We start from the raw sequence: 1,153,433 nt of genomic DNA on the forward strand, positions 1-1,153,433 counted from the left end.
GGCAACAGAGCAGGACTGTACCTCAAAAACAAAAACAAAAACCTCTTCTCATTGTCATCCTCACGTGTTCTTTTTGCCCCATATAAAATAATCAAAAGCAGGATAGCTCTCAGCAGACTAATTTCCATGTAATGATATGTACATCTCAACAATGCATGCATTCTTTGATTATAAAAGAATAAGCATTATTGATTCTGGAATTGATTGATAAAAGGAAGGGTAGGTCTTCAAACCAACAAATTGGCCAATGGATAAAAGTGCAAACTGCCAAGCGGAGAAAGGTGGGCACCAGCCATATTTTCTTTTGAATCTTTACTTTGATTTATGGAATGAGGGTGTTCTTTCCCTTAAAGAGATGTGCAGCTCCGTAGAGCAGATAGGAAAGATATTTTCCATGTGTAGGCAGGTTCCTTTCCTACAGAACTTGTGTAGGCAGGTTCCTTTCCTACAGAATCCCATGTGGACCCACTCTTACCTAAGGCCAGTCCTGGGCATAGGGCAGGAGCTAAAGCCAGGAAGCTGGTGTCTTGCCTTTGCCAGACCAGGTGGCCTGTGAGAGGTTCCATTCGATTCTGTTCAGTTCTTCATGGCAACAACTCCTTATCATGTTACTTATGCTGAGCCTTGGGGATCCAAAAATAAATTAGATGTGGCTCCTGTTCTCAAGGGCAGTGTCTTAGTCTGTTTGGGTTGCTGTAACAGAATACCATAAATTGAGTGGCTTATTAACAGCAGAAATGTACTATTCACACACACACTCTGGTGGCTGAAAGTGCAAGATCAAGGCGCTGGTGGATGTGGTGTCTGGTGAGGGCCGACTTTCTCTTTCATAGATGGCACCTTCTCACTGTGTCCTCGAATGGCGAAGGGGCACAGGAGCTCCCTGGAGCCTCTTTTATAAGGGCATTAATCCCATTCATGAGGTGTCCACACTCATGACCTAAACACCTCTCAAAGACCCCACCTCCTAATACTATCACATGGATGATTAGGTTTCAACACATGAGTTTCGGTGGGGGACCACATACATTCAGACCATAGCAGGCAGTACAAAGGAGGAGGAGATTAGAAGATGAGGTCATGATACAAAGGATGAATAATGCTATAATAGACTATGACCCTGGACAAGTGGCTTAACTTCTCTGCGCCTCAGTATCCTCATCTGTGAACTGAGGATAAGGTAGTACCTCCTCCACAGGGTTGTTTTAAGGGTCAAATGAGATTAAACACGTGCCCAACACGACCATTGCTCAGTACATGATTTTGCTGTATAAACTGTACTGATGATGGCAAGACCCTGGTGATGATGATGATGATGATGAGGGCACCCTAGATGTGTTGGAACTATCAAGAAGGGGCACTCAACACAGCCCGGGAATTCAGGGGTGCCTTCTTGGAGGAGGTCATGCCCAAGCTGAGTCTTAGAGGATAAACAGTTTGAGAGAGGATATGGTAAAAAAAAAAAGAAAAAGAAAAAGAAAAACGAGAATGTGTTGCAGACCAGGCACAGTCCAAGAACGTCCCAGAGCCTTGAGACAGCGTAGCCCTCCAGGAGCCGGGCTGTGGGGCACGGAGTGGTGGGGCACTGGAGGGGGGCCTTGTCTACCAGATTGATGAGCTGCAATCTCGTCCTGTGACAGGGAATCACTGAAGGGATTTTGTTAAATGCCTTTGAAGTAAAATCATCAGGACGCGGTGTTTGATTGGTTACGGTTGAAGGAAAGAGGAGCCAGTGACACTGGAAACAAGAAGAAATTGGGTATGGCAGAAGAGGGCCACTCATTCTGTTTTGACCTGGCTGACTTGGAGATCTTGGCCTCTCCAAGATCTTGGATTCGACTTGGCCTGTGGAGCTGTCTTAAGCGAATGTCTGGCAAGCAGTTGGCACACCCAGCTGAGGCTCGGGAAGGGTGTGTGAGTGATGCCAGGACTGTGAGAGAGGAATGCCAGGCACAGCGAGGAGGGGTCATCTCAGAGCAGCAGCACCCAGGGGGCAAGCAGAGGGAAAGGGGAGGACAAGGAGGACAAGGACCAGAAGGAGCCTGGTATTTGTTTGTTTGTGTGCTGCCATAACAAAGTATCACAGACCGGGGGCTTCAACAACAGACATTTTCTCTCACAGTTCTGGAGGCTGGGAGTCCAAGATCAAAGGGTGGGCAGGGCTGGTTCCTCCCGAAGCCTCTCTGTTGGCTCACAGATGGCCACCTTCCTGCTGTGTCCTCACACACTCACTCGGGATGTGCTTCGGGGAATGGTGCTTGTAGGGAGGGAGGCTCTGGTAATATTCTCTTTCTTGATTCGGGTCTGGTGTCCCAGGTGTGCCTACTTTGTGACAATTCATCAAGGTGTACTCAGGGTTGGTAGTTTTTCTGTATATATATTACACTTCTCTCTCTGTCTCTCTCTCTCTCCCTATATATATATATGTATATATATATATTTTGAGACAGAGTCTCACTCTGTCACTCAGGCTGGAATGCAGTGGTGCAATCTAGGCACACTGAAACCTCCACCTCCCGGGTTCAAGTGATTCTCATGCCTCAGCCTCCTGAGTAGCTGGGATTACAGGCACGCGCCAGCACACCCAGCTAATTTTTGTATTTTTAGTAGAGATGGGGTTTCGCCATGTTGGCCAGGATGGTCTCAATCTCCTGTGTGTTGTCTATGTCCAAATTTCCTCTTCTTATGAGGACACCAATTCTACTGGATTAGGGGCCACTCTGATAGCCTCACCCTAACTTAATCACCTCTGTAAGGAGCCTATCTCCAAATACAGTCACATTCTGAGACGCTAGAGGTTAGGACTTCAACAGTGAATTTTGGGGGGACATAATTCAGCCTATAACAGGCCTGCTGGACTTGGCATTGGGAAGTCATTGATGGGCTCGATACAAACAAGGGGAGAGAAGAGGAAAGGAGCCGGCTGCAGGCCTGGAGGGAGTGAAAGGAGCCGGCTGCAGGCCTGGAGGGAGTGAAAGGAGCCAGCTGCAGGCCTGGAGGGAGTGGGGGGGACATGGGGCAGCCCAGGAGCTGACCGTGGGCAGGAGCTGGATGGAGAAGGAGTCTCCAGGCTCAGGAGGGACTTGAGCAGGGCACAGGCTGAGGGAAGCGTGGAATGAGGGAGGGAAGGGATGAAAGGTAGGGTCACAGAGCCACTGGCCGAGCATGCGTGTCCACCTGGGGTCCAGGTTGGCCCACATCAAGCACACTGAGTTAAATCTCCAGGAGAGCATGGAGCCTGCCCAGAGACTGTGTCAAACCCTGATGCATCCTGACTGTCACTCCCTCAGGAATAGTGACCAAGGGAAGAACTGTTCACCCTGGAACACCAGAGCTTGTGTCACTGTGGCTTCATGGAACAGAAATGTCAAATCTGTGGATTCAGCTGATAATTCTCTCGTTAGCCACAAGATATTTTCTAAATTAAAAAAACAATTTTTTGCACTTACGTGAGGTTCCTAGAGTAGTGAATTTCACAGAGACAAACGGGGGTTGCCAGGGGACGGGGAGAGGAGGAGTGAGAAGTGAGTGTTTAATGGGACAGAATTTCAGTTTGGGACGATGGAAAGGACCTGGAGATGGATAGTGGCGACGGCTGCACAGCAGTGTGAAGGCACTTAACACTGTTGAAATGCACACTGAAAAATGGTTAAGATGGTACACGGTGGGAGGCCAAGGTGGGTGGATTGCTTGAGCCCAGGAGTTCAAGCCAGCCTGGGCAACATGCTGAAACCCCGTATCTACTAAAAACACAAAACATTTTTGGGCATGGTGGCGTGCACCTGTAGTCCCAGCTACTCAGGAAACGGAGGTGGAAGGATTGCTTGAGCTGAGATAGTGCCACTGCACTTCAGCTGGGCCAACAGAGGAAGACTTTCTCAAAAAAATAAAAATAAATATAGTTAAGATGGTACATTTTCCGCTGTATTTTACCACAATTTAAATAAATAAATTGTTAGGCCAGGTGTGGTGGCTCATGCCTGTAATCCCAGCACTCTGGGAGGCCGAGGTGGGTGGATCACTTGAGGTCAGGAGTTCAAGACCAGCCTGGCCAACACAGTGAAACCCCGTCTCTACTAAAAATACAAAAAGTTAGCTGGATGTGGTGATGCACACCTATAATCCCAGCTACTCGGAGGCTGAGGCAGGAGAATTGCTTGAACCCGGGAGGTGGAGGTTGCAGAGAGCTGAGATCACACCACTGCACTCCAGCCTGGGTGACAGAGCGAGACTCTGTCTCAAATAAATAAATAATGGGTAAATAAATTGTTTTAAAGAAAGATTTCTATGGAGTTAGTTTTCCCCCTTGACATGCATTTTTTGAATATTTGAGACAAAATATCCCTAATGGTCTTGATCAGCAAAGCTGTTTTTTAAAAAGTGTCAGAAGAGTTGCTCGGAACAGTCCATGAAGTACAAATAACTTGACCTTTCCAACGGGCGAAAAGAGAGTTAGGAAGTTGGTACTCAGTGAGGCGATCTTGTCAACAAACAGTTCGACTGAACTGACATTGACTGGGCACCCACTGTGCGCCAGGCGTGGTAGGGAGGGAGATTTGTCTGTCTGATGACTTGGTTGTTTCTCGTGCTCTGCTTTTTGATGATCGGCATCTTGCTTTCGAGGTGGATAGCCGAGTGTCGAGCAGTGCTGTGATGTGGGGTGCTCCCTGCTCTCCCATTTCTATGGCCTGGTCTTTTCCCAGAAGCAGCTGGGATGCTCCATCTTGCCCTCCCTTCGGTCCCTTTGTGTCTTGGGTGTCCTTCCAAAGTGGGGAGGCAGATCCGAGTCCTTCCCATGTCCTCACCTCAGAGGCCCAAGTGCCTTCCAAGTGTGAAGACTTAAAAAAAAAAACAAACCTACCATGGAGGGTGGTGGGGGAGGATTGGAATTCCAGAAAATTCTGAATGAAAACAGCAGTTGCAAAACGGAATGGCTTTGCAAACTGCAGCCGATTATTCAGTGACTGTCTTGGGCTTTGGCCGGACCACTCGAAAATCTGCCGCTGAAGGATCCAGGGAGAGTGGCAGAAAGCACAGGGAAGCTGGAACCGAGGGGCTGGACCCAGCTCTCCAGGAGGCCCCAGCTCCCAGCCCACCAGCTCCCAGCCTCAGGCCCTGTTTGGCTGTGACTGAGGAAGCTCAAGCCCCAAAGCCAGCATAAAGCAAGCGTTGGGGCAGCTCCGGTTTCAGCCGGACTTGCCTGTGTGTAATCCTGGGGCTGGGTAATCTGATGCCCCAAACTCAGAGCCGGTTCTGGCTCTTGGCTCCGGTGGCCTGGGGAGCTGAGGCTACTTTTCAGGGACACCAGAAATGTCTGTATTCTTTCTCAGATGGGTCGGCAGACTGTTCTGGGTGCCAGGTCTTTGATGAAATGGATTTGGATACAAATCAAATATTTAAATTGGTGTTTTCCCTCTTTGGAAGGACCATTCCAGCTGGACCTGTGGACTTGTTTTTACATAAGATTTGGACTCCTTTAAATGTGCATTTTTTTTTCCATCTTGAATACGCCTGGGGCAGACAGTGGCTGTATTTGGAAGCCCCGAGGCTGCTGGTCTGGCTGAGACAGGGAGCAGGCACCTCAGCTAACCCTCTTGGCCGAAAGTGCACTTGTTAGAAAACCAATTCATGTGCCTGCTGGCTCCCCATGGTTATATATTATTTAATCACGCAGGTCTTGGGTTTATGCCAAGCAGCAACTTGCTGTCTGCCATCTTTCAGGGAAGAATAAGCAAGGCAAATTCATTCAGTTCTGTCTCTTTTTCAGCTTCCTGGGCTAAATGAAGGCAAGAAAGTGTTTATGAACATCCCAAAGTGCTGTGAAATATCCATCTTGGTGAAAATAGACACCCTGCTTCCTTTTGAAAAATAGCATTTTGTGAAAGGAATTTTTACCCATACATTTAGCTCAGATATTTCTAGATATTTCAAAGGGCCTCTCTTCTTCCCTTTACTTTAGACAGAGAGAGAGAGACTAAAGATATGTGAAATTCCTTTAGCCACAAGCTTGTTTGGGACCTGGCCTGGGGCACGAGTCTTCATCCTGGCTGGTGACGGCTGACACCAGGGCATACAGTGGCAGTTATCAGAGAATTTCCAGGGAGGTGCAAAAACTCGGTACCTTTACTCCTACAGAGCCCACAAAGCCCTGTGCACAAAGCCCCCCTGCATCTTGGAAGGAGCAGGTGGGACATTTTGTTTTGGGGATGGGGTCCGGGACGAGCTGTGAGCTCCTCTCTGTCCCGCCATCCAGGTGGTCTTGGAAGGAGCAGGTGGGACATTTTCTTCTGGGGATGGGGTCCAGGACGAGCTGTGAGCTCCTCTCTGTCCCGCCATCCAGGTGGTTCCACTGTTGCCCTGCTGAGAGCTGGAGGCCCCATTCCCCCTCCGAGCCCAGCCTGCCAGCCCCTTCACACGCCTTTAATCTGGCGCCTTCCTCCTAGCACGCACCTTTCTTTTTCTAAAAATAAAAATAAAAGTTTTATTTTATTTCAATAGTTTTTTGGGGAACCAGTGGTTTTCAGTTACATGGATAAGTTCTTTAGTGGTGATTTCTGAGATTTTGGTGAACCCATCACCCAAGCAGTGTGCACTGAACACAATATGTGGTCTTTTATTCCTCATCCCCCTCCCACCCTTCCTCCCTGGACTCCCCCTGGAGTCCATTACATCATTCTTAGGCCTTTTCGTCCACATGATTTAGTTCCCACTTGTAAGTGAGAACATATGATATTTGGCTTTCCATTCCTGAGTTAGTTCACTTAGAATAATAACCTCCGGTTCCATCCAAGTTGCTGCAAAGGCCATTATTTCATTTAGTTTTACATTTGAGTAGTATTCCACGTTGTAAATATACCACATTTTCTTTATTCATTCATTGGCTGATGGGCATTTAGGTTGGTTCTGTGTTTTTGCAGTTGTGAATTGTGCTGCTATAAACATGTGTGTGCAAGTGTCTTTTTTGTATAATGACTTCTTTTCCTTTGGGTAGACACCCAGGAATGGGATTGCTGGATTGAATGGTAGTTCTACTTTTACTTCTTTAAGGACTCTCCACACTGTTTTCCACAGTGGTTGTACTAGTTTACAGTTTCACCAGCAGCGTAAAAGTGTTCCCTTTTCACCACATCCATGCCAACATCTATTGTTTTTGAATTTTTTAATTATGGCCATTCTTGCAGAGTAAGGTGGTATCTCATTGTGGTTTTAATTTGCATTTCCCTGATAATTAGTGATGTTGAGCATTTTTTCTTTTTTCTTTTATTTATTTATTTATTTATTTTTTGAGACGGAGTCTCGCTCTGTCGCCCAGGCTAGAGTGCAGTGGCAAGATCTCGGCTCGCTGCAAGCTCCGCCTCCTGGGTTCACGCCATTCTCCTGCCTCAGCCTCCCGAGTAGCTGGGACTACAGGCGCCCGCCAATGTTGAGCATTTTTTCATATGTTCGTTGGCTATTTGTATATCTTCTTTTGAGAATTGTCTCTTCACGTCCTTTGCCCACTTTTTGATGGGATTATTTGTTTTTCTTTTGCTGATTTGTTTGAGTTCCTTGTAGATTCTGGATATTTATCCTTTGACAGATACATCATTTGAGAATATTTTCTCCCCACTCTGTGTGGGTTGTCTGTTTACTGTGCTGATTACTTCTTTTGCTGTGCAGAAGCCTTTTAGTTTAATTAGGTCCCATTTATTTATTTTTGTTTTTGTTGCATTTGTTTTTGGGTTTTTAGTCATGAATTCTTTTCTTAATCCAATGTCTAGAAGAGCCTTTCCAATATGATCTTCTAGAATTTTTATGTCTTCAGGTCTTAGATTTAAGTGTTTGATCCATCTTGAGTTGATTTTTGTATAAGGTGAGAGATGAGGATCCTGTTTCATTCTTCTACATGTGGCTTGCCAGTTTTCTCAGCACCATTTATTGAATAGAGTATCCTTTCTCCACTTTATGTTTTTGTATGCTTTGTCAAAGATCAGTTGACTGTAAGTATTTGGCTTTATTTCTGTGTTCTCTATTCTGTTTCATTGGTTTATCTGCCTATTTTTATTCCAGTACCATGCTGTTTTGGTGATTATAGTCTTGTAGTATAATTTGAAGTCAGCTAATGTGATCCCTCTGGCTTTCTTCCTTTTGCTTGGTGTTGCTTTGGCTATGTGTACTTTTTTTGGTTCCATATGAATTGTGGGATTGTTTTTTCTAGTTCTGTGAAGAATGATGATAGTATTTTGATGGGAATTGCATTGAATCTATAATTGCTTTGGGCAGTATGGTCATCTTCACAATATTGATTCTACCCATCCATGAGCATGGGATGTGTTTCCATTTGATTGTGTCATCTATGATTTCTTTCAGTAGTGCCTTGTAGTTTTCCTAGTAGAGATCTTTCACCTCCTTGGTTAAGTATTTTCCTAAGTATTTTATTATTATTATTTTAATTTTTTGCAGCTGTTGTAAAAGGGATTGAGTTCTTGATTGAGTCTCAGCTTGGTCATTGTTGGTGTATAGCAGAGCTACTGATTTGTGTACATGAATTTTGTATCGTGAAACTTTACTGAATTCATTTATCAGATCTAGGAGTTTTTTGGAAGAGTCTTTAGGGTGTTCTAGGTATACGATCATATCATCAGGAAGCAGTGACAGTTTGACTTCCTCTTTTCCAAGTTGGATGCCCTTTATTTATTTCTCTTGTCTGATTGCCCTGGGTAGGACTTCCAGTACTATGTTGAGTAGAAGTGGTGAAAGTGGGCATTTTTGTCTTGTTCCAACTCTCAGGGAGAATCAAGCACACACCTTTCTCCTTCCCTCTTTCCACCCTTTGTGCAGTCTGGCGGGAGTCGTGTTTTCCTACAGCGACTCTTTCTGTGTCATTTATTGCCAGGAATACATATTCCCAGAATCCCCTTTATTTACTCTGTCATTTGAGTGTCACCTGCATGGTGTCCAGGCTAGAGACCAGCCTCTTCTATGTCCGCAGTTTAAAGTTTCTGTCTTGGCACAGCCAAGCACACATCAGATGCTGGGTCAGACTCCTCAGAGCAATATCCAGGAGTCAGGGGACACAAGCGCTTCTATGCCTGTTGTTCCAGTGAGGAAGCCTTGACTTAAAACTATGGTTGTGGGAATTGAAAACTAACGAGAAGCTCAATGCACAGACTTGCTAAAAAGAGAGAGCACTGGTGTCCCTACCTCATGGGGTCCTTGGGAGAACTAAATAAGGAAACTCACACAGTTGCTTAGCGCTCCCTGGCACACGGTAAACTGTTGATACTTTAATCTCCTTGAACTGCAGGCATCCCTCAGAATTCAGTCCTTGGAGATCATATGTGGATCTACACAGTGTACAGAAGAAAAGTGCAAGAAGACTGCACAGCATCTAAAAGCTAAGCTTCTCCAGCTTGGGTGAATTCTGGGATCAGCAGATTCTCCCTTTAGGATCTGGGGGCTGCCACCCAGAATCTAGAATCAGGGCTGACAGTCACTGCTCGACCTCTCTCTCTCTCTCTCTCTCTCTCTCTCTGTCTCTCTCTCTCTCTCTCTCACACACACACACACACACACACATATGGGGAGGCCCAGGGGGCTACAGTGTCCAGAGTCAGCCCCTCCTGGAAATCCACAGCCCACCAGGTCTGTGTCAAGGCTTTGAAATCACATCCGAGTGTTTTGATTGAGAGCAAGTATGCTGCATGGAAAATGATTTCTTTGTAATCATTCAGTAGAAAAACGAAACTGTCTCCTAAATAAAATGTCAAACATCCTAAAGTGCCTGGGAGCGTAGTAGTGACATCAGCTTCAGAGTTTATTATTTCATCAATGGAGCCAGACTTGGTGCAAAAAGGCAAGGACACTTTATCAGAAAAGGAATTTTTTGGGGAAAAAAAATAAAACCTTTTGTTTTATGAGACCAGCATTACTCTTATAGCAAAGCAGCTGAGGACACTACAAGAAAAGAAAATTAAAGGCCAATATCCCTAATGAACATAGATGTAAAGGTCCTCAACAAAATACTAGCAAGCTACTCTTACACCAAAGTCCTACAGACTGCTGCTCATGCTGCCACCATGTCTTTAGTGATCCTTGAGAAGTTCCAGCACATTTTGTGAGTATTCAGTGGGTGACAGAAAATAGCCTTTGCCATCACTGCCATTAAGGGTGTGGGTTGAAGATATGCTCATGTGGTGTTGAGGAAAGCATATATTGACCTCACCAAAAGGTCAGGAAAACTCACTGAGGATGTGGTGGAGCATATCATCACCATTATGCAGAATCCATGCCAGTACAAGATCCCAGACTGGTTCTTGAACAGACAGGAGGATGTCGACGATGGAAAATATAGCCAGGTCCTGACCAATGGTCTGGAGAAACTGAACAAGATTTGGGTCAATAAAGGACCGCACCAATTCTGGGACTTTTGTGTCCAAGGTCAGCACACCAAGACCACCGGCCACCAGGGCCATACCATCGGTATGTCCAAGAAGAAATACGTCTGTAGGCCTTGTCTGTTAATTAATAGTTTGTATACCTAAAAAAATACTAGCAACTAGAATTCAACAGCACAGTAAAAGAACCATTCACCATGATCAAGTGGGATTTATCCTTGGAATGCAAGGATGGCTCAACATATGCAAATCAATCAATGTGATATACCACATTAACAGAATGAGGGACAAAAACCATATGATCATCTCAATATATGCAGAAAAGCACCTGACAAAATTCAATGTCCTTTGATCATAAAAACTCTTAACAAATTAGGTATAAAAGGAATCCACCTCAGCAAAATGAAGACCATATATGATAAGGCCAAAGTCAACATCATATTCAATGGGGAAAAGTTGAAAGCTTTTCCTTTAAGATCAGGAACAAGACGGGCATGCTCATTTTCACTACTTCTATTCAACATGGTACTGGAAGTCCTTGTCAAAGCAGTTAGGCAAGAAAAAGAAATAAAGGGCATCCACATTGGAAAGGAAGACGTTAAGTTGTCTCTGTAGATGACATGATATTATAACCCTTTGGGCAGTTAACACTCCCACTTCACCCTTGCAAGTAGCTGGGACTACTGGAGCACAGCACCATACCTGGCTCTATTCTTTTTTTTTTTTTTTTTTTTTTTTTTTTTGAGATGGAATCTTGCTCTGTCACCAAGGCTGGAGTGCAGTGGCGCAATCTCAGCTCACTGCAACATCTGCCTCCCAGGTTCACGTGATTCTCCTGCCTCAGCCTCCTGAGTAGCTGGGATTACCGGTGCCTGCCATGACACCCAGCTAATTTTTGTAATTTTAGTAGAGATGGGGTTTCACCATGTTGACCAGGCTGGTCTTGAACTCCTGACCTCAAGTGATCCACCCCCTTGCCCTCCGAAAATGCTGGGATTACAGGCATGAGCCACCACGCCTGGCCTCGTCTACTTTCTGTATCTATGAATTTGCTCATTCTATAAGTGAAATCATACAATACTGTTCCTTTTGTGACTGGCTTACCTCACTTAGCATATGTCTTTGGTTCATCTGTGTTGCAGCATGTCAGAATTGTAACCACCCAAGGGGTTCACCTTGCCTGCTGCCTAGACAGAGCCGATTTATCAAGACAGGGGAATTACAATAGAGAAAGAGTAATTCACACAGAGCCGGCTGTGCAGGAGACCAGAGTTTTATTATTACTCAAATCAGTCCTCCCAAAAAATTCAGGGATCAGAGTTTTTAAGAATAATTTGGTAGGTAGGGGGCCAGTGAATCGGGAGTGCTGATTGGCTGGCTCAGGGATGAAATCATAGGGAGTCGAAGCTGTTTTCTTCTGCTGGGTCAGTTCCTGGATGGGGGCCACAGAACTGGCTGGCAGGTCCAGGTAGGGCCGTCTGGATGTTAGAAATGCAAAAACCTGAAAAGACACCTCAAAAGGCCGATCTTAGGTTCACAGTAGTGATGTTACCTTCAAGAGTAATTGGGGAAGTTGTAAATCTTATGTCCTCTGGCATAATGGCTGGTAATATTTAGAATTCTAGCCCCTCTCATCTTACCTTGGTGGCTGGTGGCCTTTCATTTGTTTACAAGAACAGTTTAGCCTTTTGGGAAAGGCTATTATATAAACGATACACTAAATTTCTTCCCAAAGCTAGTTTGGCCTACACCCAGGAAGGAAGAAGAACAGTTTAGAGGTTAGAAACAAGATGGGGTCAGTTAGATCTGGTATCTTTCACTGTCATAATTTTCTCCATTATGATTTTTGCAAAGGCAGTTTCAGGATTTTCTTCCTTTTTAAATAAATACATGTATTCCAGCCTGGGCAACATAGTGAGACCCTGTCACTACAAAAATAACTATAAACATTAGCTGGGCATGGTGGTGCGTGCCTGTAGTCCCAGCTTCTCAGAAAGCTGGGGCGGGATTGTTTGAGGCCAGGAGTTTGAAGTTACAGTAAGCTATGGTCACACCTCTGCACTCCAGCCTTGAGCTTGATCTCAGGAGGCTGAGGCTCCAGTGAGCTGTGATTGTGCCACTGCACTCCAGCCTGAGAAACAGAGTGAGATCCTATCTCAAAAAAAAAAAAAAAAAAAAGAAAAGAAAAAACTCCAACTATGGAATCAAACTTAATTAGTAATTTTGGTTTGACTGCTTACTTAGCCATGCGGCCTTGGGAAGACTACTTAGTTTCTCTAAACTTATTTGTAAAATGTGAGTGTCAGGGAGGAAATAGAATTTGTCCTTAACTCTCATAAGTTCATAGTTAGGACAGACCCCTGTGGAAGAAAACCAGATTAACAAGAGAAAGATAAGCCAATTGATGAACACCCACAGTGCACACCGTGTGGAGAAATCTCAGTGAGAGGTCACTTGGAGCAGGGACTTAGAACTCTGGCTTATCTAGCATCTTCAACAAAGAACAATACAGTTTGGAGAAGCAGCAAGACAAAGCAGAACTGTGGGTCTCTGTGGGCAGCAACTCGAGGGAAGGCAAGCCATGGCCGATGCAGGTTCGTCAGCAAAGCTTGTTGTCTGTGGTTCCTTCTCCAGGCTGCTGGGGGCCCACAGCTGTCTTCGGTGGCAAAATTTGTTCTCCCTGGCAGAGCCAGGGACAGGACAGGATACCTTTTCTCTTTGTCAATCTATGTCCTGCCTTTTGGCAGACAGAGGGCGGGCATGGAGCTCTCCTGCATCAGCTTCTTATCCTCAGCGCAATCTACAATCCTTTGCGTTCTGGACCGGCATGTTCTGTTCTCCTGTGTGAGCAAAACCTGCCTTGAGGGGCTATAGGGGGCATGAACTGACGGAGGGTAGATCAGACGCTCAGCCTGCCTGAACACACAGGAAGTGCTCAGAAATGTCAGCTATTATTATGAAGTCAAATATACCAGCTGTACTTTTATTCTGATAACTTTAAAATGAAATAGGGGCAAAGTTTCCCAGTTGAGAAAAAGTGACACATTTTAGAAGTTCAGAAGGCATTATATGCCTACGACTTTCCCTCGGGAACAAAGAGATGGAGGCCTGTTAGAGACCTAAAAGAAACATGACAAATTCTGGCTGCTTATAGATCCAAGAGACTGCCCCCTATTCTCACGCCTCCCAATCTTCCCTGGGTGCAGCGTGGCCTGAGAGCCAAGAGGCACTAAGATGCAGTGTGCCAGATGTGAGCACCTCCTAAATGAAAGAAAGGCCTCCAACTTACCTCACCTGTTGAGAAAGACAAAATCTGTAAGAATATACTTTTTTTTTTTTTTTTTGAGATGGAGTCTTGCTCTGTCGACAGGCTGGAGTGCAGTGGTGCGATCTTGGCTCACTACAACCTCTGACTCCCTGGTTCAAGCGATTCTCTTGCCTCAGCCTCCCGAGTAGCTGGGATTACAGGTGCGCACCAACACGCCCAGCTAATTTTTGTATTTTTTAGTAGAGACGGGGTTTCACCATGTTGGTCAGGATGGTCTCCATCTCCTGACCTCGTGATCCGCCTGCCTCGGTCTTCCAAAGTGCTGGGATTACAGGCGTGAGCCACCGCGCTTGGCCGAATATACATTTTTTTTCTGTGTGTATTTTCTCCTCAGACAGAGCTCACAGATGCTAATCGAGGCATGGCCTGTGTTTCCAGTCCCTGAACCATCTGACACTCCCACATTTCTCGCGGAGCTTTCCCTGCCAGTGGTGCTCAGGTGACTGCAGTGGGCTCCTGCAGCTCGTTCCCGCCCAGCTTGCCCCTGATGTCTCTCCTCCAACCCCCTCCCATGGATATTAAAAGAGAAAGAAAAAAGCTCTACCCCAAGTCCAGCCACCTTTCCATGACTCTCCCTGTCCTAAAACAAGGAAAGCCGCCATAGACACAATGTGAGCTGCTAATCCATCACTGCACGTGGAGTTTTATCCGAGAAAACTGTTGCTTCTGTAAAGTCAAGCATTCTGCTAAGAAAAGTTTCCATTCACCACTACAGGAAAATGGTGCTTGTGAAGCTCCAGCCAGTGTGCTGTTGAGCAATGTCTTTCTAAACAGCTACACTGGGGCCCAGGCATGGGAGAAAGGTCAGGGAGGGGGAGCTCCAAGACCAGGAAGTTCCCGGGTGGCTCTCCTCCCCGGGGAAAGGGTCCCAGCTGACTCAAGGCTCCGTCTCTTTCCATGTGTTCATGCACCTCCTTGGGGATAACCGTCTAGCACATCAGCTTGAGCCAAGAACTGATGAGGTCAAGGTAGGGATGGCAGTCCCCTTAAAAGTCTTCTCCTCAAAGGGAGGAGCAGGTTCATCCCATCCTCCTGTCCTCACAGCCCCCACAGGAACTGGATGGAGTGTAGGCCAAGTGCTCAGTGCACGTTACAATGGACCCAAGTAATTCATGAAGGAGCCTCGTGGTGAAAATGCCACCTGGGTTTAGGGGCAACATGCCATTGGGGCCAACACCAATGTTGGCCACAGGAAAACGAGACCATTATTTCTCTAATTATAAGAGATGAAAAGCACCCTCTTTGGCCTCAGTCATTTCCTCGGAATTGGGTGGATCTCACTGGCTGCCAACTAACTAATTTAATTTGACCTCTTCGCTAAAGCGAATATTGAATAACTTTCACCCAGAGGAGAAACTATTTTCCGTAACCTGTATTCTGAGGAATATGCTTGCATGGACACTCTACTCCCCATGATCCAGCAGGTTACACTGAGAATTCAGCACAATCTTAGCTCCTTAAAAGGAGGGCTTCTGGTGTAGTTTTGTGCTGTGTTACTGTTCCCTTGCTCCAAACCGAAGAGAACTGCCTGGGTAACTTGTAGAGTATTTTTCTCCACAGAAACCTCTTGACACTTGTTCCTTGAAGATTTACAAGTTTTTCTTCCTATCTATATCATTTCCTCAACTCAGTCTTTTAAAACCCCGCTTTAATATCAGTCTTTTCTGTCTTTTGTTTTTGTTTTTGTCTGTTTTTTAAGACGGAGTCTTGCTCTTTCGCCCAGGCTGGAGTGCAGTGGCATGATCTCGGCTCACTGCAAGCTCTGCCTCCCAGGTTCATGCCATTCTCCTGCCTCAGCCTCCCAAGTAGCTGGGACTACAGGCGACCACCACCACGCCTGACTAATTTTTTGTATTTTCAGTAGAGACGGCATTTCACCGTGTTAGCCAGGATGGTCTCGATCTCCTGACCTCGTGATCCGCCCACCTCGGCCTCCCAAAGTGCTGGGATTACAGGCGTGAGCCACTGCGCCTGGCCAGTCTTTTCTTTAAAATGGAAGATAGTCTAACATGGTATTAACTGGCAGGTATAGATAGTTTGAAAACATGAGTCAATATGGGATGACTAAAGAGAATTAACAGCAATTTATCTTATTTCCAACTTCAACTGACACCTCCTAAGTTCCTTGTTATATCACTTCCTCTCTGTTGGTGTGCATTCTTACAGATTATAAGAGTAACACACTGTAACAACACCGCCTTCCTGGCTTCCTGCTGGGCTGGTTCCATCAGGTTGAGGGAGGAAGAACCCAGCAGCTGGAAGCTTTCTCAGTCCTTTGTGACAGGACTCCTCAGGATGGTGATATATTGTCAAGGTCCAAGCGGTCCTGGATGCATGAGTCACTGAGCTAGAAACTTCAGGAGAGTCAGCGGCTGGAGACACTGACCTGCCCTCAAGACTTAGAGCCAAGGAGGAGCCTGAAGATAGGGTGGAGAAGCTCCAAGACAAAACGAGCAGGCTGTGTCCTCAGTGTGCAGAGTGCTCCAGAGAAGAGAAAGGCAACTTCTGCTGGGGAATCATGCAGGAGGTGACAACCCCCTGGGGAAGTGATGGGCTGGGGTTGGAGGTGAGGAAGACATAGATATGGGAATGCCAAGTTGAGAATCGGAAAATACAAGAGCAGTTTGCTTGGAGTGGAGAGTGTAGGTCAGAACATAACCTGACAACAATGTATGAGAAACACCTGGCTGACCTCAGTATCCGTGAGCACACCCAGCACCCAGACCTTAGTGTCTAGTGCCATTTTCCAAAAGAAATGGAACCAAGATTCCTGAGAGAAATGGTTGATTCTAGGACTGAGGCAGGAAATGTGAGGTGAGCCTGGAGCATCTTATGGTGCCAGGAAGTAAGGAAGTGCTCAGCATAACAGTAAACACACACACACCCCATTGATGGGTTTATGTTGAAGGAGCACAGGAGCCAACTGAAAGAGCTCCCAATGGCCACAGCTGGAACAGTTTGAGCTACAAAATAAAGAAAGCAGTATTAGAATTGGATTATCACAAAGTAGAAAGATCCTTGAGTCCATACTGATAGAAATAAATGATTGAATACATTAATGAGTGGGGGAAAAGAGAGCTCCGCTGCAGAATTTGAAATACCTTATGTATCTCTTCCACCCTAAAGGAGGGGAGCAGAACTCTGCACTCCTTAAGGATGGGCCGCACATAGTGACTTCCTTCCAAAGAGGACAGAATGGAAAGGGGACCAGAGGAGAGTAATTTCACAGTGGAGATGCCTGACAACCACCACCTCGGCCAGCTGATCAAGGTCAACAGCAACAGCCCTAAATCACGTTGAGACTATTTGCTCTTGAAATAAGGTGATGGCAATGGCCTTTTACCTCTGTGGGCTTCCTCCCCAAAACCCAAAGCTCCAATCTAATCTCAAGAAAAAACATCAGACAAATTGCAACAAAGAGGCATTCCACAGTTCCCCTGAGTAGCACCCTGAAGAACTGTAAAGACCACCCAAAACCAGGAGAGCCTGAGACACTCACAGCCAGGAGGACTCAATGGAATGTGGGGTCCTGGAGGGAGCTGGAACAGGAAAAGGACTCAGGGGGAAACTAAGGGTGTCTGAATATAGTCTGGATCCTGGATAATAATAACGTATCAATATTGGTTCATTAACTGTAACAAATGTATCATACCAATGAAAGATGTTAATATTAGGAGAAATTGTGTGTGTGTGTGTGTGTGTGTGTGTGTGTTGGGGGAAGTACATAGGAACTCTCTGTACTGCTTTTTTCCCATAAATCTAAAACTGTTTTTTAAAAAAGTCTTTTTTTTGGGGGGGGGATAGGGTCTTGCTCTGTCACCCAGGCTGAAGTGCAGTGGTGTGATCTCAACTCACTGCAGCCGCTATCTCCCAGGCTCAGGTCATCCTCCCACCTCAGCCTCCTGAGTAGCTGGGACTATAGGCATGCACCACCATGTCCAGCTAATTTGTGTATTTTTTGTAGAAATAGGGTCTTGCCATGTTGGCCAGGCTGATCTTGAACTCCTGAGCTCAAGCAATCCACCTGCCTCAGCCTCCCAAAGTGCTAGGATTATAGGGGTGAGACACCATACCTGGCCTCTAAAAAAGTCTTAATGAAGAAAGTGGGGTGGGGGGGAACCTCTTGGCAGTAAGGATGGGTGTGGCTAAGTGGTTAGTGGAGAGGGGAGGTGGTAGATGCTCCTGGATGGATATCACTGTTCCCTCTGAATGTGACTGCCAGAGATGGGGGCTTAGCTCAGCTTGCCATAACCAAATACTGTAGACTGCATGCCTTAAACAACAGAAGCCGATTTCTCACAGTTCTGGAGGCTGGGAAGTCCCTGGAGCTGGGTGCCAGCATGACTGGGGTCCTGGTGAGGGCTCCCTTCCTGACTTCTCCATGGCTATGTCCTTGCTGTAGCCTCACATGACCAAGAGAGCTGTGGTCTCATCTCCTTCCTGTGAGGACACTAATCCCACTGTGGGGGCTCCACCCTGACGACCTTATCTAAGCCCAGCCACCTCCCAAAGGCCTGCCTGCTAAGACCATCACACTGGGGTTAGGGCCTCAGCATTATGATTTTCAGGGGACAGAAACATTCAGTCCATAACAGATGGGCAAAGAGAGCATCTCGTCCCAGAGAAGATATCCACTTGGCAGGTAATGTGATGCTCAACAAGTCATATACAGAGTAGCTTTGCTAAAAATAGATACAAAATTTTGTGGTCAACATTACTGAAGGAGGTTGCCCCAGCTAGAGCAGGGGGATGGCCAATGGCTGGGGTTGGGGGCATAAAGGAGACATGGGAGGGGAGTCCTGGGGATTGATCCTAGGTTTTTGGAAGCTCACCACGAGTGCCCTCCACATCCTGCTCCACCACAGCCCTCTTCAACCAGTCTAGGCATTCCTCCCCACAGACTGGCCCACAACTCCTTCCCAGCAGAGGCTGGGCGCCAGAACAGGCTGCTGCAGAGCCCAGCCCTGTGCCCCACCTCACTGTCCTTGGGGCCAGCCCCTGGCTGCCTGCCTTTTTCAGAGAGAGACCAGCCTTAGCTTCGGTGCAAAAGGCGGTTCATGCTGCAGCCTTGTGTTCTGAGCACTACCTGCCTTCTTTCTGTTTTGCTTGTTGCTATGCTCCCAGTTGCTTCTCATCCTCAGGAAATCCAGGACTAACTCCATCTACTGAAGACATCCACCCACCCTCATTCCCTTCCACCCCCTGTAGACTTCCTCCAGGCTCAGTGCACAGGGTTGGAATAACCACTGTGATTTTGCATTGATTTTGACCCATTTTCATCAGTGTTCCTGTGCATGGCCATTTATTTATTTGAATATTGTAATAAATCCACAGGAATCATCCATTCTGCAAGGAAGTTTGAGTCAGGACAGCAATTTACATATACCTATATGGGCCTCCCTCCTCCTATCACCTTTTCTCTTTCCTAAAGTTGTGTTTACCTTTTGAAACAATTATACATTCAGAGGAAGTGGCGGATATCATACGGAAAGGTCCTGTGTAACATTTTATACCTCCAGTAGTAACATCTCATATAACTGTAGCACATTGTCAAAACTAGGAAACTGACACTGGTACAATCCACAGACCTGATTCACATTTCCTTAGTTGTAGTGTGTGTGTCAGAGGCGGCGGTGGAGTGTGTTCTATGCAGTTTTATTTCATGTGTAGGTCCATGTACTGACAACCACAGTCAAGATATACAAGAGTTCCATCACCATGATGATCCTTTTTATTGCCCTGTTACAGCCACACTGACCCCTCCCCACCCCCAACATCCCTAATCTCAGGCAACCACTAATCTGGTCTCCATTTCTACAATTTTTTCATTTCAAGGATGTTATATAAATGGAATCATACAATAGTAACTTTTTGGTCTGGGTTTTTTTTCACTCCATATAATTCCCTTGAGATCCTTCCAAGTTATTGGGTGTGTTAATAACTTGCTCCTTTTTATTGTTAAGCAGTATTTCATGGATCACAATTTGCTTAACCATTCACGCACTGAAGGACATTTGTTTTTTTCCTAGGTCTTGCTCATTACACATAAAGCTGCTATGAACATTTGAGTATGGGTTTTTGTGTGAACATAAGTTCATTTCCCAGGATAAATGCCCAAGAGTGAAATTACTGGATCATATGGTAATTTCATGTTTTCTTTTATAAGTAAACTGGGAGGTATTTTTCTGAATGGCTGTGAAATTATACATTACTGCCAGTAATATACGGGAGATAAAGTTTTTCAGCATAGTTGTCAGAATTTGATGTTATCACTATCTTTTACCATTCTAATAGGAGTTAGTGATATCATGATTTTAATTTGCCTTTGTAACCATTCTAATAGGAGTTAGTGATATCATGATTTTAAGTTGCCTTTTTCCTAATGGTTAATGATGTTAGAACATCTTTTCACTCATTTATTTGCAGTTTAAGTGGACTCTTTGGTAAAATGTCTGTTGATGTCTTTCCTTCATTTTCCATTTGGTTTGTTTGTTTTCTTATTGCTGAGTTTTGAAAGTACTTTACATTCTGGACACAAATCCTATATCATTGATCTATTGGTATATCCTTCATGTCAATACCACACTGTCTTGATTACTGTTGCTTTAGAATAACTCCTTAAAAATCTAGTAATATTAGTCGTCTAACTTGGTTCTTCTTTTGTGAAGTTGTTTGGCTACTCTAGGTCCTTTGAAGTTCTACAAACATTTTAGAATCAGTTTGTCATTTTACACACACACACACACACACATAGGCTGCTGGGATTTTGATTGTGATTGTATTAAATCTATATTGAATCTATATTTTGGGAATATGACATGACATCTTCACAATATTGAGTCTTCTGACCCATGAACAAGGTATATCATCTATTTAGGTCTCTTTATCATATCAGTATTTTGTAGTTTTCAGTGTACAGTATTTTTCTCATTTTTTTGGTCAGACTTATCCCAGGTATTTATGCTATTGCAAAGGTAGTATTGTTTATGTGATTGCAAATGTTGATTTTTTGTTTCAATTATCAATTTTTCATTGCTACCATATACAACTGATTTTTGTACACTACTCTGTATCCTGCAACCTTGACAAACTCACTTATTTGTTCTAGTAGCTCATTTGTAGAGTCCGCTGAATTTTGCATAAATAATCATGTCATCTGTGAATACATTTTTCTTTCTTTCTTTCCAACCTGGATGTCCATTATTTCTGTTTGTTCTCTGATTGCACAGTCTAAAGCCTTCAGTACAATGTTGAACAGAGGCGGTAAAAGCAGGCATCCCTGATTTGTTCCTGACGTTGGGAAGGTGGGGAATATTGTCTTTCACAATTAAGTGTGATGTTAGCTGTAGGGTTTTTGTAGATGCCCTTGATCAGATTGAAGAAGTGTTGTTTATTCCTAACCTTCTTGATTATCAGTAATGAATGCTGGATTTTGTCAAATGCCTTTCTGTATTGATTGATTATATGATTATTCTTTTTTAGCTTGTTTATACAATGAATTATATTGATTGATTTTTCAAATGTTAAGTCAACCCTACACTCCTTGGATATTCCCTCTTGATCATGTTTTATTACCTGTTTCTTATCTTGTAGGACTCAATTTGATAAACTGGCTTAGAATTTTACCCTATGTTCATGAGAAATGTTGATCTGTAGTTTTCTTTCCTGGTAGCATGTTTGTTTGGCCAGGGTCCTAGGATAATTTTGGCACTAGGATAATTCTGGCCTCAGATAATGAGGTGGAAAATATTTCTTCCTCTCTCTCTCCTTCTCTCCCTTTCTTTGAGTCAGGGCCTTGATTTGTCAGCCAGGCTGGAGTGCAGTGGTGTGATCATTGCTCACCGCAGCCTTCAATTCCTAGGCTCAAGCAATCATCCTGCCTCAGCCTCTCAAGTAGCTAGGACTACAGGCATGTGCTACCATGCCTGGCTAATTTTTTTTTTTTTTTTTTTGGAATCTCGCTATGTTGTCCAGTCTGTCCTTGAACTCCTGGCTTCAAGTGATCCTCCCACCTCAACTTCCCAACATGCTGGGAATACAGGTGCGAGCCACCACGCCTAGCCCTAGATTTTCGTTACATGTTTTTAAACTGTAATTTCAACTTCTTTAACAGATATAGGGCTATTCAGATCATCTACTTCTTCTTGGGTGAGCTTTGGTAATTTGTGCCTTTCAAAGGATTTGTCAATTTCATCTATGTTGAATTTATTGCTATAAAGGTGTTCCTAATATTTCCTTACTATCCTTTTCTATCTGTAGGCTCTTCAGTGATGCCACCTCTCTCATTCCTAGTATTGGTAACTTGTGTCTTGTTTCTTTTTTCCCTGATATATGTACCTGGCTGGAGATTTCTCAATTTAAAAAAATTTCCCCCCCAAACTCCCCAAATTTTGATTCATTCATTTTTCTCTATTTTAAAAATTTCATTAAGTCCCACTTTGACCTTTATTATTCCTTTTCTTCTGCTTACTTTGAGTTTTTCTCTTTTCTAGTTTCTGCTATTGATTTCTAATTTAATTCCGTTGTGGCCAGACAACATACTTTATGTGACAAATGTTTTGAATTTGAGACTTTTTAAATGGTCTATAATGTAGTCCATCTCTATAAATGTTCCATGTGTACTTGCGAAAAACTCTTAACCCACTTTACTTTTACATATATTATAAATCCCGTACTATGATTTTTGTTTGAACAGCTAAAAATTTTTCTCAAGTTATTTCTCAAGAAACAAAATTGAGTTGTTTCTCCATTTTCTCAAGAAAAATTTTCTGCTATTGTAAGATGCAATGTCCTGTAAATGTCAATCGGGTCAAGTTGATTGATAAAATTGCTGAAGTCTACTTTATTATTCTTATTGATTTTCTGCCTACTTGTTCTGTCAATTATTGAGGGTGGGGTATTAACGTCTGATAATAGTGGGTTGATCTATGTCTCCTTGAAGTTCTAGTTGTTCTTGCTTTATGTGTTTTGAAGCTTTGTTATGAGGTGTGTGTTGTCAGTATGAAATAACTTTCTTTAATCCTGGGTGATACGGTTTGGGTCTGTGTCCCTGCCCAAATCTCATGTCAAATTGTAATCCCCAGTGTTGGAGTTGGGGCCTGGTGGGAGGTGATTGGCTCATGGGGGTGGATTCCCCCATTTAGTGCTCTTCTAGTGATAGAATTCTCACAAGATCTGGTTGTTTAAAAGTGTGTGGTACCTCCCACACCCCTCCCTCCTGCTCTGGCCATGCTTCTCTTTCACCTTCCGCCATGATTGAGTTTTCCTGAGGCCTCCCCAGAAGCCAGGCAGATGCCCACTGTGCTTCCTGCACAGCCTGCAGAAACGTGAGCCAATTAGGCCAGGTGTGGTGGCCCATGCCTGTAATCCCAGCACTTTGGGAGGCTGAGGTGGAGAGATCACGAGGTCAGGAGTTCGAGACCAGCCTGGCCAATAAGGTGAAACCCTGTTTCTACTAAAAAAAGAAAAACAAACAAAAACAAAAAAACGAAACAAAAAAAAACTAGCCAGGCATGGTGGCGCATGCCTGTAATCCCAGCTACTCAAGAGGCTGAGGCAGGAGAATCATTTGAACCCAGGAGGTGGAGGTTGCAGTGAGCCGAGATTGCGCCACTGCAGTCCATCCTGGGCAACAGAGGGAGGCTCTGTCTCAAAAAAAAAAAAAAAAAAAAGAAGAAGAAGAAATGTGAGCCAATTAAACCTCTTTTCTTTATAAGCTACCCAGTCTCAGATATTTCTTTATGGCAGTGCGAGAATTGACTAATATGCTGGGAATTACTTTTTGCTCTATTTTGATTAATATAGCCACTTCAATTTTCATGTAACTAGTGTTAGCATATCTTTTTTCCATCCTTTAAGTATTTGTATCTTTCTATTTAAAGTACATTTCTTGTAGGCAGAATATAATTAGGTCATGTTTTTTTCAATCCAGTCTGAAAATCTATGCCTTTTAATTGGTGGTGTTCACACTATTCACATTTAATGTGATTATTGATATGCTTAGGTTGAGTCTCTCATCTTGCTACTTGTCTTCGATTCATCCTAACTGTTCTTTATTCCCTTTTACCTCTTTTTCTGTCTTCTTTTTGATGAATCAAGTTTTTAAAATAATTCCATTTTATCTTTTGATAGTTTAATAGGTATGATTTTTTGGTATGTCATTTTAGCAGCTGCTTTAGGGTTTACAGCACATATCTGTAACTTATCACACTCTATCTTCAAATGGTAGCACGTCACCTTGTGTATGAGAACTTTACAATAGCATGATTCTCCTCTCCTAATCTTCAAGCTATTGTGGTCATCCATTTTACTCTTACATATATTATAAATCCTACACTATGACTTTTATTTAAATAACTGTCTTTTAAAGAGGTTTAAATAATAAATGCTACATTTACCCATGTTGTTACTATTTCCAGTGCTTATTTCCTTCAGAAGGCAGGCATTTTCCTTCTGCCCAAAGGACATCCTTTAACTTTTCTTGCAGTGCAGACCTGTGGGTGACAGTCTTTCAGCTTTTGCAAATTTGAAAAGATCTTAATTTCTTCATATCCATTATTCTATTTTCAGTGGCGTCTAGTCTGCTGTTAAACCAACCAGTGGAATTTGCAATTTCAATTATATTTTTCATTCCTAGATTTGTTTGGCACTTTTTACAATCTGCTTCGTTGTTCTTATACTCATGCCATTTAACCCTCCTTATTTCTGTAAGCATAAAGCATACTTTATGGATGTGCTTGCTAACTTTAACATCTTAAGTCTTTCTGAGACTTAACGGCCTGCTTCTGCCCCTTGTTTCTGCTGGTTCTTGTCTATTTTACACTTGTGATTTTTTTCTATGAACTTACATTCCTTGAAACTCTCCGAGTTCCTCCAAAGACAATCTGTTTTGCTTCTGCCAGTTACCTGTAAGGCAGTAAAATCCTGTTATCACTTGAAATTTCCCTCTTGAGATTTTTTAAGACTATCCAGGTGGTGCAAACAAGCCACCCTAAAAACTGCTGTTATATATAAATCCTGTGGTTATATATAGGCTCTCAAGTAAGATGTTTTCCCCCAGGACAGAAATCTTCCTTGCTGTTCACAGGGGTTGGGGGGATGGGTGAAGCAGATGGATTTATTCCTAGTTTACCCCTACATTGCATCTATCCTTTTGGAGTCTCACTTTATGAGGTCTCCTGTTAGTTTTCCTCCCTTGGGCAGGCCCTGAGCTTTGTGTGCTGTTCTGCAGCCCCTTCCCACCCCAGGCTATGAGAAGAAAACTTCAATTTGGCATTTGGCAGATGCACTAAGGCGGAAAAGTGGCGTCAGTACTCCACTTACTTCTTTGGGTTTCTGCTTCCATTTACAAAAAAAAAAATTTTTTTTTCCCTTTAAGAACTCTTATTTTGCAGCTCTTGTTTTTTACATTAAAAAAATGGTTCTTCAGACAAAAAACCAAACACCGCATGTTTTCACTCATAGGTGGGAATTGAACAATGAGAACACATGGACACAGGAAGGGGAACATCACACACCGGGGCCTGTTGTGGGGTGGGGGGAGGGGGGAGGGAGAGCATTAGGAGATATACCTAATGTTAAATGATGAGTTAATGGATGCAGCACACCAACATGGCACATGTATACATATGTAACTAACCTGCACGTTGTGCACATGTACCCTAAAACTTAAAGTATAATAAAAAAAAAATGGTTCTTCATATGTATTCTAAAGTTTTAGTTGTTTTCAACTGGTCCTTATCAGCCTTACTGCTGGAAATAAAATTCTTTCAACCTGTTCTGTAACGATTTACAGTATCCATTGATCCCTCTCTGATCCAGAGGCATTAGCGTGAGAACACACTTAGGAACTAGGCTGGCCTGAGATCAAGTCTCAGGTCCACTGCCACTATAACTTCGGTAGTGTATTTACACACTGTGCCTCAGTTTCCTCAAAGGGTTGGTGTGAGATTCTAACATGGTAATATATAAACAGCACTTACAACAGGGACTGGCCCTGGTAAGGATGAGATTTCTTTTTATTATCTGAAAAAGTTGTAATGAACAAAATATATCTCAACCAATGGAGTGAGATGGGGACCAATATCCCCGGTCCCTGGACATCCTGGCCCAGTGTACCACATAGTAACCCACAACCCTGTGCTTATGTTGACAGAGAGAAATCAACTATGAGCTATTCACTGGACAGCAGGCCTTGCTGCCATCACAGATGGGTCTCAGGTGCAGGGCAGGATGCCAGCAAATGCTGATCTGAGAAATGTCACCATCACACAAGCCTGAGTGGACACACAGACCTTTTACCATTAAGAAATCTGAAAGCAAGCGTAAATGTAAGTAAACACGATTTTTAATTTTTATTTTTTATGGTGGACAGTGATCATTTGCCCCAACAGCCATCTGAAGCCAATAGTCCTGATTATTAAAAATCACAAAGTTATATAAATGTTCTCCTCCTTTTCGAAAACCATGTTCATTTTTTTCCCAAGAAACAGGGCTGTCTGCAAAGCCTTGAACGGACAGTGTAACCCATGGAGCTAACTTCGGTTCATCAAAGTAGTGACTGAAAAAAAGGTAGTTGTTAAACAGAGTTTTAAAAGAGAGTTAGGAATGTCTGCATTTTAAAAAATTTATTCAGGATAAGTAGTATTTCTGATATTCTAATAAAGCTTAGATCTTAGCTTTAATTTTTGAAAATCAAGAGGTGTGTGATAAGTTCCTGATGTCACACTGTGAACTCCATAAGGATTAACTAATATACAACACATGAAACAAACCTCAGCTGTTCCCACCCTCATTCTGGGAGGTCTTTAAGACAAAAAGAACCCAAAACAAAAAACCCCACAGGCGTTTAAGGATCCTTTCCCTCCTATTAAGAGTACTGTTCTCAGAGTCTCAGTTAACTGAAACGTTGCAGGATAATTCACCAGATTTTTCATATCCAGCCTTCCTATCGAAGAAAGTCAAAGTACTAAACCAATAAATGTGAAAAAGGATGTTGGGCTTAAAAAGGAAAACCTTCAAGACTTAAATCTGACATTTCAAAAGGGAAGACTGAGAAGATATGCTTACTAAATAGGATTATACTCAATGTACGGTCTTTGCAATAGGCGATTTGAGTTCCTTTCAATGTACATTTTATTTATATACCACCTCCCAAAATGAAAAAATCTATACTATTCGACATACTGTTCTATAGAGCACTGATGAGCGATATAAAAGGTAAAGAGTTCTCACCAGAGATGTTCCAATAGGAGACAGATCTTCTCTGGAAGTATGAAGCCAGTGATTGTACACAAATAAGCTTTTGCCACCACTGTGCTTGGCTCAGGACAGCAATAGGTTGATATGAAATTATTAGGCTCATTATTTCTGTCACCAAAAAAATAAAAGAGAGAGAGATAACACATGTATATCCATCACATGATCACTTCCAAAGTATTAAACTCCTATTAAAAACAAGCAGCAGGCCAGAGCCCTGGAAGACACAGGGAGTTCAGATACCCACAGGTCGACATTACTGAAGACGGCGCCGAGCCAGTCGAAGAGCTCCAGAGCCCGGCAGGACACCTCTGGCGTTCCCTCCAGCTCGCTGCTCTGCAGCACTGGGCACTGGAGATCTCTCAACGTGCTCAGTGCTACTTTTGGCTGATGCTCCTGAATTTGGTACTTGGAAAAATATGACATCATTGTCGATTCTTCTGAACCTTAAAAACACACCACACAAGGCCATTTGAATCCATCTGACCATCGTAAGCAAGTTTAGTGAATACCTGAACCCACCCATTCCCATCTGAGCGGTAAGATTGAGTAAGATGGAAGCTGTGCAGAGCTGCATTCAAATTAAAATCATTTAAAGCTGCTTTCAGCTCCTTTTGCTCAAGTTCTGTAAACGTTCATCGTTTTTCACACTTTTCCTGGAAAAGCACAACAGTTTCTGATCAGACCCAAACTAGTTTCACTGTTTGTGCTAATAAAAAAATTTCAACTTCACACTTAAAACCAAAAGCATTCCTGATGTATGAATAATATTAGTGAACTCCAGAGAGAAGGAGCTTATCTGCACAACCTCTATTAAAGAAAAAGAAGAGAAACTGAATGGTGATTGAACCTCATCCCAGCTTGACTTTGAAAACCCAATAAAATCCAGCGTATCTTTTCAGGGATGTTTGTGTAGCCAACGGCCTTGGAAGACAGAGATAGTACTCCCTCCACGGCAAAGGGCAGGCTTGCTTACTGTCCAGTATAATAGAAATAATGTCACCCTCCCTCTCTCCGGGCAGATATCAGCAGGCTTACTGTCCCTTACAAAGGACTGGAGTTCTTAAACTCCAGGTTCCTCTCCTGTAATGCAACCTACTGCATGTGCCAGCATCGCTTGGTGTCACTCTGGAAATGGGACTTGGTGAACTGGTGCAAATGGTGATATTCGGTGTGATGGTTAATTTTAGGTGTCAACCTGACTGGATGAAGGGTCATCTAGATGGCTGGTAAAGCATTATTTCTAGGTGTGTCTGTGAGGGTGTTTCTGGAGGAGACTGGCAGGTGAGTGGGTAAACTGAGTGGGAAGATCTGCCCTCACTGTGGGTGGCACCATCTACCCGGCTAGGGCCCCAGGTAGAACAAAACGTCAGAGGAACAGTGAATTCGCTGTCCCTTGGAGCTGGGACTCCCTTCTTCCCCTGCCCTTGGACAGCAGAACTCCAGGTTCTCTAGCCTTTGGACTCTGGGGCTTGCACCAGCAGATCCACAGGTTGTCAGGCTTTGGCCTTGGACTGAGAATTATACCATCTTCTTTCCTGATTCTCAGGCCTTCATATTTGGACTGAGCCAGGCTACCAGCATCCCTGGGTCTCCCACTTGCAGACAGCCTGTCGTGGGACTCCTCAGCCTCCATAACTGCATGATCAATTTCCCTAATAAATCTCCTCTCATCCATCCATCCATCCATCCATCCATCCTATTGGTCCTTTCTCTCTGGAGAACCCTGACTAATACATTTTGGCTACTACCATTCCTCTGAGGAATTAAGTCCTGTGTCTCTGACCCAGGGCTTATGTGTCTTCTGCCAGCATCCCTGAGACTGTAGCAGGCTACCTAGTTAGCCTGCAAGTATGAGGAAATCTCAGAACTTTCACAGTCCTGACAAATCCTTAAAATAGTTAGGAGCTTTAGGAATAGGGAGCTATCCAGAATCCAACGTCTGGATGATCTGCATAGAAGACTTCACGCAACTGAAACTTCAATAAGCCTTTCTGCCCTCTTTTCTATCTACCATATATGGAAGGAGAGGCACCGAAGGCCAGACCTAGGACTCATGGGAGCAACTTGGAGCACCCAGTGACGAGACACTTCCCATGAGGAGCAGACAGATGGGGCTATTTCTAAAACAGACCACCATGCTTCCTATCCTCCAAAAGAGAGTACTACACCATAATTCCTGATGACTTGATCCATTATTATCTGGGTCAAAGATACACTTCTAAAAGGAGCAACATACATGGCCGTTTTAGGCAGATTACGCTGTGTGGTGAATAGCAAACTTTGAACTAAATTTAGTGTCCTAATCAATTAAAAGTTAGAATAAATTCATCTGACATTTAATGGTAGGCCTGAGTCAGTACCCTGTGATAATAAATAAGCAGATTGTGTATATAATTGGTGCTACTTAAAAATATTATAGTCAAGGCTGTTCAAGGTAAGCTGGAGAGAGGAAAGGGGAGAAATAGATAAAATTTAGCTGCTCTGAAGCCACTCTCAAGATCTCTGGATCTACATATAACCCAAAGAGACGCAGGCAGAAAGGCCTGCGTGCCTACATGATCCTGAACTATGGTTTTCAGAGATGTCAGAAGGGCTAGTTTCCTTAATAATATTTTTATATATACGTATAGAATATTCCTTGACTAAAGAGTGAATCACCATTCAATCCTCCATTACTCCTCTTTAATTAACAATTACTTTCAAAATCACTGTATCATTACATAATTTATTCCTCATACCTGTTTTATGCCAAGCCAAAAGAAAATCAAATTTCAATGGCTTCTTTTCTTTGAAAGACCAAGATATTCTTTCATACTTCTTAGAATCCAAGTTTAAGGATAATTCCATCAAATCAATGGAAACAACTTTAAAAATGAAAAAAAGAACATATATTTCATTCATATACGTACAGCTTCTACCATGGAAAAAGTGTTACATTTTTAAAAACTAGAATTTTGGGAAATTTTATGGATAGTAAAATTATTTTATTCTTCTTCCACTCCCTTTGGTTTGCCAAATAAATAAGATCCCTTTGGTGGGCACTTCTAACCTTGAGAGCTAATAAAAACAGACATTTTCAATTTATATGTTTCCTAGGTCAAAGACCAAGGGCAGAGGACCTTGAGAGGTCAGGTTTAATCTACTTATGGATGTGGCGGCCTTAGCTATTGATGTTCGAGCCAGACGCTGTCAGCAAAACATCTCTTCACTCATGGGTGAATTTCTACTAGTAATCATAAAGACTTGGGGAAACCAAAGGAAATTCTTTATTAAGAATAAGTTGTAGACTCCTATCTTGGGTTCAGTACTTGGAATTTTTTTTTTTTTTTTTTTTTTTTTTGAGATGGACTCTCACTCTGTCGCCAGGCTGAAGTGCAGTGGTGCGATCTTGGCTCACTGCAAACTCCCCCTCCCGGGTTCAAGCAATTCTCCTGCCTCAGCCTCCTGAGTAGCTGGGACTACAGGCATGCGCCACCACGCCCAGCTAATTTTTGCATTTTTAGCAGAGATGGGGTTTCGCCATGTTGGTCACAATGGTCTCAATCTCTTGACCTCATGATCCGCCCGCCTTGGCCTGCCAAGGTTTAACCCGAAACATATATATTTAATTGACCAGTCCAAGTCTACAATCTTTATTAAATGCATCTACAGCTGAAAAGAAATGAACTTAAAAGCATCATCCTATCCTCTGTGAAGCTCGAGTCAGAAGTTTGACAGATTTTTTTTAAAAGGCCACATTTTTTTGAACAAAGAGATTAGAGGCAATTCAAACATTTAAATTTAAATTGCCACAAGAAGATTAGAAACAGATGGAACACACATGATACTTACTAAATTTCATAATTTTTCTGCCAGAAAACTGAGATGGATGACCCTGAAGTCCAGTTTCTTCATAAGTGTCTTTATCCAGTGACAAAATTAATTTCCCTATAAATCAAATAATAACTCCCATAAGATACCAAAACTAGAACTTACGTTGTCTGACTAAAAGAAAGCAAGGCAAATTGAGCAGTTAGATATCAATGTAACAAACTGCATACAAGGATCTTATTTATATCACAAGAATATTATTTATGTGTATACATGTCTTGTAACAGATATTATTTATACATTATACATCCAAGGATATTATTTATAATAGTGAAATTTAAAATAATCTGAATTTCTACTAAAGATGAAATAAATAAGTCATGGTATACTCATTCTTTTGAATATCTTCTTTTTTTTTTTCAGACAATCTCATTCTGTCTCCCAGGCTGGAGCGCAGTGGCGCAATCTTGGCTCACTGCAACCTCCGCCTCCCAGGTTCAAAGCGATTCTCCTGCCTCAGCCTCCCAAGGAGCTGGGACTACAGGCATGAGCCACCACGCCGGCTAATTTTTGTATTTTTAGTAGAGGCAGGGTTTCACCATGTTGGCCAGGCTGGTCTCGAACTCCTGACCTCAGGTGATACACCTGCTTTGGCCTCCCAAAGTGCAGGGATTACAGGCGTGAGCCACCGTGCCCAGCTGACTTTTTTTTTTTTTTTTTTACAGTATGCATTTTTTTTTAACAATTAAAGAAAGATGAAAAAATAAAGTGTTACCATTTGGTAGCAGGGCAACAGTATTATCTTCATCAATATGTGTATTGTATGTTAGTGCATAGCAAGAACCTGGAAGAGAAAGTACAGAGGAAAAATTTAAAACAAGAAATTACACCTGCAAGATGTTAGTGGATTATTTTTACAAGATAACCAGTCTTCCGGGTCATTAAAGGTCAGTTTCTACCCCTGCTCCAGCTCACTCAATAAACCAAACATCTGCTAAGGGTAAGCTGCAGCATGCAGAAGACCAAGCATGCAGAAGACCAAGCATGCAGAAGACCAAGCATGCAGAAGACCAAGCATGCAGAAGACAAAGCTTGCAGAAGACCAAGCATGCAGAAGACCAAGCATGCAGAAGACCAAGCATGCAGAAGAACAAGCATGCAGAAGACCAAGCATGCAGAAGACCAAGCATGCAGAAGACCAAGCTTGCAGAAGACCAAGCTCCAGCTAGTTCACTCCCTGACCAACAGCCTATTTGTGCAAGTTTACTATCATCAAGCAAAAAACTGACTCAGAACGGAACGTGACCTTTGGGGATGCGCGGAGAGGGGTCCAAAGTAGAATTCTAGATAAACATACACCTCTCAGAGACAGAGTTCCAGGTTAAGATTCAAAAGCTACCCAACCTCTCCAAGCCTCAGTTTCCTCACTGTTAAATGAGGATCATAGGCTTGCTTCATAAAGTTGTTGCAAGGGTTAAATTTGGTAAGACATTTAACAGTGCCTGCTACAGCCATTGTCCACGTAATTCACAGAGTGGTGTCAGGCCTTGAAATAGATGAAAGGAATAACGGTGATGAGACCAGACAAGATGCCCAGCTCATAAGTCGCCCCAGCAGTGTCAGAATGAGAGGAGCTACTGGTAACTAGAGTTCTTCATATCTTCACTGGAGAGGACACACATGGGGGCTACCACAAGATAAGCATGTGGCCACTGTACAGGTGAGTTATGTAGTGTGGGTGGAATCCCTAAAGGCCCTCTGAAATAGTTTCAAACAAATGGCTCCCAGGAATCAACTGAAACAAACCAGTCCAACCCAGCAGATATGGGTGGAAATGGGGTGAGTAGAGGAGGGGTTATGGCTACAAAATCTAAGCAGAAGACACTGGACCCCAACAAGCACTTTGCTCTGTGAACAGTAGCTGTGGCTGTATCGGGAGACCAACCCTCTGAGACAGCTGCTGTGGGACTGCTGACAGCATAGTGTCTTTGCAGCCACATCTTCAACAGCAGTGCATCTGAACACAGACTGCAAGTCTCTCCTCTCCATTAATCCTCATTTTAAGGGGACGGATACTGTCATGTTACAACATCCCCATCCAACACTTGTGGCCAATTGCAATCAGAAACCACCACCTAAAGAGGGTACAAGAAAGAACAGGATGAGAATGCGGGGGAGAACGCGTGTGCACCTGACCACACAGACTATACCACAGGCCCTGTTTGAAACAAAACAACAGCCCTAGCATCGTGATGTGGTCTCCCTACCCTTCCTCATCCAGCCTTGTTCACAGCCATTTCAGGTTTTTCTTACCTTTCTTTATAAAGGTACTGATGAATTCAGGTGTAATTAATTCATGAAGAGGTAAATTCTTCACAAAGTAATAGGGTCCAGTGTTCATGACCAGGTTTTTCAGTTCTTCCGATAGTATCCCACATTCAGGAATGAGAAATGAAACCTATTGGAATGTGTAATACAAACAAGGTCTTACTTCCATGAAGATGAACACCCAGGTTTTTAGGAATGAAACAAAATCATGAAAGTTGTTATTTCTCCACGAGTTTCACTGGAACATAAAAACACGGGCAACAAAACTCTTATGTTAACTTACCTATCTCAGGCAAAGAGAAATCTGACTACTTAAGTTTTTCATTTCTGCATTCAAACGTACAGTACAGGAAGGGGATTGAACAGAATACTTTTAATGGAAAACTCGTGCTTGCATTTAATCTTTTGCAAATTAGCAATGCTGTATATTTTATGTCCTGTTCCTTTCACTATTTTATTTTCAAGGAAATATAGTATAATTGAATATCCCTTGATTTGTTTACCCTGGTGTTATCCTGGAATGAAACAAACTATCTGTCGGGGCATAAGGAATTAATTTATGGACATCCAATTACTAAGAATCTATGTGCAAGCAATGGTGCTCCTGTATGTTTTCATTTTCGAGACAGAAAAATGCAACAGGCGAGTTAAAGTATACATCCCTGACTGCTGTGATGAGCTTGACATCCAAAATAGGTGTTAAAAACAGGGCAGGCTTCAAATGTTGCCACATTGTAAAAGTCATCACTGTCCCAAGGCTCAAACACCAGCCTGTTCTGACTGATCAGGTCACCACTTAACATCTCTGAAACACTGCTCAGTCAAACCTGAGTTATTAAGCTGATCCATTTAAAGTGTAAAATGTTTAATCCCCCATGATAAGGTTAGTTTCTTGAAGTCTCTCAGATATCAAATTAGTTCCAACAACCAATTTAGAAAATCAGTCGCTTCGGCCGGGCGCGGTGGCTCACGCCTGTAATCCCAGCACTTTGGGAGGCCGAGACGGGCGGATCACGAGGTCAGGAGATCGAGACCATCCTGGCTAACACGGTGAAACCTCGTCTCTACTAAAAATACAAAAATTAGCCGGGCGTGGTGGCGCGCGCCTGTAGACCCAGCTACACGGGAGGCTGAGGCAGGAGAATGGCGTGAACCCGGGAGGCGGAGCCTGCAGTGAGCCGAGATCGCGCCACTGCACTCCAGCCTGGGCGACAGAGCGAAACTCCGTCTAAAAAAAAAAAAAAAAAAAAAAGGAAAATCAGTCGCTTCCTGGGCCGAGCCTAGGCAGGATGCTCTGGTGAGATCCACAGGTACGCAGGTGGGAGAGGGATTCAAGCTGGGGAGGAGGCAGTGGTGGGGAGGAGGCGCGAGACCCGCCCTGATTTGGGGAAAAAGCGAGGTGCACGTGGCTGCCCCACAGCCTAACTCCCTGGTCCCGGCCCTGAACCTCGAATCCCTCCCTGGACTCACTCCCAGTTCGGCGGGTTGACACGAGTGAGCAGCCAGAACGCCCCTGACAACAGCTCCCTCCAGACTGGGTACCGCCCCCACGCCCGGCGCATCCTGGGAGTTGTAGTCCTGTAGCCCTGCAAGCCACTGGCTTAGAGCAGTTAAGAGACTACAACTCCCAGCAAGCCGGGCGAGGGCCCCGCCCCTCCGCGTACCGCCGGCGGCCCCGCCCCGCGAAGCCTAGCACTCTCCCCAAACCTCTCTCGCACGCGGGGACTGAGCACGGCCCGAAAAGCCGAGGACAGCCGGACTCACCCTGTAGTTATAGTAGTGCGTCTGCACAAGATGCCGGTGGCGCGACTTGTGGTTGCCGAAGTTGGATTTCTCGCAAACCAGTAAGTGCCGCGGCGCCTCCCGAAGCCGGCGCAGCGTGGCCATGCTCTCCTGGGTTCCTGGTCCTCCCGGCCTCCGCTGGCGGGGCACGCCCCGCCCCTTCCTCCCGCCCCGCCCCTTCCCTCCGGCCGCATACCCGCTGCTGTGCGCCCCTGGCGGCGGTGGAGTGGGGATGGCGGCGCTGGATTTCTGAGCAGTTCTTAGACTTCTTAGGAGCCCACGCAGCCGCTCTTTGGTGGATGTCTGAAGCTGTAAATTCACTGTCCCAGTGGCTGGGAACCTGGCTCTTGCCTTTTCAACGCCACTTTTCCTCCGTCCCCGCCATCCCTTGGAATTGCCCTAAACCCTCTCTGTGGGCCCCGCCTCGGAGCGCCCCTTGGACCCCAGCCTGGCGCCGGCGCATACCTCGGTCAGGCCCCTCAGAGGGACCGCTTCCTGCCACCGTTATAAAAGGAAAACATCGCATGGAAAGGCCCAGTTCCTTTAGTATATGGTCAAGAAATGTAGCCGCACAGTTAAGTAACCCCCTAAGCTGCTTTGGGGGCCACACCCAGCTGCTTTCTGACTTCTCACACTGTTTGGTTCACAGGACTCTGTTACCCATTGGGGACCTCTTGGCCATTATTAACACAGGCCAACAGGACTAAAAGTTTGTATCAGTCCTTCCCAAAACATTAGGGAAGGTTGTGCGGGAAGGTAAAGCACAATTTTTGCCTTACAATAGGACTCCTTTGAAACTACTATTGAGTTCCCTTTTAAATAGCCCTTCAGAACCGCTTTTAATAATGTGTTGTTTCTGGGGGTTAATAGTGATAATTCTCCTAAGTCATTTTTCCATTTCGTTTTTCTGTCACGGGCTTGGAGCGGTTAAGAGACTGCGGCTCCCAGCATGCGGTACGTTACTGATCAGGGCAAAATCAAGTATGTTACTACATGCTTCTCAAACTAGAGAGGCACAGCCCCAATTCTGCACTGGCAGGATACAAAACAGCAGAATATTGGTGATACATCTTCCTGGAACATCAGTTTTTCTATGAGATGTGGAAGAAATGGAATTAAGTAGTTTACAAGGTAAATAATTAAGAATTTAAAACTAAGCCAGTCACAGTGGGTCATGCCTGTAATCCCAGCACTTTGGGAGGCTGAGGTGGGAGGATCACTTGAGCTTAGGAGTTCAAGACCAGCCTGGGCAATATAGTGAGACCCCATCTCCAAAAATAAAAATAAAACTAAGACAAGGCTGGAAAGTCATCTGCCATTATAAACATCAGTAATCTGGCCGAGCACAGTGGCTCACGCCTGTAGTCCCAGCACTTTGGGAGGCTGAGGTGGGAGGATCACTTGAACTCAGAAGTTCACGACCACCCTGGACAATATAGTAAGACCCCATCTCAAAAAAAAAAATTAAAACTAAGACAAGGCCGGAAAGTCATCTGCCACTAAAAACATCGGTAATCTGGCTGAGTGCTGTGGCTCACGCCTGTAGTCCCAGCAATTTGGGAGGCCGAGGCGAGCAGATCGCCTGAGGTCAGGAGTTCAAGACCACCCTGGCCAACATGGTGAAACGCTTTCTACTAAAAATACAAAAATTAACAGGGTGTGGTGGCGCATGCCTGTAATCCCAGCTACTCAAGAGGCTGAGGCAGAAGAATCACTCGAACCTGGGAGGCAGAGGTTGCAGTGAGTCAAGATCTCGCCACTGCACTTCTAGGCTGGGCGACAGAGTGAGACTCTGTCTCAAAAAAAAAAAAAAAGTCAAAATGTAATCTATGACTGAAATGTCACATTTTCTTTCCAAGGAAAAACCTAATGAGAACCTGTTTCCCATTATTTTAAACAGCAGAATTATAAGGCGTGGCAAGTTAATTAAAAAAAACCCTACTAATTTCCTAGATCACAATATGGCAGCTAGATGTTTTATAAATAACAGCTACTAATAACATGTTAAGATGTAAAAGGCTTAAAGCATTGCTTCTTGGTCACCTCATATTTAATGTAATTGTCACCAGACAGTTGCTTTGTGTGTGGTAGCAGTGGCCCAAGACTGAAACATCACGGATGTACCTCTCCTTTGTCGACATTCCAAAACTCCACAAAGTGACTGGTGTGATCCTGATGGTCTACCAATTGTATTTGGAAGCACCGTGAAGCTTTTCCAGCAAACCATTTAGTTTAAAATGTTGCATATTTTGAAGATGCAAAATAAATTCTATCTATGTAAATATCAGCTGAAAAATGTATTGAGAGATATAAACTGCCCTCTTCTCAAGAGAGACCCCACAGAGTCTTGCAGCTTTAAGTCCTCCTCTCTGGCTGCTGATAACCCCTAGATGTGGCGCCTCTTCCCTGAGCGGAGTATCCAGATGACTCTAGTACAAGGACTCACCCCTGACTTCTTCCCTTCTCACCCGCCATGCAATCCCACAGTAAGTCTTGTGGCCCTGCCTGCAGCACGCATCCTGATTGCAGCCTCTTCTTGCTCTCTGCGTTTCTACAGCCAGTTTCAGCCACCTTCGTCACTTACTGGCCTGCTGCCCAAGACTGCCTCCAAACCTTCTCCTTGCTGCCTCTCTTGCCCTCCCACAGTCCATTCTCCACTCAGCATCCAGAGTGATCTCTTAAAAACATGAAAAACATAATATACCCCCACAGCCCCATTTAGACCCTACCACTGGCTTCTCACTGTGATGGAATAAAAGCTTACACATTGGCCTGAGCCTGCCTCTTCAGCCTCATCTCCTTCCCTTGCTTATTCACACTCTGTCTGTCAGATTTTCTGGTCTCTAGAGCTGAAAGCAGTCTTAACTGACAAACAGATATTAGATCATAGAATCTAGAGCACAGGGTATGGAAGGAAAAGTGCAAGATGGAAAAGCCAGAAATGGTTAAAAAAAAAAAAAAGCACATGAAACAAAACATATCTATATGTATACCCAAAATAGTAACATAATTTTGAAAAATCTGAGCTAATAGACTTGCAAAGAAATAGAAATATCTTTGATCATATTCTGAAAACAAAAAAATATAGACTTAGTAAATATAAAAGGACAAAAATTTTACACATCCCATTTCCGGGCCATAATGCAATAAAGTTAGAAAGAACAGAAACAGAATTGGCCGGGTGCTGTGGCTCATGCCTGTAATCCCAGCACTTTGGGAAGCCAAAGCGGGTGGATCACGAGGTCAAGAGATCGAGACCATCCTGGCCAACATGGTGAAACCCTGTCTCTACTAAAAATACAAAAACTAGCTGGGTGTGGTGGCATGCGCCTGTAGTCCCAGCTACTTGGGAGGCTGAGGCAGGAGAATCACTTGAACCCGGGAGGTGGAGGTTACAGTGAGCCAAGATCTTGCCACTGCACTCCAGCCTGGCAACAGAGTGAGACTCTGTCTCAAAAAAACAAACAAAAACAACAACAAAAAAAAAAAACAGAGAAAGAAACAATTTAAAGATGCTCAACTCTTTGACAATGTTAAAATATTCTTTTAAATAAATTAATGCCTGGGTCAGGGTGCAAATCCAAAACACAATGACAGTGTCCATAAACTTCTGTGCTTGTAAATGTATCATAACCATATACAGGCCGTATTGGTGAAAGGAGACAGCTGTCTGACTCAGAAACACAGGGAGTGATCAGGTTATGTTCATTAGGATCCTAGCACTGCCCTGGAGTTGTTTAACATCATCTCTTTACAGTTAGGAGCAGACTGCAGGGAAATGTATCTATTGCAGACAACTGTGCTAAATCAGAGGCCGCCCTCCTGCTGAACCTGAACTTGACCTCACAGTTCCTGTCAGCACAGGGTTCTAGGCAGCTGCTACAAATCAACTGGTGTTGGCTTACAGATTGAAACTGCCCTCAGACAGCAGAGTGGAAACTGGCACCAATGGCTGCAATGGAGAAAATTAATGGCCTGTGGGCCACACACGGTGGCTCATGCCTGTAGTCCCAGCACTTTGGGAGGCCAAAGCGGGTGGATCACTTGAGGTCAGGAGTTCGAGACCAGTCTGGCCAACATGGTGAAACTCTGTCTCTACGAAAAATACAAAAGTTAACCGGGTGTGGTGGCGCATGCCTGTAATCCCAGCTACTCAGGAGGCTGAGGCAGGAGAATTGCTTGAACCCGGGAGGCGGCAGTTGCACTGAGCCGAGATGGTGCCACTGCATTCCAGCCTGGGCAACAGAGTGAGGCTCCATCTCAAAAATAATAATAAAATAATAATAATAATAATAATGGCCCCTGCTATGGTCTGAATGTTTGTGTTCCCCCAAAGCTCATGTATTGAAATGCAATCACCAATGTGATGGTATGAGGAGGTAGGGCATTTGGGAGGTTAGAAATGGGATTCATGCACTTATAAAGGAAGCCTCAGAGAGCTGCCTTTCCCCTCCTTCTATATGAGGACAGAGGGAGAAGATGCCATCTAATGAACAAGAAAGCGGCCCCTCCCCAGACACTGAATCTGCCAGTGCCTTGATCTTGGACTTCCCAGCCTCCACAACTGTGAGAAAGAAAAGTCTGTTGTTTATAAGTTACCCATTTTATGATGTTCCCTTATAGCAGCACAAATGGACTAAGACAGCCCCCAAGAAGAATGTATGACCCACCTAAGAACTAGACAGTGTCATTTTCTCCTGGGCTGCTCTCTCCGTGACTGGAGTGGAGATCAGTGAAGGACACAAACATTAACCATGGCAGCTCCATAGGCCATATCGCTGTACGGAGGTGCACAAATGAAGTCATGCCTTAAAAGCAGAACATGGCCAGGCATGGTGGCTCATGCCTGTAATCCTAACACTTTGGGAGGCTGAGGTGGGAGGATTGCTTGAGCCCAGGAGTTGGAGACCAGCCTGGGCAACATGGTGAGACCTTGTCTCTATAAAAATAAAAATAAATTAGCTGGGCCTGATGGCGCATGCCTGTAGTCCCAGCTACTCAGGAGGCTGAGGTGGCAGGATCACTTGAGTCTGGAACTTTGAAGCTGCAGTGAGCTATGATCACGCCGTTGTACCCCAGCCCAGGTGGCAGAACAAGACCCTGTCTCAAAAAAAAGCAGAACACAAAACAGTCTGTGGTCTGATTAAAGCTTTGTCACACATGCTCATAAAGAAATTTGGAAGAGAATTTGGAAATGGCTGAAATTTTTTCATAAAGATCATTCTTTTAATTTGTTTAAATTTAAAAACATAACATTGGTATATGAATTGGTACATGAAAATGAATTGGTACACGAAAAACTCAAATCTTAGCTATACAGAAACTTTCAATATCTAGAATGAGGCATTTCCCAAAGGCCTGTGTAACTTGGATTTTACTACATTTTGAAAACTGTTAAGGGCTAATGTAGTTGATGAAAGAATATTAATACACATTCACAGAGAAAGGACAATTGCTATAATATACACAATTATTAACATATAGTATTTTACATATATAATACCTATAATGAATCAGGCACTGCTATAAGCATTTTATATTCATTATCTCACATGAATCCTTTGTGAGGTAGATTTCAGTATCTTCAATTTAGAGTATTGTTGGTTCGTAAACAATACATAGAATTGAATAAAACACAGAAGGCTCTTAAAAACAGTGTTGACTGAAAAATGCATTTTGCAAGTGTAACGGATACATTTATAGAAAAGTTTAAAAACTTACAAAGTTAAACTGTATTGTTTAGACATATGTACATATATAGTAAAACTGTAATGATAGTCAAAGGAATTTTTTTTTTTTGAGGTAGTGTCTCACTCTGTCACCCAGGCTGGAGTGCAGTGGTGCAGTCTCAGCTCACTGCAGCCTCCACCTTCTGCGCTCAAGCGATCCTCCACCTCAGCGTCTCCACCCCTAGTAGCTGGGACTACAGTTGTGGGCCACCAACCTGGCCAGGAATAATTTTTAAACTTTAGATGAATGGTTCTCCTAGATGGGGAGGCAAAGGGTTATATTTGGGAGAGGCCATGCAGAAGGCTTCGTGGGTGGTGGTGAAATTGTATTTATTAGGCAGATGATAGGTGCAGAGTATTTATTTTATTTTTCTTTATATCATATATGTATACATATACAATTTTGTGTATATAAAATAGTTCATAATTTAAAAAATTTTTTGAACAGCTGTCTTGAGATATAGTTAACAGACCTTACATTTTGCTTATTTAGACTGTACAATTCAGTGGTTTTTAATATATTCACGGATATGTGCAGCCAACACCACAGTCAGTTTTATAACTTTTTTTTTTTTGAGACAGAGTATCATTCTGTCACCCAGGCTAGAGTGCAGTCTTGGCTCACTGCAGCCTTGAACTCCTGGGCTCAAGCAATCCTGCCTCAGCCTCCTGAGTAGCTGGGACTACAGGTACGCCCCACTCTGCCCAGCTAATTTTTTTTTTTTTTTTTTTTTTTTGTAGAGATGGGGTTTCGCCATGTTGCTCACGCTGGTCTCGAGCTCCTGAGCTCAAGGGACCACCCGCCTCGGCCCCGTGAAGTGCTGGGATTACAGGCGTGAGCCACAACGCGTAAACCCCGTATCCTTTAGCTGTCACCCTCCTATCCCTTCCTCCAGCCCTAAGCAACCACTAATATACTTTCTGTAAATTTGTCTTTTCTGGACATTTCATATAAAAGGAATCATATACTATGTGGACTTTTGTGACTGCCTTCTTTCACATAGCAAAATATCTTCAAGGTTCATTCAAGTTGCAGCATTGTGTCAGTACTTTATTCCTTTTATTACCATCATAATTGTTTTAAAAAATTTTTTATCTTGAATACTGGTGCTTGAGGAAAATAGTTTAATTAGAAGGAATTTTTTTTTTCGAGATGGCATCTTACTCTGTCACCCAGGCTGGAGTGCAATGGTATGGTCTCAGCTCACTGCAACCTCTGCCTCCCGGGTTCAAGCGATTCTCCCACCTCAGCCTCCTGAGTAGCTGAGACTGCAGGTGCATGCCACCACACCCGGCTGATTTTTGTGTTTTTAATAAAGACGGGGTTTCACTGTGTTGGCCAGGCTGGTCTCAAACTCTTGACCTCATGATCTGCCCGTCTCGGCCTCCCAAAGTGCTGGGATTATAGGCGTGAGCCAGAAGGAAATGAGAAAGAAAAGTTTTTTTGGAGATCCTAAAGGACTTTCAATTACTTCTAACATCTCTAGAGGTGGATGACGCTGGTTTTTGTTCCAGAATGTGACCTTGTTTTTTTGTTTTTTTTGTTTTTTTTTTGAGACAGAGTCTGACTCTGTTGGCCAGGCTGGAGTGCAGTGGCGCGATCTCAGCAACTTTTTTCAAAACTGGGAGTGCTATGCCATGGAGTGGATTTTTGGTTCCCAGTGAATGAGACAGGGAGTGGAAGAAGAGTTATTCTACTGAGGGAAGGGAACACACATATTGAAAAGAGACACAGCAGGAGGAAGGAGGAAGGGAGGGGAGCTGCTTGGAGCAGAATAAGCAGAGCTGTGGGCAAGGAAAGGCCGGTACTGGCCAGTGCAGGCACTGAGCGGAAGGATGAAAGGGATGTGGGAAGAACATCACGCCATAAATCCCCAAATTCCAGCACCTGGAGACGTGGGCCCCAGGAGCCTGGATATCCCCTCACAGGCGGGAGCTGGGGCTGGCGGGGCTCAGGCTCAAGCAGGGAGTCTGGACACGGGGGGCATGGATGTGCACACGGAAGGCCACAGCACTAGGTGCGGAACTTTAGGGAGAACCAGAGATACAGGGTCGCCCCGTCCCTGCCTTCCGGGGACCTTCCATCTCATAGGTGCATTTGTTATCTCTTTTCCATCTCTCCACAGTTCCTAGTTCCTGGAAGGGTATTCTGCATAGAATGCGAACACTGCAATTATTGACTAATAAGTGAAGAAATGAAGCATTTTACATTCAGAGTTTTGTTTTGTTTTGTTTTGTTTTTACCAAAAAGTGCAGTTTTTGAATGGATCTAGAGTTTCTGTTTTTCAAGATGAAAAAGCTCTGGAGATTGGTTGTACAACTATGTGAACACCCTTGACACTGATGAACTGTACACTTAAAAATAGTTAAGATGGAGGCCGGGTCTGGTGGCTCACACCTGTAATCCCAGCACTTTGCAAGGCTGAAGGGTGGATTGCTAGAGCTCAGGAGTTCAAGACCAGCCTGAGCAACATGGCAAAAACCCGTCTCTACAAAAAATACAAAAATTAGCCGGGCATGGGTTGCACGCACCTGTGATCCCAGCTACTTGGGAGGCTGAGGTAGGAGGATCACTGGAGCCTGGGAAGTCAAGGCTCCAGCGATCCTCACACCTCAGCCTCCCAAGTGAGGGAAGTCAAGTGAGTCGTGATTGTGCCTCTGCACTCCAGCCTAGGTGACAGGGAGACCCTGTCTCAAAAAAAAAATTGTTAAGATGGTAAATTTTATGTGTAGTTTACCACAATTAAAAATAAAAAAACAATGTTCTATCTCACATATAAAACTCTGCATCTTTGTCTTTTTAAAAGGTAACAATACAGACAAAATAGGAAACGAAAATCTAATTTTCCAGTATTAATGTTCACACTGAAGTCAATGGGAGGTATTCTATTTTTGGGTTTTTTTCCTCCCTAGAAAGTAAGTACATACTTAGTAACTTTAGATGTTTGAAAAACGGGAGGGGTTGAGAAAAAGAAATACATAATAAGTGACGCACACTGTAAAATTTTCTTGCATTTGATTAACACATACATAGACTTTTGGATCTGAGTTTTTTTCAGGGACACATTTGTTTACAATTAAAATGTGGATTTTATCTCTTTTATTCATCTTGAATTCAGTCATGTTCCTGAGCAGTCATCAAAGCATTCTTACATCCAGCCTGGGCTTCTCTCCCTGAAAATGTTGTTTATTGGAAAAGAAAAAGGAAGTTGCCTTGAGTCAGCTAACCTTGGCCATTGCACTGCTTTCACTAGAGCTGTTTTTATTTAATGTGTCTATAAAGCTTTGCTCCGTTCGTAATATTTTAGCCTCTGTCTCCCTGAATTCATCAAACCAGTCCCATTTTAATCCCAGTTACAAGTAGAGGGGCACCCTCTCAGTCTAATACCTGGTGTGGATGACAAGTCTTGGGAACTTGCTGGAATTGTTGGGAGATATGTCACTGTTTAGTAATGTACATGCTTGTGAATATTAGGTGCAGTGAGAATTCAGGTTCAATTCATCATGTTCTTTGTCCCAGTTGTGTCCTGCAATTAGTGTTTCTTTTTTTTTTGAGACAAGGTCTCACTCTGTCGCCCAGGCTGGAGTGCAGTGGCACGATCACAGCTCACTGCAACCTTAACTCCCAGGCTCAGGTGATTCTCTCACCTCAGCCTCTCAAGTACATGGGACTACAAGCACACACCACTATACCCAGCTAATTTTTGTATTTTTTGTAGAGATGAGGTTTCACCATGTTGCCCAGGCTGGTCTTGAACTCCTGGGCTCAAGCAGTCCACCCACTTCAGCCTCCCAGAGTGCCGGGATTACAGGTGTGAGTCACTGCACTGGGCCACAATTAGTATTTGTGATGTTAGAAACTAAAAGTGCTGGTAAGCCTTGGAAAGAAAAATCCTGTGGTCTCTGAGAGCTTCAAATTTAATCTTGGCCTCATTACCTAATCACATCAGAAGAAGAGAATCTGTGAAAAATGGAAGTGATCAAAGGACGATGGGTTCCCAGGAGAAGGGAATCTCATGGCTTCCAATCTATTCACAGCTTTGACCTGCAGACTTTAGATATGGGAGGAATAGACTAAAAACAAACTTTGTCATTGTTGTTATTGCCTTGGAGACGGGGTCTCACTCTATCACTCAGGCTGGGGTGCAGTCTCAGTTCACTGCAACCTCTGCTCCCCAGGTTCAAGTGATCCTTCAACATCAGCCTCCTGAGTAGCTGGGACTACAGGTGTGTGCCACCACACCTGGCTAATTTTTGTACTTTTTGTAGAGACTGGGTCTCGCTATGTTTCCCAGGCTGGTCTTGAACTCCTGGACTCAAGTGATCATCCACCTTGGCCTCCCAAAGTGCTGGGATTACAGGCATGAGCCACTGCATCTGGAAAAGCAAATTTCTTATTTTGCAATTTGGCCTTGGGGCCTGAGTGGCCAAGCTATGATTGTCTGTTTCCTCTTTGGAGTGGGGAAATGTGTGAGCTGAAGCACCAGTCACATACACACATGTCTATATGCATTTCTGTACAACCCAAGAGATCCAACTTTAGTAAGAGGGAAAGGAAATCAGAACATAGAGGGGGCCTGCTGTTTACCAGTAACTTGTAATCAACATGTCATTGAGTCCCATCTGCAATGGGTGTGTGTATGAGTTAGCTATTGCTACATAACAAACCATCCCAGAACTTAATTAGCTCATAATTGAGCTGGTTAGCAATTTAGGCTGGGCTCAGCTGGGCCATTCTTCTGGTCTCAACTCAGCTCTATGTGTGTGGTGTGTGTATGTGTGTATGTTTAGCTCTGCTTCTGGGGGTGAGCTGGCTGTCAACTGGGGTACCTTGGTTCTCCTGCTTATGGTATCTCTTCCTCCAGCAGGCTAACATGGGCTTGTTTTCATGGAGATGGCGGGGTTCTGAAAGAAAAAACAGAAGCATTCAAGATCTTTGAGCCTAACCCTGAAACTGGCACACTGTCATACTCTCTGCATTCTGTTGGCCAGAGTAAATAAGGCAACCCAGATACAAGACTGGGGGAAACAAATTCTGTCTGTTTATGGGAGCAGCTATAAAATCTCATTGCAAAGGGCATAGATAGGGAAGTATGAAGAATTGCTATTATTTTTTCAATCAGTATCATTATGCCTTTTCTTGCAGGTGAGATTTACCTAATAGTTCCAGATCAAATTCAAAACCTTGAAGTTACTAAGTGACTAGACTGTGACTCAGTAGTATCAACTATACTTGACTCCAAAGCCCAGACACCTGTATAGACCATAGTACTCATGCATCTCCCCTAGGCCTTCAAGATTCTGGAGAGTGACACTTCCGTAAATGCCCATCTAGGGCTCTTCACTTATACCCATTGGGTATAATTCCCTCCAGAGAAAGCTGAACTGTCTTGGAAGAACTTAAAATAACTTAGGGAAACAGCTGAGGGCTGAGTTTAGGAATCAAGGCTCCAGCAATATATTTTTTATTTCTAATTATAGGGGAAATTTGAAAACATATATAATGCACTCCATATGTTTGCAAATTCTTTTCATCCATTTTTGGTATTTGTAGGCTATTTATGATTTTCAAAGCAAGCTAAATCAAACTGTGCCTGAAACAACCTCTTACTCTGAAAAGCAAGCAACATAAAGATAGATCTGCTGAGAAGACATTTCCACCTGCTGCAGTTTAGCCAAACAGCTGACTGTGTATTGAAGCAGTCCTTTGATTTTAACAGGGCAAAGCTGTATCCAAGACCCCAAACTGAGGAACTGCCATGGGGCACACATGAAAATCACACACAGCTAATGTATCTCTCACCCTGAACCAGTGATCCATATCCATGGCTGCACATTAAAATCACCTGGGGAGCTTTTAAAATTCCCAAAACCCAAACTACAACAGACCTGTTAAATTGGATTCCCTGGAGTGGGACCCAGGCAGCAGTGTTGTTTAAAGCTCTCCATGTGATTATATTGTGTGGTCAAGGCTGCAAACCCACTGCTTTAAACCAGTATCTTTTGATGACCTAGTTGCAAATAATTTCTCAAATAAATGTAAAATGTTTGCTGCTGAATTGTAGGCTTTCCGTCTTATTTGTGGTACCTACTTACTATCTTTGCACAAACCGATCTCTACTGCTTGTTTTATTCCTGGATCAACCCCATTCCATGGGTTTTGAGGGCATTTTATGTGCAGGACAGTGTGCTAGGTGCCATGGCCTTGGTGAGCATCATTGTTGGGGGAGGACTTTGCTGGGGAAAAAAAAAATGTATTATAAAAACTCAAAACCATGCCATTTAGCGAACTGAGGCAAAAATGCAAATATCTGGGTGGTCGCCTGAGAGAACATGAATAGATATCTTGGAATTTTAAAATCCATGTGATGACACCATAAGTGAATGTATTCCACTTTTTAAAAAATGCTGCTGTTATTCTCAGATACTGAGTTAGGATTTTTGTGTCAGCATGACGCTGCCTGGCCTCATCACTTGGGTTTGGAAGTGCTCTCTTCAATTTTTTAAAAGAGTTTGAAGAAGATCGGTGTTCTCCATTAAAGGTTTGGTAGAATTCACCAGTGAAGCCAACGGGTTCAGGGCTGTTTGTTTTTGGTCAGGAGGTTTTTGATTACCGATTCAGTCCCCTTAATGATGGATCTATTCAGATTTTGTATTTCTTTGCAATTCAGTATTTTGTGTCTCTAGGAATTTGCCCATTTTATCTAGGTTGTCCAGTTTGTTGGCATATAGTTGTTGACAGTGCACCCTTATAATCCTTTTTATTTCTCTAGAATTGATAGTCATGTCCCCACTTTAATTTTGATTTTAGTAACTTGTTTCTTCTGTCCTTTTTTCTTAGTCAAACTAAAGGTTTGTCAATTTTGTTAATCTTCTTGAAGAACTGACTCTTGGGTTTGTTGATTTTCTTGTGTTTTTCTATTCTCCATTATTTATCTCTGCTCTAATCTTTACTATTTCCTCCTTCTAACTTTGGATGTAGTTCTTTTTCTCATTTCTTAAGTTGTAAAGTTTGGTTGTTGATTTGAAATCTTTCTTCCTTTTTAATGTAATACAGCTATAAATTTCCCGCTTAGGATTGCTTTCAAAGTGTCTCATAAGTTTTAGTATGCTGTCTTCATTTTCACTGGTCTCTAGTACTTTCTAATTTCCCTTGATTTCTTCTTTGACCTGTGGTTGTTTATGAATGTATTGCTTAATTTTTTTAGTTTTCCTTCTATTATTGATTTCTAACTTCATCCTGTTGTGGTCAGGGAATATACTATGTATGACATCTATTATTTTTTTCCCCAACACAGGGTCTCACTCTGTCACCCAGGCTGGAGTGCAGTGGCCCAACCTTGGCTCAACACAACCTCCACCTCCTGGGTTCAAGCAATTCTTCTTCTTGCCTCAGCCTCCCAAGTAGCTGGAATTATGGGTGGCCATCACCATGCCCAGCTAATTTTAGTAGAGACAGAGTTTCACCATGTTGGCCAGGCTGGTCTCGAACTCCTGACCTCAGGTGATCCACCTGCCTTGGCCTCCCAAAGTGCTGGGATTACAGGCATGAGCCACCACGCCCAGCCTCAGTTTTCATTTATAGTTTTGCCCCTAGTCTTTGGAGTAGATTCCTCCCTTCCATGAGCCAGAGAACTCACTAAGTCCATTGCACTATGAACTCACAGAGAATTCACTGCGCATATTCCACAGTGAACTCACAAAGAACTCACTGTGTCCATTGCACTGTAAACTCACAGAGAACTCACTATGTCCATTGCACTTTGAACTTGCAGAGAACTCACTATGTACATTGCACTGTGAACTCATGGAGAACTCACTATGCCCACTGCAGTATCTAAATGTAAAGGTTGCAGCTATGGGTCAAAAAACCAGCTCCTAGAATCTTTAATTTTTTGAAGGATTTTTCATGTCTCTATCTCCTTCAGTTCTGCTCTAACCTTAGTTATTTCTTGTCTTCTGCTAGCTTTTGAATTTGTTTGCTGTTACTTCTCTAGTTCTTTTAATTGTGATGTTAGGGTGTCGATTTTAGATCTTTCCTGCTTTCTCTTGTGGGCATTTAGTGCTATAAATTACTCTCTACACACTGCTTTAAATGTGTCCCAGAGATTCTGGTACATTGTGTCTTTGTTCTCATTGGTTTCCAAAAACATTTATTTCTGCCTTCATTTCGTTATTTACCCAGTAGTCATTCAGGAGCAGGTTGTTCAATTTCCATGTAGTTGTGCGGTTTTTAGTGAGTTTCTTAATTCTGATTTCTAATTTGGTTGTACTGTGGTCTGCGAGACAGTTTGTTGTGATGTCTGCTCTTTTACGTTTGCTGAGGAGTGCTTTACTTCCAATTAAGTGGTCAATTTTAGAATAAGTGCGATATGGTGCTGAGAAGAATGTATATTCTGTTGATTTGGGGTGGAGAGTTCTGTAGATGTCTGTTAGGTCCGCTTGGTCCAGAGCTGAGTTCAAGTCCTGGATATCCTTGTTAATTTTCTGTCTCACTGATCTGTCTAATATTGACAGTGGGGTATCAAAGTCTCCCAATATTATTCTGTGGGAGTCTAAGTCTCTTTGTAGGTCTCTAAGTACTTGCTTTATGAATCTGAGTGCTCCTGTATGGGGTGCATATATATTTAGGATAGTTAGCTCTTCTTGTTGCATTGATCCCTTTACCATTATGTAATGCCCTTCTTTTTCTCTTTTGGTCTTTGTTGGTTTAAAGTCTGTTTTATCAGAGACTAGGATTGCAACCCCTGCTTTTTTTTTTTTTTTTTTTTCCATTTGCTTTGTAGATCTTCCTCCATCCCTTTATTTTGACCCTATGTGTGTTTTTTCACGTGAAGTGGGTCTCCTGAATACAGCACACTGATGCAGTCTGTGTCTTTTAATTGGGGCATTTAGACCAATTACATTTAAGGTTAAGATTGTTATGTGTGAATTTGATCCTGTCATTATGATGTTAGCTGGTTATTTTGCCCATTAGTTGATGCAGTTTCTTCATAATGTTGATGGTCTTTAAAATTCGGCATGTTTTTGCAGTGACTGGTACCAGTTGTTCATTTCCATGTTTAGTGCTTCCTTCAGGAGCTCTTGTAAGGCAGGCCTAATGGTGACAAAATCTCTCAGCATTTGCTTATCTGTAAAGGATTTTATTTCTCCTTCACTTATGAAGCTTAGTTTGGCTGGATATGAAATTCTAGGTTGAAAATTCTTTTCTTTAAGAATGTTGAGTATTGGCTCTCACTCTCTTCTGGCTTGTAGGGTTTCTGTAGAGAGATCTGCTGTTAGTCTGATGGGCTTCCCTTTGTGAGTAACCCGACCTTTCTCCCTGGCTGCCCTTAACATTTTTTCCTTCATTTCAACTTTGTTGAATCTGATGATTATGTGTCTTGGGGTTGCTCTTCTCGAGGAGTATCTTTATGGTGTTCTCTGTATTTCCTGAATTTGAATATTGGCCTGCCTTGCTAGGTTGGGTAAGTTCTCCTGGATAATATCCTGAAGAGTGTTTTCCAACTTGGTCCATTCTCCCCATCACTTTCAGGTACACCAATCAAATGTAGATTTGGTCTTTTCACCTAGTCCCATATTTCTTGGAGGCTTTGTTCATTTCTTCTCACTCTGTTTTTCTCTGATCTTGTCTTCTTGCTTTATTTCATTAAGTCAATCTTCAGTCACTGATATCCTTTCTTCCACATGATTGATTTGGCTATTGAAGCTTTTGTATGCTTCACGAAATTCTCGTGTTGTGTTTTTCAGCTCCATCAGGTCATTTATAGTCTTCTCTACACTGCTTATTCTAGTTAGCAATTCATCTAACCTTTTTTCAAGGTTCTTAGCTTCCTTGTGGTGGGTTAGAATATGCCCCTTTAGCTCAGAGGAGTCTGTTATTACCGACCTTCTGTAGCCTACTTCTGTCAATTCTTCCACCTCATTCTCCCTCCAGTTTTGTTCCCTTGCTGCCGAGGAGTTGTGATCCTTTGGAGGAGGAGAGGCATTCTGCTTTTTGGAATTTTCAGCCTTTCTGCGCTGGTTTCTCCCCATGTTTGTGGTTTTATCTACTTTTGGTCTTTGATTTGGTGACCTACAGATGGGGTTTTGGTGTGGATGTCTTTTTTGTTGATGTTGATGCTATTCCTTTCGTTTGTTAGTTTTTCTTCTAACAGTCAGACCTCTCAGCTGCAGGTCTGTTGGAGTTTGCTCCACTCCAGACCCTGTTTTCCTGGGTATCACCAGTGGAGGCTGCAGAACAACAAAGTTTGCTGCCTGATCCTTCATCTGGAAGCTTCATCCGAGAGGGGCACCCACCAGTTGCCAGCCAGAGCTCTCCTGTATGAGGTGTCCGTTGGCCCCTATTGGGAGGTGTCTCCCAGTCAGGCTACACGAGGGTCAGTGACCCACTTGAGGAGGCAGTCTGTCCATTATCAGAGCTCGAATGCTGTGCTGGGAGAACCACTTCTCTCTCCAGAGCTGTCAGCCAGGGACGTTTAAGTCCCTGAAGCTGTGCCCACAGCTGCCCCTTCCCCTAGGTGCTCTGTCCCAGGGAGATGGGGGCTTTATCTGTAAGTCCCTGACTGTGGCTGCTGCCTTCTGTTCAGAGATGCCCTGCCCAGAGATGTGGAATCTAGAGAGGCCGTTGGCCTTGCTGAGCACAGTGGGCTCTGCCTGGTTTGAATTTCTCAGAAGCTTTGTTTACACTGTGAGCAAAAAACCGTCTACAAGCCTCAGCAATGGTGGATGCCCCTCCCCGCTCCAAGCTCCAACATCCCAGGTTGATCTCAGATTGCTGCACTAGCAGCGAGAATTTCAAGCCAATTGATCGTAGCTTGTTGGGCTCCGTGGGCGTGGGACACACCAAGCCAGGCACCAGAGGGAATCTCCTGGTCTGCCGGTTGCAAAGACCATGGGAAAAGCACAGTATCTGGGCAGTAGTGTACTGTTCCTCCCAGTACATTCTCTCACGGCTTCCCTTGGTTAGGAAAGGGAAATCCCCCAACTCCTTGCGCTTCCTGGGTGAGGTGACACCTCGCCCTGCTTTGGCTCACCCTCCACGGGCTGCACCCACTGTCCAACCAGTCCCATTGAGATGAACCAGGTACCTCAGGTGGAAATGCAGAAAACACCCATCTTCTTTGTTGATCTTGCTGGAAGCTGCAGGCTGGAGCTGTTCCTATTCAGATATCTTGCCAGGAATCCCCATCAGTCTCCTTTAATTTAGCTATTCTGGAGGATGTGTGGTGATATCTCATTGATTTTCATTTGCATTTACATGATTATTGAGGAAATTGAACACATTTGGAGATGATTTTTAATAAATTATCTATTCAGCCTTCTACTCATTTTTCTATTATTTGTCTTTTTCTTATTGTTTATAGGAGTTCTCTACACATTCTGGTTGTGATTCCTTTGTCTGTTACCTGTATGTATATATTTTCTCCCACTCTAAAACTTGCCTCTTCACTTTCTTAATGGTCTTTTGATAAATAAAAATTATTAATTTGAATGCGGTCTAATTTATCAATCTCTTTCTTTATAGCTATTGGTTTTTGTTATCTGTTTAAAAAATATTTCCCTACTCAAAGTTATAAAAATAATTTATTTTATTTTTTAATATTTATGTTTAAAGCCACATTCCTTCTGAAATTGATTTTTGTGGGTGGTTTAGGATGTGTTTCAAGATTTTCTTTTTACACATGGCTATCTAATTGATCTGTCAGCATTAATTTCTTAAATATATTTTTAATTTTTTTGTATTTTTTGTAGAGATGGGGTCTTGCTGTGTTGCCCAGACTGGTCTCAAACTCCTGAGCTCAAGTGATCCACCCACCGTGGCCTCCCAAAGTGCTGAGATTAAAGGTATGAGCCACCGTGTCTAGCTACTTGTATTTTTGTACCCATTAGTCAACCTCTCTTCACCCTCCCTCCTTCTCACTACCCTTCCTGGCCTCGTAACTACTGGATAGAGTATATCTTCATGAGATCCACTTTCTTCAGTTTCACGTGACTGAGAACATGCAGTATTTGATTTTCTGTTTCTGAGTTATTTCACTTGGGATAACAGCCTCCAGCTCCATCCACATTACATTACTGCAAATGACAAGATTTCATTTCTTTCTATGGCTGTATAATATTCTGGTGTGTGTGTGTGTGTGTGTGTGTGTGTATCACGTTTTTTTTCTTCATTCATCTGTTGATGGGCACAATCTCGGCTCACTGCAACCTCTACCTCCCGGGTTTAAGCAATTCTCCTGCCTCACCCTCCTGATTAGCTAGGACTACAGGCGTGTGCCACCATGCCCAGATATTTTCTGTATTTTTGGTAGAGACAGCATTTTGCCATGTTGGCCAGGCTGGTCTCAAACTCCTGGCCTCAAGTGATCTGCTCGTCTCAGCCTCCCAAAGTGCCGGGATTACAGATGTGAGCCACTGCACCTGGCCAAATTTTGGCGATCATGAAGAGTACTGCACTAGACGTGGAGTGCAGAATCTCTTCCATATATTGATTTCCTTTCTTTTAGGTAGATACTACATACGTTTTAATCCCTGTCTTAACTTACGTAAGGCTATATTAACTATTTTAACTGTGGATCTGTGGGATCCCATTTTGTTATTTTTATTTTTTATTTATTTATTTATTTTTTTGAGAGGGAGTCTCCGTCTATTGCCCTGGCTGGAGTGCAGTGGTGCGATCTCGGCTTGCTGCAACCTCTGTCTCTTGGGTTCAAGCCATTCTCCTGCCTCAACCTCCCAAGTAGCTGGGATTATAGTTCAGGCAGCCACCATGACGCCTGGCTATTTTTTGTATTTTTAGTAGAGAAGGGGTTTCGTCATGTTGGCCAGACTGGTCCTGAACTCCTGACCTCAGGTGATCTGCCTGCCTCGGCCTCCCAAAGTGTTAGGATTACAAGTGCGAGCTACCGTGCGCAGCCGCTGGGATCCCATTTTAATCAAGCCAATTTGTAAGTGCCAAAAATTTGACTTTTTAAATTTATTATTCATTGTGTTAGCACATCTGTTCCTAATATCAGATATTTTAGGGCAATGGCTACTATGACTATGGGATAGTTAGGCAAGAGTATAAAGTGTGCCACACCTATATTTCCTCTATTTTATATTTGCTTTCCTAAGATTATCGGGAGTACAGTGTTTAAACTTAGTGGCATCTCAAAGTATAATTTGAGCTTCTGCATTGATTAAGTCTACGAATTGGAAATTTTTGGATTTCCAATTGGGTTAAATTGTGGACCTTTGTATATGTAAATACATATAAATTTTAAAATTTAAAAATATTATAGACACGTTATTTATTTAGCTCTTATTTTTTTCCCCCATATCTGGGTTGCTTTTTCCTCCTTGGGCTTCAAAGACTCCCACTCCACCTCCCACAGATTGAGGTTTGCAGTTAAAGAGTAATCGCAGTCTCTCCCGCGATTTAGATCCAAGAGCACATTTAGAAGCCCCTGTCTAACCATGTGTAACAATGCACTTAGACCCCTTGCCTGAAGTATCAGTCCTTTTTCATTGTCTATCTGGGCAAAATCGTTTATTTATCTATTTATTTACTTATTTATTTTTAAAATGGGGTCTGGCTCTTGTTGCCCAGGCTGGAGTGCAGTGGTGCCATCTCAGCTCACTGCAACCTCCACCTCTCAGGCTCAAGCCATCCTCCCCTGTCAGTCTTCCAAGTAGCTGGGACTACAGGCACATGCCATTACACCCTGCTGACTTTTGTACCAATTTTTGTATTTTGGGTAGAGACAGGGTTTCGCCATGTTGCCCAGGCTGGTCTCTAACTCCTGCGCTCCAGCGATCAGCCGGCCTTGGCCTCCCAAAGTGCTGGGATTACAGAGCCACCACGTGCAGCATGGCAAAATCGTTCAGAATGCCTTATATCTCTAGGTGGGAAAGAAAAAATTTTCTGTCTCCTGTGTCCAGCCCTTTTTACCTTTCAGTGTTTACTGGATAAACTCTGGTGGTTCCGAGTGGAGTGGCCCTGCCTGTAGGCAGTGGTCTTCTTTTCCAGAGTGTCCCAAGCAACCTTGCCAGGGTGGGGTCAGCATCTAGCCGGGCTACTGTGGCCTTGCCCCAATTTTCTAGGCTACAGGCCCTTGTTGAGTTCACAGGCAGCAGTGCTCAATAAAGTCTGGGCACACTGCTGGATGCTCTGCACTCCTAAATCAACTGCATGACCCGCTCTGGGGTTTTAAAAGGGGCCAGAAGGAAATGCTGCTTGCTCTTTTTCCTTAGACGTCATACCATGGGTCTCCAACGATGGGATCTCATATCACAGTCACGGATGAATATAGACAGCAACAACATGAGACTAGGTCCAGAACAGCACCTTGGTGGGGGCCGTGGCCCAAGGTGGATGCCACACACTAACTCCGTGTGGGGCTGGAAGCATGTGAACAGCTCCAAAACACATCCTCCCTCCACTGAACATGGTGGCCTGAAATGTCCAGAGCAAGGCGTGTCAGGCACGTGCTTGCAGGGTGCATGTGAAAGCATCAAGTTCACAGACTGCCAATGAGGGCCACACACCCCAGCCCTGATAGCTCCCTCTGCGCCCAGAGCCATGCTGGGGTGCAGCGTGTGGACTCCATGCCCTGATTTACTTTCGGTGTGGTTGGGTGGGTGACAAACGGGATTGTTTCAATCCTTTAGCCACTTTCCCTTGATTTCTCACAAGCCCCAAATATGGGTGGTGCCGATCCAGAGACACCTCCAGCCTTCTCAGACTTGGGGCTGGGCTGTCCCATGCTGGCTCTGATTGGCAGCATAGGCCATTTACCGGCCAAAGGCCCCTTTGAAGGAAACAGTACAGTGAGCGCCCTCGGCCTGCTACACACAGAGGCTCTGGAGGAGAGAGGGAGGAAGTCCTTAAGCCAGGGTCTTTGCTCCCAGGTTCTGGGGTTCCTGATCTGCCAGAAGGAGAAAAGGCAGAGGTGGGTATGGGGCTGAGGCAAAGCTTCACAGGGAGGTGCAATAAACATGCTCCCCTTGGGCAGAGCCCCACAAAGGTCAAACAAGGGAGGGACAAAAAAACTGTATATATTTACCTTTGAACAGTTTTCTTCCTCCCTGCTCCTCTGGTCACCTCCAACTTTCTTGCTAGATCAATTCCTGGTTTCTGGGATATAATTTGCGCAGAACCCAGGTGCTAGGAAAATTTTTTTAAAAAGAAAATTATAGCATCCAGAAAGGTTAAATGGATGATAGAATAGAGATAGGCAGAGGCTAGGTGTGTTGGCTCGTACCTGCAATCCCAGCACTCTGGGAGGCCGAGGTGGGAGGATTGCTTGAGCTCAGGAGTTTGAGACCAGCCTGGGCAACACAGCAAGACCCCTGTCTCTACAAAAATAAAAAGATTAGCCATGTGGGTGGTGCATGCCTGTAGTCCCAGCTACTCAGGAGGCTGAGGTGGGAGGATCACTTGAGCCCAGGAGTTCGAGGATACAGTGAGCCATGATTGTGCCACTGCACTCCAGCCTGAGTGATAGAGTGAGACCCTGTCTCTATAAAGAGAGAGAGAGAGAGAGAGTGAGAGAGAAGCAGAGAATGGAGAATGAAGGAGAGAGAGGAGAGAGAGGGGTCTTGCGGGCTGGGTCTTAGACAGTTGAGGGTGTCAGAGGCAGGGTCTTCAGGAGGCTGAAAGGTGGTGGTAAGGGAGTGTGGGGGGCGGGGGAGATCAAGAGACATAATTTTTAATAGATGTTTTGCTGTGTCTTAAGAACAAATGTTTCTTCTTAGCATTACCTCAAAGGACTACATAAAGGTTTGGACTGCTTTCAGTCTTACTTTATGTCAGGCTAGTATTTTTTGGAAGGTGACACTAGGCAAGGATGGGCCATATTGGGGTTCCATGTTTATATGGGTAACATTGCACTAAGACTTGTGTTTTCATAAACAACAGTCAGTGAGGATTTTGCTGCCACCCAATTTTTATAGAAGAGCAGAAGCACTCCTGCCTTCATGTTGTGGAAGATAGAGAAGGTGGGTGTGGGATCTAAGGACAGCAATCCTGACTTCACCTTCTTCCCCAAGGGCGGGGTCAGAAGCCCAGATCTTCCTGTTCTGATCTCAGTCTTGGAGGTAAATCAGGTACCTCGGGCTTTTCTTCTGAAGAAACATCCACACAATGCCAAACAAACTGGGGGACATCGAGCGATTTGGCCTACAAGAGTTGCAGAATAACCGAAGAGGGGGTTGGCTCTCGGTCTCTGCTTTATTCCACGGCTTTGTTTCCACTCACTTGTAACTGAGGATTGGCGGTTTCAGACCCCGCACAAAAGTCTTTGTGAGTTTTCTCAGCCGCAGACACTTGGGCCTCTTTGTTTTGGATGGCAATGTCACACCGAATGCAAATTCGAGGAGGTTCTTTGCTGAATGCAGGACAGGAGGCCTGTGCAGGAGACAATGGGAGTGAAGAGGGAAACCTGCCGGCGTACAGACAGTTAAGGCAGCCAGGAAGCCGCGCGCTCCGTGGAAAACCTCTGTTGAAAGCCCCTTCAGTAGTTTAAAGTCTAAAGAGTAGCTGCTGCTACTTTTGATTTCTTCCTTAAAGAGGATCAATTAGAGCCCTCCGATCGCGTCCCCAAAGGTCCTGGTCTGTGCCTGCTGAGTCAGGAGAGGCCGACAGCGCTCCCTCCTGCGACCGAGGCACTTCTCCTTAATTGGTTTGAAAAATTGCAGCTGGATCCCGACAGCCGCTGCTCCCGGGGTGGGTGCGGAGGGAGGGAGCGAGGAGGGAGGGGGACAGCTTAGCCTCCCGCCTCCCAGAGCCTCTCCTGAGGCTCCCACCCAGCGCCTTTCTTTCCTTCCTCCCTTCGTTTATTTCTGGGACCCCTCCCCACAAACTTTCTTTAAAGCCTGGTCACGTGAGGTCTCCTCTGAGGTTTTGCTCTCTGCGGGTCTGGACGGAGTTTCTGGAGGCAGCACTTCCCGAGTCGCTAGAGAGTCACTTTCCTGGTCTCTGCCCCGCCGGAGCAGGTGACTCTGCTGTTTCTGCCTTTGTTAGCCCATGTCTTGTTTTCTCTCCAGCATTCATTCTGTGCCCTGGTGTCCCGGAGCGCTGAGCCTGCCCTGGTGACTCCATAGGCTTCCTGGGGAAGGCAGAGCCACTGCCATGTGTCCATGGGTCCCCGGGAGAGGCAGTGGACAGCAACTCCTGGCTTCTGGCCTGGAGAAGAAGGAGCTGCGTTTGGCTTAGCCTGGGTTTCCTCCTCTATAAATGAAGGGGGCTGTATTAAATTAATCTGTTCTCAGATCCCCTTTTCTTTTTATATATTTATTTTTATTTTGTTTTGTTTTGTTTTGTTTTGTTTTACTTTCTGAGATGGAGTCTCACTCTGTCACCCAGGCTGGAGTGCAGTGGCGCTATCTCAGCTCACTGCAACCTCCACCTCCTGGGTTCAAGTGATTCTCCTGCCTCAGCCTCCGAGTAGCTGGGATTACAGGCGCCTGCCACCATGCCTGGCTAATTTTTGTATTTGTATTTTTATTTATTTATTTTACTATTATTATTATTTTGAGATGGAGTCTCACTCTGTTGCCCAGGCTGGAGTGCAGTGGCACAATCCTGGCTCACTGCAACCTCTGCCTCCTGGGTTCAAGCGATTCTCTTGCCTCAGCCTCCTGAGTAGCTGGGATTACAGGTGCTTGCCACCACGCCTGCCTAATTTTTTATAATTTTTGATAGAGTCAGTGTTTCCCCATGTTGGCCAGGCTGGTCTTGAACTCCTGACCTCAAGTGATCTGTCCACCTTGGCCTCCCAGAGTGCTGAGATTACAGACGTGAGCCAACGCACCTGGCCTAATTTTTGTATTTTTAGTAGAGACGGAGTTTCCCCATGTTGGCCAGGCTGGTCTTGAACTCCTGACCTCAGGTGATCCACTGACTCGGCCTCCCAAAGTGCTGAGATTACAGGTGTGAGCCACCACATCAGCTCAGATCCCTTTTTCTTTCTGCTGATAAAAATTCTGTTCAAACAAAACTGCCAGGAAACACACCCACAGAGCCCTGGAACTCAGCGCCACTCCTTGGTTCCCAGCTCTGACAGGTCCCCAGCAGCACAAAGCTGCCCAGGGCACAGCTGGAAAGCCAGCCAGGCTGGGTGCTCCCCAAGGCCCTCTCAGCTCTCACCTTCAGGGGTCTTGTGCCATGGAGTTTTCAGGAGGGGCCCTGGAGACAACAGGACCGGTGGCACCGCAGCCTTTCCCTTTCAGGGTGCTTAAGTGCCCCGGGCTGGTGGAGGGCTGGGCACAGGAGAGAGGCAAGTGGCAACAGCGTTTATGCTACGGAGGACTGTAGCCCCACTGTACCCTAAAGCGAGCTGGGGGAAACAGACGGGTGTTCCCAGCCCCATCTCCAACTCCCCTCCCCCATCCCCCAGAGACGGGGTTGAAGAGGAAGGCCAGATGAAGCTTTGGCCATTTTTTTCTCAGTGCAATGGAAAGTTATGGAAAGATTTTACATACAGGGTTCAGCATGATACAACTTACACATTTAAAAGATTTACATGTTTAAAAAAACTAGACTAGGCTGGGTGCAGTGGCTCACGCCTATAATCCCAGCACTTTGGGAGGCCGAGGCAGGCGGATCACTTGGGTTCAGGAGTTCGAGACCAGCCTGCCCAACATGGGGAAACCTCATCTCTACTAATAATACAAAAATTAGCCGGGTGTGGTGCTGCGCGCCTATAGTCCCAGCTAGTCGGGAGGCTGAGACGGGAGAATTGCTTGACCCGGGAGGCAGAGGTTGCAGTGAGCCGAGATCACACCACTGCACTCTAGCCTGGGAGACAGAGTGAGACTCTTTGTCTCAATAAATGAATGAATGAATGAATGAATGAATAGCCTGGGAGACAGAGTGAGACTCTGTCTCAATAAATGAATGAATGAATGAATGAATGAATAAATAAATAAATTTGACTAAAAGGTTGGAGAGTGGGTTGAGAGGATAAGTCTGGAGGCAGGAAAAACTGAGGAATGTATTCACCAATCTTATGAAGAGATGAAGGCGTACCCAAGAGAAGTGAAACCATATGTCCACACAAACACTTGAGCAAGAGTTGCTATAGGTTGAAGGTGTGTGTCTCCCCCAAATTCCTATGTTGAAATCCTCACCCCCAAGGTGATGGTATTTGGAGGCGGGGCCTTCGTGAGGTGACTGGGTCATAAGAATGGAGCCCTCATGAATGGGATTACTGCCATATAAAAGAGGACCCAGAGCATTCATTGGCCCCTTCTGCCATATGAGGACATAGTGAGAAGGTGCCATTATGGGCCAGGAAACAAGTCCTCAGCACACACCAAATCTGCTGGTACCTTTTCTTGAACCTGCAGCCTCCAGAATGGTGAGAAATGAATTTCTGTTGTTTGTGAGCCACCCAGCTGTGGTATTTTCCTATAGCAGCCCAAATGGATTAACACAGGAATGCGCATAGTCACACTACTCATAATCCCCCCGAAGTGGACACAACCCTGATGTCCACGGGCAGACAAAAGCATACTGTTATGTACCCGTGAATGGATAAACAAAAGCACTATATCCATACAAGAGGATATTGTCCGGCCATAAGAAGGAATAAAGTGATGATACTGATGTGTGCTACAACATGGAAACCTTTCAACAAACTTGAAAACATGCTGATTGAAAGAAGCCAGTGACAAAAGACCACATATTGTTGGATTCCATTTACATGAAATGTCCAGAACAGAGACACCTATAGAGACAAAAAGGAGATTTGTGGTTGCCAGGGAGAGGGGAAGGGGAGATGAGGAGTGGCTGCTCATGGATATGGGGCTTCTTTTGGGGTGATGGCATGTTCTGGAATAAGATAGCAGTGATGGTTGCACAACTTTGTGAATACACTAAAAACTACTGAATTGTATGCTTTAAAAGGATGAATATTATGGCAGTGAATTATATCTCAATTTTTTTTAATGTATAAAGAAGACCAAGCATCACAGCTCATCTGTAGTCTGTGCTTTGGGAGGCCAAGGCAGTAGGATTATTTGAGGCCAGGAGTTCAAAAATCAGTCAGACCAACACAGACCCCACCTCTACAACAAATTTAAAAAATAGCTGGGCATGGTGGAGCATGCCTGTAGTCCCAGCTAGTCAGGAGGCCGAAGCGGGAGGACTTCTTGAGCCCAGGAGTGCAAGGCTGCAGTGAGCTATGATCGCACCACTGCACTCCAGCCTGGGCAACACAGCAAGATCCTATCTCTTAAAAAACATAAAAAGTAAAAAGAAGAGAGGGAAAGAGAGAAAAAGATGATGGAAGCCGAGACAAAGATAGTCATGGGGATGGATGAAGCAGGTTCTAGAACTTACCGAAAAAAAAAGGAATAGAGTGTGCCAACAGCTTAGATATAGAGTGTGAGAGAGAAGAGTGGAGGCTGGTTCTCAGGCTCCAGAAGCATAAGCCTGCATGGAGCATAGCGTCACTGAGCAAGACAGGTGTGGAGGATGAGAAGCGGGCCACAGGATGGGAAGGGAATCTGTGTGGAGGCGGTGCCCTAAACATGCTGCCTTGAGGAGGGACCTCTACATGGGGTGGCCGGGCACAGCCAGGTGAGTGGAACGAAGCCACAGTCAGGGGAATCCTCAGGCCGCCCTCCCGTCTGCTCCCCTGAGTGCTGGGCTCTGCAACTCCCTCCATCCCAGCTCGTTTCTTGCCTTCTTTACAGGGATGCTATCTCCTCTAGCAAGCACGCCTTCCCCACCTTCCCCACCCCAGGCTGGGCCCTGGGCTCATCTTTATCTTTGGGATGGCTACGTGGGATTGAAAGGAGTGCCTCCCAGTCTGTGTGCCCTGCTAGGACAGGGATCTATTTGGTTTTTGTTTGTTTGTTTGTTTTCAACTTCATAACCAGACCAAGTTCTGGTACATGGCAGGTATACGAGACATGGTTACTGAACTGGACTAACATTTTATTTAGAGTTGGTCCATTCTCTTAATTACCTATCTGACCCTCATTCTTAGGCTATGATGGCCAAAACCCCATGTGGCATTCCAGGTGTGGACCTGCCACAAGGCAGTTGTGTGCGGGAGAGATCGCAGCGTGGGGTTAACTGGGCTGCTTCCCAGTCTTGGTTCTGCCCTGAGCTCGTTGCTTCTCTTCAGCCGGGTGAACATAAATCTCTCTAGGACTTCGTTATAAAGTAAGGCCTGTGCCCTAGATGTCCCTGGAGACAGCGCCATCTGGTGGAACTTCCTGTAACGATCGAGATGTTCCGTCTGTGCCGTCCAACATGGGAGCCATGCAGGACACATGGTGACTGAGCACTGGGACTGTGTGCCGCGTGACCAAGAGCAGCTCAGCTCTAAAGTCTCCTCCAGCTTTATGATGTCACTTCCTGTATCTTCTCTACACATTCTTTCCTTCAGCCTGTTGTTTGTAAGTTTTTATGTAGGAAAGTAGAAAATTCAGAATATGTTTCATCAGGTTTTTGTTTGGCAAAGTGTCAACATGTTTATAACAGAGTTAAAGATAAAGGAAACCTTTTGGGTTATTTTGGAGAATTGAGGGCAAGACAAAAGGCTCCCTAACTGCAGGGAAAGGGGAGGCAAGTCATGAGCTCTGAGAAGGCCTGGCAGTGTCTGTGAACACATGAGATGTGCCTGTCACCCCAACTCTGCCAAGGCAGCGTGCAAACAGCCCCTGTTGCACCTCCACTTTCTGCCTGGAGGCCCGAGCAACCGAAGGCTGTCACATCAGCCCAGCTACTGGGAAATGCCAATTTGGAAGCCCAGGACTTACCGCCAAACCTACGGGCCAGTCCCCCGTACATGTAAAAGTACACCCACCCCAGCATGGACATGATATTTATAGGAGTGTTTCTCAACTGAGGGCAATTTTGCCCCCTGGGGACATTTGGTTGTCACAAATGAGGGAGGGGGTGCTAGTGGCATCTAGTGGGTGGAGGCCAGGGGTGCTGCTCAACCTCCCACAGCCCACAGGACAGCCCCCACAACGGAATTACCCAGCTGCCCCAAACCTCGGTAGTGCTGAGGTTGTGATACCCTGATTTATGGCAACATTCCCTCTGAAAACACAAAGCTCTATTACTTGGATCCCTGGAGCAGAAGTAACTTTTTAATAAACAAAATGGCTTATTTTCAGACAATTTCATCATCTGGTTCTCTTTATTAACTATGAATAAGGCCAGCAGTTCTTCTTGTTTCCTGTTATTTACATCATATACAATTTATTAATATCTCACTTAGGTAGAGTGCAAATGACATAGCCAATTAAGTGAAAAAAAGAATCATCACAACATTTTAAAAATTATATTGATCAATGGAAACACTCAATCTTATATGAGAGGCATATTTTTCTACTTTGTTCTTGCATAATTTCAACTTTCTTTTCCTACTTTCACAGGAAAAATATATATGCACATATTTGTATTCATTTTAAATGGGCTATACTTTGTAATTACCACTAGGCTGTAAAAATGCTAGTATTTATAAATGCAGTTAGATAATATTTACCAGACAATATCATCAAGTATTTAATATTTAGATTCAAGAGCTTCATACGTATTAATTAACTATGAGCGTCTTGCAAGGTAATATTTTCTAGTTTCATTGAGGGAAACCAAGGCGTAATAAGGGATAAGCGGTTCCCTCAAGGCTGTAAGAAGGAGCAAGTTCCAAATATTCCTATATTTCTATTTCTTGGGTCTGTGTATACAAACTAGCAAATAATTACTTTTTAGTTTTAATAGCTCAACTTTTTATTCACTGTTTTTTAAAACTGAGTTTCATTGAGGTATAATAACATATTAAAATTAAAAGATACAGTTTAATGAGTTATGACTATTGTTTTTAAACTTATTGTTTACAGCAAAATTTGTTAAATGTACAATAAAAATAGATTTCAGAGGCGCAGTTTGACTACACAGTATCTTAGTACATGGCAAAGACCACAGTTGTTCAGTAAGTCAATAAAATCTCAATAATTTTGTCACATTGGGAGAAAGTCCAGTGTGACTGAATAGGAAGAATTTTGAATTGAGAATGTCTGTAGTTTTATTATGAATTAGGAGTTAGGGTATCCTGCTAGGAAGTCACAGTACAACTGACTTTACTTTTGGATCTCGCTGTCTTCATCCGGACGGGGATGGAGACTGAAAGAGGATTAGACTAGAAGATCTCTCGGGTTCCTTGCAGCCCAAATGTGCTGTGGCTTCCAGTCCATGCTTTCAGAACAGTCACCCCGGCCACTCCCTCCTGGAATTCCTCCTCCCCGCCTCCCGTCCCTCCACACCCTCCTGCTTTCTCCTCCTCCTGCTGCTCTTCCTTGACCTCCTTCCCAGCCTCTTCTGAAATGTGGGAATTCCGCAGGCTTTACCCCGGCCCTCTGATCCTGGCACTGCCCACTCTTCATGGCGGTAGCAGCCCCCTGCCTGCTGGTAATGCCCAAGTCTGTGTCTCCGCCCCACCTTCCCCTCCCCCACTCCCGTGGCCCCCGGAAAACATCAGATGGCCTCAGGATATTTGTCCATGGGTGTCCAGAGGCACGTCCAAATCCCCACGCCCAGACAGACTCTTCTCCCTCCCACCCCACATACTGCTTCTCTCCCCGTTTTCCTTGTTTAGGTGAAAAGCACCAGCACTCATTTCAATCTCAGAATCACTCCCGGGGGTGTGTTCTTCCTGCCACACGGAATCTTTATGCTAGACATGAAACAACTAGGCTTAGGGAAGTGGAGGAGCATGTCTAAGCCACACAGCCCGCCAGGGGTGTCTGACTGCAAGGCTAGGGCCCTTGACCACTGCCCTACACCCCAGCATGTGCCCCAGCCGGGGACCCCGGGCGCTGTCCTCAATGCCTCCCCCTCACCACTCACCGCCGCCCCATTGCCAGGACCCGAGACTCACAGGGGTCTCAGGTCAGCTCCCCTGAGGACCTCTATCCCTGGCTCCGTTCACCCACCCTCATCCTCACCTGGATACATCCATCTCCTAACCAGTCTCCCGTCTTCCTCTCTTCAAGCCACACTTTTAAGTTGAGAAAAGGTGCTGTTCCTACAACACAGATCAAGCCACTCCCTTGCTTGAAACACTCCAGTGGCAGTCCACAGCTTCTGGGACAAGAGCCAGCCTGTCACTTGGCAGCAGCCTCTCCATCTTCGTCTCCAGCCTTACAGTCCGATCTCATTATTTCTAGATTCCATACCTGCAAATTCACCTCTTCACTAAAATGTGTTTGTAAACCAAATCAATACTTGTGGCTTCACAGTGATTCACAGACTTGTACAGAGCAGGGAAAAAATCTGAGTAGTCCAAGGCATCTGTTCCCGGCTGAGGTGAAGCAAGGTGACCCCTCTGCTTTCTTGTCCCAGCTCTCACACTAGAAACAAGTGGTCCTTCCTGCTGTCTATCCAGAGCCATGCTTTTGCATTTTTGTACTTTTGTTGGTGATTTTGCTGTTTAAAATGTCCCCAGGCACGGTGCTGAAGTGCTGTCTACTGTCTCTGAGTGCAGGAGGCTGCGATGTGCCTGTGGAGACAATACCTGTGCTGGATGAGGTGCCTTCAGCGTGAGTTGTAGTGCTGTTGGCAGTAAGTTCAGTGATACTGAATCAACAGCCAAATACATCGAGGCCATGGAAGAGGAAATTCACTTCTGCAGGCCCCTCTAGAAAGTGCTTCTATAGTAGGTTGTGAAACTACAGAAAAGAAGGGAAAGCAGCTAAATTTGTGGATTCGTGAGATGATGTCTGATACAGTTTGGATGTTTGTCCCATCCAAGTCTCATGTTGAAATGTGATCCCCAGTGTGGGAGATGGGGCCTGGTGGGCGGTGTTTGGGTTATGGAATCTGGTCCCTCATGAATGGCTTGGAGTCATCCTTGCAGTAATGAATGAGTTCTTGCTCTTCTGAGTTCCCATGAGAACTGATTGTTAAAAAGAGCCTGGCATCTCCTCCTCTCTCTCTTGCTTCCTCTCTCACCATGTGACTCGCCGGCTCCCCTGCGCCTTCTGCCATGAGCGGAAGCAGCCTGAACCCCTTAGCAGAAGCAGATGCTGGCACCATGCTTCCTGTACAGCCTGCAGAACCAAGAGCCAAATAAACGTTTCTTTATAAATTACCCAGCCTAGGTGTTCCTTTACAGCAATGCTTTTTTTTTTTTTTTTTCAAAAAGCGTGGTAGCAACATTGTTGTGAGTCTGAAAGCCAAAGAAGTTTACAGTCAGGAACATGTCAAGCCCTTCTCAGCTAGTGCTGACTGGCTCTCATGTTCCAGAAGGTGATACAATGTGAAAAAGGTTAAACCTGCAGGGCAGGCGAGGCGAGTTTTGCAGATCAGGAGGCTGTGGGAGAATTGTAAAAATACCCGCTGAGTGCTATACAAGAAAAGAGTTATGTGGAAGGGCAGGTTCTCAATGCTGATGAGACCTGCGTGTTCTACTAGGATGTTGATAAACAAACCTCTGTAACACAAATGGTGTTTCAGCTGATGAAAACGTTGTGACCAGACGCTCACAGAACCCAACCCATGCTTTCTCCAGGAGAAATAGCTCAGTATTTGCTAGTTCAGGGTTTGAAGAATGTTCGTAGAACATAACTACCTCGAATCACAAGAATTGGCTGTGCTTCCCACTACCCTTACCCTGGGGGGTCCAGTCCCATTGAACTCTCTGTAGTTGCCTGAAGATGCTTTTCCTGAGGTGCCCTCTCCTCTCCATCTAGTCACCCAGATCCATCCTTTAAGCCTCAGCCCCAGTGATGCCCAGGAAGTCTCTCTGGACCCTCCCCTAGGGCAGCTGAAAATCTTTTCTTCAGTGCCAGGTGACATGCCCTGCACACACCTCTGGCTCAGCGTGCATCGCAGCAGCGGGATCCGTCACACTCTCCTCCACCTCCCCCACCAGCTGCTTCAAGGCAAGGCTCTTTCTCCTTCCTTCCTTCCTTCCCTCCCTCCTTCCCCTCCCCTCCCCTCCTTTCCCTCCCTCCCCTCCCTTCCCCTCCTCCCCTCCCTCCCTCCCCTCCCCTCCCCTCCTTCCTTCCTTCCCTCCCTCCCTCCCCTCCCTTCCCCTCCTCCCCTCCCTCCCTCCCTCCCCTCCCCTCCCCTCTTTCCCTCCCTCCCTCCCCTCCCCTCCCCTCTTTCCCTCCCTCCCTCCCCTCCCCCCCTTCCCTTCCTTCCTTCCTTCCCCCCCCCACATATGTATGTATGTATATTAGTATATGTGTATGCATATAGACATATTTGGGGAGGTGGTGAAAAACAATACTTCAAGATATTTCTTATGTTGCACTTTTATTTCTAAATTAACCTACAGTATCATGCCTATTTAATTGATTTGATGTTGTGTTCTGGAATTTAGCACAGAGCCTGGCCCAAAGAAAGGACAATAAATATTTGCTGATAAAAAGCAAAAAGCTTAACAATTCTATTCATTTTACCTAACTGAAGTTCCTTGTGTCATGAATTTTTAATAAATAGTTTAAAATTAACATGTTAAGAGCATGTTCCCTTAAATATTTTAAGTAATTCCTCTGCCCCCTCTCTTTTTAATTTGAGCTATATCTATAATAAAATTTTGTTGAGCAAAATAAACTCCAGCTTAATCCAAATTGAATAATTAAAAATGTGGAAGAAGTGGTCTGAATTAATGAGTTTTCTCAGTGTAATTCCAGAATATTGAGCCAGAGGAGATCTTAATTTACACGTGTGTTAATTAGGCTCTTCCAGGTTAGCCTAGGAGATAGGAGGGAAAAAACAGAGAGCGCCTCAGCAGGCTGCTGAGGCCTGAAAGGAAGGTTATTCACAGGCAACCTGGGCGTGGTTTCAACAGCAGCTCTGAGATGCAACACCAGCTGCCTCCGCTGAGCTGGCATGTGCTGCTCCAGGAGCTGGGGCTGCTGTCATAGAGCCCTGGCCACCTCAGCCCCTGCTTGGCCATGGTTTGTCCTGACTCGTTACTTCTACCACTGCTTTCTCTGCCTGCCGTCTCCTTCTGTCCAGACTAGCGAGTGCTGATGGTCTCTACAGTTTCAAATTCAAATCCCTCTGCAAAGAAAGCATCCGATTGCTTCAGATAGTCACTCTCCTTCCTGCTGGACTGAGATCTTGCATCAATTTCTCTCCTGAGATAAAGGCCTCCCTCTAAATGAGCTTCCCTTCAGCCCAACATCTTCTCCTTGGGCCCGGACAGTGAGAAGACACAGTCCACTTTCTCAGGAGACCTGCGGGCACGGGATACGCTCAAGTTATACCACTGGGAGCTCCTTTCTGAGTCAACAGAAGCAGAAACTGATGCCTGAGAAGTTAGGAGGTCCTTCCTAGGAGGGTGCCCTTCAAAGTCCCCTGTTATCTAGGTCTCTGAAGCACATCACTGCCCCAGTATTGAGAAGTCTTGTCTCTTTAGCTTGTATTTTTTTTTTTTTTTTTTTATTGATCATTCTTGGGTGTTTCTCGCAGAGGGGGATTTGGCAGGGTCATAGGACAATAGTGGAGGGAAGGTCAGCAGATAAACAAGTGAACAAAGGTCTCTGGTTTTCCTAGGCAGAGGACCCTGCGGCCTTCCGCAGTGTTTGTGTCCCTGGGTACTTGAGATTAGGGAGTGGCGATGACTCTTAACGAGCATGCTGCCTTCAAGCATCTGTTTAACAAAGCACATCTTGCACCGCCCTTAATCCATTTAACCCTGAGTGGACACAGCACATGTTTCAGAGAGCACAGGGTTGGGGATAAGGTCACAGATCAACAGGATCCCAAGGCAGAAGAATTTTTCTTAGTACAGAACAAAATGAAAAGTCTCCCATGTCTACTTCTATCCACACAGACCCGGCAACCATCCGATTTCTCAATTTTTTCCCCACCCTTCCCGCCTTTCTATTCCACAAAACCGCCATTGTCATCATGGCCCATCCCCAATGAGCCGCTGGGCACACCTCCCAGACGGGGTCCTGGCCGGGCAGAGGGGCTCCTCACTTCCCAGTAGGGGCGGCCGGGCAGAGGCGCCCCTCACCTCCCGGACGGGGCGGCTGGCCGGGCGGGGGGCTGATCCCCCCACCTCCCTCCCGGACGGGGCGGCCGGCCGGGCAGGGGGCTGACCCCCCCACCTCCCTCCCGGACGGGGCGGCTGGCCGGGCAGAGGGGCTCCTCACTTCCCAGTAGGGGCGGCCGGGCAGAGGCGCCCCTCACCTCCCGGACGGGGCGGCTGGCCGGGCAGGGGGCTGACCCCCCCTCCCCCCTCCCGGACGGGGCGGCTGGCCGGGCAGAGGGGCTCCTCACTTCCCAGTAGGGGCGGCCGGGCAAAGGCGCCCCTCACCTCCCGGACGGGGCCGCTGGCCGGGCGGGGGGCTGACCGCCCCCCACCTCCCTCCCGGACGGGGTGGCTGCCGGGCGGAGACGCTCCTCACTTCCCAGACGGGGTGGCTGCCGGACGGAGGGGCTCCTCACTTCTCAGACGGGGCGGTTGCCAGGCAGAGGGTTTCCTCACTTCTCAGACGGGGCGGCCGGGCAGAGACGCTCCTCACCTCCCAGACAGGGTTGCGGCCCAGCAGAGGCGCTCCTCACATCCCAGACAGGGAGGCGGGGCAGAGGTGCTCCCCACATCTCAGACGATGGGCGGCCGGGCAGAGACGCTCCTCACTTCCTAGATGGGATGGCGGCTGGGAAGAGGCGCTCCTCACTTCCTAGATGGGATGGCGGCCGGGCAGAGATGCTCCTCACTTCCTAGATGGGATGGCGGCGGGGAAGAGGCGCTCCTCGCTTCCTAGATGGGATGGCGGCCGGGCAGAGACGCTCCTCACCTTCCAGACTGGGCAGCCAGGCAGAGAGGCTCCCCGTATCCCAGACGATGGGGGGCCAGGCAGAGACGCTCCCCACTTCCCAGACGGGGTGGCGGCTGGGCAGAGGCTGCAATCTCGGCACTTTGGGAGGCCAAGGCAGGCGGCTGGGAGGTGGAGGTTGTAGCGAGCCGAGATCACGCCACTGCACTCCAGCCTGGGCACCATTGAGCACCGAGTGAACGAGACTCCGTCCGCAATCCCGGCACCTCGGGAGGCCGAGGCTGGCGGATCACTGGCAGTTAGGAGCTGGAGACCAGCCCGGCCAACACAGCAAAACCCCGTCTCCACCAAAAAAAAACCGAAAACCAGTCAGGCGTGGCGGTGTGCGCAGGCACCCGGCAGGCTGAGGCAGGAGAATCAGGCAGGGAGGCTGCAGCGAGCCGAGATGGCAGCAGCACCGTCCAGCCTTGGCTCGGCATCAGAGGGAGACCGCGGAAGGAGACCGTGGAGGGAGAGAGAGGGAGAGGGAGAGGGAGAGGGAGAGGGAGAGGGAGAGGGAGAGCTTTAGCTTGTATTTTTAAAATGTTTGGGTTAATCCTGCAAAGTCTGGATGAACGGCCACACCTGGTTTATGGGTAGTTTACACATGTTTCTTTTATCAAAATTATTTATGGCTAAAATTTAAGGTTGCCTGATATCACTGGAACACTGAAATGTGGGCCCACAATACAGTATTTATTTTCATTTTTTTTTCATTAATCTAAATAAATGAGTTGTTGCTTTAAAAATAAATATGTAACACTATAAGAGAAACTGGTATGAAGCTTACCGGAAGCCACCATTACTTAAAAGCTATTAGTATTGTTTTGTCTTAGAATTTCAAAGCAAGGTAATATGTAACATGGCATTTACTCAATTAATATTTATTGAGAACCAACTATATTCCAGGCACTGTTTTAAGTGCTGGGAATACAATAGTGACCAAGACAAACATATTCCTGCTTTCATGAAAGTTAAATAGTATGTGTTCAATCAACCTGTTTCCCCATTTTTTAGAACAATGAAGAGCAGGGAAGGGGTGGAATGAGGGTCAAAAGTAAGTCCTAGAGTCCTGCCCCAAAGTTTTCCAATTACAATCTAAAGTAACAACCTTATGCCACCAAATTCGCAATTTGAACATTGAAAACGGCAATTACCTAACTAAGCAAGCTGTGAGTCCCTGCTTTCTGATATTTTGTAATCCTGCTATCATCTGTGAAACATCATAATTATAATAATAAAAATCGGAAACAGAGAAAGGGAGCATTCTGACATCCAATTAAAAATTAACACTAAATAAGTCAAACTCCCCACAGAGTTTTAGATATGAAAATTGAAAATCTGATCTAAAATTTAAATGAGGTGAAAAGGACCAAGAAAAGCCAAGACATTCTTAAGAAGAAAGAACTAAATAAAAGAAATTCACTTACAGATGTAAAGACTTAATATAAAGCTACAAGAATTAAAGGAGTAATGTTGAAACAAGAATAGAAAATAGACCAATAGAAAAGAACAGAGCCTAAAAACAGACCCACACACGTGTGGACACATATCTGTGACAAAGGAAATACTATAGATTAGTGATTAAAAATATATTTAAGAAATTAATCCTGATAGATCAATTAGATAGCCATATGCAAAAAGAAAATCTTAAAACATATCCTAAACTATCCACAAAAATCAATTTCAGAAGGAATGTAGCTTTAAACAGCCTGGGCAACATAGCGAGACCCCATCTCTACAAAAAATATTAAAAAATTAGCTGAGCATGGTGGCGCACGCCTGTAGTCCCAGCTACTTCGGAGGCTGGGTGGGAGGATTGCTTGAGCTCGAGAGGTTGAGGCGAGCTATGATCATGCCAGTGCACCCCAGCCTGGGTAACAGAGTGAGGCCCTATCTCTAACAATAGATAGATAGATAGATAGATAGATAGATAGATAGATACATACATACATACATACATACATACATACATACATACATAAAGAAATTTCTTTTAAAGAAAGAAGGCTGGGCATGGTGGCTCATGCCTGTAATCTCAGCATTTTGGGAGGCCCAAGTGGGAAGATTGCTTGAGCTCAGGAGTTCAAGACCAGCCTGGGCAACATAGGGAGACCTCATCTCTAAAAGAAAAAAAAAAGAAGAAATAAGATTTAGTGTTCCATAAATGAGTTGAGTGACTATAGAAAACAATAATCTATTGTATATTTCAAAACAGCTTCAACTTCGAGAATAATTTGAATGTTTTCAGCATAAAGAAAAGATAAATGTTTAAGGTGAGGATATCCCAATTACCCTGATTTGATTATTATACATTATATGAATGTACCAAAGTATCACATTACCCCCAAAATATGTACACCTACTACGTATCAGTAAAAACCTGACTATATAAAACCTAATTAATAGAAGGATTATCTTTACTGCTTCTCCATTTGACAATCCAATTTTGTCAAAATTTGGGGAAACAGAAAAAAAAAATGGTGCCTGATGGTGGATTACCGCAACTCTAATCTGTGGTTCCATGCATAAAGAGCCCCATATGCGAGACCAAAATTCAGACTTGACCATGTTCTTTGAATAGCTTCTTAAGAAGTTACAGTTAGCTGGGCATGGTGGTGGCCCGTGCCTGTAGTCCCAGCTAATTGAGAGGCTGAGGCAGGGATTCACTTGAACCCAGGAGGTGGAGGTTGCAGTGAGTGGAGATCACTCCACTGCACTCCAGCCTGGGTGACAGAGTGAGACTCGTCTCAAAAAAAAAAAAGTTACACCTAGGTGTGTATTTTGGCACAAAGGAGTGACAAACTTATAGTTAAAAGCTCAATAACTTCAGTGTGGTGTAAATGTGGTTTATAGGCTATGTTTGTGATTGCTAAAAATAATTCTAGTTTACCTCAAAATCCTTCTGTTTCCCAAAATTAAGTGCCTGGCCAGCTGTCATAAATTACATATTCCGTTTGGTTTTTTGTAAAGGTTACATGTTCAAGACTGTGAAAATAAGATGTTCTCTCTAAAGGCTACTATGCCTGGTCTGTAAATGAACCTGTTAAATGCTGTATTTGCTCCACCAGCTTACTATAGAATGTTACTTAATACAATATCATACTTATTACAGTTTTTACTATAGGAGTGTAATACGTAAAATTAATCTCTATTTTAATGGGCCCATGTTTCGTCTTTCACCATCCTTTAAACTGCTGTGAATTTTTTTGTCATGACTTGAAAGCAAGGATAGAGAAACACTTTAGAGATATCTGGGTTTTTTTCCCATTCCAGAACTTGTGAGTAAAATCATATTTGCTTGATATTTATAGTCATGAACTCCTAAGCTGGCAGCTACAACCAAGAACCAAAATATGGTGCATTCTGCTTCTTGTAATTCATCTCTGCTAATAAACTATAAGAAGCAAGGAAAATTAGGGAAAATATTTTATTTGGATGGTTTCTATAAACAAAGGACTATAATTCTTGTACATTATTTTTCATTTTTGCTGTTTCTTTGAGCAGTCTTATGTGCCACACAATGATTTAAGGTATTTGTTTTCTATAAGAATTGTTTTAAAAGTATTCTTGTTACCAGAGTAGTTGTATTATATTTCAAAATGGAAGATGATTTTTAAAAGCCTGAGTACTGATCTAAGATGCAATTGTATGAACTCTACTCTGGAGGGAGGGGAGGGTGTCCGTGGAAATTTTAAGACTTTTATTTTTGTGTGTCATCAAATATAGGTAAAAATAATTGCGCAATTCTGCTGTTTAAACAGGAACTATTGGCCTCCTTGGCCCTAAATGGAGGGGCTGATATTTCAAGTTGATTATTTTATTGTAAAATAATCCAACCTAATTTTTTTTAATTTGGTTGAATGTTTTTCTTGTTAAATGATGTTTAAAAAAATAAAAACTGGAAGTTCCTGGCAAAAAGAAAAGCCCCATATGCAATATTCAGTATTATTAAAATAATCGGCACCACCCAGTCAATGACTGGTATTTTATTATTACAGATTTGGCTGCTGTGTTCTGTTCATTGCCTCCTTCAACAACCTTTCAGCACAGTTTGCCTTCACCTCTAACGGGTCACAATTTACCTTTTCTAGGCTACCCATGGGGACCTCAACAGCTTTGCCATTGCACACTATCTTTGCAGACAAGATCTTAATCACATCCAACTTTCTGCAGTTGCACAGGGTACCTCAGACCCACATCCCAGATGACATTCCTCAGAAGCTCGCAGCTGGAGATGACATCACCTTAGACAACATCACCCTAGCCCAAGACATCGCTATTAGAGATACATCACCTGGACACTAAAGCCTCCAACCCAGTGACACTCTCAAGGTGCTGACAAAATGGACATGGACATTTGTTGCTTTTCTTCTTTTGAATTAGGAACTCTATTGTGTTTCCTGAATTTACTGTCTGCTTGGCCCATGATCCTGGTATGTTCCTTGCTCTCTGCCAAAACATGCACCGTCCCCTCCACACCTAAAGGAAAACCTGGTAGAAGCTACTACTCTCAATGCCATTCTAAAATTGACGAAGAGTATTATTTTCCCCAAGAGGCAGCTGCTGCAGGCCAGTGAATCCTCTGGACCCTGGGGAGAGGGTCATACACTCCCTAGTGACTTCTACTGTATGCTCCAGCTTTCCACCAGGACCTCCTGCCCTGTCCCCAACTGTAACGACCACAACCACCCCATCCCCTTGGTTACACACAAATATCACCAGTCTTTACATGTACTTTACTGACTTCTCAGATAATACCCTCCAACAAGATAACTGCAGGACTTGCCACCATGACCTGAGAAATACACCAAGATATTATTGTCCAATTTTTTTGAGATATATATATATTTCTCATACTTTTAACATACTCTGCAATCCACCAAGATATTGGTAGAGACCCTGGAAATTTCAAATCTATTTCGTCTGCTAATGCCATGTGAATGGGAAACTTAGATACAGGCTGGCCTACAAGGACTCCTTATACTTCAATTTTTGTTCCTCCTTTCAACTCTCATAAAAAATATTTTCTGTACTATTTAGGGCAAATGATGGCCTTCTTTCTAAGTCTCATCCATCATTGCTGCAAAGGTGCCTTAGTTTGATGTTAAAGTGTCACAGGGCCAATGTATTGACCATGTTTCTGGCGTCTATAAAGTCGATGTTTTAATATCTGTCCTACATGCATACACCAAACATTCCTTGATCTGGAAAACCCAACAGTATGCTTTGCTTCAGCCTCAGGCCTCCCTTGTCGCCTCCTCTGTGCCACCCCCCATTCCTCGGGAGTCCTCCTCCTCCCAGGGGCGCACTTTTCAAATACAAACCAACCAATCCAGAGCCCACACCCCAACCACCTCCTTTATTGGTCTCTCACATGCTGGGCCACTATCCACTTTCCCTAATCACCCAAAGTCAGGTACCAGACAATTAGGGACAGCCCCTATACCCCAGAGCCTGCTGAAATTAGCAAACTGGCCAATCCCGAGTCTGTTTACTTTGCCTTCCTGTTTCTTCCCAAGGAAATCACAAAAAAAGGCTCTTGTCCACAGCCCCCCTCTCGCTCTGCCTCCTGCTTCCCTGTGCGGCCCTGTGGTGTGGTGCACACCTTCCTCTTGGGAACTGTGTGAAACTATCTCCTAATCCTCTCCGTTGGCCTTAGTATACCTCAAATTTTTTGTATTGATACACTTTTTTTTGTGGGGTTTTTTTTGTTTGTTTGTTTTTTGTTTGTGAGACGGAGTTTCACTCTTGTCTCCCAGGCTGGAGTGCAGTGGTACGATCTTGGCTCACTGCAACCTCTGCCTCCTGGGTTCACCTGTGATTCTCCTGCCTCGGCCTCCCGAGTAGCTGGGATTACAGGCGCACACCACCACGCCTGGTTAATTTTTGTGTTTTTAGTAGAGATGGGGTTTCACCATGTTGGCCAGGCTGGTCTCGAACTCCTGACCTCAAGTGATCTGCCCGCCTCGGCCTCCCAAAGTGCTGGGATTACAGGCGGGAGCCACCATGCCCGGCTGACACACTGTTTTCTTTTAAACAGCTGGGAAACCTCTTATCCTCATCACCAGTGCCAGGGTCCAGCTTCAGGAGGGCAGGGCTCACCTGCTTTACTTCCAGATCACCATGTGCAGCGTGGAGCTTCCCTCTGACGTGTTTGTTGGATTTGTTTCAAAAAGGCGGCCATGGTTTCTTTTTTTCCTTCCTCGGCCCTGATTAATTTCAACAGAAGAAAATGTATCCCCTCTAGTTTGTGATGGAATCCAAGCTTAATTAGCCATTCATGGTGCTAAACTGTCCTGCACTGGATGACCCAATCGCTTCTGATTTTCCAAGCTTGGCTCTCAGACCATCCTGGTGGAAGAAACACTAGCAGTCTGCCCAATCTGAATGCAAATCCAGAATAATCTTTTCTTTTGTTGTTACACAGTTATGAGTGCAATTTTTAAATGGCTGCTACTCTACAGCCTGCCTGCCTTATGCTTTCTCCTGGGCACGCAGGAAAGTGAGAGCTTCCACTCCAAAGCAGAGATCCTAGTGACACTAAGTCAGGTAATAATCTCTCCAGCTGGACCTCATGCACTCACATGGACAACACACTTCTCTCCTTCAGTGATCATCATCCTTGTACCATGTTGGTGGCATGCTGTAATCGTGACTCAACATCCGGTTGCCAATTGCTATGTAACAAACCACCTCAACATTCAGTGGCTTGAATTGAAAGCAGGGTCTTGAAGAGATATTTGCACATTTCATCCTCCCAGCAGCATTATTCACAACAGCCAATAGGCAGAAGCAACCCAATGTCCAACCATAGATGAGTGGATAACCAAAATGTAGTCCATCCATACAATGAAATATGATTCAGCCTTAACAAGGAAGGAAGTCCCGCCACGTGCTACAACATGGATGGACCTTGAGGACACTATGCTAAGTGAAGTAAGCCAGGCACAAAAGGACAAATACTCTATGATTCCATTTTATAGGGTACCAAAGAGAATCAAACTCACAGAGATAGAAAGTAGACTGGGGTGGCCAGGGACTCGGGGAGAGAGGAAAGGGCAGTTATTGTTTAAAAGGTACAGAGTTTCAGTTTGGGAAGATGAAAATGTTCTGGAAACGGTTAATGGTGATTTTACATTGTTTATGTTACCACGATTTGTAAAAGAGCAGCTGCGCTGAGAATGAGCATGCTTGTCATTGGCAGCTCTCTGAGATTTTCAGTGCCTCTTACTGGCTTGTTAAGAAGACGGCAGATTCCTCTCCCCGTCTGCTTCTTTCATTATAAAATTCCCATTTCCATTTTGCCTCTAGGTAGAAGCTCACGGAACTCAAATGGGAAATGATGATGGCAGGATTTTCCTGCCGAAAAGAGGTGTCTCAAAAGAAAAACATATTGTATTTAACATGGAGAAATGAAATCCTCCAAAGCGAGCTTTATGAACTGAATTACCCAGAACGGACTTACCTCTATTGTCAGTATTTTTCTGCTGCCCCTTTGGGCTTCTGGTGCCTGGATAACTAAAAGAGCAGGACATCGTGCTGCTTAGTGGGCTTTGCAGTGGGAAGCGGGAACGTCTACCTGCATGAGCACGGGGCACTCTGCCCAGAGCTTGGGCACATTCCCCTAGGCACAGGAGTAAGGAAGAAGTCTCCAGTGTAGGTTAGGAAATAGGCCTTCAGCATGAGCTTACCACAGCTTTTTTAAGGAAAAAATTAGTGGCTTAAAATAATATTCCACTTTTTTTTTTTTGAGATGGAGTCTCACTCCGTTTCCCACGCTGCAGTGCAGTGGTGCAATCTCAGCTCACTGCAAGCTCTGCCTCCTGGGTTCACGCCATTCTCCTGCCTCAGCCTCCCGAGTAGCTGGGACTACAGGTGCCCGCCACCACACCCGGCTAATTTTTTGTATTTTTAGTAGAGACGGGGTTTCACCGTGTTAGCCAGGATGATCTCGATCTCCTGACCTCGTGATCCACCCGCCTCGGCCTCCCAAAGTGCTGGGATTACAGATATTCCACTATTTTTTATCATAATTGTGTGGACTGACTGGATTCAGCTGGGTGATTTGCACTCGGAGTCTCTCGCGTGGCTGCCGTCTTCTGAAGGCTGGACGTCCCACATGGCTTCTTTACTAATACATCTGGTGCTTCAGCTGGGACAGCTGGGACAGCTGGCGGCTGCACAGGCATCTCGCTCTTTGCACACAGGCTCCCCATATGCTTAGTTTGAGCTTGGTGATTTTAAAGTAGTTGAACTTAGATGGCAGCTGGCTTCCCTCAGAGTAAATATGCCAAGATACCCAGGTGGAAGCTGTAAGGTTTCTAATGACCTAGTCTGAGATTTCACACCAAGATGGCTTCCGTCATATTCTGTTGGTCAAAAATAAGCCACACGGTGGGGCATGGTAGCACACACCTGTAACGCCAACACTTTGGGAGGCCAAGAAGGGTGGATCGCTTGAGCCCAGGAGTTCGAGACCAGCCCGGGCAACATGGTGAAACCCCGTCTCTACAAAAGAATACAAAAATTAGCTGGGCATGTTGGCACACCTCTGTGGTCTCAGCTACTTGGGAGGCTGCGGTGGGAGAATCTCCTGAGCCCAGGGAAGTTGAGGTTTCAGTAAGCCATGATCATGCCACTGCACTCCAGTCTGGGTGACAGACTGAGACCCTATCTCAAAAAAAATAAAAGCTACAGGTCAACCCAGATTCAAGGGGATAGGATTACACAAAGTCACAGATTCAGGAAGGTATAATTTATTGGGGAACCGTCTTTGGAGACTAGCTACCACAATCTGTCACCATCTTTTAGATAAGACGATCAACATATTTCTGAGTATACTTTAGATTTCCACTATCAGTGCATTTTCTGAAACTTCCCCAGTCTTAGCACTGAAGGTCCTGCACCCCAGGAAATATCTATCAGTCTTTGTCAAACCAGGATGGTTGGTCACCCTACTTTTAGACCTCCTCATTTTCATGAACTCAATATTGCATAAGGTTGATCTTCCAAAAACATGTATCTGCCTTAAAATTGTGATTTCCATCCTGATGAGGTCTCCTCATATTCCTTTGTCTTTCTGGTTTGTATAGGATCCACTTGACTTCAGAGCTGTAGAAATCCAATAATATGGCAGTGATGATGCATTCTTTTATTGGCCCACAGTTATTATTTTAATCCAAGATACAGCTGAACACCATATCTTAGATCTAAACTCTCATACAATAAGCCTTAAAATGTAACTAATATAAATCTGGGAGTTCATATGACCCTGCCTTGGTGGGAGTGACATATTCAAAAAACCAACAATTTGACAAAAAATATAACCTAAAAACAATTCAAGTTGTATTTGGACTGTGAACACCAATACGGTATTAGTGTTAATACATACATGCTTGTTACCTTATTACAATAGCATAAAATATCACAAAGTAGAAAGAGTTCTGGGTAGACAGGAGTCCTGCTGAGTAGCTCTGTGCCCTGGGTGGGGGTTATGAGGAAGGGTTCCCAGGTCTGCTTCCTCCACCCTGAGGTCACCATTAAAGTTGGAAGATGACTTAAAAATCAGACAGCATCAATCCCCTTCAATAGTTTTCTATGGTGTATGTGTTCATTAAATTCTGGGTCATTGAACGGTCATGGATAACCTTAATCTCTCTTAGCCTCAATGTCTACTAACATAGTTCATATTCTGTTAAAGTTATGAGCATTCGTATTCTAAGATTTGTATTGAATATAGATGATAGATTAAAATTTTAGTGACAAATCTTGATGATTCTGTAGGAACTTTTCCATGTGATAAATCTTCTTTTCATGCTATCTTGGCTTCAGCAGAATGGCAACATTACATTTAAAGACAGGCTTTGACACTTTGTGGTGTGTGTGTGTGTGTGTGTGTGTGTGTGTGTGTGTGTGTGTGTTTGGAGGCTCCCTCTCTGTTGCCCAGGCTGGATTGCAGTGACGTGATCATATTCACTGAAACCTCCAATTCCTGGGCTCAAGTGAGCCTCCCACCTCAGCCTTCCAAGTAGCTGGGACTACTGGCGCATGACACCATGCCCACATCATTTTCTTATTTTTTGTAGAAACAGGGTTGGTTGCCCAGGCTGGTCTTGAACTATGTTGCTCAGGCTGCTCTTGAACTACGTTGCCCAGGCTGGTCTTGAACTCAAGTGATCCTACCAAAGAGCTGGGATTACAGGTGTGAGTCAACATGCCCAGCCCTTGTGTTTCCATTAATGCATTCTATGCTGTCCATCACAGATCCCTACTTCACCTCATCACTTTTTGCTTCAGAGCCCCATGTGTACAATGATTCATGGAGGCATATAGCAGCTCACAGGAGGGTAGGTGTAGCCAAGTAGTATGTACCTAAAGTGAGGAGAGCAATTGCATAAAGAAACGTAAATAATGGTTTGAATGGGGCAATGGGAAGGGAAAGAAAGCCAATTGTTCCTCTGAGCTTGTGGGACTTGGAAATAAATGTGGAAGAATTAGCAGGACTTGTTCCAGAGGGCTGCAAGGGAGTCAGTGCACTCAGGGAGAGCCAGAAGATAGAGTAGACTTTTAGGGAGGAAGTTGGGATAAACCTTGGGAACAAAGAGGGCTTTAATTACAGTGTAAGAAAGATTTGGGAGGAGTCACTGCAGAGGAAGATTGGGAAAGGGGATGGCAGTGGAAGGACAAGCAGAATGAGGTAGTAAAGGTCTCATGGGCATGACCGCTGTGAGACAGACCTGGTATTGGTCAGGACCACCTTCACTTCCATCCCTGGTCCCAAGAGCAGCTATGCTACTGGAGTGAGAAGCTGCATCCTCTTCTCCAGAGATAACATAGAGCCCCCTACCACCACCCAAATTGAGAGCTGAGGATGGGCGGATGGGCTCTCCATTGGACTCTGAAGGCACTGCCAAATTAATATCCTATCCTCAGATGACCCAACTACTGGGAGCACAAGCTTCTTCTCTAGGTCAACTAATAGTCATGACATACTGTCCTTGAGTCTTCCCTGCATCCTGCCACCCCCAGGAAACCATGCCATGACAAAAGAGCACAGTACTAGTTGAGGTCATAGATATTAGAATTAGTAGGACCTGACATTTGGCAGTTAAGGAACCCTTAATAGGTAAGTTATTCATTGTTTTAACCCTCAGTTTCCTCATCTGTAACATAATAACAGCTCATTATAACAGTACATAGCCTCCTTGAGTGAGAAACTAAATTGAATTCCTTCTCCTGGTTTGGTTTGGGCAGTGTCATTTTTTTTTTTTTTGGAGACAGAGTCTTGCTTTGTCACCCAGACTGGAGTGCATTGGTGCAATCTTGGCTCACTGCAACCTCCACCTCCCGGGTTCAAACGATTCTCCTGTCTCAGCCTCCCCAGTAGTTGGGATTATAGGCGTGCACCACCATCCCTGGCTAATTTTTGTATTTTTAGTAGAGACGGGGTTTCATCATGTTGGCCAGGTTGGTCTTGAACTCCTGACCTCGTGAGCTGCCTGCCTCGGCCTCTTGAAGTGCTGGGATTACAGGCATAAGCCACCATGCCCGGCCTGGGCAGTGTCATTCTTCTAGAATATGAAGGCATTGGCTTTTCAGCCATAGACATCCAAATCCTGCACTAAGAAGCACTCTGATGTTCGACATTCAAGAAGATGGCAGCGTAGAAGCATCAGGAATCCATTTCCCCATTTGGACAACAATTGCACTGGCAGGATCTCTCAAATGTAACTATTTTGGAACTTTGGTGTCTACTGAAGGCTTGCAACATCCAGGGGAAGACTTGGGTGGTAAATTGTGGTTGATTTTGGCTAATTTTAGCTCTTAGCTCAGTAGCAGCTGTCACCCACCAGCCAGGCAAACAGCTATGCATGTGTGCCTGAGGCAGCTTGCAAAAAGCTTGAAGGAGCCAAGGTGGGTGTAAGGACCCTATCCTCCAAATAATGGGGATCTTTGCTGTGATTGCTAATTGCTGCTTCTGGTTATGGAGGTGTAGACACGGAGGTGAGCAGCATTGCTGCAACCATCATTTGCACTTTTACAATCCTCATCTCTTTGGCTGAAGCAACTTCCAGGGGAATTAAAGGGCCAGCACCTGTTTTTGGAGCCTGCTCTTTTTTTTCTTCTTTATTTTTCCTTTATTACCCTTTTGGAATAAAATATTTAAGAACTAGGACATCAACAACAACAACATATACAGAGGCATTTGGAAAGTCATCACACAAGCCTAGGGAAAGGTGCAGGCTCAAAAAAAGATCTGAGAAGACCTTAAGTTTACAGTTAAGGCTGAACTTTGGCAGACAGACACCCTACCAAGGCAGAGAGTTACAGAGTTACATATTATAAGATTCCAATGTCCAGTTTTCAGCAAAAAAATCACAAAGCATACAAACAGAAAAGTATAACAGATTTTTAAAAATCAATGGAAACCATCTGTGAGAAAGACTAGATGGTAGACTTACTAAACAAAGAGTTTAAAACAATTATCTTAAAGATGCTCAAAGAGCTTGAAGATGTAGACAAAAGTCAAGAAAACGTATGAACAAAATGGAAATATCAATAAAGAGACAGAAAACACAAAAAGGAACTAAAGGAGCTAAAAAGTACAATAACAAATGAAATTTTCACTAGAGGACTCAAAAACAGATTTGAACAGGCAAAAGAAAGAATAAGTGAACATGAAGATAGAACAATTGAATTCTTGACTCTGAGGACTTGAAGGCCAAAAAGATTACAGAAAAGTGACCAGAGCCTTAGGAACCTCTGGCACATCATGAAGTAAACCAACATATACATTGTTGAGGTTCCAGAAGGAGAAGACAAAGAAAAAGGGGCAAAGAGATTATTTGAATAAATAGTGGTTAAAAACTTCCAAAATATGATAAAGACATGAACATAAATATGAACATGAACATAAATTCAAGAAGCTCAATGATCTCAAAAGACCCACACCAAGACACATTATACTCAAACTGTCAAGACAAAGGAAGAATCTTGAAAGCAACAAGAAAGAAATGACTCATCCCATACACCGAATCCCTGGGAAGGTAAGCAGATTTCTCATCAGAAACCTTGGAGAGGCCAGAAGGCAGTGAGTTGATACATTCAGAGTGCTGAGGCAGGAAAAAACAAACAAAACAAAACAAAAGTGTTGACCAAGAATGTTATATCCAGCAAAACTATCCTTTAAAAATGAGGAAGAAATTAAGACATTCCCAGATAAACAAAAGCTGAGGGAGTTTGTTACCACTAGACCTGCTGTCTTAGTCTGTTGTGTGTTGCTATAAAGAATGCCTGTTGCTAGGTAATTTTTTTTAATGAAAAAAGAAGTTTATTTGGCTTAGGATTCTCATGTCTGGAAAAGTTCAAGATTGGGCATCTAACAAAGGCATCAGGCTGCTTCCACTCATGGCAGAAGGTGAAGGGGAGCCGGGAAGTGCAGAGATCACATGGTGAGAGAGGAAGCAAGAGAGGTAGCAGGGAGATACCAGGCTCTTTTTAACAACCAACTCTCATGGGAGCTAATAGACTGAGAACTCACCCTCCCTGTGACTGTGTGGGTATTAATCTATTCATGAAGTGTCTGCCTCCATAACCCAAACACTTCCCATTAGGCCTCACTTCCCAGCACCACCACACCAGGGATTGAATTTCAACAAGAGGTTTGGAGGAGTCAAACATCCAAACTGTAGCACCTGCCTTGCAAGAAGGGAGTTCTTTAGGTTGAAATGAAAGGGCACTAAACAGTAACTCAAAGCTATATGAAAAATAAAGATCTCTGGCAAAAGTAAATATATAAACAATTATAAAATAGTATTATTGCAACTTTGATTTGTTACTTCCACTTTTTATTTTCTACATGATTCAAGAGAGTAATGTATTTAAAAACTTATTAGTTTATATTTCAGGTGACACAATGCACAAAGATGTCATTTTGTGATATCAATAGCTGAAAGGGGGTAGGAGCAGAGCTGCATAGAAGCAGAATATTTGTATGCTCTTGAAGTTAAGCTGGTATAAATTCAAACTACAGTGTATGCCTTTTTTTTGTTTTTTGTTTTGTAGAGATAGCATCTCACTATGTTGCCCAGGCTGTTCTCAAACTCCTGGCCTCAAGTGATTGTCCTGCCTTGGCCTCCCAAAGTGCTACAATTACAGGCAGGTGTAAGCCATCATGTCTGGCCCAGTGTATAACTTCAGGAAGGTAGTTTTAAAGATGAAAAATATTCTAGAGATGGATGGTGGTGACAGTTACATAATAATGCGAATGTACATAATGCCACTGAACTGTACACTGAAAATGGTTATATAATAGTTAATTTTATGTTATGCATATTTACAATCTTGAAAAATAATTTTTAAAAAATTAAAGAAGAGGCAGCTTATGCTGTCTAAGGAGCCCCTTTTTCTACCTGCACTCTCTATGCTTCACTCCTACTCACTTCACTTTTGAGGAGGAGCATGTACACTCATTTTTGAACTTGCTCTCATTAACTGATTCTTCTTTCTAAAGGATAATGCTTTTTCTTTCTCTCACTTTTGGTTATTACTAGTGAAGACCAGTTACTGTCTCTTATATTATGGAGCCATGCAAACTAAAAAACATATTATGATTATGTATAATAGAAAGAAAGGCAAGATATTTTTACTTCCCTTGGTGCTATGTAGTACTTGTTGTTTTGGATATGAAATGGTTAAGCAGTCATCCCCTTGGAAGCTCTGCAGAAAGTGGGGATGGGGGATTTTTTTAGATGATTTTAAACAGGAAATGCCATGATGATCTGTTTCCACCAGAATGGGTTTTTATGTTCAGCTCTTACTCTAAATCAGGAAGTTCTTGTTCCTGCCAGAAAGTGAGACAGATAAACCCTTTCCTCTACTGCAGCCCACTAACAGTTCCACAGAGCACAGGATCCAGAAAATGGAAATGGCTGGGTATAGGGTAAAGTATCTGACCCTACCTCAGGGCCATGAATATGGGGCTGGGGAGCAAGGAGAGAAGACAGGGATAGAGAAGCAGAGGGAGGAACATGGGAGCAGAAGAGGGAGAGATGGAAAGAGAAAGAAAACTGGTGAGGTGGCTTGCACTCGTAGTTCCAGCTACTTGGGAGGCTGAGGCAGGAGGATCACTTGAGCCCCAGAAGTTTGAGGCTGCAGCGAGCTATAATCCTGCCATTGCACTCCAGCCTGGGTGACAGAATGAAATCCTGTCTCTTGCAAAAAAAAAAAGAAAGAAAGAAAGAAAGAAAAGAAATTGGACATTAAAACCAGAATCCCTAGGAAATTATTTCTAGTATTTTTGTATTGTTTCCAAGTTAACTGTACAGACAATTGTAAGTAATAGGTCTGTATGGAGGAATCTCAGCCAGTTTCAAAGACTCTCTTTGTTGCCTTCATGAAGTCCCAAGGTAAGTAACCTATCAAGCATATATACATTCACTGGGTGCCTTCTGCCTATTACAGTAAAAAAAGCTAGAACTCATTCTGCCCCAAAACAGGTAAAGAGGCTCCCAGAATGTATTTTAATTGAACTTAAGATAGTCTGGTTATTCTACAAATTCTGAGAGTAACACCTGTGCTCTTGCTGACTCACCACCAGCAGAAAATGATTAAGATGGCTATTTACAGGGTACACAATGTTTTCTAGCTTAATTAGCCTCTTACCTTCATCCAGGAACTAACGCCAGATGCCTCTGTCCTCATGGCAGTCACCTGGCCATGACCAGAATCCCAGTTTGAGTGTCTCTGCAGGGAGGAAGAAAAGGGGTGGGAAAGGAAGGAAAGACATCACTATTTATCAAATGAATGCCTTGTCCCTGGCACTGTGCTTCCACATATGTTCCTGATTAATTGTCCCAACAACTCTGAGAGGTCGGTGTTAGTATGTTCAGTTTCCAGATGTGGAAACAGAGGCTTAAGGACTTGGAGTAATTTACTCAAGATCCCAGAGTCAGGAGAGAGGGAAGCCAAAATTGCAACTGTCCTGCTCCAGTGTGCATGGTCTTTTCATGGGAGGTTTGTGCAAACAACACCAAATCCTAAGCCTTTACTCTCAGCTTCCAATCATGCAGAGTATTTCCTGACAAATTCCTGGTAACAGCATTATTCTACAGCATGCCCCGGGAGTCTTGGGAGTCATACTTGGTTACGAGAAGTGCAAAACAAAAATAAAACTCTAAGCGCCCCCAACCAACTGAATGGATCCCTCTCTTGGCCAAGAAGGATTCCAAAAAATACCTGAAAAACCACATCAGCCCATGATGGGAAGGAGGAGTCAGACTTACCTCCTTCTACTGTCTTCCCTTTGGAGTTTAGACGTGACTGACCAACATTAACATTGACTCAGAGACCTTAAGACTGAAAAAACAGACTCTTTGTAGCAATAACATACCACATTCCAACCTGACTCTGGTATGGAATCACATGACGGATATCAGGCCCTGAAAGAAATGGCAGTATTTTATCCCAAAATATATTCCCTTGACATATTTTGAAATGACCCTGAAAACCTGTCTCTTGTGGGGGAAATTTGCTTTCTATAGAGAATCTTCTTCCCTTATTAGGCCTTTTCTGGAGAGTCTGACACCTTTTAGGGTCAGACAAGAGACATTCACTGCTTATTCTCTCTGAAACCTGCTATTTGGAGGCTTCATCTACATGACAAGAACCTTGGCTTAAGCTCCAGCTTAACTCTTTCAACCAATTGCCAGTCAGGAAATCTTTGAATCCACCTATGACCTCGAAGACCCTGCTTCGAGAAGTCCTGCCTTTCTGGGTTGACCCAATGTATACCTTACATGTATTCATTTATGTATTTCCCTGGTAACTTCTGTCTCCCTAGAAGGTATAAAACCAAGCTGTAACCCAGCCACCTTGGGCACATGTTCTCAGGACCTCCTGAGGCTGTGTCACTGGCCATGGTCCTTAACCTTGGCAAAATAAACCTCTAAATTAATTGAGATAAGTCTCAAATACGTTCTGGTTTACAGAAGAAAAGTAGAAATGGGAGTAAGAGTAGGCCAAAGAAGAGAAGAATGGACACGGTTTCACCCTGATGAAGTCACTGTGCCTAGTAATATCTCAGACCTGTGATTATTACATTGCCTGGCCAAATAGGACACGTTCCTCAAGATTAGGCTCAAATGCTACCTAATATCTGTCCCACTTCATACTCCCCACCCTGGAATCCTCTTGGCTCAGTTAAAAGTGTTTCACGTTCTTGACTGGTATCTCCAGACTGAATATACCTTCACTCTACCCTCCACCCCTAAACCACTCAGGTCCAGAGATAGTTTCTAAGTGGGAGAAAGGATCCTTAGCTAAGACATCTCTGGTCCCCATGCCAGAATCTACTCAGAGGGTCAGTTTGTGGCTTCCCTTCAGTGGGGCTTGAGAGACAGGGCCAAAGGGACTCACCAACATAACCTTGAAACAGTTAAAAACCACGTGCACCCTGCCAGATAGACCTACTAGAATCTCAGGCCAGTGGTTATTCAAGTTTTTGGTCTTTGGATCTCCTTCCTTCTTTCCTTCCTTCCCTCTTTCTTTTCTTTTCTTTCTTTCTCTCTCTTTCTTTCATCTCTCTTTCTCTTTCTTTTTATTATTAGAGACAGGGTCTTGCTATGTTGCCCAGGCTGAAATGCAGTGGCTATTCAACAAGTGCCATCTTAGCCTCCTGAGCACAAGCAATCCTCCCACCCACTTAGTCTCTTGAGTAGCTGGGACTACAGACACATGCCACCGTGCCTGCCTGGCTTTTTTGCAAATCTTTTTAATGATTGGCTTTTTAAAAAACAGTTGGATCCTCATATCTACTTCTGCATTCAACCAGTTGTGATATGTTTTCTGCTTGAAGGATATGAAGAAAATCCAGCCTCGGATAGATAAATAGTTGGAAAAGGAAAGAGTGTCTTTAATGGCCTTTTCAGAAGACTGTAGACATTCTTCTTTGATATGACACCAAGACTAAACTGGATGTCATTTCTTTAAGGTAGTTGCAATATGGAATCTGAAACCTTATTGTCAAACTGTCCACACTATGTTACATTACAGTCAGTTTATCTTGCACTTTAAGCGGATCTTTTACCTATGCATAGTCTTGTAACATTTTGCATTGATCATTTGGAAAATATGGTTCACTGAAAAATGCAGGTCTTCCAAATGTTGGCAGCTTTTCTTATCCAATAGCAACAATCACATTTGTTTCAATGCTGATCTCATCATAAAAGTCTTTAAATACCAGGTAGCTGTCAAGCTCATGGTACATACAAGTATTTCAAAATTATCATTTTTCCTTCAAAGTTCAGATTTTAACCTTAGCAATGCATTATTTCAGTTGTTTTCACTGCACTTCATTGAAGTCAGAGGTTCACATGGGTTATTTTCAAGAAAATGTCTACCAGATGCCCAAGTCTGAATATTTATAGTTTATCCATTGTTCAAGTAAAAAATAATGTTTCACTATAAAAGCAGCCAGTTCAACTCAAAACTCAATCATCCTAGAGCTTTTCCTCAAAGCAACGTCATACATTGGTAGTAGAAGTGACAAAATACTTCCTATTTTGTCACTGAATGTTGAAAAGACATGTACTCAAGAGTTGAGAGTTAATAAAATTAATTATTTTTATTGGTTTATCTAGGATATTTTTAAGTGATACGGGTAGGGCTTTATCCATCATTGCTTTTGCGGTATCAGTGCAAGTGTCCACAAAGTTAAAAAGGCAAATCATGTCTTAGCATTGTTATGAAAATAGTTTCAACCTCTCAACCCAACCCCCCTTTCCCCAAAGGCTCTAGGAGACCTGGGGGCCCACGAGCCACACCCTGAGGTCTGCTCTCCTAGCCTGCTGTCATTGCTAAAGCCTGCACGGGCTTCGACCTGAAGGGGGAGCTCAAGGCCTTCCCAATCTTCTTCCTTCCCTCTCCTCCCTGCCCACCCTTTCCCTCAACTTTGGGACAAAAGAGACCAGGACGGAAGACACCAAGGGACTCTAGCTTTGGAGTTCAAACTTCCCTCATTCCGGCTGGGCGTGGTGGCCCACGCCTGTAATCCCAGCACTTTAGAAGGCCAAGGCAGGCAGATTACTTGAGGTCAGGAGTTCGAGACCAGCCTGGCCAAGATGGTGAAACCCCCATCTCTACTAAAAATTCAAAAAATTAGCCAGGTATGATGGCGCCTGTAATCCCAGCTACTCGGGAGGCTGAGGCAGGGGAATCGCTTGAACCTGGGAGGCGGAGGTTGTAGTGACCCGAGATCGCACCACAGCACTCTAGCCTGGGCGACAGAGCGAGACTCCATCTAAAAAAAAAAAGAAAAAAAAAAACTTCCCTCATTCCTAGTGAAACGCTCACTTTTTTTTTTCTTAAAGAGACAGGGTCTCTCTCTGTCACCCAGGCGGAGTGCAGTGGTGCAATCATAGCTCACTGCAGCCTCGAACTCCTGGGCTCAAGCAATCCTCCCACCTCAGCCTCCTGAGTAGCTGGGTGCACCACCACATGTCCAGCTAATTCTTATTTTTTGTAGAGATGGGGTCACTTTATGTTGCCCAGGCTGGTCTCGAAATTCCAGACTCAAACAGTCCTCCTGCCTCGGCCTCCCAAAGTGCTGGAATTACAGGCATGAGCCACCACACCCTGCCTCTATTCAGTTATTTATATGGCCCATTCCTCCACATTAGGTTCCAAATACAACAACATCTCCTTCATTCCATTTTCCCGAGACCCAGTGTCTCCTTCTTCGGGTTCCACCTTATGAAGAGTCTACACGGGGCTCTCTGTGACTGGAGAGAGGAGAGGACCTGAGTTCCATGAAACCATGGGAGCCACTGCTTCTTTTTGTCACATGGGGTCATTAATGAAACCAAGCCTTGCACAGTGTGACAGCAGATGTCTGTTCAGAGCTGCTGGCCTTCCCTGAGTGCTGCCTGCTTTCTCAACGGCCTGTCCCAAGCCTGCTTTCTCATGTCCGTGGGAACAGGTGTTCTAAGGTCCGGGGCTTAACATCCACTTCCACACCAGCCATCGTTCTCCAAACCACAGCCACAGGGCCACAGAGAGTTGACCTGGGGGAGCTTCTGCACCCGCCACACAGTGGTTCCCCGCTTCAGCCTGGATTCTCTCTGTCCTCCTTTTCTGCCTCTGAGCCTCCGCCAGCTCCATGTGACTCAGCTTCAGGCATCCCTCGGGGGGAACCCATGGGCACCCAGTGTCCAACCTACCCCCTCCTCAGAGGACTCTTGGCTGTGTCTGCCTCCCCTTGCTATGTTTTGCCTTCTGCCTTCTTTATTCCCCTGTTATTTTTCCTGTTTTAGCCATGCTTGATTCGGTTTTACAGCCCTGTGTCTCCCCACTATTTTTATATATATATAATGCTTGAATGCTTGCTGCTTTGTTTTCCATTTTCTCTTTCTAGTTTAATGTTCTTTATATTCCTTTAAGGTAAAAATGTCTTGCTTCCAACTTGTTTTCCCTGATTTATCATTAACTGCTTTTAATTGAAAAAGTAATAAAAGCACATGACGAAAATGGAAAGAGATGAAAAGCATACACAATGAAAAGCAAGCAAGACCTCTGCTCTCCTAATCTCTGTCTCCAGAGGTGACACTGCTACTGGCTTCTTGTGTTTCCTTTTAGAAGTCCTCTATATGGCCAGGCATGGTGGCTCATGTCTGTAATCCTAGCACTTTGGGAGGCTGAGGCCGGAGGATCCCTTGAGCCCCGGAGTTCAAGACTAGCATGGGCAATATTGAGAGACCCAGTCTGTACAGAAAATTAAAAAATTAACCAGGTGTGGTGGCACACACATGTAGTCTTAGCTACCCGGGAGGCTGAGGTGGGAGGATCCCTTGAGGCCAGAAGTTCAAAGCCACAGTGAGCTATGACGGTGGCACAGCATTCCGGCCCGTGCAACAGAGCAGCGCCCTGTCTCAAAAAAAAAAAAAAAAAAAAGTCCTCTGTGTACATAAGAAGCACACTCCTCCCCTTTTATTGCACTAATAAAAACTTGGTATTCACACAGTTCTGGGCCTCTCTGATTTTTTCTTAACTCTGTATCTTGGGGATTGTTTCATATCCGCCCAAGAACAGCTACTCGACTCCCTTCCCTGAGTTTCCATTAACTGAATTCTTGTCGCAGGAAGAGGACTGTGGTCTGTCAACACACCTGGACATGCCTGCTCTGCGGCCCCATCAGACTTTGTCCCCAGGCCATTGTATGCTCTTCAAGTTCATTGAATCATCCTAAAAATCCTTTCCTACCACCTAACATCATCCACATTTCCTCATCTCCCTTTCCCTAAAAAGAAGGGTATTTAACCATCTGTACCCCATTGCATGGTGGGAGAATCACATGCTAATAAATTTATATGACTCTTCTCCTGTTAATCTGCCTTTTTTTTTTTTTTAAGAGACAGGGGTCTTGCTCTGTTGCCCAGGCTGGAGTAGAGTGGTGTAAGCATAGCTCATTGCAGCCTTGAACTCCTGGGCTCAAGTGATCCTCCCGCCTCAGTCTTTTGAGTAGCTGGGACTATAGGCATGAGACATGACACCTGGCTTTAATCTATCTTTTGTCAGTTGATTTTCAGCCAGCATTCAGAAGGCAAAGGGGAAGTTTTCCTTTGGCCCCTCCAACATGAAATCTGGATGTCCCATAATATATTGAACTTGTCCCCTCTTTAATGAGCATGTACATTGTTTCTGGTCTTTTCCTGTTACTAACAGTGCTTCAGTGAAATACATATGTACACACGAAAGTGTGGGATCAAGTTCTAGAAGCAGAGTTCTTAGGTCAAAACTATTTCTTTTAAAACATTGATAGATATTATTTTATTGCCCTCCAAAGAGTGAGCCTTTTTTTCAAAGATGGTGGGAATATTGATCTCTGTGTGTTGATTGTCTTTTGGATTTGTTTGTTATAATTTTTGCCATGAAAAAATGTTGGATTTTTAAGCAGGTACATTACTGTTTATGCTTTGCAGGTACATTCATGTAGGCCTTTTGGTTTTGTTTCTTGCTTAAGTCAGGTCTTGCCCAGTGAAGGTTTTTTTTAGTTGCCTACACTTTCTTATAGTCCCCTTGAGTTTCGATTTTTGTATTTTTTTTTTTTTGAGACAAAGTCTCACTGTGTCACCCAGGTTGGAATGCAGTGGTACCATCTCCATAGCACTCCCATAGAAAACTCACAAAAATCAGCTCACACGTCTGCCTCTCGGGTTCAAGTTATTCTTATGTCTCAGCCTCCTGAGTAGCTGGGATTACAGGCATGCGCCATCACACCTGGGTAATTTTTGTATTTTTAGTAGACACGGAGTTTCACTGTGTTGCCCAGGCTGGTCTCGAACTCCTGACCTCAGATGATCCACCTGCGTCAGCCTCCCAAAGTGCTAGGATTACAGGCGTGAGCCACCGTGCCCAGCTATATTTTTCAATTTATCTGGAATTTATTTTGAGAATTAGAATTCAGAGAGATTCTGCCCACCCCATAGCCAACTAGTTATACCAGTGGTATTTATTAAATAATTCATATTTTCTCGACCAATTTTGAATGCCACCTTTATCCTATACTGTTCTGTGTTCTTAAATTTAGGGGACAGCCAGTCAGGTGCAGCCTCAAGAGGGGACACAGGAGAGGCTCAGAAACAGTTTATAGTCCTCTCAGGTCCTTCACACAGGAGGCTGGCCATGCAGGTCACTTAATTAATTAAAAAGACAGTTAATTAATTGTATTTTTTGGTGAGGGATTATTTTACTTTTAACTTCTTAGTGTTTAATTTTTAATCCTTCATTTCTTCTATTTTTCTGATTTTAATTTATTTATCAGCTTTAGATTTTTGTCTCTTTTAACCCAAACCTGATTTACTAGAAGTTGTCTATTTTCATGCACAAACTGTCACACCACGTGCAGAGGCCTGCCTGTCAGTCAATAGTTCAGTTTTGGCTGAACTGCCACCTTTGTTTCACAATAGCAAAACGATGATTTCACAATTGTTTGAATATCTTATTGCATTTTGCCCTTATTTTATACAAGATAGTGAACAATTGTAAAATAAAAAAGGTTAATCCTATCTATGTCATAAATAATGAGAGAAATGCAGAAATATTAGTTGCCTCCCAAGCTTTTCACTTACCAGGCTTACGCAGATCAAATGTGTGTTCAATAGCAAACGCTGAAGGTGGCTAGGGGCTATGGGGTTGGGATCTGAATCTAACTACCTGCATGGTGCAAGAACTAAAACCTGAAAAACGAACACAAAACCGATCCATGACCATTGAAATCCCCAGAGACTCTGGCAACAGGAAGTCTTGTACTGTTCTATTCCGCAGCCACCCAGAGCTCACGGGAGTCCCATAGAAAACTCACAAAAATCAGTTCACACACAATGAATTACAAAGCACTGGAAGAAATGAACACCATGAATAAGACGCAAGACCCAGAGATGGAATATTTATGCCATAATTGAGAATGTTATCACCTTTGTAATTCTCTAGCAATGGAGGTCTTTTATATGTGTGCATTGCTCAACTTTTTTATAATTAACTCTGGTACTTTCGTACCACCTCCACAATAGCGGGGTGTTTAATACTGATACTTTGCCATTTTCTTCCTTCTATTCTCCTGGCTTAAAATACTATTATTTTCATTTCTTTATTTCTTCTTCCCCTTCCTTCTTCTTTTTTTTTTTTTTTTTTTTTGAGATAGGGTCTCGCTCTGTTGCCCAGGCTAGTGTGCAGTGGTGCGATAATAGCTCACTGCAGCCTCAAACTCCTAGGCTCAAGTGATCCTACCATTTCAGTCTCCCAAGTAGCTAGGACTACATGTGCACACCAACACCCCAGCTAATTAATATATATTAATTATATATTTATATGTTGATAATATTTATAATACATATTAATTAATATATTTATAACATATATTAACATATATATATATGTTTAGAGACAGGGTTCACTGTGTTGCCCAGGCTGGTCTCGAACTCCTGGCATCAAGTGATCCTCCCACCTCAGCCTCCCAAAGTGCTGAGAGCCACCATGTCTGGCCTTATTTTCATTTCTTAATAATATCATTTCCCCTGAATTTCATGACCTATCTGCATTTTTCTTCCACATCATTGTTTTATTTAATTCACCCTTCCCTTTTAATAAAGGCCTAAGACAAATGTGGCCAAAGGGATGGTATCACCGAGGCAGCATGGCAGGAAGGATTAGAAGCCTCCCTTGCTCAGAGCTGCAGGTGAGCTGCCAGCTGGCTCTTCTACTGAAAACACATAACACATCCTGTTTGAGGACAGTTTTCCACCTCCCCAGGATCCAGGCGACTCTCAGGACATAATTTACTTCTCTGTGCAAGTGGTCCATGCATTTCTGGCTCTGTCAGGTGACTTCTGGAATTAGAACCTCATGGGAGAGGCTGCACACTTTAGAATCTGTGATCTCTGATGAATGCAACCATTGGATTTGGAGCAAATCAAAGCCTGCCGCAAGCCAGGAGGGGAAGGGAAGGAGGAGGTCACACTGGCAAGGGCCCTTGGAAGGACTCATGTGCCGCTGACTATCCTGTGGTCAAGTGGACCGTGGTGGAGGGTGGTGTGGGCATCCATTATCGAACCACTGGGTCTGCTCGTTCACAAAGCAGCTTCCCATGAGTCATTTCCATCTCTGCACCTCCTTCTCAACAGGCACAAGAGGAGTCACCTGTGGACATTTTCCCTCAATACAAAGTCTTCCTGAATAGGATTTTTTTTGAATGGGGCAAACTGGGCAGCAAGCTTTGATTTTTCTTTTTTAGGAAGGCACTGAAACTGGCACAGACGGGACGGCCACTTCATCCACCGACTAAAGCCTTGGTCCTCATGAAGCATTCTGTGCACCGAGACCTGGCTGACCCTGGGCTTTTCGGATGCACTGTAGCCCTCAGGGAGGACCTGGTGCTCTTCTGGGGAGATTGGAGTCCCTGGAAGGCACGTTAGCCAACCGCCCATTTCCAGCCCCACAAGCCTTTCCCGACCCCCATCCTACCTGGCCCCTCCCCCAGGCCTATCCTCCTGGTCTCCTTCCCTTGCTTTGGTTTTTTCACATCAGTTGTCGCCATGGGACGCTACTTACACCCTTGTGTGGTTGTTTATTCTGACACAATCTGAACCCCACTGGAAGAAGCTCCCGATCCCTGGAACCCAGGCTTGTTCACCTATGTCTCCCCAGCACTGAGCTTGGCCTGGAGTGATGTTTGTTCAGTGAGTGAGAGGCACTGCTCCTGGTGTGTGTGGCTTCCTCCCCCAACAGATCACATGTGGGTGCCACCGTGGACCACAGTTGGGGAGCCATCTCCCGGGAGCAGACTCAGCCTTCATCCCTGCCCAGCCTGGTCCCACCCAGCCCCTCTTCAGGCTGCCCCGGTTCCCCAGACCCTGGACAGTCCTGTTCATCTCTCTGCTCACCCCAGCATGTCGGGAACCTGCCCCAGAAAGTGGCATGCGCTGGTCCCAGGAACTGTCTGGGCACACTAGGCCTCTGGGCGAAGGGGTTGACTTGCCAGGCCAGGGGCAGTGGCTCCGGTGGGAGCTGCCTGTCTTGTGGCCTAAAGCCATGCAGTGAGGTTCACGGCTGAGTTCTTCCACATCTGTTGGGTCCCCAGAGCCTCTTAGCACTTCCTGGGAGCCCATTCTCAACTTGTGTTTGGCTTTTGGGAGCCTGTTTCTAACAATACACGCTTGAAAGGGACCCAGGTTTTAGAATGTTCTTTATTCCAAAGTCAAGGTTTTTGGAATTTTATCCCATCTGCTGGCTGAAAAAAAAAGGTGGGAGCAGAAATAAGGGTGACAAATGAATCAGCCTTCCCACCTAGCCCGGAAAAGTTCTATCCCAGCAAGCCCTGAACGGCAAACGAGACGTGATATCTATGTTTGTCTATTTGTCTTTAGTCATCTTTTAAATTTTATTTTATTTTAAAAATAATTAATATGTTTTATTTTTAGAGCAGTTTTAGGTTTACAGAGAAATTGAGTGGAAGGTACAGCTTTCCCATACACCCCTCAGCAACCCAAGCTCACTGTTTGCTCTGTTAACAATGAATATGAATGTAATGTATTTGTTACAGCTGATGAGACATTGATACATTCTTTTGTATCATATATTTTTTAAATTCAATTAACTTTTTGCTTAAAATTTTTTTTTATAGAGACGAGGGTCTCACTATATTGGTCAGATTGGTCTTGAACTCTTGGCCTCAAGGCAATCCTCTCGCCTCAGCCTCCCAAAGTGCTAGGACTACAAGGGCGAACCATTGTGGCTAGCCTTATTATTATTTTTAGTTGAAACACAATTGTACATATTTATGGGGTACAGTGTGGTATTTCAATTCATGTACACAAAGTGTAGTGATCAAATCAGGGGAATTAAGCATGTCCATCACCTAAAACATTCATCGTTTCTTTGTGTTGGGAACATTAAAATGTGCTCTTCTAGCTGGATACGTTATTTTAAACTAAAGTCCATAGTTTACATCAAGGCTTAGTCTCGGTGTTGCACATCCTACGGGTTTTAATAATGTTACGTATCCACCATTACAGTGTCATACAGAATAGTTTCACTGCCCTAAAACCTCTGTGCTCTGCCTACTCATCCCTCTCTACCCTAAACCATGGCAACCACTGCTCTTCCTAACTCCAAGTTTTGCCTTATCCAGAATGTCATAGTTAGAATCATACAGTATATAGCCTTTCCAGGCTTCTTTCACTTAAGTCATATGCACTTCAGTGTTCTCCATGTCTTTTTGTGGCTTGACAGTGTGTTTCTTTTTACTGCTGAATAATATTCCATTGTCTAGATATACTACAGTTTACTTATGCATTCATTACTGAAGGACATCTTCGTTGCTTCCAAGCTTTGGCTTTACATTTATATATTTATTTTTATTTAAAATATTTTAATTTCTAAAAAAGTTTAAATCATATTAAAATTTAAACAATTTCATTCTGTAGTACTTGACAATACATTTCAACAAACTGAAATGCAAAACAAATCAGTAAATCAGTTTTGTTTACTTTCTAAGCTTAATAATGTACAGACTCTTGCTCCTCAAGAAGATGCAAAAATCAGCAACAGTGAAAGTGAAATATTTAAATAGGAATCTGAAACAAAAGGAATTCAATCTGATCAAATCCACAATTAATTGAAGTTTTCACTTTATTCAATTGTGAATAAAATAGCAGCCACTGTTTCATCCAATATGCCAATGATATCAACTTCAGGAGAAATGATCTACGTGTCATGTGCAAAACAAGAACAGTTATCTTCTGCTGAAAGGATGTGAGCTTTCAAATTTGGTTTTCATGTCATGGTTTCCAAATAAATAAACTGCTCCACCAAAAACGACAGTCTAGTTGCTACATATTTACCAGGGTTTCATCATATAGCCATTTATAAGCACAATCTTTGGAACACTATAGTTTCAAAAAGTTTTTTGAAGTCTTGAGGGTACATGTTAGTTATTTTCTCTTCTTCCTTTTTTCCTATTTGCATCAATATATCCATTGCACCAAGTGGAGTCAGTGAACTTAAGTGGTCTATTAGATTGGCACTGCACCTCCCAAAACAGTGCTTTCACATGTGAAAAAATATATTACAGTTAATAGGTGTTAAGTTCTCGGTAAATAAATTTCCATGAGGAGTCATTCGAGTAAGATACAGATTTTGTTGTAATAGCTCCAATAATTCCCTACACTTTGGGTTTTCCAGCCGCCCATTTTGGGTGTATACATCAAATGACGACCAAGCCTCCATGTGCAGAACCTTAATCTCACAAGCTACTTGCCAGATAACACTTCATACATGATACAAGTCTGGATTTCGGGGATCTGCCGTTAGTTTCTGGAATTCTTTTTTACCAATAAACATATTTAGTTCTATTCGTCCAAATTTATATCTAGAAGTACAGGAATACGTCATATGCAGGTTTCCAAAGTGGCCCTTTTTTCACCTCTACTTGAGAACATTCTAGTTACTTTTAAAGGGCTGCCTGCTGTCCAAGGAACTGCTTCTATTCCCAAATTCTGAAAGAGCCCTTGAGAAGCCATAGCGGGTGGTTTTATTACTCCACCACTTCTAGGATCTATTTTAAAGAAGTCACAGTGAATCACTTGTAGTTTTCCATCCAGATTTTTTCCTAAGGACTCCAAATGTGGAATAAAAGTTTTGTCACTTTCAAGGGCAACCACTTTGGCACCAATTTCAAGTAATGCCTGAGTCAGGATTCCAGGACCTGGACTGCACTGCAGCAATAGGTGTGGAGGTCTATTTTGTTTTCTCCATACGATTTGCGCCAGGGTCTCAGCCAATCTCCGATTGGTTACGTAACGCTTAAAGTCTAAGATGGAGTTTAACACCCTCCTTGGTGAGTTCCTGAAATCCGGATCCGGCCACAGCTGCGGAGAGGAGTCAGACAGGCCACGGCGGTTCCTCGCCGGCAAGTGCTTTCGCATCGCCGCTCCAGACCCTAAAATGCAAAAGCGACCAGCGCCCCCCAAGGCGGAGAGCCTCAGCCGAGGAGGAAATCCGGCCACTGGGATCCACATGTCTTTGTCTCTCAGGCCCGCTCCAAGGATTACCGGGGGTTGCTACTGCAGTGAACCCCTAAATTTATTTTTAATTATATCATTGAAACATACATATATGCACTTGGCGGAAAAATTAAAGTGATACAGACAAAAGTATTAATTTCTTTGCTACTACTCCACCTCTTCCAAGTTCACCACATTCCCCATGTGCATCTTTCTAGATCCTTCCTAAGCATTTATAGATATTTATGTACACAGAAAACATTAGTTATCTATTGCTGTGTAACAGATGACCTCAAACTTAGTATGTCGTTAGCAACAGTTAACATTTACAATTGTGCAGCTTTTGAGGGTTAGGGAATTGGGGAATGTTTTATTTGGGTGGTTCTGGCTCAGTTTCTCATGAGGTTGCAGTGAGTATGTCAGCCAGGGCTACAGCCATCAGAGTCTTAAATCCGCTTCCAAGGAGGTTAACTCACATGGCTGGCAAATTGATGCTGGTTGGCTCTGAAGGGCTGCTTGAGTGTTCTCACAACATGGCGGCCAGCTTCCTCAAAGCAAGGGAGAGCTGGGGGAGTGCTCAGTGTCTTTTGTGACTCAGCCTTGGAAGTTGTACATTACCACTTCTGCAGCCTCCTGTTGGTTACATGGGCTATGGGAAGGGTGTGAACACCAGGAGGCAAGGCTTGGCGACTGTTTTATAAAGACTGACTACCATGCAGGGAAACTAATGGATTTTTTTGTAGTTTTGGTGGAAAACTTTACATTTGGGAAAAGGAAAAGTTACAAATCTTAATCGTTTTTAAGCGTTACGATACACACAAAGTAAGCAGTATTAAAACAAATCCCATGCCAGTTTGTAGCAAACAATCTGTGTTGAGGAATTTTAGCCATCATAATAGTGAAAAAAAGATTACGTATATAGTGTGATGATTTCAACTTTGCAAGAACTCATTTGTTAAGGCTTGGATATGAGAAGATTGCAGGAATAAATTAACTTTCACATACTTAAAATCTCCTCACAAGAACACCCTACATTTATCACAGTGCTAAATGTGCTATGGAAAGCACATGCTTATGGAAAACAGGCTCTAAGTTTTATTTTTCCTTTAAAAAGGCAACCTTCTTGCCCACACTCTGATTGATTTTAGGCTTGGGCTCATTCATTTTGACCAGGGTGGTTGGGCTTCTCTCTGTTTACAAACAGGTGTTTGCCTTACAATTCTGTTGTCTATTCACCGTCACACTGTATGAGGTCAAAGTAGAAGTCAGTTTGGAAATGCGACATCAACCATCGTCCGCTGGGGAGCAGAGCAAAGGTAAACATGGTGAAAGGTCCTGCAGCAGCCAGCCAGACACAGTCAGGACTTGCCTGGGATCATAAAGGCCTCCTGCCAGCACGCCGGCCCCTCACCCCACACAGAGCCATGGGCCACTGTTTACTGTCCTGACTTCACAGTGCCATGACTATTGATCATGGGTGAGCGCAAACATAAGAGTACAACAGTGTGATGGTCCGGAAGAAAACTCACATCAAAACACCTGTTGATGTATTCTGACGTCATAGGTTCAAATGTCCCATGATCTTGAGGCTTGGCTCTTCCACGCCGCAGCCCTTCCAAATAGCACACCCAGGGCCCACTGCGTGCTGTCTCTGTTGCAGACCCTGTGTACGTGACTTAATCCCGTTGGAAAGGGGACACTGGAACAGAGAGAAAGCAGAGGAGGGGAGTCTGGGGAAAAAACGGTCTATCGGCATGCATACATATGTAACAAACCTGCACGTTGTGCACATGTACCCTAGAACTTAAAGTATTTAAAAAAAAAAGAATTTAAAAAAATGAGTTATCCATTTGTAAACTGCTGATTTCTTTGGGCATTGTGCCTATAAACTTTGTGTAAAGCATCAGTGATTTCACCATTCTTCCACCCAAACTTCACCATAAGTTTGATGTTTCTTCTTGCTTCAATTTTAGCAGGATTCATGTTTCTCTAATAGGCGGTCTTTTCAAACTGATGTTTTATCCTTCTTAGAGACTCAACCTAGATCCTCTTCAGACATGCTACAACAAGTTAGTACAAGTTTATTTGGTGCAAAAAAAAAATGGAAATCCATGCATAGTTGTTAAATAATATGCATTTTTCATGAACTTTTTGAAAACCCATTGTATACTTAAGCTGTTCCACATGGAAAAGCTTCCATGATCAAACGCGGTAGGGCAGCATCTCAAACATTTTGTTCTAAGGATTTCTTTTCACTCTTCAAAGTTATTAAGGACCCCAAAGACCATCAGTTTATTTGGGTTATATCTACTAATACGTACTCTATTAGAAATTAAAACTCAGATATTGTAAAGATATTAATTTGTTAAAAAACAAGAGTAATAAACATCTACATGTTAACATAAAAAAAAAACTAGTCAATCGGCGCACATCTTACTATGTCCAAAGATTTATATTTTCCACAATACATATATCATCAGCTACACTATATATATATTATATTTATATATATATATTTTTTTGTTTTTTGTTTTTACGAAGTCTTGCTCTGTCACTAGGCTGGAGTGCAGTGGCGTGATCTCAGTTCACTGCAACCTCCACCTCCCGGGTTCAAGCAATTCTCCTGCCTCAGCCTCCCAAGTAGCTGGGACTATAGGCATGCGCCACCACGCCTGGATAATTTTTTGTATTTTCATAGAGACATGGTTTCACCATGTTGGCCAGGCTGGTCTCGATCTCCTGACCTCATGATCCGCCTGCCTCAGCCTCCCAAAGTGCTGGGATTATAGGCGTGAGCCACCGTGCCCGGCCTACACTATGTATTTTATGTATTTATTTGTTTATTGTTTGTCTCCCTTTCCCAGACAATAGAATATGAACTCCCCAAGGGCAAGGATTTGTGTCTGTTTTATTTACTGCTGCGTCCCTAGCACCTGGAGGCATGTCACACAGCCAGCATGCAATAACTGTGAGGTGAGTTAATCAATGGAAGCACCATGCTGACACGTAATCACAGCAAGAAATTACTGTGCACCAGCACATGCTAGGCTTAGCAATTTGCATGAATTTTCCTGTTTCAATGTTCATAATGGAGCAACACTACAATGCAGGCTCTAACATTATTCCATTTTACAGATAAGGAAACTGCAGCTCAGAAAGGCCATATAACTTGCAGAAACAGTGGCATTGAGGTTTAATCCCAGGTGTTCTGTCTCCTAGGTCTTTAGTTCAGACCAAGCCTCCAAAGCCAGACTCTAGGAAACTTACAAAGACCAATTAGACACAGTCCCTCTTCTGCAAGCAGAATATGCTAGTTGGAGATAAAATCTGGAAATAAGTCAGAACCAACCAAGGCAGTAATGATATGAAGTGTGATGGAGGGTGCAGGAGTGAAAATGGGTGGGCACAAAAGATAAACAGCAAGATGTTTACTAACAGTATTATTGCTAGATAGTGAAAGTATAAATGTTTAATGTTTTTATTTCCTACTTTATCTTATGTTTTCTAATTTTTCCATAGTAAACAAGTATTGATTGTTTGTAATAAGTATTGTGATTATTACAAGTATTGTCATAAGGAAAAAATATATTTATCTTCAGAAATTTTCTCTTAAAAATTTAAAAACAGGCTGGGTGCGGTGGTTTACACCTGTAATCCCAGCACTTTGAGAGGCTGAGAGGGGAGGATTGCTGAAAGCCAACAGATCAAAACTAACCTGGTCAACATAGCAAGACACCATCTATACCAAAGGAAAAAGAAATTACCTGGGCATGGTGGTGCATGCCTGTCAGCTACTTGGGAGGCTGAGGTGGAGGAGTGCTTGAGCCCAGGAATTCAAGGCTGCAGTGAGCCATGATTGTACCATTGCACTGCAGCCTGGGTGACAGGAAGACCCTGTCTTGAAAAAAAAAAAAAAAAAAAAAGGTTTAAAAATACATTTTCTGCTGGGTGCGGTGGCTCACACCTGTAATAACAGCACTTTAAGAGGCTGAGGTGGACGGATCGCGAGGTCAGGAGATCGAGACCAGCCTGGCCAACATGGTGAAACTGTCTCTACTAACAATACAAAAATTACCTGGGCGTGGTAGCGGGCGCCTATAACCCCAGCTAACTCGGGAAGCTGAGGCAGGAGAATCGCTTGAACTCGGGAGGCAGAGGTTGCAGTGAACCAAGATCGTGCCATTGCACTCCAGCCTGGGTGACAGGGCGAGACTCTGTCTCAAAAAAAAAAAAAATTTATAATGTAAGTATAAGACAAGCTTCTTTCCTATCGTTCCATTTTCCCTCCCTCAAAGTGAACTCTATTACTAGTTTTTGGATAACCTTTCAATGATAGTCTGTGCATAAAAGTCATATACAATGATATCTATTTAAAAAATTTTTTTAAACCACACTAAATTAAACTTTAACCCAAGGGCTGGCTCCTCAGGAAGAAAATGTATCTTGGGTTACTTTTCAACCACCTCCAGCAAGCAGGGCTGGGACTCCGGTGGGGTGAGCAAGGTACTTGGCTTGGACATCAAATTTAAGGGAGGGCCAGAAAACTCAGCACTCATGATAAACTTTATATATATATGTGTGTGTGTGTGTGTGTATATGTATATGTATATATATGTGTATGTGTATGTGTGTGTATGTATGTGTGTGTGTATGTATATATATATGTGTATGTGTGTGTGTGTATATATATGACAGAGTTTTGCTCTGTCACACAGGCTGGAGTGCAGTGGCACGATCTCAGCTCACTGCAGCCTCTGCCTCCCTGGCTCACACGATTCTCCTGCCTCAGCCTCCCCAGTAGATGGGATTACAGGCATGCACCACCACGCCCAGCTAATTTTTGTGTGTGTGTTTTTAGTAGAGACGGGGGTTTCACCATGTTGGCCAGGCCGGTCTCGAACTCCTGACCTCAAGTGATCTGCCCACCTCGGCCTCCCAAAGTGCTGGGATTACAGGTGTGAGGCACCACACCTGGCTCATTAGCTGTTCTTCCTGATCCTCTCCCTCTTCCCACCCCCAACCTTCTGACTGACCCAGCGTGTGTTTTTCCCCACCATGTGCCCATGTGTTCTCATCACTTAGCTCCCAACTATAAGTGAGAACATGCAGTATTTGGTTTTCTGTTCCTGTTAGTTTACTAAGAATAATGGCCTCCAGCTCCAGCCATGTCCCTGCAAAGGACATAATCTTGTTCCTTTTTGTGGTTGCAGAGTATTCCTTGGTGTATATGTACCACATTTTCTTCATCCAGTCTGTCATTGATGGGCATTTAGGTTGATTCCATGTCTTTGCTATTGTGATTAGTGTTGCAATAAGCATATGTGTGCATGTGTCTTTATAATAGAATGATTTATATTCCTTTGGATATATATCCAGTAATGAGATTGCTGGGTTGAATGGTATTTCTGCTTCTAGGTCTCTGAGGAATCGCCACACTGTCTTCCACAATGGTTAAACTAATTTACACTCCCACCAACAGTGTAAAAGCCTACATTTTTCTCCACAACCTCGTCAGCATCTGTTGTTTTTTGACTTTGTAATAATAGGCATTCTGACTGGTGTGAGATGATATCTCATTGTGGTTCTGATTTGCATTTCTCACATCAAAGTTTTTTTTTTTTTTTTTTTAAGACAGAGTTTCACTCTCGTTGCCCAGGCTGGAGTTCAATGGCACGATCTCGGCTCACTGCAACCTCTGCAGTGTGGTAGAACGCAGATGTGGTAGAAATAGCCACCGCATCGGCCCACATCAAAGTTTTAAACAAAGGTAAGACCAGGTTTTTGTTTGTTTGTTTGTTTTTATAAGCAGATCCAGACTCTATGGAGCCTGAAGCTTTTCTAATTATAGGTGATCAGGGAGGGGCAGGGGATGAAGACTTCTTTTAGAAAAAGTTCATAAAATTTCCAGTAAAAATTAGATGTAAGAAGCATTTATTTAGAATAAGAAAATCACATTTAAAGACTGACATATACCACAAACATCACAAAATGTATGAAACATAATTTTTAAATTAATTGCATGACATGTCTTTATAATACATTTTCCTTTATATTTTTGTAGGAAAATTTTGGAAGACCTTTATGAAGTTTCCTTTGTATGTCAGTTATTAAAAAATGTAGTATAGGGGCCGGACATGGTGGCTCACACTGTAATCCCAGCGCTTTGGGAGGCCGAGGCGGGCAGTGGGCCGATCACATGAGGCCAGAGTTCGAGACCAGCCTAGCCAACATCTCTACTTAAAATAGAAAAAAATTAGTCAGGCCTGGTGGCACACGCCTGTTATCCCAGCTACTCGGGAGGCTGTGGCACAAGAATCATTTGAACCCGGGAAGTGGAGGTTACAGTGAGCTGAGATAGTGCTACTGTGCCCCAGCCTGGGTGACAGAGCAAGACTGTTAAAAAATATATATATTTTTTATATATATTGGCATCAAAGATTTCTCTATCAGAGCTGCACCAGAGGACTGCAGGTGGGTCACACTATGTGTATATATATTTTTTTTCCTATTTTATATATCTATATATATCTCTATATATATCTCTCTATATATCTATATGTATATCCTATACTATATAGGATTATAAATACTATATTATATATAGTACATAGTATATATATTTTATATATAGTCTGTATAATATATAATCCTATACATATAGTATAGGATTATGCCAACAAGCACAGAAATCTGATATATTCCACTTTCCATGATCACCATAAAATAAAATGTGACTCTCTATGTGAGCCTCTCCAGAAAGCATCTTAAGACACAACAGCTGGATCCATCAGAATGTCAGCAAGAGGGAGCGTTGGCAAGAGACCTAATCACAGAAATGACATCCCGTAACTATTCAGTAGGCAGGGGGCTCTAGGCCCCGCCACACCCAGGGGAGTGGGTAATATGGAAGTGAACATCTGGAGGTGGCGTTCTTCTGCGACTGGCTGGCCTTATACCTTCCTGTCATGCTGCTGCTTGGGAGCACAGGGGGCCACAGAAGCCTCTTGGAAGCCATTCTGACACTATTCCAACACCACCAATGCCTCAGCTAGACACACGTGGCTGCAGGTTACCTCTATGTACACCACTAAACTCATCTGCTCCTTATTTGTCCCTAATTCACCTGCCCCCCATCTGGATCCCCAAAACGCACTGGCCACTCCAACAGCCTCTTATACAAGTGGGCTTAACTGAATGCAGTTGAAATACCTTACTTTTGCAAATTCTACAAAAGCATGGCTATGTAAATACATAGAAAAGAGGTCGAAGGGCACTGAAGCTTCAGTAGTTTCACCATAAATTGGCCTCTGAGTGGAAGCCATTATTACTGACTAGGTCAGTCTAGAAAAATGGCAAAAAGTTGGTAAAATTTGTAAATTGCCTCTGACTGGCTAATTTTGATAATGAGATGGGGAGAGAAGCACAGGTACTTTTTTTTTTTTTTTTTTTTTTTTTGGAGTTTGGAGTTTGGAAGAAGTTTATTCCAGTCCTCATGGATGACTTTGAGAGGTTCAAGGCTTCAGTGGAAGAAGTCAATGCAGATAGAAATAGCAGCAAGAGAACTAGAATTCTGAGTACAGCTTGAAGCTATGCTGTGACTGGGTTGTGGCAATTTCATGATAACACTTGAACAAGTGAGGAGTTGCTTTTCTTTCTTTTTTTTTTTTTAATTATACTTTAAGTTCTAGGGTACATGTGCACAACATGCAGGTTTGTTAAATAGGTATATATGGAGAAGCACAAGTAAGGGAAGTGATTAAGGGAAGTGATTTGGAGGAGATTTCTCTAAGGTACTGGCTTTTATATACACGTTGATGGTGGTGATGGTGATGGTGGTCATAATGGTGATACTGTTTTTCTGTGGAGTGCTGATATAGTTTGGCTGTTGTCCCTGCTAAATCTCCTGTTGAATTGTAATCCCTAATGTTGGAGGTGGAGCTTGGTGAGAGGTGATTGGATTATGGGGGTGGATTTCTCATAACTGGTTTAGTGCTCTTCCTTTGGTGCTGTCCTCCCAATAGGGAGTGAATTCTTGCAAGATCTGGGTGTTTAAAAGTGTGTGGCACCTCCCCCCACCCTTGCTCCCTCTCTTGCCATGTGACCTGCTGGTGCCCTTCACCTTCCGCCATGATTGTAGGCTTCCTGAGGCCTCCCCAGAAGCCAAGCAGATGCCAGTGTCATGCTTCCTGTATAGCCTGCAGAACCGTGATCCAGTTCAACCTCTTTTCTTTATAAATTATCCAGTCTCAGATATTTATAGCAATGGAAGAATAGCCTAACACAAGCACTTTGCTCAAACAAAATCCTAGGGAATCTCAATGTGCAAAACAGGTAGAAGTATGACTTCTCAGCTAAATTTGGAGCAGAGGGACTGGAGCTCACATTAGCCCAAGGGATTCCTAGGGGAAGCTCTGCAGAAAACACCATCTTAAGGGGGATAGAGGAGAGGAGGATGGACATATGGTCAGTGTCAGATTATGTTGGGGTGAGGAATTCACACTATACTTGGTAGGTGGATATAGTTGGCATCAAAGATTTCTCTATCAGAGCTGCACCAGAGGACTGCAGGTGGGTCACACTGGGGAGGCAACAGCAATCTGGAAAAGGAAGGAATGGACAAGAAGACATTATAATGAAAGGAAGAATGGGCATAGAAATAAGATCAAGTGGCCAAAGGTGGCTAATGAGAGGACAGAAGTCAAATGCTGTAATGAATCCAAATGCTGTTAGAACAATGTTGAGTGCTACATTGCTTTTTAAAAAATTCTTATTATGTTTTAAATTGTGGCAAAATATACATAACATAACATTTATTCATAATTGCTTTTTAAATTTTGCTGTTTTACAAAATGGAAAGATATTTGCACTAAAGAATTCAAACAGTATAAAAGGATCTGGAATGAAAAGTAAGTTTCCCTCCCACTTCATACACCTTAGCTCCTCAGAGGCACCCCCTGCTAACTGGGTTTATGTATTTTTTTTTTTTTTGAAACAGGGTTCTCAGAAAAAACCCGTCACGCAGGCTGGAGTGCAGTGGTGCGATCATGGCTCACTGCAGCCTCATTCTCCTGGGCTCAGGCAATCCTCTCACCTCAGCCTCCTTAGTAGCTGGAACTATAAGTGTGCATCACCACGCCCAGCTAATTTTTCTATTTTTTTGTAGAGACAGGGTTTCACCATGTTGCCCAGGCTGGTCTCAAACTCCTGGGCTCAAGTGATCCACCCGTCTTGGCCTCCGGAAGTGTTGAGATTACAGGTGTGAGCCTCTGCGCCCAGCTATTTTTTTTTTTCCACATAACTATTCTGTACTTTGTTGGTTTTTTGTTTGTTTCCCTTTGAACAAACCAGCCAGAGTAACTTGCATGTGACTGGAAGGAAGGTAGACAGGGAGAAAATAGCCAGGCTGTAGAGTTAGACCTTGAGCCAAATCCTGGCTTTGTTACCAATTCATTGATAGCCTTGGGCACATTTCTTGAGCTCTTGGAGGCTCAATGTATTCTTTCTTTCAAAATTATTATAATAGTGTCTTCCTGTTAGGACACTCTGTGCTGCGAGCAGCAGTAAACTCAACTCCAGCTGGCTGAAACCTAAGGTTGTATTTTTCATCCCACACAATAGGAGGTCTAGCCACAGTGCATCTTTGCTGTCAATGGGGTTGGGATGGTATCACCACCTAAGGAGGGGTGCTTGGGAACAGGGGTGTAGAACTTTCAGTTGTCACAATTCCAAGGGCTGCTAGCAGCATTCTGAGGGTGGGGATCATGGATGTTGGAGATCTTAGAATGTCTGTAGCAGCCCACCCCATCAAGGAACTGTTCTGCTGAAAATGCCGGCTCATTGAGAAGCATCGATCTAGTCACTCAATCACACGATCACGCCAAGGACCTCCGTTCTTCTCTCTTCCATTTCTCATGCTCATGGCCTCACCTCTGACAGTAGCAGGGTGGCTGCAACCACTCAAGGTGATACAATAATGTCCAGGGAACAAGAGAGGCCATATCTTCTACTTTCTCTTGAGAAAAAAGGAAACCTCCCTCAGGAGCTTCCTCGAAGGCTCCCCCTACCACATCTTACTTGCTCCTTCCTGAACCCGTCCTAGGCCGGGGTGCTGCTCTTAAGTCACACAGACGCTATTCTGGAGCAGGTTGGGGTCAGCTTCCCCTGAGCCAGGGGCTGTGTGTGGGACAGTGGGGATACCCATTAGGGCAGGTCAGCCACGCCGTCTACTCCACCACCTCACTAGGTTCCTATAAGGATTACGGAAGACATGGTCTCTGTCATACAGTGAGAACGCAAAGTTCTTCCCTCAAAGAAAACTGTCACACGCGGTCATTTCCCTAACCTTTTAGTTCTGCCTCACGTAGAAAAAGTGGGCAGGCTCTGTGGACAGGGAAGTTGAGAAGGTGAATGAAGGGCGTTCCTCCCAGAAGCTGAAAGACGCTGGGGACAGGACCTGCTCCGGGTGATGATGTGGAAGTGGGAGGTCGCCATCAGTCCTGGACTCCCAGTGGTTTTTTCTGTTCATCAGTTAGAATCCTGTCACGTGTATCAAGAGCTGACATTTTTACATATTTGTGTTTACCATGATGAGTATTTACAGTCATCCAAAGTTAAATTTTAAAAAACTATGAAATATTAAGTGAAATGACTTAAAAGGGGTGTAAGATCTACCTGAGAATAAAAACTTGACACTAAAACTTGAAGAATTAATAGATAGAAAGTCAACTATATTCTATTGGTCCCTTTAGAATTTAAAGGGTTTTTTATCTTTAATTTTTATTTGGTGGAAATATTCTAAGAATTTTATTACTGAAAACAGCATGTAAAATAAATGATTATACAACTAATGGAATCACATAAATAGAAGCAAAATTGAGTTAAAACTGATTCTTTAGAAGCAAAATCCATTTAGGGTTCTTCTTCTAAAATATGAAGGATGATTCTACAACTTTCCTCAGTAATCTTAACAAATTTTTATTGCTTGTATGTTAAGAATAATTGCAGAATGTAAAGTTTACATAATTGTTACTTTCAGAAACATTTTGGGGTTCATCCTCAGGCCAGTCAGTCCTGACCTACAAGTTACAATGAGACAAGATTATGCAAATCATGTTAAAGTCTTAATCAAGTAAACATAAGTAAAGCACATTGAAATGGAGAAGCCGAAGAGATTAAGAATTTTAAAAACATATAAAAAGCCTTAAATCTTTCCTATTTTCTCCTCATCCCCTTGGCTGTAAGAAGGTGGGATGGCCCCTTTCAGCTGGGTACTTTTTTTTTTTTTTAATCAAAAGCAACATGACCTGTCTCAAGTGGAATTCCAGAGAGGGCTGCAATGGGGCTCAGACAGTGGACTGTGCCAGCGTGCTTCATCTCAAATCCTGGCTCAGCAGTTTGCTACCTGGGTAACAAGAGCTATTCATTTAACCTCTTTCAGCCTCTAAGACCTGTTGTTGGGTATAATCATCATCCTCATCCCATAGGGCTGTATGAGGACGATAAATGATGTAAGCAGTGTTTAGTACACGGTGACCAGTAGGTGTCAGCTGTACTAGATGTCATTCTAGTCCTGGCTCTTCTAGATTGGCTAAATGGCTTCGGTTAAACACATTATTTAAATCTCCCTGGCTTTATATTCTGAGCCCTTAAAGTTCCTCAATTCTATTAGAAGGCACACATATGAGAAAACAAATGATCCAGGCAAGAAGGGTCATGTTTTTTTCAAATTCATTGCAAGTGTATTCCCTTGCCATATTTCAGTTTGTGTTGATAAATGGGGCCTAAGGTGCTATAGAACTTGATCCCTTCAAGTTATAAGGGCATTTTTCTTGAAAGTTTCCACTGCTGCAGTTAAGCCCCTGAAAAATCACTGTGGCTTTAGCTTAAGCAAGCTAATCTCTTTCAAAAGCCAAGGAAGAGTTAGGAAAATTATTTCTAAAATGCTTTTGCTCTTTTAAAATACTTAAAATTTTTAAATATTTAAAAATACTTTGGCATATTATATATGGTGTAGGAGAGGAAAGGCTTTTCCTCTATCCTCTTGGGTTCTATGGCTGGGCCTGAGAATTAAACTCACAAAGGCAGCTAACCAGGAGAAAAGCACACAAATTTTACTTAATACGAATATTTCTATGTGTACACAAAACCCTTCCTATGTAAGAAATAAAAACCCAAAGAAGTGGATAGGTCTGAGAGCTTACACACCCTTTTAACAAAGAATTGTGGAGATGTAATAAAACAAAGGAAAAAGGGGTTTGGGCTGGGATCAGTAAACTGTCAGAAAGTAACTAGGAAATATATGGAGGAAACTAATGAAAGACAAAGGTTAATTTAGTAGGTTTGTTTACACAGATTCATCTCTGCATAGACTTCCCATCTCTAATGATAAGAATATTCTCTTCTTGGTGCAAGGAAGGCATCTTTCTTATAGAATATTTATGTCCTGCTTTTAGGTAGAAAGGGGAAGTCTGAGAGGTCTTCCAGCATCTTCTCAATTGCTTCCAGCTCAAAATAATCAACGTGCCAAAATGGCATATTTTGGGGTCACGTGTTCTGATCCCCTTCAATTCCCTATCTGAAACTTCATAGGAAGCGTCACATATTAAAAGCTGACTTGGTGGATGTGAAGAGAAAAATGGAATCAGTAGCTGAGTGGTAAGAGATTTGCAAAAGGAGAGAAGAAGATGGATTAGAACAAGAATAAACAAACAGAACAACTACAACAACAAAACTAAACATACTTCTCCTTATACCATTAAACCAGTCTCCCTATCCTGGGAATAGGCCAGTCCAATCAAATGGTTGAGACTCATTGATCTGATGGAGTGTTAACTTTGTTTTTAAAGGTACGAATTAAACACCATTTGTCCTATCTGATTCACAAGGAAGCAGAATTTTTCACCAATGATTGTGCAAGCTCCTCCTTGTTGGGCAGTGTATCCAGGGCACAACTATTTTGGAGTACAACAGTGGCTAAACTATTCATTTCTGACTGGAATACTTCCAATGTTTGCATAGTGGTATTGAACTCTGGTTCTATTACCATGGGAATATTTAGGATCACCTTTTCCAAGCCATGAATTCTAAAACTTGGAAATCAGGTCCTCGACATTGAAAAGAACTTGGAGTGAGGATATAGTGGGTATTCTATGACATCTCATCTGGTATGTTTATGTGGCACTACTATATGAATGAAGGAGCCCAAGTTTGTAATTTGGCTAGTATTCAAGGTGGAGTACATGGTGATGGAAGGTCCCAGATATCTGAGTCCAAACTGTCCTGACCTTTTAAGTGAAAACCCTTTACATGCCTTGTTGCCACATAAAATAAAAAGAGAAAAAAAGACCAGTGCTGTTCATGGTCAAAGTCAGAGTGGAACCTGCAATTCTCCAGATCTAATGTGTTTCATGACCCTTGTCATTGGTCATACTGGGATCTGCATACCTCCATGTGCCCCTGGAAGAGCAGAACTGTTTGCCAAATATCTAATACAGGAGGCCTGCAATCTGGGTCTGGAAGCTGTAAGGCCTGGTTTTGTTACTTGGCCAAGTTATTCCAGGTTTTTGGTCTACTCATTCATAATTTTTGGTGTCGAGCATCCGAACCGGGAGCACCTGAACTATCTCGGGCTGTGCAAGTGTGGCCTGGGAAACAGCTGAAACATTTGGTAATTTGGCAAATATTTATGCTTAAAAGGCAGTGCCGGAACCAATTATGACTTCCTTGAGGGGTTTGAGAATGCTACCTATGGAATCCGACTACAGGGTTTGAGTGTAACATTGCCTTGGTATATCTAGGAAGGGTCCAGGACCATTTCTGTTTTCAATGCAAAGGGGAAAATTCCTTTCCAATGACTTCAACTGAATTGTTTGACATTTCCCAGCCCAGACTCCAGACCTGGTGATCAGATGATCCCAGCCCCAGCCTTCAAACCACTGCAAATAGAGAAGAGACAAGCTATCCCTGAGAGAGCCCTGCCCAATCTACAGATTAATAAAGAAAATAAATACTGTTATTATTTTTAAAAACAGCCCTGTTTGGGGTGGCTTGTTATGCAGCAATAGGTAACACGAACAAACGGTAAAGCTTGGAGCCTCTGAATGCCCGGAGTAAATATTTTAGCAGTGGAGGCACATGATGTTTGAAGTAGGACTGAACACACTTGGGCGGGGGGGGGGGGGGGGTAGACTGCACAGTCTAAATTTCAAGAAGTTAGTTTACATGTTAACATCATTTAACTATTAACTTCAGGGCTTTGCATCTCAGAGTAGAGAAGACCTGGGCCCTGTCTCCGGGAGAAAGCTTAGGGGACAGTGAGCTTGGAAAAGCAGTCCATCCCCACCATCCATTGTGCCAGAGTGGAGGAGTGGTGTGGGAGCCAGAGATCACCCATTGTTTCTGCACCTTTCAGGAGGCAAGGGGGAGGACCCGAAGTCCCCATGGGCTGCAAGGTGGGTGCACACCGTTTCTGCTTCTGAAGTCCTTCCTTGGCTTCTGAGAACAACCCTCTTCCATTCCCTCCAACCCTTCTGGCTGTTCATTCTCTATCCCTGTTGCAGGCTCATCCTCCTCCTCCTGACCTGGGAACATCAGGGCTGCTCAAAGCTCAGTCCTGGGCCCTCTTCCCTTCTCAGCTTTAGACCTCCTGTAGTATAATAAAAATAGACATTTGGTCTTTGTCCTTGGTTCCTGAAATAGAAAGGCTAAAACTCTTGGAATTTTCTGATAGAACATTTGTTATTACTTACATTGTTAGTGTTATTTTGTTGTAACATAATTGTTTTTTATAAAGAGTCCCTTTTGATCACACCTGAATTTATGCTAATGAGATGACTGAGAGTGGGCTCTCTAGACAGCCTCAAGATGGGCTGGGTACCAGAAACACCAAGTGATTAGAGGACTGGAACTTTTAACTCCACCCACTGACCTCCAGAAAGGGGCAGGGGCTGCAGACTGAGCAAGGCTGGTGGGGCTTCTGGGTGGGGAGCATGTGGAGACCCTGGAGGCTGGTGCACCCAGAGGGGCCCTGGAAGTCCCATGCCCATCGCACACTCTGTCTTCTATCTCTTCCCTTTGCCAGTTCCTGAGTTTTCTTCTTTATAATAAACTGGTGAACTCAAGCAAAGTGTTTTCCTGAGTTCCGTGAGTCATATGGAAGCTGGGGATGGGTTGTGGGAACACTAATTTGTAGCTGGAGGGGCAGAAATGCAGGCAGCCTGGGCACCCCGTTTGCAAGTGGCTTCTGAAGTGGGGGCCGTCTTGTGGGACTGAGCCTCTAAGCTGTGGAGACAGACACTAGCTCCAGGTAGATAATGTCAGAATTGAATTATTGGACACCCTGTTGGAGAACTGGTGTTAGACACCACTTGGTGTTGGTAAGAACCAGAGAAGCTCAACCTGGTCAAAACAGAATTCATGATCTTGCCCTCCCTCTATTCCTCTTCTGGGGGTCCCTGCCCCAGTGACTGCTACTGTCTACCCAACAGCTCAAGTCCAAATCCTAAGGCACCTCCCTCCCCCTGCCTCCCTGCACCTACCCCCACTTGGGGCCATAAGTGTGCTACATTGATTTTCACTCCTAAATAGCGCTCAGATTTGTCCACCCCACAACCATCATCTCTTAAGTATGATCACCCTTCACCACAACAATGGCAACAGCCTCCTATGGGGCTCACTCACATTGTTTCTGTCCCCAGTAATTTGCTCTTTGTCCTGTATCCAGAATGATCTTTTCAAAATTTAAATCTGGTTAGTCACATTCATGACTCAAAACCTTTTGACGGCCTCTCATTGCTCAAGGTTGAGTGGCTGTCCCCTCCCATCCTCAGCTCCGCCAGTTCCTCTGTGCTCTCTGCCCTCAGGCCACCCTGGCCTTCTTCCAGTCCAGCCCCCTGACACTCCCTCCAACAGAGCCTCTGCGTGGCCCAGCACGTTCTTCCTTGCAGTCCGAGCTGTTCCTTCCACCTCACCTTCCTCACAGGCCTCCTGACCAGGTCAGATACCACCTTCTCAGCATTGGCCACAGGGGCTGAGTTTGTATAGTGTTGGCCCCTCCCACGCACTGAGAGCTCCCCGGGGGTGGGACCTCTAGCATTTCCACCGCACAGAGGAGGGTGGGCCGGGGCTGGGACCAGTGCACCTGCATGACCCTGAGAGTGATGCCTCCTTAAATTCTATGCCCCAGCACCTCCCTCACCTCCTTCTCTGTCCTGGAGTGAGCATGTGCCCCCGTGAGGGTTGTAGCCCAAAGGGTCGCCACCACCTCAAAATCTCTTTGAAGTCTTATTTTATCTTTAAAATAGCTTGTGAATTTTGTATTTAACTCCATAATGTAGCAATGTGTATTTAAATGTAAAAGCAATGTCCTTCCCGAAATCAGAGTTGCTGCAGGAAGACAGGCCGTGTGCGCCTGGGGCCTCTTGGAGATGCCATGCCCAAGTCAAGACACAGTCATGGAATTCCACACTGGGCATAAAATGACCAGCAAGAGTCCAGCAAGGGGACCGGCAGGGCCCCCTTTACAGGACATCACTCCCAGCCCAGGCTTAGTAGTGATGGGGGAAATGTTTCCTCTAAGCTGCCTGGCTTCAAATCCCATGAAAGCCACCCTGTGGGGCCTTGGCGATGAGAAATCTTTCTGCAGTGTTGTGTCCTATATGTAGGCAGGAATGATGTGATTCCTATTTCATGGACAGGACATCCTGTAGGTGCTCAGTCAATCAATGTAAGCTCTTAACACGCTCCTCACCCACCATCTCTTTTGCCTGCCCTCTGCCAACATGGCTAAAACCCTGGCCCCTTTCAGTTCTGCCAAACCATGACATGTTTTAGTTATGAAGCCCCAATTAATTACGTTTCTTAATTAGTGGTTCTGTTTCTAGAATCCCCAACTTTCTATATAAGTAACTGAATACACATCCACATAGGTTTAAATACGGTCCCCAGAGCCCAGCATCAGCATCCCCTTGTTAGAAATACTTCCAGGCCCCAGCCCAAGCCCACTGAGTCACAAACGCTAGGGAGCTGGGAGCAGTGGGGGGCGCCTGTAATCCCAGCTACCTTAGAGGCTGAGGCGGGAGGACTGCTTGAGGCCGGGAATTTGAGACCAACCTGGGCAGCATAGCAAGACCCCTATCTCGAAAAAGTTAGAAAGAAGGAAACTCTGGGAGTGGGGCCCTGTGATGTGACAACGGGCCCCCGAGTGATGTCCGTGCATGCTGAAGTAGAATCACTGACTTAGATGGCCCTCAGGGTGGCCTTAAAACCAAAACAAGAAAAACACCACTTTTAGACGTTCCCCCAATCCCTAGGTACCACGACGCGCTTCCCCACCCCTCCCCGGCCTCAGGTTCGGGCCTTGGCCCCTGGCAAGGCCGGAGCAGCAGGGCGGTGACAGCGCAGTCCGGCGCGGGCCACGCCCCCACTCCCGGTGGGCGGGGAGGGTGCTTGGGGCGCTGGCGTCCGGTTGCGGTGGGAGGTGGTGCGTGCCGCGTGGGCGCCGGCCCCACGGGGCCCCCTCTCCGCCCTCCCTGCGGGATCCCGGGGCGCGGACTCGCGGGCGCGTCGGGCGGGACAGGGGGAGGGGCGGGACGTGCTCCCGGGCCTGGCGCGAATGGCCTCCGGCCGCTCTCGGCTGCGGGCCATGGCCGCTCCCCGGCGCGTCCCCACACGGTCCCCGCCCCAGTCTGGCCGCAGCCCACCCCGCGCCGCCACTGGGCAGATGGGGGCGGCGGCTCCTGCCTCCCGGCTTTCGGAAGAGCAGAGCGGAGCGCGCCTGACCGAGTCAGGCTTCCGAGTGGGATTGGAACCCGGGGCGCCCTGAAGTTTGGGGAAAGCAGGAGCAGAAGGGAAGGGATGCGCTCCCCGCTCTCCGGCGGCGCGGAATGGGCCTCCTTCCAGCCTCTGCGTAGGCAAGATTTCCCCAGTTGCGCGCTGCACCGGGGACTCCCCAGCCCGTGAGGCAGCCAAGAGGAGAGCGCTCAGTGACCCTCTGGGGGCAGAGCCGTCAGGCCAAGTTCATGGGCAGGAAGACTTTGTGCACGTGGGGGTCTCTGAAGGTTGAGCGCGAGCTCTGCACCCCCACTTCGAGGCACTCAAGAAGCGGAACAGACGCGAGCCCCGCCGGGGGTGCGGGTGAGGGCTGCAGGGAGCCCGCGAACGACAGAAAGTCGCCCCCCGCATTCCACCGGAGCACTCGGGAACACGGCTTCCAGGTGTCCCAGCGGCCGCGCCTCCCCGCCCCCGGCCCTCCCCCGTCGCGGGCAGGTTCAACCGGGAGGCGGCGTGGCCCCGGAGCCGGCCCCAGGCCCGCATCCTCCTCCCACTTCGCCCTGGGCAGCCGCAGCTAAAAGCCGGAGGCTCCAAAGTGGAACTACGTTGTCTTGTCGAGCCTGGGGCGACTCGCCTCGGGGAGGGCGAGCCTGAACTGCAGCCCTGCGCTCCTTCCACGGCCCGAGGAGTTAGTTAAGTCTCCAGAGGGGCCCGGTTCGGCCCGAGCAAGTCCAGGGGCGAACGGCGTCATGGAGCCCATAGGGGCGCGGCTAAGTTTGGAGGCGCCGGGACCAGCGCCCTTCCGAGAGGCCCCGCCGGCCGAGGAGCTGCCCGCCCCGGTGGTCCCCTGTGTGCAGGGTGGCGGCGACGGCGGTGGCGCTTCGGAGACCCCGAGTCCTGACGCTCAGCTAGGGGATAGGCCCCTGTCCCCGAAGGAAGAGGCCGCCCCCCAGGAGCAGGAGGAGCTGCTGGAATGCCGCCGCCGCTGCCGCGCGCGCTCCTTTTCCTTGCCCGCCGACCCCATCTTGCAGGCGGCCAAGTTCCTGCAGCAGCAGCAGCAACAGGCGGTGGCACTGGGCGGCGAGGGGGCGGAGGACGCACAGCTCGGCCCGGGCGGCTGCTGCGCCAAGTGCAAGAAGCGGGTGCAGTTCGCGGACACGCTGGGGCTAAGCCTGGCCAGCGTGAAGCACTTCAGCGAGGCGGAGGAGCCGCAGGTGCCGCCCGCCGTGCTCTCGCGCCTCCGAAGCTTCCCTATGCGTGCCGAGGACCTGGAGCAGCTCGGGGGGCTGCTGGCCGCGGCGGCAGTGGCCGCGCCCCTTTCAGCGCCGCCTTCCCGGCTCCGGCCGCTCTTCCAGCTCCCGGGGCCGAGCGCCGCGGCCGAGCGTCTGCAGCGGCAGCGCGTGTGCCTGGAGCGCGTGCAGTGCTCGACGGCCTCGGGCGCTGAGGTGAAGGGCTCCGGCCGGGTGCTCAGCTGCCCTGGGCCCAGGGCCGTGACCGTGCGCTACACCTTTACCGAGTGGCGCTCCTTCCTGGACGTGCCGGCTGAGCTGCAGCCCGAGCCGCTGGAGCCACAGCAGCCAGAGGCACCGTCTGGGGCCTCCGAGCCAGGGTCCGGGGATGCCAAGAAAGAGCCAGGCGCCGAGTGCTTCCACTTCTCGCTGTGCCTGCCCCCGGGCCTGCAGCCTGAGGACGAAGAGGACGCCGACGAGCGCGGCGTCGCGGTCCACTTCGCTGTCTGCTACCGCTGCGCGCAGGGCGAGTACTGGGACAACAACGCGGGCGCCAACTACACGCTGCGCTACGCGCGCCCTGCGGACGCGCTCTGAGCCTGGAGAGTTTCGAAGAGCCGTGGGGCGGGGTTGATTAGCACGTGGAGCTCGGGCTGCCGCCTCAAGGAACTTGCTGGGACGCTTTGCTGAGCGTGGCGAGTCTGGCGTGAGGGGCGCGTGGAGGGAAAGGAGGGAGACTTTGAACCGTCGACTCGCACCCCCGCAGACAAGTGAGCGAGCTTAGAGAGCCCGGGCAATGCTCCGAAAGCCTCTGACCTCAGTCTTCTCGTCCGTTTGACCTTCCTACAAGGCCTCTAGAATTCCCAGCCTGCGTCAGAATAGGAAGAAACTTCCAAGGCCCGGAGCAGCTGCCTCCAAGAAAAAGGCTCCCAACTCCCGGGCATGGTTCTAAGGCCTTGGGATTGGTTTTTAACTCTAAATATCATATTGTAGCCCTTGCAGTTTGCTGGAGACCCCTAGGGAAAGAACAAAGCGTCCTGCCACGGTGCACCAGAGGAAGGTGCCACGGACTGTGGGTGCACGCGTGGGACCTTTACACCCCAACCTATTTCTCAGAGAAAACCCTTCGGGGCTGGGCCAGGCCACCCTTTTCTTTTGACTGAGATGTGGGTAATGTGTGCCCAGACTTGACGTTGTTTATTGTGCGACATTGTGTACAAATGTCCTTTATAAAAGTAAAGGCCACTCGCACCCCCTTTTACGCTGTACTCTGAATTTTGGCTTTCGTGAGTTTGGGGAGGCATTGGCAGTCGGCCGATCTTTGTCAGCTGATGATGTGCGCACTTTAACAATCCTTAAACAACAGCCTACAAATTCCTCCCCTTCGTTCCTTCCTCTCTACTGCGAAAGGGCCCAAACTTCCCATGTGCTTTAAAATGTTCTGTAGAAAGTGTTCCGTCCCCCTCCGAATTAAGACGTTTGGTGAATTGAAATGCCAGTCCTCGGGCAGGCCCTGGCTGTGATCTGCGAGAGCCGGGCACGCACGCCCCGGCGCCCTTTGTGTAGGCAGAGCACACTGTTAGGAGACTTGCCGGGCCATTAGCAGTCAGAGAAGCTGGGCCCTTTTAGTCGCTGGACTGCCAGCGCAGGGGATGGGGGATGGGAAAGTGGCTTTCTGTTCCTCTCAGAGCCACAGTGGGGAGTGGTGACTTGATGGAAGAGGAGGCATGCCCAGCGAGTCAGTGCTGCGCAGACGCAGATGGCCACCTCTGCAGGCCCGTTGGGTGGGGTATGGACGGCCTTGGTCGCTGTGCTGGCTGTGGATGCCAGGATGATGTGGCCCTCTGTGCATGGGTGGGCAGGAGGGCATCCCGAGTAAGGTCTGTCGCCCCTTGACTCTGCCTCAGTGATTTCCCTTTTTTTAAGTCTTCCCATTTTCCAGCACATGGCGAGTACAGTCAGTCGTTTTAGGGATGGTAGTCTCTAAGGAGGGACAGTTTCACTGTTGCTTGATAGAACAGGGCTGGGCATACGTACATTTGGCCCATGGGCCAAATTTGGCACACAGCTTATTCTTGTAGGGCCTGTGACCTAAGAATAGTTTTTACATTTTTATTTTTAATTTAATTTTCTTATTATTATTTTTCGAGACGGAGTTTCACTCTTGTCGCCCAGGCTGGAGTGCAATGTGCGATCTTGGCTCATTGCAACCTCCGCCTCCCAGGTTCAAGCGATTCTCCTGCCTCAGCCTCCAGAGTAGTTGGGAGTACAGGCATCTGCCACCACACCTGGCTAATTTTTGTATTTTTGGTAGAGACAGGGTTTCACCATGTTGGCCAGGCTAGTCTTGAACTCCTGACCTCAGGTGATCCACCCGCCTTGGCCTCCCAAAGTGCTAGGATTATAGGCGTGAGCCACCTCACCTGGCCTTACATTTTTAAATTGTTGAAAAAAATTCAAAAGAAAGTACTATTTGGTGGCACGTGAGAATTATATAAAATATATATTTCAGTGTTCACAAATCAGGTTTTACTGGAACACAGCCGTGCACACTCATTTCTGTCTTCTCTGTGCTGCTTCCATGCTACCGCAGCAGAGTGGAGTAGACACAGCAGAGACCAGATGGCAAAGTGTAAAATATTTACTATCTGGCCCTTTTACAAAAGGCTGGCCAACCCCTGCTCTAGGGAAGTAGTGTTTTTTAAACACAATATGCTGACAATTATAGTTAATAAAGCATTTAGACTTTAGTGAGCTTTTGCCACTTGAAATAAACCCCCTTTGGGTAAAGGTAAAGCTTTATATGACTCTCAGTAATCTTGTTTAGAATAAACACGAAAATGTGAAAAGTGCGGTTATCATTGTGTCAGGCAGGGGAATCTACCTGTTGCCTTCTTTCACCTAAAAAAATAGTAACACATCAGTGCAACTGAAACATAGCACCCGTTTGAATTGGCTTCAAACTACAAAGCTGCCAGATATTTCTCTGTGCTTCAAAATGTGGCATCTTACACAATGGAAGTATTTAGTTTGAACTTTGGGTTGGAGATATCCCTTTGACTATGGCAGTGTTTCCCAAAGTAAACTGATCATAGGAAAAAAATAATTTATTGACAGCAAGCCATCAGGAGTTAACATATTACAATTTAGACTTTTAAAAATGGTCAATGGTCATATCAATGAACTAATGAATACTTAATTCATATATGCTTATAAAAACTTTGACGAAAAATAAATGATAAAATGAAACAATTTTTCTGTTACTAAATATAAAAGCTATGAAGCCTTCTGATGCATCATCAGGTAATCTTGGTCTGATATACCATTTCTTAAAAGTACATTATTGCATAACCATATTTTTCCGATATATTTATAAATACATTAATTTTTAAGATATTGACAGTATACATATGCTATAACATTGTTTGAAAATGCTTGTTTGTGGGGCAATAAAGCAACATTTTGAATTGTTTTGAATTACTTAAAATTAAATGAGGAGCCCAATATAATGATTCAAACAGAGATCTTTGTGTCTAGTATCCTTTAAAATGGTAACCCATTAAATCTGGACTCAAACAAGAGAAATAGATTTTTAGTGGTATGTACAGAAGACTTTCTATTCTGTCATAACACCATTACTGATTTTCAAAACTATATTTTAAAGTTCAAATGATTCATTTTAAAAGAAACTATTTCATAATATAATGAGCATCCAGTATGGCTGCTAGGAAAGGAAACCTAGTTTTGCTCTCCTCCCAGTCTCAGAGACTAGTGCGTCAAATGTTCATAATTTGGTAAAATATTTTAAACAGCCCAGTATTTCACCAATGTGTGTAGCCTTTCCAAAGCATTAGCACTGGCAATCTTTTGAATGTCCATTTTGTTTTATAAAAGTGCCAACTTCTCATTGTAGACTAATAGCAAACATTATGCAGTGAAATGTAAAGGTAATAAAAATAGGTTTTCTTTGTTTTTGAAAAGTTATTTCAAAGGAAAGGGCAATACGACCAGAGTGAGGAAGTATTTAAGAGTGTATTTCCTGAAAGGAAGACACACACACACACACACACACACACCACACACACACCACAAACAAAATCCCTGCAATGCAGTCAGTGCTTTTTTGCAGCAATATTTGCTTCAACTTGAGTAAGTGAAGGTCATTCTCCTTAAAAATGCAATAACTTTAACACGTTACCTAGCACTAGTGATAAAAACTAAGTTCTCAGCTGAGTTAATGACCCTGTCCTCCACCAGAGAGGGAGTCTAGTTTCTTCCTTATTGGCAAGTGTGTCCATGGATCACTGGGTGAGGGAATGTTGGATGAAATGTGTCCCTATCTAGAGCTTCAGAAACATGGGCTGGGAATGTGGCAGTTTGTATGAAACAATATTCTCCCCGGGAAGCTTCCGGTTTATGAAGCAAGGTGGTCAGCCAGTTCCAAGACTTAACTAGGGAGGGTAGGATCCTGCTCCAGGAAGTGTACGGTGGACTCTGGAAACCCACTGAGCTCTGGAGACACTGGAAGTCTCTGTCCAGGGCAGCAAGAGCCACGGCTCAGGCAGCCTTTCAGGAGCAACTGGGAATGGGGGTAGTTGCTGTTATCCACAAACCTCAGCTGTAGGGGCAGGGGATTTTCTCCTCTCAGGTGTGCGGTGGGCTTTCCATTCTGACCGTCCCCTCATGCAGTGTCCTTTCTTCTGCCTTGACCGAGGGGTGAGGGCTTCCCTGGAATGCTGTGGCTCTTGAGCCTGTCCACAAGGAGGCCGCCCACAGCCTTCCTGCTCAGTTCATTTTAGGAGCATTAGTGTCGGATTCTTCATACGTCATTTCACAGGTTTCCATATTTCAGCTTTCTAGCACAACGGTTTCTATTTTAGTAGGCTAAGATCTTTCATTCCCCTACTCAGTTCTGTGTTTCTTTGGAGCACTGTGGCTTGGAGCCTTGTGGGGCAGAGTGATTGGTGCCATGTGTTCTTTATCAGGAGTGTAAGGAACAGCCCTAGAGAGGAAATGTGATTTCTTTTTTTTTATTAATGGCATCATGGAACTGAATCAAACTTGCATTTTTGGTTCACACAATAGGACCCAGGTTTGTAGATTAAAAGAATATGCTGTGACTTGTGGAAACTCAACTGGCAACACGGATTATTTGCAGTCCAGCGTTTGTCCAGCCAGTCCCCAAGATGCCAGGACCCGATGGACTCCTGGAATCAGGGATGTGCTGCCTGAAGTCACTAAGGCAAGGGGCTGGGAACAGCTGACAATCCGGGCTCATTGCAGTGTCCCGGCCTCCCCTCCTACAGAGTGGTCCTGGCTGTCTTGAGTGTAAGTGGGCAGGTGCTTGGAAACCTGGGACACACTGTTTTTTGCTTCCAGACCACAAAATAGACACCTTCCACCTTGTGAACTGTTGTGTTCCTCTTTGGACTCCCTTTAGCTGATCAGGGAGGTGACATCAGAACGCAGCGGTCACTGATCCTTAAATCCTTCAAGGTCTGATTGTCAGAGTGCTAAATACCGTAACTTCAGGCGCATTCAGATTTCAACTCTTTTGAATCTTTTTGGTAGACATTGCATTTGCTTTTTGTGAAGTTTAGTTCTTTGACTTTGGTTAACTGTGAACAGGAAACTTTTGGAAAGAACAGAGGCACATGTCAGCTAAATGAAGATGTTTGAGATGGCAAAGATCAAGGGCTTCCTTTTAAGATTTGCTGGTGAGATTTTCCTACTGAGTTGGTACTAGAGGAATCAAATAGGTGAGATCAATGGAGTAGTAAAAGGCTATTTAAGTAAGTCATGAGTTCAGAGCAAGTTCAACCAGAAACTCCACATTTATACAAACCACGCATATACATATGCAAACTTTTCTGGTAAGGCAAAGCCATTTTCAAGTGACTTATAAGACATTTAAGGAAATTGGGCTGGTATAATTTCTCCGATTGTAGTTACTCCTCCCATTCCCATCGTTGTCACTGGTCAAGTCCTGTTCTTTGAAACTTGTTACCTGAGGTCATTTCCCACAGAGTCGACAGCATACTAACATAGCTGGAAATAGGAAATTCAGTCTGAAAATCTGGATGAATTAGGAGTGGGGCAGACAGATTTCATGAACTAAGCTTGAAACATTTCATCTTTAAGTTGAAAATTTCATGAACACATCCTGCAGATGGTTTTTCTACAAGTAGCTACTCTTGGGTCAGGTTGAGGAAGCGTCCACTCTGGCAGATGAGAATTTTATGTTCCTGGGAAACTAACAGCCCTTAAAGGGATTGCCTTGCTGTGGTCTGAGGATGTGCAGTTTCAGCTCCTCCCTTGACAGCTTTGGGTAAAGAACCCTTGTCATCAGGAGGTTGTTCTGGTGCAGGTGAGGCAGCATCTTTTTAAACCCTTAGTAGGTGAAAGAGCTCACTATTTCCCAGAAACTTTTTCTTCCCATACGTTTTACATTATTTTTAAAAAATGGCCGGGTGTGGTGGCTCACGCCTGTAATCCCAGCACTTTCGGAGGCTGAGGCAGGCGGATCATGAGGTCAGGAGTTCGAGAACAGCTTGGCCAATATGGTGAAACCCTTTCTCTACTAAAAATATGAAAAAAAAAAAATTAGCTAGGCGTGGTGGTGCACACCTGTAGTCCCAGCTACCAGGGAGGCTGAGGCAGAACAATCCCTTGAACCCGGGAAGCAGAGGTTGCAGTGAGCCGAGATCGTGCCACTGCGCTCTGGCCTGGGCGACAGACAGAGACTCCGTCTCAAAAAAAAATTCAGTCAGTTTATGTTCAGAACCACTGTAAGTAGGTTGAGGCATTCTGTTTGTGTTCCTTTCAGTCTGGTGAAGCAGCAGTCGTGTTTATGTGCACAGACTTCAGGCATTTTTTTAAATTGCATTTTTCAGCCAGCAAACCCAGAGCCCCTGTGACGCTCGGATCACCATTAGGTGCAGAACCTAAGATTAGTAAGTTTCTATTTGCTGCATTAGGATTGTAAAAGCATAGATCCAACTGGGTGTGAAGGTCCCCACGATATCTGTGAATATACTTGGGTATTAAATTGCAGACAAGTGTTAACAATGAAACACACAATATGTTCTTTGGAAATAAAATAACTTAGTACACATTTAGAAAGGTCTGTGAGTCCCCCACCCGCAACCCCTCCCAAAAAACCCCACCTGAACTAGATGTTGCTTTTGTAACCAGAATCCTGAGTTATTTTGGATTGTGCTGTTTACCAAAGTAATTAAAGATGAATTTATGTATTGGTGCAATGAGCCCTGGAAGACTGCTTTTTGTTTGTTTTTTTGTTTTTTGTTTTCTGGCAGAGAAAATGATGCCTTTGAGATGTATTGTAAAAATATTAAGTTCTGAGGCCAGGGGCTGTCCCTGCCTGGCATGACCCATCACTATCTAGAGCATGTGACAGTGGAGGGGGATGGAACGCCTGCCTTGGGGCTCCAAGCCCAGGCTGTGGCTTGTCCTCCCTGGCCTCTGCTGACTCTGGCCTGGGCAGAAGTGCCCGGATGGCTGCTTCAAAGTCAAAGGCAGAGTTTTCTGAGCCTTCACTTTAGACTCTGCCATGTCCAGTTGGTTCAGAAAATCTTACAAAATGAGTCTGGTATACCCAGCTATAATTTGCCACTTTACAAAAAAACTTTTTAAAAGGAGTCTGTACTATCTGGTTAGATTTGTTAGATCCAAGGGTTTCTATAACAATTTGGCCCCATTCTCTGTAGGCACACGCATGAGAGGCAACAGTGGATGCCTGTGGTCCATTAACCATTACGTGCTGGCAGAGGTTTGGGACTGTAGGGCAAGGGAGACCCAATTTCATGTGCAATGGCTTCCTTGTGAGTAATAGTCCATCGACCACCATTGTAATATCACTGAAATGTCCAAGTCATTTCTTCAGGGTCTGAAAATGCAATGTAGCCTCGCCAGGTGTGTGTCTGGAGTCCCTCAGCTTTCTAGGGATGCTGCCTGTGCAGGGTCCTGACTTGCCAGTGGGCCTGATGAGGCCCCCAACCCCGACTAGGTTGGTTCTTGGGACTTGGGCCAAAGTGTCTGACTTAACTGAAACCAGATAGGGCTGAGTGCTCCTTTATCAGCTACACAGCAGTGGCAAGAATGAGCCACTATTGTGGATGGTGTATTTTAATGTGATTATGTGGAATTTTAAACAGTTCCTTCTAGTAATGTGAAAGAAAAAAACCTCATTTACCTCTGTTTTAAGATTTGCTTGAGGCCAGGTGCAGTGGCTCATGCCTGTAACCCCAGCACTTTGGGAGGCTGAGGCAGGAGGTTCATTTGAGGCCAGGAGTTCAAGACAAGCCCGGAGAACAAAGCAAGATCTCATCTCTATAAAAAAATTTTAAAAATTAGCCAGGCCTGATGGCACACACCCGTAGTCCAAGCTACTCAGGAGGCTTAGGTAGGAGGATCGCTTGAGCCAAGGACTTTGAGGCTGCAGTGAACTATGATGGCACCACTGGACTCCAGCCTGGATGATAGAGTGAGATCCTATTTCTTAACAAAAACAAAACAACAAATTAGAAGAAACATTTGCTTGAGCAACGTGCCTGGTGGAATATTAGGGATGACTAACAGATTTCTGTGAATGTGGTTTTGGCAGTGTTTATTTACACTGAGAACTACTGCAGTCCAAGCCCAGCCTTCAGATGTCTTCTTGGTTTTTAAACAGGGTAATTCTATCCTTGTGGCTTGAAAATGTCTGTTCAATTCTGAGGATTTTCTTGTACTTTTTGTTGCTGCATGACTGTATGGTGGTGTTTCTGTATGTATTACACCTACAAATTGTGGAACCAAAGCCCTGATTTGAATACAGAATGTAAGCGATGTAGTACTTTAAAAGGGATCGCTGAAGGGGAAGGGGGATGAAGAGGAGTTGGTTAATGGGTACAAATATACAGTTAGATAGAAGGAATATGTTTAATATGTGGTAGTACTGGAGGGAAAGTATAGTTCACAGTAATTTACTGTGTATTTAAAAGTAGCCAGAAGAGAAAATTTGTAATGTTTTCAACACCAAGATAATCGTTCGAGATGATGGATAGCCCAGTTACCCTGATATGATCATCACACATGTACAGGTATCAAAATAGCACATGTAGCCCCAAATATGTACAACTATTATATATCTATTAAAGATTTAAAATAAAAGTGATCACTATGTCTACGAACATTTTTTGGTGCTCACAATCGGGGAGAGGGTGTGATTCTGGCATCTAGTGGTAGAGCCCCTGGGTGCTGCTAAACAGATCCTCATAATAAAGAATTATTTGACCTAAACCTGTTACAGGAAAAACCTTAGACAAACTAAATTTAACAGAGTTTAACCAAGCAAAGAACTATTCATGAGTCAGGCAGCCTGCGAACTAGAATAGATTCAGAGAGGCTTCCGGTGCAACCAAGTGGTAGAAGAAGATTCATGAACAGAAAAAGCCAAGTGACATACAGAAAATGGAAGTGAGGTACAGAAACAACCGGATTGGTTACAGCTTATTGCCTTATTTAAAGCTGATTTCAACAGTTGGCTGCCTGTGATTGGCTGAAACTCAATGATTGGCACAAATGTAGGTTACAGTCTGTTTACATATCCAGTTAGGTTACAGTTCACTATGTACAGAAAAACCTTTAGGCCACACTTAAAATATGTAAGGAGACAGCTTTAGGATATCCTTAACAAACCTCACTGCTGAGGTTAAAAACCCTGAGTATTGGCTGGGCGTGGTGGCTCACACCTATAATCCCAGCACTTTGGAAGGCCGAGAGGCAGGTGGGTCATTTGAAGTCAGGAGTTCGAAGCCAGCCTGGCCAACATGGTGAAACCTCATCTCTACTAAAAATACAAAAATTAGCCAGGCGTGGTGGCTCACCCCTGCCGTCCCAGCTATTCGGGAGGCTGAGGCAGGAGAATCGCTTAAGCCCAGGAGGTGGAGGTTGCAGTGAGCCGAGATCGCACAACTGCACTACAGCCTGGGTGACAGAGTGAGTCTCCATCTCAAAAAAACAAAAAACAAAAAACAAAACAAAACAAACCCCGAGTATTATGCCAAAGTAGATTTCCTGATTTTGACAATGTACTATGATTACGGAAGACATTTTCATTGTGGAAAGCTGCGTGAAGGGGATATGGGATCTCTGTGTGCTATTTCTGCAATTTCTTGTGAGTTTTAAACCATTTCACAATAAGAGTTACAATAATAAAAACTAAACAAAGAAACTGCCACTAGGTGGGTGCAGTAGCTCATGCCTGTAATCTCAGCACTTTGGGAAACTGAGGTGGGAGGATTGCTTGAGGCCAGGAGTTTGAGACCAGCCAGGACAACATAGTGAGACCCTATATCTACAAAAAATTTAAAAATTAGCTGGTTGTAGTGGCGCACACCTGTAGCCCCAGCTACTTGAGAGGCTGAGGTAGGAGGATTGCTTGAGCCTGGGAGGTAGAGGCCACAGTGAGTTATGATCATTTCACTGCACTCCAGTCTGGTGACAGAGCAAGACTGTTTCAAAAAAACAAACACAAAAATCCAACCCTACCACTGAGAAGTGTATAAAGCATTGGTGAAGAAGTACCCTTAGCTATGGGGGAGGTGGCCTGTGTGGGGATGAGACACTGGCTCTAGGACAGCCAGGCCTGCAGTTGCCACCAGCTCACCCCTGGCTAGCCAAGTGCTTTCAGATAAGACCCTTAAAATAGTGTGAGTGAGTTTTCATGCTTGCAAAATAGGGGCGGTAACTCCTGCCTAATATAGATTGTTGTGAGCACTGAGGGAAGTTAGTTGTGAAGTGCCAAGCAAGCCGTTGGTCTCAACATCTTTCTCTTTTCCCTCTGGCCTCTGCCAGTTTGGTTTTTGCTGATTTTATTCTGAGGATAAACACTGTCTGGCTCCAGCTGAATGTAGGAAGCATAACTGAATCTTCCAGTTGGGAGAACAAATGATAGTAGCCCTGAGTGTGCTAACCAGACAAACTGTTTTTGTTACCTGGGCAGAAAGTATCCATTTGCTTCTTGTCCACATGGTGGGACGCTCTTAGTTTGTTTTCTGTTGCTTATAACAGAATACTTGGAACTGGATAATTTATAAAGAAAGGGAATTCATGTCTTATAGTTATGGAGACTGTGGAGTCCAAGGTGAAGGAGCTGCATGCGGTGAGGGCCTTCTTGCTGGTGGAGACTCTCTGCAGAATTCTGAGGTGACGCAGAGCGTCACATGGTGAGGGGGCCGAGCAGGCTTGCTCAGGTTTCTCTCCCTCTTCTTAGAAAGCCAACAGTCTAATATATCTATATGTTTGAGACAGGGTCTTGTTCTGTCACCCAGGCTGGAGTGCAGTGGCACGATCATGGCTCATGGCAGCCACCAGTCTAATATACCTATATGTTTGAGACAGGGTCTTGTTCTGTCACCCAGGCTGGAGTGCAGTGGCACGATTATGGCTCATGGCAGCTAAAGTGATGGGCTAAAGTGATCCTCCAGCCTCCAGCCCCAGCCTCCTAAGTAGCTGGGACTACAGGCATGAGCCACCGCACCTGGATCATTTTTGTTGATTTTTTGTAGAGATGGCATCTCACTATGTTGTCCAGGCTGGTCTCTAATTCCTGAGCTCAAGGAATCCTCCTGCCTCAGCCTTCTAAAGTGCTGGGATTAGAGGCAAGAGCCACTGTACCCGGCCAATAAATTAATATATTAATGGATTAATCTATTCATGATGGCAGAGCCTGCACGACCCAATCACCTCTTAAAGGCCCATTCTCTCAATACTGCCACTTTGGGATTCAGTTTCAACAGGAGCAATGAAGGGAGACAAATATTCAAACCACCGCAGATGTGTATTAAGCATGCACATTGTTACGACATCATACACATGCTGTACATACACTAATATCACTTACATACACTGCGTTTCCTTACAACAGCCTCTTCAGAGATTATCCACCCGATCTAAAGCAGCTACTCTTGAGGGGCCTCCTGTTTGGTGTCTGTTCTTTTTGTTTGGTGTGTGTTTTTATACAAAAAAAATTCTTTTTAGAGATAGGATCTTGCTATGTTGCCCAGCTTGGCCTTGAACTCCTGGGACAGGCAGAGTCCTCCTGCCTTGGCTTCCTGAGTGGCTGGGACTACAGGGGTGCACCACTGCACCCAGCTTGGACCTTAATTTATACGGACAACTCCACGCCTACATCTACAGATAGTCTCTGCGCTTACACATCCTGCTCCGTTCCGAACCCAGCCAGCTCCACACATGTAAGGAAATGGCATTTTCTTCATTCAGATGGACCCTCAGCCTCCCCAAAGTTGGCACTGTGAGTCTCTGGTAGGGCAGGCCCAGCAGGCACGTGGCTCTGCTCTGCTCGGGAGTGATGTAGGGCCAGGCTGCCTTTGGCTGCAGGCTGCCCACAGCAGAGAGCTGCTTCTCATCCTAGGCTTGGCCCAGAGATCCCCGCTTCACATCAATGCCATTCTCATGAGCAAACCCATTTACACATACCCTCGGAGTGGGCCTGTCCCTATGCAAACCTGTTTGGCAGTATCTCCTGAACCAGAACAACCCCATGATCCGAAATTCCACCTAGGTACAGGAGTGTGTACACACGAGCACCAGGAGACACGCACAAGAATATTGACGGTGGCATTATCTGTCATAGTCAAAAGCTGGAAACAATGCATGCTGCAACAGCCCATCTGAGGCAGGGTGGGCAGAACCGGGTGAGGGAGGTACACGTCCACGCGCCTCATCTTACATCACCCGAGGCACACACCCATCAGTACCATGGCGGGCAGAACCCCTGGTGTTCTCACTTGCCAACTGTGTCTCTCCCTTGCTGAGGGGAATGGCTGCTTTCCACTTGGTTAGGTACTCATAGGATGTGATGCCACTTTCCTGGATGACTTTACTCAATCCTAACTCTCAGATGGGGAGTGGGCTGGAGGAACACCTATTCTTCACATCTGGTTGCCGAGAGGACTTTTCCCATATTTGTGGTCTCTTCCCCTCCACCAACACCCCCAGTGCTGCTCACAGTGACCCGCTTGGTGGGTGACAGCCATTGTCCACACTGACTGGTGGCATAAGCGCATCTCTCAGAGGTTCTGAGGGTGGGTGGGTCACGGCTTTCTTGTCTCTCTTCTTGTACCAGTGGGGGCTACAATCTGGGCAGTGCATCTGCTTTGCAGACTCATGTTTCCCTTGGATTTGAAGGGGTTAGTTGAAGGTATATACTTATATAATTTTTTTTTTTTTAAAGACAGGGTCTCACTCTGTTACCCAGGCTGGAGTGCAGAGGCATGATCTCGGCTCACTGCAACCTCCACCTCCTGGGCTCAAGCGATCTTCCTAGCTCAGCCTCCCGAGTAGCTGGGACCACTATAGCACGTGCCACCACACTCGGCTAATTAAAAAAAAAATCTATTTCTCTATCTATCTATCTATCTATCTATCTATCTATCTATATTTTATAGCGATGAGGCCTCACTATATTGCCCAAGCTGATCTTGAATTACTGTGCTCAAGTGATCCTCCTGCCTTGGCCTCCCAAAGTGCTGGGATAGAACCAATTTTGACTCTAATGTTGTTCCTTGTAGCCTATGTCAATTATCAGGATGACATTCTGTCTCTATGATCTTCATATTTTTTATTTCTTTTGTTTTGAGATGGGGTCTTGCTATGTTGCCCAGGCTGGCCTTGAACTCCTGGCCTCGAGCAATCCTCCCACCTTGGCTTCCTGAGTTGCTGGGATTACAGGTGTGAGTCACCGCACCTGGCACATCACTCCTAGTTTACAGCTGAAGAAATTGACTGTCAGAAAGGTTGAGTCATGTGCCAGGAAGTAAGAGCCTGAGCTTGGATTTGAACCCAGGTCAATCTGACCCAGATCCACTGCTCTGAACCATCTACTCATCAAACAAATACACACACAGAGAAGACAGCGTATCTGCACTTGATCCACAGGAAGGACATTTTGCTTGGGTGCCTCCTCTCCTCCTTGGTCTCTCCTCAGGATGCAGCCCTAGACATTTAGACCTGTCAATGTCTGGACCAGAGGCCAGTGTCCCTCTCTTTACCATCTTGGACCTGTCGTGGCTCTTCTGCAGGACTCAGCAGGACGCGGTCCCCTTCTCAGTAGGGAACTTACCTACTAAAAAATGGGAACTTACCTCTTGCAGGCCTCAATATGGCTCCATATTTCAATAAAACCCAGCATGTGCCAAACTGCAAGTTACAGAAACTGATACAAGCCAGCGTCAGCAAGGAGGGGAGTTGGCTCATGGATGCTGGGTTCTTGCCTGGAATCTAAGGGCCATGGGGCCTCTCCAGGGCCTGGAAGCCAGGACGTATGGAGCCCTGGAACCAGCAGGAACGGTCCCTGCCTCATCTCTGCTCTCTGAGGTTGCATACGTCTCTCCTTCCAGAGCGGATTTCTCTTCTCCCCTGTCTACATGATGGATGGAAGATGACTGCTCTGGACCTCCCAGGCCTGTGTCACTTGAGCTCCAGCAAGAATCCCAGACAGAAACAGCAGCTCTCACTCCTAGTTCTAAGAGAAAGTACTTCGCCTACTTGGGGACAGGTGTCATCCCAGTTCCATCAGCTGTGGTTAGAGGTGGGGGTGGGGTCATGATGCAAAATGGTGGTCAAGAACCCCCAACTCCTGTTGTGAGGGATCAAAAGGGGTTCCTGTGAGCTTGGCTGACACCCCCAATGTCTCTACTGCAACCAGGACTCTGCAAAACACAGGCATACAGCGATGAGTGAGGTGTGGGCCTGTGGACGTGTGTTCCTGTTAAGGGGATGTGCTGTTGCCTCTTATTTCAGTGAGGGGCAGTCCCCCTGCCAGTCTTTCAGGATCAAAGTGCTGGTGTTATCTTTGCTTCGCCCCCATCCTTTATTCTGTGTCTCCATTGCTCATCAAGTCCATCATTTGGAAATGCCTTTTGGATTCATTCTTTCTTCTCCATCTGACCCACACAGACACTGCCCCGTCCTCTGCCAGCCCCTAGTCCCCTTACGTCTCCGTGCCTGCCACAGGGCCCTAGCTGGTCTCCCTACCCTCTCAGTGGCCACTCTGTGTATCTCTCCCTAGCTGCTCCACTGCACATCGCTGCCGTACATCGCTGTTCCCTTGCATAGCAGCTCCCTTCCCCACCACATAACCCCCACACCCCTTATCCTAGCATTTATGGCTCAGGTAGAAGTAGTTCCTCCTTCTGAATATTACTCCCTCCCTCTTCCAGCCCTATTTTATCTGTGCCTCTCCCAGGGAATTTACAGAACTCGTACAGCTATTTACATACATGTCTTAAGGACAACGCAAAACGTTCTGTGATTAAGGGATGAATCCATGTTTGGTCCATTTCTTCATCCCCTAAGGTATCTGGCAGTTTCTAGAAGGAATGACAGAGGAGCTAATAGTTATTGCTTACTGTGTATTAAACCTCGTGAAAGAACTTTGTGTTACGCACTGAAAATCCTTATAGCAACCCTGCAAAGTAGGTATTTGATTAACTCATTTTTATGAATGAGGAAACAGAAATTTGGTGAAGCTACTTGCTCAGGATCTCACCACCAGGAAGTGGCAGGGCTGGAAGATGAAGGAATGAATGACTTTCTAGGATGTCCATACCTGGGGGCTGCATATAGTTGACCTGCTCTTATTTTCTCAACAAGAAGCCTCTATGAACCAGGATTCAGGCAACATCACACAGCCAGCTAGTGGCTGGGCTGGGGTTAGAGTCCCTCGTACATGAAGACATTCACCAGCTCAGACTGTCCCATCCAGTGACTAGTTTCTTTTCACCATCCTCAAAACTACCACCACACCATTTTATCTTTCCCTCTCTCTTTTTTTTCACTCTGTCCCCTAGCCTAGAGTGCAGTGGTGCAATCATGGCTCACTTGACCTCCTGGGCTCAAGTGGTCCTCCTGCCTCAGCCTCCCGATTAGTTGGGACTACAGGCAAAACACGAAAACACTACATCCAACTAATGCTTTCTTTTTTTTTTTTTTTTGGAGAGTTATGTTGCCTAGGCTGGTCTTGAACTCCTGGCCTCAAGCAGTCCTCTTGCTTCGTCCTTCCAAAGTGTTGGGATTAAAGGTGTGAGCCATTGCACCTGGCCTGATTTTTTTTTTAAAGACATGTTTTATATTTTCAGTAGTTTGAGCTATTGAGCTACCCTTTCTCTACTTTGGACAAGCTTCTATTTATACAGAACCACAAGGAAGTGTTGGTTATGTTTTAAGTATGTTAATGTATGCTAAACTTGGCAAATTAATAATTTTAAACACATTACATGCTTGAAATATGAATGGAAGAGTGTCTTTGGCAATTCTTGACAAGACTCTTAGCCTCAGCATTGTAGTCCTTGGTCATACATCCTGTATGTGCTGTGCAAATCACACATGTGCATGTAAATGAAATGCTCCTTTAAGACTAGAACCAATTGTATTGTTATTAAACGGTCTCTGTATTCAAGACTGATGAAGTCACATGAATTCACTAGGTAACTGACAGGAAGTTCTAGTGAAATGTTTCAACAATATTTAACTGACACTCCCAAACAAAGGAAATAAAGTACCTCTCTGGCTGATGGAAGAAAAAGGTTTCTATTTAGTACCATTGGACTAAGAAAGCTTATCACTTTATTAGGAAGAGAAAGCGGACCATTTCTAGGCAGGTATTTTCTTGCAGAAGCAGCCTCTCACTGGAAGTCTTGCATCCCTGTGGAGGTACAGCCAGAATGCCTCATGAACAACACGGGCCACGCTGTGGTCAGCACAGGTGTGGTTAGCCTGAGACCGGCTACTCAGGCTCCAAGTGCAGTTCCAGCTCTATTGGTGTCAGTCATTCTTGTCATCTAATTTCAAGACAGCACGACACTGACTTCGCTTTTACTGCTGTGGTGTCAACGATCCCCCAGGTAAAGAATATAGTCCATTGACCTCTGAGAGTTTTCCTTCTGGGTTCTCTTCAGGGTCTTTGAAGTCAAAACTCTGCCCTTGAGCAAAAGCAGCTGCATCCATCCTATTCCCCAAATGGATATCAACACGAGAAGCCATTTTCATCCATGGTTCCCTGTGGCACTAATTAGAGCTGCAGAAAGATTGAAAAGTGAAGATCGTATTGTTCTCAGAGGTGAGCTGAGCCACCGTCCACATAGACTTTAGGTAAACTCTCCAAGAAAGCCTGCTGAATCGTAAGCCATTGCTTTCTCCATCAAGTTCCAGTTTTTCTCTAGATCATTTTGTAACAACTGGCAAACACAGAAGAAGCGGGGAGGCATCTGTCAACTCGGGGTTGCACATGGCACGGCTCCTGTTGGCTGTTCTTCTGTTCGTAATAATGAATATCCACTCGGGTTCTGCCAGCTTCATCTTTGTGATCTCAGCAAATGTGTACATTCCAGAGATCCAGGAAAGATGGCTGCTTCATGGAGCTTCTGAATCACCCTGGGCTACTGACACACAGCCACTGGCACAGGTTCACAGAGCTAACATTTGATCACGTGGGTTCAGACCCTACTTATCAAGGGACTTCTCATCCACGACTGTGGGCAGGTCCTTGGGGACAGGGAAGCTTTCTCCTTCTGCTTTTTGATCCGTTATCTTTTCTTCAGCTTCTGCTGTTATTTATAGGTTCGCTTCAATATCTGAGATATTTTTTTTTTTTTTTTTTTTTTTGAGACAAGAGTCTCACTCTGTCACCCAGGCTGGAGTTCAGTGGCGTGATCCCGGCTCATTGCAACCTCTGCCTCTGGCTTCAAGCAATTCTCTGCCTCAGTCTCCTGAGTAGCTGGGATTACAGGCGCCCACTGCCACGCCTGGCTAATTTTTTTTGTATCTTTAGGAGAGATGGGGTTTCACCATGTTGGCCAGGCTGGTCTTGAACTCCTGACATCGTGGTCCATCCACCTCGGCTTCCCAAAGTGCTGGGATTACAGGTGTGAGCCACCACACCTGGAGGAGATATTCTTTAATCTAGAAAGCAAATACTAGTTTATATGAAGTACTTAGCAAAAAAAAAAAAAAAAGCTAATTTTCTACAAATGTATATTTTCTGTATACTTGTTGATATTTTACTGTGCTTTTATTTTCAGTCTTAGAAACAGGCAGCCAATATATAGAGCAACCTTCCTCAAACTTTTAATGTTAATCTCATGACCAAAGTAGAGAATCTCCCCCCACCAGCCCTCCTCTTCCAATCGAACTTACACACAAAGAGCTTTGCCTAAAGCAGGAAGTTATTTGCTCTACAGAGTTACGGGTAAAATCTTTATAAGGGTCTTTCGAGTTGTTTTATCCCAGTTATTTTTTTTTTTTTAGACAGGGTATCACTCTGTCATCCAGGCTGGAGTGCAGTGGTGCGATCATGGCTCACTGCAACCTCCGCCTTCCAGGCTCAAGTGATCCTCCCACCTCAGGCTCCAGAGTAGCTAGGACAACAGTTGCATGCCACCACACCCAGCTAATTTTTGTATTTTCTGTATAGACAGGGTTTCACTATGTTGCCCAGGCTGGTCTCGAACTCCTGAGCTCAAGTGATCTGCCCACTTCGGCCTCTCAAAGTGCTGAGATTACCAGGTATGAGCCACCACACCCAACTCCAGTGATTTTTAAAAATTATTAAATGGATAAACAATTTCCTGGGAAGAAAAGAGCTACCCTTTCTCTACTTTGAAGAAAAGATAAATTCATCGAGTCTGGGCTTTCTGTTTGAAGTTGAGGTTGTTCGAAGTCAGCAGTGGGGACAAAATTCCAGACAGTGGCTGCTCCTGTCTGGTCTCAGCCAGAGCCCCTTCTTAGTTCCTCAGGCCCTGCTCCTGAGACTCCTCCTAGACTCCCTGCAGCCCTCAGGCCTGGTCTCCTCATCCAATCAATCACCAAGTTCTGCTGACTCGACTTTTTCTTTTCTTTCTGGTTGGCCAGCCCTTCCATCTGTAGGACACGTGATGACTGTTTCGACTGTTTCTCCAGGACTTGTTCTCTAAAGGGAGTGACCAGTATTCTGAAGATATTTGTGGAAATGTCCCCATACAGGAGACCTGCAGTTTTGGCCGTTTGTCTGCCTACTCTTTGGTTTGCTATGTGGCCCTGAGAAAGTAATACATTAATACATTAATACAGAGATGCTCTCTGTATTAGTTTGCTGTTACTTCATAATAATCTACCTCCAAACTCAGTGACTAATGTAACAGTTAATTATTTAGCACATGTCTGAGGGGTGGCTGAATATGACTGACCTAAGCTAGACCAGGCTAGGGGACTCTGTGGACTTTCTCGCGCATCGGCAGGTGGGCTGGGGAGCTCGGGCTGTGCTCAGCTGGGGCAGCTCTGCTCCAGGTTTCCTGTCCTCCTTCAATGGCGGCCCACCCCAGCCAGTTCTCAGGGTGATGCTGACTCTGCTTCTGTTCAGCTGTTGCCTCTTGGTGAAGTCACCATCGCTTGCCTGGAATGCCACACCCAATCCCCCACTCCTCCGAAAAGCTGGTCTCCCTGCATCTCTCCCAGTGTATCCCCTCAAAAGCAGACAATGTGACCTTTTAAAAAATACAAACTTCGGTCGGGGGCGGTGGCTCACGCCTGTAATCCCAGCACTTTGGGAGGCCGAGGCAGGCGGATCATCTGGGGTCAGGAGTTCAAGAGCAGCCTGGCCAACATGGCGAAATCCTGTGTCTACTAAAAAATATAAAACTTAGCTGGGCATGGTGGCGTGCGCCTGTAGTCCCAGCTACTCAGGAGGCTGAGGCAGGAGAATTGCTTGAACCCGGGAGGCAGAGGTTGTAGTGAGCTGAGATTATGCCACTGCACTCCAGCCTGGGCAACAGAGCGAGACTCTGTCTCAAAAAAACAAAACAAAACAAAACAAAAACCTCATCTTGCCTAAAAACTCCCGAGTTGCTCACCATCCTTAGGCTGAGGCTCCAAGGCCGTCCACGATGTGGAAAGAGCCCTCTTCCTTGGCTGCCACCATCCCAGACTCCCTTTAGTTCTTTGCATGGAACTACCCTCTCCCCCAATTAAGGGCTTTGCATGTGCTGTTCCTCCTGCCTAGAGAGCTCCTCTCCCCACCTTCACACAGCCAATCCTCATCATTAATTTGCACGTGTAAATATCCCCTGGGGAGCCCTTCCCTGGCCCGTCCCATCGGCTCTGGCAGCACTCATATTTCCCTCTTTGTAACATTCATAAGACTTGTCATTTTCTTCTCAGATTTCCCTGCTAGACACAGGCTTTATGAAGGTACGTCTGTCTTGTTCACTGGTTGCTCCCTGGCACCTGGCACCTGGCACTAGGTGGCCTTAGTCAATACTGAGTGAATAAATGAATGAGTGAAAGGGGTTTAGGGGAAAGGCCCTGACTCTGTACGTGATCTGCAGATGTTCAGGCTCTTTGTTTTAACACCTGAAGATTTGAGGGTTGGACTAGGTGAGCTCTGATGTTTGTCATCTTTGTAGGCTTCACCCTCTGCCTGTCCCTTTTGCTCCTGGATGATGGTGGGTTGTATGGTGGGGCTTGAGATTAACGGGAGAGGCTGTGGATGAAGGGAGTTAAAGGTCACTGCTACTTAGTTAGCAGCAGGACGGAGTATACCTAAAGCAATCTAGCCAATTCTTTCAGTTCCAAAATCCAGATTCCAACAGCCATCAGAACAACACAGCCCTGTACTTGGCCGTGCAAGATCTCCCAGCTATTATGTCATGACAGCCAGCCCAGCCCAGAGCTGTCTCTGAAAGTCTAGGATATAGCCTTGCTCGGCCAATGAGTTCTGCCTGGGAAGTTAACTAATGATAGTAGTTCTCATTTGCTCAATATTAGTGCTGCAAAGTGATCTCCAGACCCCAGCCCGGATCCTATCTTCAAAGCAGGCACAAGTTCTAGAGAGTTCTGTGAGGCTGGCCATGATGGATGTTGGAGTTGCCCACATTCCCCTCAGTTGGTGCATAGTCAAGGAGGTGGAATACTTCCCTAGAGAAACACCAGGGGTCACCCCCATGGGAATGCCACTTTATTCGAAGCTCTAGCATCAATATTGGGTCATCTCAGTTGGGGAGTACCCAGTGCCAGGCTCTGCCTGCCAGATATACACCTGAAAGGTGGAGGACCAAGGCCTGTTTGTGGCGTTTCCTGCCACAGAATTCGGATTTGTATCTTTCTGCAGATTCCAAAGGCATAGTTAATTTTACAAAATTAAGTCTGCATTAGCAAGGCTTTGGGCATGTTCAAACCCATTCATGCAGTTTAATGAACACAAAAGCAACCTGCTGTTACAGCCTGCAGCCCACGTTAAGTTTGGGTGGACTGCCTCATTGCGTAAAACCTGGGGGAGTGGGAGAAGTCTCCTCTGGAGCTGTTATCTTGCCGGCAATTTGATGCCTTCAGCACGGAGGTTCAAATCTGGACTTCGGTTCCAAGTAGCAGTTGCTTAAATTAAGTATAAATCAGCAGTGCCGTGCGTTAGTAGCGTGGTTGGATGCATTCACTGCTGAGTGACCACGAACTCCACTGCACTGATGCAAGGTGGAAAACCTGAGCCAGAGCCACACACAGGGCTGGGCTGGGCGGCTCTGCCCCGTGACAGTCAGCTGAAGGGAGTGATTATACTTGCCACATCACCTCCGTTCACTGTCCACCGAACAGCTCTCCCCCAATTAGGGCTTTGCATATGCTCTAACACTGCAGCTCCCAGGCAGGAACTGGTTAGAGGGTAAGAGATCTGGGACTTGCTAAGAGCTTCATTATTTTCACAGATGCTCAGGACTTTATCCTGAAATTGGCAGGGGGTGGTGGTTCATGCCTGTAATACCAGCACTTTGGGGGGCCGAGGAGTTCAAGACCAGCCTGGCCAACATAGTGAAACCCCGTCTCTATTAAAAATACAAAAAATTAGCTGGGCGTGGTGGCAGGCCCCTGTAATCCCAGCTACTCGGGAGGCTGAGGCAGGAGAATGGCTTGAACCCAGGAGGTGGAGGTTGCAGTGAGCCAAGATCGCACCGCTGCACTCCAGCCTGGGTGACAGAGCGAGACTCCATCTCAAAAAAAAAGACTTTATCCTGAAATCAAAAGTTGTACTGCCAAATAGAATGGCTACACGTTACATCTATTTGAACGCATCATTGCAGCAAATCTATGCTCTCTAAAAGCGACTGGAAGACATGAGTTCTCATATGAGGGTGAGAAGAACACGGGCTCAGACAGTGCGTACTCACTCCCATGACCGTCGGAGTTAAAATGAGGGGGTGACAGTGCTGCAGCTATTCCAGGACCGGTGCTATTTATAGGAGCCTGTTCCAAACCTTAACCCACAGATACCAAATCCACTGAGCACTGTATGCAAAGGGAAACAAGAAACCGCTCTGCCAGGTCTGGTCCCTCGTAAACTCCCCAGATGACAAGCAAGTTATTTAATATGTTCTTTCTATGTTTGGAATGAATCTGTTTCCAAGAATAAAAGCATACAAACAATATCTTTATTACCTGTAATATACTTAAAGAGCAGGGGTCCCCAGTTGGTTAAACATTGAAAACAGTGGGAGAGCTTCAGAATAGAGAAAAATGACTGTGCCTCACCCCTCACTTACTGAGTCAGAATCTGCAGAGAGGGAAGTGCTGAGAGATGTCTTTTTAAAAAGCTCTCCAACTCTCCAGGTGCTTCTGTCCACCAGCCAGATTTGGGCACCGGTGCTGCCCAGCATGCCCCAGGCTTCAGGGTATGGGAGTCGCCCTGGGCTTGGGTCAGGCTGGGGCTCTCTCATTCACCAGGTGTGGGGAGGGGCTTGAGCCTGCATTTCCAGCAAATTCCCAGGTGGGGCTGAGGTTGCTGATCTGCAGTGCTCCATCTCTGGGTGTGTACCTACACACCCGTCACCTTTGTTGTACTGGGCTCAGGTATAAGTTGCAGGGTGCACCGTGTATCCCCGTAGCCCTGCCCTACTCCATGCTGCCCCCAGTCTCAAGTGGTGCTTGAACTTGCCTTCACCAAGGCAGTTCTCGTCTCAGAGTTGAACCCTCCCTGAGGGCCCCCAACAGCCCTCTCCAGGCCTTGTATCAGTAGGAAATGAAAATGCATTAATTGGGAGGGGTTTATCTGGGGTCAAAGGCTCAGGGAGATCATTCTTTTTATTGCCAAGGACCAAGAAACAAAGTGTAGAAATGCTATACACAATGGTCATGAGCTACAAGGTAGGAATGGGGTGCAGGGGAGACGTGGTAACACACAGCACTATTCTGAACGAACTCCAGCTCTCCATTCTAACACTTGAACCAAGGAAAGACAGCAGTCCTTTTTCACTAAGCCTGCAACAGAATGCAAATGTGACTTGGTTTATCAGCTCCCACAGGACAGGCAGCGCAAAAGGCTATTGTAAGCTGGTTTTGGGAGCCCCCATCTCAAACAGAGAGTGGATGCTGAAGGTGGTCCCTGGCCGCCACTGGTGGCTGGTCCCCGGCTTGCTAGGTCCTGGGCATGTCTCGATTCTCAATGATCAGCTTGTCAGTTGAATACAGTTGGCCAATGTGGACCTGAAGGCAAAGAAAGGACACAGGTCAGGAACCGTGGCCCTCTAGCCCCTGGGAAAGGCCAGAAGGAACATTTCCTAACATTTCTAATACAAACGTCGGCCATCCCAGGGCTGCTCCCTTCCGGCAACTGCACTGCGGGGCAAAGCCGGCCACTAGAGCACCATCCAACCCCCGTTTCCCTCACTGTGAGAAGTTACAGAGATCCACACACCCATTCCTCCCCTCTGAAACAGCACAGGAGGCTGCAGCCTGGGACTCGGGGCTGTGCTGAGCTGGGTGACGCCTGCCTGCTGGTGGCAGAGCTGTCAGATGTGTGCCCAGTACCTCCTCTCCTAAGAGGGCTTCCTTCCCTTAGAACTGATTCTCGCATAGGGAAGGGGTTTTAGAACAGTGCAGAAATGGGCGCCGTCTATGCTGGGGTAGGAAAAGCGCTGCATTCAGGGCAATGCAGACACCTGTCCGTGGCCCATCCCGGGTGGGGTCGAGGGCAGTTGTCTGAGTGCCTGCACCTCCTGCCTTCTATCTTTCCTGCCCCCTTCTTTTTAAAGTGTCCTTTTTATTAAGTGTCTTAATGCCCAATGTTTCCACTGTCCCAGGTGGATGCTGGAGCCATCCTCTGGGGCTAGAGCAGGTCTTTCCTCTGCAACAAAGGGTCTTGCCACAGTTTTTCTGTAAAGCATTTCCTGAGTGATACATTTTTAAGAACAAGTGGAATGGGTGAAGGAAGGGCTGATCATTAGCAACTCTATCTGGATTTCAGACCAGTTGGTCACTATCTATGGGTAATTCGGGGTGAGTAACTGCTGTTTAAGCAAACAGAGCAGCCAGGGGTCAACATCCTCATGGTTTTCCTCCCCGATCTTAGTGCTCTATTTCGAAGTGAAGGCCCCGGACAGAAGGCGATCATGTCATTACTACAGCATGTGTTAAAGAGCAGTGCTCTGTCACCAAGGACCGCCGCGCCGTCCATCTGAGGTGTCCTGTTTTCCATGCCATTTGCTCGGTCTTCAGTCTGCCCTTGCACAGAGGTATCTTGAAGGTCCGTGGCATGGATAATAACTAAGTGTTGCGGTGCAAGAGAAAGCGAAGGAAGAGGCGAGAGCAGCACGTCATCTAAGAAGAACGAGAAGTAGACAGTGGAGATATGGGGGATGGGGGGATCTTGCAGGTATTTTTAAATGCAAGTGAATGTCCTAATTAAAAACCAAAAGAGGTAGGTAGGAGTTATGGGAAGGGGGTGTAGAGAATGAGTGCTCCTAACAAGTCACAGTGATGAGCTTTGCTACTGTGTCTTCAGTCGTCCTTTCCTCTCATTAATATAGAGAAGACTTTGGACGCAAGTGGATGGGGAGGGTCTGGGGTGCTGCGTTTCTCGCAACCTGCAGGTAATGCTGATGCTGCTGGTCCACGGGCCACACTTTAGGTGGCAAGGTCGGAAATCATCTTGAGGGCTGTGAGGAGCCGCACTGGTTTTCTCAGGGGCTACGGTACAGTCACGATGAATGCAGCACAGGGACTTTCTGGCCTTCCCTTCTGGACAACCTGAAATAGCTGCTGGGTGAGCTGAAGCCATCTATACCCTACTACAGAGAAGGGGAGGATTGGCATTGTCCTCCACCCTGAATAGTACATGGTTTTGTTTTCATATATTAACCTCAACAGATAGATGAACCCACTATCAAATGATATTGAGAAAAGAAAGGCTAGAATACCAATGATCCTTAAAAAAAAGGGAACCATTACTTTTTGGATAATTAAAACTAGGCTAATACAAACAGTTTTGTATAACAGCTGGGATGGTTCAGCTACCTGGGAGCTTGTTCTGTATTTAATTGATCTCAGGGGATTCACCAGGAACCTGTCCTAGAAGTGTCCACAATCGGACATTCACGAGTACTTGACAGAGTTTACCGTCATCTTCTCAAGGCTTTAGTAGCAGGCAGGAGTTATGGGACGGCATAAGAAGAAACCTGTTCAAAAATGCAATGGGCTGGCTTGGGAAGCTGTGAGTTCTCTGTCCCCGTGAGGAGCAGAAAGTGAGGATGGAGAAGGAAGGTATATGCTAGACCAGGGCTGAACCAGATGGATTCCTTCCAACTCTCAGCTTCTGTGATTACAGGCACTGTCCACGGCTCCGGGATCCATCTGGGACGCCTCTAATGACAGCCGCGTGGTCTCTGAATGACCCCGTGTTGATCCACATGTTCTGCTTCTGGCACTCTGGAAGGAAAGGTGGCACCCTGGAAAGGCCCTGGGATGGGTGGGGGCAGGAGGAACAGGACAGCTGGGCTGCAGCTTGGGTGGCTCTGCCACTTGCCATGTGAGACTCTTCACTTCCTCTCGTCTCAGTTCCTTGCCTGTGGGATGAGGTCTGGAAACTTCTAGGTGATCTTTATGGTCCTTTGCAGCTCCAGCAGTCTTTGGGCCCTCAACAAAGCTGGCCAGAGTCAAGAGAAAGATGTGTGAGATCCCCAACCAGTACAGCACCTACATGGCATGGGAGTCCCTAGGGCGCTGGTGGGAACCTGGCCAAGGGACAGTCGTGGCAGACAGGGAGGGGAGAAATGTGTTGCAGTAGCAGGAGGGGTGACTGGCTTCCTGCCCCCTCCGGAAGGGAGGGCGCTCTTCTGTCCACCCGTTCGCTGCCTGCAGCCTGGGCGGCACGCTCGCGAAGCCCGTGCTCCTCTTTGCAGCCACCTGGGCCATCTGTGTGGTCTGTGTGTGGTCCCTATGAGGTCATGTGCTCCAGTTCATGTCTGTCTTCCCTTCTCCACCCCCCTGAGAGCCCCTCAAAGGCAGGACTGGTGAACACTGCTTTCTGTGTCCCTGGGCCTCGCACAGTCCTGGTAGACAACACTGCTCAGCAGATCTGTGATGAGCGAGCGAGCGAAGGAATCTGAGCCCAATGCACTGAGAGCAAATGGCTCTGCCGCGAAGACAGACAGGCAGGCAGGGCTCTTTCCTACAAGTGAAAGGCATACACAGAACACAATGCACAGGTGTTTAAAGACCCAGAAAACCTGAAGGAGCCCTGGAGGAGCAGCTCAAGCCCTGAGTCATTCTGCAGACAAGCAGTGAGCACCTCCTGCTCCAGGCACCTTGTGCGGGTGAGACTTTCAGATGTGATCAATGGCTGCAGAAATCTCTGAGTCAGGAAGGGAAAACTGACAAGAACTGAGATAAATGACCTAGCATCTGGAATGTGCTAGCATGAGGAGGGCACGCAGGACTAGAGGGATCTAGAAGATGTGACTCAGCCTAGGGAGTCAGTGAAGACTTCTCAGAGGAGACAGCCTCAAGGGAGGAAGAGCTCAGAGGCCCAGAGGCTGGAGCTGGGGCAGGGTAAGAAGCCCATGACACGATTGGACGTGGAGACTGCCAGAGACAGAAATGGGCTGAGTGTGGATAGAGAAGGGTGAGGGTGAGGATGGGGGTGGAGAAGGCAGAGAAGAGAGAATAAAAGAGAAGTGGGGTAGGGCCAGAACACAGATGCCATGCTCCACTTGGAGGGAATGGAAAGCTGCTAAAATGTTAAAAATGGAGGACCAACCCACCCAGATCTGTGGTTAAAAAGATCACCTTGTCTTCAGGTCAAGGCGAAGAAGAGGTGGAGAGTTGTGGCGAGGGGACCCAGTTAAGGGGCCAGTAAGAGTGCAGGTGAGGATGGGTGCAGTGGCTTACGCCTATAATTCCAGCACTTCGGGAGGTCGAGACGGGTGGATCACGAGGTCACAAGTCTGAGACCAGCCTGACCAACACGGTGAAACCCTGTCTCTACTAAAAATATATAGGCCATGGTGGCACGCGCCAATAATCCCAGCTACTCAGGAGGCTGAGGCAGAAGAATGGTTTGAACCTGGGAGGTGGAGGTTGCTGAGATCACGCCACTGCACTCCAGCCTGGGTGACAGAGCGAGATTCCGTTATCTAAAAGAAAAAGAGTGCAGGTGAGAGGTGATTCCAGCTTGGAAGGAGGAGTGGCAGAAGTTATAGACGGGCAGCCAGAGGAATACGTGGGTGCTGCCCTGAAGGGGGACCCACCCTTGCAAGTTCAAGACTGCTGCAGGTGGATGCTGTAAGAATCACTGCCCTCAGTTTTTGTTGAAGAATGAAGGCCCAGAAAAATCAATCCATATAGACACAAAGACATGAACCCCAGATCTTCTGATCTCTGTCCAGTGCTTTCTCCAAAATGCTGCTCCTCTACCAGGTCCCAACAATTTCTTCCTTTCTTTTCTCTCTCTCTTTTTTTTTTTTTTAGAGACAGGTTCTCACTATGTTGCCCAGGCTGGTCTTGAACTCCTGGGCTTAAGTGATCCTCCTGCCTCAGCCTCCCAAGTAGCTGGGATTACAGGCATGTGCCGCCATGCCTGGCTAATCAATGATTTCTTCATAATGCGAATTACACATCACTATAACTATGAGCCTACGTTATGAAAATTTGAGATAACCACATGAGATAACTGTGGCCTGCCCAGCATCCATCTCTCCATTTTCCTTATGGGGTCAGTGCACATCTAGAAGTTTACACTCTCCAGACTCCTGTGCAGCTAGAGGTGGCCAATGAGGTGTCAGCTGTCATCATGGCTGGAGCATCTAGGACAGTTCTTTGAAGTGGGCTGCCTCAGACTGGGGGCACTCAAGTGCCTGCCCGCCCTCCAGTTTGTCTCCGTTCTGCCTGGAATATGAACTTGATAGCTGGAACACCAGCAGCCATCTAGCACTGTAAGATAAGTTTGATATGGGAGCTACACGCTAAGACTGGGGGGCAGAAAGGTGGAGACTGAGTGCTTGATGACCATGGAGCCACCATGCCAGCTCTGGACGCCTTATTGCCAGCTTTCTTTTATGTGTGAGAAAAATAAACCTCCATCTTTTAAAAGCTCCTGTTACTTGGGTTTCTTGCTACACACAGCTAAACCAATCCTTACTGACTTGAATGCACAATGAGAATTTTAATGTGAGATCATAGGACTAATGAAACGAAGGCCGGTGCAGAGAAGGGGGTGATCTGTGCCCCGTGGCAAGTGGAAAAAATGTCCCTATCACCTGGGGAGGTGCAATTAACAGGTACCTATTGTAGCTGTTTCCAAAGTTTAAAAAAGCTACACAGGAAATTATAAAGATTCTGTTCTTTCTCTCTTTAAATCAGGGGTGTCCAATCTTTTTGCTTCCCTGGGCCACACTAGAAGAAGAATTGTCTTGGGCCACACATAAAATACACTAACACTAACGAAAGCTGATGAGCTAAAAGGAAAAAAAAAAAATCGCAAAAAAAAAAATCTCATGTTTTAAGTTTACGAATTTGTGTTGGGCCACATTCAAAGCCATCCTGGACTGCACGTGGCCCGCAGGCTGTGGGTTGGACAAGCTTGCTCTAAATATTTAGTTGCATTTGGATATGTGGCTATTAATAGTTTGGTATTTTTGTCTAGTCTGTTAAATCACATATAGATTTAAAACGTGGTGTATATATACACAATATTTACATGTGGGATCATAGCATAACTTGCTTTTTAACTTCATATTATGATGCTTATATCATTAACTGTTCTTTTAAGGAATATTTTCAGTAACTGTATAATACTCCATTGTAAAGATATATCACAATCTATTTAATCACTCCCATATGATGAACATTTAGACTGTTTCCACTTAATGCTAGGATTATCATTCTTATATATAACCTTTTATTAAATCTGATTTTTTCCTTATAAAAGGTTTCTAGAAGTAGAATTGTTGGATAAACAGATATGAATATTTTGATGGTTACTGATGGATCTTGCAAAACTACTTTCCAGAAGGTCTGTTTGTCCGGCTGACGCTCCCTCTGGTGGCCCCTTTGAAGGCTTTGGCGGCACACTTATCATGCCGCAGAACAAACACGCTTCTCCCCATGTAGCTCCCTGTGTGAGCTCTGTGTGCTAAAGGCCGTATTCTCTATGCGGCGGCTAGAACAAGAACACGGGATTCTCCTGTTGTGTGGCCCTCTGCTGCGTTCCTTACCAAAGCCCCCATTACAGCAGTTACCATCATGTCTATTTCACAAAGTCCACCAATCTAGAGGATGAAAATTCTAGGGGAGGGGTGCCCTCCCGTAAGGCATGTAGCTGTGAGGTGGGATCAGCCCCATGGAAAAGACCCCACAGGAAACCCACAGAATAAAGAACTGGGGGGCAATCTGAAGAGCCAAGTTTCAGGAAACTTGAAATCAAAACAAACCAAATTTATAGTCTGCTTTGACAGAAGTTTGAATTAAATTTAAAAAAAACCCATTCCAGTATGACAATTTTATGGCCCTTGGGGGGAAAAGAACTAATGACATCAGGTCTTACAATGTGAATGGTATTAAGAGGATACAGAGATGCGTGTCTGTCTGATACATATACTGCATATATTGGGGCCACCCACATGGTCCCTATACTGAAATGGTAAGTGGGCCTGCCTCAGTTCCCCTACATGAGCATCGGTGACTGAGGGGAGGAGGGAGAAGGGATCATGTTACTTGACTTAGGTGCCTTCAAAGCACAGTTTAGGACAGTGCCAGACACATAGGAAGTGCTCAGAAAGTACCTAACAACTAAAAATATCAGTCCCATACTCCATGGTTCTGAGGGTCTGTGCTCACTGACTCTAAAATCCGGAGAGATGAGTGACTACAGAGTGCTCTGATGGTAAGCCACAAGTGGAAATACAGAACTGATGAAGACAAGTGAATAAAAACAGCGGTAGGACCATTTACTGCAAAAAGAATGTTCACTGACCATTAAGTGAAATCAAATGATTTAAATTTGGCCCAGCAGAGGGTTTAAGGCTAGAATCCGGGGGATTCTATATGGGATTTTCAGAGCCATTACAGAAGAAGAAGGGGAAATACTCAGTTCACACAGGGAGGAAATATTAAAAAGTTATCTCAGTGAGGGGTAAGGAGTTGAGGCAGTAAATGTTTGTGTAACAGTTCTCTTGCATTTATTTGGGCTGTAAAATGTGCCAGCACACAACGGGAGGCTAGCCGGGATTGCTGCCGTGGTGCTAATGGCAGAGAACGATGCTCCAAGCTGCAGGTGTGAGGGTCTGGTCAACGGAAGTAAGGTAGTGCAATTAACACCTTCAAGTTACAGTCCCTCCAGAATCCCAAATTGACTTATACAGCCACATCAGACTATTACTGTGCATAAATTGGTCATTAAAGCTGATCACACTTTTATTCTATTAAGTTTAGGGAGTTGGCATTAGAGTCCATTGGAAAAGTACACAGATTACTCAGCTGCCAGTAGCTGGGGATGACTAGATGGCCCAGAAACACTTAAGAGCTCTGAGACTCATTAGACAAATAACCTGCAGGGGAGGAAGGAGCAGGATATCAGAAAATACAATTGGGCACAATGTTTCAGGTCTTCACCGCTTCCTCTTCTGAAGCAATGCACAGCCATCCCCGCAACACATCTCTATCTGATGGGGGTCCCAGAAGCTGGGCGCAGTTGCCAGGGGAGTGGGTGGGGAAGGTGGGGAACGGATGCAGCCCTGGGCTGGAATCCCTACTCCTGCCTCTGCCACTTCCTGCCTATTTCGCAGAGTTGTTATGGGAATCAAACAAAACACTAGATATGAAGAAAATCTACCATTTTCCCCAGTTCCTTCCCAGGGCCCAAACATATGAAATGTCCTAACGCTACTGGGAGGATTAAACAAGCACAGTGCCAGGCACCTGGCAAGAGCCTGCTAAGCGTTACTTACATGCACAGACTTGTGCTAGGCCTGTCTCTGTCAAGATGCGTATCATGGGCGGGGCGCGGTGGCTCACGCCTGTAATCCCAGCACTTTAAGAGCCCGAGGTGGGTGGATCACGAGGTCAAGAGATTGAGACCATCCTGGCAAACATGGTGAAACGCTGTCTCTACTAAAAATACAAAGATTAGCTGGGTGTGATGGTGTGCGCCTGTAATCGCAGCTACTCGGGAGGCTGAGGCAGGAGAATCGCTTGAACCTGGGAGGCAGAGGTTGCAGTGAGCCGAGATCGCACTCCAGCCTGGTGACAGAGCGAGACTCTGTCTCAAAAAAAAAAAAAAATTGTTCTCCTGGGGATTTGGGACTTAGCTTAAAGGGGCTTTTGTAGCCAGAATATTTCTTGGAAGTCTCGTATTGATCTTCATGTAAATGGTGTACTCTGCTCTATAGCATATTTATGCCTATTTTTGTATACAAATGTTTTCCCTGCCAGATGTGGTAGGGAAACCCACCTTGGTACACAACTGTAGTCCCAGCTACTCAGGAATCTAAGGTGGGAAGGTTGCTTGAGCCCAGGAGTTCGAGGCTGTAGTGCTCTACGATCTCGCCTGTGAATAAATACTGCACTCTAGTCTCAGCAACATAGCAAGACCCAGTCTCTTAACAGTTTTTTTTTCCTCCAAGTTGACAAGTAACCCTGACCCTCCAAAACGACGCACTGTTTTTACCCTGTTGCCTTTGAGTACCTTCTGATACACCCAGTTTCAGAAGCATATTTTTAAGACACTGCACTTTCCTAAGATAGCTACACTTTCATGGGGGCTTTGGAAGGCCAAAAAAACCCCTTAAGTCACCAAAACAATATATATATATATATTTTTGTTTTGTTTTGTTTTGTTTTTTTTTTTGAGACAGAGTCTCACTCTGTCATCCAGGCTGCAGTGCTGTGGTGTGCTCTCAGCTCGCTGCAACCTCCACCTCCTCACCTCCTGTGTTCAAGTGATTCTCATGCCTCAGCTTCTCGAGTAGCTGGGACTGCAGGCATGCACCACCACACCTGGCTAATTTTTGTATTTTTAGTACAGATGGGCTTTCACCATGTTGGCCAGGCCGGTCGCAAACTCCTGACTTCAGGTGATCCGCCTGACTCGGCCTCCTAAAGTGCTAGGATTACAGGCATGAGCCACCATGCCTGGCCAATACATTTTTGATAGTAGAATTTCAGCATATGGTCTCAGATGGCACATGCTAAACTGCCTGCTCCTGCTCACCTGCACTGAGGAAGGTAAGCATGACATCTGTGGCCCTCCTCTGGCTTATGACAAGGCTGGACATCCTTTCACGCCGCCTGCAATTCATGCAGCAATTGTCCCTGGTGAGATCCCAGCATGGAGAGGCACTGCCACAGCCTTGCCACTGTCAAGTCACCAGCGATAAAAGCTTATTTGTCAAATAGACCATTTTTATCATGCTTTTTATATTTCCCAATTCAAAAAAAAAGCACACTGAAATAGGGACACATGAATTTATGTCTGTATTTTTTCAGTCTGTTCTGTATAGCAGCAAGAAGTATTGTGAAACCCAAACTTACGAATATCGACCCCATGGTATTCCTCTAAAAATAGCCCTCAGTCCACATAACCTTTTTTCTTTCTAGAATCCAGCAGGCTTGTTTTTCAAAATGTTTACATATAATAGCATAACACTGCTACTTTTAATTCTGCCACCATTTTATGCAACAGAGGAGTGCCTGAAGGGATCATCCGAACTGGAATACTGAAACTTCAATCTCCAATGAAGTGTGGTAGCTGAGAAAGAAGGCCATGTGAAAGAAGCCAGGGGTGCATCTTTTTGCTTCCCCTCTCCCAGTACACACTCCATCTCCATCCTTCCTGTAAGCCTTGAATGTTAGATATGGGATATTCTTAATGTGGAGGGAGGCAGTGGGGAGTCGGCCTCTTATTTCCTCTGTGTTGTTGCTGGCAGAGTGATGAGCAAGTTCATATCCCTGCCCACTATCCCGTGTCACAGTTAATAATTAATATGTTTCGTCTTTGCTTGTTGGGACAAGAGAGAAACAAGGTGCAAGAGCGTGCACTCTTCATCAGCATGCCCACACGTCCAGTCCACATCCACTGTCCCTGGGTGACTATAGATAGAGCGCTTGTTCATTCTCAGGTGTCTGCCTCAATCATGAACACGCAGTTGTCCTCACTCTTATCCACTTTTGTCAGCATGCTGCACCGGCTTGTTGTCTTTCTGAATGTCTCATGTTCACTTAAAAAAGGCTGGGTGTGGTGTCTCACACCTGTGATCCCACCACTTTGGGAGGCTGAGGCGGGCGGATCACTTGTGGCCAGGAGTTCAACACCCGCCTGACCAATGTGACAAGACCCCGTCGCTACTAAAAATACAAAAAAATTTAGCTGGACGTGGTGGCCCATGCCTGTAATCCCAGCTACTGGGAAGCTGAGGCAGGAGAAATGCTTGAACCTGGGAGGCAGAGGTTGCAGTGAGCCGAGATTGCACAATTGCACTATAGCCTGGGTGGCAGAATGAGACTCTGTCTCCATAACAAAAAAAAAAAAAAAAAAAAAAAAAACAACCACAAAAAAGGCCCACCATGTGATGGTCTCTTTCTGTGGCATCTGTGACATTCCGCATCATCATAGGAAAGGGAATGAAACTATTTTATTTTTTGAGAAAGAGTCTCGCTCTGTCATCCAAGCTGGAGTGCATGATCTCGGCTCACTGCAACCTCTGCCTCCTGGGTTCAAGCGATTCTTCTGCCTCAGCCTCCCGAGTAGCTGGGACTACAGGTGCATGCCACCACGTCTGGCTAATTTTTTTGTATTTTTAGTAGAGATGGGGTTTTGCCATATTGGCCAGGCTGGTCATCATCTCCTGACCTCGGGATCCATCCACCTCGGCCTCCCAAAGTGCTAGGATTATAGGCATGAGGCACGGTGCCTGGCCGGGAATGAAATTATTTGAATGGATCTCAAAGAGCCCAAAGTCGTGGGCAGCTAGCAGTGGTTCTCATCTCACAAGCTTTCTGTTCCCTCTGCAGGAATGAGTCCTTTTTGAATGGGCACACATGTTAAGGCAGAGGTTCCTATTGAGGTCTGTGCACGGGAGCCACAGGGTCTGCTTTGTAGTGTGCCCGGAGTTTGTTCCTTCTGGTGGGTTCGTGGTCTCTCTGACTTCAGGAATGAAGCCACAGACCTTTACCGTGAGTGTTACAACTCTTAAAGGTGGTGTGGACCCAAAAAGTGAGCAGCAGCAAGATTTATTGTGGAGAGCGAAGGAACAAAGTCTCCACAGCGTGGAAGGGGACGCCAGTGGGTTGCTGCTGCTGGCTGGGGGTGGCCAGCTTTTATTCCCTTATTTGTCTCTGCCCATGTCCTGCTGATTGGTCCAGTTTACAGAGTGCTGATTGGTCCATTTTACAGGGTGCTGATTGGTCCATTTTACAGGGTGCTGATTGGTCCATTTTGCGAACCTCTAGCTAGCCTCAGAGCGCTGATTGGTGCATTTTTACAGAGCACTGATTGGTGCATTTTACAAACCTCTAGCTAGCTACAGAGTGCCGATTGGTGCGTTTTTACAGAGCACTGATTGGTGCATTTTACAATCCTCTTGTAAGACAGAAAAGTTCTCCAAGTCCCCACTCGACCCAGGAAGTCCAGCTGGCTTCGCCTCTCAGTAGGACCTAGGTGGCCCAGCCCTACCTGTGGAATTTCTCATCAGGGAGGTAGTTGGGGGGTGGGGGCACGCATGTCATTGCTTCCTTGCTTCTGACTAGCGTCCCTGAATGAGAAGCAGTGCTCATCTAAGGGGATTCAGGCTTAGCACTTATTTTTTGAGTATTACCTGGTTTTCCTTCCCTCCACCCCTGCCCTGCAATGGAGTGCATACTTTTCCAAAAAACAAGCAAAAAACCAGAGTATCTATTTTCCTACCAGGTGTACTTTGGGTACATAGGGCCATGGACTACAAAACCAGGGGACAGAAGTATCTTTGCACCCTACAGTGTTCCTATAGGATGCTATCGCCTGCTACACTGCTAGCTGAAGGCAGGGAATATCTTCCTGTCTTCTATATGTACACCTGTACTTTAGAGGAGCTGGGTTTTATGCGTGATTTCTATCTGCTGGTCTAGACCACTGCTCAGGGTGGGGAAGACAGTTATAAAACAGGAGACGGCTACCTCCCCGACCCCTGATGGTCAGTGCAGAGAAGGCCACATGGGAAGAGTGGATACAAACAGTGCCAGCCACTAGCCAGGAGTCCCCTGGAGCTGGCATTGCAGCATTGCACAACAGAGGATCCCCGAGACAAAAGCATCCAAACAGCACACCACGTTACATGTCAGCACTGCCGCAACTGTCACCAGGCCCTTCTGGGAACTGGGCAGAACTCAGGGCCCAAACATCACGTCAGAGGAAAACCTGGCATTTCCCTGGGATGGCGACAACAGAGCCCAGGCAAACTGCCAGAGGTAATGTCCCATCAGAGGTCACACTCCTGCATTTGGGGAGAGACCAAAGCTCAGCTGCATGTCTGTCCCTGAACTCTGCTTCATGCCACCAAAACCACAGCGGCAAGGCCAGAATCCTGGCCCCTCTACAATTAGCTACAAGGTGATGCAAATGCTGAGGCTGATCCTTCCTGGGATGTGTGCTGGGGAATGAGCAAGTTCTTGATGGTGTGTTCACCACCTGCTCTGGGGGATACATATCTTTGACAAACTTTCTGGGGCAATCAGGCTGCCTGTTGTTATTTTACTCCTCCAGGGACACCTTTTTTCAAAGTCGACTTGAACCAGTTCTGGTTTTAATATTTGCTTTAATCAAATATAACTGAGCAGGCAAGCTCAGCAGAAACCTGCGGGAAAAAGGCACATCCCGAGTCTGCTCACCCATCCCCAGAAGACTTGTTTGCAGAGACTTAAAGATGGACGGCCTCCCTGGTTTTGCCTGTCACCTTCATCCGGTGATGACTGCCAGCACCCTGCTTGGTTGGACGGTACAGAGAATAATCACCCACACTAATCTGATTCTAGAAGTTCCTGACTTTGTGGGCTTCCAGATGGCGGGTAGCATTGAGATGTCACCACTCTGAGAGTTTCACAATTTCCAGAGCAACGAACACAGCAGAACCAGAGTCAAGGGTCCTGCACCAGAAATGCAACACTCAGAACTGGAAAGGGCTTCCAGAGTAGGAACCAGAAGTCATACTTGTTTTTTTCTTTAAATTTAGGCTTGTAAAATGTGCTGATTGCTGGCCTCTTTAAATAAGTGGTCCAGGGGAGTCTGATGCTTTTTGGCATCAAATCGTCAGGAATGAACAACATCCCTTGATGAGATGCAATGAGTGCCCCTTCCCCGTTGGGCTCCCTCCTCTCGCCGACCCAGTGCTTTCCAGAAGTTTCTCTTGGACAGTCCCACATCCACCTGTTCCTGGCTGCATGCCATGGCTGGTGGCAGCTGTCCTACCTCTGCGCTCGTGGGCCAACATCTGGCTCATGCAAGAAATGGTGGTGAATACCAACAGAGACAAACGAGGCAGACATCCCCGTCTGCACGGTTTCCCAGTACATGCTCTCCTTCACGCTCAGCATCCCAGGCATCCTTCCACGTTGGCACGCACAGACCCAACTGTCTCCTCCCAATGGCTGCAGTATGTTCCTCTGCTCACCTCCCTCAGGGAGCTGCTACGCGACATCCACGGACTTGTAAACACGTGGCCAGCAACACCCTCTCAATTTCCCAGGGCTTGGGAGCCTTCCAGGAATGATGTCACAGGCTAACGATATTGGGGTCATCGGTATACCAACATACCCAACTACCTGGGCTCCTTTGTCTCCCCCCACCCAGAAGTCAGGCTGAAGGGAGCCCCAAAATGGTGAGAGGGAAAAACATCGCCTTGAGCCACAGGGCCTGACAGGGCCTCAGCTGGGGCAGTGGGCCCGGTGCTCTGAGAATACTTGACCCTCGCTCAGCACACACGTCCTCATCCCAACCCCAGCCTCGGGAAGGCAGCAGCTCTGTTCCCAGAAGCCCTCAGGAAGAGCTGGTCATGGAGAGTGGAGGTGAGAGAGAACAGAGGGTGGGACATGGGCAGTCAGCAGTGGTGGGACAGGGGGCGGTGAGCAGGGAACAAGCAGTGCCCTGGTTAACGTGACTCACCCCCGAAGACACTGCTCCTAAGCTCTTCTGTAGGACCCCCACATCGCAGGATCTAGGAGACATCTGAGTATACGTATAAGCACTTCTGGGGGAAGGGGACCCTTGGCCGGGGTATAGGACAAAACTGACGTTCAGGCAGCATGCCCTGGCCTTGTGGTCAGAAGTTGAACAACTTCCAGCTGTTCCCACGGCCCCTACTTAATAAACTGCCCTCCTCCCTTTTCCCTCTCCTGGGGTGCCCTGGCTCCCATCTGGCCTGGTAGGCCACTGACATGCTGCTCTAGCGCGACCAGATTCCATTCTGAGGGGCCCATGCCGATGGCCCACGGCAGTTCAGTATTTTGAGTGTCACCTGTAGGGCGAGGACCTCGGAGTAAGAGTTTGGGCTGTCCCTGAAAAGGAAGCCATGGTCTGTGGTGACAGGCCACCATCGAGCCACTCACAGTGTAGTTTTTCTCTAGCATTCTGCAGGGGAGATGCACGCACAGCTGCACAGAACAGCTGTGTGCTGCAAGAGGTGAAGATGACGTGGATGGGAGCCTCAGATGACACTGGGGTCTGGGAGGTGGGGAGCTGGGCCTCCTGTTTTCTGGTGCCAGTCCAACTGTGGTGGCTCTTTGGTAGTCCTCTGCTCTCCCAGGGCCGTGGAGAGGGCGGGCACACGCTCTCTCTTAGCAAGCTCACCTCCCAGGTCCCTGGGGCTGTCTTAGGGCCTGGGGAATTGGCTGGTGGCTCCACAGCCCTAGTGTGGTCCCTGAGGCCCAGTTTACTGAACATACCTTCCAGTTAAACACCTAGAGGGAAAAGAACCCACTTGTAGGGCTCCACATACCGGCCCAGAAGCCTTGGCCTCCACACCAGAACATGTCCACTTTTCTCCTGCTGCTGCCCCCGCTGCTCTGTCTCAGGTGAAATTCCCACCTCAGCCTCCCAAAGTGCTGGGATTATAGGTGTGAACCACTGAGTCCAGCCTTACTTCCTAGTTTTTAGAAAATTTAGAGAAAAGGTTTCTTTCCTAGCAGACACAGGGCTGAGTTCTTATGTCCTTTGCTTCTTTGTTCTTTCTCCTCTTTTCCATTTCCGCCTTTTGCCTATGCCTCCGACTGGCCTAAAGTGTGACTTCAGAAATATTCATCCCTCATGGGTGGATCTCCAAGCGACAATCACCTCTATTCAGGGAGATGGGATTCGACTTCAATCACCATGATGGCAAGCAGGTAGCCATTTAACAAAGGATCAACAGTGGGCGGCAGACTTCATCCTGACAGGGGCGGGCCCTCCAACCAGCAAGTGTCCCTGACCCACCTCCCTGCCCGGCTCCCTTGGCCAGCAGGGCTCAGACTGCAGTGGGTGCCGGCTTTACCGGAGGGCTCTCTGCCTCCCCAGAGATTATGAGTTAGCAGATCTGGGATAAGGCCGCAGACCATGCTCTGGAAAACTGCTCCAGGTATTCACAACTGTGCCCTGTCACCATCCAGCACCAGCCACACTGGGTTGTGAGTATACTTTGTGTGGTTTCGGTGTTTGTCTCTGACATGAGACTGTGAGCCCCCTGAAGTTGGGATGAGCCCATTTCATGTCCCCAGCACCTAGCAGTGCAGGGCTTCCCTCGTCTCCTAGTGAAACTATCCCTAAGAGGCTGGGAAGCCAGTCATCTTCATACAAGAACTGTGAGCATCTTCCTGGCCTTGCTGACGTGGCTGCTGCAGCCACGGTAAGGAGAAGGGGCCTGTGCCCCACCTTGCTGCACCTGCATGGCTGCTGAAGTCATCCCTCTAGAGACACATGCTCATCACATCAACCCATGGCCCAGAAACCTCCAGTGGTTTCTAGGATGGCTCACTCCTACGGAATCCTCATTCCCTGGCTGGGTGCCAGGCCCTCCCCCAGCTCTCCTCCCTCTTCCAATCAACTAGTCCTGGCCTATCACATGCTTTGGTTGCCTCGACATGGAACCTTTGGTCTAGGCAGCCGGGATGGAGCCCATGACCCAGGCTGTGAGCAAACACCCCCATTCACCTGTCAGTTCCTCGAGCACAGTGACCCTGGCCTGTTCCCAGTGCCTCGCGTGGTGCCTCAGCCACTCTGCTGGACGAAGGAATGAATTCCAAGAGAAGGAGTCACCTGTGTAAGGTCTCAGGGCAAGCCCTGGCAGAAGAGGAACAAGAATCCCAGAGTGGTCACCACACATGGAGTTGCCACAAGCCTGCAGCTGAGCCTGGCAGAGGGAGGCACCCCTCCCAGGAGCATTCTTCATGCTGTTTAGGGACAAGACGTTCTAATGTACTCATATGAACTAGGAAACTGAGATATCTGAGGGACTCAGCTCTTTTTAGGCAAAGCAAACCTTGAAGGCTTTGATGATAAGCTCAGTGAGAAAAGCTCTGGGTTTGCACTCTGACCTCTGAATCCCACAAACTCAGCCTGCAGTAAGTGGCTTTCCTTTGGACCCATTTCTGATGTGCGTTTTGGTTCAAACAAGGCGGCTGATCCACTTTTCTCAGCATCAAGACAAAGGGACACTGACTCTGGGTCTAACCCTGAGGACACTGCCCATTGGTGGGACAAGACCTTCCTTCTGGGCAGTTTGCGAAGACATCGCCTTTCACCATGCACATGGTTTATTTCTGAATTAGAGTAATACGTTCCTGTCACTTACCTTTGGGACCCTATTATAGAAAGCTGCAGAGTTTACCACAAAGTTAAGCCCTTTAGATATGAAGATTATTTCCTTTACTTTTTGATAGAAGTATCCTAAGCTCTTCTGATGCAGAACAATGACTCTTCCAGAGCTGTGCAAACACAAGGCTTCCTCTCCCTTGGAAGACAGTGATGAAAAACCTTCACATCCTTGGCCCTTTGCTAGTGACCTGGCCAGAGCCAGGCCACCAGCACCAACTGAGTATAATGCTCAGGGGAATGGAAACAAACCCTTCAAGACCCTGGGGAGATCGGCAGTGTAGTTGCTAGAAATGCTCAGGTATTTGAAGAATGCAGACAGCAGGCAGATAACAGCCCAGAGAAATGCATGAAAAAGCAACTGAAGTACAGTGCAAGAATGATTCTGTACAGCAACTACACCCAAGGGAATGAAAACATACGCCTCAGAAACGTGCACAAAGATGGTCACAGCAACACAATTCACAACCGCCAAGAAGTGAAAACAGCCCAAATACATATTAACTGATGAACAAATAAATAAAATGTGGTATGTTCATACAATGGAATATTATTTAGCCTCAAAAAGGAGTGAAGTTCAGATACATGCTACAAGGATGAACCTTGAAAATATTATGCTAAGTGATAGAAGCCAAACACAAAAGGCCACATATTGTATGATTCCATTTATATGAAATATCCAGAACAGGCCAATACATAGAGACAGAGGGCAGGTTAGTGGCTGGGGATGGGTGGGCAAGTGGGAGGGAGTGTGGAGTGAGTGCGAATGAGTACGGGGTTTCTTTCTGGTGTGCTGAAAATGTTTTAAATTTGATTGTAGTGATGCTGGCACAACTCTGAATATACTAAAAGCCAGTGAATAATATACTTTATTTATTTATTTGAGACAGTCTCACTGTCACCCAGGCTGGAGTGCAGTGGCACGATCTTGGCTCACTGCAACCTCCGCCTTCCGGGTTCAAGCAATTCTCCTGTCTCAACATCCCAAGTAGCTGGGTCCACAGGCACCCGCCACCACACCTGGCTAATTTTTGTATTTTTAGTAGAGATGGGATTTCACCATGTTGGCCAGGCTGGTCTCAAACTTCTGACCTTAAGTGATCTGCCCACGTTGGCCTCCCAAAGTGCTGGAATTACAGGCATGTGCCACCGTGCCTGGCCTCTTTTTGTACTTTTTGTTGAGACAGGGTTTCATCATGTTACCCAGGATGGTCTTGAACTCCTGGGCTCAAGTGATCCACCTGCCTCGGCCTCCCAATGCGCTGCGATTACAGGCATAAGCCACCGTGCCCGGCTGAATAATATACCTTAAATGGGTAAATTTTAAGGTATGTGAATCTCAATAAAGATGTTAAAAAATACAGGTTAAAAAGTCACTAAATATTTCGCAATTACAGCCCCAATACTGTCTAGACTTGTGCTACTCCATTGGACATGTGGCTGTTTAGCACTTGAAATATGGCTGGTCCAAACAGAGATGTTCTATAAAGTATAAAATACAGACTGGGTTTCAAAGACTTAGTAAGAAAAAAAGGAAAATATGTTAATTTTTTTGTATTGCTTAAATGACAATCTTTTAAATATACTGGGTTAAAGAAATTGTTATTAGAATTAATTTTGCCTGTTCTTTTTTGCTTTTTAAAATGTGGCAACTAGACAATTACACATATAGCTTGCATTTATAGCTTACGTGATTTTTCTAATAGACAATGTGATCTGTATCATCCTTTTTTCATTTTTATTTATTTTTAGTGGGTTTTTTAAAACCTGTGATAAAAACAACATTGTTACATTACAATTTACCATTTTTAACCCTTGCTTTTAATTTTGAAATAAATATACATTCACAGGAAGTTGCAAAAAATAGTAGAGAGAGGGTCCCTGTACCCTTCACCCTATTTCCTCCAATGGAGACATCCTGCCGAATTATAGGATAGTATGAAACCCAGAAATTGACATTTACACCATCCTTTACAATTTTTTTGGTGGTAGACAAATCAGCACCTGGACGAGGAAGAGTCTGGGCAGGCAATGGGAGAGGGTGTCTTACAGTTGTTGATTTCTCTATAAAGCAAACTTGGTTCTGCTTGGATTAATAAAAATTAAGTGAAAATCCCAATTTAGGTTTCTTACTGTCTGCAGAGAAATATTTTATAGAAGCTGCCATAGTGAAGAGGACTGCAGTGATGACATTTATATCCTGGAAGCAGGGCACCCATCACCGCTCACACACCCTGCTCCCAGCTGTACACAGGGGTGATATGGAGTTGCAAAATAAGAATGCCCTGTGGCCTCGTAGATACAAATTGCGTCCCTAGCTCACCCCTCACTCAGGAGTAAATGGAACTACTGGGCTTCATAGTGGTGGAGTACATCTCTTTGAAGAAAGTCAAAGTGACAAGGCTGCCTGGCTGACAGATGGCAGATAAAAAGGAGCCACCTTTAACTTCTTCCTCTTCAGGGAAGGAAATCATATCTGGAGATTTCAGTGCCCCTTGAGAGGAAGTGACAGTCACAAATACGTGCATTTGGAGAAGATGCTTCCCTCCTCTTTTCCCTCCTCATAACTATTTTGTGAACATGTCTCTTGAACCCTCTTACTGTTCTTTTGGTTTCCTCTTTGTCCACACTTCGATGTTCCCACAGGACTCTGGATATGAACTACTACATGGGGTATGACCAAGCTCATCAATCTTGCTTTTATTTACATTTTTTTGTGTGAGGCCCCATGTCACCTGCATGACTAGGTGATGCCGCCAGCACCTGGAGGGAGCAGATGCTACCAGCAGAGAAGGGCCTGGGGCTTCTCTTGGGCAGCCAGTGCTTGGGCCTATGCCCTTCAAAGGCTTGACTTTGCCTCTCCAGAGCTTCTGATGTGCTCCTTACATATGCGCTTGCTCAAAAAACTGCTCAATCCCCCAAAGGACTTCTCTCCACGTGTGCACTGTCCCTGAGGGCTTAGAGGCTGCGAGCGGCCACAACCCTGCCTGCACCCCAGCTATGCTTCCAGGCCATCAGTGGCCACTGCACTTGATGGTGTGATCTTCGGACTGCGTCTACCTGCTCCCGCACTCAGCTGGGAATATGGGAAATAGTGGCATTGGGCTCGCGGGCTGCCCTGAGACAACCCAGGTTTCTCCAAAGGATTACCCTGTGTGTTAGCTTCCTAATGCTGCAGTCAAAAATTACCCCCAAACAGGTGGCTTTGAACAACACAAGTTTATTCTCTTACAGTTATGGAGGCCAGAAGTCAAAAATCAGTTTCACTGGGTGAAAGTCAAGGTGTTGTCAGGGCTGGCTTCTTCCCGAGGCTCTGGGGAAAATCTGTTTCCTTGTCTTTTCCAGCTTGTATGGCCTCCTGCGTTGCTTAGCCTGGGGTGCCTGCTTCATCCTCGAAGCAGCCGCTCTGATCTCTGCTTCTGCCACTTTCTCTCTCTGTGCAATCAAACCTCCCTCTGCCTTCCTCTTAGAAGAATAGTTGTGATTACAGTAGGGCCAATGTGGATAACCAAGGCTGATCTCCATCTTAAGGTCCTCATTTGATCATACCTGTGAAGTCCCTTTTGCCATCAAATGTAACATTCACAGGTCTCGGGGATTAGGATGTGGACGCCTTTGGGGGCCATTATTCAGCCTACCAGATCTTCCTTTATGGCTTTGTTGAAAACAATTATTTTTAAAAATGTAATGTATCTTACTGTGGAAAATGTGAAAATGTAGGACCTAGGACCATCCTTACTCCACCAGCCACACTGAAGGGAGGGAGAAGCGAGAGCGCAAAGCAGCCCAACAGGCCAAGTCAGAGAGATTCGTGCTGAGGTGAAGCAGGGGTATGGACGGGTGGGAAGGCAGCTGTGCTGCAGAAGTCTTCATTCAAAGTTGGTAAGTACTTGGAATATGCTTTTCTTACAGATTATGTTCTAAATATGGATTAGATTCCCAGCTCTGGCTACAAAAACTAATTAAATCTGAAATCTTTTTCATTAAGAGGTACTAGAGAGAGGAATTCTGGAACTGTGGAGCCCTGAATAGACTATGCTTCCCCTGTTCCCACCCCAGCGCTGGGGGAGACACTGGTGTGAGTGAGGTCTTGGGCCTGGGCGTGGGCTGCAGGGGGAGTTCATGAGAGCTTTCCTCCTGGTGGACCATGCAGGGCCTGGAGGCCAACGCTGGGATTCTGGGATTAGTGGGCCTGGAGGAGACGTGTGAGCCCTGGGAATCTGGCTGTCACTGCCTCCCAAGTGAGCTTTATCTGCCAAGCAGGGGCTAGAGAGCAAGGCTGTTGCTCCCTGTTCGTCAGGCTGGCATTGCACAGGGGACCTGGGAACAGGGAGACTGGCAGCTGCCGCCACTGCTGCCCCACTGGTCCTCCGGAGCAGGGAGCCACTCACGTTTACCACCTGCAGAACTGTAGGCACATGGGGTGCTGTAACAAGCAGACCTGGGCCCCAGTGAGACGACAAAGAAATATTGCCTAAGGGAATCCAGGAGCCAGACAGAAAAACCTGAAACAAATGGCTGCTTCTAAAACTGCTGAGGAGAGGAAGACAACAAGTGGTACACAGCAAGAGCACTCAGAGACTCGGGAAAAACAACTAGTCAGCAATAAACTTCTTTATGAAATTTATGTCTAGGGAAACAGGTCTTGGTGGGAAAAACTGGTATCCTCTTATACATAATAGTAAAAAATATATGCTTCTAATTATAAACATTGGGCTACAGAAGACAGTCATTAAGGGCACAGAAAAGTAGAATGGAATTTCCAAACTGACAAAAGAGAGATAAACAGGGAATGAATAGTCACTTGATAAAAACCATTAAAAATAAGGAAAAGAGAGAACCAACTAAAATACATAATAACATAAGACAGAATAAAATCAACTCCATCAGCCATAATATGAAATGTGAATGGACTAACTGGGAAAGGTAACAAAACAAGATGAAAACCCTTTAAACAAAAGTGGTAAAGGAAGACTGAAAATCAAGGGATGAGTTAAGATATACCGGGTATATATGCGGGGGAAAATTCTAGTTTATATTAATATTTGACAAGGCAGAATTGAGTCTAAAACCTTCAAACTAAATAATGAGCAACATTTACAGACAGGATGCGGCAGTCATAAAGCTGTAAGCACTAAATAAGACTGTAGCGAAGTATATAAAACCTGAATTATTAGAAATAAAAGGAGAAACTGACAAAGGCAAAATGATGGTGGGGAGCTTTGATATTCCTCTTAAAAAGGTAATCACAGAGAATTTGAATAATACAATGGACAAACTAAATACACACACATGTATCTCAGAGAATACATGAAAAAAATTTGTGTCTGGCTGGGTGCAATGGCTCACGCCTGTAATCCCAGCAGTTTGGGAGGTAAAGGCAGGAGGATCACTTGAGGCCAGGAGTTTGAGACCAACTTGGCCAACATAGCAACACCTCATCTCTTAAAAGAGAAAAAAGAAAATTGTGCCTGCAAAAAAGCTCCCTCCAAAGACAACAAAGAAAACATTGTCTGTAAGCCATTCACAAAAATTCATCAAGGACTAGGCCAAAAGAAAGTCTGAAAAGGCTCAAACCAGTAGATATTTTAATCTCTTCTATGGTAATTGGTCTATTCAAGCTTTCTATTCCTCAGGTTAATTTATTTTTTATTAGATTTTCAAATTAGCTGCCACAGAGCTGTCCATAGCTTTTTGCTGTACCGTATCCTCACTGTGCAATCATTAAGAACGACATTATAGAAGAATATTTAAAGACTTGGAAAATATGTTTTGTGAAAAGAAGCAGCAGGATACAACTCACGATTGAGAGGCAATCATTATATGCCTTGGCTTCATTATTTTATCCCTGACTTACGCCTTTATCTTTAAGCAGTCGTGGATCCCCAGTTGACAGATCAAGACATATCAGCAGATCCTAACTTTTAACTTGGTTTAACCCGAAGCAAGTTTTCATGATCGTACCCAATTCCTTGTTGCTTTCAGGACAGGCCCACAGAAAAGAAAAAGGGCATTTTTGCATCTCATCTCTTAACCTCCCTGCCTCTCAGGGATTAAGTTTGAGGATCACTTGCTTAATACATAAGCAATACATATTTAGGAAAGTGACATTTACTGGGCATGTGCTAAGCTTACATGCTTTACTTAGTTTCTCACCGTTTTTACCCTTGTCCTATGCAATACATAATATTCATATTTCCTTAGGAATGAGTATATGGAACCAGAGAAACTGAGTAACCTGTGTACATCTGCACAATTGGTAAATGAATTATGGAGCTGAGATACTCCTTTCTAGGTCTTCTGACTTCAAAATCTAGCACTTAAAAAAAACAAAAACAAAAACAGAAACTACAACACACCTCCTCTGAAAGAATGTCTTCTATTCTTTCTAATTAACATTTTAAACGAAAATCCCATGCTTTCAAAGAGAAGAGTACCCAGCCTGTGCTACAAAAGGCTGAGAGTGAAAGTGGGAGGTTTGATTTCCAAGTTTAATTTGTAGTTCTGCTCCAGGAGCACATCTCAGCTACAGTTGTTTTCAGAAATGTGAGTTCAGGATATTAACGAGTAATGCTGAGCAAAGAAAATCACAAGCCAACCACCTCTTGGATCACATAAGTGGAACTTACCTTTGTGAAGCACCATGGGGAGCCGTAAACCCCTTGCCCAGTTTCTTTTGAGTTTACTCAGATTTAGCCAGAAAAGGAAGCTGGCTGAAGCAAAAGAGAACTAGAACTCCCATCTCCGTTTAACCTATTTGCAACTCTGCCAAGGCTGCAGAGCCAGCAGCAGCTGTGGCCTATCAGTGCTCATGAGAAGTGAGTCTTGCAAGGAAATGACATTTCCTTCCCAGGGTAGGGAAGCACGCACTGCTGAGATTCTACGGGTATGACGGCAGCACCAGCCACTGCAGGACAAAGATGACTAGAGAAGGTTCGCCCGCCTCCCCAAGGAATCAGGACTGGTTACTTTGTCTCTTTTTGTTACTGTTGTTGTGTTGGGCAGGGTGTGTGTGCTGGGCAGCCTGAGGGCCACTTGTCCCCGTGCTGCCATCTCACGGGTGAGGCTATGGGTGGCACTGTTTTACACATCTATATGGTAGCTAGAAACAGAGGGCTCTTTCCTCTCACATAAAAGCAAAATCAAGATGATCGATCGTTTTCTTCTTAGGTTTTCCTAAATTTTATTTTCTAAAAAAGGAGAGAACATTTTTTGTGACTGTAGGCAGCAGATTCCTGACAGCGTCTGCTGTCTGACAGGAGTGCAAAAGACATAGTTATCCTTTAGAATACAGAAGCAAACTTGCACGGGCTTAAATCTAGCACGCCACCACCACCTGTGAGGAAGGCTCCAAAGACACGATCCTGACCCGTCCAGCCTCTGTCAATGATTCCAAACCTTGCGTGTACACTGGCATCCCTTGGAGGGCTTTAGAATATTCTGATGCTCGGGTCACACTTAAGAGATTATTAATTACTTGGTCTGGGGTGTTTTTATACATCAGAATTATAAAAAATTGTGGTAAAGTTCACATAACATAAAATCATTTAAACCACTTCAAAGTGCGTAATTCAGTGGTATTAAGTACCTTCATAACTGTACAATCATCAACACTATTTAGTTCTGGAAATTTTCATCACCCCCAAAAGGAAACCCCATACTCATTAAGCAGCCCCTCCCTGTTTTCTTATTTTCCCAGCCTCTGGCAACCACTAATCTATGTTCTGTTTCTATGGGTTTCCGTAGACATGCAGATGAAATCATATAATATGTGGCTTTTGTGTCAGGCTTCTTTCATTTACCGCAGTGTTTTCAAGGTTCATCCAGGTTGTAAACACGCATGAGTACTTTGTGACTTCTAAGGATGAATAATATTCCATTGCGTGGAAATACCACATATTGTTGACCCTTTCCTCAGCTGAAGGATATTTGGGTTGTTTCCATCTTTTGGCTATTGAAAATAGTGCTGCTGTGAACATACGAATACAAGACTGTGTCTGAACCTGTTTCCATTCTTTTGGAGTGAAATTGCTGGGTCATATGGTAATTCTATGTTTAACTTATTGAGGAAGTGACAAGCTGCTTTCCACACATGTCAGGATTTTACAAGCTTCCCAGGTGAGTGTAATGTCTGGCCAAGGCTAAGAACCTAGTTGGTTAAGATAGAGCTTTCAGTTTTTATGTAAGATAAGCAAGAAAACCAAGATAAAATCAGCAAAATCCAGACAAAAGAACTGACTTCTTCAGCAAATAAATTATAAGGAAAAAGAAGAGCAAGGAAGAAAAAAAGATACAGATGGGGCCTATAGATTTCTTTTAAAGACAGATTACAGACAGATCACCCAGTTTGAAGATTGGTGATATTTGTGAGACATTAAAATTTAAACACTTTGTATTTGATGATATTAAGGAATTAGCATTATTTTGTTAGTTATGATAACGGTATCATAGCTATGTTTTAAAAAGAATCATCTTTTCAGATATGTACCAAAATAGTTTAATATGAAAACGAATACACAGTTTCTCAAAACAATACGGGAGAGCATGGGTAGGCGTAAGGATGAAAAATACCATCTATTGATATTACAGAGTATCTAACTCTTAAAGATGGGTGATGGATACACAGGACTCATTTGACAATTCTACATACTTTTGTATATTTTCACATTTTTCCATAATAACAGGTTAAACAGCAAAAAGTCTTCGTCATTGCAACTAACAAATTGGGGAAAATGTCATCAAATGTCTATTTAAGAGATCTCATCCCTATTCCTTCTCCTTCCTCTCCCTTGGTAACGGCACTCCTAGGGCTGTGGAGGGTGCGGTTCACTCCTGGGACTGTGGAGGGTGCGGATCACTCCCGGGACTGTGGAGGGTGCGGATCGCTCCCGGGGCTGTGGAGGGTGCGGATCGCTCCCGGGGCTGTGGAGGGTGCGGATCGCTCCCGGGGCTGTGGAGGGTGCGGATCGCTCCCGGGACTGTGGAGGGTGCGGTTCACTCCCGGGACTGTGGAGGGTGCGGATCGCTCCCGGGACTGTGGAGGGTGCGGATCGCTCCCGGGGCTGTGGAGGGTGCGGTTCTCTCCCGGGGCTGTGGAGGGTGCGGTTCACTCCCGGGGCTGTGGAGGGTGCGGTTCACTCCCGGGGCTGTGGAGGGTGCGGTTCACTCCCGGGACTGTGGAGGGTGCGGATCGCTCCTGGGGCTGTGGAGGGTGCGGTTCACTCCCGGGACTGTGGAGGGTGCGGATCGCTCCCGGGACTGTGGAGGGTGCGGATCGCTCCCGGGGCTGTGGAGGGTGCGGTTCTCTCCCGGGGCTGTGGAGGGTGCGGTTCACTCCCGGGGCTGTGGAGGGTGCGGTTCACTCCCGGGACTGTGGAGGGTGCGGATCGCTCCTGGGGCTGTGGAGGGTGCGGTTCACTCCCGGGACTGTGGAGGGTGCGGATCGCTCCTGGGGCTGTGGAGGGTGCGGATCGCTCCAGGTGTGATTTTCATGGGAATGGAACTGGCTCCCTAGGTGGTGTTCATTTCCTCTGGATGCCTCAGGCCTGTCTCCTCCAAAGACGAGAACTTTCTTTTAAGTTTTCCTGCTAAATATACTCAAAAAAGCTTTCTAGCTCTAGACTTTCAAACACACACAATACTGATGTGTATGTGTGTGTGTTAAATACACAAAACACAACATTTATCATTTTATTCATTTTAAGTGTACAGCTCTGTGGCATTAAGTACATTCACATTGTTGTACAACCATCAACAGCATCCTTCTCCAGAATCTTTTCATTTTCCTCCACTGAAACCCTGTAGCCATTAAACACTAACTCTCCATTCTCCCTCCCCTCCAGTCCTTGGCAACCGCAATTCTACTTTCCGTCTGTAGGGGGACTCTAGGGACCGCCGTAAGTGGAATCATACAGCATTTGTTTCTTCTATGGCTTATTTCACTTAGGACAATGTCGTCAAGGTTCACCCTTGCTGTGGCGTGTGGCGGAATTTCCTTCCTCTTTAGGGCTGAGTAACATTCCATTGTACGGCTGTACCACATTTTGTTCATCCAGGCGTCTGTTGAGGGACACTGGGTTGCTGTTGTGAATAATACTGCTCTGAACACTGGTGGGCAAGTATCCTTTTGAGTCCCTGCTTTCAGTTCTCTGGGGTATATACTGAGAAATGGAATCACTAGATCATTTGGTCATTCTATTCAATACTTTTAAAACCAAATCAGTATTCTTCTAAATGATAACTTGTCCCCTTTCCTGCTGCCTTTTTGACTGGGGCTGGGTTGAGGGTGGAGAAGCGGGAAGACACGATAATGTAGTACTTAAGAGCCTGGGGTTTGTCCCAAGACAAACCTGGTTTAAACACCTGCTCTGCCAATCACTGGCTCCGAAACCTTGGGTTTCACCTAACCCTGTAGTCTCAGTTTCCTTACCTACAGAATGGGATAATGTCAATTTTACATAAGTTAGATGGTATTTATAATGTCTTACTACAATGCCTGGCACACAGCTTTCAATTAATGGCTTCTAGTAATCGATTACTTCCATTTCAACAATCCCAGGTGTTGTCAAAGAAGGTGGCATTTACAAATGAGTCCCACAGGTCCTAGCCACAGTCTGTGGTAATGACATGCTAAACCGCCCCAAGGAGCAGCGCCTGTAGGAAGACTGGGTAGACTTCCTTCCTTTCCTGTGGCAGAGGGCTCCGCACAGAAGAAACTCTGGTCTCTTCCTGATGTCTCTTAACAGCTTTATGGAGATATAATTCATACACCATCAAATCTATCCAATTAAAGTGTACAATTCAATGGTTTTTAGTATATTCACAGTTGTGCATCCATTACCACAATCAATTTTAGAGCATTTTCATTACCCCCAAGGAAACACTACTCATTAGTCGCCTTTCAAATGTCCCATCCTCTCTAGCCCCTGGCAACCGCTAACCCACTTTCTGTCTCGATGCATTTGCCTATTTTGGCCATTTCACAGAAACGAAATCACACAATGCGTGACTTTTTGTGTCTGGCTTCTTTCCCGTAGCATAATGTTCTCAAGGGCCATCCGTGTTCTAGCATGTATCAGTACTTGGTTCCGTTTTACCACCAATAATATTTTTATTGTATGGCTATACCACATGTTGCTCATCCATTTATTATCTGATGGCCATCTGGGTTGTTTCCACTTTTTGGCTATTGCTAATAAGGTTTCAATAAATATTTGCATATAAGTCTTTGTGTGGACACGTTTTCATTTCTCTTGAGTATACATGTAGGGGTGGGATTGCTGGATCACACTACCTCTTCTTTTTAAGCCCCAACATAGAATGGTTGCTTCTAGGACCTGTCAAGAGATTCTCAGACAAGCAAAAACCAAGCTCCTGGAGTTGGCCCCACTCCTCCACTTAGTGAGAAGCTTACAAAGGTGTTCAGATTTGTACTCTGTAATCTCACTGCATTGATACTGAACATCTTCTTTGAGCTCAGTTCCTCCTCACAGAGGAACTCTAGTGTCCTTTAAATAATGACTCTGCTACCCGGCTAGTGATATGCCTCTATCTGTATTTAAGATCATTTCCCCTGAATGATGGAGATTTTAATATTCTGCATCTAATGTCCTGTGACTCTATCTGAATAATTAAAACCACCCAGTTGATTGTTGCCCTATTCTCAAAGACAGGATTCCTGCTCTTTTGTAGACATCTCCACTCAGGTCACACACTGGAGTAAGAGTTGACAGGCTTTGTCCTTGCAAGCTGCCTGTGGCCCACCACCCAAATTATCCTCATGTGAATGTATTTTTGAGGGAGGATATGGAGCATTCATCCTGCCATTTTTGCAAACCACAATAGCCAAGTCTTCTCACCCCTTTCCACTGTGTTACTCAGAGGCCTGAGGTGGTGCAGAGTTCACTTTGCCTTTGGTCAAAACGTACTGGGGAAGGTGGTGGCTCCACAAGTTGCAAAGAAAAATACAATGGTGCTGTCTTTCAGCAGGTCAAAAAGGATTCTATAAAGACTAATGGTAGACAAGGGGCACTGAGGAGGATTCATGAAAGTAAATTTCATGATGACAAAAGAAGACATTTCTGCCAAGATTTTATATATAGAAGATATTCAAAGGCCAGGTGTGGTAGTGCACACCTGTAATCCCAGCACTTTGGGAGGCCAAGATGGGCAGACTGCTTGAGCCTAGGAGTTTGAGACCAGCCTGGGCAACATGACAAAACCCTGTCTCTACAAACAATACAGAAACTAACTGGGCATGGTGGCACACGCCTGTAGTCCCAACTACTCGGGAGGCTGAGGTGGGAGGATCACCTGAGGCTGGGGAGGTTGAGGCTGCGGAGAGCCGTAATCATGCCAACTGTACTTCAGCCTGGGCCAACAGAGTGAGACCCTGTCTCCAAAAAAAAAAAAAAAAAAAAAAAAAAAAAAATCGATAGTTTTTCTTACTTAAAGAATTTTTATCAGTAGCCAGTAAGAATAATGACTGTTTTTTTTATGAATGATTTCCAGACTAAGTCACAAGAAAACCTTATATACTATGACATCTGTATATTAAGGAATTCTAACATGCTCCCCACTGAAAACACAAGAAAATATCAAGATGCAATAGAAAACAAACCTGGTGGCAGACAATGACTATGGACTTTATGCCTGGGGGTAAAAAGAGAAAAAAATAAAAGTTAAGAGTAACAGTTAACAGAAAGAAAGAGTTCTTTGGGATTTCAAACAGAAGCAAGTGCTAGAGGTGTTTAAGACAGGTTAAAAGCTAGAAATGAGATTAATCCTTTAGACATAGACATTTTGCTCTTCACAATCAGGTTAATACTTTGAAGTCTTAAAGAAAGTCTTTCGAGCAATCAGAGGACTTCAAAGTGATTGTTGCACATAAGCCTAAGAGAATTTGATCTCAAAAGAAGAGTAATATTGATGTTCGTTGAGTACCTACTATGTTCTAGGCACTTATGCTAGGTACTTTGTAGATGTAATTGAATGTCGTCCTTGTTAACACTCTCTGGAAATAGGTTTTGACATCTCTGCGGTAGGGAGAAGAAGACAGGCCTGGAGAGCATAAGTAGCTTGTTCTGAATGACAATAGCTGGTGAGCGGCAGGGCAAAGCAGGCCTGCCAGCCCAGTGCCTCTGATCTTCCCAGGCACCGCTGCATTTCCACCTCGCTAACTGGAGAAATACCAGCAACTCTGGAAACATGGTGAGCATATCATATCCAGAACTCTGACCAACGAAGGCGCAGGCTTCATTCAAAGTTAGGCAACAGAATATTAAGGTTCATTCATGACACAGGTCACACTGTATTTACAAATACAAACTGGAGTAGGACAATGAGGAGTATCAGATAAAAGTTAATGTTTGGCTCGATTTAAAACAGTAGCACTTGACTGGTTTTCGACACTTTTGCTATGATTGTGTTTAATATTAACAAGATATTGTTAAATTAAGTTTGGCCTAAAGCTGCCTCTTTACATATTTTAAAGGTTTCTGTGTATGCAGTGAACTGTAACCTAACTGGATGTGTACACAGACTATAATCTACTCTTGTGCTGATCACTGAGCTTTGGCTATAGGCAGCCAATTGTTCAAACTGTGCTCAAATAAGGCAAACAACTGAACTGTCGCCAATCTGGCTGTTTTAGCACCTCATTTCCATTTTCCGTACATCACTTTCCTTTTTTTGCCTATAATTTTTCTTCCAGGCTGGGGCGTGGTGGGTCATGCCTGTGACCCCAGCACTTTTTTCTTTTTTTTTTTTGAGACAGGGTCTTGCTCTGTTGCCCAGGCTGGGGGGCAGTGGTGTGATCACGGCTCACTGCAGCTTTGGCCTCCCAGGCTGAAGCGATCCTCCCACGTAAGCCTCCCAAGCAGCTGGGACAAGCACACCACCAATTCCCAGGCTGAGGCAGGTGGATCACTCGTGCCCAGGAGTTCGAGACCAGCCTGGAAAACATGGTGAGACCCTGTCCTCCCCAAAATACAAAAATTAGTGGGGCATGGTGCTGTGCCTGTCCCAGCTACTTGGGAGGCTTAGGTGGGAAGATCACTTAAGCCTGGGAGTCCCAGGCTGCAGTGAGCCGTGATCGCACCACTGCCTCCCAGCCTGGGCAACAGAGCGAGACCCTGTCTCAAAAGAAAAAAAAACCTTTCACCACGTGACTGTGCTGGAACCTCTGTGAGCCTATTCTGGTTCACAGGCTGCCTGATTTGCAAAGTGTTATTTGCTCAGTTAAACTTGGTTAAATTTACTTTGTCTAAGGTTTGTCTTTTAACAATACTTAAAAAAAAATAAAGCTTAACTAAAATTTGAAAAGATTGAAAAAATCTGTTTGGAGGAAGGAACATTTAAACCTGTATAATGAGTATTTCCAAAGTACATAAGGCTGTGGCGTTGAAGGACACCAACACAAAGGTTTAGACAAACTATGATGTGCTCTCTGTACTTTACAAGTAGAAAGTACTTAAGTGCATTACAGGTATGCACAGTGTGTGGCTGAGGATCCCGTTTCTGGAACCTGGAGTTGGGCTCGGGAAAGTCAATTTGTGCTTCAACTTGATCTGCACTTGGGAACATGTAAGGCTTATCATTTCCTAGATTCTTAACCATTCAACAAAAGCATGTTAAAAATGTAACATACATGCTGAAAAATGGTTAAGAAGGTAAACTTTATGTTACGTATATTTTGCCACTATGAAAAATAAAAGAGGTAACACGAACTGAAACCAAAACGTAGACTTTCCTTTTTCCTAGACTGTGAGCAGTACTGCCTTCCTTATGCCACTTCCACCTCCTAAATAACCAACCAAATGGATTTAAAAGCCTTCCAACTTGTTGTTCAGGTGTCCAGTTCTACAAGTATTCAAGCATTGTTTCTCTCTGTAGAAATCAGACCAAGAGCCTCTGTGTGTGATCATGACTACCACTACCTTATGGTTATAATTATTCTGGATGTTCAGCTTTTTAATCTAGTTTTCATGTTTGAAAAACTATACTTTCACAAAAGTTGAGCATTTATCACATTTGTGGAAATAAAAAGAAGATGGCACTGTTGAGGGTACTGGCCCTTCATAGGAATAATGCAGATGGGAGAGATGGGGGTGGTATGTCTCAGGGTCCTCATGCTCACATATTTTCTATTAAGAGGATGAGGTCACAACAGTAAAGTACACTGCCTTAGGTCACAGGACTGTAGCCTGATTTATCAATAACTCGCCCTCTGTCCTTGGCAATCACTCGGCTTCTCTGCGCATCAGTTTTCTCTCTGTAAAGTGGAGAGTAGGCTGATTTCTCAGGTCCCTGCTGCAAAAGCCACTCAAGCTTCTATCATTCCACAGAAAGGAAGAGCCTCTTCAATAGCCTGGGCAGGAACTTGTAAATACAGGATTTCTTCTGCCAACGCACATGTCCACCGTAGCGGAACAGTACTGGTGTGGATGAAGGAACCTCATTATATCAAAACGCATACTAACATCAAACATGACAGCTGGAAAAAGTTTAACTGATAATTTAGTAGACCCTTCATTTTACAGAGCAGGAAAGTAAAATCCCAAAAAGCCAAAGAGCATGACCAGCATCTCAACACTCACGGAGGTCAGAGCTGGAAGGGATTCTAGAGCTTTTGAGGGAGGCTTTTCCAAACTTTTACCCCCCCACCAAACTGAACCGTGACCCTCACTACCACTGAGGAATAGGCATGAGGGTATAAAAAAGGTTAAGAGAAAACGTTAAAGTTTCCAATGACTGGGTTTGGAGCTCAGCCTTTTTGTTTCCCAGAAGAAGAAACTGAGATCCAGAGAGGTTAAGACCAGGTCAAACTACAAACCAGAAGCAGAGCTGACCCACAAACGCACCTATTTACCCAGCACAAACCCATGCCATGATCGCTGAGGGTCTGTGACAGGCTGCCCTGTTTCTGTGCATGTGTCGGGGGGGATGCGGGTACAGGTGATAAGGAAACCGGTGTGGCAGATGGTGTTTTCCAATGATTGTATTACAATGAATGGACCCTCCTCTACTGAGTGAAGGGGTTTGTGTTCTCTCTATGTGAACCTGGACAGGTTCTATAACCTTGACAGTGGAGGTGACGCTGTACAACTCCTGAGGCTATGCCGTAGAGAAAATATGGCTTCTGTGTGGCTCTCTCTGCTGGGACTCTTGCCTTTGGAACCCAGCCGCCATGTTGTGAGGAAGCCCAGGTTACAGTGAGGCCATATGTGCTATGTTCTGGCTGACACCCTGGCCAGACTCCTGGCTCACAACTAGCATCAACCTCCAGACAGCTAAGTAAAAGATGATTCCTGCCCCCAGCTTTCCAATCTTCCAGCTGAGGTTCAATCACTGTGGAGCAACACAAGCCCCCCTCGCCATGCCCTGTCTGAATTCTTGACCTATAGAAGTGGGATGTGGCAATAAATGAAGATTGTTCTTTGAAGCCACTAAGTTTTGGGGGATGACTTACTGTGCAGCAATAACTGATATACAAGGTCCTTAAATCACCAGCCATTGCTAGATTTCTTGATTTTCATTTCTACCATTCAACCATTCCCCACCCCCTTCTACTGTTTACAGGTAAAGGCCATGCACCTTTTCATTTTTTCCCCTTAAAACCTGAAACATGATTTTTTCCCTAATGACTTAGCCCTTGCATTAGGAGATGGTGTAAACTGACAACGCTTTGGGACTCACAGCCATGCCCAGATTTGAAGAGCCCAGGATGCTTTCCCTACGCTGCCTCGTAACTTCAGTTTCTGGAATGCCTTTCCCTAAGGAGAGCGCAGCCATCCCCAGCCATGGACCCTTGGCCTGCTGGCCTCATGCAGATGTCTCCCAGGAGGCCGCATCGCGGGCCGGTCCCCTGTGTTTTCAGTTTTCATCAGCACTCCTATATCCTTGCCCTACTCTGACTCCCCACGTGGCTGCATTCCGGATATGCTCTGTCCAGCCTCTCCGGAAGTTGGGATGCCACATGTATTGGTTCAGAGCTGGTGGGAGATCAGTGATGCCACTTCCTGTTCACAATGCCTCAGGGGTGATCCCGATAAGTGACATCTGTTAGCGCTCTAGGGCCTGTGGCCACATTGAGGAGGCCAAGCCTGCACCACAAGCGGATCTTCTGTGTGAGTCAGCACACCACTGTCATTCAGGGTACGGTGGCCAATCTTACACAGGGGATCAAATATGCCTTCTGGCTCCAGTGACTTATGGCAACCTCTGGGGCACAGTTTCGCCACTGGGGATGGTCTTCAGGCCCATAACTGTGTGAGTCTGTGCTTATACATGGGCAAGTTTTACTGGCAATGTGAATAATTCCTATTTCCTTAGCGTAATATATTGGTGACTGTGATACAGACATCGGGAGGTTGACAGACACAATAACAGGACCTATTATAAAGACAAACCGAGTATTGTGTCCTTGGCCTTGAGATGTGGCTGGCATAGGCCTAAGCTCAGAGGGCCTGATAGTGCACAGAACTGGTTAAAAAAAAGCCAGGAGGAAGAAATCGGCTTTGTCATCTCTCTCCATCTTGTTTTCTCTGTCCTGCCAGAATTTTAAGGAGTGCTAAGGGTCTCTTCTGCAAGCCTCAAAAACACAAGGCAATACAGCTCTGATGGAGGCAAATTTTACAGCAGAAGAACCTGAGTGCCAAAGGCTGCGGGAACAAAAAATACCAGAGCAAGAATTAACAGCATGAGAAAGCATGCGGCCAGCAGATGGCGACAGAGGCCTTTGTGAGCCACTGGCTGCCGGGTTCTCAAGTGCTGGAAGGTGGCTCTTCACAGCTATTGTATAAGTGATTTATGTATTTGGATTCTGCTCAATGTTATATATGCATTACTGAATAAAACATTCACAGTATATCTTCCACCAGCAGCTGAGCTCCAATTCTAAGCTTCTGAGGTCTAATTCCCAAGGCTCAAAGAAGCCCCTGACATCAAATTGCTTTCCTCCCTGAATAGCTGCTTCATACTCCAGAAAAAGAAATGCTTAGAGAGGTGAGAGCGATCTGATCTGATGTGACCACATAGTCAGAATGCTCACCAGCTCTGTGAGGAAGAGCAAACGTCTGTCAGGTGGTTTCCTCAAGGCCAACTTGTGCAGGGCTTCCCCAGGCTCCGGCTGCTGTTCCCCGACTTCCTCCTGGCGGCTGTGCCTTGCTCAGCTACCTGCACTGAGATACAGGCAAGTCTTGGGTGAGGGCTAGCCTCAGTTTGGACAAGAAAAAGAAGTGGCTTACGTGTAAGAAATATGTCAGGTGAGGCCGGGTGCGGTGGCTGAAGCCTGTAATTCCAGCACTTTGGGAGGCTGAGGCGGGCAGATCACAAGCTCAGGAGATCGAGACCATCCTGGCTAACATGGTGAATCCCCGTCTCTACTAAAAACACAAAAAATTAGCCGGGCATGGCGGTGGGCGCCCGCAGTCCCAGCTACTTGGGAGGCTGAGGCAGGAGAATGGCGTGAACCTGGGAGGTGAGCCGAGATCACGCCACTGCACTCCAGCCTGGGCGACACAGCGAGACTCCGTCTCAAAAAAAAAAAAAAAAAAAAAAAAAAAAAAAGAAATACGTCAGGTGAATTTTCCAAACCGGGTATTTAATCAGTTAGCTACCCATGGCCCCAGGAGCTGGGAAATCACTTTGTTCCTGCCTGGGAGCAGGAGCTGCATGTGTCTGGGAGCTGCAGTGCGGCGCTCACTCCCGGGCTGCCCGGCCTTCCCTGCAAACCTCCGTAATCCCTTCCCGCAGGTGTTTCTGCGAGGCCACGCTGGGTGACCTCTGAGGTCTCCTTTAGGTCTGTGCTGAGACGCTTTGACGCGACATGGGAAGCAGGCGCAGGCCACAGAGTTTCTAGCAATGAGCCCAAAGTGAGAGTCAGTGTGATGGGGTGGCTCCCGGAGAAGGACACACTCTTCCCTGGGAACATATTTGAGAGGTAAAAGGGCAGGCCCCATCTCCAGGCCTGGCGCTGGAAGAGAATTCCACAGAAAGCAGAGAACAACGGGCACATCCCTGTGGAAAACACCAACCTGGCATTTCACACACACAATCCATGTGTTGGCATTCCGTCTTTAGTCACTGACAGGTCATATGAGTTGGAATCTGAGGCAAGCTTCTCCTGCCCCTTTCTCCCATTTGCTCCCCACACCTGGTTTCTCATTTAGAACAAAGGAGAGAAAGTGCAGTTTCGGTGAGTGGAGGAGCCGGCAGCATCTCCAGGCATTTCCATGTGGGGGGCACGCGCCTGTGTAAGTGCCTTATCGCCCTCACGCTGCAAACAGTGCTGCGAAGTCGGCACCAGTATTGTTCTCATTTTGCAGGAGAGGAAACTGAGGTTCATAAAGATTAATAAAACATGTGCTTAATTTCCCTTGGTGACTCCGGAGTCAACGCTCTTCATCACTATGACGGCGAGGGCGAGGCTGCGGAATTTCTCTGCCACACCTAAGGCCCTCTACCCACCAAGTAATAAAAAAGCTTCATCAGAAGGGAAAGCAATAGGACCCCAGCCTTATGAGGAAAAAACATCACAGCAGAGAAGGCTGCCAGGGAGGAGAAAAGAAAAATCATTTCCTATTTTCGATCCTCATGCCTATTAATATGAAATGGTAGAAAACATCAGAAAGGTCACCAATATGTCTTTAATATACGCCCACTTCACGTGGTCTTATTTACACCCACGGCTTCACCACCAATGCTCTAGTAATATTGACTGCTAGAGGTGGGCTCCTAACTCAAGCCCGCAAACCAGCATATTCAGCCTTTAAATCCCCTCTAGAGTTCCTGCATTCCATTCCATTCCACTCCATTCCCCTTGGCTCTCTCTTCCCTCAGCCGTCAAATGATCTCTTGCTTGGATTAGGTTTCTGCCTGGACACTATGCCTCTACGATCAACTCTGCAATTAATTTTTCTCATGATTGCAATTCCTCTAGCATATATATACATTCAATGAGATCGCTTCATTGCTCCAAATATTCGAATGCCACCTCATGGCACATGGTGCTTCTGGCACTGGATTCAGACCTGCCTGCCTCAGCACGGGCTGTGTCTCATCCACCACACATCACAAGCCTGTGAGTTCAGGGGCAGTTTAGTAGCATGTTTCCCGTATTCAGTCCTAGCAAATGAATTCCTGAGAACTAAATGAATCGTGCAAGGTGCTGAGGGGTCCCTTATTGATGCCCTGTCCCTAAGGAGACTAGACTTGACTCAGAGTAAAGAATGGGCCTGTGCCAGGTCTGTGCTTCCATCTTGCTCGCATGTTATCTTCTGAGGGGGTATTGTTACCTTCATTTTTTTTATTGGTGAAAAAACAGAAATGCCGAGAAGTTAGATAGTATTATACTTTTGTGCAGTCCATAGAGCTGGAAAAGGGAGAGCCAGGATTTATACCCCCAGGCAGGACCTGGAATGCTTGTGAAACGCAGGCCCCACTCAGTGGCCCACTCCACAGCTACCCTCCTTCCTTCTCAACACAGCCCCAATTTCCCCCTGAAGCGGGCCTCTTCCCAGCACAGCCCCCAGGCATCAATCTTGCTTGACGTTAGGCAGTTGTGGTGGGGCCCAGCTACCTGTCCAGTGAACAGCTTAGGAATAATTGCATACCACAACTCTGGCCAAAGTGGCTAGAGGAGGGGGTTCCTGGGCCTTCTGCAAAAGGGTTCTTTCCTCTCAAAAGAAGACAAGACTCAGGGGCTTTTCTATTTTTACTGTTGGACACTGCTAAGCTGGAGCCAGGAGGCCGGTCTGTGGGCAGACACACTGTTACATGAAATAATTCCAATACATTCTCACATCAGGGATTTAGAGGGAAAGTGAGAGACCATCAAAGATGGCCATTTTAGGTCAATTTACAGAAAAGCAGAAGAGCATGTGAGAGCTCAGCACTGAGATGGATGGAATGATTTCCCCATCATCTATCCCCCAGAGGCAGGGGCTTTTCCTAGTTGGCAGTCAAACCCCAGTGGCCTGCTGGAAGCCATTGGTACCAGGCCATTGGTATTACTTGAGTAGAACTGGGATTTATGTTTTCATGATGATCCTAATTGGGTCACAGGTAAGCTTTGCTGTGATGTTTGTGTTTGAGTCCACAAAAAAATTTTACAGTAATTTAAACCTGTATTTATGTTTGATACGAGCTCATTTTGTTACCTTAACAAAACAAGGGTGTGCTGGGATTTTGTTTTCTTTAAGCAGTTTAATGACTCCAGGAAGTAAACGTGTGTAGTTATGGTCTAGCTAAAGTCACTGATGTCATATTTTAACCTGGATTTTGGGTTAAATAATGGATAACGTACCTAATTAGGCTACCAGTAAACAATCACTGCAGGATTTCACCTAAAATGCCAGTGACCAGAAGTAGATGGTGTCCTCTTTCTCTGAAAACTGGGGATCAATGTGAGGTTACAGTTGAAACTATGGGTTATCAATGTCCACAGAATATACTGGCCCTAGGTAAGTAGAAAAAGTCCTTGAATTTGCTTAACCAAACTTTACATATGCTCATGTGACTACCTGTTTTATACATGGATTCCTTTTCATCTTTGAAGGAAGACAGGAAACAGGGATACTAAAATTCACATTCAGAAAATATTTCCATGTAGAGACGTCCATCTCCCCTCGGTTCTCTCCCTACTGCCTAAACATGCTTTGTTAGCAGGCCAAGTCAGACGTGGTCCACGGCAGGGTGAATTAGGCCCTTCTGTCTCATCGCTCCTTCCTTTTTAATATTCCCGAGGAAGTAACAGTATGGTACTTATTAAGCCAAATTTTCCTGGAAGCTCCAGGTCTCATTGATAGCCACGCTGATGAGAGATTACTGTCCGACTTTCCTTTTGTAAATTAGTGGGCAACTGGTTCTCTCCACATGGAGCGGGAAAACAATCTCTGTCTTCTTTCAGTTCCAGAACACACCAAGCTCGTTAGCACTCCCCAGGCCACCTGCCCTCCCCCACTCTCCCTTCACGTCACCTTACTCATCACCAGGTCCCAGATGAAAGAGCTCTTGCTCACAGAAGACATCCGTGACTGGTGTCCCGGCCACCCTCCCAGCCCGCCCTTTTGAACAGCACGTCTTACAGCTGGTTGTGTTTTACTCACCCGCATGCTCGTTTGTTGAACATTGGCTCCCAGACCGTTTGAGGCACTGAGGAGAGGATGACGCAGACTTGGTCCCCACCCTCAGCAGTGGGTACCGAGTCTCCATCATCCACTACCCAGTGCCTCAATATTCACTGAAACGTAAAAGCAGGAAGGAGAAGCAAAGACCTTTATGAGCCTCAAGGCTATGTGACACCCACAGATCAGCAGGGTATGCAGGACTTCCCGTGCTGTGTGGGGAGAGTTAGAATTCTGAATCGTAATCCTGAGCTGGGCTGAGGGGGCAGAGTTAGAACTCTGTATCGTAATCCTGAGCTGGGCTGGGTATACGCCTTGAACAAGTCATGGTGCCTTCTAAATAGTCTCAAGTGCAAAACATGGATGAGAAAATGAGAAAAGTTATAGAAAGTATTTTTTAATGAAAGAATTCATATTAGGTGACAGGTAATGACCTTTACACACACACACCTCTCTCTCTCTCTCTCTCTCTGCTTATAGTGACTGAGAAATCAGCTCTCCCATAACTTTACCAACAATAATTCTTGAAGATGAGAGCCTCTTGTCTGAAATCATTTTCCATTTATAGTTATATGAAAGATATAATGGAATAACTGCTAATTAAATCTATAAATATACATATAAAAATTACCTTGTCATTTGTAGCGCGCTTCCAAGTATAAAATTAAACGTGGTTCTGAATTTTTCCCCTAGAACTCTAAGTTTTCATTTCTTAATCGTCTAGAATAGCTCCTTTAATAAAATTTCATTTTTGACATGATGCTTGCTTGATATTTTAAAACTGTACTTTAAACCTGAAATTTCACATTAATTATTATATTTTTAGGATTGGAAAATGACACCATCTTTCAGATAAATGATTGGATGAGTAATATTTAGCCAATTTCGCTTTCTGTTGCAGGTACAGTTCTGAGTGTTCATTAATATTCAATGAAATTTCCATCAGTATGTATGATATTTTCAGGTTTTCAAAAATAAGTGAAATAGGCACTAATGTGGTGATAACACTAAAATGAGGGCCTGAAAGAAGCCCCGACACGTGGGAAAAGCCTGCTAACAAAGACGCACTGCAACAGAAAGACCTCACAGGAGAGGCCCTTCAACCCAGGATCGGTATTTTATGGCATCAGCTCATTAATTCCTCCAGGTCCCCAGGACACAGATATCAAGGATGGTGTCAGGCTCATTATCTCAGACACTGAAACTGAGGCTAGGGAGATTTTCAGTGGTTAACCAAGGTCAGATAGCATGTCGTAAAGCTGGGATTCAAACCTCTTTACATGTCTGCTTTCAAAGTCGTAGCTCAAACCACTGATCCTTATTGCTTCTCCAGAGAGATATTCTCCAAAATACTCTAGAATTAGGGGAAGCATTAATCTGAAAATCTTGGTATGTCTTCTGGGGGTGGGGGTGGGAAGAGGAACCCTGAAGTCCCTGACTACTGTGGAGATGAGGATATCAGAGGGCTTCTTATAAAGTTCTCATTGGAATAATAAAACTATGAGGTAATAGAAAATCTGGACCAAATTATATATACATTATTTAGATACGTAAACATCAGATACACAATTCCACTTAAAAGCATGCCTGTCCACACATGGACACACATATGCACAACAGGCAGGTGCAAGCCATTCCCAGAACATGTCGTCTTACTAGTTCATCATGGTACTACGTTTGTTACACCTCTGAATGATTTCCTACGAGCAAAACATCCATCACTTTAAAATAATGTTAAGACACTCTAGGATAAATGTAACAAAGGGCAAACGTCAAATGTTAAATCTTTATGCACAGAAGCAGATGAACACAGCAGCATGCCTCTGGCATCCCCAAGTCCTCGCTGACATTCAGACAGCCACCCTTGTTTCAGGCTACAGTAAAGCAGGGTATTAAGAGGCAGTAATGCACCGCAGCCCATCTGTCCCATAAAAGCTCAATACGTAAGCTTTGTAGAAGGCAGGTGATCAGTAACAGTGGTGAACCAGGTGTACATTATTTTAATCAACTACATTCTGGACCTTTATTCTCAAAGTTTCTAATGGCAAACGAATAAACAGAGAAACCAACCATATCTGCCCTCCTTGCAATTTTTTCTTCTTTTGGATTCTGATTTTCCCCTATTGTTGCACCTCCTTTCCTTCTCTGTTTAACCAAGGCTGGGGACCTTAGGCCATCAGACCTGGGTTCAAGTCCCAGCTTGGCCATGTATTAGTTCTGTGACCATGGATACCCTGGTTTCAGGTACTTTCTATGCAAATGGGATATAATAATGACACCTCATAGGGAGGTGAGGTCTGAGGTATGCAAAATCCTGAGCACAGTGCCTAGTACACAGTAGGCCCTCACTAATTGTTAGCTATTAACATAATTATTCTTTCTTTGTGGTCTCTCCTTTGGCCACCTTGAAAAGCATCTGAGATAGCAAATGTGCACATGTTCTGTGAGCAGCAGAGTGTCATGCATTTACTAATTCTCAATCGAGCCTCCAGCTCTCCCCTGCAAGCGTGTAACCGCTGCATGCTCAGGCTCTGACTACTATCTTGAGTTGTAGAACTACAGCTGAACCAATCTCTTGCAGCTTAGAGTCACTAAAATCAGAGTCCTCAATGTGTTTCTAAGGTTGGCTCCTGTTCCTGAGTTTGAGTTTGCTATTTCTGATGACACAGCCTTTATGAGAATGGTATAGCATTCTCTTCCATGTCTTCTTTTCTCCCTTCCTGACTTTTAATCTTCAATTCAAGCCCCTATCAGCTTATTTAATCAGTGTCTACACTAGTACTCTCATGGCATGGCTAGAAGTGACCTTTACTTATTTAACCTCTTACTCCAAATCTTCAGGGGCTCCAAAATGCCTTTTGTTTGTTTTGAATTTTTTTTTTTTTTTTTTGCAACGGAGTCTTGCTCTGTCACTAGGCTGGATTGCAGTGGCACGATCTTGGCTCACTGCAACCTCCGCCTCCTGGGTTCAAGGGATCCTCCTGCCTCAGCCTCCTGAGTAGCTGGGACTACAGATGCGTGCCACCATGCCCAGCTAATTTTTTGTATTTTTAGTAGAGACGGGTTTTCACCATGTTGGCCAGGATGGTCTCTATCTGTTGACCTCGTGATCTGCCTGCCTCAGCCTCCCACAGTGCTGGGATTACAGGCATGAGCCACCGCACCCGGCCTCCAAAATGCCTTTTAAATAATTTCTGAAGTCTCTGCCTGGCCCATCTCCCTTTCACTGGGTTTGCCCCGACTCCTTCACAGTTGTTGCCTCCAGGAAATCCTCTCCCCAGTCACACGTGCCAATTCCACCCACTTCTCGGTCCTTGAGCAAACGGCTCCTCTACCAGAAAATGCTTATCCTGCCCTCGGTGGCATATGCTATCTCCTGTATCAATTCGCCAAGCATTTTATCAGGAGGCAGCATGTTCTAATGGAGAAGGGATGGGCTTTCAAAGCAGAAAGGCTTGTTCTGAAATCCTGGCTCAATTTACTAGCTGCATGACTAGGGGCAGATTATTTATTCTCTGAATGTTTGATTCCTTATCTATAAAGTGGGATAATAAAATCCACCTCACCGGATTACTGTCATAATTAAATTAAAAGTCCATAAATTATCAAATAGAGTCTTTAGGGCACAGAGGGAGGCTTAACAAATAGAAGATAAGTTTTTCCTTGTTCTTTTCTACCAGTATTTTTCCCATTTTGCTTTCTGGGAGAATCCTGTGTGCCCCCATTTTGTCTCCCTGGCTGGATGACAGGCTCCAGGAAAGCAGGATCTTTGTGGGATTCACTGCTGCAATTGCTCACAGCATCTAGCAAGCTCCCAGACATGGGTGATTCACGCATATTTGATGAATGAATAAAAGAATGATACCATATTCTTGTCAATATGTATCACTGGAACCACTAAGTATGGGAACTGGAAAGGACCTTAGAGAAAAATCACTGACCCAACTTCATTCTATAGATGAGGAGCAACATGACGCTGAGAAGCTAAGCAGCTTGCCCATGGTTAGCACGCCAGTGAGAGCGGCAGACTCAGCTCTGTGTTTCTCCTGCCCTGCCAAGCTGCTTCCCTGATCAGCTGCAGGCAAGTATGTGATGCCAAAAGCATTTCCTAGGAAAGCGGCAACTAAGCGACAACTATGTCACTCGGGGAAACACCCACAAACAATGAATGACACACATGTACTACCTCCAGTGCCGGCATGACGTACTAGATTAAATAGGGGGCGAGAGCTGGCTTTTAATAATCTGCCATCCTTCTAATATTTTTTTAAAAACTATACCCCATCGTATCTTCTTTGGTGAAAATGTCCAGTCAGAAGGCATGGCTGGTGGAGGCAAACGGAGAAGTGAGGCAGCCCCAGCTGCGTGTCTGTCTCCGGCCTGGCTGTTCCCCTCTGTTGTACACGCTTCCTCCCTCAGCCCCATTACAAAGGTCTGCTTTACTCAGTGCCTGAGCTGATGCCTAGCTACTCTCATAATCAGCTAAGCTAATGTGCTCATGGAACTGTTTCCAGGGGATGGGACTGCGTGTTTCTGGGGAAAGCCTTCCTCTTGGGCCTCCTCTGTTGTTGGCTGGTAGGAATTCCAGGCTAGGTCACGGGGCAAATGGAAACACGCAGCAGACGGCAACTCTTTACCCACTGCCCTGTGCTGACAAACTTGCTGCCAGATGAGAAAGGCATAAGGGTGGCTTATTTAATGACAGGATTTAGAATTTTATTTATGTGACAACTAGTACTATATCCTTAGTAGCATACTTAAGGCCGCTGGGCTTGCAGGTTCCTTAAATGAAGGCAGTACGTACCTAATTCTGCCTCTGTGTCCCAGGACTGTCACAATACACTAGGCTGTTGGTTTTGTTTCTGTTGAACCATTGGTAATCTTATTATTATTTTTTTTGTGTGAGAGAGGGTCTCGTTCTGTCGTTCAGGCTGGAGTGCAGTCGTGTGATCTCAGCTCTGCCTCGCCTCCTGGGTTCCAGCAATTCTCCTGCCTCAGCCTCCTGAGTAGCTGGGATTACAGGTGTGCACCAACACGCCTGGCTAATTTTTATATTTTAGGAGAGATGGTGTTTTGCCATGGTGGCCAGGTTGCTGTCAAACTCCTGACCTCAAGTGACCCGCCCACCTCAGCCTCCAAAAGTGCTGGGATTACAAGTGTGAACCACCACACCTGGCGCCCTTGCTAATCTTAAACAAAACTAAGACACCAGGTCATAACACAGCAAGTCTCTTGTGCCTGCCCAGCTGGGCAGAGAGAAGCTGGACATCTGGAAACTAACTTGATGAAGTGCTGCTGTTCGGTGTGACCGGGGGCAACTCACAGAACCTTCCAGAGCCTCAGTTTCCTCTTTTGTGAAAGAGGCAATCACCAGTACCTCCTGACGAGTAAAGCCATGTGAAATACACACGGACACTCTTGGAAAACCTGTGGTTTTCAACAGTGATGCTCAACAAAATCACCTCTGTAAGTCTTCAAAAATACATCCTGATGTGTAGTCAGAACTGGCAACCACTGTTGTACGGTGCTCGACACATAAAGTAATCACTGATATATTGAGGGCTGTTCATGAACACTCAAATGAAATGACCATATATGCTGTGAATACAGACAGATACAATGAAAGACTCTAATAATTTTAAAACAGCAAACAGAGAGCCCGTCCCTTAGAAGTTGAACATCCCAGATAAAAATGCTAAATTGCAGCAATAAACCCTGAAACGCCCTAAACAGGGATATATGGAATGCTCTGATTGTAAATTGCTGGCTCTTCCCTACATCTAGTAAAGAAAATTACCTGCTAAATGTTATCATAAAAGCTACGGAAACATTTTTTTACCTAAGTTATAGAGTCAACCAAGAAAAAAACCCTATAAATTAGATATTCTAAATCTTTAAGCCACTAATTTTAATCAATATCAGTCTGGAGGTTTTAAATGACTTTCTCCTGAAACTCCCCACCCCATCAAGTAATTATCAGAAACATTGATTTCATTCCATATATTCAATCTTACAAGTTCATAAAATATTAGCCTATTAAGTTAACATAAAAATGTAATGCAGTAGAATGAAACAGTAGAAGGAACTCCATATAACACCTGCAAACTGTGTCTATAGGAGTCTGATTTTTAATATTTCACTGACCACCCCTATTCCCCCATCTCCAGCTCCCAAGCCCCAGGGTGGGTGAGAAAGGAGGTTGCAAAGGGCATCACGTGCTGGACAGAGAGTGGCATGCAGTATCTACGATCACACAGGACACAGATGGAAACATCAGAAGACAACCCAACACCTCATACAGATTAAAAAGAAAGGCGGATTCGGCCGGGCGCGGTGGCTCAAGCCTGTAATCCCAGGACTTTGGGAGGCCAAGGTGGGCAGATCATGAGGTCAGGAGATCGAGACCATCCTGACGAACACTGTGAAACCCTGTCTGTACTAAAAACACACAAAAGAATTAGCCGGGCGTGGTGTCACGCGCCTGTAGTCCCAGCTACTCGGGAGGCTGAGGCAGGAGAATGGCGTGAACCCGGGAGGCGGAGCTTGCAGTGAGCCGGGATCGCGCCACTGCACTCCAGCCTGGGCGACAGAGCGAGACTCCGTCTCAAAAAATAAATGAATAAATAAAAATAAAAAAGAAAGGCGGATTCACAAAGGTGCAGTAACTTCACCCAAATTACACAGTGTCAGAGGGGGGCATCAGGGTTCAGGTCTCCTCACCCCAGGCCTGGGACTTTTAATAAACAATGCCGTTCTAACAGGATGGTGGATGGGATGCATAGACGGAGCAAGAGTGACACAGAAGCACTGCTTCTTTTCTGTACAGAATTACTGAGTCCCCTACCCTGCCTACTGTGAGACGGATCTTTTATTATTATTATTTTTTTGAGATAGAGTCTTGCTCTGTTGCCCAGGTTGGAGTGCAGTGGTGTGATCTTGGCTCACTGCAAACTCTGTCTCCCGGGTTCAAGCAATTCTACTGCTTCAGCCTCCTGAGTAGCTGGGATTACAGGCATGCGCCACCGCCTGGATAATTTTTGCATTTTTAGTAGAGACGGGGGTTTCACCATGTTGGCCAGGCTGGTCTTGAACTCCTGGCCTCAAGTGATCTGCCTGCCTTGGCCTCCCATTGTGGTGGGATTACAGGTGTGAGCCTCTGAGCCCGGCTGAGATGGATTACTAATAAATACTACTACAGAAACAGGACAGTTTTCAGAGTCCGTCTTTACTAGGCTACTAGGCAATTCCTCAGCCACTGAGATCATATACACAGAAGGAAATTACTGATGCTGGTACTTTCCATCATTTTTCAGTAACTGGGTTTCACTGGCTGTGGGTGTTGGAAAGGCTGGGTAGTCATGCCAACATTTATATATCTTTTAAGGATGATACGTTGCTGAACCAGGATGTCAGGGAACCAGCCTACCAGAAAACCAGGATTCTCACACTGGTCCTGCCATTATTCTGTTGTAAAGTGTTGGGCCTGTTTTTCTTGGCAGCAAAACGTATGGATAGCCTCTCCCAGCTACTTTGAAGGCTCACATGTTAATGTACGGAGGAGCACTTAGGAAAGTTTAAGGCATTAAGCAAAGCAAAGGAAAAAGCAAAGGTCTCTGGTATGTTACACCTCTCGGAATTGTGTATGTTCCAAAGTATTATACATGTTCCCTGTGAAATACACATTAGTTGTCTCCTATGGCTAAGGACAACAGGCAGAGAGAAACATCTTGAGATATGTTTGGAGGCAGGCTGGACAAACCCAATGTTCTCATTTCACACACAGTTCTCCAGAGGAAACACACAGATTTATAATCTGTTATTCAACAGTCATTTTTTCAATAGGATGGTATCATCTGTCTTCTGGAGTGTTTGCCAAAATAGGAGGCAAAGAGCTAGAATGAATAACCCTTATCAAATCCAGGATGATGAAACGAAGTTAGCTCTGAAGAGGAAGACTGTGTTCCAAAGATACAGCCTAAGCTCAACATGCAAGGCAGCCGTTCATGAAGCTGAGGCTCACAGCCCCTTTTTCTGCAGAGTGGCCAAGAGGCGGCTCCTTCCAGCAAGGCACTGTGCTTCAGGTGGAGAGCCCCTGGGTCCTAGGAGAGGTGCTGGGACCACAGGTGCCTGCTAATGGTCCAGGTCTTTGGAGTGGCTGGGGCAGGAACCCATGGTATGTATGTGTGCAAGAGTGTGCCTGTGCATTTGCTATACTGAACTCATCACAGCATTCCAGAACACAGTGGCAGCCAATCCACTGGTAGCAGAAAGAATAAGGTGGGGGCAGAAGCCAGGATAGAGGGGCAAAGAAATAAAAAGCAAAGCAATGGTGCACGTGTGGAATGGCCGGGGCTGCCCGTGCATCTTGAAGGACTTCGAGTCTGGATGGGTGACCTGCGGAGGCTCCTTGCTGAGCTGCCTCATGCTCTAGATGTCATTAGAATAATGCCCTGTCTCAGATTTGTTTTATGCAACCGAATCCAGATCTCCTATAATCTGTTTTGTGCTAAACCCAGAAACAGAAACAGAAACACCCAGCTCTTCTTCAGGGAGGGGTGGTGACGGGGAAAGATGGATAGGAGAGTACGGGTGAGAATCTGTACTGCAAGGCAATCCTGACTTCCCAGGCGCAGCTCTGCAGCTGCTCATGAACCTGCAAAGCTTTCAAATCACAACAGACATGATGGGAATGTCACAAGATCCCCCCTGAAGCTCTCGCTTTAGCCCAATTCCACCTTTTTAAGAGAAAAATAAACACACACCCCTCTGGCCTTTTGAGTTTTTCCTGGTAAGTAAGAATAAAGCAATGCTAAGCCCACTTTCCAGAATTTCCCCCTTCGAGTCAGATAAACAGCACTGAGCTACAAGGTCAGTGAGTTAGTGAACCTAGCAAAAGAAAGAAGAAAGCATTCTTCTGTTCTCTTACAATCATATGAATATTTGCTCCTTTATAAGAGTTACTAAGCGAAAGCACTCAACGCAAAAAAGTATTTTCCCTAGATCATCAGGAATAACCTAGTGTGGCGAAAGTTACCATTTAATGCCTACATTTTATGACACATAATTTCACTTAAAAACAAACATGTAAATAAATAAGGACTTAGGTATCTGTGACGGACTATGATGCAGTACTCTGATAATTGGTAGGTTATTGCCAGGTTCGGATTGTCGTTTATTTGTGAAGTAAGATCCACAGCAATTATTTCTCATACAATTAGATATTCACAACCAGTGAACATTATGAAATGTTCTTTGCATGAGCCCTGCAAACAGGAAGTACCTAAACAGTATCTAAAACTAAAAAAAAAAAAAAGAAGACTGAAATCTTACATTTTCAACAGTATGCCTTAATGACAGAAGGAATCATGTAGGTTACTTTAAAACAGAAACAACAGAGAATTCCCAGAGGTGGCATTTGGGAGTGAGATTTGATTTTCATTTTACCTGGCTTAATAATGAAAACACGAAAGATGGCTCCCAGTTTCTCCGAGATCAACATATTAGTCCATTTAAAGAAATGCCACAAGAGGCTGTTCCTACTTTTCTTTAGAAGACAGATTTCGTTTGTTCTTGCTTAAAATTGAATATATCTCTCAATTTTAACAGTGCCTGAGCCAGAGTAGGGTAACATGAATTGGATTTTCATCAAGCCTGTAGGCGCAGACTGCAGTGAGAATACCCCAGCCGGCCAGCAGCCGCCTCTGCACTGTCGGCAGGCCCTGCTGCCATCCAGGAGGTCTAATGAAAAGAGGATGCAGGACTTGACAGGGGGGCTGGCCCGAAACGCCAAGGCAACAACAACACAAGCCACACACTCTGTTTGCTATGGGGACAGGATCAGAGAGAAGGAAGAAAAGAACAAAAGAAAAAAAGGAAGAAAAATAGCTCCCACCACCCAAATGTATAATGTATATGTCTGTGCGTGTGTGTACATTTATGCATGCATGTGAATGCATGCATGTATGTTCACAGTATGCATGCATATACACTTATGTGTCTTCATATATGTACATATATCTCTATACCGATATAAGAGTAATTAAGCAGTGTTTCAAAGTATTTCAAGAAGCATAAACAAACAGGAACAGAAAAACCTTGGGCAAGTATTCTTGGCAATAAAAATTTACACTGAATGCACTGTCACAAACCACGATTAATGATAACATTCTTTTCCAAAGCCCTTGCCACACACAGAGTGAGATAAATTGGCTATGGCAGGTTTATTTCTCTGGTCTGCAGGTTTATTTCTCTGGTCTCCACGTTTTTTTTTTTTTTTTTTTTAAAGACAGGGTCTTGCTTTGTCACACAGGCTGGAGTGCAGTGGTGCAATAATAGCTTTCTGCAGCCTCAAACTCTTGGGCTTAAGCGATTCTCCCACTTCAGCCTCCCAAGTAGCTGGGACTACAGGCATGCACCACCATGCCCGACTAATGTTTTACTTTTTTGTAGAGGGTCCCACTATGTTGCCCAGGCTGGTCTCAAACTCCTGGCCTCAAGCAATCCTTCCACCTTGGCCTCCCAAAGTGTTGGGATTAGAGGTGTGAGCCACCATGCCTGGTCAAGTCTGCAGGTCTTGAGGTCATGTCTGTCAAGCAGAAATCTAGAGTGGCAGCCATTGCCTTTGCCAGGCTGGAAGAGGGTCAAATCTGGAAGAAACAAAGATTTCCAGGGGCAACATGCCTAGCAGTTTGAGAGGGAGTATTTTAAAGGTTCATAATTGGACTGAAATGTGGGTGAGAAGGCAACCTTGGCCTCCTCATCATGCAGGCAGGTTCTGAAGGTGGACCTCGGCTGGGCCACATGGGGGAGGTGGGATCATGGAAATTCTAATGCCACTGTATGCTAAAGCCATGGATTTCGGGGAAAGGCATGACCAGATCTGTGTCTGGGAGAAAGCTGGGCTGGAGGGGGCCAGACTGACAGCAGCGATCGTACTCTTCCAAAGGAACTGTATACTAGGCAGGTAGGATGGTCCCCATGGGGTCCTGGCAGGGGGGTGGGCCCCAGACACGTATGTGGGTGTCATCCCCACTCAGGAGAAGATGAAGATGAGTAGAGGACAGGGCCAGATTATGCAATGCTGGGACAAAGGGACAAGCCTAGAAGGGGCTATGGAGGGGACTGAGTCATAGTGAGAGGGAAGCCAGGAGAGAGGGGTGTTTCAAAAACCAGTGCAGCAGGATTTTCCAGAGAAACTGGTCAATGCATTATCAGAAGCTGAGAGTGATCATGCAGAAGAAGGGATGGAAAGGACTTATTTTAATTTATTCATTGTATTTACAACAAAGAGGCCACTGGTGACCCTGCTGAGAGTAGCTTTTGAACAAAAGTATTTTTAGTGGTCCTTTACCGCCTACATGGCTACTATCCAAGCCCATCTCAACCTCTCTCCAGAGAAAACCTGTCCTCTAGCCTCCCACTGGGCGAGCACACCTTAGGTCTTGGGTCTTTCAATCTTGACATTCTGTTCAAGACCTTTCCTTACAATTCATACCTATCTTTTACAATCTACCTCGAATCACATTCTGGGAAGTTTTATGGGACTTCCTCAGTTCACAGTTCTTGATACTTCCTTTAACCTCAAAAAGCATATGAACATTGACTTTGGCTTCTATCAAACACAGCTCTGCCCTCTTGACACATGTGCACTGGCTTGGAATCTGCTTTATTTTCTCACATCCTCATCTTCCCTTGTCTATGCCTTTCTCATTTGAAGCCATCACTTTTTCCTGGGATGTTTTTCTTCCATTTTAGTTTTTTGCTTCCTGAAATCCCTTCTCTTTTTAAAACTTCAGCTTACGGCTGATCTTCTCAATGCAGAAGCAGTTCGAGGACCACCCATCCGGAAGTGAGGTCTTACTTCTCTGGATTCCATTAGCTTGGTGACTGCTATTTGTGTAACTCATAACAGTAAATGGCCCTTTTCTTCAGCTGTGTCTATTTGTGTGTGTACCATTCCCTTCTTCCCAGTGGATGCTAAGCTCCTGGAGTAGTAGCAAACTGGTAGAATTTCAGAGTTTGGTAAACCTGGGTTCAACTCCCTTGGATTGGTTACTAGCCTCTCGGACCCTCCACATGCTCAGCTGAGAAGTGGAGAGCAGAAGGCTGATGCATCATGCATCAGGCATGGGTCTCAACCCAAGAGATATGGTTTGGCTGTTTCCCCACCCAAATCTCATCTTGAATTCCCACGTGTGGTGGGAGGGACCTGGTGGGAGGTAATTGAATCATGGGGGCGGGTCTTTTCCGTGCTGTTCTTGTGGTAGTGACTAAGTCTCACAAAATCTGATATTTTTATAATATCAGATTTAAAGGATATTAAAGGACTGAGCACCACCAAGGCTGTTTTTTAAAGGAGTTCCCCTGCACATGCTCTCTTGCCTGCTGCCATGTGAGATGTGCCTTTGTTCCCTCCTTTGCCTTCTGCCATGATTATGAGACCCCCCCCCCAGCAATGTGGAACTGTGAGTGCATTAAACCTCTTTTTCTTAGAAGTTACTCAGTCTTGGGCATGTCTTTATTATGAAAATGAACTAATACACCAGGTAGGGTGGAAAGGCACCTGCTCAGTGCACGGTTCTGCAGGCCTTCACTGACCACGAGATGCTCTCCTTCCCTATGCCTCTAAGTCAACTGGCCATTTATAGACATGGAAAAGCTCCAAATATGTGATGGGGAGCAAACGATTTAGACCAGAAAAATGGCATTCCATTTTCTGTACCCTATGTTAATAATATAGAAAGTCAGTCACAGTCTAACTGCTCTGGACTTCAGCTTTCCTTTTCCCACTAGACAAATTAAGAATATGGTCTTGTTCCAAACTATGGAAAATGCTGAGACCCTACATTGATAATACTACTACATATGTGGAATATCTAAAACTAGAAGAAGAAATTGCTAAGTTACAGAATTATGAAAATATTCCACCTTATATTAATGATATATAAATTTAGATTTTTAAAATTAAATAACAATATTCTGAACTAGTGAATGAAAAACTATGTTAAGAATTAGAACCAGGTTGGAGGTTGTAGATGAAAATTTTATTTACTGTTTGCTCTTTGGCTGGCAGAAAAGATAGGTAAAGAAACAGAAAAATATAAGAAATGCAAAAACCTATTAGCTAAATGATAAATTAGTAGGATCTATCTTTAAAAGTTTTTCTATTGCATTGTCTTCAAATTGTTCTATATAACCTGTTTTCTTGAACATATGACAACCTTAAATAGTTTATTAGATGAGTACAGCCTTACTGGTTAGCATTTGGAATAACTTATGAAATCAAAGCAGTATAGTACAAAATATTAAAATATACCTATTATTTTTTTGTTACTGAAGAGGAGAGTAAGATTTTAACTGCTGAAGAAAGCAGTTGCAAAGGGCTGTATGAAATATGTAAATATCTCAGAGATGTATTTTCATGACAGTATATCTGTATTCACAATAGCATTTAAGAAATAAAAATTAAAACAGCTCCTACCACTACATTTCTCATTGGAGGAGGCTGTTGGAGCCCTGTGCTTTCACAGTATTGACATACTTGCGTTACGCTCATGAACTCCTGATCAGTGTAGTAGGGCTGAGGAGAAGGAAAGACGAAGGGACACATGAACGATCTAGGCCTTTCTTGTTTGCAAGAGCTCTCTCTGCTGAGATAACACTGGGTGCCCATTATCTTCAGCGAGGTTCTCAAGGGGTGATTAGGAAGGGAGGGAAGTCTATCTCTTTAGGAAATCTGTGAGCATCTTCATGAAAAGACACTCTTACCACTTTCTGTTACTCATTCCCAGGATTTACAACAACCCCCAGAAAAAAAGTGTAAAAAGAACTCCTCCCCAACCCAGCCACAACACAAGTCATGTAGCCTAACAGGGTTGCTCAGGAGGGTGAGCATGGCATTTCAGCTTTAACTATGAGAGGACTGAGCACCACCAAGGCTGTCAACCCTGCCTGCACTGCAGAATCACCTGGCTACACTCTTGGCCTCAGGCACTGCTAGTTTCTAAAGCTCGCTAGATGATTTCAATCAGTATGTATCAGAGCAGAATGTTTTAACTTGGTCTTTGTGTCAATTTTACACCCATTTCATTTACCTTATTTTTAAAAATCCCACTAAGTCTCCAGGCAGAGCACACAAGAGGCCTCCTTACTTCATCATTGCTCCTCATATGTCCCTTCAGTGTTTCCCGAAGGATGACACTACTGACCCTCGACAGTGAGCCTGATGTGGCCCTGGGTCAGGGATGTGATGTCTACAGCTCAGAGATGGAGCGACAGAGAGCGAGCGAGAGAGAGAGAGAGAGAGAGAGAAAGAGAAAGACAGGAGGCAGGTGGCAGGGGAGATCTGTTTGCTCACATTTCATGGTAATGGAAAAACTTTTTCCAAAGGGTTATAAGTATCTGTGAAGCCATCTGGTGTTTCCTGCTGTTGCATCCTTTAGATTCTGTATGTTTATATGTCTATGGCACCAAAACATCATGAGCCTAAACAGTAATATTTAAAGGATGTTGTACTTTAATGCAATCATACACAATGCCAATGCTTTATAAACATACTCTTTAAGAACGTCATTAGTATAGAGTATTTGAATAGTTGAATTACATACATATTCTCTCATTAGACGAAAGGGAAACTGATAACAATAAAAGATGGAATCCTTGTATGTTAATTGGCTATCTGGATATGGCCTTTTGTAAAGTGAACATTCAAGTCTTTACCTATTTTTAAAAGTTGGTTTTCAGCCTTAAAAAAATCGATTTGTAGGATTCTTTATATATTGTGGATATAAATTTTTCATATGTTTTCTTCCTTTTCATTCTACTTTTTCATTCTCTCAATAATAGTTACTCTGATACCATAATTTTAATATGGTCCAATGTATTAATTTTTTCCTTTTATGGTTCACTCTTTTGTGTCCTGTTTAAGAAGTCTTTGCCTGCTCCAAGTTTACAAAGGTGTTTTTTGTTTCCTCCAACACTTCATTGTTTCACCATTCCCATTTAAATCTACAATCCATTTCATGTATGGTATGAGGAAGGGGTCAAGACATCTTTCCCTTCAAATAGCAATCCCATTGGCTAAATCCATTTATTGACAAGGCCGTGCCATGCCCACTGCACTGCACGCCACCTTTGACATAATCAGGTGACTGTATAAAAGTGGGTTTCTTTCTGCAGGCTGTTCTGTTTCACCGATCAGTTTGCCTAGCCTCGCACCAACGCCACACTCCCTTCATTACCAGAGCTTTAGAACAGGCTTGGCATCTGGTGGCAGAAGCATTCCAACTTTTTTTTTTTTTTTTTAAGAATTCCTTGGCTGTTCTTGGCCATTTGCATTTTCATGTGAATTTTTGAATGAGCGTCTCAGTTTCTGCAAAAGAAAATTTGCTAGTCCCAGGACTGCATTAATTTTTTTTTTTTTTTTTTGAGATAGAGTCTCACTATCACCCAGGCTAGAGTGGCACGATCTTGGCTCACTGCAACTTCTGCCTCCTGGGTTCAAGCTATTCTCCTGCCTCAGCCTCCCGAGTAGCTGAGGTTACAGGCATGCACCACCATGCCTGGCTAATTTTTGTATTTTTAGTAGAGACTGGGTTTCACCATGTTGGCTAGGCTGGTCTCAAACTCCTGATCTCTGGTGATCCTCGGCCTCCCAAAGTGCCGGGATTACAGCATGAGCCACTGTGCCCAGCCTAGGACTGCATTAAATTTATATATTTGGGGAACATTAACAACTTTATAACATTGAGTATTCTAATCTATAAACATGGAATATGCTGTCATCTATAAATACATGAAAAGGCAATCATCTCGTTAGAGAAATTCAAATTAAAACCACCATATCCACTAGAATTGTTAAAAATAATACAGGAAATACCAAGTATTAGAAAGGATGTAGAAAAGCTAGAATACATGTTGCTGATGGGAATGCATTTTGGCATAACCACTTTGGACAACTGCTTGGTAGTATTTTCTACAGCTGGACACATATGCAAAATCTATGATCTAGCAATTCCATTCCTAGAATGACAGCTCACTAAAGATAAGTATCTGAAAGTTCACATTGGCACTATTCACACTAGCCCAAAACTGGAAACCCCCCAAATGCCCAGCAATAGTAAAAAGAATGAATACATTGTGCTTTATTCAAACCATGAAAAAACATACAGCTCTGAGGATGAACTGTCCACATCTACATGCAGCAATATGGATGAATCTCACAAATAATAATGAGCAAGACTGATCAGATTCCATCTAGATAATATATAAAGACAGCACCACTGTATGAGATTCCTTTTATAGAAGGGAAAAAACAGAAAAACCAACCTATTTCAGAAGTCAGGATAGTGCTGATTGGTGGTGGAGTATAGTGACTGCAAAAAAATTCTAGGTGTTTCTGGAGTGTCAGTAATGTTCCCTTTGTTTATGTGTATTCTGGGTAGATGATATCTTCAGTATATAAAAATCCATATTGGCCGGGTGTGGCGGCTCATACCTGTAATCCCAGCACTTTGGGAGGCCCAGGCAGGCTGATCACTTGAGGTCAGGAGTTTGAGACCAGCCTGGCCAATACGGTGAAACCCAGTCTCTACTAAAAATTTAAAAATTAGCTGGGTGTGGTGGTACACACCTGTGATCCCAGCTACTCAGGAGGCTGAGGCAGGAGAATCGCTTGAACCTGGGAGGCGGAGGTTGCAGTGAGCCGAGATTGTGCCACCACACTCTAGCCTGGGCGACAGAGTGAGACTGTGTCTCAAAAAAAAAAAAAAAAAAAATTTACTAGTGCCAAGAGAAAAAAAAAAGTTATTATGTTCTACAGAAGCTTTCAAAATTGTAAATTAAACATTTTAATGCAGTACTTTTGAATATTATATCTTTCCTCCTATCATGCTGAATTCTTTGTAAGCATACAATTAGAAACATTTTCTTTGTTACTAGTTGAGAAAATGGAGAAATAAAAGTTACACCATATTCCCAGTTTCAATCAGTTTGCCTTAATTTCCCATTCAAATGATCACTTATTGTTCCTACCTGTTATAGCAATTTGTCAATTGCTCTAGCGTGGACACAAGTGTATATCTGTGTTTATTTTTCAAAGAACTGTAATGCAATATCATAAAAAAGGCACAGCAGCTTTAAGTGTTCCTTCAGTTTTTGCAGATTAGTTACACAACTGTCCTTGTTCTAATTTGTTTTTCTCTAGTTTTGTGTCAATGCTAAACTAATCAGTAGATGCAATTACTGAATTCCAGGAGATTCATTTTTAGATATGACATAACCCAATTTCCCAAGAAACTTGTAACAAATGCAAGTTTATTTTTTTTTCCTATTTTTAATTTTTTTTTTTTGAGACAGAATCTCACTCTGTTGCCCAGGCTGGAGTGCAGTGGCGCGATCTCGGCTCACTGCAGCCTCCACCTCCCAGGTTCAAATGATTCTCCTGCCTCAGCCTCCCGAGTAGCTGGGACTAGAGGTGCATACCACCACACCCAGCAGATTTTTGTAATTATACTAGAGACGGGGTTTCACCGTGGTGGCTAGAGTGGTCTCGAATTCCTGACCTCAGGTGATCTACCTGCCTCGGCCTCCCAAAGTGCTGGAATTACAGGCGTGAGCCACCGCGCCCGGCCACAAATGCAAGTTTATATCCTTTTAGTTTCTTTTTTAGAAAATATGGTACTGTGATTGAGCTTCACATATAATTCACTAAAAAATTCTCAAATGAAACTACGAATTATGGAAGAAATTTAGATTATTTAAGCAAACGAGTATACTGAATGGCTAGATGGATAATTTTAGTGTTTTTTTTAAAATTATAAACTTATATAAAACTGTAATTATAACACATATTTCAATAAAAATAAATTCGGACACATGAGAATAGCAAGTGCCGTGAAGAGCTAACCTGAAGAATATGCTGTTCTGTGTTTGTATTTACCTCAGCTTTGGTAATGCATTAAAAACTTAAAATTTTTTAAGAAACACATTACAGTAACTATCACTACAAATAGACTGTGGTAGTTTTGAAAGCCGTTCATAGAAAAACTTTTAAAAACCACATCAAGTATTTAAAGGTTTCATTTAAGAAAGCACAGAAGTTACCTGACATGGCCATATCATGACATAAACAGCGGAGAGCTGAGTGTTTGACAATCATTTTAGAAAGCCCTGTCACGTGATACTCCAGCCCACTGTTTAAGCTGAATAGATCATGCAGTTATTCTTCATTTGTTTTCAAGGTATTCTACTGACTGTTGATTTTGGGGGCAGGGTAGAAAGAGAGCAGACAACATTATTGTATTGAAGCCTTTTCCTACTTGTCCTATTTGTTCTAGGATATCGGTCCAAGAGTAGAAGAGAGAAAAAACCGAGTCATTTTATCCCCAAAATAACCCACGTTGGGATGTATATTATCATCACCACATCAGGTGAGACTTAAGCACAGATGAAACAAATTATTGGTCTGGGTTTCACATGGTTACTTTTGGAGACAGGAGGAAAGTGATAAGTTGCTTAAAATCAAGGAGGAATGAAATATTCTTTTTCAAAAGCTCGCTTGGATGAACTGGGACCATTTGTATGTGAATGAATGAAAGTTGAATTATTCAGAGTGTTTGATTCTTTTCCTTCGATATAAGTTGTTATATTCAAGGGAGAGAAACAAACAACACGTATATACACCTGAAACTTGTCAAAACCAAAAAGCCATTCAAACCAAATCAGTCTTGAACTCCTGAGTTCAAACCATCCTCCTGCCTCAGCCTCCCAAGATGCTGGTTTTATAGGTGAGAGCTGCCGGCCCAGCCCAATGCCTGCTTTGATCACTGGCTTCCAGAAGTTCCTGTTGCCTGAATGATCAGCTGTACTCTCATCACCTGACCCAACCCATCATGAGGCTTGAGGCATTTTGTTCAGTTGGTGTAGATACCTTTTTCCCGTAAGTTCAAATACTTTAATTAAAACAAAAACCTTACATTAGTCTTTTTGTTGTCAGAGTAATATACGCAAGGGATAAAATTTTTAAAAGCACAGAAGGGCATAAAGTTAAAAGCTTAATTTTCCTTCTCTCTTATCCCTCTGGTCACCCTCCCCAAAGATAATCACCATTAATAGTCTTATACCAGAAAATGTCTTGTTCTATGCCTACACAAATACACAGAAACAGACTAATTCCTCCACACTCTTCACTGCCTTCCCTCTTCGCCTATTAATTCCTGTAACACTAATAAGTACACCATAATGTATTTACTTTTCATAAAAGCCTCTATTTTTCAATTCGTTTCATCTTATTTTGCCTTTTTAACAGCAACTCCTTTTATATCCATAATAGCACTTCATGTGGTGCTGGGCACGCAACATAAACGATAAAACCCCTGTCCGATGAATGTTCTTACATTCTGAATCACAAGTAGAATTCACCTTCCTTCTTCTCCTGTCAAGAAGGAGGCATTTCACACACAAACAATGCTGAGCTCGATGTTTCTTAATGGTGTACTCTTCATGGACAGGAAGTCCCTGTTTATTTGGGTTATTAGTAGCTGGGCTCTGATCCAGAGATCCATTTCTAGAGAAATACATTGCATTTTTTTTTAAGCTATGAATGGGGTATACACCTTTTTTTGTTTGCTAATTTGAAATACTCAGCTTCTGATATAACTATGGATAGAAAATAACTATTGCATCTTATACTACCGGGAAAAGACAAAGGAAAAAAAAACTGTTATAAAGCAAGGATGTGTTCAGAGACTAATGGGGCCATGTCAGAGGGACACAGGAACGGGGTTGCAAGGGCTCCCACTGGCGGATGTGGGACAATGTGAACATCAAAAAGAATAAGGATGGTCATGGATTGTAATGTGCTGAATAAGAGAGAATCCATGAATCTATCATGATACTTAAAAAAAAAAAACAAAAAACAGTGGGAGAAGAGAGAGGAAGGAGGAAAGAAGAAGCTCTTCTTTATAAAATAAGGCCAGCTACGTACAAAATCATCTTCTGCAACCACTCATGTAATAAGTAAATCAGGCAAGGGTGATCATCAATGGATGCAAAACGTGGGCAAAACTGCTGCAGAACAGGGTATCAACTAGGTTTCAAATATTACTTGTTAATGACAAGGAGAAAGAGAGATCTCAAGCAAATGCTGAAAGTTGGCATCGCCAATAATGGAACTCACAATACGTGCCTGCAGATGTGACAGAATGGGAAGCACACATCATGCATGCAGTATTCTTGCCAGAAATGTTTAACCTGAACCCAAGCATGACGACAATGAGACACGTCCAGACTGCAGGACACCTGGCTTGGGTTCTCCAAAACCAAAACATCACGAAAGACAAAAACAGGAGAAAGTGGGGGTGTCCAGATTACAGGAGATAAAACAAACATGATAGTCAAGGAGAGCCAATGGACTGACCCTTTACTGATCCTGGATGGGGCAGGGGCAGGGGCAGGGAAGGGCTTGGTGGGGAGTTTGGAGAAATTTGTATTGGATTGTATTTTCCGGCAATGGATAGTATTACTGCATCATTGATAAATGTCTTGGGTGTGACATAGGTACTGTGGTTATGTACGAGAACACGCTTCTTCTTAGGAGACGTATGTTGAAGAATTTAGGGGTGAAGTCTCATTACATGTGCGATTTACTTTCAAATGGCTCAGGCAAGAATATACTGCAAGAGTGACGGTGATAAAGGAGAGGGAGGAGGGCCAGGGCGTGTGTGAATGAGCAAGACCTGGCAAATGTGGCAAACAGTAACAGCTGGTGAACTGGGGAAGGTATATGGGTTTTCATTATATTATTATTTTTATTCTTGAAAATTTGCAATGTAAAAAATTAGGGGGAAAAAAGACAAATGTGCATTTGGCTTGTTCTTTTCTTCATTTTTAACTTTTTTTTTGAGACAAGTTCTCACTATGCTACCCAGGTTAGCCAGAAACTCCTGGGCTCAAGCGACTCTCCTGCCTCAGCCTCTAGAGTAGCGGTGATTACAGGTGTGTGCCACCGTGCCTGGCACTGACTTGCTCTTGCCTGAACACCAAACCTTATCACTTATCTGACAGCAGTCAGATCTGATCATTTTGGAATTCAATGGTGGAGATAAAACTGGCCAGAATAAGAACAAAAGGAAGGAACTGGCACAAACAAAATGCGTGGACAAAAGGCACCTGGGCACACAGGAGTATTTTCAAGCAGGAATCCCTTTTAAGATGAGGAATTACAACGGGACTTTAAATGACGGCCAAGAGTATAGTCAAATAAGTGGAACTGAGCAGATAACTATACAAGGCAAAAATGCAGTGAGCATGGGTTCTAAGGTTACAAATAAATTCAGTGAGTAGGCGAATTTATAAATATGAATAATGAGAATGAGAGTAGACAGTATGTGAAATACACACCTATTTTCATACATATACACCATACACATTTCCCCCTTTATTTAAAACTTCTTTTTCAACTTTGAAAGTGATTCTTGTCTTGGGATACAATTCACAATTTACAATTACACGCTGACTTATTCGCTTGCCTATTTACCGATGATTTTTCTCACTATTTTGTAAGATCCACAGATCACCTTGCATTCTGTGTCTGCTGTGAGCCTTCTATTGGGATTGGAGGGAGGGACCCATGACCAGTGTAGGAGGGAATGCTCCAACGGTAGGATAACTTGAGAAAGCTTTCAGAGAGACAAGCGTTTAAAAAGAAATGGCCAGCAAAGGTGCCGTGGAGGGGTATTACGGACAAGGTACAAACACGGCTATAGCCCAGGGTCACGCAGACAACAACTGGGCAGGCTGACAGAGCTGAAGTGTCAGGGATTTGGTAATGGTTGTGAAAGCAGAATTTTAGGAGAAAAGCCTAGCTTGGCTACAGTGTACAGTGTTGGTTGAAGGCTGAAGAGGTTATGGGATTCCCACCTGGCATCTTTGGATGCCAAAGGGTTTTGGATCTGAGAAAGGGGGCAAGGTAAATGTCAACATCAAATGTTTGTTTGAAAGCAAGCATTTTCATTTTATTTTCCCAGAAAACCTACTGGAATTAGCATACTGACCTATATACGAAAACCAATCATTAGGAAATAGCTAGAAATCAAAGACTTAACTGAAATCCATGGATTAGGTCCATGCCTTAGTGGAATTGTGTGTGTATGTGCACATATATATATATATGCATTTTTCAAGGGGAGTATCCAAAGCTTAGTCAGATTCACAAAGGGCCTGTGACCCAAAATATTCTTGGGTATCAAAAGAGCTTTCTCACTTTATTTCTTTTATTTATTTATTTATTTATTTATTTAATATTTTTGAGACGGAGTCTCGCTCTGTTGCCCAGACTGGAGTGCAGTGGCGCGATCTCGGCTCACTGTAACCTCTGCCTCCCGTGTTCAAGCGATTCTTGTGCCTCAGCCTCGCGACTTTCTTTCTTTTAAATAGGGCTACACGAGTAACAGGGTTTCATCCAGTCTTATACCACAAGAGTAACACAGCAGTAGAATGTTAAAAACAAACACACACCCTTTTCTCCCCAATTGGGGATGTATAAAATCCCTTTATACTGGGTATACATTTTGACCTATCAATTCTACTTCTAATAATCTATCCTAGTGAACAAAGATATAGGATTCACAAAGGTGTTCATCATAGCACCACTTAAAGAAGCAAAAGCTGAAGTGACCTAACGGTCCACCATTAGGGGTTGGCTCAACATATGATGGTTACTGCGTTGAGTGTACCCTATGTGTCCATTTTAAACTGATGATGCAGGCATATTTTTTACTGATGAAAGATGTTAATTTGAAATTAGGAAATAATAAAAGTAAGTTATAAATGATTAGTAGGATTCCATTTAAGGAAAACTATGCATTCATATTTATCTATCTGTGGAATAACATTTTGAAAGGATATACATGAAAATAATATTTCATGATAAAAAGATTATGAATATTCTTTCTACCCTCAAATATTATTACAATAACCACAGATTATCTGTGTAATAAAAAAGCAATACTTCCCTTAAGCCACCCCTCCTAATGCCAACCAAACCCCTAGTCATCCATCTACGTTACATCCCTCTCCAGCTCCTACCCTAACTCTCCTTTCCTGTCAGGCACAACACTAAAACACTGTTTCGGGAGAGTCCTCCATCCCTCCAGCTCCTATGTTTACAACTGTGAATCACTAAAGCCATTCAGCATCTAACATTTGGAAGACCTATTCTGGCCTCCAGTTTATACCTCTTGCCTGAGAAAGACACACCAACATCAAACAAAAATAAATGATTCCTGGTGTGTGTGTTAGGGGAAGTGGTGGGGGGAGAAACAGTGAAGGCTAAAAGAAAGCCAGGAAATATTTTTATAAGCAGAAATAAATCAGGGAGTTTAAATTTTTCCCGTACTCGATATAAGAATCGATAAGCAGTTGTTACCATTTTGCTGGTGCTTGTTAACCAACCGTATAAACATTTTAAGAGTCTAACGTGCTGACAAAGCACCTCTTTCTGTGGCGAAAACCCTCATGAAGCAAAAGTATACAAAATGCAGGGCTTTTACACCACTGTCATTGTAGGTGATGAGATTTCCCCTGTTTTATCAAACATGGCAGATTTATACAGCATCTTTAAATTGTTTTTTATCATGATTTTTAGGTTGAAGGGATACGGGAAGAATTATGAATGGGGGAAAACCTACTCAGAGTTCATCAATTTCTAGGACAGAACACTGTAAATCACCACTCCATTGGAAGAGAGTCCATAAACATAACAGTGACACCCACATGGCAATAGAGGGTCATGGACAGGACTGCAGTCTTTATGTGGAGCTCTGGGTCGTGTCCTTTAGGGAAAGCTCTCCTGGCTACAGAATGCAAAGAGTCAACACCCACAAGCCTCACAGGCTGCATTCAGGAACCCTTCACCATCCCTGAAAGGTGCTCTGGAGACATACTAACCACCTGACGACAGGCCTACCCGGAAACCCTAGGGTGGCAGCTGATCTAAAAGGAGGCAAGTGAGGATTTGCTGCACACCGTGTGTTCCAACATGCTGGGAAAGCACGCTGTAACACGAGCTGCACAGCACGGAAGAGCATCACCTGAGCGGCAACAATTCTCAGAAGGCCCAAAAAAAGGAGCTGAGGAGGGAGGATTTGTCGGTGCATTTCCAAATACTTTCGAGGGAGAGGAAGCTCTGGACTGTCCAGGAACGATGACCACAGTTTCACGAGCACCTCCCTTCCTTTTGCTTTGATGCTAGCGTCACTAAGCTGCCCCGACCCTACCCTGCTTTGAAATGTGAGATGCCCTAAGGAAAGCTCTCCTCCCAGGGACTGAGCATCTCGTGTTCTCACATCCTGGACCTGTGGGGCTGAAAGTTCCTCTCTGCAAAGGGAGGACCACACAAATGACTGCACCTGGTCCAAAGGGCTCCCCAGCATCTCACAGACACTGTTTTGTTTATCACACAGACAGAAACACGCACCAAAAATCATTCTCATGCTCACAAAGTCAAAACCCTGATGTTTGCATTAATTCTAAAGAGACACGTTAAGGCACTTGAGAGACTAAAATTATTCCTTGATGATTTTCAGAAATACTAATTTTATTCCTTCCTTTCTCCCCCAAAATACTAATAAAGCAATATGGCATTATTTCAGTGACCTATAGGGCTAGCAGCCAGTTACATTCTACTCTTTCACATTAGATGATAAAAACAACCTCCCCAAATGATCTGGAGTCAAGCTGAAGAGCAGCTTCTTCACTGCCAATAAATCCATTTTCTAATTATTCAGAAAGACAGGTTTGTCTTTGGCCCTGACTGCATTAAAAATACCGGAAGTATCATTGCTTTAATGTGCATTATAGAAACATGACTCCCCAAGTGAATCTGATCCATTAATAACATCTCTTTAACTGCTAATGACTTCTGCAGACATGTAATAGAATATTTTATGGCTGTTTTCAACCATCTGTCCTTCTTTCTTTCAATATGAATTTGCCAGAGATGTAATGAAATTTCCTGTCCTCTGTGCCATTACATGTTTGTTAATACCAACACACCAATCAGACACATCAACGCTGTTATGCTCACTATACATGGAGCTATGCTCTGAGCACTGCTCAAGGAATGAGAACCTTCTGTCTCCAATATTCTCTTAGGCTACCCTTGAGCTAGCCCAAGTTTCTAACCTCTGTATGAGCACATTCATGTATGTTCTCGAGATTTGTAGGGCTAATGAATCACGAAGTCTGAATCAGTCATACAATAAGAGTTCTAAGAACAAATACCTGCATTAAAGATGCCACACTTTAAAAAGTTAAACATGATGTGTAAAATTACAATCCTTTTCTTTTCTATGAATGATATCCTACATTAACACATTTGAAATTCAACTAAATTATGCTTTTGAACAGTTAATGAGTACCCCAGTGATCAATATTTCATATTTTCAACTTTTTTCATTTACAAATTCTTTGATTGAGTACTATATGCTAATCACCTTTCATAAAACAGTCCATTGCTCTGAGTGTACGGCTCATGTTTAAATATGTATGCAGAAGAGAAATCCATTTGATAAAAAGATATGTCCTGAATTAATGCGGTGGGTTTTAAAATATAGCCGTAACCTGCTTTAAGGCAGGTTAGACATAGAGTTGCTTTCAATAGGAAGCTGTGCTGGAGACAACAGGCAGATTCCTGGCAGTATGGGTTGCTGTGGTATGAAAAGATCTGTGAAGTGACACTGGAAACTATAGACTGGGGGGCTTTGTTTCGAGGCCTGGGGTAAATGCAGGTCCAAGGAGGAAGCTTCCATTTTGTCCTGAGCCCCAGGATTCTGTGAGAACTGCAACCCAGTGTGCAAAGTGCAGAAAGCTGCCTCCTCTTCGCTCTCTCAGTTCTCTTTTGTTGTCAGACCTGATGTTTTCCTTAGTAGATTCTCTGGAAACATTCTCTGTTTTTTTTTAAGTTAGGGCAAAGAAAAAATAAAGAGTCTTTCACAATCAGCTGTTGGTGTTTAGAGCTTACAACGCATTTTGCAGTGAATGCTCTACAGAGTATCAAAAAATTCATTAAAATTTCACCTGCACAGAGAAAACACAACTAATTTTACCCCTACAGGGCATCAGCTGTGTTACTAAGGACAGTGTCACCTTTAAAGTCAATTCCTGTGGTTGAAATGAGGACTATATGCATCTGTCCTGCTTCCGGCTCCAACCAGAAGTGGTAATGAGGAGAGACAGACGGATGCACAATGATAGTCTTCACAAAAGCTCGAGTTTCAAAATGAAAGGGGAGAGTACTCAGCGCGTCGCATCCTGTTTGGTGTCACTAGGACCTTTCTTCTCAGAGGAAGGAGGCTATTTATAAACTTAATGGTTACTTCAAGGAGGGCAGGCAGAAAAATAAATCTTTAGCTTCAGATTTCTTAAATCTTCTCTTGGTCACTGTTTATTTTGTCTAATTTTCTATAACTTTTATTTAGTCTTTACACTTATAATTGGTAACTGGAAGGTCCCCAATACTAAATTAAGGTGTGTATATATAAACATATATTATCCCCCCTCTCTTTTGAACAGATGTTGTCATGCTTAGGACAAGTTTAAATTCTAACAAACGTCGAGAAAGGCTGAGAATATAAAAGATAAGCAAGGCTTAACGTCAAAATTGAAGCTCTCTTTCAGTTTTATACAGCTAATCATTAAAGTTCTGCTCCTCAGCCAATTCAGCTTAGACACATCACACACGTAATTAATGCACAAAATGCTGCCATTCATGTGCAGATGAAGGAAGGATGCGGTCTATTTATTGAGCGCCTAGATTCTCAGTTACAAGAATTCTTTGCAAATATGATTTAAAGTAAGTAGTATTTAAAGAAGCAATGGCATTCCAGACCCCAATGTGGAAATTTCTGGGGATAAACATAAATGTGCAATCTTAAATAATGCCTTGTTTTATGAGTTCTGGGTCTTTCAAAGAGGGGCTCAGAGCCAGTGCATAGACAAGAGCATAAACCCAGATCTCATGGTATGCTTTTAAAACATTATGAAGCAATATTTCAATATCTAATTTCACATTAAAATGGGAAATCTGGAAACACAAGGACTTCATTCCCACCTCCGTTTGGAACAGCTGTCCTTTAAAACGTAGAGGCCTTCTAGTCAGCCACAGCGCCCTCCACTGGCACTTCTACACATGCCAGCCTCATCCTTCACTTTCCTGCTCGACCTGTGGATTCAAGAGGGAATAGGACACAGGTGGAGTTCTAGGCCCTTATCCTTGAACTGGATTGAGGAAGGGATGGGAGAGGAGAATTAAAGAAGAAAATCAGGAAAAACCATTTCCTGAGGTTTCCAGGATAAAGGGCCAGTGGAATACTAAGGAGAGGGGGCCTGTGGTGGTTTTAAAACAGGGTCACACATTTTGTGACACCCCTGCCATTGAGAATCGGGGGTCTATGTTCCCACACTTTGAATCTGAGCCTGTGACTCCTTTGACCAAAAAAATATGGCAGAAATGAAACTACATATTTCCAAGGCTGTTTCACAAAAGGCCACACAGCTCTGCTCTGTCCTCCAGAACACTCTCCTCTGCAGTTCTGCCCACCAAGTAGGAAGTCGCACTGCTCTGAGGCTACCACGATGTGAGGAAGCCCCGGCCACACAGACATTCTGCTCTACAGCTGCTGCTGATCCTGGCCTAGGCACCAGACCTGTCTCCGGGTGATTCCAAACCCCAGCCATTTGAGTACACCCAGTGTTACAGTCTTCCCAGCTATGGCTGATAGCATGTGCACTATCAGCATTCCCGGCCCAGATAATCTGTGAGTTATAACAAAAATGGTGGTTGTATTACGCTATTAATTTTTTTTTTTTTTTGAGACAGAGTCTCGCTCTATTGCCCAGGCTGGAGTGCAGTGGCGTGATCTCAGCTCACTGTAACCTCTGCCTCCCGGGTTCAAACTATACTTCTGCCTCAGCCTCCCAAGTGGCTGGGACTACAAGCATGTGCCACCATGCCTGGCTAATTTTTGTATTTTTAGTAGAGATGGGGTTTCACCATATTAGCCAGGCTGGTCTTGAACTCCTGACCTCATGATCCACCCGCCTCAGCCTCCCAAAGTGCTGGGATTACAGGCATGAGCCACCGTGCCTGGCCTACGCTATTAAATTTTAAGGTGGTAGAAACAGATTGTTGGTATACTAAGGCCTACGGAATACTAAGAAATTATCTGAAATGGCTTCTTTGGTGCTACCAGTGATACTGTCTGTTAGCCTTTGCTGGGTTCTAAGCTTTACCTGAGATAATCAAATTGAGTACTCACCTGTCTGCTGTCCGTTCCTCCCCTCCTCAGGAACCAATGGGAAGGAGGTTTCCTGGGCAGTTTTCATAGACTGCACCCTGATGAGCAGTGTGGTTTAGAAATAAGTCTTGGCTGTTACTGAGGCCTGAAGCACTGAAGGAAGTGTGCTTATGTTATGATCTGACAGAGTTACCTTTGAAAATGAAGTTTCGGTCTTCATCTTGAACACAAGGATAATGACAGCTGATTATCTGTTTCTTTCACAGTGGTTAAAAGTTTTGGTGAATGTGTATCTCAGATTTCTAAAAGTGTGAGTATATAATTTCATCTACAATGGCATGAGGCAGAAGTATAAGTTCTGAAAGCTCCTGTACATTTCCCCAAGCTTCCCATCACATAATTACAAATGAGTAGTGTTGTCCACAGGAAGATACTTGTTTTAATACTCCAAATAACTTATTTCAGTAGCACACATTTTGATTAGGATTGTTGACTGTTTGAAAATATCTCAATAGATCCCCTACTGTGTAAATGTCATACATGTGCACAAAACTTGAGAATGCCAATAGGAAGGGAAAATATGGAAAAGTGCGAATACAGTTGCACCATCGACAGCTGCCAGAGGACTCTCAAGGCCTCCTGTGTCTTCCCCGTGTGTTTAAAAGAACTCTGCTCTTAACAGGTGTGACCACTGCTGAAATCACAGGTGAGCGTAGAAGATTCTCTGCTACTTAATATCTTCTTAAGGCTGTCCTCAAATGCCACAGTCCTCTTACAGACTGAACAAAGAAGTTTTCCTAGTAATGCAGTAACAGTTAGGGATAAGCATGTCCTTGGAGGAGTACTGCACCCAAACATTTTAATCGCTTGGAACTCAGTCATCTGACTGGAAAGCCTACCCAGCTCTCCGGGATGACCCCTTCCTAGGCACTGCCTGCCTCTCTAGGGGGCACCATTCAGTGAGACACAAGCTCTTGGTGTCAACACAATGATCATTCAGGTGACCATTGTTGAATTGACCTCTAGACCCAGTCTCCCACGTTGCCTTGTTAGGACATGCTGTTTCTGTCCTGCCGCTCTGGCTTGAGGAATCTTTCATTTATGTATTTTCTTTAATCCTTTTAGCTACAGCTGTCAAATGTATCCTTACGGCACCAGGTTATTTCCGTGACTAATAAAAAAATCCAACTAGAGTCACAAGATGCTGTGACTTGTTATCTTCTCTGAAGAGTTTGAGGGGCTCGAGGACAAGTTATCACACATAGCAGTGTCTGTTTCATACTCTTACAAACAGGTCAGATGCATTTATACAGGGATGAGAAGTGATTCTCAGGAAATAAAGATTTCTTTCCAAGAACATACTAGGCCTCACGCGCTCCTCAACACTGCCAACTTGGGGGATAATGCATTCTGGGGATGACGTCTTTGTTTAAAACATTTCTGAAAGCCACTGCTCACCCTGGGCTCTCACTATACCCACATATGCCACTATTTTTTTTTTAACTAAGTATTTAATTACTTGTGAGAATGTCTGTCTTCCCCTAAGAGTGTCACCAGCTTAAGAGCAGTGACTAAAATTGTCTTTTCATCTTATATCCCTGGTGTCTAGCAGAACACCTGGCAACATAGTAGGCACTCAATATTTATTGAATCACACATACTTTGTTTTGTATATTGTCTGTGTTGGCAGTTGCATCCTTTGAGGGTAGATTTTTTTGGTAACAGTCAAAAGTCATTCAGAGTCAAGTATGAAGAAAGAGGCCACTATACTACTCAATTTTCTTATGTGTATCATAAACTAAAACTGAAGGCCATTCTGAAAAGGAAGTTTATTGGAATAAACAGACAGACCCTCTAAGGCAAATAATTTGAAAGCTAACACCTGGATGTAGGAATTCTCACATGGTTCTTAAAAAAATTGTTTAGGGATTCATAACTCTTTTTTTTTTTTTTTAATTAAGCTTCTAAAAGTAAACTACTTTCTGCAGTAGTGGGTGGAGCGGGGAATGAAAAATACAGAAATAGGCCAGGTGCAGTGGCTCACACCTGTAATCCCAGCATTTTGGGAGGCCGAGGCAGGTGGATTAGCTGAGGTCAGGAGTTTGAGACCAGCCTGACCAACATGGTGAAACCCTGTCTCTATAAAAACACAAAAATTAGCCGGGCCTGCACCTGTAATCCCAGCTACTCCAGAGGCTGAGGCAGAAGAATCGCTTGAACCCGGGAGGCGGAGGTGGCAGTGAGCTGAGATCACGCCATTGCACTCCAGCCTGGGCGACAGAGTGAGACTCTGTCTCAAAAAAAAAAAAAAAAAAAAAAAAAAAAAGAGTTTCCTCTGATTGTACCTCACTGCTACAAAGCGTTGAAATACAGTGAGTTCCTTTTAAGGAAAGAAGTTTACTGGCAGTTTGAATCCACCGTTTCAAAAGCTGAATAAAGCATATATTTTTACATGCCTTTGTCAGATTAGAAAATGATCTATAGGCCATGCACTTGCTGCTTTTCTTCTCACTGAGAAGTAAATGTAAAATTGCCAAAAACAAACAAACCAAAAAAACAAAAAAAAAAAAAAAAAAAAAAAAGAAAGAAAAGAGGAAACACCCCTCAATAACTCAAAGTCAGGGCTAAGTTTTTATTTTTATTTTTTTCTTATTGTGGTAAAATATATATAACACAAAATTTAGCATGTAAAGCCCTTTTCCAGAAGGACCTATTCATGTATTTTTTAAAAAGTGTTTAATTATTCGTAGCAAAATTTACCATTTAAACTGCAATTATGTGTAATTTCAGTGGCATGAAGTACATTTACATTGTTTTTCTACTATCACCCCCATCCAGCTCCAAAGTTTTTTTATCTTCCAAAACTGAAACACAGTACCCATCAAACACCAACTCTCCATTCTCATCCCTCAGTCTCCCCCAACCCCTCATCACCCAGCCCCTGGCAATCACCATTCTACTTTCTATCTCTATGAATTTGACTTTAGTAGCTCATATAATTGGAATAGCACAGTATTTGTTCTTTTGTGCCTGGCTTATTTCACCTAGCATAATGTCCTCCAGATTCATCCATGTTATAGCATGTATCAGAATTTCCTTCCTTTTTAAGGCTGCATAATATTCTATTGTACGTATAGACCACATTTGTTTACCCATTCATCCATCCATGGACACTTGGGTTACACCTGTTTGCTACTGTGAAAATGCAGCTACCCACATAGGTGTACAGAGACCTAATCAAGACCCTGCTTTCATTTCCTTTGAGTATATAGCCAGAAGTGTAATTGTTGCATCCTATGGTAATGCTGTGTTTCATTTTTGGAGAAACAGCATTACTAAGTTGGGTTTTATAACATTTTGCCCCATCATGCTTACAACACACTTTAGACTATGGCTCTGCTTATCAATAATTTCTTACTGTGCCTAATCATAGGAGATGTAAGTATGGCAGATAGAATCTTACTGTGCCAGTCACTCAGAATAATCAATTTCCTTTACTTCTGGTCACATACCAGTTTCTTAGGCAGAAACAAGGCTAAAGCTAAACACAGAACCACAAATAATGACTCAGCTAAATAAGCAGATTTGTTTATGGGGCTAATCTGACAATGCCAGCATGTCACAGGAGCTGGTTACTAATGAAATCTGAAGGGCTGGTAATCCTAGAGGTCTCTACAGAACCTGTGGATTCTTCCGCAGTTTACACCTCCTGCTGCTCCACAGACAGCAGCCGTTCCCCGGGGCTACCATGTATGGTGGCACAGGTGTACACCGTGGCAGGATTGAACATCTTCCTAAGCGTGTGACTGTTATCTCGTGATTTCCTTACTGTGACAATGTCAATACCGAGCTCAGTTTTCCTGTCAATATTCAGTCTGCATTTTTAGGCTCAGCATCTATGCTAAAGATCTTCCAAACAGCCTGGCTCTACACAGGCCCTAGCATCCTCAAATGTAGATCCTCATTGCCTCCCTAATGTTACCTAACCTTAGGTAGGTTGCAGCTTGGATCTCACCACCATTTAGAACATATTTGAGCCCTAGACTTTGACTCAGTTTCCTGTCTTCCCACTTTTCTCAATCTGTCACCCCTGAGCTTGCTCTTCCTCAACATGATCTCTGGTTCGTTGGTTCCTCCTATTTTCCTGGCCCAGAGTTGCCTCCAGCCTCTCAGCTGCTCTGCCAGCGTGGACCTGGTGACCAATCACTGCAGCGATGCTCTCGTGGATACCCTTGCTTCACCTAACTTCTATTGCTGCATTCTCCTTGCCAATCCTAGCCTGGGGAAGATGGCACCAATCTCTCTCTCCCATGTGCGCCAGAACACTGTAAAACAGGACTGACTGGTCTTGCTAGTGAAGTATGTCACTCACCTTTGTTATCACTGCTGTACAGCTATCCTTGAACCCATTGTTAATGGAGTGCCTCTCACCCTCCCTACATCCACTACATTATTATTGAACCCTTTTCACTTTTCTCAAGCAATACATCTTAATCCTACAATGCAGACTTTATGCACAGAGTTTTGCTTTCTTCATTTAATTTTTTGAAAGGATCACGCCCATTTAAGATGAATTTTCACGCCAAATAAACAAAACCATGAAAGAAATAATTGAAATATTTGATTACACAATTACAAGGTTTTCGTTTGTTTGTTTTTAAAAAAACAAAACCACAAACCTGGTTGAAAGAGGAATGACAAGGTGGGAAAAGAAAATGTGAGCTTCTCCAACTTCTTTGCCTTAGAATTGTCCTGCATAGCTCTCATTTGTCCTCTCCCTCTTTTCTTCCACGATGTATCGAGGACTCACGTAGGAAACCCTACTTTCCCCTCATTGCCCTGGGACCAGGCTCCATGAATGGTTTTCTACCCTGTATTGTGTCGTCAATGATTTCTTTTGCATTGGCTTTTTCCTCCCCGTCAACACACACAATACAATCTTTACATCCTTATAAAAACCACAACCTAAAATCCAAAGAAAACAAAACAAGACCCCACGCGGGCCCATCTGCCCATTCCCTAGATTTTCAAATGGTCCCTGTGTCCTCTCCTCCTCTTCACCACCACACTGCTCCTCTAGGTCTGGTGCCCCTGCCTCCTGACCACGCCCTGGCTCCAGGTCCCCTGTGAGCAGATTCCATTCTTTCCCACGGGCCATGCTCAACTGGCCTCCCTGCCGAGCTCTCTCTAAGAGATGTTGCCAAACATCCCATTTCACAACTCTCTTCTTCCTACTGCTCTTCTCAGCCTCTTCTCTTTCTAGTCACTCCCTCTAGGTAATATAGTCCAGCTTCACCTCTTACCAGATGACTTCCAAACTCAGGCCTCCTGCCCAGATGGCCTCTGAGCTCTAGGTCTGCATTTTCACCTGCCTGCTCAATGTACCTAGAAGACACAATGCTAGCATCTTAGACTCAGTCTGTCTCTAAGAGAACTCTCCTTCCTTCACATGGATCCCCTTTGTTCCTTATTGCTGTTAAGAGCATTCCTGTTGAACCAAGCAAAAAAATACCTCCCCCCCAATCCCCAGACATACTTTGTAATAAGTAAACTTTATAACAAATGAACTTCGCCCATAATGAGGCAGTCCAGACTGGTGACCAGTGCCCTGTCCAGGAATCAGGTGATATCTCCTCCAGGTCCTGTAACTGCAGCTATTTTTTTTCTTTTGTTTTTAACTGAGACAGGTATTAATTAATGTGACATTTCTGAACCCCTATGATGTTATGCAGAAAGAATGAGATTTGAATTAAACCAATGATGTCAATATTTTGAAATAGGTGGAATTGTAAATGTAGTAACTGGTTTTGTAATGACTATTTTTGTGTTGTTTTAGTTACCCTTCAAGGTGTTTGAAGACTTTAAAAGAAACAGCCATATTAGATTAGCAACTGCTTTTTAAATTGGTTATAGAAATATAATTTAGCTTTTAATCAATGCTTAAATGTTTAACAAAAATTCATTTTAAAGTTTCATTTATTAGATGTGTAAAATTAATAAATTGATCATTCAACTGAGAATAAACTTATACATGGTCATAAGCCCTCTAGATATTGAAAACCCATCAATACTTTAGTTGTATATCATACACATCTCTCTCTTCATCCTAAGAGTGGTTTAGAACAATGACTTTAGGAGAGCCCAGGGGCTCAGAACTACGAGCCTGAATATGTGTATTTTAAAAAGGTAACCCTGTTTGAGAACCACTGTTTAGACACATCCTTTAATCAGCCATGAGAGAGGACAGTAATCAGTGTGGCCTGTATAACACCTGAATTACTAGTTAAATCTAATTTTGCTTGACATTCATGGACCTTCTATATTTTTTTAGCTGAAATGCATCAGTTTTGAAGGAGGCCATTGCCTGAGAGTGGAGAATATTTTATGTTATAGAGAATTTTTTATTGTAAAAGATTTAATCTGCATGCATGATTTTTATAATCTAGCATTTGCCACATACAGTTGTAGAGACTATAATGAAAGCATAAATCTTAGATTTTAAGTGAAAGTACCTGGCACATTTATATTATTTCATTACTAAAGCTTTTTCTTCCCTTCACCCCACTTTCCTCTCTCCAGGGTTTAGGCTCCATGTGCTACCAAAACTAACCTACAGCCAACGTGTATTTATTTAGAAAGACATTCAGAGATGAGGCCTCTAGCTGGCTAATCTAGAGCTTATGGGGACATGGTTGGAGGAAGAAAGAGAAAATAAAAGTACTGTGTTCTAATTCCACCTTTCCTATGATGCACAAATGAAAGGTTCCCTGTGCTCTATCCCTGCACAACATCCTTCATCTGCTGTGGGAGAAATCATCTTAAATACTTAAATGTAGAATTCTGCAGCTTTCAGTGGCATGCATTTTTTTTTATCCTTAGTCAGTGAAAACAGGTTATAGCATGTAGCATATAAGCAATGCATTAAATGGTAACTGCTATTATTATTATAGCCATAATCATATACAGTATAGCAAAGGTTTCCTATTCAAAAGGAATGAACTTGCACCAATGCAATAAAGTTGGTAAAAAAATTTCTGGAGAATAAGCTTACTACTGAGTAATTCTGCTATGCCTCTACAATCTCCAATTTTGAATTTCACATCAAACCTCAGTTCTCTCTCTATTCCCACACCCCTCTTCTCCCCCTTTAGACCGACAAAATCAAGTGTATGGCACAGAAGTGGTAATTTCTCATCTTTCGGCTGTGCAATTATGTGACTAGAAATAAACAAAATTGGAGAAAAACAGTCTGACAACTAAATAAGAAGGCAAGCCTGAATCTTATTTAATGCTCCACTTGAGCTGTTAAGAATAGTAAGAACCACTGCAGATCTATTGTATAACATGGAGGCTATTAATAATAATGTATTGCATACTTGAAAACTGCTAAGAAAGTGGACCTCGAATGTTCTCACCATAAACAAATGGTAAGTATGTGAAGTAATGGATGTGGTAACTGGATTAAATCATTTCACAATGTACACATCTAACAAAACATCATGTTGCACACCATAAATACATACAATTTTTACTTGTCCATTTTTTTAAAGAGTAAGAACCAAAAGTCATACTTTTTTTTTCTTGTGTATCAAAGCTTTTATACAAGAAACTAAGTGGTAATCTAGTCCATTTTCTTATCTTCAGACTTGCCTGCATTGAAGACAAATTTTTTTCATACATATTCTTAACGATAATGATCCCGAGATGTCCACTTTGTAGGTATTCAAATAAATAAACCCCAACAATCTAAAGCAGGATATAAATGGCGAGTGGCATGGAGTTTCACAAGAAAGGGGTTCAAAATTATAACTGGATAACCTCTCTTCCTTCTTCAAAAGAGCTGTCCCTTTAAGAGAAAAGAAGTTGAAATTTTCTTTTTCCCCATTAGAAGGCAGTAGGTATTAAACATCCTGGTGTCCAAAAGGGACCTATATTAATAAGCACATAGCCATAAGGATTGATTTTGCTTTGTGGAGATGCCGTTAAAACCACAGGAAAACAAAAAGTCTTGCTTATATTTTAAAAAGGGCAATCTTATTAACATTTTAATAAATTAATTTAAGTCATCTGGTACTTAGAAAATGGATCTTGTTCTTCAAAGAAAATAAATGAACAGGATGTAAGCAGCTCATGAGTTCATGCTTTTGTTTTAAGAACAAGTAGACCCTTTTGCTCATATGCCCTGCACTGTAACATCCACTCATTCACCCAGCAAACTCTTGCTGAGCATCTACTGTGGATCAGGTACTGTTCTAGGTTCTGTGCTAAAAAAGACAGTCCCTGATCTCCAGGCACTCTGAGAGGGTGGTAAATGAGCAGACGGTCCTTGCAGATATCAGCAGAGAAAAGAGGGAGCAGTGGAAGAACATATCCTCATCACACCTCTGATTACACTTGGAAGGGCCCCTTCCCCTGCGCAAGCCCAAGCACAGGGTCAGGGTCGCACGAGGTTGCTACCTCTTGCTTTCTCTGCTTCTAGTCACTTATGCACTGAAGTCCCTTCCTTATGCCCTGCTTGTCATTGACGCACTGAAGTCCCTTCCTCCTTGCCCTTTGTCTTCCCCAGCCCCTGTACTTACTTGCTGCATCACAATACGCTCCTACCTAGCTCCTCGAGGGTCGAGTCGCCCCTTGTTACCATGAATCCCAATACCTGGGTGAAAGTCTGGCACAAAGACAAGGATAAATATGTGTCCAATGAATGAATGGGTGAACGAATGAATGAAGATACTTGTCCTTCATTGACTAAACAATGACCAAGCATCTGCCCTGTGCTCATGCTAAGGAAAGACAGAAAGCTGGCTAAGCCAGTGGAAAGAGCACAGGCAGTTAAGACGGCTGGAAAGGACATCTTCCCAGGAGGACATGGCTTGTCTTCTGCTAGAGCATAAGCTTCTGTAGACATACCAACAAATCTTGGGAAGAAATGGGTTTTGGATTCAAATAGCTCTGAGTTGAGATATAAAGGGAATACAAACACACACCTACTTCATCCGAGATGGGCTGCATCAAGTGCACAGTGTAACACCTGACACCAAGTGGGCATTCAATATGGTAAAATCTAATCTAATATCTAGTCTCTGCCTGAGCAACCCCACAGTCCAGGAGGAGAGACAAGCCCATAAGGAGGCTGAGGAATACTAAGTGGCTTGCTCAGGGTCAGCTGGTTAGTGGCAGAGATCTGAACCCAGGCTTGTCCGGTTTCAACACCTGTGCTCTGAACCACCACACTTAAGTGAGATGTCAGGACAGGAGACAGACTTCAGAGTCATCCTTGCAGGAGACAGGTGTGTCATGGCGGTGGATGTGATCACAGGGAAAGAGAGGGACCAATAATGAAAGCTTGGGCAGTGCCTGAGTTTTAGAGGGACAGAGTGGGAGGGCCAGCAGACGAGACTGGGCCAGGGCCAGCAGAAGGGGAGGCAGGAGTGAGGAGGGCTGGGAGAGCCTCCTGGAGTGGCCAGCCAGAATGGTCAGACGCTTTGGACAGGTCAAACTGGACAAAGGCACGCACATGTTTTTGGCATGCCTGGAACCCTGGGTATCTGTGCAGGAGCTGGTTCAGCGCAGCATGGGGGGTTACTGCTTGGATGCCAGGGGGTTGAGGTGTTAAGGGGAGGCAGTGAAGCTTATGAGTGCAAATGACCCTGCAGATAGAGGAGAAGGGGAAAGAGCTGGGCAGAAGCATGACTTGAAAGCCCGGAAGCCAAAGGCTTCTTTCTGGACTGGGGAGATGCTATGTGGAGAGGAAGAAGGGGAGGTTTAGGAGAGCAGACAGCTGAAGGAGCAGGCTTACTAGCATCACAGAGGAAAACGTGGTAACTCGGAGCAAAGCAGACCAGTCACTTCAGCAAAAGGATGGATGTTTCCTTTGGAAGCAAAATGCAGGGAATTGAGGGTGTTCTGGCCTTGCGTTCTGGTGTGTTGGACTAAGACAAAAATGTCTCCTTATTCCATAAATGATACTAGGACAGGAGAAAGTTATCATTTTGGAGAAGGTTAAACTGAACTCCCATCTCCTTTCTTATACCAAAATAAATTCAAATTACTTCAAAAACTAAACATTTAAAAAATCTACAAAAGCACCAGAAGGAAATGCAAGAGAATTTTTATTGTCTTGGAGTGGGAATTCAGCATGACACAAAATTCAAAGACAATGAAGTGAAATGTAACTACATAAAAATTATAATTGTCTGCCGGGCACAGTGGTTCACACCTGTAATCCCAGCACTTTGGGAGGCTGAGGCAGGTGGATCACTTGAGGTCAGGACTTCGAGACCAGCCTGACTAATACAGTGAAATCACATCTCTACTAAGAATACAAAAATTAGCCAGGCGTGGTGGCGTGCGCCTATAATCCCAGCTACTCGGGAGGCTGAGGCAGGAGAATTGCTTGAACCAGGGAGGCAGAGGTTGTAGTGAGCTGAGATCGTTCCAATGCACTCCAGCCTGGGCGACAGAGTGAGAGTCCATCTTAAAAAAAAAAAAAAATTGTCTATAAAAGAATAGTAAATGGGGCCCCAAAATAAATGACAAACGAGGAACTGTATTTGTAACAAATCTAAGAAACAATAGAATGGTGAATGAATAATATAGAAAAGAAATGCACATGCTAATAGCACAAAATATTCTTAACATGACCCCTAACAGAGGCGATACTACCTTTCATGTTCTGTGTTGATAAAGGTGAAAATATGTGATCTTCTCAGGGCTGAAGAATCAGGGTGAAGACAGGGTGGCTGGGACAGTAAGTCGTTCAGTCCACATTTTAAATGTTCATACCCAGTGACTCAGCCCTCCTACCTCAAGGCCTTGTCCTTCACAAAGACACACATATCAGCTTGTTCACTACAGCACTGCTCATAATGGCAAAAAGCTGAAATCAATGTAAACGTCCATCATTAAGTGGCTAATTAGATAGATTACAGCATGTCCACACTGTGGAGTATTTGACCATTAAAAATAAAAGACAGTTCTCAGCAAACTATCACAATGACAGAAAACCAAACACCGCATGTTCTTACTCACAGGTGGGAACTGAACAATGAGAACACCTGGACACAGGGCAGGGGAACATCACACCCCGGGGCCTGTCGGGGGGTTGGGGGCTGGGGGAGGGATAGCATTAGGAGAAATACCCAATGTAAATGATGAGTTGATGGGTGCAGCAAACCAACACAGCACATGTATACCTATGTATCAAACCTGCACGTTGTGCACATGTACCCTAGAACTTAAAGTACAATAAAAATAAATAAATAAAAATAAAAGACAGGTTTTTATGTTCCAATATGGAATTATGTACAATATATATTGTGTTAGTGGAAAAAAAAAGAAGCTGTAAGGGAGTATTTATGGTATAATCTCATTTGTGTTAAACCAACAAAAAAGGGTACACACTCACACAATCTCTCTAAATGCACGGGAAATTTCTGGAAGGCTACATAAGAATCTTTATGTGGGAAGTGAGATTTTGCAGTCAGAAGAAAGGGAGAGGAGAAAAACTTTCCTGTTGCCTTTGAAGTTTTTTGTCTAAATTTCTAATCTTTAGAATGCATTGGCCACGCATGGTGGCTCACACCTGTAATCCCAACACTTTGGGAGGCTGAGGTGGGAGGACTACTTGAGGCCCAGGAGTTTGAGACCAGCCTGCGAAACATGATGAAACCCCATGTCTACCAAAAACAAACAAATGAACAAAGAAACAAACAAAAATTAGCTGGGAGTGGTGGCATGTGCCTATGGCATGAGGTGCCAGCTACTTAGGAGGCTGAGGTGGGAGGATCGCTTGAGCACCAGAAGTGCCATGAGATCACACCACTGCACTCCAGCCTAGGTGACAGAGCAAGACTCACTCTCAAAAGAAAAAAAAAAGAGAGAGAATGCATTATTTTGATTAAAAAATGGTAAGTAAACACAAATTTCAGAAAGATTAAGTTACCTAAGTTGTAAATCAAGGGAGGATAAAAGAAGGGGATTATTGGTTGTGTTTTTGTTCCTCTTATTTTTAACAAATACTAACAGTGATCATAATAATCATATCAAGTACTGATTAAGAGCTTCGGATCTTAGTCTGAGTGATCTGGGTGTGAAACTTGGCTCCTTTACTTACTAGTGAGTGACAATGGGTAAGTTAACCTCTCTAAACTTGTTTCCTCATCTTATAGTACTATTGGAGGATTAAATGAGACAGTGCATTAAACATTTTGTGTAGAGCTTGGTACACAGTAAGAACTTAATAAACATGACCTACTATTATGATGATATATTTTCTGAGACAGTGTCTTGTCCTGTCACCCAGGCTGGAGTGCAGTGGCGCAATCATGGCTCACTGCAGCCTTGACCTTTGGGGCTCAAGGAATCCTCTCACCTCAGCCTCGCAAGTAGCTGGGACTACATGTGCATGTCACCATGCTAATTTTTATATTTTTTTGTAGAGACAGGGGTTTCACCATGTTGCCCAGGCTGGTCTCAAACTCCTGGGCTCAAGCGATCTGCTTGTCTCAGCCTCCCAAAGTGCTGTGATTACAGCTGTGAGCCACTGCATGTGGCTCCCACGGTGCCTGACCCAACTATCAATATTAATAGGACCCCTTGTCTTGCTGTTTTCCCGTACTGTATTACATACAATTGTTATTAATATTTGCCTCTTGCTAACATCTTGTTTTTAGATTATAAAACACTATTATCGTATCTCAATTTCACAACAGCCCCAGTTTTATTTGTTTTGGAGAAATTAAGTGCTTAGCCTAAGGTTAGTGGTTAGCCTAAGGTTAGTGCTTAGCCTAAGGTTAGTGGTGAGCCTAAGGTTAGTGCTTAGCCTAAGGTTAGTGGTTAGCCTAAGGTTAGTGCTTAGCCTAAGGTTAGTGGTGAGCCTAAGGTTAGTGCTTAGCCTAAGGTTAGTGGTGAGCCTAAGGTTAGTGGTGAGCCTAAGGTTAGTGCTTAGCCTAGGATTTGAAAGCAGATCTGTGACTTCAAGAGTTTACGCTGCTCTAGCACCGCTGTCTGAAGGCCAGTAAGCCACTAGTCCTGGTGCTCTGACATGCATTTCGGGTGACTGAAATTCCAGCCGCAAGGCACCATGAAGCTCTACATTATTCCACATGGTGCCTAAGACAGGAAAATTAAGAGCTACTAATAACTCCATTTTGTCGATGAGCATGACTTTAAGAGCTTTTAAATTTGTCTACGATGCTAGCCATGAGAGTGAGAAGAGTTCAAAAAGCAAAAAAGTAAAACACACAAAGGTGGCTAAATCACCTGTCTAAAAAAATCAGTACATGCTTCACCTAATCTATGAATCGAATCACTGTTCTCCCCAATCCAGGGTTTTCCCTGTAGTACTACTGTGTTCAAGAAATCTTTATATAACAGAGGTTGATCTGACACAAAGAATTGTTTTCCTGGTCTAGAAAAGTAGGCTGATACTGTTGTCTCCATTTAATAGATAGAACAAAAAGAATTTATCTAATTTTCCCAAGTCCTTTAGTGATTTAATGACAGAACCAGATTTGAGTTCAGAGACTCCTGCTTTCTAATTTGCCTCAAACACCGCACAAAGGGATTATTTCCTCCTCACTTTAATTTTTTCCTAGGATTTTCTTGGAATCAGTTCTGAGTTGATTTTGGAATAATAAAGTATTATGCTAAGTACACAGAGTAGATACTACTGGAGTCTCAGTAAATTCCTTAATAGACTCAAAGCATTTGATTTCCTTGAGGCTTTTTTTTTTAATTTAAAAACCAATTTGGCTCAAACTGAGAATGCTCAACATTTTTAAGTAGCAGTGACTTCTAAATGCTCTCCTGATATATAGATAGATGGATGGATGTATTTTAGCACAATGTAACTCTGCTTAGGAAAAAGCCCATTTAGAAAAAAATTCACTTGGTATTCTGTAGTAACACCGTATCTGTTCTAATAGGCTCTGGCATTAAATATTCAATTAAATGATATTTATTTAATTAAAATCATTTCCCCGTAATATACACAGGAGGGACACACACATGCAGGCATGCAGAGCGTGATAACTTGACTATCTCTCATGTGACTGAAAACACTGAATTCCAAAAACCAGTCATGTGCCACAAAATAACAGATCCCATATATGACAGCAGTCCCATGAAATTACAATGGAGCTGAAAAATTCCTATCATCTAGTAACTCTGCCGTTGTTAACACCATTGTGCAATGCATTACTCATGTGTTGTCATAAGGCTGATGTTAAATCTAGTGTCTGCAACTGTGGAATGCTGGGGTCAGAGAAAGCCTGAGAGAATTTCTTAGATAATACAATCTTGGGAATTTTCAGATTTCAGTTTTACAAACTAAAGTTTCTGAACCTGAGCCCGTGGCTTCAGGAACTTCCAGATATGTTATGCAAAACTTTGTCTCTGTGTTTATACATACCTATTTCTGGGGAAAGGGTGAAAAGTTTTTATCAGCTAAAGGCATTGTATTAAAAACTTGCCTCATGTGCCTTAAGAGCATAAGAGCATATACATTATTTGATCTAGTTATTTTAATAAGAATTTTTCCTAAGAGAAAATCACGGATGTACATGAAGATATTTATGGCAACACTGTAATAGAAAAAAAAATTAGGGACCAAGTAAATATTCAACATTTGGGGGAAACAATAAACAAATGATAAGCTATACAATGAAATACTGGAAGCTATTAAAACAACATGAGTCAAGAGAGAATGGGGTCACATGAGAAAAGTTCACGATGCATTTGGTAAAAAGAGGTTACGATCCCCAAAAGACTAGAAACAGAACATAGGTCTCCATTTTTGTCCATGTCAGCGGTCCAGGCAGGGTGGATGATTGTCACAGGCAGCTCAGGGAAGCAATCTGAAGTCCTTTTGATGCCAGACTGACCCCATGTCTCTGAGTGGAAATAAGAGCTACGCGCCATTCTGAGAAGTATATGACTCAAAGATAAGGCCTGAAAATGTGTTGTGAGAGAGTATTTTCACTGTCTTGAGCTAAGGTCATGAGTTTGTGAAACTAGGAATGAGAACTGAGATAGATTAGTGACAAATTTACCTGTCTGTAATTTAGGACTTACTCTCATTAAAACGGGCCCTAGTGTGTTATTAAGAAGACAACTTGGTGATCAGAGAATTAGAAAAATCACCATATTGCAACCACTAATGTAACAACTGATTCAGGCAAGGCACATTAATGGGTCTGAAAACCACTGAGTGAAAGGTTGTTGGGGAACAGATTTATTAATTACAAAGAAAAACAGTATGTTTACAGTGTAAACATCTGGTCAATTCTACTCTAACAAATGATCAAACTCAGCATGAACCAATAATTGTACAATTGACATTATGGGCCTCCTGATGTGGTGCACTGAGAAGAATGCCATATTACTTACGTAGTTTTCCTGCCAAAAGTGCTTATTATGAATGTAACCTTAGAGAAACAATCCGACAGATTAAGACTGGAGAACATTCTGGACTCAATACATCAATGTCATAAAAGTTAAAAAAAATGCAGGAGAGCTAATGCATGCAATGCTTGATGCTTGCATGGATTCTGGATTAAAAAAGTTATAAAAGATATTATAGGACAATGGAGGAAATCTGAAAACGAAGAGTACATCAGAAAAGGCAGTGGGCTTATAATCCACCTTTTCAGCAATATAAAGTTTGTGTTTCCTCTGCTGAGCATCCTGGGGCTGTTCCCCACAGGACTTTGTGAATGACATTTAAAGTGCTGCTACTTCTGACTGAAGATGGCCTGGGGTAGGGTGGTGGAGGGACCCTGTGTGGGTAGAGAACGGCTGGGGGCAAGGCAGGAGGCCAGTACATAATGTCCTCGCCTGGAGAGCAGGAAGAGGACAGCACACACTGCAGGAGCTGTGTTAATACGCTTCCTGAATGTGCTCTGAGGAAGCACCCCTCCCCTTACTCAGTCCCCCCAAAGAGACATGTAGTAAGGCTCTGTCAGGAAAAATTGACTTTTTTTAATTTAACGAAAACTGTTCTGAGGTCCTAATCACTACCATAGCATTGGGACAGTTAGGCCTTTGAGTCCCCCACTGTGCTCATTAGCACAGGACAGAATGCCTGTGAGGGGCACCATCCACAGGGGACTGCACCTCTATGGGGCTGTTGCTGCTGTCCTCTTCCATGATGAGATCTAACTTCTGAATCTGCGCATGGTTAAAAGGCACCAAATCCACAACAGGCTGTGTATTCCGTTGTATCCAAAGCACATTTAGGGCCTGGCGCGGTGGCCCGCGCCTGTAATCCCAGGACTTTGGGAGGCCGAGGCGGGCGGATCACCTGAAGTCAGGAGTTTGAGACCAGCTGGGCCAACATGGCAAAACCCCATCTCTACTAAAAATACAAAAATTAGCCAGGCTTGGTGGTGCATGCCTGTAATCCCAGCTACTCGGGAGGCTGAGGCAGGAGAATGGCTTGAACCCAGGAGGCAGATTGTAGTGAGCCAAGATCACGCCACTGTACTCCAGCCTGGGTGACAGTGTGAGGCTCTGTCTCAAAAACAAAAAACAAAGTGCATTTGGGCCTAAGAGCTTACTCTTGGATTTCAGTTCAGTAGGCAGAGGTAATAGGCACACAGCCCTACAGGACAAGGCCTCAAAATGCAAGATTCCTTAAACAAGAAGAGAGGGCTGACATGACAAACAACAAAAGTAACAACAAGGAAACAACCCTTGGGGTTACAGGGCTTTCTTCTCCTATGAGTGAAGAAATAGAAGTAACTGTAAGCTCTATTTTTAGCACCTCTATGTACTATATGTGATTTAAAAAAAAACCAGAAAACAAAAAAAAAACGCCTTAGCTTTGTTAAGAGCAGTATTTCTGAAGACCATTTCAAATTGTAGCTTGCTAGTCATCCAGTTGAAGAAACATGTAATAGAAGGCAGGGTTCTTTCTGACTCTTCCCAAAGCATCTAATAATCCTCAGATAGAGCAGTGAAGGATGGCCAGAAATTTCATACTCAGCTGAGGGATTCTGTGTGTTGTGTTTCTGTCTTCCTGTTTTGGTCTTTGAAAATGAGGCAGCAGGGAATCTTGGAGAAGTCAGAGGGAGAGTAAAGCAGACTGTCCTAGTTAATCAGAAGTGCTAAAAGGGCAAACTAAAGCTGTTCTCTAATTAACCAACAATCTAAGTTATCAAGAGACCATGTTGATGGCTGAGACAGATGAACAGCCAAAGAAAGCAGGCCAGAGATCCTGACAACCTTCCTAGGCTGAAACTGAGAATCCATCAGTAAAAACCCTTGGAAAGCATGACGCAGCCAGGACTGACAGTGACTTAGAAAGGAGCATACTATGGATATGATTTGGTTAGGAATTAAGAGAAACTCAGAAAAAGGACATATAGTACCTAGGTACTTAAAATTTCCCAAATTTTAATAAAACGGATGATCAAAATTAATGGTTCATGCTTAATTTCAGCTGCTTTAAAAGAAATATATGATTGTTAAAAAGGCACGTTATGTAGGCCAGGTCTGATTTCAAAGGTTTAGATCTTGTATTAGGCAGGGTTCTCCAGAGAAACAGAACCAACAGGGTGTGTGTGGGGGGGTGGGGGGTGGGGGAAGAGAATGAGAAAGAGAGAGACAGAGGACAAACATGGAGACTACCCTCCAAATTAAAGTTTGCCACTAATTAACAGTCAGCTTCATACGCTCCATTTGGGGATTAGAAAAGATACGTTACCTCTTCTTATAAACTGAAAGCTCCTGAAGGTTTGGCCAACTGTAGTTTCCTAATAAATCTTGTTGAAGGATACATATTTGAAGGGTGCTGTCTTTGGGTAAGAGCAGAGGGTGGCACTAGTAAGAACAAATGGCCACAGTCCCTCCCAGCATCCCCTGTGACCCGTGTGAACAGGCATACCCTGGTGTGCGGCTGGTAATGAGCACCAGCTTTACTGTTCCTAAGTCTGTAATTTCTCTTCTCTGGCAAAATGATGAGGTACAACCAGAACTGGGCATACCTTCTGAAATGCTTAGTTCCCTCTTCTTCGAGGTGGGACATAAGACCTACCTCATGGGCTAGTAGGAGGGTTAAATGCAATAGCATTGTTAAGTCCTATAAAAACATCAAGTATTTCATGATTCTTTTTTAAGCTCTCCAGTAGAAGTGAAAGCGTCTTTGGAAAAATACTACCTTTGAAAATTATCCATAAATGGCTAAATCAGAAAATTAGGAAAATATAGAAACACTGTGAATTTTATTTTATTTTATGGGTAGGGTCTCACTCTGTTGTCCAGGCTGGAGTGCAGTGGCACGATCATAGCTCACTGCAGCCTCAAACTCCTGGGCTCAAGTGATCCTCCCACCTCAGCCTCCTGGGTAGCTGGGACTCCAGGTGTGAGCCACTGCACCCAGCTATGGAAACACCATTTCATTACTATAATAGCTTCTGGCTTTACAGAATTCAGGTATTTTGGTAAAACCTACAGTGGTAGACTTTAAACTTTTAAAACTGTTTACGTCATTAGCAAGAAACTGTTACACATAAAGGCTTGATGTACATACATTTATTTAAAAATTATGCATATGTGTTCCTGTACCACTAAATTGTGCTTATTAAAATACACACAATAGACAAATGAAAATTCTAAGTAGAAGTCCTACCTTTCATTCTTGCAGCTCACAGGACGGCCCTGCAAAATCTTGAAGTTTACTCACCTCACCCTAGAGACCTGGAGGGTGCCAGGTAGTTTTAAAGTAAAGCAATGTACATATTGATGTTATTATCATTGGTTGCATTTAATTAACCTTCCCTTGCAGAGGGATGTTAAGGACATTACAAAACCCCACAGTATCAGGCCGGGTATGGTGGCTCACGCCTATAATCTCAGCACTTTGGGAGGCTGAGGCAGGTGATCACTTGAGGTCAGGAGTTTGAGACCAGCCTGGCCAACATGGTGAAACCCCATCTCTACAAAAAAAAAAGAAACAAAAACAAAAAAAACCCCGACAATTAGCTTGCCATGGTGGCATGCGCCTGTAGTCCCAGCTACTCAGGAGGCTGAGGCAGGAGAATCTCTTGAACCTGGGAGGCAGAGGTTGCAGTGAGCTGAGATAGCGCCACTGCACTCCAACCTGGGTGACAAAGTGAGAGACCCTGTCTCATCAAAACAAAACAAAACAAAGAACCCCCACAGTATGAAGCCCTTCTCACAAGGACCTCAGTGTCTGCTTGGGCATCTTCAATGACAGGAAAAGGGTGGGGTCACGGTCTCAGAAATGGCTCCTTCAGGTGCTCAACAGCTATTCACCTGAGGCACATAGCAATTCCCTTTCTAACACAGATTGTAAGCTGCATGAGGGCAGGGGCAGGTACTATATCTGTCTTATCTATCACTGTATCCCCAGAATTAATGAATAAATATTGAATGATTTCTTAGAAAAAAACTTCCTCACACCAACTGAAAGTCTGGCTTTATAACAAAGCAACAGCAAACCCTTATATTGCACTTAGTATGCCCCAAGCATCATCATAAGCTCTTGTCACGTATTAGTTTGTGAATCCTCCTAATGACCCCGTGAGTGAGGTGCTCCCACATTCCCATCTCAGAGCTGAGGAAACTGGGACAGAGAGTGGTAAGAGTCACTCAAGGACGCTGGGGCAACGTGGCTCCGACCCCGCAGCACTGCCTCTGCCCAGGGCAGTGGACTCCCTCTGCCTTTCCAGTCCCCATCATCTGGCGCAGATATCATGTCTAACTCTCCCTCATGTGACTGTCTTGCAGGTACAGGAGTGCAGGTCCTGGAGCCTTCACAACCATTGCTTTTCCAAGCCCAACACCCTACTGCCTCTACCTGCTTTAACAGATGATGGAGACTCATGCCTTCTAATATCCAGGCCTCATCCTCCTTTGGGTTTAAGCTTGTCCCTAAGAGGTCAAGAGTCCAAACATGGACTCAGACGGCCCTGAGTTGAGTTCCAGCTCTGCAAAAGCAGTTTGACTCTGGGCAAGTAACTGCAGCTCACGAAGCTTCCTCACAGTTTCCTCTTCTGAAAAGCAGGTTGGTACAGTGCCTTCCTCCTAAGAGTGCTCACTGTCCGACCATCCAGATGCCTCTCCTCAGAGGAGCTGGGCACAGCACACCACTATCAGGGGAAACATATTTGCATTAATCTAGATGATGATGCCAAACTTTATGGGAATGAATTGTATCAGCTTGGGAAATAGCTTTTTTCTATTTCCATTGGAATGATTTGGTTCTTTAACATAACTGTATATGGTGACAGTGACTCAATTCTTTTGTCTCTTGCTGTACAGCTCCTCCTTTCTCACAGGAAAAAATTCTGATAAAAACAATTTATAATACATCAAAATATTGACAGGAATGTTAAGCTGTAACCTCTGAAGCTATCTGTGGGCATGATTTATTATAGAAGTTCCACTGTGACAACTCGGCAATTAGGAAATATTGATAAATGCAAACACATTATTGATGTCAATTAAAAACGCACAAGATTGATGAGCCTCCCCAAGTGCTTTGACACGAGCAGTTAGAGAGTAATGCTCATCAATACACATCTAACCACTGTAACTGTGCAGAGAAATTAGGCTGCCAGGAAACAAAGGGTGCTTCCACATTCAAGTGAGATTACTGAAACAGATGAGCATCTAGTCAACAGGAATATCTAACAGAACCTCAAACCAAGTCCTTTGGAAAAAACATAGGTGCTTACTGGTGATTCATGATAAGGTAGGCAAGGAAGGTCTTCAAGAGGATTCAAGACTATGACACACTGAGTTGGTTGAAGGGGGGGGCCAAGTGCCTGAGTTGGCTGTGCCTGATTATATAAGTCTAGAGCATATGCCAAGCCAGAACCTCAAGAAAAAGGGTAATATCTTAGAATAGATTTTAATATTTGGCCGGGCACGGTGGCTCATGCCTGTAATCCCAGCGCTTTGGGAGGCCGAGGCCTGTGGATCACGAGGTCAGGAGTTCAAGACCAGCCTGGCCAAGATGGTGAAACCCCGTCTCTACTGAAAATACAAAAAAAATTAGCTGGGCATGGTGGCGGGTGCCTGTAATCCCAGCTACTCCGGAGGCTGAGGCAGAGAACTGCTTGAACCTGGGAGGCAGAGGTTGCAGTGAGCCGAGATCATGCCACTGCACTCCAACTTGGGTGACAGAGTGAGACGCTGCCTCAAAAAAAATAAATAAATAAAATAAAAGAATATATTTTAATATTCACAGGGATCTTCTATTTTGGAGGACCTGAGCAAAGTCCCGAATTTATTTCAAATAGATAACCTAATCAAGGTCACATTTCCTATGTGTAGGCAAGAGGGAGGATTTGAGCCTCAGTTACTGAGAAATGGAGGAACTGGGAAGGTAAATTAGTTTAAGAGAAAGGGAAGGCAGCGCCGGGTGCGGTGGCTCACGCCTGTAATCCAGCACTTTGGGAGGCTGAGGTGGGCGGATCACCTGAGGTCAGGAGTGCAAGACCAGCCTGACCAACATGGTGAAACCCCATCCCTACTAAAATACAAAACAAAAACAAAAACAAAACAAAACAAAAAAACAGCTGGGTGTAGTGGCAGGTGCCTGTAATCTCAGCTACTTAGGAGGCTGAGGCAGGAGAATCGCTTGAACCCAGAAGGCGGAGGTTACAGTGAACCGAGATTGCACCACTGCACTCCAGCCTGGGCAACAAGAGTGAGACTCCGTCTCAAAGAAAAAAAAGAAAAGAGAAAGGGAGGGCAACTAACTGAGTTTTGGACATCACGGCTTTCAAGTACTCATAAAACACCCAAGTGCAAATATCTACTTGTCACAGAGGCCTATATTTTGCATGAAAAAAGAAGACTAAAGATGAAGTTTCAAAGGATAAGCAGCATCAGGTTTGTCAAGAAGAATCAGGCTAACAAAAGTCTGGCTGGCTTAGCACTAAGAAGGTCTGTGTTTTTGATGTTAAAAAAATCAACCTCCACCTACTGTGTGAAAGGACTCTATGAGGTACCACAAAAGGCAAGGCACATTACTCTTGTCCATCTGGAGGTCATTCTCTTCCACTGCAGCTCAGGGAGGGCCACAGGGAGCAGTGAGAGACAGGATTCTTACCCAGAGCTCCAGATGCTCTGAATTAGCCCCTGGCTATCTAAACCTCATTGCCCAGTAATACCCATCTCTTACAAGCACTGTAAAGTCAGCAAAGGGCTAACCTGGTTCTCAATCCACAGAGAATTGAGTTTAGATACAGAGGACTGGCCTAAGGTCCATGTCCATCCCCGCCTCCCTGCTGTCTTAACCTTCCTTAAAGGGTAACTAGGTCAACGTTAGCCTTCTAATCTAGATCTGGTTGTTTCATGTATAAAAGGTATATCTTACACCACTCATACCCACTAGGATGGCTATAATCAAAACGACAGAAAAAAACAAGTGTTTACAAGAATGGGGCAAAATTAGAACCCTTATACCTTGCTGGTGGTAATAATGCACAATGGTTCAGCCACTTTGGAAAAAGACTAGGTAATTCCTCAAAAAGTTCAAACAGAGTCACCATATGACCCAGCCATTCCACTTCTAAGTATATATACAAGAGGAATGAAAACATATGGCCACACAAAAACTGGCATATGAATGTTCATAGCAACATCATTCACAAGAGCAAAAAGTGGGGATGACCCAAATGTTCATCTACAAATGAATGGATAAAATGTAGTATATCCATATAATGGAAGACTATTTGGCATTAAAAAGGAAGGAAGTACTCTCTTATGCTACAACATGGATGAACCTTGCAAACATTACGCTAAGTGAAAGAGGCCAGTCGTGAATATAAATTTCATCCACAGAGATAGAAAGTAGACTGATGATTGGCTAGGGCTAGGGAAGAGTGGGTTGGGGGAAAATGGGGAGTCACAGCTATAGGTATGGGGTTTCTTTCTGCGGTGATGAAAATGTTCTAAAATTGATCATGGTGATGGTTGTGCAACTTTGAATATACTAAAAACCACTGACTTGTATACTTCAAATGGGTGAATTTTGTGGTATGTGAATCACATCTCAATAAAGCTGTTACACATGCTTTTGTGAAATCTACACAATATTGCAGGGAAGAACAGTCACTACCAGACTGAAACTGTCACAGAGATTTCCATCAACAGGCTGAACCTTGAATGGCCCTGAAGTTGAGAAAAATCTCAATTTTTCTCAAATTGCCAGGAATTGCCAGGCAATTGCCTGAAAAAAGTTGGTGTTCTGGTCTGGCCAACCCATCCCAATTTAAGCTGTGCCATCCAGTTCCTTTGGATGCTAGGACATTTGGCCCAGGGTATTAGCATTTGTCACTGGGTCAGCTCCCAACAGCCATTGCCTTGTTTTGCTTCTACAGGTCTCCTTGCTGCCCCCAAGGTGCTATAAGAGAGTTGATACTGAGAACAAGTTGTGCAGCTGAGGGCTGCAACACAGTTTCAAAACAGACTGGTCTAGAGCATATTCATAACAACAATCCTGAAGGGCTGAAAAAATTTTACATATGTCTTTCTTGGTATATAGGTATATTAATCTTTTCTTCCCACAAATTCCCCCTGAAAGGAGAGAAGGTGTATGACTTTCTTAATAACTGTAGATGTACTTGGAATCCTGCTTGGGAAAATGCCTGCTATAAATATATAGGACACTGTGGATATTCTCATTGCCAGGGTTTACATGATAAGCGTGTCTCCAGAAGTGCAGGATGGATCAGCCACAATTTGTATGGGTAGCAAACCCTTAGCTGCACTAGAAAAATGCCTCCCAAAGAATGTTAAATAACATCTCCCTCAGATGAGGACTCCACTCTCGAGGACATGTCTCTGGTATTCTTTTGGCTCTAAGCCCTGTTATTCTACTTGGTTGTTAAGGATATTGTCTTGTGATATCAGCTCGAACCCCAAAGAGCCTCCTCAGGAGCATGCACTCTACTCCACCGGGTGGAAGCACATGAAATTTTCAGTTGCAGTAAAATTTTCATTGTTTAATTTAAAATAAAACTTCTAAACAGAGTCTGAAAGTCGGTAAAAGTGCAACAGAATAAAAATAATCACGAGAGCAAAGATTGAATTTAGAGAGATCCAGAGATCAGGGAAAGTCATCACAAAAACCAAAGACAGCTTGCCCGGAGACTAGCCTTGTGGAGAACATGCACTCTGCAGGGCTCACAGGTGGAGTAGACCAGGACAAGGCCCCTCTCTAGTTCATTGTAAGCCACTGGTTCGCAACTGTGGCTGCACACTGTCATCACTTCGGGATACTGATGCCTGACTCCCACACTCAGAGATTCAAATTCAACTGGTCTGGAGTAGACTGGTCTGTACAAGCACTGTAGGTGGTTCTGACGTACAGTCAGGGCTGATAACCACTGGTATAAGGTAAAAGTCCCGTCTTTGAAGATACCCTCAGAGCCAGAAAGCCTTTTGTTCACCCAGTAATACCGTGTAAAACAGAAAGTTGAATGAAATTCCAAGTGTACTGTAATGTATAAGAACAAAATATTTTAAAATTAAGATTAATTTTTCATTTTTTGTGGGGGAGTGAATCATGGTTGTTTTGAGATTGGTTATGGTTTTTCTTTCCAAATATTACAAGTGCTTAGATAATGGAAAACTCCAGCTGTGAAGGGTTTAAAGTATCTGAGGAGAGTAATTTAGAGTGCAACATGGGTATCTGATATGGAATGTATCAGTCTTCCTTTAGTTTTCTTTTGCCATCAAAAGAAAAATTCCTTTAGTTTTCTTGTCCCCATCAAGGATGGGGACAAGTGATCAGGCAAACCTTGGCACTGCTTGCTAGTCCTGGCAGTGCAAGTGCACGGGCAGGCTCAAATGCTCTTCCCTGTCTAGCCAAGAATTTCAGATCCCTGAGAGTGGCCTGGAAACATACCAATGCATCAAATCATCATCAACTGGCAAGGGGTAAAGGGGTTGACAAGCTCATGCCACAAACTGTCTTACTTTTCTTTGGGTGAATCAGTTCACCGAGCTGGCTAAATCCTCTTTTCAGCCTTCTGCGCTCAGCTCTGGGGCTGCCCTGCTGGGTCACCTGCTTAGCTAATCTGTTTGTTGCTCCAGAGGGAACCATCTGTCTTTCCAAACCTGCTGGCAGTGACCCCCTGCACCTCATTTCTCTCTGTGCGCTCCTGAAGATCCAGGGCACCAAGACGGGGCAGTCAGGAATCACGGGGCTGTGGGTGCCTTCCCCAGAGAGGCACTCTGACTTTCAGCAAGTCACTGGCTCTCAGTTGGAAGGGGTTAGCCAAGGCTACGAAAGTATATCTACCTAAAATTTTAATAAAATTCATTCTATTAAAATGCAATTAAAGGATCCTATTGGGAGGCAGCATGATATGGTGATGGAGACCTCAGCTCAAATCCTGGCATCAACCATTACTGGCTGCGGAGTCTTAAGCTCCTTAACCTCTCTGAGCTCATTTCTTAACTTCTCTGAGCCTCAGTTTCCTCATCTGCAAAATAAGGAGGCCCTGCAGGGTCATCCTCTTTCATGAAATGATCCATGCCTGCGGCACCTGGTATATAAAACATAAATGAAAAGTTAACTGCTTCAGCCTCCATAATCAGTGAATAACCATGACCAAAACTTGTTTTTGCAGGTGCTCAATTAACTGAATTACACTTTGCAATTCTAAATTTTTATAATGAATTTGTGTAAACAAAGTGCCCTGACAAGAACATTACTATATATGATCTTTCTGTATTTTCAGCATGTCTGAATTCACATACATAGAATTCTCCCACAGGTAAAGGTGAGTAAATTGCATTGTGTGAAGGGTTTGTGTGTCTACAATACCTGTATTCCATGGAAGTCCAGAGACAAACTGACAGGCAGAGGGGCCTGGCTCATTGTGCAGTATGTGGTTCCTGGACTTGCCTTTGATGTTCCAACTTCCAGGGGCAGCCTGATTTCCCAATGTCCAACCTCCTTACATACAAACAGGAGGAATATGAACTTTCTATGCCATCCCAAGAGGCTGCAAAAGGATGATGTGGGCACTGGATGGACCATGTGGCCTAACTCAGCAAAGGGCCTTCTGTTCAGATGTTTGGGCAAGAAGTACTTGTTCCAACAGGCCTTTCCAAAGTGGTTTTTGGCCACCCCACCCACCTTATTTCTCCCTAGTTCTCCCAAGAAAAGATGAATAGCCTGCCATAAGTTCGTATGTATGTCAGGGCTGCCAACTGCCTCCAAAGACAGGGCTGTTATAATTAGTTACAGCTCTAATTATTGTTCCAGGATATGGCTAAAATTTTGTTGGCTTAGACTTTTTGCTTTTTTCATAAGGGTATTCCATAAATACAGTGAATGACACAAGCTACTATGAAGGAATTCAAGTTTGTGGAATCTAGTCCTTTATAATTATAGCATATAATTCATTTGGCAGCATTTTCTAACCATTATCAGTGTGTAGGGCACTGTGATAAGTGTGAGACAGAGAGGACAGCCCTAGTCTCCAAGGAGAGAACGACATACAACACTAATAAACCAAAAAGTCACATAAGCAACTCTGAGTACTTGTCCACCTCTACAGGCATGTGTTTGAACATGCACACGTGAAATCTGTCCTTCATCTGTCATCAGAAAACAAATTCCTCAAATACAGACGATTAACTACCCACGCCCCCCGGACTTTGGTAACTTGCTCCAGGGGACATTCCATGATGCTCGGAAATACAGGCTGAGATGGGTATTACAGAAATCCAAGGAAAATTTCACTGAAGCTCTGATTAGGCATATCTTGTTGATCAGGCACCATTCTACGCACATGGGTATGGAGGAAAAGACAACTGTGAAATCAGGCCTTTCTGTCTGTATACAGTAGTCTGCTGCCTGGGACAGCTGCTTGGTAGGCCTCCTAATGGCTCCTGGTCCTGCCTCCCCATCTTCTGAATTTGAGAACACCTTTATTCAAATTAAGGGACTCCCATTTTTTACTTCCAAACACCACCTTGCCCTCCATGAGATTTTTCCTGAAGCCTTTATTTCACTTCCTTGCCTAGCAGTCTGCAATGTGATGGGAACGTTTAAAATATGGAAGATTACATGGACTGCAATTTTCCCTTGGCCCTCCTGATTCTATTCAGGTGGATATTCTTTTATCAGCATGCAATAAATATTTCACACTGAAACTGTCACTTGGAATTTAGTCTTCACAGCTCCACTTAATGCACTGAAAAGCGGCCGGGGAAGTCAGACGTGTATTATAACAAGAACAGCATGCCGAGAGCCTGCAGCTGGGCAGGGCCCCTCGTGTTGCGTCTAAGCGGCTGGAGAGCAGAAGCACATGAAAGAAGAACGGACAGCTGCTCCCTTTCCGCACACTTATGGGGCTGAAACCAAAGTGGGAACGTCTCCATCAGGATTTGTTTTAGCACTTGAGTTTTTAAAAGTAGTAAGGAAAAAGCAGTTTGAAGTATAGATGAGGCTGCAGCTGTCTCTTACTTACTGAACACTTATCATGGGCCCAGCGCTGTGCTGTGTGCCTCACAAACATTGTCAGTCTCCTTCACACCCCTAGGAAGGGCAGACAATTATGCCTATTTTACAGAAGAGAAAGAGTCCCACAGAAAGTCATTTGCCTAAACTCATAAAGCTTGGGAGTGATAGCCAGGACTTGAAACCACTCCTGTTGTACTCCTGGGCCTGTGCCTTCATGCCTTCCCGTGGGGCACCAGGGAAAATAAAAGAGTTCCACAGTCTCCTTTCATCCTGCTGGAACTTACCTCATGGATCACCTTTTCTTTTCAACTGACTCTGGGGGTGGGCTGGGGGACAGGGGAATACTCTAGTTTCCTTGGCTTCTTTTCTGGAAAGGGATATGCCCACTTCCTCAAGTAAAGGAGGAGTTTTAGTCTGAGTGTTTGTTAGTTAAGGATAACAGGACTCACTGGTGTGAAAGAAAAGCAGAATCGAAGGACCCCAAACTCATGATGCCAAAGGGAAAGGGAAGCTTGGGAAGTGAGTCACACAAAAACTGCCTTCCTTCTGCTCCCAAACAGGTAACTGACTTCTCCCTCCCTCTCTTCCCATGTGAAATGCAGACTCACTGAGCGCTAGTCAGAGCCTCACAAGGAAGGAACCACTTGCCTCACTGCTTACCCTCTCTCCTTTTTTTCCCTTTCCTCTCCTGCATGCTCTTTCCCCTTTCAACACTGAAGTTCCCAAAACCCTCTTTCAAAAAAGCACAGATGACAGATCCTCCCGTGACTTGTGTTTCTTTTTCCCGGGTGCATCCTCAACCTTGGCCAAATAAACCTCTATCGATTGAGATCTGCCTCGGTCACTTTTTGCTTTACACTGATCAGCAGCTTTGCTGTTTCCACAGGGTGCTAGTGCACATCATCTCACTTTGTCTATTCGCAAAGATGCTAAGTGGTGCACAGGGTAGGTGAAGACTTCTGGCCAGAAAGCAAGTCAGAGTCTGGACTGGAACCATCCTTCTGAGTTTCAGCGGAACTCCCTACGTTTTCCTACCAAGCCAGCTTGGCCTTATTATATTAGGCATTAATGGAGTGCTTTCTGCATCAACAAGGCACTGGGGATCACAGTGAATAAGAACAACGCTAATCCTCTGGAAGCTCACAGGGTAGGGACAGGATGACTTATTAAAATGCCATTCTAAAACAATGTGATCATGCTATTAAGCAAAGTCACAATAAAGTGTGTTGTTGGTCCAGAGAACAATGAGATTGCAGCAGGAAGAAAGGGGCAGGAAGGTCACTGAAGGCCTTCCCTAGGGGAGGAGGTGAATGCAGACACAAGTGCACTGGGTGTGCTGTGTGCCTCGTGCTGTGCTAGGTCCCAAGGACATGGAAGGCCCAGCCCTCCGGCATCCTGCAATCTGGCTGGAGAGAGACTCATGGTTACAAATCAACTGGAATACTGCAGAGGCTGGCCATAAAATACGACTATCGGGGGACAGGCTGAACACAGTACAGAAATAGACAGGAGCAAGCCATTTTCCGAGTGGTTCCCTGAACTGCCAGGGAGAGAAAAAAGTATGGTCAATGTCTTATAAAAAAAAACAGGCTGAGTTTCAAAAATTATTTCCAGTAGGAAAAATACTTTAATATTACAAAAAACATGAACAGCTATACAGACAGCAGTGAGCTTCAAATAATAGCTGATACTTATTTTTTAAAAAACAAAACACTAAGTTTGGCTCTGCTAAAATAGAACCTGGTTCAAAGCAAGAGGAAAATTTATTTTTGCTATTTTTACCAGCTCCCCCTTCTCCACCTCACTCCTTCTCAGAAGCTCTGATGAGTTCCAGGGAGGGAAACCTCATTCGTAAATGAGATATCTATAACCTATCACCTGTAGGAAAAGGCAGGTTCTCTTTTCCAGGTCACAGTACCCCAGAAATCACCATGATCCATGCAACACTCCTGCCATTGCTGGGTGTCAAAAGCTTTCACAAAGTGCAGCTCCAGGCTTTTCTCAAACAGGCCCCGCTGCTGGAGCCGACCGTGAAGAACCAGCATTACATAACTCAGCATTACATCATCCAGTTACTCCCCCATGTGCAAGAAAACACACTTGCTGGGAGATCTGGGCAGTCAGGCTTTCCCTTTATAGTCAGTTCAGTCAATAGAGAGGGTCAGTGACATAGCTCACCCTTGGTCAAAATCCAGCATTCACCAGGGTGTTTCTGGGACTTGGCAATCATTAGCATTTATTTTCAGAACCAGAAAATGTCAGGCATGAAAGGGACCTTAGAGATACACTGAGCAATCCTCTTTATCCACAGGAGGAAGCTGGCCTATGAGGGTTGGCTGCCAGCCAGTGGGGGGTGGGAGCAGAACCTAGGTCTCCTGGCTCGCTGGGCCAACAATCAGTGAGTATTTATTGGGCCCCCATGGCCTAGCTATCTCTGTGTGTAATTCCGAAATGCACTCACTTATCAGTGGAGTGGAATAGTCTAATGAAAGAAACCCCAAGGATCTCAACAAGGCAGTTAAATTTAGGTTGTAACAATAGAGCCAATTCCTGAAAAAATTCTTGTGCTATAAGGGATCTTGGAAACCAATATGCTCAAATTCTTACTTTCTACAGGTGAGGCCTAGAGGTGAGGACTTCATGGTGATGCTATCACTAACTTGTGACAGACTTTGAAGGGGAATCCTTATGACTTCAGGGTTGGTGCTATTTTTACTCCATTGAAGAGGCGGGAGGAGTGGGGAGAAGAGAAGTGCTTCTTAGACTGGATGAAATGGAAATGTTTGGGGAAAAGAAAGTAAGTAAAATACTGATTTAATTCCACACTAGCATTATTTAATCAAACTAAGGGCATTCTGGTACCACATTTTAGAGAATTCTTAGCGCCTTTTCAGTATTCATAACTGACCAATCCATGTAACTGACCAATCCATGAAATCGCAGCTTCATTACCAGACTAGGGAAGATATACAATTTCTGACAGATAGCTTGGCTCTGGTATTTCAAAAACACATTGAGTACAAAACTAGAATGGTGCTCCTTCGCCTTTAGTAGAAACACTGAGTGATGACATGACTTTAGACAGAGTCAATACCACGACCAAGGATAGACAGCTACTGAGTAAGTGTTATTAGGATTTAAATTTAGGTGTACCTTGCTCAAAACCTCTTCTCTTACTCACCACTCCTATTATATCTCAGGGAGGAAAAAGCCACGCCGTTTTTTAGACTGATAGATGTATAATTAGGAGAGATCTTCCCAACAGCACTGATGAAATGAGCTGTCACATATACACAGGTGAAATCCATCCAGTCCGAAAAGAAAATTCAGCTGCAGCTATCAAGGGCTCAGGAAATGAGTGCACACCCTCATATACACAGCAGGCAAGGGCTCAGAAAATGAGTGCACGCCCTCATATACACAGCAGGCAAGGGGCCATCACCTCCCTGCACCACAGAGGGTGCAACACAGAAATACAAATTAACACAAACAAGGGGGAGCCCCTTGGATTGTCTTTCCTAAAAGATGTGACACTGTTCCTTTGTCATCTTGGGAGAAGGTCTTCTGCATAAGCAGGACTGGAGTCAACTTTGATTACTTGAAAGGACAAGACAAGCAGTGAGGCATCAAAAAGTTTCCACTTAAGGGTACTTCAGTGATAGCTTGTCTGGAAAAGCACAATTGGAGCTGTAGCCTTCAGATCTATGGGGAAATTCTGAGCAAATACTTCTTAAATAAGGTGGTTGAACTTTCACATTTTCGGAGTGTAGTTTTCGTATTTATTTTCTTTTGACGGCAGAGAGAGAGAGAGTTTTCTGATATGTGATAAAGGAGCCTGGCCTCTAGGGATCAAGCTATTCATGAGCCTACAGAGGGTAAGCTGTTACCTTCTAACAAGAGCTCTAAATGAACAATTAGAAAAAGGAAACATGCATCTTGCCACTGTCTTTCATCTTCAATGTCTTGTCTCCTTCTGTCAAGATAAGGCCACCCATAATCTGATCCCTCTTCTGAGAGCTGGCTAACAAGTGAGAGTGCAGGTGGGCCCAACATTCTCCTAATTGTGTGTCCTTGGGAGAATTACCCCAGCATGTCAGGTCAGAATTTCCTCACCTAAAAAAATGAGGATAAGAGTTCCTTTCTCTTAGGAGACACTGAGACAACGTATTCAAAGTGTGGAGTACAGTGTGTGGTGCACAGTGTGTGTGTAAGGAAGCAGCACTGACAAGCACACATCATCACTGCTGCCACCACCATCATAAACTTGACTCTTTACAGATGTGGTAAATTAGGCAAATAGGCAACTTGCCTGAGATCATGAGGTAAAATATCATCTGAGCTGAGAACTTCCGCTTCTTGCCTGTGAGACCAATGTGCTTTCTCTGCCAGAGTTAATAATATCTGCTTCAGCATCAAAACAGTTCTTTAAGGAATTCCACAGTGAATGATATGAGGACTAAATGGGAGAAGGATGGATATCATAATAAAAATTCCCAAATGAAACTCTTGCAAAAGTTTTCTATACACAGCATTACTGCTGCCTTTTATGGGAGCACTCCAGCACATGGAAATACACTAAAGGAAAACTGTTGTATATGAAAGACGCATAGGGACAGGCTTCTTTTAGAAAGGAAATGGAATCTTGTTTTATGCACATCATCCTCGGAGGAATCAAGCAAAACTAACAGGCAATCTCCAACCAAATGAGAGACATTCCTTCCACAGGAACGCCAACTATGGGAATGCTGTTGCCCCAGACTCGAGGATTTACTGGAATTTCTAGAAAAAGCAGGGAGGAAATTAGTTCAAATTCCTATTTGAAGACATCTTTTTATAGCTGCAGAGGAATTATATATTAAATAGACTGAACAAATGAATGTCATACAGGGGCCAAGCTATAAAACTAAACAAACTGTCTCATTGCCTTGCTTTCTTAAACTTCGACAGGGGGCTGGGGAATTTTCCACTCATCTGGAAAAACTTCTTATATCCAAAAGATATAGGGTTCACTTAGGGGGCAGTTCTGGTCATTGTATATAAATTCATGTTGCTTTCCTGAGGATTTTTATTGAAGTCCAAGACAGAGTATTTAAATCTCCTTTGCCTCTGATGGGTTTATTATTACTTTTTATTTTATTACTATTATTTTTGAGATGGAGTCTCACTCTGTCGCCCAGGCTGGAGTGCAGTGACGCGATTTTGGCTCACTGCAACTTCCATCTCCCAGGTTTAAACAATTCTGCTGCCTCAGTCTCCCAAGTAGCTAGGATTACAGGTGCCTGCAACCAAACCTGGCTAATTTTTTTTGTATTTTTAGTAGAGATGGGGTTTCACCATGTTCGCCAGGCTGATCTGGAACTCCTGACCTCAAGTGATCCACCCACCTTGGCCCCCCAAAGTGCTGAGATTACAGGTGTGAATCTATTATTACTTTTTTATTACAATAGCCTATTATTACATTTTTATTGCACCCAGCCTATTATTACTTTTTAAATATGTAGATTGATCCTTTGATTTAATCGTAGTTGATTTATAAAGGTATAGGGGAAAGTGCTGCTGGCGTATGCTTTTAAACTTTATCCCTGTTCTATTAAATGAGCGAACAGATGGGACATTAGAAGTGGGAAGAGTGCTAGGTCCCTGAAGAGTCAAAATGAGAAAGAACTTCTACAAGGCCGGAAGGACCTCATAATTCCATGGTAACTCCCCATTTCATAATTATACGGCATAGAATGGGTGCTCAGTAAATATCTAGGAAAAGAAACCTTGGGCAATGGAATTGTAAACGACACAGTGTGTGTTACTTATCCAGCAGATGATGTGGAACATAGCTGAGAAGCCAACCAGGGAACAGGGAGAAATCAAACCAAGACACTAGTATAAACATTAAGATGGGGCTTGGGAAAAGCATTTAAATCTCTCTTTGCCTATCAGTTATTACATTATTGTTCTTCAACTATTATTTCATTTTCTTTGGAAGAAAACTGTCTGATCAGAGATATATTCTAGTACTGGTAACACATCTTCTACCAGGAAGGAAGAAGGCTAACAGCAGAGGTGCTAACAATATGAATGAAATAATTCAATTTTCTGGGTTTCCTTCTAACAGAAAGGCTAGATGAAGAGAAGTCTTTGGAATCTATAATGATATAAATATATAGCTGGCATATAACTTTGTTCATCTGCAGCCTAAACTCTGTAGTGTTAAGTTCTTGGTGAAAAATGGCCAAGGAAAACCAGGCATAGAGTAATTCAGTCTAACATGTATCAGTAGTTTCTGTAAATAGAGAAGAAGGGGACAGATATTTATGTGAATGTTGAACCATGGGATTTTAGAACTGGCAGCAGCCTTAGAAATTACAGTATAATCCTTTGGTTTTACAGATGAGAAAACAGAGGGCTCGCGGGTGTAAATTCACTAGTTCAAGCTTCAAATGACTTAAGCTTCCTATCCCTAAATACCAGCATCTGAAGAATTTAATTTCATGCTTCCAGTTAAAAAAAAAAACCAATGACTGGCTATAATTCGTTTTGAAAAAGAAGGGACTTATTTTTATTGTGGAAAAAACACAAACCATAAAATGTATCATCTTAACTATTTTTAAGCGTTTAGTGCAGCAGTGTTAAGTATATTCATATTGTTGTGAAACATGACCAGAACTTTTTCATCTTCCCAAATTGAAACTCTGTACCAATTAAACAATTTGCCTTTTTCTCCTCCTCCAGCCCCTGTTATTCATCATTCTACTTTCAATTTCTACAAATTTGACTACTTTAGACACCTCATATAAATGGAATCATACAGTATCTTTTTGTGTATGGCTTATTTCATTTAGTGTTAAGTCCTCAAGGTTCATCCATATTCTAACATGTAGCAGGATTCTGTTCCTTTTTAAGGCTGAATAATATTCTATTGTATGTATATACTATATCCTGTTTATCCATTCATTGTTGATGGACATTTGGATTGATTCTACCTTTTGGCTATTGTGAATAGTATATAATCATTTTCATGTATTTTAAATGTCCCTTAGATAGGGATTGACTTCCCTTTATTCCACTAAAACAAGAGGCATATTAATTTTATAAATTCTCTCAAACTATCAAATATTAATAATACTTAAGGTAAATGCATACAAGTGGAGAGATATGGGGTGCACTATCTGTTTTCCTGCAAAGGACCTCAAACATACCTACTTTTTCTCAGGCTGTTGTAAAAGGATGAGAACTGTGGGTAAGATATCACTTTCATTAAAGTTTTAACCACCATCTAGGGAACTGGAGCGGATATTGCAGTGACTGACAATGAGAGAGGGCCTGGTCATGATTTACTAGCTTCTAATTTCACAACAGCACATTCAAACACTGAACCATATAATAGCAAATAAAAGTAAAAATAAGTATGGTTTCAGAGACTCAACTACCACTACCCCAAACATCAATAAATTCAGCAAATTACTTTGCTTAGCGATCTACAAAAGGAAAAAAAAAGTGTAAGCTAAGAAACACTGAAAATGCTTCATCTCACACTTACATTAACAAAAATGGATGCTACGTGTAATGTTAACCCCTTTCCAATGATCTTTAATGGCTGTACATAGTGTCTGCTCTTAATTTCTTACAACTGCAGATTCTGAACTTGGGTGTAATACATCCACTATTTTGAGTTCCTTAACTAAAAAAGCACAAGCTTAAGAACAGCTGCTGTGGTAGAAAACAGTGACCCCTGAAAAGCTGATGGGAAGATGGGCATGACTCCAAAACCCTACCATTATCTAGAATTAGAACACATCCAGTTTATCTTCTTACTGCACAATTATGTACTATAGTAACAATATATTTTTTCATCCAAATACTTAGATTTTGCTGAATATTCCTGAAATCATGATCTTAATTCATTTGTTCAGGGGAATCTCATTAGAATCCAGAAACCCAGTTCTGGCAACTTCTCTGGTGCTGCATTCCCATTCCTGTTTCCCATTCCCAACACTCTATTTTACTGTTTTCTCTAGACATGAGGCTATGAAGCTAGCTCTATAACAAAGATTACAACTCTATTTCAAAATGCTTAGAAAATATTTTCTCTTTGGTGAACACTAAATCTCTATGAACTACACAGGGAAGGAAGGTGCCTCAGTGATGCTGATGCTGCAGGTCTCTAGAAGATGCTCGAAGAGCAGGTGCTAACAGACAGGAAATAGTGACACAAAACAAGGTACACTAGAGTTGTTTAAAAACCAAAGGGGTGTGGCAAACTGCAGAGCTACAATAAGCCAGGGCAGTTTACTGATAGTTATTCTAACTAACGCCTTGCAAATAGGGTCCAGAGGAGTATCTTTATTTAGAACAGCAAAATGGAGCAAAGTACAAAGACAAAAGCAAAATCTGGCTGCCTTTTTGCTGTTCCTGATGTAAAACACCTACGAAGCCTTGTTAATTGTCTGGGGTAGAAATCCTTTGGTGCTTCTTTGCTGCTCAGACTGTTTGAGAGCTATTTGCCCAAGCCTACAAACCACCCAGGTTTGTCCATTCTTTCTGGCTCCAGCTGGTCTGGACATAAAAGGCCTCTCAAATCTTTCTGATCTCACCTGGGAGGCAGATAGGGAAATTAGATTTAGTGGGGGCTAGCCCAGAACTTGCTTTCTGCAGAGAGGGAGAACCTATAAGAGCTTTCAGGGTCAGCTGGCTTTACAGAATCATCTTATATGGAAATAATGGCACTTTATCAAAAGGTAGAAGAATGTCTCTGCTAATTCTGGGCTATGACATGAGGCATGAAGTGGGAAAGAGATTCGAGACTGACAGACTGGATGGTAATTTTCCAGGGGAGACGTGGTCCAAGAATGTTAAGGAAAGAACAAGTGTATGTCTGGCTTCTACTGAGTGGGCCATAATCATGGAAAATGGGCAAAAGGAGGCTGACTTGCTTATCATGAAAGAAAAACGAGCTGCCACTTCTTGGAATGAGAGTAATCCTTAAGGACTGTGTGAAGGCTAACAAATGCTGATGTATCTAGAATCCCTCAGGGTTGCCAGAATGAAGACTGAAGATCTTGCACATTAAGGACATAAAGGAAGAATGAATGACCTCTGAGCAGAGTTGAAGTGCTCCTTAAATACCATCGGAACAAAATGGGAGGATGACTTAAGACTATCCTTCAGTTTCTACTGACTCAGGAGCCCATGTCCTTGAACTTCTGAGTTTGCTCTAAGGAGCTAGAAGACCTGAGCTCACGCCTGGCCATGTGGCCTTAGACAAGGCTTCCACCTTTCCTGCATCTCGGTTTCTCTACCCAGAAAACCAGGTCATTTTTGTCCAGAGACTTATTTTAAAAAGCAAAACTTACTAGGGTTATGGGACGCGGGGGTGGAGGGGTATCATTAGCACCACAGCTGACTCACGTGACTGAAGAAGCCACCCTCTGAAGAATGAGTGGAAAGCAGGGTGAGCAGGTAAGTGTTGTGGGTGAGATTTCAGTGTGAGCACTGCCTTTATGGCATGCATGTCTGGCAGCTGGAAAAGTGGCTGTGGGCTTCCTCACTGGTGGAACCGTGAAGCTGGGATCCATGTGCACCTGGGTGGGTGGGGCTTGGAGTCCAAATCTTCAAGTGGGAGAGAGACGTGATATGAAGAGTATCACAACTCCATGAGGGTTAATATGTCACGATCCCCATCAGATTTCCATATTCCTTTCATGGTTCATTCCTTCAGGAGGGAGACTGTGGGTGGCCAAAAAGACACCCTGATTTTGGTGGTATAGACCCTGCCACTGAGATGTATGATCTCAGGGAACATACTTCATGCATTTATTTAGTCAGTGAAAACTTACTAAGAGCCAGCTCTATGTGGGATGTTCTAGATCCTGTGGATAATAACAGCAAGCATTTGCATAACATTTCCTATGTGCTAGCATTATCCCGGGGGCTTTGCATATGTTAGTGTACTTGATCCTCACTACAACGCATGAAGTAGGGCTTACTTTCATCTGCAGTTTGCATTAGGCACTGAGAGGTTAAATATCTTGCTCAGAGTGACATAGCTAGTAGGCTGAGTCAGGATGTGAACACAGGCCGGCTGGCCGCAGAGTCCATGCTCTTCGCCACCCAGTGGAGATGATGACAGCGACAGGGGAGATCCCTGTCCTCATGGCCCCTGCCGTCTTGCAGAAGAGGGAGAAAATAGACAAGGCCACAAGTAATGTCATAGTAGGTACTGATAAGTGCTGTCACAAAAACTAAGGCAGGGCAGCGGAGAGAGAGAGAATCTGTTTTAGATAGTGTGGTCCCAGGGGGGCCCCTATGGGAAGGTGAAATCTGAGCACAGGCCTGGGTGGAAGGGGGAGGGAGCTACAGGAACATTTGGAGGGACTCCTCCAGGCAGGTGGTGCACAAGCATTGAGATGGGAGCAAGAAGTTCAAGGAAATAGGGAGTGTGAGGGAGAGGAGTGCAATGGAGGGCCTCTGGGGACCTCACACTGGCTTCAGGTTTTATGTTAGGGTGTCACGAAGCAAGAGCCTTGAAGGGGTTGAACGGGGCAGTGGCCCGATCTTTCTTTTGAAAAAGATCACTGTGGTGGTGGTGTGTGGAGAACAGACCATGTGTGGGGTGGAGTAGGGGCAGGGGCACCCGGAGGACAGGTCAGAAGGCTGCTACAGCAGCCAGTTACAGAGAACAGTGTGCAAGAATACAGACTCTCCACCTTGCCATAGGCTGTTAGTCCAAAGGCAACTTACGCCAGCTTGCAGCCAGATGGCCGGGGGAGCCACTGTGCCTTACGCCCTAACTACTGTAAAGGCTGCATGTGGATTCAGGAAGAGTCTTGACATGAAAGGGAAGTGAGTAGAAACTTCCCAGCTGCTGCTGTCTAACTGGTTCTCTGAAGGGATGAGAATGCTTTCATCCCTGAGGTGGTGACAGCAAGCTGTTCTGCAAGGTCGCCGTGTGTATTCTCCATCGGGAACGTGCAGTGGCCAGGCTGCCCTGGGGAGGGCGCCCTTGCCCTGCACATGCCACTGCTCCAGTGCGTCTGTCCTGGGAGGGGAACTCACTGGGATGTCAGATGAGGGCCAGTTTAGTATTTTTTTTTTTTTGCAAGGGTAGTTTGAGCATTTCAAACCAAGAAGTGACACAGACAATTAGATATAGCGGGAGAAATGATGGCACAGATTATTTACAATCCCCCTTTTCTAGGCAGTTTATACTCTGGATAATTTTACGCTAAAGATAAAACCTGCCTGTTTTGCCAACCTCTACACAGAGTAAGTGCCAAAGAACAAAATCTTTCTGAGTTTATGCAAAGTAAGAACTCAGCTGCTTGTTCTTCTATGCTCCACTGCTAAAGGACCTCATAAAATTCAACTACTGGTGACTGGAAATGCCATTGTTCTAGAGTTTTCAAAATGCTGACTCATATAAATGCCACTCTCAAAGTATACATAAATGTGCAGATCAGTTTCTTTTCTGAGTACCTTACTATCCTCATGGCTTTAGTTAGAGATCATTTCCTAGGCCTGTCTGAGTGTGGCAGTTACTGTATTACTAAATAGCTGTAGAACTCAAGGATGGTTAGGAGAATCCGAAATGCTATTCTAGAAAGAACTGTTACATTATGTAGGCAATATAACAAGACCTTTAATCTTGACATAAACTGCAAATTATAGTTTCAAATATTGCTTCTTTTTTGAATTCTTTTTAGAGTCAAGCATGAAGAAGGGTCAGGGAAAGATTATTATCTAATTTAATGTCAGCCAAGCTGGCATCTCTTGATGCTAAAGAAGCCCTTTCAAAACAGCACAGCATAACTTACAAAAATGGTAAAGAGTTTCCCCCTCCACACTTTATAAGCAAATTTCCTGCAAGTAAAAGGGAAACACGAATGGAAGCAGAAATGGAGTTTATTGCGTGATTGCTGCTAAGTCAAAGAAAAACAGTGAAAAGGGTGTTTTTTAGAGAGCAAGAAAACCCATCAGTGGACGGTGACTTTAACCTCTGACGTTCTAATTACTCTTGCGGATGTTATCAGACCACGCAGGAGATCATGCCGCTGCACATGCTCCACCCACCTCATGAGAATGAGAAAAGGAAGCACAAGTCAAGGTGATCCTTGGCACTTCCACAAAACGAAAACTAACACACCCTCCAGGTTCCTTTATGGGGTCAGCACCCAAGCAGCTGTACTTTACACCATCTGCACCTGCAGATGCACCTCCCATGTGGCAACGTAATTCAGGTTCACCACCCACAATGGTGTCTTCAAGAAAAGGGCCACGTTCTGTTTATCCTGAATTATGATTAAAAATACTAGGAAAGGGAGAATATATTTATACTCTGAAATATATCCAAGTACACATGTGCGATACATCTTACAAAAACTTAGCTTTCAAAAAAATTAATGCAGAAGTTTCTCATACTTAAAAGTATCAGCTTTCCAGAAGGATACACTCCCTGGAAATTCCGGAAAGCTGGTATTTTAAGTTCAACTTGAATCTGAAAATATGAGAGTTCACCTTTACATGTCTGTATTAGTACAAGGAACAGAGTTTCATGATCCTGCTCTGTAAATCACCAACACCAAAAGCACGGCTGTCTAATCAAGGGGAATATGTCGAAGTTTAAAGCTCTTAATGAAAAACAGTACATCATTGAACCATCTTACCTGTCGACGAATTACTCCAAGGTCTCTCTTGGCTTTATTCACTAGGGTTTGAATTTCTACAGGATCCTTTACATTTTTATTTTCTCTGAAGGCATCTCTTATCCTCCTGACAGCATATGTTCTAAATGAATTCAGAGGAAAAAAAAGAAAAGGTGTCAGCGTGTCTGAGGCTATGCTTTCAAATGAATTTTAAAGTTTTTCCTTTAGAATTAACTGTTTAATCTTCCCCTACGGATAATCCACTTTGATCTTTGCTCGTGGCGCAGGCTGATCCACTACCATTCTGGGATGACTAAGCAAACAGATTTAGGAAAATAAATCTACTCAACAAGTCACATACAAATGGCAAACTGCTACTGAAGTGTTCCTTAGATTATTGGTTCTTTAGCCTTATTCACATCTGGCTTCATTCCATTTACATGGATAATTGAACCTTTAGTGTACAGAGACAAATCAAGAACTCAGAGGTTAGCGGCAGTGAACCATGATGGTGCTACTGCACTTCAGCCTGGGCGACAATGCGAGACCCTGTCTTAAAAGAAAGGAAGAAAAAATTCAGAGGTTACATGACGATCGTATTTGCATGTACCCAGATAGTGACCTATGCTTTCCAGTCCTTGTCCCATATTCTGGCTCTCACTTCCCTTTCTGTTGTCCACATTAGGATCCCACCACAGTTGAACCTGTGGAATTAGGCCAACACGCTTTCTTTACCTCCATCTTGAAAGTGCACACGCCTACCACCCACCCCCAACCAGACAGCTCACTTGCAGTACAGGACAGCAGTTCCAGAGCAAGGCTTGCCCATCGGACAGGCTTGGGTTTGTAGCCTTGCTCCAGCTTCTACTGTTTGTGTGAACTTGGGCAAGCTTCTTAACACAAGGCCGTGTCTCCTCATCTGTCAAAAAGGCATAATACTGCTAAAGGCTGCTGGGAGGACTAGGCTTTATAATGTGTGTCTGGAATTTGGCCCAAAGCCTGTTACATAGAAAGACTCAATAAATGAAAGCTATTCTTCTTAACACTTGTTATGCCTTAATGCAATTACTGTTCCCTCTCCTCATGCCATAACCTTGCCTTCATCCTGCATCCTTACAGTCACACCATAGTGTGTGTACAGAAGGTAGAGTGGTGTGGATAATTAGCCACAACAGACAGCTCAGCAGTCCTTAGACACAGCCTCATACTCAGATGGCTATGGCCTATCTCTAGCTCTACCCCAACTACTCCAGATTGAAAGGCATAAGACTAAGGAGAAGCAGACTGAGCCAGGCATGTGAGACACCATTTTCTCTATGTTTTTTTTTTCTTTTTTAGAGATGGGGTGTCCCTCTGTTGCCCAGGCAGTGTCATGATCATAGCTCACTGCAATTGCAAACTCCTGGGCTCAAGTGATCCTCCTGCCTCAGCCTCCAAAGTGGCCAGGATTATAAGCACCCACCACCACGCCTGGCTAATTAAAAAAAATTTTGGGGGATGGGGACTTGCTGCGTTGCCCAGGCTGGTCTTAAACTCCTGGGCTCAAGCTATCCTCCTGCCTTAGCATCTCAAGGAGCTAGGATTACAAGCACACACCACAGTGCCTGGCTCTCTCGTCTTCTTAATGATCACAGACTGCTCTGCTTTTAACTTGGAGCACCGGTTAAAGAATCCATGTGATGCCAGTAGTAATATTTAGCAACAGAAGAATGGAAATACAGGCAAAGAAATGAGAGGAGGGGATATAAATTTCCTTGGGAGCAGCGCGGAGGGGGTGTTGGGAGCTCATATAACTTATTGGGAAACTTTATCTTAAAAAGGACAAATTGTTTCAGATAAAGTTTTTTAAAGTAAAAAGGCATTTTACATTAAAAAATTCAAATGTCAGGTCTATTTGCATTTAAAAGCAAGAGTAAAACTAAATCTTATGATACTAGGAATCATAAAGGAGAAGGGAAGAGTTTAGGAACCGGTACTTAGAATGTAAGACACTGCTGAGACTTTGATCTTAACCCTCTGTGAACCAGCTGGAGTATTTCAGAGGAGCTGCTGAGCGCTCAGTATCAATCCTAAAGGGCTACAGCGATTGGGCATGGAATCCATGTACTAGCAGCTGCTAAATAACTGGGGCTCATTCACTTCTAAAGGGATATGGGAGGATTTTACAAATGGAATACATCAGATACAGACTCTCCTCAGGTGCAGCTGCTAATCTAACAAGATTTTAGATAGCAGCTAGGTAAATTAACAGCAATTTCTGGCACTTTCTTGCATAGCCTAATGGCTATTTATAAAACACAGCATCACTGTTCTTCTTGACAACCACATACTCCTCCAAAGCAGTTTCTTTTTTGGCAATGATGGCAGCAAAGAGGGGACAAAATAATTTAATTCTAATATTTGTTCCACAGGCAAAATTGGTTTATAACATGAATTTACCTCCAGGAATCATCTATTGTTTAAATTTTTCATTTCGTATGCTGCATGGGCTTCTTGGAAAAACAAAATGGGCAACAGTAGCTATTGCTAAACTCATTTTTCTAAAAGCTAGTAACTAGCTTAGAATAGCTAGGAAAAAAGGAGTACTGTTTGGAATGTAAAGACCTAAGGTCTTCCAAAGTTTAAGGAAATGAGAAAATAGCTTAAAACACTCAACAATTTATATCAACTGAGCTCAAGGCCCAGGGTCAGGATATTCTGCTATGTATACTTGTTTGTCTCCCCAGCTCTCCAAAGTCCTTACCTAAAGAAAAGCAGCTCTAGATCTTGGAATTAAATGTGTCTAAAGCAATCAAGAGTCATGATTCAAATTTTCGATGCACTTTCGAGATGAATGCTGTAATGGTTCCCTCCTCTCTTTCCTGCTCTTTCTGCCTCACTTAAAGCACCCAGTGTTATTCTTCGCCCTAAGGGAAAATATTTCACTGGCTCAGAACCACAAAACTACTACTGCATGAAGAGTTTCTTCCTTAGTTGTAAGAATTCTTATTTCGAATGATCACAGCTTTGTGAAAGTCATCAAAAATCTGAGTGAATCTTCAAATTTGGTGGGAGGGGGCTAATCACCAGTTATTTCAATCCTGGCCCTGCCCTGGTTTTTATCATTTGCTTTTTTTTTTTTCTTTTTTCTTTGCTTTTCTTTTTTGCAGATTCTGGCTATCAGCCTCTTGACCATACCACTGAGCAAGAATATTTCAAAGAAAAATTTGCAGAAGTTGCTGTGAAAATGGCAGCTAGGTGCTACACAATGCTGTGCATTAGGATGATCCTAATGAGTCAGACGCTGTCTGAAATACGGCATGAAAAACTAACGCAGAAAGGGCAACACAACCAAATACAAAGCAGCAGCCCCACAGCCACAGAAACAGTGAGGTGATGATGCTCGCACACACACTGCCCTTTCCACTCTCCTGAAGCTTGGCAGTTTCTTGGTGCTTCTTTGCACAGGAGACTCCCATTTGGCTTTCCTTCTCCACCCCAGCCTTTGCTCTTCATTCTGTCATTAGATCTCAAGTGCCCACAGGTTCTTTTTACCATTGCAAGGATTATACTCTTTTCTGAGATTCTTCCACTCAAAACTCCAATTTCCCTGTTGCACAGCAGGCAGTAACGAAAGCTCTTCAGTGCTTGAGGTTCTGCTTTACTCTGTCCCCTCCCAGAAACACCAAATGCAGCCATAATCACAGCCTCTGAGCACTTGGAGGCTCATATCAGCTTTAGCATCCAATGTGTGATGTGGAAACCACCTAATGTAATGCCTTTCATTTCTGTCATCTTCATCAGCATCTCAAGTGCTGGTTTCTCTGTGTACCTATCCTATAAACACATCTGTGCCTTTTCTTGGTCCTCTGTAACCTGAACTCAAGTATCCTAGGAACAATAAAAGCTGAATCCTTTCTACTGGCCTCTGTGGGGCAAACTCATCTACCTCCAATGACTTGGAAGGACACATCCTCCACCTACTTGCCTTAACTGAAATGTGCAAGAGGAAGCTGCTAAATTCTAGCATGTCCCCATATTCCACAGGGCCCAGAGGAGGGTGCTGGTGTATTCCGGGAGCCTGCTGCTGCTTTCAGATCACTGATTCACCCTTATGCATCTTTGAGGTCATGCCATCTGACAATACTGTGTTGCATGCCTCCATGATACTGTTACTTGTTAATTTCTGGAGGTCAAGTCTTCATATTCAAGTCTTAATGTCTAAAGAGCACTCATTGCAATACACAGACCTCCAGTTTTAGGTTTCTTTTTTCAGAGACAGGGTTTCACTGTCACCCAGGCTGAAGTGCAATGGCCCTATTATAGCTCTCTGTAGCCTCAAACTCCTGGGCTCAAACGATCCTTCCGCCTCACCCTCCCAAGTAGCTGGGAATACAGCAGCATGCCACCATGACCTGCTAATTTTCATTTTGTAGAGAGAGGGTGTCACTATGCTGCCCAGGCTGGTCTCAAACTCCTGACTTCCAGTGATCCTCTTGCCTTGGCCTCTCAAAGTGCTGGGATTACAGGTGTGAGCCACTATATCTGGCCTAGCTACTCCTTCCCAAGCTCCTTTGTGGGCTCATCTCATTCTGCTGCCCCTTACATGCTGTATTCTCTAGGGCACATATGTGAACCATTTTTCTTATTCATAAGATCTCTGCCAGTAATTGCATCTGTCAAAGGTTTCACCTGCCATATAGATGCCATTGGCTACCAATATTTCTCTAGTCCAGACCTTCCTTCTGAGGTCCAAATCCATATACCCAATTGCCTTTTGCACTTGTCAACTAAAATATAGACTCTTCCAGTGAATACATTCAAAACCGAAGTGCCTGGCTGGGTGCGGTGGCTCATGCCTGTAATCTCAGCACTCTGGGAGGCCAAGGCGGGCGGATCACGAGGTCAGGAGTTTGAGACCAGCCTGGTCAACATGGTGAAACCCTGTCTCTACTAAAAATACAAAAATTAGCTGGGTGCGGTGGCACATGTCTGTAATCCCAGCTACCTGGGAGGCTGAGACAGGAGAACTGCTTGAACCCGGAGGCGGAAGTTGCAGTGAGCCAAGATCGCGCCACTGCACTCCAGCCTGGGCTACAGGGCAAGACAATGTCTCAAGAACAAACAAACAAACAAACAAAAACCTGAAGTGCTCATGATGACCAATACTTCCTTCCTCAGGTAGGAGAATCTTCATGCAGTCAACTGCCCAAGTCAAATACTTAGAGACTCATCCTAAATTCTTTCCTTTCCCAGAACTCCCTATATGCAACCAATCACAAATCTTCCAATCGTAACTTTCCACATCCCTTCTGAATCACCTCTACTTCTCCAACTCCTCAGCCCCAATCTTGGTTCAGGCTCTTCTCTCTCGAAGTTATTTAACATCCTTGGGGTTATGGTGTGTGTATGTGTGTAGTGTATAATCAAATGGATCACGATGCCTATGGAGAGGAAGCTCAAGGATCATTTGAAGGTCACACGGACTCTGGGTATATAACAGAGTGAAGAAGAGCAGAAAGTTTCTTTCTGATAATGTGAGCTCCTGGTACAATGTAAGCCCCACATAGCAGGAACTTTAATCTTTCTGGCTCACCACTGTATGTGTCTGGTACAGAGAAGATATTCAATACATGTTTAATGAATAAATGAGCTTATCAAAATATCATAGGCAATATCAAAAAGACCTTCAAGAAAAGTACCAATAACCAATAATGAAAACAAAACAATGAAAAAAGGGTTTGCAGCAAAAAGATTCAAACAACTTTTAGAAGGCAATGATTACAAAATTCAAAATTACAATTTATTCAAGAAATACATACTAAATGCCTACTATATAAGCATTATGCCAGGAGCTGGGAATACAGTGGAGAATAACTAGGGTACTGGTCTCAGGTTCGGTGGGTGACAAGATCTGTAGATAAAGAGATGAAATAAGAAACAGAAGCCATTCCAAGTTAACACAAAGGGCCCAAGGGGACTGGTTTGAGGTAATGGAGTGGTCCTTCTCTTGAATGGGGCGGTGTTTTCACATGCCCTTAGGTTTGTCAAATCATTGAACTGTACCCTTAAAATGGATGCACTTGATTGTATGTAAATTATTCCTCAGTAAGATGACTATTAAAGTAAATTAAAAAAAAGTATAGAAGTTATATTACATTTGCCCACTTTTAAGAAAAGCAAAACAAGAAAAAAAAAAAAAGAAAGATTAGAATGCTAGAGAATATGTACATGGCTGACAGAAGCAATAACACTGAATTAAAACAAGACAAACTAGAAATTCAAATCTAAAGCATGGAAAAATTAAATACGTTGGTGAGAAATATGTAAGAAAAAAATTAACCTTCAGAATAGGGCAAAGGTGTATAACCTATGAATAATAAGTGTGAACAAACTGAACTGCATGGGTAATTAAATTTATAATGGAAGGAAATGTCCCAGAAGTGATTATAAAAAATTGAGAAGACTCATCGTTGAAATTTAACAACCAGAGGACAATGCCAAGATATCTACTTATAAAACCCTGGACTCCAAGGTTAAGAGAAAGAATACTTTAAGGACAAAGAAAGAATTTTAAGCAGTTAATATCAAATGGAATACAGATAAGCACATCCTCAGATACCTATTTTCAAATCTTCAAAGAAAAGGGCTGCTTTCCACAGTCATTTGCATTGCTGTTTTGAGGGTACAATAGGATAACAAAAGAATATCATCAATTTCTGATACACATGCCAAGCACAGAGTAGTGTGCTAAGTACTTGATACATATTGATCTCATTTAATCCTCACAAACTACAACTCAGAGAGATTTCAAAAATGTAGGCCAAGATCGCATGTCTCGTAAGTGGCAGAGCTGGGTTCTGAACCCAGTTGACTCTAGAGCCTGTGATTTTCAACCCTAGGCTATTCCTCCTCCACAGGTCGATAAGCCCTATCCAATCTTTGTTAAGTACTTGGTATAAAGCCGAGTGGTTGTCCATTTGAACAGGCATTAAAAAAAATTGTCTCTGGCATCACAAAGCTTAAAAAGGTCATCTAACTTTTCAACTCTGCTTCAAGTGTTCCTATAAATAGTTCAGCGCCAAACATGTCTTAAGAAAAGACAAATGGACGAGAGCATTTCAAGGGAAAGAGCTATTAATAAAAGGACTAAGTGAAATAATTGAGTTTAATTGTTTTAAAAAGGAAGAGGGCAACCAATGGAGGCTCGTGGAGTGGCAGGTGAAATTACCATGAGAAAATCCATTTTGGAGATCAAAGCTTCGGGTTTTTGGGTAGTTGTGAATAAAACCTATTACACACTTCCCTGTTTAAAAATGCCTAATGGTTTTCCATTATCTTGAGATAACGGTCAACTGCATCGGCATGGATGGCCTACAGGACTCTCTGGATTCCTGCTCATCTCTCCCACTCCACCTAGCAGCTTCCAGCAAGGACCACCAACTCCGGCCATCCTGGAAGACTTGCAGTCTCCCTGGTTTTCTCTCCTGGAGGCCTGCTATTTCTCCACACATGGAGCGTCCTTTTCCAGCTGGATTCTTGGCTAACTCCTATTCATCTTTAAAGACCTAAGACAGTTAGAAACAAATATCACAAAATATTAATATCCTTAGAATACAAATAGCACATATAAATTGAGAAGACAATAAGACCACAGTAAATAAATTAGTGGCATAAAACAATAACTCACAAGAGACCACAGAGTGATGAAACAGACAGATATAGATGTGTGAATGTTCAGCCTCAGTCACAATCAAACAAATGAAAATTTAAATGAGGCATCATTTTGTGTCCATCAAATTACCTGCAGTTTTTGAAAAGACAAAGGGACAGGTACACCCTGCTGGTGTGAGCACGGACTGGTACTTCCTGTGAAGAAAACAGTATACTAATGGATGGATACTGATGTTCTTAATATTTTACCCAGTAATCCTACTTTTAGGGATCTATCCTACAGAAATAACCTGAAATATGCAGATATATACAGAATGATGTTCGTTTTAGATTTATAAGCATTAAAAATAGAAACCACCTAAGTTTTCAATAATAGAGAATTGGCTACATAAATTATGAAATTATATAGCTTTAAAAACAGATGTTTCAGCCAGGCACGGTAGCTCCTGCCTATAATCCCAGCACTCTGGGAGGCCGAGGTGGGTGGATCACCTGAGGTCAGGAGTTTGAGACCAGCCTGACCAACATGGTGAAACCCCATCTCTACTAAAAATACAAAATTTAGCCAGGCATGGTGATGCATGCCTGTAATCCCAGCTACTCGGTAGGCTGAGGCAGAAGAACCACTTGAACCTCGGAGGCGAAGGTTGCAATGAGCCGAGATTGCGCCACTGCACTCCAGCCTGGCTAACAAGAGTGAAACTGTCTGAAAAAATAGGCTGGGCGCCATGGCTCAGGCCTATAATCCCAGCACTTTGGGAGGCCGAGGCAGGCGGATCACCTGAGGTCGGGAGTTTGAGACCAGCCTGGCCAACATGGAGAAACCCCGTCTCTACTAAAAATACAAAATTAGCTGGGCGTGGTGGTGGGCGCCTGTAGTCCCAGCTACTTGGGTGGCTGAGGCAGGAGAATGGCGTGAACCTGGGAGGCAGAGTTTGCAGTGAGCCAAGATTGCGCCACTGCGCTCCAGCCTGGGTGACAGAGCAAGACTCCGAATCAAAAAAAAAAAAAAAAAAAAGATGTTTAAAAAAAACTTAAAGTCACAGGTAAAAAAGATGTAAGGTGGAAAATCATTCGCCCTCTCATTCCTGTCCCTTAAACAACCAGTTCTCTCTAGATGCTATCACAGTTGGCAGTTTCTTATACAGCTTTCTGGAGACATTAGGTTCATATTAAAATCTCTACGTGTACATTTTTTTTCCTTCACAAACGGTAGCATTCTAAACATACTGTAGGCTTTTAATTTTTAAATGAAAATCTATCTTAGTGATCATTTGATAATACAAATAAAGGTGATTTAGTTTTAAAAATGGTTATATACTATTGTATAGATGAACTAGAATTCATTTAGGTAGCCGTTTATTAATGGATGTTTAGGTTGTCTCCAATTGTGCTACCACAAACAATGCTGTAATCAGCATTCTTGCTTACAGTAGCATCACGTGCATGTCTATTTGTGGGATGTATTCTCTAAAGTGGAACTGATAGTTCAAAGATAGATAAATATTTTACTGGGCAAAATATTATAAAAATTATACATTATAAGGCTGTTTTCCTCATAGGAAGTACAAGTTTATGTCCCCAACATCTCTGCCAACACAGTGCATCATCAAACTTTTTGATCTTTGCTAATCAGTCTAATAGGTGAAAAACAGTATTTCATCTTAATTGCCTTTTTCTCATCATGTATGATGTCCACCACATTGTCCCAGGTCTATTTGTACTTCTGTTTATATCCTTTGCCTTTTCTTAATCGAGTGGTCTTTTGAATGGATTTGTAAGGAGGTCTTTAAGAAGCTAGCCTTTTGTGCAGAGTTACAATATTCACTCTGGTTTGTTGCCATTTGGCTATGTTTATGGTGCTTTTTATTTTTGTGATGTAGAAATGTTCACTTTTTGTGTGGTCCGGTGTACCAAATTTTATGTTATGGCTTCTGTGTTACACATCATATGTATAAAAGCCTACCCTATTGTGAGATTTAAAAAAATATTCATCCATGTGTTCCTGAGAACATGTTCCTGAGGACATTAAGCCATGTGTTTCATGGCTTAGTTTTTCATGTTTAACTCTGGTCTTTCCGGAGTTTGTTTTGGTGGAAGTTGTTGAATATGAATCTAACTTCACCATCCATTGTTAAGATTTTTCTTTTTTGAGATGGAGTTTTGCTCTTGTTGCCCAGGCTGGAGTGCAATGGCGCAATCTCAGCTCATTGCAACCTCCGCTTCCTGGGTTCAAGCGATTCTCCTGCCTCAGCCTCCCGAGTAGCTGGGATTACAGGCATGTGCCACCATGCCCGGCTAATTTTTAGTAGAGACAGGGTTTTTCCATGTTGGTCAAGCTGGTCTCAAACTCCCGACCTCAGGTGATCCGCCCGCCTCAGCCTCCCAAATTGCTGGAATTAGAGGCGTGAGCCACCGCGCCTGGCCCATTGTTACGTTTTTAAAAGTGAAAGATACAATTTGATATTCGGGATGATCTCAATTATGGAAAATATATGTGTAGGAAAAATTAGAAGGAAATATGACAGCATGTTAACAATAATTACTTTTGGTTATTGAAATTTATGCCTCCTAAATTACTACAATAACAGTTATTTCTTAATGATTTTAAAGTTCCTATTGATATAATAAAAATCAGTAATATACCACAATAAGGAAAAATCAGTAGTAGAGAGGGCTGAAATTGTGTGAGAAGAGAATGGGGAAGGGTATATACAATTAGATCTACGCATATAAGCAGGTGAGATATATGATGAGGAATTAAACCCTGGTGAAAAGAAGAGGGGTTGGATTAAGAAGTATTTAGTTGATAAAGACAACAGGCTCTATGAGTATATTTTTAGACCGTTTATTTTGAGGCAACAATGGGACAAGGTAGACATGTCCAATAGGCTGCCAGAAATAAGGTTGTGGAGCTAAGGTGAGGAGGTTCAGACTGTCGATAAACCTGAAAATAAGGGACAAGGAAGTGTGAGGCAACACCATGGGGTAAGAAGAGCTTGTTCCGATGAAAGCCATAGAATGGGAAGAGCCATTAGCCTTGGAAGGAGCCCTGGAGAAATCATACCAATATTTAAGAGCAGGCAGAGAAGGATCTATGAAAGGAGAGGGAGCAAGAAGGGTCAACGTAGAGGCAGGAAAGCCAGGATAATTCACAGGAGACAAGAAGGCAAATTGTACAGAGAGTAGATAAGATTGTTAGGATGTCAGTGATTTTTGCAAAAAACCCCACCAGCATAGGAACACCAGAAATAGGAATGCTTTTATACTGTTGGTAGGAGTGTAAATTAGTTCAACCATTGTGGAAATTCCCCAAGGAATTTGTGTGATTCCTCAAGGATCTAGAACCAGAAATACCATTTGACCCAGCAATCCCATTACTGGGTATATACCCAAAGGATTATAAATCATTCTACTATAAAGACACATGCACACGTATGTTTACTGCAGCAGTATTTACAATAGCAAAGACTTGGAACCAACCCAAATGCTCATCAGTGATAGGCTGGATAAGAAAATGTGGCACATTTACACCACAGAATACTAAACAGTTATAAAAAAGAATGAGATCATGTCCTTTGCAGGGACATGGATGAAGCTGGAAACCATTATCCTCAGCAAACTAACACAGGAACAGAAAACCAAACACCACATGTTCGCACTCGTAAGTGGGAGCTGAACAATGAGAACACATGGACACAGGGAGGGGAACATCACACACCAGGACCTGTTGCGGGGTGGGGGGCTAGGAGAGGGAGAGCATGAGGACAAATACCTATTGCATGTGAAGCTTAAAACCTAGATGATGGGTTGATAGGTGCAGCAAACCACCATGGCACTTGTATACCCATGTAAGAAACCTGCACATGTATCCCAGAACTTAAAGTAAAACAAAACAAAACGAAAAAACACCAGCATATACCTATTGATCACAATGTAGTAAATATGGCAGAAAAACCCCCTAAATTCATGGAGGTAGTCATAAATAATAATTGGACCTTGGAGGAAATTCATTACACAATAAGAAAGTCTTTCTTTTTTTTTTGAGATAGAGTCTTGCTCTATCGTCCAGGCTGCAGTGCAGTAATGCGGTCTCGGCTCACTGCAACCTTCACCTCCCTGGTTCAAGTGATTCTCATGCCTCAGCCTCTGGAGTAGCTGGGACTACAGGTGCATGCCACCATGTCTGGCTAATTTTTGTATATCTTAGTAGATGCAGGGTTTCACCATGTTGGCCAGGCTGGTATTGAACTCCTGACCTCAGGTAGTCCACCTGCCTTGGTCTCCCAAAGTGCTGGGATTATAGGCTTGAGCCACCATGCCCAGCCAAGAAAGTGTCTTTAAAATAATGAAAAAGATAATGCATAAAATCTTTGGAATATAGTCAAAGCCATATTTAGATGAAACTTAATGGTTTAAATATCTTTGTTAATAATACTAGCAAAGTTTAATAATTAAGAATATTTCCTGGCTGGGCGCAGTGGCTCATGCCTGTAATCCCAGCACTTTGGGAGGCTGAGGTGGGAGGATCATGAGGTCAGGAGATCGAGACCATCCTGGCTAACACGGTGAAACCCCGTCTCTACTAAAAATACAAAAAAAAAATTAGCCGGGCGTGGTGGCGGGCACCTGTAGTCCCAGCTACTCGGGAGGCTGAGGCAGGAGAATGGCGTGAACCCGGGAGACAGAGCTTGCAGCGAGCCAAGATCACGCCACTGCACTCCAGCCTGGGCGACGGAGCGAGGCTCAGTCTCAAAAAAAAAAAAAAAAAAAAAAAGAATATTTCCTAATAGCCCAGAAAAGGAAAATAGTACAGTTCCCATGAGAAAATAGGGAACAAGGTTTTAAAAATATTTGTTAAACAAGTTCAAAGTGAAAAAAGGTCAGTAGACACAGCTAAGACAATTTTGTTTTTTAACGTCGTGGCTCTTGGGTTACACATCAGAAAAAACAATTTTAAGAAAAAAAGTGAAGAGGTTTGGAAGTTTGAGAAGAGCCTCGTTTTGGACAATCACTTTGGAAACAGTGTGGGCAGACTCCAGAACTTGCCAAGCAAATGAAAAAGGCTGTTGAGGTTGGAAATGGCCAATGTGGTGGTACCAATTTGCCAAAGCGGGCGATTGTCTTCCAGCTGTGGTTGATGCCCAGGTGTAGTTATAGAAAAGGCAGACGTCTGATTACATCCACAGGTGCAGTTTTGACAGATGGGTGCAACATAAGGGCAAAGAGGGAGAGAAGAACTCTCTCCAGGGCTCAGTGGGTGGTGCAGAATTTCTTCCTCCACAGTTAGAAAATTCCCAAAGCCCCAGCTCCTGTGACTTAGGCTATCCTCTGACTCAGCCCCCTAAGTAGGACTGAAGTCCTAATGTAAATGTCCAATAAAAACAGTCAGAGAAATTATGGTAAATCAACTGAAAGATATCTGTTGAGATAAATATGAAATTTATGTGCAAAAAAAGTATATTCAAAACAATATGACAGTTTCATATATCTGCAGGTTTTAAGAAAGGTTCTATGGGGTCTGTTGAAAGTAACACTGTCTTAAAAAATCAATAAAATAATGGAAAGAAAGAAACATCACCATTCTATAGCAGATGCTCCTTTCAGTCTCTAGAGGAAAAGTTTAGGAGTATTTCTGCCCAGGCGTCCTTTCTGGTGCTTAATAACATTTAAGATCTTTGACCTATAATTTATCAAAATTAAACCCTATCACTTGGATTTATCCTCATAGCCACTGACATTTTGTTGCAAACAAGATTTTTTAAAACGTAAACCAATTTATCAAAGTAAAGGCCACCTATAAAATGAAACGTGTTTAGCTTGTCTGCAGTTAGGCATGCAGATCAAGCAGCCGCGAGGTCTCTGGCTCCTTTTTTGTTGGGTTTTAGACGTGCCTATTTAGACAGTGCAATTTCCTGAAGGCTGAAGGCTGAGAACTGGTGGCTGTAGCTAAGATCCACAGTTCCCTCTTGACATGCTCCTAAACTCAAAGATGACCACATGCTTCATTTGTGGAGTCCTGCAAACTACTTTTGTCAGGGGAAAAAACGCACTTTCCTCACATCTACATATCCTCTTATGAAACTGGTCATATTTCTTCTAAAAGTATCACTGTGACAGTATAGTCCCCATGTATAAAAGCTCCATGTATATGGCAAAGATTTTCTGGCTTCTTTTTTCCCCCCACCTATCAGAATGAGCTTGATCTCATACCAGAAAAGCCAGCTCAAGCTTCCATCAGGTATTAGGAGTTAAATATTAGACTACAGAACACAGTTTTCTAAATTTTATTTTAAAATTATAGTGTGAACCTGCCAATAATGTAAGACATAGCCTTTAAATTATTTAAAATTTATGGAGAATAACTACCTATGGTAGATCAATTAATTCTAGATTTTCCACTTTATGGGTGAAATAAAGCACAAACGATGAAAATTCCTCTTGGTCATTAGATGTCTTCCTTAAAATTTCCTATGGAAATAGGAAATAGGAGTCAAATAAAATGACTTTCACTTTATCCTTTCCAACAGCTATTAGTCACTGGCAACAACACATGAGCAAGGAAGGAAGGAGAAAAGGGGACACGTATCAGTCATCTACCTTCTTCTGGACACGTCATCAAGGATGATGAACTCAGCACAAAAATGCAGAACAATTCTCCCTCCCCCTTCCTAAAATGTATGAAATGTCAGAATGTTTACTGGGCTATTCAGAAGGAAAAAAAGTCCATATAAACACATTTCAAGGCCAGGTGCGGTGGCTCACGCCTGTAATCCCAGCACTTTGTGAGGCTAAGGTAGATGGATCATTTGAGGTTAGGAGTTCGAGAACAGTCTGGCCAATGTGGTGAAACCGTGTATCTACTAAAAATACAAAAATTAGCTGGGCGTGGTGGCGGGCACCTATAATCCCAGCTACTGCACTCCGGTCTGGGCGACAGAGTGAGACTGTCTCAAAAAAATAAAAAACCAAAAAAAACCCCACAAAAAACCCAAACATTTCAGGTGTACAGTAACCTCAACCATTCATAAGAAAGCTACAAACCAGGTGGTAACTAAAAAAGGCTGCAGGGCCGAATTCAGGGAGGCTATAGAGCATAGTCAAAACCTTGCTGGGCTTCCCGAGTGTCCTGGTTTTAAAAGGACAGCAAGGGAACAAGCTGGGCCTCTGTTCCCTCAATCCCTGAATACTGGATTGAATCCAGGGCAAGAGAGCCCATCAGCTAACTTTACTTCACTTCTTGAAGTTAAAGGGCTCTGAATGCTGTATGTAGATTTTTATGCAGATGAGTCTGTGAATCACCTCCCTGTGTCTACTAAAAAAATCTGGTAACCCTTTCTCCCTTTGGAGAGCTTTAATTTTCCCTGTTGCAGAGAAGTGGCATTTCTAAAGTCTTGTCCAGGCTAAAATTCCATAAATTTGAAAATACACTTAGCCTCTTTTATCTGCTGGGATGCCGTAAACAACATGAGACCCGGAATACAATACCACGCACTGTAACATAACTAGGGATAGTTATTTTGATCGGAGTGCCATATTGTCTTGAAACAAAGTTTGTTTGCTTGGCTATTTATAATACAAATAACTTGTTACAGCATCTTTCTTCCAAGTAGGTCAAAATATTTCCATGCATTACATAATTTATTTCTATAACATCCCTGTGAATCATCCAGTAGGTGTTTGTGTGTTAGGATTTATTTTTACTTTAAAGAACTTGAGGACTTTGAGACTGAATAAAATTGAGCAAACATTTGCATTTACAAATGCTTACTGGTTACCATGCCACTTTTTTCTTTTTAATACTAACTAAACAATATCAGAATGGCACTTGGCATTGATCTGTCAAAACACAAGAAGAACAGACATGGAAGGTCAAGCCAAAAAATGCAGTCTCAAAAAAAACTGTTGAATAATATAAACTGGACTCTTACTGCCACAGGATTGGCAAAAGGAGTCTTCACCTGTGGGATTATCACATCTCTCCCTTCAGGGCACACTGAGGCTGAAGGAACCTGGTCATCCCTATAACTTGCAATCACTCTGCAGAGCTCTGAGGAAAACTGCCTGCTTGACTGGACAGCCCAGCTGTGGAAATTCTCTAGAAATAAAGATGCTACACAAAGGTGGTGCCAATTTCTGGACACTTACAGAGAGCATGCCTGGCTTAGAAGACATGGAAAAGACAGGCAACTGAGGGTCATTACATCAAAGGAGCCAGTATACTTCATAGTAGTGCAAAGAAGTACCAGGAAGAATTTGCTGCACTGGTAATAAACCATTCACATATCTCACTGGAGTCTTTTCCTTTTAAATTTGGTATCTTCTAATTGCTTCAGTCCAGGGTCTCAGCAACTGCTGCTGTTTGGATGTTGTCCTTAAGTATGTAGATACCAGGTTGCAAATGGTGAAATAAGGAGTTTACTCTCCACCACTTGTATTTTAGCACTAAAAACCTCAGGGATCAGAAATCTGCAACATGCTTTCATTTTGAGTTGCATGAAACTTTCATTACTTGCCCTAAATCCAAGGCTGAGTTTTCTATACGCATAAATGCTCAGAGCAAGAAGGTATTTGGCCTCAGTATTGTTTGTAATTCCATGATACAATAAGCCCTGTTCAGAATCAACAAACAGCAGCTTCCCTGTGGGTGTTTAGCATCCATGTGAATGTAGGGTAGACCAACTTAACTGAGTTCCATCTTAACTACCTACTAAAAATTTAAAATTGTGCACCCTGCATTAAAGGCCACAATAGTGTGATACTCTGTATTTATCACAATACTTAAGAGGGCTCTCATCCATGGATTAGCACACAAAGTGAAGCCCCATCCCCAGCATTCAGTATGCAGAGGCTCAACTGGACGACGTCCTCACTGCCTTCTCTCTGAAGACGCCCTGCCTCCCATTTCCTGAGAGAGGGTCTCACCCACATGATCAATGGCAGGCAAAAAAAATGAGTGACTTGGCAAATTTGGGGAGGGCCTTCTGATTGCCTACTTGCGCTTCTGCAAGCCGAAAGCAGGTGACAATCAGATTTGACATGCGAACCAGCATTTCCCAGCATGTGTTATGTGAAAATACTAGTCCTAAGTGAGGAAGAAGAAACACAGCACCTTATTCCCTTTACTCCCAAAACAATCACAAAGAATACTTGAATATTAAAGCAGTGGAGAAGCCCTGGAACGTGAGAAGAAAAGTTAGGGACCTGGATTCATTCGCAGAACCTTACCCACCCCCAGTGACACCCATTATACTGTGGGAAATGCTGATCTGCACAAAACTTCTACCCAGCCAGTGCCTTCAACATTCAGAGGCTGGAGGCTGATTCAAAGTACCTTACTTGAATCTCACATAACCCTCTAGCCACATATCCTAAGAAGTGCCTCAGATCTCAATCTCTCTCTCTCTTTTTAAAGACAGGGTCTCTATGTTGCCCAGGCTGGACTCCAACTCCTGGGTGCAACTGATCCTCCCGCCTCAGCCTCCCCAGTAGCTGACACTACAGGCCCATGCCACCATGCTCAGCCTGCATCTGATAATCTGAGCTGTGTGAGTTCCATTAGTTACAACAGAGATCTGCAATATGTTCACGGTCCCTTCTCCCAAATGGTCCCAGACCATACAGATCCCTGTGCTGGGTCACGGTCATACACAGAACTGGCTTTGAGAAGATACGAACCCAGGCAAGTGAAACTTGGTCTGATCTAAAAATTCTGTCACAATGCAGTTCTACAGCCTGCCCTTTCACCCCCTCCTCCCCAACAACTACAACTAATCATTTCATTTGGTTTAAAACGGGTCACCACAATTGGCTTTAATTTCAAGTCATATTTCTGAAAACAGTCTATACAATGTATTTTCTATCATGATGTAAAACATAAAATAATAAAATAAAAAACTCTCATTCTTGTTTAGGAAGACTAAATTTAGAACTGCTTTACATTTGAAGCATTAGTTTTGGGGAAAATTTCACTATTATTTAAATTATTTATTCTGTTTGTGTTTAGCATCCCTAAGATGTGGACAAAACAAGGAACTTCTGTGAGATGAGCCCCTCGTGTTCTTATCACCCAATGGCAAGTGGCCTTCACGGGGCAGCTCCCTTCACTCCTGCGCTCCTCCACAGAGGCGCCAGGTGCCCTTAGGCTATAAGGATTCAAATCAAAACAGGACAAGCTTTACAAAGCTCCTGGTATTGGGCACATATTACAAATTACTCTATTTTATAACAGGAGTATACACAGTGCTCTGAGAACAGAGAAAGAGGGAGTAACTCAGCCAGGGGCTTTGAGAAGTCTTTCCAGGGAAGGTGATGTCTTTGAAGGATGAATAGAATTTCACCAGAGGGAAAGCCTTTCTGCAACGGCAGGCTAATAATAAATATAGAATTCAAAACCCAAGGTTCTACATGAGTAGGAAAACACAGAAAAGGAAAGATAAAAATATCGAAGAAGGAATACAAAGTTTTGGAAAAAGGAGAGAGGAGCTATAAGAAAAAAAGAAAGGTGACTTTAAAAGGAAGTATGTGGAACTGAACATGGGATGGAATTCTCTGGTAACATTACTAGATTGAGGAAGAAGGAAATTACCAGTAAAGTTGTAGTTTCAGAATTATAGCTAGCAAGCAAAATTCGGTTTCTACCAATGAGAATGCCAAACTCCTGTCCCCCTACTCCCAAACCCCCAGAGCTCAGGTTCACTGCCAGCTGCACTCCAGAGCTTTGTACCTGGCACACTGCTTACCCATTCTACTGCCTTGTACCCGGGGACTCACTGCAGGTCTCTCCTCCCACCAGGTTCCTCATCTCTTTAAGACAGTGCTTGGCCCCTTTCCATCATTACTTCCCCTATAGGACCTGCTATGCTTTGCACATAGTGGTGTTAAAACCACTGTTGAATTGTAATTTTTTTTGAGACGGACTCTCGTTCTGTTGCCCAGGCTGGAGTGCAGTAGCATGATTTTGGCTCATGGCAACCTCCGGCTCCTGGGTTCACGCAATTCTCCTGCCTCAGCCTCCTGAATAGCTGGGATTACAGGCATGAGCCACTGCGCCTGGCACACTGTAATTTTTTATTTAATTAAAACAAACAAACAAACCAAATACAATCACAAAGACCCACAAGCCGATTTCTATTCTAGAAGGAGTAAAAATTCAGTTACATTTAGTCACAAGAATGATATATATCAATAGACTAATACAGTATTCATTTTTTTTAACTTCACAAGAAATTTTGGACAATAGTTTTATGTTTTGGTGACTAATCACATGCTTATCTTTTCTTCATTATTCATTTAATAGCCATTATAGCAAATTGCTAATATTTGGTAGTTCTGGAAATAATTTACATATACCTCCAATTATCAGCATATTACATTCAACATTTGCTGTATCAGGCATAAGGTATTTAAACACATCATTACAATTCTACTCCTGCACAAGATTAAGTATGTGGATGTAAGTTACTTTCAAATTCTTTAAACAGAAAAATAATCTGGTTGTGTTAGTCTTAAGAACATAGCTCAAGGTCTGTTCTTTTACCCCTGTGTTTGAGCTTTACTTGGTTACAAAGTGGTTTCATCAGAAGAAAATGTGTTTACTGACTGCCACTGGAAAAAGTGTGAAAATATAAAATATTCTCACTGGTTTTGAGATTCCTAATACTGTATATATAATATACTGGCCTAGAATAAGAAAGAAATGTTAACATTATGCTTAATGCCACTTTTTTGACACTATCTGAGAGGGAACTCTATGTCAACAAAACTATGACCACTCTACAAGAACAAAGTACAGTCAAATATATCTCTTCCTGAGCGCAGAGGGAAAGCCATTTTCCCGTAGGTGGATATTGAGGTTTTAATAAACAAGTGGAGTGATGTTAATAGACAATGGCTGTAAGCTCAAAATATTACATTATTAAAAATGAGCATTAGGCTGTGTGTGGTGGCTCATGCCTGTAATCCCAGCACCTTGGGAGGCCGAGGCGGGTGGATTACCTGAGATCAGGAGTTTGAGACCAGCCTGGCCAACATGGTGAAACCCCGTCTCTATTAAAAATATAAAAATTAGCCGGGCATGGTGACGGGCGCCTGTAATCCCAGCTACTCGGGAGGCTGAGGCAGGAGAATTGCTTGAACCCAGGAGGCAGAGGTTGTGGTGAGCTGAAACAGCACCACTGCACTCCAGCCTGGGCGACAGAGTGAGACTCCATCTAAAAAAAAAGGAAAAAAAAAAAGTGTTAGATAAAATTTTCTGAAACCAAAGTTTTCATTTTTGGTACATGTTAAGTGGCTCCTAACTCAAACTAACCCTACAGACTTACAGTTTATAAATTATTTGAAGATCTCATCTGAATATTATTTTGTTTAAAAGAGATGGTCTGTTATAATAATCCCTCTAAAAAAATCTCTAAGGGGGCCAAGCGCAGTAGCTCACATCTGTAATCCCAGCATTTTGGGAGGCCAAGGCGGGAGGATTGCTTGAGCCCAGGAGTTCAAGACCAGCCTGAGCAACACAGTGAGACCCTGTCTCTAAAAAAAAAAAAAAAAAATTAAAAATTAGCTGGGTGTGGTGCTGCATGCCTGTAGCCCCAGCTATTTGGGAGCCTGAGGTGGGTGGATCACTTGAGCCCAGGAGGTCGAGGTTGCAGTGGGCTGTGATTATGCCACTGCATTCCAGCCAGAGTGACAGTGAGACCCTGTCTCTTAAAAAGACAATCTCTAAGGAACAGAACAGAAGGGCTTTGAATTGCAGTGGGTTCAAAGTTCTTAGGGGTCTTTGACTCTGTCCGTGGGAAATCCCTCAAGGTAAAGAATTGGCTTTCTACTCAGTCTAGAGCTTGTATGGGAGTGTAACTTCACATCCACTGGTGTTTAAAACAGGGGTCCCCAAACCCTTGTCTGTGGCCTATCAGGAACTGGGCTGCACAGCAGCAGATGAGCGAAGCTTCATCTGTATTTATAGCCACTCCCCATCGCTCACAATACCACCTGAGCTCCACCTCCTGTCAGATCAGTGGTGGCATTAGATTCTCATAGGAGCACAAACCCTATTGTGAACTGCGCATGCGAAGGATCTAGGTTGTGCACTCCCTATGAGAATCTAACGCCTGAAGATCTGTCCCTGTCTCCCATCATCCCCAGAGGGACCCATCTAGTTGCAGGAAAACAAGCTCAGCGCTCCCACTGATTCTATATTATGGTGAGTTTCATAATTATTTCATTATATAGTACAATGTAATAAACAGAAATAAGTACACAATAAATGTAATGTGCTTGAATTATCCTGAAACCATCCCCCACAACCCCAGTCCGTGGAATAATTGTCTTCCATGAAACCAGTCCCTGGTGCCAAAAAGGTTGGGGACCACTGGTTTAAAATGTATGAAAAGTTGGGGTGAACTGAGCACTACTTATGAAGGATTGCCTAAAAGACAAGCCCTGTATCTACTCTTCTAGATATGCTAAGCTGTGTCTGTTGGATGTGCCAAGGACCTGCAATTTTGGTTACCTGCAAAATGCTTTCCTACTGTGGCCTTGTGCTACCAGCCAACGTGACAGGATGCCAGAAGCACAGGCCCTTTGAAACTGTTGTACTTATGCTGAGGATGCTGCCCTTCATTGAAAGAGCATAAGAGAATGTCTTCCGCTTTAGCACCAGAAAGAGTTACAATTCTTCTAAGAAAGTGGCTGCTTCGGTATCACAGACACTCTGACTCACATTACTAATCATGGTCCTCTCCCTGCATAGGCTGCTGGGAAGCTCAGAACCAGACCTGAGGCCGTGCTCCTGGCTGCTTACTGTCCTGCCTTCTAACCACCCTTTTGCTTGGAAACCTCATCCCAGGACTTATTTTGGTTTTCCTATTCTTATTTTCCTGATTTTTCTTACTTAACACACCCACAAACAATTCTGATCTGTGGTTAAAAATATATCGAAATTCAGAATAAAATTAAATGCAACTTGTTTTCAAATAAACTATGGGAGTATAAACTATATACTGAGAGACATGATAGGGTTCTAAAATTTCTTACTGAGAATTTGGAACAACAATGTTAAATGATGGTAAGGTTCACAGGGCAGTCCAAGTAAATTTAATTTAACCATGCTGCAGCAAAATGACAGTGTTAAGAGAAGTCACTCCCAGCGTAATTCTATACTCATGTTAAAAAAGAAATTCTTATTAGAGGATTTGTGTTTAAAGAGACATCATTGATTATCTGAATTTGTATAGGCACTGGATATATTAAGTCAACTAACAAATCATAAGCATTTAAATAGGAGTAAGTCCAGGGGCCTTGTAAATAACCCATAGTTTATTCAGTCAGTTGACTTGTTCTTTTTTCCTTACATAAACAAGTAACAGGGTGATTTAATTCAGTGAGAGTGGTGAAGTGAATACAGATCTGTGAAGAACAATAAAATGTTAATTTTATGATCCTGTTTATTTTGCTGAAGTTTCTACATGATAGGAAACAAATGCAAATTTTGACCCAGGGTCAGTCCTTACTATTTCCAGCAGCAGAAAATGAATCTACTAGGATACCTGAATTTTATAAGCAAATCCAACCTATTTCATATAAACATAATAAGGTCTTGGACACAGTTATTCATAGTCCGAGACTATTAACTGGGCTCTCATTCAGCATTTATGCATTTGAAATCTACCTAGTCAAATTTTCTTGACAAAATGTTAGCCTCTAAAGGAAGAATTCTGCTTCTGATAACCCATTATGCTACTTTTACACGCATGTGTTAAGCAAGCAGCAGAATCAGATTTGGAATTTAGAAAGATATTCTTTCCGGTGGCAATAGGCAGGATGCCTGGCAGAGCAAAGAACAGGAGGTAGATAGACCCGGAGGGGGCTGTACAAAATGCAGACAGAAACTGATGAACCAACAAAAAGCAATCAACTCGTGAGACATAAAGAAGGTCCGGCAAGGGAAATAAGTGAGAGAACCTGCTGGGCATAAGGACCTACTGACTACGGTAAAGTAAGGGGAGAAAGTGAAGTGACTTCCAGCTTGCACAAGGAAATACTGGGATGATGAGAGGCAATGCTGGAGTGTTGAGTTTGCCTGAAGGATTAGGTTGGGGATGGGTTAGGGATGATGTGGAGTTTTAGTTTAGATACGAGGTGTTGGTAGCATAACCAGAAAATGCCCAGGAGGCCCCTGGAAAGGACAAATGGAGGGGAATCACTAGAGCACACAAGGTTGGAGCCATGAGTTGTGGGCATCTAGGGAGGGTGTGGGAAGGTCAAGATGGAGTGCAAGGGGCCTCCAATGTCAAGCGGAGCCAAGAGAGGAGCAGACAAGGAGAAGGTGGTGTCCCGCACGCTAGGGAAGGAAGAAAGAAGCTGGAGACTGGTTAATTGGGCCAAAGATACAATGAAGGAAAGTGACAAGAAGGAAGGTGGCAGGCCAGACTGCAGCAGAGTGAGGAGTGAGGGCAGCTGACAGCCGGGAGAGTGCACAGACCATTCCCACCAGCTGCAGGCTGTCAGGGTATCACTGACTTCCTAATCGGCACAGGCCACATTGGTCTTTTCCCAAGGCTCTTCCAGACCTGCAGAATCTGGGTTTCTGCTCTATGAGGGTCCCTGAGCATAGGCCCTTAAAAACATTCTCACCACCCCCATAGGGAACAGTACCTGGCCATGGCGCAGAACAAGTGCATGAGAGGACAGAGAGAGAAGGGAAGCTGATGCCCCCGGCAGGGATGCTCATGCTGCCTGCCGCAGCCAATCAGGTGGAACCCAGGGCCTGTGGTCTAGGATCTTTCCTTCCATTAAGGTAAACAGGGCAAAATAAGACTCAAAACACCACAGGCTTCGAAGACATCACCTTTCAGTACTCCACCTAGCTCTGCCAAACCTAGCCTCAGCTGTATCCTATTGCTGAAAACTCTCCTTACAGTACATCCAACCTTTCCAGGCCTTCTCTACGTCTGCTTGTTCCCTGACTCACTCTGGTAAAATCTCACCTCCTATCTTTCCTTTCTCTTCATTTTTTCTGCCATCCATTATTACTACTCTGCAGAAGTATTTACATTAACACTACTCCCCCTCCTCTGCTGACACTTTGGAATATGGCATGTACCCAAGTTAATTTATTTTCAATGTATAAAACTGTACCCTTTGTGATAATATTACCTTAGGATACTCAAACACAATACAAAAATATTTACTTAAGAAATCTAAAACAATAGCAGCTGGGAGAAATATCTATTAAAATACCAACTGTGAAATGACAGTTGTTAAGTATCTGTTTTACCCTGTTTTAAAAGAAGAGCACACCAAGGGTTTTGCCAAGCTGGGGAGGAGTGGAGTTCCAAAGACAAGACATCCTGGGCAAAGTACTCAGGGGCTTCCGTCTCCCCGCAGACAGGTCAACTGAGGATTGTAAACCCGCAGCAGTAGTATCCAATGTAGGTCCCAGCTTTGTGAGCATGGCCAGGGAAAGAAAGGACTGCTAAGAAAATGAAAATAATTATTTAGGGAGTAACAACTAAAGAGTCCACATGCTGACCTGTAATTTAAGTCAAGGGGAGGCAAGAACAGAAAAAGCTTCACTGAAACACCAGCAGCGCCTCAATGGCGGGGGCCCACTTGGAGGGACACTGGAACGCGTCAGTCTTATTATCACTTACATAAAGAAGCACATCCAAAAATGCAAAAGGAGGTGGAAGCAGGGAATGTACCTGCCTGAACCAACGTGGAATACGGGGAAAAACGTTGGCTTTGGAGAATCCGGTGTTAAGCTGGCTCCATACCAACTTTGTTATTTTAGGTTACTTCTATTCTATGAACTGCAGCTTTCTTGTTTGCAAAATGGGGGAAATTAAAAGTGCCTGCTTAATAGAGTTTTTATGACAGTTAAATAAGACAATGCAAGGAAGGGCCTAGTATGTGTCCGGCCCATGGGAGATGGTTAATAAAAAAAAAGAGCTGTTATGATTGTATTTGTAAAATGAAGTAAGAATCCTCATTTCATAGTGACTCTATACTAAATAAAACAATGCATATTAAAGTCTATAACATACAGTGCGTGACAGACAGCATGTATTCAATCAATGTTAATTCACTCTGAAGCTACCTTTTCTTCTCAGTCTACCAAATAATAAGGGATTTGTGTAAGTATGGAGGAGAGATCCCTAAGGCAGTAAACAGTCTCGTAGGCAAGTACAGACTTTATTAGCATTACAATGGTTTTCATCAGAATTTGAATGAAACCAATTCTTCCAATGCTTTTGATCCCTGGAATCAGACTGTAACTTGGCCTCAGTATAGAATTTTGTACAGCATAGGCATTTATGAGACCACTGCCTCCAGTGTATTCAGTGATCAAAAGTATTGGAAGTTTCTGCTGTAACATAAATCTTAGTAGAACATAAACTCCATGAAGGCTGAAACTTGATAAGTTCTATTTCGCTGATGAATCTCCAGTGCCTAGAACAGTGCCTGTTACACGGTGGAAGCTCAGTAAACATTTGTTAATTGAATGAATATGGTTCGCAGGCATATGTTATATATCAATATCAAAAAGTTCCTGTCCACAAGGATTAGAGACAGGAAAACAGGCCGTGGAGATAACTGGAAGTAAAATGGTGATACATCGTGCCATTGGCCTGACTCAGAAATATTGGAGATTCTAATAGAGGCCTTCATCTTCTTTAGCAAGGCCCTAAGATCCTCCAACCTAAATAAGAAACTCCCAAACACTCCCGGCCATATTACTACTACCTTAATCTGTAAGTGCTTTACAGATTACAAGGCCTTCACACACACATTGTCTCAGTTATAATTTCCTGGCTTGCTTACACTTTTTTTTTTTTTTTTGAGATAGAGTCTCACTCTGCCACCCAGGCTGGAGTGCAGTGGTGTGATCTCGGCTCACTGCAACCTCTGCCTCTCTGGTTCAAGCGATTCTCCTGCCTCAGCCTCCTGAGTAACTAGGACTACAGGCACGTGCCACCACGCCTGGCTAATTTTTTGTATTTTTAGTAAAGATGGGGTTTCACTATGTTAGCCAGGATGGTCTCGATCTCCTGACCTCGTGATCTGCCCGCCTCGGCCTCCCCAAATGCTGGGATTACAGGCGTGAGCCACTGCGCCCGGCCACTTATACTTTTAAATTAAGAGTTCCTACTCTAGGCAAAGCCAGTGGGAGATTTAAAAATACATGAGGCTGGGCACAGTGGCTCAGGCCTGTAATCCCAGCACTTTGGGGGGCCGAGGCAGGTGAATCTCCTGAGGTCAGGAGTTCGAGACCAGCCTGACCAACATGGTAAAACCCCCAACTCTATTAAAAATACAAAATTGGCCAGGTGTGGTGGCGTGCGCCTGTAATCCCAGATACTCGGGAGGCTGAGGCAGGAGAACCACTTGAACATGGAGGCAGAGGCTGCAATGAGCCAAGATCATTCCATTGCACTCCAGCCTGGGCAACGAGAGCGAAACCCCTTCTCAAAACAACAACAACAGCAACAACATGAATATGACAGGATTTCTGCTCTTTTTTTTTTTTTTTTTTGAGACGGAGTCTCGCTCTGTCGCCCAGGCCGGACTGCGGACTGCAGTGGCGCAATCTCGGCTCACTGCAAGCTCCGCTTCCCAGGTTCACGCCATTCTCCTGCCTCAGCCTCCCCAGTAGCTGGGACTACAGGCGCCCGCCACCGCGCCCGGCTAATTTTTTGTATTTTTAGTAGAGACGGGGTTTCACCTTGTTAGCCAGGATGGTCTCGATCTCCTGACCTCATGATCCACCCGCCTCGGCCTCCCAAAGTGCTGGGATTACAGGCGTGAGCCACCGCGCCCGGCCAGGATTTCTGCTCTTAAAGAGCTGGATATAGCAGGGCTGGGAGAATTCTTCAAGGGCGAATTTGAAGGGCAAATGCTCAGTTCGTGTGTCTGCTCCACCCACACTTGTCCCATTTGTTTTGCCTGTACCCTGTGCTTTCTTTTATTTGCAGTGCCCCGTCACCGAGTCAGACAGTCAGGACTGCAGTGACGCTCATGCCCGGGGCGCACAGCGTGCGGGGTTCTAACCTGCTGGCCATGTAGCTCCCACTCTTGTGCACACGGCAAGGACTCTGCGAACAGGAAATAAATCAACCATATTCTCCTTTCTTAGGTACCAATATTCTGAACACATTTTTCTCCAGGCTGGCAAGTGAAAATATAAAAGAATTGCAAAATGAAAACAGGTTGCGCTGAAAGGCAATAACTCTTTCCTCCATTCTTAAAGAAGAAGAAAAAATGGAGGATACAATAAAAATAAACACTGGAGTCCCTCTTATTCCCTAGGGTTAGAAGAATTCTGGGAAATAATTCCCTGTGATAATAATTACATGCCTGAAGTATATGAAGCGTTTGAGAGACCGTGGGTTAAAGTTAATTACTATGAAAATAATATTACCAGAAGACTATATATGATAATAGAAGCTATGAAACAAGAAGTTATTTTTATATATCAGTTATTTTTAATTAATTAAAACAAAGAGTTATTTTTCCATACTTTATCTTTCAAATTGGTTCTTCTGGCCTTTGAAAATCGTTGGTGAAACAGATGGTGGCATCTTAATAAAACAAAGTATCTACAATCATATGGTGGCAGACATTTCCAATGACATGAACCTTTTTTATTCCTACACCAAATTTTGCCCATAATCTGAGATGTCTCAATATCTGGGGTAACTTTTCCTTACGTTCTTATTTTTTAAAAGGGAAAGGAAATGATTTTGAAGACACCGTATTTCTAACATATCTTGTTTCCTGAATTTAGTCTAAAGATGGTCCCAGACATGCGATGGTTTGACTTAGGATTTCTCGACTTTATGATGGCATGAGAGCAACAGGCATTCTGTACAAACCATACTTCGAGTACCCATACAACCACTGTGTTTCCACTTTCAGTATAGCTTTCAGTAAGTTACATGAAATATTCAATACTTTATTATAAAATAGGATTTGTGTTAGATGATTTTGCCCAACTGTATTCTAAGGGTAGTGTCCTGAGCACATTTAAAATTGGCTAGCTAAGCCATATGTTCTGTAGGTTGGGTGTACTGCATTAAATATATTTTCAACTTATGACAGTTTTATGGGAATGTGACCCTGTCCTAAGTCAAGGAGCATCTGTCCTTCTTAAAAATGCTACTGATATGACATCTCTGTAATACATCCCTTCCCCCATCCCTGCTCGTTCCTTAGGGGATGGACCAGATCTGAAGATCTCAGGGGATGGGGAGCCAAAAGCAGAGGGGTGAGAGTGTTGGAAAGGAGAAGAGAGACTCCTCTCTGGGCTAGTTTGTGAGTTCAGCCAGAACACAGGAAGAAACAGATCCAGACCTGAGTCCCTTACTCTGTGAGGAGAAGCAGTTCTGACCTAGCTTGGGATAGAGGGTTGGGACCTGCTGTCTGCATGGCCACCTAGCATGAGGCACCGAGAGGGCCACAACAACAGTGACGATGTGGGCAGATGGGTCAGTAGTGACAGGCTGCACACATGGACATTCAACTCATGAGGCACAAAGGGCCCATCTGCGCTGACTGTGGGCTGTGGTACAAGACATGTCAGGATGAGTGTGGAGCTTTCATGGCACTGACGGGGGTAGCTGAGTGTAGTTCTGAGAAGCGGATGGCATCTGAGGTGGGGTTGGGCAGGCTGAGGGCTGTTTTCCTGGTTCCTGCTGAGGCTCATCCCCTGCTAATTGTCTTCTCCAAATTATCCTGTTACTGCATGGCTATGCATTAGCTCTTTGTTTGCCTACAACACATATGTGACACTGATCCCAAGGACAAAGGAATCATGCTGACTTTATTTGCAGGAAGACCTTAAAAAAAAAAAAAAAAAAAAAAAAATATATATATATATATATATATATATATATATATATATATATATATATATAAAATAGGTGAATTTCTGGAACAAAAAAGATCAATATAAATTTGGTTTGGGAAAACAGCACCTGATCTTAAAATTCTATGGGAATCTTTCATGTTCTTATGTGATGAGGAAGGAAGGACAAGGAAGTGAGTGACTGGGTCTGAACATGGCCGCCCCGGTAGTTCACCCAAATCCCTTTACTCCTACTTGTTAATAAGCAGCACACACACATGCAGTGTTCACTCAGCCAACGGTTCTTATGCTTTGCAGTGTTCTGTCACTGTGGAAACAGTTAACTCAAACACAGTTCTTACACCCATGGAGGATGGCAGTCTAGTGAAAATGTGGCAAGAGTGATGGGGACATGTTATAGCCAGGACTTTGCATACGGTGTCTGGAAGACAAGAGAGGGGCTGCCATAAACATAACTCATACACACAGACTTGTGCACCCCACAAGCTGTCTGGCATTGATATTGGGCTGACAGTACTGAGCAAAAGCAAATCTAGTCCTTGTCCTTGACTTCCTGGAGCCTGAGGCCAGAGAACCATGATTCAGATCAGAACAAAATAAATGTACAATTACAAGTGGTGCAAGTGTCACTGTGGAAACGTGTATGGGGCTGTGAACTTACAGGACTGCAGAGTGCCTTGCTGGGGTCCAGGCGAGTGAGTGCAGAAGATCTTAAGACAGAGGGACAGCATGAGCACCAGGGAGCAGAGCATTTAAGAAGCTGAGAAAATGCCAGAGTGACAATACCATCCCCAAATGGGAAGGTGACAGGACATAAGGCGAGAAAGGCAGGAAACACAGACCATGGTAAGGATTCTGGACTTTATCCCAAAAACAATAAGAAACAACTATAGTTTTTTCCTTATTCTTCTTCTTTCCTTTAAAAAATTAAAAAAAGGGAGCAGGGTGGTGTTGGGCAGTTTCAGAGTGCTTACCCAGAGTTGACCTATAAGTTGAATTTTGAAGGATGAATAAAAATTTGCTAATAAGGAAGGAAAGTGTGTTCCAAACATAGGAAACAATATGGAATCACATGAAGGTCTACAGCCGTGTGGCACTATTAAGAAAATGCAAGAAGTTGGATTTGCTGACATGAAGAGTAGACAGGAAGCGAGAGGCAAGAACAAGAGTGCCATGTGAAGCTAAGAATGAATTCCATTCCAGAAACCACATGGCGCCACTGGCAAATTTGAAGCAAGGGGGTGGAGTGGCTGGGTGAGACCGTGCAGGTTCTGGAGTCAAAGATTGGGTTCAGTTCTCTGTTCTCCTTACAAGGTCTTTAATTGGAGAAACCACTGAACTTCCTCCTCCTAAGAATTCCCCAACTACCACATTTATCCTAGTGCCCAGCACACAGCTCAGTTAGTTGCTGCTGTACTTGAGAAACCTCACAGTAAGGAGGGCAGGGTGCAGGGGGGACTGAGAGTGGTATACGGACACAGCCACCCAGGTTAGAAGTCAGCATGGGATGGGTGAAGGTAGTGAGGGTGAAGTGGAGGGAGTGGGCCTGGGAGGTGTCCAGACAGAATGCGGGGAAGTTGGGGCGAGGAAGGAGTCTTGGACAAATGCCCAGTTCCAGCTTTGTTGTGGCAGGTCTGGGTGGATGTGGAGCAGTTGCCTATGTACCTTGGAAGGGCCCTCACAGGAGGCAGGTGAGTAGTGTCTGGTACTTGGGAGAGGGGCTGGGGCTGGAAACAGAGACTTGGGAGTAAACACAGAGGTGGCAATTGAAACCACGGAATGTGATAAAATTACAGGGAAAGTGCAAAGAGGGAAATGGGTGAAGGACCACCCACAGAGATCTGAGGTGTCTGGACATACTTTTATACGTCAGAGCCTCAAGTGAAAACAGTCCTTGAGACACAGGAAAGGAGATGTGTCTAATCCGGGTGCTGAGACTGATGGTCACGGTCAGGATTCTGCGGCCCACAGCGGGCAGAGCTTGTGAGCAATGCCCATTCCAGAAGGGTGCCTGATCAGGGTCTGCTCTGGTTTGGTTATACCCCCATTGGGAATTTACCTCAAGTTTCAAGTTTGAGGCAAAAGCATGCTATGCTCACTATGTTAATGTCCCCCCAAGTCCAGAGGCCCCCACAGTGCTGGAAGCTTTTGATTCTTAGTCTGAGGAGGAGAGAAACAGAACACTAGACTACCGGATGCAGTGAGTGCTCAAACAAGATTTGCTGGATGAATAAAAGACAACTGGACTAAGACAGGAGAATCCATGATCCTTTCTGGCTCCAATCTGTCTGCAAGGAATTGCTTTCTCATTTAATTTAGCTTTTTGTTTAGTCAAGCGTAAAGGAGATTTTAGTTAAGAGACACTTTTGCCTATAGAAGTGATATCTGGTTAAAACAATATCACTCTTAGGAATCAGATGTGGAGGAGAGTTAACTGTATAGGGAAAATATCTGAGTGAATATGCAGAAAACATGTATAAAATCCTTAAGTCAGTAATTATGCTACAGAGTAATATTCATAATTACAATGAATTGATCACGTAAGTTAACTTGGAATAAACTAGGCCAAAGGGAGAGGGTGGTAAACCCTTTCAGAACATCACACCAGGAACAAAAGAATAAATACATACAGCTTAATAGATGCATCAGTGATGTCTAATGAGGGCAGCAGCCATCCATTAAATAAAAAAAAATTACTCTGAGAGCAGACATAATCAACTAATTGAGCAATGATGAACATTAATAGTTTACAGTTATAGTTATTTACTATAGTTATAATTAATCGGCAAATTATTAACATTAATATAGAAAATATACATAAAAACTGGATGAAAAAGAGAGAAATAAGCAGATATAGAGGGCTACACATTAAGTTAACACCCAGATCCAGGTACCTGCTTTAAGATCATGCCTGCAATGTCCAGATGCTCTCAGGAAGTGATACTGTACACAAAGGTACTCAAGAAAAATGTCTTCCTCATACCAAGAAGGCAGTGTCCTCTACGTTTGATGCTTCATTTGGAATAACTTTTCTTCTTCCAATGATATTCTCATAACCTTAGTTTGATTTGTTCTCTCTAATCCAACATATTCAACCAAACACTAAGGCCAGCTAATTCTGTTTATCAACATACCTCAAAGCCAGTCCCCTTCTCCCTGTGCTGTCACATTGCTGTAGCCAGGCCTCTGGAAACATCTGAGTAAACTCAACTAGGGCAATGGCCTCCTGACTGGCCTCTATGTCTTCCGCGTCTTTTCTATATGGGGTGAGCTAGCTAAAGGAGAGTCTGCAATCTGCAGAAAACACCTGAATGGCTTTTCAATGCCGAGGACCACGTTCTAGCATCTTATCTTAGCACAGCATACAAAGCTCTCTGTGATTAGTAGTCCCACCTGTCTCCACCCTCATCTCCCACTACATGCCATCAGCAACACAGAGTGCTAGTAGTTCCTTACAGCCAACACCAACTACACTGTTTGTTTCTCATCTGCTCCTGCCTCCCTTCCCCAGCTAGTCCCTACTAGCCCTTCACAGCTCAGGTCAGCCACCACTGCTTTCTTCAGCTCCGATCCCCTTTCGGGTTAGGCTGCTGTCTCTCCTATCTGCTTCCACAATATTCTGTTCCATTTCACTATTGGTATATTGTCACCATGCTGTTGTAGAAATTTCAGGGAATCTATCAGTCTATGCCCCGAACTACAGGTGCCTCTTGGGCAAAGGTTATGTTTTGTTTATCTCTGCATCCTCAGCAAGGAACAATGAGTCTGGCGCAAGGCAGGTACCCAATAAATGTTTGCTGAATGAAACATCAAACAAGCATCATATCAAAGCTACATATTACAGTGACAGAGTTCTTTGGATGACTAATAAATATCTGGTTAAGTATATGGTTCAACAAATTTAACTGAATTGGCAAAGTGACGGTTAGCTATGAGAAATTTCAAAGATTTGGCAGCTGGACTACCAGTGTAAGAGACAACTATGTAGTAATTAATTCATCTGTATCTGCTGAAATACAGAAATGATTTTGGAGTACCTACTAGAATACCAAATATTCTGCTAGAAAGTTCTGCAACTGTAGTAGTCTCAATTTACAGATGACACACAGCGAGTAAATGATTTATACCAAGGTCACAGAATAAAAAAACCAGTTGGCCTAAAATTTGAGTCAAGGTTTCTTAATTTAAAGGCCAGAAATCTTTCTAAATCAAGACTGCCTCACTCATGATACTCATCCATTATACTGAAAATAATATGTAAGTCAAAGTAGTTCAGGAGTCACAATTTTGGGGAAAGATAGGGTGAAAAGAAAATTAGGGGAAATTTCTAGAAGGAAGTCACTGTGATTTTTGCTTTTTTTATCACGAAAGATCATTTCTGCGATCTATTTTTTAACCTCAAAACGTCTGAGTTAAGAGAACTATTAATACAATCAAACAGAATTCCAATGAGAACCTATGAAACCACACAGATGATTAAGATATCACAGTGATACATTATGTCATAACCTTGGCAACTTGCATTCCTATCACAGATCCCGACAACAGCCAGGAGGACCCGCCTTAACTGAGCTGAACTTTGCTAAATCTAGAAACTCTCAGCTTGGTTCATGTAACTTACCTAGTTTTATTACTTCATTTGGTTTCTGAAGGTCAGAACTTTCCTAAATTGGCTAGGTACCAGTTGATTGGGGAAATACTAAGAGAAATGAAATCTATGATCTGATGAGGTGGGATTCAGTGTGAAGAAAGGGGTATACAGGAGAAGTAATATGACATGAAGTACCTTTCATCCTCAGCAAAGTCTGCATATGACTATTGACATGAGTCATTAAGAGGTAATTTTCTATTAGGTTCATTATAGCCATTTCAAACAGAATGTTTTGTAATCACACTTAGCATACAAAAGAGTATTATCCTACTGCAACAAAGAATAATTTAGAGATACTTTAAGAAAATTCTATTTACTTATAATTGTACTTTTTGGCCTAACTTTACTCCTCATTTTCTTATATTCTCTATCTTTATTTTCTCATTGCTTTGACTCCCTCATTATTTTTTAATTATAACAAGTATTTTATTTTATTATATTTTACTATATGTATTTTTGTAAGTTTTAAAAATGCTTTAAAGGCCAAGGCAAAGTATAAATAGAATAAGTGCAATTTAGAAACTCTTGTAAACTACAGTCAATAAATCAGCAATGACACGCAGATCTAATAACTTTTTAACACTTTGCTTTAATATCTAGAGTAAAAAAGAATGTTATTTTTCACCCCAAAACCTTGGCTGCTATATAATTTTCTCAATCTAAATATCTTAAATATTTTCTACTCTAAGTTAACCGTACTATTTTTATTTTTTGAAACCATTATCATTAAACCTGGCAGAACTTAGCAATGTAAGAGAAAAAAATGTTTTTTGGAAACTCCAGCATATTTAACAATAATGAATAATCTTTCAAAAGTCTAAGAAACTGCTTTTAGGCACACATGAATCACCTCTAGTTGCCTGTGGAGCATTGTTGAAGAGGTCAGGTAACAATAGTTCTTTGTAATACAGCGCCACAGGCTCTATATGAAATCCAGTAATATAAATTCAGAACAAACGTAAGAACTGATATGGAAACAACTTAGAAAATTTTACAAAGCAGTCTTTTTCTCTTTTAATTTTCCCTTCCTTTACTATGTTCTTACATATGGTATAATAAAAGAGTGAAAGCAATTTTTACAGACATGTATGATGTGTTCAACATTTCATAGAGAGCAAAACTCTTATTTGGCTGCTTAAAATAGAATACAATGTTATTTAAAAAATATTTCTGTAATACGATATATGACAGCCAAAACATCATTATGCAAGGTGTCTCCTCAGCCCCAGTACATTCTGCAAATCTCCACTGTTCGGGCACTATTTCAATTTGCATGCTTCCTCTGTAAGTTTCTTGAGCCGTCCTTATATGTACATTGCATATGCGCAACCATACTACAATCTTGTGACAGCAGGGCCATCTTGTGTTTGATTCCACCTATTACTAGGTTCTAGTGTGGTAATATATACATACACACACACACACTGTGAGTTTTCAAGAAATATTAGGAAGAAATGGATTTGTTGATTTGTCTCCAGAAGAATATTTGGCATGAAGGCTTTCACTGTAGCTGCCCTGTTTTACAAAGTGAAAGGTGCTTGTTAATACTATTCATATTAGGGTGGTATTTGAATTAGTCTGTTCTCACATTGACTGGCTAATTTATGAAGAAAAGAGGTTTAATTGGCTCACAGTTCTGCAGGCTGTACAGGAATTGTGATGCTGGCATCTGCTCAGCTTTTGGGGAGGCCTCAGGAAGCTTACAATCATGGCAGAAGGTGAAGGGGGAGCAGACACATCACAGGCCAGAGCAGGAGCAAGCAAGCGAGGAAGGAGATGCCACATACTTTAAAACAACCGGATCTCATGAGAACTCACTCATTATTGTGAGGACAGTACCAAGGGGAATGGTGCTAAACTATTCATGAGAAACCTGCCCCCATGATCCAATTACTTCCCACCAGGCCCCACCTCCAACACGGGGGATTGCATTTCAGCATGAGATCTGGGTGGAGACAACATCCAAACTGTATCATTGCATGCTAGCCTTCTTGATCAATCAGTGACACATAGGGTGGAAGAGGCAGTCACTGTTAAAAGATCCGCAACAAGGAAAACATGTGAAAGAAATCCTTTGATGAGTGAGAGGGCTGCCTGGTTCCCACTCCAGGAGCTCATGGTTCTAATTCCTCAGCTTGCCAATAAATCTGGATTGCGACTGGTAATATATTAAAGAGTTCCAATGGCTCAAAAAGAAAACAGATTCCTAAACACGAATCATTATTTGGTTCCTTCATTAAGACAGCAATCACAGATATCAGTGTTTCATTCAGTTGTGTAGTACATAGTAAGCGAGACCTGACGTTGATCAGCACTTAGGTTGATCAGGACTTAGGAATTTTACCACTCATGAAACTAGGGAGCCTGTTTAACCATTTCACCTATAAGGAGGAACTGTGAAAATAAACTTCTCCAGGTTGATGTTTCTACAGATTTTGCAGGCTTATTCACAGGATGCATGGGTGCAGGAATTTTCTTCTGAAAAGAATGGGGTTGTGGAAGCGGCAGCCCACGGGGAGCGAGGCGGCCTTCTAATCCCATTCTGCCCTTGACCAACTGTGAGACCAATCAAGTTGCTTCTCCTCTCTATGCCTCACTCTGCCTTGAAACCTATTTCGTTACTTACTGGGGATTTTACCTAGCATTTAACATCATGACATTTAGCTCAGTCCAACACTTCAGCCACAATTACCCACGTCTGGTTCTGACACACGCCTTGCATTTTACTTTTCACATGCCTTACTGTCTTTGCCTGGAATGCTCTTCCATCGCATGTCCACCTCTGTGGCTGACACAGACTGTTGCCTAATCAATAGTTCTTCCCACCGTTTTCTCTCTGCTGTCTTTTCACTAGAGATGCTAGAATAGCTGTATCCTAATTTTCCAGCCTGTTGTTTACCTAGTGATATAAACGTAATGAAGTTTTGGTCAATGAGCAAAAGCAGAGTCCTCCTGGAAAGCTTTACCCTTTCCTGGCTGTGACTGCCCTTCTTCTTCCTGACTAAATAAGGATGTATTTGGAGCTTCAAAAGCTGTTTGCAACCATCAGGCATAAGCATGAGAGGAACACCGAGACTCACACATACCTTGACATTTTCTAGCTGCTAAATAAGCTCTGGCAGCTACATACCTCTAGACCTTTCCTATGTGAGAAGAATAAGCCCCCAATTAAGCCCTGTGTAAGGGCTTCCTATGACTTCTGGTCAAAAGCATTCCTAATTTTAAGGTGGCACTTAGGAGACCAGCTCCTTTCTATGGCCTTTCCTTTGTACTTCATTGATAAACTTCTTTAGGAGCTTGTAATGTTTTACCCTTAATAGGAGGCTCATTTTGATCTGAAGCTCTTTGCACAATGCTTAGTGTATAACACATTAATAAAAACTCAAATATCTGATGAAGAATTAGGGAGTTCTGACACTACACTTGGTATGCATTTGGGCATCACTTTAGCCTTTTCTCAAGTTTTACAATAACATATTTCTTAAGCTATAAGAGGGATACATTGAATATAATTTTCTCTTGCATTTCAACAATGAATATTTATTATGTTGGTGCAAAAGGAATGCAGTTTTTGCATTGCTGGAATTTGCTGTTTGATACTGGAATAAATTCTTAAATAAATGTGGTTATGTTATACATCATTTTAATGGGCAATTCTCAGTTTTTTTTTTTGCTAATGACTTGCTGTTTATGTTTATTTTACACTATGGAAATAATGTTAGACAAAAAGTAAATTTCAGCAATTTTCTTATTTGAGCTCAAAATTGGTCAAAAAGCTGCAGCGACAACTTGCGACAACTCATTTGGCCTAGGAACTGCTAACAAAGGTACAGTGCTGTGGTGGTTCAAGAAGTTTTGCAAAGGAGACGAGAGCCTTGAAGATGAGGAGCCTAGTCGCCGGCCATTGGAAGTTGTCACCGACCAATTGAGAGCAATCATGGAAACTGATCCTCTTACAATACTCGAGAAGTTGCCAAAGAACTCAATGTTGACCATTCGATGGTCGTTCGATCTGAAGCAAAATGCAAATGTGAAAAACCTCAATAAGTGGGTGCCTCATGCTGAGCAAAAAAAAAAAAAAACCATCGTTTTGAAGTGTTGTCTTCTCTTATTCCATGCAACAATGAACCATTTCTCGATCAGATTGTGATGTGTGATGAAAAGTGGATTTTATGTGACAACTGGTGATGACCAGCTCAGTGGCTGGACCAAGAAGCTCCAAAGCACTTCCCAAAGCCAAACTTGCATCAAAAAAAGGTCATGCTCACTGTTTGGTTGTCTGCTCCACTAGAGCTTCTTGAATCCCGGCAAAACTGTTTCATCTGAGAAGTATGCTCAGCAAATCCATGAGATGCACTGAAAACGGCAATGCCTGCAGCCAGCACTGGTCAACAGAAACGGCCCAACTGTCTCCATAATGACCCTTGACTGCATGTCACAAAACCAACGCTTCACAAGTTGAACGAATTGGCCTCATCCGCCATATTCATCTGACTTCTCGCTAACCAACTTCCACTTCTTGAAGCATCTCGACAACTTTTTGTAGGGAAAACGCTTCCTTGACTAGCAGGATGAAGAAAATGCTTTCCAAGAGTTTGTAGAATCCCGAAGCACGGATTTTTACGCCACAGGAATAAACTTATTTCTTGTTGGCAAAAACATGTTGATTGTAATAGTTCCTATTTTGATTAATAAAGATATATTTGATCCTAGTTATAATAATTTAAAATTCATGGCCCAAAACCGCAATTACTTTTGCACCAACTTGCTACCTAGGTACTATGCTAAGCACTAGGAATAGAGATAAGACAGAATTTCTGGTAACTGTGTATGTGTGATATGTGCCCTAACAAAGGTAAGAACAGGTGCTTCCTCAACATCTGCTTATCTCCCGCTTAACCCAGAAACTGGCTGTCAGGCTTGGCACAAATAAACTCAACTTTCCACCCTCTCATACTCCAACTTGCCCTCTTCTCCTTCATTCCACTCATGTAAAATGAAATACCGTTCATTCTGTCCAAGACCAACCCCACCAGCTGTGCTCTCAGGTACCACTTTTCACCTCTCGTGGGGTCCTGCTCTATCGGTTATCTACTCTCATGTTTTATTAACCAAAATTCCGGTGGGAGGTGGAGGGGGTATCTCTACTCACGGCAGCAATTTACGCACTTCTGATTCATGTCTCAACCCCCACAATCTGGGTTCTGCCATAACCACTTGACTAACAATGCTGCTCTGGTAATGGTACCAGAGGCTCTACATTGCCCTCTTTATGAACTGGATATTGCTTAGACAAGCCACCCTGCTGACCACAGCTACCTTCCCCAAACATATGACTATCTTGACTTCTGCAACACTACTCTTTACTTGATCTCCTCCCATTTCTTCAACCCTACAGTAGTTAGCCAAGGGACCATGGCGGGGGTCTCTGAGACCTTTCAGGGGATCCACCAGGAAAACTATTTTCATAGTTATCAGGAAGACATCTGCATTCTCTCATGAGTATACAGGGGAAATTACTAGACACTAAGTGATATGTGATATAGCAACAAATTGTAGATAGCAACAAATATAAGCACCCAGTTGTCTTCTATTAAGCCAAACATGAAAGAGACTTGCACTAGTGTCAAACTATCAATCTGCTGATTTAGGGGGAGGAAAAATGGTTATTCTTCATAAAAGTGTTATTTAACATAATGGATTTAGTCACTTTAAAATAGGTGTTTTTAAAAGCTTTTTTTTTCTAATATGATAAATGCGTCCCACATAAATGAAAGCTTTTTGGGGTCCTCAGTAATATTTAAGAACGTAAAAGGCCTAAGACCAGTTAAGTTGAAGAACCACATTCTTAAACTTTGTCTTCTTGGCTCTTCTTCAGCCAACTACTTCAATTTTGATGTTCCCTAGAATAGCATCCGTAGCCACGAATTTTCTCACCTTAAACTAGGATTTCTCAATCTTGGCATGACCAAACTTTTGGGCCAGCTAATTCTTTGTTAATGGGGGTTGTCCCCTGTGCATCCCTGGCCTCAGATGCCTAGCACCCCCTTTCCAAGTTGTGGCAACCAAAAACGTCTTCAGATATTGTCAAATAAAATCACCCCAGGATGAGAACTACTAACCTAAATAGTATTCCTAGATAATTCATCTAATATCTAGGTTTTAATTTGACTTATGATGATAATTCCACTTATCAAGTACCTATTCTGCACCAGGGACTATCCTAAGTACTTGATGTGTATTAACTCACCACAGTGGTGCCGACTACAGCCCCCATTAACAAAGAATTAGCTGGCCCAAAAGGTTGGTCATGCCAAGATTGAGAAATCCTAGTTTAAGGTGAGAAAATTAGTGGCTACGGATGCTATTCTAGGGAACATCAGAATTGAAGGAGTTGGCTGAAGAAGAGCCAAGAAGACAAAATTTAAGAATGTGGTTCTTGGCCAGGCGCGGTGGCTCATGCCTGTAATCCCAGCACTTTGGGAGGCCGAGGTGGGCGGATCACCTTAGGTCAGGAGTTCAAGATCAGCCTGGCCAATATGGTGAAACCCCGCCTCTACTAAAAATACAGAAATTAGCCAGGCGTAGTGGCAGGCACCTGTAATCCCAGCTACTCGGGAGGCTGAGGCAGAAGAATTGCTTGAACCTGGGAGGTGGAGGTTGCAGTGAGCCAAGATCGCACCATTGCCCTCCAGCCTGGGCAACAAGGGCAAGATTTCAACTGGAAAAAAAAAAAAAAAAAAAAAAAAAAAAAAAAAAAAAAAGAATGTGGTTCTTAAACTTATTGGTCTCAGGACCCTTTTACACTGTGTGAGATGGATCAATTATGACTCTCATTTTATAAAGAAACTGCAGAACAGAGAGTGATGTGACTTGCGTGGGGTCACACAGAGTTGGTGGTGCTGACTACTGCAGTGCTCATCACTCCTCTGAGCTTCAGAGCCCTGTGATTAACTACCTCTGCTGGGCATCCCAGGGGAAATTTACACCCAAGATACCCTAAATATGAACTAAAAAACCCTCTCTCCACAAGACCAGCTAGTTCTGTATTACCTGAGTCAGTTAATGGTGCAAGTTTAAATTCACCCTCTCTGTGCTTTAGCTTAACCAGAAACCTGGATGCCATTCTAGACTCTGCTTGGATTCTCTTCTTCCTTAGTCCTCAATCCAATCATTCCAGTTCCAACAATTTTCCCTTCTAATGATTTATCAAATACAACATTCTTCTCTATCTTCCACTATTCCTGTCCTTACTAGCGTCCTAATCTCTACTCTGCACTGTTGTAATCAACTCCCATTTGATGTCCTTGGCCCCTCAAAATCATCTTCTACACTGCTGCCAGAGTGATCTATCAGAAAATGCAAATCTGGTCATGTCAGGTTAGTGGCTGCCTGTGAGCTAAGGGTAAAGTCCAGGGTCCTCAGCACGGCCCCCAGGCCCTCAAATCAGTGGCCCTCTCCAACCTCAGTGCCTTCCTGTCACCGCCCCCCCAACCCCATCATACTTACCTCCCTGGCAGTGCTGTGCTGTTTGCCTGCCTGACCACACCAAGCTGCTTCATGCCTTTGATCCAACATCACCCCTTGGGAGGCCTTCTAGATTCCACACCTTGTACATCCTTCTGTCACAGCACTTAACCCAGTCTGTGACAACTATCTCTGTACCTGTGTCCCACATAGGCCTGTAAAGCCATTGATAACAGGTGCCTAGCTTAGTTCAAAAATCTCATCTTTCTCTCTCCAGGGCTTGGTATAGCAGGGGTCCCCAACCCATCAGTACTGGTCCGTGGCCTGTTAGGAACCGGGCCACACAGCAGTTGAGCGGTGGGTGAGTGCGCATTATGGCCTGAGCTCCATCTCCTGTCAGATCAGCGGCGGCATTAGATTCTCATAGGTGCACCTATTGTGAACTGTGCATGTGAGTGATCTAGGTTGCATGCTCCTTATGAGAATCTAATGCCTGATGATCTGAGGTGGAAGAGTTTCATCCCGAAACCATCCCCTCCCTTGACCCGGTCCATGGAAAAACTGTCTTCCATGAAATTGGTTCCTGGTGCCAAGAAGGTTGGGGATAGCTGTGATATAGCACTGGGCAAAGCATGCTTCAGAGATGTTTTGTAGAAGCACTGAGGTAAAAGAATGACACACAGCAATGAGACCTGTTTGGCTGGTGGGAGGGATGGGAGTGGAAGCTGTGGGATGAAGAGAGTTGGGAAAACTTTTGTTCAGAGAAGGTGACAATTGAGCTCAATCTTGAAGGAAGAGGGGGCACTCTAGACAGGAGTGATAAAGGGCCTGCTGGATAGAACAGTACTTGTAAAGGCCTGGAGGCCCAACAGGACGTGGCACATTTAGGAAACTGCAACTGATGATGACAGAGGACAGGATGCACATGTGGGACTTAGGCTGAGACTGGAGGAGCAGACAGGGCTCCTGCTATCAAAACGTGGCCTATATTATAGGTCTTGCAAGAGAGTTCCAAAGTATTTATTTCACTACTCTAATTACTTAAGGCACAATTCGCAGGTCATTAAAAAACGTTTACTAGTCTGCTTTTGATTGCTTATTCAGCACTACCTGTGTTAGTTTTGATAGGTAACTTAAGCTCCCTGTGCCTCAGTTGCCTTACAGGGTAATACAAATAGTACCTACCTCACAAGATTATTGTCAAAACAAATGTGTTAATAGACATGAAGAACATAAGATAGCAGTGGCACACAGAATTGATAGTGGATGTTGTGTTGCTATTGATTTGCCATCAGTGACAAACAGCTGCAGAGATTAGAGAGGAGGGAAGGGACTTTTCCTGAAATTCACAAGACACAGCCTTAATGTAAAAGGACGTATTTTTATAACAAGTAAGTTTATCTAGGGAGGTAATAGCAGGAATGTCGGTTTTTAGGTCTATGATCTCAGGTAACAGTATAAAATGATTATCAGATTCCTTTGGATAATATATTTATATTTGGATAGTAAATTTAGCTTAAAAGTATATGCTTAAGGTATAATTTGATCAATTATTTTCTGAATGCATATGATCTTACAGTTGCCCATACTGAAACCCATTTTCAATTTTCTGCCTTTCAGGTAGAGTCTTGAATGATTTTCCTAAAGTTTGAATGATTTTCCTGTTGAGTTTCGTGAATGATTTTCCTGTTCAGTTGGCAATTACTCATTTGAAAACGCTTGGGCCTCATTTGCTCATAAATCATTTCCAAAGAGAATTTCAGAAATGGAAGGGTCCTTAGAGATTGTCTAGTCCAACAGTCTATTTCATAAACAAGAAAACTGAAATACAGAGATTGAGAGACTTGTCCAAGTTAGTCTTCGAGGGCTCCACCTTGACTTTCTTACATGCTCTCACATAAACCCTCTCCCTGCCACTTTCCTTAGTGTGTGAACTGCCTGCTGATTCCAAGTCCTTGTGTATCCTGAGTAAGCTTTAATGACAAACTATTTTACTCCAGACTATGGTGAAATCAAATGGTTTCTATTTATTTAACTTGCATATTTCATGTGTTTCCTCAACAGACTTGGTTAAGTACTTGGTGCTAGGTGTTTGGTTAATTCTTGCTAAAATTCCACCAGTATGCTTATTATTACACTCTTTATTCTCCAAAGTCAAAGTCATTAAGTAAAATCATTCTCTCCCGTGAAATTTAACCACTTAACTGGGTGGATACAACCTCAGTGGTATGACCCAGATGCTGTTTTCAAATTTGCAGCATGAGTATATTTTCCAGGCGGGTTTCTAAAAATTTGAGAGTCATTGCTTAAGAGGCTTAGCGTTCCTGTCCTCTGACAGAGGTTGTACTGGGCAGACCCATCTCAGGGCCTGCCAGCTCACACACGTGCTGGAGGGGGGCCTACCTAACCAGGTGTGTTCCAAGGGTAGGCTCTGCTCTTATGACATCCAATCCACAGTCTGGCCAGTCACCTAAGTGAGGCTTGAGGTAAAGAGATGAGTTGATCCAACCAGATTCTTTCTCATGGGAATATGGCTCAAACTCAGAGAGAGACAGGTAGTTAGTAAAAACAAAACAAAACAAAAAACAAATCTAAAAAAAAATGCAGAGAGAGAATCCATAAGAAAATGATGGGTCAGAACCAGCAACACTGTGAAAGCAGAGGCTCTGAATTAGAAAAAACATACAAAGAGTAACAATAAAAGACTCATAGGCAAATAGGGGAGTGGGGAGGCGTGAGAAAAAGTGAATGTGTTATATTAAAGATGTGAGTTTAGGCCCTCAATATCCTGCTGTCAAGGTCCAGTAAGCGGGATCTCTGTCTGGTGAGCCAGGAGAAACTGAGGTTTCAGCTCCAAAGCTTGTGAGACCCTTTTTCCTTTTCCGCTACGCATTTCCACCATACCCTAAATAGAATGGATTCTTGCAACCAAAAGAACTCATTACGACACCTAGGAAATTTTAGGGAGGTGCTAGAGTGTGCCTTCAGCTTTGTCGCAGTGTACTACTCACTGGCCACTTCCACTCTCAACTCTTCCAGTGCTCAAGGGAAGTTTTACATATGCAACACACTGGCCTTAACTTCACAAATGACTGATTTCCATCCCTTTTTTCTCTTCTGCAGAAACATAACACTAATCATGCTCCTAGAATAACTACCAAGATAGCCTTTAGGGGGAAAACGTCACAAGACATGAACGTCTCCCCTGGTAGAAAGAAAGGCTCCTCCCCGAGGTCTCAGAGGCCACACCTGTAGGCAGGAGCACGCTTTTCGATGGCGGAGCCCGGTCCTTGCCTCGCAGCCGCCGGCAAACCACGGTGGCTCCCAGTCCCCGGGGATATTCCGCGTCAGCCCGCACCCCCGGTCCCCGGCCCCTGGCCCCCCGCCCCCGGCCCCCGGTGCCCGCTGGGTCACCTGTAATTGTAGGCGCTGAAACGCTTGCTCTCTCTCAGCATCGCCCGGTACAGAGATAACACTTGTGCGCGACTGGAGGCTGCCATTTTGGAAAGAAAAAAAAATAAACGGGTCCTCTTCGCCGAGGTCCCAAGTACGACCCAACCCACGAAACTCCAGCCTGTGCGGAAACCACGAACGAAATAAAATGCTGCGGCTCGGCTTTGCCAGCGGGCCGGGCCTAAGCCTAAGCGGGCAGCCCTGCGGATCGCGGACGGCGCCAGGCGTCCCGCGCCGCTTCGGGGGCGGGCGCAGGCAGGGCTCGGGGCAGCTAAGGGGGCGGTGCTGGGAGGGAGATGCCTCCGCCCCGCCCCGATCCCGCCCCCGCCCGGAGGCTCGGGACCCAGCAGCCGCTCCACGCGGCGGGAGGGCGGGGAAATAAGAGGACTGGCCGCCCGTGCATCCAGCCAAGCTCCTGGCGGACGGATATCGGAGGCCCAGGCATTCGAGGGACGTGCAGTTGCATCACGGAGAGCCTTTGGGAACCGTCTGGGGTCTTGGCGGAGACATTTGTGTTTCGGGGGCAGCGCCCCTTCCTACATCCAGGAGGCCGCGTTGCCCGGGTTACCGAAGGCCGCCGCACCGACGCCCCGCCCCTGACCGCCGATGCCCCTCCCACGCCGGCTGCGGTCGCCCTCGGCGCTGCCTGAGAGAGTTTGCGGGATTTCAAGGGTGACTTGATTTCGCCTGATCCTGGTCGGCAGGGTGGGGTTTCTTGGCATTCCTCAGGCCGGGGGATGCGACGTCTGGGTGTGGAGGTGATGAGCTAGGGGTTCTGTGGCACTCCGGCTCTGCTCAGGGCGACCTGCGTAGGGGCCTCTGGGGCAGGCCCGCTTTCTGTCAAAATGGCAGCGCCCAGCGTGCGCGGGTATCTCTGAAGTTGGGGTTTAAGATTCTTGCCCGTGAGAGCGAACGAGCCTGCCGTACTTCTGATTTTGAAACACCTGGGTCTGGGCTTCCCGGGCGAGCGGTGGGTGAGTGCCGGCCTCATTGCAGCCTGGGGTACGACGTGGGCGGTTGGTGTTGTAGGGGGTTTACATTGGCCGTGGATTTTTTCCTCTTTCCGGATGTGTTTTTGCTTTTGAGTGAAGAGTTCCCGTGGTTTTGTAACCTAATAAATGCATAAAATGCAGCTTGGGTTGTAGACTTTGGAGAATAATTAGAGACCTTTAGGGCTTTAGGCTTTCTCCAAGAAGCGGAGCAAGTTTTCAACCATGGCTTTCTTCAGAAGACTGCAGCTTTTTTGAATCATCTTATTAAAGTGGTGGATAAAGTTGCTTGTTCTGATCTTTGAGCATGGCACTGGACGCAGGAAGCTTCAGCCAGTCCTAGTTACTGTGTTTGCAAAGCACTTTTCTTGTTTTTGGAATCTTGCTTTATGTAATCAACCTTAGGAAGAACCACACCTTTCTGCACTCAAGCACAGCGAGAAGTACGTTATGCGTGAAAACAAAACAACTTTGCATTAAAATCCATCTTTCTCCGAACCACTTGGTCACGGTTGTGTTCTCATCTGCTTTAGTGTATTTGGTTTTGAAACGATATACCTGCTGTATGTCTAAACAACTTTATATTTTCAGGAACTTTTCTGTTTCCTTTTCTTTTTTTTGAGATGGAGTCTCGCTCTGTCGCCCAGGCTGGAGTGCAGTGGCGGGATCTCGGGCTCACTGCAACCTATGCCTCCCAGGTTCAAGCCATTCTCCTGCCTCAGCCTCCTGAGTGGCTGGGATTACAGGCGCGCGCTACCTCGCCCAGCTAATTTTTGTATTTTTAGTAGAGACAGGGTTTCACCATGTTGGTCAGGCTGGTCTCGAACTCCTGACCTCAGGCAATCCGCCCGCCTCGGCCTCCCAAAATGCTGGGATTACAGGTGTGAGTCATCACGCCCAGCCTCTATTTTCAGGAACTTTAAAGGCAGAAAAAACACTTCTCTGACCTTACCATTCTTTAGTGTACTTGCAACCTGGTGTCCTTGCATCCAGATATTCTTACTAATCCTGATGCAATGACATTTTTTAAAAGGCACTGAAGAGAAAATACTTTTATTAAGATATCTTTAAGTCTCCTCCCTGATTTCTTGAAAATCTCATGTCTGTTATTGTTTATTATTATTTTTTAAACAGGATAGCAAAACTTCTATTACTTCCTGGTTGGTCAGGTCATTGAGCAAATCTAGCCTCTGCTTTATTGAAAGGACTTTTTTGAGTTTTCCCTTTGCTATTTCTTAAAGGATCCAAGACCAAGGCAATTGCACATTGTTATAGAGTAAGATTCAGAGCTGATTTCTCTTGATACACTATTGTGTGCCAGTGATATGAAATGATATGCGGCACCTCAAAGCTACAACATTAATGCAAGTTACTGATAGAGAATGCTATCAGAGTGAAAAGGAAAAACTTGAAGATTATTTTGGCTTTTTTAAAAATAGCAAAGATTACATTATTTTATTATATTTTGCTTTTGAGAGTAAAGTTGGAATAATTACTATATACAATTGTTTCTACCTAATTATCAAGGAATTTAATCATTAACGTACATAATTAATGTATCTAAATTACTCAACTTTGTTGTAATCAAATAAAACTTTTCCAAATAAATATGTATAGTTTAAATAGTTTGGGTAGCTTAGTCCTCTGTTAGTACGAGCAATGGTTGCAGTTAGGAAAGTGATAGGCTTCCCAGTTAATTCTGAGCCAAGTCTTCATAAAAATACCTTATTATTTTATTTAAAATGGTTTACCAATGTGTTGGACATCATTGCCTGGAGAGGCTAAAAGAAAATAATCATTCCGTAGCTACATCTCACTTTTGCACATCTTCATTGCGGAGATGACTTAAAAAAAATAACTCGATTTGAGATTGTAAGTAGATTTGGGCCAGAAGCTGAAGAATGGACCTTACACATACGTCCTTTAATAGTCATTCTATTCTGGGTTGAAATTTTTCTTAGAGAGTATCTGTAAAACAGGAGGTACCATTTAGGCATCAAAACGTAAAAATTTCTTTAGTATTCATTTATCAAAAGTTATCGACTACCTGTAGTTCTTTATGGAAGATCATGTGTTACCTTCTATTAAAATTAGGGTTGTTAATGACCACTTAATGCTTTGTGAAGAGAAATTTCTCTAATCATAATAAACAGTGTAACAACAATTTACTGTCCTTAAGCTTAAATATCAAAATGATGTATAAAGTAAAATTTGTATAGTAGTAGTAACTTACGATATTATTTAGAAATTGTTCAGCTGGGCATGGTGGCTCACACCTGTAATCCCAGCACTTTGGGAGGTTGAGGCAGGTGGATTGCTTGAGCCCAGGAGTTTGAGACCAGCCTGGGCAACATGGCAAAACCCCATCTATACAAAAAATACATCATAGCGAAACCTCACCTCTACACAAAAAATACAAAAATTAACTGGGTGTGGTGGCATGTGCCTGTAGTCCCAGCTACTTGGGAGGCTGAGGTGGGAGGATTGCTTGAGCCCTGGAGGTTGAGGCTGCATTGAGCCATGATCACATTACTGCTCTGTAGCCTGGGCAACAGAGTGAGACCCTGTCTACCAAAAAGAAAAAACAACAACAACAACAAAAAGAAATTATTCTATTCTACACCACACATGAATCCAAGTATTATACATTGATCCTTCATTTTAATAGAACACGAAGGGGAAGGGGGAAGACCTTAGATATCAACTCATTCATTTGTACAGATGAACAAACTGAAGACTTTTTCCTCATTCGTTCATTCCTTCAGCATTTATTGAACACTTCCTAAGTACTATAGGTTATGGTTTTTCTTTTCTTTTTTCTTTTTTTTTTTTTTTGAGACAGAGTTTCACTCTTGTTTCTCAGGCTGGAGTGCAATGGTGCAATCTCGTCCGGCTAATTTTTTGTATTTTTAGTAGAGATGGAGTTTCACCATGTTGTCCAGGCTTTTCTTGAACTCCTGACCTCAGGTGATCCAGCTGCCTTGGCCTCCCAAAGTGTGGGGATTACAGGCGTGAGCCACCGCGCCCGGCCCATAAGTACCATATATTATATAAGATGATATAGTCACAGTGATGAGAGCTTCCCCACCCCTAAGAAACTTGTAGGTGACTAGATAAGCGAAACAATAATTTATTTTATAGAGACAGGGTCTCTGTTTACTAAGCTGGAGTGCAGTAGTGCTATCATATCTCGTTGTAACTTCAAACTCCCGTGCTGAAGTGATTTTCCTGCCTCAGCCTCCTGAGTAGCTAGGCCTATAGGCTCATGCCACCATGCCTGGCAGATTTTTAAGTGTTTTTTTTTTTTTTTGTAGAGATGAGATTTCACTATGATGTCCAGGGTGGTCTCAAACTCCTCAGTGCCTCTCCTGTCTTGGCTTCCCAAAGAGCTCAGATTATAGCTGTGAGTCGTGGCACTTGGCCAATAATTTCTTTTTGACAGTTGCTGCGATATGAGTAATATTAGTAAACGCTAAAGGAATAGGGAAGAGGAATATTGAACCAGGAGTTTCACCTATGGGAAGGCTTTCCATCGTAGAAGGTGTTTCCAGAATGAGAAGTAAAAGCCAGATGAGGAATGTGGTTAAAGATTGCAGTGTATATCCAAGCATGGAGGAAGAAGGGTGCTTGATCTATTTAGAGAACTCTTAAGTGTTTTAGAATGGTAGGAGGTGGGAAGGGAGGGACCACTGAAGTGTTTAGCCCTGTACTAGCTTTATTTTAGTGATGTTTTCTCTCTGTCTGGAATAAATCATTTCTTCCCTTATGCATTGGCTGAGTTATATAAGTAGAACTTAACAGCTGAGCTGTTGAAATGGAGATTATTTATTCAGGTACTGATAACCTTTTGTTTCAAATCATGACTTTGAATCCTATATTCCAGAGGCACTGAAATGTTATTTATTTACCTGTGCATTCAAGAGATAGCTGGCAGCCTAGCAATTTAAGTTACTGTTGTTGTGGTAACTTGAGGGCGATATATAAATCAAACACTGATCCTGTTTTCCAGAAGTTTATACTTTAAATGCATTTGTATATGATTAAAATAAGGTATTAGGTTGGTGAAAGTAGCTGCAGTTTTGACCGTTACTTTTAAGGGTGAAAACAGCAATAACTTTTCTACCATCCTGTACAAAGGGCTGCTGAAGCGTTGTGGGGTCTCAGTGCAAGGAGAGGTCACTTCATCCCTGATGCTTGGGCCACACCTCAGACCAACAGCAGTGCTAAGGCCCAGGCTTCAGATAATTTTGTTTAATTTTTTTTTAAAATTCTCTCCATGATTGGGTAGAGCCAGGGCTGAGAAACATTGACCTGAAGGAATTAGGGGGCTTCATGGAGGAGGTAGTGTTTGTGTTGGGCTTGAGAGGATTTAAGTTTCTCCTGGGCCTTGAAAGGAATTGAAGGATTTAAATGTTTGAATGTGGTGGTAAGATGGCTACTGTAGGTGGAAGATGACTCACCCTTTACCTTGAAAGGATGAAGGAGAAACCCTGATTGAGGTCTAAGAAAAAACAATCATGACCTGCGGAAGGCTTTGGCCAGAGCTGTAGAGTGCATGAGGGTGAGAACGGGGAGATCCCGTGAAAAGGTAATACATCGGCTTTCATATGTTTTAGGCATGAGATGAGCTGAATCCTGATATGATTTGAGTTAGTCTTCCCATGACCTGATGGAAGAGCTGTTATCTCCATTTAAGAAAAGTGAAGCTGCCCAGGTGTGGTGGCTCACATCTGTAATCCCAGCACTGTGGGAGGCTGAGGCAGGAGGATCACTTGAGCTTGGGAGTTTGAGGCCAGCCTGGGTAACATAGCGAGACCCCATCTCAATAAAATAGAATAAAAAAAAGAAAAAAAAATGAAGCTGAGAGTTTATTTAGCCAGGGTCACACAGCTGGAAAGTAGCTAGTGTGGACCTTGGCCTGAGATGTGATCTGTCTAGCTATGATACAACACTGCTTCACAGATAAAGTACCAGCTTCAGGAATTGGAAGGTTATTGATTTTTCTTGGATAACATGGGTACATTTCAGTCATATTTGAATTTTAATTTAGTTGGATTCTCACTTATTTGTAAAGCTAACCGGTTTGTATTGGAAATATTATAAATATTCTGGGAATCTCAAATGTTGATTTTATACTAGCTTTTTAGTTATTTAAGATAAATTTACATTTTATTCTATTAACATCTCTTTGAAAAGACGTAGTGCTTTTTTAGGTTGTCTATTTATGTGTGTATGTGAGACATTTCCTCTTGGGGGATTCTCTGAGACTCACATTTCTGTAGAAGCTTTTTTCAGATATACTTATGAAAATCTGTTCTCTGTTTTGAGAAATCTTGAAAGCTATGATATGTTGCAACTAGACACTCTAGCTTCATTGATTGGAGGCTAAGGGTTCCCGTATTTGTGGGCAGTAACAACAAAATTGACAATTTATTTTGTGTAAAGTATTTCAAATGTCAGTTATTTCTAGAGGTTTTTTTTCTTAAAAAAAAAAAACTCATTAATTCTTTTCATTGTAAAGGAAAGAAACCATCTTTTCATGCTACAAACCCCGACCACCATGAGAATTCTTTTACAGTGTGATTTGTTGTAATCTGTTATAGATCACTTTCATTCTTTCTTTCTTGCTGCATATGAGGGACCAGTATTTTAGGAATAATGTTTTCATATTGTCTGGATATTTTAGGATGATTTGTTAATCAAACTAGCTACAGCTTATTGTAATGATAGCTATTATTTATTTAGAGTTTGTTTTCTCTCTTCTAGGAGCTTTGCCATGAAAAGAACAGTCCAGGCCAGGCGTGGTGGCTCACACCTGTAATCCCAGCACTTTGGGAGGCCCAGGCAGGTGAATCACGAGGTCAGGAGATGGAGACCATCCTGGCTAACACAGTGAAAACCCGTCTCTACTAAAAAAATACAAAAAAAATTAGCCGGATGTGGTGGTGGGTGCCTGTAGTCCCAGCTACTCGAGAGGCTGAGGCAGGAGAATGGCATGAAGTTGGGAGGTGGAGCTTGTAGTGAGCTGAGATCGCACCACTGCACTCCAGCTTGGGAGACACAGCGAGACTGTCTCAAAAAAAAAAAAAAAAAAATCGCCACACTGTCTTCCACAATGGTTGAACTAGTTTACACTCCCACCAACAGTGTAAAAGTATTCCTGTTTCTCCACATCCTCTCCAGCACCTTTTGTTTCCTGACTTTTTAATGATCGCCATTCTAACTGGTGTGAGATGGTATCTCATTGTGGTTTTGATTTGCATTTCTCTGATGGCCAGTGATGATGAGCATTTTTTCATGTGTTTTTTGGCTGCATAAATGTCTTCTTTTGAGAAGTGTCTGTTCATATCCTTCGCCCACTTTTTGATGGGGTTGTTTGATTTTTTTCTTGTAAATTTGTTTAAGTTCTTTGTAGATTCTGGATATTAGCCCTTTGTCAGATGGATAGATTGCAAAAATTTTCTCCCATTCTGTAGGTTGCCTGTTCACTCTGATGGTAGTTTCTTTTGCTGTGCAGAAGCTCTTTAGTTTAATTAGATCCCATTTGTCAATTTTGGCTTTTGTTGCCATTGCTTTTGGTGTTTTAGACACGAAGTCCTTGCCCATGCCTATGTCCTGAATGGTATTGCCTAGGTTTTCTTCTAGGGTTTTTATGGTTTTAGGTCTAACATTTAAGTCTTTAATCCATCTCACATTAATTTTTGTATAAGGTGTAAGGAAGGGATCCAGTTTCAGCTTCTACATATGGCTAGCCAGTTTTCCCAGCACCATTTATTAAATAGGGAATCCTTTCCCCATTTCTTATTTTTGTCAGGTTTGTTAAAGATCAGATGGTTGTAGATGTGTGGTATTATTTCTGAGGGCTCTGTTCTGTTCCGTTGATCTATATCTCTGTTTTGGTAACAGTACCATGCTGTTTTGGTTATTGTAGCCTGGTAGTATAGTTTGAAGTCAGGTAGCGTGATGCCTCTAGCTTTGTTCTTTTTGCTTAGGATTGACTTGGCAATGCGGGCTCTTTTTTGGGTCATATGAACTTTAAAGTAGTTTTTTCCAATTCTGTGAAGAAAGTCATTGGTAGCTTGATGGGGATGGCACTGAATCTATAAATTACCTTGGGCAGTATGGCCATTTTCACGATATTGATTCTTCCTATCCATGAGCATGGAATGTTCTTCCATTTGTTTGTGTCCTCTTTTATTTCATTGAGCAGTGGTTTGTAGTTCTCCTTGAAGAGGTCCTTCACATCCCTTGTAGGTTGGATTCCTAGGTATTAGAACTAGAAATACCATTTCACCCGGCAATCTCATTACTGGGTATATACCCAAAGGATTATAAATTATGCTCTGTAAAGACACATGCACACATGTGTTTATTGCAGCACTGTTCACAATAGCAAAGACTTGGAACCAACCCAAATGTCCATCAATGATAGACTGGATTAAGAAAATGTGGCACATATACACCATGGAATACTATGCAGCCATAAAAACGGATGAGTTCATGCCCTTTGTAGGGACATGGATGAAGCTGGAAACCATCATTCTGAGCAAACTATCGCAAGGACAGAAAACCAAACACCGCATGTTCTCACTCATAGGTGGGAATTGAACAACGAGAACACTTGGACACAGGATGGGGAACATCGCACACCGGGGCCTGTGGTGGGGTTGGGGGAGGGGGGAGGGATAGCATTAGGAGATATACCTAATGCCAGCATGGCACATGTGTACATATGTAACAAACCTGCACCTTGTGCACATGTACCCTAGAACTTAAAGTATAATAAAAAAAAAAATGAAAATAACCAAAAAAAAAAAAAGAGAAAAGAAGAGTCCTTTCATTGCTGTTTAGCAGTATCTCATTTTAGTAATTTTTCTAGTGACATATTTGAAGTTCTGATTGACTTCTTCGAATGAGTGTATTAGCCGCCATCTCTTGTTTGTTCAGGTCAGTAGGTTGTTTACAGAAAACATTTAGAATTTGCAGTGTTGAGTCTGTTTACAAAAAACAGCCTACATTTTGCTAATCACTGGAAAAATACTAGGTCAGTGTCTTAAGATGTGCAATACTGAGATCTGTGATGTTAACTGATCTCTCAGAGGATGGGTCGATACATATCGTTGATAGTATACTGTAGACTGTTATTAACAATAGAAGATATACAGAGAATTCATGATTTCTTTGGTATTATAGTGAATTACATGATTTAATATTTTATAACGTTTTAATGTAAACATTTATTTTCTGAGCACAATTGAAGCACTTCAGCCTGGCAAACTTGTAATCTGTATGTGTAATTGTGAGTTTGAGTTAACTAACAATATTTAAGAGTTATAAAAGCCTGGCTTCTGTGAAATGGATTACAGTAATATTGGCAGAGAGTAAAACAGTTAGTTTCAGTTAATGAAGATGAGTTTTTTGGGAGAATTATCTTTTTTTAAATCAATTCCTGGAATTCTGCAGTGCAAAGGGAAAGTAAAATGAAGCAGTCATGAAATAGAAAAAGCTTAGCAGGCAGCATACTTTCTTTCCTGTTTCTTGACGTTCTGAGATAAGCACATTGTTATTTATTTCAAGTCTTGGAGCACTTTGAGACAAGCACATGTGCCTGGGCATTCATAACATTAAGCCCTGTTAGGAATCCCACTTACACCCTTGGCTTCTGCGTACTGTGAGAGCTGGGCTGGATGATAATTACAGTCAGCTTTCATTTGTAGAGCCCAGGTCTTCAAATAATTTCCAAGTAAACTATCCCAGATTAATACGTTTCAGGACATAAGTGTGGTTCGCTAGAGCTGTCAAGCTGTCTGGATGCCCTTCTGTTAACTTTGTAGAAGAGATTCCACGTGTGTCAAGTTACAGTGTTTGCTGAAATTTTTCTGTTGTCTTGAAAGCTATTTGAAAATGAAATGTTCATTATAGTACTGGTGGTCAGGTATGTTCCTTAGATATATATGAATTAATGTCACCACACTATAGACAGTAATTTTTATATCACCTTCTCTCCAAAAACCTGCAGCACTTTTAGGATGAAGTCTAATTCCTTAACACAGCCTATGAGACCCTGACGACTATGGCGCTTACCCACTTCTCCAGTCCCATGTCATACCTTTTTATTTTTCGCTTGCTGCTTTTCATTCTTTAGTACTCACCTCTTTCCCCTCTACCCTGGGGACCTTTGCAAATGCTGATCCAGCTGCCTGGAGTGCCCTTCCTTCCCTTGCTAATTATTCTTCTGATCTCAGTTTAAGAGATGCTTACTCAAAGCTACCTTCTCTAACTTGAGTACATCTTCCTCTGTTAAGCTCCCTTAGTATGGTGAATTGCTCTTCAGCTTAGAGTGACTGCCATTGCAAGTAACTGAAGTCAAATTGTTTTAAACAAACCTAGTGGCTTTATTGTCTCCTGTGTCTTGAGGGTTCAGAAGCCAGATGGGCTTTAGGGTTGATTGGTTTGAGTGATGTTGCCAAAGATTCAATTTTGTGCTTTTCTCTACTTTGTCTTCTCTAACGTAAATTTTATCGTCTGGCCAGAGTCCTCTCTCTCGGTTATGGGAAACCATCAACAGTTTGGGGGCGCTTGTTTCCAAAACCTTAGAGGAGTGAGAGAGCTTCTGGACCAAGAGTGCTCAGCAGTCCTCTCCGTTCATGTCACTGGCCCTCCTTGTGTCATGTCCTCATCCATTTCTGAACCAATAACTGTGACCAGGGAGAAGATAGGATTCTTTTGGTCTTGAACCAGTTGCCTAGCTCCTAGAGATAAAGGGGAATTATTTTTTGTAAAAGGAACAAAGTTCACTAGAGCAATCTTGCCAGAGTTATATTTTTTTATTTGATTAATTTTTTTGTGATATTAGGCTGTGTATAAGAACAGAGACTATGTCTGTTTTTTTTTTTTTTTTTTTTGAGGCGGAGTCTCGCTCTGTCACCCAGGCTGGAGTGCAGTGGCACGATCTTGGCTCACTGCAACCTCCGCCTCCGGGGTTCAAGCGATTCTTCTACCTCAGCCTCCCGAGTAGCTGGGACTACAGTCGCCCGCCACCACGCCCGGCTAATTTTTATATTTTTAGTAGAGATGGGGTTTCACTATATTGGCCAGGCTGGTCTTGAACTCCTGACCTTGTAATGTGCCCACCTCGGCCTCCCAAGTCTGTTTTTGATTACTATTGTTTCTTCAACATTTTACATCTAGCTTTGCATATAGTAAATGATCGATAAATATTAATAGTGTAATGACTCAATCACGTAAGCTCCAAATACAGTAAGGACCCCCTGCCGCCACCACCCTTACCCATGGTTTTGCTTTCTTAGTTACCCAGAGTCAACTATGTTCTGAAAATATGTAATGGAGAATTCCAGAAATAATGCATGTTTTAAATGGGTGTGTTCTGAGTTTTGTGTTGAAACCTGCCCAGGGCATGAATCCTCCCTTTGTCCAGTGTCTCCATGCTGCATACACGCTACCTGCCCATTAGTCACTTCGTTGCCTTCTCAGTTACCACAAGATCACGATTTTCGTTATGGATAGATGACAAGAAGAAACAGGGTGAGTGCAGTGGGATGAGGTACTTTGAGAGAGAGAAGAGACCATATTCTTTCTCTTTTTCATAACTTTTATTACGGTAGGTATATTGTTATAATTGTTCTACTTTTTATTAGTTTTTCTTGTTGAATTAATGATGGGTTTTTCTTTTTTCTTTCCAAAAAATAATAATAACCACTATCTTATGCGGAAATGATATCACGAACAGTTGCATTATCAAATCAAGGAGGAAATGCAATCAGAGAACAGGCAGAAAAACTATGATTATAATGGTTTGTATTTTTCTTGTCTCAGATTCTTTTATTTATTTATTTTTATTGATACATAATAGATGTACATATTTTTGGGGTACATGTGATACTTTAATACATTCATATAATTTATAAAGATCAAATTAGTGTAATTGTGATATCTATCACCTTAAATATTTGTCTTTATGCTAGAAACATTCAAATTGTTTTCTTCTAGCTATTTTGAAATATGCGATAGATTATTATAATCTATAGTCTCCCGGTGATCCATCAGACACTAAGTCTTATCTCTTCTATCAAGCTGTATTTTTACTTGCTAGTCAATGTCTCTGCATCCCTCCTGCCCTGTACCCTTCTTGGCCTCTGGTCACCACCAGTCTATTCTCTCTTTCCATGAGATTCACTTTTTTAGCTCCGACATACGAGTAAGAACATATGGTATTTGTCTTTCTGTGCTTGGCTTATTTCACTTAACATAATGTCCAGTTCCATTCATGTTGCTGCAAATGGCAGAACTTCATTCTTTTCTATAGCTGAATAATGCTCTGTTGTCTTTTTATGCCACATTTTCTTTGTCCTTTCATCCCTTGATGTACACTTAACATTGATTCCATATTTTGGCTTTTGTGAATAGTGCTGCAATAAACATGGGAGTGCTGATTACAATGCACATATCTTTTTGATAATACTGATTTCTTTTCTTTTGGATATATTCCCAGCAGTGGAATTGCTGGACATATGGTAGTTCTATTTTTAGTTTTTTGAGGAACCTCCACACAGTTTTCCATATTGGCTATACTAACTTATATTTCCACCAACAGTTTACAGGGGTTCCCCTTTCTCCACATCTGTGCCGGCATCTTTTATTCCCTTTTTGATAAAAGCCATTTTAACTGGGGTTAGATGACATCTCATTGTGGTTTTGATTTGCATTTCTCTGATGATTAGTGATGTTGAGCATTTTTCATGTATCTACTGGCCATTTGTATGTCTTCATTTCAGAAATGTCTATTGAGATCTTTGGCCCAATTTTTAATCAGATTGTGTTTTTTTTTTATTGAGTTGTTTGTGCTCATTATATATTCTGGTTATTAATCCCTTGCCAGGTGGATGGTTTGCAAATACTTTTTCCTATTCTGTGGGAGATTCTGGGTTGTGTTTTCACTTTGTTGATTGTTTCCTTTGCTTACAGAAGCGTTTTTGCTTGATGTAATCTAATTTTTCTCTTTTTGCTTTGGTGGCCTGTACTTTTGAGGTCTTCACAAAAAATCTTTGCCCAGACCAATATCCTGGGTTGTTTCCCCAATGTATTCTTGTAGTAGTTTCATAGTTTCAGGTCTTAGATTTAAATCTTTAATCTACTTTTATTTGATTTTTGTATATGGTGAGAGATAGGAACTTAGCATCATTTATTGAAGAGTGTTTTTTTTCCCCATTGTATGTTCTCAACACCTTTGTGGAAAATAAATTGACTGTAAATGTATTGATTTATATCTGGTTCTCTATTTTATTATTAGTTATTGTTGTTAAATCTCTTACTCTACCTAATTTATAAATTAAACTTTATCATAGATATTCACGTACAGGAAAAAACATAGTAAACAGTACTTAGGGTTTCGTACGCTCCACAGTTTCAGGCATCAACTGCAGGTCTTGGAACCTCCGTAGACAAAGAGGAGCTACTGTAACTTACCTGTAAAAATTATTGAGTGACTTTGGCAGATAGTATTAGTTGGCTACCCATCAGCCATATCAACCGTACTTCTTCCCGGCCATTAGAACCCTGATTTTGTTTGGGTGGCCATGTGCCTAGTTCCTGGAAATGAATTGTAATGCGGTCTTAGGCTTCATAGTGATTGCATTCCCTCTTTACCAGATACTTGTTTGTCATAGCCAGGCATAGCCACAAGACACAGATCTGGTTAATGAGACAACAGGAAGTTGTCTGGAAGGTTTCTAGGAAAGATTTTGTTTTCTATTAAAAGATAAGTATTTGCACAAGAGGGCTTACTTGTGTCATCTTCTCCCCTGCTTGGAATGCAAGTAATACTAAAGCTTGAAGCTCAGCAGACACACATGAAGGAAAGGCCAAGAGAATATGAGATTCCAGCCTAAACATTGGCTTTTCTGAGCCATGAAATGAACCCTGGAACTGGATGCGTCTAGACTTCGTGTTTTGTTAACAACTAATGTCTTTCTGTTTTCAGCCACGATTATTTAGTCTTTCTGTTTTATGCAGCTCACCATGTCTTTTTTTTTTGAGACAGGGTCTTGCTCTGTCACCCCAGCTGGAGTGCAGTGGCACAGTCATGGCTCACTGCAGCCTCCAACTTCCGGGCTCAAGCAATCCTTCTGCATCAGCCTCCCAAGTAGCTGGGACTACAGGTGCATGCCACCTCACCCAGCTAATTAAAACAAATTTGTTTTTGGTAGAAATGGGGTTTTGCTCTGTTGCCCAGGCTAGTTTTAAACTTCTGGCTTCAAGCAGTCCTCCTGCCTCGGCCTCCCAAAGTGTTGGGATTACAGGTGTGAGCCTGGCCCTACATATTTCAATATAGTGCCAAAAATAAAATAGAACTTCCCCGCTTCAGCCTTGCCAAAAGTCTTTATTTGGAATTTATTATATTTGTCAATTTAAGTTATTTGTTTTTGCTGGTTGCGAATCACTGGGATATTTTCTTTCTTTTTCTTCTTAAACAGATGCATTTGTTACATGTACACAAGGCCAAGCTTTTTTGCACTGAAGGACATTGGTATATGAGGGTCCTTCTCTTGAATAATCAATATTTTCTTATACTCTTCACTCCAGTCATGACTACTCAGCTTAAATGTTACTTCTTCAGGGAATGTTCCCAACCTCAGTTTAAATTACACCCTTCTGATTTTATCATTATTTCTTATGACATCTTGTTCTTTACCTTAACTTTTTATAATTTAAAATTGTACAAAGTAGATCTACATAATAGAAGGTTCCTGGTTTAATGTTGAGTTCTCCCACCAGAATGTGAATTCTGTGAGGGCTGGGACCATGTCTATTTTGTTCATCACTAGAGGCATAGTGCCTACTAAGTGCTCAGTAAATCTTTGTTAAATGAGGAAATGAAGGAATATAAGCCTGAAATTTTTAGATTTCTGCATCTTTCATCCTCCTGCCCTGTCACCACCAAGAATATTAGGTAACATGAAGTGTTCAGCCACAGCACAGATTCTGTTGCATTTGTTTGGATTATATTGCTCCCTACTGGCCAGGATTTAGGTTTAGATTTTAGGCTTTTAGACTTTAATTTTGTTTGCCTCAATAGAAAATATAATGGGAGTAGCATAGTCACTTAGCATAGTATCTGAGTAAACATCCTGTCAGTTCCTTCAGAAGAGTGATACATATTTTGCATACTTTATCTCTTGCGTTACGATATATTCTCCCAGAATTTTATATTATCTTAAGCTTTGCTGGCACTATTTTTATATATTGAAGTTAAGAGCCCCTAGTAGTGAATGTTTTTATTTTCTGCTTTTGGATAGCACTAGAAGCATGGAAATGACTATCATTTTAGCTCTGTTACTAGTCACAATCATTTAAAATTGCATTTGGAAACCCTATTTTCTTTCTGAAAAAGTAGGCTCAATGGGGGAGTTGTAAGAATTATTGACACAAGTTATTGACTTAGAATGGAGGTACTTTAAAATAAATTTTTTAGTTTCAGCATGCTGTAATTCTAGATTGTTGGTATTAGTTTTACCGTGTCTGGGAAGATTTATTGTGCATTTTTGAAATGAGTGTAAATGCTGTATATATGTGATAGTAAGGGAGAAAACTTGACTAAGATTTTGTCGATTTGGTCTCATTTCACAGCTGTATCATAGGTTTTTTCACATCATTTTAGGTAAATTACTTAACATTTAGATAATCACATAATTTATTTCCTACATCAGGACACTTGAGATCAGTGAAAGTGGGTGCTATTAAATAATTATACTGGCATGACAGGCATAAACATGAACTGTCTTGGGGATACTGAGACATATGGTCACTCTATTTGATAACAATAATCTGTGATGACTATGTTAATCTGCATACCCTTGTGAATTGCAGGAACTAAGAATTGGAGGCTCATCAAAGAGCTTTACTTTCCCTTTATTCTTTACGGAATGGCTGCATCCTCAACACCTTCTGCCCAGAGGTGTGATTCTTCAATTGTGTGGATCACTCTGGGTCCCCAAACTGATGTGGTTCCCTGGGCAGTAGGAGACTGGGACTGTGGGTTGTTCTCTGCTTCAGGGATGAATCTCTTTGTGCAGGATTAGCTGGCTGTACTAAGCCGGGCATCCAGGAGGAGGGCATGTTGGGCTGTCCAGACACTCCCAAGGACTTGGCTGACCCCAAAGATTTCTCTCTGCCTGTCTCTTCCCATCTCTATAAATCAGGCAGCACAGGAGGAACAAACACATGTTATTGTTTTACCTTGAAGTGAAATCCACCTATTCCTCCTCAGTGCAGGCTCAGTATCTCCTGAGCCAGCCTCAGTGCATTGTGGTGTAAAGAGAAATAATTTTTTCTCCCTGTGGTGTTTAAGCCTAATTCAAATAGAAGCTGCTCTGTGATTAACTTACCTTTCTGTCATTCATTGATCAAATGGTGACTGAAGAAGAAGCTGAATGAAGGCACAGATAGCGAGTGCAGCGTCATGTCACACAAAGCTTTTGCATTTGTCAGCAGGGGCTGGTTCACAGTTTTGTTTTTTTTTTTTCTTTTCTTTTCCCAGATTAATTGTTACTTGTCACATGTAGATATTTGACTTCTTGAAAGACTTAAACCAAAACATTAAATAAAGTAGCAGCTTAGAATGGCAAAATGGTTGGTTTTTTAAACAAACTAAATTGACCCAAGAGATTTTAGAATGACTATATTTTTCAGTTACATTTTTGAGGAAAAGAAAATGGATATCAATTACAAATGGGTGGTTGCAGATACATTTTTTTAATAGTTCCAATAATACACATTTTTTTTATTTACCAGAAAAGTACAAGTTCAGCTGCAAAGAAAATGCAGTAAAACTTGGTAAAGTTAAGGAATGCCACCTTCTGAATACTCGATACATTTGTTTGTAAAGAGACGATATATCGTATCATCTCTGTAGGGCATAAAGGGTGCTGGCAATTTCAAAACTAAAATCTGTTTCTGTGTTATAGCATATTATCAGCAGTACCAGATTTACAGTGAATACATTTAAGATTTGAAAGATATTTTGGGGACTTTTGGTTCTTTATTAAATCTTTATATATCATGATTGATAATATGCAAGAACATTGGCTTTTTTTCCTTGCTCAGCATTATTCAAAAATGTTTTGCAATAAAATCCTAACACCATGTTGTCCATTTTCACTGCCCCCGACCCCTCATTTTAAGGAATATCACTGTACCCAGTCCATTTTGGGTATCCTGACTTCATAAATGAGGGAAGTGTTAGCAGAGTGGATACTTAGGAGTTTGATGTCTTATATCCTGCTCCGTTTGGACTAGAACCTTAATCTTTTCAATATTTTCTCCTTAAAGTATACTTCATCTGTCATTAATCTAAATTATCATCTCACATAAAGCAGCTGACTGTTGACGTTTTCAGTTATCACAGTGTGATCCTGAAATGGGGAAGGACTGAACAGAGCCCTGAAAGATGAGAGTTCGGCTCTGGCTGTACCCTAGCTTGTGTGATCTGTGAGTAAATGACCTTTTCCTCCTTTACTTTCTTCAGTCTAAAGCAGAACTGAAATAACCTATTCTCTCCTCACCCCTAGGGACATTGCAAAGATTCAGAACATATTCTCATTAGTGCGCTTTGGTTTTCTGCAATAAGGAGGGTGTGTAGACAGAGCTTGGTATTGTTGCCACGAGTGCTGGGGTCTAATAGGAACGCTGGTTTTTGGTTGGTTGTTTTTTTAACTTGCATGGTGTTTTAATAGCAGAAGATTATGGTTTCTTCAAAATATGGTAAAACGAAGGGATTTTTACACAAAGTTTTTTACTAAAAATGACGATGTTAATGGCGTACTTTATTTGAAAGAAGCCTTATTTTTATTAGTAAAATACTTGATGTATGTTTTAATGTGTGTAGATTTAAAATACATTCTTTAACATTATTCTCCATAACTATTCAACCTCACTAGGTTTTCCTGTTTAGTTAGCAATGGTCTTTTCTTTATTAGGCTAAAAAAGAAACCCATCAAACCCTGACATGAGTCACATGATTTCCACATTTGACTCTGAATTAATTGGGTATGAGATGCAGCCTTCCCCCTCTCCACCCCGTGTGATACACTTCAGCTCTTCCCAGCAAGAGAGGTTCTGTTTTCTCTCTCTGAAAGAAATGCAGAGAGAAAGGAAATGCCTAGATGGTTTGGCTTCCACTAAGTAGAGAGGAGGATAGAGTCTTCAGGCATCCTCAGGAGGCCTTGAGTGCACAACAAGACAGGTGGCTTCAGCGCTTGCTTGTGGCCCTACTGTCCATACTGTTCAGAGGTCTTGGTGATGTGTCTTGCAGATGCTTTGTGTAGGTCTTTGAAAGAGAACTTGAACTGAGGATGGTGTGCTGTGATGAACACAGCCAGGGATGTGAGATTAGAAAATCTTGAGGCCGGGCACAGTGGCTGATGCCTGTAACCCCAGCATTTTGGGAGGCCTAGGCGGGCGGATCATGAGGTCAGGAAATCGAGAACACCCTGGCTAACACGGTGAAACCCCGTCTCTACTAAAAATACAAAAAATTAGCCGGGCATGGTGGCATGAGCTTGTAGTCTCAGCTACTCGGGAGGCTGAGGCAGGAGAATCACTTGAACCCGGGAGGCGGAGGTTGCAGTGAGCCGATTGCACCACTGCACTCCAGCCTAGGTGACAGAGCAAGACTCCCTCTCAAAAAAAAAAAAAGAAAAAGAAAAAGAAAAAAAGAAAGCAATCTTGAGTTGAAAATGCAGTGAGAAGATTGAAAGATAACAGAATGACAAGTGTATATAAATGGAGTTGAGTGAGTTGCTGAGTGTATTCGTTTGGCTAGTTTCTCTCTATAAATAAATATAGAAAAAATAAAAAATATAAATGTGTGTGTGTGTGTGTGTATATATATATATTTTATATATATATAAAATAAGGAAGACGAGATCTGTAGTTGGCAACCTGGAGACCCAGGAGAGCACATGGCATAAGTTTCAGTTCAGTACCGAAGACCTGAGAACCAGGAGAGTGGATGGTGTAAGTTCTAGTCCAGGTCCAAGTTCAAAGGCAGGAGAAGGCCAGTGTCCCAGCTTGAAAGACAGGCAAAGAGAGAATTCTTTCTTACTCAGCCATTTTTCTATTCAGGACCTCAGTGAATTGGATGAGGACCACCACATTGGAGAGGGCAATCCGTTATACTTAAGTCTGCTGATTCAAGTGTTAATCTCATCCAGAAACATGCTCATAGACACACCACATAATGTTTAACCAAATATCTGGGCACCCCAAGGCCCAGTCATGTTGACGTAAGACTAACCGTTACACTAGGCAAAGGCATTGAAAACACCTAGTTTCCCCTTAGTCCTGTCTTTTGAAGGCTAGGGGTGTTTTTGGTCCTCTATCTATGAGCTGTCTGTGGAGCAGTGACAGTGCTGTGGCTGCATGGCAGCCAGCTACATTTCCTGGATACTGCTGCTTGAAGTCTATGTGCATTTTTTGCCCTTGGCATAAATAATGATAGCATGCCCTTAAATGGAAACTGTTCAACCTATGATGAAAATATCTTGATTACTCATATGAATAGTGGCATGGAAGAACACAGCTAGTTAAAATTCACAGTAATTCAGAAACTCATTTAAGCCTATTCTCTTCTAAGAAGTAACAAAATTAATTGCTCTTTCTGTACATGCCCACTCAGAAGTTGGTGCTTCAAGAGATGCGAAATGACAGGCAGGTGATTTAGAGGGAGAAGGAGAACTGCCTTGGATAATATATGGACTGTTGTCTAACTTCGCCATTGGAATAGATTTGGGTGTCAGTTAAATGCTTTGCTTGGTGTTTCAAGTTTAATGAGACAGCTGTAGAATAAACTAAAATCATTTTCTAGAACATACTAAGCCTTTCCCATCTGACTACCTTGATACTTCAGTTTCTTTATCTGGAAACTGTCTTTTTGAATGGCTTATCTTTTTAATCTTGATTTAAAGTTTACTTCCTCAGATAGGCCTTCCCCAGCCATTCTTTTTTTTTTTAATCAAAAAATAACGTCTCCTGTCCTATTTTTAGGTTTCTAATGATTCCTACTTGAGTTGTTAGGCCTTCGCAGCCTCAGAAAGTATGTAGGTTTACAGTAAATTATACACTGTGTATAATTCATTTTTCAATATATTGTAGGTATATTTTAAGGTTTAGTTAAGAAGTATGTAGGGGTAGAAGATCTTATGTTTTTAGTGACATTTTATGATTTACTATTGGCATTGTATTTTCCTTCCATTTTTAATTTTTGATTTATATTATTTTAATTGTATTCTGTCAGATTGGCTGGAGCTATCCTGGACTTTAGTTTGAGGGATGACACTTTGGGGAGTAAAGATTGGGTTTACTTTGTACTCGAGTCTTCCACAATTTCCTTTGTAGGGCTAACCGTTGTCAGCAAGTATTTATGCAACTGTTGTCTTATGACTACATAGCATGTATTGGTCATAGAGTCTAAAAGCTTCTTAAACAAAGCATGGGATTTAAGAAAGAAGAATTAGCAGATTAAGCCTTAATAATATATAAATACTTTACAAGTGAAGGTAAGACTTAAAAAGATTTAATAGCATAAACTTTAATAATTCATGTATTAGAGGCATCAGGTTTAAAATAAACTGCTGTTCTTTCACTTATTTTGTCTTATTTCCGTCTTTAAATTAGAAATGAAAAGAACCTGTAGTTGTTTTGTTTTTACTGTGTCAAAAAAATGCTTAAAAGTCATGTTTCATGGTGGATTTTTAAAATTGTGGTAAAATATATATAACATGAAATTTACCATTTTAGCCATTTTTAAGTGTGCAGTTCAGTGGCATTAAGTACATTCACATGCTTGAGGAAAACACCACCATCATCCATTTTTCAGAACTTCATCATCCCACACTGAAACTCTGTACTCCTTAAACAGCAGCTCCCCATTCTCCCACCCCCCCTGCCCCCGGTAACCACTATTCTGTGAATTTGATGATATTTTAAAATTGTTGTCCACAGTGATTGTCCGAACCAATATATAGTAATGATATCTCTCTGTGTGTCTACAGGGATCACCTCCTTTAACGTGACTGTATCCTAACTAAATGCATAATTGCCTTGTATTGGGAAATGGTAGACACTTCTCGAGGACCTGAAACCATTCAATTTAGTCAGTGCTCCTAGCCATCACTAACCTTATGTGTTCACCCGGAGTCAGATCATTTCTCTCATTTAAGAAAACAATAATTCTAGAAAATGACTTTTAAGTGACAGGTGGTAAAATGGACTGTCTTGAGTATGTGCTTGATACTCCAAACTTTACCAGTCTGCACTGAGAAGGCAAAAAGAATCAGTAACTGTTATGTAATATTTTTAATACTTCCTAGCTTGTCAGTATAATGCCATTGTGAATGCTGTGCAACCATGCAAAATAAGTACATTGAAATGTAGGGATTCAGATGGCTTTTTAGTCATTTAATGAGCAATAGGAATTTTTGGAATTTCAAGGAAAGTGTTACCTTGCCAGAGGACTTGCTCTGTATTGCTAGGGAGTCTCACTGCTCAGGAGACTGAGGAACAGAGCAGGGCATGCAGCCTATCATTGCCGTGGCTGCTTAGAAGGAAGCAGCAGCAAGCAGGCATGAGAGGCAGCCTATTTCAGGGGTTGCAAAAGAAACACATGGTCCATGGCGCTTAGGGGAGGGAGCATTCACATCCCAGGCGGACACCAGGGGAAGCGCCTGAGGTTGGTGGTGGTTTCAGTAGGTGCTGAAGGCCACGAGCCATTTTAGCCGGTGCATATGGGGAAGGGAGACAATCATGACATGGGCATTCCTGATAAAGGAGGCCACCGGAGTTGAGGGTTAGTGGTAGGGAAAAAAAGAGCAGCTGTTCGAGTTTTGATCAGCTGGAGTGTGCGATTTAGTCCCTGGAAGAGAAAGGGGCTTGGGCCCGTGTGGAGCACTTTGATAGGCTAAGTGGAACCCTGATTTTGTGAAACTTAATAAACTGGTGCTTTAGAAAGGTGGGTCCAGGAATGGTGCCTAGCGTCAATCAGAGAAGATAAGTTATTTAAAAGGGAAAGTGGTTAAAGGCTGTTTTAATTCTCCAGGAGGAAGATGCTGAGGGTCTCTACATTATGTCCATTGTGATGAGGGTGGAAAGGAGGGCCAAATGGCAGAGATATTGTCCAGACAGAGGCTGGCTGAACAGCAGGGATAAAGGAGAGAGTGGCCATAAAGCCTAGTGGCTTGCAATGCATATAGTATAACATTCAAGGGCCAGGCACGGTGGCTTACACCTGTAATCCCAGCAGTTTGGGAGGCTGAGGCAGGTGGATCATTTGAGGTCAGGAGTTCAAGACCAGACTGGCTGACATGGTGAAACCCTGTCTCGACTAAAAATTCAAAAAAAATGCAGGATATGGTGGCCCACACCTGTAATCCCAGCATTTTGGGAGGCTGAGACAGGCAGATCACCTAAGGTCAGAAGTTTGAGACCAGCCTGACCAATATGAAGAAACCCCATCTCTACTAAAAATACAAAAATTAGCTGGGCATGTTGGCATGCGCCTGTAATCCCAGCTACTCAGGAGGCTGAGATAGGAGAATCACTTGAACCTGGGAGGTGGATGTTGCAGTGAGCTGAGATTGTGCCATTTCACTCCAGCCTGTGCAACAAAAGTGAAACTCCTGTCTCAAAAAAAAAAAAAAAAAAAAACAAATTAGCCAGGCGTCTTGGTGGGCATCTGTAGTCCTGGCTACTCGGGAGGCTGAGGCAGGAGAATTGCTTGAACCCAGGAGGTGGAAGCTGCAGTAAGCTGAGATTGCGCCACTGCACTCCAGCCTGGGCAACAGAGCGAGACTTTGTTTCAAAAAAAAAAAAAAAAAATCAGAAGGCATAAATACATACAGGATGAAAAATCAGCTTCTCTCCTGTCTCTGTCCTTCAGCTCTTACCTGGTCTTAGACATTTTCTTATATATGCATGTATATGCATAAACTACATTTATATCGCATTTCTAAAAGGTGTCAGGTACCATTCACACTATTCTTGTTTTTATCCTTTAACAGTATATCTCACAGATACCCTGTATCAAATGTATCAATACATGTAGAGGTGCCTTATTCTTAATTTACTTAGCCAGTCCCCAATCAATAAAAATTTGTTTCCTGTCTTCAGCTTTTACAAATTGTTTAGTGAATATAATATCCTCATTCAGGCATCATTTTGCACACATACAAACAGGTATATATGTAGGTTTAAATTATTGCTTGCCGAAATAAAGGATATATGCATTTAAAATGTTGATAGATATTGTCAAATTATCTTCTACAAAGGTTTTTACCAGCAATGCCTCTTTCTTAGACCCTTACTGATAGTGTTATCAAACAATTTGATCTTTCCCAAACTGCACATTAAAAATACTATCTAATTGTCATTTCAATTTGCATTTCTCTCATGAATGCTATTGAGCACCTTGTTACAGCTTTCAGAGGCATTTGTAATTCATTTCGGGGGATCGTTCTGTCATTAGCTCATTCTCATTTTGCTATTCAGAGGTTGGACTTATATGGAGTGCTGGTGATGGTTTCTCATAAATCACTATTCTGGAGTTTTGGTGGATATATTAAGGCAACAGTCTTCCTATTTTATTAAAAGTTTATTTGTCTTAAGAGGGAATTTTAACTTTGGTCCAATGTCTGGGGAGCTGATGGTATGCTGTTTCTCTTTCGATCGTAGGACAAGTTAGAGAAATAGATTTCCTATCTTGAATTATGGGGTGTGTGCCTGCAATCCACCACCTGCTCTGGCTGTCGTGCAGTGTTCTTCCATGGCTTCTGGGTTCTGTTTGTTAACATTTTATTTGAGATTTCTGCATATAGATCATAAATAGTGCTTATGTTTTATATGTTATTTATCACTGGAACTACTTTTCAGAGATCACCAGTCGCCTTCTGGTGATTACATTAACACTCCCTCACCTTGTTTACTGTCTTCCATCCCCTTCAACTCATCTGTGGCATTTCACACCCTGACTAGTGTTCTCATTTCACCTTCTTGAAATGTTCTCCCTCCTCTTCTGTGATGTGAAGAGCTGAGCTCTGTGGTCCTTGGTGGGTCTTCCTCCTCTCAGCGCTTCTGTCTTCTCCCCAGAGCCTCCCTCCGTGGCCTTTCGACTCCGGTGATCACTGGCATGGGCCTCTCTCAAGCATTGCTTAACATGTTCATCTGCATGGCCTGCCATCACCTGGAACTCAATGTGTCTGAAACAAACTCAGTCGTCACCCCCACCCCAAGTCAGCTTCTCACTCAACCTCTAACGTTTTGTTAAGGATCCTGGCTCCAGCATGTGTGGAGTGCCTTCCATGTGCCTGGCTCTAAGAAGCCAGGTAGCAAGGAGAAAAAGTGACAGCAAAGGGGGCAGGCAACAAATACAGATTTCAAGAGACTTGAAGCGAGAAAGAAAAGGCCACAGGTTGGAGAGGGAGAGGCTGACAGGAGCCTGATCTGTCTGAGGTGCAGAAGCAGTCAGGGTGAGAAGCATCGGATGCAGTGACGGAAGAGGCCAAAGGGAGCAGTGTCCAGGAGGCGACCGAGGGGAGCAATAAGCTGGAGGAGGAGTCCAGAGGGAGAAGGGGAGGAAGGCAGGATCTAGAGAGACTGATGGGGGAACACCAGCTGCCGGAGGATGAGGCCTGTGCTGAGAAGAGTGGGGTTTGGTTCTTGAGGAGAATAGACATTTTAAGTCCTCTGAACATTTTTCTTAATGTGTATTATACCTTTGTGAGCAAAATGCTGTTCTCAGCTACTTTTGAGAGACTCGTAAAGCGTGTAGGAGGACACGGAGGACCATGGGGGACTCATCTTTGCACATGGTGGGTGCTCGCAGTTATTCCTTGAATGTAAGGCTGCATCAGCAAGTGCATTCTCTCTTCAGGCAAGACTGCTTTTCAAATCTCTCCATTAGCAGTTCCATATCAGCAGCTTTAGGGCAGGTAGAGAAGGCGTTCATATCTCTTGAAATGTCAATCAAACCATTTAGGTCAAGTTTCAGTGTCTGTCTCAGTGATGTTATCTCTGTGGGTAGTAAGGGGCCATGAAGCCCAGCTAGCAGTCACCCTCAGCACTCCTGAGAGGCCTCGCGGCATTCCCTGGAATTCCTCAGTCTTGGGTGCTGCTTCTTTGCACGGGGCTTCTTCTCTCCAGTTGTTTGTCCCAATTGTTAAGAAAGTTCATACCTGTGGAGAATATGGTTCTTCACTTTGCTCTGTCCTTCCCACCCACGGTCTCATACACCTGCCTAGAACACTTCCTCTGTTTGCATCATAACATTTCACATGTGATAGCTGTTCCCTTCTTATGTCTCTTTCTCCAGGATAAAGGTAACCTTTTTCGCTCATCTTCTAAATACTTGATTTCCAGACACTTTAATTCATAGGCTTGCATTTAGTACACTCTAAATTGAACATTGGATTGATTGTTGTCAGTGGGGTCAACACTGACCCCTTGTTCCTAGATAGAATTATAATCTGACTGTCCATGTTTCCTTATAGTATCCTGTGGTGCTTATCATAAGGGCACTAAGTTTTTACTTTTTTTTGGAGACAGAGTCTCACTTTGTCACCCAGGCTGGAGTGCAGGGGTGTGATCTTGGCTCACCTCAGCCTTGACCTTCTGGGCTCAAGTGATCCTCCTGCCTCAGCCTCCCAAGTAGCTGGGACTACAGTTGCATGTCACCATGCCCGGCTAATTTTTGTGTTATTTGTAGAGAGGGGGTTTCTACATGTTGCCCAGACTGTTAACTCCTGGGCTGAAGTGATTTGCCTGCCTCGGTCTCCCAGACTGCTAGGATCATAGGTGTGAGCCACTGTGCCTGACCAATCTGTACTTCTATTCAGAATATAAAGTGTGTTTTACTACCCATGCTCTATCACTCTGTATGTAGAAATAAATTACGTATATGTGTATGAGTGTGTGTGTATTATATACATAATTATATTCAATGCGATTTATAAAATACATGTATGATATGGGTACCAAATACATTAATACCATATAATTATGTATATAGAACATGCATAATGTATACTTTATTATTATGTATGTAACACATATGTTGGCATGTGTGTATGTGTGTGAGAGAGAACAGTTTCTATATGTTAAATAATTTCCATGTTAATTTTGGTGCCACTGCAGAATCTTTCTGAGAGTGAGAAACTCCTCCCGGGGCATGTTCGCCTCTGAACCCGTAGTGCAGAAAGCCTGACCTCATCAGACCTAATACAGGAAGACTCGCTGCACTTGTGGCCCCAGGCCTGGCCGCCTGTGGAGCACAGAGCATGGCCATTGCCCCGTGGCTTGGCTCTGTTGAGGGCTGCCTGTTAGCTCCAGCTTTACTGGTAGCCTGGTTAGCTCTTTAGGTAAAGAGCCAGACAAGTTCAATTTGGTTTTGGTGTTGATTCTTTCCAAAGCAAAGCAAATTTCCCGGGTGTGATATAGTGTTCAGATTTGATTTTGCATGTTGAGCCCGAGGCATTCCTTTGCCTGACTTGGCTTCTCAGCTCTGTTTGTGGGGAACTGGGCTGTAGACATTTGCTGTGGACCTTGTGTCAGAGGTGGCAGTGGTGCTAGTGGGGAAGAGAGAAGAGAAATGGTGGAGTGGTCCGTGTTATCATCCTGTTCTAGTGCTCAGAACTGCTCACGGAGGTGTCCTCAGCCCATCCCACAGCCTGTTCCTTCCCGGCCGCACTGTTTCCTCTTTTTATCCTGATTCTCTTTTTGGCACTGAGAGTGGCCATTTTTCCATTGCCTGTTTCCTCTTGCTCTCCCGTGTCCCTGAAATTAGCCTGCCCCTGGCCTGGTGCGAGCCCAATGAGGGGACATTCGGGCTGCTGTTCCTTCATGCTTTCTCCCACCTCATAGCCCTTCCCCGTCCCACAGAAAGAATCTTAGAGAGTTGGCCTACTTTCTGTCGATGCTGCTCCCTTGGAGGACCTCATAGAATGCCACAAATTCTGTATCAGAAATAGCTCTGTTTATTTGAATGGTTGGATGTCACCCTCTTCCAGAAAAACACTGTTAGTACACACGGGGAATTCCTTAAGATGCGGAGCTCTTCTTCAAATTACTCCAGCCCCATGTGGCTCCAGTTGTTTTTTTCAAGAGATGACTCATCTTTGTGGCCACACTTGGGAAATTTAAAGCTGTTCACTCTACTGAAGACAGAGGCTGGGGATGAGGAAAACAGTCACAGAGGCCTCTGATTATTATTAAGGTAGTGCAGGTATCTGTCATGTTCTCCTGTAATATTTTCTCTTTTCCTCTCCCTTCTGTCATCTTCCTTCCTCCCAGCTGCCTTGTTCCCAGAGCCCTCCTCATATTTATCCAGGGAGTGTCACTGCATCCAACATGTTTGTTCCCATGTTGCTCGTTGGCAACGTCACAGCCAGGACTGGGTGACAAAGATCTCCTCTGGGTCTTGCTTTCCCACTGTGCTGAGTCCAGTGATCATCTTTCATGTTTTGTCCAACCATCTGCCCTGAGATCTTGCTGTCTACTTCTTTTGATGTTTGTAGTCAATAGCTTGAAGTGACTTCTTCTTCTTCTTCTTTTTTAACCTCAGTAAATTATTACAAAGCAAATACCCTGACCATCCTAGTCAAAAAAGAACATTACATAAGCATTGAGCCTCTCCCAAACACCAATCCCTCCTGCTTTCCAAGAGGGAATCACTATCAGAACACTTGGGATCATCACTTCTTTCTGGAGCACCTCGTTTGATACCTCATTGTGAAGTCCAGGTTGTTCTTCTCACTTGTGCACTGTACGAATCACCAAATATACTTTCTAATGCTACTGAGTTTGATGAGAACTGTTCTAGAACACAGCCGTGATCTGTGGTTTTGAATATATGTGGTTGGATTCTCCCATTCATTCAACAAGTATATGTACGTGCTGGGCACTGTTGTAGGTGCTGGCAGTATATGGAGGTGCGGACTGGGGACAAAATCCCTGCTCTCATGCAGCTTCCATTCTTCTCATGGAGCTCAAGAAAATGCTCTTAAAAGACAGAGAATTAGAAAAAATACCTCTCCACTGGCTTTTTAAGACATAGGTGAGAGGAAACAGCTATTGTTCAGTCTTTGCCATCACTTCATTGATTCTGATTTTAAGCAACCCAGTTTTTGAGTCTGGTTTCTCCATCATGAAAATGTTGCAAATTTTAGGGCTGTTGTAAACATATATAGCTGTAGATCAAGTCATTTATTCTAGGTTGAATTTCTAAGATATTCAGCTCTCAACATTAGAATCATTAAGAATATTACTCCTACATTTACTACACTTTCTTCACAATCAGCATGCCCTTAGAGTGGGAGAATTTTGATGATTGATTTTAGCATTGATAACTGAAATATTTTTTAAAATGGAAGAAAATGTTAATAAAATATTTTGATGACACACTTAACATGTAACATGAATCAAATTCCAGATTTAAGCCAAAACTCAAGGGATTACATTTGAGTTTTAATGCTTAGAAGTTTGAGTACTCTATGCTTTCTACCAGTGCTCCAAAGACTGGAAATAATAGAATTGCTTGTTTATTTGCCAAATCAGGCACTGGTTTTGTTACTGGAGGAAGGTGTCCAGGTTCTTGGCGTTTTGAACAAAGAATTAGACAAAACGCACAAACAAAGCAATGAAAGAAAACCACAGATTTTGAAAGTACATGCCACAGAATGGAAAGGGGCATGAGCAAGTGGCTCAAGAGCCCAGTTACAGAATTTTCTGGGGTTTAAATACCCTCTAGAGGGTTCCCACTGGTTACTTGGTGTACACTCTGTGTAAATGAAGTAGTGGTCCACGACCAGTCTGATTGGTTGCGGAAAGGGACTAATGAGAGGCTGAAGTGAAGTTACAAAGTTACACTCCTATGCAAATGAAGACTTGGCCTGTGACCAGTCTGATTGGTTGCAGGAGGGGACTAATCAGAGGCTGAAGTGAAGTTACAAGGTTATACTCCAGTGCAAATGAAGACTTGGCCTGTGACCAGTCTGATTTGTTGCAGGAGGGGACCAATCAGAGATACTTTCAATTTTTCATCTGCCACATGGAGAAGAGCAGGGAGGAGTAGCCTCTGGTTCTTTTGTTACTTGGGCATGGAAAGTTGGGGTTTTCCTTTTGATTTAGTTGTAGGAAGTCAGTGTGAATTGGCCTTAGGTTCCCTGCCTCCAAACCCTATTCTCCTGCCTCAGTTTGAATTCTTGCACCAGAGAAAATCCAAAACAGAAGGAATTCCACTCTTTTGTGTTCATGGTTCTTTTCAAAAGCTAGTTAGAGAGTGTAAAATTTTCAATATTTATATTAAATAATGGTGTTTTAAAGTGTAAAATAGTTTTGGACAGAAATAAGAAATAGCTTGCTGTGTATTACATTTCCTGAAACTACAGGAAAGTTGATTTTTGGTATATTTTGATATCCATACCCTTCAACAAAAGTCTTAAGTCAATGACATTTTACCCCCATTTATCTGTTTTGTACCGACTACTATGGCAAGTGACTGTGTGTGTGAGGGAAACAGTAATGCTTGACAACTCATGCTTCCTGATACAGAGGTTTCTCTAGGTAGGTAGTTCACTTTTTGTACAAAGCTGGCAGGTTCTGTGGACAGAAACCATGGTATCTCACAGACTGCATTTAAGTTACCTCTGAGATTGCAAACTCCATGGCAGAAAAGATCACAGCAATTTGGGTATCTGTTTTAAATTGACAACTTAAAATGCACAATATGTTTATTTCTAAATTTTCAAAGTTAGAAAACAAGACAGCCTATATTAAATAATATAGGAATTTTTAAAGCAGAATGTGCTAAATGTAGAAAGTAGCTCAGTTTTTCTACTTGAAGGACAAAAATTCTAGGTTGACATACTCCTATTTTGATGACCTGTGATTGGTTGATGAGCTCAACCTTAGTTGGTAGTATTTCCCTTTTATCCCCCTGGGGGTGGCTTTAAATAATTCTAGAATGGCAGCACTGTGTTAATCTTTGGTTTGTTTGTTTTGAGACAGGTTCTCACTCTGTCCCCTAAGCTGGAGTGCAGTGGCACAATCATGGGTCACTGTAGCCTCCACCTCCTTCCAGCCTTCCACCTCCCACCTCAGCTTCTCCAGTAACTGGGATCACAGGCACACACCACCATGCCCAGCTACTTTTTAACTTTTTTGTAGAGACAGGGTTTCACTATGTTGCCCTGTCTGGTCTTGAACTCCTAGACTCAAGTGATCCTCCCACCTCAGCCTCCCAGAGTGCTGGGATTACAGGTGTGAGCCACCATGCCTAGCCTGTGCTAATCTTAGAAGGAAAATTTCTTTCCAAATGTCTTCTTGAAGCATATAGTGTATATAAGAATCTACCTGTATTTTTGTCATTTTCATACACTTCAGAAATAGTTGTAGAAACTTTATGGTGCGATGTGCATTTACCATGAAGAACAGGCTTTGTTAGCATTTACCTAATAAGTTCCTAGTCATTTTGATTAATTCAGTCTTGTTGACATGATCTCATATAAGATCTAACCACAAGAAGCTGGTGCTTAACCTCGATCCTCTCATTTATCATTGGGATTTTAGTAGGATGCTGATTTTGAATAAGTTGAACACCTTCTAAACTTTTTTCCAAAATCCAGTGCTGCTAAAAACAGTTCTCTGAAGGTGAGGTCCTGGAGAGTTAGGCGGGAGGTGGGTGAAGAGGCTTTAGAGGCCGATGGTGATCCCAACTTCCTAAACTATCCAATTTGGGGGAAAGAATCTTCTTTGATTTTTACAATTTTTAAGAAAATGAAGTCTGAGATCTTTCTTACAAAAAATAATTATTTAGTCTTTCTGGTACTGATAATTAGTGAGAGATTTATCAATCCTTTTTACCCTTAGAATTAAATATTGAATAGCTGAGTGTGTTGGCATATGCCTATAGTCTCAGCTACTAGAGAGGCTAAGACGGGAGTCCAGGAGTTTGAGGCTAAAGTGAGCTGTGATTGAGCCACTGCAAGCCAGTATGGACAACAGCAAGACCCATCTCTTAAAAAAAAAAAGAAAAAGAATTAAATATTGAATATATTTAATGAAGAATCAGGTTTCTTTATGAGTATTCATTTGTTAATTTTACAAAGATGTGCAAACTGTTGTATATACAAAGTCTAATAAGATATACTATTTTATTACTCCAAAGAGTGCATAGTCTGTAGGGGAGACTAATAAGTCAACAATTACAATAAAAATTGATAATATGGGTGATCATTGTTAGATAGGTAGACAGATACATGCTGTGAGGTCAGAAAGGAGGGTTGGTTACCTAACCCAGACAGATCGAGTCAGAGAAGGTTTTCTCGGAGTGGGGGTTGTCAGAATGAACAGGAGGTAAGCAGGTGAAGGGGCTGGGAGACCTTTCCTTGGCTGAGGGAGCTATGTTTGTATGACACATGTGTCTGTATGGCTGATGTTTCCAGGGAGGTAGTTGATGACAAGACATGAGATTGGTCAGGTATTCAGGAAATAAATTATGAAGGCAAAAGACTTTAGATTTTTCTGAAGAGTTTTAAGCAGAAAAGTGACCTTTAAGACTTCTGTTTTAGATCATTTTGACAGCAGCCTGGAGAGCAGGCCAGAGGCATGTGTGTGAATTGGTGGCAGAGAACTACGTTTGTGTTGTACTTCTGGTAATCTCAGTGAGAGATGATGAAGTCTTGAACTGTCAGCAATAGACAAAATGGAGAGATGGACAAATGCCAGAGTGATATGGGATTTGGAAGTAATCAGGCCTGGCCCCTGACTGGATATGAGGAATTGAAGAGAAGGAAGACTAAAGGATACCTCCCAGTTTTCTGGATTGGGTACTCAGGTGGTGGTTGATACCATTCACCCAGGTAGTAAATGCAGAAGGTGGTATTAGATTTGGTTGTGTTGAGTTTGAGGTACCTGAGGGACACCCAAGTGGAGAAGTCCTGCATAGACAGGTGCACCTGTAGCCTGGAGCTTTTAAGGGAGACTGGTGTTGGAAATACAAATATTTAAGAGACCTTGGTGTATAATTGGCAATTCAAGCCTATTATATTTGTAGGTAGATGAGACCAAAAAAGGATATGTAGTAGAGGGAGGAGAGGGCCAAAGATGGAACTCTGGGGTTATTCAGTGATAGGGATGATGGAAGATCCTTAAAGAAGATGAGTAGGAGCGTTCATGGAGGTGGGAAGGCCAGAAGAGAGGCCACAAAAACTGAGGGAAGGCACAGTTCTGAAGAGGGTGCAACCAATGTGCAACCAATGGCGGCCAATGCCGCACAGAATTCAAGTAAGAAAAGCACTGACAAGTGGCTACTGGATTGAGTAAATAGGAGGGTATTGGTGACACTGTTGGAAATAGCTCCAGTGCAGTGGTAGAGCAGAATCCAGAATTCACTGGGTTGAGAGGTGAGAGGTGAATGGATGAGGAATTGCGAACAAGAAGTGTTTAGTGTTTATGGCTCAGTGCCTTCTTGGGAAAGAAGGATACAAGGCCGTGAAAGAGGGGGTTGTAGCTATGAAGGGAGGTTTGTCAAGAGAGGGGATGCTTTTTGTTTTAGTAGGAGAAATTATGTGCTGAAATGAGTGAGCCATGAGGCTTTGGCCTAGGCAAGAAAGCTTCTGCTTGCATCCACATAGGATGTGAGCAGGAAAGATGGATGCTGATGCAATTAAGGTTGCATGCATGCTAGGAGGGGAGGAGGTGGGGATGGAGGGATTATTACTTGACCATTCTGTATATCTACATTATAAAAGATGGCATTTAAAACCACAACACTGGGCCATGTGATTTTTGTGGTGAAGAGACTAGCTTCACTACAAGAAATTTGGATGATTTATAAATCTCTAAACCCCAATGGGAGAAAAGTTATTATTTAATAATATCATAGATATTCACTTTTATTTAAAGAGTCTTGTTAGAAAACAAATTAGAAACTCCATGTACGATTTTTTTTGTTGTCGTTGTTCATCAATGAGAAGGTTTGTTTAAATTATATCCCTGTCATTGGCATTTTGGAACTTGAGGACAACAGAACTGTTACAACAGGAATTTTAGAGCCAATTTTGACCACAGTGAAGTGGCTGTGAAGGCTGAAGGCCAAGAGCATGATTGATTGGGTGATTAGAATTCTTTTTAAAGCAAATTAGAGGTGGCAGGTCTGCCACAGGTGAGAAGTACTGCAAAGAAATGAATCTCATTATCAGATAAAACTTCTTAGATCATCAAAAAAGAAGTTTAATGTTTAAACTTAAACACACACACACATACACACACAGCACGAATGACCTGCATGTGAATTCCTGTTTGTGATTATTATACAACCTAGCATCTAGCCTGATGTTCTGTATAGTTATAAATAATAAAGAGGTATGTTTTATAGTTAATTCAGGAACAGGTGCCCTATTTGTGAAATACATTTATCAGTTCAGTTTAGCCACTTATTGTATTTGGGGTCTTCTTGATGATTTAATTTGTGACTAGGCATTTGAGTTTCGGATCCTTGGTGTAAAAGGAGGTGGAGGGGAAGGAAGGAAGCCAGGACCAGTGTTTAGAAAGGGAAAAGAGGAGTAGAGGACAAAGAATGGAGAATGATGTGTATGTGGTGGTGTGTAGGGGAAACTCTCTAACTGCGTTTTTCCTCTACTCTTCACACTACAACAATCATCAACACAGAAGAAGGCTTCTGTGGCCAAATGTGTGGGTTTTTTCCCCATACACCAAGTGGCAGGCACCGGTTGGATGTCCTCTAATTCAGTTCTGACACTCTCTACCCAGAGATAGTGTCAGATCCCACAGGTTGAGGGCCCAGTCCCCATGACTGTCCCCCTCGCTCCCTGACAGTCACAAGTCCTGGCCTCTTGAACTTCTGACTGATGACTTCCTCTTTGGGTGTGGTTAATTTTCTGGAGAGGCTCACAGGACTCAGGGGAAAACTTATGATTACTGGTTTTTTATAAAGGATATTGCAAAGGATACAGACGGAGAGACGTGCAGGGCAAGGTATAGGGGAAGGGGTGTGGAGCTTCCATGCCCTCCCTGGGTGTTCCACCCTCCAGGGACCTTCGTGTGTTCAGCTATCAGGAAGCTCCCTGAACCCTTTCCCCTTGGGTTTTTACGGAAGCTTCATGACATCAGCATTCCTTCCCCCAAAGTATAGGGTGGGACTCTCTCATGGAAGGGTCTTAAGACCCACTATCAGAAAGCTGAGGGAACATACAGTCAAAGGAGGGCAGGAGGTCAGAGGCCTGCCCCTGAGGCCTAAAACACCCAACATGGCCTAACACACCCACAATAAGGGCTGTGGGAGTTATGAGCCAGGAACTGTGGGCAAAAACCAATATACCTCTTAACACCACAGATCGGGGGTGTGTCTCAGTCTTGGAGAGTGGCACGAGGCAGCAGTCTGTGGAGAGCTAGGATTTCTCAGGAACTAATACACGCTACACACCAAGCTATGTGCCGTCATATACGTTATATCCTCACAATAACCTAGCAAGGTGAGCAGTGAAATTATTTGAAGTTTCAAAGGAAGAAATGAAAGGAGGTGAAAACATATTTTTAAAAGATCTTTTAAAAGTAAAGAAAAATAGTGATGATGATTTGTGTTAGAGTTAGAAATTATTTCAATTGTAGCTCATGGTGTTATTCTAATTTTTTTTTTGAGTCTTAGGTGTTTGAGTCAAAAGGGCTAAAATTGGCTTTGAAGCTGGTAATCTGATGCTAGCTGAACTCTCCTTTTGTGTGTGCTTGGAAATTTAATAATAAAACGTTTTAAAAAGGATCAAGCAAATAAATAAAATAGTCTTGGTAATGATAAAAATGAGAGAATATTTATGAATAGCAAGGGGACTTTCTTCTCTCTTCTGTCAGATTTATAGGATAACCATAGTCTTTGAAACTATTTTTGAGCCAAAATTATTAACAAGCCATTTTGGAAATAAAGACAGTAGAATCGGTTGTTTTTAATGGGTTGTCTTAGCTTTATATAAGGTGAAGACTCAGTTCAGAAATAGGTGGCTTCTTCATCTTCATCCTGTTGCAGTGGGAGTTTTCTCTAAATGAAGGCGTGTTTATTTATGCTGGAAAGAAGCCCAGGGCTAGAAATGTTTTGTCGCAGAAGGTATATAGCTCCAAGGGGGAGAATCAGAGTCTAGGCAGTGAGCATCTTTTCACGTAAAACACTGTGGCAGGGACCGTGGGGAGCTACAAAGGTGGGAAGGTAAGATAGCAGTGATACCATGGAGGGCTTACTGTGTGCCAGGCGCATGCTAAACACTTCCCGTATGTTTAATCCTCACTGCAACTCTAGGAGGTAGGTACTATTCTTTCTCATTTTTTAATTTTTATTTTTAATTGCGGTGAAATGTACAAACATAAAAATTATCATTTTGGCCTTTTTTTTTTTTTTTTTTTTTTTTTTTTTTGAGACGAAGTCTAGCTCTGTCGCCTGGGCTGGAGTGCAGTGGTGGGATCTCAGCTCACTGCAAGCTCCGCCTCCCGGGTTCACACCATTCTCCTGCCTCAGCCTCCTGAGTAGCTGGGACTGCAGGTGCCCATCACCACGCCCAGCTAATTTTTTGTATTTTTAGTAGAGATGGGGTTTCACTGTGTTAGCCAGGATGGTCTCGATCTCCTGACCTCGTGATCCGCCCGCCTTGGCCTCCCAAAGTGCTGGGATTACAGGCGTGCGCCACTGTGCCTGGCCTATTTTGGCCATTTTTAAGCATACAGTTCGCTAGCATTAAGTACATTTATGGTCTCATGTAACCATCACCACTACCCATCTCTAGAACTTTATCATCTTCCCAGATTGAAACTTCGTACCCAGTAAACACGAACTCCCCATCCCCTCTCCCCCAAGCCTCTGGCAACCACCATTCTACTTTCTGTCTCTGAATTTAACCACTCTAGGAACTTCGTATGAGTGGAATCATACAGTATTTGTCCTTTTCATCTGATTTATTTCAGTGAGCATAACATTTTCATGGTTCATCCATGTCGTATCATGTGCCAGAATTTCCTTCCTTTTTAAGGCCGAGTAGTATTACATTGTCTGGATAGAGCACACTGTGTTTCTCCATTCATTCATCAGAGGACACTTGGGTTGCTTCTACCTTTCGGCTATTATGAATAAGACTGCTGTGATCATGAGTGTACAGATATCTTTTCAAGATCCTGCTTTTAGTTCTTCTGGGTACAGACCCAAACGTGGAATTGCTTGATCATATGATAATTCTATGTTTAATTTTTCAGGAACCTCCATACTGTTTTCCACAGTGGCTGTACCATTTTACATTCCCACCAGCAGAGCACAGGGGTTCCAATTTCTTCACATAGGAGATAGGTAATTATTTGTCCTTCACTGTTACAACAGCGGAGGAAGGGTAGCACAGAGAGGTTAGGTGAGCTCACATAGCTAACATGTGCAGACCTGAATCTGAATTTGACTCCAGAAGCTTACCTCCTGTGACATACAGGTAAGGTGAGGCACAGAGAGTCCAAGGGGCATGACTGAGGGCCCCTGCCTCATAGCATCAGTGATTCAGAGCCTGCCTTCAGAGTTCATGTTATGAAGGATTCGTAGAGTTCGCTCTTTTTAAATAAAAATTCTCTTTAAAAAAACTAATTTTGGCCTGGCGCAGTGGCTCACGCCTGTAATCCCAGCACTTTGGGGGGCCAAGGCGGGTGGATCACTTAAGGTCAGGAGTTCGAAACCAGCCTGGCCAACATGGTGAAACCTCATCTCTACTAAAAATAAGAAAATTAGCCGGCTGTGGTGGTGGGCACTTGTAATCCCAGCTACTCGGGAGGCTGAGGTAGGAGAATTGATTGAACCCAGGAGGCGGAGGTTGCAGTGAGCCAAGATCGTGCCATTGCACTCCAGCCCGGGCAACAAGGGTGAAACTCTGTCTCACAAGCAAAAAAATAAAAAAAAACCCAAAAGAACAGCAACAGCAACAACAACAACAACGAAACTAAGCTTTGCATATTTTATGACTTTTTCCTGCCTTTCCAAATTTATGCTTTCAAATGTTCTTGTTATTTAAAACATCGTCTTTAAAAAGTCTGTAGTATCTTTGATTTCCCTTTTATTTAAGATTTTTGGGTAAAATTTTGCCTTTAAATAATTTAAAGCAAATATGCGTTGGTTCCTGTGGAGTTTTTAAAAACATCTCCACTCTACCCATTCCCATCAGAAGTTTACTTTTAAATAAAACCAAGCAACAGTATCTAAAGCTGGATTTAGGTTAGGGGAAGCCCGGAGGGCATCGATGGTAAACACTGAGGACTTTGAACATTTAGATACAGTGAATGTTGCAGCTTTATCAACAGAGGAGCAACAGCTAAGAAACTTACACATTTCTCTGTATTACTTTTGTGAAGAGGATATGCATTTTCCCTCAGAGTCACAGTGGGGCTGCATGGCCTTGTGAAAATAGTGCTGCCCCTGGATGATGCTGGTCTGCTGGGCCTGTGTGTCACTTCATGTCACTCTCTGTCTCCACTGCTTCTTGTATTGTTGTCAGGGAGATGCCCCTTGAAAATACAGACTTAGTGGCTTCCTGGACCCTGCCTCATCGGGGTTGCATTTTATGGCTGGGAAGCCTGGTTGTACATGGTCCTCAGCCCCACTCCTGGGGTTGGGGGTGGGTGGCTTGTACAGTGCACCATCTTAGCTGGTGGTTTTAGACAAACACTTGCTTTAGACAAATGCTTCTTGTCCCAGCATATCAAGGGCCCATGATCTTGCAAAGAGGAACTCTGATTTGGAAGGTATCTTTAGACTAATCTCTAATTCGGTGGTTCCCAGCTATGGCAGTACACTGCAGTCCACCTGGGGAGCTTAGAAAAACAATGATGCTAGAGTCTCATGTCCAGAGATTCCAGTGTAACACATTTGATGTGGGCCTTGGTCAGTGGGATTTTTAAAAAGCTTCTGAGGTGATTCTAATGTGCCATCAAGATGTGGGACCACTACTGTAATTTCTTTTTAATACCTTGTTCTTTGGGCTTTAAATAAGATTTTTACTGTCAAAAAATACAAAAATACCAGGAGGTGGAGGTTGCAGTGAGCCGAGATCGTGCCACCGCACTGCAGCCTGGGCAACAGAGCAAAACTCCATCTCAAAAAAAAAAAAAAAAAAAAAGATACAAAAATGTCTTGTCTTTTCTTAGGGTGTCCTTATTAGCTGAGATTGCTGAAATTTATTCCTCACATATGAAGGGAATTTCTTCTATTTTGTTAATTTGTGGTGGAAGATCATTTTTATGTCTTTATAGAGTATGTTTTTATATTGAAATGATATAGTGTGGGTTGCTAAAATATAGATCTAGTTTATTCTGCAGAGCCTTGCGTTTTGGAAGATAAAGAGCAACTGTTTGCTTGCCTAGATTTCAGTACAAGCTTTAGCTCACTTTGGGTTTTGATGGCAGTTTCATTTTATAAACTGAAGACTATACTATGTAGACATCTGTGCTGATATTTCTGATAGTTCCTGAAGGTTTCTCATTTAGACTGTCATCTCCTCTGGCGAACATAGTTATAATGCTTCCTACACTCCTGTGTATTTAAACACTTACCCTTATTATTAAATTAGAAAATCTAGGTGTATCTTTGAACCATACAGTCAATCTGAGGGTTTTTTGGTTTCAAGGAATGCTTTGTCTGAGCCCCTTCTGGGCCCCTGGGATTTGTTTAAAATTACAGAGCTGTATCGGTATAATCTTTTCTTCTATAACAGCAATGGCTGTCTTGGACTGTGGCTTTAAGCTTATTCGGTTGAAAGTTCATCAAAGTTTGGAGATGACACTTGGGGTTCAGGGGAAACAAGTATTCTCTTGGCCTTGCTTTTGTTTAAAAGATGAGTTTAGATGTGCCATGTTGGTTTGCTGCACTCATCAACTCGTCATTTACATTGTGTATGTCTCCTAATGCTATCCCTCCCCCAGCCCCCCACCCTCCAAGAAGCCCTGTTGTGTGATGTTCCCCACCCTGTATCCAAGTGATCTCATTGTTCATTTCCCACCTATGAGTGAGAACATGCGGTGTTTGGTTTTCTGTCCTTGTGATAGTTTGCTGAGAATGATGGTTTCCAGCTAAAGGACATGAACTCATCCTTTTTGCTAGTTTTCCAGTTTACAGATTATAGGACTTCTCAGTCTCGATAGTCACATAAGCCAATTTCCATAATAAATTCCTTTATCTATTAAAAAAAGATTAGATATAAAATTTTAAATATTTGCCTTTTTTATTTATATATGAGAGCTCTGTCAGTAGTTGGAGCAGAAAGTTTAGATGTCAAATTTAAAAATGTTTTCATTTTTTGTTTTTTATTTACCTATGATTTTATTTATCTATGAGGACTCTGTGAGTAGTTAGAGAAAGGATGTAGGATCCCTGGTAGATTTCCTGCTGTGTATCTCTTAGAGCCCTCACTGAGGGCAGAAAATGATTGGATTACTCTGGTGGTTGAGGACAAGAACTTCTTACCTGCTCCAAAACCTTTTTTGATATAGGTAGAACAGAGACATATGTGTCTCTGTGTGTACATGTAAGTATATATAACATAAGCATGTCCAAATGTTATGTCTGTTTATAGTCATACACAGCTGCTGATTCAGAGTGACATAGTGGAAATTCTTCCTGACCTTTGACTTGGAAGGGACATCTGATGGTGATCCTTATTTTGTTTTTTTTCAAAGAGAAGCACATTTGGGTTTGATATGGCATTCACATTTAGATAATTTCATGACGGTTGTGGGGACTGGGAATGTAGCTCTCTTCTCACTTTTATGCAGATTTTTCCCCTTAGTTAATTACTGAGGTGACAGGTGTCTGTGTGGAGATGGTGGGTGGGGCAGGGGACACTGTTGGATGAGAGAGACAGATTGCTTAGATAACAGTCATGGGCATCTGGTCATTTCCTTTTTCTTTCTTTCTTTCTTTTTTTTTGAGACAGGGTCTTGCTCTGTTGCCTAGGCTGGAGTGCAGTGATGCCATCATAGCTTAGTGCAGCCTTCATCTCCCAGGCTCAAGCTACCCTTCTGCCTCAGCCTCCCAAGTTGCTGGGACTATAGTCATGTGCTACTTATACCTGGCTAATTTTTTTTATTTAAAAAATTTTTTTTTGTAGAGATGGGGTCTTGCCATGTTGTAAACATGGGGTCTTGCTGTGTTTTGTAGAGATGGGGTCTTGCCATGTTGCCCAGGCTGGTCTCAATCTGCCTGCCTTGGCTTCCCAAAGTGTTGGGATTACAGGCGTGAGTCACCATGCCCAGCCACATCTGGTTATTTCTGAAGTCCTAGAAAATGAAGGCTGTGCTTACTGGGGGTGGGAGGGAGTGTTTGGGGGGCTCTTGGATCAATTGGTATGATTTTTTTCTAGTCTGTAGTCTTTTATTTTTCTTCTCTATAATTATTATTCTCTGGTTGTTGACCTCCAGGGTCTGGTTAGTTACCTATGTCACTAAGAAAAAGGTCAAGGGTTATAGAAATGAGGCACTTACTTTTCTGATGCCTTAACTTAGTTTGCAACATCCTGGGAGTTTGAAATAAGATGGTAGCAAAGTTTGGGCATAGTGGCATGCACCTGTAGTCCCAGCTGCTTGGGAGCCTGAGGCAGGAGGATCCTTTGAGCCTAGGAGTTTGAGGCTGCAGTGAGCTGTGATCGTGCCACTGTACTGTAGCCTGGGTGATAGAATGAGACCCTGTCTCTAAAAGAACAAAGAAGATGGCAGCAAAGTAACGGCAAGTTCTCTTTCAAAGCCTAGCCCACTGTTTTGCAGAAGGTGTTCTGCCAGCCCCATTCTTATCTCCAACCCACCTACCCCATCTCCTGGATCAAAGCCAAAATCATTTCTAAGGGAAGCAATTGTGAAATCATTCCCTTCTATCAAGAGCAGTTTGCATTGTCTCCATGCAGAAAGTGTGCAGTTTAATATATTAGGGTGGGTTGCGGAGTGGCAACTAATATCAAACAATTTTTTTTTAAACTAACATTCTAGTTTTATTGAAAATGAGTCCAGCCTGCTGGGTGACAGAGTAAGATGCTATCTCACACACACATACACACACACACACACACACACACACACACACACACACACACACAAAGAAAATGGGGCTAAATTGGTGGACCCCACACAAGTAAGGGTTATGTCAGATGATTTTGGTGAACCATCCTTCATGTTGGGAATTCACTCAATAAAACAGATTAAGAAGACTTGGTCCCTACCCTCTTAAGAACTTACAAGGAGCTCCTTATGTTGTTGGTCATTTATCTTCTTAGCCATGCACTTTTCCAGTTACCAGTCATGCCCACCTACCCTCTTTGTCACTTACAGACTCCAGGTGACAGTCTTCCCACATATTGGAACACTTCTACTTCAGAACTTTCCTCTAGAGCTCTGCTCCCCTAAGTTTGGTCCTAGGAACAGCAGAATCTCAGGCGCCATCCAAACCTGTGTTGTTGTGTTGTTTAACAAGACCTCTAGGTGACTTCTGTCTGCAAAACATGTTAAGATTCAGATTTTATTTCAGTAGGGCTTGGTGGGGACTGAGATTCTAACAGGCTTCCAGGCAGTGCCCATGTCGGTCTGTGCACCACGTGGTAGATAGCAAGGCTTTGCTGTCCAGAGAGATTACATCTCCCTTGTGTCAGAGAGTCGCAAAGCTGCTTGGGTTATCGGATGACATGGGATGACATAGGCTAATCAAGTACCTCTGGCCTTGGGGAGTTGAAGTTAAAAAAAAATGTGCCTGGTTATTATGTGCTAGCACAGTTCTCAGAGCTTTACTTGCACACTGAATCCTCTCCTCAATCTTAGGAGGTGGACACTATTACTATCTTTTACAGATGGGGAGATGAGGCACAGAGAAGTTAAGTAGCTTGAGCAAAGTCACATGAACTAATGAGTGAAAGAGCAGGGCTGTGAACCAGGCAGTGTGGCTTCGGTACCAAGGTATGAAATTACTGTGCACTTCCTGACTGTGTGGGGGGCTATAACTGTTGGCAGGGAGAGTCGGCTCACGGTGCAGAAATGAGAGTGTTTTGGTTTGGGCAGTGGAGTGGTTCCAGAAGGCACGCTGAGTTCAGGACTGAGATCAGCATAAGGAGGGCTGAGCAACAGAGAGCGGGACTGTGTGGTTCATGTTCGATGGACAGGGTTAGTGGAGGAAGAAGACACACAGGGTGCCAGCTGCTGAGGAACGAGAGTAAATATAGCAAACTTTTATTAAGCATTCATAAGTGTCAGATACTGGGGTTTACATTTGTTGTTTCATTTGACCCTTATAATGATCCTGTGGTGCAGGTACAAATCTTTTAGAGAAGGAAACCGAAGTTCAAGAGAGTAATTCTCCCAAGATCATACAGGGAGAAGAGTAGCTTAACTTGAATTTTAAGTCAGTGCCGTCTGATTTCACAACCTGTATGTGAAGCTTCTTTGCCCTGCTGCTTCCCTGGCAGGGACTCAGTGGGGAAGTGAAGGTATAGAGGAGAGAAAAGAACTTGAGCATTGACACTAGGGTATAAAGAGGTGCCTGGACATAGAGATGAAGGGCAAGAATGCAAGAGCAGCACCTGGGACTGACTGGTTGAAGCTGGACTGGAGATCTCTGAGATTTTCCTGAGTGGGACTGGTGCCTGGACTGGCACAGGGCTGAAGCTGCACGTGGGGCTAAATGGCCCCAAGGTGAAGTCGGTTGCCATCTGCTGGTTGAGGCTTGTTAGGGCTGAGCGCACACCTTTACCTCCTGTGTCTTCATCCTTGTGTCAGCTCGGGAGAGCCGCTCCTGCCCTCCCTCTGAGCCTGCCCTCCCCACGACTCTGTTTCTTAGACAAATGTGTTTGCGGCCACGCTGGCTGCTCCCCAAGCCCCCTGCTTCTCTGAAAGTGAAAAGTTGCTTCTGCTTGCCTTCCTCCATCTTTGTGATTATTGCATTTCTTGCCACAGACATTTCTCATTGCTCCCAATGTGAAAATCTGGGCTTGTGACTTTAACCAAATGATTGTACAGCCCCATGTGACCTCAAATAAATTTTTTAAATGGATAACTAAGCTGACAGTATGTGAAGTGCGCCCGGGGAATTCTCTGCCTCGGGATGCTCGTAATGAGGGGAATTGACTGGGGTTAGCAGATGGACACTGCTCATTTTTTGGCAATCATTGACCAAGTACGCAACACCTCCAGGTGGCTCTCCGTGGACTGCTCTGTGTGGCTCAGCCCATGATGCCTGTGCGTCCGTAGAATGCTAATGGTCCCTCTTCCTCCCTGAGTAACATAGCAGGCTGCATGGTCTGGTGTGGCTCTGTATCCTTGAGATCAAAGCATGCATATCATTTTTAAATAAAAGATTATCTTTTAATTATAGAGGCATCATAGCAGTATTACAAAAAGCTTAGAAATAAAGAAGGGAAAGCACCCACATTTACCACCCTAAAACATGGTAATCAGTTTTTAAACAATTGTTCAGTGGCTTTTCATAGTTGTATCAGTTGTTTTGTATGTGCGTTTCCCCTTATCACTGTATAATCCCCATAGTTACCATTTGAATGGCTGTATCATATTCTGTTGTGATGCCACATCATTAATTATTTAACTCTGTTGTTGACATGTGCGTTACTTCCAACTTTTTACAGTTACTAATAACAGTTAAAGGTATACATTTGTACATGTAGCTATTTTCATATTTTGAATTAGTCTCTTATGATAGAGTCTCAGACATGGCATTACTGGGTCAAAGAGTATGAACATTTTTATGGCTTCTAAAACGTATTGGCAGATTGCTTTCCAGAAGAGTGGAGGCAATTCACAATGCCACCACAAAGGCATTCGTTTCCCAGATGGCCAACTTGGTTAGGGATGCAGCCTCTCACAGTACATGAGAAGCTGTGTTTATGTTTGTGTTTGTGTTTGTGTGTGTAAAAAACTTGTTGGCGCGTTTGTGTATTGATTTAAGCCCAGGGACACCATGCATTGCCTTTGTTAATAGGAATGTACTAGGTGTCTAAGGATAACATAATGGTCATCCATTAGTATTTAAAATAGATGTGTGCTTGATATGGATTAAAGCAAGGGTATAGGTGTTTCCTCTTTCCCTAGAATTCGGACTTTTAAAAAGATTGGCAAAGGTGAGTTGACAAGAGTGTTCAGCCAGTGTGACTAGGTTCTTAGTGGCTCCCTTCTTTTTGGGAATACCTAGTGATTTGGAGGCGAAGGTGGAAGTCAAAGGAGCTTGGTAGGAGCAGTAGTGGGAGGGCACTGGAAGTAGCTGGGCATGCGCTCAGAAGAGTGCCTATTGTGGACTGCACAAAGCACCTCACCTCACCTGGTGAGGACAGTCTTTTGGGTGCTGAATGGAGTGCTTGTGTGGAGAAGGATTTTGAGGTCACACCTAGGCTCAGTGGGAAAGATACTGTGATTAATTAGCAATTTGTTCTAGATCTTTGTCATTGCAGTTTTCTTCAATTTGTTATCCAGTTGGATTATAAACATTACATGCCTTCATGTAGGAACTGTACCTTTTAAAATTACAATTTTCTACCCATTTCCTAAAATGTCTAGCACATTGTATTGTATATGATGTACGTGTATGGTAGTTTTGTGTCTGCTGATTGAATGAATGAGGGAAAATACTACTTTATCCTCATAGTCCCAGGCATTTTATCAAAGCCTTGTGTTGAAGTAGTGGGATCCCACAGTTTGCCTGCCCACATGTGAAACCTCCAGCAGACCTCACAGGGATAAAGGAAAGGAAATTTCAACTGAGAAACTTAGGGAAAGTAATGCCAGCAGAGACCTTTGACTCATTTATATAACCACCCAAAACATTGAATGAGACCTCCTTGTTTTATAGAGGAATCAATTCAGACAAAGAAGAGCAAATAGCTTCCCCACGATCACACAGATGGTGGGTGACTGGGGACCCCAAGTTGGGTCCTGATTCCTGGTCCAGTGTCCTTTCCTCTACACCTTGTTGGGAGAACTTGGCGTACTTGTTTTGCTTGCCCCTCTCCCACTATAGCCCCTACAAGTGTGTATTTGGAGTTTTCTTTGCTGTCTGACCATGCTTGTCCTCCCATGTAACTGGATTAGGAATGAGTTTAGAGATTGTGGCCTTGAGGCAGTAGTCAGATGGGGGTATGAAGATTTATACTGAGTGCCAAGAGACAGTGCCGGATCAAAATTCAATTCTATTCAAACTTACAGCTTTGCCTTATCTCCAGTTTGGAATATAACCTTTTTTTCATTTTAAAGGGAGAACATATAATGGTAGATGTGGTACATGATTTGAGTGTGTATTTGATACAATTGTGATCCTAATAAAACTGCCATTCTGATCCATATGCCTAGGGTAGAGGTTTAAGGTTGTTAAGGGAGCATGAACTTTGAGCTTCTTGATTTATCTTGTGTGACTGAAATCTAAACGTCAGTATTGCATCAACTCCGGGGTTGTTTTTCCTCCTTTCTTTCCAGAACCCCTCACCCCCAATCTGATGAGCACATTTGGTTGTGTAGTTGAGATTCTGAAGCTAAATGCATTAATAGTGAGGGAAGTATTCACAGTGAATGTCGAATGAAATGACTGAGGAGACAAAGCAGGAAAGAGAATTAACAGTCTACTGGTTCTTTTAACAGCCATGTGATGGCTGCCCTGGGAATTGAATGATTTGTAGATGACTGGATCCTGCTCATTCCATGGTGGCTTGAGGCCCCTTGAAATTGATGTGAACCTCGTAAGCTGTCAGCAGTTACAGCTACTGGGTAATCAGGTTTGGAATTTATGAGTATTTACATTTCAGAGGGCCTTTACTATGTTTCTGGAATTTTGGATTAGAAATGCTTGTCCTTGATATAACAGTATTTTATGCACGCTGCTGGAGTGTTTAAGCCCCTTCACATTCCCAGTGTGTCCCAGTATGTAAGCCACTTTCTTTCTGGGAGAGCAAAAAGATGATATACTTAATCCTACTTTTGGATTAGTGGACAGGATGATTTTTCTCTGCTTCTCTACTAAACTAGCTCCATACTGTCTTCTGTACAGTAACAAGTCACATGGTAAAAAGAAGTTAGAAGAGTCTTACTGACCTGCTGTTGATAAATATTTTCCTACAGCATGCTGAGGTGGGCACATTTTGACTTTGCTTGGTTTTGAAAGGATTAACATTTTTTAACTGATAAATACGAATTTGTTCTGAAAAACTAAAAAAAAAATGGAGAAATTGAGAGAAAACTTATCTAAGACCCCTCCAACAGAATGCAAACCACTTAGGACATTTAATTTTTCTTTCATTCTTTTTTAATGCATAATTTTTATGTAGTTGTAATCTGTTTATGAAAATCTGGTATTTTAAAAATTATTACATATGTTTTTCTTTGTTATTATATATTTTTCCTACAGAAGCTTCATTTTCCATTGAGGGGCATTTGTTAAAATCTTTACTTGCTCTTTCCACATGTTGTCCAATGGCTCAGTCCTTTACTTATCAGTGGGGTGTGAGTGGGTAATGGCACTGTCCATCAGTAATTATGACTGATGAGTTGGCTGTCTCTTCACTCAGTGGAGGCCAGGCCTCTTCTTTCATTTGAGAGTCATTGATCTGAATGGCTCATATATTTTTCCAATTATAAATTATCCTCTAGTGGGCTTTTTGTGCATTAGTTCTTTGGGATATTTTTTCAGAGTAGAATTGCTGTCCATAAAAGGGACATTTTCATAAGGTCTATGAGGCATTTTGATATTTTACACACACGCGTGCACACACACATGCACAATTTCCGTCGTATCATATTGTATATACTGTTTTCTGCAAGTTGCCACTAGTAATCTCAAATGTACAAAACTAACCATATACTACACGTAACATTGGGTAGTATTGCTGTTTTAAGTTCGTTAACTTGATAGGCAGAAAATAGCATCAAGTTTTAAATTTCTTGACTTAGTAGTGAGCGTGAGCACTTCAGCACACATTGATTAGCTACTTGATTTCCTGTTTTATGAACTAATTCATCTTGGCCTTGAAGTTGTAGTGGTTAGAAAGGAGTGGCACCTGCCAGCATCTCGGTGGGGCACACGGGGCTAGGACACAAGCTGCCGTGCAGCCTCAGGGGTCAGCCTCAAGGCTCATGACCTGAGTTGGCGGAAAAGCACTTACTTACACTGCCCACATTGCTTTAGGAGGTCAGGATCTCTCAACACTAAAGTAAATGCTTGTTTTTGACCTTACTACTGCTTCAATTTGAATTGGCAACTATTTGCAATTTATATGGGGATTTTTTAAGGACAGTAGGGAAGGTGTGAGATTTTTATGTTTATCAAATAAAATGGGCCACGGATGTGAGAATTTTTTCACTTTTTAAAAATGGCTTGCTACAAAATTCTTCTTCCTCTCTTTTTTTTTGAGAGAATGCCACATGCAAAGGCCTCAAGGCAAAAAAGGGAGTGATGTGTCCCGGGAAGAACAATGAAGCCAGGGTGCCTGGATGTTTACAAGGAAGACCTAGGTGAAGTCACAGAAGCAGGAAGGAGCCCAGTGATGCAGACATTAGTAGGTCGGGGCAAATGCTGTGGCAAATCACCAAAGGGTTTGAGTTGCAGGCATGTGATTCACAGAAGCATCACCCTGGAAAGGCAAGAGAGGAAGCAGCAACTCCCGATGGATGCCTCCTGGGGAAGCCAAGGCAAGAGGTGATGGTACCCTGCATGCTTGTGCTTCCTAAACCATCTCTGGTAAAGGGCCATAAGTTTTTATTTCTAATCTGCTGTACACTGATACTGTTATAGAATATAAGAAACACGGATTACCGGAAGAATGACCATGAGCTTGAATGTGACAGCAATGTCAAATTGCTACAAAAGTTTCTGTGTACTTACTCTCGCCCTGTGTCCTTACCTTATCATGCGCTGGTATCAGGTGGACCCCACTTTGATAGCCTTGGCTGACAATGCAGCTCCAACGTCTAACAATGTGTTGCATATTTTCTGTGGATCAAGCCGTGGTATATGGCTATCAACTGTATTAGTTCATTTGGGCTGCTCTAACAAAATATCATAAACTGGGTGATTTATAAACAATGGAAATTTATTTCTCATAGACCTCAAGGCTGGGGAGTCCAAGATCAAAGGACATATTTGATGTCTGGTAGGGCTTTCTGGTTCATAGATGGCACCATCTCCCTGTATCATTATAGAAGAGGCAAGGGATCTCTCTCAGGCCTTTGTAATAAGGGCACTAATTCTATTCATAAGGGCTTTGCCCCCGTGATCTAACCACCTCCCACTGGCCCCATCTCCAAGTACTATCACCTTGGAGGTTAGAATTTCAATATATGAATTTTGGGGGCCCACAAACATTGAGTTTATAGCAACTATTTATACCAGACAATGTGCTGTGTACAAGATAAACAGTGGGATATGAAATAAAGGTTGTCTCTGCCTTTCAGATTTTATAGTCAGGTTGAATTGAGAGAGAAGTAGATGAATATGAGGCATATATTGCAGATAGACTCTCTAGGACTTAGTAATGGATTGGATGTGGGAGATTCAAGGAGAAGGAGGACTCAAGGTTAAGAGGCAGGGATGGGGTACTCTTTACAGAGGGGAGAGAGACACTTTCTTTAGACTTGGCAGGATTGTGTGAGATTCTTGTTAGTGTTGAACTTTTATCTTTTAGAGACATGATATTCTAATTTCATAAAAGCAAAATGATTAACATCCTGATGCAGATTTGAAATGAATTTCCCTGATGACATGGTGCCTCCAGGAAGAAATCTGGGTGGCTAAGGATAAAGGTGGGGGAGTTTGGAATTTCGTACTGTGCCTATATACCTAGTCAATAAAATGTGTTTTGAAATAGGATCTTATGACAGCCAAAATAATAAAATACCTGTGGATAAATCTGAAATAAGAAATGTGGAAGATATGTATGATGAAAACTTTAAAACACAAAGAGATTTGCTAGAAGAGTTAAATGGAAAAAGGAACAGGTTAGAAAGGAAGACAATATTGAAAGATATCAATTCTTATAAATTAATCCAATAATCAATGAAATCCTAATTCAAAGGGCAACAGAGTTTTGTTGCTCTTGTTGTGCAGAGGAATTTGGTACAGTGTTACAAAATTCATCTGGAAAAATCAAATTGTGAGAATAACTTGGAAAATACTCCAAAAGATAAGTAATGAGGGGCAACTTGACTTACTGGATGTTAGATACATTATGAAGCTATAATAATTTAAACATTAGAACTGAATAATTTAAGATCTTGCTACAGAAAAAGAAAAAGGCACACAGATGAATGGAACAAAATAATTGTTCAAAAATAAACCTGAAATGGACCTGAAATTAGATTATGATAATGATGGTTTTCAAATCACTAGGGAAAGTAGGTTTTCAAATCACTAGGGAAAGTAGATTTTCCAATAATTTTAAATGTTTAAGGAAACAAGAGTAAACAAAATGCAATATCTTTATTTCATTCTTTATACCCAAGAAAATTCCAGATAGATAAAAGATTTAAACATAAAAGCATAAAGTATAATTTCTATAAGAAAACATGAGTAGATTTATTAATAATTTTGGAGTGGTGAAGGCCTTTCTAAGCAAGGCAAAAACCTCAAAGGTCATAAACTAATAATTGTTAGATTTCCTTATATAAAATTTAGGTTTAAGGAAAAAAAAAACCTACAAAGGCAGTCAAAAGATCAGCCACAAACTGGCAATTATTTGTAATACATATGACCAAGAAAGAGTTGCCAGTAACAATCTTAATTAAAAAAAACTCATAGAAATAAGTAATGAAAAAGCTCCATCAGTCTAATACATTTTTTTGTGTGTGTGCGTGTGAATTGGTAGTTTAAGAAAAAAAATACAAATGCTAAAAACAAATGAAAATGTGCAGCTTCACTGATAATTAATGGGAAGGTATGTTAGTGAGACATCATTTTTGACCCGTTTGGCAAACAATCAAACAAAAAGTAATCTAAGCACTCATGAAGGTTTGGGCAAACAGAAACTCCCTACCAAAACGTAAGGTCCATAGGCAGAGGCCCTTTTTAACAAAAAATCTATTTCACTGCTATATCCTGAAAATAGAGAAATGTAAGGGGTCAGTGAACATGTGGTGAGTGAATGAATGCATGAAAATATTGTCCTTGGTAGAGTAAGTTGAGCAATCTCACTTGAGTGGAGTGCAGTTTAGCAATATCAAAATAAAATTCCTGTGCCCCTTTCTCCAGCAATCCCACCATTAAAAAGTTACTCTTCTTCTGTGCTTCCAAAGGTTTGCTAAAATACGTGGGCAAGGATGCTTATTTCAGCACTGGTTGTCACAGCAGAAACCTGGGAACAGTCAGAACACATCAATGAGGCACTGGTTAAATAAATCATGGTGCATCCAGGTGATGATATGGTTTGTAGTTGTTGCGAGTGAAGAGGATTTGTATGTGCTGTCAGAGAGGGAATTCCAGTGCATTTTGTTATTAAGTAAAAAGCAAGATGTAGTACATGACCCTGTTTGTGTTAAGAATCAAAAGGAGTATGTTTTACTGATAGATTAAATAGATGCTGCAGGGGTTCCCTCAACCCCTTCAAAAGGGATCACAGGAAACTTTTAGGAAAGGTCGCAAAAGCCACTGAGTTGGAGATACAGAAGGGGGTCCTATTTCAGTCACGTGTGTGTGTGTGTACATTTGGCATGTTTTATTATTCTCATTATTTTTAACTCAACAGTTATCTGAGTATGATGTTACAGAACTTTTCCCTCTTTTTACTTCTGTGTATTAAAACATGCATACACCTGCACGACCCTAATAAATGTTCCTTAGAAAAAAATTTCCATAAAATGTTCTTTATTTGTTGACTGTGGTATTGGCCTCAGATCAAATTATTTATCCTGTTTTCTTTAGATATATGAAGCCGTCTTAAGATTGAGAGTTTCTCAGTTTTTGACCTGGGTGTCTTATTTAGCTAAGACTAGGACCATGTGCTCTTTTTTTTGGCATGGAGGGTAAGTGAGAACGTAATGGTTTGTACTTGTTGGGAAGAAGCAGCTCATGTTTGGATCTAGCTGTCAAAAATGAGAGATAAAAAGCCACTCACAGATTCCTTTGTTCCACAACTGTAATGTATTTCTGATTCTCATTGATAATAATATATTAATTGTGGCCTCAAGTGAATTTGCCCATTGTAGGTTTGTCTGGGGGAGTGTAAGTTAGTTTAAATAACTTTCCGTGCATCGTAGAATCTTCGGTGTGTTGAAGGGTTTTATGTAATACAAACATTCATCCACAAACCATATTTAGACACATAAAGCTCCTTGATTTCTAATGAACTTTTTACATGTGTAGAATGTCTGAAACTTACAAATAATCTAGGAACAAGCAAATAACTTGGGACCATCTTCTGAAAGTGATTCAGATTATGAATTAAGCTGCAGTCCTTTTGAATGTGTCTTTAACTCAAAAGGGTGGCAGTTTAATTCATAGCATTCATTTATCCTCAGAAATTGAAGTATAAAAATTTTAATAAGAATTTATTTTAGGCTTTGCTTACTATTAATCTATAAGTCTCATAGCTTATGTCTGTGTAGTATTTTTTGTGTTTCAGAAGGCCTTTTTTATACACTTTCACTTAAACTTCATAACAACCTTGAGAAGTAGACTGAATTTTCTTTATTATCTGAGGACTTATTGTTTGATATTTGAGGACAATATTGCCAGCTTAGAGAATACGTTAACAGTGGTCCTGAAGATTAGACTAAGATAGCAGAAAAAAGGAAATATCAAAACTTCAAAGATTTAACTCATCTCTAGCCACTGGGAATGTGCTTATGGAGGAGGGTTTTGAAAAGTAGGGGTTATTCCCAGTGTGTGTTAGAAAGTGCAGGGCTCTCTCTTCTTGCCTTCTGTTCTGGGCTCTTGTTCCCTAAAGAAATGCCTCTCAGATTTTCAAGACCACAGTGCTAAGTATCAATTATAAGGAGTCCAACCGGGACTCAAATAAGAATTTGAGTGCCCAGTATGTGCAAGCACTGTAGCAAGTGCTGGAGGCACAGTGTTGAATAGCAAAGACACAGCCCTTTTTTTTAGGCTTACATCTGGGGCTTCCTGTTGGTGACTTGTGGTGACGGTGGACACGTTCCTGCCCCCAAAGAATCTGGGGGATACTGTCAGGTCAATGGGCAGTCCCAATACCTTGTGTTCAGTGATATAATAGGGGATGTATGAATTGCTGGAGAGCACATAGCTATGGCATCAAATACAAATTTGAGGACTCTGGGGTGGGAGAGGGAGAAGGAGAGGGAGAGAGAGAAAAAGTGTGTGGTGGTACTGCAGAACAACCTAATCAGCAAAGTACAACCAACCAACACCCCCTAACACAGACTTCAGTGTTGTTTACACATATAGTGGTTCATTGAAAGATTAACAGATAATGGCTTATTAAAGGATCATCTGAATTTGTTGTTACAAAATCACCTGCCCCTTTTCATCAGGCTGGGATGTGCTACCACATTCTCTATGCAGATCTCAGGTTGTCTGTCTGCTGAGGGCTGTCCATACTCAGACTACCATCAGCTGGTTCTAGTTTCCCAGTGACTTCTGATTTACTGCTGGCTTTATAGTTTACTCTTAGCTCCTCTGTCGTACTTAATGCATAAAGGCTCATTGACGCAGGGCCGTTCCTTATCATTTTAGCTGATTCCCGGCTGTATTCCCTAATTACATATCACAGCTTTCACAACACAGATCTGCATTTATTGCCATCTAATAGATCTTTTCCTGATTGGTAACTTCATATGGATTTCTCCAGTAGGCAGTTTTTATTAGGGAATTTTTTTAGAACTCTACTGTAAATTGAGTTGAGCTATTTTGGGAAGGAGATTTGCATAAGACTTAACAGGGGAGAAGTGTTTGGAGGGAGGGAACAGCCTAGGTGGAGCCTTAGATGTAAGAAAGCATAAGAAAGTATTGAAAACAGGGAAATGATTTTTATATGTGGTGGAGAAGTGGTCATAGGTGAGCCTAGCTAGAGAGGTAAGTCATTGGTTTAGTGCTTCCTAAACTTTGCTGCACAATGGAGTCACCTGGGAATTTAGAGAAAATTAAATTTAAAATAAAATAAAATAAAATAAAATAAAATAAATAACCTCCCAATCCCTGGCTCCTCCCTACCTTCTGTGCCCCAGACATTGTGACCTAATTGGTATGTAGTGTGCTGGGGCATTGGGAATTAGAAAAGTTTCTCAGATTACAACGTATAGCAACATTTGGGCACCTCTGAGCCAGTTTATTAAGGGTCTTACGAATTATACTAAAGCATTTGGATTTTATTCAGAGAGGGATTTATGGCATCGAGGAACCACTGAAAGTCTTTAACCAGCAGTTCTGTAAATTAGAAAGATCATTCAGATTGCTTTGGTGAAAATGGATCGAGGAGTCTAAGACTGGAGGCAGTGAAACCAGTTGAGGGTCCCTGAAGGTTAAGGTGGGCTGATGGAGGAGGGAGTGGCAGTAGAGTTGGAAAGAGGCAGATGGATACCTGGGATATTGAAGAGGTGGGTTCAGCAGAACCGTTTATGGATGGTGTGGGTGTGATGGATGGGACAGGTGTGTGGGGGTGGAGGAGAGGGATGAGTTGAGCTTAGGTGGGTGGGAGCAGGGAGAAAGGGATGATCCTGGGAGATTGTTTCCTTGTTTCTGCAGGGGTCATTCTACCAGACCTGCTGAACCAAGGTGACCAAGTTACACTAGTTTCTCCTTTCAGGAGGTAGCTGAGAAAATCCGTCAGTTGTTTGCTGAGCACTTACCTTTTAGGATAAACTGCCTATGGTCTGTTTTCTTCCAGGCAGAGGTGATGTCTTGTTCCTCCTCAGTTTGAGTGGGTGTTTTTTTCTCTAATGATTAATCATCTTATAGCTCATTTGCATGAGACATCTGTGACCTTGATTAAGGGGAATTCTCCTCACACTTGTGACCCATGCAGGTCCTCGTCGATATGGGGTTACCACTGGCTCAGTGGCCTCCAGAGAACTTCAGATCTCTTGTGCAAAGAATGAGAGATAGTTGGGGAAATACAGATTTCATTACTCTTTCATGTAATTGAATTGGAAATGTATCTCACTTTTATCTGAAAAGTTTTTGGAGAAATGTGAGGCAAATTTTATGTAGCAATCGATGTTCTTTGAGAAAGAAGTATAACCTCTGTAACAAAAGTTCAGTTGTGTTCTCTCTTTAGGAAAATCCAGTATACAAAAATCTGAATTTACAAAGCACGCACATTCTGGGTAGAGGTAATTAGTGGTTGATGATTTTGGTAATGAATTCTTGGCTTTGTGAAAAGATGTCCTTTGAGAATCTTTTGTAAAGTAAGTTTTCTATGTTCTTTAAGTGACTTGGATTTTAGGAATAAATTTTTGGAATAAGTAACAGCCTATCTGGGTATTATAATGTATATAATCTACTATGTACTGTTATGCGAATCTTGGCCAAGGATTAGGAAGGGTTAAGACCCGTTTGCCCCACATAATGCTAAAATGTCAGAGAAAGGGAGTCTTCTTCCTTTATGTCTACACTGTCTAGCCTTTCCCCATTAACGTGGCTTTGGTATAAAGTTTTCCCATCTCCTTCCTTGCATGCAGCGCCTAAAGAACTCCACAGTGAAATCCAAACCCTGTGTGTGACATTTTGGTCTGTTGACATAAATGTAATTCTAAAGTCATAAACTGTAATGAAATTCACCACAGATTTACCTAGGTAAGCAAGTAAGTTTTGAAGCCAAAAATCACAGGAGTAAATGGGAAATTCATTTGATGGTGAGAAAAAGGAGCAAGGAGAAATGATCAAATCACAACCTAAAAACCAAACAAAATCCATCTACAATCTGAAAAACAGCAAGTTTTTCCCAAAACACCAAAATCTACTCTTGCCAACATATTATTTTGAAAATAATGTTTGTTTTATTTCTAAAGCGTATATTGATTTCTCTTTCTTTCTTTCTTTCTTTTTTCCTTTCTTTCTTTCTTTCTTTTTTTTGGGGAGAAGAAGGAATAGAGGACAGCAGAATACCTAACGCATTTGTGATGCGCTGCTTATAAATGCATGTTCAGAGGCAAATGACCATGATAAACTACCATCTAGGAAACTGCTTTATTTAAATGAAGTCATTTCCCTCCTGCTGCCTTACAGGGCATCAACAAATGAGTTGTGCGTGAGGAAGGGAGAAGCACGTAGTGCTGATGCTCACTGTGTCATCTTGCAGGGGCTTCGTTATGGAGAGGTATGCCGATGCTGATCCAGACAGCCTAACTGGCAGCCTGAACTGACTAATGGAGCCATCTGCATGTTGGCTGACATCTGGTTTTAGAAGTTATTTATAAAGAAAGGATCGTTGTAATCAAAACAGCCAGAGAGGTTTTAAATGTCAAATGTACTGGGAAAGATTCACTTAGGGTGACTGGCACTGTAGGAAGGATTAGCAGTTTCTCTAAATGCTTGTATGTGGGGAGTGCATTTCTCCTGTGTGTAAATAGTACTTTAAGACAGCATGTTATAACAAGGTATTTGAAACAAACATATGTTTTGGAAGTTGTGAACATTGTAAATGTGGAGGACTATAAAACTACCCGAATGACACATTAATAAGCCAAAATATTAATGAGACAACATGTAAAGAGCTTGAATGTCTGTACTCCTGTACAGTAAGGGAAAAGGCTGAGCAAAGTGAAAATCAATGACTCTTCCTAGACCCATGGAAGAACTGAGGTGACAGGGTAAACTGCTGCCCTGAGAAGTGGAGAGAGGATACCTGGAATGACAGGTGACCGGAAGCAGAAGTCCAAGAGCAGAATCCCACCCCAATCCCTATACTAGTGGGAACAGATAAGCTGTAATTGACGAATTGCTGGGGGCCCAGCATGCACTGGCTTTGAGAGTTAAAGACTGTGGGGCCCAGAGCCGCCACACTTTCATGAATTTTACTTCCAGGAGTCTCACCAGTGTCTCACAAAAATCCTACTTGTTTCTGGCAGAGGGAGGGGGAAAGTAACCATTTTGAAATATATCCACAACAGGCTTTTCTCTTTAACAAAAGCCTGCTCTCAAACTATTTACCAAAGCCCAGCAGACTTAGCTTTTATCAGAATCTAACTGACCCAAGGGATGGGAAATGCCCAGCTCTTGCCCCTTCTAGCCTTCCTGTCTCCATTAAGGGGGAAAAGTAAAGCTGAGACCCCCTTGTGAAGGGCACAGCCGGTACAGCCCAGTACCTAATCACACTCACCTCCTGTCACACTCACCTCCTCTCACACTCGCCTCCACATCAGTTAGGCTCTTGCATGGTAACAGGATTACAGTGAAAAGTAATGCAAGGGTTAAAGGAGACCAAACAAGAATACTGCAGGAAATTTTAGCCTCCGGCATCTACAGTTACAGCAAACAGTAAAAACAGCTAACTCCTACCCAGATAAACATAAAACCTCACACCAAAAGCCTGTTTACCTCAGTTCTTTCACATAATAGGTTCTGTCTAGTATTCGACAAAAAATCACAAGGCATGCTAAAAGGCAGAAAGCACAGTCTGAAGAGACAGGGCAGCCCACAGGCCCAGACTCAGGCAGTGGTTTTTGAATTATCAGAGCAGTAATTTAAAGTCACTAATATTAATATGCTAGGGGTGCTAATGGAAAAAGGGGAAGCACACAAGTGCTTCTGCAGCTCAGACTCTGAGTTCTTGGCTTTCCTGTAAACATAAATTAATACCAGGCCAGGCTGCGTGTGGTGGTTCATGCCTGTAATCCCAGCACTTTGGGAGGCCGGGGCAAGAGGATTGTCTGAGCCCAGGAGCTTGAGACCAGCCTGGGCAACATGGCAAAACCCCATCTCTACAAAAATACAAAAATTAGCTGGGCATGGTGATGCGGGCCTGAAGTTGCAGCTACTCGGAGGGCGGAGGCGGGAGAATCTCTTGAGCCCAGGAGGTTGAGGCATCGGTGAGCCATGATTATACCACTGTACTCCAGACTGTGCAATAAAGCAAAGACCCTATCTCAAAAAAAAAAAAGGAAAAATTAATACCAGCCAAACAAATTTTTCTCAGACAAGGTTTAGTAGGCTTGTGGCTTGAGGAGCAGTCACAAGGGAGCAGCATCCAGGAAACGGGTCCCTGTGCTCTTTCTCTGGAGGGCTTCACTCTTGTAATTTTCAGGAAGTTGAGGCGGGGAAAGGAGCAACATATAGGCAGGTAGAGGTGGGGAACTTTTCACACCGGTGCAGTTCATGAGCCACGTGTCTCATTAGCCTGTTAAATCTCCACCTTTGGGTCTGATTTTGAGTATTATAACAAGATAGGTTGGGCGCGGTGGCTCACTCCTGTAATCCCAGCACTTTGGGAGGCCAAGGCGGGAGGATCACGAGGTCAGGAGTTAGAGACCAGCCTGGCCAATATGGTGAAACCCCATCTCTACTAAAAATACAAAAATTAGCCTGGTGTGGTGGCCGGCACCTGTAGTTCCAGCTACTTGGTTGGCTGAGGCAAGAGAATCGCTTGAACCCGGGAGGTGGAGCTTGCAGTGAGCCAAGATTGCACCACTGCACTCCAGCCTGGGCGACAGAGTGAGACTCCGTCTCAAGAAAAAGCAAACAAGCAAAAAAAAACCAAAAAAAAAAAAAAAAAAAACCCTACAAGATAATGAGGAAAATCTTGGTGGAAGGTCAGTGCTGGAGTCCATCTTGTCTTTAGCTGGCTGGATCTGGTCAGGTTTTTATCAGGAGTGCCAGAGTCTCACTATGTTACCAGCTGAGGGTAGTTGTCCAGATTCTTGGCATCTTAAAAGAGTTGGACAAAAAGCACAAACAAAGCAAGGCAGCAAAAGCAGAGATTTATTTTAAACGAAAGTACGCTGCACAGAGTGGGAGTACTAAGCCAAGTGGCTTAGGCTCGGTTACAGAATTTTCTTGGGTTTAAATACTCTCTAGAGCTTTCCCCTTGGCTCACTCTATGCAAATGAAGTAGTGCCCCATGACCAGTCTGATTGGTTGTGGGAGGGGAAGAGTAGGTCCGCAACCAGTCTGATTGGTTGCAGGAGGGGACCAATCAGAGGTACTTTCATTTCCAACAGCCAGTCAGCAACTGCCATGCAGAAAAGGGCGTGGTTGAAAAGGAAGTAGCCCCTGATATCCAGTCAGCCTGCATCGGCCTTAGGTTCCCTGCTTCCCGACCCTATTCTCCTGTCTCAGCTTCAGCAACCTGGGAAGAAGTAACTCAAGGAGATGAATAGTTAGGTTCTTCCTTATGGTTGGGAATTCTGCTTGGTCAGCTATGTTAGGAGGGGTTGTGAGAGTAGATAGCTATCCAGACATGAGCAGGTGGAGAGGCCCCCTGTGCCCTCCCAGGAATGTCAGGTGACCATCAGGTGATAGTCAGGAAGTTGTTATACTGTCTCTCTAAAATAATAACTGGTCACTACCAGTGCCAGGGAAAGGCAGTCTCCCAATAGATAGAGGACACCTGAGCTGTTGAGGAGCAGCTTCCTGATGGGATCTCAGGAGTTGGGCAAGTGGGCTCCAGCATCCACGCTAAGAGGTAAAATGATGGAGTTTAACTGGTATATAGCCTTCCTCTAGGAACACTCGACTGGTAAGGGAAAAATGCCTCAAATGAGCACTTGCACAACGTCAGTAAACACACTATGCATGTGGCCCCTCCCAAGTGCCGGCAGGCCACTGCGTTTGCAGACAGCCCACTCCAAGGAAAAATTAAGGGAGGAGAAATGCCAACTTTGGACCATGCCAATGTATAAAACCCCAAGTCAAGGGTGAGACAGTGCTGATGGATCTCTCGAGTTGCCTACTTGACCCTCTTCCAAGTGTCCTTTACTTCCTTCTGTTCCTGCTCTGAAACTTAATAAACTCTCACTCCTGCTCTAAAAGTTGCCTTGGTCTCTCACTCTGCCTTATGCCCCTTGGTGGAATTCTTTCTTCTGAGGAGGAAAGAATCGAGTTGCTGGAGATCTCTATGGGTTAGTTGCTGGTAACGGGAAGCTTTCTGTTACCTGACTTGGATCAGCTTAAAGGGAGACAAGAAGGTAGGGGTGGGAAATTCCTAAGCAGGAAAGCATTCAAGATGTGGCCAGACTGCTTCTAACAACCTATACTTAGATGTGGGAACAAAGAAATGACTGAAAGTTGGGATTTATAATTAGAAGGGAAGCAGAGTGTAAAAGTTTGGAAGATTTGCACTCTGCCCTCTGCCCATGTGGGAAAGAAACAAAAAGCAAGTGCTTTCCAGAAGATGTTCTTTAGAACACACAATGCTTGGGATAATGCCACTTGATAAATAGATCCCAAGGTCAAGTTGGTGCAGGAAATGCAAATGTCCATCGTGACTCTAAAAAGGAGAAGAGTCCATGGGTTTCCAGAAGGTTTGGGCAACTTTTCACTTGAGCGTCTGGAGAAACTGTGCATACCTTGGGAAACACCTTTGCAGTGTTCCAGTGGCATGGATGCTCCCTGGCTCGTCTAACAGATGGATCTCCCTAACGATCTGCTGCTCTCCAGAGAGATCAACACAAGCTAGAAGCAGCTGGAGGGAGGGGCTGCAGAAGTATTAATGATGGGAGGCCAAAAACAGAGTAAGAGGAGCTGTCCAGTTGACTGAGATTCACCTCTGCTGACTGCCCATTCAGTTGTTCTGTGCTGGGGACCAAACCCTTCAGCTCTCCAAGTGCCAGCTTTCTGCTGTGGCTGAAAAGCACCTGCTTCTTTCTTTCCTCCTTTGCATTCTTTGGACCACTTAAGGTGGTACTGTGACTGGCATGAATTTTAACATCAACATTTATTTTCATAGCTGGAATATTGGTGGGAGAAAGTAGGAATTCTTGATAGGGAGAGAAGTTAGAAAATAATTGATGTATTTTGGTACCTCAAGCCTTGAGAAAATGATGCTTTCTAAGACTTTAGTTTTCAGTGTCAAAGGGAGTTTGTTAGTTCATTTAAGCTGCTGTAATGGCAGCAGCATAACATGAGTGGCTTTTGAACAACAGAAATTTGTTTCTCACAGTTCCAGAGGCTGAGAAGTCCAACACCAAAGCACCAGGAGATTAGGTGTCTGGTGAGGGCTCATTTCTCATAGATGGCACTTTCTACCTGTGCCCTCACGTGGTGGTTGTGGGGGCCAAGGTAACTCCCTGGGTCCTCTGTTATAAGAGCATTAATCTCATTCATGAGGGCTCTGCCATTTAGACCACAGCAGGAAGCTGGCTGAATTTTGCAAGAGAAAGTTACATAAGATTCATCTCTCAACTATATTGGAAATGTCAGGGTTACCAATGAGGGCAGGTCATTTAGAAAGGATCTGACCTTCTCTTAGACATCGAAGCAATAAAAAAAGTTATAGATTTCTCCAATTCCATAAAGGCTTTGTTCTTGGGTCACTTGTACAAAGTGATCATTGCCCCAGTTACTCTCCTGATGTCACTATGTACCTTCCAGGTGTTAATTTCAGTAAGTATTTGACTTGTGTTTTTCATGATGCTTAGACTTCTAAAATCCTATGGGTAAAAAGATCTTTACACATGATGGCAGATGGTGCATTGGGCTTGATGTGTTCTTGCACTGTTTGTAGACGTAGCCTTTAAGGTAGATCTAGAAGGATGGGTGGGGCTTCTGCATGAAGAGGGGAGGAAACAGTGTGAGCAGAGGATGGAGTGTCGCCTGTGGGATGTGTTGGGGGAAACCTGCCTGTGTTTATTTATCTTTCCCTCTTGTCATAATTTGAGTGTGGCCTCTGTGCCTTGTAGGAGACAAGGTTAGGACTGTGCAGGGGTGAAGAGGTAAGAGTGTTCAGACAGGGATATTTGCACTAAGCTTTGTTGTATCTACTTCATCCCCATTCGGTAGGTGTCTTCTATGTTTTAATTCATATCCTAGCGTCATTTTTCATCCATATAGAAATGTACCATATAAAGTGCTTAAAAGATTGTCTCTACAATCAAATCTGGTTAAATGTGGGAACCTCCAGATGCTACCTTTTCCTTCTTCATCCACTAAATCTGCCTTATATATTGATTGCTTTTAGGAAGTCAAGTAGCCGTTTCCCGGAATCTTTAGTAAAGATTAACTAGATACTTGATCACCTGCTTTCATATGGGTGTTATGACACACACAGAGTAGAGCTATTCACAATTTATGGTGTGGTGGGACATAAGTTATGTCTTACATTATTTTCAACCAGCTCTTGGTGCTAAAACCTTTTGTAGATGAGGCTGGTTTGAAGCAAGAATTGAAGGGAAGGTTCATTTATTCACCACATGCTACTGGTACCTGTTATATTTTAGGTATCGCTAGAGAATGAACAATAATGGTGACCAAAAACAAACACGTGTTTACAATGTGATGAGGCAGGCAAGCTTTCATCAAATAGTCACATAAATATAAATTTAACATGGGAAGCAACCTAAATGTCCAATAGGGAAATGATAAAATAAACTGTCATTTTGTTTTGACTTAATATTAGGTAGCCACTGAAATTGTTTCCAAGAATTGTAAAATGATTTTAATAACACTGGATAGTTAAAAAAGTTAGATTATAAAAGTACAGAGTATATCTCTCTTTTATAAAAACAAATTCATGTTTGCCAACGTATAGAAAAGTTGGTTATGAACCACAATGAAGAGTGTTTGTCCCTGGTGATATGATGAGGAAGCACTGAGCATGTTCTCATTGAGTAGTTTTTTTTTAACCAGAATGAAGGCAGATTGTTTCCATTGGCTGAATTTACAATTAAATGCATTGGATGCATTAAGTGAGGGACTGAAGCTTTAGCATGTATTCTTTTTCTTTTTTTGGTTTGTTTCCTTTTGGTTATAATAGGGTGGGAAGTAAGGTGAGGGTCCTGGAGGGCTCATCTTCTTGAGTGGGACCCTTGGTGTTCTGGTGACAGCCGTCACACAGAGGGACAGTGGGGCTTGCAGAGACGTGACCTTTGGGCGCTAATTCCCTTTTATTGCCTGCCTAAGCAGGATTCACTTTCCTCTGTATGGTGTTTATTTTGGTTTTGATTTTGTCTGCTGTTTTGAGACACAAAAACTTGTGTTCAGAGGGAAAGCTTCAGAAATGCTTCCCGTGATTATTAGAGTTTGATAAGTGAGTATTCCTGGACATCTGATTACCCTCTTTGTTATTGATCAATGCGTGGATTCTTCTGATTAGTTTCATCATTTCACAGCGATAGCTCCCATCTTCAGTCCTTACCAAAAACAATTGTTTTATTTGAAAGCTTTCTTTTGGAAGCAACTAATGCATTATTACTTTTATCAATTTAATAACAATTAAATCTGTGTTTTCAGGTTTTAATCATTTTTTTATTAAGCATCCATACATTTTGAGGGGAAAATTAATTATTTTGGAAGTACTCATCATATACTCATAGAAATAGATATTGGATATTATAGGGCATATAATTTATTTTTTAAAAGATGCAAAGATTCTAGATTTTTCTCTGATCTGTAAAATTTTCCCTCTCAAAAAAGTTTTTCTTTGTTTATGCTCCATAATTTATTTATTTTAAAGACCGACTGGGTCATTTAAAGTGAGAGAGCTTTGTTGGACGGAGGATAATAGTGCATAAACCTGTCTTTTATGACACCTTGGACTTAACCTTCTTTGTACAATAGAGACACTGAGGGTTGGCCTTAGGAAGCCTGGGTTGTTTTTGTATTATGACTCGAGAGATGCTGAAAAAACCTCCTACTGCTTTCCTTGTACCTCAGATTATACAATTAGAGACTTAGGCTTTTAAGTCTTGACTTTTGATTATGAGTTTCTGTTAAAATATGACAATTAGGATGTAAAGGAGCTGCCATCCAGAATCTTACCAAGATTTCTACCACCAACTGAGAGGACAGAATAGAATGACCCAGTGGCGGAAGGACTCATTCCTGCTGGGCCTGAGGGAAGAGCTGGAGGGAAGCTGGCTTCCTCAAGGACTTTCCAGAGCTGATCCTGGTTCTGTAGTTGACAGAGCAGGAGTATTACCATCTTGGACAAGCACTGTCATTTTAAAATTCACCTTGATCAGAAACCGCCTAAATCCAAAGGGTATCACCCTAATGGCTAAGGTCAGCATGACCATAAACCACAAATAACATCTTCAACCAGAAACGTTCCAAACTCCTCCCTGACCAGAGACAATTATAGCCCCAAGATAACCTCCCTCCAGCCGGGAAGATGCCAGCCCCCAAGATAACTTCCCCTCCTCCCAGAGACATTCCAACCCTGTCCTAAAACTTCTCCCTCACATGGAAACATGCCAAGCTTGTGATAAAGCCCCCTCACCCTAAAACCAGTATGTACTCTTAGTCTGTAAGAGAAAGCGCTCCTGACTGAAATCAGCCAGAAGCCCCTCTCAGGTTTTATCTAAAGTAAACCGGTCTTTAACTGTCAAGCTGCCATTCGTGTTTCTTTCCTCTTATTTTAACTCTTACAGTAGTGACAAACTCTATTGTGTGGGGCTGTAAAATTATTTAGAAGAGAGAGAATCATGCATATGCATTTCACCTGCTTGAAACTGGTTGGGAATTTACTTCTGGGATTTTTTTGTTTGTTTTGCTGTATCAATTAATTTATAATCTATTTCACCTTTCTCTTTCCTTACTTGCCAATTACTGGTCTTTTTAGGGATTGTGGTATTATTGTGGGAAAGAGACTATTTGCTTTTTTTTTTTTTTTTTTTTTTTAACCAAGACGTTGGTTACAATTCCATCCTACTATTCTGGGAAAATGTGGATCCCCCCACCTTTCAACCATCATCCCTTTATTTTCTCACTTATTGGTCTGCTTCTTGCAAGTTTTTGGAAAATGTCAGTGAAGAAACAGTTGAGCCCTTTTGTGAGGTAAATTTCCATTTACCAATGTATGAACAGTACACATACTCTAAGCATAAATATACAATAAACTGTGTTTGAAAAAACTCAGCTGTTTACTACCACAACTTGATGAAATGAACAATGGACTGAAGCCTTTCCGGGCTTGGCTGGCAGCCCCTGAGTCTCAGTCCCCTTCTAGGAAGAAGTGCCCCAAGGTCACTGTGTACTTCACACTGTGCAGGGAGAGAGAGTCACATGGCTGTCCACCAAGAACAGATCCCATCCCTCCTCTGTCTCATCCCTGCCTCCTGAGAGCATCATGTTGAGAGACATGCCATCCCTGCCGCAGGAAAGAGTTTTTAGCAAGCTCTGGCAAACACATCTGGTTCCTTGTACTTCTATGTACCTCATGGTGGCAGATTTTGAGAAATTTCACCATTTATCAAAAAAGGCTTTCAGTGTTTAAAACCTTCCTTTTTGGTTTTGTTCGGTCTTTTTAGTTAGGAGGGAATGGCTGAACATTGCTTGGCTACTCCACAGATGCACGGCAGAGCAGCTCCTTCTGGATCCCTCACCCCCTTGTAAGCTGGGAGCTCTGGTGGGTGCTTCTCAAATCTACTTTCTTTTCCTGAGTCAAAGGATAGAGGAACTGCTGACATCCTGTGAGCCAGAGCACCTGAAGGAAATCCATTTCCAGCTTGCATAGCATAGGTAAGGAAATTGCCAAAGCAATGCATCACTAATTTTGCTCCCTGGTGCTAAGTGCACCTAGCGGGCATGCTAAGTACTGCCCCCTCCTGCCATCCAGTGGCGGCAGGGACTGGCATGGTTCCCAGTGCTTTGCTGCCTGGGCTGCCTGTCTGTGCAGGGGCTGGTTTCAGCTGTGTGCAGCCTCCAAGCTTCAAGCACAAAGAATCACTTAGTTGCTGAAGAGCAGAAGCCACAAACACTTCTGGTAGTATATCGTAGGGCCCAGTAATCTTCCTACAGCTGAAGCAGCAGGCTCCTAAACAAGTCTCAGGTAGAATTACTTGCATCCATTATCAAGCTAGCCATGAAAAAATGGTGTACTTGTTTATGAACATGCTTCAATTTATCCTTTTTGATGAAAATTTTAAATGATTTTTTTCTATTATTAAGTTTCATAAGGAAGCATGAAAGAGAAATTACCAAATATTTGCAATATATATGATGGATAAATTGATAAGAAAACAACATGGTAGTAGTAAAATGTCAAGGATAGGCTGTTAACAAAAAGTAAGTACCAAAGTTGAATAAAAAAATTTTAAGCATCACTAATATTATAAATAAATATGAAAGCATACATTTTTAAGCATCAGATTGGCAGAGATGGAAAATCTCACAATATACCATGTCAGGAAGGAACTGGGAAAAGTACCTTCTCATATATTGTTAATGGGGGCATTTATAGGGACAATGTTTATGACAATGTTTGGCAATGTGTGATGACAGTTTAGAATATGCACACTCAATTTCTGACGTAAGAATTTCTTCTTAACTCATCCTAAGATAAATGGACAAACCCCAAAGGAGACTGGCCCAATATGGCTGAATGCAGCGTTATTTATTTCCTGTGCTGTCAGTGGAGAGCCTGCTTTGCCTCCTGTTCCCTCTGATGTGCAACTCACTGGATTTAGGGCTTATTCATAGCCCCAGAGCAAGCTCAAGGTACCTGGCTAGTGACTGAAAGGACATTTCTTCTGTTCTGAGTAGAACAGTCACAGATTCTAGTGCAGGGGCCCTGACACTTGGTGAGGAACATCCACTTTGTCTTTCCCTGAAGCAAATCATTAACGTCCAGCACACAGCAGTTGTGTCAGCTCTGCAGACAGAGGCTGGCCCATGTGGCTGCTGTCCCCAGGGCTTGGTGTGCCTGCTCCGAGATCCACCTACAGGTATTTAGCCAGGGCAGGTCTGGTCTCCCGCCCTGACTGGCACCAGCCAGGATTAGAGACTGAGTGGCCTGGGGCTCCCTCCTGTGTCACCTTCGTTAAAGCTTCGAGTTCCAGGAGCAGCAGCCTTCTCCTTCCACCCCCTTCAGGAACACCACTGGAGCCTGGTGGCCATCTGGGTGACCTGATGCCCTCAGAGCAGCAGGGTTTGCTCCGTCATCATGAATGGCATCTCCATGTGCCAGTGTCATCAGATGGTCATCACAGTGGGTTGTGGGGAGCATGAGGTAGTTGTGCTGTGGATTTTTTTTTCTAGAGGCAATATTTGGAATTAGAAACCTATTTACATACACTTAGCATTAATTTACATATAATCCTCAAATAACTTCAAATACTCTTCTATTCAACTAATTAGTGCAGCTAACCAGTGTTGTAGCCCACCTCAGCATTAAGGACATTAAACGTGTGAATCACTGAATAGATTTCTAAAACCATAATCATGGTAATGGTAAATCAGCTTAGGTCGCTCACCAATGGAGCTGGCAATAGCTGCTCCTTAGGCGTGATTCCTTATGCTGGAGTGATAGCTCAATTTACAAATTCCAGGGAAATTGTACCTTCATAACTTTTGGCTGAATCAGCCTTCCCCCTAACAAAAAAGGAAGGAAAAGAAATTAACATTTATTATCTTTCATTTTATAGGCCTGTGCTAATGCTAACAGTTATTATTCTACTTTAATTCTGCTATTCAATACAAAATCTACATTGTTTGTCAAATTGGTTTATGAAGAGTTGAAACATCTAGGAAAGGCTATACTATAGATTTTGGAGATTATGTGAAGCTTGCCTGATATGGTTGGGCTGTGTCCCCACCCAAATCTCATCCCTAATTGTAGCCCATAATCCCCACGTGTCATGGGAGGGACCTGGTGGGAGGTAATTGAATAATGAGGGCAGGTTTTTCCGTGCCGTTCTTGTGATGGTGAATATGTCTCATGAAATCTGATGGTTTTATAAAAGGAAAGTTCCCCTGCACACACTCTCTTGCCTGCCACCATGTAAGATATACCTTTGCTCCTCCTTTGCCTTCTGCCATGATCGTGAGGCCTCCCCAGACATGTGAAACTGTGATGCCATTAAACCTCTTTTTCTTTATAAATTACCCAATCTCGGGTATGTCTTTATTAGCACTGTGAGAACAGACTAATACATTGCCGTTAGGGTTTACAGTGTACCACTGGAGCTGAGTTTATCTTTCCTTCCTTTTCTCCTTGCTTACCCTTTATCCTGGAGTGAGTAGTCTACCACCTGCCTCACTTGAGAATAGATAGTACAGGAAAGGGGACAGCTTAACCCTCTCTGCCACTGACCCTGTGTTGACTTCCACTTGATGGGTTCCACTGGACGTTGATATTGTCCTGCACATTATTGAAATGACATGCTGACTACTGGTGTGTACAGATGACTTTCAATACCCTTTGGGGAAATTTTACCCCTTCATAGGTTTTTTGGAGAGTAGGAAGACCGGTTGTCAAACAGTAAAAGAGTACCTGCAATTCATGTCATTCTTTGCATTCACCTTAAAATACTGATCTTAATAGATTTTTGATAACTAAATGTATACCTTTTGTTTTTGTTGCTTTTAAGTCATTTATTCATTTAGAATCTACATGTTAGCTTTGGTTTATTTTTAAGGAATTAGGAAAATATTTTAATTTTAGCAAGAGAATGCTCAGTCTCCCTCCTTGTTTACCCTTACCCCCAAAGCACTATTGCCCCTGTTGGTTGAGAATGTTGGTCTAGGGAATAATTTTATATTCTTTATAATTTTACGGTTATGCTCTCCCATGAGTTTTAAGCATGAGTGATACAAAGTTAGGGGGTTTTGTTTGTTTTTTTGTTTTTAACACTAAGACCTTGAAATAGGCTCCTCATTAGCAGTGTCATGTCATGAAAGATGAACAGCTTGAGATTCAGAAGACGCAGGTTCTGGCTGAGCTCTGTGCCCCTGAGCTCCCATATGATGGGGGCCAATCTCTGCCTCTGTTTCCTAAGCTGATCCCTCTGGTCCATCATGTCTCCGACATCCACTAAGGCTACATCTTTTCATTGGTGTTACTGTATGGTTTGAAGGAGGACTGATGGCAGCGTATTTATGGTATCTCGGTGACTCCTACCTTAACCCTGTTGACTTTTAAGATTTCAAGGCAAATTGAGTTAGGAATCTCTTCCTAGCAAGAAGGCCTTGTAAGTAAGAGGTCCTTAAAAATAAAAGAAAAAAACCTAACATGTAGACTTTTTCTCTGCAGCCCCATGTCCTGGAACCTTCTGCTTTTAACCTGTTAATAATGGAGTTATTTCGTATTGCAGTTTGCCCAGTTTTGTGCCAAAGAGCTCGTTTTTCATACTCCTTCCCCAGACATGACCTTGTAAATCTTTGCCGGAGGTAAAGGATTAGCGTGGCTGAGCAGTTCGAGGGAGTGAAGTGTCTTATCTCTATAACTTTCCAAAGTGGTCCTCTTCTGTGTGGTGGGTAGGTTCTGTGGTATTAGAGTGCTGTGTTTCAGTGATAGTGTAGCCTGCTCGATCTCTAAAGTCTCTGCTTAGTGTTGTTTCTATATTAAAAAAAAAAAAGAAACTGTGGCTACCAACCAACTTATAAACAAGTTGATTGGAGGCAATCCTTATTTACTGTGAGGTAAGCCATGTAATAAAATATTTTAAAGCTAATGTAGCATATCAATTTATAAAACAAGCCATGTGCTTTATCTTATTCAGTTTCTCCCAATGTCAGAGTGATGGTTCACAATTGTGAATGGTGATTGAGATCTGGAATGAATTCACCAGTATTTTTCAATTGTCTTTTTGTTGCCGTGGCATGGTTGATGTGCTTTCAACCTGTTTTTTTGTTTTGTTTTGTTTTTAATAAAACTTGTGACAACAAATGTATGAGTTTTTAAATTTTTTTTATGTCAACCAATCATCCAAGTCTCTGGGCACCAACTGAGTGTTCTACAATTCAGTTCAGACACTGTCTGGGGTTAGCCCAGACCCCACAGGCTAAAAACTGTCTCAAGATTACCCGCAGTAGAATCTCCAGTTAAATCCCATGTTATCACCTGCAGTTTTGACCAACCAGCTATAAATTGGGGGTCCCCTTGGTCACTTGCTAGAAGGTTTCCCAGAACTCAGGAAAGCATCGTACTTACTATTAACAGTTTATTATAAAGGATACAACCCAGGAGGAGATACACAGGGTGAAGTGCTCTGGGTGTGATGCCTCCATGCTGTCTCCTGGCACACTGCTCTCCCAGCACTTTGATGTGTTCACCAGCCAAGATGTTTTCTCAACTCTGTGGTTCAGGAGTTTTGATCGAGCTTTAATTACATCGACATGATAGATTACATCATTGGCTATTGGTCATTGCCTTAATTAATCTCCAGCTCCTTTCCCCTTTCTGTTCATGAGGCCCTCAGTTCTTGCTGTGATATTTCTGGAGACCCTTGTCCATCCTGAAGCTGTCTCATGGGTCACCAAGAGTGGCCTCATGAGAACAAAATATACTCCTAGCTTCCTAGAAATTCTACGGGATTTAGGAGTTCTCAATCAGGAACAGGGGACAAACATCAAATTTTAGAACACAGGCTGCTCCTATTATCCCTATCAATCAAGATACCACAGAAATTTTAGGAGCCCCTTGATGGGAACCTGGGACAGTCAGCAAATATATATATATAGATATTATTATATCAGAGTGTAGTATAGTGTTGTCTTCTAAGTCTTATCCATCCTCACTTTTTTCTTTTGTGATTTCCCTTTCTTTGAACATCTCTGAGACCTACTTCGCCATGTAGGTGTAGCGTATGCTGCTTCTGTGCTGGTGACATCATTTGGCTCAGTGTTATGTATCCCAAGAGGAAGCTGTGTTTCTTATGCTGGCTCCACGGGTACCCCAGGAACATTGAGGATACTGTGTGGGGTGTTGCCTCCTACATGGTATGATATAGGCTAGGAGAATAACTGTAGCGCATCTTCATGGAGTTTTAACCTCACTCAGCTTTGGAGGAAATTAAAATGAATGCAGGAATATTATGGAGTAGCAAATGATTCACAAACAGGTGGCATCAGTGAAATTTTATGTTCATTAACAGATACCTTTGGATTATGCATGTTTCCCCAGAGATATATTCGTTCACTCTTCTCTAATGGGGTAGTTAAAGTTGAGGAGTCAGAATATGTATGTATTTGAGTATGTAGTTTGTAAATTCTACAGGAGTAAATATTACTGTAGTAGACATTAATTCAATAATTTTTGGCTGGGTGGGGTGGGTCACGCCTGTAATCCTAGCACTTTGGGAGGCCAAGGCAGGACGATTGCTTGAACTCAGGAGTTCTAGTGCAGCCTGGGCAACATGGTAAAACCCCATCTCCAAAAAAATCCCCAAAATTAGCCAGGTGCGGTGGTATGGTCTGTAGTCCGAGCTACTTGCGGGGCTGAAGCCGGAGAATTGTTTGAGCCCAGGAGGTCAAGGGTGCAGTGAGCTGAGATTGCACCTCTGCATTCCAGCCTGGGTGACAGAGTGAAACTCCGTTTAAAAAAAAAAAAAAAAAAAGATTGATGGTCTTATTCTACATATTTTTTTGAGTCTATTTCTATGATATTTTCAGTATTTTACTTAGATGGGCTTTAACAGATTTAATTTTCTCTTTTATTTTGCTTGGCTGTCTTAATCATGGCCTTTTTCATTTTAATGTTACCTCATTCAAAGAGTTTTTGCCTGACTAATGAGTTGTAGTTTTAAAGTGCTATGTGTTTAGATCTTCATAATGAGAGATTAACCGGAGCCGTGGATCACATCTCTGGGAGCATTCACATGTCCCATGTCCAGCCTGCCAAGTTATACCCCTTGGGATTCCCTGGCCACAGGGAGGGATTTGAATCACAGTGTTCTGGTGGCTGGGATTTTCTCCTATCTGATCACATAAGTTAACTTACCTGGTGTCTTGTTCACATTTGTCTCTAGTTCCCCTGGTGCTATTATTGCCAATAGTGCAATAACAAAGGTTTGATATGAAGATGGACATGTGTAAGGGAGAGCTGGGGATTAGCCAGCCCAGTTTCACCTCAGCTGGTATTGTTACTGGGTCAGAGTGGGGTTGAGTCTGAAAGGCAGAGCGAGGTCAACACTGACAGAATGGGACTAAAAACAATGTGTGGGAAATAATTCAGCATTATCAAAGTGAATTTCAGAGAGCATCAGCTGCTGCTTGGGGCCTGGGGTCACACCTCTATAGTCGCTGGTCTTGGAGAGAGGGTTTTACCCCTGAACCTACTGCCCTACTCTGAACCTATTGCCCGACATTGCTGAGATCATTTATGATTTCCAAGAGAACTTGAGTGAGGATATGTGCATGGTTTAGTGAATTGGCTCCCATTTCCTGAGCCCTAATATGCCATGGCACAGCTGCTCTAGTAGTCACGGTAAATATGTTATTTCATTGAGTTTTCACAGAAAGTCAATGAAATAGATATTCCTGATCCCCTTTAGTTTCAGACAGGAAACTAAATCCCTGAGAGGTCACATGATTTGCCCAAGCCTCAGGTTAAATTTGGGAAGTACCAGCGCTGAGATTCAGACCCAGGACTGTGTAACTTTAGAGACATGCTCTCATCTTGCTCCAGTGATAGACACTGAGCACCCAGTGTGCAGCAAGCAGTGGGTTGTATGCTGGAAATATAAAGAAGAATGAAGCCACGCACTTTGCAGGGGCATAGCACATCATCTTCAGCGGAATGCTAAGGAGGTTCCAAAATGACTTAATTGAAAGCACTGCATAAATGCATGACATTAGGCTGGCAATAGTTTCCTGCCAATATATGAAGTGCTAAGAATCAATAGAAAGAAGTATATGGTTATAAAAAAGAAATGAGCAGAGCCATAGAAAGGCTAATGGAAAGCATGGAATGTTAAGAAGCTGGCAGATTTATTTATGTGAGTTTGGAAGATGTTACTCTAGCAGTTTTTGGCTGATTTTGGTGATTGATATTATACCTAAAGTAGCTGAGTTACTCCGATTAACATCACTTGTTTTATTTAAAATCACGCTAACTCAGAGAACCTTACTGTTAATACACCTGAAGGTATACACCTATTTATGTTGGATGTAAGATGTTACAGAGTCAGAGGAAACAAATAAAACAAGGGCAATGTTATGTGGTTTCAACACCAGTCATCTGTATATTGCACATGATATTGTGCCCAGGGGGTTAGTGATGATATGTGCAGGACACATAGGGCAAACGCTTTCATGGGAGGGTCATTAGAATCAAGACAAGGATGAACCGCATTAAAAGGGTAATGGCTCAGTATTAAGGAGTAGAGAAGAGTGGATACTGAACATTGGTTTTTATTGAGCAAAATGAGTTATTCTTAGTTGACCCAGCTCTTAGGTTTATAGACCAAATCAAGAATGTTATACTAATATTGATTTTCTTATATGATCTTTTGAATTTAATCCATAATATTTTGTCTTGGCATTGGTAACCTCTAAAGTGTACCATTCTGCTTTCTGAATCGCCTTGACATTTTTCATCACCAAATACTTTTTTACTGTTTTAATGGAGTTATGGCAGTGAAATTAGAAAACTAAAAGATTTTGGGAACAGTCAATAATTAAGCAATACTGTTTATTTTGGTCTTACTTGAAATAGATGGACAGGGAGGAGAAAGAGACTTGTGTCTCTTATGGCCCTCTAGCTTCATACCTATCCCATTTCATCTGAGTAGCCTTGATGACCATTTTGCAGATAAGGACATCGTGATTTTTTAAGAGGTTGAATGAATTTGCTAGTCAAGATGCAGTCAGAATTTGAGCCCAGGACTGTTTCTTTCAAAACTCCTTTATTTTGCTGGAGTGTGCTGCTTCTTCCAGTTTGAAATGACTGAACTGTAATGACCAGCTAGATTATAAAACATGAAGTGGGAAAGTTGTGGTTATTTTCTGACTTACTTATTTTGAGCAATGCTATCATATTAAGTAGATATTTTAGATAGTATGGACATGTCTGAGGAACCTCCTACCTTGCCGGACACTGAGGATTTATTCACCTTGAGCAGAGGCAGGCAGGTGTCTTTCTGAATTGGTGGTGGCTGAGTATAATTGAGTTTCCTACACTTTAAAAACTGTACTCCGGCCACTGTTTTGATTCTCTTGTTTGACTGGCCTGTTTGTATTTTGGGCAGTCGCTAGCCAGGTGTTAGACCTATAATTTACCATGTAATTCTCTATTGACTTGAGCTCTGCCGTTGTGCACTTTGTACATCATCTACCATCTACTGCATCATCCCTGTTTGCTTCAGGCTCTCCCAGTGTGACTCATCATTAAATATCCAGTTGGAACCTCAACCTCTTCCAGGAATGCCTCCTCTGGCATCCTCTACATGTGCTGTTCTTCCTCCTAAACCTCCAAGGGACTTGATGCCTGTCCTCTTGTTAATCATATGCTCTTTTGGAAATGTATTTATGTTTCCCTATGAATATGGTGGCCCTCTGGCTTCATACATTTAAAATGTTTGTGGTCAGGGATGATGATGATTTAAACAACAGTATTTTGGAAAGTAGGACTTTTTTTAAAAGTCCTCTCGCATTATCACTTAGTGTACAGCAACTATTGTAGTAAAACTACTTGGCAGTGTAGCGGTAAAATAGTTTAATCACAGTGGTACAAAGGGTGCAGGGAGTATGGCACTCGTACATTGTTGATGGGAGTCCTAACTGGCGCACTCCCTCTTAGGAGATCCATTTGGCCCTATCTGTTAAAATGTAAAACGCACAAACCATTTGACTAGCAATTCAGCTTTCAGAAATTTATTCTAAAAATGCTTGCTTCTGTATGAAAAGACATAAGTATTTCCTTTATAGAGTTACTGATTTTAGCAAAATATTGGAAACAAATGTTCATCAGTAAGGAAACAGCTAAGTAAACATGGGCTTTTGTATGATGGAATACTTGGCACCATTGAAAAGAATGAGGTAGATCGCTATGCACTACTGTACTGCTGTGGAAGGTCATGAGTATTAATTCTTACCAGACAAGAAGAGGTGCACAGCAGTTTGCTAATGTTTGTTTGAAAATCAAGTGTGGTGGAAGATGGGCATGTATACTTATACATACAAGATGATGATGTAAATTGTGAAATATGTAATAGTTTTGGGGATTTAGTTTAAAAATTATGATTTTATTCTCCTCTGTAATATTTCCCCATTTGTCTTTAACATAAAATAATTATAAATCACTTAATATCAGGAAAACAATCCAAAAATATTATCTCTCCAGGAATAAAAATATTATTCTGTCAAAATGTGTAGTCTTGGCATATCAGCCATGTTTATCTTGGGGCAGTGTAGAACAACTGCTTCCCAGCTCCATGTGTAGGCAAGCCCTGTTTTGAGAAGCAAAGCTTTCTATCCATAAATTAAGGTTGGGATCTGATATTTTGATGGTTTCTATGATGGTTTGATGGTTTCTTTTAAGTTGATGAAACTGAATTTGGCTTCTAAGGTGTGTCACCATCTCTTGACATTTGACCTGTGAAAGCATTAGTTCCCTGACAGCGTATGACTGTACTCTAGAAAGGTGTTGTCTGAATTTTTACTTCCCAATCAGTATTCTCACTTCAGGATTTTCATTGCTTTAAGTGACTCTTGTATTTACAAAGCCCATATCCGTTTCAATTCTGCTCCCATCTGATTCTTTGTGATCTGTTTAGCAGCCCAGGCCTGAAAGAGGAACAAACAGAGAGGGAAATGAGAATAAGAAATGAATTAAGTGCCAGGGAGGGACCCAGAGTTAACTGTACAGGCGCTTTATATTGATGTTTCTTCTTCAGTATTGAAAGCTTACTATATTGATGGACTCTTTTTCATCTTGGTATCTTGCACTTACATATTGATGTTATTTGTTTTTTTACCAATATTGAAATGTAGAATTGATTAGTTAGACTTATCATTCAGATAGAAACTGTTTCAAGCTCTTTTTTTGGGAACAAATATTCTTAGGTGAATATTAACATGTTATTGAGCAATTAGCAATTAGTTGTAATGTAAATCAGTTTTCTGTAATACTTTATCACTGCTGTTTGGTGAAATCAAGTTTTATTGGATGATTCAGTGTGTAAGAGTGTCATAAATGAGTTTTTCACTATTACTGGAGATTTAAGTTTTTGGAGAAATTGTGTGACCAGTAATCAAAAGGTATAAAACATTTAGCCAATTGGAAAGTGAAAAATTATTAACATTTGATATGTAAACATAGGCCTCATTTTAATTTAGTCATATTGTCAAGTAGCAGGACGATATGTGTAGTAGATAGTGATACCTGTGCTTTTAATTCCGTTCTTTTTGTACGTCTGAGTTGGATATTTTGCTTTGTATAGAGGGGAAGAGAGAGGAATAGATTTTATTGTTAAGCCTGTGCTGAATCTGAGGTGCCTCCCCACTTGCCCACTGTCTTTCTAGTGCAGACTCAGAGGAGCAGTGGACCTGTTTCTTCAGCACAGAGCTCTCTTAAGACTTAATAGGAAAATTTGCAGAGGTATAAATCTAGTGGAACCATTAATTCTCAGCTGGATTTTTTCCTATTGTGTTTTATTTTTATTTTTCAGATACTAAAAGTATCTGACAAATAAACTGAAAGGTAAGATTGGCTTTTGGTAAAAACAGAAAGGAGAAAAAAAAAACCTTAGTTCTAAATATATCACTTCAGGGTTATAAAATAAGACAGCCTTTTTTTCTGGAAGAACAGAGACATGGCAGTCTGATGGATTTTAAAAGTCTCGGTGACTTTATTTTATACCCATATAAACTAGAAGCTATGAGTCTTTTCAAAGTGTTTCTAAAACCAAAGACTTTTCTTTACATATGTGGATCTCATAAACCTATGGTCAGATAACCTATTTTCAAAAGTCCAGATTTTTTAAAATTTATTTTTAATTTTTAATTTTAAAAATTATGGGTACATAGTAGGTGTTTATATTTATGGGGTACATGAGATGTTTTGATACAGGCATGCAATGTGAAATAAGCACAGCATGGAGAATGGGGTATGCATCCCCTCAATCATTTATCCTTGAGTTACAAACAATCCAATTACACCCTTTATTTTAAAATGTACAATTGTTACTGACTATATTCACCCTATTGTGCTATCAAATAGTAGGTCTTATTCATTCTTCCTATTTTTTCAGATTAGTTTTTGAAAGAAAATATATGCGTGTGTTTCCTCATGCACTGCAGATATTTCCCACAATTTCTTTTTCACCCTTGCAAGTTTTTGATGTTTGTAAACATCAGAAGTTTTAAATTTTCATGTGGTCAAATGTATGTATCTTTCATTTGGTTTTGTTTACTTCTTTTAAATTTCTTTTGTAAAACAGTCATTCCTCACACAAAATCAGTTAAAGAATTACCAGTATTTTTTATTTGTTTTTCTTTTTAAACAGGTAACAAAACTCTGTATATTCTATTTTGGCACATGACAGGAAGTAAATATCACTTCTTTTTTTTTTTTACCCAAATAGTTTTTCAACACTATTTTGTATGTAATTTATTCCTTCTACATTGGTTTATGAGATTATATATGTATGTGTGTGTGTATGTGTAAATATATATGTAATATGTATATATATATATATGGAGAGTGAGAAAGAATTAAAATATCAGAGTTTGTTTGCTGTGTCAAGTCTTGTGTTAGTTTTCATTATTGTGGCTCTCATTGTCCTTTTTAAGAAAAATTCCTGGCTCCTGTCAATTGTTTAATCTTTCAAACGAACTTGGGAATCATTTTCACAAGTCGTTCCCCTTATTTTCCTCTTTCTTCTGCAGACCTTTTCACTGTGAATTCCAGGAAAATAATTTGGGTAGAGCGGCATTTTATACTATTCAATCTTCACATAGAAGGAATATCTCCTTTTTAAATTCCAATTTTCTTTTGTGGTTTCTTATAAAGTCTTGTGACTTGTTTCACATAGGCCCCTTTATGTATTTGTTATTGTAAAGGATGTTTTTCATTATTCGCTATTTACTGTTGGTAATTGCTGGGATTTAAGCTGTTGATTTCTCAAAATTGTAAGTTAATTCCCTTCACCAAGCTTTTATTTGTTCTAATAGTTCATGAGTTCATTCACTTGAGCATTCAGGATATACCATTGTGTTGTGGCCAAAAACAGTATGTTGGTTTCTTCCTTCTAGTGGTCACATTCCATTACTGCCTGTCTAATGTTCTTACGTTGGCTAAAATCCTATAAATTTTAGAAATGATTGGCTGTAAAGTGCCTATTTGCTGTTAGGAGTGATTTTGTAACTCATCCAGAGACCACAAATTACTGTGAAGAAAGGCTTCTGGGAAAGCATCAAGTTTAGGTGGTAATGCCATCTTTTCATATTTTTGGTAGAACAATTAGACTTTTAGGGAAAATCTATTAAAATAGTAGATTTGAAAACTTAAAGCAGATTTTAAAATAGATAATTGTATATTTTTGTCCTTTTTCTGTTTCTGGATGGAAACTTGGTTATATTGAGAAAGAGAAACATAGAATGAAAAAATAATGAGTTCACTGATTCAAAAGTAAAACCCAACTTTTATGGATGTTGTTTTAATAGACCTATAGATTATATAGAATAAAATAGTTTGGATTTTTTCCACTAGATTCAGGTAGAGTTATCTTTTTAAAAAATTATTCATGTGAATTTCCTACTAACTAACTTGCTCTCACGATGTGCTGTTTTTCATTTCCTGAATTGTGTATTGTGCTTTTGTTTTTACTAAAGCTGAAAACATCTATCTGTTTGCTCTCTGGGTGTGTTTTCGTCTCCCTTTCTGTACTGTTTCTTGGATGCAGGTGTGTCGTCTTTCTTTTCTCCTCAGCAGTCTTTTGCAAAGCCTTTCAAATGCCCCACAGTCCTGAGCAGAGTTCATATGGAACGTGGCCTTGTCCAGGTTGCCTTGACCGCAGTGACTTTCCTCATGCTCTTTCCTCTGCTCTAAAATGCTCTCCCTTTTCCCCACCCACCCAACCCACCTGCACAGAAGTTTACCTCTTTGATAGAACTCTCTGATTATCTCAGGTATGAGTTCTTGGATTTGCAGGGCACTTCATGGCATTCTCTATGGCATTTAGTAGTCTGTAGCTTTCATTCTGTGTATGTGAGACGTGTTTACAGTTTGGCACAGTTTTCATGGCTATATCACATTCTCCGTGAATCTGCAGTGCTTAGCATCACCCTTGTTTGTTGAACGAGTGAGTGCAGGGCTGCTGTACTTTGGTGCTCAGTGCCTTGGAACATGCAGTTTTCTTGCGATTTTCCTGTACAGTCCCCAGATTTACTAGCCTTCCCTCAATATACTGTTATTTTCAAGAATATATTAACGACTGTCAAGATATGTACAGGTATATGCTTTTTGTTTTTATGGGTGTCATATGTGGCTATTGGTGAAAACGAGTTGAAACTAAAGTTTATATTTTTATATGGCTTTTTCATTTCAAACATTAAAAAACATTAAAAATACACCAAAAGGATCAGAAAAAATGCAAGATGATAAAAATACAACTGTGGCCAAAGCCAGGACTTTGTGTCCAGTGGCATGGCTATACTACTCTGTCAGTATTTTATGTCCTCTAATGAAAAATATTGTACCCTAGTGCCAATGTGTAATGTTTTAGACACTGTCATGTAACTGGGAAAGTGTTATCTCAGTAACAAACAATTTTACCTAGTAAATATTCCTAATTGGCTCAAAGATAACTATATTTAAAATCATGTTTAATAATATCAGTGATAATGTCAAAAATGAAATCAGGGCAAGTTAGCAAATTTTTTGTTTATCGTGCATACCAAAAATTAATTCACAAACCAGGAGACTTCTTTTTTTTTTTTTGAGACGGAGTCTCACCTTGTCAGCCAGGTTGGAGTGCAGTGGTAGAAACACAGCTCACTGCAGCCTTGACCTCCTGGGCTCAAGTGATCCTCTTTCCTCAGCTGGCAGTAGCTGGGACCACAGGTGCATGCTACCTTGCCTGGCTACTTTTTATATATTTATATTTTTTGTAGAGATGGTGTCTCGCTATGTTGCCCAAGCTGGTCTCAAACTCCTGAGCTCAAGCAATCCACCCACCTTGACCTGCCACAGTGGTGGGATTACAGGCATGAGCCATAGCACCTGGCCAAACCAGGAGTCTTCAAACAGATAGTGGTAAGAAGCTTGGCTCACAGCAACTTATAAAGCATAAATGAAGAAGTACATTAATCTCTGTTGCTGTTATTATAATCTTACATTCCTTTCAGGGCAAGCAGAGCTGTAAAAGCTTATTTGCTTGTAGATGGTTGGTTCACTTTTATCATGCTGACAAGGACAGAGAGCTTAAGTTTCGTTTATGGCCAGAGCCAGCATTTTAGAGAAGTCAGGATAGCTGAAGTTTCTCTTATGTGGCTATGGGTGGTTGGCCTAAGGATATGCCCACACTGTGGCCTCCGTTTGATTTTTCTTTAACAATAACGATATTAATAGCAACCAAATACTGACTGAGTTCTTATTAGGTGCCTTTCACATCTACTTATCACAGTGACCCAGAATTGATGTTGAGTCTGCTTTGCTATGCATTTGCTATGCAATGATGAGGCCATACTTTGTGATAAGGTAGCAACTAGTCACCTGTGAGATGTTTTTCCACATGGCTTTGCCTCTGTCCAATACCCCACATGTCCAGGAAGCAGGCTTTGTTACATGACTTGGAGCATCAGCATGTGTTCAGAAGGATGCGTGCGTATACCCTAGAAATAGCTCAAGTTTATTGATTATTTATTAGGTCAAGTAGAAAATTCTAACTAAAGTCTACTCTTGGTGAAAGGTTAATCCTACTGTGTTTTCATTCCTAAGGTCTCAGAATACTTTTGTAAGAATAATCACCTTTTTTCTCTGATCTTCATGTAAATACACGAGCCCGTAAAGTTTGAAGTGATTTTCCTTAAAAATCAATCAGAATTTTCTGGTTTTTTAAAAAATCATTTTTAGCCTACGTTTTCCTAATATTAGGAATGTTAGAGCATCAACAGTGCCATAGGTGATACAGAATAAATGCAAAGATGGAAGTAGGTCTCAGGAAATGGCTATATTAAGGTTTCCGCTTCTTTCAGTAGGAACTCTGGGAGCTCCCTTTTGTTTCCAGTCAAGGCTAAGCCATCTTCTGCCCTTCTGCCTGGGTGCTGCTATGGTTGTAAATGAATTGGCTGTTGCGGGGAGGAGGAACCATCTGCCTGGGGGCTTGACAGGGAATAGAAGACACAAAATGGATGAGGAGGCCGGGCGCGGTGGCTCACGCCTGTAATCCCAGCACTTTGGGAGGCCGAGGCGGGCGGATCACAAGGTCAGAAGTTTGAGACCAGCCTGACCAACATGATGAAACCCCGTCTCTGCTAAAAATACAAAAAAATTAGCCAGGCATGGTGACGTGCGCCTGTAATCCCAGCTACTCAGGAGGCTGAGGCAGGAGAATCGCTTGAACCAGGGAGGCGGAGGTTGCAGTGAGCCGAGATCGTGCTGCTGCATTCCAGCCTGGGCGACAGAGTTTCATATGCACACGTTGTTTCACTTTCATTTGCCTGCTCTGTGGCCATGGGGAGATATATATATATATATATATATATATATATATATATATATATATATATTTTTTTTTTTTTTTTTTTTTTCCCTGTGAGAGCAGTTGTTTTGAGAAAACTGTGAGAAACTTTTCCTGGGAGACAGTGGGTGGGGTTTGACAGCTCCCCCCTCCCTCATCAGTGTCCCAGCTGCTCTTGACCTGCCTACACTGCAAAACATCAACAGGCCCCTAATCGTCTATGTATTTGCGATACTGTTGTATGGTTCTGATTTTCCACTCTTATTTCTGTTTCCCTACTTGGGACTCTTTGTTTTTATTTTTTATCATGACTTTATTTATTTATTATTTTATTTTATCTATTTTTTTTGAGACAGAGTCTCGCTCTGTTGCCCAGGCTGGAGTGCAGTGGCGTGATCTTGGCTCACTACAACCTCCATCTCTCAGGTTCAAGCGATTCTCCTGCCTCAGCCTCCGGAGTAGCTAGGAATAAAGGTTCCCACCATCACACCCGGCTAATTTTTGTATTTTTAGTAGAGATGGGGTTCCACCATATTGGCCAGGCTGGTCTTGAACTCCTGACCTCAGGCGATCCACCCATCTTGGCCTCCCAAAGTGCTAGGATTACAGGTGGGAGCCACTGCATCTGGCTAATTTTTATCATAACTTTATATTCTGCTGCAAGCTGCTTTTAATTATTCAAGTTAAGAGGAAGGTAAAAAAAATAATTTCCAGTTCTTACCTGAGCTGAAAAAAATGAGATAGGTAATATAAGCCAGTTCAAATTACAGTGGAAGTAAGAAAACTCAGTTTCTTTGTAAGGATCTGAGTAGCCCAAGTAGAATCACATGATCATATTGGAAAGCATCTTAAAGATCATAAAGATTATTTGGTCATCTTGTAGAAGAGGGAACTGAGACCTAGAAAGCAAGTTAAAGTTTATAATGCTAGCTATTTATGAGTTCTCCACAACTTGACAGTGTGACTTTCATGCAATCAGCACTTTCAAATATTAAAAGATAGATATCCTCAAACTACCTTTTCTAGGCCTAATTGGGACTTCCATGCATCAGCTGATGAACAAACATTCTAATACTTCATTACAGTCAAGCACAATAATCAACAGTTGCACTTTGCTAAGCAGTGTTTATTTGCACAACTATTTGAAGACTGTGGTGCATTTATTTATATTAGTTTCTAAAAATGAACAGAAATGGTAAAATGTTCTAAGTGCTGATACTAACAGCCAGACAACTGAGACAATGATGGACACAGTTAAGTGACTCATGGTCAACTAGACCAGTTATAGAATATAAGGTGATCTGCCTGTAATCCCAGCACTTTGGGAGGCTGAGGTGGGTGGATCACCTGAGGTCGGGAGTTCGAGACCAGCCTGACCAACATGGAAAAACCCTGTCTCTACTAAAAATACAAAATTAGCCAGGCTTGATGGTGCATGCCTGTAATCCCAGCTATTCGGGAGGCTGAGGCGGGAGAATTGCTTGAACCTGGGAGGCGGAGGTTGCAGTGAGCCGAGATCACGCCATTGCCCTCCAGCCTGGGCAACAAGAGCGAGACTCTGTCTAAGAAAAAAAAAAAAAAGAAAAAGAATATAAGCTGATCTACTCAGTGCACAAAGGGGTGAAAATTAAACATATCCCAAATTCCAAGACTACATTGTCCAAGTGATAGGAGGGAGTGAGAGAGAATTGAGAAAAGATCAGTAAAATATGAAATGAAAATTATTATCAGAATATCCTGGGAACTCAAATACTGGGAAAGAGTTCATGGGTCCATTCGCTAGGTATACAGCTTACTACAGGCCCGTCATCGACAGAAGGCAGCTAGTGCCTTACAAGAAAACAGACAAAACCTCATTAAAATCTACATCACTCATTTCTGCCCTAATCTGTATGAAATGACCATTGATATCTCCTTACAGTTAATAATGGTAGTAATAATTTATTTTACCGATTAGAGATGGTACTACTGCTGACAAAACTGTTGTTTATTACTGTAGACAAAACTGTACATTTCATTTATTTATCTATTTATTTATTTAGAGATGGAATTTCGCTCTCGTTGCCCAGGCTGGAGTGCAGTGGCGCGATCTTGGCTCACTGCAACCTTCACCGCCCTGGTTCCAGTGATTCTCCTGTCTCAGCCTTCCTAGTAGCTGGGATTACAGGTGCACGCCACCACGCCCAGCTAATTTTTGTATTTTTAGTAGAGATAGTGTTTCATCATATTGGTCAGGCTGGTCTGGAACTCCTGACCTCAGGTGATCCACCCGCCTCGGCCTCTGAAAGTGCTGGGATTACAGGCGTGAACCACCGCGCCTGGCCTACATTTCAGTTATTCTTGATGTGTTTTAAAAGTGTGCATTCCATAACAGTTGGATATAAAAATATACATTTTATAACTAGAAATTGTACACATTTTTAGTTCTTTGGAACATGTAAACCCAGTGTTGAACTTCTGTACATTAAGTTTTTATCACCTTTAACAGGAATGTGTCGTGACTGAAAGTGGAGGATGAGCTGGTATGACATGGGTTCTGTCTAGGGATTCTCCTGTGGGAGGGAGAGGACCTTTGTCTTGGTAGCTGTCTACTGTACTAATATTCATGCCTCTCTGCCCAAGTCTGTAGTGTCAGTTTTACCACTTGAGAATTTCAGAAATGAAGTTTACCTCCCCAGTCCCTTTAAAAGATAAAAACAAATTAGCTCAAATTCTAACCACAGCCATAAGTGGTCCTTGTGCATGGCAATGGCTAAGAATGGGCACTGCCTGCTTCTGAGGTGTCCTCTGTCTTTGCTGTGAGCGGCGTGACAGCTGTGCCTTCCGTGCTTCTCTTCGGAGGCTTGTTTCTGGGTATGTGTTCACCGCAATGGATGCTTAGATTTTGGTTCACCGAACGACACAGAAGTCACTGCATTCGATGTGGTGACCTCAGAGCAAGTGGCCTCCAGGTCCAGTTTATCTAAGTCAGAAGCTGTGATTCAGGAAAGCCACTGCAGCTGTTTCCTGTAGAGAGGTTGGCCGAGGCAAGGACCTCATCACCTGTGGGCGTATCTGCTTGCTAATACCATTGCTGCAGAGGAATAGGTTCCTGGAGACGGAGGCACACAGGCCCAGAGAGGAAGTGACAGGGATTTGTAACAGATCACACTGACCTGAAGGAAGGCCCTGACGTAGATATGTCCCCTTTTCACATTCAGAGTCGTTGCTGCTGCTTCTCTTTATGTCTTGGATAATCCACCTTGGCCTCTTGAGTATACTGTACCTCCCTAACCTGCTGGGCTGAAAGGCCAAGTGCAGGCAACTGAGTCTATACTGACCTTGAGTGGTTTAGGGAGGAGGCAGTGTGTTATGGAAGCATCTCCTTGAAGCCTTTGTGTGTATGAAAGGACACATTGCACCAACTGATAAAATCTGCTCCACTAACCAGAGGCAGTGAAGTGAGAGTGAGCTTGCTTGGCTTGGATAACTGACATTTATCCGTCAGCCAAATTCAGTGGAAAAAAGTATGGCAATTGGAGTTAGATCTGGATTTCTGATGCTTGCCAGTCCCGCTTCTTCACTATGTAACCACAGTGCCTCGTTTTCTCTTTCTTTCTTTTCTCTTTTTTTTTTTTTTGAAATAGAGTTTTTCTCTGTTACCCAGACTGGAGTGCAGTGGTGTGGTTTCAAGCTCACTGCAGCCTCCACCTCCTGGGTTCAAACAATTCTCCTGCCTCAACCTCCCGGGTAGCTGGTAATACAGGTGCGTAACACCACACCTGACTAATTTTTTTATATTTTTAGTAGAGATGGGGTTTTACCATGTTGGCCAGGGTGGTCTCGAACTCCTGACCTCAGGTGATCTGCCCACATTGGCCTCCCAAAGTGCTGGGATTACAGGCATGAGCCACCACGCCTGGCCAATGTGTTGCCTTTCTATAATGTAATATTGATCTTTAATTATGATGATGACTAGATGAGACAATGTATGTGAAGTGCCTGGTTGGCGACTAAAGAAATAATAGTATAATAAAAAAAAAACGCCATTATAATTATTTTTATTATGCGTCTGTTCTTCCACCAGATGTTTTGCTGGAGGTGTTAGTAAGAAGGTAATCAGCTTTTAGAGATGTTCCTCTTTGATCTGCTACAGAGGTGAAAAATCTTAAAGGCAAGCTGCTATTTTTGATTTTGAAAAATCTCAGAAAGACCCAGGACTGCAGAGATTGTGAAACTGGTAGTTAAGCAGAATATGTTTGGCAGGAGTGTCACTTCACCCCGAGGTACAGTAAATTAAGAGCAGCATCTTGATTACAGCAAAAGTTCAGTTCTAGGTCTCCTTTACGGGGCACTTTACCCACAGCTTCTCAGGCGCATGTGTAAAACGAAGTCCACGTGCTGTCTGTTCAGAATAGAACGGAGATGAGTGGTAAGAGATTTAGAGAGCAGAGTAATTTCAGGTTAGTGTTTGAATTTGGTGTTTGAGAGTAGCCCACAATTAAATGCTGTAAAGTGGCACAGGAAAGTGGCTTGAACTTTAAGAATGTTCCCTTTCCACCATTCTCCCATTTTATCCTGAGATTTTCCATTTGTATTAATTATCTCCACAGCTCCTGTTGGGTTATACAGTAGAATTTGAATTTCTAATAAATGTCAAAATCAGAAAATAGGCCTATAATCTTTCACAGGCAGTTATGAAGAGAATGGACTTTTTGTTTCTGAAGCATTTTGTCCTATAAAGCACAGACCTTATTTTTCAAATGCCTTGTCACCAGAAACCACGAGCCATTCTCATTAAAAGACTCTGGAGGAGTACTGGGGATGGTGGCAGGGCATGGCGGTGTGGGAGAGCAGGCCTGGAGCAGCAGTGCTCACTGGCCGGGGCGTCCTGTCCACCTCACCCTGACTATCAGGGACGTGCAGTCACCTAGAAGTCTCTTCCCTCGCAGGACCCAACTTTCTCATCCGTAAAGTCAAGATATTAAACCAGCTGATCTTTAATGTTCTTTCCTGAGTTCCATTTCTTTGGGCATATCATATGAAAAACCACTCTGCATATTATAATCAACCATTCTTGAAGAAGACATGAGTACGTTTTTATTCACTGAGGCCCATAGTACTTGGGTGAATAAAATTCATCATCACCTCCAGCGGTGATTTTCTGTGTATTTGGGTGTAATTGCATCATTGGAGTCATTAAAATTATTTTATATGAAGGGCCAGTTTATACAATAAATAAAGTAGAATTGCTGTGGTTTCCTCAGGGACTGAGCCCTATGTGCCTGTTTCACTTTCAGCCCCTGAGCATCCCCTGAGGTATCCATAGAGCCCCATGATTTGAAAATTTGACATTCAGGGTTAGATCCATGCTCCGGAGTGTAGCATTGTATTCTTGATCCAATCCTGTGCCTACTTTTCCCACCAACATTTTATTATGAAAAATTTCGAGCATACAGGAAAAGTTGAAAAAATTTTACAGTTAACCTTCGTATAGCCGCCACCTCGATTCTACGATTTACATATTACTGTACTTGCTTTATATTCACATATTCATCTGTCTATCCCTCTATCCTCCAACAATTCTTTTTTTTTTGATAGGTTTCAAATACGCTTCAGAATTCCTCCTAAATGTAGATAATGATAACTAATTAGCTGGAGTTCAACATTTATTTATAATTCTTTTTTTAGAGTAAAATTTCCATACAGTGAACTTCACGGACCTTAGTTATACCATTCATTAGGTTTTTTTTTTTTTTTTAATTGAGATGGAGCCTCGTTCTGTCACCCAGGCTGGATTGCAGTGTTACAATCTTGGCACACTGAAACCTCCGCCTTCCAGGTTCAAGTGATTCTCCTGCCTCAGCCTCCCGAGTAGCTGGGATTACAGTCACCCACCACCACACCTGGCTAATTTTTGTATTTTTAGTAGAGATGAGGTTTTGCCATGTTGGCCTGGCTGGTCTTGAACTCCTGACCTCAGGTGACCCTCCCACCTTGGCCCCCCGAAGTGTGGGGATTACAGGCGTGAGCCAGTGTGCCTGGCCCATTCATTAAGTTCTGACAAAAGTATGTATCTTTGCAATTTAAACTTTCTGTCAAGATGCTAATCATCCCCTTTACCCCAAAAAGTCCCCTCATGCCCCTTTCTGGTCAGTCTTCATTCACACCATCTAGAAGTCGGTATTGTTCTGATTTTTTTCCAACCAAAAAAGTTGTTTTATCTGTTATTACTTTCCATAAAGAGAGTCATATATATTCTTTGTGTCTGGTTTCCTTCACTTATCAAATGTTTTTGAGACCATTTGAGATTCATCCACGTTGTGTGTATAGTAGTTTGTGTGTGTGCGTGTGTGTGTGTAATCCATTTTATGAATATACCACTGTTTACCCTTCTGTTGATGGATATCTGGACTGCATCCATTTTGGGGCTGCTATGAATAAAGTTGCAGTGAATATACAACTCTTTTTCTTGTGAGTATTTTTTCTTGGTTAAATACCTAGGATTAGAATTGAATCATGCGGTAGGTGTACGTTTAGCTTTGTAAAACATTGCCGGCCATTTTTCTGAAGAGCTTGTACCATTTTACAACGTCACCAACAAATCAGAGTTCTGCGTGTTCCACATCTTCACCGACATTTGGTGTTTTCAGTCTTTTTAAATTTAGTTTTTCTACTGGAACAACAACAAGAACAATAATAATAATGATGGTGATAACTAATAGTGGTATTCCACTGGCTTTTATTTGCATTTCTCTGCTGACTAATGATGTCAACCACTTTTTCATGTGTTTATCAGCTTTTTTGTATCTTCTCTGGTGAAGTGTTTGTTCAAATCTTTTATTGATTTGTTTTTAACTGAGCTGTTTGTCTTTTGATTGTTGAGTTGTAGGAATTCTTCATATATCCAGCTGTCAGTTTGTGTCATATTCTTTGCCGGTCTTTGGCTTCCCTGTTCATTTTCCCAAAGATGTCTTTTGAGAAATGTAAGATTTTAGTTTTCAAAAAAATCCATTCTCTCAATATTTTCTTTCACGATTACTGCTTTCTGTATTCTAAGAAACCTTTGTCCACTCCAAGGTATGAAAGCATTCTCATATATTTTATTGTACAAGCTGCACATTTGGTCACTAGTCTTTACATTTAGGTCTTTGCTGTATCTTGAATGGATGTATGTGTGTGCTGTGAGATAGGAGCTCTGCCTGCTTCTGGCCACTCCTTCAACACAATCTCTGCTGCTGTTACCCTGGCTTACTGGCCATTTCCCAAATGTATATACACTCATGTCTGTGTACTTGTATGTTGTGTTACTTCCTTACTTATTTATTTATTTATTTTATTTATTTTTTTGAGACAGAGTTTCAAGTATATAGTACTAAATAAAACATAAGTAATCTGTGCCACCGTGGTTCTTGTTATGTAGTAAGGATAGACATTAAACAAATAAACACAAATGCTCTTCTATGAATATCTGGTGAAGTTCTTTTTATCCTTTAAAACTTGTCTTTACGGTATTTGGAGACAAATAAATATAATCTACCATTATCAGCAGGCTAAAGAAGAAAAATCATATTATATCAATTGATACAGAAAAAGCACTTGGAAAAATTCAATACTCATACAAATAAAAACTCTCAACAAACTAGGGATAAGAGGCAAACTTTTTCAACTTGATAACATTTATAAAAATCCTAAGTTAACCTCATATTTAATGGTGAAAGACTGAATGCTTTCCCTCTAAGATTGGGAAAACAACAAAGATGTCTGCTTTTACCAGTCTTGACATCATACTAGAAGTTCTAGCCACTGCAATAAGGCAAGGAAAATAAAAGACATTCAGATTAGAAAGGAAGAAAGAAAACTATGTCTATTTGCAAATGATATAATTGTCTACATAGAAAATCCAAAGTAATCTATCAAAAATAAAACATAACACCCTCCTAAAACTAATAAGTGAGTTCTGCAAGGTTTCAGGATATAAGATCAACACATGAAAATCCATGAGATTTCTTTACATTAGCAATGAATATGTGGAAACCAAAATTCCAAACAGAATATCATTTGTAATCACTCTCAAGGAAATGAAATACTTAGGTATAAATTTAACAAAACATATTGGATCTGTATGTTGAAGATTACAAAAACCTGATTTTTGCAAAAGCATCTAAATAAATGGAGAGACACGTTGTGCTCACAGGTTGGAAAACTCAACATACTGAAGATGATAGTTTTCCCTAATTGACTTGTAGGTTTAATTCAATTCATATGAAAATATCAGCAAAGTTTTTTTTTCTTACAAACATCCTCGATGATACAGTTAAAATGATTAAACTTACTAACTTTCAACCCTTGAGTACTTTTTAGAAATGTATATAAATATTTCAGTAATCTTTGTATTTTACACCCTTGCTCTTTTACTAATGTCTTCAATTAGCCTGGTACATTTGATGCAATTAAGGAACCACTATTGTTACATTATTAACGAAATCCACACTTCATTCAGATTTTCTCGTTTTTTACCTAATACCCTTTTTCCATTCCAGGATACTACATTACATTTAGTCAGTAATCTTTTCCGGGCTGTGACTGTTTCTTATACTCTCCTTGTTTCTGGTGACTTTGACAATTTAAAGAAGTACCTGTCAGGTGTTTAGTAGAATGTCTGTCAGTTGGATCTTTCTGATGTTTTTCTCATTTTTAGACTGGAGTTATATGTTTTTTTTTTTTTTGGAAGGATCACAATTGTAAAGGGCCATTATTTTCATCACAGCGTATCATGGGTCCATTACTATCAACAAAACTTATTACTGTAGATGTTGACTTTGATCACCTGGCAGTGTAGTGTTTGTCAGATTTCTCCATTGTACAGTTATTCTTCCCCCACCCCTTTCTTTACTTTCCCCACCTTTTCTTTACTATTCCCTTTGGAATCAGCAAGGTTTGTTCGTTCGTTCTTTCTTTCTTGCCTGGGACTACATGGTGTGCACCACCATGCCTGGCAAATTTTTTTTTTTTTTTTTTTGTAGAGTTGGGGTCTCACTATGTTGCCCAGGCTGATCTCAAACTCCTGGTCTCAAGCATTCCTCCTGCCTCAGCCTCCCAAAGTGCTGGGGTTATAGGCATGAGCTACTGTGCCCAGCCCCAGCAAGATTTTTTTATACACAAGCTGTTTTTCAGTTTTGTTTGGAAAGACATTGTTTCTAGAATAACTAAAATTTTAAAAGAGGTTAGTCAGTAGGATCACTTTAACTGATGTTCCTATCTGCTATAGCGATAGTAACGAAGGCACTGTGGCATTTGCGAAAGGTTAGACACAGAGATCAGTGGAACAGAATAGGGAATCCAGAAGTAGATCCCCATAAATATGCCCAGTTTATTTTCGACAAAAGCCTGAAAGCAATTCAGTGGAGGAAGGCTACCTGCTTCAGGAAATGGTCCTGGAACATTTGGACATCCCTAGGAAAACACTGTACTTTGACCTAAACCTCACACTTTGTGTAAAAATTAGCCCAAAATGAATCATGTATATATATCAATACCATTGATAATTGTGTCAATGTCCTGGTTGTGATATTGTACTTTAGTGTTGCCAGATGTTATCATGGGGAGAAATTGGGTAAAGAGTCCATGGAATTGCTCTGTATTATTTAATTACAACTGCAGGTTAATCTATAGTTATGTTCAAATGAAAAGTTTCATTAAAATAATCCCCTTCAAAGCTAATTCCTCTGGAGAGCTGGGGTTTCTTCTAGCTTGTTGTATATTTGCTCATTTAGTCATTTACATACTCATCATTTAGTAAGTTGTTACTTTCTGCCAAATTCACTGATAGGTTCTGAAAATTCAAAAAGTGAGCACATGTCTAGATATAAATATTTGAGATTCAGAGCCATATGGGTGGTAGGATATTACCTCAGTAAGAATGTATAATTTCAGAGAGCATCAAGGCTATACTTGTTTCTCTGTATTGCATTTATTCCACAGAGCTGTCTCCACCAGCCTGTGAACTGGAGCATAGGGCCATTATTTGTTCATCTTCAGATACCAGCTACCTGCTTTTGTAGCTGATATATATAAGCCATTTTATGCAAATATGTTGAATGATTGATTTAATGCATGAATACTTGCTTTTACTTTTTATGAGAGCAGTGAGCCATATGACCAAACAAAGGGACTGGACAGGGAGATATAAAACTAATTTTTCTTTGTTTATAGATTGCAGGAACATATCTTTTCACAGTTCTATGACAACTGGACCTGAAATTTAGCAAGCCCAGGAAAATCAGTCTCCAAAACACGTATTTGTGATATATTTCTTGTAATAGCTTATGGAAGATTTTCAGCTGTTCTTTGATAGAATATTGACAGAGATTAACTGATCCCCCCCACAACAAACTACATTTCTTATTTTCCTCGATTACAGAAGTTCAGTGCATAAAAGCAGGGTGGGGGAAATCAGATGGATTGCCATAATCTCATAAGCCACTGTTAATTCCTTTATGAGCTCTTCTGGTATTTTTTTATAGCATAAGACACACCTACGTACATACAAAATAAAGATGATATCATGAGATGTGAGTAATTTTTAGCTGTTTTATCTGTATTGTGACCATTGCGCAATGTGAAAATACAATCTCAATTCACACATCACTGCACCATACTTTATTGCAGAAGCCCCTTAGTGTTGGACAGTCAAGTTGTTTCTAATTAGGAATAGTAACTGTTTCTTGTTCTGCCGTATTGTGTTAGGGGCAGTACACTTTTGCTATCTCTATAAAAAGATGCCACCATGTCTACCAGAGTAAACCTCTGGAAATAGAGATTTGAAAACAGCTTATCTCCGCCCTTCATTTATATCAGGCTTGTTCAGCCCGTGGCCTGTAGGCAGCCTGTGGCCCAGGATGGCTTTCAATGTGGCTCAACACAAATTCATAAACTTCCTTAAAACATTGAGGTTTTTTTTTTGTGATTTTTTTTTTTTAATTTTTAGTTCATCTGCTATCATTAGTGTTAGTGTATTTTATGTGTGGCCAAAGACAATTCTTCTGATGTGGCCCAAGGAAGCCAAAAGATTGGACACTCCTGATTTATATGATAGGTGATCGACTGTCATAATATTCTTTGAAGTTCACTTTGATTTCTGGGAGGGAGCCTTAAAAAAAAAAAAGCTTCCCAACCAGAAGATGAGCATTGATTTTTTTCTGAAATCTTAAACTCTAACTTGAAGTACGTCATGCCCACTCTGCTCAGGTGTGTGGCTTGTCACTATGTCAGTGCCTCATGCTGGTGCTTTCTTTGTGTGAAGGGAGATGCAGTGGGTGGGTCAGTAGAGAGCAGTAGGTGAGCAGGAAGGGAGAACGGAAGGCCTGAGGCTTTGTCCTCAGTTACCTCCAGTCAGCACTGCCTCTGCAGAGAAGACCAGCTCTGGGCCTTGGTTTCCTCATCTAGTAAATGCCCTCTGGTTGATCTAACTCATCTCTCAGTTTCCGCTAACTATAAATTTTACATTTCTTTTGAGATGTAAATACTTGCTCGACTAGCCTTGAGAGCTTTCCATCCTTCTGTCCTCCCTTCCTCCTTCCCTTCCTCCCTTCTTCCTGTATTAATTTTTATTTTTATTTTAACTGACACATAATCGTACATATGTACGGGGTACAGTGAGATGCCTTGATACATATACATTGTGTAATGATCAAATCAGGGTATTTAGCATTTCTGTCATCTCACACATTCATTTGTTCTTTGTAGTGAAAACCTTCAAAATCCCTTCTTCTAGATATTTTGAAATTATATCATACAATATTGTTAATGATAATCACCCTTCTGCACAGTAGCACACCAGAACTTATTTTTCCTGTCTGTGGCCCTGTACATGTTAACCAGTCTCTCCCAATCACACTTCCCTTCTACAGCCTATGCTATCCACTATTCTACTCTTTGCTTCTGTGAGATCACCTTCTTTAGCTCCCGCATGAGTGAGATCATGTGATTTTTGTCTTTCTGTGTCTTTCATTTCGTTTAACATAATGTGCTATAGATTCATCCATGTTGCTGTAAATGACAATTTAATTCTTTTTATGGCTGAATAGTATTTCATTGTGTATATATTCCACATTTTCCTTATTCACTTATCTGTTGATAGATACTTGAGTCGATTCCATTTTTTGGCTATTGTGAATAGTGCTGCAATAAACATGGGAGTGCAGATATATCTTTGACATACTGATTTCATTTCTTTTGGGTGCATACTCCATAGTGGGACTGCTGGATCATATAGAAGTCCTATTTTTAGTTTTTTGAGGAAGCTCCTTACTGTTTTCCATAGTGGCTGTATTAATTTGCATTCCCACCAACAGTGTATAAGGATTCCTCTTTCTCTGCATCCTTGCCAGGATTTATTTTTTGTAGCCATTCTAACCGGGGCAAGGTGATGTCTCATTGTGGTTTTGATTTGCATTTCCCTGATGATTTATGATGTTGAACAGTTTTTCATATATCTGTTGGCCATTTGTATGTCTCTTCAGATTTTTTTACCTGTTTTTAAATTGTAATATTTGGTGTTTTTTTTTTTTTTTTTTTTTTGCTATTGAGTTGTTTGAGCTTCTTAGATATTCTGAATATTAACCCCTTGTCAGATGTACAGTTTGCAGACATTTTTTTCTCATGCTGTAGGTATTCCAGAGAGCTGTCCTTTCTCAGGTGTGATAGTGACTGTGGCAGAACCAAAGCCCAAGGCAGAAGGACAAACCAGGCTTTTCATCTCCTGTTTGCTGCTTTTTTTTTTTTTTAAAAGTGATTTCTTGTAACAGTGGTCACAGACATATATTCTGGTCTAAGTGATAAAATCTTTTTTTTTTTCCTCCCAAATCTTACTATGTTAACATCTCCATCTCATCTAGAGATTAGTTTTCTCTCCATGTCATCCTCTGGAGCACAGCCCAGGACTGAGAATTCAAAGCCTCTAAAGATAAAACATGGCCATTTCAATCCTCTTACACTAAAACCAGACACCATATTCTCTAGGTCTTTACCCAATTTCATTGAAACTACTTAGCATTCAGTTCTCATGAGCTTAATTATTTTGCTTCCCAGATAGCTTACAACAGCATGAAAGCCTGAGACTCAGAGGGGATGGAGGAGCTGAGTACTATTATTATAATAACAGTAGAGGATCTGCTGACCAACGGAAATCAAAGGGGCAAAAATGAAAACACTAAAAATCTATGATTGCACAGAATGCAGATTTTCTTAAAGGATTACTATGGTCATTGATAAAAGCTTAGAATATGTTTATATCCTCTGTTTAATAGTACAGTAACATTTCAGTGGATTTCTATGCTAGTGGTTTCCTTTTTTTTTTTTTTTGAGATGGAGTCTCACTCTGTTGCCCAGGCTGGAGTGCAGTGGCACGATCTCTGCTCGCTGCAAGCTCCGCCTCCCAGGTTCATGCCATTCTCCTGCCTCAGCCTCCCGAGTAGCTGGGACTACAGGCGCCCGCCACCACGCCCAGCTAACTTTTTGTATTTTTAGTAGAGATGGGGTTTCACCATGTTAGCCAGGATGGTCTCGATCTCCTGACCTCGTGATCCACCTGCCTCGGCCTCCCAAAGTGCTGGGATTACAGGTGTGAGCCACCGCGCCCGGCCTATGCTAGTGGTTTTCAAGCCGTAGCTGGCATGAGAATCACCCTGAAGGGTTATTAAGGTACAGACTGATGTGCCCTGCCCCAGAGTTCCTATTTTTTGGGTCTAGGGTAGGGCTTGAGAATCTAACATCTTCTCTGGTGATGTCAATGTCACTGGTCTTGGGACTGTATTTTGAGAACTACTGTTGTATTCAAAATTATTTTAAATGTTATTTAAAATAAGTTTAAATTTCCTGGGAAACATAACTTGTGTGTAAAACGTAGTCCTTACTAAGTAATTATTTTTAAAATATTTTAATTTTGTATCCTACTTCCTGTAGCTCCCACCTCCTTTGGTGTGAATTGAGAGTCATGGGATTCTTTGCTTTTAAATAATTCTCTGTGTGATTCTTCCACCATGGGAGTCTGCCCTCGGTTTCCTCAATTTAGAGACTGTAAATATTTGTGATTTTTCCATTTTTGAATTTACTTCTTTCTATTTTCATATTTTTAATTTTATTTTGCTTCCCTTTTACTGTTTGAACCCAAAGGATAATTTTACTTTTTTTAGGTTTTCCTTTTTGTTTTTTTTTTTTTTTTGAGACAGTCTCACTCTGTCACCCAGGCGTGATCTCAACTCACTGCAACCTCTGCCTGCTGGGTTCAAGCAGTTCTCCTGCCTCAGCCTCCTGAGTAGCTAGGACTACAGGTGCGTGCCACCATGCCCGGCTAATTTTTTTGTAATTTTAGTAGAGATGGGGTTTCACCATGCTGGCCAGGCTGGTCTTGAACTCCTGACCTTGTGATCCGTACGCCTCGGCCTCCCAAAGTGCTGGGATTACAGGTGTGAGCCACCATGCCCAGCCTTTTTAGATTTATAATGCTGTTTTCTGAGCAGTGGTCATAATATTCACATACACACACACACACAGACACACATGCACACACACGGTATAACATGCAAAAGGTTAGAAAGTCGAATGGTAAAACATAAATTTCTTTCCCTGCTGTCTCCCAGCCACATCATTCTCTTCCTTGGAGACACCTACTATGATCAATTTCTTGATATACACTCAACCCAATATTATTCACGGATTCTGTACTTGTGAATTTGCCTGCTCTCTAAAATCTGTTTTTAACCTCAAAATAAGCACTTGAGGCGCTTTCATGGGCATTTACAGAGATGTGCACAACAGGGGGAATAAATCTGACTTGCCCGATGCGCATGTTCCCAGCTGAGGTTGAACACGGTGATGTTCTGCCTTGTTCAGCTCTCAAACTGTAAACAAGTGTCCTTTTCATGGTCTATGTAGTGTCACATTTCACGCCTTTCTGTGCTGTTTGTTGGTGATTTTGCTGTTTAAAAATGACGAGACGGCTAGGCGCTGTGGCTTACGCCTATAATTGTAGCACTTTGGGAGGCCGAGGTGGGCGGATCACTTGAGGCCAGGAGTTCGAGACCAGCCTGGCCAACATGGTGAGACCTCATCTCTACTAAGGATGCAAAAAATCAGCTGGGTGTGGTGGTGCACGCCTGTAATCCCAGCTACTCGGGAGACTGAGGCACAAGAATCACTTGAATCTGGGAGGCAGAGGGTTGCAGTGAGCTGAGATGGCACCATTGCACTCCAGCTTGGGTGACAGAGCGAGACTCTGTCAAATGATAGGTAGATAGATGATAGATAGATAGATTAGATAGATTAGACAGATAGACCTGACCAAAGTGCTGTATAGTGTCTCTAAGTGCAAGAAGGCTGTGATGTGCCTTACAGAGAAAACATGTATGTTAAGAGCTTCATTTAGGTATGAGTGATAGTGCTATTGGCTGTGAGTGCAATGTTCATGAGTCAATAATATGTATTAAATATTTTTAAACAGAAACACACATAAGACAATATTATATACTGATTATTTGACAAAAATGTGACCAGAGGCTCGCAGGAAACCAACTGTATATTTCCCCTCGGAGCAGCGCTTCACTGTTTGCTAATTTAGCGGTCATAGCAACTTTATAGACTATACTGCAGATAAGAAGAACGGACGGCATATGTATTATTTCTTATATGCTTTGCAATTTCAACTAAATGATTTTGTGTATTGCTAATCCTTACAACAGACCTACAAAGGTTATAGAGAAGTGGAGGGCTATTTTTTTTTTTTTTTAAACGGGAATTTTAGCAGAGAGCACAGTATGATGGGGCTGTTTGGGGTTAATGGAACTCCGATATGTAGGCCTGAATTCCACTCTTCTAGCAATCTTGCCACTATGTTCAGGATATGACTTACCATGCATAGAACAGCCTACTCTGAATTATAAAATAAAAAGTTGTTTGATGTCCATCTTTTCGAAGGACTTCCTAAATGAACTTCAGTGCTGTGCTTTAGTTTTTCAACTACTTTGTCACTAGATCCATTATGGGGAGAAAATGGAGCTTTGGAAATATCACTGTGAGTTAAATAAATGGTATCTTTTCTTAGCTAAACAGTGATTTGGAAATGTATAACATAAATGTTCATAATGGGTTTACTCCATTTGATTTGGAAAAACATTCCTTTTAAGGATAGACATATTGTCCAAAACATTGTCTGAAGCAACTTGAGGACATACTGTCCCTGACCTCAAGTTGCTTAAGATCTGACAGATGGACTAGCATCCTAACTAGTAAGTTTAGTGAGTGTTTTATGTGCCATGAGTGAAGTGTGTACAGAAGACAATTGGGAAGAGAGAAGAGATGGCTCAGTTCTCCCCGAGGAGAGCATATAGGATAAGTTATGGTTTGCATAGAGGTAAAACATCTCTGGAATTATAGATCATGTCAATGGGAAGATGTGTTTTGACTTAAAAAGAAATTTTATCAAGAACTTACTAGGACTACATCTATTGAAAAATGCAAGGTAGGCTAATATTCATTAGGAGAGGGCAGGCAATGGAAATAGCAGGGGTGGACTGGAACCAGGTAGGAGTCAGGTGAACCTGGTTTGAATCCTGGTGCTGCCACTTAAGTACTTTTGGTCATTTGGCATGATTTTCACAGATTAATGTTTGTCTTTCATAGTGGTGTTATGAGGATTAAAAGAAAAGAGTAATGAAGAAACGGCTTCATAGAGAAGATGATGCTCCTTTACCATTTGTAGGTAGAGAAATATTTCAGGCTGTTAGACTCTACTTACTAATTGTGAGTGTAAAGACTGACAAAACCTTTGTGTAATTGCTGCACTACAGTCAAGAGCCAGGAGTTTATATGCAGTGACTTCATTTAGAGAATCTTATAAATAATCAATTTATTTAGAATATTCAGGAGAACAGGATTTTTAACCTGGAGGCTATTTCTTCTGTAGCACAGTAATGTTTTTAATTGCTTAAAATAGTTTTTAATATGTGGTTTAGAGAGTTGATTTAAAAAAATTTTTAATTTTACTTGCCATAACTATTCTGCTTGCTAAATTGTTTGTGGGGGAAAACTTGATTCTTTTTCATTAGCTGAATATTTTTAGTTTAAAAACTGTTATATATATATGTACATAGTAAGATTATTATAAAATTCTTTTAAATGCTGAATATTATGGATAATTAATTATGCCAACATTCCCCAAATATGGAATATGTAGAGCTATAGTTTAGTTAATACCATTTGTTAAAAACAAAAATAAATGATTTTGTTGAGATGCTTAAAAACATGAAGGATGATTTTGATATTTTTGTGTAAGAGAGAGAGAGAAAGCCAGAGTATGTATTGTGCTTTTTCCATTTATTGAGAGGATTTTTTTCCCTGATATGTTTTGGAAAGCATTGGTACAAATGGATATTGGTAATGTGAACTTAATTTTAACTGAATATATTTTTGAAAGTTAAAAAAGCAAAAGAATGATTGGGAATCACTACAATTCCAAATACGGTGATATCTTTAGACACTTCAGATTAATTTTGCAGTGTCTTTGGTCTGTAGTCATTCTCTTATGTATTCATTTAATTACAGATTTTAACCTTTTGACTTAGGACAGCAAAACGGATTTCTTTTGGAACTAAGTACTATGATTTGTGTCTAAAAAAAAACTTCTAAAAGTTATATTTTTCTATTTGTTTTTGTGTTTGTCACAAGATATGTTTCTCATGGGTATAGAAGTTTCCAGTGTGACAGAACACTTTCAAATCTCTCATTCTTGAATATATGGCATTTATTAGCAAAGAATAGTATTGATAGTCATTTCTCAATCGAATTATAGTGATGAAAAGATACCCTTTTTTTTTTTTTTTTTTTTTTTTTTTGATATGGAGGCTTGCTCTGTCACCCAGGCTGGAGTGCAGTGGTGCAATCTCGGTTCACTGCAACCTCCGCCTCCCGGGTTCAAGCTATTCTCCCGCCTCAGCCTCCCCAGTAGCTGGAATTACAGGTGTGTGCAACTGTGCCTGGCTAATTTTTGTATTTTTAGTACCGGCGGGGTTTCGCCATGTTGGCCAGGCCATTCCCAAACTCCTGACCTCAGGGTGATCCGCCCACCTCGGCCTCCCAAAGTGCTGGCATTACAGGCATGAGGCATTGCTCCCGGCCAAGATATCTCTTCTTAATGGGGAAGATGGCATGGTATATTGAGATAATAATTGTTTTAGAATTGCTTCCCTCACTACTTTTCCCCCCATTAGACTTATTTTTTTAAAAAGACATTGTCTGCACAAAAGGTAGCTATTACAAAAGAAGACTGAAGTGTCAAAGGATTTCTTGGGCTCTCTGATCCATATGCCCTGGCACTGTCTCTCATAAGGCTTGCCCTCTTCATGCAGTTGCCAAGTGCTTGTATAATTGTCTTGACAAATGGCATACTCATTAATATTGTGTTGGGCCTTTGCCAACCTGTGGAAGCCATGTGCCCCGGGCAGTGAAATCCAGTGCCAAACTCTTACTGATGGTTATAAACCATGCCTTAAATACGTTGTTGAGACCAATGATAGATAAGTAAATAGCCATTTGACCTAAAAATACTTACATTTATCCATGGAAGCCAAGAGCATTTGTGAATGGTAAGGGGCTGCTGGGGTTCTGAGCTGTAGACACTCTCATGTGCCGGAGCTGCAGCTTCCTGCCTTGAGGGCTCGTCTTTTGTCACTTACTTGCTCCAGAATCAATCAGAAAAACATACCCTGATGAACCACCACAGAAAAGAGGTTATTCACTTCTTCAAGGCTGTTAAAGTGCCTAGTCTAGAAGCAACGTCATTGTATCAGGGCCTGCAATCAGTTCTAGAAATTAGGTACACCAAATTCTCTAAAAATTAATAATTGAGTCTAAATGGATGAAACTCAGGAAAAGGGTGTGAGATGCTCTCGGTACAACTGTATATTAACATTTTCTCCCAGGCATTTCATGTTACTTCAAATTAACGATTTCAAAATGCACTGTTCATTTGTCCTTGTATTGGTTGAATGGTACTATGCAACTTGTTTTTTCTTGAGCTCACTAGAAACAATTGTAGCAGTGTGGTAAGGGAGCCATTCATTCATTTTTTTCATTCATTCATTCATGGAAGAAGCAGTTTCTTTGGGCACTTACTTCCTGTGCCTGACCATCTTATAGAAACAATCAAATGAATGGCTCCTGCCCTCAAAGTCTTATTTTCTAGTGGGAGAGGTATACATGTCTACAGGTAATTACTGCCTGGGTCATTTGGCATGAAAAATGTATTTCTATTTTAAACATCCAGCTTATTTATATTGATTTCAACAAAGCTAATGGGAGATAGGTTTGCCCGGTGCAGAGTTAGTTCCAGAATTTGTAGACCCAGCATATTCTGTTCTTCTGTGCATCCAAGCTGGCTTCCTGGTGATCTTATTATTTGCGTATTACACAAAGTCCCTGTAAGAATAACCCCCAAGTATTCTCCAAGGTAGATATCTAGATAATGTGTGACCTTGTCCCTGATAATTGATTTCATTTGCCCATGAACTTTAAAAAATTTTATCCTCCCTCTCAGAAAGAAGGTCTGGATAGGATAACCAGGATCAGGAGCTGAGCTTGTACAGTTTAAAATTTATGATGTTATGTTAGTAGAAGGAGAATGTTCTGAATTTAGAAAAATTGATGTCAGTATTCAAGACATTTTTAGTGAAACAGAGAAGATCAGGCTAGAGAATGCTTATATTACCTGAACCAAAGAAGCCACAGAAACTAAGCACAGTTGAAACTTGGCGAGATAGGACAATGGTTTTAAAGTTTAATTTAAAATATAATGAATGTCTATTTAGAATATTTGGAAATATAAATACATAAAATAGAAAATAAGCACCAGGGATAAATTGCTATGAAATCTTTTGGCTAGTTCTTCTCATGGTTTCTAAATATGATATGCATGTGTTTATAGGTAGGTGTATATTTATAGAGTTAAGATCATATCGTACATACAATTTTATATCCTGTTTATCACTTTATGTAGTTGTATCATTCAAACTCGTTGCAACCATTATATTTAATGACTGCATAATATTTTATTGTATGGTCTCCCATAATTTGCTTAATCATTCCCTTGTTGTGGGACATTTATGTGGTGTATAATTTTTTTTCTGTTATAAATAATACTGTAATGAAACTTCTTTGTGTTTAACTTCTGTCTTCATTTACATTATTTCCTTGTGATAGATTCCCAGAAGGGTAATTACCCTGTCAAAGGGTATGAACAGTTTTAAGTCTCTTGATAGTGCTGAATTGCTTTCTAGAAAGGTTGCGCCAATGACACCCTCACGAGTAATGCAGGAAACTGCCTGCTTATAGCCCTTCTCTTTTTGTTCATACTAGTCAGCAGGAGCAAAAGCATTCTCTTGACTTGGCTTTGTATCAGTAGAAGTTAATGGAAGTTGGCCATTTTCCCACCATTGTTTAGTAGAATAAAATGTATAACTGTGTTGACTGAACCAAGCTTCATTTTTTCTTGATAGAAATTGTGTGAGTATTGCATCTGGTGGTTATGGATTGTGCTTGAACACTTTTGTCTAGTGGTGACCATATATGGGTTATGCCTGCTCACCATTGGCTATTTCCCTGAAGCTAATTATGCTTTAGGGAAATGATCAGTCCAGTACAGTTTGTGTACTACTTAATGTTTTCTTTACACAGAAGAATGAGGGAGGTTGAAAGGACTGTTGAAATGATTATAAAACTCATTCATTCTAACAACAAACATTTATTCAGTATTTTACTAGTTGTTGTCATTGTGCCAAAGAATGCTTACAGCATTCTGAATGTGTCCAAAATGAAAAACAAGCAAAATAATCCAAATGTGATCCATGACCATGTAACAGATGCTTCAGATACCTTTCGAAATGTTACTTCTTAGAGCAGTCTTGTAGAGAAGTGGACTTGACCACCATGCCCACTGTTTGGACATTCCAGGCAGCTGTATTCCAATAGTAATGATAGAAATAATAATAATAATGATAATTGCTGCCATTTATTGAGTACCTGTTATATTCCTTCAAGATACTGTGCTGTTTTTTACCTTCATTGTTGTTTAATACTCTTATTACCAATGCAAGGTATATGTTATTTTCACGTTGAGAAATATAGGGAAAGTAAGATTCAGAGAGAGAGCGAGAGTTCTCCTAGTTCATCCTTGTCACAAATCACAGGATTTACTTCTGTCTAAAGGCTGAATAATATTCTATTGTATACATACATCACATTTTCTTTATACACTCATCTGTTGATGGACATTTAGGTGGATCCCATATCTTGGCCATTGTGAATAATGCTGCAGTGAACAAGGGGGTGCAGATGTCTCTTTGACATGCTGATTTCATTTCCTGTGTTATATACACAGAAGTGGGATTGCTGGATCATATGTTAATAGTTCTATTTTTAAATTTTTTTGAACCTCCATACTATTTCCCATAATGGTTATACTCCTCTAAATTCCCACCAACAGTGTACAGTGGTTCCTTTTTCTCCACATCCTCACCAACACTTACCTTTTCTTTTTGGTAATAGCGGTTCTAACAGGTGTAAAGTGTATCTATCTCATTGTGCTTTTGATTTGCATTTCTCTGATGACTAGTGATTTTGAGGATTTTTTTTCACATACCTATTGACCATTTATATGTCTTCTTTTCAGAAATCTTTATTCAGATCCTTTGCCCATTTTTCTTTCTTTCTTTTTTTTTTTTTTTTTGACATGGAGTCTCACTCTGTCGCCCAGGCTGGAGTGCAGTGGCGCGATCTCGGCCCACTGCAAGCTCTGCCTCCTGGGTTCACACCATTCTCCTGCCTCAGCCTCCCAAGTAGCTGGGACTACAGGTGCCCGCCACCATGCTTGGCTAATTTTTTATATTTTTAGTAGAGATGGGGTTTCACCGTGTTAGCCAGGATGGTCTCGTTCTCCTGCCCTCATGCTCCACCCACCTCGGCCTCCCAAAGTGCTGGGATTACAGGCATGAGCCACCTCGCCCAGCCCCTTTGCCCATTTTTAAGTTATTTGCTTTCTTGCTGTTGAGTTGCGTGAGTTCCTTATGTATTTTGGACATTAGCTTTTTCCCAGATACATGGCTTGTAAATACTTTTTCCCATTCTGTGAGTTGTCTCTTCACTCTATTGAGTTTTTAAATAGTTCTTTACTGCCCCTTCCAAAGAGGCAGCCTTCTTTGTTTTGTTTTTGCTGACCAATTTCCTTCCATTCTTTTCTTTTTCTTCCTATTTCTCTTCTTCCCGCGTCTTCCACCCAGCATCACATGTAGTGCTAGATTATGGGCATACGATGATAAATATAAGAGAGAGAGGAGAGAAAGAGTATGTGTATATATATGTGTTTGTGTGTTCTACTCTCAAGAACCACACAGGCTAGTAGGAATACAGACAACAGCAGGTAGTAATAATACGGCATGCTAAACATTGCACATTGAGTGGTATTTGGGTCCAGGAAACAGGCCCGTTTCCTTCTAGATGTCTTTTCCCCTGACTTCTGTGCTGTGGCACCCTTTACGTCCCCTCTGTCTTACTCCTTACATCCCCTTCCCTTAAATATGATAAGTTCCAAGTATTCTTCTATCTTTTGCCCACTTATATCTTGCTCTTAGCCTCCCATGGATTCTTATATACGCTTGTGATATTAACTCTTACGTCTATGCAAATTACCTCCAAGGTCTACATTTCCAGGATTAATGTCTTACCTCATTTCCAAACTATAATATAACTCGAATTGCCTTACAGAAATTGTAATGTGGCTATCTCATTCATACTGAACTTCCATTGTCCAAATCTGTTTCCCTCTACAAAAGATGATCTGAACAAACAACAAAAATCCATTCTGAGTTCTCTGTGTCAGTGAATGACTTTATTAGTTCATCCGTTACCCGATCTCTAGAAATCTCTGGGTCACTTTTAACCCTGAATTCAGCTCATCTTACCCGTTACACACTGGGCAATGAGTTAATTAGCTGATGAACATGATCTAGTATAATCTTTTCATTATGAGATAAGTATTATATTTCTCTGTTTTACAGATGAGAACCTTGAGGCCAGAAGGGTCAAATAACGTTTCTAAGGATGATACATGGCACCTAAGAGATCAACCTAGGATCAAACCAACATTAGTATCTCTGCGAAGTCTGGCCTATTGCCCATTATATTGTATTTTCTCTTCTTATAGTTGGTCTGATTGTTTCTTTTGTACCAGTGCTAACATACTTCACGTCCACATTTGTATTCTTGCTCCTTTTTTGTGACTTTATAATCTACATATATTTGTGACTAGGAAGATTTTATTAATAGTGTAGAAAAATTTTTCAGTAGGTTAAGCTAAAACAGGGCTCAGCAAACTCTATAACAGACCAGAGAGTGAGTATTTAGGCTTTGTGAGCAACACAATCTCTATAGCAGCTATTCAATCTTACCTTGATAGCAAGAAAGCCATGGCAAATGATAAATCAAGAAATGGCTGTTGCTGTGTTCCAACAAACTTTATTTGTAAAAACAGACTATGGGCAAGGCACGATGGCTTAAGCCTGTAATCCCAGCACTTTGGGAGGCTGAGGTGGGCAGCTCACTTGAGGCAGGAGTTTGAGACCAGCCTGGGCAATGTGGCGAAACCTCATCTCTACAAAAAATACAAAAGCTAGCCGGGCATAGTGGCTTGCACCTGTAGTCCTAGCTATCTCTGGGGCAGGGAGCCACTGGAGCCTGAGACAGGAGGATCACTTGAGTCTGGGAGGTTGATGCTCCAGTAAGCCATGATCATCCCACTGCACTCCAGCCTGGGTGACAGAGTAAGACCCTGTCTCAGAAACAAAAAAAAGCCAAAGCCAAAAAAAAAAACCCCAAACAGACTACTGTGGGCAGATTTGGCCCTTGGGTCTGTAAATACTTATTTCATTTTTACTATCTAAGCTAATGTGTTTTATTGGATTTACTTATTCATGCATTTATTTATGTATTTAAAAACACATTGATGTATAATCTCAATTAGATAAAATAGAAGTTAAGGGAGGTCCTTGCAGAGATACCATTTGAACTTAACAATCTTGGACCTTTGATTGAGAAGTATACTTTCTTTTTTTTTTTTTTTTTTTTTTTTTTTTTAGTGAGGCAGAGTCTCACTCTGTCACCCAAGCTGGAGTGCAGTGGTGCAATCCTGGCTTACTGAAGCCTGAACTCCTGGGTTCATGCAGTCCTCCTGCCTTAGCTCCCCAGTAGCTGGGACTGCAGGTGTGTGCCACCATACCCGGCTAATTTATTAAATAAAATTTTTTTTTTTTTTTTTTTTTTGTAGAGATAGGGTCTTGTCATGTTGCCCAGGCTGCTCTCAAACTCCTGGGCCCAAGTGATCCTTTCGCCTTGGCCTTCCAGAGTGTTAGGATCATAGGCGTGAGCCACCACACCCTACTGAGAAATGCACTTGACCCCTGGACAACTGATTACCCTCCCTCAGTCAGTTGAAAATTCCTGTATACCTTTTGACTTCCCCTAACTTAACTATTAATTGTTAACTGGAGGCTTTACTGATAACATAAACAATTGATTAACACATATTTTGTATGTTATAGGCATTATATACTGTATTACAATAAACTAGAGAAAAGAAAATGTTATTAAGAAAATCATGAGGAAAGAAAATGTATTTACTATTTATTAAGTGGAAGTAGATCATCCTAAAGATCTTTATTCTTATCTTCATGTTGAGTAGGCTGAAGAGGAAGAGGAGGGGTTGGTCTTGCCTTCTCAGGGGTGGCAGAGGTAGAAGAGATAGGGGAGGCGGAAGGGGAGGCAGGAAGGGCAGGCACACTCAGTGTAACTGTTACTGAAAAGAATCTGCATGTAAGTGGATCTGCACAGTTCAATCCATGTTGTTTGAGGGTCAGCTATATTTGAATTGCCAAGAATTCTGAACTGTCTCATGGCTAGCTAGGCATATGAATTTATGCTAGTTACGTGATCTTTTTGAGCTTTATATTCTTTGTTGGTAAAGTGGTACGAACAATACTTACATCACAGAACTGTTGAAGGGATGAAATGGAAGAACAATGTATTAATAGAAGTATGAATGTCGTTGGTCTTATCCTCCTGGGTCTCTTATGTATTTCCAGATGATATATTTCTTATAGAGAAATTCGATAGAGGTAGAAGGAAAGGAAGTCACTTCTCAGATAGAAGTGGGAAGGCTCTCCTAGTCATCCATCTCTCTCTGTTAGAGATAGTAACAGAAAGGACAGATACTTTTCTGTGTGGGGTGAATGACAGTGGAGAATGTAAGCAGGGCTGAGCAGATAGATAGAAGGCCTGAAAACCAGGGCAAGAACCTCAAACTTTCATCGGCAAGCTGGGGGTTGCGTGAGGAGAGCAAGGAAGGGACACGAGGCTGGGGCACATCCCTGGGAATGGAACCCAAGTGTGGGTTTGGATGTGTGAAGAGCTGGAAACTGGGAAGGAAAAGCATCGACAGCAGCCCACAAATAACTGGATCAGAAGCACCTTTCCGAGAACAATTCTGAACTTTGTCTAACACATATGCCTTTGGGAGGAAGAAAGCTTTTCTTGTGTTTTGGCAAGGGTGCTGAGCTAGGTAGCTAATAACCTAACAGTTTGATTTTGTGCCAAGATGTGTAAGGCTGCATATGCATGTTTAAAATTCATATCCACTGCAGTGACAAGTCACTGAACACTAGATGGGAAGACATTTCAGTTGAAGCTCAGCCAAAAGCCCTTTTGAAACAACTCTGACAAAATAACGCCATAAGTGAATAAAACCAGAGAGTTCCTGGGTATCTTTGAAAATGTCTCCCATGATGACAGTCTCAGACAAAGGTGCTGTGCACAGCTTCTAAGAAGCAATCACACACAAGCACAGCCATTCAACTTGCAGCTAGATTTCCTCAGTTCCAATTTGGAGTCAGGTGGATTGTGTTGTCCAGGGACAGACTGTGCTTTTGATAGTGACTTGGAACAATATAATTCTTTGCTAATGCAGCTTCATATCATGAAGTTACATATTTTCTTGGTATGATTGCACGGCCCTTGAAGTAAAACAGCCACATAGTTGTATGCTTTAAAATAGCCCGGTAGGGAAGAATTCCACATTTTAGAAGATGGATTTTTATAATTTAAGTTTGTGAATGTAAATTATTTGTGAACAATGGGATGTGACATCTCAAGACTCTCCTTATTGGGATCCCTGAGTGAGTTTAAAACTGGCTTCTGTGGCAGTGGGAAGAAGACACTGTGTGAGTGGTTCACAGCCCTTTGCGGTTGTCTTATTGAACTCTTTCAATACCTTAGAGTTTTGCCAGTTATACTTAGGTCCTTCTCACCTCATCCGTGACTTGAACCGCCTATACTAGATGACAGCTGAGGTGACTTTCAGCTGTAAAGTTTGGCATTTTATTTACTTAAAAATCTAGGTCAGTGCTCTGCCTTCTGGCTGCTCTGTCACTCTTCCCCAACAAGTTTAGTCCTGTTTCTGGTTAATTGTGGGTGTGTAGTAGAAATTTGCCCTTTTGCCAAAGGTGTAATTGAGAGGATGCCACAAAGGTATTAAGTTTAAGTGACATGACCAGATGTGAGAAGATTTGCATTTACAGCTGTCCATTGATATAGTCTATCACTTTGTACAATATTTCCTGAGATTTTCTATTTTATCTTTAAAATATTAAAGTTAACCACAATCTAAAGTGGTGTATTTTGTTTAAAACTTTTTAAAAAAATTAGTAATGTCACTTTGTGATCTAGTGAAGTAATACAGAAGTTATGCTATGTCAAAGATAAAGAGAACTCTGTAGTTATGAGGATGGTCGGCAGAAATGTGAAGGATGGCTCTTAAATCTCTTCTCTTCCACTCTCCTTCGGAAGCCTCTGTCTAATCATTTGCTTCCTTTATTAGTGGGACCCTTAATAGGGTCCAATTAAGTTCTGTATTTTAGGGGATCTCTCTGAAGTTTTTTGGTTCTATAATGTAAAGGTTGTCGTGTTTACAGTTTTTTTCCACATCACGAGTTCAGGACATGATAACATAATAAACGAGGTTTTCTACAAAGCCAAGGATCTGAATGACAAAGGAAGGACAACTAGAGATTAGGGATATAAAAGTGACTTCCAGGAATCTTTTCATTTAGTGTATTAAGTATCACATGTCTGTCAGATTTCTTTAATTGGCTCTTTCAGCTGTGTGGAGGTCGTAGTGGGGGAAACATGCCAGTAGGACAAGAGGGAGCTGGTGGGAGATGCAAAGAACACACTTGCTTTCCACAGAGTGACACCTGACTTGTGCTTTGCCTGTGTGCTCTTTCCAGAACCTGTGAGAAGTTTCTACAATGGTGGGCTCAGCTCTCAGGAGAGGTGCCCATGCATATGTCTACCTGGTGAGTAAGGCCAGTCACATCTCCAGAGGCCATCAGCACCAGGCCTGGGGATCGAGGCCTCCTGCAGCAGAGTGTGCCACCCAAAGAGCTCCAGGCAGTGTGGTGGAGCTGCTGGGCAAATCCTACCCTCAGGACGACCACAGCAACCTCACCCGGAAGGTCCTCACCAGAGTTGGCAGGAACCTGCACAACCAGCAGCATCACCCTCTGTGGCTGATCAAGGAGAGGGTGAAGGAGCACTTCTACAAGCAGTATGTGGGCCGCTTTGGGACCCCGTTGTTCTCGGTCTACGACAACCTTTCTCCAGTGGTCACGACCTGGCAGAACTTTGACAGCCTGCTCATCCCAGCTGATCACCCCAGCAGGAAGAAGGGGGACAACTATTACCTGAATCGGACTCACATGCTGAGAGCGCACACGTCTGCACACCAGTGGGACTTGCTGCACGCGGGACTGGATGCCTTCCTGGTGGTGGGTGATGTCTACAGGCGTGACCAGATCGACTCCCAGCACTACCCTATTTTCCACCAGCTGGAGGCCGTGCGGCTCTTCTCCAAGCATGAGGTGAGTCTTGAGATGTTTCTCATCGCTGAAGGATGTCATAGACATTTTATGTTGAGGTCACTAACATTTAGCTCGATGAGACCAGCATAGTCATCCTTGCTTGCCTTATTTTGCCTTAGTGAATCATCCATACTTAATGACATCTTGTGTATAGGTGTGCCCCAGTACTTTTTGACCGCTTTGTTGTGTTAGTAACTACAGAAATTGGTAAGCCTTAGTTTCCAGTTGTCTGTCCTTATCCTTTCTCTCAATACTGACCCGCCATTCTCTGGGTTACTTCTTATGAATGGAGAATAGTCTGTGGCTCAAATTCACCTTTAATCCAGGATGGCTGAAGGTGCAACATGGAAACCTGTGGTCAGGTCATTCTTAATTCTGTTAGGAGAAGTAAATTATATTTTCTTGCTGTTAGAGAGAAATGAATTTCTTAGGTACCTTAGGGGCCTGATGATTTATTGGCTTGGGCTGTAAACTGTGTCTTGTCCCCAGGCACTTTCCTCACCCTCCCTGGCTTTGCATGTTGCTGTGAGATGTCTTAATTGCTGTGGGATGTCTTAATTGCTGCTATTCTTGAAGCATGTGTTAGGATGATGCATGGAGCCTTTTCCCAACTCCTTGCGTCTGTTAGATGTTATCCTAATATGTTGTGTGCATCTGTTAGATGTTATCCTAATACGTTGTGTGCATCTTTTTTTGTTGTTTTTTTTTTTGCAAATTCTGAAATCCCTAAAAGCTTGATTCCATTTCCTAAAAACTTGCCATACCACTTGTCCCTCACTCATGTTTTAAAAACCATCTCTGTTTTTATATAAGAAACAAATGCGTTAAACTAAGCACAGGGTGTATTTCATTTTACTTCCTTAGCAATGTCCCTTCCAGACATGTTCACTGGAACAGGAGGAATTATTATCGTCACAAAACTCTCTCCTGCCAACGTAAGCTAAATGAGTTATTAATATGAAAACAAATAGTATAGCATCCTTAGGCCAATAGGTAACCATTGTTCTGTTGTATTCTATAAGTCCTATAGCAGGAGATAACTGAACAGGACTGCCCTCCCCTTCTCTCCTTTTTCTTTCTGTTTACCTCTGGATGTGCTGTTCTTTTGCGACTCTGTGATAATACAGTAATAGCTTAGCCTTACACAAAAAGGCCATCCGTGCTGGATCTCGGGGGATCTCAAATGAGCATTCTCACTACTTGGAATAGCTGACTATTTTCCAAGTTAGGAAAAATAATGATTAATAAGGATATAGATTTATTAGGGAACTAATATGAGATGAATAAAGACAGGTCAAAATCTGGGAAATATGACCAAGTGATAGAATGTCATTTAAAATTAATGTACAAGAGGAGCTGTGATGCCAGTAATATGACGTCCAGGTCACAGTAGCAGACAGGTGCTCAGCCCAGCTTACCTCATTAAAGAAATAAGAAAGGACTGTGTGCTCTGATTTGTAAGCCTGCATGCCATGAAAGAGGCAATGAAGGCTGCCAGGCACTTCTAGCATTTTAATGGAGGGAAAATCAAGGCTGCCACAGAAGATGGGAAATAGGAAGTGGATAGGAAATTAGCCTTCACCTTGTTTCATATTTGTTTTGGGTCCAGTCCAATTTGGTAGTTAGTACAAATTACTAATCTAAACTGATGATGCTACTATATATTCTGCGTATAGTTAAAAAATTATGCTCATGTGTATGTATGTATCTAATCTTCTTATATAAGGTGCATCTGTGTTCATTGCTTCGTTTACTCCTCTTAATAAAAACCTCGCAAGGTAGATCATTTTGACTTCAGCCATGAGGAATGAGGTCCCGAAAGGTTTAGTGACTTACCCAAAGTTGCTGAAGCAGTTAGTAACATGCCTAGAACTGGAACTCAGCTCTTCTGAATTCATTGCCTGTTTTTCTGTATTCTGCTTTTTTTCATGACACTCCTTTCTACGTGGGACCTGCTTATGACCCAAAGGGGAGTTTTGGTTCCAAGAATGCTATGGAGAGTGGAGTCAGAAGATTGTGGTGTTTTCTGAATTCCTAACCTCAACTAAAGTGTTGGTACTAACTCTGACCTAATCTTAACTCTAAACAAAATGTTTTTTCGTCTTTCAGTTTATTCCCCTATGAATAGGATTTTTAGAGTTGTAATAATGTTACAGAGACAATTTTAAACATTTTATTATTATCTTTTAAGGTATTTTTGTTGTTTAATCTTTGTAATTATTACTTTCATCACTATAACGTGTATTTCAGCAAGAAGAAAAGTAAATACAGAGGTGCAGGGTAAAAAAACAATGATAAGTATAGAAATGGATGAGTCACAGTAATCTATACACTTAGCTATTAATTGTGGAAAAAAATCTTTTGTATTTTGAAAAATAGTAAAATGAAAACTCTAGTGAACAGTAATAAATTGGGGGGAGTAATCAATAGATATTGAAAGTCTGCTAAGGCTCTTGTCATATTTGGGGATAGGATAAAATTACTGAGTAACTTCAGACTTTGTTGGAAAAAAATTAGATTGCAGTACAATGTATACATTGCAAACAGTTGGAGTAGAAAAGGAGGAATGTAGAGCATGATCTCAATTTAACAGACAGGAAAAAGGAATGAAAAAAATATGGTAAATAGAAACCCCAAATTAAGGATGTAGATATAAGTCCAAATACATCAGTATTCATGAATTTAAATGGGTTAAACTTACTAAAGACACACATTATCAGATTGGATATTTTTCAGTTAGAGAAACCTGAAACAAAACCACACCAAAGGGTGAAAATAAGGGGCAGGAAAAAGAGATATCAAGCAAATAATTATCAAAAGAAAGTTGGTACAGCAATATTAATATTATGTAAAATAGAATTTATGAAAAAAGTGACAAGCAGTAACAAAGAGGGGTAGTTCCTCAATCAGGAAACTTTATGAATTAAGAATTTTTATGTATTCAACATCATAGGCTTAGTACATAAAGCAAAACTGAAGAATTAAAAGTTAAGTTTGACAAATTTATAACCATGTTAGAAGATTTTAAGTGACCTTGGTCAGAAACCAATGGGTTACGAAGTTAAAATGTGTAAAGATACAGACAGTCTGAAAAGGTGGTTGACAAGTTTGATTTATATTTATTTTTAAAATTTGGTAGCCATAAACATATATATACACACATACACAATTATATATGTATATGTGTATAAACACACATGCAGAACCATGCACATACATGGAGTTTTATATGCAAATGTCAGAAGTGTATAGTCATATGGATTTCTAAAAATTACTTATGCATTACTAATTGACAGTCAAAGTCTAAACAAATGTCAAAGAATCAACAACATAAATAGAACTTTGCCTGCCTGACTTCAGTGTAGTTTATGTAGAAAGCAATAAGAAAGTATAATAAAAATGTTCCATATTCTCAGAAATTTAAAAATATACAAGTATAGCTTCATGGGTTAAAGAGAAATATTAGCAATAAATTACAAATTACTTATCACTGACCAGCAATGAAAATACTTTGAACTGCTCAAATGTGGGGAACCATAGTCACTTCATTATGGAGAAACTTGGTATTCCCCACCTAAGCCGTAGGATCACTGTTAACATTAGAAAAACAAAACTGATGATGTTAGCTAAAAGGGTATTTGTCATATCTTTCGCTTTAGATATGTTTATTTTAAAAATTGAAAATGGAAATCATCAAATTAAGTGTTCAATTTATGATGCTAAAAATGACTTTATTACAAAAAAAGTGGAAGGGAGGTGGGTGTATAGTCTTTGAATATCCCCAAATCTTACCAAATTGAGAGAGCAACTAGAATAGCAAAACCAAATACCGCAGACAACATCTACAACACAATTAGGTGACAAGTTCTCCCTAAATCCTCACAAATGCATGGGAAGTCACAATGAACAGCTAGAAGTTCTGCACTGTATCAGAAACAGGTAGTATAGGGACACAGCAGTACTTGAGAGAAAAGGAGAGCTTCCTTAGGGGTCTCTCAGAGAACAAACTTCCACAATCAAATTTACGGGAGAGACTTTGGCTCAAAGTACCAGTATCACTGTTCATCAGTGACTACTGACGTCATCTGTCTAGGAAAACAGTGGATCTCTACCTCACACTAAATCTTCAACATAATGTGGGAAGGTGGATTAGACATTAATATAAAGGGACAACCACAGTTAACGTGTCTCCTGAAGGAAGGATACAATACCAACTATAGAGTCTCCCCCAAAATGTTGGACTTGAGTCTGATTAATTCTCTAGACCCAACTACCATATGTGTAGGACATATTCAGGCTGTGGGAAATTGTGTAGCAGGTCTACTGGAGGTGTGATCTGCAGAATGAAATAAATAGAGGACTCAAGAGTAAGTACTAGGAAATGTTTAACCAATGCTAAGGGTTTAGAAATGTTTATGCCATTGTATTCAAGCACGTTATTAGTGGACTTCTTTTGTTGAACAGTGTGTGTGGATGGGTTCAAGTGTCCTTAAATACTCTTGGTGTGTTGAGTGTGCCCAGTCTATGCAGTAGCAGTAGGCCCATGTATCAGTTTGTGATCCTTGGGAAATCTAAAACTATTCCTTTGCTATGGCTTGAGAAGCGCTGCTCTATGGGATAAAGGACCCAATTTCTTCAAATGATTGCAAGAAAAATAAAAGGGGATGAAAACGATACCCGTAGATTAAAAGAAAGATCTATCAGTCACAATGTGTAGATCCTATTTTTAAAGAAAAAAAAACCATGACATTTGAGACCACTGGAAATTTGAGCACTGACTAACTGAATATTTGAAATTCAGTTCTTTTTTGTTTTTATTTTTTAGATGTGATAAATGGTATTGTATTTTTATGAAGTCATTTTGTTTTAGAGATACATATTGAAATACCTAAGGGCAAAACGATCTGATGTCTGTGATGTTCTTCAAAACAATGTGGGAAGGTGGATTAGGCATTTGGAGATGGATGTAAGAGGATTAATAATTGTTAATTATTGAAACTGGGTGTTGGATGCAGAGAAATCATCATCCTTTCTATTCGTGCATACGTTTGAAAATTTCCAAATAAAAGGCTAAGGGAAAAGACTGAAGGAAAACACTGGGATCCGTCAGTCAGTCAAAAACATTGGCTGAATATGTACTGGGATTCAAGACTGTAAGAAGATATCAGACAGTCATGAGATGGTCCCTGCTTTCATGGGGAAGACAACTATTAATATAAAAAAAGAGTGCAGGATAAATTAAAGATAAAAGCATTCATTACATGTAATAGAAAACTGAAAGCAATTAACTCTAAAATTAATAGCCTTTCCTCCATCAGCCTCAGATGATTTTACACAAGTTTTTACCAAATCATGAATTACTTGTACAATCTGTTTCAGAACATAGAAAAGAGAGTCCTACCAAGCTCATTTTATGAGGTTAGACATGTTAATATCCCAACTAGATAAGAAAGAAAACTTTTGAAGTTTCATCATTATGAACATAGATTATTCCTTTTTAATGAACAGATATAGAATTATTAAATGAAATATTTGAAAATTCAATTCATTGATTTATTGTGTCCTACCACATTATTATTGCATATACATTACATTGTACTGTATTAACTGATATAAGGAGAAAAAGCATGTGATCATCTCAATAGATATAGAAAAATGATTGCATTTAATGTCTCATGACATTAAAAAAGCATTTGATGACATTAATGACTCATGATAAAAACTTTTAGCAAATTAGAAATAGAGGGAAACTTCCTTGACTTTACAAATGAAATCCATGAAGCTCTTACAGCAAACATAATTAATGGTGCATCATTCTAAATATTTCTATCCAAATTAGCCACAATTCAGGATTCCTTCCTATCACTGTTCATCATTATGTGGTAAATTCTAGCTTATGCAGTAAGCCAGAAAGAGAAATAGAAGGCATAAGCATTGGAAAACATAGATAAAACTGCTTTATTTGTAGAGGATTTGATGCTTTACCTAGAAAAAGAATATACAGATCAACTATTAGAACTTACAAGACAATTCAACAAAGTTGTTGGATTCAGGGACAATATAGAAAAATTAATGTTTTTATCCATAAGTAAGAACCAATTACCAAATATAATAACACATTTTATTTGTAGTATCAACTAAAATATTTCAGTACCTAGGTATAAATCTTGCATCAGATATTTGAGATATTTATGGATAAAATTATTAAATATTATTAAAAGACATAGAAGAACATAAGGAGAGATTTACCATATTTGTAGATTCATAGATAGGAAAACAATATCATGAAGATGACAATTCATCCAAAATTAATCTACAAATCCAGCGCAAATCCAACCAAAATTTTCACTGGATATTTTGGAAAAATTGAGGGACTAATCTTAAAATTTATAGAAAGAGCCCCAGGTATTAAGACTTATACTTGTGTAGTTGTAAAGATAGTTTAGTAATGGCACAAGGTTAATTGGGTAGAGAACATTGCAACAGCTCTACTTCATATTTGAGAACTTATGAAATATAAGTGATATTTCATATCACATAAGTGGGAGGTGATGGATTCTACATTAATTGTTCTGAGACAGTTATCTCTATAGGAAAACAGTGGATCTCTACCTCACTCTAAATCCATCAAATGGATGGATTAATAAGTCATTTGTGAAAAAGAAATCTTTAAAACTTTTGGAAGAAAATATAGGAGATTGTCATTTTTACTCTGATAGAATATAATATCATAAACATGAGAATTCTTGAACAAGAAAAATCCATAAGGGAAAAAAGTGCTAAAGTTGGCTACATTGTGTTAAAACATCTGCCTAATAAAAGTCTCCATAATCAAAGTTATGAGACATTTCTACGTGCTGGGTGGAGATATTTGCTGTGTTGTCAGACATATTCCTACTGGATTCTTTTTTTCATCCTGAGACTTTCTTTTACATGATCACTACCAATCTTCTGTCAATCTTTCGACACTGTTCTCCTTTCTGAAAATGCATATAGGTGGTGAGCACACGTGTGTGCTTTTACTATTCTTTAAACATGTCATACTCATATACTTTTATGTGTATGATTTATTGTGTAAGAAGAAGGCACATGACTGGCTGATAAACAAGGACCAGCTTTATCAATAAACAAGAAAATGCAAATTAAAACAACCAAATATGATTCCAAACTCAGCAGATTAGCAAAATTTGATAATCCTCACAATACCAAAGGCCTAGAGGAACTGTCCATCTTATAGCCTTCTATTGGGAGTGTATATAGTTACTGCCACTTTGGAGGGTAATTTGGTAGTTTCCAATGAAAACAAAAATTGTATGCTATGTGATTTGGCATTTTTTTCTTTAAGTGTTAAAAAGTCTCAAAAACCCATCAAGAGGAGCAAGGATAGATAAAATGGGCTCTGTTTTTATATTGAATACTTTATAGCAATTAACATAAACGATCTAGAGGTACTTGTATCAACATGGATGGGTTTTAATGCAATCTTGAGGGAAACAAGTACACCGCGAGTGGTACTAAACTATCATATCTTTTTAAATGGATATTCAGAATGCACCCAATAACAAAAACATGCCCGACAATGTGTGTTCTTATGGACTTGCTTATATTCTTTCTCATCTGTCTTTGTCTATTTCTCTTTTTATGCACACAAACACAATTTTTCTTTAATCCAGCTAGATAAACATAAAAGTAGATGTGAAAAAATATATGGAAATAATAAACACAAAAATCAAGGTCGTGATTATTTATGATGTGGAAGGAGGGTGAATGAGATCAGGCATCATATCATTCTTTGCAAACAATGCAATATTTTATACTTTTTAGGAGCATAGAAGGATTTTGAGACTTACATGTTTGAGAACCACTGTTCTATAGCTTCCAAACGAAATTTTTAGAAAACATTTGAGACATTTAGTTTGCAAAGAATGGTGAATTTCAAGTATTTGGCAGGCCCACCAGAGGAAACTCTTACAAATCCTGTGTCTATTTAATCTGATTAAAAATGTCAGTTGAAACATGCATGTGTGGACCAGTGCTCAGACAAGTTCTGTTTTCCCACTCTCCCTGGTGGCACCTTGTCGTGTTTCACCAGATGCACACTTGTGTGTGGGCCCTGAGGATGGACAGAGGAGTTGCGTGAGAGACAGGCATTCCGCAGGTTGTTCTCCAGTCTTGGCTGCAGACTGTTTGCCTCCTTATTTTGTCTTCATTCCCCTTTGATAACATCCTCTGGGTCTGTTTCTTCCAGGATTTTTCTGTCGTGTACACACATGTGCAGGCAATACTTCCTCCTGAATTTAAGACGATTCATAATGAGCCTTCTTTTCTTCCAGATTCTGTCTCCATTATTATTATTATTATTTAAAATTCTAAATGCCTCTTGTTTTCTTAAATTTTATACAAGAATGTGCATATCTGTTTCTTGTCCTTCTTGCTAGTAGTTCTCAAACTTGAGTGTATTAACCAGTCTTGGTCCATGACCGAGTTTTTGTTGATTTTACAGGAAAATAAAAAATATAAGAGCAATATACCAATTTTTATAAAGGTATATTTATTTATTTTAAAGAGCTCTCCTCTGTTCTAGGATGATTTCCTTGCCACTTTCCTGAGTGTTAAAATGCAATTTCTCTTATGAAGTGATGGTGATAGTATTTTAAGCATATGCCTGTACTTGGCAAAATAAAGCATTGCCTACCTTATCTTAGTCCCTATAATGTTTTGAAATTTTTACCAATCTATGAAATATATAACCTTACACCTTAACAAATGAAGGCATAATTGTGGAGAAGTTATAAATATTACATAATTAATATATAATTTACAAATATTCACACAGAAATAAAGGGAAATCTTTTCGGAAAAGAGGATGAGTGAAGGTGTACAGAGAAGTAAGCTTTTTGTATAATTTTGACCACAACCCATTACTGGAATGGCCCTTCATCAAGAGGTGTGTGTTCAGTTCATATACCACCCACCCCTTTAAACATAATCATGCTCATTCGCCATTTCCTCATGGAGGGATTTTAGGAGCGTAGAAGGATGTTGAGACTTACACGTTTGAGAACCACTGTCCTCAAACCACTGTCCTCAACCACTGTGGGTGAGGGGCTCCTTCCACGGAGGCTGCTCCTGCCCTCACGATTCCTTCCCGCTGGAGTGAGGCGCTTCTTTTTGAACACCCCTTTGGCATCCTTTGTGGTTCATCCTTGTCAGAAAAAACCGCTGTCATTTATCATTAGAAAATCTCACTTTTGCTGCCTTTGATATTCTCTCCCACTTTCCAGATGGTTCACTGGAACCCTCCTGTTCTTGGGCTTCTCTTTCCAAGCTTCCCCGCTGTTACTCTTGTAGTGAGCCCATGGTTGTCTCTTTATTCCTGCTTTCTGCTCTGAATCACTTTTCTGTCTTTCAGTGAGTGACAGGGTTTTATTCTCCACCGTGTGGTTATTGGGTTTCCTTAATAGCCTCATGTGGAGGGGCTTTGTTGAAGGCATTTTTATTCGGCTTTGACAGATTATAGTCCCCATGTTTCCCTAATCTCTTCTTTAAAATATTTTAGGAAGCATTGTCCCTGTCAAAGACACACTTAAATTCAAACAGCTTTTCCTTTTTAAAATTATTTTTCTCTGTTCACATGTTTACGTAGTCCTCTGTCTTGACAGTTAAGTGAGAGGCAACTGGTCATAGTGAGGAGTCCATGGATTTGGGAAATACCCCATTATTGGAGGGCAAAGCATGATTTGGAGGACCGTTTGGAGAGAGACCCCTTTTTCTGTGGCACAGGGCTTTTGCAGATAATTAGTCTTTGGCTACGACAAGATGGAAACTATTAGGCTCTTAGTCTGAGACTCATCACTGCCTTGTAGCAGTTTTGCCCATGACCCTTACTGGGCTTTCAGCAACTCACTGCCTTGAAATGTTAGTTTGTGTGTGCCTGGTGTCTCCAGCTGGTTAGTCAACTCCTTAAGGGTGCCACTCTATCTCTTTTTGTGCCTGATCTTTCTAACCCAGGATTCTGCACAGAACAGCAATGTCTCCCTCTTTCTGGGCTGTCAACTTTCACTGAAAAAAATGACAGCTAGCACTGTTAACTGCATGGCAGCTCACCTATCTGCTTGTCTAGTTGGGTATTCTCAGCTATAAGAGCACATGTGTCTGTTAGGGTCCAATTCTGATATGGAAACCGCACAGTAACTTGATCAAGGAAAGCATAATGTAAAGAATTACAAACTCCAACACAGAACTTGGGTAATCAGGGATTGGCCAGTAAGAGGTAATGAAAGAGTCCAGAAGTATTATCTATAAGGAGGAGCTGCTACCCTTAGGACTAAGACGGGGACCCAGAGAAGAGCCCCTTCCTCCTTCCCGCAGCTGTGGTTCACTGAGTGGCTCAGAAGTGCTAGTAGTGGTGCCATGCTGGTGAAATTGCTTGATATCCACGCTCTGGAATGTACCGAAATCTGCTTTCTTGGGTGTGGGGAAAGTTAATTTGGGAGACTTGTCTTGTGGGAAGCACTATGCTATGAAAATGATCAAATGGGGTACCGAGGAGAGCAGCTGGCCATTGGAGGAGCTGTGTTGCCACCTGCACTGCAGATCTGGGCAAAAGAAGTGCAGGGTGCCCAGTAAGAATACCTTCCTTTGCCATGTCCCTCCAGCGACCTCTACTGACAAAGTTTAGCATTTTGCCAGCTGGCAAAGGAAAATATTTCAAGGACTCAACTCAGTTTTCACAGAGCAGGCAATGAAGGATTGATTGTTTTGTGTAGGTGATAAGTGACAGAGTCAGCTTGCTCCCTTTCCTGAATGTCTAGAAGCCTTTAGGGAGATAGGCTATCATTTATGCAATTACATGAGTTGCTAGGGAAAGTCATATTTATGGAGGCAAAATATTTGTTCTTAATTCAAATTTAATATTTCTGAAAACAATTAGGTAATGGGAAAGCTCTCTAGTTATTCGATCTTAGTAGATGGAATACACAGAGAATAGAGGATGTTCTCAAGGGTAAAAGCTTGTGCTCCTGAACCAATAATAGCATCCAAAGAAAAACAGATTAATATTCTTTACATCTCATTTCTCTAAGATCTCAGGAAAATTATTGCCATTTACATTCTACATTTGTTGTTGAAGGCTAAGAGGGCCTCATTAGGTTTACCAAATCCAAATAATTACAGTTAGAGACGGTGTTTTTTTCTACTAGCTGAAGTGATGTGTGAAAATAGCAAAAATATTTTCACAGAGAAATTATGCTCTTTAACAGTAAACTTCACGCCTTGCTAGGAACTGCATTTCTCTGCCTGGTGTGTATCATCGAATGCTACTTGTAGGGATGGAGTGGTCTAATTTCACATTTCGAGCTTGGTAGGTGCAGGTGGGCTGTAGGTGAAAGGGAGTTTTCTTTACCAGCCAGCCTCAAAAATGGCTAGCAGCCGGTGCCACTCGCATAGTGTTGAATTATATGTCCAGATACCCCAGTCTACTCACAAATGTAAAAGACTACACTCTTGCTATTTGACCAAGAATGCACCCTGTACTGGGTACTTTCATTGTCTTCGCTCCGAGGCTTCGTCCTAAAATCTGCTTTCTGTGTCATCTCCCTGACTCATCCTGGGATAGGTCTCTGCAAAATTGTAAACTTTTGTTAGTTTAAATGAATTTGAAAGGTAAGATAGTTTTCTTAAACTAGATACATCATCTAAATACAATGTTAGTCTTTAGCTGTATATTTTAGTTTTTATAGAAACTTTATATAATCTTATATAAGATCAATAGTAGTTCATTATAGCAATTATTTATTTATTTATTTATTTATTTATTTATTTATTTATTTATTATGAGACAGAGTCTCGCTCTGTCGCCCAGGCTGGAGTGCAGTGGCGCGATCTTGGCTCACTGCAAGCTCCACCTCCTGGGTTCACGCCATTCTCCTGCCTCAGCCTCCTGAGTAGCTGGACCTATAGGTTCCCGCCACCACACCCGGCTAATTTTTTGTATTTTTAGTAGAGACTAAAAATCCTGTTAGCCAGGATGGTCTCAATCTCCTGACCTCGTTATCCGCCCGCCTCGGCCTCCCTAAGTGCTGGGATTACAGGCGTGAGCCACCGCGCCCGGCCTATAGCAATGATTTCTAATTTTCTTTTCTTTTCCTATTTGAGAGTCTGATGAGAAATTTGCATACTCCCCAGAAACACACACACACACACACACACACACACACACACATACACACACACACACAGATGCAGAATTTTTTATATAGTTTAAAGGGTTTTATAGGCTTATTAGTTAAAGGGTTTTATGGGCTACTGGATTAGATTATGAAATTTGAAGTCAGGGTCAAGGAGATAGTTTTTGCTTTTAATAGGTAATTCCCAATCTCAGTCTGTAGTAAATTGGAAAATCTGTTCTGGATTCTTTCAGCAATCCTCTCTCTTTCCACATCTGCCACTTTTCTGTGACACTTCTTTTGGGTCACATTGCCATGCTGGGGTTATGTTTGGTGGTCGATTATGTAAGTAGCAACGGAAGTTAGGGTTAAGTTAGCTATAGGAAGGCAGAGAATGCTGCCTAACTTGGGTATGACCAGATGTCAGTTATTAGAATGATTGGAGATTGAGAACCAAGTCAGGAGTTCAGAGTCAGAGGCAGTGTAGGAACAGGAGGCTGGGTTGGATGTGTTGGGGGAAACCAAGGGAAAAGTGGAAAGTCTCTCTCCGAGGGCTGGGAGCATTCCTAAGTTGTGGTCATTTCTGGACCAGGAAATACAAAGAGCTGGTTTCTGTTTAGAAAGCTGGTGAGGCGGACAGATAGCCAAAGAGCAGACTCTGGGACAGTGGGCAGCATGGGTCCTGCGGGGAGCAGATCTTGCCATCCATCTGGTAAACACTGGCCCTTGGAATCTTGTTATGTGTTGGACTTTAGATAGCGTGTGTGTATTCTTTAAGGTTTATGAGCTATGCTTAAATCAAGCAGAGAAAGATTTACGTTTGACAAATGACAAGGAACGATTTCTCACCATAAAGATTTTGAGTGAGAGAATGAGTTTCAAGGGAACTTGGGTTAACCTTCTCCAGGGTGATGCTTCTTAATATTTTTATGCTGTGGATTTCCAGATAAGGTAAAAGACCCTTCAGTTCAGTTATCCCAACTCTTTCATCTCTTTAATGCAAAAGGAACTCAGTGATAGCAATGAGGTGTCATTTGGGAATTTGGTGGTAGGACTATGTAGAATATGTATCCCTCTCCTTTGGTAATAGTAGTACAAATGATTTTTATTTAAACTTTAGTGTCTCAAATATAATCTTAAAATCTAGTTGTTAGATATTGATTCTATCATGTCAATTTACACACAGTAAAGTCATCCATAATGATGTAGCTAGAGTAACAGTGATTTATTATTAAAAGGCCTAATAGTATGTGAAGTCTACAACCAACTCAGGCTACCACTGAAGATCCACTGATAGTTTACTTCTTGGAATCGTGGAGATTCCACCTTTTGAAGAGTGCTGCAGGGAGTAGAAGCTTCTTTGTTATTGTCTGTTTATATTAGTCAGGGTTCTCCAGAGCAACCGAACCAATAGGATATAGCACAGATATATAATAAAAAGATGGCTCAGGAGGACAAACATTATAGTTTGTCACAATCTGAAGGTTGGAGAAGCAGAAGAGCCAATGGAGTCCAAGTCTGAAGACAGGAGAAGACTGATGTCCCAGTACAGGGACAGTGAAGTAGAGAGAATTCTTTCTTCCTCAGCATTTTATTCTATTCAGGTGCTTGATGGATTGGCTGAGGCCCACCACACTGGGGATGGCCACATGCTTTACTCGCTTTGCCTGTTCAAGTATTAATCTAGTCCAGAAACACCCTCACAGACACATCCAGTAATGATGTTTAATGAAATATCTGGGCACCCTGTGACCCCGTCAAGTTGGCACATAAAATTAACCATCATACCATTCTTGGGGATCTTCATGGTGAAACACTGAGAGTCCTCAGTCAGTTCTAATTTATATGTTCTATCGATGCCACATTTTTATTAATAACTCCTAGTGTACCACTTAGTCAATGACCAATAAATAGCCTCTATTTGTACATAAAAGTATAAGAATAAGGAATTATGCCTTTTTTACCCTTTAGGACTGAATAAAGGACTGGAACTTTTGGCCGCTGGCCTTTGGAGCCCCTCCATGGCCTGGACATTATATCTTGAAAATGTTTGTTTTTATAGCAGTGCTTGTTATTCTCCAGAATAACACCAGCTTTTGAGCTAGCGAAACGAGAGGCAAATCCTGGCTGTGCAACTCAGCCTCTGGTGACCTTAGATAAGTTCTTTAACGTTAACACTCTGAACTTCAGCGTCCATAACTAAAATGAGGACAACTCTTGAGTGGTGGTGAATGAGCCTGCCACGCTCCTGACATTAGGAGGTGTTCAGCTAATGGTCGCTGCCCTGCCCATCCCCTTCTGTGTATCTTACAAATAGTTGTCTCCTCCTTTTGTGTTAAGTGTTGATCCATCTGAGCATTGTCAATGTCAATTATGTATCTTGTGGGTTGTCCTTTTTAGTTCTGATCTACTTTTTTTTTTTTTTAAAGCCTTTGCTGTCTTTTCTGTTCTTTCCCGTGGTTGACTGATTAGTAATGTGTCTTCTGTCACCTTCCTATAGAACAGGTGATGGAATTTAGATGGGGCCTTTGTCCTGTTATATTTTGCCCACTGGCATCATGAATGAGCTGTTTAGCCACCTGGAGAAGAAAATGCAATCTCTTTCTCTCTGTTTGATCTGTCATCATGGCCCAGGAAGAAGATGTTGAGAGATCATAATTTTAAAGTTGACAGCAGAATGGGTGAAGTTTTCTCCTACTTTACATGGTGGTTGTCATGAGAACCAGTTCACACCAGAATGGGGTGTTTTTTGTTGTTGTCATTGTGCTTTTTGCCTTGACACATGGAGATATTTAATTTCCATGTAATTTGTGTGCAGCTTCCTTGCTTTGACGGATTGAAATTTCTGATTCTCTGTAGAGGCCAGAGCTTGGCAGTAATATTAATCTACTTCCTTTTCTCCTAGGAGAGCCCCTGAGAGAAGAAAAGTGCTGGAAAGTATAGTCATTGCGATATGTCAGGATTAATAAAAGCAGGCAAAGCAAATGGCCAGATTTCCAAAATACCCAGCAGCATTTGGCAGTATTTTTGGGGAGGCCGAGTTCAGGCAGCTGCCGATGCCACCCCACTGAGAGCACTGCGGAGGGCAGCCTCGCCTTCTGCCGGCCACATGGCTGTGTGGAATCCCATGGGATGGAATCTGCTGCCCTTAGGATTTCTATTGTCCCTGGCCTCTGGAGAGCACATGTTTTGGTCACTAAGCAAGGAACTGAGTAGCCTCTGTGATGTGTTCAACTTGAGTTTTCTGTCATGGAGGCTTAAGTAGGGGGAGATATGGACAGGCCATGTTGGCCAGCGAGGACTTGTTTGAGTTGGAAAATAAAGGTCTGACATAGGGTTTCCCTGAGAAAGCTCAGACTGAAATAGGAGGAACCTGTCTGTTTGAAGCTTGAGCTTCTAATCTAGTATAGCACCCTGACAGCCAGTATTTTGTTCAGCTGCCTGGCAGAAGTTGTTTCTCAGCCACCAATGTATTTTTGTAGCATCTTTCACCACAGAATACTGACTGTTTCACATCTCTTCCCATTAATCCACTGGCACAAAGTCTCATTGCAAGGAGAGGAAATGAGACAAGCAGCAGGGAGAAAATAAAGTCTGCTTTTTGCAGTATAGGGCTTTAGTGCATTTCTTCCCCTGTGCTCATCTCTGTAACTTGATTAATTGGCATGTGGTGCATTACAGAAAATCCAGGCAATGGCAAAGCTGGTTCAATATCAATTAGTTAAAACAGGGAGGGACTTCCCATAGAGACCTTAGGACAGAGTTGTATTTAACTGGGCCCTTGAAACACAAGTCTTCCCGAATGATGAGCAGTAGAAGATCCTACTTAGGGCCCAGTTGGTTAAAGAAATTGAAAACTGTAGAAATTAGCAGCTGAAATCCACTTGGATGAGTTTGCTATCCCTTTAATATATCTGTCTATTCATCTTACTAAGGCATCCCAATCCTTCCTCCAAAGTGATTTGAATACTTAATATTTGCTGAAATGCTTTAGTTGGATTTGAATAATGTAATTGAATTTGCTTGCTGCATTTGGGGGAGATGAAGGCTTGGGAGTTTCTTTTCTTTTTTTCTTTTCTTTTTTTTTTTTTGAGACGGGGTCTTGCTCTGTCACCAGGCTGGAATGCAGTGGCATGACCTCGGCTCACTGCAACCTCCACCTCCCAGGTTCAAGCGATTCTTCTGCCTCAGCCTCCCAAGGAGCTGGGACTACAGGCATGCACTACCATGCCCAGCTAATTTTTTTTTGTATTTTTAGTAGAGACGGGGTTTCACCATGTTGGCCAGGATGGTCTTGGTCTCTTGACCTCGTGGTCTGTCCGCCTTGGCCTCCTAAAGTGCTGGGATTACAGGTGTGAGCCACCACGCCCAGCTGGGTGTTTCTATGGTAAGAAATGTGAGTGTGCTTATGTTTAGCAGTGATTCTTATTTCTCTGTATGTGAACCAAGGATTAATAAGCAGTAGACCTGCCAAGTATGTGAGGCTGTATTCATCACAGTTACGGCCTGTGTCTGTCACTCTGCAGATGACTGGCTTATCCCTGGGGCTCAGGGGTCGCCTGCTTAGTGACAGGTTTTGGTTGAACCGAGTTGGATATAGATTGCCTTTGTGTTTGGATGCCACACATTCTTGGGAAGCTCGTCCTAAACCAGATTGCTGTAAAATAAGATATTGACTAAGTGTTGTTCCTATATATATAGAGAGAGATGAAGTATAAACTCTGCTCCCCACAGTCAGCATAATGGAAGATACAGTCAAGGCACGGAAGAGGGAGAGCTCTATTCCTGGGGGTAATAATAGAAGGTGTCCCAAAGAATCTCAGACAAAACATTATAGTTGTACAGGCAGAGAAGAAGGGGCACTGTGTTTCAGGTGGTGTGAGTAGCAGATTGAAGGAATGAAGATGTATGAAGGTGACGAGTCCCCGGAATGTGTAGTGTGGAGCGTGGCACATTGGAAAGTGACAGGTGATGGAGTTAGAGAAGGAAGCACGAACTGCTTCATGAAGGGCCTGCTATGTAACTTTTATAATTTGAACTTCAGTTTAAAAAGAATGAGGAGTCTTTACTAAATTTTAAGGGGCCAGAGTGAGGCAATCGTTCAGGTTGGCATTTTAGAAAAATAATTCTGCAATGTGGCCAGTGGAATGGAGCAGGGTCAGGCAAGACTGGTGATGGAAAGAGTTGTTAGGAGATTATTACAATCGTCCGAGAGAACCAGTGCAGGCTAAGCCAAGGAAATGGCAGGGATGATCGATAAGAAAGGATGTAAAAGAGGTGGAATTAATTGGATTTTATCCCTCTACATGGGGAAGTGAGGGAAAGGGAAAAGCAATTAAAACTAACTCCTGGGTTGCTTTTTTGGTGCCATTCACAGAGTTAGGGGTCTCAGGAAGAGAAATGTGTTTTGGGGTAGGGACAGGAGAGAGACTTGAGTCTGAGACATGTTTAGGTTTGGGATTTGCAAGTAGAAATGCCCCCTTGGCAGGTGCATCTGTGTATCTGGGCCTGGCACAGTCGCCTGGGGTGGAGGTGGAGATATGTGATCTATGGGCATATGATGATAGTTGGAGCTATCAGTTTAGCTGCATTCATCTAGGGGAAGGTACGCAGGGTAAAGACTGTAGAGGGCTGAAAACGAGTCCCTTGGCGTACAAATATTTAGTGACAGTGGAAGGAAGGGAAGCGTGAAGAAGACCAAAAAAGAGCTATCAACCTAACTGTATTTGTGAGAGGGGATAGTTGCAGCATGGTCTGGGGCTGGAGGGAGTTTTGTTGGTTTGTTGGACCGTTTGTTTAAAGGAAAGAATGGAATATATTCATAGAGGAGAAAGAGCCTTTGGAGAGATTACTGGTACAAGAGAGATGGCATGATTTCTAAGTGACATCTTTGAGGAGACAGAGTGACGGGATAGGGTATATCCAAGACGCGAGGAGATGGATTAGTAACACCTGCCGCCTGACCAGGGGAAGGCACCCTTTTCCTGTTGTTACAAAGGTAGGAATGAAGGATTGAAGCATGGCTGCAGAAAAGGCACAGATGTTTATGAATGGGAATACAGGGCTTAGACATTAGGGAGCTTCTTCTCTGTTGGCTTCTCTGTTCTCAGTAAAGAAGAGGACAAAGCCAGTTTTTTCCCCAGTTGAAAGTAGCGTGGGAGGGATAGACATTTTAACAAGTGAGATACATGATTAGCATAGTCTCTGAAGTTAATTGGAGAGAACAGCTAATACTTTCTTCTCCAAAATTTGGTTCTTGACTCGGCATGTGCTTATAGAGGCAGTCTACATTGATCAAGTAATTAGGAAGAATAGCGTGAAGCATCTGCTATGTTCAGGACACTGTGATGGGGGTCTCTGCTCCAGAGGTCGTGATGTTATCCTTCTAGAGCTCTTTCCTCATTCTTTCATGTTGGTTACAAATCATGGTTGCTTGTCTTCTCTCACGATAAGAGACTGAAGTGTTGTTCCTGGAGCTGCAATCTGTCTATAGCATGCTGAACTCATTCAGAGGAGTATATTGTCTCTATATTAAATTTTGCAATAAATGTTTAATTTCAGAATAGTTCTAGGTTTACAGAAAAATTGCAAAGAAAGTACAGAAAGTTCCTGTATAATCCATATTCAGTTTATCCTATTATTATCATCTTATATTAGCATGGTACATTTGTCACAATTGGTGAACCAATTTTTTTTTTACATTATTACCTGTATTCATTTTTGTTCTTTTGTTTCTAAACTCTCTTGCTATGACCTTTTCAGTTATCTTTGACAGTGGGAGAAGCACTTATCTACTAATGCTTCAGAAACCTGAGATGAACCAATAATTTGAAGCATCCCCTTTCTTGTGTCTTTGGGATTATCTTATCTTAAACCCTATGTCTTCTTATTTCAAAAATCATACACTTGGCAGGGGGGAAATGGTTGCAGAGAAAAAGTAAATATCAACTGGGATTTTATCAAGTTCATATGACCCTACTGTGAGTTATATGTGTGTTTAATTTAAAAAGTATTATTATTTATTAAATGCAATTTGACACAAATCTTTTTTAAAATGGGGTTCATCGGGGATTAATAATGAAGAATGTTTTTTGGTGACAAGATCGTGTACCATCGCCAGTAATAAAATAGTTCTCTATGTCTTTGCCTCTAGATGGCACTGATTTTATATTTGCCCATGATTTTTAAGCTATTGAGTTTGGAATAAAAAAGCCTGTTCTTTTCTGGCTAACACTGTGTCTGTGCTCATTTGTGCACTCTGTTTTTACTTCACTCTCAGCAAAACACAGAATTAAGACCCTGTTTTAGTTCCTGTAAGAGTCCAGCCATTACAAAATCATTCATGAGTGATCTAGTATTTGCTGATGAATTCATAAGGAAGAGAGCATTTGTATCATGTAACCTATATGGAATCATTCTGAAAAATATTTAATGGATCTGTATTTTCTCCAAGTGCCTTTTTCTGTTGTCGGTGGGCAGTTGTCCTGAGCTATTCCTCCAGGTGGAACTTTGCTCTCTGGTATCTGCTTCTCAAAGCCAGGATATTTCAAAATCCTTTTAAAAAATCCCTTTTGTCATACTTGTCCTACAGAATTATTTAGCAGGTATCTTGTATTCCATGGGCCCCTTTGGGTTTTCAGTTCTCCGTCATATCTGTTTATTGTTGCCCTCCCCTCACATCCACAGATGTCAAAGAATCTCTTTACTTTTTACTCAGAGAGTAAGATTTTTCCTTCCTAATTAAGCTGCTAAACTTTTCTGTCAGATCCTTTCTAATAGAATCATACAGCTAAATGAAACAGTTAAAAAATATCGGCTTGCAGAAATATTTTATGGCTTTGGACATAGCGTCATTCTTGGACAATGCAAAAATGCCTTGTAGTTTGAAAATGTTACATCAGTTGACCACTGTGTTAGGCGAGTACTATTGTTGAGTTCTCCAAGCTGCTACTGTTCCTCCTCCCCTCCCTTGCCATCTTCTCTCTTGTGTCCTGTCTCTCTCTCTCTCCTCTTTATTAAGATGCTGGTTGGCACAGCCTGGACTCTTAGTTATGACCTCCTTTCTTTCATGTACTCAATCTGTCTACTGAAACGATTTTGTTTGGCTGCATTACCTAGCAAGATTTTTCTATTAGCATTCTCTTGGGTCATCTCTTCACTGCTCAAGTCACTTGTACTTGCGTTTGGTATTGTGCAGAGCAAGAATGTCCTGTGGTGTATCCCATCAGACTTTACCTTTTTGGTCTATTACCTCAGGCAAAGATTGACTTATGAAGCTAGAATTAGTGAAATTGGTGATACGGTAGTGGCTAACTGACTTACCACCTGCTTGAAAATTTCAAATGCAGTTGAAGTGACATTATTATATTTGTCTTAATGTTACAATGGAAAAATGCCTGTAGTTTGAAAATGTTACATCTGTTTCTGATTTTCCTCTCTGAAACAAAGCTTTCTGAATTCTGCTCCTACTACAGTTTTTTTGTTTTTGTCGTTGTTGTTGTTATTGTTGTTTTTGTTTGTTTGTTTTTTTCCTGAGAGAGGGTGTCTCTCTGTCACCCAAGCTGGAATGCAGTAGCATGATCTCAGCTCACCGCAACCTCTGCCTCCTGGGTTCAAGCAATCCTCTTGCCTCAGCCCTCCGAGTAGCTAGGATTACAGGCACGCGCCACCACGCCAGGCTAATTTTATATTTTTAGTGGAGATGGGGTTTCACCATGTTGGCCAGGCTGGTCTTGAACTCCTGGCCTCAAGTGATCCACCCATGTCGGCCTCCCAAAGTGCTGGGATTACAGGCATGAGCCACTGCACCCAGCCTCTACTACAGTTTTTTTGTTCCAGTACTTACCTTGCTTGTTTAGGTTATTCAGAAAGTGAGTACTATTGCTTTCTTTCCCTGTGAGGTAAGGCCAGTTTCCAAGCCCATGCTTGGCCCCAGACACCTCAGGCAGGAACAGTAGGTATAATTATTTCATCAGCGTTAGGATTAAGTTAGAAAGCAATGAGTATGTATTCTTTTGCATCGCACATGCTAAAAATATCCTTACTCAGCACCCTTGATGGATCCTGCCTTTTATGAGTCCCCAGGTAACCACAGGGACTGCTCAAGTTCTACTGTTACTTCAAGGATTATTTTGATTGTTTTCTATGACACATCATCTTTCAGAATTTTATAAACCGAACAACAGTATCACAAACCAGTGTCTTTTCTGTGTGAAGGCTTTCTTGTGAACAGCTCCTGGGTTTGAGCAATATTTCTTTCCCTTACAGTGTATATAAGGAACATTTATTTGGTCAGTTCTCAAACATATTATGCCTACATTTCTTCTGCTGTTTTTCTTTGGTTCTCTTCTATTCCCTTAGTTTAAGAGGAAAGGGGCTGAGATAACCAGTGTCAAGCCCGGGTGTCCTAATAGCTGCCCCAGGTATGGCCCCTTTCCCGTACTCCATGTTGCCTTTGGGAGTTCACATGGCCTCTAACCACACAGTGCCTTCTTATGAATAATGTGGAACATGATCATAGCTTACATGTTTTTCAAAGCAGTCCTCCTGGAATAACCCAAGAAACTGTTCACATTGATGCAATTGCACATATGCTAAGTGCATTTTAAAGGCAGACCTGAATTTATCACTTTTTGAGAAATGTATTAGTCCTTGTTCAATAGGAATGATATAACTAGGGTAAACCGTCATTATTTTATTCAGGGTGCCTAAAGCAGTAGAAGTGTGTGGAGCTATTGCAGCTCAGCTCTGTTCATGAGTGTTTTATGTCCAGTTCTAAATCCTATTCATCTGACCCTATTGCCCCTTTTAATACTGAAGCTGAAGAGAGTGATAGTATATATTCCATCACGGAAATAACCACAGAGCCTGGAAGATGGGGTCATGACTTGGAGATTTTGGGTTGAATTCAGGCTCCACCATTTACTATGTCATGGTACATGTTATTGAACCTCACTAAGCCTCAGGGTTCTTAGTTGAGAAATGGGGAAATAATAAGGATTGTGAAGATTAAAGAAAACCATATAGTATGTAAGATAAGCACTCAGCAAGGTAGCAAAGGTACTAAACGGTGTGTAACTATTAACCGTTAGTACTGCAAGTGGCAGTGAAGTGTGTTATAGGATCATGTTATCAGTCACAGGAACTCAGAGTCAGGATAGATAAGTGTTTAGCATTAATTTGTAAGGCAGATTGTATAGATGAAACTGGTGGTCAATAGTTATTTTTTTTTTAATGGCTGGTATAAAAATGACTACTTTGGGAGCCACAGACCAGTCCTCAATATCTCCTTGAAAATCTACTATCATCCAAGCCTCATTTTCACTTTGCCACTTGTAGGATTTTGCAAAGAAGCAAATTCTTCTTCTGTCCGTTTTCTTTTTTCTGTGCCCTTTAAATGTGTGTTTAAAATCTAGACCTTTTGGGAAAATCTTGTTGGCTTTCTAAATTTTAAATTTAATTGGCTTTTGCAATCTACTTTTATTCTTAAATCTGATTAGAAGTAATTCCTTGCTCAGTAATTCCTCAGTAGTTCTGAACTACTTTCTGTGGCTTTTGTAAGCAGTTGTAGTTGGGGTTGAATTTGTATTCTGGGTCATTTGGATTTGCACAAGGACAGTTAGGAAAATGTCAGAGAAATAGAAGCAGTCCTAGTGGAAAATAAATTATACAAACTGTTGGGTGCGATTAATGGAAATTAATTTAATTTCAATACTGTGGTATCTCCCAAACATAAAGGTAAGTGAGAGGCAGATACTTAGAGGTCCCTGGAATCAAGGGTGAGATTGGTCCTGGACTGATGTCTAATTGGCTGAGTGATCTTACCCTCTCTGGGTCTTTACCTTTCTGAGTTTCCTATCCTTATATGGCATTGGTTAATGGACTACAGTCTCTTCCAGCTCCAGTGTTATATTTCCATTAGAAATAATCTCTGCCTTTGATTAGTCTTGTTCTTCTGTGTTGTGTTGTGCACATGGCCTTATGAACTGCTGCTTTTCCTTATTTCAGGGTTTTGAAAACTTTACTGTGTTTTACAGTTATATTTTGGTCATACCCATATAGTGCATGTATGATTAGATCTTAATAATTTTCTAAAAATAGCCTTAAAGTGACTGACCTCTTTTGCTTAGCGCTATTCTAAGCTATAGTACCTGTGAAATCATGGGTTTGATAGGAGAGTTATATATTTTTCTATACACATTGAAAGTATTATGTAGTTATTAAAATGAAGTACTTAGCCCACCTGCTCTCTCAGCTACTCAGGAGGCTTAAGTGGGAGGATTGCTTGAGCCTAGGATGACCAGAATGACCACATTGGACTGAAGCTTAAGCTTTAAGACCAGCTTGAGCAACATAGCAAAACACTTGCTCTAAAATATATATATATACACACACACACACACACACACACACACACACACATGTATATATATGTGTGTATATATACATATATGTATGTGTATATATTATATATGTATATATACATATATGTGTGTATATATTATATGTGTGTGTATATATTATATATATGTATATATACATATATGTGTGTATATATTATATATATGTATATATACATATATGTGTGTGTGTATATATATATACACATAAAATATATTGATTTTAAATATCTGAAAATATTTTTAAAATTTATTAAAATATATGTAAAATAAGTTTTCACAATGGAATGTGTGCTGCATTTTGGGAATTATCAGTGGGTTTTTGATTTATTGCTTCAACCATTCCCTAATATGTCCCTAATATTTTTCATATGTACCTACATGGATATACTAGTATTTCTGATTGATCTATTGAAACTAGCTTGGTCGCAATAAATAATTGAATCCTGTAATGCACAGGTAGACTCTCAGGATTATTATAGGCTAACCATGGAATCCTGGAAAAGATACTCCCACAGATTTGGATTCCATGTGTGTAAAGGAGTGGTGGTTATGGTGTCAGTGGCAGCAGTGGAGGGTCTGGGAGTGACGATGCAGTGGCTCATGTAGAAGATGACAAGTGCTTTGGCCGGGCATGGTGGCTAACGCCTGTAATCCCAGCTCTTTGGGAGGCTGAGGTGGGCGGATCGCGAGGTCAAGAGATCGAGACCATCCTGGCCAACATGGTGAAACCCCGTCTCTACTAAAAATACAAAAAAAATTAGCTGGGCATGGTGGTGCGTGCCTGTAGTCCCAGCTACTTGGGAGGCTGAGGCAGGAGAATCACTTGAACCCGGAGGCGGAGGTTGCAGTGAGCTGAGATCTTGCCATTGCACTCCAGCCTGGTGACAGACCGAGACTCCACCTAAAAAAAAGGCAAGAAGATGACAAGTACTTTTAAAATTATAATACAGTTTACCAGTGTGAGGTATAATTAGTATTATCACGCAAACGTGTTGTTTGGAGAAAGGCACCCTTTTCCTCTTTGACCGTGGGTATTAGAGCTGTCCTCCTTGCGTGAGGATGGAGAACTGCTGAGATGCTCATTGGTCATCTCCTCTGTGATGTTTGTTTAGTATGTGGATGGAAGGGGCAGAGTGAGTGAGACATCTCGAGCATCCTGCTATGCATTTAGACTGAAAATGTGTTGGCTTTGGTTTTTATTGCCAGGAATGGTCATGGCCACATTGGACCGAAGCTTAAGGCTCTGACTTCCTAAATGATCAAGTATTTCTCCTTGGCTTGAGTAGAAATTTGAAAGAAGAGTTTATTTTCCTCTGGTAACTACATAATGACATTACTGTCAAAGAGGGGACTATTTAAGCTTCAGAATGAGGAGGAGCATAAAGCTGAAATAAATGTATGTGTGTATATGTACATACACGCACACAGTCCTGCACCGCAAAACATTTCAGTTTTAGTATATATGCTGCTGAGGTGAGCACGAGCAGAAAACATTTCAGTTAATGGCAGACCTCATATATGACAATGGTCCCACAAGATTATAATGCAGCTGAAAAATTCCTATCACCTAGTGATTTGTGTTACAGTTGCCTACAGTATTCAGTATGGTAACATGCTGTTATAGATTTGTAGACTAGGCACAATAGGCTATACTTCATAGCCTAGGTGTGCATAGTGGGCTATACCATCTAGGTTTGCGTGACTACACTCCATGGTGTTCGCACAATGACAAAATTGCGTAATGAAGCATTTTTCAGAGTGTATCCTCTTCCTTAAGTGACACATGCTTGTGTGTGTACATATATGTACATATAAAAATTACAGTAAAACTATGAAGGTTTTATTACTCAGGTTTTATAATCTAAGTACCTAATTAGAAAATGTCGAACTGGGTGATATCTTATGGAAACTCTGCTGTTTTTCTTGTACCTTCTGTAAGTGACATGGAGTAGGGGCTGTTTGTTTTCTCTTTCAAGTGTCACTTTGAAACATCTGTGTTGTTAGTAAGGGACAGTGTTTTTTTTTAAAAAAAAAGCATTTGGTGTCCTTAAATAACTGCAATATAAAAAGATTTTTTTTCTTGATGCTCGTTAACTTTTGACGTCACACTCATTTTGCCATTCGAAGTGGTACAGAAACCATATTCCATTGTCTAAAAAAGGATGATCTGCGTCTTTTGTAGGAGAGTAGGACTGTCACCTTGTAGGCCTCTCTCTTTTTTTTGCCGTTTCTTAGTTTAGCCAGGCTTATTCTGCAAGGCCCTGCTCTAGTTCTCTTTTCTAGCTGAATGACCGTCAACATTGTGCTGATTGGTTTTGAGACAGAGTCTCGCTCTGTCACCCAGGCTGGAGTGCAATGGTGTGATCTTGGCTCGCTTCAACCTCTGCCTCATAGGTTCAAGCGATTCTCCTGCCTCAGCCTTCTGAGTAGCTGGGATTACAGGCATGCACCACCACACTGGGCTAATTTTTGTATTTTTAGTAGAGACAGAGTCTCACCATGTTGGCCAGGCTGGTCTTGAGCTCCTGACCTCAAGGAATCCACCTGCCTCGGCCTCTGAAAGTGCTGGGACTACAGGTGTGAGCCACTGTGCCTGGCCACTGATTGGTTTTTAATATATAATTGCAAGTAAATACTTCCTTTTATTACCAAACTAGATCAGGTAACAGAATTTTCACTTTTCCTGGACTATAAAAGATATTCTTTGGAACCTGGGGTCTTTCTGGCCCTGATCAGTTATTTATATTTTTGTTTAGTAGGGATGACACTCTCTACCTGGAGCCACATTTTGACCAAGAACACCTCATTTTTCTCTGTACCATTACTAGTGAAATATTCCCCTCCATTTCATCTTATTAGTTCTCCTCTCCTTATTCTCCACTAATTAACGTGTTCTGGGAGTAGTTTCCATCTTTGGAAAAAACAGCTTTATCTTCATTTGTAGGAATATCAAAACACTGTGTGCTTATAATAATTTTGGGGTTGGCCACTGTATTTCTAGCATTAGGAGAGACTGATGTTTGAATCCTTTCCTATTCCTCTTTTTATCCTTGTAGTAACATTTGTTGTTTTCTCTGCAACTTCAAATGTAACCTTGCTTATTGAGGAAATGTATAAAATATCTAAAAGCACTGAGAAGAAAAAAATTATGGGCAATCTGACCACCTAGTGGTGATAAATGTTTTTAATGTTATGGTTTTGTTTTAAATCTTGAATTTTAATGTTAATGTCATAGCCCACTGACATTCTAGTATTCTATTAGGATAACTCTATTTCATATATAACTATTCTTTAAAGAAAATTGTTATTGCTTGCTAATTTAATCTGTTGTATTTACTAAATTCATTGTTCTTAAAGAATAATGTTCATGAAACCTGGAATTCATATAAACTGCTTCCCAAGAGCTCCATGTTGCATGTATATTATGTTTAAAAGGTACTGAGAGATTTTTAAAAATAGATTCTAGTAATTAAAGGCTATTTTTATCTTTCAGTTAATTTCCTCAGGGGAAATAAATTCCAGTGATGCTAAAGTTGCTCAAATATTGTTAGAGTTGTGTTTAATTTCACCGTTATATATTGTCATTGGTCCTCAGCCTTCATCCCTTCAGAGATTTGTTTTTTGCATAATCATTTGTAAAAAATCATTTGGCTACAAGGCTGGAATTTGGGGTTGTCAAGCGGAGTAATAATACTGTTTTGATTAAGAACAAGGTATAAAAGTATGAGGATTTTTCACCCCCTGGGAGATTTATAATTTGATTCTGAAAGCAGTTTATGAAATCAAGTTCCGGAAACTTCCACTTCTTTCACAGACTAGATATGCTGGCTAAAAAAACCCCAACTAGACTCCACATAAAATAATTTTGTTACAATTTTTAGGCTCACCGAAAGTGACAGAACTTCCCAAGGGAGAGGGGAGAAAATGGAAGGAACTGAGCGCCAGGAGCAGTGAGCTGACATGAAGCGTGTGGAGGTGCTACAGCTGCTGTCAGCAGCAGGGCAGCTGAGCGATCAGGCCTCTTGGTAGTAGTGGCAAGATGGGGAAGTCAAACCTGGGCCCCTCACCTTCACCTCTTCAAGAGCGGTAAATTGGTTCCAGGGCTGTTGCTGCCCTGGTTACACACAGTCTTTGAAGGCAAGTGTCCCCTACCTAGGCCCTCACGTTTCCCCCTGATTTGATATCATCCAGCCTAAGATCACCACACACAAACCATCCTGTGTGAAAATCAGCAGAAATCACACCCAGTTGCTTCAGCTATTTGAATTCCTTGGCGCAAAGTATAAAATAACTGTATGAAATCTTTAAAGAAGTAGAAAATACAATCTCAAATACGTATAAGTAATAAAAATGGTTTTTAACAAAAGATCATACATGAGTTATTAATCAATGAGAAGACATGGGGGAAATGTACATGCATATTACTCATGAAGGAAGACAAGCTGAAAAGGCTCCATACTCTATGTTTCCCTCTATATGATATTCTGGAAAACACAAAGCTAGGGAAACAGTGAAAAGAGCAGTGATGATCAGGGGCCAGTGCGGAGACAGTGATGAATTGGCTGAGCGTAGAAGATTTTTAGGGCACTGAAAACACTGTGTGATACTATAATGGTGGATGTATGTTCGACATTTGTTTAAACCCATAGAATGTACAACTCCAAGAGTGAGCCCTAAGGTAAACTAAGGACTTTGGGTGATTATAATGTGTCAGTGTAAGTCCATCTAGTGTAACAAGTGTACCACTCTGGTGGAGGATGCTGATAGTGGAGGAGGCTGTGCATGTGTGGAGGAGGAATTATATGGGATATCTCTGTATCTTCCTCTCAGTTTTGCTGTGAACCTAAAACGATGCTTAAAAAAGTCTTTATTTAAAAAAAGAGACTATGCCGAATTGAGAAAGAACTAAATAGAACATGTAAAATTGAAAAATGTGTTTGCTTGAATTTAAAAACATGTCCTTTTTCTGGACTAGAATTCAATCTAGGATTACATGTTATATTTTTCACGTGTCCATCTCCTTTATTAAATTGGGATAGTTACTCAGTCTTCCTTTGTTTATTATGACTTTGATGTATTTGAAAGGTACTGGCCATATATTGTTACTCAGTCTTTCTTTATCATGACTTTGATATGTTTGAAAGGTACTGGCCATATATTTTGTGTCATGTTTCTCAACTTGACATGATTTTGTATTTTCTCATGGTGAAATTCATATTCTACATTTTTGACAAAAATGCCATGGAGATTTTGTTGTGCCCTTAGTGAGTTCTATCATGAAGAACGTGGTGGTGATATGTTAACTCTGATCACTCGGTAAATGTGGCATCCATTAGGATTCTCCGCCATTATTATTTTCCCCTTTGTAGTTAATAGTGTTTGCAGGAAGATACTTTGAGACTGTGTAAATAGTTCTCATAATATTTTGCCCTATTAACTTTGGATTCCCTTGATAATTTTTGCCAGAAATTATTGTGGTGTTTGTCAAATGGTTATTTTCTTTCTAATTTATTCTAAAGGTATTAATTAGAATTTTACTGTAAGGAAGACCTTTACCTTCTCTCCCATATATTTATTTAATTATTTATATCAGTATGGCTTCATGAATATTTGGTTATTGTATGGGTTATAACCTATTACTAAAATGATTTATTTTATTGCTGAAATTTACCCAGGTTTGGTCTTTGGGAGCCCCTTAAGTAGTTTTCTGTGTCCTCTGACATGTTATCATTTTTTGTCCCCATGAGATATCCCAGATTCATCTTTTACTTTCTCCACCCCAGCCCTGGAATCAGTCATTTCTTTAAGAAACTCTGTTCCTTTTTTATTAAAGAATGGTATTTAGAAGCCTAGACCTGAGTATACTTATTGCCCTAGGGATATCATTACTTGTAGGCCCCCTCTAGTGACAGAGCTAGGAAATACATATACCTACTTCTATTTCCGTATTGATGTATCTGCATATATGTTACAAAATATGAATTCATATGAGTACCTCCAATCTAAGCCAACACCACATGGCTCATTCTAGCCCTCCCCATTGCCTTTGATAGTGACAGTGAGAAACCTGGTTCTTCTTACTCATGACATATTTATTTTCTTGTTCAGTCCTGGAATGAACATAAAGGTAGTTTCATAATTGTTAACACATACCTCTGTGGAAAAAATTTGCTAACTAGTGTACAATATTTGCTATGTTTATTTTGTTTTTCATCTTATTTAGTTAAAATACTGTTTTTGAAAGTTATTTTGGTTAATTCTTTTCTTCTCCACTCTCTTTAAGTGGCTGTCATTTATTTAGAATAAACTTCTGTCCATCATTACTGTTTGTATTCCATTTGTGTTCTTCCCACCTCTGGGTAGATTTTATATTATTTTATTATTATTATTATTATTATTATTATTATTATTATTATTATTATTATCATCATCATCATCATCGAGACGGAGTCTCCTTTTGTTGCCCAGGCTAGAGTACAGTGGCATGATGTAGGCGCACTGCAATTCCTGCCTCCCGGGTTCAAGTGATTCTCTTGTCTCAGCCTCCCAAGTAGCTGGGATCACAGACGTGTGCCACCACGCCTGGCTAATTTTTGTATTTTTTGGTAGAGATGGTGTTTCACCATGTTGGCCAGGCTGGTCTTGAACTCCTGACCTCAAGTGATCCTCCTGCCTTGGCCTCCCAAAGTGCTGGGATTGCAGGTGTCAGGATTTTATTTTTAATGTTTTGCGTAGATAAAGTATTAACGTCCTTCTAAAACTCAGAACTATACAACAAGGTTTACTTAGAGGTCATGACCCCCACTCTGCCATTCATTATACTCTATTCCCATTCAACCATTTTTTCCATCCTGTTTCCACCACCTCTGTGTAGGTGATTTATTTTTGTTATTTCTAGCCTATCCTTCCTTTTTTTCACAAATGAGATGATTCATGTGTATTTTATTATTTCTTACATGAAAGGTAGCAAGTAATATATGCCCTCTTGCACTTTGCCTTTTTTATTTATCAGGATGTCTTGAAAATCATTCCATATCAGTCCAGAGAGATCTTCCTCGTTCTTTATTACACCTGCAAAAGTACTCTATTGTATAGGTAGACCATAGTTTATTTAACATCTTTCCAATGTGAGACTTTTTAAAAAAATATGGTGCAGTTACAAACAATACTACAATGAAAATTTTGTGCATGTGTATTAATGTTGGAAGTATATTTTCAGGGTAAGTAGTTAGAAATGGAAGGACTGGGTCAAGAGATCAACAAATATGTAGTTTTGTTGGGTGTTGTCAAATTCATCTCCAAAAGGGTTCTACCAGTTTCCATTTTCACCAGCAAAGTATGACTGTACTTATTTTCCAAAGCCTCAGCGTATTCAAAAGAATATGTTGTCTGACTTTTAACTTTTTGCCATTGTGATAGAAGTATTATGTCAGTGTTATTTTAATTTGCTTAATTTGCTCTTTAAGTTTGAATTCCTTTTCATGTGTTCAGGGGTCATTTTCATATCTTTTTTTTGATGAATTGTCTGTTCTTTTTCTATGGAGTTTTTGGCCCTTTGTCAACTTTTAAAAGTTTCTTTACGTTAGTGGTATTACCTCTTTGTGGTGTATGTTTCCTGACTTTTGTTCCCCTTCTTTTTTTGTCAGTTTTCAGGTGGAAAGACCTTTATGTGTGTGTGTGTTTGTATGTTGTTAATGGGAATGATTTTTAGTTTTATTGTATTTTAATCAGAGAGTATAGTTTATTATTTCTTCTTTATGGAATATACTTATTTCTTTGTGACTTACTATGTGATCAATTTTTGTTAATATTCTCTGGGCCCTTGAAAATAAAATGTATTTTTCATTATGAAGGGAGTAAGTTTAATATGTGTGTATGTGTGTGTGTGTGTGTAAAATATACGTATACATATTTATGTATACACACATGATTTCATTTCCTAATTATGTTTTTAGGTCTTTTATCTTATTAATTTTGCACATTTGATCTTATACTAAGAATGATGTATTAAAGTTTCCTATTATCATTAATATTAATGTGTTTCTATGTGTGTCTTTTGCGTCCCCTATGGTTCTTTCTACACAGAGGTAATAATTGTCTTATTGATATATAGATATTCATAAGTGTTATACCTTCACTGTGATTTGAAACTTTTAGCATTAATACAAGATCTTCTTTGTCTTGCTCGGTGTTTTTTTGCTTGAATTCTACTTTTTCTGATTTTAAGAATGCTATGCTTGCTTTTTTATTGTATCCATTTGCCTGTTATATTCTGTCCATCCATTTGTTTTTAACATTGTTTTAGGTGTATCTTTTGTATAGTTGAGTCATGCTTTGTGGCCAGATTTATTTTTTTAAGAGGTGAATTAAGCCTGTTCATATTTATTGATATTACTTTCACATTTATTGAGTTATTGATATATTCGATCTGAACTTTATCATAATATATTGTGGTGTTATATATGTCATAACATGTTACATTTTATTTCTCTACAATATATGTTTTATTATGCTTTTGAATTGAAATTTTGGTTGCTCTTTAGAAAGGTTATATTTTTGTTTTAATGGTTGCTTTTATACTTAAAACTTTTAAAGTCCCTTATCCCTCATTTTTAACTTTGTTCTTAGTAAAAGTATTCTTTAACTATTGCCTATGCAATAATCAGTATATTCTACTTTCCTCTTTGCTGCTTTCTTCCATTGTTTAGTTACGTTATTTCTACTTTGTCAGAACATATAACAATTGGATATTAGTCTTTCAATGTAATCCCCAGCTTTTAGTCTGAAATCTGTAATTTTTATGTATTAACATGTTCTCCATTTGTTTTGTGCTGAAATTTTCCTAGTTATTTATTACTTGAACAAGGCTCATGCTTTGGTAAATTCTTCAGAAAGAGCTCATTAATGTGACATTCCTATGCTCTTGTGTGTTTCACGTTTTTTCTGTAGACTTGGTGCTTTAAGGACAGCATTGATGGATATAAACTTCTTGACCCACATTTTTAAAAACTGAGTTGTTTGAAAATGTGGCTTCATTGTTGTCTTGTTTCCGTGTTGTTTTTGAAGAATCTGATGCCACTCTGATTGCTTTACTCCTCTACATTAGTTGATCTTTTTGCCTAGAGGCCTTGACGATTTTCCCCATTATTTATGAAATCTGTTTTATAAGAATATGTCCTATATTTGATTTTTCCAGGTTCTTTTTCACAGGTACCCATTTTATCTGGTATTAGTTCTGCTCCATTGTTTTTTTTTCCCTCTTTAACGGACTCCAATTATATAAATGTAATTCCTTCTTTGCCTGTGTTCCATTTCTACCACTTTCTTTCTGATTCTTCTTTCTTTATTTTACCATCCTCCTTCTGGTTGTTTTTCTCCTTTTCTTCAATGCCCCCTCATTAAATCTTGATTGATTCCATTGTCCCTTGCATGCTTTGGAATTTAGATTTTGTTTCTGAGATGATTTTATTTCTTTTTTTTTTCTGAGTTAAATCAATTCTCTTTTCATTTTTTCTCTATTTTTGTTCTTAATTTTTGAGTTTCTGACTAAAGCAATTTATATCCTTAAATGCTTGATTGAGCATATGTAACTTAGTTTTTAAGTATTAGTTTGTGTTTCTTTTTAGTGCTCCTTAGTTTTGGGGGGTGGGTGGGAGAAAAGTTGGATTTTCATTAGTTGAGCTCTTTTGAATTGACTTTCTGATTTTTGAGTAATAATTTTCTATATTTTTATTGAATTTATTTGTCGTTCCTTTTTGGTTGTGTAAAAGACTTCCTTAGTCTCTGGTGCCCTCTTCTGTTAGTGTAGCAATGCACACTTTAGTGGTTTATTTATTTATTTTTGGTGTGGGTTAGAGAATGGTTTTGTAAATCCTCTAATTTTTTAGCTGTGCTTTATCTTTCACAACCTTGAATTTTCTCATTTGCATCTTTTTTCTCTTCCTACTCAATTGAAAAGGTTGTCTTTCGCTTTGTATTAACTCCTTTTTCTTTTATTGTAACTATGGTTTTGGGATCCTCTCACTTCAAATTGGGCATGCTTTTACACCACTTTTCTGTGGTCCCTGCTCAGGCCTACTAGGACACTTTTTAAAGGCTTTTCACACTTAGTGTAACTTACACTTTCTGGGTTTCTAAGGTCAACCTTAGCACCTCACTCATTCTCCTCTCTTTCTCTTATTTTTTCCAGCTTGCTCTTGCTTACTTCAAAGCCTTATCAGTGGGGTAGGAGTATAACAGTTCTGTCCCTAGGTTTTGACTGGCATTCCTTCCTGCCTGCCTGCCTGCCTGCCAAAGGCATTGTGTTCAATAGTTTTATTTGTTCTTGTTGCTCTAAATTATTTTTAGAGGAAGCATTGACAGCCGTCATTGTCTTTAGTCCTCATAAGAATAATTTGAGGCCTAGGATATTAGAATATTTCTCTGAAAACGGTTTTGTCTCATTTTGCTGGCCAGTTAGAGGAAGTATGTCTGGGATTGCCTTAGATCATCTTCGTAGCCTGAAGCTCTCTCTATTGTTCAGAAAATGTGATACCTGACTGCAAGTCTACACAAGGACTGGTTTACTTTTGTGCTCATCCTCATCAGGGGGATGAGTCTTTTAGGGACTCAAACACCCCAGCTTGGTTCCACAGCAAAGCTTTCCCTTTTGTCTCACTTCCATGGTAAGCTGTTACAACCCATGTTCAGGTTTTCAGTTGATAGGTTAGATAGGCAGATACTCTCAATGCTTCTCTCTGGCTTTGTGCTTACTTTATTTTTTATTTTTATTTTTTAATTTTTTACCCCTGGCTTCATGCTTCCTGTAGAGTTCAGTCACTCCTCTCTATCTCGGTTTTACTTCTTCAATGCTGTTAAGAATTTCTGTATTTTTTTCAGTAGCATTTATCAGGAAGTTTGGTTCTAATTATCAAAACCAACATTACTAGAAATGGCAGCTGACTCATTCTTTTATTAAAACATTTTTTATGTTTGATTATGGGACTTTGGGTGGGAAGAATGATACATTCATTTGCTCAGTTATCCCTTTTGAGCCAATCTTCTACCAAGTAAAGACCTGCTGTGTCACTGACCAGAAAGTTACTTTATTTCAGTGGTAAAGCAGCTTATGACTAATGATAGCTGTGGTTAATAATCATGAAGACAATAATGAGGAAAACTTATTTAGCCATTGGAATGTGCCAGATACTCTGTATTTTTTATATATTATTTTGTTTGTAATAAAATCTACTAATTTACTATTATTATTCCCACTTTATAGATGATTCCCTGAGGCTTAGCTACTGTATCACTTGCCTAAGTTTACACAGATAGTAAGCGGCAGAAACATGTTTGAGGCTCTGCCTTGAGCCTTGGAGATACAGGACTAGCAAATTCCAGCTTGCTTCCTACCTTCATGGACCTTACAGGATTTAATTCCTCGACACTGTGGGATGGTCAGGGATGTAATTTTAGAATATGAAAGCGATTCACTAGTATTTCCACTAGAATTGAGGATAATGTCTCTTGTTGGGAACTGACTATAAGTTCATGCAAATCAAAAACAGATTAGCAAAGATCAGAAGAGTGTCTTAATTCTCTAAAAACCCCCCATACCATGTAGCGTAGTGTTTTCTTCAGAGTTGTACTAAGTGAATGTTAATTTCATTACGTTTATTGACAGGACATAATGAGTCTTATTCCCACATTATAACTTTTTAGAGTCAAAAGATTCTTAGCAGAATTTTAAAGTTATCTGATATAGATGGGCCAGGATATTTTCTTTATTTATACTTTCCTGTTGGTTTACAGTTATTTGCTGGTATAAAGGATGGAGAAAGCCTGCAGCTCTTTGAACAAAGTTCTCGCTCTGCGCATAAACAAGAGACACACACCATGGAGGCCGTGAAGCTTGTAGAGTTTGATCTTAAGCAAACGCTTACCAGGCTCATGGCACATCTTTTTGGAGATGGTAAGTGCTCAAACACAGGTTGACGATCTCTTATCTGAAATACTTGGGACAGAAGTGTTTTGGATTTGGGTTTTTTTTTTTTTTTTCATATTTTGAAATTCTTTTTTTTTTTCCCCGAGACGGAGTCTTGCTCTGTCACCCAGGCTGGAGTATAGTGGTGCGATCTCGGCTCACTGCAACCTCCACCTCCCGGGTTCAAGGAATTCTCCTGCCTCAGCCTCTGAGTAGCTGGGATTATAGGCGCCCATCACCACACTTGGCTAATTTTTATATTTTTAGTAGAGACAGGGTTTTACCATGTTGGCCAAGCTATTCTCAAACCCCTGGCCTCGTGATCCGCCCACCTCGGCCTCCCAAAGTGTTGGGATTACAGGCATGAGCCACCGCGCCAGGCCTGAAATTCTTGCATATACATAATGAGATGTCTTGGGGATGGGAGCCAAGTCTAAACACGAAATTCATTTGTATTTCATATACACTTTACGCACATAGTCTGAAGGTAATTTGATATAATATTTTAAATAATTTCGTGCGTGAAACAAAGTTTTGACTGCGATTTGACTGAAAATCTTAATGAGTTCAGGTACGAAATGTTTCACTTGTGGCTGCAGATTGGCACTCAGAAACTTTTAGCTAGAGAAAGAAAAATGATTATAACGTTTGCTAAGAATGATAATGGATTAGGTCAGTCTCATCAATGGAGTGAAAATATACAGGCTGATTTGGAGTATATTATTATGTTATCATTACATGAGGACGTGATCAGTGGAGCAAGGTTCTTTTTTTTTTTTTTTTTTTTTTTTTGAGACGGAGTCTCGCTCTGTCTCCCAGGCTGGGGTGCAGTGCAGTGGGGTGATCTCAGCTCACTGCAAGCTCTGCCTCCTGGGTTCACGCCATTCTCCTGCCTCAGCCTCCTGAGTAGCTGGGATGACAGGCGCCCACCACCACGCCTGGTTAATTTTTTGTATTTTTAGTAGAGACAGGGTTTCACCGTGTTTGCCAAGATGGTCTCGATCTCCTGACCTTGTGATTCACCCGCCTCGGCCTCCCAAAGTGCTGGGATTACAGGCGTGATCCACGGCGCCCGGCCCAGTGGAGCAAGGTTCTTAACCATGTGAATGAACCAGTGGAAAACTTTACGTATTGCCATACTGATTACCACTATCAACAGGAGTATATTAACAGTATATTATATCAACAGCAAAAACATTAACAGTATATTTCGTGCAGGAGGAACAATAGTGTTGCAATCTAGACCTCACTTAGTCACTTGCCTTTATTTTTCAAAAAATATTTGTTTTCAGTAATGCCACCTTCCCCCTCCAGCTATTTTTAACTTAATTGAGATATATTTTGTTTTTTTAAATCACGATATAAAGAGAAGGTTAGTGGATTTTCCTAATTGTGACTATCTTTAAGAAATACTTACATTTCTTATCTGAGAAGACAGATGACCTACTGTGGTTAGGATTCTCCTTTACTCTCTTATTCTTGTGAGCTTTTGTAAAAGTCAGTGTTGTTGAGGTGTAATTAACATAAAGTAAGCTACACATATCTAAAGTGTACATTTTGATCAGTTGACATACAATGAACTGCACACGAACATACTCGCACAGTCTTACAAGTTTTGACGTCTTGCAAGTTCATGCCATGAAGCTACCAGCAGAATCAATACATGAACATCTTCATTGTCCCCAGGAGTTTCCTCCTGCTCACTGGCAATCCTTCCCTTCTGCCCTTACCACATCTCACCCCGGGCAACATGTGATCTGCTTTCTGGTGCCATTAATCAGTTTGCATTTTTTAGGTTTATATAAATGGAATCTTAGAATATGTGCTCTTTTTTGTCTGGCTTGTTTTACTTAAAATAATTATTTTGAAATTCATCCATATCATAGTGTATATGAGTAGTTGATTCCTTTTGTTAATCAGTATCCCATTCCACGATTTGTTTATCCATACATTCATTGATAGGTATCTGGGTAGTTTCCAGTTTTTTGCTATTATCAGTAAAGCGTCTATGAACATTCATGGATCAGTCTTTCTGGGTCGTACGTTTTCACTCCTCATAAACATAGGTATATGTTTAACTTAAAAAAAAAAACTGCTAAGCTATTATCTGAAGGGTTGCACCATCTCGATTCCCAACAGTAGTCTGAAAATGCCAGTTGCTGTACATCTTCAGCAACACTTGATAGGGTTAGTCATTTTAATTGTAGCCATTCTAACAGGAGTCCAGTGGTATGTCAAATACACATTTGGCATTTATAAAGGACTTCTCCATATAAACAAACAGAAATTGCAACTTAAGAGAAAAATGGGTGAACATGAAGGTGGCAAATTATATATATATATATATATATATAATGACCAATAAATATATGAAAAGATGCTTGTCTTTATTAGTAATCAGGGAAAAACAAAACCACAAAGAGCTTTTTCAAATGGGAAATAATTTTTTAAATCTAACATTTTAAATCGTTGACAAAGGTGTAGAGAAATAGAGTATAGCACAAAGTTCTGGCCTTACGCAGGATTCATGGTCACCGTTCTTCCAGCTGGGACTTCAGTACTCACTGTTCTTGATTCACCTCTATTTTTTCATACTCCAGATTTCCCCTACTTATGCCTGAACTCAAATATGTATTTAAAGAGAATCTTGTTGTAATTTATTAAGCCTCTCCTGCTCTGTTTTAGCAAGGTTTTTTAGAATATCTTGACTGCCATATTGCCAAACGCATAGTTCATGTAATATATAAGAAACCACTAGCTAATCTTCTGTATTTTTAATATAAATACATTTTCAAAAAGTGCACATCAACTTCAGGATAATGTTTTTCTAGGAAGTGGGAAATGGTATTAGGGAGGGGTGGAAACCATGTTTCAAATGGATTTATAATGTTTTTTTTTTTAAACTAAAGTTAAATATGACAAAATGTTATGGTTTGATAAAACTGAATAATGAGTATATGGGTGGTTGCTATTTTCTCTTCCTGTCTCTAGGTTTGATATATTTCATTAAAATGGCGTAATATAATAGTGAAATAGGTTTCAAATAGAAATTGCTGATGTGAAAAACCTATGATAGCCAGCATCTCTTTGCTTTCATGATAAAAGAAAGGAATTGTGATATTTTAAACATTTATATCATCTGTTTAACACAAATGCAGGGAGATGGATTGAGCTGTTCAGGCCATTTTAGAGGCAGGGTGAGGTAGAAGGGATTCTAGTATTTTAAGGAGGTAGCATTGTGTCTTAACAGAAAGATTCAGGCTCATCTGAATTTTTCCATTGCCAAACTATGGAGAGAATTTTTTTTAGCATCCTCCTTATTTATGTCATCCTACATATTTCTATAATCAAATGATTTGCTGTTTGGTGAGGTTTAGAAGCTGGATTTGCACCCTGTTGCAGGCATCACAATATTGAATAAGCTAGCCATACTCCCTGTCTTCAAAGAGCCATGGAGCCTTGGATCTTGAGCTCTCTCCTTGGGAAACATAGGATGTTCTCCGAGCACACAGGCAAGGCGCCTCCTCCTGAGCCCAGCCTGTGCTCCTGGAAGGCTCCTGCTGAGGCACATGCACGCTGACACCTGGTAAGTGGGAATTAGCCTTGGGAAAGGATAAGCAAGGTGGGGGGGCAGAAGAATGGGGTGAAAAATGACAAAGCAGGTGACACAAGTACTTGTGGAGAGCAAGCATGATGCAGCACAGTCCACGGAAAGAAGGAAAGAAGAGGCAAGGGGAAGAAAAATGATTGACAGTAGACTCTTATGACCATGGAGAAACGGTAGTGTAGAATCAGAAAACTTAAAATGAAGCTCCTGTTCATCCCCTTACTCTGAAGTCCTGAACAGGTCACGTAGCATTTCAGGTCTCAGTTTTCTAACTTTTAAAAGTTGTGATGATACTTGCTTCACTCAAGAATAAAACAAGATAACGTGAAAGATGCCTTGTAAGTAAAAAATATCAGATAAATATGTAAATATGAACAAACGGAAGAAGGAAGGAAGGAAAGGAAAGTTAAGACAAGACAATAAAAGCAGGGAGCACATGACGAAAGAGTAATACGATCAAAGAGCAACGGTCATGGCTGATTCGCCTTTATCATGTCTGAGGGAACAAGAAGGAGCTGTGTACCAGACTGTGGCACCGTAGCCTTATTGGTGCTGATGGTGGCTTTCATATCTGCACCAGGAGATATTTTAAAAAGTAAGCCATGTGCTGGCCTCTGTATAGATTATATAAGCTGTCCAAGGTGTTTCAGGATATATATCTCTCTGAAAATATGGTCCTAGACTTTCCTTTGTGTTATTTTTTATATTTGTATTTGCGTAGCTTTCAAATGCAGATGTCAGGTTTCCTTACAAAAAACAATTTATGCAATATATGACTTTTCTGACTGTGATGCCTGTCCTGACATGGTGGGCATGATCCTGGCCAAGAATTAAGAATCTTAAATTTGGGCCAGGCGCGGTGGCTCACACCTGTAATACCAGCACTTGGGGAGGCCGAGTTGGGTAGATCATGAGGTCAGGAGATCAAGACCTCCTGTCTAACATGGTGAAACCCCCATCTCTACTAAAAATACAAAAAAATTAGCTGGGCGTGGTGGCACACGCCTGTAGTCCCGGCTACTCAGGAGGCTGAGGCAGGAGAATCGCTTGAACCTGAGAGGCGGAGGTTGCAGTGAGCCAAGATTGCACCACCGTACTCCAGCCTGGGCAACAGAGCGAGACTGACTCAAAAAAAAAAAGAAACTTAAATTTTAGAATAGCAGTGAACTTGTAGCTTCTTTCATTTCGGCATATGTTGCTTTATTGTTTTAAAAATATTGTCAGCCTAGACTTTTGGTAGTCAGCTTTTATTACAGATCGATGTTGCTATTTTATAAATGTTCAAATTCACTTTTTGTCTGTAAGACTGAGCTGGCAGAATTATGGAATGGAATTAAAGTTTAAAAATCCACCTGCTTGGATAATACATGTTGGTTCACACGCATCAGAATCTATCTGGGAAGAAAGCCTTTTCTTTTTCTTCTTTCCTTTGAGCCATGGTCATTTTTAACCCCATCCACACAGTGGCCAGGCATCCTGAAACTGCTGAAAGGTGCCTCATTCACACACCCTTGCCATGCCCTGGTGTGTTTCTGCCGGTTGTGTTGCCACGAGCTGTTGTTGTAGAGGTGTGTGAGCTTGTCCCCGACCGTGTTTGCCGTGTTTGTGACGTCCGCTGTATTGCCTCTCAGGGGAGATGTGAAGTGAAGTGGGAAGGTGACTGGAACCTGGGCCCATCTGATGAACTAGAAGAGTGAGAGGGTCTGTATCACAGAACACAGACAGTGCTGTGTGCTTCCTTCATGCTCACACTGAATGTTAACAATGCTTTCAGGATTCTCAGCTGTTTCTTCTGAACTCTGAAGAAAAGTGCTTTGTTCGTTTTTGTGTTTTTTTGTTTTTTTTTTTTTTGAGATGGAGTCTCACTCTGTCATCCAAGCTAAAGTGCAGTGGTGTGATCTCAGTTCACTGCAAACTCTGCCTCCTGGGTTCCCGCGATTCTCATGCCTCAGCCTCCCACGTAGCTGGGATTACAGGCGTGCGCCACCACACCTGGCTACTTTTTTGTATTTTGTATTTTTAGTAGAGACGGGGTTTCACCATGTTGTCCACACTGGTCTCGAACTCCTGACCTCAGGTGATTCACCCACTTTGGACACCCAAAGTGCTGGGATTACAGGCGTGAGCCACTGCACCTGGCCGCGTTGTTCTATTTCAGGCATTTCAGAAGCACTAATTAGTTATGGGTTTTGGGTTCTTGCTGTTGGTTGGTTTATTAATTAAGTAATTTTGCTAGCTTCTGAAAAATGTCTTGGTAAACCTATCTAGGTGCCATCAACCTGGATTAAATTTACATTAATAATAGCAATAATAATGGTAATAATGGTGACGATAGAGATAATAGTTAACAGTGTGAAACCCTGTGCTAAGCACGTTGACAAGGAGTTTTTTCTTTTGACGTGCATCTATGATATGGGTGTTACAATCTCTGTTTTTCAGATGTTGTATTGAGAGTAAAAATTAGGTTTATAATTAATTGTTAGTGCTACATTCTTCTTAAATGGAATCACATCAAAAATTTTAAGTGTGTATCACTTTAAAAATTTTTAAACCATCTCTATGATATGGGTGTTACAATCTCCGTTTTTCAGATGCAGGAACCTAGACACAGAGAAAAAGTGCCATGTAAAAATCACAGGGCTGGTAAGTATTTGAGGCAGTTCGAGCCCACAGGCTGACTTCTAAGGCCATACCAGAAGTTAGCTTTTGGATAGGATACAAAGAAATCTTATTAGTAATATTTCAGAGACTGTGAGGCCTATAAAAGCCATGATGTCCCCCTGGCCAAACAACAACAACAACAAAAATCAGGGCCAGGCCCAATGGCTCACGCCTGTAGTCCCAGCTACTTAGGAGGCTGAGGCAGGAGGATTGCTTAAGCCCAGGAGTCCAAGGCTGCAGTGAGATATGATCATGCCCCTGCACTCCAGCCTGGCCAACAGACTGAGATCCTGTCTCTTTAAAACAAAACAAAACAAAACAAAACAAAAAATCGTCTTCTCTCTAGGTGCTGCCTCTGATTCTGCCTCTGATTCTTTCCTTTACCTTCTCTTCCCATTCAGTGCCTCCTGGTAGCTAGCTTGTGGTAAAGCCTCCATTTACTACATCATATCCAATTACATTCTGGGTAGCAAAGACCATTTAAAAACTTAAGGTTCACTCTTTCTATAATTAGTGATGAATGGGAACTGCCTCTACAGGCCTCAGAAATATTGAGCAACTCTTTTTATATTTGTTTTTATGGTCCAGGCTTTTCACCTTTTATTATTATTATTGGATTCCTTTGTTCTTGAAAAGCAAAATTAAAAATTAGAACACACTATTTCCTTGTGGCAGTATGTTATTACAGCTGCTTTAGTTTCAGGTTTTTTTCCTGTCCAAATGTGGTTTATTATTTTCTGCTAACATTTCAATTGTACCAGCATCCTAAGGCTATTATAAGAAAGGTTATCATTTTAGAATTAGAAAGAAATAAAATAACTCTTTAGACTATTTTTATGCTTGTGGATTTTGTTGTCATTTTTAATATTTCTCGAGTGTTTTCTGTATATTTTGTACTGTGCTTAGTAGATCATTTCTTTCAGAGTAACCAAGGTGGGGATTTAGGATTTCTAACTTTTAAATTTCTCTTTCTGTCCTTGAGTTTCCAGCCTTTCTTTGGCACAGTTTCTTTGCTAAACATTGGCATTTCCCTTTCTAAAGGATTGGCCTTGTAGCACAGTTTAGATTAATTAGTGTGAAGGAGAGATGGATTGGGACCCTTGGGGGAGTCATGTCTTGTCTTTGCTTGTTAAAAGACCTGTGGTGGTCATTGAAATGCACCTCCCAGCATGCCCTCCGAGGGTCCAGGCTGATGGGATTGCCGATCGCCTGCAGCTGTCAGCTTCTTGGGGAATTGCCTCAGCTGCAGGGAGCCTCCTTGCCCAAAGACATGCCCTTCCTGGGGCAGCCCACATCCGAAGACTGAATGTGGCAAGAATACAAAGGCCCTCCATGGGCCATTCTGATGGGCTGTCTGCTCCAGACCTCTGGCAAGGTAAAGGCTTCATTGGCCTGACTGTAGTTCGTTGACTTCTCCCTCTGCCCAGTTTGCTGCCACTGTCTTCATCCACACGTGTTGATTCCCTTCAGATAACGTGCTTGCCAGCCCAACCTGCATAGGGACCTATACATGGTCCCATCCAGCAGAAACATTCTAGGGCCCTGTGTTGTGAGTGATGTCCTGGTCAGGAGTGAAATCACTTGATCATGTGTAATAAGGAATCACGTCTTCCATACCTTTTCATATTTTTTTATCCATGAGGCTCTATTAGTATAAATGAAGTGAAAGGGATCAAGAGTAAGAATTAGATTTATAATTAATTGTTAGTGCTACATTCTTCCTAAATGGAATCACATCAAAAATTGTAAGTGTGTATCACTTTATTAATTTTTAAATCAGCTCTTTTGGGCTGGCTGCTGTTGCCTGGCTTGGGGAGTGTTATCCTTCTCAGAGTACTCCTAGACAGCGAAGTAGCCAAGGCAGTTGTTGCATTCAAGCAATTTTGACTTGTCTGTACTCGCCTCGCCGTAGCTTAGATGTAGTCTAGAGCAGGTTGCTCTTTCCGATAAAAACGGGCCAACACCTTCAACCTCTGAGACTTGGGATCATTAACTGTGAAAAGTGAAGTGCCTCGCTTTAAGCCAGTGGAGGGACTCAGTGGAAATAAGACACCACCCTAGGAATCAGGTGGAGAGAGGCCTAAGACACACTTTTCCTTAGATGTCTAGTGAAGTGGGAAAATATATACTAGGGTTGATCTGTTGGGGCTAAGGAATTGGTACAAGGGAACCTCTTTAGAGAAAGGTTGAGATAGCAATAGTTGAGCTGAACTATAATACTTTTAAGGAGCCCAGAAACCTTCCTGATTCTATGGCAGTTGGGCAGAGGATAACAGAGAGGTTCACTAATCTAGGGAAATAATAAATTGAAATTGTTTGGGGTTTTATGTTAATTAAAATAAAATTATTGGATCTTAAGGTACAGAGAAAAAGGCACTGAAAATTTTAGGGCTGCTGTAATGAAAACCATCAGTGTGCCTGGAACTACACCCATTGCAAACTATTTTTACTGGTACTAATAACTCTCAGGTGGTTGGTATACAGGTGACCTAGAAACCATTAAGATTTAGGGAGAGAGGGAAGATTCTCCTTCTACTCTTTAGGTTCATAGAAAGCTCAATTTCCTGATTGATTTCAGCCACTTCTCTTCTGGCCTGTCTTCTAGCTCTACTAAGGAATTGATCATCAGCATAAAGTTAGTTATCAGAACTCTGTTATCAACCACTTTAACTCCTTCACTCCTTTGACTTGCACTGGACACTTGATGAAAACCTAGCCTTGAATATGTGCCCAAATCTCTTTATGCTTCCCCCTCCTGTAGCAGCTCAGATTTGCCACCTTAGCCAGGTCAAGGTTGGTGGCTCTCTTCTTTCTTATTTTGGTCAGCTCACTGTACAAATCCCTTTTTTTCTGTTATTCCACACCATTTTTTCAGTCTCCATTTTTCTATTCTTTGTCAGAGGATAAGCTGTATTTTACTGAGAAAATCTAGGTGACTGGCTGTGGATTTTGTGCTTAGTTGGACTGCTGATTACCAGCCCATCGGTTTCTCTAGAATTTTGTTTCATCAGCTTTAAATATACCCTAAATGATGTCATCTCACAATAAAACAAACAACTACCATTATTTGATGATCCATCTTTCTCTGGAAACTTACTGTCCTTTTCAGCTACAGTTTATGAAATATACCTTCCAATTGCTGCCCGACAGAGGCAGCAGTGGTTAGTTCATTCTAATGGTTTCTGTTGAGGTCACGATTGATTTCCAAATTATAAAATTCAACAGATTGGGGAAAACACTTATTATGCTGAATCTTTCTGCTTACTCTTTTGTTTATTGAATTATAATGGGCTTCCAATAAACTAAAGTGTACAATTTGATAACTTTTGACATAATTATACACACACTAAACCATCACCACAATCAAGATATACTCATCACCCCAAAACGTTTCCTTGTGCTCCTTCACCGTCCCTCTACCACCTCTTCTGCCCACTCTCCCTACCCACCAGGCCTAGGTAACTAGTGATCTGCTTTCTGTTACTATAGGTTGGTTACCATTTTCTAGATTTATGTTCAAGGAAATCCTATTGTATGTATTCTCTGGCTTCTTTCACTCAGCATAATTATTTTGAGATTCATGCATTTTGTAGCGTGTTATCAATACTTCATTCCTTTTTGTTACTAAGTAGGGTATTACATTGTATTGATATTCCACAATATGTGTATTCATCCACCTATTGTTGGCTATTTGGGTTGTTTCCAGGTTTTGGCTATTGCAAATGAAGCTTCTATAAATATTTGTGGACAAGTCTTTATATGGACATCGCTTTTTTTTTTCTTGAGTAAATAGCTACAAATGGAATGGCTGCATGGTAGGTATATGACTGTTTTTTTTTTTTTTTTTTTTTTGAGACAGAGTCTCACTCTGTCACCCAGGCTTGAGTGCAGCATCGCGATCTCGGCTCACTGCAACCTCCGTCTCCTGGGTTCAAGCAATTCTCTGCCTCAGCCCCGCGAGTAGCTGAGATTACAGGCACCCGCCACCATGCCTGGGTAATTTTTTTTTGTATTTTTAGTAGAGACCGGGTTTCACCAACTTGGCCAGGCTGGTCTTGAACTCCTGACCTCATGATGCACCTGCCTTGGCCTCCCAAAATGCTGGGATTACAGGCGTGAGCCACCGCACCCGGCCATGACTAACTTTTAAAGAAACTGTCGAACTGTTCAACTGCTTGTACCATGTTACATTTCCACTAGCAGTGCCTAGGAGTGGAAGTTGCTCCTCATTTTTGCTAGCACTTGTTATAGTCATTGTAATTTTAGCCATTCTGATAGGAGTGTAGTGGTATCTGATTATGATTTTAATTTGTATTTTCTTTTCTTTTCTTTTTTTTTTTTTTTTTTTTTTGAGACAGAGTCTTGCTCTGTCGCCAAGGCTGGAGTGCAGTGGTGTGATCTCAGCTCACTGCAACCTCCACCTCCTGGGTTCAAGCAGTTCTCTCCCACCTCAGCCTCCCAAGTAGCTGGGATTACAGGTGCACGCCACCACGCCTAGGTAATTTTTGTATTTTTAGTAGAGACAGAGTTTCGCTATGTTAGCTAGGCTGGCCTGGAACTCCTGACCTCAGGTGATTCACCCACCTCGGCCTCCCAAAGTGTTGGGATTACAGGCGTGAGCCACCGCTCCCTGCCTAATTTGTGTTTTCTTAGTTGATAATGATGCTGAATATTATGTACTTATTTGCATTCATATAACTATTTGGCAAAGTATTCAAATATTTTGCCCATTTGTTTTCTTTCTTTTTTTTGGTCTTGCTCTTTTGCCCAGGCTGGAGTGAAGTGGCATGATCTCAGCTCACTGCATCCTTGACCTCCCAGGTCAAGCGATGCGCCCACTTCAGCCTCCCAAGTAATGGGGATTACAGGTGCTCATCACAATGCCAGTTAATTTTGTTTATATTTTGTAGAGATGGGGTCTCACTATATTGTCCAGGCTGGTCTTGAACTCCTGGGCTCAAGCAGTCTGCCCACATTGGCCTCCCAAAGTGCTGGGATTACAGGTGTGAGCTATTGCGCCTGGCCCTATTATCTTTTTATTGATTTTTGAAACTGTGAATTTTGGATATGATTCTTTTGTGGGATGTGGGATTTGCAATATTTTCACTCAGTCTTTTCATTAGTGTTGTTCCTCAAAAGGCAGAAGTTCTTTAACTTTGATGAAACCCAGTTAACCAATTTTTTTCTTTTATGGATTATGCTTTTGATATTGTTTCTCGGACATCTTTCCTAACCCAAGGTCACAAAGATTTTTCTACTATGTTTTCTTGTAGAAGTTTTATAGTTTTCAGTTTTATATTTAGATTTGTGATTCCTTTGAAGAATTTTATGGATGATCTGAGGTACGGATTGAAATTTTGTTTTCCATATTGATATCCAGTTGTTCCAGCATCGTTTGTTGAAATGACCTTTCCTTCTGCACTGCAAAGTCTTCGTACCATTGTCTGGAATCAATTAACCATGTATGTCTGGGGCTATTTCTGGACTCTCTATTCTGTTCCATGCATCTGTTATTTGTCTATCTTGACACAATACTTCACTGTCTTTATCACAGTAGCTTTATAATGCCTTAAAATCGGTTAAATTCTTGTAACTTTGTTCTTTTTTCAAAGTTATTTTAATTAGATTGTTTACATTTGATGTTATTATTGATGTTGTTGGATTGAAATGATCATTTTGCTATTTGCTTTCTATGAGTAACATTTTTTTTCTTTGTTCTCTTACTTTGTTTGGATTAATTGTATTTTTTATTATTCCATTTTATTTCCTTTGTCTTATGAGGGGTAACTTTTTGTTTTGTTATTGTAGCAGTTGCTTTAGGATTTACAGTTATCACAGTCTCACTTCACTTTGAGTGCTGTTACCCCACTTCTGTATAGCGTAAGAACAGCAGACTTCCCTGTTTCCCATCTTGGCCTTTGTGCCGTCACATATTTTAATTCTTATGTATACTATCAACTCCTAAATACGTTATGATTGTTTTTGCTTTGAATAGTTGATCAGCTTTTAAAGATATTTAAATAGTAAGAAAAGTCTTTATATCTCCTAGGTCCTTACCATCTTCAGTGCTCTTCATCTGGGTTCCCAACTGATATTTTCCTTCTGCACAGCAGAAGGTCTGCTTCTGCTAGTGATGAATTCTTTTGCATTTGTATGTCCATAAAGCTTTTATTTTGCCTTTATTTTTGAGATATTTTCACTGGGAAAAGAATTCTAGATTAATAGTTTTTTTTACCTCTGTGTATTTATTTTTGAGATAGGGTCTTGCTCTGTCACTTAGGCTGGAGTGCAATGGCGTGATCATGGCCCACTGCAGCCTCCAAGTCCTGGGCTCAAAGGATCCTTTTACTTCAGCCTCCTGAGGAGCTGGGACTACAGGTGTGCACCACCACACCCCGCTAACTTTTAAAATAAAAAAAAAATTGTAGAGAGATGGGGTGTCACCATGTTGCCCAGGCTGGTCTTGAACTCCTGGCCTCAAGTGATTCTCCTTCCTCGGCCTCCCAGACTGCTGGGATTACAGGTATGAGCCACTGTGCCCTGGCCCTTTTAGTTTTTTAGAGGTGATATTCCTAGATCTCTTCTCACTTGCCCTGTTTCCTGTGAGAAATCTGCTCTTAACTTTGCTTTTGTCTTTGTTTTTCTGTACATAATGTGTCTCTTCTCTCTGAGTCGTTTTGCAATGTTTTCTTTGTCACTGGTTTTAAGCAGTTTGATTATGATGTACATAGATACAGTTTTCTTCAGATTTCTTATGTTTGGAATTGGTTGAGCTTCTTGGATTTATATTTTTCGTGAAATCTGGAAAATTGTGGTCAATTATTTCTTCAGATACTTTCTGTTACTCTCCTCCTTTAGGTACTCCACTTGCATGTGTATGTGGCCACTTAAAACTTTTCCACTACTGGTGCTCTGTTCATTTTTCTTTCAGTGATTTTTTTTTCCTTCTATATTGCATTTTGGATAATTTCTATTGCTTTATCTTCAAGTTTACCAATATTTCTTCTACAGTGTCTAATTTTCTGTTAACTCCTTCCTGTGTATTTTTCATCTCATTCATTTGCTTCAGTTTGGATCTTTTTAATATCATCCCTGTTTCTACTTAACGTGTTTAGTCTTTCTTCTAGCTTTTTGAACATAACGAATATATAATACATATTTTAACACATTTTTTCCTACTAATTCTGACATCTGTCATTCCTTGGTGAATTGCTTTTGATTCTTCTGTACTTTGTATTATGTATTTTGTTTCTATTTTGCATGCCTGGTAATTTACTATAGGATATTGCCAAACATTGTTAATTTTACCTTCTGATGCATTGGATATTTTTTACCTTCCTAATATCCGCGAGCTTTATTCTGGGATTACTTAGAAACACTTTGATCCATTTAGGTCTTCTTTTTAAGCCTTACTAGGCAGGACCAGTATAGAGTTTCGTCTGGGGATAGTTTTGCCCACTACCTATGCGAGACCTGTCTTAGCTCTGTAACCGATAACCCGTGAATTATGAGGTTTTCCCCTTGGCTGTTGAGAACTGGCACTATTCCTGGTCCTGTGTGAGCTCCAACTTTATTCCCTCTAATCCTTTTGTGTGGTTTGTTCCCTGACCTCAGGTAGATTTTTCAACACACATGATCAGTGTTCAGTTGAATGCTGAAGGGGTTCTTCTGCAGATCTCCAGAGTTCTTCGCGCAGCTCTCTTCTCTCCTTTACTCTGCCCTGAGAATTCTAGCTATCCTGACTTGTCCAGACTCCCGGCTCTGTCTCCTCAAATCAAGGAGACTTTTGGGCTCTCCCATGTTCTCCTTAGGTCTCACCCCTCTGGGGGGTCTGTGTCCTTGGTCACCTGGTGTCCTCTGTTTTGAGTGGTGTGATTTTATATATTTGTCTTTTTATTATTATTATTATTATTATTAGTTTTTCATATGGAAGGGTAAAACTGGTTTATTATTCCATCCTGTCCAGATGTGGAAGTTTCTCTTTTTCATTTGAATCGTTTGGCTACTCCTTCTGGACCTTCCTTCCTGCAATTTTCTATTACATCTCATTCCCCTCTTCGCCTTCATTATATTCTTACATCTCTCTCATCACTTACTCTCTGTGTCTTTTTTGGTCTTCTTTTCTGATGCAGCTTAATGTTTGTGACAGGAACTCTTTGAAAGGGTGGCTGGTGTTTTCCTTCTCAGAGAAGAATTTGACTGGGAGATGGATACAATCCTAAAGATGCATTTTTAGATCTGTTTTACAAAACCAGAATTTTTATGAATTTTATTTTCTAGAACACATCAGTGAATTGTGCTTTCATGTATCTCTTAAGATATCTAAAACACACTTATTTTAAAGTCTCAGATTGTTTCATAAAAATAATCTCAACTGAGGTAAGTTAATGTTTGATTATTTGTTCTGCTGGCTGTATTACTTAGCATTAGATTTGTCCATATGTTTTAGAATTTTGGGTTGCAGGGTCATATTCAGAGGAAGGTTTTTTTGTTCTTTACCGTTTCTCTGTTTTCTTCGTTCCTGTCCTTCTCCCCCATCCCCCGTCTCTTACTATTCACCCTATAAGTGGATTTGCAGGTGATTCCACCCAATTCTCTAGGCTTGAAATCCAGAGTGAGATTTCCCAGGGATCCATCAGATGTCTAGCACCCATACAATGAGGGGATGGAGCTGATCCTAGGCCTATGGCTTGGATCCCTAATCTTAAAGCTCCTTAGATCTACAGCCCCATGCTGCATTTGGGTGACAGTATTTGACTTCCTTCTGGCACCGTCATGGAGCTTATCCCATCCCAGCCTCTGACTTGAAGCTTTTTGCCTCCCTCCTGCCCCAAGCCCACAGTGTGCCATCCTGCAGGAGGCAGGCTCCTGGTTCTTCTTGGTTGTGGACCCCAAGCCCAGCAGGCTCACTTTATCCTCTCTTCCTGTTTTGCTTCTGGCCTGTGGAGGTTTACATTTTGTATTAGTCCATTTTCACATTGCTGATAAAGACATACCCGAGACTGGAAAGAAAAACAGGTTTAATGGAGTTACAGTTCCACCTGGCTGGGGAGGCCTTACAATCGTGGCAGAAGGCGAAAGACACGTCTCACAAGGCAGCAGGCAAGAAAAGAGAGCTTGTGCAGGGAAACTCCCATTTTTAAAACCATCAACTCTTGTGAGACTTATTCACTGCAACAAGAACAGCATGAGAAAGACCTACCCCCATGATTCAATTACTTCCCACTGTGCCCCTCCCACAACACATGGGAATTCAAGATGAGATTTGGGTGGGGACACAGCCAAACCATATCATTCCATCCCTGGCCCCTCCCAAATCTCATGTCCTCACATTTCAAAACCAATCATGCCTTCTCAACAGTGCCCCAAAGTCTTAACTCATTTCAGTGTTAACTCAAAAGTTCACAGTCTCAAATCTCATCTGAGACAGGGCAAGTCATTTTTGTCTATGACCCTGTAAAATCCAAAGCAAGTTAGTTACTTCCTAGATACAATGGGGGTACTGGCATTGGGTAAATACAGCCTTTCCAAATGGGAGAAATTGGCCAAAACAAAGGAGCTACCAGGCCCCATGCAAGTGTGAAATCCAGTGGGGCAGTAAAATCTTAAAGCTCCAGAATGATCTCCTTCAACGCCATGTCTCACATACAGGTCCTGCTGATGCAAGAGGTATGTTCCCATGGTTTTGGGCAGCTCTGCCCCTGTGGCTTTGCAGGGTACAGCCTCCTTCCAAGCTGCTTCCATAGGCTGGTGTTGAGTGTCTGCGGCTTTTCTAGGTGCCTGGTGCAAGCTGTTGACTTCCTTCTGGCACCGTCATGGAGCTTATCCCATCCCAGACTCTGACTTGAAGCTTTTTGCCTCCCTCCTGCCGCAAGCCCACAGTGTGCCATCCTGCAGGAGGCAGGCTCCTGGTTCTTCTTGGTTGTGGACCCCAGACCCATTCTGGGGTCTGGAGGGGTCTGGAGGACGGCGTCCTTCTCACAGCTCCACTAAGTGGTGCCCCAGCAGGGATTCTGTGTGGGGGCTCCTACCCAAAATTTCCCTTCTGCACTGCCCTAGCAGAGGTTCTCCATGAGAACTCCACCCCTACAGCAAACTTCTGCCTGGGCATCCAGGCATTTCCATGCATCTTGTGAAATCTAGGTGGAGGTTCCCAAACCTCAATTCTTGACTTCTGTGTACTCACAGGCTCCACACCACATGGAAGCTGCTAAGGTTTGAGGCCTGCACCCTCCGAAGCCACAGCCCGAGCTCTACATTGACCCCTTTCAGCCACATAACAACTGGGACACAGGGCACCAAGTCCCTAGGCTGCACACAGCATGGGGACCCTGGGCCTGGCTCATGAAACCACTTTTTCCTTGTAGGCCTCCAGGCCTGTGATGAGAAGGGCTGCCACAAAGACCTCTGACATGTCCCAGAGACATTTTCCCCATTGTCTTGGGGATTAACTTTCACCTTCTTGTTACTTATGCCAATTTCTGCAGCCAGTTTGAATTTCTCCTCAGAAAATGGGATTTTCTTTTCTATCGCATTGTCAGCCTACAGATTTTCCAAACTTTTATGCTCTGCTTTCCTTATAAAGCCAAATGCCTTTAACAGCACCCAAGTCACCTCTTGAATGCTTTGCTGCTTAGATATTTCTTCTGCCAGATACTCTAAATCATGTCTCTCAAGTTCAAAGTTCCACAAATCTCTAAAACAGAGGCAAAATGCTGCCAGTCTCTTTGCTAAAACATAACAAAAGTTACTTTGCTCCATTTCCGAACAAGTTCCTCATCTCCATCTGAGACCATCTCAGCCTGGACTTCATTGTCCATATCACTATCAGCTTTTGGTCAAAGCCATTCAACAAGTCTCTAGGGAATTTCAAACTTTCCCACATTTTTCTGTTTTCTTCTGAGCTCTTCAAACTATTCTAACCTCTTCCTGTTACCCAGTTTCAAAGTCACTTCCACATTTTTGGATGTCTTTTCAGCAGCGCCCCACTCTGCTGGCACCAATTTACTGTATTAGTTTGTTTTCACACTGGTGATAAAAACATACCTGAGACTGGGAGGAAAAATAGGCTTAATGGACTCACAGTTTCATATGGCTGGGGAGGCCTCACAATCATGGCAGAAGGTGAAAGGCCCATCTGACATGGTGGCAGACAAGAGAAGAGAGCTTGTGCAGGGAAACTCCTGTTTTTAAACCCGTCAGATCTCATGAGACTTATTCACTATCACGAGAACAGCATGGGAAAACCTGCCCCCATGATTCAGTTACCTCCCACTGGGCCCCTTCCACAATGCGTGGGAATTCAAGATGAGATTTGGGTGGGGACACAGCCAAACCATATCACCTTTTATCTTTCAACTTAGACTATGCCTGTTTGGTTCTCTCTCTCTCTCTCTCTTTTTTTTTTAAATCATAAATGTCACTGTTGTGTGTTAGGAGAACAAGGACACAGACCGTGCCTTCTTGGTCTCATGAGTGTGCTTTGTGTTGGAAGCTGAGTTAATGTGGTGTTGCACTGTCTGCTCCAGTGGAGGGCAGCATGGGGCTGTGCTGTCCCACACACCTGGTTCTGATCCTGGCATTTACTCTCTACTGTAAACTGAGATTAGATACGTGAGCTGTTGCAGTCACATTTCCCTCATCTGCAAAGTGGGAATGAGAGTAACGATTGTTCAGTGTATATGCCAGCCTCACATCAGCGTAAGCATGAAGTGAGAGCAGGCATGGGACGTGTTTAGCACAGTGCCCAGCATATAGTAAATGAACAGTAAATGTCAGTTACCCAGGAACACAATTTAGACATGCTTATTTTTTCATATTTTATTAAAAAGTGAGATGTTTCAGATTATGAGCTGAATTTCATGACATTCAATGAAAAAAAATACCCACTGAGTGTTAATGAGCTGCTAGGTACTGTGTTAGGCTTTTTACACACTTCCCCATGCTGAATTGTCACAGAAACTCTGTGAGATATTCTTATTTTTGACAAAATTGAAGCAGTGCGAGGTTAAGTAACTGGCCTGAGGTCACTCAGCTGCAAGTGATAAAGCTGGGATTTGCTTCTAGATCTGTGCTGGCTCTTAGATCCAGGCTGTCCCCCACCCGACCAGCTTTGTGGAGGCTGGTGTGTGAGCCTTCTGTTTACAATGCCTCTCTGTGTAGCCTGCAGGGATCTGAAGATAGTTTCCTTCGAGAACAGGTTGACGAGGAGGATCGAGGACCAAAGGGCTGTGCTGTGGCTCTGCCTGAGGCCGGGATGCTATTGGACTGTCCCCTCTGCTGCTTGATAGAGAGCACGGGAGTGATCACTTACCCTGGTGCCTCTGAACCCATACCCAGATTTCAGAATGAGGGGCCCATTAAATTGTGCCATACTCCATTTCTCATTTCATTGTGAGGTAGAGAAACGATCATATCATCTTACGATCCAAGCACTAGTCAAAAGGATCCCTGTGTAGAGGAGTCCCAGGGGAACAGTGTGAAACTGCACTTGCACACATTGGTCTTTCTGCCAAGCAGAAGAATAATAGCTGTGGGACCAGTTATACCATTGCCAATGGTGGAGGAAATCGCCTGCCTTTTATTTTTCCCCTATTGCTTTGTGTTTGTCTTAGCAGGAGTCATTGTGGCTGAAATAGTGTTAATATCTTCTGTATGCTTGGGAGGTCCCACACTGGAGGATTTTATTACCCTCTGTGAGAGGGAAGAGGTGGTATTTACCATTAACTTTGTAGTAGGAATGGTTTTATTCCACTTGGCACTCTGCAGCGCTGGACTCCAGGGTACATGGTTGTGTGGACGCATAGGATATATATGGCGCTCTTAAAGAGTCACAGTGGTGGCATTGCCAGGTTTGTAAGGCCCTAGATAGGGATGAAGTGTAGGTCATGAATGACTTCATGCTGCGTGTGAGGTGGGCTTTGGAAACAGAATCAGTATTTGTATTCCCACATGGATGCTTCAGGCCTTAAAAGTGCCTCCTCTTCCTTATGACTGCCAGCCACATTTACTGAGTCCAGAAGACACTCTTTTCTTCTCTTAGGGGAGAGACGAGATGTAAACAGCAAGGGCAAGGAAGGCAGCCCTGGGAATCGTGTCTGTGGGTACTCAACTGTTGCTTTATCTAAGTGGGAGCTGCGTAAGAGGGTCGAGCTGGTGTTCTTTTATCAGCAAAGCCCTGGATCTTTGTCTGGGACCTACACTCTCATTGTATTCTTCCACCAGTTAGTTCTATGGCCTTGGCGCCTGTGGAAAGTATTGAGCTAATGTTAGTGCAAAATATTATACAACACCTATCGAGGGCGTTTTGGCAATATTTATTAAAATCATAAAAGCATTTACTCTTCAACTCAACAGGGTATTTAGTCACAGCATTGCTTTCAGTAGCACAACACTGAATATTCTCCAAGTGTGTATCAGTAAGACTTCTTATATGAATGTGGGCCACATGCAGGAATCTTTGGTAGGAGTAAGAAAAGGACTGAGGGCGTGCTCTATGCATTCATGTGGAGAGGCCTCCAGACACATCATTCAGTGAAAAAAGCGTGGTGCCGAATAAAGTACACACTATGCTGCTTGTTATATAACAAAGGAAGGAAAATAGAAACAGATATTTGTATTGGCTTAACATCTGGCAGTAAAAAGGAAACCCTGAGAGTTTACCGTAAGGGTCCAGGAGATTGGGGTAAGATGGGAAAGGGAGGTAAGTGAGACTTCTTTGTCATGCCCTATTACATAATGAGATGGATCCTGTTATAGTATTTTGATTTTGAACCTTGTGAACATATTTCCTATTCAAAACAAAACAATTTATAAAAGAATGCTGTTAGAGCACTATTGAAACATCATGAAAAAATGGGCTCTATCAAAAGGTTGCGGGTCTTCAACAGAAGCAGAATAGATGGAATCATCAGATGTCTTTGACAGTGGCGGCTGCACGATTTCCCGTGGTTAGATTGTGGTTATCGAGGATGATCCCAGCTCTTTAAGAATTTGTTTCCAGCCAGAGAGTCCCCTCCTTCCTTTTTCTTTCCACGTTCCTTTCCTTCCTTGGATACTAGCTGTTCAGAAAGTGTGAGTGGCAACCCTGATATTAGACCACTATATTCTACTATTTTTCTGGTGTCAACTGAGGGAAAATCTATTTTGAAAATAATGCCAAACACCAGTGGTTAATGGCATATTTGTTCAGTTAATTTTAAAAAATTATTCATGGAGGGTACCCCTGGTTTGGTGTAGAAAATCACTGGTATATGCTCTAGTTTGGGCCACTGATCTTTCAAAATTTAGATTCTACCATCTGTGGAAGGCAGTTCTGATAGGAAAGTCCCATCTTTAAATACAAACGGTATGGGAAACAGCAGAAGAATCTCTTTAATGAGTCAATAAATCAGGGAAATGGAACGTGATGTTTATTCAGAATGAGATCCTTAACGAAGGTGGGATGGAATGGAATGACGTCTACTTAAATGTTTATAGTATGTCAGACAGAGTGCTCAGGCCCTTCAGGGATTGGTGGGAAGAGACCAAACACACACACACACACACCCGCCCTGCAAGTGTCCCTGGCTGGTCTTGCCAAAGGTGCAGAAGTCGGGAGGCTGGTACACAGAGCAGGCGAGGTACAGTGCTGCCTTCCCCATCCCTGTGGCAGGTAATGTCCTGCTGGAGTTGAGACAGGCTTAGAATTCTTGCTATACCTCTTCCATTTGGGCTCATGTCACTGTCCTGGAGGTATTTCTACTTATTTCTGAAGTCCCACTTGAGTGATTGCTTCTGGACTTTGGGCTCTCCTCATTCTTGAACAAACTCAACATCCTTATTCAGAGGAGAAATTTGAGTCAGTGTCCAGATCTCCAAAGAGGATTGCTGCCTCTTGAGAAAACCTGGGCTCCCACAGGGTCTTTTCTTGAAACCACTGGGTGAGGGCAATCATTATCCACGGTGTAGAGAAGAGGCAGGTGGGGCTCAAAGAGGATAAGTAAGCTTCCCGCGGTTTCACAGGAAAAATGGTAGAAGGCTGAGGCTTGAACCCAGGTGTGGTTTTTTTTCCTAAAGTATACTTTCTTTTATGTGGCTCTAGGCTGAAAATTGAGGTGTATAATTTTTGACAGTTGCTGTAATCTCAGAGTTCTGAAGCCGTTAAAAAAGCTCTGAGCTTCATCTGTGTGGTTTAGGAAATTAAAAGACACAAGGAAATAGGAAAAAAAACCTTGGCATTATTTTCCACTAGATATATAGTTCATATATGCACTTAATTTTCCTCTATAGCCCCAATAAGAAGTTAGTCTTATGCATAATGAATCCATATGATTTGGATATGCTTACTGAAAATTCTCCTCTATTAATATATAACACAAAATACGTAATTTTTAGTAAATATTCTGACTTCTAATACTTGACATGTGAAATAAGTCACACTCAACATAGTTTTGAGCTAGTTATTTGGCATTGTATCTTTTAATACAAGAAGCATGTCAAGATGCTTTTTCAACTAGATATAATAATACCTACAGTAATTTTGAGATCATAGATTGAAAAACAAGAAGAAAGTGTATTTTGGGGGTAATATCAAAGTATTCAAGAAATAATTTCACTACCAATGATTTTTTTAAAAATCTCTGTTAATGTGTCAATGTAACAATTAATTAATTTATTTATTTGAGACTGAACCTTACTCTCTCACCCAGGCTGGAGTGCAGTGGCGCAATCTTGGCTCACCGCAACCTCCACCTCCCAGGTTCAAGCAATTTTCGTGACTCAGCCTCCCAAGTAGCTGGTACTACAGGCATGTGCCATCACACCCGACTAATTTTTGTATTTTTAGTAGAGATGGGGTTTCACCATGTTGGCAAGGCTGGTCTCGAACTCCTGATCTTAACTAATCTGTCCGCCTCAGCCTCCTGAAGTACTGGGATTACAGGCATGAGCCACTGTGTCCAGCCCTCAATGTCACAAATTTAAATTGTTAAAATGTGTAAGAAAATATGGTATATTGGGAAAAAGTTCACATTAATATAATTTACTTTCAAATAATTACTATTTATGTTTGAAGTAGAGACACAGTGTACTCAAAAATAGTGCTTTGCAAATTTTGGCCTTTTTTATTTTTAGTTGACACATCATTGTACACATTTATGGGGTACAGAGTGACATTTTAATACATGTATACAATGTGTGATGATCGAATCAGGGAAATTAGCATATCCATCATGATATTCTCTTCAATAAATGATTCTGGGCAAGTGCTGTCTTTCTCACCGTATACAAACCCAACTCAAAATGGTTTGAAGACTTAAATGTAAGACCCGAAACCATAAAACTACTAGAAGAAAACAGATGAATTACTTCAGGACATTGGTGTAGGCAAAGGTTTTATGGATAAGACTTCAAAAGCACAGATTTTGACTTTTGTCTATTTATGTGAAAGAGGCAAATCTTAAAAACTGAAGAAGTCCTTAAAGTAGCAGAACAAAGGAAATGAATGGTGTATAGATTTGGCATTCTTTGTGGGGTCATGTAGATTTTAAAACGAAACTGAGCAGAGGATCTCAGGGGGTAAAAAGGATTAAAAACTTCCTGGTCTCATTAGACACAACTTTTACCAGTCTGTGTTTTCTGTTTTAGTTACTATGGTAGTATCAATAGATTCTGCTCCATTAAATCGTTCGTGTTTATCATCTTGGTGGATTCTGAAAAACATCGGCTAACGTCCCTGCTTTTCTTGCTTTGCTATCTGTAGTTTTCACTGTGGAGCAGTTACCCACGTTGTTACCAAAAAAGACACCTGCAGGATGATTGAGGAAGAAGAAACTGAGGGCTTGTGGTGGCTGAGATCTTAAACCAAAAAAAGAGCAAGGGTTGATAAAACATATTTTATCTTAAGAATTTGTTCAACATTACAGAAATTTTCAATCCAAAGCTATAATTGTTTTTTCTCATTATAGAAGTGGTAAACCAAAAGCCCTTCAGTGAAGGAAGGTTCCTGGAGAAGGGAGAGCCATCACATCACTTCTCAGTTCTATCCTTGTGTTGTGCTGACGCCATCAGCACCAGCAGCTCTAGTGGGTGTGTGTAAACAGGGACCTGTCTCTGCGGAGACGCGGCTTCCTATGAGACCATATGCAGTAGACATTTAGTTAGGGTTTAATAAACATTGATTATGGAATGACTTTAATCAACACTTGTAATTGTTTTCAGTGCTTATTAATGTCTTGAAATGTCTTCCTCTTGGACTAGGGAGAACCTAAGATATTACAGTTGTGAGAGATGGAGTTGTATAACTGAACTCTTCCATATTTATTTAACCTATCCAAAATGATTTTTTTAACAGAACCTAAGAGCAAACTGAGAAAGTAAACTTGTGTAGCACTTACTTTACCACTGTGTTCCAAGCATTTAGGTAATGTTTAATTACATAAAATTAATTATATTTAATTATATGAAATCATGATGTTAACCCTGAGTCCTGTTCCTGCTTTTGGTAAAATTCAGGCCAAATATCCAAAGCCATGTACACAAAATATATTGTTCCAAACTGTTGTCATAAAATGTTTTCCGCTTACGTGCCAAGAGTTATAAAAAAAGAAAGATAGAAATTATTTTGTCTGTCAGTCCTTCTGCACTCACTTCCATGTCCCAAGACCTCACATATTTCTGTTTGTTAGCAGGATTGTCTCTGGTGCTTTTTACAAAAATATTGATAGGGAATTGTTGGTCCCAAAGATGGGCAGGGATACAGGTGTATAAATCCCTTCTTCTCAGAATACAGTCCCAAATAAGCAGTGGCTCTGCGTGTCTGAGCTTCCACACAGAAAAGTCGACTACTCAGGGGACGTGGGGACAGTTCTCCAACGGCCTGCAACAAGACCAGCTTTTTTTTCCCAGTTAGAAAAAGTGTTGATGCGATCTCGGCAATAAAAAGGAATGAACTATTGATAGGTGCAACAACACAGGTGAATCTTAAAATAACCCTGATGAAAGAAGCAAGAAAAAAAGGAGTACATTCTGTATGTTTTCATTTTTATAAAATTCTAGGAAATGCAAACTCATCTATAGTGGCAGAACAAATCAGTGGTTGCCTACAGATGTGGGGGGTCAGGAGAAGAGTGGGGCAGTGGGCAGGTGGGTAGGATTACAAAGGGGCATGAGAAAGCTGGGAGGTGATGTTTATGTTCATTGTCTTGATTGTGGTGACAGTATCATGGGTGCATATCTGTGTCAACATTTGTCACATTATACACTTTATATCTGTGCACTTTAATGTTTGTCTATTTAACACAGAGAAAATAAGAGGGGGAAATATTGTATTACTGTTGTAAACAGAAATCAGTTGACACTTGTCATAGACAGCAGCTAAGAAGGAAAATAAATGCAATTAAAACAAATCAATTAAAGAAAAATCTGCCTTCTCCTGTGGAATCTGGGCCATAGGAAAGCCTCCCTGTGTTTGATAATTACACTCTTGTCTAATGTTTGACTCTCAAAATATCTTTTTTGATGGGCAGGCAATTATGTTTTAACTGTCAAGAGCTGGGTTTTGGGGCCGAGTGCCGTGGCTCCTGCCTATAATCCCAGCACTTTGGGAGTTTGAGTCAGGAGGATTGCTTGAGGCCAGAAGTTCAACACCAGCCTGGTCAACACAGCGAGACCTCATCTCTAAAGTAAAAAAAGTAGAGAAATTAGCCAGGCATGATGACGCGTGCTTGTAGTCCCAGCTACTCAGAGGCTGAGCCAGGAGGATTGCTTGAGCCCAGGAGTTTGCAGTTACAATGAACTATGATTGGGGAGCCACTGCAGTCCAGCCTGGGTGACAGTGTGAGATCCTATCAAACAACACAAAACAAAAAAACAACAAGAGCAAGAGCAGGGGTTTTGGAGTTGGGCAGACCTGGGTTTGGCACAGTGGCCCAGTCACCTGCTAGCTGTGGGACTTTGGGCAAGACAATTGCCTTTTTTTTTTTTCCCGAATCTATGAAATGGGTTGGTAGAAGCATAGTAAGTCCTCAATAGATAGAAGCCATTTTTGTCATTATTTTTATTTGCTTCACATTTTGATTCCCACAAGATTTAACATGCAGGTAGTTTGGGGTGAGAACATATGGTATTTTAAATTCACAAGAGGGCATGTTCATATTACCATGGAGAATCGAGTCCTTTAGCAAAGTGTTGCCTAAAAAAAGAAGAGGTCGGCACAGGAAGGGAAAGGGACACAGGGACAGGAACACAGGATTTGTCAAAATGCCCACTTTTTTCTGTGTTCTTCTCAGTGGGCATCAAGCTCCTAGGTGACCCTCTGATATGGTTTCTCTGCTTTTAGTGACCTCTGCTCTTTGCAGGCTTTAATTGTTTTGAATTCATTAGTCTTTTCCCTTGTTAAATAGTAAGGCCATTGCTTAAATTACAGCACTTTTTCTCAAAAGTGCTGTATTTATGTTTGCTTATTTAGAAATTCATTCTGGCATTTAGCATGTGCTTTTTAATCATTCATCTGTAGGAAAAATGTTGGACTTTAAAAATGTTTTACTTAAGATTGACTGATAGATTTGGTTTAATCTGACTTTTTATTAGCTTTATAAACTTAAAAATAATATATATATTTATATATACTTATGGAAGTAAAAGTTGATCAGTTTATCTTGAATTGGTCATATTGTTGATATGTAAGTTTGGAGGAAAATATAGTAAAAATATACTCTCTTTAACTCTGAAATAATGTCATTTTCATGTATAGAAACTAACAGAATTACTTGCTTTCCCATGATCTTGGCCTAGTGTTTTCTTCTGCCAGCTGGTGGCAGGGATTTGACAAGTGATTGATTTGGTTGCAGAGGGTCCTGGAATTACGCAAAGTGTTTTTTATATTGGAGAAGACATGCCCAGTTTTTCACAAGTTTTAAGATTTATTGCCTCACCCTAACATGTTGCAAATTAGTTTATTTGCTATTTATTTTACTCAGAATGTAGTAATTGGTGTCATTAGTAGAAGGGAAAATTTGATCACAAGAAAGGGCAGACAGCTATTTAACACTACTTATTTGTTTCTTTGGCAACTTTGCAGAGCTGGAGATAAGATGGGTAGACTGCTACTTCCCTTTTACACATCCTTCCTTTGAGATGGAGATCAACTTTCATGGAGAATGGCTGGAAGTTCTTGGCTGCGGGGTGATGGAACAACAACTGGTCAATTCAGGTAAAAAAGAATCCCACATTTTATTTACACGTGCTCTAAAGGAACCCTCCCTTCTCAGGCAGCCCCGTTGCACACTTGTAGATATTTACATACTTCTATGCGGGCAGCGGCATCACTGGTCTCTCTTCAGATTCCCCTCTAGATTTGTCTTTGATACTAAGCCCTGGAAAAACTTATTTCTCACATCCGTATTTGCAAAGGCTCTTTGTCTTTGGAGATCCACCTTGTCAGCACTTGGCTGCTGGATTTGTACTTTGTGATTTCGTATTTGTTGATACGTTGCTTTGTAATTGCCCCAAAGACATTTGCTGCATGTCACAGGAGTGTAGTTTGTCTTTCAGACTATTTAAGAACAAAGACAATGCATAATCCATTTTTGTTCTTACTGCACTTAGTATAGTGTCCCAAATTCAGCAAGTATTTTATAAATACACTAAAACGCAGTGTAAAAACACTTAGGCCCCTAATGCTTAATCCATCACCTCCCTCTGCATAGGCGGCGCCACCTGACTGAGAGAAAATGGAAACACGAGGTTGCTGATTGAATTCTACGCATATCTATAGGCATTTCAGAAAGATCTGTCTGGCTCTTTTCTGTAAGACCATTGCTTAATAAAAATGATGGCTTCTAAATGTAATTTCAGAGCTGTGAGGTTTCTTTTTAAGTCACTATCTGAATTGAGTAATTTTTAAGTCACTATCTGAATTGAGTAATTTTTAAGTCACTATCTGAATTGGGTATTTTTTTTAAGTCACTATCTGAATTTGATTTTTTAAGTCACTGTCTGAATGTAATACTTTTTTGAAAGTTACTATCTGAATTTAATTAAAAAATTTAATATAATTTAATTAATTAAAAAATATTACAGGCTCGTGCACTTTAGGAGGCCGTCCCAGCACTTTGGGAGGCTGAGGTGGGTGGATCACCTGGGGTCAGAAGTTTGAGACCAGCCTGGCCAACATGGTGAAACCCTGTCTCTACTGAAAATACAAAAATTAGCTGGGTGTGGTGGTGCGCCTATAATCCCAGCTACTCGGGAGGCTGAGGCAGGAGAATCACTTGAACCCAGGAGGCGGAGGTTGCAGTGAGCCGAGATCGCTATACTGCAGCCAGCCTGGGCGAAAGAGCAACACTCAGTCTTAAAAAAAAAAAAAATATATATATATATATATATATATTATATATATATAATATATTATATATTTATATATTATACATTATATATATTATGTATTATATATAATATATAATATATTATAAATATAATATATAAAATATATATTATATATTATATATATTTTTTATATATAATATATATTATATATATTTTTTATATCCCAATCATATATATATATTTTTTTTTTTCAGAGTATAAATCCTCCAAAAAAAAAAGGGAAAGTTGGTTTGGATTGGGCATTTGAGCTCACTACATAAGCAGTGAGCACCAAATTGGATAGGAACTGATGTGGATTGTTCAGGAAACCTTTCCGGCTCTGCTCCCTTAGAAGGACATTTGCTGCTTGGCCTTGGAGGGCAGCTCTGAGTCAGGGTTCACCGCCCAGCCTCCTGTAGCAGAATGAAGAGAGGTCCTTCTTGGTAACTAAGAAATGTGAATAGACCATGGGTAAGGATATGATATCTGGTCATGGGCTTGGAAAATGAGGATGAGCAGAGAGTGACGAGACAGGGTGCATGAAGTGCAGGAGCTTGTGTTACCTCGGCTGGGAGACTGGAGGCCTGGCCTTCCCTTCTTACTTTTAGGTACTCTCCATCTGCAGGGGCCTGGACTCCACAAGCTCCCAGATTCTTCTTCATCCTGCTGAGGAAGCCTCAGGAGAAAGCCCAGCACAGGGCTGGAAGCTTCGTGGGCAGTTTTAAAATAGGTGAAGAGCTGTCCTAGAGGAGAGGGAGCACAGAGGTTGACATCAGGACCTGGGAGGAGAAGTTGTGAGGCCTGGGCTTGGGTGTCTGGAAACCCAGGGTTTCTGTTAATTAACAGCTGTGTCTCTTTAGGCAGGGTTCATCACCCCACGAGCCTTGGCTTTCTCATGCTTAAGATGGGTGCAAGGATACACCCTCAGAGTTCCATTATGGGGATAGATTGAGGGGATTCCTCTCAAGTGCTTAGCAAAGGGTCTGGCACACAGCAAGCATTCAGTAAAAATTAACTGCTGATGTTGTTGTACTTAAAATTTTTCTAATGGCTAGAGCCATGTGTCAACAGAGGGTCCCCTTAGTAGGAAATATTTAAACAGAAGTTGTTCCTGCCTGTGATAGAAACAATTTCTAACCAAGTGTAATTTGTTACCTCTTTGACCTGTAGTCATGTCTGTGTCTGCCATTTTATGCTGAGTGAGTGATTTTACAGGGAAAAAGAAAAGTAAGAGTAATAAACAGGAAGAAAAGGAAAATCAGCCTAACAGTTGTATGTGCATCTCAACAGAAAACATAAAATACTGGGCGTGAATATGAAAGATTTAATCTCTCCTTGAGTAGGAGCTGACTTCAAATACCTCTGTGATGATTTGATAGTTTTGTTTTTTAGAAAAAGACTTCAATGACTACTAGGCTTCCTCCCAGGAGTGCCTGGTGTCAGGGGGCTGAAGCTCAGAAAGCAAATCAGGGATGATCAGCTTACACATCAGTTGTTGCTTGGAATTGCGCTTCCTTGCACGGTTTCCAATATCCTTGATGGGTTTTTATGAGGTTTATTCACACAGTAATTGGCTGAATATTGTTATCTGAAACAGATTTCCAAGTCATTATTGCACGTTAATGAGGCTGCTGTTCTGCAATTAGATCAGCCACGTTAGATATTCTTGAATGGAATGGCAAAGTGAAAAAGACACCTAAGTCGTAAATATGTTTCAGAGATTCGCAGTGATGGTAGGATGTGCTTTGAGTTTTGGGGAAACTGTACACATAAAAATGAATTAATTAATTAATTAATTTTTGAGACAGAGTCTCGCTCTGTTGCCCAGGCTGGAGTGAAGTGGCGTGATCTCAGCCCACTGCAACCTCTGCCCCCGCTGGGTTCAAGCGATTCTTGTGCCTCAGCCTCCTGAGTAGCTGGGATTACATGCACCCTCCACCACACCTGGCTAATTTTTGTATTTTTAGTAGGGATTGGAGTTCACCATGTTGGCCAGGCTGGTCTCGAACTCTTGACCTCAGGTGATCCACCCACCTTGGCCTCCCAAAATTCTAGGATTACAGGCATGAGCCACTGCGCCCAGCCATAATATTTAAATTAAATATTTCACAAGAGAAGGAAACTAAGGAAATGGAAGAAGAGACAATTTTATAGAACGGATTCTGTGTAGACTTTGCTATTTGAATTTGAAGTTATTATGACAAAGTTCTGCTCTGTGTTCTCAAATTCGAAGGTGTTTGGATGTCTGTAGTTAAAATCTGTAAACTGCCTGGCAGTCACTAACCACAGACATTTGTAAGTGCAGCTAAATTTTCTGTTTTTTGAGTTCTTATGGCGTGGAGAAAGACCGAATAGGTATACTTTATCCCACTCGTGCAGTTCCGCTATTCTTTCCATCTCTTCTTCTATATTTGCTCCCCTGCTCTCCCTTCCTTCTTCCTCCCTGCACCCTGCTCTTCCCCTCTCTTTACTTTTCTTCATTCCCTTCTCTTTTAAAAGAGAACTTCCAAGAAACAATATAATTGATGACTCCCCTTTAAGGTTCTTATAGAGAATCAGGTGAGTGCTAAAATAACCAGAAAACAAAGAAACTGATGGAGCAATGATAGTGGCAGACATCAGTTGAGCCCTTCCTGTATGCCAGCATCCCATAAAGCATGCTGTATATGCTTTCTTTCATTTAACCATGATAACAAGGTTCCCAGGTAGATGCTGTTATAACCCGTGTTTTACAGAGCCGGAGAAAGGTAATTCAGATCAAATAGCTAGACAGTGCTAGTGAAACTTGCCAAGTCTTTCTGACAACAGTTAACTAATAAGCTATGCTCCCCAAATAGTAAATTGCATGATTTTGAAGTTGCTAAAAATTCATTTCAAATAAATCATTCTGCCTAACGTAGAATGAAAGAACTGAAACAAAATGAAACAAATACATAGCAAACAAAACTTTATTTGTTCTGTAGTTACCTCTAAGGAAGGGCTATGCCACCATGTGTGTTCTCTCCCTGTGATAGAGTGTATTTAATTAAAGCATGAAATTAGATTGCTAATTTGAAAAGTCAGTGAAGACATTTTATTACACATTTAAGCAACTGTGGCATATATGTGTTTTTATGTGTGGAACACAGCTCTTTTAAATGGCTTGTAGCATTTTACTTTATTTCTTCTTCCTTAAGTCGTAGTGTCTTCACCGTTGATTTCTGGATCCTTAGACTGAGTGATTGTGATGTGAGTGGTGACCGTTTTCAGGCTGACTTGGTTGTTTTTTCCTTAGGGAGGTATTTTGAGGACAGTACTGAGTCACGTCCCCAAATACTACACACTTGCCTCCCACTGGGTTGACTCAGGCTGCTGTGTCTTTTCACATAGTAAATGGAGCACCGCGTCCAAAACCATCACTGGGACAACTATGAGCCGTGATCATGCCAGGAAGGAATTTACCATTCCTTGCCCCTGTGAAGTTTAGAAGATTTTACATGGGCCAAGAGGGAGAAGAAGCTTGATAGTTGAAAATATCTTTTTAAAAGTGAAATTACCTTCCTTACCTTTTTGTCAAAATTTAAAAATCGGCTCTTTGGGGAAAACCTTATAAATAGGTACATGAACAGCTTCCGGTTTTGAAGGATCATTATTGGCTTGCTTATCAAATATTTCTTCAAAGTCCTTCTAAGGCTATAGCGAAGTGAATCAGCATTGCTCCTGCTTTTGAAAATATCACAGCATACAATACACAGACATACAAACAAATGATTACAGTACCATGTGGTAAGTATTCATAACAGGGGTACCGTGGGCACAATGTGTGGGGAAGAGAAGGATTAGAGAAGGTGGTGCCAGGCCTTTCCCTGGTTACAATCAGGATGGAATATTGATGCGATAGATATTTGAAATGTGCATCCCAGAGTTAGTTAGGTTCTTGTTTGCAAGGAGGGATATACTTTCTCTTTGCTTTTCCTATATCAGCATGAATCTATTTCCAGTCTGTCCCTGTCTCTGGTAGTTGATCTCTATAGCCTCTACACATACTTAACATGGTTCACTGTTGTTGATCTCAGTTGGTGAATCTGTAATAGCATGGACCAAGGCTGTACTGGTAATAAACATGCCTTTTATATAATTAGTGTCTTTTGTGTGCAAGGCACTGTGCTGGACAGAGGAAATTAGGAAAATGGATGAAACACACCTTCTCCCTGTGAAAACTTGTAGTTCTGTGTAGTAGGGCAGATAAGATTATATCGTTAGAACATAGTCATGCATATAAATGCATTTTGTGAGAACGAGCTTTGTGAGATGAGAAAAGGGAACTATGTCTGTCAGTTGGATCAGTAGAGACTTCATAAAGGAGATGGTCTTTGAATTGGGCCTTAAGTGGTCATTCTCAGATGTGTGACTAGTAATTACTTGGAGAGGTTATTTAAAATGTCTGTTCATAGAGCATCAGAGTCTGGAGGTCTGGGATGGAGATCAAGATATGCATATTAAACAAATACCCTAGATAATTCTTACGAATGACTCACATTCAGACCATACTTTGAAAACCCTATCTATAGCATAGGTTGAATATTTTTCCCAATTTTTTTGGGATATAATTGAAGTGTAATGAACTGCAGATATTTAAAGTGTCCAGTTTGATCAGTTATTGACATACGTATACACCAGTGAAACCATCACCACAATCAAGATGATAAATGTTTTCATTCCCAACTGTTTCTCATGCCCTTTTTGTAATCTGTTCCTCCACCCATCCCTGTCTTCAGGCAACCACTGATCTACCTGCTGTCATTATAGATTAGTTTGGATTTTCTACTATTTTATATAAATGGAATTGTACAGTGTGTATTCATTATACCTGGCTTCTTTCACTCAGCATATAATGATTTTGAGATTTATCCATGTTGTGTGTACTGTGTATCAATTTATTCCTTTTTATTTGGAGTAGTGTTTTATTGTAAAATTCTTTGTGTGGACATATATTTCCATTCTCTAGAAGCAAAAAGCCTATGAGTGGAGTGTTCTATAAATGTCAGTTACATCAAGGTAATTGAATAGTGTTTAGCTCTTCTTTCTATGTTTACTGATTTTTTGGTCTTAGTACTCTATCAGTTGCTCAGAAAAGAGTAAGATTTTCTACTATGATTATGGACTTGGCTATTTTACCCTTTTATCTGTCAATTTTTCTTTATGTTTTTTTGAAGCCATATTATTAGGTGCATATATTTTCATAGTAGTTATGTTTTCACGAGGAATTGTTCCTTTTATCATTGTGAAATGTCTTTCTTTATCTCTGGTAATTTTCCTTGGACTCTGTTTCATTTATATTACAATATCCATTCCTGTCTTGTCTTCCTTCCTCCCCAGTTACCTTTATATTGTTATAGTTACATATATTACATCTACATACATTGAAAACCTCGTGATTCAATGTTACACTTTTCCTTTAAGGAGTCATATGCATTTTTTAAAAAATTAAGAGGAAAGTAGTTTTCTTTTATATTTACTTAGCTGTTTCCCATTTCTCTTGCTGTTCCTTTATTCCTGAAAATACATGTTTCCTTCTGGTTATTCTTTTTTCCTTCAATAAGAAAAACTTTCCTTAGCATTTTTTATAGACCACGTCAAGTGGTGATAATTTCTTAGCGTTATTTTATGTGAGAATGTTTTTATTTCCCCTTTAGTTTGAAGGATGTTTTTATTGAATATAGAATTCCGGATTGATGGATTTTTATTTTTTTTCTCAGCAACTTAAAGATGTTGATCCATTGTCTTCTGCCTCTATAGTTCTAAAGAGACATCCATAATCTTTTCAGTCATTCTTCACTTGTAAATACTAGTATCTTTCCTTTTTTTTTAAAAAAATTATTAACTATAATTTTTTACTGTGCTGTCTTTAGTTACTTTCAAGGCTTCTACCCACCCCCCGCCCCCCCCCCCATTTTTGTTTTTCAGCCATGTGATTTTGATATGTCTAGGTATGGTTTTCTTTTATCTCACACTTATGATAGATCTTTTGATTTTGTCCCAGGAGACCCTGAGACTCTGCTTACTTTTTTTTTTTTAATCTTTGTCTTTCTGTTTTTCAGATTGGATAATTTCCACAGATCCATCTTCATGTTAATTGATTTTGTTCTCTGTCATCTCCATTCTGCTGCCTTGATCACCAAATATATTTTTATTTCAGTGCTTTTTTTTTGTTTTAAAATTTGCATTTGGTTTTGTTTTATAGTTCCTATTTTTCTTCTGAGAATTCCTGTATTTTCATTTCTATCAAGTTTGTTTTTCTTTACCTCATAGAGCAAAGTGACAGTGGTTGCTTTAAATACATGTTGAATATCCATTATCCAAAATGCTTGGAATGAGAAGTGTTTCAGATTTTTGGATTTTGGAATATTTGCATTATACTTACTGTTTCAGCATCCCTAACTCAAAAATCCCAAATTCAAAATGCTCCAATGTGCATCTCTTAATGGGCATCATGTCCATGCTCAAAAAGTTTCATATTTTGGAGCATTTTGGATTTTGGATTTTTGGATTAGGGATACTGAACCTGCATCTGATAGTTCCAATGTCTGGATCGTCCTGTGATTGACTTTTGTTAAGAATTGGTGATATTTTCCTGGTTGTTTGTAAACAAATTTTGGATTGTATATTGCACTTTCTGAATGGCATCCTGTCATCTGTGGTGACTGTTGCTGTTTTAGTAGGGTGATCAACCTGGTGAGCTCTAGGCTTTGAGTGGGACCTGCTTCCTAGGGGCAGCGATTCAGTTCTCAGTGTAAGTCTTTGTTGTGCTTATTTTTGTCCATCCTGTACTTAAGGGGTTAGTCTGCAACTTGTGTGAGTGGTTCAGATCTCAGTTCAGTTTTCTCAGCCTTTTCTGTGCTGGTTGGAGTCTGTGCTGTGCGTGTGTCACTCCAGTGTCAGGCTGATATCTGTGCAGGTTTCCACATAGAATTCGGGCATCCTTTCCTGGGCTTTCTCTACCCCAAGATCATACCCTCAGACTCCTCAACTCGCAGAATCCCTTTATCTGCAGACACACAGACAGGCTTCTCTTTGAGTTTAGTTGCCTGTGTTGTTTTGCAGCTATGCAACTGGGGCTCACCTTTGGGGCAAAATCATGTGAGAAGAAAACAAAGCAGGAACTTCACCCTGTGTGGGTTGCCTTTCCAAGTGTTGACTCTCCTGTATAATTTTTCTGTTTTTTTACTTTTCAGAGTCCTCTGTTAGTTGTTTAGAGATTTTGGTCGTAATCAGAGAGAGGGATAGACTGGTGGGCTCATGCCCCCATAGTGGACCTGAACTGTAGTTTGGGTTGTGAATGCACTCCAGGTGAAAGGATAATTGCGTGACACACATATGTGGTACTGGAAACGTGGTGGTATTGGCTCCACTTGTCTATTTACTCTGTCAACTTTATTAATCAGAATTAAGCCTGGTACATTTTTGAGGCCAGTTAGTTGAGATTGTCTAAGATCTGTGAAACTCTGGCTCGCTTCCTTCCTCCTGCCCTCCCTTCCTTCTCCGTTCCTTTCTTTCACCTTCTTAACTTTCCTCTCTTCCTTTAAGTCAGTCTTGCCCCTTTTAGTGCCCATTCAGAAAAGCAAACAAATACACGTCAGCCTTATGTGTAGGTTTTGCCTCAAGTTCCTCCTAGTGACATATTTTCAAGCTGCCAGAATGGAGATGTCTGTTCAAATATTTACTTAGCCTTTTTCCCTTTTCAAAACAGCTAAGATGGTGAGACTTTTTTTCTGATATAAAAGCAATCTGTAATCATTGAAAAATTAAGAAAATAAAATATAAAAATGAAAATGAAAGTAATTCCATGATCCTACATAAAATAGATTCTTTATAAAATTTAATTCCTATATAAAACTGTAAATCTTTATGCATATTTATAATTGTCAGATATACCTACATATAGAAGTTATATATATATTTTATAAAAAGTAGAATCATACTTTGAATATTTTTTGTATTAATTTTTTCTGCAAGAAATGTGACACAAGTGTCCTTTGATGTTACCAAATATTTATCTACATCATCATTGTCAGTGGCTGCACAGCCACTGTGGATGGATCTTTCTGGCCACCCCCATGTTGATGGGTTGTTGACAATAACATTTTTATCCATGTGTCCTGTGCACTTGTCTTAATATTTTCCTGGGATAAGTTTATAAAAGTGGAATTACTGGTTTTTTCCTCCCTAGGTTTATGATGCATATTCATAGGCACACTGGAAAAAAAGTACCTGCAGTATTTGAAAGAGTTGATTTTTCCACACCCTTACCAATATTGAACATTATCAATCTCTTTACTCTTTACATTTAACAGGAAAAAAATGTATACTGGTGTTTTGTTGTTATTGTTTTTTAGAAGTGGAGGGGGGGTGTCTCACTGTGTTGCCCAGGCTGGACTTGAGCTCCTGGCCTCGAGTGATCCTCCCACCTCAACCTCCCAAGTAGCTGGGAGTACAGGCATGTGCCACAGTATCCAGTTTATACTGGTGGTGTTTTAATTCCCTTTCTTTTTTTCTGGTCACTAGTGTCACTGAACATGTTCCCAGAAGCTGTTGGCTCAGTCCATTTTCTTTCTTTTTTTTTTTTTCTTTTTTGAGACAGAGTCTCTCTCTGTTGCCCAGGCTGGAGTGCAGTGGCACAATCTTGGCTCCTTGCAACCTGCATCTCCCGGCTTCAGGTGATTCTCCTGCCTCAGCCTTCTGAGTAGCTGGGACTACAGGTGTGCGCCACCACAACCGGCTAATTTTTGTATTTTTAGTAGAGACCGGATTTCACCATTTTGGCCAGGCTGGTCTCGAACTCCTGACCTCAAGTGATCTGCCTGCCTTGGCCTCCCAAAGTGTTGGGATTACAGGCATGAGCCACTGCGCCCAGCCACTCAGTCCATTTTCTAATGAGACTAGAAAGGATGCTAGAATATATTCTGCAAGTTTTTCTTTTTATTCTTTCACTCCAAATGATAACCTTATTCTCATCTTTGTTGAAGTCCTCTGTGTATCCCTCCCTGTCAGTTTCTTCACTCCTTCCCTCTCTCCCTCCCTTCTATAAGCAATCACATTCTGAATTTTGTATTATTACCTTGATTTTCATTAGAGTTTTACTATTTATATTGTAAAACAAGTTGACTTTCATGTGCTTTTATGTTTTAACAAATGAAATCACAGTATAGCTCCTTTCATGACTTTAGGTTTTCATGCATTAGTGTGAAGTTCATCTGTGTTGTCATAAGTAGAGTTTTAGTTCTTTTGTTTTTTGCAGCTTATATTCTACTGGATGAATGTTCCATAGTTCATTCATCCATTCTTTAATGAATATTTGCTTGGTTACGATTTTCTTTTTGCTATTACAAATGCTACTGCTGAACATTCTTGCACCTCTGAATGTATAGGTGTAAGAGTCTCACTGAGCTATGTTTTACCTAGCGGTAGAATTGCTAAAAGTCAGCACTTACGAGCATCTTTGGGTATCATCAAATTGTTTCCCAAAGTGGTTGGCCCAATTTATATTGTCTTGAGCCTTTCTAAAGTTCCCTGGTGTTTTACATCCTCTTTAACACTTGACGTTGTTCAACTTATTTTGGCAGTCTGATACGTTTAAAATAGTATCTCTAGCTGAGCTTGGTGGTGCACCTGTAGTCCTAGCCTAGAGGCTGAAGTGGGAGGATCACTTGAGCCCAGGAGATCAGGGCTGCACTGAGCCATAGAGTAGCCGCCACTCCACTCCAGCCTGGGTGGTAGAGTGAGACCCTCTCTCAAAAATTAAATAAATAAATAATAAATTAAATCAAATGGTATATTGTGGTTTTTATTTGAATTTACCTGGTTATTACTGTTAAGTTTGAACACAATTTTATATATTTATTTAACATTTATTGTTTTTCTTTTGTTCATTTTTGGGTGAGGCTCATTTCTGTCTTCTAAAACTGGCAGGAATTCTACATTTATATCGGTTACTAATCATTTGTCATTTCTATGTATTGCAATTATATTCTTCAGGTTTGTGGCTTTTCTTTTTCTGTTCTTTTTTTAAGTTGCTCTTTCATAAATGGAATGTGTATATATATATATATACACACACACACACATTTCTTTTTTTTGAGTAGCTTTAGGTTTCTTTATATAACATCATTCTCCAAAAAAGTCACTTCACCGGGGATTGTGTGTGGGTGTAAGTTGGCAAGTTTCATGAAGATAACCCTTTTGCTTGTCATGCTTGATTCTGTAGTTTAAGTCTCTCATGTTACTGCCTTATCATTCATATTTTCAGCATTGGGATTCTAAATATTTAATGACTTTCAAGCATTTACCCTCTCTTTCCTAGTGTTCTGTCAGATTTAGTCCCACCCTCGGTGACAGTTTCCCTTGGCTGGGAAGTCGTACTCTAGGATGTGCTTCTTTGACTAGGAAATGTAGCTCAGAGCTTGCCTGGGAGCCCCAGTGATGCCCTTTTCACTGAATTGGATTTATGTCCTCCTATGTTTTTTAGTTTTCCCTAATCCTGCTTCTCATCCACACCAGGCCTCTGGTATTTCCATTACTGTAATAAAAATAAAGGCTTTGGCAACTTCTCTCAAGCTGTGGTATCTGTCTACATTTCTGATGTTTTTGCAACTGTTGTGTTAGGTGTTGTGTACTGTCTGTGGCATGATTTCTAGATATAAGAAACATCTGGAAAGCCGAGATTCTGTCCTGTATGTTCATTTCAATGTCTAAGGTCTTGTATGCTTGCCAGATATATAAAGCACTTTCCATTTAACTTTCCAGTTTCCCCCCATCAATGTGGACTTAATTTTCCATTTTAAACTGTTATCCTTTTTCCTGTTGTCTTCTCCCATTCATGAAACAGTAACGCCAAAAACACAGTCTAACCATTAGCTTTTTACATGTAGAAGCTGTTGGCACAGTTTGTGAGTGAGCAAATAAAAGGTGTGGATGGAAAAGAAATGGAATTTGGCAAAGTTGGTATTGATGCAAGTGGTTCCTTCTTTTATCAGACTGTAGTATTGTTCCAAGTTCTTCACCCCTCCCTGTATCTGTGCACTTGGTTCCCTGACTTTGAAGCACTGTCTGCTATGAGAAGAATATACTTCTCTGCCCTGTTGATTTGGAGCTTGCCCCTGTAACTGCTTTGGCTAAAGGGAAATTAGCAGATGTGACAGGAAAAGAGGCTTGAAATGTACTTGGCAGTTGTTTTTTTGCCCTTTTTAGCTTCTGCCATTATGAGGTGAACATGCCCTGTGTAGCTTGCTGGTTCCAGAACAGTAAGAAGCATGTGGAGTGGACCCGAACCAACCTCAGGGCCTGGAGCCCAGCCAGTCTGGACCAGCTGAGCCCCAGCCCCGCAGACAGGTGGTGGTTGTTGCATGCCACTGAGATTTTGTAGTGATTTGTTGATCAGCTGTAGCTGGCTGATAAAACATACATTGTAGTTGTCATATTCTTTTTCAGCTTACCGAGGGCTCATAGAATGCTTAAGAGTCTCTCTTCCAAAATCATTTCACAGAAAATTCAGCTCATTTATTTCTCTCAAGTATTTCCTCTTCACCTCCCTTTCTAACTTAGCAGGAAGGATATTTGGAAAGAACTTGACTTTTTTACTTCCCTCCCTCTGCAGAGAAGCCACTGAAATAGTTTCTCAGTATTTTAGTGGGCTGTGGTGGTGGTTCTGAAAACCAGACAGGGATTGGTGGTGGGAATGTCCTCTACATGGGAGGTTTTTGAAAAGCCACTGATATATGGAAGATCCTCGTGTGTGTGTGTGTGTGTGTGTGTGTGTGTGTGTATGTGTGCATGCACGCACGTGCATATGTTCGCAATATAATCTTTTTAAAATTTTAGCGCAGGCTGGGTGCAATGGCTCAAGCCTGTAATCCGAGCACTTTGGGAGGCCAATGTGGGCGGATCACAAGGTCAGGAGTTCGCGACCAGCCTGACCAACATGGTGAAGCCCCGTCTCTACTAAAAATACAAAAATTAGCTGGGCATGGTGTCAGGTGCCTGTAATCCCAGCTACTTGGGAGGCTGAGGCAGGAGAATCGCTTGAATCCGGGAGGCAGAGGTTGCAGTGAGCCGAGATTGCGCCATTGCACTCCAGCCTGGGTGACAAGGCGTGACTCTGTCTCAAAAAAAAAAAAAAAAAAAAAAAAAAAGAGAGAGAGAGAGAGAGAGAGGAAAAAATCTTAGTGCCAGGTGTCTGAATTTAATTAGTCTCAGGTCGAAGACTCTGGAATCAGTGGAATGTAAGCTTCATTAGGGCAGGGAATTTTTTTGGTTTTGATCACTATGGTATTCCCAGTTCCTAGAACAATGCCTAGCACATAGAAGACACTCAATATCCATATATAAATTAGATGGATGGCTGTGTGGGTGGGTGGACCCCCCACTCCTCATCCCAATGTTCGTTATTCTTTCTTCAGGCTCATGGAAACAGTAAAATGGGGCGGGGGGGAACTGACCTAATTTTTGAAGCTTGCTCGTGGCTCTTTCTGCCCTCAGCTGCTCAGTACAATTCCCAGTTTCCAAGGATGGGCAGTGGGAAGCACATTGGCCTCAGAGTGAAGACCTGGCTCCAGTCAGGCCTGGCCACCAGCTGGGCTGGAGATCTTGGGCAAGTCCTGTGGGTCTCAGTTTCTTCATCTGTAAGATGAGGGGCCTAAATTATATAATTTTCAGATTTCATTTTAACTCTCAAATCTTCAACAGCCTAGAGTTTCTTAATAAAACCCATAGAGGATTGTGTTTTGTTGTATAGCACCACATAGAAAATTGCCTAGCAGCAGGACTTGGGTGTATATGGTTGGTTAATCAGGGTTTTTCTTCCTCTTAAAGAAATTCTTAGAGACCTTTAAAAAAAAAGAGAGAAAAAGAGGATGCTCATATAATTGGATTTTATTTAAACTATTTATGAAACTCTTGCTTCATGGGATCACTGCAGCTTTGCAGGCAGGTAGTGATGTGCTCTCAGTGGCTCAGTTTTATTTTCTCCCCTGCAAAAAGGCAATTTAGAAGTTTAGGAATTATTTATGGTACTGTGGGGATAAACACAATCTGCTAAGTTATTTTTCTTATATCATTTTTTTTCAAGGTTCATTCCTGTATTTTAGGCTGGAAGCAATGTCTTCATGAAATGGCCATGTTGTTATGTCCGTGAACAAAATGAGGCAATGTCATCACTAGGCAAAATTTATGCCAGGTTTTAAAATTGTGATTCTTAATTGGTATAATTCAAGAATTGGATATTACTGGGTGATTCTCAGAAATAAAGACTTGATAGTCACCTAAGTATGGCAAATGATGGTCTGAAAAAGTTTGAGTTTTCTTTACTGGAGAGTGTCTCCAAGCTCGGAAGAAGTAGCTCTGTTTGAGGGAGGGAGTGTGCCGTATTTTCCAGACTTCTTTGACCAGAGAATCCCTTCATGAAAAGATTTCTTCTATGGATCCTGTCCCAAGAAGGACACATGGGGACATGCCCATCCATTGGCTGCTGGGATTGACAGTAACCTAGGAGGCTGAAGGAAGTGTTTTCTGGGGAAGCAGGGACAAACTACAGTAAGATACTCTTTAAAAATTTTGTGGCCAGGTGCGGTGGCTCACGCCTGTAATCCCAGCACTTGGGGAGGCCGAGGCAGGCAGATCACGAGGTCAGGAGATCAAGACCATCCTGGCTAACATGGTGAAACCCCGTCTCTACTAAAAGAAATACAAAAAAATTAGCCGGGCGTGGGGGCGGGCACCTGTAGTCCCAGCTACTCAGGAGGCTGAGGCAGGAGAATGCCGTGAATCTGGGAGATGGAGCTTGCAGTGAGCTGAGATCGTGCCACTGCACTCCAGCCTGGGCGACAGAGTGAGACTCCATCTTAAAAAAAAAAAAAAAGAAAATTTTTTTTACCTCGAGGCATGCCTTCAATACAAAGGGAAGTAGCTGATACTAACATAAGTAATTCAGAACATCCATTTATCATTTTAGATTATTTGTCTGTGGAGCCCTGGAAACCAAGGGTTTGTGGGCTTCAAAGGCATTAGGAAGAAAAAAAGCTCTCAAAATCCATTATATGTATTTGATACTCCATTTAGTAGAATCAGCCTTCCCTCTTTTCTTCCATCCCTGAAGCAAACTTTTAAGTATCTGTGTGGTAGGAACCATACCCACATCATATGGATGTAGAGAGGTGGTTTCTGCCTTTGGGGGACTTCCAGTCCAGTGGTAGAGGCTGATGGGTAAACTGCTCTGTCCAAGGTGCTATGGTAACAGTTGAAGGAGGAAATAGTTCCCTGAGAGCTTGTGCAAAGCTTCATACTTGGATGTGATGCTTGAGCTGACAGATGAAGTCTGAGTAGTTTAGACGACAGGGGCTGAGGGAAGAGGAGGTTTTTAAAGTACATTTTATTGTGTATATTTAAGGTATACAACATGATGTTATAAGATATATATATATAGTAATATGGTTACTCTAGGGGAATGAATTAACACAGCCATCATCTCACTTAGTCACCCATTTCCCCCGCTGTGTCATGACCAGCTGTTGGCTACTCATCTGCTGGTGCAGAGACACAGGGAGGGAGAGGCGGCACTGTGTGTTTGGGAAGACTGACGCATGGATGTCTGGATTACACCATGAAACATGTTACTTAGGTGGAGGAGGTTGGAACCTAGATAGGGTCAGTTCCGGAAGGGCTACGAATGCAAAATCGAAGACCTTACATCTCATCCTTCTGGTAGTAGTGAGGCATTGAAATATTTAAAGTAGGAAAATAATGTGACCAGATTGATATTTGGGTATCTGGCATTACTGTGGAGTGTGAGTGGAAGAAATGCAAGTTCAAAGACAAGGAGAACAGGCGAATTGTCTAGGCGCTAAATGATGAGGGCAGGAGCTGAAGCAGCAGTAGCAGTGGGCAGAGAGGGGGCCAGATTGTGTGCCTTTTAAGAGTTATCACCAGGCTTTGTGTGCAAGGGGACCACCTTCTTGGCATGAGGAAAAGGTCATGGATTGAAGGAGCAGATTAGTTCTGATTGCAGCTTTCCTAAGCATAATTGACACACAGAACCTTTGAGCAATACTCTGCCACTGATACCCTCCAAAGAATTGTAGGTGAATTCCACAGCATGCTTTTTACCCCCATTCTCTACCTTAAGCTGCCTAAATCATAATCACTAGTATAACCTCTTCCTCATGGTGGAGACATTTTTAAAGAACATTATCCAGGGAAGTGGAAACTGTTAGGTGAAGGCTTTTGTTACCTAAGAAGGCAAAATGTACAAATGCTACTCATCATCCCTACCTTATCCTCAATAAATGTTTATTGTGTTTTTGACCCACATTTGGTTGAAAACAGTCCATGTAGAAGTGAACCTGTGTAGTTTATTGAGGATAAAACAATAAATGTTTACTGAGGATAAGGTAGGGAGGCTGAGTAGCATTTGTAAGAAAGGTAGATGCTTGGCAAGTGAAGATGAACAAGGCACAACTGCCCTTAAGGATTGAATGGTTTGATGAGGGATGCAGTCTCACAAATAGCCCCATAAGCAGATATGGTATCAGGCTTGGAGGCAAGTGGCCTGCAGAATCAGGGAGGTTATCCCAGAAGAATTACCTTGAAGAGTGTTCTTTTACCTTCGTCTTGAAGAATGCATAGGCCTTTGCCAGCACAATAGGAAGGCAGGGCCTTCTAGGCAGATGGGATAGCACATTCAAAGATACAGAGTTTCGAAAGATCCAGAATGTTTATTTGAGGACAAAGAATCGCAGTGTGGTTGGGGTAGCCTAGGGGACAGTGAGAGTGCTGGTGGGAGGTAGATCCAGAGAATCCTGGCATGTGAGGCTTTATACACAAAGCTAAAGGAGTGTGGACTCTGTGCTGTTGTTATTGCAGCCAGTAGAGACGTATTTGGGAAGGGAAGGCGATGAGAAAGTGGAAGAAGGGAGTCCGCCTCTTCATGTATTGTATACAATTATTTTATAGGTCATGCATTTATTTGGGGTGTGAGTGTGCCTGTGAGTGTGTACACTCTCCCTCCCACTGCTTTCATGTCTGTTTTTCTGTATCCTTTAAGTTTTTTAATGCAAATACAAATATGTATTCTTTTTCTTTCTTCTTAAAAACCAAAGCAGCACACATTTTTTCTGTTTTTTTTTTTTCACTTACAGTGTATTTTAGAGATGTTTGCACGTTAGAAAGCATTCCCATTTCTATTCACAGCTGCATGGTATTGCATTGTGTGTATGAACCATAATGTATTTAATCAGTGCTCCCTTGATGGGCATTTTGTGTGTTTCCCTCTTTTGCTATTAAAAACAATGTTTCAGTGAATAACTATGTACATGTGTCACATTTTGCGTGCAAGTACATTTATAGGATTTATTTCTTGAAGTGGAATTGCTAAATCACACAGTATATGCATTTATAATTCTTATAGACATCATGCCTATTAAGTAGACCTGGGGTGAAGCAGTCATATCTGATATGTGGATTGAATGAGGGTAAGCAGTGAGCAAAATGGAGGATGGTGCTAAGTTAGCCTTGGTGACTCATGATGCCATTTCACAAGATGGAGACAGAGAAGCTATGTAGGTTGCACCCAAGCTTTTGAACTCTTAAGTCTGAAGTGTCTATAAGACATCTAGGTAGGAACATCTAGGAGATAGTTGCACGTGAAAGATCGGAGAGCGTAAGAGAGCTCTGTAAGAGATTTTGAATTCATCAGTGAAGTTAAAAGTCACTGGCCGGGTGCCGTGGCTCACGCCTGTAATCCTAGCATTTTGGGAGGCCGAGGCGGGCAGATCACTTGAGGTCAGGAGTTCCAGACCAACCTGGCCAACATGGTGAAACCCCATCTTTACTACAAATGCAAAAATTAGCTGGGTGTGTTGGTGGGCACCTGTAATACCAGCTACTCGGGAGGCTGAGGCAGGAGAATCGCTTGAACCTGGGAGGCAGAGGTTGCAGTGAGCCAAGACTTTGCCACTGCACTCCAGCCTGGCTGACAGAGTGAGTAAGACTCCATCTCAAAAAAAAAAAAAAGAAAAAAAAGAAAAAGAAAACTCATAGACTTAAGATTTTTTATATATGTGTATATATGAAAATTATTATAAAGAAAGAAGAGAAAGGCCAAAAAGTATAAGGTTTCAGAAAAATAAATATTCTCCTGGGTTCCTTTATCTATTAAATTTACTAGAATTCATTGGCATAAGGCAAAAGTTCTCATGTGGTTCAGGTCTTTATTTGACTTATTCATTCATTGTTCATGCATTCATTCATTTCAATATTTGCTGAATACCTGGTAGTACAGATTGCATATCTCTTATGTTAAATGCTTGGGACAAGAAATGTTTTAGGTTTTGGATTTTGTGTGTGTGTGTTTTGGAATATTTGCATTATACTTACTGATTTAGCATTCGTAATCCGAAAACTCGAAATCAGAAATGTTCCAATGAGCATTTCCTTTGAGCATCATGTGGGCCCTCAAAAAGTTTTGGATTTTGGAGCATTTAAGATTTCAGGTTTTTCAGATTTGAGATACTCAAGCTGTACCAATTAATGACGAAAATATGGTCATCCCTTGGTATACATGTGGGATTGATTCCAGGACTCCTGAGTATACCAAAATCTGCACATACTCAAGTCCTGCACTTCCCTGAGGAACCTGTGTGTATGAAAAGTTGGCCCTCTGTATACATGGGTTTTGCATCCTGCAAATACTGTATTTTTGACCCACAGTTGGTTAAAAACAATCCGTGTAGAAGTGAACCTGTGTAGTTCCAATCTTTGTTGTTCAAGGGTCAACTGTATGAGGCTACAGATGGCCCCTGCCCTCCTGCAGCTCACAGTCAGGTGGGAAATATGGTGAGGTAAATGTGTAATGTCAGTGTGTGCTGACACCTGCTGTGAGGAGAGCAGTACATTGCACTGTGGGAAGAGTAGGAGGTGGCATCTAGTGTGACTTGGGGAAGCTTTCAGAAAGGCCTCCTACTCTGAGATGTGAGGAATGAGTAAGGGTTGGTGGTAACAGGGAGTGGGGGAGGGGAAGCGTGATGTGGGCTGCAGGGGCAAACTAGTTTGGTAAGGGGCCAAGTGGTAGGCATTTGGGTTTGGGGCGGCCTTGGTCTCCTGCTCCAGCTCCCCCATGCCGTTGTAGTGTGAAGGTCGCGGTGGCCATCGGTGAAGTGTGGCCGGGTTCCAATAACTCCTTATTTACGGATACAGAAAATTTCCCCTGATTTCCATGCATCATGAATAGTATTCTTCTTTTGATGTTTTTCAACCATTTAAAAAGGTAAAATTCATTCCTAGCTTGTAGGCCTTACAAAAACCAGAGGGTTAGGGATCCAGACTTGGCGTGTGGGAGGTAGTGTGCCGCCTGTTAGTCCAGGCACAAGGGACAGCCTGTTCAAAGGTTGAGGCGGGAGAAGCACACAGGGGCTTCTCTGAGAACCTCTTCTTAGGGGTCTCCTTGCCTCCAGGGTTTCCCTCCTCCAGTCTGCCCTGCTTGGAATCCCTGGATACATGCCTTGGGCTGTCTCTTTCATTATTGCCGTGCCTCTCTGGAAAATCTTCCGTGATTCTCCATGAAGGTATTCAGGGTCCTCCCCTCATCTTCTGCTTTGTTTGCCTCAGCCTCCTTTCATGAAGATTTGGGAAAAATCCTGCTCCACTGACAGGAATCTAGTATTTTAGATACGATTGGAGGTGCTGTAAACACTTCAGGGTTTTCTAGGCCACTGCTCATTCCTATGTATGCACACATAGTTTGCTTTCATTCTGAACTTTTTGTATATTTCCTGGAAAAGTTACTTTGGGATTAATTTACATATAAAAGTCCTATATTTTCATCTTATTTTTATCCTGCCACTTCAGGTATAGGGAAATAAATGAAAAAGTCTTCAAATGTTGACTTCTAAGGCTTTATTACCTCAGACAGCTTCATTAGGTTTGTGGAAATCTAGTGTGCTTTGAAGGAATTAATCTAGCCTTACTTGCAATCTGTATGTGTTTACATAGAATGAACAAACATTGCATTACGTTTCATGAAAATTCAATTATTCTTGTCTCCAGGAAACATGTTCTGCTTAGTATTTAATTCTCAAGTATGTCAAGGTGATGGTTCTTGAACTGTCGTAAGAATTGGGGAGCTGGGGCTCACTGCTCATTTCCATAATCAATGGAGAAATAGCCAGTGGAGACTTTTTAATCACTAAGGTCCTCATGTAACCCATGTCTGAGGTTACAGGGGACATTGGGGACATCAGTCTCAGTGGCATAAGGCTAATATAAAATCCTCTCTAGATTTTTGTTAGAATGAAGAGAAGTAACATTAAGGATGATACTCTACATAATTAATACTTTCTTTTGGAGTTTATTATGCATATGTATGGTTTATTCAGCAGGCATTTTTTGAGATTCTATTGTTAACGAGGTACAGCAAGAGATGGAAAGGTAACAATCAGCTGGTATTAGTGTCTGTTGTGATTGGTTGGACCCTATTTAACTGGCAAGGATCAGTTTAAATGCTTTTATTCTTGAAACATTCCTTGCAAAGTCCGACAACTCATTTCCCACTGTATTGTTACTACAGTGAAGTGATTTTTTGGAAACACCTATCACATATCATCACCATGTCTTTTATAGTTACACGATAGTTAACTAAACTTATCCTTTTCTTCCACAAGAGTCTAACCTCCTTGAAGGTAGGACCATGCTTAATTCCTACTGGTTAGTGGCTGCAGTATTATACTGAAGAAACGGTAAGTCCGGTTTCAGCAGGCCGAGATGTGGAGGAGACGGTTTGGGGTCCAGAGTGGCCTAAGGGAATTATTTGAATCAGGCCAAGAGCATGAGTTTACTTCGAGTCTTTGAGGAGTGAGGTGTAGATGGGTGTAGCACAGTACTAGGAGTTGAGAATGGATCAGAAATGTAGCTTGGGGGCTACACCAGGACGCACAGAGGCCATACTTAAGGGTTTGGAATGGGGCACCATTGAAAGTTTCTAAACAGAAATCACGTGGTGAGGTCCACATGGCCTTTTGGGGCCTTCCTGCCCTGGCCTTTGCCTGCCTCCTCGCTTTCTCTCCCACTCTTGCCCGTGGGTACTCCATGCTCCAAGGAACTGTTGAATGTGCCATGCACACTCTGTTCAGCATTTCCCAAAGGGACCCTGGGCAGTCCTCATGCTCATTTTTCAAACCATGCCATGGTTTGCACTGTTCACTAGCTGTTTGAGGGAAGAGGTCGGGTCTGTTTATTTCTTTGCCACCAGGGCTTCACGCACACCTAACCTTTAGTGGGTACTTAGTAGATATTTATTGAATGTTTGGATGGGTGAATGCATTTTGGCACAAAACCTTCACTTCTGGACTGGAAGATAGATTGGATGGAGCAGAGACGGGAGGCAGTGAGACCAAGTGGAGCATCATACCTGGAAGAGAAACATTGAGCCTGTGAATTACAGCTATAGCAGTAGAAATTCAAGGGGGGAAATAGATTCTGGAGACCTGGGCAAGTAGAACTGACGGGACCCAGAGATCAGCGGATAAAATGGATGCTGTGAAGGGCTAAGGGAAGTGGAAAGGTTGAAGACAGGCACCTGAAGCCCACCTAATCATATCACTAGATGTTTTGCAGGGTGTGCGGTGGGCAAAAGTAGGGGTACGGGATGGGAGTGGAAACCGTTCTGTGTAGGTCCGTTTGAGAATCAGCTTAACTGAGGATTAATTGCCTTGGTTTGGAAAACTCCACTACTGAAGTTTGCACAACATAGTAAATTGTGGAGGACTAAAGCATCCTTCGCTTAACTATTCAATTTATTTACAAATTTAACTGCAACATCGTTCTGTAAAGGATATGAGATAGTGACATCTGTAGATACAGATATATCTGGAGAAAACAAAAACCAAGGGGCAAAAGGTAAAGGGAAAATAAGAATATGAAAATAACAAAGCTAGGGTAAGTTTGCACGAAGAAATATACATTTCTCTCAGTTGCCACAAAAAAGCATAGATTTGGATTTCAGCTGCCTAGTGGTAAAAGGAAGGAGGGAAACATAATTAATTAATACTATCTACAGTGTCTGCAAGATAAAAACGTGCTCATCCTTTTTCAGAGAAAGCACAATATTCTTGACCGAGAAAACTGAGAAAAAATTTCCCCTCATCTATGAGGCGGAATGTGTTCCAAACAGTTGAATTTCAAAATGAGCTTTCTGACATTCCTTAGTCTCTTCTTACTAGTATAATAGGATTTGATTTGCTCTGTTTAACATATGATGAAGTTAATTGTGAAAGATCTCTAGAATCCAAATCTGCAAATTATTTCCAAAACCCTGTTTTTTATCTTTTACACCAGTCGTTCTACTGGTGAGTCAATACTTGCAGCTCCTGTGTGTGTGGCAGGTTGCCAGGTGCCCCAGATGGTACCAAGGTATGTAGGAATTTTTGAAGGAGCTCACAGTGCCAGTGGGTAGTCTAGGCATAAACACATGGAAAGTATGTTAAATGCAGGAGTTGAATAATGAGGAACCGTACGGGAGAGCCCACGAAGCCGTGCCTGATTTACTGCTGTGCACCTGCTTAGACATCAGGTGGGGTCTGTGAATTCAAAAGATGACAAGACCAGTGTGGGCTGGAGGAGCCGAGGGAGGTTTAACAAGGAGGGATGCTTTTACTTTTAATAATAGCATCAATATTATTATTATTATTGTTTAGCTTATACACTAAATTAAAAAATTGATTATTTTGACAAATCTTGAATTTTAGTACAATCTTTAGAAACATCATGTCCCTGGTTTGTTTGTTTTTTTCAAAGCAGTATGCCTAGTACTTTTATCAGTGCCATTTGGGGTTACTAAGTTCTCCCTCCATTTTTTTTTTTTTAGACCCATGGACATGCCTTTCTGCTGTCACTTGTGAATGCTGTCAAATAATCCTTACATCCTAATTTACATTTGCTTATTTCAAACTGTTTGTACTGTTCTGAAAATATCAACACTTGTTTTTTTAAAATTTATTTATTTATTTATTTAGAGATGGAGTCTCACTCTGTCGCCCAGGCTGGAGTGCAGTGGCGTGATCTCGGCTCACTGCAACCTCCACCTCCCAGGTTCAAGCGATTCTCCTGCCTCAGCCTCCCCCCGAGTAGCTGGGATTACAGGTGCATGCTACCATGCCCGGCTAATTTTTTGTATTTTTAGTAGATATGGGGTTTCACCGTGTTAGCCAGGATGGTCTCAATCTCCTGACCTTGTGACCCACCCACCTCAGCCTCTCAAAGTGCTGGGATTGCAGGCGTGAGCCACTGAGCCTGGCCTTGTTTTTTAAGGAATAATCTTTTAACAGTTAACTCTCGGTCCCGATAATCTCCGTATAATCTTTGGATTCTCATTGCTCTGAGGGTAAAGGTCCAAATCTGTAGTGAATGTGTCCTCCAAGGCAATGCCTACTCTGCTTTGCTCTGACCAGCTCTCTGGCCATGCGGACCCGCCTTCACCGTCATTCCAGCTGAGCAAGCCTTTCGGTTCTCCCTTCCTTTGCTGGGACTGCCTGGGCACATCTGATGACCCTGTGACCCACTCCAGTAGCACCTGCATGTCTTGTTCACAGCAGGCATCACCACTGTAGTAAACCAATTGTGATTATGTCTTTATTTAATGTCATTGATTCTAGCTTCCCCTTCCCAAGACTGCAAGTGCCCTGAGGACAAGGACCTTGTTGGTCATAGACTGCTGACCCACCAGCATCTAGCACGATACCTGGCACAGAGCGGGTGGTCACGTGTACTTGTTTTTGATGTCATTGTGAGGAGATTTCCTTTTCCGGTTTTCATTCAAAACCGTCTTGGTTATTGCTTATTTGTTTCTTACCCTGCAGATGGTTACCAAGCAGCTTTTTGATTTTTAAATCTTTGCAGAAGATTCCAAAAAGCCCCTCCAAAGATGACACAAGCCTCTATTTTATTGCCTTTCAAAATATATACACTTTTATTGCCAAGGGAAAATTTTTGAAGCTTGGGTATGTGTTAGTCTCCAGGGAAGCAGCAGGGACGGCCAGATTGTGAGAGTGTTAGTGGAGTAATGTCTGATGTAGTTTACTGAGCAATTTCAAAGCAGAGTAATGGAGGTAATCTCAGAAATTCTAAGCAGCAGCGTTGTAAATGCACAGAGAGAGAGTGTTGCTTTCATTTCATTGACCTGAAATCAGCTTGTTTCCCCCATCCTACTTCTAATTTGTTTTTATTACCTTAATATCCTGTGTCATGGAGGTTCTAAACATCTTTAGAATAAAATTCTTTGGAGATCTATAAACTGCTGCTTTCTAATTTCATTGCTCTTAATTATAGGTCATTGAAAATGCAAAAAACAGAAGTAATGTAGGATAGTAGAAAGAGCTTTATACTCAGCATCGGAGGCCTGGACAATAGTTTTTTAACTAACTGATTACTGTCTGGCTGACTGTTTGCCCTAGAGGAATCCTTTGACATCTCTGAGCCTCAGTTTCTCATCTATAAAAGGAAGCTATTAGAAATGGTATTTAAGATTATTTATTATCTCAGTTTATACTCCCTCCATGCATCAAGCTTCATTTGTTCACTTAACAAACAAGGCTGGGCGCGGTAGCTTATGCCTGTAATCCCAGCACTTTGAGAGGCCAAGTCAAGCAAATTGCTTGAGCCCAGGAGTACAAGACCAGCCAGGGAAACGTGGTGAAACCCTGTCTCTCCAAAATTACAAAAATTAGCCAGGCACATTAGCGTGCATCTGTAGTCCAGCTACTTGGAGGGCTGAGGCAGGAGGATTGCTTGAGCCTGGAGGTCGAGGCTGCAGTGAGCTGTGATTGTGCCACTGCATTCCAGCCTGGGTGACAGAGCAAGACCCTGTCTCAAAAAAAAACAAAAAGCAAAAAATAAACAAATATTTATTGTATGCCTACTATGTGCCAGGTACTCTCCCAGGTGCTTGAGATACAGCAGAGTACAAACAAAGCCGTGTTCTTGTCCTCCTACAGCTTGCATTCACGCAGCATTTGAAGGGCTTACTATTTAGTCCCAATTTATGAAAGGTTCTGTGTGATTAAAGGCTGTGGCTGGAGAATATGTTGAATAAAGAGATGGGCAGGGTTGGCCAGGCACGGTGGCTCACGCCTGTAATCCCAACACTTTGGGAGGCCGAGGCAGGCGGATCACGAGGTCAGGAGTTCGAGGCCAGCCTGGCCAACATGGTGAAACCCCACCTCTACTAAAAGCACAAAAAATTAACCAGGCTTGGTGGTGCGTGCCTGTAAGCTCAGCCTCATGAGGCTGAGGCAGGAGAATTGCTTGAACCTGGGAGGCGGAGGTTGCAGTGAGCCGAGATGGCATTATTGCACTCCAGCCTGGGCAACACAGCGAGACTCCATCTCAAAAAAAAAAAAAAAAAAGAGATGGGCAGGGTCATTAGCAGGCAGGATTGAAAAGATTGGAAAGTGAGGCTCCATCTTACCTTGGCTGGTGAAAATGGCTCCCTCAGGGCATTGCTCATGACCCCCAAACCGTCCACAGAAGGAAAGGATATTCCTGTCCCTAGCCCTGTCCAGCTACCAAAACAACAGCAGGGAAAGGGAGGCCGAGGGTAGCCCACTTACCTCGCCTTGGTAAGGGTCTCCCCTGCTGTTGGATTTAGCTTCCAGTTGTGTCATTTCAAATGCCCGTGATCCTCTACTGTGTGCAAGACAAAAGTACGAATACTTGCTTGTCCAGCCAGGCCCCGAGCCACCCTCCTCCCTTTCCCCTACATATGTCCACGTCAGTGGGCAAGCTGGCAGCCCGGTGTCTCCAGCACATGGGGTGCACCCTGTCTCATCTGCAGGCCATTGTGTGTGTGTTCACAGTTCAGAAGCTGACTCACTATCTCTGCCTGCCAACATCCTCCACCACACCCACCTCCCACCCCTATGGTCAGGGGGCATGGGTATTGAATGGCAGTGCCATCAGAGCTTGCCAGCACCCTGTCACCCAATTCTCGGCCACTGGGATCAGAGATTATTTCTTCCTCCCTGAATCTCTCAGTCCCTGCTGCACCATCCACAGCTGCGGGGGAAGGGCTGGCCGACGTTTTTGATCTTGTTTTCCGTGCCTATCACAATGCCTGTCACATACCAGATCCCCTGAAATTGTTTGTTGAGCAGACTGTTATCATAATCTCCTGTGATATTTACCACATTTTACCTTTTGACATGGTTATTTGAGAATATTTTTAAACTTTCTAGGTCTGAGCTCTTTGATAGCAGGGCCTGTGTTTTATTTATTTTTTAATCTCCTAAAGCACCTGGTTCTTGGACTCCATGAATATTTAATAGCCTGAAATAAACAGAATTTAATTCCTGGATAGTTGAATTTGAGAGGTGGAAATAAACATAGGGTTTTTATTTCTGTTTCTCTCAGGGGAAACTGAGTCAAAGAAAAATAAGTAACTCACAAGCTGATGTGTCAACCAAGGCTATAAATCCAGGGAGAAATTCAGCAATAGAAGAGCATTGTAATATTAGAAAGCTTCCAGATCTCCCCACTCAGGAGTATTTCCTACCTGTAACACACAGATCCGTCGTACAAATTATGCTTTGTTTGCTGAAAAGCCTCCTGAAGCTGAATGGGTTTACTTTGGCATCAGCGGAGGCCATGATTGAGGGCGGAGATGAGACATTGGATCGCTCTTGTGTGGCTTCCGCATGGCCGTCGTGGTTCCTCTGCCCAGCCCTCTCCTGCGAGGGACTCGATCAGCTCCAGGGCGCAGCTTGTGTGTCTGCTCCCATGGCCAAGTCCCCTTGGCTCCCTTCCCCTTGGCTCTGGTTTGGCTTGACTCTGCCTTCTGCTCCTCAGGTCTGTCTAGGTTTAGTCCTGTGTAATCATTTGCAGCAAAGCCTGCCCATGACTGGAAATGCAGTCCTGGCTTGGCAGGAAAGGGGTTTGTGCAAGAGCTGGCTGTACCTGTGTCTGAAACACCTGAGGCCCTTCCAGGGCTAGGGATGCAAGAAGCCTAGGCTGGCAAAGCTGGCCTTCCTGCCAGGGCTGAGGAGCACTGGAGCCCTAGAAGGGGACTGCTGTCCAGCCCCTTGGCCAGCCAGAGCAAGGGCCACTGTAGTCAAACATGAATTCACAAATGGGAAGAGCAGGAGGTGACTCAGATCCACCTCCCCCATAACTGCTAATCATAGTGAATTATTAAGAGCATAAAATCAGGATCTTGTTTCCCACATAGAGATCAGGCCCATCAGCCCTGAGCAGTTATATAATCCACCTCATACACGTGGATAATATTGAGACTGGCACTTCCAAGCAGAAGCCTGCTAAATAAGGACATGTTTGTTGTTTCTTCTACCTCATCAAAATGTCTGTTTCTTATTCCTAAGAATGGCAGGGAGTAAAGGATTATTTATTTCCCTTGATATTTTTCATTTCAAGAATCAACATGGGCAGGTTTACAGTGTTCACAAACATGCTGGTAGCAATTTGATTGCAGGAAGAATGAAATTTTGCCAGGCAAGTGCAGATTTGTCTGTTGTGGTGAGAAGGGCCATCCATGACTGTACAAATGGTGCCATTCTACCCTGAAGATACATTTTAACAAGGATGGTGGTAGTAGTTTTTATTCTTTTGTTCTCTCAGATGCATTCCATTAAAATTAAAGCATGAAATATATTAATTTGATGAAATGGATTTGTTTCCACTTGATGTGTTGCTTTGTGAAACGTTAACATTGTCTCTTAATGTTCAACAGAACTGATGACACTGGTCCATGTGGCCAGCATGGAGGGAAACATGATTCCTCTGAGAGCAGTCTAATAATCCGTGTCTTGGACCTGCATTACTTCTAAGAAAAACAAATTAGTTTAACATATTTCTAGAAATGGAAACTCTTGGATACATCAGAAACAAATTTGAATTTAGGCAATCTAATTAACCTTTAGCTAAAAATGTTGGTATTTTCACAACTCTTTTGGACAGAGTTCGTTGTTAGTGGTTGCTTCAAACTTTTTTTCCAGATCTTTTATCTCTAAAAAGCAATTTATGATTTTTTTTTTGACCCTAGTATACTGGGATGTCTTTTCGATTTGATTTTCTTATATTATTCTGGCTCCACTTTTGTGGGAACTTCTTTCCTTTCCTCTTTTGTGCTGTTGGCTCAGTGACCCAGCCACCTTTGTGGGCGGTGGTGGAATGTGCTCCGGTTGCCTGCTGCCCATGTCGGTGTGCCCAGAGCGGGAGGGACATCATTTTGACCACAGCACTTTGGCCTTAGAATGATGCAGAGACTCCATGTCACTGCCTGTTCCTCTTGCTTTACTCTTTTTAAAAAAAGACTTCTATTCTTTCCATTAAAGTTTACTCCCTTTCTAGCTTAAGGAGTCAAATCATTCTGCAAAGTTTAGTGCCAAGCCCCAGCAGTCTCCTGTATGCCTTTCCCTTTTCCCCACCTCCCTCCACCTTCCTATTTCTTCCTCCTTAGAGGCTGCCAGTTTCAACTGTTTGACATCTGAGTCTTTGGAATCATTCTCTGTATCTCTAAGTAACATGTTCGTATTGCTGCTCCTTGATTTCTTTCCGCTTTAAATATTCTCCTTTGACCATGCAACGTGAAATATGAGGACTTAGCCATGTCTTCCCTACCCTAACACCAAACCAACCAAAAGGCAGCCTTTTCATTCATCTAACTTCTCTGCAGTTAGAGCGTGTTTTGGGATAGATCGGTGCTCTGCATTAGGTTATTTTGACTGATGCTATCCACAGGTAAAATATTTAGTAAACTGTAATTACCTTTTCTCTTTCACATAACTTTTTCTTCAGTCTTTTTTTGTCTGCTTAGTTTTCTGTATGCTTTTCAATAATGCAAACACATACTCTCTGCAAATTGCCTGAACTGACTCTCAATACATTCACATACATCGCTCTTTTTGTTTGATCTTTTGGAGATGTCTGTCCCAGAGCCTCTGACCTGCCCCTGCCTAGGCAGGCTGTTCTTTTATCGTATAGGTATACTGCTTCCTGTGTCTTCCTGTGTATTATGTTTTTCAGGCGTTCAGTTGGAGGGCCAGAAACCACACTAGCTATTTTAAACAGAAAGAGACTTAAAACAGATATTAGGTGCTTTCTAAATTATTGGAAGGGCTGGAGGAGTGGGCTTGAGACTAGGTTTCCAGCAATGCTCCAGAACCACACAGCTGCCCTGGCCTGCCAGGGGTGTTGCTTTATCTGCCACTTTGGGATGGGAGGGAGTCAGGAGGCCGCCTCTGTGACTATTCACTTCAAGAACATTCTGCTGTAGCTGCAGTCCAAGGATCAGAACCTTACATTGCAGCTACTGCCTCTTGATACCCATGAAGCTGGTGACTGACTGCTGGAGTACTTATAGAACAATCCAGTAGCCCTCTACATGCCGACCAGGAGAACGAGCCAAGCTGCAGAATGATGGCCTCCACCTTCACTTCTCAAGTCTTACTTGAGTACATCTAATTGGAGAAACCTAATTTACTCAAGGAACTCAGTTGTCAGGAAGGCCAGGAAATGTGGTGTTTAGCTTTGTGGATTCTGTAGTACAGAAAGGCAGATGGGAGTGGAAATGAATGCTGAGTGCCATTCCACCATACACACCACACCAGGGCTGTGTGTGTGTGTGTGTGTTTGTGTATGTGTGTGTGTTTATGGGCTTGTTTTGATGGACTGCAGACATTTTAAAGTCTTTTTTTTTTTTTGAGTCACGGTATCACTCTGTCATTTAAGTTGGAGTGCAGTGGCATGATCTCAGCTCACTGGAACCTTTGCCTCCCAGGCTCAAGCAGTCCTCCCACCTCAGCCTCCCGAGTAGCTGGTACTACCGGCATGCACCATCACGCCTGGCTAATTTTTTGTATTTTTAATAGAGACAAAGTTTCACTACATTGCCTAGGCTGGTCTTGAACACCGGAGCTCAGGTGATCCACCCACCTTGGCCTCCCAAAGTGCGGAGATTACAGGCATGAGCCACCACGCCTGGCCCAGATATTTTAATTTCTGATCATTTATTTGTAGCCAGTTTTTCTCCCTGGGACTTAACATTTTTTTAATAGCTTATTGAGGAAAACTTTAGGTAATTATTCAAGGATTATTTAGTAAATTTATAGAGTTTTCCAGCCACCATCACAATCAACCCCAAAAAGTTTCCTCATGCCCATGTGCAGCCAGTCCTGACTCTCTGCCAGCCCCAGGCAGCCACCTGTTCTACTTCCTTTTTTTGAGAGGGGGGTCTCACTGCTGTTGCCCAGACAGGAGTGCAGTGGTGCGATCCACTATTCTACTTTCTATAGATTTGTCTTTTCTTGACATTTTTGGTAAATGGAATCATACAATATGTAGTCTTTGGCATGTGGCTTTTTTCACTTAGCACAGTGTTTTGCGGTTCATCCTATTAGCATGTCTCAGTAGTTTGTTCTTTACTATTGTTGAATAGTATTGTACACATTTTATTTATCTATTTACCAGTCAGTGGGCGTTTAGATCCTTTACAGTTTTTGTCTGTAATGAATAAAGATGCTATAAACAGTCACATACAGGTCTTTATGTGGCCATATGATTTCATTTCTTTGGGGTAGGCACCCAGGAGTAGAATTGCTGGGTTGTATGGTAAGCTTATGATTGACTTTTAAAGAAACTGCTGAACTTTTTCTAAAGTGACCGTACATGAGCAATACATGAGGGTTCTAGTTTCTCTACATCTTCACCAACACTTTGTATTATCTGACTTTTTGAAAATAGGCATCCCAGTGAGTTTGTATCTCGTTAGTTTTACTTTACATTTTCCTCTTGAATAATCATGTTAAGCATCTTTTCATATGCTTAGTAGCCATTTGTATATATTTTCTGATTAAATACCTATTCAAATATTGCGCCCATTTTTAATTGGATTATTTGTCTTATTATTCAGTTGTAAGAGTTCTTTATATATTCTAGATATAAGATCTTTATTATATGTATGATTGCTTATATTTTCTTCTAGTCTGTGGCTTGTCTTTTTATTTTCTTAGTGGTATCTTTTGAAATTTTAAATTTTAATGAAATCTAATTCATCCATTTTTTTAATGGATTATGATTTTTGTGTTGTACCTAAGAACTATTTGACTAACCCAAGTCACATAGATTCTCCCATATATTTTCTTCTAGAAGTTTATTATTTTATCTCCTGCATTGTGCTATATTTTCCATTTTGATTTAAATTTTGTGTGTGACATAAGGAAATGTTCTAAATTCATCTTTTTGAATGTGTATATCCATTTGTTTAGAACCATTTGTTGAGAAAATTAGTCCTTCCCCATTGAATTGCCTTGGTATCTTTGTTGAAAATCTGTATATAGAACTGTGCAGTCTTGACTATTGAAGCTTTAGAATCTATTTAAAATTGGTTAGTGTTAAGTTCTCAAACTGTTCTTCTTTCAAAATTCTTTTGGCTATTCTACTGCCTTTGTATTAGAATACCAATTTTGTCAATCTCACAAAAATGTCTGTTGGAATTTTGATAGGAATTTCATCGAATCTTTAGATCATTTAGAGAAAATCGCCATCTCAATAGTATTGAGTTAGGATGGAATTTATATTTATATCAGAGCTTGGCAAACTTTTTTCTGAAAGGGCTAGGTAGTGAAGAATTATTTTTGTAAGCCCTGCAGTCTCTGCCACAGCTATTCAACTCGGCTATTGTGGTGAGAAAGTAGTGTGGACAATGGGCTGTGTTCCAGTAACTATTTACGAAAGCTGGAGGCCGGACCCTGGGCCTCTGACTTGATCATCTTTAATTCCTTTCAGCAGTGTTTTATAGTTTTTAGAGTACAAGTCTTGCACTTCTTTAATGAAATTTATTTCTAAGTATTTTATTCTTCTTAACGATATTGTGAATGGGATTGCTTTTTAAATTTCATTTTCAGATTGTTTATTCCTAGTACATATAAATATGATTGATTTTCATATGACGATCTTGTATCTTGTGGCCTTGCTAAAGTTGTTTATTAGTTCTAGAAGGCTTTCAGGAACCTTTCCTTTGTCCTTGTGCGTTCTGAAACCTCACATTGTGTACCTTGGTGTGGATCTACTTTCATCCATTGCATGGGCTGACTTTCTTGTCATCTGTAAAAAAACTAACAGTAAAATTCCTTTCTTGAGTTTAGGGCATTTGTTTTGTGGCCTCGTCTTTGTAAGGAAGGAGAAAGAGCATTGTTATGTTATTATACCTGTATTGAAACTATCATAGGAAAAATTTTCAACAATAATAGGTGTGTTAAAACTTTAATAATACAAATTATCTGTGGATTTCATTTCTTATGCCTGTGGCATAAATATATCAACAGCATTATGAGCAGATTTGTTTTCTTAAAAAAAAAAAAGTGGGATTAAAGCACATAGCACATGTCATTTTTCTGTTGCCCTGTGCATGAAAATTGCTTGGTGGATTCTGCATAGTGAGTCCCTTAACAGCATGTTTCAACCCTGCATTTCTTTCATTTTCCTTCTGGTTTACATTACTGATTTCCTCTCTCCCCTTCTCCCAGTAATAGCCAGCTGGGAAAGGCCTTGTTAAAGTGAAGGAATGGAAGAGTCTTTAGTAAGGTAATGTAGTCGTGCTAATAACTTCAGGCACAGCAGGTTTCATAAGGGGTTGTTCTAGTGTCGGGATTCATGGCAGGTGCTGTGGAGTAAACCACGATTCAACCTCTGGACTTAAGTATGTACATTTGGTTGCACTTCTCCATCTTATTTTTTTATTAACCAGTTTATTCATTTCTAAGCAGCATTTATTGAACACCTGCTGTGTGCTGTTTCCTAGAAATGCAAAGGAAAGTTAGTCCCTGTTAAGGGGCCAGCATTACATTTTGGATAGACAGAAATAGTTTCTTATGTTGCCACCCAGCTGAGCTTGAGGAACAGGCTGCGACTCGGCAGAGCAGCTGGTTTGATCAGCAGCTGGTTCCACCATATGTGCAGGCTTCACACTCCCACAATGGACAGTCCTGACCTGGACTGGCCCTCAGGCCAGTGTCCTCCAAGTCCATCAGAGCATTCTGGGTGGAGTCATTGGGAATCTTGGGCTGTCTTCTAGCTTATTCCAGGTCTTCCTCACTATTGGGGATATGTTAGGGGAGAAAGAGCTGCTGCCCGAGTCAGGCCTTGCTGAACCTATAAGATTGCTTTGTCACTTTTTCCCTTCTCTGTTTCGAATGCTCTCCTTACCTTTACTCAATTGCCAGGAATGAGAACATTCCTTAGTAGTGTTTAGGTTTTCCTCAACCTATTAGATACCTATTTTCCTCTTTCATTTATAAGCTCGTATAGTACTGGGACCACATACAGTATTTTCCTATAACTGTGAAATCAGCAGCAGACCAGCATTCCGTACATTTTTATAATACATGAAAATTTTTCAAACCACAAACCAGAGAAAAGTATCTCTTACAGGGTTAAAGAAAGAAAGAAAGAAAGAAATTGGCCTCCTTGGAGAGGTCAACAATTTATTAATGAAATCACATCTTAACATGAAAATAACAAAATGAACATCTTTCTACAAAGAGGATGAATTATCTTTTTCAGTGTCCTTGAAGAGAACAACTAGAGGAGTCGTGCGGGCTGCAGCATGGGGGCCTTAGATAAGATATAAGGAAGACCCTCTAGCTGGTGGAGAGTGCGGAAGCTTGAACTGAGTTATGAAGAGTATGTTAGAGTTTTGAAATTTACTGAGTAGATTTTCATTTCTTGGAGGCATTTTAAATACAGTCCTCTTGAAAGGAATAGATATGTGGAACATCCTTGGAAAAGTCCATTTTAATCTCAAGTACTAGTCAAATCTATTTAAAAGCAAAAAGAGGAGAAAAAAATCTGCTTTTAATAGTTAATTTTTGTGTAGTTGTATTAGGATGCAAACTGAACTTGTGCTCTTCATCTTCAGCAACTGTCTGTTAAGCCTACATCATTTGAAAAAGTAAAAACAGAATTCTGAGAGCACGGTTAGCAAGGTGGTTGGTTGGTGATGTGCATACTTTTTATTTGTTTCTTCATTTTATGTTAATACTAGTTTAAAGTTAACTTAGTCCGGGCACTATACTAGTCTTACTTGCGTATTATAATTTACTTGCTATTTTGCTCATTGGCTTCTAACTAAAACTAGACCAGCTCAGCACCTTGCTTCAGACTATATCTCCAATCGATTTTCTGTTCTGACTTTTTAAAGACCCCCTGGTCTTTCCATTTATCTGTTTCATCCCCATTAACACTGATGGACACACCTCTAATTCTCAACCCAGTGTTACCTTCTATAGCCATGTCTCTCTAAGTACTCCTGTGAAAACCAGTCCTATAACCTTTGGTATTTGTCAGAAATTATTTGATAAGCACTAGGAGATATCTTTTTTTCTTTCAATAAATGGAGGCATTAAAAGTCCATTCATTGGAAGTTTTTTTTTTAATGTAAGCATCATTAGCTTTTTTTATTTATTTAATTTGAACTTATATAACATAAAGACCTCTTCATAGCCATACTTTTTTTGAAAAAAAGAATTTTTTTTCAAAAATAGTTTATCAACCTCTGTCTGGATTCTTCCCATGTCTATAATGCTTCCACTGTAGGAGAATCAATTTTATCCTTATTTTTAACATACCTCAATAACTCTGTGGTGTGTGGCCCTTAGCAGGACAGACCTGCCTCTTTTTTCTGATCTTTGCAGACTTCTGAAGCTCATTTCTTACACACAACACCTGTGTAGTTCTTTCTTTTCAACGGCGATGGGTAATGCGTAGCTCTCTGAATGCTCCTTCTCTCTTTGCCTTGGTAACTTTACACATGCCACTCCTGGCTGTAGTGCCTTCCCCATTCCCTTAATTTCTACTCATCCTTGAAGATTTAATTTGCTTCTCATCTGCAAAGTCTTCACAGATCCTGCCTCTGCCCCTCCTTTTCCATTCCTATCCCCAACTCCAGGCCAACATGAAACCTTTATTTGTATTTCTGAAATGCTCTGTGTACCTCTCTCCGGTGCCATTGTCATGCCTGTGTCATTTCTTGGTCTCCTTCCTGTTGCCCCCACTAGATGCTGAGCTCCTTAAAGGCAAGAGCCATGTCTTAGTCAGCTCTATATTCCCAGGCTTAGCTCTGAAAACATAATAAATGTTTAGTGGAAGAAGATAAGGAAATATGTTGTATACCTCATTGGAAGTTTTGTTTGTTTGTTATTCCCTAGGCTTGTTTCAGTTTCACATCAACCCAGAGGATATGAGACTTCATAATGGTCCTGATGGCACCCAGCCATCCACTGAGAGCTCATTCTCAGGCATGCTGGCAAAGTGACTCAGTGATTTTCAAACCTGGGGAGCTGGATAAAAATGCCTGTTTCCTTCCAGAGAGTCGAATGCAAGGCTGTGTGTGGTGCCTGGGATCTGTAGACTGAAGCAGCACCCCTGGTGATTCTGGTGCAGGAAGTTGTTACCCACCTCTGAGAAGCACTGAGTTGGGAATGGAGCCCATTTGGAGTCAGCAGCCCATGCTGGCTCTTCTATGGATTCCTTGAACCCATGAGCACATGGGCACCTCGGCCTTATGCTGCAGTGACTTCTCTCTTTACTAGCACAGCCTGTGCAGGAATGATAAGAGGCACATATTCTTCAGTTCGTGCAACAGATGTCCTCCTGAGACATTGAATACAAATTAAAGTTTTATAGATGGACCATGGGATACCAGCAGTGAATTATTCTGTAAGTTGAATAGTCACTTCCCGATTTATTGGTTGTTGAGCCCTCCATTTTTAAGAATTAGTTTGTTTAAATTAGATTAAATGTTTCTATCTGTGGTTTACATTTTTTGACTGTATGAATTTAATAATTTATTTTTTATTTTTATTTATTTATTTATTGCCACAGGTGGTTACCCATTCTTAACCAATCCTTAAATGGGCATTTTAAGGTTTCAGTAACAACATTTTACTGCAGTTGGAGAATGACTTTCAAAGCTTCAGAAGCCCTAATCTAGGGGCCATTTCATTTCTAAGGAGGTTCATGATCATTGCCCAAGTAATTTCTCATTGTAATATCTAGAGTCCTACAAGCTTATGAGCTAACAACATTTGCCCATGAGGTTTTAGATGCTGAAATAAGATACAATAGGTCTGAAATGTTAATAAAATATTCTTCAGTGATCTCCTTTCTTAGTCAACGTTGCTATATCCTCTTCCTGTGTCAACTCCTCAGAATGTGGGCTTTCCATACTGACAGTACCCCCACCATGCTACATGTTATAGGTGAACAATCTAATTTTTTCCAGTAGCTTCCACTCTCTTCTGTGGATAAATGTTAGTTTGATGATGATAATGATAGTCATAAGTTTTATTATCATCATTACTGTTCTTATTCTTCTTCTCTGGACCTCTGTGTTTCCTATCAGTAAAATAAATGTGGTCAGACCAAAAGATGATTTCTAAGATGACTTATGCCTTACCATTTTATGGTTCTATGATTCTAGATATACATTTTGATGATTATAGATGCTCATTACCTTAAGAAAGTTATCAGAAGGGAATGATGAACTATGTTTCAAAACATTTATTTTCTTAATAACATGGCTAACTTCAGAATGTCATTAAATAGAATATATATTGGTGCAACGTTTATTATTCATTTTCCTGACTGAGAGGCTGAGGCCAGTAGTAAAAACTTATAGCCACCAAATATCAGAGTTGGAAGGGACCTGAGAGAGCATCTTGTCTGTCCCTGCTTTCAGAAAGTGGTGATATTCTCAACCCAAGAGTTATGGTGACATGTTATATACATCAAGATAAACTCTTTTAAGAGCTTCAGTGTCATGGAAACTCTTTGTGTCAGCAACATCAAAGCCCATGATTTTCTAAGTGGCATTTCTCATTCTACGATGCACTGCAAAATAATATTGCCAAACCGTGAAAGATTACACATCTGTAGTACCAGGGTTAGCTCAAGATTTCAGAGCATGCCAATTAGATATTTTTTCCCTTGGCTGGTAAAAGTAAAAAAAAAAAAAAGAAAGAAAAAAAGTTAGCCATATAATGAAAGAAAAGGAGAATTTGTGTGACGGTGATGTTGTATCTTATTACAATAATTGAATTCCCTTTAATATTTTCATCAAGTGCTTCATATTTAGGGAAAGAATTATTTAAGGATAATCCATAATATTATAGAAAGAATACTTATGTTTTAAAATATAATTCGACCAGAAATCTTTGAATCTGTTTCAAAGAGGGCCATTTCATTCATAAAAGGTAATGACACTATTCTAATGCCAGTGTTTGATTGTTCATTTTTTTCCTGTGTCTGCAGAATGGATTACAGATTCCTTGCATAATCAGCAATCCATTTTGTTTTCTAACAATTAGCCGGTTATTCATACTTTCACAAGAATGCGATGCTAGCATGCTGTGGTCTGTTTCTGATCTTACACAGGAAAATGACAGTGAGATAAGAGTAGAAAGATGATTTCATTTGTCTTTACAGGGTAATGTATGGGAGATGTTCCTGGATAGTCATATCCTTTTGGAATGATGAAGTTTAAGGATTTCCGTATCTGGAATTTGTATCCATATAACACAGATGTGTATATGACTTGGCATACCATAACTCCCTTTTCCAGCTGTTATGTGACGGGTAAATTTTGAAAATGTATCTTCCTGCCAATCTCAGTTTACCGGATTCTGGTCATTTCAAGCCTGATGAGATTTGGGTTCTTGAAAAGGGCTCGAGACTGACATGAATCCCTTACACAGATGTCTTCACAGAAACCAGTGTTTAGCCATTGCCACTTCCAGCGACTGTTTCTTGGGACCACTTGGTGGCAGGCCCACAGTCAGCCTCCCAGCTCGCACTTCCTGCTGTTTTCCCTCATGCAGCTATCATCACTCACCACTTGCTTGGTCCACCGAGGTTCCTGTCCTGTGCGTTGCTGCACTGCCTTGACCCCACTCGGTTCTCACTACCTCACAGCAGAACCGGCCTGTCTCCCATTGTGCGGAGCCCCGCCCCACACTTCATATCCCTGCTGTGTGTCCTTCAGCGGGTGACAGTAGCTAATCCCTCCGCTGGATACCTTCTTGATTTTCTCTCTAAACAGCTGCAGAGAGCTGAGAAAACTCCTTCTCCCACTGCAGCATGTCATGATCCAGTACTTAGCTGTTAGTTGCCACCCCAGCAAGTCTCAGACCCTCTGCCAGGCTCTGGAATTTAGTTGTGTAGAATGTTCTGTACACTGCCCTCGGCATCTCTTAAAGGAACTGGGTTTCTGTCAGTCAGGATGACTCGCTTCAAGTGTCAATGGATAATGTCTCATGAAAAAATTAAAGGCGATGGAAAAATATGCGGTCATTGCTTCTAAAAAGATAAGGTTTGGATTTGGAGTAGGAAATATATAAGAATGAACAGAGCTTTTACAACTTTTCTTTTTCCTTTAAGGGAGCTAGATTTCTAATCAGTGTTTTTCAATATAGTTTAATGGCTTACTTTGTGGGTTTAGGATTTTGAGGTTCTGCATCTGAATTCTAGTTTTGTCATTTGTCATTTGTGTGCCCTTACACAAGATACTTACCTCTCTGAGTCTCATTCTTCTCATCTCAAAAATAGGAATAATACTGGTACTGACCTTGAAGAGTTGTAAAAATTAAAAAGTGATGGATGCAGAGCACTTAGAATAGTTTCTGACACAATAAAACTTCAATGAGTAGTAGACTTCATTATTATCTATTTTATTATTAATATTATTGTTCACAACACCATTCCAAAAGGAGTTAATTTTTGATAAAGAAGCAGAATTTCTTTAATACAGTTGGCCCTCCATACCTGCAGGTTCTGCATCCGCAGACTCAACCAAGTGTGGATCAAAAATATTCAGGAAAAAAAATGCAAGTAAAAAACAATACAGTATAGCAACTATTTACATAGCATTTACATGGTATTATGTTTTATAAGTAGACGTAGAGATGATTTAAAGTGTACAAGAGAATGCGCATAGATTATATGCAAATACTATGCCATTTTATATGAGGGACTTGAGCATCTTCAGGTTTTGGTATTTGCAGGGTGTCCTGGAACCAGTCCCCTGCAGATATTGAGGGATGACTATACACTACCCAATTTCAGCTCTACACCAAACTCGTATTTCCAGATGTATACATGTTAAGTATCATCATTACATAATGGAAAAAAGAATAAGAGTAATATTCAGATCATTTTATTTTCTCCTCTGTAATTTTTTATTAGAATAACTAGTAACTATATGTAAGGCTCAAAGTGGATTTGTTCCGTATAGTTTGTGTAGTTCTGTATAGCGCATGGGACTGGGTTTGTTGCTACTAAACTGAAAAACAAAGTTGGAATCTAAGTCCTGTGTTTATTAAAAATTCCAAGAAAAACAAGGCTTTCTTTTTCATCTAACTTTTCTAGAAAATAGACAAATCAATGAGATCCTATAAGTATCATTGTCCTGGAAGAAGGTGAGTGGAAAGTAAAGAGACTCAATTTTTTTATCTTTTTAATATGTGTTCATGATACAAAATTGAGCACTCTGAATTTTCGCAGACCTTTCTCCCTTTGCTGTATTAACCTCAAGTACCTTTGAATAGTCTTGGTACAGGTATATTCTATTTATAACAGCCAGTCTATTATCTGGTTCTCTTCCTCTTCCTGTGTTCCTTTCTTCCTGCTCTTACTGATCAGAAAAGGCTTTCTAAGCTAGAGTGTGAGAGTTACATGTTAACAATAAGTGAACCCCACTGAGGGGTTTCAGCCACTGAGAGACTGACCCAGAAGCAGCAGTAGAGGGCGCTCGGCCCCTCATTTCATAATAGTGGAGCCTGCACCAAACGTCTTTCATTTGAGGAGCTAAAAATGAATTGCACGTATTAATTAAGTCTTGCCGAGGCCTTGTTAGTGATCCGGTGCTAAGCGCCTAAAATAAGTAGATCTTATTTTAATCTTGGGGAAACTGGGTATAAGAGGGAATTTCCTGAGACTCCATAGCAAGAGTCAGAATTTCAGCAAAAACCCAGGAATCCTTCTCTTACCTTTTCTTGCTCTGGCTAATATCCCAACTAGCCCTTCATTTACGAAGAACCAAAGGGAAACTCCAGGACTTTTAATTTCCTCTTGAATAATTCCTTTAATGAAGGACATATGAGATTTTTGCTTGAAGTAAATGTTACCAGCAACACTGTACCACCTATTTTAAAATTAATCCCTTTTGTTAGATAGCTATTCTAGTGGCTCTTTGCTTTTAACCAACAAAGGCCCTTAAGAAAAGGAAAATGAAAAATAAATAGCAGTCCTGGAATCCTATTGCCTAGTGTAGGCAGATCATATTCTGTATGATCTTGTTGGCTCATATTATGTGGTGATTAGAGCTGGGCTTCAATCAGCTGGATGATTCCCCAAGGCAGGGTCTTGTCCCACCAGTGCACATGGTGCGCCCCGTCTGACACCAGGGCGACTTGAGAATTGAGCCCAGGGAAGCTGCAGTGTGGTGCAGCAGATGCGTACTGGTGGTTGCCATGGAGATCGCTAATACTGCTGAAACCCAAAGAAAGGGCATTTGCCACAGCTCAGGAGCCTGCCTGAAAATGAATGAGAAACAAGTGGAATTCAGAATAGTCCCCCAGCTCCTTATCCCACATGGAGTTTTAATTTCCTTTTCTCCTCCTCTTCCTCTTCCTTTTTCAAAGAATAGATTGAAAACAAGGCTGTGTTATAAAGCATGCTCAGCCCCCTCCGACCTCATTGCTGCCTGACATATCCCTGGAATAGATGTATATTAATGACGACGCATGACTAATAGGATTGGGGCTGGGGGCTGGTGTAGTGGTGCTTCTGGAGCCTGTGGGCCGCATGTCACTGGGGTTTAGCAGGCACGCTGGGATTTGTCTGCAGCATATGCGCTGCTGTTAATGATTGAAAAATTACCACAACAATTAGTCATGGATCGCTGAAGGCAGGGCCCCCAAATGTGATGGACAATGTGATTAAATCCATGTATGTGACAATTAACTCTCCTGCAGGTTTATCCACCAAGGAGGGTGCCCTAGGGGTGAGAGCAAAGGGGAATGAGAAGGAGGAAAAATGGGAAAACAAAAAGGAGCAGGAGAGAATAATGCTGCAGAATGGATCAGATACAGCTGGCACTATTGGTTTTAATCTGATCCTGAATTAATCACGGTTTGATTAATCCTGGTTTTATTGCACCTTTCTGTTGCCCATTTATTTATATCTTCCTTAATTTTATAGAAGCATGACTGATTAAATTCTGCCCATTCTGTGTTTTTTAAATTTTAAAATCAGGTCTCTCCATTTAATGTGATGTCCTAGGTGGTCCAAGGTGCAATTATCTCGTAAGAGCTTAGCAGGCACCAGACATAGCATGTCATGAATCCCCTTATGTATCACAGCTGAGTAACCCAGAATAAATATTTGTTTGCTCAATATTCTGCCTAAGTAAAAAGAAGCCTTGTGATGTCAGTCTGCTTGTTTATTTGGGTGGAAGAAATAAGAATACACACCCCCGCAACTTTGTTAAATACAGAGAGCACACATTCAGTATATGTCACACACAAAATTTTGTGCATAAAGAAAAAGTGTGTTAATATTTGGATGAAGTATCTGCAAATATATATTCATGGCCTAAAAGGGTAATGTTTGCAGTCCATAGATATGTTCATACGTGGAATTATTTTTAACCAGTTTGTATTGTTCTTGTTTTGTTCTCGTTTAGATGTTACTTTTGGTGTTATCTATATTTGCATACCAAACACTACATTTAAATAATGCCAAGGAGGTTGTGACACGAATCAGCACAAGCAAAACCTCATGCTTTGTAACTCACGCATGTTGGATACACTGTGTGCATTAAGAATACCCTGCTCCTGGCCAGGCGCGGTGGCTCATGCCTGTAATCCCAGCACTTTGGGAGGCCGAGGTGGGTGGATCACGAGGTCAGGAGATTGAGACCATCCTGGCTAACACAGCGAAACCCCGTCTCTACTAAAAATACAAAAAAATTAGCCGGGAATGGTGGCGTGTGCCTGTAGTCCCCGCTACTTGGGAGGCTGAGGCAGGAGAATGGTGTGAACCCGGGAGATGGAGCTTGCAGTGAGCTGAGATTGTGCCACTGCACTCCAGCCTGGGCGACAGAGCGAGACTCTGTCTCAAAAAACAAAAAAAAAAACAAAAAAAAAAAACAAAAGAATACCCTGCTCCTGATTCAGGAGAGGGCATCTAAAGCTTTAGAAAACATTGAATTATATTTACATACATTGTTTTTCTTCTTACAGCATTCCTGAGGGTTATTCCATTGTTCTTGTTTAGGGTGAATTTGGTAGAAGACTCAGTTTTTTATTTGCAGGCTAAATTGGATTATCTTTGTTACTTGCATTTTTACCTGATCTACCCAGGCATATAAGGATAGATTTGTTTGTGATGTAGGCAGCGGTGTCTTTCAATATAGTAGAAAAAGAAAATAATCAGCATAAGCAAAGATCTCAGTGCACAGGCCACACAGAATGGACGCCGCCCTGCTGGATACCTTTACACCCTTGCATCCCTAGCTGCTGATATCACTGTGTTTTTAGAACACCACTCCAGAAACCCAGTCTATCCATGAATGATTTAGGAACCTCAGGATCCCTCCTGTTACCAAATTTGTGCTCTCCATGTAGCCTCCCAATAACCAGCCCTTCAGTTCTGTGAAGGCAGGAAAACACATCATTCATGAATGTCCTTCATACCCATCAAACTAAAGGACTGCATACTTCTCGAGCCATCATCACATTTCCGTTATCTCCAATGGCACATGCCGCTGTCTACATGTATTAATTTCTGCTGGGGCTTCAGTAACCAGGGCCAGCCAGCACGGTTTGTTCATTTGTTTGTTCATTAATGCATTATTTCATTTATTTATTATTGACATATGTTGGGCAGTGTACCGGGTACTTGAAGTGGAGATGAAGGTGGGACACAGGGAGACTCACAGTCCCAAATTTTATGCTGAAGGTGTGTTGTAGAGATAAGATATACAGTCATGCATCACTTAACAACAGGGATGCATTCTGAGAAACATGTTGTTAGGCAATTTTGTCGTTGTGTGAACATCATAGAGTGTATTTACACAAACCTAGATTGTGTAGCCTACTACACACCTAGGCTGTATGGTATGGTCTGTTGCTCCTAGGCTACAAACATGTACAGCACTTTACTGAATACCGTAGGCAATTGTAATGTGACGGTACATTTTTGTATATCTGAGCATATCTAAACATAGAAAAGGTACAATAAAAATACAGTACTGTTTTTTTTTTTTTTTTTGAGACAGTCTCACTCTGTCGCCCCGGCTGGAGTGCAGTGGCATGATCTCTGTTCACTGCAACCTCTTCCTCCTGGATTAAAGCAGTTCTCTACCTCAGCCTCCTGGGTAGCTGGGATTACAGGCACCCGCCACCACGCCCAGCTAATTTTTGTATTTTTAGTAGAGATGGGATTTCACCATGCTGGCCAGGCTGGTCTTGAACTCCTGACCTCGTGATCCACCCACCTCGGCCTCCCAAAGTACTGGGATTACAGGCATGAGCCACCACGCCGGTGCCCAGCCCAGTACTGTCATCTTACAGGACCACTGTCATATATAAGTAGTCTGCCATTTACCAAAACATTGTTACTTGGTGAACGACAGTGTACAGGAAGAACCATATACAAGGTGGAAATTGACAAGTACCACAAGAGGAAAACTAAATGAAAGGATATGATTGTTTGCAGATAGGAGAAATGACTTCTCCGTGGGTACTGGGGAAGGTTTTGTGGCATCTGACTTAGTCTTTGAAGAGGTTCCCAATTCACTCATAGCCAATGGTTGAAAGACTAGATTTCTTGGACAGTTCTCAAAAAGAGTTGGATATGCAGGCTTGAAGAGAAGTATATTTTAGGCACGTGCAAGAATGTGGGCGTAGTACTACTTTGGACATAACAAAGAAACAACTTGATTTGAATGTATGATGTAGAAAGAGCCTTTTGGAGCCAGATTACGGAGGACCTTAAATGCTCAGCCAAGGAGTTTAGACTTCCTTTTATAGTCAGTGAGTTGAGGGATAATAAAAGAGGACAGATGAGAAGACGTTGCATGAAGCATGTGCGTTTCAGACTAGGACTCTCCCCTGACCACAGTCCTCCAAAAACTTCCCATGCAGCTTCAGGTAGAATCTCGGCTCTAGCTCATGGCCTTCAAGGCTCTGCATCATGGGCACCTGCCTCCTATTTGGACATCATAGACCCCTCTTTACTTCCCTCACTCCTGTAGTCACACTGTTTACTGTTTCCAGCTGAGTCTCTGCTCTTACTGGTCTCTGTAGCTGAAATACTCCTACCCCAGGGCTTTGCATGGATGCCGCCTTCTCATTACTCAGGTGCAGCTCAGAGAGTCCCTCTTCCACTCTTTGCCTGTCTCCCAACCTCCAATTCCCCTCTCTGTGTCCCAGTCTCAAGTGGCTTGCTGTCATGGATGCCGGTCGTTGCTCCCCTGATGTTGTTTTCTCCCATGATTTTGCTCCATTAGCCATTCTGTAACTCAGGGAAGGTGTGCCTATCCGTTGGCCAGGGGCTAACCTGATCATAGTAATTCTCTTATTATCAGTGATTGGTTCATTCATGGCATGTGACCCAGTGAGGGACCAATGAGACATGATGGGGGAAAAGTGTCTTCCCTTCTGAGAAAATGTCACTAAAGAGATGTTGCCTCTTCCTTCCCTCCAAGTTGAAGATCAGGAGGTGAGGTCTGGGTCTGCTGAGTAAGGACAGTTGACACTCAGAAGAAGGCAGCCCCCGGCGAACGGGAGAGAACCAGGATATGGATGGAACATGCCCACACCTAGACTTCTTGTTTTGTGAGATGTTATCTCCTTCTCAAGTCCCTTTGAGTCGTGTTTTCTATTACCTGAGTGGGAAGCATACTAATTGATGTTTTCTTTTATATCACTCTGCTTTATTTTCTTCATGGCATTTGTCAGTTGGTGAATTATCCTGTTTATTTATTCTCATGTTTATTGCCTGTCTTCCTTACTATCAGTGAAGCTTCATTTGGACAGGAACTTACCTGTCTTGTTAACTGAATTCACAACTCCTAGAACTGTGTGAAGAGTATCGGTAGGTGACCAATAAATAGTTATTGGATGAATGAATGAATGAATGAATGGAGTGAGGGAGGGATGAACAAATGAAAGAATGAAGTGAGGGAGGGAGATTAATGTTGCCCTTGTATATTTTATAAAATATCATGGGGAGGGGTTGGAGAGGGCTTATGGAAGGCCGTTGCCATGCCGAGGAGTTCACAGCTAGGTATTGAGAGCCTGCCCCTTGGTTGTTGCAGTGCAGTGGGGAAGGGCCAGACAAAAGGGATGTGACAAACCTAACAGGACTTGGAACTGCGGCCAGAGTGGAAATGGGGAGAGGTGGGCTTAACTCCTGAGGCTGCACCAGGGGGTTATTGGGAGGAATAGGATGTAGGAGGAATAGCAGTTGCAATACTGGAAAACAAGGAAGTGTATTTTGGAAGTGTAGGATATTAAGTGCCAGTTAGGCATCAGTGTGGAGCTCTAGCTGGTAGTTGAGAATGTAGAAATGAAGACAGACTACTTTTATAATCAGAAGAAAATATCCCTCTTTCTTTATAAAGATAATCAGGCCTGGCAATTGGTACTTCTCTTTCCTAGTTATTATGCCTGACTCAAAAGCAGACTCCATGTCCAATTCAATTTATGTGGCCAGAGCCCCTGTTTTATGTGCCTATCATAATAATTTGTGTATAATTCCTTTATTAGAACAAAACCAAAACCAAGTAAAGACCTTGACTGTCCTTGGGTCTAACAGGGCTAAACAGAGCTAGTTCTAAGAATACTTAGATGGTCAGAGATTAGCCAGGAACTAGTTTCTGAGCAGTGTCTCAGCTCACAACAGACCTCCTTCAGGTATTCCCTATCTCATTACCCTAGCTTATTGTCTTCCTGCCGACACTTCCTGCTTTCCTGAAATACCACTTTTATTTGTTTGACCCATGAGAACAGGGTTGATTAATGCCAATTGTGACTATTATAAGGCCTAGTTGACTTGAGTTAGAGAATGCTACAATGTTTTCACTTGTCTTGTCTCACTGCGGCATCTCCAGGACATATAACATAGTGATTAGGAACACTGGCTCTGAAGTCAGACTGCCTGTGTTTGTATCCAGTCTTACTAGCTGGGTGACCTTGGGCAAATTACTTAATGTCTCTGGGCCTCAGTTTACAAATTATTGTAAATTAATTAATTTTGTGTGTGTAATTAACTGATATCTTTTGAGGAGTAAGCAAATAAATCCATATCAAATACTTAGGCAAGGCTGGGTGTGGTGGCTCATGCCTGTAGCCCCAGCAGTTTGGGAGGCCAAGATGGGAGGATGGCTTGAGACCAGGAGGTGAAGACCAGCCTGGGCAAGATAGTGAGACCTCATCTCTACAAAAAATAAAAAAAATGAGCTGGGCGTGGTGGTGTGTACCTGTAGTCCCAGCTACTTGTGAGGCTGAGGTGGGAGGATCACTTGAGCCCAGGAGGTCGAGGCTGCAGTGAGCCATGATTGCACCACTGAACTCCAGCCTGGGTGAAAGAGCGAGACCCTGTCTCAGAAAACAAACAAACAAACAAAAAACAAACCAGTAACAATGACCCGCCCCCACCAACACACATACAATAAAACACTTAGTGCTTGGCACATATTAAACGTGATGTCAGTATTAACCTGGCACACGAAGACACTCAGTCAATATGTGTGGAATCCAACTGAAAGAGCGCAGATTGATGTGGCTGTAACAGGGGCTCCAGATAATTTCATTAGCCTAACCTGTGACCAGTTACTATTTAACCTGGCTGTCTATTGGTAGCTTTTTCCAATTCTAGATAAAATCCTAGTATGGTACAGACAGATAGGTGGTGATCATATATCTTTCACTTGTATGATGCTTTTACAGATTATTTTCTTACTATCTGATCTCATCCTGACAGCTAATCTTGGGAATAGACAGGAATATCATTTCCGTTTTATGAAACAGGAAGCTTAGGCACAGAGAGGTTAAGTGTCCTTAATAACTCATGGCAGAAGCATGAGTAGAGCATGAGCCTCCTGTTTCCCAGACCCTGGCTGGAGCTCCCCATCTGTTCATCCCAGTCTATGCTACCAATGAACATAGAATACATGTCCAGATGCCCAGGCAAGATAAGCGTTCAAACCACCATGATTCTCTCACATCGACTGAGTGCCCCTGTCTTGCAAGTGCGGAACAACCAGCACCACCATTAAAATGGTGGTTCGTCCAGGGTGCTTCCCTGGCTTCCCCCAAATTAGTGCTCTTCGGGCTGTGTATACCTAGTCTGAGCTGCCATGAGTGGCCAGATGGTTGTGGTTTGTTCATTCCCTCTTGGTGGCCACAAAGCAGGGCTTCCCAGGATTGCGTTATTCTCCCTCTGAGCCAAGGAGAGAGTGCTCAGGCCTGCAGGGGAGTGAGACAGAGCCCCAAATACTTGCTGAAAGTGCCAATATTTTTAGAAGCTCCCTATCTTTTCTTGACTATAAAATATACAAATTATAAACACCATCATATATTCACATTTATTTTAGTATGTAAAAGCAATTAGTTTGTTTGTTATGTAGTAAAATTATGGCTTCTGGGAATTCCATCGGGGTGAACCCGTGAATCTGTATCCTGGACATACTTGCAATGCGTATCAGCCTGTAGTCACTTTTGCTTAGGTTAAGGGTCTGGCCATCTGAGCACAGTTGGTTCTCTGTGTACGGTCTTTTCACTTGTCATCCCTTTTTTAGGGAAACCCTCCTTGGGGTTACAACATTTAACATGCTGCCTACAAAATGTGTTGGGTGTGTGCCCTCTTTCTTGTTGGCATTGTTAGATTCTACTCATTGTATTCAAAATGTCATATTCCATTCCAGGAGATACCACAGTGGGAGAGGCAACATGACATAGAGTGCATTTTAGGAGGCTGAAGCAGGAATTGAGTTCTACTTTGCTTTAGTGTTCATGCGTTTGACCAGGGGACAGTCTTTTCTTGAAAACCCAGGACAGCAAAGTCTCCAGATAGTCATCTAGTTTTAACTCCCAGCAGGATAAAAGCATTTCTAATACACAGTTGTTTATCTTTTAAATTTTGTCATCTTTCTGATCCATAACTTCTACTTTTACATTATATATCCACAGAAGTTATAACTTCTTATAACAAATGCTGTTACAGCTCAAATCTCTGCATAATAAAGCAATTGCTAAAGCCCTGTGCAGTGACCCAGTTCAGGCGGTATCGTGTATATAAAATTCCACAGCGATTTAAAAAAATCATTCTGGTTTGAATTATTTTATTAACTCCACATTACAACTTAATTGTATGGTTAGGTAACAACTTTAAAGCAGTTAAGCCAAAACCCACACAGCCACACCTGAATATACCAGTCTCAGGGAGATACCAGCTAGCTATATTGATGCACCCTGTTCTAGCACAACCCTCTGCTCCTCAGGAGAAGGAGAAGGGCAGGACCATTGGAAGAGTTAGGGACCTACGGCCCCCTTCTGTCATGTCTGTGTCTGCACAGATCTTTCCAAAGAGTAGATTATTGGCTTAGTGTTAACCTGGAGGAATATTTCTAGTTGGGGTGATGCAGAGCCCTGTCCTCAGAACTGTCTGGTTCACGATTTTTATCAACGACTTTGATGAAGACATGTTTATCAAACTGGCAGTTGACGCAAGGCTGGGAGGATAGCTAATGTGATTAGTGACTTGATCTTGAGTCAAGAAAATCATGATCGTCTAAACGGATGCGCCAGAAATAACAGGGTGAAAAATAGTAAAGTTAAATATGAAGCCTTCAAATTAGGTTTAAAAAATTAATTGCACAACTCCAGAGTGGAAAGAAGTGGAGGATGTAATTTGTCACAGATTCAATATGAGTTAACTTATAATAAGGCTGTTGAAAAATGCAGGCAATATTATAGAAGTACATATACAGCTCAAAAAAAGTAAGAACATGGCGCAGAACGCATCTGGTTTATTGTATCCGGTGTTTCTTTTCTCTTCCTGACCTGAGATATACTAAAATTCAAAGATTACCTAATGGCATACCTGTTTTAGTAAGTTAAGTGCAAATATTCTAACTGCAAGTTGAGATAGGTTGAGACATGTGACTTTTGGATAAACTCTTTGAGGTAAGAATGACGGTTTCAAGCACATTTTGGGAAATTGTCAAAGATCTGGAGTAAGTCCTGCCCTTTGCTATCTCCTTCTTGCCTCTCTGCCACTCTGTCCCCTTCCCTCAAATAAAAACTTCTGCTACCACTGTCACTTAAAGCAAAGCTACCAAATAGGTGGCTTCTTTTCTGACTGAGTTGCCTGCAATCTTTTATCCTTCCTCCTTCCTCCTAGGTTTAACTGCATGGTGAATTTATAGTGTCATAATGGATGTCTCTTTAAAGCAGGATTCTGCAGGATCTATAGAAGACTAAAAATGAAAACAACATCGAGTGTGTATGAGTGTGTGTATGTGCACACGCATACGTGCATTTGTGCATGTGCTAGTCTGTTGGTCGAAGCCATTTTGCAAAATTAAAAATGAAAGCACTCTTTAAAACAGTCTTTGCAGTTAGCCTGCAGCACAGTGTTCACTGGCAGCAGGAAAAGGCAGTGAGTCCTTTATGCACGTCTTACACCTCCCTTTCAACTCCCTGTCTCTCCCCGCTGGAAAGAGAAATATTCTGGCACAAGCATCTTCTCGTCTCGGTTCAGAACGGGTACCACCTGCCTCCAGAGCCCAGGGGAGCCCTCCGTGTGTTCCTGCCCAGGCACACCACATGGAAATGTGGACACAGTGCCAGGCGGACGTGTTAATAGGCAGGGAAGGGGGAGGGGATGTGTAAAGCACTGCAAAGCTTTTAGCCACAGCCACCTACTTATTAGCTAGTTAAGGCTGCCCATGGTGTTGTGAAGGGAGAGTGAAGACATGGGGCACATTGCAAGCTGTCCATTGGACACAGGGCAAGTTGTAATTACTACCACAGTTTCTTTTCTTTTGTCGTTTTTCTGGATCTGCCTCAGTTCATTGTTCTTAGACTTGGGAAGGGGAGAAGCTGTCTCCAGCCATTTGTTACAAGTAGTCTAGAATCTGTGCCCATTAAGTTGACTCTTTGAAAGAAAACAACAATTTGATGCCATTTTCTATCCCGAGGCCCTTGTCCTTTAGAGTCACAGTCCTATTTATTTATTGCTTGCATTTGGCATGCACAGCTTCAAGAGAATTTCCTTTTAAATTTCTCACTGGTCGTTTGAGCTTATCCAGCCTTTCCCTGGGAATTTGGGGTGTCAGCATGCATTCTGACAGGGATACTTAGGCGGATTGGAATGGCAGGCTGTTAAAAAGACCCCCCTTGCTTCCAGATCCACTCTCGTGGTCTGCTCTGTGATGCTGTATTTTCACACGTGGAGACGCAGCTCTTAGGATGGCTTCTTGCTCCTCCCTAAGTATCTGTGGATATGCTTGAGGACTGTCCTCGTAAGTTCCTTCTCAGCATGAATCGGTTCATCAGAGGCTTTCTTGAAGGAAGGTCGTACCAGAGTGGGGACTGGGTCTCATGAAACGGAGAGGAAAGAAGCCGAGGAAACATGCTTCCTCTTTCTTAGAAACCTCAGGTTTTTATTGGATAAGTAAATGGTAATATCTATCTCATAGGATTGCCAGCTTACATCTTTTTTTTTTTGAATCAGATGGAAAATAAATAAATGCCACATTTCAAAAAGTCTAGGAAGCACAATCCCTCCTCACATTTTTATATTTCTGGTATCAGTATTTGATATCAGTACAATCCATATTATCTTTCAATTATTTTGGCAGAATTATTTTTTTCTAGTGGTAAATTACACAGCATCTTATTATCTCTGATTTGATGCAATATGGTTTAACTGACCAGGACTGTTGCTGGATTAAATGAAGTAAGGTGAGGCATGCGGAACTCTACAAATGCCCACTTAATGTTTTTGAGAGTGGGCCCTTTTTCCTGAGGTTCATTAATGGAGAGCATAAACATGGAGAGAGACTTGGAATCCTGACCTCTTAGTGGATTTCTAGGGATGCTCTTGTCCTTCTTTGCTTCCTCCAGGTATTGAACACTCGAATGCCAGGTGGTGTGCTAGGTACAAGCTTCCTGGAAGTGAAGGACACCCTTATCCCCAGGGAGGTGAGAGTCTAGTGGAGACAGACAGAGCAGCACCCATTTGAAAATCACTGTGATGAGCACTGCAAGGTGCTGGGGAAGCACAGAGAAAAAAACCTCAGCTCAGTTGACGTGGGGCTGGGTAGGAAAAGCTTCAAGGAGGGGGCCACTGGGCTGAGTCCTAAAGGACAATGATGGATTAGCTAGGAAAGTTCAGAGTCAGCACTTTCCAGAAATTACAGTTGGGAAAATCGTGCATGTTCTCATTTGTAAAGAAGCCTGCCTTGGGTGTACCTGTGTTTCCTCCTCATGACCCAGCTCTGGTTTCTGCCACAGCTGCATTGGAAGGAATTGCTGGAGCTCTGACTGACCACTGCTGCCAGGGCCCACAAGGAGCCATACGCACATCTATCCACCTCTGCCTGGGACTTCTCCAGCTCTGTAGGCACTCCTTGGGTCCATGTACAAGAGCATTATGGAATGGCAGCCCTCAAATAAGGAGGGATGGGAGCTGGTGGATAGATACCCCAAACTGCTGGGTTCTCCTTCAAGCTGACAATTTCTAAAAGTATTCAGTGCAGTGGATACTATTGCTCACAGTAGCAATCTCAAAACACACCTTTATCGTAGCTTTTCTCCTTTTATCACTCCCCCTGCTCCTGCACTCTATCTTTATGTGATCAATTCCCAAAAGACCCACCTACAACAAAGTCCTTGTCTTTGGCTCTGCTTTTGGAGCAACCCAAAGTAATTCAGTATTGACTTTTTTTCACAGTACTAACTTAAAGCTTATATTAGGCCAGGCCTGGTGGCTCATGGCTATAATCCCAGGCCAAGGCAGGCGGGTCACCTGAGGTCACGAGGTCAAGATCAGCCTGGCCAACATGACAAAACCCTGTCTTACTAAAAATACAAAAATTAACCAAGCTTGATTGTACATACCTGTAGTCCCAGCTACTCAGGAAGCTGAGGCAAGAGCATTGCCTGAACCCAGGAGGCAGAGGTTGCAGTGAGCCAAAATTGAGTCATTGTACTCCAGCCTGGGTGACAGAGTGAGACTCTGTCTCAAAAAATAAATAAATAAATAAATAATAAAAATGAATAAATAAAGCTTGTGTTAAGGAGACTTAGAATATGGTATAAAACTGGCTCAACAAAGGTAGCCCAAGAGATGGAGATGAAGAAGAGGATGAGCAGGTGAGGGGGGGCATTAAGACAAAGACAACCAGAGCTTGTGGATAGAAGGTATAGCTGTACATGCATTTCTAAGCCTGAAGTGGTTCATGGAGTAATTTGAACGGATTCAGGGCCTGCCACCAACACCAGAATACTCCAGGGGAAAAAGGAGACTTGGAAGTTTGAAATGCCCAGTAAAACTTACAGGCAATAGCTACTGAGGAGGCTGAGGCTAGAGGATTGCTTGAACCCAGGAGTTTGAGGCTGCAGTGAGCTAGAATCATGCCACTGCACTCCACCCTGGGCAACAGAATGAGTGAGACCCTGTCTCTAAAAGTAAACAAAAACAAAAGTGAAAAACGTTCAGGCAAACACATAAATAAGTGATTCCATTATTTCTGGATGGGCCAAGGGGGACATACAGAAGGCAGTGTTCCAAAAGTAATCATAATGGTTGAGTTGAATTCATTATGCTGTGAAGGAATTATCTGGTAATGGTTATGTGGCATTGGTGCATTACCAATCAGAAGTTAGAAGGAAATCATGATCTTCCTCATCATGTATTTGCGTCTAATCAGAATCGTGTGAATATTAGGTTTTAGGTGGCAACACAGTCCATTAGAGCTTGCAGTGATGATGGGAATGTTCCATATCTGTGCTGTCCAGTATGGTAGCCACTAACCACATGTGACTGGTGAACTTGAGTTCCAATTGAGTGTAACTGAGGAACTGCGTTTTAAGATTACTTAGTTTTAATTAGTATAAACTGAAATAGCCACTGACTGCTTTATTGGACAGTGAAGTTTAGAGCATAAGGAAAAGATACAAAATACTGAAGTCTCACGTGTAACCTCTGGGAAACCTGGGGACAGTCAGTGGTCCCAGGGTGAAAAAGAAAAGGATAGTTTGCTTTACTCTGCAAGCCCCAGAAGGTCCTCACATCCCAGGAATCACAGGAGTGGCCTGGAGGGTGTGTCAGAGAGAAACCTCCTAGCTGGATTGAAGGGCACAGTGAGTTTCCAAAGGGACTCTGTTGTTGCTGAGAGAATGGTATCCTTAGTGCGTGCAGCTGAAGGCCAGGCAGACGGGGGCACAGCTGTTCACCTCTCTGAGGGGGCCTGGACTCCTGGGGCTGTGTTTGTGCTAGTTTTCAGGAACCCCTGTGAAAAAGCCAGATTAGACACTGTGGGTGTTCTGGAGACCTGAAGAGGCCCCGGAGGAGCCCTCCCTGGGCACTCAGTTGGTGGAGAGGAGAGAGGCTCTTCCTCCCAAAGAGGGAGAAAGCCCATGGCCTTAGCTATTCTGCTTGAATTAGTTGAACTTATTGGCTACTCCTGTGACCCTGGTACATGCACCATTTTTTTCAGCTTCTACAGAAATTTTGTTTCATGGCCAAGTCAGTGGACTCGGAGCTGCCTCTCCTTTGATGTAGCATTGAGTGTGGTGTCTCACTTTTCTCCTTTGTAAAATGGGCATACTTTGCTCATGAGATTGTTTTAAATAAGACATGAGATAATGAATGCAAATGCAGTTTGTAAATGTTAAGTGTTGTTTTGGAGGCTGACTGTACAAAACTTAATGAGGGCATACCTTGGTCAGCATTTTTTGCCTTCTCTTAGGCTTGCTTGATCCCTTAAATACTCTAATGGGAAATAGGAAACTTCTCACATGATGCAGTTCTTAACGTTGTCTTCATACTGTTAAGATTTAAAGTGGGGGGGACTGGGCTTGAAATCCTTTTTCCTGGGGGGCAGTGACTGTGGGGCTAAGAGTATAGCTCTCAGGCCGGGGGCCGCAGACTTTCTCTGTAAAGAGCCTGATAGTAAATACTTTAGGCTTCGTAGGCTTTATACTGTCTCTGTTGTATCTTTGTCTTTTTTTAGATCTTTTAACAAATGTAAAAAACATTTTTTTGCTCAAGACCATCCAAAACAAGCTACTGGACACATTTGACCTGCAGCTTCGGTTTGTCAACTCCTGCTCTAGAGTGCCCTGTCCTGCAGGGTGGCCATGAGCCGCACATGGCTGTGTACATCCAAATGAATTAGAATTCGGTACCACTGAGATTTCAGTTCCTTGGCTGGCCACATTCCAAGTGCCCACTAGCCACATGTGGCTGGTGCCTACTGAACTGGGCTGCACAGACACAGAACATTTCCCGCACTCAGGAAGTTCCGTCGGGCAGCCCTGCTCCAGAATTAGGTGGAATCCAACTTTGCCACTGCTAACCTTGGGGACTTAGACTAGTTATTCATTATTTCTGAACTTCTTTTCCCTGCAACTATAACGTGGAAATTATAGCATTACCTCTCTCAAGGATATGGCAAGGATTTAATGAATATAAAGTGCTTAGCACAGGGCCATTCACACTCAGTAAATGTTAGCTATTAATAGAGAAACAGATGCATTTCTGTTACTACTCATTTTAGTAAAGCTTAACTTTTTATATATTATATATTTTTATATTTGGAAAAGGGATTATCATCCTCACTACAGGACACCTGGGAAGTCAGAGATGAGGTTTTGGTTTTAGTCTCAGTAGTTGACCAGAGAAAGGGAAGTGTTTCCCTGAGCCCCAAACCCTGTTTCCACGCAGAACAGGTCTGTTCTTGTTATGACTTGTTTTTATTTTAGCCTTCTATTCAGGTGAGTTCTCACTCTGTGGTAATTTCATGAAAAATTTGTGGTAAATCTTTGTTCAGCTTAGTGGTGGGGTTAGAGATAAAAGTTATCTCACAGGGGAGAAGTCTCCACCGTCAGAACTTCTGAGTAAATGATTGCTTTCCCTTTGCTTGTGAGGAGGGATAGCCAGTGCTGTATTGATAAGCTTCTCTTTCAATACTAGTATATTTTGTTGCTGAACAACAGGACTTTTAAAATATATTGTTAATGAGCCAAATGTGATGCCAGGAGGTCAGCATGTTGAGGTGTGGACTTAAGCTTTGCATTGCTTTCCTTCATCCCCCGTGGTCAGCTGTCAGCCACGTTTCCATCATGGGAATGCATGCACAGGCCACAAGGAGTTAATCCTTCTGTCCTTCCAAGCAAAATGATCTACCTCTGTCTTCTGTGAAGAGAGATCATGGTTTTTAAAAGCTAATATGATAATGGCAGTATTATTAGCAATCTCAAATGAATCTTTGATCAGTTGAATTGTTTGATTTACCTACTCATTCATCAGATTTTTTGTGCCGTGAACATCACACAGAATCCTAGAAGGGCACCGTCACTGACAGAAATGAAGCTGGTTGGATATTGGCTGCTCATGTCCAGGGGTATTGATGATTCTTTCAAATAAATCTCAAAGTAAGGTATGCATAAAAAGATAACACTCAGCTGATATAACATTGCTTATACAGAGAAGGTTTTTCATTTGTTTGTCTTTCAGTTTCCACATCCAGGTGTTGTGCTGTTTCCCTGGACCTCCGGGTTCATCACACAGCCTCTGGTGCACCTACCTGGGTGCCAACGTTGTAGGAAGAAGCTGTCTGCACTGACAGGCTTGTGGAGGCGAGCTAAACTCCATAACCCCATGACTGTACATCCTGAAGCAGAGTTAGGGAGAACCAGTCTCCAATGACCACTGACAAAAACAGAATCAAAGTGATAATAGAACCAACCAGCACTACAATTCCTAACATATAGTGTGCACTCAGCAACCATGTGGCAGGTACCAAGGTCAAAAACATACCTCAATGATATGTTTTTATGTTTAATACCTACAACAGCCGTGTGTATTTGGCACTATCGTTGCTATTCCCATGTTACCCATTACAGAGTGGAGGCCTAGAGAAGATAATTTGCCTGAAGTCGCACGTTTCAGTCAGTGGCAGAGCCAGATTCAACCCTAGCTGGTCTGAGGGCAGATTCTGTGGTCTCCCCAACACGCATGGGTTCTCTTTTTGTCTCTGCACTCACTGACATCTGATGTAGGTACGTGGCTTTAATACTCAGGGCCTCCTCTGGAAAATGAATGGTTTGACCAGACTGCTCCAAAGACCTTTGGTCATTGACATACCGTGGTTTTTTTAGATCCTGCAGTCATCAGACCCCTCAGTGGCTTTACTTGCTTACGTCACCTGGTCTCCATGAGGACACATGCTCCATGTGTGTGGCATGTGGAAAGGCTCAGTAAGCATTGATGAGCAGACTGACTTCCATATTATCCTGTGTTGTAGGGGCATGGAAGCTGGACTCTGGGGCTTATTCTGGAGAATATTCTCTCCTTGAAGCAGTGTTCTTTGCTTGAAGATTATTTCTTTTGGATTTTACTCTTCATCAGAAAGTAGATGTTATGATCAGCTGTGTCCTTGGATAAATGTGTTTTCTCCTGTGCCCTGGAGTTCATCTTTTGCTTTCGTGTTAAGCCTAGACCCTTTTTTACCTCTGTCTCTCTGAATCTTCCCTAACTTGATCCCAACTTTCCCCTAACAGTAGTGATTGGAATGCTCAAACTTCAAGGAAAAAAGTACAGACATACATTAGTGATAATGTTCAAAAGGCTATCGTTAGTCAGATTGTAATTCTGTTCCTTGTGGAGAACTTTTTCACTGGTTCTATATATATGAAGTACTCAGGCTTCCACCAGTTCTATCAGAGCTGAAGGATTTAGTAGGGTCAATATCTACTATTGCACTGCCTAAATATTTCTAATCTAATGTACTTATATTTGATTCCATGGACAGAATTATTTGCTCTGTACTAATATTTGGCCATATATGAAGTCATCATTACAATGTGTTCATATTCACCTGTTCATGCTCAAATGAATAATTTTACAGTACAGTGCTGAAGAAAATATTGTAGATTTTTGTTTATTTGCTGTAGATCTCTTTTGTGAAAGAGAATGGGTTTAATGGAGCATAAGAGTTTAGTTGGGACTTGTTGAATTTGAGGTGCCTCTTAGAAATCTCGTGTCTTTGCAGAACTTCAGCCATTATCTTTGGTAAAATCACCCACCTAACTTCTCTTTCAGTCTCTGGCTTTTATTTGGCTTTTAAATACTTCATACTCCGCATATCTAAATCTGAATCCATCATTTCTTCCTGCTTTCCTCAGACACACACATGTACATGCCTGTTTCTTTTTCAGGTGTTCGGATTTCTTTTAATGTTTTCAGTCAATTCATGTAGTAAATATTTATTGTGCTCTTACTGTGTCCCAGGTACATTTCTAGGCACTGGGTCTATAGCAGTGAATAAAACAGGCCAAAATTCTACCTTTCTGGAGCTTACAGTATGGTGGGGGTAGGCAATCCACAAGGAAAATGAGTAAATTATATATCTAGTGTCATCAGGTCATAAATGATAGAGTGAAAATGAATCAGGGAAGGAGAATAGGAAATTCTGAGTGTGGGAGTGGGGGCAGGGGTATTTCAGTTTAAAATAGGACAGTCAGGCTGGGTGCGGTGGCTCACACCTATAATCTGAGCACTTTGGGAGGCTGAGGTGGACGGATCACTTGAGATCAGGAGTTTGAGACTAGCATGGCCAACATAGTGAAACGCCGTCTCTGCTAAAAGTACAAAAAATAGCCAGGCGTGATGGTGCACGCCTGTAGGCCCAGCTACTTGGGAGGCTGAGGAACTGGAATCACTTGAACCTGGGAGGCAGAGGTTGCAGTGAGCTGAGATGGCACCACTGCACTCCAGCCTGGGTGACAGAATGAAACTCCATCTCAAAAAATAAAATAAAATAAGACAATCATCAGATGCCTCACTGGGAAGGTGACATTTGATGTTTCAATGTTATCATGACATTTGAATTTCTCCTTTGATTCTCTTTCATCTCCAGTCAGTTGACAAATTCAGTCAGTTCAACCCTTGTAATATGCTTCCATCTCTTTCCTTCTCTCTACGCACGACGCCATTACTTCAGTTCTGGGCTTTATCACTCTTTCCTGTACAGGCATATTAGTCTTCAGATAGGCCTACCAGTCACTAGTCTCTTTTGAATTTGATTTTTGATTATTAATTGCTGGTTATTATTATAGAAAGTTTTTGCATTTTATGTATAGTGAACTTACGTTGGAATAAATAGGTTATGAAAATTTTATAAAATTGTAATAAATTGCCATAGTTTTCTTTGAAGTTGAAAAGCATATAATGCCATGCACATAATAATATTTTTTATTACGGTATTATTTACGTAAAATAAAAGTCTTTCATTTCATGTGCAATTTGATGAACTTCAGTAAGTATATAGAGTCGCGTAGGCACAATATCAAGATACAGAGAGTTCTCTCACCCTAAAAAGCCTCCTTGTGGCCCTTTCGGTTGACCTTTCTCTTCATCCCCAAACCCAAGCAATCACTGATTTTCTTTTGTCATTATGGTTTGCCTTTTCTAGAATGTCATATATATGGACTTGGATAATACTTAGATGTTTGTGTTTGCTTTCTTTAACTTTACAAAGTATTTCTGAGGTTCATCCATGTTGCATGTATTAATATTTTGTTCTTTGTAATTGCTAAGTAGCATTCTATTGTGTAGATATATCACAGTTTGTTTATCCATTAATCAGCTGATGGACGTTTGGATTGCTTCCAGTTTGGGGCTGTTGTGTATTAATGCTGCTGTGAGCATTCATGGACACATCTTTGTCTGCATAATGTGTTCATTTCTCTTGTTTCAATACTTAGAACTGGGAGTGAAGGGTCATATAGGGCTGTATATTTACTTTTCTAAAATATTGTTAATAGTATTTTTTAAAGCAACTGTACCATTTTGTATTCCCACCAGCCTGCAAGATGGCCCCCAGTGATCGCTGCTTCCTTGGGCTTGTGCCAGTAATACAGTCTCTTCCCATATTTTGTCAGCATGGGTTTGTGTGATCAGTAGAGTATAGCAAAAGAGGTGGTACATCACTTCTGAGCTTAGGTTGTAAAATACACTTTAGCTTTCATCTTGGTTGGTTATTTATGCTCTCTTGAATCATTTGCTTTGTTGGGGAAGCCAGGTGCTGTATTGTGAGCAGCCTTATGCAGAGACCCACATAGTGAGGAACTGAGACCTCTGGCCAACAGCCAGTGAGAAACTGGTACTGCCTACTCACAGCTATGTGAGTGAGCTTGGAAGCAGATATCCAACCAGTTATACCTCCAGATGCCTGCAGCCTCAGGGGACCTCTTAATTGCAACCTCAAGAGAGACCTGGAAAGCTACTCAAGTAAACTGCTCTTGGATTCCTGAGCATCAGAAACTGTGTGAGATAATTAATGTTTGTTGTTTTAAGCTTCAAAGTTTGGGGATAATTTGTTTACACATCAATAGATAAGGAATACAAGGAGAGTTCCATCTTCTCCATACCCTCAGCAACATTTTATATTGTTGGTTCTCTTTAGCGATTCTAGTAGTTATGTGATGGCACTTACTGTGTTTTTGTTTTGCATTTCTCTGTTGACTCATGATGTTGAGCCTATATTCATGTTTTTGATGGCTATTTGTGTATCTTCTCTTGTGAAGGGTTTGTCCAAATCTTTTGCCCATTTAAAAAATTGAGTCATTTTTATGTTTTCATTTTGTGTTTTCTTCCCTGAAAATTTGTTGCCCCCATCTCTATAAGAGATGAGAATCCTTACCAGATGCAGCTACCATAATTGTTGCTGTGCAGAATTAAGTAAGTCTTGCGGTAACTTTCTAGCAGCATTTCGATCATACTTAGCTTTAAGTTCTCCATCCCCTGCATTTTCCTAAAGTGACGTCGAGTTAAGAATCATGCGCCATTGATGGTAATCCTCCAGCCTGCACTCAAAACGTTTTCCGTATCATTAATCACTTCCCTGTCTCTTGCCAGTTACTGAGGGTTCCATAAACACAGTGCTTCCCCATGCTGCAGGAGTCCTTCCCCGAAAGATATGAGCGTTTCTTCTTCTGCATATGCCATAGCACATTCGTCATTTTCTTACATGTTCATATTTTATAGTCATTGCTAATTTTTGTTTCCATTGTAATCTTACCCTCTTTCTCGCTAGTCCCTTTAACACCCACTGCTTCTGTACTCACCAGATATCACAGGCTACTGCCACTCTTGTGACACCTCACATGTAAGTATAAAGCACAATGAATTCCATGAAAATCATATCCAGTCAAATTAGCAGAATTTTCATAACACCTACCTCACGGTGCTATTGTAAAGATTTTTTTTTTTTCCTGGTATGTACATTCTTTTTGAGGTTAGAGATCTCCTTTTACAGGACTTAGTATCTAACAAATTCAGTAACCAAACTTCTTGACCTCCCCAATATTAGATCACTAAATGTGCAAAAGAACTACCGTTATCTAGGTCAATAAAAACTACTCATTTTCTATGAAACGGTATGTGCATAGATTTTAAAGCTGTGAAAATGCAATAAAGAGCACAACACATTTTGGTCACTTAATTAAATGACTTTTAATAAAGTAGTAGTAGTTTAAGTTTCAACTACCAAACAACACTTTGAATGGTGAAAACACAGATAGTATATTGTCATATTTGAACGCTTTTCTTTAAAAACATAATTCTAATTTGTGTATATATTACAAAACAGCCTTACAGAAAGAAGTGAGATCTTTCTACAGCACTTAAGATAACTCAATACAGGACTGATTTATTAAGATAGTGTATATTCGACTTTTCTAGCTCAAGAGATGAGTTAAAGGATAAACTCTGAAAAAGTAAAATGTATTATGTAAACATTGATAAAATATTACTATTTATTGCTGGTTTTATTTAAATGGGCATTTCTTCACAGCTTTATCTTAAGTACAGATTTAAAATTCTACCAGCAATATAATCATGTCAGCAAATATTTATTGAGTATCTGCTATGTATTAAGCATTGTACTAGGTCTGTAAATGCCAATGTTGGCAGTTGGCATATTTTCTATGAACTTTATTTTGTATTCAACAAGTATTTATCGAGCCCCTACCATGTTCTGGGCCTAGTATTGGCAGTGAATATATGAAAATGAGTAAGCTGAGAATCTCATATTCCAGGGAGTCCCAGTTGCAGAGGCTGATGTGGAGATGCACCACTGTGCCCGGCTTTCCCTGCAATCTTTTGTTTATGGAATTTGCAGAGTGGCTAGAGTGTATATAGCCTTACACTCTGCAGACCTTGCTCCTGCCCTGCCACCCACCACTTTAGGGTTTCCAATGTTATAAGCATGCCCTTGCGGGCTGGAGCTGATGTTTGCCTCTGCTTTTCCTGTAATATGGTCTCCATGGCTCACAGAGGCATCTACACATTTTTTTCCTTTGGATTGATTTTTTCTGCTATGGCCCTGTATTCTGTGTACTTATTTAGGAATGAGCCGCTTATTGGCCGGTGCCTGTAATCCCAGCTACTTGGGAGGCTGAGGCAGGAGAATTGCTTGAACCTGGAAGGTGGAGGTTGTAGTGAGCCGAGATCATGCCATTGCACTCCAGCCTGGGTGACAAGAGGGAGACTGTGTCTCAAAAAAAAAAAAAAAAAAAGAAAAAGAAAGAAATGAGCCACATATTGCACTATGTTGCTCTCTCATTACTTAACTGTTGGACAGTTGCTTTTCATTCTCATTTATTCCTCTTTTCTCCACTTAGAATTTAACATTCTAGAAGGTAGGGATCACATGTCTCTTAGTACAGTGCTCAGTGCAGAGCAACACTTAAGAAATACTGCTTTAAATGAAAGAAGGGTCTGACAAAACATTGATAGAACAAATGTCTTTTGATGTGTGGCTAGATGAAGACTGCAGTGTATCGACCTCCAAGAGGAATGGAAAGTCAAAGTCGCAGTCTCTATAGGGGACCTTATGTCTACCCCGGACCACCAAGCTGGGACTGGAGATCTAACTTCTAGCTGTATTGCCAACTAGCTCTGCGACATTGGACAGGTGACTTGATGGCTCTTAGACTGTTTCCTCATTTATAAAATGGGAGCAGTAGTATTAGCTATTCACGGAGTTGTTTTGAGGATTGAAAGACATGATGCACAGAAAGCACCCGGAATGAATGAAGGTCTCTTACATAGTAGGTGCTCACAAACGTTTAACAAATTATTTATGTTTTTCTCATAAAGCACTACAGATGTAATGACAGTTCAATGACTTTATAAAGTACAACATGCTGCACAAATATTTTACTGTCATTTGCTTTTATTTTGTCTCTTGTGTTAATGGCATACCCCTCTATATTATGAAAATACCAGTTTGGTTTAAAGACACAGTGGACAGTGTCATGTGATACAATGACAGTGAGTGCCAGCGCTATTTCAGCAGCAAGAATTATTGGAGTTCCTGTCAGAAGTTCATCTTGGGCCACTATTGGGGCCTTTCAATACTCCTTACGTTGTTTTTCTCTAGCTCTTGTTTTCTGTTTCCTCCTTTTTTTTTTCTTTTTTTTTTTTTGTGGTGTCAAGTAGGCTTTGTGAGGATGGTTTAAAATGTAGGGTATATACTCAGAGTTTAAATAGTCAGTGACTACTTGTTTGAGTCAGGTTTGGTTTTAAAAAGTAAAATTCTATGTTTTAGAACCATAATACCTTCAAAGAAAGCAGCAGCCCTGGTGATCATACCATCCACCCATCCTTTAGTTCACAAAGAAGGCGGAGAACGCTCAGGAGGCCTGCCAAGCTCCTGTAGCCGCAGGACTGGAATCCGGGTCTGTACTGGCTGCGGCTTCACACTGCCTCGCTTCTCAGCGGGCTTTGAAACTCTGCGTGTTTAGGTGTCCTTGATAGGTTCTTATTCTTTTTGTATCTTTCTATTGCTAGTAAGAGCAAATTTTCTGTTTGCACTGTAGAGACTTATTTCCTACATTTTGGGAAGGTGGTCCTCCTGTGGAAGGGCAAACTCCATTATTAGGTTCATGCCCACTAATTCTCTTCTCTCTCTTCCTACTACCCATCCTTTCCACTTGGAGTATTCTCTTCTGTTGTTTCCTTCACATCTCATCCTTCTTTATCATTCCCATGTCTCCCTTGCTGTATTGCCTGCACAAGTTCACATGTTTGAGGAACGAAACTTCAAACATAGTCTGTACCAAGAGGCTTTATTATTTTCTTTTTCCTCTCTCCCCCTTTTCCCCTAGAGCTAGTTCAAGGTGTCCTAATGGTCTAAAATGTCAAAAGAAAACTAGATGAGGAAAAAGCAATCGAAAATAACTCTATTACAAGCTTCCTTATAGTTCAGATTCATCCCTTTCTTTTTGACCCCTTTAAACAAATGAACATGTTGGCCTATTTCAGGGGTAATTGCTCTTCTCTTCAGAATACACCTCCTAAAATGACTGCTGTGTGAGGTTGAACATTGTGGGTGACGAATGTCTGCCAGAGCAGAGAACTTTGTTGTTTTCCCTCCTTCCCTCTCATTGCCTTCATTTTCTTCCCTTTTAGATAATAAAATCCTTTTCCAATTATAGAAACTGTAGAGGTCAAAATGTGACTCAGGTTAAACCCTGTGAAAACTGTAGCCGCCTGAAATTATAATGCACATTTTTGCTTTTGAGCCAAGGTAGTGTGCCAGCTGGAAGATGTAAATTTGTCATCATTTTCTGCCTTTGTTTCATCTTTTCTTTCCTTTTCTACATCGTCGTAATTCTCAAACTTTATTGTTTTTCTCTGTTATTCTCTCCCCTTGGTAAACCCCTGTGCTCCCAGTGGAGCCAGAAGAAATTGTACATGGGGCTTTGATATTTTGCCAACTGTTTTCTATAATTAAAAGTGAATTGGAAATGGGAACACTTCCTCTGTTCCACCGATGCTTCTGGGGTCTAGTCTAATAGAAACATGGAAAGGTGCAAAAAAAGAATCTGGAGCTAGGAAGGGAAAATGGAAGCTTGCAACTCAGGCTAAGGAGTTCCTAATGGAACATCAGCCCTTTAAGCCTTCGGGTTTTCTGTTCTAAATTTGCTCTTTTCTTTGTGTCAGATCATTAGAAAGTTTTATCCAAAATTAAACCAGTAATACTGAGGTGGTAGCTCATAGAGCTTGTGATTGGCTTGATCCATGCTAATTATCTTCTCAGTTGAAGTAATCAAAGGCAGAGACCATAACAGAACAATGTGGACTCTGAGAGACTGGTATTTAAATTCTCATGATTTAAGCAGAAATAGTAAATAGATTACAATTTGTGTATCAGGCCTAATTAGTCCCTAGTGCAGGGCTGATGGACCATGATCCTATAAAATATTCAGTATCACGATGCCCTGCCTGAGCAGCTAACCAGCCCTTCACTGTCTGAATATGGAAGAAAGCTTGTCTTGTTAAAATCATCTCAAATTACTATGACCTGCTTTTCCCCTAGGATCCCTGCACAACTCTCCCTGACTCCCCACCCCCAGCTAATTCTTCTACTTTCTTCCCGATTACTACGGCCATATAAAACAATATATGCCCTTTTCTTCTTATCTTTTTTTTGGTTGGGGGTGGAAGGAGGGTAATACTCCATTGAGTACTCTGCTTTTGAATCCGTTGAATGTCTCTCTAGTTGCTCTGCACAGAGCACATTGCTTAAGTGCGCCATTTGTCACTTCTGTGTTTTTAGTTGATGACTCTAGTGTTGATACTATAGGAATCAGTATAAGATTACTTAAAATGAAGCCTTACAAGGTGTTCAGCATTCAGAATATTTTGTCATCGAGAGGGAGGAGCTTTGGGAAATTAGTGAATTTGCTCTACCTAAAAGCTTGACATCTGTGTAGAGCATACAAGAGATGAGGGTGTGCGTGCATTAACTTGCTACGGGTGCCATAACAAATACTGCAGAGTGGAGTGTTTAAGTGGCAGAAATTTATTTTCTCATAGTTCTGGAGGCTACAAATCTGACATCAAAGTGTTAGTAGGGCTGGTTTCTCCTGAGGCCTCTTTCCTTGGCTTGTAGATGGTTACTTTCTCCCTGTGTCCTCACATGGTCTTTCCCTCTGTGTGTATCTGTGTCCTAATCTCTTCTTCTTGTAAGGACATCCAAGTCAAATTGGATTAGGGCCCATCTTATGACCTCATTTTAACTAATTACCTCTTAATTACCTCTTTAAAGGCTGTATCACGTTCTGAGGTCCTGGGGGTTAGGACTTTCATATATGAAGTTTTTGTTGTTGTTGTTGTTTCTTTCTTTTTATTTAATTTTATTTTTTTAGAGGTAGAGGTCTCACTATATTGCCTAGGCTGGATTCAAACTCCTGACCTCAAGCAGTCCTCCCACCTCAGCCTCCTGAGTAGCTGGGCCTGTGTGCATGCACCTCTGCACCCAGCTGTGAATATATGTTTTGAGGGGGCATGATTCAGCCCCAAATGGGGTGAAGAAGCTCTAATCCTGTTACTGTGAACAGCATTCAATATAAAAGTAAGGCTAACTCCCTTATAGGATGGTACTGAGACTTAAATGAAATCTCGTGTATGATGATTTTGAAAACTCCAAATCCCTACTTATAAGAATGGTAGCATCGTTATCATTATTATATAAAATACAACAATACATATAATGATCATTATAATATAAAAATGATCCTGTTTGAAATGACTGAGTCCACATGAGGAAAGAGTGAGTTTGAATTGATAACTGTTCCCAGAGAAACTAGTCCATGTAGAGAAGGAAACCAAGATGTTAGGAGCAGGCCAGGGGCCAGCATCGTTGCAACTCTGTTGAGTTTGGAGCTGTTCTAAAATAGTGAATCTTTTTGCCAGGCCTGATGAGAATGAAAATCTTAATGTGGGATAAAGGACAAACTGAACAGCACCTACAATGATTGGCTGTCATGGATTAAATGTCAGAAAAATGAGTAAAAGGAACATTGGGTGTTGATTTCATTAATAATAGAAATAAAAATGTTTCAACAAACATCATTTCACACCTTCAGTTAAAAGCCTGTATTAACTGTTATCATGGTAAATAAGATATTTAACATGGAAAATGAATGCCAATGGTATCATTCAAACTTCTTATAGTTCTCTAAATATATGTAAAATATTTTCCTCAATATTGTTCTGACTGAGAGCAATAAATGTGGGTAATTTTATTATTCTTTTATTTTAAATAGAATTTTAGGAAATGTTTATTTTTAAAATGTAATCCTTTCATTTATTCTCCTCTACCCTAAATAAGTAATTCATTAACCTTTCATTGTAATAGGAGCGTGAGCATCTGAAGGCAATTAACTGTTTTACATTATCATTCATTGTGAATAAACAAATAGTTTCACCCTCTTTCCCCAGAGAGCTATAATTTAGGGATTGTGTAGCTAATTATACAACTCTAGAGCCAGTTTTGAGAGGGATAGCTATCTTCTCTGATCACATCTGCTTTCACCTACTGTGCTGGGGGCCCTGGGGAATGGAAGGGACTCTCTAGGGGTGTTTAGGACTTACATATTTGTTGAGTTAGGCGATTTGATGTTACTTGTGGTTTCATTGAATGGAATCTAGGACAGATCTTAAAGGATAAGAAATGATTAAAATTTTTTTTCATCTTTTGGTGTTCTAAATTGGAAACACATCCTCCTCTGATGGTAAAATAGTCAGTTCTGGATTATCTCAAAAGAGAAGATTATTTGAGTGGTAGAGTTTTCAGGCTCCTTATTTTTTCCTTTTATTCGTGTCACTAGGCTTTTGCTTGTTTCGTTTTTAAGAGTTATCGTTCAAGAGCATCAGCGGGGAAAGGAAATGCCAGGGTGAATCAGATCGGCCAAGTTAACCATCTGACTGTCTGATGGAGCTTATTTTACTTATCATAAAACGTAAGTGTTTCTCCTCTAGAGTTTAAGTTGCTTGAGGGAGGAATCTGTTCATCACCGTGTCTCTAACACCAGCGGAGTGACTGCACGCACCAGGTACTCAGTAGATGTTGGCTAAGTTCAATTGTTGAATTAGATTTATGATCCATGTATTTTTTTTTTGTTTTTAGTTTACACAAAAAGTAGAGTTGGCTTTATGTCACCTATGACTAACTCCTCTATACCTCCTCAAAGCAGCTGTCACTTACCACCAGCATTTAGTCACTTTTCAGATTGAATTCCTGTTTCTTTACAGCAGGATAGGAGCATGAAGAGAAGGTTAAGATATCTGAGTTAAGACGAGGGAGCTCCTTAATTGAATTGGGAAAACCTACAACATAAATTAAGCAGGATGCTAGAAATTGAAACAAGGCAGTTGCATTTCCATTGAAGCCAGTAGTGCCTTTTTTTTTCTTGAGATGGAGTCTCACTCTGTCACCCAGGCTGGAGTGCAGTGGTGCCATCTTGGCTCACTGCAACCTCCGCCTCCTGGGTTCAAGCGATTCTCCTGCCTCAGCCTCCTGAGTAGCTGGGATTACAGGCATGCACCACCACGCCCAGCAAATTTTTGTATCTTTAGCAGAGATGGGGTTTCACCATGTTGGCCAGGCTGGTCACGAAGCGGTGCCCTTTTCTTGTTAAAAGAATCTTGGGCGAGGCGTGTATCGATGAAGGCTGCATCTGACCTTTCACTGGCAGTTCACTAACTTGGTTCTGGCCAACGTGTGCCTACCCCAAGGAACCTGGGAGAGTGGACATTTTTTTCTGGATGAAGTCTTTTGGGAGTAGAAAGAAGGGAAGCAAGTCAGATAGTGTGGTGCTTCCCTAGTGGTTTTATTAGGGAGGTCCAGACACATGTTTCCTTCATGAGACGCAGACTGCACTTTAGTTCCCTTCAGTGCAGGACATGAGTGAATTAGGGCAATGCAATGAAAAGGAAAGAATGGTTAGAATAAGGTCAGAAGGTTTGATTTCTGTTTTCAGATTTAGCACTGCTTGGGTCTGTGAGCTTGGAGCAAGTCATTTAATCTCTCTGGGCCCTAACATGCTCATCCATGAGTGAGTTAAATGGATTGACAGCTAATGATTGCTGCTCCTAATTCTATGCATTTAGAAAATTCAAACTTCCCTCAAGTTCCCCGTAGAGTTCTTACCGTTTGCTGTAGTTTGAACTTCAGGATCATTGTCTCCCAATTTGCTTCCTTTGGCTTGGTGATATCATTGCCTGCAGAAATAGAAAACTGGTACAAAGCCATTTATCTAGTTCTGTGTGCCAGAATATCTTTGATGAGATCATAAGTCGTTCTTTTACTTTTTAAAACTAAGTGACTCAAATAGTAGTCACTAACTACTTAAACTTTGGGTACAGCAATGGCCTACATTTCCTGTTTCTTTTGTGTTGGTTTTCAACTGTCCCTGTATGGTTGCTGCCTTTTCAATGCCTTCTTTCTTCTCTCTGCATACATTAATACAAGGGGCATCTGAAATTTCAGCAGAAGCAAATGTCAACTGTACCAAGCTGAGGTAGCAATTCTAGGGGTGGTGTCCTTTCCAAATGTGTTGTTTTATGAAGATATAAGTTTTACATGATTCTTCGTGTCAGCAGTTTTGCCACTTGCCATCGTTTAAGAAGTCTATTGGGTATCTGATCCTGTTCTCTATTATTTCATTGTGCTGCCTCCCTCTCGCCCTCCCTCCCTCTCTCCCTAGAAAACTTTATTTTCTCTAGCTTGGGAAAATGTGTGTGGTACAGTGAGAAATTCTGGTAACTTGGGTACTGCGTTTTCTTCAGCTTCTTGAGAAAAGGCTGCTGTGGAGGCTGGGAAAGTACTCATAGAAATGCAGCTTTTCTCCCAGGCTGCAAAGAGCTGCCCATATGGTTCTGTCGAAGCAGAATGGAGACCAAATAAGACTTGAGGAGGAAGACACCACATTAGTAAGCATCTCTCCTGGATGACTGAAGGGAAATCAAGGCCAGCCACACCAGCGGAGGGTGGGGCAAGGCCAGGCGCCTCAGATGCAGCTTGCAGAGGAGAGGCCTGTGCAGTTACCTTCAGTGTTTTTCATCAGAGCAGGTAAACTGCAGGCCTGTCTGGTACCAGGTGCTGGCTAAGGAACATACCAGGGTACCATGGTTAAGGCACGGACTCTGGAGTTAGACAAACCTAGGTTTAATTGCTAAGGGAGTCAGAGTGCTTTGGTTGTAAGCTGTAGCACCAATTTTTGCTACCTTACATTTTTTTTTTTTAAAGGAGAGGATGTATTAAAATGACACTGGATAATTCACAGAACCGGTAGAAGAGTTGAAAGGATAAAGGATAAGAAGAGGGTAGTTCTGGTATTTAGGACAGCCACTTGAAGGTGGTGCCACTGGAATGACTTGGAACAAAACATTTTCTGTCCTTGTGACATTCCAGTCAAGCTTCAAATCCCCGAGAGAGAGAGAGAGAGAGAGAGAGAGAGAGAGAGAGATGCCAGGTCTGGTCTTGTTCTTGTTTTGGGAGATGGGGCTAGAAGAGGGAATGCAGTGATTAACAAACACAAGATTCATTCACCCAGAGAAAACTGGACTGTGCTTATCAAAAGAAGGGGTTAGAGTTGCTAGACAGACCAAGCCAGCAGATGTAAACATGATATGAATGAACATTGCCACTCGCCATCTAGTATCTAAACCTCAAAGAGTTTAAGTAGTATCGGTATACCTCAGCCTTGTACTAAGGTAAACAAAGGACATAAATCTAATGAAGAAATAACACCTATTTCAGAGATATGCTCACTGTGGGCGTATTGAAAAAGATATTGCCTGTAAAGCTCTTGGCATATGCTTCATGGTAAGTTCTCAACTCTTAGCTGTGTTAATTACATTTTCTTAACAGAGCCATTAACTGATAGGTGACTACACAGCTCAGTTTGCCCAGGACAGTCCCAGTTAGTGCCTTTAACCTTCCTAATTAGCATTGTCTTGGGGTTCTCATTTTTTTATTTTATTTTATTTTTATTTATTTATTTATTTTTGAGATGGATTCTTGCTCTGTTGCCCAGGCTGGAGTGCAGTGGCGTGATCTCAGCTCACTGCAACCTCCACCTCCCGGTCTAGCAATCCTCATGGCTCAGCCTCCTGAGTAGCTGGGACTACAGGCGTGAGCCACCACACCCATCTAATTTTTGTATTTTTAGTAGAGATGGGGTTTTGCCACGTTGGCCAGGCTGATCTTGAACTTCTGACCTCAAGTGGTCCGCCCGCCTCAGCCTCCCAAAGTGCTGGGATTACAGGTGTGAGCCACCACGCCCAGCTGGTTTCTCATTTTTTAAAATAAAGTATCATTACGGGTTGCATTAAAATATGCCAGAATGGGCTTGATAGACCTTTGCTTTGTCCTTTGAGCTTGCCTGCCCCTCCAGTCACATGTGAGATGCGTGTGCAGTGAGCAGAGTTCTCAGTGAAATCTAAATCTGTCCAGCAATGACGTTCTTCTCTTCTCCCAGGCCTTTCACAGTGCAGCTGAGCCAATACCTCCTTGAATGAAGCATGCAGGTGCTCTTGATAAAACAGTGTGCTGACACACCAGTGGCTGGGGCAGTTAACTCCTCCCAGTCCAGCATGGTGTGGGAGTAGTATTTGAGACTGCTACCCCAGCCAGCCTTGTGGTCTCTCAGCCAGCTGTGCCGTGGATCACTCCATAGCTTGCAAAGTGCAGGAGCCACTGGCCTTTAGTCAGATGAAACAGTGAGAATTATAGCAATTTATTCGTTAAAATATGTGTTGGAGAGAGGCTTAGCCATTATGTGTTAGAACCTATAGATGCAGAGAATAGTTTGGCATGCCCTTTCTGCAAGGGTTTGTCACATTTTATAGGGTATACATCTGAAGTTATTCATTTATTTTACTTTTTGGTAATTTTTAAAATTATTTTTCAATAAACCCTTTTGGTCGCAATTACTCTCTCCCCAAAAGCACCTTTTAAGGAAAAATGGATTACTGGATTTGTCAAGAAAGTTGATATTGAACGTGTAACCTGTCAATATTTACCATTCACATAAAAGTCAGAACAGTATCACTGACCAGATTTCTAAAAGAAAGAAATCTATTGAAGAAGGCTTCACAATTTTTAAAATTTTAAACATTTCAAAGATGAGCATGTAAGAAACACAATGCAGCATTTTTGCATATTGTTTTCAAAGAATGACTTTTCATTTAGGTGAGACAAGTAACTCTCAAGATAATTTCATTCTTTCTGGAGTTCAGGTTTTCTCGCACACATGTAAAAATGTAGGTATAGCTTTTAATATCTTGGCTCAGTTAGCAAAAGAGCTTTACAAACAGTTAAGTGATCCTGCCAATTTTATATCACAGCCATCTCATCAGATACTTCAAATAGAAAATCAGTTAATTCGAATTTTTTTTTGTTTTTTTCCATGTGATTCATGGGATAAGAGGAATGCTTTTGGAAGTTCATTTTGTCAAAGGTAACACACCTGATTGTGCGTGTGATTGTAAATCCATTCAAAAAGCTCAATGTTTATGATCAAATTATTTATTTTTGTAGTGATGATATATGAAAACTTTTATGGAGAACAATGTTTTAATAAAAACAACATCCTCACTAAATTAAGAAAAGTGTAGCAGAAATATACCTGGATTGATGGTAAGATACATGTGTATATAATTCATAATTTAAAAATTAATAAAATATATAAAAATATTTTAAGAAAATAGTAAATAAAAGATTTTATTAAAAATGGGAAGATGTAGGTCAAAAGACATGAAGTTGCAGTTATGAAGTACAAGTCTAGAAATTACAGCACAAGGACTGTGGTCAATAATATTATATCATATACTAGAAATTGCTAAGAGTAGATTTTAGGTATTCTTAACACACACACACACACACACACACACACACACAGAGAGAGAGAGAGAGAGAGAGAGAGAGATAACTGTGTGAGATGATGGCTATATTAATTTGCCTGGCTGTAGTAATCACTTCACTATACATTTGTATATTAAAACATCTTATTGCATACCGCAAGTACATATGATTTTAAAAGAAAATAAATTAATTAAAATATTTAAATAAAATATACAAGTATATAATATGAAATGTATTTTGTAAAATCATTGAGTATAGAATGTACATATAATTGATAATTGTATCCAAACGAGTTGTGATATTGTACTCTTAGAATTAGAAGCTGCCATTGTAAAAATGTACAGATATTTATATCTTTACACAGAATGATTGAACTACAGATTTTTTTCAATACTGAAGTTAAATACAAAAACACACCTCACTGTGGGAAGAACACACTTGCTCTCTTTGCCCCCGTCATTGATCAGATTTTAGAAATATGTCAGCCTTTGAAAAACTTCTTTGTATCTCACTGTAACTATGCTACACTGGTAATGAGTGTATGAATCCTTTAAATCTTGTCTGCATTTTTGCCCCAAATCAAGTGGAAATCTTAAAAGTATTCAATTACTGGAGTATCAGGAAATTCAGCATAGGCAGGTTTTAGAGACTTGCCATTATTAAAACCACAGCCTGCCAGCTAGAAGATATTGCCGTATTTCCTCACAAAAGCAGAGTAGGGAGTGACAAATTATAGGATGAGGGCCCAATGGTAGGTACACAAAATTTAATTTCAAAATTGTATAATTTTTCCTTAGAACAACTACGTTATGGAAATAATTTTTTCATGAGACTTCTGTATTTTACTGGATAAATTTTTATTCTATATCACAATGGAATGAAGTTGAAAAGGCTTATAATATTGCATCATCCACATTTGGTCAGATATTCAAAAGAATCATAAAGAGAGACAATTAATATGAGAGCTTGATCTTGCTAAAGTTTTCATTAAAGACCTATACACTGAGTGGAAGCAGAAAGATAGTTCCTTTAAAAATATTGGGAATGAAATATTTATGCTTTCCAGTAAAAAAAAAAAAAAAAAAAAAGAATTGAGAACATTTTCCTTTGGTAGGATTTGCTCTGAGCTTATCACTTACCCTTAGGTGTTTTCAAAAATTAAAATAGTGTGGACTTAACAGAAACATCCATTGAAGACGTCAACAACTTCAAGTCGCACAAAATGCAACATTAAGGAAGAGACAAAAATTACTGACACCAAGCTCGTATCAAACACAAATACTTTTAGAGAAATACCAGGACAGAATTCAAAACATACAGTTACAAAACTGCTCAAGGTATGTAAATGTATGCCAAGACCAATTACTATTTATATTACTTTTAAATGTTTATAATTAACATAAAGAATGTAAAGAATATAAAGTTTTTATATTTTGCCTTAATGTATGTGGACTTTTATTTTTTCTTTTTTGACATAGGGTCTTTCTCTCTGTTACCCCGGCTGGAGGGCAGTGGCACAATCTCGGCTCACTGCAGTCTTTGCCACCTCAGTCTCCCAAGTAGCTGGGACCACAGATGCAAGCCATCACACCTGGCTTGGACGTTTTTTAAAGAAAGATTTTAGTTTTGAAAATAGTTTCTGAATAAGAGTGATTATATAGATCCATGATTATGAGAAAACCAGTTTGTCAGTCAATAAATAGACATTTCAAAATAATATAATTTTAATTATTTGTGGTACCTACTTTCACTCTCAGAAGTGTCTTGGTGTGAATGATAAATTATATGGCTATTTTATTAATAGCTTTTGTGAATCTTTAGGTTTAAAACATGGTAGAATTCAAAACGCTGAGATTAGATGGAAAAGGCTTGGAGGCCCAGCAGCTCAGTCCCTGGGAGCTTCCTTCGCTCTTCCAGATTGATACTTTAGTTCCTGTTGTGCCTTAGTGGTTTTGCTCCACCATGACCCCCTTTCTTAATTGAGTAGCTCCACTCCAACTTGGACAGTTGTCTGTCTGGCAATGGTCCCCTCACTGTGGAGGCAATCACACTTTTAGCCAGAGAATTTTGGATTTAAGAGAAGAAAGAGTACTGTCCACATGGTCCTGAAGCGACATACATCCTCCTCAGCTGACAGGATTAAGAGATTAAAGTAAAGACAGGCATAGGAAATTATAAAAGTATTAATTTGGGGAACTAATAAATGTCCATAAAATCTTCACAATCCACGTTCTTCTGCCATGGCTTCAGCTGATCCCTCCGTTTGGGGTCCCTGACTTCCCGCAACATACTGTCCCTCTTCAATGGCTGAAGCTATAGGATGCGATGCCTGAGAGCATTGAACAATCATGTTTCTCAACTTTGCACTTGAGGAGCAGAGGTAGCCAGTCTGCAAACAGAAAAGGAAGACAGCAGATGCAGAATGAAAACAGTATGTTTGATATCCAGGGTGTGGTTTTTCCTGAGACTCCCCTTCAGTTCCACCAGCTATTATAATATTACAAACATTTTTATAATAAATTAACCTTTTGCTATTGTAAATTTAAGTTTACTTGCTGTTGGCAGCCAGAAGAGTCTTTTCTTTTCCACCTGAGTTTTAAGCAAATTAAGACATTGAAACAGGTGAAGGAAAGAGAATGTCAGCTTTATTTCTCCTCAGCTGATGGAATCACATGGCTTTGCATCTGCATCAAGAGGACCTGCTCTCCCTCCCTCCCCTCCAGCCCAACCTGGAGAATGGTGGGGTCTGCATAACAAGCATAGTCTCTCAGCTGTCCCAGTGGAGAGCAGGGCAAGAAAGCCTATTCCCAACTTCAAGGTCTTTTAGTAGATCAGCTCCGCCTCATCCAGAAATATGGACCAGCAAGTAACTTGCTCCTCCTAGGGAGTACTGAGCTCCTAGCGGGACTCAGTAAAGGGCAGGGTGTGGGGTCAGGAGAGTCACTCTAACGGAAGTTTTTTAGCAGAGAGAAAACAAGGCCAGCAGAATAGAGGAACCCCACTGTGAGTTGAAACTAAAACCTGAACCTTGACTCTCAAGATTTGTGAATGCCCCACTGTTGGTCCAACATTCAAATGGGCAGCTAGAGAGAGTGGGGCTGGGCACAGCCTCTTAACCACCGAATTGTCTTCTGTTTACAATTCTGCAGGCTCCTTCCCCATGTTTTGGTTGGGATCAGTGCAGAAGCTTCCCTGGTTTGTCTCTAGCACCTCCCACCACTGCCTAAGATTCCAGACGGGTATCACTCTGTGGACACCCAGCATATACAAACCTTCATAACATTACACGAAGATGCTTGGAGCCTGGGAAGGATCTGCTTTGAGGGGAAAGAGCAGATTTAGCTAATAGACATGGCAACTGGTGAGAAAGGTCATCTGCTTCAGTGGTTGATCACTGAGGCATTCATGAAAACAGCTAGATGGAGAATCGCTCTGAAAGTTCGTGAACAATAAGATAGCAGGGGAAATCTGACTATAACAGTAAATCTTCAGTGTTGCTCTTGGCAATCCAGAGTTTTTCACAGAGAGAGGCTAAGAGGCTAACCATATATTTAAAGACTGCCCCCTTTCCTGGATACATGTCTACTGTAAATGGCTTTGATTTTTCAACATAGGATGACTTTTTCCAGTTTTGCACATTTGAGTGCATGCACACTGCTGTTTGGAGTTTTAGATCTTTCTAAAATCCGATTCACACAGACACCTAACCTCTTTAACCCCTTTCTGCCACCTACCTTCTCTGTGAATACAGTGCTTGCAGCCTTTCAGAGACAGAGGTTTCAGAATTTGGCAGCAAAAAAAGTGATGGCTTCTAACACATTTACAGTGTGGTTAACAATAGCAGTTGCTGAACTCTGCCATGGCTGACTAGCTTTCCACTGTTAAGTGTGGTCACACTGGTAACATTTACTTAGGAACTGGGCACACGAGTTAAAATGTTACATGCACAACCCATTTGGGGTTTGAGGTATTCTCTTCTACATACGTTTTACTTGTTCATAAAAAGGAAGCTCTTTAAAAAAAAAAAATCTGATGTTTAGCTCCTGTTGATTCGTAATGGCTGAGAAGGAGTTTGAAGCATGTTTCTTTTCATCTCCTTTCAGCTTTTAATTTTTAGTACTTTCACTTATGTCTGTAAAAAGCAGTTAAAAGTGAAAGTCCCCTGACAGGAGTGTGTAATTGGCAGGCTGGGGTGGAAGGCAGGGGCTCATGATGGCTTTAAGAGAACGTGAAGAGGAAGCAGAGCTGTTCATTGTCAATGGTAATAGCTTTTAAGAGAGGCAGAACTTATGATTTGAGCTTAATTTCTAAATGAAGCTCATTTTCCAGTGTCCCAGCCCACCTCTCAGTGGCCTCCCGGCTAGTGGGTCAGACTGCGGACACGCCATGATGGCACACAGAGAGAAGACCGGAGGGAGCAGAGGGACAAGGGAGAAGCAGAGAGCAGGGGAGAAGAACTTAGAGGTGTATAAGAATTTGTTTATAAGTGTGTAGCCTGTTAAAACCTGACGATCCAAATGGGATGGGTGGCCAGAGCTTATGCCCCGAGGTAGGAGAAGGTTTCTTTTGCTTCTCAATTTCAGAATGTCTGGTAAGCAAGTGATTGAGAGTTCTGGGTTTTTATAGGCAAATAGAGAAAGGGAACAAGGCATGAAGTTTTATTAAAGCAAGGTATGCTTCTATGTTTCACAATAAGTTATTAAGTTCCTCTACTTATTTTCTAGCACTGCAATATATATGCATATTCTAATGGGGAGTTATTAACTCTTTGAAGAGATGAAAGGCAAAGATGTGAAATGTCTGGGAAAACAATCAAGTCAGTGATATAAACCATTAAGTGCAGTGTGCACCAAGAGAGGAATTTTCACCAGGAATGTAGGTGATCCCCATGTTGAGACCTAGTATAGTTTTGGATGCCACATCTCCGAGGGGATCATCCCCCACGTGGATTCCTCTCATCAGAATCTTTCTTGTAGTCTTTGTCCTAATTTATTTTTTGTTACCATTGGAATCTATAAGATGAGCAGATAATTCAGCAAGAAACAAGCTCAAGTGAGTGAACACATGACAGCAGGGACTGAACCAGAGGGCAGAATGCAGAGAGGCCAGGAGGGAATCTGTGAATTAGCAGGAGATCTTCTTGGGGAAAGGGGAGCAGAGTGCTGGCAGGTGGGGCGGGGGAGGGGCTGAAGCCCTCCCAGCAGTGGAGGAAAGCATGGGTGTACCCACAGGGAGGGCACAGGCCCAAAGGGTACAGGACAGAAGTGAGACCGAAGTCTGAATTGAAGGCCCTGAAAGGTAAAATTAGGAGATTGCCTCTGGTGGCAACTAAGAGCATGTATGTTCTTGGGCATGGGTTTGAGAGGATTCAGCAAGTGACAGGATGACAGCCAGGCAGCCGTACGCAGGGCGGACTGGAATGGGAAGCTATCCCGCACGGAGAGGTGGACAGAATTTGAATCATAGTACTATCATTGGAAATGAGGGGGCACTGAGAAATGGAGAAGACTTTCGGAGGAAGAAACGACAGTATTTAGTGACAAATATAAAGGAAGGAGTCAGCAAACATTTTCTGTAAAGGACCAAATAGTAAACATTTTGAGTTTTGCGGGCTGGTCTCCAGTTGATTTTTGTCACTATTCGGCTCTGCCATGGTAGTGTGAAAGCAACCAGAGAAATACATCCATGCATGCGTGTGGCTGTGTTTGCCCCAAGGGCCACACCATAGTTTGCCAATCCCTGATAGAAGGGATGAAAAAACATTTTCAACCTTAGAGAATAGACGTAGACATTAGGTAAAAGCTGTTAACCTTGTAGCCAAGATTTCATTTCACCCAATCAGAATTGCTGAGAACACTGTCTTCCTGAGATACTAAACTTCCAGCTTTGCCCAGGTTCTCCTGCCCAGCATTCCTTGGCGTGGAGCTCGAGGGTGACACTGGGTTTGCGTATGCAGATAAGAGAAAGGGAACAAGTTACAAGGTTTGATTAAAGCAGCGGCCCCTCCGTCTGGTGAATGGCTCCTAGTTTACACCACGTAGCTGATGAAAATGTCACAAAGAAATCTCGTGAGCACACTGGGGAAGTGAGTTGTTCCTGGTAGGACACAGTTGGTCCTGGTTTTTACAATTCCAGTGCAGCTCGGCAGACAAGGGGCAGACTCGATGGGCATAGTGCAGGAAAATGGGTTCTTAAGGGTAAGGCGAGAGGTCCCAGCTACTTGTGAGTGGCTTACTTTTCCAAGGAGTCGATAATGATGGAGAAAAGGATGTCCAGAGGGTGGTCCATCTAGCTTGGCGCCAGAGCGGGAGAGCTGTGGAAGCTCAGCAGGAAAGACTGAGCGTGGGGACTGTGGTCTCTGCAGAAAGTGGGTGGTTTCTTTATGGGGATACCTGCTGGAGTGTGCTGGTTTTTAAAAAACAGGTTACTGGGAAGAGCATTATCCACAACACAACATCTATATATACCAACACATAGCATATGCACACTCCTCTACATGTTTATATATACACATCGTTTCTGGTTTATTTTCCTCTTACTCAAAATACATTATGTCGCCCAATTTTGTTTTCTCATTTAATGTGGAGCTCTTTATGGTGGTGTTAACTGTAATTTTAGCTCTACATTTTGTGAGGCCCGCCAGTGTTGGGCTGGGGATTAAGGAGAGTGTCATCTGGATAGATGGCAAGAAGGCAGCACCGCTAGATTTTTATAGGACAACCAAAGGCTGGGGTTTGGAGGGGTTTTTTGTTTGTTTGTTTGGTTGGTTGGTTGGTTTTTGCTCCCTTTTCTATTTAAACAAAGATTTTGCCTCATTTCAAATTTTTTTTTAGTTCAGTGATTCTGTGGATATCTGCAGAGTGAAACGTTACATTATTTTTCCTCAGGGGTGGCAGATGAGTTAGTCGACCCCTTAGGGAAGACTCTGCCTGGGTCGACCCCTTAGGGGAGATGCTGCCTGGTCCCTTCGCCCTCTCCCTGCAGGGTGCCATCCTGGCCTGCCTCCTTCCAGGCAACCCCAACAGAACTGCGGAGCTGAAGCAGCCTCTCCCCTTCAGACCTCAGAGAGCATTTGTCTGACCGTGAGTTCCGCCGCAGCCTGGCCTGTCTTTCGCCCTAGTTAGTCTTTAAGCTCCTGAATGCCCGCCGCACGCCCAGGGCTTTGCACACGGTGGGCACACGGTGCCTTTTGAGCGCGGGAGAGGGTTGTGAGCTGTTTGTGTGCGGAGCCTGTGTCTCACTCATCTTTGCAGCCCCTGGACCTGCTAGAGAGCTAGCACACTCACCAGCGCTGGCCGCGTGAGAAGCGAGTACGTGAGTGCTGACACAGTGATGAGCTTGACCCCATATGTAGTAGAACGGGTTCCCAGCCTTGTGTCTGAGCCCCACCCACCCCCCTCTTGTCCTCTTGTCCTTTTGGGGATTCACTGTCAGAGGAGATGACCTCAGGAAGTTAATGAGCCAATGAGAGATGAGCTGGTATTTATTAATGGCAGGCCGATGCCTAGGAGTGCCTGTCTGTGCTGGGCTTTACCGGTATGCAGAGATGCAGCCCCCCAGTGGGCTTGATGTGAGATCTCCTCCTCTCCCTCCCTCAGCAGGGCTTGCGGGGATCCTGAGGATCAGAGCCTGAGTTGTCTCCCATGCTTGAGCTCAGAGGGGACTGAGCTTCCCTTCTCTCTCAAGACACAGGAGGGAGAAGGAGAGGCCAGATGGCACAAGTGTCCCACACTTTCACCCCAGATTGGTCCAACGTTTAGTCAAACCAGCACATGAATGGTAGAGGGACAGAAGTAAGAACAAGAAAGAATGATAGATGCCAAGATGAAGATTTTGTACATGAGAAGGTATTTAAGGGATCTTGCAATTTTCCTGCAGGAGAAAAAGAGAAAATGAGGAGAAGGAAAGCATTTGTGCTGTAAGAACTAACCTATAAATTATACTTAAATAACTTCCTCAATAAGCATAAATCATGCAGTTACATAAAATCATATTGATTTCATTATGTTCGTATTAATACATTTTAATTTTTAGGTGCACATGCCTGAAGGCACAAGGCTCTTAAACACATAATAATCAAAAAGCTAATTAATCACAAATGGGCAAGTTTCCCAAATAATTCCAGGAATAGGTACAATTAAGAAATAATACCCTGCGCACAAAGTAGAATAAAAACACACAAGCAGACAAGAAACTTCATTACAAGCCATAAAAACCAAAGAGAAAAACAGAAGAGTCTCATTTCCTAAGCCAGGTAATGCCTAAGCCAGGTAATGTATTAGGAGGGCTATTGGAGGAAAAGGGTCATTTCGTAGACCTGTGGCCCTAACCATGCCTTTTCTCTGTTTTCCTCATTAAACTGGTGAATCTTGACTCATGCCTCTGTTATATTAATGATTTCTTCTAGCTTTGAGGGATCTAGAAGTCTCATAAGCACCCCTTTTATTTCTCTGAGTGGCTGCTGAGAACCCTAAATAGAACAGGGACAGGTTCAGGAGTCTGTTAGAGGATACAAGAAACCTCTTTCCATGTGTACACATTCATTAATCAGAACTTTTCACATATAAAGGTTCAACAAGTTTCAGATCCATCTAAATAAACAGTTGAGTCCTCTTTTCTCTTTTGTGAGTATATTCTAGGGACTTCAGCCAAGTGCTTTGCTATAATCAGAATATGCTTTATTTATGGCATTTTTTGGCTTACCCGCCCAGTAAATGCAACCACAAGAGATGATAAGAATGGGATGTTAGTCAGCACTCTTTTAGTTCCAAGAGTCAGAAACCCAACTAAAGCAAAAAAAGGAAATTCAATTGCTCACATAATAGGAGGCCCGGGGGGTGGGCTTGCTTCTGATTCAGCTGAATTCAGGCCACACAGCTAATTAGAGGGAGAGCCAGTTCTGGAATTGACTTCAGGTCCTCCGACTCCCAGGGCAATGCTCTTTCCATTACCTGGTGCTACCTCTATGCTACCTCAATCAATAGCAGCCAAATTAAAAACAAAATGAAACAAGAAGGGCATGTCTTCTCCTTGGGGTCACTAATAATTTATTCTGATTTTACCTCTCAAGACTTGCATTGTTCATGTTCCTGAAGGAAATTAGCAAAGGCTTTTGGGTGTCTTTATGAAGGAGAAATCATTGCTTTCTACCTACTTGTATTCCACTTTGTGTCCTAAGCTAAGGTAGATGGTTTGCCCGTCAATTATTTGTCCATCCATTTAGTCTGAAAACATTACTCAGCATTTCCTAGGTTACAGATGCTGTGCCAGGCACCCGAGATTCAAATGTGATAAAGACATTGATAATTTGGTGACAAAGGACAATTCAAGCAGAAGGCCTAGTAAATGTAAAAACACAAACACTTTCATGCATTCATTCTTTTCAGCAAAAAATATGTATTAAGCACAAAGTAGGTGACAGGAACTGTGTGTGCTAGGTGTCATTAGTAGGCATAAAAAAAGGAGAACATAGGTTGGGGACTGCAAATAGTTCATTATGGCAGAAGCACAGGTCTCACATGGGAGAATATGGGAGTGAGGGAAAAATGTAGACTGATGTCCAGTCATCAGACACACTGGGGACCCTGGATAGGTTTGACGCAAGAAAGTGTCCTTGTCTGATTTTCATCCTAGACACTCCAATTGCAGATGCGTGGGTTGGGTTGGAGAGGGGTGGATGGCAGGCTGGAAAACCTGATGGAGGCTATGGGAATATTTCCTAGGGGAGAGGGTGGACACTATGAGGTGGCGGTGGTTGGGATGGAGAGAAACTAGGTTCACGAAGGAATCCAGAGGTCAAAATCAGCAAGTCCTAGTGACTCATCTCATGTGACAGGTGAGGGAGGGAATGGAGTTCAGATAGTCAGGAACCTTGTGAACAGCGAGGTTATTACCTGAGACTGGAACTCTGGGGAAAGGAGCTGAGCCGTGTTTGTGTTGTATCCACATTAACTTGAGCAGTGCCTGACATGTAGGAGGGACTCAGTCAATGTTTTTGAGTGAATACCTGAATATTACAAAAAGGACCATACCAGAAAGTACTGACAGGGGAAGTTATCCTAATTCAGAAGGCCATGGGAGGCCACCTGAAGAAGTGATATTTAGCCGAAGGTCTAGAATGATTTGGAGGCAATCAGGGAAAATAGAGAAGTTTGCACTCTTTGTGTTCGAGTCTCAAATGCCATCCAGGGCGCCTGTGTCTTTTCGTTCTGGCTGCTGCCTCTACCTTTTTCTACTCCTGGCATTGCCTTGTGGCCTTCTGTTCCTGAGCCTCTTCTGTGTGTGCAGGGAGGCAGCAGGTTGTCCAGGGTGATAAGAATGGTAACGTCATAGTAACTACTGTTTATTAAGCGTTTAGTTTCCTGATCTCATTCAGCAGCCCTCAGTCACAGAAAATGAATGCTGAGTTCTCAGAGTTTATTGCTGTCTAAGTGGGCACGTAGGCCCTAGTCAGGGCCCTGCCAGGTTCCCAGGGTGGGGAAGGCTTTCTGTACCATTACAGATCACAAGAGTTCAAGAAAAAATGACTTTATGAGGTATCTTTAGGTTATCTAAAAAAAAAAAATTTAACAACTATTGATCCAGCCAAATGCACTGTTGTATCTCTTCATTGGGGATTTGTGTTCTCCCATGGTATACAGGAGGTTTGAGGATACTTAAGGAGAGTATACAATGCAGTAAAGTAGGGAAAAAATAGAAAATTAACATAAAAATCTGGACATATATATATATATATATATGATAAAGTGAATCTAGGAATGTGCCAGATGTGTTGTAGTTTAAAGAAATATTGTGTGTATTACAGATTCACAAATATGCAGCCAAACCCTTAAATGAAGCATAAGTAATCTGCCAGCCACCTAGTTAAAGCAAGTTTTGTGAATTATAATGAAATTCTCTCCAAGTACACATTTCTAATGGAAGGAAATTTACTTTAGAGGAACATTAAAAAGACAAAATTCTTGATCGTCTCAGAAATGTGGGTAGCCTTGTCTTGCATAGTCATTCTGTAATAGTAATTGGGACTTGCCTAATTGCATTTATTATTTAGAGAGGCTTGGCTGCATTTAAAAGTCTAAACATTCATGAAAATCTGTTCTAAATGTCTAAAAGTTTTTCAGTATGAATTTAAAGTTGGGACATTCTGGCCTTAGGGAATTCACCCCACAATTGGCTGAACTATTTTTGTTGAAACACAAAGTAATCATGGTTTCAGTTTGTAAATTAGCTATTGCTGTGAGCTGCTGTACCTGGTGAAGAGAATTTTCTCTGAAATTGACAACTCTCTTTCCAAATGTTCCACTACAGTCTTATACTGACATCCCTTGACATCCCTATGGGTACAGTCATGAGATTCAAATTGTACATTCTTAATCTTCCCCCAAAATGACATCTGTGGCTTTTTTTTTTTTTAAGAGATGGAGTCTCACTGTGTTGCCTAGGCTGGAGTGCAGTGGCATGAACATGGCTCAACTGCAGCCTCAACCTCCTGGGCTCAAGTGATCATCTTGTCTCAGCCTCCCAAGAAGCTGGGAGTACAGGTGCATGCCATGCCTGGCTAAATGTTTTTTGTTTTTTGTTTTTTTTTTCAAGAGATGGGGTCTTACTGTTGCCCAGACTGGTCTTGAATTCCTGGTCTCAAGTGGTCCTCCTGGTTCAGCCTCCTGAGTAACTGGGATTACACGGACAAGCCTTCAAGCGAAACTCCATCTGTGGCTTTTAATTAAAGATGGACGTATTGTAATCTATGTGGCCATAGGGAAATAATAGCAAATAGTAAAATTGAAAGAGGTACATCTGACAGTAATAATAAAAACTTTTTTGTAATTCTGGAAATAATGTGACACCGCACTGCTACTCAGAGATAACAAATGAAGCTTAATTGAAGTTCCATGAAACTCTTGCCAATAGGAATTTCTCATGGTGTATGATTACCATGTGGAACGAAAACTCTAGGTCCTAGACTCAGACAATGACTATGATATAGTCATTTCATGGGGATATTGCCATTTTAGAAAAAGTAGTGCTTGAAACCTGATTCAGCGTTTTTTTATTTTTATTTTTATTTTTATTTTTTGAGACAGAGTCTCCCTCTGTCACCCAGGCTGGAGTGCAGTGATGTGATCTCAGCTCACTACAACCTCCATCTCCTGGGTTCAAGCATTTCTTGTGCCTCAGCTTCCCAAGTAGTTGGGATTATAGATGTGCACCAGCACGCCCAACTAATTTTTGTATTTTTAGTAGAGAGGGGGTTTTGCCATGTTGGCCAGGCTGGTCTTGAACTCCTGGCTTCAAGTGATCTGCCTGCCTTGGCCTCCCAAAGTGCTGGGATTATAGGTGTGAGTCACTGTGCCCAGCCCAGCATTTGATTTTGACTGTGTGTTTTAGACATTGATAATTTTATAGGACTTTAATCAGGTTTTATACCTGATACGTCTTAAATTTAATGTATAATTTAGCATATCATTTTAAAACAAAAATAGAAAAATATTTTAAGTGGGTTTACGTTTAGTAATTTATATCATATTAATTACATTTGTTACAGTACTCAACTTCAAGATGCACAGCCCTATGTGTGTAATTTAGTTTGCTGTGTTAGGGTAATTAAGCATGAGCTGCTGCAACAGAAAAAACATCTCAAAACCTCAATCACTTAGCACAACGAGGTTATGTCTTGTTCTTGCAAATGCTCCGAGTCTGCAGTGGTTGACCCCTCCATGTGGTAACTCAGCATAAGCAGCCAGGGCCCTTCCAGACTGTGGCAGTGCCAGCCCAATAGTAGTTCTGGGGTCAGGGAACAGAAGCATGGAATCGTCACACCAGCTCTTGAATGTCTCTGCCCAGAAGGGACACGTTTCACTTTCACACATACTTTATTGGCTAGAATGAGTCACGTAGCCCCATTAGACTATAGAGGGGCCAGAAAGTGTAGCACAAGGAATATTCGTGTAACAGTATGTTCTCTGCCGTGTCATCTTGGAAGTAATTGACAGCAGTAGTAACAGCAACAACAACCAAAAGGGTTTGCAATAGTATAGGTTCTCTCTAATTTGTAAATGGATTTTAATTATACATTTTGTTTGATTAATGTGCATAGTTGACACAGCCACAGAAGCGGAGTGCTGTAACGAAAGCTATAGGGACCTAGGAACCTGGGCACCTTTCTGATTACGGTGCTATTCTGTGTTAGCTAATTTTTCCAATTTGTGTTTGTCACTTAAACTCTTCCACCTATTTTGTACTCATTTGCAAAATAACTAGATCATGCCTAAGATCCCTTATAACTCCAAAGTTTTAAAATTTCTTTATTCAACTCAAGCTCTGACCATAGGTATCATGTTATAAGGAGGCTCTATATTGAAAGAGAACCTATAAAAGAGCTGTGTATCTTTGCAATATAACTTTGCATTTTTTAATTAACCAAGGATATAATATGTTTACTCAGGAACCCCCCCAATTTAAGTTTTCAATTCCAGCTTCAGTGGTGTGCATGCTACTCTGAATCTTGTGAATTCAGTGAAGACGTATCTGTCCACTGCTATGTATAAGCATTTTGCAAGATGCTTGGGGTATAAAAATGAGTAGATCTGGTAGGATGTTGTTCTGGAGAAACTAGTCTTCTAGCCTGAGAGACAAAAGTTTAGATAGATGCATTCATTGTGCCCTGGGAGGTACTGTGGTGGTATGGAATATGAGCATGGAAGGAAGAAGAGTGTCTGCGTTTCGCACAGTTTGGGAGATGGGAAGGGCTGTCTGAGCTGAATTTCAAAGAATGATATGAGTAAGTTTGGAAAAAAGAACAAAGGTGTAAAAAAGCACAGTCTATGAGGAAGAACATCAAGCATTTTATTAGTGCTAGAGCTACGTTGTCCATAGCCACTGGCCACATGTGGCTAGTGAACACTTGAAATATGGCTTGTTCCAACAGATATGTGCTTTAAGTATAAATATACACTGAGGTCAAGGCATGGTGGCTCATTGCCTGTAATTCCAGCACTTTGGGAGGCCGAGGCAGGCAGATCCACTTGAGTTCAGGAGTTTGAAACCAGCCTGGCCAATATGGAGAAGCCCTGTCTCTACTAAAAATACAAAAATTAGCCTTGTGTGGTGGCACACGCTTGTAATCCCAGCTACCGGGAGGCTGAGGCAGGAGAATCGCTTGAACCTGGGAGGTGGAGGTTGCAGGGAGCCAAGATCACACCACTCCACTCCAGCCTGGGAGACAAGAGTGAGACTCAGTCTCAAAAAAAAAAAAAGTATAGACATATATATACACACACATACACACATACTGGGTTTCAAAGACTTAGTTCAAAAAAAGGAATGTAAAATATCTCATAATTTTCCAAATTAAATACATGGTGAAATGAGTATTTTAGATATATAATATTAGGTAAAATGAAATATATTAATAAAATCAACTTTGCCTGTTTCTTTTCACTTTTTAAATGTAGCTAGAACATTTAAAAAATTTCCTATTCAAGTTACACTCTAGCATAGTCCAGCCCAATAGAAATATAATGTAAGTCCCCGCCTTGGCCTGGGCTGTGCTAGAACATAACTCATACAGGAAGATGTGGTAGGAGTTGACGGTTCAGAGAGTGGCAGAAATTAGGGCATGGAAAGTCTTGGGTGCTGTTCTCTAAGCAGATTCAGAATAAGGTGTTTAAACTGGTGAATTTTAAATATGAGAGTCATGAGGTCATGTTTGCATTTTACTTAGCTCTAGGCTGTGTGGGTGATGGTGCACCAGGCTCCACAGCAGAGGCTGGGGTACTGGTTGGAAGGCTGTTGTTGCTGCATCCAGGGAGAAAATATGAGGGGTTGCATAAGGGCAGTGGCTATAACTGTGGTGATCAGGATTTGGAGTTTGGAGCAAGTAGTCAAACGTGACTCTTGGATTCCTGTTTTGGGTGACAGGTGGGCAGTTGTGTCACAAAACTGAGATTTTGAATTTCAGAGAAGTAGACTATGTATTGGGAAGAATAAAGAGAGAGTTCCATTTTGGAAATGTTGATATAACTTGGATGTAGCATATTCAAAAGAAGTTACTGTAGATGAATGAAGTTTTGGAAGGATGTCAGAGCTAGAGAAATATGTCTGGAAGTGATCAGGTGGTGGCTAAAACAGTGAAATTCTATGAGAATATAGAGTGAGAAGTATAGGAAGCAGAAATAGTTGCTGGAAGAACATTGACTTTTAAGAAAGGACCAGAGGAAAATATATGAATATATATGACTGTGAGTGATCACATATATTTAAAAACCCATCATTGATTCCATCAAGGGTCACTAATTTTTATTATAATTAATGTTGAAAGTATAGTGTTTCTATTATTAGTAATGTGAGTGTTGGCATCATGCAAGAAATACATTTTTTTCATAATTACTTCATAATTTTAAATAATTATATAACATTTGTAACTAATAATTCCTAATGAAATTGATTTCTGCTTTTGTTAATATTAGCAGCAAAACTAATTCCTTATGAAATCTAAGAATTTCTGAGGCAAACAGAAGCTTTGTAGTGGTTACAGTAGCAGCACTTGCAATTTTGTTGAATGTTTAGAAGATTTTCAAATTAGTGTGAACTGATGTAATACTTGAGGTTTTAAGGAGCCATTTTGCACAAAATAGGTGATAATTTTGTGGTAAAATTTTACCTCTAAAATATTGATATAATACTTGATATGGTGTATAACATACAGAATTCTAGATAGAATGCAAAATTGTGGTTGGAAAATTTTCCCAAAAGCTCTGAAAGGATGGTGACCAGGCTCTAACCCTGAGTATATGAGCTGTGGTTTGTCTGTGCAAACCCAAAGGAAGGGTGTTGTTTCCCATGTCAGAACAGAAACTTGCTGTAAGATAGATTGGCTTTAGAAGGCAGCTTTGGCATCAGAGGCTAGGGGCTCTTGTCAATGTCAGTGAAAATAATTTAATAGAATGGTGTGATAGAAGCCAGATCACAGCTATATTTAGTTGCATTGAGGAGTAAATGAGAGTTGAGGAAGTGGAAACCATGAATGTAGATTACTCTTTCAAGAAGCTTGTCCAGAAACCAAGAAGTAAAAGTATGCTAGAAGGGGTACCAGTCAAGGGGGGTTTTTTTGTGATAGGAGGGTTTTAAACATGTTGATTGGTTGAAGAAAGAGGTCATGATTTTAGACAGACTGCTGAGTGAGGATTGAGTTAGAACAAAAATAAGGCTATTAATTTCTGTACTCCCAACAAGGCCAACGAAGAAGATGTATCTAATAAAAGAGCAGTTCTGTATTCCAAGTATCCATTTTCTTAAACTACACTCTTAAAGGCAGTATGACTCTGAGTCCAGTCCCCTGTGCGATTAAAATAATAATAATAAAATAAAACAAGTATCTCCTTATGTCATCAAATTTATTTGTCTGGTTGTAGATACCATCATGATGTTGGTTCCATTGTGCCTCACTGGATGGCTTGCGGTGTGATCTTAATAACAAGCTATATTGAGAAAGTGGTTGATGAATCTATTCGTAATATTATTATGTTGCTTTGAATAGCCAAATTAGAAGAGAGAATTCAAGCTCAGAAGTTTTAGCAGTGACCTTTGATGACTTCCTTAAAATTCGACTTTGCTTCATGTCAAATAGACTGGGGTCTCCCTGCTGAACAGTTCTGACCAGTTCCCCACAATGCTGTGCTCTTAGCACTTTTTCAGGGGAGGTGGACAATAGTACCCTCTCTTGGCCTGGAACTAAGGAGGAACCTGCCGCACCCTAGGGTGAGCAAAACCTGAGGATCATAAGTTTAGTTCAAAGATTGAGTTTGAACTGAATTTGGGTTCATGTGGGGTTGATTTTTTTAAATTTAATAATGTTATTATTTCTAGGTTCCTGAGGCCCCCATGTGGGCATTTAAAAAGAGGCTGTAATTACACCTGGTGACGAGATAATCACAACTTCCCACTGGAGTCTCACTCTTGCTGGGAATAGCCACATGTAGTTCAGAGCTGTCCAGTTAGGAAAGTGCTTGTGTCTTGCTTTCTTAGACTTGCATAGTTATTTCTTTATATTTGGCAGTGTGTGAACAAAGTGACCTGTCCTGTTACAGGACATACTCTAAAAATTCTTATTAAGAAAAACTTCAAACATTGCACAAAATATAGAGAATAATATAAGAAATACCCTGTTCACATCACCAGCTTAAGAAAGAAGACATTATAGATACAAATGAAGCCTGTTGTCTACCCTCCTTCCTCTGTCATCAGCGCATGGAAGTCTTGTTTGACTACCTTTTTGCCAATGTTTTTCATTGTCAAACTGACACATTTGCCAATCTGATGAGTGAAAAATGATGAAGCCATATTTTTCAAATTATCCTTGGAGTTCCTGAGAAAAATAACACATGAAGGACACATTCTCAAAGAAATATAGCCCCAAAAGGAAGTAAAATATTGATTAAAAATCATGATAAATTCATTAAAATTGAAAATCAGAGAATATTGACATGTATGTGTGTTAGTGAATCAGAATATTTTTAATGTCCTGTTGGATTTCAATTGGTTGCTGAAATGATGGATTTGGATGCTACCCCCAAAAGAATCAGGGTAGGCTTCTTTTGACAGGTGTTGTTTAACAACAAGAGTGATAGTCTTGTTCCTGCCTCTTTCCTGATAAAATCGCACTACAGATGAGCTCTGGTTCTTAGAAGCTTTTTTGCACACTTGTAGGAGTTCTTAGAAATCCTTCGTTTCCCTTTTAAATTATTTTTTTTATTTATATTTTGTTTCTCTTTTTTAACTTTCAAAGAACACATTTCTGAAAGAATTGAATCCTAGGGCCTTGAAGAAGATCCTGATGATTTCTTTTGAGGTTTTATGTAAGATTTAGGTTTTGGTGCTGCCAGGCAGTGGGAAATTCTGTACTGACATTTGATAACATTCAGTATTCAGAATACCAGTTGGCAGTTGACACTCAAATTGAGAAGCTGTGTTCAATATATGATATTTGTCTTTTTCTACTAAGAAAAAAAAAAAAAAAGATGAGGATAGCCCCTAAAGCTGCTGGACTGTGAATGTATAAAGGGAAAGGCAGGGGCTCTTTATTTCCTGTTGTGTCCCCATACGGGTGCAGTGTTGATGCGTACATAGATAGCACTCACTAAATAGCTGTCAGATGAATGCACACCAGAGTTACCTCTGTTTTCTTCCTGTAATAGAAAGCCACTGCTTGAACAAAGAATTATAAAGCCGGGAAAGCTCTTCTGGCCAAGACCCAAGACTCTAGCTATGCAGGAAACTAACTAAAATTTGGATACAGGCAAGACTGTATATGATTGTCAGTCTTAATTATAGGGACTTGCAGAACTCATGGTGATACGACCTCCCTGGGTAACCTGTTTCAGTGTGTAGGTCCTCAGACATTCAAGGATTTTCTTTTTTCATGTTTTAACCAGTCTTGCTTATTGAACCTTTGCACTGTTGAAGAACATTATCTTCTTTATAACTGTTTATAAGTGGTCGAGTCTCTGCAAAGCTCCTCCTCTAGAGCTTAAGTGAAAAGTATATAATTAGTGAGCAAAATTATTTTTATAGGACAAGGATAAAATGTCATTGACCTTAAGAGTTTGGTCCCATTCAGAGGTTATGTAACTCTTTGGTGACTCCAGATTCCTCTTGTGTACCAGAATGTTAGGGCTGATTAATAGTCAGGATAGTCTAGGCCGCTTCTGTGCTAACAGATAAACCCCTTGAAATTTAAGTGACTTAATTCATTGACACTTTATTTCTCAGTCAGAGAGAGACCAGTGTGGAGTCCACCATGCACAGTCATAAGCTCTGGAGCATATGACCACCAAGGCCCTCACAGCAAGGGAAGGGAGAGCTGCAGGGTCTCCCAAGCCCAGACCTGGAAGGGGCTCACAGTCTGTCTATCTGTCTGCTTAGATGCCACTAGCAAGAGGAAGGTCATGTGGCCCCAGTCTGTCTGCAAGGGGGTTAGGCCATGCAGCTTCCTCTGTGACCAGGGAGAGGAGAATGTGGTTTTCATACAGCATCTTCTCTCATGTAGGTCATTCTTACTGGCCCAGATGTGACTTGACAAAGTTTGTTGATGAAAGGGACAGCCTGCATCATTGTTCCACAGATGAACTATACCAATTTGGTTTGCCCCATTAGCACATTTTGTTATAGAAGTTTCATGTGCTCGGACCAGCGGAAGTATGTTTTTGGCTTTGCCAACCAATATCTTATTTTTATCCATCGCTATTCCAATGTCCTTTTAAGTTCCTCCTCCATCTGTTTTCTTTCTTATATTCCGTAGCCATGGCTAAAAGATGCATTGGATTTGCTTGGGAAGAGTGGCCATTTTCTTGACTAACTGGATGAATTTTCTGGCAAGATTTAACATTGGAAAGAAAGGAATAAAAATAGAGAAATTGGACCTATTTAACCCACATTTATCTCTTTCATTTTTCTTTCTTCATTATTTCTACTTAGTTTAACATGATGTGCTACTCTAATTTGAGCCAGGAATAAAGTATTTACATATTTCAAGTATTTGTTAGCTAGAGGCATAAGGAGACAAGGCCAGATATGGGATCGAACGAAATAGAAAGGAGAAGAGAACTGAGTACAGACATTTGGGATGAAGGGAGGAGAGAAGGAAGGTTGAAGTAAAACATAGTGATAAGCATTGCATTCAATGAGCTGGACTCAGCGGAAGTAAACTTCTAGAATAGTTTTATTTTTTACATCCCACTGCCTTCACAGAGTTCTGCCAGAGTCTTCCTCATTCAGAGTGAAATTTCAAGGGATCTTGTAACTTTCCTCGTCATTTTCATGACCAGTCCAGTCTAATGGCAAAGCTTCCGTCTTCCGTCTAATTTAAAGCTTCTTTCCCTCCTTCAGCTCAGAACACCTGCACGGGCATAGAAGCTTGAGGTATGGTGGTGGTGAGCTGGGAAGGGTCAGGTAGGGAGAAGAGAAGTAGGGCAAGGACAACAGAGGGCTTTTTTGACTGGTAGAGTTGGAATCCACCAGCATGGGTGTGACCAGTATACATATGCTATCTTTTTTTTTTTTTTTTCTCATGGGAGTGCTTTGGTGGATTTCTTGGAGATTCCCCATTAGTGACTTTGGATTGGAAGCCCGGGCATGGGCGATGTCATATCTGGCTGGTGGTTGGGTCCCCGCTCAGGGTCTCTGTATTCAGTGGTATGCCTGTGGGCTCTTTCTGCTGCGGTCGGCTCAGCCGCTGCATCAGACCTTATGCATAGGGCACTTTTCATGGAGGCTCACAGACAGCTGCGGCGTGCTTGGGTGCCAATCTAGGCTACAGCAAACTCACAATTTTTCTACTGTTACCTAGCACACTTTCTGTGTGTGCCTGTGTGTGTGTTTTCTCAGCTGCACTGCTATAGCCTTTTCCATTTTGTCTTTACCCTTTAGGGTTTGTCAGGTATGGATGATGGTTAGTCTCTAGGTCCCTCAAATCCAAGGAGACACATGCAAAGTTCTCCACGTGGCTTCCCAAATCCCCCTACTTCTTTGATGGGAGAGCCACTGTTTCTTTTCCCTAGGAGTGAGGGAAAGGCAATTATCTAATGATAATTCTTCAAAGGGGTCATGTTTCCAAGAACATGATGAATTCTTAGTTTTTACCAATACAGCATAAAGGAGAGTGATGAGAAGACTGGTCTCACTGTTTCACAGTCTGCCCAGCCTCTATTCTTTTTAGCCTTTGGAACCTCTACTGACAATAGATAATGAATGTACCACTTGACATTCTACTCCTATTCACATCTTTAGAGATAGCAGTGTTACCTATGGGAAGGAAATATTAAGGCGAGCAATCCATAAGACACTAAAAGTAGTGAGACCCATAGGAGAGAGGGAACTTGGAAGAGGATGTGTGCTGGGTTTCAAGGATGAAGGGCATATGTGGGAAAGAGGAACTGTGAGGGCACTGAGTGCCTGACTACAGAGTGAGCTGGTCATGTAGAGGCCCTTGGTTTCCTGGGCAGAGGAAGCTACAGGGAATCCTAGAATCCCTAAGCAGAATAAAAGCTACTGTGTGAACATGAGAGGATTTAGAGAAGATGTATTAACGTAGGATATGAGTGATTTGTTCACAGTGAAGATTCATAAGACAAATCCCAAGTTAAAAGCAGAGCATGTTCATTGCTACTTGACGTGTTGGCATCTACACAGAGCTGTCTGATGATAATACTTACAAGTACCTTTGTAATCCTTCCTTTGCACCAGGTCCTCTTCTGAGCCCTTTCCCTGTAATAACTGATTTAGGCCTTACAGTAGCTCTAGGAGGTAAGTACTGCCAATTATTCTTGCTTTACACATGGCGAAGTTGAATCAGAGAGAGATTCAATAACTTGTCCAAGATCACCAGCCAGTAAATGGTGTAGCCAGGATTAGTCTGGCTGCAGGGTCTGTGCTCTTAACTCGTCTACTCTTTCGATAGGTGAATAGTGTGTGATTAAGCTAACTGTATGGCTATGCTTATAGGACAGGAAGAGGCTGCAGCTTAGCTAGAGCCCAGTTTTCCTCTGAGAAGGAAAGCAAACCCTGGTGACTCTACAGTAGCTTTTTGTCACTGGCCTGAGACCACTGTGTTCTACTTTCTACTAAAGAGCTGGCATTGCTTCTTGGGGAAGCTCTGAGCAGGGAATGGCCAATAAATAGGCCTCTGTAGAATGCAAAAGGGTGGTGTTCCTTCTTTCCTCGGGCACTCGCTTTCCTCTGAAATTCCTGGAAAAGAAATGGCTGCCGACGTACAGCCTCTGCTTCCCATCTCTGCCTGGCTTCTGCATTCTTCCCAGCAAGCAGAGCTCCCCCCATAAAAAAACTGTTATTTTCTATGTTGATAGAAAGAAATCCATTTGGTGTATTTTTAATATTATTAGTGACTTATTGTTATGGTTAGATTATTATTCCATCCCTGGCTTTCCTGCTGTGGGAAATCAGTAGCTGGCATTTTGTAGCATTGCCGACTGTTGCATATTTCATAACACAGTGAATGAAGAGTGCCCCTTCAGGACTGTGTTGCGACATGATTCATGCATTTCCAGGTTTTATTGTAAGTAGTTGCACACAGCTGAGAGGCTCAGGCCCTGGAGAATTCCAGCGTGGCATTGACCACATGCCTCTAATCAACCTCTGATTACCGTAGCTTCATAAGGGATGTGCCCTCCAGTAGCAAACACTTTGTTAGAGTTAAGTCTTATAAAGAAAACTGTGTGAGTGTCAATGAGGGGAACAGAAACTAGTAGATTAAGATTTAAAAATAAGGAGGAAAAAGCAGTTCAAAGAGCTTGCCTAGGTTTTAGTTACTTGCCCTTAAGATACTTGGGAATAGATTGGATCAAGATGTTTAACTTTCTCTCAGAAATTTTGTGTATTGATAATTAACTTGGCTTCAGCCAAGGAGTTATAGAGGCCACTGAATTTTGTGTTTGGGCAAATATTAAAAGATGCCTTTTCTGTTGGTGTAGATAGTTGGTAAAATAGATGCTCTAACAGGAAGACTACAAATGTGCAACTCAATAAATTTTACGCTACTGAAGCAAACTGAGGGAGAAAACAGACGTCTTTACAAGGTAACCCTATTGATTTGTTTTCTTTTTGGAAAGGTTGAAGAATATTTCTGCAGCAGTGAAACTACTCAATTAGTATCTATCCAATAAGATTCAATGATAATATTATCCAGTGTTTCCTGTATTGATACGTGAGATTGGTGCTCCAGAGCCACAGCTGAAGCACAAAAGTTAGAAGTTAGAGATGGGAGTTTCTCTCAAATTCCTCTCAGCGCTCAAGTGGAAGGAAAGAGTTGTCTCTCAGTTGCTTTTCCTTTGGGAGTGAGATGCAGTTTGATTTTCTAGTTTGTTTTTAAATGTCATCTTTTAATTATGTTTTGGATAATGATGAAGAGAGATGCAATTTGGTTATGAGAATAAATCTTAAAAGGCTCAATGACTCCTTTATCTACTGCTTAAAACAACTCCCTCTAGTAAAAAGTATTTCATTAATTGTCATTACTTGGGAATTATGGAATTAGAGCAGCTGATCCCTTTTATCATTCATATATTTAAGTGACAGTGGCATTACTTACTCTAAATTAAGTTCCTTTCCTGGTTAAAAAATTATAACAGTGTGACAAGAAATAGAGCACTATTAACTTTTATTTTGGAAAGCAATTTTTCTAGTGGAGATATGAAAGCCACTATTATGCCTGGTTTCTTTTTTCTTTTTTCTTTCTTTCCTTTTTTGTTTTTTGAGATGGAGTTTCGCTCTTGTTGCCCAGTGGAGTGAAATGGCAGGATCTCGGATCACTGCAACCTCCACCTCCTAGGTTCAAGCAATTATCTCACCTCAGTCTCCCGAGTAACTGGGATTACAGGTGCCCACCCCTACACCCAGTTAATTTTTGTGTATTTAGTAGAGACAGGATTTCACCATATTGGCCAGGCTGGTCTCAAACTCCTGACCTCAGATGATCCGCCCGCCTCAGCCTCCCAAAGTGCTGGGATTACAGGTGTGAGCCGCCACGTCTGGCCTATGCCTGGTTTCTTAACAGAAAGAAACAGATAAGTATATGTACCATAATACTTCAAGAATTTCATCAAGGGGTGAAAGTGTTTAAAAGGTTTATCAGTGGGTTTTCGTATTCTCCACACTCAGGAAGGAATCAGACAGTCTTCTTAATGTATACAGTATTATATAGATATACATAAAAGTTATTCAACTGCTATATCCACTGTTTTTTTCTTTCTGTCAACTCTTCGGTTATATTCTCACCAGTCAGCAATGTGCTGGGCCAGTGCTTCTCCCAAGCTGGAACTGACCCTGTAAGTCTATTTTGTGAGTGGAATCACAGCAATAAAGTCTCATGGCATTTGTCAGAGGGACTGCGTTGACCCTGCCGTCCAACGGCATATCTCCTACAGTCATAGTGTCTCCATAATTTTGGCTCAGAGGATTTATTCAATTTCCTTTCCCTTCTGCTCTATTCTTTCCGAAAGACTTATTTTTACTGTAGTGAACTCACTAAACTCTAGTTAGCTTTCTACTTGTGGCCTAGTTTTGATAACTCTTGTTAATAAGGAATTTAATAATACAGTTGAAGTAAATGAAAATATTTCCCAACACTCACAACTCTGTACAATGTTTCAACAGTGTTTCCTCAAACTCCTCTTATGGATATGACTCACATTATAAAAACTGATATATGAAGAATGCACATTAAGTTGAAAGTGATTATTTGAATAATGATCATTTTAATGCACTTAAAATATCACTCAGATTTTTAAAGTCTTGCCTATAAATTTGGGGGAATATATTGTTCCCTGAAGCTCTGTATGCAATTCAATTCAAGCAACTAAAAACAAACCACAACAAACAATCAAACAAAAACAACTTCTATCTGAAAAATGGAAATTGTTCAAGACTGGTAAACTGTTAGGAAATGTATCTTTTGCTGAATGAAAACTGTTTGTTGCAATGATCTGCTTAACAATACTTAATTCTGAGTTCCAGGAACTTAGATTGAAATTTGAGGGAAAAGGATGAAAGACATAATGCTGTACTGGGGGCTAGTCAAAGGGAGATGTAGGAGGTGGTATGTGAGTCCTTGGTAGATCATATGCAAGTCAGTATATTTAGCCTTTAACTATTAATAAATGCTAAGCAAGGCATAACTATTCCCTTTACGTTTTCAAAAGGTTCTGCAATACCCTATCCCAATTTGGTCAATTCATCTTCATTTCACATTTCTATCTTCGTATGTTTGTGTTTACTTTTCCTTCTTGTTGGAAGATCTTTACCTTTTTTAAAATTTGTATTTAAAAAAAAAAGAGATGGAGGTTTCACTCTGTTGCCAAGGTTGGATTTGAACTCCTGGGCTCAAGTAATCCTCCCCCTTTAGCCTCCTGAGTAGCTGGGACTACAGGTACATATATGTCATTGTGCCTAGTTCACCTTGAAAACCCCTACATGTCATTTAAGACCATACTTGACTGACTTTTCCAAAACATCCATGTTCAGGATGTTTAAAGTGACCTCTTCTTCTTCTGTCACCCCATAGAACCTAATTTCTAACACTCATGGCACTGATTTGCATATGTATTTATAGGTCTTTCTCTCTCTGCTTTCAAAGTAAACATCCCTTGAAAGCTTGAACTATGGAGTTACGCATACCTGGGTTCACATCCCAGATCGAGCACTTGCTTGCTGTTGGTTGACTGACTCAGTGGCAGTCCTAGCACCACTTGTCCTTACATACATCCACTCCAGAGTTTGGAAAAGCCAGGCACTTATGCTCTTCACATCCTTTAAATCTAAGGGTGGTCAAGCAAACCAGTTTGGAGCAATGAAATGTAAGACAGTTGGGGACCCTTGGGAAAGCTTGTGTTTCCCTATAAAAGCAACAGGTATGTAAGTCATGCACACTGGAACTGTTCCTGCTTTCCTCCTGACTGATACGTGGTGACTGGAGATCGACCAGCCATTTTGTAGTTATGAAATTACCATAATAATAATGGAAGCTGACCTGCTAAGGATGTTGGAGCAGAAAGATAAAAAGAGCAAGGGTCTTCAGTGGCATCCTCTTGCTCCTGTACCAAATCTGGAAATGCCTATCTTCAGAATCCTTTTTATGGAAATTAAATGTCTCTTATTTAGATCACTTTTAATAGAGTTTTCTATTGCTTGCAGCCAAAATTATTTCTAGATAGCTGTATAATCTAGGACAAATTAAACTCTCTAAACTTTAGTTTTCTTATCTATAAAATGGAGCTAGTGATAGTGACCTAACAGAGTTGATGTGGTAATTAATGAGGTCATATTTTCTGACTCGTGATGAGCAAGTCAATGTTTCTTTCTCCTTCCTTTATATGGTATTGTTTGCCAGAAAGCATCTATCACATTTTTTGTACAAAAACAAGTCACAGTAACTTTTTTTTCTTTTTTGAGACAGAGTCTCACTCTGTCGCCTGGCTGCAGTGCAGTGGCACAATCTCGGCGCACTGCAACCTCCGCCTCCTGGGTTCAATCGATTCTCCTACCTCAGCCTCCCGAGTAGCTGGGGCTACAGGCGCCTGCCACCACACCCAGCTAATTTTTGTATTTTTAGTAGAGACGGGGTTTTACCATGTTGGCCAGGATGGTCTCAATCTCTTGACCTCGTGATCCACCTGCCTCAGCCTCTCAAAGTGCTGGGATTACAGGTGTCAGCCGCTGTGCCCAGCCTAAGTCACAGTAATTATCATTTGAATGAGTAAATGAATATTAGAGTAAAGCAGCTGAACAGACTTTGCAAGATAAGCCACTCTAATGGCTTCTCACAGCCTTTTTAATGGCTGAGTAGACAGTCTTTCTCTGCCTCTTGAATCTGACTTGGCTCTGTTACTTGCTTTGGCCCATCAGGGGAGTAGCAAACATGATGAAAACAGATGCATGAAAGGTGATTGCACCCTGGGGCTTGCTCTCTTGATGCAATTAGAACCCTGCAACCACCACATAAATAAGCCCAAGCTAGCTGGTTGGATGATGTAAGAGAACCAAACTGCCCCAGCCAGCAGGCAGCCAACACCAGACATGTGAGTTCCGGCAGGCCACATATGCATGAGTAAACCCAGCTGAGAGCTGAAGAACTTTCCACCTAAGTCCAAAGGGCCAGCCAACTTTGAGCTAAGTGAATAGTTGTTGTTTTAAACCACTAAGTTTTGGGGTGGTTGGTTTTACAGCAAAAAATAAATGATCTAGAGGAGCTCTGAAGTGAATAAGTAAGCATCGGGGTCTCCAGATGTGTCACCTGGAGAAGGACATCATAGCACTTTTGTAGTGTTACAGCTGGGGTCCAGAACCTGAATCCAATCATGAAGAAATATCAGGTAACCTCACATTGAGGAACATTTCTATAAAACAAGCGGCCAGGATTCTCCAAAATGTCAATGTCTTATAAGATAAAGGAAAGCTAGGGAATGGTCCTAGATTAATAAAGACTAAAGAGACATGATATGTAAGTACAATATGTGATCCTCAACTGGATCCTTAATGGGAGGGAAAAAATGCTACAAGGACATGATTGGCAAAAATGTCAAAATTTGAATATGGATTGCAGATAAGGTGGGGTTATTGCATCCATGTGAAATATCCTGAATTTGATAACTGTACTATGGATATATAAGAGAATATCTTTGTTCTTGGGAAGTATACACAGAAGTATTCAGTGGTAAAGGAGCATGATGTATGTAACCTACTCTCAGATGACTTAAATTATTGTAATATTTAAAAATATATTTATATATTTATATTTATAAATATAAAATATATATAACAATAACAATATCTATATAGCTATATATTTGTATTAATATCAAATATATAACTATATATTTATATATAAATATTTCATATATTGTATAATATAGAACTATATATTGACAAATATATCAATATATAAATGGAGATATATTTATAAATATATCAATAGATATATATTTATACTTATATATCAATGGATATATAGTTACAATCTATGTATAACTATATAATGTATAAATATATAATTAAATATATAATTTATACATAGATTATAAATATTAATAAATGTCAATATAAATACAGGGCTGCTGATCTCCAGCTTTTTGCTCCTGGTCACATGTTAGCTACTGCAGCTCCAGGCATTATATTCTTGAGTGATAGCATCTGATGTGGGAAGAAAGAAGGAAGTAGTTCAGAAGGGCCTTTTTTTCTGAAAAGAAACTCTTGCCTATGAGCATCCTAGCAGATTTTCACGTATATCTTATATTTTATATCACTCACATCTCATTGGCCATGCTCTCCCCTCAGCCAGTCACTGGAAAATGGTGGGGAGTGGGAGTCAAGCCCCTGCAGGGGGTGGTGCATCACTGTCCAAACTGCAGAGAAAGAGGGACCAACACTTTCTACACATTCCATGTAAGGAGGATTCTCACTGCGCAGGACCGTTGGGAATTGCTTCATGCACTGCTCATTAGCACGTGCTTCAGACACTGCAGTTTTCTTTATTAAACTCCAGAGAACCAAAATCTAGGACTCAGGAAGGAAAGGGGATGGTCCAAAGTGAGTTTTTTTGAGATGGTTGTGAAAGTTTTTTGCAGTAAGTTGATTAGAATGCCATCCAGCTCAGACCGTATTAAAGAACACTGCTTGTAAGACCCAGAGACTCTCATCCACAGTCTGCTCTGTACCATGAAAAGCTTTCTTTTAAAAGAGAGGTCTGCCTTTGGATTAGGTGAAGCACTTTTTGACAGAGTGTTTGGGGCCAAGGATATATACAGCTGGAGAAATGTTTCAGGCAGGAGATTGATCTTTGGGCAGAGCTTGGAAAGTCAATCATCCGGTGGCGAGTCTCCGAGGAAGCAGTTCAAGTATCGTGACTGGAAAGCAGGGGATGAAGGACTACATGCATGGTTGGAAGAGAAGAAATCGGAATTTACCTAGCTGTGCTGACCTTTCTAGGCCTGCTTCTGGATGTGCAGTGTCTCAACAGGATACTGCAGTGCTTTTATTCCTGCATGTCCATCATTGTAACTAACAATCAAGGGACGTGGATGCCTTCATTCAATACCACTGCTAACTACTAGACCCATCAGTTCACTCAGTAGGTTTGTGTGTATATTACAGTCAAATCTAGCGTGAAAGTCATTTTGGAACGATAAAACCCAACATTCAGAAGAGAAATCTACTGTTATGTGAGCACCTACCTACACAAACCATTTTACTGGCTTTCGTGGAATAATTATAGTCAACCAGGAAATCAGCAATGACAACATAGAAAGCACACAGATGTCAGTAGCACTTCCTGATGTTTTGAAATACCTTGAACATAGCCGTCCTCAGTTAATGTTTCAGCATGAATCTAGGGGAACATCTACTGGGTGTAAACTTAAAGTCAAAACATAAATTCAAGTCCCAATGTTTATGTGATCTTGCTCGAACACTGTTTATCTTTTCAACATAGATGATACCAGTTTGACATTTCCCATAGGAACATTGTGAGGATAAAACTCAAGATAATATAGGTGAAGTTCTTTGTCATTGGTGAAGTTCTGTAATATATGAATGTTGGCTGGGCGCAGTGGCTCACGCCTGTAATCCCAGCACTTTGGGAGGCCGAGGCGGGTGGATCACAGCGTCAGGCGTTCCAGACCAGCCTGGCCAACATAGTGAAACCCTGTCTCTACCAAAAATACAAAAAATTAGCAGGGTGTGGTGATGGGCACCTGTAATCCCAGCTACTCGGGAGGCTGAGGCAGGAGAATTGCTTCAACCTGGGAGGCAGAGGTTGCAGTGAGCCAAGATTGTGCCATTGCACTCCATCCTGGGCAACAGTGTGAGACTCTGTTTCAAAAGTAGTAGTAGTAATAATAATAATAATAATAAGAAGAAGAAGAAGAAGAAGAAGAAGAATGTTAATTGCTAGGTTGTTTTAGTGTTCCTTGTAGCAGTTGTTTTGGAAACATGCGAGTTCATTAAATTGAAGAATTCCTAGAAGTCAACCCTTTTGACAAGGAAGGAAAAATATACTTACAATAATACAAAACTTTTTTTTTTCAATATGTAGTAGTTCAAGCATTTCACTTGTCTCTTGTAACAAAACAACCTATGAGGAGAAACCTGAGGATGCAGGGGCTGTTTGCATTTCCAGAGCTCAGTCATTGGGGAGGAAAATAAAATAGAAAGACAGAATGTTGAAGCAGAAGTGGTGATAAGATCCTGGGCCTCAGGGGACTTGCGACGCTGTGCCTGCTGGTGCCCTGTATACAGTAGAACTCAGCGAATGGTGACCAAGGTAGGGGTCAATGAATAGAATATTCACTTGTTTCTGTTACTTTGTGTGTTCCAATTCTCTCCTTTCTGAGATATCTTTTCAGAAATGGCACCCCCAATATCACTACTGTTAAATATCACTTTATAATATGATAGATAAAATCTCTCACAGATACAAAATTAAAGAAAGTCATCACTTGTATTGAAAACTTAAAGTATGAAATTCTTCGGAATACTATCCATTTAAATTAAGTAAGTAAACTAAAAAGTGGGAAAATCTTGAAACCTTTCCTACCATACTATTCTGTTGTTTCTTTGCAAATATTTACTGAGCACTTGCTATGTGCCAGTGTTCCAGCCACTCGAGATGGATCAGTGACGAAAACCAGTGAAGATGCTGCCCTCATGCACTGCAGGCTAGCAGGGGAGTCTGAAGGTCAACAATAAGTAAATGAAAAGGCTGTAGCGTATTAGAAGATATTTTCTGAGGAAAAGAGGGCAGAGTTGAGGGGGTTTGGGAGAGTAGGTTGATGGAGAGGTTTACAATTTTCAAGTGGATGGCTGGGAGACCTCACTGAGAAGGGGATGTTGAAACAGGGACCTGAAACAGATGGAAGACCGTTACCCCGGACATGACTGCCCCAAAAGGGGTGTGACATTGAATGTACCTGTATGTCTCAAGGCTTTAAGGGGACCCGGTGGCAAGAGGAGAGAGAGCAGTTGGCAGATACCTTTTGTTACGCTGTGAAATGTTAAGCAAAATTATTCTGCAGTAGTTTGTATTTCCTTAAGGAAGATTTAGAATAGAACCTTAGTTAACTATTTCTAAACTGAGCCAAATCATACACTGTTCAGAGCTGGGAGGGACTTGAGACACCCTATCATTGCTGTTCTTCATTTTATGAGAGAAAAAGCTGAAGTCCATTGAAATGATTGGTGGTATAATGGCTCAATTAGTGTATCTCAGTGTTTTCAGAGACAGATGTGGTGATGAGAAAAAATATATGTATGTTGTTTTCCTTTCAGAAAGTGACGAACACATGAAAACTTTCTTCAAAATTTTAAATATCTACATCCTCTGAGATTTTATTTTTTTGTGATAAAATGTTACATAATATAAAATTAGCCAGTTAAGCCATTTTAAGTGTACAATTCAGTGGCATTAATAACATTTACAGTGTTGTGCAACCATCACCACTATCTATCTCCAAAATATTTTCATCGCTTCCACGAGAAACTCTGTACCCATTAAGCATTAACTCCCCATTCCATGCTCCCTCCAGTGCCTAGTAACCTCTAATCTGCTTACTGTTCAAGATATTTCACGTAAGGGAAAGCTTAGATTTTTTTTTGCCTGGCTTCTTTCACTTAGCCTGTTGTTTTTGAGGTTCATCCATGCTGTAGCATGTATCAGAACTTCATTCCTTTTTAGGGCTGAATAATATTCCATTGTGTGTAAGTAACATATTTTGTTTATCCATTCATCTGTTGACAGACACTTGAGTTGTTTCCACCTTGGGACTATTGTGAATAATGCTGTTATGAACATCGGTGTGCAAGTGTCTGAGCTCCTTTACTCAGTTCTTTTAGAGATACACACACAGAGGCATATATACATATATAGAGACACACATATGTATACACACACATGCACGCACACACACGCACGCATACACACTTGCACGCGCACACACACACACACAGAGACTGAGAGAGAGAATTGCTGGGTGATATGGTCAAATTCGTGTTTAACTTTCTGAGAAACTGCCAAACTGCTTTCCACAGCAGCCGCGCTACTTTACATTCTCAACAGCAATGCACAGGGTTTCAGTTTCTCCACATCCTTCTCAACACTTTTTATGATTATTTTCATTATTATAACCACCCTAGTAGATGTGAAGTGGTATCTCATTGTGGTTTGTATTTATATTTCCCTGATGACTGATAATGTTGAGTATCTTTTCATGAGCTTATTGGCCATTTGTCTATCTCCTAAAATTCTGTCAGTAACATTTTATAGTTTTCAAGGTACAAATATTTTGCCTATTGTTCCATTTATTTCGAAGTACTTTATTTTTGATGCTTTTGTAAATGCAATTGTTTTCTTAATTTCCTTTTCAGATTGTTCATTGTTAGTGTATAGAAATGTAAATATGTGCAACATTTTTATGTGTCGATTTTGTATCATGCAACTTTACTGAATTTGTCTATTAGTTTAGACAGCTTTTTGTGTGTGGATTCTTCAGGGCTTTCTACATATAAAATTATGTCATCTGCAAATAGAGATAATTTTACTTCTTCTTTTTCAGTTGGGATGTCTTTTATTTCTTTTTCTTGCCTAATTTCTCTGGTTACAACTTTTAGTGCTATACTGACTAGTAGCGGTGACTGTGAGCATCTTTGTCTTGTTCCCGATCTAAGTGAAATTTATCTAAGTGGAATGAGTGAAAAGTTTTCAACTTTCACCATTGAGTATGATGTTGGTTGTGGGTTTTTCACACATTGTCTTTATTTTGTTGAGGGCATTCCCTTGTATTCCTGGTTTATTGAATATTTTTATCATGAAAGGGTGTTGGACTTTGTCAGATGCATTCACTGTATCAATTGATATGGTTATGTGGGTTTTATTTCTTTTATCCTATTGTTACAGTATATTACATTGATTGATTTTTATATTTTGAGCCATTCTTGCTTGCACTCCTGGGGTAAATCCATTTGATCATGGTATATGATCCTTTTAATGTGCTACTAAATTTGGTTTGCTGGTAATTTCTTGAGGAGTTTACATCTATGTTCATAAGAGATATTGGTATGTGGCTTTCTTGTAGTGAGCCCCTGTGAAACTATCTTTACTTTAAACCTCTAGTTTTAATTTATCTTTTTTTTTTTTTTTTTTTGAGACGGAGTCTCACTCTGTCGCCCAGGCTGGAGCACAGTGGCGCGATCTTGGCTCACTGCAAGCTCCACCTTCCGGGTTCACACCATTCTCCTGCCTCAGCCTCCCAAGTAGCTGGGACTACAGGCTCCCGCCATGCCTGGCTAATTTTTTGTATTTTTAGTAGAGATGGAGTTTCACTGTCGATCTCCTGACCTCATGATCTGCCCACCTCGGCCTCCCAAAGTGCTGGGAATACAGGCGTGAGCCACCGTGCCTGGCCTAATTTATCTCTTTAATTTTAATTTATCTCTTTGGTTTTAATTCATCTTTCTTCATTCTCATGTTATAAGTTCTGAAAAAATAGGAGTGTCTGCTGGGAATGTCCTTCCTTTTTTATAAGTAAGTCAAAAATAAGCTCTGCCACTTATTAGTATGGTGAAGATAAAAAAGCAGAACCCTATAAGGAGGTCAAGAATGCAGAATATTAATATGTTGATACTCTAATCCCTTTACATTCTCATTCATAGCCACAAGTACAATGAAAATCAAAATAAATATTATATTTCATCTCTGAAAGATTGATGTGTTTGGACCTGACCAATGTAGCCTGGTGTCCATGTAGCCTGGTGTAAATTATGTTCTCAAGTAAGGATTTTACTCTGTCTCCAAAAGGTTAAATAGGTCACTGATTAGAATTATAGATAAAAGAGTACTTGTCTTTCCAGGTTTCTCAGGAGAGAATGAGAAAGATCTTCTCACTGTAGAAGCTTCTTTGAATAGGCACAAGAAGTTACATCTGGCTTCACTTAAACACCACTTGCCTTACAACTTGTTCTAAATCTTCAGAAAGGATTAGTCTGAAAAGCTAATTTTGTTGGAAGTTGAGAGATAATCATGTACATTTCAGACACTGTTTGAAACTTAATTTCCCCCCACAATTACTCACCTTCTAGCGTTGACTGATGAAAGTATAATGGTATAAAGGTACCCTTTTTTTCTGTGGCTCAGGATCATCACACACCCTGAGCTGAAGGCATACAGGCTGCACTTGCCTTGATACAACCCAAGTACACTGCTGCTTGCATATAGACCCCAGTTTCATATTCCACACCTGGCCATTCTCAGCTCTTTCTCCAGTTTTGAAGTGTACTTTTCCTGCATGATGCTGTACAGGACTAAGGACTCTGGGGATAGAGGTTTGAGAAGTATCCCTACCCCTTCCCCAGTGCCTTCCACAGACAGCACAGACATCCTGTGCCTTTGAAGGGATGGCATTGAGCAATAACATTTATTTTTAGTCTTGCCACAGTGCTCTTTGCTCCCTCTCCACCCCAGACCCTACACAGAGCTGCGCTCCTGTTGGAGATGTCCCAGGCCTCCTCTCGAGTTGGAGATGTCCCGGGCCTCCTCTCGAGCTGGAGATGTCCCGGGCCTCCTCTCGAGTTGGAGATGTCCCGGGCCTCCTCTCGAGTTGGAGATGTCCCGGGCCTCCTCTCGAGTTGGAGATGTCCCGGGCTTCCTCTCGAGTTGGAGATGTCCCGGGCTTCCTCTCGAGTTGGAGATGTCCCGGGCTTCCTCTCGAGTTGGAGATGCAGACAAGAGGCCACATGCAGAAGCACTGTGCTTTGGGCTTTCCTTTGCAAATGCTTCCCTCTCTGACGCTGTAGAGGCAGAGCTTGTAGAGCCAGCTGCTGCTTAGAAGGGTCGCCCTGTGGGATTAGAATCTTTCAAGTTCTAAGATAAATTTTGTTACTGTCCTTTCACACTGATAACTTCTCACTGTCCTCTTTTCTATTGCCATTCTCCTCCTCCTCCACTTTCTCCTCTCCTTTTTTTTTAAAGTTTCCCTTCTCTGGATTCTTCTCTTACATCTTTTGCTTCTGTGCATAGGCTCGCCCTCTTAGGAAGATTTTCAACAATTATAAATACAAAAAATGTTCTTGCATGGGATGCTCAATACTGTACAGACTTTCATTAGTCAAAATGCCTAACTGCTTCCAATCCTGCATATTCTGTCTAATTGGGAACATTCCTCCACAGTGAGTTCTGTACTCTGGTGACTCTAGTTTACTGGAACTCACTAGTTTTGGAATGAGGCAAAAAAAAAAAAAAAAAATACTGCCTTAAAACCCTGTCAGACCTGGGTACTTGGCAACAAATTACAGCTGAGGAGTGCCAAAGACCTGAAAATTATACCTACCTTGGTTGACAGTACCTTTAAGTGTCTATGTATTTATGACTCACTTTCTTCCATAAAGAATTTGAAGTGCCTTATTAAAGTACATACCCGAGGATAAAATAAATAGTTGAGATAATCAGGGCAAAGAGGAAATGCGGATAAGAAAATAAAACTGGAGCAAAAGTCACAAAGAGAAATGTACCCTGAACAGTTGTGCAGTTGTAGAGGTGGCCTCCAAGGTTGCCTCTAAGCTCCGATGGGGCCAAAGTAAAAAGTGAATTTTGACCGATTATGTAGCACATGGCATCCTTAAAATTAAAAAAATCCAGTTGTCAAGAAAAGGAAGCCTTTTCTGTTCCCAAGATCCGAAGTCATTTTCTTAAATCTAAGATCAATTTATTTCCTGAAGCCTCCTACAGAAAACTATATGATAGAGTGGTCACGTCCTTCACAGGAGTCGCCAGTATTGTCTTACTGATGGAATAGGCCAATGACACAATGCAGGGGTGCGATTCAGAAGAAATAAATCGAAAGGGAACCAAAACAAAATGTTTTAAAGGTAAAATTTGATGCAACTCAGCAAATGGACACCGTATCCTTTCTTGCAACCCTCCATGAAAATTGATTGTCACAGGCAAACTTTTTATTAGGATGATTATGCGAATGAAAGGTTGTAGGCAGTGGTAGGCAGCTGAAGTCCAGTTGCTCTCTGTTCCCCATGAGGGTCTGGTCCATAAGCTTTGACACACAGGTGGTGGGATTTTATGTGCCCGCGGGAATGACCCCCTCAGTCACCTCAGCACTGGGTCCTCTCAGGTAGAGCCAGTCTCCTCTCTTTAGAAGAGGGTGTCCCTACTGACAGCCACATGGGACTGAGGCCCTGGAGTCACGCATATCCCCAGCACAACCATCAGCCTTCCTTTCCCCCATCAACCTTTCAGTGTGGTCCTGCCAATCATCCACTTAGGCCAGTGAACATTTCTTTTTTTTTTTTGAGACAGGAGTCTCGCTCTGTGGCCCAGACTGGAGTGCAGTGGCACGATCTCGGCTCACTGCAAGCTCTGCCTCCCTGGTTCACGCCATTCTCCTACCTCAGCCTCCCAAGTAGCTGGGACTACAGGTGCCCGCCACCATGCCCACCTAATTTTTTTTGTGTATATATATATATATGTATATATTTTTTTAGTAGAGACGGGGTTTCACCATGTTAGCCAGGATGGTTTCAATCTCCTGACCTCGTGATCTGCCCGCCTTGGCCTCCCAAAGTGCTAGGATTACAGGTGTGAGCTACCGCACTCGGCCAACCATTTCTACATTTCTAATAAACCAGCTCTAGAACATCTGACTTTTAGCAGTGTAGCTTTGCAGTGAGCCTTCTGAGAAAAGCAATTGGAAGTTGTATTTGTGAAGGTAACTGTTTTTATCTTTTCAGTGAATTCTTGGATATTAGCCAATGTGATTAATGACTTTAATTTTAAGACTCATTGATGTTAAGCCATTCTGTATGGCAGTAATGGAATGGCAGGAGCAACTATCTCTTGTGGCCATTTCAAATGCGAAAAACTGAATTCTCATCATCAGCATTACTCCCAGTGTGCAGCTTACCTCGTCACACAGGACAGCCCAGCCTCCCCTCGCCGTGTTCTGCAGATGTGATTTCCAGCTGGCGGTGCTCCCTCTGCTCCGTCTCACCCTGCTCCATTCAGAAGACGTGCCACATCAGTCTGGAAAAGCAAGTCCTCCTTTACTCTGAGACATATTACAGTGGAGCCTAGACTGCCATCATCATGGCAACCATGGGGCTCCCTCTTATGTGAAGTTCGTTCGCCCTTTACCTGAGCCATGTTTTTCACCTGTCCCGCTTGGCAGTGCATGCGTGGGTCCGGCCTCTTCAGGACTGCTGTGCTTGGCAGCTCCCTGGCTCAGCTGGGAGGAAGATAGCAAATGGGAAATTTCTCTGTTTTTCCATAACTTTATGATAATTCGATTTTGGACTCATACCTTTATTTCTTATTGTTTCTGATATTTCTATTTTGACAAACATAATAGAATGTAGATTTACCTTTTAGATGGTATTTATTCCCTTCAATGCTGTTACTTCTGAGCATTTTGTGATCATTTCCATTTCTCATCTGTGAAACTGGTATTCAGTGTCTAGCAAGCAATGAATGAAGCATTTAGTGCTTTTTTTCTTCTTCCGTACGCCTTTAGCCTCCCAACCCTTAATTGTGAACATCGTGTAAACTTTGCTTTTCAGAACACCAGCCCTTTTTTGCTTTTCTCTGAGACATCATTCATTCGCACTGTCGTGTCTTCAGCTTTGTGCTGTGAGAGTGACTCAAAGAATCCACTGTGTGGGAAGCACATGTTCTTCTCATTAGCACAGATATATGTCTAAAACTCGTTTATGGAGTAGTCAATACTGTGTATGACATTGTGTAGGGACTGTTTTCTCAGAACTCTCAGGTTTAGATGGGGAGAGAAACTTGTAAATGTGATAGTTGCTAATAGAAATATGTACAGCGTGTTTGTCACGGGGAAATGAAGGTAAACTTAATGCTTCAGGGTCAGAGGAAGAATCTCACAGTCAGAATACTTCAATGAAGTTTTAGAGGACCATGACAGGTTACTTTAGGAGAGGGGCAAGTGTTAGGAAGATCCGCTATATTATGACAAGGACATATGATGTTTAGAGAACTGTGGATAATCTGAGGTGGTGGGCCCAGCACCAGGTGTGAGGGGCCTTTGGTGCTGTTGTTAGGGGTTATATTTTCTTTCCCAGTCATAATTCTCAGCTTGCAGTCTGCAGATTCCTAGGGGGTCTATGGATCAGCACTTAGAATATGTAAGAGTTTGCTATGGAACGTCTTAACTTTGTGGGTTTAAATATATATGTAAGCTATATTGGCATGTTCTATATCATTTAAATCATTACACCTCAAAGTGTGGTGCTCAGAATGGTGCTGATCCACAAACTATCAGTTTCCAGTTCACAAGGAGATAACCACAGAGGCTGAGAGTAACCGTTGAGAAACTTACAGCAATTTGACTTGGTACTGCCGTGTCATTCAAGTGTAGTATGTTTGAAATGCCAGTTTGTTGAAGTAGTATTACACACAACAGAATTCATACTTTTAAAACATAGCTACATGAGTTTTGAAGGATATATACAGTCATGTAAACACCCCACAATCAAGATAGAGAAAATTTCCATCTCCTGGAAAAGTTCTCTTATGTCCTACCAATCTGTTATCTGTCTCTATAGTTTCGCCTTGTCTAGAATGTCATGAGAATTGAATTCATATTGTAGATAATCTTTAGTGACTAATCTCTTTTTGTTAAACATAATTCTTTTGAGATTCATGTATTTTGTTCTGTATAGGAATAAGTTATTTTTATTACTAGGTCATATTCTGCTATCAGAAAAGGGTCCTGATCCACACCCCAAGAGAGTGTTCTTGGATCTCGTGTGAAAAAGAATTCCGGGCAAGTCCGCAGTGTAAAGTGAAAGCAAGTTTATTAAGAAAGTAAAGAAACAAAAGAATGGCTACTCCATAGACAGAGCAGTGGCATGGGCTGTTCCACTGCATAATACTTAGGGTTATCTCTTGATTATATGCTAAACAAGAGGTGGATTATTCATGAGTTTTCCAGGAAAGGGGCAGGCAATTCCCAGAAGTGAGGGTTCCTCCCCCTTTTAGAGTATATAGGGTAGTTTCCAGACATTACCATGGCATTTGTAAACTGTCATTGTGCTGGTGGGAATGTCTTTTAGCATGCTGATGCATTAAAATTAGCATATAACCAGCAATGAGGAGGACCACAGGCCACTTTTGTCGCCATCTTGGATTTGGTGGGTTTTGGCCTGCTTCTTTACCATATCCTGTTTTCTCAGCAGGGTTTTTGTGACCTGTATCTTGTGATACCACCCCTGCTGACCTCCTATCTCATCCTGTGACTCAGAATGCCTCACCTCCTGGGAATGCAGCCCAGCAGGTCTCATCCTTATTTTACCCAGCTCCTACTCAAGATGGAGTCACTCTGGTTCAGATGCCTTTGACAATTCTACTATATGGATATACCACAATTTCTCCATTCACTGGTTGATGGACATTTTGGGTGTTTTGGGGTTGAGCTATTCTGAATTAAGCTGCATTGGACTTCCAGTGCACATGTTTCCATATCTTAGGTAAATACTTAGGAATGGAATTGCTCTGTCATATGCTAAGTGTCTGTTTAATTCAGGGTTTCTCTGTTTCATGTTTTGGGTTGGATAATTCTTTGTGGTGGGAAACCATTCCGTCCATTATGGGATCTTTAGCAACATCTTTGGCCTCTACCCACTAGATGTCAGGATGCTCCCCACTCCCAGTTTTGATCACCAAAAATGTCTTCAGACCTTACCAAATGTCCCCTGGTGGTTAAGATGGCCCCCAGTTGAGAAATATTGGTTTATTGTAAAAAACTACCAAACTGTTTTTGAAACTACCAAAGTGGTTTTATCATTCCCACCCAATAATTTACGAGTTCTAGTTTCAATGTGTCATATCTTAATTTTTATTCATTTAAATATATTTTCTGATTTCCCTTGTGATGACTTCTTTGGCTCATGTGTTACTTAGAGAAGTATGTTGTTTAATTTCCCAATATTTGGGAGATTTTTCAGATATTTTTCTGTTGATTTCTGATTTATTTGCATTTGGACATAGAACTTTTTTTGTACAATTTCAATCCTTTTAAATATTTGAAATGTATTTTGTGTTCCAGAATATGGTCTGTGGTGGTGGATGACCCATGTACACTTGAAAAAAATGTCAATTATGTTGTTGTTGAGTGGAATGTCATGTGCATAATTTTATATGTGACCAAATTATCAGCCTGTGATGTGCTGGAAATGTTTAAAAAGTTCTTTGCTAATGACCAGTGCCTCTCCATCTGTCTGTAGCTTATAGCCTGTGTTCCCATTTGTCTTGATGATTGCCTTGATGCCAAGTGATAACCGCAGGTGCTGGTGTTTCACTTATAATGAAGCCTTTTCCCTCCTGGACTTTGCACACCTAATCCTGAAGCTCCATGAATGTTCTGGTTCAGCTAGAGCGAATGGGGATTTGTGAAACAATTATAAGGGTTTTCTGTTGTTGGTGGTGGTTTTTTTTTTTTTTTCTCACTCTGTGGACCAAGCTGGAGTGCCATGGCACAATTTCAGCTTACTGCAACCTCCACCTCCCAGGTTCAAGCAGTTTTCTTGCCTCAGCCTCCCGAGTAGCTGGGATTACAGGCACACGCCACCATGCCTGGCTAAATTTTGTACTTTTGGTAGAGACGGGGTTTCACTGTTGGCCAGGCTGGTCTTGAACTCCTGACCTCGTGATCTGCCAGCCTTGTCCTGCCAAAGTGCTGGGATTACAGGCGTGAGCCACCGCTCCTGGCCAAGTTTTTTATGTTTTAGGAAAACATTAAATGCAAGGTAGAAATGAGAACAAAATGTTTCTTGTGGCTCGTTGAGACGAGTCCTGCCTGTATCTCCAGAATCCACTCCTCAGCCTTCCCGTGCTGCATCCCGTCCCATTGCTACTGAAGAAACTCCTTCAGTCTGGAATTTCCTATCACTTTTCTCTACATTTTGAATCTGGATTAGTTATGTTTGTTTGTTTGCTTTTTTTTTTTTTTCTGGGTAACAAATTACACTTAGTGGCCTAACATAGCACGAATTGACTATATCATAATATCCTTGCATGAGGAGCCTGGCTATGGATTGATAGGGTCCCCTGATCAGGATCTTACCAGGTTGAAATCAAGGCAGAGGCAGGGCTGTGTACTCTGAAGCTGGGGTGCTATCATCAGCTCACTCCAGCTATTGGGAGAATTTGTTCCGTCCCACTGTAGAAGTGAAGTTCCCATTTTCTCCCTGGCTGCTGGTGCCTCTCTGAGCTCCTTTAGGACTTCTCAAGGGCCCGAGCCATGTGGCCTCTTCACAGCCAGGAGGTGGATCTCTCTCCAATCGGCCAAGATGGAGTCCTAGATAAAAAGTAAAGCAGTCACAGGCTTAAATTCCCATTGTGTTCCTAGATCCCACCCATACTCAACGGGAGGAGTTTACACAAGGCATGTGCATGCGGGGTGGGAGTCTCCGAGGCCATCTCAGCCTACCACAGGATCCTACTCATCTGTTAGTGTCCAGTTGGAATTATATCCTTTCATGAGCTCATTTCATAAGCTTTCCTGCAGTGTGAACTGCTCCTTTGCCTGCCTTCATTCTGCAGTTTCTATCTTCCCTTTTACACTGCCTCAGTTTGTGAAGTAAACCCTTCTAATTTATGGCACTGACACAATCTGAGCAGGACACTGTACCTTTGGAGTAGGTGGTGCTAGTTATACCCCTCGTCTGGGCCTGCTTGTGTTCTCTGCAATGCTGAAGTGGCTGTTGGTAAGAATAAGCATTATGGTGTTTAATAAAACTGAGGTTCTTAAAGGCATGACGTATGTACTTTCTTCATGTAAGTTCGTTCTAAACATGTTATGGCCACTATGGCATGTTTTGAATGTATCTCATTATCTACTACACTTAAGGACAGAGACCGTCTTTTCTTTCCACTCTGTAACCTATATTCAGTGGGCTAAATGTTTGAATCAGAGCAAGCAAAGACTACAGAAAAATCATAACTCAGTTCAGGAACCAGTGCTTCAGAAAGCCTAGAATGTAATCAGAAATGAAAGACAGTACTCCAGACAGTATGACTTCAGAATCCGTTCATGAGGGCAGTCCGGAATATGGAGATGAGAAAGCGTGGAAGATTGGGCACCCTCATGGATGTCTTTGTAGCGGCTGCCCAGTGCCTTTGCCCGCTGGTAGGCATCTAATTAGTGTCACTGATAACTGTCAGGGAGTGGTATGAACCTATCCAATCTCGATACTTTTTAAAAACAACTATTTTGTTTCCTAATCACAGCTGGTGCTCAAGACCGAATCGGCTGGGCTTTTGGCCTAGGATTAGAAAGGCTAGCCATGATCCTCTACGACATCCCTGATATCCGTCTCTTCTGGTGTGAGGACGAGCGCTTCCTGAAGCAGTTCTGTGTATCCAACATTAATCAGAAGGTGAAGTTTCAGGTAAGATGACTTGCAAGAACTGAATAGATAATAATAAAAATGGCTGTCAAGGATCGACAGGATCATGTACTTGAAAGCCACTGAATTTTATTTTATTTATTTTATTTTATTTTCATTTTACTTTAAGTTCTGGGATACATGTGCAGAACGTGCAGGTTTGTTGCATAGGTATACGTGTGCCATGGTGGTTTGCTGTGCCTATCAACCCGTCATCTAGGTTTTAAGCCCCACATGCATTAGGTATTTGTCCTAATGCTCTGCCTCCCCTTGCCTGCCACCCCGCAACAGGCCCCGGTGTGTGATGTTCCCCTCCCTGTGTCCATGTGTTCTCATTGTTCAACTCCAACTTATGAGTGAGAACATGTGGTGTCTGGTTTTCTGTTTCTCTGTTAGTTTGCTGAGAATGATGGTTTCCAGCTTCATCCATGTTTCTGCAAAGGACGTGAACTCATTCTTTTTTATGGCTGCATGAATTTTAAATAATGTGAATTTGTAAAGAAGTTCTGGCCAGGCATGGTGGCTCATGCCTTTAATCTCAGCACTTTGGGAGGCCAAGACGGGTGGATCACCTGAGGTCAAGAGTTCGAGACCAGCCTAGTCAACATGGTGAAACCCTGTCTCTACTAAAAATACAAAAATTAGCTGGGCATGGTGGCACGCACCTGTAGTCCCAGCTACTTGGGAGACTGAGGCAGGAGAATCACTTGAACCCAGGAGGCAGAGGTTGCAGTCAGCTGAGATCGTGCCATTGCACTCCAGCCTGGGCAAAAATAGCGAAACTCTGTCTCAAAAAAAAAGAAGTTCCTAAATAGAGGTCCATAAACACACAAGGGGTTCATAAACCTTCAGAAATTTTATGCAAGAGAAAAGATATTTGTCAATATTATTAGTCTAAGCAGAGAACCAATTTTGTACTTTTTTTTTTTTTTTTTTTTAGACAGAATCTCACTCTGTCGCCTGGGCTGGAGTGCGCGATCTTGGCTCACTGCAACCTGCGCCTCCTGGGTTCAAGCAATTCTCCTGCCTCAGCCTCCTGAGCAGCTGGGATTACAGGCGCCCACCACTACGCCCAGCTAATTTTGTGTATTTTTAGTAGAGACGGGGTTTCACCATGTTGGCCAGGCTGGTCTCAAACTCCTGACCTTGTGATTCGCCCGCCTTGGCCTCCCGAAGTGCTGGGATTACAGGAGTGAGCCACTGCGCCCAGCCCTCATCTAGTATCTTTTCCAACAATTCTACTCCATTCATTTTTCAGAATGAAGCTGCATATATGTTAGACCATTTGATCCTATGCCATAGAACTCTGATGAAAGGTTTTTTTAATTAACGATTTTCTTTTCCTGTGTGCTTTATTTTTGATAATTTTTATTGTCTTCTCTTTGGGTTGCTCATCTTTTTTTTTTTCCTGTTTTGTCCAAGTAACCATTAAGCCCATCCAGTGAATTAATCATTCCCCAGATAACTGTATTTATCAATTCTAGAATTTGCATTTGCTTCCTTTTTAGAGTTTTCATTTATCTACTGAAATGCTTGATTTTTTCATCCATTTCATCCATTCTTCCTTAAATTCTTTCACATATTCATAATGGTTATTTTATTTTATTTTATTTTATTTTATTTATTTATTTTGAGACGGAGACTTGCTCTGTTCCCCAGGCTGGAGTGCAATGGCATGATCTCAGCTCACTGCAACCTCTGCCTCCTGGATTCAAGCAATTCTCCCACCTCAGCCTCCCGAGTAGCTGGGATTACAGGCATACACTGCCATGCCTGGCTAACTTTTGTATTTTTAGTAGATACAGGGTTTCACCATGTTGGCCAGGCTGGTCTCAAACTCCTGACCTCAGGTGATCTGCCCATCTTGGCCTCCCGAAGTGCTGGGATTACAGGTATGAACCACTGCGCCCGGCCTCATAATGGTTATTTTAAAGTACTTGTCTGTTAATTCCAACCATTTGATTATCTAGTGTTCTTTTGTTGTGGTTGTTTTCCCTTCCTAATCATGGCTTACATATTTCCTGCTGCTTCACTTGTCTTTTTGTTTTTTTTTTAATTGTGTTTGAATGGACAAAGACTGAGGTAGATAAAATTTATCCCCAGAAAGTCTTATGCTTTCTACCTTCTGGCTGCTAAGGTGACTAGGCCAGATCTTTTTGTTCTAATCAGGAGTTGAGTTGAATTTCACATCTGCTTTCCTCTTGATGGTGAGATCTAGCCCTGCAGCAGAGTTTGGGATCTAACCATGTGAGATCACAGGATCTCTTTCTGCTTTCCATCCACTTACCAGCTTCTTCCACCACCAGCGTTTGTAAGCAGAAATATTATGAAGGAGAATTGGCTGGCAGTGAGGGTTAGCTCTGTTTCTCCATTTTCCAATCTGCCATGCCAGCCCATGCTTGGCTGACGCAAGTGTGGCTCATTCTTCTTATTCCAACAAAATGTCTTTGCCAGTAGCAGGCTAGCTCTTCTGCCTACTCACGCCCCAGTGGCGACAGCAGCCATCAGTGTCTGTCTACCCTAGAAGGGCTCATCTCTCTCTGGAGTTATACTTATTTATATTTGTGTACAGACCTTTTCAACTGTATTAGTCCATTTTCATGCTGCTGATAAAGATATACCCCAGACTGGGAAGAAAAAGAGGTTTAATTGGACGTACAGTTCCACATGGCTGGGGAGGCCTCAGAATCATGGCGGTGGGCGAAAGGCACTTCTTACATGGCAGCAGCAAGAGAAAATGATGAAGAAGCAAAATCAGAAACCCCTGATAAACCCATCAGATCTTGTGAGACTTAATCACTATCACGAGAATAGCACAGGAAAGACCGGCCCCTGTGATTCCATTACCTCCACCTGAGTTGCTCCCACAACATGTGGGAATTCTGGGAGATACAATTGAAGTTGAGATTTGGGCGGGGACACAGCCAAACCATATCATCAACTTTAAGGACAGGTATGATTTTTATGAGTGTATTTTGTTATTGTTATAGTGAAGCACACTGATTTTGTGTGTGTGCCCATCTGCATCTTGAACCTTTCTATGTATATATGCATATATTTTTGGTTTTACCTTATGAGGACTTTTAAAAACTTCTACTTGAATAATTATCTGTTTTATTTTAGCATCAATTTCCTTGTAGACTAATTTGAAATAAAGCTGTATCTAATTTACAATAAAACCTGGCTAGGGCTGTAACTTTTTCTCATTCTCTTTTTAATATATTGTCAGTTATTTAATCAGCAAACATTTAAAGAACACCAACATCGTGTAGAATGGTGTGCTCAACACCATGGTGTGACAAATAAAGATGAAAAACACAGTTGCCACCAGAATTAAGTGGCTTAAATTCAATTTTAAGTGTACTTACAACAATCTTTTTTTATGAGACACATAGAAATAGACTCTTGATCTCTTGCACTAAATGTCATTTTTTTTCTCCTTTCTGCCTTCAAATTTGAAAGCCAATATATGCATACCTGCACTAATATATAATTTTTATAGTTGTCTTTGTGTAACAAACTTAAGAACTTCTAACGGGGCAATTAGGATTTGTACATTCATATTTAGTATATGTTCATAAAATACTTTGTGAAGTATAGATTATAGATCATACTATTACCTAAGTATTCACTTATAATTAGTATCTATTCTTGTTAGTTTCCTGTTGCTTAGGTAACCAGTTACCACAAATCTAGTAGCTTAAAACAACATGTATTTATTATTTTACAGTTCTAGAGGTCAGAAAACCAAAATCCACCCAACTGGGCTAAAGTTAAGGTGTCAGCAGGGCTGACTCCTTCTGTAGGCTCTTGGGGGAATCCACCTTCTTGACTTTTCTGGCTTTTTTTTTTTTTTAATTATACTTTAAGTTCTAGGGTACATGTGCACAACGTGCAGGTTTGTTACATATGTATACATGTGCCATGTTGGTTTGCTGCACCCATTAACTCGTCATTTACATTAGGTATTTCTCCTAATGTTATCCCTCCCTCTTCCCCCCACTCCACGACAGACCCTGGTGTGTGATGTTCCCTGCCCTGTGTCCAGGTGTTCTCATGGTTCAGTTCCCACCTATGAGTGAGAACATGCGGTATTTGGTTTTCTGTCCTTGTGAACTGTCACCTTTTCCGGCTTTTAAAGGCCATCCTCAGTCCTTGGATCACAGCCATGCATCATGTTGCCTTTTCTCTCTCCTTCATCTTTTGTCACATTGCCTTCTCTTTGACCTTTGCTTCTTTCTTATAAGGATCCTTATGATTGTATCAAGCCTTGCTGGGTAATTCAGGATAATCTTCCCATCTCAAAATACTTCTCTTAAAGTAATCCTTTAATACTTTAATACAAATTAATTCTCTAATACAAAAGGAAATGTAAATTTCCTGTTGAATATAAGGTAATGTATTTCTAGGTTACAGGGATTAGGACGTAGATATCTTTGGGTAGGGTTGGGGGCATTTTTCAGTCTACCAGAGTCTTCCCTTTGACCCCTAAAGATTCACATCTGTCTTTTGTAAAATACATTCAGCCTATCCCAAGGTCCCACAAACTCTGAACCCATTGCAAAATCAACTCAAAATCCAAAATGTCATCTAAATATCATCAGCCCCTAAGTCCCATTTCATCATTTAATTATCTAAAGCTGGTTTATGTGACACTCTGGGTATGATTCATCCTGGGGCAAAATTCCTCCCCACTTTTGCACCTGAAGCGAGGTACCTACTCCCAAAATACAATGAGTAGGATAGGCATTGGAGAATAGTTGTAGACATTTCCATTCAAAAAGGGAGAAAATGAAAGGAGAAGAAAAAGAATCACTGGTTCCAAGCTATTTCAAAATTCAGCCATTAGGTTTCAAGGCCTGGGGATAATTCTCTGTGGCCCTTGGCTTCACCCATTTGACCTGTATTTCTACCCTCTAAAATATCCTTCTTTTTTAAAGTTCTTTTATTTATTTATGAGGCCAGGTCTTGCTCTTTCATCAGGCTGGAGCCCAGTGGTGCCATCACGGCTCACTGCAACCTCCACCTCCCAGGCTTACATCTCAGCCTCCCGAGTAGCTGGTACTACAAGCACATGGTACCACGCCCAGCCAATTTTTTGTGTTTTTAGTAGAGAAGGTGTCTTGCCATGTTGCCCAGGCTGTTCTTCAACTCCTGGGCTCAAGCAGTCTGCCTGCCTTGGCCTCCCACAGTGTCAGGGTTACAGGCATGATGAGCCACTGTGCCTTACCTCCTTTTTTGTTAAGGGTGGCATGTATATGCAGGTGAGTTGTTTTATTACCCTGGCTTTTGCCTGAAGAATTTGGGGAGTCAAATAGCCTTCTTTCTTTCCTTCTCTTTTTGTTCTTTTGTCCCTCTCAATTCCAGCTGACAGTGTTCCTGATGGTAAATCATTCTCAAAAACCTTGTGGCTCTCCCATTTATATCATAGGGATTCATTCCATTACACAAGAGGCTCCTCTGCAGATCTTTCTTGAATAATTCATTGCTATTTCTGGCTTCTGCTGAGACGCCTGAGGGGATCCTTGACTCATATGCTTAATTTCTTCAAAGAGCCCTCTGTTTGACTAAATACCCTGATCCTTCAAAACTTCTGAGGCATTAACAAAGGGTTGTATAGCTGCACTCATGGCTTTCTCTCCAAAGCACTTTTCTTTCAGCAAAACCCCTAACTTTTTGTCTTTTTCAGTATAGATAGGCTAAGAATTTCCCAAATTATCTAATCTTGCTCCTCTTTGCATAGCAGTTCTCTTAATTTGTCTGTTTTCTCCTGCAAGAATAAAGCAGGCTGCATTTTCACTGTTTGCTTGGAAATTTCCTCAGCTAAATATCCAAGTTCATTGTTTACAAGTTTTGCTTTCCACTTCCAATTCATCTAATTCTGCCGCTATGAATGAACAAGGATCCCCTTTCCTCCACCTTCCACTAACATGTTCCTCATTTCCTTGCGAGCCCTCACCAGCAGGGCTTTTGACATCTGTATTGCTACCACCAGTATGTTTATGAATATTTGGATATTCTCAGACAGTATAGGTTTTCTCTACCATGCTCCTCACTTTTTCCTTGCCTGTCACAGTCTATAACATCCATATTTCTACAAGAGTCTCTTTAAGGCAAAATAGCCATTTAATATCATGGTGCTCCAAGTTATCTACTACCCACTGACCAATTCCAAGGCTAATTCCACATTTTTATGTATTTGTTACAAGCAATACCTCACTTCCAGATACAAAAATACGTATTAGTTTCTTGTTGCTGCTATAATAAATTACCACAAACTTAGAAGCTTAAAACAACATGAGCTTATTATCTTATATTTTTGGAGGACAGAAATCCAGAATCAGCCTGATTGGCCTAAAGTAAAGGTGTCAGCAGGGCTGGTTCCTTCTGGAGGCTCTGGGGGAGAATCTGTTCCCTTGCCTTTGCCCGTCTAGAGACAGTCCTCAGTTCTTAGCTTATGACAGCATCACGTTGCCTTCCCCCAAGCCCTGCCACTTCCCTCTGTAAACACCTCACCCTCTCTCTGAATTTTTGCCTCCCTCTTCGAAGGACTCTTCTGATTACATGGAACCCACCAGGATATTCAGGATAATCACCTCATCTGAACATCCTTCCTTAATTATATCTATAAAGATCTTAATGTAGGATAACGTATTCTCAGGTTCCAGGGAGTAAGAGATGGATATCTGTGGAAGGGGGCTATTATTTAGCCTATCACTTGTGCCATTTTATATCCTATTTCGTCATGACAGATTGCTTGCCTTCAGATATAATAGAGTGGTTTGTCTTTAGGGATAAAAAATAAGGATAGTATTAAAGTGTTAGCCATTTTTAACTATTTATGTAGAGTAGTCATATTTACATATATAAGAGGGGACTGTGTTGACAGAAAACTTGTTTTATTACTACAGTTGACCTGCCTTGAGAAAAATACTTAAAATGATTGTAATTCTCTGCAATCTCAGAGGTGGGGCGAGAAAATGGGGAAAAGGCCTGCTGGCAGCTATGAACTTGTGGATCCCCTGGCCAGGAAACTCTGGAAGCCATTTGGGAATCCTATTGTGCAAGAAGCAGAAATTTCTCTTCCTTGGTCTCCTTTTAGGCCCTCCTAAGTGATGCTCTAGGCTGTGTTGGCTTCTGTGGTGTCTTTCTCTGTGCGGCCTCCACATCCTGTCCTGTACATTTTTCTGTCCAGCTGTGGGGCACTCTCCTGGGTGCTAGCAACAGTCTCTGATTGATGGGACCCTGAGTCCTCACCTGTGTGACTCTTTTCCTGCATACCTTGAAACCCATTGTTTAAATCTAGTCGGTAAGAAACTCAAGTTAAAATGTGATTTTAATTTTTGATTTTCATTTTACATATTTTGAATTAAGTGCTTTGCCTACCACGGCTTTCTTTAACCAACCTGGATCTGTGCTTGAGATAAGTGGGTCAACAATATGGTTGGTCTGTTATGCAAGTGATAACTTGTTCTGTCCACCACTGCAGCTTCCCATGCTGTATTCGTTCTGAGTGTTTGGGTCTTTGTTGCATATACTCCTGCCAACTCCCCTGAAGCAAAATTTGCTGTTTCAGTGCATTGAACTGAATATTCAATAATAAAACTTTAATTTATACTTTGTTTTTTAAACAGTCTAAAATTATGAATTCAATATTTAGTCCTACACAGAGCGATACTTATTGAAAATTACTCAACATTGTACATTTTACTTACAGATTTTATTAGAACTTACTAATTCTGTGTCTATCCATGGTGGCTTACAAGGTCAGCCCTCATTGGATGAAATAATTCAGCAATGTTGGCTGTTATCTTTTTTGCCAGTTGAAGGGTTTTACTGGCTCTCTTCTGAGGCCACAGACTATAATATTTCTAATCCTGAATGGAGTCTCAAATACTTATCACTGCAACAGGAGTAGATGAGGATGGATGGGTAGTGGCTGCAAACCTATGATACTACACTCTATCCAAGATGATAATACTGGTAGTTAGTAGTTAATACTTACTTCAGCCTTACTCTGTGTCAAGCATTATTATAAAGACTTTCCATGTCTTAATTTAATTTTCTCAGTAACCCTCTGAGTTTGGGCGCTGTTATTCTTGCAGTGTTATACGTGAGAAAGTTGTAGCAGAGCCATCATCTCAATAGCATCGTTATATTATGTATGTGGCTCAATCAGGGCTTCCAGAAGCCATTCCCTAAAGTTTAACCTGAGTATAAAACTCATAGGTAGATTATTCAGAGCCGAAGGATTTAAATTTTTTTTTTAACAAATCTAAAAATCAGTATACAGTTTACAGAAAAATACAGCATGAAGTTTAAATGATCTAATTTATGAACTTACTGGTTTGTAGGCTACAAGTATTAATGCTTTCTCAAACTTCAGTGTGCAGGTGAATCCCTGATGGAGCTTGTTAAAATGCAGATTCTAATTCAGTGGGTCTGGGGGGGTGCCTGGGATTCTGCATTTCTAACAGTCTCCCAGGTGAAGCTCATGCTGCTGGTCCACGAGCCACACTTTGAATCAAAGTAATGATGGTTAAAATTATTTAACTTGTCAGGGTCTCAGCTGCATCGTCGTTCAATCAGATGGTAAAAGGAGATGGTCTGACTAGGTGGTGAAACTCACTTCCTTCTCTGTTGCACTCTCATTTTGAGTATAACTATTATAATAAGCAGGTCTGTAATTTGATACCTTTGGCACTCAATCTTGAAACTATTTTCTTTCTTTTTGCCCTAAATTTTTTTTCCATGGATTTCCAACAGTTGTAAAACTATTACACTTGTTTTTTGGATTAACCGCTGAAACTCCTTCCTTCCTTTCTCCCTTGTATTTTTCAAGGTGAGGGAGCTATGTGAATAACTCATTTAGTTTAAATGCACATTTTTAAAAATTATACTTAAGTCAGAGATTTGCTTGTGCATGTTAATTTGTGATGGGAAAGTGTTAGTATTTACTTCAGAAAAAAGGAAGCTAAAGACGAGGAAAGAAGAGAAAGGGCAAAGAATTTGGAAGCATCAGCAGGAGGGACAGTTACTATCAAAGAGTCTTGTATCAATTAGGTCATCTCTGAGGTCAGTCATGCCTAGAGTCCCAGGGAAAACTCTGGGTCAGAGTTCATCCTTGCTATTTCTATGGTAGCAAACATCAGCCATGAGTGCTGCATGATATGAGGCCTGGGAGTTTCTTAAGGCCAGGATTGGCTCTTTCATGCCTTATAGCAATCACAGTTCAATACACTATTCACCTGTACATTAATTTGTTGAGGACCTTATAATACTTGGCATTTGTTGAATGCTGTGTGTAAGCCATTGAGCTAAATGCTTTGCCTATGTTAGAGCTTTTATGCATCACAGTGGATGAGGCGAGTACTATAAATCCATATTATAGATTCTGAAACTGAGGCTTAGCGTCAGCAAGTAGTTCAACCATAACTGTGGTAGTAAGTAACGGAGCCAGGATTTTAACCAAAGCTGACTCCAGAGAGCTCCTAATATTGAACTAGTAAGCTGTTACTGTTGCCTATACCAAGCTGCTGTGCTAGATGCTAGAGTAAGGTGAACTTGGTCCCTGACTTAAAGTTATTTCTAATCTAGAGTATGAGGCAGGTTTGTCAAGAGACACTTATTAAATAATATGTAATATGGTTTGGCTCTGTGTCCCCACCCAAGTCTCATCTTGAATTGTACTCCCATAATTCCCACGTGTTGTGGGAGGGACCAGATGGCAGATAATTTGAATCACGGGGGCGGTTTCCTCCATACTGTTCTCGTGATAGTGAGTAAGTCTCACGACATCTGATGGGCTTATCAGGGGTTTCTGCTTTTACGTCTTCCTCATTTTCTCTTGTCACCACCACATAAGAAGTGCCTTTCACCTCTCGTTATGATTCTGAGGTCTCCCCAGCCACACGGAACTGTAAGTCCAACTACAACTCTTTTTCTTCCCAGTATCAGGTATGTCTTCATCAGCAGCATGAAAACGGACTAATACAGTGTGTAACACTGGTGCAACTATACATAGGTGAATGTCGAATTTCACTGATACTGACCGATGAATGTGGTGGTCAAAATTTTCTTCTTCGTTTCTTTAATTCTTTTTTGCTAGTTAATTCTCTAAGTCCTTCCATGTCTCTCCAGAATTGTATTAGGCCTTGAGCCTCTGATTACTTGCTAATCTCCTTGGCTTGGAATAGCTTCTAGATCTGGTTTTGCTGTCATTATCATAAATGTTGTCTAATAGAGACTTAATGTGGGATTTTGCAGTGTTTCCTCATTCTATTCCCAAATAAATCCAGCTGTGAGAATCGCATCGGCTTCATTGTGTTGCAGTGAAATTCATGGATCTCAAACTTTTTCAGTATTTCCATGTGTATTTTTCTCATTTTACTTCCCCCGAAAGTATATTAAGTATTTTCTTTTGCTGGAGAAGAGATGTTTATCTCAGAAAAAAACTAATAGGAAGGGATACAGGAAGAAATGTGAAAGATGACCAATCATAGAACCTTTTATATGTATTCAGTAAGCATTGTTGACTTAAAAATAAGGAGAGGTGCAGTGACCGAGACTATAGACAAGTTTGTATTGGAATAATTATAGTGCTTATATCTAAAGCATTTATAACAGAGCCTGTCACATTGTAAGCACTTAATCCATGTTAAATGTTATTTACATTTTTACCACCACTACTATTACTCTGTTGTCACCACCACTCCCACAACTTCAGATGGTCACTTATGAAATGGATGATAGCGGGTACTGGAAAAACTATTGCATCCTACAGTCTATCTTCTGCTGACTAATGCTTGAAATCTCCCCTTAGAGCTCGCTTCCTTTAGCTTAATACTTTAATCCTAGTTAAACCTAACATGTTCCTTTTGCATAGAACTGGCTGTGCCTACCTTTCATAGGATAACTGGATGGGATTAGTGGGGAGTGTGTAGCTATGGAACAGTTTTTTCTGTTTGAAATTGAGTATAGAAATCAGGGTCATCGTGGCGCATTCAACGAACTTAACTATATTGGTCAAAAGGAAACATGCGCTGTTCTGAGAGCGGCAGCCACAGTCCTCCTGATTCTCAGTCCCTTGTACCGTCAGTTTCCATCTTCAGCTTGCTTTGCCAACACTGATACTGTATAACTTTAGCCTTATGATGTTAGGACATTTAATTGCCCTGTAGTCTATGGAGTCCTATGGATTGTGGCCCTCTGCTTGTGTTCAAACCTGCTCCATCAGAGGTCTATGGGCTGATTTTTTTGTGAAAAAGGAGATCTTTTGGTATGTTTTACATATTTGGATTATTGTAACTCCATATTTCTTTCTTGTTTATTAAGTTACTAAGAAAGAAAGAAAGAAAGAAAGAGAAAAAATGAACGATCTAGGTCCTCAGCATTTTCTTACAGTTTTCTTGTAGTGTAGATTGGAAGAATGTTAAACATATCCAATATCCTTGTTGCATTTTCTTGGCTGTGAAGCTTAAGGAAATAAATATATAAGAACTTTCTATTTATAGATAGCATATTAAACCTTAAATCTTGCCAACAGTCTATAAAATTTGACAAATTAGGTGTAATATATTTTAGGAATCATCTATCTGACTGAAGAAGTTTTGGCACTCTGTGGAATCAGAGGGATACTTTTATACTGCACAGAATCACCTAAACTGTACATTTAATAGTTGGTGGATTATAGAGTTAAAAAGTTACAGTTGTAGAAAGAGATCATCAGAATAGGGACCAGAAGGAACCGGTTTGAAGGAACTGACGTAGAAAGAAAGGTCGTATCAATTAAGTGTTGATGGACAAGTTAATGTCTTTTTTTTCCTGAGTGTGAATATGGGAAGTAATTGTTACAGGGTGGCAGGAGGGATGACTTTGGCTTCAACCAAGAGAAGACCCAGCTAAGAATGGCTTAAATAACAACAACAGCAGCAAACCCGCAGTGATGCCAGGGCTCTAAAACACTGAACATTTTAATCTCAGATTTGTCCTCTCAAGATTGAAGGATGGTGACGGGACCACAAGCATTACCTCTTACGACAACGTCTAGAGACAGAAAATGGAGCACATTTGCTTCCTTTTCATAAGAGTGAGGGAGAGTTTTTCTGGGAGACCTCAGCAGACTTCCCTCACATCTCATTTTCAAGGTAGTCAGAGTGGTCTGTGAAGTTAGCCTGTTATTTTCTGATATTTGTACTGAGCTCGTGTCAATAAAGCTTATGCTTTTGCATTATTTCACAACGAACAATGCCACATGTGTACAATCATGGCCTATCGAGAAAGATATCTCTTGTTACTGTAGATATTTTTATGAACAGATGGTCACTTATGAAATGGATGATAGGGGGTACTGGAAAAACTGTTGCAGCCTACAATCTATCTTCTGCTGACTAATGCTTGAAATCTCCCCTTAGAGCTCGCCTCCTTTAGTTTAATGCTTTAATCCTAGTTAAACATAACATGTTCCTTTTGCATAGAACTGGCTGTGCCTACCTTTCATAGGATAACTGGATAGGATTGGTGGGAAGTGTGTAGCTATGGAACACTTTTTTCGGTTTGAAATTGAGTATAGAAATCAGGGTCATTATGGTGCATTCAACTGACTTAACTATATTGGTCAAAAGGAAAAGGGCTGAAATACTAACTTTACACAACCTAGGAGTTAGATCTTCAGAGTTACCAAGGAACTCTCAAATGTTGATCAGAACTAATTCAAATGGAAAAGTCAAGGTTCATATTAACGTTCTAGGGACCAAATGAAGTCAAAGTAATTTACTGAGTAAGAATAATTAGTTAAGAAAGGTAAATGTAGTTTTTCTGTGTCGTTAACTTCCCTCATCCTGTACAAAAGAACAAACGCATTTCTTCACTACTTCAATCAGAGGCTCATTCTGCTCCTTTACTCAGAGGGTAAGAGGAGCACATGGGCACACCTGAGATGTGAGGAATTGAGGGCTGCCTGTATTTAGACAGAGAAACAAGTTACTTTGTAGGTAGAGTGTCACATGGCTTTTCAAACTTCATGCGTTTATACTGGCATTTTCTATGTGTAATCTTGCAACCTTGAAGATGAAGAATGTGGTTAAAGGAAGCAGTACTTCATATAGTGGATAGTTTAATTATTCTTTCTATCATTTGGCCAAATAATGAATTACATGTTTTCTTTCAATATTAGAGAAGAATTTATTTTATTTAATTATTTATTTGTTTATTTTTTTGAGACGGAGTCTCTCTCTGTCCCCCAGGCTCGAGTGCAGTGGCATGATCTCGGCTCACTGCAAACTCTGCCTCGCGGGTTCATGCCATTCTCCTGCCTCAGCCTCCTGAGTAGCTGGGACTACAGGCACCCGCCACCACACCCAGCTTATTTTTTTATTTTTTATTTTTTGTATTTTTAGTAGAGATGGGGTTTCACCATGTTAGCCAGGATGGTCTCGATCTCCTGACCTCGTGATCCACCCGCCTTGGCCTCAGAATTTATTTTTTAACGCTCACTGTAAGATTTATTAATTACAAGTTATAATTCACTGTCCTTTATGGTGAATTATAAATGGACGACCCTTGTAAGAGTCCATATGGCAGAGTTTGAACTCTTGGGTAACTGTGATTTGAGAAGCGATTTTGCATCTATTTTGATTTATTTTTAAAATGATGATATGTTCTAAACGTATATTTCTGGATTTAACTTGCTGATAAAAATGTAGAACTGTGTGCCTACCAGCCAGCTATTTACCTCTGTCAAATCCTAGGATTTTACTACAGATTTTTTTAAAGAGTAAAAGTGGTTAGGCGCAGGGGCCTCACTCCTGTAATCCCAGCACTTTGGGAGGCTGAAGCGGGAAGATCGCTTGAGCCCAAGCATTTGAGACCAGCCTGGGCAACATAGAGAGACCCCGTCTTTACAGAGCAAATAAAAATAAATTAGCTGGACATGGTGGTGCACCTGTGGTACCAGCTGCTTGGTTGGCCAGGCAGGAATATTGCTTGAGCCGGGGAGGTCGAGGCTGCAGTGAGCTGTGATCATGCCACTGCATTCCAGCCTGGGCAACAGAGTGAGACCCTATCTCAAAGCAAACAAACAAAAAAACAGTAAAAACATTAGAAATGCAGTTGAAACACCTACGTCTCCCTGATTTCATTCTGCTTCCCAGTCTCCCCAGAGGTCACCACTAGCTACAGTTTGATATTTACCTTTCTCATGTTCTTATCCATTTGTATGTGTCCAAAAAACATTCTGTAGGATTGCTTCAAAATTTATGTTATATGGTAAAAGTCACTAAAATATAGAAATCCAGAGAAGTTTTTTGGAAATTTGTTGAGCAAATTCTAAAATGTATATGGAAATGTAGAGGGCCAAGAATAGCTAAATAACAATGTTGAAGGATTTGCTTAATCTTATGTCATCTTTTTGAAAAGTGATAGTAATTGTGAGAATGTGGAACTGATGCAAGGATCAACACAAAGGCCCATGGAATGCAATGAGGAGCTTGGAAACACACCTGCGCACTATGCTAGATTTATGGCAGCACTAGCACTATGGAACAGAGGCAGGAGGACAAGGCTTCTGTGTAAATGGAGCAGGGATAATTGGGTGTCCACATGGAAAAAAAATGAAACTTGACCCCATATTTATAATTGTTCAAAAATGAATTCCAGGGGGTTTGTAGATCTAAATGTGAAAAGCAATTTATTAGCTTACCGCCTTTGAAAAAGCCATTTTACCATGAGTGATTCTTTCATTCTTTTTGGAGTAAATTGAATTGAGGAGATCGAACTAAATGAACTATGGTGATATAAAATTAAAACGTAATTAAATGTCTGCTCTTCAAAGTTTTGAAATGAGTGTTTACTTAAAGTGCTTCTTGTAAGTTTTTTGTAAAGCATTTTATCAAATTAGGGGTGTTTCCTTCTACTTTGAGTTTGCTTCAAGTTGTTGCTACAAATGAATGCTAAAATTTATTAAATCTGTCTATATATTTCGAGATGATCTTATGATTTCTGGCTTTATTCTGTTAATCTTGTGACATTTAGTGATTGTTTTTTGAATGTTAAACCAATATTTTATTCCTGAAATATATATAATTTGACTGCAAAATATTACCATTTTATATACTTGTAGATTTTGTTTGTTAATATTTCTTTAGGATTTCTGACTTTGTGTTCAGGGGTGAACTAGGCCTTTAATTTCCTGTGTTTGTTACGATCTTCTCAGGTTTTGATGTTAAGATTATGATATCCTCATAAAACTAGTTTAGAAGTATTTCCATTTTCTAGCCTCTGGAATAATATTTTGAAGATTTATGTTATTTCTTTCTTAAGTGTTTGATCCAATTTACTAGTGAAGTCACTTGGGGCTGGAGTTTCTTTTGTGGAAAGTTTTTAAATTACAATTAAATTTTTAAATAGTTATTAGGCTATTCACATTTTCTGTTTTACTTTGTATCAGTTTTGATTAATTGTGGTTTTTTCTAGGGAATTGTCTGTTTTTAAATTTTCATATGTATTGGCACAGCTGGGCGCTGTGGCTCACGCCTGTAATCCCAACACTCTGGGGGACAGAGGCAGGCAGATCACTTGAGGCCAGGAGTTTGAGACCAGCCTGGCCAACATGGTGAAACCCTGTCTCTACTAAAAATACAAAAAAAATAGCTGGGTGCACTGGCTCATGCCTGTAATCCCAGCTACTTGGGAGGCTGAGGCACAAAAGTTGCTTGAACCCAGGTGGTAGAAGTTGCAGTGAGCCGAGATCATGCCACTGCACGCCAGCCTGGGCAACAGAACAAGCCTCCGTCTCAAAAACAAAAACAAACAAACAAAAAAAGTATTGGCATAAAGCTGTTGGTAATATTCTCTTAATATATTGATTTAAAGAAACACTATTTTAAATTAGTCAACAGTTAAGCATAATTATTAATATTTTATCAAATTTTACACACACTGTTTTTTTTGGCATATCAAACCTCTTAGAGTTTGCTTTTCTTCTTAATGAAGTATATTGTTTGAGTATTTGTTTCTGTGAGGGGTTATGAGTGGTACATTCTTTTGGTCTTTGTATGTCTGAGAATGTCTTCATGTTACTCCCATTCTTGAATGGCAGTTTAACAAGGCATAACATTCTGGAAAGGTAGTCATTCTCCCTTAGCTCTTTGAAGATGCTATTTCTGCCTTCTGGAAAAGTCTAATATTAATCAAAGTGTTGTTTCTTTGTAGATAATAATGCCTTTTATTTTGAGTGATGTTTCAGAATTTCTGTTTAAATTTGACATTCCCTAATTTTAATATGATGCATTTTGGTTTGGATTTGTTTTGGTTTATCCTGCTTAGTATTTGGAGGGTATTTTTGTTCCGGGATTCATATCTTTACTCAACTCTAGAAAAGTCTGAGTTATTACTCTCCTTGAATAGTGGCTCTCCTAGATTCTCTCTATTACCTTCTCTAGGTTTCCTGTTGTATATTGGAGCTTCTTAGTTATCAGTTATCTTAACTATTTTTTGGTATTTCTTATTTCTTTGTCTTGTATTGGTGAATTTGTCAGTACTTTCTACCAGTTTAATAATTTCCTCTCTAATTTTTTAACTTAATAATGTTTACTTTTTATTTCTAAAATGAGCTTCTTTTCTTCTCCATTTTCTTGTTTAATTTCTGTCTGATTTTGTTTCCTAATTTCTTGCTTTTAAAAATGGTTGTTACTTTGTTTAGTAATTTGAATATCTTCAGTATACTTGTTTTAAAGCCTTTAGCTATTCTGTATTATTTTTTATCTAAAATGAGTTCATATTCTTGTTGTTGATTTAATTGGTTGTGTTTCTTCATATTATAATTTTTCGATGTTTCAAAGTCTGACTTTGCAAGCTTATTTTGAATACATGCTCATTTCCCCCCATTTTTGATTATCACCACTTGTCCATCTTGTCTACCAACTTTTTACGGCATCCTCTTGTCCCTAGGGTGCCCAGTTAAGAAGTGGTCTTTTAACGGCGTTATAGAGTGCTTGCCTTCTGATTATATTGTCACCAGGTTAGTGGGGGTTTTGGCTCAATACCTGATCAAGAGTATTGAGTATCTCTTCTTTCTGTGGCTTCCTATAAAGCAGTAGGTGATTCAAAGCATGAACTCATAGCAGCATCATGACAGGATGTTGAAATGAGGCCCCAAGGAAATAATCTCCTTAACATTCAGGTTTTCGGATGAGTGTTCATCAGAAAGCAAGTTATATGGCATGTGTCTGTGTTTGTTACATCTGCCTTTTCCCTGCCCTGACATTTATTGGCACAGCCCATTCCCACAGATGTATATTTTATGTAAGTCAGTCAAATGGATATTCTTAAAATGACAACCTTGACTCCACTGTAATTTATACACACACACACACACACACACACACACACACAGTGTTTTTCATTGTGTTAAATCTTTGTAATATAAAATTAACTATTTAACCATTTCTTTTCTTTTCTTTTTTCTTTTTCTTTTTTTTTTTTTTTTAAGATGGAGTTTCGCTCATCGCCCAGGCCGGAGTGCAATGGCGCGATCTAGGCTCAGTGCAACCTCTATCTCCCAGATTGAAGCGATTCTCCTGCCTAAGCCTCCCGAGTAGCTGGGATTACAGGCACCTGCCACCACGCCCAGCTAATTTTTGTTTTTTTGTTTTTCTTTTTTGTTTTTGTGGTTTTAAGGAGCAGAAAGTTTAATAGGCAAGAAGGAAGGGAGAGGAAAGAAGGAAGAAGCTCCCCCGTACAGAGACAGAGGGAGGGGGGCTCCAAAGCCAAAAGAGGAGGTCCCCACCTGCCACGTATACCAGCCAGGTATATATGCAGAGGCTGGAGGAGGCAGTGTTTGATTTGCATAGGGCTCAGAGGATTGGCTTGACTAGGCATGTCATTCACGTAGCCCATGAAAATGCTGGCCCTCCCACCCTAGACTTTCAATATGCAAATGCAGGGCACAATAATGTTATATACACGTGGGAATATGTGGGGGCAGCCACATTGCCAGGAACATGTGGGGAAAGGACAAGAAGGCTGAGGGAATCTCCATGTTTGGGTAGACACAGTTTCTAATGGACGTTATTTGCATATCAAAGGTTACTGGCCTGGCTCTAAGAGCCAGGGCTTTACAAGAAACTTTTCCAGAGATGCTTTAAAAAATGAAAACTTCCCAAGGACCCCTTTTCCTACATCATTCCCCCTGTGGAGATGCCACACTAACTGCTGTTAGGGGGTTTTGGGGGATGACTCCTTCTGGCTACTTCCTGCTGAAAAGGGGTTTCGAATGGGGAACAGTAGCTAGGGCTCCTCCTGGGGTCGATCTAAGGATCCTTGGAAGAATGGCATGTCCATGTGTGTGTGGTTCAGCTTACAGCACCATTTGGAGTTTGATTGCTTCTTGGTGAGAAGAAACAATTTGAGTTATAGTATGGAGTATACAGGGTCCAAATACCAATACAAGATATATAAGCAAGAAAGTGCTTAATAAAGGGGTTAACCAATTCCATAAAGAAGACTGGAATTTATTAAAGAGAGATTGTAGCCCCTCAGGGCTGAGGCCGGCATTTTCCCTGAGCCTGTCAACAATTTTGACTTGATTTTTAAGTACCTGTAGATTTTCTTCTACTTTACTAGAGGTGTTAATCCAAAAGCAGCATGTTTCATTTAAAACTGCATTACTAAACCCAATAAAAAGTCCTAGCAGACTCAGTGATAGTAAAACTTTCATGCTTCCTTTTTGTCAACTATTATCCCTGCTGTAAGGGTAATAATTAAGCAAAATACTACAGCAATGGAAACTCTCTGTCCAATATTTCAGTTAGAAGGTGCTACCCTGTATAACCCTGTTGCAAATAGTAGAGTGAGGACAGCAATTCCCACAAGTGTGGTGTGGGTAGGTAATTTCCATCTAAAATTTTACTTGCTAAGATATAGAATTCTCCTTTGGGGGTCTATGAAGTTCCTTGGTTTTATTTTCCCAAACAAAGAAACCTCCGGGTTATGGGCACCTTACTCACTTTCATTACCCGGCAGAATTTGCAAGATAATTGCCCAGAACTAGCGTATTGATTCACATTTTTATGTTACCCATCCCTTTTTTTTGTTTGTTTCCAAGCTGCGGAAGATCACCACTTGATTCACAGGATCAAGCAGAGTTAGTCTAAAATGTAGGCAAAAAGCTTAAAAACAATGAATGAGACTAGGATTTAATGACAAATGTAAGATAAACTTTGGAGCAAAATCTTTTTCTCCAGTCCTCATTTTTGGTAAAAACTAGTTATGAATAAACTTTAGACTTAAACTTGACCTGATTATTTGCATAAAGTGCAGCAAGAATGGTTATTTTTACATAGACCTTTTGGATTGACTTTGATGAAACTGTTCCACAAGGAATTTCACATAAGACTTCTAAAGCCAAGCCCAGCCATGGGTTTGTGTCCTCTAATACCTGTGTGTTTGGTGAGCCTATCCTCTCGAGGTCCCAAGATAAACTTGGAGCTTCCAGACCTGTTAGAAAGTGTCATTCTTTACTGACCACAGGTTAGGAATCCTGTGCGGGGACTGTGCAGACAAGGCATGAGGCCAGTTCTTCCTAAGGGGCTTTTTTTAATTGGCTTTGCCTGTCACGCTTGATTCCTTAAAGGGAAACACACACTTTCAGTCAAAGCCTTGGTAAAATAACCAGTTTTTCCAGTTGTGTCCTGTTGATGAAGAAAAATGGATTCTTACTGCACTGATGCAAACAACTATATTGCCATAAGTTAAGAGTACTCACAGATAGTTTCCAAATTCTAGAGGAACCAGGCAGAGAAAAATAAACATGCTCCAAATTTTGTTTACAGGAGTATACCTTACTCAATTATTAAAGGCCATAAATAGTTTAAAATAACTTTCCTTGATGCTGAAAATCAAAACAAGGATCAGCAGTATTCCAAGCAAAAGTTAAAAAGGTTACTTTCACTTTCTGAGTGTAGTCCATTTAGTTAACTTTTGTTTTGCTTGAGATTTGTCAACATGTCAGTTTTTTATGAGCTCTGTACTTTCTTTATTTCAATATTACAATCTTTAAAGCTATTAAAAACCTGCATTTGAGAACACCTGTTAAAGTCCTTAATATAGCTTGATGATAAACTGTCTTTTGAGAAGGAACAAAGCAAGACAACAATTGTTTGTGAATGACAAATTTCCAGGACAGTTATAGTTAAAAATATGACTGACAAGTTTATTTATCTTCATGGTTTACAGTAACTTTACCATTAATTATGATTGATAGCATATACTTAGACATTAGCATTTTAGAAATCCCATACAATTTTGGAACATATATTAGTATTATTCACCAAAATATAACTTAAAGAAGATTGGACATCATTTCGGCAATCTCATGTGACTAAACATCTCAAATGATCCTGTTTACCTCTTTTCTGAATGTTTCAGGGGCCTTCTGAACTATCCAAAAAGCCAGGCATCATGAAGGACAATTTCCAGATTGCCGTAAATTATTTTGCCAAAATGATGACTCAAAAGGAAAAAACCTTTCATTAGCCTTTACTGTGACATGAAAATTTTGTGCAAAGCCAAATTTTACCCTTGCATTAGTTTATTAATGTTAACCCCAATTCGTTTACATGAAACCGTGTGGATTATTCCATCTAATCCTAACCAATTTGACCATGAGGTGAAATCTTTACAAACCTTTCATAACCCTTTTACTAAAGGGCAGATTAGTGTCTTAAGAGCTCCTTGCTATGCTTTTATTTTAATGCTTAATTTATGAGAAGACCATCTGGATGCTATGGGAGAAGACAGCGTAGTGCTTGTACCATGCATGTCATTACAAGGCAGCCCAAAGCCAATTGGCTTATTTTGTAATCAGCTCATGCCTGATGGGAGTCTCATCTCTCAGTCGGGAGTGGGGATGTTTCCTTATCTTCCAGGTGGTCAAGAGCATGCTTCTCTGATTTATAACTACTATCAGCCATCCCTTACAGTGTATTTTCTACCTAGTTATTACACACCAAAACTCTCACAATGCGAAGTAATTTCTGATACCCCCAAAACTCAAAACCATCAGATAACACAAGCAAAACAGAACAGAGCCGTTGATTTTGAGAGGGATTTAGCTCCTTTTAATTCCTGGGGTTTCATGAGGAAAACAGAGGATTTTCCCCAAAACAGGGTTTGTGATGCCTCCTCTGTTTTTCCCCAGAAGTCCCATACTACCAGAAGTTATTTTAGGGCCTTTTATGCATGCATTAAGAGTGGTAAGACACAAAATGGAGAAAAATAATTCAGTTAACTGAGAAGAAAAGAGCCTTTTTCCAGAAAAACAAGATTCAAGAAGAGAAAAACATGAAGGACTTTTAAATATACCTATAACTTGAGTATCTACTTTTAGTTAAGCTGGGCACTCTTTAAGAAAATCCTTTTAAATCCCTTGTTACTTGACTTTAGCCACACCAAGCATTTAAGATGTTCCGCTTTTGAACTTTACAAAAAGTCCCCTTACAGGTGAAACCAACAAGCCTTAATTAGGTTATGACTTAACCGTGAGTGTACAAGGTATTTTTAAAGGAGTGATAGGCAGCTTTTGAAACTGTCATTGCAAAACTGTCACTGAGACAGTGAAAGAGATTTGACCCAAACAACTTCATTTTGTTTCCAGCCCCAAAGCTGTCCTTGCCCATGTCTGGGCGTAGGCCGAACCAACTTTGGGAAGAGCTGGGTTTACAGTCTATAGTCTAAAACAGTCTATAGGTTTACAGTCTATACTCTATAGTGGCTACACCATTTAATATTCCCACCAACAGTGCACAAGTGTTCCAGTTTCTCCACATCCTCGCCAACGAGTTATTTTTGTTTATTTTAATAATGGCCATCCTAATGGTGTGAGGTGGTATCTCATTGGGATTTTGATTTGCATTTCTCTAATGACTAGTGATGTTGAGCATCTTTTCATGTAATTGTTGGCCATTTGAATATCATCTTTGGAGAAATGTCCTTTCGAGTACTTTGCGCATTTTTTAATTGAGTTCTTTGTTTTTTGTTATTTTTATATATTTTTAAAAGGAAATCATTTGCAAATGTGGCCATCGTATTGCTGCAAACAAATTGCTGCCAGTACAGATTACATTGTTAAGCATGATGGTTGAAAATATATATCACATTTAGACCATTACTGGCCACAAGGAACTGATATTATTTGATGTGGTTTTTGAGGTTCGTTCTTTGTCTTGCTGTTACTCTTCTAGATACATATCTATTTGTTGAGTATAGCCTGGTGTCATCACCCTAGGTCCTACATGTTAAGATTCCTAAGGTTCAGACAATAGATGGAGGATAAAGAGTTGATTCTAAGAGTCTTTTAAAATTCTGCCCATGTTTATGCATATATACGACATACAGTCAAATCCATCCCCAACATCATCTTTGAGTGTATGATGAGACAGAAGAGATCTGAAATTTAGAGGCCTTGGAATTATTTAGCTAGTCGCTAGCTATTTTCCCCTGGGTCACTCACCTGACTGTTCTGTCACTACATTTTCTCACTGGTAAAATAAGTTCAGATACTCTCAAAGGCCACTCCTTATTCTAGGATGCTATGAAAGTGAGTAGGATTTTCCTATCTCCTCTTCTGTGTACCTCAGATTGCATTGTTACTCCTGACATTCATCTTGACTTAATCTTGCCAGCTTAAAAAAGTTGTTGTGAAAAGAGATGAGTGTTTCTCTGTTGACTTGTGATTATGTGAACAGTGCAGAGTGCAAGCCCTCTCTCTGCTTCTGTCTGGTCTGTCTCTGTCCTTCCCCCTTTCTGTCTGTGTCTCTTGCTGTTTTTCTCTATGTGGCATTTTCTTTCACTCTGTCTCTTGTCACTCTTGTAATATGCGGTTCTGATTCACGTTCAACTGTCAACATAGCAAGGGGGAAATGGTCCCAGGCTGCATAAATCCACAATGGGAGTGATTTCTCTGCTCTTTATTAAGATTTTTGTTGATGTATGTGACATTCAACAGGATTTATCCCAAACACAAGAGCGTTATTAATTATTTATAAAACATTTCTGAGCATCTGCTCTTGTGCCAGGCACCGTGCTTGACCCTGGGGACACAGGAAGTATAGTTTCCTGCCTTCAGATAGCTCCCGCACTAGTGAGGGAGGGGCATTAATATGTATAGGTGCTTGATAAAGGTAGCTAGGCCTGAGGAGTCTGCACTGTGTGGCAGGCAATCAGTCCAGTAATGGGAAGGAGACAGAAGTGTGAGCAAAGTCCTGGAGGCGTGAGACAGCCATAGTCTGTGGTTCAGTGTAGGGTGTTTATAGCAGAGTGTGCTGAGTTAGTGTGGGGAATGTGGGCAGTGGCAAACTTAGCTCGCAAAGCTTAGGCTTTGAATGGTTTCTGTAAGGCAATTAGCAAGACATCCAATTTTGTGATCAGATTTCTATTTTAGACAGATCCCAGTGCGGATAAGATGAGGATAGATTGGGGCCATGAGGCTAGGAGCCCACTCGAGGCCCGGCACAGAAGAAATGATGTGATATCATGTAGGGTAGTAACAGAGAGACTAGAAGGTAGGGTTGGGCTCAGGAAATTTTAGGAGAAAACATTGAAAGATCTTGGATCCTTATGTGAGGCAGAGGCAGAGTGACCCTATGGCTTAACACCTAAATTGGGGTCTGGCTGCCTTTGAGACTTGCAGGGGCACTGTTAATAACTGTGTTGCATGTCTCGGTGCAAACTGGGATTGACCTGGGTAAAGTGGGTGTTTAATCACAGTAGGTAAACATGAGCCAGAAAGAAAATGGTTCCTAGGTTTCTGCCTTGGGAGCTGGGTAGATGAGAAACAGGAGAAAAAACAGGTCTGGAGAAGAAGATGATGAGTTCAATTTTGGCCAGGTGAGTACAGGAGTATAATTTTTTTTTTTTTTTTGAGACAGGTTCTCACTCTGTTGCCCAGGCTGGAGTGCAGTGGCACAGTCATGGCTCTCTGCATCCTTGACCAACTGGGCTCGGTCGATCCTCCCACCTCAGCCTCCTGAGTAGTTGGGACTATAAGCATATGCCCCCATGCCCGGCTAATTTTTGTATAGTTTTTGTGGAGATGGGGTTTCGCCACATTGTCCATGCTGAGCTCAACTGATCCACCCACCTCGGCTTCCCAGAGTGCTGGGATTACAGGCGTGAGCCACCGTATTTGAGCAGGAATATAAAAATGTGAATTTAAACAACTTCATTGTGGTGGTGGTAGTGGTCATTGTCTTTGTTTTGTTTGTTTTAATTGGCATAGTCAAGTCTTCAGCTGAGCAACTGGTCTTAGGTATGGCTGGCCCAAGTGACAACTCAGGCCAAGATAGAAGTGAGAAGTTGGAACAGGGTTGTTTACTGTGGAGGATGAGTCAGAGCTGAGCCCTTTAAGAGAGGATGGTCCAGGGGAGGTGAAGTCAGGGCATATTGTTATGGGGGAGAGGTAGTTGCTGAGCAAGCACTGGCATGGGTTGATGCTTGGGAATGGCTGTCAAGAGGACAGAGTGCAAAGGTCAACAGGTAAGATAAAGGAAAGCTTCCTCCAGAAAAGAGGACTGCATTAACAGGGGTTGGGGAGAGAGGTAGAAGACGGATGTCAGGGTCAGGCATACAGTGTTTCTTCCCTGCCTGCCCAACATGCTGGACTCTTTAAGGATCCTTCAATTCTTGAACCTTGCTTAAGGACAGGTTATGTAAATGCTAGTCATCAGCAAAAGCCAAACTCACATTGTTATTTCTTTTTAATCATAGCTGTATTAAGCTTTTGGAGGTCTGTTCTCCCAAATGTTTCTGTCTGTTAAGCAGAAAATATTTCTTCCTTGACCAAGGACTGAAAAGTGAAAGAAAAAAGATAGAATAAAATGTTCTATCTAGAAAGTGCTATCTAGATTTGAATAGTTGGAACATCTTCCTAAGGTGTTTATTTTGGTGGATATGTGAGGAAATGAGAAGAGACGATGATATTGAAAGTTGACTTGCATTATTTGTTTAAAGTTTTGACAATTTTGAGTATTATGGTGTGCACTTTGCATTCTGGTGCAGTGATAAAAACCACAACATCTTCTCTTTATTTCACTCTTCTGGGCTTAAATTTGCATCTTTAATATTGTATTACCATAATTTTTGCATATTGTAAGGTAATTCAGTTGCCCTCTTCCTGCATGGTTCAGATTTCCAGTTTTGTATGAGTTTCTTATTATTCTCACCCAGTTTCCCAATTAGCACCTTGTTAACTACACACCTGCTGCACAGAAAATTGTATTACGCCATTTAGCCTTTTTAAAGAAAAAAAGAGAGAATGGAAGACACTCTGTTAATAGGTTATTTCAACCTCAAAAAGTGATGCCTCTGGGCACAGAACCACAACATGATTGCTGACGGGGAGAACCTGATTGTTTAATAGATGCTAGAACTGGAACAAGAAAAGCTTTTGGCAGACCTCTGGAAACGGGGGTAATCTGCACTGTCACCACAGCTGTGCACGCATTTCCAGCTTCAAACCACAGAAGCCAAGCCTGATCCGTCAGGTTCTGCACATTTCTTTGTGGAAGAATCACTGAGCCACTTCCATTACTGTGCCACTCTGAAATAATTTCCATTTATCATCTCATCCTGGGATTAGCTTTATTTCCTAGTATAGAAGAAATAAATAGACTTACTGACTGTTTCGTTTTCAAATTTTTCGTGAAGACTTGGTAACTTTTCACTCAAACGGTTATTCATTTATTATACTTACTTCCACATCGTGCATCTATTAAAGGCAAATATGCAGCCGTTAGTATGTAAATGGAACTTGCATGCTGAACAAATGAGGTAGAACCTCAAACGTTATTTATTGACTAATTAGTGTTATTGTAATCAGAGGAGAGCCTATAGAAATGTGTAAAACTATGCACGATGGGCCTACACGAATATAAGCAGATGTCAATTTCATTTTGGTCTAGCTTAATTCATGCGTCTTCTGTGACATACGGGTGTAATACCTTCATTTCAAATTGATTTAGATGCTTACTTAACTATTAAATGATAATAGCTAATTTAGTGGAAAAGATTATTAAATCATATAAAAAAGAAAGCCTCACCAACGCACGTGGAGAATCCTACTTACTGAAGCATGGGAGGTTGAAAAGAAGGCACAACTAGGACCTTCATTAGGATTCTTCAAGTTGGCCTTTCCAGAGATGGCTTTCTGAATCACGAGCCCTCTGCTTCACGCTATCATCTGTCACCTCCTGATCATCCCTTCTGTGTCATCTAGTGGCTCTAGCACCCGGCTGGGGTTCTCCCCACCAGCCTAGAGGCAGTGCAAGTGCCCCAGTAACTCAGTCTTCTGTGAACTAGGAAAAAAGCATTTCCTCCTGACTTCACAGACCTTCACAGCCACACCTGGATCCCTAGCCACCTTTCTTTTATCAGAAATCCCCTCTCATCCCACGATCTTCTACTCTTCTCTCCCTTCCCCCCATTTCCACCAATCCCTCTCTTGGGCTCCCTCTTTACCCCCATCTGTTCCTTGCCAGTCTGCTGTTAGGCAAACCTCTAGCCTCACTTCTTGTGCCATCAAGCCCAGACCAAACCCACAGTCACCTGTGTACACTGTCCTGTCACCTGCAGCCTCAGCTCCCTCATCCTTTAATTTCTGCCAGCCTAGTTAGTCAGGCCCCTATCCTATATCAGCCCCCAAAGTTATCTTTTTCCTGTTTGGACATGTTGTTTTCATGTTGAACATGCCTGTAGTAGGTCATTCTTGCATTGCTATAAAGAAATACCTGAGACTGGGTAATTTTATAAAGAAAAGAGGTTTAATTGGCCCACAGTTCTGCTGGCTATTCAGGAAGCATGGTGCTGGCATCTGCTTGGCTTCTCAGGAGGCCTCAGGAAGCTTACAGCCATGGCGGAAGGTGAAGGGACAGCAGACACGTCCTATAGTGAAGGCAGGAGCAAGTGAGAGAGACAGTTGGGGGTGGGGAGGTGCCACACACTTTTAAATGACCAGATCTCACAAGAATTCACTCACTTTTACAAGACAGCACCAAGCCATGAAGGATCCACCCCCATGATCCAAACACCTCGCACCAGGACCCACCTCCAGCACTGGGGATGCAATTCAGCATGAGATTTGGGCGGGGACAAATATCTAAACTATATCAATGCCTAAAAAACAAATAGTAAGAAAGAGATCGATGACTGCCTCCCATACAAATGTACGATCTCCTCTTGGGAGTTCTAGGTTTGTGCCACAGCTTCCTTGCCCACCTCCCCACCCCAAGCCCGTAACAAGTAGCCTCATTTTATTCCAGGAAAAGAACTTAGACCATCTGACATGAAATCCCCCATCTTTTCTCTTCTCCACTTCTGATTTTTTTCAGGGTGCTTCTATCCATCCTAGATCTACTTAATCAAAATCTTTGGGGATGGAATCCAGAAATCTGCTTTTTTAAAATGCTCCCAGTGATTCTTCTGTGCCTTAAAGTTTGGGCACTTCTGACCAACGCTATAGTAATAACCAATGGACTGGTTCCACTAACTTGGTTCTTCCTATTTCTGGCCATCATCCACATATCATGGTACTGTCTCATGTTAATAGTTTAATGCTGTCTTGTTTCAATAGTTCCTCATTACTTAAGGAATAGATCTTGAGTTCCTTAGCACAATATCGAAAATATTTGTTCACTAAATGTTTCTTCCTATCCAGTCTGCCTCGCCCCCTGCTCCCTTATACCTGCTTTTTGGCAGTCACATAGGACTTCTATTTTCTGAAGTCAGTAGAAATTTATTTGTTGATTCACTGATTCAATAACTCTCTGTTGAGTCTCTGTTGTGATACAGACTCTGTGCTCAGCCATTGAGTTCATGACCAAGACATAGCCCCTTCCCTCACTGAGATTATAGCCATGACTCTGTTCAATTACTGCTCTTAGAAAACACCCTCCTCACTCCATTTCTCTCATTGAAAACAATAGGCAACTTTTATTGAGTGCTTACCATGGGCCAAGAAATGGGCCTAAGCCAGCCAGCCCTCTTTCCCTTGCTCCTTTCTTTTATTGACACACACACACACACGCGTGCGTGCATATAGACACGTGTGTGTATAATTTTATTTAATCCCAGCTGAATGGTGTAGGTATTATTGTTAACCCCATATTATGGTGAAAGCAATGGAAATTTAGAGTCTTAGAGCTAGTGCGGGTGAACTGGATCTGCAAACCTGGTCTTTCTGACTCCTGTGCTCCATTGCTTCTTTAGGCCGCATTCAGACATTCTATCCATCCTTCATCCCCCATTCCCTACACCCCTTTACCTTATTGTTTCCATTGCCCTTTGTTTATTCAACAAACCTCCGACAACGTTTAAGTGCCTTCTTTATGTTGGGCTTAATTAGAACACTTTCCAGGCATGGGAGTTCTCTCTCTGCTTCTGGGCATGGGAGATCCTTAAGTATAGTGGACCACAGTGCATTCCTTGTACATTCAGGGCCCAGCACTGGTATTCTATCACAAGCACAGTGTCTGGGTCCTATCAGTATTCAGTAACATTTAGTGAACAATCTCAGGGAAGTAGAACATTTTCAGTTAAAGTGTATTTTCTATGGTCTGTGACCTAATGTATTTGCTCACCAAAATAATGGTGAAAATTGGAAAAATGTTTAGCCTGCCATACATTAAAGGCTGGCAAACTTTTTCCAAGGAACACTTCAACGGCAGCATTTGTATTTAAGTAGTGAATATGCTAATTGCATGTGCTTCTCAACTACTTCTTTATTAAAATCACTAGGAGAGTCTTTTTGTTTTGTTTTGTTTTGAGACAGAGTCTCACTCTGTCATCCAGGCTGGACTACAGTGGTGCGATCTCGGCTCACTGCAGCTCCCGGGTTCAGCTGATTCTCCTACCTCAGCCTCCCAAGTAGCTGGGACTACAGATGTGTGCCACCACACCCAGCTAATTTTTTGTATTTTTAGTAGAGATGGGGTTTCACCGTGTTAGCCAGGATGGTCTCGATCTCCTGACCTCGTGATCTACCCGCCTCGGCCTCCCAAAGTGCTGGGATTACAGGCGTTAGGAGAGTCTTTTGAGAAAAATAGGTCTACTGTATGGAGCGGTCATATTTATAATAGTAGAAGGTTGAAAACACCCTATGCCTCCCTCAGGAAGAGAGTGGTTAAATGCATTATGCAGAATGTGTAAAAGAAATACTTTGTGGCAATGAAAAAAATACCCTTTACTCAGATTTTGTGTATCTGTGTGTGTACAGTAGATTCTCATTATTTGCAGTAAATATGTTCTATAAACTTGCCCCCAACACTGAATACTGAGCTTTAGTTCCTAGAGGAAATGCAGGATTAGGTTCCTTGGAGCTTCTGATCACCTTTTCATCAAATCATTTAATGAATAACTTTGTTTTATGTGTGTTTCTGTTTAGTGGTACCTTATTTAAATTACAGTTGTTCCTCAGTGTACTCAGAGAATTGGTTCCAAGACCTCTTGCAGATAACGAAACCTGTACATACTCAAGTCCGGTAGTTGGCCCTGTGGAACCTGCATATACAAAATGTCAGCTTCTGTATTCTAGGATCCAGGGAATACTATATATTCCGTTTACGTTTGATTGAAAAAAAAAATCCACATATAAGTGGACCAGTGAAGTTCAAACCCAAGTTGTTCAAGGGTGAGCTGTGTGTTGTTGGTTCATTAACATTGAACTCTTGACCAATCGCACTATAACTCAAACATGAGTATTTTCTCCGTAAGACACATCACAGCCTTCTTGGGCTAAGGACACCAGAGAGTACTTCAGCACTATGCTTGGAAGTCATTTTAAACAGTGAAACCACCACCATAAAGCACAAAATTCCAAACAATGTGGCACTTAATCGAAATAAAACAAGAATGCAGACCATAGACCATCACCTTGTTCAACATCAGCTGGGAACATGTGTGTTCTGTTTCTCAAAATTTTCACTCCTCCATGGAGCATGGCAAATAATGATTTGGAGGTTACAAATAAATGTTCACAAGTAGATGAATTAGTGCACGCAGAATCTGGGCATCATGAGGATCACCTGTGTATCTGTACCTCCCTCTTCCACCCAATATTTGAGAGCAAATGGGAGACACATACCCTCTTCTCCTAAATGCATCATGTGTTTTCTAAGATCAAGAACTTTTTCTTACATAATCACAGTAAAGTTAATATATGTCAGGAAATTTCATGTTGATTCAATATCTAATCCAAAGCCCATATTCAAATTTTGTCAGCTCTCCCCATAGTGTCCTTAATTGCTATTTTCTTCCTGGTCCAGGATTCAATACAATTTTATACATGTATTTTGTTGTCATAGCTCTTTGGTCTCCTTGAATCTGAAATAGTTTCTCAGCCCTTCTTTGTGTTAGTTAATCGTGACATTTTTGAAGATTACAGGTCAACATAGTAGAATGGGCTTTCATCTGAATTGGCAGAACCTTCCTCATGACATAAAATTCTATTTTGTTCTGTTTTATACAATTTTTTGGCTTCATCTTGTGCATTTTCAGTGGAATACCACAGAAGTGCTGTTTTGTCCTTTTCAATGCATTGTGTCAGGAGGGGCATGATGTCAGTTTGCCCCCATATTGGTGGTGAGAGCTCTGACCTTTAGGTTAAGGTGATGCACACCGTGTTTCTCTACCACAAACTTACCCTTTTCCCCTTTACACATTATAATTAAGTTATTTATGGAGTGGTACTTTAAAACGATTGAGTCTCATCACATTCTATTCACTGGTTTTAGCATCCATTAATGTTTTCTGTAAGGTATTTATAATTCTGATGGTTAATACTGATTGTCAACTTCATTGGATTGAAGGATGCAAAGTATGGATCCTGGGTGTGTCTGTGAGGGTGTTGCCAAAGGAGATTAACATTTGAGTCAGTGGGCTAGGAAAGGCAGATCCACCCTTAATCTGGGAAGGCACCAACTAATCAGCTGCCAGCATGGCTATAATATAAAGCAGGCAGAAAAAAATGTAAAAAGGCTAGACTGGCCTAGCCTCCCAGCCTACATCTATCTCCCATGCTGGATGCTTCCTGCTCTCAAACATCAGACTCCAAGTTCTACAGTTTTGGCACTCGTACTGGCTTTCGTGCTCCTCAGCTTGCACATGGCCTATTTTGGGACCTTGTGATCATGTGAGTTAATATTAATAAACTCCCCTTCATTCATATATATATCATATATAGAGTATATATCTATGATATATACTCTATATATGATATATTATATATATAAAGTATATATCATATATTAACATATATATATATCCTATTAGTTCTGTCCCTCTAGAGAACCCTAATACAGTAATTGACATTCTTTTATAAGGAAGAGCTTTTCCTCTCCCAACTTTATGTATTCATTCAGTAATTTGTATTAATATCAAAAGGACTTTTGAAGATAGTAAATACCTAAATAAATAGAATTTTATTCAATGAGTAGCAATTCCTTACTATCATTTTTTTTTAATTTTGAACCTCTTATCTTCCCAGATTTGGCCACTGGGAGCCCTTTCCAGCTGCCTCCTATGTCCTTTTGATGTCTCCATGATTCTTAGACAGTCTCTGTATTTCCTGAGGGTGTTGGAAATGCTCTGTATCTTGATGGGGCTAGGTTCTAAGGGTATACACCTATATAAAAACCCATGGAAATGTGCGTTATGATTTAGACATTTCATGTATATAAATTTTACCAGAAAGAGACTGTAAAAAAACAATGAATCCTAGCCAGGAGGGTACTTTTAAAATAATGGTGTGGGTGAGCAATTCTGAAGTTACCTTCTATTAATTCTAGCTTGAGCAGAAGAGTAAATATATTGAAAATAATGGGAGTCAGATTTCTCACTGCTTGAGAAGGTAATTATAGATATAATTACAGATATGGAAAACAGAGAAGCAATAATAAACCCTGATTATTAGATTAGAATCCAAGGTATTGATATAAACTCATGGTTTTTTACACTGAAAATAGAGAGAGAGTGAGTGTGTGTGTGTGTGTGTCCCTTCCTAGCTCTGCCAGCTTTGAGGGCCTGGACACAATACAACAATAGCACTGAGCTACCCTAGTACTTACATCTTGGTTTCTAAATACCACACTCCATTAAAAGGAAGCAGGGCTCATTATAGAAAAGACTGAACTCGTGGCCAGGGCAGGGAAAATAGAAGATTAGCCTGGAATATCTTGTTGAACTTGATGTACTTTTAAGATTTTTTTAATTTCTCTCTTCACAGTCCTTTCTGGAGGATTTAATTACATTCATTTTCTTCTTTAAACTGCTTACTAAAACTATAGAGAGCAAGACTGTGGAATCTCTGATAAACATAGATCCGGAAAGTGGGATATACCAATATCTAGCAGTAGCTTTGGAGTAAACAATAATTGGATTGCCATTGTATCTTTTATTTATTTATTTATTTATTTATTCATTTTTATTTATTTTTTGAGAGATGGAGTCTCACTCTGTCGCCCAGGCTGGAGTACAGTGGTGCGATCTCAGCACACTGCAAGCTCTGCCTCCCGGGTTCACGCCATTCTCCTGCCTTAGCCTCCCAAGTAGCTGGGACTACAGGCACTTGCCACCATGCCTGGCTAATTTTTTGTATTTTTAGTAGAGAATGGGTTTCACCGTGTTAGCCAGGATAGTCTCAATCTTCTGACCTCGTGATCCGCCCATCTCGGCCTCCTAAAGTGCTGGGATTACAGGTGCCATTGTATCTTTTATTGTGTTCTCTTGCAAATATTAATCTTAATGTTACCTGAAATGTGATAATATTTCCATTTCATTTTGATAAGAATGAATAATGGTTAAGCCCTCTTGTGTCTGCCCCAGTACCTTCTTCAGCACCTGTTTGGTGCTGGTGTCCAAGAGAAGTTCTCAGCCAGGGTCCCCAGCCACTGCTCCCTAACCCACCCATAGCAGCTTAGACTGTGGCCCCTTCTCACTGGGCAGGGAGGGAACTCTGGGCTGCGCTGAGGTTATGCTCAACCAAATTCCTCTTCACAGTACCCAGCTTGTGTCTCGTTCCATGTGTGAATGGCTGTGAAAAAGCCTGGATTCATGGGGTGGGGGCTGGAAGGTGGAATTAGTACCTTTTCAATTTTTTTTAACGTTATTTTCAAATAAAAAGATAATAAGAAAAAAGAAAACAGTGGGCCAGGCACGGTGGCTCACCCCAGTAATCCCAGCACTTTGGGAGGCCGAGTTGGGCAGATCATGAGGTCAGGAGATCGACACCATCCTGGCTAACACAGTGAAACCCCATCTCCACTAAAAATACAAAAAATTAGCCAGGCGTGGTGGTGGGCGCCTATAGTCCCAGCTACTTGGGAGGCTGAGGCGGGAGAATGGTGTGAACCCAGGAGGCAGAGCTTGCAGTGAGCCCAGATCGTGCCACTGCACTCCAGCCTGGAAGACAGAGCGGCACTCCGTCTCAAAAAAAAAAAAAAAAAAAAAAAAACAAAAAAAAAAGAAAACAGTGGCAAGACGTGAGCTCTAGAGCCAGACTGCCTGAATTCACATCCCAACTCTACTGCCTTATGACATTTCTCTGGCCTGTTTTCTCATTTGTAAAATGGGAATAATATTAATGCTTACGTGGAGGATAAGGTTTTGTGGGGATTAGTGAGTTTCAATACACATAAAATTCTTAGCACAGTACATGACATATAGAAAACATTGCCCTAACTATTATAGCTATAAACGTCCATGTTAGTTTATTAAATAAATGCTTTACATGTATTTAAGTGAGTATATTAAGGCTTGTGTATAAACTTCTTCTTGCCCTGCTGGAAGTTGCTATATGTACTTAAAGGTGTAAATAAATGTTTCAGAACACATTTTTCACTGCTGTTACATTTTACCAATGACTTTGCCCATCTTATTATGAAGTTTTTTGTTTTTTTTAGATGGAGTATTGCTCTGTCTCCCAGGCTGGAGTGCAGCGGTGCAATCTCGGCTCACTACAACCTCCGCCTCCTGGGTTCAAGCGATTCTCCTGCCTCAGCCTCCCGAGTAGCAGGGATTACAGGCTGGGATTACAGGCGCCCACCACCACACCCAGCTAATTTTTGTATTTTTAGTAGAGATGGGATTTCACCATGTTGGCCAGGCTGGTCTCGAACTCTTGACCTCAGGTGATCCACCTGCCTCAGCCTCCCAAAGTGCTGGGATTATAGGCGTGAGCCACCATGCCCAGACTATTATGAGGTTTTAATGCCTGTTCTCTGGGTTTAGCAGAAGGAACAAGTTATTTTTCCCCCAAACCAATATCTTTCTTTGTCCATTAGAACATGCTTTATACGGCATGTGGAGGGATGTGTGTGCCTCACAGTCCCTGACCAGCACTTCGTATCTTGTTGAGTTATTAATGATTTCTCTATGGTTATTTCTTTTCTGAAAATAAGTAATCACCATGGCAATGCTGTCACTTACTAATGATGCAAATAAGACTTTACGCATCTCTGCAAATCTACTTAAAAATAAAATAGCTTTAAAAAAATATTGCCCTCACATTTGGATCAGTTACTCATTCTATCCTGTTTTTTGTTTGTTTTTGTTGTTGTTGTTGTTTTCTGCCTTTAGTTTTGTCTGCTTTTGCTTTGTCAGAACATAGGGCCTATAGAAAGAAAGGGTAGGCCGGGCGCAGTGGCTCATGCCTGTAATCCCAACACTTTAGGAGGCCTAGGCAGGCGGATCATGAGGTCAAGAGTTCAAGAGCAGCCTGATCAACGTGGTGAAACTCCATCTCCACTAAAAATACAAAAATTAGCCGGGCGTGGTGGTGCGCACCTGTAATCCCAGCTACTCAGGAGGCTCAAGCAGGAGAATGGCGTGAACCCGAGAGATGGAGGTTACAGTGACCCGAGAGCATGCCACTGCTCTCCAGCCTGGGTGACAGAGGAAGACTCCGTCTCAAAAAAAAAAAAAAAAAGAGAAGGAGGGAGGGAGGAAGGAAGGAAGGAAGGAAAGCAAGAAAGGGTAGAGTTTAAGACGGTTTGATTCTCTAGATTGTGTTACTCTCATTTTTCATTTGAAGAAATGGAGGCGCTCTGAGGCATATTTATTATACTGTAGTCTGGTCAACCAGAAAAACAACCACACAGAAACAAGGTGCCCCTGTCCTAACAGCTGCACCCACCTAAAGCCCAGATACCCACATGGCCAGCAGCAGCAGCCCCCGTGTGTCTCTGCAGCCACATTTGCCTCAGTTTCTCTCTGTAAAGTGGGTATAATGCCTCCCTCGCTCATATCACAAGGGTAACTGAGAACTTGCCTGAGAGATGACTTTGTGTGCAGGGATAGTGCTAGGCAGTGCTAGGAGGATGTGATTGATCGTCATGCTCTGGACGCCGCCATTCCTGAGATGAAAGTTGGGAAACCATTCTCAGGGAAAGGCAGCACCCTTCCCAGTCCAGGCAGCCCTCTTCACGTCCACATTGGATACTGGTTCCTATCCTCTGTTACCATTTGTGGATATAAATATCTATCTGTCAATATGCACAATTAGTGGAAGACATAGGTTGCCAAAAACCACATTTGTTTAGTATGAACGATAAACAGAACCTTTGGGAAAGTTGTCTATTCATTGGTTCTGGAAAGTTTTCCCTCTGTGTGCATGAAATTAAGAATTTGGAATTCACAGCAGCATGACAGAGCTTACAGGAAGCTGACGAGGCCCATGGTTGTTGTTTTGAAGGCTTGCAGCCTTAAAGGTGTGCAAAATTACAGAGGACAAGAAGCCATTTTCACAACTGGATTTGCAGCATCAATTATTCACCATCTGTTTACTGAGAGCCTGGTATGTGCCCAGCACCGGTGATGGCTCCTGCCTTAGCACCGAGTGCAGCTGAGGAGAGAAAAACAACACCCAAGAAACAGTTTCAGAACATTTACTGCTCTCTTGACTAGGAATACAAAAGGAAGTTAAAAACAAAACCCACGCACACACATAGAGAAATGAGGGTCGGCCATCGTGGGCAGGAAGGGGATTTCAGAAAGCCTTTAAATGAGTTATATTTTGCTTTTACATAAAAAAACAAAGTCTGTCATATGTCTAGCCGGCTAGTGCTGCTGCTGAAGAAGCTGAACATCGTCCCAGAGGGCAGCAGAACTCTCCGCATCGCACACAGGCAGTTTCCAGCCAGGTGTGTGCCAGTTGCTGGGTATATGCTTGTTTGCTCTGAGCCCTGGCATCCCCCTCCAGCTGACAGCTGCTTTGTTGAAACTGCTGTTAATGCTGAAGAGGGAGCAAAAAGAAAGAAGGGCATCGTGAGGTGTCCTGCCTCTGCACGTTGGGACATGGAGTGGTTCTTTCTGAGGAGCCAGGCCCTTAATTCCTGATGTGCTTTTCTAAATGGTCACGGTAACATACTTCCGGTTAATTCCTGATGCGCTTTTCTAAATGGTCACGGTAACATACTTCCGGTTAATTCCTGATGCGCTTTTCTAAATGGTCACAGTAACATACTTCCGGTTAATTCCTGATGCACTTTTCTAAATGGTCACAGTAACATACTTACGGTTAATTCCTGATGCGCTTCTATAAATGGTCACAGTAACATACTTCCGGTTAATTCCTGATGTGCTTTTATAAATGGTCACAGTAAGATACTTCCGGTTAATTCCTGATGCGCTTTTCTAAGTGGTCACAGTAACATACTTCCGGTTAATTCCTGATGCGCTTCTATAAATGGTCACAGTAACATACTTCCGGTTAATTCCTGATGCGCTTCTATAAATGGTCACAGTAACATACTTCCGGTTAATTCCTGATGTGCTTTTATAAATGGTCACAGTAAGATACTTCCGGTTAATTCCTGATGCGCTTTTCTAAGTGGTCACAGTAACATACTTCCGGTTAATTCCTGATGCGCTTCTATAAATGGTCACAGTAACATACTTCCGGTTAATTCCTGATGCGCTTCTATAAATGGTCACAGTAACATACTTCCGGTTTAGCAACATAACTGGATGCTAACATAATGACTACAAATAATGACTTACCTATGTTAAGTACTTATGGACCCACGGTGGCTATGCTGAATACTTTGCATGTATTTCCTAGAATCTTTACAATAACACCATAAAGAAAGTACGAAGAGTGTCCCATTTTGCAGATGAGGGAACTGACATTTAGAGAATTTAGACATCTGTCCTACGGTACACAACTATCAGGTGGCCCATACGAAATTGCTTTTTTAGGTATCAAAAGCCAGTCACTTATTAAAAATTTCATGTAGTTCATGCTGACAATTTCTGGCAGAGCCATTGCTACCAGATAACTCTAAGTTTGTGTGTATATACTGATGTAAAACTCTCCATGGCTCCATGGCTGGGCTTTTAGTCAGATTTCACCAAATTAAAAAGATGAACTTCTACAAAGTTAAAAAATTTTTGTTTGCACTTTCAGCAAAATAGCTCTTTATGTTAAACTCTGAGACATGGAATACTGAAGTTTATGATATCATTGTGGTTGCAACAGTGTTCAACTTGCAGGTTCCATGATGGTTGATTTTTGACTGCTTGAGTGTGTTTCCCTGCAGGCCTGCAGGGTGAGCTGTGAAGCTCACATAGAGACATTTGAGTTGTATTAAAATGGGTTAGCCAAGGCCTAATGGGCTGTAAAAAATAATGTGCTGTGGTGGTGTGTCTGATGATTTCCAGCCCTCATTCTTTCATCATTAGACCAGTGACACCCTCTAAACAAACATCTTACCAGTCAATGGATAAGTGGTCCCTGTGTCCAATACATAATTCTCATGCTTAAAATTAAAAAGTTATTGTAAAAACAAAATGGTCACTATGCCTAATATATCACTGTTCTTCCTTAGCAATTAGAACCTCTAAAATGAGTGAAATTAGAATAAAGAAGAACATTTCTATCTTGTTTGCATGAGCAGATAGGTCTTGGACCTCTGGAAGTTCAGCTCAGTCCACCAGTGTTTATTGAGCACCTGCAGCCAGGTGAGAGGCATTCTGCAGAATTTGTGGAAGAATCATACATGCTTAAGTGTTCTCTGCTGTGCCTCAGTCTCCCTATTTATAAAATGAATAAAGACGGCTCTGCTTCCAAGAGATTTCATTTGTATGGCAGCTTAAAATCTTCCAGAGAAACATGGCTGCCATTTACATTACTAATAAATAAAATTGTTCCCTAACAGAAACCAGCTCACTCAACCTGCCTATATTTACAATTAGAGTCGTTTGTTTGTTTAACAGATCCTTAAGCCTTACTTCCAGGTACTGTTCTAAGCATTTTATGTATTTTTTAAAAACCTATTACATAGATATTGTTACTATTCCCATTTTACAGATGAGGAAACTGAGACCTAGAAAGGTTAGATAACAGGCCTAAGGCCACAGGACTCTGAAAGTAAGTGAGGAAGCCAGGTTAAACCCAGGCAGTCTGGTTCATATCGTTCCTGAATGTGATAACCCTGCAGTCTGTTCCATCCCGGGCACAGGCAACTGGCTATTCTCACTGGGGAAGTCTGTTTTGCAAGGGTCCTTCTTTGTGTGCCTGAATGTGATGCATTTTGCACTTACTTCCTGAGAAAACTATTGCTGTTTCTTAAAGGTTCAATGGCTTTTTTATCCAATTTGTGATGGAATTCAAAAACAGAAGGAAGGATTTTTCCAGGAGGTATCTCTGTTTCTGTAATGGAATAGCCATTAGTTCCAGTTTCTCCCCTTAGCTAGCTCCCCCCGACATTCTCTCTCTCTTTCTCTCTCTGACACACACACACACACACACACACACACACACACTCCTTGAGTGTTCGGATGAGGACCCTGCGGGCCCTGAGTTCCTGCCCGACAGCATAAGAAGTTGGCGTAGAGTCAGCCCCTTCCCACTGCCTGTCAGAATTCTACACTCTTCCTTTTAGTTTTAGAAACCCATTCATCAAATGTGTATGATTAAAAACAGCAGAATTGCTAGATTCCCTTAAAGAATTGGGTAATTTTTGCAACATCATCATTTCTCCCCCACCCCAGCACCCCACCATCAGAACAAACAAGCAGACCTTTTAGCTTGACTTTTCAGCACTCAGCCATATTTGCAAGTAATGATTACTCTGGTTAGGAATTTCATATATTTTAAATGTGGTTTCAAAGGTCTTTTTAAAATTAATTCCTCCTCCCAGCCTTCCTCTTTCTTTTTCTCTCCCCTCTTCCCTCTCTCCTTCCCGTGTGTGCCTGTGCATGTGTGTATGTTTATATATTTAAAATGTATTATTTGAAGACAGGCCATGTTAGATTTTGTCAGTGGCACATTTCCTTGATGGCTGTTTTATCAGCATGTTTTTTTTTAACCTTCCATAGATATGCATCTGCCCCCAAATAGCGTTTAATGAAGAGGTCTTCGAAATAAATCTCTGAAAACAAAAGCTACTTTATTCATCATCTGCATGGAGAGCAGCCATGGAAACTCATCTGTGAAATGCATAATTAGAAACCAGAGGCCTATGTTTGTGCATTTGCCAGAGAGTGGGGAGATATCGATGGTGTTAATAAAATCCTGATTTTCAGTTCCTTCTTCTCTGATCAGAATAAGAATTAGATTACACAGAAACTAAATTACAAGAGGCAGCATAGAGAAGAAAAATGCATTATTTTTCTTATTGTAATATCCTTCTTCCCATATTCTTTTTCATATCAAAACATGGTGCTAAAGCTCTTTAAGATTCATATATATAAGCTATATATGAAAAGCAAGCAGAATTATGTGGGGAAAACAAATATTTACTTTTCTGTAGGCTAAAAATCTTCATATTTCTATTTTGCTGGTTTTTATTTTAAAATATTTAATTGACAAAAATTTATATATTCAAGGTATGCAATGTGATGATGCGATGTCTGCATACCTTGTGTAATGATTACTACAATCAAATTAATTAACATATCCATCACCACTCAGTTATCATTTTTTTTGTGTGTGTAAGTGTATGTATAGTAAGGACAACTGACGTCTGCTCTCATCAAATTTCAAGTAAACAATACAATATTATTAACTATAGTAACCATACTGTGTATTAGATGCCCAGAATTTATTAATCTTATAACTAGAAGTATGTGCCCTTTGACCAACACCTCCCCATTCCCCCACCCCCATCCCCTGGCAACCACCTTTCTACTCTTTGCTTCAGTTAGTTCAACTTTTTAAAGATTTCTCATGTAAGTGAGATCATGTACTATTCGTCTTTATATGTCTGGCCTATTTCACTGAGCGTAATGTCTTCCAAGTTCATCTATGTTGTTACAAATGGCAGGATTTCCTTCCTTTTGTGGCTGAATAATAGTCTAATATATATAATATCCCATTATATATAATATTCAAATATAATCCATTATATATGGAATACACACACATATATACTTATATTTACATATAAACACTTATATACACATATATATGTCAATTTCTTTATTCATTTATCAATGATACTTAGGCTGTTTCCACATATTAGCTAGTATAACTAATGCTGCAATGAACATGGGGTACAGATCTCTCTTCTAAATACTGATTTCATTTTCTTTGAATATATGCCTAGAAATGAGATTGCTAGATCATATGGTAGTTCTGTTTTCAATTTATGGATTTATGGAGGAAGCAGCGTACTATTTTCCATAATGATTTTTTTTCAGGTAGTTTATTATTAGTATATAGAAACACAACTGATATTTGTTGATTTTTGTATCCTGCAACTATACTGAATTTGTCTATTAGTTCTAACAGATTTTTGGTGACTCTTTAGAGTTTTCTATATGTGAGCTCATATTATCTTCAAACAGACAATTTATCTTCCTGCCATATTTGGATACCTTTGACTTCTTTTTCCTGCTTAATTGCTCTGGCTAGCACCTCTAGTATTATGTTGAATAGAAGTGGCAAGAGTAGGCATCTGTATCTTTTCCTTAATCTTAGAGGAAAAGCTTTCAGCTTTTCAACTTTGAGTGTGATGTTTACTGTGGGCTTGTCATATATGGTTTTTATTGTGTCTAATTTATTGATTGTATTTATCATGAAAGGGTTGCATGTTGTCAAATCCTTTTTCTACCTCTTTTGAGATGATTGCATGATTTTTATCTGCATTCTGTTAATGTGGTGAATCACATTTATTGATTTGTGTATGTTCAACCATCCTTGTATCCCAGGGAGAAATTCCACTTGATCATGGTGTATGGTCTTTTTAATGTGCAACTGAATTTAATGTACTAGTATTTTGCTGAGGATTTTTGCATCCATGTTCATTAGAAATATTTGTCTGTACTTTTCTTTCTTTCTTTCTTTCTTTTGTAGTACCCTTGCCTAATTTAGGAATGAGATAATGCTTGTCTCATAAAATGAGTTTGGAAGTGCTCCTTCCTCTTTAAATTTTTGGGATAGTTTGAGAAGGGTTGTTGTTAATTCTTCCTTAAATTTTTGGTAGCTATGTTTCTGTTTTAAAGACTGTTGACACTTAGGATTGGCTTTTTGGTGTACTAAAGTCCTTGTAATCCTGATATGCTAAACCACATTACTTAGAAGACTGATTATAATATATTCTCTATAACCTACCAAGGTTGAGGAATGGGATTATCAAAATGTGTGGCTAATGGAAGCTATATGACTTAATAATATGAATAATCTCCCGATAAGTAAGAGAACTAAATGCTTTTATTATAAAAACTGTAGCAGTATTTAGTCAGTACATTAATATCTGGCAACCCTTAAAGATGTACTGTCACTTACTGGGTTGCTCTTTGACCTTTGTCAATTCATTTAACCTTTTTGGGCCTAATTTTCTTCATCTATAAAATGGAAACAAAATCATTTCTCCTTCATAAAGGTGGTATTAAGGAATATGTAAAACAGTAAATGTCAAAATATCCTATACATATGTGAGATTATTTTTTATTATCTTGCTATGTTTGAAGTGTTAGAGTCACCGTTCATAGAATTTCAGATTAATAGAATCATAACAACAGGATTTATTTTAATTGAGATTTTAGGTTAGTGAGGAAAAGGTGGGATCATAAGCTAATAGACATCTATACATGAAATACTGTTTTCAAAAATGTAAGGTTTGCAAATAATTGATTTGGCTTAGAAAATCCACGTTGCTCAACCCATAATTACAAGTTTTCATTCATCTTGCTTTAGAAGCCATCTTTCCACCACAGCATATTTCATGCTGTGTTTCTGGCAAAGTTTTCATGACTCAATTTGGAGACATAGATTTTCTTACTTGAAGATTCACACAGCCCATTAGTATTTTAAAGATTCTGAGAATCTTATGAAAGAAACCTGAAACGAATATTTCCCTAACTTACTTGACATGAAAAATCCTTTTAAAGAGAGCATCTGTTAACATTCTTTGGGTCAAATATCCCATACTACCTTAAGTTCATGAGCTCCGGGGGTGGACTGCCCTTGTTCAGATCTCCATTGTGTGACCTTGGGATCATAACTCTCTAAACCTCAACACTCTCATCTGTAAAAGGGGGACAATGATATTTATCTCATAAGGTTGTTAAATAAGGTAATATATCTTTTAATACGTGTTGTTTAATGGGATAGTGTATGTAAATTATGAAACAACATATTTTAAGATAGGTAAAACCCTGACTGTGGTGGGAATGGGAGGTGGGAGAAGGCTGGAATCACTCATGGGCTAGTGGTCCTTTCTGGCCTTTAACTCCCCAGTGAAGGTGACAGCTAGGCCTCTTCATAATCGAGTTTCCCCTTACTGTAAAACATGGGTCCTTGTTCTACCCCAAGGCAGCCATATTCCCTCCTCTTCTTAGTATCTGAACTTAGGGTCACCTATTCAAATGTGCACATGGGCCAAGCAGGGGATGCAAACATGTTAAGGGGCCCAGGGTGAAGGGCGGGGGAAGTGGTGTGGGCGTGGGCAGCAGGGCATTGCCAGCCTCTTCTCCTCGGGACCACGCTGTGGCCTCCTGGAAGCCCAAGGCCAATCTGCCTTGACTTTTATTTTTTAAAAAGATAAGTTAGAAATCTGGAAGGTGTTAACATTCCTGATTTTTCTGTAGACAAATTGTTCAGATTAAAACACAAAGCAGCACACTGTTTGGCCCATGAGCTGTTGGTTTTGCAGTGTCTGCATATAAAAGCAAAGTCCTAGGGACCTCTGCTAATGGGCTTCTGGTGGCTGCCCTCTCCCTCCCCTGCCAGCTTGCTCACCTTTTCGCTTTTCTTTGACCTCTGCCCTTTTCCCTTGCTAAGAAGAAAGAAAACCCATGTCTTCTGTTCAACCAATGGGTTCCACTGGTTCTGCCTACTGGGCCTCTGTTTCCATCATAGGACTCTTTCTCCAAGTGCTTCCTAACCAGTAATCACCGTTTATTTGATTGTCCACCAGGCTCCAGACTTGCTAGGTTCTTTCGCGTGCAGTTCTTTGTGGGGATCCAACTGCCTCATCTGTGATCCCCGGGCAACCTGGCATTACAGCCTTCAGTTCTGTTTTTCATCCTAAGGCCACGCCTGCCTGTCTTTCTACACCTTTGTCTATATTCACATCATCGCCATAGGCAATCAGCTCTTTGGGGCCATTTTCGAGGAATTAATACTGTATGAGAGGGAGCCATTCCTAATAGTCTTTCTTGACAGTTTTAGGTTAGTCTTTACTATGTTGCTAATTCAGACTTAAAGAGACAACTGGCCCTCCATGTCCCAGCTCCACGGTGATGGGTGTGTTTCTCAGCTTCTCAAGGAACTGCATCTCTGATACCTTTATAATCCCAAGGCCTGTCACACAGCCTGGTCCATAGGGAGGAGGTGGTAAAAAGCCAAGAGCTAGAGCCAGCTCCCCCCGTCCTAGGTCCCCCAACCCCAGTTCGGCTGCTTCCTAACTTAACCCTGGGCAAATTTCTTAGCCTCACTGTGCCTCAGTCTCCTCAGCTGTGATGAGGGGTTGGTGTGAGGATTAACAGAAAGCCCCAAGACAGCACTTGGCAGGTAGCTAGAGCTGCATAAATATTGATCCTTAGTGGTAAAATTAGTATTCATGTGGCAGGATTGCAGTACATGCTTATCAGAGGACAGAGCTCAGAAAACTAGTTTGTCTTTGGCAGTAATCTTCTCTTGAACAATGTAAGAATCATCTTTTATTTTGAAGACAGCAAGAACCCTGCAGCTTCGCTTTGGCAGTACCATGTTTTTCAGAGCCTGCTCGATTTGTACACTGAGTGCGGCTACCTCTGCAGATGTGCTGTAATGCAGCAGGCTCACTGCAGTGATTCCTTAAGTGTTAGACGAAGCACATTGCAACCTGCCATATCTGGGAACACCAGTGGTATCCTGCTAAGAGTCTGGTTGCTGAGATTGGACAGAGATAAGCAGCAAAATGCTTTATGAAAATAAGTGCTGAATATATAACCTTTTGGTAAATCATTTCCAAGTAGATATTTTATTTTTCTCTATTTTATGGATAAGTATGTGTCAACTAGCTGTTTGTGCATAGATACAGAGCACATTAAAAAATTGAATATTCCATACATATAAATGAGCTGCTATATCCTAGTGATTAGAAGCATAAACTTGGATGCCAAGCAGAGAGCGTTTCCATCCGCAGCCCCACCCTGCATAGCTATGAGACTGCACAGTCACTTAACTGCAAGTTACGGTTTCTCCATCTATAAATTGGGAAACCAATATAGTACTTCACTCCTAAGGTGGTTTTTGAAGATTAAATATCAAAATGTATGTAAGGTTCTCAGTTCAGTACCTGACATACTCTAAGTGCTCAGTAATGTTAGATAATGTATTTAAAGTTGGTGGTGCTACTGGACTGGATCTCAGTGCAGGCAAATGTGATAGTGAAGAATGATGCATAGATGACCAGTGGCCTTTTATAGAGCGAGATAAACACATTGCATGAGGCTGGTAGCAGTGTTTCCCCATGCACCGTATGTGTCCAAGTTCTCTGTGGAGCTTTCAGAGGAGACTGATGCCCAGCACTATTCCTGGAGATGTAGATTCACTTGCATAGAGTCTCAGGCACCCAGCCAGCCCGGTTGAGAGCCCTTCAGCTCTGGCACAGTGCTCCACAGTTACTGAGGTCATAGCTACCAGCTGTACCTTGGTGTCGTCTAGCACAGAGGTGTTCGTTGTTTGATGAGGGACAGGCTGGGAATGTGAGCATTCATTCAGATCCATCCCCATCTCTGAGAAAAATATTCCCAGCATAGCATCTGTTGATGTGGATTTGAGTAGGAAATGGGCCTCATGCACTATTCACATTCATCTTTTACCCCTCAATCCCATATGTGCAGTCCTCATCCCAGTAGACTTTATATTAGTCAGTGGAAGTACAGCTTTGTACATTGTACTGAAGCTGGCCAGCACTTTAATTTTTTGAGGGAAGAGATATTTTGCTCCATTTTTGCATTTGGCCTATCATGTCTTATGTTATAAACATTTTTAGGCCTTTCCCTTTCTCTAAATTTCAAACTCCTCTTGAAGAATACCTACATCTTATTTTAAATTTCCTAACAGCTCATTGCTTTGCACATTGTAAGCTTAGAGTGAAATTCCTGGAAAATGAATTAACCATGAGAAATTACTAAGCAGTCATGGAGATGAGCTGTGAAAATGTATTCTGGTGATATGGTGTAAATTATGCATATCAATCACATATAAAAAACACACAGATCAAAGAAAATAAGTATAAGTGCAACATTACACTTTCACAATCAACCCAGACTTCTGTTTATTGGACCTTTGGGGATGGATGAGGGAATCTTTTGGTGTTAATGCCATTGAATCTTAGATAAGAAAACCCTACCATTTCATCTTTTTTGACAAAGTTATAAATTAATTTCCTGGAACTTAGAGAAAAGAATACCATACTTAAATGAAGTTTAGGTGTCTGAAAGTCACACTAAGGCCAAGTAACAGCAGGAACAAGGGAAAACACTAGAACCGAGTGGTCCAAGACAAGGTGGTCAGCTTTCTGTATTTGAGAGTTGATTGAATATGAGAAGAAATCTTACGTCCCCTCCGCAACTTACATCAGCTTCTCTGAGCACAGCTGTGACCACTCTGTTGGATTCTGTGGGGAAGATCACAGAAACACAAGACGTGACTTCTGCTCTCACGAGGTTTGCCTCTGGCCTGAACGCCTCCTCGAGATATGGGCGATCCAGGTGCCTGCTGGCATGTCCACTCGGATGACCTGTTGTGTTTCACATTCGACATAAAACTCATTCATCTATACCATGGCATGTGGAGCTTGAAGGAACCTCAGCTTTATCTCCCAGGGTTTGCTGATGGAAATGCTGACCCATTTCTTCTCGCCCCGAGGATCCTTTCCCTTCCCACTCCTGCCATTATACAATCATCAACTCACATAGCCCCTCACTCTGTGATCCTCCCAACAGATCATGATTGCGCTTTGGATTCCCATAGTACTGTGTTTGTACTTCATTCCTTAAATTAGTGTAACCAATGTTTAAATTAAATATTTAAATTAATTTAACCCATACTTACTTCCCCATCACTTTGTAAATTTCTTGTGGAAAAAGAGTATCTTACTAATCTTGTGTGCCTTTCATGTTTCTTCGCACATAGCTTTCTATACATATTTGTTGAATTAATGAGTCAAGAGAAAAGGAAGACTGTCTAAGATGGGTCGATTGATGCCAAAGTGTTTGCAGACAATACATTTTGTAGATGCTCATATTTTTATATGGCTGCTCTAGCCTTTTAAAATATGCCATATTTGGCTGAGCGCGGTGGCTCACGCCTGTAATCCCAGCACTTTGGGAGGCCAAGGTGGGAAGACTGCTTGAGCTCAGGAGTTTGAGACCAGCCTGGGCAACATGGGAAAACTCCATCTCTACAAAAAAATACAAAAATTAGCCACACATAGTGGTATATGCTTTTAGTCCCAGCTACTTGGGAGGCTGAGGTCAGGGAATCACTTGAGCCCAGGAGGTTGAGGCTACAGTGAGCCGTGATCACGCCACTATACTCCAGCCTGTGTGACAGAGCGAGACCTTGTCTCCAAAAAAAAAAAACAGAAAAGAAAAACAAAACAACAACAACAAAAAACAAACCTGCCATATTTACTTTGACTGGTTCAAATCTTTAAGAGACACAGCCTCTACTATCACTTGTAATATTTTAAATCCCTTGAAAACAGTGGTGTGATCTTACAGTAGAAAATTCACCAACCTGCCAACCCTGAAATAGACTGAGCCTCTACCCCAGACTCTTTCTTTGTTTATTGGATTTATCTAGTGCCTTTGCTTTAGAGCTGAGAGGACATATGCTAGGCACCTGGAGAGATCCCGTATTTCAAAACAACCGATAGCCAGTAAGAATGGGGAAGGCAGCAGACGCCGTCTCTGATGTTGATATACCCTGCTTTGTCTCCCCTCGCTTTCCCTTAGCAAAGAAATGTTTCATATTCGCAGCACAGTCAGTACTCCTTGCCTGCCACGAGGCCCAGAGCGAGAAAAGCCCAGAAAGGAGGACCTAGCAGGTACCCAGGCCTCTTGAAGTCACAGCTGGTGGCATGAGGGACCAACCATCCATCACACTGGGCCACACAGCGCCTGGTCACAACCTGCTTGCAGCCCAGCCTCTTAAGGCGATCGGCGCTTCTTCTCTCTCTGCCTCATCTCACAAATCTTCCCTCTGGCCCTCACCCTCCTCCCATCTCTGCTTTCTGCCTTATCTCCTTGTCACAGTACTAGAAAGGGTGAGCCGACCAAAGCCGTCCTGAGCAATGCCGTGCTTCTGGTTCATTAGCAGCACACAGAACAAGTGAGGAGGGGTGGACAGAACAGACAGGATCCTGCCGACCGTGAGTGAGTAACAGGCGTATCCATGCAAGGTTTTCCAGCTCACGCAAAGCCGTGTCTCTTGGAAGGTTACCCCTATGGCTCCTCCATGAAGGAACTGCACCTCCCGCCCCCACCGGCCTCTGCTGGTGCCTTTCCAAACACAGAGGTGCACGGCCGTACCCAGTAAACAGTTATCTTCACAGTGCAGGGGCAAAGTGATACCTGTAAGAGAAGGTGCAGCAAGAGAACATGTTGCAGAGAAACACCTCCAACTGAAATGATGAGCCAGTGGGTGTCTTTTTATGCCCATCGTCTTCCACCTCCCTCTCCACAAAAATAAATAAATTAAAGAAATTCAGCACCTGTGGACAACTCTGCCAAAAGGAAGTTACCTCCTGTGTGGTTTGTCACATTCAGGTTCTTCACACTTTCCGTGGGAACAAAGGCTGTCTCCATATTACCTGTCAAGTAAGGACAATGGTGAGGCTCCGCAAACCACTTTGAATCCTTGGGTTATTTGGGGAGGAAGTTATTGAAAAAAATAGCCCATAGGAAAATGTTTCATTCGATTTTATTCAGGCTCAGGCGAATTTTTTATGGCATTTCGGGGCAGTGGAGAAGCCATGGGGACAGGAAGATGGTCGGAGAGTCCTGTGCCAGTCAGAATGTAGGGCTGTATTTTCTGGCTCATTGCTATTGTTCAAACACAATTAATGATGGCCCCACAGGGTAGCAGGTGGCTGAACACACAGCAGCTAAATCCCTGGCTAAGGGTCTGTGGAAGGAGTGTTTCCACGTGGCAGGCATGGGGACAGGCACCTCCAGTCCTGTTCCATACTCCTTCACCCTTCCTGACATTGATTCCCAGGTCCCTCACCTAGTTGGGAGTTCTCTTCTGACATCGCTGAGTATTTTTTGGGTGGAAGGGAAAGAAACTTGAGGGCATGTAGGCCTAGGATCTTTTCTTTGCAGGGATGGGGACCCTTCAGTGTAGGGCATAGTACTTGGAGAGTGTTTTCTTGTTGAGTATCACAAGAGGAGAGGGAGCTGGTACCTTTGAAGTTCCCCTCGATGAGCAGAGGATTCGTGCCTGAAGCACCTTTGTCATTCCCTGAGCAACTTATCAACACCCTTGTTCCTTCAGTTCTTTGTTTAAATTTATGTTGTGAATTGGTTTTTCTGTGTTTTCTTTCTGTACTTTATTAGAATCTGGTGCGATAACAGGGATAAAGACCACAGACTTCTTGATAAATTTGTTTCTCCCTTCCTTCTTTGCCGCATCAGTGAGGTCGAGGCAGGAGACAGAAACCATGCCATTTGTTTGGTTTTTAATACAGAGAATTTAAACTAAAGAAATGTTAGCCTTTGAGGGAGGTAATTAAGAAGTCAAGAGGAGAACGTGGAGGTTATCATGGAGGTAGATGGCAGAAAGCAGCTCCCCACCCTGGGGCTGAGGGAACAATCGAAGAGGCTGGAATTAATGAAACTTAAAACCTCAGTGGAGGGTCCTTCAGAGCTAAGGCCCAGACCCCTGAAGAGGAGGACAAGCCAAGCAGGTGTCTCTGAGCTCAGAGGAGGGACCCGTGGGGCTGGGACCCACCTCCAAGGACAGGGGCTGTGCTGGCATCTCTGAGGAGGGGTTCGATGAGGCCGATGCTGTGATGTTGGGAAAACTGTGATGTGAATGAAGCCTCTGCTCCTGGTTGCCAGTGTATAGGAGCCGTGTTGCTGAGCCCCTGACAGGAATAGAAAGCTGGCAGAATGGAGCCAGCCCTTTCTCCTCTGTCCGGCCGGCAGCCTTCCTCCAGGGCCAACTGGAGGATCCTCCTGGGGAGCTGCTGGCCTAGCTGAAGGGCAGTTTGCAGAGTCCAACCCAGTCTCCCACCGTAGAGTGCAGGAAGGGGGTTTGGAGCTGAGAGGGCACAGCTTAATTACTGCTTTATTAGCCCAAGAGCAAAGCCGAAGGTCCTTTCTGTCTTGTAGCTTTGAGCCCTGCACTTTTTCTTCTTGTTTCTTCCTCTCTAGCTCTGAGTTTGACCCTTTAGCTCTTCAGAGAAAAAGTCTAAAAGACCCTCAGCATTTCCAAGTGTCCATTTTATAATCCCTTCATACCTTGTGCCTAGGAGGTCTACCCCTTAATCCTTTGATGTGTACCTAAGGGGAAATGACGCCTCAGCTGAACCGCCAATCATGTGCTCTTTCTGATAGGTTTTCGCTTCTGTCGGCATTCTCTGATGGCCCTTCTCCCCATTTCCTGTGTCCCTGGTACCACAGCCAGATCAAGGCTGGTGAAACCAGAAATCATGAAAGAGAGCCACAGACTTTCTCATTCAAGTCCGCAAATGTTGGTTATTTCCACTGTGCGCCAGGCACTATGGTTAATAGAACGAGGGAGAAAATGTGATCCCTGCCCCTAACACTTGCCACCAAGTGACACAAACAGAAATGTAAACTCTTCCCCAGGTTACAGACTGGGATGGTCATTGCCACAGCTTGAGGAGGTGGGAGAAGCAGATGGATCTGAACTAAATTGTGGTTGGCCATGAATGGAAGAGCAGTAAAATAGTAAACATGTATATGTTTACGATACGCTTACCGACGCTGACACCTTTAATCCCCACTGGCAACACCATGACAGACGACTGGAATCATCCCTCTTTTTGTAGATGGGAGATTGGGCGATTGAGGAAACGCCCAAGGTCACAAAAACTAGCAAGTAGCAGAGCTGAGTTGTAGCGGCTGAGTGACCTCCCCCTTAGACCTCATTTGAAGATGAGATAAAGTAACAGTGCCTGGCAAGAGAAAGGGGGTAGTTAATTATACCTTACCTAGTATGGAGTTTTGTAATTTATAAGGGTTTTAAATATGTTACCCCATTTAATTTTCATAATAATTCAATGAGGTAAGGATATTAGTCTTATTCTGTAGGAGTCTACTGAAGCTAAAATAGGAATAGAGATGGTCCCTAAGAGATAGGAGAGGTGCCGCCACCGTTATACATTCAGCATATTCAGGGAGGCCGTCAGGAAGAGGAGATGCTTTGTTGGTGTGCTGTGATTGATGGCTGAACAGGAGATTTGGGAGTCACACGCACCTCTGCTTTGATCCCAGCTCTCCTCTCGCTCATTAACCGTGCACCCCTGAGTGCAGTTGCTTCTGCACCCCCTTTCCCCGTCCACAAAATCTGGACAACACCATCTGCCTTGCTCCATTGTGAGAATGGGTAAGTGAAAGTTGAAAACCTTTTTGTCATATGTAGGTACCAGCATATGTGATAGTTTTTGGAGAAAGAAGACATCCCTAAATTTGGTTTCCTGACTAGTGCTGTGTATGGAACCATTATTCATTTTGCATAAGGGAAATTAATCATTAAAGGGCTTGGAATTTTAGCTCTTAATTGATGATTTTGCTTGTTCATAGCCTCAGCGACATTGCATAGGATTTATTTGATGGAACACTAAAAAGCTACTTTTCCAGATTCCAAATAGTTAATATTCTTAAACCAGCAAGAAGCCCACGGTCATTTTGAGAAACAGGAATAGTGATTTGGGTGGAGGTGAGATGTGAGATACCCTGCAAGTCGGATGTGAATGCCCCTGCCAGGTTCTCTTCTGGCCTCTAGTAACCAGTGGAATCCAAAATTTGGGTTGCACTTGGTCTTTTCAGTTTACAATGTAGGAAGGACAAACTCACTTATAATCTTTGTTAGGTTTCCCCTGCCTAACTTGGTTAAATCCAGCATGTCTCAGAGGTACTTGACAATGGCCCAGGGTTTTCACAGTCCCCCTCGTGACACCCTGTGGGATAGTTTTGGTCAGGTGACAATGTGTGAGGTGCTGAGCACCCGCTTTTGCAGATGAGGAAACCTGGATGCAGAAAGCTGGCAGTTTGTGCCTGGTCAGGGAGAAGAAGGCCTGGCGCTGGCACTGCTGCCCTGGACGGAAAGCAGCTGCTCCAGAAAGCACTCAGTACCTTCTTCTTCTCCCTACTAAGTTTGGCATTTGACCCAACAGATGGCCAAAAACTTGTAAATATTCACCCATGTTTTGTTATTTGAATGGACTGATCTTACTGAGACTTTTGCTTGCTGGATGGAAGGTGTGGCTGTCTTTGGGAAGGGGAGAGTGACCTGACCCCTTGAGGACTTTGGGCCATGTTTGCCAAGACAGCTGGGTCTGCTTCTGCTCCTGGTGCACAGTGCCACATTTTGCACTTGACACCTCTAAAATTCCCTTTCCCCTCTGGCCTATGAGCTCTTGGGAAGCAGGGAGGAAGTCTGAGTGGCTGAAGCAGCCATTGCAGGCAAGACACAGAGCGGCGCCTGATGTTCTTTTCTCTGGTCTGATGTTTGAGTTCTGCAGGCCACCGCCTGAGCTCAGAGCCGGCCATTTCTCCAGCAGCACTCCAAACTCACAGCACTCTGCTAACCAAGGCATTGCAGGGACCCGCTGTGAACTTTGGCGTAGGCTTTGTTGGACTCATTTGAATTTGGCCCAAAAGAAAATAACATTTCACATTTCTCCCTAACGTGGAGAAATTGAACTCATTGTCTTTTTTGTTGAAGTCTACTCTAATATTAACAGGTGGAATTTTATTTTAAATATAGAAAAGCCAATTTTTAAAAACATACAAATGCATAAACCGTAGCCAATATTTCCTTCCATTACATAATTTCTCTAGCTAATGACTAACATTGATATCCTTTTTCCTTTAATTTTCTTTTTTATCTAGTACTTGATATTTAGAAAATATATGCTCTGTTGAAATTATGCAGCATAATAATACAGTAGCTACCCATGAAGCCGCCACCGGACCTGTGATCAATCTCACCAGTCCCTTGGGTCACCAAGAGTTTTCTTCCCCATCCTGTCTCCCTGCCACCCCTTTCCTTGCCCAGAGCAACTATGATGTTTTCTCTTAAAAATTTAGGTGAAAGATGGGGCAAGGAGGCTCATGCCTGTAATCCTAGCACTTCGGGAGGCCAAGGTGGGAGGATTGCTTGAGGCCAAAAGTTCAAGATGAGGCTAGACAGCATAGTGAGACCCCGTCTCTGCAAAAAAAAAATTAGTCAGGCATGGTGGTACCTGCCTGTAGTTCCCGCTACTCTGGAGGCTGAGGCTGTAGGATCACTTGAGCCCAGCAGGTCAAGGCTGCAGTGAGCTATGAATGTACCACTGCACTCCAGCCCAGGCAACAGAGGGAGACCTTGTCTCCAAAATCAATCAATAAATAAATGAGTAAGTAAGTATGTAAGTAAATAAATAAGTGGTCATGTTTAGCTTTTTTGTCTTCTCTCCATTTCTACCCTGTAATTGAGAGTTGATGTTAGACTATTTTCTGGAAGTATCAATCAATAAATGTTTTCAGAAGTAATCAACTCAGCATAACCACTTTCCCTGGGTATTTCTGTCACCAAAAGGGGTACAAAACAATGCTTCCAACACAGGCATAAGGTGAATGTCTACTGGGGGGCTGGGGTCACTGCAGAGAAAAAACAGAAACAGTGTTAATTCTTTAGCACTATGGAGGTCAGGAAGAAATCGAAAACATGTAGTATCAAAGCATCTGGCCCCAAAGGACCACTAGACCAGGACATGGGGGTAGGGGTAGGGTGAGGAAGAAAGGAGGAAGGTCAGATTCAAGGGGGTCCAGTCTGTAAAAGGCCTTCCTTCTGTGAGATTTGGATGTTTGACATTTGCTCCAATTTTGAACAAGCCACTGGAAATCACGTCTTAAGTTCTTTGGGTTCATTTCAATTTGCTCCTTTTCCTCTGTACACTGGAACAGTCAGAAGGCCAGCTTTGTGTGGATTCAGGCAAATTCAAGTGACTTCGCTAGCTGGGCCTCAGTTTTACCTTGCAGCATATAGAGTCCCTATCAGAATGGGGGCCTTGCAGAGACTGAGATGATGTGAAATTAACAAGAAACTGTGAGCCAGCTCTGAGAGTTCATCCTCTAAGTATATTTGAGGTTAAATTCAAGGTTAGGGGTTCGCAGACCTAGCTTCTCATTATGTGTGTTTTCACCTAGCATCTCCACTCATTTTAAATGAGGCAGATGGAAGGCTTATATCTGTCTCACAGTAAGCATGATTAACTGGGAGAAATTATAACCAAAACCATACGTGAGTTCACTTAAAGTACATGATGGCACAAGACCATGACGATACAGAAAAGAAATGCTATGGAAGATCTACACAGATGGGCAAACCTCCTGCAAATATTTTACGTCTGAGAGGAAAAATAGAGTGTGACGGTAATGCCGCCTCCAGAAAGACTAGTTATTTAACCGAAAAAAATGAACGTAAAAGATTAAGTGTTTGGTAAGTTCTGAAGATGAGATAGAGACAGAATAGAAAAGAGAAGTTCTCTGTATTTCTTCTGTCAATATATTTATTCATTTTTTGTTTTCATGAAAACGTTTGCAAGATTAATTTACCTGCTATACAATTCACCCATTTAAGGTCTGTAATTCAGTGGTGTTTTTTAGTATATTCACAGATATGTGATCTCCACAGTCAATTTTAGAACATTTTCATCACCCCAGAAGATACTGTACTTTTGGCATTTTTATTCTGTATAAAATACCTGGCCAGATGTTCAAAGGCAGTGAAATATTATGAACTCTGGGCTGAGGCCGCCACCTCCTCTGCAAGCCCTTCCTTAACCAGAGGCACATGTGATATTTTATTTAACAAAGATTTCTCAGGCTTGCTTCTTTTTTTTTTTTTGTGAAAAAGCATTAAGTTCAGGCAGGGGCATTGAAACCTTGCTTCAGACCCTAAGTCCCCATGAAGATTTTGGAGCCACATGCAATGCAAATGGGCTCTTACTCCCCTGTCTAACTAAAGTAGCACACTGTAGCTCCATTTTCCAAATACATGATCTGTTTAAGTAAAGCATTCTAGAGCTGTAAGGCAAATATGAAAGGATTCAAAAAGACTTGAAAATCCATTTCTGTCCTCAAGGAATTCACTAGATAGTTGGGGGACCATGATATTGAAACATCAAAAGTTAATTGAATACAAGGTTACCAGAATGATTGTTCCATATGATTTCATTATGGAAATACTTACAGAAATTCTGTCAAAAGTTAGGTACAAATATGGGAAACATTACAATTTAGAGGGATGTTTAGAACTTGATGAGTCTCGTGTGGTTTCTTAATGAAGTAACAGAACAAAAGTTGCCTGAGTAGGAACTGTGCCTAACTCTGGCCAACACAGTATGCTCCTGGTACTCAGTGAAAGTAAGAATAAAAACAAAAATTGGAACAAAGTGAGAAAATCTGTAAATATCAAAGCAGCATGAAATCATAAGTTAAAACAACCTGAATTCATAAAGTACCAAACTCACCAGCCAAATTTGATAAGCAGTTTTTATTACAAAATGAATAGATGGAATTAAAAGTAAGGGCCATCAAACATTTCGATGGAAAACAAAGTAACTGATAGTGCATGCTATTTTTTATAGGTAAAGCTGATTTTTAAGTGAATTTAGATAAGAACACGATCGCATGGGCTATAAACAGACTGGAAGTGCTTATGACTCAAGATAATTAATCTAAAAGCTAAATTAATCATTCGAAAAGGAAATGTCATGGAAGGCACCATAGGGATAAATGTTGGATTTGGTGTTATTTACATAATTGTTAATTAGGCTGAATAGACTACTTCTGGAAACAGTAGTAGAAACTTGGACTAAATGTTTGTGTCCCTCCCAAATTCGTACTTTGAGATCCAACCACTAGGGTATTAGGAAGTGGAGCTTTAGAGGGGTAATTAGTTCATGAGGGTAGATCTCTCAGGAATGGGATTAGTGCCATTAGAGGAAGAGACAGCAGAACTTGCAGCTCTCTCTTTCTCTCCCCCTGCCATGTGAAGATTCAGCAAGAAAGCCGCCATCTCTAAACCAGGAAGAGGGCCTTCAAGCACCCAACCATGCTGGCACCCTGTGGCCTCCAGAACAGTGAGAAGTAAATGTTTGTTGTTCAAGCCACCGAGTCTGTGGTATTTTTGTTACAGCAGCCCAAGCTACATCAGAGCCCTTAGTTTTAAATGGGAGGCCTTGGGGCCGGGCTCGGTGGTTCACGCCTGTAATCCCAGCACTTTGGGAGGCCAAGGCAGGTGGATCACCCAAGGTCGGGAGTTCGAGACCAGCCTGACCAACATGGAGAAACCCTGTCTCTACTAAAAATACAAAAAAATTAGCCAGGCATGGTGGCGGGCGCCTGTAATCCCAGCTACTCAGGAGCCTGAGGCAGGAGAATCACTTGAACTTGGGAGGCAGAGGTTGCGGTGAGCCAAGATCACACCATTGCACTCCAGCCTGGGCAACGAGAGTGAAACTCCATCACAAAAAAAAAAAAAAAAAAAAAAAAAAAGACGAGAGTGGGGAGGCCTCAAAGTACAGGGGTTAACAGCATAGCCTGGCCTTAGTAGACCTGCATTTGACCTTGGCTCTGCCACTTACTGGCTGTTGGACCTTAGACAGCTTAGTTAAGGTCTCTAAGTCTCAGTGTCCTCGTGGACACATGGATTGGTAATGGTGGCTATCTCGTGGAGTTGTGCTGTGTGTTAATGAGATAATACACATGAAGTGGCTGGCACAGTCTCTGGCACACAGCACCCCACAAACGGTGACCATTGGTAATCATATAATCACAATCAAAATCAGGGGACGTGTGCTCTGATCTAGAAAGAGAACAAGTGCCATAAAAGCTGCAAAGTGGTCCTTTAACTAAACGTGGCCATGGTTAGAAGCTGACTCAAAGTCACCTTGACAATGCCATAACTGTGGAGAACTTGTGGAGAAAACAGAGACCCTCTCCTGTTTGACATGCATTCCAAATAATTTCTGAGCTGAGAAAGAAAACCAAAAAACACAGTAACTTAGCCTAAAGGGAAGGAAACCAGAGAATGACTTAATAATGATTGACTAGCCTGGAAAAATTTGCAAGTGGAGAATGATAGTGCTACCCTGTTTCAGTAACATTAAAAAGGAGAAGAGTTTTAAGGTAAGGGGAATATTTTGATGCAGAAAGAAACTTTACTGAAATAAGGGTGCTGCAGTACTGGGTTGAATTAACAACTGACAATGCTTTCTTGAGAATTATTAGCTTTCTTGAGAATGTTTATGAACAGATTCATGGGAGCTGAAGAATTTTTATTCAGTCATGGAACGATAAAAGGAAACCTCCAGCCGGGTGCAGTGGCTCCACCTGTAATCCCAGCACTTTGGGAGGCTGAGGTGGGTGGATCACGAGGACAAGAGATTGAGACCATCCTGGCCAACATGGTAAAACCCCATCTCTACTAAAAATAGAAAAATTAGCTGGGCGTGGTGGTGGCCACCTGCAGTCCCAGCTACTTGGGAGGCTGAGGCAGGAGAATCACTTGGACCCAGGAGGCAGAGGTTGCAGTGAGCCGAGATCATGCCACTGCACTCCAGTCTGGCAATAGAGTGAGACTCCGTCTCAAAAAAAAAAAAAAAAAAAAAAAAAGGGAACCTCCCAGGATTTTAACCTTGGAAGGTGCATGGAGACATTTATATTTCATATACGGGGGCTAGGCCCGGAGCAGGGGCCAGTTAGGATGGGGTAGCATTGTTAAACCAGAATCCCACTTTTTACCCCTCCCCTCCTCAGTCCCTTTTGGCACGCTTATAATTTATAACCGGGTCATGGACAACCGTCAAACTTGTGTATCTGTTGAACTCTCCAAATCAGTGTTTTGTCTAGAACACTATGACGTCTGGGCTTTGTGAATATTATTTCATGTCATCTTCACCACAGTATGCTGTCTCCATTTTATAGATGAAGAAACTGAGGCATATTGGCCTCAGTCATGTGTCAAGCCCACGGCACACCAGTCAGGGCCAAGGCCTGACCGATTTCGGCTGGTAAAGATACAAGGGGCCACTCTGTTTTTTATTGTGTTATTTTTTGACACAGGGTCTCACTCTGTTACCTAGGCTGTAGTGCAGTGGTGCGATCTCAGCTCACTGCAACCTCTGCTTCCTGGGCTCAAATAATCTTCCAACCTCAGCCTCCCAAGAAGCTGGGACTACAGGCATGGACCACCAAGCCCAGCTAATTTTTGTATTTTTTTGTTAAAATGGTTTTCGCCACGTTGGCCAGGCTAGGAGCCTCTGTAGATTTAGACAGCTTGTTACTTACATAAATGCAGAAGGAAGAGTAGCCAAAGTTGCAAGCTCCCACCCATCACAAAAGGAGGGTCCTGAAACAAAGGGCGGGTATGTTAGTTTAGTAGGGCGGTCATAAACAGGTACCACAGCCAGCGTGGCTTCAACAGCAGAAACTTATTGTCTCTCAGTTCTGGAGGCTGGAAGTCTTAAGACCAAGGTGTTGGCAGGGTTGATTCCTTCTGAGGATCTGTTTTGTGCCTCCTTCACCTCCAGTGGTTTGCTGGCACACTTTGGCATTCCTGGGCTTGCAGGAGCGTTATCCCAGCCTCTGGCTTCATCTGCAGGTGGTGTGCTCCCTGTGTGCATGCCTGTGTTCAGACCTCCCCAGTTTGATTAGGATACCAGTCATATTGCATTAGGGTCCACTCCAATGATTTCATTTTAAATGTATTACCTCCGTAAAGATCCTGTCTTTAAGTAAGCTCGTATTCTGAGGTACTGGGGTTTAGGACTCCCACATTATCTTTTTTTGGGAGGGGAACACAAGTCAATCCATAACAGAGCCGGTGATTACAATGCCAGCTGTGACATAGCCCATTGCAGAGAAGCCAGTTAAAGGCTGCAGCTCAGAGGTTTTATATTCTATGGTACCATTCCAAGGAGGGAAGCCAGAGAGCCTCACACCCCTTCAGAACCTGGGAGGTGAGGAGAAACTGCCTCATGACAGCCTCCCAGGGAAGTAGGGAGGTGGATAGGAGATGGCTCCTAGCAGCTCCTTAAAGGCCTGGAACACCAGAGGATCACAAGACTTTATCCTTTCAAGACACAGATGAGCTGCGGTTCAAGTCTTTGCTTGGTGGCTTATGCGGATATGTGCGAGGTTGCCAGGGGGCCCTGACAGAGCCGTTCCTCTGTCATCGCTCGTAGGATGGGGCAGATTCTGAGCCAGGTCTGCCACACTCCCATCTACACTCCTTGAGGCTTGCTGTTTCCCTGGACACCAATTCTTATGTCGACTGGTTGCTGACATTTTGTTGATGTCTTGGAGTCACAGGTCAGTTTCCCCCCCAGAAAGCAAACTCTGAGGCAGAGATGAACATGCCAGAAAGCTCATTAGCAGGTGCTCGCAGGTTCAACACCTGTGGAAAGGCAGGGGTGGCAGCAGGAATGGGCAGGGGAGGAGGTGGGCTGCCGTGCACTCACTACCAGGCCCTCGGCGGACCCCAGGCGTCTCTGAAACCACAGAACTGTGAGCTGCAGGCAGGGGTTTCTCTTCTAGCCCATAAAAGGCAGACTTTTTAAATTTAAATAAACATGCTGCATTGAAAGTAGTTACCACAAGACAAACAATGATTGCCTTTATGTATGATTTTATCATAAAGTATATATTCTTAACAATATCGAGGTATACACAGTATATGTACATACATGTATATATCATGTTAGTAAAGTATGATTTTTTGTATTTTTTAACTCCCTTAAGTCGGTCGTCTCAGCTGTCTGTATTTGAACTGCATGACACACTTTTGAGTCTGGGTCATAGACCAGATCCTTATTCCGGTCATTGAATGACTTTATTGGGTTTGTAAATCCTAAAAGTTCTACATGAAAATCTGTATTTAAGAAGATATATACATTTCTGGAACAAGAATTTGAATCTGTTTTCATATCCTCGGGGAGACCTTTGTCCTCCTCCCTGACAAAGTTAAGAACCATTGTGTGAGGAAACAGAGTCATGTCGTGGCTGCTTTGTAGGCTGCACTTTGCCTGCTCCAAACACACAGCAGTGACAGATCAAAATCTAAAAAGCGAAAATGAAAAAGTCATAATCGTGCCCCCTACTCCCCTAAAAAAGATATATCACTACAGACCAGAGACAAACGCAAAGCAGAGTGTGAAACCAGACACTGTGGGCTGCAGGATCGCTAGCCGGGAGGTGGAAACAGAGGCTTAGCTCTGGTGGCAGTAAGACTAAATGTGCCAGGCCAGAGCATTACTCTGCTTGAAAGCGGGCAGGGTAGTGGTCCTGTCCTCTGATCTAGAAGGGAGGCCCGAATCACTGCCTGCCCTAACCTCTAGCCTATAGAAAGCTTTGATCCTGGGAAGAGCACAGGACAGAGACAAGGCCTCCTTCTCAGGAACTGAGCTAAGCACCCCATGTCATCATCAGCCGTATCACCATTGGGCAAGAACCCAGACCACCAAGTCAACTCCATTCTGTGTGAGGGGTTCGAGCAGAGGAACCATAAAAACCTCTGAGCAGGGAGGGTGATCAGCAAGAGAACATTCACAATTATCTCCCATGCAGGCCAAGCCTGCCCACCCAAATTCCATGCCACGTGAGGAACTCTGACCTTGGGGTGTCAGCCATCCAAATCAGCAATCAGAATGTGAATTCACTGGAGACTAAAGTAAAATAAAAAAGCTATCTTGGAAAAAAAAAATGCCTGATGCCCTCAAAGAGACCATTGGAGAAATAATAACCATTAAACAAAAAAGGAAAATTCTGAATAAGAGGCAAAAACTGGCAGAAATGAAGGGTAAGTAGATAAGGAAAAAAATTAGAATCTCAGAAATGAGTGATAGATTCATTAAAATAAAGAAGGAAAAGCAGATGAGACTACTAGACTCAGTTGACAGGAGAATTAGTAGTTAAGACGCTGTTACTGAAGAATTCACCCAGAATGCAGCACAGACACACACAGAATAAAACCTAAACTAGGTCAGTTAAGAGGAGAGGAAGATAGATTCAGAAGCTCCGCAGTATGGATTATTGCAGTTCCAGGAGAGAATGAAAGGAATGGCAGAGAAGTAGGGCTGGAATTTTTCAGAATTGGAACAAGACGTGAACCCTCTGATTGAGAGCGCTGTCAGAGTACTGAGCAGAATAAATAAAGATAAATGCAGACCCAGCCTCATCAGAGTCAAATTGCAGAGCCTTGGGGATAAAGCTACACCGCTTCCAAACTGCCTGGAAGGAAAGATAGATTACCTGTGAAGAAGTAGCACTGACTGACAGCAGACTCGTCACCATTGCTAATAGGCGGCAGGGAAGTTGTCAGAGTGCTTGGGGAAGACAAACATGAAGCTAGAATTTTGTGTCCTACCAAATTATTAAAGTGTGAGGGGTTTCAGACATGTAAATACCGAGAGAGTTTGCCTCCTGTGGACTTTCACTGCCAAAAAAAACTGTTGAATGATACTTATCTGAGAGAGCAGAAGTGAAAAAGAAGGAAAGGTGTTGGGACTAGGAAAGGCCTAAGATTTTACCTCACTTGCAGGTTAACAAGGTACCGCTGCACTTTCATAGATGCAGGCAGAAAGGCAAGAGACTCCTGCCTCAAAGACCAAGGACTTTGTTACTCAGCACAGAGGTGGCGTGAGTTCTCTTAGCATTGGCTCTTCTAGTCCCCCAGTTCAATAGCGGGGAGGTGGAGCAGCTCTGGATGCTGTACACACACTGGGCTGGAGCACAGCTGAAAACCCTCAAGCTTGGGCACCTTCCAGTATTTCATTTGTCCATTTGCGTGTGTTTGTTTTTAGCCCAGTCTTTTAAAGGGGCTATTAGTAAACCTGCCCAGTCTTTGTCCCTGAGGAAGACATTATGTTTATCATTCTGGTGAGGGAACAAACCAGCTTTCTGCTCCAGAGGGAGAGACTAACCATCTTCCAGTGCTATTTGGTGTACAAGCCACCACAAGTTTTATGAAAACTCCATAGAGCACTGTCCCCCAACAAAGAGGTGGAAAACAAGAAAAAATACGGAATTTAAAAATATTTTTAACTTAAAATTAGCTGTTGAGTTAATTTATTGTTTTACCTGTGATTTTGTTTAGAAGATGAAACTCTAGACAAGAATAACCAGGAAGGAGGGCTGCTAGGGAAAATGAAGCTTCCTGTCTTTTTTAGTAGCTGAATAGAGACACTAAATAACTTTGTGCTTGGAACAATTTATTAAAGAATAATATGTATGTGTGTGTGTGTGTGTGTGTGTGTGTGTGTGTGTGTGTGTGTGTATTTCTTAAAGAAGAGAAATACAATTTACTCCTTACACCAGGGGGAAAATATTAGAATATTTTGAAAATCAAGCAATCCAATAGGCACAGAAAAGGAGAAAATTTATGAAAAGAGGAAGACTGGTTAGCAGAAAACACAAATGAAGATGGTATAAATAAAATATATTGATAATCACAGTGAATATAAATAGATTAAAGTGACCTGTTAAAAATCTGAAGCCATTCAGTCATCATGACCTTGTTCCACCATCTCAAGCAGGAAGGAAGGGTGGAAAAGCTGTCCCCACTGAGGTCTGATGTTTTAGTCTCCACAGAATTGCCACAACATCTCATTGGTGAAACTGAGGTCATGCCCCCTCCTCGCCTGGCCAATGGTGTAAATAACCATGACGCGTTTATACTAGTCTTGATTAACAAGTCATGACTTTCATTCCCTGGGACTGAGGAGGGACCTTTCCCAGAGATCAAGTGGGAGATTTTATTATCTTTTTATTAGAAAGTGATAGATCAAGAAAATCAGCAGATAAAAGAAAGGATATAGAAGATTAGAATAATACAATAAAGAATTGTGACCACACCAGAATGAGAGGTCATATACCTTTCAAACACCCCAAGAACATTGATTATATTGCTACTTTTTACTTGGGCATGTATTTTTTTTTTTTTTTTAGTTTCCAAATATATGAATTTTATGACTTTTAACAAATATCTTTTTATCGTGAACTTCAAATTTAATTGCATTGATGTCGGAAAACGTAGTATTACTCATTCTTGGAACTTTGTTGTAACTTGCTTTTTAACCTCAAATATAAGGATATCGTTTCAAGACCATTGGAAATAGCTGCAGTGTGATAAATGTAAGGGTAAGAAGAGAGTGTTACAGGAGTGTTTACCATCAGTTTGCGCATGTCCAAGTCATATGCCTGGTAGGAAAACTTTAAATTTGGGATCACACATTTTTGCCTATGCCATTTCTATTCATTAGGTTCATAGCTGTTTCTTGTTTACTGCCTTGGTTAGACCTGTGATGAGACAGAGCACTGCTGATGGTGGGTACCTAGTCATCAGTTTAAGTTTTCTGTTTTGAGTGAAATATCCATTTAATCAAAGTTTCCAAGTTCATTCTTACTAAATAGTTCAAAATATTCACCTATGACTTCTAAAGTCTCTACTGTATCTGTAGTTTTTTTTGAGTATTAAATCGTTTATTGATTACACATGATAATGAATGATACACAAACTTCATTTCCATCTATAATTTTATCTGGTTCCAGATTCAATTTAGATATATTGCATAGGATGGGCCAACAATCATTTTTATAACCAATAATTCCATGATTTTGCTTGGGTAATCCCTTTTAATGGTGAACTTCAGATCGCAACAGTAACCATCAGTTCACCTACACCAAGGTTTCTGAAGACAATGGCTTCTCCACCCAAGCAGGTTGTATATAAACTCCAAAAAGAACCTGGCATCACCCTGAAGGAATTCTAACTTCACACTCTTGGGGAAAATTTACCAAGATGGCTTCAGAGCAGACTAACTTTATACAGCACATTAAAAAAAAAAGACATTTATTCAGTATCACAATCAGACTATTACATTTAGCAATCAACAGCATGGGTGCCAAAAAAAAAAATCTGTATTAAAACCCTTTGTTGGAATGCTTTACACTTTCCACAGAACAGAAACTAAAATAACCTGTTGTACAGTTAGTCACAAATACAGTCCTCAGTTTTTTGCCCATACACATGAGTATTTGTCTAAAATATGTCTTCTTTGTAGCAGCTAGGCCCTGCCACCACTGTGCTTGGCTGAGTTCACAAATCCGTTGTAACCTGTAGCTTCCCTGACACTTCTCTGGCTCTCCTCTCCGGCTAAGCTTTGTTTCCTAATTAAAATCTTCTGCCACTGCCTTAGCTACTGCTGCTACTGGAACTGCCCTAGCCACCTTGGTTTCATGGTTTGGCAAAGTATTGGCCTCTACCACCATAGGGACCAGAGCTTCTGCCTCCAAAGTTTCCTCCCTTCATGGGTCCAAAATTTGAAGACTGATTGTTGTAATTGCCAAAATCATTGTAGCTTCCACCACCTCCAAAATAGCTTCCATCATTACCAAATCCATTATAGCCATCCGCCCTGCCACCATATCCACCACCATCATGGCTGCCACCAAAGCCACCATGACCACTGAAGTTTCCTCCATGACCAAAGTTGTCATTCCCACTGAAACCACCTCCACGACCACCACCAAAGTTTCCAGAACCACTTCACCTCTTTGGCTGAAAGAAGCACTCACCATCTCTTGCTTTGACAGGGCTTTCCTAACTTCACAGTTGTGGCCATTCACAGGATGGCATTTCTGAATGACAGTCTTATCCACGGAGTCATGGTCGTCAAAAGTTACAAAGGCAAAGCCCCTTTTCTTGCCACTGCCTCGGTCAGTCATGATTTCAGTCACTTCAGTTTTTCCAAACTGTTCAAAATAATCTCTTCAAAATAATCTCTTAGGTGATGTTCTTCAGTGTCTTTAATGCCACCAACAAATGCCTTTTTCACAGTTAAGTGGGCATCTGGTGTTTGAGAATCTTCTCTTGAGACAGCTCTCTTTGGTTCCACAACTCTTCCATCCACCTTGTGTGGCCTTGCATTCGTGGCTGCTTCCACCTCCTCCGCAGTGGCATAGTGACAAACCCAAAGCCCCTGGAGCAATTGGTGTTTGGGTCTCTCATTACCACACAGTCCAGGAGCATTCCCCATTGCTCAGAATGGCTCCTCAGGCTCTCATTGGTTGTTTCAAAGCTCAACCCTCCAATGAAGAGCTTCCTCAGCTATTCGGGCTCTTTAGGAGACTCTGACTTAGACAGGACGGCAGGGAGAAGAGAGACTTTAATGATGTTTTTTCAGCAGCATCCACGAGCAGAAAGTAGCAAGCTGACGAATCGTATCTGTAGTTTTGATGCCCTTTTCAATTCTTTTTAAAAAAAAAAAAAAAGAATTATAAAGAGGATCAACAAAAGAACACATCAATGCAGTCAGCTCTCTGTATATAGGGGTTTCACATCTGTGGATTCAGCCAATTGTAGTCAAAAATATTTGGGGGAAAAACAATTTAAAAATACAACAATAAAACATAATAAAAATTTTAAAATACAATATAACAGCTACTTACATAACATTTACATTGTATTAGGTATTATGAGTAATCTAGATGTGCATAGGTTATATGCAAATACTACACCATTTTATATAAGGGACCTGAGGATTTTGGTAGCTGTGGGGGCCCTGGAATCAATCCCCCTCAGATACTGAGGGACGACTATATGCAGTTATCTGATAAAACTAGTAAAATAGTCATCCTTCTGTTAAGAAAAGAAATAAGAAAACATGAATAATATTGTACGTAATCGAAGGTCCCTTTGGATTCTAAAATTCCACAATTCTATGGTTGTGGGTTATCAAGTGCCCACCAGGTGGCTTTGCCTGTCCAGCTTCAGCCTCTCTGCCATTCCACGTGGTTGCTAAACCCTAGGACAATCCAGGGATGGAGGCAACGCTCTGTGTCCCACCGACGTGGTATGTCCACTAGCTCACGCAGTTAGAAGAGAAAACACAGCTGAATGCACTGACTGTACTGTAGTCATTGCTCACAGCAGGTGGCTCTGTAATGTGCTCCTCTAGGCTCTAGAATACCTGCAATGTAACAGGGACTGTGCACAGTAAGGAGATTCCAGAGGTGGAGACAGAGATGCACACCCCACCCTCAAAAATGGCAGTCTCTCAGGAAGACAGCCATGAAGTAAGTAAGTACACAAACAGTGAGGATGAAAAGTACTGTGCAAGAGAAGGATAGGGTGCAGTAATGGGATTGATGGAGTCTGTGAGGATACCAAGTGAACAGGGTGGCTGAGGGCCAGAAGTGAGGTAGGGAGGGTGGGAAATTTTATATGGAGAAAGCCACTTAGTGTGTTTAAGAAACCCAGTAGGCTGGGCTGGCCTGAACCTACAGAACGTCGGAAAGAGGTAGAAGCTTTTAGGAATTGGAGGCTTTCTCCTGGGGCAGTGGGGAGCCACAGGATGGTTTTTACCACCACCGCTGGTTAAGCACCTAAAAGAAAGCCCACATCTCAGTAACCATGATCTGTAGTTAGCCTCTTATTTCCCAACAAAATCGTATGTCTCCCATTCAAAAAAACAAAGGCCACTAGTAGATATCCCATGTCCGATACCTACCTATTAGTGGATTAAATGCTTTCTTTTCCGTTAAACCATTAAACTTTTTATATTTTTTAGCTTGAAATAGGCTTGCAATATAATAAGCTGTCTGGGTTTTTCTTTTAAACTGCATGGATTTTAAACTGTATTTACCACAATGTATATTTTAATAATGTCTTGGGGCATGTGTTCTGGCTGCCTGCGTTATTATCATATTGACTGTTGTCCATGAATTGTTGACACGTGTTTCATTGGGACACCTTCTGCCATTTCTCTGTCACCGTGCCTGGCATCAGAACTCAGGAAGTGTGGTACCTCAGCTTGGATTAATTGAAGAGGAGATTCCATGCTAATTCTTGGCAATCTCAGTCTCTTATCTCCCTAAATTTCCATTTTCCATAAGGAACAAAAGGGAAAACAACCTGTGTAACCACCAAACTCCTGTCATCTATTGTTACATTAACTCATGGGTCATTTGTCACAGCAGTGTGACTTCAGGAGAGAAAACAAAACGCTTCTCAGGAACCAATATATTTTGTCAACAGCACCCGGATGCTAACTATCGTGTTTGTATGAAATGTGTGTTCTAAACTGATGCATTTGTTTGACAACTTTATTGATATTTCAAGTTGGATAATCATTTATGTTTGAGCATTTAGTTCTTCAGATACTTTGCCATTTAAAAGCTTTATACTTTCTCTGATCAATGATTCACCAAAGGGTTTGTAGCAATGTCAGGCTTGGCATAAATTAGTTTGTAAATTTGCCCTTCTAAAAGATGTTTGGATTTAGCAGATATTTCCTTAGGATTTCATAGTTATGTAACAAAACTTTTTTTATTGCAGCAGTAACTTACAGACCAAAACATACACACATATATCTATGTATAATTTTGATGTATATATGTGAGAGTTATATGTTTAGTTGTGATATATATATATTTGTGTGTGTGTGTGAAAGCAATAAACAAATACAGTAACTTCTAAACATATCTAATTTTAAATGTCTGTCCTATATAATGGTGAACTACTGAGCTAGTAAGCTGGAAAAAATGGAATAAAGTGGGGGAAATGGCTACATTTATGTTTATCACATCCTTAAAGGCATAATTTGAAAAATAATTCCCCAAGGAACTACTTATCAACCCAATCCTTTATTTTAGTAATTAGAAATACTAACAAATAATGACATTACTAATTGAAATATTAATTTTGATAAGCTCTTATTCCTCTACTAAAATGGCTTTCTGAAAGTATCACAAGAAGTTAATGAATTGCATGTTAATTAAATTTGAACTTTTCTCCTCTAGTATTCAAATGGGAAAAACAGAAATATAATACATTCAAATTTCTTTGTACTAAGTTGAACGTTAATGGCAATATAAATATAATATATGGTAATGTTACACATGAATGTGATAAGAATCTGTAATATTCATAATGGAATTTGCTAATTTTGAATATTGATTTGTCTTTTAAGTTCATTTTGTTCTGCAAATTTAGATGCTGAAATGATGTTTTACTAGCATTTCCTAATTAGTCAAGTGCAACTTTTTATGAAAAATTTAAATATTCTCATTCAACTAACAAGTTCATGTATCTTTTCTCCTCTTGTTTTGTTAGCCTCTTAGCAAATATCCGGCTGTGATCAATGATATTTCATTCTGGTTGCCCTCTGAGAATTACGCAGAAAATGATTTCTATGACTTAGTCCGAACAATTGGAGGAGACCTGGTGGAAAAGGTTGATCTCATAGACAAGTTTGTACATCCAAAGTAAGTGAAAAGCTTTCTGATTTTACCCTTGACTATCTCTGTGTGATAAATGTCATGTGGAAGCATATCATAAAATTTGCTGAAACCCAGGGTATCTGAGACAAAATGTCTTCTGAATTTGTAGTGAATGTATAGCTTATCAGAAAACTCTTTGATATCAGTCGTCTCTGAAAATCTTTCCAAGATGCATTTTCCATCTTTCCTGCCTTAGTAAAGAAAATATATGAAACAGAATCTTTTAAAAGTCCTGCAGCTTTTCAGTATTGTTTTTGGAAGTGACTTCTTACCTTAGCATGTTCCAGGTGCAGAGGAAATGGGCAGAAAGAGCAGTTTGTGGAGTAGAAGCTGTTTTGATAGTCTCTCAGCAAATATTTGTTAAGCACTTACCACACGCCAAGATCTATATTACGTCCTAGGAATTAAATGTGTTCCAAACAGACTTAGCTCTGCCTTCTTGGAACTTATAGTCTTGTGAGAGAGGCAGACGTTAAATACATAATTATGAAAGCATGCTATTATGAGGGAAAAATGCATTGGGTGTCATCAAAAAACTAATTTCATGTGGGGAGTCAGGGCAGGCCACTTTGAGACATGGAAGCTGAGAACAGAAGGATGATGGGCAGTGAAGAAAGAAGAAGGAGCATCGCAGATAGCACATGGGAGTCCTGGGGGGAAAAGGGCACATGAGATGCAGAAGGCAGCCAAGAACACGGCAGCTCAAGGACCAAGGGGGAGGCTGTGTAAAGTGATGATTGTTGGGTAGTGATGTGTTTCCAGGGCCAGGTGGGCCTGGAACCTGCAAGGTCTCAGACTTGGAATTTTACCCTAATTGTAGTGGGAAGCTATAGAAGGATAGGAGCAGAGAGATAAGTGACGTGATTTGATTTGCATTTCTGACTGGTCACCTTTAAATGGTCCCCTTTGGCTCCTAGCTGTTAGAGAAGAAACAGTCACCAAATCCTGTCTAATTCACACCTCCATTTTCCCTTCCCCGCCTGATTGTTCCAGGTGTGTCATATCTAAATTGTCAGGGCTCCTGGCTCCCACGTTATATCCTGTCATTCAGACTCCCACCTGTTTCCTTCTTTGTCTTTTTTTTTTTTTTTTGAGACGGAGTCTCGCTCTGTCGCCCAGGCTGGAGTGCAGTGATGCGATCTCGGCTCACTGCAAGCTCCGCCTCCCAGGTTCACGCCGTTCTCCTGCCTCAGCCTCCTGAGTAGCTGGGACTACAGGCGCCTGCTACGGCCCCCGGCTAATTTTTTTGTATTTTTTAGTAGAGACAGGGTTTCACCGTGGTCTCCATCTCCTGACCTCATGATCCGCCCGCCTGGGCCTCCCAAAGTGCTGTGATTACAGGCGTGAGCCATCGCGCTGGGCTGCCTTCTTTGTCTTTTAAAGCATTCATTCTCTAGATAAAGATGTTCAGTGTTCACTGCCAATTGTTTTGCCTCCCTTTCCCCAATTATCTAAATGACTGAAGTTCATCATCTAGAATTTTGCTCAACAACTTGTGGAAACAATAGTCCCTGAGCTCTCGCATGTTCAAAACTGTTTATCTGTTTATACTTGAATAACAGTTTGGTTGGAAGTAAAATCTTGGCTTGGTCTTTCTTTTTGGGAGGATCTTGTAAGTGCTGCTCGATTGTCCTCTCAAGTTTAATTTCATATAAAGAAATCTGATGCCATACTTGATCTTTTTGCTTTTTGTTTTAAAGGATTCCTTCTTTATCTTTCAAGTTTATTATCTTTATCAGGCTCCACCTCAGTATTGATCTTTTCTCCCTAGTATATATCATTGTGTTTCACAAATTGGATTGGACTCTTATTTATTTTAGGAAAATTTTCTTGAATTATATCTTTAGGGATTTGTTCTGATCCATTGTTCTGTTCTGTTTCATTCTTCAGGGATCCAGTTATGCATAAGTAGGCTCTCCTTTGTCTGACTTCTGTACCTATTATTTTCTCTCTAATGTTTTAAAATTCTCATTTCCGCTTCATTTGGTATGCTCTCCTCATTGTTATCTTCTCTGTCCCTTACTGTGTTTTCTTCTGTCTTTTCTCCCTTGTGTACCTTCCATCTGTAGTTACTTTGCTTTTCTCCCCGTTCTGGGTTCTGCAAGCTCACATTTTAGCTCCCCCTGCTTTCTTGCCATCTCTTCTCTGAGTTATTTCTGCTTTCTGGTCTTCCTTCATAGAGAAATTGCTTCACTACATTTTAAAAATTGATTGTAAAATATTTAGCCAGAAATTTCGTATGCTCCAATGGCAACATTTTTCTGTGACTTTTCTGTTTCTCTGCCATTGTCCTCTTTTTTCCCTCAATTCTTTTTTAATTGATCTGTCAGTGGTGTGCATATGATCGCTTTTTTGCCGCTCATATTTGAATGCATTGGGTTTCCTGGACCAGCTATTTGCACAAGACTAGGGGGAGGTTGAGGGTTGGCATAGCAGGCAGGGGCTGGGATAGACATTCAACCTAGCTTGTTTTCATGCTCTTAAGGCTTTATTTTTCTAGAATGCCAAGAAACCAACTTTCTTTAAACATGACTCATCTCTTCGATTTTCTTGTATAGGTCTTCCTCCCACCCCAAATCTACACTTGTTAGAAACAGAATAATTACCTTTGCTTACTCCATTATCAACACTTGGAGATAGAGACTTTACACTTCAGATTGTAACCCATAGCTCTTAAAAAAAAAAAAAAAAAAAAAAAAACAACGAAACAAACAAACAAAAAAACCATGTTTTTGCTGGAGTTTTCTGAGATGTGCCACTCTGTGTGTTTCTTCTCTTCACTTCCTCTCATTTGGCTTCTACTTGATTTCAGCTGCTGTTGGCAGCCTTTAAATATATTTTGGAGCTTGCAGATGATATCTGTCTCCTAACTTTACAGAAAATAGAATGTATGGGGTAGTCTGGATCCCTGATGCTGTGGAGTGCCAATTCAGCCCTGGACTTTTATGTGAGAAAGAAATTTCCAGGAGTTTCCATGTTGATACTAGAAGTCTAGTTATTTACATTTGAAGAGAAGGAAAAATATTGGAACAAGACTGATTGCTGAGTACTAATTGATATGCCAAAGGCATGTGACTTGTAATTTTTTCCCATTCTTTTTTAGTACAAGTTGAGTATCCCTTATCCAAAAAATGCTTGGGGCCAGAAGTGTTTCAGAGTTTGGATCTTCTCAGATGTTGGAATATTTGCATATATGTAATGAGATATCTTGGGGATGGGACCCAAGTCTAAACACAAAATTTCTTTCATATATACCTTATACGTGTATCCTGAAGGTAATTTTATACAATATTTTTAAAAATTTGTGCATAAAATAAAGTTTATGTATATTGAATAATCAGAAAGCTTCAGATTTTGGAGCAGTTTGGATTTTGGATCTTTAGATTAGAGATGCTCAACCTACAGAAAACTCTGGAATCAGGGATTTGGAATTCATTCTTAATTTTTGAGGTCACAGTCCCTTACTTTCTGATATGGCCGTAGCTTCACCCTTGCCAGCGTCAAAAGTGGGATGAGTAACCCTTTCGCACTGGAGATTTTCAGAACCTACTAGGTTACAGAGAGATGCTAAAAACCTAGGAAGCTGAGAGAAATTTCTGTTGTGCTGGATGTGGGGGGTAGATGTCACTTGAGGAGGGGGTAAACATTGAATCTTTTTGATAATTTGGTAGTGTTCAAGGGGAATGCTGAATGGGCATGCTAACTGGAAAGACTGCAGTGGGAGTAGGGTAGTGTTGGGGTCCTGTGGACCCAGGGACAGATCAGGCAGGCAGACACCCCATTAAAAAAAATCACTGAAAAAAATAAATATTTTTCTAAAAAAAATAGAGTATTAGAAATACTCTTAATGCAGGTATACACACACAACCCCATACTGACCTGCTAAAAGGTGAACTTATTCAGTTCCTTCTGAAGGAGACAGTACTTTTGATTAGAAATTTGAAAACATTCTTCATTGGCACTGATCTTACAATGTCTTGAATACATATTGTACAGATATTTATAGACTATTTTTTTGGAGCTATGCCAAAGGGCATGGCTGCCAAGGGCATGTGTCCCTTATTAAGAAATAAGGGGCTTGGTGATTGGAGTAAGGTTCCTGTGGCAGAGATTGCTAATTATCTCTCAATATCCAATTCCCCCTGCCCCCGTCCTTCTGCCTCATGCCATTGTTGTAATAACAAAAACCTGGTTTTTTAGCTCAGCAATTTTCCACTCAGCTAGAAGTCTATACTTCTAAATTGGCCAATGATTTGTAAGTAGATGTGTTTAGTGGTATTTCCAGAAGTTTCTTTAAAAGTTGAATTGAGGGTATTCTTTTTTCTTCCTGCTACTTCATTGTGACTGTGATGGCTAGTATTCTTGCAGCCATTTTGGGCCATGGTGCGGACTTGGCAATGGAGACTGTATGGAGTGGAGCAACAACATAGAAGAAATAGCCTGGGGCTTGAATCTGTGTCACTTCAGCCCTGGACTTGTAGCTGAGAGAGAAATACCTTGTTTAGGCCACTTATTTTTTAGATCTCATTATTGACAGCCAAAGCAAAACCTAGCTATTACAGTACTGGGAAATATACCTGAGGAAAAGGACACATTATTTAGTAATGATGGCTTACTGTGCAGTGATCCTCAATAAGTATCTAGGGCAAGGGCTGACCAGATTGTGAATATTTTTGACGTTGTGGGTCATAAGATTTCTCTCGTAACTACTCAAGTCTGCAAGTGCAAAAGCAGTCACAGATAAAATATAAACAAAGGAGCCTGGTTGTGTTCCAATGAAGCTTTGACTACAATATCAGACAGTGGAATGTGAATTTGGCCCATGGGCTGTAGGTTGCTAACCCTTGATTTGGGGGAGGGGGATACATGAAGTTTTTTTTGAAGACTCTGACTCCCAAATTCCAAAACCCTCTACTGGGAGATCATCCTTCCTTGAGCACCCTGTGCCCATCCTCCCCATCTCCCCACCAAGTCCCTGACTACTTAGGTGATAGGAAGTGAATGGTCTCCTGACCTTGAACCTTGACCTCAAGATTTATTTTATTCCATAAACATATAAATGAAATATAGCCTGATAGTGCAAAAGAGCGCCGACCCTTTCTTTGCCTAACATCAAAGCATGCTTAAGTGTGAGACGTGATAGGACTGAGTGAAAGACAAAGTCGTTAGACACGTTGCATGTTATTTTCTGAACAAAAACAGATCCCAAGATGTTTCAGGGAGACATAAACTGCCGAAGAAGAGCCTAATTTCATAATATTAGACAAATGGAGAAATTTTTTCTTGATTACAAATAACAGCTTGTGCCCTGAAGGAGGATAGATGTTCAGGTTAGAAGAAAATGGCGTTTTGTTCCAGCCAGTCATTTAGAACCTTCTCCCAGAGGGTCTTTGCCACTTAATCTATGGGCCACTTAACGTGCAGAAGAGTTCTTGTAGTTCTAAACTTAATGTAACAAAAAATAGAATGGTGATTACCTGTAGGGAAGGGGACCAGGTTGCCATGTCCTTTGACATCTTTGGAATATGGTACTATATGATGCATTGACTAAATGGGAGACTTGAGAAGGCAATCATGTATGTCAGTATATGAACTTGATATCCCCTCCATCACATTTGTAATATGAATACATTGATCATCTTCAGTCTCCAAGTTCATGCACCTTAAGGAATTATGGTGTTGTTTTTTGTTTTATTCTGTAACACCAGTTGCTCAGAATATTTCTTAGCAAAATGGGGTATGAGGAAGAGTGAAGAGTATCCCAGGGGAACTTAGCCATTGCCTTTAGCTGCCAACACTTCATTTGGAGATGCCAGCTGATTATTTATGAACTGTGGAGATGGACTGTAAGACAAAGTAGACCTTAATAGGTCAGATTTGGTCTGGCTTTAAGACAGACCTTTTTGAGAGTGGGAATTGGGGAGTAAAATTTTTTTTTTACTACCATCCCTTTCCTTTGATTGCAAGGAGGGGTTTGGTGGTGAAAAATGCCCCAGGTATCTGCAGCAAGGGCAGGTTTGAAAGGGTGGATTCACTGATGCCCCTAACCCGATTCTGCTCATAGACTCACTCCTTGTTCCGGGGACTGCTGGCCTGCCACTTCCTGCTCACAGTCGCAGATGGGGCTTCCTGAGTCTGTGCACTGTCAGTCAGAGCTGAGATGCTAGAGGTGAGCTCCTCCCTCAACCCCAGGTCACTAAAGGGGCCTCTCAGTTCTCTTCATCCCTACTTGAACTTCCTCATGGTTATATTCCCTTTTGTGATCTATCACTTGCCATTTTTTATAATTTGGCTTAAGTGGGTAGACTAGAACACTTGTGACCATGTCTGACAGAATTCTCAAGAGGGTCTTCACCATGAGAGGCACCTTCTCGGTGTGGCTGGCCTGGCTTCCCAGTGTGCATGAGTCATGGACGTTGACCTGGTCAAAGCTCTTCCTCCTGCAGTACTGGAGCAGTGCATTCTCCTTCCTGTCTCCCTCTCTTCATTCTTTTTTCCATATGTTCATTCATTTTCACTTTGTCAAATTACACCCAATAAAAATGCCAATGCATACAAATTTGAAAATAGAAAAGATGAGATTCACCCATCATCTCAACACCCGAACACAACAGCTCTTACACTTTTACATTTTCCCAATCATGACTGTTTTCCATATGTGCGCATCAGACGAGTTTTCGGCCCTTACATAGAGAAGTTGGTATATGCTTTGCATTGTCATCCCTTGGTCTTGGGGAGGGTTTTTTAACCTCTGCACTACTGATATTTTGGGCCTGGTAACTCTTTGTCCTGTGCATTATACGATGTTTAGCAGAATCCCCGGCCTCTACTCACTAGATAGCAGTAACAACCTTCCTACCGTGCACGCGCACAGACACACACATACACGCACACACATGACAACTAAAAATATCTCCAGTGCCCCCTTGGTAGGCAAAATTGCCCCCAGTTTGAGAACCACTGGGATTTTCTTTAATGGAGAATGTCTTATGCTTCTTATAAAAAAAGTTTCATAAAATTGTACTTCATTTTATGTTATGAGCAGTGGGGAGAAGGGATAGAACACATCACAGGAGGAGGTGTTCTAGTGGGGGCTCTTGTCCCAAGGAACAGAGAGACCCACTTGTTCAAATGTAGGACAAGCTGGACAAATTAACCAGGCTTTGGAAAGAGCAGGAACTGAGGCAGTTGAAGGGTCTGAGCTTCACTCTTTCCATGGTGTCACCACTTCCCTATTCCATTTCATTTTCTCACACTTATTCTGTCTCTCCCCACCTTCCCACCATGTCGTTTCTGCTCTTTTTTGTCTTATACAGAGTTCAGAATACCCCACCTGGGCCCCGAGTCCACATGACCTTCACTGTCCAGCAATCAGCACCAACTTCAAGTCCCTTGTGTTATTCTGATGGTCTCAACAAAGGGACCGGATTAGCCCAACTCAACTTTTCCTGCTAGATCAGAGGCAGTTGGTGGATGGGCTCCACTTGAGTCAGATGCTGCCCAGGGTCTAGTTAGCCACGTGGGTCAGGTGGACAGGCCTCCGGCCTTCTCCTATATGTCAGTAGGTTTACTGTTCTTACACATCCTTCTTTATTTTCTCTTTCACCTGAACTACGTAGCTGCTGATTTAGGCACCACCACTTCTAGCCTTCCTTAAACTTCATGCAAAGAGATGTGCCATAAATACATTTGCCAATTGATTCTTGAGTTCTTGTGCTGTGGAAAACATTGGGCTAATTGCTGTGGGGTCATAAGGGTATGGAGGCAAGATTCTGGGGTGTTTGTTTGTTTTTGTGTTTTGAGACAGGGCTTTGTTCTGTTGCCCAGGCTGGAGTGCAACTCCTAGGCTCAAGTGGTCTTCCTACCTTAGTCTCCCAAGTAGCTAGGACTACAGGCATAGGCCACCACACTTGGCTAACTTTTTTTTTTTTTTTAATAGAGATGGAGGTCTTGCTTCGTTGCCCAGGCCGATCTTGAACTCCTGGCCTCAAGGGATCCTCCCTCCTTGGCCTCCTAAAATGTTGGGATTACAGGTGTGAACCACTACACCTGGCCAAGATCCCGGTTTTTATGGAGCTAAATAACATGCGAAAAGTGAAATAGCAATAAAAAATATGATGTAACAAGGCTGGTTAAGCCTAATGAATGGCCTTCCCAGTTTCTTGCATGTAATTAACACTCAGGAAACTTTGATTGACTTGAAATGGAAGGTACCCATCATCCAGGGCTGCAGATTCAGAGGAAAGAGGCCTTCAGTCTGGGAAAGTTTACCAAGGAAACCGAATAGCAAGCTGTGTATGTCTGTCTCCCTTCTAATCCCTTATGAATGGGATGTACACAGTCCCAACTCTAGTTAATGTGTGTGAACTACCTGTCATAGAAACTCAGCTTCCAAAAACTGTTGCCAGGATAGACCCACTCATGGTGGGTACTTTAAGACAAAGGGAATTTATCTCAGGATACACCTGAATCAAAACTGGAAAGCTCTTCAGAACTGAGGGAAGGTCTAAGGGCCAGAGACCCTCAGCCTCTGGGTGCCTCTGGCTCTGTTTCTGTCCTTCCTTCTGCTGGCCAGTCTGTATCCTCTACTTCCCCACCATACACACATTAACATCTCTTCTCTTTCTACATTACCTGCAGTCTTTTCTAGCCAGTCTGCTTCATTATCCAGTGCAAATTCTGGAGGGAAATAGCCTGACTGACTGAGCTAAACACCATCATGCCTTTCAGGCAGATCCCCTTGCATCAGGCTGCCTCCTGGGGTGCTGGGCCACCTGCACATGGACCACCGTTGGGTTAAGAATCCATTGTCAATCTCACTAGGGGCCACTTATAAAACAGCCCAGCCCTACTCGCCAGAGCAGGAAGCCCTCGGCAGAGCAATTTCAACCTGGAGGGCTCATCAGATTTTTTACACCGCCTTCCTCTTTCTCCGACCTGCCACCGGTCAGCTCCATGTGTAGAACTCTGTGTAACTGCAGCTTATTGTTGGCTCATTCTTAGCTTTTATTCTCTATTTGCATTTAAACTTTTCTAGGCTATTCCACATGATGGAAACTCCTTAGAGGCCTGTGGCATAGTAAGTGCTATGGTTTGAATGTTTGTGTTCCTCCAAAATTCATGTCAAACAGGAATCTCTATTGTGTTGGTATTAAGAAACGAGGCCTTTGGGAAATGATTAAGTCATGAGGGCTCTGCCCTCATGAATGGGATTCGTGCCCTTATAGAAGAGGCTTCAGAGAGCTGCCTGCTCCTTCCATCTCTTCCACCTTGGGGAGGACACAGTGTTCGTCCCTTTTGTCCTTTGTCCCTCCGCCATGTGAGGATGAGTAAGAGGAGCCAACTATGAAGTGGAGAGAGACAGCCTTCACCAGACACCAAATCTGCTGGCACCTTGATCTTCGACTTCCCAGCCTCCAGAACCGTGAGAAATGCGTTTCTATTGTGTATTAATTACTCAATCTAAGCTACTTTGTATAGTGGCAGGAACAGATTAAGACAATAGCTCATTTTCGTCTTCCTGCAATGTTTATATCAGTGGAGGGAGACTTACTACATAATGCTTGCTGGATGGTTAACTAGTGCTTCTTCCTTCCTTAGAGGAACTGTTATTCAATGACTGGAAATAGTTTATGAGAAGTAGAGTCCACGTAGTTTAGTGGAAGAGCTCAGAATTTAGAATTGGAAGGCATGGGTGAGTCCTGACTTTCACACCTTAGATGTGTGATGTTGGGACTTTTGGAGCCTTAGTTTCCTCATCTACCACCAGGAGTAATGTCATCCATAAATGGTAGCTAGGAAAACTAGATGACACTATCTATGTGAAATGCTTTGAAAATTTAAGACAGTTTCCAAAAAACGAGTTAGCTATTAGAGTAAAAAGCCAGTGTCATAGTCAATCTAACTTGTACTTTAAAATAAAGAATAACCTCAGTACAACTGGGAGCCTTGGACTTGGCAGCCAAATGCATATAACTGGGAAGTTGGGATAATGAAGGGAAACAGAATGAGACTTTGTATAAAACTGTCATTTGGAAATGATGCATGTTATTCCTGCAATTTAAGGAGGAAATTTTTAATTAAAAAAATACTTGTAGGCCGGGCACGGTGGCTCATGTGTGTAATCCCAGCACTTTTGGAGGCTAGGGCAGGCGGATCACGAGGTCAGGAGTTTGAGACCAGCCTGACCAATGTGGTGAAACCCCGTCTCTACTAAAAATACAAAAATTAGCCAGACGTGGTGGCACGCGCCTGTAATCCCAGCTACTCAGGAGGCTGAGGCAGGAGAATTAATTGAAGCCAGGAGGCGGAGGTCGCAGTGAGCTTAGATCATGCCACTACACTCCAGCCTGGGTGACAGAGCGAGACTGTGTCTCAAAAAAAATAAATAAATAAAATAAAGACTTTGTAAAGTGGCATCGATGCTGGTCAGCAGAGTTATATAGCCAGTCTGGGTGTTCTCTGGGTCCTGTGTTGGGAAAATGCTGTGGACAGTGGCAGATGAGATGACATTTCTGGTTTGCAAATCACATCCTGGTCTTATTCCTCTGGACAGAGCCAAATAAGTGCAGTTATCTGAACTTAAAGATAGCCTAGCGCTGAAAAGCCAATGACAGCTAATCTTGAGAGAGCCATGGGTACAGGGAGCTTGTCAGAAGTTGTGTCTCCTTGAAATTGGCAGCATGCAGTACCAAGGGGATGGCCAGACACTGCCAGGCCTCTTTAAAACTCTCCTGGCTGCTTCCTTTTCTTTTCCATTTTTATTGTAATGCTGGTGATGTGGGTATAAGAACTTTTGTTGTGGTGGTTCAGACAGCCGAAAAAGCAATTCTCACAAACTGTTTTTAGCCTGGATATCTGTTTTCCCCTTCTTCCTTTCTCTTTCCTCCTTCCCCAAGCTTTCTTTTAACAGCTTACGATGGGTGCATCTCATTCCCATCACATAGCAGCCCTGCTTGACACCAGCATTAGATGAATTAAATCACAGTTTGTTCAGTCCCCAAACACCTTGTTCCTCCTTGTTGCCCTGCACATCACCATTTGCCTAAAGATTCTTCGGGATTCCCTTCAGTGCTGTCCTGGCAGGGACCCAGGAGTAGTGTCTCTGCAGAGAGAAGGGCAGAGGCAGAGAGACTGCTTGCTCAACAGCAGCTAGGCAGGGAGAGAAGCCGGGCGCTGAAGGAGCTGTATCTTCAATGTTCTGCTGTTGCAATGCACACCTTCATGAAATCCTTTTTAACTTTCACTTAGCGGTTTTCAGCGAGTCTTTGGCTATTGTCTTCCCTTGGCATCCTGGGCACCTTTTTGTAGTGTGGCGATGGAATGCTCTCTTTCCAAGATGAGGGATGAGAGTAACTCACATCCTTTGATGTTCCCTGCCCCACCCCCTCATGATTAGATTCAAGCAAGTTAAACACACACCAAGAGCAACCTGTGACATGATATAAGTCACAGAATTGCTGGCAGAAATGGGGTAGGGTGGGGCGGCCCCGCCCCCGCCCCCTCATTTTGGGCAGTTATGAGTGACACTCTGAATTGTTCGAGGTTTTTAAACTTGTGCCCTCCGTTCACAAGATCACTTCTTTCTGGCTACCACCCAAATTCGATGTCCAGAGCCAGCATGGGAGTCTGCCCCTCATCCCCGCCTAACTCACTGTCCATCCACCTGTGTCTCCTGAGTTCTTCCCATCCCACACATGGCTCAGCCTTGAATGTACCATAGCTCCCACAGTTAATGATATTGTCTTGAAAACGAAGAGATTTATGAATTTGGATACATCCTGGCCCCTTCAGAGGGACCATTATCTTGACTGTAGATCTTGGAGTTAGGTCTCTAAAGACAGGCCTGTGATTTGTGAGAAAGTCTCAAGGATATGCAGGTAACACCTACTGGAGTCACGCTTCACCAGTTCACATTTCTGAGCAGCACAGACAGGTCTGGCAGTCTTGGGCCTCACGTTGCTGGTCTTCTCCAGAGCAAGAAACAAGCTGGGCTCCAGGATCACACAAGCAGGGCCGCGACTGACACAGGGGTGCAGGCTGAGGCAGCTCCCATGTCTCTTGTGCTAATTCTTTTCTTTAATTTGCTCATAACTGAGGCTTGAGTAGCAGCCAGGAGGGTGAACCAAAGAAGGCAAGGGGCCAGCATAGACAGGGATGAGGTCAGCCCCGGGGGGAGGGACTGATGATGTGCACAGATGTCTGCCAGGGGTCCTAATGGCACCCAAGATCCTGGGTGTCTGTCTTAGGAGGGATGTTTGGTAGAGAGACAAGTGGCCAGTGGACACTGTGGATATGTGTGGTGGGGCAGATGAGTGGTCACAGAGAAATAAGGCTTAGGGGGACAGCGATCCAGTCATTGGCAGAGTGGAGTCCTAGGTAAGGCCCAGTTACAGAGGAATGTGGAGGCCACAGCCTGGGATGCGGGACTCTGCTGTTACAGCAGAATCATCAGCAAGGCTGCCCGCCTGCCCTGATGGTGAGCCGCTGGCCAGGCTCCAGATGGTCTCTCCGGAGAGGTGGGACTGGGCTTGGAATCACAAGGCTGAATCTCAGATGCGCAGGTGGTGGGGATGGTTAAGTTAGAACATCCAGGCATCCAGCAGGTCTTTACAGAGGCTTCAGCTGGTTTTTTGCTTTGTTTCTGTTTTGTTTAATAGTGTACAGCTTCATAGTGATCTACATATTCATGTATGGTTTAGAGCCAGGGAAGGTGTTATCATGATTGGAATTTAATTGGGTGTCTAGTAAGGAAAAAGCAAGGTAGAATGTTCCATGACATTTACAGGAAGAAGATAATGCCTGAAGGAGGCCTGGTACGAATGAGGGAATCCCTGTTTTCTAGTGGGAACTACCTCAAGGAAAAGGCACTCATCAGACACGTAGGAAATGAGTTCTCAGACTCAGACATCCCCAGCCTGCAGGTCCAGATGAGGGTACGTAATAATGTTCATACTCAGATATCCCAAGTGCATCGCCACCTACCTGCTGTCATGGATCCCAGTATCCCGCAGAGCCCCCCAGAAGTATTTCTGTAGGTCCCAGGGGGTGTCCACAGCAAGCTAACTTCCACTGGACATGACAGTGACTCCCATTGGGCCCCCAGGGGACACCACCGTTGAGGCTTTGGGGCCATCATGGTGTCCAGTGGTATTTCAGAGCTGTACGTTTCCCCACTGTCAACTTGTCACCTGGGACTTAAGCAACTCAGCTTTGAGCCCCGCCTTTCTACCAGCCTTGCAAAGCCCCTCTCCCACATCCTCCTTAGGCTTTCCCTCCAGGTAAACCCATGCAAATAAAGGTTTGGATATTTCACCTCAGACCTGGTTAGATCTCAGTTTTGACTAATTTCTTTTCCATGGGAGCACAGTTCAGAGATGAGGACAAAATCAACAAAATTCCAGTTACCTAATAATCTTTTGTGAACATAACTATAGTCATGCATCACTTAACGACGGGGATACATTCTGAGAAATTCGTCATTAGATTTTGTTATGTAAGTATTATGGAGTGTACTTACACAAACCTAGAAGGTGCAGCCTACTGCACACATAGGCTGTATGGGGTACAGTGTAGCCTATTGCTTCTAGGCCACAAACCTGCACAGCATGTTACTGTATTGAATACTGTAGGGAGTTGTAACACAATGTTAAGTACAGTATCTGAACATATCTAAACATACTTCATAAAAGTGGCAGCGTAGTAGGTTTGTTCACACCGCATCACCACAAATGCATGAGTAATGTGTTGCTCTGTGACTTTACACTGATGATAATGTCACTGGGTGATAGGTAGCTTTCAGCTCCACTATAATCTTATGGGACCATCATTGCATATGCAGTCTTTCTTTGACTGAAATGCCGTTGTGCAGTGCATGACTGTATTTTATAAGATGAGCCTAATTTGTGTTATACTTCTCGGGAATGAAGGCATACCCTGCAGTAGGTTTTGGATTCTGTGTTTGACAGATGTGGCTGCTTTTCTTTGCTTTCACTTTCCCCTAAAGGAAATAACAGTAGTAAGATGAAGAAAGAGGAAACTAGTAGTGAAAATTAAGCAGGTGAAATATTTATATAAGGCAGGACAGCTGTGGTCTAGACATTTACACAGAATTTTACTAGAGTAATTGCTTATCTCAGAATTCATTCAATATGCTAATTTCTCGTAGCAGATTGCCTGTCCGGCAATGCACATGGCATACAATTTTTGAAATTCTGCAGTGATGATGGAATAAGCATTTCTAACCCATTTCTCTGTTATAGCAATTGCCACATTGCCTGGTGTTTATACGTCTTTTCATCACTGCACTGAGTTACTATCAATTACTGGGTCTTTAGCTTTCTACTATATTTGGGATATAGAACAGAGTAAGTACTCAATACGTATTTTTGATGAATTAATGATAAAGAGAAAGAAATTCCATCAACAACGTATGTTATATTGTTTTTTCTCCAGAGGTAACTAACCTAACTTGATATATAGGCCACAACTTAACCTCAGTTGGCAGTGTTTTCCAGCTAGGTGACCAGAACTCTTTACTATCCATTATGATGATTTCTTGAAAGGGAGAAACTGACTAGGGTGGAGAATACTCCTTAGAAACAGAAGTTGGGTCCTAAGTAAATTGATGATTTAAAAATTATTTGGTGCAGGCCAAATATTCAGATAGGGAAAAGGAAAAAAGGAAACAAAAAGAGAAGGGATTTTAACGAGGTTGGTCATATCCTATACAAAATACAGTTTTAAACTCTTTAGCTTCCAGGAGCAGAAAACTGTAGGAAGTATGTAAATTATTCACGGTTACCTGGGAAACCCTTTCTGACAGGAACGGGGGAGATCACAGGGTTGGATGGAAATTCAAGCAGTCAAATTGTAATGTGTTTGTGTGTAAGTTTGCTTGTTTGTTTGCCACAGATGAGGAACAGGGAAAATTTCTGAAGGAAGGTAACATGAAAGGAAGAAAAAAGCTTGTCTGTACAGGGAAGGCAGAGAAACTTCAGGTCTCTTGAAGGTGTAATTTCCAAACCACTCTGTCCCTAGACCATCCTATTTGGAGTGACAGCAATAGTGGACCTCTGACCCGGGCTGTCAGAACCCCTTTCTAGAAGCAGCTTCTTCCCGCAAAGGCATGGTCAGTAAGGGAGCCTCCACGTTGGCAGAGTGGGACTCCACGCTTTGGCCCCGTGGACAGATCTGAAGATGGGCACCCAGCAAAGCTGGGCAGGCGAGGCCTCTTCTCTGTAATGTTTGGACAGAAAACCAAAGGGCGCTTGGATTACTCCTCCAGCGGCTGAAGCTGTGAGTACCTAGGAACCATCCCCGGCCACGTTTCCCATCAAGGGGAGAATGTGGTGAACAGAGATGAGAGATGGAGGGAAAGTGCTGGTGTGCCTGAGTCCCTGGTTCCCTGGTGTTCTGGCGCCCAGCCGCATGCTGCCCTTCCCACAGCCTGGTTATCCAGTCCTTCCTCAGATTCCCTAAGCCGGTGGTAACTCTCCTGTTGTTTAAGCTGGTTTGATGTGCACTGCCATCACCTGAGATCAAATGAGTTCTAAAACACATGCAATTGCAGACTTCAGGCACTGGCAGAGGACAAGAAGGAAGAGGTAAGAGGTTGAAGTGATCAGCTTCCCTCTGAGAGAACTCTGGAGCACCACAGGGTTGAGGCTGAGGTGACCATTTCAGTATGAACTGAAAATGGCTTTTTTCCTTATAGCTAGAACGGCTGAAAATCAGCACCATGTCAGGTTGTAACACATCTGTTCCAGGGATCACAGGATGTCCCATAAATGGGTTAAACACTTACCATGGGTGAGGCAGTTTGCCATCTGTGATATTTATGGTCTGAGATATAAAAATAACTTTTAAAAAATGAGTGCTTGTCCTCAAGAAGCTCACAGTCTGATAGGAGGTATCACATAGGTATATGTGATTCATTGTGAAAAAATGTCTTAAATTAGAAACGTGTCACCATGATTTCAAACAGGGGTAGCACCTTACTTTGCCTTATATACTCAAGAAATGTTTGCGGATTGTGGTTCAGCTGAATCTTGAAAAACAAATAGGAATTTGATATGGAAGGGGCCTAGAAATTTCAGGTAGAATGTATATGTCTGTCTTTGTACATGTTGCCCACGTATACAGACAGAAATGTAAGAGTGAAGTAGTGTGAGCAGCATAATAGGGAGGATGGGAGAGTTGGGAAAACGAGGCTGAGGAGATGAGGGGCTAGATCCTAAAGCCTGTATTCCCTTATAAAAATGTGGGCTTTCCTGGTAGAAAATGTGGAGAGTCATTAAATAATCCTACTATGTGCAGTTTTTAAATGATTACCTATCTTAACTTTGTTGGCCAAGGGTAAGGTTGGTGGTTGGAAAACAGGTCAAGGAAAAATTTAATAAATAGTCTGAGTGACAGGAGATGAGAGTCTGGGCTGAGTTAGTGCCGGGGGCCTTGTGGGGAGAAGCTGACAATATAAAAAAAAAGACAGGAGCTCAAATCTATGGGAAACGGGGCCAGTTCAAAGGAGAGATCGTGGGGATGAAGAAACCACATAACTCTCAGAGTCCTGACCTGTGCGGCCAAGAGTTTGGTGGTTGGAATGGAGATGAGGATTAAGTAGGGGCAGCAGTGCTTTGGTGGAGAAGATGATTTAGTGACTTTTGGACTTCCTGAGTTTGAGGCAGGACACAGGGGAATGTTACCCTAAGAGCTCAGCAGAGAGAGGCCAGGATTGGAACGTGTACTACTCTTGACCACTGGAGCTCCAGACATGACCCAAATGCCTGGTGAATGTCTAGAACAGGTGAAGAGCAAGGTGAGGAAAGGACCCGAGGGAACACCAAGGTTTAAAGGATGGTGGAGACAGTGAGTGAGGAACTAAGAAGGGAGACCCAAGAGATGGAAGTCAAAGAGCAGAGGCTGGGAATGAAAGCCATTGGAAGGTACAGTCTCTTGCAGGAGTGAGACTGTAGTGTCATCAGAAAACAAGCGCAGACCACATGGATTTGACAATGAGTAGTCTTCTAGTAGTCAGTTCAATGGTAGAAAAATACTTTGGATGATCATGTTTCTTTAAATATCCCACCCGTTGTGTCTTTACTTGTATTTATTCCACAAATGTTCATAACTAGAGAATACTTGATTTAATGGATTTATGCAAAGGGTTGGTGTCTCATGGAGCAAGCAAAACGTCCTGACTCTGGAAACCAGACCTGCCTCTTCATACTTATGTGTCTGGTAATAGGCATTTGAAATAATACTGCAGGGAAGTTTCACGTTGCTGTCATTTACCCGTTCTGATTTTCCTTCCTCGTATAGCTCACTTGAAGGGTGGGATAAGATGGCTGAAAGCGCTCCTGTCAGCCCTCTCTGAGAAGGGAGAATTACACAGACGTGATGATTGGCTATCAGAGTTCCCCAGCACTGGGGTGGCCCACTTAAGACAAGCCTCATTAAATTCACTTCATCAAGTAAAGCCGGTGTGTCTAACTTAAGAAAGAATGTGGCATGCAAATTAAGACCTGAAAATATGAATGGAGTCTGAGCGATGCTTTGATCAGCATTTCTTAATATGGCACATGGGGGAGAAAACTTCTTAAAGTTGCATTTACTTCCCCTCAGTTTTGTATGGCAGGGGAATCTGTTCACCTGCTACCTAGAATTGCCTCCTCCAAAGGAGAAACCCACTCCTTGGGAAGCAAAGTGCAATACAATACCAAGTATGCACAATTTGAAATTAGACTTGACCTCCACTCACCTCACAAACTAAAAACAGCCTCCCCAAAATAAGAGAAAGAAAGCTGGGAAAGGAAGGTGTGAGGAACATATTGCTGGGAAAACAGATAAGAGTTGATTATATTTAGAATTTTTTTCAACCCAGATTGAATCAATGAATACCTATGCATTGAACATCTTAGTTTTGGGATTCCTACTGCAGGAGAATCTATTTAAATATGAATCCCAAATAAATTTATATCATGTCTGATATAGGAATAAATCTGGCAATATTAAACAGATCAAATTCTCAAGACAACTAGTCTGAATGGAAGCTATTCTTAGCATAGTTTAAGTAAAGGAGATCAATATAGATATTCAAGATTGAAAAATCCTAATAGTTAATAGAAAAACAAAATTCAAGGTCCCTCTAACCTTCAAAGCCGAGCTGTTTCAAGTGCTTCTCAAGAAACAAATGTCTCTTAGAGAATGTAGCCAGGGCCCTCTAAGGCAGGTGTGCTCCTGCATCCTGTCTGTGTGGAGTCCTTCTTCCATGACTGGAATTGTCTGAGATCTTGGATACCACTCTGCCCCACAGGCAGCTTCACTCAGCCAGTGGCTGGACCAAGTGGAGGTCGGAAATTGAACCCTGTACCATGTGACCCGCTTTATGCATTTTACATACTGTAATTATACTGCTTGACTATTTTAAATAATATTTTTACTTAAGTTTCATGCTTCTTGCAATAAAAGGAGAATTTTTTTTCCTTCTCAAGCTATAATGTAAAAATGTCAGGGCAGTTATTATACTCATAGTTGCAAATTTGTTTAATTAAAATTACACTCAACTGTTCTGACACATTTTTAAGCAACTGTGAAAAATAGCTATTATGATCTGTTGGTATGCTTCCTTGAGTGGCTAATAATTTTGTTAGATCATGATTTAGTTCTTTTTCATCGGTAAATATGAAAATTAAAGTTAGATAAAACGAGCCATAATTTCAAACTTTGTATTTGTTTATCAGTTGGGCTTTTGAATTAAGTTTTAAAAATCACTTTTTCACCCTATGCCCCAATAAAAATTCAGAAACTGTATCTGTTAAAATGTCCCGTAGGTGTATTCTGTGGAAAAATAGATCCAAAAAATTCATAGCAGATTATAGGAGGAGAATCTCTTCACAGGCGAGACGTGCTCTACAGGCGTTTCAACTCTGAATCCGAGGTCTCAGATTCAAGGATATGCTACAAATCTATTTTAAGTTGTTCTCCATTCAGTTGCTGACACTCTAGAAGGGCCATTCCAAACTTTTTGTGGTGAGATGGGAAGAGTGTTCTTTTTTCTTTTTTTTTAAATGAGATGAAATTCACATGACATAAAGTTAGCCATTTTGAAGCGGGCAATTCAGTGATACTTAATGTAACGACCACCGCTATCTAGTTACAAAATATTTCCATTACCCAGAGGAAGCCGCATACCCATTTAGCCCACCCACTCTTCCTTCCTTCCCTTCTTCCTTTCCCTTCCTCCTTCCCCCTTCCCCCTTCCCGCTTCTTCCTTCCTTCCTTTCCTCCCTCCCTCCCTCCCTTCTTCCTTCCTTCCTTCCTTCCTCCCCTTTCTTACCATCCTAATGAGTGTGAAGTGGTGTCTCATCGTGGTTTCAATTTGCATTTCCCTGATGACTAAATGATGTTGAACATCTTTTAATGTGCTTTTTGGCCATTTATGTACTGCTTTGGAGAAACATCTGTTTAAGTCCTTTGCCCACTTTTCAATTGAGTTCTCTCTTTTTTGTTCAGCTGTAAGAGTTCTTAATATATTCTCAACACTAGACCCTTATCACTCTAAACTTTTCATTGCCTCCTAACCTCTCGAAAGTGAAGAATTCTTTCCTTCCTTCCATCCTTCCTTCCCTCCCTCATTTTTTCCTTCCTTCCATCTTTTCTTATTTTTTCTTTCCTTTCTTTGCTTCTTACACACTGAGAGTATTGGATTTTTGTTATTAGAAGTAATGGGTTTTTATTTTAGCAAAGAAAGATATAAGGAGTAAAATTTAAATTCCCCATCATCCTACCATCCAGAGAGTTTGTTTTGTTTTAGAGACAAGATCTCACTATGTTGCCCAGGCTGAACTTGAACTCCTGAACTCAAGGGATTCTCCTACCTCAACCTCCTGAGTAACAAGGACTACAGGTACATGCCACCATCCCTGGCTTTTTTTTTTTTTTTTTTTTTTTTTTTTTTTGTGACAGAGTCTCGCTCTGTTGCCCAGGCTGGAGTGCAGTGGTGCGATCTCAGCTCACTGCAACCTCCGCTTCCTGGGTTCAAGTGATTATCGTGCCTCAGCCTCCCAAGTAGCTGGGATTACAAACATGCGCCACCACACCCAGCTAATTTTTGTATTTTTAGTAGAGATGGGGTTTCACCATGTGGGCCAGGCTGGTCTTGAACTCAGGTGATGCACCCACTTCAGCATCCCAAAGTGCTGGGATTACAGGCGTGAGCCACCACGCCCGGCACCTGGCTTACCAGAGATAAGTTTTATATCCTTTTTCTAGTCTTTTTAAAAAATGTATAGGATAAACTTGCATACGTATATACTAAGAAAATTCTGCCATTGTCATATACTATTTTAATATTTTAACCCTTTTTTACATGGCAAAATTATAGCTATTTGCATCTATTTATCAGAGCATTTGTTATGACTGGTGAAACAAAATATTTTCCTATATTTGTTAATCATTTGTATTCCTCTCTTAATTGTTCAAGTCTTTTTTTGCCCACTTTTTCTGTTGGCATTTTACAAACAGTAAAAATCTCTTATCAATGATTAGCTAATTATATACCCAAAATACTAGTCCATTTTATCTCATATTTGTTACAAATTTTTCAAGTTGTTATCTGCCTTTTATTATCCTTCATCATATGTGGGGCATAAATTTATTTTATATTTTTTGTTTTGTCATATCCAACATTTTTTTCATCAATTTTTGTCCATTGCTTTTACATGCAAGAAGTTCTTATCCATCAAAAGATTATATAAATATTTACTTACATTTTCTCTTAAGTTGTTTATTATTAAACATTTTTTTCTAGTTCCATCTGGAATTGTTATTAAGATATTGTGAGATGAGAGAATCAAACTTTTATTTTTCTAAACAGTTAACCAGCTTTCCTGATACAATTTATAGGACAGATAATTTACAATAAGTGAATCTTTTACAAAAGATACAAAACCAATTATTTTGCTCAATTTTTTTATTTTTATTTTTGAGACAGAGTCTCGCTCTGTCACCCAGGCTGGAGGGCAGTGGTATGATCACAGTTCACTGCAGCCTTGACCTTCCGGGCTCAAGCAAGCCTCCTGTGTCAACCTCCTGAATAGCTGGGACCACAGGTGTATACCACCATGCCCAGCTAATTTTTGTTTTTTGGTTTTTTTGTAGAGATGAGGTCTTGCTGTGTTGCCCAGGCTTGAGAGCCCAGGCTGGGCTCGAACTCCTGGGCTCAAGCTATCCTCCCACCTTCACCTCCCAAAGGCATGAGCCACAATGCCAGGCCTTGCTCAATTTTTAAAATAGTACTTTAGGTACCAGCTGTATATGAAGCAATTCATTTGTGGTTTGTTTTGCTTGTGCTCCTATTCTTAGCAAAAGATAGCCTTACTCTCATTTCAGAGCAGAGTAGCCCACGTGGCAATCCCCTAGTCCCTTTTTTGGAGGCCACAGTGTAGCCAGAAGTAACTGGAATGCAAAGCCTCTGTGTGCCCTTCGACCCAGCTAAATCATTCCACGGGCAGATTGATCAATTTCCTGAGCTTTCATCATGATTTCTGGAGTTCAGTTGTCTTGCAGTTGCTATACAATGTAGTTTTTGTCATATTCCCTCTTATTTCTTAATGTGTCCTGGAAGGAATGGAATATGAAGTCTTTGTAGAGTAGTGGCTACAGCACTGGCTTTAGAGGCCGCCCTGAGTGCAAGTCTTGGCTTTGCCACTTGTTGGCCGTGGAACCATTCGAGCAAGTTACTCACCTCTCTAAGCGTCAATTTCTTATCTTTGGGTTTAACAGTGAACCGACCTTAGAAGGTTATTTTGCACTGCCTGGTGCATAACAAGTGTCCAGTAAGTGTTATTGTTGATGGTGCTGGTTACATCCTAATGGTGAGTTTCCTCTGGGAAAAACTAATTGTAATTAAGTACAAGCATTAAATACAAACAAAGAACAGCCAAGTTTCTAATGAGCAAACTTTGTGTTTTATGTTTACTCTAGTTAAGCCCATGCTCAAAATAGGCACCTAGTTGCTGATGATAATTTACTCCAAACAATAAAATTACTTTCTTAAGGTCTAATTGTTTTTGATAGAAAAAAGAGGAAAAAATAATAAAGCAGGTTGAAGATGTCACAAGCTGGGAATAAAAGTTTGGTGGGTTTTTAAGATCTGAAAAAGAAATTTTTTTAACACCTTAAGGAAAAAAGTTGCAATATACTTTTGTTTCTTTTTTTATGCACAGTAAGTGTTATAGGATGCAGGTGACACATGTGCTGGTGGGGAAGTGAGGTAGAGGAAATGAGAAGGACGCCCCATGTAGAAAATGGCAGAATCGGAACACGCACCCAGCCCCTCTGTGTGCAGGGTGGCGTTGGATGAGACGTGCAGCCTGGCCAGGCCTCATGTCGTTGTTTCCCCAGGTTTTGATTTAGGCCCGAAGCCCACCCCATGGAGTCTACATGGCAAAGGGAGCCTGCAGAAGGCATGTGACATTTTGTATTTGCATTTGGAATTCAGTGAGCTGCTGATTTGATGATGGAAGCAAATACCAAGCAGTCACTGTCAGTGTTCATGAAATAAGAGATGTCAGCCATATTTCTAGGATATGACACTTTTGTATTATCTATTGGTATTTCAAAAAAAATGTTATGGTAAAAAAAATTTCCAAAACACATAAGCTACTAGACATCTGTTTTAGAATAGCACCGCTATACTCATTCACAAACAGCAGTTGTGTTTCTTGTGGGAGTGGCGCTTTAAAGAAGTGTAATAGGGTTTTGTTTTTTTTTTAATCAGCATTTCTCTTTGGAGATGTTAATGAGCATCCCCAAATTTAAAGTTCTAAATGAAATTATAACACTGGTTATTGCTAACAAAATGAGCAACTCTTCTAAGGAAGACTAAAAGGAAAAATCGCTGTGAAGTTCCCTCTATGTGATAGCAGGGTTGAGAAAATTTGATTACAGAACCTGAGCTTCTGCAGCGAAGGCCTGACAGTGTACGGTCGCTGTCTGGGGTGTCCACCCAGCTCCCGGTGATTCCCCCTTTGCTAGCAACTGCTTCTCCCTCCCAATCCAGAACTGTGGGCCCTGGCAGCCATTTTGTGCAGTGAGGCATCCTTTTACCCTGCAGTCTCTGCTGATTGGACCCGGACAGATGCTTGACCCACGAAGGAATTTACAATTGGCAATGATAGAGGTAGTCTTTCATTCCACAGTCACTTTCCACATTGTCTGTTTGCCTTGAGCAGCAGCAAGGCAAAGAATGGCAGTCTGCAGAGAGCAGAAGCAAGTTTCCCTTCAGAGGGAGGCAGAGAAGGGAGATGAGAGAGTCCAGAGGACATTGAAGTCCCCATTTCTGTGCCTCGCCTTCGTCTGCTGGCTTCTGAAACAAGTTCCCCACCTGGTCAAGCCACCAGGAGTAGCTTTCCACTACTTGCCCCGAGGAGTTCAGCAGAGGCACCCTGGGAGCACAGAGGTGTCCTGTTTCTGTCCCTTGAGAGCCTCTTCATTAGCCTAAGTGTCCACCTCGATCATTGAGTTACTCTCCCTGAGCCACTACGTTGACAGAAGCAGCTGGTGCGGCAAAGGGACCTCAGGTAGTGAGCACAGCGTGCCCCAGGGCCTCACAGGGAGAAACGCCACTGCAGGCACCAGATGGCAAGAAGTCCATAGAACATTCCGAGAAGAAGCAAAGCTCTTTGTTTTCCATAAACACTCTCAGTTGAAGGGGGCTTTAGGCAAGAGCATAGGAAGAAACCAGGATCCAGAGCCGAATAGATGCATACAGCCCTCCCGGCCTCAGTGGCGTGAGAGGCTCCTGACTTGCAGAGAAGAGAACCCAGAGCTGACAGGGAGCGTTCCAATTGCCAAGTCAGACGAGGCTCTCCAACCATTCCTGGTGAGGAGGCCTTAGATACCAAGAGCTTCATCTTCCACATATCACAACTAGGTAGTTGTATCTGATGGCATCTGGATTAACTGGGTAAAAATAAAAGCAAATCTTTCTTGAGGACAAGGATCACAGGCTCTAGCACCATGCCAAGGCTTTTGCACGCCTGGGCATCACTACGCCTTCACCACACCCATGACCCGTGCAGCGTTCCTGGCTGCCTTTCCTTTATGAGGCCACAGGTAAAGCAGCTCGCCCAGGGAGCCACAGCCTGTAAGTGACAGAGACAGCATCGCCCTCAGCAGTCAAAATCCAGGACCATATTCTTACCAAATTTCTATGTTGCTTCCAGCGTATTGATTTAATCACTTGTGAGCCTCTTCTTTTCATAAAAACCCAACTTGAAGACTTATGTATGAATTTGCTAGGGCTGCATAATAAACACCACAGACTGACTTAAACAGCAGAAATTTATTTCCTTACAGTCCTGGAGGCTGGAAGTCCAAGATCAAGGTGTGGGCAGAGTTAATTTCTCCTGAGGCCTCTCTTGTTGGCTGGTAGATGGTGTCTTCTCCCTGTATCCTCACATGATCCCCGCTCCGTATGTGTCTGTGTCCTCCACTTCTTATCAGGACACAAATCAGATTGGATTAGGCCACCCTAATGACCTCTTATCTCTTTAGATACCCTATCTGTCTCTCAATACAGCCACATTTGAGATACTGGCAGTTAGGACTGCAACATACGAATTTTGGGAGGACACAGTTCAACCCATAACAGATGCCTCCAGGGATTTTTATGGATAGCCATAAATTTCAGTCCATCTGACGTCCAAGGTGGGTGATGAAAGCCAGGAGAGCCCTTTTGGAACAGCGACTTCTGCCTGGGGATGCTGTGCCTTATACTGCAAGATGGTGCTGTCCAGTCACTCTCTGATCCTATATTCTAATACAGTACTTTTAAACAATGATATGCTTGGCTCTGCTAAGTTACAATGAAAAGAGCTACTACAGGTACTGGAGGCTTGCAGAGAGAATATACAAGCTGTTAGGGGAGACTTAAAACCATCCCGGGCCGGGCGCAGTGGCTCACGCCTGTCATCCCAGCACTTTGGGAGGCCGAGGCGGGTGGATCACCTGAGGTCAGGAGTTCCAGACCAATGTGGCCACCTTGGTGAAACCCCATCTCTACTAAAAATACAAAAATTAGCCGGATGTGGTGGCACGTGCCTGTAGTCCCAGCTACTTGGGAAGCTGAGGCAGGAGAATCGCTTGAACCCGGGAGGCAGAGGCTGCAGTGAGCCAAGATCGTGCCACTGCACTCCAGCCTGCCTGACAGAGCGAGACTCTGTCTCAAAAAACAAAAAAGAAAAAACAAAAACCATCCCAGTCTTCTCAGAGCAGGCCTCACTGAAAACTGAGGACTCTCAGGAGAGGCTGCCTTGCTAGCATTCCAGGAAGCCTGTTCCCATCCCCCCGGCTGTGGCTCAACCGCTGTGGGGTCTGGGCACTTGACGGGGCCTCCCTCAGTGGACCCTGCTGCTCCTGACGACTGTCTGTGGCATGTTCAGTTTCCTCGCGCGAGAGAATCTGATTGGTCCATAGAGCCACCACCAGGATAGGGGCCTCCACTGGGCAGAGCTCAGGCCACTCACAGCTGAATGCCTGGCACCCAGCCCTGGTGATGAGGTCCAAGCACAGACTTGTACAGGGGCCTTGGAGGTGGCAGGCACTCTAAAGCTGCTCATAGCAGCACTCATAACTGACTAGCAACTTGTATAGCCTGTCAACTACAAGATGAAGTCTCTGTCTTAAAGATATTTCTCTAAAATGCATGTACGGTGAAATTGATTGATGTAGTAGAAAGAGACCTGTGTTCTGACCCCAGCTTCTCTCTCATCTGGACAAGTTACTTAGCCTCTCTGAGCCACTGATGTAATAACCCTACCTTAAAAGCAGTATTATAAGTCTAAAATGAGTTGAAGTGCTTAAACGTACATCCACATATTTCAAAGCAAGGTACTGGATTTTTCATTTTGACATGTGTTTCTTCAGCCTTTCGGTGGCCAGCATATTCCCAGTGCCAGGGCCCAGTCTCTCTGCCTTTGCATTTCAAGTCCCATCATGGGAGTTACCACTTAACCAGAAGCCATATTGTTCTCAGTGATTATTTGAAATTTGCATATGAAATGTTACCATGTTTACACCCTGTACTTAAAAGAACTCCTAAAGATAGGCACTCATCTGGGAATCATGACAGATATCTTCAGGATACCTTTGGGGATTTTCAAGAATGAGAAGTAGATTTCTCTTGCTTAAGTAGAGGGGTGTGTTTCCATGGGGTCCTTTGCATAAATGCCCTATGGGAAACTCTGGTGCCTGGGAAAGGCCATATTCTGTTGTAAACTGGGGAATCAGACCTACCTTCCTCTCTTCTTCTATCCACATTTGTTCTTTATTTGCAAATGAGTCAGCTAAGAACAGTGCCAAGCGAGGCTCTTGAGTGTAAGCGCTTGAAAAGTGTCCTATTGTACTTACAACACTTCGTTGATGACCAGTGGCTGCTTACCACTGAAGATGGGGTCAGTGCCTCTGTGCTGGGGTCCCTGTTGCTGCCTGTCACATCCTGGGCATTGGCTGGAACCCAGAGGTCTTTGAAGAGTGACCTGCTTTATTCCACTCACTTCAGAGCATTAGTGCCCCAAGTGGGTCCCCTGCTTTTCCTCAGTGGTCTCTTTAGTAAATTCTCAGCTCATCTGGTGGGTTTCGGAAAAACGTTTTTTTAACATCGGGATCCATTTTGCCATATCTGTTCCGTTATTGCACTGAGCTTGTAAAAGTTGTATTCCCAAGATAATGTTTAACTTTTGGGGGAGTGTGTGTGTTTCAAGTCCCTTTTTCCTTTAATCATTTGAGGGAACTTTTGTCAGGTGTGTGTGTGTGTGTGTGTGTGTGTACCTGAGAAAACGCGCACACATGCCTGGATGCACACGTGTACACACGTACTTGCACATGCCATTGAGTGCCCATTCTGTATGAGGTCCCGTATTATGTACTGGTACTGTGGGAGGACCAAGGCTCAGAGCGTCTGACTTACGGGTTTAAGGTCTCACGGCCATTAAGCAGTCATGGCAGGATTAAAGGAGATGCAGCAGATCTGAATTGGCTTCATATCACGGCAAACACGGAAGCTAAATCTGCGAGTTGGCCACTCCCAGCCCGAGCTTCCCCCGAGTTGGAGCACCTAAATGTTACTCCTTCTAGGTCCCTATAACAGACTGGAGGCCTGGTTTGCTCACATAGTTACTGAGGAAGAAAAAGAAACATTTTGTCTGAGGAACGTGAGCTACCTCTAAATTATCAGGCCCAGAGAGGCATGGGATTGAGGCAGCGGCCACATCCCACTGCCCTTTTGAGCTAATTAATCATCTCTCGAAGCCGCCTGCTATGCGGCCTCTAGGCCGACTTGTCACAAGTAGCCACAAATTAACCTAACAATACTGCACACCAGACACCTGACCCATACCACATAGTTCAACTGCATATAGCCAATCACTAATCAATGCTATTTCTGTAAACTAATGAGAATTCCTGACAAACACCTTTCTGACACCCCACTCCTTGTCCCTTTTCTTGGCTTTTAAATCCTGCTTGTAACAAGGGTCAAATGGAATTCATATCCAAGGTTACTTGTGTCTGAGTCTTCTAAGAAGCTCTTATCTTGGCCCTAATCAACTCCCCTCTTATTGATTTTGCCTCAGTTTCTCCCTTTAGGTTGACATGGCTATGCTAATGGCAAAGCTTTCCTGACAAAGCCTCCCAGTGCAGGCTGGAGAGGAGGCCAGCTTGTCATCCTCTGGGGAAGAGGAGTACTGTGAGAATAGCAAACAGTTGTTCTGCAACATTGTCTTTATTTTCAGAACACCCTTCACTTCCCTGGGTGTGTTTCTTGCTCACAGTGGTATGCCATCACAGGGCCACTGAGAGGCAAGGGCACCAACTGATTCAGTTCACCAGGCATTTCTGGTGAACCTGCACTCTGTAAACTGCACTATCCGTTTCACGTGTCCCCAGTTTATTTTATTTTATTTTATTTTATTTTTTTGAGACATAGTCTTACTCTTTCACCGAGGCTGGAGTGCAGTGGCATGATCTTGGCTCACTGCAACCTCCACCCCCTGGGTTCAAGTGATTCTTCTGCCTCAGCCGCCCATGTAGCTGGGATTACAGGTGCCCACCACCACGCCCAGCTAATGTTTGTATTTTTAGTAGAGACAGGGTTTTGCCATGTTGGCCAGGCTGGTCTCAAACCCCTGACCTCAGGGGATCTGCCCACCTCGCCTTCACAAAGTGCTAGGATTACAGGCGTGAGCCATTGTGCCCAGCCTCACATGTCCACAGTTCTAAGGAAAGCACCTAGGCTGCATTCACTGGATGCCAAGGGCAGGTAATGAAACTCAGGATTGATGTCAGCCCTTTGAGCTAATATAGAAGATGTTTGCATACCCCAAATTGTTATTGATAAGTTACCATACATACCAAGAGCAGGATATCAAAGATAACCATGTATCAAAGATCTCATACACCGAGGCCTCTGGGCAAACACCTCTAAGATGCTTCTCAAGGCTACTTCTTTAGAAAAGCTTTCATGATGCCCCTGTTCTCCACGGTCATCATCCTTGGTGGTCACCGTACCTACATGTAGGTCCATCGGAAAGCTGCTGTTTGACACTTACTGACTTTATGTCCCTCTCACTAGACTGTTAACTCCTTGAGGGTAGGAAATCTGTTGATGTTATCCTTGGTACTTACCATAATGCTTGCACAATTAGAATATTCACTGAATGAATAAGATCTCCTTAGCCAAGGACTCACACTAATACTACATAGGTGCATACATACATATATGTATGTGTATATTTGTGTGTGTCTGTATGTGTGTGTGTATGTCTGTATGTGTGTATTATAACACATGCATATGTGTATATGTATCTGCATACACAATACATATTTTAGACGCATGTAGCTTATCATTTTGGGAGGAATAGGTTTATTTCTCTAGGGCACTATAAAGGTAGAGTGATAGACTTAAGCTTGAGCTACATTGATCCAGGACAATCCATGGGAAGTGCTCTTCTGAGCACTGTAAATCCCCAATAGGACTTTTTTGTTAAGTTTCTTGTCTAAGCTTTCTGATTGCTTGGATTAAGGACTAATGATACCTTATGCCAAGGTAAAAATGTTACTAAAAAAAAATTGTAATTTTAAAACCTTTTGGAATGTCTTGAGTTATTCTTTCTCCATCTAAAGCAGTCATTGAGACTTGACATCAGAGCATGCCCTGTCTTCCCTCTTGCATATGGAATCTAACCCAGCATCTCAGGAAGAAGAATGGAAGATGATTTTTTAAATGTCAAAAAAAAAAATTGAACTTCCTCCTGTGCTTTTCACCTCAGCTTCTGCTGCAGACCTTAGATGCCTGCTTTCCAGTATTCGATAAGAGAATGATGTATACAGCTGTAAACAACTTCAAAGAAGGACACACTTGAAATGCCTTGTGTGCTGTAGTTGCTCGTTATTTTGAGTTCAGTCCACTCTTAGGGCAGGCACAGAAAGACAGGACCTGTAAGTAAACTCGCTGGATTCATCAAATCTCCACAGACCATTTGATGTCTTCGAAGAGCCCACTGGATCCTGATACCCCAGTCCCCTGCAGCCTTGAAGCGTGTTCACGCTGGCTGTGGTTGGGTCTGGCCCTGCAATGCAGGACATCTGGACGTGAACACAGCCTCTTCCCAGAGAGATGAGCTTAAAGAGAACGACATTATGGGTTCAGAGCATGAGTTTCAGGAAAAAGCTTGATTAGTAATTTATTTTAAAGAAATATTTACTTACGATTACTTAAAGAAATAAATAGCTTCATTCTAAAAAAATTCCTGTCTCCCTTAGGATCTGTCTTCACACGCACAAATTTTCTTTCAGGAGGAGGGAGCAAATGTACGTGGGTGAGGCAAAGAACTGAAATAATAATCCACCTTTGATCAAAACTCCTTGTTATAGTGTTCCCTGTGAAAACGATTTCTAATCAATGAGCGCTGCCACAGCACACTGAGGAGTAATTACCTTACACGTGCTTCACTCTGAGCTGTGATTAGAAACAAGATGTGGGCTCAGAAGGGCAGACGACGAATATAAGGAGAAAAACCTCAGATAGGAGCCAAAACGTGCAGGCTGTGAGATACTGAATAAGCATGGAGGTCTGCTCCAGGGAGTGATGCCGACATTCGTTCATTCACTCGGTAAACATTTCCTCACTGTGTTGGGCATCAGTGGTGGTATTAGCAGCCACGTTAAGGTAACTTATCACATGCTACCCTTATATACAAAGATAAGGCAACTGGCTGGCTCTCACTGAAGTATGAGGTTGACTTCAGAGGTGCTCTGTACTGGAGGGGGGTTTGGGTTGCTAAGACTACACCTTCTGACCAGACTTCCCAGTGGTTTGGAGCCAATTTCCAAGGGTAAACTGCTTGATCCACAGTCTACCAGCCTGAGCATTCATTGTACCTGGGCTTCATGAGACACTAGGGCCTGGAAAAGGGAAAGAAAGACTTGGAATAATTCTACCTAGAAGAAAAACTCGAGGAGGGGCTAGGGTCAAGTGTGTGGCAGACTTATTGAGAAGGTGAAGGCCATTTGGTCTCTGTAGAGAAGCTAGAAGAGGCTTTTGGCCTGACAGTGCTTGCTGGGGCATTTACTGTACCCACGAGAAAGAGTTTCCAAACTCTGATAAATGTTGGATGCAGATGTAATGAACACTCTTGCCCACTGAGAAACAGACATGCTTGTTGTGATGGCCCTGCGCTTCTGGGGGTGTCTTCATTTGTCATTAAGACAGCAGATACTGCCACAGCACCATCACCACCTAGCCATAGCGCAGCCATCCTTGGCAGTTTCCTTCCCTTCTTGGAGAGGTGCCAGTCATGTTTGTTGTTTCTTTTTTCTTTTGCTTTTTTTTTCTTTTTTTGAGACAGGGTCTCACTCTGTCACCCAGGCTGGGTGCTGCAGTCACAGCTCACTGCAGCTCAAGCTCCCTGGGCTCAAGTCATCCTCCCATGTCAGCCTCCCAAGTAGCTGAGACTACAGGTGCGCACCACCACGCCTGGCTATTTTTTCTTTTGCATTTTGTAGTAATGGAGTTTCACCATGTTGCTCAGACTGGTCTTGAACTGAGCTCAAGCAATCTGCCCACCTTGGCCTCCCAAAGTGCTGGGATTACAAGAGTCAGCCACCGTGCCTGGCCTGTTGTTTCCTTTTAACCCTTGTTTTCAGACAGCTGCAAGAATGCCAGCAGATCTACTCTCATGACCTTAAAAACATACTCAGCATCTTTAGCCCACCTTGGCCACCCAAAGTGCTGGATTACAGGCGTGAGTCACCTCGAAAACATTCTTGTTAGGTGATGTGCCCCAGAGGAAAGCTTGGACATTCTGAAGTTTGACCTACCTGTTCTAAACTATCATTGGCTGCTTACTTATTGTGCCATGTTCCTAAGGCTCAGCCTGCATTCCTACCCCTAGTAGGTAATGATCCAGTTTTTAAAATTCTTACCCTCTCCAAAAGGATTGAGAGAAACTAGAATGAGTGGCAGGCTTATTAGAGCAGTTGTTCTCTGGATACGTTTACAAATGGGAATAGCTGCACACTCAGGATCATTGAAGACTCACCTAAACATAACCTAGAAAAGAGACTGAACAAACTCTCAGAGCCGACTCAGCACTTATGATTCTGAAGAAGTGATATGCAGGCACAGAATAGTACCTTATTAAACATCTTTGTGTGAAAGGCCAGCTAACCAACTTGGATGAGAATATTCTCCCCACCTTCAAGGGTGCTTAAGTTTTTATTGGGTTACTTCTGCAAAGCTTCTACCCATCAGTAAATATTAGCCACCTTGGAAACAGTACACAGAATGACAGTCATTCTCCCTCTGGTGTAAAATTAGGCACTGGACAAGAGTGCATTTACCTGCTTGCAGGCAGAATTAAAACAGCCAGAATGTGCTTTAAGTGTCTAAGGAAAAATTTGGCCAAGGCTCTGGGCCAGTGCGTCTGTTGTTATTTTAGATTTATTCAATTAGAGTCACAAGCAAAGTAAATTGAGCTGTGTGGTTGATTTGAATATTACCTTGGAAGACAGTGTAAAGAGATTAACAAACCCTAAGGGATGAGGGACGAGTGCCAAGCTCCTCCTCTGTCCCCACACACAGTCGGGCCAGGTTTCACAGATTCATTTAGGAATGACGAAAATGCATGCAGAAGAGCAGATGTGCCTTTTGTTCAGGGCCACGTAGCCATTTTCCCGCTTCTCCATCCTCTGAAACTTCCTCTGTGTGCATGAACTGCTGCAAAAATGAAGCTGGTGCATGTGGAGGCTGTCAGATTTAAGAAGGTGGCCTGCCCTGAGAACTGGGGGAGCTTGGGTCCAGTCGAATCCTGCTTTTGTCTTGGCAAATGTATTGTCTGGCACAGCCGGCTGCATTCAGTTGACGTGGTGCTTTGACAGATTGGCATGGGTGAAATATTAAAAGTAATTGCACGGGCCTCATATGTTTTCAGAGGCTATAGGATAAATAAGCCATGCATTTCAACAAAGAACCTTTTCAGTGTTACCATTTTTAGTGCCATGTGGCAATTGGTTGTCTCACACTCCCTTCAAAGAGTGAGGCATTTTTACATGTTTTTTACTTAGTTTAACGGAGGTAGGGACTAGAATGATGCCAGGAAGCCATCCTGTTTTTAGGACTGAAGGGGCATTTTTCTGTGTAAGTCTCGTATGGTTTGGTGGAGTGAGATAAGGATGAGTTTTCTTAGAATAAGAAGCTAGAACTGACATGACAGAGAGGGAGCAGCAGGGAGATAAGAGAGGGAGCAGCAGGGAGATACAGGGTAAAAATGGTGAGATTTGCTTGAGGTCACCGTGTGTCCTTAATTAAGACTTTAATGACATTGTTACTCCCATGGCCTCTCACTGTTTTCCGAGTATATCTAATGCTGCTCTAATATCCAGGCTATAATATTGCAGTGAGAATTAGATTAGAGAAGATTATATGCAGGCTGTAGTGGTTCTGACGAACGAGCTGTGGTGTGACCTTCGACAGGTCACTCAGCTTCTGTGAACCTGCTTCCTACCTGTGCAGTGAGGGCAGTGGGCTCACACAGTCTCATGGTCCACTCCAGCATTGCCGGTCTGTGGTCTATGCGTGATGGCCTTGGATTTCACGGCTCCTCTACTCTTGAAAAGAGGAGGGGTTTTTAAAAGAATGCCTAGTAGGGTGTGGATTATGAATCTGTTCGCTATAACTACAGTTGGACTTTGGTATCCATAGGGGATTGGTTTCAGGACCCCCAGCAGATACCAAAATCCAGGGATGCTCAAGTCCCTGATATAAAATGGCATAGTATTTGCATATAACCTACACATATCCTCCTGTATACTTTAAGTCATCTCGGGATTATTTATAATACCTAATACAATGTAAATTCTATGTAAATAGTTATTATACTGTATTGTTTAGGGAATAATGTCAAGAAAAAGTCTGTACATGTTTAGTATGGACCAAACCATCTTTTTCTTTTTTCAAATATTTTTGATCCACAGTTGGTTGAATCCATGGATATGGAACCCATGGATATGGAGGACCAACTATATTTTGCTTTTCCTAGCTCCTTGTAAAGATTTTCATCAGAGAATATCTAGTAAGGTGAGATGAACCCCCTCCATGTCCCCTTTGCTTATTATCAGCTGTGACAAGCTCCTAGTTGAAGGCATAGGAGCAGGAGAATGAAAACAATGGCCCAAATGTATTTTTGGTTTTGTTTTTTGTTGTGTTCCTCACCAACGGTAAAGGTAGAATTGTCTGCTATTGCTTACTACTCTTTTGTCAGGGAGGGTCTTCACCTTCATCCCATCTCAAGTAGTGAGTCTGATTCTAGGCCTATCTGCCTTTTCCTGCTTCCTTCCACCTTCCCGCCTCTCTTCCTGGGGGAACCAATGTCTTCTTCATCTCTGTTCCCTTAGTGTAGTTTGGCACATACCAGATAATCAGAATATGTTTGTTGACTGCATTGGTCCAAAGATTAGGGCTGAGAAGGTGAGAAGGAAGACATGGAACTAAAACTAGAATTTAACATAATCAGCCATGTCCTCAAAATAAAATGGAAACTAACACGAGCTAGGAAAGGTAGAGCATGTTCACTTTTACCAGCCTGGGCCTGGAAGGCACATTTCCTGCCTAAATATTGATTAGAGTTATCTAAAAAGTTTTGACAACTGATTGATCACTTAGGATTTCTGTATCAAAATGGAAGATAGATGACTTATTCTGTCAAACTCACCCAAATCACTGCCTTCTTCATTCAGAGGTAAGAGAAGCTTGTGTTTTATATGTCAAGCACCACACCTTGAAATCAACAGAGCAAAACAGGTTCAAAATAAAACGTGGTGATGGGGAAAGGACTAACAAAGACAGGTTAAATGCAAACACATGCTTTAACTTGCACAGAATCATCAGTGCATGATACCACATACCCAGTGACCCAAACCGCTTTCTAAATCCTCCTCCTTTTTTCATCTCCTGTAATTAGCACGTAACCCAATGGTTAAGGGTATGGAATCTGGAGCCACATCACCGTGGTTTGAATCACAGCTCGGTATTCACTCACCATTATTTTCATTTCTCTGTCCTTCACTTTCCTGATCTGTAGAATGGAAGTAATAATATTTTCTACTGCATTCAGGTTCTTGTGAGAATTAAATAAATTAATATACATGAAGTGCCAGGCACACTGCCTTCTGGACTCAATGACAGTTAAGTTTCTCACTGTAAATCAATATACTTTTGTTTGGTTTGTGCATAGTCCACAAGACCTAAGATAATTCCGGAGAATTTCCCTTCAGTGAAGTCACCTACTCCAAATGGGAGTACATTCCTCAAGTTAAACACAGTAGCCTCATGTCCTTTAGCAGCCAGCCGGCCTCCTTTGCCCATTTGCCAACATCAGCACCTTTTCAAACTTCAGAAACAGGGCTGGCGTCTTACGTGGAGCCCTCAGTCTCTGCTGTCACTTACTGGCAAGAATACAGGGTCCCCCCAGATCTCCATGTCGTCTGTGACCCCATCAACTCCCCTTGGTCAGCTTGTTTCTCTCCCTACCTGGGATGCTGCATGTCAGGGTTCTCTGCATCCTGAGTGGGACCCAAAGGGGGCCTCCCTCTCCCTGCACTGGGGATCCATTCCCTGTAGGGTGAAGGGAGGAAACCAGGGTGTTTGGACCCAGGGTCTCTAGGTGAGGGTCCTTCCTGGGTTCCTATTTCATGAGCCTCAGAGCTCCTTCACTTCCTTCTGATGCTTTCTTTTTTTCCCCTTTATTCTCTCCTCTTTTCTTTCTCTCTTTCCATCTACCCTTCATAGGATTCAAATCCAAAGGCTAGATTTTTGGGTTACCCAACTCTCTTTATTTGAAGTATGTAATTCAATTCCACTACTATTTTTATAGTAATTTTTAGTTATATAAAAATATTACGTATTAGCACATTTGGTGCCCCTCTCCCCTCACTGGCAAACACCTTTTGTGGGAAGAAGGATTTTGTCTCCATTGTGCATGCTCCATCCCCAGGGCCCAGACAATGCCTGGCACTTAGTAGGCGCTCAGTAAATAGTTGTTGAATGAATGAATACAGTATAAAACAACATTGTCCTGTAATTTATAATGTCTGTGGGTCAATAGTTAAGGTTGGGATTTAGGAGCTCCTCATTATTCTATTTTGACAGACTTACTACAAAATGTCTTTTCAAAGTCACCAAAGCTCACCATGCTGCAATTTGTTAGAGGGTTAATTTTTAAAATTATAATGGTGCTTGGTAAATCTCCTTGAATTAATGAGTCTTGCAGAATTATGGCTGATGTGAAAAGGTATATAGTTAGCATCTGTTTGTTCTGTGCATATATCTCTCTTCCATGCTGTACATATATTTTAAGGAACATTTCTTTGGGTGCTGTGTTTTTTTCTATTTATGTCTTCACCATAAAAATATAAATAGATCATTTATCTCCGGTATCCTTAAAGTAGCTTGCATCACTTCACTCTTTTAAACTTTTACATAACCAAAGTTTCTGTCCCCAGTACACATTGTTTGGAAGATTTGAGTGGTTGGGGGCAACCCTGGAACCCTGAGGCAAGCTTCTGGTGACCCTTGAGGTTTACATGCAGGGCCAGGAGCTGAGGGTGCAGGCTGCTGGGGGCTTCATTCCCAGGAACACCGTGAAGGATACTGTGGTGTTCGCCCTACCTGGCACCAGACCAGATATTATACTTAATGCTTAATATACGATATCTCATTTAAACTGATGGCAACTCAATAAAGTGAATACTGCAGCTATTACCATTTTATAGATGAGAAAACCAAGGCTTAGAGAACTGAGTAACTTGTCCTCAGTCCACACAAGTAGGTAAGTGGCAAAGCTGGGATTGAACCCCCAGTCCATGTGATTCTAGAGCCCGTACTCTTATCCGCTAGGCTGTGTAGGATAGACTGATGGGGACCCACAGGCCAAGTTTGGCAGATGTGGTCTAGGGTTGCTCATGAGTTGAAAGCAGTAATTGTTGGTGAGTGAGGCCTAAAAATATCCTTCTCATTGCCTTTTTGATAAAAAGACCCCAGACTTTTTCTGAGAAGGGGCTTCTTAGATTTCCTACAGGTACTTTGATCATTGGGAAAGGTTCAGGTGACAATCGTATTATAGGGCAAGCAAGGGAAAGGGCCCCACTGCCGGACCCATTTTCTTTCCTGTTAGGAAACCTTTCTAACTAAGGTCAGAGGACCGAGCCTGGGGTTTTAAAAGAATTCACGGAGCAAAAGTGCAGGGGCATTCAGGAGGGGGACATGGAATGTGGCACGGTACCAGCAGTAGGCCGAGAGATGTCACCTGAATCTTCAAGGTCTAATGGTAGTTATCCTGGTACCGATGTCAAAGTGGGCCACATTTCTTTTTTTTTTTTTTTTTTTTGAGACAGAGTCTCAAAAGCACCCAAAGAAATGTTCCTTAAAATATATGTACATCATGGAAGAGAGATATATGCACAGAACAAACAGATGCTAACTATATACCTTTTCACATCAGCCATAATTCTGCAAGGCTCATTAATTCAAGGAGATTTACCAAGCACCATTATAATTTAAAAAATTAACCCTCTAACAAATTGCGGCATGGTGAGCTTTGGTGACTTTGTAAAGACATTTTGTAGTAACTTTGTCTGGAGTGCAGAGGTGCGATCTCAGCTCACTGCAAGCTCCCCCTCCTGGGTTCACGCCATTCTCCTGACTCAGCCTCCCGAGTAGCTGGGACTACAGGCACCCGCCACCACGCCCGGCCAATTTTTGTATTTTTAGTAGATGGGGTTTCACCGTGTTAGCCAGGATGGTCTCGATCTCCTCACCTCATGATCCACCTGCCTCAGCCTCCCAAAGTGCTGGGATTACAGGCATGAGCCACCCTGCCTGGCCAAAGTGGGACACATTTCCAATAAACAATTCCTACTGGAAGAGGCCCCACGTTTCCCTGGAGAGGGAGTGTGCTCCAATGGGAAGGGTTGGACTTTAGGATCAGGCTGACCTGATCCTGAGTTCACTTTCTGATTCTTACTGGTTTTGCGAGCTTCCACCAATTATTCACCCTCTTGTGGTACCTCAGCTACTGTACCAGTAAGATGTAGGGTTAATAGACTTTTGATTAAAGATGGCAGATTGAACATAAGCTTTAACCTCAGTTGCCTCTCAATACAGTAATAGTAAAGGGTTTGGTTTTTTCCCTCTCAGGTATAAAGTAATTAGAGACTAAGTGACGGGGAGAGGAGACATCAGCAACATAATTTTGGAAGCTGAAAAGCAGATGGAGAAGTGGAGCAGTTAGGTTTCAGTAGACCCAAGAAAGCTGAAATCCAAGTTGGCAGGGGAACAATCAAGAAGCAATCCAGCTTGAACTACAAAACCCCCCAAAAGATTCAGGAGTTAGTAGTACAAGCTTCCTCTTGAAGTAGGGCTAACACAGGACTGTCGATTGAAAATGTGTTTGAGGAGCAGAACCCTCGATTTTCTCCTCACTGACGTGTAGCAAAAGGACCACTCTGCCAATCACCAACAGGCCTTCATCTTGGTAGAAGTCTGGAGATTTATTCTCTGGAGATGATAAAAGCAAGGTGTTTCCACCAAAACGAGAAGTAAGCTAAGACAAGATCCACGAAGTAAGAGTTGCAACAAAAAAAGCAAGGCAAGAACCATCCCAAAGCCTCAGCTGCGCGGTCATCATCAGAGGGGGATCTGTTCAGACTGGAGCAGAGCTGAAGGCTTCAGGGACACTTCAAGAGGATTAAGTAATTGCAAACCTAATAACAACCATTGCCTCTTCTATTTATTGAGTGTTCATTGTGTGTCAGACACAGTTCTAAGCATGTGTGTATTAACGATTAAATCCTGATAGTAGCCCTATTAGATGGTAGTCATTATCCTCCTTTTATCAGTGAGGGAATTGAGGCACTCAGTGCTTAATCATTAGTCTAAAATGGCATAGCTGGTTAGTGGCAAAACTGAGATTTGAACCCAGGCTGTCCACACTCATAGCCAGCATACCACGCCTCACCCCCTTGACAACAGGAGAAACCAAGCTGATGACAAGTTAACACAGCTGGGAAAGCTGGGGGAAACAGAACGTTGCACAGAGAAGAAGTCATCTTAGTTTACTGTGGAGCTCAGTAGTGACCTGAACAGGTAACAGTGTGAAAGGGGATCTGACAGGAGTCTCCGCATGCCCACATCAGGAAGATCCGGGAGGGGCACAGGCATGGGCAGGAGATGTGAGGCATGAAGGAGCTAAGTGCTTCTCTTCGGTGATACAGAGGCAATGCCTAAAACAAATAACAAACCAGAAGTAGCAAGAAAAATAGCTTGTTTAAAGCTACAGAGAGACCCACCAAAGGAACCAACTAGAAGAGTTGAAAACAGGTCTCCTGTAGGTCGTCTGGGCAGACTGTGGCAGGATAGGGGATGGGGGCTGCTGTCTTTCAGGAAAAGTCCTGAGAATTATTTGACCCTTCGAATCTGTGCAAGTAGAACTTTGATAAAAATAAAAGCGAAACTTTAGAAGGGAATAAATACCTGGTAGTACTGTCATGAAATAAATCTGTTTTATCTTCCTAGGAACTCGGTAAATGTTAGTTTTTCTCTTTCCTTTTTCTTTCAAAGGACAAGTTCCCATCCCAGGCAGAAATGAAGGCCCAGTGCGGCGCAGCCGCTGATGGCTCACCTCTCTCAGAATGGCCCGACTGCCCTTCAGGCCTTCATTTCTCGCTTGCCAACTTCCAGGGAAGGACAGAAAAGCAGGGGATTCTGTTGACAGAGACCTTTGATGAGCGCTTGTTACCGTCCGTGGCCTTGTGGGGTGCCTGGATTGAGGCCCAGCAAATGGCCAGATGTGGGGCATAGCTAATGTGGGTAGAGCACCTCCCGCGGCTGTGGGAAGGGACAGTGACAGTGTCTGACTGCTCCCGAGGCGCTAGCAAAGGTGCCCTCCTGGCTGCAGGTAATGGGGGAGCTGCCCCAGACAGTCTGTAAGGCAGTGATCGTGTCCAGGATCCTAAGAGTTTCCTTTTAGCCACCTCCAACTAGGGCAAGAGGCCAGTATCTTGAAAGGCAGAGTTTGGGGCTTGTGTGTATGCAGGAGAGAGAGACAAAGTGTGTGTATTTATAAAGCATGCCATACGCCGTTTGTTCAGTGCAATATGCCACTTTATTTTTATCTCTTCTTACGTCAAAGATAGGGAAAGCCTATTAATCAGTAAATCTAATCATAAATATATGCATATATATCTACATTAATATCAAGTGTTTATATATTGATAAATTGATTTAAGAACGCTTTTCATTTCTGGCAGAACCTTAGACATTAATGAACCTGAATTCTCTTACTGAAGTATCCTCTTATTATTTTATAGCAGTTCTTCCTACTACAGGGTAATTATGAACCTGATTTTAACAAAAAAGTACACTGATCTACTGTAATCTGCTCAGTAATACAAGTGAGCTTTTCTATGCAAACCCTATTGCTCCAAAAAGAATTGAAGAAAAAATGTTTTACCAATTCAGACCCACAAGTATTTATTGTGCACCTACTACATGGAAGGCGTTGGACCAGCTGCAGTGGGTATAATGACGAGTAAAGCAGGCTCAGCCCTTAGCTTTTTGCATTTTATTTTGAAAAGGAAAATCCTAAGAACTAAGTGACCACAATACAAGTCTGACGAGACTGGTGTATGAGAGGAACAAGCAGGCCCCTCCTGGGGGATCGGAGGGGAAGACATCTCATTTCAGGGATCAGGAAGAGATAGACATGAGTTGAGGGATTTGCACTATTGGAATTATAAAATAACACATCCCCAACCTTCATTCATTGATTCATTTACCCATTCAACAATTGTGAGTGCCTGTTACCTGTCAGATGCTCCTCTGGACCCTGGGGATGCACCAAAGCAAAGCTCACCTTCATGGAGTGCAGGGAAGAGAATAGTGGAGAAGGGCAGGCTGCATCTTCGTGGAGTGCGGGGAAGAGGATAGTGGAGAAGGGCAGGCTGCCTTTCCCTGCTCTGACTCTACCCTGGTTTCTGTGAACATTCAGAAGTTTCCTACGTAATGCTGGGCAGTCCTTGGCAGTCTTGGAGTTTGGCTGGCATGGGTGCTGTGTGTAAGTATAGTATCAGTGGCACCCTGGGTTCTCTGACAGCATCAGGACATCACTAGTAGAGTCAGCAGTGTTTCTCAGAAGCTTCTGCCCTGACCCTTTGACCATGGAATCCCCAGTCACATTAGGGCCCTACGTCCACAGAGGAGCAGCAGGAGCAGAGACCTTCTGTGGAAACCACGGCTGCCCCATCCCAGCCGGGTCATAGGTCAGTGTGGTCTGCTTTAATGGGACATAACATCCTTTCTGGACCACCCTACTTGCCACATCCATGGGTTTCCTCCTGGCAGACTGTGGGGTCGGATGCCTCTTCTCCAATTATCTCTGTTACAGTATTCACTGATAACCATCTTAGAGGGATTAAATCAGAACTTACAAATGTTTTCCTGCAGTTGATGTTTAAAATATTTATTCCAAAAAAAACAAAGATGTTCTCAGCCTGATACATCCTTTGTGGATAATAGCTTGGACTGCATCAAGTGCCTCTGGGGTTAGGATACTGCCCTTCCCCTTAGGTTTAACTGAATGTTCAACAAGGATGAGTGTAACACCGAAAAGCATTAAGACTCGAAGACCTGCTACTCTTCAAGGGTGGATTCCAGGCCTTGGGAAGACTGTGTTAGGGGTATTTACATACTACCTGTGTATGTCGGGAGCCCCATACACCACTGCACCTGAGACCCCTCGGTGGGAGGTTTCAGTATCTATCCTGTCAGGAAGTGGTTCTCTTTTAATTGCAGTTGACCCTTGAACAAGTTTGAACTTCACCGGCCCACTTATACGTGGATTTTCTTCCGCCTCTGCCACCCCTAAGACAGCAAGACCAACCTCTCCTCTTCCTCCTCCTCCTCCTTCTCAGCCTACTCAATGTGAAGATGACAAGGATGAAGACCTTTATGATAATCCATTTCCACTTAGTTAATAGTAAATGTGTATTTTCTTATTTTCTTAGTAACATTTTCTTTTCTCTAGCTTACTTGATTGTAGCAGTATAGTATATAATACATACGACATACAAAATATGTGTTAACCATTTGTGCTGTTGGCAAAGCTCTTGGTCAAAAGTAGGCTATGAGTAGTTAAGTTTCAGGGGAGTCAAAGGTTACATGTGAATTTTTGACTGGGTGAGGGGTTGGTGGCCCCAACTCCCATCCTGTTCGAGGGTCCACCGTATATGCTTTTCTCTCCTTGAGAAAAAATTTCTAGCCAAATTTTGTCTTCCTTAAACTCTATAGAGCTTGAGCTTCCAGCTTGTGGTCTGAGAAACCTCTCTTTCCTTGGTGTTTGAGCAGTAATCCTTTTTAGCATGATTGATTTTTTTTTCATTCCTTTTTGTGTCCAGGATCCCACCTTTCACTGCACTGAGTAGCTGTACAAGTTTCACTGCCCTAACAAATTACCACAAACATAGTGGCTTAAAACAACACACACTGATCATTTTACAGCTGCAGATCAGATGCCTGAAATCAGTTTCACTGGGCTGAAACGGACTTGTTGGCAGGGCTGGCACCTTCTGGAGGCTCTAGGGGAAAATCCGTGGACTTGCCGTTTCCTGCATCTAGCGGTCCCTGCATCCTTTGGCTTGTGGCCCCTTCCTCACATCTCCTCCTCTGACTCTGGCCCTCCTGCCTCCCTCTTATAAGAATTCCTGTGATTATGTTGTGTCCACCCAGACAATACACATCTCCCCATTTCGTGATTCTTAACTTAGGCATGGTTGCACAGTCCTTTTTGCCATGTAAGGCAATATTTTCTCAGGTTCCAGAGAATTGGAGGTAGGTGTCTTTGGAGGATCATTCTTTTACCTACCACAGGTGCTAATTAAACATTTTTAAAACTCAGCTGGTTGTTTCCTTTCCCCATCTCTGTCTCTGAGTATTTATGGACCAGGTTTTCAAAACACATAACTCACTTCCCTGTTATAAAGTAATAAATGTTAGAAAATTTCTCTCAGTTCTTTAAAACAGTTGGGAAATGATTAAATTGTCTTTGCAGTGATTGTGGCTTATTACTCTGAAAACTGGACTTGAACTCCAGGTATGTTGGGTATCATCCTAGGGAACCACTAACACTCTAGAAAAACCAGTATCGCCATTTTTCTTGGAAACTCTCCTTTCATCTCCAAGTACAATGGAAGACAAGGAAGAGGACGGTCCCTGTGTTGTTGCTGTTGCCATCATCTTTGTTGTTGTGGATTCTTGCCTTCTTTATCCCCAACTCCAGAATTCCTATCTGTGCCAACCTGTCACTGGCTTTGCTGTGGAAGCCTTGACCTCCTCTCACACACATCAGCTGTAGCTGGCTCCAATATGTCATCTGCCACACGTAACCTAGAATTGGAAGGTAACCAAGAACTGGAAGTGTAACCAGGTAACCTAGAATTGGAAGTGTTTGTAGAGGAGAGGAAATAAGCTGAGTGAGTAATGTGCTTGAGCTCCAGGGTCCACTTCACTGTTACTTACCTTGTGATTCTTGCCACCCCCCAGAGCACCAGAGCAGTGACATTAAACAAACTCTTGACTCTCAACCATGTTTCTCCTTAACCTTGTTCTTTGTTTTTTTTTTGGAGACAGAGTCTCGCTCTGTCGCCCAAGCTGGAGTGCTGTGGTACAATCTCAGCTCACTGCAACCTCCGCCTCCCGGGTTCAAGAGGTTCTCCTGCCTCAGCCTCCTGAGTAGCTGGGACTACAGGCGCATACTACCACACCCAGCTAATTTTCGTTTTTAGTAGAGACAGGGTTTCACCATGTTGGCCAGGCTGGTCTTGAACTCCTGACCTCAAGTGATCCACCCTCCTCGGCCTCCCAAAGTGCTGGGATTACGGGTGTGAGCCACTGTGTCCGGCCAACCTTGTTCTTTGACACAGGTGTTTTAAGCATACATGTGGTGTGTCCTAATGAGAATGAAAATTGTGTGGGTGGCTAACCATACCGTATATGTCTTAGTGCTCCAGTGAGTATCACTTGAGTGGCTTTTGATCTGTATTTGACAGATACTTTAATAATGTTATACAGATATTTTACAGATACTAAAATATTTTATATTTTACATATCCTTATGTAATGCATATATGTATATACATTGTGTATATATACATATGTATCACAATATGTGAAAATATATATAAAGGCCTTGTGAATTCTTTTCAACTATTATCTCTTTATCCCCTTTTTGTGGGATGTGTATTTAGAAAAAATAATAATAGAAAGTACCCTTTATTATTGTTCAGCTTCCACCCCCCTCACAGTTCAGAAGACTGATCCTTGTATCTTTCAAGCTGGAAGCCTTTATCTAAACGAGGGCCTGTGAGTTTAAATTTCTCTGGACAAACCCAGATGAAAGATGGCTTGTTGAAATGAAGGCATCTCTTCCACTGTGCTGCACTGATTAGATTGACCAATCAAGCTTAGAATAGGAAATGACATGGAAGATCAGATGCGGGAAATCATTGAAATATTTGCCCTCCTGTTACAGGATCACTGAAGTCCACTTATTATGAGACCCAGAGGTTTCCCCTCTGAAGATGCGGGAAGGCAGTGACTATGAAACTGGTCCTGGAAGTCTGTTGTTCTGGCATCCTCTGCCCTGGCTAAATGAGGTTCTGGCTTCAGAGGGGTCTTGGTTTATAAGTGCTCCAGGGAGATGTATATGCATTTAGCTACACAAAACCTGGGCTGCATTAACGGTTCTTAAAAGCAGAGAATATGAAAGGGAGGACAGAGGCATTTTCAAAAATTGATGTTCAATTTTATAACTCTCAGTTTCCAGTAAAACTTTCCGTTATGGTCAGTAGTTTATAAAGGAGCAGTTCTGAGTCATTGTTAAGAGTGGAGGCTCGCAGGCAGATTGCCTAGATTCAAATTTTGGTTCTACCCCTCACCAGCCATGTTGGTTAGAAGGTTACTCAACTTCAATTTCCTCTTCTGTGACATGGGGAATAGTCATAAAAATGCCTTCCTCATAATTGTTGTGAAGATTAGAAATAAGATAACATATTAAAAGCACTTAGATTGGGAGGCCGAGGTGGGCGGATCACCTGAGGTGGGGAATTCAAGACCAGTCTGATGAACATGGAGGAACCCCTTCTCTACTAAAAGTACAAAGTTTGCTGGGCGTGGTGGTGCATGTCTGTAATCCCAGCTACTCAGGAGGCTGAGGCAGGAGAATTGCTTGAACCCGGAAGGTGGAGTTTGTGGTGAGCCGAGATCGTGCCATTGCTCTCCAGCCTGAGCAACAAGAGTGAAACTCTGTCTCAAAAAAAAAAAAAAAAGAGAACTTAGAACAGTGCCTGGCACAAAATAATTGCTCAATATACATTGGTGGTTGTTACTGTTATTAAGTTATTGTTATTACTTAGCAGAGATTGGAAGCATTAACACATAATCTTTCCAAGACTTTTTATCTCCAGTAACTAAACTCCAAAAACATATGGGTACTTCAAGGGGGTGACCACTGAGCTATTCAAATGTACCCTTCTATTCCCAAGAGTACACCAGTGTGCACTCTAATATACACAAGAATACCCTAACTACATAAACTACATTACATGTCTACTCATACATTGCCTCTTTAAGAAATGTATATGGCACAGCATTTTATTGTCATAGCCATGATGGCATTTATGTTTTATAAACTGGAGGGAAGTTATAAGAATTTTTCATCAAAGAACTAATCTTTTCTAGAATTAGATAGATGGTTAGCAAAATGTATGACTGGATTTCTGTCATAGAAATTTTCAAGGAGATGAATTCTAGGAGAAATTAAGCATCTTCCCCCCACCCCAATAACACAAGTTATTGGATAATTTTAAATTTGTGTCAAATGGCTTAATATCCTTTCCACAGACCCTGAAAATACAAACATTTGATATGTGCTCGTATCCAATTTCAAGTTCTGCTTATATTTTATTTGAATTACTGTCTCCTTAGCTGCCAGGCGCCCCAACACGAATGTTGGCCCCTGCGTTTTACAATTGTTCCTGATAGTGCTTTGTTATGTATTGGGAGACTTTGATGCCCAGTGCCCGCGTTGGACTACAGTTGTTCCTTTACCATTCTTAGCAGTACCTCATATGACTTGCGGTATGGAAGGCTTTTCAAAGTCATATGTGTCCCACTGGGATTAGTGCAACTGCTTAAGCCCTGGCTGTCCCCATCTTTTCTCTGCTTGTTCACATGGTTAATTATGGATTCATCAAATGTTAGAGCTGGGAAAAAGATCTTGGAGATCATCTGGTGCTATTTTCTCATTTTCAGTCCAGAGAAACAACGCTTTTCCAGCCAAGTGTAACCCCAGTCGTTAGTGCAAGGGCTTAGTCTAGACTTTGATTCGTTCTGTAACTACATTAAGGGGGATGAGAAGAGAGCTCACGTTCACTCTGCACAAGGACAAATAAAAAAAGGCCCTGCCATCCCTTGAGGAACTCACAGTACAGCGAAGTGACAGTCCGGTGAGCAGATAATTATCTTTAATTCTTAGCCCATTGCTTGCTCCCCTGTACTGGTATGCCTTTGGTATATACTGTTTCAGCTTCTTATCCATCCACATGGTTGTAAAGTGGGGAGCTTTTGTTTTTGATGCCTGTCTCTCCATGTATCCATTCATTTATTTTTCTATCTATAAGTCATTCATCAAAAACCACTTAGGAATGCCTGAGCTATGCTGCACAACAGAGTCACTTAAATGCTACATACCAGTGGAGAAAAATCATGGTTCTTGCCTTCCAGTAATTTATAGTCTAGTTGAAGGATACAAGCATATAAAGAACAAGGTACAAACATGTGTTAAAGGAACTGTAATATAAACATGACAAGGTACATGGCAGACACAGTTTCATCCTGCCTAAATCCTCCTGAGTTGTTCACAGGTATTTCATGTGTTAGTTATTCGAAGGAACTTTACAATGCACCTCCTTCTTTGGGGCATTTACATTTTAAAGTAGGTTGGGAAACCCGCTTTACTACCTTCCTCTCCCTTCCCTCTTTTACTTTCTTTCTTAAGTTCGAGACTGTGTCCCACCTGTGTTATTGCTTAGAGGAGGTGGGCCTAGCCTTGTGCTCCATGATGGAGTTCAAAGAGAATGCCATCCACCAATCTTGCACTCTCTGGCTCACAATCTGCTTGTCCCCTTCGTTGATTAGTTCTTTCTTTCATTCATACATTTGTTTATTCATATGAATGTCCACTGTTTACTAAGCCAGTAGTCACTGTGGAAAGCAAAGGCAGACGTGGCTGATGTTCTCAAAGAGCAATAGTCTAGACTAGAGGGGAAATTAACTTTCATGGAATAATCACACATGTAGATGTGAGTGACAGCTGAAATAAGCATCTGCAACTTGATGCTTTAAGAGCAGTGAGCAGGCTGGGCGCCATGGCTCACAGGCCCGTAATTCCAATACTTTGGGAGACTGAGATTGGAGGATAACTTGGGCCCAGGAATTTGAGACCAGCCTGGGCAATATAGTGAGACCCCCATCTCTACAAAAAATTAAAAAATTGGCTGGGCATGATTGGTGCATGCCTTTAGTCCCAGCTACTTGGGAGGCTGAGGTGGGGGGATCCCCTGAGCCCAGGAGGTCAAGGACTGCAGTGAGGCATAATCACACCACTGCACTCTGGCCCAGACAATAGAGTGAGACCCTGTCTCAGAAAAAAAAAAAAAAAAAAAGTAACAGTGAGCAGTGGAGTCAAGGTTGAGTGTGAGGCCAGGGAGAGAAGAGCATTATTCAAAGCCAAGGAGCTGCCTAAGCAAAGCTCCCTGGCAGGAAAAGAAATCTATGGATCAGAGCTCTGGAAAGAAGGCCAGTGTGGCTGGAAAAGTGGGGGACATGGTGTTGAGGCTGAAACGGGGCTGAGGCCAGACCACACTGGGCCTCTTTGACCATGTAGGGATCTCTCACTTTACCAAGAGCAATAGAAGCCCCTGGAATGTTTTAAGCAAGGAATGTCACACGATCAGATTTGGTTTTCAAAAACATGACTCTGGCTGCTTTGTGGAGGGGGACTGAAAGGGAAGAGTGTGGCTGCAGAACCAGCGGGAGGCTACAGCACAGCTACACAAGCAACAAGTTGTTCCAACTGAGGTTGTGGCGAGGGGATAGAGATAACTCAGCAGATCCCAAAATAAATAAAACCCAAAATTTCTACAGCTTGCTACTTAGTTGAACACGAGGGAAGAGGGATGATGCTGATTATGGAACCAGATGGATGATGCTGCCATTGTTGTTAAGGACACAACTGGTTGAGATTTAGGTTTGAACACGTTTGCCTTGAGGTTTACTGGAGGCACTGAAGTAAACGTGTTGCACAGATAGTTTGAAACAGTCTGGAGCTTACAGGAAACACAGAGACTGGCATATAAATGTGTGAGTGATCTTCATTGAGAATGTATTTGAAACTGAAGTATGGAGAAGGTGGACTAGGAAGCATGGAGTGAGAAGAGCAAGGGGCTTTGCATGAATCTTATGGAACTAGGGCCCTTGGTGGCCAGATAGAGGAGAGCAAATCTGCCTGGAACGTGGGGGAGCCAGGAGTGAGGAAGAGCCAGGGTGTGTGAGTGCTGGAAGCCAGGGTAGTAGGTTTCAAGATGGCAGGAGTAGCCAACATCACTGAAGAGCCAATGACATGATCAACAAAAAGCCATTGCATTTAGCAATAGGGGTCACTGGTGACTGTGGGGAGAAATGATCACTCAGGGGGCCAGAAGCAAGATTAGATAGAGTGGGTTGAAAATGAAGTGGGAGGAGAAGAAATGGAGACAGTAAGTAGACAACTGAAGAAAAGAAGAGAGACAAGGCCATGCTTGGAAAGGTTGTGTGCAGTAAGAGAAGTTTTGTAAAAGTGTAATAAACTTCAGAGTGTGTAAAAGTCAGGAGAAGGATCCAGTAGAGTAGGAGAGGTAACTATATAAGAGAGAGAGACAGAGGAGAGATGTTACAGTGTTCCTCAGAAGGTAAGACATCATGGGACCCCACACTTGGAAGAGGGTGAGCAGGGTTGACCTTAGACTGGACAAAAGGGTATTTTACATTGAATGAAAAAGAAAAGGAAAAATATTTTCTCTTGTTTTGCTTAGATTTCATCTTGGGCTTATATTTGACATGGAACTAGTCCACTGTAATTTTTATGGACTTTTTACCATGGGTTTTCCACCTAACGTATTTTTAAATTCAGAAAGTTGGGGTATTTTCATTCTTTTTTTCTTTGTCAGCTCTTTTATTACAAACTATTCTATTCATTTGTTATATTTTCCCATCCTTGCAGTGCATTGCAGACAATATTATTATTACAGTTCTACATGCATGTTATTACTTTAGTTTTGCAGGGACTTCCCCATGAATAGCAGAATGTAATTTATGAAATCCAACCATCATTCTCAAGGCACCTCTGTGCTATATGTTAAACTCACTAAAACAGCAATGTGGAAATAGTCACCCACACTGCTGACTTCCAGAGCATCAGTCACGTTGCCGCTTGCATTTGGAAGGAGCCTCCCCTGATCCTTCTCTGGATGAAGCCCTGGAGGGAGGCATTACCTACCCAGGCCACTCCTCTTGCTGGCTTCACCGTTTGAACTAACTCAGGGACGGGTGTCTCTAGATCCATCCAAATGTGTATAAAGAGATGAACTTCTACTTTCAGTTAATTATCAAAACTATAATTATCTTAGAAAGTTATGCAAATTAGTCAAGTGTTAAGCCCTTCATCGAGAAGCTAGCAAAGTAGAATTGGTGTGTGCGGTGGTCAAGAGGGAAGATTCTCAGATCAGATCCCCGGGTTTGAACGCTGGTCCTGCTACTTGCTGGCCGTGTGTGACCATGGCAGGTTACAATTTCTTTGTGCCCCAGTTTACTTCACTATAAAGCAGACATAATACTCCCAAGCTCATATGATCATTGTAAGGATTAAATTAGTTTGCATAAAGCTCTTGGAACAATGCCTGATGCATAGTAAGTACTTAATAAATTCTATGATAGCATCTTGGATGCAGTGATGGTGCTTCGGAAGCCTGTTACCTTCTGCTGCCTCCACGTGTTGCAGTTTCATTTGGGAAACACTTATTGTTTTAGTCACATACAACTCTAAAAGGAGGTGATTCTATGTCCAGTTTTTCACAATGTCTAAAATAATATGGTTCACAGTAATAAGATTTTATAGCAGGTGAATGTTTACATTCTCATTTCCCAGATATATAATAATCAGTAGCCACTCCCTTTGCATTAAAAACAAGCCCCCCTGGCTACTGAATGGCTCTTCAATGTAGGGAGTATCTTAGCCAGCTTGGCACAAATAAAACCTCTTTCCTTTTCAGCTGTTTTAAACATTTAGCAGTCAGATCAGATGATTGAACTTTCAAAAAAATTCTTCCCAATATCTGTTTGGATGGAATCATTTGCCGTAAAGATCTGGCATTATTCAAAGCTGCTCTGTGCTCCCTTAATTGAAAAGCCCTGACATTGACATTGGACAGGGCTTGCCTTTGGGGCCACCAGCAGACAGCTTTCTTCAGTGCCTCGTATTGTTAATGACTCAGAGAATGTGTTTCGATGAGATCAGAAGCAATCCACTAAAGAAAAAGTGGAGAGGACTTGAGAGCTTAAAAGAGCGGAGAGGAGAGATGTGAGAAAACCTAAAAAAAGACAAAAGTTGGTGTGGAAGAAGGGGTGGCGCGGGCTCCATGGCAGATTTGTCATTCGTCCCAGTCCAGCTATTTAGAATCATTTTTCCAGTGGGAAGAGAGATGAAGAGAAATCCTGTCCAAAAGAACAAGGAAGATGTCTTTGAAATGATATGAGGGGAGCCAGAGACAGACATGGAGGTGAGCAGGACCAGGTCTTGCTCCTTAGATCTCCAGGGAAGATGTACTCAGCACTACTGTGCGCACCTGGGCTGCACTGGTGTCTTTACTGCAGGCAGAAAGGATGGATGCACGCTGGCCAGGGCCATGGACTGCAGGTGCTTAAGTGGCCCCACAGTAGATGGCTGTGTTCACAGCTCAGATCTGTGGCCCCCCTGGCCTCCTCAGCCCCTCTGAACAGTATCCCACTGTTAGCAGCTCTGCAGTGAAAGTGCAATCTGAACACAAATTAAGTGGCAGCTTTGGGGTTTTAAAGAAAAAGGAAAACTTTTTCATTTTAGAAACAGAAAGCTTAATGTCTCCTGTGTCAGTTCATTCTATGCTCCCTGAAATGGTTTCATCTCTATGCTAATTTTATGCTGAAAATAGGAACTCCCCTGTGCTGGAGAGGAGAGAAAGGGCTTGGAAGTCAAAGACTATCCAAGTGGCTGAGAATCAAGTGGACCCCCTTGACTCATTTCCACTTAGAAAATGCTTTCAAGGCAGCCAGTGTTACACCGAGGGTCCTGCCAGGGGAGCCGAGGCCTTTGCCTGTCACCCTGGGAGCTGGCTTCCAGGCCTTGGGCATGGATCCCTCGCCCAGAGTCTGCTTGGTCTTGCACCAATGATTTCACAGGTTATATCCAGACCTCATGCTTGATAATAAGGTAGTAAGCTGACTTCCCTTGGTTTCCTCCACTTCTGTTTTAAATGAATAATTAATCCATTAAAAGCATCATCTCAAAAGCACAAAATATCCTATAATCTATGACTATAAGTTCTTAGAATAAGAAGTGGACATTGTGTTATGCTTACTTGTAGACTGGTCTGTCTCTCTTAGTAGGACATGAGATGTTGAGGATGGATCTCATCCTAGTCCTAGTCCTTAAGAGCACCAACATGGACGCTTCCTCAGCGTAGGCATATAACTGTGATCTCTGAAGATTCCTATGGGTCTATCATTCAGTAGCTCAAGGGCAGCTGGACGGAGAAGAGATTAGAAGTCTTGTTCCTGCTTCTTAACTTGTTCACAAAGATACTTCATTTTTATTATTTTGGTCCTGCCAGTTCTCTTCATCTGGTTTCCTGTATCCTTTCATATACAGTGATGCTGAGGCATTTTTTCATTTGTTTGTTTTATTTGTTGTTTTAAAGAGAAAAGGGAGTATACTTGTTGCTTCAGGGCAAAACAAAGACCAGTGGGAAGAAAGTTATCAAAGGTTGATTTCAGCTCCTCACAAAGAGCTTTCTAAGGACAGGCTATTTGTGAAGGGACTAAATGTGTTTAAGTAGAGCTGGGCGGTCACATGAGACCATTGTCCTGAGGAAGCTCACCCAAAAACCCCGATGGCCAGGATGTTGACTGATGGCTCACCCTGGAGAGTTGACATCTGGAGCCTCCGCTGACAAGCAGCATGGTCCGCTGGCAGGTGAATAGGGGCCATGGTTCTGCGGGCTCTCTCCAGGGGTGGCTGAGGCTGGCACTCCACAGTGCTGCTAAGCACATGGGTCACAGCTGCAAGAATGCTGGGGTATGCTGACTAGGCAGGTGTGCGGAGGTCACGATGCAGCTCCATCTTCAAAACAGGAAGCATTTCTCGGAGCTGTAGTCTCACAGACTCTAGAGAGATTTGAGAGGAGACTGTCAGAGAGACACAGAGGCCTGGGTGTGTGTGGATGAGGTGATTTCTAACCGGTTGATAATAAGGTAGTAAGCTTTATGTTTCTATCATATTTATTTCCCCCCTCAGATCAGGTTGTCTGAGCCAGAACCACATATCCCAGAGCAGGCATGTTAGTGATCTGGGATAGAGAGAAGGACGTTCTAAACAATGTCTGGAAACATAAGGGGCTGAGATGCATTTAGCCATTTGAAAAGATAATGGAAATTTCTTTCAACTAATTCCTTTGAGGTTTAACTGTATAGTATTGCCTTTTTCATCCTTTCACAAAACAGACCCTGGAAGGACTCAAATTGGTAAGTGAGAAGCCAGTTACTACCAACTACTGGGCAGCTTCTTGGCAGGAGGTGAGAGCTTTCTGCTTCCTTTTTAGGACAATTCCACCCTTCCTTGAGTGGGAGGAGTTGGTGAGGTGGCTGAATGTCATGAGGGTTTGGAGAGGAGGTGGCTGTAATCGCACAGGCACTGGCATTGAAGAGACCCCGGGAAGGGAAGTACCTCTGGCTCCATGGCAGGATCTGGAGGGAGGAAGGGAAGATTCATAGCATAGCAGGTCTAGCGTACCGCACTTGAAAAGACTATGGTATTTATTGGTTCATTGAACTCAACTAAACCCAAAATACTGGGTACCTCATGTGTGCAGTTCTTAGTGCCAGGAATGATGGGCTGTGTAAGGAAGAATCCAGTAACTCCCTCAACTAACTTAGAATATTTATTTCCTAACTAAAAGAAACATAAGTAAGAGTCAACAATATTGTTTGTTTTGCTTTTTATGTAGTGTCAGGCACAGAAATATGCTCAGTAAACACTTGCTGGTTAATGGCCACTGCAGGTCCCTGAATTTGCGTTGAGTTGAAAGAAATGCCACCAACCTGCCCCTCCACTGCCAGGAGTTCAAGTCAGGAGAGCAGCCAGCCTGACTATAGAAGAACTACACAGTGCCTAAAGTTCCAGGAAACCTTCCAGTTGCAAGGAGAGAGAGCAGTGCTATTTTAATAAATAGTACATGATAGTTTTGCTGTATACCAGGCCTACACAGTGCTAGACACTGGAGGCAAAGACAGACAAACAGACAAAATAATTAAAATGTGGTTAAGATCATATCCAAATGTAAATTAGGTCCACCACTGTGGAAAACAGTGTGGCAGTTCCTCAAAGACCTAAAAACAGAACTAACATTTGACCCAGCAATCCCATTGCTGGATATACACCCAAAGGAATATAAATTGTTCTATTATAAAGACACATGCACATGTGTATTCGTTGCTATTCAAAATAGCAAAGACATGGAATCAACCTAAAGGATCATCAATGGTAGACGAGATAAAGAAAATGTGGTACATATGCACCGTGGAATACTATGCAACCATACAAAAGAATGCGATCATGTCCTTTGCAGAAACATGGACAGAGCTGGAGGACATTATCCTTAGCAAACTAACACAGGAAGAGAAAACCGAATATTGAATGTTCTCACGTACAAGTGGGAGCTAAATGTTGCAAACACATGGACACATACTGGGGCCTATCGGAGGGTGGAGGGTGGGAAGAGGGAGAAGATCAGGAAAAATAACTAATGGGTACTAGGCTTAATACCTGGGTGACAATATAATCTGAATACCAAACCCCCATGACACAAGTTTCCCTATATGACAAACTTGCATATGTACCCCTGAACTTAAAATAAAAATTAAAAAATAAAAATAAAGATTAAATTTGGCTGGGCACAGTGGCTCACGCCTGTAATCCCAGCCCTTTGGGGGGCCAAGGTGGGCAGATCACAAGGTCAGGAGTTCGAGACCAGCCTGGCCAATATGGAGAAACCCCATCGCTACTAAAAATACGAAAATTAGCCTGGTGTGGTGGTGCATGCCTAAAGTCCCAGCTGCTCAGGAGGCTGAGGCAGGAGAATCGCTTGAACCCAGGAGGTGGAGGCTGCAATGAGCCGAGATCACGCCACTGCACTCCAGCCTGGGCAACACAGCAAGACACCGTCTCAAGAAAAAAAAAAAAAGATTATATTCTTTGTTGAATATAACAAAGTGAATATAAACAAAATGAAAATTTGGGGGAAAAGTAAAATATCATTTGGCATTAAAGATAACCCCTTAAGAAAATCACTATCAGTACCAAACATGGAGCCATCCAGCCAAACCCATAGAATTCTAGAACATCAGAGCTGGATAAGCCCTTAGAACAATCTGTCCAAATCTGTTATTTTGCAGAGGGGGAAGTGGAGACCCAGCCATGCAAAGGTATTAGCAACAGTTAGTTTACATTTCTTTCTGGCTGCATTTACAGTGGGTAAATACATCTTAACTTTAGTGGGTTGAAAAAGACAGGTGCTATTTCCTCAAACAATATTTTGGCTGCTGGTGATCGACTCTTAGAGCAAGAGAAACACTTTCTAACATCGATGTGGGATTTTGTGTGTGATGTGTGGGTTTCCTGAGCTGCTGAGCTTTTCCACAATCTCCTGCTCTATTACTTCGTAGCCCACTTTCCTTTAATACCCACCGTCAGAGAGGTTCTCTTTACCATTCCTCTGCTCAGCTCCTTCAGAAGTCTGTGTACACCGACAATAAATGGTAGGTCTGAAAACAGATGAGAGGTTTTTAAATTTGAAAACAGATGAGAGGCTTTCTTCCCTCAAGGGATGATGTGGGGTTTAGTAGCTTCAGCTATGTTGAATTTTACTTATAAATGGTGATGACTTGCTTATAATGTGAGGTTTATTTTCTGTTTTATATGTATCTTATAAGCAGCCACATGAGCAAATATTTAATTTATTGTCACTCTTGTACTGTTGGACAGCAGCAGCTCATGTGAATGATACTATACCAATTCAAGCTCGGGAATGACTATTGGACACCCAGCACACTGTTAGGGTTATCTGCGTGTGTCCATGTGATACTGAAATGGCTGGTCCCCTGGTCAAATAGCCAGAGAAACCAGAGGGAAAGTGAATTCCTGAACTTCATTCAATTAAATGAATTGAGGTTTAGATGTTTTTTACTGTTTAATTCAGGCGAAACATTTGTTATTCTTTATGTAGAAACAGCTGAGGCAAAAATGGATGGCTTAGAAGGAATATCCAAGTTTGAATCCAGGTTTTACCTCTTCATTGCTATGTTACCTTGAGCAAGTTTCTTTTTTGTGTGTTTGGGTTTTTTTTTTTTTTTTTTTTTTTTGAGATGGAGTTTGTCTCTTGTTGCCCAGGCTGGAGTGCAATGACGTGATCTCGACTCACTGCAACCTTCGCCTTCTGTGTTCAAGTGATTTTCCTGCCTCAGCTTCCCGAGGAGCTGAGATTACAGGCACCCACCATCACGCCCTGCTAATTTTTTTTGTATTTTTATAGAGACGGGGTTTCACCATGTTGGCCAGGCTGGTCTCGAACTCCTGACCTCAGGCGATGGACCCGCCTTGGCCTCCCAAAGTGCTGGGATTACAGGCATGAGCCACCACACCCAGCCCACGTTGAGCAAGTTTCTTAACTTCTCTAGGCCTCAAGGGCTTTAACCACTTGTAATGATGATAATAGTGCACAGTGCTTTCAAGGTTATATTTTAATAATCAATATAAGGTACCTAGTGCAGTCCCTGAAAAAACAAACAGATGTTAATTCCCTTTCTCCTAAGAAAGTAGTCCTGGAATGGGAAAATAGGAGCCATTCCTTGACACGGAGCAGACGTGTTATCCTGGCCTCCTATGCCATTGCCTTCTGTGGTCAGTACTTGAACATTGTGCCCTCGGATTCCATCAACAGATCCTGAGAAACAGAGAAAGTTGCTCCCGCAGGTCCCATAGTAAGCTTGTTGAGTGTTGTCCATTCCTATCACTCAGCCCACCTCCCCCCACCCCCCCGCTGCCTATAAAACCTTTTGTGGGAAATGTTTTAAAAATTAAGCACCAAGGGTTAGTGTGCCTCAAGATAAGGGTAAATTTGACCTTAAGGGTTTTGTAAGTGACCATTTTTCCTTCACTGTGGCTGGGGAGAGCCACCGTATACGTCAGCCCCCAGGGCTTGCTGTTGTGTTGCTCTTTTCCCTGATCTCAGTAGTCCTGTACTTGCTAATATTTTCGCTCATCATATTGCAGTGTATTAGGAGAGGGCTCTGATGCTGTTCTGTGGTATTATAGGCCCAAGTCAAGAGCTCCCAAATCCTGCCCTGCTAGTCATTTGGCCTCCTGATGGCAAACAGAGGTCCTGAGATTCGGAGAGTGAAGCGGAGTGGCTGCCGGCACCACCTTCTCACCTGCAAGAGCACCCAGAGCCTTGTCCGGAGTTGGGCTTATTGGAGGAGCTGGTGAAGGAGAAGAGGCTGAGTTGGCTTAAGCACCCCTTCTGCCTGCCTCTAACCCCACACCTTCAGATCCCTTTAGCTGCTTGCACAGCTCATGACCTATGAACGGGGGTGGGGAAGAAGTAGGCAGAATGGAGTCTGACATGAGAAAAGTGTCAATAACATCCCATTTCTTGTGTTGATTCTTGATTTCTGTTCATATTCAAACATTATTTTGTTGTATATTTTCTTTCGTAGGCCTCCTTAAAATTCTCGTAGAATGAGGCAAGATATAAACACTTACATAGAAGTTAACAGCAGTGTGTTAATGATATATGCAGCCAAGCATAGGCGCTTATGCCCAGAGTGCGCAAGTATACAGAGGACATTCAGTGGCCAAAGTTGGCTAGAGTTGCTTTGGTCCTTGATCAAGTCCTGTTTAGATTTCTCCACCCAAATAAGTTACATCAATACTGACTAGATAATACATATTCAACAGGCAGTACACCCCCTGATCATTGTGGATATCACAATTCAGGAAATCATTTACTTACTAAACATTTTTACTTACTAAACATTTACTTACTAAACTTTTGTGTCCCCTACTAAACTTTTAGCTTCTAGAGAGTAGAAACCATGTCCTGTTGTTCTTTATGCTTATAGTACTTGGCCCACAACTGATGCACAATGGATCACGAGGGGTGACTAGATAAATGAGAATTTTTTAATGGCAAGATGATTCAGAGCAAATGAAATGTAGAATATCATAATATTTTATAAGGAATGGCATTTTGGGCAAGTTATTACTTGTACGTACTTTTAGAAACAGTCTCTTCCTCTAACCAAATGCTTCTGAGTAGGATCCTGCTTTAATGGATAGAAAAACATGAGTTCTCATTAGTATGCACAGCACTGAAGCCCAGTTACATTTTTTTTTTAAATAAGCACACTTTTTAAGTGCTGCCATGCAGTGTCATCGCTCCAAAAGCTTATCACATTGTTCATTTTCTTAGCAGGCTCAGTTCTACTGATGGTGTAAAGTTTCAACCGGGGCTCTTCATAATTATTACGAATTCTTAAGACTGAAATCAGGTGGCTTTTTATTTTTAGTGTCCTTATTGTGCTCACTCAAGACTATATATTCAGCAGTGTGCAGTCTATGCCTGACTGTATAAAAGACTGGAATGTTCACACACTATAATGAATAATGAGTGTCAGTGAACTCATTACAGTAAATCCTTAGGTAATTACTTTCTGCCTTAGTTGGGGGACTTATGGTAGCATAAGCTAAAATTATTTCATCTCCAGACAAACCCTGAGGTGGCTGTTGGAGTTAAATATAATTCATTTGCAGCATGTTTATTATAGTTAAATTTAACTAATTTAGGGCCTGTTGCTGGCCAGAAGCTGAGGAGGAGGAAGTTGCAGTGTCCATGAGTACCTCAGAAAAATGAGGCTTCATGGCCGAGCTTTCAGAGCATGACGTAAGAGTTACTCCCACTCTGTCTCTGCTCTTCCTGTCCCCAGAGCTGGATGGGTTTGTTCATGAAAGTGATTGGCTAATGAGCTCTTCAGGCATAGGATTAATGTGGTGTAGCAAGAGGAAGTCTCAGCGTTGAGCTGGGGCTCTGCTCAGTTCTCTCCTCTGTTTCTGCCGGAACTTCCTGGTGTTACAGAAAGAACTATGGTGTTCAAGGTCACTGTTGTATGAATGGATTTATCAGCAGATGGTGAGGCTCCCCCTTCTCGTGCCCCATTTCCACTCAACACTGTCGGGCCAGTCTGGGCGTTATTTCTTCCTAAGCCTTCCAGCCTGGAAGACTTAGCTCTGGAAAAAATAGGAAAGGACTTACTCCAAGAACCAAGCACATGTTTACAGAGGATGGTTTAACCTTTAAAGATGTTGCCACTGAAGAGTTTTTAGATTAGATTTTGCCTCATGAGAGCTCTTCTGAGCTGGATGGCTTGCTCTACCAAAGATGTTACAGGGACACCCGCAGGAGAAATCGCATCAACGCGGGGAGGTGAGGCTTCTGAGCCATCGCTTGTGTCTAAGAACATAAGCCAAAAATCACTGTAGGGGGACTGTTCCCCAGAAGACAGGGACCTTGCCAGGAGAGGAAACACAATTCCGATCATCGTGAGGAACGTGCATTTGCGGAAGACATTGTCCTACTTTTCCACAAAAATACCATGTCTCCATTCTGGAAATATGTGCACTGTGCTAATTGCTCAAGAGAAGGTAGCAGTTGGAAAAAGTCCAGAGAAGGATGAGTAGATGAACACAGGAATCAGTCGGTAGCCGTGGGAACAGCAAAGCCCCTTCAGTGGGAAGGCAAGAGTAAAGAGAAGACAGCACTGAAGTCTGTGGAATCTAAAGCGGCTTTGGTGGGGTTTCCTCACCGACCCAAAGTGCAGAGCTAGCAGGGTAGGCACACCCACCCGTGCCTGTGGTGGCCCGCCCTAAGACTCTATCCAGGACAGCCACCTCAGCCTCACTATCCCCTGGCCACGTCCTGGCCGTTCAGTCCCACCGTGACGCAGCTTACAAGCTGCAGAACCGTCTGCCTCTCAAGCCAGTGTTCCTCCCACTGTACCACAGTTGCTTCCGTTGGGTCCAGACTCTTCTGAAAACTCCCCTTTTCAATTTTACTCAAACAGATTTTGGCCATGGAAATGGTTTGTGACTTTAACGGGCAAGCTGTGATATAAAAAGTAAACCATGGGTTACATAACTTCAGGGGCAGGTTAACTTTTCCAGAATTCTGGTCTCAAAGTAAAGATTTAGATTTAGTTGAGGCTATAAAAATTCAGGAAAAAATAATAAAGCATTTCTACACCTCCCTCCTTCCCCTTGCGAGCCCCCCTTAAAAATAGCATCTGAAGTTTCATTGTAGCTGAGTCACTGCTTGGTGCGATCTAGGGCTAGGCTGCAACTGGACCTGTCAGAATGAGGCCACAGTGATTCATGATGAAGCTAAGTTTGGTTGCCACTGACAACATGTGTTCCTCTCTGTTCTTTCCCTGGAGTTTGGAGACACTGTATTTTGCCTTTGGATTAGAAACGCCTTTGAGTGGTGAGAGTAATGGGATGAGATGGGCCACTGCAATTAAAGAGCCCTCTGGGCCCTCTTTCTGTGACACCCTAGCCATTTGTTAGGGGAAGGTAGGAGTAATTAACATAACCAAAGACCTTTGGGGCTGTGAAGGGAATTTATCTCCTCTGCCTTTGCAGTTTAGCATCAAGTCAGTCTACCAACCAAGAGCCCCCCAACACCTTTTCTGGGCCCCAAACTGTGCTTCCCATTGAGGAAAGGCAAATGATAGAATATGCGGTCCCTACCCTGAAGGAATTTGGGGAAGCACAAACCAATTAGAGAAGCACTGTCTACTTCCCACGTTGATTATAATCATGTATGTGTCAGTTTCCACGTTTGCGCCTGGAGGGCAGAAGCCACAGCTGGTTTTGCTGTGCATGGCACCTGTGTTCCTGGAGCTGAAGTGAATGGGTCCTGCCTCCAGCACCTGCTTCCCCACTTCTGCCATCAGAAAGACTCGTTCGGGAAAACATTCCTTCATTCCCTTCCTAGGGCACCACAGTTAATAAGGCCACAAATTTGGGCCTGTCCATCCTGGTGCAAGTATCTGAGGAAGCAAGAAGAGATCCGGGTTAGCAAGGATACGATTACAATGCTTTTATTTTTTTAATGGGACTTGGGCGGTGAGGAAATTCTATGTTCCCCGTCATTTATGCAGACTCCAGCTAAACGTATGCTAGTTGAACTCATGCCAGCTCTGTGGAAGTGAGGGACAGATACAAGAAACATGGGAACTTTCCAAGAAATGAAGCTTCTTTGCTGCCATGTCGATGATGCTTGTTTCTGAGAAACTCAAATGTATGGAAGTGTAGAGTAGAGCTTCCCAAACAGGGTGCCGTAGTTCACAGATTTGCACACAGGGGTGCCAGCATAATGATCTCTGCAGCTCTTGGCACACCTTGGTATGTCTGGAGTATGAGATGGACTTAACATATGAATATACATATAAATATATATAATGTATCTGTACATCTTAGGGACTAGACAAACAAGGTGTTAAATGTGTTCCTCTCTGGATGGTAGGTTTATGGAATCCTTTAATCATTTTACTTATTTGCTTATTTAAACTTCTGAATCTGTAACAATTTATTGTGTGTGTGGAAGAATTCTTTCAGCCCAACCAAATACTAGCCAAAATATTGAAGTGGAAGGTATCAGTGTTCGGTGATCCAGCCAAAGGTTTATGTATATGTTTTATTCAAACACTGTCTTAGAAACCATTTGCCCTGAGGATGTGTCCTCTATTTTGTCAGTTTAAAAAGGATTCTTTTCAGTTAGTGCATTCTCATTAAAAAAAAAAAAAAAAAAAAAGGAAAGAAAAAGAAACAGTAAAGCAGATGTCACATATCAGAGAAATTGCCACATCTTGATAGATTCACACCATTTATTTTCTTTGCCTGTAAGCCTAATACTGGCAACAGCCCAAACTGCCAACTTTCTTCATTTATTGACATTCTTAAAAAGTTAACTTCCTGTCGAGGATGTTTTTGACAGGGATATTAAGAGAAAGACTTGTTGGTCAGATGTAGGTTCCAGCTGGCCACACTGTAAAGGCCACTGGGAATCGGAACCTTGGCAGATCCATGCAGAGGTAATAGTTTGGAAGTTGGGAATTCTTATTTCCCGGCAACTGTAGACAAGGAGCAATGATTTGCTATTTGTATTTTATATCGTATTACATTTGCAAAATGTTTGTGGTCATTCAAATTTGTTTTTTTTCACAGTACTTCTGTGAATGCCTGATTTCTCTTTGCCTAGGCTCTCAGATTCTTGAGGGGGTGGATGGAGGTGTGATATTTGCCTTCTTCTCACATAGGAATGCCTATAACCTAAATGAGATCAATATCATTTCGTTCTTCTGGGAGCAGTACTATTTTTGCCAGTTACCAACATTATAAAATACTTCCATATTTGGAACTGTGGCATTTTGTACTTGGAGGGATTTTTTAAAGAAATTGCCTGGTCTAGTTCCTTCATTATACAAATGAAACCATTGAGACCGAACAGGCAAAGGGAAGTTCTCAGAGTCACAAGAAGTGGTCAGTGGCCAGGCTGAGGCCAGACTGTAGTTTCCTTTTTACTACTGGTCATACTCTGTGCTTTCTACCAATATTTCCCAATTACTATGGGGAATTAATAAAAAATGTTTTTTAATCTGCATTTTTTGGGGGAAAGATAAAAATACAGAGTTTGTCACAACATAGGTGGTCAATAAATATTTGGTGAAGAAGGTGTTTGATAAAGTTGCATATATTTACCTCTTGAGTCAATAAAAATGCGTTATATTTGCAGATAGACACACACACACACACACACACACACACACACACACACACGGTGCTATGTAGTAGCTGGTAACCACATGTGTGCTGTCAGTCCATACAGGGACTTGATTGTCATGTATCCCAGTCTTTGTGGCTCTGTTCAAAGGAAGAAGCTCTGGGGAGGAGTAACAGAGAATTTTAGGAGACAGAGAAAATAGACTTCTTTTCAATGGAAACTTATCAGAATTGTTGAAGTGAGAAAGCCATACACATCTCTATGTGTATTTTGGTATCAGTGTAGTATTGTCTGCAGTAACTCTTTGTTTAGTCATGAAATATGTTACTTGCCATTCCACATGTACCCAATACAGTGTTAAAAAGAGTCCTGTTCAGCTAGGATAAATCACAGAACAAGTATAGTAAGAACATCACCAAGTAATTATACAGTATGTCTTTGAGATTTGTGTCTCCAAGTTTCTGAATATTTCATTTTGAAAGAGTAACTTAGAAAACGTAAAGAGAAGTTCCACAGAAGTGCCTGGGAGAGCTGATCTTTACCAAATTCAGTAAAAATTTCAGAGGTGAATAAAATAAACCTGGACAATTCATAATAACCTACAGAAGACACATCGTTTTCATTGTTTTCCATTGGCTAACATATCCGGTAGGAAGTTAAATTTCACTGTCTTTTGCATAGCACAGAATTTGTTTTCCTAATCACCTTTCCTACATATTGAACAACGTCTCGGTCATAATCATGGCATATGCTGCATTGAACCCAAGGTGAAAATCATTCTTTTTTTTCTCACCTGAGGGAAATTTCACTTTTTTTACTGAATGAAGGAAGCACTTAAAGTATAAATTAAAATAAAGATAACTACTATTAAATTTGGTTAGGCTCATATAAAAAAAAATAGTAAAATGGCAGTCAAAACAACCTGACTCAAGTTTGTGACAGAAAGGCTTAATTTAGCACAGCCCATTTATGTACGCAAGAAGCTTTTCTTAAGGACACTCAAAGATGTCAGCTCCAGTCCTAAAGGAAACACACTTGAACCGAGCGTGAGATGAATGAAGGGATTCTGCTCTTGTCTTTTATAGATGATTTCATTTATTTGATTCTTCTCTTTCCTCCTACATTCTCAGATTAGGCATGGCCTTCAATTGGATTTTGTATTCGTTAAATACAAACAGTACACATATTAGACTGGATACATATTTGCAAATTTGGATTTATATAATCTATTTTAAAATTATGAGACTAACGATATATTTTATTGCACATGCCTGTGGTGTCCGAGTCTGGGATCTGCTTTAATTCTCAATAACATTCAAATAAAACCATTGCAAAGAGCAGAGCTAGCAATAAGGACATTTACAATGTCACATGAAGGTGGACTGTATGCCACATGCCTTATAATCATATATTCAATGATTGCAAATAGGATTTTTATAGAAAGTGCTCACAGCAGTTAAAAGAATTATATCTGAAGTCATATTTCTGAATGTGAGACTTTCATTTTGTTTAATTATCTATTGAATGCTCCCAAACTTACTAGGACTTAGTGTGTGCTTTTATTCTATGTTAGAGAAAATCTTGGTAGTCAATCTCAAGTGTATGCCCCGTCTTATGACTGCGAGATTCCCTCTCTCATTCTGGTATTGTCCTGTGATATTTGCTGCTTTCTGCAATCAATATAGACAGACTTGAGCCAACTTAAATGTTGTCTCAATATTTACCTAGTACAAAGAAAATTCCATTTGAGAAAACCACAGAGTATAGTCATTCCTGGAACAACCAGGAGATGGTTATTATCATTGGAAACAATTATTTTTAAAAATCAATCTCAATTCAGAGCCATATGTGTATTTAAAGTGCCCACACATCTAAAACTGTTTTCAATTAATTTCATGAAATGTTATTTTTTCATTTAAAACAAACCAAAGATGATTAATTTTTATATAACCAAAGATGATTAACTTTCATATAAATTTGTGAATCATAACAAATTCTTGAGCAAACCATGTGTCTTGCTTTCTTTTTATATTGGCATGGTATAAATACTGAGAATCAAAGCAACCATAATTAAAAAGGCCTGGTCTGAAGAGGAACCGTAAAGTAGGTAAGGTTTGTGTTCTGCTTTCTTCTATCTCCTCCTAGCTCCCATTCAAGTTATTTCTTCCGGCTTTCCTCTCTGGCAAGGTACAAATGCTCCTGCCTCTGCCTCGCCCCTTCACACTGTAATATTGGTTAAAGAACTTGGCAATGAACCAGCGTAATCAAATTCCTCTGGCTAGACTTCTCTGGCAGTAGAGCATTTAAGTGTTCTGCTCCAAATACTTTCCAACAATCAGAACCAAGACACCTGTGTGGGAGCCAGTGCCACAGGTAAGTCCCTGTTAGTGACAGTGGCCTTGCAGTGATGCTTTGGGAAATTATCCTGGCTTCAATGAGTAGGACAGAGAGGAGTGGCTACCCAGCCCATGCAAAGCCAAGCAAGGGGCTGTAGTCAAAGAGTCAAAGGCAAGAGTCATTGTTCTTCCCTGTGAGCTTATATAACAGAGTGTGTGTTCATTTCTCACACATATAGTTTTATCTCGCAGCTACTTGAAGGGTTCACATGTCTGTTTGCTGACTTGATTGTGAAATTCCTGAGGGTAGGAATTATGTCTCATGCCCAGCACCAAGGAGGAGTGCAGTAAATGGGTGAGGAATGAATGAGTGAATGAATCAGTCTGTCAGGCAGTCTGTTAATGCAGATGGCAACAATGAAAGTATGGATTCGAATGGCATCTTTGAAAATTGCAAGAAATGGATGGATGTGGAAAACTGAGAGAGAAAACTAAGAGAAAAGCAAGAGAGATCAAGGCATCAAAGCCTCCGAGGCTTTGAGCTGAGCAAAACGAAGAGCCTGGGAAGCAGTCGTAGAAAGGGGGAACTCAGTGAGAAACCTCATGAGGGAAGCCAACACATAAACAGTTTGTCACAATCTCTTTCTCAAAGAAGCATCCTCTAAAAGGTGCCTGTGTTTCTAGCCTCCCACGTCCCCTCCCCTTACCACACCTCACCCAAGTTCCTGGAGGTCTGATAAGCAGCCAAGACTATTTTGTAGACTTAGCAGATGTCCATGTTTTAAGGGACATTTCCATCAACGCTTGAAGGTTGCCATCCTTTGTAGACTTGGGAGGAAAGGTGGATGGGAGGGAGATAGGAAATCTGAGCTGGTGCCTTGAGGAGACGCTTTGGCCTCCTGGAAGAGGGTACTTGTTGGCTGGGATTAGCCCCTCAGGCCATGGCTTCTTTCAGAGGCACTAAGTTTACATCAGAGAGGACATACTTTTATAGTCTGCATTGTCAGTGCTGCGCCCTCAACCACTGCTGCAGATAGCCTCTTACTTTATAAGTAAATAATCTCTCAGGGAAGAGATTCACCTCATTTCACACATAGCCATCCTTTGTAATACGAGGGCTGCTTGCACTCTTCTTGGCCTCTGGAGCTTCAAACATGTCTCATTCCCACATCCTTCAGAAGGGCCAAAGAGGGACCTACCTGGCTGAGTGGTATGGAAGCTAGGAGGGAAACACCCTGGTACGTGCTCTTTAAAGTCTGTGAGTTACAGAGAGAATATGATAAATAATTCATTTTCTATTTTAAGCCCCTCTTTCTCCAAAGTTTTGGAATGAGCTCTGTAAATTTCCCAAGAACTTCTCTGAAAGTTCTACCAGCTGACCGAATGCGGAAATACCTGCTGTGTGCTTCCTGGAGATTTTCCCCACTGTCTGTTTTATGACCTGGTGAATTAGGCTGCAGTCTTGTCTTGATCCAGAAGTGGTGCCCCTTGGATCAGAAGGAATGTCTGAAACACATTGATTTGTGGCTGGAATAGTAAGCTAAGCTCTAGGAACATCCTGCCAGAGGCTTGTCCTTAGGAAATAGTCTCACAAATTTTTTTGCTGGTGAAGAGATGACATGCTGCAATTGACCTGTTGAAGGCCAGAAAACCGAGGTGACAAAGCAAACCTCTCAGTTTCTAATGCTTCCTTCAGGCTATGCTTTCTAGGGGTGATACCCTCTATATCCTGAGAGACCTTAGCTGCACAAGACATTAAAACTTGGTCCTCAAAATGAGTGATACCAGCCTCTGGAACATAATTGCGACCAAAATGTGTCCTGGGGTCACCAGCCTCCTTCTACCCTTCCCTCTAAAATCCAAATAAAAACATTAAGCCCTACTGCACTGGCCTGCCCTGTTGAGTGCTTTTGCAGATTGCCTGGGGTTATTTATGTCCTCCTGCCTCCTCCAGCTCTAAATTCTGGCTTCAAGACCCTCCTCCATCACCCCTCTGTCAACACTCCCTGGGTTGTTAACATGTCCACAATACTGATCGCCTTACCTCCCTCTTTTCCCAGGGTCTCCTAAACAGTACAATGCCTTTCAAAAGAAATAATGGAGAGGAAACTATTAAAATTGAATTTCCACATTGCAGTTTTGACAGTTTATCAGTGATTCATCACCATAATCTCTTACTCTCCATCCTTGCCCTGTGAATAGATTCATACCTGGAAGCAGCCGTCTCTTTAGAAAAGCTTCTATCCTTTCCTGGTTTTTCCTGAGTGCCTGGTCCTCCCAAAACTCCTATCTTTTTTGTCCTGACTCAGAGGAACCCTCACTTCCCCCACCCCCACCCCCCAACGCACACATTTCCTTCATAACAACACCCTAGAGTGAGATCCTTTTACTTTCCGTTTTACTTCCCGGTTCCTGAGGGCATTACTTTTCATAAGAAAATTCATCAAAGTGTTTTCCTAAAGAGTTGTTCTCCCTCTAAAGTTGAATTTCATCCTCCAACCCAATATGGAAACAGCTATTGCCAGGTATATGTCCACAGCAATCTTTCCTTCTTGCTACATAATCACAGTTATTTTAATGATTATTTGATTTTCTACAGAATGTAGCGTAGCTCTGATGCTGTTAGGGTCTTGATGAAGGCATTAGAAACAATGCTTATGCTCAGAGCACTTGTGTGTGCTTGGACGTTGTGTGAATGTGAGCAAAGTTGTACTTCAGTGAAGGTGCCCAACCAACACTGAGACACATAACCAGGAAAACAAGGCTGCAGCTGATGGTCAGAGTAGCCACGGGTTAGGCATGAGTAGCCATGGGTTACGCATAAGCATCCACACCACCAGCTTGGGCAGCTGTCACCTGCCATTGTTTATCCACAGGGCCAGCTAGAAAAGGATTTCTGGTAGGCATCTCTATCAACAACACAGGTGAACATAGGGAAAACGCTAAATGAGAATTATGATCAACTAGAAATAAAAGGAAAATCAGTCCTCCCTGTATTTCCCATACAGCTGCCCCATCGGTCCTGCCATCAGCACCACATGAGGCGTATATGGAAGATGGTTTATTGTTACCTTTTTATTAGGCTGCTTCTAGAAAATTCAGCAAGTACCCACAGTCCTACCACCTAATCCATAACCCCTGGTCAACATTTTGGTATATTTCCTTCTAATTTTGTTTTCATGCACCTCTTGTTTGTTCTGCAAAAAGTACAGACGTTGTCTTTTTTTTTTTTTTGCTTCTACAAAGTACTGTTACAGTAGCTCCAACAACCAGTGAAAACAAAATTTGTTCTAATAGAAAAATGAGCAGCAGCTCAATAAAAACAGTTCACTAAACAGTTGATCTACACTTACAGCCAGAAAACAAAATGTAAAAGTTTTACCTCACCAGTAATCAAAGAAATGTAATTTAAAATAATGATTCCATTTTTCATCTACAGTTAAAAATATAAAAACAATAATATCTGCTTCCGATGAGGAAGTAGTGACATAATCGCCCTCATAGAAGGCCGTGTTGAGTGTAAATCTCCAAGTTTGTGTTTTGTCAACACGAATCAGCCTGGAAGTGCCCATACCCTTGATCTGGTAATTCTGCTTCTTAACAATCTGTGCTAAGAGATTTATCTGAGAAAGGTTCAAAGATGTCTGCATTCTTCTTTATTAGACTGAAAATTTGGAAGCAACCTGAATGTTACCTATTGAGAAACAAATACATTATAGTTTATTCATCTGGACAAGGAACTATTTTGCAGGTATTTAAAACATCTTAAAGAATAGCTGTGCACCTTTGAAAAAAAAAGTTCACAATATAACAATGGGCTTAAAGGGTAAAGAGAAGAATATGTGACCTAGTTCACATTTTATAAATATTCATGTTATGTCCATGAGGGAGAGCGGGACAGCAGATCCAGTTTTCACAATGGTTATCCATGGCTCACAGGACTACAGGTGATTTTTACTTTCTTTATGCCTTCCCGTAGTTCCCAAATTATTTTCAATGAGTATTTCATTTGTGTACAGGGGGAAAAAGTTACTTAAAAAACGGAAAAAGAAGAAAATCACTCCTTTGCAGCAGCTTATGAAGCATTTTAACAACGAAAGGTGGGGAAATCCCCAAGATAGACAAGCCCTTTCTTCCCCTCTGACTTTGGCTGATCCATCTGCTGACAAACTGCTGACTGTATTCTCAAGAGATCGAAGAAATAAAACAGGCTCTAGCAAGGCCTTTGTTGAAGTCTTCTCAGCTTCCTTAGAGCTGTTGCTTCTCCCCCTCCCTTCCTTCTCTGGATCCCTCCCTCTTTTGGTGCTTTTCCTGAGGCTGGTGGCTACATTTGTTTGGTGCTTGAAGTCATTCTTTCATCAATAATTTGTAAAGTGATTTAGAGCTTTCTAACAGCAACCTACAGTTTGCTCTAATAAACTAACGTGGTAAAGAGTCGGAATTCAGGCTGCTGGGTGACAGACCAGCATGCCATTTTACTCTGCCCTGGTCAGCATGTGGTTTTGGTTCTGCTAAAAGGACACTTCCGACTCTACCTCCATTTGTTTAGCATTTCTACTCTCAGTGAACTTTTAGTAACTGAATGCCCAAAGGAGGAGACTACAAAAAGCAAATTATAGTACATCACCTTGATGGAATATTACCTAGCTGTTAAAAATGACAATAACTAGGTTGCAGCATCAAAAAGTATTACCAAAGAAAAACAGGAAACAAATTAATATCTATATATAGTTACAACAATGTAAAAATATACATTTGTATTGGAAGGAAATAGAGGAAGCAGGGAAAAAGAAAATTTAATGGCAGATGAGAAATTTTTTAAATTCGGCAATAAATATTGAAATTTCATCATATACCAGACACTATGCAAGACCCTTGTATTTTTTTAAGGTAGTTTAATAATAAGTTGTAAAGAAGTATAAAGTAGGGGTGGTGGAATTCATTTGCAAAGATGTTATTATGGGCAGCCTGGCTCTATCCGAAGGGAACACTGAATGTGTCATTCTTTTCCACACTGAATTTATGTAAAACGTCCTGTGCTGGACTCCAGTTGGTCTGTTCAGTCCTTAGTGAGCAGATGGGGCTTTTCCCCCTTGCCTTGCATGTCATTCTTTTATCCATGCACTCAATAGGTACGGAGCCCTGCTGTCAGCCAGGTCCTGTTCAGCTGCAGCTGATACATAGGGACCAGGATGACAAGGCTCTGCCCTCATGGAGCTTCCAGGCATTGCGAAAGACAGACACTAAACTAAATAAGTGAATAAGTTCATCTGCAGTGTGATTTCAAGTAGTGACACCCGCAGTGAAGAAAAGTAAAGGAGTGTGTGGGGCAGAGAGTGAAGTGAAAAGCAGTAACTCATTTTAAGGAGAGTCAGGGAAGACTCCTGAGAAAGCAGGGAAGTAAGGGACCATGGAAAGGCTGGGGACATAGCGGGAACAGCACGTGCAAAGGCACTGAGGCAGAACCGAGTTTGACATGGCTGTGGGAAGAAACGTGTTCAGAGAGGGAAGCAGGGGCTGGGACATGTAGGGCTGTGTGGGCCTCAGCCTGGGGTCTAAGTGAGATGGAGGGTTTTAAGGGGTGGGACAGATTTACTCATTTAGCATGTGATCTGACTTATTGAGAGAATGGACTGTCAGAGAAGAGGGTAGCAGAGGGCTGTTAGAGGCTTTCAGCCGTCTGGGTGGCCTGGACTGGGAGGGCGGGCACAGGAATGGAGAGAGTCAGGGTCACTCTGAAGGCAGAATGCACAGGGCATGCTCTGTAGGGTGTGAGGAAAAGCCAGGAGACAAGGACACATCCTGGGTTTGGGACTAAGTGAGCAGGTGAATAGTGATGTCATTTTCTGGGAGGAAGAAGGAATAGGTTTTATTATTCCTGGGTGAACATTTGCCTAGCTTTGATTCCAGTGTGCTAAGTTAGTCTGGGAGCTGCTCCTCACTCCCAGAATTCCCTGGCTGTCTCTTCAGGGCAGGAAAAGGATTTCTAGGGATACAGGAGAGACCACCAGCCTAGGAGCTGGGAAACGTGAGTCTGGTCCACCTCTGCTACAAAAGAGCAGTGTTTTTTTGTTTTTGTTTTTTTCTTTTTTTTTTTCTTTTACTTTAAGTTCCGGGATTCATGTGCAGAACTGCAAGTTATTTACATAGGTATACATGTGCCATGGTGGTTTGCTGCACCCGTCAACCCGTCATCTAGGTTTTAAGCCCCGGAGGCATTAGATATTTGTCCTAATGCTCTCCCTCCCCTTGCCCTCTACCTCTCGACAGGCCCCGGTATGTGATGTTCCCCTTCCTGTGTCCATGTGTTCTCATTCTTCAATTCCCACTTATGAGTGAGAACATGTGGTATTTGGTTTTCTGTTCTTGTGTTAGTTTGCTGAGAATGATGGTTTCCAGCTTCATCTGTGTTGCTGCAGAAGACATGAACTCATTCTTTTTTATGGCTGCATAGTATTCCATGGTGTATATGTGCCACATTTTCTTTTTCCAGTCTATCACTGATGGGCATTTGGGTTGGTTCCAAGCCTTTGCTCAAAATAGCAGTTTTATAGAGAGATTATAACTTTCCCCCTCAGAACGCGGTTTCTTGTATACCTGCCCGGCTTGCCTTTCAGAGCTTTGTCAACCGCTTAAAGCCTAATTCAGGTGAATAACGGTGTCATCATTGTTACCTGCATTCCTGTGCATGAGCAGTCACAGCCTGGGTCCTCAGAGGACCATCCCCGATGTGCCAGCTGTGTTCATAATAAACCCCACTGACACGTCCCCGGCCCCTCACCTGGTTCTGCCGCACGCCCATCACCTGCCCAGCCCTGCGCACTAGTATGCAAAACTACAGCTGAGAAAGAGTCCCTTCAAGAGTGAGACCAAGGGATGATGTCCTTATGAATCCCTGAGTATCCAGAAAATTAAACTGGCATGTCATTCTCTGAGGATTTCTGCCAACTAAGGTGATTCGCTTGTTTTCATGATCACTGCCCTCCTATGTTAGCAAATGCTGCGCTTTATTTCCAAGAGCTATTTCCATCACCCTTACCCTAGAGTAAGCCAGCTGTATAAACAAAAAGCTGCAACAAGGAGCTAGCTTCACCCTCCAAGCACTGCTTAGTGCTTCCAGTCAGGAAGCTTCTTTCTCTCTCTTAAATACCATCTCAAAAATCCCAGTACCTGTCACCTAAAGGAGACATCTTACACATTGAGTGGAGAGGTGGAATGGATGTTGAAAGGACAATTTAGGGAGCTAATCTCAGCCATCAGATGTTTTTCTTGCTAACAGGAGCCGAATTCTATTATGTTTGTGAAAGGACTCTATTAAGACAGGTTTCTGTCACTCCCAGCACTCTATTTAAGCTTCTGAAGTCATTCAGATTGCCCATTCACCAGCCAGGGAAGAATTTGTGTGCCTTCCCCCTTAGCAATCAAGGAAAAAAGATTAAGTGGAGCCGGAGAGCAATTTTCTTTATAATTTCTCTTCTTGAAGTAAAGAAACTCAGAACCCTTGACCCTAAACACCGTGGAACCCATGGAGGCTCATGATATCAGTGTGTGGGGTTGTCACTTGGAGGCAGGAGGCTCTTCACAGCCAGCCCAAGAAGCAGCAGAGGCAGCCGCAAGCAGAATGGAAGCAAAAGGGGAGGGTTCCTATCATTTGGGGCCAGAACCAATCAATAGTTTCCTCACATCTGCCATTTCAAGGAAGAATTTTTTTCCCTTGTACGTATAGTTGCTTTTTCATAAAGGATTCATTATTTTTGAGCCAGGTACAGGAACTAAGATCCCCCCTTGGTTTCCTCTGGGTCTCTTCACACTAAAGTATTGAAAAGATTTAGGTGGGGAGATCCAATGGCTGGCTTCAGAACTGCCCTGTCCAGTCCTTCCAACCCATCCTAAATCGTGGCCACGGAGGTGAGCAGTTAGGCCTCTTTGCAACACCCTGCAAGTCACTATTGCACCAGGGTGGCTTTAGTCCTGAGGTGACTGGCCCACTGTGTGACTGCAGTGAATGAGGGGTGTCCTCAGGACCTGGCCTACTCTGCTGCACAGTGTAGGCAGAACTTGGATTGGGGAGCAATTTAAGCCAGAGTGACTCTGGGCTGGAGAAGGCATTTTAAATTCTACCTGGAGTAGATAAAGCGTACGAGGTTTTTGCTTTAGGCCTAGGGGGCTGGACGCTGGGGTAAGGGGAACATGCTATACCCTCTCTTGGACCAGCTACCATAGGCCTCACCCAGGACCAGAGCTGAGGCCGCACTCAAGGGCTTCCTAGAAGAGGCCCATATTGGGCCCCTTCCTATTCAAGTCTAGTTGCTTGACAATATTTCCTCCAATTTTAAGGTGAGAAAACTCTCCTTGTATTAGCAAAAATGAAGACTGTAATTTTTAAATGATGTTATTTAGATTGAATAACTTTAGAATACTCTTCCCACAAGACCACTCGGAGGATATTCAGATCACTTCTGCTGCCTCAGGATTCCCACGTGAAGGGTGAAAATGATGCCGGAGCTGAATTTACAGCTCCCAGAAGCACGCCCAAGAAAGACTGGTGGATGATGAGATTTCATCTGTTTCCCCTGCATTTCTTAGCACAGTGCCTGGGCCATAGTGAGTGCTCAATAGATGTCTGCAGAAGTCATGCAGGTTTGATATTGTGGATGATAACAGTCTTTCTTTCTATGAACTTTTTTTAATTATTATTATACTTTAAGTTTTAGGGTACATGTGCACAACATGCAGGTTTGTTACATATGTATACATGTGCCATGTTGGTGTGCTGCACCCATTAACTCGTCATTTAACATTAGGTATATCTCCTAATGCTCTCCCCCCCCGCTGCCCACACCACGCAACAGGCCCCAGTGTGTGATGTTCCCCTTCCTGTGTCCATGTGTTCTCATTGTTCAATTCCCACCTATGAGTGAGAACATGTGGTGTTCGGTTTTTTGTCCTTGCTATAGTTTGCTAAGAATGATGGTTTCCAGCTTCATCCATGTCCCTACAAAGAACATGAACTCGTCCTTTTTTATGGCTGCATAGTATTCCATGGTATATATGTGCCACATTTTCTTAATCCAGTCTTTCATTGTTGGACATTTGGGTTGGTTCCAAGTCTTTGCTATTGTGAATAGTGCCACAATAAACATACATGTGCATGTGTCTTTATAACAGCATGTTTTATAATCCTTTGGGTATATACCCAGTAATGGGATGGCTGGGTCAAATGGTATTTCAGTTCTAGATCCCTGAGGAATTGCCACACTGACTTCCACAATGGTTGAACTAGTTTACAGTCCCACCAATAGTGTGAAAGTGTTCCTATTTCTCCACATCCTCTCCAGCACCTGTTGTTTCCTGACTTTTTAATGATCGCTATTCTAACTGGTGTGAGATGGTATCTCATTGTGGTTTTGATTTGCATTTCTCTGATGGCCAGTGATGATGAGCATTTTTTCATGTGTCTGTTGGCTGCATAGATGTCTTCTTTTGAGAAGTATCTGTTCATATCCTTTGCCCACTTTTTGATGGGGTTGTTTTTTTCTTGTAAATTTGTTTGAGTTCATTGTAGATTCTGGGTATTAGCCCTTTGTCAGATAAGTAGATTGCAAAAATTTTCTCCCATTTTGTAGGTTGCCTGTTCATTCTGATGGTAGTTTCTTTTGCTGTGCAGAAGCTCTTTAGTTTAATTAGATCCCATTTGTCAATTTTGGCTTTTGTTGCCATTGCTTTTGGTGTTTTAGACACGAAGTCCTTGCCCATGCCTATGCCCTGAATGGTATTGCCTAGGTTTTCTTCTAGGGTTTTTATGGTTTTAGGTCTAACATTTAAGTCTTTAATCCATCTCGCATTAATTTTTGTATAAGGTGTAAGAAAGGGATCCAGTTTCAGCTTTCTACATATGGCTAGCCAGTTTTCCCAGCACCATTTATTAAATAGGGAATCCTTTCCCCATTGCTTGTTTTTCTCAGGTTTGTCAAAGATCAGATAGTTGTAGATATGCGGCATTATTTCTGAGGGCTCTGTTCTGCTCCATTGGTCTATATCTCTGTTTTGGTACCAATACCATGCTGTTTTGGTTACTGTAGCCTTGCAGTATAGTTTGAAGTCAGGTAGGGTGATACCTCCAGCTTTGTTCTTTTGGTTTAGGATTGACTTGGCAATGTGGGCTCTTTTTTGGTTCCATATGAACTTTAAAGTAGTTTTTTTCCAATTCTGTGAAGAAAGTCATTGGTAACTTGATGGGTATGGCATTGAATCTGTAAATTACCTTGGGCAGTATGGCCATTTTCATGATATTGATTCTTCCTACCCATGAGTGTGGAATGTTCTTCCATTTGTTTGTATCCTCTTTTATTTCTTTGAGCAGTGGTTTGTAGTTCTCCTTGAAGAGGTCCTTCACGTCCCTTGTAAGTTGGATTCCTAGGTATTTTATTCTCTTTGAAGCAATTGTGAATGGGAGTTCACTCATGATTTGGCTCTCTGTTTGTCTGTTATTGGTGCATAAGAATACTTGTGATTTTTGCACATTGATTTTGTATCCTGAGACTTTGCTGAAGTTGCCTATCAGCTTAAGGAGATTTTGGGCTGAGACGATGGGATTTTCTAGATATACAATCATGTCATCTGCAAACAGGGACAATTTGACTTCCTCTTTTCCTAATTGAATACACTTTATTTCCTTCTCCTGCCTGATTGCCCTGGCCAGAACTTCCAACACTGTGTTGAATAGGAGTGGTGGGAGAGGGCATCCCTGTCTTGTGCCAGTTTTCAAAGGGAATGCTTCCAGTTTTTGCCCATTCAGTATGAAATTGGCTGTGGGTTCGTCATACATAACTCTTATTATCTTGAGATACGTCCCATCAATACCTAATTTATTGAGAGTTTTTAGCATGAAGTGTTGTTGAATTTTGTCAAAGGCCTTTTCTGCATCTATTGAGATAATCGTGTGGTTTTTGTCTTTGGTTCTGTTTATATGCTGGATTACGTTTATCGATTTGCGTATGTTGAAGCAGCCTTGCATCCCAGGGATGAAGCCCACTTGATCATGGTGGATAAGCTTTTTGATGTGCTGCTGGATTTGGTTTGCCAGTATATTATTGAGGATTTTTGCATTGATGTTCATGAGGGATATTGGTCTAAAATTCTCTTTTTTTGTTGTGTCTCTGCCAGGCTTTGGTATCAGGATGATGCTGGCCTCATAAAATGAGTTAGGGAGGATTCCCCCTTTTTCTATTGATTGGAATAGTTTCAACAGGAATGGTACCAGCTCCTCCTTGTATGTCTGGTAGAATTCGGCTGTGAATCCATCTGGTCCTGGACTTTTTTTGGTTGGTAAGCTATTAATTATTGCCTCAATTTCAGAGCCTGTTATTGGTCTATTCAGAGATTCAACTTCTTCCTGGTTTAGTCTTGGGAGGGTGTATGTGTCGAGGAATTTATCCATTGCTTCTAGATTTTCTAGTTTATTTGCATAGAGGTGTTTATAGTATTCTCTGATGGTAGTTTGTATTTCTGTGGGATCAGTGGTGATATCCCCTTTATCATTTTTTATTGTGTCTATTTGATTCTTCTCTCTTTTCTTCTTTATTAGTCTTGCTAGCAGTCTCTCAATTTTGTTGATCTTTTCAAAAAACCAGCTCCTGGGTTCATTGATTTTTTGAAGGGTTTTTTGTGTCTCTATTTCCTTGAGTTCTGCTCTGATCTTAGTTATTTCTTGCCTTCTAGCTTTTGAATGTGTTTGCTCTTGCTTCTCTAGTTCTTTTAATTGTGATGTTAGGGTGTCAATTTTAGATCTTTCCTGCTTTCTCTTGTGGGCATTTAGTGCTATAAATTTCCCTCTACACACTGCTTTGAATGCGTCCCAGAGATTCTGGTATGTTGTGTCTTTGTTCTCGTTGGTTTCAAAGAACATCTTTATTTCTGCCTTCATTTCGTTATGTCCCCAGTAGTCATTCAGGAGCAGGTTGTTCAGTTTCCATGTAGTTGAGCGGTTTTGAGTGAGTTTCTTAATCCTGAGTTCTAGTTTGATTGCACTGTGGTCTGAGAAACAGTTTGTTATAATTTCTGTTCTTTTACATTTGCTGAGGAGTGCTTTACTTCCAAGTATGTGGTCAATTTTGGAATAGGTGTGGTGTGGTGCTGAAAAAAATGTATATTCTGTTGATTTGGGGTGGTGAGTTCTGTAGATGTCTATTAGGTCCGCTTGGTGCAGAGCTGAGTTCAGTTCCTGGATATGCTTGTTAACTTCCTGTCTCGTTGATCTGTCTAATGTTGACCGTGGGGTGTTAAAGTCTCCCATTATTATTGTGTGGGAGTCTAAGTCTCTTTGTAGGTCTCTAAGGACTTGCTTTATGAATCTGGGTGCTCCTGTATTGGGTGCATATATATTTAGGATAGTTAGCTCTTCTTGTTGAATTGATCCCTTTACCATTATGTAATGGCCTTCTTTGTCTCTTTTGATCTTGTTGGTTTAAAGTCTGTTTTATCCAAGACTAGGATTGCAACCTCTGCCTTTTTTTATTTTCCATGTGCTTGGTAGATCTTCCTTCATCCCTTTATTTTGAGCCTATGTGTGTCTCTGCACGTGAGATGGTTTCCTGAATACAGCACACTGATGGGTCTTGACTTTTTATCCAATTTGCCAGTCTGTGTCTTTTAATTGGAGCATTTAGTCCATTTACATTTAAGGTTAATATTGTTATGTGTGAATTTGATCCTGTCATTATGATGTTAGCTGGTTATTGTGCTCGTTAGTTGATGCCGTTTCTTCCTAGCCTCGATGGTCTTTACAATTTGGCATGATTTTGCAGTGGCTAGTACTGGTTGTTCCTTTGCATGTTTAGTGCTTCCTTCAGGAGCTCTTTTAGGGCAGGCCTGGTGGTGACAAAATCTCTCAGCATTTGCTTGTCTGTAAAGGATTTTATTTCTCCTTCACTTATGAAGCTTAGTTTGGCTGGATATGAAATTCTGGGTTGAAAATTCTTTTCTTTAAGAATGTTGAATATTGGCCCCCACTCTCTTCTGGCTTGTAGAGTTTCTGCCGAGAGATCCGCTGTTAGTCTGATGGGCTTCCCTTTGTGGGTAACCCGACCTTTCTCTCTGGCTGCCCTTAACATTTTTTCCTTCATTTCAACTTTGGTGAATCTGACAATTACGTGTCTTGGAGTTGCTCTTCTCGAGGAGTATCTTTGTGACATTCTCTGTATTTCCTGAATTTGAATGTTGGCCTCCCTTGCTAGATTGGAGAAGTTCTCCTGGATAATATCCTGCGGAGTGTTTTCCAACTTGGTTCCATTCTCCCCATCACTTTCAAGTACACCAATCAGACATAGATTTGGTCTTTTCACATAGTCCCATATTTCTTGGAGGCCTTGTTCATTTATTTTTATTCTTTTTTCTCTAAACTTCTCTTCTCGCTTCATTTCGTTCATTTGATCTTCCATCACTGATACCCTTTCTTCCATTTGATCGAATCGGCTACCGAGGCTTGTGCATTCATCACATAGTTCTCGTGCCGTGGTTTTCAGGTCCTTTAAGGACTTCCCTGCATTGGTTATTCCAGTTAGCCATTCATCTAATTTTTTTTCAAGGTTTTTAGCTTATTTGCAATGGGTTCAAACTTCCTCCTTTAGCTCGGAGTAGTTTGATCGTCTGAAGCCTTCTTCTCTCAACTCGTCAAAGTCATTCTCCATTCAGCTTTGTTCCATTGCTGGTGAGGAGCTGCGTTCCTTTGGAGGAGGAGAGGTGCTCTGATTTTTAGAGTTTCCAGTTTTGCTGCTCTGTTTTTTCCCCATCTTTGTGGTTTTATCTACCCTTGGTCTTTGATGATGGTGACGTACAGATGGGGTTTTGGTGTGGATGTCCTTTCTGTTCATTAGTTTTCCTTCTAACAGTCAGGACCCTCAGCTATAGGTCTGTTGGAGTTTGCTGGAGGTCCACTCCAGACCGTGTTTGCCTGGGTATCAGCAGTGGAGGCTGCAGAACAGCGGATACTGGTGAACAGCAAATGTTGCTGCCTGATCGTTCCTCTGGAAGTTTTGTCTCAGAGGAGTACCCGGCCGTGTGAGGTGTCAGTCTGCCCCTACTGGGGGATGCCTCCCAGTTAGGCTACTCAGGGGTCAGGGACCCACTTGAGGAGGCAGTCTGCCTGTTCTCAGATCTCCAGCTGCGTGCTGGGAGAACCACTGCTCTCTTCAAAGCTGTCAGACAGGGACATTTAAGTCTGCAGAGGTTTCTGCTGCCTTTTGTTTGGCTATGCATGCCCCCAGAGGTAGAGTCTACAGAGGCAGGCAGACCTCCTTGAGCTGCAGTGGGCTCCACCCAGTTCGAGCTTCCTGGCCGCTTTGTTTACCTACTCACACCTTGTCAATGGCAGGTGCCCCTCCCCTAGCCTCGCTGCCACCTTGCAGTTTGATCTCAGACTGCTGTGCTAGCAATGAGCGAGGCTCCGTGGGCGTAGGACCCTCCGAGCCAGGCGCGGGATATAATCTCCTGGTGTGCTGTTTGCTAAGACCACTGGAAAAGCACAGTATTAGGGTGGGAGTGACCCGATTTTCCAGGTGCCATCTGTCACCCCTTTCTTTGACTAGGAAAGGGAATTCCCTGACCCCTTGTGCTTCCCGGGTGAGGCGATACCTTCCGCTGCTTCGGCTCATGCTCGGTGCGCTGCACCCACTGTTCTGCACCCACTGTCCGACACTGCCCAGTGAGATGAACCCGGTACCTCAGTTGGAAATGCAGAAATCACCCGTCTTCTGCATCACTCATGCTGGGAGCTGCAGACTGGAGCTGTTCCTATTCGGCCATCTTGGCTCCACCCCCCTTCTATGAATTTCTTAGGCTGTTTAAAATTTATCTCAACCTCAGCTGCCAAAGTAATAACTAGCCCTTTTTGTATCTTTTGGCAAACCATATATTCACTGCTTTGGCCTGGGGTTCCCTTTCCCGTCCATCAAAACATTGGCTAAGTACTCACTCTGCACCACACACTGGGCTGGGCACTGTGAAGTCATGCTCAGAACTGACTTTGATAATAGGATTTTTGAAAACTAGATTGAAGGAAAATAGATAGGCAAAAGCTAATGGGCTTAAAAAATATACTGCTTAATGGTTAAAAATCTTAATCTGTTTATGTTAAACAATGTTAGCAGAGGAATATGAAATTATTTCTATAATGTATAAAAATCGATAATAGATGCTGGTGTGAAAATACATGTAATGACGAATGTATTGAATTTGTAACCTGTGAACATGTGGGATATGATGTGTGTGCGTCACTATTTTTATATCCTTGTATGTTGGTCAAGATATTTAAAAGGTGTCAGAAAGGCCAAATCAGGGGTGCTGTCACCAAGCCCACCAAGTTGCTGCCAACCCTCCCAAGCTTCAGAGGTAATACTCTGGCTCTTTATCCCACCTCCTTTTTTTCTCCCCACCAGAAATGAGGATCCTTATAGATTCAGGTTAGTCAATACCATATTTCCCTTCCCCATCCCGTTGTTTTGTGTTAGACTTTGTATTAGAGAATTTGTATTTCATCTGTTTTGCAAAACAAATATTAACAATAAGTTATTATTGTACTCTTCTGGCATAGTAACATCCTGTTAGTTTACTTTACACATAGCAAATCCAGCCTGACATTCATCTTTAATGATCTCAGGATAAATGGTTTTAAGGTTAAACAGCCACAGAGACAACTGTCACACGTTGTCAGCTGGAACAGATGAAAGAGAAAAATGTGGCATCTGAAAAGCAACTTGCAAAATGATCTAAATATTTTACTTTATTTTCAGAAAACCCTCACCAGATCTGCCCCCTCACCACTAATCCTGGAGCAGCCTGATGACTTATGGGGAATCCATTGCTTAGCTTTGATGTAGGGAGGGAGAGATGAACGACTGCCTCCCAAAGCGTGGCTGCTGAGCAGGATATTAATGGGCAAGGCGGCTAATGCGTTTGCATTGTTCTGCAGAAGTTTTGCACTGCTTTGGGGAATCATTTATCCTTAGCAGTTGCAAGGTGGCCTGTTTTCAAGTAAACCTAGAGTAAAAATCTGGTTATCTATTGCCATGTAACAAACTGCCTCAAAACTTTGTGACATAAAGCACTGATTTTATTGTGCTCACGTGTCCTTGTCTCCATTCTGTGATGCTGGGGCCTTGTCTGGGAAGACTCGAAGACTGGGAGTGACTGCTTGGCTAGGCTGGGATGAGGCATCTTTACTTACACATCTGGCACTGGACGCTGGCTGGCTGCTGGGACTTGCTGGGGTGATGGCTGGAGAACATTTCACCTCTCCAAGCGGCCTGGCCTTCCTTACTGCAGTGTCTTCTGAATTGTTAGCTTCCTTATATGGTAGCAAGTGTGCAAGTCAGCAGGTGGAAGCTCCGCTATCTTTGTCACCTAGCCTCAGAAGTCACATAGCATCATTTCCACCGCCCTCTACTAGCGGGAGCAGTCATAAAAGCCCACCCATTTTCAAGGCAAGAGGTCATAGCCTGCGCCTCTCAAAGGGAGGATTGTCAAAGCCGCACTGGAAGATCATGTAAGTTGGATGATAGCATTGCTGCTGTATTTGAGAGATTGTGCTGTGCTCTATGTAGAGGTTTCTGTAGGAAATAAACAAGTTGAGTTCTCTGGTGAAAACACATCTGAAAACATGTTAATAGGAATATAGCTAATCCTTAGCATTTCTTATAGTAGCTAAGGTCAGTGTATGCTAGGCCTGGTACCTGAGCAGCAGTCTTGATGCTAAGTTAACAACAGGTAGCCAACAGGAGTGTTTTCTAGCTATTTGGAAATTGAAATTCAACCAAAAAAGCTACTGCCACTCTGAATCAGTTACATCATGATACCTTAGATCTAGGCTACCTTTTTTCCTGAATAATAGAAGGTTACATTGATTAGAAATTATGGGGAAAGTAGATTCCTTCATATAAGAATTGGTTAAAGTTTGACTCTGTTCTCTGTTAAAGTAAGCAGCTTTTTAAATAATTGAGTTCTTTGGAGGAGTTTTTATATTTTATATATTTTTTACCTATTTAGCCATGATAAATAGAATCAGATAAGAGACCGAGTGTGAATATTCAGCACGACCTTCAACCAGGTGTATATATTTCTCTCTATGTTCTAAAGGACTCAGCAATGTGTAGTGCCTATGAGTTCTCATTTGAAAAAGGAGGAATCCTATATGGAATGCCATGTAACGGCCAGGTGCAGTGGCTCATACCTATAATCCCAGCCCTTTGGAGGCCTAGGCAGGAGGATTGCTTCAGGCCGGGAGTTTGAGATCAGCCTGGCAACATAGTGAGAACCCCCCACACCTCTACAAAAAAAAAAAAAATTAGCCAAACTTGCTGGCACGCACCTGTAGTCCTGGCCATTGGGGAGGCTAAGGTGTGAGGATCGTTTGAGCCCTGGAAGAGTTCGAGGCCGCAGTGAGCTATGCTCACACTATTGCACTACAGCCTGGGTGATAGAGCAAGACCCCATCTCTAAAAGAAAAAAACAGATATATATAAATGCCATGTAAGCTTTTACACTTGTATTTCTTGTCTCAATTCTGGTTTTTTCTTGAGCAATTTCTTCTTTTCATTCTCATGAAAGTTAAGGTGATGACGCTGTGCTTACCCACAAACTGTGTATCCACGTAGCCTTCACTGCCATTTGTCCTGAGCCTTTTCAAGAAGCATAAATCCCAGAATGATCGAAACATCTCTTAGATCCCAGAGTGACTTAAGATCCATGCTAGGAATTAATCCTGCTTCCTAGGAAGTTACACAACAGCAGCATTTGTGGCAGTGCCACAGCAAGCCAGGGACTGGCCCACGGGCGGTACGCTGTCATTCCCAGTGCTTTCTCTGCCTTCCAGAGAAACAGGAATTTGCCACATGTCTGTGACTCATTTGCTGGAGCTGTTAAGTGGTGATGGTGTTTAAAATCTCAGGGAAGTAAAGCCACCATTTACTGAACACTTCCTGTGTGCCGTGCACTCAGTTGTAACCACATTATTTTACTTGGTCTTGACGAGAAGCCTTTAAAGGCACTTTTATTATCCCAATTTTACAGATGAGGAAATTGAAGTTCTGGGAGGATGAGTAACTTGTAGAAGGTCACACCATATATAAGTAATGGACCCAGCCTCTCCAACTACTCTCAGCTGATTATAGAGATTAAATTAGAAGCAGTTCTTCCTTTCTTGGAAAAGTAAACCTAATGGGGAACTCAGAAGCCATAAAGGAAAAGAGTGATTAATTTAGCCACGTAAACATTTAAGGCTTCTGCTCAACAAACCGCACCAAAAAATTGGATCAGGAATGTATAACAAACTAGTGGGTGGGGAAGGAGACTGCCAGGCTGTGATAAAAGGCCAATTTTTTAAAACATAACAAAAAACTCTTCAACAGTCGGTGAGCACGAGACATACAGACTGCTGTGAACATGGGACAGGATGCTCAGCCTCACTCATGATTAGAGAAATACAAATTATTTGCTGCAAATGACATTTTCAGCTGTAGGTTTGACAAAGATTTTAGAAGTGGATAATGTTCAGTGCTGTCAAGCGTGCAGGACAACAGGTACCCTCCATCTACATTGTCTGTGGACATGCAAATCGGTACAACTCTATATTAAAACTGAAAATACACACTCTTTGACTCAGCATTTATTTATTCCACAAATATTTTAATATAGGTATTCAAAGATACGGGTACTGCAATATTCATTGCAATGCCAGAAACTTCATCAATAGAAGACTGATTAAATAAATTGTAGAATGTTTGTACTAGCAAACACTAGTAGCCATTATTATTTTTTATTTGAATCTTGTTTTATATTTTAGCACTTTATACAGCTTGTCTCATTAAGTATCACCCAGCTAAGATTTTTTTTATAGGGCATGGCACATATATTTTGTTTTGTTTCCTTATATTTTTGCTCTGGATCTCATGTGTAGCCAGTAGAGATATGAAATTAAATATTCCACAATAGGTATGGCCCCTCAAGTAGCCATTATAAAGTATTCTATACACCATTAAGTAAAGAAAACAAAGATGTATTGAAAGAACTAAGGTATAAAATATTCTATAAATTATTCCATTTTTTGTTTGTATGAACATGTAAACCTTTGTGCATAGGAAATATCTATAAAGATAGAAAGGAAATCATTAACAATTATCTACTGAGGACTGGAATTGAGGGTATTATCTACTTTGCAGTTCATATGCATACAATTTAAATTTTTTACTATGAACATACATCATTTTTATAATAAAATGCTCATTTCTAAAAATACAATGTGGAAGACATTCATTTATTAGGGCCCTGTTTGCAAGAAGCAGCATAAGTAAATCATCCCATGTTGACAGATAAAACTTATCCAACCATGGAGAACAGATATCAGTGACTTAATAAGCAGTAAAGATAATAAAAGTTTTAGCAAAACCAGCTAGAACCTCTTGGGAGTGAGTTTCTCTAGCTAGGTGAGTTCTTCAGCCTAGCAGAAATAGGAGAAAATAGTTTTTTTGGAAAGATACTTTCTGAAGTCTTATCCAATTCCATGTATACGTTAATACCTTTTTTTTTTCTATTTACAAAGTGACACATTGATTGTCAAAATTTGGAAAATACCGGTAAGCTCACATGGGCTTTATTTTTAACAGGCTACAAATTTAAATACAGATAACAATTGCAAGATTATGTCTAAGCAAAGAGAGCAAATTGATGGCCGAACTGATGATTGATTAGAATGACTTTTGTCTTTTTAAAATTGAGTTATATAAGAGGTGAAGGAAACAGACCGATGGCTGGAGAATTTGACAACGTATAAGAGAATCTGAGAATTCCTTTGAAAAACGCTCAGATTTCCAGCCAAGATAGAGTCACATCCACCATTGAAGGGAATCTTAAGCCATCATTGCATAAAACTTTGGAGATGAAAGACTTCTAACTCCTTCATTTTACAAAGAAAAAATTGGGCTCTAATTTTTTCATTAATTCAATTTAAAAATAATGAGTATCCAATGCAATACTCTTTCCACTTCCTGACCCTGTCTGATGCAAGAAGAATATTTTTCTAGGACATTCCTCATTATTGACTTGAGAAATAAGTATGGCTTTCAACAAACAAAGGCAAAATCATGAGATATAACTAAAATTGATGATTCACCTTTGAAGTAGTTTCAGGTCATTGTTTTAATACCTTGTTCACACAGAACCTGTTTTGCATTCATTTGCAGACTTCAAATATCTCATTTCAGGGTAAAGTTTAGCTGAGTGGCATTAGAGCCCTGTGAACTCTCCTTGGTTGGGCATGAAGTGAGAGGTCTGAAAAGAATATCAAGCTAAATCCTCAACTTAAAAGCAACACTTGTTTTTTTAATTTAAAAAAAAATCCAATATTATTTCAATTTTCTTCGCAGCAGATTGTGTCATGCTCTTTAGTTAGAACTCAATGTAGAAAATGCAGCATGGGTTGAAGTAGACAGCAGAAGTGAAAGCCAAATAATGATGTCTGATTCTCGCTCGCTGTGATATGGGAGGACAAGGGAAGAAAAGATAAAGCACCACAGCCAGCAGCACTGATTTAGGAAATATCTTACTCACAAGGTTTATTAGACTCTTCTTGCACTGCTATAAAGAAATACCTGAGACTAAATAATTTATAAAGACAGAGGTTTAGTTGGCTGTTAGTTCTGCAGGCTGTACAGGAAGTATCATGCTGGCATATGCTCAGCTTCTAGGGAGGCCTCGGGAAGCTCACAATCATGGTGGAAGGCCGAGGGGCTGCAGGCACGTCACATGGCGAAAGCAGGAGCAAGTGAGAGAGAGTAGGGGGAGGGAGGTGCCACACGCACCAGAATTCATGAGAACTCACTGCGCCATGACGGATCCACCCCTAGGATCCAAACACCTCCCACCAGGCCCCACCTCCAGCATTGGGGATTATAACTCAGCATGAGATTTGGGCAGGGACAAGTATCCAAACCATATCACAAGGAAAGCTTCCGGAGCTGAGGCAACCCTTCTAACATGTGAGGTCTTGCCAAGTTTCACCAGTGGTCCTGGAGGTTAGGTGAGTTATTAGGATCAAGATCTTCAAGCAATGTCCCCCATATAAATGGAATCTGGGCAGTTCTCCAGCAGGCTCACCAGGCCTCATATCACCTCTGCCAGGCTCCTGGACCTGGCCCACAGGGTGTGGGTCCGGCTGATTAGTGTATCAGTCAGGATCGCCCAGGCTTGTGTTGCAGTAACAAATCACCTGAGAATCTCTGTGAACTCACCCAACAGAAGTGTGTTTCTCACTCTGGCCATGTGTGGGTGGGGTGCCCTCTGCATCATTCTCACACACAGAGCTGGTCTGTGGGGGATCTTCTCTCTCGGTTGTTCCTGGGGCTGCTGGGCTGCAGGGAACCAAGCCACACCACCTGCGTGTCCTGCCAACTGCTAAGGGGCGGGCACAGGCAATTCCCCCATGTGCCTGGAAGCAGAGGGAAGGCACTGTGCTGTGCAGGTAACTCAGACTGCTGGGAAGGGCTGTATATCAAAGTAGACTACAGTTCACAGGGTCTTTGGGATCCTGGTAGGGCCTTTTACAAGCCCACCCCATAGCAACAGCCCCCTGTAGAGTGGCATTGAATGTGATAGGGTTACTTCTCCACAGGGAGCCTGCTACCAGGAATCATTCAGACTTCTCAAGCCCTTCTCTTGTTCTCTCTCATTAACTTCTTTAATGGTCTCCTTCCTCATTCCTTCCCCTTTAAGTCTACTTCTGCTAAGGGATGCTTGATTCCTCTTTGCACAGTTCAGCTTTGGTTACATCATTTCCTCACACAGAAATGTTTGGAGGTTTCCCTTTCTCTACAGTTTTGCAACTCAAACTTGTCCATAGACCAGCAGTATCAACATCAGCTGGGGTCTTGCTAAAATGCAGCCTCTCAGGCCCCACCCCAGACCTGCAGAATCAGGGTCTGGATCTTAACAGGATCACAGGAGATTTTTTTTTTTTTTTGAGGTGGCGTCTCACTCTGTCGTCCAGGCTGGAGTGCAGTGGCGCGATCTCGGCTCACTGCAACCTCCGCCTGCTGGGTTCAAGCAATTCTCCTGCCTCAGCCTCCCAAGTAACTGGGACTACAGGCACACACCACCATGCCTGGCTAAGTTTTTGTATTTTTAGTAGAGATGAGGTTTCACCATGCTGGCCAGGCTGGTCGAGATTTCATACATTAAAGTTTGAAAAGCACTTATGCCTAGTACTGGGTCTCAAATTTGGCAGCACAGTTGAATTATCTGGAAGGCTTCAAAAACTGCCAATTCCCAGTTTCCAGGTCTGGACTGGGGCCTTGCACCGAGATCTTTTAAAGCTCTCAGGTGACTATCATGGGTGAGAATTTGAGAACTCTGGAGTTTAGGAACTCAGGGGACACTCCCAACCACCTATAGTGTGGCTCCCAAACCTTCCCTGTGCCATCTTTCACTCTAACTATATCGACTGACCTCCAGTCCCCGAACGCTCTATGCTTTTATATAATGTGTTTTAGACTATTAGCAGAAGTCACCAGGCATTGTACATGCTGCCTTCTCATGACTGGAGAGGGCCTAGGATGACTGCATCTAAATTTTTCATTGAAAATGCCACGGCTACAAGTCACGGAGACATAAATACATGCATTCACTCAATTGTACATTTAGTTTTCCTTATTAGTAAAATGTAAGGCTTGATTCATCCAGATGACAGCTTACTGTGGTACTATGTATCTTTTTTTGTTTTAGTCTTATTGAACGTCAAAAATATGATGGGGAATTGGAAGAATATGCTTGTTTCATTGAGTTAACTTTGGGAGTTATAAACTGAGGAGCTTTTAAAAATATATATATCTCAGTAGCAGTGGCAATTTCTTTTTTTTTTTTGAGATGAAGTCTTGCGCTGTCACCCAGGCTGGAGTGCAATGGCACAGTCTCAGCTCACTGCGACCTCCACCTCCCGGGTTCTCCTGCCTCAGCCTCCCAAGTAGCTGGGAATACAGGTGCGCACCACCATGTCCAGCTGATTTTTGTATTTTTAGTAGAGACGGGGTTTCACCATGTTGGCCAGGCTGGTCTCGAACTCCGGACTTTGTGATGCACCCGCCTCGGCCTCCCAAAGTGCTGGGATTACAGGCGTGGCCACAACTGCTTTTCATTACTCTCACTGCTTCACCTCCACCTGTGATCAGTGACACACGTTTGAGAGACACCTGGCTTTGGAGACAGAAATCAGGATCCTTGACCTCTTTATTACCTTTCCTAATGGAATGAGGTTGCACACGTGGGCCGCGCTCTGCTGCACACCAGCAGTTCAGAGAGTCCTGTCGTTTGGGGGAGCACTCCTCTGTCACTACAGCACCTATTGTTGTAAAACCTTACCCACTATTTTTTCCAAACGACCTCAGATAAATACTTTACTTGATGTTTTTATTCGCGCAAGGTGTTAATTTCTAACAAGACTTTTATGAGCACAGCAAGCAGCAGTTGCTTTTTCATGTGAACATTAAATAAGACTCAAGGTATGAAAAGCCTGCTGCAAAGGGTCCAGAAGGATCTATGGGATTTGGTGGGCTGCAGCAGACAAATGGCCTGCCAGTCTGTGACAAGTGTGCAGTCACCGTGGGCGCCAGCCTTGGGAGGCACAGGATCCGCTAAGTCGTCGGGATTACCGGGCTCTGCCCCTAGCAGCCCCCGGAGAGTTAGGGCCCCGTGTGCACATCTCTGCAAAGGCTGTTGGTCAAACACATGAAAAGCCGGTGTTAGTGGTGTCTGCCTGAGCCACCGTAAATCACCTCTCCCTCTGGGCTGCCACTGCACCTTGTCTGTGCACAGTCTGGAGGCGTGGGGCGTGTGTCATTGGGGGAAGCATGCAGTTCAGGGTCCTGTTATGTCCATATGAATGTGAACGTGAAAGCATTTCCTGGCGCCTCTGTGCTGGGCTATTATTGGGACCAAGGACTCACACACAACAGTGACATCATCCAGGCGCAGAATAGATTGTACTGAAACGTCAGAAGCCAGATACCAGGTTCTCTCTCACAAACAGTTGTTTTAAGTGCCAATATCAAGGCTTGACAGTGTTAGTGCTGGCAGGACTTTTGTTTTTCATTATCCCCATCTTCATCCCTAAACGAACAGTAGCAATGCAGAGAAATAGTCATTAGAATGAACTAAATTAAAATCAGGAAGCAGTTAACTTTATGTCGACTCTAAGATAATGTTAGTAAATAAAAAGGCTAATTGGAATTCTCAGTATTCTAATAAGAACTTTTTATTAGTAGGTTATTTGTGCTTTAATGGGCTGCTCGTGGCATGTGGTTGAGTCGTGATGCTTTTCATTACTCATTTTTATTAACATATACGGTAAATATTAAAATAGATCTCGGCAGCAATAACATAGGTAGAAAATGATGGGTGGCTTGTCAGATACAAAATACAGCAGCATACTTACAGATGTGTTCTCATGATTTTCAAATTTATGTTGGCTATTTTTTAACTTTGTCAAGCCTTTCTCTGACTTCTGCTTTATTGTACTGCTGTTCTTGACATTCCTCCCTTTCCCAACCAGATGGAAACTTTGGTGTAGCTTATAGAAGGTGTCCCAAAAGCTAGGACTTTGACAGCCAATGATATGTATCTTTTTTAAATATTTCATTCAGAGTAAGCAAATGAGCAACAGCAAGGGAAAAACACATTTTAGTATTTTTCTCCCTGTTAGACATTGCTTGGTGCTTTTTAACTAGGATACCAGAAAGCGAAGTATTTCAAAGTGTTCCTTTAGCAAACTATATATGCTCAACCAGATTTCTAGTAGCATTTTTCTTCAGTGTTTAAAAAAGTGAACTTTTAACTTTTACTTTCTATTCTTCTTATCCTTCTGTAAGTGATATGTGTACTTTTGGCCCTGTTTAGAACAGATAAAATATAACTTTAATTTTTCTTGGATAATTAAAATGTTTTTCTAATGGGTTGTAATCCATAATGTTTCTAGAATTTGGTGGAAAGTCAATTCACTAATTTAATGGATTAGTGTAGGTCAGTTCTTACTGTAAACTTTAAAAGGTATAAGAGCTCCAGGCTAGATTGGAACTTGTCCCTAAGTCATAGTTGGGGAGTTTTTGTTTTATTTTGTAAAAACACTCATCTCACGTTTCCTAAAAATGAAATAAGGCAGCAAAATAATACTCATCCAAGGATTCTGGTTACTTGGGTTTTATAGCTAACTAGGATTTTATTTTGGTTTTCCTTTCCCTTTCATGCCCCCAAACATTTAGGACTAAGAGAATGAGGAGGGAGGCCCAGGCTGGAGGGCTCCTGGACAGGGTCTTGGGGGGACTTATCTTTCCTGTACCCCCTGGGATGTCACTGTGTTCACCCTTGGGGACACCAAGAAATTTCATATGAAGGGACTTTGGTGGAACTCCCACAGGCCCTGCTTTGGTTTTGTGGATATCGGCTTTTCAGTGTTACGGGATCCTTCTGCTTCAAAGTAAAACTAGGTCTGAAATTTTCAAGCTCAAAAACTTCCATAGGTAAAACTTTTAATGGAAACAAATTACTTTTTTTAAAATTGAAACATTTGTCAAAAGCAAATATAGCTGCCAAGCCTGTGGATTATACATTTTGGTTCCAAAGAGTGATGAACCTCTGGTAGCCACAGGGATGGGAGATTTTCACACTGTTGTGATTCTGAAGTCACCAACTTAACAACTGGAACCAAGCACAATCCACGCTGTTCAGTGCCTTCTGACTGTCTGCTTACTCTCCGCTGGGTGCTGAAAAGCCCAGCCCACCTGTTGCTTAAGACCCAGTACATTATTTTAGAAAATAAGGTTTGTGGGTCCCTAGTGGTCTCTGTGGGCTAACTAGTGGGTCTGCTGGCAGCTTGGTAATTTTAGAGGAATATGAAATATAAGATCAATTGTGATTTTTGCAGCTATCCCATTGTATTCTTAGTAACACTTTATAGCAGATATACATTTTATCCCACAACTCTGGGTGTGAGAAATGTTGCCACCTTCTATTTGTCTAAATTTGATTTCATCTACTTCACACTACCTCTTCCTCCCTCTACCCACACACAGACCAGATTTGGGGAAGGCCTTGGGAACATTTGGGAAAACGCCCTCTCAACCTACCATCTTGGCCTGAGAGTCTCTTCAAGGCAGACAGCTCCTCTGCTTCCGTGCAAAGGTGGACACAGGGGCTTTTCACTAGGGCCCCAGAAGCTCCAGCTCTTGCTGTTCAGTCCGTCCTGTATCCCAGAGCTCTCCCACAGAGGCCCTGCCACCCTTGGAAAAGGCTGTGCAGGCCTGGGTTCCTGGCTTCTCCTTCTCTTAGGATCCTCCAACCTCTTGCCTTCCCGGCTTGTGCCTCCTAAACTGTCCCGATCTAGCTGTTTCTCCTCCCTCTCTGAGCTCCTTCCTCCCTCTTCCTCCTTCCTCTGCCGCCTCCTCCCTTTAGTGAGCTTTAGAAACATAATGCTGGGTTCTCCTTCCTACAGCAGTGGAGATGGGGTCAGATGCCAACGCTGGTCAGCTTAGTTTTCATGATGATGGTCTTAGTCCATGCTGGCTGCTGTAACAAACCACCATAGACTGGGACAACAGAAACTTATTCCTCACAGTTCTGGAAGCTGGGAAGGCCAAGGTCAAGGCACCAGCAGATTTGGTGTCTGTGAGGGCCCACCTCTTGGCTCATAGATGGTTGTCTTCTTGCTGCATCTTTACATGTCACAGGGGCAAGGGAGCTCTCCAGGGCCCCTTTATAAAGACACCAATCCCTTCATAAGGGCTCTGCCCTCCTGACCTAATCACTTCCCAAAGGCCCCACCTCCTCAGACCATCATCTTGGGGGTTAGGATTTTAACATGAATTTGGAGGGAACATAAACACTCACTTCAGAGTAATGATAAAGTATATTGCCCATATGCTACAAGGACTGTCTTGGTCACTTTTCAGCTGACATTTAAGTAAAAGAGTATAATTCTCTGCAACTATGTTTTGTCTCATTCACGTGTCAATATATACATATGCTAGATTTCCCTTTGCAACAATGGTTGGATCAGTTCAAAGTGGTTCATTGACGTCCAAAAAAAGTGAAAATAATGCGTAAATCCTAGAACTCAAGACATACGCAAGAGGTAATAATTAAGCTTCTACTGTGCCTGTGGATTGTGAATCTACAAGAGTCATGATTTTATAAAAGCAGCCCCAAAAGGAAAATACAAATAGGAAATATAATAAGGAACATCTGAAGATTCGAACTTATTTGCACTGCAGAGGCACTGAACTCTGGCCTTTGGTAGTTGTCTGTTAACGGAATTCTGTTAAATAGTTTCCTCATTTGTAAATGCAGATGATAATAGAACTTGCTTCAGGGTGGTTGTGAGGCATAAATGAGGTAATACATGTGGCATGCTTGTGTACATGTTGATGTGCTGTCTGGGCTGTCATTATTATAGTTCTCAAAATTATTATTATTAATATAAAACACAGCCATCTCTCTAAGCCTATCAGGTTTTTCCAGAATGAATTAAAATAACAGTGCTTTGTTACGGAAATGCTACATTTGGTCATTCAAGATGGAGAAATGGCCAAAATTGTGGCAGTACCATGAATAGTTGTAAAAGTTGGTCCAAGTTACAATCTGACCAAATAAGCCATAAAGTAAATAGAAAATATAGTTTGAATCATGAAATTGCCGTTTTTTAATAGTCCCAGGTAGCGAAATATTAGAAAATCCCCATGTTTCTTCTCGACTTCATGCTCAGAGGAAAAGCAGAGTGAGCTGCTGGCAAAATTCCTCTGCTAAGTGGCAGCGTGGAGGCCATGCGAAATGAGTTGCATGCGCCATGAAGAGCGATTGCGGTGTGCTGAAGCCACAGATCATGGCGCTTCACACAGGTGGGTTGAGAGTCTGAAGAGGCACTCAGTAACTGCCAGTAACTGGTTTCCTGTGCCTGCCTCCTTACCTCGATTCACCCTGAATTTGCTGTGCAGCCAGCCCCCTCGATGGCAGCCTTGACACCTGGCCGCTAAAGAGGGCACAGTGCTTCCGCATTCTCCCCACTGAAACCCAGGGGCCTCGCCTGTGGCTCACTGCCCTTTTGGTCCCATCATATTCCCAACGTTATTTCCTTTTGTTTGCCTATTTGCATAGTCTCTGCTCGAGCCATTTGGAATGTTCCCATTTCTTGAACACCTCCATGCACCCATCCCTCAGCTCGCGCCCCTGTGCCTCCCCATTCTCCACTTTTTGAGCTTATGCCCATCTTTCCTTGCCCATCTCCAGTGCAACCGCACACACAAAGCCACCCCTTCTTTTCCAGTTGCCTGCGCTCGCTGCCTCCTCTGAACCTCAATCTCACTTTGCCATTTTCTCCTCATTGGTGATCATTATCTTAGTCCTCTGTGTCCAGCAGTGACGTATTTGTTTTACTCCATCTGTTAGAGAAGCAGTCCCCAACGTTTTTGGCAGCAGGGACCAGTTTTGTGGAAGACCATTTTTCCATGGATGGGGTGGGTGGGGATGGTTTCAGGATGAAACTGCTCCACCTCAGATCATCAGGCATCAGATTCTCATAAGGAGCACACGAGCTAGATCCCTCGCCTGCGCAGTTGACAATAGGGTTCTCACTCCTATGAGAATCTAATACTGCCGCTGATGTGACAACAGGCAGAACTCAGGTGGTTATGCTCACTCACCCAACCCTCACTTCCTGCCACGCAGCCTGCTTCCTAGCCGGACACAAACGGGTACTGGTCCACAGCCCGGGGGTGGGGGACTCCTGTGTTAGACGACAGCTCTCTGAGGGCAGGGGCTGAGTCTTGATCACCATCATGATTCTCCCACATAGTATGCTCGTGGTCAGTAGTTCTAATCTTAAAGTTGGCCAGTGCTGTCCCCATTACTCTAGGGCCCCTTCCCATTCCATGGCAGCATTGCTGACTTCTTATGGACTGGAGGCTCACAGGGCCTGGCTGGTAGGTGCTACTTACCCTGCCTGGGAGTCCTGACAGTAGCCCAGGGAGGTTCTTTTAAACTCGTGGCTACATCGACTGTTGGGTTTCCTACAAGGAAGACCATATTTAGCTTTTGAAGGAGGCCTTCAGCTGCTACCCCAAGCAAGCCAGCTGCGAATCACTGGCCATGTTTTAACTTTCTGTGTTGTTGCTCCTTGTGTATGGACTGAGAAATGCATTCAGCAACTCCTCCTTCTGTTAATCCTATTGCTACATCTCCAGCCTTGAGATTTGCCAAATATTGCTGAATGAAACACTCAGAACAGCATTCAGACAAGGCTTTGTGAGACTTTGATGTGGTCTGAGAAATTTCGAGCTTTCCATCCGTTGATGGGGCTCCTGTTGTTTCCATGTCACAGTCAGCGGAGCTGTGATAGAGTCTGAGCAGCAGCAGCTCAGCTTTCTCCAGCGCGCCTTGATGAACCAAAATGTTTTGTTTTTGTTTTAGCAGAGGCACGATCAGCACAGAACCTGTAAGCACTTGCTTGCTCTCACTCACTTCTATTCTTCCATATGTGCTTTTCCTGCATTCTTTTATTAGAGACCTGTTGGATATCATCATCTTGTTGCCATATTTGCCGAAAGGAATGAATGTGTCTGTGCAGTTTCCTGTTGATCCCTGTCTGGAGTTAGCAGCATGGACCTACCCCAAGCCGAGCTGGCAATGAGGGTTTCACTCATAAAAACGACTCCTCGTTACCAGTTGAGGACCAACCATTATTCCAATATTACATGGATTTGAAAAACAGATTCAGCACCTGAGAATAAAGTGGTACCAGGGCCTTTCACAAGCCGCTAAGCATCTGAAAACCTTGGTGCTAGTTCAGGCTTCCCCACTTAGGAACACGTGGCCTAAGGGGAGGCGTAGACGGTTGCAACTGGATCAGAGATATTGTAGATAATTCCTTACAGCCCAGGCCCACAGACTTGCTCACAGTCACCCAGAATACTCTGGAGGAAAGCCAAAACTAGAGCTCAAGTCTGTATGGGTCTAGTTTAGGACTCCGGGCAGCATCAGGCTCCCTCTCATTTCACATTTTCCAACACTAGTATCCTTGTGAGTGGAGCATGAATAATACCTTTTCTGCCTCCCCAGGAGGGGAAGGGCAAATCTGAGCACACATGCCAGTCTACTTTGAAAATCCTGAAGCCCTACACTGCCAGTGTGGAGCAGCCACGTCCTTCCGTCCACGTGTCCATCCCCGGCGCACATCTCACAGAGCCCCATCTTGTCCCTGGGTAGCCTCGGGGCCCCAGACAGGATGAATCTCAGGCCCTGCCATCGGGGCCTCACAGTCCAAAACAGAAGGCCGGAGTTGAACAAGCAGCGGGGTGCCGCCGTGGGAGCCCGGGGAAGAAAGGCTTGGCTACTAATTCCTTATGGCTGTGGCAAATATCATGGAATCTTAGGGACTGCCTCACAGGGAAGGTGCCATTGGAATTGAACCTTGGAGAATAAGCAAGAATTCCCCCAGGTGGAACAGGTCAGAGGGGGCTACTGTGGGTAGGATGAAAACATGTGGGCCTCAAAGTCATGGTGTGGTTGTAGAACAGTGAACTGTCTGGGTGGTAGAAGGGCCGGGTAGCAGAGCTTTGTACAACATTGCCCTGGAGGTAATGATCAGTTATTGTAGAAAATAGCCCCTTAATTTTGTGAGAAATTTTCATTCCTTAGATTTGCCCGGGAGATGGGATTTCCTTATGGGTTGAACCTAAATCTTGCATTGGATGGATTTTTCTTTTTTCTTTGTTTTAGCATCATTTCACTCTCTTATCAGGATGTGAGATCCAAGGGGACCTGTCACTGGCCAGCTCACACATTACTCAGGAAGTCCTACATGATCAGTGAGCTCCAGTTTGTCCTGTGGTCCCCTAGGCTGTGGGAGTCCACAGCTATGGCCCCAGGCAGGTGTCCTGAAGGGAATCAGGTGAAAAGGGGGCTCAGTCATGGAAACTACTTCAGTTTCATCCAGCAGAGATCTGTAAGTGGCAACCAAGTGTAAAGCCTCTGGTCAAACCACTCAAAGCAGGCTTCCTGCTGAAGCTGAGCTCATGACAATCCCCCCAAATCCTTCTACACCCCCACACACCCTTCCCTCACTTTATGGTTTTTAGAGACAGGGTTTTGCTCTTTTGCCCAGGCTGGAGTACAGTGGCACTATCATAGCTCACTGTAGCTGTGACCTCCTGGGCTCAAGCCATCCTCCCACCTCAGCCTCCTGAGTAGCTGGGACTACAGGCATACACCACCACACCCAGCTAATTTTTAAATTATTTTTTGTAGAGACGGGACCTCACTATGTTGCCCAGGCTGGTCTTGAAATCCTAGCCTCAAGTGATCATCCTGCCTCAGCTTCCCAAATCAGAGACCCTTTCCCTTCTTAAAGATGAATATATTAATTAACTCTAAAGCCAGGGTTGCTGGCCCTCATCTGTCTTAATGGGACACTTCCTCCCTTGTCGTGAACAACAGTAAACAGGTCTTGAAGAAGCTCCATGTCTGAAACAAGGAGTTCCACGGTCATTTATGGTTGCTTCGCTAATTAGAAGTCTTTTTTAATGAGGAGAAACATTTTCATTTCTCGAAGGGCTTTGTTGCTTTGGGTGGGCCAGAAGGTGTGGTTGGTGGGAGGTGTGGAATGAGACTGAAGGTGGGGTTGAGGCCATAGATGCTGAGACTGGACCTTACCCTCAGGACAGTGGAGGCCTGGCAGGTGGGCCCGAGCAGAGGAGGGCAGTGCCTCTCCTTGGCACCTTTTCCATCCCAGCTGCACCTGCCCTCACAGCTGGTTGAAGGAGGACAGAGAATGTGGTCTCATTAACTCACTTGGTGATGGCTTTGTGGTTCTTACTGCAAACTACAGGTAAATCTGCCAGTTGGAGGAACTCTGATGTACACAGTGAGCTGCTTGAAGAAAATTTTCTTTGCACTCACCTTTGGAAAGTATTCTTTCCTTTAGTGTAAGGTTCCTGGATTTAAAAAAAAAATGGTTTGCACATCTTTAAAGCCTACCTCACTGTTTTAGAAGGAAAGTTTCTTAAGATCGGAAGACAATGACATTGAGACCAAGAAGAAAATTATGGTCCCCTGTTGATGTTCCAAGAGGGTGTGTGTGTGTGTGTGTGTGTGTGTGCGCATGCACGTGCATGTTGGGGGGGGTGGGGTTGTGTGTGTGTGTGTGCGCGCGCGCGTGTGTGTGTGTGAGATTCTGATGTAGTGGAGCTGAAGGAAAGATACTGAGCAGAGGCCCGGGGGCATTCCCAGCCCTATTCTCCACCTTCCACCCTTGTTAGCCAAGTGGGTTTTCAAGCTCTTGGTGAGTGCTCATATTAACCTGCACTTCTTAGCTTGCCCAGGATGAGGGGGATCTCCTGTGAAACTAATCGTTCTCCTGGGCTCTTGAGGCTACTTGTGCTGCCACGCATATCATTTCTATGGGCCATTTTCATTTAAAACCCGTGGTGGCTGCTGGCCAACGCAGACCCTTGTCTCCTGAGATGAGTGGTTGGGCCTGCCCAGCAGCCCTCCCTGCAGCCACCTTCTGATGGTCCTGGAGAGCAAGTAGGAAGGCCTTTGGCTTTCAGAGCCTCTCAGTCTAATGCATTCCCATTTTGCACCACCAGCAACCTCATATGTGATAGAGACAGATGAGCGCCGCTGTACAACGCAGCATGGTCCAAGCCACATCCCTCCCTTGGTCAGGAGATTCACTGTGGGTCACTGACTGTGATGAGACTACTTAGCATCCCAGGAAAGTCAGTCTCATTGCTAAATGGGACCCTTTGTGTAGTAAATGTTGGAGTCAATTAGAAGTTCTACTCAGGCCAAGATAGAGTCACAAGGACTGGATTTACCTTCCCATCTTAAACAACTAAAAACTAGGCAAAATAAGTGCAACAAGGGTTTTCAGACATTGGACATAGAGTAGTCCAGGACGGTGGTCGCTGAGAGGGACAGCGATGGAGGTGAGCCCTGCGGCTTCCCCCGCTCACTTCCCCGGGGGGCTTCCTAGGCCACAGCACGGGGAGGGGACCCCACACAAAGCCCAGGAGTCTCTCAATTCACAAGACAGAGATAGGAATCTGGGACGCGGAAGCATCTGTAATTCTCAAGGCAGAGTGCCAGACAGGCAAGAGCTGCCCAGAGAGAGGGCTCTGGATTTCCGGAGAGGATCCCCTGGTCCTCGGCTGGGCACTGATCGATATATGGGTGAGCATAGGGGCTCACGTGGCAACTGCGGAAAAAACTCCAGAAAGGACAGGCAGAAAAATCTCTGAGCTCATGTGCATCAGGGAATAGTTTGTGCTCCCAGCAGCCGCGGGAGGATGAACTTTGGGTATGATACTCAGAAGGGTATTACTTCAATGGTGGCGAACAAACAGCCCTGGACTGAAAGCTGCTAACAGCTTAAAAAGCAAGTCTACAAGTCTTCTTGGAGAAGTGATTGATTCTAGGACTGGGCCAGGAAATATATAAGCCAATAGTTAATGCAGTAATAATATAATACAAATATCTCATAATGCCAGAAAATAAGAAAGTGCTCCAAAAAGGCCACAATATTGGGGAATGGGGGAATGTCAAAGGGGAACAGGAGCCAACTGAAAGAGTTCCAACAGCCAGACTGGAACACGTAAGAAGCAAAATAAACAATAGAGTGCTGGATTATAACACAAAGTATAAAATAAAAATCCATCCGATTATACCAATATAAATGAATGCGGGATGGATGAATGAATGAATGAATGAATGAATGAAGAGAGAAATCTCCCATGCACAGGAATTCCAAGTAATTCATACTCTTCCCCCAACAAGGTGGAACATAACTCCCCACGCTTTAGTGTGGGCTGTACATAAAGGCTTCCTTCCAGAGAGAACGGGTTGGAAAGGGAGGAAAGAAAGTAACTTCACAGTGGAGGAAGCTGACGACCACTGCTTCCACCACGTGACCAAGGCCAACGTCAAGAGTGAAGCCAGGCTGACAGTATGTCCCCTAGCTCTGGTGTGATGAGAATGGTACTCAACCTCTGCGATCTTCCACAAAAAAGAATCCCATAACCCCGGTCTAATCACAAGGGGAAAAAATAAGACACATGTCAATAGAGGGCCATTATGCAACATTCCTGACCAATGCTCCTCAAAATAGTCAATGCCACCCAAACCAAGGGAAGTCTGAGAAGGTGTCACAGCCAAGAGAGCCTGAGGAGGCATGACAACTAAATGCAGTGTGGGATCCTGGACAGGAAGAGGACAGCAGGGGAAAAGTGAGGGAATCTGAATAAAGCGTGGATGCTGGTGAAAATAATGTAGTGACGTTGGTTCACTCCTTCTGACTAACATACTCGTGTACCAGGCTAATGTGTGATGTTAATATCAGGGGAACCTCAGTGGGGGAAATATGGGGACTCTGCAGTATCTTTCCAATTTTTCTGTAAATCTAAAGCTTCTAAAATAAAAAGTTTATTAAAAAGTAATTATATAAACTTAATTACATAATTAAAACAAAGGCAATAAATATTTTTTAAAGCGTTCACTTTACCAGATTATTTTAAATATTAAAAAAATACCAAGATGAAACAAAATACACAGCACAGCTGAAGTAGCTACCTCCCCCTTATTCTTTACCTCCTTCTCCTTTCCATCCTCACTATGACAGCCCTTCCTAATATCACAAGTGATGTTAGTGGCTCCATAGAGTAACATAATGAATTTAGATTGAAAAACCTGAGTTACTTCATTACAAAAATAAATCAGGCCACTCAGTGCCTTCAGCTTGAGCTATCCCTTGAGATAAGCAGTCAGCCTGTCCAGGACCCTTCTGGTTTCCAGGCCTCCCAGTCTCTTGCGAGTGGCAAGTGTCCATGAGGGAGTGGGTAGGTCTGGGTACCTGGCATGGACCTCCATGGCTTCTGCACCCACCTTTTAGAACCACCGTTTCCCCTACTGTTCACCTGCTGTTCACTTTCCATCTCCTCAGCAACTCGGAAATGTAGACAGTTCCTGTTTCTCATGTGAGACACACAGGGCTAGGAGAAGCGAATTCACTCCCCTACTTACAAAGCTGGAAAGCGGCAGAGCCAAGCTTCCAGCTAAGGCACGTCTGATCATAAAGCCTGCAGCCTTTCTGCTGCAGCACCTGCCTGTCTTCCAGCTCCCTCCCCACCTGTCCCAGTCCTTGCCGTCCTTGCTTTGTAATCCTGAACAGCTTGGCCTAGGGAGCTCCTGCACTCACACTGCCAAATCACTGCTCTGTAGCTGCTGTGGTCACACAGACACAGTCAGGCATGCACAGAGGAACCTGTTACGAATGCTTAGTCCTGGAGCTCACACAGTAGACACACCTAGCTGTATCTAAAATGGAGTGTACAAAAAGCGTACCTGTAGAACTTTCACTGTCACCGTTGTGATCCTTCCATCTGATAAGCTTTCTGGAAGTAAGAGAAAGAGCCATGTTACAATGTACAGTGTGTGCCCTACCTTATCCTGACCTTTGCCTCCAGTGTGCAGTCACAAACCTTTAATGGTCCTGGCAATTTGGCATTATGGTGGAGCTGCTGATTTGTGATTTTGTCTTTAAACTTTTACTCTCTTTAACTTGACCTGGAAATGGATACATTTGACAGGGAAGAAGGCAAGTTATACACAGTGTATGTCAGGTTACACTATGTACCTAGAGGTGGTAGCGTTTTGGTTGTAAAACATCAGTGTCAATGTTGTATCTGGGCAAAGTAATACAGTACCCAGTTCTATTTCAATTTCCAAACCAGGGGAATACAAAGAGCTTATGCAAGTCAATTGTAAAATCACTACTTATTTTGGCAAATGCTTAAAAATGTGTGAATTCTGGATATTATCACAGAAAAATGAAGTTTATTTCTGGCTCATTCTTTTGTAGGACAGACCTGCTCACCTTACAAAAGGAATAGAGGTCTGGAGACGTTGACGCTTAGGAAAATAAATTTAATTAACACCACCTTTATTTTTCACTATAAATGACAACCTCTTACTCTTGTAGCATAGCAAATGCAGGCACCCACAGAAATTCAGGACTCCGGATTGCTTTGCTAATCCTGGTGTGTCCATGGGCAGGTCTTGCATGTGAGTGAGCATTGCTCAAGGTGCAAAGAGCACCGCTAAGCAGCACCGCAGAGCTTTCAAAGGGGCTTTTGCATATTTGCACAGGCCATTGTTGCAGACAGGAGGGTGGCGCTTTGAGCAGGAGCCCCAGGATGATTCGGCCCAGGTGTAACACGGCCCCTCCCCAGCCAAGTGGCAGCCCCAGAGAACAGTGGAAAAGCATATTGCCGTCTTGCTCTACTGTGTTCTCCAAAGACATGAAATTTAGTCCATATGTTTAAATCTCTCTTTGGCTGATTGCCTTGTGCAGTTGATACATATAGTACAACAAAATAAAATTAAAAAATAAATCAGTTTGGAAGCAAACTTGAAGGGGAGAAAATGCTGCAGCCCTGTGCAGAGAGCACATGTGAGCATCTTAAACACGCCATTGTGTGTGTGTGTGAGTGCGCGTGTGTCGAGCTTTGCTTTCAGAGTGCCATTTATAAAATATTTATCATAGTTTCACTGATGAGGTTCAAAAAGAGCCTTTGTTATTGACAAGGAGCCAAAGCACTTTGCTAGTTTAGGAGGCCATCGTTGGGTTGCAAGAGTGAGGACCCAGGCAGAAGGCAATGTTGGGATCCAGGGGACAGTGGGCAGGTCTGGTAATGTCAGGAACAGCACACAGCTGCCTCCAGGTTGAGCCAGTCTTCTAATGGCATCGCCAATGGGAAGGGTCTGGAAGGACAATCCATGGGATTTATTATCCTTTGCTGTCCCCGCATGTATGGCCCTGGGGAGGAGGAGTCAGGCCCTCTAGCACAGAGTCCATGAATGTGGCTCAGTTGGTCTTCTTCTAGCTCTTGCTGCTACTCCTACATTTTCTTCTATAGCCTAAAATCACAGAGAAAACAAACTTATTAAGTCACAAAAAACAGAACCTTTTGAAGATAAGGAGCATCATAAAAACTAAAAAGGTTAGAGCCAACAAAGGAAGACTTTTGTGAGCCCCTACTAGGTTTCCTAATGACCGTGGTTTCTGAGGGAGATGCTGAAGAAATGGGCACTCCTGAAGGAGCTGACCCAAAGCAAGCAGATGAGAGTAATAAAACTTCACATCCGGCCAGGCGCGGTGGCTCATGCCTGTAATCCCAGCACTTTGGGAGGCCGAGGTGGGTGGATAACCTGAGGTCAGGAGTTCGAGACCAGTCTGGCTAACATGGTAAAACCCCATGTCTACTAAAAATACAAAAATTAGCTGGGTATGGTGATGGGCGCCTCTAATCCCAGCTGCTGAGGAGGCTGAGATGGGAGAATCGCTTGAACCCAGGAGGTAGAGGTTGCAGTGAGTGGAGATCGCGCCACTGCACTCCAGCCTGGGCAACAGAGCGAGATTTCATCTCAAAAATAAAAAATAAAAACAATTTGATGTCCAGTGAACATTTTACATGTGCAGGACACTCTTCTGTGTGCCTTAAATATATCAACTTCATTTAACTCGTGCACGCCCATATTACTATCCTCATGTTACATTTGAGGGAACTAGGGTTCAGACTGGTTAAATATCTTGCCCAGGGTCACACAGCTCATAATTTTGAGAGTGAGGATTTGATCCAGGGGGTCTGATGATAGAGCCTACACATTTAAAAACTTTCAACACATGGATTTCACCTGTACCCCTGCCCACACCCTCCCCAGCATGCGTTTTTCAAAGCATACAACTCACTGGCTTTTCGTATAGTCACAGAGTTGTGCGTTCGTCGCCACAGTTGATTTTAAAACGTTTTCATGACCCCGAAAGAAACCCAAGACCCCTCAGCAATCACCGCCCTTTCCCTGCCACTGCCCCCTGTCTCCTTGTTCCTGACACCACAGCCCCAGGAAACCCCTGATCTACTTGCTGTTTCTACAATTTACCTATTCTGGACATTTGTATATAAGGAATCATATAATATGTGGTCTCTTGTGTCTGGCTTCTTTTACTCAGCATAATGATGTCAAGGTTCATTCATATTATAGCATGTATCAATATGGCATTCCTTTTTATTGCAGCATAGTAGTTTATTGTATGAATATGCCATACTTATCCATTCATTATTTGATGGACAGTTGGACTGCTTTCACATTTTGGCTATTTATGATGCTGCTATGAACATTTATATGTGTTTTTCTGTAGATTAACTTTAATTTCTCTTGGGTGTATGCCTAGGAGTGCAGTTGCTGAGTTACACATGATAACTATGTTTAACCATTTAAGGAATTACCAAACTGTTTTCCAAAGTGGCCACACTGTTGTATATTTGTACTAGAGTGTATGAGGGTTCAAATTTCTCCACATCCTCACCAACACTTGTTATTATCTCTTTTTTATTATAGCCATCCTAGTGGCTACAAAGTGTTACCTCATTCTAATTTTGATTTGCATTTTTCCCTGATGGCCAGTAATATTGAGAGTTTTTCATGTGCTTATTTTTCCAGCTATTCTTTTGAAGCTAATTTGGGATGTCATTTCATCTATAAATACTCATATAGTATACCTATAACAGGATAAAGACACTTTTAAAGAACATAACTGCAATATTGCTATCACTACCTTAAAAAAGTCTCTAATTATTACATATAGAGTGCTCAGATTTTCTTGTTTTCCATGTTTGTCTCATACTTAAAAGAAAATTAATTGGTTTAATCTAGATCCAAACAAGGCCCACACTTACATTTGGTTAATATTTATCTTGGGGGTCTTGTTTTTTTTCCAGCTCAGGGGATCCCCCCTACCCATTCCCCTGAGCTTGAAAAACAAAACAAATCCCCAAAATGTTGTTCCTCTGCTCTCATTCCACAACAATCAACACAGAGGACTTCTGTGGCCAGATGTACAGGGATTTCTCCCCGCCAACAAGCAAGCAATCAGTTCTGCAGCAAACACCAGCAGGTGTCCTCCAATTCAGTTCTGACACTGTCTACCTGGAGGGCCCACAGGTTGAGGGCTCCATCTCACCAGACTGCTTCCACTTAAGATGACTTCACAAGCCTCAGCTGGCTGTAATTCAGGGAACCCACAACTCCCTCCTTGGGTTTGATTAATTTCCTAGAGCAGCTTACAGAACTCAGAAACATGTACCAACATCTACTGGCTTATTTTGAAGGATATAACAAAGGATACAGATGAAGAAGTGCAGAGGGCAAAATATGGGGGAGGGGGAATGGAGCTTCCATGCCCTCTCTGGGTACACTACCCTCCAGGAACCTCCACATGCTCAGCTATCTGGAGGCTCTCTATACACCGTTCTCCCAAAGCTTGTGTGGAGACTTCATTGGATAGGCATGTTGAAGCATGGACAACCAGGTAGATATGTGATTGGACAAAAAGGGTGTGATCTAATACTAATAGACTGAGTGGGGAACCCAGCAAGTCCTGTCTCTTCAGATTCTTCTTCGTCTCTCTGTGCAACATTCCTTCCCCCTGGGATGAGGCAGGGCCCCTTCAGAAATGGGGAACTTATAACCTACAGTCAGACAAGGTAGATAAGAGAAATGTGGGGGTAGATTAGAGTCCTGCCTTGGGGAGAAAAAGGAGCAGGGAAAAAGAAGGTAGAAGGTCAGAGAGAGATTCTGTTTTCTAAGGCCTGCATCTGAGACCTAAAGTGCCCCAATGTTGTAACAAAAGACTGTAACAAAGGTCGTGGGAGTTATGAGCCAGGAACCGTGGATAGAAACATAGATATGTATATGTGTGTGTGTGTGTGTGTGTGTGTGTGTGTGTGTGTGTCTATGTATATCTCTCTCACAACCCCCTCTCTAGCCATTCTGTTGTTTTTGAAGAAACTGGGTTGTTGGCCCTGTGCAGTTTCCCATGTTTGGAATTTTGCCAGTTGTATCCCCATGGTGTCATTTAACATGTTCTTCTATCCTCTGTATTGCCTGAAAACTAGTAGCTGAATCTAGAGGCTTGATCAGATTTAAGTTCATTTGGTTTGGGTTTTGGCAAGACTACTTCATGAGTGGTGTATCTACTTACTTCCATATATCTCTCCTTTCATGCTATTGAGATTGATCAATAGATTCAGGTGTTGTTAACTGAATATATTTAATTATAAAATTCCCACATCAGCTTTTTACATAATATATTCCACAGCCATTGATGAGCACTGCCTAAGTCCATTATCCATCAGGGAGCTGGCTTTCCTCATAACTCTAGTAAATGCCTCCTAAGAATGCAACAGTGCTTTTTCTACCATGCCCTAGTTCCCTCATATTGCAAAGGCATGAAAATGAGAAGGTATCAGCTATATATATATATATATATATATATATACAGAGTCTCACTCTGTCGCCCAGGCTGGAGTACAGTGGCGTGATCTCTGCTCACTGCAACCTCCATCTCCCAGGTTCAAGTGATTCTCAAACCTCAGCCTCCTGAGTAATGGGATTACAGGCGTGTGCCACCACGCCTGGCTAATTTTTGTATTTTTGGTAGAGATGAAGTTTCACCATGTTGGCCAGGCTGGTCTGGAACTCCTGACCTCAAGAGATCCACCTGCCTCAGCCTCCCAAAGTGCTGGGATTACAGGTGTGAGCCACCATGCCCGGCCAGTATCAGCTATTAAAGGGCCATTTTATTTTTGTATTAATTATGTAATAATTTACTTAACCCTTCCATGCTAGACTGAAAACTTCCCAAGGGCAGGCACTAGGTCTGTCTTGCTAGTTCTCAGTGCCCACCCACCCCCAACTGGGCCCATGGTGGGATCTTGCTAAGTAGTTGTTGAGTAAATGAATCAGGTACTTGTTACTGTATACCCTTTTTGAAGATTTCCTGTGATACAAGTGTTGGCGGCATTTTTGCTGATAGCTTTTCAACAACTTCCCTATTTTCAGACGATGCCACTGTTCAACAGTAAACCGGGTGAAACAGGCTGTAACTTACATATACACACAAGAGACATTTGAAATATCAAATTTAAGCCTGGCAATTCAGAATGCAAGCTCATTTTTTTTTTAAACCAAAGCCTCTTTTACCTAATTGAGCCAGAAAATATGTGGCCCTTTTCCCTCCCAATTTGCAGCTTCAGTTCTCCTTGACTGAGTAGCTAATGGAAGATGGGGCCTGTTCCTGCTCTGCTTGTGAAATCTGACTCTCAGCCCGAGGCTGTGTGGCTTCATATTTTGGATCTGAAAATAAAATGCTTTTATTTGATCCTGGCGTATTAAATTCAGGTTAGGTGTGTTGCAAAACAGGGAAATGTTATCTAGAATCTTCCTGCTAATACTGAATCTTTGGTTCTTCTGAGCCACTGTGTCTTACCAGTCTTCCTGTGGAAGATGGCGGGAATGTTTCTAATCCCACTTTGAGCCTGAGTGCTTGCACCTTATGCAGAACAAATCACAATTCGTATCATAGTCAGGATCTGAGATTTGTCTCTCACCTCACTCCCTCTCCTACGGATTTAGTTATGCTCATCTGAAGTAAAGGCTGCCTGACTGGGTGCAGTAGCTCATGCCTATAATCCCAGCACTTTGGGAGGCTGAGGCAAGAGGATAGCTTGAGCCCAGGAGTTCAAGACCAGCCCGGGCAACAAGGTGAGATCCCCTCTCTACAGGAAATTTAAAAATTAGCTGGGTCTGGAGGCACACACCTATGGTCCCAGCTACTTGGGAGGCTGAGGTGGGAGGATCTCTTGGGCTGAATGGTCAAGGCTACAGTGAGCTGTGATCACACCACTACACTGCAGCCTGGGTGACAGAGTGAGGCAAGACCCTGTCTCAAAAAAAATTAAAAAAAAAAAAAAAGGAAGAAGAAAGAAAAAGAAAGGAAAGAAAGAGAGAAAGAGATAAAGAAAAGAGAAGAAAAGAAAAAAGAGCTGCCTGCTGTAGCTGAAAGATAGCACTTAGATGCTAATGTGGGATTTTGAAAGCGGGAGACCTTTCTTCAGAAATCTCAGGTAAGGCAGTTGCGAGGGCACAACTCAATGCCCTCGTGAGGCCTCAACTCTCTGGGGCCTCACACAAAGATGAGCTTTATGTGGACTTTACCAGAAGTTCCAGGGATGCGGCCAGCCAGGAGCTGTGGCTGTCACCAGTTTGTCATTGGTGTGACACTAACAGAGAGAAGGTACATCTTACCAAGACAAGGTAGTTCAAGTTCAGGTTCTGTAGCATCATTCAGCTCATCTGAAAGCTTGTAGTTGATTTTATGTATTGCAGCCCATTCAAAAATAATCTTGTAAAGCATAGTGTTTGCTTAAACTTGAGACAGCTTGCAATGTGGCTTCCGTTTAGTGTGACACAAACCTGTTGTGGACTCTCTATTATACCACAGAAATTGTTATAACCACCACGTCTATTGTCTTCCAGAAGGACACTTGAGAGTCACTTGTAAAAGTTGGCCTGTGCTTTCCTATTAAAAACTGCTGTTTAAATGGTAGTTAGTCTCCTGTTTAGTATGCGGTGTAGCTAGATCACCCTGCATTCACAATGCTCTACATAAAAAAAAAAACAACACTGCTGCAATACCAATAGTTAAAAGCAATTCCATTAAATACATTGCGAACTAGTTTTAAATTTTTATCTTGATGTAGGCACTTAAGAAAAAGGAAGGGATAAAAAATAGTTGGAGACATTTATAGTGATTCTGAGGGTAACTTCTGAGTTCTGGGGCTTACAGACTCTTGCCATTGGGTCTTCATCTAAGTAGCGCTACTCAAACGTGTATGAGCCCTAGTTAAAGCATTATGGCTCACAAGAAAATAAAACAAACACATCAGTTTTCCAGATGTTAATTGATCAGTTTTCCAGATGTTAATTGATCAGTTTTCCAGATGTTAATTGGAGATGTTTTGAAAGAGAGAAGCTTCAGAAGGCAGACAAATACTAAAGAGAATGTGTCTTTACAATATTCATTCAGCATTTATTGTGTACCTAGCATGCCCTAGGCTCTAGAGCAGCATTCTCAGACCACTAGTTTTCTAGATTGCCTTTACATTCATAAGTCTCAAGATTATTAAATTTAAATAGCCTCAAGATCCCCTTTACATTCTTAAAAATTATTGAGGACCCCAGAGAGTTTTTGTTTATTTGGGGTTATATCTACTGATATTGATCATATTAAAAATTAAAACTGTATATAAATGTTTAAATGCTTTGCCTGGGCATAGTGGCTCATGCTCTATAGTCCCAGCACTTTGGGAGGTGGAGGCAGAAGGATTGCTTGAGGATAGGAGTTCAAGACCAGCCTGGGTAACATAGCAAGACCCCCATCACTACAAAAAAAAATTTTTTTTAATTAGCTGTGCTAGGTAGCACATGCCTGTAGTCCCAGCCACTTAGGAGGCTGAGGTGAAAAAATTGTTTGAGGCCAGGAGGTCGAGGCTGCAGTGAGCTGTGATCATACCACTATACTCTAGCCTGGGTGACATAGTGAAACCTGTCTCTTTAAAAAGAAATAAAGTTTAAATGTTTTAAGTAAAACATTTTAAAAGATTTTATTATTTAAACATATCAATAATAAAACCATTGCATATTAACCTAATATAATTCTATGAAAAATAACTATAAAAATTTTTGTGAAAAGAATGACATTGATTTATATTTTTGCAAATCTTTTTCGGGTCTGGTCTAAGAAGACAACTAGCTTCTTATACCAGCTTCTGTATTCAGTCTGATGCTCTTAAGTTGTTTTGGTTACCCCAGATATTTTGTTAGAAAAGGGAAAAGTGTGTTAATAGACTTTTGAGAAAATTGTGGCTATTCATTCTTTGACACTCTACCAAAACCGGAAAAGTAGTAGTTTTTTAAAAGTTAGTTGCATTGTGAAATCTGAAATTATATCAATGACTGATATAATTTTTCACTTGTTACATTGAAATCGATTAGTCTATCTTGCAATTTTGAATGGATCATTCACTCTTTCATGATTGTGTGAAATCGTGCATCATTCAATTAGAAATATTGGTTCAGTGAGTTATGTAACTCTTTTAAGCGTCGACACATTTCATTATCTAAGATCAAAAAATCACATTCATTAGTATCATCACCAATCCTATCAGGAATGCCTTAAGTATTGGGAAATATGGAGACACATTTTCCAACGTTGACAATTTTCCAAATTTGCTTGAATTTTATCATTGGCCAAAAACACTGTCAGTTCTTGAAGTGGCAGGCTCATTGCATTTATTATCTCTGCCATCATTGGTCTGTCAGTACTTCTTCCATGTAAAAATAATGTTCCATGAAAAAGAGTTGCTGGTTCAGCTCACAGTTGAATCTCAGATGCACATTTCCTTGAGACAACCTTGTGCTTCAGCGTGTACCACGGGTTCTCTGTGTGTGTTTCCCACTGAGTCACACAGAATATAAAAAAGGCATATCAAGGGTTGAAACTTAATAAAGGTAATAATTTGTAGTGCTTTTTAAGGACGTTTTAAATATTCTCTTTTTTTCCAGCTTTAATGGATGAAACAAATTGTTGTTTTTTTCCTTGTAAGTGTGAGATGGTAAAAAATGCAGTGACTGCCAGTATAAGCTGGTGCCACTACCTTGATCCCAGCTAAGGCACCCACAGTTTTATCTACTGTTGCTTTTGCACCAAAGATGTAAGTGGCAATACAGCGAAAAGGGCAAATAAAGTCTTAATAGTATGAAAATGCTTTGACCTTACAAATCCCTGAAAGGGTTTTGGAGACCCCCACAGGTCTGCAGAACAGTCTTTTAAAACTCCTCACTAGATATACAGTTTGACATAGACAAGACGTTTTTCTTGTAAAGGGGGAAGATAGATAATAAACAAAATACATCAGGGGTGCTGTAACCAAAACAAAGCAGTGCGCTGTGACAGAGGGGTTATCTCAGGTGGGATGGCCCTGAAAGGCTGCGGAGGCAGTGACGTTTAAGATGAAACTTAAGAGCAGGTCGACTGGGATAGCCAGCCCAGGCTTGATGGCAAGAGCTCACAGGGAATGTTCCAGGGGCAGCAGAAGAACCCCTGTGCTGAGCATGGTGAGGAGGGGGAAGCGCAGGGAGAGAAAAGGTCAGTGAGGCTGTCAAGGGCTACACTGATCGGGCCTGAGGAACCAAGGTGAGAGCTGGATTTTATTCTGAGTGCAACGAGGATGTCCTTGGAGGGGTGTGAAGCAAGGTGAAAGGTCATGTCCACCTTGTAGCCTCAGGAAGTCTCCCCTCACCCCACTTCCACCTCCATTCTTCTCTAGGGGGCCACGACTGGGTTTGAAACTCTAAACCCTAGTTATGAAGTTGTAAATATAAGTAAAAAAGAAAATCCCAAAAGATTACATACAGCATGGTATTCATTTTATAAAATAAACAACTTACTAAAACCTCAGAGCTATCTACAAAGGAAGTCAAGGGAGCAATAAACAAGGATTCAGAACAGTGATTCCCTGAGAGAGGGCAGGCAGGAGGATGAGTTGGGGAAGACTCCACAGATGGACAAAAGTCCTCATCCGAGTTCCGGTTCTGGGGGTGAGTGGGGTTTTGTGGGTGTTTGTGATCTTATTAAGTAAGGGTGAGTGAGTGAAGGTGACAGGCCACGAATGGGCCACTCGCGAGTGTGTCGGGAGCCGTGGGTCATGACAGACCCAAGTACGTGCCCCTGGGTTTGATATAAAAAGAGAATAAGGGTAGAAAAGAAACAAAGCTCATATCTATATATTTCATTTATTTACATGCCGTTTGATTTCTAGCTTGTTCAACCCTAGTTATTGCAAATATCAAGTGTAGTATCATGGGTCATGGGAAAAGGCTGCTGGATTCAAAACTCGGCTTTGTGTGCACCCTTGGACACGCTGCAGACCCTTCCAGGCCTCAGTGTCTTCATCTTCTTCATCTATGATGTGGAATAATTGCAGGATCCGCTCATAGGCTTGTTGAGAACATCGAACAGGACAATGCCTGTGAACCGCTGTCACAAGCCTCTCAGTCACGTTTACTGCACAGGTGGAGATTCTCTCTCCTGTATACACTGCCTCTCTCGATCCATTTTTCCTTTCTTTATGTAACTGGGAAAAACCAAGAATGAAGCAGGTTTGTTTTTGTTTTGCGTGTGAGGAAAAGGTTGTTGAATCTGTTCTCAAGAATGTTTGAATTAAATTCTCTTTGCCTGGGGATGGTATTTTTATCTTATATGATTGTTCTTTGAACAAGCAGTAAGAAAACAAAATGAAATTGGGAGGCTCCTTGCTTTCTTCCTGAAAAGAGGCTTCAGGGCTTTGGGCCAAACTGTGCCTTGAAATGAATTTTAGAAGCGGCCACAGCAGGCGGTCTCTGTTGTGAGGGGCCCAGCTAGTAACAGGCACACTCCCCCAAGACAGAGGAAACACCCTGCAGAGCGGTGGCCACGCTGGGCTGTCCACCGCACAGGGGCTGTCAGAGAAAGAGTGGGCTCGGCGGGAAAGGAAGGGCCGCCCCAGTGGGTTACACGGGAGGCCGCTCCAGGCAAGGGTTTTCAATTTCAGTTCCCTTTTCCCCACACTGCATGGTTTCACTTCTCTGATGGGGCTTAGAATCTGCGCCATTAGGCAGCTTCCACAGCTTAGACGCCTTTCCTAAGGAAGGGTTGGCACAGGGCTGTCAGCCATCAGAGACCTGAGAGGGCAACCACCGGTGCCCTCCCTGCTGGATTCAAGAGGAGCTGGGTGATTCTGGGTTCCAGGATGAAGAGGAGCTAGCAGGGACAAGGAGTAAGCAGAATGTTTGCACACAGGAAATGACAGGGGACTCCGTTGCTGGAGCCATCCCTTCCCTTTGTGGTCATCACGAAATATCCATGACCATAGTAGTGCCACTGTGGCCTGAGTCTCAGGATTGCCTGTGCCCATGAGGTGGCCAGAGCCAGCTCTGAGTCCCCAGGGTGGCCCACAGCCAAGGAACAGAGCCCCCAGGACGCAAAAAGAAACCACCACTAGTTGAGAAGGGAGGAGGAGAACTCCTCTCATGACTGTGCCTGGCAGGAGACAGCGCATCCTGCAGCCTGAGCCTGGTGCTCTACGGGGGCCAGCCGAGGCTAAGACTGTCCCTCACGGAAGGATCTTGAGGCTTCTGTGTCCTCCCCGACACTGGCTGCACTCACCTCCCCTCAGCCTCTGTGCATAGCAGCCCACCGTACTTCAGGACCACTCTTTGTAATCAGGGAATTCTTCTTTACATTGAGCCATAATCTGCCCCATAATTTCCACAGATGAATCCTAATTCAGGTCTCCACAGTAACATGAAATACATCTGCCCCTTTTTGGAATATATGTTAGGTCTACTCTGTGTCCTGCACCATGCCAGGCAGCAGACAAGACACAGACATAGACCTTTCCTTCCAGGAGACTAAAACGTAGTGGGGCAGATGCCATTAAACAAATAATCACACAAAATTCTAAAGATGAAATGAAGTTTCTCGCTATTACCGTGTTACCACACGTGGAAAACAGTCAGCTATGTCTTCTGTCTAAGGGAAGGTATTTTGCAATGGCCTGACTTAAAAGCCGTGGGATTTCCATGAAATCTCTGGATGATGCGGAGCAGACACCCCAGTGCTGAGCAGCTTTCTTTAGTTGAAAGAGAGGGTTAGTGATGGCCAAATTCGTAGCCTGTTTTGGGGATGGCGTGATGACTTTGAACATGGGCGCTGGGGTGTATGGAGGAAGGTGAAAGGTGTCCGTGGGGAGAAAATTGGAAAGGAGCTTTGGAGGCAGGTTGGGCAAGGCATTAAGTGCCAGAGTAAGAAGTTGGAACTGCGTTTGATGATCATCAGGTGAGAAGACCTTTGAGCAGGGAGGGAAGTTAGGTCTGAGTTTTGAGGCAGTTATTTTAAAATGGTTCCAAGCATGGCCTCTGCAGCCTGGCTGCCCGGGCTCCAGTCCTGGCCACTGGCAGTGGGAAGAGTTACCTGGCCTCCCTGTGCCTCAGTTTCTACATCTGTAAAACAGAAATAATAGTGGTATGTACTTAAAAGAGCAAATGAGTTGATGCATGTGACATTTTTGGAGCTTTGCCTAGCTGTGGAAAAGTGCTTTAAAAAGGTTAGCTGGGGCCAGGCATGGTGGCTCACACCTGTAATCCCAGCACTTTGAGAGGCCAAAGCTGGTGGATCAGTTGAGCTCAGGAGTTCGAGACCAGCCTGGCCAACATGGCGAAACCCCGTGTCTACTAAAAATACAAAAATTAGCTGGGCGTGGCGCGCACACCTGTAATCCCAGCTACTCGGGAGGCTGAGGCAGGAGAATCGCTTGAACCAGAGAGGCAGAGGTTGCAGTGAGTCGAGATGGGGCCACTGCACTCCAGCCTGGGCAACAGAGCAAGACTCTGCCTCTAAATAAATAAATAAGGGTAAGCTGGTATTATAATCACCACCATTGTCATCATCATTGTTGGAATAGGCATTGGAAGGAGGTGGATGAATTTGGGTCAGTGGGTGTCATTCACAGTAGGGCACAGTAGAGGCCTGACTTTAAAAGACTAGGTATGCTGCCACCTTCCTCAAAACGGCACCTGCACTGTGTTCACTCACATAAGTAGAAACCTGGCTCTTTTTTTCTTTTTAGAATCTTTTTTTTTTTAATCCTCACTTGGGATTAATCACCTCCAGAAGGCCCTCATCAGGGGTTACAATACACGTGTGCATGTTTGAGGCCATGCTGCCCACGCGTAGACTTGGGGAAGGAATTTGCAGCGCCTCACTCCCTCACCAGCAGGCCCAGTGCCAGGGGGCTCCTAGATGATGGCTGGAGCCCGCCAGTATGATGCTAAGAATGAAGACTCTGCTGCAGCATGGGCAAATATTTAGGCAATGATGATAAATGAAATAAAGCCTGAAACCACACATGCATGATGGTCCTCACGATGTAAAAACATGGTTGCACATGAGCCAGGGCCGTAAAGAAACACAGATAAACAGTGGCACTCGTGTTAAGATGGGCAGCGCAGGAGCACATGAATTGTTTTCCTTTAATATTTCTGCAATTGTCTTAACGATATTTTTAAAGTAGAAAAAGTAAAGGAGGGAGCATGTGCCCAGGATCCCTCTATGCCTCGGAGACCACAACTGCAGAGCAGCCATTGTTTTAGCAGAGATGGAGGGCTCCAGAGGGTGGGGCATGTCAGTTCTTAAAGAACTGCTCTTGATCTGCGAACCCCTCTGCCCTCTTTAAGCCCCAGGGGCACCGCCATCTCTAGGAATGGAAATTCCCAGCCAATGGCTCCTGCACCAGAGACAGTGGGCCCTTCCCTTCCTCACAGACAGTGCTTCCTCAGGATCATGGCCCTTCCAGGGTGAGCTTCCCGGGTAACTGGACAGGGGCTGAAAGTAGCATCCTTAGGCTATCCCATTGATGGTCTTGGTTAAAACAAGCACAGTTCAAATACCTTCGTGACCGCTGTCAACTGCAAATGGTATGGCCTTGGGTCAGATACTTGGCCTCATTGAGCTTCACTTCCACCGTCTGTAAAGGAGCAATGCCTCTGCAGTACCTACCTTCCTCACCGGGCTGTTACTGGTAGGAAAAGCGTGACTGCAGTGCATGGCACCCAGGAAGCTGCTCAGTCAACAGTAACGGCGGCTGCTGCTGTAGGGGTGGGCATGGGAGGGGCTGTTCCTCTCATCACTAGTTTTATTCAGTGGTTCAGATGGTTCAAATGCAGCCTCCTCTATGAGGTTGGACCCCGTTCCTCTGCACAGAACTTTCCCTCCTCCCTTGGTCTCCTGGAACACTGCGTTTGTGCCTGTCTCACAGCGCCTGCTACTTTCTCTGAGGCAGTGGTGTCACTTATACTTGTTACACTTTTCAGAGGCAGGGTGCTGACTGGCCAGAACGTAGGAAAGGCCAGGTCAGAGACTTTCTGTTTAAATAAAATGCCACGCTAGCGGGTTTCGGGTAACTGAAGAAAGTGCATTCCGCGGTCTCCATGTGGTCAGGACTTGGCTCTGTGAGTCTGCAGCCTTGTTCAGCCCTCCCTGCAGCTGTTACTGTATCCCTGTCTTCCTACTGAGGCCATGCTTGGGCCATTGTGGCACCTATACATCTTTAATACACGCCCCAATTAATGAGTTAAGTCCAGATAAAGTGGGTCTGAGGAGTTCACAGATTGGAGTGCCACAGGGATCATATTTTCAGGTGCATTTTCTTCCAATGCACTCTGACAGCTCAAAACACTTCCTCGAGCTTCTATACATTCTGCTCGTTGCCATGTGTCCCCAGCACTTGGATATGTAATGCGAGGGATACCAACAGACTGATTTCTAAATGAGCTTCCTGCCTCAAGGCAAAGGTTGAGTTGCCCGTGCAGCTGGGAGGGCCACCAGGTGAATGACGCTGTTAGAGGGGAAGTGTTGGGGTGAAAGGTCCCTGGGAGCTTCGCTTACCACCGTGGGCACTTAATGGATGCTAAATAATTGAAAGAATAAAGTGAGAGATGAGTGGATGCCGCCTTGATGGCCCCTCGATGAACTAACAGGGTCCGAGAACATTTGCAAATTGGTCATTAATGTTTCATCAACAGTGTCTGCCTCCTTTGTTCATCTCAAAGGGTAGCCAGGGTTTCCGATCACAGGGATAGTTTCCTGAGAAACTTAAATGGAGGAATTAGGCCGGGCCTGCAATTCCACCCAATAATTTGGGTTTGTTTCAAAATAGCCTAATAGCTGGGAATGGGCTGGTTTGGCTTGCTAATGTGCTTAGAAGGGTCTTGAGTGCTTTCACTCAGTGACATTTGGAGGGGGATTATGGATTTTGGAGCATTAAAGCTTTATTGTTTTTGTTTTTTGTTTTGCTTTGCCTGTTTTTGGAGTGAGGTTTGCTGACGCTAAAATGACTGTTTATTCATGACAGGGAGGGGGTGAGGAGGTATAGGGAATAATTCTACTCATGGAAAAAGGATGCCTTCTTCAAAATGATTTTTGCTGTTGGCAAAGCTGAGAACACACTCACATGATTCTCTGCCTGCAGTAAGTGACAGGAAAAACACATTGTGCGCCGTGGATAGCTATAACTAGCAGCAAATTGGTTTAAATCATAAAGAAAGGCTCAGTATACACAGCTCCCTCTTCTTCAGGGAAGTCTAGCTGGAGGAAAGAAATGGAGGCTGGGTTTAGAGTACTAGAAGTGGCAAGTCCAGCCTTGAGCCTCCCGCGGTCGGGTTTCTTCAGAAAATAACCAGGTACTCTCCCGATGTGAGCTGTGGATTTGGGTGAAACTTTCCTCTCTCAGCCACTGCGCTGGCCTCCCTCGGCAACCCTACGTTGCAGGGACTGCCTGCCCCGAAACCCTGCCTGAGCTCACCACTGTCCCTTCACTGACTTTTGAAGGTGGTAGACGGGGAGAGATATTCCTTGTCCCCAGCACTGGCTGGTGTGCTCTTGACAGTGGCCTGTTCTGAAGCCTGCTAGGACGCCCGCTACCTGGGAAGCTGGCAGGAGATTCCGATGGCTTTCGGCATCTGCAGTGCTCACTCATACTGCAGATGACTCTTATTTCCGTTTTTCACAACTTAACTGAAAAGGGCACTTAAGCAAAGCAGGCATTTAGTCCCAGGTGGAATCAATCTTCCTGCTGCAGGAAAGAGCCAGGCCCTGGGCAGCTGGTGTTTGGAGTTGGTCTTGAGTGTGTGTTGACTCACCTTCCTCTCGAGGTAAAGGAAATGAATAGCTCGTGCTAATGAATGAGGTGTCCCCAGAGCATCGTCAGTCTCTGGAGGTGTCCAGTTAGGCCCTGTGACTGTCCCAGCCCTCCCACGGGCACAGCAGAGGCGAGGCTCAGAGCCTGCCCCTGGAATGGGGGCGTGGACGTCCCAGAGAGCAGGGGCTGAGGACACTGGAGTGGGGTCACTGGAGGAAATGGGCAAAGGCAGCTGAGTAGACACATACCTTAGAGGCTAGGGAGCTTGTCCAGAAAAAGCAGCCTGCACCTGGCCGTAAGATTTTCCAAAGATGAGGTTTATGCTCATTGTATTTTTCTCTTGGAAAATGTTTAGGGTCTTTTGCAATGCTTTGTCCTCCTCGGTACTCAGAGGACTGCATCTGCCTTTCCCTCTTCTTTCCCCTTCAAGGATGGACGTGTAGGTTACCCACAAGTACCTGTGCCCTCATTTTTTTAGGCACAGGCTTCTTTCTCTGCTTTGTTTTTGTTTTTTGTATGTTTGCTTTCAAGGCACATATTTTCAAGTATAAAATGACTCCTATGCTCCTTCACTTACCCTGAAAACACCTACCTGTTTCCTAAGAGCCACCTTTGAAAACTCTATGGACATTTTGAACCAGATTATTCTTTATCATGGGGGCTGACCTGGGCACTGTAGGCTGTTTACCAGCATCCCTGGCTTCTGCTGACTGGATGCCAGGAGCAGCCCCCTGACCCCAGTTGTGACAACCACAAATATCTTCAGCCGTTGTGCAGTGCCCTCTAGGGAGCAAAATTCCCTTCAGATAAGAACCACTGGTCTACAGGAATCACACCAAGGCAGCCCACCCATTTTAAAGATATGCCAGTCTGTTTGTTTACTGAATGTTTAATAATTGTTCATTTATTCACCTATCTGCTTACCCATTGATCTGTCCATCTGTCCATGTAGCTGAGCTGCCCAATATCCATCCTGGGACAGCAGTGCCTTGGGAGCTAAACATACTCAAACTGTGAGCCTTTCTAGAAAGAGAGAGAGACAGCGAGAGAGCGCAATTGATTGATTGAGGATAGAGGAGATAATTACTGAGCAAGCTGGATAAGATCCAAGGTACTAAATAGTTGGGGGAAGGTACTTGGGAGGAAGAGAGATGCTGCTTTTTTGAGACCAGAGGGAAGGAAGAATGGTAAAGACAGAGGAAAATGTTTTGGTCACAGGGAAGATCACTTACCGAGTCCTAGATCTATTTATGTAGAAAAAGGATTTTCTAGATTACAAAGAGGTTTTTTTTTTTACAACTAGAACTGTTTTTCTTAGATTTATTTTCCAAAGATGTGTCACAAGGCAGTAATTCACCATCATCAGTTAATATGTCCGAGCCCAGGGCCAGTAGAGAGGAATTAAACCTCCTCCTAAGAGGAGCAAAATATTCATCACAAAGGACAGATTTTGCAAGAGTTGGCAATCTTCTAGAGGTCATGAGCAAAGTCTTCACTTACTCTTATTAAATGGTTCTTTTGGTAGTAGTAATCTTACCTCCCCTAACCACTGCAATGATGATTGCCAGTTCTACTGTGTGCTTATGTTTCAAGCACTGTTCTGAGAGCTTTATACGGATTAACTCCGTTAATCCTTTCAGCCCTAGATGGTCTTTTAGAGATGAGGCAACTGGAACACAGCAAGGTTGAGTAACTTGCCCAATGTCACACAGCTACTAAGTGGTAGAGCTGGGACACAGACCCACACTGCTGGCTCTGAAAGCATCAACCCTAATGACTACACGCTCATTTGTCTGGAGAAAACACTGAGACCTGGAGCATGTGTGTACATGCTCACCATACAGCCCGCCCCCGATGATTGTCAGGAGAGTCAGCTGATCTGAGAAAGTGACAAGCATTGGTCATTTCAGAGAAACCGGGAGTTGGGCTTTTTAAAAGAGGCATAAAGAAACTGGGAAAATGAGACTGAGTATATTGGACAGATCCCAGGAACTACCACTCAGAGGAAGACAAGCCCCGCTCCTGTTTTTCCTTCCTTCCTCTTCCTCCTTCTCTTCCATGTGCCTTCTTCTTTCCCTTCTTCCTCCTCTTTGTTTTCAGCTCTCCTCTCTCTCCATATAGCCCTCCAGACTCTCCTCCTCTGTGAGGCTGTCTCCTTGGTCCCCTCAGAGACCGTGGCCCCAGATCCTCAATCCTCTTGCTCCCCAGATTCGTTCCATGTCTCCTGCTTCTGCACTCACGCCCTGGGCTCCTGCCCCTTGGATTAGAAGCCATGGGCGCCATTCTTTGAGCACTTTTCACACACCGGAGTATGGTTTTTAATGAACAGTTTTATTCTGTTGTACCCTTTGATCTCCTGTGTACTCCTCTATGAGTAGCACCATGTCATAGCAGGGCAGAAGCCAGGGCGTATCGTGTACTTGGAGCTCAAAGTCCCTTTGCAGTGAAATTCCACCAAAACCTATGGATCTTTCACTTTGGGACACGCTGTTTGATCTCTGTCTGTCTTCTCCAACATCCTTTCTCATTAAACTGAAGATCAGAAAAAATCAGAAAAATAGGGCCCCTTGGTCCCTCTGAGGTCCTCAACATTTGCTAGATGGCTGGGACCCTTCCCCCTCTCAGTGTCCTGATGTGGTTTATTCTTTCATGTTTCATCTGGGCTGTATGGGCCTGGCTGTATGAGACTCTCACGCAGCCCGAGCTAGGAGAGCCTCCCTGTAGAGCCGCACCTGGCCCCCACACTCTCTGCCTCCCTATCTCCTGTGCTCCTCCTCAGGGTCCTGCTGACCCCGTCACTGAGACAGCTGTCCCCGATGATCCTCATGCAGGGTTTTGTGTTCTTCTTATGTGAGTGTCCTTTCTTGTTGGATTGAAAGTCGCTTAAATAACACAGCAAACATTGCTCAGCACCTGCTATGTACCAGCCACTATGCTAGATGCTGGGGACACAAAAGTGAATGAACAGTCGTTGAAAGTGACAGTGTCAACAAATGGCTCTAGTAGCAGGAAACAGGAGTATCATGATTGAGAGAGGTACGTGTCGGTGATATGGCGGTGCACACTCTAGCCCTCCATGGAGGGCAGTGACCCAGGTGTGTTCAGCCTCCTAGGGAGGCAGTAAGGATTAGACAGGTTAAGGCTTGGGAAAGCCTCACAGTCGGGCCTGGCACGTAGCAAGCATGCAACACCTGTTAGATCTCGTTGTTCTCATCTCTGTAGCTCCTCTCCCTTCTGACCCGTTCCCCCAGCTTTCAATGTCAGACCACACAGATTGTGTTCAGCAAATGAATAAATGACCATGAATGAAATGAATGTTGGGCCCATCAAGAGAGAATTAGAGAACTTGGAAAGAAGAGTGGACATTCTCAATGAGGAGGGAGAAAAACAGCACAGTGCCAAGGGGCGGAGCCCGGGAGCAAGAGCCCTGATCCCCGGACACATCAAGCTTTCCTGCCATGGGTCAGCCGGACTCCAGCCCCAGTCACGAGCTCCTGGACAGCTCCTAGTGAGTCTCCTCTTCGCTTCCCTCTTTCTTTTTTCCACCAGAGATAGGTAGGACCTTTTCATATCCTTCAAAAAAAAAAAAATCAGGCATGATTCAAATCCTGTTCTTCTATTCACTCTGCCTTCACTTCACATCACTTCCACAGTTGCTGAATTCTTCCTTCATGCCACATACTGTGCAAGGCTCTGAAAATGCAACCACCAGGAGACAGTCCTGGCCCCAAGCCCCCGGCTAGGTGGTGCCCAACCCAACCTCACCTTCCACACCACCACCAATGGCCAGACAGGTGAAGTGAGGGGTTGAGCTTGGATTCCCTTTTCCCAGAAAGAGGTTTTGTGTGATTTTAACTTATTTGCAGATAATTAACCTCAGGGTCAAAAAATCCTACCCTTCTGCCTCTGCGGAGATTGAAATTAGATTTTTGAAGAGAAGCAATTGCTGTATAGAATTAAAAACTTCTTGATGAATACTGCCATCATGACATGGGGAGGAAATCACAGTAGCACTTTCTACTGTGTAATTAAAAAACCAAAAAAGCAAAGATGAATGGAATACCCACAAGTGAAAATGGGATTTCGTTTTCAACAGAGGAAATTGGAGTTCTGTCAGTTACACATGGAGTGTGTCCTGAATCATTTCAAATTACAGCAGGAGGTCACGTGGGCCATTTTCTTTAATCTATGCAATACCACGGACCAGGAAAGGGAATTTTTGCTCTAAAAAGATGTGATTTTTTTCCATCCTAACCATTGACTCTCTTTCCAAAATACCAAAAACATTTCATAGCCCCAGGTGGGTTTATATTTTGTTTTTGTTCTCCCTCCTCTCCACTGCCTTGCCCTAATTTTAATCATGCTGACTCTCCAGTCTTTAACTGCCTTTGCTCAAGAACATGTAAGGATTAGTAGCCCAGAGTTGAGTCTTGGCAACACTGTGGAGTCCATGCTGTACCCACCTATCTGGGTTTTCCTCAGTGTCATGAAATCAGATCAGAGATCTCATAGCTGCCACACACTGATAGGTCCCACTGACCATGGAGGACACCGGCTCCTAAGTGAGGGAGAACTGAGTTTTGGTCCCAGCCTAGTTCTTTGCTGTGTAACCCTGTGAAATCACTAGCCTCTCTGGACTTCGTTTTCTTACATGTATGGAGTAGGGATTGGAATAGCCTTGCTATTGCAGTTGTTGTAAGAATTAAATGAATGGATATATGAATGTCTAGTGCATGGTAAGTCCACAAGAAATACCTGCTATTATAATCACCATTGCTGTTGTAAAAAGTAATCAAGGGATCCAAGAGTGCTAAACTGGTGTAATAGCTAAGGGGTTTGGGATTGCCGAAACCTGCTGTGGACAATGCCGTCCCTTCTTGGCAAGTTCCAGTGGTAGATGGAAATAGAGCCCTGTATAATTCTTGTGAGAATTCTAGAAAGCTAGGCTGGAGCAGGACCCCTGTCCTAAAGGCCAAAGAGACCTCTTCCTGCCCCCCGCAGACCAGCACTGGGGGTCTGACCAGAGGAGCACAAGAGCCTGCAATCCTGAATCCCCATTATCCTGAGAAAGAAAGCCACAGCCAGCTCTTGTCCCATAGGAAAGAGCTGGTCTTCTTTAGGACTTCAAGCACATGGGAGAAGGAAGCAGGGCTTGTGCTTTCAGTCTTGTTTCCACTGTGACATAAAGCAAGGAGAGGGTGTCAGGAGGGGCCATGCATCTGTGGGCACCGTTTCAACACATGGCCAGCTTGTGCTCTCTATTTGAGAGCCAGCTGGACCCAGAATCTGACCCATCAGATCAGAATCCCTCTCTGTAGAGAGGGAGCAAGGAGATGATGGTGATGATGACAGGGAACACGTACATAGCACTTAACATAGCCAGATAGTAGTTTAAATGCCTTGTATAAAGTATCTTACTGAATCTTCTTAATAACCCTTTGATATAGGCATTATATTATATTCATCTTATACCTAGGGAAATTGACACAAAATGAGGACAGTTCATTAGAGCCTGGAGAGTTCTTCTGTAAATAAGACGGAAAGATAGATGGTTGTTTGATTTGTAGATAGATAGATACATACATACATACATACATACATGCATACATACAATCTGAATCTATAGTGTAGATAGAAACTGTGTCTGTCACACAGATAGAAACCGTTAGTGTAGTACACTGTATCTAGCTGTAGGTAGTTAATTCTTCTTCTCACAACTGCTGCATCCAGAAAGACCACCCCAATAAACTAAGCAGCTTTCTAGAAGATTCACTCCGCGTTTATTGCCAGATGTGTCACCTGGTCATTTTGTGGATTATATTAAAATGCAAAACAGTATTATTAGTTATTAATTTTAAAACAAAGTCTAGAAACTTTAATTTTCAATTTAGCCAACAAGGGCTTTTTTACTCTACGTACCCCTGGCTACATTTATTATACATTTATTATAGAATTACATCTATGCAATATGTCTATGTATGAATGACTCAGAAAGGTTAAGTAACTTACTCAAGGCCACAGAGCTAATAAGTAGCAGAACTGTAGTTTGATTCCAGATTCTCTGATTCTATCCACTGCTATTTCCACGTCATTTTCCTGTGATCCTTCCTTTGGTGTGTGTAGCTCACCAGGTCACACTAGTGGACTGGACCAAGGAAAATGCTGGACACTTTGGTGACTAAGGGCTTGGAGCTTTGGAGGAAGACAGCTCCAGGCCCACTCCTGACTCCATCCGCTCCATCGCTCCTTGCTGCCTGGGTCCTTGACCTCTCGGGGCCTCCGTTTCTCTCGAGGCTGTTGTGAGGATCAGATGAAAGAAAGATGTGAAGTGTCAGCACATAAGTGGTCACTGTGATTATAATTAATAGTACACCATACAGTCCTGGCTGTTTTCTCCCAAGAATTCTTTATCTTTCGCCTGCTAATAAAACAGTATGAAGTCTGAAAGGCCTTTGTGAAGCTCCGCGTATTTGCTATTAATAACCGTGGTCAATAGCGGTAATGTTCTAACCCTTCAAATTCACTGTTTGGGAGCTGCCTTCATCCCCAGCCTATCGAACACATGCTGTGGGGCTGGACCTGTCTGTGGCACCGTGCTTTGTGACTTGCCAAAACTCATAAGGAAGTTAAGAGTGTCCTGACAGCCACTGATGCTCTTCTTTTAGGAAACTGTTCTCAAGAAGATTAGAGAGCTGGCTTGAACCATTTAGGAAGTGGGAAGGATATTAGATGAGTTATTTGTTGCTGCAGAATGAATTACCCCCCAAAACAGAGGGGCTTGGCAGGTTGATTCTGGCTGTCGATTTCTCACGGGGTTGCAGCCAAGATGTCAGCTGATGCTGCAGGGATCTGAAGGCTCAACTGGGGCTGGAGGACCCCCTTCCAAGCTCAGTCAGTCGGCTGTGCCAGGAAAGGCTCGGTTCCTCCCTGGCTGTAGGTCAGAGACCTCAGCTCCTCACCACCTGGGCTCCTCCACAGGGCAAGCATTGCAGCTGGATTCCCCAGGGAGTGACCCAAGAGCAGGGAGAGGCCACATGTCTTGAGTAGCCTGGCTTTGGAAGTGACACACCATCACTTCTGCCATATTCTCTTGAACACACAGACTGACCCTGGTCCATTGTGGGAGGGGCCACACAAGACAGGAACACCAGGAGGTGGGGATCTCTAGGGGGCATCTCTGGAGATTGCCACCACAGGTGGCACATTCTTGTCTCTGGAGAGCTGAGAGAATTCTCCTCCTCCTCCTCACAACTGTTGCCTCTAAAAAGACCAGCGCAAATAGGGCAAGCAGCCCTTCAGAATAAGGTTATGTCCACATTGATTCTAAGACATGTCACCTGATTATTTTTTGGATTGTATTCAAGTGCAAAAGCTCAACTGATAGTAGTTTAAAAACAAGCTAGAAACTATTTTTCCAGCTTAACCTTAAGGGATTTTTTTTTTTAAAAAATTGCATGTACCCCTTGCTATTTATCCTAGAAATGGCTGCAGAGCTTTAAATATAGACCAGCATGAATTCAACTCTTGCATAAATTTAAACCACATAGGTGCTAGAATACCCCTTTTTTAATCCAGAAGGGAGAGTTATCTAAGAGTGATGGGTAAGTACATGGCAAACCAATTTACTGCCTCAGCTGCTGTAATGTGGAATAACTTGCATCCCATCTCACTCATCTCTCTTCTGTCTCCACCATGCCCATTAGCACGTGAGTTTGCTCCCTTCCTCTCGCCCTCCACACTAAGGCAGATTATTTTGGATGAAAACATTCATTTAAATTTACTCTACTTTCCCTTCACCCTATGAATTAATGTAAGGAAATGAAATCAGACTTCACAGGTACCATACATTAGCAACACAGATGACCCTGCGTGAAGGGAGATCACACAGTTACTTCCATCAGAAGTAAAACTGAGCCTCGAAAACTTCACAGAAATACACTCAGAGCCACTCAAAAGGGATCCTGAAAGGCAATGGGGGAAACAAGAAATAGAATAGGCTTCAGAAATAAGATCCTGGCCGGGCGCAATGGCTCACGCCTATAATCCCAGAGCTTCGGGAGGCCAAGGTGGGTGGATCACGAGGTCAGGAGTTTGAGACCAGCCTGGCCAACATAGTGAAACCCCGTCTCCACTAAAAATACAAAAATTAACTGTACGTGGTGGCATGTGCCTGTAGTCCCAGCTACTCAAGAGGCTAAGGCAGAAGAATTGCTTGAACCCAGGAGGCGGAAGTTGCAGTGAGCCAAGATTGTGCCACTGCAGTCCAGCCTGGGCGACAGAGCAAGACCCTGTCTGAAAAAGAAAGAAGATCCTATGGGAAGGGAAGTGAGCCCCCTCCCTGCTTTCTGGAATAGTGTGAGTGGCAGATGGCATTGGTCAGCTGACCTAGCCTGCATGCATAACTTCCCCATCCCAGCCTAGAGGTGGTCATGTGACCCAGTTTTGGCCAATGAGAATAAGCAGAAATTTCTGGATGAGGTTCCCTGAGGGCTTTTTGTCTGGCATGCCCCTTTGGCCTTTTACCATGTACCCTTCTTCCGTCTATCTGTGCATTGCTGATAGGAGGACTGGAGAGGGAGCAGCCATCTTGCAACCCATGAAGACCGTGGCTTGCTTCCTAAGGATGGTGGGACAGAAAGAAGAGCCCAGATTCCCCATGGCACTATTAGCAGTTGCTTTGTTCTGCATACCTTCAGAATTCGTTGTTATTATTCTTGTTGTTGTTGTTGTTTAGAGACCACATCTTGCTCTGTCACCCACGCTGGAGTGCAGTGGTGCAATCATGGCTCACTGTGATCTTGAATTCTTAGGCTCACGCAATCCTCCCACTTCAGCCTTCTGAGTACTTGGGACTACAGATGCACACCACCACGCCCAGCTAATTTTTTAATTTTTTTGTAGAGACAGGGTCTCACTATGTTGCCCAAGCTGGTCTCAAACTCCAGGCTCAAGCAATCCTCCTGCCTTGGCCTCCCAAAGTGTTGGGATTACAGGCATAAGCACCACACCCAGCTACTTCTAGAATTTTTTAAATGTGTCCTTTTTCTTTTGTTGAATGCAGCTGCCCTCATCAGAAGTGACACAGTATGCCAGAGCTCTGAAGAGATTGAATATGTTGCTGTACTGCAAACAGTCAGAGGAAACAGAACCCTAAAAGATGTATGAATAGAACAGGTTCTTTCAGTGTACATTACTACGATCCAAAGTGAGGTCAATGAGTAAGAGATTCAGAATATGTCCAAAGATGAATGACAGAGAGCATCATCATTTCTTAGAAGTAAAACAGCAAGAACAGAGTTTTTCCTGTTTACTGGGTACAAAGCTATCTACATAATTATAAGGGATGTTTTTATTGCCAGAAACATCTAACTTTTATAAAAGCTTAAAGTAGTTTTTTTAATCATTATTTCTGTAAAATGTTTTTATTAAAGGAAACACCATATGGTAACAGCAAGAAGAGTTGGTTACGAGTCACGAAGCTAGTCAGATTTCTTTCCAACAGTTAAAATAAAAAAACTTAACACAGACCATACATTTAGAAAAAAAAAATGCAGTTTCAAGACTCCTGAAAGCATAAAACTTTAACCAAAGAGTTGCGTGTGTATCGTTGTCGGTTTTTTTCATTTTCTAGAACGTAAGACAAAATCTTGGAACGCTTAGGGGTTATATTCATAATATTTAACAGCCAGCGCAGCCTGGACAATGACTCGTTAGAACAGGCATCAGTCATGCCACATTCTGTCACGAAAAGGATCTCCCTTGTGCTAGTCCTTATCACACCTGCTCTCCTTACCCCCACCATCACTACCCTCTGGCACCTACTAATCTGTTTTCCATCTCTATAATTTTGTCCCTTTAAGAATATTATGTACACGGAGTCACACTGAATGTGACCTTTTGAGATGGGCCTTTTGCACTCAACATAATGCCCTTGGGATTCATCCAAGTTGTTGCATGTATCAAAAAATGAAGAATCCTGGCCAGGTGCAGTGGCTCATGCCTGTAATCCCAGTGCTCTGGGAGGCCAAGGTAGGAGGATTGCTTGAGATCAGGAGTTCAAGACTAGCTTGGGCAACATAGTGAGACCCCCGTCTCTAAAAAAAAAAAAAATTGTAATTAAAAAAAGATCAAGAATCCTAACTTCTAGCATGGCCATTTCCAATTTTGGCAAAGTTGGAACACCTGCCTGTTGTTTGACCAGTTATTCCTGGGAAGCAATAATAAAAAACAAAATAAAGCAGTGGATTGTTTTTTATGTTTAAAATTAATTCAAAATGGCTTAGGAGAAGGAATTTGTGACCTGGGGCCCTCAGGTGCCCAGTGGCCTGTGTGTAGGAGGCAGGACCATCTTCACGGGAAATGTCTACAAGACAGATGTATGTTTCTCAGGCTAGCAGCGATCACTTTGCTTCTTACAGCAAAATTCTGGAGTGTTAGAAAATAATCTTCCTTCTAAACCTTCTTCTGTAGTCCTTGCTTTGAATCCAGGAGGACAGTGGGTGAGGGGTTCCCCTACCCAGAACGGTAGGTCAGGCAGGATGGTGCCTAGTGCCGCCACAAGGTCACACAGCCTTTGTGAGCAAAGGCAGGGGAGTTGACCTGGGTCTACATCCAGACCCTCTTCTTGGAGCCTGTCATGTTCCTGCCACCCCGCTAAACACACTGCTTGCATCATTTGATTTAATCCCATCAGCAACTCTACGAGGTAGATACTATTGCTGACCCAATTATACAGACAAAGCAATTATGGCTTAGAAAAATTAACACATCAAGGTCATACAGCAAAGCCAGGACTTAAACCGAGGTTTAAAGGCCCCCAGAGTCCATGCTTCCGACCACTGCATGGTTTTAGTCCAAAGTGAAGAGCAGGTCAAACCACTACATACAGTGGCATCTGTCTGCTGTGTGCTGGTAGGGAATGTGTCCTGGGGACACTGGAAGTCTAGAGTATCTCCTCCAGGCTTATCATGGGTCCCCTCCTAGAGTGGGTTAGGGCCCTTCAAAGCTTTTTCATCTAAGGCATGATAAAATACACACGAGAAAGTTTCAGCTGTTGCTTAAAAGTAAGGAAACTATTCGAAATAAGTTTTTTGGGAACCTCATTGTAGAGCAGCCTGCCTTGATGGTTTTTTGAAATACATGTGACCTTTGAGGCCATTTTAATTTTTACCAATGAGGTAAGTAAATAGTAGAGATTTCTTAAGCCTGTGGACGCACAACCTGTGCAAAGGTTGTTCCTAATCAAAATGAAGTACCAAGTAAGGGTTTTTTTTTTTTCAAAAAAGCAAAATCCATCAGCTTGGCTTCAGCACTGCGGATATTTACAAACCTCCCTCCCAGGCTTGTCGTGGAGCCACAAAAGCCCCCGTTTCCAGATGCTATGTTTTCCGATTGCTCACCGCTTACCTGCAGGAAGAAAGCGTGCTTCACCTGGGCAAAGAGAAACCCTCCTGGAGACCTGCCTTTTATCCCCAGTAAGCAAGCACACATTATCCAGGACATTGAAGGCAGGGAAACAACTCGTTAGTCTGTAACCTGGGGGGAATAGCCCCACTGCTAGAGACTTCAGCACTCCAGGATCCGTGTTGTACTTCATTCCCAGGCTCCGTCTTTTGTAGACCAGTGCCTTTGAGAAGATTACTGCTGGCACACTCTGCCCTTCATGGCCTGTTCTCCTTACCAGGAGCCTTATTGAGGCAGAATATGCATGACAGCTTACTGGATCTACTAAAGGGAAAATGGACTCACTTCTGACTGCCACACTGTTCAAACAAGTCAGTGCTAACACAGACTGCGGCAGGGTCCCCAAGGGCCTCTCTGGAAATGCCTGCCCTTCCTCCCACACCAACCTCCGCATCCCGAGAGAGTTGGTGCACATCCAGATCTTAAAGCATCCTGAGAGTTGGTGAACTAATTCCTGTTAAAACCAACAGTCACTTTAAGTTTGAGGAAGAAAGGTTTAACCAAGTACTAGTAAGATTCACATTTTTAGCTTTTGTTCTTCCAGCTGACTCTGTATACTGGGCCCACAGTTGTACAGAGAGTTACCCTATGCTGACTGCACGGGAGATGCACAGGGCGTGTGGATGCTATGGGAATGGAGAGCATTGGTCATGCAACAGCTTCGCCTATGATGCCGTGTCTTTCCCTGCCCTTCTATATGTTCTTCATGTATTTCCAGGTCTCCTATTGATTCATCCACACTATGTACAGGATTAGAATGCCCAGCAGCTGGGGGAGCCTTTCCAGGGTATGGTTCAGCGGGTGTTACCAGTGACCCTTGCTCACTCCTGTACCTTTGCTTCCACGGGACCACTCCCATGGGGTCTATAACCCCTGTGGGTATGCACCAGCAGCCAGGCTTGCACAACAGCCTCCTGGCCTGGCTGCGCTGAAGGACTTCTTTTTGTTTTTTCCTGTTGTTTGTTTTTTTCTGATAGAGTCTGGCTCTGTCGCCCAGGCTGGAGTGCAGTGGCACGATCTCGGCTCACTGCAACCTCTGCCTCCTGGGTTCAAGCCATTTTCCTGCCTCAGCCTCCTGAGCAGCTGGGATTACAGGCACATGCCACCACCCCCAGTTAATTTTTGTATTTTTTAGTAGAGACAGGGTTTCGCCATGTTGGCCAGGCTGGTCTCGAACTCCTGACCTCAAGTGATCCGCCCGCCTCAGCCTCCCAAAGTGCTGGGATTACAGGCATGAGCCACCACGCCCAGCTGGGACTTCTCTTTAGTTATCAGGGCCTCTGTGTCAACAGGCTCCTGGGATATTTCCTCAGTCTCTCTCTCTGATGTCTCAGCCAGCTATTCTGCCCAAGACAGAAAGTTTCTCTGTAGATCTGGCCTTGGGAAAGACAGATCAGAGTCTCAATTCTAAGATGAATAGGTACGTTGGCGTCAGCTTTTGCCCCAGGATTGCCTGCTCCTACATTCTTTCCTATTATTTGGTTACCAAGATGCTCACATGCAGCCGGCATCTCATGTCCCACAGATCCCATTTGGGGTGCAGCTTTCACCCTTCCACAACTTTGCTTTTAATCGTCACGCTTAACTCCCATCTCTTACTTTGAAACCTTCTCTCTGCGTTGCTTCTTTTCCCATATTTCTTATCCCTTTCATTCTAAACAGTTTCTACAAAAGAACAAAGTCAGTCTACGGGATGAGAGCGGGGAGAGGGATGACAATTCTGAAGAATTCTAGTAGGTTGTTTTTTATTAGGCACTCAGTATTTTTTTCCCCATTATATGTAGTACCTTCTAAGCCCTGACTTCAATGAGAATTTCACTGGTAGAAAGCTTTTAGAGTTGGAGACTTTTGTTGTTTTTTCTGTACAAAGTTTCCTCTTATTTTTTATCTGGCAGAGTTTTTCATTTTGTTTTCTTGGTTTGGTTGTTTGGTTGCATTTTCCTACCCTCCCACCACCCCGCCACTTCCACTCTTCTGCTTGCCTCTTGCTTTTTGAGTGTCTGAAAAAAAGAAGATACGTTTGAGGGTATTGCAAACAAGGAAAAATCATCAGGTGACATTGTTCTGAACTGGTAAACTTTCTATCCCATAAGAGTTTCTTTAAATAGAAAACAAAGCAAAACGACATAGTATTGAAGGAATTCTTGGATCTAGGAGGAAAGGAGCAAGTATCCACAGCCCTGCCAGGAAATGGGTTCTCAGGAAATGGGCTCCCAGGAAATGGGCTCCCAGTACTCCTGAGAGAATGTGTGTGTTTCCTGAAGGCCAGCAGGGTACCTCCAGGGGTGCGTGTGTTTGTGTGAGGGTGGAGTGGGGTGTATATAAGGCTCACAGGGCAGGGGCAGGATATATGGGCCCCAAAAATCAATGGCATTATCAATTTTGCCTTGTAGGCTATGTCCAGGTATTTGAATTTTGAAAATCCCTCCCGGCTGTCATCTCAAGCTCTCTTGGGAACCTTTAAGGATGCCAATATCTGATTAAATGGCAACTTTAGCTCCCTCTTGAACCTTTCACTTTTCTCATCTCTAAAATTCTATTGATGGGCCAGCCTTAAGTTGGTGACTCACATCCTTCAAATGACCACATTGGAAATGGCAGAGACCTCCTTTCACCCACCCCAGCCCTAACACTGGAATCCACAGCCCACCCTGTTTTGGGGGTGCTGGCCACAAGCTCTGGATGCCAACGGATGAGGCCAGGACCTTACATCACCTTCCTGACAGCAGCTGAAAGGCCACAGTGTTTGTATTGATTTACAGGAGCACTTCCTAGTTTTGTCGTCCCTTTGCAACTGTATAGAACAGCTTGAATATTAGAAGGTGAAAGCCATGCTCTATAATAACCTTATGAAAGTTTCATGCTAGCATTTGATCAGTAGCAAGCCTGGCTTAGAACAAAACCATGTTCCTTCGAATGCTGTTGTTGAAGGCTCACACTGGCACCGAAGCTGTTTTCACGTTAGGGTGGCTTCATAAGGGAGCACATTGTTGGTAGACACCACTGTCTGGAGGAGTTGGGGGAGAAAGAAGATGAATGGAAGCTTGGAAAGCATTGTCATTGAAAACATGCTGAGTTCAAAGTCAGCTGTTTCACTCTCCTTGGAGGAAGTTAAAAACAAAGGTATTCTATCAACAGGCATTTAATAACTGTCTTGTTATATACTCTATTACACAGTAATAGTTTCCACTCATTGAGTGCTAATCACATATGTGTGTGTCACACTCACCGTGCGTTTCTCCTCAACGTCCTTCCTGTCTTACCTCTTATATAGGAGCTCGGCCATTTGGGGCATTAACCCCAGCTTTCTCACCAGGTCTAAGCCAGTCAGTGCACACTACTTCCTGTGAGACAGGATTGGTTTAGGAACAGGGGATAACCCAAATGGGAACAGTGGTTTGTGAGGGGAAGGTGTGCGAGATCTGAGGACCTCTGGGAGTGATGCCTCACTCTGGAGAGAGAAGCCTGGGGAGGGTGAGCAGCTGGGCCTGTTACAGGCCTAGGGACGAAGCTGCCACAAAGAGGACAGCAGAGGTGAACAGGGGTGGAGAGACCAAGCCAGAACCACTGCGGCAGGACAACCCTGTCCTCCTCCTCATGAATCGAATTCAGTCCAACACAGTTCTGCATCCTTTGAAGCTGTTTGGATTGGAAATTCTGTTACCCACGACCAACAGTATGTTCGCATTGGTAACAATCAGTGTTAGTAAATTACCCATTACAGCAGTCCTCTGAGATAAGTACCGTTAAGTCTCCGTTTATAGATGAGGAAGCAGAGGCTTTGTGGGGTTAGTTAACTTTTCCAGATCACAGGACTAAGTAGCAGAGCTGGGTTGCAAACCCAGTTCTGTCTGATTCCCAAGCCTGCCTCTTCTGCCCAGCGGTATCTGTCTGTTCCCACATCCTCAGCAGCTTATCGGGAAGGCGCTCACTTTCTGGGAAGCAGGAGGAAACCCACTCTGGCTCTGCCCTTGAGCCAAAATGGATAAAGGCCAGAACACAGGGCAAGTGTTCAGTGGCTTCTGCAACACACCTCAAAGCTCAGGGCAGTCCCGTGATTGGCGCATAGCCAAGGAAACCTAACAGGAGGCAGCACATTAAATCTTTCAGTCCTTTTTATGGCTAGATATAACACACATGCATAAAAATGCATAAAAAATAAATACATAATATAATGAACAATTATAAAAATAATGCCCGAATCAAGAGCTGTTTGGATTTGGCAATTAAATGTTGGTGGCAAAGGAAATCAAGATGATCATCCTAGTCACGACCTTACCTGTACCTGTAGCATTTGACACTCTTTAGGAAAAGTCATGGTGTTTATACCCTAGTCTGTACCATTCATGCCACAATGAGCATCCACAAATATACCCACAAAATGCTATCCTAGAAAAGAGCCATTAATGAAATAAAACTGACTGAGTTAGGGCGATAGCAGCAATGAAGCTATTATTAGCCCTGTTCTACTTTCTATCTCTCATGATGCCCAATTCTCAGGGAAAATGGCCCCTAAAGTGATTTCTTGGAAATCCAAAGTTAGAGAGTGGTTTCCAAGGCCATTAGGAGGGACATCTGTCATGCCACCCATGGCCTTGTGCCAGCCAGAGCGCACTAACAGTTGAGGTAGGCCATCTTAAATAGACACACTTCATTATGTGTGTCTGTGCTTTAATCATCTTTCCATTTGTCAGGAGATATCCTGCATAGATAAATACCAATTTCTGTTTGTGTATATCTCTTGTAATTGATTCTTTATTAGTTCTTTTCAAAGACAGTGTAATCAGAAGGTCTGTTTGCAGAATGTCCATTTGCTGCAAAGAAGAGAATAAATCAATCGATGAGTCTTTTTTATTTTGAGACAGGGTCTCACTCTGTCACCCAGGCTGGAGTGCCACTGCATGATCTTGAGTCACTGCAGCCTCCGCCACCTGTGCTCAAGCAATCCTCCCACCTCAGCCTTCTAAGGAGCTGGGACTACAAGGCACGCACCACCATGCCTGGCTAATTTATGTATTTTTTGTAGATATGAGGTCTTACTATGTTGCCCAGGCTAGTCTCAAATTCCTGGGCTCAAGTCATCCTCCCACCTCGGCCTCACAAAATGCTGGGATTACAGGTGTGAGCCACTGCACCCCACCAATCAATAGATCTTTACAGCCACCTTTATATCAGGGGGAGCCCTCTGTGACCCTGTGTGGTACAGAGTCGGAGGAGAACCCTGGGGAGACCTCGTCATTGGAAGGAACCCCAAAAGGCTGTGAGGAGGCAACAAGCCTCCAACTGCATGCCTGTAATTATGAGATGGATTAATAAGGATGTTCCTCTCCAATTCATATTTTAGCCCTTCTTTAGAGTCTTCAATTAAAAAGATAAAAAATATCTTCTAGTCCTGATGATTCTTTTCATTATTTTAATTACTAAGGTAATCTATTTGATACCTTACATTCCCAGGCGGCCGGCAGATAATTATCCTTTTACACTGCTGAGACCAACCCAAAGCCAGGCAGGCTTTCCACTAGGAGCAGTCAGAACCTGCCCTCATGAACAAAGACAGTGACACGATGGCCACGTGGTCCTTAGATGGTGCGTGGAAGAGGGGATTTTAAAGAGCGTGTGTCTGTGTGTGTGCACTGTTACTCCATACGGATGGTATCTGCTTTATGTGTTTGACAACGGCAGGTTTTTGTCTGCTTGCCATACATTCATTTGCACTTGGAGTGCAATCCAGACAGCAGCATTCTGTCCCCATTGTCTTTGAGGTCCTGCCACTCAGAGTCCCCGAGCCAAGCAGGGTGACAGGGTGCTCTTCATTTTTTCAAACCAAAGTTCTTTGCAAGCAGCATCTCCTTGGGCCGAGGGCTTCAGTGAATATTGTCCTGGCCTCCAGGTGGCAGCAGGATTTGGCTGGTGAGACTGCGGGCTCTGTCAGGAGAAAGCAGGGTGGAGAATAGGCAGAGGTGGGGGTGGGGGCTGAGCTTCCTTAGGGCAAGAGTCAGGTCTTATTCATCTTTGTCGCCCCAGTCAGTGCATGGAACTGTGCACATCACTAATAGTGATCAGTATCAATATCTGCTAGTATTTATTAAACCCTTGCTGTTTGCCAGGCTCAAAGACAACAGAAGAGAACAAAACTAAGAAGGAGAAAGCTCTGTGCATGTACAGCTGGCAAGTGGGGAAAGGCAGACCATAAAATAAATGGGAAACATATGTAGGACCTTTAGATTATGATGGGAGAGCGTGTGCAGTTTTAAATGGGACAGTCAAGGAAGGCTTTGCAGAGATGGTAACAGATGAGCAAAGACATGCAGGAGTGGGCCAGATGGAGACTGGGAAGAGCATTCTAGACAGAGGGAGCAGCGGTTGCAAAGGGTATGGCGGCATCATGCCCCAAGTTTGAGGAACAGGCAGTGGTACCATGGACACCAGCCAAGAGAGGCCACAGCAGTTAGAGCAGGGTCCATGATGGGCTTCGCAAAGAGATAAGGTCACAAAGATCAGGCGAGAGCCAGATCACATGGGCTTGTAGCCACTGAAAGGATGGCCTCTACTCTGGAGGAAGTGGGAAGACGCTAGAAGATTTTCAGGAGGAGGGATGTGATGTGCCTTGCTTTAGCAGCATTACTTTGGCTGCTATAAGGAGGCAAGGGTGGAAGCAGGGTGCCCAGTTAGACCATTGCAAAAATGTAAACAAGAGATGGTGGTGGTTGGATAGCAGTGATGAGGTGGTGAGAGGTGCTCAGGTGCAGGATATGTTTTGGAGATGGAGCCTGTGGGATTTGCTTCTGGGTTAAATGTAGGGTGTGAAGTAAGTGACACCCTGTCCTGTCTGCCATATGCTGTTGGTCTCACAGGCCAACCCCAGTACGATGTGGGAGGGACTCAGGCCAGGGATGAGTGCCAGATGGCAGGAGTTGTTGGGCACTGTCTTAGAGGCTGGATGCCACAATGGATGGAGGTGAATGGATGCCTGAGAGGCACCCAGCAGCCCCTGCAGTGAGGATCGGAGGGTTCAGTCACTTGTTGAAACTGTGCATGTAATCTTGAGAGCTGGAAGGACAGAGGTGGCAGTCACCTGACAGCCTTCACTTCATTGCTAAATAATCTTTTCCTATTGATTGCTGAAGTATTTTGAGTTGTCAACCCATTTTTTATACACCCAAGATGCTTCTCTTTTTAAAATTATTCAATTCAGAGATCAACTGATCTTAAAAATCTATATCTGAAGCCTCCATTTTCTCTGATTCTAAGCTCATTCCTTTCTGAAATATTGTTTCATCCTGGATCATTTCTTGAGATCAAGAGTTCATCTGAAATAGCTTTAACAAATAATGTTGCTCAAAATCTGCCTCCAAACCCAGTTCAACCCACATCCCAAGAAAACTCCCATTGCTACCCCTTTCTGCTTCCCTCACCCCTCCTACCCACTCTCACCTCTCCCCTCGGCTTCCCATCACTATCCCTGCTGTGGGAGCAGGAATCTGCTTCCTGAGGCTTGGGCCTTCTCCCCTTCACCCTTTCCCACTGGTACCTGGAGCCCCTTTCTTTGTGGTTGGCCAAGGGAGAAAATGACACCTCTCATTTTTTCAAAAGCTAGAAATAAGTGTGTCTCAGGGACTCATCTCGAGTGGAAAAGATGGCATGTTTGGTACAAAGGGCACAGCCAACCTCAATGCAGAAAATGTAAAGAGAAAATAACCTCAAAAGCTTTGGGACTCTCAAGCCTCAAAGCTAATGTGCTTGGCCATTTTTTTCTCCCCAAGAATGGTGAGGGCCAGGCATGAGTCCAGCCAGCCATCATGGCCACGGGCAACAATCAGGGATAAGAGTAAAAACTGATAAAATAAAGAGCTAGCATTGATTATCAGTGTATACCAGACAATTGCTAAGTGTATTACATCCAGTATATTATTTTGTCCTAATGGCATGGCTGGGGCCGAGAGAGGCTGAGTAACTCGTTCAAAGACACACTACTAGTCAGTGACAGAGCCTGGAGCAGTAACCAAAAATGAGTTAGTTCAACTATTGCCAGCCAGTTCTGAATACTTTTCATTCACTCATTCAACCAATACAAATTAAGTGCTGCCTGTGGGCGAATGCTGTGGATGCTTGCTGCTTTGCTTTCTAATTTGTATATGTGAGCCTGCAACTGTAAAAGATTGGGTCTGTTGATGTTTTGAGGGGGACCTATCAGTGGCATCCCTCTTCCTTTGCTGAGTTCAGATGTCATGAAGAGTACAGACAGGAATCAGGCGAAGATCAAATGTTCATTACTGTTATGATGAAACGAGAGGCTATGGCTTGGTTTATAGCCACAGTCAGGCTCCCTAACCTGCCTTCCCAGAAGTCACCTCTACTGCAACTCTGAAGAGATGGCCTTGCAAGCCAGAAGATGAGCTGGTCCAAAAGGGGGCTGAGCCACGGGCCCAGTCCTCTCCTCCCGTCCCCTCATACCAGCCCTCCCCCAGGGAAGGGTCCAGGTCTGGGAGTGGGAGCAGCCTGTGAGAATGCCTCCAAGAACACGCCAAAGGGCTGTGGGGCTCCAGCTGCAGGAGTGAGGCAGGACAACAGAGTGAGGAAGTGGCTGGGGACAGGCAGGCTGGCTAAGCATTTTCAGCAGGGTGTGACATGATCAGATTGATGTTTTTAAAGGATCTCACCAGCTGTGGTGGGGATTGGAAGAAGGCTGCAGTCAGGGTGGGGAGGACCAGAAACAGAGACCCTGCTGGTGGCCTGGATGGAAGGTGCCAGTGGCAGTAGAGGCCAGCCAGGGGCTTCTGTGTCACCTCCTGCTGCCAGCTCCTCCTTGGGACTGGCACTGACCCAGGCGGGGCAGATACAGCTGCTGGTCCTTCAGACCAACCGTGCTGTGCTCAGGCCTCAGACCCTGGCCCGTGCCTTCTGTGCTGAAGGCCCCTGTGAACAGTGTTTGCTCTTCAAGGTTCATTCTCAGCCTGAAAACTTCTTCCTTCTGGCATGTTTACAGTTTATGAAGTAAAAAGTCCATAAAGAGATTTATCCTCCCCATCCCAAAGCTGTAACCTAGGTGCAGTCATTGGCAGGCTACCAGCCCGACTTCCTCCCCTGGGGAAGAAGGCTTGTCACTAGGGAAGGCATGCATGTTGCTAATGAGAGAACATGAAGCAATCCAGGTCCACATCTGTGTGCTGCCTCCACTCACGGCTGCCACGAAGGTGCTCCAGCTGGCCGAGCGGAGTGGCCCTTGGGAGGCTGAGGATATTGGGCCTGCGGGGAGTTACACGCATTCCACCCAGTAAGGAAGTTTGTTCATTTGCCATTCACCAGGTATCTGTGGAGCCCCTCCTGTGGGCCAAACATCATGCCAGGTGCTGGAGATGCATGTGAAAGTGAAGAAAGGCAGAGTCCCTGCCCTCTCCGAGTTAGTGGGTCTGGGACTGGGGGAAAAGACAAGTGTCAGACCATCATGATACGACAGCATGGCAATGCCAGGGGAATACCTAGAAGAGTGGGGCAGGGAAATCTTTTCCAGGGAGGACCTTCCAAGCAGAAACCTGAGGAATGAGCGGGAATTGATGAAATGGAAGGTCGGGGGTGGGGCAGGATATAGAGGAAGGGGAAGAACATGCCCTCGTGGGAGTGATGACTGGGCACCCTTCTCTCCTCGGACGCAGACCCAGCCCTGCACCTGATGCACAAACCGGCCTTCAGTTGCTACTTGTACCCTTGATCAGACAAGATGGCAGTGGGCTGGACAATGGAGATATTTTCAGGAAGCTTGGTTGAGAAGGACAGGCAAGAGATAAACAAGACGACCAGAGAGGAGGCCCAGTCAGGAGTGAGTTCGGCTTGTCTAAGTGCTGGTAGGCGGGAAGAGAAGGGTCCCAGGTGAAAGAGGGGTTGCAGGTGCAGGAGGAAGAAGGGATCAATGGTAGACAAGGCCCCTGAAAAGTCGAAGGCAGTGGAATGCAGCTCGCCATGGTAGGGTTAGACTCAGGAGGGGACAGAAGAGAACGAACAGGATTGGTGTGAATGCAGGAGGCGGGGGAGTTGTGATTTTGGTGGCAGGACTTTGAAAGCGTTTCTTGGTGGCTTCTTATTTCTGCCTGGAAAGAAAGGCTAGAATATTTTAAAACATGACTATTAATAGGCTCTCTTTCAACTTCCCCACTCATCTGTGATCATCTCTCATGGTCAACCCCTTCTTTTAGGATTTCTAAGTCTTTCGTCACCATCATTTTGGATATTGTTTTGCTAGACACCCAATTGACTCAACCTAGAACTTGATGCTTCCATTTTCCCATGCTAAGGTGAACTTCGTAAATATAATAAGTTAGGCGGGTTTTGGGGGGCTGGGCCGGAATCCTAACACCATATACTGTTCAATGTTTTTTCTGAGTTGTACGATGCATTCCAGGCCCAAACTCAGTCTTACAGATGATATTTTGGAACATAACTCTCTGTAAGGACTCTCCCTCGAGTGATTTTAATTGTATTAGGAAATCATATAAGTTGAACCTCCGCAATTTGTCAGTCTTGGAAGGAAAGCCATGAGTAGCCAATGAATGGAGTCAGGCTAAGTCTGGGCTTTCCATCTACTTTTAGTTGATCAGGCAAATGGCATCTTCTGGCCTTGGGTTTAGGTGCTGTTATCCTGGGCACTTGATGGCTGTTGAAATAATACAAATGCATCAATTCTCAGCAAGCAGTAGACACCATTTTCCTGTTGGGCAAAAAGCAAGCTTAAGAAGGAGCCATTGTGTGAACTGCCTTTAACTCTGTCCTCACCCACATTCATTCTAGTGAGGAATCCTTTAAAAGAGTCCTTAAATCTAATTGCAATCATGGATCCTTTCCAAGCTTCTAGAGTAGAATATCTCCTCCCTCTCCATGCCCAACTCCAAAGGAGGCTTTTGGAGTAAATGCTTTTCTGCCCACTAGTGCCAGGGGTGGGCCTAGTGGAAGCCTGTGCTGGCCTGGGCCACCCCCAACCCTGGGCTGTGCACAGGAAGACAGGTCCTCCCCACGCCCTTGTTCTATGGCTCTGATTCCACACAGTGACCCTGGACATGCCAAGCACTGACATTCCTCCTTCATGATAAGCCAATGAGATCACAAAAAAGGACTCTCAGTTTCTTCCATTTAAAAATGATTTTTCCACTTCAGTTTGTGCCTGAGTGCCCTATTAAACATTTCTTTTTAAGGCATAATGACACATTTCTCCCACTTCTCACCTTGTCAGTGCTGGAAGATTAAAAAATCAAAGTCCCCCACCAGCTCTGCCCTGGCCCCTCTTCATGGGGTGTCCTGGGATGCGTCATGTGCCCGGAGGTGGTTTAGTGAGGAGCCAGGCTCACTTCATATCTCTGTTGTGCCGTGCAAAGATCCCAAGAAGGGAAAGTAAGTGATTTATACGAAACACTCAAGCTTCCTCCCTACCCTCCTCTTCCAGGAAGATGTCATAACCAATACATCAGGGTGTCCAGCGCTCTGTTTCTCCCCCGCCCCCATCAGAAATCTGTGCAAAATTAGAGCTAAACCATGGGACATATTTAATTAAAAGACTAATGGCAAATAAGGTTCTGGTGGATGTTGTCTAATTGCGGTCTGTTAGATTTTAATTACTCATGGTAAATTGTGAAAACTAATCCACAATGTGTCTTTGCACACTCCTGTTCTTTTTAATCACAAAGAAAATGTTCTCGGCAGCTGACAGGATGGGCCTCATCATCAGCACAGAGCAACTTGATCTTACACGACAGTGACTCAGCAACTTGCCGAATCCAATTAGCAGCTTTGTAGCTACTTATTCAGAATGGCTATAGCAAAGTCTCGCTTCAAATGCCACAAACAGCCAGGTCTCCCAGCCCCTGATTCACTTGTATGCTAACAGCAAGGATCACTGCCAGAGTGGAACAGAACAGACGGGTTCTGCGATGAGTTAGAAACATGCTTTCCCCTGGATCCCAGATTTTTGTCTGTCCTCACCAGAGATTGACACAGAAGCGCTAGGAAGCTCTTGGAGACTTTTAGAGCTGAGGAGCCAGAGAGAGATCTTAGTGGTCACCTGGTCCTGATGAAGGAGCTGGGGCCCAGGGATGGAAGGCAGTTGCTCAGGATTACACAGATGGGTAAGAAGAAGGCCCACATCATAGGAACCCAAACCTCCTGACACCCCACGCCTTGCCCTCCCCAAGACCCCCCCCAGGTCTCTCTCCCAGGTATGTCTTAGGAAGGGACAGTGTGGTGTCCGGAGAGAACCGTGCTGACTCTGCCCCACCCAGCAGGGTGAACTGGCAAGTCATGACCCTCCCAGCTCTCAGTTTCCTGATTGTTACTGTAAGCGTAATGCTCTGTAAGAGAGTTTGAGAAGTATATGAGATAGTCATATGAAATTGCCCAAAACAAGTAGAAACTCTTGTTTTAGGCACCTAAAATCCCTTCGTTCTTGATTTGAGGGCAATGAGGTGGAGAGAGGGTGAGGGAGGAGAGAGAGAGCAAGAACATGTGTTGTGTGAAAACATTATGAATCAAAGTTACTACTGCAAACTTTGAAGAAAGATGGTGGCCAGAGGGGACTCTACTTTGGACATCAATTTATTTGGTAGATAATAAAGAAAAAGGGTGCCCTCTCGGACATTTTTCTCTAGGACTCAGAATTTATATTTAAACCTCTGTTCCAGCTATAGAGCTCTGCTCCGTGCCTGCCAACAAGATATTAGATCCCTCTGCAGCTTTCTCCTTGGACACTTGCCTGCATTTGTGAGTTGCTGTTTTTGTCATTGGAATAGACCAGTTTCTGTACCTGGAGGCTAAAGTGAATGAGTGTCTTTTAATGAATCGCAGAAATGATCAGCTGTGGCACGGAGCTGTCAGTAACCCAGCCTCTCTTGCCACCTATCACCTCCCCATGTAACATGCATAGACATTTCATGCCTTTGTCCTATCTGTTGAAAAGGGAACAGCACGTCTGTCTTCTCTCTCTGCTCTGTTTTGATTTTTCCTATGACCAGAGGTTGCTGCAGAGAGTGATTTTTAAAAGACAAAACCAAACAGGATCATTCTTCTTCCAAATCAAATATGGTCAACGTAGCCTTTCAGAGAGAGACTCACCGGCCATTAAAACTTCTCATAGTTTTAATGAAAAGTGGCAGTCCAGCACCATGGTGGTGCTGAGAGAGGACCTGCCTACATGTCACATGCAGCTAGAGGGGCTCACAGGCCAGGAATAGTATGAGATTGCCTACATAGTGTCTAACACATGGCACCGAAATTTTAGTTAACATCAGTGCTCTTACTTTTTTCTTTTTAAGTAACACCAGGGACACATAACTTTTTATTAATCTAAATAAATATGTGTGTTGCTCATTAAGCAAATTAACAAAGCTTGTAATACTGATAATTATAGTAACTGCTATCTTTTATTGAGTATTTATTTTGTTCCAGGCACTGTGTTAGGATCTCATACACATATATCTATCTGACTTAAAGGTGATGAAACTGAGGATTAGAAGGATTCAGTAACTTGCCACAGTGGAATCACCTAGTATGCACTGAGAGTGGGTCCGTGTGCCTTCAGAGCCAGCGCTCTCAGCCCTTCTGCTGTTTTGCTTCACAGTGTGTTCCAGGGAGTAGTCGGATCTCTGGGAAGCCTGAGACTGATTGTAACGGCCAGGACAGGAGATCAGCTCTCCTGAGCTATTTACTCCAGCCTAGGGCACTTCTGCGAAAACCATCTGAGAGTATCTCTGGAAGACTGGGGCATCTGAAACCACGGCTTTAAAACAGTCTTGCCAGAGAGTAAACTTAGTTTCCATAGGTTGTGATCTGAACCATCATGTTAATGTTGCTAGCTTCTCACATCCACTTCCTTTATGAGTTCATTTTCCTTTTTCCTGAAATATACCCTTCTTAGGTCTTTCTTCAAAGGTATGTGAGTTGCAGACCTTTTCATTGTGTCTCACTTTGAAAATGTTTTTATTTTGCCAGTGTTCTAAAATAACAGCTTAGCTGGGTATAATTGATGTAGGTTGACAGTTTCTTGGTATTATTCCATTAGCTCCTGAACTCTTTGTAGCTACTGAGAAAGCTATTTCTTTGTTGTTGCTTTGTAAGTCCTATTTTTCTTCTCTAGTTATTTCCAAGGTCATCTCTTCATCTTGGGTGTTCTGCAGTTTCATTACAATGTGACTAATACAGTTTTTTAAAAATTAACCCCATTCAGGACTTATTATGTTTCCTGAGTCTGAAGAGTTCATTAATTCTGGAAACTTCTCAGTCATTGTCTCTTTAGATATTGCCTCTCTTTGTTCTCTCTACATTTTTCTGATACTCATATTCTATCCTATATGTTTCTTAACCTGTTTTATATTTTCCATTTCTGTCCTTCTCTCTACTGTATTCCAAACAGTTCCTTAGAGTTGTCTTCCAATTTACTCATTCTCCATTCAGCTGTGTCTAATCTGTCATTTAACTCTGCGACTCATTTTTAAATTATATTTTTATTTCCATACATTTTTATGTAAGTCTTTTTTTATTATACTTTAAGTTCTGGGGTACATGTGCAGAACATGCAGTTTTCTTACACATGCCATGGTGGTTTGCTGCACCCATCAACCCGTCATCTACATTAGGTATTTCTGCTAATGCTATCCCACCCCTAGCCTCCCACCCCTTGAGAGACCCTGGTATGTGATGTTCCCCTCCCTGGGTCCATGTGTTCTCATTGTTCAACTCCCACTTATGAGTGAGAACATGTGGTGTTTAGTTTTCTGTTCTTGTGTTAGTTTGCTGAGAATGATGGTTTCCAGCTTCATCCATGTCCCTGCCATTCTTTTTTCATTATGCTCTTTCTTGTGGTTCTTTTATGTCTTTAAGCATTTTAAACATTCTTAATTGTTTAAATTCATTTTCAATCATTTAAGTACTTTTTTTATTGTTCTTGTATCTGAAATCCTTGGGACACTGATCCTTCTGTCTTTTATGTTTAGTATATAATGGGTTATTTCTTCATGTGTTCTGTAATTTGGGGCCTTGAGGTTATGTTCATTGGAGCATATCCTGAGACAATCCCCTGTGGCCAGCCTTTTCCTCAGTGCTGTTTCTGCATTTTCTTCTGCCAGGTCTTCAAGGGTTAGCACCTTCCCAAGACCAGTTTTATGGTAATTTCTCAGCTTGAGGGTCTGAGGTACTGTACACTTTGAACTCTAAATCCACATGAGACACAGACCTGGAATTTTAATTTTCAGGGTAGGCTTCTTCTCCGTGTTCTTCAAATCCAGACAGAGGCAAGATTCCTTTTTGCCAGTCTGTGCCAAGGATATGTTTTGTTTTGTTTTGTTTTCCCTAGTCTGCTGTTACATCAAGGGTGGCAACCCTTTAGAATACCCACACCGGGCAGGAATCTCAGTTCCAACTTCTTGGTTCATGTCGGCCAAAGCTTTCATTCTCAGGTGAAGGTTAAAATCTAAGCTCTAGGTTACAATAATGGATACTTTCTCTGCTCCAGGTAGCTACAGCATTGGGCACTTACTGCTGTGGTTTGTGTTATTTACTTTTTGCGTCTGGAGATTTTTTTCCCTTGCTTTCTTATTATCTCCTCAGCTACCTACTTTTTTATAAAGTCACTACTCTTACATATTGTATTAGTTCATTCTCACACTGCTATGAAGAACAACCCGAGACTGGGTAATTTGTGAAGAAAAGAGGTTTAATTGACTCACAGTTCTGCAGGCTGTACAGGAAGCATGGCCGGGAGGCCTCAGAAAACTTACAATCATGGTGAAAGGGGAAGCAGACATGTCTTACCATGGCAGAGCAGGAGAGAGAGAGAGAGCGAGGGGGAAGCACTACACACTTTCAAACAACCAAATCTCATGAGAACTCACTATCACAAGATCAGCAAGGGAGAAATTTTTTCCCATCATCCAATCACTTCCCACCAGATCCCTCCCCCAACACTGGGGCATTACAATTCAACATGAGATTTAAGTGGGGACAAAGAGTCAAAAAAATCATATTAACATTATTCAGCACATCTAGGTACATGTAGCAGTAGAATCTTTAGTTTATCTTATTCTGCATCACTCTAGAACTTTCTAAGTCATACTATCTGATTATAAACTAACTGTCATACATAGGAAAAATTGTGGTAGACAAAGAGGTAGACATACTCTTCGATCACATGTTTCAGCCACCTGTCCAAAACACACACTTTACCCAACCTGTGCTCATTTATTTGCCCAGTAAAAAATTCAGCACGAAGCAATGGGGCCTAAAAATGTTGGGCCACACCAGTAGCTTCTTCAAGGCATGACAGTGTTTCACAATCCCCCCAAGCCCGTAATTGAAGCCTCTTGACATTTTGCCTTTGAAATTAACCCATGGGCAGTCTTATTAAATTCTGCCTAAGCATTCATAATAGACAGACTTCAACTTGAGAAAGTTGATTATGTTTCTCTCCAGTGCCCCAGAAATGTAAGCCTGACATCTTTTTTTTTTTCTTTTGAAGTAAGAAAATACCAAGAAGAGAACACTTCTTTTCACAAAGTTTGGAAATGGACAACTGCAACTCAATACAATTTTGAAAGAGTTTATTGACTCTGACTTTTACTTTATTAGTACTTACTTGTTCCAAGTTGCTGACAATGCTTCAGTCTTATGGCTTCAATTTTTCCTAACTGAGGGAGTAGTTAGGAGCAAATAGCATCATTTCTGTTTTATTGAGACCTGGAGAGTCCCTAGATTTATCCAAGTAGCAAAGATAGCCAGACCTCCAAAAAAAAACTGTGCCCTTGAACCCAACCCAACCCACTTGCCCCAAGCAAAATTACTTTTTCGCAGAAGTATATTTTAAGATTATTCCCTCAAGTTTCATCAAGGGATCAGCCTTATGAAACCTGCTAGTGCTTTGAGGTGGGATATAGCTGAGACGTTGACCGCAAACGTCAGATAATGTTTTCTAGCCAGGATTAAGAGCATAGCTTTGGAGGCAGTTGCATGCCTAAATTGGAATCCCACCTCTGTCACCTAATATTTGGGTGCATCTCTGCAATAGGAGGTGACAGTGTCTGCCTCTCAGGATGGCTGTTCCAATCACAGCCAGTGAGATCATGTGGGTACAAGGGCTCTGGAAGCCGCATAACTTTATAATTGTTCATTGTCTCTATTGTTGCTACGGTTACTATTAATAAAATGTCTTCAATTTTACCAACACTGTGTGATGGCAAGGCCCAGAGCTTTCTTTAGTTTTATGCATATTTGGAATTTAAAAGTTGTTTTCATAGAGAAGTACATGGTTCTAGGATGAGTTTCCATCAGTTTGTTATGTTAGCTCTTCAGGTGAAGAGGTTGTATGGGATAGTCACGTTCCTCCCTAGAAGGTAAAAATGAATCCACAAGACATGTGCCATAACTGTGATACAGCTATGAAACAGTAAGCACAAACATTCCAGCAACTTCTGAATTCAGACAAACACTACACCCTCCATGTGGTCTATGTTGAAGTCCTGTAATGCAGCCAGTTTTTTTTTTTAAAGAATTTTTATAGGCCCAATAATAAGCCACATCAGGAACCATATCTTGTTACTTTATGGTTATGCCTTCTTTTAACATATATGGAATATTAATCAATTAGATTACTTTTTCTCACCAATTTTGGCTCTAAATGTTGCCGGGCCATTTGCAAAAATGAAGTCTCCCTTTTATAGTGATACATTTAAATAGTCATTTATAATTATAAAGTGCCTGAAAAACTTATCCGCTCTCAGTAACACTGTGAAGCAGTTGGAATCCTCACTGTAAAACAGGGCTACCTAGGCTTAGAGCCGTGAAGGGACTCGCACCAACTCACTTCTCTTACAAAGAGGAGCTCTAAGCTGAGAATCCAGTGTCTGACCTCCTCAACCAACCTGTTTTGTGCTTGTCTTGCTGCCTTTACGCTCTGCAGAGCAAGGATTTCTCTCTCTTTGGAAGAATGTGTTCCCCTAAATGAGTTCCCATCATATCTTCAACAAGTTTCACTTGAATTTGTAAATTCTGAGATGAGTTTGGGCAAATCGCTGTCTCTGGAAGCTTCGCTCTCTCCTATTGTTAAAAAATGGAGTCAATTTAAAGTTGCCCCCTGAGCCTTAGGGGTTCTGAGGAGCGGATGGGAAAGGGCTGTGTTGAGTGGGGCAGAAGGCTAGTATGTGGGGTCCTCTTGCCCCTTCAGCTAGAGCAGCTTTGCTTTGAGCTGTGCCACATACAGTGTAATTTAGGGGATACAAATAGGAAGGGCAGAGAGATTGGGGTTCTGTTTCATTAGAAAAAAAAAGATCTAAGCCAGGAGGCCCTGAGATGGTGGTGCTCTAAACTGAGCTTGACGGGACATGCAGAACTGTTTTCTCCATGTTATAGATGAGAAAACCCATATGTAGAGAAGGTAAGCGATCTACCTAGATCCCATAGCTCAGAGGAGGAGAATGGGAATTTAAACTCAGATCACAGGGCCTTGATATGTGCCATCCCCTCTGTCTGGGACTGCCCGCCACCCGCTCTCACTTTCTTTCACTCCATCGGTTCCTACATCGGTCAGGCCTTAGCTTGTTGGTACTTCCACAGGGAACCTTCCTTGACTTTTAATAGCCCTTTTGTGTGGCCTCATGGCACCATGTACCTTCCCTCCATAACTTTTAGCACATTGTAATTTACATTTCTTTGTAATTCTTTAACTAATGCGTGTCTCCTATGCTAGACTGTGGAATCTACAAGTCATGTCTTGTTTGTTTTGTTTTGTTTTATTCCACCATTAGGTCCTCAGTACCCAGCAGAATACATGGCATATGGTGGGTGGTCGGCATTCATTTGCTGAATGAATAAATGAATTGAGTGGATGCATGAATGGGGACAGTGATGTTAAACATCATATGTGCTGCTTCCAGGGTCCCTTTCGACTCTGACCACCAGTGGTCCTGGCGTTTCCTAGCCAGGGCTGTCATGCTGTTTTGCTGCCAAAAACGGGTAGAGGAGTTTGAAGGGCTATCATGGAGGAGAAGGACTGGAGTGAATCCAGGGCGAGTGAGGAGAAACACAGGACACACTCGTCAGCTTAGTATAAGGGGAGCCCACACTGTCAGAGCATGGAATGGGCTGCCCCACAAGGAATCCAACATAAGGCCTGGCAGAAAGAGCTCAAGCATGGACCAGAAGACCCCTCTGGTGCCTTACCTTTGACTCTGTGATTTCATGAACATGTTACTTGTATGATGAATATTTAATCAGGATATCACTGCTATATTCCAGCCTAGAATATTGTAGACGGAGGAGGTGCATCCTACCAGCCAAATCCCTGTTTTGCCCCTCTTCCCTTCAATCTCTCACTGTTTGTCGAGAGATGGTGCAATTAATTAGACCCAGAGTTCCCCTCAAAGGTATTTGCAAAATAACAGTGTCATTGGAAATGTATACAAATTTCTCTTTACCGATGTGTAATTCCTTCATAATTAACGGACACTGAGTCTTAAAGTAATTAACCTATTTCTTCCATTAGTCGCTGAAGAAATAAAAGTTTTACAACATAACACAGTCATAGGTAATTCTACTCATGAATAATGGGGGTTGAGGGTGATGCCGCAGTGAACTCCTTGGATAGGTGGCTCTTAATACCATATGGGTGACATGGTAATCTCATGTCCTCTGCCTATCTTTTCTGACCTCCAACTTGTTTATGGTCTGTGCCATTCATTTAACATCTCAGTAGTTCTCTCTTATTTGCCAGGAATGAGACCTCAAGTGAACAGGAGGCTGGTGTCTGTATGCAGTGAAGCCACTCAGAGCAGGGTCATCCCAGCCTTTCAGAGGAGTCTTTTCAGGACCTGATCCTGGGTCCAGTTTTTCCTGTCGCTTTCTTAATGATGGATTTTTGGCTGTGCCTTCTCAAACAGAAATATAAGGCTCTCTTCTGTGACCCCACCCCTCCCTGCCGCATCCCAGCCCATTTCTGTACTCTACCGTCTGTACACGCAGACCAGCTGCTCTCAGCTATTTGCGATTCCTTGGACTGGTCTGTGCAGGCTCACAATTCTGTCTGTGCTCTCCGCAGAAAGGGCTTTTCCTCTGTACCACTTAACCATGTGCCAAAGTCATGTCCCATCCTTCCATCACCAGTTCATTTGGCGCCAGTCTGTGAAACTGCTCTGATCGCTCCTGGACAGGGTGAACCACTTTGTGGACATACCATGGCCAAAGCCAGCTTCCTACGGTGATTGTACACAGCCTGTCCTCTTTCAGTAGGTCATGCGCCGTCTGAAGAGGTCCCTATTGGGCCATTTGTACCTGGAACATATACTCAGCAAATCTTTTTTGAAATGGAAGGGGAAATAATACAATGAATGCCCCTTGCCACCAGTACCTCTGGTGACGTTTTGCCAGCTGGACTGAGCTCCTTGCTCTCCACCTGTCAAAATCCTACTTGTGCTTTAACATCTAGACCTAATCTCATCTCCTCTGCCAGTCTACTGACTTCCAAGTTGTCTATGGTCCATGCCATTTATTTAACATTTAGTATTAATGGTTTCATCCTGTTGACTGTCTATTCATGTATAAATGTCTTATGGACCCCAAGTGGATTGTAATATAGCCTAATCCTTCTTTCTGTAACTTTGAGATACATCTTCCCCTCACACTACCACTGTGTCATGCACAGAACAGCCACTCCATGAATATGTATGTATTGATCAAGCAGTTCGTATACCTGTTTGTGTCTCCTGCAATGTCCACCTCAGCACAGAACAAATAAATGCTGATCAATTGCTTGAGTTGGAAACGTAGCACTTCACCTGCCACAGATCTTCTGTTCTGTTACCTGACTCATCCACCAAAGTGTCGACACGATTGGGAGGCTGCCTTGTAACAGTACAGAGTTAAAGTTAGCTCTGTTGACTTTGGCTCTGCAGACTAAGCCAGAGAGAAAAATAAAATCTCTTCCAAATTTTCCACACAAACGAAAAGCACAGGGCTTTGGAAATATGTGCAAAATGAGACATTACTTCTTGTTAGAAATGTAAAAGGATGGCTCAGAAGATAATGGAATAGTTGAAAAGAATGTGTTAAATATGGCCAGACCCTGCCATAGCATTAAGAGTGGAGGATCTAAAAAAAAAAAAAAAAAAAAGAGGCATTTGTATACAATGCAAGGTATCTTCATTGCTAAGCTAATGAAATCATGAAGATGCTCCATCCAGGGAGGGCAGAAACCAATCACATGAGACTCATTGCAGCCCCCCTGCTGTGTGCACACCAGTGAGCTGTTGTCTGTTTTGTTTTGTTTTTCAATATAATGTGGGTTCCCAACTTGCATTTCTAGTAATAATCACTGGGCATCATGTGTTCAGGGTTCATCTATGTTGTAGCATGTATCATATCAGTGATCCATCTGTACAGACGAGGAAGTTGAGGCTCAGATAATTTGTCTAAGGTCATTCAGGTCTTTCTGTGTGGGCTGAAGTAGAGGTGGATAACCTTCAGCTGCCTGAATAATAATACCAACTGTTAACTGTTAGCATGAACAACACTTAACACTTTACCTATACATTTTTTTCATTCAATTCCTTCAAAAACTCTTGTTAGTTCATGATCTATATTTTAGAAGGAGAACCTGGACTAGAAATTAAGAACTAGCCCAAGACTCTGTAACTGAGAAGTGGTAAAGCTGGGCGAGTCTGCATCCCAAGTCTCTCCATAAGAGAGTCCATTAGATTTCCCCGGAGCAGTTATTGTCATATACACACGCATGCAAGGACCAAGGAGCTCGGCCACATCCCGCAGGAGGTGCTTGGCAGGAGACACTCACTGGGAAGTACCAGGAGAAGTCACAGGGAGTGATGGGAATAAAAACCTGGGGGTGTTTTGAAACATCCCTGAGGACTTGGCGAGTATTTGATGTTAAAAAGCATTTCTTGCCTGCAAAACACGTGTCTCTAAGGAACTCTTACGTTGCCGACGTGTGCTGGCTAGGAGCTGGGCCCGGCGGGGGAGGCCCTCTCTCTCTCTGCCTCTGGCCCTGCCTCCATCAAGGCCTGGATTGGAGTTGTCTTTCCCAAGGCAGTAACTGTCAGAGGAACCATCTGGACTGGTTTCTTGTGACTGACTCTGAGGAACAGAAATCCCTCTGGGAGGAAATCACAGGCACAGCAGCAGCAGGGAGCGGCAACACTGGTGTTCACTGGCTGGGAGCTGGGGGAGGCACCGCTCAGAATGGCCCCACAGGAGCGTCAGGCCCAGGACAGACCGTTGTGAGAACGAGGAGGAGAACCTCCTCTCCTCCTCTGGGGAGTGCGTGTATGGTATTTGCGAAATAACAAAGGGAATAGATGGAGGGGGCGAAGAAGTGTCCAGAGCATTGTTAACTGATGGAGCCCCATCATCTGCACGATGGCTTTCTCAGTGGGCCCTGCCACGCTGCACTTTGCCCTCATTAGGCCAGCGTGCTTCCCTCCGGCTCCCATCGCTCATATCATGGGCCCATCCTAGCCTTGCCCTTTCTTCCTGTGCAGGCTCTGGGAATGCTGGAGGATTGCTTGAGCCTAGGAGTTTGAGATTGGCCTGGGCAACATAGCGAGACCCTGTCTCTACATGAAATCAAAAAATTAACTAGATGTGGTGGTGCATGCCTGTGGTCCCAGCTTTTCAGGAGGCTGAGGTGGAAGGATTGCTTGAGCCCAGAAGGTCGAGGCTGCAGTGAGCCATCATTGTGCCACTGCCACTGCACTCCAGCCTGGGTGACAGAGCAAGACCATGTCTCAAATAAATAAATAAATAAAAGGATCTCTTCTGTCTTCTGAGGTGACTCCTAGGATTCTAGAGCCAGAAGGAGCCTCAGAGCACATTTATTCCACTCCTGTCACTGGGGGCAAAAATGAGGCCAGTAGAGGTTAAATGACTCGCCCAGATTCACACAGTCATCACAGGAGCTTGGGCTGGCACCCAGGCCTCCTGCCTCCAGGCCTGTGTCCTCTTCTTGCATTAAGCCCAGAGCAGTTCATTAGGAAAACCGTATAGAGTCATGAGACCCTAAGTCTCATGATCAGAATTTCATCTTCTCTTCCCTTTTGGTTTTTTTTTTTTTTTTTTAACATAGAGAAGGTAAAGGGGGAAAATGATTTACTTAGTTTCCAGACCACTTATTTAAATCCTGCCCAATCTGACTTCCACTCCTCACTTCACTGTTGCAGCCAAAGCTAACTAATGCATCCGTGCTCCAGGGGAAGGAATCTCTTCCCATCCTCAGTCCAAAGTCAGAGTCCAAACTCTGAGGAGGGTAAAAGAAACACAGGAAATACAAGTCCCTCACCCCCACAGCCTCATTACACTCTCCAATAAGCCACAGGAGTAAAGGAGGAAGATGGGGCGGATGCGTAGGTATGGAGCGCCTACTCTGGGTGGCTGGCTCTGTATTAACACTCTACACGCCCCCTCATTCAGTCCTCACAAACCCTGGAAAGCAAGTTTTGTTCGCCTCACTCTGCAGATGGAGTTATTGAGGCGAGAAGGGTGATGTAAGCTGCCCAGAGTCGCACAGCTAGCAAAGGGCAGAGCAGGAATTAGAACCAAGTTTCTCTAGCTGCAAAGTCTGGTTCTCCACTCCACCATGCCCATTCACTTCTATATTTTCAGGAGAGGCCATGGAACCTGTCCTCACTTCCTCCTCCTCCTCCTGCCTTACTGTGCCTCTTGCCCGAGTCCAGCCCTACCCACTAAAGCATTGCACGTATTGACCCTCGCAGCCATGCACAGTGCCTCTGACGTGGGCAGCTCCAGACTGAGCTTCTGCATCAGACAAGCAGGAGACAGATGAGGAGTGAGCCGGGGAAACCCAGTGTTTGTTACTCTGAAAATGGAAGCTGCCCCGTGACAGCATCTTCTCTCCCGTTGAGTAATCCCTGCATGAATAGATGGCAGCTGCAGTGACTGCTGGTCATATGTGATCTATTCTGGGAGGTGTTGAGCGCACCATCCAAGAACATGAAGTCGCTGCTCTGTCACAGATGGAGAAGCAGACTATTGTGGATGTTGCAGGAGCTGGGATTTGGCTGGATCCCCTGGAAAGGTTTTATTTTGAGTGCAGAGCCTGTTTGGTTGCCAGGGTAAACCAAGTGGTTGTATGATAGAGGAATTCCAACCCTCGCTAACACTCTGACCCCTTGTGCCAGCTTTCCAATAAGGCTTGAGAGTTCTTTAGAAAATCTCCTTCTTGGCACACTTTGAACTGGAGAGCAGTGACACTCTTGGCAGTGCTTTTGGTACTTGTTAGTTGTATCACTTAAGTTGATCGGGAAAAGAAAATAATCACTGGGGAGGGACCCCTTTTAAACATTTATAGTTTTGAGAATGCTTCACTGATCCAGCCCTGACTATACTCAGCACCTATACATCCTTGTCTTTGGTCTAGGGGCTCTGGTAGGAGGCGGCATTGAAATATGCCATCCCCTCCCTGCTGTTGCATTCTGCCGTCCAGCCCAGCTCTCCCATTGGCCCACACGGGGCTGCCCCTCTGGCCCTGGCTCTCGGCTTCCACACAAGCAGCTACTCTTGTACAGGATGGTAAAGTTAGGTGGCATTCACACTGGAGCAGGGACCAGGATCCAAGTGAAAGTAAGTTTCAGGAAAAGCTTGAGTCATGTTTCCAGTTTCAAGAGCCAGGCTGAATCTCTCAGAAGGGGAGCTGACGGGCGGCAGTGGGAGAGTGGAAGAGGTGGGCCCTGGGCACAGCATGTACTATGGCATCGCTCATCACCTGCCAATGGCAGGGAGCGTGGGCTGTCTTATATTCTGTTTGCCCCTCTCAAGAGGTAAGCTCCTAGCAGGCAGGATAACCTGAAGCCCTCTGGTGGGCCCTGTAGTGCCGCACTGTACTAGACAAACAGCGCGTGTCAGTGTTCTCGGGGAGGTGGGAGAAATTATGCACTGAAGAGCAAATCTCGGGAGAACATGAGGTTCCACGTGGGGTGCGGTGTGGCTGACTTCATCGCCAAGCAAGTACCAGCCCCTCCTGCTGTCATGGGCGTACTAGGGAACAGTCCTTTGCTCAGCCGGCTCCTGGGTTTCTGCAGGACCTCAGCAGGCTGCTAACTCCCGGATGTGAGCTGGTTGAGGGCAGATACTGGGTCCCCTTCATGTGCTTCTCTGTGTCCAACTCAGTGACTGAAACATGCTGTTTGTTGAATAACTAAAGGAATCTATGAATAAACTGGTGACAATGGAAGCCCCAGAGGTTCAAACATTCTAAGATGCCTATACCAAAATCTTTAAAAAAAATCAAACTCTATCCAGTGACCAACTCATTTTAGCCAATACCCCAATGCAATGAAATTGTAGCACCAAAAAAATTTTTTTAGAATCTCTCTTCAAACTCCTTATAATGGGATTTGACCTCTCAGACTTAGTAATGGGCAATCTGGTTTACTTTGCCTATGAGTAGAAGCTGTGAAGTACATAAAAGAGAACTTTTGTTTGCCTCTAAAACTCCAGGTAGTCAGTGCAGCCTGTTCTGTCCTTCGGGGCAGGCTTCTTGTCCTGATGAGTGTGCCTGCGTGAGTTGGGGGAGGACAGTAGCAACCTCGTGGTGCCCACCCCGGCCCCCATGCTCTTACCCTTCCTTTCTTACCCTTGCAGCCATCCCATTTTCCCAGCCAGCTGTCTGGCTTCCCAGACCACCTTTTAATGCCCCTATAAGCAGGAAAGACATTAAATCGTCTGTGCCCCAGGCACAGCCCACCCCACTCACAGTCATTCTTCCTGTCCAGCTGTGCCCTCTGTTGGTGGAAGGGCAGAGCCAGAGAGGAGCATGGGCTCATTCCATCTCATTTTTTAACAGAACAGTTAAAAGAAATTACTCTTCTCCATAACTTGCAAACCTTGTCACTTCTTAGAGGACATTGGGATTAAAGGAAGAGGGTGACAGTTAATAGCTGGGCTCTGAAACCAGATTTCCTAGTTTTTATTATTTTAATTGAGGAAAAATTGACATAACATTAACCATTTTTTAAAGTGTACAATTCAGTGGTATTTAGTATGAGAACAGTGTTGTGCAACCATCACCTCTATCTAGTTGTAAAATATGTCATTACCCCAAAGGAAAACCATATCCCTATGAAGCAGTCTCCCCTATGACCCCTGGTAACCATCAGTCTGCCTTCTATCTCTATAGATTCCCCTTTTCTGGATATCTTCTGTAAATGGAATTGTACAATATGTGTTCTATTGCATCTGGCTTTCTTCACTTCTGTTCTTGAGGTTCATCCACATTCCATCTAGTATCCATCCATGTATCAGTACTTCATTCCTTTTTATGGCTAAATAATATTCCATTGTGTGGATATACCACATTTTGTTAATCCATCCAAAAAAAATTTTTTTTTCAGACTGAGTCTCACTCTATTGCCCAGGCTGGAGTGCAGTGGGGCGATCTCCACTCACTGCAACCTCCACCTCCCAGATTCAAGCCATTCTTGTGCCTCAGCCTCCCAAGTAGCTGGAATTACAGGCGCCCTCCACCACACCTGGCTAATTTTTGTATTTTTAGTAGAGACGGGGTTTCACCATGTTGGCCAGGCTGGTCTCAAACTCCTGACCTCAAGTGATCCACCCGTCTTGGCCTCCCAAAGTGCTGGGATTACAGGCATGAGCCACCGCGCCCGGCCAATCCATCCAGATATTAGTGGACATTTTCATCTTTTGGCAATTGTGAATAATACTGCTATGAACATTCTTGGACAGGTTTTTGTTTCAACACATGCTATCAATTCTCTAGGATATATTCCTAGGAGTAGAATTGCTGGATTATATGGTAATTCTGTGTTTAACTTTTTGAGGAACCACCATACTGTGGTTTGTACTATTTTACATTCCCACCAGATTGCTTAGTTTTGAATCCAGCCCTGCCACTTACTTGTTAGCTGTGTGAGCATAGGTAAGTTACTTATGGTCTTTGTGCCTCAGTTTCCTCATCTGTATAATGGGTCAGTAATGCTGTTTACTCAATGGGGTTATGATACTTAAAAGAGGTGGTGTATGTGAATGCCTCAGAACAGTAACGGGTGTACAAAACTGGTGCATAAATGTTTGCTGCTGCTGCGCTGTTACTGAGAGACAGTGTAGGTCATGGCAGATGGAAGACTGAAAAGGGTTTGGGCTAAAAGAGGCTGCATTGGGTGATATAAAAGAACCAGCAGAACTAGAATCCAGACACTTGGAGTTGGTTGCTGAGGGCATCTTTCACTTGAGGAATCAATTTTCTTATCTGTTCACTGATGAGCTCCAAGAACCTTCAGCTCCATGTGCCTGTGGCTTTCCTCGGGAGACCACTCTTCAAGAATGAGGGACCAGGGTCCTCCACTCCTGACCACTTGCCAGCTCCATTCTTTCAGCTCTCCAACATGAAAAAGGAAGACAGGAGTATGTCCTGTCATCTGAAAGCTACACACAGAAGTTTCTAGAAAATGAAGCCTTCTCTGTCATCATTCATGTTAGGAAAAGGCAAACCTGGTTGACTTTCACTTGATTCTATTGAATTCAACAGAATCACCAAACAAACATTCTGCTAAATAGTATTTCTCTCATATCTATATATTATGAGTATTTATCTCATAATCCATGTATTTATGAATCATTTACACCTAATTCATCAAAATGCTCTGTATAAGTTGTTTGAATCCCAAGAATCCTTATAGAGGCCTTTTTCTGAGCACATAGAAATAGGAAAACAGATTTTTCCCCATCCATCTTCAATTGGCAATAACTTTTAGAGGTGCCATATTACCAGCTCTTCTGCTAGGAGGGACCAGAGTGAAACAGTGAAAAAACACAATGTGATAATAATTGCCACAATGATACTTTCACCTCACACCCAATTAGCACTTTATAATTTGCAGAGTCCTGTCAATTTCTAAACAGGCCCTGATTTCTCCATATCTTCTCCAATACTTGTTATTTTCCTTTTGTTTTTAAAATGAGCATCCTAATGGGCCTGAAGTGGTATCTCATGGTGGTTTTGATTTGCATTTCCCTGATGGCTGAAGTTGAACATTTTTTCATGTGCTTGTTGGCCATTTGTTTATCTTTGCAGAAATGTCTATTCAGATCTTTGGTACATTTGTTTTACTATGTTGTTGGCTATTTTATCGTTGAGTTGTAAGAGTTCTTTGTATATTCTAGATACAAATCCCTTATCAGGTATATGACTTGCAAATATCTTCTCCCATTCTGTGTGTTCCTTTTTGACTTTCTTGATTGTATGCCTTGAATTAAAAAAAATGCCTAATTTTGATGAATTCCAAGTTTATCATTTTTTTTAATTTTTTCACCTGTGCTTTTGGTGTCATCTAAGGAGGTTTTGCCTATGCGGTCATGAATATTTACTCATCTGTTTTCTTCTAAGAGTGATAATAGTTTCAGCTCTTATATTGAGATATATGATATATTTTGAGTTAGTTTGTGTGTGTGTGGTGTGAGGTAGGGATTCAGCTTCATTCTTTTGCATGTGGATATCCAGTTGTCTCAGTATCAATTGTTGAAAAGACATTTCCCCCTTGGATAGTCTTGGTGCTCTTGTCAAAAACCAAATAACTGTAAATGGAGCAATTGTAGTTTGAATGGAATGGGTCAGCACTTGGTGGCAGCAGGGGTCTTGGCTATGTAGTTTCATAAGCTCCCACTCCTGGAGAGCCTCTGTTTTCCTCTCAAAGCCAGGTTTTTCTGTCTCGCTGCGTTTTGGTGCCTGAAAGGCTTGGGTGGGCATGGTACCTGGAGTACTGTTGTTCGGAGCACAAAGTGAGGAGAAAAGACCACTCTACTTTGTGGGAGGTCCTTGGGGCAGTTTGGGCAGCAGTGCCTCCCCCAGGAGTCAGGGTCCCCACCCCAGAGGAATGTCCACAGAGCAGAGCCATTGGCCTGAGCTGGACTGAAAAAGAAAGAGCCAGGTGGGGAGAGGATTTGATTTCTCCCTTGGTCTAAAGCAGGCAGCTGACATTGGGTGAGGGAATGGGGCAGGCCTCCATGTGCTATCGGGAATCCCCAGGAGGTCCCTACAGAAAACTTCCACCCCCAGCCCAGCTTGTTTATCACAGCCCTTCAGTGGTAACTTCCTCCTGTGGCTTGATCCAAACGGGGGCTGCATATGTGGCCAAAATGCACATAACCCTGTGAGGCACAGCATAGCAGCTTATCTTCCCTGAAAGTGGAAGGACAAAAGCAGGACAAAGATGACCAAGCCAGGGTGGGAGAGAGGGGAGGAGACACTGGAAGGGGAGGTGAAGGGGCAGACTAGGGAGGCCAGGACCAAGGCAGACTCTCATGCACCAGGCATATTCTGCCCAGCCAAGGGCTCTGGCATTCAGATGAGGGAGAGGGAGAGGAAAGAGGAGAGAATCCAGTGAGACCAATCCATGAAGTGTCGGGAGGACCCTGGAAGCAAAGGCTCTGGACTCAGGTGGCATCAATGGGACTACCAGTTTCCAGTGAATATGTGGGAGTGGCCTAGGTCCAGCTCAATCAGAAGCCCATTTGTTCAAGGCCCTGGTATTACTGAAGGCCCAGCCCTGTCTCACCTGCCAGAAAGCACGTGGCCTCTCCCTGGCTAGGCTAAGGGCTGGTTGACGGCATCATAAAAGGAATCTGCCTGGGAGCCCTCAATTTGTTTCAGTTTCCTCCCCCAAGGCCAAGAAGGGATTGGGTTGCCTCTGTTGTTGTTGCTGCTGCTGCTGCTGCTGCTGCTGCTGGGGGTTGGAAAAGAGGAATTTGTGTGACCAGATCCCCTTATTGTATAGAAGAAGAGAAATGTGAGCATTCAGAGATGGTGAGATGTCAGACACCCAGCCACACAGCCAGTGAGAGACATGTTGGGGACAGGGCCAGGCCTGCCAGTTCATGGCCCAGGGGTCTTTCTCATGAGATCAACTGACCAGTGTGTCTTAGCACCTGCCATGCAAATAGAAGGCCCTACTGCTGTCATCTCCACGTATTCCAGAATTACTCAGCTGTTCTATGCAAGCCAAGTCAACACCAATGTCATAAAGGAGAGACTAAAGTAATTCTCTACACAGCACATACACGGCATATATGGCCTGTATGCTTCCTGGACAGCCAACAGGGGTGCCGAGGGAGTGAGTCCCTCAGCCTTGCCTGGAGCCTTGCTGATACTTCAGTTTGCCTCACAAACACGGTTACCTTCCATGACATGAAGGAGGCACACGCGGGTTGACCCCTGACCCTGTCTGCTTGTTAGAATCACGTCGGGAACCGGGGACAGGCTTAGAAGCCCAGGTCCCACCTCCCACCTGCTGAATCCAAATCTCCAGAGCGTGGCCTGGGAAATCAAATTTGTCAGCTTCCTTCCCAGGGGACTTTGATACATCCACCCCAGTGGAAACCAGCAGCCTCCTTTAGTCAAGCGAATGTTTCCCTGACTGTCACCTTCTCCCCCTGTATAAGATGCAGATTGTTAGCGGTAAATGGTACCTGGATTCCAACCTCAGTTCTCCACTGCAGTTGGGGAGATCTGGCCAGGGCAAGCCACACTGCTCCTTCAGGCACAGCCTTGTTCATCCCGCACTCACCTGTGTTCTCTTCCTCTCTGTAGGACGCACAAGACCAGCCACTGCTACCGCATCACGTACCGCCACATGGAACGGACTCTGTCCCAGAGAGAGGTCAGGCACATCCACCAGGCCTTGCAGGAGGCTGCAGTCCAGCTGTTGGGTGTGGAGGGCAGGTTCTGATGTCACCACTTCACTCAGGCTGCAGCCCTCTTGGGGCTCCAGGATTTGCTGAAAGAGAAAAAGATATGGTTTGTGAACTGGGGCATCAATCATCTTTTGATAAATGGATCAGTTTTAGGACTTTCAGAAAATAAAAGATCGCTCTTGAAAAGCTGTTGACATAGCATTTGTCTTTTATTTGGGGAAAGGAGGAAGGTCTTTTCCTATTCCTTTTAGAAGTGCTTTGCCCACTGGCATTGGTGCTTAGTATGGTTAATTGGTCCCTGGGTTCCATTAAGCACCAGGCATGATTTCTTGCCTGACAGGCTCTTCCACTCAGGTAATGAGTGAAGCCACACAGAGGGACATCAGAAATTCCAGATACAATACAGGAAGCTTTTTGAATCAGCTTCCATTCCTTCCTCCCTTCTCTTCTTTTTCAGTTTTGCAAAGGGCAGGCTTCAAAGAGGGCACTAATGAAATGCCAGGGCTCTCGTCCAATGTGAAGGGAGGTGCGTCTTTCAGCCAGGGCAGGATATCTATTTGCTTTTCATAAACCCATGGCTTGGAGTCAGGCCTCTGGCCCCAGGACTTGGGCTTAGCTGCCTTCTGCCCCACTGGAGAGGAAGGAAAGGGGCGAGAGCTGCCCCAGAGTCTTGGAGGCACACAGAGGGGCCAGGTCCTCAAACTCCCTTCAAGTTTTCCCAGCAGGCAGCCTCCACTTCCAGAAGGCGACCTTTAGGGAAGAATATGGGGCTTTGATGTTCCCCCCTTTCCATCCCAGGCACTTTGTAGTCTGCCTGCCTCATTCATGACCAGTTTTAATAATCAGCTTCCATCCCTGGCATGATGCTAGAGGCTGATGGAGGGCTGCAAGTGCTGGGATAAATATTTGATGAGGAGTGGCCAGTATCAGCTAGCGGCGTGGGGGTGGGCAGCTGCTTTCCTAAGGGAAGGAACAGCTTTAATGTCATCTTACCATGTGATTAATTAGGACTCTTCCCTTGGATTTTTAAGGGAATTAAGGAAGCCATACCCCAAGTCCCACACCCAATCCTAGAACCAAACCGCTTTCTGGGGTCTTAGGGCCCACGGGTACAATTCCCCAAGTGGATGGATCTGAGTGGGAAGGCACAATGTGATCACTGATTTCCTCTTCAGTAGCATTTGCCAGCAGGCCATTTCTGATTCAGCCTTGGGCTGCACTTCAAGATGTCCCTTTATCCCCCTGACTGGTTAGGCACTTATTAATGTTCTTTAAGAAAGCCAGCAAGGTGTATAAAATGCAAAACCATGATGCTGTCCTGTGGCCCAGAATCTGAGCAATATTTGTCAAATACAGTCACGCGTCACTTAAGGACAGCGAAACATTCTGAGAAATGCATCATAGGGGATTTTGTCATTGTGTAAACACCATGGAGTGTACTCATACAAACCTAAACAGTATAGCATACTACACCCCTAGGCTACACGGCGTAGCCTATTGCTAGAGGCTGCAGGCGAGAGGCTACAGACCTGCACAGCATGTGGTATGGTTTGAATCCGTGTCCCCACCCAAATCTCATGATTAAATGTAAGCCCCAGTGTTGGACGAGGGGCCTAGTGGGAGGTGATTAGATCATGGAGATCAGCTTCTCATGCATGGTTTAGCACCATACGCTCAGTGCTGTTCCATGATAGTGAGTTCTCATGAGATCAGGTTGCTTAAAAATGTATAGTCCCTCCCTCCCCGCCACCCTCTTGGTCCTGCTCCTGCCATGTGAGACGCCTGCCTCCGCTTTGCCTTCCGCCATGAGGAAAGGCTCCCTGAGGCCTCCCCAGAAGCAGAAGCTGCCGTGCTTCCTGTACAGCCTGCGGAACTGTGAGCCAGTTAAACCTCTTTTCTCTATAAATTGCCCAGTCTCATGTATTTCTTTATAGCAATGCAAGAACAGAGTAACACAGCATGTCACTGTGCTGAATACTATAGGCACTTGTAGCAAATGTTATTTGTGTCTCTAAACTGAAAAGTTATAGCAAAAATACTGTATTATCACTGTCCCCTATGCCATCTGTTGTTGACTGAAACATTGTTATGTGACGCTGTATTTGTGCCAAACCCTATATTAAGGTCCTGGGGTAGGGCTGACTTTCCAAAGGGTTCACAGAGGCCTTTCTTGAACATTCCCCTCAACACTCCATGAGGTGTAATTGACTGTTACTTAAATCTTACAAGTGAGGGAACAGAGGACTGAAGAAGTCACAGGAGTTGGCCATGACTTAAGCTATGACTTCTTCAGGCCTCTGTTCCCTTGTCTGTGACTCAAGATACATACACAGGAGGTGGCAGGCCTCACACTCAAGTCCACGGCCTCCACATTAAGAATGTCTGTCTGCAGCCTGGGCAACATAGTGAGACCCTACCTTTACAAAAAATTTTAAAAACCAGCTGGACATGGTGGCATGCCCCTGTAGTCCCAGCTACTTGGGAGGCCAATGTGGGAGGATTGATTGAGCCCAGGAGGCTGCAGTGAGCCATGATCGTGCCACTGCACTCCAGCCTGAGCAACAAAGCAAGACCCTGTCTAAAAAAAAAAAAAAAAAAAAAAAAATGTGTAAACAGTAGTGGGTTGACTGTAAGGTCTGTGCCTCTCTCCTGCTCCCTAGACCTTCGTTCTGTTTCTACGAGGGCTTGTGCAGAACCCCCTCAGGGTCCACTCTGACCGACCAGCACTTGTGCCAAAAGTGAGCCTTCCCTACCACCAAAGAGCCAAGGGGACATCCAGCTCTTGACTTTTTCATGTGACTTCTACAGGAGAATAAATAATGAACGAGGAAAAGAAAGGTAAATTAATCCATTAGATGAAGTCACTTTGCAGTTCAAGAAACACATGATTCCCAAAGGAAGGACAGCCTGGTGACCAATACCAGCACTATGGCTATGACCCTCCAGGAGGCCCAGTTTCCTCCTTTGTCAAATGGGGATGATAATATCGCCCACTGCAGAGGCTGTGGTGAGGGCTGTGTAAGACATCGCATACTGCACTTGCCGCAGAACCCAGCACCTGATAAGCCATCAAGAAGGGTCACTGCTCTGATCATTATTCAGGGAGAAAACAATGGAAGTGTGAACCATCCAAACTGGAACAGATCCCACAGGGCATCCACATGTCCCCCCGGTCTATACCCGAGGACACTGAAGTACAAAGAGACAAGTGACTTACCCAAGGGCACAGTAACAGTGAAGTATTGTAGAGCTGGGCCTCAAACTGGGGTTCCCAGAGCATTTTTCCAAACACCACATTGAAGCAGAGATCCTGAGGTGTCTTTAGGTGGAAGGCCACCACGGGGGTCAGGACAGGTCGGGCCAGGGCTGCAGCACCTCGGGAAATGCTGGAGAGGCCTTCCTAAAGGGCCCTTGGGCTTGACTCTTACAATTCCATGGTCTTTTGGAGAAGTTTCCCTGCAGCCCTGTTGTCTGGTGCTTTGAGACATGTTGATGTGAGAAGACAACCTTACGTAGAGAGTTTCCCTCCTTGTAAGGATGGTCTAGAAGCCCATATCCTGGAGCTGTGGATCAAGGATCCTTCTAGCACATGTGTTACCTGTCCCTATGATAGGCCTCTACAGACGCCAGCAAGACTGGGGCCAGCAGGCATTAGCAATTGGGAATGTCGTGGGAATAAATTATGTGACCATCTGGAGCCTCGGGTGGAGCAGAGGGCCTTGCGGGCTCAACAGCCATTTGTGTCTTTGTCCCCTCCCCAGGTTGCTCTGCTCCTGGCTTTGCCCAGGTCCTGAACAAGTCAGCAAAGCTGAACAGGGTCTTGATGCTCCCAGCGGTGGCTGGTGGTCAGGCAGCCAAGAAATGGGAAAGGAAGCCCCTCAACACTGGAAGTTCAATTTTTTTCCTATCTAGGAAACAACAAGTGAGTGAACTCTGTGTGGTGGCCTCCGAATGCCCCCCCAGCCGGCCCTGCTTACCAGACTCCCCACTAGGCACATGTGTGTCTTTGGTTCTCACGCCAGGAGCTCTCCATGCTACCCACTGGCCATGATGACTTGAGGAGCACTTAGCAGCTCCTGGCCTGGGCTGTCTGCGCTCTTCCAATCTGCAGGAAGGTGGGGCACTGCCATCACTAGTAACAGGGATGTGGGGGGCGGTGGCAGCTGACGTTTGTAGTGTGCAGGTGCAGCACCCCGCAGTCTCAGTCCCATAGAGAGTGGAGCTGCTGTCTTATGTGGGAGAGATAGAGCCATGAGCAGGGCAGACAAGGCCCAGCCCTCGTGGAGTCCACGCTCATGGTCTCATTCCACCGCCTCCAGCAGGCCCCATGCTTCCCATTCTCCAAGTGAAAGGTTAACGTGTTCCAGGAGCCATTGCAAAGTCAAAACTTAAGGCCTCCTCACATCCAAGTCTGTGCTCGTCACCTTGCCCCCGACTCCCCCTGCGCACTTGCCCAGGCACACCTATGGCCGGAGCTAGGAATTCACTCTGGACCAGGGCAAAGGCAGGTGGGCCACCACCATGGTGGTGACATCCACTGCATGGAGCTTCAACTTTCAAGGCAACAGTGGTAGCCACAAACAAACCATGGGACCCTTTCATAAGGTGCTTGGTCATGGAACGTGGGCCCTTGGGATCAGCTATGGGCTCTAGGTCAAAACGGTTAGAAGCCCCACTTTATCCTCAGATGCTCAAAGTTGTCAATAGCTTTACACTTGCAACCGCAGTGGCTTCAGGATGCCAAATCAGATGTCCTGAGGAATAGAGGAAACTCTGAACTGAGCAATCTTAGGATCCTTCAAGGATGATGGTGTCCCCAGGAGGGTGTATCCTAGCGCCCAGGAAGTGGGCCAGCGAGAGGGAGGGAATGTGCTTATTCCTGATCTCAGCAATCACTCCAAAGTATGCTGACTCTGAGTTTTCTAAGTGGCTTCTGTACCCAAAAATGCATCATTGCTTAGAAAGTCAAAAAAGCAAACAAACGAACGAACAAAAAAACACAGCCAGTGCCCTATTCAAAGGCGGGGGCCACAGGTGATGCCAGCAATGTGGATGAGACCATCCTGCCCTGGTTCTTTCTCTAGCCCATTTCCAAGCTCATGGGCTTTGCTCAGGAGGAGAGTGGAGCAGGAACGCTCCTCGGAGCCCTGGACCAAGCCCAAGACCACGCTGGGGGTCTAAACCCAGCTCTGCCATAGATGAGTCATTAACATCCCTGAGCCTGCATTTCCTCAACCCTAAAACGGAGGTTATAATCTCTGGCCCTAGTATGAATGGCTCAGCAAGGAGTAGGGAAATCGTGTGTGTAAAACTTGATGCATCTCATTTTAGGCTCACAAAAACTCCACAAAAGGTAGCCAGCATATGTCTACTTGGGAATTGAGAACATGAGGCCCGAGGACCAGGCCTGAGTCCTCAGTGGGTTTTCAAGATAGAATTTAAGGCCCCTTCTCCATGAGACTAAAGGCCACAGCCTTCCTTCTGTGCCATATGTCTGCCAAGCATGGAAAACAGATGGGAACGCGATGAATACGAGCAGTGCATTGCCCTCCACGGCCTTCCCTCCCCAAGTGAAGTGTGTCTTTGTCTATTCTGGATCTAAGCCTTAGGAAGGACATAGCACGCTCTCACATGCAAAACAACAGAGAGAATGTTGAGTTCAACATGAGAAATCAAGGTGGGCTCTTGGAACTGGTTACACAAGGTTGCATCTGAAAAGGAAATCAGTGTGTTACGCTTTCCAGAGCAACACTTCCCGGCCCGTGGTTCCTGCAGCACCCTCAGCTGTTAGAAGCTCACATGCAGGACACAGGTGCATCCACGGCTGTTTGCAGAGTACAACTTGCCCCTGCTCTCCCTATCAAAAAAGGACGTCACAATGCACACGTATGAGCTTGACATTAGTATAAAGGAAACTTTGACATCTATTTTTAAACAGCTGCTAATGTATCAAGAGTGAATCATTTGATGCCATCTATACTTTATTATTAAGAAATAACTAGGATGCCAAAGCAGTCCTATAGAGAAAGGAAGGCATTTTCAACAAATGGTGGTGGAGCAACGGGTTATTCATATAAGGAAAGAAAGAAAAATCTCGACACCCTACTTCACACAAAATTAATTCGAGTTGGCACACAGACCTAAATACAAAAGCCAAAAACTTACTACCTAATAGCTTAACGAAAAAGACATATGGGACCATCTTTTTGACCTTGGATAGGCAAAGATATTTTAGAAAGGACACAGAAAACATTAGTAAAGAAAAAGATGATACACTGAACTTTTTCAATATTTAAAACTTCTGCTTTTTGAAATATGTTATTGAGAAAATGAACAGGGAAACCACAGATTGGGAAAAAATATTTGTAACACATATATTTGACTTATATCCGGAATATACAAAGAATTCCCACAACTTGATAATAATGTTTTTTAAAACCATTTTGAAAAAATGGGCAGACTTGAAAAAATACTTCACAAAAAGATTATAGATGACCAGTAAGATGAAAAGATACTCAACATTATTTGTGAGCAGGGAAATGCATTTATGAAGTTACAGAAGAGATAAACCTAATCTCCAGTGACAGAAACAGATCAGAGGTCGTCTGGGGCTGGAAAGGGATTTACTGTAAAGGGGAACGAGGGAAATTTTCAGGTGATGGGAAATGTTCTCTATCTTTTTTTTTTTTTTTTTTTTTTTTTTTGGTGAGGCTGCCCAGATTCCCAAATAGCAATTCTCTCTATCTCTCTCTCTCTCTCTCTCTCTCTCTCTCTCTCTCTCTCTCTTTTTTTTTTTTTTTCCTCTAAGAAACAGGGTCTTACTATGTTGCTCAGGCTGGTCTCAAACTCCTGGCTTCCAGCAATTCTCCCTCAGCCTCCCAAAGTGTTAGGATTACAGGCATGAGCTACCACACCTGACCAGAAATGTTCTTGTCTTCATAGGAGCGTGGGTTACACAGATGAATGCATTTGTCCAAACTCATCAAACTCTAGACTTTAAGATCTATGCCTTTCACCATATGCAAATTATACCACAATAGAAGAAGAAAATGACTTGCCACATCTCACAACCAAATGAGCAGCGCAGCTCCTAAGTGGAGATGGCAGCTCAGGGCCGAGGGAGCAAATTTTCCAGAAGAGATGGACAGAGAAGTGGGTCTGAAAGGGCTCTGGGGACAGGGTCAGCCTTGAGTTGACGGAACACCTGGGGCATGGAGCTCTCTCCAGGCGAGTGACAGCTACATGGATGAAGCTGAAGGGTGGAGCTGGAGGTGTCTAGGGTGCAAGCCAGGCCTGCAAAGGTCAAAGGGAGAGAAACAATGAGGCCATGTGGCCCCAACTGTTGGTGGTTTCCTCGGAGCGTCAGAGGCTGCTGACATTGCCCAGCTGGGCAGCATCCTGGGAACAGAGAGGGTGGACTCAACAGCACAGAGAGGCAAGGGAAAGGGTGAGACCCCAGTGCTGAGGGTCGAGCCTCTGGTTTATCCACACTGCTTCTTCCCAAAGTCCCTTGAGCTAGAGCAGCGGGATGGGCATGAGTACTTCCTGAGTCTGTCTCCCACCCAGTGACCACACAGCAAAGCCAGGGCAGCTGCGCATGGCTTCCTGGTAGAAAGCCCCTCTCCCACCCATGGAAGTCAGACTCCATGAGCCTCTCCCCACTGCTCTCAGGCCGCCAGCCCCACCGTCTGCCTTGTTCCACTCAGATGGGGTGAGACCAGCACCCGCCCTTGAACCAGGGCCTGACTCCACCCCACATGCCCCTCATCCCCTGGGTAACACATCTAACCTGCCACCTGGGAGGAACCGGAAGCCCTGCTGAAGGTTAGATGCCTCGGGCATCAGGCATGAACTGTGGCTCTGCCACTGACCAGCTGGGAGAACTTGAGCAGTTCCCAGAGCTCTGTGACTTGGTTTCCCCACTTGGAAAATGAGGGTACTAATCATACTCATGGGATTGTAGTGAGGCTAAAATGAGCTAAGGCATTAAATAAATTATATAAAATAAGCTCCTAGTTTCTAACAGTACAATGTTACAAGTGAATTAGCATTTTTCTTTTTTTTCTTTTTTTTTCTTTTTTATTATGCTTTAAGTTCTAGGGTACATGTGCACAACTTGCAGGTTTGTTACATAGGTATACGTGTGCCGTGTTGGTTTGCTGCACCCATTAACTCGTCATTTACATTAGGTATTTCTCCTAATGCTATCTGTCCCCCAGCCCCCCACCCCACGACAGGCCCCGGTATGTGATATTCCCCACTCTATGTCCAAGTGTTCTTATTGTTCAATTCCCACCTATGAGTGAGAACATGCGGTGTTTGGTTTTCTGTCCTTGCGATAGTTTGCTCAGAATGATGGTTTCCAGCTTCATCCATGTCGCTTCAAAGGACATGAACTCATCCTTTTTTTATGGCTGCATAGTATTCCATAGTGTGTATATGTGCCACATTTTCTTAATCCAGTCTATCACTGATGGACATTTGGGTTGGTTCCAAGTCTTTGCTATTGTGAATAGTGCCACAATAAACATACATGTGCATGTGTCTTTATAGTAGCTTGATTTGTAATCCTTTGGGTATATACCCAGTAATGAGATCACTGGATCAAATGGTATTTCTAGTTCTAGATCCTTGAGGAATTGCCACACTGACTTCCACAATGGTTGAACTAGTTTACAGTCCCACCAACAGTGTAAAAGCATTCCTGTTTCTCCACATCCTCTCCAGCACCTGTTGTTTCCTGACTTTTTAATGATCGCCATTCTAACTGGTGTGAGATGGTATCTCACTGTGGTTTTGATGTGCATTTCTCTGATGGCCAGTGATGATGAGCATTTTTTCATGTGTCTGTTGGCCGCATAGATGTCTTCTTTTGAAAAGTGTCTGTTCATATTCGTTGCCTACTTTTTGATGGGGTTGTTTGATTTTTTCTTGTAAATTTGTTTAAGTTCTTTGTAGATTCTGGATATTAGCCGTTTGTCAGATGGGTAGATTGCAAACATTTTCTCCCATTCTGTAGGTTGCCTGTTCACTCTGATGGTAGTTTCTTTTGCTGTGCAGAAGCTCTTTAGTTTAACTAGATCCCATTTGTCTATTTTGGCTTTTGTTGCCATTGCTTTTGGTGTTTTAGCCATGAAGTCCTTACCCATGCCTATGTCCTGAATGGTAATGCCTAGGTTTTCTTCTAGGGTTTTTATGGTTTTAGGTCTAACATGTAAGTCTTTAATCCATAAGTATCCCGGAATTAGACAGTGGTGATGGTTGCCCAACTCTGTGAATCTACTAAATGCCACTGAATCATACACTTTAGAAAGGGGTGAATATTATGGTAGATGAATTATACGTAATAAAAAGTTATTTTAAAAAGTTAAGCATGTATTTACCATATGACCCAGAAAAATCCCATTTCTAAAGTATTTCCCAAGAGAAATAAAAGCATGGGAGTTGATTGAATTGGGACAAAGGTGGAAGCAGGCGGAAGTGGTGGGCCTCCCCTGAGGCCCTCCTGGCAGCTCGGCCTGTCCTCCACTCTTTGCTAGGGATTTGGCTACGGGTAATTCAGATGGCAGCTCCCAGCCTGGGGCCTTGGAGCAGGTTTGACTATGCACTTGTAATAGGGATGCCGTTTTCTGTTGACTGTTAAACTGGAGCATTCTGCTTGCTTCCTTTCTTCTAGCACTTGAACCTTGCAGCCCTCCACCTCTCCTCTGGGGCAGGAGGGGCCTGACTCCTTGGGAAGGCTTTGTGGTCTAGCTCCTTCTCCCTATTTAAGTTTGGTTCACTGACCAGCGGCCTGAGCATCACTTGGGCGCTTAATAGAAACGCAGAGTCTTTGGCCCCCCCTCCTCCGCCAGACCAGCTGAGTCTGAATCTGCCTTTAACAAGGCCCCAGGCAACCCACGCGCTCAGGGGAGCTGGAGCAGTGTGTTCTTTTCAGAGCATGCAAGTTGAGCTGCTCACCATTAAGGCTTAACCAGTAGACTACACAAGGAATGAGGAAGGAAATTTCACCCTCATATCCTTGAGAGCCCCGGTTATGGGTTGAATTGTGTGTCTCCCAAAAGACAAAGGTTGAAGTCCTGACCCCTAGCACCTCAGAGTGTGACTGTGTTTGGAGGTAGGGTCTTTGCAGATGTCATTAGTGAAGGTGAGGTCATACTGGAGTAGGCTGGGCCCTGATCCAATGTGACTGGTGTCCTCATTAGAAGATGATCACATGAAGACAGAGACACCCGGAGAACGCCATGTGACAGCAGAGGCAGAGATTGGAGTGGAGCATCTATAAGCCCAGGAACGTAAATATTGCCTGCAAACTCCCAGAAGCTGGAAGAAACAAGGAAGGCTCCTGCCCTACAGGTTTCAGAGGGAAACGTGGTCCCGCTGACACCTTGATTTCAGACTTCGGGCCTCCAGAACTGTGAGACCAGACATTGCTATGGTTTTAAGCCACATGGCTCGAGGTGCTTTGTTATGGCAGCTCTAGGAATCTAATACAGTGCCCAAGACAGAGGGACCATGCTGTCCTCCCAGATGACTCCCCCTGTGCCTACCTGTGACAGTGACCATAGCTAGTAAACCAGGGGCTCACAATGTCTTTAGGCTGAAGGGGGCCTTCAAGTTGAGTGTCCCCAGGACATGCTTAGCCTTCATGTGACCCGGATGCCCCCGAGTGTTCTGGCAGCCCTGGAGAGGCACACTGTCGGGCAGCTGAGCCGAGAGCCTGTGAGCTGGCCTATAATCCACGGCTGAGACTCAGAGGGGTGTCCCAGCCTGCCGGCTCCCCATTCAGGCCAAGTCAGCTGAGGAGGGCCTGTCCACGCGCAGAGGGTCCAGACCACATGCTCTGCCAGCCCATGACCTCGGCACTGGAGGGCACAAGAGACAGAAGGGCAGTGACAGCTGGGACGAGAGGAAGAGCGGATCTCAGATGCTCCCAGGCTCTCGGCGCTCGCGGGTAGGAAGGTCTTCTGGATTCCCTAAGAATGTGCTACTCAGTGGGGGGGAGGAGGAGCAAGGAAGTGGCCACCGTTGGCTGCCTGTGCCCAGCAGGTCCACATTCCCTGCTCTGATGAGGTGGCTGCATGTGAGGGGATTTCACGGTGCCCCTTAGCCAGTCACAGGTCATTGGGACCCAGGCAAAGGAAATCCTGAGGGTCCAAGGGAAGCCTGGATAAGAGAAACATCTTCAATGCCTTCCTCTCTCATTTCCCCACCCTGCAAAGCACTGGCATTGGGCAGTGCAAGGGAACTTCCTCCTTCCCTCTCTCCCTTCCTTCCTCTTTTCTTTCCTCTCACTCCTTTCCTCCCCCACTCCCTCCCCTGTGCACCTGTCTCCTGCCCAGCACACCTGGAGAAGGCTGCTCTGGGATTAATTCAGACTTAGATGATGGGAGTGAAGCCGCACCCCCGTCAGAGGGAAGCACTTTGGACCCAGCCACCTGTTTCCCCCGTTTGATGAGGGAAACCATGCCTGGCAAAGCACCGCTCCCCAGCCAGGGCAGCAGGCCAACCTGCTGTCACTGCGCCTTAATCACCCCCACGCCCAGGCGGCACCGTCGGCAGGGCCTTTTAATAGCAATAGCACAGGGACAACCAGCTCACAGAGCTTCTCTGTCCCCTACAGACAGGCACCACAGAACCCTGGGAGACAGAAAGCTAAACAAGCCCAGCCTCCCTGCCTCACGCCTCGGGGCTGACTGGCTCTGACGTGGTTCGGCTGTGCTGTTCCAGCCTGGGACGGAGCACCCCGCTGCTTGGCCTTTTCCGTGCCTGCATCCCCAGCAGGCTCTAACTGGGATTTGCTGGGGACTCACTCCAGGCCAGGAGAGGGCCTGTGAGCTCTGGCAGTTTGTGCCGTGTGTGGGCAACAGATCTGAGAAACGCTGTTTAATAGGGTTGCCTCAAGCACATTTTCAAGATGAACACAGGAAGACTAGCAAAGTGGTGAATAGTTTGGACTTTGGAGTCAGGCGGTTCAAGTTCAAATCCAGTGTCCTTGAGCACCCGCTAAGCTCCCTGAGCCACACCTAAGAGTTAAATGGCACAGTGTGTGCAAAAGCTGCTAAAATCAGGCCGAGAAGTCGACAATGAAGGGAAGACGGAAGGGATTGTGAGGTCTGGGAAGTGTCTGGAAAAACGTCGCATCGCAGAAGGCCTGTGGTGTTAGGATATGCGTTTTGGTTTTTGTCCAGGTTCCTGGCTCCCAGCACCCACATTCCTTGTTAGAATGCTGGGGCGCCTTAGGACTCAGGAAACAGAATCTCTCTCTGACCTTCTGCTGTTTTTCTTTCACTTGCCCACGGCGGGATGCTAATCTGTTTGTGGATCAAAAAACCCTCACTCCACAGAAAGTCCTGCCCCATACCCTAGAGGAAGGAATGCTGCTTAGAGAAGCCAAGAAAAGTCCGAGCAGGCCGGCCTTGCTGGGTTTAAGTCACACGCTTTCTGTCCGGTCACACTTCCGCGTGGTTGTCAAGCATGCCCGTGCATCGGAGCCTCCATAAAAACCCACGAGGACAGGGTCCGGGAGCTTGCGGATACCTGAACCCGTGGAGGCTCCTGGAGGGTGGCACGCCCAGGATGGGCACCGAAGCTCCAGGCACCTTCCCCCATATCTCGTCCTGTGCTTCTCTTTATCTGTACCCTTTGTGACATTCTTTCATATAAACTGGTAAACGTGTTTCCCTGAGTTCTGTGAGTCGCTCCAGCAAATTAATCAAACACAAAGTGGGAGTTGTAGGAACCCCAACTTGAAGCCAATGGGTCAGAAGCTCTGGAGGCCTGGCCCTGCGACTGGTGTCTGAGGGCTGAGGGGTACTCTTGGGACACTTGAGCCCTCCCCCTCTGGCATCTGACGCTATGTATCTCTGGGTAGATATTAAATAGGCCCATTAAACAGTAAATCTCAGGTCTGATGCCCACACAGGGCATGAGCTTCAAGAGTTCACAAACCATTGTCTTTGACTGATGAATGCCTGTTTGTGGGTTCATCAGTCAATTCACGACTTGCAAGACTGCCCTCCAGAGCTGACACTTCACGGAGCTGTTTACTCACTGCTGGGTAACATTCCTTTGAACGTTCTTAGGCTCTTTACAAATGTTAATTTATTTATGTCCATAGCTCATGGTTAGGTAGACGGTAAATGTTCTTTCAGGTGATGAGCGTATTCAGCACCCAGAGAGGTGGAGGGGTGGGTTCAAAATCACACAGAAGCCCACTGGGGCTGACTGTATTTGTCATGAGGACCAGTATGTATCACCAGGAGTTAAAATGTCACTTTGTCACTCTTTCAAGCTAAATGTCAAGAAAGCAATTAGGGATGACCCAAAGGCTTGGAGGCCGGGAACAGCCTAGCCATCCGGGAGGCCGCATGTGGCTCCCTGTGGCTGGTGCAGGCTTTAGGAAGGATGGTGAGAGGTGTGCTGGGAGGGCAGGTGTCACGGCTGCTTCGTGACACCTTACCTTACTTGCTTAGCTTACACCAAGTAAGGTGTGAGGTGACCACACCACGTTAGCAAAGACAAAACAAAGATATCGGGGTTCTGTGATGCCAGCCAGGGAAACAGGTGGTGAATGCTCAGGAGCCCAGCCTGAGGCTGAGAGCCCAGCTGGGGACGCTGTGGGAGACAGCCTGGGGACAGAGAGGTATTGATCCAGAGGACAGACCTCCAGGGATAGAAAGGGCCTGACAATGGCCTGCTGGGACGTGGGTGAGGGAAGAGGTGAGGGGTGAAGGAAAGTGGTCATCTGCAAGCCAGAGGATACAGCAGGAGAAGGGGTCTGGAGAGAGAGACTGGGGTGCGCGCAGGACCTCCCATCTCTGGTCACTGCTGTGTCCTGCAGGCAGCTCAGCTTCTGGCTTCCCTGGGAAAGTGCCCCACAGCCATCTAGAAAAAAACGAATTATCTCCCCTCTTCATCGCTGCCTCCCCTCATAGGTGGGTTAGAATCACAGGACACCACAGCTGGAAGGAAGCTTAGCAACGGTTAAGTCAGCCCCTCTGTGGCAGAGAAGGGGACACCCACGGTCACAAGGTCTGAGCTGTCTGTGGCAGAATCAAGACTCTCAGACCCAGAGTCCCAGGAGACAGCCAAGGACGTGTTCTCAATGCTTTGATGACCTTCTCGTCACCAAGACACTCATGTCTGATTTCTCTCCCCGCGGACCCCATGTTTTAAAAGATTTTCATTCACCAAAACAACTGCATTTATTAAGTAATAATTTATTCATTTTCCCATTTTTAAAATTAATCAAAGATACACATAACTGCCAGCCTGAGAGCCAGAGTCTCTGATCAGCAGGCAATAACCCTTATTACCACCATGGGTTGATTTAATTTCTGCCAAAAGCAAAGACACTTGACATTTTAGACAGCCTGAACAGCTTCATTGTGCGAAAGTGGAGGTTTTCCATTACACTTAGTGAAATATTCAAAATAGCTCCCAGACCCTGGTCAATAATTCATGGCACCCTTGGCCTCCAGGGATCCCTGCTGGGAACCACCGCACCATATCATTTGTGCAGGAGGTAAGATGCAAAGGGAATCTCACTGTCCTAGAGTCTCAGCAGCAAACTGTTAAGGGATTTGTAGCCTGGATCCAGTCAGAAGCCTTGGACAAACCACTCAGTCTTCCCTGAGCCTCAGGTTTCCCATCAGTAAGGTGGGAATAAGATATCAGTCAGGGTTCCTAGTTGCAAACAACAGAAATAAACTCTGCTTATATTAAGGATAAAATAATGTATTAAAAGGATACTGGGAAAAATAGCTTGGCAGTTCCTCCACAAGTTAAACATAGAATCACTATATGACCCAGCAATTCCATTCCTAGGTCTATATCCGACAGAATGGAAAATAGGTCTCCACACAAAAACTAGTACATGAATATTCATAGCAGCTCTATTCACAATCACCAAAAGCTGGACACAACCCACTGTCCATCAACAAATGAATGGGTAAAAAAAATGTAATATATCCATGCAGTGGGATATTGTTTGGCCATAGAAAGGACTGAAGCTCTGACACATGTTACAACATGCATGGGCCTTGAAAACATTCAAGGAAAGAAGTCAGACCACAGAATGTATGGTTCCATTCATATCAAACACCCAGAAAGGGCAAATCCATGGAGATGGAATGCACTCGTGGTTGCACGGGACCGTGTGGGGAAGGGAGGAATGAAAGCGGCTGCTTCCTGGGTACAGGGTTTCCATTTGGGTGATGAAGTTCTAGAACTAGAGAGTGGTGATGGCTGCACAACATTGAGAAAGTATTTGATGTCACTGGATTGTACACATGATGTCTGGCAAGTCGCAGAGCAGCTGGGTGTGTGGGAACCATGCCCGTGACTGGTCCTCAGGGATGCTGCTGCTGCAGCCGCTGAGGGTCCTAGTTGCTGGGTGCTGCACCTGCACTGCTGACCCAGGGTCTCCATGGCCTGCAGCTGTGCTAGCTGCCCGAGAGAGGGCCTTGGGGGCCCCTGAGACTCTGGGCAAATGCCTCTGATTGGCTGCCTCACATCCCAGCTTACACCGTAAGGACGGCTGAGAAAGCAAGTCCCTGGCATTTTTATCTTCTGCTGTGGGAGTCAGTCCCTGCCTCCCACTGAGACACAGGAGGGGGAATTCTCCTAAACACAGGAAGGCGGCAGAGAGGTGCTTCAGGACCACCAGCGTGTGCAGAGTTAACGACTGCTTCAAAGACAGAAGAGAACCTGTCTGAGGCGTGTGGTGCATGGGGGATGTGCAGGAAATGCTAAGACAGGGGCAGATCACAAAGTCTATATTGCTCTCTAAAGGTTCTTCATGGGTGGCAACTTTCCCTCCCCTCTTCAGCCTCCTCTGAACGCCCCCCACCACTGCCACCACACAAAAACTCATTAGTCAGAGACAGTTGCTCTCTCACCTTTCCTATCTAGATGTTTCTAAACTTTGAACAAGATGATAATCGCAGCTGCTCATTTGTCTAGCAGACACTAATCCTTGCCTCTGGGCTCTGTGATGTGCTTTGCAGTTTAGCACAAGGACCTTGCTGCTGTCCACTTAGAAACCCAGTAATGGTGAGATGGTGCTCAGGAGCGGGCTGGAGCTGTGGGGACCTGGTCTGCCCTCTGCGCCAGGTGACAAAGCCCCTGTCTTCTGTTTGGCCACGATCCCCATGGTACCATTCACAGCCCCTCCCAGCTGGGTGTGAGGGTGGGGCGCTTTGGAAGGTCTTGCCTCTAATCTCCTATACAGACAATTCCAGAAGTAAATAGAAGCAAAATAGGATGCGAGTTAGGTTTTGTTTTGTTTTTTTGTTTTTAAGGGGTAAATCTTGATATAATTTTAAAATTTCACAGAAGTTGCAAATGTAGTACAAAGAGCTCCCATATACCGTTCACCCGGATTCAACGATGGTTTAACATTTTATGCCATTTGCTTTTTCACTTCTCTCTTCCTCCTCCTCCCTTTTCTCTCCTTCTCCCTCCCCCCACAGACTCTGCCATTTTACCTCTAAATGCTCCAGTGTGTATTTCCCAAAAACAAATACCATCTTGTACATGATCACAGTGTAATTATCAAAATCCGGAGACTTAACACTGATACAATATTATTACCTTAATCCTCAGCCCATAATCAAAGCTCACCAATTGCCCAATAATGCCCACTATAGCTTTTTGGAGATTTTCAAGATGTCGATTTCTAGTTTAATTTCACTGTGGTCAGAGAACATGCTCCCCAAAATGTCAACCTTTTGAGATTTACTACATCTAATTCTCTGGTTCCTCCCTTGTCTCCCCAGCACTCCAGCTGGCTCCTTCTGGAAGTTTCCCTGGACTCTCTGCCACTCAGGCATAGCTGAGAGGTCAGTTGAAGACCTGGGGGAATTTCTACACAGGTTTTAGGGCTCCCCCCTTGCTCCTTTCTTTTTTTTAAGTCTTTTCATTTTTATTACTCAAAAAGTTTCATTTTTTATTTAGCTTTCTGACCCCGTGCATGTGCCTTCAACACTTTCACAACAATTTTCTGCTCCTCGATAAGGAAAGCGCCCTTGATCCTGTCACAGACACATTTAGCACACATCAAACCACCACAGGCCCTGCGGACATGTTTCCTTGTGTTGGACAATCTCATAAGAACTTTAGGTCTTACAGCAAGAACCCCTCGAAGTCTGCCTGGGCACACGCCACATGCAGATTTTGGTGCTTTCCCAACCTTCTTGGTATAAAGGTAAACAATTCCATTACCAGGGGTTCGGGGGAGCCTAGTTTTGTTAAAGGCTGTATTTCAGGAAAGCCTACGACAGTATGTCAAACGCCGGACCATTCTGAGTGCCTGCAGACAACATCCCTGGAAGTGCTCCCTTCCTCCTTTCCGCCTGGCGTTTCCCCCCTCATTTTCCAGCCATTTAGGAATCGCTTCTCATCCGCTGAGCCCTCAAGGCAGTGAGAGAGGCTGTACTTTCTGTATCAGCCCCAGCTGGAAAGCCAGGCAAACCCTCATCCCTTACAGATGGACACTCTTCCGGTTTCTGCCTGTTCTTAACCACTTTCCAATAGTTCTTTAAGAAACTTTAAATAGTTTCTTAACTATTTGAAGAACTATTTAAAGAAGAACTATTTATTAAATAGTTTATTATCTATTTGAAGAACTATTCAACTGAAGAACTATTTGCCTTCAAATAGTTCTTTAAGAAAACATTTTTTTGTCCAGAGTTTATACATCAACACACACACACACACACACACACACACACACACACGTGCACAGACACATATAATTAGGAATGCATCTTGTTTGTGTCTCATTCCGTAATATGTTACTATCACTCAAAATAGTACAAACTCGACCCTAATATGACAACTTTTAATTTTGGTTGGATTCACCAGATTCAATTGTTTATTTATCTGATTTCATTATATCATGATTTCTCCTTAACATTCATGAAAAGGTCTTTTGGGGACTTAATGTAAGTGACAACAGAATTCAGTGTGATGAAACCAAACATATATGAAATGAACCAGATGCCATATGGTTAAACCTATGAATATGTCAACCAGCAATTCACTGGCGCATAAATGTGCAAATGAGGAAACGTTCAAACACTTCAGCTTGTATTTTACAAAACAGTGTTTAAATATTTGACATAGTTTAGTAATATTTTAGAAAAATGGCCTACCTAGTCTGGATGATGTATGCGTTTGCTGGGGTTACTATAAGGAAGTTACACACACTGGGGGCATAAACAGCAGAAGGTTATTGCCGGGTAGTCATGGAGCCTGTGAGTCCAGGATCAAAGTGTCAGGTTTGGATTCTCCTGCAGCCTCTCTCCTTGGCTTGCAGACTTCCCTCTCTATGTGTCTGTATCCCAATTGCCTCTTTTTTTAACGTTTATTTGAAGTTCATGGGTACAAATGCAGGTTTGTCACATAGGTAAACTTGTATCATGGGGGTTTGTTGTACAGATTATTTCATCACCCAGGTATATTAAGCCTACTTCCCATTCATTATCTTTCCTGATCCTCTCCCTCCTCCCACCCTCCACTCTCTGATAGGCCCCAGTGTGCGTTATTCCCCTCTATGTATCCACGTGTTCTCATCATTTAGCTCCCACTTACAAGTGAGAATATGTGGTATTTGGTTTTCTGTTCCTGTGTTTGTTCGCTTAGGATAACGGCCTCCAGCTCCATCCATGTTCCTGCAAAGGACATGATCTTGTTCTTTTTATGGCTGCATAGTATTCCATGGTGTCTGTGTACCACATTTTCTTTATCCGGTCTACCATTAATGAGCATTTAGGTTGATTCCATGTCTTTGCTATTGTGAATAGTGCTGCAATGAATATACACATGCACACAAATGACTTTAGATTAGGACAGACCCTCATGGCCTCATTTTAACTTAACCACCCCTGTAAAGACTTCAGAAGATCAGGACTTCAACAGTGAATTTGGGGGGACACAACCCAACCCATAACAGATGGACAGTCTCTCCCCCTGCCTGCCTTTGGTATATTAACTCATATTTTACCTAAGAGTAGAGTGGACTCTATCTTAGGAAGGGTGGAAGCTGTGCCCTGGAGAGCCAAACCCTGACCAGAAAACCCATTCAGAGGTGCTGGAGATTCTAGGGGTGCTCCTCACACCCTGTGTCCGGGTGATTCCCTTGCTCCAGGAGGCAGAGGTGCAGGATGAACTCTGGCGTGCTTCCATGCACTGTCTCTTAGGACCGGCTCATTCTTAATCTGACCAGCATCTGCTTTACATTTGTTTTTTCTACTTAAAAATATTAGCAGTCATGGTCAGGTGCAGTGGCTTATGCCTGTAATCCCAGCACTTTGGGAGGCCAAGGTAGGGAGATCACTTGAGGTCAGGTGTTTTGAGACCAGCCTGGCCAACATGGAGAAACCCCATCTCTACTAAAACTACAAAAATTAGCTGGACATGGTGGCAGGTGCCTGCAATCCCAGCTACTCAAGTTGCAGTGAGCCAAGATCATGCCATTGCACTCCAGCCTGGGTGACAGAGGGAGACTCTGTGTCAAAAAAAAAAAAAATTGTAATCATGGACATGGTAACCAATCAAATGCCACAAAAGAACTTATAATGAAAAGACCCCATATTCCATCATTAAAAAATTACATAGTGGGATGTATTTAATGTGGCATACATTTGAATGAACTCTCTTTTTTCCCAGCTTTATGGAAGTGTTACTGACAAAAAATGTTTACATTTATGGCGAACAACATGAAGTTTTGATATATGTATACATTGTGAAATAATTACCACAATCAAGCCAATTAACACATCTACCACCTCACATACCTGTCATGTTTTGTGGAAGGAACATTTAAAATCTACTCTCTTAGCAATTCTTTTTTTTTTTTTTTTTTTTTTGAGATGGAGTCTCGCTCTGTTGCCCGGGCTGGAGTGCAGTAGCGTGATCTCGGCTCACTGCAAGCTCTGCCCCCCAGGTTCACGCCATTCTCCTGCCACAGTCTTCCGAGTAGCTGGGACTACAGGCGCCTACCACCATGTCTGGCTAATTTTTTGTATTTTTAGGAGAGACAGCATTTCACCATATTAGCCAGGATGGTCTCGATCTCCTGACCTCGTGATCCGCCTGCCTCGGCCTCCCAAAGTGCTGGGATTACAGGTGTGAGCCACCGTGCCCGGCCTCTCTTAGCAAGTTTTAAGAACACAATACATTGTTACTAACTATACCCACCATGATGTACGATAGGTCTCTAGAGCTCACTCCTCATGTCTAACTGAAACTTCACACCCTTTGACCAGCATTTCCCCATTCTTCTCACCCCCGGGCACTGGTAACCACTATCCTACTCTCTGCCTCTATAAAGTTCAACTTTTTTACACTCCACCTATAAGTGAGATCATGCAGTATTTGTCTTTCTGAGTCTAGCTTATTTCACTTAGCATAATGTCCTCCAGGTTCATTCATGTTGTTGGAAATGTATTTTTTAAGGCTGAGTAGTATTCTGTTGTGTTAGTGAGGATGTGGAGTATATATATCACATGTGTGCATATACCACATTTTCTTCATTCATCCATCAATGGACACTTAGAGTTTGATGGCATGTCTTGGCTACTCTGTATAATAATGCAACAAATGTGGACGTGCAGATATTTCTTCTAGATACTGATTTCATTCCTTTGGATATATCCCCAGTAGTGGGATTGCTGGATCACGTGGTAGTTCTATTTTTAATTTTTTGAGGAACCTCTAAATTGTTTTCCATAATGGCTGGTCTAACTTACATTCCCACCAACAGTACAAGGGTTCCTCTTTCTCCACATCCTCACCGACACCTGCCTTTGGTCTTTTTGATAAAAGCCTTTCTCAAGGTGTTAGGTGATACCTCATTTTAATTTGTAGTTCCCCGATGATTAGTGATGTTGAGCATTTTTTCATAAACCTGTTGGTCATTTGTATGTTTCATTTGACAAATGTCCATTTAGGTTGTTTGCCCATTTTTGATCAAGTTATTTGCTTTCTTGCTGTTGAGTTGTTTGAGTTTCCTATATATTTTGGACATTAACCCCATATAGGATACATGGTTTACACATATCTTATTCCATTCGGCAGGCTGTCTCTCCACTCTGTTGTTTCCTTTGCTGTGCAGAAGCTTTTTAGTTTGATGCAATCCCACCTGTGTTTGCTTTTGTTGCCTGTGCTTTTGGGATCATGTCTAAAAAATCATCATCAAGGCTAATACCAAAGAGCTTTTTCCCTATGTTTTCTCAAAATGGATTAAAGACTTAAACATAAAACCTGAAATGTAAAGCCACATTCCATCATTTTAATCAGTCCCTGGCAAATACTTACAACTCATTTGCCCTGCTTGTCGCTCTCATGCTTGCCTGGAAAAATCCCTCCCCTGGTGTCTGCATCTCTGCACCCACCCACACGTGTGAACCCAAACAGCCTGGAGACAAAGCCCAACCAGTGCCAATGGGTGTCACTCTGCGTTGCTGACTGGACCTCAGTGGCCCCTAATTATTGCCAGCCAATCCCACTGCAGTTTATTAATCAGCTGGCTCCTCCTTTTCCTGGATACCAGCTCATACTCCTCTGTCCTGGAGCCTCCAATGCTCCTTCCTCCTGCTCTCACTCGAGGGGAGCTGGGTCCCATTCCCAACTTACCTGGGACATGGAAGCTGTCAGAAGAGAGTGCCTTTATGCTCCCGTACCTCACCTCCCGTTTCCTACACAAGTCACTGGGTGTCTACCACAGCTTGTGTCCCCCTTCGTCTATTCCAGGATTTCACTCAGCCCTTATCCATTTTAATAAGTCTGATATGTCCACACTTTGAAACTGCTTGGCCTAAAGAGGGTGAGGCTGTGCTTTGATGCCATGAGAATTTCCTGAGCAGCCTTCTCCCGCCTCCTGTGGGGTCTGCAAGGGAAACCTGAGCAGGAAACCCCAGGCACCAGAGGGACGTTCAGCAGCCACTTTCAGTAAAATGCCATTGCCTAACAGCTTAATTACGAGCTGAAATGAAAAAAACAAATAAACAAATAAAACCCTAACCTCCTTTTCTATGCTTAATTCCATTCCTAGTGACCTTCTTTGATGGAAATAGAGAAATTCTGTTGTTGTATTGAAGAAGTATCAAATTTCCCACATGTGCATTTCAGCTTCTCAGAACTCATGGTTGCCATGGGCTGTGGTGCAAGCTTATCTGCCCCTGGCCCACACAATGTCCAATGTCATGTCATGGGACCCCTGCCACTTTGTGACATAAAATGTAAGAACATTGAATGCTACTGGCTGGGTACGGTGGCTCACGCCTGTAATCCCAGCACTTTGGGAGGCCAAGACGGGCGGATCACAAGGTCAGGAGATAGAGATCATCCTGGCTAACACAATGAAACCCTGTCTCTACTAAAAGTACAAAAAAATTAGCCAGGTGTGGTGGCATGTGCCTGTTGTCCCAGCTACTCGGGAGGCTGAGGCAGGAGAATTGCTTGAACTCAGGAGAGGGACATTGCAGTGAGCCAGCATTGCGCCATTGGACTCCAGCCTGGGCGACAGAGTGAACTCTGTCAAACAAACAAACAAACAAACAGAAAACACGTAATGCTACTTTGAGGCTAATGTAGACAATATGTGTTTCCCTGCCACAAGCCAGCCTACATTTGGCTGTGCCAAGGTAGAGGGCAGGAGCTTGCCTGGAGTAGGCAATACTGTGGGATCCATCAGGAAAGCCACCCCCTGGTCTGCAGAGGACTGTTCTGTGACCGAAGAGCTTACAGGAAAGGTCAATGTCGACTCAAGGTTAACTTAGGTCATTCAGTGTGTTTTGACTGAGAGTTTATCACATATTGGGTGCAGTCCTAGGCAAGTGAAGGTAGTGTCACTGTCAACAAGGATGTCACAGCCCTGCCCTCATGTTGCTTATATGCCAGTGGGAGGGAAACATGAAGACAGATAAGCAGGCAAATAACTATGTGCAATTGTAGTGGGGGCTGTGAAGAAAATGAGCATAGGCCTGAACCAGAGTGGCAGTGGTTGCATTTTAGGGGTATTGGTCAGGAGAGTGTCTCCGGAGGTTGACATTGAAGCTGAGACCCAGTGGATGAGAAGGGGCCACTTGAGTGGAAGACATCATCCTGGCCAAGGGCAGACCCAGAACAAAGACCCGAGATGAGGCAGAGATGGGTGATTATGAAACAGAAGACCCATCAGTGTGGCCCCTGGAGCAGAGGGACCAGGGAGAGGCAATGCAATGAAGCTGGGGAGAAGGGCCTTGCAGCCAGATGAGGAGTCTGGATTTCAATCTCAGAGAAATGGGAAGCCCTTGGAAGGTTTGAGAAAGAGTGAGCCATTGTCTGATTTGTCATCTAAGCAGTTTAGTCTTGCTGCTTTGTGTGAATGGATTCAAGGGGGTAAAAGTGGACATGGGAGACCAGCTGGAGGAGGCTGTAGTCATGGGGGTTGGAGGTCAGGGTGACTGGGACTAGGGAGGGAGAAGAGGACGGAGTTGAGATGGGTTGATTGGATGCAAAGAATAAGGGAGGGGTGGCATCAAGTATGGCAACTGTGTTTTAGGGCCCATGGATCTTGGTGTCTGGCAGAAAAAGCTGGAGGTGCATGAGTTTTAGGGGTGGGAGTGGAGGTGATGTTAAAGAAAAATTACACTAGACAGAGTTTAACAGGCCAGGAAGACTTTATTCCAGACTATCGCAATAGGAAAGGAGACTGAACTCAAGTCCAAATGCAACAGGGGCAGCCATGGATTTATGGCCAGCAGACAGGGTGAGGGGTCACTGGGCAGAAAATTACCAAAAGGAACTTGGTTAGGCATCAAGAGTGGGGAGAGTCTCACCAATCTGGGCTTGGCAGGCTGAGGATGAGGCCTAATCTAGAAGAGAGCTGAGTAGGGCCTGACTCAGGTTTCACCAAGGAGGGGGTGTTAGTTCGTTTTCATGCTGCTGATAAAGACATACCCAAGACTGGGAAGAAAAAGAGGTTTAATTGGACTTACAGTTCCACATGGCCAGGGAGGCCTCAGAATCATGGGAGGAGGCGAAAGGCACTTCTTACATGGCAGCAGCAAGAGAAAATGATGAAGAAGCAAAAGCAGAAACCCATGATAAACCCATCAGATCTTGTGAGACTTATTCACCATCAGGAGAATAGCATGGGAAAGACCAGGCCCCATGATTCAATTACCTCCCCCTGGGACCCTCCCACAACATGTGGGAATTCTGGAAGATACAATTCAAGTTGAGGATTTGGGTGGGGACACAGCTAAACCATATCATTCTACCCCTGGCCTCTCCAAATCTCATGTCCTCACATTTCAAAACCAGTCATGCCTTCCCATCAGTCACCCAAAGTTTTAATTCATTTCAGCATTAACCCAAAAGTCCACAGTCCAAAGTCTCATCTGAGACAAGTCAAGTCTTTTCCACCTATGAGCCTGTAAAATCAAAAGCAAGCTAGTTACTTCCTAGATACAATGTGGGTACAATTAATTGGTAAATACAGCCATTCCAAATGGGAGAAATTGGCCAAAACAAAGTTACACGCCCTATGCAAGTTCAAAATCCAGCAGGACAGTCAAATTTTAAAGCTCCAAAATGATCTCCTTTGACTTCAGGTCTCACATCCAGGTCACTCTGATGCAATAAATGGGTTCCCATGGTATTGGGCAGCTCCGCCCCTGTGGCTTTGCAAGGTATAGCCTCCCTCCTGGCTGCTTTCACAGGCTGGCGTTGAGTGTCTGCAGCTTTTCCAGGCAAATGGTGCAAGCTGTTGGTGGATCTACCATTCTGGGGTCTGGAGGATGGTGTCCCTCTTCTCACAGCTCCACTAGCCATGCCCCAGTAGGGACTCTGTGTGGGGGTTTCAACCCCACATTTCCCTTCTGCACTGCCCTAGCAAAGTTCTCCATGAGGGCCCTGCCCCTGCAGCAAACTTTTGCCTGGGCATCCAGGCGTTTCCATACATCTTCTGAAATCGAGACAGAGGTTCCCAAACCTCAATTCTTGACTTCTGTGCATCCACAGGCTCAACACCACATGGAAGTTGCCAAGGTTTGGGGCTTCCATCCTCTGAAGCCACAAGTTGAGCTCTACGTTGGGCCCTTTAATCCACAGCTGGAGAGGCTGGGACACAGGGCACCAAGTCCCTAGGTTGCACACAGCACAGGGACCCTGGGGCCAGCCCATGAAACCACTTTTTCCTCCTGGGCCTCCAGGCCTGTGATGGGAGAGGCTGTCCTGAAGGTCTCTGACATGCCCTGGAGACATTTTCCCCATGGTCTTGGGGATTAACATTAGGCTTCTTGCTACTTATGCAAATTTCTGCAGCCAGCTTGAATTTCTCCTAAGAAAATGGGTTTTTCTTTTCTATTGCATCATCAGGCTGCAAGTTTTCTGAACTTTTATGCTCTGTTTCCCTTTTAAAACAGAATGCCTTTAACAGCACCCAAGTCACCTTTTGAATGCTTTGCTGCTTAGAAGTTTCTTCTGCCAGATACCCTAAATCATCTCTCTCAAGTTCAAAGTTCCACAAATCTCTAGGGCAGGGGCAAAATGCTGCCAGTCTCTTTGCTAAAAGATAACAAGGGTCACATTTGCTCCAGTTCCCAACAAGTTCCTCATCTCCATCTGAGACCACCTCAGCCTGGACCTTATTGTCCATATCACTATCAGCTTTTTTGCCAAAGCCATTCAACAAGTCTCTAGGAGTTCCAAACTTTCCCACATTTTCCTATCTTCTTCTGAGCCCTCCAAACTGTTCCAACCATTTGCCTATTACTCAGATCCAAAGTCGCTTCCACATTTTAGGATTATCTTTTCAGCAGCACCACACTCTGCTGGTACCAGTTTACTGTATTAGTCCGTTTTCGCACTGATAAAGACGTACCCGAGACTGGGAAGAAAAAGAGGTTTAATTTGACTTACAGTTTTACATGGTTGGAGAGGCCTCAGAATCATGGTGGAAGGCAAAATTTACTCCTTACATGGCAGTGGCAAGAGAAAATGAGGAAGAAGTGAAAGCAGAAACCCCTGATAAACCCATCAGATCTTGTGAGACTTATTCACTATCACGAGAATAGCATGGGAAAGACCGACCCCCATGATTCAGTTACTTCCCCCTGGGTCCCTCCCACAACACATGGGAATTCTGAGAGATACAATTCAAGTTGGGATTTGGGTGGGGACACAGCCAAACCATATCAGAGGGTATCCTTGTAAATGAAAAGGGGAGGACTTAGGCTCTTGTTGGGTGTAATAAGTTTGAGATGTCCAAGAATAGATGTTGAGTACATGCCTCAAAATGTAAATCTGGAGCTCAGGGGACAGTTCTGGGTGGGATATACAAATTTGATCATGACTATAAAGATGGTTTGGGGAAGCTATGACCACCACTGAGCTCTCAGACCTGTGATGTAGAGTCTGACAGGCCAATGCCAGCCAGAGCTTTTAAATCCTGTATGGAATAATTAAGTACATAGCTATGGCTTGAATGTGTTCCCCAAAGTTCATGTGTTGGAAACTTAATCCCCAGTGCAATGATATTGAAAGGTGGGACCTTTAATAGGTGATTAGGTCATGAGGGCTCTGCCTTCGTGGATGGATTAATGCCATTTTCAGGGGGGGTGGGTTAGTTATCTCAAAAATGGGTTCCTGATAAGAGGATAAGTCTGGCTCTTTTCCCTTCTCTCCCTCTCTCTCCCTTTCTCCCACCATGTGATGCCTTCAACCATGGGATGACATAGCAAGAAGGCTCTCCCTAGATGCCAGCACCTTGATATTAGACTTCCCAGCCTGCAGAACTGTGAGAAATAAATTTCTTTTCTTTATAAATTACCCAGTCTCTGGTATTCTGTCATGGCAGCACGAAACAGACTAAGACACATACCGAACAGGTTTTAGTCCCCCACCGCAGAGGAAGCAGGGCCCAGTCATTCTCCTGCCTCAGACTCAGAGTCCTTATCACATGAAGGCAGGTAGAGACTTACTAAGGACTGGCTTCTTATAAAGAAAGAAAATTCTCTTGCCCCTCCTGGGTGTTAACTGAATGAGAATATTTCTATTGTAGTGATGCTTAAATATATGTAATTATATAATTAAGTATAAATGCTGTCTTAATCAGTTCAAGCTACTGAAACTAACCACCATACACCAGGTGGCTGATGAGCAACAGAAATTTATTTCTTACTATTCTAGAGGCTGGAAGTCTGTGATCATCAGGGTGACAGCATGATTGGGCTCTGGTGAGGGCCTGCTTCCAGGTTGCAGCCAGCCAACTTCTCACTATGTCCTCACATGGCCAAGAGAGATTATCTCTCACATGTCTCTTCTTACAGATGCATTGTCTTAGTCCACTTGTGCTGCTACAACAAAATACCTGAGACCAATAATTTAATGGTGCATTTAAAAATAACTAAAAGAGTATAATTGGAATGTTTGTAACATGAAGGATAAATGCTTGAGGGAATGGAGACCCCATTCTTCATGATGTGAATATTATGCATTGCATACCTGTATTAAAACATCTCATGTACCCCAGAAATATATATACTTACTATGTACCCACAAAAATTTAAAGTTTAAAAAATTTTAAAAATAAACGAAATACCCGAGACTGGGTAATTTATAAAGAACAGAAATTAATTTTCCCACAGTTCTGGAGGCTAGGAAGTTCAAGATCAAGTTGCCAGTGGATTCAGTTGTCCAATGACCATCCAGTCACTGCTTCCAAGTTGGTGCCTTATTGCTGTATACTCCAGAGGTGAGGATATTGTGTCCTCACATAGCAGAAGGCTGAAGGGCAAAAGGGATGAACTTCCTCTACCAAGCCTAATGTAAGGGTGCCTAATTCCAAGCAGGAAGAAGGAACCCTCATATCCTAATCACTTCTTAAAGGCCCCACTTCTTAATATTATCACATTGGCAACACCTGAATTTTGGAAGGGACACATTCAAACCATAGCATTCCACCACTCCAACCCTGGCAACCCAAATTCATGTCCTTCTCACATGCAAAATACGTTCATTCCATCCCAATGGCTCCAAATCTCTTAACTCATTTCAGTATCAACTTAAAAGTCTAAAGTCCACAGACTCATCTGAATCTGATATGGGTGAGACTCCAGGCAGGAGTCATTCTAAGACAAATTTCCCTCCCTCCCACCGTGAGCATGTGAAATCGAACAAATTATATGTTTCCAAAATACTTTGGTGGTGCAGGGACAGGACAGACGTTTCCACTCCAAAAGGGAGAAATAGGAAAGAGGAAAAGAATAACAGATCCCAGGTAAGTTCAAAACCTAACAGGGCAAATGACATTAAATCTTAAGGCATTAAATCTTCTTTGACGCTACATTTTGGTATCTGAATTTACTGGGTGGGGGTTTGATCCCCCCACAGCCCTGGGCAGCCGCATCCCCATGGCTTTGCCGGGCTCAGCCCACGCAGCCACTCTCAGGGGTTGGAGTTGGGTGCCTGTGGCTCTCCCCAGCTGGCATTGCTTGCTAGTGTGAGTTCCAGAGTCCAGAGGCTAGAGAACCTGGAGTTCTGATGTCCAAGGGCAGGAGAAGAAGGGCGTCTCAGCTCTGATAAAGAGAGGGAGAGAACTTTGCTGTTCTTCTGCCTTTTTGTTCCATTCAGGCCCTCAGTCGGTTGGCTGGTACCTGCCCACATTGAAGGCAGATTTCCCCACACTTGGTCCATTGACCCACAAGCCGGTCTCCTTGGGAAACACTCTAGTCCGAAGTGAAACCAGCTGGGTGTCCCTTTCCGCAGAAGAGGAATAGCTCAGTGCCTGCTGCAGCATTTGGAGTGAATGATGCTTTATCAGCTTTCTGAGAACTCCTCAATTCAGCCAAGTTGACACCCAAAGTCAACCATCACGATCATTAATCCCATTATGAGGGCCCTTCCATCATGACCTAATCACCTCCCAAAGGCCTCCTAATACCTCCTAATACCATCACCTTGGGGGTTAGGATTTTAACACACAAATTTTGGAGGTACACAGACATTCAGTCCGTTGCAAATGCCTTATGCTTATAGCTATTATAAAATTATCAATCCAAAGTAAATTGAAGGACTACATAACAACAAAGCCATATGCCTTCCTATCTCCAACTGACCCTAGTTTGAGAAACCTTGAACAGAAGAATTCTAGCATCCTTTACAGTTCTTTTTATTTTTAGTTTTTGGAGTTGGAGTCTCACTCTGTCGCCCAGGCTGGAGTGCCGTGGCATGATCTTGGCTCACTGCAACCTCCACCTCCTGGGTTCAAGTGATTCTCCTGCCTCAGCCTCCTGAGTAGCTGGGATTACTGGTGCCCACCACCACACCTGGCTAATTTTTGTGTTTTCAGTAGAGACGGGGTTTCTCCATGTTTACCAGGCTGGTCTCGAACACCTAACCTCAGATGATCCATCCGCCTCAGCCTCCCAAAGTGCTGGGATTACAGGTGTGAGCCACCATGCCTGGCCTCATCCTTTACAGTTCTAACATGCAATGATTTTCTTTTAATTTTAATTGATTAGTTAACGTTTAAGAGACAGGGTCTTGCTATGTTGCCCAGGCTGTAGTTCAGTGGTTATTCAGAGGCACCATCGTCATGCACTACAGCCTGGAAATCCTGGGCTCAAGTGATCCCCCCATCTCAGCCTCCCCCGTAGCTGAGGCTACAGGTTTGGGCCATCATGCCCAGCTAACATGCAATGATTTTCTGAGCCTGCAGTGGTGAGAGAGAAGGACCAGCTTGATGCAGCGAGGATAAGAGGGCTAATTGGACAATAGTTATCTAGAGATGTAAAGTCTGCATGGAAAGCAGCATTTTAAAAAAATAGATAATAAAAACATTTAACTCAGAGAAACTAAAACAAAATGAGGGTAGAAGAAAAAGAGCAATTTTACTGCTTTTGGTGAAAAGAAATCCTTCTTCAAATTTGAAAAGGCTCAACTTTCAATCTTTTCTCACTCACTTGGCCCCATACCTAACAGGCTTAGTTAAAAAGAAATCATAAGAATAGTTAGATTTTTCTAAATAATTATGACATTTGGTTTATATTTTAAGAAGCTCAGGGTGCTATTTATTTTATTAATCATACATCAGAAGGGAATTCATGTTTACAGCTACTCACCTAGCATTACTAGTGTTATTTTGTGCATTCCTTTCTGGCACTTTGTGTGTGTGTGTGTGTGTGTGTGTGTGTGTGTGTGTGTGTGTGTATATATATGTGCAACCTCCGCCTCCTGGGTTCAAGTGATTCTCCTACCTCAGCCTCCCGAGTAGCTGGGATTACAGGCGCCCACCACCAGGCCCAGCTAATTTTTGTATTTTTAATAGAGACAGGGTTTCGCTATGTTGGCCAGGCTGGTCTCAAACTCCTGACCTCAGGTGATCTGCCCACCTCAGCCTCCCAAAGTGCTGGGATTACAGGCGTGAGCCACCATGCCTGGCCTATATCTTTTACTTCCTATAATCATGTATTCTTTTAAAACTTAAGATTGTAAGAAGTGTTGTTCTCTGTTGCCACATAGTGTTAGTTATACTTTTGTTGAGTGTAATACTATATTGCCTGGATATACCACAATTCATATAATCATCTTCCTGTCATTTAACCTGTCTCTGTTTGTCATGAGTATAAAAAATTCTGCAATGAACATCTTCGTGCATACAGCTTTTATTATCTTGTGGATTCATTTGTTTGGGCTAGATTCCCAGGTGGGAATTTCTGAGTTAAAGGGTGCTATTTTATTTCTGAAAAAGTTTCTGATGATCTAAGTAGAGATTTGAGGATAAAGCAGAGAGAAAGGCAGATTTGCAACAGATAGGAGCAAATTTTAAAATCCCGAGGGAGAAGCAGGGCTGTGTCACCCAGGCATAGATGGTCCTCTGAACACAGGGGTGTTTGGTGCTCATCTTTCTAAACCTTTCTTGATGCCCCCAGGCAAAGCTGCTGGGCGCTGAGCAACAAGAGTGATTCAGAAGCACTCTGCTCAGATCCACTGGAGGTAGCAACTCCAGCCTGCGTTCAGACATAGTTACCAAGGAGACCTCTGCATTTCCCCTCTTTTCCAGGTTAACAGTCCTGAATCTGAGCTAGATGGTTGAATAGAATTAGTTAAAAATAGGGAGAAGAAAGAAAATGGCTTTAAAAGACAATTTAACTATTAACCTCAGGAATCAGCACCAAGCGCAACACAGAACATTCTGGTCCATTCCTTTTTCTGTGTGACTTCATGGTTTGATCTTTTTTCTGAGACGAATTTATTTCCATGTTTCTTTAATACAATAGAACTACCAGCGTGTTCCAAATGCATCCAAAAAATAATAATGGTTGTGTCAAATGTCACTGCCACACAAGCCCACCAGGGCCCCTGTGGGAAATGCGCTGAGGCCTAATAGGATGATTATTATGGCCTTGTAGAAAGTAGGAACAAGGTGTCTCAAGCTCACATGCTCCATCCCCGGCATGACACCACCGCTGCCAGACTTATTACTGTGGAAGTTTCAGGACCTGGGAACATGTTGCTCCTAGCTACTCACAGGGTGCTCAGAAGCGTCCATGGCTTTCTTCTCACTGGATTTCTACATTCCTACCGGCTTTTCTTAGCTTTAAAAGCCAGCCACACAGAGGCTGAGAACTGGGTCCTGAGGTGGGTGGGTCGCTGCTGTTGTTTGGGTATGTCCTTGCAAGACCAGAATTCAGGATGTTGCTGCTTTCTACCAAGTGCGTTGTCTGTAGTTTGCAATAACAGCCTTCTTTACAGCTTTGGGCTAACAAGACAGAACAGTAGAATCTACCACTTCATGATGCGCGTAGCCCACAAACTGGGTGTGCAAAAATATATAGCTTTTCACATTTTCTAACTCTGAACTTCTATTCAGTCAGATAAAAAACATAATGATGGTTGTTCCTGGGGGGTTCCCCCCTTCCTTAGCACTGGACTGCAATCATGGGGTTTAACAAGGTACTGTTGGCCACAGGGGCATCCATTTGGTCTTTGACATCAGTACACACAGGATACAGCTGGGATGCCTGGTGACTGTCGCTCCCATATCACACCAGAGGAAAGGAACTCTGTGCATGGGCCTGTAGCCCCATCCGTCTGGACGGTGGCCATTTCCTTCCTGGAGTTGATCAACCTGTCTGAGGGGCAGCCTGGGCTTGGTGGGGGGCGGTGGCAGAAGTGGCAGGAGCATTTCTTTTAAGCCTGCATGCTTCTCTCTTCCTTTAGGTTTTCTCAAGGTGCTCTGTGAATTCCCTTTCCCTAAGTGATTATGGTTTCCTACAAAATAAAGAATCAGTAAGTGAGTTTCTTTGGTTGCAGGCCCTATTTACAGCATTAAGCACATAGCTTCTCTCTCTCTCTCTCTCTCTCTCTCATATTAATATCTTAAAATAGCACTCTGCCAAATTATTATTCTTGCAAATCCTTGTGTTCACTTAAAGAATGTGTACTTCTCATCCAGGTTTCCCATCACCTCTCAATAAGGTTGGACTTCTGTCTCTCCCAAATTAAGCTCTCTCTCTGCCTCTCTTTTTTTGTGATCAAGTCCTGTTTATTTTAGAAGCAGGAACAGTAGAAGTAGGAAGGAGTGTTGAAAACAAGGCACTGGTCCCCTTGACAGGGCCAGATCTGGCACAGGCTCTGTCTGTGTGATCAAGGTGGACTCAGCAGCTTCAATCTGCCTTTCCCTGTGAGGACAGGGTGTGAGGACAATCTGCACGCAGGTGAGTCTTCCATAAGGGTGAGGTTGAGGTAAGTTGGCTCTGGGTATCTTTGGATCAGTTGCAAAAGGCCAGAGGGCCCCCAATACCCTTGGCCAAGAGCATCCCAAGCTGGTTCTGTCTGTGCCCAGGCAAAGCCACATTCTGGAGAGGAAGCCATAGTGCCTGGTGGGCACCAGCAAGGGCTCAGGTGTTCAAGAACAACTTGCAATGAGGCTCCATGGCCAGCAAGCACCTGCTTCCCCAGCCCAGTCATCTCTGCAGAGCCTTCAAAGAGGGAGCATCCCAGGCAGCCCGACTTCACATGCACATGCACGGCAGCACCTGGCTGTGTAGGAGACATGTTCTCCAGCTGCCCTCAGGGTGGAGATGTGAACATGGACACTGGGTAAATATGGGCTTTACAGCAGATGACTGAGACACAGACACAGGAGGAGAGGCAGGCACAGCCACAAGGCAGTGACCTAGCTGGGGAGGGGAGGGCTGTTCCAGATGTGAGCAGGGCTCTGTGGCTAGGGGTGAAGGGTGTCTTTGATGGGGACGGGAGCACAGAGAGGTTTGGGTTGGGGGCCAGGAACAGGCATGACGGGCTGGTCATGCCACCCCCCCTTGAATTATACATGGCCCTTCAAGGAGGTTCCTGACTCTTGGAAAAGGCCACCTGCCACCCATGACTGCAAGTCCCTGTGTAAAGTTTCAAGTCAAATAGAGTAACTTATAAAAATAAAAGCACATCATGACCACATTGAGCTTTTCCTAGGAATGCAAAGACAATCAAAGGATGTTTATAGCAACATTCTTTGAATTACAAAACAAAATCCCAACAGCAAACTGGAAACATCTTAAATGTTCATCTGTAGAGTAATATGTACGTGAAGCATGATATAGTCATATAAGAGGGTAGTATGCAGCAATGAAAATGCATGCACTAGTGTTATATATATTAGCATGCATGAATTTCAAAAATGTGTTGAGTAAGAAAAGTTGCAGAAGAATACGTATATCAAGATTTATTTCTAATAAGTATAAAACATAAAAAACAATATTACATAATACAGTTTAAATATTTGTACTCACTTAAATATCTTGTTGAAATGTGATCTAGTCAGGCTTTGTGTCCTCACACAAATCTCATCTTGAATTTCAATCTCCATAATCCCAATGTGTCAAGGGAGAGACCAGGTGGAGGCAATTGAATCACGGTGACAGTTTCCCCCTTGCTGTTCTCGTGATAGTGAGGGAGTTCTCACAAGATCTGATGGTTTTATAAGGGGTTCTTCCCCCTTTGCTCTGCACTTCTGCTTCCTGCTGCCTTGTGAAGAAGGTGCCCTGCTTCCTCTTTGCCTTCTGCCGTGATTGTAAGTTTCCTGAGGCTTCCCCAGCCATGCTGAACTGTGAGTCAATTAAACCTCTTTCCTTTATAATTTGCCCAGTCTCTGGCAGTTCCTTATAGCAGTATGAAAACAGACTAATACCAAATGTAATCCCCAGTCCTGGAGGTGAGGCCTGCTGGGAGATGTTTGGGTCAGTGGGATGGATCCCTCGTGGCTTGATGCTGTTCTTAGGCTAGCCAGTGAATTCTCATGAGATATGGCTTTTTAAAAGTGTGGCATCTCCCCCACCACTCTTGCTCCCCCTTTGCCTTTTGTGATGATCATAAGCTTCCTGAAGTCTTCCCAGAAACAGATGTTGGCAGTAGGCTTCCTGTATAGCCTGAAGAACCATGAGCCAATTAAGCCTATTTTCTTATAAATTATCCAGTCTCAGGTATTTATTTATAGCAATGCAAGAATGGCTTAATACAGAAAATTGGTACTGAGGAGTGGGGCATTACTATTAAGATACCTGATGATGTGGAAGTAGCTTTGGAACTGGGTAACGTGCAGAGGTTGGAAGAGTTTGGAGGACTCAGAAGAAGACAGGAAGATGAGGGAAATTTGCTGCTTCTTAGAGTCTGGGTAAATGGTTGTGACCAAAATGCTGATAATGATATAGACAGTGAAGTCCAGGCTGCTGAGGTCTGAGATTGAAGTGAGGAACTTATTGGGAACTGGAGCAAAGGTCATGAGTGTTATGCCTTAACAAAGAACTTGGCTGCATTATGTCTATGCCCCAAGGATCTGTGGAAATTTGAACTTAAGAGTGATAATTTTGGGTATGTGGCAGAAATATCTAAGCAGCAAAGCATTCAAGATGTGGCTTGGTTGCTTCTAATGAACTATGCTCAGATGTGGGAGCAAAGAAATGCCCTAAAGTTGGAACTTAGGGAAACAAAGAATAAAAATTTGGAAAATTTGCCACCTGGACATATGGTACAAAAGAAAAGCCTGTTTTCAGGGGAGGAACTCAAGCAGGCTGCGGAGAAACCACTTGCTAGAGACATTTGCATAACTAAAAGGGAGCCAAGTGCTAATATCCAAGACAATAGGAAAAAGGCCTCTAGGGCTTTTCAGAAGTCTCTGAGACAGCTCCTCCCATCACAGGCCCAGAGGCCCAGGAGGACTGAATGGCTTTGTGGGCCAGGTCCAAGGCCCCTCTGCCCTGTGCAGCCTCAGTACACTGCTTCTCACATTCAGGCCACCCCAGCTTCAGCCTCAGCTCAGAGGACCCCAGGTACAGCTTGGGCTGCCACTTTGGAGAATGCAAGCCATAAACCTTGGCAGCTTCCATGGGGTTTTAAGCCTGCAGACACACAGAGTTCAAGAGTGAAGGAGGCTTGGCAGCCTCTGCCTAGATTTCAGAGGATGTATGGGAAAGCCTGAATGCTGAGGCAGAAGCCTGCTGCAGGGGCAGAGCCCTCATGGAGATACTCTACTAGGGCAGTGCAGAGGAGAATTGTGGGATTGGAGCCCCCACACAGAGTCCCCAGTGGGGCACTGCCTAGTGGAGCTGTGAGAAGGAGGGTCACCATCCTTCAGATGCCAGAATGGTAGATCCACCAGCAGCTTGCATCCTGCACATGGAAAAGTGGCAGGCACTCAATAAGCTGTGAGAGCAGCTTCAGGGGCTGAACCCAGCAAAGCCACAGGGTCAAAGCTCCTCAAGGCCTTGGGAGACCACCCAGCATACCACGTGCCCAGAATGTGGGACATGCAGTCAAAAGAGATTATTTTGAAGCTTTAAGACTTAGTGACTGCCCTGGTAGGTCTAAACTTGCATGGGGCCTGTAGCTCCTTTCTTTTGTCTGATTTCTCCCTTTTGGGATGGGAGTATTTACCTAATGTCTGTACCCTCATTGTATCTTGGAAGTAAATAACTCGTTTTGCTTGTATAGGCTCGTAGGTGAAAGGAACTCATTCTAGATGAGACTTTGGACTTGGGACTTTTGAGTTAATGCTGGAATGAGTTAAGATTTTGGGGGACAATTGAGAAGTCCTGATTGTATCTTGCAATGTAAGGACATGGGGAGGGGGCAGAGGCTCAATGATATTGTTTGGATATTTGTCCCCACTGACATCTCTTGTTGAAATGTAATCCCCAGTGCTGGAGGTAGGGCCTGGTGGGAGGTGTTTTGGTCATGGGGATAGATCCCTCATGGTTTGATGCTGTTCTTAGGCTAGCGAGCAAGTTCTCATGAGATCTGGTTGTTTAAAAAGTGTGGCACCTCCCCTGCCACTCTTGCTCCCTCTTTGTCTGCTGCCATGATTGTAAGCTTCCCAAGGCCTCCCCAGAAGCAGATGTTGGCACTGTGCTTCCTGTATAGCCTGCAGGACCATGAGACAATTAACCTGTTTTTCTTATAAATTATCCGGTCTCGGGAATTTCTTTATATCAAAGCAAGAACAACTTAATACACTACATACTACTTAGAGATACAAGCATATGTACTAAAGGTATAAAGAAAAGTATAATGATTATAAACCCTAATTTCGTGGTGGTGTTTATCTGCTTGTGGGGAGGTCAGTGTGCAGCCTGGGACTGGGTACCCTGAGGGCTTCCAACGTACTGATAATGTTTTATTTCTTCCGTTGGATGGTGGATATACAGTAGTTCATTGAATTATTCTATATGCATTGTGTACATTTTAAATATTTCACAATATTTCCAAATAAATATTGAATTAGTTATAAAATGAAAAGCAAAAAGAGGAAGCAATAAAGGGAACTCTGATTTGGATTTATTGTTGATCTCTGAAGATGAATTGTGTAAGAATCTTGGCAGAAAGGAAAATTTTAGAACAGATTCATGGTGCTGAGCATATATACATATACCCTAGACTTTGGGGAAAGAAATTTTAAAAAAGAAAATATATAAGAGTTACACTGACAGAGACTCAAATTTAAATTATAAGTATTCAAGTCCAAGGGATGTAAAATCCAACCAAGTGGCCAACACACAGCCCTTCTCTAATGCCCCTAACAACCCCTGGGGTTTGTGCAGAGCTTAGATTGTAGAGGCCCTCGTCATAAGATGGAAACAGGGCATCACCAAAACGAAGCAAAACAGAGGCAGGAGTGATAGAGCAAGAAGACTAAGCCCAGAATAAGCTGATGCTTGCCAGAATACTGGAGCCTGCAGAACATCCCCACAGAGCAGAAAGCCTCCTTAAAGGCCCTGGCACCTGCCCGAGGTATTGGAAGGTTTGGTGATCTCCAGTAGCTCACAGAGGCTGAAAGTGATCACCTGGCTCCTGGTCGACCCTGGGGAGCTCTTCCAGCAGGAGAGAGCGCAGAGTCTTCAAAAGCCCGTCACCAGCCAGCTGGGCTGAGGGACAGCAGTTCCTGAGTGGCTCTCTGCTTTCAGGAACTCAGATCAGAGGGCAAGGAAGGACCTCACAGGAGGATCACGCTGCTGTCATCCAGATACCAGGGGCCAGGACATAGGCCAGGAAGCTGGTGTCTGGCAAGTGTCATTTTGTTTCAAAAAAGGCAAATAAAAAGAATGTCAAAAATTTGATTTTAATTTTTTTGCAGAAGGCTTCCTCCCTTCCTCCTGTCCTTTCTTGTTTGCTCTTCCTTCTTTCCCTCCTTCCGTCCTGTCATCCTTCCTTTTTCCCCTTCTCCTTCCCTTCCATCAGCGCTTTCTGTGCCCAGAAAATGACAGCAAGCTGCCATGCACCACTGTGCGAGTCCTCTTGCTCCTTGCATTGTCAGTTGCATTTCTGTATCATATATCTGGACTCCCAATTATAGGCCCAGTGCTATTTTTCTTTATTATCTCCAGTGTTTGGCACAGTGCTAGTCATGAAATACACTTTCCGAATATGTTTGTTGAAGGAAGGAGGGAAGGAAGGAAGGAGGGAGGGAGGGAGGGAAAGAAGGAAGGAAGGAAGGAAGGAAGGAAGGAAGGAAGGAAGGAAGGAAAGAAGGAAAGAAGGAGCAACCCTCCTGGGGATAATGCTGCCTGTGCTCCCTGAAGTTCATGAGGCTATGAATAAAGAATGAGGATCCCCTGTTCCCCACCCTCCTAGCCTCGTGGTGGTGGCTGGGTGTGCAGGAATGGAGGCTGTGTCTTTTGCAAAGTGTCCTCCACCCAAGGACATAAACTACATCATAAGTCAAAACCAGTAGGGGGGCCTCCCGAGCCATCGGTGCAGGTAGCTCCATGCAGTGCTCTGTGAATGTGCTTGTGGATGTGTGCAGGTGCATGCGATGGAATCCATTCATGCTATGAAGGGTGGTAATATTTGAAAAGGGGTTAAGGGGAAGGAGAAGGAACACCTGTGGTGTGTGTGTGGTGAGTTCAGTTCAGATGGCTGTGAGTATTTGGTGGGACTGGGGTTACTGGAGGGAGGAGGCAGAGAGAGGGGAAGGAAGGTGCAGTACAGAGGTATAAAGAGGCCAGAGGTGTTCAGAACTGCAGGTGGCTCCTGGGGTGGCAGATAAAATGGGCCTGAAGGGGCAGGTCAGGGCTCTGTTAGGCAGGCCTCCATGACAGGCTCATGAGTGGAAATTTCACCCTGAGAGGAGACCTCAGACAGATTTTAGGCAAGAGCCTGACATCAGACAGACAGAAAGGTGTCATGTGGGGAAAAGTGCAGGGAGGAAATGCTGCTGGCCTGAGGCCACACAGGCAGTGGCTGGAACTCAGGATGTCATGAGACCCAAAGCAAGCCTGGCCTGGTGGGGCTGGGAGGTGGGCGTGGGGCTGAGAGGTGTTGTAGACGGCAGAAAATGCAGGGGTTTGTGCTGAGAGAGGGGGAAGGTACTGAGGTCAATATCTGACATTTTGAGCTCCAGTAGACTGTGAAACATTAAGATAGTGTGATGGACAATTTAACGTGCCATCTTGGCTGGGCCACTGGGTGCCCAGGTATTGGGTCAAACATTATTCTGGGCATGTCTGTGAGGGAAGTTTTGGATGAGGTTAACACTGGAATCAGTGGACCGAAGAAAGCGGAGGGCCCTCCCCAGTGTGTGTGGGCCTGGTCCAATTAACTGAAGACCTGAGTAGAACCAAAAGGCTGAGTGAGAGGGAACTCTTCCTCATGCCTGACCTCTGAGCTGGGACACGGGTCTTCTTCTGTCCCTGGACTGGAGCTACACTAATGGCTCTCCTGGGTCTCCTGCTGGCTGACCACAGATCTGGAACTTCTCAGCCTCCACAGTCATGTGAACCAGTTTCTTGTAATAAAGGTATTTACACACACACACACACACACACACAACATTGGTTCTGTTTCTCTAGAGAACCCTGATGTGTTTGATGTATAGAGATAGAGTCTACAGGAAAATTTGATTTCTGGACTACAGCAGAGAAATCTGGCTCAGAGAGATCAACACTTCAGTGGTACATGAACCAGTGAAAGAGTAATTGTGAGAGAAGCTTAGAGCAGCCCTGGGAAACTCATGTTCAGGGGGTGACAGTCAGGGAAGATGGGCCTGATTTCAAGCTGAGACCTGAAGCAGGAGTAAAAGTTTCCCAGGCCAGGGGCTGTGGTGGGTAAGCTGAGGGATCCGCTGGGCACGGGCACAGCAGGTGCAAAGGCCCCGGGGCCAGGAGGAGCCTGGTGTGCTAGAGGGATTGCAGCAAAAGGGTCTGGCAAGGATGTGGTTGCAGAGGCAGGCAGGGTAGGGCCAGCCATGCAGGGGCTGTCATAGCCCTGGCACTAAAGGCCCCTCTCTACCTGGTAGCAACACTAATGAAGGGAGGCAGTGGTGATGGATGTTGATAGAAGCATATTCTTTCTGGTTTAACATCCCAAAAATGCATTATCCTGGATATGACCTATGTTTTAAATAAATGAACATTATTGTGCTTTCTGGGACGTCCACTGCCCAGGGCAGACCTCTGCCTTGATGGGTCCTCAGGCATTGGGTGTATTACTTATGTCTTTACTTTTCTGTATTCATTCATGATACTTTGACATCTGGGGCCTTGCTGACCCTGGGGGAACTGCCCCTCCCAGGCCTAGCTAATTCCTAGAGATAGCAAACTCCTCTGCGAGTTCACCTTCATATGAAAACCCACCAATCCAGAGCCCACACCCAACCACCTTCCCTATCAGGCTCTCACATGAGGGCGACTATCCATCCACCTGCCTTAGTCACCCCAGGGCCATTCCCAGACATTAGGGATAGTCATCTGCCCCAGAGCCCTGAAATCAGTTAAACTAGATGATCCTAAGCCTGTGTGCTCCACTCACCCACTCCTCCTGTGGAAACGATACAAAGGCTCCAGCCCACAGTTCCTCCCTCTCCCTCTGTTCCTGACTGGCCCAGTGTCTCTTTTGAGGCCCTGTGTGCTGTGCTGGGCCTCCTGTTTCTAGGGATGTATGAGCAGAATAGACTTCTTCCTTCATGACAGTCGTTTTTGTGTCTGTGTACCTTATCATCCTTAATTAAGACAGATCCTGGGGACCCTTAAAACACAGGTAAGCACTTGCTTATTCATTCTTCAGGAGGCTAAGTCTGGATCATCCACCTCTGTCTCTTCTCAAACCCTTTCAGGGTGTAGCATGGGGCTGGGATTGCAATAAGGGCTCAATGAATGTGGCTGGCTGAGCTCTCCTGTGCTGTCCACCAGGCCTCCCCATCAGGTCTGTACCTCCCATCGGGCTGTCTGTCTGTCTGATGTGGGGTGCCAGTGGCACAGACACGCCAGTGTCTTGTGTTTCCCTCAGAGGCAGCCTCAGGGCTCAGCCTGCTAAGGGTGAGGACAAGGATGTGCCAGGTGGTGACGTCTTAGACTTCATCTGAGCCTTCAGTGAGTCATAATCTTTTTGCTGGTGGAGGGTCTTGCTTCACTGTGGATGGCTGCTAACTGATCAGAGTAGTGGTTGCCAAAGGTGGGGGTGGCTGTGGCAATTTCTTAAAATAAGACAACAATGAAGTTTGCCTCGGCAATTGACTCTTCCTTTCACGAAAGATGTCTCTGTAGCACATGATGCTGTTTGACAGCATTTCACCCACAGTAGAACTTCTTTCCAAATTGGAGTCCATCCTCTCAAGCCCTGCCACTGCCTTCTCAACTGAGTCGACGTAACATTCTAAATCCTTTGTTGTCATTTCGACAATGTTCACGGCATCTTCACCAGGAGTAGATTCTGTCTCAAGAAACCACTTTCTTTGCCCATCCATGTAAAGCAACTCCTCACCTACTTAAACTTTATCCTGAGATTGCAGCAATTCAGTCACATCTTCGGGCTCCACTTTTCATTATAGTTCTATTGCTATTTCCACCACATCTGCAGTGACTTCCTCTGGTAAATTGACCAAGTCTCAATTGAGCCTCTCAAAGTCATCCGGGGTTGGAATCAACTTCTTCCAGACTCCTGTTAGTGTTGGTATTTGACCTCTTCCGATGAATCATGAATGTTCTTAATGGCACCCAGAATAGTGAATTCTTTTCAGAAGAGTTTAATTTCTTTTGTCGAGATCCATCAGAGGAATCACTATCTGTGGAAGCTACAGCCTTACAAACTGTATTTTTTAAATAATAAGAATTGAAAGTCAAAATGATTCCTTGATTCCTGGGCTTCAAAATGGATGTTAACAGACATGGAAACATTCGTCTCCTTGTACATCTCCGTCAGAGCTCTTGGGTGACCCGGTGCTCAATGAGCAGTCATATTTTGAAAAAATCTTTTTTTTTTTTTTTTTCTGAGCAGAGGATCTCAACAGTGGGTTTAAAATATTCAGTAAATCATGATGTAAACAGATGTACTGACATCCAGGCTTTGTTGTTCCATTTATAAAGCACAGGCAGAGTAGATTTAGCATAAGTTTAAGTGCTCTAGGATTTTTGAATGGTACGTGAGGACTGGCTTCAACTTCAAGTCACCAGCTGCATTAGCCCCTGACAAGACAGTCAGCTTGTCCTTTGAAGCTCTGAAGCCAGGCATTGACTTCTTCTTTCTAGCTATGAAAGTCTAGGTGGCATTTTCTTCCAATAGAAGGCTCTTTCATCTACATGAAAAATCTGTTGTTTAGTGTAGTGACCTTCATATCAATGGTCTTAGCAAGATCTGGAGTGCTTGCTGCCTCATCTTGCACTTGATTTTACGGAGACGGCTTCTTTCCTTAAACCTCATGAACCAACCTCTACTAGGTTCCAACTTCTCTTCTGCAGCTTCCTCACCTCTGTCAGCCTTAATAGAACCAAAGAGTTAGGGCCTTGCTCTGGATTAGGCTTTGGCTTAAGGGGATGTTGTGGTTGGTTTGATCTTCTATCCACACCATGCAAACTTTCTCCATATCAGCCATAAGGCTGTTTCACTTTCTTATCACTCGTATGTTCACTGCAGTAGCACTTTTCATTTTTTTCAAGAACTTTTTCTTAATATTCGCAGCCTGGCTGTTTGGCACAAGAGGGCGAGGTTTCAGCCTCTCTTGGCTTTCAACATGCCTTCCTCACTAAGCTTAATCATTTCTAGCTTTTGATTAAAGTTGAGAGACATACCACTTTCTCTTTCACTTGAATACTTAGAGGCCATTGTAGGGTTATTAATTAGCCTAATTTCAATTTCAATATTGTTGTGTCTTAGGGAATAGCGAGGCTTAAGGGGAGAGAGAGAGAGAGACAGGTGGAACAGCCTCAGTGGAGCAGTCAGAACACACACAACATTAATTGATTAATTCATTGTCTTATATGGGTGTGGTTTATCGTGCCCAAAAATAATTACAGTAGTAACACCAAAGATCACTGATTGTAGATGAGCATAACAGATATAATAACAATGAAAAAGGTTGAAATATTGCAAAAACTACCAAAGTGTGACACAGAGACAGGAAGTGAGCACCTATAGACTTGCTCAATGCCGTGTTGCCATAAACCTTCAGTTTGTAAAAAATGCAATCTCGGCAAAGTGCAATAAAGCGAAGTGCAATAAAATCAGCTATGCTTGTATAAAAAGTGCCGGACACATGGGAGATGCCCCATGTGTGGTAGTTATTAATATTGGTAGTTTTCATGTGCTGACCCCAGGAATACATAGATAGATTAACCCAGATGAACTCTAGGGAAACTTACGTTAAGTCTTATGTCTTTTTCCTCCTGATGTCATGGGAACAGACATGTCTTGGAGAGATGCACCCTGGGATCTGTCCAGGATCAGAAACTCCTGGAGCCAGCCCAGCCAGAGGTACTCCTCAAGGACTTGCTCTCCAAAGCTTCCAGTCATGAAAGTGCTCAGCCCAAGGTGGGTGCCAGGGTGACCGTGCCCCAGGGATGGCTGGGCTTCTTTCTCTACCTGTTCAGCCCAAGCCATTTAAGGCAACTGTGGGTTCACAGCAGTACCTCTAACTTTTCCCACCCCATGGAGACCTGGGCATGCATGAAAGGCTAGGAGGATGGCATAGAATTTGGCCACTGGCCCCTACGGCCATGGGTGGTGGTTGATGACTGAAGAAAGAGACGAAGCCTTGTCAGGGAGGTGCTTGAACCCTGTCTGGAAGCCCACAGAACTGAGATCAGAGGCAGTGGAGGCACGGCTGCCTCCTGGGCTCTAAATGAGCAAATGTTTAGGAACGAGGGTGCCAGAACAAAGCTGCCTGCGCTCCTGTCCCGGTCCCTTCTCAGCTCAAGTCACACATGTGCTAAGAGGCTTTTGGCTCCAAGTGGCTGGTAGACATTGGCTGACAGATTTGGGATCTGATAAGAGGCTGTTGATTTCATTCGTTTGTGCAATGTCGGAGATAAATTTTAACAGTTAAAACAGGGAAGAAGAATAAAAAAAAGCCCTAGAACTTTGCCAGCATCACAACTCTGCCTGTTTCTTCTAACGGATTTCTTGAAACTGTCAACCGCCTGAGTTGGAGGAGCCTATTTATAAGGAGCGTTGTCATGTGTCTTCGGGGGAGCCAGGACCGTCCGAGGGGTTGGCTGGCCCTTCACAATGTGACCCCGCTCCCATGGGCTCCCTCTTTCCTCCTGCACAGCCCTGGGGTGCAGGAGTCCCTCTGGAAGGCAACAGCTTCCAGCGACTCAAAGGCCTGCAAGGTCATGTGAACCCAGCATCACAGGTCTACCCACAGAACCAGCAATTTTATCAGTAGTATTATTTATCCTCTGCAAAAAGAGACACTGAAAACAAAGTTCCCTTTCTCAAGGAACTCTGATGAGAACTTTAAAAATATATTTGACCTTGGAGGATTCATTGTTTTGGAAGCCATGGAGACCTGCCTCATGCAACCCGAAAAAAGGATTGCATCTGTGATGTGTGGGACAGGCACGAGGGGCCTCTACAACCAATTTACCCTGTGTCTTGACTTCTCTGAGAGTTGCATTGGGTTCAACAGTGATCCCATTTCCTCCCAAAGGGCCACTGGGAGATCAGGCAGTATCAAACTTATATCCAAAAAGCTCTATACAGTTTCAAGGTGTTTCCAAAGCACATCCTCTGATCCTCATACCCTCCAGGGTGGTAGGCACCACAAGGCATTTGCATTTGCTCTGAGATGAAGATACGACCATAGGGTTGTACCCAGAAGGTCTCATGACTCTGGACATCCAGCTCTTTCCACCACACTCCAACATTCTCAAAGGGAGAAGTGGTCCAGGTTTCCTTCTGAGAGTGAATATCACTTCCAGCACAAGCTGCAGCCTGCATCCCAGCCAGCCCTGCTGATGCCTCCAAGGATGTGAGTGAGAGTTGCCCACATCATGGGAACCCTTTGCTGGTCTGCAAAATATCCCAGAGCTTGTTCTTTTGAACCCTGTGTGTGGAGAGCTTTGACTTAAATGTGCCATGCATAGAATGAACCCCTGCAGGGGTGTGCCACCCCTTGGCTTCCCAGGAAGACCACCTGCTTTTCTGACACTGTCCCTGGAATGACCAACTGTTCAGTGGCCTTTTTACAAACTGTTCAGGCTCAAGAAGTGCACATCCTCATTTACAAGGGACATGTGGAAAGTCTTGAAATTGGATCCGAAAAGTGTGGTTTCTCCAAGAACTAAAGCTCCCAAAGCAGTTTTGAGAAGAGAGGGACATAGGCTAGCATGGATTTTGGCGTGAATTCTTTTCCTTTGCTCTTAGGATGTGTATGCTCTCAAAGAGTTTGCCAGCAGGCTATGGGAACTCCATCCTCACACACTCAGCCTCTGCCTCAGGTGGCAGGGGCCCTGGCTAGGGTGTGGCTGTAATATTCAGGACTGACCGAGTATTCCGCACACTGGTGAAGGGAGGGGTCCTCTGGAGACCATGCCTCTCCTACAGCAAGCCCAACCTGCAGGTGGGAGGGATGTGCCAGTGCCTTCTCACCACCACGTGCCTGCGTGCCGCCCTTCGTCCTGCTGTTTCCTATCACACCTGCTCTCAGGAACAGGTGCAACACAGTCCCACTAGGTGCATAGCTACTCACACTGTGACACGGACACTCCCAGGAACATCAGCCCCATAACGCCTGGGAGAAGAGGGCTGGAGTTCTAGGCAACCTTGAGCTAAGGAGGGCTCCTTTGGACTGGGGGATTCTCAATGTCTTTGGAGTCTTATTCTTCTCAAAAGTCCCTCTGGAGCAGCCTGGTCTTGGGGATTGGCCAGAGGGAAAGGTTTATGGCAGCACTTCCATCAAAAGACACCATAGCATCACATCAACTAATGACCAACTGTAATGATTTCACTTTTATCAGTATACACATGATTAGAAACTTTAGAAACTGGACCACTCTTCTGTTCTACTAACCTAATGCTCAATACCATGAATCATGTGAGAGGACTCTTGCCCATGTTAAGTTATGTGACCTTTTTGTTTTGGCTGGGGACGGTATACTTCATTGATGGTGCATGACAAGCTGGAGCTCCCTAAGCCCCTGTCCTTCCTCCAGGAGTCTGGAATGGAAACTGACTTTGGGGAGCCTGAGTGGGGCAATGACTCCCCAGCAGCTGGGGGCTCACTCTTCCTCTCGTGCTATTGGTGGAGCTGGTGGTCTGGAGGTCTTACTCCTTGGAGGCCATGTGGACCATAAGGTCCACCACCCTGTTGCTGCTGCCAAATTCATCCCAGGAAAGGAGCCTGACAAAGTGGCCATTGAAGGTAATGCCAGTCCTGGCATTGAAGGTAGAAGACCGCAGGTGCCACTCTTAAAGTCAGAGGAGACAACTTCATCCTCAGTGTAGCTCAGGATGCCCTTGAGGGGGCCCTCCAATACCTGCTTCACCATCTTCTCATACCATCACATTTCGCAGCTTTCTGCAGAAGGCAGACGAGAGCCATGACCAACATGGCTCTTATGGGTGGGAACACAGAAGGCCATACCTGTAAGCCTCTCATCTGGCTCAGGGATGACCTTGCCCATAGCCTTGGCCACACCAGTAGATGCAGGGATGATGTTCTGCAGCAGTTACGCCAGAGTTTCTCCAACAGTCTTCTGGTGGCAGTAGTGGCATGGACTGTAGTCATAGATGACCTTGGCCAAGGGTGCCAAACGTTGATGGTGCAGGAGGCATTGCTGACAATCTCAAGAAGAGAAATCATACTTCTCATGGTCCACACCCATCACACCATGGAATCTGCACAACAGCACAAGGGGCATGGATGACGACAGTTTTGGCTACTTCAGGTGAGCCCCAGTCTTCTCCATGGTGCTGAAGATGCCAGTGGGCTCTGCACCATATTCAGCACCAGAGTTGCCTCATGTGATGTTGGCGAGATCTTGCTCCTGGAGGATGGAGATGGGCTTCCCATTGATTACAAGCTTCCTGTTCTCTTTCCTTGACTGTGCCATTGGACTTGCCATGAAATATACTGGAACATGTAGACCATGAAGTTGAGGCCAATGAAGAGATCATTGATGATGACAATATCCATTTTGCCAGAGTTAAAATCTGCCCTGGTGACCAGGTATCAAATATGGCCAAATCCATTGACTCAAACTTTCACCATTGTATCCTGGATGAAGCTGACACTGCATGAGCAGATGGGGCTGTTTGTCGAATGGGGAGGAGAGGAGAGCCATAGCTTTTTTCTTTTAAAAACAGACTTCCTTTTCTGAGCAGTTCTAGGTTCACAGAAAAATTGAGCAGAGTACATAGATATCCCAGGTACTTTCGCCCCTACACACACACAGCTTCCCTCATTATCAACATCCCCCACCAGATTGGCATGTTTGTTTCAATTAATGAACCAACATTGACACATCTCTATCACCCAGAGTCCATAGTTTAACTTAGGGTTCACTCTCTGTGTTGGGCATTTTATGGGTTTTGACAAATGCATTATGACATGTATCCATCATTATAATATCAGAGTAGTGTCACTGCCCTACAAATCCTCTGTACCCTACCAATTCATCCCTTCCTCCCACTCCCCCCTTGGCAACCACTGATCTTGTTACCCTCTTCATAGTTTCACCTTTTCCAGAATGTCATACAGTTGGAATCATACAGTATGCAGCCTTTTCAGATTGGCTTCTTTCACTCAGTAATATGCATTTAAGGTTCCCCCATGCCTTTTCACGGCTTTGCAGCTCAATTCTCTTTGGTGCTAAGTAATATGCCATTGTCTGGATGTACCCCAGTTTATCCCCTCACCTACTGAAGGATATCTTGATTGTTTCCAAGTTTTAGCAAATATGAATAAAGTGGCTCTAAACATCCGCGTGCAGGTTTTTGTGTGGAAAAGGTTTTAACTCGTTTCATAAATAAGGGGTGTGGCTGCTGGAAGTTACGCAACTTTTACTTTACCTTGATGGCTGTCAACCTGGGCTGCCCATTGTAACCACCTGGTGAGCATTTAACAAATAAATCCCTGTGCCCACCCCCACCCAGGCCACTTAAACCAGACTCAACGAGGGTGGGGCTTGAACAAAGTGTTAACCAACCCATTGGGAGGTCCTGAAGTGCAGCCGGTGTTGAGAATCACCAATTCAGAGGCTGACACCAGATTCCTGAGTTTCTGCAGATTTCTCCTCAGCTTCTCTACCAAGGGACATTTAGACTTTGAGAGCAGTAAGAAAATGGTTAAATAAACAAGTATTTGTTATGTTTTATAAAACATTTCTTTTTAAAAATTTATATATATGTGTGTGTATATGTGTATATATATATGTGTGTATATATGTATATATATGTGTGTGTGTGTGTATATATATAGAGAGAGAGAGAGAGAAAGAGAGAGAGAGAGAGAGAGAGAGACTCACTCTGTTACCCAAGTTGGAGTGCAGTGGTGTGATCATGGCTCACTGCAGCCCTGAACCCAAGGGCCCAAGTGATCAAGTAATTCTCCTGACTCAGCCTCTCAAGTAGCTGGAACTACAGGCACATGCCATCACGCACAGCTAATTTTTCTTTTTTTTTTCTGAGATGGAGTCTTGCTTTGTCGCCCAGGCTGGAGTGCAGTGGTGCAATCTCAGCTGACTGCAACCCCCACCTCCCAGGTTCAAGCGATTCTCCTGGCTCAGCCTCCTGAGTAGCTAGGATTACAGGCTTGTGCCACCCTGCCCAGTTAATTTTATTTTATTTTTTGTATTTTTAGTAGATATGGAGTTTCACCATGCTGGCCAGGCTGGTCTTGAACTCCTGACCTTGTGATCCTCCCGCCTCAGCCTCCCAAAGTGCTGGGATTACAGACGCCCAGCTAATTTTTTTAACTTTTCTTGTAGAAATGGGGTCTCCCTATGTTGCCTAGGCTGGTCTCAAACTCCTGGGCTCAAGTGATCCTCCTGCCTCGGCCTCCCAGAGTGCTGAGATTTCAGGCGTGAGCCACTGCACCTGGCCTATGAAACATTTCTATTTTCGTTTCTAGAAAAATCGATTTCATTTTTCTAGAAAGTTCTATATGAAGTTAACATCTGCCCTTTTTCACTCCCTTTGACTGACAACAGGCCCCAGAAGGTCTCCTTTTAATGCATTTCAGCATCCCTGGGCCCAGCCAGGCCACCTTGGGCATTCCAATCAATTCCAACTTCTCCCAGCTCCCAGGGGCAATAGTTCTTGCTGTTAGGAACATGGACTTGATCCAACTCCCTTCCCTCTGCACCAGCTTGACCTGGCCAGTTCCTTGTGGCTAACAGAGTGGACATCTGTCACTCTCTGCCTGGGGCAGGGTGAAGACCAGGAGATGTCTGAGGTGGAGGGGTCCTTGGTGGGGGGTGGGGGTGGAGTTCAGGCCAGTCATCTATGTGTTTATGTTGAAGCAGTGGTTATTTATTTTTTTGAGGCCAAGTCTCGCCCTGTGGCCCAGGCTGGAGTGCAATGGCGCAATCTCAGCTCACTGCAACCTCCGCCTCCCGGGTTCAAGTAATTCTCCTGCCTCAGCCTCCTGAGTAGCTGGGATTACAGGCGCCTGCCACCACTCCCGGCTAATATTTTGTATCTTTAGTAGAGACAGGGTTTCACCATGTTGGCCAGGCTGGTCTCGAACTCCTGACCTTGTGATCCACCCATCTTGGCCTCCCAAAGTGCTGGCATTACAGGCATGAGCCCAGCCCCAGAATGTCTTTTTGATACACATCGAACAGATATAAACTGAGTAGCTCTCCTTGGATAGTGGGCTGGAGGGTCAGGCCCCCCATGCGACATCCCCTGCTTGATGACCTGGTGGCTCAGGCACTTCTGAGAAACTTGTAGAGTCCAAAAGGTGACATGTTGAGCCTTATTTTCCACAGATGACATGGGGGTAAGGGTGGGCAGCAATCCGAGAAGAAACGCCCCCATTTCACAGGATTTGTTGGGGCCGGCCTTTCCGTCTTTAGATGCGTCTTGTGTGCGAGGCACTGTAGCTGCTCTCCAAATGGTGCCAAGTGCCTCCCTACTCTCCTCCACCTTGTTCCTCCCACCTGTGTTCTGTCCTTGCCCTCCCTGCTCTCTCCTACCCCTCCCCTCCTTTCACCTTCCCTCCTCCCCATCCCCAGGCTGGATCTGAAGGACAGATGTCTTCCCCTGAGAGGCAGTTGCTCTCAGAGGAGGAGCTAGCCTACCAATGCATCAGATGCCCCAGTGTTGGGGGAAATCATCTTCCTTGGAAGTCAGGCCCTAAGCATTTGGGCTCTCCCAGGCTTCCCTCTGCCCAGGTGGAGCTTGGAGTCGCTGAATTCAGATCCAAGTGAAAAGCAAGTCCCAGGGCAGCCGAGCAGGCAACTTCTAAGCAAGCAAGTGTGGGGCTCTGAGTGGGAGAGAGGAGAGAGTCTGAGAGTGAAAAAGGAGTCTGTTGCTCTTCCATTTCTTCCTCCCCTCCTTCTACTTTCTCTCTTGCTTTCTCTGCCTTTTGTTGCTTTGACTCTCTAGAAAGTCTCCCTGGAACTGGAAAGTGGCGTCATTGAAACATTCCAGAAATGAGCTGAAGTCACTCAAGGAAGGCCTTGGGAACTAAGGTTTGGCCCGATGGGCAGTGCACTGTAGACATTCACATGCGCTCCAGCACTGAACACTATGCGACCTGGCAGGTAAGTACTCAATCTTTATGACGTTGGTAATGAAGCGAGATAACACCTCCAGTGCACGCTTCCTTTCTCTGCCCCTGGAACATCCCTGAAGCACGTGTGAGGCGTAATCTTTGAAGTGGTAATTATGAAATGTTTGGCACTGAGCTCTCTGCTCTGACCCAGGAAGAGGCGTTAGAGGAATTCTGTGGAAGGTTTGCAGAGGTCATTGACCCAGGATGCTGCTGGAACCCCAGCAGGAGGGGAGGTCCCAGGAATAGCACATCGCTTGTCCTGCACAAAGGGAACCACTGGGAGCCCAGACTGGAAAACACCATGCGCTTCTTACTCCTGCTGCAAAGGAAGAGGAGAGACCTGGAGAAGGCTGCAACAAGAGCAGTTGAGATGACCACGATTAAGAAGACGTGGCTGCAGAGGTCAGACTCCAAAAGGACTCTCAAAGGTCAGTGGCTGGGGGTTGTTAGGGCTTATTCATGAGGAGGCCTACCACAAAGAGCTTTAAAATAGGCAGCAACTCCAAAAAGTCAACAATGAAAACACAAACGTCCCAATGAAAAAACAGAGAGAGGACTTCAGCAGACATTCTCCAAAGGAGACAGATAGCCATTAAGCACATGAAAAGGGACTTAACCTCGATAATCATTAAGAAAATGCAAATCAAAACTACAATGAGATACCACCTCACACCCATTAGAATGGCCATAGCTAAAAAATAAACAGAAAATAACAGGTATTGAAGACATGGAGGAACTGGAACCCTCATGCACAGTCAGTGGGAATGTAAGACGGTGCAACCACTGTGGAAAACAGTATTGAGGTTTCGAAAAAAATAAACATAGAATTATCATATGATCCAGCAATCCCACCTCTGGGTATACAACCAAAGAATTGAAAGCAGGGGCTCAAACAGATATTGGTACACCTATGTGCCTGGCAGCATTACTCACAATAGCCTAAAGATGGAAGCAACCCATATGTCCATTGAAGGATGAATGAATAAACAAAATGTGGTCTATCCAGACAATGGAGTATGATTCAGCCTTAAAGAGGAAGGGAATTCTGCCACATGCTGCCACACGGATGACCCTTGAGAACACTATGCTCAGTGAAATCAGCCAGGCACAAAAAGACAAATTGTCCGTGATTCCACTCACATGAAGCACCTACAATTGTGAAATTCATAGACAGCAAGTGACATGATGGTTACCAGCGACTAGAGGGAGGGAGGGATGGGGCGTTAGTGTTAATGGGTTCGGGGTTTCAGTTTGGGACAGTGAAAAAGTCCTGCAGCTGAGTGGTGGTGATGGCTGCACGACAACATGAACGTGCTTAATACCATGGAACTATGTCCTTAAAAATGGCTAAGATGGTAAATTTTATATTATGTATATTTTATGGCATGATAATATTAAAAAGATGGGCAGGGAAGGAAGTAGTGATGAGTGTGGGCAGGGGTTTGAATTTGTGTCCCAGAAACCAGAACAGGACAGGAGGCCGGGAGAGATAACCTACAGGAGAGGCTCCCATTCACGGGCCCTGCAGAGGGTCCTCCCCTGAGGGCTGTGCGTAGGTACCCAGGGGCCCAGGTTGTATGAACCCCCTGCAGGCAGGGCCTGGCAGAATCAAAGCAGCAGAGGATTCCAGCAAATGTCCCCAGGGGCAGGAGGATGAGGCTGTGCTGAGGTACCTGGCCTCATTGGTCAAGGGGTCTAGAGAAGAATGTCAGACAGCACTAGTGCCCTTGGGGCTTCTGGAGTGAGCACTGAATCTCAGATCAGCTTCCTCCTCAGTCTGCATAGAAGGCTGGAAGTGCTGTCAAACAGGGTCCTGAACTCTTGGGGGCAGGTTGGGGAGTCTGCCAGTCTCTATTGGCAGGTTGGCCAATAGGGACGCTATTCCCTGTTGGCCACCACTGCCATGACGGGAGGACCTGGGTGGGAGGTTTCTGGAGCTCAGTGACAACCACCAAGCCAGCATGTGTGACTAGGGCTGGGTTTGAAGGAGGAGCTCAAGGCAGTAAGAGAAATGCAGCCTCAGTGGTTGAGGTCCCTCCACATTCATGCCTTTAACCAGCTCGACCCTCTCCAGCCCCTTAGCAGAGACAATGAAGCATCCCTGCTTCCCTGCCCATTGGCTGGACCTTCTGTGCTCAATCCGACCTCACTTTCTGCTTCCAGTTCCTCGTTTCAAGTGGAAATCTCACAGTTTCTAACCCTCTTGGCAGGGCTTCTGTCTTTTGCTCTGAACTCTTCCTGAGACTTCATGTCAGGATTCAATCTCTCTAGTTTTAACCCCTCTGGTTCTTCCCATCCTTGAACCCACCTCGCCTGGCTCTAGCCCATGGGTCTTCTATATGCATCTGCCTAGACCCTGTCCCCTGTGAGAGAAACTGACCATGGGATGATGGGTGTTCAGGGCTGCCTTCAGGATGTGGCTTCAAAAGGCAACTGCCCCTGAGTCCCTGTGGTGCTGAGGAAGGTAAGGAATGGGGACAAGGAGGACAATGACCATGCCCCAGAGCAGGCTTCTGAGGAGGTGTCAGGGAGGACTCTCCCCCTGTTTTCACAGGCCCCAAAGTTTGCTGGACGGGCCTGGTGGTGAGCAACAGCGTGGTGTGTTTGTGTTCTTGTGGGAGGTGGCAGGAAACAAGCCCAGAGTCAGGGGAGAATTTCCCCGGGTCACCCACAGGCTAGCACTCAAGACCCAGCAGCAGCACTGGGCTTCAAGCCACCAGCCATCCTCTCCAGATGCTGCTCCCTCAACAGGAGAGCAGAAGGCTCCATTCCACCCCACCATCAGTGCCTCTTCTCAGAGTGAAGCTCACTAACTTCTCAGAGTGAGGCTCACTAATGTTCACTAACTGAGCCTTGAAGCACACTTAGGGGAGGCAAGAAGGAGGAGCGCCAGGCCCTGAGTCCTGGGGAGAAGTGACGCTGAGCACCGTTTCTGTACTAAATGCACATGAATCAACTTGCCACTTCCTCTAGCTCAGGACTTGTCCCTGTCACCTTTTTTTTTTTGAGATGGAGTTTCACTCTTTTTGCCCAGGCTGGAGTGCAATGGCGTGACCTTGGCTCACTGCAACCTCTGCCTCCCGGGTTCAAGTGATTCTCCTGCTTCAGCCTCCTGAGTAGCTGGGATTACAGCCCCCACCACCATGCCTGGGTAATTTTTGTATTTTTAGTACAGATGGGGTTTCACCATGTTGTCCAGGCTGACCTCGAACTCCTGACCTTAGGTGATCCACCCACCTCGGCCTCCCAAAGTGCTGGGATTACAGGGGTTTGCCACTGTGCCCGGCCATCCCTGTCACCTTTAAACAGCATTGTCCACAGCTTAATGTCTGCAGGGCCAGAGCATGGCCTCTCTCCATGTTCCTGTGAAGAGCCTTCATTGGAATCATCCTGGGCCATAGAGCTTTAACGTGCTGTCCAGCTAGCCCCTCCACTAGGGCAGCAAGGAGAAAGAAGCTTATTTATTTATTTATTTATTATTTATTTATTTTAAGTTAAAGCAACAGCAACTCAACTAAATGGCAAGGAAACAAATCCAGACAGTCCCCCACTTATGATGTTTCCATTTACAATTTTTCAGCTTTACGATGATATGAAAGTGACATGCATTCAGTAGAAACCATACTTCTATACCCATACAACCATTATGTTTTTCACTTTCAGTACAGTATTCAATAAATTACATGAGCTATTCAACACATTATTATAAAATAGGCTTTGTGTTAGATGATTTTGCCCAATTATAGACTAATGAAAGTTCTGAGCACACTTAAGGTAGGCCAGGCTAAGCTATGATGTTGGGTAAATTAGGGGCATTAAATACACTTTTTAATTTTAATATTTATTTATTTAGAGACAGGATCTCACTCTGTCACCCCGGCTGGAGTGCAGTGGCTCCATCTTGGCTCACTGCAACCTCCACCTCCCGGGCTCAAGTAATCCTCCCACCTCAGCCTCCTGAGTAGCTGGGACCACAGACACGCTCCACTATGCCCAGCTAATTTTTGTATTTTTAGTAGAGATGGGATTTCGCTATGTTGCCTAGGCTGGTCTTGAACTCCTGAGCTCAAGTGATCTGCCTGCCTCAGCCTCCCAAAGTGCTGGGATTACAGGCATGAGCCACCATGCCTGGCCTAAAAATGCTTTTGACTTACAGTGTTACCTACCAACAGTGAGTTTATTGGGACATAGCCCCATCGTAAGTCAAGGAACATCTGTAAATCAATTAAAAAATGGACACAGGACCTGAACAGACATTTCTCAAGAGAAGACATACAAATGGCCAATAGGTGTATGAGAAAATATTCATCATTAATCATCATGGAAATGAAAATTAAAACCATAATAAGATAGCACCTCACACCTGCTAGGATGGCTAAGGATGTGGAGAAAAGCAAACCCTTGCACATTTGGCGGGGATGTAAGTTAGTGCAGCCATTATGGAAAATAATGTGGAGGTTCTTCAAAAAATTAAAAATAGAACTCCCGTATGATCCAGCAATCCCACTACTGGGGATATGTCCAAAGGAAATGAAATCAGTATGTTGAAGAGATATCTGCACTCCCATGTTCATTGAAGCATTCTTCACAGAAGCCAAGACAGGGAGTATCCATCAATGGATGAATGGAAAAAGAAAATATGATGTATATACACAATGCAATACTATTCAGCCTCTAAAAAGAAGGAAATCCTGTTCTTTGCAACATGGGTGGACCTAGAGGACATTAGGTAAGTGAAATAAGCCAGGCACTGAAAGCCAAATACGGCATGATCCCGGTTACACGGGGAATCTAAAAAAAGTCAAACTCATAGAAACAAAGAATAGGATGGTGGTTACCAGGGGTTGGGGGTTGGGGGGCTTGGGGAGATGTTGATGAAAAGATTAAAATTGTCATTTAGACAGGAGGAAGAATTTCAAGACATCTATTGTACAACATGGTGACTACAATTAATATATTGTATACTAGAAAATTGCTAAGAGTAGATTTTAAGTATTCTCATCACAAAAAATGTATGTGAGGTAATGCACGGTTAATTAGCTTGGATCAGCCATTCTACATGTCAAAATATCAAAACTTGCTGTACACACAAATGCATACAATTTTGTCAATTAAAAAAAGTTACGGATTTTATCTAGACAAAAACAAGAGATATAAGAGAACAAACCAACACCAGCAGCCACTGTGACCATTTGAGCCCACCCGTGGGGGGACTGGTACTTTACACGTGTTGTATCTTTTCTGGCTCTCTCTCTCCAACCCTGCAGGGCAGGTGGCATCTCTACTTAACCATGAGGGAACAGAGGCTCAGCCAGCATGTTGAGACACCAGAATTCAAAAGCCCAGTATCCTCCCAGGACTCCATTAAAGCAGATGTGCAGAAGGCAGTACGGCCGGAGCACAACCAATGCCCCTGGGGGAGGCCCACGGGACCGTTAGGAAAATAAGACAGGCACAGGAAAGAGATGTCCAGCGTCTGAAGACAAAGCCACAATGAAAGCCACCATTCTGGGGTTGGGAAGGTAAAGAACTTCAAACCAGATAAATGAAGACTGCAGAAGAAAGAGGAAGAAATGGAAGTTGCTCTCTGACAGGACAACATGAATTTGGCAAGGGGTGGATTAGGCCGAGTGCTATCCACGGTGATGAAACACAGCAGCCGGTAGTCATGAAATATTTATGAATGGGGAGAGGATGCTGCATTCTGCAGTGCAGCACAGGGGAAACCGAAGTTTCAAGAATACTGTAATAGCAAAACCCTCCATTAATTATCGGAAGCAAGCTGTAATGCCAGTTCCTATGGCAACAGGGTCCCCAATGGATTTTGTGCTTTTTTTTTTTTAAGCTGCTCCCATTTACTATGGTACATTGCATTTATTTTCTATCGGAGGTTTTGTGCTTGTCTTCTGCAAATGAATTCATCCTGTCCTCACAGTGGCTGGTGTGGAGACCGACAGGCTGGGGCCTGGGGAAGGTTAAAGATTATGCAACTTTGAGCTAAATGCTCTGTAAGCACATTGATGACTGCTATGAGCACCTTCACTTCTGAGGGGAAAAGGAGGGGAGGGCAGGAAAGAGGTGTGGAAGGGAATAACTAGGGTGCATGGCTAATTAGAGGGCATCTATCCCAGCCCCCACACGCATGGTCTTTGGAATCCAGGCTTGCACCAGGGAAGAGTCCTTGAACCCAGCTGGGCTCTCCAACAACGTGCCTGCTGCAGCTGCAGTGGAAGCTGATAATTGCTCAGAAAGCTCAGACACAGAGTCCTCTGGGGTAAGGGTGCTGGAGAGAACAGTGGCTTGGTTCCCAGAGGAGCAGGCTGCCCCTCCCAGAGAAGCACTCCACCTGTAGGCCCAATCTCTCTGCACCGCCCCCCCCCCCCACATTGCTTATCAGCTCCCCCTCAGTGTGAAGTGGGAGTTTAATCTGGTGGCCCTTTGAATGCGGGTCTTCCAGGGGAGATGTTCTGTGTTTGCCTGGCCATGGGCTGCTGTTCACAGAAACATTCTGTCCCAGGCCACAGGAGCGCCTCAGAGCCACCCTGGGGTGTGGGCGAAGCGGTCAACAGCGGCTTCCTCCATCCTTCCCCGGATGAATGACTGACAAGTTGATGGCGGAGCACCCCGCCGCTCACTCAGGAAGAGGCTGCCTCCAGGTGGGGAGCTTGTACGTTTCCCTCTCAGGGCTGCAGCTGTGGCTTGGGAGGTGTCCTGTCTTTTTGGTGGCCTCATGAGGGCTGTGTGAGTCCTGATAAATGGCATAGGATGGGGAGTCCCCTTAATGGGGGACAGTACAGGTCTCCTGTCCGTGGGGCTATTCCAGGTTAAAAATAGATTCTACCGCTGCAGAATGATTATGCTGGCTCTACTGTGCTTTCTAAGTCACCAAAGGGACTCACAAGCATGTGTGAGTAGAACTGGGAGGATGCCAGAAGAGGGATGAAATAAAAATTGTGTACGTATATGTTTCTTTTTGTGGAATTCTACCTGGAGCCATAGGAGTACGACTTACCACTCAAGAGAAAGGCTGTGCCCAGAGCCAAGGAGGAGCTGTGGAGACGTTTCTCCCAAGTCATCCGTTCTCCCTATTTAGACTTCAACCTTAGGACGGACCTTCAGGCATCCAGGCCACCTACTGACCTCTCTGGCATGGGTGGGAACCGGGAGCTCGTTGGTAAGCAGGAGGATTCAGGACTATCGAGCGAACACCACTTCCTCCGTGGCACGCACCGCGCTGTGTCTTTGGGCTCATCATCTCATCACCTCTGCACAGGAAGATTATCTCCCCCACTTCGTGATGAGGAAACGGAGGCTCCAGGAGGCAAGTCATTGCCCAGGCCACACTGCTCCTCAGAGGCAGAGCTGAGATCAGAACTCACTTCTGTCTGACCCCAAAGCCTGTGCCAAACGCCTTGCTCGCTGGCCTCTTGCAGGGAAGGGCAGTGTCCCATTGCAGCCAGGCCCCAGCACAATACCAGGCTCTGCAGGCCCTGCATCACTTTCCCAAGGCCCAAAGGGGGCACACCACAAAATGCTGGGGGTGTAGGAAGAAGATATCAGAAATTCTAGTTATGATTTCCTCTTATCCTAGTAAAATACCAACTTCTATGTCTGTGTTGTGATGCATTTATGAGCTCAGCAGCACATTTATAGAATTTATAAATCAATAAACCTTCACATTGTGGAATACATGCTCAAGTTTATTTTACTGATATTGGAAGTGAGCAAAAAGACTAGAGTATCATGTTCAAGATAGTGACCAGGGACCACCCCAGGGCTCCTCGGGGACCAGAAAGGATGGCTTGCCGAGGGTGGCCTCCATCTTCCCTGCAGCATTGTTTGTTCCCCGGGATCCTTCCAGGCCCGCTCAACTCTGATCTCAGTCCCCTGTGCATTTCTGTAGGAAGCTCGCTTTTACTAGACCTGAGAGTTCAGGCAAGCCCTGTACCCTCGGGAGGCCGGCTGTGTGCTCTGCTGTTGTTTGCTCTCTATGGGGGCTCTCCAGTGGTCCAGCGGGCATTACAGGAGCACAGGGAGGACGAGGGGAATGGAGAAGGGGGATTGAAGGGCACATACACTTAGACCCCCACCGGCCACCTACAGAAGGCCTGAGGGGACAGCCCTTTCTGAAGTGATGCCTTCCTCTGTTGGGAAGCCAGGAGCCTCCCCTGGTGGGACCCATGAGGCCCTGGGGGTGGGGCAGGGTATGTGGGACGGGCACAGAGCCCCTTCAGTTTCCTTCTCAGGCCAGAATCATAACTGTCCATGCATTCCTTAAAAGCAGAGAGGGACCCTCTTCTTCCCCATCCATCAACAGCCTTCAGAGTCTAATTACATGCATAGAGCTTCAGTTCCCTTCTCTGTAAAATGGGGCTAATACTAATAAGACCTCTTCAGGGCAGTGTGGGAAGTCAATGAAACTCCATCTCTAAAATCACCCAGCAGATCATAGGATCTTGAAGTAAGCACAGTGTTTGGCATACAATAGGCACTCATCAATGCTGGTTCCTTTCACTCTCTGCCACTTGCTGCCTGTGCATGAGTTAACGTCCCAATGCCTCAGTTTCTTCATTTTCAAATGAAAGATGATGCCTATCCTCAACTTCAGATGAGATCAGGCACGTTCAGGGTGGTATGGCCATAGACCCCAACTTCAAAACAACAGGCACATCCATTCAATTCAGGTAGCACCCACCAACTGTACCATGGGCTTAAGAGGCAGGAAGAACATGGTGTGAGCCCACAGCTTCGGGTCCTGTTGCTCACTCTCTGCACATCCTTGTGCAGTTATCTGGGGTCACTTGCTGGCCTTTTTGAGTCTCAGTTTTCTTATTTGTAAGCTGGGGATAGTCATATCTCATTAGATTTTTAGGAGGACTAAATGGGACAATAAATATAAAATGCTCAGCACAAAACTTAGTCTATGGTCAGTGCTCAACAAATATCAGTCACTGATAATAGTAGAACCACCTGGAAATGACACTGTCATTTCCAGGCCCTCATGAGGATTCTCATTTACTCGTCATACTAGCCCTGCAAAATGGACACTATTGCTTCCGTTATACAGATGAGGAAACTGAGGCTCAGAGAAGCTAAGTAACTTCTTCAAAGTTGCCCAGGCTGGGCGCGGTGCCTCATGCCTGTAATCCCAGCACTTTGGGAGGCCAAGGCAGGCAGATTACTTGAGGGGAGGAGTTTGAGAACAGCCTGGCCAACATGACAAAACCCCCTCTCTACCAAAAATATAAAAATTAGCCAGGCGTGGTGGCACGTGCCTATAGTCCCAGCTACTCAGGAGGCTGAGGCAGGAGAATTGCTTGAACCAGGGAGGAAGGGGTTGAGCATGCCACTGCACTTCAGCCTGGGCAATAGAGCAAGACTCTGTCTCAAAAAAAAATAAAAAAATAAAAAAGTTGCCCAGTGACAGAGCCAAGTCTTGCTTTACAAGCCTAGGCTCGCTCTCCTACACTAACTACCTGGCCCCATGCTGCCCAGTCCTGGGCTGGCTGCAGGAGGCTGCTGCATTACCCACCTCAAACCACACAAGCACTGGCAGTAACAAGAGGCCGTAGAGAACCTAGAGTTCTCCAGTGGGTGTGGTTCTCTGGCTGCCGTGGGCTGCCAGGGATCCCTTAGATCACAGACTCCACAGTTCTTTCTTGCCACCTCCAGAAGTGAGGCTGCAGCCCCATGAGCCAGGCAGCAGGAAGGGAGGAAGTCTCGCTTCTTGCCAGACACATTGTTTAACTGCAACAGTCAGTTCTCCAAAAACTCTGCCGGAAGTCCACCCCGGAAACTCAAGGGAGGAAACTGACTGCCTTCTTGGGGTTTTCTTAACTGTGCTTCGTTTTTCTGCTCTGCAGGAAAGATGCAACCTGGGCCAGAGGCCCCTGGAGGCTGTGCCTGACCCCAGACAGATCAGACAAACCCGAGCAGCCATTAGCAGCTGCATGGACTCCTTTGCACTGTGGGGCTGCTCCTGGGGTGCAAGATGTCTTTGTGTGTGTATGGGGTTCGGGGGCTGGGCTGGCTGACTTGCAAAGGACACGCTGTGGCCCAGCCCTGGGCAGCATCCAGCCTGCTTAGGTGGCCTTCTGGGGGCTTGGCTAAAGACACTGAGGCCTTTCTCTGTTTCACCTCCTTGTGCCAACTTGGCTGTGTGTGAATAAAGGAATCACAAGCACACGCCTCTCTGAGTTCACACTTGTGTAAAGTTGGACTGAAGAGCTTGGTGAATCAAAGTTCAAGAAGGGTGACTTTGCCGGACATGGTGGCTCACTCCTGTAATCCCAACATTTTGGGAGGCTGACGGGGAGCAGATCACTTGAACCCAGGAGTTCAAGACCAGCTTGGACAACACAGAAAGACCCTGTCTCTACAAAAAAATTTAAAAATTAGCTAGGTGTGGTGAGGTGTGCCTGTATTTGCAGCTACTCTGGAGGCTGAGGTGGGAGGATTGCTTGAGACTGGGAGGTTGAGGCTGCAGTGAGCTGTGATCATGCCATTGCACTCCAGCTTGAGTGACAGAGCAGGACCCCATCTCTTAAATTTAAAAAAAGGAAGAGAAAGGAGAAGGAGGAGGAGCAGGAGAAGGAGAAGGAGGAGGAGGAGGAGGAGAAGGAGAAGGAGAGGAAGAAGAGGAAGAGGAAGAAGAAGAGGAAGAAGAAAAAGGAGGAGGAGGAAGAGGAGGGGGGAGGGGGGGGAGGAGGAGAAGGGAGGAGATGGAGAAGGAGGACACCTCAGAAGCCCTAGATAAAAACAGGGAGGAAGAGAACAAAAACATCAAAGCTGCTGAGTCTGGTGTCAAGAGCAGGGGCCTTAAAATCTGTGTGACTTTGTCCTTTGAGTTAACCTCTCTCATCCTCAACTTCTTGTTTGTGAAGTGGGAATAAGATTTTTTTGTGAGTTTGTTCTGAGACTCATAAGTAACGTACATAAAGCTGGTGGCTCCTGGTCTGTCTTATCATCCGGGGTTAAGCTTTGAAGTGGGCACAGGTGCTGGCAGCTGTGGAATGGGGGGAGGTTGCAGGTGGGTCCCCTGGTCACAGAGAGCTCATCACTGCCAGAGCTCAGGAGCCCCCTCACTGGAGAGGCCTCACTGCCAGGGTTCAGAGCTCCCTCACTGGAGAGGGACTTCCTGAGTGTTGCAAGCTACATGGACAGACCATGTGAGATCAAGCGTCCAGGCCCCTGGGCCAAGCAAATCTTGGGCCAAGATTGTGTGGCTTTAGGGGATGTTATGGAGCCTCTCTGGGCGTCAGCTCCTCCTCTGTAAACTGGGGACTGTGGTGGCGATAATGGTACCCACATATACAGAGACTGACAAGTACTCATGAAACAGAGCTAGGGGTGTATGTCTGTCTCACATCAAAGGGCTTTCACACTGCTCTGATTTTTAATAATAATTATTATATCAGTATATATTAATATTTAATTATATTATTATGTTAATATATAATAATTATATATTAATTATCTTATATTAATTATTAAAATATAATAATAATAATTATTAACAGCTCTGGGAGAAGGTTATCATGAATTTTTTTTGGAGGGAGGTCAGATGACAGCTCGTCAAGGTAACAGAGTGCAAGAGAAGAGCCTGCCTTGGTTGGGGGTGGTCAGGGCCTGGGCACCCCAGAGAGACACAGGGGAGCCTGGGGGAGGACTGAGACCCCTTCTCTTGCTTAATCAACTTTTTCAAGTCAACAATGACATGTGTGCCAAGCTCTGACCCCTGATCGCAGCTTCCCCTGAGAGGGGCCTCTGTGGGGATGTCTCGCAAGGCCAGGGAGATCTGGAAACACATCCCTTCCACAGGCTACATCCATCGTCAAAAGGAGACCTCGAGGGCCCACCTGCCTGTCCTGCCTGCCCCTGTCCCCAGCCCAGAGAAGCAAGCTGAGCCACCTGCCTGTGCTCCCAAAAAGACACCCCATCTGTCCCAGATTGATTTGCACAGAGTAAGTTACCTGTGGGGCATGTGCTGGCCAGAGGCCAAGTGGGCTCATCTATCTTCCCAGGGCAGCGTTTTAGAACGGGGAGTGGAAATAGTGTCTAGGTTGTAATGAATTTTTGGAAGAGGGGAGGGGGTGGAGAACAGAGGAGGAGGGGGGCAGGGAGCGGGACAGAGGAGTCACCCGAGGCTTCTCCTTTGCGGCATTTAATGGGAAAATGAGATATTTCCCAGGCAATTGCTTTTAAGTGACTATTGAAATTAATGCCTCGTTCCAGCAGCACATCTTTGTTAGAACATTAGCCTCTCAGAGGGAGCAAGAAAATGAGAAGGGAAGAAAAAAAAAAAACCTACCTGAAATGAGCCCAGCAGAGAAGGCTGAGGACAGAGGACTTGGGGTCATGGAGTGCTTGGGGGTGAGGTGACTCTGGGATCATGCGAGGGGCCTAAGCGCCGAGGAGCCTCGGTGGCCTGGGGAGACTGTCCCGCCTGAGGGCCACCCTCCTCTGCCACCTGGGGCCGGGATATGGTTGCTGAGTGACAGGGTGACTTGGGGTCCACTGGACGGGCTCTGCCGTGGGCCCTGCTTGCCCTGTGGGCTCTCTGGCCTTCTGAGGCAGCAGGGAGGCTCTGGGCCCACACGTGGTCTCCTACAGGCTTTGGGGCCGCATTCCCAGTTTCTCGATTTCCCCGACATTGGGGGTTCACTGAGATGTTAGGGACCCCTGTAGTGATAATATCCGCTGTGACTTATGAGCACTCCCTACCTGTCAGGCACAGTCCCGGGAGGAGCAGCCTGGGTTCCTGCTGGGGAGAACCCCTTGAGCCAGCCTGAAGGCTGTGACCTTCCCAGGTCTTAAGGGTGGGGATTTCTCAGAGCTGAGACGCATGCCTTGCTTCACTTGAGGCCTGGAATGGCTTCTGTTTGTTCTTCGATTTGTGTGGGGGTGGGGGTTGTAGTTTCCTTTTTTTTTTTTTGCTTTGTTTCTGTGCATGTATAGAATTGAGCCAAATGGAATAGGTGCTTTAAACTCTGAATGCATTTTGCCATTGCTTTTTTTTTTTTTTAATTGATCATTCTTGGGTGTTTCTCGCAGAGGGGGATTTGGCAGGGTCATAGGACAATAGTGGAGGGAAGGTCAGCAGATAAACAAGTGAACAAAGGTCTCTGGTTTTCCTAGGCAGAGGACCCTGCGGCCTTCCGCAGTGTTTGTGTCCCTGGGTACTTGAGATTAGGGAGTGGTGATGACTCTTAACAAGCATGCTGCCTTCAAGCATCTGTTTAACAAAGCACATCTTGCACCACCCTTAATCCATTCAACCCTGAGTGGACACAGCACATGTTTCAGAGAGCACAGGGTTGGGGGTAAGGTCACAGATCAACAGGATCCCAAGGCAGAAGAATTTTTCTTAGTACAGAACAAAATGAAAAGTCTCCCATGTCTACCTCTTTCTACACAGACACGGCAACCATCCGATTTCTCAATCTTTTCCCCACCTTTCCCCCCTTTCTATTCCACAAAACCGCCATTGTCATCATGGCCCGTTCTCAATGAGCGGTTGAGTACACCTCCCAGACGGGGTGGTGGCCGGGCAGAGGGGCTCCTCACTTCCCAGTAGGGGCAGCCGGGCAGAGGCGCCCCTCACCTCCCGGACGGGGCGGCTGGCCGGGCGGGGGGCTGACCCCCCCACCTCCCTCCCAGACTGGGCGGCTGGCCGGGCAGAGGGGCTCCTCACTTCCCAGTAGGGGCGGCCGGGCAGAGGGGCTCCTCACTTCCCAGTAGGGGCGGCCGGGCAGAGGCGCCCCTCACCTCCCGGACGGGGTGGCTGGCCGGGTGGGGGGCTGACCCCCCCACCTCCCTCCCGGACGGGGCGGCTGACCCCCCCACCTCCCTCCCAGATGGGGCGGCTGACCCCCCCACCTCCCTCCCGGACGGGGCGGCTGGCTGGGCAGAGGGGCTCCTCACTTCCCAGTAGGGGCGGCCGGGCAGAGGCGCCCCTCACCTCCCGGACGGGGCGGCTGGCCGGGCGGGGGGCTGACCACCCCACCTCCCTCCCGGACGGGGCGGCTGCCGGGCGGAGACGCTCCCCACTTCTCAGACGGGGCGGTTGCCAGGCAGAGGGTCTCCTCACTTCTCAGACGGGGCGGCCGGGCAGAGACGCTCCTCACATCCCAGACGGGGCGGCGGGGCAGAGGCGCTCCTCACATCCCAGACGGGGCGGCGGGGCAGAGGCGCTCCCCACATCCCAGATGATGGGCGGCCGGGCAGAGACACTCCTCACTTCCCAGATGGGATGGCGGCCGGGCAGAGACGCTCCTCACTTTCCAGACTGGGCAGCCAGGCAGAGGGGCTCCTCACATCCCAGACGATGGGCGGCCAGGCAGAGACGCTCCTCACTTCCCAGACGGGGTGGCGGCCGGGCAGAGGCTGCACTCTCCGCACTTTGGGGGGCCAAGGCAGGCGGCTGGGAGGTGGAGGTTGTAGCGAGCCGAGATCACGCCACTGCACTCCAGCCTGGGCAGCATTGAGCACTGAGTGAACGCGACTCCATCTGCCATCCCGGCACCCCGGGAGGCCGAGGCTGGCAGATCACTCGCAGTTAGGAGCTGCAGACCAGCCCCGCCAACACAGCGAAACCCCGTCTCCACCAAAAAAATACGAAAACCAGTCAGGCGTGGCGGCGCTCGCCCGCAATCGCAGGCACTTGGCAGGCTGAGGCAGGAGAATAAGGCAGGGAGGTTGCAGTGAGCCGAGATGGCAGCAGTACAGTCCAGCTTCGGCTCGGCATCAGAGGGAGACCGTGGAAAGAGAGGGAGAGGGAGACCGTGGGGAGAGGGAGAGGGAGAGGGAGAGGGAGAGGGAGAGGGAGAGCTTGCCATTGCTTTTAAAAAAGCTTGTTCTCATTTAAACTCACAGCATCAGTGAATGAGAGTGTTTATCTCACGATATCCTCACCAGCTTTATATATTATGCTTTTCAAATTTGTGCCAATTTTAGAGTGGGAAAATGGTTGTGAATGTGAATTTATAAAAGAAATAATTGTTGGTTGTTGTGAAAAATAAATATTTGTGTTGGTTTCCTAAAAACTAGAGTTGGATCCCTAAGAATACCCAACTTTGTCAAACAACAGCAGGCAGCCAGGTGTGGTGGTTCACACCTGTAATCCCAACACTTTGGGAGGCTGAGGCAGGTGGATCACTTGAGGTCAGGAGTTCGAGACCAGCCTGGCCAACATGGTGAAACCCCATCTCTACTAAAATACAAAAATTAGCCAGGGTTGGTGGCGGGTGCCTGTGATCCCAGCTACTCAGGAGGCTGAGGCAGGAGAATTGCTTGAACCCGGGAGGCAGAGGTTGCAGTGAGCTGAGATCACGCCATTGCACTCCAGCCTGGACAAACAGAATAAGGCTCTTGTCTCAAAACAAAACAAAACAACAAAAAACAACAACAACAGCAGCCACCTCTCCTTGAGCAGCCTTGAATGTCTATTCTCCTGTAAACTATGGTGAGGAAAATCCTCTCGGAATTTGCTGCCGTCCTCCCCTCTAGGGCTGGGACACAGGATGAGTGCTCCAGGCTGGATTTAATAGAGACACAATCGGATACCTGCGACATGGACTCCAGCCGGAGGCTAGCACACTCTGTCCTGCCTTGGAAACTCTAGAGCTAGAGTTTGGGTGTGAAGTCAGCACAGTTGACACCGTTGTCAGGGGAGGCGTTGGTTGGCTGTGATTCTGGGCCACTGGGGCCACTTGGGAAGGTTGGCTTTGCTATGCTGCAGTAGGAACTTCTTGGACACGTAGTCCCCAAGGTCTGGATATTCCCTTGCTGGGCTGCGTGCATCCAGGATGAGCTAAACCCTGGTCCCACCTGCTCTGACCATAGCCCTCTCTGGAGCCTCTTCCAAGCCTCAGTGCTACTGGGTGGAATTGACAGAGAGACCCTTTTAGGCTTGAGGAAAAGGACAGTCACTGGACAAGCAGAGCTGTGGAAAACAGGGACAAGGCTGGGCCAGGCAAAGCCATCTACTCGGGAGAAAGCGGGAGAAGGCAGAAGAAGCTTGGATCAGGTGGGACTCCAGAGGGGCTTGGACTACAAGGTCCCAGAGCTCCCCTGATTCCAGGATTCTGCAAAGAGTGAACCAAGAACAACCTAGAGCAAAGGTCTCTGAATCAAAAAAGCGACAGCATCTCAGGCACAGAGGTGGGCATGGAGGGAACAGGTTGTTATGCCCCTGTGTGACCCCAGGCATGTCACTTAACCTCTCTGGGCCTAACTTCTTCACCTAGAAAATGATGGCTAGGGCAAACTCTGAGGAATGATTTTATTCTGGGATTTGTGCATGCAGCCAGGTCTATGTGAGCCATAAAGATAACTCCTCCCTCTCTGCATCTTCCAAACCTACCAAAGAAGAACCGAGGCTGACAGAATAGAAACGGGGACGCTGAGGAGGTGGGACTGGAGGCGTCCTCGTTCCTTTCTTGGTGTGGCCTGAGCTCCCTCTGCCTCCAGATAGGCCACTCCTTGGGCTTCCATTTGCACATCTTACCCCTTTGATGATAGAACATGCCCCACCTGCTCGCAGGTTTGACGAGAGGCAAACATTTGGTTCCATTTATCGGGGTAGCTCAGGGCCACTGCTTCCTAGGTATGATTTCACTTAGTCCTTCACACAAACCGTGAGGTTGACATCATGTTCACCCCCATAACACAGATGAGAAAACCAAGGGTTAGAGGACAGGCAGTGAGGGGCAGGCAAAGCCAGGGCTCAGATCTGTTCAGGCTTCAGAGCCTGGCCTCTCTCTCACAAATAGAATATTTTCTTCTAAAAGTCATAGCACTGTCTTTGGGGTGGGGTGGGGGCACGGATTTTCTTTTTGAAAAAGATCTAGAGCTCTCATATGGAAATGGGTCCACAGGGGCAAGGAGCCTGGCCAGGAGTTGGAACACTGATGGATGGACACTTTTGGAAGGTGCTGGGAATGGGCACACTGTCAAAGTCACCGGCCACTGCTCTTACCTGTATATGGTATTGAGTACTGGTCCATGTACCCAGCCAATTACCTCACAAGTCCGCAAGAGTGGGCACATGCCTGGAGAATGAGGATGGGGCGGGGAGGGTGAGGAGGGAAAATTGGGGCATAATGCAGGCTCCTACCTGGGGGATTGGATATTGATTGGGAACTCCCTGGGCAAGTGAGGCAGGTAAGGGCAGATGAGGCAGGTAAGACTAGGTGAGGGCAGGTGAGGACAGATGAGGCTAGGTGAGACCAGGTGAGGACAGGTGAGACAGGTGAGGGCAGATGAGGTTAGGTGAGACTAGGTGGGGGCAGGTGACGGCAATGAGACTGGGTGAGGGCAGGTGAGAGCAGATGAGGCTAGGTGAGGGCAGCTGAGGGCATATGAGGCTAGGTGAGACTGGGTGAGGGCAGGTGAGGCGAGGTGAAGGCAGGTGGGGCAGGTGAGGCAGGTGAGGACAAACGAGACTGGCTGAGAGCAGGTGAAGCAGGTGAGGTCAGGTGAAACTGAATGAGGGCAGGTGAGGCAGGTGAGGGCGGAAAGGTAAGGACCTGGGCTTTACTCGAGATGCAGAAAGGCAAGGACAACCCTGAAGAGCGAATGGAGACTTGCTGAGCCTAAGGATATCCAACCACATGCTTTCCCCAGAGTTCCTTTGTTTCCTGCTCCAGCCTCAGACGACGCTCCTCCTCCCACCCAACCTGCCTCCGCAGACACAAAGGTGCCATGTGCTTTAGGACTAGCCGGACACTGTGGCTGAAGAGAAACCTGGGCTCTGACCTGAAGAGAATCTTCACAGTGAAGGGACTAGAAAATAGAGTGAAGATGACAGCTGAGGGGAGCAGGTACGTGGGCCCTGCTTGGGGCTCATGGGAAGACCGGAGGGAATTACATGGGATTCCAGCTCCAGAAGGACATGAGCCAGCGTGTGACCCTGCTGTGACCACTCTGAATACCACAAGTGTCCACAGAGGCTGCACTGTGGCTCCTTACCGATGTGACGCCTGCTGTCACGGCCTCAGTTGTTCCACATGCCAAGCTTCCAGGAGAGACGACAGATTTACTCAGGTTCCAATGATACATTGAGCAAAGCAGGAAGATGAGCTGAACACCACTGCTGCTGTCAGAGATGCCAGGAGAAGCCAGCAATTTCTGCCTCTCCCCCGGAAGGACCTTGGGCGTCCTGATACCCGGTGGTAGTCAGCCACCAACCAGCGCAGCTCTTCAGGACACTACTAGAAAAGTGTCCCCTTGCCTCCCGGCTACTGCTGCCCAAACAGAAGCTGAGTTTCTGTCTACTTTTCTGCAAATCACTTGCCAGCAACTAGGGTGTTCTATCCTTTAGAATTCATCATCCTTGAAGGGTCCTTTCATAGATCTCTTCAGCCTTCCCCGTGGAAACAGATCAGCAGACACTCTTGAAACCACAACCTGTAGTCATCCATCCAGGGCTTAGAGGGATTCCTTGATTTCAAAGAAACCTGAAATCAAGGTGGGGGTTGTTGAATTAGGAAGCCTGGATTCCCTTCATACTTCTACTTACACAGCTGTGTGACCTTGGATAAGTCACTTAACTTCTCTGGGCTTGTTTCCTCATTGATAAATGGACACCAACCAGATGACCTGGAAGGTTCTAGCCAAATTGAAACTCTGCGACTCTTGCCGAGATCATGCAGCAGTTTCTCTTCCCCACGCCCAGGGAAGCAGATAGTGTAGAAATTTGTCACTGGAGGTTGGCTACACATTGGGGTCTGGGGACTGGGGACCCTAGGCACAGTGACTCATGTTCTTCCCACCCTCACCTACGACATGCCAGTTTAGACACCACCTGTGAGGCTGTCCTTACTGGTTTCCATGACAACAGCAGAGCACTGGGCATGGGACAAGCTTGCTACCCCTTGGTGTGGGGCTGAGCAGGCCTGGAAGAAACAAGGCTGCTGGGCTGAGCTTGAGGCCAGCCACTCATTTCACCAAGCTGAGCTGTAATCACATCCCCGGGTAGCACTGTGGCTTTCCCAGAACATGACTGAGCAGCATTATGTCTGCAGTGCTAAGCGGGTGTGATCAATAGACGGAGAGCTGTGACCAGCTGGGCTGTGATGTGGAGCCTGCAATCAGGCTGCCTGGGGGAAATTCAGGAGGCCAGCCATCGTCTTTAACCAGGGCAGCCCTGAGAGTGTCTGCAGGGGCTGCACGCCCTGAACAGATCCTCACAGATGCTGATCAGGGCGGCTTCTGGGCTCCACCTGGCACAGAAAAGCCAGCAAAGCTCCAGGGGCTTCCCTTCTTTCCTGGCAGAGAAAGAGCAGGCAGATTCAGAGTCCGGTGAGGCTGTCTTGAGCTCCACTGGGATCCAGGGAGAGCCAGCACCACCAGCAAGTGAGTCCTGATAGATTGTCTCAGGCTGTAAGATGGAGGAGGGGGCATCACAGCTACCCATTGGTGGCTGGCCAAGGATAGCCGCAGCCCAGGTGGTTACTTTCAGAAGAAAGGTAGCCACTTATGAACACTAATATCTCAGGGGAGGACTTCTCCAGGAAATGCTGGGCAGTATGTGTGCCAGTGGAGGCTGGCTGGCTCCTGGTGCCGACTCAACACTTCCCAGGGATGTGGCCTTTTGGGGAATGCCTCCCAGTTTTCTCCTCAGTAAAATGGGCCTAGGTTACAGAGTGTGTGGCGGTGAACTGAGATGCTTCCCATGAGCTCCCAGGATGTAATAAATGCTCTCTTTATAAGAGACAGGGAACCTGCCTCAGAGCTTTTTCCATGACTGAGTTAGAGGAGTAAGGAATCCTTCTCTCCAGCCCAGCGCTGTGTTCCTGTGAAGAATCCTTTGGTCAGTTGGCCATTGAGAAAGGGGTAGCTTGGAGATGTAGGAAAATGTAAAATGTTCCCTGTCCTCTGGTTCTCAATTTGGGTGTGTGGTCATGGAGCAATTAGAAATAACACTCCAAAATGCAGGATCCAATGTCATGAATATACAAATTGTTCTCTAACACATAACTCAAGTCCCTGTCCTTCCAGAATAGTGAAAATAGTGGGAGGGATAATACCCAATCCATTTGAACACAGGTGCTACATTTCACTCTGGACAGCAAATATGTTTCTAGAAAGTTCCACATGGCATGGGCATTTTGTAAATTGAATTAAATATTTTCTTTAAAAAATGCTTTTTGTTGATCTATAATGCACCTGCCCAAAAGTGCACCAACTGAACATACCTATGTAGCCAGTTTAGATCAACAAGCAGAACATTATCTAAACTCCTACATTTCCTCCAGTCATTTACCCCCTCAGGATAACCACCATCATGGCTTCTAAGAACATAGATTAATTTTGCCAGGTTTTACTTTGTTTAAAAGGATTCATATAGTTTATACTCTTTTGTGTCTATCTTCTTTGCCTTAACTTTGTGTTTGTAAATTGCATTCATGTTTTTCTATGTAGTTGTAAATTTGTGTTCATTGCTGTAAAATATTCCACTGTGTGACTATATCACCATTTCTTGATATCCATCCTACTGTTAATTAGCATTCATAGAACTACCAGTTTTATCCTATAACAAATGGTGCTGCTATGCATATCCTAGTACATGTGTTTTGGTGAATGCATATGTGCATTTCTGTTAGGCATATGCCTAAGAGTGGAGTCTTTGAGTCAAGGTTATGTGCATACTCAGTTGTACAGATATTGTCAAATAGGTTTCTACAGTAGTTGTACCAATTCAGCATCTTGACAGCAGTGTATAGGAATTCCAGTTGCTCCACATCCTTGACAACACTTACTATTTTCGGTTTTCCGTTTTAACTATTATGGTGGGGGTCTACTGGTATTAGATTATGGCTTTAACTTGCATTTTCCTGATGAATAATGAAATGTAACATATTCTATGTTTATTGGCCATTTAGAGGTTAGATCCCCTAACCTTGTAAAGAAAATGCCTATCCAAATATTTTGTGCATTTTTCTATTTGGATATCAATCTTATTCTTGTTGATTTGTAAGAGTTCTAGGAGGACAATTTCTTTGAAATTGGGGAACTTTTTCTGGTATGAATAACATTTGGGTCTACATTTAGAAATCTGAATACTGAGTTTTCTTAGAAGCAGGTCACTGTATACATACTTACAAATTTCAACAGTGAGGTAAATCTAAGCATGGGGAAAATCAGCCTCAAATGTTCCCAGATACAAAGCTTCCTCTCGAAAGATGAGAAGACTACTGCTTTTTCCTCCTGTTTATTTCATGCTGGTGTGGCAAATGGGGGTGGGCAAGGTCATTCCACATGGTGTGTTGGAACAAGGACGACAGTGAATTAAGTGGCTGGTGGACAACGAGGAAAGAGATAAATGGGTCAACCAGAAAAGGACTTACAGTTCTGCAGTTGGGCTTGTTTCATAACTGGGCACATCAATGTGCTCAACAAGCCTTAGTGGGATGAAATTTCATCTGACAGGGGACTGCTGAGAAATAACAAATGAGTGGCGGGGGATTTACACGTTAGATAGGCAAGTATCTAGAGAATCATTGTTAGCTCAGCTAAGAAAAATGCCTTTGCTAAATTTGGGGACAGCCGTAAAAGCCAAAACATGGAACAAAAGTATCTCTGGAAGCCACCCAGAAGAGTGTAGATGTGCTACCAGGCATACTTTAAGACTCCTCTGTTATCCTAGGTGTGAGGCACAAGGACTAGCCCTCAAATCCTAAGTCCACATTTCAGAGAGTGGCCCAGCCACCAACTGTGTTCTGCTATCTACCCTGCCATATGCAGCCCTTTGGTGCTACTATCAAAGGAATTTCCCCTTTTAATTACCATTTTACACAATGTAATATAGCAATATAAACATAATCATCCTTAGTGAAATTAAAATGAAACCAAGGAAAAGTTTTCTTGGCTTTCATTCATTCAATAAACGTAAGCACCTAATATATGCCAGGTATCATGCTAGAAGATAAATAAACAGCACAAGGTCTTCCCCTCAGGGAGCTCACAGTATTGTGGGGAAATGAAGAAGTAAACAGTTAATTTCAAGATAATGTAGTGGCTGTGAGATGGAAGTTTTCAGGGCTTTAACAGGTATGGGGGACCTAACTGGTGGCTGAGGAGGAAGACAGGCAGGGGTTAGAAGTCTTGGGAAAGGCTTCCAGAAAGAGTTAATGCCTTAAAGTCTATTTCTTCCTATCATCCGTGAAGGGGATATGTGGGAGAAAAGTTAGGAATTCACAAATCCCACCATGCATCCGAGGAGAAGGAAAAAATTTCCAATTTTCTGTAATTCCTAGCGTCCTCATGACTTATATTAATGAACATTTTTTTTGCCTCCCATTTTGAACATGAATTCAATGAAAGTTAATTAAAATGATGTAAAATGTGTCCTTGTGTGAATTAATTAGTGTTAGTAAAAATGAGGCTTTTCCCCCTTTTCCTTTTCAATTACTCACATATGGAAACCCCAGAAAACATTTGCCATCCCTTGACTAAGCACTGTCAGGACATCTTTCTCCTGTTTACAACCATGAGAATAGGCGGATGGCCAATGAAGGGAGGAGGGTAAATGCAAGAATTTGTTATGCTGGAATTCAGCAGACTCTCTGTAACATGTGGGGTTTAAGATTAGTGGAATCGTGAGTAAGAGAAGTGGGAAAGAGGTAATTACAAATCAGTGGTGGGTATAAGCTAAGAATCTACTTAGAAAGCTGACTGAGCCACTAAGAAAGGGGTTGTGGTAGTCAGAAACTCTTTCTCTGCTCTTCTCAAAGAATATGGAACCAAATATCAGTTGAGTCATTTGGAATGCATTGGGCTGCAAGTAACAGAAACCCTAATTCATCATAATTGGAACAATTAGATGGTTTGTTATCTCACATAATAAGAAGTCCAGGGGAATGGCTGTTCCAGGGTTGATTAATTCACCAGCCCGCCGGTGTCTTAAAGATCCAGGTTATTTCTATTTTTCTACTCTGCCATCCCTGGTGTTCTGGTTTATCCTCATAGGCTGCTCTCTTAATGGACCCAAGATGCTTTGGTTTCAGGAACAACACACAGAGCCCAAGTCCAAAGGCAGAAAAGCAAACATTCTTATCTTGTGGCTTTTGTTTTGTTTTGCTTTTGTTGTTGTTGTTGTTTTTCAAGAAAAACCTTCCCAGAAGCCCCATCAGCAGATTTCACTTTTAGCTCCATTGGCCCAAATTGCATCTCATGCCTGAACCAATTGTTTGGCAGGGGAAATCACTCTGTCCTATCCAGCTTCAACCATGAACTCTCAGTCCTGTGTAAGGGGGCAGCCTAGCCTTCCCCAAAGGACTTGGTAACTTGGAATAAGATGAACAAAATCAGGGTTCTATTAACAAGGAAATGGAGGGATGGGAGAGGGGATGGCAACTAACACATCCATGTTAAACAAGAGTTCTCTGATTTCTCTTCTTGAACTTGAGGGGCACAGCCTTGGGGATTTGGGGGATACCCCTTTGATCATCTCATTTCTTCTCCTTGGTAGCAAGTAGTTGATGGAATCACACCAGAAAAATGAGCAAAATATGACAAAGAAACAACTTTAATACAGTGAGGATACTGGGGAACAGACCAGATGTGAGCAGGCAGGGAAGTCTTTAGCAAAATTGTGGCGTGCCCAAAGCTTGGCTTCTGACATGTGGAGCCTTTCCATTTTGTGTTCTTCCTCCTCACTCCATATCCTACCCAATGAACCCAATATTTTAATATTCTCCTCTTTGCTCCATTAAAGCATCAAACATATTCACACAAGGTTTACATGACCAAGGAGTGCAGGATAGGGATTAAAAAATAGACTTTAAATACCAGCTCTGCCATCTGCTAGCTTTCTGACCATTTTGAGCCTCAAGTTCCTCACAACAAAGTGGGAATAATGATACTACCCAGCAGGTTGTTACCACTGCGTTTATTCATGTTCATCCTATTGGAGCAAGCTAACTGCTAACAACTTTAAAATCAAGATGGCTTGACCCAAGTTTGGTTCTCACTAACACAGAGTCTAGTGTCAGTGGTCCTGATCGGGTGGCTTTCTGGTGACCTGAGGACTCAAGGATACTGCCCTTGCATTTTAAGGTGCCACTGTCTTCAACACAGGATCTTTAAGTTTTTGTTGGAAAGTTGTGGCTGCTTAACTTGGCTTGGAAGCATTTCATTGTTGAGAACTAGGACCGGAGATCCAGGGTGGGAACTGGAATAAAAAAATTTGCTGTGTGCCCAGGTAGAGATGTGATGAGCATCAAGCTAGTCTCTGCCACATTATTATTTTGGCTGTTGCTTTCATTGTAACCAATACCGTGTATTGAAATGGCAGCCATTTTTCAGATGTAACTATGGGCCCTAACAGTTCATTGATGTTCATAGCCATAATTCCAGGAAGCCATTTCTGGGAGCTTATGTACCTTAAATCCCAGTTTGAGGTGTCTATGGAAGAGAAAATAGTCCATCAAGGATGACAGCAGGGAAGTCTAGCAACTTCTCTCCATAATACTTAGCACGGTGTTAGACACAGCAGGTGCTGACTCAGTGATTGTGGGTCTTACTCATGGTGGATGCGCTACTCTATTTCCTTGGGTCCCTTTCCCATTTTCATGCCCCTTGGCTCCGAGTTTGCTTTTACTCCCGGTATCCAGAACCCATGCTTCTTTGTGAGAGGGCTGCCGTCATGCTTCTGGAGTCTGCTTCGCCTGTGTACAGAGAGAGTGGGGGGTACCTAGAAACATGCATCCCTCTGAGATGGCCCTTGACCAATGGAGGGAAGGGCTCTCGGTCTCCAATCCTCCTCTGTGGGAGAAGCCAGGCACCCTGCATGCATGGGACCTTGCTTGACATTGCACCCTTGCTTGGCTTCCTCCTCACTATCTTGCATCCTCACTTCCCTGCAGGGGACACTGCCAAATACATCACTTTCTCACAAATCCTCATCTCTGGGATGCTTCTGGGGAAACAGCCTGAGACAGGAAGTAAGCTGAAGAAGCAGAATTTTGAAGATTCTGGGCCCCATTTGAATGGAATAGCTAAGACGGGTCTTTGAGAACATCAGTATTTGCCTCCCACCTCAGTTTTCACATTCACAAATTAAAAGATCACACAGGCAGACTTTGGTATGATATGCAGTCCCTGAGCAGTGTGGGGACTCAAAGACGTTTATGGCAGCCCATCAGCCTGCATCCAGTGCTTCAAAGGGTTCTGAGAGACTGGCTCAGCCCACTGCCAGCCAGGTCATCTCAAAACTGAAATGAAAGCAGCAGAGAGGGTTATATTTATCGTCTGAGTGAGACTTGCTTTTCTCAACAGGATATTTATGTTGTGAATGGGTAGAATCTGAACTGCAGAATATGAATTTCCAGACATTCTTCTTAGATGATGCAGTCTGCCACAGGTGAGGTGTTTTCAGCTTTATGCTGACATTAATATAAAGCCATTCCTTACTCTTCTACCTTAATATATGGTCTCTTTAGTTTTAATTAGGTCTGTCCTTGCTTCTGAACTTCTGATTTCCCCCAAAGTTGGAGATAATGTTCAGGAATGACCTCAGAGGAGGTACATAGAAGGTACAACGTGGTATGTACAAGGCTGTACCTCAAGCCACTTGAGAGGCTACTTTGGCATCGGGCCCTATGGTGAACACTGTAAAGTGCTAACTAGATCCCCCTCAATAAGGACTTGCAGTCCCAGTGGTGCAGAGTGCTGCTAGCACACAGAGGTTGCCTGGGCTGCAGGGAGCAGCCTTACTGATGTCACACCCCTGCCCATGGGGCCCAAATCTAATAACTGATTGATATGGACCCATAAAGATCTGGCCATCTCAGACCACCTTAAAACAACTCTGAAGGGCCATTTGATCTCCCAAGCCCTGGACCAAGGCTGTCTTTGACCTTGGCTTAATTTCTGTTTCTGCATACTTCTTCCTCCTCCTTACACAGGTGTTGACCCCTTAATCGGCATTCTGCACAAAAAACTGCATCTTATGGTCTGCTTTCAAGGGAACCCAACCTGTAATAGTCACATTTCCCTCCCTCACCAGCCAGACTTTCCCTGAAGACATCAGGGAGGAATAAATAGGGTGGTCCTTCAGTGCTGGATGCAGCTTGGCTCTTGCTTTCAAGCCCTCTGGTTGTCTGGTAAGGATAGGAAGAGGAGGAAGATTAAGGGTGCAGTTTGAGGATTGTATGATGGCAGGGCTACCTCGTTTTGATGCAGGAAGAAGGGTAAAGAGGCCTTCGCAGTCTCTGCAAGGGGCCCTGCATTATAATCCCTGAGCATCTTTAACTGTGGCAGCTCTGTGTTCATTCCAGACATCATCCCTGAGGGCTCCCTCTCCCTCATCCTCATACTCAGATGCTGAAGATCCTCATACTCAGATGCTGAAGAGGTCAGCAAGTCCTGCTGACTTTTCGTTCAAATTGTATTTTGAATCCATCTACTCTTCTCCCTTCCCTCTGCCTCCACCCTAGCCAAAGCCACGATCATCTCTTACCTGGCTAAAATTTGTCTTACCTCCTTGCAAATTTCATTTTCCTCACTACAGCCAGAAAGATTTTTGAATATTGATATTTTTCACTCCTGGGAATTTCACTGTTTCTTTTCATAATTACCAGCTGTTGATTTCTAATGATCTTCTCTCATTTGATATATAGATACCCACCCACATCTCTCCAAAATACTAAGTATACAGATTTTAAGTTTCTGTTCTGATTAGACTATTAGCTCAGTTTCCTCAGTTATCAGCTTTTTCTTTTGTGGAGTTTGGTGATGTTCTTGTATGGAGTTTAGCATCTTCAAATAGTTGATGTACTTAGATTGTGTGTAAAGCTCTGTGCTTCCTGCTTGTTGTTGAAATGCAGCCTGGTTTCCTGCAGGTCTCTTGGGATGTGAGTGGGAGGTGATGCCTTGGCTTGCATTGTGGGGAAGGCCAGTACAGACCACCAGGCAGGGGCTCACTGTCCCACCTGCGTGTAGAGGCTGCCTCTTCCTCCTGGGTGTCATCTGCCATCCAAAGCTCTGACCTGGTCCTGGCCCCAGATTTCACACTGACAGGTACTGCTGGATGCAGAAGCATCCCTTCCTGACCTGGAAATCGTTCCTAACAATGCAACCTAAAGGCCACACCACATTTTTTTTCCTTCATGACACTGATCACAATGAAGAGTTAGTAAATATTTACTCATTTATGGCTGGATTTGCCTACTAAACCAAGCTCTGTGAAGGCAGAGATCAAGTCTGTTTGGGCCACCACCGTGTACCCAGTTCTCAACACTGCACTTGACACACACTTATTTCAAGAAATCATTATTGAATACTGTGTTGTTGAGGCTTCCATAACACCTTTCATTTAAAGAAAGGGTTCTTAGCTCAACACAGTTCGAAAACAACCACGAGAGAGGACACCCTTATCAAATCAGGAGCAAAGGGCCTTGTGCTTCTGTGTAGGTTCTGTGGGGAAAGGTACCTGGTGGGGTCTGCTGCACATGCCCCTTGTCCAGAGGGAGCTGCAGTCCTGCCGCTGTCCTAGGCTGACTCAGGAGCCCAACTTCACCTTCCCGAGAGCAGGGAGCTCATTCTCCTCTGAACTCGCAGCCTGCTGCCAGCAGAGAGAGGAGGAGCCTGCAGAAACTGCTGCAGGGCCATTATGGGGCATTCGAGGAGATTACATTAGCTGCTGGGTCCTGGGGGGCTCAGCAGGCAGGAGGTGGAAGGAAGGAGGGAGGGAGGGCTTCAGCCTGCACCACTTTTGAGTTATCCTGGGGTGCCAGCACCCCCACCCTCCCATCAGTAGCACTGCCATCTGCACCCACCTGCCCATTGCTCTTCACAGTGGTAGCTGCTGCAGTTGGTAAGGGACCTTCCAGAAAAGAGAATGCTCATGCCACTTGAGGAGGAGGGGGCTGTAGAGATCACAGCTTCTCCCCGCACCTCATTTGATAGCTAAGGGAGCTGGCCCAAGGTCACACAGGCAGTAATAAGTGGGGCTAGGGCCAGGATGCAAAGTTACTGATCCCCAGGGCACTGGGACTGCAGCAAACTGTCCTCTCCTTCTCTCTCTTTTCCTCCTTCCTCATCCTCGTTCACCTTGTCTGCTGCATCTTCTTCCCAGCCTCTTACCACTTCAGCCCTGTGCCACCACTGCAAAGACACTGTCGCACCACTGACACCCCAGGCTCCTGGGCCACCACCATGCGTCTTGCCTACCTCTGCTTGGGGCTGAGGGGCTTGCTGGCCTCTGACCAAAGCTTTCTCTGTGGTTTCAAGCAGAATCTGGGAGCTGCAGTATTAATACCAGGGAGGGCCTGCACCAGCCCAGAATTCCCAAGCTTCTCCAGAAGCACTGGGGATTCATTTTACTCCCAGGCTCGCTCTTGTCCCAGGAGAACAAGAGCCTCATTCCCAGATTCCAGACCTGATTCCCTGAGATGAGAACATTTCTGAAGCCCCTGGACTGGTGCGTGGCTTTCATTTGACAATCTCGAACACAGACCTTTGTCTTTATCCTCTCTGATCCCCTTCTGCCACAGCTCCTCCTGCTTGCCCACCTCCCCCAGACAAGATCATTCCCTTCTTTCGAGTTCATTCTCATATCTGACATTACCTCGACTGTTGTACCCAGCACACTGTATTGCAATGACCTGCTTATTTATCTGTTTCTTAGTCCTCCCAGGGAGTACCTTCAGGGCAGAATCTGTCTCCAGCACCTAAGGAGCCAGCGCTGAGAAGGTCCTCAATCATTGTGGGTTGGAAGGGATCTGGCCACCTGGGATCCAGCTCCGTGGTGCAAACGGGAAGAAGGAAGGCAGAGCCAGGTTTCCCATCCCCAAACCGCCCAACCCCACCTCCCACCTCCCACCCTCAGTTGGAGCCTAAGGTGACAAGGGGCTGCTGCTCCTACCTTGCTATGTCACAGTTTTCTAACAAACCAGAGCCTGTTCCCCCAGGTGAACGTGTGGGAAGGAGAACAGCCCGAGCGAGGAGGCCCCCGGAGCATTCCTGACCAGCTGGGGATCCTGGCGGGACGGGTCCTCCACAGGAGCATTTTCTAGGGTGTGTTCTGTGGAACGCTGGACCTGTGATGTGCTCTGGGAATGAAAGGTTCAGAGGTTGGCTTTTGGGAAATGCCGCTTCCTACAAACCTATCTGTCCCTGTTGTAGCTTCACAGTACGCTCTGGTGTGTTAGGGCTCTGAGCGACCCTGCAGCACGAAATGTGAATTGTAAAACAGTGAAAACAAAACATTAACAGCGGGGGACATTCCTCTGCTGACCCCAAAGTTCAGCAGGTGCGGGAGAGGGAGGGGCGGACTCTTCTGTCTGCACAGGGCTTGGGGAGGCATCTCCTCCTCGGGGCTCGCAGACAGGGCTTCTCGTGCCAACGCTGCACCTCGGGGCGTGTTCTCCCACCCATCTGTGCTCAGGCATCCCTTCCCTCTCCTCTGGATTTTGTTTAGGCCTATTTGCAATTTCTTAAAAAAAAAAAAAAATCTAATAAATAGTTGGAGCCTGAAAGAGAGCTGGCCAATGAAACGCCGCGTTGGGGCATTACCGCATCGGTGAGGCCGCCCATTGGCTGGCGTGCCCTGAGGCGATGGCTGCGTTTCCCCGGCACCGCCCCGCGCCGGTGCCCACGCGTCCCGGGCTTCAGGGGAGCACCTGGGAAGCGCTGGGGGTCGCGTGCCCTTGGCCGGAGGCCTGGTCACCCGCAGGCCCTGCCATCCTCGGCTTGGCCGCTGCTGCCCGCGCGCCTGTGGCGGAGCGAGCCTGCCTCCAGGGCAGCCTCACCGCCTGGATCCTGGGCAGGAGACCTCCCAGGTAATAACCGTGATCACGGTGTTGATGCTCACTCTGGGGCAAGGGTGCTCACGTGTTCTTGTACTTGAGCGGAGTAGCCCTTCCTTCAAAGTCAGCCCCGGTCCCCTTGCACTGTGCAGCCCTCTCTGCCGGACCCAGCCCTTAACTTCTAAAATGCTCATTGCCAGCGCCCTTCGTTTGGTATTTGTAGCAGATACTGTCTCCTGGTGCAGCGCCATGTCCGTTCCCCCTTTCTACCATGATATAAAACCTCCTGATTTTTAGCTAGGCGCATGGCTTCTGGAATCAAAACTATGTTCCCAATTCCCTTGCAACTAGATGTGAGTAAGTTCAGGCCAATGGACTGGTCATGTTCTACTTCCAGGAAGTGTCCCTAAAATAAAGGAATATGTCTTTTTAGGTCCCTTCCTCTCTCCAGCTGTCTGGAATGGAGCCGCCATGTCTGGTGCTCAAGCGGCCAGCTCTGACCCAGAGGTAACACGTTATGGATTGTGGAGCCGCAGGATGGAGTAGCCTGGGTCTGATGGTTCTGTTAGTCAAGGCTATCCAAAGAAGCAGGACCAATAGGAAATACATATGTTTACGTATGTATATATGTTATGTATATGCTATGTATACACACACACACACACACACACACACAGAGAGAGAGAGTTAAGAAAGTGGCTCATGTGATTGTGGGACTGGCAAGTTCAAAATCTGCAGACCCAGAGAAGAGCTGATGTTGCAGCTCAAGTCTGAAGGCAATTTCGGGGCAGAATTCCCACTTCTTCAGGGGACCTCAATCTTTTCTCTTACAGCCTTTTACTGATTGAATGAGGCCCACCCACATTATGAAGGGTCACCTGCTTTACTCGAAGTTTACTGATTTAAATGTTAATCACGTAAAAAAAAAATCTTCACAGCAACATCCAGATTAGTGATTGAGCAAAATCTGGTTGCCATGGCTGTTATGGACTAAGTTTTGTCTCCCCCAAATTCACGTGTTGAAGCCTGAACCCCTGATAACTCAGAATATGACTGCATTTGGAGACAGGGTTGTAAAACAGGAATTAAGTGGCCTGGGTGCGGTGGCTCACGCCTGTAATCCCAGCACTTTGGGAGGCTGAGGCAGGCAGATCACGAGGTCAAGAGATTGAGACCATCCTGGCCAACATGGTGAAACCCCATCTCTACTAAAAGATACTAAAAGATACAAAAAAGATATCTCTACTAAAAGATAAATAGCCGGGCATGGTGGCACGTGCCTGTAATCCCAGCTACTTGGAGGCTGAGGTAGGAGAATCGCTTGAACTGGGGAAGTGAAGGTTGCAGTGAGCTGAGATCGCTCCACTGTACTCCAGCCTGGTGACAGAGCGAGACTGTGTCTCAAAACAAAACAACAGAAGAATTAAGTTAAAATGAGGCTTTTAGGGTGGACCCAAATCCAAGCTGACTTGTGTCCTTATAAGAAAAGAAGATTAGGACACACAGAGGGGCACTGGGATGCATGTGCACAAAAGGATGACCATGTGATGGAAGGGGAAGCAAGAAGGTGGCAAGCCCAGGAGAGAGGCCTTTGGAGACACCAACGCTGCCAGCACTGTGGTCTTGGATTTCCAGCCTCCAGGACTGTGAGAAAATAAATTTCTGTTGTTTAAGCCACCAACAGTCTGTGGTATTTTGTGTGGCAGCCATAGCAAATGAACACACATGACCTTGCCAAGTTGACATGTAAAATGAACCATCACAACAGTGCTTATTTAACAAGACTGCATGTGCTTCGGAGGCAGGCACAATGCATTCTTCTCTGAAAATTATGTGGTTGTCATAAATTGCTAAAGAGTTTGAGCTTTAAAACCATCAATGCTAGTGGGTGATTGAAGGTGGTAAGCAGGGAGTGCCAAAGTCAAATTTGGATTTTAGAAAAATCTCTGAAACCAGTGATGGGTAGAGGAGAGTGAGATTGCAATCAGAGAGACCGGTTAAGGGTTGATGTATGAAGACAGGTAGAAGATAGACACAAAGGGACAGTGATGGTGGGAAGAGGAGAACTGAACCGCACATTGGCAGGAGGAATAAGGAAGAGGGAAAACTGAGGGAGAATCCCAAGTGTCTCGTTTGAGAGGCTTAGGGGGATGCTGGTGTCATCAACTCAAGTAGAGAATGCAGCTGATTTCTCCTTTTGTGGTGGTGAGCCTGGTGCAGCATCAAACAATTCATTTGCTTTTAGGCATATTGAGTTTTATTTGCCTTTGGGACATCTGCATAAGGATTCCAGCAGGCAGTTTGATATGCTAGCATGGAGCTCAAGTCTGGTTGGAATCCAGATTTCTATGTCTGTCTCCATCCAGCAATTAAATTTCCAAGAGCAGTGAACCTTCCCACCACACTTGCGTGTCTCGGTCCTAGCTCTTCCAAACATGCATGACTAGTTGCTTTTGTTTTCCTTTTTGGCCATTGTTATCCCAATAAGATCAATTTCAGAAAGGATGTGAGCACCATTGAGGACCCCCTTGTAATAAAGACCCAATTGTAATTCATAACAGACATGAATCATATTCTGCTGTTCTGGGGGTCTTTCTAATTTTTTTTAAATTTAGAATCTTTGAATATCTCCCCCAAAGACCTAGGACTAGCTTGAATGTTAGAAGGATCTGTCTCTGGGCTGTACGGAGGAGTGTGGCTGCTATTTGAGAGCAGATTCTCGTGAGAAAACATTTCTCCCCCATGGAATTTTCTTCCATGAGTCTAAACCCATCCTGGCTCAGGGCCCTCCCAGTCTCCTGCACTGAGCAAGCAGATAGGGAGAGAGCAAAGAGGGGTGGTCTGGAGTTTTAGGATCTGCATTTGAATCTCTCCTCTTGATTTGCAGCCCTGGGCAAGTCTCTACCAATCTCTCGTTACTGAGCACCTGGTTTATGCCAGGTCCCAGAGCTTTTTGGGTTCTATCTAGGCCTCAGCATCTACATTGGACAAAAAGGGTAAATATTTCTGCCATGCAGGGTTATTATGACAAATGCAATGAAATAGTAAAGGTGGAAGGGCCTCTCACAGTGCCTGCCTCAGAGTAGAAAGTCAATAAATGCTAGGGCATTCTGTGTCTGAAAATCTCACCTCTAATTATTCTCTTTCCCTTCCCAATTATACAAAACAGCAGCAGCAGTAACAGCAACCACAAAATGCACTCCAAGGTACTTCTAACCATTTCTTGCTGGGGGAATGTTTGCATCCTTGGTTAGTTAAAAATTTTGTGTTCCTCCCGTGTCAGAAGCCCCTGGATCTTGTGTGAAGCTGTGCATTCCTTGATTAGTTTGTTTCTGTCCTTCTGTGGCTTGTTCTAAAGGGCTTTGCTGCTGCCTTCATCTGGGGAAATTCGCACACTAATGCAGTGGTATCTCATCCCAATCTATTAGGTGTGACAGCTACTGGCAAGAAAGAGATTTGTGTTTTACTCTATGTTGTCCAGCAGGGACCTCTATCACCCAAAGGGAAACAGCCACCTATCTATGAAGCGGTGATCTCCCCTACAAGCAAGAGAGCTCAATTGCCGGGAGGTCTTTGCTTTTTCTGGCTTCCGGGAATGCAGAAATCTCAGGGAGCCACTACTGGGCTCTTTCCCCATAGGATGTTGGGCCAGGCAACAGAACAAACCTCCTGAGGCACTTCTACCTGGGAATGACCTCCTGAGGCCGATGGCAGCCCTCTGATGAAGACACTGTAGTATTTATTTTTTGCAAATGTTGGTGATCATCCAGCGTACATCTCTGCTTAGTGAACCTTCGTGAACTGGAGGCCGAACATTCTCATCCTGCCTTGGTAGAACCACATAGGTTGGTTCCAGGCTGTTTTCTGTGCAACCCTCAACATGGCAGTAATAGTGATGACGATGCTAATGATGATTGTAAAATCCGCAGTAGTTTCCATTTATTGCCCTGTTTGGCTTGTAAGACTTGGTAGATCACAATGACACTCTCTCTCTCTCTCTCTTTCTTTACTGTGAGCCAGGGACGGGACAAAGCACTTTGCATGCATTATAACACTTTTCCTAACAATCCTGTAGCAGGCAGTAGTAGCATCCCCGCTTTATAACTAAGGAAGCTAGAGTTCAAAGAGGTGAAGAGCTTGCCTTGAAGTTCAAGGCCATACAGCCCAAAGTGGCAGAATCAGACCTGCACCCATGTCCATCTGCACAAAGCTGGTGCTTCTACCCTGTACAACACAGTGTGTTTCCAGTGGGCTGTGACTCTCCGGTGGTGGAACAAGCCTTGTCAATTGCTGTCTGCCACATCCAGTCTGACCTGGTTGCCTGGGCATTCTCCCACCCCATGGGCAGCAGCTGCTCTTGCTGCCAGGGCTCCAGGGTGTGGGCAGCGGATGGGAGGGAGGGGAGGCCAGCTGTGCAGCTCTGCCGAGCTGGGACAGAGCTGGGAGGCAGGGTGCCTATTGATTGACTGAAATTGGATTTGTTGATACAAACTGCCAGCATTTCACAGTGATGAAAGGATTGCCCACCAGCCTCATAACAAGCAGAGATTTCCCTGAGGGCCACCAGAGCTGCTGGTGTGGCTCTTTTGTGAGGAGAAGAAAGCAATTAGGAGAACGGGTGAGGTTATTAGGTCTTATTGCTTCCCTCAGCTCCTGCACACACCGAGTGCTGCCCAGTGTGGGATTTCAGGCTCCCTGTCCTATGTCCTGCGGATTCTGTTTGCGCCTCTTCCACTGCGTAAAGCCAGCTGGGGGACAAACAGCTCGTGTACACTGACTCCAAGCATATGGAGAATGCACACACAGATTTAGGGCACCAAAAGAAACCAGCAGGTGGAACCAGCTTTAGCAGACTTTAAAAATAACAAGATCATTGGAGTATAAATACAAATCCATGAATGCACGAGGCACACCCGTCTCTCTCTCCCTTGCTTTCTCCATCCCTTTTTATGTTTTGTCACATTAAAAATATTTAGACTGGTTTGGTTTAAAAGATCTATTCAGGTAAGTTGGCCAACTACACATGTCTACAGATGGGCAGGGGAGGAAGAGGAGAGGAGGGTATGTTCTGTCAGGACAGCATTGGTTTAGCAAGTGTTTATTGAAATCTGGAATATGCACAGCAGTAGGGGTGGGTGTATGAGGGGGAGAGGTAAGAAAATATCAGGAATAATGTCACCTTATATTGTATAAGTGGGTTTTTGTGGCAAAATATACATAACATAAAATGTACCATTTAACCATTTTAAGTGCACAGTTCAAGAACATTAAGTACTTTCACATTATGTATGGTGCAGCCATCACCACCATCCACACCATCCATCTTCAGAACATTTTCATCTTCCCTAACTGTAAATCTGCCCTCATTAAACAATAACTCCCTATTCCCCCCTGCCCCCAGCTCCCGGCAACCAACATTCTACTTTCTGTCTCTATGAATTTCACTACTTTAGGTGCCTCATATAAGTGAAATCATGGAGTATTTGTCCTTTTGTGACTGGCTTATTTCACTGGGCATAATGTCCCTAAGGGCCATCCATGTGGTAGTATGTGTTGGAATTTCCTTCCCTTTAAAGGCTTAATAATATTCTGTTCTATGGCTAGGCCACATTTTGTTTATTCATCATCCATTGATGAACACTTGGGTTGCTTCCATCTTTTGGCTATTGTGAATACTGCTACTATGAACATGAGTGTACAAGGATCTGCCTGAGATCCTGCTTTCAATTTTGGGAGGTATATTTCCAGAAGTGGGATTGCTGGATCATACAGTAATTCTGTTTAATTTTTCTGAGGAATTGCTATAACATTTTTTCTACAGTAGCTTCATCATTTTACTATTTTACATACCCATCAGCAATGTGAAAGTGTTCCAATTTCTCCACGTCCTTGTCTACACTTGTTATTTTCTGGGTTCTCTTTCTGGTTCTCTCTCTCTCTCTCTTTTTTTTTTTTTTCCATAATAGTCATTCTAATGAGTGTGAAGAGGTATCTCATTGTAGTTTTCATTTGCGTTTCCCTAATGATTAGTGATGATGAGCATCTTTTCATGTACTTATTGGCCATTTGTATATCATCTTTGGAGAGATGTCTATTTAAGTTCTTTGCCCATTTTTAATTGAGTTGTTTGATTTTTATTGTTATGTTGCTTTATTTTTATTTTTATAATGGCTAGGATTAGAGTTGTGGATTTACCCCATTTTGTGGAGAAAATGAAGGTCATAGAAGTTCAGGAACTTGCCCGATGTCTTCCAGTTGGGTGGGACTGAAGTGCAGCCTTTTGGCTTCTTTTTTTTTTTTTTTATTACACTTTAAGTTCTAGGGTACATGTGCACAACATGCAGGTTTGTTACATATGTATACATGTGCCATGTTGGTGTGCTGCACCCATTAACTCGTCATTTACATTGGGCATATCTCCTAATGCTTTCCCTCCCCCCTCCCCCCATCCCACAACAGGCCCTGGTGTGTGATGTTCCCCTTCCTGTGTCCATGTGTTCTCATTGTTCATTTCCCACCTATGAGTGAGAACATGCGGTGTTTGGTTTTTTTGTTCTTGCAATAGTTTGCTGAGAATGATGGTTTCCAGCTTTATCCATGTCCCTACAAAGGACATGAACTCATCCTTTTTTATGGCTGCATAGTATTCCATGGTGTATATGTGTCACATTTTCTTAATCCAGTCTATCATTGATGGACATTTGGGTTGGTTCCAAGTCTTTGCTATTGTGAATAGTGCCACAATAAACATACGTGTGCATGTGTCTTCATAGCAGCATGATTTATAATCCTTTAGGTATATACCCAGTAATGGGATGGCTGGGTCAAATGGTATTTCTAGCTCTAGACCCTTGAGGAATCGCCACTCTGTCTTCCACAATGGTTGAACCAGTTTACAGTCCCACCAACAGTGTAAAAGTGTTCCTATTTCTCCACATCCTCTCCAGCACCTGTTGTTTCCTGACTTTTTAATGATTGCCATTCTAACTGGTGTGAGATGGCATCTCATTGTGGTTTTGATTTGCATTTCTCTGATGGCCAGTGATGATGAGCATTTTTTCATGTGTCTGTTGGCTGCGTAGATGTCTTCTTTTGAGAAGTGTCTGTTCATATCCTTTGCCCACTTCTTGATGGGATTGTTTGTTTTTTTCTTGTAAATTTGTTTGAGTTGTTTGTAGATTCTGGATATTAGCCCTTTATCAGATGAGTAGATTGCAAAAATTGTCTCCCATTCTGTAGGTTGCCTGTTCACTCTGATGGTAGTTTCTTTTGCTGTGCAGAAGCTCTTTAGTATAATTAGATCCCATTTGTCAATTTTGTCTTTTGTTGCCATTGCTTTTGGTGTTTTAGACATGAAGTCCTTGCCCATGCCTGTGCCCTGAATGGTATTGCCTAGGTTTTCTTCTAGGGTTTTTATGGTTTTAGGTCTAACATTTAAGTCTTTAAACCATCTTGAATTAATTTTTGTATAAGGTGTAAGGAAGGGATCCAGTTTCAGCTTTCTACATATGGCTAGCCTGTTTTCCCAGCGCCATTTATTAAATAGCTTCTCATCCTGCCTTTCTCCTCTGCTCATGCCGTCTACTCCCAGGTGGCAAGAAGTGGTTCACACCTTTTCAGAATTCACATTTCACTTACAAACAATACAGGAGGACATAAAATATGTGTCAAATGAAGGTTACAGAGGATGAATTTTATGGACATTCAGAAAAAAGGTCCTGATGTCTGGGTCATTTGGGAAGATTCTGTGACAAAGGGGAACCAGAGCTGAACATTAAAAAATAGTGTGATAGCGGCTAATGTCAAACTCAATGGGGAAAAACTGAAAGCTTTCCCTCTAAGATGTGGCACAAGGCAAGGATGTCCATGCTCACCACTTCTATTCATCATAGTGCTAGAAGTCATAGCCAGAACAATGAGACAAGAAAAATAAAGACATCCAAGTTGGAAAGGAAGAAGTAAAATTATCCCTATTTGAGAATGGTATGGTTATATACATAGAAACCCCTGAAGACTCAACCAAATACTGTTAGAGCTAATAAATACATTCAGTAAAGTTGCAGGATACAAAACCAATATATGCAAATCAGGGCATTTCTATACACAAACAGTTAACTATCTGACAAGGAAATCAAGAAAATAATCCCATTCACAATAGCAACAAAAAAAGAGAATACTTAAAAATAAATTTAACCAAAGAAATGAAACACTTGTACACTGAAAATTATAACAATGATGAAGGAAGTTAAAGAAGATACTGATAAGTGGAAAGATATCCATATTGACTGAAATAATTAATATTGCTAAAATGTCTAAACTACCCAAACTGATTTACAGATGCAAAGCAATCCCTATCAAAATCCCAATGATGTCCTTTACAGAAATAGAAAAATCTACCCTAAAATTCATATGCGGCCAGGTACAGTGTCTCTCACCTATAATTCCAGCATTTTGGGAGGCCAAGGTGGGTGGATCACTTGAGGTCAGGAGTTCAAGACCAGCCTGGCAAACATGGTAAAACCCCACCTCTACTAAAAAGACAAAAGTTAGCTGGGCATGGTGGCAGGTGCCCGTAATCGCAACTACTCGGGAGGCTGGGGCAGGAGAATCACTTGAACCTGGGAGGCAGAGGTTACTGTGAGCTGAGATTGCACCACTGCACTCCAGCCTGGGTGACAGAGCAAGACTCTGTCTCAAAAAAAAGAAAAAAAAATCATATGGAACTACAAAAGACCCAGACTAGCCAAAGCAATCTTGAGCAAAAAGAACAAAGCTGGAGGCATTACCGGCTCTGATTTCAAAATATATTACAAAGTTATACTAACCAAAATAACATGTACTATCATAAAAACAGACACATAGGACAACGGAAAAGAACAGAAAGCCCAGAAATAAGTCACACATGTGTGGTCAACAAGTCTTTAACAAAAGTGCCAAGAATACACAACGGGGAAAAGACAGTCTCTTCAATAAGTGGTGTTGAGAAAACTGGATACCCCCATGCAAGAAAACGAAACTGTATCTTTATTTTATACCATACACAAAGATCAACTCAAAGAGACTGAAACATAGCCCTGAAACTCTAAAACTCCCAGAAGAAAACATAGGTGAAAAGCTTCATGACATTGGTCTTGGCAATGATGGTTTGGATATGAAACCAAAAGCACAAAGGAACAAGTGAGACTACATCAAACTAAAAGTTTCTGCACAGCAAAAGAAACAATCAACAACAACAAAAAGCAACCTACAGAATGGGAGAAAATATTTGCAAGCCATACATCTGATAAGGGGTTAATATCCACAATATATGAGCAACTCATACAACTCAACAGAAAAAAACGAAACTTGATTAAAAAGCAGAGAGAGGAGTTGAGTAGACATTGTTCCCAAGAAGACATACAAATGACTAACGGGTATATGAAAAGATGTTCAACATCACTAACCATCAGGGAAGTGATAATCAAAACCACTATGAGATGTCACTTCACGCCTGTTAGGATGGCTATTATCAGAATGACAAGAGATAACAAATGTTGGTGAGGATGTGGAGCAAATAAAACCCTTGTCCACGATCGATGGGAATGTAAATTGGTACAGGCATCATGGAAAACAATAGGGAAGTTTCTCAAAAAAGGAAAAATAGAACCACCATGTGATCAGCAATCCCATTGTGAGGTCTATATCCAAAGAAAATGAAATCAGTATCTTAAAGATATATCTGTTCTTTGCAGCATTATTCACCAAGATACAGCCAAGATACAGAAATAACCTAAATGTCCATTGACAGATGAATGGATAAAATGTTGTATATACACATGCAATGAAATATTATTCAGCCTTTAAAAAGAAGGACATTCTGTTATTTGTGACAACATAAACCTGAAATCCAAAAATGTCAAATCATGGAAACAGAGAGTAGAATAGTGGTTACTGGAGGCTGAAGGGGAGGGATATGGGAAGATGTTGGTCAAAGGGTATGAGCGAGGTCTGTTATGTAAGGTAAATAAGGTCTGGACAACTACATACAGCAATGTGACTACAGTAACAGTATTGTAGACTTGAAATTTGCTGAGAAGGCAGCTCTTAAGTGTTCTCACCACATCAAAAAATGATAACGATGTGAGGTGATAAACGCATTAATTTGCTTGATTGTGGTGGACAGTTCACAATGTATACATATATTGAATCATTGAGTTGTACGCCTTAAATATATAAAATTTTTAATTGTCAACTATACCTCAGTGATGTTGGGGAAAAAGAGAATAGTGTGACATGCATTATATAATGCCCCCCAAATACGTCCACATCTGATTCCGAGACCTCTGAAGATCTTACGTTATTTGGCAAGGAGGAATTAGGTTGCAGGTGGGTTTAAGGTTGCTAATCAGCTGACTTTGAGATAGGAAGATAATCCTGGATTATCTGGGGGCCCAATGACATCACAAGGGTCCTCACAAGTGGAAGAAGGGGCAGGCAGGAGGGTCAGAGAAGACAAGGCAACAGACTCAGAGAGGCAGGCTGACATGATGGGAGAAGGATTCTGCAGGCCATTGCTGGCTTGGAGGATGGACGAAGGGGATTGCCAAAGATAAACAAAGCTGGACACTGATTAAAATGATCAGGACAGATTTAAATCAGTAAAAACAATTGCTGATTTAACAGGGAGAGGGGTCTGTGGTGAACTGCACTCAACTTTGTACAGAAGTGAACCAGCGTGTTGAAGGGAGAATGCGAGAGTGGGAGGGGAGAAGCTGGAAAAAGCCAAAAACCAGATTCTTCCCCAGAGCCCCTAGAAAGGAACATGGCCCTGCTGGCACTCGGAGTTTAGCTCAGCGAGACTCATTTGGACTTCTGACCTGTAGAATCCTAAGAGAAAAAACATATGTTGTTTTAAGACACGGCGTTCGTGACAATTTGTTGCAGTGACAATAGGAAACTAATACAAATAGCCAGAACTTAGATAAGCAGAGAATCCAGACCTCTGGTGTGAAGAGAGGACCATGGGGAGGAGATAAATCTCACTACAACAAAGTGTTTGATTTGGGAAGAAAGAATCGCTAACACACATGGAGCTCTCCTTGTTCCGGCGGGGTTTAAGCACTCAGGCATGCATTTTCAAGAATGCTCTGAGGTTGGTACTATTATTATCCCCATTTGCAGGGGAGCAGACTGAGGCACAGAGAGGTTAAATAAGTTGTCTAAAATCACAGTGGTGGTACGTGCTGAGGTAGTAAGAGACAATACAGAGGGTGTGACTGCAGTGCTAAGGCGGTGAACTCCTGAGAGCTGCTGCGGCCCCTTTCCCAGCCTCAAAATGGTATGAGAGGGGTGGTGGGCCCTGCTCCTCTCACCGGGCAATGGCTCACTCAGCCTGGTTGGCTGCCTCTCTAAGCCTGGGGTCTGTCTCTGTGAGGAGCAGAGGGCAGGCCTGGGGAGCACATCCCCCATGTCCTTGCCATGTTGATAGTAAACCAAAGTGAGTAACTGCCATTCTTCCCAAACCCTGAACCTGGGCTGTCCTTCTGTCTGGCTGAGCTCATTACCAGCTGGGAGGTGAGGCCCTGGCTTTCAGACCCTGACCTTGACCACGACCTTTCACTGCCTCTCTGCAGCCAGGTGTGGGGAGTAGAGAAGGCCCCTGTGATGAAGAGCCTCCAGTGCCAGGACCAATATGGCAGATGTTAGGAACAGTGGACTGACCTGCTTTCCAATGCTTGCTGAAAAGTCACCTGGCAGCAAGAGGTAGGAAGAATCAGTGGAGGGGTTTACGTGAATATTCACAGCGACATTATTCATAATAGCCATAAGGCAGGAGAAACTCAAATGTCCCTCAATGGGTGAATGGGTCTAAAAGGTTTCTTTTTGAGGTGATATGAAAATTGACTGTGAAGATGGTTGCACATAACTGTAAATATAATAAAATCCATTGAATTATATACTTTAGTGGGGTGAATTGTATGGTATGTAAATTATATCTCAATGAAGCTGTCAAAAAGGTTAGTTGGGGAGAAGCTCCAAGCCAGCAGAGTGCTCTGTGCCACCCCAAGATGTGACATCTGGGGATGCAAAGACTGGAACTGTCAGCCAAGGCTAAGAGCCAGGCTGCAAGCTGGAACCAGGTTGTCCCAGAAACAGTGGACAGACACGCAGGGTGGGGTCCCTCAAAGAGCCTCAGAATCAAGCTGGGCACAGATTCAAACCTGGCAGGCCTCTCACCCTAGGTTTTCTCATTCAAAAAGTGAGAGGTCAGAGGTCAGCGTTCTTCGACCTCAGTACACCAAAGACCTTCAAGCTCTCAGGGACTCTGCTCTGGACCTCAGGATGAAGGGTGAGGGGTAGAAATAATAAGTGGGAGGTTAGGACAGGGGTGAGGAGAGAGGACTGAAGTCACACATGCTCATGCTGTGGGAAGAAATGGGAAGAGGCAGGTGTCCATTGGTTGGGGCCGCCAGACAAGCCTTACTCTGAGTCCTCCCACCGGTGGAAAGAGGCTCAAGACAGAAACTGGTGGTGTGGGAAGAGCATCTCAAGCTGGAAAGGAGCAGTTCCTTGCCACACCTGTAGATGCTTGACAGGTAGAAGGCTTCTGCCACTGTGAGGTCAGGAGGAAGGGGTGGGGGAGAATCAAAAGCAAGGGATGCATTTCATTCATTGCATTCCTGCACGCATGCAGTAAGAAAATATTTTTTAAGTTCAGGGCACCTTGAAGAGAGAGGTGAACAAAGAGAACAAAGTCCACATCCTCAAAGAGCTTTTGTTTTAGAGCTGTGCTGTCCGAGATGGCGGCCACTAGCACGTGTAGCTACCAAGCCCTTGAAATGTGGCCAGTCTGAATGAGAGGTAAACAAAGGGCAAAATACACATCAATTTCAAAATTTAGACCAAAAAATGTGAAGTATCTCATTAATGATTTTTCATATTGATTACATGTTGAAATAATAGTATTCGGGATATCATGGTGATATGGTTTGGCTCTCTGTCCCCACCTAAATCTCATCTAGAATTGTAATCCCCACATGTTGAGGGAGGGAACCGATGGAAGGTGATTGGATCATGGGGGCAGTTTCCCCCATGCTATTCTCGTGATAATGAGGGAGTTCTCATGAGATCTGATGGTTTAAAAGTGGCATTTTCCCCTGCACTCTATTGCCTGCCACCATGTAAGATGTGCCTTGCTTCCCCTTCACCTTCTGCCATGATTGTAAGTTTCCTGAGGCTTCCCCAGCCATGCAGAACTGTGAGTCAATTAAATCTTTTTTCTTTATAAGTTACCCAGTCCAGGTAGTAACTTTATAGCAGCGTGAAAATGGACCAATATACACGATTAAGTGAAATAAATTCTTAAAATTAATTTTACCTGTTTCTTTATGCCCTTTTAAATGTGGCTACCATAAAATGTAAAATTACAGATGTGGCTCAAATTATATTTCTATTGAATAGCATTGCTCTAGTAGGAGAAACAGACAATAAATAAGAAATAAACAGACATAACAATATCAGTAATGTTTGATAGAATGGTCTTTCTAGGGAGATGGTGTCCGTGGAGAGGCTTTGGAGGAGCAGCAGGCAGTGTGGCTGGGGATGGTGAGCATGGTAGGTGGCTGGAGGGGATGTAGGCAGAACTGATCTTTGAGCAGCCTTGAAGACTGTTGTGCCTACGAATTTACAGGCCTTGGCAATGGTGACTGACTGGACACAGGAAAAAAGTGAGAGGGCAGGGACAGAAGTCAACATGAGGTTCTGAGCCAGTGTGACTGGCGAGCTGCTGGTTTGCCTAGATCGGGATGGAGATAGGACCTGTGATGAATTCTGAACTCTTGTCTCATCCTGCTAAGTCTGAGTTGGCTCGAGGAAATTCAAATGGACATGTACAGTTTCCACTGGAGATAGTCCTGGAGCTTAGCAGCAAGGCTGGGGATGAAAACACACAGTTTAAAGTTATCTTAGAGGAGACCCTTGAGCCCACACACACGGATGTGTTACTGAGGGTAATGAGAGTGGGGAAGGAAATGACAGTTGGTCAGATGTAGCTCGAGTCCTGGCTCTGCCACTTCCCACCTTCCTGTACTTCCTCATCTGTGTGATGAATTTAAAATGGTCACGAACCATTTTGATGTTGTTTTTATTCCCTCATCTTGAATGTGGGCTGGCCCTGTGACTACCCCCAGCCACTGGAGCACAGAGGAAATGATGCTGCTCTGGTTCCAGGCTTAGACCTAAGAGGAGTGACAGCATCTGCCTCATTCTTCTGGAGCCCTGAGTTACTAAGTAAGAACTTCTACCCTAAGTCTGCCATGTTGTGAGGAAGCCCACAGGTGAAGAGGCTGGGCAGAGAAATACAGAAGGTTACTTAAATAGCCAAGACATTCCAGAGGAGGCTCCAGACACCATGGGAGAGACAGAAGTTATTCTTCCTCCATCCTGTCCACATTCCTAGCCCACAAAACGATGAGGTATAAGAATAATCAATTGTTGTCTTAAGGTACTAAGTTTTGTAGAAGTTTGTTATTCAGCAATAGATAAATGGAATAGTATGTAAAATGGGATAATAATTTATATCTTATTTGATTGCTAGAAGGAGGATGTAAAATGCCAAGTACAGTTTCTGGCACTGGATAGGTACTAAATCAATACTCTTTTTCTTTCTCTTTGAAAGGCTTATGCTATAAAGTCAAAATCTGTGAGGTTCAGCCTTGTGAAATGACATCAAATAAGCTGAAGTCCTATTTCATGTCTATTTTTTTAAACATATGGAAATGACAACTGACCATAGGCTATCTTCCCTATGCTAGATTGCCTATTCTCCCCTCAGTTACACTGGTCTCAAGGCATGTTCTCCTGGTCACTCTTTCCAGAATCTGATCTAATTGAAAATTCTCCGTTTGAGTGAGTTGCCCTAGAAGGGCCGCCTTAGGTGTGGTCAGTGCAGTGCTGGTCAGAAGTGTGTCTCCTCACTTTGTTGGGACACACCACCCCACTCACCATGCTGGCAGAACAGACCAATACTGTAGGCTTCTAGGATTCTGCTTCTATTATTCAGTGTGTTTACTATCACTTTCAGTTTCATGATATCACAGACTCGATCAATTATACTGTTACTCTTCTTATCCAAATCATTTATCAAAATGTCGGACAAGTCTGCAGTGAGGGTAGAGCCAATAGAGACCTCACTATCTGTTGACATTTGTTCATTAATAGGCCCTGTTGGGTATGTTTGTTCAACCAGTTATGTGTGAATCACCCAGCACTTCTGTCATCCAGCCCACATTTTTTCCCATCTGTTTATGGGAGTATTCAGTTTCACTCTTTAGCATATACGATCTGCTTTTGTTCCACTGCAATAGCTGGTGTTGTTTGCCTAACTGTGATAGGTGCCACTGCAGGCAGGAGCCACGTCCTGTTTTTCTTAGATGACCTCTATGTTGAACATGTAGGAAGTGCTCAGCGAGCTCTTGAATGAGCTCTTTCAACCATATCATTCCATCAGGATGCCTGCTTTCTTACATGTGTCTGTTCTGACCCTGCATCTTAGCATACATCTAAGGAAACTTACATCTAAAGAAGGAAATTCTACAATATGTGACAACACGAATGACTCTTGAGGACATAGCACATTTCTGTTTATAATTATCTTATACGTAGGATATGTGAAAAAATACTCAATTTGATTTAAATTCCTGTTTTAAGAGAATCAACTACATTTAACCTAGGATGAATCCTTAACAGTTGGATTATGGAAAATTATACAAATCAGGAAGAGCAGCTAAGAAAGGTTTGCCTTAGGCTCCTCCAGGAGAGAGCTGCACTATAAAGATGTAAGCTAAGATGCAGCTCCAAAAAGTGAAGCTGCTTACTAACAATGAGCTGGAGCTCACTGAAGATGAGTAGATGCTGGCTGTGTGGGAATACAAAGAACAATCACTTGCGAGGATGTGGAGGAACTGGAACCCTTCTGCACTGTCAGTGGGCATGTAAAATGGTGTAGCTGCTGTGGAAAATGGTATCGTCAAAAAAAATACATAGAATTACCTTATGATTTAGCAATCCCACTTCTGGGTATATACCTCCCAAAATTGAGATCAGGATCTCAAAAAGATATCTGCATCCCATGTTCATTGAAATACCAGTCACAATAGCCAAGACATGGAAACAACCTAAGTGTTCGTTGATAGATGAATGGATAAAGAGAATGTGGTATATATGTACAATGGAATATTATCCAGTTTTTTAAAAAAAGGAAATTCTAAAATATGTGACACCATGAATGGCTTTTGAGGACATGTTGTTAGTGAAAAAGCCAGTCACAAAAGGACAAATACGGCATGATTCCACTGACATGAGGTACCTAAAACAGTCAAACTAGCAGAAGCAGAGAATACAGTTCCTAGGAGCTGGGGGGAGAAGGAAATGGGGAATTGGAAATAAAGTTTTAGTTATGTAAGATGAATTAGTTATAGAGATATGTTGTTGCATAATGCTTATAGTCAATAATAATGTATTATTTGCACTTAAAAATTTCTTAAGTGGGTAGATCTCATGTTAAATGCTCTTACCACACATAAAAATACCAAGGGACACAAGGAAGCTTTTGGAGGTGATGGATATGTCTATTGGCTTGAATATATGGTGATGATTTCTAGGAAATGTACATGTGTCCAAACTCATCAAATTGTATACGTCAAATGTGTAGTTTATTATATAACAATTATATCTCAATAAAACTTCTATTATTTATGTATTTATTTTGAGATGGAATCTCGCTCTGTCACCCAGGCTAGAGTGCAGTGTCGTGATCTCAGCTCACTGCAACCTCCGCTTCTCAGGTTCAAGCAATCTTCCCACCTCAGCCTCCCGAGTAGCTAGGATTACAGGCATGTGCCACCAGGCCCGGGTTAATTTTTTTGAGTTCTTAGCAGAGATGGAGTATCACCATGTTGGCCAGGCTGGTCTTGAACTCCTGACCTCAAGTGATCCTCCTGCCTCGGCCTCTCAAAGTGCTGGGATTACAGGCATGAGCCGCCACTACACCTTTGCCAAAAAACTGTTTTTTAAAAAAGAGAGAAACAATCAGCCCAGATGAACTTGGTGAGTTCATAGGCACTTAGTGTGTAGAAAACTTGTTAAAATGCTGTTTAGCCACTGAGAGCAGAGACAGTCAAAACAGATTGACCAAGGCCAAATTAAGAAGAGATCATTTTAATGGTTATAAATCTTTATTTTTAAATTTTCTTCTATTTTTATTTTGATTATTTATGACCAATAAGAGAAGTTTAAAACTTTTGTCCAATCAAACCATATTTATTGAGATGGTTATTAAATCATGGTCAAGACCGTGGAACAGATTATCTACATTCAACGCAGCCACCTCAGTCATTAGCTGGGGTGAATTATTTAACATCTTGCGGCCTCAGTTGCATCATCTGGAAACTCTTCATACAATTTGTTGGAATTATTAAATCAGATAAGAGATGTAAAAGACTTAGAACAGTGCCTGGCATATAGGCATTGCTATTTAAGTGACAAGTATTAGTATTTATTTGGATACTCAGGTAATATTTTCTCTGGACTCTATTCAAATCCTAACATTGTTCTTTCTTAAATTGAAATTGCTGCTATGCAACTTTAAGAAATGCACTTAGAGACCATAAATTGGTAAAGAGATGATTAGAAAGAAAAGACATTTAGAATTCTTTTAGGGCATGCCCCAGACCTTCAAAGAGCAAAGTCAGTCACTGTCACTGAAAGGCACAAAAAGAGTAACACTTTCTGATTTGTGGATCTGCATTATTTATGCCAGTAATTCTCAAATTTTAAAACATCACCTGGGGTGCAGCTTAAAAACACAGACACTTCCTGTTGAACCTCCTCTTCCTGTCAACTTCAGAAATTAAGATTCAGTAGTTTTGGAAGTTCAGAAGCCAGAACTCTTAATGAGCCCTGCAGATAATTTTTAGTCTTCCTTCCTCCTTGCTCTTTCATGACTCTTTTCCTCTCCATTTTTCATTCATTCATTCACCCATCCATCTGCAGTGCCTATCACTTGAATTCCCTTCCTAAGTTTATATAATCCAGAAATTAAAATATTAGATATTTGCTCATACTGAAACCTGGCAGTAAAAACATAGACATGTGACTTAAACATAGATGTGTGATCGAAACACAGATGTGTGACTGAAACACACAGATGTGTGACTTAAGCCCATCAGAGACCTGAATCTAGAGTAAGGGTGTGAGGACACAAGGGCAGCTCAGGGTTCACAGCTATGGTGGCAACTGACCGATTCCTGGGATGTGGCCCTCACAAGTTTCCATCAGTCTGGTTTTCGACCCTGGCTCTCTAGGCGTAGCTTACCCCAAATGCATGATTACTTCACAGCCATCTGAGAAACTCTTTTTTTTTTTTTACCTTAGGTTAACCAGTGTTGGTTCCTGTTGTTTACAACCAAGAATCCTGAGAAGTTCATATGTAGCCCACACATAAGCTGAAGTATTGCCTTATGACATATTCTGAATATTCCAATTATTTTGCAAATAATTCCACTAAGAGATTAATACATTCTAGAGCATGTAGCTGTGGTTCATTCATTTTCATAACTGTGTAATATTTCATTGAATAAATTTGCTCTTTCTATATTTTCAAACCACTTTATTGAGATATTGTTGAAATGTTAAAAAGTTGTACATATTGAATGTATGTAACTGGATTTTGAGGGTAAGTATACACCCATGAAACTATCACTACCATCCATCACCTCCTAGCTTTCTCTCACCCCCTTTATCATCATCATCATTAGTATTATTTGTGCTGTAATATATTTATCCATTTTATTTTTGATGGACATTTGATATTGATGGGTATTGTTTTCAAGTTTTGCATTACAATGCTGATATAAGGATTTCTGTATGTATATTTTAGTGTACATGAAAAAGTATTTTTCTGTGATATATTCCTGAGAATAGAATTGCTAAATCATAGAAAATGCATATGTTTAAACTTATTAGATAATGCTATTTTTCTAAAGTGAGTAAAACAACTTATTCTCCCACCAGGAGTTACTGAGAGAATTTAAATATTTGCCTAAAAGTCCTTTAATATTTTGTTACATTTATGGCTAGGTATTTTATGTTTTGGTTGCTTTTATAAGTAGTAATTTTTTATTTTTTAACCATCAGTTACTGGTGTATAGATATGCAGCTGACTTTTGTATATCAAATTTATGTCTAGAAACCTTACTAATCTCAGATTTATTTGGGTTTTTTCTGGGAAAGACAATCATATTATCTGGAAATAATGCCAATTTTGTTTTTAAATTTGTAGTTCTTATACTTTGTATTTCTTTTTCTTGTCTTATTGCACAATGTGGGAACCTTCAGTAGAATGTTCACTATAAATGGCACTGGCAAACATTTTTGCTTTATTTGACTTTAAAGGAGTTGCTTTTAATATTTGACTATTTAATATGACATATGCTGTATTTAAATCTTTAAAAAAGTCTAAGAAAAATTTTCTATTTCTAGTTTGCTAAGAATATTTTTTAAAAACATAAACAATTGTTGCTAATTAAGTTCTAACTTACACCTGCTTTAAAGGGTTCAAAAGATTTTCTGTATTCTTGCCCTTTTATTTTTTCCTTGAAGCCTGGAATATTGTTTTCATAATTAGCTGTTAAGCTAACATTCACACTCATACACACAGGCATTCATTCATTCACTCATCAAGACTTTATTGAGTGTCTGCCAACTGAGGTATGCAGAAGATACAAAAGTCTACTGAGTAAAATAAGAAGTACACCAACAATTAATAGGGATTTCCCATCTGCACTTCGTGGTTGCTTCAGGGTTTGATATTACTCTTCAGAGGCAAGCAGCCAGAATCGAAAGAACAAGCTTAAGGAATGATACTATAGCATGGCCCTGAGATCATGGTAGGTGCTCTGTAGAGAGGTCTCTATCAAATGTCACGGAATAGTGAAACCAGGGAGTCGAGCAGGACTTATTCTTAGAATCATCAGCATTTAGGGCTGGAAGATACCTCAAGGCCACTTGGCTGAAACTCTCATGTGGTACTCTTTTTGACAGATGTCTAGTCATTGCTTGTGTACTTCCAGTCAAGGATGGAAAACTCCACAAAACACTCTGACCATTGTTTGTCACTGTAATTGTTAGAACAATTTTTCTTAAATTGAGGTGAACTTTCCCTCCTGGTGGTCTTTTCCTTGTGATCTCACTATGCCCCATGCATCCACCAAAAACCTTCCCCTGCCTCTCTATATGTTGGCTTTCCACATAAGAGAATGCAGGTATCATGTCTCCTGAGACTTCTCCAATCCAGAGTAAACACTTCCCAGTTCCTTCCACAGCTTCTCATAAGAATTCTTTCCCAACTACTCACCATTCCTCTTCTGGGCACACTGCTTTCATCAACATCTCTCTTCAAACTTAGCATCAAAGTCACATGAAATCACCATGATTTGTGATCATGAAGCTGACACCTTCTTGTCCTCACTATTACCCATTCCACCTAGCTTTTCCATATTCATCTCTGAATGAATCCCTACTTTCTCCTTTCAAAACCAGGGCACCTTGGAGAGACATGTAGGTGTCATTACAAGTAAAGGTGATGCAGAAGGAAATACATCAATTTTTCCAGAAAGATAATGAGCTACGTGAATGGGTAACTGCTCCAGTGCTCAGAAGAGCAGTTCTTTATGGTGCTAAGACATTAAGAACCTTCTCTCCACAGTCCAGGAAAGAAGGCATTGTATGGTACTGTGAATAATATACAAAACAACCCTTTACATTAAAGAAAATAATGCACTTATATTTGTTGTGATATTCACCATTGCTTTTGAAATGCAAATGTCAAATATGCATAATGACATAACGTAGTGCTGGAGTAGCTGTGGGGCCTTGGTTGAATCACCCAATTTCTCCAATCTTCAGTTTCTTTTTCAATTCACCCAGTGTCTTCTTCAACTATGAAATAGCATGACAGTAATAATCACTTGCAAATCTACCTCCCAGGAAGAACGTGTTGGACCTTCACAAACTATGACCAGCCTTCAAATGCAAAACATTATTGTCATAGTGAGTGTGGTTTTGTCAGAGTGAGATAATATTGTCAAAATAACAAAATCCAACTCAAACGTGCACTGCTTTTGCATTCTTAAATTGCTCCAAAGTATTTATCCATAATTTTTAGATACAGAATGGTCTAGAAGACATTAAAATTCTCAGAACAACCTGTTGAATGTTGTCTTACTTCTCGTTGTTCATCAAGCACATCACCTTATGGATTGCCTGGAGCATATATCTAATTTTCTATTTAGAAACAAATGTTGTTTTCACCAATTACTCCACTGGGGGTCATTCCCCAACTCATGACCTTTCTTCTTGTGGATGAGATCATTGAGAAGTGGCTGTCCAGCCAAGAAAACTGACACTCCAGACAACTAGCCCCAGAGATGCCCAGACTCTTCCTGAGGTCCCAGTTCCTACTTTTATCTCTGGTCCCTGATGCCTGTGGAGCTTTCTGCCCAACCCATTTTAGCTTTTGACTGCACAAGAAGAATAAGAGGTACAAATACGGCCAGAGAAGACAATTAATTACTAATATAAGCCAATCCAAAGGGGCTTTAAAAGGAGCATTCTAACCTTTTGAGAATCATAAATAATGTAGATAATTTCCCCATGTTTTATGCAAGTATAATTTTTTGGTGGTAAACAGTAAGATGAGATATAGATATATCTATATTTCCCATCCAAAACTGTATGTAATTAGCATTTGGAAGACTGTAATTATAGCCTGGTTGGGCTTTTTTGTAGGTGCTAAAATTGATTTCTTGGCTGAATTATTTTGCAATAGACTTAAACTACTAATTGTTCACCTAAATGAAATTGAGTGTGAACAAATCAAATAACTTTTATTTTACCTTGGATAACAATTTATTGATGCAAATAAAACTCCTTAATTAAATCTGGCATAGCCAGACCTGTGGAGGCCCCACATAAAGGCATTCTGTCACCCAGCTTTAGTGACTATTTTAATTTTAGAATAATGCTCTGCTATTCCTAGAGAGGATTGTGTATCTATTAAGGCCAGCAGGGGTAGTGAGTGTCAGTTCAGTACCTCTTTGAATCGCAGACAGATGTAGGACAGATCTTTTTTGAAAGCAGTGCTGCTCATTTACAAATTTTAATTAAATACATCCAAAATTGATACATACATTACTATTCCTAAAAATAGCCTCTTAATTCAGAAACTGTCAAAGTCCCTCAAAAAGAGAGAAAATGGGTGAAAAATGGAGACACACTTTTATCCTGATCAATACATCTTAGGTACTTGATCAAAGAGAAATAGTTTAGATAAATATATTAGTTTCTTAGGGTTGCCATAATGAAAGTACTTCAAATTGGGTGGCTTAAAACAACAGAAATTTAATTTCTCACAGTTCTGGAGGCTGGAAGTCCAAATCAAGGTGTTGGCATGGCCATGCTCCCTCTGAAATCTGTAGGGGATTGCATGCCTCTGCTAGCTTCTGGTGGTTTGGCATTTCTTGGCTTGCAGCTGCATAACCTCAGTCTCTGCCTCTGTTGTCACATGGCATTCTCCCTCTATGTGTCTCTGTTTTTATGGGGCTGTCTTTCATTCTTTTCTTTTCTTGTTTTTTTTTTGTTGTTGTTGTTTGTTTGTTTTTTGTTTTTGAGACAGAGTCTTGCTCTGTCACCCTGGCTGGAGTGCAGTGGCGTGATCTCAGCTAGCTGCAACCTCTGCCTCCAAGGTTCAGGTGATTCTCCTGCCTCAGCCTCCCAAGTAGCTGGGATTACAGATGCCTGCCACCGTGCCTAACTAATTTTGTTTTTTGTATTTTTAGTAGAGACTGGGTTTCACCATCTTGGCCAGGCTGGTCTCAAACTCCTGACCTTGTGATTTACCCGCCTCAGCCTCCCAAATTGTTGGGATTACAGCCATGAGCCACCGTGCCCGGCCCGTGGCTGTCTTTCTGTAAGGACATCAGTCATGTTAGACCAGGGCCCACCCTACGCCAGTATGGCCTCATCTTAAGTATACATTTGCAACAATCCTGTTTCCTAATGAAGTCAGTTCTGAGGTACCAAGAGTTAAGATTTCAACATCTCTTTCTTGCAGGGGGAGGGGAGTCTGATTCAGCCCCTACCAATAAGAGAAAAAAATATTGTAGCACAGTTTGTAAATCTATTTGATATACACAGTCTGTATATCAAATGGAGTGAAAAACTGCAAATAAGAAATGCTTTATATATTCTCAGCTTCCTTTAATTCTCATTAATCAGTAATAACCTTAAAGTATGTAAAAGTATAACATAAAATGATGGCAGCTTCTTACTGTTCCCAGTGAGATTAGAACAAGAGGAATGAGAATGGAGCTGCAATGAGAAAGCATTAAGGCAATATTCGTCTGTGTCAAAGTGGTGCAGCATTTGCAATATCTTCACAGGGAATTCTGCTCTGGTCTCCTCTGGGATATCCTAGCAAAGTGGCGGGGTCCGGTCTGTTAGAGATGACCAAGTGGAGACGCTCTAGAAGAAAGGTGAGAGGTTAGCTCAGGTTTTCAAACTGTGTTTCATGGAACATTGATGTTTCATAAGGCATATAAGTGGTTCCTGAAAGTGGGGGCAAGAGCAGACATGATTAATATATGCAACTTCTCTCCCTCTATAAATGAAAAAGGACTTATTTCTGCAGTTACCACATATGTCTAGGTTTATCAGACTATTTATTCACTCCAGGGGCTTTTTCCTCTTGAGTCTTTGGCTTGTAACTGAACTATCTTTCCCTAGTGAGGCCTTGAGAAAGTTTCTGGGATTCAAATACCCAGGTTCCTCCGTATGGATGTCGTGATTTCTTTTTATAGTCTAGTGTATGTGTGTGTATACACACACACACACACACACACACACACACAGAGCTGATGCAAGCACATGCCCTCAAAGCAAAGGAAAAAGATAGATGTCTCCCTATGCCTTTCTAAGCTTTTGTATATTATACCTCACATTGTCAGCTCTAAAACCCTATATTACTGGCTTACTGAATGAACTGCACTTGGTAGGTTGAAGTTATCAAATGCCCCCTCATACGTATCATATGCCCACACCCACCTTACTCTTCTGAATTCTTCTCTTCTGACTTTGGGTGGACTCTTGCTTTTCTGGATTATATCACATATTAACAAGTAGTCGCTTTCTTTGCAGGTGCAGCTATTGCCTTAGTTTGGGAACTCCTGAAAGTAGAACATGGGGCAGGACTTGGGAGCAGTTACTTTAAGTGGGAGGAAAATCCTGGAGGCAGGAGTGAGAGAGCAGGGAGGGTGAGACAGGGAAGGAGAGACACTAATAGAATGGTGCATTATTGAGATGGCTGCTGTGTGCAATGGGGGATTGATCCTGCTGTGGCCTCTGAGAAAGGTACAAGAAGCCTCTTGGTGTTTCTCATCTGAGTGATGGGAGGTGGGAACCTTCATCCATAGGCTTGTATCTCCCACTGCTGGAGGATTGCCCCTGGCGTGGTAATGCCCCTGCACTTCTGGGCTGTGTTGATCCTGGGCCAAATGGGCTGAGAAGTCTTCTGAGAAGGCCCTGCAGCAAAACTGGCTCGAGCGTGAGTTTGCATGGAACTACCCACTGCAGCTATGGCTGAAATCAACAGTGGCAAAGGGCATGACATGGTGTGGGGCATCCCGAACATCTCCTGCAGTCTACTTTGCCCTGCTCAGATCTACCCATGCCCTACATGAAGTCAACCCAGTTAGTACATCCTCAAGGTGACAGCAGATCCCACACTTTTAAAAGTATATGTCCTGCTGAATATGGTGGCATGTGCCTATAGTCCCAGCTACTCCAGAGGCTGAGGTGAGAGGATCGCTTGAGCCCAGGAGTTCGAGGCCAGCCTGGGCAACATGAAGTACATGTCCCATGCTAAAGTACCAGCGGATGCAGGCAGTTCTGATTAAGCCAGCTGTAATTAATTCCTCATCTCCCTTCCCCATTACCCATTTTAGATTTCTCCTACTCTTAGTGGCGCCTATGTGATTTAGGTTGTTTACCAGGTGAAGTAACCCAGTAACTTGGTGAGCAGTTCAAGCCCTTTTGTGTGCTTCCATTGCTAGCCCCTGGCTGTGCAACCACTCCACTATTGCTGAGCTTGAAAAACCAAGAGAGGCACCAAGGAATACCCTGTTATGCATATACCCACTCCTGCCTCCATTACCCCCTTCTCTGCCTGCTGGTTGATGAACATTAGCCCAAAGTGACCTGATGGCCTGCACAGCTTTAGGTTTAGTGGAACCACTGCTATATTCTCTAGTGAAAACACTTCTTTTCTAGGAGGACAAGACTTCTAATCTCAGAGCCAGTAATTGGAGGGAAGAGAAGTTCAAATTCCCAAAGTGGGTCACTCAGAGTGATGGTGAGAGGAGTTAATCCTAATTCTACCCTTTGGTTCACAGACTCATGTATTCTAGCCATTGGGGACGTAGTTTCATGCAATGGTCAGTTCAATACCCACCTTGCATCATAGAGGAAGTACCTCCACCCTATAGGGTGTCGTCCCTTAGGTAGCTTAGCTAAGCCTTTAAAAGAGATCTGTCAGGGAGCCTCTTTCAGGGGTGTGGTATGTGGTAGGATGGTAGATCCTGTGGTCCTGCACTCACTCTGATGCCTCCCTCACAGTGAAACAGGTTCCACTAACAGTGGTGATGTCTGCAGGATTTCATGTCAGTACGTCAGGTGCCCTGCACATCTGTGGATAGTGGTGTTCTCAGAGGCACTGCAGCAGAGAAGGAAAAGCAAACTCACATTCAGAATAGAGGTAAATTCTGGTAAAGATGAACTCTGCCCCCTCTAGGTGGAAGTGGTCTGATCTAATACATTTATTTATTTGGTAATAAATAAATAAATAATAAATTTACCAATTGTCTTGGTGAAAAAGAGTCCATGCTGGATGATGGATGAGGCCTTGAATAATGGCCTTCCCTGCCACTATGGCCACTCTCCATTTATTGTACAAGCACTGGGGTGGCTGGGGACAGAGGATGACTGACATCTACCAGCCGGTTCCTCCCATCTACCTGGTTAGTGAGTGTCCCATCTGTGCCGAATCTTCTCTAGTGGCATTGATGTGAGATACAAAGATCTGCACATTTTGCGGCCACTTCCAACAGTTCATCTACATGCTTCTTCCCACACCACTTTGTCTCTGATCATCTAAACTTGCCCCTTCTAAACCCCAGACCAAGACTAGCCAAGTTATTTGCCACTACATGGAAGTCCATGTATATCCTTATCTCATACCACTTCTCCGGGCATGCAAAGTGGACAAACAAGCACACTGCTCACAGCTCTACCCTCTAGGAGAGTTTCCCTTCATCACTGTCCTTTAGGGCCACCAAAGTGGTAGTTTTGACAGCTGTCCACTCTCAGGCAGCATTGATTATCTGAACCAATCCAGCCATGAACCAGGAATGAGCTGTGTTGTTCCTCCTTCATCAGTGAATCATAGAGTTCCTTCACTCCTGCCCCCATATTTATAGATGTGAGCTGAGAGACGTGTCAGGACAGCAGAGGTAGGTGACATGGAGCCCTGGGCCACCCTATACCCTCTGGACTTGCTCAGACCTGGTCCTGAATATACCATTTTCATCAAACCTTACCAACTTGTTAGATCTGACAATGTCCAGTATGTAATAGGAAACTCCTATCATATAATCACTTGATGTCCCACTTTCAGGTGCTTGATCTCTCTTGACCCCTTATCACATCAGAAGCTGTTTTTTTGAGTGGTGAGTAATTAAACAATAAATAGTCTCTTGAATGGAGTAGACGTGGCTTTCTCCAGAACCCTACCCATTCTGTATTGCAAATCTATTAGGGTTTGTCCAAGGTTTCCTGTAGCATCTTTTTCTACCATGGATACCCCAAGCACTGTTGGATCTGTTGAATTATATGGCCTCAACAGCAGAGTACATTGTCCTGAAGCCTAGAATTTCTGCAGTTTTCTTATGCTTTGGGTCCCACTCAAAACTGGTAGACTTCTAATGACCCAATAAATGAGTCAAATAAATAATCTCAAGCGCAATATTGGCTGCCTCCAAAGATCCAAAGTGGCCCACCAAACAATATACCTTTTCATAGGGGTAATCTTTTACCTTAGGATGCTGCAAACCATGGGACTCCTAAAATCTTCACCAATATGGCAGGACTTTGATACTGTAAATGATTTATGTTTCACTTTCATATGTTTTACTATGACATCCAGAGTACCGGCCACTTCCTGTTCACCAAGTCCAATTAACATAATGTCAGCAATATAGTATACCAGCATGGTGTGTCAAGGTGACAGAGAGAAAGAGAATATATATAGCCTTGGGGAAAGACAGTGAATGTGTACTCATATCCTTTCTTAGTAAAGCAGAACTGATCTTGACCAGCCTTCCTGAGGAGGCTTGAAGATGACTTGTTTGCCAGATGGATAGCCACAACCCAGGTACAAAAGGCTGTGCTGATCTGTTCCAGTGAAGATACCACATCCAATTCGGCAGCTACATGCAATTGGGACTACAACTTAGATAATGTTTCAGTAGTCTGCTGTTATTCATGAAAATCCATCTATTTTTTGCAGAGACGGTGTAGATGGATTGAATGGGGATATGATGGGGACGACCACCCCTGCATTTGCTAAGTTCTTGAGCATGGCATCGATCTCAGCCATTCCACTGGAATAGGGTATTGCTTTGATTTGCTATCTTAGGTGGGAATGGGCACTTTCTGGGTTTCCATTTGTTTCTTCCTTCCTGGTTCTTATTTCACAGGTCAGGAAAACAAAACGTGAGGGCTCTACCAGCTGCTCAGTCTATCCTTTCCAATTAAGCACACTGGAACTGAGGAAGTAATGACAGGGTGAGTCCTAACACCCTCATCATCACTACTGAGCCTGCCTTGACAAGAACTCCATTTATCACCTGCCTTCATAATTTCCCATCCTAACTAGCTGTCATCATGGAATTTCACGTTTTGCTGATGTCATTGTAAGGTTAGACCCTGTATACCCTGAAAAGTCTGTATATTTCCATTTTCTTAGTGTAAAGTTACACAGGTCCCTTTGGGGGAAGGTTTGTGGCATTGCAGGGTTTTTTCTCCAAGGGGGCCCAGTCTCCCCTCTAATCACTAGGCCAGGAGCCTGAGAACTGACTCAAATCTGGGAGCTAGGTGAGGGATTATCATTTTTCTTTTTGGCAGCAGACTTCAGATTTCAGCTTACCTTCTCTTAATATTTTTTTTTCTGGTTACACAAGTCAGGAAATATTCATGGTGGGTACTCATCTATCTTTCCTCTAGAAATAGCCTGTGTGTACAGGACCCTGGCTGGCACCTTGGCCTTGCTGCCATATGGTAGTCATATTCATTTTGTGGTAGTCATATTCACTTTGATGGCTGAATGCTGCTACTTGGCCTCTGCTACTCCAAAATATCTTCATCTTCAGTAATGTTAGAGAGGTCAGTTCTGTTGCCGCATTTCCTACTGTGAATCATAGACCATGGAAGACAATCACTAGTAAGATTCCCAACAATGCTGGTGGTCCCTCATGAGTGAGTTTGTTATTTTTATATAAAGGGCATGTCTTCTTGGCCTCACAGGGAACAAGATCAAGGTCTGTGGTCTTACATAATAAATCCTCCCTGGACTGTCTGACTCCTTCCTCAATACCATGCCATGGCAAATATGGCATCTTTCCCTCATTGACTGTGGGCTGTCACCTTGTCCAAGCTTCAAGAAACCTCTGACCAGCATTATTAGGATCGGCACAATTGTGCTCTTGAGGACAGTGAGTTATAGGAGAGTGTCAGTAAACCTTCCCTAGTCACTCTTATGTATAATACCCACACCTCCTGACCCAACACTCTCAAGATCTGCCCCCATATGTGTTTCTCTGACTTCTGCTGCTAAGTATTAGGCCTTTCAACTCTTGATGAGTAAACCAGTCACCAAATACTTGGTGAATAGTTTTCATTTACTGCCTTTGCGTGGGACTTCATTTCCTTCTCTGGGGTTTTGCAGATAATGGACCTTAACTAGTGGGCTGGAGGCAATGAGGGGATGTGAGGATGCATCCTGTGAAGGACAAAAGTCATCTTGTAAGTATTCCCCTCAAGTGAGGACTTCCTGTGGTACCCAGGTAATGGGTGGCTGCTTTCTTCTAGCAAGGGAGAGGGGGCTGCTTCTGTTGCCCCAGAGATCAGGGAAATCCTAGGGTTCAGTGTTCTCAGACTCATCTCGGTGGGAGTGGCAATGACACTTAACTCTAACGGAAGCATTTGGTGTCTATGGTATCTATAGATTATATAAGTTTCCTCCACAGTGTCCTCTGCCATGCTGGACAGAAGTGGGTGGTAAGACGGTATCATTTGGTGGGAAGAGTCAATTTCCTTGGGCAGCAGCAGAAGCTCAGCATAACCATTCATTTAAAGCCAAGAGGGATGCAGGTATTTGATGGTTAAGGTTAGGGGATAATGGGCCGGGCACAGTGGCTCACGCCTGTAGTCCCAGCACTTTGGGAGGCTGAGGTGGGCGGATCATGAGGTCAGGAGATTGAGATCATCTTGGCTAACACGGTGAAACACCATCTCTACTAAAAATACAAAAAATTAGCCAGGCATGGTGGCATGCACCTGTAGTCCCAGCTACTCGGGAGGCTGAGGCAGGAGAATTGCTTGAACCTGGGAGGTGGAGGTTGCAGTGAGCCAAGATCACGCCACTGCACTCCAGCCTCGGCGACAGAGCAAGACTCCATCTCAAAAACAAAAAACAAACAAAAAAAAAGGTTAGGGGATAATAGTTTAGGTGGGTACTGGTCAGGGGGAGAAACGTAGTCAGTGTAGTCAGAGCCATGAAGAACAGTAAAGAAAAGGTGAATGCAAGGTTGCATGACTGTGGAAAAGGCTATGTGAACATGAGCCTCCTCAGCTGTACACTGAAATGCTCAGATGTGCAGCGGCAAATATGACCATGTTATTGAAGATTAAAGAGAGACAGAAGATATCTGCCTCTGACCATTATGGTCTAACTCATATCAGAGAAACAGATAAGCCCTCCTACTGAAAATAACTAGAAAAGCTGAATACAATACAAAAAAACCATTTGAGGAGGTGTAGATAGATATCAAGGCAGTCAGACTTGTGGGACCAACATCTCAGAGAGAAGGGGAAATGTTGATATGAGCCAGACTTTCTTCAGTACTTTTCTTCTTGAGGCATTTGATGATTCCTAAGATGGCGCCAGGTGAGGCTCTGCACAAAGCAGAGAGCCTCAACTAAGGCACAGAGAAACCAAGCAAAGCTCCCCAGAATTTCACAGGACTGTAGAGAAGAAAATTGGGTTTTAAGACTACCAAGGCAAATAAAATGTAAGGAGTCAAGATTCTGGAACAGAAGAAAACACAGTTTTTGTTCACTAGTGTATCCTGCTATATATAGAACTGTGCTTGATACATAATAGATGCTCAATAAATATTTGTTTAAATACACTTTGATGATGCAAAAGAAATCTGAGGATAAATGGGTGACTACAAAAGAGAACCTGAACCAGATTAATTTTTTTTCTCTAGGCCACTAGTGTTTACAAGTTGTATTTAAAGGTATATGCAGATATCAATAAATCTATCCATTCTCAATGGATCTGTTTCCAAATGCCACATTAAGCAATTCCAATCAACCTAGCATTATTATAAGAGCTTTGGCATGAAATAGAACTAGCTTTGCCTTCTCTCTCCACTCTCTCCACTGTTAACCATGCACATGACCCTGATCAAGCTACTGGACCCCTTTGAGTCTCAGTTTTCTTGCCTGTAAAATTGGGATAATAATGTCTACCTGCAGGATTAAATGAAATAAAATGTGTTAACCTTTATTCATTCAGCAATTATTTAGTGAGTACCATGTTCTAGGTGCTTTCATAGGTACTAGGGGAAAATTCATTCATCCTTCACTAGCTATTTATTGAGTTATAGACAATATACTGGTAACTGGGGAAAAAGTCAAGAGTCCCTGCTCTCATGGAGTTTGCATTTTAAAAGAGGGAGACAGCCATATTTTAAGCAAGATAATGGAAGTAAATATTAAATAAATTAGATGGTGTGATGGTTAACGTTTTGGGTCAACTTGACTGGGTTAAGGGGTGCCCAGATAGTTGGTAAGACATTATATTTGGGTGTGTCTGTGAGGGTGTTTGTGGAAGAGATTGGCATTTGAATTGGTAGAAGATTTGCTTTCATCAGTGTGGGCAAGTATCACTCAATCCATTGAGAGACTAAATAGAACAAAAAGGTGGAGGAATGGTGAATTCTTTCTCTCTTCTCTGGTTCTGAGACCTTCAGACTCAGGCTGAATTAGACCACTGGCTTTCCTGGGTCTCTAGCTTACAGATGCCATATCATGGGACTGCTTGGCCTCCATAGTCACGTTAGCCAATTCCCATAATAAATCTTATTTTGTCTCACTCTATATATCCTATTGGTTCTGTTTCTCTGAAGAACTCTGGCTAATACAGATTGTGATAGGTATTTTTGAAAAAAATTCCAAGGGGGGAAGTGGCTGGAGAAGCTGTGTGTGGTATGAGGAAGGGGGAAGTCACAACCTTCTCACTGGGTACAACTCAGCATTGGTGGCCAAGTCCTGCATCCAGAAGCATGCAGTAAAGCCCATGTCTCTGGTGTGCAGCAGGCACACCTTGGCACTCCTTGGGTTATCTCCTGTTGCTGCTGCTGCTGCCACTAAAGGAGAAACATATGAACTTGATGACTCTGTGAGCCTATGTCACGCCTGCTGGATTACTGGTCACAGCTTCAGTTTACCCTGCTAATTCCCAAACATATGCATCCATGTAGACTTGCAGGGGTGCCAGGTATTCAGTCTCACACAGCAGATATTTCTCTTCTACAGCGAAAATGATAACAAAGGCTGGATGTTTACATAATGGCAGAGAATTGTCTTTGTGCCTATTTCTACATCTGCACAATTTGAGAACTTGGGCAGACCCAGGTCTAGAGTGTATACAATGCTCATTTTATGACTGTAGTAGAAGTACAGAGTTTCTAGAAGAGGAAAGAAATCCATTATCTCCCCTAATGGATGTTATAGGGAGTTTCTACTAAATATTGCATAAAATAAACTTAAAACAATTCTCTGTACTGAGTTTATGATGCAGTCTATGGCTCCCACAAGAGAATAAATGATAATGGAGAGAGAAATATTTACCAAACCCAAAAGTAGGAGCCATTTATTTAGCCATTAACTGGGAAATTGGCAATGTTAAAATTATTGTGCTAAAGAAATTCATTTCTTAAACACATAAATATCATGCTCATAATTTAAAGGTTTCATTTTTAACTGTTCATTTAAGGGAAGAGAAGGATTAGTAGACTTTCATTTTAGGTAGACAGGAAAATTTCCATGGACAAAGAGAACTTGGTAAATAGCCTCTATGGACCTCATATAAAAGGAAAGGTTGGATGTTCCTGAGAGGATTTCTTCAAAGAAGCTGTCATTATTTACCGAATAGCTGCAGAAAGCCACAACCCCTTTATGTAACTTGGAATGCCCTCTTCTCTTCTTTGTGGCTGCCTCATCCTTCCGTTCTTTCCTTTAGGGCTAGGTCAGCTCTCACAACCTCCGGGCAGCTGTACCCGAATATCCCGGCACACGCTCTCATCTTTTCTCCACCCACCTGTCCCATGGATTGTCTGAGCTACATGATATACTTCCTCATGTTTTCACACACATGCGTCTTGCCTCTCCTAACAAAGCAAGAAACTGATTCTCAATAGAAAGGGGCAGTGATGCTTCTAATCGGCGTCCACACTCATTCTTGATACTGGGATGGGTACTTCACTTACGTTTAACAATCTGGTATGAATTAAAAACTTAAATATGACCCTAAAACTTTCCCATGCATCTGTTTACCTCGAATGCATGACTGACAGACTCCCTTCTACCTGGAATTGCTTTTGGGAAATAAAATGAAGATTTCTGAATGTTAACTGCCTTCATTATTTGGAGCTTTAAGCTACCAAGTAGCCATAATTACCATTAGGAAAACAGAGAAAATAATAAAGCAATCTAGAAGAGAGTCTCATTTTGACAGACCTAGGGTTAGGAAGGTGGGGAGGGTGATCACATTTAAATGAATTATTTTTTCTTGGTTAAAAAGCAATGCATATTCATGTTGGGAAAAGTAGAAATTAAATATAGGCAAAAGAAGAAAATAAAACCACTGACAATCCTACTCCAGAAGAAAGCACTATTTGCATTTCAGTTGATATCCTTCAGGTCTTTCTTAGTTGTATGTATTTTCCTACATATGTATTTTTCTTTCCAAAAATAGAATCATTCTGAAAACACTATTTTATAACATGCTTTTCCACTTCGAAATGTATTCTGCATATTTTCTCATGTCATTGAATTTTCTCTTGTGCATCCTTCAGAATGGCCGACTCTTCTTGACATCTGTTCTTTCGTCACATCCTGTATCCAATATGGCAGCAAATCCTGTTGGCTCTGCTTCTGGAATACAGCTGGAAGTTGGCCACTTGTTCAACCCTAGTCCAAGGCAACATTATCTTATGCGTTAAGAGTTTCCTGGCAGGTCTCTTCCTTTCTGACCTTGTTACTTGATGTCTGTCTTCAGCATGGTAGTCATGGATCTTTAGAAACCTTGGTTAGATCTTGTTACTCCTCAGCCTTCTCTGTCCCTCAGCTGGTGCCCCTTGTTCAGAGAGAACTCTGAAGACCTCAGTGTGGTCCACTAGGCCCCAAGGCATCTGGCTGACTCTTATCTACTGCTCTTTCCCCCTTGCTCACTCCACGTCAGCTGTGGTGCTTTCCTTGCTATTCCTTGAATACGCATGGAGTCTTAGGGCCATGCATTTGCTATTTTCTACAACACTCTTTAAACACTCTCTGCCCACAGCTTGCTCCCTTGCCTTCTTCAGGTTTTTACTTAATGTCACCTTTTCAATGAGGCCTTACCTGACCACTCTATTTAATAGCTTCCCACTCCTCCACAACCCCTCCTCATGCACGTTTTCCATTCTCCTGCCCTGTTTTATGTCAGCACCCTCCTATGTGCCACAGACTGCACTTCTATGAAAAGTGTGTGGTGCTTGCAGTCTTTATTTCCCACCAGCATGCAGGCGTCACAAGGGAAGGATTCCTGTCTGTTGTGTCCACTGCATCTCTCACATTTCCAGAACAGTGCATGGTACAGAGTAAGCACTTGATAAACATTTTCTGAATGAAGGAATAGCCTGCCACATTTTGATAAATCATAGTATATTTAACCAGCCCTGATGTTGGGCATCTGATTGTACTCAATTTTTCTTTACTATTGTAGATAATGCTGTAGTGAACTTCTATTCATCCACTAAACCTTTTCTGCATACACAACTTATTTCATTAGAACAAATTTGCAGAATAGGGGATACATTTTTAAGGCCAATTTACTTTCTTTTTTTATTATACTTTAAGTTTTAGGGTACATGTGCACATTGTGCAGGTTACATATGTATACATGTGTCATGCTGGTGCACTGCACCCACTAACTCGTCATCTAGCATTAGGCATATCTCCCAGTGCTATCCCTCCCCCCTCCCCCCACCCCACAACAGTCCCCAGAGTGTGATATTCCCCTTCCTGTGTCCATGTGATCTCATTGTTCAATTCCCACCTATGAGTGAGAATATGCGGTGTTTGGTTTTTTGTTCTTGCGATAGTTTACTGAGAGTGATGTTTTCCAATTTCATCCATGTCCCTACAAAGGACATGAACTCATCATTTTTTATGGCTACATAGTATTCCGTGGTGTATATGTGCCACATTTTCTTAATCCAGTCTATCATTGTTGGACATTTGGGTTGGTTCCAAGTCTTTGCTATTGTGAATAATGCCGCAGTAAACATACGTGTGCATGTGTCTTTATAGCAGCATGATTTATAATCCTTTGGGTATATACCCAGTAATGGGATGGCTGGGTTAAATGGTATTTCCAGTTCTAGATCCCTGAGGAATCGCCACACTGACTTCCACAATGGTTGAACTAGTTTACAGTCCCACCAATAGTGTAAAAGTGTTCCTATTTCTCCACATCCTCTCCAGCACCTGTTGTTTCCTGACTTTTTAATGATCGCCATTCTAACTGGTGTGAGATGGTATCTCACTGTGATTTTGATTTGCATTTCTCTGATAGCCAGCGATGATGAGCATTTTTTCATGTGTCTTTTGGCTGCATAAATGTCTTCTTTTGAGAAGTGTCTGTTCATATCCTTCACCCACTTGTTGATGGGGTTGTTTGTTTTTTTCTTGTAAATTTATCTGAGTTCATTGTAGATTCTGGATATTAGCCCTTTGTCAGATAGGTAGATTGCACATTTTCTCCCATTCTGTAGGTTGCCTGTTCACTCTGATGGTAGTTTCTTTTGCTGTGCAGAAGCTCTTGAGTTTCATTAGATCCCATTTGTCTATGTTGGCTTTTGTTGCCATTGCTTTTGGTGTTTTAGACATGAAGTCCTTGCCCATGCCTATGTCCTGAATGGTAATACCTAGGTTTTCTTCTAGGGTTTTTATGGTTTTAGGTCTAACGTTTAAGTCTTTAATCCATCTCGCATTAATTTTTGTATAAGGTGTAAGGAAGGGATCCAGTTTCAGCTTTCTACATATGGCTAGCCAGTTTTCCCAGCACCATTTATTAAATAGGGAATCCTTTCCCCATTGCTTGTTTTTCTCAGGTTTGTCAAATATCAGATAGTTGTAGATATGCGGCATTATTTTTGAGGGCTCTGTTCTGTTCCATTGATCTATATCTCTGTTTTGGTACCAGTACCATGCTGTTTTGGTTACTGTAGCCTTGTAGTATAGTCTGAAGTCAGGTAGTGTGATGCCTCCAGCTTTGTTCTTTTGGCTTAGGATTGACTTGGTGATGCGGGCTCTTTTTTGGTTCCATATGAACTTTAAAGTAGTTTTTTCCAATTCTGTGAAGAAAGGCATTGGTAGCTTGATGGGGATGGCATTGAATCTGTAAATTACCTTGGGCAGTATGGCCATTTTCACGATATTGATTCTTCCTACCCATGAGCATGGAATGTTCTTCCATTTGTTTGTATCCTCTTTTATTTCCTTGAGCAGTGGTTTGTAGTTCTCCTTGAAGAGGTCCTTCACATCCCTTGTAAGTTGGATTCCTAGGTATTTTATTCTCTTTTTAGCAATTGTGAATAGGAGTTCACTCATGATTTGGCTCTCTGTTTGTCTGTTGTTGGTGTATAAGAATGTTTGTGATTTTTGTACATTGATTTTGTATCCTGAGACTTTGCTGAAGTTGCTTATCAGCTTAAGGAGCTTTTGGGCTGAGACAATGGGGTTTTCTAGATATACAATCATGTCATCTGCAAACAGGGACAATTTGACTTCCTCTTTTCCTAATTGAATACCCTTTATTTCCTTCTCCTGCCTAATTGCCCTGGCCAGAACTTCCAACACTATGTTGAATAGGAGTGGTGAGAGAGGGCATCCCTGTCTTGTGCCAGTTTTCAAAGGGAATGCTTCCAGTTTTGGCCCATTCAGTATGATATTGGCTGTGGGTTTGTCATAGATAGCTCTTATTATTTTGAGATATGTCCCATCAATACCTAATTTATTGAGAGTTTTTAGCATGAAGGGTTGTTGAATTTTGTCAAAGGCCTTTTCTGCATCTATTGAGATAATCATGTGGTTTTTGTCTTTGGTTCTGTTTATATGCTGGATTACATTTATTGATTTGCGTATATTGAACCAGCCTTGCATCCCAGGGATGAAGCCCACTTGATCATGGTGGATAAGCTTTTTGATGTGCTGCTGGATTCGGTTTGCCAGTATTTTATTGAGGATTTTTGCATCAATGTTCATCAAGGATATTGGTCTAAAATTCTCTTTTTTTGTTGTGTCTCTACCCGGCTTTGGTATCAGGATGATGCTGGCCTCATAAAATGAGTTAGGGAGGATTCCCTCTTTTTCTATTGATTGGAATAGTTTCAGAAGGAATGGTACCAGTTCCTCCTTGTACCTCTGGTAGAATTCAGCTGTGAATCCATCTGGTCCTGGACTCTTTTTGGTTGGTAAGCTATTGATTATTGCCACAATTTCAGATCCTGTTATTGGTCTATTCAGAGATTCAACTTCTTCCTGGTTTAGTCTTGGGAGAGTGTATGTGTCGAGGAATTTATCCATTTCTTCTAGATTTTCTAGTTTATTTGTGTAGAGGTGTTTGTAGTATTCTCTGATGGTAGTTTGTATTTCTGTGGGATCGGTGGTGATATCCCCTTTATCATTTTTTATTGCGTGTATTAGATTTTTCTCTCTTTTTTTCTTTATTAGTCTTGCTAGCAGTCTATCAATTTTGTTGATCCTTTCAAAAAACCAGCTCCTGGATTCATTAATTTTTTGAAGGGTTTTTTGTGTCTGTATTTCCTTCAGTTCTGCTCTGATTTTAGTTATTTCTTGCCTTCTGCTAGCTTTTGAATGTGTTTGCTCTTGCTTTTCTAGTTCTTTTAATTGTGATGTTAGGGTGTCAATTTTGGATCTTTCCTGCTTTCTCTTGTGGGCATTTAGTGCTATAAATTTCCCTCTACACACTGCTTTGAATGTGTTCCAGAGATTCTGGTATGTTGTGTCTTTGTTCTCGTTGGTTTCAAAGAACATCTTTATTTCTGCCTTCATTTCGTTATGTCCCCAGTAGTCATTCAGGAGCAGGTTGTTCAGTTTCCATGTAGTTGAGCGGTTTTGAGTGAGATTCTTAATCCTGAGTTCTAGTTTGATTGCACTGTGGTCTGAGAGTTTGTTATAATTTCTGTTCTTTTACATTTGCTGAGGAGAGCTTTACTTCCAAGTATGTGGTCAATTTTGGAATAGGTGTGGTGTGGTGCTGAAAAAAATGTATATTCTGTTGATTTGGGGTGGAGAGTTCTGTAGATGTCTATTAGGTCCGCTTGGTGCAGAGCTGAGTTCAATTCCTGGGTATCCTTGTTGACTTTCTGTCTCGTTGATCTGTCTAATGTTGACAGTGGGGTGTTAAAGTCTCCCATTATTAATGTGTGGGAATCTAAGTCTCTTTGTAGGTCTCTAAGAACTTGCTTTATGAATCTTGGTGCTCCTGTATTGGGTGCATATATATTTAGGATAGTTAGCTCTTCTTGTTGAATTGATCCCTTTACCATTATGTAATGGCCTTCTTTGTCTCTTTTGATCTTTGTTGGTTTAAAGTCTGTTTTATTAGAGACTAGGATTGCAACCCCTGCCTTTTTTTGTTTTCCATTTGCTTGGTAGATCTTCCTCCATCCTTTTATTTTGAGCCTATGTGTGTCTCTGCAGGTGAGATGGGTTTCCTGAATACAGCACACTGATGGGTCTTGACTCTTTATCCAATTTGCCAGTCTGTGTCTTTTAATTGGAGCATTTAGTCCATTTACATTTAAAGTTAATATTGTTATGTGTGAATTTAATCCTGTCATTATGATGTTAGCTCGTTATTTTGCTCGTTAGTTGCTGCAGTTTCTTCCTAGTCTCGATGGTCTTTACATTTTGGCATGATTTTGTAGCAGCTGGTACTGGTTGTTCCTTTCCATGTTTAGCGCTTCCTTCAGGAGCTCTTTTAGGGCAGGCCTGGTGGTGACAAACTCTCTCAGCATTTGCTTGTCTGTAAAGTATTTTATTTCTCCTTTGCTTATGAAGCTTAGTTTGGCTGGATATGAAATTCTGGGTTGAAAATTCTTTTCTTTAAGAATGTTGAATATTGGCCCCCACTCTCTTCTGGCTTGTAAATTCTTTTCTTTAAGAATGTTGAATATTGGCCCCCACTCTCTTCTGGCTTGTAGGGTTTCTGCCAAGAGATCTGCTGTTAGTCTGATGGGCTTCCCTTTGAGGGTAACCCAACCTTTCTCTCTGGCTGCCCTTAACATTTTTTCCTTCATTTCAGCTTTGGTGAATCTGACAATTATGTGTCTTGGAGTTGCTCATCTCGAGGAGTATCTTTGTGGTGTTCTCTGTATTTCCTGAATCTGAACGTTGGCCTGCCTTGCTAGATTGGGGAAGTTCTCCTGGATAATATCCTGCAGAGTGTTTTCCAACTTGGTTCCATTCTCCCTGTCACTTTCAGGTACACCAATCAGACGTAGATTTGGTCTTTTCACATAATCCCATATTTCTTGGAGGCTTTGCTCATTTCTTTTTATTCTTTTTTCTCTAAACTTCCCTTCTCGCTTCATTTCATTCATTTCATCTTCCATCGCTGATACCCTTTCTTCCAGTTGATCGCATTGGCTCCTGAGGCTTCTGCATTCTTCACGTAGTTCTCGAGCCTTGGTTTTCAGCTCCATCAGCTCCTTTAAGCACTTCTCTGTATTGGTTATTCTAGTTATACATTCTTCTAAATTTTTTTCAAAGTTTTCAACTTCTTTGCCTTTGGTTTGAATGTCCTCCCGTAGCTCAGAGTAATTTGATCATCTGAAGCCTTCTTCTCTCAGCTCGTCAAAGTCATTCTCCATCCAGCTTTGTTCCGTTGCTGGTGAGGAACTGCATTCCTTTGGAGGAGGAGAGGCGGTCTGCTTTTTAGAGTTTCCAGTTTTTCTGTTCTGTTTTTTCCCCATCTTTGTGGTTTTATCTACTTTTGGTCTTTGATGATGGTGATGTACAGATGGGTTTTTGGTGTGGATGTCCTTTCTGTTTGTCAGTTTTCCTTCTAACAGACAGGACACTCAGCTGCAGGTCTGTTGGAGTACCCTGCCGTGTGAGGTGTCTGTGTGCCCCTGCTGGGGGGTGCCTCCCAGTTAGGCTGCTCGGGGGTCAGGGGTCAGGGACCCACTTGAGGAGGCAGTCTGCCCGTTCTCAGATCTCCAGCTGCGTGCTGGGAGAACCAGTGCTCTCTTCAAAGCTGTCAGACAGGGACATTTAAGTCTGCACAGGTTACTGCTGTCTTTTTGTTTGTCTGTGCCCTGCCCCCAGAGGTGGAGCCTACAGAGGCAGGCAGGCCTCCTTGAGCTGTGGTGGGCTCCGCCCAGTTCGAGCTTCCCGGCTGCTTTGTTTACCTAAGTAAGCCTGGGCAATGGCGGGCGCCCCTCCCCCAGCCTCGCTGCCGCCTTGCAGTTTGATCTCAGACTGCTGTGCTAGCAATCAGCGAGACTCCGTGGGCGTAGGACCCTCCGAGCCAGGTGCCGGATATAATCTCGTGGTGCGCTGTTTTTTTTTGTTTTGTTTTTTTTTTTGTTTGTTTTTTTTTGAGACGGAGTCTCGCTCTGTCGCCCAGGCCGGACTGCGGACTGCAGTGGCGCAATCTCGGCTCACTGCAAGCTCCGCTTCCCGGGTTCACGCCATTCTCCTGCCTCAGCCTCCCGAGTAGCTGGGACTACAGGCGGTGCGCCGTTTTTTAAGCCCGTCGGAAAAGCGCAGTATTCGGGTGGGAGTGACCCGATTTTCCAGGTGCCGTCCGTCACCCCTTTCTTTGACTCGGAAAGGGAACTCCCTGACCCCTTGCGCTTCCCGAGTGAGGCAGTGCCTCGCCCTGCTTCGGCTCGCACACGGTGCGCGCACCCACTGACCTGCGCCCGCTCTCTGGCACTCCCTAGTGAGATGAACCCGGTACCTCAGATGGAAATGCAGAAATCACCGTCTTCTGCGTCGCTCACGCTGGGAGCTGTAGACCGGAGCTGTTCCTATTCGGCCATCTTGGCTCCTCCAGGCCAATTTACTTTCAAAAATACCTGCATCCAGGAACTCTCATGCTAGCAGGATGAGGTAATGACTATTTCCCATACTCGTGTCAACTTTGAGCAATGCTAGGAATTTCCATATGTCCAAACAACTGTTTATCAGGAAATGCAACAAGGTACTTTTGACACTGAGCGTGAAAGGAACTCATTGAACCAAAATCTTCCAAAAAGACTGGAACATAAGAGAGCGGATGAAGAGCATAATAGAAGAGAAGTGCCAGGGAGGAGGATTATCTTAGGCAGAGCACACTGAGGATGGAGAGTTACCAGCCCTCCCGAGCTGTCGTTGGCACTGAACCAATGAGAGCCATTCATGTGCCTGTCTGTGCCTTGTGTTTTTCTTCTTCAACATATACTTTAGAACATCCATTCTGTGCAAAGCTCTGTGCCCACAGCTGTTGAGATGCCAGATGCATGCTGTTCCCTGCCCTGAAGACCCCAGCAGTCAGGCCAGGGAGAGAAGACATTCTTAGACAACCCAACAGTCGTCCCTGGGGAAAGGTGAGTGGTGCCCGATGAGGGATTGAATAAGAGAAGACATCACCATGGGCTACAGTGGTCAGGAAAGGCTTTGGAATAGAACAGCAAATCTTTATGGAGCGTTTACTGGGTACCACGCAGTGTTTTAAGCACTTTCTGAATCACTGAATATTCACAGTAACCCATATTAGGTAGGCACTAATAGTACCTACAATTTACCAATGAGAAAATTGAGGCACAAGAGTTGAAATACCTTGCACCAGGTTGCGGAGGTGGTGGTAAATGGGGGAGTCAAGCAGATGGGTTCTGGATTCCTTATTAACCGTGATTCTATGCAGCCTTCACATTTAAGTTACTATCAACGTGTAACAAATCACTATGACCATAGTTGCATAAAGCAACTGTTTTATTATGCTCCCAAATTCTGTGGGTCAGGAATTTGGATAGAACACATCAGGGACAGCTTGGCTCTGCTCCACGTCTGGGGCCTTGACTGGGTGCATGAACACCGGGGGTTGACTCAATATGACCGGAATCACCTGGAGGCATCCATGTGTCCAGTAGATGATACTGGCTGTCAGCTGGGACCTCAGCTGTGGCTGCAGCTGGAACACCCATACGTGGCCTCTCCAGGTGGCCTGGGCTTCTACACAGCATGGTGGCCTCAGAGCAGTCAGACTTCATACACTATGGCTTAAGGCTCTAAAGGCAAGTGTCCCAGCAAACAAAGAGGAAGCAGCATTGCCTTTCCTGAGCTAACCCTGGAAGTCCCACAGTCTCAAGCCCACTCAGATTTAACAGGAGGGGATACAGACCCCTCCCTCCACCCAAACTCTCGATGGGAGGAATGTCAAAGAATTTGCAGCCATTTTTTTGGTAATAGACTTTACTTTTAAGAGCAGTTTTAGGTTTACAGCAAAATTGGTTAGAAGGTACAGAACTTTCCCATATATCATATTGCCTGCCTTCCACGGCAGTCTTTTTTTTTTCCTTTTTTTTTTTTTTTTTTTTTGGAGTCTCGCTCTGTTGCCAGGCTGGAGGGCAGTGGTGCGATCTTGGCTCACTGCAACCTCCGCCTCCTGGGTCCAAGCAATTCTCCTGTCTCAGCCTCCCGGGTAGCTGGGACTACAGGCACACGCCACCATGGCTGGCTAATTTTTTTGTATTTTTAGTAAAGATGAGGTTTTACCATGTTTGTCAGGATGGTCTTGATCTCTTGACCTCGTGATCTGCCTGCCTCAGCCTCCCAAAGTGCTGAGATTACAGGCGTGAGCCACCGTGGTCTGGCGTGGTACTTTTTTGTAGGAAGGGCTCTCTTCCTTGTATTTCCATATGGCAAGGTCACTTTGCTTGTCGTCAGATGGAGTATTATAAAATAAAGCCAAACTCGTCTATTTGTGCTTACACTGGCCTTTCAGATTAAACAAATCCTTAATATTGGCAAAGGGCCTGACAAGCCTTTAGTATTAATTAATTCTTGGAAGTCTCTGGGGAGAAGGTAAGTATTCTTGGGAACTGACAAAATGAATTGTTTCATTAAGCAGGTAAACCATTCCTCTAAGCCCTGTGCCAACTTCTGACCTGTGAGTTCTCTTTGTATCAGGCTGGCCAGGGGCCCTCAGGCCATGCCAAGCTTGTAGGCAGAGCTGGACGAGGGCACGATGGGTCACGTGCGTGTGTCTCTTTTCTTTACTGTTCACTGCCAGGCTCTCTCCAGGCTTTTCAAATTCCAGGCTTTCCCTACTTTGTAAGTGAATTTGACCAGCATTTTCCTCCCAAAGTCACAGTTGAGTGTTCAAAATGAGGATCCACTGGTGTCTGTTGCTGATGTGGCATAAAGGCTGCTTGAGTGGAAGGAACATCTGTCCTTGATAGGCTTCTACTATTTTCCAGTAACTTATTTTAAAAATTTACATCATTACTTTACACATGGGAAGGCTGTGTTTGCTTTCTTCTCTCTGCTCTTTCTCACCCCATACCCAATAGGCCCAATATCCCTCAATCTAGAAATAGTCTGGAGGTGTGGGTGCCCAATCACAAGTCATCCAGATTTTCACTGCCCATCGAATGTGCAAAGAATTGGGATTCTTGCCTGATATCCTTGTCATGTGTTGTGTACTTATCCTTATTGTCATTCTTCGGACTGGTTATGGAGTTTATGGCTAAGGGGAGTATAGACCCTCACCCTCCTAACCCACTTGCTTGCAGCAGCTTTTTCTGCAGGTGTGTCTGTCTTGGTCACTGGGCTGGATGCCTGCCTATTAAGCAGGGGCCTCCTCTTAGCTACTTTCTTCTCCTGATCAAGGCTTTGCTCATGACTGATGCCCAGCATTGGATCAGGGCTTTGCTCATGACTGATGCCCAGCATTGGATCAGGGCTTTGCTCATGACTGATTCTCAACATCGTAGACATGACTTAATTTGCCAATGTTCAGTTCTCTTCTAACTTTGGATTACAGTTCTGCATGCCCTTGAATTCAGGACAGGTGGGGTGATGGGTTCTAGACGATGACATGAGGATAGACGTGATGTGTGTGCCTTCTGGGATAAGGCGTTTATTTGCCAGAACTTGCCTTATTGGCCCTTCCCTTTCCTGCCATGGGGAACACTGAAGCCTCACATAGAGATGGCTCTGTCATAAGATGTTGTGGTAATTTTGTGGAGAAGACCTCCCTCCCCACCACCAACCCATGATGGGCATGTTGCATGAGGGAGAAATAGCCTCTCAGTGTGTTCAGCCTCCGAGATTTTGGTGGTGTTTGTTGCTATAGCCTATCCTAGCTTATGGGTTGGCAAACTATGGCCCATGGGTCAAATCTGGTCATTCACTTGTTTTTGCAAATGAAGTTTTATTGGGACACAGCCATACCCATTCACTTATATATTGTCTACACCTGCTTTCACACAGCAATGACAGCAATGAACAGTTGTGACAGATGCTGCATGGTCTAGAAAGTAGAAAATTGTACTATTTGGCCCTACAGAGAGAAGGTTTGCTGATGCCCACCTATCCTGACTGATACACTCGATAAAAGTCTCTTGAATTATTAAATTGACAATGAAAAGGTAGAAGCCCAAAGCTGATGCTAAAATAATGTGAGATAACTTTGCACGATAATCAACGCAGCTTAATTGGCAAGCATTGATTAAGCGCCAGTTATGTGTCAGACTTGGGGGAAATGATTTTTCCTTGGGGTCCTAGGGGTTTGGGGATGGCAGGAGGTGTTGCTGTCCTTCTTAAGTTTGGGAAGTAAAGACTTGAGGTGCGAAGGAGGATGTGACAAGAGGATTCAAACCCCAAGGATTCTGCATGAACTGAGGGATTTATCACCACTGTCTCCATCGAAGTCCATTCATTCACCAAACATGCTGTGAGCTGTTGTCATTTACTATGTATGGTGTTAGCTGAATAGATGGCACAAAGGATTATTAGGCAATTACAATATAGTGTGATGGGTGTTAGGATTGGAGTGTGCAAGACACTGGGGAAGGATATACCCTTGATAGAGCCAAAATGGCAACTGGTGTAATTCCCTGAGACTGAAGCCAGGTGAAGGCTGAGAATTGCTTGTTGGCCAACTGTAGTACTTAGGGATTTTCTTCCCTAGGGAGAAAGCCCTGGAACAATCTCTTTACACCCTAGATTTGCACAGCAGTTCTCAGATCCTTGCTTTAGGCAGAGCCCCACTGCTAAGTCTTGTAACACAAAAGAGCTTTGCCTATGCACAGCTTTCTCTGGTTCTTTTTATCCTATCCTCCCCTGACAGGCAGCCTGGAAAGAAGCATCCTATTGATCATGACAGCACAATTGGAACTTGTGGATTTTTTTTTTTTTTTTTTTTTACTCCAGGGTCGGGAGGAAGAGGCTGGTGGCGTCCCTTCCTCTAGGGTGGGAGGTAATGAGCGGTAGATACCCACGCACTGACACGATCATCAGCGTGGATGCTGCAGTCTGCAGTTTTATGTGAAGTTCGCCTTCCCCACATTTGTACCTCCAACAAATTGATTTGGTACCCAGTTTGAGCCATCATCTTATTTCAAGTTTGGTTACCTAGGAAACCGAGGGCACACTGCTGGGACAGTCTGCCTGTGTTCTGTGCCGACCGAAGCTATTAAAGCCCATCAACTTGGCCTCCGAGAAGCACTGAACACAGACAGTTTCAACTTCCAGCCAGGTTCTTATTTATTTATTTTACTGCCTCAGCAGCAAAATGAGTTATTGAACCATTCAGCCTATTGATTGGGGCAGCTTTTCCCCTGCATTTCTCGGACACCTGAAGCCCCTCTGGAACTGGTGGCAGCCCAGAGGTCTTTTGTTAATGGTGAGTTCTCACCAGGGAAGCCAGGCAGCATCAATCCTCCAGCCAGCAGGGCCTGGGGCCTGGGCTGTGGTCAGGCACAGCACCCCACAATGGTGGTTCTTGCAAAGTCTTTGAATTTGTGAAGAAAATGATACTCGGGCCCTCTTGCAGGGAAACACACACACACATACACACACACACACACACACACACACACACACACACACACACACACAGAGAGAGAGAGAGAGAGAGAGAGCTTTGGATGCAATATAGTCGGGGAGCCGGACTCCCAGGCTAAAAACATTTGATCGAAGTTTATTCTGTTTGGAACTAGTTTCTTAGTTTTGAAAAAAAAGTAAATAAACCTCATATGTGCCCAGGATTTGACAATCTACAGTCCTAGGAACTTCCTGACCCAAAGGAAAATTACATTTCACTTCTTCTTCCTGAGAGACCTCACAGCCCCCTTGGACATTTCAGGCCTTCTCTAAGAATGGTGAACTCGACAGAGACCATACCATAATGTCTTCAGCCTGTTGGATATTGCACAGTCTGTGAACTAAGAATGGTTTTTAGATTTTTAAGTATAAAAAAGATGATTAGCCTTTTGGGGGAGGAGGGCGGTTGCTTGAGGAGTTGAAGATGTTGCTTCTTGGCTTGAAAAGCCTAAAATATTTGTTGTCTGGCCCTGTACAGAAGTTTGCCAGCCCCTAGGTACTTCTGTGCTGGCAGAGGGGCAGTATGTTCAGAGGCTTCCAGTTGGCTTTTTCCACTATGGTAGCTCTTACCCCACAGAGCAAGGACACAGTGTGTGGGTCCTGGGCACCTGTCAAGTCTGTCTATCCCAAGTATATGTTCAAAGACCAGGGAAATGACTGCCAGGAGGGGTCTATGGGCCCAGTGGATCCACTATGAGCAGGACCTGGGCCAAGACTCCATTTATTACATGGTCCCCATATGTTCTGAATCTAGGGTAGAGGGCAGCATTGCTTTGTGTCTCTATGATGTCAGCTTAGACTCTGTGTCCAGCAGTTTTCAAAATGTTTGGGTACTTGCCTTTCCTCAGTGTACAGTTATCCAAGTAAATGTCCCTTTGAGGAAGACTGGATGAATCATTACCATGTTTACTTGCCATGGTGTTGCAGGCACTGCCCTCCCTCCTCCTGCCCTCCCTCCCTTCCTTCTGGGAACCCAGACTCTCCTTCAGTCAGTGGGTTCTGGATCCAAAATGTGGATCAGAAAGGATGGTTTCGGGGGCACAGCTCTTGGCCTCCAGTCCACCCACCTTGATTTCTTTGACTGCACAGATGCAATGCTATCCTTACTGGCTGCCCATTTATTTTGCCCCGCAGGGCACTGTGTTTTATAAATTCTTTCCCTCACTCCCTGTGGGTCAGGCCCCAGCTTCTTGCCACTCGCTGTGATGATTGTCTCCCACAGATGGGGTCACGCTGTGAAGTGTCCTTGGGTGCTTCAAGGTCCCTCTACCTGTCAGTGGTAGGTAGTGCGTCCCTCTACCCTTCATTGAGCCCAGCTCTGGGGCAGCGTCTCCTGCAGAGCCACCACCGGCCTCCTGAGTGAAGCTGGTGCCCTCTCCCCAGCACGTCCCTTAGCGCTTGGTGAACACTGTGTCCCCTGGTCTTTTCCATGGAATGCATCCCACTGCTGGGTTTCCCAGCCTCATGGAGCAATACACTTGAGCATGCACATGCCTCTGAGCCTTTCTTCCCTTCCTCCACCTTCTGCTGCTGAAATTCTGGCATATCCGCCTCACCCAGTGCAGCTGTCACTATCCCACGTTATTTGGGGCCATCCTCATAGTATATCTACACCTGGGATTCTTACCTGGGTGTTCCATCCTGAATCCAGAAAGAGTACACCCAAATCAATAACATTTCCTTGGCATTTTCCATTACTGATTATTTCCAAACCAATAACATTTCCTGGTAGCTGTTACCCCATAGGCCAAGGACCATGTTCCAAACCTCATGCTCTGCCTCCCATCCAGCACCCTCAGGACCCAGCCCACCCATACCCTTTCCTGTCTTGCTGCACCACCTGGCTGGGTCCTGCAACTCCTTCAAGGCACAGTCCCTTTACCCCTTTTCAGGCCCAGCATGGCCCTGGCTGGGTTATGTTGTGACTCACCCCTAGTTCTAGGACTTGTGGCCAGTGGGCAACAGGGGTTGGATCCTGAGGCGGGGGCACATGCTTTGTGGGGAGACACCTCTGTACCGTCTTCAAGTAAGGGGTTGGTAGGGAGAGTCCACTTCTGTCAGCCTAATCTGGGCCTTCAAGGTCTTCAGAAACATCTACCCAGATGCCGTCATTGTGTGTGTCAGGGTTCCATTCTCTCCCATGCACGGCCCTGGCCCTGGCACAGCAACCTTACCTTGTTAAAAGTGTGACCCTCTCTGAAACTCAGCTGCTCTCCAGATGAAGTTCTTTGTCTGGTGTACAGCCTTCTCTGCCCTCCCACTTCAGGAGATTTGAGCCTTTTTATAGGCTTCCAGGAAGTCCTCTAGCTTTCAAAACTATCTCTTAGTTGCTGGTTAATCACACTCAGCTTTTTGTTTTCTTTTTCCAGAAGTCAGTCAGTTTCAGTAGTAGCCACCCAATTCTGTTGTCCTTATATCATAGTAATAATTTCTCTCATATTTCTCAGATGCCTGCTGCATTGCACCAGCTAATGTATTCCCTACCACTGATGTGCAATCCTGTCTCACCACTGGTTGAATTTCCAACAATTGTCCTTTCATCTTGGGCCAGCAGCTCTCTGGCCTCCACTTCCCACTAGCAATGGGGTTTTCATCATCAGTTTGCTGGTAGGTGACCAGCTCCAATAACCTATCTTATGTCTGCTTTCTCGGACGATATCTGGCACCAACTGTCACATGGGTTCCCTGGGAGGCAGACTCTGAGATGGAGAGTATCATGTAAGATGTTTATTAGGAAGTGTTCTGAGGAGTCATACCTAGGGAAGCAGGAGGAAGGAGGCAGAACTGGGCAGAGGAAGAAGTCAAGCTATGATGCAGCTCCAACTAAGGCCCCAGCTGACAGCCCCCACTAGGAGCTCTAGAGCTGGAAAAACCTTTAGTGCCATCCCTGCTGGAGTCTTTTGTGACCCTCCATCATTGGGTGTGAGCCACCCTGGAAAGGGTGAGTAACTTTGTTGAAGAAGGAGGCTCGTTTTAGCTTAGGCGCTTTGACATCTGAGGGCTGTCATCTGGCAGCACTTCCAGAAGCTGGGGGAATAGTCATTCATTCCTGGAGGAGTTCTGGGCAACACACTACAGTATCCACTACCTGCTCTGCCATCCCAGTCTGTCTAACAGCTGTGGCCTTGGATAAAGCCTTTAATCTTTCTGATCCTCAAATTCTCTTACATAAAAAAAAGATTTAAATTAACATATGCCCATTTCAGAAAATTATAGAAAATATAGTAATGTAGAAAGAAGAGAGTCTCCTGTAGTCTCAGTACCCAGAGATAGATGTCCCCACCCTGAAGTGTGTTTCTTGTATTTTTGCTCCACTTAATATAGTGGTAACCAAGTGCGATGTTGAATTTTGTGTTCTCATTTTCACTTAACATTGTGAAATCAGCATTATCAGAAACTTCTAGTAAACACTGATGTTAAAGGTAAATTCTTTCTGATTAAAAAAATAATGGCTAGTCGTAAGAGAACATTATGGAAAAATTATACATTATCTCTCTTTAGAAATAACCATGACTAAAATTTTGTTACACAGCTCTCCAGTTTTACTGTGTGTGTTTATAAATAAAATTAGGGAATGTTTTCTAAGATTCTAATGTTATTGTTTCAATCTATTTTTTTGCTTTATAGCTTGAACATCCCTCTGACATATTACATATTTGTCTATACCATATACAACCACTTTAATAACTGTATAATATTCTATTGCATAAAAAGATATGGAATCAACTTAAGTGCCCATCAATGGGCACTTATTGCACACACACAAACACACACATACACATACCATAAAATACACACACACATATATATTTATATATATACATACACAAACACATACACATACCATGGAATACTACTTAGCCATAAAAACTGAAATTGTGTCTTTTGTAACATTGGTGGGACTGGAGGCCATTATCTTAAGTGAAAAAATTCAGAAACAGAAAGTCAAATACCACATGTTCTCACTTATAAATGGGAGCTAGACAAGGACATATAGATTGATAATAGACATTGGAGACTCAGAAGGGTAGGAAGGTGGGAAGGAGGTGAGGGATGAGAAATTACCCAATGGGTGCAATGTACACTACTAAAATAATGCTTACACTAAAAGCACTGACCTCACCACTATGCAGTATATCCATGTATCAAAACTGCATGATACAGTACCCCCAAATCTATAAAAATAAAAAAACTTAACTCTATTGCATATGGGTGTGTGTATACATATATATATCTATGTATACATAAAACATAGCTTAATTCATCTCCTTTTAAAACATCTTTCCTAATATAAATAATTTTCTGATGAAGATCCTTACTTGTAGATCTTTGTGTTCATCTCTGATTCCTTCCTTGGGATAAAACCTTAGAAGCAGAATTATTGGGTGAAGTCTTTGAACATTCAAGTCATTTGATATATACTGCCAAATTACCCTCTTGAAAAGTTGTACAAATTTACTCACGACTAGAAGTACATGTGGGCAATTGTCATGCTTTCGTATTTCTATATTAGTTTGTACACTAGAGATGCTAATTATGGTGCCTGCATATGCCTAGAGTCCCTTATAAGGGAAGCTTCTCAGCCACAGTTCATATTGAAGAGGTACGATATGCAGTGATGTTTCTTTAATAACCCATCCCTTCCCTAGGGATGGCTCACAGAAGGGCAGGCAACCCATAGGCTTAGCAGCACCCTATGGTAATTACTGGCACCTAGAGGCTCAGCCCTAACAGTGGTGGTTACTACTCACTGGACTATTAATTTTAGAAATATTAAATGGAAACATGAAACCTGTTATTTACCAACGAGAGTTAAAGTTTAAATGAAAGTACCAGTGACATCATGATGGGTCACAGCAAGTCAAAGTCATAAGGAACCAAAAACGATGAATAGCATAAATAAGTTAAAACTATCATCAAGAAAAGCAGAAGCTGTGAGGTGGAGAGAAGAGATTCCAGGTGGTAGATAAGGAAGTCAGTTTTACTCAGGAAGTTGGGATTGAAACAGAGAGGGAAAGAGTCGCTAGTACTCATTAATGACAGAACAGTATGGTGATGAGCCTTAATTTCATGCCCCTAAAGCCCCTGGGACTGCCTTGGACAAGCTCCTGTTCTCCTGGGGCCTGGCCAAGCCCAGCTCCTGTTCTTTGTTGTTACACCTACAACCCCAAGGACATTTTAATATAACTCCCCGATTCCCACTGGTCTGAGTTTATCTTAGAACCAGAAGCGCCTAAAATAACATGAATGATTCATGAGCATCCCTGAATCTACTGGAGACTCTTAGGTTGTTTACTTTTATCTTTATTGTTTGTCACTGTAAATGAGGCCAGGATGAACATCTTTGTACATTAAATCGTGTGTGTATAGCATCCTTCCCTTAATCAAGATGACCACAGCAAGAAATTTCACATCAAAGGGCACAAACACTGAGTTTCTATTATTATTAAAAAACAAGAGCTAATGGGAGACAGGGAGAGGGCAGGCCATATCAGTCTCTAAGGCCTCATGAATTTCTAAAAGACTTGTGTTCTCTGGTTGTCTTCCAGATGTGTGCAGATCTTAGGCATACCAATGCAGTCTTCAACTGAGCCAAGAAAGAGAAGGGACCCTATTATAGACACAAGCATTATTCTGGACCTTGCTTGCAATATTATTTCCCTATTCCCACCCACAAGCTACATTGTTGTATCATTTTTTTTTCCAAGATGGAGTTTCGCTCTTGTTGCCCAGGCTGGAGGGCAGTGGCGTGATCTTGGCTCACTGCAACCTCCGCCTCCTGGGTTCCAGCGATTCTGCTGTCTCAGCTTGCCAAGTGGCTGGGATTACAGGCACCTGCCACCATGTCTGGCCAATTTTTAAAATATTTTTAGTACAAACAGGGTTTCACCATGTTGGCCAGGGTGATTTCGAACTCCTGACCTCAAGTGATCCTCCTGCCTTGGCCTCCCAAAGTGCTAGGATTACAGGCGTGAGCCACCGTGCCTGGCCCATTGTTCCATCATTCAACAGCTTCTAAAATTTCACCAATTAAATAACTTCCCTGATTGGAATGGGAGAAAGTGAGCAGAAGACTTTACTGTATGTACATGTATATTTATATGTATACCAATGTCTATGTCTACGTGAATGTCTCCATCTCCAACTAGCCCATATCAATGAGTATATGTGTAACTGAAGAAGTAGGTGTTTTAGAATTTTTAAAGGGAGAGAGAGAGAGGGAAAGAGTGAGTGAGAGTGAGAGAGAGAGAGACAAGGAGGTCAACAGCGCCCAGGCCTGTTTTTTGCTTGACATCTTGATGATCATGCATCGAGGTCTGCTCTAAATTATAATTTTTAATCTCAGTGATGTTTCTCAGCTCTGAAAAGCATCAGAGGAGTTTCGATTTGTGCCATGGCTATGAAAAAACTGTCTCTGGAGAGTTGTCCACCTGTTAGTCCCAGTATTTATATATAAGGTATTCCTCTTGTTCTGAGATTCTAACAATGCTATACTTTATAAATCATGTTCCTCTTTCAAAGATCAAAAAATTAGAAATTCTCCTACCATACTTGCTTTTTATATTTTGACTTTTAATAATCTTCTCTAATATTGTTATTTGATTTCAAATTGAACACAGAATCAATTCGATTAAGCACAAGAAGTGTCTGATGAAAGATTAGGATTCACTGCTTTGGAACCACTCAATAATTTTCATCTTTGCCACAAATATGTTAAGTTTAGGAGGCCAATAACTAAATTTCCCACTTTCCACCAGCTTTAAGACAGAATGGGGTTCAAGTACAATGAAGTGGCCCCATGTGAAGCCTAAGGATAGCAACACTGCAGAAACTGAACTGGCAGAAGCACAGCACAGAACATCTCAGAGTGTTTGCTCACCAGCTGATGCTCAGCAATTCAAAACTCTGAGCCCAAGGATCCGTTTAGAGTGTTGATGTGTGTGTGTGTGTGTGTGTATTGAATGAAGTCAGAACACACTAGTCAGGGACAGAGAGCCACCTGATAAACTGATAACTGTGTCCAGGGTAGATTTGGGCTAAGCTTTTTGTAGTTATAAAAAAAACTAAGAGAGTCAGAAAATTATATAATATTTACTTATCTTTACTTTTCCCAAACCATATAGTTTTTTAGATAAGAAAAGTTCCTCTAGTAATACTCCATGTTTAAAGAAACACAAGCCCTAAGTGCAAATTAAATGCGCTTGTCACCCTGCTTAACTCTTCTAAAGGTCACTTAATAAATCATTGGCTATTCAGCACTCTCACTCACGGACAGCATCTACCCTGGGACATTTTCACACTCTTGCCCCTTCTGTTAATTTCTCAGAGAAAAGCTACTAATGATCTCCACACTAACCCTCTGAGAATTACCTGTCTTACTGCCTCCATACGGAGCCCTGCCTTGGTCCCCCAAGCCAAGGTCCAGTCCCAGTACACCCTTTCCCTGTTAAATGGCTCTCGTGGTTTCTGGAAAACAAAGGCACACATGTCTCTGTTGTTGCAACTAGCACCTGCCTCAGTTACTTCCTTGTGTGGGAACTTGCAAAGGCCATGCATTAGCTTTTATAAAGCATAGACTTTTCCTTCGTGTACTTCTGAGAATCACCAAGGAAAACAATTTCCCCTTTAAATAGGGTAATTTGGATCCCTTCAGGATCCACCTCAGGTGGTGTGGGCAGAGGGTCGCTGAAACTGCTCAAGAATTGTTCAACAATAGCCAAAGTGGGTCCGGTCAAATGGGTCTGCTACTAGCCTCCAAGCAGGGCTTCATGTCCCAGGCTGTTGTCTTGCACAGGTTTCTTTATGTTGCTACAGTGTTTGCACTTCACTGTAAGCCCCTAAGAGGAAAGGGTTCTGCTTAGCAGAGAATCCTGAGACATTCTTTGTGAAAGCTCTATGTGATACAGAAAGAATTCTCTTCTCTCTGTGTCATCGAGGGAAAGAGGCAAACTGTTGGTGAATGCCAATCATCACAAAAAAAGAAGGACTTCATTTGTAATGGTGAATGAAGGCGGACAAGATTCTGGCAAGAGGGAGTTCTCTGGAATATGTTGGTTATCAGATCCCTTGCTTCTTAAAAACACTATCCACGTCAGCCTCCCTGGTAGAAAATGGTGTGGCACGTTCTGTGGATTAGACCATTCAGCAGCCAGCCCCTCCTCCTCATGGACTGCTCTGCGCCGCAGCACTGGAAGGCTAAAATCTATGCCTCACATTCCCTGCTGCCAGGATTGGGAGGCGAATTAAGTCTTCCCAGTTAGATGCTGTATTATTTATCTATTGCTGAGTAACAAATTGCTCCAGAAGTCAGCAGCTCACTATAGTAAACATTTCTTCTCTCCCCTGGTTCTGTGGGTCAGCAGTCTGGGAGCAGCTTAACTGGGTGGTTCTGGCCCAGGGCCTCTCACGAGGCTGTAGTCAGCTGTCAGCTGGAGAAGCTGCCTCCACGCTTACTCACACGGTTGTTGGCAGGAGGCCTCAGTTCCTCACCACGTGGGCTTCTCCCCAGGGCCGCCTGAGTGTCCTCAAGACAAGGCAACCGGTTTCCCCCAGAACAAAAGACCTGGGAGAGAAACAGACTATGAGTCCCTTACTGAGATAGAAGTCACAGTGTCTTCTGAAACCCAGTCTTATAAGTGGCACACCCTCACTTCTGCTGTATTCTGTTGCTCACACAGACCATCCCTGGTACCATGTGGGAGGAGGCTACACAAGGGCGTGGACACCTGAAGGCAGGGACCGCTGGGGCCATCACAGACGGGCCTGTGAAGCATGTCCAGACTTGTCTTCATGGATCTGAAAGGCATTCTTGTGGCTGTGGTGACCAGCTCAGCTCTGTCTGGTCCTCGGCTTCCTAGTGGTGGGATCACTCGCTTCCCGATCTCTGCATCTCAGCTGTGGCTTCTTACTCTTGAGCTCAGCAGTTCCAAGGCCATCTCCTGGAGTCCTTCCTCCAGCCCTTCCAATGCATTACATTTTCTTTCCTTAAAAATAGCTGAAGTGGTTTCCTATTCCTGGAACTGGACCATGGCTGATACAGGCGGGTATCAGCCTGCCAAGGAATAACAGCAAACATTACCATGCAATATGTAAGTATGTTACATTCATTCATCAGATTTTACAGATGTGGAAACTGAGATGCTGGGAAATTAAGTGAACAGCCCAGGCTCACACAGGCAATGAAAACTACAGCTGGATTTCAGAGCCCACACTCTTAATGCTGCCACATTGGGGCCACTCAGAAGGTTGCATCTTATGTGGCTTTCCCTTATAAGGGAAAAGGGCTAAAAGGACTTTGGTGTCCGTTCAAAAGGCTGATGAGATCTTGGGTTTCTTCATAAAATCATTTTTTATTTTTATGAGACATCTGGCAGGTAATAATTTATTGTCAGGAATCTCAAACCCCAGGCAAAATACTGCACCAGGGTAACAGCCAAGGCCAGTAGGTGAAGGCCAGCAAGGCCAACCTCTCATTTCTCCTACTGACATCTGAGTAGGTGTCCCAACATCAGGGAACACATTTTAAATATTTTTTGAAAAATTTTACCCAAGACCCAATTTTGTTCAGACTTTACATTGACACAAATTACCCTTACTCTGCATTAAATATTACTATCATTTCTATAGAGTCATAGCAATCAAGTTCCAGTGAAACCCACTTGCTACCATAAAGACACATGCATGCATGTGTTCATCACAGGACTGTCCACAGTAGCAGAGACAAGAAATCAACCTAGATGCCCATCAGCAGAGGACTAGATAAAGAAAATGCGGTACACTGGCACCATGGAATAGTATCCAGCCACGAAAAAGCATGCAATCATATCCTTTGAAGCAAGATGGATGGAGCTGGAGGGCATGATTTTAAGGAAACTAATGCAGGGACAGAAAACCAAATACAACATGCTATCACTTACAAGTGGGAGCTAAACATTGAGAACGCATGGACATAAAGAAGGGAACAACAGACTCTGGAGCCTACTTGAGGGTGAAGAGTGGGAGGAGAATGAGGATAGAAAAACTACCTATCCGGTATTCCTATTGGGTATTATGCTGATTACCTGGGAGACAAAACCCCTGCAACATGCAGTTTACCCATGTAACAAACCTGCATGTGTATTCTTGAACCTAAAATAAAAGTTAGAAAGAAAAATATCCCACTTTCTTATGTATCTCCTATTATGGGAATCACAGGGCCTCTGGGTAATTCCTGAAATACAGGGCTTTACGTACGAATTTACACTCAACAAGTTTTTCTTGAGCATATACTATGCTCTGCACACTCAGCATAACAACCAGGGGTAAGGAAAGTCTCTGACACAACCCAAAGCAGGCCATAGGCTTTAAGTGCAGTGGCATTAGGACTTGGAGGTATGGGCAGATTGACCACTCGAAGAGCTCAGCTGTCACATCAAGGCTGAGGGCTGAAGGTCACTTCTCATGAATGGAATACTGGATGTATCATAGGGGAGAACACTGGATGCATTCCAGGAAACATTAATAGAAAAAAGAAGTCCTAACAGTGGCTTTTTTGTATAAGCAAAATCGAGTAGGTAATTAAGGCAGAAAAGAACTTGAAGATGATAACTATGATAATCAAACTGACCACTTGTTGAGCACTTGCTGCATACCAGGAATAAGTGGATTGCGGACATTCTCGAATCGAATACTCACTTCATGAAATGGGTTCTATTAGTATCCTCATCCTAAATATGGAGAAACAGAGGCTGAGCAGCTTAAGGTAGTACAGCTGATTGTTCAGGAAGCCAGAAACGAAATTTGGGTTGGTCAAACCCTAAAACCTATGTGCTTAATCCCCAAATACTGGGCTGGTTGGCCCAGATCACCCAAGAAAATTGTTCACACCAATTGATGCCATCCCTGTGTTTGTCTTGACCTCAACTGATAAATGCACCTGCTGTTATGCCCAGCCCCAGCCTCTGCTTTGAAGAGGTTGAGAAAACTGTGATTTCTTTTAGTACCGCACAGTAAACACTAGGTAGGAAAAGGATATGTTGGTAATTTTTCTTTAACCACTTAGCTCTTGCCATCATGTTGTAGTTTAATTAAGCTGGCCTCCTGCAGAATTGTTCAGCTGAGACCATTGGTGGGGACACAAATTGATCTTTTTGGTCTTGGGTTTTTCTGAGTTAATCTTATTCATGTCCATCCACAAGATGCTGTTTCCATTTGTATAGCTGAACTAAAAAAGAATAACTCCCTGCTCTATTCAGTGAGCAGTACAGAGATGCATGTGAATCTTCGAGGCAGATTCCTGGGTCTCATGCCAGTACTACTAAATCAAAATCTTTGGGAGAGTGGCCCAGTGATCTGCATTTAAGCAAGCATGTCCGCTGAGTCCCATGCCGCACAGTGAAACCCTGGGATAGGGTCAAAATGCCTCATCATACTTTAATCAGCTGAGGTCACTTGGAAGCACAGTCCTAGGTTCAAATCCTGCCTGTGCCACTTACAACCTTACGTAAGTCACGTACCCTCTCTTAGCTGCTATTTTCTTATCTATAGAATGGAATTAACAATACTATCTCCCTCAGGATAAAATTATTATAGATTAAATGAGAAATTACTTCTAAAGCATTTAGCACAATTCCCAACTAACAAATTGTTGTTGCTGCTGCTGTTTTGTTATTGGAGCACTTCCATGATTCCTGATACAGCTAGTCCATATTCTTAGTCCTTAATACTTTGTCATAATACATGCTATAGTAGAACATCTTGAAGTTGTGTGTGTGTGTTCAGTGTGTTTTTATGACACAACAGTAAAACATCTAGGGATTCTAAAGAACCAAAAGCTGGGCCTTCATTCATTAAATCAAAAATTGTTCACCAATATATGTCACACTATGCTGTATTGTGAGCATAGCAAGATGAATATGACACACAGTATTGGAGCTTAGAAGAGGAGACACACCTACACATCCTGCTTTAATATTACTTGACAGGAAATAACAATTTAGGCCTGTTTCTAGTGAAAATTTTTATATTTATTAACATAAAAACGTGTCATAAAGGTTTAACACTTGGAGGCTGTGACACGGAGCACTTACTATGTACAATTCTTATCACACCTTTATGTTGGTTCCAGTTCTGACAGTCACAACATATGGGACATAAGGGGACAGAAGTGACTTTCAGAGAGTTGAGAAGAGTCAAAGGCCATCACTGACCTGGTACATGGGTCCCACAGGGATCAGTTTGTTTTCCTTGAAATTATGCCTTTATCCAGGTCATTTTCACTGCCTGGAATGTCTCTTTCTCTTTTTCTTCTCTCATCCACATGTTAAAAATTATTCAGACCCTGCTTCCTCCATGGATCCTCCCCGACTACCTTCGACCATCATGGGCCTCCCTCTCCTTGGAACTCCCTTTCTGTTATATATCCACCAAATATTCATGAGATGCATTATTCATGAAATGCCTCCTTGTCCCAATCTGTCATGTATCCATCAAATATTCATGAACTGCCTTATTGGGAGCGCATACGGTGGAATGCCTGGGGATGAGGTCAGAGAGAATCCCAGGAGCAGATGGCGTGTGGCCTTGCAGCCCCAGTAAGGACTTTGGATTCTCCTTGGAGTGATAAGAAAAGCCATTGGAGTTTTCAGCAGGAACCTGTGATGTTGTGATTTATGTTTAAAGAAGATTCCTCTGGTTTCTCTGTGGACTATAGACTTTAGTGGTCAAGAGTAGATGCAGGGGGATCAATTAGGAGGTCTGGCAGTACTCCTAGTGAAAGAAAATAGTAGCTTGGACTATGGTCTTAGTGTCCGAGGCCTTGAGAAGTCACTGGATTTGGGATATATTCCAAAGGAGGAGCGAATATGATTGATTTGATGATATTAGATACAGGATATCAAATAAATAAAGATAATGTGACTCCTTAATGGAGCTTCTGTTCCTGAGTAGAAACTGGTATGAGATTACTATTGTTGCTGTAACAAATTGTCACAAACATAATGGCTTAAAACAATACATATTTATTATCTTATAGTTCTGAAGGCCAGAAGACCAAAATTAGTCTCACTGGGCAAAAGTCAAGGTATATATGCTGTGCTAGTTTCTTTGGAAGGTTCTAGGAGAGAATCAATTTTCTTCTTTTTCCAGGTCCTAGAAGCCACCTACAGTCCTTGGCACATGGCTTCTTCCTCTATCTTCAAAGTGCATCTTTCCACCTCCTGCTCCAGCCCCTGCTTCCAGCACCACATCACTTTTTAGGTCCCTCTGCTTCCATCGCCATGTCCCTTTCTGTGAGTGTGGCCCTGCTGCCTCCCTCTTATAAAGATTGTTGTGATTACATTGGGCTCACCTAAATAATCTAGGATAATTGCATCATCTCAAGATCTTTCACTTAATCTTCCAAGTCTTTTTGCCCTGTATGACAATGCATTCACAGGTTACAGGAATTAGGAAGTGGGCATCTTTGAGGAGCCATCATTCAACCTACCAAAGAACCTAAAACCTAATAGGAACATAAATAAATAACTTAATTTCCAATAGTGACATTTTGAAAAACATTGAGCAGGGAAATAGAACGGAAGGGGAATGTTGGTGGTGTTGATGGTGGGGAGAAACAAGGGGGTGGCTAATTTTGATAGAAAGGTTGAGAAACTCCCTCAGAATGATATTCAAGCAGAGATCCTATCAATAAGAAGTGTCAAATATCTGGATGAAGAATGTTCCAGGGAAGAACTAGCCAGGGTAAAAGGATCCTGAAGTGGAAACAAACTTCAGGTGTTTGAGACACCCAACAGGTTGGTGTGAGGTAGAGGACAGGAAGTAGACAAGGGTAGCAGTGAAGCTGGAGAGGCTTGCATGGGTCAGATCAGAGAAGGTAAGGGGATTGGAATTTAAGGATAATGCTGGAAGAAAAGCAGTGCTTGGGTTATAATAGGTAATCAATACAAAGTAGTTTATATTTGTAGGTTTTTAGTTCTTCTAAAGAATAATAGAAGCCATCAGAAGAGAGTGATATGACTGATATGATGTGGTTTGCAAATCCCTCTGAGCTGATGGGATATATTAGAGAAAAAAAAATAGGCTGCTGTATCAGTAAGAGTTTAGTAGGGAGACAGAAATGGCACCAATTATTTGGACAGAGTTTAAAGAAGCCTAACAACACACAAAGAAGTCTTTTTTTATTACGCACATTTTCCATTTTTTGGCACTCTTCTTTGTGTAGATCCAAGTTTCCTCTGGGATCACTTTTCTTCACTCTGGAAACTTCCTTTTCTTGGTATGAAATATCCTTTAACTTTTTTTTTTATTATACTTTAAGTTCTGGGATACACGTGCAGAACGTGCAGATTTGTTAGATAAGTATACACGTGCCATGGTGGTTTGCTGCACCCATCAACATTAGACTTTAGGGGTAAAGAGTAGATGCAGGGGGATCAAGTAGGAGATCTTGCAGTAATCCCAGTGAAAGAAAATAGTAGCTTGAACTATGGTCTTAGTGTCTGAGGCTACATTAGGTAGCCTTATCATCTACATTAGGTATTTTTCCTGATACTATCCCTCCCCCTAGTCCCCCACCCCCTGACAGGCCCCAGTGTGTGATGTTCCCCTCCCTGTGTCCATGTGTTCTCATTGTTCAACTCCCACTTATGAGTGAGAACATGTGGTATTTGGTTTTCTGTTCTTGTGTTAGTTTGCTGAAAATGATGCTTTCCAGCTTCATCCATGTCCCTGCAAAGGACATGAACTCATTCGTTTTTATGGCTGCATAGTATTCCATGATGTATATGTGCCACATTTTCTTTATCCAGTCTATCATTGATGAGCATTTGGGTTGGTTCCAAGTCTTTGCTATTGTGAACAGTGCTGCAATAAACATACATGTGCATGTGTCTTTGTAGTAGAATGATTTATAATCCTTTGGATATTACTCAGTAATGGGATTGCTGGATCTAATGGTATTTCTGGTTCTAGATATTTGAGGAATCGCCACACTGTCTTCCACAATGGTTGAACTAATTTACACTCCCACCAACAGTGTAAAAGCATTCCTTTTTCTCCACATCCTCTCCAGCATCTGTTGTTTCCTGACTTTTTAATGATCACCGTTCTAACTGGCATGAGATGGTATCTCACTGTGGTTTTCATTTGCATTTCTCTAAAGACCAGTGATGATGAGCATTTTTTCATATATTTGTTGACCACATAAATATCTTTTTTTTTGAAAAGTGTCTGTTCATATCCTTCACCCACTTTTTGATGGAGTTGTGGATTTTTTTCTTGTAAATTTGTTTAAGTTCTTTTTAGATTCTGGATATTAGCCCTTTCTCAGATGGATAGATTGCAAAATTTTTTTGCAATTACAGATTGCAATTCTGTAGGTTGCCTGTTCATTCTGATGCTAGTTTCTTTTGCTGTGCAGAAGCTCTTTAGTTTTATTAGATCCCATTTGTCAATTTTTGCTTTTGTTGCCATTGCTTTTGGTGTTTTAGTCATGAAGTCTTTGCCCATCCTATGTCCTGAATGGTATTGCCTAGGTTTTCTTCTAGGGTTTTTATGGTTTTGGATCTTACGTTTAAGTCTTTAATCCATCTTGAGTTAATTTTTGTATAAAGTATAAGGAAGAGGTCCAGTTTCAGTTTTCTGCATATGACTAGCCAGTTTTCCCAACACCATTTATTAAATAGGGAATCCTTTCCCCATTGCTAGTTTTTTTCAGATTTGTCAAAGATCAGATGGTTGTAGATGTGTGGTGTTATTTCTGAGGCCTCTGTTCTATTCCATTGGTCTATATATCTGTTTTAGTACCAGTATCATGCGTTTTTGTTACTCTAGCCTTGTAGTATAGTTTGAAGTCAGTAGTGTGATGCCTCCAACTATGATCTTTTTGCTTGGGATTATCTTGGCAATGTGGGCTCTTTTTTGGTTCCATATGAAATTTAAAGTATTTCTTTCTAATTCTGTGAAGAAAGTCAATGGTAGCTTGATGGGGTTGGCATTTAATCTGTAAATTACTTTGGGCAGTATGGCCATTTTCACAATATTCATTCTTCCTATCCATGAGCATGGAATGTTTTTCCATTCGTTTGTGTCCTCTCTTATTTTCTTGAGAAGTGGTTTGTAGTTCTCCTTGAAGAGGTCCTTCACATCCCTTGTAAGTTGTATTCCTAGGTGTTTTATTCTTTTTGTAGCAATCATGAGTGGGAGTTCACTCATGATTTGGCTCTCTGCTTGTCTATTATTGGTGTATAGGAATGCTTGTGATTTTTGCACATTGATTTTGTATCCTGAGACTTTGCTGAAGTTGCTTATCAGCTTAAGGAGATTTTGAGCTGAGACAATGGAGTTTTCTAAATATACAATCGTGTCATCTGTAAACAGAGACAATTTGACTTCCTGTCTTCCTATTTGAATACGCTTTATTTCTTTCTCTTGGCTGATTGCCCTGGCCAGAACTTCCAATACTGTGTTGAACAGGAGTGGTGAGAGAGGGCATCCTTGTCTTGAGCTGGTTTTCAAAGGGAATGCTTCCAGCTTTTGCTCATTCAGTATGATATTGGCTGTGGGTTTGTCATAAATAGCTCTTATTATCTTGGGATACGTCCCATCAATACCTAGTTTATTGAGAGTTTTTAGCATGGAAGCCCTGTTGAATTTTGTCAAAGGCCTTTTCTGCATCTATTGAAATAATCGTGGTTTTTGTCATTGGCTCTGTTTCTGTGATGGATTATGTTTATTGATTTGTGTATATTGAACCAGCCTTGCATCCCAGGGATGAAGCCCACTTGATCATGGTGGATAAGCTTTTTGATGTGCTGTTAGGTTTGGTTTGCCAGTATTTTATTAAGGATTTTTGCATTGGTGTTCATTAGGGATATGGGCCTGAAATTTTCTTTTTTTTGTTGTGTCTCTGCCAGGTTTTGGTATCACAGTGACGCTGGCCTCATAAAATGAGTTATGGAGGAGTCCCTCTTTTTCTATTGTTTGCAATAGTTTCAGAAGGAATGGTACCAGCTCCTCTTTGTACCTCTGGTAGAACTTGGCTGTGAATCCCTCTGGTCCTGGGCCTTTTTTGGTTGGTAGGCTACTAATTACTGCCTGAATTTCAGAACTTTTTATGGGTCTACTCAGGGATTTGGCTTCTTCCTTGTTTAGTCTTGGGAGGGTGTATGTGTCCAGGAATTTATACATTTCTTCTAGATTTTCTACTTTATTTACATAGAGGTGTTTATAGTATTCTATGATGGTAGTTTGTGTATCTGTGGGATCAGTGTTGATAACCTCTTTATCATTTTTATTGTGTCTATTTGGTTCTTCTCTCTTTTCTTCTTTATTATTCTGGCTAGCAGTCTGTCTATTTTGTTGATCTTTTCAAAAAACCAGCTCCTGGATTTATTGATTTTCTGAAGAGTTTTTCATGTCTCTGTCACCTTCAGTTCTCCTCTGATCTTAGTTATTTCCTGTCTTCTGCTAGCTTTTGAATTTGTTTGCTCTTGCTTCTCTAGTTCTTTTAATTGTGATGTTAGGATGTTGATTTTAGATCTTTCCTGCTTTCTCCTGTGGGCATTTAATGCTATAAATTTCCCTCTAAACACTGCTTTAGCTGTGTCACAGAGATTCTGGTACATTGTGTCTTTGTTCTCATTGGTTTCAAAGAACTTATTTATTTCTGCCTTAATTTTGTTATGTACCCAGTAGTCATTCAGGGGCAGGCTGCTCAGTTTCCATGTAGTTGTGTGGTTTTGAGTGAGTTTCTTGATTTTGAGTTCTAATTTGATTGCATTATGGTCTGAGAGACTGTTTGTTATGATTTCCATTCTTTTATATTTGCTGAGGAGTGTTTTACTTCCAATTATGTGGTCAATTTTAGAATAAGTGTGATGTGGCACTGAGAACAATGTACATTCTGTTGATTTGGGGTGGAGAGTTCTGTAGATGTCTATTAGGTTGGCTTGGTCCAGAGCTGAGTTAAAGTGCTGAATATCCTTGTTAATTTTCTGTCTCGTTGATCTGTCTAATGTTGACAGTGGGGTGTTAAAGTCTCCCACTATTATTGTGTGGGAGTCTAAGTCTCTTTGTAGGTCTCTAAGAACTTGTTTTATGAATCTGTGTGCTCCTGTATTGGGTGCATATATATTTAGGATGGTTAGCTCTTCTTGTTGCATTGATCCCTTTACCATTATGTAATGCCCTTCTTTGTCTTTTCTGATCTTTGTTGGTTTAAAGTCTGTTTTATCAGAGACTAGGATTGCAACCCCTGCTTTTTTTGCTTTTCATTTGCTTGGTAAATCTTCCTCCATCCCTTTATTTTGAGCCTATGTATGTCTTTGCAAGTGAGATGGGTCTCTTGAATATAGCACACTGATGGGTCTTGACTCTTTATCCAATTTGCCAGTCTGTGTCTTTTAATTGGGGCATTTTGCCCATTTACATTTAAGGTTAATATTGTTATGTGTCAATTTGTTCCTGTCATTATGATGTTAGCTGGTTATTTTTCCCGTTAGTTTATGCAGTTTCTTTGTTGCATCCATGGTCTTTACAATTTGGCATGTTTTTGCAGTGGCTGGTACTGGTTTTTCCTTTCTATGTTTAGTGCTTCATTCAGGAGCCCTTGTAAGGCAGGCCTGGTTATGACAAAATCTCTCAGCATTTGCTTGTCTGTAAAGAATTTTATTTCTCCTTCGCTTATGAAGCTTAGTTTGGCTGGATATGAAATTCTGGGTTGAAAATTCTTTTCTTCAAAAATGTTGAATATTGGCCCCCGCTCTCTTCTGGCTTGCAGTTCTTCAGAGAGATCCACTGTTATTCTGATGGGCTTCCCTTTGTGGGTAACCCGACTTTTCTCTCTGGCTGCCCTTAACATTTTTCCCTTCATTTCAACCTTGGTAAATCTGACAATTAAGTGTCTTGGGGTTGCTCTTCTGGAGGAGTATCTTTGTGGTGTTCTCTGTATTTCCTGAATTTGAATGCTGGCCTGTCTTGCTAGGTTGAGGAAGTTCTCCTGGACAATATCTTGAAGAGTGTTTTCCAACTTGGTTCCATTCTCCCCGTCACTTTTAGGTACACCAATCCAACGTAAATTTGGTCTTTTCACACAGTCCCATATTTCTTGGAGGATTTGTTCATTCCTTTTCATTCTTTTTTCTCTAATCTTGTCTTCATGCTTTATTTCATTAAGTTGATCTTCAATCTCTGATACCCTTTCTTCTGCTTGATTGATTCAGTTATTGATACTTATGTATGCTTCATGAAGTTCTTGTGCTGTGTTTATCAGCTCCATCAGGTCATTTATGTTCTTCAAACTGGTTATTCTAGTTAGTGATTCCTCTAACCTTTTTTCAATGTTCTTAGCTTCCTTGCACTGGGTTAGAACGTGCTCCTTTAGCTCCAAGGAGTTTGTTATTATTCTGAAGCCTACTTCTGCCAATTCGTCAAACTCATTGTCTGTCCAGTTTTGTTCCCTTGCTGGCGAGGAGTTGTGATCCTTTGAAGAAGAGACATTCTGGTTTTTGGAATTTTCAGCCTTTCTGCACTGGTTTTTCCTCATCTTCATGGATTTATCTACCTTTGGTCTTTGATATTGGTTACCTTCAGATGGGGTTTCTGTTTGGATGTCCTTTTTGTTGATGTTGATGCTATTCCTTTCTGTTTGTTAGTTTTCCTTCTAACAGTCAGGCCTCTCTGCTGCAGGTCTGCTGGAGTTTGCTGGAGGTCCACTTCAGATCCTGTTTGCCTGGGCATCACCAGTGGAAGCTGCAGAACAGCAAAGATTGCTGCCTGTTCTTTCCTTTGGAAGCTTTGTCCCAGAGGGGCACCTGCCAGATGCCAGCCAGAACTCTCCTGTATGAGGTGTCTATCGGCCCCTATTGGGAGGTGTCTTCCAGTCAGGATACACAGGGGTAAGGGACCCACTTGAAAAGGCAGTCTGTCCCTTAGCAGAACCCGAGCGCTGAGCTGGGAGATCCACTGCTGTCTTCAGAGCCAGCAGGCAGGAAAGTTTGTCTGCTGAAGCTGCTCCCACAGCCACCCCTTCCCCCAGGTGCTCTGTCCCAGGGAGATGGGAGTTTTATCTATAAGCCCCTGACTGGGGCTGCTGCCTTTTTTTCAGAGATGCCCTGCCCAGAGACGAGGAATCTAGAGAGGCAGTCTGCCTACAGCGGCTTTGCCGAGCTGCAGTGGGCTCCACCCAGTTTGAAATTCCTGGTGGCTTTGTTTACAATGTGAGGGGAAAAATGTCTACTCAAGCCTCAGTAATGGTGGACACCCCTCCTCCCACCAAGCTTGAGTGTCCCAGGTCAACTTTAGACTGCTGTGCTGGCAGCGAGAATTTCAAGCCAGTGGATCTTAGCTTGCTGGGCTCCGTGGGGGTGGGACCTGCTGAGCTAGACCACTTGGCTCTCTGGCTTCAGCCCCTTTCCAGGGGAGTGAATTGTTCTTTCTCGTTAGTGTTCCAGGCACCATTGGGGTATGAAAAAAAAAAAAACAACAGCAAATTACAGCTAGCTCAATGTCTGCCCAAATGGCCACCCAGTTTTGTGCTTGAAACCCAGGGCCCTGGTGGTGTAGGCACCCAAGGGAATCTCCTGGTTTGCAGGTTTCGAAGACCATGGGAAAAGCATAGTATCTGGGCCAGAATGCACCATTCCTCAAGGCACTGTCTCTCATGGCTTCCCTTGGCTAGGCGAGGGAGTTCCTTGACCTCTTGTGCTTCTTGGATGAGGTGATGCCCCACCCTGCTTCAGCTCGCCTTCTGTGGGCTGCACCTGCTGTCTAACCAGTCCCAATGAGATGAGCCAGGTACCTTGGCTGGAAATGCAGAAATCACACACCTTCTGTGTTGATCTTGCTGGGAGCTGCAGACTGGAGCTGTTCCTATTCGGCCATCTTGCCAACCCCATCTCCTTTAACATTTTTGTAGCGTAGGTTCTGCTGGTGATAGCCTCTCAGTTTTTTTGTCTATGTTAAAAAAAGTCTTTATTCTCTTTGTATTTTTGAAAAATATTTTCACTAGATTTAGAGTTCTAGTCTGACAGATTTTTCTTTCAGATCTTTGAAGATGCCATTCGTTTGTCTTCTGATTTGTATGATCTCTGACAAAAAGTCTGCTTAATTAATTATCTATTTATTTATTTTAGAGAAGAGGGTCTTGCTATGTAGCCCAGGCTGAAATGCCATTGACTATTCACAGGTGCAATACTACTGCTGATCAGCATGGGATTTTGACCTGCTCATTTCCAACCTGGGCCAGTTCGTTCCTCCTTAGGCAACCTAGTAGTCTCCCATTGCCAGAAGGTCACCATACTGATGCTGAACTTAGTGCAGAAACCTGATGGGCATAGTGCACAACAGCCCAGAACTCCTGGACTCAAGCAATCTCCTGCCTCATATTTGGGACTACATGCCTGCACTACCATGCCTGCCTCTGTTTCAATTTTTATCTTTGTTCCATTGTATATAATGTATCTTTTTTCTTTGGCTGCTTTTAAACTTGTCTCTTTTTCATTGTTTTTCAGCAGTTTGATTGATGGGTTTGGTGTGGTTTTTCACAATTACTTCTTGATTGGGGTTTGTGCTTCTTGGTTCTGTGGATTTATAGTTTTCCTCAAATTTGGGTAAATTTCAGCCGTTCGTTTTTCAGATGTTTGTTCTGACTCTCCTTCTCTCTTTGGGGCTCCAATTATATATGCATTAGACAATGTGATATTTTATGGGTCACTGAGGCTTTGTTCTCTCTCTCTCAGCAGCAATCTCACCCTTCTCTAGCTTTTTCCCCATTTTCTTGCACACAGGTGTTTCTCCTAATAAAATCTTTGCACACTTAATCTCATTTTGGTGTCAGTTTCTTAAGGATCTGGAGTAACATGATTTCTGTTGACTAATTTTTTCTCCTGATATATTGTCTTTCTTTAGAGAGTGTTGGAGATTGTTTTGGCAAGCAGTTAAGTTACTTGCAGGTAAGCTTGATCCTTTCAAGGCTTCTTTTCAAACTTTATTAGGGTATAACTAGAGAAGCCTTTACTTTAGGGATAATTTAGCCCTACTATTAAAGTTTGACATTTCTGGGTAGCTCCTGAATGCCACAGGTATCCAAATAGTTTTCTCCACTTAGACTGATTAGAACTTGAACAATTCCCCATCCAGAAAAAAATTCATTTTTTATAACGACAGCTCCCTGTCACTTGTTCTTTGCCTGGCCTCATGGAGTTTCACCCTATGCATGCCCAGAATAATATGACGCCAAAGACTAAAGGAGACTCTTATGCATATTTGTGGACTTCTTTCTCCATGTGGCTCTTTCCTGTCTGTACTCTGCTCTGCAAATTCCAGTTGCTTCAGGATCTCTAAGCATCTTTCTCTGTCTCCCCAACTCAGTGAGAGCACTGAACTCTGCTTGGGTTCTCTCCCTCTGTGTGCCATGAAGTGAAAATTACTTACAGGCAGAAACCTGGGACACTTAGAGCGTCCCTTGTCTGCTAGTTGTCCAAAAAGTGATTCTCAAACAAATTACTCCTTCATTTAGTGCAAGTCCCAAATGAGAGAATTTAATACATAAAATTCCAAACTAGTTGTTACATTATAGGTAACTGGTAAAATGTATAGAATATAAAAATCAACTTAAAGTGGATTATAGACCTAAACGTAAGAGTTAAAACCGTAAAACTCTTGGAAGAAAACATAGGAGTGAGTTTTCATGATTTGGGGATTAGGCAATGATTTCTTAGATATTACACCAAAAGCATGAACAATGCAAGAAAAAAGTAGATACATTGGACTTTATCAAAATCAGAAATCTTCCCATCAGTGGATGAATCAATAAACCAAACTTGGTATATACATATGATACAGTATTGTTCAGTCTTAGGAATAGAGTTGTGAGAACACATATCACCACATGAGTGAACCTTGAGGACATTATGCCACATGAAGTAATCCAGTCACAAAAGGACAAATACTGTATGATTCTACTCATATGAGGTACTTACTGTAGTTAAATTCATAGAGACAGAAGTAAAATGGTAGTTGCCAGGGACTGGCAAGAGTGGAAATTAAGAAGTTATTTAATGGGTATATAAGTTTAAATTTTGGAAGATGATAAAATTTCTGGAGATGGGTGATTGCACAGCAATGTGAATGTACTTAATGCCGTTGAACTATATGCTTTAAAATAGTTAAAGTGGTAAATTTCATATTGTGTACATTTAGTCACAATTTATAAGTAAGTAAATACATAAATTAAAAATTTTAAAACTTTTGTGTTTCAAACAACACCATAAAGAAAGTGAAAAGATACTCCCTGGAACTGGAGAAAATATTCGCAAATCATATATCTGACAAAAGACTTTTATCAAGAATACAAAAGGAACATCCACAACCCCATCAGAAGATAACCTAATTGAAAAAGGGATAAAAGATTTGAAGAGGTGTTTCTCCAAAGAAGATATATACATGGTCAATAAGCACATGAAAAAGGTGCACGACATCATTAGTTCTTAGAGAAATGCAAATCAAAACCACAGTGGAATACCACTTCAGACCACGAGGATGGCTATCATCAAAAAGATATACAATGCAAGTGCTGGCGAGGATGTGGAAAAATGGAAACCCTCATGCACTGTTGGTGAGGTTGTAAAATGGTGCAGCCACATTGGAAAACAGTTTGAAAGTTCCTTAAAATGTTAGACAGTTATTATGTGACCTACCAATTCTACTCCTGGGATTTCTACTCCAAAGAGAGAAAAACACATGTCTACACAAAAACTCATAAACAAATGTATACTTAATGTATAGCCACATTATATATAGCAGCCCACAAAGGGAAATAAACAAAGGGTCTATCAACTGATGGAAATATAAACAAAATGTGGTATATTCATACAATAGAATAGAATTTGGGCTTAAAATGAAGAAATTATTGATACATGATTGAAAGCATTAAGCAATGAGAAAGAAGCCAGACAAAAAAGACTCCCTGTTATATGGTTCCATTATACAGAGTTTTCGCAATAAGAAATCTATAGAAAGAGAAAGTAGATTAGTGATTGTTTGGGGCTTGGGGAGGAGAAATGAGGAGTAACTGCTAATGAATATGAAGCTTCTTTTTGGGGTGATGAGAATGTTTTAAACTTAGATTATGGTGATGCTTGCACAACTCTAAATATACTAAAAATCACTGAATCATGCACTTAGGTAAATTTTATGATATATAAATTGTGTCTCAACAAAGCTGTGGGGTTTTATTTTTGTTTTTATTTTAGAAAAAAGGGGAGTTCATAAAGGCAGAGATTTTGGTCTGTCTGATGTATCCTCGGTGCTCAGAATAGTGCCTGTCAGAGTCATGCTGGGTGGAGTGACTGCTGTTTAGAACAGGGTCTGTGTAAAAATTTAAAAAATTTTGTGTTTCCTGAAACCCCTACTATGGGTTTATAAAATATAATATTAATGTTTGTTTACAAAACTGAAGGGGAAAGTGGATTTAGAGAAGCCCAAGCTCATTCAGCCTGAAGTCAGGGAAGCTGGTGCCCAAGTCAGAATACCCAGTTTTCTTATTTCCAGGATTTTGTTGTTTAATTAGTGCCATATAATGTGACGGACAGGTCCTTGATTTCTGCCATCTCACTGACTTCAAATCTGGGCTCAACCTCCCTTTAACTGGTGATCTTGGCCAATTCACTTAGTTTCCATGCCTTAGTTTCCTCATCAGCAAAATGAATTAATAAAAAGGTGTTTTCCTCATCAAGTTGTGAGGATTGGATAGGATAATAAGATAGGACTTATCCTTGGTACATCATAAATGCTTGATAAATAATAGTCATTATCTTAATACAAAAAATAACCAAAAGAAACGGCAATTTGCATTCTCTCTGCCTGCTGCACAAGACACTGGAATAGGAGCTTTTCTTCCATACACGCTCTGAGGCAGTTATTTTAACTACTATTTTTTCCAGGTAACTGAGTCTCAGACATGCTATTTGAAAGTCAGCCAAGGTCACGTGAGTAGTAACTACTCTTCAGTGTGATAATAAATCAGCTAGGAGAGCCCTGCCATCTTACCAGCATTTAAGCTTTCAGCCGCTAGAATCCCCTTATCTCTCAGTAGCTGTTTTGTGCTCAATCTGACTTATTGGTTTCAACTGCTTTGAAGTTACATATTAAAAAAATAGCACAATGCTTCCTGGGTAACAATTGGTTTAGTCTATATGGCTGCAACCCAATACTCTTTGGATTTAACAAAATAAATGGATGTTTCAACCACGACTTCCTTCAAGATCTGATTTGTTTTTTAAGAAATCCCATTTTGGGACTGACTCCTCTGTCTGATTCTGGAATATCATTATAGTGTGAGGCGGAATGAGCTCTTGCTTATAACTAAGGTTGTACGCCTCCACGTGAGCAGAATATCTTCCTTTTTATTGTATCTCTCCTCTAACACAGTGCAGGTTTGCACCTTCCATGGCTGTTTAAATTGGCACCAGATTCACTGGTTTCTCTTCAGATCGAATAAATCTTTCGCCTTTTAAATTGGCACAAGAGATTCTTAAGTCAGGCTGATCTTCGACATTTTTAAAGCTTTTATTAACTTTTTTTTTTGCTTTGCTTTTTAATAATAAAACAATTATGTTGGGAAAGTTGTAATTATAAATCTTTAAAGTACGATGTAGCTTGTGTTTCCTCCTGTCCTCTTACATTGTAAATCACATTATGTCCTATTTTTTCTTGGAATTCTGTAATTATTTCTTTACATTTCATATTTCTTTCTTGTATCACATATCACAAACAATGTTTTTCTTGAAAATCAGAAGAAAACTAAAACAGCTTTTCATCAAAGAAAAATCATTATTTATTTAACTTTGGATTTTAATTTTAATTACTTAAAATTGTGATTTTTGTGAGCTAAAATAAAAAAGTACATAGATATAAAATGATCTAAGTACATAATGATTAAAATTAAGGTAATCAGACTACTTCTCAAGCCCCCTTCTGCCTAAAAGAATTAGATAAACAAAAATGTTTTTTAACTTTGTGTTTTACCCAGTTGTCTTTTTCACTAGTGTCTTGAAGTTCTTCTGGGGGCAATGAGATGGCAGCTATACAGCGAGTCTGAAAAGAACATCCACATTCCTAATCCCTAGGAATATGATTATTGGAAAATAGATATAATTATACAAATGAAACAGAACTTCCTTGTTCTCAACAGTGTCTGGTACCTAATAAGCATGTTACAAATGTTAGCTGTGATCATTACCAACACCACCATCACCACCATCACCATTATCACCACCACCACCACCACCACCGCCATTATCATCATCACAGCCACCATCATCATCGCCATCATCGTGATGTTTCCAAAATCTTGGTGCCCTAAATGAGTGTTGCAGCTTTTGGTTAAAAGAGTAGGCCCCCATACTAAAGGTGTTTTATTAATATGTTCAGTCTATTGACTGAGAAGAAAAAATATCTATCAGTAAGAAATAAACCATGCGCACAGTGAAATAGTGTGACCTAAGAACTTAAATTTTTCTCTTTTTAAAATGAAGTGCTTAGATTGATCGAAATGGAAAATCTATGTAAATGAAGATCTGAATCGTACAAATCCTTTGCAAATTTTGCTGACGTTATCTTTATGGACAGGAAGGAAAATGCATGTTAGCTGATACTATAGTTGGTGAATTTGACTCCAGCAGTATGTTTTGAGGTTTTGCCCTGTACAAACTTTTTCTCAATCTTTGAATGAAGAAAGCTTTAATAAAAATAGTTACAAAATGTACAGATAAAATGAAGTCAAGAAGGATAGTCAACATGTTAGATGAGAGAAATTAGATATTAAGGATCAGAAGACTTCAACTCGACTATTGGGATGAAATTAACAAACTAGTGTTTAAAGGAGATAAATATTATATTTTACATTTGAGTCCAAACTTTAAAATGTACAAGCATAAGCACACACAAACAAATACTTTTTGGTTTCAGACTGAGGCACACCAGACTTGATTACAGATTTTGATAAAAAGTAGGTGGAAATTATTCCAGAAAACAGTTTGGAAGTGTCTTTCAAAATTAAACATGCAACTACCATATAACCCAGTAATTGCACATCTGAGCATTTGTCCTAGAAAAATGAAGACTTCTGTTCACACAGACACCCACACACAAATTTTTATGGCAGTTCTATTACTCAAAGCCGAAAACTGGAAACAAGCTGTCATTCAATAGGTGAATGGTTAAACAAACTGTGCTATATCCATTAGGTGGATTACTACTCAGCAATAAAAAGAAATAAAACTATTGATACACGTAACTTGAATGAATCTCTAGAGAATTATGCTGAGAGAAAAAAGTCAATCACAAAGGTTACCATGATGTGTTTCCATTTATACAACATTCTTGAAATTATAAAATTATGGAAATGGAGAACAGATTTGTGGGGGGAAGGTATGGGTGGGAAGGAAATGGGTATAGCTATAAAAGAGCAGCATGAGTGTCTTAGTCCATTTTCTGCTGTTATAACAGAATACCACAGACTGAGTAATTTAGAAAGAAAAAAAATTGATTCATAGCTCTACAGGCTGGGAAGTCCAAGAGCATGGTACCAGCATCTGGCAAGGGTCATCTCATAACAGAAAGTGTAAGATGAAAGTAAGCACGTGAGAAAGAGAAGATATTGGGCCAAGCTCATTCTTTTTATCACAAATCCACTCCCATGGTAATTAATGCACTCCAGCAAAAACAACATTCATCCATACACGAGGGCAGAGCCCTAGTGGCCTAATTACCTCTTAAAGGTCTGACTTCTTAATATTGTTACATTATCAATTAAATTTCAAACCATAGCAATAAGGGATCCTTGTGAAGAAAATATCTTGTTTCTTGACTCTATCAATGCCAATATCCTAACTGTGATGTTATACTATAGTTTTGCAAGATAAGCCACTGGGGAAAATTAGATAATGGCTGCACAGGATCTCTCTGTATTATTTCCTACTGCATGCAAATCTATAATTATCTCACAATATAAAGTTGAATTCACACACACACACACACACACAAAAATAGATGGAGTTCTTAGTCATACAGACTTGAGCTACTTTAATTGGACAAGTCAAGAGAAGATATGATCATTCTCTATTCTTTACTGGTCAGACTATATCTAAATATCATGTTTAGTTCTGAGACTCACATTTTCAGAAAGACATTGAGAAGTGGAGTAACTCTAGAAAAGGCTTGCCACCAAATTAAAAGGCCTGAAAATTATATAAAATGAAGAAGAGTTGAAGAAGTTGTGAATATTTAGCCTGGAGAAGAAATAACTTAGGAAGCACACAAGAATTGGTTACAAAAATCTGAAGAATTGTCACCCTGATTGTTTCCCTCCAGCGGGTAGAAGAAATAACGTATGGAAGTTGTCCTAAAATAAAAATAAAAAAAAGGCTTCATACAAGACTGATGGAATAAGACATAGGTTCCTGTAACTGGAAAGAAGGACCATCCCTTCAGAATGAATAATCATTTTGGTTTCTATATTGGTCCTTCATAAGTTTGGCTAATGTTAGGCTTCTTGATCCCATTCAACTCCAATACAGTTACCTGATTAAAATTATGGATCTGTTGAGTTGGGAGTCAGTTCTTGAACCATGGAGAGCTTACAATTTCATTGACACCTTATGAACCCTGTCTTGGTGATGAGGAAATGACACTGCCAACTTTATATCATTTGTCAAATATTATCCAGGCCCTACTAGCTGGTTCTCCCAGGACTAGAAAGTTTCGTTAAATTGGCCTACATTTTAAATCCAATAACATTATATTATCAGTAGTTTTATTTCTACTGTGTCTCAGTCTGTTCAGGCTGCTTTAACAAAATGCCATAAACTGGGTAGCTTTTTCATAATGGAAATTTATTTCTCATGGTTCTGGAGGCTAGGAAGTTCAAGATCAAGGCAGATTCAGTGTTTGGTGAGGGCTCACTTCCTGGCCACAGACAGCCTTCTAGCTGTGTCCCCTATGTAGTGGAAGAGGTGAGGAGTCTCTCTCAGGCCTCTTATAAGGGCACTAACGCCATTCACGAGGGCTCCAGCCTCATGACTAATCATCTCCCAAGGGCCACACCTCCTAAAACCATCACTTTGGTGATTAGGCTTTCATATACAAATTTTGGGGGAATTCAAACATTCAGATCATAGGATACTATATTTAGAGTCTAACAATTTAAATTAATGTTAGAATTTTTCTTTGATACTTTATATAGAAGCAGATTTTGAAACTGTCATCTTTAATCTTAATGTTTTGGGAAAATTACAGATGCTGAATATGACTATTGGTAGTGAAGTTCATAAACAGGATACTATTAATTAATAATCAGTGGATTTAGAAAATCAAAGAATCTGTCTTGTGGGGGTCACTCAGAAGTTTTCTTGAAAAATGTAGAATTAAAACACAAGGAAAGGGGTTGTTGGGGAGGGATTTTTTGGGGGGTGAGGTAGGGAAGGGAATTTCTTTCACTCAAGCCATGCCAAACTCTGAGGGGCTTTCTTAATAAAGAAAACCACTTTTGTAGTCATGATATTCCATACTGAAAGATTCAGTCGTCTTCTCTCTGGGCCTTGATGGATAAGCACCATCATATGCATATTCATTCGATTCTTTCTCTTTTAGACTGTATGTAAACAGTCCTTCTTTTGTTAAGACATTCTGTCTTCAGACATATTAATTAAATTGATTAGGTTACAGCTTTTCTTTTCATCAGTTTCATTCTTGGCAGAAGATATCCCTGGTCCTTGAGTCAGATTTCAGTGTGTCCTAGGCCTCCTCAATCACTCATTTTACAGCCATATTTTTGGATATGTTTCTCTTACAGATGGGGGACTCTTATCCATTCCATGTCAGTTTTTACTAGTTTCACTGTAAAACTCATCAGTCTAATTCCCTATGTAGTGACTTCAGCAACCACAGTGTCAAACTCTATAGGCAGTAAGAAAATTTTTAGACAGGCTAAAAGAGAGCTTTCTTTCCTCTTCCTTTCTTTCTTTCCTTTTTCTTTCTTTCTTTCTTTCTTTCTTTCTTTCTTTCTTTCTTTCTTTCTTTCTTTCTTTCTTTCTTTCCTTCTTTCTTTCTTTCTTTCTTTCTTTCTTTCTTTCTTTCTTTCTTTCTTTCTTTCTCTCTCTCTCTCTTTTTTCCTTTCTTTTTCTCCCTCTCTCTCTCTCTCTTTCTTTCTTTTTTTTTTTTTTGACACAGAGTCTTGCTCTGTCGCCCAGGCTAGAGTGCAGTGATGTGATCATTGCTCATTGCAGACTTGGCCTCTCTGGGCTCCAGTCATCCTGCCACCTCAGCCTCCCTAGTAGCTGGGACTACAGGCATGCACTACCATGCCCAGCTACTTTTTGTCTTTTTTGTAGAGATGGGGTTTTGCCATGTTGCCTGGGCTGGTCTTGAACTCCTGGGCTCCAGCAAAATGCCCGCTTTGGCCTCCTGAAGTTCTGGGATTATAGGCAAAAGCCACTGTGCCTGGTCTAAAAGTGAGCATTCTAAAAGGAGATATTGCCAAATTTCTTAAAATATTGGCATTCAACAAACTTAATTGTATTATCTGCTCCTCTCTCCTTTATACACAAAGGATCTAAAGTCCCGCTCAGTAATGTTATTTTTAGACAAGGGATAGCAACATTAGGAGCAAGAAGAAATTCAAGCAAGAAGAAAGCAGCACCACCTCCCTCTTTGTGCCCCGGAGATGGAAGCAGCTGAGAATGCTGGAAAGTCTGGTTTCTGCTCTGCAGTGCATCAGTGTTAACAGGGCTGCATCCATATGGGTAGGAAGACCCTAAGGCCTGGTTTGCCCAGGGTGGCTCCAGTGTATGCCCGTGGTCTTGGAGTAATTATTATTCATGATCCCTTTCACTCTCAAAATTATTCCCAGGTTGGATGATAAGTGATATAGTTGCTTTAATTATGTAGCTTCTTAACTCTAAGAGTGGGTCAGGTCTCCAGACGAGGCAGCAAAGACACCTAATTGAGAGGAGAAATATGCTAGGAAGGAAAGGGAGAGAGGGCATATTAATCCTTCCCCTCAGAGGGCTTGGGCTTGATCTTCCAAAACTCATCCAAGAAATCTGAGTTGTTAGAAACCATATTTAGAATAAACTACCATCAGCAAAGGGAAGGAAGGTAACTTGCATTCCTAAGCAGGGCTTCTGAACAGCTGTATAAGCTACATCTGTCTGTCTGTCCAGCCTCTTCCCATGGATTTGTATTTGAGTTGAATTAGCCAAAAGCTATCCTTTTCCACATAAGACACAAGTGATTTTCAGCTTGTAGGCTCTTGAGAAACAGGAGTTGGTGGAGCTTGGCTCCAAGCAAAACTGCAAAGGAGAAGGCTCAGGCTTCCCTTCTGTTCCCTGTTCTCCACACCGCCCCATGATGGCAAAGACAGTCAGTCAGCTCAGACTATTCTGTTAGGAAGCCTTTCCCTGAGCCTGAGTTAGGTACCCTCCTCTGCCCCCATCACACCTGTGCGCTCTCCCTCTGAGCAGTGATCACACTGTATAGCCATGGCCTCTCTCCTCAGCTGCCTCCCATTGTGGGCTCTGAACCATGTGATGGCAAAGACTGTTTCCTTGTCTGTAAAATGAGGATGAGTAGGCAGATGTTGGACCTACCCTGAAGCATGAACTGACAATTAGACACATAAAGAATTAAGCATATAGTTTCCTTCTTCACCTGAAACAATTTTCTCCATTTTGGTCTGTCAATCAGCCATGCAGGTTCAATGGCTAGAGTTGGCCCCTACATTGAAATGCTAGGACCAATCACTCTCATTGGGAGTTTGGGGTTCCTGTAGGCTCTGTCTTGCATCTTCAGATCAATTTTCAGATTTCCCTCTACTCTGTTTCTAAAAAAAATAAAAGCTTGTAAATGTAACCCACATACTAAGACATTTTTATAAAAGTAAATTTTTATAGTCTAGGGAAGATTTTTTCTGAGTTCTCTTGCCATCTTCACTTGACAAAGGGAACACTTTCCTGCTGACTTTTATAGGCAGTCAAACTTGGCTATTATTTTCCCTGACAGTCTGGTCACTTAGGAGTATTTAGACATTCAGCTGAAGATTCAGATTGGAGAGACCAACATCTCCCATGTAGCATAAAACGCAGCTCTCAGTCTCAACAAATTTCATGTAACAGGCATTTATGGAGTTCCACTACGTGCAAAGGGCTGTGCTAACTCCCACCCAACTGTGACTTTTCCATCAATAGTGACAGATTTAGTTACTGTTGTCTCCTACCCATGCGGCAGCCCTGAAACTGCCTCTGCTGGTTTTGAGGAAGCACCCCAGGACGTTAAGTAGAATATAACAAAGGTAACAGGGTTTTGCAGATATAATTTATGTCCCAAATCCATTGGTTTTGAGTTAATCAAAAGGGCGAGAATGAGATAACCAGGTGAACATCCCTGAAAGAGGGACTGGCCCTCCCTGAGGTGAGAGACTATCCTTGATGAAATAAGTGGCTGTGTCAGAGAAGTCCACGTGGCAAGGAACTTTGGGTGACATCTAGGAACAATGTGTCCTCCAGACCTGAAGGTGTCCTCCAGGCAACAGCCAGCAAAAAGTCCATCATCAGTCATGTGGCTGCAAGGAAATGAGTTCTTCCACCAACCCAAATGATCTTGGAAGTGCATTCTTCCCCAGTCAAGCTCCAGATGAAATGCAGCCCTATGGGCACCTTGATTGCAGCCTTGTAGGATCCTGAGCAGAGGACCCAGCTAAGACGTGCCTCATGAACACTTTAAGATAGTAAATGTGAGTTACTTTAAGCTGCTAAGAGCATGGTAGTTTGTTTCTTAGTCACAGATAAATAACACAAGGACTGTGGCTCTTATTCATCCAGCTTCTGTGGTTAGGTGGCTGGGTCCCTTTCTGGGAACTGTCCTCAACCACAGATAGCTACCTCCCCCAGGGGCCACTTCTCCTCCTTTTCAGTGGCAGCCAGATCACATGACTGGTCAATGATTGGCCAGTGGGAGCAGGAGTAAAGGGACATGAAGGCACAGCTTGCTTGCCTGGGGCAGGGACAGCTCTGAAGGACTATGCCAGAGCTCTCTGTGGAATTAACTGTGGCGTTTTTGTGACTGCACGGCAAGGAGTTCAACTCCTCCCTCTCTAACTGCTTTCTTTACTCCTCTCTGGTGTGGATCCTGAGACCACACAATGACATACTTCCTGTGTGAAAATCTCTACCTCGGAGCTGTTCCTGGAGAAACTGACCTAAAATAATCATAACTGTTTTCTTTTAATACATATGTTATTATCAAGTGATATTCCCTAAAGTCTGCAAGTCTAAATGAAAGGCAATGAAAGAGGAACAGTTGCTGGTGACCTTGTTTTAGTTTGCTTTTGTTTTGTAAATGCAGATTCCCCTATTCTTTTTCAATAATCTTTCACAAAGTCCTTTACATAAATTAGCAGGAAGGCACTGGGATGGTCCCTAGAGATTATTGAAGTCCATTCATTTTATTGTACAGAGTGGGAAATGAAGGCTCAGGGTTGTATGTGTGTCTCTGTGTGTGTGTGACTTGTCCAGATAATTCACTCATTCAACCAGCATATTTTTATCAGGATTGGATCTGGCCTCTGTAGACTCTGCAGAATGTGCTTACAAATGCATGGGGGGTCTCACCACAGCCTTGCAACTTCCTGATGTGACACTACTAGTGCCCAAGCTGGGCTGCTCAGTGAAGCTGTCTGGACTGGTGGCCACTCAGTGCCTCTGCCCTTGGTGCTGCCCCACGTCTATGAGGATCTCCATGTAGCTCCTTTTCCTTCTCTTGGGCTGGGAAGTTGCAGAAACTCGACTTGGACCCATCAAATTGTTCTTTAAGCTCTGGTGTGTTATTGCATAGATGGAAAAACCATGTTCTATTTTTGTATCAGAGTTCTATGTAAGATGCTTTACTCTGATTTAACCATGATGAACTATGACACTCATGCTAGTTACTATGTGCCTGGCACCATTGCACTTACTTTACAAATACCAATTCAGTTAATTCTTACAATGATTCTATTTGGTAGCTGATATTAAAGTTATTAACAGACAAATGTCTATAAGTGTGTTTGACTTGCATCAGCTTTTATTTCAGAAAAAGGCTTGGGCTTGTGAACTAATGCTTGGGGAAGACAAATGATTCTTTTTCAAATTATCTATGAAATGTTGAATTTTCTAATTATTTCTCTCTTTGGAAAATAATCCCTTTTAAGTGTAGATATTATATAAAATACATGCCTATTCTTGACCATTCTGGGACCAATTACCAAGGTTTTAAAATAGCCCAGGCTCATTGCCTCTTTCCCTTCTCCCTCTCCTGCCCACCTTCTGGCGTTCCTCTGTTCATAGACACGTCCCTTGCAAGTGGAAGAGGAGATGAGCAGAAATTCAAACCTGTCAGACATGGTTGGCTGTTACCTGCTCTGCTAAAGACCAGGGGACTAAGAGCTGGAAGCTAATGGGATGCCTTGTCAGGGGCTCTTTCTATACTAGCCTTGTCCCTCCTGCCATCGTGGTCTGGGACCCCCAGACCACTGAGCAACAGGAGAGCCTTGTTTATATGACGATTTTATTCCATGTTGTGAGCTTTTCCTTCAATTTACCACCAAAAGTTGCTGGCAAGACACCAATTTAGTGCAGTTTGAGTAAGCGAACATGTTTGCTGTTTTCCACTGTGTATTTTTAACCTATCCTTGTTTACTGGCCACCTTCTACTATATGGTATCACTTTGTGTTGAATACTAAAAAGGCATAAGTCCCAAACTCTGCCAGAGAGGAATGATTAGACAGAACAAAACAAAACAAAACCACAAGTGGATACAGTAAGGAATAAATGCTTTTATTATAACTTTTTTTGATAAAAAATGCACCGACATCCCTTATTCTCTATTTCACTTAGTCTCTGCAGTGTGTTAGTTTTCTATGACTGCTGTAACAAATTAACCCAGACTTAGCGGCTTAAAACAATACAGATTTATCATTTTACAGTTCTGGAGATCAGATGTCCAAAATGGGCCTCATTGGGCTACAATCAAGGTGTCAGCAGGGCTGCATCCCTTCTGGAAGCTCTAGAAGAGAATCTAGTGTCTTGTGTTTTTGACTCATAGAGGTTGCCCGCATTCCTTGGCTCATGGCCCCCTTCCACCTTCAAAGTCAGGAACAGCTGGTGGAGTCTTTCTCACATCACATCGTTCTGACATTGACTCCCCTGCCTGCCTCTCCCACGTTTAAGGACCCTGTGATGACACCGAGCCCAGTGGAATAATCCAAGATAATCTCCTTATTTAAGGCCAGCTAATTAGCAAACTTAATTCAATCTGCAACCTCAATGCCTTGAAGCATGCCTTGAAGCATTAGGAGGATTTAGAGAGGCTGGGAAGAATGAGGAAGGCATTTCAGGGACAGGAGGGCTGCCGAATAAAGCCACCAGGGCAGAGATGCATTGGAGACTGGTGTTTGTGTTTTCACCTCTTCTGATTCCTAATTCCTTGTTGGTTCCCATGATGTCACTTTCAACCCCACAAACTCAAAATCAAGATAGAAACAGTGATGGAAAGACATTTTCTGGACTCAAGGGAAGAGAATCAGAAATCTGACTTTGGGGAAAAGAGGACCATTGTGTTACATCAATAGAGGCACAGTCTTTTGGTGCCAAGTTTAGGAAATGCTGAATGTTGAAGGGCAGCTCATGACATTTTAGCAGAAAAGGACACATGGGGACACATTCCAAAGAGTTGATACAGAATGCTAGATAACTCAAGAGCTGAAAACAGGAAGACTCAAGAGAAAACAAGGAGCATTTGTTGTTGTTGTCCTAAAATGTTAGACAACCTTCTGAAACAAATCTCTGTAATTTTACCTGGATGTGACATCCAGTACATCAGTCCCTGGACATCCAGTTTTCTCTTTTGAATGATTAATTACCAAGTTGTTATTAGCATTAGCTTTTTTATTGATTGTTCATTAATAAGTATTTTGACAAATGCTTTGCCGTTGGTACAGTCATTAAAAACAAAAAGCCATACAACAATAAAACCATCCCTGATTTTTATAAAGCTGTTAGATTCAGGAGATGAGAAAGAAGAAGGCTTACTGCAAAAATCATAACTTTAGCTGTGCAACTATATTAGAGGAAGTAATGCTAACAGCAGGTACAGACTAACCTCAAAATCTCAGTGATTTAGTGCAACAAAAATTTATTGCTTGCTTTTGTCACAGTTCAGTGCGGTCAGTGGGTTCTGTTCCATGTAGTCATTCAGGGATCCAAGCTCCTTTCATGATGAGGCACAGCCATCTTCAGTGTGTGTCCTCGTAGAGACCCTGACATCAGCTAGCCAGCAAACAAGGGTCAACACAGAGAGAGACTAAAAAGGCACATCCACTCTTAACTGGCTTAGTGTGGCAGGAACATATATCTGCTCACTTTCCATTGGTAAGAATACAAGAATACATCATATGGCTCCATCTAACTCTAAGAGGGCTCAGGACTCTAAGAAACCTTCTCAAGTTTCCGAGTTGTTTTGCAAAAAGTAAACACAATCATGATCTTTTGGCTACAACTCCATCTACAGGGTGAGCAACTTCTTCTCTTCATTAACTCTTCTTGGTGTTTACCTCTAGATTTGTTGGAAGGAGAAAGATGGGGAAAGGAGGGTAGAAGCACCCTCTGGAATGCCCCAGGTAGCTATCAGACACATTTCAAGTGATTCTCACCTCTGTTTTATTCTATATCCTCACTCCCGCCTGGAAAGTTTCATCAAAGGAGTCTGTATTTAACACAGAAAAAAAAACCTTCAAATATGCCAGTTGGTAGTTTTGGCCCCCTTAATTATGTGATGTCAAGGTGCCACAATCTAAAACAGTGTTTTGGGGATTGGCAGCACCCTTGCCCACTGTGTTCCTGCAGAACTAAGCTCTCATGTCACAGATGCTCTCTTTGAAGGTCAAGAGGAGGCTCCCAGTGATAATTATCTGCATGTAAAAGTAACATGGCAAAGCTCCGCCCCCGTCCTTCCTTCTGCCCTTCTTGCATGATCAAAGCCCAGAAGCAGCCTCATGGATCACAGCCATTTTCTCTACTCACACCTTGCCACCCTGTCTTAGGGGCCAGAGAGATAGGAATTGGCACCCTTAGGCTGATTTAAGGAACATTTGTTATTCTCTGATTTCCAGGCTATTTAGCACACAGAAGAATCACTGCCAAATAACAGAGAGGGATGGTTACAACTTGTCGGGCCCTCAAACAGCCTCTCCTCCTTCTCCAGACTCTACCCAGTGTCACCTTAATGAGAATTATGAGGACCATGGTTATTCTGAAGGGAATCTGGGCCACTCTAGGCAGCCGTTTCCTACTGAGCCGAGAGGAGCTAACAAATGAGGCAGGGAAATAAATAGGCTTATGCCCGCTAACTCCCCTGAATGCTGTTCCCATTAAAACACACCCATTGGAGGAGACTTCTCACTTGTAATTGCCACCGATAAATCTATCACACCACACATAGTTTTACTGAAGTCTAACCCGCCAATATAATTAAACAAGGAAAAGGGAGCAAATTTATTCATGGCGATCATTCATCAGGCTCATGTTTAGACTTCTGTTGTCAACTATTACCATCTCTGTTTTACACTGGAAGCTTCTTCTATAGCCATTTTGCTTCACAGACAATATGCTTGCATTTCACAAGCACACATGGGTATCCTACAAGGCACTGCCCTTGAAAAATGTTTTTCAAGTACGTGGGATATAAGTTGGAGTCCTGACTCTGTATACACAATGTGCTACCTGTGTGACTTTGTTCAAATTATTCAACCTCTCTGAGCCTGCTGCCTTCTATAAAGTGAGCATAGTGACACTCACCTGCACTGTTTTGCATAGAATAGATAAGCATAAGAAACAGGACAGAGGAGGTGCCCAATAAACATTGGCCTTTCTATTTTTTTCTTTACCTTCCTGACCTTTCTATCTCTCTCCTTTCTCTCTTCTCAGGAGCATTCGGTAGTTTTATAACCAGGACCCTAATTAATGAGCTTGCTGAGAGCTGGGTGAAAGTTGCCCAAATGGAGAGGTGACGAGTAGGTGTATATTCCGTGTCAAAGCAAATGAAATTGAGCTCATTAGAAGCAAAACACCTTACAAAAGAGCCAAATGCTAAAGGCACTGTAGAAATATAAAAGAAGTCACACTCTGGAGGCAGTTCTCTGGGGTGCCCAAGTTCTAAGGAGCCACTGGAGGAGACATCGGAGCCAGCACTCACCCTTTGGCCTCCATGGTGAGCTCTCCTGGTTTTACTTCTTCCTCCTTCTGCTTCTTTCAGCTCCTTTGACAGCTCATCCTCTTCCACCCAACTTCAAATGTTACAGTTCCTCAGATGCAGCCTTGGGCCCTTTTTATGCCTCATTCCACATTCTCTTCCTAAGCAATCACATCCATGCCCATCGCTTTGGTTACCAGGCATACTCTGGTGACTTTCAAATGGACTTCTTCTGCCCAGATATATGCTCTGGGTTCTAGACCTGTCTATCCTTCTGCCTCCATGTCATCTATTAGATGTCTCAAGGGTACACCAGATAAAATTGGATAAAATAAACCAATGCTATTCATACCTGCAAACCTGGTCCTGCTGCAATGTTTGCTGACTTGGGGAATTGTGCCTGCAGCCAAGAAGTTGCCTGGAAATCATCCTTGTCTCCTCTCTTTCTCTGTCCATCCTCCATCCAGTCGATCACAAATGCAGCCACAAATTCCAATTATAAAGCTGCTAGTCTTTCTCATGAGGCTGTGATGGCCTGTGCCGGCTCTTCCACCATCCAGTTTGGCCCCACCCACTCCATTCTCCAGACTCTAAATGGAGAGATCTTTTAAATATCTCATTGTTGCACTCATTACTCACCCTGTCATATCCACTTCCTGTGGAAAACCTTTCAAAGGACTCTTATTGCTTTCAGGATGAAATTCCACATCCCTAACACCATTTATAAGGATCTACCTATCAGCTAACTTCATCCTTATTGCCTCATCTCTATTTCTGAGGACCAGCCACCCAGCATTTTTAATCTCCTGGACACACTACCATTTCTCCCACCTCAGAGCCACCACGATTGCTCTCCCTCGCTTCAGAATACTTGGCTAGTTTTTGCTCATCCATTAGATCTTATCTTAGATATGACTATGTCTTATTGGTTTTAAAGCATGTTTTCTACATTTTAACATCTCTGAAGTTAGGGTGCGTACGTTGGCATGGACTGTTGGCTGGCAGCTGCTGGGACCTTGTTGTCCCCCTGTGCACACAGCGACAGCATCAGCGTCAAAACTTGCAGGATGGGGTTAGCGGCTTGGCAGTAAGCCCCGGAGACAATGTGGAGCACTCTTTTAACTCCTAGCAAGCAAATGGTTGTAGTATGAGTGGGGGCGGGAGTGGATCCGATCTGTGTGGCAACATTCCCCAAGCAGGAATCAAAAATAGGTTAGCTCTACATAATTGCAAATTTGGCTTAAGAGCAAAGTACCAATAGCTTTTAGTTCTGTTATAGATTCTCTTAAGAAATATCATATCATCAGTGCTCTTAATGGCACAGGGAATGATATTGTGGGGAAAAGCCTAGACATTAACCACGCTGCATTGAAAGTGATTAGGAAGAAATGGATTCTGAACGTAAAGAAATTCTAGGAATTCCTTAAGAACCTATTTTGCTTATATTTCCTCTCTTAACTATGCACAAAATGATATTTAATTAAAAAAGTCAAATTAAAGGTAAAATGAATATCTTAAGTCTTAAGACAGCCTTGTGTCATATTTAATTGGAAACTTTTTTTTTTCTTAGTGGTACATACAATAATGGTGTGTCTCACATTTGGTGACATCTGAGACTTAATGAAAAACAGTCGCTCCTAAGAGCAGGCTTTGCTGACGCCTCAAATCAGGACAGGCCATCTTTTTATAAGCTCTCTCATATTCTGGTAGCTTCTTATATGACTAATAATAGCTGTAATAAATGGTAAATTAGTCATTTCATATCTGCAAGATTGTAAGTTCAATACGAAAAGAGACTGTATCGTTCATGTTCACTTCTTTTCCCAGAAGCTAGAATGCAGGGGTTGCATAAGAGATCTTCGTTTGAATAAATGAATGAGTCTGATCAGGACTATTCTCTCTTTTTTGGGCGGTGGCCCAGAAATCGACAGCTGCACCAAAATGCTTTAGGTCATGGCCCAGGTCACAGAGCTGGGAAAAAGACTGTGTGGGGGAAGAGCGAAGCTGCACAATGAGAGGCCCTTAGCTCCCCGAAAGGCAATTATAACTCCAGCAGGCACAGCGAGCTGGCAGCACCGATCCACTGCACACCTCATGGCAAGATGCCTCGTTGTTCCCTCCTGGCCTCACAGCTCTCGTCTGCTTGTCCCTCTGGGCACATTCACAATTTATCTGAAAAGCACATTGTTCCTGCCCCGGGGATTAAGGCCTCAGAGTGGCAGGAGTCGGTGTGTGAAAATGAAGGTGTGACAACGAAACACACATACACGCCCCATAACAAACCTCTTCCCTTTGAACAGTTAAAAAAGGCTTAAGAAGGCCTGTCAGCCAGTGTTTGTGTGGGTGAGGCTGGAGTTTTGTAAAGGGAGGAAGGAGTTGGACCACACTTGCCTGCACGGTGGCCCTGGGACACACGTCCCTTGGTGGGCTCCTCAGAGCTCCTCGAGGGCCACCCCAGCAGGGGACCCCGGGGGACTCTCCCAGCCTCTTGTCAGTTCTGAAGACACCTGAGAAGGAAGGTTAGCAACGAATTCACAGCCTGAACCGCTGGGAGTCTTCCCTTCATTACGCCCCCAAGCAAACGAGGCAGCGCCTGTCTGCTTTCCACTTCTGTGTCCAAGGGGATGAGCAGTCACTTGCCACAGTACCCTGGGTGTTCTGTTTTGTTCTGTTTCCATCCGAAATGGCAGTCCGTGGAAGGAGTGGGACCATGTGCTCACCAGAGACATCCCAGGCTTCAGCGGAGGAGCCCCTCCGTGGATATTCAAATGAACAGGCTCCAATCCCACACCACCTGCAGAGGGAGCCCTGAGTTCTTCCCAGACTCCACAGGGGTGGGGTTTGGTGGGGTCGGGCGGGCTCTTGCCTTTCTCACCCCATGCCTGCTCCCCATCCTCTTGGGGAGCTCTGCGTGTCACTCACCTCCTGACGTGTGACAGGGCAGTGCCATGTGGTACTGCAAGGACCCAGGTAGCCACAACTCCTCCCTGGATTCCCCACAAACTTCCTATCACATAAAGCGTCTCCCACAGGGTAGGCAGCCGGGAGGAATGTACACCCCCCAAACACAGATAACTGAGAATTGATTGTTGGGCATTTCCTTTGTTGAAATCCTCAGCCAGTTCTGCAAACTCAATTGCTCCTAGATTTTGTTTTGTTTTTAACTTAGAAAAGCTCAGCTGTCTCCAAACCCCATACCCAAGCTGGGCTCTGAGACTCCCTTTACACAACCAGTGCTCCAGGACCTCCCCATCCACCCACCTCCACTAGGAGTTTACCCTTTGATACAATTATGTCCATACCCTTTCCTCACCTTAGAAGGCAAATTCAGGCCAAATTCATTTTAATAATACTTAAGTATTTAAAAAATTGTCATTAATAATGTTTTAATAGTATTAAATATTTTTAAATAATAAATAATTTAAATGTTTAAATGGTATTTTAAATGAAATATTAAATTTAAATAATATTTTTTCTGCTGGTTTTATACTTGTGTAAATCATAATTGTTAGAGCTGGGAAGGACCTTACGGTATTTCTTCACAAGCTCCCCACTTTGCAGATGAAAAACTGAGATGCAGGTGTGTTGAGGCGCTTTGCCTAAGGCCACAGGATCGTAAATGGCTAAGCCAGGATTAGCCACAGGTCAGTTGACTTTCAACTTTTCTATGCCATAAAGCCCAGTTCTCAACCCAAATCACTGACCTGGAGCAGGTCAGTGATGCTGGTGACTGAGAAGGACCCGGGGCAAGCATGTTCACACGCACTGCATGTGTAGTGGGACTGTTTGAAGATCAACTTGCAAGGGTGCAGGATTTGCTGAGCTGCAGCAGGTTTGTGCCACGTGGGAATGCCTGCCTAATGCTGTAAACAGCTTCCTGGTTTTTTGGTTTGTTTTTGTTTGTTTTTTTTCTTTTTTTGAGATAAGGTCTTGCTCTGTCACCCAGACTGGAATGCACTGGCACGATCACAGTTCACTGCAGTCTCAACTTCTTGGGCTCAAGGTATCCTTCCACCTCAGCCTCCCTAGTAGCAGGGACTACAGGTGCATGCCACCATGCCTGGCTAATTTTTTAATTTTTTTTTTTTTTTTTGTAGAGATGGGGTTTTGCCATGTTGCCCAGGCTGGTCTTGAACTCGTGGGCATGAGCGATCCACTTGCCTCAACCTCCCAAAGTGATAGAATTACAGGCCTGTTTTTTTTTTCCCAAGAAAAACTAGAAATACGGATTTTCAAAAAATTGTACAATCTCCTCATTTGCTCAGAATTAAAACAAACACTGTATAGGCCAACTATGACCCATCTGTAAACCAAGTTCTATCCAGGGATGGACAGTGTGAAACTTCTGCTATAAGAAAATCTTACTGGCCAGGCTAGGTGGCTCATGCCTGTAATCCCAGCAATTTGGGAGGCCAAGGTGGGCGGATCACGAGGTTAGGAGTTTGAGACCAGCCTGGCCAACATGGTGAAACGCTGTCTCTACTAAAAGATACAAAAAAGTAGCCGGGTGTGGTGGTGCGCACCCATATTCCCAGCTACTCGGGAGGCTGAGGCAGGAGAATCGCTTGAACCTGGGAGGTGGAGGTTGCAGTGAGCTGAGATCATGCCATTGTATTACAGCCTGGGCGATAGGGCAAGACTCTGTCTCACATAAATAAATAAATAAATAAATAAATAAATAAATAAATAAATAAATAAATAATAAAAATAAAATCTTACTGCAGAATGCTTCCCCAAAGGGTCCCTCTCCTGACTGGTTCTGTGCTTTTCTCCTGAGGTTTCCTACTACTTCCTGCCCCCTCCCAGTGCCCCTCACCATGTTCGAGCCAACTCCTCGTGTTCCTCTCTGTAGCCCCCTAGACCCTTCCTTTTTAAGCCCATAGGAAGGGGCCTTCCCTGTAAGCTGCTGAGCTCCAGCCTAAAGGTGCCAGTGGTCCAGCCTGGCTTAATTTTCCCTCCAACTCGCCTTCACTTTGCTGGCTAGATTGCAAAATGAGTCATTAAATTACATTCCTAAATTCACTGGGGACCAGACTAGAGCCAACCATGGTGAGCAAAATGCCTTGGAATGTTGGAGCTGTCTCAAAGGAATCACAGGGAAATGAATTTTGCCTTATGTAGAATTTAACCAAATGGTAATCAGAAGTAATCAAAATGAAACACATAGCTAAATAACAGCTTTCTTTGAATGCAGAAAGCCATGAATATATCTGGCATGCTTTGCTAAAAATACTGGGAGAGCAGTTCTGAGAAGTAGTCTGTCCCTTGCAGAATTCTTCATGAACTCCTGAAGCTACAGGTGGATTTCACAAGTGTAGCCCACTTCTGAAGTTATGACTGCACCCTCAGCCAGTCCTTTCCTGAACCAGGGGTTGCACACTTTGAAGCTCGCAGGGACTAGAGTTACAAGAATGCAATAGGCCAGGAAGGGTTCTGATGGCCTGAAGATGGGGCAGGTATTACTTGGATCTGGTTGATTATGGACTGCAGGCCCAGTGCTGCCACACCTTCTGGTTTTTCATGAGAAGTTAGACATCTGAATTTTTGTGTGAACTCTGGCTTATTAAAGTTTGGCAACGAATTGAAGTAAAAACAAAACACCTTTCCAACCATAGAAGAGCTCTCTCTCTGAGGGCATGATTCAGCCGTGGGCTGCCAGAGAGCAACCTCTACGTGAAGGAGAGGGCCAAGAAACACTCAAAAGAAGCCAGATAACTTAGGTTGTTGCTTCCAAATGCTTCCAAGGAGTTACTCATCCAGGATTTTAGATTTACACACAGTCACATAAGGACGCACTGTTTGAGGCCTCATTCTCCTAAACCTCCTTCTAAACAGGGATGCCACGTGCCACCTGCATCCTTTTTAAATATGTACCAACCTTGATTGGACATACCTATGAAGAAGGAAACTAACAAGTGTGATTAATGTCCCTGGACCTCATTGTACTTGGTCTCAAACACCTGGAGAAGGCCAACAGCACTCAAATCATTCTTCTTTCTCCTCTACCTCACCGCACTTCATTTGCTCACAACCAGATTCTCTTCAAGGTTGAATTCATTCCTTTGCAGTAGCCATACCTGTCCTGCAACAGAGCTACCCTCTGCCTACATAGGACCCCTGGGTATATTCAGTAAAGGTTGAGGTTACTGTGTTTTGCATTTTGTAATTTGTGTTGTGTTTTGTGGTTGTCATACCGAGGCTCACAAGGAAAAGCTTGTATTTTCTCCTGGATGGGGAGTAGTAGCTATTCCTACTGACAGTCACATGAAAACAAGTTTGGTCCTTATTCAGAAAACCAGAATGGAGAAAACAAGACTCTGGGGGCAGGAAAAAAAAACTGCTTTTCTCTAAACAAAATTTGGTTAACTCAACAGTGTTTACTAAGTGTGTCAGTAAGCACTCAATATGTGTCAGGCAGTTACTGTGTGACACACTGACCATCAGAGTCGAGACTTTGGACTTATCTTTCAGGTGGCTCCTCAGAGAGGGAAGTAGCAATGGCCTTCATAAGAGAGGGAAGGAGGGAAAACTGATTAGGCCTCAAATGGAACATGAGAAAGTAGTAGTTTGTAGGGCATATTTCAGTTTCTTGTGACTATATTTCTTTTCCTAGTCAAAATCTTTAGTAAAATTCCAGCTCTGTCTCAGCCATGCTATTGGGTATTGATGTGAAGGTCGTGTTTTCTCATTTGAGTCAGAGATTTACTTACAAGGGTGAGCAGTGTCCTTCCCAAAGGCCATCATGATGGTGGTTGCAATAATGTGGAGAGGTCCAAAGGGAAAGAAATATTAGGATACCATAGCCAAGTGTTTGGAAATCAGCTTTCTCTTTGTAGATAGATTTTTGCTCTAGTTAATGGCCTTAGAGGATGTAAGGTTTATTTTTTATTAAGTAAGTTGGAAATTTCCTATGCAGAGATGAATCACTCTTATAGGAAATATCAAAGAACCATTCTCCTTTCCAGGGTCTTATTTTTATGCCCCAAAGTGAATTTCTCATTTTTGCTCCAAGCCTGCTACTCCTCTCATGTTCCTATCTTAGTTTTGACATCACCATCCAGTTAATGACTCAGGATGAAAACCTCAGAGTTGTGGTCAACACCTTCCTCTCTCTCCTTCACCCCCTCCTTAACTCCTTAATACTGTATTCAAATATTTGCAGTTTTGTTGAGCAGTATTTCAAACTGATGCTCCGTGAAACACAGGAGATGTTATTGGAGGCATTATGAGAACAGTAGTCTTTGGCCAATAAGTTTGGGAAACACTACAAGTTATAGCTCTCTTTTAGAGATTATCATATAAAATGCTTTGAGAAGTTCTGCAATTTAGAAACCTGTTTAACTTCATCAGCCACAGAGTTTTCCACACATTAAAAAAACATATAAAAATTATCAGCATTTCTGTTAGTAGTCTGCATAACTGTGGTTCAGTACTAACTATAATCTGGAAAATTCTGTTAGAAATGTACCCCTGCAAAATCTCTCCCAGAGGCATTTATTGCTCATGTTTTTTTGTGATTCTCTTCTTACCTAGACACTTGCACAAGTATCTTAATTATTCTCCCTGCTTTCAGTCTCTACCAACTTAAGTCCATTTTTTTCTTCATTTACAGTTATGTCCTCTCAAAATACAGTTGTGATTAAACTTCTCTTCTACTCAAAAATCTTCTGTGGCTTTCATACTGCCAGCAAAATAAAGTTCTAGCTACTTACTGTTTTAAGGGCTCAGGTCAATGCAGACTGAAAACTGACTCCATTTGCCAAGTTCTGAAAGACAGTTAGGAACAAAATTTCTTACAGCATCTGGAGCCAAAGATAGTTCAATACAATAAACAAGGAGAGAAACAAAGGCCAAGAATTTTCCAATATTGATGACAGACAACAAATCATAGATCCATGAAGTTCAGAAAACACCAACACACTTAGGTGTATCAAATTGAACTTACTGAAAATGAAATACAAAGGGAAAATTTTGAGGGGGGAAAAAGAGACAATAATTAAGATACTGGTGCAAGTGTCTAGTCTGTGTTCCTATGGAGGAACACAGACAAGTATTACAGCAGACTTCTCAACAGAAATCATGAAAGCCAAAGGCAATGGAACAAGATCCAAATTCTATACCCAGTGAAAATATCTTCCAAAAATGCAGGAAAAATAAAGACTCTCTCATACAAACCAAAACTGAGAGAATTCATTTCCAGAAGGCCTACCATGCTAGAAATGTTAAAGGAAGCTCTTAAGGCAGACAGAAGATGATAACAGAAAGAAGCTTTGATCCACACAAGGATATATGGAATGCTTTAAATGGAATAAATAAGGCAAAAGAAATTCATTCTTCTATTGTTTTTAATTACTTTAAAATATAAAGTAAAAATGTCTGGGAAGAAGAAGGGTAAGAGTGTGCAGCTCTCATTTTTGGATAAGGAAGGGAGGTCAAGAATAGATTAGGCAAATAAGTATTAGTTTGGTGCAAAAGTAATTGTAGTTTTGGACCATGAATTTTAAGTCATTATAACTAGGCCAAACACATCTTTATTAGCCAAAATAGGAACCATTACATTCAACACATTTTTCCTAATGAGAAATAAGTTTATTTCTGTAGCACAAAAAACCATCCTTCAGGATTTGGTGAACTCTTGGAAAGCATTTTCTACCTTCTGCTGGTTTTGAAAATGTTTTTCCTGCACAAAGTTGTTGAGGTGCTTGAGGAAGTGGTAGTTGCTTGAGGAGAGATCAGGTGAATATGGCAGATGAGGCAAAACTTCATAGCCCAATTTGTTCAACTTTTGAAGTGTTGGTTGTCTGACATGTGGTCAAGTGTTGTTGTGGAAGAGAATTGGCCCTTTCTGTTGACCAACGTTGGCTGCAGGTGTTGCAGCTTTCAGTGCATCTCATTGATTTGCTGAGCAGACTTCTCAGATGTAATGGTTTTTCCAGGATTCAGAAAGCTGTAGTGGATCAGATTGGCAGCAGACCACCAAATAGTGACCATTACTTTTTTTGATGCAAGTTTGGCTTTAGGAAGAGCTTTGGAGCTTCTTCTCGGTCCAACCACTGAGCTGGTCATCGCTGGTTGTCGTATAAAATCCACTTTTCATCACATGTCACAATCCAATTGAGAAATGGTTTGCTGTTGTTGTGTAGAATAAGAGAAGATGACACTTCAAAACAACAACTTTTTTGATTTTCACTAGCTCTTGAGGCACCCACTTATGGAGCTTTTTCACCTTTCCCATTTGCTTCAAATGCCAAATGACCATAGAATGGTCGAGGTTGAGTTCTTTGGCAATTTCTCGTATAGCTATAAGAAGATTAGCTTTGATGATTGCTCTTAATTGGTTGTTGTCAACATCCGATTGCTGACCACTATGTTCCTCATCTTCAAGGCTCTTGTGTCCTTTGCAAAACTTCTTGAACCATCACCACACTCTATGTTCATTAGTAGTTCCTGGGCCAAATGCATTGTTGATGTTGCGAGTTCTCTTTGCTGCTTTATGACCCACTTTGAACTCGAATAAGAAAATCACTCCAATTTGCATTTTGCCTAACATCATTTCCATAGTCTAAAATAAATATAAAATAAACAGCAAGTAATAAGTCATTAGCAAAAAAATAAAGTAAGAAATGCACATTAAAATGATGTATAACATAACCACATTTATTTAAGACTATATTCCAATATCAAATGGCAAATTTCAGCAATGCAAAAACTGCAATTACTTTTGCACCAACCTCAAAACTTGGGACAGTTGTCAGGTCAAGATTTTGTTTCAAGCAATGCTGGAAGCTGAGGGATCATAAGCATTTGTGTGAAGACTGGTAGGCTGGTTTATAGCCAGAGGACCTTCTCTCAACAAGATTCTCCACTTGTGAACTCCAGCCCTTCTTCCTATCTATGCTTCTTGCCACTTCTCTTCCTTTACCAGCCCATGATTTCAGACATAAGGATACCCTGTTGGAGCCCACATTACTTGCCCTTTTTTGGGTCCTACATGTTACTCACCTGTTTCCCTCCACTTCCATCTCTACCTATTATATTCCCTTCATTTTTCAGCATCCAGGTAAAATGATATTTCCTCTAAGAAGCACTTTGTAGTCCACCAATTAAGGTAGATTTCTCCCACTCCTGTGACCCATGAAAATTTTATTGTACTAGCTATAATAATCTGACTTATATTGAACTTAGCTATTTATGAGGTTTTCTCAAGCTCACTGTAATCTCCACAAAGGTAGCCACCATGATGTAGTCATGTTTGAATCCTCCCTTCCTAAATACTCCCTATACGCCACCTAGCCCAAGTATTAATTACTGATGGTTTGTGACATAGACAGGCTCCGCAAAAGTTTGTTGAATGCAATTAAGACTAAGGACCTTTGGCTTCTTTGATGCCTATGTTCTTTCAGGTAAGGTAAAAAATGAAACTGATTTGGATGCAGTCACAGGGGCTTTTTTTCTCTGGTGTTTGATCTAAGCAGGGTCTGTCCTCCAAGAGTTTTTTAGAACCAGTCAGAGTGTCATGGCCATTCCAGCAAGGGAACAGAAGTGCTAGTCAGGAAACAAGGAAGACTTGTGTAAAGAGTCCTGAACCCCTTCCACATGGTGAGAGACAGGGAAAGCCTGTGGCCAGACCATTCCTTCCAACTGTTCAGCTCCTGGGCTTATAGCCATAGTGGACACAGGGTCCTCATGTTCTCCTTCCCTGGACTGTGTGCTCAGTCATTTGGCAAGACTACGCCTAGCAGGGCTGGCTTATATTCAGCAAATTTCACTCCACCACAGAAAAACAAGGCAAACAAACAAAATAAAAACAAAAAGAACAAGGTCAGGAGATCGAGACCATCCCGGCCAACATGGTGAAACCCGTCTATAGTAAAAATACAAAAAAAAATTTAGCTGGGTGTAGTGGCACATGCCTGCAATCCCAGCTACTCGGGAGGCTGAGGCATGAGATTCGCTTGAACCCAGGAGGCGAAGGTTGCAGTGAGCCAAGATCACACTACTGCACTCCAGCCTGGCGACAGAGTGAGACTCTGCCTCAAAAAAAAAAAAAAAAAAAAGTCAAGATGAAGCACAGTTAACAGAAAAGGGAAACAAGAGTTGAGAGCAGGAGATTTGAGGACAGACAATTGAGCTCAGTCCTTAAGAGTGAATTGGCCTCAGCGTGGCAGAAAGTATACATATTCCAGGAGCATGACTAAAGTTCACAGGCCAATGAACTCAATGTTCAGACTGGTAAGAAAACTAGAGTGGTAGGAGGAGCTGTTCTGTTGTGCAGGAATCAGAGAAAAATAGTAGTCCCTTGGTGTGGAAGTGACAGTGCTGGTGCTAATTGGATAGGAGTTGCTATAGAGTGCTGAGGACCTTGAAAAAACTTCACCCTTCAGCTTGAGCACTGACTGACAGCTGGAAAGGGCTGTGAGTATCCACACCCTTATTAATATGACCCAGCAATGTCACTATCTTCCTAGGATACAGGCACAGGCCATCGTGGCTACAGAAATCTTCAGTTACTTGATGCTGAAGCAGAAAGTAATATATATCTTATTGCTTTGAGAAAATAATCAAATCATTTTCTACCATGGATTGTTCTAGATAGAATTTTAATGTAAGCAGAATCTAAATGTGTCCACCAATCTTACTCCCCTTTTCTCACAAGAATATTGTTCCAATGATCCCTGTTTTAAAGAGGATTTCTAGTGTAATTATGGGAGTATTTGCCCAACTAATCCTTTTCTTTACTTCTTTGGCAAGGTGCTCAGTTATCATTGTTTGAGTTTAGTTCAGCTGTGGAATTTTCTTCTAACTGTACTTGGACCCTGGAGAGGCAGAGCCTTAATGGGGGCTGCCTTCTCCACATCCTGCAAGGATTGCAGAGATCCAATAAGTCAACGTTTACAGAATGCTTGGGGATCTAAAGGGTCTATTTGGGCTATAAATGTGCCAGGAAAAAAATCCTTGGATGTTCATTACTAGTGTGGTGGCTCAATGTACATCCCATTTTCTACCTTGATACCTTATTAAAAAGTTGGAAAATCTCTATCGGGGTGAGAAAGACAACTTTTACTTGTTCGGTGGGTGGTTTTTAAAAGCCTTGGAGATTCATTCCTAACACAGGTCTATTCAAACATGTCAGAGGCATTTACCATTCACCCACACATGCAGGGAAGGCAGGAGACAGAATATAGAAGAAATTAGAGCCTCCAGGGTGAAAGGAGAAATTTTTCTTTTTTGGCTGTAAGGAGGCCCTTCACACACAGCAGCTGTGGGTGATGTTAAAGGAGAGCTATTGCAGCCCATCTCTCTACACCCACTCAGTGGGGAGGAGTAAGATACAGCCCAGGATTTTTCAAACATTCAAGTTTTCACTAAAAATCCTTATTAATTCAAAGCATTCAGCATGACTTATATAGGGCAATCACAGTTACTGATTGTTTAGATCTTGTAGAGAATTCAGGATTTGCCACTCAAAACCAAAAACTATAAAGCAGTTGAATAACTATTCAATTACACAGGAGGTCATCTGTCTCCAAACCCAAGCACCTACTCTGAATTTTGACTCTGAGGACCGATAAGATGTTCAGGTTATGTTAGTAGCATTGATGTCCAGTCATTTGCATTTCCAGCTAACATGGTGGGGTCATGGAAACGGATCCATGAAATCATTGCCTTAGTTTTTTACCTTCTTCACATTGCCGGGGACCCTTTTGGGAGGCATCATCAAACTCTCCATCTACTGACAAGCTGAGGTGATGGCCCAAGGCAGACCCTTCTTCCCAATCAACACTTCACCAGTTTCATTCCAATTTCATTCCAATAAAACCCAACTCTTGACTCCAGACTCTTGATCTCCACTTGTTGCTTTCCTGGAGCTGGTGTTTGAACTCAGCTTTTCTTCCCTCACATTTTCACTTAGCTAACCTTTTTGCCCTGAGAATCACCTGCTACCTGTAAAGGTAAAGGATTCCCTGCTTTAATTCTGGCCCTATAGAAAATGACCTTTGATCTTAGCAGCTGTCTTAATCCATTTGTGTGGCTATGAGACAATACCTGAGGCTGGGTAATTTCTAAAGAAAAGAAGTTGTTTTGGCTTATGGTTCTGCAGCCTGTACAAGAAAAATGGCACCAGTATCTATTTCTGGTGAGGGCTCAGGCTGTTTCCACTCACGGTGGAAGGTGAAGGGGAACTGGCATGTGCAGAGGACACATGGAGAGAGAGGAAGCAAGAGAAGAGATGAGGTGCCAGGCTCTTTTCAACAACCAGCTCTCTCGGGCACTAATAAAGTAAGAATCCATCTCCACCCAGGCAGGGCATTCATCGATTCATGACCCCTCCCATTAGGTCATACCTCCAACATTGGGGATCAAACTTCAACATGACATTTGGAGAGGTAAAAAAACAAAACAAAACAAAAAAACAGATTATAGCAGCCGCCCAGCCTCCAGCCCAATAAAGAAAGAAGGACAGTGACTATGTATGTACCAGAGTAACAGAGATCGACCCTCTCTCTTTTCCCTCCACTGTCTCAGAACCTCTTCTTTTGTAGTGACTAACTATGAAATCAAACAATGAGACTGTAAATACTGAGACCACCCAAACAGGTTGCCTCATCTTAACTTTGTCAGTGAATACCCCCAAGATTCTAGTGTAAGGTGTCATTCAATGCCTTTACGCTGGTATTGTCACGTACCAAAAAGAAAAGATAACCTGGATTTTGTCAAGCTTTCCATACAAATTTACCTTTATGCTGAGGAGAAATTTTGTTCCCAAAGGGTAATTTATTCAAAAAACTGCAAGTGTCTAGGAAGAGGGACTTATAATGAAGATGCCTTTGTAACCATTACTACACCGTGTCCTGACATTTATAATGAAGTCTAGAGCCAGAAATAGATTCTTCAGGAGCATGAGATGTGTCTAAATGCTAGATTAAGTCTATTCTTCTTGAATGTGCCTCTGCCTAGGAGGAGTCTGGGGGCTTCCATGTTGGTGGGATTCAGTGGGCTTCTGGAATTGCCTTTGGTTTACTCATGAGCTCTCTTGATGATGCAGCAGTGGACAAGCTGAGACCACAGACACGTGTGCTTTCTTTCACAGGCAACTCAGAAAAAAAATAATTACCCCAATTTCTAAGCAAGGCAGAATGCTAACCTTTCACTGTTTTATTCTCCCTTGAAATTATATTGATTTTGTCTTTCACTTTGTGATTAAGAGAGAATTTTGTTAGCAGCTGAGATGTGCTGCTCTTATATTTATCATTGTTATTGAATCCACCTTGAAATCCTTGGGTAGATAGTCAGAATGTTTTGGAAAATTAATTAAAAGAAGACTTAAAAGTTTTTACAGCTTGAAGAAACCAAGAAGGGTCACCAGGGGGATCGTAGGCCCTTCCATATTCAGTAGAAAACTCTTTAGACATTTTCAGAGACAGAGAATTGTAAAAAAAAACAAACTTGTGAAGTAGGTGTGAAAAAAAATCATTGTATAATTTTGCTTAAAAATTGTGGTTTTCCAAATGTCTTCTAAAGAAAACATACCACTTTAAGAAATCATTTAGTGTAAACTGGAGACGCTACAGTAGAGAATAATCTTTAGAAACTTGTGTATATATGCAAAATAACTTGAAATAAACTGAGATTTAGAAGCCATAAAGAAAAGTGGATGGGAAGGTGGTTGGATGGTGGCCAGGGAGACATTCTTCTGGTTGAAAAGCAGCCACCACAGGCTTTTGTGCTGACACAGAGAGCGGTCTTCTCACCTATGAGGATATATGGAATAAGATGCCACAGAGATGGAGGGGAGAGACACATCAATTTCACTTCTCTTGGCAGAGAGGAAGCTGTACACAGACAGCAATTACACGGGGTAGAGTGAGGCCATCATTCCTGCAAAGAGAGTGCAAAGATAGAAGGGCAGGATGGTGACTAAGTGCCTCCAGCCAAGCCAGCAATGTAAGCGTAGGCCCAGGGGTTGGACTGGAGAATTCATGTCCAACCTGCAGGGGGCAGCACAGCCGGACCCCCGCCAGTCATCATAACCTACAAATACAAGGTTGGAGTGGCCAGATCTGACATGCCAAGAAAAGCCAGAAAACTGGATTTTGATTTGAAATTTCACCTACTTTAAGAGGTCAGCAACACACCTAAAACTTTTTAAAAATGTTGTTCTGAGGGCATAGAAATTGTCATGAATGCAATAGACGAAGGGAACGGTGTTCTTATCACTGAAGACAGAGGGAAATTGCAAATCAAATGCAAGGCACTAGCAAAGGCTTTTACGGGAAAACTTCTCTAAGGCCTCAGTGTTGAGGTCAAATACTGACAGTCTTGTGTGCATCCCTGAAGTTTCTAACCTCAAGTATGGAAGTTAAAACCAGAGTTACATTAACTAGTGATTAATAACAGTTGAAGCTGAATACAGGATCACTTCTACACAGCAAGAGGTTAAATATTTATACTGTTGTTTGAATCAAAAGTTATACTCTGGTGCAAAATTCATAAATGACTGAATTATATGTTTTGTGTCTGGTCTCTCTCCAATTTGCCTGCTTAACCGTCTGGTCCACATTGTCATAAATCAGGTAGCACTGCTCACCTGGTGGCGGCTGTAGAAATTTTGGACATAACGTCTGGAAGGAAATGAGTCCTTGTAGGGCAGGACCTCTAACTTATACAATGATGGAAATTTTCAGTGGAGTTGGAATTTCTTTCCACACTCTATTGAGTTCGAATATTGCTTCATCTCACAGCAATTGTGCTTGCTGTAGGAAGTTTATTCTTTCTGTCTAACTTCACAACCTATGATAATGTACCCTGTAGAGTTATGTAGGGGGAGGAAACACTTCTATTATATCCTTGTGGTAGATTAGATTATTGTCCAGAAATATTCGCTTCCACCGCACCTTCACCTTTACACTTCCCTGCCCCTGAATTTCGGTCTTAGCCATAGGATTTACTTTAACCAATATAATGTTAATGATGTGATGTGATCAAAGGCTTGAAAAGCACTTGGGTGATTGGGTTTGTTCTCCTAGTTCTACCATCTCTATGAGACTTACCTTCTCTAAGTAACTACTACTTCTTCAGCTCAGAATAACCACTATATGGACTGGAGTCACCCAGACCCACAGTTGAAGCAATGTGCCCCATGGAGTCCAGTGTAAATGATCTGCCCCAACCAACGCACAGATCAAGGAGAGTAAATGAATTTTCTTTTAAGAAAATGAGTTTGGGAGGGCTCTATTATTCAGCATTATTCCAGTGGCAGCTAATTGACACGCTCCTTCTCATAATGATTAGGCTTTTTGCCCTTTAATTGGTCCCTAATCGGCTTGCTTAGCTAGGATTTAAGCATTCCAGTCAATATTGTGGGTAGAAGATATTTTAAAGACTTGGGAGAACTGGACAACATTCAGAGGGTTGAAGTTAAGCAATTGGTCTACTTTCAGACAGGCTACTAGTGACCTACTTGCACCATCAATTCAAGATCAGAAAAGTAGAATCTAGGTATCATCCTCTCCATGATTCCCTACTTCATCTGCCCCACCATCCAACCAGCCATTCACGAATCATTGTGCTGATGCTACTTCTCACATCTATCTCAGTCTTTCCAATGCTCTTCGTTTTTATTGCCAGTCATCCTGGGCTAGTTCATTCACATCTCTTGCTTAGATTAATGCAACAGCCCCCACTCTGTCTCCTCCGATCCATGTTGCATCTTGCTTCTCCCCTTGCCTGCCCCCCAGCTTTAAAACATTTCCACAACTTCCCGTTTCCTTTAAAATAATGTCCAGCTACCCTACCAAGGCTTACATGGTCCTTTGTGATCTGGTCCTTGATTCCCTTGCTAACATCTCTCACCACCTCTCCCCTAACCTACTCCAACTTTTACATGCTGCTCTATCAGCTGCAGCCCTGTCTCTTTGGGCCTTCACACTGTTTCCTAGGCGGGGCGCCCCTCTCACGGCACCCTTCTTTCTTTCTGTCATTGCAATTCTCACACTCACAATGGGTTTATGAAGCGGTCTGAACTCAGAAGAAAGCATGAATGGAGGTTTTTTTCTATTGCCTCCCCAATTAAACTATGCTAAATATCCTTTCCTTCCCCATATTGACAAAGTGGGCAGATCCTATTACTATTTAATAAAATTCTGTTATCAGAAACCCATTTAGATTAAAACTCCAATCTCAAACCTAATTCCAGTTTCCTTCCCCTACGACCCAGCAAGGCTTCAACATGAAGATTTCAGAGTGTGGGAAAGCTGTTGATCTGAACTTAGAATGGAGTGGGTGGAGTGCATTGTCTGACTGTCTGCAAAGACTCTCTCTTCTGGGACTCTGGGTTTTCCAGAGTATTTAGGCTGGGGCTGATGAAAACAAGGAAAGGGATGGGTATGTCTTACTTAAATGGCATTACAGCCAATGCCCTCATGTAGCAGACATCGAAATGCTGATATTTTTGTGGTACATAGTGTGGATCTATGGGAGGCTCCTTTGGGGAAATATCTACCACACATTTCCCTGACAGGGTCCACATCTGGTTATTTCTCTTCTAACTCCCTTGGTCTCTGCCCCATTTCCCTCCCCATCCCCACCACTGAAGTACCTATTGCTTCTGGGGTCTTCTCACCAGTAAGCTGCTCTCCTGGATGGGGGCACCCATAACTTTAGCCGAATATTTAAGCAACTCTACTGAAGTTATTTTTTAAAAGACAACTAGACAGTATTGTTACAAATTGTTTTTGAAGAGTAAATTCTGCTTTTAAAAAGTTTGCTGGTAAACTGGAATAGCAATAATCAAATCATTGATAAGGTAATGGCTCTAGTTGTATTTTTAAATCAATTCTGGAATAATTTGGTCATTCTTATCTATCCCTGCCCACATTTAAAAACTTTTCCTGATGTAAATGAACGGGAATGAGCATTATGGATGGTTTGTTTTGTTATCAAACATTCTTTAAAATACCTAGAGTAGATGAGCCCTAATTCCAGCAGTCTCTGTAATCTCTAAAGCCCTGTGAAAGTAGGACAGGGTGTTCAAGCCACCCTACAATGGGCAGCCACCTAAGTAATAAGATCCCTGGCTGGGGAAATAATGCCTGGCTCTTCGCCTCGCAGATGCTGGCAGATGAAACAAAATACAGCAACTTTCAAGTGTTTTGTTCTGTGCCCAATTAGAATTACGCCAGTACAAATTGCCAGACCGTGAGGCCAGGTGCTTCACATGCAGGTTGAAGATGAGGTTCTACTAAACATGTAAGGAAGACTGTATTCAAATCCATCTATCTGCCAATTGACTCACTTTTCATCTGGCCAGAGGGCACCCACATCCCAGCTACCCACATACTGAAATGGGCCCGTCTAGAGGGGAGAATGTAATAAATTATGCTACATACATATAATGGAATTGAATTGCAGGCATTAAGGAGAATGAGGCATCTCATTTTGTAGTGATATGGATTGTTTTCAAGAAGTCTCATTAAGAAAAATAAATAAGTAATAAATATACACGTTTGCTTCCATTTGCATAATATATCTCTATCAGAAGACCAAGCCAATTGTAACAGTTGTCTTTAGGGAGGTGAACTGGGCTATAGGATAAGAAAAGATTTTACAATATGCTTTTCATTTTCCAATGTTTGAACGTGTGAAATGTATTTCTTATTCAACTAAATATATATATATTCTTCCCCTCTAGAGGGGAGAATGTAATAAATTATGCTACATACATATAATGGAATTGAATTGCAGGCATTAAGGAGAATGAGGCATCTCATTTTGTAGTGATATGGATTGTTTTCAAGAAGTCTCATTAAGAAAAATAAATAAATAAGTAATAAATATACATGTTTGCTTCCATTTGCATAATATATCTCTATCAGAAGACCAAGCCAATTGTAAAACAGTTGTCTTTAGGGAGGTGAACTGGGCTATAGGATAAGAAAAGATTTTACAATATGCTTTTCATTTTCCAATGTTTGAACGTGTGAAATGTATTTCTTATTCAACTAAATATATAAACACATTGTTAATGAAACTGTGCAAAAGCCTGAGCACATCTTGAGTGAACATGTGTGATTGGTCAAGATCAGGGAACTTGCTCATGACTCCAGCACTCAGTTTATGGCTTGGCTAAAATGTCTAGTTGCCCTGAGATTTTTGACCATTATGCTATATCACTTGTTTGTAATCTTACTCAAACATCGTTCAGTTATTCACACAGTGGCCATGGGTTAGTCAGAAAGCATAAGAAACTAATGAAGAAATACAACGAATTAATGAAGAACAGAAAAAATTATATTCATTCTGCAAATGTGCCTCAAGAGAACCTATACCTGGTCTAAAGTTGTATTCATCTCATCAAAATTCTTCACAACACATCGAGAAATACCAAAATGAAACAGAAAGCATCTAAGTGATGATCTTACCCAGTTTGGCTTTTCACTTATTGGGGTCTGGCTGGGCTTCCTCATGCTGCACGGCAGAGTATTCTCAATCATGAAATAAATAAGTCCCTGTTGCTGATTACCCAAGAGGTGCACTGATTTCCCCAGGTGAGAAGTAGCTCCACCACAAATTAACTTTAGCAACTGGGAAAATTTGTTCTATTGATTTTTAATTTGGGGCTTATATCTAAAAATCATTGCTTTTCTATTTTCCAGTCCAGTACGTCCCGGTGCTTACAACGTGTTACTTCTGCCTGGTGTCACAGGATCCTCTAACTTGACTTGTCTCTGCTGCTTGGGAGAATGTCTGTCTCTGTTACTGGTTCTTAGGTGCCCACATGGAAAATTGTTTTGCCATATAAACTATATTTCAGGTTATATTATCTCAAACATACCCTCTATATTTGGTGAAAATCCATCCAGTTATTTGCATATGATGCAAGAGCAGACAATCCAATAAACACAATCTTTATTTGTATAGACATCTACCATCCACCCTACAATGCATTATTTGTGGCAAAGAACTTATAAACAGCAATCCATAATCCTTTCTCTTTTCATTTGGAAACAAAACAATAAAATTATATAAATAAACCCATTTTGTTTAATGCTGCACACATAAATTGTAATATATGTTAAGATGAATTCAGTCTAAAAACAAACATAATGCAGATAATTTCATAGTTTGTTAACACATAATTGCATAATTCCTGTAAAGAAGGAAGTGCAGAAAGTTTCTTATTAAATGAGGAAAAACAGAATATTTTTTAAATTGTAGTAAAAATCACTTTTCAATTATTTACAAAAATATTTTGTATTAATAGCTTAAAATCATTTTTGTGTTATTCTATGGAAAAAAATGACAAAATGGTGTTAAATTCCTAAAGATAATTTTCCTGGGATTATGTTTTTCTTTTAAAAGAATTTGTGAATCGGATACAAAAGTGCACAGTGAAAGGTGCCTCCCAAAAGAAACCAAGAAACATGCCCAGATTCTGAACTTCTGACGACATCCATGGGAGGTGAATGGCCTCCTTTCTGCCCCTTCTGTCCATTGTCTGCCTTTTTCACACCTGCTCACAGCCAACAAAACACTAAGTGTTTTCCAGAGTAGCTCTTTGAAGTTTGTTGCTCTTCTAGGGTTTAATTCATCTCAGACACTTAGCAAAGAGCAAGTATTGTTAAGCATGGGCTATGTGTGAAAATACGCAACACTTGGGCAATAATATGAATAATCATATGAATGACAACAGTCCCTGCTATCACCCTTAAAAACTTCCCCCTCGTTAGGCCGGGTGTGGTGGCTCACGCCTGTAATCCCAGCACTTTGGGAGGCTGAGGTGGGTGGAACACGAGGTCAGGAGATTGAGACCATCCTGGCTAACACGATGAAACCCTGTCTCTACCGAAAATACAAAAAATTAGCCGGGCGTGGCAGCATGCGCCTGTAGTCCCAGCTGCTAGGGAGGCTGAGGCAGGAGAATCACTTGAACCTGGAAGGCGGAGGTTGCAGTGAGCCAAGATCGTGCCACTGCACTCTAGCCTGGAAGACAGAGCAAGACTCCATCTCAAAGAAAACAACAACAACAAAACCTCCCCCTTGTTAAATAGATAAATAAGCTGATATGTTAGTTCACTCACAAGAGGAAAGCAGAATTTGTGGCAAAAATGAGTCAGCTGAACGCTATCTTATGGGAATTAGCAGGGTTCATTAGAAGAGGAGTGACTGTTGTGTGAGCCTCTCCATCCTAACCTGCTTCGAGACCCCTCGGCACAACAGCTGGGGGTCCTTGGGCACACCCAGCTCTAAACACGACTGTGGCCACGCCATCCTGGAACTTCTTCATGGAAAGATGTCACACAAATGCTAAGCAACACTTTGTAGATCTGTAGACTTGAGCTCTTAATGAGGAATCTGTCCTAGCTTCAGCCTCACAACTTCCGTGTGAGTTTTTAGGGGGCGGTGTTGCTCATTTGTTAGAGGGCAGAACCTTCCATCACACCCTCAGGCAAAATGAACTCTGCTGTCATCCTCTCTGGGGCTCACAGAACTCCAAAGAGCTGGAATTCTGGCCCTGTGGGGAAATCTCTGTACGTCCAGTCAGAAGACTTAGTTGCTGCTGTTTCTGGGCGAAGGGGAGGCAGGAGTAAAAAATGGGTTTTGCAACTTTAAAAAAAACACCCAAAAACAAAAAACAAAGTTAAAACCTTCTTTTAGAAATGATTGTTTGCTGTGTTAATTATTTAAATTGTGCTTACAGACACAAAACAAAGGGGAAATGTGACTCATCCTTCGGAATTATTAGTCCAAGTTCTGAACACTTAGAAATGGCCTCATTTACTTCGAGTAATTTTCTCTAAGTGTACGTGAGCCTCAAAACAAAATTCTCTAAATGCAATGTGGGATCCTGGATAAGATCCCGGAACAGAAAAAAAAAATACCTATTTAGGGGAAAAACTAGGGAAATCCAAATAAAGTCTGGAGTTTAGCTAATAGTAAAGCACCAACATACCAGGGTAATGTAAAATGTTCCATTAGGGGAAACTGGGTGAGAGATATGTGGAAACTCTTTGTACTATCTTTGCAACTTTTCTGAAAATATGAAATTGTTCCAAAATTAAAAGCTTATTTAGAAAATAACAGGGTAATTCTGGAAGTTGCTTCTCCCTTCTAAGTGTGCAGTGAGATGCCTCACTCGCTCTCCACAGGGATGGGGGAGGCGTCCTGAGGCATCCACAAGCAAAGCAAAGCGACTTGGGCTGCAGAGCGGAGAAGTTTGTTGATGTGAAGAGCCAGCTAGAATTGCTCAGTGTTGGCATTTTGGAAGATTTGGCTTTCTAGATCCTCTTTCCCCGCAATGACAGGACTTGAGTCTGCATGATTCTGAATGAGGCAGCAAACCTAGGTCAGTTGGGCATGTCTGTGGAAACAGTGCTGGCACACAGAGGGCTATCAATACATGTGTGCTGAAGCCATGAACAGTAAAATACGTGAATTGATTTTTTTTTTTTAGTGACTCCTGGTACACTCTGTTGTTCTCTGTACGTACCTCTCTCAACCTTCTCTACCTTCATATTCACCGTCCTTTCCTCCTTCTTGTGTGCTTTTCCTTTTTGAGAGCTTGGCCAAGTGCATTCATTGGTTCCTAGCGACCCCACCATAAACTGCAAAGGGGCTTCTTTGAGGAGCTTTCATAAGAGAAATGGCTTTGTAGCGAGGCTGGTCAGGCTACACGGCCCTGACATGTCTCTGAGATATGAGATGTTCCCCTCAGTTACCAAAGCCAAACTGTGACAGCCAAGAGACCAAAGCAGACAGCCAAAACCACACAGGGACAAGATGGCCAAGAGCTACAAATTCAGTTGCAGGAAAAGAAAGTATGGGCCACCGAAGGCGGGTGACAACCTGTCTGTCTCTGCCTGGCTGGGAAGAATTCAGCTTTTTCTTCCAAACTGCTCGCACATTGCAGGTGGGGAGCTTGGGATCCAGAAAGGGACTCTGTGTGTTTGTTTTACTCCCCAGGAGAGGTGGTCTGCCTGCAAGGTGTTCCTAACACTGGGCTAGCATAGAATGTGGTGCCCAGGTACACAATAAATAGGAGACTGCTGAGCTCTGTGGAGAAGGCTGGGAAAGGTTCCGCGAAGTCACAATTCTCAGGCCCTACTCTCCAGAAAATGCTTTAGAAAGGGTCCTCTGAGTGGCGGAGGTTGCAGTGAACTGAGATCGCACCATTGCCCTCCAGCCTGGGTGACAGCGAGACTCTGTCTCAAAAAAAAAAAAAAAAAAAAAGAAAGGATCCTGTAAGCATGGGGTAGTAAATTTTGCAAATCACCTCCCATGACCTCCCTAAGCTTCTATAGAATGATGCACTCCTTCTCTAACAAAGGTGGTGCCAGTCACCACTTCCAAGGAGAGCTGCTTCCCCTGCTGTGATGGGAGTAAGGGATTTGTAGTTAATTAGATGAGTTCTGAATCATGACACAGTGATGGAGTGCAAGGTGGGAGGAGGGATAAGGAAGGACCTGGATCTTCCTAATGGAACTGCAGTGGGTGGCGGGGGAGGGGGGGGAGGCGTGGTGTCAAGAAAGGATTATCCAGGAACTGACATCTGAGAAGTTTCTAGAAGGAATTCCCCAGGTGAATAAAAAAACAAGTCAGTGTGAATAGGAGAAGAGATGCCTCAACATTCCTTAGGGGTTAAGGGTTAGCAGTTTCGAGTTCTGAATCCAAGTTGTGCCTCTGTCATTGGAAACTTTAAGACTTCATGACCTCGCTTGACTTCTTGAACATCTCTGTTTTCTCAGGTATAAAACGAGACTCCCTAAGGTGGCTTATCTTCTGTTTCTAGCATGTTATGAATGAAGGTGTTGGATTGGATTGGAAATTAGATAACTTGGGTTTATGTCTGAGCCCTCCTACTAACTTGAGTAAGGCACTTCATTCTTCTGACTTCACTTTTTCCTTCCATTAAAATGACCAGTTGAGTTTGTAATCTAAGAAAGAGCGTTTCTAGGTTGATTTACCTTTGACCTTCATCCAAGGCAGCAAAAAGGTTAATCTTAAAGGAAGGGGTACTTCCATTATTTTTTCCTATTCTTCTTTCTCCCTGATGCCATCTGAAAATGGCTCAACTGACTGGTTTTACAGGTGGATCCTGGGGATACTATTCTATACAGAGGACTAATTCACAAAGTTCCCTAAATGCATTATTCTAAGTATCTAAAGTTCTTTGCTATTTTGGCCCTGCCAGCCTTTTACATCTCATTCCTTCTTCACACCCTACATCCTAGCCACACTGAAGAATCTCCCGGGGTCTGTGTCCTGCCCGGCTTCTGGTGTCCCTGGCTTTCTTGTGCTCTTCTCTCAGGCTGAAACATCCCTTCTCCTATTTACACCTGGCTTGTTTTTTTCTCCCCCTGGGGAATTCCTTCTAGAACCTTCTCACTTGTCAGTTCCTGGATAATCCTTCCTTGATGGCCCCCACCCCTAGTTCCATTAGGAAGATCTAGGTCCCTCCTTATCCTTTCTCCACCTTTCCACTCCATAGCTGTATCATAATATGTACCACAGGACGTTGCAGCTCGCCGACCCTGGGGGCCCCTCTGACTGACTGTCAGTTCCTTCAGCGCAGGCTGTGTGCCTTGGCGCTTATCACAATATCTAGCTCCTCCACCTGGAATGAAAAGGTGAGTGAATACAACTTACAGTCAGCTTGAGAAAGTGAAGCTAAGGCACAGGGAAGCCAGGAGCCAACCTGCCCTAGGTCGAGCAGGGCTCCCACGGTGAGATTCCCCAGACTGAGCTGTAAGAAATCTGCCCATGAACCACATGAGCTCAAGTCCTTCCAGTGCTGTTTTGTTCTTGAAGCAGTGCATTTTGGGGCAGAGTAGAGGAGCAGATGCATCTCTTCCAAACCCCAACAGGACGGGGGCAAGGGCTGGACACATCCCAGAAACGAGAGGCATGTCATGCTCATGCTGTTCCATGTGGTGGCTCCAGAGATGGTGTTGCTGTGTGGCTCATGGTGACATGGCCCTGCCTGTCACTCTGTGGCCCCAAATGGCATGTACCCAATGACAGACGTGTATGTCAAACCACGAAAGACAGCAGCCTGGGGGAGCTTGGGGCAGCTTCAGCAGATCTGAAATAAGATGTCAAAATCGGCCCCTAGAAGCTGGGTATGTTTTTGGCCTCACCATCCTGCTCCTCCAGGAGTCAATTCTCAGCCAGCTCTGTGCCACCACACTGGTGGGCCACTCTGCTAGGCCTGGCAGGTGTGAGAAGGGCCTCAGAGCCTTGTGAAGGATCAGGACTTAAGACACCACATCCTTCAGTACCCTGCCGTCTTATCTGGATCCTCTGGGGGCTGACCTTAAGGGCGAGATGGTGGAAGAGGAACTGTCTACTTTGCAGTTACTCTACCCAAAGCTCCCTACACCTAGGAACCCCCTACACCTACACCTACACTCTGTGGCATCTTCCCTTCATAAGAGTAATTACCAGCACATTGCAGTGGCTGAAATTAACTGAGAACATACGTATCAGGATCTGTGCTAGGCTATTTATAGGATTATCTCATTTAATTATCACTATAATCTTATAGAGTAGGTGCTGTTTTTTTTTTTTTTTTTTGACGGAGTTTTACTCGTTGCCCAGGCTGGAGTGCAGTGGCATGATCTCGCTCTGGGATTACAGGCGTGAGCCACCGTGCCCTGCCGAGTAGGTGCTATTATTGCTTCTATTTTGAAGATGAGATGATCCAGTCTAAATTAGTCCAGTCCCTTGCCCATGTTTCCTCAACTAATGAGTGTTGAGGCAGGGACTCAGACACAAGCTTTAATGTGCTTTTAGCCACACGATACTGCATCATGCAAGACCTGGAGAGACCATGGGAGCAAGGACAAGCGGGATCAAATGGAGCCAAGCGACGCAAGGGTACCTGTGGGAGCCCCATCACAGGGGCCTCGTGTTCCTCCCTTGACCCGGACAATAAGAAACCAAAAGAAACTGGCTGGGACATTTCTCACTTCACTCCCTCAGACTGAGTGTAGGATCAGGCTCACATAAACAGAGTTCTCTTGGCTACTAAGAGGCACTATCTGAACTCAAAGAAGGAGTGTGTAACCATAACAACAATGATACAACCCGATCTCTTCCCCCATAGAAAGAAGAGAGCTTTATGTTAAAGAACTATTTATCTGAAATAACTATTGAACAGGATAGCTTACCATTGACATTCAACTTGGGCAGCAAAAAGCAAGTGGAAAAATTTGGTCGCTGAAATATTTTCCATGACCACCTGCCGTCTGGGTGTAGTATGCAAAGGGGACACCATGGGTCAGACAGTTCAGGCCCCCCACTGAGGAGCCATCAGGGCTGGGGTCAGTAGGTTTGCCATCTGTCAGCATCACTCCATTCTCTAAAACCCTTGGGAGGGTTGCCTTGTCACATCTGTTGAAAGCTATAGTCTCCTTCCTCTTGCACTGCCTCACTTACAATGTTAGTAAGCAAGCAATTTAAGAAGTGAATTATACTAATTTTGCTTATCCTTGAAGTGTGAAATTTTAGAAGATGGTGCCAAATGAATGATCATGTATATTTCTCAGTTCGTTCATGGCTTTTTTTAAAGTTTGTTCATTCTTAAAGACACTTCTATGCTGTGTAAATTTAACTAGAGATGAAAAATGGAAGTTGAAAACAATTGTAAAATTATCTAAAAGTACAGGTTTCAGATGCTGATAACCAGAAAAGTAATTTCTATGGACTTGAAACTATAGATCTTTTTGTCCACATACATTCTAGGCCTATCATTCATTACCTAAATAATATAAAAACCAGCTAGAATATCAGCTGCAACAAATTATCACAAATTTTACTTATGAAACAAGACTAAACAAAGTTGTCATTGAAGGCAGGGTGGGATCTCATTTCATTTGTGAATTTGAGACTAAAGCTAGTGCATGGATTGTAAAAACTGAATGTGGTCAAAGTGATCCCCGAAAATTATTTAATTACACCATAAAGAACAGTGTCTATGATATGACATACGCAACATGTATCAGGCAGCTATTGCTATGACTTTGCTGCATAACGAGTAACCGCCAACTCTCTGTAGAAAACAATTAAGCATAATATCACCCATGTGCCTGTGGGCCTCTGAGTCAGTTGCAGCATCTCTGTTCCTTGTGTTTCATTCCAGGGCCTGGGCTGGAGAGACATTGGCTATCCAGGGTGTATTCTTCCCATGGTCATGGCAGATGCACAAAAGTATGAGCCCAGTTCTGTTAGTGTGCTTTTAGCCTCTTCTTGCATCAACATCTGCTAACAGCCCATTGGCCAAAGTGAGTCACATGACCAAACCCCAAATCAAGGGTCAAGGAAGTACATTTCTCACACCACAAGGCCATGGCTAAATGTGGTTGTCTAGCACTACCAGTAAAGAATAAAGAAATGGGACGAATAATTTAATTTATTGCAATTCAATCCTTAAGATGCAGTGTTTTTAACCACGTAAAAGACATGGTCCTAGTTCACTCAGGGCAAATTAAATCTGCCCATGATACTGTTTCCCTATGAAGACACTCCATTTACTTTATTTTTGAGGGGTCTGTTTCCTTGTTATACGTGCCATCTAATGGTCAGAGGTATCTTTGAGAACTGACCCAGCAGTCCCAACAGTCAACACCCCCATCCAGAGACTCCCCTAAAGGATCCTTCTCTCTACTAGGCGTTGTTTGATGACTTCTTAGGATCCACTTCTCCATGTTGCCCCAATCCTTGCAGACAACCCAAACTCGGTTCCATTCCTGCTCTCCTCCCTCTCCCTTTAGTCCCCTGGTTTTGGGCTGCCCGGGGTGTGACTTCCATTTACCCTTGGCCGTTGGACAGCTCTGTCACGATCCGTATTCCAATACTGCCAAAACCCTGGGACTCAGGCTCATCTAGAGTGAGGCTGGTGAGGATAGTCTAACAGTCAAGGTTCATTCAGGCAAGAAAAGAAAAGGAGAAACCAAGCATTTTAAGCAGAAAGAGATTAAATCCAAGGAAGTACATGATCATTGAGTAGGCCTGGGATTGTCAAGGTCAGGAAATCTGCTTTCACTAAATCTAGAACAGTAGGAATTAGAGGAAGCTGCCACCCAGACTCCAGCTACCCTGGAGTACCGAAGCAAGAGATTCTCAGGAGGGCACCTCAGAGCCAAGGGCAGCTGCTACCAATAATTTCAGCTGCTTGCCTGCAGTATGTTGTTCTTGGGGGATATCCCCCCAAAAGCAATAGCGCATTATGTCATCTGCATGACAGAATTATTTTCTTCCACTTTTCACTGGGAAGCACTAACTCTGAACCACACTGGGAAAAGAAATTGCAGACTTTGCTCCAGCAATGCAGAATACAGTGCAGCAGGGGTCAGGGAGGATGCTGGGTTTACAAAGACCAAGCAGAAAATCCATCACATCCCTTCCCCACATTTAAACTTCCAAACAACCACCACTACCACCCCACACTCTGCCTAATGTGATGCCTGATGCATTGAAATGCACCAGTTCTGTCTACCCAATGGGAGAGGCACACAGTCTCATAAGTCACGCTATACAGACAGAGGGTGACTTTTAAGATATTACCCAGATAATTACATGAATTTTAAGACTTGCTTGGCACCAGTTGATCAATTTTATATTCATTTATCTAAATGAAGACTCATATTCATAGTTGAGGGATTATTTTACTTGAATACTATATCTTTTAAAATATTTGCTGGGGTTATGATGTCAACAGAACCCAATAGAATATCACACTGAAGTTTTTACAAGTCTCTTCTTTATGGAAGAACCTGAAAAGCCTCTTCAGTTCTACCTAAATGAAGAAGAAAAATTCTTCTGGCACTTATTTCCCTCCCATACAGTTTCCTGCCTTTGTTCACATACCATTTTATTCCAAAGAAAGCCATATTGTCTAATCATAAGTCATACTGGAAAACATCAATAAATATAAACAATTATTCTCATCCCACTCTCTTCAGTATAAGAAGAATCTATAAAATGTATACAATATGTTTGTAACATAAATAAGAGAAATATATATGTTTATGTATGTGTATATACATATATATATAGCCTTTAAGTAAATTCAGTGATTCTTATATAGTGGTTCTTATGAAGCTAAGAAATTTGAATTCAAAGGCCTTTGGGGTCCTGGAATTCAACCATTCATCATTTACTCATTTATTCAACAATTACAGATTAGTGCCTGCCCTGTGCCAGGCAAATTTGCTTATGGTTCCTACCCGCAGTGTGCTCCCAGTGTAGCAGAGGAGTTCACAGTTCTGTTACCAAAGGCTTGAAATTTCCAGACTCAAACAACAACTAGCACACAAAAATTCTCCTCCCCTAATGGAGTTGAGGAAACTACCCATGTCACCAAATAATTCTTAGCTTTCCTAAAAGAATCACCAAAGAGCTCTTTCAAACTGGTAATGAGATTGGAATTCCTAAAATTAAAAATACACCCCACTGCATATGGAGAACAACACTACCAGCAGGTGGCTCCGGCAGGGCCGTCTGATGGACGGGTGAGTCAGGTGCTGGCAGTCCAGGGCTGAATGTGCTTGGGTCTCCTCAAAGTTGCCTGGCTTTTTATTTATTTTTATTTTTTATTTTTTTGAGACAGAGTCTCGCTCTGTTGCCCAGGCTGGAGTACAGCGGTGCGATCTCGGCTCACTGCAAGCTCTGCCTCCCGGGTTCACGCCATTGTCCTGCCTCAGCCTCCCAAGTTGCTAGGACTATAGGCACCCGCCACCACGCCTGGCTAATTTTTTTTTTTGGATTTTTAGTAGAGACGGCGTTTCACCATGTTAGCCAGGATGGTCTTGCTCTCCTGACCTCGTGATCCACCCGCCTCGGCCTCCCAAAGTGCTGGGATTACATGCGTGAGCCACCACGCTTGGCCATGACTGGCTTTTAGGGTGATCAGTGGAGTCTCCAGTGGTCAGAAATGCCTGAATTCTGCTGATTTTGTTTTGTCAGCAACCTCTTATTGAATCGACTGTTACTTATTTTTATTAACAACAGGTTAATGCTAATGGTTGTCATAGACTGGGCAACGCAGGTTCTGCATAATATAGATGGGTTCCTGTTTTAAAAGAGGCTACTGTTGTGTCCAACAACAAAGCTGTAAAATCATGGAACCAGACTACTCTTCAGAGAGTGACTAGTGCACTGCCAGCAGCTCGCCAGAGAGAGTCACAGAAGGTTGGCTCTGCAAGACAGCTTATATTTCAGAGCATGAAACCGAGGCCGGGAGGGAACACTTATCCCATGCCCCATACCTGGTTGAAGGCTGAATGAACCCTCAGTTAGTCACGGGCTACCCAGGTGGCCAGTATCCCTGCTGCACTACACAATAAGCAAAGACACAGCCATGGACATAGTGATGACATAGCCATAGCAATGATTAGAGAATCACTTCTTCTTGGGATCTTAAGAAGGCTCTGTCAGTTTCCAGTGGTACCATTTCCTTAATCCATGTTACATACTTTTTGGCCATGATTAACAGTGAGTGAGTGTACACTGTATGGCAATGCTGTGATAGTACCTTACATAGATTATCTCTCATTATGACATCCCTATTATACAGATGAGGAAACTGATGCTACCAGAGGCTAAATAACTTGCCAAACTTTCTAAGTTAATATGTAATAGGAGCCGGGCACAGTGGCTAATGCCTGTAATCCCAGCACTTTGGGAGGCTGAGGCAGGTGGATCACTTGAGGTCAGGAGTTCAAGACCAACCTAGCCAATATGGTGAGACCCCGTCTCTACTAAAAATACAAAAATTAGGCAGGCATGGTGGCATGCGCCTGTAGTCCCGGCTACTTGGGAGGCTGAGGTAGGAGAGTCACTTGAACCTAGGAAGCGGAGGTTGCAGTGAGCTGAGATCGTGCCATTGCACTCCAGCCTGGGCATAGTAGCAAGACTCTGTCTCAAAATATATATATTAGAAACTGTACTGTACAGCAAACCCTGTGACATGTAACAAACTCTCACATGTATCCCTAAACCTAAAAGTTGAAAAAAGAAAAAGAAAACAAGAAAAATAAATTGTACTTGAAAGCAGACCTGTCTAACCCAAACACCAGGCTCTTAACCATTATCTGTATTGTTAAAGACTCTCAGCAACAAATTATAGTCTACTCTGTATATTACTGTCCACCACTTCACACATTTCACCTGTTACCAACAGTCTCTCTGAGCTTTGCTTTTGTATATTTCACAGGTTTTTCCTATAGATAGCATTGTAATATTTCCATTTAACTCTATCCTTTGTAAAATGACATCACTGGTATGTTTCAAATAGATTTTTAGTCAGCGACAGCTAATGAGCAAAGGAGCAATGATTAGAGAATCAGTTCTTCTTAAGATCCCAAGATTTGTTCTAACTATTGTGGGGGTAATTCCAGGCTGCATTTCAAACAGTGTTGGCACAGAAATTCTTAAAGTGTAAGCCTTCTCTCCTTCCCTCTATGCTTTCTGGATTTCTCTAGGCATACTGGGAACCTGAACTCAAAGTCTTAACACAGAAACTTCTAAACTACTCACACCTACAGCCTGTAACTCTGACCCGTTCACAAAGGTTAAGTTTTTTATAAATACTATTTTAAAAAATTTTCTCTGAAAAAAAAAGGGGAATTTATGGAGTTTTAATACTTTAGCATGTGAGAAACTTAAGGGACCAGGGGGTCTTTTTTAGCTATGAGGCAGTAGGAGTTGAAATAATGTAAATTAGAACTATTTTAAGAGGTTGGTCAATCAAGTCAATGGAACCACAAGCTGGACCCTCTCCTTCTTGTGAGCACCAAGACTCCAAGGTCAGGCTGACCAGGAGGCCCCAGGATAGAAAGTTGGAAAGAGCCTGTGGGTGCGGCAGGTTCTGAGGCTCAATTCAAAAGGAGGTGGCCTCAGCCAGGGGAGAAGCACAGAGGCAGTACAGGTAGAAGTGGAAATGGGTAGATTACTGGTCAGAAATCTGCCTCTGTATCTGCCTTCACTTCCTACTGGCTGTGTGACCTTGGGCAAATCACTTAACCTTTCTAAGCTTTAGTCTTCTTATTGGTAAAGTGAGATGTTCTGAGTGGGTGGCTGGCCCACAGCCAAAGCATAATTAATGTGAGTCATTATTACGAGTAAGAAACAAGTCAGTGGAGACACTGAGGCCTGCACACAAAAGTCCAACAAATCACAAGGCAACAGGGAGAATGGGCTCAGTGTAGAGAGGCCAAGAGTCCTGGGCCAGCACCACTGGGAAGAGGAGAAGCCCCCTCTTTCTTCTTCTCCATGCCCTGGCCTTCTGCTATGGTACTTGCATTTTTTCAGGTTCTTACCTTCTTGCTGGGACCTCAGTGGTCTCTTAGCTTCCTGTGACCATCGCCACTCAGATTCATTCTCTTCAGTGCTGCCAGGCAATATTTCCTACAACGCAAACCTGACCAACTTTTCATTCTGCTGAAAACTCTTGGACAAGGGTTTTAGCAAGAGCTAGCCCAGACCCTTTGGCATGGCTCATAAACCTTCTGTAACTTGGCAGGTGCTTTCATTTTTGACTCACCTGTAGGCATGACACACGGGAGAGTCCTGAAAGCCAGAGAAAGGCCATTTTTACATTGGTGGGGGGCTGGGGGAGGGATAGCATTAGGAGAAATACCTAATGTAAATGATGAGTTGATGGGTGCAGCAAACCAACATGGCACATGTATACCTATGTAACAAACCTGCACATTGTGCACATGTACCCTAGAACTTAAAGTATATATAAAAAAAGTTGTCATGCAAAAAAAAAAAAAAAAAAAGGCCAACTTTACTTTGTGGCTCGCCAGCTGATAAGACACCTGCTTGGGGGCAGAGAAACTGCACTTACCTAAGCACTTACTTTTTACCCATTCTCACCCTTCATTGCACATTAGAATCACCTGGGGGTGTTTATAAACTACCCCCAATGCCCAGGCCACACCCCAGACCAATTATGTCAGAGCCTCTGGAGTGGGATGCAGGCATCCCTATTTTTAAGCTCCTCTGGTCATCCCGAGGTGCTGTCAAGCTGTGGATCACAGCTATACATACATTTTTGTCTTTCAAAGGAAAGAGTCTTATCACTTGTTTGAAGTCCGAAGACATCAGCCTCAAATCTGAATATCAACCACCTGCTAGTTATTGCTGACTTTGGGAGAAACATTGATCAATTTCAGAAAAAGGATGTCAGGGAAGTAAAAGTGCATGACCAATTCAGGAAGTGGGAGATCAGCCCAGTCTCCTGCAAAGCCCGTGGTTTTACAGAAACCCTCCTGAATGTCAGCGAGCATAAGCCGTCGTGGCATGGGCAGCTCTCGGTGAGCAGCCTGGCCTTGGTCCAGCTCGGCACAGAAGGACCAGCACAGGGAGGGAGGAAGTGACTCAGGGCTGCCCTCTCCCCGACAACAGGACAGGACTGTAACCTTTTGTGAAAGGACAGGTAAAAATAGCTGCAGCACTTTAGGAAGAACTCAGAATTTTTAGATTCTGAACCATCTGATTATATAACTGAGGGTAAGTGATCTGGGAAAGGGCAGGAAACTATTATTTATGGTCTTTTAGTGTCCTGGGTTCGGTGCTGTATGTAGGTCCCAGTTAATCTTCACAATGACCCTGTGAGGTTGTTGTTTTCCTCTCCTTTTCTGTAAATGAGGAGCCTGCAGGCACTGAGGGAGAGATGATGAACTCGAAATCACCCAGCTTGCAAATGATAGAGATGGGACCAACCCTGGTGCTGTCGTGTCCCACACCCCATTCTCTGGCTTGACTCTGGCTCAACCCCAACCATGACACATATAGGGTGGCATGAAGTTCTCCAGGAGCCAGGGCTGCCTGGCTGTATCCTGTATCCTAGTGTTCTTGCAAAGCTGCAGTGAGAGAAAAAGCAGGGCCAGGGGCAGGAATGTCTTAGCTGATGTGAATGGCTTGTATGCTGTTGGCCCCAAAAGTTTGCTGAAAGGTCTTTAGCAGCGGGATGATCTATCCCACCAGGGGTCCAGGAATTTTCATATGGGAATGCTACTTATGGTAGATCTGTGAGGGGGGGAGTAGAACCTAGAAAACAACTTAGAAGACTTTACAGACACTCAGAATGTGGACTTTATATACCTTTCACAAAAAGGTACCAGGGCTCCTTAGAAAAGTAGCCATTTCCAGGTCTGGGGCAGGAAATGCATAAATTGAGACAGAAAGAAAAGAAGCAGTCAAAGATTAGATTCCTGGGGTCATGTTGAAAGGACACATGCATCAACTTGAAATGATACTCACTGGCTAGAGATGGATAATTTGGATAAAAAAGAATAATGGCTGAAATGGATTGAAAATGTCAAGCATATAAAAATCCAAGAGTTTATAATAATACACCATACCACCCTCTCACAAAAACCGCAACACGCAACTCAGTGGTTAACTACCTTTGGGAGTTGCTTGGGCACCAAGTCATTATTCTGAAGACTGATGAATAGAGGAAAGGAATAAAACATCCATCCTGTTTCTTCTGTATTCATTTTTTTTTTCAGAGAAACCAAGTAGCTCATGAAGAAAAGTTTTCATTTATAGAAAAATCACAATTGGCCGGGCGCGGTGGCTCATGCCTGTAATCCCAGCACTTTGGGAGGCCAAGGTGGGCAGATCACCTCTAAGGTCAGGAGTTCGAGACTAGCCTGACCCAACATGGAGAAGCACTGCCTCTACTAAAAATACAAAAGTAGCCAGGTGTGGTGGTGCATGCCTGTAATCCCAGCTACTCGGGAGGCTGAGGCAGGAGAATTGCTTGAACCCCGGAGGTGGAGGTTGTGGTGAGCCCAGATAGTGCCATTGCACTCCAGCCTGGGCAACAAGAGCAAAACTCCGTCTCAAAAAGAAAAAAAAAAAAAATCACAATCGATAATGGAGGAGGAATGTTAGAATTAGAAAATCACCAATTTGCAACTCATTGAAATAATGGTATCAGGAATGATCATCAATGGCTATCAAAACCATGAAGTGAAGGTTGAGCGAGGCCTTGCTAACAGATGGGTATCCATGAACCCACTGGTCAACCTTAGCCTACTGGAAATGGAACAGTGGAACTGGCAGACATGATGTATCCCAGATGTCACAAAATACACAATACTAGCACCATCTAGATGGAATCTGAAGCTAATCAAGCCACCAGATCTTATATAACCCACAGGAAACAGAGGGTAGAGAAATGTGTGAAATGGTAGTGAGTCCTCTCCCTCCATGGCATAGAGGAATGAGGTAGCTAGGCTGAAGGCACATACCTCAGCCCCATTCTGTGACAATCCTATGCAGGCCCTGGGACCTTTACAAGACAAGCCAGTAAAAAACCAGCTAAACTTTAGTCATTGTTCACTATAATTCAATGTGAGAAAGATGATCAAGTTAGCGTGTAAGGCAGGTAGGACCTATCAGAGGATGAGACATCTAAGTTAGTTCTCTTGTTTGAGGACCCTAAATAATATTTTTAAAATAATAAAGAAGCACATACTGTCATCTATTTCAAATGTTTAGGTTTGACACCTTTCACACACACTCACACAATGACCATCTCTTGATGCCATTTGGAAATCATGTCCTTCATGAATTACATCACCCCACAACCTTGGCCCATGTTCCATTATGGACTGCTGGGCACACTGCAGATTTCCCAGCTGGAGAAATAATAAAGCCAGTTCCTGCCTCCTATTCTGTTTCTTTTCTATCCCACCCCAGAGTATAGCTATAGAGATAAGGAAGGCACACAGAAGTAATGATTCTCTTGCAGCAGTAATTGCCCTGACATTTGCTCACCTATCTGTACCCACTTTCTCTGCCTTCCCACCCAGGACCTCAGATTTCCTATCGATGCTCTTATCAAAACCATCCTACCACTTCATGCTAAACGACACCTCCTCTAACAAACCCAGAAACATTCTTCCAGAAATCCTTTTGCTACATCATTAATTTTTCTTCTCTTTGGGATCATTGACATTAGCATAAAATGTCTTATTATCTCTCTCACTAAAAATTCCTTTCCAAATACCTGTAGAGTACTATGTTCACTGTTTAGGTGATGGGTTCACTAGAATTCCAAACCCCAGCATTATGCAATATATCTGTGTAACAAACCTGCACATGGAACCCCTGAATCTTTAATAAAATAAAATAAGATAAAAAATAAAGTTAAAATGATAAAATAGATTCCAGCTGCATAAGGATTTAGAGAAGAAGAACAAGATGATTTTCAAACACAAGCATTTGTGGAGATTGAAATTTTTAAAAATAATTGTGTACCATGTTACCATATGCAGAATAAAACTTTCAAAATTAGTAGCGAACAATAAAGAAAGCTAATTTATGTTTTTAAAAATGTTTCCTTAAAAAAGAATAAAACTTTCAAAGTTAGTAACTAACAATAAAGAAAGCTAATTTATGTTTTAAAAAATATATTTTCCTTAAGAAAAACTAGAGCAGAGATAAATGAACTGGAAAATAGAAAAATAATACGAAAAATCAAAAAAATCAAAAAAAGTTGGTTATTTGAAAAGATCAACATAATTGACAAACCTTTAGCTACATGAATTAAGGAAAAAAGACCACTCAAATTTCTATAATTAGAAATGAAAGTGGGCACAGCTGCTGCACATCCCGGGGCTCCTGACCTCTCTGCGTTTGCAGCGTAGCCCAAGTCGGTCAGCACTGGAGGACCTCAGAAGCCATGTTGAAGCCCCATAGTGAAGCCAGGGCTGCCTTCATTCAGACCCAGCAGCTGCACGCAGCCATGGCTGACACATTCTTGGAGCACATGTGCTGCCTGGACACTGACTCGCCACCCATCACAGCCTGGAGCACTGGCATCATCTGTACTATGGGCCCAGCTTCTCCATTGCTAGAGATGCTGAAGAAAACGATTAAGTCTGGAATTAATGTGGCTCATCTGAACTCTCATGGAGCCCATGAGTACCATACAGAGACCATCAAGAACGTGCGCACAGCCACGGAAAGCTTTGCTTCTGACTCCATCCTCTACCAGCCCATTGCTGTGGCTCCAGACACTAAAGGACCTGAGATCCCAACTGGGCCCGTCAAGGGCAGCGGCACTGCAGAGGTGGAGCTGAAGAAGGGAGCCACTCTCAAGTTCACGCTGGATAATACCTACATGGAAAAGGGTAAGAGAACATCCTGTGGCGGGACTACAAGAACATCTGCAAGGTGGTGGAAGTGGGCTGCAAGATCTACGTGGATGATGGGCTAATTTCTCTCCAAGTGAAGCAGAAGGATGCTCACTTTCTGGTGACAGAGGTGGAAAATGGTGGCTCCTTGGGCAGCAAGAAGAGTGTGAACCTTCCTGGGGCTGCCGTGGACCTGTCTGCCATGTTGGAGAAGGACATCCAGGACCTGAAGTTTGGGGGCGAGCAAGATGTCGATATGATGTTTTCATCATTCATCTGCAAGACATCTGATGTCCATGAAGTTAGGAAGGTCTTGGGAGAGAAAGGAAAGAACAGCAAGATAACCAGCAAAATTGAGAATCATGATGGGGGTTGGAGGTTTGATGAAATCCTGGAGGCCAGCGATGGGATTATGGTAGCTCGTGGTGATCCACCACAAGCCGTCGAGATGAGATTCCTGCAGGGAAGGTCTGCCTTGCTCAGAGGATGATGATTGGGTGGTGCAACCAAGCTGGGAAGCCTGTCATCTTGCCACTCAGATGCTAGAGGATGTGATCAAGAAGCTCCACCCCACTTGGGCTGAGGGCAGTGGTGTGGCCAATGCAGTTCTGGTGGAAGCTGACTGCATCATGCTGTCTGGAGAAACAGCCAAAGGGAACTATCCTCTGGAGGCTGTGCACATGCAGCACCTGATTGCCTGTGAGGCAGAGGCCACCATCTACCACTTGCAATTATTTGAGGAGTTCTGCCACCTGGCACCCATTACCAGTGACCCCGCAGAAGCTACTGCCATGGGCACTGTGGAGGCCTCCTTCAAGTGCTGCAGTGGGGCCATAATCGTCCTCACCAAGTCTGCAGGTGTGCCCACCAGGTGGCCAGATACTGCCCACGTGCCCCCATGATTGTTGTGACATGGCATCCCCAGGCAGCTCGCCAGGCCCACCTGTACCGTGGTATCTTCCCTGTGCTGTGTAAGGACCCCATCCAGGAGCCCTAGGCTGAGGATGTGGACCTCCGAGTGAACTTGGCCATGAATGTTGGTAAGGCCTGAGGCTTCTTCAAGAAGGATGATGTGGTCATTGTGCTGACCTGGTGACACCCTGGCCCTGGCTTCTCCACCACCCTGTGTGTTATTCCTGTGCTGTGATGGACTCCAGAGCTCTTCCTCCAGCCCCTGTCCCACCCCCTTCCCCCAATGCATCCATTAGGCCAGCAATGCTTATAGAGCTCACTCTGGGCTGTAGTGTGGCACTGGTGGGCTGGAACACCAGGGAAGAAGATTTATGCCTCGCTGAAACGTGGCTGTTTTTAGAGCCTGCTGTGGCGGGAGAGCCCGGAGCCTGGCTGCCCATCATGTGGCCCCACCCAAGCAAGAGAAGAAGGAGGAATGCAGAACAGAGGCCCCCAGAGTGTATGGCAAGAGGGTGGCAGCTTCCTTTCTTCTGTGTACTCTGTTTAGTTGCTTTAGAAAATGGAAGCCCAGAGGACTCCCAACCCTGTCCTGGGGTCAGGAAACAGCCAGTGAGAGTTAGGGACCTTAGGGCATGGGGCAGTAGTTCCAGTTTAAGCAGATCCTGACCCTGGCCCTTACTTGCTTCCCAATCCCCTGGGCCTTCCTCACTGGCACCTGTGCCCGCTCTCCACTCAGCTGTCCTGCAGCAAACACTTCACCCTCCACCTTCCATTTTCCCCCACTACTGCAGCCGCCTCTGAGCCTGTGGCTATAGAGCCTATCTCTATGTCAATAAACAACAGCTGAAGATAAAGAAAGAAAGTGGGAACATTAACTACATACTTACTGAAATAAAAAAGATTGTAAGAGAGTGTAAGAGGAGCAATTGTACCCCAACAAGTTGGATACACTAGATGAAATGGACAAATTCTTAGAAACGCAAAACCTACCAAGACTAAACCATGAAGACATGGAAAATAGGTCACAGACCTATGACTAGTAAGGAGACTGAATCAATAATCAGAAATCTCCAGACAGCCAGGAGTGGTGGTGCACACCTGTAGTCCCAGCTGTTTGGGAGGCTGAGGCAGGAGGATCACTTGAGCCTAGGAGTCTGAGGTCAGCCTTGGCAACATAGTGAGACTGTGTCTCCAAAAAAAAAAAAAAAAAAAAAAACTCCAGACAAAGAAAAGTCCCAGAGCTGATGGTGTCACAAGTGAATTCATCTAATGTTCAGAAGAGAGACTTAGGAGGGAGTCTGGACCCTCCCCACCCCCATGCTCCACTCTATCCTACAGCCACAGACCACCATTTCTCACCCGATCCACTCTAGCTTTCCTTACCCCTCCCTTGCCTATTTTATGCAGCCACAGAGATTTTTTAAAAATTCAAAAATCTGACTCTCTTTTCTATATTTTAAACTCTTCAATGTTTTCCTTTTTCTTTTTGGATAATGATGGAAATCTTTTGTGGAGTCCTAATTAGGGAAAAGGAGTCAGGATGGCAAGACTGAGGGAAAGAAAAAAGAAAAAGCAGATTGAGCTGGGCACCGTGGCTCACGCCTGTAATGCCAGCACTTTGGGAGGCTGAGGCAGGTGGATCACCTGAGGTCAGGAGTTTAAAACCAGCCTGGCCAACATGGTGAAACCCCGTCTCTACTAAAAATACAAAAAAAAAAAAAAAAAAAAGGAAAAAAAAATTAGCTGGGCGTGTTGGTGTGCGCCTGTAATCCCAGGTACTTGGGAGGCTGAAGCAGAAAAATCGCTTGAACCCGGGAGGCGGAGGTAGCAGTGAGCTGAGATTGCGCCATTGTACTCCAGCCTGGGCAACAAGCATGAAACTCCATTTCAAACAAAAAAAGAAAAGAAAAGAAAAAGAAAAAGCAGATAAGTTGTGTCTGACTTTCTTCATGGTCCAGGACACGTAGCCCTCCTGTGCAAACAACTCACTATCTTCCTGCACCCAGTTATCGTCAGACCTTTGGCTGATGGAAAAATGCAAGTGAGCTCACTGCCACCTTGGCGTTATCAGTACTGCAAAAAGCCCTCTTCGGCACACAGCATAAGCACTGTTCTCTGAAATCCCCAGCAAGCCTTTGTCTCTTTGCAGTCAGCTCCTCTCTTACTAACTGGTCATTGTTCCCTTACAGCATATTTTTATACTCTCTCTAAGAAACCTGCCTTTCTTTACCTAACAACTGTCTTGGTAAATTCTTCTCACCTCCATACCACTGGTCTCAGATAGTGACATCTTTGACATGGTCCTCAATTTTCAGGACCTTTGCATGAGCTGCCGTCTCCTAGCTGGCTCCCCATCATCCTTCACAGTGTAGCTTAGGGCTATTTCCCTCAGGGAGCTTTTCTGAACTTCCAGAGCAGTTCTAGGCCCCCTGCTATATACTCTCCTGAAGCACTTTTATTTCAGTGTATTTATATACCTTGGTGCTATTATTTAAAGTCCGACTGACCTCTTAGATTCTAAGCCCCATGCATGCTTTTCTAATCACTGAATTTCTAGCACTAACATAGCACATGACATAGTGGAGACTCAATAAATATCTAATGAATAAAAGAGGGAAAAAGGAAATAAGGAAGGCAGGTGGGAAGAAAAAAGCTGATAGTCTCAGCCAAACTCAGTGACTATGGTGAATCCTGTGGGACATGGAAATATTCTAGCAAACCTTCTTTATGTACTTAACTACTGTCCTGAATCTGCATTGACCAGTGTCTGCTGTATGTGATCTGCACACACAGCATGGGTATAATTTTCAGCCACAGCTTTTTTTTTGTTTAAAAAAAAAATGGAAAGATTAAATTTAGAAGTTAGGCCTATCCACACAATGTCTAACAAACTTACTAATCAAAATATTTACAAATACAGCTTCCAACTGCTGAAATTAGATAATTTAATATTTCCTAGTTTAGGCAGAACACTCAAGAACACAGGAAAAGATTGAAAGTCTAAAAAAATGGAGTGAAGCTTTTTGGAATTTATATTGTTCATTTCATCCAACAAAAGTCGTGAAACAGTTACACATTGAGTAGTACTCAGGGAATGTCATGACATCCAAGCTTCAGATCCAATGGGACTCTAATTTTCAGAAGAGCTTCCATTTTAAAATTTAGTCTTCCCACAAAAGAGGAGTGGAATATAGCCTCTGTGTGGGCAGAAGGCATGCTGCAGACACGTCTGGAGGAGGAACATTCAGATGCAAGATTGCTGCAAGGGCCCACAAGCAGAGAGGTGCCCTCATCTGTGATCACCACCCTCACCCTCCACTTCTGCCTTTGAACCTTGACTCAGACAAAGCTGCAACAGCATCAGCTGGCTCACAATTACATTTCTTGTTGTAAATGATGTTTTTACTTTAAAACATCTCTAATTAGGGGCCGGGTGCGGTGGCTCATGCCTGTAATTCCAGCGCTTTGGGAGGCCGAGGCCCCCGGATCACGAGGTCAGGAGATCAAGACTATCGTGGCTAACATGGTGAAATCCCGTCTCTACTAAAAATACAAAAAAGTAGGCGGGCGTGGTGGTGCGCACCTGTAGTCCCTGCTACTTGGTAGGTTGAGGCAGGAGAATCGCTTGAACCCAGGAGGCAGGGGTTGCAGTGAGCCGAGATCACGCCACTGCACTCCAGCCTGGGCAACAGAGCAAGACTCCGTCTCAAAACAATGACAACAACAAAAACAACAACAACAACAACAACAACAAACTCTACTCATATGTAGAAATCCAGGTTTCAAATATTTCATTTAATCTGAGCCTACTTGGTAGAGAACGCTGGATCAAAGTTGTATTCCTTTTCTATTGCTGCCATAACAAATTACTATCAACTTAGTGGCTTCAGCAACACCAGTGTATGCTCTCACAGTTCTGTGAGTCAGAAGACCAACATGGGTTTCTTTGACTAAAACCAATGTGTTAATAGGCTATGTTTCTTTCTGGAGGGTCTGGGGGAAAATCCATTTCCTGCTAATTTGGGTTGTTGACAGAATTCAGTTCCTTGCTGGTTGTCAGTGGAGGGCCATTCCCAGCTTCTGAAGGCCCCTGCATTCCTTGGCTTATGGCCTCTCCCTCCATCTTCAAAGCCTGCAATGGTGGGCTGAGTCCCTCTCATACTGTGAATCTCTCTTCCTTTTTTTCCCCTCTCATCTTTTCACTTGCAACTGGGAAAGGTTCTCCACTTTTAAGGACTTGTATGATTATAGAGTCCACCTGGATAATTCAGATACACTCTCTATCTCAAAATATTCAACCTTAATCACAACTGCAAAGTCCCTTTACCATGGAAGGTATCATATTCTGGGGGATAGAGAGTAAACATATTTGGCCGGGCGTGGTGGCTTACGCCTGTAATCCCAGCACCCTGGGAGGCTGAGGCGGGCAGATCACGAGGTCAGGAGTTGGTCAGCCTGACCAACATGGTGAAATGCTGTCTCTGCTAAAAATACAAAAATTAGCCAGGCGTGATGGTGTGTGCCTGTAATCCCAGCTACTCAAGAGGCTGAGGCAGGAGAATCGCTTGAACCTGGAAGGCAGAGGTTGCAGTGAGCCACGATTGCGACACTGCACTCCAGCCTGGGCAACAGAGCAAGACTCCGTGTCAAAAAAAAAAAAAAAAAAGGAGACACATTTGTGGGTCCATTATTCTGCCTACCTCAAAGATATTCATTAATCGAGGTGGGGGGTGGTGGTGCTAGAGATTTTCTTTAGAACTTTGAGTGAGCTCCTCTGTGAATCAGAAAGATATTCTTGTAAAGTCTCTAGCCTTATGCTTGTGATATTTAAGAGCTTCAGTGATTGCCATTTCTTGGAGAATTCCTTTATATTTTAGCACACTCTCAAAGAACATTATTACCCTTCCCCACTGAGTTTTGCTCAGAGTCTCAATGTCATTATTTTATTCCTTGCGCTCCCTTTTTTTCTTAGAGTCATCAACTATAATGTAAGTTGCTTTTCCTTGTTGTATATCCTTTCTTCTGGATCTTTTGGAGAGGGTTCAGATTATATATTTTTCCTGTTTTTTCAGAGTGGGGGAAAAAGTCTCCAGGAGAGGAGAAGGAGTTTTCTCACTTGCCTGCTATTTCATTTCCCTAGGCTTTCAAATTTATACACACAGTCCATGTGTTCTGATTTTTCCACACAGACATTTTCTAACAGAGATGTTTGTGCAATTTCTTTGCATCTTCACTTCATGTTACGAATATAGCCAAATTCAAAAAATATACCCAGCCAGAATAAATGTTTGATCTTGTATCACTGGATTCTTGCATATAACTGGCCATTAAGCAACTAAAACAACTGGACTTCAGAACAACTGAATTAACAAATACATTGATAATCTGATCAATTTTTTGGTTGGATAAGATCCAAACATTTTAAGATCTGGCATTAAAGAAAGAAAAAGAATATATCACGCATTTTTCAATTTAGTTAATTAACAGCTCCTAAATTTAGTGTCCTATTTCTGGTTATGTGTTAAATTTACCCATGGTGTTGTCCTTTACATTTGAGAAAAATTTAATGAAGTCTTTCTATAGGGAAGTGTTAAAAGTATAATGCCAAGTGAAAAAGAGATTATAAAATAACACATACAATGCAATTTATTAATGTATGTTTCACAATATAATTTTTCTATAGTACACAAAATAAAAATATAAAACAGATATACATATATATACACATGAATGATATTAGATCTAGTTGACAAACAGTGCAAGCTTTCACCTTCCCTCCAATCCTGAATCTATTAAAATAAAAAGCTATATTTTAGAAAGAATACATTTACAGCATTCTAGGAAAACATGAAATGAAACCACCATTAAAAGACCAGGAAATTCGAGACATTCCTGGAAAGAAGATAGAAATGAATGAGAGGAGACTGATAACAGGCGTGAACAGAAAACTACATCCCGACACACCCGTGAGTGAAAGGCCAATTGGGGAAATTCCAAACTTAGAGAGAACAAATGGAACAAGAAGAGAAGTAGCCATGGAGCAATGCTTCTAGTGAGTCATAAACAGCTGCATCAGGTCAGAGAGGACAGCCCAGAAACCATCTCTCTCCTGTCTCCTGGTTTATACACACAACACACGTGTTTGATCCCAGGTTAAAAGTGGAGAACTACACTCTGAAGCAAGCAAACTTCCTTCCCTTAAGGCGTCCTGGTGTAGGGGCCTAGAATAGAAAAGCAGAGCTTAAGATAACTCCAGACTGCTACAACAATCAGGGAGAGAAAAATGAAGACACAGCTCTCTCCAAGAAGGAAATACATGAAAGGGCTAAGGGGGGAGGATCATTTGAGGCAGGAAGTTCAAGACCAGCCTCGATGATATAGCAAAACCCTATCTCAAAAATGAAACAAAACAAAACAACAACAGGGTTTCACCACCAACCCATTGAACTATTGCCATGGTTTGCCACATAGTTGACTAATATCCATGTTGACATGAGAAGCGCGATGCCAATTTTTTGTCTCTTTTCATTGTAGGTAACTGGCTTTCTTCTCTCTGGAGATGTCATTCAGCAGGCTTTTTCAATCTGACAACTGGTGCTTTTCTTCAGCTTGGGAAATTTTATTTTATTTCTTCAATTACTTCCCCTATTTTCTCTGTTCTCTCCTTCTGGAGTTTCCATGAGTGAATCTTTTTCAATTTTCAATGTCTTTCAATTTTCAATGTCTTTCAACTTTCCTATCATATTTTTCTTTTAACTGATTTTTTTTTTTTGTCTTCCTTCTTGGATCCTTGCAAGGGTGAGCTCTTAATTTGGTCACTGTCATGGACTGGATGTTTGTGATCCCCCAAATGTGTATGTTGAAATCCTGACCCCTAAGGTGATGGTCTTAGGAGGTGGGTTCTTTGCAAGGTGATTAGGTCATGAGAGTGGAGCTCTCATGAAAATGATTAGTGCCCTTATAAAAGAGACCCCAAATATCTCTCTCACTTCTTCCCCTTCTGCCATGTGAGGACACAACAAGAACATTGTCTTAGAATTAGGAAAGTGAGCCTTCACCAGAACCTGACTATGCTGGCCACCCAGGCTGTGGCATGTTTGTCATAGCAGCCCGTACAGACTGAGACTGACACCTTTGTGAGCACATGCATCTCAATGCTGCCAGAACCTTCTTAGAAAATGTGTAGAATGTGTCTCAGAATTGTCCACCCAAGGAACAGAATAGGGGAATATTTACTCACCAGCTTTCCATCACTTTCAAATATAGGTAAGCATTTTAGATGTAACTCAGGGTGAAAAATCCATTTATGTGCTTTGCAAGTTGAAATTCCGTAGTCAGTTGATATATAAATATTTCTTATTATAAAATACTGTATGATTAATTATTCTTGTGGAAACTCTTAATTTTATGTACTAAAACAATTATTAAAGAGCTTTCCAATTAACCAAGCTGATGTATCTGGAGAGTGTAAGTATTTTTTAATGGATACTCGCTGCAAATATGCCCCCATCAGCTGTTCGAGATTAAAGGAGACTAAAGAGGCATGACAGCTACGTGCAATGCATGACACTATTTTGGATCCTGGCTCAGGGAGAAAAAGTTCTATGAGAGACATTATTGGGACACTTTGCAAAATTGGTTTCTCTCTTGTGTTGAGTCTCTTAACCTGAGATTGTTGGCTGTTTCTTTGCAGAGACCTGCAAGGAAACTATGATCCCTAATTAGAGACTCACGAATCATGCAAAGGTTTATCACAGAGAAAAAACTAGGGCTAAATTACTGCCCACAGGAGAGGAGTTTAGAACTACAGGATGATAGTAATGCTTGACACTAATAAATCACTCTGGAAAAGAAGTTTATAAAATCTGGCAGCTCTTAAAAATCAACATGCTATTTATAGAAAAGAATAGGAAAGAGAACTGTGCAACAAAGACTTTTTTTTGCCTCCTTTGAGCCATTTGAATCATCACACTCGCCATATTACTAACTTACACTACTTGTAGCATTCATCCTTTGATGGCAGAGGGCCAAAACATTCTTAGAAAATAGTTAGGAAGGGAGAGGAGTCATCACTTCCTTAGCTTAGGTTCAGAGTTCTGCTGAAAACCACTGTCTCTAGCACTCAATCTGTACTCTTCACCTGACTCCCGGGGAGAAAGTTCTACAGAGAGGAAGCTGGAGCGTAGAACAAGGCCCTTAAACTCACCATGCATTCTGAAATATCCTCTGTAGTAGCATGCATGCTTACTAATTTTTTCACAGTGGACATAGGAATATTAGTACTGTTTGCCTGTTCATTTATATATTAATTAACTCATTTATTCATTCACACGCCTTGATTCATGGTTTCAGAGATCAGTTGTTGAGTTTTCTGTATATATAAAAATCTGCGCTAGCTGCTATAGATATAGACACATACACGAGAGATGGCTTCTGCCTATAAGAAGAAACAGGCAGTAGCTAACTGTCTGAATTCATTCATTCAGCAAATGTTTATTGAGTGTCTACTCTAGATCAGGCAATATTCTAGGAGGTTGTATCCTAGTTGGAGCAGAAAGCTATTAATTAAGCAAATTTAAAAGGTTGTTCCCCTTTATGATTAGTGCTGTGAAGGAAATGAACAAAGTGATGTATGTACCTGCTATGTGTGAGCCATGTAATTACTGTTATTTGACCAAGTGAAGCTTAAAAGATACTCTCTAGTAGAGACATGTAGCGAGATATTAAAGTCAAGCTTGGCCGGGCTTAGTGGCTCATGCCTGTAATCCTAGCACTTTGGGAGGCCCAGGCGGGAGGATTGCTTGAGCACAAGAGTTTGAGACCAGCCTGGGCAACATAGCGAGAACTCATCTCTATAAAAATTTTAAAAATCAGTCAGGTGTGGTGGTGCATACCTGTAGTCCCAGCTACTCAGGAGGCTGAGGTGGGAGGATCACTTGAGCCTGGAAGTTCAAGGCTGCAATGAGCTGTGTTGTGCCACTGCATCCTAGCCTGGGTGACAGAGGGGAACCCTGTCAAAATAAATAAATGAATAAATACAGGAAATCTTCAAAACCTATTTAAGCCACTATGGTTGAGTTATTAAGCAAAATTACCAAATACATCATTGTTCTATGATATAGTTTCTCAACCTTGGCACTACTGACATTTTGGGACAGACAATTATTTGTGGCAAGGGCTGTCCTGTGCATTGTAGGATGCGCGGCAACATGCCTGGCCTCTACTCAGGGATGCCAGTGGCACCCCCTTCTCAGATGTAACAAGCAAAACTGTCTCCAGGCATTACGAAATGTCTCCTGTGGAACACAATTACCTCTGGTTAAGAAACACTGGTGTATGGGGAAAAATGTTCCGAATGCCAACTAGGGACCCTAGAAATATATATTCTGTCCCTCAATGTCCTCACCCAAGAGTCTCAGAGGGCTTCTTTTCCTCCTTGTTCTTATGTTTTCTGTCTAACCTTAGCCCTGCATCAGATACTTCATTTTCCTCCTCCCGTCAGCTTCCTGGGGGAGAAAGGGCAGGAAAAGCAGCTTCAGGGAAGCTGCTTTCCAACTGGAGCAAGTCAACCCCAAAGACAGGAGAAGTGGGGGACCTGAGTGGTGTTGCCATCACAGGCAAAGTTTGCCTCTTGATTCATTTTGCTAAGGATCCACACCCCCCCAGTCACACTCCACACAGAGCCCTGCGGCGACATTTACTCATGCAGTCATGGGTTCATGTGCCCCATCGCAGGCCATGAAGAACGTGGTTTGTATCAGCTTACTTTCTGCTCTTCTGGATGATTGAGGGCAGCCACATGGGATCCTCTGGAGGTGCCCAGCACTTGCTTCTTGGTCCTATATCGAGGCCTGCTTACTGTTAAGAGCAAAAGAGACCAAGATGTTGGCTGAGCACGGTGGCTCACACCAGCAATTCCAGCATTTTGGAAAGTTGAGGGGGGTGGATCACCTGAAGCTGGGAGTTTGAGACCAGCCTGATCAACATGGAGAAACCCCCTCTCTACTAAAAATACAAAATTAGCTGGGCATAGTGGCACATGCCTGTAATCCCAGCTGCTTGGGAGGCTGAGGCAGGAGAATCGCTTGAACCCAGGAGGCGGAGGTTGTGGTGAGCTGAGATCGAGCCACTGCACTCCAGCCTGGGCCACAGAGCAAGACTCCACCTTCAAAAGAAAGAGACCAAGATGTGAGCTGAGTGGTGAAGATAAAATCTGGATGTGGAACTGTAGTGATGCAAAGGCAGAGGGGAGCAGGGGAGAGGCTGGAGGTGACCACTCAAGACCTTTAGGAGACAGAAAACTGCACAGAAGACTGTCTGCCCAAGGCCTAGGGCCCAGCTTTGCCCAGGGAATCGAAACTTAGAGTATGAAGCAATGTTATAAAGCAATTTTTTTTTAGTTGTGCAAGTGTCAAATGCTGTAAATGAAACAAAATCAGGCAATGTGATAGTGCCTGTTTGCTGGGAGGATTTCCGGGAGAAGGTGGCTATCACTTTACAATGAAAGGTCAGAGAAGGTATCTCCGAAGAGGTGGCATTGAGGTTGAAACAAAATGACAGGAAGGAGCCTTCCACACAAAGACTCTGGGGAGAGGCAGAGGAAATAATGAGTTCAAAGGCATGAAGGCTAAATGAGCGTGGGGCATGCAAGGCAGAGAAACAGCAGGTAAACAGTGGGGTAAGAGAAAAAGGCAGGCCTTGGATCAAGTAGGGAGAGACACATTATAGAAAGAGCAAATGATCCTTACCCTGATGGGCTGTCTCGGCTCTTTGCAGTCCCTCTCAGTAGCAGACACCCACCTGTGCTTGATAGTTTTCACCCTGTTTCATAACATTGCACCTACTCAGAAACCACTGTCTCTTTGTATCTGTGATCACTTAGAGTCCATCAGCTTGGTGCTGACTTTCTTCTCTTCATGTAGACAGCTGTGTTATAAAAGACCCAAAGGGAGAGGGACAAAACCTAAAAAGGCTACTTTGGGGTATATATGAGCTTTGGAATTACCCATCTCCCTGCCAGGAGGTGAGGAGGGAAGAGTTCACAGTTGGCGTGTCCCTTGAGCAAGAGAAGATAACTCGCTCCTGCTGGTTCTGCAAGGTTTCAGCAGTGATGGTTGTTTTGTAGTAGCTCTGAACTTGCCAAGAAAAACACATTGTTTAAAACAAGCCATTCATTTTGAGAAAGGCTATTGTGTAATAATTTCTTTTTCTTCACCCCTTCATCCACAACCACGCAGAGACCATGGTCATCAAAATAATAGGTCTTTTTTATTTTTACTTAGGGGATCCCAATTTTTCTCCTGTGGCTATGAACAAGGGAAAATATAGCAAAGGGAATGCTGATTGGTTTATTATGCAAGTCTGTAGTTGGGATGACTATAAAACAATGAACATTATTTTCATAAACTACATGAAAACCAGTGTCTTATATTAAGCTTACATAATTACAGCTATGTCATTCTTTATGTTCCCATGTCAATGTTCTCTGCTTCAGATGCCCCTCCAAGAGGACAGGAATTGGACCCACTTTGGGTAGCCTTGTACAATGCAACCCAGCACCCAGCAACGTCCTGAAGAGGCTGCTGACTGCTCTGGTCGAAGTGGAGCAGGGCCCTTCCTCCCTCCACTGGAAAGGGTGGGCAAGAAGCATCAGTGCTTCTGGTATTTGACTCAGTGAGACCTAGATATTGCAGATCTGCCATCAAAAATATTTGTAAAGCCGTTTGCACCACTATTATCCTTCTGCTCCTTTTAAAACCTAACAGGCAGGCCCAACTTGGAAACTTCCAAGAATGAAACACCACCTTCAGAAAACGTGGTAATTGATAGAAGAGTCTGGTGCTACTGCATGATGCATTCCATACCCTCTGGGCTCCTCTCTCTAGTTCTTTAACCTAGTCTCTCTCAAGCTATGATGAGAAAGGCACTGATTATTTCAAAATGGTGCAAATCACCTGCTGTTTAAAAAACAAGATAAATCCCCCAAAAACGAAAAAAATGAAGTTGTCAAAGACACTGGAATGAAATTTCTGAAGAACCAATCTTTTCCCACTGTGTTTCTCCATCAAAAGGAAAAGCTAGGCAAGCTTGTTGAAATGATCAGCTCCATGTGTTCAGCCTGAGTATAGGGTAGCAGGAAACTGCACCCTAATTTTAGTGTTCTGCATGGACTCTCATTACTGCCCAAGCACATGGCTCTCACATGCATAAGTCCTTCTTGAGTACTGGTTGCTAACCCTCCTCCACACTTGGTTTGCAGAGGATATTTCCAGAGTTAGAAGGGTCTTCCAGAATTTCAGAAAAAGAGCACCAGATATTCAATAAACCATGGTTTTTCTAAAGGAATTAATGGGTTGTCTGTCAGTCAACATTTGGACAAGCTGAGTCTAAGGTTGGCCCTGTAGCTCAGGAGTTGGGTTTCTACAGTGCCTGTTCTCTAGTTCCTTTTTGTGTTGTTCATCTCTTCTAATAAACTTTGGGCATAGGTTCAGCAAGTGAGAGGCAGGATAATGGAATGGTAAACACACGGCCTCTGAAGCCAGGCTATCATATTGGGACCTGACTCTGACACCATCTCTGTGACTTAACTTCTCTAGGACTGAGCTTGCTCGCCTGTAAAATGGATCACAATAGGGCCAACATCATGAAGATGTTGATGAGCTAAATTAGTTAAGTGAAAAGCAGTTAGAACAGCACCTGACCCATCATGTGTCCAATGTGTTAGCTCTTCTTAATAGGGGTGCTCTACTGCAATTACTGAAAAGGGCTTTATTGTGGCAGCTCATTTGAAGAATTTAGAGGTCTATACCTATAGTGGGTTCCCAGTCTTTTGGCCGGCTCCTGGGATACATCTCGGAAGATGAATGTGGGAGCATCTGAATTCCTCTTTCTCTAATCTCTCAGGTTGGCTACTTCATTTTTGAGTAGAGCCCCTTCAAACACATACATTTTTTTCCCCTTTATGTCTGTTATTGTTCCCGGTGATAAGGAGTGTGTTTTTGGCTCAGCTCCATGGTTGCCCTATCTATTAATATATCTTTTCTCCATTGCCAGGGCAGGAAGCCTGAAAACTACACTTTCCAGACTCCTTTGCCTACTGCTTCTTGTTAGCTTTTGCCAATGGGAGGCTCTGGCAGAAGATTGGAAGGTGGGAGGAAAGTTGAAACAAGGTTTTTCCCTTCAGCTTCTGGGGGTGTCTCCAGCTATGCAAAGGGCAGCATAGTGTCATAATGGCCCGGTTGTGGTTGCCATTTTCCCATTTACTCTTTCAGACCTAATCACTGCAGTGTTTCCCTGCTCATCTTTGAGTAACATGACTTCTCTTTATGACTCTTCTCCTGTTTGTATACTTACTGCTGTTTTCTGAAACCGCTTCCTGGTTGACAGGAATCATTGTTTAAAGACTTTAGATGCTCAAAGAATTTTGCTATTTGCTATACAAAATGACTTAAATCTCTAAAATCCTTGTTTTAAAAAATCTTAAAGGCTGGGTATGGTGTGGCTCACACCTGTAATCCCAGCCCTTTGGGAGGCCGAGGCAGGAGGATCACTTGAGACCAGGAGTTCGAGACCAGCCTGTGCAACATAGGCAGACCCCTGTCTCTACAAAAACAATTAAAAATGATCTCAGTGTGGTGGCGCACATCTATAGCCCCAGCTACTTGGGAAGCTGAGATGGGAGAATCGCTTAAACCCAGGAGATGGAGGTTGCAGTGAGCTGAGATCATGCCACTGCACTGCAGCCTGGGTGACAGAGCAAGACTCTGTCTCGAAAAACGACAACAACAACAAAAAACTTACAAACAAAACCTATCAAAACTCACACGAACACACAGGGACAAGTGAACAAACATTACAGATTAAAATGAAAGAATATGCCAGATACACTTTATTAGTTATCTGTTGCTACATAACAGATTATCCTTAGACAGTGGCTTAGACAGCAATCATTTATTATTTCTCATGGTTTCCGTGGGTAAATAATTTCAGAACAGCTTGGTTGGATGGTCTTGGCTCGGAGTCTCCATGAAATTACAGTTAGATATCAGCTGGGGCTGCAGCCGTCTAAAGTTTTGACTGGGGTTGGAGGATCTACTTTTCAAAATGGCTCACTCTTGAGGCTGGCAAGTCAGTGCTGGCTGTTGGCAGGAGGTCTCAGTTCCTTTCTATGTGGGCTTCTCCACAAGGCTGCTTAAGTGCCTCATGGCATGGCAGCTGGCGTCCCCCAAATAAAGTAATCCAAGGGACTAAGGAGGAAACTGCAATACCTTTTATGACTTATCCTTGGGAGTCAAATTTCATTAATTTATTCATATTCTATTGGTTACACAAAGCCAGCCCTGATTCACTGTGCAAAGTGACTACACACAGGCACATATACCAGGAGTCAAGTTCACTGGAGGCCCTTTTGGAGGCCGGATCCCATGTGCATAGTCACTGTGTATGCATTAGATGATAAGCGCGTAGTCTGAGTGAAGATGAGACATGGAAAACTCTCCTCTTCAAACAAGGGGCCAGGAAAGTTATAGATTTCAAGAGTTCCTTGAATGAGAAAGAAGGAATGAAAGAAGGACCATGAGTCCTTCAGGTTTCCCTGTAGCCCGTGAAAAAATATAACAAGCTAATGAAATGTTGAGCTAGTTGTTCTGAAAGGCATAAACAGGATGTATTCAGTTGCTTCTTTTCTCTTTCCCTTTTGTTTTAGCCACCATTTTTTCATTCTCTCTTATCTGCATTGCCATGGATGTGTCTGTTCCTTTGTTTCTAACCATTGGTAGGTACTCCATGACATGCAGCCAACAATTTTATGCCTCTACTCACCAGGAATACACACGCATGCTGCCTAGGAGGAGTTTCTGAGGGAGAAAAGGCATTAGCAAGAAGTAGCCCAGAGAAGTGTTGGCATTAGCAACACCTTTATTTATTTTAAAGTTAGAACATGCAACTACATATGTGTGAGGTGGTAAGGACTGGAAATGTTCTTTACTCAATAATCATCTGTGCCAGGCACAGTGCCAGATACTGTGGGAGGTTCAAAGATGGGTGAGACATAGTCCCTGACCTCAAGGAACGTATGGTTTAAAGACAAAACGGATCAGCAGTTCTCTAATTGGGATACAAAATTAAGAACAACAAGAGGTTATTGAGGGCCATCCCAATAATTCTGACCAGGGGATCAGGGAAGTGTTCATGCAAGGTTGAGCCTGAGAAGGATCTTGAAGGAATAGGACATGCAAGGGTGGATGGGAGGCGCTGGGGTGGAAGTGCAATACATTTTAGCCTGGAAGAACTAAATAAGCAAAGGCATCGAATAGAGGAGGGGTTGCATAGGTTGAAGGAGCAAGAAGGAAGTCAGTACGGCTGTAGCACGTGCGTGGGAAACATAGAGGGCTGTGGTTGGGGAGAAGGCTGGCAAGATGAGATGGGACCAGATCCTGGTGAATCTTCGGTGTCACGCAGGGAGTCAGAGTCACTCAGCAATGATTCAGCAATGGGAAGGAAATGAAGGTTCTTAAAGGAGGGAAACGACATTTTCACACCCATGTGGAAATGGGAGAATTAATACCAGAGACACTGAGACCAAAATGTGTGTCTCTGGTTGAAGAAATTATGACTATTTTACATTTTTCCCCTTTGAGTCACCTGCAGTTTCTAATTTTCCCATAGTGAATGTGGACATGTGGTGAAAATTTAAAAATAGAATACATAAAATAGTGTTTAAAGGGTAAGATACACATGGGGGAAAAGGAGGAGGCCAATGAGAGTGGAGTGTCTGCCATTGGTAAGGAGGAACCTGGCTCTGGAGGCCACAGGCTGGAGGCCAGCCAGGAGGAAGCTGGCAAAAAGGGGAAGGAGAGGATTTCATTCATATAGTCTCCCAATATCTGCTGAGTGTTTGCCTTGGGCTGGGCACTGTTCTAGGAACTTACAATCATGTATTTGTGAAATGGCTGAGAAATGGAGAAACAGCTGCGTGCAGTAAAAGGATGGACAGGGAAGGCCTTTTTTTTTTTTTTAGGCTATAAGAGATTTGAGTGTGTTTGTAAGCTCAGGGGAAGGAGCATGTGGAGAATGAAACACAAAATGTCAAAACCAATGGAAAAGATAAAAGATGAGGTCCAAGAGCCAATCAGAAGGAATAAGGTCAGGTTTGCAAATGCAGTGTGTATGTGTGTGTGTGTATGTATCTGTGTCCCAGAAAATATCTAAATTAGAGAATATATGAACATCTGTATAAATGTGTACACATGAGCACATTTTGGATTTGAATTTATAGTGACTCCTGAAGATAAAGATTTGGGCAGAATTGGAGGCATTTTTCTCTGCCATCTACAAAAGTGTCCAAGGGCTATTCAGAAATAGGAAACAATATACCACAACCCCAATAAACAAAGCAAGTGAGGAAATGCAGTTTTCCCCATGTTATGTTCCAAAGAGCAGAAAATATTACAAGAGGATGGGAGAAGAATGGTTACACAGGAAAACACGCTGCACAAAGGGTGCAGTGCAACAGGTGGAAGGTGTGCGTGATACCAACATGACTGCCAGGCCGGCTGAGAGTATACAAGCCTCTGGGAGACCTGGCTGCCACATGGCTGGACCATCATGTCTCTGGACAGGGATTGATGGATGTGCCTCCCATGTGCTTTGATGTTCCTTATCCCCTTCAAAGTTGCCTGTTTTGAAGAATTTGTGTTTGGCCAGAGTTAAATGACCCACTTTGCTTGGGATTTCTCTCCCTGCCTCAGTGAGAGCGCAATCCAACTTGTTTCAGGTGACACCCTGAGGAGACAAGCAGAGGACTTTGAGGACTATGAAAGCCATTTTTTATAGTCACTTGCTGAAGCTCAGCTGACCCTCCCAGGAAATGGAAAGATTGAGGCAGGCCCAGGCACTGCAGTCTGTGGCAACCGGGTCAGGAAGGCGCGCTGAAGTTAATTATCCAGCCTGGCATCCCCACAAGCTTGCTTGTTTGGTGTTGCTTCTTTCTTAATCAAGAAGAGACTCCCATGGTGGTGTCTTAATGTAAACAAAGCAATTTGTGACTTGATTAACAAATCAAGGATGGACAAACATGTCCTTTTCTCCCTTCTCCTCTTTACTAGGGACTTGGACTATTTTAAGGAGTGTCTCTCGATGTGAAAGGCAGTGGCTGCCTGAGGTTTGTCTGGTTTGGTGTCTTCCTGTGTTTCTCCCTTCTTACCACATCCACAGCAAGGGATTCATTCTAGGCATTCCATAGAGACTGAACCCATTCCTTCTGTGTCCTGGGAAATGTAAAAGTTGGAAATGCAACCCCCATTAAAAGCAATTCAACATGTGATTTGTCCAGGTGATGAGGTATGTAGCTAATATTAGTCGCCGTGATTTATCGAGAGAATAACTACCTGGTGATAGATTTTTCATGAATGTATCTCAAGTCATCTATCACTGTGACAATGAACTTTTCATATCTGGGCAGGCCTGTGATGGTTACAGAAACCAATAACTCCTTTAATAGAACTGCATGTCCATTAAATTACTGGAGGGAAAGAAAGAAAACAGGAAGGTCTTACAGCTAAAAAGGGCACAACATAGGGGAAAAAATAACAAAAAAAGATTCTATGACGAGACATTGTGAAAAATCAACACAAGGTTTTTGTTTTGTTTTGTTTTGTTTTTTGTCCTTAGAAATTAATTCTACAATGTCTTCTTTTTCTCACAAACACCATCACCCCACGTTGAAATGAAGCTGCTGTCTCCTCTGAATGCACACATGGACAAAGAAGGGCCCTGAGAAATCCCTAGTACACATACATCCTGAACCCTCAGGCCTCACTGGTGTGATGTGTTCCCTTAACTAAACTGGTACAGTGCAAATAATGACTTGTACTAGTTTTCTATTTGCAGTTTTAACAAATTTCCACAAATTTGATGGCTTAAATAATAGGATTTTATTATCTTGCCATTAGTTCTGAAGGTCAGAAGTCTGACATTGGTTACTGGGCTAAAATCACTGGGGCGCATTTCTTTCTGAAGACACTAGGGAGGAATCAGTTTTCTTTTTTTTTTTTTTTCTAGTTTCTAGAGGCTGCCCAAATTCCTTGGTTTCTGGCCTCTTCCTCTATCTTCAAAGCCAGCAAGGGTGGGTTGAATCTTCCCATCACATGACTCTGACCTCTTCTTTTTTCCTCTTCCACTTTTAAAGACCTTTGTTATTACATTGGCCTCTAGGGATAATCCAGGATAAACTCCCTATTTTAAAGGCAGCCGATTTAGCAGTCTAATTCCACCTGCAACCTTAATTCTCTTTTTACCACATTAACTAACACATTTACGGGTTCCAGGGATTGAGTCACAGACATTTTTGCAAGGACGTTTTTCTGCTTACCACAGGACTTAAATTTATTTGTTGTGTTTTTTCTTTGTGTTTCTTTGCCTCAAAATAGTAATAGAACAAGCAAAGCGAAGTGATCTCTTAAGGCAGGTTCCCCAAACAGGTTAGCATTCAAAGGTCAGCTCTCGCTCTTGCTCCTTGCTGGTCTTAGGCAAGTTACTAACCTCTCTCCAAACCTCAGCTCATCATCTGTAAAATGGGGATAATACAATCCTCTTACAGAAATTGTGAAGGAGATGGGATGATGTTTGTAAAGCTTCACCGTAACACCTAGCATGTAGTAAGTGCTCAATGAAAGTTAAAGTTTTTAAAAAGTTAGAGTAAATGTGGTGGGGTGGGAGTGATGAGAGAGAAGAGACAGTGCAATCTAGATCTCTGTACCCTGAATCCCCCTAGATGGTTCAGCCTTCCTTGTCGCTCTCCATGGGTTGGATCCTGCTCACAGAAGCCTCTCAGACTCTCTGGGTGGGTGGGAGAGGAAAAGAAAAGTTCAGCTGTCATCTTTGCCGCCCTTGTTCTGTGGTTGCTGTTTTCTTTTCCTTTGCTGCCTCCTTCCATCGCTGGCCCTCCACTGCAGACAGGCCGGGGGATCGCAGCCTCGGTGCAGAGCTGGCTCAGGCTGAGTGTCCCGAATGGAAACTGCAGGAGCAGTGGGGAGACATGCAGCTGAGCCCCACCTCTGCCAGTTCACAATCACTCACTGAGCCAGCCCAGCACGGTCCAAGCCCTAAACTCCCCGAGGCATTTTGATTAGATTAGCCAGTGAGAGCCAGGGTCTTCCAGGACTAGTTATGCCTGACTTTGCACAAAAGTCACTCCCTGCGAAGCCCTTGCCACTGCTCCTGGGGAGGGGAACCCAAAGTCCAGCTGACCCTTCCCCACCAGTGCAGGAGGACACTCTGGTGGTGATCAGGGCCTGGGAGGGACCCAAGGAATCTAATGCAGATGGTGGGAAAGCCTGACCTTCCAGAGCAGCAAGGTTACTTACTGGGTTGACAAAAAAGGCAAAAAGTGTTAGCATACAGTGTTGATAAGGATGCAGGGAATCTCTACATCCTTTGGGAAAGTAAACAAACATCTTCTCAAATGAAAAGCACACATACATACCTTTCTGCCCAGCAATCCAACTTTGATCAAGCCTATTGTATTGAAGAAATTAAAATACTAGTACATAACGTTGTTTGAACAGGAATATTTATGAACACAATACTTATACAGTACAAAAAACCTTGAAAAACTTAAATATTCATCAATAGAAGGAATTATGTCACCATTTAAAAGGAGATATTTAACTATTGCTCTTGAGGAATTTGGTTGCAGAGAAATACATATTACAATTTTGCAGAAATGAAACAAAGCGAAACCCAAAGCCAACCTCCATATATGTATGTGTGTATATGTGTGTAACAGCACGGGGAAAGGCATGGAAGAACACACGTCAACCTGCTACCATTTATTAGTGGAGGGAGGATGTTTTCTTCCCTCTCTGTACTCTTGAATTGCTTCATTGTTTACAATAACTTCATTACATTTTTCAATGTTGGGAGAGGAATTTAAGATAAATGGTGGGAGTGAGCGGGGGCAGGGAAGAGAAGTTGTCAAGGAAGATACAGGAGAAATCCCATGCTGGGAGAACCTGGCCACTCTAGTTGGGGGTTTGCAGAAAGCAAAAGCCAGGGGTCTGGCCTGGGCACTGAGGGGGATGGGGTGGAGTAGAGTCTGGGGGTGCACACATTGTTGAGCGACCTGGCTATTTGAACTCAAGGAGCTTATCTAGAACATCCTTTGAGAAGGCCAGAGAGGATGATGGATCACTGGGTAGTAGCCTGCAGTAAGAGGAATTTAAAACGCTTTACCATAAAGAATAACTGCTCCCAAAATATTAAAAGAATGAGGTTCTCAAGGTTATTTTGAAGAATTCGGTGAGATCCACCTGAGGAAATTAAATTAGTACTACCTAGCACGAGGTAACTGGCATGTTGTCCGAAAGAGCTTTACCTATACTGTCTCATTTGATACAAGGTACAATCCTATGAGGTAAGTATTATTATCGTTATTTTACAGAGGAGGAAACTGAGGTATAGCGGGGTTCAGTATCCCGCCCATGGTCATGCAGGTGGGAACAGGAGTGTTCCGGCTCCGAAGTCCTGGCTCTTGGAAGCCACACTAAAGGCTGCGTCCTTCCAGGGCGCAACTCTGGGCGCAAATGTTACACTCTCCTCCCCTCACCCGGTGGGGGTGGAGTGGGGAGAAAGGGCCTTCTCCGTGCGCCTGCCGGGATGGCCGGAGTTCGGTGGGGCCAAGCTGAGGTTCCTCTCCTGGGGCTGGGCAGGGTTTGGGCTAACTCTTCTCCCGCCGGCATTCGGGTTTGGGGGCCGAGGCTGCCCAAGAGTTAACCTCCAAAAGGGCCCTGCAGGGGGTGCTTTCTCTACACTGTTCTTCTCTTGGGTAGTGGAGGGGTTGGTGGGGGAACCACAAGCTACAAGATTACAAAGTTGCTAGACTCCTTAGCCTAGGGAGGTACGATGATTTGGGACCGGGTGTGGAGGTGTGGGCGGGGTGGGGGGTGCGGTGTCTTCCGGAGCCCTAAGCTGGCGTCCTCAGCCGCTCCTTTCCGTTCCTACCCCCCACCCCCAGCTCACCACTTCGTTTTCACGTCTGGGAGGGGAGCGGGGGGCGGTGATGGGGAGGAGACCAACGCTTTGATTTCCCCTGGTAGGTGTTCTGAGTGGCTAGGGATCCTTCCCTCGCGTGCCCCTGGGTCGGGGCGGTAGACAGCTCCAGAGGATGGACGGCCAGCGTGAAAGCTAGAGCTCGTGTATTGTAGGGAAAAGTGGGGGTGGCGGGGAGATAATGGTTGAATACCTTCCTGATATTTGAGGGAGAATTCGGCAAGGGGGAAATCTCTGGCTCCATCTTTGGCTGACTCATCGGATTTCCTGGGGTGGGCTCCGGGAGAAGGCTCGGGGCTGGCGCTCCTGCCTCGGTCCGTCCAGCACCAAGACGCCAGGTTCCCGGCGGCCCTGGCCCTCTGGGGGTACTGATTACAGTGGAAAGATCTCTGCGTCCGCAGAAGGAGAATTTGTGTCAAGGTTCTTGTGCGCCTTTTCTTCTCTGGGGGTTCTGAATGAAAATAAGTCCCAAGGTCATCTTTGTCCCTTAGCTCTTGCCCAGAGCTCTATCTGCGTCTCCAAGCTTCTCCATCATCTCCTTTTGTGTTTCAGGTGATCGCCCACCTTTCTTCCCTTCTAACCCTACTTCCGGATCTTTTTCCCCCTCGTTTCTCCCCGTGTCCCCCATTTTCCACGCTCGAGTCCTTTTTCTCGTGCCAGTTTCCTCCCTCCGTCCGATTTCCTTTCCCACGGGCCCTGGAGTTCCTCGGGCCCAGGCAGGGCTCTGGAACTGGCCTGACATGTTCATAATAAGGATTGTCAGACACGGTACTCAAGTGAACTACCTTGTCTTGAACTTACTAGGACAGAGGATGTGATAAAGGAGGTCCTTCTCTAATCCCAACAGCTCCTCAAAGGCTCGAAGCCAGCCTGAGTGGGCCACTTGAAGAGCCACGGGCTGTGGGAAGATACGGAGAGGCTACTCCGACGTGGGGAGGAGGTAGGTATGACGATGTCCTCTGTGCCTGAAGCCCACTCCGTCCCACTCCCAATACTCCCACCATCTCATCAGTGGGGCATGCTCGCCCTGGTTAATGTCATCTCCCTGAACTGCCAACGAGGCTAGCAGCTTTGCTGCTTAAAACCGGTAACATCAACCAACATATGGAGATGTCATCATGATTAAACGGCAAATTATAGCCGAAGACGGCGCGATAATAATCTAAACAATCACCACAAGAAGAAACGTTCTCTAACGCTCCAGTTGCGGAAGCCTGCGTTTCCAAGACTCGCGGCCCTGCGTTCCCAGGGATATCTCCGTGCTCACGTGAGCGTGGTCCTCGGCTTGGGACAGACAAGGGAGCCCCAGACAGGACGATAAGGTTTGGAGATTCCCAGGGCGATCTGGGACTCCGTGGCGTGGGGGCTTGGAAGCGCGTGGAGGGGCTGAGAGAGGGGAGAGGGCGCCCTTCCTCTAGGGCGGCCCCGTCTGGGAAGCAGTTGGAACAGCAGTAGGAGCCAGGGGTTCCTAGAGAAGAACCCTGTTAGGAGAGCAGACCAGCCCGCGCTCCCAGTCCCCGCCCCCTCGCCCCTTCTGCCCCGCCCTTAGCCTGCCTCTTCCTAGATCTTCCAGGACATTGATTTCCGAGTAGGAAGCCCGCGCTGCTAGGGGAGGGGCGTCCTCTGTGGGTCGTGGGGGGGTTTCCCTTCTCTCCACAGTCGGAGCAGAAGGGCGCCTGCCTTTTATTTTGACAAGCAATGGGCTTAGTTGTGAGCACTTGTTTGCCCCCAATATGTAGAGGAAAAGATACTGATAGGAGGCGGCGTGCTACGATGGCAAAAATGGAGAAGACCCTCCCTCTTTATCCTGGTTCTCCTCCTTGTTAAATAGATTCGTATTTAAGATAGGCACAGACATTCTAATTTGAATTCCAGGGGTTGAACTCCAGTTAGAATCATCCTATTTATACGCAGACCGAAAATAACCATTGAAACGAAACCAACAAAATGCAACTATTTTCCAAAACCCCGAGCGTTTGCTGGTGGGTGACCACCCCGCGCAGGTAGCGCGGATCTGCTTTGGTTTTGACTGAGAACCCGGGTTTTGACTGAGACCTCCGTCGGGAGGAGGGGACTGGGTGGGAGTTAGCGGGCGAAACGATTCCCCGGAGTGGCCCCGAGCGGCGCGTGCGTGAACGCGCGGCCGTAATATATGCTGCCATTAAGAATCCGTGCAGCTTCCAGCGCTCCGGGCGCAGGGACGCATGTGTTGCTGGAATTCAATCCGTGGGGGGAATGCAGATTGGGCTGCGACTCACTGGGTTTGATTTATGAACTGTTACACTAGCAATTGTTTACACATTGCATTTCAGAGCCCGGGCCCACCCTCCCCGCAGCGGGCGGCGGGCTTCGTGCGGGAACCTGCTGCAGCCCCCTTGGTCTCTCTCCATCCTCCTCCCTTCCCCCGTCCCCCCCCCCCGGGGCCCCCGCAGCTTCCTCCCACAGCCACCTTCTCCAAGAAATCAGATTTCGATTTCTCTGAACCCAGAGACCTGCATGCAGTTCTTTCTCCCCCGCCTACTCCAGGCCTGCAGTCCCCGGACCCGGGTCGCCTCTGCCCATTTACTCCGGAATGTTTACTTCTCTTTAAGGCCATGCGGGGCCTATAAATAGGAGAGGTGGAATCAGCCCCACTGCCAGATCAATAGGGCCCGTCTCCTCGCCATTTCAGCTGAGCTGTCTTATTAATTATGAAAGGATTCACCTGATCCCTGCCAGGGAACACAGCCTCTCGGCCCCTCTGCTGGAGCCCTTAATGGCGGTTCCTTCGCAAGCTGCCTCTGGCCACCGCACAGGAAGAGGCGAATCGTGGTTAGGCCGAGCCTGCGAGGATCGTGGTTAGGGCTCCGGCCCGCCTGAGGCGGGGGCAGACGGCCGGCCACTGGCATTGTCTGCCTGTGCGAGCAAGCCCAGTTCCTCTAAATCTCAAACAGAAAGAATCTCTGCTTTGTAATTAATTTAAAAACAACTTTCATTTTCTCTTTTTTAAGGAAGCACGGTTTCGGGGAAGTGGCCAAGTGGCTTAAGTGAGGAGGGTCTGCTTGAAGGTGGCAGGTCTGCTTGAAGCGGCTTCCTGAAGAGGTGAGCTTATCACCGGCATCCTGTGTCCCTTCAGGTTCCCTGAGAACTGGGTCAAGAAAGCAGGTTGGGGTAGGAAACAAACGACACCCCCATTTCAAACAATAACTTTTATTTTATACTTCTCTATACTTTGTAGCAAATCTTTTTTTGCTGAATTTAATTTATAATAAACTTTTTAAATTACATCTCTCTCTCTTTTTTTTTTAAAATCAAGGCTCTTTTATGTCAAAATCTTTTTTTAGCTATATTTTAGATTAACATTTAACATCCCCCCCTTGTGATCTATACCGTTGGATATTCAGGTATTACTGTGTGTGTAACAGCTAAAACAAGAGGGAGGAGGGAAAATAAAGGCAGTGAACTTGGACGGATGCATCAACAACAGCAGATAAAGCTAACCCCTCAGTGACCATAGCAGCATGTCTTCTGGAAGCCTTTACTCTTACCCCAGAGATTTCCTCAGCCCCTTCCCTCTCTCCCTCCTATCCTCCAAACACAAAGCCAACAGTCTGTCCTTTCGCTTTTCTTGAGGAGAAATGTGCAGTGGAAATGATCAAAACAAGATACTGTGGAAGAACGACGTGAGCGTGAATTATTCACCGTATGTTTCGTCCGTGGACATCTCTCTTGAATTCATTCCCCTGGCCTTCTCCTCTCCTCGCCTTCCTATTAGGAGGAGCCCATCATTTTTCATGTTACTAGCATGATTAATATAGTAGGTGGCCCAGGGCCGTTCCTGAGATTCTTTTGCCAACAAAAAAAATTAATAATAATAAAATTAAAAAATGGGGTGGGTTTGCCGTTTTCTTATTTGTGTGTGAAGACGGACTAAAGCTGAGGTCCGATTTTGGCTGTGCTTGCTTGCTCACTGATTGGTAACATTTGGCAAATAAAACACAAGAAATCAAACGAAATAAAAAAGAGAATCAGGATTTCCCACAATCCTATATGAGTGTTTTCAGCATCACAGAGAATCACAACGTCCCCAAAGAACTAATGGATCTTCCTCTCGATTTCCGGGAGCATGGAGTGAGTGTGGGTGGGCGCGCGGGGGGAGCTGGCCCCACGCTCAGAAGGAAAGCCAGGTCGCTAAAGCTGCCGAGAGAGACACCAGGAGCACCGGGAACGCCGGGAGCAGGGACCCCGCCGCCCCGTTGCCGCTGCCGCAGAGTTCGAATAAGCTGCCTTGGATGTTGAGGTTTTTGGATTCTTTTCTCAGTTTATCCCACATATCTTTCGCCCCTTCCTGGCAATCCGTAAGGGCTGTGACCGTGCAGCTGTGGAAATCCTCCCAGTATCTGGTGAGGAACAGAACAAAACAGAACAAGCAGGTTCACTTGGGACGCCGGGAACACCCCGGGCTTGCGCCCCTGCGCCTCCCCGCTGGCGGCCCCGCCAACTTCCCGGGGTGTCCCCTCCCTACCTTCTCTTCACCGCCCTGGCGCCTGGCCTGCGCGAGGTCGGGACTCGCGGGACCTCCGCCTACCCCAGAAGCGGCTGTCTAAAGCGGGGGTGGGGGGGCGCCCCCTCCTGTCTGGTTTTCCCTTCCAGTTGCCGGGAGAGGACTAGGCAGCCGGGAGCCGGGCCGTGCACCCGCTGTGGCGCGCTGGCACCTCGGCCTCCGCAAACAGATTGCTCGCCCTCCTCGGGGAAAGCTAGGAAAACAGTGCTAAGCCTCGCAAGCTGCCGCCCATTAATGCCTCTTAGCTTGCAAGATGGGTTACTAGCTCTGAGCACGGCCCTCCCCTCGGGGCTTCTTACATTCTCCTCCCCCTCGCCCCTTCTGTCTCCCTCCTTCTCCACGCCGCGGTACTCTCGCCTTCGCCCTCATTCTCTCCCTCCACCTACTACCTCTTCCTTTTGTTTTCCGTTCTCCTGAATTTCCCTTTCTTTCTTTTTCCGTTCCGTCTGCTTTCCTCTCTTCTGTTCCCCACTTCCTCTTCCTCCTTCCCACAACCTGCCTGGATCCTCCTTGCTCTCCACAGTTCCCGGCTCAGATTCGGCCTGGAGACTCCTGCCTGCCTCTCTTCTCCCCGGGGTCGGTGAGTGTTAGTGGCCGAGCACCTGGGGCCGGCCTCGTAGCCTTCATCTGCTCTTGCGAATCCAAGTGTCCCAGGCCTGCGCGTTGGGTCCCTCCTGTTTCTCCCTCCCCAGTCTTTTCCGTGGGCTTGGGCCCCATGGGGCTTCCTCCCCACAGCTTTCAGGATGTAGCGCCAGCCTCCAAGGCCGGAACTGCGGGGAAGGCGTGGTGCCCACCTCTGCCAACCTTCGAGGACTCCCCACCCTCTGTCCTCCTCTTGCGGTCAGTTCACGGAGCCTGGCGCCTAACTCAACCACTTCCTCCTCCCAGGCTCAGCTCCTAGACCCACCCCCACAACCTTCATCCAACCTGTCCCTTTTGACTGTCCCCCTTTCTTCTGAAAACCCAAAATAGATCCTGAGACTAAATATAATCCCAACCCGTGATCGATTCCTGGGGCGCTGTCTCCTTTCAGAGCTGGGTCGGTCTGCGCCTCTCTGTAACTCCGGGCTGGTCCCCACCTGCCCCGGGCCTTGAGCACCAGGTCACAGGCACCTGCCTTCTACATGGTTTGGTTGTATTTTCTCCTCTCTCTTCCTTCTGCTGGCTGGCCTGGACTGTAAGCACATTGAAGGCAGGCACTGTGTTAATTTATGAGTACTGGAGGGACACAGAGCTTCCAGGTTCCTCAACTTGTAATAAACAGCAACATTTGGACATTAGGAGGCCCAGGGAGGACAGCTTTCCTGCAGACTGTCTGTGGAATTGCCCCTGCTAAAGGATGCCTAAATTGCTCTTTTTTTTTTTTTTTTTTTTTTTTTTATGTACGCCCAGATGAGGGCAGAGTTCTGAGGGACCTGGTAGAGAAGGATAGACTCCACCTGGGGCTGGGCAGAAGTGGGCTTCAGCTCCGTGTTGAGCAAACAGCTCCCCCAAATGAGTAGGGCCTGGACCTAGCCGTGGCCTGTGACCTCAGGAAGGAGTTCTCACTTTCCTGTTTTCCAAGACTGAAGTTCTGCTTAAAATTAAAATAGCTTGGAATAAACAAGTTCCACCAAATGACAGAGGATTTGGGAGCTGCTCTATATGCAACCTTTTGTTATCCTTATAGATATACATTCTTATCCATCACGAGACTTTTAGAATTAAATGACTTTGTCCCTTTCATGATAGGAAAGCACTAGCCATTTAGCTGCTATGGCTCCTAGTAGGCACTGGGGCGTTTAGGAAATAGAGTAGCAAAATTGACACCATTTAATTTAGCAAAACCTAAACAAACACCCGTCCTTCCACCAGTCCCCTTTGCCCCAGTTGGGGAGTGAGGAAAGACTTCACAGTATACAAATGATGCCACAGAAAATGGTCACTCTAACCTCAGGGAATAAGGGGCACAACCTGCCTTGGCTGTTTTGAAACAGTTATTTTGGGGGTGGGGGAACACAGCTGTTTTTTGCAAAATAAAAGAATGGGTGTTGCAGAGGACAGGGGTGTTTTCTAAGGTCTGCAGCAGCTAGATTGCTGCAGGTCCACTGCAGTAGGGCTCTGCTGGTTACCTTATTGCTCGTGGGAGCAGTGCTTTCTAGCCAAGCTCTGAGAAATCACCACTGGACCTGGCTATGAACTACTACCCATCTCTCTTTACCTTTGAAGCTGTCCAGGTCTGGGGACGCCTTACAGATGTGCGAGGGGGCAAGGGAAACAAGGAGAGTGCCTATTCCAAATCTCGGAATCTGCTGTAAACTCAAAGCGACTATCACTGGACCACCACCTGGACTCACTCTTTTTGGGTAAAGTCACTGGCACACAATAAGATAGCGTTTCGGCCTGTCTCCTAGAAAACAGGAAGGGAGACCTGTATCTCCTTGCCTGTGCCGGCATTTCCTTGGTGTGTATTAGAGGGGCGTTTTGTCACGAGAAATGGACAGAAGAGAGGAGTGACTTTCCCTTTAGGCAAATGTAGTATTACCCCAAACACTCCTCAAATCCAAACTAACTGTTCTTCAGAGAACACCTGGCAGGTCACTCGTTCACGCAAGAGCAAAGAATGATCAAGATTGCTACAAGGCAGAGAGATCTTGCAGCACCAAGATTTTGTAGCAATCCTTCATGCCCCTTGCCCTGGCTCCCAGCATGTCGAGCATGCGCACCTCTGTGCAAGCCTGAGAGGCCGCGTAGAGCTGGGACTGGGTCTATATTGAAGGATCCTCCTCCATATCCCACCCCGGGCTGTGGGATCCCCTTGGGAAGCGCAGGTTCTAACCCGGGGGCCTGGTCCTAGGCCTGGGGGTTGGAGCCAGAAGGCAAGAGTGAGCCGATGCGGATTCGCGCTGGCGCTGAACGCTGAGCGCAGGCGGGGAGGCTCGGCACTCTCCGACCTCAGTAGCGCCCCCAAAACCGAAGTCCAGCCGGCCAGAGAGGACACTTACGTGCACACGGTCTTGATGTTCGTCTTGTCGTCCAGGCCCTGCGGGTAGTTGGCCATGCTGTCGCCCAGCTTGAGCAAACAGTCCGAAAAGCCCTTGAAGACCGCATCGCACTTGCCCGCTGCTCTCACGGCCTGCACCAGATACGCTGCGGGGAGGAGGGAACACCGGTCAGCAGCGCCACGACCCCGCCCTGCCGCCCACTGCCCTTTCCTGCGAGACCCTGGCTCCGCGCGGCCTCATCGCATCGGGCGGCCTCTCCCAGCGCCCAGCCTCGGGGCTCGCCAGTGTTAAAGGTGAATGAAAGACGTGACCCAGGAATGCCCGACCTGCAGCTAACGCTGCGTCTAGTGCAAATTGTCGGTGTGTGAGCAGGTGTGGGTGGGTGGGAGGTAGGTGAGTCCATTCCTTTCCTCCAGCTCCCTCCCGCATCTCGCTCCGTATCTTTTTCTGTTTCCATCGCCCCCTCTTCTCACCTCCCTCATCCCTTTTATTTCTCTTTCTCCTCGCTCCCTCCTTCGTCTCCCAACACTTCCCCAGCAAGCCCTGTCACAGCTCTCGCAATGCGATCTTCCATTTTGAGGTGACAGAAGGGGTCTCGGCTGCAGCGTGCGGGGGCGAGAACGGGGTGGGGAGACGACAGGGCGTGGGGTCACGCAGCTGAACCCAACGCCACATCACGAGAATAAGCCTCAGGCTTGGCGCTCTGTCCTTGGTGGGCGCTCAGCAAACACTGCTGAATGAATGAACGAATATAGTCCCTGGAAGCCACCAGCAGTTACCGAAATGGATTGTTTCATTATAAAACCGATTGCCTACCGTGGACTCTGTATTCCGAGTGAGACCCTCGGATGCACCCTCTCCCGCCCCGCTGGAAAGAGGGCAGCCTGGACGTCCTGAGACCTGGCGCGGATGATGAGTGGTCTGGAGAGGAGAAGGCCAGAGGCCGGGCGGGGTCACGGATGAGTCTGCCTGGGTCACCTCCGCAAAGGCCAAATCCACGAACCTCGGGCCTCTTTCTCTCCTCCTCCCCTGTCCGCCACTCGGCTCCCCAGACACCCTTAACAACCCACCCGCCCGCCAAAAAGCCCGCCTACACTCCGGACGGCAGCGGGGAGAGGCTGTTCTTCTCCAGGTGCCAGCCCTGCTGCTGAAAGTGAGCTCGCCGCGGCCCGGGGCTCCTGGCCCCAGCTCAGGACTCCCTGCAGAGAGCAGGCAGGGATAAAAGCTGAGCGGCGGGAGGAGGAGGAGGAGGAGGAAACACAGGCCGCACGAAGGTCCAAGCCCCAAGCCCCCAAGCCCCCGGCCTCTGGACGGCCAAACCCCGAGGCGCGGGACTGGAAGGACAGGTACCAGGCTGCGGGCGCGCGGCTGTGGCCATCTCTTTCCGCCCTGAGGCCGACGAACCCGGCTGGAAGCTGAGTGCCTAGCGGCCCAAAGCAGCCCGGGCGCCGGGAGGGCGCCAGAGAAGCACAGCGTTAGGGCGGGGAAGAAAGGGTGAATCTCAGAATCGAAATCCGCACTGGCGCCCACGACCCTGGGCGCCGGCCTGGTCCTCGGCAGCTTTCTGGCGGCTGCGCTTGTGTGTGAATGTGTCCCGGGAGGACCGGACACCTCAATCCCCCGGCCCCCAACGCGGGCGCCTGTCCGCGAGCGCCGGGCCAGACGCCGAAGAGGAAGGTGACCGAACCCGTAGCAGCTTCCGAGAGCGTACCCGTTTGCAAATTGCTGCAGGAAGAGCGAGGCGGGCCTTGCGCTTTTTAATCCGGAACGGGAAGCACTGGGGAAGGGACCGAGGTTAACTTCGACCTCCGCTGGGGCAGATACGTAAACCTTCTCAAACCTCCGAGTTCACCTTACAGCGAACATTAAATACCCTTGCGACTACAATACTAACAAATCGAACACTGACGTAAAATCTTAAGAATAAACGAATCTTTGTTCTGATAGAGCTCGTTCAAAATGGAAATACACTCCACACATCTTCCTCTATAACGCATGTCACAAATACAGCTTTGCAGAGAAGAAACGAAATAAAATAAAGTCCAATCTCCCCGTCCACGTCTCTCCCCACCCCTTGCCTACACCCCCAAAACTCAGTGGCGAAAGAAGCCCCTAAAATGCATTGACATTTTTTAAGGGGAATTGGGGCTCGCCGGGGGCGGGAGCGCTCTTGTCACGTTATCTTCCCAGGCGCTGCTGGAGAAGACCCTGCACACCGCGCATGTGTGAGTGTGTGCTGTGTAAAATAAGTCGTGAACATTTCTGTCTTTTAAAACTGTGACTCCTTGGACTCTAGCCTTCTCTGGGAGGCCGGGAGGCTGCGCGCGGGACGGATTTTGCAGGCGCACGCGTCCCAGCAGGTCGCAGCCCGTGGGTCCCTCGCTGTCCTTCCTGAACCCCGCTTAGGCGAGACTCTAGCGGGTGACCCTGGCTCCTTCCCTGTCCTCTCTGCCGTCCCCTTCTTGTGCGGTTTCCATCCGTTCATTCATTCGTTCGACCTCTCATTCATTCCGAACTTCCTCCTGCTGCGTCTTCTTTCGTGTTCACCACACTCTTCTACCTCCCCGCCCCTCCCAACCCCCACTTTTCTTGCCAAATGTCAATGATTTGGGACAGCTCCCAGCCGTGAATTAATAAAGACCGAGGTTCTGTTGCAGGAAAGGGCAGACATTAGGGAACAAATACGTTCAATTTCAATTCCACAGTCAACAAATAGTCATTTTTGGACCGAGGTTAATGTGTTCAAAACGCGTCCCTCAGGCACGACCACCGTCTTTTTTTTCCCTCCAAACCTCTCAAAGTAAGGTTATTTCCTACCGGGAAAACAGAGTCCCAAATCTTGTCCGATTAAAATTTCTATCTCAAAAACAACTCTCTCTCCTGCTCTCTAAAAATTCAAAGGTTTATTGCAAAATGCCACATTCACTTATTTCCAACATTTAAGGAATTTGCTGCCATTAGAAATATTATTTACAGCAGCTCTTTTCACTAATGTCAAAGATTCAAAACAACCAGATTTAAAGCATTGTCATTTTTTGGAACTAAAGGAAAACACCAATATCCTGCACTCACACACTCTAAAATCTTTATAATGTTTCTGCATTATAAAATCTCAAAATCATGTCAGTTGCATAAAACCCCACTGCAAAGAATCCATTTTAAGGTCTAGAGAACTCCAAACCTTGTTTCCTTCACATTTCTTATGGAAAAAACATATTATGCATTCTCCTTTCTTGCCCCAAACCAATTACCTAAAGCACCCCCTCCCCCAATACTGCAAGGATTTGTCTGCAAAGAATGCCACAGCCTGAACTGATAGGAGGTAACAATTCCGTTTCAGGAGTTTCTTTTTTCCCCCGTGTTGTCCATTCTATTAATAACCTGCTTCACTTTCACTTTTAGGCCACGTTAATTAATGTTCTGACCCAGTGTCGGAGAAGGGGGTTTTCTAGTGCCCTCTTCTATATCTTTTCTTCATTCTGGATGGTAAAAATGTGAACTTTAAAAAGACCCCTGACAGCGTAACTACAACTCAACATTCCTTAACATAAAATGGGGACTAAATAATTCCTTCCATAACCAATCCCAAACAAACAAAAATAACAAACACCCGACATGACATATTCCAAACACTTCTTAACCCTTTCCTATATATAAAATGCAGACACCAATGTGTAAAGTAGCAGGCAAATGCATCTAGAAAAGTATATCTACGTAAATTTGGCTGAATTCATCCTCTTCAATGGTAAGCATGTTAAAATATGTGGTCTGAAGTTCCCTATCACTCTCGATTTGCCCACCAGCCGGGTCTGCGGTGCCCGTGCAAACGCTGCAGCTAGGATATAGGGGGGAGGAGGGGCGGGAGAATGACAAAGTTCTAAATGCAGCAGTCTGAGCCCTGGAATATCTTTGCTTTCAGCACATAAACTTTCCAGTCCTGGCTGCCTAGCCATTTTATTCCTGCATTCACATTTCGACTCTTCAAAATCATATCTTGCAGTATCGCAGGGGCCAGTACATTGCCCCAGAGCGCACCAAACCTGGTATAAACCCAGAAAGGGAAACAAAAATGGATGTGTGCTCAGGAAAAAGGGGGAAAAAAACCGTGTCCAGAAAATGTCCGGCCGCACACATTTCCTGGCGAACATTTGGAATCTATAGCTTTAGGAAAAACCGATCTGGGACGCGCTAGTCCCCAGGAACTGATGCCCCCACCCTCGGGGGATTGCCGGCTTCTCCGCACCCTGGGGCGGCCGCGGACCCGCTAGTCCCCCTCCGCGCCTCGGGCCGGGGCAGGCTGCCTCCCGCCTCCAGCCTCCAGCCGGGCTGAGCGGCCACTTACCTATTTGCACCGCGAGGATCAGTGAAATATATCTGCCGTTCAACTTAAGTCCCATCCTACGTTTAGTCAAACCATTTGCGACCGCAGACCTTTAAATAGTTAGTTTAGAGAACGCGGGGGAAAGCCAAAAAATAGGCATTGCCAACAAGTTCCGGGAGCGACAGAGACTTTATGCACTGGGAAGGCAGAGGGAGGAGAGAAAGAGAGGGAGCGAGGAAGAGACAGAAAGAGAGAGAGAGAGAGAAAGAGAGAGAGAGAGAGAGGCTGAGGGGGGGGGGAGAGCTGGGAATGGTTCACTCCATTAGAAGGGGGCGGAGGAAGTACAGCCTCACGCCCACGAGCAGGCCTGACGTGGGGGATGACACGGAATGATTTTTTTTTTAATATAGACACCTTGGTAGAGAATCGCCATTTATAGTCATCAGAAGCTGGAATTAATCAGATATCTCCAATTAATGTGCGATCTGAACGAAATTTTGCCTCCCGGGGGTGAGCACTTTCCTATTCTAGCGGTCACCCCTGCCTCTTCCTCGTTCCGGGGGCCCCCCAGCCCCGCCGCCTCCCTGCGCAGAACAGGGGCTCCCCCTCCCTTCCCCGCCAGGAGCTGGGGAGTCCTGGCGCGCCCACTCGATTGTTTCAACCTGCTCCCCCTCCTCCATCAGCACCACAGAGAATCCAGCCCGCTCTCTACGATGCAGGGGGGTTTAAAGGAGCGGGAGAGGGAAAAACAGCTAAGCTAGCTCGATTAATTCGAAAGCGCTCCTCGGCCGCCCGCCCCCTGCGCTTGCCTACCCTCTTTTTCTCCAACCCAGCAGCTGAGCTCTGGGCGCAGCCTGGAGCGCGTGAGCACGCAGCCCGGCCCCCCGCACGAGCACACACACACACACACACACACACACACACAAACGCGCGCGCGCACGCCCGCCAGCCGCGCCGAGCGCCCCCATGCCCGCCCGCACACAAGGCACGCGAGCGCGCGCACACGCCCAGGCCCCGGGGGTTTGGTTTGCACACGTGGGGCCCCAGAAATAAACACCGAATGTCCTCTGAATTTTACCCACCTGCGATGCCCCAGCGGGCCAAAGGCCGCTTCAAGGGACACAGCGACACCTGTTTTAGGGGGCGAGTAGGGCACCGGGGAAGGAGCCTCTGATAAGACAGTTTTCGGATACTAGTGATTTACCAACCAACTCTCAGCGCTTTAGGAAATTTCCAAGGCAAGCGCTGGTGTGCGGACTTCTTTCTAATCTTGATGCGCCTCTTGGGCTTATTTGTTGGGCTACACACACACGTACCCACACGCACACACGTACATCACGTACGCACACGCACACCCGGACCCACACACACCTGCACTGTCTTTTGATGCTCAGGCACAGACCCTGTGTAGGTGTAGCCTACCCTGCAACAAAATACTTCTGCAGCTGGCTTTGTGCTAGGTGCAAGCTGCTATCGACGACAGCTTGAGTCAAAACCGAAAAACTAACAGGGCTATTTCCTTTCTAAACGCCTTTAAGCTCTGGTTTTCTTCCTTTCTTCTGCACCAAACAGAAAAAAAAAAAGTCTAAATTGTAGCGTCTTTAATAAAATGCTAAAGAAGGCATTGGCCAGCTTTAATCCTTAAGCCTGTGGAGAGAAAAAAATGAAAACGACCCCCCAAATTTTGCCAAACTACACTAGAGGACGTCAAGCTGTCAAACTGTAGAAATGCACACGGATTAAGGAGAAGCGTTGAATTTGCTTCTACAGGCAGCTTGCCCTCTAGGGCCAATCTTGCCGTCCCCATACTCAGATATTTGGAGATGCATAGACAAAGGGGGAGAAAGGTGCAAAATAACGGGGGTAGGACAGGCTGTGGAGGGTAGGGGGCCGAGGGGAAGCTGCGGGGGTCCTACTGCAGCACTTGGTGACGTGAGGTGTCTGCAATGTGCGGCCCCTAACTCACGTCCCGCGGGAGCCTCAGACTCCCATGCAGCCTTCCTGGCCCTGGGGGCGGAGTCATGTCTCCCCGCCCCTGGTTATGTCACCGGCCTGCGGGCGGGGCGGTTGGGGGCTCGCCTTCCGGTGTCCAGGGGCACGGTGGCGGCCCCGGGTGTTTCCTTTCCCCGAGCTCGGAGGCTCCGGGAAGAACCGAAAACGTGGGCGGACAAGGGGTGGGGCGGGGGCTGGTGGCGAGAGGGGGGCGTTTCTCGGACCCTCCCCCGACGTCTTCCAATGGCAGGGCGGGAGGCTTTCCGAGGGGCGGGGCCTCAGGGGGGTTGCCACGCGGCCCGGCCCACGGCTCCGCCCCTCGCTCGGGGTTCCGCGTGGGGCCGGCCCAGCTTTCCCGGACCAGGCCACCAGCTGCGGGCCCCCAACCTCGCTCAGACTCGTGCAGAGCCCAGGCTTGGGAGTGGCTTAAGGTTTTTTGCCCTCAACGTCCTTGCCTTCCTCCTGCTTATCCACCTGGGATCTTCACAGCATCATTTTCTGGGATCCTCTCCAACCCCTCCCCTGTAACTCTGAGCGTGGGGCGCTGGGGATGTGGAGTAGGCAGGGCTGAGGGCCTCAATGAAGCGGGTGAACCCACGCGCGTGCGCACAGCCGCCCGCGCCGCGCCCCGGGCCGATCCGGTTCTTGCCCTTGGGACGTGGCTGCGCCTCACCGCCCTACCCCGGGAGGGAACCCCCGCTGACTTTTTCCTCTCTTCATTTTCCTCCCCAGGCGTCCCAACCTCCCTCATAGGCCTGAGTCTTTTTAAAAGTGAAGAAGAGAGAGGCAAACAGAGTTGGTACTCTACATAAATGATTTTCTGGGTAGATAGATGCACATGACATTTTATTTTTTGAAAAATTCTCATCTTTTAAATTACAGGTCGTTCTGCAGTCCAGGCTCCATGCAGGGTTGATTCTTCGTAGTTCTTTAATTAAAGGATATTGCATTTCATGGTTGTCAATGCATGCTGTCTGGGAACGGTAGCATCCATGGTTGGAGGTGGCTTTGGAGAACGTTCCCTCTTTTATTAATGTGAAAAGCTCATCTCACATCATACTTGGGGTTGAAGATGCAGTGGGAAGAGCAGTGAACAGGGGCAGGGAAACCCAGCTCACAGGCTGACCCCCACACTTTGGAAAATGAAGGAGAGTGGACTATGAAGTAATTTCCAAAGCTGTTTTCACCTTTGAAATTTTGTGAACTGAGGATTTTCTAGAATTCTGTGAATGGGATTAGGAGTGGAAACGCACAATCCGAAGAATAAAATCCGTGCAAGAGTGCTTTTTATAAGCCAACTTCTTGCAAAGAACGTATTTCTTTTTGATAAGCAATTTTGTTTAAAGAAACAAATACAGTTCAGGAGAGGGAAAAAGTCACAGGTGCTGTTTGGGTCTGCATGTTGAATTGAGCCAAAGTAACTCCCAAAAGTAAGTCTGCATAATTAAGGTAATAAATATGCAAAATTCCTTATCCCTAGAACGGCCAGAAAGAGACTATGTCTAATTTTAAGCCTGGTGGGCACCAACTTCCTTTCTCGTTTCATGGCGCTACAGCCCTAGTCTGGATGAGCAGTATGCCAGTTGATTCCCCAGCTCCTGCTATGAATCCATCATAGGTCGGCTTTCCAGAAGCTGCCACCTCGACAAACAACCCTTTGAAATTATTTGCAAGAGCAGTTGTCAAGGCCACTAGGAAATCCCATCTTTGTATTCTAGGTCAGAAAAAATCGCTGCTCTATTAGAATAGATTGGTCTAGCAATACATCTCTCTCATAAATTTAGTCAGTCATTTAAATATCTTCAGCTAAAACCTTTAATAAAAATGTGAATTTATATTACATAACTTTTCATTAAAATGATAACTATACTGTATTTAAACAATCATATAGATTACGAGAGGAAGGAGATTTTTGTGGAGGTATATACATTGGTAGAGGCCCCAGTAAAAATCTACTTCGGGAGGCCTGGGTCTACCCTTGCATCTGTGGCTTGGTAAGGTGATTTTTTTCACTCTCTGATCTTGAGACTCTTTACAAAATTAGTTGAAACTTCAAGGCCTTGCTGGCCGGGCGCGGTGGCTCACACCTGTAATCCCAGCACTTTGGGAGGCCGAGGCAGGAGGATCACCTGAGGTAAGGAGTTCAAGACCAGACTGGTCAACATCTCTACAAAAAATACAAAAATTAGCCGGGCATGGTGGTAGGCGCCTGTAATCCCAGCTACTTGGGAGGCTGAGACGGGAGAATCACTTGAACCCTGGAGGCAGAGGTTGCAGTGAGCTGAGGTCATGCCATTGCACTCCAGCCTGAGGAACACAGCAATACTCTGTCTCAAAAAAAAAAAAAAAAAAAAAAATTTAAAAATTGAACTTGATTTGAATGCAGTAATTTGAAATCTAGGAGCAAATGCTAAATTTGAAATGTAGAAGTGTGATTAACTTCCATCTTAAAAATAAACACTTTATTTAAAACAAATCAACGTTTTTATCATGAAATATACACACGGAACAATGCACAAAACAAGCATGCACAATTCATTGACTTATGACAAAGGGAATGCCTATGTGGTCCCCACTCACACTGAAACAACTGGAAGAGGCATGACAACTAAATGCAACCTGTATTCCTGGATAAGATTCTAGACAAGAAAAGACAGAGATGTTGTTGGAACAGCCAGTAAAATTTCAGTGAAGTCTGTGAATTAGGCATTAGTTTTGCACCAATGTTGATTTCCTGATTGGGGAATTGTATGCTGATTATAGAAAAAATTGTCCTTGTTTGGAGCAACATATACTAAAGTTTTTAGAGTGACAAGACATCATACCTGTAGCTTGCTCTCAAAAGGTTCGGAAAAAGGAATATTGCTAATGGGGATAAATACAAAGCAACGGAATACATGTAGCAAAATGTTACTAACTGATGACGATCTAGCTAAAGGGGTATGCAGGTTCTTTGCATTGTTCCAGCATTTTTTCTTTAGGTTGAAAGTCATTTCAAAATAAATCATTTGAAAAAAAAATCAACTCCAGGTGGGTTAAGGACCTAAATATTCAAAGTAAAGCTTTGAAATATGAAGTGAAGCACTCAGGTGAATATTTTTAAACCTTTTAAAAAGCATGAATTGAAAAAGATTAATAAATTTAATCAGAATTAATGAAAAACTTTTGTCTGTAAAGTAATATGTTAGAGTAAATGAAAGAGCAAATTACAAACTCACAAAAATTAGTCTCAAGAGCTTAAGAACTTCCCAAACCAATTTTGTTTTAAAGAACACACACACACACACACACACACACACACACACACACACACCCTAAATAAGTTTCACAGAAGAAAAAACAGCAATATGGTCCAAACTGGTTTAACATTCAAAATTTACAGTGTGTCACAGTCTTTGATGTCCTGGATGGTTTCAGGGATTGCAGGGCTTACATTCTAGGATGACCTTACCATGGGCCATCTGATTTTTCCTCATGCCCATCCTCAGACCCTGAAAATTAGGGTGGGCTTACCTCAGAGACTAAGCTGTGTTCTTTTCAATGCATCTCATTGGGATGAATTATGTCACCACGTTGACCCGTTCCACCACAGGTGATGTTAACTTGGTTTGGTGTCTGCCAGGTTTCTCTTGCTTAAATTCACAGTTTCCCCCTTTTGTAACTGTATGTGGAAGTAATTTGTATTTGGAAGTGTTCTGGGATTATGCAGATATCCTAGCCCTCATCAACTCCCCCACCCTACAGCCTTGGTGTCTATTCACCACTCCTGTGTGAATCAACCACATCTGTAGTGGTTTCCAAATGGTGGTTCCTCACTTCTTTTAAATGTATTATTTGGCATTTGACTGTAAGGAAGAGCTTTACTTGTTCATTTATTTATTTCTTTGTTTGTATCAGTATAAACTCACAGATTTCTATTTTATTTAATGTACCGTGGTCTATTCTTATTATTTTGATGCTTATATTTTTCCCTATGTAGCCAGTAGGAGCCCTGCCAGCTGATTTCCGTGTTCTTTTGGTGTATCTTGATTCTTCATTGAGAATTCTTACTTTTTGATGCAAAAAGATATTCTAGGCTCATTTTATCCTGACCTAGCCCTGAGTCATTTCTCCAAAAGTTTCATAAACAAGGTTTAGGTCCTGGTAGTGCTCATTGCTACCAGTGTGTCATTGCTCTGGGCCCTCTCAGAAGATAGAGGTAGGAATACAAACATGTATATATACACACATGTTCCTACCCCCTCCACACACTTCTCTATTTCTATACTTGGAAAATGTATTATAAAACTGAATTTATGTGGATACTTTTGTCTATTGGTCAAAGCCACTACCCAATGACCACACGTTATAACACCCCCATCACCTCAAGGATTCTCATAGTTTTCTCTCTAGTTTCGTCAGGGTTGACCTTGGGGTTGGGACCAGCAGCTCACTTGTCCAGGACTGTAATATTCTGATTATCGTTTTGATATTAATTTATAGCTAAACTGAAATGTAGTTAGAAACTATATGTTGCATGGTTTCAACCATTTTTTGGGAAAATTTTTTGGTGTATTTTAAAATAATATGTTTTCTATAATTTTTGGTTTTAGCATTTTTTGAACATTATTAGGTCAAGTTTGCTGATTATGTTTTCAAATATTCCATATCTCTACTGACTTTTTATGTATTCACTTTTTCAGTTACTGAGAGCTTTGTTGAAAATATAATGATTTTGGATTTGTCTATTTTTCTTTCAGTTTGGTTAACTTTTGTTTTATATTAGATGCCTACAAATTTAGAATTTTATAACTTCCTCTTGAATCTAACCTTCTATTATCATTAAATTTCTATCTTTATGACTGCTTTTTGCCTTAAAGTCTACTTTTGTTTCTAATATCAATACAACTATCCAAGTTTTTTTGAGGGGGGAGCAGAGTGTTTGTGTGATATATCTTTCTCCATATTTTTACTTACAAACCATCTGTATTCTTTTATTTTAGATATTTCTTGCAAACAGCACATCCTTCAAAAAAAATTCAGTCAGGGCCAAATGCAGTGGGTCATGCCTGTAATCCTAGCACTTCGGGATGTCAGGCAGGAGGATCACTTGAGGTCAAGAGTTCGAGACCAGCCTGGCCAACATGGCAAAACCCCATCTCTACTAAAAATACAAAAATTAGCTGGATGTGGTGGCACATGCCTGTAATCTCAGCTACTCAGGAGGCTGAGACACGAGAATCTCTTGAAGCCAGAAGGTGGAGGTTACAGTGAGCCAAGATTGTGCTACTGCACTCCAACCTAGGTGACAGAGTGAGACTCTGTCTTAAAAACAAACAAACAAACAAAAACCGTCAGACAATCTTTGCCTTTGAATTGTAACACTTAGTGCATTTATATCTAACTACCAATATATTTGGGTTTGAATCTACCATCTCATCATGTGCTTTCTATTTGTCTCGTCTGTTCTATGTTTCTTTTTATCTTTTCCATTGCTTGTTTTTGGATTGATTATCTTTTATTATTCCATCTCCTCCCTCTAGTTACATACCCTTTTACTAGGGTTGAGGTACCCTATAAATTACAGCATATGTTTTAAATTTATCAGAGTCTAGTATGTATTATCCTGTTGTTGGAAAATGCAATAATTTTTTAAACTATAACTTCATTTGCTGTCTGTTCAGGTTTATATACTATCATTTTTTGTGTGTTTTACTTCTTTGTACATTTAAGACCTAACGGGGTGTTGTTATTATTGTTTTATACATTTAGTATTTATTCGTATTTATCTACATATTTATCGACATATTTACCATTTTTTTTGTTCATTCCTTCTTGCATCGCAAAGCTTCCATCCGGGTCCCTTTTTATCTAGTGAAGGCTTTCAAGTAACAGGTTGTTTGTACAAATGTGGCTTTGTTTTACTGTTATCCTTGAATTATATTTTCCTCAAATATCCTTCATGGTACTTGATTCTAGGTTGTCAGTTTCTTTCAGCACTTAAAAAGTATCTCATTGTCTGTTGGTTTCTGTTTTTTTTTTTTTTTTCTGTCGAGAAGTCAGTTATCATTTCTAATTGTTATTCTTTTGAAGACAATTAATCTTTATTCTTTTGCTACATTTACATTTTTCATTTTTGGTTTTCAGCTATTTTATCATGATGTACTTGATGTGGAACACTTTTTAATTAAGTTTTTTTTTTTTATTTTAGAAATGAGGTCTTACTCTGTCACCCAGGCTGCAGTGCACTGGATCATAGCTCACTGCATCCTCGAACTCCTGAACTCAAGCAATCCTCCTGCTTCAGACTACCAAGTAGCTGGGATTACAGGTGGAGCCACTGCATCTGGCTGGTGTGAATTTTTTAAAATAATTTATCTGTTTGGGGTCCTTAAGACATTTTGAATCACTGGTTTAATGCCACTATCTCTTCAATTATTGCTTCTTTTCCAATTACACACATATTAGACCTTCTCATTTTTTTGAGCTCTAATTTTATTTTATTTTTCCCCAGCTTTATTGAGGAATGATTGATGAAAACTGTATGTATTTATTGTGTATGATGCAATGTTTTGATGTAGGTACACATTATAAAATTATTTACCCCAATCAAGCTAATTAACATATTCATCACTTCACATGGTTACCTTTTTTGTGGTGAGAGCATTTAAGATCTACTCTTAGCAAATGCCAAGAAGACAATATAATATTATTAACTATACTCACCATGCTGTACATTAGGCCTCCAGAACTTACTCATCTTGCATAACTGAAATTTTGTACATTTTGACCAACATGGTCACCCCATTCCCTTCCACAGAAGCCCCTGCCAAACACCATTCTACTGTCTGCTTCTATGAGTTCGACCTCATAGAGGTCACATATAAATGAGAACATGATGTATTTGACTCATTTCACTTAGCGCAATGTCCTCCTGGTTCAACCATGTTGTCACAAATGGCAGGATTCTCTTCCCTTTTAAGGCAGTATAATATTCCATTATATATGCACACACACACACACACACACACACAGACAGACACACAGGCACACCACATTTTCTTTACCAATTCATCTCTTGGTAGACACTTAGATAGGTTCCATATCTTGGCTATTGTGATTGATGCTGCAATAAACTTGAGAGTATTTTGAGAGGCTTATTTTATTTCCTTTGGATATATACCCAGAAGTGAAATTGCTGGATCATATGTTACTTCTATTTTTATTTTTTGAGCAACCTCCATACTGCTTTCCATAACAGCTGTACAAATTTACATGTCCACTAACAGTGTACAAGGGTTCCCTTTTCTTCAAATATTTGCCAACACTTGTTATATTTTGTCTTTTTGATAGTAGCCATTCTAACCAAATAAGGTGTAAGGCAATATCTCATTGTGGCTTTGATTTGCATTTCTCTAATGATTAGTGATGTTAAGCATTTTTTCATACACCTGTTGGCCATTTTGGATGTCATCTTTTGAGAAATGTCTATTCAGTTCCTTTGCCTATGTTTAAATTGAGTTGTTTGTTTTCTTGATCTTGAGTTCTTTGAGTTTGTTACATATTTTGGATATTAACCCCTTACCAGATGTATGGTTTGCAAATATTGTCTCCCATTCTGTAGGTTGTTCATATACTTTATGTTTCCGTTGTTGTGCAGAAGCTTTTTAGTTTGATGCAATCCTATTTGTCTCTTTTTGCTTTTGTTCCCTGGGCTTTTGGAGTCATATCCAAAAAATTATTGCCCAGAACAATGTCAAGGATGATTTTTCTTATGTTTTCTTCTAGTAGATTTACTGTTTCAGGTCTCATGTTTAAGTCTTTAATCCCTTTTGAGTTGATTCTTGTAGATAGTGTGAGATAAGGGTCCAATTTCTTTCTTCTGCATGTGGATATACAATTTCCTTACTACAATTTATTTAAGTTATTTATTTATTTAATCCCATTGTGTGCTCTTGGCAACTTTGTTGAAGATCAACTGACAGTAAATGATTTGATTTATTTCTGGACTATCTACTCTGTTCCACTGGTTTATGTTTCTATTTTTATGCCAGTTCCATACTGTTTTGATTACTATGGTTTTGTAGTATATTTTGCAATCAGGTAGTGTGGTGCCTCTAGCTTTGTTTTTCTTGCTCAAGATTGCTTTGTCTATTCTGGGTCTTTTGTGGTTCCTTTTCACTGTGTCTTGTGTCTTCTATATGTCTTACCCTCTGTTTCATATTTCCCATCCTTTTGTTTTACCATGTCTCATTCTGAATATGTTCTTTTGTCATTTGTCTAACTTTCATAAATTTTCTCTTTATTTATGTCTATACCATTGTTAAACCGTTTCTTTTATGTTCCGGAAGACAATTGTAGAAGAATTTCTAAATTCCTCTGTGTATTTTTTAAAAAAATAACCTGTTTATTTTTGAACAGTTTTATTTTAGATTTACAGAAAAATCATGAAGATGATACAGAATTCCCATGCATCCCACACTTAGTTTCCCCTGTTGTTACTATATTATATTAATATGGTATATTCTTATAATCAGTAAATCTCGTACTTATTCAGATTTCCTGTGTTTTCACTTGTGTTATTTTCCTGCTCCAGAATTCTTCCAAGATACCACATTATATTTACTTGTCTCTTGAGGATCCTTTTGGCTGTGGCTGTTTCTCAGACTCTGTGTTTGATGACCTTGGAGTTTTGAGGAGTACTAGTCAGCTATTTTGTATTAAGTCCTTCAATGGACATTTGTCATACATTTTTATCATAACTAGACTGTGATTATGTGTTTTTGGAAAGAAGACTGTGGAGGTTAAGTGCCATTCTCATCACATATCAAGAGAATGCTATCATTATGACTGCTATGAACTGAATGTCCCTTCCAAAATTCATATATTGAAGCCCAACCCCTAATGTGATAGTATTTGGAGATAATTCCTTTGGAAGATAACTAGAGGGTGAGGTCTTTATGATGGGATTAGTACCCTTATAAGGTCCCAGATAAGAAGAGACACCAGAGAGCTTGCTGTCTCTCCCTGTGCACACAAAAAGAAGAGGTCACGTGAGCCTACTATGAGACAGCAGCTGCACCTCAAAACCAAACCTATCTTGCTGCTACCTTAATCTTGGACTTTGCATCTGGAGGATTGTGAGAAATAAATTTTTGTTGTTTAAGCTACCCATTCTATGGTATTTTGTTATTGCAGCCTGAATTGACTAAGAAATGGCTTATCACTGTTCATGTTAAACTTGATCACCTGCCCCAGGTAGTGTTTGCTAGGTTTCTCCACTGTAAAGTTACTCTTTCTGGCCCCTCTCCATCCTGTATTCTTTGGAAGGAAGTCACTGTGCACAGCCCTCACTTATGGAGTAGGTGAGTTAAGCTCCATATCCTTGAGAATAACTACATAATTTTTGGGGAAATTCTTCTGCATAGGATATTTGTCTCTTATCCCTCATTTATTTATTCATTCAATCATTTATTTATATCAGTGTGGACTCACTGGTATTTACTTTTATGATTTGAGTTATAATCCAATACTACTTTATTTATTTTATTGCTCAAATTGTTCCAGCTTTGACCAATGGGAGCTCTTTCAGTTGGCTGTCATATTCCTTTAACATACCCCATAATTATGAACCTTTTTCTTTTATTGTGGCACTTCTTTGTTTTCTGGCATGACAGAATTCTCTATATTCATCATATATATTTTCTACCCCAGGCCTAAAATCAGCTATTTTTCTAAGGAGCTCTCTTTCGTTTTATCGGAAAATGGTATTAGAAAACAGAATCTGGGCACTAAATGTGCTTGTTGCTGCTGAGGTATTGTTGCTTCTAGGCACTCTCAGCTGACTAAGCAAGGAAATACGTTAAATATATATGTGTATATACACATTTCCATCAGTAGCTTGCTATGTAACCGTCTATATCTGTATTAAGTTAAACAAGAGTTCATATGGATGTCTCCAACTCTAACCCATCACACACATTCTAGTCTCCTCCCCTTGCCTCACTGCTGTGTAACCTCCCACTCCAATAGTGGGAAATCTGGCTCCTGCCACCTGCCAGCCATTTACTTAATTGTTCAGTTACAGTACATGTGTATAGTGATTTCAGAATCATTAACCTGTTCCACTATGGGAAACAACTTTTTGGCTGAGTAAAGTGCTTCCGTGCAGTTCCTCTTGCCTTTAGTCTTATAGACTCCACTTAGTTCAAAGTCACTTCGGTCAGCACCTTTTCCCCTCACCCCCTTCAGTGAGGTTGTTTCGTACACTTGTAAGATAATTAGACTCTTTTGTCATATTCTGCATTCTGTCTTGGGATTCTTTGACCTCCTAAATGATTTTTAAAAATTTGCATACATTAAGGTTCATTCTTGGTGCTATAAAGTTCTATGTGTTTTGACAGATGCAAATTGGAATTGACTGACTTTGTACAGCTTCAGAATCCTTGAGAAAGGAAAACAACCTCAGCATAGCCGACTCTGCTCTCTAGGCACACTTGGAAAGCCTGGAAGCCCCCATGAAGCATTTAAAGCAGTTCTGCCCCCATGGAAATAGAATACGAACCATATATGTAATTTTACATTTTCTAGTAGCCATAAAGTGAAAAGTAAAAAAGATACAGGTGAGATTAATTCCAATAATGTATTTGATTTAACCCAATATATCAAAACTATTATTTCGATATGTAATAAATATAAAGACTTATTAATAAGTCCTGTTACCTTTTTGGTACTAAGTTTTCAAGACCAGTATGTATTTTACACTTCCGGCATATGGCAGTTTGGAATAGCCACATTTCAAGACTTCATTAGACACATGGTGGCTAGTGGCTACCATACTGGATAGTTTAAGACTTAAAAATACCCTTCTATTCAGGAGTTTTCTTTCAGATTGTGCTAAAAATGAGGCCCATAATTTAATTTTAAGGAACCACAGCTAGCAGAATGAATGCATAGACTTGATCAGTCTCTTATGTCCAAGTTAGGTTAGTAGTAGCCTAAGAGTAGTACCCTAACATCTGAGATAAAGACATTTGGGTGGATGAGCCCAATAATATTTACCATAAGATTACCCTGAACTCCCCAGGCCAGCAGAAGGATATCCCTTGCCCATGCCAGATGAGAACAGTGTTCCTTAAAAAACCTTGAAACCCTGCAAAACTCTCACCCAATGCAAGTGTACTACACGATGATGCTTATTCTCAACCTTTAGATGACTGTGGCTCAGCATTTCCCATCATCTCATTGCAGGTTGCTGAGCCCCTACCTTGCAGGCAGCCCTCTCATTTGTAGAGATGAGAGCCTGAAGGTTCCCACATTCACCTTTTCTAGTTATTTTACCTGCTGAATGACCTAATTATCAGTTTTCAGGAAATTTATTAAATTTGGAAACTCTTCTTTCTTTGCTTCAATGGAAGATGGTTTGACTTGATCATTTTATTTTACACCTAGAAGGTTTAAAAGTGGCATTTACAAAGTGGCTATTTGTCATTAGAGACTGAAAGCTTCACCTGCCCATCAAGACCCCATGGCCACACAAAGGAAAGAGCAACCAATTCTCCTGACAGAGCCTGTTTGGTGTCATCTTTCCTGCTCTTAAGGTTTTCTGTGAATTTTTAAAAAATAGGTTCAACTGATTCATCCTTTTGAATTATATCCTTTTATATATTATATGTGTGTGTGCGTGTGTGTGTGTGTGTGTGTGTGTGTGTATTTCCCAACTATAATTCTGAAAAATGCCATTTTAGACCCTATGCTGCTGAAACACTGAGATAACCCTTATTCTGAGATTAGCCTGGCCACAAATGCCAACAATTATTTTGTGAAGCTGGAAAGAAAGCTTGGCTTGCATTGAGGCAGCCACCACAAGGGCGTTCTGGCTCTAGCCCTGTCCCTGGTGTGAGGCTGGGTTGAGTAAAATCTTTACAAAAACTTTTTGGATAAATTTCCTTTCTTTCCAGAGGCTCCTGGTAATAAACTTTTGGAAGTTAATCTGTCTAGCCCTGAAAATGACAGGAAATTCAACCACACCGATCACAATCAATGAATTCCTGATCATTATGAATCATTCATTAACACAAAATGGAAATGATCACACTGTGGGTCACAGCTTGGAGTCAGACAGCCCAATGTGGGATTGAGTTTTGGCTTCCTCCCTAAATTTATTGGCTATGAAACATGGTCCAATTATATACTGTCTCTAGGCATTAGGTTCCTTACCTCTAAAGAGGGCATAAAGATATTACCGAATGGGGGTTGTTGAGAAAGTGTGATGTTGTATTGAAAGAGCTGATGGTAGGTGGCATGTATTGTACATGGAACTGAGAAGACAGTAAGCCTTCTCTCTACCCTCAGCCTTCAATTTTTAGACCACCGTGGTCTCCTCACTCAGGCGAACATTGTTGCAACACTTTTGGTCTCTCAGCTGCTCAATTCCCTGCTGGTTCCTCGGAGCTTGGTATTTTCAAGTCACTTCTCCCAAGCGGGTCAGGTCACTATGCAACTGGTGAGTTCTTAGGCTGGGTGATGGTCTTCTTTGTGTTTCCAGGCGCCTCCTGAGGTTGGCCTATATTGGACCTGTGGAAAACTTGCTGTGTACATGAACTTGGAACCCACTCTGCAATCTGCTCATCTCTCTCTGTCTTTCTCTAGAGACAGGTGGTTGCAGTATGTTAACCCCAAGATGTATTTGGAGTGTGAAGAGGGAGACACACTTAGACTTCAGGCTTAAGCCACCCCTCTTCCTAATCCAGGTTTTATTAGCAGTTTACTATGAGGTGCTGAGTATTTGTCTGGATTGATGAAGCTCTTCTTTGTCTCCTATTCAGTGTATTGTGCACGTGTGTCCTCTGCTTTTCAAAACCTTGGGCAAAGGGAGAGGTGACCAGCACCCCACACCCCTGATACACACAGTCACTATTCAATGTCACATAGTCACACATTGTTCAAAGCATTTGATGTGTATGTGTGTGTGTGAAACATGTAACCCTGGGTGAACCCGGACTTCAAAGTGTTTTGGGGGAGTGCTGAATAAGAAACTTGAATGAGCTTGAAGCAGTCAAATCAGGACTGGGCAGTTGTTGAGGCACTATTTCAAAATGAATAACGCAGACTTTGAGAAACAGATTGCTATGAGACTATGGTGTGATTATCTTGCTGGGGTTAGAGGGTATTATGGGTTGAATTGTGTCTCTTCAAAAAGATATGCTGAAGTCCTAAGCCCCAGTACCTCAGAATGTGACCTTATTAGGAAATTGAGTCTTTACAAAGGAGGTCATCTTAAAGTGAGGTTATTAGGTGGGTCCTGATCCAATATGACTGGTGCTTCTAAGAAGGGGAAGTTTGGACACAGAGACAGGCATGCACAGAGGGAAGATGGATTGAAGACACCCATGTGAACAATGGAGTTGGGATTGGAGTGATGTGTTCTACACCAAGAAATGCCAAAGACTTCTGACAAGCCTCTAGAATCTAGCACAGGGGCCGGGAATAGATTCTCCCCCCACAACCCTCAGAAGGAACCAACCCTGCCAACACCTTGACCTTGAACTTCTAGCATCCAGCATTGTGAGATAATGCATTTCTATTTTTAAAGTCACCCAGTTTGTGGCACTTTATTATAGCAGCTGAAGCACACACATACAGATGACACCATGGAGGGCTGGGGTGGGGCTTCCTTAAAAGGAGTGAAATTTTTAGGAGGTATTCGTCTTAGAGCAGAAAGTGGGTGGGCCTTAGGCTGAGCTAAAAGAAGGCCTTTCTGCCTTCTCTGTGGCCAGAGGTCCACTGGGCTGAGACTTCGAGGCTGGGGGAAGCCTGAAGTACCCCCACTGGTGATAGAGCCCCGTAAGCTTTTCTGACCATGGGAAGGCAGGCTGTGGCCAGGCAGGGCTTTGAACAGCTGTGGATGGGGGCAGCAGTTGTATGTTGTTTGCTGTGTTGTATTTCCTTTCTATTCTTCATGAACCTTCAGGAAAGTCTCACTACCAGTTTACAGCCCTGCATCAGCTGTGTTGAGAAGAATGAGGTTCCACTTTTGGGGTAAGTAGACAAGAGGTCAACAGAAGGAAACAGAAGAGACACAAGGACAGGGCTGTGCTGGGGCCACCCCAGGCATAGCCAGCCCCAGGTGGCATTTGAACGGAAAAGTCCAAGGGGCACATTCCTGGCCCATTGGAGGTGGACAATTGGGAAGTGCTCAGGAATATCTGGAGAACTTGAGAGTAGTGAAGTGGGTAATTCACAGGAATTTCCTTCCTTCCTTCCGTCCTTCCTTCCTTCCTTCTTTCTTTCTCTTTCTTCCGTCTTTCTTTTTCTTTCTTTCTTTCCTTTCTTTCTCTTTCTTTATTCTTTCTTTCTCTTTCTTCTTTCTTTCTTTCTTTTCTTTTTCTTTCTTTCTCTCTCTCTCCCTTCCTTTCTTTCTCTCTCTTTCTTCTTTCTCTTTCTTTCTTTCTTTCTTTCTTTCTTTTTCTTTCTTTCTTTCTTTCTTTCTTTCTCTCTCTTTCTTCCTTTTCCCCTTCCTTCCTTCCTTCCTTCCTTCCTTCCTTCCTTCCTTCCTTCCTTCCTTCCTTCCTCCCTTCTTGACAGGGTCTCACTCTGTCACTCAGGCTGCAGTGCAGTGGTGCAATCGCAGCTCACAAGTGACTCTCCTGCCTCAGCCTCCAGAGTAGCTGGGATTATGGGTGGGTGCTAGCATTCCTGGCTACTTAAATTTTTTTTTTTTTTTTTTTTTTTTTTTTTTTTTTAGAGATGATGTCTTGTTATGTCGCTCAGGCTGGTCTTGAACTTCTGGGCTCAAGTGATCCTCTCACTGTGGTCTCTCAAAGCTCTGGGATTACAAGCATGAGCCACCAAGCCCAGCCCAATCTTGTGACTTTTTAAAAAAATCTTTATTGTTTTGAGACAGGGTCTTACTCTGTCACCCAGGATTGAGTACAGTGGTGTGATCTTGACTCATTGCAATCTCTGCCTCCGGGGCTCAAGCGATCCTCCTGCCTCAGCTTCCTGAGTAGCTGGGACCACGGGCATGCACCACCACACCCTGCTAATTTTTCTATTTTTTGTAGAGATAGGGTTTCACCATGCTTTCCAGGCTGGTCTCGAACTACTGGGCTCAAGCGATCCTTCTGCCTCATCTTCCCAAAGTGCTGGGGTTACAGACATGAGCAACTGTGCCTGGCCACAGTCTTACTACTTTTAAAGTGTATATGACTTGAGACTTTTCCTACTCCATTAAATAAGGGGATGAGGTTTCTCAGATGACGTCACAGGACTCTTTGAGGCATAAAATTCTATTATTCTAATAAAGCAGAAATGCCATTGAGCAGCGAATAGTTGTCACAGAGTCATGTGCTTACTTCTGCAGGTGAGGGGAAGCCACCTCTGGACCCTCAGGCTTAGCAGCTGGAGCCAATACAGTGTTGCTGTTCAGCAGCAGGAGTGACTGACAGCTGTAGGAAGTGAGAGCTGGTTGCATATGGAGAAGGCACAATTTTCTCATTTGAAAAACCAGTGGGGGCTGGTGGTGGTGGGTAGCTAACTGATTTCCGGGGTCTCTCTAGCACTACAGTTCCATGATTCTGAGAGTGCAGAAGGAGTAGTAAGTATCAGGCCAGCAATCTGGGACTATTTAGTTTTGCCCACACATCTCAAAAACCAAAAGGAGTGTGAAGTATTAAAGCACAATTCATGGAATGAAAACGGCTGTTACTGAGCAGGACTGGTGCTGTCCAGGCATACAGAGGTGAACAAAATGAGCATGGTTTGTGACCTCGTGCTTCTTATGGTCTGGTAGGAGAGAAGTATTTGACACAGGTAAACAAACCAGTGAGTAATACAAACTGTAACAGGCGCTCATGCCTTCTCAAAGTATGAGAAAGAAGTACTAACGGGAGGAACCTACTTTAGATTGGGTGGTTGTATCAGTTTCATAAGGCTTGCCATAACAAAGCACCGCTAACTGGGTGGCTCAAACAACAAAGATTTATTCTCTCACTGTTCTGGAGGCTGAAAGTCTAAGATCAAGGTGTCAGTAGGGTCCTTTCCTTCTGAGGGCTGTGAGGAGCAATCTGTCCCAGGTCTCTTTCTGGCTTCTGGTAACTCTTGGCAGTCTTTGATGTTCCTTGGCCTGTAGCGGCATCACCCTCATCTTTGCCTTCATGTTCGCATGGTATTCCTCCTGTGTGTGTGTCTGTCTGTGTCTGTCTGTGTGTCCACATTTCCACTTTTTTGTCACGTTGGAATAGGTCCCACCTTAATGGCCTCATCTGCAAAGACCCTATTTCCAAATAATATCACATTCACAGGTACCGGGGTTAGAACTTCGACATATCATTTTGATGGACACAATTTACTCCAAATCTCAAATACTCAAACATCCATCCACTGCCACAGAAGCTCACAAAAGGAATATGCAGAGGAGTCACCAAGGAAAACCACTCTGCTTATCATAATTAGGCAGATGAGCAAACCCTATCCCCCCAGAGGAACCAGGTAGATACAGAGGTGAACTATGGGGATCATAGATGTTTTCTCCAAGGAGAGATGATATTTACATTGAAACCTGAAGGAAAAAGGGGAAAAATGGGCAGAGAGCCAAGAGAAGGTCATTCCAGGAAAAGATAAAACCTGTAACAAACAGGGAGTTGTGGTGGGAAGGAGCTTGCACATGTGAGAGTCTGAAAGAGCCCAGCCAGTGAGGAGGACAGCAAAGGGGACACAGGGACAAGACCAGGTGGCACAGAAGCAGGGCCTCTTGCACCTCACCTTAGGAGTTTCAAGTTTATTCTAGGAGTGATGGGAAGCCATGGAAGAGTTTCAAAGGAGGCCAGTGTCACACGAGGGTAGACACAGGTCTGCATCGATGAATAGCTCTGGGGAGCATGGACTGGGTGGGTCACAGGGCATCCGTGCAGGAAGCTGTAGAGGTGGCAGGCGCATATTCCTTTTGTGAGCTTTTGTGGTAGTGGATGGGTCTTTGAGCATTTGAGATTTGGAATAAATGTCTTTCTCTCATCTAAGGATGGTGGTAACTGTGAAAATGGAAAGAAGTTGATGGATTTCTGAGACATTAGGAGGCTGGACCCACAGGACTGATTGGGATTGATATCAATATTTCTAACACAAAATTTGGTCCAGGTGCACCAAATGGAAGTTTTGGGGCTTGTGCGTGGCTTCACTCAGTTGATGAGTTTCATTCACAAGAATTCGTGTTTATATAAGAGCCTGAGTCCGATGCCTTTCACTAGGTGTTGATAAAAGACAGCCCGCAGTTCACCTTTGAGCTGAGACAGCTTTTGTTTATTCCGCATACTATTTAAATAACAGGGACTTGTTACATAAAGATGTGTACTCCTAGCTGCTCTTGTAAAGTCAGAAAAGCTGGCAGCAAGGGGACCTGCAATCTTGCTTGGCCCCAGTGAGCTGGAGGTGAGCAGCAGCTTCCCCCTTTAGACAATGTGCTCTCCAGTACCTCACAAGTGGAACTCTCCCTCTTTCTCTACACACAAGCATTTCCCTTATTTATCTTATTGTATCTACCTGATTCCTCTGGGGGGATTGGGTTTGCTCATTTGCCTAATTATGATAAGCAGAGTGGTTTTCCTTGGTGACTCCTCCGCATATTCTTTTTGTGAGCTTGTGTGGCAGGGGATGGGTGTTTGAGGATTTGAGATTTGGAATGGATGTCTTTCTCTCCAGAGACTTTATAAACTTGAATGAGAAGGGGTATGATAAATCCCAAAGGTGGACTGTGTGATTTCCATGAAAGGGTTCAAGTTTTGAATGCAATTGGTCTCTTATTTCCCTTTAGTCCTCCCCAGAACTACCTGTAGTAAGTGTTGGCAGCCTTTCCGATAACCGAGGAAAGTATTATATACATATTATATTCTGTTTAAGAAAGGAGAAAAATGTATATTTTGGGGGGATCCTCACAAACATGATGAAATTCTAAAACATAAAGCTTGTATTCAACTCTAGTGTTTAGGGAATTTTAATCTTTGTAGGAAACTAGGCATTTCCTAGTATTGTTGAAAAAAATGAGAAATACTAGGAAAGCAAGTATTTCCTTGTATTGTTGGAAAGGTGGAGCATTTCAGTAATTGTAAGTGCATAAGTAAATTGATTTGGATATATTCCCCATAAACTGATCTCTAAATTATGAAACCACAAGGAACTGTAAATTGCAGAAAACTTTAGCTATGGGAACAAATGTCTTAGCAAAGGCTACCCAAAGTCTAATGTTTATTTCTTTAGATAAGTAACTTAGCTAAAGTGAAATTCTTACATAGTCTTTTAGAAGCATACTGGCTGGCATGTATAAATGAGGCTTTATTCACAGGCAAGCAGCTAAAAGGAAATTCTTGTTTCTGTTCGTGGAGAAGTAACTACCATTGCTAGGATGATCACAGGAAGGAAATGGCTATTTCCACTTACATACCCTCTAAACAACAATTAAATATTAATTAGCAGAAAAGTAAAAGGACAGATGACTGCTTTGACTCCCAGATCTTTATTGAGCTTTAACTCCCTGCACCCTTTGGCCTAATTGTTTGGCGTTAAACCACAAAACATGATAAAATGTACCAAAAGCCTGTGGCCGATAGTTACTAGTTATAATCTGCCTTGAACTGAGCCTAACCTTAAGGTGCCATTTGTAATCCTCTTCAGTGGTGGTAACAATGACATTTTGATGGAAAAGTAGTAGTTTCATTAATGTGTATATTTCATTTTCCTTTAAAGCGAACTCCTCAATAATATTGGTGTTGGGAAGTAGGATCTGTCTTATTGAGTGCCTTAGGAAACTCAAGGAATAAAATGGAGAGAAGGTGAGGGTGATATGATTTGACCAGTAGTTTACTCAAATTTCTGCCATTCTATGAAATACAGTGAATTGTTGCCAATGCCCTTTCAGCCTGACCACACGGAAACATCTTTTCTTCCTTCCTTCCTTCCTTCTTTTAATATAATGCCAAAGTTATGTCATATTAAATAAATATATGCAGAGGTAAATAAACAAATATCAGCTATCAGGAAAACTGGTTGCATCCCAGAAATACGTCTTAAGCAATAGGTCGTAAACAATGTTATAACAAAGCTGACCAATCAACAGAGGTTCCATCTCAGATTCGGCAGAACCAGAGAACATTCTTGGCCTCAGTGGCAAGTTTCATGCGCGTCCATGTGAAGAGACCACCAAACAGACTTTGTGTGAGCAATAAAGCTTTTAATCACCTGGGTGCAGGTGGGCTGAGTCCGAAAAGAGTCAGCGAAGGGAGATGGGGTGGGGCCGTTTTATAGGATTTGGGAAGGTAATGGAAAATTACAGTCAAAGGGGGTTGTTCTCTGGTGGGCAGGGGTGGGGGTCACAAGGTGCTCAGTGGGGGAGCTTCTGAGCCAGGAGAAGGAAATTCACAGGGTTAATCACTCAGTTAAGGTGGGGCAGGAACAAATCACAATGGTGGAATGTCATCAGTTAAGGTGGGGCAGGTCCTTTTCACTTCTTTTGTGATTCTTCAGTTACTTCAGGCCATCTGGGCGTATACGTGCAAGTCACAGGGGATGCGATGGCTTGGCTTGGGCTCAGAGGCCTGACATTCCTGCCTTCTTATATTAATAAGAAAAATAAAACAAAATAGTGTTGAAGTGTTGGGGCGGCGAAAATTTTTGGGGGGTGGTATGGAGAGAGAATGGGCGATGTTTCTCAGGGCTGCTTCAAGCGGGATTAGGGGCGGTGTGGGAACCTAGAGTGGGAGAGATTAAGCTGAAGGAAGATCTTGTGGTAAGGGGTGATATTGTGGGGATGTTAGAAGAAACATTTGTCATATAGAATGATTGGTGATGGCCTGGATACGGTTTTGGATGAATTGAGAAACTAAATGGAATAACAGAAGGAGAAAAACAGGTATAAAAGGTCTAAGAATTGGGAGGACCTAGGACATCTGATTAGAGAGTGCCTAAGGAGATTCAGCGTAGTCCTGCCAGCAAAGATTATTTATTTACTTCAAGAGTTTAGAGTGGCAGTTTGGGGATAGCACCAGGAGATATCAGCTGTGATGGCTTGGAGAAACAGTGTAAACCAGCAGTGTAAACAAGAGCAGGGCATGTATGAGTAGTTGAGAACGGTGAATAGGAGTATGACTAGACAAAAGATAGTAGGGACGACAAGTTTTTTGGGGGCACAGTCTAAGTTGGTCTGGTGTCGAATGAGACTGGGGCCTAATAAAAAAGAGTGTCTACACAGGAGTTTAAATGGGCTGTACCTTGCAACATTCTGAGGACAGGCCTGAATTCTGAGAAGCAAAGGGGTAATTGTCCAGTCCTTTTTAAGTTGGTGGCTGAGCTTGGTGAGGTGTGTTTTTAAAAGACCTTTAGTCCGTTCTACTTTTCTTGAAGACGGAGGACCGTAAGGGATATAAAAGTTTCACTGAATACTAAGAGCCTGAAAAACTGCTTGGCTGATTTGACTAATAAATGCTGGTCTGTTGTCAGACTGTATAGAGGTGGGAAGGCTAAACTGAGGAATTATGTCTGACAGAGGGGAAGAAATGACTGTGGTGGCCTTCTCAGACCCTGTAGGAAGGGCCTTTACTTATTCAGTGAAAGTGTCTATTTAGACTAAGAGGTATTTTAGTTTCCTGACTCGGGACATGTTGAGTAAAGCTAATTTGCCAGTCCTGGGTGGGGGCAAATCCTCGAGCTTGATGTGTAGGGAAGGGAGGGGGCCTGAATAATCCCTGAGGAGTAGTAGAATAGCAGATGGAACACTGAGAAGTTATTTCCTTGAGGATAGATTTCCACGATGGAAAGGAAATGAGAGGTTCTGAGAGGCGGGCTAGTGGCTTGTAGTATAGCATAGCCTGCCTTTGCTGGTGTGTGGCAATTAGGCCTGGTGGAACTGCCATCAATAAATCAAGCGTGATCAGGGTGAGGAACAGGAAAGAAGGAAATATGGGGAAATGGGGTGAATATCAGGTGGATCAGAGAGATACAGTCATGGGGGTCAGGTGTGGTATCAGGAATAATGTGGGAGGCCAGATTGAAGTCCAGGCCAGGAACAATGGTAATTGTGGGACTTAAAGAGTGAGGACAGCTGAAGGAGCCGGGGAGCAGAATGTATATGCGTCAGGTATGAGGAAGAAAATAGATTTTGGAAGTTATGAGAACTGTAGAGAGTGAGTTGAGCATAGTTTGTGATTTTGAGGGCCTCTAACAGTATTAAAGCAGCGACAGCCGCTGCACGCAGACATGAGGGCTAGGCTAAAACAGTAAGGTCAAGTTGTTTGGACAGAAAGGCTACACGGTGTGGTCCTGGCTCTTGTGTAAGAATTCTGACTGCGCTAACCATGCCTAGGAAGGAAAGGAGTTGTTTTCTAGAAGGTGCCGGGGTTTGAGAGATCAGTCGGACACGATTGGCAGGGAGAGCACGTGTGTTTTTATGAGAATTATGCTGAGATAAGTAACAGATGAGGAAGAAATTTGGGCTTGATTGAAGTAATGGGGGCTGTCTGTGAAGCTTTGCGGCAGTACAGTCTAGGTAATTTGCTGAGCATGATGGGTGTCAGGGTCAGTCCAAGTGAAAGCGAAGAGAGGCTGGGATTAAGGGTGCAAAGGAATAGTAAAGAAAGCACGTTTGAGATCTAGAACAGAATAATGGATTGTGGAGGGAGGTATTGAGGATAGGAGAGTATATGGGTTTGGCACCATGGGGTAGATAGGCAAAACAATTTGGTTGATAAGGCATAGATCCTGAACTAACTTGTAAGGCTTGTCTGGTTTTAGGACAGGTAAAATGGGGGAATTGTAAGGAGAGTTTATAGGCTTTAAAAGGCCATGCTGCGGCAGGCAAGTGATAACAGGCTTTAATCCTTTCAAAGCATGCTGTGGGATGGGATATTGGCATTGAGCGGGGTAAGGGTGATTAGGTTTTAATGAGATGGTAAGGGGTGTATGATTGGTCGCCAAGGAGGGAGTAGAGGTATCTTATACTTATGGGTTAAGGTGGGGGGATACAAGAGGAGGACGCAAAGGAGGCTTTGGATTGGGAAGAAGGGCGGCAATGAGATGCAGCTGTAATCCAGGAATAGTCAGGGAAGCAGATAATTTGGTTAAAATATCTCGGCCTAATAAGGGAACTGGGCAGGTGGAGATAACTAAAAAAGAGTGCATAAAAGAGTGTTGTCTAAGTTGGCACCAGAGTTGGGGAGTTTTAAGAGGTTTAGAAGCCTGGCTGTCAATACCCATAACAGTTATGGAGGCAAGGGAAACAGGCTCTTGAAAAGAAGGTAATGTGGAGTGGGTAGCCTCCATATTGATTAAGAAGAGGACGGACTTACTTTCCACTGTGAGAGTTACCTAAAGCTCGGCGTCCGTGATAGTCTACGGGGCTTCCAAGGCAATCAGGCAGCGTCAGTCTTCAGCTGCTAAGCCAAGAAGGAGTCAGTCAGAGAGCCTTGGGCCAGAGTTCCAGGGGTTCTGGGAGCGGCTGCCAGGTGAGTTGAACAGTCCGATTTCCAGTGGGGTCCCGCACAGATGGGACACAGCTTAGGAGGAATCCTGGGCTGTGGGCATTCCTTGGCCTGGTGGTCAGATTTCCGGCACTTGTAGTAAGCTCCTGGGGGAGGAGGTTCCCCAGGAACGCCTGGCCGCTGCAGTTCACGCGTTTGGAAGTTCTTGTGTGCTGGAGATGTGGCTGGGGTTTGTGTCACAGTGGAGGCAAGGAATTGCAACTTTTTTCTATTATTGTACACCTTGAAGGCGAGGTTAATTAAATCCTGTTGTGGGGTTTGAGGGCCGGAATTTAATTTTTGGAGTTTTATTTAATGTCGGGAGCAGATTGGGTAATACAATGTAGATTGAGAATAAGACGCCCTTTTGAACTTTTAGGGTCTAGGGCTGTAAAGCGTCTCAGGGTTGCTGCCAAACAAGTCATGAACTGGGCTGGGTTTTTACATTTGATGAAAAAGAGCCTAAACGCTTCTGATTTGGGATAAAGAAAAAGGAGCGTTAACCCTGACTATGCCTTTGGCTCCAGCCACCTTTTTAAGAATAAATTGCTGGGCAGGTGTGGGAGGGCTAGTCACAGAATGAAACTGTAAGCCCGACCAGGTGTGAGGAGGGGAGGCGATAAAAAGATTATAGGGTGGAGGAGCGGAGGCTGAGGGAGAATTGGGACCTAGCTCAGCCTGGCAAGGAGCAGCCTGGGGAGGAAGGGAGAGGTCAGATGGGTCTGTAGAAAAGGAAGATTAGAAAGACTCAGCGACGCTTGGGGTTGGGACTGAGGGGACAGGCGGGAGGGAAAGAAGGAAGATTTGGGATGAGTTGCACTGGGCACAGAGACTAGGAAGGGACTGATGTGTAAAAGAATGCCTGGACATCAGGCACCTCAGACCATTTGCCCATTTTATGACAAGAATTATTTAGATCCTGTAGGATGGAAAAATTGAAAGTGCCATTTTCCGGCTATTTGGAACTACTGTCGAGTTTGTATTGGGGTCAAGTGGCATTGCAGAAGAAAATAAGACACTAAGATTTTAGGTCAGGTGAGAGTTGAAGAGGTTTTAAGTTCTTAAGAATACAGGCTAAGGGAGAAGAAGGAGGAATGGAAGGTGGAAGCTTGCCCATAGTGAAGGAGGCAAGCCTAGAGAAAAGAGTAGAGACACAGAGAAGGAGTGAGAGTTTCTTGCCATCCAGAAAAGCAGAGAAAGGGTTGGAGCATGGAAATAAGGGATTGGGGCACAGAGATAAGAGGTTGGGGGTGTGGAAATAAGGGATTGGGGCACAGAGATAAGAGGTCGGGGTGTGGAAATAAGGGATTGGGGGTTCTTGCCCCCTAGAAAAGCAGGACTTGCCACTAAGGGTGAAGGAGAAGGGGTTGAGGGGTACTTGCCCCTTCCCCAGAAAAGCGGGACTTGCCGCTAAGGGTGAAGGAGAAGGGGTTGAGGGGTACTTGCCCCTCCCCCAGAATAGCGGGACTTGCCGCTAAGGGTGAAGGAGAAGGGGTTGAGGGGTACTTGCCCCTCCCCCAGAAAAGCAGAGAAGGGGTAGAGACAAGGAGAGAACGGGTTGGGGTACTTGCCCCTTCCCCAGAAAAGTGGGACTTGCCACTAAGGGTGAAGGACCAAGACAGGCATCCCCGCATGGTCTGACACCTTTGAAACGTGGTTGAATAATCAGGGAGGCATCCCTGCAAGGATTAAACACCAAGGGAAGGCTGCCTTCCCAGTCCGTGACCAGCGCCGGAGTTTTGGGTCCACAGATAAAACGTGTCTCCTTTGTCTCTACCAGAAAATGAAAGGAATTGAAATTAAGAGAAGGGAGAGATTGAAGAATGGAAAGAAGAAAGTTGTTGAGGGACAGTGAGAGAGGTTGGAGAAGAGAGTAAGAAGAGGCCGCTTACCTGATTTAAAATTGGTGAGATGTTCCTTGGGCTGGTCGGTCTGAGGACCTGAGGTTGTAGGTGGATCTTTCTCACGGAGCAAAGAACAGGAGGACAGGGGATTGATCTCCCAAGGGAGGTCCCCCGATCCGAGTCACAGCACCAAATTTCATGCGCGTCCATATGAAGAGACCACCAAACAGGCTTTGTGTGAGCAATAAAGCTTTTAATCACCTGGGTGCAGGTGGGCTGAGTCCGAAAAGAGAGTCAGCGAAGGGAGATAGGGGTGGGGCCGTTTTATAGGATTTGGGAAGGTAATGGAAAATTACAGTCAAAGGGGGTTGTTCTCTGGTGGGCAGGGGTGGGGGTCACAAGGTGCTCAGTGGGGGAGCTTCTGAGCCAGGAGAAGGAAATTCACAAGGTTAATCACTCAGTTAAGGTGGGGCAGGAACAAATCACAATGGTGGAATGTCATCAGTTAAGGCGGGGCAGGTCCTTTTCACTTCTTTTGTGATTCTTCAGTTACTTCAGACCATCTGGGCATATACATGCAAGTCACAGGGGATGCGATGGCTTGGCCTGGAAGCCAGGATTGACTTGATATCTAAATCAAAAGACTCATTTTGGGTCATCATAGGTTAGTTCCTTTCCCTGCCTGCAGCATTCCTGTCTGAAGTCTAGGCGTTTACTACAGCCCACTTCACTGGTCTTTCCCAACTTTCAGCACTCCATCTGTACTCTGGAGGGTTCAAAGATGTGATTTTGCAGCAAAGTTCTCCCCACCCCAGCCAGAAATTTGCTGCCTCAAATGAGCTGCTAAAGGTGGATTTCCTGTTTTCTAAGCTTCCACATCACAGTGAATGTAACTGAACAAGGGATATTGTGGATTTTCTCTTGGGCCCTCCCCACTGATTACAGAACCGTGTTGGAAATTCTTTACTCAAGCCAACTGAGGTTGGGGAAGCACATTGGGGGTGGAGGGAGGAAAGTGATGGTGAGCCTAATGAGCATTTTCCTTTTCCGCAGATGAAGATAAATAGTGTTTACCTCCACTTGGCAACGTAGGTGTATAAATGTGTTGGACGGTTAAGTGATGATTTGGGATGTTGGCAAAGCCTGGTAAATGAGACTCTAGTTCACTCTCCTCTCCATTAATCAAAAATAGAAATGCTTTCCTGCTTGCCTGAAAGTATTGACATTATACTATTGCCCCAGTACTGAGCATTTGCTCAAAGGCCATTACAAAATAACTGGAAAATGGATGCGTATTTTGGTTGGTTTAGGGGAACAAATTACTCAAGCAACATGTAGTAATTGCGCTTTTTTTTTTTATCTCCCACACTGCCCAACATTGTGAGAGATATAAAAGAATGATATTCTTTCCTTTCAATGCTATAAAAGATTGATGTTTTCCTTTTTTTACTCTTTGTTGACACTCCAGAAAAAAAAACAGTTAACACGAGATAGGATAAAGTGTGGTTTTTAACAGGTGATATAGGTTGTTTAATTTAGAAAAGAGAAAGCACACTGTAGGCCCATAGAAGTGGAAAGATTTTTCTTCTCCAGAAGAAAAATCCTCTCCTCTCTCTTGCCACCCGCTGAGTGAGATGCTCATTCTTTGAGCCTCAGAGATGTCCTGGATACATTCACTCCTTTACTTGCCACATTTTATTATACTACAAGCTGGGTGGCTGGACATCCTGGTTTGCCCAGCACAGTCCCAGTTTATGCCTGTTATCCCAGAATAATCATTAATAGTTTCCCCTTTTACTCTCAAGAGTAACTCAGTTTAGATGTTAAATATAATTATAACATAAACATAAACTGAAGACCATATAGCCCAGGCTTCTTATGCTGTTGCATTCAAAAGAGCACAATATAGTAACCAAAAGTAATTAGAAATGTTTCTTGAGGCTCAAGAACATGAAAAGGGATCTAATTTTTAACCTACAACAACACTCTTCAGAAGTTTATTTCTCTCTTCCCCAAGTATCCCTGATAGCTGTGGCTGCTCTAAAGCTGTTCAAACGTAACACCCCTAACTTTACTGATACCCAACCCATATGTTTTATTTTGTCTCTTTTGCCTCTCTTAACTCTCTCTCTTTTTTTTAAATCATGAGTCTTCTGTTGTCTCTTACCTTTCCTCTATACATTCTCTTAATTCTGCATTACAAAGCCACTGAAGCCAGCCTGGCAAAGACTCTCTTTGGAAGGTGGCGAAGGTGAAGCATCCAAACTGACAAACAAAGTTGTTCTGAGTGGGCTGGAAGTGGGAGGAGGGAGGCTGGGTACTCTCATTGATGAGTAAATCTTTGTCACAAGTTATCTGAGAAGGGAGCTACAAGTCCTACATCTCAGTGTACAGCACAGTGCTTGGCACAAAGAGGAACTTGAAAATCTGAGTAAAGGAGGCAAATTAGGGAGGCCCTCGACCTAGCTTAGAAGAGGAGGATTTGAGTGGGTGTAGAGGCAGTTGGAGGGCATTCCAGGGATAGAAGGATCAGGGTGTCTGGGTTTATTTTTCTGTGGTGGAATGTACATGAGGATGGGGGGCAGTGAAAAGACTTGGCATAGGGCATTGGAACCCCTCAATGGGGAGAAATGGAGAATCTATTTTTCACTTAATAGTGGTTTAATAGTGGGAGCCATCTATTTGCTTCCAAAAATGGAGACCCTCAGGAAGGGCTTGAAAAACCTGAAAAAAGACTGTATGGCAGAGAGCCAGGGTAGATTCATGAAGCAGGCAGTGACTTGATGGCAGTGCTTTATCAGATAGATTAATTCACCAGTTTTGTTTGGTGTAGTTTGTATGCTTGGTACATTGGTTTGCATTGTGATGGATAAAGAGCATATAGCACATAGAAGAACTCAATAAATGGTGACTAACATCATCACCACCACTACCACAACCACCACCACCACCACTATCATCACCACCATCAACACCATCATCATTATCATCATCACCACCATCACCGTATCACCATCATCATCATCACCATCATCTTTACCATCATCACCACCATCATCATCAACATCATCATCAACATTATCATCACCAACATCACCATTGTCATTTTCATGCGTGTCCGTGTGAAGAGACCACCAAACAGGCTTTGTGTGAGCAACATGGCTGTTTATTTCACCTGGGTGCAGGCAGGCTGAGTCTGAAAAGAGAGTCAGTGAAGGGAGATAAGGGTGGGGCCGTTTTATAGGATTTGGGCAGGTAAAGGAAAATTACAGTCAAAGGGGGTTTGTTCTCTGGCGGGCAGGAGTGGGGGTCGCAAGGTGCTCAGTGGGGGTGTTTTTGAGCCAGGGTGAGCCATGAAAAGGACTTTCACAAGGTAATGTCATCACTTAAGGCAAGGACCGGCCATTTACACTTCTTTTGTGGTGGAATGTCATCAGTTAAGGCGGGGCAGGGCATATTCACTTCTTTTGTGATTCTTCAGTTACTTCAGGCCATCTGGGCATATACGCGCAAGTCACAGGGGATGCGATGACTTGGCTTGGCCTCAGAGGCCTGACAGTCATCATCATCATCACCTCCATCATCATCATCTTTGCTGCCATCATTGTTTTCATTATTAGGAAAGTTCTGAGACAGAGATAAGCTGGAGGATTGTTTAAGGGAGATATTGTGGAAGGCATAGAGAAGCTTCTCTGGGAAGAAAGGAAATTCCAAATATTAGAAGGTCTGTGTGGTAGAATAGGGAGGAGAGACCTTCTATAGCACTTCCTTTGGAAAGTTCCTAGGATGAGAGGGGGAATCAGAGAAGCTGATTTCAGTTCGGCATTAATGAGCTGTCTCATATTCAAAATGTCTGACTATGGGATAGCTTATCTCCTGAGGAAGTGACCTCCCTGCTGCTGGAAGAGCCAAGCAGAATCTAGGTGATTGCCTGCCAGGGTTGTTACAGATGCTTTAATAAACACGTGGAAGAGAAGATTTATTTCCTCTGAGATCCCTTCTAACTGAAAGATGCAAGGGACTTGTAGACTTTCAGGGCCTGGACTAAGTTGGTGGTGGTTAGAATGGCAAAAAAGGATCATGGTCTATACCAGTGGTTCTCAACTAAGGATAATTTTGCCCTTCAGAGAATACTTGGAAATGTCTGGAAACATTTTTGGTTGTCAAATCTGGGGGAGGCTTCTAGTGGGTAGAAGCCAATGATCTGCTAAGCATCCTACAATGCACAGGACAGCTCCCCCACAATAAGGAACTATCCGGGCCAAGATGTCAATAGTGGCAAGGCTGAGAAACACTGGTCTACATTTTAATAAGTCCGTTGTCTTCTTCTGTAGAATGAAGAGAGTTGCTGAGTGGATAAATGCTGACTCACATTCACCAGGTCGTATTTTCCCAAGCAATAAGCCAGAAATATTGCCACGTATTGCCCTTTAAGTTGTAGTTTTCACACACATCTTAAAGATTCCTCTTTTTTCTTCAAAGCTTCTTTGTTTTTGTTTTTTGTTTTTTGTTTTTTCTTTTTTTAATTATACTTTAAGTTTTAGGGCACATGTGCACAATGTGCAGGTTAGTTACATATGTATACATGTGCCATGTTGGTGTGCTGCACCCATTAACTTGTCATTTAGCATTAGGTATATGTCCTAATGCTATCCCTCCCCGCTCTTCACACCCCCCAACAGGCCCTGGTGTGCGATGCTCCCCTTCCTGTGTCCATGTGTTCTCATTGTTCAATTCCCACCTGTAAGTGAGAACATGCGGTGTTTGGTTTTTGTCCTTGCAATAGTTTGCTGAGAATGATGGTTTCCAGCTTCATCCATGTCCATACAAAGGACATGAACTCATCATTTTTTATGGCTGCATAGTATTCCATGGTGTATATGTGCCACATTTTCTTAATCCAGTCTATCATTGTTGGACATTTGGGTTGGTTCCAAGTCTTTGCTATTGTGAATAGTGCCACAATAAACATACGTGTAGATGTGTCTTTATAGCAGCATGATTTATAATCCTTTGGGTATATACCCAGTAATGGGATGGCTGGGTCAAATGGTATTTCTAGTTCTAGATCCCTGAGGAATTGCCACACTGACTTCCACAATGGTTGAACTAGTTTACAGTCCCACCAATAGTGTAAAAGTGTTCTTATTTCTCCACATCCTCTCTAGCACCTGTTGTTTCCTGACTTTTTAATGATCGCCATTCTAACTGGTGTGAGATGGCATCTCATTGTGGTTTTGATTTGCATTTCTCTGATGGCCAGTGATGATGAGCATTTTTTCATGTGTCTTTTGGCTGCATAAATGTCTTCTTTTGAGCAGCGTCTGTTCATATCCTTTGCCCACTTTTTGATGGGGTTGTTTGTTTTTTGCTTGTAAATTTGTTTGAGTTCATTGTAGATTCTGGATATTAGCCCTTTGTCAGATGAGTAGGTTGCAAAAATTTTCTCCCATTCTGTAGGTTGCCTGTTCACTCTGATGGTAGTTTCTTTTGCTGTGCAGAAGCTCTTTAGTTTAATTAGATCCCATTTGTCAATTTTGGCTTTTGTTGCCATTGCTTTTGGTGTCTTAGACATGAAGTCCTTGCCCATGCCTATGTTCTGAATGGTATTGCCTAGGTTTTCTTCTAGGATTTTTATGGTTTCAGGTCTAACATTTAAGTCTTTAATTCATCTTGAATTAATTTTTGTATAAAGTGTAAGGAAGGGATCCAGTTTCAGCTTTCTACATATGTCTAGCCAGTTTTCCCAGCACTATTTATTAAATAGGGAATCCTTTCCCCATTTCTTGTTTTTGTCAGGTTTGTCAAAGATCAGATAGTTGTAGATATGCAGCATTATTTATGAGGGATCTATTCTGTTCCATTGGTCTATATCTCTGTTTTGGTACCAGTACCATGCTGTTCTGGTTACTGTAGCCTTGTAGTATAGTTTGAAGTCAGGTAGTGTGATGCCTCCAGCTTTGTTCTTTTGGCTTAGGATTGACTTGGCAATGCAGACTCTTTTTTGGGTCCATATGAACTTTAAAGTAGTTTTTTCCAATTCTGTGAAGAAAGGCATTGGTAGTTTGATGGGGATGGCATTGAATCTGTAAATTACCTTGGGCAGTATGGCCATTTTCACGATATTGATTCTTGCTACCCATGAGCATGAAATGTTCTTCCATTTGTTTGTATCCTCTTTTATTTCCTTGAGCAGTGGTTTGTAGTTCTCCTTGAAGAGGTCCTTCACATCCCTTGTAAGTTGGATTCCTAGGTATTTTATTGTCTTTGAAGCAATTTTGAATGGGAGTTCACTCATGATTTGTCTCTCTGTTTGTCTGTTATTGGTGTATAAGAATGCTTGTGATTTTTGCACATTGATTTTGTATCCTGAGACTTTGCTGAAGTTGCCTATCAGCTTAAGGAGATTTTGGGCTGAGACGATGGGCTTTTCTCAATATACAATCATGTCATCTGCAAACAGGGACAATTTGACTTCCTCTTTTCCTAATTGAATACCCTTTATTTCCTTCTCCTGCCTGACTGCCCTGGCCAGAACTTCCAACACTATGTTGAATAGGAGTGGTGAGAGAGGGCATCCCTGTCTTGTGCCAGTTTTCAAAGGGAATGCTTCCAGTTTTTGCCCATTCAGTATGATATTGGCTGTGGGTTTGTCATAGATAGCTGTTATTATTTTGAGATACATCCCATCAATACCTAATTTATTGAAAGCTTCTTTGAAGTCAGTTCAACTGGTTAAGAAATGCAGTAGGTGATAAGGACAAGCTCACTCTTCAATCTTGTCTGCAACCTAATTCTGGCTGCTATCTAGTAGGCTCTGTGGAGTGCAGTTTTGTATTTATCCTCCTTCCTGGAGGGTAACTGACTTTTCTGTAGGCTGGAGATGGATACAAAGGATTCAGGTTTCATAGATTTTTCTTGGTAGCCTGGCCAATTTCCTCATTTGGTACACAGCTTACAAATATTTAGGGTAACAACATGTCCAGGTTTACCTAAAACAGTCATGGTTTACTCATTTTGTGTTGGGGTGATGATTAATAGTGTCTTCTTTTACCATCAAAAGTGTCCTGCTTAGAAAATAAGTTATATGATCACCTACTCTATTACTCGTCCAATGAGTATTTTTATGATACATTCATACCATTTTAAAGAATATATGTAACCTAGCAGGTGTTAGTTTAAAACAACTCACCAGCACTAGCTAATCTGATTCATAATCACCATCATCATAAAAGCTAATCTGAATAACTTTTCCAAAATAGTTATGACTTCTGTCCTTCAAACCACACTTTTACCCATTTCCTCTCATAAGCCACAAGCCACACTTGTGACTTGTGTATACCAGAGGGATTATATCTGCGGTCAGAGATAGAAGTAAATTATTTGCATAGGGTCCTTACTCTATATCTTTACCGACTTTACAGGTCAACCTTACTTTGACCCATTGCCCAACTCAGAAATATAATTCTATAAGACAAACAGCACTCCAATAACTTTTCAGACAAATTCCTTCTAAACCATGACCAGTTCTATATTAATTTGTACATCCTATTTTGTCTTTGCTATCCACTCTTCAACTCTCTCCTAAACCACTGACGTTTTTTCAACTTTGATTCCCAAAGAGACGATTTTGAAACATAGTTTCATTGGTTTCCCAAAGCACATAAAAATAATAGATCTGATTAGGTGAATCCATATTTCACAAATACAATGTGTAGAGTCTCATCATTGAATATGTTAAACACAAAATGATATCTGTTCCAGGAAAGTTTCTGGCCATAAAGACCACAAACTGCCTTCCCTTTGTCTCGATTATGTTTTTCCTTCATTGTACTGTTCTGTTATACTCTTCTCAGCTCTTTGGGGCAGGGAGTCAGGGAGTTGTTTGTTCAGCAGGTGCTATGTATAGTAAATTGCTGCATGCATTTATGTTGCTATATAAATAATGAACAATTCTGTACTCACAGACACTTTGATCGTCACAGTGATAATATCCCCTATTTTAGAAAAAAATGTGCATAAGAGTTTTACCTTGCTTCAGCAGATAAGACATATCAGATTGGCACATGACCTTATTTTTCTTCTTTTTAAAGACCATAGTGTAACAGTTCATGAGATTGCTCATAAAATAAGCCAATTGCTTAGAATGCAGAAAAACATGATGTTTTTGGTAATCAATCCCCGAAATCATCTCCATTTTCTCTTCCTAATTAAATCCCCAAATTTTGGGTTTATAGGTTAAATAATTAGGAAGTTCTTTTCCTAGTTCTTCTCTCTGCCCTCCCAGCTTAATATGTCAGAGCAGATGTGTAGTCAGAAGCATGGGCTTGGGAATCAGTCATGAGTTGGAAATAGAACCTATCACTTACCAGCTGTGCGACCTTGGACTTCTTACCTCAGTTGTCTCATATGCTCTAGAGGATAACAGAGCTCATCTGAAAGGGGCATTGTGGCGATTAAATGAGATAGACTGTGTGTATACATCTCTAGCACCTGGAACAGAGTAACCCAAAATAAGGCAACAAATCTTTGTAGGTGTTCCCATGTCTCTACCATTATACATGTCCTAACTCATCTATTATCATCTGTCCAAATGCCTGTCCTCATCACTACATAGTAGCAACTTAAGGCCAGGCACAACACTTCTTTATCCATGTAGCTCCAGAGTCTAGCCTAGCAGATACTAGCCATTCAATACATTTTTTCTGAATCAATAAACCAATGGGTGAATTTGATAGTTTTGGAGCATGACAATTTATTGTTACTTTCCTTGTCTACACTTAACAAAAATGCTCTCTGAAAATTCCAAATTGGGAAGTGTTCAGGGTCTCCCATTCTCCTGAGTAAAATGCTTGATTTGGCTTTGGGGATAACTGACTGTCTCTTCCCCTAGCACCAGAGATCGTCTTAGGCTACAGCTGTGGAGTAGATGCTGTTGGTGTCCTGCCCACATCACCTTTGCCAGGCAGGTGCCACATCACCTTCGCTGGGCAGCAATCCACAGCTACTGTGAATGGCTACTGGAAGCACACAGCTGTAGCTTTTTGGAGATTTCCCCTCTATTAACAGCAGCCTCTTGCTCACAGGCATTGGGAGGTTAGACCCTCTCTCCCAGTCAGGTAGTCTGCTGTAGCCAATGACTGACTGATACAGGCATACAAAAGCCTGACCCATTTGGGAACGTACTTAAACTAAAGCCAGGTCATCTTGATAGGATTGTGAAGCTGGTCAGTCAGTCACGAAGCTCTCAACATTGGGGCTGCATGTCTCAGCCTTTGATCAATGCACACATATGGGGCAACATGAAGGCCCTTCTACAGTTTTCTTATTAGTGCCCCCTCTGACTTGAGTCTTCAGGGCCACTGTAACCTCTGGCAGTTTTCCTCTTTTTTTTTGTACTTTGTTCACATTTGGAAAAGATAGGTCATATTTTAGTATTTCCAATGTGAAGATTATAAACTTACTAAGACATCAGTTTCTAGCAAAGGATCAAAGTAAGTTTCTAATGAATGTTTAATAATTCTTGATATTTGCTAAGGAAATTAATATTAACAAAATGTTGTCTTAAAAACATAAGTCCAGAGTGCCAGAATGTTCTCTTTGTATCACTGACAGAAGTACAGGTTAACTTATTTGTGGTAAACTGTTTTCCAGAATGGTTAGAAGATAATGTTCTGATAAGATAGGGAGAGAGATGACAGAAATGGTTTTCCAAAGACTATATTCAAGTCTGTCAAATACGAAACCAAATTTATTTTTCCCTCTGACAATATCAAGATATTGCAATGCTTCAAGTTGGAAAGTATGAACAGCTGTTAACTTAGCATTAGAGATATGTAGCAAAAAATTCTAATAATAGAGATTGTTCACTTGTTACAGTATTGTAACAGAGCTGGGATTCAAGATGCAAAGAGCTGGTTTGATCAGTCTGCACAATGCCCAGGAGGTTTCCAGAAATGGATCCGCATCACATTCATCGTCACCACCCAGATCTTGTCTGTAACGTTGGTGCTGGAATGATGTAAAAGACCATTTATTCTAATTTCCCTGTTTTATTTCTCAGATGGAGAAACTGAGGACTGGGAAATGCAGTGGCCACACATTTTTAAAACCATGTAACAGCTCTTTCCCTGTGCCCTTGAGATGGAAAGGTCAAGGGGCTGTTGCCGAGCCATCTACACTGGTCAGGATCTGAATGAGCCAGGTGGGCAGCACAGGTGGGAGGTATGTGAAGGCTGTATTTTCTCCTACCCTCTGAAGTGTAAGGAGACAGGCTGTTCTGTATTGTCACGGCCCCAGAGGTGAGAGGGGAAGTGCACAGGGATGACCAATATCCTTACCCACACCCCCATACTCTGGGCTGGTTCTAGGTTTTCTAGGATCACTTATGGCAACCCTGGGCTTATACGAGTCCATACAGCCAACACAAAGCTGGAAGTAGCCTGGGGTAGAGGGAGCGGTGTGTGTTTTGGGCCCTGTTACGAACACCTGTAGTGGTTGAGGGTGTTGGTTTTAGATTTCAGTCCTGGGTGAGCCTAATGTATTTTAGAGGTAAGGAAATGTGGAAGAGGTTCAGAATTGGAATTTTTATCCATCCACCCATGAGGAGACTGGATATCTTGCCAACAAAGACCACCTGGGGGATGCGTGGGATCAAGCTGGTTGGGATGCATAAAACCCTAGGGGTGGATCCAGTGCAGAGCCGGGGGCTGAGACACATGGCATGGTGGCCCCTTGACTACGTCTATGCTACAATGACTCCCAGGAGCCACCTGCTCATTCCCAGCCCATGTCAATGGCCAAAATATTTGAGAGCATTCAGAGATTATCATCAATGAGTGGAGCCAGGCAAGGGAATGAAGACCAAGGAAGACAAAAGTGGAATCTAGAATGGTTCTGGTGCAGATCGAATCCTAAATCTGGAGGACACTCATTTGCATTTGTGTTCACAGTACTGCTGATTGGGGTCCACGCACCCCACAGAGCAGGCACAACCTCAGAGCGCTGACTCCAATAGATACAAACCTTGTGTGTCAAAGAGGAGCTAAGAGAAAGACTAAAATAGGAACCAATAAATAAGTAAACCCCCAACAAATGAAGAGACCCCCCCCCCATTACTGCTTGAAATGGCCTCATTTTTTTTTTTAAACAACAAACATGGAAATAAAAACCACAACATATCTTCTCCTATGCCATTCTCTCTCAGGAGCCATAAGCAGCTGCAGGAGATGGAAAATAGATTGTGTTAGTAGCAAAACAGTTGCCCATGACATTTTCAGATGGAATGGAAGAAGTGATACAGCTGTGAGAAAACACAGTGCTTACTGTGCTAAATTTATTTCATGAACTTCCAGTATTAAAAAATACTGGCAGGCAGAGATTTTAAAAATGACACTGTGCCCTTCCTAAACTCTGGAATCACATTACTTAGTATTTGTGGTAATTTCCAATCAGGACAGTCATTGTCATCACTGTAGATATTCAGACAGGTGACAAATGATGGTGATATCAGATTGGAACAGGAAACAGCCATGGAGCATTTCCCAGTGTATCTATAGGGAGCTGCTCTATCAGCAGATTCCTGATTAAGGTTGGGTCGAGGGCACAACCCCCCTGTGTCCGTGTAGTCATCTCATATGTCTTTGATTTGAGGACCTTTGAAGTAAAAGCTTTGGTCTAGCAATGTTGGCATTACAACAATATTCTGATGGAGGACAGGGAGCTGGAGAACTCAGCAATGGAGCTGGGACTAAGGCTGTGTGTGATGCCCAGTGTATGGCTCTGACCTCTGTTTGTGGGACCAGCAGCAGTTCTGAGCCTTTTCCTCTCTCCTGCTTCTGTACACATGAGGACTAGTGTTCTCATGCACTACACATTGCCATGCATATTTCTGAATTTTTATGAATCCCCACAAAATGTGGCAGAGAAGTAGAGCAAATAACATTACAATTTTTATGGTATTCATAAAGTATATTTTATAAGCATGTGAGTAATGAATCAGCCCTTTTGGAGGTCTCAAAACTTGTCCTACAAAGAAAATATGGCTTATCCAATTTCGAAAAAATGATTGAACTTATAGAAAGGGACTTGATGCTTCCAGACTGTCACTCCTTAAGTAATATTAATCAGCTAGAAAGTATGTGCTGTTAAATAATGAACACAAATAAAATCTATTTCATACAAAAATTACAACATGCAGATTTATTGATTTTCAACATACTCTTATTACTGTGAATAATATTACTGCTGATTTCATTTGATAATCACTTTGCCTACCTTTGATTTTGAAATGAGAGTTGGGACGTGCTAAGCAGCACGCTGGTAGCATCCTTCTTACCTACGTGCACTGAAGCCCTGGATGCACCTATCAATCATGCTTCTTTACCTACTGGTGCGCCTTACTTAAGTCAACTAAGAAATAAAGCAAAATTAACTATAAAATCACAACTCGGAAGCACTATGAAATGCATCATTCCCAAAGAAATTTTTAAATGGAATTAAATGTTTTTGTGTTTTGATTATAAAGTCATACATGTGTATTGTATAATCTAAAGGCAAAGTATAAAATAGAGAAAGTTGACTTCTCCCCTACATGATCACAGTCTACAAATATAACACTATTACATATATTCCAAATATATATTTTAGAGATAAGGAAATGTGGAAGAGGTTCAGAATAAATAAAACACTATTTAATAAAATAAAAACACTATTCCATATATTTATACATGGAATATATATATATGGAATATATATATGGGACATATATATATGGAACCTATATATATGGGACATATATATATGGAACCTATATATATGGGACATATATATATGGAACCTATATATATATATATATATGGAACCTATATATATATGGAACATATATATATGGAACCTATATATATATGGAACATATATATATATATATATATATATATATGGAACCTATATATATATATGGGACATATATATGGAACCTATATATATATAGGACATATATATATATATATATATATATATGGAACCTATATATATATGGGACATATATATGGAACCTATATATATATATATATGGGACATATATATATGGAACCTATATATATATGGGACATATATATATATGGAACCTATATATATATGGGACATATATATATATGGAACCTATATATATATGGGACATATATATATATGGAACCTATATATATATGGGACATATATATATGGAACCTATTATATATGGGACATATATATATGGAACCTATTATATATGGGACATATATATATGGAACCTATATATATGGGACATATATATATATGGAACCTATATATATGGGACATATATATGGAATCTATATATATGGAATATATATATGGAATATATATATGGAATCTATACATATGGAATATATATACATATGGAATCTATACATATGGAATATATATACATATGGAATCTATACATATGGAATATATATATGGAATATATATACATATGGAATACATATATGGAATATATATACATATGGAATATATATATGGAATATATATACATATGGAATATATATACATATGGAATATATATACATATGGAATATATATATATGGAATATATATATATATGGAATGAGGGCCTCCAGTATTCCATATATATATATTTATGGCCCTCATTCCATATATGTATATGGAATGTATGTCATTCCATATATACATGGAATTATACATATATATGGAATATATGGAATTCCATATATATTTATATATATAAATTTTAAAACATATCTATATACTTAAAAATGGGATCACTCTGTAAGCTACTTTTACAACATAATACAGCATGGATATCACTCCATGTCAGTGCACACAGATCTACCACATCCCTCTAATCACTGCCAAGCAGAGGAGTTTCACAGGAAACCACGAAGGCAGACAGGGCCAGCTAGTGCAGGTCCTGGTTACTGTGGACTTGATCCTAAGAGCAATAGGAAGCCCTGGGAAGACTGGAATCAGAGAAGTGATATGACCATATTTGCTTTCAAAAAGACCATGGTGGCTGCAGTGTGATGAACGGATGGAAAGGGGACAAGAACAAGTTTGAGGAACAACACAAAGCCATTGCCCTTTGCATTGTAGAGAATGATGGTAGCTTAGCCCAGGGAGGTGGTGGTGGAGGTGGAGAGAAGTGGATGGATTCAAGATAAATGTAAAAGGTGGAATAGAAACCACCTGACTGTTGGCTGGTCATGAGTGTGGGGAAGAGAAAGGTGTGGAGAATGACTTGGAGAGTTCTGGCAGGCATGGTGGACTACAGAGGGATTTGTTTGCTGAGCGAGGGAATGATGGGGAATCTTGCTGGGGGAGGCAGTGACACCATGAATTCACTTTGACTCTTGAATTGGCAGCACCTGTGGGATATCCAAGTGAATACATTCCATTCTGGAGTACAGCTCAGTGGTGTATTAGATGCAAATTGGTGGGGCAGGCTAGGGCAGTGATCCTCCCTCATGGAGAGACTAAATGAGAAGGGGACTGGACCTGGGGGAAATCCAGGACTTACAGGCTGGGTGGAGACAAATGAGGCAGGCTGAGAAAGAGAAGCCAGAGAGAGGGAAAACCTGTAGAATTGCAAGCTCCCTGTGGTTGGGGAGCAGGTTAGTTTTCTCTCACTATTTTACCTCTAAGGCTTAGCACAATTCCAGGAACATGTATTTTTAACGAATAAATGAATGGAACTATGGGGTCATATAAGCCAAAGCAAGGAAGTTGTGGCAAGAAGGACACATGCTGAAAAGTGGTCCTGAATTAGTGATGTGGGCGTCATTCCTAACTTCAGCAGAAGCAGCTCAGCAGAGATGGTGGGGTCATAGGTAGTCAGAGCAGATAATACCAACTTATATCACCACCACCACCTATGTGAAGTACCATTTTGCTTGCACCCTCACCAACATTAGGTATTACCAATCTTGCTGATTTGAAAGGCAAAAATAGGTGTTATTTGACTTTGAATTCCTCTAAGGCTTTAAGCATATTGGAGGTTGCTTTTTATGGGATGGGGACAAATTATTCATTTATATATATTTCTTGCTTTTCTATTCTGATGTTTTATTTTTTCCTTTCTTTAGTTTAAACAGCTTTATGTCTAGTAAAGAGTTTAACTCTGTCATCCAGGTGATAAACATTTCCCTGTTCTCTCATTTGTCTATTCAAGTTAATTGGCTTATAATATCTGTTATAGGGAAAGTATTAATTAATTAATTAATTTTGAGACAGAATCTCGTTCTGTTGCCCAGGCTGGGGTGCAGTGGTGCGATCTTGGCTCACTGCAAGCTCCACCTCCTGGGTTCACACCATTCTTCTGCCTCAGCCTCCCGAGTAGCTGGGACTACAGGCGCCCCCGCCACCACACCTGGCTAATTTTTTGTATTTTTAGTAGAGACGGGGTTTCACTGTGTTACCCAGGATGGTCTCAATCTCCTGACCTCATGATCCACCCGCCTTGGCCTCCCAAAGTACTGGGATTACAGGCATGAGCCACCGGACCTGGCCAAATGTTTTAATTTTTAAAGTCAAATTTATTTCTCTAACTTTTAAAATGAGCAGTACATTCGCATAATTCAAAAATTGAAAAAAGAACACAAGAGTTTTGGAATGGAAAATCTCATTCCTACCCCTGTGCCCATCCATCCAGTGCCCCCTCAATCAATGGTGACAGGTACCACTATTGTTAGTGGCTTATACACTTTCCAGAGTTTACTTTTGTGTACAGACACAGATATAAAAATAGATGTCTATTTTTCCTCCTTTTATATACACAAAAGGTAGAAGATTATACACACATTCTGTACCTTGGTGTTTTTCATTTAATAGTATATTTTGGAGTTCTTTCCATTTCAGAACACTGTGATCTTTATCCCTCTCTATAGCTGTAGAATATCTTGATAAGAATGCTTTCTACTTTTTAAATGATAAAAAATAATTTCTCATATTTCTTATATTTTGATAGTTTCAATTTTTACATTTATGTATTTGATCAGTCTGGCAGCTGTTTTCACAAAGTTTGAATCAAACATTCATTCTTTTTAAAATAGGGATCCAGTTGTCCCGGCAGTGCTTCTTGGATAATCCATCTTTTCCCCATTGATTTGAAATGCCATTTTACCCTATAATAAATTCTTATAAACACCCATGGCTGTTTCCAAAAGTCTCTATTATGTTCTATTGATTGATTTGTCTGGGCCAGAACAGTATTGTACTGTTTTAATTTCGCCAGTATTTTAGTGTATTTTGTTAACTGGTAAGGCAAATACCCTTTCTTAATTCTTTTCAAACATTTCTTCATTATTGTCTTATCTTTTACTTTATGGGTGAACTTTATAACTAATAAGTTCAAAAACACGTTAAAATGTTGATTGACATCGCACTAAATAGATATATAAACTTGTGGATAAATATCTTCAAATATTGGCTTCCCATATGGAGCATCAAATGCTGTCTCTTTGTTGATTAAGCTCTTCTATATTTCTCTGTCAAGTTTTGTGATTTCCTTTTTTTTTTTTTTTTTTTTTTTTACATCTTTTACATTTTTAAAGTTAATTTCTAGGTATTTTATGTATTTTTTTTGCCTCTTTTTCTCTCATTATACCTAATTGATTCTTTCTGGAATAAAGTTTGCTACTGATTTTTATAAATTTGTCTATTTTTGTTTTGTTTTAGCTTTTATTATAGAAAATTCCAAACATACACTGAACTAAGGGAAGATATGATAAATACCCATGCTCCGACCACCCAGCCCAGCACCCATCACCCTGAAGCCAATCCCACATCATCTATACCCTGTGCATGTCTCCCACAAACTTCAGGTTATTTTGAAGCAATGACTAAATATCATATTTCAGTATAAATTTCTAAAAGATGTAGACTCTTTCTTAAAAAGCATAACTACAGTACCACTCTAACACTTAAGTAATACTAACAACAGTCCCTTTATTTCATTAAATATCCAGGGTTCACATTTCCCAAATATCTTTAAATTATTTTTTAGCAGTTCCTTTAAATAAGAATATAAATAAATTCCATGCATTGTAATTATTGGATGTCTCATACATGTTTTTTTACCTATAGGCTTATCCTCCCTTTTTTTGCTTGTTGTTATTGTTGAAGAATTCAGGTCTTTTTTTCTCTGGAGTTCCCCATATTCTGTTTTTTCTATTTGAATCCTGTGGTGTCATTTAACATGTTCTTCTGTTACCTGTATTCCTTCCAATCCTATTATCAAGGTCTCTCTAGTCATTTTGGTTGGTTGTAGCTTGGTCTCCTGTGGAGTTCCAAGAAGGGCTCATGGAAACATATTCTCTGAGTTCTTGCAAATCCATGCTACTTCTCTGCAGACTTCCTGTTTGAAGGTCAGTTCGCCTGAATGTAAAGTTCTTGGCGATTGTGAGGCTCTTCTGTTCTCAAGGCTGACAGACACCATATTGTCTCCCTCTGCTTGCTTCTGCAGGGCTGCTAATACCACATGGATGTCATGGCCGTCTGTATTTGTCCCCACCTGTTCCTGTTTGAGGTTCTTGGGAATGTCATCTCCTCTCATTTTGTTGTAGATGTTATCTGTGGATTTTTGGTTTTGTGATCCTATTTTTTGTTTTTATGGAGGATTCAGGAAGATTAAAGAACTCTAAAATTATCTCTTAACTCAACAACTTACCAAAATGTATGGTTTTTAAAAGTTTTCCAGCTAACTCTTATGAATTTTTCTAGCTGGAAAAATCCTACCATCTGTTTTTTATTTTATTTTTTATTCCTGAGAGTTCTTTCTTGTTCTCATATTGTTCCTTTGCTTATCCGGTTTTGTCTTCCCAAACTTGTCAAATCTCACTGAGGATTCAAAGTGGAATACGTCATAAGTTCTGCCCTTTTTGGCTTTAATTTCATTTTGGTGAGAACCAATTGTTTAGCTTGCTCAAATATTTCATTTTGTGTTTGTATTCTTACAGTTAAAATCCACGTTGGTTAATTTGGGAAGATTGTGTAGTTTCGGCCAGCAATTATGTGGATCACTGTCCAACTTCCTGGTGGGTGTCTCACCATTTTATCTGCTCAGCTGGGGTAGGTGGCTTTCATGGCCCGTGTCTAACTTTTCCTCAGAGTGGGTGGGCTGTAAGAACAGCTCCACATCTGGCTTGCTTTTGGAATATACCGGCTGGGAACACTGTGGGAGATCCCCTCATGAATGAAATGGGTAGTCACAGGAGCCCATTTAAACGCAATTGATGGTATTTACAATGGTTGTTTCTCATTGATTGTGCACGGTATTGACTCAATAGTCATTTCTCCATGATCACCTTCCTCTCCTTCTCTCTCTCTGAAGACAACAATTCAGAAGGACTGTGAAAAACAGTGATGCCATATTAGGAGTAATCTTGAATTTGCTTTAACACACATGTGGCCAAAATAAAAGGCAAATTATTTAAAAACTCAAGTACTTTATTAGTCAAATATGATAAAGTATATGTGATGCACTTCAGAATTGATATTGACAAGCCAAGTGCCTCAAAATCTCAGCATCTTGAGTGAAAATTATGGATTTTGTATAATATAATCTGTTTTTTGTGACACACGATATACAGTGTTGTAATAACAGAAATGCTGTCAATTAAAGAAACTTTGAGATTCTTCTGTTGAACCTAGGTCTGGCAAACCTTCAGTAAAAGTTATAAGTTGCAAGGTTTAGGTTGACTTATTTAACAATATTAGTTGATTTACTTTGAGTTTGATCAAATACAATAATCATCACATCCTCCTCTTTAGTCGTGCTATGTATACAGAACTGTACTATGAGAAAACATTTTCATACCCTGCATTTAATGACTTTTGTAGTGACGACACTTTTAAGGACAGAGCTCATTTAAGTGAATATGCCATAACTGATGATGATGAAGTTTGTTCATGGTTGAATTAACAAGTTCCTAGATGGAGTTACTGGTTGTAAAAATTCTCTCAGTTTTGACTTACTATAATATCCTCAAATTATGATCCACATTAATTAGAGTATTTAGATACCAAGGTAGAAATGGGATCTGAAAATATCTCAGTGGAGGTTCTCAAAGCAAAGTAGAAAATCATTTCACGGGCAAAGGTGGAGGAGAGGATCTTGTCCGTGGTCCTCCCAGGTAACAAACCAATATACAAGTGGTGCATGAGAAGGACAGATTTAGACCATGATCCTTTTCTCTCCAGTTTTTCAAATTTTCCTTCTCTGGAAAGGCTGATGAAATGAGGACATTTTATTTGCCTTTAAACCAGAGAACAAGCCAAGTGTCGTTAAAGATGGCTCTGCTCCTGAATCATTAAAGGCCAGTGGAGGAGCTGCAATGAAATATGCCACTTTTTGACATTCCATAACATTGCCCTTCACTGCAGCTGCCAAAATTGAGCAGCTGTTTCTTACATTCCCCTGCCACTTCCTAGCTTTGCTGGAAGAAGTCAGCTCTGTTTTCTCATTACTGGTCTTTCCACCGGCTGGGCATCTGGATTCATAGTCCTGGTATCTCAATTCAATATTTTCTTTACCTCATAAATGACATGGTGGACAGATGGAGCAACCTATAGCAATGGCTTTTCCTAGCGTGGCCCCAGTGACCCAGGCCCAGAGGTTGAACCCCAGAAATCCATCCGAGGTGATGCAAGAACCATTGTATTTTTCTGTTGAGCTAGTAGGTAGGGGTGCTCTTGAGGACACAGAGGAGAGAGGTGAGGAAACTGAGGTCTGCCATCTATTCTGCCTCTCCTCACTTGCCGACATTTGACAGAAGTAATGCACCTGACAATGAGGAATACATAGAGGGCTCTCCTGCCTTCGGCTGTAGCAGAGTCTGATGTTCTATAGCGGTTAGAAGATTTCCCTTAGGGGGTTTTCTGGCTCCATTGCCTCTGTAAATATGAATAAATAAATTTGAGATTAGAAATTCCCATTTAGATAATTTGAATTAAATAACAGGAATGCAATACCCAACAGGGCATCAGATGCCTGCATAAAACCAATTCTGAGGTGTTGGCCGGGGCCTGTGTAGGCCATGGTGGCCCTAAGTCAGGGTCTAGGACCACTCTGGGGACAGAGGCTCTGTCTGGGGTGGGGCTGAGAAAACCAAGGCCATAGGGGGGTCTGGATGTAGACTCAAGTACACTGGGATGGATCCAGGCCACTGCTGGAAAGACCTTAATGCTTCTGCATGTTATTTTCCTGCCCCTGGCTGGTATTTGGAATTCTGCCTCTAGACAGCCATCCTTTTAGCTTAGGCTGACACCTCATTAAGCTGTGATTGTGCACATGAAGATTAATTGGTCAGAGTTTTCCCCTGAAATAATTTTTTTAGGGGCAAGGGAATTGAGGAACAAGATTGAGAAGCATTTGATGTGGATAAAGGCGGGAAGTCAGCTTGAGGGGAGGGATGGGAAAGGGAAAGGAGAATGGGCACCATGGAATGGGAAAGGCATACAGAATATGAGCAACAGTAACACCAGAGATCAAGCCCCTGTGTTACCTGAGGATCCAAAGTAAGGTTTGCCCAAACAATTGTGTAAGAAATTGTGATGATTCGTAAACTGCATCTGGTTCTAAGAGACACTGCATGCAGAGAAAGAACCACTCATCTCAGATATTCTGGACCGATTCAACATCTTCATCTTTCTGGATTGATGTCTCTATTACCACTGAAAAATCTCAGAAACACTGATGTTTTTGTTTCTGAATATATTCGAGACACTTGGGACTCAAAGTGTGGTCTGTGGATCTGTGGCATTGGCATCATCCAGAAGCTTGTTAGAAATATTGAATCTGATGGCTGAGTGCGGTGGCTCATGCCTGTAATCCCAGCACTTTGGGAGGCCGAGGCTGGTGGATTGCCTGAGGTCAGGAGTTTGAGAAATTCTGAATCTCAGGTCCCCCCACAGGCCTAGTGAACACAAACTAATACAATCTCAAGTTTGTGAATCATGGTTCTAGAGCACCTCTTATAATTGGCCACATGAAAATGATTTGTCAGAGCAGGACAACGTGACCTTTGTAGAGAAATCCAGAAGAGGTCGTATTTTCTCATTACCAGAGCTGAACTCCTCCTTGACCTGGCCCTGAGTGGGACCCAACTAATGTTCATTTAGTACACATCTGCCTCACTGGGAAAAAAGGATTAAGAGCTTTGAAAGGGAAATAACATCACAATATGTCTGCCACTGAGACTCTTTAGTCCTTGGAAAAAGATATTTCATTCTAAACCCTGGAGCGATACCAAACACTTGTTTAATTTGTGATTTTTTTTTCTTGTTGTTCATGAGCAGAAAAATGACTGAGCCCATGTGGCAGCTGGAAGGTCATACGCACCCTTCCAGCCCAAGAAGGATGCAGACAGCCTCTGCAGCCCCACCAGCCAAGGGAAGCAGATCCGAGAACTGACCCATCCCTCTTACTGGCTCCTTAAATTAATTTAGGAGTCAGACTGTCATGATGATATTGATAGCAATAGGTGAGTACTATTAGATTCCCAAGATAATGCAGACTATTGAAGAACTCTGTTTTAATATAAAATGCAGCCAATTTTCAAAACACATAAGGCATTCTTCATATTTAAGAAGTCACATACCTTGCATCTTTAAAATCATGTAGGGACTCAAGCTCTCGTTCACTATAGAAGAATTTTAAAAGTATGGATTAAGGAAGTCACATAGCGGTCAGTATCATCAATCATATATTGAAAGATTCCAACCTTCTATTCAAGAAGCTATTATCTTTTAAATCAAGAAAATGCCTAGGAGAGCCTTTCCTTGTGAAGAAAAAAAGAACTCGAAGACAGCGCTTCAGGGTTTTGCCCTGAAGTATTTTTCCCGATGGTATTTAGCTGCCAAAGTGGATGAAATCCTTAACATGAAGACTTTCTCGCCAAGAGGAGGAAGATATGAATCAAGGAACCTCATCACCCAAGCCTCAACACCCTATGGATAGAGTGGTCATCTGCTTTCTCCCAAGACAGCCCAGGTTTATGCCTCCTATCCTGTAATGGTTATTACTAACCCTGCCTCCTCCCTCATTTGCATGGACCTTAAATTATTAGATTTATAAAAGTGCCAACTGTGTAGGCTATGAAAAGTCATATGGTTTATCGTCTAAATCCCCACTCATTACTGGAGTCCATGTGGCCCTTCAGGAGCTGACCCGACCTACCATTCCAGTGTAATTTCCAGCATTTTCCAATGCACTCTGTGTTCCAACTCTGCTGAACTACTGGGTTCCCAGAATGTGACATGTTTGATTTCTCGTGGTTTGTATGTGGCGGTTCTCTCTGCTGTTGGGAATTCATTTTCCCCACAATGTGCTCAATCTACTCTTCTCCCAGACTCTTCTAATACTAGCTCTTAGTGAAATCTCACCTGGAAGCCTCCATTCTTTGGTGCTTTGTAGAACTTTAACTCACTGCTGACTGTTTGTGGATTCTACCATCAGGCCCACTATGTGTTATGCCCAGTGCAAGTCTGTGTGAGGGAGAAAGAGAGGGAAGAAAAAGAAAGGAAGGAAAGAAGGAAGAAAATAAACATGGAGAGAATCAATAAAATAGGCATTATTACTATAGAGTCCATAGCTGCTAAAAGGGAAACTGGAATTTGGGAGTAACTTTTGCATAAGACTGTGATATTTCTCTTTAATTATCTGTTCATATTTATTTTCCTCTTGTCTCTTCCTCATTGTTTATAATAAAGCTTCAAGGAAACCCTCAAATGTCTTGTGCACTTCTTGAGACAGGCTAGGTGTGGGAAAGCAATGAGACTGCATATTCTGCAGTGCTGCAGGGAGAAGAGTCTGGCCACAAAGAATCAATGAAGGTCCGTTTAAGACAGGAGCAGAAAATCCAATCCTAGAGCAATGGAGAAAATAAAAAGCATGGCAGGGGCTAGCCTGGGATCACAAAGTGTCCTGGGGGTGTCTGCACTGGCAGAAGGTCCTGTATCCTGTCATCTGGTTGAATTTCAAAGTTATAGCTACGTTCATTATAATACTATTTAGGCAAGGACAGAAATCAGTACAAAGGAGTTTTTATTCCATGAGGATCTCATTAGAAGATGGATGCTCATAAAGAGAAGGTCTTAAGATGTCAGAGTATTTGGCCAAATATGCTTCTTCACTTCTTCAGGCAGTTTCTAAAGTGTGGTCCATGGATCATCTGCACCAGATGATGCTAGCGGCTTGTTAAAATGCAGATTCTTGGGCTCTTTCCCAGACCCGCTGAACCAGAATTTCAGGAGCAGGTGTGGACTCCAGATTTTCCACAGCTCATAGGGGGCCCCCGTATTTACTACGCTGTGAGAACCGCTGCCCAGGGAGGGCTTGGTGGCCTTTCCTCACTGTATTCTACCTTGGACAGGAGTGAGCTCCGTGGGAGAGTCAACATTTTCACACAATGGTTGAGCTGTAGAGCGAAAATGTACCATATTACTACCTGAGCCTCCCCTGGGAAACCCGGACAGAGGGGGTGGGCCTCACCTCCAGCCATGTTTCTTCTGCCAGGAATGATTCACAAATTTCCATGCTAATTATAGGGATGGCTGAGAGGCTCTAGAAAATTCCTCTTCCATGCTTCTTTGCAGCAGAGGTTGGGATGAGATTGCGATCAACCTGACATCTTCTCTTTGAATTTCCTGCATCAAGGAGACAGGCATCTGATTTCCCAACTGGCTTACTTTGGCTGTGTCGGCACTTCTATAATAAGCTCTGTCCGGTTTCTGAAAATGTGTGGAAGGTTAACATAGTGGGTCTTTGTACTTAGTGGCCAGGAGATGAGATGCAGATCAACACAAGGGAAAGGCAAAGTCTCCTTAGTAAAATGAAACACTGACATTTTTAGTGCTACGCGGAGAGGACTCTTACAGTGCAATGGTAGCCATTTTCCAGGTGTCCAGCTGTCCCTCAGTGGCACATACCCATTACACTGAAGTGGGTGGAGTTTTAGAAACTATTAATATTTTTAAATTGCCTTTTCCTATCATTTAAAATCATCATTTTCTATACCACAGAATCCCTATTCCAAAATTTTGGGAATCCACATAGAGCTTTGTTTACCAGCTTATTTAGGAGCATATGTGTATTTCGTATGGAGTTTTTGTATTACTTAAGAACAAATTATTCAGGATGATAATTTCTGTATTATTTAAGTCATCGCTGTCATGCTGCTTTTAAAACAATACTTCTCAATTTGCCTAATGTCTTGAATTGCTCAACTTTTTGAGCATGGATACTATGCTTGAACTCCTGTCTGTCTGTTTTTTAAAATTACATCTGATTCGCTCAGATAGCACACAATGCAGAAAGTTTGTTTTCAGTTTGGGAACTGCGGAGTCTGGATTGCTTAGATGGCTCCAACAAATTCATCAGTCAAATGTCCCTTTACTGATAGAATATTTGTGGAGTCAGTTTGAATAATCCTGTTAAACATGGATGATTGGAAAACAACGTAAGAGCGTTTTGCTTGCTGCTAGTGCAAACCAAAGAAGAATCACCTGATGTGAAGAATCATCTAGCTTTAAGGCTTATATTCTGGTGTTGATAGCCTCTTGAAGGGCTGTTAAACTAACTCTTTCAAAGGCAAGGTTCATCAAGTTCACTTTGATCCAGTAGAGGGCACTGTATCTCTGTCCTTATGCATACATTTGTCTGTGTATTACATAGTATTATACATGCCCTATATTACAATATATTACTATAACGCCGTATAGCCCATTTGCCTATTTAAAACTCCTTTGGAAATTTACCTTTTATCTTCCTCAAAGGATGAGAGATTGTAATAATCCGAAACGATGAGAGATTATGTGTGATAGCGCACTTACATGTGAATCAAGTATCCATTGTTATATATTTATCCGTCTGTATCAACACACGTGTGGAATAAGCAAAGCAGGGGTTATTTTTTTGAAAAGCAACATTGAAAAAGCAACATTTTTGAAGACTCTGGCTTTTAAGGGGGTATTACTGCATTTTCCCCTCTCTAGGAAGAATATGAATTTCTTGAAAATGACTTTGATAGCTCAAATCCCAGAATCCAGAATTCTGATTTTAAGTTGTTTTCCGTTGTGCCTGCCCCAAGCACCCAGCTGGCGTCGCCCAGGAAGGTCAGCTCGCGGCGTGGGGCTGGAGTTTCAGCGTCCTGGGCTGCGGGCGCCTACCATGAGCCTGGGTGTGTAGTGCCCGGAAACCTGCTCCTGCGCGCGGAGGTCCTGCTTCAGCTCCCCACGAGGTCCGTGGATTTCAAACCGCCCTCTAGAAAGCCTCCTAGTGCGATGTTGCTGTGGGAAAACCCCTTCCCGCCCTGGCTCGGGCTCCTGGCCTCGGTGATTGCTTGCTGTTCCTCCTTCCCAATCCTTCATGTTCAAGTACGCCCGCAGACGAGCAAATCGGAGCAACCCGAGTATTAAACACAGCAAAGCAGTTAGAGTTGAGAAATCCGGCTTTAAACCTAACACAGAGCAATAAGGCTTTGCAATGCAGGGATAATTTGACTACAGTGACTACAGAAGAGGAACATCGTTTCTGTCCAATTAACCTGGAACAGGCATTACTCTCCCCATGATAAACATGATGACTTGTGGAGAATGGGATCTAATTATTGAAGTTTTTGGAAATTCAGCCCAACTGGAAAGTGAATGCGTCCTTCTCTGCCTCTATTAAAAGGGAGCTTGCTTTTTTAATTCTTCTAGAAGAGCTTATTAATTCCTGTTAGAGAATCTGCTGCTGCACTAAGGGCTTTAAACCATGACACTTTTTGAAAGGGTAACAAGATAAAAGGAACGTGTTGGATGTCATCGGTCTCGATATAGTTCTAAAGTTTTGGTAATCAGAGTGCAGTGTTGAAGGCCTGGAAGTAGGGGAGAAGATGGAGGCTGGCCTCCACAAGATTGCAGATAGTCCAGAAAGTCTGCAGAAGAATCATTTTCATGCCTCCTTTCATGTTACCTTTTTTTTAAAAAAAAGCAATTCCCCTTCATTTCTTCTTACTTTATCAGGAAGAAAGGCTCAATTAGCTACTAACACATCTTTAACTGCTAATCTCACTAAATTATTTTAATTATAGAGGCTCTGGGCAAATATGTATTAAATGAATGAATTGGTCACATAGAACTAAATAAATCACACATTTTCCCACCTCTGTGCCTTGCTGAGGCTGTTCTGCTGTCTTGGACATCCTTTCCCCTTGGTTGGGACAAGTTGAATCCTGTTTATCTTTCTGCACTGCACCTATAAGAGGTTTTATAAAAAGAAATGACAAACCCACATTGGCAAAGGTGTGGTGAAAATGGCACCTTGTCTGTCACTGGATGGAATGCACCTGGTTTTACCTTTCTGAAAAACAATCAATGTACCTCATGAATTACTCCTCAGTAAACTTATCATAATAAGGTAAGCAAAGATTTAGGGAGCAGTGTGTTTGTTTAAATGTTATTTTTTTGTGTTGGGTCTTGGCTAGGCTAGACAAGGAGATGAATGGAACTTAACCTAGGTAAGCAAGCCTTGTCTGGGAATCTATTGACATCTGATTAAATGGCAACTGAGACGCTTCTTGGAAGAGAAGTGGGGTTGGAATTAAAGAAAATTACTATGAAAAATTTCAAACACACACAAAAATAGAGTGATAGAATAAACCTTCATATTCTGGTCACCCAGATTTAACAAGTATCACAATTTTGCAATACTTGTTTCTATCCCTTCATTTTTTTTGCTGAAATATTTTAAAGCAAATCCCATTTCTCATGCCAGTTCATCTTTACATACTTCAGTATGCACCTTTTAAAAATATTAACTTTCTTATGTCTGCAATGCCATTATTTGCACCTAACAAAATTAACATTTTCTTTGTATCATTTATTATTTGTTTTTTAATAAAAGTTTAATTTTTATGGGGGTAGTAGTCAGAATTCAAACAAGGTCCCTCCATTACATTTGGCTGTTGGGGATGAAAGGTTTTTTTGTTTTAAATTTTTTTCTTTCCATAGGTTTTTGGGAACAGGTGGTGTTTGGTTACATCAATAAGTTCTTTAGTGGTGATTTCTGAGATTTTCGTGCACCCATCACCCAAGCAGTGTACCCTGTACCCAATATGTACTCTTTTATCCTTCACCACCCCCCACCCTTTCCCCCAATTCCCTAAAGTCCAACGTAGCATTCTTATGCCTTTACGTCCTCACAGCTTAGCGACCACATGTGAGTGAGAACATATGATGTTTGGTTTTCCATTCCTAAGTTACATCACTTAGAATAATAGTCTCCAATTCTATCCAGGTTGCTGCAAATGCCATTATTTCATTCGTATTTCTGGCTGAGTAGTATTCCATGGTACATATATATCACATTTTCTTTATCCACTTGTTGATTGATGAGATTTTTAGGCTGTTTCCATATTTTTTGCAATTGCAAATTGTGCGCTATAAACGTGTATGGAAGTATCTTTTTCACATAATGACTTCTTTTTCTCTTGGTGAATACCTAGTAGTGCGATTGCTGGATCAAATGGTAGATTTACTTTAAATTCTTTTTTTCTTTTTGAGACGGAGTCTCACTCTTGCCCAGGCTGGAGTGCAGTGGTGCAATCTCAGCTCACTGCAACCTCCGCCTCCCAGGTTCAAGCGATTTTCCTGCCTCAGCCTCCTGAGTAGCTGGGACTACAGGCGTGTGCCACCACGCCCAGCTAATTTTTGTATTTTTAGTAGAGACGGGGGTGGGGGGTTCACCATGCTGGCCAGGATGGTCTTGATCTCTTGACCTCATGATCTGCCCACCTCGGACTCCCAAAGTGCTGGGATTACAAGCGTGAGCCACTGCGCTTGGCCTACTATTAATTGTTTAAGGAATCTCTACACTGTTTTCCTAGAGGTTGTGCTAGTTTACATTCCCACCAACAGTGTAAAAGTGTTCCCCTTTCACTGTGTCCATGCCAACATCTATTCTTTCTTGATTTCTTGATTATGGCCATTCTTGCAGGAGTGAGGTGGTATTATATTGTGGTTTTGATTTGCATTTCCCTGATAATTAGTGATGTTGAACATTTTTCCATATGCTTGTTGGCCATTATTTTATCTTCTTTTGAGAATTGTCTATTGATGTCCTTAGCATACTTTTTGATGGGATTGTTTTTTTCTTGCTGATTTGTTTGAGTTCTTTGTAAATTCTGGATGTACTAATATCCAGAGTAAGAGTTCTATCACTCTTACTCTTGTCAGTTTCAGTGGTTATATAATTCCAAGTTTGCATACGGAATTTTAGGTTGACTCAAAAATATTATTCCACTGTGTTCTATCATCCATTAGTCCAACTATTTTTCTTTATAAGTAAACAGCGCTTTTTTTTCTCCAGCTGCTTCTAAGATCTTCTCTTTGTCTTTGATGTGCTGTAGTTTCTTTTTATTTTTTTTTGAGATGGAGTCTCACTCTGTTGCCCAGGCTGGAGTGCAGTGACACGATCTCTGCTCACTGCAAGCTCTGCCTCCTGGGTTCACGCCATTCTCCCGCCTCAGCCTCCCGACTAGCTGGGACTACAGGCACCTGCCACAACACCTGGCTAATTTTTTGTATTTTTAGTAGAGACAGGGTTTCATTGTGTTAGCCAGGATGGTCTCAATCTCCTGACCTCATGATCTGCCTGCCTCGGCCTCCCAAAGTGCTGGGATTACAGGCGTGAGCCACTGTGCCCGGCCCGATGTGCTGTAGTTTCACAACAACGTGCCTAGATATTCATTTCTTTTTATTTATCTAGCTTAAGATTCTTTAATCATTCTAAATATGAAACTTAGTGTCTTTCAACAATTCTGGAAAATTCTCAGTTATAATCTCTGTGAATATTTGTCTAAGTATTATCAATCTTCTATCTCTTCTGGAATTTCAATTGGATGTAAGATAGATCTTATCATTTTATCCTTTGTATCTCTTAATTTCTATTTTTTTTATCTCTTAGTTTTCCTGGAGTGCATTCTGGAAGTGGCTTCTTGGATCACTTCCAGTTCAGTAGCTCTATTTTCAGCTGTGTCTATACTTTTGTTTCAGTCATCCTTGAGTTTTATATTTCTAGTCATTCTACTGCATTATTTTTCAAATCTTTGGTTGTAATTAAGATTTTATATTTCTTGCTTATGTTTTAAGACTCAGTTTTATTTCTTGTTACATATTAAACATACAAATTTTATGCTCAGAAGCATTTGCGATCTGAGTTTGATGTCTGTTTTTTTTCTGCTGGCTCTCACTCATGGTGCTTATTCTCCATGTATGTTTCTGATGAATGATGTTGAACACAAATTAATGTCTTTGAAATTTTATTTTTGGAAATGCTTTGAGATCTGCCTTGAAATTACAGTCTTTCATAGAGGATTTTCATTTCTTTCTGCTAGTTCTCTGGGGCACTCGTTATCCTAGACTGTAGTAAATTAAATAATCCACTTGACAGTTTTTTGGATTGCACAGGTAATGTGAACCTGGGACCCAAACCTATATGAGGAAGAACTTCTTACAAATTCTCAAGGTAATTTGTTTTGCCTTCTACCAAGTATAAGAAGTATAAGAGTCAAGAGAAGAAAGTTTCCAGCTGAGAGTTTATCTCTCGTTCACCCTTATAGTGAACCTCTAGGCCTTTGAGGGTTCCAGCTTTATGTGGGGGATTTTCTATTTGATTCCTACTTTGGTTGGGCCCTGGATTTTACCTGTGGTCCATGTAGCTCTAAAAAAAGAGTTATAAGATCACTAGAGTTTGAAGGTCACTAGAGTTTTTTTACAGCAAAAATCAGTTTGGGTGCTCTTTTAATCTATGGCTCTCACCTTCTTAGTTTGTCTTTGGAGTCCCTTACTTTTTTGTCTAGCTTAGCAATAAACTTAATATGATGTTTCTTATATTGTATGGTGCTTTTATATTATTTACCTTTATATGGCCTTATTATAAAACATTTGGCAGTATCCATCAAAACAAAAATCTATATGTTCTTTGAATCAGCAATTCTACTTCTAGAAATTTCTTTGGCAGAAGTACACACATGTAAAAATGTATGCATTTTTTTGTTCACTGCTGCATTATTTATAATAATGAAAAACTATGAGTGTTCATTAATGACCACGCCATGCTATGAAGTAATGGTGAGTAGTCATTAAAAAGAATGAGTAGACATATGTACCAGCATAGGATGATCTCCCAATTTATTGTTAGGTAGGAAAAAACAAAGAAGAATGCTGCTTAGCTCTTCAGAACACCTTCTTATTATTTTTATATTTTATTTTTGGTGTCTCAAAAAATTCTTAGCAGATGTGGTCATTACAGCATTATATGCAAAAATAATGAAATATAATAAAAATGTGCTCTGCTAAATGTCTTTCATCTCTTGATTTCAAAGAGCATATGTTATCATAACATCAAGCCATTAATAGACTAAGCATTTGTTATATGCATAAAAGATAAGATTATTTAAAAATTTCAAGATAGGATATTAACTTTATAAAAAAAGCTTTTGAAGTAAAACCAATCTAATTTTTAAGGATTTTTTGGAGAGGTAGATAATTCATCCATTATTATATTTTCCCTTCTAATACCCAGAGACAATTTATCTTTTATAGAAGACTATCATTCTGTCTAGCATAATGAATGATTTTTTTCCCTTAATTTTTAATTTAAGTTCCGGGGTACATGTGTAATATGTGCAGGTTAGCTACATAGGTAAACATGTACCATGGTGCTGTGCTGCACAGATCAACACGTCACCTGAGTATTAAGCCCAGCATTCATTAGCAATTTTTCCAGATCTTCTCCTTCCCCTGACCCAGCCCACCAACAGGCCCCAGTGTGTGTTGTTCCCTGCCGTGTGTCCATGTGTTCTCATCAATCAGTTCCCACTTATAAATAAGAACATGCGGTGTTTGGTTTTCTGTTCCTGTGTTAGTTTGCTGAGGATAACGGCTTCCAGCTCCATCCATGTCCTTGCAAAGGACATGATCTCATTCCTTTTATGGCTGCACAATATTCCATTGCATATATGTACCACATTTTCTTTATCCAGTCTATCATCTATGGGCATTTATGAATGATTTTAAGTCAGTAGAATGTAATTATTTCTTATAATAGACATTTTAAGATCATTGATTCCATGAAGCACTGGTGCCACATTTTACCTACTAGGTGCAAATGATGTTTGAGTTAGGCAAATGACATTGTGAGAGGAGATAAGCAATCTTGTTCTTCAGGCAATTGTCATATAACTAAAGTAAATCATTACACAGTGCATAGGAAATTTTATGAAACAATCTGATTTTTTTAAAAAAGGAAAGAAATGGAAAAATAATCTTGATTAATAATTCTTAAATATATTAAACTGAATATTTTAACTACCCTGCGCTTTTGAAAACAAGAAAGAAAAAATAATCACTAAATTTCTACTATGATGGGAGAGAAGGCATAGAAGGTTTTCGGAATGAATATAAATTTGAATATAAATTTGGGAATGAATATAAATTTCCAACAAAAGCCATATTTTAAATATCTTCCTCAGTATGCTGTGTGACACACCTATTATAGCCTGCAAAGAGTAGACTGTCTTAGAAAGCCAAGTTTGTGTCTGAGTAGTACTCAGTCCTCAAGAGTGATGAGAAGGCTGTCAGAAAGAGTTAAAAAAAACCTTTCAGCCTAATAAATAGAATGTGATTTTGAGAGAATAAGCTCAAAAATCTATGACATCTTCATGAGTAAATTGTATAGAATAACAGTGACAGCACATATGTAAGGAGGATAATAATGATGCAGTCCACAATCAAAGTTTATCTATTTATAGCTTCTTGAGTCTTTTGCTTTTGAAACCTTTTGTCTTATCTCCTCCTTCCTTTTCTTTTTCTTTTTTTTATCATTATGCTTTAAGTTCTAGGGTACATGTGCACAATGTGCAGGTTTGTTACATAGCTATACATGTGCCATGGGTTAAGTTGTGAAAATGTCTAGCATTAGATATTGCAGTAACAACTAGGCGATCAGCTATTTGATTCCCTGCAGTCAAGGTCCTGGAAGAGATGTATGAGCCCTAATATGAGTAATGTAAAAAGGGTGCATTCTACTCCTAACTGCTGTTTGCAATTGGGTAAATAAATAAATAAAGTCATCAGTTATTCATCTGTATGAAATCATAACTGAGCATTTTCAACTAACTGTGTAGAATGAACCACATATGAAGAATCAGAAATCACATTAATAGGCATATTAAAAGCAGTCAATATATCAATTACAGCTACAAGCTCCACTTTTTGAGCTGAAGTATAGGGCATCTGAAAAACTTTACCTATCGAGCCAGAATAAGAAGGTTTACCATTACTAGACCCATCGGTACAAACATTCTCAGCACCTTCAATTGGTTTAAATTTAGTTATTTTAGGGAGAATCCAATTAGTTAATTTCAAAAATTGAAACAGTTTTGTTTTAGGAAAATGATTATCGAGAATATCCACAAAGTCAGCTAAATCAGTTTGCCAAGTAAGACTATTTATAAAAGCTCGCTGTATTTGTGCCTTCATGAAAGGGACAATAATTTTTCCTGGATCATATCCATGCAATTTAACAATCCGTGTCCTCCCATTTCCTATCATAGTAGCAATTTGATCCAAATAAGGAGTTAGAGCCCATGAATAAGTATGTGGAAGAGAAAGCCACTCTACAAGATCTTGCTCTTGAACAATAACACCAGTAGGTGAATGATGAGTTGAAAAAATTAGCAAATCTCAAGTCTTCTCTGGATCTATTCTACTTATTTTAGCTTTATGGGCTTGCTTTTTGACAGCTGCAGCTCTGCCTCAGCTTCTTTTGTTAATTGCTGAGGGCTAGTGAGACTAGGATCTCTTTAAGGATAGAAAATAGATTACTCATGGCATAGGTAGGAATTCCTAGAGTAGGTCATATCCAATTAATGTCCCCTAGTAATTTTTGAAAGTCATTTAATGTCTTCAATTGACCCCTACATATGGCTACTTTCTGTGGCACAATGGTAGTGTCATTTACTAAGGTCCCCAAGTAGGAGTAAGGAGTAGTAGTTTGAATTTTGTCAGGAGCTATAATTAAACCAATGTGAGAAATCAAATTTTATAAGTGATCATAACATTGGAGTAATATTTCTCAAGTGGGGGCAGCACAAAGTATATCATCCATATAATGAATAATGTAGCACTGTGAAAATTTTTTAAGAGTAGGTTCAATTGTTTGCCCTACATAAGTCTGGCAAATTGTTGGACTATTTAATATGCCTTGTGGCAACACTTTCCAGTGAAAATGCTTAGCAGGCTGCAGGTTGTTTACTGCAGTAATTGTAAATGCAAACCATCCATAGTCTTGCTCAGCTAAAGGGATAGGAAAGAAACATTCTTTTAAATCTATGACTATTAAAGGCCATTTTTTTGGAATCATAGCAGGAGAAGGCAGTCCTGGCTGCAATGTCCCCATAGGTTGTATAACTGAATTAATGACTCTAAGATCTGTCAACATTCTCCATTTACCTGATTTTTTCTTAATAACAAAGACTGGAGAATTCCAGGGGGAAAATGTTGGGGTTATGTGTCTTTTTTCTAGTTGTTCGGTAACTAAGTCCTCTAAAGCCTCCAGTTTCTCTTTACTCAGTGGCCATTGTTCTATCCAAATTGGCTTATTCTTTTAACCATTGTAAAGCTATAGGTTCTGGAGGCTTAACAACGGCCACAATCAAAAATGATATCCTAAACCTTGGCGGGAACTTTGTCTTTCCACTTGAAGTGGTTCCTTCAAATCTTGCAAATTTTTTCCTAGTCCCATACCAGGGACAGACCCCATTTCATGCATCATATGTTGACTTTGAGGGTTATTTAATTGCTCTGGAATTAGAACTTGTGCTTTCCACTGTTATAATAAATATCTTCCCCATAAATTTATAGGCACAGAAGTTATAATTGGTTGAATAGTCCCAGGTTGTCACAATGCAAAATATAACTACTTTGATATACTTCAGGGGCTTTACCAACTCCAACTATGTTAAATTGAGTATGTTGAATTGGCCATGTGGACAGCCAGTGCTGTAGAGAAATGATTGAAATGTCCACTCCTGTATCTACCAAATCTTTAAATTTCTTTCCCTGAATAGTTATTTCACAGGTAGGACATTTATCAGTAATTTGATTCACCCAGTAAGCTGCTTTGCCTTGCTTATTTGTGCTTTCAAATTCACCTGTTCGTTTAATTTCACTTTTCCACATTTCCATGAATGGCACAATCAGGAGCTGTGCTATACGCTCTCCTGGCTCTGCTTTCCAGGGAACATAAGTATATATAACAATTTGAATGTCCCTATTATAATCTGAATCAATGACTCCTGTTTGTACTTGTACTCCTTTCAAATTTAAACTAGACCTACCTAGAAGTAATCCTATCATTCTTGCTGGCAATATCTGACTGGAGACAGCAACATTCTTTAACAGTCCCATTAAAAAAGGAGAAATTGGTCCATATTGATTAATAGCTTGCTTAAATTCTTTGAGTAATTTAAAAGGAAAAGGCTCATATGTAGCTATAATATTTCTCTGTTGATCTGGGGGGTGTATCCTAACAGGGAACTCCCAAGAATCCATATCACCCTCTCATCTAGCTTGCTGGATTCCTGCCTTAATAGAACTGAGAGCAGTAGCTCAATGCGCTGCTTGAACAGTCACTGGGGCAACTACTTTTTGCCCAGTGTTCTCTGGAAAAGAAAGATCTGGAGAGTCAGGCCACTCTTTTTCTTCAAAATAATGAGGGGGTGCAGAAGGGTAGGGATGAACCTCTTCCTCCTTTGCTGCTTTAGCTTTAGCTGGCCAACAAACCTGCTCTGCCACCTCTTCTGTTACTGTGTTATACTTTCCTTCTTACTCATCATCGGTGTGAAAAGGTTCCAAGGTGGAATGAACCAGAGCCCACACTTGTCCCATTGTTACCCTGATTCTTCCAAGCTCCCCTTCTTACTCACCATGGGGATTGCTTAAGAGTACTCAGGTGTCCTCCAGCTTAGTTCCATGTTCTCTAACCATCGCTCCAGTGACCCTTTAACCTGGGTTTGAGCCCCACGTTCAGTGCCACTTGCCAAGACCAGCTTGGTTGTGGAGACCCTAACCCAGCGGCGCTAGAGGACCCACACACAGAAATATAGCATGTGGAGTAGGAAATCAGGGGACTCACAGCCTTCAGAGCTGAAAGCCATGAACCGAGTTTTACCCACATATTTATTGACAGCAAGCCAGTGATAAGCATTATTTCTATAGATTACAGATTAACTAAAACGGGAAACAAAGGGATGGGCCGAAACAAAGGGATGTGCTCTGGCTAGTTATCTGCAGCAGGAACATGTCCTTGAGGCACAGATCGCTCATGCTATTGTTTGTGGCTTAGGAATGCCTTAAGCGGTTATCTGCCCTGGGTGGGCCAGGTGTTCCTTGCCCTCATTCTGGTAAACCCACAACCTTTAGTGTGGGCATCATGGCCATCATGAACATGTGACAGTGTTGCAGAGATTTTGTTTATGGCCAGTTTTGGGGCCAGTTATGGCCATATTTGGGGGCCTGTTCCCAACAAGTGAGGATTCCCTCTTTTTCTTTTCTTTTTTTTTTTTTTTTTTTTTTTTTTATTTATTTTTTTTTTTTTTGAGACGGAGTCTCGCTCTGTCGCCCAGGCTGGAGTGCAGTGGCGGGATCTCGGCTCACTGCAAGCTCCGCCTCCCGGGTTCACGCCATTCTCCTGCCTCAGCCTCCCAAGTAGCTGGGACTACAGGCGCCCGCCACTACGCCCGGCTAATTTTTTGTATTTTTAGTAGAGACGGGGTTTCACCGTTTTAGCCAGGATGGTCTCGATCTCCTGACCTCGTGATCCGCCCGCCTCGGCCTCCCAAAGTGCTGGGATTACAGGCGTGAGCCACCGCGCCCGGCCCCTCTTTTTCTATTGATTGGAATAGTTTCAGAAGGAAGGGTACCAGCTCCTCTTTGTACCTCTGGTAGAATTTGGCCATGAATCCCTCTGGTTCTGGACTTTTTTTTGTTGCTAGGCTATTAAGTATTGTCTCACTTTCAGAACCTGTTATTGGTCTATTCAGAGATTCAACTTCTTCCTGGTTTAGTCTTGGGAGAGTGTATGTGTCCAGGAATTTATCCATTTCTTCTAGATTTTCTAGTTTATTTGCATAGAGGTGTTTATAGTATTCTCTGGTGGTAGTTTGTATTTCTGTGGGATCGGTGGTGATATCCCTTTTATCATTTTTATTGCATCTATTTGATTATTCTCTATTTTCTTCTTTATTAGTCTTGCTAGCTGTCTATTTTGTTCATCATTTCAAAAAATAACCTCCTGGACTCTTTAATTTTTTGAAAGGTTTTTCATGTCTCTATTTCCTTCAGTTCTGCTCTAATCTTAGTTATTTCTTGTCTTCTGCTAGCTTTTGAATTTGTTTGCTCTTCTCTAGTTCTTTTTTTTTTTTTTTTTTTTTTTTTGAGATGCAGTCTTGCTCTGTCACCTAGGCTGGAGTGCAGTGGCACTATCTCGGCTCACTGCAAGCTTGGTCTCCCAGGTTCACACCATTCTCCTGCCTCAGCCTCCCGAGTAGCTGGGACTACAGGTGTCCACCACCACATCTGGCTAATTTTTTGTATTTTTTTAATAGAGATGGGGTTTCTCCTTGGTAGTCAGAATGGTTTCGATCTCCTGACCTCATGATCTGCCCGCCTTGGCCTCCCAAAGTGCTGGGATTAGAGGCATGAGCCACCATGCCTGGCCCTCTAGTTCTTTCAGTTGTGTTGTTAGGGTGTCGATTTTAGATCTTTCCTGCTTTCTCTTGTGGGCATTTAGTGCTATAAATTTCCCTCTACATACTGCTTTAAATGTGTCCTGGAGATTCTGGTATATTGTGTCTCTGTTCTCCTTGTTTCAAAGAACACCTTTATTTCTGCCTTCATTTCATCATGTACCCAGTAGTCATTGAGGAGCAGGTTGTTCAGTTTCCCTGTAGTTTTGTGGTTTTGAGTAAGTTTCTTAATATTCAGTTCTAATTTGATTGCACCGTGGTCTGAGAGACAGTTTGATTTGATTTCTATTCTTTTACACTTGCTGAGGAGTGTTTTACTTCCAATAATGTGGTCAATTTTAGAATAAGTGTGACGTGATGCTGAGAAGAATGTATATTCTGTTGATTTGGGGTGGAGAGTTCTGTAAATGTCTATTAGGTCCACTTGGTCCAGAGCTGAGTTCAAGTCCTGAATATCCTTGTTAATTTTCTGTCTCATTGATCTGTCTAATATTGACTGTGGGGTGTTAAAGCTTCCCATTATTATTGTGTGGGAGTCTAAGTCTCTTTGTAGGTCTCTAAGAACTTGCTGTATAAATCTGGGTGCTCCTGTATTGGATGCATATATATTTAGGATAGTTAGCTCTTCTTGTTGAATTGATCCCTTTACCATTATGTAATGGCCTTCTTTGTCTCTTTTGATCTTTGTTGGTTTAAAGTCTGTTTTATTAGAGACCAGGATTGCAACCCCTGCCTTTTTTTGCTTTCCATTTGCTTGGTAGTTCTTTCTCCATCCCTTTATTTTGAGACTATGTGTGTCTTTGCACATGAGATGGGTCTCCTGTATACAGCACCCTGATGGGTCTTGACTCTTTATCCAATTTGCCTGTGTCATTTAATTAGGGCATTTAGCCCATTTACATTTAAGGTTAATATTGTTATGTGTGAATTTGATCCTGTCATTTGTGATGCTAGCTAGTTATTTTGCCCATTAATTGATGCAGTTTCTTCATAGTGTCAATGGTCTCCACAATTTGGTATGTTTTTGCAATGGCTGGTACCAGTTATTCCTTTCCATGTTTAGTGCTTTGTTCAGGAGCTCTTGTAAGGCAGGCCTGGTGGTGACTAAATCTCTCAGCATTTGCTTGCCTGTAAAGGATTTTATTTCTCCTTCACTTATGAAGCTTAGTTTGGCTGGATATGAAATTCTCGGCTGAAAATTCTTTTCTTTAATAATGTGGAATATTGGCCCCCACTCTCTTCTGACTTGTAGGGTTTCTGCAGAGAGATCTGCTGTTACTCTGATGGGCTTCTTTTCGTGGGTAACCGGACTTTTCTGTCTGCCCTTAACATATTTTCCTTCATTTCAACCTTGGTGAATCTGACAGTTATGTGTCTTGGAGTTGCTCTTCTTGAGGAGTATCTTTGTGGTGTTCTTTGTATTTCCTGAATTTGAATTTTGGCCTGTCTTGCTAGGTTGGGGAAGTTCTCCTGGATAATATCCTGAAGAGTTTTTTCTAACTTGGTTCCATTCTCCCCGTCACTTTCAGGTACACCAATCAAAATGTAGATTTGGTCTTTTCACATAGTCCCATATTTCTTGGAAGCTTTGTTCATTTATTTTCACCCTTTTTTCTCTAATCTTGTCTTCTCACTTTATTTTATTAATTTGATCTTCAATCACTGATATCCTTTCTTCTGCTTGATCTAATCTGCTATTGAAGCTTGTGTATGCTTCATGAAGTTTTCGAACTGTGGTTTTCAGCTCTATCAAGTGTTTTAAGCTCATCTCTACACTGGTTATTCTAGTTATCCATTCATCTAACCTTTTTTCAAGGTTTTTAGCTTCCTTGTGATGGGTTAGAACATGCTCCTTTAGCTCAGAGAAGTTTGTTATTACCCAACTTCTGAAGCCTACTTCTGTCAATTCATCAAACTCATTCTCCCTCCAGTTTTGTTCAATTGCTGACGAGGGGTTGCATTCCTTTGGAGGAGAAGAAACATTCTGGTTTTTGGAATTTTCAGCCTTTCTGCTCTGGTTTCTTCCCAACTTTGTGGTTTTGTCTACCTTTGGCCTTTGATGTTGGTGGCCTATGGATGGGGTTTTGGTGTGGCTATCCTGTTTGTTGATGTTGATGATATTCCTTTCTGTTTGTTAGTTCTCCTTCTAACAGGCAGGCACCTCAGCTACAGATCTGTTGGAGTTTGCTGGAGGTCCACTCCAGACACTGTTTGTCTGGGTATCACTAGCGGAGGCAGCAGAACAGCAAATATTGCTGCCTGATCCTTCCTCTGTAAGCTTCATCCCAGAGGGGCACCAGCCTGTATGAGGTGTCTGTTGGCCCCTACTGGGAAGTGTCTCCCAATCAGGGTACACGGGGGTCAGGGACCCACTTGAGGAGGCAGTCTGTCTGTTTTCAGAGCTTGAACACTGTGCTGGGAGAACCACTGCTCTCTTCAGAGCTGTCAGGCAGGGATATTTAAGTCTGAAGAAGCTGTCTGCTGCCATTTGTTCAGATATGCCCTGCCCCCAGAGTTGGAATCTAGAGAGGCAGTAGGCCTTGCTGAGCTGTGGTGGGCTCCACCCAGTTCGAGCTTCCCTGCCACTTTGTTTACACTGTGAGCTTAGAACCGCCTACTCCCACCTCAGCAATGGCAGACGCCCCTCTCCCTGCCAAGCTCCAGCATCCCAGGGTGATCTCAGACTGCTGCACTAGCAGTGAGCAAGGCTCTGTTGGTGTGGGACCTGCTGAGCCAGGCACAGGAGGGAATCTCCTGGTCTGCTGGTTGTGAAGACTGTAGGAAAAGCACAGTATTTTGGCAGAAGTGTACTGTTCCTCCAGGTACAGTCATTCATGGCTTTCCTTGGCTAGGAAAAGTAAATCCCCCGACCCCTTGCACTTCCTGGGTGAGGAGATGCCCCACCCTACTTCAGCTCACCCTCTGTGGGCTGCAACCATTGTCCAACCAGTCCCAATGAGATGAACGAGTTACCTCAGTTGGAAATGCAGAAATCTCCCGTCTTCTGCATTGATCTCGCTGGGAGCTGTAGACCGGAGGTGTTCCTATTTGGCCATCTTGGAAGCGACTTCCTCCTTCCTTTTCTGAGTTTCAAAACTGTTTATATAGGTTGGGAATTTTATTTTCTAAAAGTCTGAGTAACTTATTTGTAAAACATTTCAAACCTGGAGGCTTTGGGGTAGATACTTCTCTTTCTCCTATTTTTCCAAAGTTACTAATCCATGCCAGTTGCAACAACTAGTTCTTCTCCTCCTCGTCCTCCTCCTCCTCCTCCTCCTCCTTCTTCTTCTGAGATGTATTCTCACTCTGTCACTCAGGCTGGAGTCTCAGCTCACTTCAACCTCTGCTCCTGGGTTCAAACAATTCTGCCCCAGCCTCCAGTGTAGCTGGGACTACAGGCATGTGACACCACTCCTGGATACTTTTTTGTATTTTTACTAGAGACAGGGTTTCACCATGTTAGCCAGGATGGTCTCAATCTCCTGACCTCGTGATCTGCCTGCCTCAGCCTTCCAAAGTGCTGGGATAGCAAGCATGACCACTGCATCAAGCTGCAACTTCTTCACAAGCAATTTTGGCAGCGTCTACATTTGCATAAAATGGTCTATTTTATTGTGATCTTAATATTTTAAACAGAATTGTACATTGTGTTCTATTATAATTTTTATTCTCTTTGTACCTGTGCTGTGCATTTACTTGTTCATGATTTGAGTTTCTTAATGGTATGACAGCATTTTTATTTAAATGTAAATAAGGGATAGGATATAAATATGGAAAGACAGAAACACAATAACAGCAGGTGTCTCGGGGTTGTTGGATTATAACTGATTTCTTCTTTGTTAATATTTTCAATGACTTGGAATGCATTAATTTTTAATTGGGGAAAATATAATCTTTAACTTAAGCAATATATCCTGGCTACCAAATTTTGTTTTCCAATGGTACTTGAGTTGCTTGTTGTTTTTTTCTCCCAATTAAAGGTCACAATCATGGGGAAATGGTACCATCAGTCACTGCTGTGGAAGTTTAAATTAACACAAATTTCTGGAGCCCAACTTGGCAATAAGTAAAAAAATGCAATATTTGTATATTCCTTGTCCAGAAATTGCACTTTTTGGAATTTTTTAAGTGAAATAGTGAAATCGAGGAGTAATCATAAAACGTCTACATATGGGTGTTTAGAGCTGCTGTTTTAATGATACCTGGGATTTGTTTTAATCAGGTATGAAAAACATGCAGACATGAACATGCTTGCTATGAAGGAAGAAGTTTTTATTATGGTCAGAGTGCTCTAGAAACAGGAGGCATCATAAGTTATGCAGGCCACTTGAGGAAGCACTGAGGTAGTGTGAGCTGGTGGGGGTGAGTGAGCAGTGCTGGTGGGACTCTTTATTGTGGTTTTCATGGGAAGAGTTGGGGAAGACAAGGTAAGCAGGCTGAGCAGGATTATGGTGGAATAGCTTAAATAATTTCCCTGGGCTCTAGGCTGCAGGGGCTGTTTCTAGTTGTCAGGGACCTGGTTCTAGAGTGATTAGGGCATAGGGATTAGTGACCCAAGCATGAGAGCCACAAAAGAAGGAAGTGGGGGTATGAGCTCTTAACTGGTTTGCTTGCATCTAATACATATGCTCACAGGCAAGTCCTTTGCTTTCTCTAGGAATTAGCTAGTCTCCAGGGTCATCAAGGTCTCAGATGTCAAAACATCAAGAATGCAGAAAGTTTTATAAACTATAATCACCCTACTATGCTATCAAACTCCAGGACTTACTGGTTCTATCTGACTGTAGTTTCCTGCCCATTAACGATCCTCTCTTCATCCTCCTTTTCCCCCTACCCTTTCCAGCCTCTGGAAACCATCATTCTTCTATCCCCAAATATGTACAATTATTGTGTATTGAAAAAGAATACAGAAAATAAGAAAACAGCATTAATATAGCTACACTATCTAATCTGGCAGTCATTAGTCATATAACACTGTTGAGTATAATCAATCATCAACTTACAATGGTTCAACTCAGTGGTTTTTTGACTTTATGGTGGTGTAAAAGTGATGCACCTTCAGTAGAAACTACTTCAAGTACGCATACAACAATTCTGTTTTTTACTTTCAGTACAGTATTCAATAAATTACATTAAGAAAATAAGCAAAAAAGAAAAAACCCACAGTTCAATAAAAAACACAAAATAAGATAACAGGAAATAAGTTAAAACTAGGCAGTAATTACAAAAATGTGGAACTAAAAGATAAAAGATTTATTAAAGCCAGATAGTCTTAGATTAGGTTAAGAAAAAAAAGCCCACTAAATCCAGCTACATGCTGTTTACAAAATACACATACATAAAACTTAATAAAAAACTTTGATAAATAAAGGATAAAAACTATTTCAGATAAATGCTAATCATAAGAAAGCCGGTTCAGAAATATTACCAGACAAAATGGATTTCAGGGCAAAAAGCATTATTTGAGATAAAGATGGCCATTATTCAAAAGAAAGGAATAATTCACTCACAAATAATGGAAAAACATATGAAAGATTTTAATTACATTTACAGAATACTGTATCCAACATTTAGGGAATTAACGTTATTTTTAGGCACACAGGAAATATTTACAATAAAACTGGGTATTTAATAAGCTGTAAAGCAAGTTTCAAAATATGCCAAGAAATTGATATCATACAGATATCTGTTGATAACATTTTGTCATATCAATGTAATAAACTTAGAAATCAGTAAAAGAAAGATATCATCCTTTATATTTAGACAATCAAAGCCACTCTTCTAATATATTTGAGTCAATAGAAGTCACAATGAAAACTAGAAAATCTTTAGAAATGAATGGCAACATAATATCTACATATCAAAATTTTAAGGTTATAGATAAAGTAGTATATTTAGAAAAGAAATCATATCCTTAAATGTACATAGTTTAAAAGAGAAAGAATAAGAAAATGCACAAGTATACACTCAAAAAATTGAGAAAAGACAAGAGTTAATCTAAAGAATAAAATGATAAGGATAAGAACAGAAATTAAAGAAATAGAAAATAGTCCCTAGAGAAGAAAAACTCTACTGGAAACTATTTCTGTGAAAGAAAAAAAAAAAACCCTTAATAAAAGAGAGAAAACTTTCAGGTTAGTGAAGTCACCAAAAATGACATTAGAAATAAAAAAGGCGCTTTAAGGGTATAGAACTATATACACTGATAAAAAAAAAAAAAAAATCACAGGATTTTTGCCAAGAAATCTGAAAGCTTAGTAAAAACAAACAATTTCCTGGAAACATGTAACTCCTCAAAACAGATTTAAGGAGGCACAGAAAATCTAGATAGTTCAATTATTTTTAAAAATGGAATAGATAGTAAAAAAAGGTTCCCCCGAAACAGCGGCTCAAACTATTTGATTAATTATTTCCATCCAATATTAAGGAACTACAATTCTTATATAATGTGTTCTAGAGAATAAAATAGAAGGTAAGCTCTTCATTCCTTTTATGAGGGTGGTATTAACTCGTTACAAAAATTGGTCAAGGGCCCTGCTAATAAGGAAAATTATACACAGTTATCTCTTTCCTCCTCAAGATAGAAAGAAAAATCCTAAATAAAATAATGGCACTCGAAATCAAGGAATGGATGAATGATCTAACATAATACAATAATCTAACATAATATATCATAGTAATACATTTTGAAATAATACATCTATTAATGTAATTTACCTGATAAGCAGATTAAATAAGTAATTATATGATCATCTCAAAAGGTCTAGAAAAAACACTTATTAAAATTCAACAGCCATGCAAGATAAAACATTTAATAAAGTAGAAAATAAAGGAATTTCCTTAGGATGATACAAGTAATGAGACTGAACCCTGATTACCAAAACCAAAGACAGTTAAAAAAAAAAAAGAAAACTGTAGGCCAGTATCACTAATGAATATTGATGCAAAAATCCTCAACAAAGTACTAGCAAAGCTAATTTAACAATATACTAAAAAGAGCATTTATTATGACCAAGAGGGATTTATCCCTGGGATGCAAGGATGGTTCTACACATGCAAATCAATCAGTGTGATACATTATATCAACAGAATGAAGGAAAAAACCACATGAGAATTATCGATGCTGAGAAAGCATTTGATAAAACTTAATATTCCTTCATGATAAAAACTTCCTCCAAAAACTGGCTTTAAAAGGAACATACCTCAACATAATAAAAGCTGTAGATGACAAGGCCCATAGCTAGTCTCATACTGAATGGGGAAAAGCTGAAAGCCTTTTCATCAACATCTGGAACATGTCAAAGATGCCTACTTCCTCCACTGTTCTTCAACATGGTCCTAGCTAGGAAGTCCTAGCTAGAGCAATCAGACAAGAGAAATAAATAAAGGGCATTCAAGCTGGAAAGAACGTTATCAAGTTATCCTTGCTTGCAGATGATATGATCTTGTATTAAAAACCTAAAGACTCCACCAAAAAACTATTAGAACTGATCAACAAATTCAGTAAAGTTGCAGGATACAAAATCAATATACAAAATTCAGTAGCATTTCTATTAATATATGCCAACAGTGAACAATCTGAAAAAGAAATAAAAAAGTAATCCCCTTTATAATAGCCACACATAACATTAAATACCTAGGAATTAACTTAAGTAAATAAGTGAAAGATTTCTCCAGTGAAAAATATAAAACACTAATGAAAGAAATTGAAGAGGACACAAAAATTGGAAAGATATTCCATGTTTGTGGGTTGGAAGAATCAATATTGTTAAAATCTCCATATGGCCAAAGCAATCTACATATTCAATGCAATTCCTATCAGAATACCAATGACATTTTTCACAGAAATAGAAAAAACTATCCCAAAATTTATATGGAACTACACAAGACTGAGAATAGCCAAAGCTATCCTAAGCAAAAAGAAAAAACTGAAGGAATCACATTATCTGACTTCAAATTATACTAGAGAGCTATAGTAACCAAAAAAGCATGGTTCCAGCATAAAAACAGACACACAGACCAATGGAACAGAAGAGAGAACTCAGAAACAAATTCACTACCTACAGTGAACTCATTTTCGACAAAGGTGCCATGAACTTACTCTGGGGAAAAGACAGTGTCTCTTTAATAAATGATGCTGGGAAAACTGGACATCTAGAAGCAAAAGAATGAAAGTAGACCCCTATCTCTTGCCATATACAAAAGTAAAATCAAAATGTATTAAAGACTTAAATCTAAGAGCTCAAACTATGAAACTACTACAAGAAAACATTGGAGAAATCTCCAAGCCATTAGCCTAGGCAAAGATTTCTTGAGTAATACCCCAGAGGCACAGGCAGTAGAAGCAAAAACAGACAAATGAGATCACATCAAGTTAAAAATCTTCTGCACAGCAAAGGATGCAATCAACAAAGTCAGGAGACAACCCACAGAATGGGAGAAAATATTTTCAAACTACTCATTTGTCAAGGGATTAATAATCAGAATAAATAAACTCAAACAACTCTATGGGAAAAGTTCAATAATCCAATTAAAAAGTGGGCAAAGGATTTGAATAGATATTTCCCAAAAAAAGACATACAAATGGCTAAAAGACCTATGAAAAGGTGCTCAACATCATTGATCAGCAGCTAAATGGAAATCCAAACTACAATGAGTTGTCATCTCACCCCAGTTAACATGGCTTATACACAAAAGACAGGCAATAACAAATGCTGGTGAGGATGTAGAGAAAAGGAAATCCTCATACACTGTTAGTGGAAAGGTAAATTAGCACAATCACTATGGAGAACAGTTTAGAGTTTCCTCAAGACACTAAAAATAGAGTTATACAGTCCAGCAATTTCACTCCTAGGTATATACTCAAAAGAAAGAAAATCAGTGTACTGAAGAGATATACTGCACACTCATGTTTGTTGTAGCACTGTTCACAATAGCCAAGATTTTGAAGTAACCTAAGTGTCCATCAACAGACGAATGGATAGAGAAAATGTGGTACTTATACACAATGAAGTACTATTCAGCCATAAAAAGAATGAGATTCAGTCACTTGGAACAGCATGGATGGAACTGGAGATCGTTATGTTAAGTGAAATAAGCCAGGCACAAAAAGACAAACATGGCAGGTTCTCTCTTATTTGGGGGATCTAAAAATCAAAACAATTGAACCCATGGCTATAGAGAGTAGAAGAATGATTTCCAGAAGCTAGGAAGGGTAGTTGGGGGTTAGGGGGAGGTGGGGTTGGTTAATGGGTACAAAAAATAGAATGAATGAATAAGCCCTAGTGTTTGATAGTGTAACAGGGTGACCGTAGTCAATAATAATTTAATTGTACATTTAAAAATAACTAAAATAATATAATTCAATTGTTTGTAACAGAAAGGATAAATGCTTAAGGGGATGAATATCCCATTTTCCATGATGTGATTATTATGCATTGCATACCTGTATCAAAACATCTCATGTACTCCATAAATATATACACCTAATATGTACTCACAAAAATTAAAAATGAAAAAAAATTTTAAAAATAAAAATAATATAAAACAGTAAAGGGCCAAAACCAGTAGAAAATAAATTTGAAAAGCAGTAGCTGCAGTGATCAAAGTGAAAGCAGAAATAGCGTCAACTGAAGAAGAAGGGAGGTATAAGAGAAAAATACAGCTGTAATAATTAACATGTACAGTTATGGGAGGGCATAGCAGAGGAATAGACAACGAGGCAGAATAAAGAATCTAGAAACTGGCTCACAAATATCTGGGAACTTCATAAATGATAAAGATGGTATTTCACATCATTAGGGGAATGATAGATTATTTAATACAGCTATAAATAGTTACTTATGTGGAAAAAGATGCAATTAGATTCCTACCTCTTCCTACACACAAAAACAAATTCTTGGTGGGTTAAAGACTTATCCTGAGAAACAAACTGTAAGCCTTTTAGAAATAAACCCAAGATGTCTGTTATTTTTAGTTCTTTTCTATATGTTTAAAATATTTTATAGTTAAACTGTTATTTTAGAAAAAAGTAAATGAACCAGAAATTTGAGGGAACTATACTATTTATGGGGCAGTTCAGAAAACCTAAGGGGCAAAATATTTATGATGATCATAAAATAAGTATTTTCCAATTTCCCATGGTTAAAATGGCACTGGAGGCCAAAACCTAGATACTAGACTCTAAAGAGTATTACCTAGCTTCACCAACTCACTATAAAAATGAAGAAAATAAAACCTACTTTGTATGGTTGTGTCTTTTATGGCTTTTATAATCTTAATTTATTTTTTATGGTAGGGTCTTTTATGGCAAGGGGAAAGGAACCCAATTCAGATTTGCTTAAGCAAAGATAGGACGTGCGGCTCCTGTAACTAGGAAGTTCAGGGACGTTGACAATAAACGCGTGTATAGGGCCAGGCTGTAGTCTAAGCACTTTACATCCATCCACCCATTTAATCCTCACAATGACCCTAACAAGGTGGGTTCTGTTATTATTCTCATCTTGCTGATGAGCAAACCGACACAGAAAGGCAGACAGAGAGCCAGGAGGTAAGCAACGTGCCTGAGGTCACCTGGTTAGTAAGCGGCTGAAGTCAGGTCTAAACCCGTCCCAGGTGGCTCATGAAACCTAGCAGGAGGCAGAGAATCACTGAGGGGATACAGGCCTGGTAGACTGGGTACTGGGTGGAGAAAAGGTCGGATAGGGAAACACACACACACACACACACACACACCTGATGGCTCCATGGCCAAGAAAAGACTTAGGAAGTAGAGTCATTGGGTGTAAATTTCCCCTTTGCATAGGGATGTGCGGTGTGAACTACTATTCCATATCTCCTGGGAAATCTTCAAGGTCTGAGTTGGTCACTAACACTTTGCAATGTTTGGTTTGTTTGGGGAAACCCAAAAAGGAGCTAAGCTCATGTAGTTTGATGTGGGATAAAAATAAAGACAGTGAACGTAGAAGGAAGAACCCAAGGATAAAGGGCCAGTTGGCCTCTGGGTGATGCCAAAATGGAATTTACTCTGTGGGTTTAGGGAGCCCTACGTAAGATTTTGAGCAGGAACTGATACAATGAAAAATGGTGGTATGAATATTTCAAGTGACATGCACTTAAAATGAAAGGTGAAAAACTCAAAGGGAGGGAGACCAGTTAGAATGCTGCTTGCTACATTAGTATAATGCTAAAGTTAGATTAAATTAGAAGAATAGGGTTGTGGCCAGGCAAACAAAAAAAGAAGACATGAATGAGGAAGGCATTATCACGGCAAAGCCGGCAGCATCTGCTACTTGAACGGATGTTTGGGGGAAAAAGAGTGGGGAAAGTTAAAGATAACTCTGAAGTTACAGTGTTGGTGACTGGGAAGATGATGTCATTGGAAAGAAAAGGAAAGTTACAATAAATAACAGGTTTTAGGGGAAAAACAGAATTCAATTTTAGGCAAGTTGAATTTGAGATGATGGATAAGAAATTGTATCAGTTAGGATTCTTAGTTGGAAGCAACCAACACCAACGCTGATTTAAGAGGCAAAGGAACATTTTAAAGAAGATTGAGTCATTTTCAGAGTCTTCAGGAAATGTACAAACCAGGCTTAGAACTTCTCACCTTGAAACAATGCTCCAAATTAGGAGTTATCCCCTGGGAGCTGCCTCTGAGCCTCTGAGCCCTGGACACTGTGGCCACTGTGGCCTGTGGCACCCATGGCCACTGCTGCAGTCACCTTTACTGCCAGGCTTCTAGGTCCCTGCTTCCTTGGATTACAAGCTTCTGATATAAGAAACAGGTGCACCAGAGAGGCACAGGCCATATGGGCATGCCTAGCTGCAGGGATGGCTGGGAAAGTGAGTATTTGGCTTTTTCAGCTTATTTATAGCGTGGCATAGCCTCTGTATCCCACCAAAGCTTCTTCAATCTTTTAAGTCTCCCAAAATAGTAAAAGGGGTCATATGCCAGGTAGCCAAAAGATCATTCAACTACAAGTACCTATCAGGGGCTTAGAACATTTGGACTGGAGCTCAGGTGAGAGGCTGGCATTGGTGATACAGCTCTAGAAGAGGTTGTTCTCTAAGTAGAGGGTCTGGGGCATGATGGGGAGAGAAGACAGCAGAGAAGGAAAATTTATACGAAATGGTATTTAGATGGCTGGGGGAGCAAAGAAGGGCATCAGACAAGTTAGTCAAGAGAAGAGAACTTCCATGGAGTGGAGTAGGGTGAATGAGTATGGGAGAGAGGGCCATAAAACCCGGGAAAATGTCAAACTTCTGGAATTAAGAAGTTAGTATTGGCCATTTCAGGCATTCAAAACAGTTACAGGGAGGTAGTGAGTGAGTGGTAAAGAAGCAGATGCAGGAGGTACAGTCAACCTATTTAAGAGTATCATGGAGAATATACACTATACAGTTCAAGACAATTTTATTTGTGCTGTAAAATTATTAACATGTTCCATTTACTGGCCCCTTAAGGAGAATTCAACGCTGGAGTGCTGTTTAGCAATTAGCTTTATGCATTTTCCTGAATACTTAATGTTTTTTGGCCAGGGCTTGGACTGTGAGGGGCAAGCTTTATCAATATTTGAAATCTCTGGTTAAGTATAGAAGGGCTGCATTAGTTTCTGTGGCTGTCTGCCAGATCACAGAATCACGGCACAATAGAGATGAATTCACAGGCAATACACCTGAAGTGAAGATGGGCAGATGAACTTCCTTAGGGTCCACAGAACCAGGTTCTTCTAAATTCTGGTCAAGTCAGAAACTTTATTTGAACTCAATCAATGTGAGACCGTTAGCTGTGCTCTCTGGGATGGTACAGGAAAGAGGTGAGATCTTGGGAACAGATGAAATCCCCAGGTGTCTTAGTCTCATTGTACTGTTATAACAAATAACAGACTGGATAATTTACAAAGGACAGAAATTTCTTGCTCATAGTTTTGGAGGCTGGGAAGTCCAAGATCAAGGGGCCAACAGGTTTCTTGTCTGGTGAGAGTCCAGTCTCTACTTTCAAGATGGCACCATGAAGCCTGCAACTACCAGAGGTGAGAATCGCTGTGTCCTCACATGGCAGAAAGTGGAAAGGCAGAAGGGACAAACTTCCTCTGTCAGGGCCTTTTATAAGGGTACCTAATCTCATTCATGAGGTCTCTACTCTCATGACCTAATCACCTCCTGAAGACCCCACCTCTTAATTCTTTTAGATTAGCCATTAAGTTTCAACACAAATTTTGGAAGGAACACAAACATTTAAACCTTAGCACCATGGTTTTTCTGTTCCCCAGGAGTTTAGACCTGGTTGGGTCTGAGGTGTGGTCAGGACATGAAAGTCGGAATGTTATAGAGTGCCCATGGGCCCTGTGTGGCCAGCTCCCATCTGGGAAGCATGATGTGGTTTCCTTACTTACATATTCCTTCATTCCTTGCACTAAAAACTCAGCCTGTAGCAGTATTAAGACATAGTTCAAAGAGGCTATGGCTCACCTCTCAGTACAGATTCTCTGAAGTGATGGTTTGGCAGCTGGTGTCTGTTTTAAGAGGGTCTCAAACAGGATCTTGGTAAATTCTAAATTTTGAGAAGCATTACAGGAGAGGTGAAGTGGTGGGATCAGGAATCTCAGAGAGATTGTGAGAGGCAGGGAGTGAGCAGGGAGTTCATGGAAAACCAATGACCTGTTTGAGTGGCTGTCATCCTGAAGGCTTAGTTACTGAGGTGTCATGAAGAAAGCCTTTTCTGATGAATTTGAACAGATTCTGAATTGCTATGAATATCTATTAATGGTGACCCAATGCCCCCAGATGAAAGTGATCTTTCTCTCTTTTAAAAATTCTAAACTCTAAACATCTCTTTGTTTCATACGGATCTTATCCATTTCCATTAAAGCCATTATGTATCTTATCACATCAGGGAGCACTTTATTAACAGGGAAGCACCATATAAGCATTAGTTATTTATGTGTGTAGTATATAAGGACGTTAAAACCGAACAGGCTCAAGTTTTGAGATCCCACAGGCCTAGATGTCAACCAAACACACATTTAAAAGTGAGGCATGAGAACATCTGTTATAGACGGAACACTTGTGTCCCCCAAATTCACATGTGGAAACTCTACCTCCTAATGTGATGGTATTAGGAGGTGGGGTCTTTGGGAGGTGGTTAGGATTAGATGAGGCCCTGAGGGTAGAGTTTTCATGAATGGGATGAGTGTCTTTATACGAGTCCTAAGACAGCTTGCTTCCTTTCTCCTCAATTTGAGGACACAGCAAGAAGACAGCAGTGTATGAACCAGAAAGTAGGCTGTTACCAGACACTGAATCTGCTGCTACCATCAGCTTGGACTTTACAGACTCTAGAACTATGAGCAATAAATATTTGTTGTTTAAGCCTCCCAGTCTGTGGTATTTTGTTATGGCAGCCTGAGCTAACTAATATAACACTTGTGTGGGTTTGGCCAAGGTGATTTCTGAAAACAAGTTTTGTCAGCATTCACCCATCACCTACTTTGCAGGCCATATAACTGAAAGCTAAGAAGTCAGGGAAGGAGGTTAAAATTCAACAAGAAGTTTCTTTCAAAGAGAGATGTTTGAGGGCTGTGGCAGGAATCAGGGGGAATTGACTTTAGTCTTCTAGGGTAGGTAGGACCCAGAAGCTGATGTCTATTTCTATCTCTGGAAGGTTAAAGACTGTGCTGGATGCCACTTGCCAGGCTTTGGGATGAACAGAGGTGACTAGTGTGGATGTGAACATCATTCCAAAGAAGGTGGGCCCCAAAATGGTGCCAGTTTGGGGATAGTTCTGTGATTCCACACAAGAAAATGGCCTGTAGGAGTGAGATAGCCTTAAAAGGGGAGTATCCTAGTAGGTACTAGGGACTGGGTGAAAAACCACAAGTTGCCAGGCATAGTCCATATGAAGGGGTTGGAGACTGAGGATTCAGTGGGGGTACCCATCACATCTATCCTGCTTCATTAGCTCTTTCATACTTTTACCTTCCCATCCCCTACCCACTGCTCTACCCTGGAGGAACCAGAGACAGCTTGGTGACTGGAGAAAGAGGGATAGAAGAACTTGGCTGGCAAAGAAGGTGACCATTTTCATCTTTCCTTTCTGACTTCCTGTTTGAAGGAAGACAGAGCTGGTGGGAAGGAGAGATTACGAGTATGGACTTGGGTGATTTTGACACTCAGCTAGATAAATTAAAATAGACCCAAACCTTCTTATCATCTTTGGCGGTTGGGGCGGGGGGTCTGGAAAAATAAACAGTTCTGCAGGAGCTGTCATTCAGAGAACAGGAACACCTTAGTCTGCAGTTGGGTTTGAGCTGTCTTTGAAGGGACAGTAGCAGGGAAGAATAGTTTTCTGATTGAAACTTGTAAGTGCCACTAGTACAAAGAAATGGTTACAAATTAATTCACAATTGCAAAGATATGGAGCCAATCTAAGTGCCCATTGACTAATGAATGGATAAAGAAAATGTGGTATATCTACACCTTGGAATACTACTCAGCCATAAAAAAGAACAAAATAAAGTCTTTCACAGCAACTGGGATGGAGCTGGAGGCCATTATTCTAAGTGAAGTAACTCGGGGATGGAAAACCAAATACCATATGTTCTTGCTTAAAAATAAGAGCTAAGCTATGAGTACACAAAGGAATACAGAGTGGTAAAATGGACACTGGAGACTCAGAAGGGAGAGAGTGAGAGGGGAATGTGGGATAAAAAATTACATATTGGGTATGATGTACACTACTTGGGGGACAGGTGCATTAAAATCTCAGACTTCACCAATTCATTTATGTAACCAAAAAACACACACCAAAAGCTATTGAAATAAAAAATATATTAAAAAATACTATTGGTTGCAAAAGACTCCTTGAGGTCAGGGAATGTGTCAGATTCACCCTGCAGTGCTAAAAATGTGTTGTTCTTGAGTGGTAGATTTCCTATTGAAACCTGGGCTTTGCCTAAAGCAGAGGTTCTTGAACTTTAAGCCTGCATCAGAGTTACCAGCAGGGCTTAGTAAAATACAGATTGTTGAGCCTCACCCCTAATGTTTTGGTGAGGGGGACTTTTCCCTATGAAAAAGTTTGCTGGTGATGCAGATGCTGCTGTTTGGGGGACCACACTTTTATAGTACTGGCCTAAAAGAAATAAAGGAGGGCAGGGCTATCATCAAGTAATCTATTCATTCATTTGTTCATTAACTAATTCAACAATTATTTACAAAGGACCTATCATGTGTTCTGTGCTGGGTGGGCCTGGGATTACTCAGCTGATCTAATTTGCCCAGTGAAGCTGCAGCATTTTCAACAGGAAGGAGGAATGAACGAGCTCTGAACCAACTTCTTTCTCTCCTACTCACTTCAACCTCACACAATGGTTTCAGTTTCCTTGTTTGGCCTTGTCCTGGTTGGAATTGAAGCCCTGCTTCATATTTAATGGAGTCTTTTGTTCTCTCTTCACATAATATATTGATTCTTATAATTAGGCCTTTTTGCTTTTTCCCAAACTACATTACCAACATTAACAGCTAGCTTAAAATGCCATTATGAAACCATATGAGTCTTAGTGGAAGAGAAAAAAAGGAAATGAGCCTTTCTGAGCTCCGTCTCTTCCCGTAAGATGCTCCTCAGCTAGGGCAGTCTGGCAGTGTCTGCCTTTCCTCCCCTCCTCAGCTGCAATCCCCCAGGGCTTTCTGGCCAGTAGGCCAACTGCTTATTCAGCAATTCCTTGCAGATCAGAAGTATCAGGATGTGGTGGGTTGGGGATCCCCTATTTCCTTATTTTTTCACTGAGACCTCTGTCTTTTGAGCCTTTGCATATACATTTGTATACTGTCCTGGGCCTTGGCCGGCTCCATGGGGAAGTCAAGAGGGGATACTCAATCCTGCAGAAGTTCCCAGGTTAACAAACTAGACTTAGTTTTAGTGACTTTCTCTTTTGTATCCTTAAGTTTGCTTAGCCAAAGGCATATTTGGACATTCTGAGGCACCCAAGTTGTGATTTGAGATTTTCATTATGAACAAGGAGATTTTGAAGGCAAGTAGTTACTTTGATTTGAGATTAAAAAATATTTATTTTGTACTACTTATAGGCAAATGCAGTCTGGAGAGAGGAGAAAGCCTCAAAGTCAAGAAAAGTCCTGCAGAAGGACAGTACCTTGCAAATCTAGTGTGGGTGACAGAATGCTGGCTTTCCTTCACAGTCAGGGCCTCTGCATATGTTTTGATTGGACTCAATTCAGGCCATGTTTACTAAGCCCCTGCCATGAGTAAGCTATCATGGCACACTGTGAGTGGGGCAATGAGATGGGGGTACAGTGAGGAAAAAGTAATAGTCTTTGCCCTCTGGTGCTCAGAGGTTGTGATGGTTAATTTATGTGTCAGCTTGGCTGGCTATGGTACCCAGATATTTATTTAAACATTATGAATGTTTCTGTGAAAATATGTTTTTGGATGAGATTAACATTTAAATTAGTAGACTCAGTAAAGCACGTTGCCTTCTATATTGCGGGTGGGCCTCATCCCATCAGTTGAAGTCCTGGATAGGACAAAAGATTGCCCTCCCAGGAAGAAGAGGGGATTCTGTCAGTAGATAGCTTTCAAACTGGAATGGCAACCTTGGCTCTTCCCTGGGTCTTCAGCCCACCTGCCCACTCTGCAGATTTTAAACTTCCCAGCTTCCATAATCATGGGAACCAATTCCTTAAAATAAATCTCTTTCTCTATATATACACACATATACATCCCATTGGTTCTGTTTCTCTGGAGAATACTGACTAATACAGAGGTCAAGACGCAGACTTAAATACACCAATCAGATTGCATCCTCAGATGGATTAGTGTAGGAAGGTCCTGTGAGACTTGTCGAGAAGAGCCAGGAAATGTGGGTAAAGTGCCTACTCATGATGTGAAGGAAGTGAACTCAACCTGGGCAAAATGCAGAATCTCTTCTCTTCAGGGAATAAGAGAGTCTAGTTGGGGGTAGGAAGTGGGAGAGGAAAGTGCAAATGGAATTGGGTCACATCAGTATGCAAACAGACCAATGAATACTTTGAAAAATGGAGAGAAGTTGACTCATCAAGTGAAAGCACCTAAAATATATATCAGTTTTTCTTCTTTTCCATGAAACAATGCTTTTTTCCAGAGAAACAAACCTAACATCGTGGAGGATGTTAAAGACCTTAGATTTTATTCTGTGTGTAATAAGTGTGGAGAGAAGAAAGAGAGGGAGAAGGGTTTTCTGTTTATGAGGAACACTCTGGTAGTGAGCATTTGGTGGGATTTGTACTAACTTTCAGAAGGGGACAGTTGAAGTGGAACTGAGACTGTGGGTAACAGACATGATCTAGTGACCTAAGAAAGCAGGAGAGTAGAAGGTAGGCAGACCGGGTCATGGAGGACCGTCTTCATAAGGAAGAGGAGAGACCCAGGAATATTCAAAGCAGAGAGAAAAGTGTGACAGAAAGGGAGGCAAATAGGTGACAGGAAAGGTTTGCAAGAGGTGCAAGGGAGTTTGCTGTTTCAGGGTTCAGGGACCATTGCATCATTTGCACTTGTCGGCAAAGTCACTGTTAAGATGTCACAGTTTCTCTTGGAAAAGGAGTTCATCCTGGGTTGTTTTTCTGGAATAGAATGGATTTGCTCAGATCTAACTGCAGCAATGTCTATCCAGTGTTATAAAAAATATGCATTTATGTGTCTGTGTGTGTGTGTGTCTGTGTCCCCAGAAGAGTCATCAGGCAGCATGGGATAAAAATTTTGACCCTAAAATTCTTCCATAGCAGCTTCTCTCACAAACCATGGACAGAAAGAGCCAGAACGTTCTGGTGTATTTCCTGGCACACAACAGGTATTTACTAAATATCTAGTGAATAAGAGGATGTGAGTGAATGGATCTCAGAGTGAGTCAGAAGACTCAGAAGTTACACTGAGTATGTTTTCGAATGCTGAGAGCTAAATGCACACACCTTTGTATACACACACACACACACACACACACAGAGCACCTACCATTTTAAATGCCTAGCATGGCACAACCACTAAGCCTTTGCCACCAGGGAAATGGCTCTGATTCGAGAGAGAGAGAGAGACAGAAAAAAAAAGAGAGCGAGAGAGAGACTGGGGAAGTGTTTCAAGTTCATAGAAAGAATGAGGTTTATTCTTGCCCTACACTGAAGGGTCTCAATCTTGGCTACAGATTGGAATCATCTGAGGAGCTTTAAAAAATTACTTATGCCTAAGTTCTGACTTCTTTGGAATGGTGTATGGGTTGAGAGTCAGGATTTTAAAAAGCTCCTCCTGAGAGGATTCCAATGTACAGCCCAAGTTGAGAACCCTTGCTTTAAATCTCTGCTATCCATTTTGGTAGCTACTGGCCACATGTGGCTATTGAGTCCTTCAAATGTGACTGTCCTTGAAATTGGGATGTGCTGTAAGTGCAAAATACACACAGAATTTTGAAGAATTTGAAGTGAGAAGAACAAAAAATAATAATATTTTATTAATAATTTTTATATTGACTGTAGAAGGCAGAATAAGACCCCTCTCCCTGTGATGTGCATGTCCTAATCCCCAGAACGTGTGACTACGTTTTATTATGTGGCAAAAGAGAATGCAGGTTGCAGGTGGAATTAAGGTTGCTAATCAGTTGACCTCAAATAAGATCATCTTGGATTATCTGGGTGGGCCCGATGTCATCAAAAGTTCTTAAATGTGGAAGAGGGAGGCAGAGGAGTCAGCATCGAAGTGATGTGATCTAAGAAAGACTCCACCAGCTATTACTGGCTTTGAATACAAGCAAAGGAAAGTGGGCAGCCTCTGTAGGCTGGAAAAGGCAAGAAAACAAGTTCTCCTCTAGAGTCTCCAGAAAAGAACATGGCCCCATCAATGCCTTGATTTTAGCTCAATGAGACCCATTTTGGACTCCAGATAATACATTTATCTGGTTTTAATTCACTAAGTGTGTGGTCATTTAAGATATATTAAGAGCATGATTTTTATCAGTTTCTTTTTACTTGTTTTTAATGTGGCTACTAGAGTATTCCAAATCACATGTGGCTTGCATTACGTTTCTATTAGATAAGGCTGTTTTTAGACCCTGCCGTCCTCTGGACAATTACTTTAGGGACTTCCAGTGCACGCTTCTGACACTAGTCAAAGTGGGAAGAACAGCAACCTCTATAGGAATGTCTGGCCTAACTGAAAATAGTTTACATTCTCATCTCCTGCTAGCTTGCTGGTAATAAGGATAGAAATTGTATCTCATGCCTGATTGTCAAATGAATAAATGGCCAGGGATTTTTTTGAATGAAAGCTTTACAGATTTGTAGAAACTATAAAACTGGCCCAACCAAATAAATTGTTAGAGTTTTTGAAAGAAGTGGACATGAATTAGTATGTCCATTCAACATTGAAACGTAAGTCTTGGAGTTCTCTCAACAACAGTGCAACCACAACACTAAGGTAGTGTGGACCAAGACCACCATGTGCCTTTGGTGATAAGTTTCCTTTTTCTAATGAGTGCCTTTTTGGTTACAAGTAGTACATTTCATGTTTGAAGGGATAAGGTAGTTCCTTTTGCTTTTAGCGAATCTATAAGAGGAAAAATCAACCTAGAGTTGACGCTCTGGATGGGAGAGAATAGGAGTAAAATTGCGACCTAATTCCTTAGCACCCTTTCTTAGCAAGAGACAAGTAGGGGGGTCTCTAGGGGATTTGATCATGGGTGTTTACAGTGTGCCTTTCATGGGGTACTTCTTTATCCTGGTCCAAGTGTTTGACCTGTGATCAGGTGTCCCTCTCACAAGAAACTTGGTTAGATTGGCAGATGTCCTTGTGCTCTTGTCTGAGCTGTGTTCAGTTTATTCCTACCAACACAGCCACACTCCAGGAGAGCCCTAACTGGGAAAGAAGTTAGATTGGGGCGTATTAGTCAGTTGAGACACAGAGGAGGCAGCTCAATAAAATACACGAAATACCAGGAGCAGTGTATTACTTACAAGTCCCAGAGAGAACAGAGCAGCATGCCTCACAGGGCCAAGGGAAAGGGGGAAGCCATCCTGGACATACACACTCAGGTGGGGATCAAGAGATAGTAAGGGACTTGTGTGGCCAAAGTCTTTGATGGGCTCCAGGTTGCTACCCAGGCGGATTCCCTATGGGGAGTTCTAGTTGGTGGGTTTACAACCAGGAGGCATGAGTTCTATGGAGTCACGCTGTGACTAAGAGGTGGTCACCACAGCATTTCTGCACAGTCTATGTGGGGTGTATGGGTGAGTGGGGGTGAGTCAAGCGAGCTGTATAGTGAGCTGACCCATAGGCAGGTGGTCACCAGGAGGTGGTTGTTTAGGGCAGATATTTGGATTGACCATCCTGAGGAACTGGAGGAGGTGGAGAACTGGAAACTCTTTCAATGGTAACTAAAGTCTTCTGGTATAAGAAACTTAAACCTATATTCAAAATAGATACCAAGGCAAGAAAAAATCATAGGAACTCACCCCCACTAAAGGGGGGTGAATAGTCACTTTTCGAGGGGCCATGGCTGGATAGAAACTGCCGGTCCTTGCTGCATTAGGGTATTTAGGTCATTTCTTGCCCTCAAACAGACCAATGAATACTTTGAAAAATGGAGAGAAGGTGACTCATCAAGTGAAAGCACCTAAAATATGTATCAGTTTTTCTTCTTTTGCCATGAAACAATGCTTTTTCCAAAGAAACAAACATAGAGTTCTGAAGAAATTGTAATCAATGCCTTTCAAAATCAATAGTAATGATTTTGGATTTGAAGTACTGGAAATATTTGGAGAGTCGATGGCAACATTTGGAGCCATTTTGTGAGCCAAAGGGCTTTTGTTCTACACCTGGAAAATGCCCCAAACAATTACCAACAGTGTGTAATGTTCATAGTGCAAAATGACTGTCCCAGTGTGAGTGAGGAGCTCAGATGGTAGAAATCCACTTTGCCCAATTTAGCTCTTGGGACCACTGAAAATGACCCCTACATTGAATGGAATCCAGGAAAAGAGAAACCTCACTACTTTCAGTTTGAGTGTTCTCCCTCAACCCTGATTATGCTGAGTGAAACAATGAATGTAGAGGAGAGTGTTTTCTGCATCTTCTTCACAGCCTCATGCCAGTATCTAACACACTTAATGCTACTTTATATTTCTGGCCAACCCCTATAATCCACTTACGATAGATTTTTGAACTGCTGTCAGTGCCCATGCCCTACCTCATGCACCAGCAGTGATGGACATGTCCTCCATAGCTAATAAAAGAGAGACAGTTATCGGAACTATTTTCTAGTTGCAGGAAATTCTCCTGTGTGAGTAAAGCTCTCTGTTTGAAAAATGAACTGCTTATGCTGTTCAGTAAGTTCACAAGCTGTTCAGTAAGTTCACAGGGGTGGAATTAGGATGGTACCCTCTGTGCTTTAATTCCCCAAAATTCAAGATCCAACTATGAGGGATCCCTCCCAGTGATAATGTTGAGGTTGAAAACCTTTCCAGCATTTTTATATGTTCCCTTTCTTGTAACTCTTGATCAAGGCTTCTTACAAAGCCCAGTCTTTCTAGGTCAGCTTCCTAACAAGATCAAGTCATAGGATTTTCTTTCGCCCTTGTACATCCGTCTAGGATTATCTCTCCCACTTTATAAACCACCTTTCCTAACTCCCTTTGGTCCTTCTTAGGAAATTTTTCTTTCCTTTTTAATTCACGGATCGATAGAAGGCCAGCAGGAGTACCACCAAGTCATAGATTCATTCCTTCACCTCAAAATCAGTCACATCAAAGACAAAAATGCCACCAGTTTAGGTGAGCATGGAAAGCTTGGCTAGAAAGAGAGAGAAAGAAAGGTGAAGGAGAACACTTCTTAATATTTTCTCTCTTTACCCCTCAAAAATTTTTATGACTTGTTGCCAAAAAATGACATAGATTTGTTGCACGTTGCTTTGCTCCTTCTTTTCCGCTAACAGTATCTTAGCTTAGATGTATAAACTTAAGGACCAGAGGCTGGGGCAGATAAATATCTAGTCAAACTTCATTGCATTTAATGCAACCTTCACTGGCCTTCCTATGTCTGCCCTTGTCCTCCTTTGGTCATAGTCAACAGAGCAGCTGGAGTGATTCTGTTAAAATCAAAGTCAGGTCACACGACTCCTATACCCAAAAGCCTCTGGTAGTTTCCCACTTCAGAGTAAAAGCAAGGCACCTGGAATGGCTCTAAAGCCCTATGTGATAAAATCTGCACTTACCTTTTTGACCTCAGCTTCCAGAACTTCGCACTTATTCACCTCTGCTCCAGCCACCTGGTTTCCTTGCTGTTCTTTGAATGTGACAGATACTTTTCTGCCTCCAAACGTTGCTCTTGTTATTCCTCAGTTTGGGAAACGTTTACCCAAGAGATGTACGTGGCTCACATCCTCTTTTTCTTCAGGTATTTTCTCAGTTGTCAACTCTTTTCTGAGGCCTTCCTTGCCTAGTTCATCTAAAATTACAATACCTACCACACTGTTATTTAACTAAATTGTTTATTACCTGTCTCCCTCAACCAGAATCTATGCACCATGAGGGCAGATATTTTGTCTGCTTTGATCACTGCCCTGTGGCTTGTGCTCCGGCACAGAGGAGGTAATGATGCAATGTGTTGAATGAGCAGATGCATCACATCACCCCACTGGGGGCCAGTCAAGCCATGAGATGGGAATAAATTAATTGCTCCCTCAACTGTGATCTGTCTTAACAGATGTTTTGTGGCTGTGACTACAGTGTTTGTGAAAGTTGACCTTGATAGTTTGTGAAGAAAATTGATTTGTCACTGATAGAATTGCAAGTCACTGATGGAAAGTAAAATGATCCAGAGTGAGAAAGAGAATCAAAGCATCTTGATAACTGTCATTAACCAGGAGTAATGTCAAAGTAGCTCATCGAATCACAGAAAATGAAAGTATAGGAACGTCAGCATCAGCCTTCCTGTGCTAAAATTCGCTGTCATTGAGAGGTTGCTTTTCTGGGTATATTTTAAATATTCCCATCTGGTACATGATCAGGGTCTGTTAGGAGATGAAGCTTGATTTTGATCCTGGATTCTTTCAGTCCATCACATTTGGATAAGGGGGAAATACTGGATTAGTACCAGACTTTGTCTATCCTTATGGAACATCTTGTTCATTTGTTATTTTCATTCTCACCTTCTACCTTGTATAGAATATGTGCAATACAAATTAGGGGGCCTATTTGTTTGTTTTTGGCATGTTAGTTCACAAAATGGTCAAACCAGCCATGCAACCTTGTCCTATTATTGATTATTCATCCAAGAATTGACTCCTGCTTGCCTGTGAGTAAACTACCTCATACTGGAGAAACTTCTGTCTGTGTAGCTCACACATCCATCAAGATATGGAATGTTACCCCAAGAACTATTGAAATAAACTTTTTAAATAGAGTATTTCCTTATCCGAGAAAATCCTTTTTCCCCTTCAAAGTCAATCCTTGCCTTTGCCCATACTCACAAGGAGGCAACAATTTTTCTGATTTATACCAACATAGATTAGTTTTGCCTATTCTTTAATTTCATTTAAATAGAATTGTATTGTGTCTGACTTTTTTTTGCTCAGCAAAATGATTTCGTGATTCATTCATGTTGTCGCATATGCATGTATTAATAGTTTGCTCCTTTTTATTGCTGAGGGTTATTCCTTGTATGAATGTAACCACAATTTGCTTATTTATTCTTATCTTGAGAATATTTTCCCCAACCCACCCAGTTTTATTGCTCTTATGAAGAAAGCTGCTATTGAAATTCATGTACAATACTTTTTATGTACATTTATTTTTCATTTCTCTTGGATAAATACCTAGAAGTAGAATTGCTGGTTCATAGGAGGTATATATATATATATATATATATATATATATACACACACACACACGATATATATATACACGATATATATATATATACACGATACACGGACGCCTGTAGTCCCAGCTACTCGGGAGGCTGAGGCAGGAGAACGGCGTGAACCCTGGAGGCAGAGCTTGCAGTGAGCCGACATCGCGCCACTGCACTCCAGTCTGGTCGACAGAGCGAGACTCCGTCTCAAAAACAAAAACAAAAACAAAAACAAAAAACAAAACTCATATGGAACAGAATAACTTATAGTGAAAGATTAAACTCTCCCCTATTATAATTGGAAACAAAGCAAGTATATCCTCTCTTGCTTGTATATATCCACATATATATATATCCACACAATATATATACGTGTGTACATATATATATATCCATACACATATATATGTGTGTGTGTATATATATATATATATATATATATATATATATATATATATATATATACTGAATGCTAAGAGAAATGTCCAAATATTCTCCTATTTTTTTTCTAAAAGCTTTATAGTTTTAAGTTTTACGTTTAGGTCTATGATTCATCCCAAATTAATTTTTGTAAATGTTATGAGTTATGAGTTAAGTTTCATTTTGTTCCGTGCAAGGATACCTAGTGGTTCCAGCATCATTTATTAAAAAGAACTTCTTTCTCCATTGAATTGCTTTGGTCAAAATTTAATTTACCATATATATGTGGGTCTCTTTCTGGACTCTCTTATTTTATTCTGTTGATTTATAGGCCTATCTTTACACCAACATCTTGATTACTGTAGCTATATAGTCAGCCTTAAAATCAGATTATATAAATATATATTCTAACTTTGTTCTTTCTTTCAAGATGGTTTTGTGGATTTTAAGTCCTTTACATTGCCATATAAATTTTAGCATCAGCTTGTGAATTTCTATGTGATCCCATAAGGAATTTTTATTGAAATTGAATTCAATATATAGATCAACTTGAGGAGAATTGATTTAAGAATATTAAGACTTCCAAACCATGAACATTGTATATCTTTCCATCATTTAGGTCTTTAATTTTTCCTCAATACTGTCTTATAGTTTTTAGTGTAGAGATCTTTCTATATTTTGTGAAATTTATCTTTAATTATCTTATGCCTTAAAAGTGACTGTAAATAGATTTTAGAAACATTTTATTTTAGAAATTTTCTTGCTAGTGTATAGAAACACATTTCATTTTTGTATAAAGACCTTGTATCTTATGACTTTATTAAATTCACTTAACAGATTTAGTAGGTTTTTAATTTGCAAATTCTTTGGGATTTTGTAAGCGGAAGTCATGTCATCTATGAATAAAGGCATTTTTACTTTTTCTGTTTTAATTTATATGCCTTTTATTATTTTTTATTGCCCAAGTTAGGACCCCCATTTACAATGTTAAATAGATGCAGCAAGAGAGGATATACTTGCTTCGTTTCCAATTATAATAGGGGAGAGTTTAATCTTTCATTGTAAGTTATTCTGTTCCATATGAGTTTTGTTTTTTGTTTTCGCTTTTGTTTTTGAGACGGAGTCTCGCTCTGTTGACCAGACTGGAGTGCAGTGGCGTGATGTCGGCTCACTGCAAGCTCTGCCTCCAGGGTTCACGTCGTTCTCCTGCCTCAGCATCCCGAGTAGCTGGGACTACAGGTGTCCGCCACTACGCCGGGCTAATTTTTTGTATTTTTAGCAGAGACGGGTTTCACCGTGTTAGCCAGGACGGTCTTGATCTCCTGACCTCGTGATCCACCTGCCTCGGCCTCCCAAAGTGCTGGGATTACAGGCGTGAGCCACCGTGCCCGGCCCCATGTGAGTTTTTATAAGGTTGAGGAAGTTTGTCCCATTCCTACTTTGCAAATTAAAAAAATATATACATATTACCAGGGGTTTAGTTTGGCCAAGTGCCTTTTCTGTCTTTAGCGAGATGATCATATGTTTCTGGTTTGTTTGTTTTTTTTGTGACGTAGTTTTGCTCTTGTTGCCCAGGCTGGAGTGCAATGGCACGATCACAGTTCACTGCAAACTCCGCCTCCCAGGTTCAAGCGATTCTCCTGTGTCAGCCTCCCAAGTAGCTGGGATTACAGGCACCTGCCACCATGCCCGGCTAATTTTGTAGTTTTAGTAGAGACAGGGTTTCTCCATTTTGGTCGGGCTGGTCTCGAACTCCCGACCTCAGGTGATCTGCCCACTTTGGCCTCCCAACGTGCTGGCATTACAGGCGTGAGCCACTGCAACCCGCCATCATTTGTTGTTTCTCCTTAATTATATTAATGTGTAGATTTGCACATTGATTGATTCCCAAATGTTAAAGCAAATTTGCATTCCTTAAAAAAACTCTACTTAGTTGTGATATATTACCTTCTTTGTATATTTCTGGATTTGATTTACTAATATTTTGTTAAGGATTTTTGTGTCTATATTTATGAGGGATATTGGTCTACAATTTTATTTTTAAAAATTTCTTTGTCTGGTTTTCATATCAGGCTATTGCTGGCCTCATAAAATATGTTGAGAAGTATTCTATTTTACTATGTTTTCTAAAAAAGTTTGTGTAGAATTTGTGAATGTTTGATGAAATTTATTGGTAAAGTCAATGGTCTGGATTTATTTGTGTGTGTTTGAAAAGGCTTACTTACAAATTAAAGTTTTTGAGAAAATATAGGGTTATTTAGATTTTGTTTCTTCTCAAGTCAGTTTGGTAATTTGTGTTTTTCAATGTATTTGTTCATTTCATATAAGTTGTTAAATTTTTTGTCATGAAGTTGTTTTCCCCGCTTCTTTATTTTCCTTTATCTGTAAGATCTATAGTTATGTCTCCATTTTCTTTTCTGTTATTAATAATTTGTGACTTCTCTCCCTTTTCTTTGACCAATCTAGTAAGGATTTATCAATTTTATTAGTATTCTCTGAGAATCATCATATGATATTTTGATTTTAAAACATTGTCTATTTGCTATTTAATTTTTTTTTCTTTAACTTTTATTTTAGATTCAGGGTTAGACATGCAGGTTTGTTATACAAGTAAACTCGTGTCATGGGCGTTTGTTGTACAGATTATTTCATCACCCATGTACTAAATCTAGTACCCAATAGTTGTTTTTTTCTGTTCTTCTCCCTCCTCTCACCTTCCACCCTCAAGTAGGCCCCAATGACTATTGTTTCTGTCTTTGTGTTCATGTGTTCTCATCATTTAGCTCCCACTTATAAGTGAGAACACGTGGTATTTGGGTTTTTTTTTCATGCATTAGTTTGCTAAGAATGATGGCCTCCAGCTTCATCCATACTCCTGCAAAGGACATAAATTTATTCTTTTTTATGGCTGTGTAGTATTCCACAGTTTATATGTACCATATTTTCTTTATCTAGTCTACCATTGATTGGCATTTAGATTGAGTCCACATCTTTGCTATTGTGAATAGTGATGCAATGAATACATGCATGCATGTGTCTTTGTGGCAGAATGATTCATATTTCTTTGGGTACATACCCAGTTATAGGATTGCTGAGTTGAATGCTATTTCTGTTTTTAGCTCTTTGAGGAATTGCCACACTGCTTTCCACAATGGTTGAACTAATTTACACTCCCGTCAACAGTAGGTAAGCATTCTTTTTTTTTCCATAGCCTTTCCACCACCTGTTTGTTTTTTTTTAATAATAGTCATTCTGACTGGTGTGAGATGACATTTCATTGTGGTTTTGATGTACATTTCTCTAATTATCAGTGATATTGAGCCTTTTTTCATATGCTTATTGGCCATGTATATGTTTACTTTTGAAAAGTGCCCGTTCATGTCCTTTGTCCACTTTTTAGTGAGGTTGCTTTTTTTCTTGTAAATTCATTTAAGTTCCTTATAGATGCTGGATATTAGACTTTTGTCAGATGCATAGTCTGCAAATATTTTCTCCCATTCTGTAGGTTTTCTGTTTACTCTGTTTATAGTTTCTTTTGCTATGCAGAAGCTCCTAATTTGAATTAGATCCCATTTATCAATTTTTGCTTTTGTTGCGATTGCTTTTGGTGTTTTTGTCCTGAAATCTTTCCTAGTTCCTATGTCCAAAATAGTATTGCCTAGGTTGTCTTCCAGGGATTTCATAATTTTTAATATTATCCTTAATCCGTCTTTAGTTGATGTTTGTATATGGTATAAGGAAGGGTTCTAGTTTCCATTGTCTGCGTATAGCTAGCCAGTTTTCCCAGCACCACTTATGAAATAGGAAGTCCTTTACTCGCTGCTTGTTTTTGTCATCTTTGTGGAAGACCAGATGGTCGTAGGAGTGCAGCCTTATTTCTGGGCTCTCTATTCTGTTCCATTGGTCTATGTGTCTGTTTTTGTACCAGTACCACACTGATTTGGTTACTGTACCCTGTAATATAGTTTGAAGTCAGGTAATGTGATGCCGCCAGGTTTATTCCTCTTGCTTAGGATTGCCTTATTTATTAGAGCCCTTTTTTTGTTTCACATGAATTTGAAAATAGTTTTTCTAGATCTGTGAAGAACGTCACTGGGGCCGGGCACAGTGGCTCATGCTTGTAATCACAGCATTTTGGGAGGCCAAACTGGGCAGATCACCCAAGGTCAGGAGTTTGGACCAAGCTGGCCAGCATGGTGAAACCCCTTCTCTACTAAAAATACAAAAATTAGCCAGGCATGATGGCAGGTGCCTGTAATCCCAGCTACTTGGGAGGCTGAGGCAGGAGAATCGCTTGAACCGGGCTGGCAGAGGTAGCAGTGAACTGAGATCATGCCACTGCACTCCAGCGTGGGTGACAGAACGAGACTCCTCCTCAAAAAAAAAAAACTATGTCATCAGTAGTTTGATAGGAATAGCAATTAATCTGTAAATTGCTTTAGGAAGTATGGCCATTTAAACAATTTTAACAATATTGATTCTTTCTATCCACGAGCATGGAATGCTTTTCCATTTGTGTCTTCCCTGATTAATTTGAGCAAAGTTTATTATTATTATTATTATTATTATTATTATTATACTTTAAGTTTTAGGGTACATGTGCGCAATGTGCAGGTTTGTTACATATGTATACATGTGCCATGTTGGTGTGCTGCACCCATTAACTCGTCATTTAGCATTAGGTATATCTCCTAATGCTATCCCTCCCCCATCCCCCCACCCCACAACAGTCCCCGGAGTGTGATGTTCCCCTTCCTGTGTCCATGTGTTCTCATTGTTCAATTCCCACCTATGAGTGAGAACATGCGGTGTTTGGTTTTTCCTCCTTGCCATAGTTTTCTGAGAATGATGGTTTCCAGTTTCATCCATGTCCCTACAAAGGAAATGAACTCTTCATTTTTTCTGGCTGCATAGTATTCCATGGTGTATATGTGCCACATTTTCTTAATCCAGTCTATCATTGTTGGACATTTGGGTTGGTTCCAAGTCTTTGCTATTGTGAATAGTGCTGCAATAAACATACGTGTGCATGTGTCTTTATAGCAGCATTATTTATATCCTTTGGGTATATACCCAGTAATGGGATGGCTGGGTCAAATGGTATTTCAGTTCTAGATCCCTGAGGAATCACCACACTGAATTCCACAAGGGTTGAACTAGTTTACAGTCCCACCAACAGTGTAAAAGTGTTCCTATTTCTCCACATCCTCTCCAGCACTGGTTGTTGCCTGACTTTTTAATGATTGCCATTCTAACTGGTGTGAGATGGTATCTCATTGTGGTTTTGATTTGCATTTCTCTGATGGCCAGTGATGATGAGCATTTTTTCATGTGTTTTTTGGCTGCATAAATGTCTTCTTTTGAGAAGTGTCTGTTCATATCCTTCGCCCACTTTTTGATGGGGTCATTTGTTTTTTTCTTGTAAATTTGTTTGAGTTCATTGTAGATTCTGGATATTAGCCCTTTGTCAGATGAGTAGATTGTGAAAATTTTCTCCCATTTTGTAGGTTGCCTGTTCACTCTGATGGTAGTTTCTTTTGCTGTGCAGAAGCTCTTGAGTTTAATTAGATCCCATTTGTCAATTTTGGCTTTTGTTGCCATTGCTTTTGGTGTTTTAGACATGAAGTCCTTGCCCATGCCTATGTCCTGAATGGTAATGCCTAGGTTTTCTTCTAGGGTTTTTATGGTTTTAGGTCTAACATGTAAGTCTTTAATCCACCTTGAATTAATTTTTGTATAAGGTGTAAGGAAGGGATCCAGTTTCAGCTTTCTACCTATGGCTAGCCAGTTTTCCCAGTACCATTTATTAAATAGGGAATCCTTTCCCCATTGCTTGTTTTTCTCAGGTTTGTCAAAGATCAGATGGTTGTAGATATGTGGCATTATTTCTGGGGGCTCTGTTCTGTTCCATTGTTCTATATCTCTGTTTTGGTACCAGTGCCATGCTGTTTTGGTTACTGTAGCCTTGTAGTATAGTTTGAAGTCAGGTAGCGTGATGTCTCCGGCTTTGTTCTTTTGGCTTAGGATTGACTTGGTGATGCGGGCTCTTTTTTGGTTCCATATGAACTTTAAAGTAGTTTTTTCCAATTCTGTGAAGAAAGTCACTGGTAGCTTGATGGGGATGGCATTGAATCTATAAATTACCTTGGGCAGTATGGCCATTTTCACGATATTGCTTCTTCCTACCCATGAGCATGGAATGTTCTTCCATTTGTTTGTATCCTCTTTTATTTCTTTGAGCAGTGGTTTGTAGTTCTCCTTGAAGAGGTCCTTCACATCCCTTGTAAGTTGGATTCCTAGGTATTTTATTGTCTTTGAAGCAATTGTGAATGGGAATTCACTCATGATTTGGCTCTCTGTTTGTCTGTTATTGGTGTATAAGAATGCTTGTGATTTTTGTACATTGATTTTGTATCCTGAGACTTTGCTGAAGTTGCTTATCAGCTTAAGGAGATTTTGGGCTGCCACAATGGGGTTTTCTAGATATACAGTCATGTCATCTGCAAACAGGGACAATTTGACTTCCTCTTTTCCTAATTGAATACCCTTTATTTCCTTCTCCTGCCTAATTGCCCTGGCCAGAACTTCCAACACTATGTTGAATAGAGGTGGTGACAGAGGGCATCCCTGTCTTGTGCCAGTTTTCAAAGGGAATGCTTCCAGTTTTTGCCCATTCAGTATGATATTGGCTGTGGGTTTGTCATAGATAGCTCTTATTATTTTGAGATATGTCCCATCAATACTTAATATATTGAGAGTTTTTAGCATGAAGGGTTGTTGAATTTTGTCAAAGACCTTTTCTGCATCTATTGAGATAATCATGTGGTTTTTGTCTTTGGTTCTGTTTATATGCTGGATTACATTTATTGATTTGTGTATGTTGAACCAGCCTTGCATCCCAGGGATGAAGCCCACTTGATCATGGTGGATGTTTTATAGTTCTCATTGTCAAGATCTTTCACCTCCATGATTAGCTGTATTCCTAGGTACTTTATTCTTTTCATGGCAGTTGTGAATGGGACTGCATTCCTAATTTGGCTCTTGGGCTTGGCTGTTTTTGGTGTGTAGAAATGCTAGCGATTTGGGTATGTTGATTTTGTATCCTGAAACTTTGCTGAGGTTGTTCATTAGCTCAAGGAGCTTTTCAGCTGAGACTATGGGTTTTCTAGATATAAAATCATGTCATCTGCAAACAGAGATAGTTTGATTTCCTCTCTTCCTGTTTGGGTGCCTTTATTTCTTTCTCTTGCCTGATTGCTCTGGCCAGGACTTCCAATACTATGTTGAATAGGAGAGGTGAGAGAAGGTATCCTTGTCTTGTGCCAGTTTTCAATGGAAATTATTCTAGCTTTTGCCCATTTAGTATAATGTTGGCTCTGCAATAGATAACTCTTCTTATTTTGAGTTATGTTCCATCAATATCTAGTTTATTGAGAGTTTTTAACATGAAAGGATGTTGAATTTTATCAAAAGCATTTCTGCATCTATTGAGATAATTATGTGATATTTGTCTTTAGTTCTGTTTATGTGATGAATCACACTTATTGATTTGCTCATGTTGAACCAACCTTGCATCTAAGGGATAAAGCCTACTTGATCATGGCGGATTAGCTTGTTGAGGTGCTGCTGGATTTGGTTTGCAAATATTTTGGTGAAGATTTATGCATAAATGTTCATCAACGATATTGGACCAAAGTTTTCTTTTTTTGTTGTGTTTCTGCCAAGTTTTGATATCAGGATGATGCTGGCCTCATAGAATAAGTTGGGGAGGAGTTCTTCCACCTCAATTTTTGTAATAGTTTCAGCAGGAATTGTACCAACTCTTCTTTGTACGTCTGGAAGAATTCAGCTGTGAATGCATCTGGTCCTCGACTTTTTTTTTTTTTTTTTTGATTGGGAGGATATTTATTACTGATTCAATTTCAGGGTTCATTACTGGTATGTTCAGGAAATCAATTCTGCCTCATTCAGTCTTGGAAGGGTGTATGTGCCCAGAAATTTATCCATCTCTTCCAGGTTTTCTAGTTTGTGTGCATAGAGCTGTTCATAGAAGTCTCTGATGGTTATTTGTATTTCTGTAGGGTCAGTGAGAACATCTCCTTAGTCATTTCTTCTTGCAGTTATTTGGATCTTCTCTCTTTTCTTCTTTGTTAATGTAGCTAGTGGCCTATCTATCTTATTAATGTTTTCAAAAAACAAACTGCTAAATTTGTTGATCTTTTCAGTGGTTTCTTCATGTCCCAATCTCCCTCAGTTCTGATTTTGGTTATTTCTTGTCTTCTGCAAGTTTTGGAGTTGGATTGCTCTTGCTTCTTTAATTTTTCTAGTTGTGATGTTAGGTTGTTAATTTGAAATCTTTCTAACTTTTTGATGTGGGCATTTAGTGCTACAAATTTTCCTCCTTACCACTGCTTTAGCTGTATCCCAGAGATTCTGGTATACTGTATCTTTGTTCTTATTAGTTGCAAAAAACTTTTTGATTCCTACCTTAATTTCATTATTTAACCAAAAGTCATTCAGAAGGAGGTTCTTTAATTTTCATGTAATTGCATGGTTTTGAGCAACTTTTTTTAGTCTTAATTTCTATTTCTATTGTGCTGTGGCCTGAGAGTGTGTTTTATATGATTTCAGTTATTTTGCGTTTGCTAAGGATTGTTTTATATCCGATTATGTGGTTGATTTTAGAGTATGTGCCATGCAGCAATAAGAAGAATGTATATATTCTTTTGTATTTGAGTGGAGAATTCTGTGGAGGCCTATCAGATCCATTTGGTTCAATGTTGAGTTCAGGTGCTGAACAACTTTGTTAATTTTCCACCTCAGTGGTCTATCTAGTACTGTCAATGGAATGTTGAAGTCTTCCACTATTATTGTGTGGGAGTCTAAGTCTTTTTGTAAGTATCTAAGAACTTGTTTTATGAATCTGGATGCTTCCGTGTTGGTTGTGTATATATTTAGGATAGTTAGCTCTTCTTGTTGCATTGAACCTTTTATCATTATGTAATGCCCTTTTTTGTCGTTTTTGATTTTTGTTGATTTAAAGTTTGTTTTGTCTGAAATTAGGCAGCAACCCCTGCTTTTGTTTCTGATTTCCATTTGCTTGGTACCTCCATTCCTTTATTTTGAACCTATCGGTGTCATTGTGTGTGAGATTTGTCTCTTAAAGACAGCATACCATTGGGTCTTGCTTATTTATACAGCTTGCTACTCTGTGCCTTTTATTTATTTATTTTTTGAGACGGAGTCTTGGTCTGTCACGCAGGCTGGAGTGTAGTGGTGCGATCTCGGCTCACTGCAACCTCTGCTTTCCAGGATTAAGTGATTTTCCTGACTCAGCCTCCCGAGTAGCTGCGATTACAGGCGTGTACAAACACATCCAGCTAATTTTTATATTTTTAGTATAGAAGGGGTTTCATCATGTTGGCCAGGCTGGTCTCAAACTCCTGATCTCAAGTGATCCACCCACCTCAGCCTCCCAAAGTGCTGGGATTACGGGCGTCAGCCACCGTGACTGGCCTACTCTGTGCCTTTTAAATGGGGCATTTAGCCCACTTACATTCAAGGTTAGTATTGATATGTGTGGATTTTTTCCTGTCATTGTGTTGTTAGCTGGTTACTATGCTGGCTTGTTTGTGTGGTTGCTTTACACTGACCTGTGTACTTAAGTGTGTTTTTGCATTGGCTTGTAAGTCTTTCTACATTTAGTGCCCCTTTTGAGATCTCTTGTATGGCAGGTGTTGTTGTAATTAACTCTCTCAGCATTTGCTTATCTGAAAAATTTCTTATTTCTACTTCTCTGAAGAAGTTCAGTTTGGCTAGATATGAAATTCTTGGTTGAAGATTTTTTTCTTTAAGATTGTTGAATATAGGCCCCCAATCTCTTCTGGCTTGTAGGGTTTCTGCTGAGAGGTCCAACATTAACCTGATGGGGTTTCCTTTGTTGGGAACTTGACCTTTCTCTCTAGCTGGCTTTAACATTCTTTCTTCCATTTCAGCTTTGGAAAATCTGAGTATTATGTATCTTGAGGGTGGCCTTCTTGTGTAGAATCTTGCAGGGGTTTCCTGAATTTGACTATTGGCCTCTCTACTGATGCTGGAGAAGTTTTCATGGATGATATCCTGAGATATGTTTTCCAAGTTGTTTACTTTCTCCCTGTCCCTTTCAGGGATGGCAATGATTCAAAGATTTGGCTTCTTCATATAATTGCATACTTCTTGGAAGTTTTGTTCATTCCTTTTAAATCTTCTTTGCTGTTTTTCTGACTATTTCAGAAAGCCAGTCTTCAATTTCTGAGAATTTTTCCTAAGTTTAATCTACTCTCCTGTTCATACTTGCAATTGCTTTGTAAAATCCTTGTAGTTTGTTTTTCAGCTCTATTAGATCAATTAGGTTATTTTGTATACTGGCCATTTTGTCTGTTAGCTCCCATATAATTTTATTGTGATTCTTGGTTTCCTTAGATTGGGTTTTCCCATTCTCCTAAATCTTGATAATCTTTGTCCCTGTCCATATTCTAAATTCTATTTCTTTCATTTCAGCCAACTCAGCCTGGTTAAGAAACCTTGTTGTAGAACTAGTGCAGTCATTTAGATACATAAGACAGTGTGGCCATTTGAGTTGCTAGAGTTATATTGATTCTTTCTCATCTCTGTTTGTAAGTGTTCCTTTAACTGTTGGGCTGCCTCTGATTGAAGTGGTCAGTAGGGGGCAGGGTGGTTGTGCTGGAGTCCCAGGTTGGAGAAGTGAGGACTGGGACTGTTGCTCTGGGGTGGGGAGTCTCCCCTAGCTCTGTGTTACTCCCAGTTGGGCAATTGTTCTGCCTTGCTTTACTCCTTTCTCCATGGGTTAAGTTGTTTTCTTGATGAAGCCCAAATGCAATGCATGTACCTGAGTGTTTAATTTAAAGGTGCTGTATTTACTTGCCCCTTCTATTTCTCTCTGTGAAAGTGGCACACACTAGGGGCTTCTAGTCAGCCATCTTGGCCACTGCCTCTTAATTTAGTTTCTGATCTTTATTGTTTCCTTCCTCTTCGTACTTTAGATGTAGTCTTTTTTACAGCTTAGTAAGGTTGAAGTTTAGATAATTTAAGACTATTTAAAATTTTTTTGTTTTAATTTTTGTGAGTACATACTAGGTGTATATAATTTTGTGGTACATGAGATGTTTTGTACAGGCAAGCAATGCATAATAATCACATCATGTAAAATGAGGTATCCATTTCCTCAGCATTTTTTGATACAAAAAGTCCATTCATACTCTTTTAGTTATTTTACAATGTAAGATTAAATTATTATAGACTATAGTCACCCTGTTGCGCTATTAAATACTAGGTCTTATTCATTCTTTCTATTTTTTTGGTATCCATTAACAATCCTCACTTTCTCCCCACTCTCCTACTATCCTTTCCACCTTCTGGTAACCATTATTCTACTCTCTATGTCCCTGAGTTCAGTTGTTTTGATTTTTGGGACCCAGAAATAAGAGAAAACATGCAATGTTTGTCTTTCTGTGCCTGGCTTATTTCACTTAACATAATGACCTCCAGTTTCTTCCATGTTGTTGCATTTGACAGAATCTTATCCTTTTTTATGGCTGACTAGGACTCCATTGCGTATAAGTACCGCATTTTCTTTAACCATTCATGTGTTGTGTACACTTAGATTGTTTCCAAACCTTATGTATTGTAAATAGTGCTGCAACAAATATAGAAGTGCAGATATATCTTTGATATACTGATTTCCTTTCTTTTGGATATATACCCAGCAGTAGGATTGCTGGATCAGTAGCTCAGTTTTTAGTTTTTTGGGGAAACTCCAAACCGTGCTCCATGAGGGTTGTACTAATTTATATTCCCACCAGTGTACAAGAGTTTTCTCTTCTCCACATTCTCACCAGCATTTGTTTTTTCCTATCTTTTGGATATAAGCTCTTTTAACTCAGGTGAGATGATATCTCATTGTAGTTTGGTTTGAATTTCCCTGATGATCAATGATAAGAGCACCTTTCCGTATGCCTGTTTGTCATTTGTCTGTCTCCTTTTGAGCAACGTCTATTCAAATTTTTAGTTCATCTTTTGATTGGATTATTCAATTTGTCCTATAGAGTCGTTTGAGCTCCTTATATATTCTGGTTATTATTCCATTGTCGTATGGGTAGTTTGCAAATATTTTCTCCCATTCTGTGAGTTGTCTCTTCACTTTGTTAATTGTATCTTTTGCTGTGCTGAAGCTTTTTAACTTGACGTAATCCCACTTGTCCATTTTTGCTTTGGTTGCTTTTTGCCTAGACCTATGTCCTGGAGAGCTTCCCCAAGGTTTTCTTGTAGTAGTTTCATTGTTTGAGGTCTCAGATTTAAGTCTTTAATCCATTTTGATTTGATTTTTGTATATGGCAAGATATAGGGGTCTAGTTTCATTCTTCTGCATATGGATATTCAGTTTTCCCAGCATCACTTATTGAAGAGTATTTTCCCCAGTGTATGTTCATGGCACCTTTGTAAAAAAGGCTTTGGATTTTTTTGTGGTTGAATCTTGGTAGGTTGCATATGTCCAGGAATTTATCCATTCTTCTAAATCTTTCAACTTATTTGCCTTATAGTTGCTCCTAGTAGCCACTAATGATCTACTGAATTTCTGTAGTGTCAGTTGTAATGTGTCCTTTTTCTTCTTTGATATTCTCTCTTTTTCTCTTAGTCTGGCTAAAGGTTTTTCAATTTTATTTAACTTTTCAAAAAACCAACTTTTTGTTTCATTGATGTTTTATATTTCTTTCTTCATTTCAATTTCATTTATTTTTGCTCTGATCTATATTATTTCTTTTCTTCTACTAATTTTGGGGTTGGTTTGCTCTTACTTTTCTAGTTCTTAAAGATGCATCGTTTGGTTGTATATTTGAAATTTTTATTCTCTTCTGATGTAGATGCTTATAGCTACAAACTTTCTTATTAGTACTGCTTTTGCTGTATCTCATAGGTTTTGATATTTTGTGTCATCATTATCATTTGTTTTAAGAAAAATTTTAATTTTCTTAATTTCTTTGTTAACTCACTGGTCATTCAGGAGTATATTGTTTAATTTCCATATATTTGTATAGCTTCCAAAATTGGTCTTATTATTGATTTCTAGTTTTACTACATTATCATCAGGGCAGATGCTTGATTTAATTTCAATTATTTTTTAATGTTTTAAGACTTTTTTTGTGACCTAACATATGGTCTGTCCTTGAGAATAATACAAGTGCTGAGAAAACGAACGTGTATTGTGCAGCCTTTGGATGAAATGTTCTGTAAATATCTATTAGTTCCCTTTGGTCTATAGTGCAGATTAAGTCCAATATTATGTGGTTTTCTGTCTGGAAGATCTGTCCAGTTCTGAAAGTGTGCTGCTGAAGTCTTCAGCTATTATTGTACTGGGGTTTATCTCTCCCTTTAGCTCTAATAATATTTGCTTTATATACCTGGATGCCCCAGTGTTGGGTGAATGTATATTTAAAATCATTAAATGTACAATTTTATATTTGTATAAATATAAAATTTATATATTTTATATATTAAAAAAATTAAAACATTTATATATTTTATATATATTTATATATATTATTATATATCTTATATATAGAATATATACATAATATATAAATTTTTATATCCCCCTGCTGAATTGGCCCCTTTATTTTTATATAATGATGCTCTGTCTTCTTACAGTTTTTGTCTTGAAATATATTTTATCTGATGTAAGTACAGCTACTCACGCTCTTTTTTGGTTTCCATTGTCATGGAATATCTTTTTCTACCTTTTTGTTTTCAGTCTGTGTGTATATTTAAAAGTGAAGTGTGTTTCTTGTAGGCAACAGATCATGGGTCTTGTTTTTTCTATCCTTCCACTGCTCTCTGTCTTTTGATTGGAGTTTAGTTCATTTACATTCAATATTATTATTGATAAGCAAGAACTTATTCCCGCCATTTTGTTACTTGTTTTCTGGTTGTTTTGTGGTCTTCTATTCCTTCTTTCTTTCCTTCCTGTCTTCCTTTTAGTGTGGGTAATTTTCTCTGGTGATATGATTTAGTTTCTTGCTTTTTTATTTTTTGTGTATCTGTTGTGTGTTTTTTGGTTTGAGGTTACCATGAAGCTTACAAATACTATCATATAACCCATTATTTTAAGCTGATACAAACTTAACAATGTTGGCATAAACAAAGAAACAAACAAGCAAAAATCAAAAAGAAAATTAATATTCTACACCTGAACTTCATCTGCCTGCTTTTAAACTTTTTGTTGTTTCTATTTATATCTTATTGTACTGTCTGTGTCTTGAAGAGTTGTTGTAGTTATTTATCATTTAGTATTATTTAGTCTTTCTTCTTAAAAGCAGTTTATACACCACAGTTATGACATTACAATATTCTGTGTTTTTTTGTACTTACTATTACCAGTGAGTTTTGTGCCTTCATGTAATTTCTTATTGCTCGTTAACATCCTTTCTTTTCTGATTGATGTACTTCTTTTAGCACTTCTTGTAGGACAGGTCTAGTGTTAATGAAATCCCTCAGCTTTTTTTATTGTCTGTTTTTTGATGTTTGAAGAATATTTTGATCAGATATACTATTCTAGGGTAAAAATCTTTTTCCTTCGGCACTTTAAATATGTCATGCCACTCTCTCCTTGTCACTAAGGTTTTCATGGAAAAGTCTGCTTCCTAATGTATTGGAACTCCATTGTATGTTATTTGTTTCTTTTCTCTTGCTGCTTTTAGGATCCTTTCTTTATGCTTGCTCTTTGGGAGTTTGATTATTGAATGCCTTGAGGTGATTTTCTTGGGACTAATTCTGCTTGGTGTTCTATAGCCTTCTTGTACTTGGATATTGATATTTTTCTCTGGGATTGGGAAGTTCTTTGTTATAACCCCTTTGAATAAACTTTCTATTCAATCTCTTTTTCTACATCCTTTTTTAAGGGCCATAATTTTAGATTTGCCCTTTAGAGACTATTTTCTAGATCTCTAGGAATGCTTCATTATTTTTTATTCTTTTTTCTTTTGTCTCATCTAACTGTTATTTTCAAATAGCTTGTCTTGAAGCTCACTAATTCCTTCTTCTGCTTGATCAGTTCTGATATCAAAAGACTCCGATGCATTCTTCAGTTTGCTAAATGCATTTTTCAGCTCTAGAATTTCTGCTTGATTCTTTATAGTTATTTCAATCTCTTTTCAAAAATTGTATGGCAGAATTCTGAATTGCTTTTCTGTGTTGTCTTGAATTTCTTTGCGTTTCCTCAAAGCAGCTCTTTTAAATTCTTTATCTGAAAGGTCATACATCTTCATATCTCCAGGATTGGTTTCTGGTGACTTATTTAGTTCACTTGGTGAGGTCATGTTTTCTTGGATGTTTTTGATGCTTGTAGATGTTCTTCTGTGTTGGGGCATTGAAAAGTTAGGTGTTTATTGTAGCCTTTTTCACTCTGGGCTTGTTTGTACCCATCATTCTTGAGAAGGCTTTCCAGATATTCAAAAGGATTTGGATGTTGTGCAGTAAAGCACTGAGCTGTGTCTGCTTTAGGGGACACCACAAGCCCAGTAATGCTGTGGTTCCTGCAGATTTGTAGAGGTACTGCCTTGATGGCCCTGGACAAGATCTGGAAGAATTCTCTGGATTACAAGGCAGAGATTCTTGTTGTCTTTATTTACTTTCTCCCAAAGAAACAAATTCTCTCTCTGTGTTCTGAGCCACCTGGAGCTGAAAGAGTGACACAAGCATGGCTGTGGCTACAACTACTAGGACCGTGCTGGGCCAGAACTGAAGCCGACACACCACTGTGTCTAACCCAAGGCCTGCTTTAACCACTCCCTGGCTACTGCCTATGTTCGCTCAAGGCTCTGGGGGGTCTACAAGAAGCAGGTGGCAAAGCCAGCCAGGCCTGTGTCCTTCCTTTCAGGTGGTGAGTTACTCAGGCCCTAGGCAGGTCCAATAGTGCTGCCCAGGAGCCAGGGACTACAGTAAAAAACCTTGGCAGTTAGTCTGGTGTTCCAAAGGCAGAAGAACCTCACCCCAAGGTTACCACCACCACAGACTCACAGGGAGTACTGCCAGGCTACCGTCAATGTTCTCTTAAGGTCCAAAGGCTCTTTAGTTAGCTTGTGGTGAATGCTGACTTGTCTGGGACTCACGCTTTAGAGCAGTGGCCCCCACTCTGGCCTAAGAAAGGCCCAGAAATGCCATCCAAGAGCCAAGTCCTGGAATCAGGGACCCCAATATCTCACTTTGTACTCTATCCCACTGTGGCTGAGCTGGTACCAAAGGTGCAAGACAGAGCCCCCTTTACTTTTCCCTCTTCTTTTCTCAAGCAGAAGGAGTCTCACTCCACAGCCATCGAGCCATCACAGCTGGGAATGTGCTGCATCTCACTTGAAACCAGCAAGTCTCAGAGCCTCACCCAAGGTCTTCAATGTAACCTAGGTATTACTGCTGGTTATTCAGGGCCCAAGGGCTCTTCAGTTAGCAAGTGATGAATCCTGCCAGGACTGGGTTCTTCCTTCATAGCAGCAGGTTCCCTTCTGGTCCAGGGTGTGTCTAGATATGTCCGGGAGCTAGGGCCTGGAAAAGAGGTCTTGCACCTCTAACAAGTGCCCTAACATGCTGTGGCTGAGCTGGTATCCAAGATGCAAGAGAAAGTCCTCCACACTCTTCCTTCTCCTCTCCTCAAGCAGAGGAAACAGATCTCTTCTGGATCCACAAGCTGTGCAACCTGGGGTTGGGGTAGGGGAGATGCCAGCATTTCCTGAGCTACTCCAGCTGATGTCTCAGTAGGTCCTGTGGCCCCCTAGTCCACAGTCTTTGGGCCTACTTCAGCACTATGACTTGCCTAGGAGTTGCAGTCCTTATGGTCAAGACTCCCTTTCAAGTTTATCTATGGCTCCAGAGCACTTTAGCCCACGGTGGTGAGGCATGCAGGAACTCAAGTTCAGACTGCTGGGATCCTCAACTCCCCTCTGGCTAGAGCTGGCTTAAATGCTCCCTCCATGGGCAACTGTCAGCTGAGTTTGGTCTGGTTTTGTTTTCTGCTATAATAGGGCACCACTGAGCTGAGTTCAATGCCTCACAATTGCTGCAGTCTCTCTCCCTCCCTGGTGCACAGGAACACTCTCTACACCATGCCACTGCTGCCAGGGGATGGGGAAGGAGTGGTGTTGGCAATTCAAGACTGTTTTTTCTCCCTCTTCAATGCCTCTTTCAGCAATATGAAATTAAAACCAGTATTGTGAGTCCTCATCTGGTTTTTGACTTTCATGAAGGTGTGTGTGTGTGTGTGTGTGTAGATATTAAATTGATGTCCTTGCAGGGTGGGGGGAACCATTGGTGAAGCCTTCTATTCCGCTATCTTGTTCTAGCCCTCCAACTTTTTCTTTTATAATAAAGTGTTTAAAACTGTAAATACTAGGTTGGTGCCATTAAAAGTAATGGCAAAATCCCCAACTGCTTTTGCACTAACCTAATATTTCTCTAAACACTTTTTTAGCTGCATCTCAGATGCTGTGATATGTGACCTTTTCATTAATATGCAGTTCAAAATATTTTCCTTTTTGTTTGCTTCTTCTTTTACCTTGGGGTTATTTAGAAAAGCATTGTTTGATTTCCAAGTATTTGAGGCAACCACTGATAAGTTATATTATTGATTTCTAGTTTAATTCCCTTGTGGACAGAAAATATACTCTGTATCATGTCTATTATTTTAAACGTGTTGAGACTTGTTTTATGGCTTAGAATATAGTATATCTTAATTAATGATCCATGAATACTTGAAAATACTGTATATTCTACTTTTGTTGGTTGTAATAGTCTCTAAATGTCAATGAAGTCAAGTTGGTTAATAGTATTGTTCAAGTTTTCTTTATCTTCACTGATTATTTATCTACTTCTATCAATTAATAAAAGAAGTGTGTTGAAATGTCCAAATATAATTGTGAATTTGTCTACTTCTTCCTTCAGTTCTATCCATTTCTGCATCATGCGTTTTGAGTGAATGTATTAAATGCATACATATTTAATTAAGCATATTGTTTCCTTGATAAACTTACTCTTTCATCATTATGAATTATTCATCTCTTAATATCTGATAACAGATAACATTTTTCTTTCTGTTTATCTTATATTAACATAGCCACTACAGCCTTCTTTTTTTTTTATTTATTTTTATTTTTTTTATTTTTATTAAGACGGAGTTTCACTCTTGTTGCCCAGGCTGGAGCGTGGTGATGCGATCTAGGCTCACTGCAACCTCTGCTTTCTGGCTTCAAGCGATTCTCCTGCCTCAGCCTCCTGAGTAGCTTGGAATACAGGCATGTGCCACCAGGCCCAACTAATTTTTGTATTTTTAGTAGAGACAGGGTTTCATCACATTGCCCAGACTGGTCTCGAACTCCTAACCTCAGGTGATCTGCCCGCCTTGGCCTCCCAAAGTGCTGGGATTATAGGCATGAGCCACCACACCTGGCCTACAGCCTTCTTATGTTTAGCATTTGTTATTTAAAATTTTTACTATTTCCTTGTCTTTATATAAATATGCAAGTTCTGTGAATAGCACATAATTGAGCCTTTCTTTTTATACATTCTGAAAACCTCTGTCTTTTAATGGGAGAATTTAGTCCATTTATATTTTTGTATCACTGGATATAAGACTACTACCTTGCTCTTCGTTCTTTTTCTTCCCCATCTCAAATTAGGGTTTTAACAAATTTGGGCTATTAATTTTAGCATTCAGGCTTAATTTATCAGTCTACTTTCAAATAATATTATACCACTTCACATATGATATGAGATTATTATAACATTGTACTTTTGTGTTCTTTCTTTTCAACCTTTACACTAGTGTTGCTATACATTTTTATTTTACATATGTTATAAACTCTATAATTCTGCACAGTTATTTTTTGCTTTAATCAATTATGTTTAAATAAATTAGGAAATGAGAAAATAGTCTATAATTGCTCACTTGTGATACTCTTAATTCTTTCATGTACATTCAAGTTTCTATCTGTATCATTTCTCTTCAGCTTAAAAAAACTTTTAATTTGTATTTATTTATTTCTCATAGTTTTTTTTTTTAATACTTTAAGTTCTGGGATACATGTGCAGAACGTGCAGGTTTGTTACATAGGTATACACGGGCCATGGTGGTTTGCTGCATCCATCAACCCGTCACCTACATTAGGTATTTCTCCTAATGCTGTCCCTTCCCTAGCTCCCCAGTCCCTGACAAGCTCCAGTGTGTGAGGTTCCCCTCCCTGTGTCCATGTGTTCTCATTGTTCAACTCCCACTTATGAGTGAGAACATGTGGTGTTTGTTTTTCTCTTTCTGTGTTATTCTCTTGCTGAGAATTATGGTTTCCAGCTTCATCCATGTTCCTGCAAAGGACATGAGCTTATCCTTTTTTATGGCTGCATAGTATTCCATGGTGTATCTGTGCCAAATTTTCTTTATTTAGTCTATCATTGATGGCATTTGGGCTGGTTCCACGTCTTTGCTATTGTGAACAGGGCTGCAATAAGCATACGTTTGTGTGTGTCTTTATAGTAGAATAATTTATAATCCTTTGGGTATATACCCAATGGTGGGATTGCTGGGTCAAATGATATTTCTGGCTCTAGATCCTTGAGGAATTGCCACACTGTCTTACACAATGGTTGAACTAATTAACACTCCCACCAACAGTGTAAAAACGTTCCTATTTCTTCGCATCCCCTCCAGCATCTGTTGTTTCCTGACTTTTTAATGATTGCCATTTTAACTGGCATGAGATGGTGTCTCATTGTGGTTTTGATTTGCATTTCTCTAATGACTAGTGATGATTAGCTTTTCTTCATATATTTGTTGGCCACATAAATGCCTTTTTATGAGAAGTGTCTGTTCATAATCTTCACCTATTTTTTGATGGGGTTGTTTTATTCTTATAACTTTGTTTAAGTTCCATGTAGATTCTGGATATTAGCCCTTTGTCAGATGGATAGATTGCAAAAATTATCACCCATTTTGTAGGTTACCTGTTCATTCTGATGCTAGTTTCTTTTGCTGTGCAGAAGCTCTTTAGTTTAAGTAGGTCCCATTTGTCAATTGTGGCTTTTGGTGTTTTCATCATGAAGTCTTTGTGCATGCCTATGTCCTGAATGGTATTGCCTAGGTTTTCTTCTAGAGTTTTTATGGTTTTAGATCTTATGTTTAAGTCTTTAATCCATCTTGAGTTAATTTTTGTATAAGGTGTAAGGAAGGGGTCCAGTTTCAGTTTTCTGCATATGGCTAGCCAGTTTTCCCAGCACCATTTATTAGATAGGGCATCTTTTCTCTATTGCTTGTTTTTGTCAGGTTTGTCAAAGGTCAGATGGTTGTAGATATGTGGTGTTATTTCTGAGGTCTCTGTTCTGTTCCATTTGTCTATATGTCTATTTTGATACCAATACCATGCTGTTTTGGTTATTTCAGCCTTGTAGTATAGTTTGAAGTCAGGTAGCATGATACCTCCAGCTTTATTCTTTTGGCTTGGGATTGTCTTGGCTATACGGGCTCTTTTTTAGTTCCTTATTAAATTTAAAGTAGTTTTTTCTAATTCTGTGAAGAAAGTCAATGGTAGTTTGATGGGAATAGCATTGAATCTATAAATTACTTTGGGCAGTATTGCCATTTTCACAATATTGATTCTTCCTATCCGTGAGCATGGAATGTTTTTCCATTTGTTTGTGTCCTCTCTTATTTCTTTGAGTAGTAGTTTGTAGTTCTCTTTGAAGAAGTCTTCCACATCCCTAGTAAGCTGTATTCCTAGGTATTTTATTCTTTTTGTAGCAATTGTGAATGGGAGTTCACTCATGATTTGGCTCTCTGCTTGTTTATTGTTGGTGTATAGAAAAGCTTGTGATTTTTGCACATTGATTTTGTATTCTGAGATTTGCTGAAGTTTCTTATCAGCTTAAGCAGTTTTGGGGCTAAGACAATGGGGTTTTCTAAATACAGAATCATGTCATCTGCAAACAGAAACAATTTGACTTTCTCTCTTCCTATTTGAATATGCTTTATTTCTTTCTTTTGCCTGATTGCTCTGGCCAGAACTTCCAATACTATGGTGAATAGGAGTGGTGTGAGAGGGCATCTTTGTCTTTTGCCAGTTTTCAAAGGGAATGCTTCCAGCTTTTGCCCATTCAGTATGATATTGGCAATGGGTTTCTGCTAAATAGCTCTTATTATTTTGAGATAAGTTCCATTAATGCCTAGTTTATTTATAGTTTTTACAATGAAGGTATGTTGAATTTTATCAAAGGCATTTTCTGCATCTGTTGAGATAATCATGTGGTTTTTGTCATTGTTTCTGTTTATGTGATGGATTACACTTATTGATTTGTGTATGCTGAACCAGCCTTGCATCCCAGGGATGAAGCCGAATTTTTCATGGTGGGTAAACTTTTTGATGTGCTGCTGGATTTGATTTGCCAGTATTTCATTGAGGATTTCCATATCGATGTTCATCAGGGATATTGGCCTGAAGTTTTCTTTCTTTGTTGTGTCTCTGCCAGGTTTTGGTATCACGATGATGCTGGCTTCATAGAATGAGTTAGGGAAGAGTCCCTCCTTTTCAATTGTTTGGAATAGTTTCCAAAGGAATGGTACCAGCTCCTCTTTGTACCTCTGGTAGAATTCATCTGGTCCTGGGCTTTTTTTGGTTGGTAGGCTATTAATTACTGCCTCAATTTTGGAACTTGTTATTGGTCTATTGAGAGATTCAGCTTCTTCCTGCTTAATCTTGGGAGAGTGTTCTTAGGGACTTATACAGTGGTCTAGTGTCTAGTGTGTCGTAATTTATCCATTTCTTGTAGATTTTCTAGTTTATTTGCATAGAGGTATTTATAGTATTTTCTGATGGTAGTTTGTATTTCTGTGGGATCAGTGGTGATACCCCCGTTATCATTTTTTATTGTGTCTATTTGATTCTTCTCTTTTTCCTTCTTTATTAGTCTGGCTAGCAGTCTATTTTGCTAATTTTTTCACAAAATCAGCTCCTGGATTCATTAATTTTTTGAAGGGTTTGTGTGTGTGTGTGTGTGTCTGTTTCTTTCAGTTCTGCTCTGATCTTAGTTATTTCTTGTCTTCTGCTAGCTTTTAAATTTGTTTGCTCTTGCTTCTCTAGTTTTTTAAATTATGATGTTAGGGTGTCAGTTTGAGATCTTTCCTGCTTTTTCTTGTGGGCATTTAGTACTATAAATTTCCCTCTTAACACTGCTTTACCTGTGTCCCAGAAATTCTGCTATGTTGTCTCTTTGTTCTCATTGGTTTCAAAGAACTTCTTGATTTCTGCCTCAATTTTTTTATTTACCTAGGAGTCATTCATAAGCAGGTTGTTCAATTTCCATGTAGTTGTGTGGTTTTGAGTGAGTTTCTTAATCCTGAGTTCTAATTTGATTGCACTGTGGTCTGAGAGACTGTTTGTTATGATTTTAGTTCTTTTGCATTTGCTGAGGAGTGTTTTACTTCCAGTTATGTGTCTGATTTTAGAATAAGTGCCATGTGGCCCTGAGAAAAATGTATATTCTGTTGAATTGGGACGAAAAGTTCTGTAGATGTCTATTATGTCCGTTTGATCCATAGCCGAGTTCAAGTTGTAAATATCTTTGTTAATTTTCTGTCTTGTTGATCTGTCTAATATTGACAATGGGGTGTTAAAGTCTCCCACTATTATTGTGTGGAAGTCTAAGTCTCTGTATAGGTCCCTAAGAACTTGTCTTAGGCATCTGCATGCTCCTGTATTGAGTGCATATATATATAGGATAGCTAACTCTTCTTGTTGCATTGATCCTTTTACCATTATTTAATGCCCTTCTTTGTCTTTTTTTTATTTTTGTTGGTTTAAAGTCTGTTTTATCAGATGCTAGGATTGCAACCCCTGCTCTTTTTTTGTCTTCCATTTGCTTGGTAAATATTTCTCCATCCATTTATTTTGAGTCTATGTGTGTCTTTGCATGTGAGATGGGTCTCCTGAACACAGCACACTGATAGGTCTTGACTCTATTCAGTTTGCCAATATGTGTCTTTTAATTTAAGGCATTTAGCCCATTTACATTTAAGGTTAATATTTTTATGTGTGAATATGACCCTGTCATCATGATGCTAGCTGGTTATTTTGCACACTAGTTGAAGCTGTTTCTTCATAGTGCCATTGGTCTTTATAGTTTGGTGTGTTTTTGCAGTGGCTGGTACTGGTTTTTCCTTTCCATATTTCATGCTTTCTTCAGGAGCTCTTGCTAAGCAGGCCTGGTGGTGATAAAATCCCTTAGCATTTGCTTGTCTGGGAAGGATTTTATATCTCCTTCACTTATGAAGCTTAATGTGGCTGAATATGAAATTCTGGGTTGCAAATTATTTTCTTTAAGAATGTTGAATGTTGGCTCCCACTGTCTTCTGGTTTATAGGGTTTCTGCTGAGAGGTCTGCTGTTAGTGTGGTGGGCTTCCCTTTGTAGGTGATCTGACCTTTCTGTCTGGCTGCCCTTAACATTTTTACCTTCATTTGACCTTGGAGAATCTGATGATTATGTGTCTTGGGGTTTTGTAGTAGGCTAATCAAGATTTCATAATAGTTTGAAAATTTAACTTTTATCATTAAAATATGTATCTGAGAGAGAACTTTTAATAATTCATTGACTGTGATAATTGATTCTTTGTAAACATGTTTGGGGTCATAATTTTAAAAACCAAACTGTCTTTTACTAAAGAAAGTTGAAGAAAATTATTTCTTATATATTTCATAAGGAAAGATCACAGTACAAATAGAAATCAACAAATTCATCAAACGAAGCTACTCCTGACTTTTGTGCATGTTCTGTTGACTATAAAATTGTGTAAATTATTAATGAAACTTTCATATTTTTTCCTGATTTTTATTTATCTTAATTTTTAAAATTGTTGCTTCCTGGCTGGGAGTGTACAGGTTCTCATAATCTTCTTTATTTTTTTCTGTTGTCATTTCCATCATCCATCTTTTTTACTATCCTGTTTTGTTTGTTTTGTTTTGTCTTGAGATGGAGTCTCTTTCTGTGGCCAGGCTGGAGTGCAGTGGTGCCATCTTGGCTCACTGCAACCTCCGCCTCCTGGGTTTTAAGTGATTCTCCTGCCTCAGCCACCGATTAGCTGGGACCCAGGCATATGCCACCATGCCCAGCTAATTTTTTGTATTTTTAGTAGAGATGGGGTTTCACCATGTTGGCCAGGATGGTCTCGATCTCTTGACCTTGTGATCTGCCCACCTCAGCCTCCCAAAGTGCTGGGATTACATGTATGAACCACTGCACCCGGCCTTTAAAAAAAAATTTTCTGATATTGACTATTACAGGGTGTACTTTCCCTTGCAATAACATTAACGAGCTTTGACATTTGCCTTTTTATTTTGACATCATTTCAAACTTAAAGAAAAGTTGAAAGTATGCATACAAAAACCTTTCATGCTTAACCATTTCAATGTAAGTTGCTGACACGATACCCCATCACTTTCTGAAAACTTTAGAGTATATTTTCACTGAACAGTGGCATTCATCTACATACCTATAACAGAATCATCAACATCAGAAAACTAATCCTCCATATTAATTTATTTATTAATGTCATTAACATCGAATCCTAAGGCCCTGTTCGCATTTCAACAATGGTCCCAACAATGCTCTTTATGGCAAAATAATCATGTCTTCAGAGTCCTTCAACCTCAAACAATTACCCAGTCTCTCCTTGGCTTTCATGACCTTGACAATTTTGAAGGTTACAAAACAGCTATTTTGTAAAGTGTTTCTTTCCCTCCCCCCTTTTTTTTGTTTGTGCAAATTTATAGCATACATGTGAAATTTTGTTACATGTATATAATGTGTAGTGATCAAGTCAGGGTATTTAGGGTGTTTATTATCTAAGTACAATACATTTTTGTTAACTATTGTCACCTTACTCAGCTATCAAACATTGAATGTATTCCTGCTGTTTAACTATATGTTTGTACCCTTTAACCCACTTCTTTTTAGCCTCCTTCCAGCTCCCCTCACCTTTACCAGTTTCTGTTATCTATCTTTTCACTCTCTATCTCCATGTGATCAAGTATTTTTAGCTCCCACATATAAATGAGAACATGCAATATTTGTCTTTTTAGGCTTAGCTTATTTTATATAAGGTAAATACCATCAGTTCCATCCATATTGCTGAAAATGTCATAATTTTGTTTGTTTTTATTGTCAAATAGTATTTCATTCTGTATATATGCCACATTTTCTTTATCCAATCATCCATTGATGGACATCCATTGGTGGACTGGACTGGGTGATTCCCAGGATCCCGGATCGGGTCATCAAATATTGGAGGAAGGGGACTGGGGCAGCAGACTTGTCCTTAGATTCCCTCATAGTGCATTCAGTTGCCAGCTGTGATAGTCAATGTCAGCTATCACCCATGCTGCCGGAATGCTCAACTGTGGGAAGAGATGGCTGTGCTGTGGGCCTGCCACTACAGAGTGCAGAGTCCGTCTTAACTGGAACAGCATAGGCAGGTAGCTGTGGGGAGTGCAGTTTGCTTACTCCTCACTTTGCCATGCCCCCAGCCCCCACAAGCAGCCCATAACAGTGGCAATGGGATTTGTCTTCAAAGAATGTGAAAGGGCCTGGCTTCTCCCTCTCTCTTTAGACCAGCAGCAGCAGGAACAATATTGTCACTGGCTGCAGGGCAGGATGCAGACTTTTGGAAGCTAGGCCTTCAGAATCATGACAGATGAAGACTTACCACCAGGGAGAATAGAGTCCCTCTCAGCTGGAGCAGTGTAGGCAGATAGCTGTGACAAGTGCAGTTTGCTCATACCTTGGTCCCTGATATAGTTTTGATATTTGTTCCCTCCAAATTTTATGTTGAAATGTGATCCTCAAAGTTGGAACTGGGGCCTAGTGGGAGGTATTTGGATCATGGGGTCAGATCCCTCATTAATGGTTTGGTGCTGTCCCAGTAGTAATGAATGAGTTCTTACTCTATTAGTACTGTGAGATCTGGTTGTTAAAGTGTATGGTGACCCCCTCCACTCTCTCTGTCTCTCACCATGTGATTCATCTGCTCCCACTCCACTTTCTGCCATGAGTGAAAGTTTCCTTAGGCCTCATCAAAAGCTGAGCAGATGCTGGTGGCATGTTTGTACAGCCTGCAGAACTGAGAGCCAGATAAAAGATATTTTATTTCTTTTTTATTACTTCTTCAAGATAAAAAGATATTTATTTTCTTAAATAAATTAACCAGTCTGAAATATTTCTTTATACCAATGTAAAATGAACTAATAGAGAAAATTGGAACTAAGAAGGAGGGGAGCATTGCTATAAAGATACCCAAATATGTAGAAGTAATGGCAGTGGCTGCCTGTCTGGAGTGGCTGCTGTGAAGATGCCAGCTGCAGTGGGGGAGGCACAGCTGGGGTTGTGCGCTCCATGGGGCTGGTGTGGGCCCCACCCCCTACCAAGTTGGCAGAGTAGGAGGCCCATGCTCGTGGGTGCAGCTGCAGCCACCCAGCTGTGGCTCCGTACCTGGGCTTCCCTGTGGTCTTGGGGCCCAGGAAGACCCCCTGCCCTTGCAGGTTTGGTAGTGCTTGCTCCCACTTCCTTGCTTTTCCCTACTCCTGGCACTAGCTCTGGTGCAGAGCAAAGTTGCAGCCAAGCCCAGCTCTGGTGCAGACCAAAGTTGCAGCACTATTGTGACCTGGCCAGATGTGTGTGTACTCAGGGTGGTGCTGATACACCAGCCCCTTGCTGCCTCAGCTCCCTCCAGACTTTGGGCACTGAGGAGCACAGGAGGGAGGCTGGGGGGGCACTGAGGTGACTTGGCACAGGACTGCAGGTGCCTCTCAGCACAAACAGCCTGGGTGTAGGGGATGGCATATTGATGGCAGCAGGAAGCAAACAGTTTCCTGGGCAGGAAGGGAGAGTCCCCAGTGAAGCCCCACCTTCAAGCCATGGATGGCCTATAGCCTGGGGGCCAGACTGCCAGTTCTGGGTGGAGTCTGCTGCCTGGAGTGAGAACTTATGGTGCTTTATCCTGGTCCTCCCATGGCCACACATGGACCAATTGGCATGCACTTTCTCCCTTCTGATTCCATAAAAACCTGAGATTCAGCCAGACTCACACAAACATGAAGACTACCAGCTGTGGGAAGGAGCTACCCACTTCAGGTATCCTCCGCTTGTGGGGACGACCTGCCTGTGCAAAGGAGCTACCCACTGTGGGTCTCCTCTCTGCTGAGAGCTGGACACTCAGCCTGTGGAAATGAGCTACCCACTGTGGGTCTCCTCT

The 1,153,433-nt window shown here is 42.6% G+C and overlaps 5 protein-coding genes, 10 long non-coding RNA genes, 1 other non-coding gene and 6 pseudogenes across 66 annotated transcripts, besides 77 other annotated features; 9 read left to right on the plus strand and 13 right to left on the minus strand.

Annotated features, from left to right (window-relative positions):
* Window positions 2,565–3,091: an enhancer, noted in NCBI's record as "H3K27ac-H3K4me1 hESC enhancer chr6:4971812-4972338 (GRCh37/hg19 assembly coordinates)". NCBI's record gives its function as "activates a minimal SCP1, AML or CMV promoter by ChIP-STARR-seq in naive H9 embryonic stem cells {active_cell/tissue: H9 hESC(naive)}" and the evidence as "EXISTENCE:reporter gene assay evidence [ECO:0000049][PMID:30033119]".
* Window positions 3,092–3,616: an enhancer, noted in NCBI's record as "H3K27ac-H3K4me1 hESC enhancer chr6:4972339-4972863 (GRCh37/hg19 assembly coordinates)". NCBI's record gives its function as "activates a minimal SCP1, AML or CMV promoter by ChIP-STARR-seq in naive H9 embryonic stem cells {active_cell/tissue: H9 hESC(naive)}" and the evidence as "EXISTENCE:reporter gene assay evidence [ECO:0000049][PMID:30033119]".
* On the plus strand, window positions 10,016–10,522 carry RPS18P8 (ribosomal protein S18 pseudogene 8; annotated as a pseudogene).
* Window positions 12,728–12,928: a silencer, noted in NCBI's record as "peak5629 fragment used in MPRA reporter construct". NCBI's record gives its function as "represses an SCP1 promoter by STARR-seq MPRAs in K562 erythroleukemia cells {active_cell/tissue: K562}" and the evidence as "EXISTENCE:reporter gene assay evidence [ECO:0000049][PMID:32103011]".
* On the minus strand, window positions 19,413–35,024 carry RPP40 (ribonuclease P/MRP subunit p40). Of its 9 annotated transcripts, XR_926031.3 has the most exons (9): window positions 34,867–35,024; window positions 33,088–33,232; window positions 31,550–31,618; window positions 30,796–30,891; window positions 29,703–29,828; window positions 27,209–27,407; window positions 26,938–27,072; window positions 24,552–24,609; window positions 19,413–24,197 (listed from the first exon to the last, which is right to left on the minus strand). XR_926031.3 is itself a non-coding variant. In XM_011514253.3 (8 exons), the coding sequence occupies exons 1-8, from the start codon at window positions 34,987–34,989 to the stop codon at window positions 24,606–24,608; spliced, it is 897 nt and encodes a 298-aa protein (XP_011512555.1). In that variant the 5' UTR covers window positions 34,990–35,024; the 3' UTR covers window positions 19,413–24,605. The 9 variants fall into 9 exon arrangements, 7 of the variants coding, with proteins under 7 accessions (XP_011512555.1, XP_047274052.1, XP_024302077.1 ...); XR_007059200.1 differs by lacking the exon at window positions 31,550–31,618; XM_011514253.3 differs by having other exon boundaries at window positions 19,413–24,609.
* Window positions 34,625–34,874: a silencer, noted in NCBI's record as "silent region_16864". NCBI's record gives its function as "represses an Ori minimal core promoter by ATAC-STARR-seq in GM12878 lymphoblastoid cells {active_cell/tissue: GM12878}" and the evidence as "EXISTENCE:reporter gene assay evidence [ECO:0000049][PMID:35858748]".
* LYRM4-AS1 (LYRM4 antisense RNA 1) lies at window positions 34,803–271,483 on the plus strand. 5 transcript variants are annotated; one of them, NR_126015.1, is made up of 4 exons: window positions 34,803–34,946; window positions 52,368–52,460; window positions 103,586–103,721; window positions 268,695–271,483. It is a non-coding gene; the product is annotated as an LYRM4 antisense RNA 1 (long non-coding RNA). The 5 variants fall into 5 exon arrangements; NR_126016.1 differs by lacking the exons at window positions 103,586–103,721; window positions 268,695–271,483 and adding an exon at window positions 73,493–74,576; NR_126017.1 differs by lacking the exons at window positions 103,586–103,721; window positions 268,695–271,483 and adding an exon at window positions 73,575–74,576.
* Window positions 35,005–35,134: a silencer, noted in NCBI's record as "silent region_16865". NCBI's record gives its function as "represses an Ori minimal core promoter by ATAC-STARR-seq in GM12878 lymphoblastoid cells {active_cell/tissue: GM12878}" and the evidence as "EXISTENCE:reporter gene assay evidence [ECO:0000049][PMID:35858748]".
* Window positions 38,548–38,748: a silencer, noted in NCBI's record as "peak5630 fragment used in MPRA reporter construct". NCBI's record gives its function as "represses an SCP1 promoter by STARR-seq MPRAs in K562 erythroleukemia cells {active_cell/tissue: K562}" and the evidence as "EXISTENCE:reporter gene assay evidence [ECO:0000049][PMID:32103011]".
* Window positions 45,325–56,970, minus strand: LOC124901248 (uncharacterized). Of its 2 annotated transcripts, none has more exons than XR_007059422.1 (3): window positions 56,857–56,970; window positions 55,664–55,764; window positions 45,325–45,518 (listed from the first exon to the last, which is right to left on the minus strand). It is a non-coding gene; the product is annotated as an uncharacterized LOC124901248 (long non-coding RNA). The 2 variants fall into 2 exon arrangements; XR_007059421.1 differs by having other exon boundaries at window positions 56,636–56,970.
* Window positions 58,724–59,223: an enhancer, noted in NCBI's record as "H3K4me1 hESC enhancer chr6:5027971-5028470 (GRCh37/hg19 assembly coordinates)". NCBI's record gives its function as "activates a minimal SCP1, AML or CMV promoter by ChIP-STARR-seq in primed H9 embryonic stem cells {active_cell/tissue: H9 hESC(primed)}" and the evidence as "EXISTENCE:reporter gene assay evidence [ECO:0000049][PMID:30033119]".
* Window positions 61,785–61,945: a silencer, noted in NCBI's record as "fragment chr6:5031032-5031192 (GRCh37/hg19 assembly coordinates)". NCBI's record gives its function as "represses an EF-1alpha promoter that drives an FKBP-Casp9 reporter gene in an ReSE screen in HepG2 liver carcinoma cells {active_cell/tissue: HepG2}" and the evidence as "EXISTENCE:reporter gene assay evidence [ECO:0000049][PMID:32094911]".
* Window positions 62,740–291,937, minus strand: LYRM4 (LYR motif containing 4). 10 transcript variants are annotated; one of them, XM_017011084.3, is made up of 4 exons: window positions 291,635–291,937; window positions 247,605–247,725; window positions 85,065–85,145; window positions 62,740–65,669 (listed from the first exon to the last, which is right to left on the minus strand). In XM_017011084.3, exons 1-4 carry the CDS (start codon window positions 291,718–291,720, stop codon window positions 65,568–65,570), a joined length of 390 nt encoding a protein of 129 aa, XP_016866573.1. In that variant the 5' UTR covers window positions 291,721–291,937; the 3' UTR covers window positions 62,740–65,567. The 10 variants fall into 10 exon arrangements, 7 of the variants coding, with proteins under 7 accessions (XP_016866573.1, XP_016866572.1, NP_001305712.1 ...); XM_017011083.3 differs by lacking the exon at window positions 62,740–65,669 and adding an exon at window positions 78,142–78,512; NR_134856.1 differs by lacking the exons at window positions 62,740–65,669; window positions 85,065–85,145 and adding exons at window positions 99,314–99,653; window positions 106,460–106,551.
* Window positions 75,609–76,808: an enhancer, noted in NCBI's record as "BRD4-independent group 4 enhancer chr6:5044856-5046055 (GRCh37/hg19 assembly coordinates)". NCBI's record gives its function as "activates an origin of replication core promoter dependent on BRD2, P300/CBP, MED14 and CDK7 cofactors, and independent of BRD4, by STARR-seq in HCT116 cells {active_cell/tissue: HCT116}" and the evidence as "EXISTENCE:reporter gene assay evidence [ECO:0000049][PMID:35650434]".
* Window positions 88,341–88,390: an enhancer, noted in NCBI's record as "active region_23899". NCBI's record gives its function as "activates an Ori minimal core promoter by ATAC-STARR-seq in GM12878 lymphoblastoid cells {active_cell/tissue: GM12878}" and the evidence as "EXISTENCE:reporter gene assay evidence [ECO:0000049][PMID:35858748]".
* Window positions 88,451–88,510: an enhancer, noted in NCBI's record as "active region_23900". NCBI's record gives its function as "activates an Ori minimal core promoter by ATAC-STARR-seq in GM12878 lymphoblastoid cells {active_cell/tissue: GM12878}" and the evidence as "EXISTENCE:reporter gene assay evidence [ECO:0000049][PMID:35858748]".
* Window positions 94,328–94,829: an enhancer, noted in NCBI's record as "H3K4me1 hESC enhancer chr6:5063575-5064076 (GRCh37/hg19 assembly coordinates)". NCBI's record gives its function as "activates a minimal SCP1, AML or CMV promoter by ChIP-STARR-seq in naive H9 embryonic stem cells {active_cell/tissue: H9 hESC(naive)}" and the evidence as "EXISTENCE:reporter gene assay evidence [ECO:0000049][PMID:30033119]".
* On the minus strand, window positions 96,594–98,028 carry TFB2MP1 (TFB2M pseudogene 1; annotated as a pseudogene).
* Window positions 109,383–109,572: a silencer, noted in NCBI's record as "silent region_16866". NCBI's record gives its function as "represses an Ori minimal core promoter by ATAC-STARR-seq in GM12878 lymphoblastoid cells {active_cell/tissue: GM12878}" and the evidence as "EXISTENCE:reporter gene assay evidence [ECO:0000049][PMID:35858748]".
* Window positions 115,310–115,379: a silencer, noted in NCBI's record as "silent region_16867". NCBI's record gives its function as "represses an Ori minimal core promoter by ATAC-STARR-seq in GM12878 lymphoblastoid cells {active_cell/tissue: GM12878}" and the evidence as "EXISTENCE:reporter gene assay evidence [ECO:0000049][PMID:35858748]".
* Window positions 115,410–115,689: a silencer, noted in NCBI's record as "silent region_16868". NCBI's record gives its function as "represses an Ori minimal core promoter by ATAC-STARR-seq in GM12878 lymphoblastoid cells {active_cell/tissue: GM12878}" and the evidence as "EXISTENCE:reporter gene assay evidence [ECO:0000049][PMID:35858748]".
* Window positions 116,100–116,279: a silencer, noted in NCBI's record as "silent region_16869". NCBI's record gives its function as "represses an Ori minimal core promoter by ATAC-STARR-seq in GM12878 lymphoblastoid cells {active_cell/tissue: GM12878}" and the evidence as "EXISTENCE:reporter gene assay evidence [ECO:0000049][PMID:35858748]".
* On the plus strand, window positions 116,328–120,474 carry PPP1R3G (protein phosphatase 1 regulatory subunit 3G). Its single transcript, NM_001145115.3, has one exon. The coding sequence runs from the start codon at window positions 116,473–116,475 to the stop codon at window positions 117,547–117,549; it is 1,077 nt and encodes a 358-aa protein (NP_001138587.1). The 5' UTR covers window positions 116,328–116,472; the 3' UTR covers window positions 117,550–120,474.
* Window positions 116,530–116,629: a silencer, noted in NCBI's record as "silent region_16870". NCBI's record gives its function as "represses an Ori minimal core promoter by ATAC-STARR-seq in GM12878 lymphoblastoid cells {active_cell/tissue: GM12878}" and the evidence as "EXISTENCE:reporter gene assay evidence [ECO:0000049][PMID:35858748]".
* Window positions 116,530–117,299: a biological region, named in NCBI's record as "H3K27ac-H3K4me1 hESC enhancer GRCh37_chr6:5085857-5086546".
* Window positions 116,610–117,299: an enhancer, noted in NCBI's record as "H3K27ac-H3K4me1 hESC enhancer chr6:5085857-5086546 (GRCh37/hg19 assembly coordinates)". NCBI's record gives its function as "activates a minimal SCP1, AML or CMV promoter by ChIP-STARR-seq in primed H9 embryonic stem cells {active_cell/tissue: H9 hESC(primed)}" and the evidence as "EXISTENCE:reporter gene assay evidence [ECO:0000049][PMID:30033119]".
* Window positions 116,770–116,819: a silencer, noted in NCBI's record as "silent region_16871". NCBI's record gives its function as "represses an Ori minimal core promoter by ATAC-STARR-seq in GM12878 lymphoblastoid cells {active_cell/tissue: GM12878}" and the evidence as "EXISTENCE:reporter gene assay evidence [ECO:0000049][PMID:35858748]".
* Window positions 116,850–117,079: a silencer, noted in NCBI's record as "silent region_16872". NCBI's record gives its function as "represses an Ori minimal core promoter by ATAC-STARR-seq in GM12878 lymphoblastoid cells {active_cell/tissue: GM12878}" and the evidence as "EXISTENCE:reporter gene assay evidence [ECO:0000049][PMID:35858748]".
* Window positions 126,514–126,563: an enhancer, noted in NCBI's record as "active region_23901". NCBI's record gives its function as "activates an Ori minimal core promoter by ATAC-STARR-seq in GM12878 lymphoblastoid cells {active_cell/tissue: GM12878}" and the evidence as "EXISTENCE:reporter gene assay evidence [ECO:0000049][PMID:35858748]".
* Window positions 148,128–148,328: a silencer, noted in NCBI's record as "peak5632 fragment used in MPRA reporter construct". NCBI's record gives its function as "represses an SCP1 promoter by STARR-seq MPRAs in K562 erythroleukemia cells {active_cell/tissue: K562}" and the evidence as "EXISTENCE:reporter gene assay evidence [ECO:0000049][PMID:32103011]".
* Window positions 160,823–161,409: an enhancer, noted in NCBI's record as "H3K4me1 hESC enhancer chr6:5130070-5130656 (GRCh37/hg19 assembly coordinates)". NCBI's record gives its function as "activates a minimal SCP1, AML or CMV promoter by ChIP-STARR-seq in primed H9 embryonic stem cells {active_cell/tissue: H9 hESC(primed)}" and the evidence as "EXISTENCE:reporter gene assay evidence [ECO:0000049][PMID:30033119]".
* Window positions 170,542–170,836: a silencer, noted in NCBI's record as "tiled region #2533; K562 Repressive non-DNase unmatched - State 24:Quies". NCBI's record gives its function as "represses a minimal TATA promoter and a strong SV40 promoter by Sharpr-MPRA in K562 cells {active_cell/tissue: K562}" and the evidence as "EXISTENCE:reporter gene assay evidence [ECO:0000049][PMID:27701403]".
* On the minus strand, window positions 179,220–179,309 carry MIR3691 (microRNA 3691). The gene has a single exon (NR_037462.1). It is a non-coding gene; the product is annotated as a microRNA 3691 (primary transcript).
* Window positions 223,770–224,277: an enhancer, noted in NCBI's record as "H3K4me1 hESC enhancer chr6:5193017-5193524 (GRCh37/hg19 assembly coordinates)". NCBI's record gives its function as "activates a minimal SCP1, AML or CMV promoter by ChIP-STARR-seq in primed H9 embryonic stem cells {active_cell/tissue: H9 hESC(primed)}" and the evidence as "EXISTENCE:reporter gene assay evidence [ECO:0000049][PMID:30033119]".
* Window positions 239,742–240,036: a silencer, noted in NCBI's record as "tiled region #15549; HepG2 Repressive non-DNase unmatched - State 15:Elon". NCBI's record gives its function as "represses a minimal TATA promoter and a strong SV40 promoter by Sharpr-MPRA in HepG2 cells {active_cell/tissue: HepG2}" and the evidence as "EXISTENCE:reporter gene assay evidence [ECO:0000049][PMID:27701403]".
* Window positions 261,172–262,371: an enhancer, noted in NCBI's record as "P300/CBP strongly-dependent group 1 enhancer chr6:5230418-5231617 (GRCh37/hg19 assembly coordinates)". NCBI's record gives its function as "activates an origin of replication core promoter dependent on BRD2, BRD4, P300/CBP, MED14 and CDK7 cofactors, with strong dependence on P300/CBP, by STARR-seq in HCT116 cells {active_cell/tissue: HCT116}" and the evidence as "EXISTENCE:reporter gene assay evidence [ECO:0000049][PMID:35650434]".
* Window positions 269,538–276,075, minus strand: LOC124901249 (uncharacterized). Its single transcript, XR_007059423.1, has 2 exons — window positions 274,287–276,075; window positions 269,538–271,710 (listed from the first exon to the last, which is right to left on the minus strand). It is a non-coding gene; the product is annotated as an uncharacterized LOC124901249 (long non-coding RNA).
* FARS2 (phenylalanyl-tRNA synthetase 2, mitochondrial) lies at window positions 280,921–802,570 on the plus strand. Of its 23 annotated transcripts, none has more exons than NM_001374877.1 (8): window positions 292,500–293,105; window positions 303,413–303,476; window positions 399,537–400,169; window positions 435,529–435,688; window positions 462,028–462,159; window positions 576,167–576,327; window positions 644,156–644,307; window positions 802,278–802,570. In NM_001374877.1, exons 3-8 carry the CDS (start codon window positions 399,558–399,560, stop codon window positions 802,414–802,416), a joined length of 1,356 nt encoding a protein of 451 aa, NP_001361806.1. In that variant the 5' UTR covers window positions 292,500–293,105; window positions 303,413–303,476; window positions 399,537–399,557; the 3' UTR covers window positions 802,417–802,570. The 23 variants fall into 23 exon arrangements, 18 of the variants coding, with proteins under 18 accessions (XP_047274042.1, NP_001361807.1, NP_001305801.1 ...); NM_001374879.1 differs by lacking the exon at window positions 303,413–303,476 and adding an exon at window positions 295,977–296,065 and having other exon boundaries at window positions 292,500–292,647; NM_001375257.1 differs by lacking the exon at window positions 303,413–303,476 and adding an exon at window positions 298,429–298,510 and having other exon boundaries at window positions 292,500–292,647.
* Window positions 291,168–291,217: an enhancer, noted in NCBI's record as "active region_23902". NCBI's record gives its function as "activates an Ori minimal core promoter by ATAC-STARR-seq in GM12878 lymphoblastoid cells {active_cell/tissue: GM12878}" and the evidence as "EXISTENCE:reporter gene assay evidence [ECO:0000049][PMID:35858748]".
* Window positions 291,428–291,737: a silencer, noted in NCBI's record as "silent region_16873". NCBI's record gives its function as "represses an Ori minimal core promoter by ATAC-STARR-seq in GM12878 lymphoblastoid cells {active_cell/tissue: GM12878}" and the evidence as "EXISTENCE:reporter gene assay evidence [ECO:0000049][PMID:35858748]".
* Window positions 291,798–292,017: a silencer, noted in NCBI's record as "silent region_16874". NCBI's record gives its function as "represses an Ori minimal core promoter by ATAC-STARR-seq in GM12878 lymphoblastoid cells {active_cell/tissue: GM12878}" and the evidence as "EXISTENCE:reporter gene assay evidence [ECO:0000049][PMID:35858748]".
* Window positions 309,183–309,292: a silencer, noted in NCBI's record as "silent region_16875". NCBI's record gives its function as "represses an Ori minimal core promoter by ATAC-STARR-seq in GM12878 lymphoblastoid cells {active_cell/tissue: GM12878}" and the evidence as "EXISTENCE:reporter gene assay evidence [ECO:0000049][PMID:35858748]".
* Window positions 309,373–309,442: an enhancer, noted in NCBI's record as "active region_23903". NCBI's record gives its function as "activates an Ori minimal core promoter by ATAC-STARR-seq in GM12878 lymphoblastoid cells {active_cell/tissue: GM12878}" and the evidence as "EXISTENCE:reporter gene assay evidence [ECO:0000049][PMID:35858748]".
* Window positions 309,698–309,747: a silencer, noted in NCBI's record as "silent region_16876". NCBI's record gives its function as "represses an Ori minimal core promoter by ATAC-STARR-seq in GM12878 lymphoblastoid cells {active_cell/tissue: GM12878}" and the evidence as "EXISTENCE:reporter gene assay evidence [ECO:0000049][PMID:35858748]".
* Window positions 325,450–325,549: an enhancer, noted in NCBI's record as "active region_23904". NCBI's record gives its function as "activates an Ori minimal core promoter by ATAC-STARR-seq in GM12878 lymphoblastoid cells {active_cell/tissue: GM12878}" and the evidence as "EXISTENCE:reporter gene assay evidence [ECO:0000049][PMID:35858748]".
* Window positions 333,214–333,273: an enhancer, noted in NCBI's record as "active region_23905". NCBI's record gives its function as "activates an Ori minimal core promoter by ATAC-STARR-seq in GM12878 lymphoblastoid cells {active_cell/tissue: GM12878}" and the evidence as "EXISTENCE:reporter gene assay evidence [ECO:0000049][PMID:35858748]".
* Window positions 333,214–333,517: a biological region, named in NCBI's record as "Sharpr-MPRA regulatory region 4425".
* Window positions 333,223–333,517: an enhancer, noted in NCBI's record as "tiled region #4425; K562 Activating DNase matched - State 5:Enh". NCBI's record gives its function as "activates a minimal TATA promoter and a strong SV40 promoter by Sharpr-MPRA in K562 cells {active_cell/tissue: K562}" and the evidence as "EXISTENCE:reporter gene assay evidence [ECO:0000049][PMID:27701403]".
* Window positions 399,163–399,686: an enhancer, noted in NCBI's record as "H3K4me1 hESC enhancer chr6:5368409-5368932 (GRCh37/hg19 assembly coordinates)". NCBI's record gives its function as "activates a minimal SCP1, AML or CMV promoter by ChIP-STARR-seq in naive H9 embryonic stem cells {active_cell/tissue: H9 hESC(naive)}" and the evidence as "EXISTENCE:reporter gene assay evidence [ECO:0000049][PMID:30033119]".
* Window positions 399,163–400,698: a biological region, named in NCBI's record as "CDK7 strongly-dependent group 2 enhancer GRCh37_chr6:5368745-5369944".
* Window positions 399,499–400,698: an enhancer, noted in NCBI's record as "CDK7 strongly-dependent group 2 enhancer chr6:5368745-5369944 (GRCh37/hg19 assembly coordinates)". NCBI's record gives its function as "activates an origin of replication core promoter dependent on BRD2, BRD4, P300/CBP, MED14 and CDK7 cofactors, with strong dependence on CDK7, by STARR-seq in HCT116 cells {active_cell/tissue: HCT116}" and the evidence as "EXISTENCE:reporter gene assay evidence [ECO:0000049][PMID:35650434]".
* Window positions 410,568–410,667: an enhancer, noted in NCBI's record as "active region_23906". NCBI's record gives its function as "activates an Ori minimal core promoter by ATAC-STARR-seq in GM12878 lymphoblastoid cells {active_cell/tissue: GM12878}" and the evidence as "EXISTENCE:reporter gene assay evidence [ECO:0000049][PMID:35858748]".
* Window positions 442,867–443,376: an enhancer, noted in NCBI's record as "NANOG hESC enhancer chr6:5412113-5412622 (GRCh37/hg19 assembly coordinates)". NCBI's record gives its function as "activates a minimal SCP1, AML or CMV promoter by ChIP-STARR-seq in naive H9 embryonic stem cells {active_cell/tissue: H9 hESC(naive)}" and the evidence as "EXISTENCE:reporter gene assay evidence [ECO:0000049][PMID:30033119]".
* Window positions 469,310–470,226: an enhancer, noted in NCBI's record as "OCT4-NANOG-H3K27ac hESC enhancer chr6:5438556-5439472 (GRCh37/hg19 assembly coordinates)". NCBI's record gives its function as "activates a minimal SCP1, AML or CMV promoter by ChIP-STARR-seq in naive and primed H9 embryonic stem cells {active_cell/tissue: H9 hESC(naive and primed)}" and the evidence as "EXISTENCE:reporter gene assay evidence [ECO:0000049][PMID:30033119]".
* Window positions 470,227–471,143: an enhancer, noted in NCBI's record as "OCT4-NANOG-H3K27ac hESC enhancer chr6:5439473-5440389 (GRCh37/hg19 assembly coordinates)". NCBI's record gives its function as "activates a minimal SCP1, AML or CMV promoter by ChIP-STARR-seq in primed H9 embryonic stem cells {active_cell/tissue: H9 hESC(primed)}" and the evidence as "EXISTENCE:reporter gene assay evidence [ECO:0000049][PMID:30033119]".
* FARS2-AS1 (FARS2 antisense RNA 1) lies at window positions 483,455–489,062 on the minus strand. Of its 3 annotated transcripts, none has more exons than NR_125847.1 (3): window positions 488,881–489,062; window positions 487,940–488,012; window positions 483,455–483,744 (listed from the first exon to the last, which is right to left on the minus strand). It is a non-coding gene; the product is annotated as an FARS2 antisense RNA 1 (long non-coding RNA). The 3 variants fall into 3 exon arrangements; NR_125846.1 differs by having other exon boundaries at window positions 487,940–488,015; NR_125848.1 differs by lacking the exon at window positions 487,940–488,012.
* Window positions 487,700–488,686: an enhancer, noted in NCBI's record as "H3K4me1 hESC enhancer chr6:5456946-5457932 (GRCh37/hg19 assembly coordinates)". NCBI's record gives its function as "activates a minimal SCP1, AML or CMV promoter by ChIP-STARR-seq in primed H9 embryonic stem cells {active_cell/tissue: H9 hESC(primed)}" and the evidence as "EXISTENCE:reporter gene assay evidence [ECO:0000049][PMID:30033119]".
* Window positions 517,573–517,632: an enhancer, noted in NCBI's record as "active region_23907". NCBI's record gives its function as "activates an Ori minimal core promoter by ATAC-STARR-seq in GM12878 lymphoblastoid cells {active_cell/tissue: GM12878}" and the evidence as "EXISTENCE:reporter gene assay evidence [ECO:0000049][PMID:35858748]".
* Window positions 530,649–530,849: a silencer, noted in NCBI's record as "peak5636 fragment used in MPRA reporter construct". NCBI's record gives its function as "represses an SCP1 promoter by STARR-seq MPRAs in K562 erythroleukemia cells {active_cell/tissue: K562}" and the evidence as "EXISTENCE:reporter gene assay evidence [ECO:0000049][PMID:32103011]".
* Window positions 538,354–538,483: an enhancer, noted in NCBI's record as "active region_23908". NCBI's record gives its function as "activates an Ori minimal core promoter by ATAC-STARR-seq in GM12878 lymphoblastoid cells {active_cell/tissue: GM12878}" and the evidence as "EXISTENCE:reporter gene assay evidence [ECO:0000049][PMID:35858748]".
* Window positions 560,368–560,977: an enhancer, noted in NCBI's record as "NANOG hESC enhancer chr6:5529614-5530223 (GRCh37/hg19 assembly coordinates)". NCBI's record gives its function as "activates a minimal SCP1, AML or CMV promoter by ChIP-STARR-seq in primed H9 embryonic stem cells {active_cell/tissue: H9 hESC(primed)}" and the evidence as "EXISTENCE:reporter gene assay evidence [ECO:0000049][PMID:30033119]".
* Window positions 572,449–573,648: an enhancer, noted in NCBI's record as "P300/CBP strongly-dependent group 1 enhancer chr6:5541695-5542894 (GRCh37/hg19 assembly coordinates)". NCBI's record gives its function as "activates an origin of replication core promoter dependent on BRD2, BRD4, P300/CBP, MED14 and CDK7 cofactors, with strong dependence on P300/CBP, by STARR-seq in HCT116 cells {active_cell/tissue: HCT116}" and the evidence as "EXISTENCE:reporter gene assay evidence [ECO:0000049][PMID:35650434]".
* Window positions 612,300–613,499: an enhancer, noted in NCBI's record as "BRD4-independent group 4 enhancer chr6:5581546-5582745 (GRCh37/hg19 assembly coordinates)". NCBI's record gives its function as "activates an origin of replication core promoter dependent on BRD2, P300/CBP, MED14 and CDK7 cofactors, and independent of BRD4, by STARR-seq in HCT116 cells {active_cell/tissue: HCT116}" and the evidence as "EXISTENCE:reporter gene assay evidence [ECO:0000049][PMID:35650434]".
* Window positions 612,380–612,449: an enhancer, noted in NCBI's record as "active region_23909". NCBI's record gives its function as "activates an Ori minimal core promoter by ATAC-STARR-seq in GM12878 lymphoblastoid cells {active_cell/tissue: GM12878}" and the evidence as "EXISTENCE:reporter gene assay evidence [ECO:0000049][PMID:35858748]".
* HNRNPA1P37 (heterogeneous nuclear ribonucleoprotein A1 pseudogene 37) lies at window positions 639,718–641,268 on the minus strand (annotated as a pseudogene).
* Window positions 658,137–658,406: an enhancer, noted in NCBI's record as "active region_23910". NCBI's record gives its function as "activates an Ori minimal core promoter by ATAC-STARR-seq in GM12878 lymphoblastoid cells {active_cell/tissue: GM12878}" and the evidence as "EXISTENCE:reporter gene assay evidence [ECO:0000049][PMID:35858748]".
* Window positions 669,990–670,853: an enhancer, noted in NCBI's record as "NANOG-H3K4me1 hESC enhancer chr6:5639236-5640099 (GRCh37/hg19 assembly coordinates)". NCBI's record gives its function as "activates a minimal SCP1, AML or CMV promoter by ChIP-STARR-seq in naive H9 embryonic stem cells {active_cell/tissue: H9 hESC(naive)}" and the evidence as "EXISTENCE:reporter gene assay evidence [ECO:0000049][PMID:30033119]".
* Window positions 670,599–670,819: a silencer, noted in NCBI's record as "fragment chr6:5639845-5640065 (GRCh37/hg19 assembly coordinates)". NCBI's record gives its function as "represses an EF-1alpha promoter that drives an FKBP-Casp9 reporter gene in an ReSE screen in phorbol 12-myristate 13-acetate-treated (for megakaryocytic differentiation) K562 erythroleukemia cells {active_cell/tissue: K562(+PMA)}" and the evidence as "EXISTENCE:reporter gene assay evidence [ECO:0000049][PMID:32094911]".
* On the minus strand, window positions 695,972–726,259 carry LOC101927950 (uncharacterized). The gene is made up of 4 exons (NR_110842.1): window positions 726,132–726,259; window positions 725,869–725,995; window positions 699,024–699,100; window positions 695,972–696,445 (listed from the first exon to the last, which is right to left on the minus strand). It is a non-coding gene; the product is annotated as an uncharacterized LOC101927950 (long non-coding RNA).
* Window positions 696,204–697,403: an enhancer, noted in NCBI's record as "BRD4-independent group 4 enhancer chr6:5665450-5666649 (GRCh37/hg19 assembly coordinates)". NCBI's record gives its function as "activates an origin of replication core promoter dependent on BRD2, P300/CBP, MED14 and CDK7 cofactors, and independent of BRD4, by STARR-seq in HCT116 cells {active_cell/tissue: HCT116}" and the evidence as "EXISTENCE:reporter gene assay evidence [ECO:0000049][PMID:35650434]".
* Window positions 703,729–704,725: an enhancer, noted in NCBI's record as "NANOG-H3K27ac-H3K4me1 hESC enhancer chr6:5672975-5673971 (GRCh37/hg19 assembly coordinates)". NCBI's record gives its function as "activates a minimal SCP1, AML or CMV promoter by ChIP-STARR-seq in naive H9 embryonic stem cells {active_cell/tissue: H9 hESC(naive)}" and the evidence as "EXISTENCE:reporter gene assay evidence [ECO:0000049][PMID:30033119]".
* Window positions 754,974–755,293: an enhancer, noted in NCBI's record as "active region_23911". NCBI's record gives its function as "activates an Ori minimal core promoter by ATAC-STARR-seq in GM12878 lymphoblastoid cells {active_cell/tissue: GM12878}" and the evidence as "EXISTENCE:reporter gene assay evidence [ECO:0000049][PMID:35858748]".
* Window positions 759,595–759,724: an enhancer, noted in NCBI's record as "active region_23912". NCBI's record gives its function as "activates an Ori minimal core promoter by ATAC-STARR-seq in GM12878 lymphoblastoid cells {active_cell/tissue: GM12878}" and the evidence as "EXISTENCE:reporter gene assay evidence [ECO:0000049][PMID:35858748]".
* Window positions 768,505–769,006: an enhancer, noted in NCBI's record as "H3K27ac hESC enhancer chr6:5737751-5738252 (GRCh37/hg19 assembly coordinates)". NCBI's record gives its function as "activates a minimal SCP1, AML or CMV promoter by ChIP-STARR-seq in primed H9 embryonic stem cells {active_cell/tissue: H9 hESC(primed)}" and the evidence as "EXISTENCE:reporter gene assay evidence [ECO:0000049][PMID:30033119]".
* Window positions 795,382–795,571: an enhancer, noted in NCBI's record as "active region_23913". NCBI's record gives its function as "activates an Ori minimal core promoter by ATAC-STARR-seq in GM12878 lymphoblastoid cells {active_cell/tissue: GM12878}" and the evidence as "EXISTENCE:reporter gene assay evidence [ECO:0000049][PMID:35858748]".
* Window positions 809,505–809,694: an enhancer, noted in NCBI's record as "active region_23914". NCBI's record gives its function as "activates an Ori minimal core promoter by ATAC-STARR-seq in GM12878 lymphoblastoid cells {active_cell/tissue: GM12878}" and the evidence as "EXISTENCE:reporter gene assay evidence [ECO:0000049][PMID:35858748]".
* Window positions 814,067–814,750: an enhancer, noted in NCBI's record as "H3K4me1 hESC enhancer chr6:5783313-5783996 (GRCh37/hg19 assembly coordinates)". NCBI's record gives its function as "activates a minimal SCP1, AML or CMV promoter by ChIP-STARR-seq in primed H9 embryonic stem cells {active_cell/tissue: H9 hESC(primed)}" and the evidence as "EXISTENCE:reporter gene assay evidence [ECO:0000049][PMID:30033119]".
* Window positions 814,751–815,434: an enhancer, noted in NCBI's record as "H3K4me1 hESC enhancer chr6:5783997-5784680 (GRCh37/hg19 assembly coordinates)". NCBI's record gives its function as "activates a minimal SCP1, AML or CMV promoter by ChIP-STARR-seq in primed H9 embryonic stem cells {active_cell/tissue: H9 hESC(primed)}" and the evidence as "EXISTENCE:reporter gene assay evidence [ECO:0000049][PMID:30033119]".
* RPL34P16 (ribosomal protein L34 pseudogene 16) lies at window positions 819,297–819,717 on the minus strand (annotated as a pseudogene).
* Window positions 834,830–835,330: an enhancer, noted in NCBI's record as "H3K4me1 hESC enhancer chr6:5804076-5804576 (GRCh37/hg19 assembly coordinates)". NCBI's record gives its function as "activates a minimal SCP1, AML or CMV promoter by ChIP-STARR-seq in primed H9 embryonic stem cells {active_cell/tissue: H9 hESC(primed)}" and the evidence as "EXISTENCE:reporter gene assay evidence [ECO:0000049][PMID:30033119]".
* Window positions 835,331–835,831: an enhancer, noted in NCBI's record as "H3K4me1 hESC enhancer chr6:5804577-5805077 (GRCh37/hg19 assembly coordinates)". NCBI's record gives its function as "activates a minimal SCP1, AML or CMV promoter by ChIP-STARR-seq in naive H9 embryonic stem cells {active_cell/tissue: H9 hESC(naive)}" and the evidence as "EXISTENCE:reporter gene assay evidence [ECO:0000049][PMID:30033119]".
* On the plus strand, window positions 857,530–860,550 carry LOC124901250 (uncharacterized). The gene is made up of 2 exons (XR_007059424.1): window positions 857,530–857,592; window positions 858,131–860,550. It is a non-coding gene; the product is annotated as an uncharacterized LOC124901250 (long non-coding RNA).
* Window positions 882,411–882,660: a silencer, noted in NCBI's record as "silent region_16877". NCBI's record gives its function as "represses an Ori minimal core promoter by ATAC-STARR-seq in GM12878 lymphoblastoid cells {active_cell/tissue: GM12878}" and the evidence as "EXISTENCE:reporter gene assay evidence [ECO:0000049][PMID:35858748]".
* LOC124901251 (uncharacterized) lies at window positions 893,954–903,858 on the plus strand. The gene is made up of 2 exons (XR_007059425.1): window positions 893,954–894,358; window positions 901,028–903,858. It is a non-coding gene; the product is annotated as an uncharacterized LOC124901251 (long non-coding RNA).
* A 2,036-nt stretch (window positions 903,859–905,894) lies between these two features.
* On the minus strand, window positions 905,895–907,479 carry LOC124901252 (uncharacterized). The gene is made up of 2 exons (XR_007059426.1): window positions 906,755–907,479; window positions 905,895–906,175 (listed from the first exon to the last, which is right to left on the minus strand). It is a non-coding gene; the product is annotated as an uncharacterized LOC124901252 (long non-coding RNA).
* Window positions 922,493–923,122: an enhancer, noted in NCBI's record as "OCT4-NANOG-H3K27ac-H3K4me1 hESC enhancer chr6:5891739-5892368 (GRCh37/hg19 assembly coordinates)". NCBI's record gives its function as "activates a minimal SCP1, AML or CMV promoter by ChIP-STARR-seq in naive H9 embryonic stem cells {active_cell/tissue: H9 hESC(naive)}" and the evidence as "EXISTENCE:reporter gene assay evidence [ECO:0000049][PMID:30033119]".
* Window positions 922,555–950,232, plus strand: LOC107986516 (uncharacterized). Its single transcript, XR_007059427.1, has 2 exons — window positions 922,555–923,934; window positions 948,101–950,232. It is a non-coding gene; the product is annotated as an uncharacterized LOC107986516 (long non-coding RNA).
* Window positions 936,515–937,714: an enhancer, noted in NCBI's record as "MED14-independent group 3 enhancer chr6:5905761-5906960 (GRCh37/hg19 assembly coordinates)". NCBI's record gives its function as "activates an origin of replication core promoter dependent on BRD2, BRD4, P300/CBP and CDK7 cofactors, and independent of MED14, by STARR-seq in HCT116 cells {active_cell/tissue: HCT116}" and the evidence as "EXISTENCE:reporter gene assay evidence [ECO:0000049][PMID:35650434]".
* Window positions 949,551–949,831, minus strand: RN7SL221P (RNA, 7SL, cytoplasmic 221, pseudogene; annotated as a pseudogene).
* Window positions 968,665–969,166: an enhancer, noted in NCBI's record as "H3K4me1 hESC enhancer chr6:5937911-5938412 (GRCh37/hg19 assembly coordinates)". NCBI's record gives its function as "activates a minimal SCP1, AML or CMV promoter by ChIP-STARR-seq in primed H9 embryonic stem cells {active_cell/tissue: H9 hESC(primed)}" and the evidence as "EXISTENCE:reporter gene assay evidence [ECO:0000049][PMID:30033119]".
* Window positions 1,003,311–1,005,392, plus strand: PKMP5 (pyruvate kinase M1/2 pseudogene 5; annotated as a pseudogene).
* Window positions 1,005,393–1,021,872: 16,480 nt separating this feature from the next.
* Window positions 1,021,873–1,029,078, plus strand: LOC105374898 (uncharacterized). Its single transcript, XR_926413.4, has 2 exons — window positions 1,021,873–1,026,752; window positions 1,028,803–1,029,078. It is a non-coding gene; the product is annotated as an uncharacterized LOC105374898 (long non-coding RNA).
* Window positions 1,028,838–1,030,037: an enhancer, noted in NCBI's record as "CDK7 strongly-dependent group 2 enhancer chr6:5998084-5999283 (GRCh37/hg19 assembly coordinates)". NCBI's record gives its function as "activates an origin of replication core promoter dependent on BRD2, BRD4, P300/CBP, MED14 and CDK7 cofactors, with strong dependence on CDK7, by STARR-seq in HCT116 cells {active_cell/tissue: HCT116}" and the evidence as "EXISTENCE:reporter gene assay evidence [ECO:0000049][PMID:35650434]".
* Window positions 1,028,838–1,030,601: a biological region, named in NCBI's record as "CDK7 strongly-dependent group 2 enhancer GRCh37_chr6:5998084-5999283".
* On the minus strand, window positions 1,028,986–1,038,505 carry NRN1 (neuritin 1). Of its 5 annotated transcripts, XM_006715106.4 has the most exons (5): window positions 1,034,690–1,035,012; window positions 1,034,434–1,034,538; window positions 1,034,156–1,034,260; window positions 1,033,340–1,033,484; window positions 1,028,986–1,030,191 (listed from the first exon to the last, which is right to left on the minus strand). In XM_006715106.4, exons 1-5 carry the CDS (start codon window positions 1,034,715–1,034,717, stop codon window positions 1,029,963–1,029,965), a joined length of 612 nt encoding a protein of 203 aa, XP_006715169.1. In that variant the 5' UTR covers window positions 1,034,718–1,035,012; the 3' UTR covers window positions 1,028,986–1,029,962. The 5 variants fall into 5 exon arrangements, with proteins under 5 accessions (XP_006715169.1, NP_001265639.1, NP_001265640.1 ...); NM_001278710.2 differs by lacking the exons at window positions 1,034,156–1,034,260; window positions 1,034,434–1,034,538; window positions 1,034,690–1,035,012 and adding exons at window positions 1,037,682–1,037,770; window positions 1,038,474–1,038,505; NM_001278711.2 differs by lacking the exon at window positions 1,034,434–1,034,538.
* Window positions 1,029,695–1,030,601: an enhancer, noted in NCBI's record as "H3K27ac-H3K4me1 hESC enhancer chr6:5998941-5999847 (GRCh37/hg19 assembly coordinates)". NCBI's record gives its function as "activates a minimal SCP1, AML or CMV promoter by ChIP-STARR-seq in naive and primed H9 embryonic stem cells {active_cell/tissue: H9 hESC(naive and primed)}" and the evidence as "EXISTENCE:reporter gene assay evidence [ECO:0000049][PMID:30033119]".
* Window positions 1,030,602–1,031,507: an enhancer, noted in NCBI's record as "H3K27ac-H3K4me1 hESC enhancer chr6:5999848-6000753 (GRCh37/hg19 assembly coordinates)". NCBI's record gives its function as "activates a minimal SCP1, AML or CMV promoter by ChIP-STARR-seq in naive and primed H9 embryonic stem cells {active_cell/tissue: H9 hESC(naive and primed)}" and the evidence as "EXISTENCE:reporter gene assay evidence [ECO:0000049][PMID:30033119]".
* Window positions 1,034,552–1,035,376: an enhancer, noted in NCBI's record as "H3K27ac-H3K4me1 hESC enhancer chr6:6003798-6004622 (GRCh37/hg19 assembly coordinates)". NCBI's record gives its function as "activates a minimal SCP1, AML or CMV promoter by ChIP-STARR-seq in naive H9 embryonic stem cells {active_cell/tissue: H9 hESC(naive)}" and the evidence as "EXISTENCE:reporter gene assay evidence [ECO:0000049][PMID:30033119]".
* Window positions 1,039,843–1,039,962: a silencer, noted in NCBI's record as "silent region_16878". NCBI's record gives its function as "represses an Ori minimal core promoter by ATAC-STARR-seq in GM12878 lymphoblastoid cells {active_cell/tissue: GM12878}" and the evidence as "EXISTENCE:reporter gene assay evidence [ECO:0000049][PMID:35858748]".

The sequence above is a fragment of the Homo sapiens genome, chromosome 6 (genome assembly GCF_000001405.40).
Source record: "Homo sapiens chromosome 6, GRCh38.p14 Primary Assembly".
Taxonomy (NCBI): Eukaryota; Metazoa; Chordata; class Mammalia; order Primates; family Hominidae; genus Homo; species Homo sapiens.

Excerpts from the sequence above, each read along its gene's own strand:
- LYRM4 (NM_001164840.3), bottom strand. The coding sequence starts at position 291,720 with ATGGCAGCCTCCAGTCGCGCACAAGTGTTATCTCTGTACCGGGCGATG. Across the intron at positions 247,726-291,634 it reads TTCAGCGCCTACAATTACAG|AACATATGCTGTCAGGAGGA; the intron begins GTGACCCAGCGG and ends GAATTCATTTAG. Across the intron at positions 217,968-247,604 it reads TTGGAGTAATTCGTCGACAG|ATGGACTCTCACTCTGTCGC; the intron begins GTAAGATGGTTC and ends TTTTTTTTTAAG.
- RPP40 (NM_006638.4), bottom strand. The coding sequence starts at position 34,989 with ATGGCCACGCTGCGCCGGCTTCGGGAGGCGCCGCGGCACTTACTGGTT. Across the intron at positions 29,829-30,795 it reads CAGAAAAATTATGAAATTTA|TTGTTTCCATTGATTTGATG; the intron begins GTAAGTATCATG and ends TCATTTTTAAAG. Across the intron at positions 27,073-27,208 it reads GTCTTCAGTAATGTCGACCT|AAATAATGAGCCTAATAATT; the intron begins GTGGGTATCTGA and ends TTTTGGTGACAG.
- NRN1 (XM_006715106.4), bottom strand. The coding sequence starts at position 1,034,717 with ATGGCCACAGCCGCGCGCCCGCAGCCTG. Across the intron at positions 1,033,485-1,034,155 it reads CTCGGAATACAGAGTCCACG|CGTATCTGGTGCAGGCCGTG; the intron begins GTAGGCAATCGG and ends TCCTCCCCGCAG. Across the intron at positions 1,030,192-1,033,339 it reads AACATCAAGACCGTGTGCAC|ATACTGGGAGGATTTCCACA; the intron begins GTAAGTGTCCTC and ends GTTCCTCACCAG.
- PPP1R3G (NM_001145115.3), top strand. The coding sequence starts at position 116,473 with ATGGAGCCCATAGGGGCGCGGCTAAGTTTGGAGGCGCCGGGACCAGCG.
- FARS2 (XM_047418086.1), top strand. The coding sequence starts at position 399,558 with ATGGTGGGCTCAGCTCTCAGGAGAGGTGCCCATGCATATGTCTACCTG. Across the intron at positions 400,170-435,528 it reads GGCTCTTCTCCAAGCATGAG|TTATTTGCTGGTATAAAGGA; the intron begins GTGAGTCTTGAG and ends GTTGGTTTACAG. Across the intron at positions 576,328-644,155 it reads ATCAGAAGGTGAAGTTTCAG|CCTCTTAGCAAATATCCGGC; the intron begins GTAAGATGACTT and ends TTGTTTTGTTAG.